Source organism: Chaetodon trifascialis, chromosome 23 (genome assembly GCF_039877785.1).
Source record: "Chaetodon trifascialis isolate fChaTrf1 chromosome 23, fChaTrf1.hap1, whole genome shotgun sequence".
NCBI classification, from domain to species: domain Eukaryota; kingdom Metazoa; phylum Chordata; class Actinopteri; order Chaetodontiformes; family Chaetodontidae; genus Chaetodon; species Chaetodon trifascialis.
In genome coordinates this window covers 14,743,491-15,896,923 of record NC_092078.1, presented here as the reverse complement: position 1 = coordinate 15,896,923, position 1,153,433 = coordinate 14,743,491, and the positions used below count along the sequence as shown (strand labels likewise).

The window sequence follows — 1,153,433 nt, the reverse complement described above, 5'->3', positions numbered from 1 at the left end:
CAGATGGAATTTTGATTTCCCACTCTGTATTTACACAGCTGATGGCATTTAAATGAATGTATTACACGCGGGACGCCTGGCCTGAGCGCTGCTGCCGTTAGTGTTGTTGCTTTTTGCAGTTTGTAGTCATGGTGACAGCGATGGCCGAGCGCTTCCTCAACTACAGAGACAGGGAAGGTGTTTGCTAAAAGGGATGGCAGTCTGGGGCAGCTGCAGCAGCTAGGCCTCCTGGGAAACGGAGTCTGTGTGTAGTGAGACTTTGGCTCATTTCAGCCTCTGGCCTGCTTGGCCACCCTCTCCAGGCTTTCAGCCCAGACCTCACATACAGCAGTGTGTGTGTTAGTGTGTGTGTGAGTGTGAGGGCAGGGTGGGGGGGATGCTGGCAAGTTTTAGGGTCAGAGCATCCATTTTGAAAAGAGGCCATGTATGTGTTTCGTGTTTTATTGAGACAGCCAGTGGTGACTGAGCCTCACCCTCTTGCCTCAGGCAGCAGCGAAATCCAGCTATATAGTAGCATATGTGTGTGTGTGAAAGTGTGTGTGTCAAGGAGAGTGACAAGTGCGCCCTGAGGGGTCAGCAGGAGGAGGAGGAGAACCGCTCTGACCGTGCTGCACTTCTTCTGCCGCTATTAAAGCCCTCATAGACCATGCCAGTCTCTCCTCCACACTCACACCTCTCTGAGCATTTTTTTTTTCACTTTCACACTCAATAATTCTTTCTCTCTCTATGCCAAGGCTGTGGATTTTCAGCTTCTCACTCTATTATTCAATGTCCCATCCATCCCTCTTTCTGCAGAATCCCAAGTCTCACAAGGTATGAGGGGTAAAACTGCATCTCCGAGCTGCAGATATTCTAATGTGTTAGTTTGCTTTGTAGTTGTGAGTTCAGTTCATAGTGGCTGTATGGCCTATGTTGTTTCAGCGTAGGCTATGCTACAGCAGTGATCAGGATCCCACATGGAAACTGCAAGAACTGTGATTGGTCAGCTTATGTTTTCTCCTATAAGCTTCTGGTGGCAGTGTTAGTGAAGTCAACAGTAAGGAAGTTGCAATAACAGGCATGTAACAAAATGATCTCCACTGCAGACACTGTGCTCACAGTAGGCCTGAGCATAGCCCGCCACACATTTCACACTCTTTATCATGACACACAGTAACTGTGGGGACTAAAATGAAAGCACAGATAATCTCTTGGGCATATACAGCACAGTTGTAGTTATTCCCTTCAGCCAACAATAAATCCAGCTTTAGCTTTATCCCATAATTGTGTGACCACAGTGGCTGCTCGTCACTTTAGTTCATTTTAAATGTAATTCTGAGCTAAATAGCTACTCCAATGTTTCTTCCTGATCCCATGTAATAATATCCTTAATGCCATCATGTGTTCACAAAGTGGTGAACCTCGCTCCATCCTTGCCTGTGAGTGACATTTTGAGAGAACTTGGATAAAAGCTTGCGTTTCATGCTCGTAAATGTGCATTTATCCCTAATATACATCATATCAGAACAACAGTGATTTAAATGAAGCATGATGGGATTTACCACCCCACAAAATATCCCACTGATCATTTCAGCACCCTAACAGCCCTCACAAAAGCTCGACAACAATAGTAACACCCAACATTTGTTTCCATTGATTGCTCTCTCTTTCACTCCCTCCTTGGCCAAATGTAAAATTGGCCTGCTATCAGCTAATTCTACCGCCAGCTGGGGAGCTTACACTGAGAAGGGCCAGTAGCTCCAAGTGATCATGGGTACAGGACCAAGAGCCTTGTCTCTGTGTCCTCCACCCATGGCCTGGACCCATCTTCCATCGGCTGCTGGCTCTTTTCCTGTATAGGATATGTCACTGTTCTCCCCTCGCCAAATGAGTTCACGGATCAGCTCTCTTTCCTTGGACACGCTCCCCTCTCCTCTCCTCTCTCCCTGTCCTGGAGCTCTCTGGATCACAACCATCAGCAGGGTTTTGGGGGGAGGGGAAGGGGGGTTTACTGCTGCCTCTGTCTTGCCAGATGCCACCTCTCTGGCACTGAAAAGCGTTGGCTGGAATTACGTAATGATGCTTTTCCCCCTGAAGCACTTTCACGGTGAGATGCCCAGCATGCTAACTGTCCGCTGGAACAGAGACAAGACTTACTGCTACAAGGACTTCAGAGCAGGATACAGGGGCCTGACCTGGCTTCTACTAAAAAACTACAACCTCCACACTGCCTCTGCAAAAGCTGAATCAGTGAAGTTTCTAACAGAAAACATCAAAACAATGAGCTGAAAGTCTGTAGAGCTGGTGAAAACTGCAGAGTCAGGTGTTAAATCTCTGCAGGTTTGTCACCTTTCACATGTGATCCATTGTTATAAACGCATGTATTACAGCTACTTTAAAGCCACTATCTGTAGAAGGCAGGCCAAGCACAACAAGTGAGTATTCAACACTGAGAGCAGCATCATATTTCACCATCACTGTCATCGTAATGACTTTCAAAGCTATCCTCTCCACCTGTTTTTGTACTGTCACAATGGATCACATTCTTGTTTAAGATAAGAAGCTGCAGCACGCCCACAGTTAGTCTGACATTTGGCTGCATGATAACTGAAGATGCCACAGTCGTTGCATTTCACACCGGAGCTGACTTATTACAGTGGCTAATTCTAATTACTTTTGATGTATTACACAAGTTGACCATATATCAGTGAGTTATTAATGGACCGGTATGAACGGTCTACCTTGGAGGTCAGGTCAGCAAACTCTGTTAACGGTTTTAAATCTGATCTCAGAACTTCCCCACATGGGAGCTGAGTAACATGTAACAGAGCTTCCTGTGGTTGGCTGAGATCACAGCTGTACCACATTCCCACATTTAGATCGACTCATCATACGCTACAGCCTCCGTTCACCTCATTTCACCCCATTATTGTAGCTTTAAAGTGTTTGAAAAAGTGATTAGCCCTCCTCCCTCCCCATCAGCTAATAAAAAGCCATAAACCAAGCCAAATAGAAAACTCTTCCTCGAGTCGATCAAACCCACAAATTCACCTCATAAGCCCGTGCTCTGGTCCCAGTGCACATATCTTAACGACATCATTAACGCGATAATGGCCATTGTTTTATGGTAATTATCCATGGCGTGTTATTGAAAGGCTCATTGTTCTAATGATGGCAAGCTCATAAATAAAGCAGCAATAAGACTTTATGAAGAGCTCTCTGTGACCACTAAAGTGTTACTGATGATGGAACGATGAAGATTGCCAAGTCTATTCAGAAAACAGAGTTGGCACGCTGTGGTGTGACTGTGTGTGTGTGTGTGTGTGCGTGTGTGTGTGTGTGTGTGTGTGTGTGTGTGTGTGTGTGTGTGTGTGTGTGTTTCTGTGTGTGTGTGTTTGTCTGGCAAAAGAGTGACACCCCCTGCTCAGTTCCAAACTCTATCAAGTCTTGAGAACAGAGGATGCATGCACAGTCTGTAGCTGCTCTCTAGGAGCTCTGCAGAGTTATTTCCAGTGTTCAGCGCTCCTGAAGCAAATTTCCTGTTCATTTTGTGCATAGACGATGTTAGGTGGCTTACAGTTGGAACAGTTCCGAGGCTTAGATTAATCCTCGGTACAAAAGACGGCCAACTGTGGAAGAAGATATCTGGTTCTTTAATAAAGACTCAGATAAAAAGCTTTGTGCAAGCCATCAATCAACTCAACTCCATCGATTCTACACGTCACAGTTTGTCTGTTTACAGGTGTTGAGGAGGATTACCGCATGTGAAAAAAGTTTTGTAAAGCCTCTTGTGTCCTCAAGTGATGGTCGGATCTGAAGGCTACAAGTTTGAAAATGAAATGCAGTGGTGGGCTCGTGGAGTTTGAAAGAAGTGGGCTCAGCTGACCTCTGCAGCCGGCTCCTCAGCTCCTCGAGGCTGGAGGCTCCAGGTGTTAGGATCCGCTAACTTGTCTGCTCCTAGTGTTCTCTTTTTCCCTTTTCCCTTAGTGTTACGTGTCTGTCTCAGCTGGGTGTTTCCCTGCACTCAGCTGGCTCCACCTGTCCAGCAGCGCACCTGGAGCGCATGAGCCTGATTAGGGCTCAGTATATACGGAGGGCTCTCAGCGTCGCTTGTCGCCGAATTATCCTGATCTCTCCAATGAGCTCCCAGAGCGTTTGCTTTGTGAGTATCTAGAGTCGGTTACCAATCTGTTTCAGTATTTTCGTGCTCCTTAGAAGTGGCTTTTTCTTCTGCCACTCACGTGTGCTTCTTTCACTTCAGTGCCTACTGTACCAGCCACATCCAGCGTTTGTCCTGCCTCTACCCACCTCATGGTGTGTTTTTGTTTGTTAGCTCCACTCGTGAGTCCGTTTTGTGTTTATGTAGTTCCACTCGTGCTTGTGTTCACTTGTGTTTTTGTCATTTTTCCACTCCTTATGAGTGCGCCTTTTGTTCCTCAGTATTGTTAATAAAATTGTTTTCTTTTTACTCTTGTCTCTGGCCTGCGTCTTGAGTCCAGCCATTACTGCATTAAGGCAAAGCCTAACACCAGGCTAAATTTGCCACTACTAGCATGCCAATACAGGCCAACTGTTGGCGCTGAGGGTTGTGGGTAATGCAGGTGGCAATTTATGACAAGGAAGAATGCATGGAGTAAAAAAGACAATGTCTCTCATTCTGCTGCTTTGTGTTTGATCTTTGTGGAGTCCACCATGACTCCAACAGTGTCATAGGAGCACAATGTTACATCAGTGGAGAACTCTGTGGAGGGGAGAAGACCATTATGTCCCATTTTGATAAGAAATATAAGAGCTGGAAGTGGATATTTTTTTTTGCACGCATTCAGCAAATATTTTGCTGTGATTGTTTCTAATTTCAACCACATTCTGAATTTGCTTCAGTAATTCACGGCACTAACCAGTGTTTGAGGCTTTGTAGTGTGTGTTGTGGTATTTAAAGCTCTCTGCCCAAACTGAGAGCAAAGCTGTGAACATTTTTGGTTCATTAGAAGAAGACGAGTCTTACTTTTGTGATTTCTATTAGAACAGGTAATATTAAACTCTAATGTTAAATTGCTGGGATCTGTAAATGTGGAACCATCACTAAAAATAAGCCCAAAAGGGCAAGAAGCAAAAATGTCCATTAAATCTGCAAAAGTCTCTCTCCAGTGGAAGTTTAAGCCACACGATGTGCATCATGATGAACTCACCAAGTCTCTCTCTATTGCACTCTTTGCTTTTCTTTTATCAAAACGCCAACTTGGAATTTCCACTTATTTTCAGAAAAAAACCCTGAAACTTCAAAAATGAATGGAAACGGCTATCATGTGTGAAGACTCTGAGATGGCCAGCTGTGGACGTCCACCTTTAGTCCTTCGATCAAAGCTTGTCCAAACACGTCGGCTGCTTTCATTAGACTAAAACAAACAGCCAGCCACTGTCTCAGGCACACACACCTGTCATTTCATTATTGAAGCAGTTTGCTGGTTTGGCAGGGGAAAAATCCCAAACTGGTAATGAACCTGTATGTCCTCATGTTTCTGTGTCTCTCTGCTGTCTATCCTCTGCTGAGCATGTAAAGAGTGAACCTGCTGCAGGCACCAACTAGAGGATTAGTCCCAGTTTCCTATTGTTCCTACTGTACACGCAAACACTCAGGGGACAGCTCCGGCCTCTGTGTGTGTGTGTGTGTATGTGTGTGTACGTGTTTAAACATGTGTGTGCTTCCTGCTGACTTCTCCCCACGCAGCCGTTGATCCAGCAAAACAGGCTTCCTCACTGATGAAGCCAGGAAAGTTTGGTTTCACTCTGACTTGCTACCAAGCTCGCATGTGTTTTTCTTTAACCACAATCCCCAGATTTCCTATTTAATTGAGGGAAACATTTTTTTTGCTTGTATAATTTAAATGGGCAGGATGAAACAGACAGACGAGTCTGAAAGAGGACAAAAAAGTCAAAAATGAAGCATTCTGTACTACCTGATGACTACATGTGCAGGTTGTCTTAACTGTGCGTTGACAGGACAGCTCTCCCCTCTCTTATCTGTAAGACGATGACATGTTCTATTAAAGCGTAATTAACATTTTGCATGCTCATCCGAGCCCCAGTCTCTCTGCTTTACCTCCATCTTCCATCGCTCTCCTCTTGTTCTTTCCTCTCTATCTCCACAGAATAGTATGAAAAAGGCTGACACGAGGTTAAAACGTCAATTAATGCTCATTAATGAAAGACTATTGCTGTTCTCAATCGAAGTCTTTCCTCTCATTTCTCACGCCATTCTTTTCATTACTTGGCTGCTTTGTCCAGCTATTGTCTGTCCGCCCTTTGCTCTTCTATTGTTGTTAATGTCTTCCATTCCTTTTCTTTTTGTCTTTTGCCATACCCTTTCTTTCTTCCCTTCTCTCTGAAAGCTTTTTTGGCTGTGTATGGACACAGTACTTTTGCTTGTTGCTCTGGTTTTTGCATGTTAGCGTGTGTTTTTATGTGACGTGTAAATTCCTCTCGGTTAAAAATGAAATTGCGCTGGACAAACAGCAGAAAAAAGCTGCAATCATTCAGGGCTTACAAACTGCAAGTTGCCGTATAATTAGGGAAGTCAGCATAACTTCTCGCCTTTCAACCTCACTAACATTACCATAATTCACTTTACTGTAAATTTAATTTGAAGGCATCCTCCAGAATCATGAGCTGGTCGACTACTCAAATTTGGATGAAGACCAACAGTGTAATGAGAATTTAGAGCCAGAGAGGGAGAGAATAGAAGAAGTATGGGCTTAAACATGTGTATGTGTTTGAATGTGTGCTTTAGCTTCAGCTTTGAGTCTGTGCAACTTAAACCTGAGGGCTCATCTAACAGGTGAGCCCATAACTCAGCCACCAGCATTTTTCAGTCCACTCACTGTGAGTGTATGTTGTGTCTCTGAATGGTGTCCACAACAGATGGGGTTCGTGAATTTACTGGACTACAGACCACTTAAAAAGTCCTTATAGCAATAAGTAAAAACTACAGTTTAGCATACAGTATTGCAGTTACGTAAAAATACCCAGTAGCCAGCCAGTGGTGTACTGGGGGTTACTGACCACGGCTGTGTGAAAAATGACAGCTTCTGATTGCCAAACCCAACATTTGGCCCGTCAATCTTGATTTTGTTGTCAGTATACTGCTGAATTGAACGCGTGATAAGTTTTTCATGGTGCTCAGCCACATCGTATGTCCTCACTTAAAAAAAAAGAAAAAGAAGTTTTTATTCCAGTGAACTAGTGACATTTACTTCATGTTCATTTCAGTGAGTTCTTAGATCACAGCTAACAAACAGTACCATGCCCGGCCCATGCAGGTCAGATTTATTTTGAGGCGCTTCAGATGCTGCAGCGCTATTGCTGTGTTTTGCTCTGCAGTGTGCGGTCCGGAAGTTAGAGTGTCCTTCTGGAAAATAGCTCCTAGCAAGGCCATGAAATTGGGATAAAGATAAAAAAGGGGAAAGTGGAGGAAGGATAGAGCGTGTGTGTGTGTGTGTGTGTGTGTGTGTGTGTGTGTGTGTGTGTGTGTGTGTGTGTGTGTGTGTGTGTGTGTGTGTGTGTGTGTGTCAAGAACATGGAGAGGTAGATAGTGGGATAGCTATGAACTGCCTGCCAACTATTGTTTACTGCGGGTATACTTTCACAGTCAGAAGCAAATCCAGAAGGAGCTCTCTCTCTCTCTCTCTCTCTCTCTCTCTCTCTCTCTCTCTCTCTCTCTCTCTCTCTCTCTCTCTCTGTCTTTCAGCTGTGTGCAGTTGTGGACCTGTGTTCCTCTTCACGGGAAGAATGTTTTGAGGAAATGGGAAACATCTTCCAGATGGCCGGGCACATGGCCCGCGTTCAGCCGCCGCGCGAAAACGATCTGACTCCCACACATCTGCACAGACACATGCCAAGAGCACGGCTAAGCATGTGCACGGCATATCGTACTTCTATAGAGCAGTCACTGCACTGTATGGGCGCACGCACGCACACACAGAATGTCATTATGATCTATACGTGTCCACGTGCTTGCATTGTTGTTTCATTTCCCAGTTCATTTCAGGTCCAATCAGATAGTAATCTGAGTTTCCTGCACCTCTCCATCCTTCATTTCCTAACAGATTCACATTGGCAGTCGTTGTGTTATTGGACAATGCACAAACTTTCCATATCATGTTTGTTATTGTAACTGTGGCTGAGCCCCAAAACTGTAAAATGATATCTTATAATCCTGTTTTGTGGGCTATTTCAGTGGCCATACTGCATACCAGCAGTGACGGCCAGTAAGTCGGTATTTATAGCTTACGTGAGTACAATGAAGGTGCTGGTTAAATTCAGTTTCAAATGTAATTCTTCAAATGTCGATCTTGATGAGTCATTTAATCTTGTAAACTAGTTTTGCCCCCATTGCCCCCCCCCCCAAACACAGCTTAATCTTTCCAGTGTGCTGATGTCAGGTAACTTCTGAGAGAAATGACTTGCTCCGTGAACTATTTCACTTCAGAGCACATCTCTGAGGCATGAAATTCACTTGTGATGTGAATGCATATAAATGACTCGATTTATTGACAGCTGACATAAAATTAATGATGCTTTTCATTTGTAACTGACCTTGTCTTTATGCATCTTTAATGAAACAAGTTCTGCAACACTTTTTCTTCTGTTAATATGCACTATTGTTGGAAATACAAATAAAAAACAGAGCCAATGAGGTGTCCTGTCTATACTGAACAAAACAAGTCACGCACAGCTACAAAGAACCTGCTGAAACCTGGAAATGGGGCTTCTCGAGAAGAGAGTGCTTTGCCTCTGAAACACCTTCAGCGGACATTGGACTGAGATGCATCTATATTTCCCTGGTCCTCAAGCTGGGGACCTGTGTTGCATGTTCATCCCTGTCTTTCAACTCATTTCCTACCATCTCTCTACTGTCATTATATGATAAAGACATAAAATGCAGAATCCCTCCATCCATTCATCCATCATCTATAACCACTTCTCCACTGCACTGTTGTGGGGCAGCTGAAGCCAGGCCTAGCTGATACTGGATGAGAGGCAGTGTCCATGCTGGAAAAGTCATCTGTCCATCACAGGGATCAATCAAACTTGCCTGTTGCCATGCAAGCATTTGCTAATTAGCAGTAAACACAAAGTACAGCTGATGGGATCGTCATTAGCTTTGCTAGCTATCCAAACTATTGGATAAATTAAACAGTTAAAGCTAAAGCTAAAGCTTTGAAGCTCAGGGGATCAATGGCATTTCAGTTCATCCTCTGATGAATTTGTGCACCAAATTTCATAACTTTCACAGCTTGGACCTGAAAGCTTCATGATTATAACATTTAAGGTGCGGATATGACAGGCAGCATTGAGAAATAAAAGAAAATATTAAATACAATACATCTTTTCTTAATAATTATGGCGCTCTTAATCACACTGACTCTGTGAATCCCTCTAATATATCCTCTCAGTAAGTCATTAGGTTTTGGACTCTTGACAGTAGAAAGAAACGACATGAATGAATCAGACGTTATCATGTTGGCATTGCATTTCAATCATAGTGTCACACGTATTAGACCAGGCAGTCATATTAAAAGTGACTGACAACTGCTGACTATATGTGTTTAATTTCACCTGAGTTGACTTGCCTTGTGAGTTTGTAGTAATACAAATATAATCTGGATGAAACTTAACGCTACACCTGCTACCAGACGCTGGTGACTCATGATTTGTCTCCTTGTGGGAAAGAACGGGGAATGAGTGAGAAGTCTTTTTTAATAAAGTGAGCAAAGTGACAATAAGTTAAACAAGCTGGCACATCAACCGCTGGTTGCGCCTTTATTAGTTACCGTAAGAGCAAGAAAGGAAAGTGAAGGGAAAATAGAGATGTGACCAGGCTTCTGCTCGACCCAAACGCAATGAATTATCCATCATTGAAGCAGCTCTTGGTTTCTTCATTCCAGCAGTGTCTTTTTCATTCTTTCCTCAATAGATTTACCCAGCAAAGTTCTTCAAACGATCCTCTGTTAGGGTCAAGGTTTCTATATGAAACTGTAATGTCCTATATGCAGTAAATGCTTAACATTCTCTCTGAAATGATTCTACCCAGCGCGCTCGGTATGACCCTGAGAAGTGTTTTCTAGTTCTATATGAAACCACTTCAGAGCTCTCCTGGGTGCTCTCTCTCTCTCTGTCTCTCTCTCTATCTCTGTCGCTTTCTCTCTCTCTCCACAGGCTGTGAAATATGCATGGACGAGTGAAGCAATGGTGGAGGAGGTGGGGGTGTAGGGATGGGGGAAAGACGATGCTCTCGTCTCGATTAAGTATTTACAGCAGCCCCAGACCATCTGGACCACGGGAGAGGACGGAGGGAGAGAACGATGGAAACCGGACAGAAACAACCTGAGAGGGAAATGAATGAGTGGAAGTGAGGGGAGGATGAGGTAAAGAGGAAAAGGAGATGAGGAAATGAGACATATTGTCTTGATTAAGCCCAAAAGTTTCTACTTTGCGGCTCTTGCTCTAGGTTTAGTTTGGGGAAATGTGATCTGGACCCCAGGGAGGGCTAATCATCAACACATTTGTAATGGGGGAATAACTGTGTGTGCGGTTTGTGTGTGTGTGTGTGTGTGTGTGTGTGTGTGTGTGTGTGTGTGTGTGTGTGTTGTTCTTGTACACACTTTTGGACAGGCGTTCAAAGGGCTGTTTGAGGGTTCACACTTGGTTTTAAGGGTTAGATAGGAATTAAGCTTAAGTTAAGTTTCTAAGATGGCCTGAGAATGCATTATGCTGATGAGCGTCCTCATAAGGATAGAAATACAAATATTTGAGTGTGTGTGTGTGTGTGTGTGTGTGTGTGTGTGTGTGTGTGTGTGTGTGTGTGTGTGTGTGTGTGTGTGTGTGTGCGTGTGTGTGTGTGCGTGTGTGTGTGTGCGTGTGTGTGTGTGTGTGTGTGTGTCAGCTGTGTCTGAAGCAAACCGATTAAGGAGGCATCAAAGTGGGAAGTGAGCTGTAGATGTAGTGCTACTCTGCAGCCAATAAGCCTCAAAGCAACAGCTTCAAAACACTGAAACAAATTGAAACAAAGATACAGGATCAACTGAAGCATTAAGTTACTATTACCGCTTCCACACCATCTTTCATTTTCTCTGTACTCTGCAACTGCTCACTGGACATCCTACAGGCATGTTGTCATTCATTACAATTCCTGTACATGCAGTACATTTTAATGTTATTAGTCTCATAATATGGCCGATGCAACCTTATTCTCATTTAAGGTTAAAATCACTAAGACCTTCCTCATATAAACCTTTATTTGTTTGTCCCAAAAGTAGAATTTTCCTCCTCTACATTGTATTGTATTACATTATCATGACCCCCACAGGACTCATCATCTTCCTGATTGCGCTGCTTCTCAAACACAGCTCTGAAGAGCAACCTTGTTTCAGACAAAGAAAACATCAACTCTGCATTTGAATCCATGGGGGGTGAGGAACAGGAAGACATGGCGGACAGAAACAGAAGGATGAGGGTGAGGTGTGGTTGTCCGACAGCTGATGTGTGCTTCTGAAGTTTGATGCCCCCCAATGTTCAGCTTAAGGATGCCCTGAGGGCTCTCCTCCCCTCCTGTCCAGCTCTCTCCCCTCTCTCTCGCTCAAAAACATACAGCAGAACAGAAATACTCAAACACACGCACACACATAGCTGAACCTAATTTTCTCTCATATTTTGTGTTTATAACGAAGCTTTTACATCTTGAATATCAATGAAACCGGCTCCTTGGTTACGCTTGATAAAGCAGTTTAGCACACGGCGTCTGACAGACATAACGTTGTGTTTGTGGAAGTGAGCTGTGGTTGATCTACTGGACGCAGAAGTGCTGGCCTATCGGACGGTCTCTTCATCCATAATGGAGCAGTGAAGCCCCCCAGTGAGGTGGCTACCAGCCTCCCTCGCCTCTTCAAAAGATGTGTGAAGACGGCATGAATTATAAATACCTCCCGACTCTCACACCAACACCCTGTTTACGTGAGGGTTTGGTTACTATGGGAATAAATGCATCAGATTGGGGTTAAACAACGCAAAGGCAAGAATGGGGCATAAATACTTAGATTTGACCAATATGGGTTTCTGAGGGTCCATTTTGAAGGCCAGTGGCCATTACTTTGAAGATAATGATGCTTCCAAAAGCCAATGTTTGAACCAACATCTAATACAGCCAGATTAGAGCCTCAATATGCATCTTATCTAAATACAGCAAAACAAAGAGACACTCCCAACAGGAAGAACAAGAGCTTTTTTTTTTCCCCAAAATTAATTTAAGAAATGTATTTTCAGGTTTTAAAAGCCTCTAAAACTGGATTTAGCCCTTTTGGAGACATTAAAACTCCACTACAAATCAGGATGTTAAATGGTAATCTGATCAAAATATGACATTACAATAAATTCCACTCACCAAGTCACAAACGGACAGCAGCGACTGCCTGATGCTTGCAGCTCGATGCATCGTCTAAAATTGAGCAATTCTTGCACCGAGGATTCAAAAGAAAAAAAAGTGAAGTGTACATCTTCTCCTTTCAGTTTGGGGATCAAAAAGGTTTACTGAGTATTTTATGGCTCGACTTGGAGCAACAGAGTCTTAAGAGGAGTTCTGTCAGCCTGCAGTCATCACAGTGTTTGGTAATGCAGTGGCAAATCCTCACGTCTTTGCCTAATCTATGAGGACCTTTCCCTCTGTTTACTCTGATGCAGTATCCGAATGTGATCTGAGTTTAGGGTGTAAGCCTGGACTAGTCGACTGAGAGACCATATCAGATTAGGCAAATATCGTATTTGAGTGTCCTCAGGCGACACGTGGAGTGGGAGCTCACTGTGGGTCTCATTTTCAGCTGTCCACTTTCTCCACCATCTGCCATTGCCAGAAACTCTAAAAGCTTTACTGTCTAGCATTAGAAATAGTGTCCTCCTTCTGTTTTGTGCAGTCAGACACTTACAGAACATAGACAATAACAGCCTAACAGTATCTGAAATCCTGGTGCCAAACATGGGTCGGGGGGTCTGTCTTACAGTGCCTGGCCAGGTGTGCAAAGGGGTGAAAGCAGGCTGGGTTTGAACTTAAGTTCCAGTCCTTGATTGTGATTGGCTGAAAAATGCTGGAAGCTGTTGTAAAATACTCTATAAACATGCACCTGTGACCGCATTACATCGGTGTTACTGCACTAAACAAATTCTTTCAAAATGTCAGATTTAGTTGTGAATTTTGGATGAGTGGTGGAAAGAGATGGACAGGATAGAGGGAGATTAAAAAAATAAAAATAAAAAAAGGAGACACACTGAAAGATTTAAGCTAGAAACTGAAGAGCTGGAAAAGTCAAGAAACAAAGCTGGAACCATGAAACAGATGATGTGCTCGGTTTGCTGTTTGGGTTTGGCTGTTCAAAATCTAGTAAAATGAAGCCAAACCAGGCTCTCCATCTGGTTTCTGCCCCTATGAAAAACAGGGAAGGTGAACCTGATAGTTTACTTGCTGGTGCCCAAACTACAAGGACAGAAAGGACAGAGAATGCTGGAGCAACATTCCTTCTTCCTGGCACCTGTCCAGAGTCAGACTAAATGGACTAATTAACTAAATTACTGCACTTTTTTGTTGCTGTGTGTCTACTTCATTAATCCTTGCCAGGTATATGTAATAACCGTTTCTAAGAGCAATAAGCCACGCAACAGTGATTTTACAGCAGCTAAAGGGCCTAAAACCCCTTTAGCTTTTCTAAAATCACTGTAAAGGACGGCCTTTTGGGGCTTATTGCTTTAGCATTTAAACTAAGCACTAAATGACTAAATATTGTTTGCAGTTTTATTCCCCTAAACACTCTGATAAGACTGTTTTTTACAAAACAGAAGTTGATAGTAGCACACACACTTAAATAGATGTGTGACTAAAACACACATACACACAGCAGGACATCAGAGGTTTAAGTGTGCGAGTGTATCTCTTCTCACTTCAGGGGTCCAGACCTCTGCCTGCTGCAATTCACCTCAGCCAACAAAAAACACGACGACATCACTGCCGCTACGGCATCAATTATTGACCAGAGCCTGAACACACACTGAAGCTTCTACTACCTAGAAAGAAAGAAAGAAAGAAAGAAAGAAAGAAAGAAAGAAAGAAAGAAAGAAAGAAAGAAAGAAAGCCCATTGCCCACAGGCAGCCTTGCATGTATAAATCTGAGTCATCTTCCTATAGGTACATGTTCTCATATTTTCACTTGCATACTTCAAAGACGAGCATAAAGTGCCTGGTAAGGCCTTAGGTGTTCTGTGAGTTACGACTCACCCCCCTGCCCCTTCACAAAGAAAGCCATTCTCACAAGACAAGAGAGGGGAGATGTTTGGAACTGTTTTATCAGCTGTGTTATATCCCGGGAACCTGGGCCAGCCATAACAGGCTGAAGTGCAGACATACAGGCAGCAGTGGTAAAGGAGCCAGTATTGACGCCGAAGCCTGGGGACAGACAAAACTCTCCACAGCATACTGGGAAACACAGACATGGCACCAAGTGTGGTTATGGTTATGATTAGAAGGTACAAGCTGGAAAGTTCACACTTGATGATGCTTGTAGAGTCCAAGGACCTTCCAATGTCCTGTATCGCTTTGCCAGGATGAACGCACAGAACTGGACAGGTTGGAGCAAACTTGGATAGGTGTTGATCCTTGCCTTCATGGTTTAAAGAAACTTGAAGGTTGGTAGGAGCTGGAGCGGACAGCTTAAAACATCACGTCATTTGTGGACCCAACTATCCCCTCGGATGTCCTTCCTCCCTTTTTGTGGGTTGTTAGTGTGTGAATAAATGACTTAATTATATTTGTCATTGGGTTTCTACCTATTTGGCCAGGGACTATGGATGGAAAATACCAGTGTGCTAAAATCTGAAATGACATCTGTCCTTGCTTTATGTAAGATTAATGATTTTGTGCATTGTCCCCATTCAAACAAAGATTCATGAAACATGAACATTTATTTTTTATTTTGGGAGTGATCACTGAATTGCATTCTTTGTTCGCTAGGAAACGCTTGCAAAACAGCATTTCTAGGCTATCGAGAGACACTAAAAATCAATCAAAAGATTTTTTTAAAGGTGGTCCAGCAAAGTGAACACAGCTCAATCTGAATGATTTCTCTGGTCCTTTCCCAGGCTGAAGTGAATGACACCAGCAGAGCTGTTTGGGCTGATTCCACCAAGGCCACTAACAGTTTTAGGTGTTCGACTGTGAAGGCACAGAATGTGTGCTTTGCCTATTGACACAAAACAAGCCTCCACAGACTACTGCTGATCTAAAAAGGCCTCAGTTCATTAATCCAGCTGCCCTGAAAAACTTTTCTCCTCTCTGTGCCGTTAACTTTCCCCCTGTGTGAAACCTGGCATCTTGATCTACGCCACCTGACAGGGCAAGACGGCAAACTCATTCATCTTCCCCCATCTTCCTTGTTTGATCCTGCAGCCCTGAGACTTCAAAGCCTATAGGCCAGTGGATTGTGGCTGTCCACACACCACGCCAAGCTGACAGCTACAAGGAAGTGAGGCACACCCCACACATAATACCTACCAAGACGTGGTCAGAGAGGCGTATGGGTCCTCTTAGAAACATGCTAATTTCATGGTAATTTCTGCTTTTTAGACAATGACGCCAACAGGCAGCTGGCCAGCATTTTCTGTCTCTGTCAATTTAGGTTCAATTCAGATTATATTCAACCACTTGCTGTGTTTTTTCTTCTTCAAATGGGCTGTCCAGCGGTGAATCTGCAGCATTATTCATACGCTGCAACAATTAAAACATCAACAAGGGAAGGAGAAAATATGTACATTATTCATATCTGTCCTCAGGGAGACAGGCAGTCAGAGCTAATGAGAGGCTGAAGCTTTGAAGTCATGGAGCCCTCAGTGAGGTGAATGGCATGAATTAAGTACCACCATCAGACACGTTTTGCTCTGTGTGAATGCCTTCTAGATGGCTAATTTTAGCCAGTGCTATGAGCCCTGTCTTGTCTATTTTCTAAGTTTTTATTAGGAAATTTGAATATAATTAAGTTTCCTCCACACCCTTATCTATGAGGGGGCATGCTCAGCTACATAGCAGCATAGAGCTGGTAGGGAATGGATGTAGACTAAAGAGGAAATTAATATTCCAAGAGAATATAAGTACGGGCGTGAGATACACTTGTTGTGAAGATGAGCGTAATGGAAGCATTGCGTTTTCCACCGCTCTGAAGCAAGAGAAGTGTGAAGTGTTTTTGGCGACAGGCAGCTTTGCTAAATAGAGGAAGCTCTGCCAGCCAGACTTGACCCCTTTCCCTGGCACTGCCGGTACCTGCCGTCCTGCCCTGTGCCATGCTGATATGCTATCTGCCCAAACAGATGCCCGCTCTGGCCTCGCAGCGCCACTCTCCGGTCCCCCACTTTACTTGTAGCTGCCTGCTGATGTTTTGTCCGCCCTGGCGCTCTGTATCACTCTTGTCTCCTTGAAGAAGCACAGCGGAGAGATAACCGAGACCTGCACTATCCTCGCTGTGAAAGGGAAGCTGCTTGCTGATGAAAGGTCTGTGTGAGTCTGAGGCCAGACATGACATAAAGACATCCAGAAAGAGCAAACACGGTGTAAACGTTTGGCCTACCTCCACAGTGAGCTCTCCAGCACCTTGGTGGAGTCAGCGTGGTAGTACTTGGTCAGGATCAGGATGACCTGTAAGACAAGGTGAAGGAGAGAGACACATTTATTGCCATTTAAGCATTAAGCTACTGCTAAAGAAAAGGCCTGCTTAGTGCAGTGGGTCTCACACTGGTGGGTGTAGAGCTAATGCAGGGAGATGTGGAGAGATGGATGACCAGGAGGAAAAAAGTGGAGCATTGAAGGAATATAGTTTGTGCAAGGACCATAAACAACCAAGACTGCTCCGATACTAGCCAACTAGTTTGATCACGTGACAAAAAACAATCAATAAATGAATGTAGCTTTAAGATGTAGGCACAAAACTAGCTCGGCTAATGAGCAAAGGATAATCTCCTATGCTAAATGCTAGCAAGTGCAGCTATTACTTGTGCTCTGACTGTATACTGTGCAGCAGTAAAGTTAACAGAGCAGATTGACCAAACATGGTTCTTGATGTTGGGCTATATTGGTAGCACTAATGTCTTTTCTAATTTTGTCTCTTTATAATCCATAATTCAGTGTTTACAATTCCTCCAAATGAGAATTTTTGATTAACTGAAAATAACTGCCAATTGTAAATTATTATCATCATCATTTTTTAAAACAAATTTTCTGATGAAAAACAAATAAAGTCAGTGACCCGTCACTGTTTTAGAAGGTCAAACAAAAGAGAAAAAAAAAAACACATTTAAAAAAAAAATCATTTCAGTTTTTGGCAACAAGACTCGATGGGAGGTTTTTAATTGGTACTTCTATTTGACAGCACCGTTGGTCAGTCGTATGTGTGGCCAATGTTTGGCCAAGATTTGAGCTAATCTCTCCTCTTTATTAATATTCCAAGCAAAGGCAACCATGGGGGAACTCCATCTGCACTGCTGCTGTTTTCTGTGCTCTGCATTGTTTGAGGGTACTTGGAGAAACTATTACCCTGAACAAATAACAGTCTTGTTTGCCACTTTGATTTTAAAGAGAGCTCACACAATGCTTTCCTCAATGTTCCAAGTGCAATTAAGAATTTTGCTTCAACATATTTTTCTTGGGGCGACTTCATTATGCAATCTTTATTTCATAATACGAGTATGTTCTTGGGTGAGGGGACTGATACGATATTATTAGGATATTTCACAAAAAATCTAATAAATAACATGTAGGGATGCATCATTCATGTGACCAAGACATCATGGTCTGTGGCACAAACCCCGTGTGTGTACACTGGATCAGAGAGTCTTGTCTTTCATATTTCTGAGAACTCCTGTTCTTGACAGCTCGGTCTGCTGGGATTTGCGTTGCCATGGCAGGAGTGCCAGTGGGTCAGGCAGCACAGTGGGGCCTGGTGGTGTGATTGACAGGCTGGCTTGCAGTTCTAGGTAGTGGAGCAAGAAAAAAAAACTCAGGCCTGCCTTCAGGCATAGGGGAGCTGATTGGCCGAGGGGTCCAGCCCAGAGGCAGCTGCCAACAGCAGGCTGTGTTGAAGGTGGCTGCTCCCAAGGAGTGAAGCAGCAAACTCTGTGCAATATGGATACTCCTGATACATCTTAATGCGGAAAGCAAGCACAGCCTGTATCTCCATATTCTCTGTGGCGATAGTTCATGATTATGGTTCTCATTTTTAGGCAACTTGCAGAACAAGAGGATGAAAATGTTACAGTCTGGGTGGCCTCCGGGAAAATGAAAGACAGCTAACTAAGTAAAGTTCAGGAGATACATATGTGACTGAATCCTTTGTCAGATAGTATGAAAGCTGTCTGTCTCAGCTGATTTAATATGTAGTTAGGCTCCAGGGCCAAATATTTTCTCAAATATGTATTCAGCCTCTCAAAAAAATCTAACCTCCATTGTAAAGCAGAGCCGTCATATTGCCCTCTTGTGTCAGGAGGAGACTATACAGCCTGTAGCAACCAGTTGGATTTAGCATTCAAAAAGAAACCCTCAGCAATTTCAACTCATTCTCATTCCTACATTCCTTGAGTGTCAAATACCGACGCTTTGTCACACACCATCCGCATCTAATATTGCTGCAGATGGGTTTACACAGAGGGTGGGTACCTCGTGCATCTCTATGAGACGCCGAGGGGCATGACAAAGTGCTGGTATTTGATGCTCTGGGAATGAGACCAGGATCTCAATTTTTAATAGGACCACTCCACTGAGGCAGGTCTGGTCTTGGTAACTTTGTTAAAATACTTTTTTCCCACACAAAACTAAGAGTTGGTCAAAGCAGAGCACCACAGCTGGGGACATACAGAATGAGCTTTGAGAGCTTTAGACCAATTTCCACAAAACTGCCATCAAAGCCACTCAGTGGTGTCTCTAGGCGATAGGCTCAAAGCAACCCAAACTCAGGATTTCCAACCCTGGTGGAGCTTGGCTTCCACAGACGTTTATGGAGTCCAGAAAACTGGAACAGAGGACATTTCCCCAAGCACACGCCCGCTTGCCAGGGCTGATAACAACCTTGTTGTTAACAGCTCTAACAAATACAGAGCACACAACCTGCTTTTTCTCTGCCTCTAACAGAAAAACTTTGAATTAGACAGCAGCCATATCTGAATTTGCAAACAAGCTGCCATGTGAGGCTCTCTGAGTCATGCAGCATGTAGCAAGTGTTCCCTGATTGGTCGTTGGCCTACTGTGATTCAACCGGTGTCTCTGGAAACAGCCTGTCCGCCTCTGCACAGCTGTCCTTCTCCTAATGAGATACTGGTGCAAAGCTTGACACTCTTACCATGCAGACAGGGAGGCAAAGTAACAGCACTGGTCCCTTGACATGTGGATTAGATCTACCGTGCTGCACACTTAGTTCTTGTGCCTCCCATCTTAGTTTCTTTTTCCCTTCAGCTCAAACCCCCCAGGTGAAAATACTTTTTAAAGTTGGCATAGTTTTTAAAACTACATTACATTATTTGTAGTTGTGTTTCTGACCAGGTAGCAAATAAAAGTCCAATATGCTCCATAAAAAAATATCTGGCTCTTCTTCTAAATGCTTTACCATGTTCACCAACTAATTGCTAGCTGTGTCAGCTATTTGGTGCTGAGCAGGTAACATACAGTGGGTTTATCACACCTTTCTTGCTGAAAACCACTACTAGCTACTGTTGGAAGCAAGGCTAATGCTGCAAAGCTGCAGGACTAACAAATCTAAGCAATGCACTAAGAAGCTGTGTGAGGGCAGGGAGGGAAAATACTTGGAGATATGCACCAGAACAACTTGATGACATATACAAAGCATAGCATTTGTCCATCTCGGTCAGTCTGTCTTGTGTCAGTACATACTCTGTATGTACCAGTGCTAAGGTAGAAAAGCAGCTCCGCATAAAAATGTAACAATAGATATAGAAATACTCAACAGCCTCTAACATCTTGCGTTTGACACAAAATACATTTGTGATGCTGGTGACAAATGAGCCCTGTCTACATATAAATCTATAATTATAGCTTTCTCATCAGATTGCATCCTCTGTCTTGTACAGGAAAATGAGAGGGGAAAAGAAACTGCCTCTAAAGTCTATCAGTCCATCAGCCACGTGAGATTAAGGTATGCTTCATTCATCCAAATGCCACTGCCAATAAAATATTCTGCCTCTCTATCCCCATGTTCTTCAAGGCCTAAGTTCTGCTCAATTGGAAAAAGATTTTTCTTTGGGGATGAAGTGGACAGGGCAAGGATGTATTTGGTCATAAATCACGCCTGGCAGGAGGCAGGGAGAGCGTTTATTTGGCAGCAGCAAAGCTAGCCACATTGACAAAACTGCTGAACAGCACAAAAGCCAGATTCCTCTATTGTCTCTAGTGTACAGAGCAGTGCGTTAGGACAACTATTTGGCAGCTTCTACCTACAGCTCATTGGACTAAAGGGCAAAATTGGCACTGGTTAACAATCCAACCAGGCCGGTAAGAAGAAAAACCCTATTTTTGTGGGAATAAAACACCATGCCAGTCAGTTGAAATTCAACAGAAATAAATCACCATTCTTAGAGTCAACAAGTAAAACATGTCCAGGAGCTCATTTTTTTCAGGAGCAAAATCTTCCTTGCAAGGAAGTTTGTGATGAACTTGGTGACCTAATCAAACTGCGGTAGAGGAAGTATCGCTGTATTGTAGTGACCTTGTAATACCACGACCACATAATCAACCACTGTGGATTTCTTGTTTGTAAGCTGTTGGACAATGAGCCTAATGGTTTTTATTGGGGAAAAGTCAACAGGGTGGTGAGGACCCCTGGATGACTTCATACAAGTGCTACAAGAGACCCCATTGAGAGTCAAGCTCCTAGCCGAGTTGACCATGAACTCCCGCTTGACAACCACCATTTGTGCCCAAGACATTCCCATCAACTGCGTGTCAATGGAGCACTATCAATCAGCTATTGAGGAGAGGACAGAGGGAGAAAATGCTAAAGAAAGAAAGGGACTGGAGGGAAATAAAGACAGACAGACTCCGAGGCTCTGGAGAAAGAATGCACTCATTCATTTTTAAAGCGAAAACAGTGAAATACAAGTACTCCATCCAAGTGTGTGACACCCCCTCCTCATCCCTCCGGGCCGTTTCGCATTCTCCAGAAACAGACCACACACATAAACAATTCATCACAGTCTGCAATAAAAGGGAGGAACTCATTTTTGTCTCTTCTTCCAAAAAAAGATGGAGCCCAATTTATATTCTTGGGGCACAAAAGTAAATTCCACAACGATTAAATTTGGGGAATGAGTTTGTGCTGACGCTTTGACGCCATTTCTGTTTCTCTGCCTGTCACAAACAAAAGTGTACACACACGAAAACACAGGCAGAGATAGAGGTGCACAAAGCCTTTCAATTTGTTGCGTAATCTGTAGGCTTGACTTAAATCGTTGTTTTTATTTGATACAGCAGAGTACAACAGAGAATCAGACAGGAATCTGACATCATAGAGTGAGGGTGGTGACACGCTGCAAAGGCTGTGTATAATGTATAGAAAATGGATGTGATTTATCATTATCATTATTGTTACTGAATATATATGTGCTTTATCAAATGTTCCTTTTATATTTAACTATTTTGCAACATTAGTGTATGGAATATCATGTTTATATTGTTCTGCTGGCTATTTGCTAAACCAGTTGTGTGTAACAGTGTGAGTGACGGCATCTCTCGGGTTCTATAGCTCGTTTTGATTATCAGTAATCACATTTCTTGTTGGAAATGGACATAATAAAGTGGTTTACCAACAAAAAGCTCACCTAATCAGGGTGGTCACTCAGCAGGTGCAGCCTTACCACTATAATCAGCTACTGCTAGGTGTTTTGTAGATTCCACTAATGAAACAGGAACTAACATTGATGTTGCCACCTAGTGAGCAACCACAGCAGGGACAAGTGCAGCCACCACCATCAACACTCCCGCCCTCTCCTCCACCACCAGACCGGTGTCTGGGTTGCCATTTAGGCCACCAGTTCTACCTCAGAACAGGATGGCAGTTGTACACCTATTAGCAGCCCTTCTCCCAACCCTCATGTAAGAGAATTCAGCAGTAATTTCAGATGACCTTGGGGAGGATAAACCCAAACAGGTACTCCTGAATAGTTTTCTAGTTCGGCTCTTCTCAGGGAAGAAACACATCTGGAACCACAACAGACCCTGGCTTGAGTACTCTGTGAAAGGCGACGCTGTGTGCTGATTCCCTCGTAGACAGGGCTCGTGCATCATCAGATTTAATGTTTACAGTTAAAGGTTGTGAGAAGTCTTTTTCCACTTTGCAAAATGTGTTCACCGAGCACCGAAGAAGTGTGTCACATCTGCGGAAAGCTCATTTAATTTAACTTGATCAACAATGTAAGACAGAGGGGAAAGACAGTTTACTGAGGAGATTCCATTCATCTGGGAAATGCTGGCTGCAGCGTTAATAAGCCCAGCCTGACCCAGTGTAAGTGCAGTAAGTAAGCCACAATCAGCTTAGTCGTATCATTTTTTGTGCAGGTTGTTCCTCTGAAATATTTCCTGCTTTCAAGTTATTAAAAATATTTGGATTTTTTTCAGCGGACGTATGTTTGCCAATATCAAGTATCAGACACATGAGAGTAGAATAAAACATCCCTGAGCTGCACGCTGTTGTAGTCTTGCTTGTTTGATGTGTAGTGCGGCCCATGGTGGTCATACAACTGCCCCCTTACCACTGACTTTATTTTGTAATACCAACTTTGGCCTTGGGCTGTTTGTGTAAGTTTAATAGCGGGGTGAGACTACACCACTTAAGCATATTTTGCCCTCTACACTGTACATCAGGTCACAATGAATTCATATCAACTGAACCAAATTTTTTTAAGTGTCACCATTAAAATGTACAGTAAATAAGCACATCATTTCATGGTAGTCTTTTAACATATATACCTACATATTATTGAACTATTCAATATGGACCTGTTGTTGCATTAAAGAGTAAAAAAAAAAAAAAAAAGTGACTTCGATTTTCAGAGCCTGGCCATAAAAACCAAAACCCTGGCCAGTGATTTTCCTCTGTTGCCAGGACTGCCAGAGACTGCTGCTTTTCCAGCTGAGGTCATGTGACTGAACTGACTCGCTTTCAGCTCTCGCATGGCTCATTCCGCCACTCTGCTAGCTCTACAACATGTGTCTATTTTTTGCCAGAACCATTTCTGAAGCATGTAATTCACTTGTGAATGTATATAAACGCATGTATGTACTGACTCAACAATGCTACAGTTTTATTCTGCTACTGGAAGCAAGCTGTAAATGTGTAACAGCTTGGAAGCAAAACAACTCTAAACATTATTGTAAAGTGGCTGCCAAAGAAAAAAGTGCTTGTTTTTGGTGTGCACAACTTCAAGAACTACATTTAAAAAGAAAATGGCAACATTTCTCTGCAGGAACACTGTCGCTACTATGTTAAATCATCCATAGACCTCCCTACACACAGTCTTCAGTAGAAACTTCTTACACATAAAAAAACAGTCACAGTGTGTTCTTTTATTATATTTGTATTTCTATTCTTCACATCCAGTGTGATAGGAAGATGTGAGATGTTGCTGTATTGCCATTTTTCAATCCGCACAAACAACACTCCATTCATCTTCATTGAGGCATGTCTCAAAATATGACAAATTTTTGTAATTCAAATGCACTAACCTTTTAAACAAGTAACAATTACCCAACATGTTCTTTTTCCAGCATCTAAAACCCTAACTCATGATCCAAGGGACATTTCAGTGCCTCTACATCCCTGTCCTTGCTCGCTCAAGCACAAGAATACGCACACTTGTATAAAATAAAGTGCTTCATTCATCCAAGTAGTTCCCCATTACCCCCGTCCTTCCCATTCAATGGCCGCGCTAATGGTTCAGGACACCAGCCGCCACTGAGTAGTCACATCTGGTTGAAGTCATTTTTGCGTTGGACCTTGACCACACTCTTTATCTGAGGCCAGCCAGTGACCCACAAACTCGTTACCATTTTAACAGTAGTTTGAGATTGCCACCATTCATTAAACCGCTCAGGCAGGGAAGAGGGGAGGGCAATTACATGGATCTTTGCCTCTGCTTGCCTTTTGCTCTGTCCATACAAAAAGCTTGTGCTGACCTCACTTTCAAGAGTCGGTCCACTCAGATGGAAAAGGACCACATCTGGATTCCAGAGGAACTGTGGTCGGTGTTAAGGAAATTAGTTCAACTTTGTTATTCTTTTCTACTATACACATGCAATACCTTAGGAGTTTCATTGAAGAAATTCGAAATGGACAGGGTTTGGGGAGGTTTCTACTTCTAAATGGGATTTTATTTGGAAAGTGAACCTAACAGCTTAGTGTGCTTGTTTAAATACAGCACTTGAACAGGTTAAGGGTACTGTATGTGTCAACCTCTTCTCAGTCTTTTGTCCATTATTACTGGTGGTCATGATTCAGATTTTACTGACCAATGCTATTTTAGAAATTTGGAAAATGCAGAGCAGCACTGATTGGGACAAGCGGGGGAAGCCTCCTACTGTACAGCTGTCCAAAAAGCTTCAGCTGGACAAAATGTATGTCCACACTTGTCTTTGAGTCTAAATAAAAGTTGCCATTGAAAGTAATCCCCTGGAAATCCCTGCAGCTGTTTCAGCAAACCGCATCACAGTTGTTATGCAATTAGCCACACCTGGAGTCTCCCTTTTAATCATGGCAGTGACAAGACAAGCCATCATTTTGTGTTGGCACAGTATTCGCTCGCCAACAACACAAATTTGCATGTCAAAGTTCTCTTAAGTTGAATGCACAAAACAGTTAAGAGTGTCCAGGATTTGCTTAGCCCCCACAAGTGAATCCACTCATCATGGTGATTCTGTTGCAGTGAATTGATCCTGCAGCAAAGTCTTTGAAATGCTTGTGTGACCAGGTCTTCAAGCAAAAAAAACCCCAAAAAAACTGGTGCATGCACATGAATGTGGCAAGTAAGTCAACCAGCAAGTTGACCAGGAACGGGATCTGGTATGCTATGTAGTTTGTATCAACAGAGATTCCAAATTGACCACCTTCTGTATCTACTTCAGATCAGACTCAAAGACAAGTGGGAGATCATCTTTGAATTTTTTTAATTTATTTATTTATTTTTACATTGCCTCAAACTCAGAAAGTATGTGATTTCTTACCCTGCTACAATGGCAAATTAAGGTAAAACTTGTTCTTGTTTGTTTCATGTTTGATCTGAAGGTCTTTCATTATTAAAGTCTCTTTTCGAACCACAAATTTTTCACTCCTTACTTCCCACTATTACCTATTCACCCATCTTTTGTCAGTTTCTCCTCCTCTTTTATGCCTCACAGGTCTTGTTTCCCATCAGCTCTTTTTGATCTCCACACTTCTTTAAGTCTCTGTGGTTTTCTTCCTCTTTTCAAGCTTCCTCTGTTCTTCCATGAATATCTGAGAAATTGCTATAATTGGACTCTGATCAAATTGGTGGCCTGTTTTCTAAGGAAGAACCTGGAACAGATAGTGCTGATGATGTTCATACAAATGCACATGCATCCGCCCCCAAGTCTCTCAAATTATGGGGTGCATCCACAACAATAGGATATTTTTGAGTAACACACATAACTGTAATTCCACTGCAAACACAAAAGGGTAACGTGGTTTAAACAAAAACCATTTAACCACGCAAATACATATTAATGCATGTGGAATTGCAAGGATGATTCCGCCCGTGGAGGTTGAAATAGATTGACTGATGCTCAATCCCACCACTAATTGGACCAACAGGGCCGAGGAAGCTGAGTTCCTTAGATGTGTGATAATCCAGTGCTGGGAGCCCGAGGCCTTTGGGACTGAAAAAGAGAGTGTAGGGGGAGGAAGAAGAAGCGATAAAGAGAGATATGGGATATAGTGGGAGACGGGGAGATAAAAGGAAGATGGTGAGAGACCAAGAGACAAAGAGACAAAGGAAAGAGCTGAAAGAAGAAAAGAGTTGAGAATGGATAAGTTGGAGGGAAGGTGCTGCATGAAACAAAGAGAGAGAAAAAGAATTATAGTTGGAGAATGACTGAGAAAGATAAAGAAAAAAGGGGATGGCTGGAGATGGATAGAGGAGGGAAACAAGACAGCAAATTAGACATAAAATAGGACAGGGAGATTGGAATTGTGAGGACGGTAATCGATGAAGCTCAGGGATTGAGAAGTGCCTTTTGGCCCTCAAATCTGTCCATCGATCTGGGACGAGGCAATGGGGTTTGATGGGGCCACCGGGACCACAAACTCAACATAACCTGGCTTGAGTAATCAGTGCTGGTCTTCCAGGGGAAACCTGATGAGGTTCATGACCTTACCTAGACATGTACTACAACACTCCAATGCCAGGAGAGACACTGGAGGATTGATGTGTTTTTCAGGCCTTTACTAAGGTGAGATCCAATGAAATACAGGCATCCAGTCAGTCCAGCTGTCTGTTGTCTCCAGCCTCAGCCAAGGTGGAAAAGTTTCTTTTCTTTTGTGTTTGGATTCACACTGCAGAATAAAAAGTTGGAAAATTGTTTTTATATGAGAGTCTCATGGCCTTTTGGACAGTTGTGGTAACTTGACGTGCTGTGATGGTTGAGATTTTGAAAGATGTTGAAGAGTCTATACTGATTCAAGTCCTTGTAGCATTCACAAAGCACTGAGGACATATTTGTTCTCTTAAAAACAAGAAGAAATCGTTAAGGATGAAGTAGTTGTTCAGATGTTAGAAATAATAGTAATGGCTTAACAAAGTATTTTAAGGTCTTTAGCGATGAATTCTCTCATTTATAACCTGGGCTCAAGGATCATTTGGATAAAAAGTCAAGTGTGCACAGACAATCAAACGAGTGCTCAATGCCACACAGAGGGTTGGATTTTGAGACTTAATTAAACTTGTTTAAACACAGTATTGACATAATTTACATTTTTTTTAAAGTTCATCTGGACCACAGCAATCCAAATCCAATGCTCACTATACTTTTAGCTCTATTTTCTCTCCACCAACTCCTGAGAAACATCACTATGGTTACCTGCTAGTTGCTAACTTTGTCTGTCTGCTGTCTGTTGCTGGGCAGATAGTGTCCACTGCTCTGCTTCTTCACTGACATCAGCAGGTTACTTACTTACAATGAGTTAAAAGACACTAAAAACTATAGATCTGAGATGAACCGGCCAGTTCTGTGTGGGTACATCACCACGCGTGGCACGGGTAGTATTAATAAAGCAGGCCCAGAAATCACTATTTAAAAGGAGAAATGACTTGAATGTGTTGCGTTTGGCTGGCATGGGATGTCAATGTATATTCCCCACATCTTTAAATGAAACTGTTTTTGCAGAACTAAAACAGCAAACACTGCAGCAAACACAGTTCATTCGCAGTTTTATCACACATTATTGATGTGAGGGGAGCGTGGTTGAGACAGAGCTCCAGAAAGGCCATGAAATGAGAAATCCAATTTCTATTTACAGATCATGGCATCATAACTTAAGTATTCTGAAGTCAACAAATGCCACTGTAAGCCGAAGAAATCTATAAGAAGAACTTTTTTCTAGTTTGACGATATAAACCTTTAACCGATTTTTCACTAACACAAGGGCCGCTGGAGGTAAATTGTTCCTTTAATCTTGAGAGTACATTACTACCATATGCTCCCGAAGGGCTGAGAAGACTCAGAAAGCAGATGTCTTTGATTAAAGAAACAGTGATGATATGTGAAGTTTCTATCTCTTTCATGCAGGCTGTTGCAGAGTGAAACACTGATGTCTCTGATGTCGAACAGACACCTACAACGCCCCATCTCAAAGTTGGAATTACAAGAAGAAGGACAGACTAAGTAGATGGATAAGAGGCTGGGAATGCCTCCGCTCCGCTCAGGTGGACAGATGTTGTATTTTTTTCCGAATGCCGCAATAAAATCTTCCCAGACAGCAATATTAGAAAGAGAAAATAAACACCACAGAGCTGGAGACACAGGTGGAACTATGCAGATATTAAAAGACCACCTGTGTGAAGGGTAGGGGTAGCCGAGTGCATGTGTGAGGCAGTCTTTGTTTACTGTGTATGAAACTGTGTCTGTTTAGACCCTGTTTCACCATTTTTTAAATAGAAATCGCTCTATCTTGTGCTATTTGTACATGTGTACCAGTCATGCCTGCATACATCCTCCATCAGGTCAGCGGAGACTGGAACAACTTCCCCTTCCTCTCTCTCATGCAGAGGCCGCGGGTTGCCGCAGCGAGCACATCAAAGATAACAGATGCTGTTGCTCGCACGTGAAATAGGCCTCATTCCTCTCAGCTTGCTGCATTCAAGTGCGAAAGATATTATCTGCCACATTGTGATGATTCATGCTTTCATTCTCGTGCATCATAATTCTTAAATAGAGGGGAATAAAAATGTGCTCGTACTTTGATAATAATTCTACTCTCTATTTGGTTAATCTATCAAAGGGATTTTATCCTCTTAGCAAAAGTGAACGTGCAAATATTATTGGTTAAAGTTGGAGAAAGAAAGTTGATACTTTTAATGGAAGATGATGATAATGATTACAGCATAAGTCTATCATACTAAGAGCTATTGTCTGAGTATTTATGGCAAGTATATAAGTACACTGATGATTATAAAAAAGCTAAGCTTAGGTGTAGTTCCCACTGTGTCTTTTAGAAATATGTGTTTATATACTACTAATGTTAAAAAGAAATGTAACTCTATGGATTTGTGACACAGTTTGAAAAGATTTGGGCTTGGAGGGTTTTTTTCTGACAGGTTTTGTTGAGGCTGGACTCAGGCGTCGTTGGCTTTGCTAACAAAAGCACAGAATATAAAGGATAGGTTTCTTCTGTGATTCAGTATTGCACTTCTTTAAAGTTTCAGCATTCACAAGAGACAGGTTTGAAAAAGAATGGGTCTAAATCGATGCAGCAGAGACTGTGATACTCTCACTTTTAGTACATAGTATGTTCAAGCTCCAAAAGTCCTGGATCCTTCATGTCCCGTAATTCAGCTCATTCACTATCCTTTTTTTTTGGACCCTCCGTGTATGGTGAACACCCACATCTTTGGAATCCCATGGCTGCGTTATGTATGCAGGTTTCCTGTTAAAAAGCTATTGTCTCGCAGCTTAAACCTGCTGACATCACCATTTCTCATAAAGACATAACAAAGCTCATGACAGGCTGAGGACTCCTCTTGAACAGTAAACTGATCTTTTCTGCCTAAAATTAGAGGAGTTACTCTTTAATAAGAGCACTGAGATTTGACACACTGTGCTGTCATCTATATGCAAGGCAAAGGAACTTTCTTGACTCTGTTATAACGCACCTGAGCTTAATATATTCAATGATCACCTGTTTACATTCATCACACATTTGCATGCAGCTCTGTTTTCTTTGTGTGTCCGTCCTGGCTACCTTCGCTGTCATGGTGCATGGACAGAGGCTCCTGTGCTGGCTCAGGCTTCATGCCCTTCAGTGGATACAGCTGCTTGCCACAGCTGAACAGCTGTCGCCTCAGCATTATCATAATCCCCGTCCCTCTCCCTCTGTCTCTCCCCCCTCCTTCTGCTGACGTTCCTGTTGCTTTTTTTTTTTTTTTTTTTGTCAAAGTGTTTTTGTTTTGTCATAAATGCCCATTACCAGCTTTCTCGTCCCTTGCAAACACACTTTGCATCCAACGCTCAACAAAACAAAGTCTAAAAACACATGTCATTAACAAATGCAGCTATTAACAATCGAGCGATGCCTGAGATTGTTTTGTTAATGGGAGTTAAAAATGACTTGGGTAAGTGGAGCAGAGTGTAACAAGTATTGAATGCAACATTAAACACAGTGGAAATACTCTCAGGGTCTAATCTGGGCAAATGTATTCAGGGAGCTGCTCTAATTACTCCAAGAAGATACATTATTTATCCATGTACATTATTATACATAATGTTTTCCCTGTTCCCGACAACCAAGGTTCAAACACAGTTTATCCTACATGCTGTACATAAACCTTCATGTGTAAATGAGCTGTAAAGAAATGCCGAATGTTATTTGGTTGTCATTTAGCGTGTTTTCCGATTCTGCTGACTCCTGAGGAGACTGCAGGCTCTTACTGCAACATTTTTCCACCTTGTCATTAGGTACTGTTAATGTTATTTCATAGGCCAGTGTTTACTCCTCTGGAAATGAACAGGGTTATTACAATACCACCAGTCAAAGCCAGAGGGAAATATTATGGAAATTACAAACCCGAATAGAAATAGCTTATCAACATAAACAGTTCGCTGAGAAAAAGCATCGTTTAAATAAATAAACGAACCTTGGCTGGATTTTAAAAAACAATCACAATGAACCTCGTATCCCATCCCAAAGATCCTCCCAACTAAGTTTACACTGATCGGTGGATAGGAAGCTGCAGTTTGATTGATTTCAGATGGATTGTTGATCAATGGTAGTTATGGATGGGAAGCACTTAACCTGAATTGATTCTAAATAGACATTTGCATTGGATTTCTTTCCGTTACATTAGGAAGTATGCTAATTATGGTTAGGATAGTGGTAGCAGCAGTAATGGAAGCAGTAACACCATTAAAACTGTGCAGTAAATACAGTACTATTACCAGTACTGCAGTAGTGGTAGCAGTGGCAGCAGCAAAGGAAGTGTCAGTGGGGACATTTACGTTTTGCCCTGGGTCCCCGTAATGAGTTAATGTGTTTATTGCAGCAGCATTAGAGAGAAAAGAAGTATTATCAGCATTAGCAGTATTCTCTTGTTGTTATAGTAATGTATAACTACAAGCAGCAGTAGCTGCATTTGTACCATTATTGGTAGTGAATCTTTGTCTCGAATGATTGATTATGGGCACGAAATATGAGACCAGCTGCCAAATCCCAAAAATATTTGCCTCAACCCTAAAGCTCCATTCCCAGTGTCCAGTCCAACAGGCCCAGGGCCGAGAGCAGAGGGCTATGCAAATACATTAGGGCTAAAACGCTTGCTACAACCAAACGGAGCGCTAACACGGCTAATTGAGTTTGGTGCTATTTGGCCGCGAAGCTTCATTACTAGTCAGCTGAAGCGCGACACGCTGTCCCAACACCGAGCTCGTCCCCCCTCACGAGATCATCCCGTCTCTCAGTTTCTCTCTTTCTTATGGGCGAAACATTAATTGGGGTTAGCGGGGGTTGGAGCAATATAATAACAAACGCTTCTTTCTGCCTGTCAATGTCTGTATCTGTACCTCACACATGCTACCCAGCTTCTAGCGTGCATTCATTCAAACTGCCGCTGTCTTTTTATTCTGCGCTGAAAGGGGAGTGTAGCTTCGACAAGAGCTGAAGGTGCTCACTTTGGAGAAAACTCCACAGCTGGCTTTTTTTTGCTGAAGACAGAATGGGGGTCTTTCTAAAGTCGAGGAAAAAGTTTTGACTGTGTCACACATCGTGGAACAATGCTGTATGTGAGAGCTGACTAATCACATGGAGGAGCAGACTGGGGTTTTCACACTGCATTGCTGACAGGTCACAACAACAGCAAAATGAAAATGGGGGCGGGGGGGTAGTGGCAGTTACTCTGATGGGAGCACACTGTGCATTGGGGAGTTTCTAAGCATTTGGGAGCTGCACCCAAGGACTGTTTGCAGATAGTCGTAGCTACCTCCGTTAGTCATTATGAAAACAAACCCACTTTTCATTATCAGCACAAAATGCAGTTGAGGCAGCGCTTTCTGTACCAAGGAAGAAAAAATGGGAGAGTGCAAACATGTCTCCACTTTTGTTTTCCATACACAAACTCACTGAATAAATTCCTATTTACTTTTTCTGCTGTTCTTTAGCTCCCTTCATCCCTTTTACAAGAAACATTTGGATGAGCCCAGATGCACTCAGAGACAAGACAGTTTTTTGTATACAGCCCAAATCACAAAGTCTTCAGCTTCTGTCCTCGGGCCCAGGTTTGGATCAGGACAAAACTCCCAAAAGAAATCCTTTAAGAGGTTTTCTGTCTCAAGAAACCTTTGAAAGAGTGCTGAGCAGCCTTGCACAGATGTTCTCAACAGAGCATCAAAGGTTTTCACAGTCTGTAGAGTACAAGACACTTGATATCCTTAAAACTCGGATTTAGATAAGGAAATAAACACTACCAAACAAGCTCCGTCCAGAGCTTCTGTGCAAATGTACTCAGAGTCAAGTCAATTTTACGTATAGCCCAAGGCCTTTACAAACAAATACTAAAAATTTAAAAAAAAAACTTTCTGGAAAGAGTTTTGTGGTTTGGTGATTTGGCTTTCAGGCCTCGTGGAGTCCAGGCTGTTCTCCTCACCTCCACCCAGGTCTTGAAAGACAGCCACAGACCCACACCTCGGCCACTGGCACAAGCCATCAGCACCTTCTTGCTTTTAATCTAACCCACCCATGCACACATTGACAAACACACACACACAAACACACACTTTCCATCCAGCCTCCAGCCCCCTCTGTCTCCATTTCCCTCGCAGAAGGACCCACAGCTCTGGTCCTGCTTTAATGCCCTGTCACACTTCATTTAGCCTCTAAGGAAGAGGAGCAATGGAGTGTGATGTGGGTGCATACAACGCATACATTTCACCAGCACGCAAACATATCTGTACACTTGTGCACGAAGACACACACACACAGATGAAGTCACAAGCTCTTTCTGCTACTGTAAGCGCTCTTGGAAACTCTGCAGACAACCAGTTTTCAGATTTTCTTTGGATCCCTCCTCAGACTGGCCTTTCTCTGTGTTCCATCTCTTTGTATTGTCCTATTCACACCAAGGCCACCCAGCTATAGAATGAGGTCAGAGCGAGTGTTAAAGTCTAAACAAGTACAAACACTGATGCTGCTTCGCCCACCGAGGGACGTAAATGTACTTTGACACATGGCCGAGCCGGGCTGTCCGTCAAACCAGAATGAAAACAAGAGCCCTCGGCAGTAACTGAAAGGGCTTTCAGACCTTGCAACCTTTGTTCCCCGGCCAAGCCAGTGAAGTAAGCAAGGTGCTGCATCATTAAGCAAACCATATGAGCTGTGCTGTAAACCAAACTTTGGCCAGGGGCTGATGTAAACCGGTGAACGCACAGCACCTAGAAGAGAATCCAGGCTTATGTTGGCAGAGATAAAGTGCCATCTTGGGTGTGCTAAAACTTGCACAATGGGTGGTGATACACATTACAAATGCACCCTTCCAAATATAAGTGAACACATGTTAGATATTACACGTGGCTGCGGCTCTGCAAGGCCGCACATGGACACAGTAGCTAAACAGGAATGCTCAAACATGTAGCACGTTAATGCTAAGTAAGTAATAATATTTACCATGTTCAGCATCTTAGTTTGGCATGTTAGCATGCTAAAATGTGCTAATTATCACAAAACACAAAGAGTGCACTTGATGGGAAAGGCATTAGCTTTGCAGGTATTTCGTCATAAACATTATATAAATAAAAAAGTCAGGGGATCAGCGTGGTTATTACAGTTTATACTGAGGAGGACATGAACGTCTCTGGTCCAGAGTGGTGGACCAACAGACCAACATTGCCATTCCTAAAAAAAAAAAAAAATGGTAAGATGAAATTTCTAATTAAGACAACTGACATTTAATTAAATCAAGTCACAGTCTTGCATAGCCAGCACTAGATAATCCAATCCAAAATAAGTCAGACTAGATTTTAAATTTACATTTTAGATTATCTCAGTAAAATTGCTTTTGCGGTGCAGAGTTCATCGCCATGCCAACCATCTGTGCATGCACAGGCAATGACTACCAAGAGGTGGAATTTTTTTTTTTTCACACAGTGTATCAAAAACAAAGTCTGTCTTCCCTGTACAGTGCAGCCAGAGCTGAGGTAACAATATCAAGGCCGCTGAAAAAAGAAACTGGAATTCAGCACACACACACGAACACGCACACAAACACTCTAACAAGATAGTCCAAGTGCATTCTACACATGTCATGTGGCTCACACTGGTTCCTGCACACAAACCACATGGCGGCATGACATTACGACAACTTCAAATCCTGCACAAGCCGAGAGGTGAACACCAGATGCTCGTGCTCTCTCACTGGTGTGGGAAATGTCAGCGGTGCAGATGGCGGAGGGTTTTTTATTTCGCAGGGTCCGGTTGCGTCCTGTCCCTGCGGTACGCTGGGCGCGACATCTCATCCATAAACATGGTGGTGGGCTGTGGATGTCGTGGTCTGCTTGGCAGACTGCAGGAGAGATGCCAAGCTACTGTACAGGCCTTTCATTATTCATAGCAGGGCCAAGCTTTGTTTTGAAGCAACACAGATGTGGAGTAGAGTAAAAAAAGAGAAATAAATCCATCTGATAGAGAAAATTGCCCTTCATTTAGTGGCAGCTTTTGTACAAACATTATTGCGTGAAGTCGCCTTTTTCTCCATTTTTGATTAGAGTGTCTGCTGTTTCACTTTTGTCTCCTGGAAGAGACACACCTGGGATAAAAATATTCAAGGACGACTTTGAGCATGCAGACATTTCCGCTCCTTTCTTTGGCTGCTCTTTGTTCTCACACAGTCTAGGAGAGGGAGACGCCGCCGTGCACATGCATGCACTTGAATACACATGGGGAGTGATGCAGTGAAGCTTCCTTTGGCATGCTACAACCATCACAACCGCGCAAATGTGATGTTACAGAAGGTGTGGGGTAAACAAAAAGGTGGGCAAACAAGCCTGCAGTTATCATTCAAGGAAGACATGAATAAATGTACACAAATCAAGAGTGCAGCTTTGAATTTTTATCCATGCACAATTAAAATATAATAGGGAGATGGTTCGAGTGCCTTAGAGCATTCCACAGTGTACCACAGTATCTACACATCCTCTGTATAATACTATACTATAACTACAATGACACCATCTCCAGCATGCACTGAATAATCATCTGGGCTCACTCACACTCACCCATCTACCTCATTTAAAATATCAGTGCAACAAAATTAGAATTCTATAGGCCACATCTGTTACTCAAACCCAAATTTGGCACTGTGCACAATGCTCTGAAGGTACACTAATGGTCTGAGGGCTATTAGCTGCTGATGCTGACAGAGGGATATAATGAAGTAACTGTTACAGAGTCTAATGAAGTAACCGGAGACGAACTGAACGAGGTTGTGCCTTATACTGTAATGCCAGCGGTACACAAAAGAACAGTAACACCTCACAGTATGCACTCCAGTTTGAGCTCTACATAAATGCATTTGCATCTCATTATACCAAGCAATAACGCTATGTTAAACAACTCCACATCTTTACTTCCAACATATACTTCCAATGCCAACATTCAGTGCTGACATGAGAAGCAGTGTGCCCTTCATGTATCCCTGACCTTAACCAATTTTTATGTGCGACATGACCACAATCAATCCTTCGCTTTAACAATACCCCCAAGCATAGATATTGCCGAGAAATTTGAAAAAAAAGTTGGCAAAAAAAAACCCTGGCATTGCACATAATCCTGGGTTTTGCGGAATCGTCCAATGTTGATATTTTTGTCTGACAATGAGGCTGGATTGCCAGGATGTATCCCTCTGCCACAGCAAAGAAACACTGTCAATGGAAACACAAAAGGGACCTTTGTACAAAAAAGGATAATAACTCAGATGTCCAATATTTAGTATGGCATGGAACAGACCTGTTGCCTATTCTTTGTTGTTATACGAAGATAGATAAGTCTAACCTTTGCCATAACATTTGAGAACTTCTTTTGTTAAATGAAGAGAGAACCAAAACCAATATCCAGCCCAACCGTCCAATAAAGCACAAATTACCCTCCAACCACACGCAGACATATGTTCATATGCACCAGACCAAATCAAGGCCAGTGGAGGAGATTACATATTGAATGCAAACATGTCAGCTCTGAACTCTCTGTCCCTGCAGCCTGTCAGGCAAATACAATCGCTCATTACATAAAAATGAATACATGAGTATTTGAACAAAACTTCCTGCATATGGCTATGCATGATGACAGAGAGACAAAGAAGAAGATAATAGGAAGAAGAACAAAGGAAGAAAGAGCAGAATAAAGGGAATGGGCCATGAAAGGTATGATATATGTGAAAAGAAATAAGTTCTTATTGCTCAGTGGATTTATGAATTCATGTTTCACATGTTTCCACAAAAAAAAGCTGGTGAATTCCTATTTTGGAATACATAGCAATGTGCAAAAAATCTGTCTCACAAGTAAACACATGCACTAAGAAGCAATTTCATGCCAAAATGTCTGTCTTTTATCTTGGCGCTCCGGCAAAAGCGTTCTTTACTTTCACACCAATAAAATGCAGCAGGCTGAAGTGAAACTGGATTGATAGAAGCAGAAACTCTGATGCATAAAGAAAATAAAGCGGAGAGCAGCGTGAGGAGCAAATGAAAAGTGACTGTGAAACTCAGAGAGACAGAGACACTAACAAGACATGACGTATGTGACAGTGGCCAAATGCACAAATGCACAGTTTGATATAAGCTCTCGTTTCGAGCGTAACTTCTCAAAACTGTCACTTTAGCTTCTGAGCAGCAGATTCTGTGAAAGATGGACATTAAAAGCAACAGCCACATTAAGAAGCACGCGCTCTAAATGATTTAACCATAAAAATGTCTGTGAGGCCGCAGCTTTCTCAGCAGAATAATAAAGAGGTGTAGCCTGACTTTGCCCCAAAGCGTCTGCTTTGTAATCCAGTGCCCCTCCACCAGCCGGACACCAGCCTGGTGGTTGCCTCCCATGACATGCCCTGGTCCTGCTCCAGGTCCACATTCAAGTCCAGGTGATGCCCTCTGCCTGCTGCTTCAGCTGCTTAGCTCTCCACCCCAACCTTCCACCCCCGCTCCCCCACCTATGCACACACACTCCTGCCGCTTAAATTCATCTAAGTCGGTGCTCTGAACAAAAATAGCCGCCTTGAATAAACCCAAGGGGCTGCAGTGATAGTGGCAGGTTACTACAGGTGGTGGTGATAGGAAAATATGATGCAGGAAGCCAAGCGTTTTAAGTTCGAAGGCATATATGGTGCCAAAACACTACACAGTTAGTAATTCCGTGAGACAGCAGTTCATTCATGGTGCCTCAGCCACCTCGTATGAGTGGCAAGATAACGTGCTGCTGCTGTGAGGAAGCTGCATTTTTTAAAACTCAGCAAACAGCCTTACCATTATAAATGACTTTCCCATCTGCTGTGCTGAACCCAGAACACTTCATCACATCGCTTTAAGATGATTTGGGATCGTGATCATCCTGTCGGCATAACTTGCTAGTTCTTGCAGTTTCATGTTCGCTAAGAGAGCGACAATAGCCGAGTTTAGAGACAGGAGGGCATGCAGCAGTGGGTGAGATGAAGAGTGTGTTTTACAGTGCAAGTGCTGGCTTTTCAACTCTGGACAGTTTATTACGGATCAACTATTTATTTTTTACAACTACAGCCCTGCAATTCCCCCACTGTTTCAACAAGACGGGCTCATTGAAGTGAATGAGGAGGCTCAGACTGCAGTAACGTCCCTCTGAACACAGCCCTCAGCTTCAGCTGTACTAAAAAGCTAGCTGCCGCTGCTGACTCACGCTAACGAACCCTGAACTAATTCTATTTCAAATGTAAAGTACATCACTTCCTGTGCCCTTGAAGCTTTTTCACCGAAAATACATCTGATGTAAAAAGCTTCATGAACTGGGACACCACATTTCGTGTTATGCCACTCTGTCATTGAGAGCAACATAATGGACTTCATTCAGATGAAAATGTCACAGATGATTACTTTCAAACTGAGCTTTACAGGAGGAGCCATTTAAGAAAAGACGCAGCACAACTCACATTCGACATTACACGCCAGCGATAAATGAAAATGATGCAGAAGATTTTGAAAATGGTGACAAAATAATAATACAAATAATAAATGTGTTTCTACACACAGACAAGCTTCATATAATGTGTATTTTGGATACTTCATCATCCTCGAAAACGCTAACATTAGGTCTGAAGCGAGTGTGAAATGAATTTCCATATGGGACACACACAGATGCGTCACATGATCTCAGCATGCTTTGCCTCTGCTAAAGCATCTGCCAACTTGGCAGCGCAGTCATTTCTCACACATTCTTATTGAATTACACAAGCGATGATTTGTGTGTGCAGAGAGTTAGCTAAGATAACACTCCTGACTGTGTTAATGATTAGCTCAATAGCACCTGTGCTACCATGTTATTCAAAAAAGGGTAAATGCTGCATTTGTTTGGGACTGTTTCTCTCTGTGGATTAGCACACACTGGGCTAGCATAAATGAATGCAAAGATACATTTTTTTTGAAGACATCCGTCAGAATAAAGAATGTGAGACTCTATATAAAATGTCAACACAAACAGACAGAGAACACCAAGAAGAAGCACGATGTAGCACCACCTAACACGCCATGGTTAAAACAAGTGGCACTGCTTTTCTTGCACTCATATTTCACACTTTCAGTTTGCCTAAATCCACTTCGATCTACGTGTGTACTACACATGTTGGCAAGCAGACCCGACATCCATGACAAAGCAACAGGACCCCACCTAACATGACATGACAGAATATAACTAGAATGTGGCTCATGCATGCAGAGAGCATCAATAGCCTTATCCAGTAAGTTTTACCACTTGGTAAGACAAAATAAGAGACAAGACAGGAGCTAAATCTTTCCCAGAAGTCTGTGAAGACTCTCAGTCATCCAGGTCATGGTTATCAAAGGAGGGTTGAATCTTGGGTAACTGGACTTGGTTGTAGATACTGGAAATGTTTTCTTCAGCTCTAACTGACTGCTGGAGAGTCCTGGCTATTTAACCTCTGTGGGGTTGTTATCGAGGTCATTGATACCACCTGGTTCATAGTGCTCCTGGCTGTTGTAACGGCAGTTGTTAAGAATAGCTGGAGTCACTCGAGGCCAAGTGGTGTTGTAGACCTCCTCCTCTGCTGAGGGATGGTTTCTCTCATCCTTGGGTCCACTCCTCTTTTGAGCCATCTGTCCTCCCAGTCCAAAATATGTAAAGTGTTTCTCAGATACTCCAGACATGTATAGAATGACAATGCTGTGGCGTTTATTCTTAGATATGCATTCCAATTAGAGAGATGGTGGAAAATGGAAGGAAATGAGCGCTGCAGCAATACCGTTCACGATAAAATCCAACCTCAGCCCAGAACATATTTGCGTACTGCTGGACCTCTGTCTGAACACCACCTATTTCTAGTGCAACAGGGGGTTTTACAGACAAATGCATAGCTACACTACAGGCTCGCCAGTATCTTCCACTGTGGCCACTCTCTACATGGAAGAAGTACAAGGCAGAGCCATGAACTCCTTCGAAGGAAGGATCATCAAACCTTTTGTCCTCAACTTCTTTCCTCTGGTTGTGTGCTCTAAGCTTTTGAAGGGCAGTATGGCGGCAATATTTAGTTTCCTGTACCTTAATCATGTTCTTTACAGAGACATATCTGTAAAAACAACATCTCTTAGTTTCCAAAATCACTTGCAAGACCAAATTCTCTGTGGCGTTAAGCTTTCAGCACGCTCAGTAGATGCTGAGATTTCCTGATTTGTTGTGGCTTGGGGCTAAGAGCTTCAATTTCACTTCAGCATGACATTCCCATCTAAGCTGAGGAGTTTCTATCTGCGGGGCAGTGATATGGTCTTGCTCTCTCTGCTTCCTCGCTACACCGCAATACTATGTGAGAGAATGCAAAAGTGATCCAAGGCTCTTGCGTCTGAGAGTGACCGTTTGCTTCAGATTAGCCGAGGCCTGCTTGCAATTACTAATCATTGGCCAAAGGTAGTGAGTGAGAAATGGCTGCACGGGTTTATTATGGGCTGTCCAACGGCAGCAACTGGGCTTTGGCGTCGCCACGGCTGCAGCTCGTCCAAACCTCAACCGATTATTCTTTCTCTCCTCGTCTTCTTGGTGTGCAGCCATTCTGCCGTCCTCACTTTGTGCTTTTCTATTTGTGAGGAAGAGCGAGTGGGAGGGTTAGAGACTGAGTAAAGAGAAAGAGAGGGGAGGTGAAGGAGTAGCAACGCACAGCAGGCGATAGGCGATGAGGAGGAGGAGGGCAAATATGATGATATACAGAGAAGCAGTGAAAAAAGACGATGGATTAAAGATTAAAAAAATATCTCAAAAGGAGGAAAAATAAAAAAGATGGGTTTTAGAAAGGCAATCAGGAGGCACAGACAGAAAAAAGGGGTTGCCAGGGAGGTTTAAAGTGAATGGGGGAGGGGGGTGTACAGGGAGAAGACAGTGCACTAACGGGACCATCCGCATACACCCCCCCACCTCCCCCCACCTCTGTGTGTCCCCTGGTGGAGGCCCTCTCCCCTTTAATCCGCTAATCTGACACTTCCAGAGGCCAGACACGCACACATTAGACCCTCATATTGACATGTGCGCCTGAATGTGTGCTGCTACACGCACGCACACAAACACACACAAGAGACTGAATGCCAACATTAATCAAATAGACTGAAGGCGCACACATAATTACACATATAAACAAACACACACACTCACAGAAACACCAAATTAGCATCTACACCCACACCCCTGTAACACACACAAATGCAAACGATTCTGCAGAGCAGTCTGATGTGTGTTTATGTGCGTATGCATAGTTGTACCTACACAATGTGAGTTAAATAAGATGAGCTGGGTCTGGAGTGTGTAATTTGCAACAAATGGCTCACTCTCAAATTACAGGTGCCTGCGGTATTGAATGTGAGTCTAAGTGGGCCCATTACGGCCAAATTGGACTAATTCAATCCACAGATCTAATTCAGTAATACCATCGCAGGGCAGTTTTGGAATTCAGTTGGAGTTCCTTTGGTTCTGGGTTCAGCTCCAACTGAATGTTAACCCAGGACTACAAATATCATTAGCGAGGTATGATCAGTGTGATTTGTTAAGGGGAGGGCGGGGGGGGGGGGGGGGGGGGTAATTTGTATAAATGCAGGGCTTCAGTGCCACTGGATCATCCAGGAGGATTACAATCTGAGCAGATGGATGCGAATTGGCATGCTTGATTTTCACAAACCTCATAAATTTCAACTAGAAAGCACGGGACGTCACTTGTTTCCAAAATTACAAATATTTATTTGACTTGTGCAGAAGTCAGTGAGAGCAGCTGAAATACGCAGGTGCACGTGTACACATGCACAATTTGGATGTGTGTGTGAAGGCTAACTAAAATGTCACCTTTTAAAACATCATCTACACATTGCAAACAGTTGTTTTCTTCTTCTTTTGGGGTTTTTTTTTGTGTGTGAGGCTGAAAAACTCTGAAGAAAAGATGCGATAAAACATTTGGAAACAAATGGAGGCTCAGTTGTTACTTGATTGAATTTTTGCAAGACACATCAATTCTTGCTCTTCATTGCAGAGCTGCAACTAATGATTGTGATCATCGCTGATTAACCTTTTATTTCCTCGATTAATCGATCAATTGTTTTGTCTGTAACATGTCAGAACGCGGTGAAAAATGTCCCCTCAGCCTGAGGTGATCTATATTTAGAGCCTGTTTTGTTTGACCACAGTCCAAAACCCAAAGATGTTCACTTTATGTCGGCTTTGATGACTGAAGTCCTGCGTTAATGTAACAATAATATAAAAGGCTCATTGTGCTTCAGAGAAGTTTAAGAATGTTTCACTGAAAAATATCCAGTAAGACTCATTTTCAGCTGGATTTCATGCCTCCAGTGCGGCGGCCAAGGCAGCTCAGCACAATTTAAGAGAAGCAAATGAAAACTTTTGATTCTGACTTTACAATCAGATTTTTACCAGCTGCTTCTGATATCAATATAATTCTTAAATCTGTGAAATCAAATAACAAAATTCATTGACGTGTGACGTAATGCATGTTCAAAAAACCAGCCAGGTCATCATTTGTCCCCTGTGTGTAATGAGATCCAATTGATTGGAATCGGTCATGTAAATAAATATGCGTAAGCGCTTATTTATGGGATATATGAATCTGTCGCTGCATGCACAATGAGCTGTCCATGTCTCACTTCAGTGCGTGTTTGTTTATCTGCGTATGGGCTGCGTGTGTTTACGTGGGTGAATGTCTCATATGCATCCATGCATGTCTAAAAAGGTCATCTTTAACCAGGCTGCAGCGGTGACGGCCAGACAGTGCCTGAGAATAGCTCGCAACACTTCCTCCCTGTATTAGCATAACAATAAAGAAACCCACACGCTCATCTCCTGCTCCCGCTACAATAATCACTTATTTACCTCCCTCCACCAGCCTGTTTCATGACCTTGAACACAACCATACACCAGTGTGTGTAAGTATGCTTGACTAAAAGGCAGAGAGTGTGTTTCTGTTGCCGCCCTTGCCGATGTCTATGTGTGAGTGTGTCTGTACCGCCTGTGTTAACATCCAACCTGCCCCACAAAAGCTGCCGTCACGTCACTTTAACAGTCCCCCCCCCCACACACACACACACACACACACAACACACATACTTGGGGAAGAAAAACAAGTGAAAGGAAAAAAAAAAAACATGCCAGAAATGAGGCAGCCGGCACGTCAGGCCTGTTCCGATTGGCTGGGCAGCGGTTGAAGGTTATCCCAACTAACAAACATATCACGCCAACCATGGAAGCGCACACACATACTGCTTTTTGTGGCCAGACAATAGTCTGTAACCTTCAATTCTGTAGCAGTAAAATACAAGGTGCGACAAACAAAGTGTTCCTTACATCGAGCACGTCGCCAGGCAGCGGGACTCGCAGAGGTGTGACGGTTGGAACAAACGCCTAAAATGAAATAAAAGTGAGTGCACTAAAGCCTCAAATGTGATGAGAGCAGATAGGAGTTTTAGTTAAACAAACATTTCTGGGAGGCAGAGCTGCTCTGTGGCTGAAATAATGATGTTGCTTGAAAAATCTGCGATACGTAAAAATCCATTCTTATACATCAACTCGTCGACGGCCCGGCTCATCTTCATCTTCCTCCAGTGTGAACATGTATGTGTATCAAAATGCATCATCAGAAAATACGTCAGCCAAACAATACGACAACATGGACACCGCAAAGCTTTCTGGTGGTGCTGTGCAAACCTTCCTGCCACAACAGATCAACAAGGAGAAAACGCTGAGAGACAGAAATTACAGGGAATTATCAGGAACGCTTGCGCTGCTCGTGATAATTAAACCTAACAAAGCCAGACCAGGGGTGCTAAAGTGCAACATGAAAGAGAAGCAGGTATCATTTCAAGTAGAGTCATGGCATTAATAATCCAGCAGCTCACATTTTGTTTAGTGTGTTTGTCGCACTACCGACATAGTGTGTTATTTGTTATGTTATTATAAATGCACTGTACATAAATGCAGTCTTTTGAATTGCTGTAGTTTCCACTTTTGAAACCACATCCACGCCCTGAGAGAGAATTTCCCCACTTAACACACTGATGGCCTTTGTTTGCAACAACAGACAGACTCCAGGTGGGATCATTAGACATTTATGAACACCTCTCTCTCTCTCTCTCTCTCTCTCTCTCTCTCTCTCTCTCTCTCTCTCTCTCGCTCTCTCTGATCACTGATGTCAAGCTCAGCTATTTCATCTCACACTTGACTGAAGCCAGCAGTCACAATGAATTAGGGAAAGATGGGCAGGTTCTGGTGTTAGCTGAGGGCAGCGTCGGGGCAATGTTGACCTGTCAGGATCTAACCCGATCTACAGTCCCGCCAACAACACTGCCATGAATGATTTAGAGCGGGCGAGAGTACAAAGCTTTTGTTTGGCTCTCCCACAGGAGCCATCCTCCATTTCACCCTTCCAAAAACAAAATGCTGAGGGTAACTGACTGTAAAAAAAGAAAAAAAAAAGGGTGTGGCTCCGCAGATGCATCAGCACATTTAGTTTCTCCCGTGCTTTTTCCAAGCTAATCTGGAACTGAAATAATAAAACGCCAGCAATGCAACAAAATGCCCAAGGTGCACAAAACAGGACAGCCATGAGGTGATTAATTGGAATGCCTTTGGCCAGGATTTGTGATCAATATGAGCTTTTTCTTCAGCAGCGCACAACTCTAGGAGGGGTGTTAGTGCTTAAGGGTGGAAATAGATTGCACACAATAACATTTCACTCCAGCGCACAAAGCAAAATGAAATATCTAAGCAATTAGTCAATTAAAGTTGAGAGCAAACAAGGTGGTTTCACGCCAGCCTGCAGCCAATCATTGGATTTTAATCATTAGAGGGCATTCTGGGAAAAGCTCCAGATGTGGTGGTTTGTGACTTGAAAGCAGGCTTCTTCCCTTCTTTTTCACGTTTTTACTCTGGTTTGCTTCTTCACTCTTTCTTACCGTATGAGGGCAAAAGTAGGAGAGCGCCACAAATTTTACACATAAGGGTCAGGTTACGTCTTCTGTGGCTCTGCAGGAGCTTCGAGGCTTAAAAAAAGGACCCTGAAGATGTTGACAGGAAGTCTTGCGCCTTGGCAAGAAGTCCAGAGTCAAGTCCCCATTCAAGAAAGGTAAGTTCCAATAAGTCCAAAGCAAGCTGCAACATGAGGCTGACAGAGAGCTAATGCTAAGATATAGCCTCTTATATTTCCTTTAGCATAGGATACATGGAACATCCTTTAGGACAGGAAAGGAGATCCCACAATTCCTTGTGGCAGCAACATTTTAGGTGATGCACCATGTGGTCAGCCATGATAACAAATGATCAACATGTCAAATTAAACATTTACAGTGTGTATCAGTCATAATAACTTGAAAGCACCAATCAAGTCAACAGTACAGTAGTAGATCTGAAGTCTGAACACATTATGCCAGTCATGCATTAATTTAAATTCAAGTATTTTCATACAGCCGTACTAATTTGAGAACATTTTCCACTTGAACCACCAACATACTGTCTGTAAAAGCAGCCACAGCAGCCACACAGTCTACAAGGAGATGAAGAAGAAGAGGGAGAGACAGCGTCTGGACACGAGTTTAAGATGCAATCCAGGACCAGTTCATCACAGTGAAATCACACAATTCTTCTTCACATCATGACGATTGCTATCAAGGTCAAGGTTTAAGGAAACACATAGGATGTAAGAGTTAGAAGATCTTGGTCTCTGCTATATCATTTTCATCTATATCCATGTATCCTTTTACAAAACTATAGAAGGGGCTGAAATTCACCCATGTGGCGGGTAAAACCCAGGCTTTAATAACTGAGTTCATATCATCTTTACATTTTTTTCAGACCTGCTGATTTCTTCCTAGTATCCTCTTTCAGCCTGCTGCCCTTTCCTCATTCTCCCTATGATTTCCTCCACCTCACCACTCTCCTCCTCCCCGTTGTCTGCCTTGCCCCACATCTTTTCTCTCTTCTCATGTCTCCATCATTTACCTGCCTCCCTCGGCCTGTCTCTCCCCGAGCAGGTGAGGAAATCAATCACTGATTTGTCAATTCTCCCTGCAGCATCTCACACCCAGACAGAGGAGTTTTTAACATCGACCAGCGCCTCCCTGCCAAGATATGCGGGTTTGCAGGAAGACGGCATGGCGGGAGTGTGAGTTTGAATGTGCCGTGATTGTGCACGTGTGTGTAATTTCAAATAGGAGTTTGAACAAAGGGGGAGACAAGCATCTCCCTCCCTCTGTCCCAGAGGATCGACTGGTGTCTTATGGTTATTCTTTCTGATCCTCTCCCTCTTTGTTTCCTCTGTATCTCTCAATCTCTCTCACACACATACACACACACATACAGTCTGTTGCCCATGTTATTATATAGTTATAGTGAACCCTTGTGTCTATGGAGATTTCTAATGATAGGGCAGGGTTAGTTGTGCTGCTGTTATTAAGATTTCACAGCGAACACAGACTCTCACACACACACGCGCGCGCGCGCACACACACACACACACACACACACACACACACAGCCCGTCATTGTCCTGTCACAGCCGCAAGCTATTTTTGGAAACCTTGCCCACAGCCCTCAGTGCAAATGCCTTCCCTCCCTCTCCTCCCACAGCACCCGTCAACCCTCTGTCGCCCTCTGTCACCATGCCAGCCAATCAGAGCCTTCCCTGAGCGGTTCTGACAGGAAGTAAAGCTGACAGCCCACCAATCAACTAATAACTACTCTCTGCAGCAGGACGTTGACGAGGCTCATCGTGGATATGGATGCAGTATTTATGGTTACTTATGGTATAATTACAGCTTGATTACATGAAAAGACTCTGCTGTGATATGAGACAGGCTAGCTGGCGAGATACACACACAGCAGGGTAAGAAAAAAAGAGATCTGAGAAGCACTGTGATTCTCTGTAGAAACATCCAATATTGATGCATAAAATGACTTTACTGGAAATTTAATTTAACTTTTAAGTGCTTTATGGGTAAATTTGCTATAATGAGGAAGATCGCCTCCTCATTAAGAGACTGTTTAAGCGGACTGGACCAATGACAAATGCTCCATTTGTAACATTAACTTTAAACAACGCTGAATAGGAGTCATACAATTGAAGACATGCAGAGATTATGTATTTCGGTAATATAGCTAAGACACCAAACAACTTATTGTTGAGAAGCTGGTGCCAGATAAAGAAGCCTCAAGCAATTGTGTTTCAAGGTGAAATTATTACTTCTGTCAACAGAGTCTAGTGGCTTTGAGAGGAGCAATACAGCAGCTGTTTCCAGCTAAACAAGAAGGATCAGACTGGACTACATTCTACAGTAAATGTAGTCCAGTCTTTCCAGAGATTCGCCTGAATAAACAAGAGGCTAGTCATTCACTCAAATGGTAGCGCCAATAAAAGAAGAAGAAGAAAAAGATGAAGAAGAGTGATGGAGCACCTGCCAAAAAGTCTAAAGGTTTCTGCAAATGTCTCACCAAATGGGAGGAGGCTTGTCCATGCTTAATGAGGAGCGACGTCAGTCAGAGTCATGATTTTTGCAAAATATGCCCCATGGATTGTCGTGTATCAGACGGAGGGAAAAGCGACAAATCAGTCAAGCGTATGCACCACCAAGAGGCACAGAAACATGCTCTACCACTGACTGCATTTACACTATCTCTGCCATCCATCATCCTCCTCTCCCATTTGTTTTACTTGTCAGTAGCCTCTCTCCAAATCACGACTGAAGCGTAATGTGTAAGTAATACATAAATTAAGTGCTGAATTTATATGGCCGTTTCTGTTTTCACTTATAATGCAGGGATTCTTCACACCAGCTCACTTTCAGCCATGAATCTGATTCCAGCCCCCTTCATTATAGTCACTTAACTCAACTTAGGAGCTAGTTGACCCAATCCTTGTTGCGCTGATATGTTAAAGCAGGTTGTTGTGCCCACCCTTGTCTAAATGTAAGTAAGGGTGGTGGGATGGTCCACGATGCGGCCAGGCATGCAAGAAATACATATAATTAGTCAGAAATCATGAATTTATAGTTACTTCTATGTTAAATCTGTCCACATGAAACCATAGACATGGTAGCCATAGGTTGTGATAAAGGCAATTTCTCACAAAACCTCTAAAACCAAACATGTATTTTGAGGATTTAATTAACTGAACTGACTCTTTAATCAAGTATAAAACTCCACAACATGAAACCTTATACCCTGAAAATCCAGCTGAGCTCTCTGCAAGTCACCTTTACCATCTTCTCCAACTCCCTCTCTACAGAGATATACGTCACAGATAATGGGTCCAGACAAGGCCGTTTCTCTTGTTTTGCCCTGTGGAAGATGGGTGCAAATGTCTACAAATGAAGACCAAGCTATCCTGTGACATAAGTTGATCGGATAGAAGTTCCAGGGCGAGCATTTGAATTTCGCCTCACAAATCAAAACTCTCCTTCAAAGCCTGCTAGGAATAAGTCTGGGTAATCGAATGGTGAAATACGCAGACACTTGATTCTGAACACTAACTGGTGAACACCGCCACTTCCTGCAGTTGTGTAATTGCCTGTGCTCCTGCAGAAAGGACACCTGTAATCATTATGGCAGCCTCACCGGTGCAAACCACAACAAAAACAATTCATAACAGATTAAATGAAAGCGGTGGCGGTGGAGAGGATGAGGGGAAACAGAGGTTAGGCTGGAAGAGAGGACAGAAACGGACCGGAATGGAAATGCAAAAAGCTCAGAAATGGATGAGTTAGGAAACACAATCCAGGAGGGAAATGTTGATAAATGAACGAGCACCTTTCATAAATCTGCTCTGCTGTCGAGACGTCTGCTCACTTCAGGCCCCTTCAAAGAGCCCTCCTGCTTCCTGTTCTAAACACAGACAGCATCCACTCAGATGGGGCCTCTTCTTCTGCTGCTGTCTCCACAACAGACCGCAGACAAAGCCGTCTGGAGAAACTGTTTGTCGCCGATGTTGTTTTTACCGTGTAAATCATTAACTGGCTTTTTGAAAAGAGGCTCGCGGGACAGCGTCTGTCAAGGCGCACTGTCATGCAAGCTGCTGCACGCTGCCACGACAGGATTCATTTCTGCCATCGTCGTCTGGTCTGAGGATACTGCTCTTGACAACATTATAGGAAAGAATGCAGGGCAGCTGCTTTGATGTTAGTAATTCATTTCCTATTTGATGTTCTGATTAGCTGGGGAAAACACAAGCAGAGCATTTGTCTTCGGTATTGATATAAAGATGCATTCTGTGATCATTAATTTGCCCTTCTGATATTTATAACTGATATCACATTGGTGTCCTCGAAGGCAGATACAGATGTTCAAACTGGAGCAATGGTGCCAGAGCATCCATGCACAATAATCAGCCACATGGGTAGCATGACTGACTTGATGTGAGCTGCACCAGCGATACACAGATTATACTTTAGGACTGCAATTTATAGCACATGCTCCAAATCTAAGACATGGCTAACCAGTTTGTTAGAAATTATTAGCTAGTGCCGTACCAAAGACACACAGCGACATCTGCATCAGGTTTTTTATTTCTATTTTCTTTTAGTTTTTTCACTGTGCAAAGTCCTCAGGACAAAGTTAATTATTTCTCCAACTGATGGCTCCCTGTGGCCTATTAAACAGCAGGAACGTCTCAAGGGGCCGAGGAATCATTTGAGGAACCTTAAGGTTTGGGGGTTAGGGGACTTCAACTAGAGGAACCAGGGACTAAACTGGAATTATGCTTCTCTGAAGATACACATAAGCATCTTTGTGGACGTATGCAGAGACAGGATTAATGGTTAATTGTAGGTTGCAGAGGAAATAATGCACCCATCTCCCAAACCTCTGCTACGTGTTGCACAGATCTGCACAAGAAGTAAGGTGATCCAACTCCTGCCGGTAGGCAAGCTTGAAAGTGCAGGCCACATAATTCCAGCTTCAACCTTAGCGCCCCGTGCCGTGTTAAGTTAATACAGGGGTAGTACTTTCCGGTGGCCCAAGAACTATTGGAATGAGGCTGTATAACATGTCTGGAACAGCATTTGCACAGGAAGCAAACACTGGGTGCCACAACTGTCAATCTAAGTTAATTTATCAAATTTCCAGGTATACATAATGATGTTAGAGTGATTTCCTAATTTGGTTTCTGTGGCTGTTCAATTCCTGGAACTATTTGTTTTTAATGGAGCTTTTCATGTCTTAGATTTGTCATTGTAAAATTTTGCCTTTGATTTCAATAAGTGAAACTGCTAAAATGGTGGAAAACGCCCCTGGAAACAGCTCCGGTTTGAATCAATTTCATTTGCGCTATTAGCCAGAAAGTATAGTTTCTGGTTTGTTTGAGATGCCAAGAGGGGATGGCAAAAATTAGTTGTTATGTTATTGGCTATGTTCTGGAAATTCGAGAGCACTGATGCTCATTCAGGAACTTAAAGATGTAATTTTTTGCCCATTTCTCAGCTTCTGTTTTCCAAACAAAAGTCCCAGTTACCAAGAAAGAGGAGATTTGACTTTGCTGTACAGTAAAAGAACGCCCTGATTTCTTCCAAGGTGATGTCATCTACAGCGTGCCAGATAAAAGCTGACGCTGATGAGAACAGATTGGATTAAACCTAAAGAAGCAGACACAAAGAGAAATGGGCAAAGCAAGATAGAAATAGAGAGGTAAAGAGATGAGGCAGGGAAGGGGTAAGAGTGAATTGAAAATATCTGTGATGAGTGCCATGTAATTACAGTACTGTTTCATTATTAATCAGTTCCAGTCCAGATAGGACTTGCATGAGAGTTGTATACATAATTAATAATGGGGACTGGAGCATTCTTTGCTTTCTATTCAATCGTGGATGGGTGGATGACTGAGAAAGGGCGATGGTTGAAGAAAAATGATGAACTGAAATTAACCAGCAAACACACTCTTTCACTAACCACAGGGTGCTGGCGTTGAACGGTCTTTGTTTTCATTAAGTCCTCATTCTCCAAGCTTTGAATTACAATTTAATATGAAGATTAAAGAGGAAAAATTCAATTGCTGCATATGGTCTCGCACAATATTGTCTCGTAAATAGTTCCCTGTCGCCTCATGAATAATCCAGTGAAAGCCTCTGTTGAATTGAACCCTTCTAGTAAAGCCTACCTATTTTTGTCATCGCTTTAATAATGCAGAAGGGTCCCTTTTGGTTGTGTACACACCCTATCTGATAGATTATAATTGACTGCATTGATATCATCACTGTTATATTGGATGTATTAAACCAGGTGCTTGCCTCGGTGTCAAAACTAAATGTTTTAATAAGAAGATATGTGGTGTATTATAATTCCATCATCTCAAAGAGCATTCATATAGTGTTTTATTCATTTCCTCTGGCTTACGGCTTACGGAGTCCGGACAGCATGGACACCCAACTCTCACACACACGCACACACTTGCGCCGCTATTCTCTATCTGGTTAAATCATATGATTGCATTAGCCTGGTGTCCCCTGACCTCGTCTTGTCTGAGCTATCCAGATAGAGGCGCAGAGAGGATTAGAGCGCAGTGAAAGGCCAGAGGCGAGCCACAGCTTACATCCACACCAACACAACACTGCTGCCTTTCACACAGGCTTTATAACCTGCTGCATTATACAGCCTGTCACTCCTCATGGTGGATTATTAGTTAATAGGCTATAGAAGATGTACAAAGAAATAATCTTTCCACAGTATCTGCCTGCTTTTTATTGAATATCTTCATTGATTCCCATAAGGAAATTCTCTTTTGCTGTTGCAGCCACTACACAGAGGTCAAAGATAATGTCTGATCATTAACCCTTACGACCAAGCTAAATCAAGCAGTGTCTTAAAGTAAGGCTATGTAATATGTAAAAGGTAATACAACACAACACTCTGACAGATAAAACGATGAAGTCATAAGCAATAAAACACACAGGATTCAATTTAACACACCCAGCGCTTTTCCCACTATAAACTTAACATAGTCTGGTAAGAAGAGGCGAGGTGCTAATGGTGGCTAATTTTAACAAATGTTGCTGTGTAACTAACCTTAATGACTTGTTGAGTCTTCTCTGCCTTTGCTACTTCTACACTACGTTTAGCATTCAGTATGATGCCATCATTGCTTTAAAAGGCGTAAACTTAGCGGTGCTGAAAGGACATTTACCAGGAAATTTAAAGTGAAAGCAATGACAAAACAATCACTTGCAAACTTTTTCCAGTGCTTTCTGGAAGTCCTCAAAGGGCAATGAGTTTGAGCAAACTCCATCTGCTGCTGAAGTTGTTGGCTGTGTCCAAAAGTCCATATTAACATATTATTTAGTATGCTCAGACAGTATGTGAGATTTTTCAGTATGTCTGAAAGCTTCGTATGAAACCCGTAGTACGTGAAGCGCATATTATATCTGAAGACTTTACAGTCAAGGCAGTCCTGGTGTGACATAAATAACCCTTAAACTTATGTGGAAGTAAACTTTGAGTGTAATATATTTTTTAAATGAGTTCGTTATGGCACAGGTTTCCATGGTTACGCATCTTCATCCAGCGAGGAGGCTCTAAGGAAAGTGACATGGTGCACACTGAGCAGTGTGTCCGAAAAGATGCAGCTGTTTATTCACGCAGAAGTATGCCGACCTATACTCATATTGAGTATGTGGTCACATGTGGACGCAACACTTCTGATGTTGTTTTTGAAAGAAGGCCTAAATTGGGGTTATAATGTCAAACTTCTAAGGTTAAGAATGAGTAGAAAGCAAAAATACAGTAAAATTTGGAGGTAATTTTCCGGTAAGTGGACCTTGTGCTCCTCTGTCCCCTACTCTTATTCAACCCTGCGCTTACCGTATATTTCAGTAAAGTTGTTTACATACATTAGCGGTATGGGCTTTATTAGCATAATCTAAACTCAGCTGTAATCTCAACCAAACTTGTGCTTCTTACACAAGAAAATACTTGAAAGCTCTTGGAGGACGACCCAAATCTTCACAGCATTTGTGTCTAATACACATCGACTCATCTGCATTTCAAAGTAAATCTTCATTTCCTGAAATTCTGTGAAAGTTAATGAGAGTTTAAAATATCTGGGAACCAGAGTGGACCAGTCCTTTTCTCCTGGTGGCTCCCTGAGCAGCAGCAGCAGCCAAAGCAGTTTGGGTTTCAATGCCAACGGTACCTCAACAACCACAAAACAGCTTTTCTAACCTGTAGGCTACCACACAAACACTGATGCAACTGTGCGTGGTCTCTGGTGATGTGTCCCAAGGCCAACTAGGATAAGTTATAAAAGAGCATGAGAGGAATTAAGGCGGAGGGTAAGAGGGCCTCTTTGATGCTACACTGTGGCAGGCCCGAATATGTATACAGCATGCAGTAATGCTGAGTTGCGGGATTTCATGGAGAGGGCTGTGTGACCCTCAGGGAGTACGACTTGGTATCTGGGTTGATAAGGCTCTACTTTAGCCTGCAGCTAACAAAGCGAAAGCTCTCCCAGTGAGCAGTTGGGGAAAGCGGGGAGTGGGTGGGAATGGGCTGCGTTTATGCACAGAGGCGTTGAAAATGTATGCATATACCCACGTACCGTACAGCTCACAACACATACGCTTAATGGAGACAACAAAACCAGGGGGTGGCTTCGAGAAAGGGGCCCTACAGTGCTAGAGATACCCACAGAATGATGTTAAAGGATTTTAAGGTTGTGCACAACATCTTCAGAATCCACATGAGGGTTAAGGTTAGCATCTTTTTTTGCTAAAATGTCATTACATGTTATGTCATAGTCAAGCATTTGTCACATTAACAGCCTTTATGACATTTTTTTTTTTTACCCATTTAGAGGACGTTTACACAAGGCAGCGTTACATCCACAGCTGCATGAAGTCAGTTAGACACATGTGCGCTCATAATCAATCTCCATCTTCCCTTAATCATAAACACACACTGTACACCTCATCCTCCAACACCACCCTTCTCCTTTCATGTGGAGCTAATTAAGTAACAGTGTTGCTGTTAATTAATTACTCGCCTGCACTAAAGGCCCCCCGCTCGTTTGGGCAAATTAACGACGTCCTCATTATTGTTGCTGTCTAAGGAGCGCCCTGGGTTTGGGCAATGTGTGTGTGGGTTGCATCTGTGTGTGTGTATGTTGCAGGTGTGCTACGTATTGGAAAAGCACGGGAATGGCGGAAGGACTGTTGATTGGAAGGTTTGAAGCTATTCTTGAATCTAGAACTGTATCAGTATTGTTTGGTGGCAGCATGGAAACACTCTCTGCTCAACCTTGAACACGTCTCCCCTGTATCTTTGTGAAGTTATTGTGTTCCAGCATTCACTCTCTATTCCCCCTCCTCCCTTCTCACACCCACTCTTCCATCACTCCATCCAACCAGCCATCCATGTACAAAAATAAAGATCTAAAACAAAGCACAAAGGGACCTCCTATGCGCCTGGCGTGGTGGCTGTGTTTTGGTGAAAGCTTTTTTTTTTTTTTTTTACATGTCCAGGCCGTGAAGTCTGAAAGCGCCAAATGGGGCGAACTCAAGCAGGGTACAATAAACCCACCCACTCCCCCGCCTAGAGGGTCTGAACACCGGCTCTGTCCAACCTCGCTACCATTTACGCAGTCTGGAAATGTTCCTGACTGAAGAAACAAAGCATGGTTTGCAATATTGAAGTCTTGTTGAGTCTCAAGATTACTTTTCTGGTGTGCTGGATTCGTCTCTGCCCCCAGTGTAGTGTGACTGACTCATCTTGGTCTTAAGCCTCTGCTGGATGTCAACTTGATTTTTCCTCCCCATTTAAAGTGAGTGGAACAAATGTTTAACTTATGTGTGGCAGCATTTCCACCCCTACAAACATAATGTAATGAGCCATAATGTAATGAGCTTCCATGCTGAAGGTTTTATGCCTGGGCTCCGTAGTCAGATCTGCATCTCTGAACCCATTTTAGAATTTGGAGAGGTGTGTAAACTGTTCGCTTCTGGTTGCTTTCGTCTCGGACTTGACTCCCTCACAACAACACCGCTCTCATCCACTGATGCTGTTGAATTTACTCAGCATGCATACCAGAGAGCCATCAGGCGAGTTAAACCCACAGAGTTCCTGATCATTTGGGACTGTTTAGATGAACAAATGGCTTCCTTAAGACAGAAAATTAGGTTCTATAGCCACAATTTAACTAGCATACATTTTAATGTTTGTTTGACATATAGTATTGCCTATAGTGCAAGACTGGATGCCCAACCCCAAAAGCCCCAGGTTCACAGCATGTCAGTTGGTGTTGGTGATTTGGAGAATTATTTAATTATTTGCACAAATAAAATGGTCTCTCCTGCATTTGTACCTCATCTTGTGGCCCTGTCTGTCCAGTGGGACACAGGGTTGAAACAGGGCCCCAACAACACATTTCTGCTTCCTAATAGGTTAATTCGGCCATGCATAGTGCATCGCTAAATTGCCGTCCATGAAGACATACCAAGGTTGTGCTCTGTGGACAAAATTATACCATTCTGTGCGACCATCAGCTGATTAGAGTTGTAGGTCCACATCAGGAGCCAATCACCAGCGTGGAGCCGTGTGCATCTGTGTACAAGATGCAATTATGTAATTGCAGAGGTTTGAAGTGGGGTAGAGAGGAGCTCAGACAAAAGGAAGGCGATGGAAACTCACCTGGTTTTGAAATTGATTTGGGATTACAGTCTGAAAGGATTTGCAGTGCCCTGACTGGGAAATTGTCTTTCCACTGTAATCCTGACAGGCGCTGCAGGCAGCGAGGTTTTGGTGCACTCTTTGTATTCTGTTTGTCTATTAGTTGATCATTTACTATCGCATGCAACCAAGCATGTGTCTGGTATGCTTGAAAGTCCAAGAAAACAGATACTGGAAACATCACTTTACACTCCTCGTATCTCTCTCTCTCTCTCAAACACCGTCCTGCAATTTATATCAATTTGTTGTTTCTTTATTGCCGTGGCGCCAGCAAGCACATTAATACAGACATGACTAATCTCCCACCAAACATCCATCACTTCTCTGTAGTCACCTGTGATGCTTTAACGAGCATGATGTCCTTGTCACCCTGCTGCTTCTCTTTCCTCGTTTGCCGCCGGTATTTCCATATGTTAGAATATCAACATTGTTTGCTGGCGTCGTCTTCACTTAGGTGGCAGCGACGACAATGTGCTTTAATGTGTTAATGTGATGGCACATGTCCAACAGCAGCATCAGTGTTCCCCTGAGGTTTGGTTTTAACATGGACCTGACTGAGGAGGCAGAATGCAGCCATGGGATGAGGTACAAGGGAGCTGATATAGTTCATCCTTACTCCTTACTTCAAGAGTGGTTAAAATGAAAATAAAACATAATTTACTCGCAGTTTCTTCCTCACCCTCTGAGTGTTGTTGGCCGTTGTGTGACGGCAATTCATTTCTCAGGGTCAGTTCTTTTTAGCAGCGGCCCTCCTGGTCGTGACATCCGTGATTCATCACAGCAGAAAGTATAATTGCCTGCGGCATCTGGTTATTTGTCAGGAGCATCGTGAAGATCACTACTCAGACATTATTCTTTTTCTGTGAATTAGTAACCCTGAGTGCTTCATAGAAAAACGAAGAGAGACTATTACGTTGGTTTATTCGTTGTGACAGTGAGATTTGATCCCTGGGCAGCAAAAGTGCATGTTAACAGATTAACCTGAATAAGACCTGAGCAGGGCTGCGGTGCAACGGAGGGTCCTTCCATGTAAGCAAACATAGCCAGCAATAGTACAGAGCCAAACAAACAGCCACACACTCCACCTGTGGCTTTAAAGGCTCCACTTTTCTACTTCTTTTGACTGATGAGTCTCATTCAGACTCATGAGTGGGTCCATTTATCCCCCGTTCATGTTTGACTGATTGCATTATATACCAGCAGCTCGCAGAATGACAGAGACAATAGCAGAAGAAAAAATGAAGGGGGATATATTTAAGATAGCTGAAACCCTAATAAACGTCATCTGGCTGTCAGCGGTAGTGTTGCACTGAGAGGACTTTAAGGTTTTATTTACACCCCAGGGTGTTGTGGCGTGGCAGCGCAGTGGCAAACTGAATAATAACAAAGGAAACAGGTTTTTACAGGGAACAGTGTTTTTCCAAACAGAGAATTATGCAGTTTTTTACGGGTTTTATGGCTCATAACAGTTTTATGCATCCTGCTGAACTGACATTTTGAGTTTGCTACCATGCACGCTGTTCCCCTTAAATTGGTATATGCATTTCACAGGCCTTAGAAGAGAGTGTGTGTTTATGTGTGTGTATGAGATTATAAGGCAGTGATAAATTCTGCTGCTTAGCTCACCCACAGGGAAACACAGAGAGGTCAGTCAATGATTATATTCTGTATCAAAAGGCACACAGATAGGCTAATGCTTACTGCAGTATACAGTTGTGTAGTGCCACATGTACATGAACCAACCCCATTCCCACAGGAACAGTGAAACGTGCACAAATGCCCCCGGGGGGGGGAAGGGTCGCAGGGATCACGACACTGTGGCTCGGAATAAAGCGCGAGGCGGCGCTCGCTGCTGATAGCAATAACTCATTATCCCAACCCAAATTAACTGCATCAACAACAGAGAGGGAAGAGTGAGGGGGGGTATTAAACGAGAAAGAGTGAATAAAAAGCTCCATTAGAGGTCCACCGAGTGTCGTTTTCATCAGAGCTGTAAATAAACGTGGCGGGGTAAAGACTCGGCTCCCCAGTCGCACCCTGTAATTATGCCCCATCGTTTGTTTGTGCCTCTGTGCCGCGCTACTAAATTAAAACATGAAGACCAAGGGATAAGCGGTGAAGTAGGGAGCGAGGGCAGGGCAAGCAGTCTATCTATTAAGTTACATGTGAGCTTATGAGTTTTACTGAGCTTTTTAAGTGCTCACTTCCTCAGTAATGTCCCGGCGAGCACCGCATTACAGTCTGTTCAAATTAAGTTTTAAAACAAGGGAGTCGCTCATCTCTGCAGGGAAACCATTGTTTGGTGGAAGAACCGAGCATGCAGTCAGTGTGTGTGTGTGTGTGTGTGTGTGTGTGTGTGTGCTCTTTCAGTAAGAGTCTCCTCGAGTGCATTCGTGTACTCGTGCTGTATACAGAGCACATTAGAGTCAAACCGAGAAGGATGAAGCTGTCACCATCTTGCTAACGCCAAGGTCAGATGAAGGTATGCGACAGGGAGAACGTGTGTGTGTGTGTGTGTGTGTGTGTGTGTGTGTGTGTGTGTGTGTGTGTGTGTGTGTGTGTGTGTGTGTGATGTCCTCCTCCTGTACTTCCATCAGACCTGACTAAAAATATGAACACACACATTAACACACTGCACAAAGTCACATTCACATGCTAACGAGCTCAGAGAGCGATCATCTTCTCTTTCCACACCCACAGCGCCACATGTGAGAAAGTGGAAAACAACCTGTTGCATACATGCACGCACGTCTGTGTAAACCTGACCTTTCCGTTGATCCACTAACACCTTATGTTCATTTAGAGAGGGGGCCTTACTGACAGAGCTGCATCAGCCCTGCAGCCCGGTTTCTTTTCATTACCCCCCCACCGGCCTTAGAAACAGCTGCCTGTCTGTCAAATTCACAACAGCGCACATAAATATGCAGACATGCAATGCCCACATACAATGTTTAATACACACAATATACAGGAATTCATTAAACACCACTTCCTGTCTGCTCACTTACACACATCCAATGACACATCCAGCACCTCTGTTGTTCAGCCAGCTGAACGCGATGCAGCCAAGGCACTCTAACCCCACACCTTCATGCTCACACTGTCTGGGTACATTAGCATGTCATGCATGAATGTGAGACTGTATGCAAGACTGCTTCCCACAAACTACACTGTCCTTCTGGGCTGCTTAAAGCTGGTAGATGTCAGAGCTTGTTGCGGAGTCAGTTCCTGGAAATACACGCTGTTAATACACTTTGATGCCAGACTGCCCAAAAGCTCTGTGATTGTTTGAAAACCCTCTCTGGCAGTCTGTCAGTTATAATATCATCTTTTCACTGTTAGCATTAAGTCTGTAAATGTAAGGATAAAGCCTGAATCCTGGCTGACAAAAATCCAGTGGACTTTTGAACTGGGCTACCTTGCAACAATGACTTAATTTTAAAAGAAATCATGAAGCCAGAAAAGGACCATCACAAATCTAAAATCAGAAGTATGGTTTCCTTAAGAAAATGATAAGCAGTCGTGTGATGCAAACACAATTTGTGAGAAACTGGATCAAACAAAAATCTTGGTCATGGTAATTTCTTTTAAATATCCTGCCTCATAGCTTCTGTCATCATCCCTCATAATTGCTGAGATATGAACTCAATGACCCATATCTCATCTGTTCAGACGGTAGATAAAATGTTATCACAAGCAGCTGGATGCCAAATTCTTGAAGAGAATATAAGTAAAAAAAAAAAAAAAAAGAAAGAAAAAAGGTCCTTTGAATGAGGGAAGTCAAGCAGGAAGTCCAGCTCTTGCTTTTTATTAGGCACGCTTTGCCTAATGTTGGACTTAAGATCCAAGTATATCCTACAATTCACCAGAGTCTATTGTGCAGCAGCAATGCAGCTGATGGCAGTTGGTTTATGTTAGATAATGTTGGATATGGTGAGAATATGAACAATAATATCCAAAACTATGCAGTTATGGCAGTCAGCACTTGACTGCTCACCAATTGTGCGGGTTAGGGGTAAGTTTGTGGGTACTGGAGAAAAGTGGATTTCTGAAAACAAAATAAATTCAAATGTTTCAAATTCAGTGTTTCCTCCAGAAACCTCCACCGCTTAATCATTCATCTTTATAAAAAGGGCCGAGAGCATGAGCTTTTTTACAGCTTCGGGTGGGCAGAAATCAATAAATGCTGAATGCTACCTGAAGAAGAGTGCAGAGCTCGAAACATATTGCCTGGATCTGCGTATTTCAGATATCTCAGCTTCTTGTGGTCATTTTTTGTCAGTGTCTTTGATAATCTCAGCACATCAGACGTTGCAATAAATATCTTTACAAGTGACGTGCTTCTAACTTTCTGTCCGCAGAGTCTCTGTCAGGGTCTCCAAAAGGCAAACATGCAAACAAACTGTCCCTCATGAATTGTGTGTGTCAGTGACTAGAATGCTTGCAGCAGCATATATGCACATATGCAGCATATACAGTGCAGTGGGCACAGGATATGAGAGTGGGCTCAGTTGCTGAGGCTCACATGCTTTAAATTCCTCATCAAGAACGTTCTCAAAGATGAATGAACATGATATGATCATGCCCTGTCTGAAACACATACAGGAGCACATTTATCGCGATTTTCCATTATTTTATTGAACGCCTGATGCGTTAAAAATGGACTCACTTTCCCACAGACGCCCCCCCTCAGCATGACGTTAAGTGATATGTATGTGCCGAGGGTGAATGAATGACCATCTGTGTCAATTTCAACCACGGAAACCTCATGGGACGGCTCCAGGTGAAGGATTGTGGGAAAGAGGACGGGACAGCTGCTGAGTCTCACACTCCTTCAGACCTTTCAGTGCCACATAGCCGGCATGCCTTCAGTTTTAGGACTCCCCCAGAACCGGCCGCCATCGACCCGCCTGTTGGTATGTGCGGTTTGGAGTCACCACAGCAATCCAAGGAAGCAGCGTAACCACAGAAAGTGGGAGTGGAGGAGGCAATAAACACGACAGCTGAGTGGAAATGTTCACTTTGATCCCTTTCTTCTGCACTCCTTTCCCTCTGAGTGCTCGCATCTTGAAGCATAAAAAGAATGTGTTAAACGGGATATTATTAGAAAGACACTAGCCTTATCACCCAAGACTCACTGCTATCAACCTGCTTTTGTGTTCTGCCGACAACAGACGCCATTTCGCCATCCCTCCTAGAGTCTAGACATAATAGGCAAACGTCCCAAAGATGCAGCTAAAGACAGATTGAGGATCACAGATATTCTTGCTCTGGGCAGATTGTACTGGGAAAAGACAACTGGGAGGAAACACAACAATCAAAGCCAAGTAGCCCTAAGAAGGAAGTGAGCTAGCTGGCACTCATGATCGTCTATGTTTTGGAGGATGAATGACTTGGGAATAAAAGACGCTTTGCCTGCTTTGTGGTCCCACAGTGGGTGTTCATCAGTGTCTTCCTTCTGCCATTTTGCATCATGCAGACATACTGTAGCATTAGAGTATTAATAAATACAACACAAGCATTTGAAGATGTCACTTTTATGGATTAAACAATTGATTATAGATCCTTCATTAATGAAAATAACATTTTCCTTGTTTGGCTCCATGGTTGTTTTCATTAAGCATTGATTGAATAAGGACAATATACTTTAAAATATATATAACATGTTTTGTATAAAAGACAAATTGAAGTCTAGCAACTCACTGTGTAATAATCAGGCAATCAGTTACCTTTGCTCGGCTCTAGGAGTTGATACAGACAGGCAGAGCAAGCTGGCAGCTACCTACACCCAGGATGTGCTGTTCCTTCAGGCTCTGTAGGATTGGACCACTGCCACCTGCCAAGGCTTTCCCTGGAGAATGGATGTTTTTCAGCTACGAGGATGATTTTGGCAGCTTGCACTTTGATGAACACCCAAGTATTATGCTTTTGTACGGGCGGCGGCATTGTATTGTTCAAGAAACGCGCCAAAGATGCAAAGACAATCAGAGCACTTAATTACCCACAATGCTAGGTTAAGCCATATTATTCTACATGATTGTAAGCATGGAATAAATAGCATGGAGAGGAACTGCTTGCTGGCTGGCTGCCCCGATGCAGCACAATGAAACAGAAGAACACCTTAGAGGCAGAACCATGGCCAAAGTAGGGTTTGGCAAGTCCTACAGTGAAGGGTGGAAGCTAATGAATGAAGTCATAAATTTGTTGTGCCAGTTGTTGTCGCTAAACATATTTTAACACATTTTAATACAGCTGTAGAGACTGGTCCAAAACACCCGCCTACACCGCAACACCCGTGTGCCACTGTGAGTCTGAAAACAGAGCCATGCATCGATCTGTAGCTGAGTGAGGCACGGCAGAAAGAGACAATCACACAATACAAGGTGGTGAAACATACAAGAGAAATCCTCATCCACACTGATGTGTCTGGGGAAGCAGGAGGTATCATGTGGAGGGCAGAGAATTGGCAAACACTGGGAATTGTTTGGAGCTCCTCGACTGAATACGACCTTGAGATGCCACCTGACAGCATCTGAAGCGTTGATCAAAATCCACAGCATCTTAATCAGTGCTCCTGCTGATGTGCTATAGGATGAAAGACACCATGCATAGCCCTGTCAGGTATGATATAATAAAAGTGCACCTCTCTGGTTCAACATTGCACTTCTATAATACTGTCAGATTGATTGACAGGCTAGAAAACAAGATAAAAATCACCTCAATTGTCGTGTAAGTGAATCGGTATAGCTCCTCATTCAAATTGACCCTTCGCCAAACCTCTCCTCCAAATAACTACTGTCCAATCATAGCTTAGCAACTGTAACTAGGCACTTTCAGGCCTGTCAAGCTTTGTATTTCTCTTCATGTTGATGTGGTGTGCATGAGGCTCGAAGACAAGTGATACGGGTGGTGTCTTTTCGTAGTCTTTCAAAACCTAAAAGACATGCAAACATGCAAGGAATGGACTTAACTATCTGATCAAACGTTAGCATGTCTGGCTAACTGAGGCAATGGGCATGTTATTAGCTTTGTACATTATTTCGTGAGGTTACAGGTTACGTTAGAAAAATACCTGTTCAAGACCGACACAGCTGCTTCTTGTGGATATGTCAATCTGATAGCCAAGATGCGACTATATCAGAATTCAGAGTAATGACAGCAGCTCAGTCCTGCTCTTTGTTTGTTTGAGGAAGTTCCCACTCCAGCAAGTCTAGCCAAACATGAGTTAGATACCACTACGTTTGCCAAACTCAGGGCTTCTTCCTCATATTCTCGAAACCTTCTCTTGTAAAAGTGAAGCACAGTGTTTGGAAATGTAATCAACAGAGCTTAGCCTAAATCTAACCATGGTATCCCCTGTCCAAGTATGTTTTTCTTCTATAGTACACATCTAAACAAGTCAAGGGATGTGGGAACCAGACCTATTTCAAGCCTGTTGCAAAAATGACTTTGAATTGTGTTTTAATCTGCCACCATTATCATTGGAAACTTCATGTGGGCAGTAACTAAGAACGGTGGGGGCAAAGGGACAATTACATTATCAGCAGCATAAAGAGGTTCCTCAACTTTCAAGCCTGTCACTTGGATGCTCTTGTTCTCACTTTTTAAGAAGTTTAGATAAAAAGTGGCTTTTAGTGCTATGATCGTTTATGCGGAGTTCAACCTGGGGTAAGAAAGGAAATCTCTCAGGCATTATGCATGCCTCAATCTCTGACTGAATGTAGTCTTGTCACAAAGAATCCAAGATCTTTTCCTCTACCTGAGACGCCTGGTAACATTTTTCTGAGTCGACATTTCCAAGTTGCTGGTTACATTGAACACCAGTGTGTAAGAGGACTTTGATGCTAGCTGCACTCAACGCACAGATGGATGTATGGCCCTAGGGTATAGGCTTGAGACCGGTTTCTGTCCCACCGTGTTTGATTCCTTCTTTTCAAACTTTTTTCATACTGTTCAGCATTCTGCAGGCACAGGAATTGGAATGCAAGGCCCATTCGAGCACCAAAGAGGAAAAACACCCTGCGTTTCTTGCTCCTAGGACCCACAGCAGTGTGCTGCATAAAGGCCACGCATTCCAGAGACCTTACAGCCTCTGTTTCAGTCCTTCAAGCAGAGGGGACTGAAGGGAAGTGGTCCCAAGCTTCACCTCCTCACATGTCAGATCTTAACCAACACTTTCCCAATGTGGAGAGAAAAGGAAAAAAAAGAAAGAAAAGGGGACAAAAACATAGTCCAGGAACAGCACTGGACAATTTCAGCAGCCTCTTTGACCTTAATGTCAGACGAAATAACTATGTACATATACTATATACATTCTGCTAAATCACCTATTCCTTAAGAGACATTACAAGAAAGTGGTGAAAACAGAGGATCAGACAGCCTACTCTGAGAGCAAATATTGTTTGACTACTGGATAAACTGATGAAAAATCAGAAACTTCAAATAAACATCACTTTATGACTGATTATCTGCAGAGGGATATGTTCCCAGGAAGTGATCATTTTCAAGTGATAGTTGCTCCCTGATTCCATCCACATTTCCATCAAAGCCTCTGAACTGCTCTTTCCATAGTGTCCAGGTTCGTTTTGTCCTCTTACAGTATTAGTAAAAGTTGGATTCATGGTCCCCTTTTACTATAAAGCCTATAAAGCTGAAATGGACAGGCTCATTTTTCTGTGTTTGCTTATTGCAAATCTTCTCAAATAAGGTCTGTGCTGACCACGTTCCCACAATACATTCAGCACCGCTGGGATCACAGTAATGCTTTATCAACAATATTACCGTGTTAGTAGAGATGTATACGTTCACATGCCTGCCTCTGTGTGTGTTAGCTGAGGTGGTTATCTGCCGCGGTGTACATAAACCTGTGTTACCTGAGGTGGCTATCAGCAGTGCTAACAGTGGACCCACTGTTCCCCTCTATATCCTCTTTCATATTGGCCTGCTTAAGACAACACTCCCTGGGCTAATCTCCACACACCTCTTATCTATCCACGGCAGACTGCGTGTCTGTGTGTGCGTTTGTGGATGACATGGGCATGTGTGTGTCCCTGATCAAAGAGCGATGGCTGGAAAGAGAAAAAAAAAAAGTGAGGACAGTGACACACAAATGAAACAGAAAATCCAAGAGGAAGATGTAAGAGAGATGAAGAAAAAGACATGATAAAGCAGCTATATGATGAAGACATCCTGAGCAAGGAGAAGAGCTAAGGTGGAGAGGAGAGTCACCGTGGAGGCGGAGGACAGAAAAAGAAGTGAAGAAGAGCTGGGGAGAGGAAGGAGGGTTCAGAGGAAAATAGAAAGGGCGGAGGAAGAGATAGAAAGCCAGAGGATGAGCAGGAGAGAGATATATGGTAGACTGAACAGGGACACCCGGTCTGTAAGGCAGCAGAAAGCCGTAGTAGAGCTCAGACGTTAATGGCTCTCCATGGATTGAGTTTGCAAGGGAATTCAGTACAGTTCTCGATATAGCTTTTCTTCAATTGAAATGTTCATTATCTGATGAATTCTCTGCCTGGCAGAATGCTTCAGTCAGCTCTTCCACTGCTCAATCACATACAGGAAGGTTTGCTTAATTGCCTTTTAACATTCTAAACATATCGTGATTGGAACAAGATTATTATAGAGTAAGGGAAGAGAAGCCATTAAATTGGAGATAACCTCTGACCCTTGGCTCTTATCCCGTGCAGAGGTTATTGTCCTGACCTGGAGAGGTCCAGAGTCGAGCCCTGAGTTAATGATATCCAGCTGCTCTTCATGGTGTCTCTAAGCAAGAAGGCACGTAGCATCGCTGGAAATAATGTTCATGCCAACAAGTAATTTAGGCTTGAATTGAGCCTTAAAAAGAGCTGCTTGTTTTTCACAAAACCTGCCAGTGGGGGCGAGATAATTTCACGCTTCAAGTGACTGAAACGAGGCGTAATTCTCTGAGTATCATGATGTCACCTGATTTAACAAAATGCTTGAAACCACTTGTATTGTATCAAAGACATGCCATCAATTAAGACTGAACAAAATTACTTTTCAAGATGTACATTTTTTTAACATGATCATGGCAGACTCTACCTCTAATACGGACATTATAATGCGGTCAAGGAGTCTCGCAGAGCTGATCGAACAAACATGGAAAACCTCTCAGTCAAAATAAATTCCTGCTCAGACTATGAATGAAAAGTTGCAGCAGTGACTTCTCACAGGGATGACTCAGAGGATTGGATACACGGTAAGCGATGTTAAGCTTTAAAAGGATCCAGCTGCTTGGACTTTGAAGGCATCCCTTTTCGTCAGGACTTGCAGTCGAGCACTGCAACGTAGCTCATTCCATCTCTTGAAACAAGTGCTTTTTTTAACCTCAGGGGCACCCTTATCCTCTTCCCGCTCCTCAGTAAATTAATTACCATGTGTTAATTACAGCCAGTACACCTGAGCCCCCAGGCTGCCAGGGCAGGGGTTTAATCAAACACTAGTGACAGTCATTAGCTTCATTATTAAGCCTCGGAGAGTCAAATGCCACTGGAGAGTCCATGGGAACTGCCAACATCTGGAGGACCCCTGGAGCTCATGGAGTATTTTATGAGGGGATGGACAGTCCGAGATGTCGTAAAACTATGCCCCTATGTACTTGTATGCACTGTATATTTGTAAAGAGCATGTCTGGATGATATTTGGTGTGAAGACGCTTCCATGCTTTTCCTTCCTTGCGTAATAAATCATTCCTGTATACCTCCATGTTTGTGTGGTGACAGCTTTTATATCTGTTTCAGCTGACTGAGACGACAGATTCTTCTTTCGCAGAGGTCTGACACCGTTTCACTGTTTGCATATTCCATTGTTTCGCACAAATAGGATATTTAACGTCCACACAGGAGCTGCAACTGCACGGTGTAATTCCCACTAGCATATTCATACAGTTGGAGCATCAGCAGGACGGTCTGGGCAGGTTGTGTGGCATCTTTGGAAATGCAGGTGTATTATTCATGTCAGATATTTCCCTCTTTCCACATCTTCCTCTCGCTCTCTTTCTCAATTTCTTCAATTGTCACAGTTGACTGGTGCTATATTCCAGTTTTCCCCTTCAGGCAAACACAATGAACAACTAAACAATTTTTCCATTTACATGCATGGGGGGAAACGGTATCATTCACATGCACTTAGGCGCTTTCACACGAGCAAACACACTCCAAGACACGGCGCTACACAAACGTTTCCGAGGTTCGATTCACACTCGCGGCGAGCCTCCGTCCACAACAACTTGTAATCACTGTCAGGATCAAGCAGGAGGAATTCAGATGCATCCACGCTCAAATGGGTGTTTTTTCTTTTCGGCTTTTACTGCTGGACGCTGCTGTGCTGCAGAATACAATGTACCAATAAGAAAGCAATGATGCTGTTTGTTGTTTCTATGGTGATATATAAATGGCTGCACATACATTGCACTTTCTTTCTTCTTCGACTGTCCCCCAGTCTAACCTTCTTTCTTCTTTTTTATCATTTATGAAAAGAAGAAGCATTCCTTTTCATTATGGTACTATACATGACTCTGGGTCCTTTTCTGCTCGAGTGTGAAGTTAGAGGAGAGGAGTGATGACACTCCTGAGAGTTGTAAGTTTGTGAGAAGGAAGAAGGAGTACCTGACAGACAAAAAGAAGACGCAGGTAATGCTTGTACCCACATAGGCAGTACGCACTAAGAATTCAATAAAAGACAATGAATAGAGTCAAGATGTGCCATTTTCGGAGCCTACAGTTTTTACCCTGCAGGTGTTTCTGCGAAACACGCACAGGGAACACTATGTCCCCAATTTATGAACAAAACAGTCATTTTACAAACTTCACAGTACAAGCCAGTTTTAGCATCCAAACCAGGGAGAACTCCACTTTTGCATCATGAAACCACGTCAAACTTTGATGGAGAACTAAAAAAAACGATTTTCAGAATTTTTCCAGGTCACTCCACAGGTGCTATCATCACAGCTTAACTCAGTTATGATTACCAATGACCTCCAAGGTCACCCACACTAATTACAGGTGTTACCAGACAGGTTGGCTTTTAAAGGTAAGTCCGTTTCAGCTTCTACAAAGAGCCATTGTCTGAAGCAGAGCTTGTCACAGAGGATTGAAGGTGCAATGGCAGATGCCGCCAGGCCTGCTCTCCTCAACTAACCCCCATGGTACCCTAAACAATGCCATGTTTACCTCTGCATAAACCAGGGTACTTCATCTGACCCAAAGGGAAACAGTGTAGTCTTGATGGTACATGCCATGTGGTACAAAGCCCATGTGGGACACAGAATTCTAGTTTGGGTCAGTGTCAGCTAACAGAACAGGCAGAGATGACCCTAAGCTACTGTAAACAAAGCTGCTCTATTGAGCAGTTTTAGTCAGCTGAGTACCTAATTGTGTTCTGACCAGCCGGATGGTGTAGCTTCTGAAACTACACAAGACTGCCTCACCCTCACTCTAAGTTATAACTAAGAACAAGAAACTCTCTATTTTAAAATTGAGTTATAAATCAAACATTCCACAGACATAATTAGCAAGTTTTAATCAGGTTACTCCATGAAAAAAAAAAAAAAAAGATTTCAGTAATGGATGGCTCTGCAGACAGATACCAGCCTTCAGTAACTGCCACTGTATGATTCACCACTATTGCTATGTATTGGCTGATACAGCTGTTTGCAATATGCTCCACGATGACTGTCTCTCTCACAGCTGTGTGGCTGGTAACATCCAGTCATAATCATGCAGGTGGACAGCTCAGACCCCCTCAAAAACAGAGCCACTTCTGCCAAATAGAACTGTATAATCATTTGCTATGAATGCTCAATTCCTCGTAGTCTGTGTTTCTGACCAAAGTCAGATTTTGTAACCCTGTCTGAATACTGTGGATCACCATGAACATACAGTACATGATCCATTTTAGAGTTCCACGAGTTAAGAGTAAGGACACACTGAAAACTATGTAAAGTAAAGCCAATGAGACTTACTTTGAATCTATAACCTATTATCTTAGTATTGATTAGAGAGCTCTTTCAGATGCAGTTTCTCCACTGATCTCACTTGTGAACAGGGCCATATCTACCACTGTAGACACTGAGACCATGTCTCTGTTGTTTGTGGGAATTTTGGTTCGTGACCAGAAATAGAACTATATGCAAATAAGGAAAATTGGCAGGGCTTGTGCTCATGACCTTACTTTTTCTAGAGTTCTAGCTATGGCCCTGCTTGTGAGATAAAATTCTAAAATAAAAAAAAAACAAAATGAAAGCAAACAGAGCTGTCGAGTTTCCACACTGAATGTAGCCTAAGTCCAGGAAAAAGGGAAGCACAGACTTCTGTCTGGCTGATGACGGATGATGACCAAGACAGGTTCAGCGGCTGTGTTTTCACAGCTGATAAGCTTCATGCCCATCTGCGCATCTGCTGTTCCTCCAATCACTCAGCTCTATAATAATTTAATGCACCTTCAGTGATTGTGACTTATTGCAGTCATTATAAAAAAAAAAAAAATAGAATCACAGGTTGACACAGGTTAACTGGCAACAATTATTTAATGAACTGATCAGCACTCTAAAGGCTTTAACTGACACTTTATACAAGTTTGGAAAAAAACATTGCATTTAAAATAGCAACCTGCTCATCCAGTTCAATTCATGTTCACTCCCATTCTGTCCAGTACAGTGGCTCCACTCCACCACAGACACTAAATGTCACATACAGTGTTAAGTTTCCAAGGCATTGTGAAAGAGCCAGCGCAGTCTCCACCAAAGGTCAAGACTGATCCTTTTACTTGTTCTCTTCTTCCACCAAGCTGCGCACCAACAACAGCTGCCTTTAAGCACGGTCCAGGCAGTGACTCACTGAGGTACGAAGGGCTGCAGACGGCTTTGATCCACATCAAGTCACCAGTCAAAAGGCTCACGACAAGGATGGGAGCAACAATGAGCGTGTTTCCATGACAGTGAAAAAGAGCACGCTGCAATAGTCTGCCAAGTGTATATAAAAAAGTTATTTTTACAAGTCATAAGGGAAAAATTCAGCTTGTTTTTTTCAGCTGAGATGATTCAGCCAACACACCTGTATGAGGTGAGGACAGTCAGCCTCTGCAGATTTCCATCTCCCTCTCCGGTGTGACTCACAAATCCTTCGACATGACATCACATAAACCTCCACAGCTGCTAAGGAGATTCATGCAATTCTTTTGTCCCTCTGCAAATACCTTTTTCAAGTCAGAACAAAACAAGCTGTGGATGAATTGCTTGATGCGTGTGTAGAAAATTGCGTGGAAGCGAAATGCCAGAAACAAACAGCTTAGCTTTGCCAATTCACAATTACCGAATTCAAACTCAATCTGATCACAACGTCTGGAGATTTTGTTTCAAAGACACGTTACCAGAAGGCTTGTGATTGGTATTCTTGCCAGTCCATCTCCTCTCTACCTCCAGGGTCACATTCTCTTCAGAGGTGAACAGTCTTGAAACAGCCCTTATACAACAATCTAGCTCTTCTGTGTTTGGTTTTGCGGCCTGTCAGGCTGAATCTGACCCCTGTGGACGAGTTCACAAAGGGGATTCAGTATTCTCCAGGATGTGCACCCATTTAAGGGTCAACACACAAAGCTCTACACAAGAGCTCATGCTGGGAAAAGGCTGTGGCTGTAAAATAGAGCTGGAAAGTGGACCAGTGCTGCTGGACTCAGAGGGTTCACATGGAAGGCACATACAGAACAGAGAGGGGCAGAGCCGATGAGGTTCATCGCAACAATTTGATTCGATTATTTCCTCCCTTTCTGGCCTGGAATTTAGTGTGGCCTGAGAGGGTGGCACTGGTCATGGGACCCTGTGTGTGTGTGTGTGTGTGTGTGTGTGTGTGTGTGTGTGTGTGTGTGTGTGTGTGTGTGTGTGTGTGTGTGTGTGTGTGTGTGTGTGTGTGTGTGTGTGTGTGTGCATCTACAATCTCTCAAAATCGAAGGCACAGTGGGTAATCCACGGGCACAAGACCAGATCATACAAGATCCCTGAGCCTGGCTACAATCTGCCGTTGGGATTTTGACGTGAGTTGAGGTACGACAGTGGAACCAGTGGACACAGTCAGATCCAGTACTCTATCTGGTCTGGATAGATTAGATGCAGTCGACCGAAGCAAAGGATTATTCGTGGTTTTCATGGTTCACCTTTGTGTGAACGACTGATTTAAGAATCGGACCTTTAAGGGCAACATGCACTGTATCTTGTAGCATTTGACCCATGTAGCACACACTGGATGGAAGGAACAGTTATGGTACAACAGCCTGAACTTTCCAATATTGAGAGTGAATGTGGACAAATTTGCTGCTTCTCTGGAGCCATGACAAGTATCAGAGCTTGAGATATGACAGTTGGGTATCCTGAAAAGTCAGCCCAACTCAGGATGATGTGCATCTTGTTATGCCGGTGTGTGGGGTTATCTTAAAAACAATAGAGATGAGGTTTTCAGTGCCTAAACCCTCCCATTTAAAATCTCAGAACACAGCCTCTTAAGGCAGACTGATTTGGCTCCAGGCCTCACAAATTAAGGCAAGATGCATCTATGTGAGTGGAAAAAGTTTCTCTGACTGTGTCTGTCTACTGTTTGGTGCTGAGCAGGTAGTGCACAGCAGGCTTTTAGAGATATTTCTTCTATTTCTTGCAGCTGGACAGCTAAACAGTGAACTCACCATAAAGTCTACAGCTGTAGATTTAGGTAATCATCTTCTGTAGATTCATCACTACAAGCAACCACTTTCACATTGTCATTTGATAGATAGTTAAAATAATAAATAGGTTAAAGTGACTGTGAAGAGATGAAAAGGAGAAAATCTGGAGAAAAAAAACTGAAAGAACAGGAACTCATTGTAAGTTCTGAGATCAGCCAAGAGCCTGAGGTGTCACAGAGGTGTTGTTACAGTACAGGCATTATCTATATGTAGTGCAAATAAAACTTGCCTCAGGTTCAGCAATAACTCTCGAATTCACCTGCCAACAAAGTGAAGGACGCATGAGAAACTAAATGCATCCGGCTTGACAACTAAAGGAAAAAGGGCATCTGGAAAATCCGCTTGTGAAATCCTGTCCTGTCTTATCTCAGTGTGGACACAACAGCTTTTGTTACCTACAGTACCTGCCTCGCCCTCTCTCCCGGTCCCTTTCTGTCCCCCTCTTTATCCTCCCTTCCTCTCATATCTCAAACCCTTTCGAGGAAAAAAAAAAATTCCCTCTTTTGATTCTTCTTTTCCAATCATCCCACGCCTCAATGTGCTGACCGGCCCTCTCCGCTTCCCCACGCGCCCGCTCTCCTCAGTTGTATCCACATGAAGAATATGTAATTACAGGAGAGTCCAGGCCTGATAGATGACTGTGTGTAAAGCCACAATGCAGCCCAGGAAGAGTCATTCTGCCCGAGGGCCATTATCAGATTAAGAACCGCCTCTTCTTCTGTGTTTGGGCATCGGCAAAATCTCCTATGGGTCTCTTACTCCCTCTTTAACCATGCGCCTTTCTGCTTCTTCATGTTTTTGTCTTTGCTTCTGGTCTCCCAGACGTGCCAGGTTACATGCCATTGTCCAGCTGGGTACAACGTACAAAGCCCACTGCTGGGAAAACATGGAGATAGAAGGAGGGAAGTGAGAAATCTATGAAGAAAAGGGCAGATGAAAGTGTGAATTTACAGCCATCGGGAAGTTATGCAAGTGCTGGGCGGCTTTGCAGAATCCAAAATGATACGCAAAGTCCTGTTTGGACTTTTTCTGCTAATGTTTTCAAATGCTTGTGGAACAATAATGATAGGATATTATGTGGGTTGGGTCATTTTCAGTGCAGTATTGGTTGTTAGTGGCTACATCCAAACGCTGAGTTCCCAGGCTGTGGATAGTTTCCTCTGACTGTCCACTCAGCCAATCAAGCCCAATTACCCCTGAGCAGTGAATACACAAACATAGCGACACCAAGTTTTTCAAACTTTAACTGGCTTCCCTGTGGAAATATATTGAGTTTCACTCTGGCACAGGTTCACTTCACATGACAGAAATGGGGGGGGGGGGGCATTCTAGGAAATGCTGTAACTGCAGTGTTTGGTAGCATTTAAAAATGACACTCAGCAGTGCCTTGTTTTTAAGACTGAACGCAGAGAGAAGGAGGTTAGAAAATTATATGGATGTCTATATTTTTCTAAAACTGCTTATTTTAAAATAAGTACTACTACACAAAAGGATGATGTGAATTAATATGGAAAGGCACAAAGATCTGTTCACATCATCACTTACATATGATGAAGGATTCATGGGGCTACACTTGATGCATTCATATTCCTAAATTTCTAATCAAGAGGGAATCATCGCCCTTCATTTCAGTTTGATATTCCGATCTATCAAGTAACACTTGGTAAACAACTGCGCCACAGGCAAACGGTCAGTTTACTCCTCCAGCATAATGATTGGCATTTGAAGCTGCTGTGGGTGATGTTGAAGCAGAAGTGGCTGTTAACATATTTAATCAAGCAAAGACTGAACATCCCTTTTAATACCTGAGGAAGACACTTCAAAGACATAGGCTGCACTGCTGCTGTCCCCCAGTCTAACCTCATCATGTAGCTTAATTTCTGGAGGACAATTAATACAGCTTAAAAATTCAAAGCTTAACGTTTAGCCATTTGATATCATAAAAATCAGTTTGAAGCTAATGTTTTGATTAACATGTTTGTTCAGTGCTGGTGAATATGCATACAATATAATTTGTAGTTTGCCGATAGAAGTAAAACTAGCACCTCCATCCATAGGGGTTGATTGTATGCGTTCCTGGGAGCTGGGGCACCAATGAAGGAATCACACCATCTGATCATGTCAGGAGAACAGTGACTGTAGATGGAGTCAGATCCAGATGATGTACCCTGTACACTGATACATACATCAGCTCGACAGAATGCATGTAAACTCAAATTTCTGTGGCTGCTTGTTAAACCTATCAGGTTTCAAGACACTTCAATTACTTATCATTGTTTAATAATAACTACAAAATCCAAAACCTACAAATGTGCAAATACTTTTTCATGACACCTAAAATCTTAACAGCTACTGCTTATCTGAAGAGACAAACTAAAAAAAAAATGGTGTGTTGTTTGTTTCTGTGTCTGCCAAAGCGTCTGTGAGGTGTGCATGTGCCCATGCAATCATATGCACTTGACTCATCCACCAGCCATTGTCTGACACAGGAGACGAGTCCAATAGGCGTTAGCTCGCCTGGATATACGCTCATCGCTGTTTCCTGAAATACATGGGAAAATTATATCAGCTCGCTGCAGTGGAGCATGGACAACAAAGGAAATGATGGCGTCCTTTGTGTGAAAGACAGAAGAGGATGAATTCAAGAGGCTGTTAGCATGAGGGCTGATGACAGGCGTGATAGTGAAGTTTTGGGGTGTTACGCTACAGAGGCCCACAAGTGGTCTGTAAATGTGACGGTGGAGAGAGGGCCGCAGCGTACGGGGCGGCAAGAATTCAAACAGACAGGAATACTGATGAACACAGCGCACGCACACACACAGCAGGTTGTAATCGCGCCAACATGTGCGCACAGCATGCTCTGAAGTCACACACAAACAGGCAGCTGCCGGTGACCTGCTGCGAGTGTGTGATTGTGACCCTCTGGGGTTCCGTTTCAGCGTGTCATCACGTACAGTAGGTGCGTCTTCCTGTCGGTGTCTGTTCGGTGGCGTGCGTGGGTACGCTCGCCCGTGCAGCTGTCCCCTGTCGTCCTGTGCTCAGCCACCCCGCCGCCACCGCCGACGCCACCTCAGAGGATTAGCCGCCGCGCATGCTGGGGGCCACATCACAGCCAATCACGTATTCATGGGAAATTCAATTTCTCCGACACACTGGGATGATTTGCACCCTGACACGGGGGCTCTATCTCGCCGGGTGAATTGTGTCTCAAATTGAAAAAGCAAGCAGAGAACGTCTTTTACAATGGTGCCCGAGCAGGGCAAAATATAGGAATGTGAGGCAGAGCGGTGGTGGGAAAAAATAGTTAATGTGCAAGTATTTCCACTCCACAGTGGAGCGAAACAGCCCTGACTTAGTTGTTATACCCTTCCCTGTGGCGTGAGGGAAATTCATCTGCATATCAATACTATTGTACAACTCTGACTATTAACTCTTTCTGTGCAGCCGGTGACAACGCAGAGACAAGCTGCTTGCATTTTCACCATCTCTCCCTTCGCTACTCCCCTCCCCATTCCAGTCCTTAAACACAGATGTTTTCCCAGCCCCCACTATCACACAGTAATAAGGACTTGAGGCAGGTGTTCACCCCCTTTCAGCATCATTGACATCATGCATCCCATCCCCAGATCCATCTAAAGATAATCCCGTCTGCCAGACGAATAAGGAATTGTCATGGCAGTAATGAAGGTGGTACCGTTGGGACACACATTGTGCAGGTGCCAACGAGCTAATTGAAGCCAATCAGCATTTCACACAACAAGCATCACCCGCATAATAAGGTCACTCCCTCCAAAATTCCCCACAGTGCTTTGCTTATTTTCCTGCGCTCCATTTTCCCTCTTTCCAGCAGTGATGGCCTGAATATGCAAATGATGCGGCTGTGTTTAACGGTGCAGACTTGGCATATGGTGGGGGGGTCACGGGTGAAACGGGAAGAGGTGCATGGTGGGAGTTCAGGTGAAAGCCTAGCTCCACTTCCTGCCGAGATGGATTTCAGGCATCAGGTAAGGCTTCTCGTGACAGAGCGTAAAATCAGACAAGACCATCAGGAAGTGTGGAGATTCTCCTCACAAAGAAAAAGATAGAAGCTGAGGAGCCTTGAAGATAGAGATATTTCCAGAGAGATAATCCCCTCTCCGGGTGGGAGATTTTGTAGAGGGGAACCATTTCATCATCCTTCATTTTGCCATTTTATCTTCTCTCTACCCGCCAGCAGGCCTGATGATTTTCTTTTTTATCTTCACTGTCTCCTAAGGTTAGAAACACACATGCTGTCAGAAGATTTTAGCCCTAATTTAGCCATTCCAAAAGACACAACAGTAATGTAACATAACAACAAGGACGCCACCATAAGCTGTGGATGTTCTGATGCGGTGTCTGAAAGGTAGCACCTTTGATTTTTTTTATATTGCTCTTGTGTAAGACAGTAAGCCAAATGAATAACATGTCTGAAAGGCAAAGAGAAATCACAGCATTCGACAGACTTACCCGCCTATTAAGTTGTTTGTCTGCAAACCTTGACTCAACATCCCCGCTGTCAGCCCCCAGCTATAACTTATTAATTAGAATGGGAAATCTGTTGAAAACATTCCGCATGGCAGCATTTCTCCAAGGTGCATCACTTCTCAAATTTGGTGAGAGCGTCCACTGCTGAGCGTAATTAATTCAAGAGACCTTAGAGGAGTCGTGCAGCTCACGCTAAGACGACAGACCCGCTCGCATAATTATCCACCATGTTTACACATGAGCCGACTTTGTGCGCGCTTTCCGCGGCGACCAAAAGTCTCCAGCCCTTTTTAAAAATGCAGCGGGCGTCGTCCATTCAGGACCGGTGCTCCTCGCCGATGAGCCACAGCCTGGCTCTTTGTACTTGAAGCAGTGCTAATGAGAATGAGGTCATGGGGATTTTGGCAGCCATTGTGACGGATGTGGAGAGAGACACAAGCCAGAACCATAACAACCCTTTTCTACAACACACATACTCCCCACCCAATGTGTCAAAACATGCTGAGTGTTGGGCCAGTGGCGGCAGCTGAGTGGGAAATAAGGGCAGCTTCTTGGCAACTGGCAGCCATGTTGGAGTCCAGTTCCAGTAAAAGGATTTATGAGGAGGAGAGGAAGAAAGAAGGGAAAAAAGTTCAATTTATTTTTTCCGTCTGACAATCAAAACCCTGACTGAGCATCCAAACCTATGCACAGATGAAGCATGCAAACACAGTCGATCAAAAGTGGCCTCAAAGAGCACTTTTAGTTTACACCAATCAGTCATTGTGTCCCTTTGCTTCTGAATGGCTGGTGACGGACTGTCTTTCACTGGCTGGAGAGCTGGAGAGGGAGGAATGGGTAAAGAAAGGGGCTGTGAGAAAGATGAGGTTTAACAGGGGAGGAAGCGGTGGAATGGGTTTAACAAGGCTGTAACACTGCAGAAAAGAATGTCCTCTTTCCATGGGCCACTGGAATGGGACTAACAGAGACAGACACGGTGACACGGCAACATACATTGTCCACACACAGACATCGAGGAGGAATACGGTGTCATGTTTCATCAACGAGGACACTGGTTTCATCAGTTGTGTACTGAACGACTTCCTGTTCTGATGTTGCTCAGACTGAGCTGTATTTTTCAGTTTTCAGGCTTCAGTAAGAAGCAAGTTCAGGTCCAACAGTGTCCAAATATCTCCCAGATGATGTCATTCACAAAGCTGCACTTTCTTTTTTCTCAGAGAAAGACTTAGTGTAAAATCTACAGCTTAGTTTGTATTAAAGGAGCACACTCAGTGCATAATTTAGGGCTTCTGTTACAGAAACAGGTCTAACAGCTGTAACGTCAAAAGCAACTAAACTATAAGACACGCACTTCACTCACTGTGGGCTGGTTCAATGGGCTCGGGTCAATCGTCATGAGCAGCGTGGTGGTGTTATCCTTCACTGACACAACCATGACAACATCAACCCTTTCTTACAGTGACTGGATAAATAGAAATGTACACCAGGTATCCAGGGTATATGTACCTTAACTAAGAGCACTAATCCAATTATTAGTAGGTTCAAACCACACCTCGAAGTCTGGGATCAAACTAGGCTAAATCTGGATGAAAAGTCTAGACGAGGCTCAACTGTCTAAATTACATATTGGATCAACAACATTTCAGTGAGTGCGTTTTAACAAGGCTACATACACACGCAAATACAGTCATTAAAATGCTGTGCAAATAACAGTTATATGTAAGGTAGACTTTCTCGATTGGAGCTTTTGACCTCATCAGATGTTTTGTTTTGTTTTTTTATCATTCAGTCGAGATAATTGTTTTGGTCAAGAATGAGCTATCATGCTTCACTTTGGTCCACTTTTAACTTAGATGCCTGGATCCTCTTTGAACTTATAAATGGCCAAGGCCAGTCAAATAATCATCTTTACAACGCACGTTTCATCGAACGGTCCAGCCTCTATGTGATTGAGGAGTTTCCAAAATGAATCTCCTCGTGAATGCTGAGCCTAGCTTTTAGAGCTTTTGGAAAAATTGGTTGCAGAAGCTGATTCGTGCTACTGTTCATTCTAATGAGAAACTGCTGAATACTGCTGAGGATTGAGCTTGCTCCATGAATGTTATTGTAACAGGTAACAGCCCCTCCCTTTCTGCCTGCAGAGTGTCAGCTGGCCTCATCCTGCAGGAGTCATTTAGGTAATGTGGTGGCACCTGCGTAGGCCTCCACTGCGGCCATAACTACCAGCTTGGTCTCAATGTCTCTGTCTCTCTCCCACAGCTTCCACCCCATTGTTATATCTATTACTATTGTTTATCTTATTTATTTCTTTCTTAGTTATGTAACATAAACTTATTGACTGTTTACTCTGCATGATTTTTTGGAATTAGCACAGTTGAAGGGTCATCACTGACCCTTGTTGTGTCCCCTCTCTGAAAAGGTTGTGGTTACATTTAATTCCCATCCCATAGGACATCCTAATTGTTAGCAAAATTGTTTGATGTTTCTGTCAGGTGTCTTGAGAGCAGAAATAAGCTCAGTTACTCCTCTCACTAACATCGTGACCTCTGAAAGACATCAAGTGGGCTCCTGGTCTAGGAGGAGGTTTTGAGTGAGGCTTCCTTGAAGGGTTTAGAGGCCGTTAAGGAAAATAACGTCCTCTCCTCCATCATATTGGCAGCGGTTTGACATTTACGATCAGACATCTGATTTTTATTGGCCTGATATATTCGTATAAACTTGTTTTGACTGATTTGATGAGTAATCCTGTCGAGCTATAAGTTTCTGTGCATTACATCACAAAGACCTTGACATACAGAAACACAGACATGTCCAACAATGACCCTCAATCATCCCACAAAACAACATGGACTTCTTAGCAAAAGCAGCTTTACAGATCTCTCCCAGAGAAAGAAAGAAACACAAAACTCCGGAAATGGGCTAGTGTTTTGCGCAGTGTTTGGCGTTAAGCTGTTTTTCAGAGGCAAATGAAAAGGATGATAATGAAAAAGGGGATTAACCACATAAAGAGAGGAGAGAACCAGTTGGGCCTGTTGTTGAATACACACAATAAATTAAAAAAAGGGCAAACAAGCTTCCCTCTGCTGGCCTCTATTGCCCTGCTGGAGTGTTGCTCACCTCAGCACGCCAGCTCTGAACCTCTACGGGGTTTTCTGTGTTTGTGTGCAAGTGTGTGTGCGAATTGGGCATTGGGGTCTTCCAAATGACATATTTGCATACAAACAGTCGGTCCAATTTCACAAAGGGGAGAAGGGGAAAGGAAGGAAGAAAGAAAAAGGGAAATATAGTGAGTGTGAAAGCGTGTGTGCATGTGCATGCATGTGTGTGTATGTGTGTTTCCTCTGAAGGAAAGCGTTGGGAAGGGGGTTGTTTGTCCTCCTCTGGTGCTGAGGGGCTTTCGATATAAGCAGAGTGGAGAATCTCATTACCTGAGTGATGCACTGCCTGTGTTTACACGCGTTATTCCAAAGAGGCTTTGACGCTCCTTCATTCCTCTGCCCCTCTCTCTCTCAAAAAAAAAAAAAAAAAGTTCCAATTGCAATAACAAACCGGCTGGCTCAGCCTCAGAGGAGGCCGAGGGATCAAATGGCTCTTTCCCAGCGCAGGGGCTGTCGCGGGCTGGATGCTTTGGTAGAATTACTTCACTGAAATATGACCACCAATGGTAGCACTTGAGAAGACACATGAACAATGAGGTGAGACAGGAGGGAGACTATAAAGTGAGAGTTCCAGTGCGAGCACTCTGGACCATGACAAGACAGCCAGGAGGCAGCAAAAGAAAAGTATTGGATCGACTGCCATGATTTAATAGATATGTTTGGTGTCCAGAGGATGAATCCTAATGACTGATTTTTAACCTTGTGCCACCATCAGCTCACAGTTTCAGTTTGTCTAGTACTTTGGTTTATGGCCAAAACCCTGCAAAGCTGATGACATTCCCATCATCCTCAGCTGCAGGTTGTGTTTTGCGCAATTTAGCTAATGCTAGCATGCTAACACACACAACTGAACGCAGTAATCAGCATTGCCACTGTGAGCCCATTAGCATGCTGATATTAGCGTTTAACTGAAAGCGCTGCTGTGTCTAAGTGCAGCCTCACAGAGCCTCTTGCATGGTTGCAGACACTTGGTCTCGTTAAATGAATCAAGCAAAGTCTACTTCAGGCAATCAACTCGACTCTGCTGCTACCCTCACACGACGGAGTCCTTCAACTGCAGCATATATCAAACAAGCCCTCTGCTCTTTTGTTAGCAGGCCTGCTGCCACAGCACTTACACAGAACCTCGGAGTTCAGAACCAGGACTACAAATATCAACTCTGAACGTATCCTGCACTCATAATAATCCATTCCATGTCAGCTGGATGACTGAAATTAATTTGCGTCTTTTGACTGTACTCTGTGCCTTTCATTTCACCGCTTTTGTGAAAGAGAGGGGAGTGACAGCAAGGGGCCCCCTGTTGACTCAAACCCGGAGATGCTGCAGTTCCACAGAGGCACTCTGCACCTCCGCTCTTTTTAAGCTTCATTGTTTGGTCTATCTGGCGGAGTGGGGCCATGTAATGATGAGTGGCAGCGTTGTTTCAAAAGAAAAAGCAGGTCTTTTGGAAAAATCTGTTTCCAAGATCTTTTTTTGCATGTTGTCCTTGTCCTTATGCTATTTTCTTGGTAATAATTTGGCTCTTTTTTCACATTTCTCACTTTTTTTCTGTTTTTCATGCACAAATTGATAATTGTACTCAGAGGCTCAGTTAAAGTGCTGTCAATAAAAACCTAGTCTTGATTTATCTGTTACATCACTCCCAGTTCATTCCTTCCATTCATTCCATCATTGATTGGCATTTCATGTTTTCAATAATCGACGAGCTCAGTTCTCCTGTAGAGTTTTCAAAATGGAATCTCATCTCATGTTCGGCAAGCCTTAAACATCTTCTATCTTTGGAGAAAAAAAATATTCTGGTGCATGAATTCATACTTCAAAAGCTCACATTCAAATGACTTATTCTAAAAGCCACATAATCACTCCGTTAGTTTGCATTTAGGCTTATTTTTAGCATCCTAGCGGCTACCTGTCGCCTCGTCTTTGTAAGCCGCCGTGTCTCTCCCTATACACTGCACAATCACCTGATGCCACTGTTGTGACAAGCAGCACTCCAAACAATAATTCAATTTGTCGCTGCTTTGAATCTTTATTCTCGCTCACAGGCACACGTCTCCTTTCAATCAGGCAAACGTAAACCGGAGAGAGAAGGAGAGAGAGAGGGAGGAGGCAAACAGTCTGGGAGCTGGGAGCCCAGCAGAGTATGTTACATTGTTGGCAGCATCAGATCACAGCACACGGCCTTGTCTTTTTCATGTAAAACAACCACTGTTTTTGACAGCACGTTTGTTAAAAACCACCCAAGGAACGTGCAGAGTTGAGATGAAAGAGGCCTCCGTGTAGAGTTATTGCTTTTGCTTTCTTTTCCCTCCTTTCCTTTTCTGCTCTCCCACACATTCGCCACCCCTCCCCTGATACTCCGGTGCTCTAATTGCTATCAACATGAGTCACAAACATTCTTTTTTTTCCCAGGGAGAAGAATTATTACTGGCAAGCTTCGTGTCCGTCAACACATGCTAATTCTCATTTTTACTGCTTCGCGTCGCCTTGTGTGTGTGTGTAGGTGTGTGTAGGTGTGTGCGAGGTTGGCACAGCGACCGAACACGTCATTCCCGGTAGAACTTGGGTGGCGGAGCTGCCTTTGAACTGCAGACAGGGCAGAGTTTAAGTCTGGGTTTGTGCTCCAAGACAAACTTCAGCCAGCTGGGAACATAGGATCACTGCAGCTATTAAAGACCGGGGTTCTGTAAATAACCAAAACGGGGTTCATTAACATTAAACCAAAGCAGAATCCTTCACAGTTGTCTGACAACTTCTAGAAAAGTTGCTAAAAGTCTTAAGCACCAAGTGGATCCTTCACTATGATTAAAAGAGGCGTAGTTTTCTGAATGATTACAGCTCCATATCAAACAGCTACTCAGTCAAATCCATGAGTATCTGTTCTGATAATAATCATGAATACATCAACTGTCTTGCAACCACTTTGTTTGTTGACTGTGTATTTTTGTATTTGCCTCAGATACTCATAACCAAGGACATGGACAATGTCTCTTGTATCTGTATCCATTTCTCTGTGTGGAAGGCTTCACGCTGTTGTTGTGCAATTGGCTGAAGACGAAAACTGAGAATACGCAGGTCCCCGGTGAGACGTGTGGCTCAGATGGGGTGGGGGGGCGGCTTAGTGCCAAAGGAAGAAGATCCAATCTCGAAATGTGTTGCTGTGAAGGTGAAATACTGGAGAAACCCTGCTGGGCCACATTTCACATCTCTCTGAGGGGTTCTATAGGGAGAGCTTTCCCACTACTCCTATAGTAGCTGGAGGCAGGCATCCACACATCTCACACCACCCCCTCACACATACATAACACACACAAAGCAAACACTGTAAGCTGTATATATATAGCGTTAATGTCACGTGAAAACTTCTCAACTTTAATCTTCAGTTAAAGAACGTCAGTGTTATGAACAAGACAAAACATTTACACCCAAAAACATGGAACTATGGCAGAGATTGGAGATAACGAACAATAGACAGAGACTGACAGTGGAAAGTGGAAATGTCACAGGGTCATTAGAATTAAAAATGTTCTGTCATTGGTAGCATAAACATACTTAAATTCTATGGTAATTTGTTTATTGATTAGGATATTATTCTGTGTGCAAACTTGACACTCTGGCCAAAGGCTGGCATTAAAGGAAAGCTTGCAGTATATTATGTTTTAATGCATTATCCTCTGGGGAGCAGGATTATGGCTAGATAATTTCATGGCAATCTGGCCATTAGATATTATGAATGGTGGCACACCAAGAAAGGCCACTGGGCCACCAACATTTATTGAGAAATCATCCTCTGGGGACTATAAATCCACATCTGAAATTTTATGGCTATCTGGCCAGTGGTTGTCATGATGTCTTACTCATGGTTAAATGGACACCAGACAGACTAACAGGGAGAGCATCAATAAAAGAAAATCATAGGATAAATACAAAAACGCATGAAGGTCAGCCAAAAAAAAAAAAAAAAAAAAAAGCAAGGTTCATAACCTACATTCCTGAAAAATTGACTTTTGGAAATCTAAGGATTTCACATGACAATCTCAATATGACTGGCATAAATTTATGCTAGCGCTATGTATTAAATATGCAGGACCGAGGAGAAGTGAGAGGCGAGGGTCCGCTCTGAATTCAGATCAGGAACCAAACCACTGGAAGACCCCAACAGGATTCCAGTGTGGGTTGCCAGGGCAACATGAGCAGGAACTTTCAACCATGGCAGCTGAAGTGCAGAAGATGAAGAGGAGAGCGCAAAACACCGAGGAACGTGGGGGTGGGGAGGGGTATCTGATTACAGGGACAAAACTGGAAAAACAATGGACGCATGCTGGGGACATCCAAACAACAGAACAAAACAAAGCAAGTTTGGAGAATGCTTGGGATGTTCCAGCAGATGATGAAGACGAAGCTTGTGCCACAGCCTGCCAAGTACTTGTTTTGGCTGTCGCTTGGTAACCAGTACCCCCCAGCTCCATCGCACGCATACAAACACGCACACACAAAAACACACAAATGATTACACCAGTAATTTTACCTTTAAGGGTTTTCACCTTGCCACACCGAAAGCACGGGCGAGGAAGCGGAGAAAAAAAGAAGGTGGATCGCGATGGAACACACACACACACACACACACACACACACACACACACACCTTCCTCACACACACACAGCACTGCAGGAACAAACGGACAACATTCTCTCTGCCCCGCTGCCAGCATCCTTGAAACAACCTGTAAGACAAACGTGTCTCGATGCTTTTATTTAACTGCCGGGCAGCCAGCATCCACCTGGCATCACTAAACACTTAATTAGACAGAAACACTACAGTAGCATACTGTACCACTCCACGCATTTTACAAGGTCTCGTTAGCAAGGCAACCGCGTCACCGAAGCGACAAACGCTACCTACCACCAAGTGACAAAGAGTGCCAACACTAAGGCCAAAATAAGATAAAGGCCTTGGATGATCTGATCGATGGATAAACTCGATCATCCACAGCGCTTTTATGTTTCAGACAATTAACTTGCTATTGTAGTCTGTGTCAACGCAGCCAGCAGATCGGGCACAGATATATGCTTCGCCGTCTGGACTATCAGCATTCTACTGTGCCAGGTAGCCTGATTAGATTTCACTGACATGGGTTTTGGAAGCTGAGGCAGACTTCCAGTTTGAATTAGACATTTTATGCCTGCATATGTTTTGGATCTGACCATTGTAAAGGCTAGAATGTCCAGAAAATAATAAGATCAGATTTCACTCACTCTTGAATCTTCAGGCTTCTGGAAAATGACTTAGACCATCATGAAAGACAAAACATCTCCATTGATGCTCAGAGTAATGTAATTCCTTGGTTAGCAGAGCATTGATGCAGGGAAAGGCACTCTGGAACTCTTCAAAAAAAGTACAGTCATGGCCCTCCTTCCATTATATGGTTGTAGTAAAATTCCACTGAAAACTTATATGTCATGTATCAAACACACTCACTTAAACCTTCACCAAGGCTTAGTCACCTTGGATTCACAACAGCTACAATGGATTCAAAGTTTCATCGTGGAAAAGAATGAAAACGTCAAAAGACACTTCTCAAACTCAGTCTGTCGGTATGCAGTGCAGTGTTACATACAAAAATGGTCTTTGAGGAGCCGGGCACAATGGCTCTCCATTGTTGTGACCATGCTACATTCATACTAGCATAGCTGGCGCTAAGACATCCCCACATGCTGCACGGTGTTCATATAATAGAAAGCAAATATTCAAAAAAAAGTATATCTAATTACAAACTGCATACATAAAACTATTTCATACATTAGCTGCTCTTTGTAGCACCTTCCATGCACTCAAAGCTATGAATGCTAGCTTGCCCAGAAAAGTAGCGTAACAAATATCTTAACTTAGCTGGCTTGTTACCAACATTAATTAATTAATTAACCATACATTAACAGAGAATTAATATATATTTATATGGAGCATTAAAGAGAGCACATTAATAGTCTTGGAGCAGCTTCTGCACTACGTTCAGGTGTAGCTAGCTCTTACACAGGGCTAACAGTGCTGCAACGGCTAGTGCATGATGTAAGTTATGGCAGCAATGGGCACGCAACACATTTAAAAATGACATTCACCAAAAAATATTCCTGGGGGAAAATACATTAGTCTAACATAATAATAATGTGGCCAAATGATGAGCACAATACAAAACAGCCATATAACCTAATTCTGTGTATTACATTAATCCATAGAAATTTATTGTCCAGGCTGCTAACCCAAAAGCTAACCACACTAGTGACAAACATTAGCTTTTTATTTAGCTGTATTTTTACAAAATGTCATTGCCTTAAACATTCTCAGAGGGATAATGCTGCAGGAGTAGTGATGTTTTGATACTATAAAAAAAAAGTGTTATGGTGGAGTCCTCCTTTAACTGGAAAATATGTATTTTCCAATACCAGCTTGACATAACAATCACAGCGATACATCTTTCAAACCTTCATAGTGACATAATGGATGGCAGGCGTCAATCAACCATGAGAGGAAACCAGGACCGATCTGATGTTGCGGAAAGACACTCAACTGTACTTAGATGTGTCCTACTGCCCATGTTGGATGGCAAGCCTGCTTTAGCGGTGCTGCACTATGTAATTTGCAGGATTCATGCTAAAAAGAGACAGGGGAGAACCGAGCAAACAAGTCTGATGATTTACAGTGTGGGTTTTGGAGTGTCTTTTTAACCAGGATGAACGAGGACAGACAAGATAAATGACGAGAAAGGCTCTCCTCACATGTGCAAACAATTTTCCACCGCAGAACAACCAGGGGCCAAATGAACTGTCTGTTCAGTATGTGAAGCGTGAACAAATGCCTTTCACATTAAGTCAGGACCCTGGAGACCTAGATAGTGTGTGTGCGCATGTGCATGTGTGTGACTGGAGCAAGAGCGAGAGAGCATGGCTGTGTATGGTTACGGCTTATATGCGTGCGTACACACCTGCGTGAGCGCTGATTTCTCATGCAAATAAAGGCAAGCACCGTAATACAAAAAATCATGGTTCCCTCTAAATACTCAATTTAAATTCAACCAATGCCATGTTTAGATTAGATGTATGCTGCAGGCGGATAATCCTTTGACCTAATTGGCTAAAATGATGCTTGTGATCTGAAGGTGGTGTTGGCAAGGTAACCTGGGGGGATGCGGGAAGATGAGGGTAAAAGGTTGTATCACCCAGTATTCTTTACAGATATGAAATGAACTGTAAAGAACCTTCAACCCAATGCCATGAATAGAAGAAGAGGAAGAAAAAGATGAGGATGAGGAACGGTGAAGACAAGTATGTTCAAACTGATGAGGTCAGCTGACAATGACAACAAGGACAAAGTTAATTGAAAACAGCCATTAAAGTGACTGCTGTGAGCCGCTGCTTTAAGTGCAACACACTCAGGCAGCATTGCAGAGTAATGTGATATGTGTCGATTCACACCTGTAGCACACACACATGCAGAGGGAGGAACATGATATGGAGGTAGTCGAGACAAAGACAAGACAACAACAAAACCCCAAACCGTCAAATGGATTCATGGTCTTCACAGGATGAATCCTACTGACTTTTTCCTCAACCGCCAACAAACAGGTGACATTTTAGGTTTGCAGTGAACTGTTTCCACAATTGCAGGATAGATTGCTATGAACTTTGGTACAGACATCTGGGGTGCCCAGAGCATGAATGCTAATGCCTTTGGTGATCCACTGACTTCTCATCCTGCATAATTTCTCAACATCTACTGTACAGGATGACTTGGCACACAGCTTGGAACGGACATTCATGTCCCAACGACTTTCCCTCTCACCTTTCATAACATCATCAGCAGGTTGGGATGTTCAGTTCAGAGTGAAATGTCTTAACAACTATGATGGTTTGGCATGAAAATTTGGACCAAATGTTCACGGTCCCCTCAGGATGAATTGTAATAACTTCCTTGATTCCTTCACTTCAGTCAAACTTTAAGTTTGCATTTAGTGCTAATAAGAATATGTCTGAACTAAGATCGCAAGCGTGGGAAAAAAAAAAACCATACATTGTGAGCGTGTTAGCATGCTAACATTAGCATTTAGTTCAACCCTGAGCACAGTCTCACAGAGCAGTGAGCGTTGCTATAGACTTGAGGGTGAGACACAAGCATCATCGCAGGTGTATGTGAGCCAGCTTGTCAAGATACGCCACTGTCTGATTCCAAATCATCAATCTGCATCAACTCTGCAGAAAAGCAGCAATTTATCTGCTCTCTCAACTGTGTGGTACACACATCAAATGATACACAAACATTGATGTGTGTTGCATTTCAGTGTTGTTTACTATGAATATTAAGACTGATGTGACTCACCATATTGTTGCAATATTACATATTTATTTTTGGTCCTGATAGGCTGTATGGTTACACAATTTATTCAGGCTCTTATCCCCCAGCCGGGTCATATCACCTGATGCTTATACATACAGTGGATGAGGTGATTATCACATACTTTTATACTGTTTTATATTTTAAATCTTTGGCCATCCAAGAGCCCATAAATTCAGTGTTCTTCTACTTTCATTTATTCCCACCCAGGAGGGCTCTTAAACGAGGAAGTGGCAGGAATTACCCACAATTCCCCTATGGGGGTAGCGGGTGGGATGAGAGTTTGGACTGTCAGCACCCCTTTTGCCGCCCATTAATCACTTAGGCTACTGTGGGACAGGCCGCCAGGGATCAGCAACACACACATGCAGGCACACGCACTCGCAAATTTAAAAAAGGTGTGAGCACAATACCAATGCATAATCTGTCTCTCCACGAAACGATCAATACGCGCAAAATAGAGAAACCTTATTAAACGTTGAGGGCTGTTTCCTCTGCGATACAATTGCACATATTGGAGACACATGCGCGCTGTTCATCGCCACAGAGAGGAGACAGGAATAGAGGGAAAGCGAACACAGCTCAGAGTTCCCTGAGGCTGGTCGACAACTCAGAGAGAGGAGAGAGAGACGGGCACAAAGAGAGCACTTCCAGCAGTGGAGGCTCTCTTCATTCAGAAGCCTGGGATCATGTTTACAGCGTCGTGTCCCTTCCCAGGACGTCTTCAGGGACTCCACACGCATGCATGTGTGTTTATGTCTGTGACAGTGAATAATGATTTTGTTGGATATAATATGTTAATATCATGAAATGTCCTTAAACCTGTTTTCTTTAACATACTGTACATCCTCAGCATGTTAAAGCCCCGATTGTGCAGACTTTCATCCTTCTTATTCTAATGGAAATGTTTGTTTGTAGACTATTTAGACCACCCCAGTGGAAACTGAAGAGTGTGTGTTGCTCTCATTATTACCACTAGGAGTCGCCAAAGTCAGACATTCATATTGTAGTTGTTTGCAAAATCATGTTAATTCAAGCTTTTGACCATGTCATGGGCCTCATTGGCTTTCGTTTGCTTACTTGGGAAGAAAACTAATAAATGTACCTTGACTTGGGTCATGAAGTTTGAAAGATGCTGCCATTTAACAGGGGATTGGAGTGGCTGAAAAGCCGCTATCAACTTGCATTATGGGAAATGTAGGAACCAGCATTCATGGAGCCTGACCCATAAATCACTGAAGCACAGCTTAAAGTCATGTCATTGACCTGTAGTTTGAACTGTTGGTGTCTGTTTGCACACTTTGTGTCAGGAATTCATGTACAACGACAACTGAAAGCCTCTATGTGTACTGTTAAACATGAGGTTTCTCTGCATTTTAGCATAAGCAGTGAAATTCTCTGAGTGAACAGACAAAGAAAAGCACTACAGAAAGACACAACAGAACCATCAACCTCAAAGAAGAAAAAAATCATAATTTAAAGGAAGGCTGTCTGAATTCTGGAGGTGGAATGGAGAGCACCCAAGGAAAAATTGGTAATTTTGGCTTGAATATTTGAGAAAGGAGATCACATTGTCCTTAATAAAAACATCTGACAATTAATTTTTGTACAAATCAATTTGAAATATCGTCACAGTGACAGCAGGGATAGCTTTAAGTCTTGAATTTCAACATGAAGAAATGATTCAGCCCACAGGGATGAGGGAATTCCTTCAGCCTGAAACTGAGTGATAAAATAAGCCTGCTGCCTTTTTACCTCTTTTATATTTACTTAATGAGAGATGGACTGTACACGCAGAGTTTATGACATACAGTTACAGACACAAAGGACCATAGATAATGAGGTGGGTAATACAGAAAAATCTTCTTGTCACTTATATTCTCAGAATTCTCTGTTGGGTTCAGGAACATAATCATGGAGCTGTGTCTGTGACCTCCAACCTCCTCAATATTATTTTTTTTCTTATACTGCTGAAGAAGAAGCACCTGAAGGGAAAGCAGGCATTTTACTGTTGCACTTATTGTATTTTGATCTTGATTCCACATCCACTTTCTTTTCAGCTTTCCTTGAATATCTGCATGCTCTTACAATAAAACACCCATTACACACACACGCACACACACACACACACACGCACACACACACACACACACTTCACCAGCTTTATCTGCTCTTCAAGGACACCTCTGGAGGATGCCTGAGGGAAAGCTCTTTCATGCTCTAAGCCATCAATTGACCAATCAAGGCTTGCCAAAATAAAGTGACTGTTTCCGTCGCTGCTGCAGGGACAGAGGGGAATACACAAGAGCTTTTCTCTGCAACAGCACTTTTACTAGAAAACTAGGTGAACAATTCAGCCTCGTGTCAAAACACTTGCAGCCCAGTCAGAGATGGAATTTGGCCAGAAAACAAACAGATTACAGTGATGTGATGATTGGCCTGAAAGTGGAATGTATGTAAAAAATTGCGATACTAAGGTGGTCTTTATTGCAGCCCTGATTACCCATCATCAAGACAGATGTGACAAGTGAAGTCCTCTGCGCTGCTGACCCTCTCAACGGCGCCTTACATTTGGAACCTCAGAGACTCCAAAACGAAGTGATGAAACAAGAGGGGAGGCAAAGATTCATTTTTCCCACCCATCAATCTGCGCGGCGCTCATAAATGTCAGCCTTAGGGAAATTGAATGGCACCATTTGTCTGTGTTTATTAGGCTGGGATGAACTCGGTCTCAGTGACCTTTCAGAGTACGTACCCATGCCAAGTTAGCTGAGGATCAGTCAAACGCAGAGTTCCTATGAGTGGCAGAACCTGAGCGCGAGCCTCCCTGCGGACTCATCACCTTGATTAAAAAAAGACGACGCAGACGCGGAAGTTCCTCACAAGAAAGGCCGGAGTCCTTTGGGAGAATGTCAATTTTTTTTTATTACTTAAATGCCCAGTCTTAAATGCCAAAGTCCTCGAATCCTGCAAGTCATTATTAAATTGTGGTGCCTTCGTCCTCACAGGCGACTTTGACCAGTTTGTTTGAGTGGATCAAGTTTGAGCTCCTTATAGCTGAAGCAAGATCAAAATTCATTTTTTTACAAAACAAATCAAAGCACTTTTGTTGATTCTGGTGTGATTATTTGGTCTAAATTGCAATAACCAAAAAAGGAAATTGTGTCTATTTTTCAGCCATTATAGCATTTGTGCTCTCCATTTGGCATGTGTTTTTCGGTGGGCTGCCTGTGTTGGCGGCCACTAAAAACTGTTGATAATATCCCTACAATTGTTAGAGCCACACAGACAATTAACCAGCTGGGAGGATGATGTTGTTAGCTGCTGCTGAGTGTCATCTGTGATTTGAGCACAGTCTCTGAGACTCTGAATGTTAGTCTTTGTTATGATTCACATCACAGCGTCACAGGGAGCTTTTCTGACAGTCTGGTCATCACCACAACTGGTCTGTGCAAAGATTTCTGGCTTCTGAAATTCGACTTTTTCAAGTTCTTGCCATTTGGATTCATGTGAAGGCGCCCAGAGCTGCACATTACCTGCAAACGTTTGCATGATCTACAACCAATTCGTCACAAATTTGAGCAAAATAGTTCTGCTGGCTGCTTTCCTGGCAGATTATTTTCCCTTTCATGTTATTCTTTTTTTTTTTTCCAGAGCTGCCTCCAGCCACTGCCAGTAAAACAGCAATGTGTTACACTCACAAAAAGGCTGTGATTGCAAGTGATGTCCCCACCAGACACCACCACCAATCCCCCCCAGCGTCTGTCAATATCCATCACAAAGACTGCTCTTGTTTACACAGTGGAGCTGCTCTCACTTAACTCTGATAAATATAACTATTCATACAGTTATCGTCATATCATCACACAATCATCTAGAAAATAATCACTTAAATATCCCTAAAATATTCCCACTTGAATACAGCCTAAGTGCTTGGTCACTTTAATGGATGGATGTATCATCGGCTATGTTGTACTATTTTTGTCTCCGCTGACATCACTGTTCAATCCTCGTGGGGCTTATTTTTTTGTGATATCAGAACATCTGGCTGAAATCTACTTTAGTGCCACTACTTACGCACACACTGGCGGTAAAGGTATAAAAAGGAGGCTACTACATCCAGTTTCATATGAGCCAAATTACGTTTCAACCCACAATTAAACAAGCGCTGCAAAATTCATGGACAAAAAAAAAAAAAAAAAAAAAAAAACTCCATCAATATTTCAGCCATGGCTTCGTGTGAGTGGATCTGTCTGTTGAGTGCGCGCTCCTCGTCTCCACACTGGCTCTGTGCGCTCACAGGCGCGTCCTTGGACCCCCTCTAAATGTTATCATACACAGTGGCGTGAGTGATTATTATTGTGGTTCCCAAAGTGGGGTTACGGGACCTTCCCCGGGTCACTAATTGATCATTAAAGGGGTTCCCCAAGTCATATGAGACATGTGTTCATTTTACTCTAATTTAATGTAAAGGCGGTTCAAACAAAGGACAGAGATAATAGGAAGTTTCGGTCTGAATGCTGACTCCCCTGCACAGCGCCGTGTGACAACAACAAGATGCTCGTGAACATGGACCACCATGTGATGTAATGGAAGTCTGAGGCGACACGGTGCACATGTCTATTAGTGACATGAAACCTTTACAAAGTCCTGATCTTTCAACAAAGCCCGGTGTCTGACAACATCCACCGCGCGTCCAGGTGGACCACCTGGATGCGTAAAAACCACACCGTGCCTCCGTCCTTCCGGGAGCCGCGCAGCGTGCGTCTGCAGCGGCAGCCTCCAGCGAGAACAATAACTTGTTTCTGAGGATGTGCGCTGTGGCTGGAGTGATGGATGGTGGAAGGTGACAAAGAGGGGTGTAGTGGTAATGGTGTATGAACCAGCCGGTCGTGACGGGACGGGACGAGGAGGGGTAGGCTACTTACGCTGCTGTTCTCTCCTGTCCAGTGAACCATCGCCTGGTTGTGGGTCGCATCCCCTTTGAGCACGAACGAACTGCTGAGCAGGGACATTTGTTTTTCCCGGGACAGTGCTCTCCTGAAGCGGGGTGAGCTATCCGCGCCAACGGCTTCCTGGTCACCGTCCGTCGGTAAGCCCGGCGGGGAGCCTCCGTCTCCGCCGCCCATGTCAAACGTACGGTCCTCCCCGCCGCGCCGGTTTAAAGCCCCGCTGTCACAGCGCACGGGTCCCGGCAGTGCCATCCAGGCCGAGGCGATCAACAGAAAGACGAAGAGGTGCGAAGGAACGGAGACCGGGTTTTCGGGGCGCAGAGATGCCATTCTTTGCGCCGTAGAAGCGCTCGTATCGCGGAGACTGATGGAGAGACTGCTGATGCTTGTGGAAGATAGATAGGTGTATACTGTAAGTCGAGCGAGAGGGAGAGTGAGGGAGAAGGAGGGAGGGAGGGAGGGAGGGAGGGGAACTAGAGCGAAGGCAGCTACTGGGAACAACGTGGACGCGTCTCTGTGCCAAGCGGGATGCACAGGACGGCGCAGCGGTGCCATCTGCTGTCCTGCAGCTGCAGCGCCCTGCGCCCACACTACTGTACTCAGTGCATCTTCATGAAGTGTCACTACAAGAGGAATTCCTATTTTAAAGATGGCTTGACTTACTTCAAAGATGCACCGTTAAAACACTTTTTCACCTCAAGTGTATGTGAATGATTATTAGTCTCTGAGGGCCCACATGAGCCTGGAGATGGAAAGTGGGGAAAAAAATATCATTCTTAAAAGACTTATTGATTCTTTGACAACACTTTATGCATTTCTTGCTGCGGAGCCACTGACAGAGGAGCAAGTGACCTGGAGCCCTTTAAACACACTGGATCCTCTGCTCGGGTTTAGGTTTGATACTCAGTGAAATAAATTTAAAAAAAAAATCCCTATTCATTGACAGACAACACTCAGTTAAAGTGTTGTTTTGACCCAGTATTATTGTTTCAATGTGGGGTCATTTTTCCAAAAACTAAAACCTATTATTGTTTCCAAACTGATTTATTGTAGCTCCGTTTAAACTTACATGTAACTATTTGTTCCTGTATTTATGTAGTTTTGAATGTCATATGCACTTCATTTTGTACATCTAATAGGAAATGTGTGACCATTTTTAGGTGAAACTGGAGCTTGTTGTATCCAACAAGAAGACAGAACAAGAAGATAGAAGAGGAAGAAGAAGATGCTTAGTGAAATTATTTTTCTCCGCATTTGACCCATTCCTCCGCGGCAGACCAGGAGCGGTGGGCTGCCAGCTGACAACGGCACCCATGGACCCAGTTCCTTTCGTCACCATTGGTCAGGTGGTGATCTTCTTGCATGTTTTTAGTGGGGGAGGGTTTATGGAGGATACCCCAGATGAACATGGGGAGAACTCAAGCAGGCAGCAAAGGCATTGTGGAGGACACGCTCCCGGCAGGAATCGAACCCAAAACCTTCTAGCTGTGAGGCGACAGTGTTACCACCCTGTCCCCAAAGGGTGGTCAAAATAATAATAATTTTAGTTTGGGTGGCTAACTCTGCAGTAATACAAAAGTATAATGCTAACACACAGCCAAAACTGGTGCAGAATAAAGTTAATCAAGTGTGACTGGTGTTGGGATGCTAGTTTGAGCCCAGACAACATAAGGAAACAACACAAGAGATCTATTTACCAAACGTCCCTGAACAGGTGGAACAATGACTGAAGACTGGTCCTGAGGAGAATTTGCAAATGTTACAGGTCAGCAGTTGCCCCTAAATTCTCCCTGGGTTTAAATTTGTTTCATCTTTTTAAAAAAATGCTGCATTTCTTTAATTAGATTTTTGTTCCCAATTTAAAAGATAAAAACTATCAGATGTCCTAAAGCGGTTGGAAACACTCCCCAAAAAAGACACTGCCAAGCCACATTTGCATGCAGCCAGTCCACTCACTGCCTCACTGCCTGTGATGGTGGCCAGCTGGCCAAGAGGTCAGAGTTCACATTAAGTAATAGCTCTCTTCTGTGTCCATCCTCCTATCCAATTATAGGCAGAGGCTGGATTAACCCATGACTGGGTGGTTCGGGATTGGGGTCAGACGTCTCTTCAGGGCAAACCACAAGGATTTACCTTTGCTGTCTGACATTAAGCTGTGACCACAAAATCCCAGTGACCATTTTTGTATTCTATCATGTAGATTATTAGTTTTCTTTATCATGATTCCTGATCCTGAAAGTGCAGCACATAAAGAAAGTGCTCTAAAAGACAGGATTAACCTGCCTCACCAGCCAGTACCAGGGTTAGTTTGTAGGGTCTTGACATTTTGTATCAACAGCACTGTATTTTTGCAGCCACACGCAGTGCCATGTGATGTGGGAATGGTGGAATAACGCAAATAATGGAAAGTGAGCAACTGCTCAGATGCTCAGTGGTCTCAAAAGTCGTTGGTTCACTATAAACTGAAATAGAAAAGGGGGTTCCATGCCTAATCTTGAGGTCCTGTTTTAGGATGAGGGCCTCCAGTGATGTTTTAGTTGATATTGTGCACATTCAGATACATTTAAAGTTCATTAACTAAGCAACACAGAGGCTCAATGGGGGTCCTTGGCTTTTACCCTGGGGTCCTCTAGCAGATTATTCCAGCTCCGTTTCTGGGGTTTAACAGGTGAGTTTAAATTGTATCTTGTAGGTTTTATCAATGTAATGAGGAGTCAAAGGTTGGCTAAGCTAAATATGCTAACAAATATGTTTAGAAGTCCATCCATCCATCCATTATCTATACCGCCTATCCCTTTCGGGGTTGCGGGGGACTGGAGCCTATCCCAGCTACAATGGGCGAGAGGCGGGGTACACCCTGAGCCGGTCGCCAGCCGATTGCAGGGCCACATGTAAGGACAAACAAACAATCATTCACACTTTAGAGTCATCAATTAACCTAATGAGTATGTTTTTGGTCTGTGGGAGGAAGCCGGAGTACCCGGAGAGAACCCACGCATGCACGGGAAGAACATGCAAACTTCACACAGAAAGGCCCCGCCTTGACCCGGGGATCGAACCGGCAACCTTCTTGCTGTGAGGCACGCGCACTACCTGCTGCGCCACCATGCAGCCCATGTTTAGAAGTCATTACTTAAAAAAGAAAATGGTCAGTTCAAGCTTTAAGAATCAACACAACTTTCAATGTATTGACAAAAGTCAACATCCCCTTTGGACTTTTGATGACTTACTGTTACAAGAAATGTTATCACAGAGAATGTCATTTATTTATTTAACAATATTTGACAAACTGGTTCTCACAGAGACTGATCATTAAGTCTGCGTTTCCTCAAATCTATACCCCACGCTTCCTGTTGATGGTTTGGGACAGACCGTTTCTCGCAGGTCGTTTCTCGCTACCTGCAGAGCTGGCTTTGTGTACGATCTGGATTAGCATCTTCATCGCTATTAGCTGCAGTTACTTGCTGGAATTCCACGTCATGTTAGCTAGTCAGAGCTGATGAGGCTAAGACAGGCGTGTGGTAAAATTTCTGGAAAAGTGCTTCATATAAATTTACTCTCAAACAGTATTTTGACGGGTCCCCAGCGCGTTGCTTCATCTCGAAATAATAAAAATGTCAATAATTGTGATCATGTCATTGTGGTAATGTGCATGTACATCATTTTAAATGGTCATTACGACATAAATATACAGTATAATGATCACTTAGACCTTCAGCTTGCCCAAAGAAAAACATACCATCATGTACATTTTGATGATATTTAAAGCTGAGTGCTGCTGTAAACAGACGCTGCAGACTTCTAAACTCAGTCTTTAGGAGACAGGGTTGGACATTATTATTTCAGCAGAACCTCTCCTTAAAGACAGAGCTCTGCTCATGCTGACCTACGAGCGGTATCAGTGCTGAAAAGGTGATCTTTGTCAATTATTTACATGCCAGAGTCCTTCTGTTGTTGTTGCTGCTTGGGAATAAATGGACGGAGCGATGTTGTTGGCTCAACTGGTCTCAGATCAGTGCACTCAGGTGTCCAGAGTGGCAGAACAGGAGCGGAGTTAGTTTGAATATTTGATGGCTTTGAGGGCAGAAGGCGCAGCCGAATTACAAGAAGGAGAGAGGACAAAGTAAAATTCAGCCTTCAAACTTAAGCTCTCAGCGGATAAAGGCTGAGAAAGAAACTCCTTAAGAAAAACAGGAGCTATGAGTAAACAAAGAGCAATGGTGTATTCATTAAAAGTCAGTTGTTGCTCTCTAAGGGTGACGGAACGTTTTCGAAAATATGTGACTGCTGAACCTCAGGGGCAGCTGGGGCTCAGGAGGTAGAGGGTGTCACCCACCAATCAGAGGTTCGCAGGTTCAATCCGTGAGCTACAAGTCACTCCCTGCATGTCTGCATGTCTGTGTGTATGCGTGAGTATAGAAGCAACAACAGGAAGTATCATCCTCTGAACGACTGGTCGGTAGACTAGAAAAACACACTTGATAAATGCAGTCCATTTATCTCCTTTCTGTGTCTCTCAGCCTGACAAGCTGCGAGGTCCATTTGCAAATGATTGACTGAATATTACAATAAACACCCAAAAGACGACTCTTCAACTCTATTATGGAGAATTTCCATGACAGCACTGTTCTCCGGCTCTTTTGTCATTTCCTTTTCTCTGTCCGCATTGAGAATCCACAAACTTGAGTTTTAGTGAAGTTTCGAAGCAGAAACATCACATTTTGGCAGAGGAAAACCATCGCGGACTAAGTCAAAGAACCACAGCTGGGTTAAGTAACGCGAGACAGCCGAGGAAGGGGCACGGCACCAAGGGCTTCCAGGTTACTTCTCATGATTTTTCATTAGCTGACTTATTTAGTCGTTTTTTAACAAAATAATTCAACAGACAACACTGTAAATGATGCATGTGCCTGGAAAATATTAAATAATTCAGCCGACATTAATAATATGTATCAAAATGGAAATTGCACCTACATGTGATGCCTACAGAACCCACAGATCAAAACACAGCCTAGTTATCCAGCTGATCTGGCAGGACTTCAAATAAAAAATTTACTCATGATCTTAAAAATAGGTCTATTTTCCGTGTTTGCTGTGTTTTTCATGCACAAGTGAGGGACAGCAGATGATGGCAGCGTGTGCACCCTCTATGACCTCTATTGCTAGGATACTGCCTGTAATTGTGCCTCCTAAACTGGAGCTTAAATTTAAATATTTCATACCGCTGTGTGTCTGGGTGTGTGCTGGAGTGTGTGCAGGAGGAAGGCGAGGGCTACGGCTGCAGGAGCTTCAGTGTAATCTGTTTTAATCTAAAAGACAGGCCCAACACAAAAGCCAATTAGGGTGAAAATTAAATGGAAAATGTAAGCTGCATTTGTCATGATCACCCAGAGGATTCGGACTGGCCGTGAAAATAACAAACTTATTTTACCTTGCCGGGAGAAAGCGTGCAGAAAGTGGAGCTGAGTTAATCGACTTTTGTGAGAGAAGGGAAAACATTTGGCCGAATTCTTGCGAAAACTTTTGCAAAAACGTCAATTTTTTGCGAGTGAAACTAAACTTTTCTGAAAGAAGAGAAAACCTTTTTGAGACAAAGAAAACCTTTTTGGGGGGAATAAGAACACTTTTGCAAAATTCTCCTGTCTAATATACATTCCTGCATTTCACCATGTCCGGTGTGAAGCTCCAGAACTCATTCACATGGTAAGAATGTGAAAAAAGGGACACACCAGAGGTACATGTTGTCTGCAGCGGATATGATTTTATTACAAGGAAAATATGCAAGTTTTGGTTGATTCATTATTGAATACATTACAGTGTGCAGTGTACACGGGGAAATAATAGTAATGAGGATGAAAGACACAATTAGAGTCACGCATTCTCTAATTGGAGTAATTTGGAGTAAATTACAGTGAAGCTAAACTTCAGATCATCCTGCAGGCATGTAAGAGCACAGTTTGGTACAGATTGTACAGAATGTGAGCGAAGGAATGAAAGAAACCAGCTGATCAATAATCAATCAACACCAAGAAATCAAGCCAGCACTCTCACAGCTATCCCCACTAAAGAGGCCACAGGCAGCTGTTGAGAGTCAAAGTCTCTTGCAGTTCTCCAGCGGCTCTGTAAAACTAATGCACATTAATCTTCATAACATCCAATTATCTGTGAAAATTTCATGACGAACAAAGCTACGTTCAGCAGCCGCTCGGCTGCATGCTAACAAGCTGGACTCCCGCGGTCGAAGGTTTGCCCCCCCCCGAGCTGTCTCTGCACTCGGATGATGCAAGAGCTGCTTTATTCATCCATACTTCTCATCTGCAATCGCACACACACAAACAAGAGTGCCACAGACACCCATCAGTGAGGGCCATGAAATATTTACTGAGTTTACTTTTCCGAGAGGTTATGATGAGGAGATGCATTATTTCACGTACATAAACATGACCTATGAGTGAAAAAGCTACAATCTCTCAGGCCTTCTCTGGGGACTAAAGGCCATAAATCAATATTGTTTATATTCATGATTAATCAAATGACTATTAATAATGTAAAAGTGCAGCTCCCCTCAGCTCGATGCAGCTTTTTAGAGTGTTTTAGCTCATTTATTTGGCTTTCTGAAGCTCTGATAAACTCGCTTAAAGAACTTCCCCAACACCAAAAAGCACCAGTGTTGACAGCTAGTGACTAAAGTTCAGGAGTTAGTTAAAGAGCCAAATGTGTATTTTTCTGTGTTGGTTGAGAGCAAAAGCAAAGCTAAAGGGGCTGTAAATATTCATCAGCTAGCCAGAAACAAACTCCAAATAAGAGCTAATGTTGCTTCATTTGTGCAAACAGATCATTTCTCTTGCCAACATGTTTTTCCACATCAGCATTATAAGGTCATATGTCAATGTAAGTGCATGTAAGTAACAAAGCTGCCACAGCAAGGAGGACATGGAGCAGAGTTGTGTTTCTGGCCACGTGACAAATATATACCCAATATTTAGCTCTGTTTTGGTCAAATAATGGGGAAAAATGGCTCTGGCTCTTTAGCTGCTTAACACACACGCCATCGCTACATGGCTAACTGTGTCTGTCTGCTGTTTGGCGCTAGCCAAGTAGCATACAGTGGGTTGATCGAAGCTCTTTTGCTACCAACATCTGCCCACTGCAGCTGCAAAAGGTTAACGAGAGGAGTGGAAGTGAGCCAAAACAGTAAACTTGCAGACGATAAAACAAAATCAGCAGCTGAAAGACGACATTAAGCTCTGCAGAGCTGAGAGCCGCTGCAGAGCGGAGTGGTCATTCTCTGTGGGTTTGTTACTACAGGTGAGCTCTTTGGTGTAGCTTTAAGTAAAAGTACATGACAAAAGTATAAAAAGAAGTACTGCTAAATAAAATATTTCTTAATGCTATGATCATTTCTAGGCTCTATGGTGAAGCATAAACACCTTGAAGTCGTACTTCAAACACAGTTTAATGGGATGTTCCACCCTAATAAAGAGCCAGCCACCAACTGACCCTGCTGACCCCCTGACGAGTAATTACCTCGGTTCAGGATCCTTAAAGCACACACACACACCTTTAGCCAGGCAGACACCAACGCTCCCCACCAATATTTCATATCTTGCATGGTCTAAGAAGTGTGACCATCAATTAAGGGCCACACGGGGCCCGCCCCCCCTCTTCTAACACCCGGCATACAGGTCCCGGCGTCCCAGCAGTCACGCTCTGTCGTCCCAGATTAAAAGCAGCGAGGTTGATAACTCACCCCAACCGCCGGATACACACTTGGACAGGAAGAAACAAGGGTCTCTGAATGCCTCGGCGTCGCTCTGCGGCACTGGAGCATGAACAAACAATGCTGCAGGCCTGCAAGTACTGGACAAATGTACACGAGTGTTTTCATGTTCGCCACTTAATGCACGGCGACGTGTACATTCTGCTCTGTACTTACCCACACTGAATTCACCAAACCTCATGCACTGAAGCCAATGAATGCATTTCATACAGCATACTTTTTTCTCATTGCCAACAGTGAAATAATAAAATACATGATTCAAGCACACTGAGTTTGTACCCTTGTGTTGAGTGCACTTACAATGAGTCAGGCCACATCAGTTCATGCTGGTCTGCATCTCGAGTGGATAACAGCATACCTGATGTCATGTAATTAAAACCCTAGTTTTAGTCCAAATATCTACATTTTTAATGAAGTGGTGAATTGAAGGGTTGATTCAAATCAAAAGCTGTTTTCATGTCAAATAATGATGTTTTTCTGGCAGATAAACCTGCATTAATAACCAAATATGCAACTTTCTCTTCTTTCACACCCCTGTGCTAACCCATTTGAGCGGTTCAGTGTTGTGTCATGAGGCTGGGTTGTGATGAGTGATGTGCAGAGCTGCATCATAAGGCTGCTTTAATTCTCACAGCAATCACTCTGACCTACAGTAGACCTTCAAGGATGACGGGCTAATCAGAGATGTGGGGGCCAGCTTTGGTTGCTTTAACCCATCTATTAGCACAGAGGAGGATGTATATGTTCCTCTTGTTGTCTGAGTTGTATGGAGTTTGGCTGATGCATTTGGGAGGAACAATACGGATATTTTTGGATTGATCACTTCTAACAAGGCCGATTTTCTAAAGGTATTATGAATTGTAACTTGCGCTGTGATGTCTCTTATAGTCTGGAGGATGAGGTCGCGTGCAGGAAGATTTTGAGTGACTATAGACAGACACTGCTTTGCTGCAAAAGTTTAGTATATTATTTTCTTGTTGCTTTCTCTGAAAAGCAAAATTGTGCAGAGTAATTCCATCTTTGTCCTTTTTGACCACAGAAAGAGGGCACAATCACCCTGTTGGAGTGAAGTATAATTAGAAAACAAACCAAACAGTTCTGTGTTTATGTCCACGGTGATTGAACCGTGCAGTTTGAGCCACATTTCCACAGTTTCGGCCGTTGAGGAATGATCAAAATGTGTGTGTCCAACTTCATGAGCCACTGCTGCAACACACCTACTGTAGGAGAAATCAGGAGAGTCCTGCCACATTCAGATAATCCCCACAGGATGACATGTTAGATGTTGTGTTTAGACTGTGTTGAAGTTTAGAAACTTTGCCATTCAACCTTTTAACCAACAGTGGGCAGGCCAAAGCCAGAAGGAGCCCTCTGTACCAGCCAGACAGCTACTGTCACCACCAGCCTTGAAAGAGGATGTTTTGCAACGTGTGGGTTACACAGAGTCCAGTCCTGTGGCTATGGCTGCTTTTAGATGGGATCAGACCACACTTTGTATGAACTAGTTTGTTTCAGGCTCCAAGCCTTCAGAGGTCTAAGTGTCCACTGAACCGTTCAGGAGGATAAACCTCTGCCAAAGGGACTTTCACTACCTGGTAATCCACTAATCTCTTACAACTGATCTATAAAGCATTAGAAGATGTTTTACTGTATACACCATTAATAAAGCCATTATTTTGTCTTACGTTTCATTTGGTGCCTTAGTAGAAAGCAGTCTCCTGCAGAATGATATTCTTGTCAAGACAGAAGCTTCTGAAACTGAAAAGAGACCGTCATGTGAAAACCTGTTAGTATCTTATCAAAAAAAAGTTAAATATATATCATTGTCTTATGCTGAGCCGTTCCTTCACTAAATGTGCAGTATCCACGGATACAGTAGAATGAGTTTGTGGTAAAAGCCTCTGACACAGCATTTAGACCATGTCAGCACAACATGACTCAGCAGTAAAACTCAGAACAAGTTGTGCCGATAAAAGCCACACTTTAAAAGCCTTCAGCTGTGTTAACTTCCACCACCCTTAAAGCCTCTTCACTCCAGCAATAAACACATCAGAGCAGTGAGAGTCAGAGCAGAGCAGTTTTATTCTGCCTTTGCTTGATGCAAATTTTTGCTTTGGGAATAGAAATACGTTTCCATTTGTCAGATTTCCCCAGAGAGCCCGGCCACTTTCCACCATCCCTCCCGCCCACATGTCTCACTCAATCAAACCCACCCCTAGGGTTTTATTTTCAACAGAGCTAAACATCTGAACACCGGCGCAAGAGCCTCCCGGTGCCTCTACCCTCCAACCGCCACCATCCTGGACCCGAGATAGGGTAGTGAAACCCACCCTGGTGTAGCAACGCTAATTGTAACAGATTTGTTTATTGTGCAAGGCAAACGTCTTAATTGTTGTCAAGGGAGCGTGGGGAGGAAGAGTGGATGGATGGAGGTGGGAAGGGGTGTGTGTGTGTGTGTGTGTGCATGGCTGGAGTGCAGAGGCTGACATGCTCATCTGTGGGGAGGAGGGGAAATGATGCGCTGTCACATCAAGAAATGTAGCGGTGAATTATTACTCCCACAAGTTATTCCGTGCTCAAGGTTAGCCCAGGGTCCTCCGCTTGAGTCAGAAGAAGGAGGTGTCACAGGGGAGGCGCCGTCTTGTGTTTGCATAGATCTGTATGCAAGCGTCCTCACACAACCTCACTGTTATCTTCAATCCCTCATGAAGGTCTAGGCTGGCTCAATGATGCACGGGTGTCAAAGGCATTGTAGAACAATAGAGGTACAACAGGGCTAAGACCAGCAAGCCACGAGTCCAAGTCTGGAAAGTAAACACTGCCATGAAATTAGGTCCAAACATTCCTTCCCATCATCCTCAGCTGATTAGCAAACCTTAGCATGCTAGCTCACTAAAGTAAGACATAAACATTGCAAACATTATTCCAGCTAAACATCAGCATGTTGTCATTGTGAGCATATCAGCATGCTGATGTTAGCATTCAGCTCGAGGCCCAACTGTCAGTAAACAGTAAACAGAGCCACAAGCACGGCTGTCAACCCTCAGCCTGGTTCAGTATCTATTACAAATGTACATAATACAGAGATAATTAAAGCTTTCTAATACACATGTCAACTCTTACATGAACTGAATGTTTTCCATAATTTCATGGCGACCAAAGCAAGGTTTTTAAGTGCTAATGTGATAGTCTGAGGTATCATTTAATGTCTGTCTTTACTGAATACTTTTATGTCCTGTCACCCTGAGATCCTCTTTTCTTGTTGTTCAAAGATCTAGATGTAGACACAAAGGTGACACCACCTTCACACTTCACCTTTGAACGCCAACTTTTGCCAACAAAATCATTGGGCAGCAATTTGCAAGCCACATTTTTTTTTTTTGACTGAATTAAACAGTCAAAATTTCCATTTGTCAGATATAATTTATTGCAGGTGGATGTCCCATTAAACTGCACCGAAGGGAGCTCTACACTGTGCGGACTCTTTTTCCTGTTTTATCACAGGCCGAACACCTTTCCAGCTAGAATTTTGTTAGCAACACTGAACAAAGTAACCGAGGGATGAAGATTCAAGAAGATGTTGTTGCATATTTCATACCGTGGAGGAAAACAGGCTGGCGGGCCTTTAGTCGCACCCTGCCTTGTCGGCCACTCAGTGAACATCACAAACACGAACTTCAGCGGTGAGCACGCCATCATCACTCACCTCCCTGTAAATGACATTTCACAAGCTGCCTTTTCGAACAATTCTGCCAGTTTCACGTGAGTTTGAGTGCTGTCTTGTTTGGAATTCTTGTCAAATAAGCTGAGAAATTGCTAAAATCAAGTGAAGTTAAGGATGGGGATCAAGTGTGAGGAATATCCATCCATTCATCCATGACTAAATATTAGAATCTGCGACCTGAATGCTTAGTGAATAAAGGCTCAAACTATCAGCGGCACATTTTTTCATCATATTTTTTCTGCTGTTTCTGGTTTATTGGTGTGCAAGACAAAGCTGAAAATACACATTCTTAAGTAAACTGTACATATCAGGTGCATTATTGAGCCCACAGATGGGACAAAAATAATATTTTATGCAGGATGTGCTGAGACCAAATCCTTTTCACTTCGCTGTACTTTTCCATTTAACATCCATACTTGAGTAGTCTCCCTCTCCATTACTCAAAGTGATGGGCTGCAGAGATAGCGGCGGTGACAGGGTCCCTCTCTGCTGGGCTCGCTCTCTCTTTGTGCTCTGTGAGTGTGCTGCTGCATGCATCCCAGAGAAAGACAAAAATGATGAATGAAAGTCCTCTTTTGTGTTGTGCGCTGTCCTGCGGGTGCAGCGCTGAGAAAGCCTCCCTGCGGGCTCTGTGGTGTATTGCATGTGTTCCTCCTGCCATGTCTCATATCAGCTCGACTGATCCAAGGCCATTCATTAAAACATGTGTTTGAATGCCCCCTGCTGGTGCTGTGCACACCCTGCCCTTCAAAGCCGTGGCAATCATCTGACCCTTGTGAGCTATTTTCCTGCTCTGAATCTGATCCGTGTAAACAAACATCCTCTTGGTAATACTGTGAAGGTCTTGTTAGTCTTGTTGGATGAGAAGGGAAAGGGCTCGGAGAAGATCCCAGAACATGAATAATTGAACAACCTTGAATATGTTGTCTTCTAGTTTGCGTGGGGGAAAAAAAGAAAACTTTCAAACAATCTGCATCCACCCAGCTGCTCTCAACCTTTCTTCCATTACAAGCGGGCTTTGATGTGAGCTTTATTTTCCTCCTTGCGCTTGTCTTATGCCTCTCCATCAGCGTCTATGCCCCTCACTCATTTGTGTCTGCCTTCACGCTTTTATATGACACTGGGTTTTGAGGCAAGTTGTTTCGGCGTCTCTGGTAAACAAACAGACAGCTCTGTCTGCCTCAACATCCCCAAGGCTGAGAGCTCACAATGACTATTCATAAGGACTAAATCCTTAACCCAGATAAGCCCCCAACAAACACACTCATCACGTGTCCCCAGTCCAACTTTGGCAGACAGAGGCTGAAATAAGGATCGGGTCAATGAGGGAGATGGGGATTAGACCTGTCACAGCAATGTTATCAAAACATACATGTGATGAAAATATTCATATATTTTTAGATTCAATATTTTAGTTCTACTAAATGACCAAAGGCAACATAAATAGCCAAAAAACAACAACAACAACAACAACAACAACAACAACTCTAATTAACTTGCATATTTATAGAACAGCTGCACCAAGCATACAGCATAAAATGAGCTTAAAATAATAACTGCAACATTAACAAACAGGTCAAGAGTGAGCTGACAAACTCAACTTTGAAGCCAACGAGGACAAAAAGTCAAAGCGCTCGGAAAAACATGAAAATTATAACATGACAAGAGAGAAAAGTCCACATTCTGAACGTGACATGGCCGAAAGTCTCACAGAGTGACAGTGGGAGGAACAGAAACAGGGACAGCCTCCCTTGTGTGGGCTCTGCTCAGCCAATCAGCCATGAAAGCCACATTTCTATTGGCTTTCAGATGCTGTCCTCTGCGTCCTTTTTACGTCCCACTTGTATTATGTGGAGGCGGCATGAGGAGGAAGCATGTGTTCAGTTAGGAAAGAAAATACCAAATGGATTTTTTTAAAAGCCAGCTTTATACTACAGAAGAACAAACATTTACTATTATCTAGTGCTGTCAAAAATATTGCGTTAACGCGTTAATGCAAAACAATTTTAACAGTCTTTTTTTTTTTTATTTTGTGACCTAGTGAACTTGTAGTTTTTTATAAGCTGTGGCCACTGCTAGTAGCGTTAGGAAAACTACAGGATCCGATTATAAACCAGAAACAAAACAATAGACACGCCGCACACACATGTTTGGTGTCTTGCCTGCTCGCTAGCTGGAAAAGAGTAGGTTACCAGTTTGTGTGGATGTCAAGCGCGAAACGCCGAAATGGATGCAAACAAGATTCTGAATGGAAAGTTTAGTTTCAAAAAGTTGCCAGATGGGTCGACTGACAAGACCAAAGTTATCTGTGTGTATTGTTGGTGTGAACTGAATTATCACCGTAGCACATCCAGTCTCAAATACCACTTGATGGCCAAAAACATGGCGAATGCGAATTCTCCGCCGCTTCTTGTCAAAACCAGGTGACAATGGATGGCTTTTGACAGAGGCACATGGATACCGCAACTAAGAACCAGCTTACTGCAGTCATAGCCAAGTAATGTTCATTCTTTCTGGAGAGAAATAAGAGGCTGGGTTGATAAGCCTCTGGTGAATAAACAGAAGAGCATCATAGTCTGACTGCTTGTATGTTCAGAGGAAACTTAAGAAAGGAAAGTTTCAGCCCTGGTTTAACTGCACTATAGGCTGAGTCCTAGTTTACAATGATGTGCACTTTGTAACTTTATTTTGTATCACCCTGTTTTGATCCCTTGGAAAGGTTTTGTTGAAGGGGCTTTTTTGTAACCAAGTTTATTGACAGTGTTGTGTGAATGTGAATGACTGCTCAAAATGAGAATGTTAGTGTGAAATATAACACTACACATTGTTTTCAATAAAAAACATTTGCACAAAGCAAGCCTATCCACTTTTCCATGTTGATAACAGTATTAAAATGATCATTCAAGGGACATTTAGAATAGATAAAAATGTGCAATTAATTTGCAGTTAATCGCGAGTTAACTATGACATTCATGGGATTAATCACGATTTAATTATTTTAATCAATTGATAGCACTACTATTATCATTTATTAAGCTTGCTGACTCTGCATTAAGCTTTATGGCTGGTGAGGAGACACGTACGCCCTCTATTGACCGTCAGTATGTAAGACAGCTTCTCAGAGTTGACAAAGCTCCTTCAGAGACACACGAGACTTTAAACGACTGTTTTCACAGGCTGATCTGTGCTCCCTGCAGATTGCCCCTTTAATGAACTTCGGCAGATTTTTTTTATTGAAAGGAAACCTAGTTGGACAACATTCTGTTTAAAGGCTTCAACTTGCAGAGAGAAGCAAACAAACACAGCTAAAAGTTTCCATCAAATAGTGTCTGAGACAGACGCTTCTCGCACGCTTTCCTAACCGCCACATTGCCTGAGTCCCTTTCCCATTAAGCGCGAATCAGGAGTCTTTTAAGAGCTTCATTAATGACAGACATCAAAGTCTGACTCTGCAAGGCCTCATCAAAGCAGAAACAAGAGAGATCCCTGCCTCACCTCATGAAACAAACCTCCTCCTAATGAGGAAGTGCCAACCTGTCTGCTCCGCTTACTGCAAAATGAAGGAATAATTTGCCTCTTCCTTCTTCTCGCGAACATGTGAACAGGTGGAGTCACGGGGCTGGCAAGGAGCACGGAGAAATGGCATGCCTATCAATTAGCTCCGCCTTGTCAGATGTGCACTGAAAGAAAGAGTGAGAAAGAGACAGAGTGGAAATGAAAAGGAGATTGGAGTGTGTGTGTGTGTGTGTGTGTGTGTGTGTGTGTGTGTGTGTGTGTGTGTGTGTGTGTGTGTGTGTGTGTGTGTGTGTGTGTGTGTGTGTGTGTGTGTGTGAGACAGGAAAAGCGAAAAGAAAAAGATGATGCAAGGTTTCTTTTCATTCACGGCGAGGCTGTTTATTTGAGGAGAGCCAGACAGAGAGACCACGCGCCTTTGAATGAGCAGGCTATAACCGGGAGTGTCACTCAAAGGGCTGCGTGGAAGCTACAGGCAATTTGACTGTCACAGCTCTCTTCTCTGCACACATTTCACCTATCACAGCTCCAAGCTGGAGTTCAAGTGATAACCAGCTCTAATATGACTGCTGCTAAACAATGGTGACTCAGATGACATCCTTTATATGCTCCTCTAAACACCTGGAGACACCCCCTCTCTGGTGGCTGAGGAGTGATTTTTACATTTACAGTGAGGATAAAGGAAAAATGAAAGCACTACCTGCAGAATTGCCATCCAATATTAAGCTTGAAGCTCTTTCCATTTAATACACTGAGGAGTATTTAAGGCCAGCTTGCCTCTCAGTAGCAGTGTTTAATGCAGCCTGTGTGGTATATTAAAATGGACCTCCCTATTAGCATCACTGATTCATGAAATCTGTAGAATAACTGAAAATGTAAACTTGAGGCCATGTTTTTGCCATTGGAAAATTTTCAAAGACAAGCATATTTGGAGCTTTTTGTTTTGTTTTGTTTTGTTTTGTTTTGTTTTGTTTTGTTTTGTTTTGTTTTGTTTTGTTTTGTTTTGTTTTGTTTTTGGAGTGACTGATGTAATGTAATAGAAAGGCTGCTTTTTTTTTTACCCCTTGCCACTGACTGGGCACCACATCCTGACAAGAAGCGGTAAATCTGGATTAATAGACACATGAATAAAATGTATCCAGTGCATTAAAATGATTATATAGTTTTGTTTTCTTTAACACAAACAGAATCCATCAACATCAGTGAACCAAAGCACCATGTTAACCCAAGTTTTTGTACCATGTGTACTCACCTGATCATAGATATACAATGTACCATAACTGTGATGCTCTGCAGTGCCACTATAAGGTATGTACATCATTCTCATTCTTTTCACCGGATAAATACAAATCTTTTCTTAATAAGCCAGTAACAATATTCATCTTGAGAAAACGTATTCTCCTGAACCACTATTCACTTTTTAACTTCCTGTGCAGTGTTGCTTACCTCCGCTCCACCTCAGGTGCTCACCTGAGGCCTGCAAAAATAGTACATTTAACATGAATTACCTCAGATCTGATTCCATTTGGTGAATTTAGTCTCTTATGCTTCTTGACCCTCTGACATCATGGCTTGGTTATGCAATATATATACAATATTCTGAAACTTTTGTGTGTTGTCAATTGTAAAGCAGCTGGAATTCTCTGGAACAAGGGAATCAAATACTTAATGTATTGATGGGAGAAAATCTCATTCTCCATTTCACATTAACTATCAGGAGAAGGAGCAAACTGCTTGGGTTAAATAACCAGGCGACGAGTAACCTCTTGTTTGGTAAGACTTTTTAAATACTGTCCTTGATCACGTGTGTAACTTTCACCTTTAACTTCAACTCAACCAAACTATAAACGACGTCAAAGTCCTCCCTAAATGTGATTGGTCAACTGGCAGGGTTGTTCTTTCTACGGACTTCTGATTGGCTCAAACCCCGCACTGTCGGCACCTAGTTTAGCGTCCAGTCAGCGTGCGTTACAAGGAGGTTTTACTTGCACATTTGAGTACAGTGGAAAATGGCGAGCTGGTGCGTACGTGCAGTGAGACAGAGCTACTCACTTGTAGCTTCGCCTGCGCTATTGAGGTAAAAACAGACATCAGTATCTACTTTATTAACTACAATGTGGTCTTTACAGCAACGTTAGGCTTGGTTTGGCAGGATGAGGAGCTCCTGTCATCTCAGGGAACAGTAGTAGCAGCGTGCTAGCAACGTTAGCTTTCGTGACCGACTATGGTCCTTAATGTTGACCTTTATGTGAATAATACATACATTAACAGTGTGTGACATGTGCTTGTATGTGTGCGTTGGAGATGACAAGGCTAAGACTTAAATATTAAGCGTAACCAGCATATCAGCGTGTGTCATTGTTAGCATGTCAATGCTAGTAACAGGATGATGACATAACGTGATATATCCTAAATGAAGAAGAGGGGGATGCCGCTTTGTAACGTTCTGCTGAAGTAACGTTCAGACTGTCTGTCATGTGAGGTTTGACTCTGGATGTGTGTTTGCGTTCCTCTTTATTTACATTTCATCTGAGGTGCGTTTCTCAATGCGTTGGCTTACCTGACCGTCACTGTATCTTCTGGACGGGAGAGAATGTCAAACCAAACTCCATTCATAAATCTGCTAATTTTGCGTTCATTGATAGCGAGCATGTCTTCTATTTGCCTAAAGTTTCATCGGTTAAAAAAAAAAAGCAAATGAGTAATCTGTGAACGCAGTTTGGTGTTATGTCTCCACATTACCGAGGCAACGACATAAGATGCTAAGGTGGTCTAACAACATTACACTTGTTGTTAGGTTAGGCTACATAAGTGGAGGTTTATCATTGTATGGCAGACAGGGAAGTTGCATAACTTTCCAAGTAAGCACTACTGGCAGTTGTACATTTGGCAGTAGTGTAAATTAAGCTGTCTGATACCATCAATTAGCAGGTCAAAAAGCCAGAATACCATGACTTCTGGAGGAAAAGTTAAAATAATATGTGCAGTAGTTGCAGATGGGTTTAGAAAACTCCTCTAAAATTTCCCATAGATCTTCATGTTGTTGAGATCTGGTGGCTTTGAATGCCATAGCATGTGATTCACATTACTACAGGCTTAGACAGTAGACATGCTGTTTCTCTGATACTGTAGGCGTGAAGATAAACCGTCTGTGAGAAGAAAGAATAAGTAATATAACTGCCCAAGTCGTTTTGCACGCTTGACAAATGACCTATTATTACATGTCCTTCCCGCTCAGAGCATCCCCACGATTGTTATGTACTGCCACCCAGCAGAAGAATGGCGACAGGACAGAGGAGGAGGCTGAAAAGCCGGAGCAGAGTGCAGCAGACCAAGTCCTGATGGAGGAGAAGACCCAGCTAGAGGAGCAGCTGAAGGACATGACTGTACGTCTGCAGACAGGGACCAGTTTAATAGAGTTGAGCAGACAGAGAATTGTTCCATCTGCTTTGACTGGATTATTGGGATGTTACTTGCAGTATGAGGAGTCCTCATAGAAGAATATCTTGCATAATGTGGCTGCACACAACAAATGGTATTTGTGAATGAAGGAATGTTTACAACAGTTTACATTTGCCACTTTCGACTGTTTCTACCATCTTTCCAGGAGAAGTACAAGCGGGCCTTGGCAGACACAGAGAACCTCAGGACGAGGAGTCAGAAGATGATAGAAGATGCTAAATTATACGGTAATGAGCAGTTTTTCACATAACATGGGCTTCACTGTGAATGAATCCTTCAGAAAATGATCTGTGGTGAAGATAAAATATTCTGCAGTTGTATATTCCAACCACTAGATGTCAGAAAAGAGCAACTTTGGCCTTTTTGACCACATAGTGAGTCTTGGGAGACTAAATTGGAGACATATGACAGCCACAGTTGTGGATGGTGATGGGCCCATTAATGACGCATGTTAATGCATAACATTTCTGATACAACAGCCTAACTTCCTTCCATCTCCAGGGATCCAGGGTTTCTGCAAGGACCTGCTGGAGGTGGCCGACATCTTGGAGAAGGCCACAGAGAGCGTGCCCAAGGAGGAGGTGACGAGCCAGAACCCTCACCTCAAGAACCTGTACGATGGCCTGGTGATGACCGAGGTCCAGATCCAGAAGGTGTTCACCAAGCACGGCCTGGTCAAGCTCAACCCAGACGGCCAGAAGTTTGACCCCTATGAGCACGAGGCCCTCTTCCACGCCCCTGTGGAGGGCAAGGAGCCCGGCAGTGTTGCCGTAGTAACAAAAGTGGGCTACAAGCTTCACGGTCGCACCCTAAGGCCAGCGCTAGTGGGCGTGGCCAAAGCCCCCTAGAAGTAATGATGCAACTGTGACAAAGTGGGATTTGTTTTGTTCCCTTCAGGTACAGCAGACCTGCAGAGGCGCCGGGAACCCAACTGAACTGAACCCTGTATCTGGACAGTATTTACCAGCTTTAACAGATACATCACACTTTGTCTCGCACAGGATGTTCTTTACAATAACATTTCAGTTTGTCCCACGAGTCACATCAGAGTCAGTCATTGTCCTAGTTTGTTAATAAAAACACTCACCAGATCACAGGCAGAGGCTTTCGCGTCTCCTCTGACAGCCATCAGTCACAGCAGGTGAAATATGGCCATCAGACACTGCTCTGGTTTGAAGTTTTGGGTGAGCCATGATGTCAAACCCATCCACAAATTGAGCAGTGCTGATTCTGAACTGCTGGCATCATTCCGGCTCTTTCTTTAAAGCCCTAATAATGTTGAACTTGACTCCTCAGTTGTTCTTGTTTGTTTTAAATTCATTGTGCGAATGAAGCAAGGACTTGAGGATGTGAAGGAAGCTCTGAGGTGTTGCATTGCGTTGAGGGGGCTTCCCGAAGCCTTTATGGCTGAAACGTCTTTCTCTTGTTTGCTGGGTTGCGATCGGGCTCTGATAAACCAGCCTCAGTCACTGTAACGTCCCTGTGCCACAGGAAGTGCTGGACAGCTTTATCTGGAAACTACTAGAATAACTGTCTATGGACCATTGTCCAAACTGTCACAGCGTCAGAATAAACTGATCAAATTTGAAAGGCATCTTAATTAAGTGTTTGTCTTTTACACACATCTGGAAATAAAACTGTTAGCTGCTCCAGTTTACATCCATGTCTGTCCGGACTCATCATATACATGTACTTTGAAGGGATTTAATAAAAGGTATCAAGTGTATTTTGATCAGTATTTTATCAAATGTGAACTATGGTCAACCTCTCCTCCTGTTCCTGAGTTCTGATGATGAATAATGGACAGAAAAGTGTTTTTAAAGAACATTATGATCCCACAGTGAAGCTGAACTTTGACCCTTTGGATATAAAATGTCATCACTTCATTATTTATTCATTTTATTCTGCATTCCTTTGACATTTTCTAATAATTAGCACATGAATTTTAGTGTTATGGCCAACAATGTGACTCTTATGTGGTCACGGTGACCTTTGACCACCAAAATCGAATCAGTTCAGCGTTGAGTCAAAAATGAACATTTCTGCCACATTTGAAGAAATTGCCTCATCTCTTCCTGAGATAATGTGTCCATGAGAACGGACAGCGTGAAAACATGATTCCTCTGGTCTCAGCTGTAAGCGTGGCGCCATTAACCACTAGTAATAACAGTGAATGGAGGCATTGTGAGCGGCGTCACCTCGTTAACATGCTGCTCTTGTGTAACTCCTCACACTCGGTCCACAGTTGCAGCTTCAGTCACAAACCCTCTCTGTCACCACTGACAACTAAAGCTGACACTCACTGCAAATGATGAAGAGGAAACAGGACTATTTTAGATGATATCATAAAGGATCTGCACTTTTAATACATCTCTATACATACTTTGTCATGTGCAACAACGAAGTAACAGGACAAGAAAACAGCTTGGTAACAAGATCAAAGACAGCTCGACAGCATGCCATCACAATGCCCAACGCTTCAGAAAACGCGTGTTCCGAATCCAAAATCTTTTTTTTTATTACAAAAGCTATAAAAATTTCCATGACACAAAATACTGTACATTTCACAGGTCAGTAATTATAGTTTTTCCAATTTATCTACAAAATTATTTACACTTCCTGACATGAAGTAAGCAACCCCCACCCCCGTCCTTACAAAAAAATAGTCCCTCTCTGGCGGGGGGAAAAAAAAAAAATCAAAATGCCATATTTTTTCTTTGAGACATTTACGCTGAAACCCCGTTTCGGAACAAACATTTGGTTGCACGTGCTGAATTATGCCGCTGTCAAATCTAGAAAAAGAAAAAAACTAAAGGAGTCAAGAAGAGGTGACATTCAAACAAAAGTAGAACCGTCAAATTCAGCTCTACGCCTTCGCCGTTTGGTTTAAAGGCTGGAAATTAGTTCCACCTGTCGAGATCATTCTCACCATTAAAAGATGAGACGACATTAAATAACTGTCTCGTTGTCAACAAATCCCATGTAAAGAAAAAGTCAATCCACCTGTCGACACTTTCCCACTTCCCTTTTCCCACTGGTGGATGTGTCATGAATATCTACGTATTATAAGTTCAAAAAATAATTCCCTAAAACAGCTAGGCACTGCAGTTTTTAACAAACGCTACTCAAACATGAGAAAATAGTGCATTTGTTGGGGACTAATTTCAGCAGCGGATAAACACACAAATGCTCTCTTGAGTCAGAATAAACTACAGTGTGTGCATTCATGGCCATGAAGGACAGAGGTGTGTTTTTAATCTTATTATCTAGCCAGACAGTTCTTGATAGCTGAATCAATACATTGTGGGGGTTATTATGGGATTTGCTGACAATAAGAGAATTAAAGAATAAACCAGTAATCCTATAAAAGCAGCTGCAGCACTACATTGACAACATATGACTAAGAATGACTCATGATCCTGACATCCTTAACACCGCTGATGCACAATCTCACGCCAGGACCTCAAGTTCTGCCACGCAGACGAGGCCATTCGTCCACTTTAAAGGCAGTGCCTTCCACCACAAAACAAATGCTACTTGTTTCACCCAAAAAAAACCTTTTATCCAAGACACAAAGAATAAGAATCAAGCACAATTTCCACATATTGATGTTCGAGCTTCTGCTCACGCTGTGAAACATCCATAACCTCATTTACATTTAAACAGTGCGATGGCCGCCGTTCAGCTCGGCTTACGGAAAAAGTATGCATACAGCGAGGAGGAACGCCGTCATCAAAGATAAAGATAAAGAGGTGTAATATTAGCCCGCCCCGCATACACACAATAATGATGATCCTGGAATTTTGAGTATCATTGGTTACACATTCATCTTCTCTACCTGTACTGTACCATGTGAACACTTAAAGCTGCACGAGGTGCTTCTGTAAAAATAAATACATTTACGGTCAAATTCAAAGTGGATATTTAACGTCCCCGAAAACTTATTTTCTCACTGCGGTCAACAGATCACACATAATCTCACATTTTTCTGCCAACAATTTCAGGTTTTTTTTCCCTCTGCGCTCTTCTCTCTGGTTTGAAGTGAGTTGGAATGATGTCATACTTCTGGGAACCAATCGGGATTAAGCAACATCTCAGTGTTGCAAATGTGAAGGCAGCTGGTGGGCTGTTTGGTCACCGTCCATCCAATGTGATTGGTTAGTTGCTCAGTTGGTAAAGAGTGATGTCACATTATTTCTGTGCAACAGTAAGAGGTTAGCAACATCTGAATCTCAATCTGAGGAGTTTCGGGTTTGTTTTGCTGCCGAAGAAGAGTATTAAATTCTTAATAAATAATACATAAAGATGCTTTTGAACTTGGGTTGTCGCTTATTTAGCATGAATAGTTAACATGATGGAGAAACACGTAAGATCTGAAGTCAGTATATCAACTGACTTGGTTGCTGAAGAATTGTGAATGTGTGTACCGAGCAGGGCATTTTAGCTGAAAAATAAACTCGACAGCGCTCTCTGGTGGACAGACGATGTAATGGAGACAATTCTCCCTGAACGCATTCTTTGGCATTTTTGTACTGACATTTCTTGCTATGTACTCACTGTAGGAAATGAAGGCCTTAAAATGTTTTAAGCTTTAAATGATAAAACAAAGTTGTGACTTTGAGAAATCCTGAAAAACAACACCAAGAGCCACAAAAGTGATCACTTCTGTCACCCATCAGTGCCATGCTGTCAAACATTCAGCCCAAAAATGACTCTACTCCTCTTATTTCCTCTTCTTTTGAACGTGAAAAGACTTTTTCCCTGTCGCTGTTTGGATACAAAATAGCATTTCTCCATAGACATCTTCAATGAGCCTGATGCAATAACGCTAAAATATCTCTGCAACTATGTAATACTTGTTAGTATTGTGGTTATCATCGTGTAGTAACTATATGGACGCCTGAACCCACAGAGTTGTTGTTCGCCCCCATCCCATTTCAAATGTAAAAATATAGGCTCATTTTCATTCCTAGCCCTGGTATGAAAATAGATTCTTTTCCAGGGGGGGATCGTCTTTGTTTGCAATGTACATATTCACAAGGCCACCTTTGAAAAAAAAAAATGGTCGCAGTCATTTCAGTTTTGTCCTGCTCACGGAGTGCGGCAACTCGGCTGTCACTGATCATCAGCTCGTCACTTCCTGATCAAAGATGGGTCGCTAAGAGGTGTCTCGGGATATCCAGCCACTTTCTGTGAGGAAGGTGAGAATGCGCTTCTTGAGGACCTTGTCCAGGTAGCTGGGCAGCCGGCTCTTGGCCGGAATGCCTTGCCTTTTCTGCAGGTGGTCTTTGATGATGATGGTTTTGACAGTCAGGTAGCGTGCTGGGCTGAGGTTCAGGGAGTTACACAGCACCTTCTCACGGTCTGACAGCAGCTCAAAGCCCGTCAGATTCTCGATCGCAGCAAACTCGCCATCTTTGCCCTCTTCTTTGATCCCCCCTCCAACCCCCAACCCCCCGGCGATGCCTCCTCCCCCTCCAGCCGCACCCCCAAGTCCCATCCCGGAACCAAGCCCGCCCCCTCCTCCACTGCCGCGTTTGGAGGTGACCACGCTTTTGTTCTCTTTGCGTTTCTCCCGTTTGTGGCGAGCTGCTTCATATTCAGCAGATTCCTCCAGGCGGGTGATGCCATTGCGGCGGTAGCGCTGCAGCTCACGCACCTTGGCCCTCAGCACACGCTCTTTATGCATATTTTCAAAGAAGTCTTCAAACTCCCGATGGGCCATGAACTGGCAGAGCCCCCGCAGCCTGACCCGCTGCTCCTTCTCTTCCTTGGTGATCTTTCTTTTGGGCGTACTTGGAACAGGACCAGACCCTGCTGCTGTCGTGGAACCTGATCCAACCGTAACGCCTCCAGCCCCTGCCCCAGTCACACCACCAGCGGTGCCTATGACTCCCAGCACCCCTGGTTTCTCCTTCTCCTTGTCTTTCTTGTCTCGGCCCAGGAACACAGGCACCAGGTTGTAGTCTCGGGCGATGTTCTTACGTCGCTGGCGTTCTCGGAGCTTGCGCACATACATGTCCACGTGGGCGCGTTTCATTTCAATTTCCACATCCTCATCATCGTAGTTCACAGACAGCCCACTGATGAGTTTCTCCGCGTCCTGGTCATATTCGATCTCATAGTCGTCACGTAGCGGCATGTAACCCAGCTGCTGCTGCTCAGCCAGGCTGATATCCAGCGGAGGGAGGGGAGTGGTGAGGCTGGGCGACAGAGGGCCCCCGCTTGGGCAGGTGTGGTCAGTCACCCGGTTGGGAATGCTGTCAGGGATGCAGGCTTTACCCAGGTTTCCATGGATGTACATGGTGACATAGTGCTCCATGACTTCCTGGGGAGTTCGGGACGCTCCGACGTGGGCAGCCATGTCCTCCTGAAAGACAACACGAACACGAAGTTTTTATTGATGATATTAATCCATATAATAAGTTGTTCAAAGTTAAAAACTATGTCATTTATTACTAACAACAGGTCAGGTTAACAACATAGTGAACTCTGCTCAATGATGAATGAATGAATGTTTACTTTTATATGGAGCTATTCTTAAGATAAGATAAAACTTTATTAATGCCATGTCGGGGAAATTGTTACACCCAGCAACAATACAGCCAGTATAAAAAGGAGTGTGCTATCATTCATATAGATTGTGATTATCTCTAAAAAGTTACCCTCCACAGTTTACAGCTACCTCACATAGTTACTATATGATAGTGTATCATATTCACAGTCATTAACATTGGATATCTACAGTCCAAGTTTTAGTTTAGTTGAATTCCTGGTCAAAAATTTTTGTTTGTTAATATTTCATGTTTCCAATTTTAATTCTTATGGATTTTTTGCCGTTCATGTCGATCTGAAGATGGAAAGTAACGCTGCTCTCATATTTCGGGAGACTACTCGTAAACTCCTATATTCAATGAGACCTGATATTAAAGCTTTGCTGTGCCTTGAAAGTAACATTAAAAGATTATCTTTCAGTCAGTTCTTTTCTGTTAGAAGTCAAGAGTCTGAGCTTCTATCCCATTTGTATTTAATGCTCACTTGTCCAACTTTACGACAGCCCGAAGAGAAAATGGATTTTCATAAAGGTCAGTTGCGTTAACTTACTGACATTATCGCTACCAGCCTAATTTCATATTTTCTACGCAATTTAAATAAAACTCGTGCTGGCGTATATGGCGCTCTGTACAGATAAATTAAGTTAAGCAACTTAAAAAGTACCCAGTTTCCAAATCCATATTGCTCGATAGCATCGAGTAGCGACTGCTCTTCCCTGCTGGTCCATCCTCCCTCTGCCTCGGGACCCCAAAGAGAGAACCGACCGCCGTCGACCTGCTGGTAGCCGTGCCATCTCCGGTGGTTACCGATTTCTGCGCCCGCCGAGAAGCACTCCGGGCACAGCTCGATATCGGGACAGTCGGTGCAGCGAAGCCGCAGATTGGTAACATCTGCAAGGCAGTTCACGCAGTACTTCTTCCCCAGGTCGGCCATGTTGCCTCGCTCCTGCTTCTTGTTGTTGGAGGCACATCCGCGCGCCTGCGCAGCGCGAGCCTGGCAGTGCGACCTACTAACGTCCTGTTTGTTAATATTAATGAGCGAGGGCCAGGCCGCCCCTGATTGGCTCCCGCTCTCAGTTTCCAGGACAACCGAAACAAAACGAACAGTTTCATTGACTGCACAACTGCACGACTCCTATATCTACAGAGTTATTAATACTTAAGCTTTTTTTTTATTTATTTTTTTTTAAATGGACGTAGAGTCAGAAAATGAGGTGAAGAATGTCACAGAGAGGGTGGCAGATTCCCCCAATAAGGAGGACATGTCTCTTGTTACTGTAAATGAAAATGAAAAAGAAGGTGTCCCAGCTGAAATGGTTGCATCAGATCATGAAGAAGAAAACTTTGAAAGCATGAAAGCCCCTGCTGAAGAAGCGGCCACCTCTGAGCCAGAAGAGAACAGTGAGGATGAGCACCCTGTTGTCAGCTCCTTCATCACAAGTGAAGACTTGGCTGTGAAGGTGACTGAAGTCCATGAAGATCCAACGTCCCATGAGGACAGCATCGTTTTTGAGATCAACAGCAATGATGACGATGGACCGAGCAGACTGCATCTTGAGAGCCCGGAGAGAGAGATCATCGGTCCAACACAGGTGGAGGAAGATGAGGCGGAAGAAGAGGCACCCACTGCCGCTCCTGCATACAAGGAAGACATCAGCTATGACGCATGCGTGCAGCTCCTCCAGGAGCTGTGTGAGGAGGGGGATCAAGCCAGCCAGCACAACAGCCAGCTGCAGATGAAGCTGGCAGAGTACTTCCAGAAGAAGGCCGGTGACGACAGCCACCTGGAGAGAGAGCTGCCGGTGTCAGAGCAGCTGCAGGAGTATGAGAAGAACATCAACATCCTGAGTGACCTGAGGCAGCAGCTCATCGCTGACTCAGAGACAGCTGAGCAGCAGGCAGAGGAGCTGAGCTCACAGTGCCGCGAGAAGCTGGAGAAGGTTGGTCTTGTAAGGGCTTGTGGGCTTTCTGAAAAAAAAAAAAAAAAAAATGTGATGTTGATGGACACCATTGTGCCCCAATGCAATGGATAAAGGCAGCACTCACAGGCGCAAAAACTTTAAATCCAGAGCAGATGGTGGTGAGACAAAAGCAGTGTCTATACACAAATCTTAGATAATTGAAGGAGACATTGTTAAAGTTGTGGAGACGACATGAGACTGCCGAGGCATTTAAACTCCTCCAGCGAGCCTTGCTTCCTCCTTTTCTTGCCCAGGGCAAAACAGGTGGTTGTTTTGTTCATTCACATGAGAAATTTCTTTTCTTGTCTTTGCTTTTCTAACTGGTTTGAAGTGGCTGGGATTTGAAATTTGAATCTGAATCTGATGAGAGTTTGGCTGCTTATATTGCCAGCAGTCAAATTTGATCAAACCAGCAGTCCTGATGGTAAATAAACAGTTTTTGAGTGTTAAAATGTTAAATCTACATTATCTTTGACCGTTTATTATTTAGTAAAGGATATTTATTGCTAAAGAGAAATATATAAGATTTAAACCCACGTTTTCAGGGGCTTTAACAGCCTCCTATGTATCCAGGAAAAAGGAATACAAGGGGCCTACACATGCTGCAGTGAGCGGGGTGGATGTGACATCCATACTGAGGCATGCAGACCCTGCTCACAGCATTATATAGACAGGAGCACGTTTTAAGAACAAATATTTTGCAGCTACAACTTGAAAGTCTGGAAATAAGTTTTTAAACCATGTAGGAACACAGTGTTGTATCCTGATAGACATGGCTCCTTGCAAGGATCTTTATATAACTGCACATATAACCATCCTGTTGCTCAATAACTGTTGATTGTGTGCTTTGTGGTGCCAAACTGTCCCATTTTCATCCTCAGGTGGAAAATGAATGGCGAGCTTTTGTGGCACTGAAGCAGGATGCAGCTGTGGCAGTACTAAGCCGATGCCTTGGTAAGCAAGCTGCTCAGGCCAAAGTGGAGTCAATCCTGGCAGCAGAGCAACTTCGACAGGATGAGCTAATCAAGCTGCGCCTCAAGCACATCAAGCTGAGGATCAAGATTCACAGGCTAGAGGCAGAGCTCCGTGACGGGGAAGAACACGCCAGGGACCCCCTGCAGCTCCAGTTTGAGCAGCTGCAGGCTGAGAGGCTGGAGCTGAAGAAACATGTCGAAAAGCAAAATGAGGAATCGTTAAAGCTGCAGAGAAGGATCGGCAGCAGTTTAGAGGTGGGCTGAAAAAAGGGACAGAAAGTTTTTGTCGTTGCGTTACAAAATATGATTTTCAGTTCATAAGTCATAGAGTCAGTGTTGCGTTTTCTTCTGCTCTGTCAGCTCCTGTCAAACATAAAGGAGAAGCTGTTCTGGAGTCAGGCGGAGATCCAGGCCAAGCGAGAGGAGCTGGCTGAGGTGGAGGCCACGGTGGCCAGGAGGAGAGACCTCCTGACCAGGACAAAGCAGGCACGCAACAGCCTGCAGAGAGACAACCTGAGGCTGAAGGAGCATCGCGGACTGCTGGGGAACAGGGTCTTGCTACGGGACTTTGAGGACACTGTGGACGCCTCCGAGCACCTGGAGGATCAGCTGGAGAAACTGAAGGGCCAGCAAGCTGAGACGGTCCTCAGCTGCAGAAGATGGAAGAAGAAGCTTCTGACATGAATGACTGCCATCAAACTACACAATATCAGACAGAAGAAAGCCGAATCGAACAGATGATTACTGTAAAGTTTATGACGTTAAGAGGGAGCTAGGATATATATCACATTACATTTTTCCATTTAAATGACATTTTGGGAATTAGATGAGATGATCAGTACAGCTCTCCTGTTTATGCAAGTACGGAGCTGGAGCCCAGAGGCGATTAGCTTAGCTTAGCATAAAGAGTGGAGGCAGAGGAATTTTTGAATGTATTTTAAACAGAGCCATGCCAGCTGTTTCCCCCTGCATCCAGTCTGTATGCTAAACTAAAATAATCCTCACGTGCCTCCATCTAAACATACACACATGAAAATGTTAGAAATCTAGTCATCTCACTCTCAGATTTCTGAAGTTGAACTATTACTTTAATTTTACTTTGAGGTGATTGAAACCATCTTAATTTTTTCAGACTGAGTTTTAAATCATTATTCAAATCAATACTAATAAAGAGCCAACTGAGCACATTTTTGTCTGACAGTAGAAACTTTGCTTCACCATCTCAGGCGTAACGTGCTGTTTTCACTTGCAGTCAGTAGATGGCACTACTGTACAACAGTGGAAAGGCAGACCTACGCAAGGAAAATACAGGTACTTGAAGACGTATAGTTCTCAGGCTTCTAGTTAAAAAAAACACAGTTTGTCAGCTTGTATATAGAGCTGGAATGCAGCCAGCGGGGCTCATTGTTTCAGTCTTACTCTAGCAGTGAGCATGGGAAGGAAAAATGGGACCTGATCTAGTTCTACACAAGCTGCTGTATGTCTGTGAACCCTAGAGCTTCACAGGTTCTCATGCTGCCACTTAAAAAGGACAAAACACACACACAAAAGCACATTACTTACCATCATTTACTGTATATTTGGGTACAAATGTCAGTAACCAACCCAGAGCCGATTCAAGTTTTTTTATTTAACCCACATTTCAAGTATTGTTGATGGACATGGATGAGTACTTTGAAAGTCACTGTAACTTATGATTGAACCGTAATTGGACAAATTAAAGTGTTGACCTGATATGCTCGGGGAAAAAAAGCTAGGCCATCACCGAAGTGTTTACAATTCATCTTGAGGGTGGCGTGTATGTCAAATTCCAGTGTAATCCATCCAAAAGGTTTTGAGACATGTCTCTAAAAGCCACAGTTATTTTGATTCATTGTCTGGGAACCATGCATTTCTGTGCAACATTTTGTACCAATCCATTAAGTAGATGTTTAGGTATTTCACAATTCATCTTCTGAGGACCTTCAACATCTGTACAAAATTTCATGGCAATCAGTAGAATAGTTTTTGAGATATTTTAGTCAGACTGGCATTTCTAAGATTGCCTGGTAAAAATAAGTAATTCAGTGAACAATACAGTTAGCAATACGTTTAATAACAACAGAGTAAAACAGCTGCAATGCACACAGCTGCAAAATAAATGCATATAATTACATTTTTTAATATCCTGAAGTTCAAATATCAGTACAGAAATTGCAGTAGTAATTAATAATAAAACCACTCAATTGGAACAATTCATTTGTTAAATACCATATTTATTCATACGATGCATTTATTTAATTTTATTGAATAAAGTGGATTTCAAGAGAAATAAAAAGAAATGAAAACAAGAAATAAAGGACTTTGGGGAGAAAAAAACAAAATAAAATGAATGCGCGCTGCCACATCATGGTTCTCCAGAAGTACCCCACCTTGTAATTTATGGTTTCTTCCTCAGTGATCTTGAATTTCCAGCTGCTCTAGCATTGTACTGAACCATGGCTGGGACGAGTCCACACACAGGGAGACTCCATTTTTCAGAGTGACACTGTGGACCAAAAGACAAATAAGAATATTTATTTATCACACATAGTTAGTTGCACACTACATGCACACACGCCATGCTTCCGTGAAATTATTTTTTCCGCATTTGACCCATCCTCGGTCTGTTGATCCTCCGCGGCAGACCAGGAGCGGTGGGCTGCCAGCTGCCAGCCGATGCCGGTGCCCGCGCCTGGGGACCCATCTTTTTTTTCGTCACCATTGGTCAGGTGGTGATCTTCTTGCATGTTTTTAGTGGGGGTTATTACGGAGGAAACCCCGGGTCAACACGGGGAGAACATGCAAACTCCACACAGAAAGGCCCCTTTTTCCTCGAGCAGCAGGCACTGAGACATGGTGGAGGACACGCCACCAGCGCCCACAGCGGGATTCAAACCAGGGACCTTCTAGCTGTGAGGCGACAGTGTTACCACTTGTTACCACTTGTGCCACCGTGCTACCGTGCTGCGACTCATGTGATCCTAACAACTCACATGTTGGCTAGGTGGGTCAGCGACTCACATTACACTCATTCACACCATGACTCGTGACTCTAACTCACATGATGACCAGATGGGTCTATGACTCACGTAACACTCATTCACACCATGAATCATGTGACCCTAACGACTCACATGATCGCTGGTTGTGACCTCAACAATTCTCAAGGTGTGAAAGATCCTGCAATTGGTAAATACCAGGGAATCCCCACCATTCAGTTAGAACAGAGGAAGCCTCTTGGAGGAGAACATCATCTAGAACCTCAAGCAAGTCCAATTGCCTTTTTTTAGCACTTAGAAATATATATTTATATTGTATGGAATGTTTATTTTGTGTATCTGCAAATGTACACCATATTACCTCAATCTATGGGAAGCTCTTGATTGGGGTTGATGCCAATTTAGACATTCTGAAGTTGTGAAAAGCTTTCCAAAAGATATCAATGAATCCCTGCAGGTTGCAGGTTAAAGATCAGTGGAAAAGAGTCGCAGGTCACTTACTCAATGAGGACAGGACACTTGGGTGATGGCACATTCATCTGAATGGATTGTACATCCTTTGGGTTAAGGTTGCTCAAGCCAAGAGCGCAGGATATGCACATCTCATCTGTGAATCCACACAAGACAAAACTTTAAACAGAGACTGAGGACTAAATATTTTGAGTTAGAAAATGGCATATACCGATAGTCACGTCATGACAGTTAATTCTGGTCCTAATAAACACAGTTCATCTCAACTGAGGATAGTTGACTTTTCCCAGAGACTCCCTCAAAAAAATCTATGTTTCTGAATATTTTTTGTTAGATTTCAATGAGGAATGCTACAGCATATACTTATCTGACATGAGAGGACATTCGTAGTCTAGTAGAATGAATATATTTTTTGAATATGTGATGTTGGCATGTCCAAGCTAAAACTCACCCACTCTCTCAAAGTGTGGAAGTTGAACTTGTGCTGCTCCATAGTCATCAACAATGCAGTCAATATGCTTAACCCGCTCATGGATCAGACCTGGGATTTCAAGCACTTCATGGCCACCTGTGTCATCTGTAAGTTTAGACCACTGTCATGACACTCAGTTTATTCTGGTCCCAGTAAACATAGTTCATGTCAACTGAAGATATTTTACGTTTTCCAGAGATTCCCTCAAAAAAAAATCTATGCTTCTGAATATATGTATTTTTTGTTAGATTTCAATGAGGAATGCTCCAGCATATACTCAGAGCAATCAACTGGCTCTGTGGGGAGTATGCAGTTGTAATCATGTAAAATTGTGAGTGTGTAGCTGTAGATATTATATAGAAGACTGAGTAATGCAAATAAAGCACAAAACAGTGGGTATTGGCAATTGCAAACTATTTTTTTTTTTTTTTAAATGAACATGTCCACGTTGTGTGACTAATCAATCAATTGTATTACAAGCTCAAACTTATGGCCTGTAGAGTTGTCAGGTGGACAGCACTAATGTGGACATATTGGCGGTAAACAAAGCTAACTCAGATGTTAAACGCAATATGTGTGAAACATAAACCTAAATGAATATGGACATAACAAAGGCGGTTTTGTACAGTATCAACATCAGGGATAAGCATAATAAGCAGCGTTTTTTTGCAATTTTTTGTAATTTTTCGCATTGGTTAAAACAGTAACTGTGTCATTGCCGTCATTTCAGAAAATGTTTTCTCAGCGCCTTCAATAATTGATTTCAGTGCCGCGGTAAGTCTTCACAAATGCTAAATGTTTCACACAGCAAACTTTTGCATCTTGCTAGAATCAAAACTGAGCATTCATTTTGGTGTCATCATAAATATAAACAGGATGTCGTCCATCAAGGACAATGTCCTCCCGCCATAAATGGTGAAGATAATGTTTTACCACACAGGGACGGATCTGACATGAGGACATACGTAGTCTGAGAATGAATATATTTTTTGAATATGTGATGTTGGCATCCATCCATCCATCCATTTTCTATACCGCCTATCCCTTTCGGGGTTGCGGGGGGGGGGGCTGGAGCCTATCCCAGCTTCAACAGGCGAGAGGCGGGGTACACCCTGGACCGGTCGCCAGCCAATTGCAGGGCAACATGCAAAGACAGACAACCATTCACACTCACACTCACACCTAGAGGCAATTAAGAGTCACCAATCAACCTAATGAGCATGTTTTTGGTCTGTGGGAGGAAGCCAGAGTGTGATGTTGGCATGTTCAAGATAAAACTCACCCACTGTCTCAACGAGTGCTTTTTCATGACCAATGCTGTCAATATGCTGAATCACACTGTGAACCAGAACTGGGGTGTCAGGCACTTGGTCAGCTGTAAGTTCAGACCACTGTCTGGGGATGGGATGAGTTACAAAGTATTATCAACAAGCCAACATTCAGGAAAGATTACTGATGTTACTTTTAGAACACATCCAGCAGCGTATCAGCAAGGAAATGGCCAACATCTGATAAACCACAGAAACATGAACATCTTCTCTTCATTTTCAGTTCAATCCCACTTGCTTCTCGTGGCGCCTAATCATGCGCTACCACTGGCACATGGTATCTTAACCAAAGACATACATACATACATACATATACACACACACACACACACACACACACACACACACACACACACACACACATATATATATATATATGCCAGCAACACTGTCACAGCCACAGGCATGCCTCCAGTTTTATTGGTTTTATTGTAGTTTTTGGTACTTCCCAAGTCTCTTAAATTGCATCCAATTGCATCACTTGTGTCTTTTCCCTCACTTGCATCTAGTCCCTCCAACAGAGAATGCAAGAAGAAGAAAAGCGGAAACTAAGATGCAAATAAAGATGCAAGTGAGGAAACATGGACGCAGTAAAGACATGGGATGTACCCTGTGTGTGTTTGGTGTGGCTGAGACTTCCCTCCTGGCACTAAGCTCCTCTCCTCCTGCACACCTATCATCAATAAGCTAATCTCTCAGCCTACATCCCTGACATTCACCAGTTCATCGACCCTGCAGTATGTCAGCCACTCATTGCCAGACTTTTCAGTTTGCCTGTGCAACACAATTTATATTCAATAATGTGCAAAATAATAATATTATTTGCTTACAGAAGAAGAAAGTCAAAGTATGCTAAGAGGCTGGGTGCAGTCACACACACCTCCCTGCCATCCATCAGTGTTTCACTGAAAAACAAAGGTTAGGGTCAATTCAGTTTGCAATACAAGTTTTGAAAAATACACTAGGCCAGTGTTACGACACATCAGAGGCACCTTTTACATTAGCTGGAAATTTCGCTATCATCATACACAGGATGATACACACACAGAGATGCATGTAGCACTTACATGAATTCAGTTGAGCTGCATGTTGCACTGGGGAGCCAAACCTTTGTGCTCGTTAACGTGGAGGTTTCATCAGGACGTTTCTGCTCTCTCTCTTTGCAGCGACATCCATCGATGACTTGAGGGAGATAGAAGACAGCTTTTCACAATTTAGATCAATATACTGTTTAGAGCTGCAACAATTAGATGATTAATCAGTTAGCTGAATGACAGAAAAGCAACTTCAAAAAAAAAAAAAAAATGCTCAGAATTTGGTAGTTCCAGTTTGTCATATGTGAGAATTTGCTGCTTTTCTTTTTACATTATAGTACATTGACATCTCATTATATTAAATTGAATATTATTGGGTTTTGGGGCTGTCGGTTGGACAAACAATACGTTTGGTGTCTCTAACTGTGGAATATCATCCAAACAACTGTAAAAAGGAAATTTTTACAAACTGTTTTTTGGTGTCTGGGCAATATAATCCTCATGGGTAGGGGGAATTTCCAGTTTCTTCAGTATTGCCTTGAACTCCAGCTGGTATGAGTTCAGACAGAAATCTGTATCACCATTCAGGCTGACACTGTGAGCCAACAGAGACAAATAAAAAGCATTGTTTGCTTTCCTTTCTGAGTTATACAGTTATACAGACAACATGGGCAGTGCCCAATTGCTTGGCCTCCAGTATTGCTGGTAGCAAAAACATTAATTCCCAAAGTTACATGATGATGCTTAAAATGAGTTAAGCAAAACAAACTTATTGAATGATGATAGTAGGGATGGACATTTCAAGCAAAAATAGCCTTCAACTTAATAGCAAATGTGACATAATCACTGGCTGTTGTCATTGCTAACAGTATTTGGAACCAGGCTATTTACATGTGCAGCAGCAAGCAACAGTGACGGAGCCAACCAGCATGCTGTCTGGTGCTCCAACAGTTATTTGCGGTCCCCCCTCAATACACAACACAGTGTGTGCTTCTGGAAGTTAAAGATGCAGCTATTTGCAATCCAAACCAAACCATGTTAGTGCAAGGCCTTCAAAAAACATTGTGAAAAATAGCAGTTGAAACCTTACTGAATGAGGATGGGGCAGGGAGACGATTGCATCGTCACAGACAGGGATTGCACAGCCTTTGGGTCAATATTGTCCAAGCTCATCGTGAAGTGGCATAATTCGCATTTGATATCCACTGTGAAGCCACACAAGACAAAGATTTACTCGACAAAATGCTGCACGGTGTTTGTCATCATTTTACAATCTCGACTGGCAAAACTCACATGCGGTCTCTTCTGCTGATCCCTCAGAGAGAAAAGCAGTTTCTGTTTCTGTGTCTTCTTCAGTGCTTGGAAAGACAGTGTGTGGATTTGGATCATGGACTTGGTCGGTTTCTGTCACAGAAGGTTGAGTGGTTGTGGGTAACTCTGTGGTTGGGTCCAGTGGAGCAGGAGATGTGACCGACGGCTCTTCATAGATACTTGGCTCTGCTGTGGGTGCAGACCGTTGGCTGGGGATCAAGTAATATACTCTTGTCAGCAAGTCAACTTACAGGAAAAGATTAGTAATACACCCACTTATCAGAGAGGAAATGGCTTGCATCAGATTTAAAAAGCATGTATGATGTGCCTCAGCATGAGGTTAATGTTCTGTTTGTAACTGTTTAATGAAGCAGCTCAACTGAAAGAATTGGAGCAATGAGCTGTGACTGGCTCACATATTAACACTGATTTCCTGCTGGTGAAATCTATCATATGTTCAATATCAGATAATGCAGACTTACCGTAACAATTCCTTGTAGAATGCTGAGAGGCTGGGTATAATCACACAAACCTCTGTGCCATCCGTCAGTCTCGAACTGGAAAGCACAAGTCAGAGTCCGCTCATGTCATCATTCTGTCATCTGCACCTCTAGCATCACAGCCCACAGCAATGCACTGGGCACCATCAGCACACAGACACATGCTCAAACTGATAATATTGACGAATAGCATTGAGCAGGTAATACCACAGAAAATGGTAATGGGAATATGGTGGACAAGCGTTGCACACACACACACACACACACACACACACACACACACACACACTTACATGCACTTACATGAATTCATATGATTCACACGTTTCAGTGGGGAACCACATCATGATGTTTGTAAACTCAGTTTCAGATGGAAGTTTCTTCTCTTTATCTCGGCAGCGACATCCACCGATGGCTTGAAGGGGATGAAAGACAACTTGTTGCAATGTAGCTTCATATGATGTTTAGAGCTCCAGACTAACTGATCGAACTCATCGTTTCAGTTATTAAATAAAATAACTGATGGGACTTCCATTTCAAAAGTAAACTACATTTATAATAACTAAAATGTCTGTGAAGCTAAACTAAAAATCATTAGGTTTTTTTGTGAAAATCAGTGTTAAGTTAAATCTGCAAACCACCATGACGTTATCAAATGATGTCAGAAAAATGGTCTCACCTTGAGCACCTAAACCAAGAGGGGCATTCACTGCTGCCATAATGTCCCCGCTTCCCTGGATGTCTGCTTCAGGCTCTGTGGTTGGTTGAGGGGTTGGCTCTGTGCGTGGCTGTTCAGGCTGTTGGGTGGCATGTTTGGTTGGGTGAGCTGACTTCGTGGGTACCAATGCAGTGCTGGTCCAGGGGGAGTCATCAGGTGTATGAAGGCAGAACTCGCGGAAATGCACAGACTGTGTTTCGGGTTCAGGTGCTGTGCTTGGCTTCCACTCTGCGTCTGGAGAGAATAAGATCATTTCAAATAATGAAGAAACATCAGCACTGAACTATTCGTTTGGTCTTCTTCACTTAACATGATGCAGGGTTTCGCAGTGTTTGCTGATTGGTGGCTGAGCTCCCAGAATTCTCACGAATTCAGTCATTTTAGAGCCATCATGTAAAATGTCAATGAGATTACAACAGAACATTATCTGTCACTAAATGATGAAGATCGTAGGGTACAAATAGCCTGAAAGCATTGTTGATTCTATCAAGTCTACGAAGTGATCAGCAACTGAACTCACTCTCCTCCGTCAGCTGGAACAGAAGAGTCATCAAAAGCAGGTGACTGACGATGAAGAGGCCCATCACAGATCTGGATCCGACCACCAACAAGTCAGGCTCAGTGAGTTTATTCAGATGATGTGCAGCACTTACTCTTACAGGAGGGTCACAATCTGATCATTGAGCAGCAAAGCAGGAAGGAAGGAAGTTCTGACGCTGAAAACTTCGGAGAGTAACTCCTCGCCCACCAAAGTGCTCTCACCAAGTTCTATGTACAATAAATGATGAATATTTGGGCTTTTGAAAGTGTGGTTATTTGAGAAACCAGACAGACGTCCTAAAACGTCATGAAAATAGAAATTGGTGTAAGAGTTCAGCATTTGATCCTGTCTCCTGCATTTGGCTCCATTCTGTCTTCCTCCACTGCCTAGCATAGCTTAGCACAGCGCATGCTAGACCCCCCACGTGTCCCCATTTCTACTCTATATACTACATATAAACAATATATGATGGCAGCTGATGCCCTCCCAAGAAGACAAGAAGAGAGATGTCGAAGAAAGAGCTGAGTCACATTGTTAAACACTTCACAACAGAACTGATTAAAAGACCTTAAGATTTAAAAGACAATAAAACTTTAAGGTAAACAGGTACAGATTAAACAGTTGTGTATCTAATTTATTGTAAAGCCACAGTAAACAGCAGTGTTTTCCTCAGGTGTTCAGGATGCTTGTTCCACAGGTGGGAAGCAGACACACTGAAAGCTGCTTCACGGCTTTGATTCTGATGGACTGAGTAAAGCTAATGTGCTTTGTGGCTCCCTCAGTTTTATTCAAAGTGAATGACCACATGAGTAGGTCCAGTGCTTACATAACAGGTGATGCTTCACTCACCTTGCTGCATCTTTGCATCAGTGAAGTTCTCATCTCTTTAAGACAAATGATCTATGGAAATGCAATTAAATCCAGATGGTGCCATTGCTGCATCTCACAAACTGCACCAGCTGCCACATCATAAATAAGCATTCATATTATACACACACACACACACACACACACACACACACACACACACACACACACACACACACACACACACACACACACACACACACTCTCACCACCATTATTTGTAAAATGCATTTTAGGTGGAAGTTTCCTCACAAAGCTCTGCATCACTCGAGGGTTCTCAGCCCTCGCAACACATGGATGGCATTCCAGATGTCCATCAGTAGACAGATGTGGTGCATGTTTGTATGCTGTGAGTATGTATGTCTGTTGAGGAGTGGGTTGTGAGGGACCAGCCAGAGGGGAAGGATCCAAAACTTTTCTTTTCTTTTTTTTTTTTTTCGAATTGGCCAGGTATCATGTGATCATTTATTAAATTTCTTTCCTGAAACAAGGTCTGCATTTTTTTCCCCTCAAGTTTCCCCTCAAGGGTCCCAGCATGTTCACCTCCTTCTTTTTTGGAGAACAAGACCCTCCCCTTGAAAACTGTCCTCCTGGCCTCTTCCTTCTTTCCTTTGGCATGTTTCCTTGATATGGAGTCCTGCTTTTATAGGCCTTCATCTGTTCTGTGTTACATCCACCAGCAGGCTTTCTAAATTTGCAAAGATACACACTGCATGCTCCTTTCTAATCCCAGCTCTGTCTACCTGCTTCACCTCTGCACACAAACAGAGATGCTCAGGCAAAATAACAAACAGCGCTGCCAGAGACAAACATATACAAGCACACCCCCATAACTCACCTGCTGTGACTCACAAGCATCACACCCTGCAAGCAATCAATTGCAATCACTCACTGGCTCTCACTATATCTCACAGTCGCTGTCCAACCTACTCAAAAACACACAAAGTTGTGACATGCTAACTGAACTTCCATAGAATACCACCTAATGAACTTAGCTGACACACCTGTGTGTACTAATGATCCAATTTCTGCTGAGTGGTCGTATGGCTTCTATGAAAGAGTGTGCTGAGTACTGCAGGATATCACGGTGTGACCGTAGACTCTCATCTCTAACACCATCTATGGTTGACAGATACAGACGTCGTATTACAGGTTCATGTGGGCGTGCTGCAGTTCACCACAGCCAGCAGCCATCTCCACACTGCACTGTATGTTTCACTAACCGGCTGCATGCGAATACACACACATTGAGAATACTCATGACACAAATTTGCTGTGTGCTGCTCCTGCTCATCAAGCTTAAGCCATTAGGAAATAATGAAGACGTTCAGCCAAAGTGAGCAGAGCCCCTGAAAACTGTCCACAGCACACAGATGTGAGCATGTAAACCCACATCCTTCTCACCTGAGACTGAACTTGAATACTGTCCCTTAAAAACTGTGGACTTGACTGAGTGGATTGAATTTTCTTCAATATTTAGATCTCCATACATTTCTCTCTTTCTTTGCTTCTTACACACCAGCTGAACAGTGTGAACTCATTGGTAGGAATGTGGATTTTGTCATCCACGTGCACACACCCAAAGAAAAATGCTCCAGCACTACTAAAGGTCATAAGATTGAAAGTGAAATGCTGTGGGCTTCCCTGCATTATCTCAATGAAAACAGAAAGGGGCATTTAAGTTCAGCACTTGCTTTATTTTTGTAATACTCGCATGATGTACACATCACCTACACATTATTCTTCAGTCGTGATTTTGAGTAAGAAGTGAGACAATAGTTGAGAGAGGCGATCATAGTTGGTGGCAGAGATATTATAAATGGAGCACGTTTCTGAGCCTCTTGGATTCCTTTATGTTTGAAAGATTTGTCGCTTTTCCCTCCGTGTGACACACCACCACCAACGTTGTTCGTCATTAAGTGCTGGTAAGCCTCTTCCCATTTAGTGAGATACTTGCACAGACTTTTAGCCTTTTGGCAGGCGCTCCATCCCTCTCGCGTTCTCCTTCTTCTTCTTCTTGTTTTATTGGCAGGTGCCGTTTACATCACTAAATGTTACAGCTATTGCTCTACATACTGCCCCCTGTCTTACCAGAGGGGAATGTAGCAAAAACATTGAATAAATTAAAATAGGCTTGACATTTTAAGACACAGAACAGCTCACAACAGACTTACAAAAGCAGAAAAATACTTATATAATAATAAGAATAAAAAAAGCCATAAAGTGTTAAAAAAAAAAAAAGGTGACTTTTAACACAGCCTCTGATCCTTATTGGCTTGATGGGGCTTGACTTGATCACGGTCATTGTTGCTGTTAGCCATTTGGATTTTTATTTTTATTTTTTCAAACTGTTTATAGAAGTTTAGATATTACACTTATGTCTCAAAAAAATTTGTAGTCCTTAATTTTCTTTACCCTTGTCATCACTCTCTGAACCCATGGAGCCCTTGGATCAACACAGATGAGATCTTCTTCAGCTGTGAATAATCTGGAGAGAGAAAATAAAGATGATGTCTCTTAATAACAGACCAAGGATTAGTTGAATTGTTGTCTCATTTAAAAAATGTGTTACACAATGTTGCATCTGAGGATCTGCAGCACGTTCTTGCTGATAAATTACAGTTTTTACTTACTTAATGGCCTTACGTCTGCACCCGGACTTCACTGATTGTACGACGTATCCCTGAATGGATGTAAGAGGTATTGGCTTTGAAGAATAAGTAACACAGCAAGCCCTCGCTGAAACATATGTTGTGTTAAAAGAGAGAGAGAGGCAAAGGGAGAGAGAGGTTGATTATGATCAAGACATTTGAAACTTCTTTTTTCAACTAAATGTCAGTCATTTCACTGGTACAGCACACAGTTTTATCTCTCCTCTGAATCCAACAAGCCAGTAAAACAGATCCTCATCACTGCCTCTGAGCTGCTTCCAGCCAGTGTCAGTGATAAATATCAAACAAGCATCTGAGTAGAAGCTTTACACAACGCAACACAACGCTCTGTGATTTTATCTGCCAGCACAAACTGACTGCTTCTAACTGTCTCATCAGCGCGTTACACTCAACAGTGTCTTGGTTGGTCTAATAAAATCTTAAGGATTGTAACTTAAATTAAAAGACAAGTAGAATTCTGTGTAAACATTTGAGACAGAGACTTAAACATCATTTTGAGGACCCCTACTCACCACTTTCACTTAATTCTCTTCTTTGACCCTGTTTATCTTTCTGCTGGACGGTGGTTCTTGGATGATGGGGTGCTGTATAAAGAGGAGCTGCTGAGGTGCTCGTAGCAGTCAACCCAGAGGCTGCAGTGACCTCTGAGGAAGCCGGTCCCTGCACAGGAGGACTGGCTGCAGGGGTCAGTTCAGGTACGGGAGGAGGACTCACTGCAGCTGTCTCTTCCCGGTCTCTAATATATGGACGTACAAAACACACGTCAGTTAGGACCAAACTGTAAAACAGCACATTATTCTGGGATCAATATCAACAAACGTCCAGAACTTACGTAGTGAATGGAGTGGTGGCAGAAAGGTTGAGTTTTGCATCCATACACACCTCCATGTTGGGAAACGTCATGCTAATCAAATACAGGTAAAACATGGGAGGAAAAACAGAAAGATTGTATCTGTTACTGCATCTGGAGGTATTATGCTACATATAATACTGCTGCCACTATTACTTGTGTTATTACTAGCTTTAACAGTTGCAAATGCTACCATTGCCACCAATAATGCTCTTAACATTATCACCAAATAAAATACAGCTGAAGCAAAGCACAAACAAACTGCTGACTTACATCATCATGGGCTCACATCCTGGAGCAGGAGGTCTGATCTCTGAATGTGAGGAGGACCAGTCTGTTGGTGGAATATTTGTATAGTTGCACTGACAGTCGTGCTGAATGTTGGTCTTGATGGAGTGAACTTCATGTGCTGTGAAGTTGCTCTCCTGGTTCACTGTGAACAGATAATAATAAAAAAAGGAGGGAAATAAGAGAAATATTCAGAGATTTCAGTGAGTTCTGAGCTCTGTCGTTTATTCTCACTGCTCCTCTCCTGAACTACAGCTGAACACTGAGGTGTTCACTTAGAGCAGGTGTTTACCGATTCCAAAAAAAGTTGGAGCAAAAGTTCAATAAACATTGCAATGATTCACATGTCCTTTTCGACCTATGTCGAACTGAATACAGAACAAAAATTAGATATTTAATCTTAAAACTTTACATGATATATATATATACAGATTCTACCATTTTTAATCCAGGCCTGCAAATTCGAGTCAGCTAGAGGTCCTTCATACGTTACAGTGACGGCACTTCTTTTAAACTGTACATAGCTAGAAATATATGAAATATGATAAGAATATGAAAAGAGTAGAATAACCGATTCAAGCAAAAGCAGCTTTAAAGAAGTGTTTTTTTAAGAGAGTTAGCCAGCCTGATCACCTCTGACAGAGCTGTGAGGCCCCGACGTCTCACAGTCTCCTCTGGTTTTTAGCTTTAACCATTTAGGCTCAATAAGTCACTGATATAATCAACAACCCCAGATATGCTTTAAAAATAATGACTAAATTTTAACACAAGTTACTCGCTGGAGGGGTCGGGTTATTAACATCTTACCTTCAGCTGCTGTGTCGGTGCTGTTGGTTTTATTAGTGGTGATGTTGACTGAATGTGGACTTGACGTCATGTGAGGTTCAGGCGCAACACAAAACTCTTGAAACAGCGTCTCCTCTTCAGAGCTGCGAGCGCTTCGTCTCTGCACGGACACTGAAAAGGAACGCAAGCCAACTCAACACGACCAACTAAAATACTAAATACTACGACGCTGTAAAGCTGTGACGCACTCAAAACCAAAGCACAATGGAAAAGTCCCTTTACCTGAGAAAGGATCCGGTGTTAAGAAGAAGACAACCCACAGTATGTTCAGGAGAGCCACAGTGAGCTTCACAGTCCACTGCATGTTTCTGTCTGCTGATCGACTGTCACACCACACATTTCAAATAGCTTCATCTGTGTGTTTGGAGGTATCATCGTCATTTAACCACAGAAACCAACAGCACAAGCAGGATGTGTGAGCAGGAATGAGCCGGTTAAGCATCTGATGTAAATGAGACACAGGTGAGGAGGTGGGTGGAGAAGGCCAGACCACTGCAGAGCAGATGAGGGAAGCTGGAGGGCGTGAAGATGGGTGGACTTACTCAATGGCCTCAATAGGACACACAGCATTTCCTCATCAGAGCTGTCAGAGCTTCTTCTCTGTGCAAACACTGCAAATCAACACAAACCATCTCAGGAAGACTCACACTTGCATGTGTGAGGTCATAAGATTGAAAGTGAAATGCTGTGGGCTTCCCTGCATTATCTCAGTGAAAACAGAAAGGGGCATTAAAGTTCAGCACTTGCTTTATTTTTGTAATACTTGCATGATGTACACATCACCTACACATTATGATTACGAGAGAGAAGTGAGACAGTTGTTGAGAGAGGAGACCGCAGTGGATGGCAGAGATATTATAAATGGAGCACGTTTCTGAGCCTCTTGGATTCCTTTATGTTTGAAAGATTTGTCACTTTCCCTCCGTGTGACACACCACCACCAACGTTGTTCGTCATTAAACACTGGTAAGCCTCTTCCCAGTTGGTGAGATACTTGCACAGACTTTTAGCCTTTTGGCAGGCGCTCCATCCCTCTCGCGTTCTCCGTCTTCTTCTTCTTGTTTTATTGGCAGGTGCCGTTTACATCACTAAATGTTACAGCTATTGCTCTGCATACTGCCACCGGACGGGAATGTAGCAAAAACATCTCATAAAATAAAATAGTCTTGACATTTTAATACATAGAACAGCTCAAAACAGACTTACAAAAGCAGAAAAATACATATATAATAATAATACAGAAGACATTATGTGTAAAAAATATGAAAGACAAAAAGAAACATTAAAAATACAATATATACAGTTGCATGAAAATGTTTGGGCACCCCTGGGTTAATTTTTTTTAGCAAGATTGGTGGATTTATTGTTCATTATTTTTGTTTTGTACAATTGTAGACTGACAAAGTGAAAACAGCATCATAAAAGTATGATCGCTCCAACAGATTTGAGCTCTCAGGTGACTTTTACCACAGTCTCTGATCTTAGTTAGCTTGACAGAAGCTTGACTTGATCACAGTCATCGTTACTTTATGCCGTTTGGAAATCATGATTTATTGTCTCGAGGGGACAAAATGCCTTCACTGACTGGCTCTTGTGTTTCTCACTGTGATGCAACATTTCATCATGGGTAAAAAATGTAATAAGATTCCACAGCACATTTGTTGTTTGGTTGTTTTTTCTTACACATCGTTTTTAGAAGTTTAGATATTCCAATTATGTCTCCATTTACAAAAAAAAAAAGCATATGTCTCCCCTCGAGGCACCTCTGAAGAAAGGAAATTTAGCCTCAATAGGTTGTTGTTGTTGTTGTTGTTGACGTCACGTCACTCTTTTGTTGTCGAGTGAACTGCAGATGGAGGACTGTAGGTGATTTTCTGCATCGGAAACACTATAACACACACTCAAAATGTCAGTTTTTGCGTCGTTTATGGTTTCTCAGATGGATGAAACCAAGAAACCACAAGGAGCTTTTATCGAGTACCAAAAGTTGATGTTCGTAAGGGTGAAAATGCAAGAAACTGAACGAAAAAACAGCAAAAAATGGCTTTTAACTGTCTGCGGTCGGGAGGAGCCGAGATGAGATGGGAGAGGTGGTGGAACATTAGCTACTGTTTTGAATCTAGTCTGATAGATTTAAATTAATATCTATAAGTAACACGGCTAACAGTTTCACATAACACAGGTGAACATAAATAACGTGCCCTGTCTTCTTCCAAGGCGATCCACATCTTTAGTGGCGTTTCACCGAACCTTTGTAAGTAGCTAACCTTCCAAACAACCGTGACGTTACCGCCAACTTTAAACACCTCAGCACTGAACATTTGCTGCTAGGTTAATCCACAGGACAATAAAGTTACACAACCTAGCAAAAACAAGAGGTCGTGGACCCAACTGCTAACAAGAAAGTTGTTTGCCTCCATACTTTTATAAGCTTTCCTTTGGTTTCTCGAGTAGAATGACGTCTGAAGGACCAGGTCGTTGGTTACATCTGCTGCCTCAACAGCACACAAATCTTTCAGTTCTGTTGAAAAATACGTCACAGAAGGTCACAACCAACATATGCTCAGATTTCCTGTTCATACCTTTCTCTCATAATTTCATCTGAACTAGCGCAGTCAGTTTTTTTTTTCATCTCGTCCACTGTGATTTTCTCTTGCAATCAATTCTTTCATCACCCTCTGAACCCGTTTACTCCTTGGGTCAGCACACAAGACTTTGTGATGAAGTGTGAATAATCTGGAGAATAAGAATAAAAAGATGATGTCTCTTAATAACAGACCAAGGATTAGTTGAATTGTTGTCTCATTTAAAAAATGTGTTACATGATGTTGCATCTGAGGATCTGCAGACTTCTCTCTAGCAGCACGTTCTTGCTGATAAACTGCAGTTTTTACTTACTTAATGGCGTCAATTTTGCAACCAGAGTCCACTGATTGTACCATGTATCCCTTAATGAGTCTCACAGGTATCGGCCTTGAAGAATAAGAAAAACAGCAAGTCCCCTCTGAAACATATGTTGTGTTAAAAGAGAGAGAGAGGCAAAGGGAGAGAGAGGTTGATTATGATCAAGACATTTGAAACTTCTTTTTTCAACTAAATGTCAGTCATTTCACTGGTACAGCACACAGTTTTATCTCTCCTCTGAATCCAACAAGCCAGTAAAACAGATCCTCATCACTGCCTCTGAGCTGCTTCCAGCCAGTGTCAGTGATAAATATCAAACAAGCATCTGAGTAGAAGCTTTACACAGCGCAACACAACGCTCTGTGATTTTATCTGCCAGCACAAACTGACTGCTTCTAACTGTCTCATCAGCGCGTTACACTCAACAGTGTCTTGGTTGGTCTAATAAAATCTTAAGGATTGTAACTTAAATTAAAAGACAAGTAGAATTCTGTGTAAACATTTGAGACAGAGACTTAAACATCATTTTGAGGACCCCTACTCACCACTTTCACTTAATTCTCTTCTTTGACCCTGTTTATCTTTCTGCTGGACGGTGGTTCTTGGATGATGGGGTGCTGTATAAAGAGGAGCTGCTGAGGTGCTCGTAGCAGTCAACCCAGAGGCTGCAGTGACCTCTGAGGAAGCCGGTCCCTGCACAGGAGGACTGGCTGCAGGGGTCAGTTCAGGTACGGGAGGAGGACTCACTGCAGCTGTCTCTTCCCGGTCTCTAATATATGGACGTACAAAACACACGTCAGTTAGGACCAAACTGTAAAACAGCACATTATTCTGGGATCAATATCAACAAACGTCCAGAACTTACGTAGTGAATGGAGTGGTGGCTGAAAGGTTGAGTTTTGCATCCATACACACCTCCATGTTGGGAAACGTCACGCTAGTCAAATACAGGTAAAACATGGGAGGAAAAACAGAAAGATTGTATCTGTTACTGCATCTGGAGGTATTATGCTACATATAATACTGCTGCCACTATTACTTGTGTTATTACTAGCTTTAACAGTTGCAAATGCTACCATTGCCACCAATAATGCTCTTAACATTATCACCAAATAAAATACAGCTGAAGCAAAGCACAAACAAACTGCTGACTTACATCATCATGGGCTCACATCCTGGAGCAGGAGGTCTGATCTCTGAATGTGAGGAGGACCAGTCTGTTGGTGGAATATTTGTATAGTTGCACTGACAGTCGTGCTGAATGTTGGTCTTGATGGAGTGAACTTCATGTGCTGTGAAGTTGCTCTCCTGGATCACTGTGAACAGATAATAATAAAAAAAAGGAGGGAAATAAGAGAAATATTCAGAGATTTCAGTGAGTTCTGAGCTCTGTCGTTTATTCTCACTGCTCCTCTCCTGAACTACAGCTGAACACTGAGGTGTTCACTTAGAGCAGGTGTTTACCGATTCCAAAAAAAGTTGGAGCAAAAGTTCAATAAACATTGCAATGATTCACATGTCCTTTTCGACCTATGTCGAACTGAATACAGAACAAAAATTAGATATTTAATCTTAAAACTTTACATGATATATATATATACAGATTCTACCATTTTTAATCCAGGCCTGCAAATTCGAGTCAGCTAGAGGTCCTTCATACGTTACAGTGACGGCACTTCTTTTAAACTGTACATAGCTAGAAATATATGAAATATGATAAGAATATGAAAAGAGTAGAATAACTGATTCAAGCAAAAGCAGCTTTAAAGAAGTGTTTTTTTAAGAGAGTTAGCCAGCCTGATCACCTCTGACAGAGCTGTGAGGCCCCGACGTCTCACAGTCTCCTCTGGTTTTTAGCTTTAACCATTTAGGCTCAATAAGTCACTGATATAATCAACAACCCCAGATATGCTTTAAAAATAATGACTAAATTTTAACACAAGTTACTCGCTGGAGGGGTCGGGTTATTAACATCTTACCTTCAGCTGCTGTGTCGGTGCTGTTGGTTTTATTAGTGGTGATGTTGACTGAATGTGGACTTGACGTCATGTGAGGTTCAGGCGCAACACAAAACTCATGAAACAGCGTCTCCTCTTCAGAGCTGCGAGCGCTTCGTCTCTGCACGGACACTGAAAAGGAACGCAAGCCAACTCAACACGACCAACTAAAATACTAAATACTACGACGCTGTAAAGCTGTGACGCACTCAAAACCAAAGCACAATGGAAAAGTCCCTTTACCTGAGAAAGGATCCGGTGTTAAGAAGAAGACAACCCACAGTATGTTCAGGAGAGCCACAGTGAGCCTCACAGTCCACTGCATGTTTCTGTCTGCTGATCGACTGTCACACCACACATTTCAAATAGCTTCATCTGTGTGTTTGGAGGTATCATCGTCATTTAACCACAGAAACCAACAGCACAAGCAGGATGTGTGAGCAGGAATGAGCCGGTTAAGCATCTGATGTAAATGAGACACAGGTGAGGAGGTGGGTGGAGAAGGCCAGACCACTGCAGAGCAGATGAGGGAAGCTGGAGGGCGTGAAGATGGGTGGACTTACTCAATGGCCTCAACAGGACACACAGCATTTCCTCATCAGAGCTGTCAGAGCTTCTTCTCTGTGCAAACACTGCAAATCAACACAAACCATCTCAGGAAGACTCACACTTGCATGTGTGAGGTCATAAGATTGAAAGTGAAATGCTGTGGGCTTCCCTGCATTATCTCAGTGAAAACAGAAAGGGGCATTTAAGTTCAGCACTTGCTTTATTTTTGTAATACTTGCATGATGTACACATCACCTACACATTATGATTACGAGAGAGAAGTGAGACAGTTGTTGAGAGAGGAGACCGCAGTGGATGGCAGAGATATTATAAATGGAGCACGTTTCTGAGCCTCTTGGATTCCTTTATGTTTGAAAGATTTGTCACTTTCCCTCCGTGTGACACACCACCACCAACGTTGCTCGTCATTAAACACTGGTAAGCCTCTTCCCAGTTGGTGAGATACTTGCACAGACTTTTAGCCTTTTGGCAGGCGCTCCATCCCTCTCGCGTTCTCCGTCTTCTTCTTCTTGTTTTATTGGCAGGTGCCGTTTACATCACTAAATGTTACAGCTATTGCTCTGCATACTGCCACCGGACGGGAATGTAGCCAAAACATCTCATAAAATAAAATAGTCTTGACATTTTAATACATAGAACAGCTCAAAACAGACTTACAAAAGCAGAAAAATACATATATAATAATAATACAGAAGACATTATGTGTAAAAAATATGAAAGACAAAAAGAAACATTAAAAATACAATATATACAGTTGCATGAAAATGTTTGGGCACCCCTGGGTTAATTTTTTTTAGCAAGATTGGTGGATTTATTGTTCATTATTTTTGTTTTGTACAATTGTAGACTGACAAAGTGAAAACAGCATCATAAAAGTATGATCGCTCCAAAAGATTTGAGCTCTCAGGTGACTTTTACCACAGTCTCTGATCTTAGTTAGCTTGACAGAAGCTTGACTTGATCACAGTCATCGTTACTTTATGCCGTTTGGAAATCATGATTTATTGTCTCGAGGGGACAAAATGCCTTCACTGACTGGCTCTTATGTTTCTCACTGTGATGCAACATTTCATCATGGGTAAAAAATGTAATAAGATTCCACAGCACATTTGTTGTTTGGTTGTTTTTTCTTACACATCGTTTTTAGAAGTTTAGATATTCCAATTATGTCTCCATTTACAAAAAAAAAAAGCATATGTCTCCCCTCGAGGCACCTCTGAAGAAAGGAAATTTAGCCTCAATAGGTTGTTGTTGTTGTTGTTGTTGACGTCACGTCACTCTTTTGTTGTCGAGTGAACTGCAGATGGAGGACTGTAGGTGATTTTCTGCATCGGAAACACTATAACACACACTCAAAATGTCAGTTTTTGCGTCGTTTATGGTTTCTCGGATGAAACCAAGAAACCACAAGGAGCTTTTATCGAGTACCAAAAGTTGATGTTCGTAAGGGTGAAAATGCAAGAAACTGAACGAAAAAACAGCAAAAAATGGCTTTTAACTGTCTGCGGTCGGGAGGAGCCGAGATGAGATGGGAGAGGTGGTGGAACATTAGCTACTGTTTTGAATCTAGTCTGATAGATTTAAATTAATATCTATAAGTAACACGGCTAACAGTTTCACATAACACAGGTGAACATAAATAACGTGCCCTGTCTTCTTCCAAGGCGATCCACATCTTTAGTGGCGTTTCACCGAACCTTTGTAAGTAGCTAACCTTCCAAACAACCGTGACGTTACCGCCAACTTTAAACACCTCAGCACTGAACATTTGCTGCTAGGTTAATCCACAGGACAATAAAGTTACACAACCTAGCAAAAACAAGAGGTCGTGGACCCAACTGCTAACAAGAAAGTTGTTTGCCTCCATACTTTTATAAGCTTTCCTTTGGTTTCTCGAGTAGAATGACGTCTGAAGGACCAGGTCGTTGGTTACATCTGCTGCCTCAACAGCATACAAATCTTTCAGTTCTGTTGAAAAATACGTCACAGAAGGTCACAACCAACATATGCTCAGATTTCCTGTTCATACCTTTCTCTCATAATTTCATCTGAACTAGCGCAGTCAGTTTTTTTTTTCATCTCGTCCACTGTGATTTTCTCTTGCAATCAATTCTTTCATCACCCTCTGAACCCGTTTACTCCTTGGGTCAGCACACAAGACTTTGTGATGAAGTGTGAATAATCTGGAGAATAAGAATAAAAAGATGATGTGTCTTAATAACAGACCAAGGATTAGTTGAATTGTTGTCTCATTTAAAAAATGTGTTACATGATGTTGCATCTGAGGATCTGCAGACTTCTCTCTAGCAGCACGTTCTTGCTGATAAACTGCAGTTTTTACTTACTTAATGGCGTCAATTTTGCAACCGGAGTCCACTGATTGTACCATGTATCCCTTAATGAGTCTCACAGGTATCGGCCTTGAAGAATAAGAAAAACAGCAAGTCCCCTCTGAAACATATGTTGTGTTAAAAGAGAGAGAGAGGCAAAGGGAGAGAGAGGTTGATTATGATCAAGACATTTGAAACTTCTTTTTTCAACTAAATGTCAGTCGTTTCACTGGTACAGCACACAGTTTTATCTCTCCTCTGAATCCAACAAGCCAGTAAAACAGATCCTCATCACTGCCTCTGAGCTGCTTCCAGCCAGTGTCAGTGATAAATATCAAACAAGCATCTGAGTAGAAGCTTTACACAACGCAACACAACGCTCTGTGATTTTATCTGCCAGCACAAACTGACTGCTTCTAACTGTCTCATCAGCACGTTACACTCAACAGTGTCTTGGTTGGTCTAATAAAATCTTAAGGATTGTAACTTAAATTAAAAGACAAGTAGAATTCTGTGTAAACATTTGAGACAGAGACTTAAACATCATTTTGAGGACCCCTACTCACCACTTTCACTTAATTCTCTTCTTTGACCCTGTTTATCTTTCTGCTGGACGGTGGTTCTTGGATGATGGGGTGCTGTATAAAGAGGAGCTGCTGAGGTGCTCGTAGCAGTCAACCCAGAGGCTGCAGTGACCTCTGAGGAAGCCGGTCCCTGCACAGGAGGACTGGCTGCAGGGGTCAGTTCAGGTACGGGAGGAGGACTCACTGCAGCTGTCTCTTCCCGGTCTCTAATATATGGACGTACAAAACACACGTCAGTTAGGACCAAACTGTAAAACAGCACATTATTCTGGGATCAATATTAACAAACGTCCAGAACTTACGTAGTGAATGGAGTGGTGGCTGAAAGGTTGAGTTTTGCATCCATACACACCTCCATGTTGGGAAACGTCACGCTAGTCAAATACAGGTAAAACATGGGAGGAAAAACAGAAAGATTGTATCTGTTACTGCATCTGGAGGTATTATGCTACATATAATACTGCTGCCGCTATTACTTGTGTTATTACTAGCTTTAACAGTTGCAAATGCTACCATTGCCACCAATAATGCTCTTAACATTATCACCAAATAAAATACAGCTGAAGCAAAGCACAAACAAACTGCTGACTTACATCATCATGGGCTCACATCCTGGAGCAGGAGGTCTGATCTCTGAATGTGAGGAGGACCAGTCTGTTGGTGGAATATTTGTATAGTTGCACTGACAGTCGTGCTGAATGTTGGTCTTGATGGAGTGAACTTCATGTGCTGTGAAGTTGCTCTCCTGGATCACTGTGAACAGATAATAATAAAGAATAAAAAATCCTTGTGAGTTGAAAATGTTTTAACTTGAAAATTATGCAGTGTTAATTCAGAGCAGGTGTCCACCCAAAAAAGTTGAGACGGTGTTTAAAAGTTCAATAAAAACACATTGCAATGATTCACATGTCTTTTCAACTTATGTTGAACTGAATATAGAACAAAAATGAGATATTTAATCTTAAAACTTTATTAAAAACAATAACATTTTGTTTCATTTTACACAGCGTCTCAGCTTTTTTTTTTTTTTTATCTAAACACGACAATGCTGAATGCAGCTGACACCAAAAGACTGAATGACGGAAAGCAAAATTATGATGTTGGTTAAGTTCTACATTGTATCATAAGTGCAGCAAGATGCAATGTTGAGAATGTATTGTGCTTTATAGAGTGTATTAAGAGTTGGCATGTGCAGAGTATTGAACGCGTCAACCTTTTTTTCAGAAAATATATTTACCCCTAACCCAAGGGACGTCTATATCAAGCAGTGCAAGGACAAGACCACCAAAATCCTGAGACCCCAGCCAGCCAGACTATGGTATGTTCTCTCTGCTCCGCTCAGGAAGCAGATATTGCACATTGGCAGCAAGGACTGAGAGACTCAGGAAGAGTTTCTTCCCCCAATCTGTCCGATTTCTGAATGGCACTGATTAAGCACTTTTGGAAAATAGGAACAAGTATTTATTATATTTGAGTTCACCACTTTCCCCTCTCTGCAATAACCTCCTGACATCTTGAATGTATTGTTTTCTTGTTTGTTACTGTCTTCGTGGGTTGTTTCTGTGTCTGTTGTGTTTTGTTTTTTGTTTTTTACTTACAGTAGCACAGAGCCAACGGTAACATTTCACTGCATTGTATGTATGTGACAAATAAAATCTGACTCTGAATCTACTGACCAGCAGAGGTCTGTTAGTAGTTCCCAGGTTCAGGCTACAAACCTGAGGAGACTGGGAGGAGTCGGGGCCTCACAGCTATTGACGCTGTTACTGTTACCATTACTGTCATCAGTTCCACTTTTATTTCTTATCTATCATGTAATTTCTCTTGTATTTATATCTGTATACAATTTAAAAGAAGTGCTGTCTCTGTAATGCATGCAAAACATCTAGCTGACTCGAATTTGCAGCCCTGGATTAAAAATAAAAAGCATTTTTAGTTCAAGAGTGAAACGAAGTGGATGTATAAACAGTGGGGAAAATAACAATTGAATGCATCAACATATTTGTCAGTAAACATATTTCCAACGGGGCTATTGAATGAATTTTTCACCAGATGTCAGTAACAACCCAAGTAATCCACAAATACAAAGAAATCAAAGCAAATAAGTCCATAAATGAAGTTATGTGAACTAAAGTGGGATGACACAGGAAAAGGTATTGAACACATGAAGAAGAGGAGGTTCAAAAAGGCATGCAAAGCCAAGAAACCAGCTGAGGTCTGTCTGTATTTCGAATGCAATCCTGCCCCGTATCAGTGCAACTGAATATCAGCTGGTTTAGTCCTCACTGATAAAAAGGTTTCTCATGACCAAGGTGTCACACAAGAAACATCTCATGACGGGTAAAAGCAAAGAGCTCTCCCAAGACCTTCATAGTGATGGCATTGGTTATAGACGAATTTCTAAACTTCTCCAAGTTCCAGTGAGCACCTTTGGGGCCATTATCCAGAAGTGGAAAGAACATCATTTCACCTTAAACCAGTCACGACCAGGTGCTCCTCGCATTTCTGACAGAGGAGTCAAAAGATCAATCTGAAGAGTTGTCCAAGAGCCAAGGAGAGCTTCAGAAAGACCTGGAATCAGCAGGTATACCTGTTTCAAAGAACACAATAAGTAATGCTCTCAACCACCGTGCACACTCACCACGCAGGACTCCACCACTGAAGAAAAAACAAGAGCTTGTTTGAAGTTGGCTGCACAACATTTGAACAAGCAGATGAAATACTGGGAGAATGTAGGCTGTTCAGAGGAGACCAAAACTGAACTTTTTGGATGTCACAGCACACCGTGTTTGGAGGAGAAATGGCACTGCACATCACCCCAAAAACACCATACCAACAGTACAGTTTGGAGCTGGGAACATCACGGTGTGGGGTTGTTTTTCAGCACATGGCACTGGCAGACTCATTGAAGGAGGAATGAGTGGAGAAATGTACAGAGACATTCTTGATAACAATCTGCTGCCATCCACCAGAATGGTGAAGCTGAAGCGAGGGTGGACATTTTAGCAAGACAAGGATCCCAAAACACAGCTAATGAAACTCTCCATTGGTTTCAGAGAAAGAAAATAAAGCTGCTAGAGAGGACCCCAGTTAATGACCCGACTGAAATCCACTGAACTAAAGATCAGAGTTCATAGAAGAAAGATCTCTTCAAGATTTGAAGAGAGTTTGTGTGGAACAATGGGCCGAAATCACACCTGAGCAATGCATGAGGTCAGTTTCTTCACACAGGAGGCGTCTTGAAGCTGTCATTACCAACGAAGGCTTTTCTACCAACTAGTAAATCATTTTCAGTTCATGTGTTCAATACCTTTTCCTGTGTCATCCCACTTTAGTTCACATAACTTCATTTATGGACTTATTTGCTTTGATTTCTTTGTATTTGTGGATTACTTGGGTTGTTACTGACATCTGGTGAAAAATTCATTCAATAGCCCCGTTGGAAATATGTTTACTGAGAAACATGTTGATGCGTTCAATTGTTATTTTCCCCACTGTTTATACATCCACTTCGTTTCACTCTTGAACTAAAAATGCTTTTTATTTTTAATCCAGGGCTGCAAATTCGAGTCAGCTAGACGTCCTGCATGCATTACAGTGACAGCACTTCTTTTAAATTGTATACAGATATAAATACAAGAGAAATTACATGATAGATAATAAATAAAAGTAGAACTGATGATAGTAATGATGACAAGAGAGGTATGAATTTCTAAAAGAATAAAAATAAGTAAAAAACAAAAAAAAGAAGCAAAAGTAGCAGTGAAAAAGTGTGTTTTTAACAGGTCGTTCCATAGCTGTGGGGCCCCGACTACAAAGTCTCCTCTGGTTTTTAGCCTGAACCTAGGAACTACTAACAGACCTCTGCTGGAGGATCTTTGGCTACATTTAGGCTCAATAAGTCACTGATATAATCAACAACCCCAGATATGCTTTAAAAATAATGATTCAGTTTTAACATAAATTGCTTGTTGGAGGGGTCGGGTTTTTAATATCTTACCTTCAGCTGCTGTGTCGGTGCTGTTGGTTTTATTAGTGGTGATGTTGACTGAATGTGGAGCTGTCGTCCGGTTCATGTGAGGTTTAGGCTCAACACAGGGGGTCAGGGGAACATGAAGGTTAGCCAATGGCATCAATGCCATCGTAATCCAGGACCTGCCTATACACTCTGATCAAATGAGGCTGGGCTTTGTCCTGCACCAGGAGGAACCCAGGGTCCACTGCACCAGAAGTATTTTGGGTTTAAATCAGTTCAGAAAGCTCAGATCACCCACGTTCAGTCCTCCACAGGCTGGGTGTTGGGTTCCTTGTAAATAGAGATGTTTAAAGGCTCCTCCAGAATCCAGCGATGTTCGCTTTTTCCCTCCCTGACTCTCCTCCTCAGCTCTGTCTGCACATCCTTCAGCTCTTTGCTCCCCTGCCCCCATTAATAATCCATGTCCTAAACTGGATTCATCCTCTTTTGAAAAAACTATTTCAACAAAGTTGACAGGCAGTAACTTTATAATCTTGTACAAATTAAACGCAATTTAAAAAAAAAATGTCACATTTGTCCCCAGGTATGAGTACAGTTAGTCAGATGGAGAGTAAAGTGGTACACTTTTTATTTCTATTTTTTAGACTAAGCAAGACTTGCTTGTATAAGGTGAAAACTCAATAGATTGTTTGGCAGCTTGGAAAGAACCGGGAAGAGACATAGCAACATTTTCACACTTCTTTATTATCATGAACTCAATATTGTATGATATGTTGGTGAAGACAAAGTATTCAAAAGAAAAGACAAAAACAAGAGAAGTTTGTCAGAGTGGCAATGGAAACTCAACATGACTCCATTTGGAGACTAAATACTGTAACAGATTTGCAAGCTAATATCAAAATCATGAGCGTATTGGAAGATGCCTTTCACAGTATGTGATTGGATGAAGCAACAGAAGCCTCAGTGACTTTTAGGAGCAGGCGGTTGGTTTAAAAGGATCTGGCGTCCACACTTTTCATGATGTTCTTAACCCAGGAGAGATTCGGATCCGCACAGATGTGACGAGATTTCAGCGAAACCAGACTGAAAGAAAGAGGTGGAAATGTTTATATCATTATAATGGTCTCTCTTCTTTTCTTTTTAAGAAAATAATAAAAAGGAAGTAGAATGAAGAAAATGGCCACAAAAATTAAGATTTAATGAATTAGCAGAAGTTAAAAAAAAACCCTCATCTGTTCACTTCTACTTTTTACTTTTACTGCACTGCCACTTACTACCTGTTGCACATGTCACCTGTTTACATACCGTGTTGCACATGTTTTTATGGTTTCATAGGATCACTTGCACTACCTGCACCTATCACAACTGTTTATACTGTTTATGCTGTATATGGGTCATTCTTCAACTACGGTAGAATTTGTGTCCTTTGCAGGAATAATAGATACAAAACACATTTCTTGATTTTTTTTTTTTTTTTTGGCACAGTTACTTGACACCAAGAGGAACATACAAAAATTAATTTAAAGGTCAAGTGTTATTTTTACTACATAAACCATGGTTTTATATGTATGGATTGTGCTATTGTGCGATTGTCCCTCGGTCAGATTTTTGACCTTCAATCCCTCTTACTATTGAATTACATTTTGATTTAAAAACTAACTTTACAGACAAATGGTACATAAATACCTATTTTAATGAAACATACCATGTGTTGTAAGATACAGTAGTATTAAATGTCTTTTTTTATAAAAAGAACACCTGTCCCTTGGGGTCACTGTCATTTCCATCACACACCACAAAATGTAACTTTAGGGAGGTTTTTTTTAAGGTTTGAACACCTGCAACCATGGTAACAGTCAGTCACAGGAGAGCACATGGCAGGAGAGCAGAGCTAGCTCCCTGGAAGAATATGAAAGCTGACAAAAATCAAGGTAAATATTTCCCAAACAAAGAATATGTTTATTGGTCGTCATTTCCAAACAGCTCATATTTTCTTTGAATTTATAAATAATGATTAAAATAACATTTCATATCGTGTATTTTGTATATATTTAATGCTAGCTTTAAAACAGAGATTAGCATGCTAATACAACATGTGATTTAAGAAAAAATGTGACACATTGTCATTTCCACAACAGTCATTTCCATCACGTTTTTCATTGTGATGGAAATGACGTGTTTTGATGGAAATGACAATGCTGGTGTTATGAATGCTTTTTATTTGGCTTATATCAAGCTAATATAATATTAACTTAAATAATCCCACAAAACACTTGATCAACTAATTCATACATTCAATTCAATACATAAACTACAAGAATAGAATAGTTATTTAAATGTGAGAGAAATACAAGAAAAGATGTGACAGACTTAAGAAGAAAATGGAAATGGTCAGCTCATCAAAGCTCAAAACCAAACAACAGATGAAGCAAAGAACAAAAGATTTAAGAAGAACTCTTCTGTTTCAGAACACAATTATTTCACAGATAAAAAAGAAACATCAAAATATGCACACTGCTAAAGACCGACAAGTGATCTCTAAAGTTGTGGCTGGTTAACTCCTGAAGAAATACCGCCTGCTCGGCTTTGCCAGAAAGGAGTTTGGGTTTTCACCTAAGCTAATGAAAACAAACAAAACAAGGGCTACCAAACTCCAGTACACCAGACAAATTCACTGCAACAAAATCAGCAAGGAAGTGGAGAAAAAAATAATATCTTTCCTGGAACGTGATGATAACAGTAGGATAACAACAGGAAAGAAGGAGACAGTTACAAAGAGCAAGAAAAAAAATGCAAAAACGCTTCCTAGTTGAGTCCATGAGAACACTTCACCAGAAGTTTAAAATGGAGCATCCTGAAGTTGCAGTCTCTTACAGCGAGTTTTGCAAAAGGCGACCTTTCTGGATTATTAAACCAACAATCAAGGACAGAGACACATGCCTCTGTAAAATACATGCAAACCTCCAGTTTATGGCAGACAGACTGTTTTATCACAAAGTAATAAAAAGTGCAAAACTCAGTGACCTAATGGAGTCTGTGGCATGCACAAATGCAACAAAGGAGTGCATGTACAGGGATTGCCCTGACTGCAAGGATAAAGAACTGCTGACCTCTGACTTTGATGCAGGAGAGCAAACCTGGTGGTTTGAATGAAGAAGCAAGGTTGAAGAGAGGGAGAAGACCAAAAAAGATGGAACAAAAGAAAAGTTTAAAGTTCATCTCACAGCCAAGGAAAAAGTCAATGGGACTGTACAGACACTGCTGGAAGATTTTTCAGAACAACATAAAAAAAAGATGGGAAAACACATCTTCAACATCAAACATCAGTATTCTGCTCTGAGGGCCCTGAAAGAAAATATGAGAGGGGATGAGATGTTCTTGCAAATTGATTTTGCAGAAAACTATCTGTGTAAATATGGAAATGAGATCCAAGCAGTCCATTTTGGTGATTCCCATCAACAAGCCATTCTCCATACAAGTGTGGCCCACACCAAAACTGGGGTGATATCTCTCTGTTCTATTAGTTCATCAATGCGCCACGACCCATCAGCCATCTGGGCTTATCTCAACAATGTACTCCCATACCTTAAAACACTGAACCCAGCTGTAACCACACTGTTAAGACTGATGTTACTTTGTTTTAATAATAAAAGTGAACTTTGTTCAGCGATGTTGGTTGTCACATGTCATTTCCAACACATGCTGTCTTTTCCATCACGCAATGTCATTTCCATCACATCACACATTTGTAAAAAAAAAAAAAAATTATAAAAATAACACAGTCACACTAATAATATTTTGTATTTTTGAAAATTATGCAGCTATGGCTGCAATTCATATCTGGGATTGGAAAACTCATGTTTGTGTCATGAAAGAACTTCATTGAAAGACTTCAGTAAAAGGGTTTAAAGGTGTTTGTCATCTTAATAATGGAAAAATATTGTCCTTACAATCCTGAAAATAAATATATTTATATATTTGGGATCATTTATGTGTGAAATTTCATGAAATGTTTTGAAAACATGACTTCTGTAAATAATTTTGTTTGTAAAATACATTGTTTGTGGTGTGATGGAAATGATGCTTTCCCCTGAATGTTCGACTAAAATAAGAAAAAATATATTATCTATATAATTACATCACAACAGCTACCAGAATGTATTTCTACACATAATGGATAAGCAAAACATATCAAAATATTACCTAAAATATGTGTTTGATTTTCAAAAATTTTTGAGACCAAATTTGACCATAGTTGAAGAATGACCCATATACTTCATGCCACTTGCACTATTTACATGTATTCATATTTTTGCGGGATATTTGACTATTTGCACTTCTGGGTAGATGCTAAACTGCATTGCGTTGTCTCTGTGTTGTAGTCTGACATTGACAATAAAGTTGAATCTAATCTGTCTTATGAGAGTGTAATGTGATGATAGGATATGAAGCGTGCAGGATGAGTGGAATGTGCACAATGTCCGTAATACTCATTGTACTTATTTAGGTTATGAAAGACAGCTCAGTTTTCAGCACTTACACGACTGCAGGCTTCGGGCAGCGGGCAGCAGTCAGGAAGTACGACTTGATGAGGTTTTTGTTCATCCTTCTCGGGTAGAATTTGAAGCAGCAATCAAGATGGATTGGATCTGAAGGAAAGAACGTGGAGTAACGCATCATCAGAGAAGTCCAACACAAAAGATGAAGAACAGATAAAATGTGAGATTATCTTACTGCTGCACCAGTAGAGCACACAGTTTTATCTCTCCTCTGAGTTCAGCAAGCCAGTAAAACAGATCCTCATCACTGCCTCTGAGCTGCTTCCAGCCAGTGTCAGTGATAAATATCAAACAAGCATCTGAGTAGAAGCTTTACACAACGCAACACAACGCTCTGTGATTTTATCTGCCAGCACAAACTGACTGCTTCTAACTCTCTCATCAGCACGTTACACTCAACAGTGTCTTGGTTGATATAATAAAAATCTTAAGGATTGTAATTTATAATAAAGGATGAGTAGAATTCTGTTTAAACTAGTGCTGTCAAAAATATCGCGTTAAGGCGTTAACGCAAATCAATTTTAACAGCGTCGGTTTTTTTTATCGCGCGATTAACGTTCTTTGTGACCTAGTGAATTGTAGTTTTTTATAAGCTGTGGCCACTGCTAGTAACGTTACAAAAACTACAGGATCCGATTGTAAACCGGAAACAAAACAACGGGAACGCCCCACGCATTTTGGTCTCACTGCTCGCTAGCTGTGAAAGTGTTGGCGGATGTCAAGCGCGAAACGCCGAAATGGATGCGAACAAGATTCTGAATAGAAAGTTTAGTTTCAAAAAGTTGCCAGATGGGTCGACTGACAAGACCAAAGTTTGGACAGAGGCAAATGGATACCGCAACTAAAAACAAGCTTACTGCAGCCATAGCCAAGTAATGTTCATTGTTTCTGGAGAGAAATAAGAGGCTGGGTTGATGAGCCTCTGGTGAATAAACAGAAGAGCATCATAGTCTGACTGCTTGTATGTTCAGAGGAAACTTAAGAAAGGAAAGTTTCAGCCCTGGTTTAACTGCACTATAGCCTGAGTCCTAGTTTTACAATGATGTGCACTTTGTTACTTTATTTTGGATCACCCTGTTTTGATCCCATAGAAAGGGTTGTTGAAGGGGCTTTTTTGCAACCAAGTATTCTGGCCTTACAGGACTGTAAGACCAGAATTACCAACCTGTGCACTGCCTGGATTGACTACAAGAAGGCCTATGACTCAGTGCCACACGCAGGGATACTGGAGTGCCTAGACCTGTATAAGATCGACAGGACACTTAGAGCCTTCATCAAGAACTCGATGTGGTTGTGGAAGACAACTCTGGAAGCCAACTCACAGCCAATTGCAGAAGTGAACATCAAATGTGGTATATACCAAGGAGATGCACTGTCCCCCCTGCTGTTCTGCATAGGCCTAAACCCCCTCAGTCAGATCATCACCAAGAGTGGCTGTGGATACCCATTCCGAAGAGGGACAATGTTACGGCTGCCACCGTTCAAACGTGTGGCAACATTTCGGGTTTTTCAAGCGAGAAGGTAAACTGGACAAAACGCACGCAATCTGCAAACAATGCCGAGCAGCTATCAATTACTTCAGTAGCACGACGAACCTGACTATGCATGTTGCTAATACTGTGCTTTCTGAAACTGTTGAACTGTGAAGTTTTATACGTTTTGTAAAATTGTAGAGACAGAGAACAGAATTCGGAGTAAGGATTGGTTATTAGGATTGTTATCGCATCGCATCACATTGACAGAGGCTTCAGTGTATCGTTAATGTATCCTATCGGTGGCTGCGTATTGAGAAGCGTATCGAATCAGCCTCAGTGGTGGAGATATACATCCCTAGTGTGCATGGTTGCAGGTGAAGGGGTGTGGAAACCGGACTCCTCCTCCTAGCCAGCTGCTGCCCAATCGCCTGCAAGCTGTCATTTCCAGCCAGCTACAAGAGTTGTCTCAGCCTGGCAGTCTGCGGCTGGCATCTTCGGTGACCAGTCCTCGGCACAAGAGACACTCGATCATTTTGTGACAGATTTGTCAGAGTTCAACTCTTTGTATTGTTTTGCAACCAGACTCGAAAGTGAGCTAGGTTTGGGGGGGGGGGCTGATTTTTACATACACTTAGGTATATTGTTTGTTAGCCTCAATAGGCTTAGGGGTGCTATTTCCCGTTGTATTTTGGTTCTCGTTTTGTTTTCATCTGAACTGTAGGCCTCATTTAGGAGCGTTTTATTTCCATTTTGTTTTGAGTGTGGTTTAGGCAAGCTCTTCCTTTTGAAGAGTTCCCTTTTAGTTATAATTAGTTAAGCTCTCATTTTAGGAGAGTTCTCTTTTGGTTTTGATTATTTCATTTGTTTGAAAAGCACCGACCCGCTCTTTTCGTTGTCCTGGCCTTTTGCCGTTTGTGTATTAAAACAATTTAACACACTTTGATTTAAATAAATAACTAATTTCAACCATTTCCATCCGACTGTTTTTTTGTTTGTTTGTTTGTTTGTTTGTTATTTTTTGTTACTTCCCTTCCCCAGCGAGCTGGGTTGTAACAAAAGTGGGGGCTCGTCCGGGAGATCTGTTAAAAGATTCCCGAAGGTAAGTTATTGTTTAAGGCAAAGTATTTGAATTGTTTTGTATTAGTAATTGTGTGTGTGGTAGTGAAAACATGTCGTTCGATTTGCAACAGTTTTTGGCCAGTCCCTCGTTGGACAAACTGGACTGCTGCCGTAAAGATGATTTGGTTCAAATTGCGAATCACTTCTGTCTCTCATTCCCAAAACAAATTCTCAAAAAGGAGCTTAAAGCTCCTCTGGAGAAATTGGTAGAGTTGGAGATCATCGGGGTGCCGGTGCTGTCAGGGCCAGCAGAACATGATTCTCCCTGTGCTCAAACAGTCTCAGAGGCAGAGACTGGAGTGGCTGAGCGGCCGCAAATGCTGTTCACGCTGCCTTGGTACGAGCCCCTGTCAATCAGTACTGGCTCCAGAGGGGATGCTAAGCTGAGAGTACGGCTTGCGCGTTTCCAGATGGAAGCTCAGGAGAAGGCACAGGAGAGAGAGTTCCAGTTCGAGATTAGACGGCTGGAAATCGAGGCTGACAAAGCTGTGAGGCTACGTCAGCTAGAGCTCCAGGCTCATAGAGAAGCCGCTGCACCGAGGGCATCAGCTGATGCCACAGGTATGTCTCCTTCCTCTACCGCGCTCAAACCTTTTGACATTAGTAAGCACATTGCTGTTGTTCCGGTGTTTCGAGAGAATGAAGTAGATTCATACTTTACAGCATTTGAACACATTGCTACAGCAAATCTTAAGAATTGTAATTTACAGTAAAGGACAAGTAGAATTCTGTGTAAACATTTGAGACAGAGACTTAAACATCATTTTGAGGACCCCTACTCACCACTTTCACTTAATTCTCTTCTTTGACCCTGTTTATCTTTCTGCTGGACGGTGGTTCTTGGATGATGGGGTGCTGTATAAAGAGGAGCTGCTGAGGTGCTCGTAGCAGTCAACCCAGAGGCTGCAGTGACCTCTGAGGAAGCCGGTCCCTGCACAGGAGGACTGGCTGCAGGGGTCAGTTCAGGTACGGGAGGAGGACTCACTGCAGCTGTCTCTTCCCGGTCTCTAATATATGGACGTACAAAACACACGTCAGTTAGGACCAAACTGTAAAACAGCACATTATTCTGGGATCAATATTAACAAACGTCCAGGACTTACGTAGTGAATGGAGTGGTGGCAGAAAGGTTGAGTTTTGCATCCATACACACCTCCATGTTGGGAAACGTCACGCTAATCAAATACAGGTAAAACATGGGAGGAAAAACAGAAAGATTGTATCTGTTACTGCATCTGGAGGTATTATGCTACATATAATACTGCTGCCGCTATTACTTGTGTTATTACTAGCTTTAACAGTTGCAAATGCTACCATTGCCACCAATAATGCTCTTAACATTATCACCAAATAAAATACAGCTGAAGCAAAGCACAAACAAACTGCTGACTTACATCATCATGGGCTCACATCCTGGAGCAGGAGGTCTGATCTCTGAATGTGAGGAGGACCAGTCTGTTGGTGGAATATTTGTATAGTTGCACTGACAGTCGTGCTGAATGTTGGTCTTGATGGAGTGAACTTCATGTGCTGTGAAGTTGCTCTCCTGGTTCACTATGAACAGATAATAATTAAGAAAATTTAGTTGAAAATGTTTTAACTTGAAAAATATGCGGTGTTAATTTAGAGCAGGTGTCTGCTTACTGAGTCCAAAAAAGTTGGGACGCTGTTTAAAAGTTCAATAAAGTCCTGTCAGGCATCATAGCGGCTAAGATGAGTAGGCACATGCATCAGTACATGTGTAGAGCACAGAAAGGAATTGGCAACAACATCAGAGGAGCCAAACACCAACTACTGGTTGACAGGACAGTCAATTCTGGCCTTACAGGACTGTAAGACCAGAATTACCAACCTGTGCACTGCCTGGATTGACTACAAGAAGGCCTATGACTCAGTGCCACACGCAGGGATACTGGAGTGCCTAGACCTGTATAAGATCGACAGGACACTTAGAGCCTTCATCAAGAACTCGATGTGGTTGTGGAAGACAACTCTGGAAGCCAACTCACAGCCAATTGCAGAAGTGAGCATCAAATGTGGTATATACCAAGGAGATGCACTGTCCCCCCTGCTGTTCTGCATAGGCCTAAACCCCCTCAGTCAGATCATCACCAAGAGTGGCTGTGGATACCCATTCCGAAGAGGGACAATGTTACGGCTGCCACCGTTCAAACGTGTGGCAACATTTCGGGTTTTTCAAGCGAGAAGGTAAACTGGACAAAACGCACGCAATCTGCAAACAATGCCGAGCAGCTATCAATTACTTCAGTAGCACGACGAACCTGACTATGCATGTTGCTAATACTGTGCTTTCTGAAACTGTTGAACTGTGAAGTTTTATACGTTTTGTAAAATTGTAGAGACAGAGAACAGAATTCGGAGTAAGGATTGGTTATTAGGATTGTTATCGCATCGCATCACATCGACAGAGGCTTCAGTGTATCGTTAATGTATCCTATCGGTGGCTGCGTATTGAGAAGCGTATCGAATCAGCCTCAGTGGTGGAGATATACATCCCTAGTGTGCATGGTTGCAGGTGAAGGGGTGTGGAAACCGGACTCCTCCTCCTAGCCAGCTGCTGCCCAATCGCCTGCAAGCTGTCATTTCCAGCCAGCTACAAGAGTTGTCTCAGCCTGGCAGTCTGCGGCTGGCATCTTCGGTGACCAGTCCTCGGCACAAGAGACACTCGATCATTTTGTGACAGATTTGTCAGAGTTCAACTCTTTGTATTGTTTTGCAACCAGACTCGAAAGTGAGCTAGGTTTGGGGGGGGGGGCTGATTTTTACATACACTTAGGTATATTGTTTGTTAGCCTCAATAGGCTTAGGGGTGCTATTTCCCGTTGTATTTTGGTTCTCGTTTTGTTTTCATCTGAACTGTAGGCCTCATTTAGGAGCGTTTTATTTCCATTTTGTTTTGAGTGTGGTTTAGGCAAGCTCTTCCTTTTGAAGAGTTCCCTTTTAGTTATAATTAGTTAAGCTCTCATTTTAGGAGAGTTCTCTTTTGGTTTTGATTATTTCATTTGTTTGAAAAGCACCGACCCGCTCTTTTCGTTGTCCTGGCCTTTTGCCGTTTGTGTATTAAAACAATTTAACACACTTTGATTTAAATAAATAACTAATTTCAACCATTTCCATCCGACTGTTTTTTTGTTTGTTTGTTTGTTTGTTATTTTTTGTTACTTCCCTTCCCTAGCGAGCTGGGTTGTAACAAAAGTGGGGGCTCGTCCGGGAGATCTGTTAAAAGATTCCCGAAGGTAAGTTATTGTTTAAGGCAAAGTATTTGAATTGTTTTGTATTAGTAATTGTGTGTGTGGTAGTGAAAACATGTCGTTCGATTTGCAACAGTTTTTGGCCAGTCCCTCGTTGGACAAACTGGACTGCTGCCGTAAAGATGATTTGGTTCAAATTGCGAATCACTTCTGTCTCTCATTCCCAAAACAAATTCTCAAAAAGGAGCTTAAAGCTCCTCTGGAGAAATTGGTAGAGTTGGAGATCATCGGGGTGCCGGTGCTGTCAGGGCCAGCAGAACATGATTCTCCCTGTGCTCAAACAGTCTCAGAGGCAGAGACTGGAGTGGCTGAGCGGCCGCAAATGCTGTTCACGCTGCCTTGGTACGAGCCCCTGTCAATCAGTACTGGCTCCAGAGGGGATGCTAAGCTGAGAGTACGGCTTGCGCGTTTCCAGATGGAAGCTCAGGAGAAGGCACAGGAGAGAGAGTTCCAGTTCGAGATTAGACGGCTGGAAATCGAGGCTGACAAAGCTGTGAGGCTACGTCAGCTAGAGCTCCAGGCTCATAGAGAAGCCGCTGCACCGAGGGCATCAGCTGATGCCACAGGTATGTCTCCTTCCTCTACCGCGCTCAAACCTTTTGACATTAGTAAGCACATTGCTGTTGTTCCGGTGTTTCGAGAGAATGAAGTAGATTCATACTTTACAGCATTTGAACACATTGCTACAGCAAATCTTAAGAATTGTAATTTACAGTAAAGGACAAGTAGAATTCTGTGTAAACATTTGAGACAGAGACTTAAACATCATTTTGAGGACCCCTACTCACCACTTTCACTTAATTCTCTTCTTTGACCCTGTTTATCTTTCTGCTGGACGGTGGTTCTTGGATGATGGGGTGCTGTATAAAGAGGAGCTGCTGAGGTGCTCGTAGCAGTCAACCCAGAGGCTGCAGTGACCTCTGAGGAAGCCGGTCCCTGCACAGGAGGACTGGCTGCAGGGGTCAGTTCAGGTACGGGAGGAGGACTCACTGCAGCTGTCTCTTCCCGGTCTCTAATATATGGACGTACAAAACACACGTCAATTAGGACCAAACTGTAAAACAGCACATTATTCTGGGATCAATATTAACAAACGTCCAGGACTTACGTAGTGAATGGAGTGGTGGCAGAAAGGTTGAGTTTTGCATCCATACACACCTCCATGTTGGGAAACGTCACGCTAATCAAATACAGGTAAAACATGGGAGGAAAAACAGAAAGATTGTATCTGTTACTGCATCTGGAGGTATTATGCTACATATAATACTGCTGCCGCTATTACTTGTGTTATTACTAGCTTTAACAGTTGCAAATGCTACCATTGCCACCAATAATGCTCTTAACATTATCACCAAATAAAATACAGCTGAAGCAAAGCACAAACAAACTGCTGACTTACATCATCATGGGCTCACATCCTGGAGCAGGAGGTCTGATCTCTGAATGTGAGGAGGACCAGTCTGTTGGTGGAATATTTGTATAGTTGCACTGACAGTCGTGCTGAATGTTGGTCTTGATGGAGTGAACTTCATGTGCTGTGAAGTTGCTCTCCTGGATCACTGTGAACAGATAATAATAAAAAAAAGGAGGGAAATAAGAGAAATATTCAGAGATTTCAGTGAGTTCTGAGCTCTGTCGTTTATTCTCACTGCTCCTCTCCTGAACTACAGCTGAACACTGAGGTGTTCACTTAGAGCAGGTGTTTACCGATTCCAAAAAAAGTTGGAGCAAAAGTTCAATAAACATTGCAATGATTCACATGTCCTTTTCGACCTATGTCGAACTGAATACAGAACAAAAATTAGATATTTAATCTTAAAACTTTACATGATATATATATATACAGATTCTACCATTTTTAATCCAGGCCTGCAAATTCGAGTCAGCTAGAGGTCCTTCATACGTTACAGTGACGGCACTTCTTTTAAATTGTACATAGCTAGAAATATATGAAATATGATAAGAATATGAAAAGAGTAGAATAACTGATTCAAGCAAAAGCAGCTTTAAAGAAGTGTTTTTTTAAGAGAGTTAGCCAGCCTGATCACCTCTGACAGAGCTGTGAGGCCCCGACGTCTCACAGTCTCCTCTGGTTTTTAGCTTTAACCATTTAGGCTCAAAAAGTCACTGATATAATCAACAACCCCTGATATGCTTTAAAAATAATGACTAAATTTTAACACAAGTTACTCGCTGGAGGGGTCGGGTTATTAACATCTTACCTTCAGCTGCTGTGTCGGTGCTGTTGGTTTTATTAGTGGTGATGTTGACTGAATGTGGACTTGACGTCATGTGAGGTTCAGGCGCAACACAAAACTCATGAAACAGCGTCTCCTCTTCAGAGCTGCGAGCGCTTCGTCTCTGCACGGACACTGAAAAGGAACGCAAGCCAACTCAACACGACCAACTAAAATACTAAATACTACGACGCTGTAAAGCTGTGACGCACTCAAAACCAAAGCACAATGGAAAAGTCCCTTTACCTGAGAAAGGATCCGGTGTTAAGAAGAAGACAACCCACAGTATGTTCAGGAGAGCCACAGTGAGCCTCACAGTCCACTGCATGTTTCTGTCTGCTGATCGACTGTCACACCACACATTTCAAATAGCTTCATCTGTGTGTTTGGAGGTATCATCGTCATTTAACCACAGAAACCAACAGCACAAGCAGGATGTGTGAGCAGGAATGAGCCGGTTAAGCATCTGATGTAAATGAGACACAGGTGAGGAGGTGGGTGGAGAAGGCCAGACCACTGCAGAGCAGATGAGGGAAGCTGGAGGGCGTGAAGATGGGTGGACTTACTCAATGGCCTCAATAGGACACACAGCATTTCCTCATCAGAGCTGTCAGAGCTTCTTCTCTGTGCAAACACTGCAAATCAACACAAACCATCTCAGGAAGACTCACACTTGCATGTGTGAGGTCATAAGATTGAAAGTGAAATGCTGTGGGCTTCCCTGCATTATCTCAGTGAAAACAGAAAGGGGCATTTAAGTTCAGCACTTGCTTTATTTTTGTAATACTTGCATGATGTACACATCACCTACACATTATGATTACGAAAGAGAAGTGAGACAGTTGTTGAGAGAGGAGACCGCAGTGGATGGCAGAGATATTATAAATGGAGCACGTTTCTGAGCCTCTTGGATTCCTTTATGTTTGAAAGATTTGTCACTTTCCCTCCGTGTGACACACCACCACCAACGTTGCTCGTCATTAAACACTGGTAAGCCTCTTCCCAGTTGGTGAGATACTTGCACAGACTTTTAGCCTTTTGGCAGGCGCTCCATCCCTCTCGCGTTCTCCGTCTTCTTCTTCTTGTTTTATTGGCAGGTGCCGTTTACATCACTAAATGTTACAGCTATTGCTCTGCATACTGCCACCGGACGGGAATGTAGCCAAAACATCTCATAAAATAAAATAGTCTTGACATTTTAATACATAGAACAGCTCAAAACAGACTTACAAAAGCAGAAAAATACATATATAATAATAATACAGAAGACATTATGTGTAAAAAATATGAAAGACAAAAAGAAACATTAAAAATACAATATATACAGTTGCATGAAAATGTTTGGGCACCCCTGGGTTAATTTTTTTTAGCAAGATTGGTGGATTTATTATTCATTATTTTTGTTTTGTACAATTGTAGACTGACAAAGTGAAAACAGCATCATAAAAGTATGATCGCTCCAACAGATTTGAGCTCTCAGGTGACTTTTACCACAGTCTCTGATCTTAGTTAGCTTGACAGAAGCTTGACTTGATCACAGTCATCGTTACTTTATGCCGTTTGGAAATCATGATTTATTGTCTCGAGGGGACAAAATGCCTTCACTGACTGGCTCTTGTGTTTCTCACTGTGATGCAACATTTCATCATGGGTAAAAAATGTAATAAGATTCCACAGCACATTTGTTGTTTGGTTGTTTTTTCTTACACATCGTTTTTAGAAGTTTAGATATTCCAATTATGTCTCCATTTACAAAAAAAAAAAGCATATGTCTCCCCTCGAGGCACCTCTGAAGAAAGGAAATTTAGCCTCAATAGGTTGTTGTTGTTGTTGTTGTTGACGTCACGTCACTCTTTTGTTGTCGAGTGAACTGCAGATGGAGGACTGTAGGTGATTTTCTGCATCGGAAACATTATAACACACACTCAAAATGTCAGTTTTTGCGTCGTTTATGGTTTCTCAGATGGATGAAACCAAGAAACCACAAGGAGCTTTTATCGAGTACCAAAAGTTGATGTTCGTAAGGGTGAAAATGCAAGAAACTGAACGAAAAAACAGCAAAAAATGGCTTTTAACTGTCTGCGGTCGGGAGGAGCCGAGATGAGATGGGAGAGGTGGTGGAACATTAGCTACTGTTTTGAATCTAGTCTGATAGATTTAAATTAATATCTATAAGTAACACGGCTAACAGTTTCACATAACACAGGTGAACATAAATAACGTGCCCTGTCTTCTTCCAAGGCGATCCACATCTTTAGTGGCGTTTCACCGAACCTTTGTAAGTAGCTATCCTTCCAAACAACCGTGACGTTACCGCCAACTTTAAACACCTCAGCACTGAACATTTGCTGCTAGGTTAATCCACAGGACAATAAAGTTACACAACCTAGCAAAAACAAGAGGTCGTGGACCCAACTGCTAACAAGAAAGTTGTTTGCCTCCATACTTTTATAAGCTTTCCTTTGGTTTCTCGAGTAGAATGACGTCTGAAGGACCAGGTCGTTGGTTACATCTGCTGCCTCAACAGCACACAAATCTTTCAGTTCTGTTGAAAAATACGTCACAGAAGGTCACAACCAACATATGCTCAGATTTCCTGTTCATACCTTTCTCTCATAATTTCATCTGAACTAGCGCAGTCAGTTTTTTTTTTCATCTCGTCCACTGTGATTTTCTCTTGCAATCAATTCTTTCATCACCCTCTGAACCCGTTTACTCCTTGGGTCAGCACACAAGACTTTGTGATGAAGTGTGAATAATCTGGAGAATAAGAATAAAAAGATGATGTGTCTTAATAACAGACCAAGGATTAGTTGAATTGTTGTCTCATTTAAAAAATGTGTTACATGATGTTGCATCTGAGGATCTGCAGACTTCTCTCTAGCAGCACGTTCTTGCTGATAAACTGCAGTTTTTACTTACTTAATGGCGTCAATTTTGCAACCAGAGTCCACTGATTGTACCATGTATCCCTTAATGAGTCTCACAGGTATCGGCCTTGAAGAATAAGAAAAACAGCAAGTCCCCTCTGAAACATATGTTGTGTTAAAAGAGAGAGAGAGGCAAAGGGAGAGAGAGGTTGATTATGATCAAGACATTTGAAACTTCTTTTTTCAACTAAATGTCAGTCATTTCACTGGTACAGCACACAGTTTTATCTCTCCTCTGAATCCAACAAGCCAGTAAAACAGATCCTCATCACTGCCTCTGAGCTGCTTCCAGCCAGTGTCAGTGATAAATATCAAACAAGCATCTGAGTAGAAGCTTTACACAACGCAACACAACGCTCTGTGATTTTATCTGCCAGCACAAACTGACTGCTTCTAACTGTCTCATCAGCGCGTTACACTCAACAGTGTCTTGGTTGGTCTAATAAAATCTTAAGGATTGTAACTTAAATTAAAAGACAAGTAGAATTCTGTGTAAACATTTGAGACAGAGACTTAAACATCATTTTGAGGACCCCTACTCACCACTTTCACTTAATTCTCTTCTTTGACCCTGTTTATCTTTCTGCTGGACGGTGGTTCTTGGATGATGGGGTGCTGTATAAAGAGGAGCTGCTGAGGTGCTCGTAGCAGTCAACCCAGAGGCTGCAGTGACCTCTGAGGAAGCCGGTCCCTGCACAGGAGGACTGGCTGCAGGGGTCAGTTCAGGTACGGGAGGAGGACTCACTGCAGCTGTCTCTTCCCGGTCTCTAATATATGGACGTACAAAACACACGTCAGTTAGGACCAAACTGTAAAACAGCACATTATTCTGGGATCAATATCAACAAACGTCCAGAACTTACGTAGTGAATGGAGTGGTGGCTGAAAGGTTGAGTTTTGCATCCATACACACCTCCATGTTGGGAAACGTCACGCTAGTCAAATACAGGTAAAACATGGGAGGAAAAACAGAAAGATTGTATCTGTTACTGCATCTGGAGGTATTATGCTACATATAATACTGCTGCCACTATTACTTGTGTTATTACTAGCTTTAACAGTTGCAAATGCTACCATTGCCACCAATAATGCTCTTAACATTATCACCAAATAAAATACAGCTGAAGCAAAGCACAAACAAACTGCTGACTTACATCATCATGGGCTCACATCCTGGAGCAGGAGGTCTGATCTCTGAATGTGAGGAGGACCAGTCTGTTGGTGGAATATTTGTATAGTTGCACTGACAGTCGTGCTGAATGTTGGTCTTGATGGAGTGAACTTCATGTGCTGTGAAGTTGCTCTCCTGGATCACTGTGAACAGATAATAATAAAAAAAAGGAGGGAAATAAGAGAAATATTCAGAGATTTCAGTGAGTTCTGAGCTCTGTCGTTTATTCTCACTGCTCCTCTCCTGAACTACAGCTGAACACTGAGGTGTTCACTTAGAGCAGGTGTTTACCGATTCCAAAAAAAGTTGGAGCAAAAGTTCAATAAACATTGCAATGATTCACATGTCCTTTTCGACCTATGTCGAACTGAATACAGAACAAAAATTAGATATTTAATCTTAAAACTTTACATGATATATATATATACAGATTCTACCATTTTTAATCCAGGCCTGCAAATTCGAGTCAGCTAGAGGTCCTTCATACGTTACAGTGACGGCACTTCTTTTAAACTGTACATAGCTAGAAATATATGAAATATGATAAGAATATGAAAAGAGTAGAATAACTGATTCAAGCAAAAGCAGCTTTAAAGAAGTGTTTTTTTAAGAGAGTTAGCCAGCCTGATCACCTCTGACAGAGCTGTGAGGCCCCGACGTCTCACAGTCTCCTCTGGTTTTTAGCTTTAACCATTTAGGCTCAATAAGTCACTGATATAATCAACAACCCCAGATATGCTTTAAAAATAATGACTAAATTTTAACACAAGTTACTCGCTGGAGGGGTCGGGTTATTAACATCTTACCTTCAGCTGCTGTGTCGGTGCTGTTGGTTTTATTAGTGGTGATGTTGACTGAATGTGGACTTGACGTCATGTGAGGTTCAGGCGCAACACAAAACTCATGAAACAGCGTCTCCTCTTCAGAGCTGCGAGCGCTTCGTCTCTGCACGGACACTGAAAAGGAACGCAAGCCAACTCAACACGACCAACTAAAATACTAAATACTACGACGCTGTAAAGCTGTGACGCACTCAAAACCAAAGCACAATGGAAAAGTCCCTTTACCTGAGAAAGGATCCGGTGTTAAGAAGAAGACAACCCACAGTATGTTCAGGAGAGCCACAGTGAGCCTCACAGTCCACTGCATGTTTCTGTCTGCTGATCGACTGTCACACCACACATTTCAAATAGCTTCATCTGTGTGTTTGGAGGTATCATCGTCATTTAACCACAGAAACCAACAGCACAAGCAGGATGTGTGAGCAGGAATGAGCCGGTTAAGCATCTGATGTAAATGAGACACAGGTGAGGAGGTGGGTGGAGAAGGCCAGACCACTGCAGAGCAGATGAGGGAAGCTGGAGGGCGTGAAGATGGGTGGACTTACTCAATGGCCTCAACAGGACACACAGCATTTCCTCATCAGAGCTGTCAGAGCTTCTTCTCTGTGCAAACACTGCAAATCAACACAAACCATCTCAGGAAGACTCACACTTGCATGTGTGAGGTCATAAGATTGAAAGTGAAATGCTGTGGGCTTCCCTGCATTATCTCAGTGAAAACAGAAAGGGGCATTTAAGTTCAGCACTTGCTTTATTTTTGTAATACTTGCATGATGTACACATCACCTACACATTATGATTACGAGAGAGAAGTGAGACAGTTGTTGAGAGAGGAGACCGCAGTGGATGGCAGAGATATTATAAATGGAGCACGTTTCTGAGCCTCTTGGATTCCTTTATGTTTGAAAGATTTGTCACTTTCCCTCCGTGTGACACACCACCACCAACGTTGCTCGTCATTAAACACTGGTAAGCCTCTTCCCAGTTGGTGAGATACTTGCACAGACTTTTAGCCTTTTGGCAGGCGCTCCATCCCTCTCGCGTTCTCCGTCTTCTTCTTCTTGTTTTATTGGCAGGTGCCGTTTACATCACTAAATGTTACAGCTATTGCTCTGCATACTGCCACCGGACGGGAATGTAGCCAAAACATCTCATAAAATAAAATAGTCTTGACATTTTAATACATAGAACAGCTCAAAACAGACTTACAAAAGCAGAAAAATACATATATAATAATAATACAGAAGACATTATGTGTAAAAAATATGAAAGACAAAAAGAAACATTAAAAATACAATATATACAGTTGCATGAAAATGTTTGGGCACCCCTGGGTTAATTTTTTTTAGCAAGATTGGTGGATTTATTGTTCATTATTTTTGTTTTGTACAATTGTAGACTGACAAAGTGAAAACAGCATCATAAAAGTATGATCGCTCCAAAAGATTTGAGCTCTCAGGTGACTTTTACCACAGTCTCTGATCTTAGTTAGCTTGACAGAAGCTTGACTTGATCACAGTCATCGTTACTTTATGCCGTTTGGAAATCATGATTTATTGTCTCGAGGGGACAAAATGCCTTCACTGACTGGCTCTTATGTTTCTCACTGTGATGCAACATTTCATCATGGGTAAAAAATGTAATAAGATTCCACAGCACATTTGTTGTTTGGTTGTTTTTTCTTACACATCGTTTTTAGAAGTTTAGATATTCCAATTATGTCTCCATTTACAAAAAAAAAAGCATATGTCTCCCCTCGAGGCACCTCTGAAGAAAGGAAATTTAGCCTCAATAGGTTGTTGTTGTTGTTGTTGTTGACGTCACGTCACTCTTTTGTTGTAGCACGAACTGCAGATGGAGGACTGTAGGTGATTTTCTGCATCGGAAACACTATAACACACACTCAAAATGTCAGTTTTTGCGTCGTTTATGGTTTCTCAGATGGATCAAACCAAGAAACCACAAGGAGCTTTTATCGAGTACCAAAAGTTGATGTTCGTAAGGGTGAAAATGCAAGAAACTGAACGAAAAAACAGCAAAAAATGGCTTTTAACTGTCTGCGGTCGGGAGGAGCCGAGATGAGATGGGAGAGGTGGTGGAACATTAGCTACTGTTTTGAATCTAGTCTGATAGATTTAAATTAATATCTATAAGTAACACGGCTAACAGTTTCACATAACACAGGTGAACATAAATAACGTGCCCTGTCTTCTTCCAAGGCGATCCACATCTTTAGTGGCGTTTCACCGAACCTTTGTAAGTAGCTAACCTTCCAAACAACCGTGACGTTACCGCCAACTTTAAACACCTCAGCACTGAACATTTGCTGCTAGGTTAATCCACAGGACAATAAAGTTACACAACCTAGCAAAAACAAGAGGTCGTGGACCCAACTGCTAACAAGAAAGTTGTTTGCCTCCATACTTTTATAAGCTTTCCTTTGGTTTCTCGAGTAGAATGACGTCTGAAGGACCAGGTCGTTGGTTACATCTGCTGCCTCAACAGCATACAAATCTTTCAGTTCTGTTGAAAAATACGTCACAGAAGGTCACAACCAACATATGCTCAGATTTCCTGTTCATACCTTTCTCTCATAATTTCATCTGAACTAGCGCAGTCAGTTTTTTTTTTCATCTCGTCCACTGTGATTTTCTCTTGCAATCAATTCTTTCATCACCCTCTGAACCCGTTTACTCCTTGGGTCAGCACACAAGACTTTGTGATGAAGTGTGAATAATCTGGAGAATAAGAATAAAAAGATGATGTGTCTTAATAACAGACCAAGGATTAGTTGAATTGTTGTCTCATTTAAAAAATGTGTTACATGATGTTGCATCTGAGGATCTGCAGACTTCTCTCTAGCAGCACGTTCTTGCTGATAAACTGCAGTTTTTACTTACTTAATGGCGTCAATTTTGCAACCGGAGTCCACTGATTGTACCATGTATCCCTTAATGAGTCTCACAGGTATCGGCCTTGAAGAATAAGAAAAACAGCAAGTCCCCTCTGAAACATATGTTGTGTTAAAAGAGAGAGAGAGGCAAAGGGAGAGAGAGGTTGATTATGATCAAGACATTTGAAACTTCTTTTTTCAACTAAATGTCAGTCATTTCACTGGTACAGCACACAGTTTTATCTCTCCTCTGAATCCAACAAGCCAGTAAAACAGATCCTCATCACTGCCTCTGAGCTGCTTCCAGCCAGTGTCAGTGATAAATATCAAACAAGCATCTGAGTAGAAGCTTTACACAACGCAACACAACGCTCTGTGATTTTATCTGCCAGCACAAACTGACTGCTTCTAACTCTCTCATCAGCACGTTACACTCAACAGTGTCTTGGTTGGTCTAATAAAATCTTAAGGATTGTAACTTAAATTAAAAGACAAGTAGAATTCTGTGTAAACATTTGAGACAGAGACTTAAACATCATTTTGAGGACCCCTACTCACCACTTTCACTTAATTCTCTTCTTTGACCCTGTTTATCTTTCTGCTGGACGGTGGTTCTTGGATGATGGGGTGCTGTATAAAGAGGAGCTGCTGAGGTGCTCGTAGCAGTCAACCCAGAGGCTGCAGTGACCTCTGAGGAAGCCGGTCCCTGCACAGGAGGACTGGCTGCAGGGGTCAGTTCAGGTACGGGAGGAGGACTCACTGCAGCTGTCTCTTCCCGGTCTCTAATATATGGACGTACAAAACACACGTCAGTTAGGACCAAACTGTAAAACAGCACATTATTCTGGGATCAATATCAACAAACGTCCAGAACTTACGTAGTGAATGGAGTGGTGGCAGAAAGGTTGAGTTTTGCATCCATACACACCTCCATGTTGGGAAACGTCACGCTAGTCAAATACAGGTAAAACATGGGAGGAAAAACAGAAAGATTGTATCTGTTACTGCATCTGGAGGTATTATGCTACATATAATACTGCTGCCACTATTACTTGTGTTATTACTAGCTTTAACAGTTGCAAATGCTACCATTGCCACCAATAATGCTCTTAACATTATCACCAAATAAAATACAGCTGAAGCAAAGCACAAACAAACTGCTGACTTACATCATCATGGGCTCACATCCTGGAGCAGGAGGTCTGATCTCTGAATGTGAGGAGGACCAGTCTGTTGGTGGAATATTTGTATAGTTGCACTGACAGTCGTGCTGAATGTTGGTCTTGATGGAGTGAACTTCATGTGCTGTGAAGTTGCTCTCCTGGTTCACTGTGAACAGATAATAATAAAAAAAGGAGGGAAATAAGAGAAATATTCAGAGATTTCAGTGAGTTCTGAGCTCTGTCGTTTATTCTCACTGCTCCTCTCCTGAACTACAGCTGAACACTGAGGTGTTCACTTAGAGCAGGTGTTTACCGATTCCAAAAAAAGTTGGAGCAAAAGTTCAATAAACATTGCAATGATTCACATGTCCTTTTCGACCTATGTCGAACTGAATACAGAACAAAAATTAGATATTTAATCTTAAAACTTTACATGATATATATATATACAGATTCTACCATTTTTAATCCAGGCCTGCAAATTCGAGTCAGCTAGAGGTCCTTCATACGTTACAGTGACGGCACTTCTTTTAAATTGTACATAGCTAGAAATATATGAAATATGATAAGAATATGAAAAGAGTAGAATAACCGATTCAAGCAAAAGCAGCTTTAAAGAAGTGTTTTTTTAAGAGAGTTAGCCAGCCTGATCACCTCTGACAGAGCTGTGAGGCCCCGATGTCTCACAGTCTCCTCTGGTTTTTAGCTTTAACCATTTAGGCTCAATAAGTCACTGATATAATCAACAACCCCAGATATGCTTTAAAAATAATGACTAAATTTTAACACAAGTTACTCGCTGGAGGGGTCGGGTTATTAACATCTTACCTTCAGCTGCTGTGTCGGTGCTGTTGGTTTTATTAGTGGTGATGTTGACTGAATGTGGACTTGACGTCATGTGAGGTTCAGGCGCAACACAAAACTCTTGAAACAGCGTCTCCTCTTCAGAGCTGCGAGCGCTTCGTCTCTGCACGGACACTGAAAAGGAACGCAAGCCAACTCAACACGACCAACTAAAATACTAAATACTACGACGCTGTAAAGCTGTGACGCACTCAAAACCAAAGCACAATGGAAAAGTCCCTTTACCTGAGAAAGGATCCGGTGTTAAGAAGAAGACAACCCACAGTATGTTCAGGAGAGCCACAGTGAGCTTCACAGTCCACTGCATGTTTCTGTCTGCTGATCGACTGTCACACCACACATTTCAAATAGCTTCATCTGTGTGTTTGGGGGTATCATCGTCATTTAACCACAGAAACCAACAGCACAAGCAGGATGTGTGAGCAGGAATGAGCCGGTTAAGCATCTGATGTAAATGAGACACAGGTGAGGAGGTGGGTGGAGAAGGCCAGACCACTGCAGAGCAGATGAGGGAAGCTGGAGGGCGTGAAGATGGGTGGACTTACTCAATGGCCTCAATAGGACACACAGCATTTCCTCATCAGAGCTGTCAGAGCTTCTTCTCTGTGCAAACACTGCAAATCAACACAAACCATCTCAGGAAGACTCACACTTGCATGTGTGAGGTCATAAGATTGAAAGTGAAATGCTGTGGGCTTCCCTGCATTATCTCAGTGAAAACAGAAAGGGGCATTTAAGTTCAGCACTTGCTTTATTTTTGTAATACTTGCATGATGTACACATCACCTACACATTATGATTACGAGAGAGAAGTGAGACAGTTGTTGAGAGAGGAGACCGCAGTGGATGGCAGAGATATTATAAATGGAGCACGTTTCTGAGCCTCTTGGATTCCTTTATGTTTGAAAGATTTGTCACTTTCCCTCCGTGTGACACACCACCACCAACGTTGCTCGTCATTAAACACTGGTAAGCCTCTTCCCAGTTGGTGAGATACTTGCACAGACTTTTAGCCTTTTGGCAGGCGCTCCATCCCTCTCGCGTTCTCCGTCTTCTTCTTCTTGTTTTATTGGCAGGTGCCGTTTACATCACTAAATGTTACAGCTATTGCTCTGCATACTGCCACCGGACGGGAATGTAGCAAAAACATCTCATAAAATAAAATAGTCTTGACATTTTAATACATAGAACAGCTCAAAACAGACTTACAAAAGCAGAAAAATACATATATAATAATAATACAGAAGACATTATGTGTAAAAAATATGAAAGACAAAAAGAAACATTAAAAATACAATATATACAGTTGCATGAAAATGTTTGGGCACCCCTGGGTTAATTTTTTTTAGCAAGATTGGTGGATTTATTGTTCATTATTTTTGTTTTGTACAATTGTAGACTGACAAAGTGAAAACAGCATCATAAAAGTATGATCGCTCCAACAGATTTGAGCTCTAAGGTGACTTTTACCACAGTCTCTGATCTTAGTTAGCTTGACAGAAGCTTGACTTGATCACAGTCATCGTTACTTTATGCCATTTGGAAATCATGATTTATTGTCTCGAGGGGACAAAATGCCTTCACTGACTGGCTCTTGTGTTTCTCACTGTGATGCAACATTTCATCATGGGTCAAAAATGTAATAAGATTCCACAGCACATTTGTTGTTTGGTTGTTTTTTCTTACACATCGTTTTTAGAAGTTTAGATATTCCAATTATGTCTCCATTTACAAAAAAAAAAAAGCATATGTCTCCCCTCGAGGCACCTCTGAAGAAAGGAAATTTAGCCTCAATTGTTACGATCCTGGCTTCTTGTCTCTCCCTGTGTGTCTCCTCTCCCTTATCCCTGTGTGTGTGTCTGTCTGTCTACCCCTGGATCCGTGGCTGGGCAGCCCCTCACCTGCTGCCAGCTCCTCCCACTGCTACTCACCTGCAGTCACTCTCCCTCATCAGGGAGAGTATTTAAGACGTGGACTTCCAGCTCCTCGTCGCCGGATTATTCCATTGAGCTCCTCGTCTTTGTTGGTAGTATGGTTCGTAAGTACATGTCTTTAGTCTCTCTCTCTTGATCAGAATTACGTTTGTTTGTTGTCCACATTTTCTCCAGTCTCTTAGTGAGCTGTGTTTTCCTTTGTTTCAGTGCCTGCCTGCCGCTTCCACGCGTGCCTCGTGTCATACCCGCTTCGTCGGTGCTCCTTTTGTTTTCCACTCCTTTTGAGTGCGTCTTTGGTTTAGTATTATCCGCTCGTTGAGCGTGTTTTCTGTTTCCCTTTTTATTAATAAATTTGTTTTGTTTTCACACAACCTCTGTATTCGGGTCTGCATCTCTGGGTCCTATTACATAGGCTATACAGCCCCATAACAGAATAATCCGGCCAGTATGGACCCAGCAGATCCCGTACGGAAAGCAGTGACCATGCAAGGCACTCTGCTGGGCCAGCATGAGCAGCTGCTACAGGCGTTGTGTGAATCCTCTCAGCATATGGCGGCACAGGTTGCCGATCTGTCTCGCCATATGTCCAGCCTATCTAGCTTCCTTTCCTCTCCGTCGCAGCCTACTGCTAGGCCGTCTGAACCTGCTCTTCCCGACTCTTTGGCTGTTAACCCCGAACCGTTCGACGGCGCCCGGGAGAAGTGCAGAGGGTTTCTGTTACAATGCGACATTGTTTTCCGCCAGCGTCCCCGGGCTTTTCCTTCCGATCGCGCTCGTGTTCACTACGCGTTCGGGTTGCTACGGGGCAAGGCGTTAACCTGGGCGGAGGCACTGAACTCCTCTGTGGACATTAGCTCTCTAGCGTACTCTGATTTTGAGAGGAGGCTGAGACTGGTCTTCGACCATCCCGACCACGCGGGTAATGCCTCCAGCCGGTTGCTTCGGCTTACCCAGGGCTCCCAAGCCGCTGCCGATTACGCCGTAGATTTCCTCACCATAGCTGCCGATTCTGGGTGGAATGACACTGCGCTACAGGGTGTGTTCCTTAATGGTCTCTCCGAGTGCTTGCAGGAGGAGCTCGCCACCCAGGAGAAACCCGCAGATCTTCATGCACTCATCGACAGAGCAGTCCAGTTGGACAACCGGAGGAGGGAACGATCTCGGCGCCGCTCTTCCCGTCATTTGGCTCCTCCGCCATTCCGTCGGCAGGGATCAGCGGCCGTTTCCCGGGAGCCCCTGTCTGACCAGCTTCTCGTCTCTCCGCCTCCGCCCACCGACAGGGAGGAACCCATGCAGTTGGGCAGAGCCCGGCTTTCCGCAGCCGAACGTCAGCGCAGGGTTGCCGCGGGTGAGTGTGTGTATTGTGGACGAACTGGTCATTTCCTCACTGCTTGTCCCAGTCGGCCAAAAGACAGGGCTCGTCAGTAGATTTGGGGGTACTGACGAGCCCAATCACCAAGAACTCTGAACTCCCCAAGGCTCGCAAACTCCAAGCCCAAGCCTCTCTGGGGGTGGGGGAGGAGACTTTCTCTTGTCTGGCACTTATAGACTCTGGTGCTGAGGAGAACCTTTTGGACGAACACTTGGCAGCTGACCTGGGCTACGTCCTGGAGGAGCTGGAGGAGCCCATCAAGGCCTACGCCCTCAATGGAAAGATCATGGCCCAGGTAACCCACCGTACTGCACCCATCCGACTCACCATTTCCGGTAATCACCAGGAGGAAATTTCACTCTTTGTTGTCCGTTCTCCACACTCACCTCTCGTTCTTGGGCACCCCTGGCTTCAGAAACACAACCCGCAGATCGATTGCAGCCAGGGAAAAATTTGGGGCTGGAGTGTTTTTTGCCATGCTAATTGTCTCCGTTCAGCCATTCCTCCCACAGGGGGAGACAAAGGAGCCCCTACCATACCTCCTGAGCCTCTGGATCTCTCTCTGGTTCCGGCGGTCTACCACCACCTCGGAGAGGTATTCAGTAAGGAGAAGGCGCTATCTCTCCCGCCTCACCGTCCCTATGACTGTGCCATTGACCTCCTTCCTGGCGCCCCTCTCCCCTCCAGCAGACTTTTCAATGTTTCACGCCATGAGAGGGAGGCCATGGAGAAATACATTCAGGAGTCACTAGCAGCCGGGATAATTAGACCTTCCACTTCCCCACTTGGGGCAGGATTTTTTTTTGTCTCCAAGAAAGACAAGTCCCTCCGTCCCTGCATTGACTATAGGGGATTGAACGAGATCACTACTCGCAACAAGTATCCCTTACCTCTCATTAACTCCGCATTTGACTCTCTCCAACAGGCCTCGGTCTTTACCAAGCTGGACCTGCGCAACGCTTATCATCTGGTACGGATTAGGGAGGGGGACGAATGGAAGACCGCGTTCAACACACCTCTGGGACATTTTGAGTATCTGGTCATGCCATTCGGTCTCACTAACGCCCCTGCCGTATTCCAGGCTCTTATTAATGATGTGCTCCGCGACTTCCTTAATCGGTTCGTTTTCGTCTACCTTGACGACATTCTGATTTTTTCCCAGTCTCCAGAGGAACACGAGTCACACGTCCAGCAGGTCCTATCCCGGCTATTGGAGAACCGCTTGTTCGTTAAGGCGGAGAAGTGTGAGTTCAGTACTAACACTGTTTCTTTCCTCGGCTTCGTTATCCAGGAGGGCAACCTGAAGGCGGATCCCGAAAAAATCAGGGCCGTCGCCGAATGGCCAGTCCCGGAGACCCGGAAGGAGTTACAGCGCTTCTTTGGCTTCGCTAACTTTTACCGTAGGTTTGTCCGGGACTATAGTAAAATAGCCGTACCCTTGACTAAGTTAACTTCTTCCAAAGTGAAGTTTTACTGGTCAGTGGAGGCTGACAAGGCATTCCGGAGACTTAAGACACTCTTCACTTCCACCCCAGTTTTGATCCAACCTGACCCCTCCAGACCATTCGTGGTCGAGGTTGATGCTTCCGACACTGGGGTGGGGGCTGTACTTTCTCAGTATGCCCAGTCTGACGATCGTCTGCACCCATGTGCGTTCTTCTCATGTCGCCTATCTCCTGCAGAACGCAATTATGATGTCGGCAACCGGGAGCTTCTAGCGGTCAAGCTAGCCCTGGAGGAGTGGAGACACTGGTTAGAGGGGGCAGAACAACCATTCGTGGTCTGGACTGACCACAAAAACCTCGCATATATCAAGTCTGCTAAGCGTCTTAACTCCCGTCAGGCCCGTTGGGCACTGTTCTTTAGCCGGTTTAACTTCACTCTCACTTACAGACCCGGCTCCCGCAACACTAAACCAGACGCTCTTTCCAGACAGTTTTCGCCCCCCGAGGACTCCAGGGAGCCTGTAAGCATTCTTCCCCAGGAACGCATCATTGCTGCCCTCTCCTGGGAAATCGAAGGGGTGGTCAGGGATGCACAGCGCCAGAATCCCGACCCAGGTAATGGCCCTCCCAATAAACTGTTTGTCCCTGACTTTGTCCGCTCCCAGGTGCTTCAGTGGACTCATGCTCATCGCCTCTCCTGCCATCCTGGTGCCAACCGCACTATCTCCCTGCTGCGTCGGCATTTTTGGTGGCCATCTTTGGAGGCTGACGCTCGGGAATTTGTTGCAGCCTGTTCCACCTGTGCCCGCGGCAAGGCGTCTCACAAGGCACCGGCTGGCCTTCTCCGTCCTCTTCCCGTTCCTGGCAGACCATGGTCTCACATTGCCGTGGACTTCGTCACCGGGCTGCCTCCCTCCCGAGGTAACACCACCATTCTCACTATTGTTGACCGCTTCTCCAAGGCTACTCACTTCGTCGCTCTCCCTAAGCTTCCTTCCGCCCTAGAGACTGCCAACCTGCTGGTCAGCAATGTTTTTCGCCTTCACGGCATCCCCTTGGACATCGTTTCTGACCGGGGCCCCCAGTTTTCCTCTCAGGTGTGGAAGGCGTTCACCAAGGCTCTGGGGGCCACGGTCAGCCTGACTTCCGGTTTCCACCCGGAATCCAACGGCCAGACCGAGAGAGCCAACCAGGACCTGGAAACAGCTCTGAGATGCATCTGTGCCGAGAATCCTACGGACTGGAGCTCTCTTCTCCCCTGGGTGGAGTACGCCCGCAACTCGCTCACCTCCTCGGCCAGCGGGTTTTCTCCTTTTGAGGTCTCCCTGGGCTATCAGCCACCTCTGTTTTCCACACAGGAGTCTGAGATTGCTGTTCCCTCCGTCGCTGAGCACCTCAGGAGGGTTAAGGAGATTTGGCAGGCTGCCACCAGAGCTCTTGAGCGCAACCAGGAGGTCAAACAACGTGCCGCAGACCGCCACAGGACCCCTGCTCCTGCTTATAAGCCAGGTCAGTCTGTTTGGCTATCCACAAGAAACATCCCACTTAAGACTGAATCACGGAAAATGTCCCCCAGGTTCATCGGTCCGTTTCCCATCACCAAGGTTATCAACCCTCAAGCCGTCACTTTGAAGCTCCCCGACTCCATGAGGATTCATCCCACCTTCCATGTCTCTCAGCTTAAGCCGGTCTCCTCTAGCCCTTTGTGCCCTCCAGCCGAGCCCCCTCCTCCCCCCCAACTCATCGACGGGGATCCTGTCTTCTCTGTCCGCCGCCTGCTGGACGTAAGACGTCGTGGCAGGGGTTTCCAGTACCTGGTCGACTGGGAGGGTTACGGTCCGGAGGAACGCTCCTGGGTACCCCGGTCTTTCATCCTAGACCAATCCCTCATCGATGACTTCCATCGGACACACCCAGATCGTCCTGCTAGGCCGCCAAGAGGCGACCTTTGAGGGGGGGGTACTGTTACGATCCTGGCTTCTTGTCTCTCCCTGTGTGTCTCCTCTCCCTTATCCCTGTGTGTGTGTCTGTCTGTCTACCCCTGGATCCGTGGCTGGGCAGCCCCTCACCTGCTGCCAGCTCCTCCCACTGCTACTCACCTGCAGTCACTCTCCCTCATCAGGGAGAGTATTTAAGACGTGGACTTCCAGCTCCTCGTCGCCGGATTATTCCATTGAGCTCCTCGTCTTTGTTGGTAGTATGGTTCGTAAGTACATGTCTTTAGTCTCTCTCTCTTGATCAGAATTACGTTTGTTTGTTGTCCACATTTTCTCCAGTCTCTTAGCGAGCTGTGTTTTCCTTTGTTTCAGTGCCTGCCTGCCGCTTCCACGCGTGCCTCGTGTCATACCCGCTTCGTCGGTGCTCCTTTTGTTTTCCACTCCTTTTGAGTGCGTCTTTGGTTTAGTATTATCCGCTCGTTGAGCGTGTTTTCTGTTTCCCTTTTTATTAATAAATTTGTTTTGTTTTCACACAACCTCTGTATTCGGGTCTGCATCTCTGGGTCCTATTACATAGGCTATACAGCCCCATAACATCAATAGGTTGTTGTTGTTGTTGACGTCACGTCACTCTTTTGTTGTCGCACGAACTGCAGATGGAGGACTGTAGGTGATTTTCTGCATCGGAAACACTATAACACACACTCAAAATGTCAGTTTTTGCGTCGTTTATGGTTTCTCAGATGGATCAAACCAAGAAACCACAAGGAGCTTTTATCGAGTACCAAAAGTTGATGTTCGTAAGGGTGAAAATGCAAGAAACTGAACGAAAAAACAGCAAAAAATGGCTTTTAACTGTCTGCGGTCGGGAGGAGCCGAGATGAGATGGGAGAGGTGGTGGAACATTAGCTACTGTTTTGAATCTAGTCTGATAGATTTAAATTAATATCTATAAGTAACACGGCTAACAGTTTCACATAACACAGGTGAACATAAATAACGTGCCCTGTCTTCTTCCAAGGCGATCCACATCTTTAGTGGCGTTTCACCAAACCTTTGTAAGTAGCTATCCTTCCAAACAACCGTGACGTTACTGCCAACTTTAAACACCTCAGCACTGAACATTTGCTGCTAGGTTAATCCACAGGACAATAAAGTTACACAACCTAGCAAAAACAAGAGGTCGTGGACCCAACTGCTAACAAGAAAGTTGTTTGCCTCCATACTTTTATAAGCTTTCCTTTGGTTTCTCGAGTAGAATGACGTCTGAAGGACCAGGTCGTTGGTTACATCTGCTGCCTCAACAGCATACAAATCTTTCAGTTCTGTTGAAAAATACGTCACAGAAGGTCACAACCAACATATGCTCAGATTTCCTGTTCATACCTTTCTCTCATAATTTCATCTGAACTAGCGCAGTCAGTTTTTTTTTTCATCTCGTCCACTGTGATTTTCTCTTGCAATCAATTCTTTCATCACCCTCTGAACCCGTTTACTCCTTGGGTCAGCACACAAGACTTTGTGATGAAGTGTGAATAATCTGGAGAATAAGAATAAAAAGATGATGTGTCTTAATAACAGACCAAGGATTAGTTGAATTGTTGTCTCATTTAAAAAATGTGTTACATGATGTTGCATCTGAGGATCTGCAGACTTCTCTCTAGCAGCACGTTCTTGCTGATAAACTGCAGTTTTTACTTACTTAATGGCGTCAATTTTGCAACCGGAGTCCACTGATTGTACCATGTATCCCTTAATGAGTCTCACAGGTATCGGCCTTGAAGAATAAGAAAAACAGCAAGTCCCCTCTGAAACATATGTTGTGTTAAAAGAGAGAGAGAGGCAAAGGGAGAGAGAGGTTGATTATGATCAAGACATTTGAAACTTCTTTTTTCAACTAAATGTCAGTCATTTCACTGGTACAGCACACAGTTTTATCTCTCCTCTGAATCCAACAAGCCAGTAAAACAGATCCTCATCACTGCCTCTGAGCTGCTTCCAGCCAGTGTCAGTGATAAATATCAAACAAGCATCTGAGTAGAAGCTTTACACAACGCAACACAACGCTCTGTGATTTTATCTGCCAGCACAAACTGACTGCTTCTAACTGTCTCATCAGCACGTTACACTCAACAGTGTCTTGGTTGGTCTAATAAAATCTTAAGGATTGTAACTTAAATTAAAAGACAAGTAGAATTCTGTGTAAACATTTGAGACAGAGACTTAAACATCATTTTGAGGACCCCTACTCACCACTTTCACTTAATTCTCTTCTTTGACCCTGTTTATCTTTCTGCTGGACGGTGGTTCTTGGATGATGGGGTGCTGTATAAAGAGGAGCTGCTGAGGTGCTCGTAGCAGTCAACCCAGAGGCTGCAGTGACCTCTGAGGAAGCCGGTCCCTGCACAGGAGGACTGGCTGCAGGGGTCAGTTCAGGTACGGGAGGAGGACTCACTGCAGCTGTCTCTTCCCGGTCTCTAATATATGGACGTACAAAACACACGTCAGTTAGGACCAAACTGTAAAACAGCACATTATTCTGGGATCAATATCAACAAACGTCCAGAACTGGAGTGGTGGCAGAAAGGTTGAGTTTTGCATCCATACACACCTCCATGTTGGGAAACGTCATGCTAATCAAATACAGGTAAAACATGGGAGGAAAAACAGAAAGATTGTATCTGTTACTGCATCTGGAGGTATTATGCTACATATAATACTGCTGCCGCTATTACTTGTGTTATTACTAGCTTTAACAGTTGCAAATGCTACCATTGCCACCAATAATGCTCTTAACATTATCACCAAATAAAATACAGCTGAAGCAAAGCACAAACAAACTGCTGACTTACATCATCATGGGCTCACATCCTGGAGCAGGAGGTCTGATCTCTGAATGTGAGGAGGACCAGTCTGTTGGTGGAATATTTGTATAGTTGCACTGACAGTCGTGCTGAATGTTGGTCATGATGGAGTGAACTTCATGTGCTGTGAAGTTGCTCTCCTGGTTCACTGTGAACAGATAAGAATAAAGAATAAAAAATCCTTGTGAGTTGAAAATGTTTTAACTTGAAAATTATGCAGTGTTAATTCAGAGCAGGTGTCCACCCAAAAAAGTTGAGACGGTGTTTAAAAGTTCAATAAAAACACATTGCAATGATTCACATGTCTTTTCAACTTATGTTGAACTGAATATAGAACAAAAATGAGATATTTAATCTTAAAACTTTATTAAAAACAATAACATTTTGTTTCATTTTACACAGCGTCTCAGCTTTTTTTTTTTTTTTATCTAAACACGACAATGCTGAATGCAGCTGACACCAAAAGACTGAATGATGGAAAGCAAAATTATGATGTTGGTTAAGAGTGTATTAAGAGTTGGCATGTGCAGAGTATTGAACCTTTTTTTCAGAAAATATATTTACCCCTAACCCAGGGGACGTCTATATCAAGCAGTGCAAGGACAAGACCACCAAAATCCTGAGACCCCAGCCAGCCAGACTATGGTATGTTCTCTCTGCTCCGCTCAGGAAGCAGATATTGCACATTGGCAGCAAGGACTGAGAGACTCAGGAAGAGTTTCTTCCCCCAATCTGTCCGATTTCTGAATGGCACTGATTAAGCACTTTTGGAAAATAGGAACAAGTATTTATTATATTTGAGTTCACCACTTTCCCCTCTCTGCAATAACCTCCTGACATCTTGAATGTATTGTTTTCTTGTTTGTTACTGTCTTCGTGGGTTGTTTCTGTGTCTGTTGTGTTTTGTTTCTTTTTGTTTTTTGTTTTTTTGTTTTTTACTTACAGTAGCACAGAGCCAACGGTAACATTTCACTGCATTGTATGTATGTGACAAATAAAATCTGAATCTGAATCTACTGACCAGCAGAGGTCTGTTAGTAGTTCCCAGGTTCAGGCTACAAACCTGAGGAGACTGGGAGGAGTCGGGGCCTCACAGCTATTGACGCTGTTACTGTTACCATTACTGTCATCAGTTCCACTTTTATTTCTTATCTATCATGTAATTTCTCTTGTATTTATATCTGTATACAATTTAAAAGAAGTGCTTTCACTGTAATGCATGCAGGACGTCTAGCTGACTCGAATTTGCAGCCCTGGATTAAAAATAAAAAGCATTTTTAGTTCAAGAGTGAAACGAGGTGGATGTATAAACAGTGGGGAAAATAACAATTGAATGCATCAACATATTTGTCAGTAAACATATTTCCAACGGGGCTATTGAATGAATTTTTCACCAGATGTCAGTAACAACCCAAGTAATCCACAAATACAAAGAAATCAAAGCAAATAAGTCCATAAATGAAGTTATGTGAACTAAAGTGGGATGACACAGGAAAAGGTATTGAACACATGAAGAAGAGGAGGTTCAAAAAGGCATGCAAAGCCAAGAAACCAGCTGAGGTCTGTCTGTATTTCGAATGCAATCCTGCCCCGTATCAGTGCAACTGAATATCAGCTGGTTTAGTCCTCACTGATAAAAAGGTTTCTCATGACCAAGGTGTCACACAAGAAACATCTCATGACGGGTAAAAGCAAAGAGCTCTCCCAAGACCTTCATAGTGATGGCACTGGTTATAGACGAATTTCTAAACTTCTCCAAGTTCCAGTGAGCACCTTTGGGGCCATTATCCAGAAGTGGAAAGAACATCATTTCACCTTAAACCAGTCACGACCAGGTGCTCCTCGCATTTCTGACAGAGGAGTCAAAAGATCAATCTGAAGAGTTGTCCAAGAGCCAAGGAGAGCTTCAGAAAGACCTGGAATCAGCAGGTATACCTGTTTCAAAGAACACAATAAGTAATGCTCTCAACCACCGTGCACACTCACCACGCAGGACTCCACCACTGAAGAAAAAACAAGAGCTTGTTTGAAGTTGGCTGCACAACATTTGAACAAGCAGATGAAATACTGGGAGAATGTAGGCTGTTCAGAGGAGACCAAAACTGAACTTTTTGGATGTCACAGCACACCGTGTTTGGAGGAGAAATGGCACTGCACATCACCCCAAAAACACCATACCAACAGTACAGTTTGGAGGTGGGAACATCACGGTGTGGGGTTGTTTTTCAGCACATGGCACTGGCAGACTCATTGAAGGAGGAATGAGTGGAGAAATGTACAGAGACATTCTTGATAACAATCTGCTGCCATCCACCAGAATGGTGAAGCTGAAGCGAGGGTGGACATTTTAGCAAGACAAGGATCCCAAAACACAGCTAATGAAACTCTCCATTGGTTTCAGAGAAAGAAAATAAAGCTGCTAGAGAGGACCCCAGTTAATGACCCGACTGAAATCCACTGAACTAAAGATCAGAGTTCATAGAAGAAAGATCTCTTCAAGATTTGAAGAGAGTTTGTGTGGAACAATGGGCCAAAATCACACCTGAGCAATGCATGAGGTCAGTTTCTTCACACAGGAGGCGTCTTGAAGCTGTCATTACCAACGAAGGCTTTTCTACCAACTAGTAAATCATTTTCAGTTCATGTGTTCAATACCTTTTCCTGTGTCATCCCACTTTAGTTCACATAACTTCATTTATGGACTTATTTGCTTTGATTTCTTTGTATTTGTGGATTACTTGGGTTGTTACTGACATCTGGTGAAAAATTCATTCAATAGCCCCGTTGGAAATATGTTTACTGACAAATATGTTGATGCGTTCAATTGTTATTTTCCCCACTGTTTATACATCCACTTCGTTTCACTCTTGAACTAAAAATGCTTTTTATTTTTAATCCAGGGCTGCAAATTCGAGTCAGCTAGACGTCCTGCATGCATTACAGTGAAAGCACTTCTTTTAAATTGTATACAGATATAAATACAAGAGAAATTACATGATAGATAAGAAATAAAAGTAGAACTGATGACAATAACGATGACAAGAGAGGTATGAATTTCTAAAAGAATAAAAATAAGTAAAAAACAAAAAAAAGAAGCAAAAGTAGCAGTGAAAAAGTGTGTTTTTAACAGGTCGTTCCATAGCTGTGGGGCCCCGACTACAAAGTCTCCTCTGGTTTTTAGCCTGAACCTAGGAACTACTAACAGACCTCTGCTGGAGGATCTTTGGCTACATTTAGGCTCAATAAGTCACTGATATAATCAACAACCCCTGATATGCTTTAAAAATAATGACTAAATTTTAACACAAGTTACTCGCTGGAGGGGTCGGGTTATTAACATCTTACCTTCAGCTGCTGTGTTGGTGCTGTTGGTTTTATTAGTGGTGATGTTGACTGAATGTGGACTTGACGGCATGTGAGGTTCAGGCGCAACACAAAACTCTTGAAACAGCGTCTCCTCTTCAGAGCTGCGAGCGCTTCGTCTCTGCACGGACACTGAAAAGGAACGCAAGCCAACTCAACACGACCAACTAAAATACTAAATACTACGACGCTGTAAAGCTGTGACGCACTCAAAACCAAAGCACAATGGAAAAGTCCCTTTACCTGAGAAAGGATCCGGTGTTAAGAAGAAGACAACCCACAGTATGTTCAGGAGAGCCACAGTGAGCTTCACAGTCCACTGCATGTTTCTGTCTGCTGATCGACTGTCACACCACACATTTCAAATAGCTTCATCTGTGTGTTTGGAGGTATCATCGTCATTTAACCACAGAAACCAACAGCACAAGCAGGATGTGTGATTTGCTCTCATATGCATATAGTCAGATGCAGCTTAATTTTCATCCTTTATTTTTTCTCCAGTTCAAACAAAACTCATGACAGTACAGCATGCGAGGGCTGGAATGCAGACTGGACGAGTAAATTCATTCAGCCAATGACAGAGAGAGCAGGATGATTTCAGTGGTTTATTACAGGTCCAGTTTAGCATTAAGCTAACAGAAATGTGAACACAGAAACAGCTCGGATGATCTGACAGAGTAGGAGCAGGAATGAGCCGGTTAAGCATCTGATGTAAATGAGACACAGGTGAGGAGGTGGGTGGAGAAGGCCAGAGGGAAGCTGGAGGGTGTGAAGATGGGTGGAGCAGTCAGGTAATGGGGGCACAAGAGTCATGTGAATCATATCAAATACAGACTGGACCTTAAAGCACAACATTTTCATTGGCATTTTTAGTACATTATCTGCAGCTCTGTACATTTTTACCACTTCCAAACACCACACTGAACACTGCAGCTGACTGACAGCTCACTATGCTCACAGTAATTACTTCATTAGTCAGTTAGTAGAAGAATGTATAGCTGTATTTGGTATTTGGCTTTGTATTGGTTGAAAGTGATGTCCGTTAGCTTTTACTGACTCTATGGCCTCCATAGGACACACAGCATCTCCTCATCAGAGCTGTCAGAGCTTCTTGCCTGTGCAAACACTGCAAATCAACACAAACCATGAAATGTTCAGGAGAGCCACAGTGACCTGGACAGTCCACTGCAGGCTTCTATCTGCTGACAAAAGCTCACTGTCTGCACGTCAAACGCATCACACAGCATGAGTCAACAGACGGCCTGTCTGCCTCTGATTTTGTAAGTGACAGATAACGGTGCAGGATGCATCACCGCATTGTGTGTTTCACAGTCTTACACGTGGTTATTTACTTTGAGGTTGCGTTCGAACACACTGAAGTAGGTTTTATTTCTCCCTGAATATTTCTTTTTTGCTAATAGGTGCCTGCAGATGACTGTATCTGGGACTTATTAGCTGGAAAACACAATGCGACCACAGCATGAAGGCTTACCTTAGTCCAAGTTTGATGAAAACCGATGACAATACCACAGATATATATCTTTATATTTACTGTATTTATCATTTCAAATCCTGAGTAATGTCCCTATTTGCACTGTATTCCTTGATTTAGCTGTAAACTACCCACTGAAGCAGTATATTATCATTTTTGGAACTTCACTGGCTGTACAAAGCTGCTGTCCTCTGTCCAATCAGTTGCAACTGGCTCGCGGAGAATGAGGCACCTCGGTTCATCGTGGACTCTTCTCGGCTGTTGTCGTCCGTAAAGAGGAAATAGAAGATCCTAATTGGCCAAGTGAGGGGAAAGCTGTTCAGCAAAGACCACAGCAGCTATTTTGAGATCGTGCCTGCTTACAAGAATGGAGAATATCAGCATGTGTGGCGGCTAATTTGATGTGATGATCATGCTGGTGTGAAGAGATTTTTGTGTTAATGCAGGCTCAAAATGAGTCCATTTTGGAAGAATAAGAAATATTACAGAAGGCTTTCATATTAATAATAAACCTTTGCTATATTAAATATGATAGATGTGCATCCTAGAGCATACGAGCTGATTAAAAATGTTTCAAAAGAATGAGGCTTGGCACAGGTTGGTACAGAGTGCCCTTGCCTGGTGAAGTATTTTGGGTTCAGATCAGTTCTGAAAGTTCAGATGACCAACGTTTGGTCCCCCACAGGCTGGGTGTTGGCTTCCATTTAACTAAAGATGTTTTAAGGCCCCTCTCGACTCCAGCGATGTTCTCCTCCAGCTGATCTCCCATCTCCCCCCTGTAGCTGTTCCCCTCCCTGATTCTCCTCCTCAGCTCTTTGCTCCTCGCTTCCACTAAAAATCTATGTCCAATCCTCTTTTGGAAAGAGTATTTCAACAATGTTGTTGGGCAATAACTTCATATCTGGTACAAATTAAATGCAATTAAGTTGAAAAATGTCAAATTTGTCTGCAGGTATGAGTACAATTAGTTTTGGGTTTTTTTGTATATTTTTTAGACTAAACAAGACTCAATAGATTAGTTTGGCAGCCTGGAAAGAACTGAGAAGTGACAAAGCAACATTTTCACACTTTATTCTCATGAACTCAATACTGTACGATAAGTTGGCGAATACAAAGCATCCAAAAGAAAAGAGAAAAACGAGAAGTTTATCAGAGTGGCAGTGGAAGCCAAACATGACTCCATTTGGAGACTAAATACTGTAACAGATTTGCACACTAATATCAAAATCATGAGCGTATTGGAAGATGCCTTTCACAGTATGTGATTGGATGAAGCAACAGAAGCCTCAGTGACTTTTAGGAGCAGGCGGTTGGTTTAAAAGGATCTGTCGTCCACACTTTTCATGATGTTCTCAACCCAGGAGAGATTCGGATCCGCACAGATGTGACGAGATTTCAGCGAAACCAGACTGAAAGAAAGAGGTGGAAATGTTTATATCGTTATAATGGTCTTTTGGGGGGATTTTTTTTTTTTTTTTTTTTAAATAACAAAAAGGAAGTAGAATGCAGGAAATGGGCACAAAAATTAAGATTTAATGAATTATCAGAAATTATATAAAAAACATTAAATGTATGCATTATGCTGTTTATCTGATGAGAGTGTAATGTGATGATAGAATATGTAGCATGCAGGATGTGTGAATGTGCACAATATCCGTAATACTCATTGTACTTATTTATGGTATTAAACATAACTCAGTTTTCAGCACTCACATGACTGCAGTCTTCGGGCAGCGGTCATCAGTCAGGTAATACGACTTGATGAGGTTTTTGTTCATCCTTCTCGGGTAGAATTTGAAGCAGCAGTCGTCAGGACCGATTGCACCTGAAGGAAAGACCATGAAGTAACGCATCATCCGAGAATCCAACACAAAAGAAGAAGAAGGGTTCAAATGTGAGGTTCGCTTACTGCTGCAGATCACTGAAGAGAGCAGCGCAGCTCCCAAGATGCACAGCAGGAGGATGTGACTGGTCCTCATGATGCCTGGATTCTTCTGGATGAGACGGTGGAGATGAACGGCGCGACCGCTCTTCACCTGCAGGAAAGGGCTTCTAAACAAAAGGTTGTGCGCCGCTACTTTATCGAGATCGAAAATGTTGAAAGGGAAAAAAAAAGTTGTTGCTGGTGTCAGAGGGAGGGAGTTTGTGGTTTGGAGGGGACTTAGAGCCGCCTGCGACTGAAACTTTCCACTCAGGTTCTTAAAAAAAGTTGAGTGGTAGATTGCAGAGGAAATGCAGCTGTGGTTAGTTCAGAGATGCAGCTCAAAGCATGAGGGTGAAGCATTTGTTCACAATATTTCTCATTAGAAAAGAAATGGACAGACTTAAGACAGTGAAATGACAATGGGGATGGTTTTTTTGTCCATTTTTGGTTTAGTTTGCAGTTCTCATATGCTAGTAACTGGACTGTTGTGACGCATACAGAAAACTGAGGATTTTGAGTGAAACTGATGTGATGCGTGAACTTTTGGCATTAATCGCTGCAAGCAAAGACGTAGATAAAATGTTTTGCAGGACAGTAGAACATCACAAAGGAAGAAATTGGTGATAAAACAGGCAGAAATAATAATAATAAGAAATAAGTGCTGCAACAAGACATTCACATCGAAGCTGCAGCAATCCAGATTTTTCTGTTAACAAACATAAAGACTGTGTGTGTGTGTGTGTGTGTGTGTGTGTGTGTGTGTGTGTGTGTGATGTGAAAGTGGTTGGTCAGAGTGATGAGCCCACAGAAGAACCACGCAACTCTGCACTTCCTCCAGCACAATCGAGCTTTTTAGCTTCGTTCAGCTCACTGTTTTGGCTCTTGACTGTCCTCCACCTGTCTGTGCCAGAAGGGGACATGCTGGTGAACACAGTGGAGCATTTAGCTGCTAATTTACCAGATGTGCTCCTGAAAGAGCTGCAGCGTTCTACCATGACTATTGACTATTAACTAAGACTATTAAGAAAGTGAATTCTACTCTAGCATTAGCACGAACAAAAAAATATAGAACATAATATTTAGTGAAATTCAACAACATGAAATATAATAAAATGCCATTTTCCATTCAAAGTGCGCAAAGATGAACTCAAATGCTATTTTTTGAATATGTAGAGCTCTTTATTTTAATAAAACCATTGTTTATATACATTTCAAGTGAGATACAGCTGCATGGTGACCCTCTGCTGTCTCCACGTACGTCTGTCCGTCCTCTACAGTACACAGGTCTCTTGAGGAAAAAAAAAAACAGACAATGCGAGACAAACAGAACCCTAGAAAACACAGATGATCCAGCAAATCCAACAGCGCGTTCCAGCTTTTATTCTAATTTAGTCAGGTTGAATTTGGTTTTTCACCATCGTGGGGGGGGGGGGGGGGGGGGGGGGGCAGAGCTGGGGGGGGGTCACTTCATTCATAGGCCATCCTTCAATGTAACAACTATCTAGTAACTAACAGATCTCATTCTGGAAAAGCATAGGATGGAAAACCAGCAACCCATAAAAACCTGTGAGGATGACAGAAAGTGTCGCGAGGCACAACTCAAAGGCTGACGTGAACGTGCAAAAAGCTTTATTGCAGTCCTGCGGTGTGTCACCACACCGGGGGAGTTGGGGTGGGGGTGGGAGGGAGGAGTGCATTGAGATTGAAGCGTGATCAGAAAGTCTGCAGCGTGGTGCTGAGCTGGCAGACATGATTTACAAATGAAAGGCGCTTCCTGTTTTTAAACCCAGAGTGCATGTTGCACTTCAGCCGTCCGCTCTCCTTAAAGGCATTTTAGAAAGTGCGGTCCAGCCTGAGACGTCACTGATGTCACAGGCCGCACAGTGAAGTCCATCACAAACAATCGGCAGCACAAAAGCAGCTTCACAGCCAATAACAGGACTGACGAGTGAGAAGAACTCTTCACAAATATCGACAGCCGACGAGATTTCGGCACTTTCAGCTGCTCGTACAAACGCTGCATGTGATGAAACTTGATGTAAATGTCAGGCCAGGATGGAGTGGCTCATTAACCGCAGTGTGAACGCCGGGTCAGGCCCTGACAACCGCAAAGACCTGCGGCTGCAAAGGTGACACATTAACTCCCCGACGGTCAGCTCGCCATTGGCATGCACACGTTCTGCATGACAGGAAATAACAAAACTGAAGCCAAACACAACCTATTTTTCATGCCTCTGTGACTCTCACATGGTCGTCTTACGAGTGCTGCTTGGCCTGGACATGTGTTTGTTGTTGCTCGTGTTAAAAAGTGGTGAGAAACTGGGACTAAGCGGGGTCAAATCACAACAGAAACTACAGAACAGCCGGCTGCAGATACTCTAAACACGTTTAGTTATGCTGATAATAAATCACAAGTTGTCTGGAAGATATCAGCCGTGATTCAGTCGTGATTGGAGCAGCATCACTCATACGCTGCTCGAGTCGCAGCCTCTTATCTAAAACCAAGTTTGAGTTTGAGAGAGGAGCGGAGTCCTGTTTGTGTCCCATCGTCCTTTAGATAAATATTAAATAAATACACAATTGAAAGACATCAAACTCACACCAAGACATCGGGAATCAAAATGCTAAAGAGCTGAAATGTTGCTCAAACATATCCGGTGCAGGGGACGCTTTGTGATGTGTGTGAGTGTGTGTCCATCAGCAACACATAACCTCATTATTTACTCCAGTTTCACTGACATAAATACACTGTAAAACTCACTTTACAGGCAGCTCATGGCCTCTTTTTAGAGGGGTAAAACATGTCATTACATACAACAACGCGGTGCTCTCAGAGACACCAAATTTGTCTTCAGCATGAAGGTTTATGTGCATTTTCACAGATATTAAACTCTCAGAGAGTTGACTTCATGGAATGGTTCAGGAAACACGCAACTGACAAACACACCGAAGTCAAAAGACAAAAAAAATCAAACTCAGGAACAAAGAGGTCGAGACACACAGAGACACAGACACTCGCTGAGGGTCCACTTGACGTATGTCAACACTATCATTAGAGGACGCTGCGACGTCCCCTGACTAACATCATTTACAGACCGGGGAGTCGTACGCTTTAGTTTTCATCTTAAAAACAGCCAAATGGAAAGAAAGGACAAGAGGAAGTGGAGCTGGAGAGACAGCAGAGAATTCAAAGTGGAAGATTTGGGTCGTCACGGGGATCTCTGCGGTTTCCTCTGGTCTGCCGAGACCTGGACCAGGATGCTAGGTGGACATGTGTGTGTGTGTGGGAGTGTGTGATACATTCTGCCAGCTACACTTTCCAGTCCAGCGCTGGGCCTCTGAGAGGAGGAGGGGCGGTGGGAGATGAATAAGGCCTCGTATTCCTTTTTGCACCCCTCCCTCGTCACTGACAGACCCCCTCCCTAAAGGGTCCAGTTAGAGCGGTGGCGCGGCTCTGGATCTGGAGAGGAGGTTCATCACAGCGGCTACAACCAGATGGCGCTCAACGCAGGTCTTTGTCGGGTCCATCCGGCCTGCTGGTCGACTCCGTTAGTGTGTGATGTTTTCCTCTGATCTCAGCTCAGCGCTTCAGCACTGGGCTGCCTCGCTCCTGATCTTTCTGCAGCGCCTGGAGAACCTGAGCAGCCAGAGGGAGATACAGTTTAAAACAAAAAAAACAAGACATTTCCAACCACACAGCCTAAAATGTAAAGCCGCGACATCCCACCTGCGCCCACTTCCTATTGCGGCTGGTCATGTGAACGGCTGCGATGTGCTGGAAGAGCTGCTCGGCGGGGATGAGGTCGGGCAGGCGGGTGAGGAACTGAGCCATGTGGATGAAGTCCATGCAGGTCAGGACGTCCTGGTAGAGACGCAGCAGGCCCAGAGCCGTGCGGAACAGGAACTCCTCGCCGTCCCTGCAGAACACGTCCCACACCCGACACGCCAGGTCCAGCGGCAGCGACTTGCTGTACAGAGTGAAGATCCTGCAGGGAGGGGGAAGAGCGAGAGGAAGAGCGCGCTTAAGACCAGTCACTTCAAACACAAAATGCTAGCAAGTAAAAAAGGACTGTTAGCTAGTATTTAGCTTCCCAACGAACGTTTGAAACCACTGCTCCTAGCGAGCGTACAGTCACAAACCATAAAGGCTCTGTACGTGAGGAACTCAGCCACTAGATGTCACACTAGAGCGCCATCATCCCAGACCAAAACAAACACCTTCCGTCTCGCTGCTCAACTCAGACTTGATACAAGATACAAGATGATACAAGAAAAGTGAAAACTTTTCCAAAAAGACCTCCTTCTGATATCTTCTGTATGTATCACAGCGTCATTGTAACACGTCATCACTGGAGAATGTTGGGATGGTTCATGTTTTGTAGTTTCACTTTTAAACAAAAAAAATAAAAATAATAATAATAAAATAAAGAAATAATAAAGTAATAAAGAAAATAATGCATAATATACATATATTCATAAAGGAAATACTGCCAAACTGCCCTCGCCACTCTCTTTATAAACTGGGTGTGGTGTGAGTGATCGAGGTGAGAAACAGAAATGTAGAAATTTCCACTTTAAGACCACTGACACCCACCCTTGCCCACACAAACAGCATGTGCCGCTTTCACAGGAACGCACCTGACAGTGAAACTGTGAGCAAAGTGTTGTGTTCCGAGAGAGCGACACACATCACCTTTTTAACAGGATGGAGAACAAAGTGCACTCAGCTCACAGGTCAAGAACAAATCCTGATGTCATGTATCGACTAAGCAGGTGACTCAACTGTGGAAGGAGTTCACTGTATTAACACAGCACAGTGCTTAATAAAGAAAGAGACTCACCAGTCGATTAAATAAATATCAGGAGTCAAGTTGTTTTTCTTGAAATGTGCAAAAAGCTTTGGTAGGTTTTCTTCAAAGAACACTTCAAATGCCGAAAAGTAAGTCAACATCTGCAGAGAGAGAGAGAGGAGAAGGTGGTCACTCAGAAAACACTGCCTTTAATGAGCCGGGCAGTGAGTCATCTGCAGAGGACATGGTCGAGGGATTTCTGTGGTGTCAGAGAAGTCAGAGGGTTTCACAGAAAAGCTGCTTTCAAAACACACAAAACACCACATCCACGACTGGGCTTTGGCTTGTGGTACGAAAATGCAGTGACAGACAGCGATAAGCTTGCAAATGTGTGACTAAGATTACACAGTGTTTGAGAAACAGTTGCAACAGCTGTAGCTATAATGTATCTAAAGGGTCATACTACATCATCTCGTAAGTGTTTTTATATTCTTGGTGCGACCACTGTGACATTCATAGGGTGAAATCAATTTTAAGCACATTTGACTGATGAAGGAACCTTTATTCAGTCCAATAAAGAGCTTCAATCCAGATTCTCTGAATTTGTATCTTCACTAAATATGCGGCAGGGGTGTAAATATATTGTTACAAAGGTCAATTCTTTAAGCGTGTGTGTGTGTGTGTGTGTGTGTGTGTGTGTGTATACTGACAAGGCTGTGGTCGACTCTGAAGAAGGCCATCTGACAGGGCTTGTTGAGCAGGTTTGCAAAAGCTATAAAGGCATCAGCTGTGTCCAGGTTCAGGATCAGCACTGCTGCGATGAAGGACATTCCCTGCACCTGAACACACACACACGCACAAAAGGAAAAAAAGTGTTAATATAAAACCTATTTTTGAACTTCCGCCTCTGAATGCGAGGGTAGAAGTTAACACCTGCTGAGGGGGAAATTTGCAGCACACCATCAGTGACACCGCTGCTTACTTAAAGTGTTGTACTGGATCTAATGTAAAACTGTCATTTGCAATCATAAACAGTTTAGCTTTACTCTGGATATTCAAGGTAGGAGAGAAGAAATGCTGACGCAGACAGATGCAAAGAACAGAACTAAAAACTCAGCAGTAAATGCATAGGTTGTGTGTGTGTGTGTGTGTGTGTGTGTGTGTGTGTGTGTTGCAGCTCATGGGTTGGGGTCAGTGCAGGAAGTCACAGTCATTTCTACAGAGTACGTGGGGCTGCGGTGAGGAGCAGCAAGGCAAACCTCAGCGATGTCTTACAGCAGTGCACACATGAGCTCAGTGTCAGAGCGTAGCATGGTGCTCGAAGCATCAAGGATTTTGGTAACGCTGCTGGCTAATTAGAGAGCTTTCATGGCGGTCCAGCCAGCACTGAGCTCATTAGCGATGAAATGTTCTGGTCAACTTGTATGGTGGGGATGGAAATGTAGTGTAAGTCACACGTGACAAAGAATAGCGTCTGCCTGCTGAGCTCCTCCCGTCTGACAGGCGGCTCACACTCAGTGGAAATCAAATGTCATAAGCTGTCACTCATCAAGTCAAACTTTTATTTAAGACAATAATAGAATATGGAGGAGTTACGTGGGTGATCCAAGTGTGAGCGGTGTCATTTTTAACCTTCATTATATGCAAGTAGTAATGCTGAATAATATCGTAGTCCAACCACACACGATATCGTTTTCCTCATTAATACTGACACAAAATCAAAAACCACACACAAAGAGAGCAAAGCTGTGTTTTCTGTGTGACTTACGTAGCCAACGTCTGGCCGGTAACAAGTGTACGCTCCCAGAATGCTGTGCAGCACATCATAATACGGCCCGCCCTGATGATAAAGACAGAGTAAAGACAATTGAGCAAACTAGCCAACTTCAAATACACACACTCTTCCCCAGAAACCACAATCAATCAGCTTCAATGACATCAGAGTGAAGGAGCTTCACTGGGTCTGACTGCTGGCTGCTCTCACTGACCTGCTGGAAGATGCACAGGTGGGGGAAGGTTCTGGAGATGTCCAGCTTGATCAGCTCCAGGCTCGACTCGCGATCCGATGAACCAGCATCTGGAGGACAGGGCCAAAAATTAGAACTTTGTACAGTAAAATCTCTCTTTAATTACGCTGAGTTGAGAGCTTATATGGCCAACATAAAAGGAAACAGTGTCTACCTTCAGTTTCGGCCTCTGAGGCGGGTGCTGCCGTAGTCTTCCACTTCTCTTTTGCCCGGGCCAGACAGATATTATACAGCTCTGCAGGGACGCATAACAGCAGCACAAGCACAGTCAATAAGAGACAAAGGGAAGGAGACAGACGCCGAGTCGAGAGCACGATGACTGGACAGAAACCACTTCAGGTGCTGAAAGGATTCAGCTCTTCGCATGAAGGTGATTAAAGGGAAGAGATCGACCTCCATCTTCAGAAGGCATTTATTTAGCTGCAGGCCTGCGCTGTGACCTCAGGCTGCCCTCTAGTGATGAGATTCTGGATGAAAATAATGAGCTTTTCTACGATGTGACACGGAGCTCTGAACTGGTGGCTCTGACCACGCGCAGTTTCCAACACTGGCAGATCGAGTCAGACGTTGACTACAGAAAATGGAAAGTACAGGCCGTGATGAGAACTGCGGCTACACTGTCCTTTTTATTTTTTATTTTTTAAAATCAGGGCTGTACAGTTTCCATAATTTGTCTTTGGGGGATGTAAACAAGAAGCATAATGCTGTCATGGACTGAGTGCGTTAGCTGTGGACTACAACTTTAGCCCTGTTTACTTTAGCCTTTTTGTTTACACTTTGGGAAAACGTCTCCATTGAAGTATGCAGAGTTAAATATTAACAGTTCCTTTTTACAGAGGACACGCGGATGTACAGATCACTTCACCTAAAAACCTGATGATTCTCAGGCAGGTCTGCAGTCATAAGGAGGGTTTTTTTCTGTGATTTCCAGGTTAAAATTTACAGATGTTTATGCGCACTGGACATCAGAGATAATATCACAAATCGAAAAATATATGCACCTGTGTGTTCAGATTTGACTACAGGTTTCTGAAGAAAACTGCAGCAGTCAGCAGCTAAGGGTTTTAAAGTACCCGAACTGCTCATGAGCTGTGTGTTACAGCTGCTGACTGTTAATAAGTGGCCAAATCAGCAAGTCCTACTACAACTTCCTGTTGTTTTAAAACACCAGCATGCTCCTCTTTCACCTCACGCTCTATCACCACCTAATGTCTCCCTGCGCACTCCACTTTTTATCCCCTTTTCATCAGCGTCAGAAGTAGTCGTGGTAGTTGACAGTACTGCAGCAGTAACCTCTAGAACCACCGCAAACTCAGTAATAACAGAAATGCTAGTGGGCGCATTAGCAGCAGCAAGAAAACAGCTTTATTTCAAAGGGAGGAATTCAGACACCGAGCTTCTACTTATGAAAGGAAGAATGCTTTGAAGGGGACTGAGCCCTGTGTGTGTGTGTGTGTGTGTGTGTGTGTGTGTGTGTGTGTGTGCGCGCACAGAACTGTGCTCTATTTAAAAGGCTGAGTAGTACAAAGCAGTCAGCAAGAGAGTGCTTATCTGCAAGTAGCCCTGAGGGTGCAGAGGAGCCTTCTCTTTCTACGTTGGTGCTCCCTTAGCAAGTGGAGAAGGAATTTGCAGTGTGTGTGTGTGTGTGTGTGTGTGTGTGTGTGTGTGTGTGTGTGTGTGTGTGTGTGTGTGTGTGTGCGTGTGTTTACGTACGTGTGTGTGTGCAATCTCCATCCAAACTCGACAGCTCATTGAAATGCTGCTCGGTCCCTCTTGTACTTGGGGAATCATTGGACCATGCTCCCTCCTAATGGACACACTCTTCCTTCCTCTTATCTATCTCACTGCCACTTATTAAATTACAAACCACTGAGACAAATTGCTACAAGAATCGGTGTGTGTGTGTGTGTGTGTGTGTGTGTGTGTGTGTGTGTGTGTGTGTGTGTCTCCAGTATGCTATTCTGTTGAATGAACCAAGAGGCCATACTGATATGTTTTTAAGTGATCAAAAAAAGAGCAGTCAGGTATCAGTGCAAGCCAGGGCATGACAGTCACAGGTTGAGTACAGTTGCAGCCATGAACACAATCTCAGATGCGCGCTGTACCGTGCGTGATGTTGAGCTCGTTGCCCACAGCAAGGCTCCACACTTTGCCCCTGACGCTGGGCGGGATACCCTGCCACCAGAGGTCTCTCACTCGTCGAGATGTACACCTGCAGGGGGGGTGACATTTGGAAAGCAGTTTTAGAACAACAGAGGCACGGACACGGATATGAATTCAAACCAACGTGCTGGAATGAATAGGAGGCAGTTGTGCTTGTAAAACAGGTTGTGTTTTGTTAATCTCATAATTAATCATTATGATCTGTTGGTACTTTGTCCCTGCGCTGCTGCTCTACAGCAGCTGTTCACTATATGCTCCCAGTTTGATGCTGAGTGTGACCATTTCATGGAAAGGAACAAAGACAGACGATAACTGTCCTCCACGCAGGCCTTGAGGTTGTAATATCATGGTCACCGTTTTGCAGACAACTTAATGGCTGATTGAGATATTGACCCGGTAATACATTTCATGCTTGAGGCAACATACTTCAACTTACATGTAGTTAACCGAGGGCCTGGCCGTTCAGGGCGAACTGCATACCAACTTAGCAAGGTGGTGACGGCCTCATATGCCTGCCAAGGTGTTTTAGTACGCCTCATAAGTTGATCAGTATAAATAAGGGCATGTGTGAGAGCTTTTGCGAAGCGTAATTGAGGGTGAAGTGCCTAAACTGAACGGTCAGGTGGGATCACTGCTGTTGATCCTCTCCTACACCCACACATACATTGGAGTAACTAAGCAAAGCCAGCTGAATGTAAGAAGAACCATCTCACCATTTTGAGCTCTGATACGATCTGTGCTCCAACTCTGCTTTGAACTTGATTTCTAAGACATTTGCTGACTCATTCAGGGCGACTGACTGCATCTAATCTGACATGAAGCCCTTCCCAAAGGAACCTGGCTGCTTTTCAACTTTTACTTTCCACTTAAGTTGTTGTCTCTGCACAAATAAGTAAGTTTCCAAAGAAAAATATGTGGAGCATCCGTCATTTCTATCAATCTGAACTCTTCAGAAGTCTTATTTGTACTCACATTGTACTCCAGTTTGGTAAGATCTCCAGGTTCCAGGTCTGGGCGGCTGTGCCAATGCTCTCCTCGAGCTTACACCGATCCTCCAGCTGCTTCTTCCTCTTCTGAGCCTCCTTCAACTCTGCAAAATAGGAGGAAAGTTAGCAAAAGAAGGAGGAAAGCAGGCTGAGCACAGGCAGATAGAGAGTCCGTTCAGTCCTGCAGTCCTGTGCCAGGCTTTAGAGAAAGGTGGAGGAAAAATAAATTGCAGATGTTCGCTAAGGCGACCATCTGCTAAGGCGAACATCTGCTGTGGCTCCGAAGAGGACCTCAGTCTCTGCAGCTGAATGCTCTGGCAAACGACAGTAAGGGAACCTCAATCACTCGGTCACATGATCTCACCTCTCTTCTTGGCCTGGGCCACCATCTCCTCATACTGCTGTCTGTGTTTCTGCGCCTCCTCGGCTGGCTTGGCAGGTAGATTACTGTAACGCACAAACATCAACGGGTCAGGGGCTATGTGTTGTCCGAGCTTAACTTGCATTATTCATGCACAGCAGGCTTGTGTGGCTATAAAGAGCAGAAAAATCGGCAGACAGAGGAATATGAGAGGAGCCCTTCCCCGACTTTGGTCTAGTAACTAAATAATCTCAAGGTCCATTTGTAGCTTTTCTGGAGATCCCAGTCATACTGAATCTTTTGTGTGCAGCAGTCTGGCAAAACAATTAACTCAAGGTGCATTTAAAAGCTTTTTCTGGGCCTTCCCACCACATGCCACTGTTCTGTGCTCTGCTGATGAACCCTGAGAAGTGGCTGAAAGCTTCAGAAAAAGCTTGTAAAGTGTGCAGCCTCAGTGTGGAACACTCACATGAATGACATTCCTTTCAGTGCAAGTCACTAACACCAAAACTGCAACAGCACTTGCACAAATTATTTGTACCACTAGGGGGAGACAGCACAGGAGGAAAAGAGGTGGGAGACTGCATGCAGCAAAAGACCAGAGCAGCAGCTGAACTCAGTTTTGCTAGTCATGGTGTTAAGAGTAAACTTCCTTCTGCTCGAAACAGGAAATTCGCCTAAAACACGTTATTGTTTTCATCCGTCGTGTTCCCGAGCAGTGCTAATCCTGCAGCTGAGCAGCGCCACTGACTGAAAGGTGAGGTCCAGTATCTGTGTGTCTGTGAACAAAATGTGAAACACTACAAAAAAAAAAAGCAGGGTAATGGAGCCAGGCTGCTGGAGGGCTATTAAACTTTCAGCAGCACTTCTCTTTCACCGTCTGTGAAACAAACAGGGCCACAGCGAGAGCTGGAACAATGCTGACTGCCGTCTAATGACCCGGCAGAGGAAGGAGTACTGATACAGAAGGAATGAGGAGAAGATGAAGCTAGAAAGACAACAGACAAGGCTTTTTTGTGTGATAAGCACGCTCTGCTGGCAGTGAGATCTAAGACTGTGTGTGTGTGTGTGTACATACGCAGGTCTGTCCTCCAGTATAAGTGCGGTGGTGGAGAGGGGCTCAAAGTCCAGGTTTTTCCTCACACTCTGCCTGGGAGACGTCGGGTTTCCAGGTCCAGCTCTGCCAGTCTTTGTTTCATATTCCTGACAACAAAAGGAGAATCTTAATTACAACAGCGCTACGGGGGAAACCAACTCATCTCTGACGTCAGTTTCATTTGGGCTATATTTGGTTTCACGCTGCTGGCAGTGAGAGGTCCACAACACTTCCACACAGAGTAAATTGGTGGATTAGTTGTTTAATATTCCATGTCAAAGTATGAACAAGACACACATGCAGTGCCAGAAAAAAAACGCCTTAAATCAAGGCAATATATGCTTATGAGAGCTGAGATTTTGCAGTGTTTAATGAGTGGTGAGAGGAAGAGAAAGAGATGAGAGAGATAACCTGCATGTGTACATTGAGTTGCACAGAAACACTGAGAAATGTCTTGGCAACCTTGTGACAATGGTCTTTTGGCCCCTGAGCATGTGTCAGCTGGTGTCTAATGAGTCTGCTCCACCACTGGGAGTGTGACACAGGCCTATAGAAAGAGCACGCCATGTGACTTTAAGTCTGTTACAGCTAGGCCTCAGAGCAGTTTAACAAAAGGTCAACGATCAGCTGACTTACAGGTTTGTGTGTGTTTGTGTGTGTGTGTGTGTGTGTGTGTGTGTGTGTGTGTGTGTGTGTGTGTGTGTGTGTGTGTGTGTGTGTGTGTGTGTGTGTGTGTGTGTGTGTGAAGTAGTAACAGCGCTGAGCTTAAATCCAGGAGTAAGCATTAGGGGAGCTACTTGACCACAAATAGTTCAGGGAAGACCTCTAGAGAAGACTGAAGCTGCTACATTGTCTAAGTAGTTCATTAGGAAGCTACTGCAAATAGGTCAAGTGCAATATGACACACAGACACACACAAGTCCAAAATGCCCTCCGGTGTGCGTCGAGCTGGTTAATAATGCAGGCTGAGGACTGCAAGCAATCAGCTTAACACTGTGCAGCCACAGGAAAGTTCACATTGATCAGTACAGGCCACAACACCAACAGGAAAATCTATTACCACAACGGGAGTGCGTGAGCGTGCATGCTCGTTCGTTAGCGACGCAGCCCGTGTTATTAATCTGTCTTTGTGCGGCGCTCTGCTCTGCCAGAGCCTGCTCTCCACTGACCCTGAGGGACAAATAAAAGGTCATTTGAAAGAAGGAGAGACATCAAAAGACATAAAGTCAGCATGAATTCATTAGAATAAGCAGAACTTTTACTTTAAGAGCAGGTCAGAAAGCAAAGTAATTTATAAGATTAAGAAAAATGCCATAAACCAAAAGAAAAAGCAGTTTTGAGTCTCCAGCCGTGTTGGCAGATTGGATCTGACTGACAGTCAAAGGACACACCGTGGTAGCGACTTGTCAATCATAATCACCAACAGCAAACCCTGCTTCATCACAAATACGCAGATGTCACAATAGTGGCTGGCAATGATAAGGAAAGGTGATGTTTTTATTATCTTGGAAAGACCAAACAATAAAAAGTGGCCACTTTTCAAAGTCATGGCAGGCTATGAGATGAAAGATGAGAAATAAGAGGAGCAGACCGACGTACAAGAGGTGAGATGAGGAGGGAGATGACGGAAAGGCCTCAGAGTGGAATGCCTAAAGCATCTCGAGGATAAGGTGGCTGGCACAGAAGCCGAATGAAAGGAGATGATGGAGGAACAAGGGAGGGTGAGTGAGGCTGGAAGTGAAGAGTGCTAATGGCAAACTGTTCCTCCACCGCTGGAGGTGATTCATGGATAAGACTGCACTCGGAGCTGGGTTGAGAGTATAACCCTACACAAAGCATGAGTCACCGTCCTCACCACTGTGTCATTTCGCCTACTGTTCTTCTTCTTTGCTGCCCATATCCCCAATATCATCTGTCTGCAGCTCTCCAGCCTTCCCTCTCTCCCCTCTTTGACTGCACTGTTGTGAGGATTATCACCAGGCTGCAGGTTTGGTCCAAATCACCCCCAGGCTGAGCGAAGGGAAGATTGCAGACTCTGATAAAAAGTGGCCTTTTTGTTTGTGAAACCACACATTTTATGGTTTATTTGTGTGGCCAAATATCACATACACTGTCTAAACTGGCTTTAAAGGCATGGGGACATGCACACAAAAGTTCTCTAGCTAGCTTGTTAGTGGTCAGCTAGCAGGCAAGCTACCATTCAAATGGTCTCTCTGGCTCAAGATGTCATGTGACCAGATCCCAGCAATGAACTTCTTGCACACTGTGGTTAATACTGCTGGGAAGGATAGCCAAAACCACAAAGATAAATGTTAAAAAAAACCTAGTTTGCCTTAAGTCAGTATTGAATAGCCATGAGCTTTAATGGAAAAGGAGCATGCATGGACTGCTGCTAGGTTTATAAAAGACGTGTGTGTGTTTTCAGATGTAATGGGTGTGTACTCTAGGGAATAGCCGCAGGTCAATAAAAAAGGTTAGCCAGAGCTTTGCACGCTGACAATAGATGGATACTGCAGAGAAAGGGAGGGAGAGGAAGTCGAGAGTGAGGTAGACTAAGGGGGGGGGGGGGGGGGGGGGGGGGGGGGCTGGCATTTGTTCAGAGGGACTGCAGGTGCCACCATCAAGGTGAAACCAAAGAGAGGATGTGTGTGAAGCAGTACTGAGAGGTGTGTATGTGTGAATGTGCTGTGAGAAAATGTGCTGTGCAAATACTGGAGTGGTGCAAAAGTATTTCAAATATGTAAAGGTGAGAAGCTTAACTGATAAGCTAAGTTATTATAAGGAACGGACTGAACATTCCTCTGACACTCAGCAACTCGTCCTACTGGTGATTCAGCACTTAAGCTCACAAAGAAGGGAGCAGAGAGGGAAGAAGGAAACAGAATCACTTTCTTGACTCTTACTCGTGGAGCTCTGTTAACCATTTCTAATGCAACAAACTTCCGTCCTCTGTCACACCAAATGGAAACTGGCCTGGTGCACCTAATGAAAGCTGGCTACGGGTTTAAAAGCGCTGACAGCAGCATTCTGCTAGTCGTGGCTAATGTAGCCTGGAGGCTCTAACCTCCAGCAGAGATGAGGAGGGGCTGCAGAGGGCCACTTCTTTCCAACTCCACACACTCAGATTGTTTTTCATTGCAAAACTAGCCATCTTGAGCCCCAGCGCTTACTGACATTCATCAGACGTCACACGACACACCCTGAGCTCAAAGTTTCCAAAAGCAGGAGTACAACTGATCATATAACAGAACTGATCACATGACAAACCTCCTGGCTTTTTATTGCTTAATTACTTGCCGAATAAAGTTACAGGAATACCTATCTGGCAACACAAACGAGACATTCTTAATAGTGTTCAGAAACCCCTTCTGTCCCCTCACTTGTGTGGATTTTTACTTTTTCTGTGTGGCCAGCTTTTAGCTGCTGGAATAGCAACTGTATCCCATGATGACCTGTCGTCAGGGCAACCTGCTTTGTCACAAGAGCTCCAGTTTCCTGGTCAGCGGTGTGAGAGCTGCCTGGCTGCACCAACTGGCTGGATGTCATCATGCTAATGGTCTTTCTGCTTTAAGGCTACAGACGCTCTGAGGCAACAGGTCACGTTGTTTCCTGGTACTGACTAAGACTGTGTGTCAGTAGCATCGTAGCATGTGGCCCTACAAAGTCTCACACAATTATACTGAAGTGCTACTTGGTTAAAAGCCATAAAGACAACACTTCTATGTGCAAAAAGGAGCAAAGCTGGCTTGAAAGGACACCACTGTTACAAATGCTGGTCAACCTGTCCAGTGTTGCCATGGACTGATACGCATCATATCCTCAGGAAAACACTAATAGCTTTCTCAGTAACGTAAACTGTGAGATGAAAGGCCACAGCTGGGTGTTCAGGCTTATTTCACTGAATGCCAAACTCACAGCTTTTAACTAGACACCCGTTGAGGCAATCCCAAAGTATTTTTCACAGCCAATCAACACAGAACGAAGTGTGAATGAGTCAGACGGCGCCTGAGTGGTCGGCAGCATGTCGGTGCCTTCGTTTGGCAGGATACAGGATCACTACTGCTACTCCAATTCAATCACAATGTCATCGATTTTTTTACGGACAGTTGCATGAATTAGAATTATCGCCTCGTGGTTGTTTGCCTCCACCAATCAGTCAACTTGCACTTTCCACCCATGTTTGTCCAGCCTCGTACAATATATGTGGTAAAGATTTTGAAGGAATTCAATAAAAAGGTATTAAGTGTATTTTTCGGTGAAACGGAAGTTCTCACTATGTTGCCATGTATGATTCCACTGAATAATGTCCAGTGAGACACATGCTTTCTTAGAGGCTGTTTTTCCAGAGACCAGAGGAGTGACAGAGAGCTTCATCACATGGTGCAATAACAATCACCTGAAGCTCAACATCAGCAGAACCAATGAGCTGTGATGACTACAATGTTTCAAACATGGATGTTGCTGCAGACACCTTCAGTCCAGCAGCACAGACGGTCTACACAATCACGACTGTTTCAATTAGTGTCTCCAAAGATCAGTGTCACCAATTCAGTATCTGACCAAATGTGAAATATGGTCACCACCTTCCCCTCTGTTCCTGAGTCATGGCGTTGAATAATGACAGATTTTTGCAGAACGATGAAGTTGACCTTTTGAATATAACATTTCAGTTTGACATTTGTGTAAAATGTTCTAATAATTAGCACAAGAATTCTTGAGTAATGGCCAGAAATGTGTTTTGTGTGGTCACAGTGACCTTTGACCTTCTAATCAGTTCATCCTTGAGTTAAAGTGAACGTTTGTGCCAAATCTGAAGAGATTCCCTTAAGGCAATCCTTAGATATCGTGTTTGTGTTGGGAGCATTTACTGCATCACACACACGAACAATTCCATTACAATCACACTGAGGAAAACACTCAGATACTCAGACATCCAAACTAATGGCGCCTATACACTACACACTGAGAATCTTTAAAGTTCATTGAACGGGGTCACCAAATCTTTCAATTTCTGTGGGGTGGGGGTGTCTCAGAGTGAGACCTAGAACCACTGATCTAACCACATCATGAATGGAAACAAAGCAGCTTGTTTCTACACACGAACAACTACATAGCTTGAAATTAACAACCAAAATTCATTAGGGAAGGCCATCCAAATGCTTCTGTCACAATGTTATCACATCCGGTTATTCATAGAAAAAGAAAACTGCCACCAAATATTGTTGAGTTAATTAAAGATTCAGTATCTGAATGAGAGGCCGACACGCCAACAGCTGAATTACAGTTTCCACAGAGCATGTTAGTGAGGCTGTGATGATCCGCCAGCTTTGTTCAGACAAAATGAAGAAAATGCACAATATCCAGACAAACAGATGGAGCCACGAGCACAGGAACCAAATGCTCAGTTATAATCCGGTGCTTTTTTTCCATCCACGCATGTCCCACCAATTCAATCTGCCCAATGAGCTGTGTCTCGTTAACTGCATCAGTGATAACAGCAGGAAGAAATCCCCTGACAAGCTTCCGAAAGGAAAAATAGAAAACTGTTACGTTGCGGCACGTGCTTTTGTTGTTTTAAGATGGGTCATCTCCTTGGTGGACATTAGTCCATCGACACAAACGTCTTTCTAGAGCCAGAGATATCCTGCCTATCATCATCCTGCTCCCCACTGCGAAGCACAGAGCTACGACAAGCTGAAAGAGGCTATTATGTGAAATCCGAGCCATCCTCCTCTCCTCGGCTGCCTCGTTCACGCTCTGACTGCCAATGCCCTCTGATTCTGCCAGACAAGAGAGAGACAGTGGGTCACCGAGCTCACCCACCAAATGCTCACTCACCATGAACGCTGCAGTTCCTTACAGACGGCCAGTCCTCCGGTGGGGGTTCGTTTCCAAAACCCTAGCTTAGCGTCATTGCCGCTCCTGAGGGCTCACTCCTGGCAACGGGGCACCCGGGAGCAAAAAGATGAGGAGGAGGTGAAAAAGGAGGGCAGAGGGACAGTCAAGCTGCCAATGGAGGGACACACCCCGCATTGGAAACGATGCAGCACCAGCATGATACCCCTCTATCCCCCTCTCTCTCCCTCTCTCTCTCTCTCAGCTGTGACGCTACACTGAGCGGGTCTGCATCAGGTCTGCTGCTGTGTGTGTATGAGTGTGAGTGTGTGTGCGTGTGTGTGTGTGTGTGTGTGTGTGCATGTCAGCAAATCAGCACCACCGTGTGTTATTAGTCACCATCGCCGCACTGAAAGGAGCTCTGCACTCTGCTGTGCCCTGGCAGCCGTTCCAATCAACCCCAGAGTAATGGATCAGGTTTCAACCAATCAGCTTCCTGCTCTTTTAATCCAGTCGCGAATCAGCTGCAGCTGTAGTGCCGATACAAGTTACACATCTTGTGCTCTGGGAGAACTGTTCCCTTGCTGCCTGCTTATTGGATGATTGTACCTGTACACAGGTGCAGTGATGGCTGGACAACACAGATCTGTAGACGTGCAGCTTTCAAAAGTAGCAAACATAATATGCCCCATTATATACATTTGTATATGTGTGTGTGTGTGTGTGTGTGTGTGTGTGTGTGTGCGTGCGTGCGTGCGTGCGTGCGTGCGTGCGCGCGCGAGGGATAATGCCTGATGAGGTGTCCATCATCAGGAATTAATGGATGATGTGGAGGCCAGAAGCACGTTGGATGGTTGTCTCCACAGAGTCCACTAACTGCTGAACCTAGCTATCTATCCTGCTTATCCTTTGTCCATTAAGACCATTCATTTACATTTTCATGCATTTTTCAATCAAAAGTCTAATGTTTTTCACAAGCCATGACCCAGTTTCCATAGTAACACCTGAGGGTTTTGGCACCGTCACTACTCCAGTAAGCAGATGTACCTTAGGTACGACTTGGCAACAGGAGATAATTGTAGTCCGCTCAGCTCATAGAAGGCTCAGCTATGTGCCAGAAAGCTAACGTTATGCTAGCAAGATTCAAAGACAATAACTGTGTTGGCAAGGACTAAATATAATATTGCCCACCCCTAGTTTTGTTTTTTGTTTTTTTTTTGCGGTAGTTGCTATAGCTCTGGTTGGAAACTGAAAACAGAGAAGATTGCATGATTTCGGTATCATGATGTGGTACAATAGATACTGTACCACATCAGTATCTACTGCTTGAGGGTGTGCTCCGTACATACCACTAATAGTTTTATGAGGGGGAGACCAGAACAATGGGCAGAGGTGCTGCAGGGTTCACCAAGTTCAATTTAGGACTTTTGTATCACCCATCTGTACATGGTAAGAATAATCTAATTCAGACTTTTACTCTTCAACATGTGATCAGATTTCATTGATCCTTTATTGCTGTCATTATCATCATCCTCATCCACAGTTTCAGCAGACTTTTAGTGTCTTGTGATGGTCTAAATGCTGCTTCTGACATGTGTCCAACCTGGCCAGAAACTAAAAACCATATCAAAACTGCTTAAAGACACTGAATATCAGCACAAACCATGAGCCATCAGAAGCCTCAATGTATGCATAACTCTCCATACTGGTTGTCAAAACCCCTTATTTATTTTAATTTAGACAGACTTTAAATGACTTAACATTAAAATTCAAACTCCCGCTGGGATATTGTTCGATTTTAATTCAGCTTCGCTCCCCGATCCCAGTAACTCAGGCGTGTCTGAGCTGCCACACAATGTGATTTAGAGGCTCAGCAGGTTATAGAACAATTACTTTCTTCAGCGGGCAGAAATTCACTGTGACCAGACATTGTGCTGAGGCCTCAGATGTACTAGAGCACCGAGTCTCCCAACTCACAGCAACGCAAAGTGGTGTAAATTTGAATAGAAAACTTGATTCACCGCAGTGCTTTCAGAGGGGAAAGGTTGCTGGTGGAAATAGAACGCAGTGTGTTTCATAGCAGCTGAACAATAACCTACGAACATAAAGCATTCCACACACACACACACGCACACACGCAGGCATGCACACAAATGTGGTTTACTGACCCCGCCTTAGAACAGCAGCATCAGTGGCAAGACAAAAGCCTGAAAGCCTAGCCTTGTTAACTGATTCCTGAGGGCCTGTATAAGGTTACAACCACAGATGAGATGGCATTAACATATTAAGCACATGTGGGTGGGCACACACGTGTTTGCGTGTGCACCTGCACTTGAGTAAGAGACAGCATTTCAATCAGAGTGGTCTAATGTTTAACCAACACAACTCGATAGTCAAGATAACGAGCTATTTAAAGCCGGTGTGTGATATTGTGAAGGGCTGGAATGTAAACTGCAGGAACTACACATTAGCAGCCCTTTCAACCAGGCTTCAACAGCACAAAGAACAGAGAGGAGAGTGCTACTTCCCCGTGTCAGACGCACGGTACATGGTCGCACAATAACAGGTTTCTGTCGGCTCTAATTACCAGCTGCCATCTTGCTCTTTGGTTTATTTTACCAGTAAAGAGCTGCCGTGCTCTTTAATTGGGCTCGAGACACTTTTCTGTCTCCCCTCTGAATGGCAGTGGGAAATAATGAGCGTTCAATCACCGGCTGTCAATCTAACAACACGCTCTCAAAGACCTTGACATTTTGAATTTCACATTGTGGAGCAACACAAACACTGCATCACACGCTCGTGGCATATGACTGCCACGCTGCGCTTAGAGTCTGGCACAGAAAAATAGTGGAATACTTCTCAAGTGCATGTTTAAAAAGAAAGCCGTCGGTGGCTGGTAATCAGTTTTGTGTTGTATGTCATATGATATATACACTGCTTCTGAGTGGAAAAAACTTCTGGAAACATAGCTGGAGAAGCTACCCACTCTGAAAACAGCTACTTGAGTTTGAAAGCAGCTATGCTGTGGAACACAGCTGGGAAATGTAGTCACTGCATGTAGCATCTCTACTCTTATCTGACTGGGTTATCATGAAATAGTTGAACGATCCTTCCAAAAATCCATTGTTTTTCAATAAACATGCAAATGAGCAAGTGCTAAGGCTTTGACTGACATTAAAAAACTGTTGTGTACATATCCAATTTCCCACCTGCTACCAGGACCATGGTACTCTATATACTCCCCATGCGCTTCAATGCTTCAGGTCAAACATGTCTGGTCAACATTCAGTCCTTTCTATCAGCTTTCCAAGAACTATTGGAAAACCCAGCGTGTGCTTGTTTGCTTTTCAGCATGTGGATTTCTAAAAATAGCTGAAGAATCTAAATGTCAGCGACGGGGAGTGTTGGTGCTCTGGGCATTGAGCTAATGGTATTCAACAACACAAAGGAGATGGTGCTCAGTTACAGCATGCTCGTAGTCATTGTATCATCCAGGTATCTATCCTGAGCAGACATCATAGCGTTGGTGTACTTATTGATCTTTACGGTCCCATAGTACACGGACGACCTGGGTCTAAAAGGCGTTATTGCATCCATTCAATGGATCCAGTCAATTACACTTGAAATCACACAAATGATCAATTATCATTATTGATAATAATTATTTAACATTAGTGCCCTGCCATGTCTCGTTACCCCTGCTATTGTCTGTAGTAAGAATGTGTGTGTGTGTGTGTGTGTGTGTGTGTGTGTGTGTGTGTGTGTGTGTGTGTGTGTGCGCGCTCATGTGCATGTGTGTATGCATGTAGTTGAGGGTGGGTGTTTGTACTTACGGAGGGTGGGAGGGATGGGTTTTTATTGTTGCTTTATTTTGATTTATATTGTTTTTTAACTCCTGTGAGGCACTTTGTATTGCATTTTATTATGTATGAAAAGTGCTATATAAATAAAGTTTGATTTGATTTGATGATTATTTGGCCATGTAACATGCATGTCCACAGGTAATCTGGTGTTTTGTGTGCAAGTACATGTGCCATGTCCGTGAGGTGGGTGGTCTTCACATCTCATGTGACAATGCTGCGATTCCAGATATGAAGATTGTACCTTCTGTATGCTCTTAGGGTCCTTCGTGGAGCATTCTCGTGGTGGGACTTTCCCAAACAGCTTCCACCCTGGATCCCTCTGCTCCACTGGCCGACTGTTGTCCTTCACCCTTCTGGCAAACAGGCTCCTGGGGGATGGGGAGGGTGGGGGAGAATGATTAGATTGGAGGATGAATAAATGAGGTCATTATAACACAGAGCAAAAAGTGGAACACAAGCCATGATTGCAATCTTCACTGGGTCTCCGTCGGGGCTCTCGGTGCTGCTTTAATATGTGTGTTGCCTCTATTTGAGGTCACAACTGAGCTCACAAAAGGAATCTGTGGATTGAAGAACAAAAGCTCTCAGAGTATTTTTACAGCCTATGTGACATCATGTGAGCTGGCAGGCTGGTGACGATCATAGGACTAATAAACCTAGAAATAGAAGCCATTAAAGAGCATGCTACAGACAGCAATAACAACTCATGGCTGATGAAAAGATGAGGAAGAAAGCTTTTCTTCTTCAATTCACCACTAGACCAGCTGCCCCGCACTCCAAACTAAAACTCACATGAATGCTTGAAATCATCTTGCGTCTAAATACAACGTGCAAAGCTGCTGAAAAAGCCTCCCCCTTCTCATCAGGGTTCACCGTACCATTTATCCAGCCATTCCTTTCATTTATCCACAGTGCTGTTAACACAGGATTTAATCTAAAGCATCAAAAGAGCGTCGCTGTGAAAAGACATGAATAAACCGGTCAAATAAAAAGCCTCTTCTGCACAGGCCAAGTGACACAACAGGGAGAGCTATAACATCAGAGTTCATATCCTGCCCTTTATCTACGCTGCATCTCAAACGGCGGCAGTTCACCTGGGCACCTGCGTTACCTAAAGATTTTGACTCATTGATCAACAAGAAATATTTGTTATAATTAATATCAGTAAGGCTTTGCACCGAGCAGGTGTGTTGCCACAACAATGGACCCTGTAGAGGCGGAAAGGAGGTCTGACCTTTTACCCACTGACTGCCACGTAGCCCGTCAGGACCTCTCTGGGTCCACCTCCAGGGGAGTGATGGCAGGAAAAGCGTTGCCAAACACCGAGCAGACACAGCTGCAGGCCTTCTGCTGCGCTCACTAATTATTTGCTGAAACCTAATTTCCCATAATCCACCCATCCTTTTCCATAATGCCAACGATAATAGGGATGTTGTTGAAACACTGTATAATGGATGCATGTTGTTTCTTGCAATGAATCTGAAGCAAACCTCACTGGTTCACTTTGATATTGTCAAAATTGCAGAATGTGCCAGAACTAAACATATTAGGCTTGGGGGATCGATTTGAGTTTGAATGTTTCGTGTTTTACATTCAGTTAAGGCAATTGAGATCATCTTAGTCCAGTGAAAGAGAGGACTTTAATTCAGAAGACGTATGGTATTTTTCTGTAGTTTGAACCAAGATGGGATAACTCTTTACTGCTTCCAACAGCACATTACATATTCACTGTTTTTCTTCCTTTCACAATAAAAGCCCCAGACATATACACTGCATAACTGCTGAAGCCTGAAAACTTTCTTAACATATGAACTGGGAATGAATGGAGCAGCATCAGTGACCATTGCTCGTAATCCATCTATGATCTGCACAAAGCATCCAATAACTACAATGCGTACACTATGGTCATGCATGTGCTGAGTAGCTTCCAAGGCAATGTGAGGAACACGATCAAAAAAATATATTAATGAAGTCTAATGATTGATACAACTCAACAACATATGATGAAAAGATGCCAGCACACCTAACAATTCATCAGGTTTGCAGCCATGGAAAATAGCACACCGAACAACTTCTACAGCTAACTAGCTAGCATGAAAGAAATGCTGCTACATGCATATTACAGCCAGCCAAATGTATTACAGCCATAAGCTATTGACCAAGACAAGCTGATGAAGCAATGGCTGACAAAAGACAAACGCAACAGTCCACTCCTGTGTGAGTGGTCACAGGTAAACATCCTGACCGGCTGTTGACAACCTGCAGTGATGACTAATGGAGTTCCCCGCAGATGCACATCAACCGCATTTCACTACAGCATGTGGAGAAATCAGTTTCTGTTTTTGCCTTGGGAGGTTTCAGTTTCCCCACAGCAACCTCAGAGCAAAATAACAACAAGCTGGGTTTTTTTGTCCCCCCCCCAACCATTTCATTAGAAGCTTGTTAACTCAGACCAAACCTGGGGTTGGTCTTTACCAAACTAAGCATGTTCACAACCAGCACGGCACCTTTAACATCATTTACTCTCCAAAGGTAACACCTCGCTCTCGCTTCCCTCACAGTTTGCGTCAGTCTTGCATATTCTCTAATCTGCTTACTGATACTTTGGTACACTAAAGATAAAGGACGCCGTGGTAGGCATTTCCTCATTCTGTGGGCGATTCAAGGGTTTGATGAAGAAGTTTAATGATAACACAGATATGAAAAGCCAGCACATTTATATTCTGACAGAGTGTGAACACCAGTAATGGTGCTCTACCAGTGACATTTAAGCTTATCTTATTCAGCTCTTTTCAGAACAGCACAGGGTAAACGCTGAACGGAAAACAAGCTACCAGCAGCTTTGTAACCATATTTCTGGCAGACGTGAGGCACCCAACACTTGTGGAGCAACATTTTACATTCACGCACAGAGCTGCTACAGGAAGCTGTCATTTGACTATGGGAATATCTGTAGCAATCAGTGTAACCCAACTCCAAACACAAAAAGGGAGGAAACATCAACTTTCAGTTCAAAGACGCAATGGCAGAATGAAAAAGACTGAAATCTGATCTGAGGAGACGTTGATAAGGAACGAAGAGTTTGACCAATAACAGCCACCGAATTGCCCCTCCCCGCAACGAATAAACAAATAATAATACAATAATTCAAGGTCTGTTTATGAGCTTTTATTGTAGCATTCAACCAAACTGAATCAGCGTTTAGACACATTTATGAGCCACGCTCTTGTAGCCACCTGTTGGAATTTGATCCTTAGGTCACATAATGACAAGCAGCAAACTCCATCAGCTGAAGAAGACCATAAGAGGTAGTTCAAAGTTCAGTCAAAAAAACAAAACAAAAAAAAAACAGCTTGAGCCTTGTGTCAGACGACCATATCCAATGTCAATAACAAACTTTCAAGGTTAATCAGTGGAGTATTCACCTTCTGTAAAAATATATATCTAGTATAAATTGGTTCGTTTTGATTTTAATAAACTTGAGCTAAGCTGAGGTGGAAAAAAATAAACCATAACCAGACTTTGAACTGTGCAGTGATGAACTTGAGTAACCCTGTGAGCCACCATAAAGCAATGCGGCATAGATCAAAGTGCAGAGAGCGAGTGAGCACCACCTTCATGCAGCAAAGCGTGGCTATAAACCTCAAACACTTCACATTTTTCTGTCCAGGTCATCATGTTTTCATGTGTGCCTTTCATGTGTGCCACCGAACAAACGTCCATAAAGCAGATGATGATTTGCATTGAGCCCAGGCCTCGACATGACAGATGAAAGGCTCTGGCTGGAGTTGAGTGCTCAAGTGGAACAGCTAGAAAATCCAAGAGCGTTGGCAGAGGTGCTTGTTTATGCTGAATTCAGGCTGAGGCTTTACACTGCACTGGTTTGCAAGTCTCGCAAGAACATTCAGATTTCTCAACAGTTCAGCTTTGTGTGTGGAAAATAAGGTGATAAAGGGTATCCTGGTGGTTTGTCCGCTTCAAGCAACAAGGAAGGCACCTGGGACGGAAATACCAAACAAGCTAGTACAAGAAGAGGGAAAGCTAAGTACACTGAGTTCTCTTTAAAAACCGTCAAACGGAACATGCTAATTCAAGACACCAGTGTGCATTTAGTCCAATAGGCTGCCTCACACAAAAACCACATTATTCAAAATCTGATGAATCTGAAATTTTGCATACAAAACACAGAAGTGAACAAACCGCAGGCTGTGCATGTCAACCATTAAACAAACCTTCCATGTCCTCTACAAGTTTGCATTATCCTACCTGTCAATGTACAGTAGAAGTGATGGGGCTGCCATCCTGCTCCGTCACCACGACACACTGAATGAAAATCCTCCTCAGCAAAAATCAGTGAGAAACAGGCACATGGAGGGTGAACTTTCAAAGAGGTAAGGACTAAAGGAAGGAGACCCAACAGCAAGTCAAAGTCTCCTTCAGTCAAGATTCAGACTCATAACTTCCATAGCTTTAGTTAGAGAGAGGAAAAAAAGTCCAACACAGGCACCATGTACAGGCAGAGTGAGACTGTGAACAGGCACAGGCAACAAGAGGTCTGACTTAACAAATGGGAGGGGAGGAATGGGAGGAATGGGTGTGAGGAGAAGGAGTCTGAGAGGCACTGAGAATGAGTAACTTCTCCATGTGAGGGAGGAGGGATAACGAGTGAGATAACAGGACAGAATGGTAAAGGGAGGGTAGGGGGGGGTCAAGGGAGATGCTGCCACTTGACACATGATTTGCTACAATAAATCAAATTGATTTATTTCATCTAAATCAATCACTATAAAAAACATTTGTGTCAGCTGGGGACACTTCTTCTGACATGTTTCACTGAATTCAGCCTGTGAGGATGATGTATTTGGGGGAAAAGTCGAGACACAAAGCTGGGGCCGTGAAACAGACCGTGTGCTCCGTTCGCTGGTTCCTTCACTTGCTGAAACTACAAACTACAAAGAGAAGATGCTGGAACCACGTGACTGAAATGCACCTGTCCAGAGTCAAACACCTTTGTACCAGCGCAGACGACAGCTAAGATTACTGAACACCACTTCAACAACTGCACAATTAATGGCAGCATCCAGATAAATGTTAATAATTACTGCAATCATGAACCACGCTTTCACTGTGTGTGCGCTGCTCGCCAACCACTCTGCTGTATGTCACATATGAACCACACTGCTTGGCGGAAGTATTTGGTATCACTCCATCCTCAAAAGTTTTTATGGCTGTGTTAATCTCATGAAAGCTTGCCAGGTGTATGTAGGAACTGTAAAAGCAATAAGCCACATGAGACTGTGACTGTTTACACTGACATCAGAACAGCTAAGGGGCATTCAGGCACAACATGAAGCCAATTTGGTGGCGTTTACCATCAACAGCTAGCTTAGCCTCAGCTCCCATGAAAGGCCCTCAGCTGACCTCGAACTCTGAGCAGAACCAGGTGACTGGATGTAGGCGTAGCCACGGCTAACATTAGCAAGCCAGCTAAGATCACACGTGAGTGAGACAACTTTGGAATTACAGGGAGTTTTAATTCTCCTCTGTTGCTCGCAGCTGTGTGATGATGCACGTAGGCAGAGCAACGCTAATGACAACACACTGCCAGACTCACAATGGCAAAGATAACGTGCTAACTTTAAACAGGTGTAATCTTTACCATGTTCATTATCGTACTAGCATTTTAGCAACCTAACATAGCACTAAATACAGTACAGCTAAGAATCATGTGTCAGTTTCACCATCCAACCACCATGAAAATATGTCTGAAATTTCATGGCTGACCAGCTGGCACTGTCATCCATCCATTTGTATATTGTAAGTATTTATGCAAGTAATCATCCTGCAATGAATGCTGAGGGGTTTTCATAATGATCCCTGTAATGCAATTACAGGGTTTTATTACAGGTTTTAAGGCACTGTGCAGGTCTTACATCCTTGACTAAAACCTTGAATCTCATCCAATCACACACACAAACACTTCATAAAACAACACAGCAGGTGTCAGCTTGCAGCCCTGGAAAGAATTTTCTACTTGCAGATTAGCCCAAAAATCAAAAAATAACCATTTTACTGGGTGCTGTAAAATTCCCTTCCCTGCTCATTAAAGAAAAAAACTCAGGAATGTGGCGAAGCAGGAAATGAGAGGCCGACTTCCTCATCTTTTTAGTGGCTAAATGTGATCAAAGCCAATGAGTTAAACCAACTTCAGAAGCACTTAAAGGAACTTCAAACTCATTTTGCTGACTTTTCAATACAACTTCCAACACACTCAGAGTTGTACTACAAACTCATCATCAGTCATTGTCATTTGTCATCAACAGAGCCAGAGCAAAGCACCTAATAACTGTATGTAAATTAATACTGAGAGGAGTCCTTCTGAATAGAAACTGCTAATGAAAGGATCTTGTAGCAACTCACACATCAGTTTGGCTTCTTTTGATCACCAGTAGGTTCACCTGTGACCTACAAATTACTCAAGTTATTCAATTTCCCCTGTAATATACTTGTACCTGTTTATGAAGAAGAGACACTGTGGCCTCAGTCATACACAGAGAAATAGGAAGTAACACTCCACATGCAACAATGTGACTGTATCCTCTTTACAAATAGTGCATGTGTCATGCTCTCAACTGGGCCAATTAGTTCTACCGAAGCAAAAAACTGTAGTGCTGCATGGTTTTCTTGCAGAAAATTCCTCAGCAGGGTGACCCCTGATGTCTGTAAGGATCAACTGTTTTTCTCTCTCTGTTCACTGAAGTGATACAGCAGGAAGAATATGCTGAACCTTCAAACTAAACTTGTTCTAATGTTGTGCCACATTAAGCGGAGGGTCATTCTGTGCAAGATGTAATACACAAGAGTGCTGGAAGGGGAGGGGGAGGGGTATCTTGGCCAAGGAAGGTTTGTAAAGCAACTTTGAGCAAAGTCTACTTCTGTAAAGCCTCCAACAACGAGTCTGTGCTGAGAGGAAGCACAGACTGGATAATCATCTCACTGAGGCTGCTTATAGCACTCACAGAACCACAACATCTGTCACAGAATCAATGTATTCATATTCTCTTAATGATAAATGAATGATAACCGATGCCTTTTCTCTTGTTATCTCCACATGATGGTATGTACAGATAGGGCTTTACTGCACTGTCATTCATTATCTGTTTCTACCCCAGCCTCCACTTATGGCTGTGTGGTACACCGGGTTCGTCTCGAGCGTCACGTTCTGCCACGACACGGATTTTGTAATATTGTCGTTCCTGTATTAACAGCAACAACCATGTGCTCTACTGCAGGCACAGGGCTACGCACACACTCATAGAATGGGAGTTACATCACGTGGCAGCTAATGTGGCAAGTAGCATCTACTGCAGACTTCAGTACTGAATGGGGGACAATCAAATCAAAATGAAAGTTAAACCTCATTTGAGGTCTAATAACAACCACAGTAGTTGGCTGGCTGTGGGAAACTGTTCTTTAAAGTTGCTCTTTGTGTTGTCATCGCCATACTTCACGCTGCAACACAAGCTCAGCTGGTTTTGTTGTTACAGAAAAGCCTCCTGTGCTGTGTGCGGCGTCAGTATGTGTGCCTCTTGCTGCTGCATGCAAATGTTCTTGGTAGACATGCCCCATGGTACATTGACTTTTGTACTTACATAATATACTTTGGGTTTTCTGCCAAAACAAATGCTGTCAAAATGCCTAATCCTTTGTCTAACTCTGACAATGAATCACACTATGTGTAATAATTAACCTACACTATGGGGTAGGCTACTCCTCACTGATATGTTCCCTTACATTGCCAATAGAGACAAGAGCTAAAATCATATTCAAGCGGAGTATCCCCTTTTTTCTGTAATATAATTTAGTCATCATAAAAAACGGTCGTTAATACGTTGCTAAGCTACACTGTAGTCTAATATTAACATTTAGTAAATGTTAATACGTTGCTCATAAATGGAAAAGGGAAGAAATGGCAGATAGGGATGAACTGTCAGGTGTGCATATGACCAAACATACGACCTAAATATCCCTTGTAAATATGAGTTATCTTGTAGAGACTAATATTCTGAACCCCATCTGAACTTACCTGTTGAATAAGCTTGCTAGAGGTCCCAGTTTCTTTTGTCTGCCGTCCTCTTCCTGTCGCAAAACACCTGACCCCGGATGTGGTCGTACGGGACTCCACAAGTCTCTGGAGTTTCCCGGTGATGATGACAGCGTCACGTCTGAGAAGTGAGCGGTGCCGCTGTCGTCCGTCTCTAAGGTGACGATAGCGCTGGAGTCAGAGGTGACGGTGAAATCCAAGATGTCTTCATTGGAGACCGACAGCTCGGTGCTCATGCTGGACACGCTGCAGACAGAGATGTCGTCGCTGCGGTTTAAGGTTCCGCCCCCAACACTCATCCCCGTGGTGGCGGATAATCTGAGGGCGGGACTGAAGAGGCGGATGGAGTCATATCCGCTGCGGGGGAAGGTGGAAGATTTACGGATGGCGTTGCTGTCATCATCCAAAGGTAAAGTGGCAGGAGAGTCATGATTGGAGTCCAGGATGACGCCTCCGTCACCTGAGCGTTGGTGGTTATGGAGGATGGGCTCTGGAGGGTTGATCTCCAGAGTTGGGATACCTGAGTCCTGGGAGGACAAGCTGTGGCTGTCCTGGTTCAGGTCTGAGTAGCTTTTCTGGGGGCTGCTGTAGTAGATGGGGGTAGAGGAGCAGGTTGGCTTGTAACTGGGCAAGATGGGCTGGCTGTGCGGGGTCGTGCTGGGCTCATGGCAATGGTCGCCACTCTGATCGTGAAGGTCAGAGGATGTCGGGTGTTTCACTACACAGCCGTTCTCTACAATGGCTCCTCCAGACACACCTTCAGAAGAACAGGAGATGCAAAGAGGTCGATTTTTAAACATTTCTACAAGTTTTTCACTGACCTGGATTTAATTTACAAAAAAAATGCCTTTATTGTGAAAAATTTTACATAAATATCCCATAAAATTAATGACTTGCTAAAATAAACGATGGCCATAAAACATTGCAATCAAAGGCCAGCTAGAGAGGTGGGTTTTAAAGATTGCACTTCAACAGATATGGCACTCATATAACCCTTTCAGCTGCTCTCAGATCCTCAGACAGACTCTCCGAACAGCTCGGAGCAGAAAGACTAATGGCTGCCTCACCGAAGCTTTTTCGTTGTGTACTTTGGAACAACTAAAAAGACTCAAAGTGCCAGACGACCCGAGGGGCCGGCTGTAACTGGAGTCTGTGCTGTAATGTGAACGGGGCACCAGTCAGGCTACATCATGCCTTAATACCAGCTGGGAAGCTTAACTAAAGGTAGCGTGCATACGCTCTCAGGCTGCTTTAACTGAGCTCCTGACTCTCATGAATGGAGATATTTCTGCTCCACAGCTAGAATTTCACGAAATCATTGTTGCTTCAGATGCACTTGACATTTGAGGAAATAGTGTCCCTGCTTGCTGACAATAATGGCTTTAAATACACACACACTTGCTTTTTTATAAAGACATGTAAAATAAATAAGCAGGTAAAATAGGAAGGCAAAATAAATAGACTTCTCAGGTCAAACCCTCACACTGAGCCTAATGTTTTCGCACAAAGCCAGATTCTTAGCCAAGCTCTAAACCCCGACCAGCAGGTTGTCATGTGAGCCTGGTAGACTTTGTCCCAAAACACAGCAACGGAGCTGTTCCTGTGCAACGGTGGAAATAATCTACAACCAGCTCACCAATCAACAGCAGAATCTGGAAAAACTCATCATCACGATGTACGGCTGACAAACTGGCATCCTTGACTGGCACGTGTTATCGTTAAATAAAAATGTCACTCGCCAGGGCTGAACCGTAAGGCCACACCAACACACACCTGCATGTTCTTGTCTTTACAAGTCACACCAAGGTATACACCTATTATTTGAGTGCACACGCAAGTTCGTTCTGTGAGTCATGATATTATTATTATCAATAGGTATCAGGAGGAAATCACTTTCAGTTTAGGGAGGATAATATGACTCTGAACAACAAAGTGCTTCTCTGTTTGGGTTAAGACACCAATTAAATGACCAGCTGGTATTTCTTCAAAGATTACAATGCACGTGGCATAAAAAAGATTAAGAGATTATTCATCTTCCAGAAATTTGAGAGCCTCTTTTCATTTCATGAAATTTTCAATTTTCTGAACCAGCTCCTTGACAGGGTCTTACAAACACATTTGGTAGGATGGTGGTGGGCAGTGAATAAGTCCGAGTAAATAACAGTAAAATTGTATTTAAGCAAGCTCCAAGTCCAATTTGGTAATTTAAATATGTGCCAAATTTTAGATTGGCTTCAACCATTCACAGATTATCATGAGCCATGGCTTATTATCTGTGGGATTAAAAGTTAAAATTCCGTCCCAGGGAGTGTTTGTTGATTCTTTAAACGTGTGCCGAACTGAAGACGGGATTCAAACAGCTCACAAAGGGCTTTGAGATAAGTTGTACTAACTTGTGTTGTTAAAAGTTTCAATTTTATCCCACCTTATATATATTAAACATGAGCCGAATTGAAGACTGGCTTTAAATAATTCCTAAATGCTTCATATCATGGTTTTTTAGCTGTTTAAATGTACAATATCCGAAGCCATATTTTACTTTAAACATTTTTTGAATGCGCTTTGGCGCGACCTTTGAGAACAGCACAAACAGTATCAGGGCAGAGTTTATGTGGTATGCTGGTTAACCAGAATAATACACGGGAGGCCTATGACAATGGCAACACATCACAGTCACCTACCACAGCCGTTGTCTCTCCGGTCCTGCGTACCGAGGGTCGTGTTCGCCATGCTGCTGACTGATGCTACAGGTGGGTGGCAGGTAGCCGCCGGCCGGGGCGGTCCATGATGATGCTGTGACTACTGCCGTACCACCATCACTTCCCTGCCTCCTCAACGCAGCTTAGTGTACAGAAAACAGCGCCAGTTTAAGGCCGTGTATCGGAACAAACACATAAATTCCAGTCAGGATGAAAAAGGCAGACGTTAACATTAACACCACGTCGAACCGGACTTGCTTGCCAAGTGCACTTGCTGTTGACGCCAACTCACTGATTTCACCAGCGCTTCCTCAAGTGGAACCAAATGAAGTTAAAATGCGACACATATTTTTTTGCTCTGATGGTGTCTCTGCGGGAGAGAACGCAATTCTCCGGTGTTTAGCGAATTCTCTGAACAGGCATATTTCACAAGTTTATCCGGTATCGTTAACATTTCATACCTGTCTCGACGCTTCCGCCGCCATTTTAAAACAAACTTGTGCCGTGAGTGCGGTGTAATCGAGTCAAGAATGCTCACGTCGATGGATTCACCTGTCTGGGACCTGAAGGCATTAATAATCGACCTCGCAACTTGAGACGAACATTATGAAGACGTTTGGGTAAGAAAAGTTCATTTCTCTGAACTACCGCCTTACAAGAGATTTTAAACACGTTATAATTATTGCTAAGGTTAAAAATATCGTACTTTTATTTGCATAATATTGAGTGTTCGCTCCAAAATAGTGTTTTTCTGCATATATATTAGGAATTATATTTCTAAAATATATTATTGTTCAGCATTTAAAAAAAAAATGCCATATTGACTGAAACCCATATTCCAATTCCTGACTCAATTGATCAGCACGATTCAATTAATCAAACTTAATCTAGAAGAGTAAAAAAGTGGAAAAGGTGACAATGGGCGACTATATACAACTATGCACAACTATGGGCGACTATACACAATAAACATTATGATTTTTGGAGCGTGTCCTTTGACACTCATGTTACAGTCACTTTGGAAGTTTTGGGACCTAAACCTTTTTTGATTACTCCAGAAATTGGCCTAAAAATGTCACATACAGGCTGAGAAGCACAAGTGATGGCAATATTTCATTACAACCTCATGGATGGAAGCTATAGTGTCCACCAAACAGTATATAGCCCTGTTTTGTTTTTTTAGGTGCTAAAATACACTCGAATGATCCAGTTTTCTAAGATAGTTATTGAGCATCATCAGAAAACAATGGCTGATGATGATAATGATGTGTGCTGAGGGTGCTGGCTGTTCTTCTGCATCCCCATCCTGCCCTCTAGTGTCACCATGAAGACATGGATTTCAGACACAAAGCTGCACCTGCATCCTCTCTGTCTCATCACCACTTTGGCAAACACACTTTATAAAAGGGAAGAAAAAGAAAGAGACAGGGACGTTCATGGGCTGAGGTTTGGTTTATTCCTTTATTAGATGTTAAGAAAATCCACAATGAAACAAAATAATTTACTCAGGGTGTACATGAAATTAGAACAACAGAGCTACTCGGGACAGATGGGATTTAGGAACACGGAGGAAAGGGGAGGGTGGAGGAGCATCTAGGTGGGAATGAAAAGACGAGGAAAACTCAAGTTTTCAGTGCTGGATATGTTCTTCAGACCGCAGTGCAATCGAAACTCGGCGACCCTTTTCAATGTCGTTCCAAATGCATATACCCTCACTGAATGCATCTTCTCGTCACACTTTTTTTTTCTTTTTTTTCTGTTATTTAAACACGGCCTATCAAAATGGAAGAATTAAATGGAGAAAGGTGCGATGCATTCCTTTCCACTCCGATGTAAGTGCGTTTTTTGTGACCTCTCGCCTCTCGCACACGTTCACTCACAGCTTCACGCGCGCACACAATCATAACATTCAATCACTGATTTAACCTTACTTGTAATTTTTATTTTTTAAACCAAAATCTTTTGCTTAATCCAACATAAAAATATGGAGTGTGATGTTTGCATGCTGCATTTTTTTAGACACATTCCATGGTTTGTTTGTTTTTTCTCAGGTGTCCCTCACTCAAAGTAATCAACATGCAAAATGAACAGAATGACTTGTCTCCATATATTCTTGAATGTTTACATGCGCCAAGGTATTGCATAGGACTCTTGAATTCCCCTCCACATTGCTTATGCAATCTACAATGGCTTACTTCTTTTTTTTTTCTTTTTTTCTTTTTTTAATCTCCCCTAAAACTATAGCTCTAAAATAATGACAGTCACCTCTATGGTTTGCTTGAAAGAACTCCTGTCAATAATTTCTGCTCTACAATCAAAGGAAGGTTTTACATTAATGCATCAATGCACTGTCACAGGTCTGAGTGTAGATGATGCAGTATGCTTATATCAAAAAATTCCTGAGTGTCTGTTGACTGTCAAAGAAAGGTGACAAGACCCTGAAGTTGGAGTACCTTTCATTCAGCTACTGGGGGTAAGGGGTTCTTTTTCAATTGAGGTGGCATAGCATTGAACAAACCTTGGACCTTTACATACAATCTTTGCATTTGTCTAAATGAGGAAACCATTTCCAAAGCCATGCCCGCAGTAGAGACACCTTTACCTGCGACAGTGCATTACAGCGAGTCTGCTCATATAGTTTTATGAACGCATTAATGGAGGGATGGTTTTAGTTTATCTGTGCTTCAGTTTCATGGTATCGTGACAAATAAATCACCCAGCTACCGTCCTCAAACCTGGAAAAAAAAATTAAAAAAAGGAAAAAAAAAAACAAAAACAGCAGGTATTAAGGAATGCACGATGCATTTGTCTGCATGAGCCTCAACTCGATTTCATATTCAAAGCACTGGTCACCAGAAAGGCCAGTCCGACCGCACCTCAGAGGGTTCGGAGCCTATTTGATGTGTTTCAAATTTCAGGGGGGTGCATTTTTGACTTTTTTTTTGCGAACGTCAGCATTTCTGCAGACGTTTCTCTCAGGTGAAGTTCTGGTCCACTCATTCTGAACCAGTGCCTTCCAAGTTCTGTTGCCGACACACACACACACGCAAACACACATAGTGAGACTTTACTCAATATTTTCACAAGATATATTGTAAAACAAAAAAAAATAAAATAAAAACACACCTCATATGGAAAAAAGCATTTGTACCTTAGTGTAATTCTGCCTTGTTTTTGGTTTGACAATCGACCCGCCACTTGTTTTGTTATATATCTGTTTACTTGCAGCACAAATTGGACAATTAAACACCAGCCAATGCTGATTTTGTCCTTTCTGCTTGGAGGGGGGGGACTGAACTGAAAAAAAAATGTGTAGAAACTTGAGATTTAAATACCTGCAAGTCTTTCTGTTTCAGCTGTCACAGGCCTGACAACTAAGAGGTAACCTTAAAATAAAAACCAAGCCACATTAAGCAAGAACCGCCATCAGGCAAAACTCTTTTTCTTCTTTTACAATTTCGCAAAAAGGTGTTCATGGAGTCTGACTGTCTGGACTACAAACAAAACTAGGCTATGCCGTCTACTTATCACAGCCATAGTATGGAACTGCAACTTCAAAAGATTTTTGAATGTATTTATAGCACCAATAGTCTGTACCATAAAAATTACAAAAAAATAAAACAAAGTTTCATTCAGTTGCAACACGGGTGTCTGCAGAAATGGCTGTACTTATGTCTCTTCATGATGGGTCTTTACCCCAAAACACAAACTTTTTTTTTCCCCAATTCTTTTACAGCATTGCATTTCAAGTAGATTATTAGTATTTTTTTTTTTTTTCAACAAAACTCCTTTTGATTTCCTGTTTTTTTTTATTTTAGGATTTTTTTTATTATTATTATTTTAGCCTCACAAAACCATACTATGTCTACTACTAGCTTTTGTAAGACTATCACCATTCAAAAATCAGACTCATTTATGATAACTTTTCACACATGGGGAATTTCGGGATATTTAGAAGAAAGCTTCACACATTCTCTACTTCACATTCAGAAAGTTGTCCAAACAAACTATTCAAATGAAACTCTCAAACTCTTACACAACCCAAAAATCTCAACATCCTTGTATTACCTTTCTGAACACAAGATGGAAAGTAGAGGATGTGATAGCACTTGTTTCACACAACATTAGGTTCAACTAGAAAAAGAGGAGTGAGACTGGCTGGACGAACACACATGCACAACCATTCAGACACCACCAACTACCAGAATCCTAGTTCAAAAGCAAAATGGTGGGAACAAAACCAACGAGGATAGAACAAAAGATTGTCCCTACTACCTAACTGTGAGACTTGGATGAGGACCAGTGTAGAGAAGAATCAAATGAAACAAATTCTAAAATGCCTAAAATGCATGTCCGCACATGGCATCACTCAAAGACAGAACATATTTTTTGAGTTTTCCTATTTTCACTCACTTTTTGTTGATCTGATTGATTACACAAGGTTGTAAGTTAGTAAATGAAAACCAGCAGGGTTATGTGTGGGGGTTCTGGAGGGGGAGGGTCTCAGAAAATTAGCCTACATTAGGTTTTCCAGCTCTGAGATGACCCTGAATCTTTGCTGGTAGAGGTCCAGTCACAAAAGGAGAGGGAGGTTTCCTCTCTACGACAGGTGTCCTCTGCAAAACTGGAGTATTCAAATGTTGCTGCTCCCTGGAGAAAGAAGTCATGCAAAATGGTTAAGGTTGGTGCACAGGTAAAATATCCAAGCTGCATCTGACTGTTCGCTGTACTGTAGCTTCCTTTACCTCCAGCATTCGTTACATTTTCAAACTGGGCCTAGAGGTCTCCAGACTGTAACTACTTCATGTACGTTTAAACACACTGCAGTGTTTGTCAGCTATCCTGCTGTGACCCTTCAGATTCTGTGGCCTAATGAGGAATTTCAGCTCGACTGCTGCTGAAAATGTTGAAATTGCTACCGTTACCAAAAATAGGGATGCTATTTGGATAGCTCATATATTTTGATGGCTGTAGCGGAAGACGCTGGTGGTCAGCAGAGTGCAGAACTGTCTCTAGAATTGTACAACCTCATCAACATTTGGTCAATCCAGCTCTTTTTCTATGAGCAGCACCTTGTGTGTCTTAAAAGCTGACAGGTCACATATGTCAGTGTAAACTCATTTGAATGTGCAGGGCAAAAGCAAGCTAGCACTGTTACTAGCAGATAACCTAAGTAGAAAATAAAGTTAACTCAGCGAACTAATGTAATTGCCTCAAACAGTTGATTAAGTGATTAAGTGTAGTCTGGGAAAAGTCAGTGACATCCTGACACTGTATGTGCTGTACAGCTTGCCACCTTGTCTACTGTTAATAATCTGCAACAGTGGGAATTCACAGGCAATGACTGATCATTCTTTGTTCAAACGGATATCAATCAAGGTTTACAATCAATAAAATGCATTGTGTTTTGCGGTCACTTCACACTGGCCTCCTCTTTCGGAGATAATGTTATAGATTTACACTCTCCACTCGATTGACCTGTTAAACAACTGGAGTGACTATATCCAGATCCTAAAAGGTGTCATGTGACCAGAGAAAATGAGAGAACAGAATGTAAATATTGCTGCGGGGCTGGCTATGTGCTGCGTCCAACACAGGAAATGTAGCGTTTTCTCATTTCCTTCCTGGTTTCCTTTGTTTCTGTGGCCTAAACCAGCTTTACTCTCTAACACGCTTACAGTCAATGGCCTTTATATTTAAGCTATCACTCTTATTGCTGTGTTATGTGTTGGTAACATCAACTGTTAGAGTTGAATCTACAGCTGTTTTGTAGCTGTGACAAATAACTCAATTTATTAATACACACATTTCATATATTTTTCTTTCTATTTTTCTATTATTGTTATTGTTATCATTATTGTTCTATTATTATTGTTTCTATAATGCATATATGATTATTATCTACTGAGATTGTTGTGTCAGTGTGGATCTGTAGTGGCACAAAGGTTTAGGAATGAGTTGGAGAGCCTTTGTTCATCCCACCACAACCATTATACTTCATTTCAAATGCAGTTTCAATCAAAAACAGCACTTTAGAGGTGAGGGCCACCTACAAAGTGTTAGTGAAACAACAGGCAGAAACAGTGGTTACTCTCTCCTTGCCTTGAATTAAATTTAAACAATGTCTTGATCAGCCCTGCTACCACTCCTGTAAATCAGCTTTGGACATCCAAGTGAATACAGTAACAACTCCGAGCTCATGAGGTGATCAATCCATGGTCCGGTGCAAGGTTTCTCACTTTTAAACCACATATCAACCATTAGTCTGTGCTGGAACATATATGTACAGTACATTTTGTCATAGTTCACGACTGGAAGTTTTATATTGCCTAATAACTTCAACCTTTAAAACAATTTGTTGCTACTGATGAAAAACACATGAATTGTGTCACTGATTTGATGTTTTGCAACAAAGTATTGTGAGGAAAATGGTAAAAGTTCACAAAATGTTTTCAAAAACAGGTTTACCTGTACACTGAGATCCAGGGAAAAGGGGGGAACAGAGCGTGTTCTGCCACCAGCACTCATCTTGCTGGTTGCCAGTTCCTCCCTGTCCACTTACATTTAATAGAGGGAACTAAACAAAACAAATGAGAAGTGGTTAGTGTGTTTCAGTAAACCGCCACCCGAAACATCACAGGTGGAACCACTTTTACAGCTGTTACAGATAATAAAACACTGTGTGGTTAGGCCAATATGTTTGCTACATTTGCTTGCACAACAGATTGGGAATGTTCAGAGATCATTTTAAGAAACCCTCACCTCTGGCACATCTCCAACAAAGTCATAAGCAATCCCATATTTTGGGATCTGACCTGCTGGCGAACATAAGCAGGACTGTTTTTCTCCTGAAGATTCATCCGTTTGAATCTTGCAGACTGAGACGTCTGTCTCTTCACCTGCAGTTGATGCAGCTGCTGTCGTTTTGCAGTCTAAGCAAATCTCTTGCTCAGCAATTGGCAGGAGGGTACTGGAGCCCTCCTGTGAATCCAGAGAGGTCTGGGCACTCTTCTCCATGCCAGACTTCTTTAATCTGGGTAAGAATTTACCAGATTCCAGTTCTGACTTCCCATAATAAGGGCCCTCACATTCTGCATCCTCCTCCAGAGGTTTGAGGTCTGCCTGAGGATCATCAAAGACGTCCACCGGCGCCAGGACGGGAAAACTCATCTCCTCTTTGTCAGTCTCGGCCTCTGAATCACTCACTCCACTAGGAGACAACTCTGAGGCGGATATTGGTCGGAAATGAGTCCTGGGGGAAATGCGAATGGCCCTGTACTGCGTCCGGTTGATGCCATATATTCGTGGGTGGAAGGCTTCATTCTCAGAGTCTGAGCAAAGAATAGATTTGGGCTTGAACCCCGGACTGAACGAAGCCATGTCCTCAGGCTCAAAAGAACACTCAACATGGAGGACTTGAGAGAAGGGATTGTTCAGGTTGAAGGATGCAAATGGATATTCTAAACCTTGCTCCTCACTACGCAAGCCTCCGTAAGATCCAAGCAAATCTTCATGGAAGATGAAAGAAAATCCCTTATTCAATCCATCTCCGCTTCCTCTAATGGCCTGGTCACTCTGCCCAAAGGACACAAGAGGCCTCCACAGGGGCCTGTGCCCAGGGGCAAAGCAGCTGCCAGTGTTCATGAACACATCTGTGCCAGTGATGGTAAGCATGTCTGTGCCAGAAGCAGATGCAGCTGCAGCGGCACACTGGAGCAGACTATCTTGGGTGTCACTTGGCGGCACAACAGCCCAATTCTTATCACCGCTTAGTGTCTTCAACTCTCCATACACCCCTCCTAGGATGAATGACGTACTCTCCTTGTCAGAGTTCAAGTCCCAGGGCTTGGACGGAGTCATGTAATCCCCAGCACCATCTACCTTGGAGAGTTTGTTTTTGGCTAAGTCCTGTTCTTCTTTCTTGCCTTCCCAAAGGTGATATTCTGATCGCTGCACTGCCTTTTTCTGAGGTCCCTGAATTGGAACTCCTTTTGCCTGCACTTCCAGACAACTGCAGCAGTAACCACTTGACTCATCTGAGAATAGCGCCTTGCTTGGTTTTTCTGCTCCTTGCCTTGACCTTACAGATTTGTCATCTCCTATTGCAGTCCAAATGTCCTTTATTATCCCTGAGCTGTAGTCATCACTGTGTTGGTTTGTGTTGTCCGAAAACATGCCAGTGCTGTACTGTTTACTCTCATCCTCTTCCAGTGCTATACCACAAATTGACTCCAATTTTGATTTTTTGGTGAAGGTCTGATTTGATGCTGTATTTGCATTGACCTCCTCAGACTTATGGCCAGAGTTTTCTTGCAAAAAATCCAAGATTTCATCCTCCAGATAGGTACCAGAGAGAGGCGGGATTATACAATCAATCTCTTCATTGCCAATTTGAGCAGCATCCTCTGTTGGAACATTTCCCTGCTCATTGTCTGAACGAGTCTCCTCTGAATGTGACCACGGACTGCAAGTTCGTGTTGAAAGGTTAGAACAGTGTTCAGTTTCGTCAAAGGCACTATTTTTGGTCCATATTAGCAAACGAGACTGTTTATTAGAATGTGGGTCGAGACAGCTACTAGAATCTGTGTTGTTTTCGTGACACACGGTGAGTGAGTCGTGGGGAAAAGGAAAAGTGGGGCTGTCATACTGCAGCTCAAAAAGAGAGAAGCAGGATGAGTTCAAACAAGATGGTTCACTGGTGGCTTCAGGAACAGGTGGCTCCTCCAGATTTCCAGATAGTTTGCTCAGGGTGAATGAAACGCTATCAAGAAGGGGGGAGAGTCGAATGGGAGAGTCTCCTACAAAGCTTTCTCCATCTATATCTTCTGAAGTAGATGGTGAATAACATCCCCACACTTGAGCCATGTTTTCAAGATCCTCCATGAAGAATCCAACAGATCCCGAAGCTTCCCGTGAGTCCGCCCGTATTGCACTTTTCCCTTGCTGCTCAAGGCCATCTAACACTAAACAACATTCTGCCTCAACGTCTCTTTGCTCTTTGCTTTTTTGTCGAATCATGCTTAAGATCCGACTCTCTTGTATAGAGTCTGAGGCACTAGTATCCAATATGGATTGATAAATATCAACTTCATAGAAGTGAGTGAATTCAGACAGATGCTTGTCATCTAAATCTCTACTATCCTCTGGCTGAGGGCAGCTTGAGGTCCCAGTGAGTTCAGCAGTTTCCTCTTCTGCTTCGCCAGGCCCTTCCACAAAGTGCCCATCCACAAATGAGCCTGCTGCTAGGTATGCTCTCTGGTTGCTCTCATTGGCAATGCAGATTCCCTGGATTCTCTCCGGCAGCCTCTCCATGTCAGCTGACAAGGCGAAGCCATCGGGAGAGTCTACCTTGCTTCGATATTTTGTTTCCAGCTTGCTTTGTCTGCTGCTGAAAGGTACAAAATACTCTGTGATGGGCTCTGTGTACCAAAGTGGCTCCTCCATATACTCCTTTTTGTTTCTGGCCTCAACTCCGGACTCTTTTGCTTCCTTCCAGCTTGGATCTTTACGAATCTCCTTCAGAGGTCTCTTCCCCTTTTTGTAAAGCTGTGATTGTTTGGCAGCGCCTCCAGTGGCACTGCTACTGCTCCCTCCTGTGTTTCTTCGCTCCTCTTTGTCGATTACCTTCACCTGCAGCTTCACATGCCCGCTGTTGCGTGTTCTCTTATTCTTTGCAGCCTCCCTGGATTTGTGCCTTATTCTAACTGCTTTGCTTCTAGATGACTTAGAGTCACCCTGGTTTCCACTTGAGCTTGAGCCAGCCTCACTAGAGCCAGAAGACCAGGATCTGGGTCTGTATTTGCCCTCAGATCTGTGTCTCGTCTGTCTCTTAGAGTAGACTGTGGACTTCTCCTCCGCTGCTGCACCGCCATGGTATCGATTTTCTTTTTCCTTCTTGCTTCGTCGTTGCTGGCCTCTTTCGTTGGTCACAGTAGTGATGGTACCACACACCTCAAGGTTTCGCTCCTTTGCAGCCTCGCCTTCACTGTTGCAATCTTTTGGGGAAGAGGTGTCTGTGCTGGTCTGAGGGGCTGCAGAGGATGATGAACTTGAGTATGCACAGGCCTTAGCTTTGTTCCACACCGTCATGATCTCTTGGAGACAAACAGGTTTCTCTGACAAAGGAGGAAAGGCTTCATAATACCTGCAGACACAACAGAGAGAGAAAACTTGATTTACATACATTCATAGCAGTAAATAAGCAAATAAATATGGGTGTGTCCTGCAGTCACCTTTTAAACACATATATTCATAGCAACAATATACATGATGTAGCTTACATTTCCACCTGGTCCTTTGAAGAGGGGGACTCAGCTCGCTCTGGAGACTGAGAGCCATCAGATTTCTTTTGAATCTGTTTTTCTTCTGTAAAAGACGTTGAACATTAAGACCTCTTATTAGAGCAGTTATTGTTCACCTTTTTCTATATTTTTTTAATCAAAACATTCTGTACGATTATTCTGATAAGAAAGGGTATCAATCAAACCTTTCTGCTTGTTTTGGATGTCCTTTAGTTTAGAGCAAAGCTCTTCAACCAGGCTCTCAATTCCAGAGTTCTGCACAAAGGAGAAAGACATGGAACACATTTTTAAGAACTCAAACTGAAAACAATGGACATCAAGTAATTTCATTACTTGTGGATGTGACAACTACAGCTCTGAGCTTGAAGAAAAGTTAGAATTGGTTTGAGCACATTCCAGTATACAACCATATTTGACAAAGGTTCTATGTCCATGACAAGCTGATCAAATGGAAAATCTTACTATATAATAGGAATAATAGGAATGACTGTTGATGATGATATATTGTAGAGAAGATGACTAAACAAAATTGTGTCAAGGTATATTAAGTGGGACATTTAACACTATCCCAAGAATCCAAAAAATAAGCCCTGACAGAAACACAAAATAATCATTTCTTTTATTATCTCCAAAAGCAACCATGACTGAGAAGACCGAGTCACCTTCGATAAGAATGCAGAGTTCTCAAACGCTACTTTGACCCCTAACATGACCCAAAAGAAAGAATGAAAGGCACGGGGTTGACACAAGTCAAGCCAGCTGACTTATGAGAGCTTAAGCATGCTCGGCCATGACTGTGCTATATTTAGCTAGGTGGAGAAATGCTTTCAAAAAAATAAAGATAAAAAGGGCTATGCAACAGGATGAGTGATTGCCTCACCAAGTTCTGAGATACTGAACATTTACTACATATCCTGGTTAGCTTACTGCCTTCATCAAATTACGCAATATGATATGTGAAAAACACATATATATGGGGAAAAAAAAGGTTGGAAATAAACAACACAACCATGTTCAAATGCTAGCTTAGACCAAGTAGGCACTGTCAAAGCAAATAGGCTCAAACACATCACATCAGAGCTGCTCCTCAGTACCAGTCCCGCCACTCTTTAGCACACTCATTTCCAGTTCACTCTTCCAGAAAATTATATTCCTTACCATGCCACCTCATGAAAAACAAAGCAAAGTTTTCTCCTGCCCTGTGTTTCCTCTTGCATCATTGTGCTAATGCTGGTCAGCTGACAGCCGACCAACTCTGCTGCTCGCTGCTGCAATCCTGTGCAGCGTGTGCTGGTTAAAAAATAGACCGCAGAGTCCAGTCCCCAGAGAAGAGCTCAACACTCCTCCTCTTGCCTTGCAGAATCTTCCCCCTACCCTCCCTCCAGCTTTATGTTGTGTCATTCTCAACTCACACCTCCCTCCCACCTCCTACTGCACAGACAAAAAAAGTCAGCAAATCTCCCAGTAGCCTTTTCACTCACTCAAAGTTATGGGATAAAATGAATATACTTCTGGGATATACGCTCACATGCAAATTAATTCCTTTGAGGGCTATGCACTGTAAGTGAGGATAGCATTTATCATGTGAACAAACAACTTTAAACAACCGACCTTAATATAACCTTTCTGATGAAAACTAATTGAAATGCTTTAGCCTCCCACATTGACACAGCTTTATTCAGTGTCTATTCACCGTGATTTATGCGATTAATATCTGCATGACTGCACCTTAACAAGCAACAAGGAATACTACAGTAACAAATTCCTGACATAATTATACCAATTACGCCCTCATGTCGTCTGTATTCAGAATGATTTTCATTCAAAAGTTTCACAAAAGACGTGGCAGGTTCCTGCCAAACAGTTCCTACCTCAATGCATGAGTAATGACTAGTTTGCATTTCTCCGAAGTTGAAAGTGATTTAAGTACAGAAAAACAAAGCTTGATTAACTATGAATTACTTGATTAACACCACTCCTCATAAACATCATGAAAATCCTAGGATTGCTTACTTCATCAGATGCAGAGCGAAGGCACTGCACAGCAGCTTGCTTCTTCATTTCCTCGAGACTCAGGTCAGTCCCACCTTTCTTCTTACTCTTGCCCCATTTCTTCCCAGTTCCCTTCTCCCAGCCCAAGAAGATGTCATTTTCCTTTCAGATAAAAGTCACAAAGGACAAACTAGTGTTACACAGTAAAACAAACAGAAGAAAAACATTGAAATTACACAAATGATATACCAAATGTTAAGGCTGCACCAAATGTCCTTTTTTACATTCAAAGCTTCTGTTGAGGTTTCTGAATGAGCTGAATGTCTGTGGTCATAAGTTATGACATCACCACCCTAAAAAGAAAGCCTTGAACAATATTCTCAATATGAACACTGAGTAGTCTTTTTTTTATTAAACTGACTTTCTTTAATGAATACAACTCATCATTTTCATTAATATTAATATATAGAAATACATATAAATATACCTGTATGTATTTATAGCTCTGATACAGTTGCCTCTCTCTGTCTGTAGTCACCACTCCATAGTCTTTCTCAAAGTCCCACCCACAGTGCTATCTGATTGGTTACACAACACGAGTACTAGCCTATCAACACTGAAGGCTTCTGTGCCACAGAACACATGCACAGACTGGAGCTGCTCTGGTGAGCAAGCGGAGCAGTGTTTCAAAGGTAAGGCAGCCGATATAGCTGACGTTGCAATTAACATCCCAATCCTCTACAGTGAAGTTGCAAAAACGACACAACGTTATTATCTTTCATATGTTAGACATCAAACGTCAACCTTATAATGACGCTTCAAACTTGTCGATGCAGCCCTACTAAGTGTGCATAAAAATTTCTATACAGGCTTCCATAGCATAACAACCTGTACACAAACACGGCAAACAAACTGCATATCGATACATGTCATGACAAACAACAGAAATCAGAGGAGGAATTATTCAGTTATGGTACAATGCCAACATATGAAAGAAAAGCCCCATTGTTAACCTCTCCTGGCAAAGTGATGTCTTCTGCTAACAAGGCCATTACATTCACAGACTAACTTCCCTTCCTGAATGAAGCCCACTGCCCACTCATTTAATAATGCAAAAAACAAACTATGATCTTCTTTTCTAAGCACTAGAAATAACCCTTTAAGGTTATGGAAGCCCACCTGGTCCTGCAGGTCGTAGTCATAACTGTCATGCAGGAGAAGGCTGAGGACATAGCGGGTGTAAATCATGGCATCAATCCCACACTTCTCAAGCTCCTGGCCAAGCCAGCTTTGTACTGGACCCAGCGACTGGAGCAAGGACATCTCTGAGGCAGGCAGGGGGCCCACAAGGGGGAAGGGGCAAGAGAGGTTTTCAGGAGGAGCAGGACCGTCTGAATCGGTGCTCACTGGACGCATGGGACCTCAGGTGTTGGCCATTCTCAGGTGGAGCAGTACAGAGAGAGGACGAGGCAGAACCTTGGGAAGAGGGGGCAGTCACTCCAGCAGGACGCACTGAGGGGGCTCTACATGGGGAGACATGTAGGATGTTTTTTTTTCTTTTTTTTTATTGCTTTGAGCAAAAAAGGGGATTTTACTCGTCAGGCATGGCTTATGCTGCTGATAGATGTCAGCTGCTGGGCAAAACACAAGACGTGTTTGCGTCTCAGTCGGAGGGTTCCATTTTCAGGCTTCGTCTTACTTCACCGGCACGACCTGAAACAGAGCAAGCATGCATCAGTTTCTCTGAAATAACTTTTAATGCTGAATTCCAGCGTTTGAAAAATTAAAAAGATGCAGTCAAAGACCTTACATATAATCCTTACACATAGCCAAACTGCAAGCAATAAGGACTCTTTATATTTAAAATGCATTCATGCATGCAGTCACTAATGTCAGAAGTGGAACTTCATTACAGATCCTTCCACAGCACAAAAGTTTTGTTACTTATCCCAAAGGATGTTTTTAATGACTTTTCATAGCCTTGCTTATCAGCAATCTAATGGGTTCCTGAGAGACCACAAGCTCTTTAAATAATGCAGACAGCAGCCACAATCATGACATATTGTCATGGTAAGCCCTCTTTTAAATGATGAACAGGTCAACTAGAATTACTGACAACACACCCAGAGAATCAGCTTTAAACCATGATGATGTGTATTCCTACAAATGGCCCCTCACATTAATATGAAAGTATCTCAAACATCCTAGTTATTCAACTCTGTATTTACAATGACCCTCATGTTCAGTAAATGCAATCGAACATAGGAACTACGGGACAGGAGAAGTTCACACAGAAGCAAAGCTTTGTAATACTCTTAAAACAGGAAGCACCACCTGAAACAGTATTACTTTTACTTGTTATTCCCTCTATTATAATCAAGAAAAACGTTATATAATAGTTTCAATTGACAGTAATAAAACCGAACATGACTTGAATTGATGTCCATGACAAAACAACTACAAGCAATCTCCACCAGTTGTATGTATGTGTGTAACTGACTGGGTAACGGGCAACGAAAAGCTTTCTGTCAAGTGCATGTGTTTTGTGTGGCAGCACTGGATTAGGGAAACGACGTGAAGAGCAAATGGAGGCTGCACCGACTTGATTGGCTGGCCCGGTCGTCACTCAGCTGTAGCGTATTATAGGTTACCCGTTAGGGACGTCAAAAGGGCAAAATAAGAAGCTTGCAGTTTGGAACCAAACCATTACAGCAGTCATAACCCCTTCGTAGAATGACATTGTGTCAGTTAAATAAATACTGATTGAGAGTAGATGAAAGGTTAGCTAGCTTCATCGATAATTGCTAAATATGGCTGACCAGTGCCTACAACCCAGCTGTTTCTTCTATGCTCGCTAGCCCCGGCAGCTAGCTCCTGACTGCACGGATCCCATTCCAACTTTATCCTACAACCCATTACTTAAGGAAATTATTCTGGCATGGAAAGGAGCAAAATTGTCCGTGCAGTGTCAAGAAGCGAGCCACCTACTTTACTAAGGGTGTACTGTAACGTTGAGAAAATACGTATTACTGGTATTAACATTAAACTGCTGGGGTATCGAGTGCGGCAGGGCAACTGCAGATCATAGAGGAACGGTACTTGAAATTAACGGTAGCTAAATGTTAATGTCATTTGCATGTAAACATATCACAGAATCGGTGATTTGGTAACAGGTTAAGTGTCAACTAACGTTCTACTGACTTTTGATATTAACGTCGGTTAGCTAGCGTCACTTTGCAGTCAAATGGCAAGGTTAGCTGGACCACCGACCTTTAGCTAATGAGCTAAGTTAGCTGCCCAGAGCTGTTGGTCTGCTGTCATTAGACAGTTACTATATGTCCGTTTACCTAACATGTACCATTCGGGCGAGACAGGGCCCATTTCATTTCAGTTAATTGAATCAGGTTGTCTCCTCGTCCCATCGAAGGCTAACACTAGTTTGGTAACGTTACATCGGGCAGGTGAACGACGAAGGCTGCTTCTAAACGGTGACATTCGAACCCTGACGGTTCTCCATTAAATAGTTGGCTAGCAAACAGCACTAATCGCACGTAAGGCCGAGTCCAAACTTTTAGTCTGAAACGCTGCAACTAATATGCGAAAAGTCAATACAATATAGCAGAGATGTGTAATTCAAATTGAAATAAGTGTTAGCTTTCACGTACGATTGTTGTTGTGACCGAGGGGGAGGAGGAGCAGCTGCCCCGGTAGGCTACCAGAGGACTGTCAGACGTTTCCCTTCAAAAATGTACGCCATATCGTCATACAGCGAAAGAGTATCATGACTAAACACGAAACACTAAACGGAGACAAAAACACCACAGGGTGAGGAGAAAACCCTCAGCCGGTTCACTTACCTGCCGTGGGCTGAAGTAAAGAGGAGCAGCGAAAGGGGAGCGGCTATTTCTCTCCCGCTGCCGTTCCGAGCTCGAGCTCTGGAATCCGCTGCGGTAGCATCGCGTATCATGGACGCCGACAGAAATGGCGCTGTTTTCACATCCAGTGCTTCTTCAACAGCGTCAAGGAAACTGGCGACATTTCGGCTCAAGCAGGAGGAAGGATAGGCCTGGATGACGCGTAATATTTAGAGCCACAATGTCCGCCACCGAAAGCCCAGTTTCATTCAGTGAAGGACTCCTGAATGCGCCACCCTCCGCGTTCGTATCCAGGCAACAAGGCAAAGCTCTGCCGTCCTATTCGTATAGGTTTGATTCCTCCGCCGGGGTATTGCATCAGAAGCCCAACTAGTACTCTTATCACTTGTACTCAGAGTAAAGGAAAATAATGAATGACTCTGAGCAGATTGAACTCAGCACTGAGGACTGACAGAATGATTCAATCTTTTCTTTTGGAATTGCTTTTGAAGGAATTTGTAAAAAAAAAAAAAAAAAAAAAAACAGAACAAAAATAACTTATAAAAGAAAAACATTGTTTATGTCTAAATATAAAATATTAATGGAATAATATGGTTTAACAGCATCATTTTATTTATTTTTTTTTTATTTTTTTTTACTTTTTATTTTTTGCTGTAGCTTTGAGTTTTTAGGCTTCTTCCACAGACAGAACTGGTAATTATTCTCCTTACAAAATGTAACTTTTTCAATTCTATTTCTTACAAAGTAACCAAACTTTGACAAGGCAAATTTGATTTTAGATTGTTTTATTTAATTTCGTTTGAGTTCAGATTCCTGATTTTCTATAGAAATATTGAACTTTCCCCTGGTGTGACTGAATGCATAATTATTAGCAGAAAGATTTCACATTCATAGCTCAGAATTATTTTATGCAGATGACATTTTTTGGACTCAGTCATAGCCAGATGAGACAGTGTTTGGCCACAAGCACTCACTTTAATTGTCCGTGTGGAGATCAAGCAGGAGAACAAATACAAGTACCTCTGTCAGAAAATGTCCTTTCCAAACTCTTGATTGTTTTTACTTTAATCAACTGAGGAACCACTCGTGCTTTCTCTTTATTCATCACTGTTTGGTCAAAGCAGAGTATTCCTGCAGCTTTACTTTGTATTGTAACATCACTACTATCAATACTGCTCCCATCACTGTACCTCTATTAACCGCTCCTATTACTACAACTGTGGTTTTGCCATTACTACCAGTACTATTTATAGTGCCACTGCTCCTCAAGAGCAAAAGTGGCACAGTATAGTGAGATCTTGTAACTGGAACCAGCAACCTTTTCCTGCCTTTCAAAGCTACTAGGTTGGGTTACTACTAACCGCTGTGTGTGTGTGTGTGTGTGTGTGTGTGTGTGTGTGTGTGTGTGTGTGTGTGTGTGTGTGTGTGTGTGTGTGTGTGTGTGTGTGTGTGTGTGTGTGTGTGTGTGTGTGCGCGCGTACATGCGCGTGCGTGTGCATGCGCGTGCGTGTGTGTGCGTGTGTGTGTGTTGGGGGTGGTGCTTATTATTTAGACTGACCACCTGCCCCCAGTCAGGGGTCCACTGTGTGGCACACTTCATCTGCCCTTTGACCCCAGGGGTTATGACCTATGAGATGAGATGAGTCCTATAAGGCCTATTGACCAGCTGTTTGCACTCCTGCCTCTACCCACACACAAATACACATAAAAACACACACTCCCGTGCTTTGTTGCCACCTTGCTGTGTTATGTAATTATTTTAAGTGAATGTGTGGTGAGTGTGTGTGTAGAGAGAGCATGTGCACACGAGAGCAAAAACTTCAGAGAGTGCAGAAGCATGTGTGAGGTGTGTGTATTTAACAGCTGACCTGCCATACAGGCAGTGTTTGTCATTTTACTACAGTTCCCAGGGTCCCTCAGGGCCAGTTTGCAGACTAATATTGAGCTTTTGATGTTTATCTGAAGCCAGAGCACTGCAGCCAAAGGCCAAACACAAATTGACCCTCTGCAACACAGAGGCCTGATCAATGAGGAAGCTGTGTGGCTTTTCACCATCAATATACTGCACACACACTGCAACACATCCTTTTCACAAAGTCGTTAGACACCCAGCTTTTAAAGAACAAGCCGAAAGACTCAATATGAGATTGGTTATCATGGATTTTTTTTGTTTTTTCTGTCCCACCAACTGTTTCTGTCTTTCCTGCCTCAGCGATGGGCACGCATACCGTGCGGCGACTTAACATTCACAGAGCAACATCTCAATCTGCAGCTGCTCTTTGCTCTGACAGCTTTCTCATTTGCCAGTGTTAATTGAGAGTCAATTTAGAGCAGATGGCACAGTTGAAAGATGCCCCTTAATCCTCTCCCAGGAAGGGGGTTAGGGAGATGGGGGGAAGGAGTTGCTTCTTAGTCATTACACTGAATGTTTGTGAGAGCAGAATGTTTCCTACAAGGTTTTCCTTTCTTTCCACCTTAACGGCAAGTGCGGTGCCATCTGAAGTGAAGCTGGTTTATCATCCACAGGGTGGGTCACTGAGGTAAATCCTTAATTAGTCCCAGCTCAAGAGGTAGATATCCATACACACGTGGTATGTTACACAGGCGCACTTGTTTACATTATCTCTGTGTCCTAACACAACCTCATAAGCATCGTCATACTGTCAATCAAAGCTTACATCTAAAATCAATTATCCATGCGGGGCAATTGATGTCAGTGTGACCACACGAGATGATGAATACTTCACTTAATGGAGGTTCCATTTTCACGCTGAAAAACTCAAAGAACCAACGAAGAATGCAGAATTTAAAGAGGCCTATCTAGATCATCTAGGGCACACCTGCATTGACATTCAGGATAATACTTAAAACACAGGCCACTCATGCTTGATTATAAGGAGTCTGACCACAATGGCTCATTAGAATCAAACCCCATGATTGAGTTTTAACAGCTTTACATGAATCTATTGTGTCCCTCCAGCTAGTTTTAAACCAGCGATTTACTACGGGTTGCACCATTAAAACTTTCTGATGAAGATTCAGCAGTGTTTATTTTGTTTATTAATGAGTTTATTTCAGACAATAAAGCTGATCACGTGCTCTCCACTTTATCTAAATTCATGGAAGCTATCCATCACCATCACCAGCGTCCAGACAGTCACATGTCAGGATTTATCATCGGACGGTCTGACGCCATATGTGCGACAAACTGTTCTATTCCTAACCATTCTCACCTCCTGTCAGGCTTGACACACTTCTCACGACTCTAATCTTTTTACAGAATTTGAACACTTCTCTATGAAGAGACCAATCGCAGCGTGAAGCATGAATTAAAAAGACCAATCAGGATCTTTGGGGAAGAAACAAATCCCACCCCAGACAAACCATATGACTCTGGTTCCTCTTTCTTGTCTCCGAAGCTGTTTCCCACCGTCGACTCTGTCTGGACTCTGTGTGCATGAGTGCATGCATGTATTTGTACAAGCCCTCACACAGACAGCTGTTACGGCGATTCGAGTGATGTTTTGTTTCCCATGCTGACAGTTGTGCAATGCTTCCACTGGTACCAGTATATCATACCTGACCTCAGGCCATTCAGAAAGATAGAAGTCATGCTGTGTCTTGCAGAGATAACCAGGCGGCTTAACCTTTATCAAGAGTGAAAACATTAAAACCAACAGAGGGGAAGGGCTGCAGTCATGTCTCGATGAAGTTGAATTTGAATAATATTAAGAGTCGATCCAGTTTTGATGCATTCCTGCGCGATTCGTCACTTATTTGCTGCCAGTGTCTGCGGTGGCAGGGACCATGGTGTGTTTTCAGTCTCTCCATTTCACATGATTCCCATATAATTCTGATCAGCAGGCTCTCTTTCACCCCTTTGTGGTCTTAATTTGGATGCTGAAATGCTAACGGGACATAAAGAATCTGCAGTCAAGGGTCTATCCAAAGGCAGTTCACAAGGCTGAGCAGCTGAAATGCAACTAATTGTCCTGACTATAAGAATTTCAGTTAATTCTTTAGCGATGAGACTGTGATTTCCTCATCTATGTATATTGTAAATATCCTCACCTATAAAACTAAAAAAGTCTCAGTTGAACTATGTCTAAATTGGCATTTTACTAGACTAGAAACTTTAGTTTCGCTCTAATACATCAGTGAAATATCATCTCCAGAGGAAAGCTGCCTTTCACACAGCATTCCAGTGACTGAGTTCCCACCTTTATGACACACGGTGTGTGTTCCACCACCGGCAGCACATACTTCTTTCTTTGTCTAGACTCCACTGGCTACACTCACGTGCGGTGAAAGGTCAACGTCAGCAGTAAACATGTACGATCCTCTTTACATTTGATCAGGGGAACTCATTAGCACATGATCTAAAGAGGCTGACTTCCCCGTGACTCAATTATTACTCCAGCAGGGATATCAATCAGTGGGTCAGTCAATACAGATCAATCAGTGTGATGGCTTAGGATTGTTCCTAAAAGTCACACAAAGCCACTTGTAGCATGACCTGAGGCTCTTAAAGCAGCATTTAAACATCTTTAATCATTGCATCAGTATTAGCATCTAACATTATTCCATTTATTGTTGTAAAGCAATGCAATAAGGCCTTCAGACAAGTGTTTACTGTCATCATTTGATTAGGATAACTGACTGTTCAGTAAAGGAGAAATATGATTGTGTTAGTAATCATCTGAACCCTTGAGGAATTTCAACTGCTGATTTCAAATTGTCTTCACTGATGTCAAACCTCATGCAGGGAGATCAAACCTGGGGGCACTGTAGGATTTCCGTGGGCGCTAATGGCTCTGGCTGAATTTAGCTACGTGCTAGCTGACGGTGATGCAAGGATGCAAGATAACTCTGACAATGAGTAAATGTGTCTGCGGCGAAGGACTTCTCCAGGGCTGCTGACGATAAAGCGGTACAAAGTCTCCTGTGTTTCACTGCATGTGTGTGAGGGAGCGTGGGGTGTGTGTGTGTGTGTGTGTGTGTGTGTGTGTGTGTGTGTGTGTGTGTGTGTGTGTGTGTGTGTGTGTGTGAGCGAATGAATAAGAGCATCAGACAGAGAGCAGGCCTGTTTGCAGCAGGACACTGCACAAACACTGCTACTTACGTCACAGGCAAGTGGCTGTAAAAGCAGGAAAATGTGGATTACATCATGAGGTCACAGTCTATCCACAGAGGGCCTGTTATCAGCACAGTACAGGTATGAATGCGCTCTCAATGCAAATAGCATGGCCTGACAGCCCTCTGTTAACCCGTCTGCTGTCTGTAGACGCTGACTGAGTGCTGATAACAGGTTTACAAACTGCTCCCAGGCAAACAGAGCTTGGACAATCTTCTTTCTTTTTCTCTCCTGCAGCCGACTCTGTTTGCTGTCGTTGATCAGAGGCGGCCGAACAAAGAAAAATCATCTGAGGAGAGAGAATTGGGGTTGCAAAGCAGATGAAAAGGGAACTGCAGTCCTTTGCTCAGCGGACACATAGGAATACATATGTGCTCCAACTGCTTAACATACAAGAATCAACTGGTTGCTGTCCATCGTTAGCAAAGTGTGCAAAGCTGGCATCTTCATGATAAGAGCAGGTGCTGCTGAATATCTCTTCTGCATTGACGGATAAGGGTTTTTCCCACATATCCCACATAAATATCAATGCCTGTATCTTATTTGAAACACATCAATGAGCCTCAAATGTGTATTGATCCACCTCTGAAAATAGTCCCGAACGAATGCACCATTTGGTCCTGTTTGAGTGACATTTGTTAAAAACTACAGTGACCAGTATTTGTGTTTTTTCAATAAGAAAATAAGAAAATTCTAGAACAACAGTCAATTATCCTTCAAAAAAAAGACAAAACATATTGCGCTTGTCTTCACGATGGCAACAACAATATTATCTTGCATCCGCACTGCATTCATGTTACATTCTGATGGGAATGTCTGCTACTAAACGGGCCATCATAGGAAGATTATCTAATCTTGAAGTGTAAATATGCTGCTCTGGGCTGCATGTAAGCAAATATACACAAGTGGCTGTTTAAGTCGTACTTCTATGCTGCATTTCTGTTTGTTTTTGCCTGAGTCAACCAGTTAGCTTGCTTGATGTGCAGGGTTGAACGACGCATGTTTGACATGTGGAAGGTGTGCACATGAGCTCCTCTCTGAGTCAAAGAAGCGTCTGGTTTTTGCCTACGTCTTATTCAAGTATGCTAGAGGTGGTGGAAGTCATGACTTTGATCCATTGAGATTAGCCGTTTCCTGCTTCAGGCTTGCACAATGTTAAGAAGTATATTTGCAGTGTGCATTTAGCAGCTGCAAATTCATCCAAATTAAATGAGGATGTGGTTGGTGTTTGTTTTTATTGAGGCTGTTCCATTGATGATCATCACTAACTGAGACTAACAGAGCAAATCTTAATTGTGTACCATTACATCTCTGGATGTATTCCAGTTTATACACGTTCATCTTAACACTCCACTGCTAAAATCAAATGACATAACACAGATCAAAAGGAAGCTCCACTGCCATATGTCCTAGTGCAATGCTGCAATGACTTAGGCTCAGTGGATTTTGTCATTCTCTGGTTTTAAATCTGCTCCTTGACATTTGAAAGGGCGCAAATAAAGCAGTCACGCCTTGGGCCAGACAGTAAAAATTATTCCAGGTTTCCAAAACTTTGAATTTGTCGAGCAAATAAGCTGCAGTTCCTGCACATGGAGCCTACTGCACCATAAGCCTGCTTATCGTGTGTGTAGGTCAAAGGTGGCAGTACTGCCGCCGCTGTCCGCTATGAGCGAAGGCTGCGATGTGTTTCTTTGTCCTCACCGTGAGACTGCTAGAGCTTCTAGGTCATGTTGATAAAGACAACACACGCTATCAGTAAGTCACACATATTGTTTCGAGAGGTGGTGGAGACAGTCAGGGTCGCCAAGCTGCGTTCATAAATCAGTATTTAGCCGTGGAGACGGGACTTCAGTCTGCAGAGCAGACAGATACGAGCATCTCGTTTGACAGGAACGGCCTCAGTGACACTGAGTTGAAAGGAATGCGCGGGATGGGCGGAACTCCCTGGTATGTTGTATAATCCCTGGCAACTGTTTGTTCGCTGCTGAACACTCAGTCAACAGGTCATCCTTGGCAGACAGGTTGTAAGGTGAATGCTAATTCCCATTAAGATCATATGACAGCATAAGTAATCCCAGGCACAAATGATTAGAAAGACTCCCTCTAGAACTATTTCTGGTATGGAGAAACATCCTACGTGGCTTTGACTGCTGTAATTTAAGTGGCTATTTTTGGTGTCATTGGTTTTACTGATACCTGTTGAAACCAAACCTGATGATGGAATTTGTCTCTTGTCTAGCAAAGACAGTGATTACATAATGAGCCCATGGTTGCGTCATCAGGAAGGAGGAGGATTTGGAAATGAATTGTCATGGTGAAACTTGATTACTTGATTTAAATTTCATGTCATTTCATCTGGACTTTGAAGACCTTGACCTTGAATCCGTTACTCAGCCTTCCTATGTGTGGGATTTTTGTGTGATTATAGCATCTTTAAAGTTACTCTGATGATAGAAAGTTTTATCATAAGAGAAATTAATTATGTATCGCTTCAGTCTATTTTTGTCTTTGGGTCTGATCACGCGGTTGGTATCGATATGCAATGCTGTCCTTGTGCCATTTTTGATCCTTCCACTAGGGGCACCGAAGTCAGAGTTTTCAAATTCTGCACTTTGTGTCTTTTTTTTTTTCTTTCATTTTTAAACAGAAGATGAGGCTTTTCATTTACAAGGAATTTCTAGTAACGGCAATTAAATCTTATGTATTAAGCATGAACATGAAAGACAAGACCTAGCGGTGGAAGTCTGCGTGTGCATCTTTATGTTAAACTCTATTTTGATGACAAATCAAAGCTTGAAAGCTGACTTAACCAAAACCCAAATAACCCATGAGTCAAACAGTCATCTGTCAAGCTGCCTTTCAGTGAGCTACTTCAGTCCCTCGGTAAATCCCAGTGACGCCCCATGATGCCTACCGGGACAAGAAAACACGCTGGGTTAAAGTCTCGAGACAAAGAGCAGCAGTGTGTTTGCGGTGTTACTCCTGCTGAAAGTCAGGCCACGAGATGAGCTGTGCACCCTGGAAGCTCATATGACCCGAGATGTGTGGCGTCAAAACAGAATAAGGTATTCATAACCGCTCTACCTCCTCACATGCACCGAGCTAAGCAGTGTGTGTGAGTGAGTGTTTGGTGTAAACCCCCAACCACATCGTTTTAAGGTTGAAGCAAGACCTCTGCTCCAATATTAGTCAGTAGTAATCTGAAACTGTGCTAAGAAAATCTTCTTGAACCATAGTTCTCTTTGTTTCACTGATGATCGTTTATGTATCAGAAGTCTGGTTGAATGACCTGCTGATTTAAAGTACTAAAATAAGCAGCTCTCATGTTGTCAGTACTGAAAGTACCATCATTACTGCAACAAGTAAAGTACCATACCTGGAAGGTACAAGACCACATATTTAAAATACAGCAAGATACATGATTGTATATATTTGTACTTTCTAATAAGGCACCCTTAAAAAAGGGTTAATAATGATTTTATTAATAGTCACTAATCTACTAATTCTTTATATGTCATATTATCTAAGATGATGTTCAGATGAGAGGATGTTTGATTTTTCAATCTAAAGCTTTGAACCCCCCCCCCAAAAAAAGTTTCTAAAGTGGTTAAAAAAAAATGACCGTCTGAAAATGTTTAAATACTAAATAATTTGTTTTTTAAAAGCAAGACAATACGAAAACAGTGATATTTAACCACTATTTAAATCCCTCCATTTCCCACCTAAAGCCATCAATCGAAATCAATGGCTTAACCTCCTGACTATACCAGTGGTTCAAATTTGTTCTCTATGGAGGGCATTTGTAAACCTGAATATCTCCCACCGACTGCATACTAATGAATTAATTCCTTCTGCAATCTACAGAGGAGGTTTAGGGCTTTTCAATGGGAAAGGAAAAGTGCATAATACTTTTTATTGAGCATTGCTTATTTAAGTGTTTGAAAAAGTTTGATTGAGGAATTTAAAAAATAAAATGTGATTGGACAATATTTTTTTCCTGGTAGTCAGGAGGTTAAAATGGTAAATAGATGGAATGAAATAATATCACTGTTTGGTATTGTTTATGAAATAAAAAATGGTTCTGGTCTTCTCTTGCTTCCACAGTTACAAGCATAGCTGATTTAATATTTTACTAGATAAACAGCAGTGAGTCATTAATAAAGGGGAATGGTTCTCACTTTCTAATGAGCCATCATTATAAATGTGAGTAGGCTGTTAATAAATGGATTTTGGTGCAGGTACCATGCAGTGAGGAGATGAAATCATTTCTTAACAAATTAAATGGACATTTGTTATAACTAATAAAGGTTTTAGTGGACAGTGGAAGCAATTTATCATCTAAAATATGGTGAAAATAGAATGTTTTTGTGCTTATTTCTTGCTAATAATGCAGTAAAAATATATTCTGACAAAAGACAAAATACTGCATAAGATGGAGAAACAGAGCACATCCACCACAAGCACAGCAAAGTGCTCATCCAGCAGCACTTTTCCTTCCCACCTGTATCTCCTGACTCCAGAGCTCCAGCCTCCTCCACTCTGGACACCTAATCCCCATAAGCCTCCATAATGCCCCGGACAGAGAGAGACAGAGAGAGAGCGAGAGAGGAAGTGGAGAGAGGAGAGTCTGAGCTTAATGACCTTGCAAGCCGATTACAGGCCAACCATGTTTCACCAAAAGCAGTGTGAGGCCTTGGACTCGGCCTGCACAGTCTAATCAACTGCACAGGAACAGGAGGTCATGATTCCAGACTCGCTCAAGATGGCAGATCCATGATGGTAGCGCTGATAACAATGAACCTTTGCACTTCTTCTTCAAGCACCTGCTTTAAACGTCATTCTCAGCACTGTTTTTTGAAAAAGGGAGAGTGCGCCGCCACTAGAGGGCAGCATGTGCATTCTGTAATTACACAACTGCCCCGGCTGGACAAAGTGTGTCACTCGGCCAGTGCTCCCTGGTGGGCTAATAGAGTGTTGACCTGACCTAAAGACAGAAAGTATCACAGAGATGGATTAAGAGGCAGCTTGTTGCCTCCGATCAGAGGATTAAGAAACTCACTGGATGCAAAAAGTTTCCACTCCAGCGTCTTTGAATCTCCAAATCCACTGTTATCTAATATCAGTTTACACTGTCGAGCTGCTGTGTTTCCTCTGCTCCGTCCTGTTGCCGAGGCGCTCTGACCACTCTTGAGGTTTTGCCCTCCTCCGCTGCATGCATCTGGCAGGGCGAGCTGGTTTCTGAGCAATGCGGTGGCGTCGCCCTCGGCTGTGTGCTGAGACCCTTGCATCCGCACAGTGTCACCTGTTTGTTTGAAGCTTGTGGTGAAGTGAAAATCTTCGCTTTCTCCATTCAAACAAAGAACTCTGAGGAGCCAGAGCAGGCCGTGCTTTCAGTTTCACACGCGTGACCCCATGTCCTACTTAGATAAGACGTGTAATGATTGTTCTAACGTGACTTAGCCTATTTGACCACCTGCTGCAGTGCCTTAAAAGCCATTTCCTGTCATATACCATCGCCCACCATACAGATACATTCATTCACATTCTCTATACTCTCACTGCATTATGAAAAGGTCAATTACTGTCATATTTGTTATACGGTTATGTTATAGGTTTGCATCTTTTATTACCTCTCAGTTTATTATCTCTTTTTTTTTAGTTTTGAGTGTGTGTGTTTTGTCACTCAGGGGTAAACCTGTGAGAAAGTCTCTTTAAGGAACTAAGCTTGCTTTAAGCTTGATTGCACAATCAGCCTTTTTGTCATTCACGTTGCAGTTTCCTTCCCATATTCTTACTGCTTCTGATTTCACATGAGTCACATAATACACGCACACAAGGCAAGTAAATAAGCAATTTTATTCAGCCGTCAAAGAAAACAGTCACTCCAGAGGTTTTATGTCGTTGTTATCGCCATTCGGCTCCGCCCCAGGGTGCAGTCGCCCTTCTCACTTCTGGGGACAGCGGTCATGGCAGGCGCAAGTGAGAGCGGCAACCAGCACCACAAATTCACTGAAGTCGACCTCAGAGTCTCCATTAAAGTCCAGGCTTTTCAGCAGCTTGTCCACCTCCTCTTGGTTCTTCGCTGCCTGCACAGACCACCAAAACCACATTACTACGGTGTTACAACACGGCATTGTAGCACAATGGGGAACTAAAAGTGCCACGATCAGCCTCTTTTTCCAGCCATATTTAGTAGAGCTTAAGTATCGAGAGTGTAGGTCTTTGGGTGCGTAAATGGCAACAACACAATGTTAAGGCAGGACACAAAGATTGGTCCATGTCAGCAAAATACACAGACATGCACAGCTGCAGAACGTCATCATTTTTTAAGGTGCGGTTGGAAAATCTGTCATGGTTTTATTGTCCGAATGTTTGCACACAGCTACGAAGCAACAACCTGGTAACCACAAGTTCTGATGCACTTTACACCACAACTCAACACATTTTCAGTACTGGAGGACTCTTTTGTAACTTAAAGCTGCTCTCGTGCTACATAGCATCTACTAAGTTGAGTGTTTAAATCTTTAAAATATGAACACATGTGTCTAAGCCTCATTATTCAGTGCTGTTACCACCCCAGTCAGCACAGTTATCCCTCCCCTGGAGTATATGTTACCTGGAGCAGTCCGGGCAGCTCCTTCTCCAGCAAGGTTTTGACCTCGGTTTTGCTCAGGGACTCCTTACTGCCTTCGGCGGCGGCGTATGTATCAAAGGTCTTCATCAGGATAGCCATGGCTGTCTCGAGCTGGGTCATGTTTGCTGCTTAAGAGGTGGTTAATGTGGTAAAGAGGAAAATCGAGGACCAACGCCGGTCGACAGAGCTGAAGATGTGCTGGGAGTGGAGGGAAGAGAGGGATCTCTTTTTATAGCTTTTGAAAAATGGGTTGAGGGCTTGGTTCAAAAGGATAGGCAATACTTGCTTAAGTGTTTGATGTAGGTGGTGGCTCCAACTGTGTCAACACAGGTCTCAGTCGCACAACGCCCATTGTACATATTACCTCACAGACCATTTAGAGCTTTAGTCATTTACTTACTGTTTTATGGAGAAGTCTTTTCACAACTAAATCACGAAGGCAATAAATTCTGTGATTTGTTTAACTTGACACAAAGTAGACCCCAATGAATTGCCTCTTTGAGATATGAACTCAGTGCTGGTTGCAACTTTTGGTGTCAGATGATAACATAACAAGTTTAACCCCAGTTACCCCACATGTGAAGCCAGCATCAGCACATCTGCTGTGGTTGCTGGTCGTCAGTGCTGCTGCGCAAGAGTGGACATGAACCGCGAGGGGAAAGTTTGAGCTGCATAAACGTACATAAGTATACATGTCTGCTCACATGTTTGTTTTTTTTCTGGCCCTGTGGCCTGGCATGGTTTCCTTTCAACGGTGCTCTCTTACAGTATAAATATAAGATGTAGCGTGTAAAAGCACTTCTCAGCGCTCTCGCTGAGAAATGCTATATTACTGAAGGATGCATTGAAGAGGTTTGACTCCACGGAATATGAATTTGAATGAAATGTTGCCTACAATGATAAGAGCAAAGAGTGATTAGCCTATTCTCATTAGTGCCTATCATATGGAGCATGCACAGAGTGTACAGTGTGAGTTAGGTGAGTTGTGCATGTGTCTCCTGCAAATATGTTACTCACTGACGTTACACAGTTTGAATAAAGAACAATTTTTCAAGTCAGACTACGCTTCATTCCAAGCGTGGTTGAGTAATGAAAGCAATGTGGAGTATCACTGAACATGGAGTGTCTCCACTCATCACTCTGACACAACTGGGTTTAAGCGCTTGAGTTACGTTTTACGCTTTTCGAAGATCCAACTTGTGTGCATGACAGCAAAAACAATGTGCAGTTATAGCATCCCACTGATGTGGTGGACGTGTACTGTTTGTACAGGGGTGAACGTTTGCAAGAGAAAGAAACAGCGTGAGAAAGCTACAGTCACATGGTGTGGTGGTTAACACCTTCTGCAGGTTATGTAAGTGGGCATAGAGCTGGGATGCAGGTAAGGGTTAACATACTGTACCCATTCTTTGTTCCTATCTGTGAAGGCGTGTCTTTCTGTGGCCTTTGACAGTCTGAAACTGGCTGACTCACTGGGCCAAGTGTCTCTGTGCTAAGAAATGGCAGTAAATCAGCGCCCATCAGGCTGCAGTTTATTTACTTTCTAATCACTACTGTCACATTTGTCATAAGATATGCGACACTAAAATAATTTGTGGCACTATTGAGTATCCATGTTAGCAATTTTAGCTTGCAGCACATTAATTAATTGTAAGGCCATTAGTAAACCAGATGAAAGCAAACTAAAGTCACACGATGTCAAAAGTTTATATTTTATATCAGACCCATTTGTGACCTCAGCACTCTGCATGTCCCTCTGTGATTTGACCACATGGGCTTTCCTTATGCAAACCTTAAGGGAAGAAATGAAAATGCTATTTCTTATGTGTTAAGGTATTTTCATGTTGCCACAGAGGCCTAGAATGACAAAATGGACCAAACCAAATTTTTTAAATCCAGTATTTGTTGGACATATTTTGGATCCTGGAAACAGACAATATGCATCCTACCTCAGAATAAAGGGTAGTACTGTACAGTCGCTAACTAACTAGCTTAGAGCAGCTATGGTGTCACGTTTTCAGTATTGTGGGATGCTAGTTGAGCGCAATTATTCAACATACAGTATAACAACACACTAGCACTGTGACTTGATTTAACCCTAACCTCAACTATACAGCCCTTATTGTTGGATGATCAGATGTAAATGACACGTCCAACATGGTGTAATTCTTATAAATGAATAATGGGGCGAGGATCTTTACCATCATTCAGCTCTCTTCTGTATTCTCTTCACGTGCAGGCCGACATTGAGCATATGTACTTTTTGTAAGCATGTTTGTATGAATAACATTAGCAATTAGCGGAATTCTGCTTTCAGTAATGCTAATGGTGTTTAACAAGAGGGTCTCTGGAAATTTTCGAAAATGACCACATAATCTGAAATGCAGAGCGGATGTGTTCAGACATGAGTGATCACAGTGGTCTCAGCAAAATGCATTTCCAGAAATAATCACATTTTAGACGGTCTGTGTGAAGCGAACGCAGCTTGTGTGATGAAAACGCAACAAGGCCAAGAGACACAACTCCAACCGTCACAGGCGCTGTTTCCTCTTCCTGTCATTGACCTATTATGCAGCAACTCCGTAACACCACAGTTTCCACTCAGTGGCCTTATCATGTCTGAAGTCACTCTGAAACCCACTTGTTTGCTCTTGAATCACCAGTGCAGACCACTGACTCGCTGACAGGGTGATCAAGTGACAAAAAAAGCATCGACTTGTCTCATTGTCTGATTTAAGATACAATAAACCCGTCTAGAAATGCACCATGTTACCATGTAATGAACTTAGACCACAAAGATAGATAAAACTTTATAGAAAAATAGAAAATATTTACACTCAAATAAAATCATTTAGATATTCAGGTTAAGGGAAACAAATGAATGTACATGATATACATGCTGAAAAACAACAGGGAAACTTAATTAAGTAAGATGTGGAATTTCCCCTGAGCAGATCCTCACCCACTGTCTTTGGTCTGCACACGCTCAAAGTAATCGAAGGACTCGTACACAGGAACCTGACACTGGAAGAGACAGGAAGACACAAACAATTACTGCGAGCACACCTTAATCTGTATAAGTGCTGCATGGCAGCACTTCAACATGTGTCAAATATGGGTAATATCACAGAGCTTGAGGGTTTGTGTCGTGCAAAGGTTGACAGAAGACCTTTGCTAACGTGTACAATACAAAGCTGAGTGGGTGTGAGCAATAGGCACAATTAGTCACAAACAGGATGTCTGTTATTATTTCATAACGCCTCAATGTAAGAATTTCCTGCTTAAAGTGTAGCTGTACAAGTTAAACCGTGACATTTGAAACTTTTGCAGTGTGATCATGTCCAGCACATATGCTGTTAATTATTTCTCATAATGTATCAAGCCTGTAGACTGTGGTGTTTTACAGGCTTATAATGCTCCTTCAATATCAATGAGGTCAGAAAAAGTAGCAGTAGTAGCAGTAGATGCAATGAGAAGAAGGCGGCTTTCAGAGCTGGTAACAGGGAGGAGGTGAGAACAATACAGAGGGAACTGAAGGTGAAAATCTAAGGAGGCTAAGGAGAAATACAGGAGGAAGCTGGAGTGGAAACTCCAGCAGAACAACTTGAGAGAGGTCTGGAGCGGTATGAGGACCATCACTGGCTTCAGAATGAACAGCAGAGGAGTTGAAGGCAGCGTTGACAGGGCCAATGAACTGAATCTGTTTTTTAATAGATGAGAGACTTTAGGCCTGGGTCTTTAGGCCCCTCCGACTCCTCTGCTGTCCTGGACGACCACCATCAACCACTCCCCAACCCCCCCCTCTTCTCCTTCTCATTCCATCCAGGGGGTCGGTGTGGACATTGTGGAGGATTACAAGTACCTGGGGGTACATATTGACAATAAACTGGACTGGGCAAAGAACACTGACGCTCTCCACAGGGAGGGCCAGACTCATCTCTATTTTCTGAGGCAACTGAGGTCCTTCAACATCTGCCGGACTATGCTCAGGATTTTCTATGAGTCTCTATGCTGTTGCGTGCTGGGGCAGCAGGCTGAGGATAGCAGACGTCAATAGACTAAACAAACTGATCGTCAAGGCCAGTGACGTTGTGAGGATGGAGTGTGACTCTCTGACGGTGGTGTCAGAGAGGAGGATGCTGACTAAGCTACGGACTATCTTGGACAACGTCTCACCCCCACTTCATGATGTGCTGGCCAGGCACCGGAGTACGTTCAGTGAGAGACTCATCCCACCAAAACTCAAGACTGAACGCCACAGGAAATCATTCCTGCCTGTGGCCATCAACCTGTACAACTCCTCCCTTTGAATGGCCCCTGGACTTTTCACTTATACTGACACATATTTGACCAATTCAACTTTTGCACATCCTTTGTATATGCTGTTTATTTTATATATATATATATATATATGTGTGTGTGTGTGTGTGTGTGTGTGTGTGTGTGTGTGTGTGTGTGTGTGTGTATATTCTCAATATAAATATTTTGTTTTTTATACTTGCTTTTTATATATTTATTTTCTTGTCTGTTCTTTCTTTATATTTTTATTCTAATTCTATCCTAGTAAGAAGCACTGCAACAAAAACAATTTCCCCTCGGGGATCAATAAAGGAATGCTGATTCTGATTCTGATAGTTGTGAAATGTGACTCTAAATAGGGTGAAAATGTAATCGAACCAGTCAGCATAAGATGCTGTACGTCACATTGGTAAGCCGCTGTGGCTATGGAATATGATTTCGATTTCTTTGTCTGTCAAATAAGATTTGGTTCTGCTGCTTCTTTAGTCGAGTCAGTGTACACGTGCATGTTCACACCATTCACCACATGTTACCCCGTCTCACACTTCAACTCATGCAGATTATAAAAACAGTTTTTGAAAGGTCGATTGAAGACTGGCTGAAGTGAATCTGATGATCACCACGCTGCACAAGAAGAGAACACCCTCCCAGTCAGTTAGTGCCACAGGATTTCTTATTTTTTTCTGTTTGCTACTGTTACTCTACACGCAACATTTGTGCACAAGTGTGTTTGCAGACTGCACCAATAGACTCACCCACTGAGAGGAGCCTCTGGAGGAGCTGGTGCTGTGTTTGTCCATGTCTGCCACCTCAGAGTCGATATGGGGAACTTCATAGATCACCCTGGCTGCTTGTGCTGAAACACGCACACACAAATGATTTAAAAAATTGTTGCACAAAATTCTGTAGCAAACATACATAGAAGAACCATTCTTAAGTTTAATTTAACTTGGTATTGTTACCAAGTTACTACTGCAGCTACTGTTGCAGGACGGTCACAAGGCCCATTGCCCTGCTAACAGACCGGTGGCACCATGTTCAGACTGTGGCAGGAAACCGTTATTCTCACCCTCAGCCCCTCAGGACCAAACTGGCTCAAATCATAGAATGCTAACATCATTGCTACAATTCCTCCTCATTCTCAGGAGACATTGTCCGTGGTGTACCACATGGTTCAACGCTTGGTCCTGTACATTTCCCACTGAAACTTGTCGAATTCTATGTTAAAACCTTGTGACCCAACTATCAAAGTTACTGAAGGTTATGTGTTGCCCATGTGAACAACAGTGTATGAAGGTTTCTGATAACTGTAAATAATGTTATGACTGTCTTGCTGAAATGGAAGTGAAGTGATTGTCTCATACCGGTAATGGAAAGGGTCAAATGTATTGTCACTTTTCCATTATTGATGATTAAATGGATTTGCTAAGTCCAACTGAGTGGTGGTTACATCAGGAGTCCAAACCAGGTTCATTCTCCACTTTGAGGTGACTCACAGAATAGAAATGACAGATTTGCTGGAAGCGGAGGAGTCAAATACGAGAAAACACACTCAGGTGCATGTAAACGCACTCCACATTCATGTTGGTCCTCCACACTCTAGAGAGATCTTATACTTCAGTGATCTCAGTATTCATCCATCCAACTGCTCACCTATGTTGTCTTTAAAGCTGCTCTAATCAATATATTTTTCACTTCTGCACAGTAGAAAGCGTATGCCTCCCAGACATAGGAGGCAGCTGTTTTCAGTGGAAAAGCTCTCATAAACCCATTGTATGATACCTAGAATAAAGTTAGTAACTAGCTACAGTGAAGTATTTAGCTAGTAAAGAGCCAGCAGTACAGAAAAAAATATGTAAGAGGAGAAGAAATACTGTGCATGTATTCATCAGACTGCCAGAGTCATGACTCTAAATGCTGATGTCTGATGGATGTGCAACTGTTTAGACTGTACAAAGGAAGCTGTGGTCGATGATCTGAGCGACTAAAGCAACCTTGTTGACTTAAAAATCAGTAACACTGGTGCCCGGCTTCCGAGAATTAATAACGTGATGAGTGTCTGACCTGCAGCAGGGCCGTCACACTCAATCACTGAGGGAGCCACCTCAAAAAGTAGAAATGAATTTGTAGGCCAAATAAGCAGGAGCATAGCCATAACTTTCCTACTTGCATGACCATGTAGTTTACACGTAGCAGGCTATTTTGGAAAACGGATATTTTGGCCCCACTGTTTTCAAAAATAACATTGCGCAGACAACATCATTTTCAAAAATGTTGTCGTTTACATGAACCCAGATAAATACGCCGTCGAGCACATCATAACTATGCCAAACCTATCGGCGCGAGTGTAAACATAGGTCGCATGTTGTGACGTTTCGGAACCTAAAACGCCGTTTAACCCAGTTTTCTCTCCGACAAATAACTGGCATTTTCAGAAATTTTCACTTTGGCCGGAGTTTTTAGAAATGATCGTTTTCCCTGAAAAAAACTGAGTGTAAATGACAGGCCGAACAGCATGACAACATATACGTTTTCCCTAAGTGTAAACGGGGTCCGGGTTAGACCCAGACCCCGTTTACACACGTTTACATGCGACTGAATACTTCACGTCATGTGAGCGACCTATGTTTACACTCGCACCCATCGGTTTGGCATAGTTATGATGCACTCGACGGCGTATTTATCCGGGTTCATGTAAACGACAACATTTTTGAAAACGATGTTGTGTGCACGATGTTATTTTTGAAGACGGAGGGGCCAAAATATCCGTTTTCCAAAATACCCTGCTACGTGTAAACGTAGGGCCAGTGATACTACTCGGGTGGGGGCCACCTTTTTTATATTTTAGTAGTATTTTTTATTTTTTTTCTCACTTAAAATACTAAGCATGTATTTGGGGGTTGGGTTGGGGTTTTAAATTGCCAAGGTTTCAGGATGACATTTCTGCTGTAGGCCAAATACATTTGAAGTTAACGGTATTTAGTTTTGTGGCATTCAGAGCATTAAAAAATACATTCAATTACAAACCTGTCTCCAAAAAAACTCAGGTGCAGAGACAACATATCAAGTGTCGAAATGGAGAAACGTTTGAAAATGATATCCTCAATTAGGATTTGATGCCAGCAACCTGTTTCAAAAAGTTGGGACTGTGGCAACAAAGAACTGAAGAAGCTGTGAAGCGCTGAAAGAAAACAGCTGGTGGAACATCTCACAGTTAATTAGGTTAACTGGCAACAGGTGGGTTAACATGACCTGGTATAAAAAGGCCTCCAGAGACACTTTCTGAAGACAACATGAGGAGGGCTTCACCACCCTGTGACAGACTGAGCTGGTAAATAGTGCAACACTTTAAAAAGAATGTTTCTCAATGTCAAATTGCAAAGAATTTAGGTGTTTCATTGTGTACATCATGCTTTTAAAAGCACGTTGAAACTCTCCCATGCAAAAAGGAAATGGATTTTAACCATATCCAGAAACACTGCCACCTTCTCTGGCCCCAAGCGTAGACCTCATTTCAAACTGTCCTGTGGTCTGGCGGCTGAAGATTTGAAACTCTTACCAGCACACAGTTCACATTTTCAGTGAGACAATGCCAAACCACCTTTTAATGTTTCTGTGTGTCTGCGTGTTTGGCAAATTATGAGATGTGAAACACGACAAAGGAGACCCTAAACTGTTGAGCAGCTGAAATCGTACATCAAACAAGAATGGGGAAACATTCCAATTTCAAAATGACAGCAGCTGGCCTCGTCAGTTCCCAAACGCTTACAGTGTTTGTAAAAGAAGATGTGATGGAAAAGAGAAGACAACATGACGCTGTCCCAACCTTTTTGAAACGTCTTGCTGCATCAAAGAAATCCCTCAGTTTCAACATTTTATATGTTTGATCTGTGCTATTTTCAATTAAATATTAGGTTTCAGGGTTTTGCAAATCCTCCAATTCTGTTTCCATTTACATTTTCCACTGCGTCCCACTGTTTTTGAAACAGGGATGTAATTATATTAATTCAATTTTAAAAAGATTAGAAATCAGTCACGTTTGGTGAAAGAAGTAGTGCCTGAGAAAACGTTTAACAGCATGTTCAGTGGATTATCCTGACTGAAAGACATAATTATTTCGATTGTTTTTTTTGCATGGCTAGATGGTTGGTGAACCAACTACTTCTGCATCATTCATACCTTGCCTCCATCGTAGAGCGCAGAAATAGGCGAGCGCAACGAGGAGCAGCGGAGCCCCGACAGCCAGGCAAATTATCAGAGCAAGTGGGACAGAATCCCCGCCGGGTCCTGGATGATTGTCTTGTGAGAAAAATGGAGCACAAACGGTACAAAACTTTTACTCTAATACACAATGTGATCTGTGTGTGAATTATATGTTTAAGAGATGCTTTGACAGACCTGAACAGACCAGACCCCACGTTCTGAACAAACATCATTATCTGAGCTGTTAGTCAAACCCTGAACACGAGCCTGTCGAGCTCCTGCTGTCTTGTCTCTTACCTCCTGTTGTGTTGTCCTTCATGTTCTCTCTGGCTGTAACGCTGATGACAGTACCGTTTCCTTCGACCCAAGATAAAACCGGTATCTCCTGAATCACCTTGCAGGTGTATTTCCCTGAATTCTCCACCCTGATAGCCGTAAAGGTCAAGACTGAGCAGTTGGACGCCGCAGGAAAGGGATTGTCAAAGTTCTCGCTCTTTATATTTGTATTATTTTTCAGCCAGTTCACGGTCAGTCTCTTAAACTCCCCCATCCAGCAGCAGGTGATGTTTACTGTCTCCCCCTCCATGATGGAGACATCAGGGGTCTGGGTGACAACAGGCACGCCAGATGAAACACCTGGAAAGAGACAGAGCAGTGTGTGATTGGGTAGTTTATCACAGTTCTGTACATATCGCAGGACTTCAGAAGCTGAATCAGACGCTGAATGGAGCAAGTGATCATGTTTGGAGAAGTTAAGCTATAAAGACACGGCTCAAAATAAATCAGTTATTTGTTCTGATTTTTGTGAAAGTCAGCAAGCAGATGAAGTGGTTACGCCACACCGACTGTTGTCAGTTTCTACGTCTCGTCTATATTATCAGCTGAAACGCGGTTCAAATCATGAGATGTGCTGTGACACAGATATGAAAGCTTGTGTTTGTACTTACTCCAGGATGAGAGCGCACACAGAGAGGCGAGCAGCAGACTGCTGAGCAGAAGCTTCATCTTTCCACACTGATTCACAGCCGATCACTGACGCTCATGTCTTCACAGCTCCTCTAAGTCCTTCCCACACACACACTCACTCTGGCCAGAACACGAGGCTTCACCTTGTCTTCGGTTGTCTTTTGTTTTTTTTTTTTTGTTTTTTTTGAGAGAGGTGTGAAAAAAAAACACATCTTGTGTTCCTTCCTCCCTCGACAGAAGTCAGCTATAGTTTCTGTGTATTATTCTGACAAGTGTTCTCTGCTCTCATGCGTCACACACACTTCATTCATCCACACACTGCATTCGTTACTGACCTGGCTGACTTACATTATTATTACATATATCTTTATGTTAAGCTGACAATAAATTGCATCTTAGTAACAATCATGTGCTCAAACTTTCAGCTATTTGTCTGTGAAATATGTAATTTTGGACAATATTTTAACTTTTGCTGCATTCATTCCCAGACACCTCTGCTGCTCTAAACAACACACACCAGCGGAGCTGATGGTCTGAGGCTGTGACAAGTCACAGTTTTAAAAAATCATTGACGTACTGAACGCCAGCAAAATGCTTCATTGTGGTTAAGTGTTACGTTGCATTAAGCTCTTCACTGCCATTGACTTCAATGCAGTGTTTTACGAATGGAATGGAAGAAACTGCATTTGTTGGGGACTATTTTCAGCTGTTAATACAGATTAGGTGCAACAGTGAAGCTCACTGATAGACAGACCAATGCATCAAATGACAGTATGAGGAACAAGAGTCCAGTGGGGAGGTTGGATGGATCAAGCAAAGGACTTAAACCAGCGAGACCCACGAGTGAAATGAAAAGTGAAGGTTGATTATTTTTGGATGAGAAGTAACTGCTTCACAATGTTTAACCACATTTATTATCATCAAGCTTTATTTTGAAAGTCTAGCTGGACTTAGAAACCTGGATCTTAGCTTTGGAATCCAGTTTCAAGGTATTATGAAATGTAGTTAGCTACATGTAGTTCCTATTATGAAATGTAGTTAGCTACATGTAGCTAGCGACATTGCATAATAGGAGGAAGATGAATTTTTAAGTGTGGCAAATGCTCTGAGATCACACCGAGAGATCCGTTCAACACAAGGGAGCTACAACATGACGGCACAGCTTTGTTTCTGTAGTCTGACAGATTGAGCACACCACATGTGCCCTCACCTCCAGGACATGCTGCTCTGACTCCATCCCTGTCCATGAAGTATCATCCTCCACCTTAAGTCGGATGTTTCAGCAGCATATTTGCACTCTTGTTCTCTTGCCACACCTGTGTTTGAGACACACTGAGCGCACAGGTTGAGTCCTTTAAGCCTTAAGTTTCTGTGGGATGACAAAAAACTGCAGAATGATACAGTCATATCATATATATCATATATAACATATCAGTTTGCAAGTCATGAGCGTGAACAGCTTTAACTTAACTCCCCCGACAATAATGACAATAGTTGTGATGTTCTGCAACATATCTGCTGCTAATGAGCCATCGAGACACTGTATCATCACGATGGAGTGAAGTGAGAGTTCTGTCATTACACCTGCAGCGTTTTGCTGAGCTTTGGTCCCTTTTCAGTTCAATTTTTAGAATTTTTGAGGTGTGAAATCAACTCTGTAGATTTCGAATATCAGCAGAATGCAACATTTTCAGAGTTGAGAAGCTCCATAAGTACTTGCGAATCAGTTGGTTGCAATCTGCCACCTCATTAACTAGAGTCCAACAATGGTCCTCTGAATGAAATCAAACACAGACACTTTAAATCTTTTCTACAATTTCAGCTTTATTCCATTTGAATCACAAACTCTCCATTGGCATGTTCACTTGTGTCCACGTTACTGAGAATTCTTGTTAACGTCTGTAGAGTTCGATTAAACAGCTGTATATGTGTTGCCTCACCTTCACACAGTAACTCCAGTATGGTGAAAAATAAAGTGAACATTACATTTGCACTAGTTTTAGACACTTTTCTAAGCTGTGTGAGGCTTCTAAGAGACCTTACGGTCCTTTATTACACCCAAATGCCCTTAACTCAGCCTATCCTAGTATATCTGGATCATTTCATGTGCTGCTGGTGTGCAGTTTAAGCTGCGTGGGTGCATTTACAAGTTAAATTATTCTTCATAGACTGCAGTTTGCAAGGTACTGTCAGCCTGCTTTATGTGGCATTTCCTCCAAGGCGCTCTGCTTTGGACTGTCAGTGTAATGACAGAGAAAAACAGGAAGACCCTCGACCACAAACCATCCTTTTGCAGGCCTGACGTCTTTTTGTTTGTGACATGCAGTGTCTGAGCAGAAGGACAAACACAAGACAAACCAATCAATTATGTCCCTAAAAGTGATGGAGCTTATGTTTTACTACCCCCTGCGTGAGACAGTGGGGGGGCCTAAGCAGGTCCTTCAGTAATATACTTGAACAGACCCCTTTATACCACTGTGTTTGCTCTTTGTAATACTTACTGGCTGTAATGACTGAATTTCCCCAGTGTGGGATCAGGGGCGGATCTACCGGGGTGGCATAGGGTGGCAAATGCCACCCTAAAACAAACCCTTGCCACCCCTGCTGCCACCCCAGTTGGCGGCAATGAATTGATAGAAAAGTCACAGCAAATTTAACGTTTACGAACGCGAAGCTCCGATGTCCGACAACAGTGCATGCAGCACGAGAGAACACGAGAGCGGCACGAGACTCCTTTGATCGGAGGGGCGCGAAGCAAGAGAGCCAGGAGTCAAGGACGAAGACACCAGGAAAGAGGTTAAAAACTGATTATCTATCAAATAACGAAAGAATAAGGAAAGCCCAATATGAGTACACGTGTGATTGTGGTTTTGAGATGACAAAAATCCAATTTAAGAACGTTATTATAGGGCTCAGGTCACGTCTTTTCATAGAATATTGGCTCAGACGTGGCTTGGGGTTAAAAGACAGGCCGGCACGCCGAGTCCATTTTTTTGTCTGAAAGTTAAAGTTAAATTCGACCTCATGTTGTGTCATTCATGTTTAACCAATGTAGTTTTCACGCATAATTCAAGCATAACACAAGTATGTCCAGGCGCTCATATGGGCGTGTCTGGGCAGAGTACCGTTATCTCGTCCAAGCATACGGAGAAACTCCTCTGTTGGAAGCACTTTCAGCCTTTTTTCTGCTTGCTATTGTTCTTAGCTCTCGTAAAAGGACGAAATGCAAATAAAACAGTAAAATAACACTTCGGGCTGCTCAGCAGAGTCCTCTGTGAGCGCTCTGCTCCTTCATGAGACGGAGCGGTGAAACTAACTGTGGTTACGCGGGACGCTCAGCGACCTGCCCACATTCACCATAGAAACACCAATGATGATCCAGAAGGAAGTAAGCCCAGAGATAGGTTATTGCATGAAGAGCGCTCCCTCTCCATTCGAGAAACCCCCTCCTCTTTATGTAAACAAGAAGGACCTTCGTGATTGATCTCAAACTAACGCAGAGTCATAGGAGGAGACGTTAGCAACGGTTTTTCGGGCTGGAATATAACTTTTGACTACAAAAAAGTAAAGCTAAAAAATACTTTATAATTTAGCCAAGTTTTTTTTCCTGCTACTCTTTGGCTGCTAGCTCGCCGAGTTTTTGTCGCACAGTGAGGAGGCAGACATCTTCGTGGTCAACACACTCTCTGCTTTCATATGATACCGGGCTTTTGTGGTCTGCGTGAAGTGGTGAAATCAGCAGATGCAGTGCCATTGACGTGCGCTATTTTCGTGCTTTCGTTACATGCACATATAATTACACATATTGCATATTGCACATATTTCGTGGGGTATGAATTGTGTTTCGTTTGTGTGGCAATGCTTGGTAGAGGCTTTTAGCTGAGTTTCTCCCCGTCATTCTGGTATGCTACAAGTTAGGACTGGTGCTTCTTCACGTGAGCATTGACCGTCTGAACTGCACGCATGTCACGCTGCCCTGCAAAGTGATTTTTAATTAGTCACGGTAATACCGTATACCCCGGGAAAATGTGGGGAAAGTTTGACGGTATCCAAATTTGGATACCACCCAACTCTACTTTGCAGGTATGTATTTTTGAGTATTTATACCCTTAAGCTTTAAATAACATTTTGTGATTTGTTGTGTGTGTGCTGTGAAAACATTTAAAGGCATTTCGAGCGTTTCGTGAACATTTTTGGGGGGATTAAGTGTTTAATTAGTATATTGCCGCACCAGCTAGCTTAATTTTGTCCTCTCAGCAAGCGGCACTGCATAGCACCTCCTATTTTGATTTTGAACAGTCATGGACGACAGTGAAACCTTTGTTTTCCTATGTACATGTGCATCTTAAGGAGCCCCTAAAGTTCCATAAAAAAAGCTATATACTGCGCTCAGCGCAGGAGATACCAAAACGTTCCCTCATTTAAGCTAGATGGATAAAAGTACTATACCACTGTGAAAACAGTCCACAAGTCCTGCACTGAAAAACTTAAGCAAAATGTACTTGAAAGTATCAAAAGTAAAAGCACTCATTGTACAATAAAATGCTCCCTCTCTGTGTTTTACTATTATACAGGATTAATATTATTGCTGCTATAACACTAGAACTGCCTTTATAATCCAAATTAGTTTGTTTTATAAACTACAAGCCTGTCATTCTCTGACTTTTCCTAAATATGTATTTTGTAGGGTTTTTTTAAAGTTTATAAGGTGCTTAAATAAAGCACAAAAGATTTCTGAGCATATACCTCTGACCGCCACAGCCGTAAGACCGCAGTTGAAAGATTATAGATTTTGCAGGGTTGTTTTCAATGGCTATGATTTTTTTTCCCACATGAAAATTAAATCTTAAGAATAATATAGCACATGCTATGATATGATGATGATATAGTAGAATAAATGTTACATATTATCTATTATTATAGAGTGTATTTCAGCAAATTATTCTTTTTAATGGGGGATGTGAAGCAGCGGCAAAAAAATAAAATGAACAATTAAAAAAGCCTACTACTAAATTGACATTAGACATTGAAAAGTTTGTGATCCTGCTCTAGGCTGTGATATTTTGTTGATTTATCATAATTTCTGGTATGACAAAATGCAGTCTTGGTGTGCTGAGCACAAACAATGGAATTACGTATAATGGTCTGGCTGACGCGCGGCGCTTGGAGGGGGTGCTGTAATGCTGGCAGTCCTAGTTTTAATGTGCATGTTTTGTTTTACTATTGTAGATGTTTAAGGTTGAGATAATTTTAACTACTTTATATACTGTTGTGTAGGCTAATCTGTAAGATCATATTATTGTATCGTTTGATTAAACATGCACAAAATGAGCTATGCTGTGTCTTATGTCTTCCCATCATGTATGCGGCAAAATTTTGGTTGGCTCAACCAAATCTCACTCCAAGGTTTTTTGAAAAGTTGGCAGCCCTGGTTATCGCTGATGATTTTTTGTTGTTGTTGTTAAGTGACAGCCCTACTAACTATACATAGCCTATAACGTTAATGTTAGCTTGGACTGACATTTTGATTCATTGATTCAGTGTCTGTAAAGGGAAATCTAGTAAATTTACTATTTAGCTGTTATAAGCATGACAATGTCACATGCTCTCTGGGATCACCATCACATATGAACACTCTGCTGCTCTGAGATGAATATCTCAACATCTGGTGACTCTTTTTTGTATTGTTTTTCTCATTCATTTCTAGCATACACTGCATGGATTGGTGATTAATCCATGCAATGTATGCTGTCTTTAATTTCTTTTGTATTTAAATTTGTATTATGTATTAAATCTGTAAATTTTGGTATGTTTAAAATGTGACACTAGTGTAAATAGTGTAAATACTACTGAACATGAAGCAGTGTTGTTGCTGTTGTTTTTTTTAAATATATATCCTATCTCTTATACATTGTGTTCTGTGAATATCAATAAAAGCAATGTTCAGTGCCTCGCTTAAGTGCCATGACCAATTTATTTCCATTGTGTATGTATGCTGACCTTAGTACAGTCCATTGATCATGGGTAAGATTTTCTTTAGATTTTTTTTTCTTGTAATGCTGCTTACATTCTGCAAGCAGGAATACTTCAGTGTAAATTATCAATTACAAACTACGATAACTTAAATATATTTACATCAAAATAGGTTGCCACCCCTCAAAAATTCCTGCCCCCCTCTTGCCACCCTATAAATATTTTTCTAGATCCGCCCCTGTGTGGGATCAATAAAGTCTTGTCTTATCAGAGTCAGACATACTTTATTGATCCCAGGGAAATAGTTTTTGTTATCTTATCTTAAAGGAATTGTTCCCAATTTGGGGAAAAGAATATTTGCTTTCCTCCTGAAGGACACGAAAATGGGAAAAATACTTGCCTCTAAATTATGCATGAAAGCTGCAGTTCATTATTAATACCACTAGATGGCACCACTCACTCTGAGATCAAATCTCCACTTCTTCTAAAAACCATGTTGTCTACTGGTATACGAGGTAGAATCCATTTCCCTGGACCAAAGAAATGATAGTTGATGGAGATGGTTTCAAAGTCAGAGCTCAAGGCAACAGCGCCACCCTGTTTAGTGGGGTCCAATGTTACACCAAGATCCCCTGCAGTTGCCATGTCTTTCCACAGTGAGGCGCTGCAGGACTCTTGATGGCGGAGCGGCTGTAGACTGGCAGGAGGACACTCAGCTCCTGTTATCACCTGTGGAAGGTGTCTGGGTTCAACTGGTGGCAGCAGCTGAGGGAACATAAAAAGAAGAGGAGAGAATCATTATTCAAGAGTGATAGTAAGACTCACAGCAGACGTGTGTTAATATTGTCATGGCGTATTTACACAAACTTAGCCATCTACACCTCTATAAATAAAATAAAATAAAATAAAATAAAATAAAATAAAATAAAATAAGAGGTAGATCATCTGTGAATGATTAAATCAGATAGACTGATTGTTTCCTGCTCTACCAGGAGCAACAGAGCTAGACTAGACAAGAGGTCCAATCAGGCAAATAAGTGAACACACCTGTGGAGGTGAACCATTTCTTTTCTTCATGTTCTTACAAAATATGAGTATACCTCTGCATATCCAGCTATCTGCACGTGAGTAACATCATTCAACACAGTGAGATATTTTTTAATATCTCGCCATAATAACGTTTGTTTTTTGTGATAACTAGTTAAGTTATGTCGTCATCGTCAACCTAAAGGTTCTTTAAAGGTTTCACAAAAGCGACCTTCAGAAAACCTTAAAGGGAACGTTCTTTGAAGATTCCCCTGTTTTACGGCAACTCTAATGTTCACAAAAATGTCAAATTATGTCACATTTAGCATCGGCACGCTAAGCTGAAAGCCTGTTTCTAGGAACCGCGAGTGACTTTCAAAGCGACAGAGACGCAAAGATATTCGTAACCATAGCAACTTCGTCGCGCGGAGAGGATGTGCAGCTACCGGAAGAGCCCCGTGCACTGTAACAAAATGACAGTGGAGCAGGTTTGTGTTTTTTACAGTCCGAATAACTCACTGCTGTACCGTGGCCGCTCATATAAATATCGGAACACACACACAAACTCCAATGTAATCTAAACTCATCTTTGCTCTCACACACTATCATCACAAAGGCCTGCATCTGAATGCTGTGGAGACAGGGCTGCGCGAGACCATATGGTTTATCTTCCATGTCACATTTTCTGCCACGCTACTTCACCGTACCTACAAAACGAGTTATCAACTGCAGACGAATATGAACTGTGGTGGAGGGGGGCAGTGCCTACCTGCTGTGAAACGCCCGCGAACACCGAGCAAGCGGAGATGGAAAATTTTACACCGGAAGTGTTGCGCTGTTTTTGGGAAGCCGCTGCACATGTGAGCCTTTGTAGCTTTGCAGTAATGACGGTACACGCTACGTGGAAGAGCAGCTCGCCGAGCTACCGTAGCCAGTTTTACGTTCCCGCCACGTGTATAGACGACGAATGCGTTTAACTTTTAACTGTTCTCCTTTTTTGAACACCTTGGACCGCCTGGATATCACAAGTGCTTGATTTGACGGTGGGAACATTATGAAAATACAGTGACGAGTACATTTATCCAAGGTGAGTCTGTGTCACGTTAGCTAGCACTAATGTTCTGTCAATAGATAGCAGTGTTGTTTTACAGCGGAAAAACAGTGTTTGTGATGGAAGGCTATTCCCTTCATCTTTTTAAGTAAGAATTGGTGTTATCTTCATTGTCGAGCGGGTGATGAAACGTTAAGGCGACTCTGGTTTCCTCCTCTGTCGCTTGTAACGTTACACCAACGTGGATGCGAGACTGAGCGTAACCCGCTGCGTCCTCAACGTAGTTAAACTACAGTGCAGAATAAATGTGTTATTGTAGGTTTAATTCAATATTATTTGTTTCTCTTAGGTGCTTTTTCTTACTCTTCACAAAACGGAACAGGTTTGTCTTTGTCCACATGTAATAGCCTCAATAAAGATAGTATTTCAGGGTCTTCGCCATATTAATGTTATATATTGAGTCAATGATGCTGAAGCACAGCTGCAGTCTGCCGCTCGTTAAGTTCCCAGTTACAGTGTAGGACAGTAAGTGAGACTGAAATTACTTTAGAGACATTGTAAGTTAAACTCAGCAGGGAATTGACTTTATATTCAAATTGTGTGCATCGGCCCTGCCTTCTGTTGAACGCATGGTCGACCTGACTCAGTTTGGATTATTTTAAGGACCAATAATCTCCTGTGACTCATCAGTGAATCAGAGGCCTCCAACGTTTGACTGGCATCATTTTAGGGGTTAATATGTGATGTTAATGTGAGGAAGTGTTATTACCGCGACGAGAAGCAGCAGATGGCAGAAAAAACTAACCCTGTAGTTCCCCAAAATGATGTGCAGAGGTTTTCAGATTCAGGAAAATTGCTTTGTTATTTGATGTGATTTCCTAGATTTGTGATAAAATCTAATAATTTAGAGACCAGTTCACTGAGAGAGATTATTGTTGCTTGAGCTCACTGCTGGTCTGGAAGTTGAGATAAAGTCTTTGGGGTGTGTGTGTGTTTGTATGGGGTGGGGGGGTGGGGGTACAGGAGATTATTTAGTGTGTATGATTGTTTTCTGCTGTGCTCTAATCCTGCATTTTAATATGGGAGGTGAGATTTTGTGTACCATCAGTGGAAAAACACCCATTTTTCAATCAGATTTATTTAAAATTGTGTACGTTTCAGCTAATTACTGGGAGTGCACATTGGAAAATATAGATTAGAGTGAATTGAGCTAGTTTGCTTTGGAATAGCTGTCTGGGGATGAATGAATGGTTTTCCAAAATAAAAAGAAACACAAACACAAATTATGTTTTCGTGGCACTGGAACAAAAGCAAATCCTTTCCCACCTCGTGGTTTGACAGCAGTTTATCCTCCCCACATTGTCATCTCGCGCCTTAATGGCTTCATAAGATAAACAGCCCGTGCGTGTGAAGGAGTGGTATTCTCACACCCACTAAAATATGATAACATACCCCTCATTGCTAGGTAGTAATGATTGCTAGCTTGCCATTAGTAACCAATTATTGGCCTTTGGTTGCTATGAAAATAGGGACAGCAAACTGAGCACCCTAAAATGAATTACTTTTTACTATTTGTTGCATTAATGATATTTTGATATTGCTGTTACAGTTAGAAACATAACTCGACAATGCCTCAAATGCATTGATGTCTTTACACGCATGCGCACATGCACCTTTTCAACAAAATAGCAAATTAAACAACTCAACAAATTCAATTGACAAAGAACTTGATGAACCTGAACAAAAAACAAAGACATTTGTTAAGTCTTGGGAGTCGAAGTAACCTAAACTCTTTTAGCTGGATGGAAAATTATGCCGTAGAGCAAGTTCAGTGTGTGCCTTGATAAGTGGCACATTGAGTTTAGTAGTCTGAGGTGGCTCATCCTACAGCAGCTAACAAACTCGTACCAACACAAGCGGGCAGTTCAACGACATAACTTCATCATGTGCAGTCTACAAGAGCCACACCTATTGGGGTTAGCTGGGTTCTTGTTTTTACTGTAAGGAAAGTAGCAGCAGCTGCTCTGCAGGTATTTTGATAAGCAGGAGTGGAGGATGCATCCAGAATATCAGATAAAACACCAACGACAAAGAATGTTGTTTGCTTACTGTAATAAAGCTTTTGAAACATTCTTTTATGCCAAATTGTCATTAAGTCATCTAAATTAATCCCAACAGAAGGTGTCAAAAATTGGCAACCAAAATTTGATGCCTGGTTGCCAGCCTGGCTACCTCTTTCAAAAATTATTGTTGAGCCCTGCCCCTTAAAACAAAGGTTGAACTTGTGTGTGAACATCTCTTAAGAGCTGGTCGCTGCCCACTCCAAAATGTGTTTGCTTATTGGTACTTCACCTGCATGTTTCAGCTTCACTGTGCAGGATGATATTTGTGTTTTAAATGTTAAGTTTGTCTTTTAAGTAAGTAGTAGAGTGGTATTCTCACACCCACTAACATATGCTGGCATGGCACTCATTGCTAGACAGTAATGGCAGCTTTCCATTAACAACCAATTCTTTGCCTTTGGTTGCCATCTGTGACAACCACGTAACGATCTGATTTTTGCAGTGAAAATGGTCAATGCAGTGCAGTTTGTTATGCTGCTAGCAGCTGATGTAGCCTGAAGCTACTAGTCTCAAGCAGAGATGAGGACCAAAGAGGATTCATTGTCACAAGATCTGTACACTCCTGAAAATAATACTTTTATGCCCAGAAGACAAGAATAGGGCACATTGATGACTTAATGTGAAGGACTACTGTTGTGTTTCACAAGAGTGGACACCTCTGGCCATAAACATATTTTCGATATCTTACATCAGGCTGTTACAGAGATTATATCTCAACTGACATTCCTGTTGAAACAGTGAGAACAACTTTGTTTACTCTGTTTTGAGCCCTGATCCTAGACGAGTCCTGGACGCGTTTGCTGTGTTGACTCAAGTGTGTCCTTGTTATGAACACTGAGAAACACTCTTCAGTCCTGTCCCCTCCCATTTGATCCTTTCCTCTCTTTCATAGTTTGTTTGGTCAAATTTTTATGACCTGTATGTCCCCATCACTTTGCCTTTGTTCATGATTTACTAGCTAGCCCTAATTAATTTTGCACAGCTGCCTAAAATATGCTTTCTAGTTGGACTCTAACGACTTTTGATCAAGCTGAGTAACTTGTTGGCAGGCTTCGAAATGCCATGTACAATCACAGAGTGTCCTGTTTCACTCAGATTCACATGGGGGCTGGACAAGCAACCATACAACCAGGAAGAAAACAGGTTTTTATTTTACCTCGGCTGTCATAAGCGGTAATAATATGTACAAACCCTGTGATCCATGTGACATTCATTCTGTGTGAATGATTGTTGATTTTAGACTACATGCTGTTCTCGACCCTGAGAGAATGTGTCTGTGTTACACCTGCTTTTGTTTGTCGGCAGGAGGTGTCGATTGGGAAGTGTAGGGAAGTAGACCAAATGCTGATGGAACAAATGGAGATCGAAAACCTCCGTGCACAAAATGGAGTCAGTGGAGAAAAAAAAAAAAAGAGTCTGTCTGGGCGTCAAGCCACACTCTCTTTCCAAAGCTGCAAAACAGTTATTTCTCCTCCAATGTTAGACTACATTTATGTAAGAGCTGTTAAGTGTTTATGAGCTGTGTTTTAGGACCTAGGGCAGACGCCCAGAGTAGGCTAAAAGTGAGTCGAGCTCTATTACGTGTCTAGCCTGATCTTCTCAACAAGTCAAAACAAGCAGAGCAGCCATACTGTGCACTAACAGTAGCAATGTTGTGAATGGGGAGAAATAGCTGTGACCGTGAGTAGAGCAGCACCCTTTCAGTTCCTTTGGTGACTGTGGGTTTGGTCTTCTTCTCTGAGAGAGCATTTCAGTATTTGTGTGCACACAGGGAGTGGACTCTCAGATTTTTGACTAATGGACTTGTTAAAGAGGAACAGAATGTTTCCCAGCTTCAGGGTGCTGATTCCACTGCTAAAACCTCAATGCAAAATCGTTGAAACTGCACTTAATCAGGTCATTTGACTGGATGTGTGCACAGCGGCTTATATGTGTATATATGTTAAAGTCCAAGAGATTTTATTTGATTTAAAACTCAAAGGTTTCTGTAACGTACCACAAGTCGAGCATCAAAGACCTCATTCTCTGCACTAAGAATCCCAGACACACATGAGACCTCCTTACTGAGGGGTTTCTTAGGACACACTTTAGGACAACCCCTCGCCAGCCTCTCGCGGCCTCTTGCTAGAATGTAAATAGCCTCCAGCATCTCTAAGCAGTGAAACTTTGGCAGAGGAGTGTCTAGAAAACCAACTACTTGCTCTCTAATCTTTGGAGATGCAGCTGACCCCTCTTCTCTCCTGTTGCCCCTGCAGTTTCACCAGAACTTCCTACATCAGGATGAAGGGACGAACAGATGCTCCTCAGGATCGGTGAGTTCAGATTGGATGGAAACAAGAAACTCGTTGTTTGTTATGGACCACAGTTTGAGTGGTTTTTAGATGTGTTTTGTTGCTAATGGGTAACTAACAATTTAAAGCTTTTCAAACTTAATTTCTATGGGATTTCTATCTGTTTAAGTTCTTTACTATTAAGTAAACCTACTATGTTCCTTTTAGACTGCAGACTTGTTTTGATAAGGAAGTCAGTAATCTGATTTCATGCTTTTACAAGGGCACAATAATGTTCGCAACCTTGCGGAGAGCTTGGAGTGCAGCCTGTCACCTGCAGAGCTCATCCGCTGTGGTTGTTCCTGTTTTCCGAAGTCCTCGCAATGTTGAAATATTCCGGCTCTACGTACTGATTTCTTGCTGCTTCTCTGATGTCTGCCCTCTGTCTCACCCCTCTGCTAATTTGATGAAGAGTTTACCCATCCAGAGTTTAGTGAAAAGATGAAGCAGGAAAAGTTTTTTTGGGGAGTTTTATTTTGTTTGTGTTCAGTTTGTGTGTTTTCTGATGATAAAATAACATTTTCTGTCAATGGACAATGGTGGCTTTGGCAAGAGCGATACAACAGCTGTTTCTGGTTAAACCAAACACATCTGCCTCTTTAACAAATAGGTCACTTTGGGATACTTTCCATAATGTTGTCAGACACTTAGAATAACAATCTGAGCCTGTCAAACACTTGAGCGTACATTAACCATGCACATACACCAGGACGTATTAAATTGCGGGCTGTTGAGTGCTGCAGGCTGCAGTGCTCATTCTCCACATGATGAAACTGTTCATACAGTCAGTCTAACATTTGACCATGTGGTCACTTGTTGTTGACTAATGCAGTGTTTCCCAACCTTTTTGAGCCACGGCACATATTTTACATTAGAAAAATCACAAGGCACACCACCAAACAAAAATGTCACAAAAAGTATATTTATTGAAATATAATGAAAATCTAGTCTCAATTTCCTCAATTTATTTGCTCAGTGTGAATCCCGGGCCTGTTTAGTTGAACACAAAGCTGATATTCTTGCAGGAATTGAAGAAAGACACACAGGAAGATTTCAACTGATTGGTGCTCTAACCCTTAGAGCACCAATCAGTTGAAATTGGATAATCTTCCACGGCACACCTGATGATTTCTCACAGCACACTTGTGTACTGCGGCACAGTCGTTGGAAAACACTGGACTAATGTATGTAAAGCTGAAGAGGCAAGCAGCATCCTGTGGTTTACTGTAAGCCTTTTTCAAATGACATGTTTTATTTCCCATCTACAGGGGCTGCTTGGTGGGCATCATTTTCTTTATTCTGGGCTTGGGAACGCTGCTGCCATGGAATTTCTTCATGACTGCCTCATTGGTAAAAACATGGATGACAAAAAGCTGTTTGCATAATATAGAAAATGTCATACATATACTACAGAATGTAACAGACATGATTGATTGGATTAGTTAAATTGGTCTTTGGCAGCAAGTGGTTTAAGTGATTTGTTGATGTGTTATGCAGTCTGGGTGTAGGGTGTTAAAATGTCATGATCCATTGGGGCCCCTAAATCCACACAGTCAGTCATATGACTTTGGGTAACCATGTGAATCATCGCACGTGAACCCACATGTTTCCTGCGCCTCTCATCGTGCCTTATGAGTACTTTGATTCCTGCTCAAAGCACTGCCACTTGAAAGTCAGAGCAATTATCAGCTGCTTGCTGATCGCAGATGAAGCTGTAAGGGAGCGACCAGCATCACAACAAGTGTTTGTTGTTTATTGGCTACTAATGGAGCAAGATCAGTGATAGGGAGTAAGATTATTATTATCGCCCTTTGCCTCTTTGCCTCCTGAGCGACTCCTACAGTAGTTCATTGGCCTTTATCTCCTTTATTTACAACAGCATTACAGTCTGGATTATTTTATTATTACTTAGTTGCATATTAGATGATCATTATAGCGTATGAGGATACAACGCCAGAAGATTGTCTTTAAGTCAGGTTGTCTTAAAGCTGCATTAATAGATTTTTTTTTAGCTATTTGGAGCCAGCAGATCAATCTGTAAACATAACATTGACCTATTTATAACTTCATAAAGTTGCAGTTGTTCTTTATGTGACATGGAGGGGTGCAGCATCATCTGTCTTGTCTCCTCCTCGTTTGTAGTATTTCCAAGGCCGCCTAAACACGACAGAATGGAGCAATGGCACAGCAGTGTTCCGCAAGGAGTACTACTTCAACAACTGGATGACCCTGCTGTCCCAGCTGCCCCTGCTGCTGTTCACCCTGCTCAACTCCTTCCTCTACCAGAGGTCAGTGATGCGGTTAGACGCTCATTCGGAATCGAAGGCACCGAAGCTGTTCGTGAATTGCGGCCTCTGACACAAAATGATGACAATGTTTTCTTGTTTCAGGATCTCCGAGGCGATACGTATTGCAGGTAGCCTGGTTTTTATCCTGCTGCTCTTCATCTTCACAGCAGTGCTCGTCAAAGTCCCCATGGAGGAAGACCGCTTCTTCTCTGTCACCATGGCTACTATCTGGTTCATCAACTGTAAGTCAGTGTGTGAGTGAAAGCCTGATGGAAAGACAGAGGTTGAGAGTAATGAAGTGTTGATCTGAACGATGCTTGGTCTCCCCCAGCATTCGGCGCCGTGCTGCAGGGCAGCCTGTTTGGCCTGGTGGGTCTGCTGCCTCAGAAGTACAGCGCCATCTTCATGAGCGGCCAGGGCCTCGCTGGAACCTTCGCTGCTGTCGCCATGTTAATAGCCATAGGCAGTAAGACACCCACACACACAGAAAACACGACTGGGTGCCTGATCCCCAGTTGCCTAGTAACAGAGGACATTCAAAATGACGGTTGAGGAAGTCAGATCAGCGTGACGCCACAGTGCACTTTTTCAAAGACATGGCTGACATTGGGTCCTTTTTGTGTCTCCCTCCCAGAATTCCTTGCTAGCTAACTTGTGTGTTTGTCTCTCAGGTGAAGCAGACTCTGAGTCCGCAGCGTTGGGTTACTTCATCACACCATGTGTGGGGACGCTGGTCACACTCCTCAGCTACCTGCTGCTGCCCCGCCTGGTCAGTCAGCTCTGCATCACTACATTACCCACAATCCATTCACCTAATGCCCACCACCACAGTAACACAGATGCTGCAGAGCCCTGTTTCGACAGTACATTTAGGGAGAAATCAGAAAAGTGTAAAACTGTGAAGTGACTGTGGGCAGGCAAGGAACTGAATTAGATTTTAATTATATGTGACGTGAGTTTTCTCCAAGTTAGTGAAGAGAAATGATGCACGTACTGTTCTGTGAGCCCACACAGCTCTTAGTGTAAACACGTGCGCAGAGTTACGACAACATAATTCATGTTTCTGTTTCTTCAGCTGTAAGGCCTAATTGGTGTTATCTGGTGTTTCCATGCAGGAGTTTGCCCGCTATCACCTGAACAAAAGCAGCAAGTACGAAGCAGGCACCACAGACGAGCTGCTGAAAGGTGGGGTTTTGACTTCAGCCACTTCCTGTTCGCGCAAAGCTGGCCCTGCAGGGACACTTTTCGACGTGCAGCCTCTTTAACGGGAGTAGAATTCAGATCGGCAAACGTTTGTCTCACAGTGACAGAGCATCTGTTTGCTTTTCCACCGAGTCTGTGCTTCTGTCTGTTGCTGTCCGGTTGAATCAAATCAATTCAGTGGAACATTATCTCATTAAGTGAGTTGACCCTCCATTTATCCAATTAGAGGCCTGGCAGTGCCCAGACAATGACAGAGCCTGTTAGACTCACAGAGGCCCACACAGACTCCGACTCTTAGTGTTTTCTATGATTGCTAAAAAGCCCCGAGAGGTGCACTTCAGTAATTCAGTAAACCAGAAGAAACACACTTCATTTTTTACTGAGAAATGGATCAGTGATAAGTTTATACTCTCTCGCAGAGAGCAGCACAGTGGAGAACGGCAAGCTGAATGGCCACGCTAACGGCTCGGCTGGCGGCAGTCCAGCCGAGGCCGAGGCGGACCCCGGCGCAGACGGGACCAAGCACGCCTTCCTGTCTCTGGAGCAGGGCGAGAAAGACCAAGCCAAGGCCTCGGTCATAGAGGTCTTCAAAAAGGTCGCTGTCTCAACGCTTATGAAGTAGTTGCTCTTTTTACATGAGAGAAGTAAAAGCATTTAACTCCCTGTAATTGGTTGAACAAGTTTTCTCTTTCCTTTCCAGATCTGGGTGATGGCGTTCTGCGTGACCTTTGTGTTCACAGTCACTCTGTCCGTCTTCCCTGCTGTCACAGCAGACGTCAGAACGTCATTCTCACAGAAATGGGGTAGGACAGCCTCAGTTCAATGATTCGATTCCATCTGTCCTCCATTCATCACACACTGACCAGGTATCTGTCAGTGCCCTCACGTTACAGACGGCTCGTCAAATCCTCCTCTCTCCTCCTTCTCTTGCTTCTCTCATGTCCTCAGAGCGCTTCTTTATCTCCGTCTGCTGCTTCTTGACTTTCAACATAAACGACTGGCTCGGCAGGACCATCACCACCTTGATCCAGTGGGTGAGTATCTGATCAGATCATTGTCTCCTGCATCCATTTTGCTGCTGCCAAGACAGTTATGAGGTGTTGGTTGCCATCTTTGTTGCCTTCTTTTGTATCCCCACATTTCAAATCCCCTCCTTTCCCTCCATCTTTCCTGTCTCCTCTGCAGCCTTGCAAAGAGTCTCGTCTGTTCCCGGTGCTGGTTGTCTCCAGGGTGGTGTTCATCCCTCTGCTGATGCTCTGTAACGTCCAGACTCGCTCCTACCTTCCTGTCCTCTTCTCCCACGATGCTGCTTTCACTGCCATCATGATTTTCTTCTCTGTGTCCAGCGGCTACTTTGTTGCCCTCTCCATGACTTACGCCCCACAGTGAGTACAAACGAGCTCCTCACCGATGCTAAATCGTTGCGATGACAACAATCTGAAAACTGCAGCCTGTTTTCAGCAGCTTGATATAGTGGAAATAAAAATACGTCTTGTGTAGAAGTTAAGGAGGAAACAGCTAACTGCGGCTGTTCCTCCTCGTTCTGTTCCCCCCCGACATTTAAAACAAAGCTGCCATTTAAAAGAAATCCCGAACACGGCTGTTGGAGAGAGAACAATAAACAGTGAGGCTGATATCTTGGAGATAAAATTGAAAACAAGCAGTTTAAATCTGTGTGGGTATGGCGGACTTTGCCACTAACAATGGATACTGAGCAGGGAGGTAATTACAAGATGTAAATACATTGAATGGCTGTCGATGACAAATACACAGCTCATGAATACGATGCTATGCAGCGGCCAACTCTTGAATATCCGAGCCTTCCTGAACGCACCTGCAAGGTGTGTTCACAGTCACCCTTTGATGCAGCTGGGTCACCTTGACAACACTGAACACCTTTGCCATAAAAGCTAATGGTGAATGTTCGCTGTGATGAATCAGCAGTGTTGAGTTTCACGTCTCTGCCAGTGAAGTCAGCTGTGACGGCTGGCGGCCTGGAAAGTTTCCACACACGCGTTGCGAAACACCGTCATCATGGAGAGTATGTGATTTGTGGTGGGACTGAGTCAGAGCTTCTCGGCTGAGCTCCTGTTCACCTGCTCTCTCATCAGGTTGGTGGAGCCGAAGGACGCAGAGACCGCAGGAGCCCTGATGACCTTCTTCTTGGCCCTGGGTCTGTCCATAGGAGCCGCCCTGTCCTTCCCTCTGCGAGCGCTGGTCTAGCCACACACACGCACACACACACCACTGCGTAGACCCTGTAGGATATTTTCCCACACACCTGGAGGAGGTGGAGGTATAAGTGCACGACCTTTTTGTTGTTTTTTTTTTTCTGTTCACCAGTCGGGTGTGTTACAGTGTGACCGCCTCGGCAGCCAAAGACCCCGCGTGACGCCGGGAAAGCACCGCTCATGCCACAGCATCAGTCACAAATGACTGCCAAGACTCCCCCCCCCAAATTAGAAATAAGGGAACCACAGCGTGTTCCTCAGCGACTCCCGGTTCTGTTTCCTGCTGCTAACCTGAAGACGGGTTCCTCTTCATCGGCTTCTCACACGATCGATCTCGTTGGACTTTTCATGTTGACCGTTGCTGACATTTGTAGGTTTATTTATGTTTCATTTTGGTTTGTTGTAAATAGGTTTTTGGGGTTTTTTTTGCATTCTCCTCAGCTAAAAACTGACATTTTTTTTCATAGGCTCCAATCAGGAGCACGTGTGTGTGTGTTTGGCCACAGTGCAGCGTGGTTTACAACGTGTTCACTTGGGTTTTGATATGAGATAGATTTTGTTTTCTGTTTGATTGACGGCTTGGATGATTACAGTGAATCTACTTTGTGTTAGATTGATTACATTAGGTGGTTTTGATGTATTTTTCTTCCTAGGATTTTTTGTATTTTCTAATGACATGGCTCTGTGTGACAGAAGTAGAACAAGCTTAAAAATATTTGGAATATTGTACTGTAAATGGAAGCTTAACGACCTGCCTCATGGACATTAGTGAATGGGTCAAAAGGGTCTTTGCGCTTGTGTCTCAGTCTGGGGGTCTTGCTTCTATCTAGGGGACGTGGGGGGCCTTTCACGCATCTGCGCCCGGGGGTCCATCATCTCACACACCATCGATTATCGCTCCATGCTTCCAGTTTTTCTTCACCTACCCCCGTCTCCACTCCACTGCACCTCTCCAGTAGCAGGGATACTACTGCCACCTGCTGGTCGAAAGGCCAAAGTCCCTCAGAGTTTCATTTCCTTTGCTGAAAAGCCTCCAAGTTAAACACGAAAGACCGGCCACAGGACGCTACCTGTGACAGGAAGTGGAGTTTCCAGCTCCTGGTGACACTTGGTTGTGTGTTTTGGTGACACGCCAGAGTTCATGTCAGCAGGTTTTGTGTGTAATGCGGCATTGTTGAGCTGACACGACCCCAGGCTGAAGCCATCACACAACTGTCGGCTCACCACAAGAATTAGGTTTACCTGTTTATTTCAGATCTTTAACTTCTCCCGAGAAGAAGTGGCAGCTGCTGTTACTGAGTGGATCAATGTGGTGATGCTGTCTTTCAAAGAAGAATTCATGTGGAAATTAGAGTAGTTGTGTTTAAAAAACAGAAACAAAAGGCGCTGCAGATGCCTCGATGAGAGGAGTAATTCTTCTTAATGTTATATAGATATTGTATTGGCCACCTAACTATGTCAAATAGTTTGGAGTTTGTTTGTTTTTTTTTTGGACATTTCTGCCAGTGTGCCAGAGACATTAATAGCTCCAGTTTGCTGGGATTTTTGTTTTTTTCTTATTGTTGTGTGCAAACATCTTCCCATGTATTGTTTGTTTGTTTCAACCCCATGATCATTTTTATGCTTATTATTATTTTTTATTTACAGAATCTGTAAACAAAGCGTTTCACCAGTTGTAGTTTGAGTTCAGCTGCTGCTTCAAATGAACCAAGCCAGAGGGAGCAATGTTAATGGGACTTATTTGTCCCAAGTGTGACTTGATTTATGCTGCATTCACATGTGGTGGGAATTCAGCTCGAACACACACGCATTTATATTTAAGTTAACGATTTGCAGCCATGTAAGTTACGAATACTCAAACACTGTGCTTATTTATGGCAATGATGAGTACTTAAAAATGTAGGTTTTGTTGATTCCTTGTTCAAACTAAAATCTTTTCAGTAGGAAGCTGAAATGAACTATATTTCCTACAGAATGGAAAATGGATGGATGTAAACACAAGCTGCTGTCTGCCCCCTTGTGGTGTGTAGTCCGTGCTTGTGTCGCTAATGTCCTGTGTTAAGGTGGAGCGCAGCAGGAAGTCCTCCAACATTAACGACAGAGGCCGAGTGACGTTGGGTCAATGCATTGGAAGCACCCACGTTGTCTCCTCTGATGCAGCATTCTCTGAGTGTGATCCAGAAGACACAGGATTGAACTACCGGCCATGTCACTTTAGTTACAGTAAAGGGAATTCATGCCTGTGCATGTTCATAGCCTATTCTAGATTTGACTGTCAATAAATGGATGGTTCTAACAAGCTGTGTGTGTGTGTGTGTGTGTGTGTGTGTGTGTGTGTGTGTGTGTGTGTGTGTGTGTGTGTGTGTGTGTGTGTGTGTGTGTGTGTGTGTGTGTGTGTGTGTGTGTGTGTGTGTGTGTGTGTGTGTGTGTGTGTGTGTGTGTGTGTGTGTGTGTGTGTGTGTGTGTGTGTGTGTGTGTGGTTTCACGGCAGCACTGATCTTTAGTAGAGTTTAATTAGGTTGGCTGTTCTTCAAACATGGCTTTATTAACTCATATGAAGGCAGTCAGCTGGCATGATCTGTTTACGCTCATCCAGCCAACAAGCTGCTTTAGAGATAATAAATGTTACCTTGGATGGCGTTATCTCAAGTAACCGTGCTTTCACTTTACTTGACCTATATTATGATTACAAGTCAAACTTGGCTGAAGAGATGGTTTTGATCAGAGTGTAAGATCATTCCAGCTCAACTTCTCTGAGGCTCCCTCTGAAGCTCAGGAGTCTTTGCGATCAGATCAGTCAACATTTTGCACGAGCTCATCTAAAAATCATAAATCATCTTTGAATGGGGCTTCAGGTTAGTGTGTAAGGCTTCACCTCTGCTGCTGGGGCTTATTTAGTTGCTCTGATAACAGACAAATGTGAAGGCAGCAGTGTGTTTGAAGAAGATGATTATTACTTTAAAGTGCACTTTAATAAAAGATTAATCTCTTTGATTAGGAGCAAAAGAAATAATGGGTCCAGAAAATGTGTTCATTGTATTTTCAAGCAAACTTGGTTGCATAAGCATCAATAAATCAATTAATTTTACTTGAGTCATTCAAGTAGGCACTCCTACTCCAAATCTCTTAATCCAAGCTTAAACTTGTTTGAACCAAGTTAGCTGGATCATTACAGCTGTCTGCCACGCAAGCCTGGATGAGTTAAAGCCAGATTTCTACAGTATGAGGATCCTTCTTCTGTCACATTTCATAAGAAGCACTCAGAGAACCTCAGCCGATTGATTTCCTGTATTATTTATTGAAAACCCAGCAGTCGTCATTAATACCTGTTGTGCCCGTACAGGCAGGGGGAGTAAGGAGATGTGGTAAACTAAACTAGTTGTCATTCTGTTGTCAAGAAAATAAAAGGCAAAGGACAAAGAGACAAAAAATAATAATAAACACTCCGATATGCTACAGAATGACACCTTTGTTTTCTCTTAACACTCGTTTTTAAAAATGTTACACAGATGCAGAGAAAAAGAGGAAGAAGAGGAGCGTGTGACAGCAGTTCAGAGGGAGATAAGAAATAAGAATTCAAAGTGAAAGACAGGTTTGGGTGTGTCTTTTAAAATAGTTGTGTTCATCTGTTTTCTCCTCTGCCAAGTGTTGCTTTTGCTTTTTTTCTGTAGTGAAAAGCCGACCGGAGACCATCGTCTCTCCCTCTCGCTCTCTGCGTCTCTCCCTCCCTCCGTCCTTCTTCATCGTTTCTTTGGAGGTTGGGCTGTGCGGGGAGGAGTGACGGGCCGACCCGAGTTCATCCCTCCGTACTGGTACTTGGCTTTCTTCTCAGATGGCTTCAGGATCTGGGAATGCACACGCGGGATAGACTGTCAGCGTGTGACTACTTTAACAGAAGCGCGTCTGTACTTTGAGGGAATCTCATACCTGGAAGGAGCACATCAGGGTTTCATCCACGCTCATCATGCCGCCGGCGTTGTCGAACTCTCCGCAGTAGTTGGGAGCTGAGAACAGAGTCACCAGCTGCCGCTTGGCAAAGAACTCATAACCATCTTCTACCACCTGGGGGCGCCAGACACACAGGAATGTTAGACAGTGAAGCACTGCTTTTAAACAGACGCCATTGTCCCATATGGACATCTTTAAGCAGTGACGCCTGATCAATCGTGATCAGCCTGATTCCTGTCACGGTTTGGGAAGCTATTGAGTGTGAGTGTGAGTGTGTGTGTGTGTGTGTGTGTGTGTGTGTGTGTGTGTGTGTGTGTGTGTTGTACCTGGTGGGCTCTGCAGATGAGGTCCAGGTCGTGGCGGTTGAGGAACTTGCTGACCACATCGGCGCCAAAGGTGAAAGAGACGCCGCGGTCGTTCTCGCCCCAGCCCTGGACGTCCTTGTCTGGATCCGACCACAGCAGGTCACACAGGAGGCCTGGGGGGTCAAATGAGTCACAGCGTGAAAAGACTTCTCCTGCTCTGAATCCAGCCTTCACGTCACATTTATGGTGCGTCGGATATTAAAACGCTCCGGCCGCCCTATGTATATACACACACATTCTTCACCTCCAGACACCCTGAGAGACCATAAGAGGATCTGAGAGACGGCGGCTGCTGGGGTCTGAACACTGGCTGCCTTATAAGGACAAGAGCAACCGGGTTCGATAAAGAGGGGGCAAAGACTCTCACTTCCACTGCATCACTCAAACAACTACACCTTTCTTAGACTAAGGAAAAAGAAGTTATTTGACAACGTTATGAGCGTTAGTGAGGCTGTTTGTAACGATTTGATTGAATTAACTCTCGTACATCCTTTAAAGGATAAATAAACATGTGTCCTCCCACAGAATGTCTGTGCCTAAACACCGTCTCCTCGCCATCCTGCGTATCAGCACATGCTGAAGTCACTTCCTAAGTTCAGATTTGATTAAATGCTTTTGCTCCTTGGGCTAAAAGTAGAACCTAACTTGCGTCACTGAGGGTTTCTGGCCAGTTTTTGGCCGATTTCCTGCTCTGAGAAGCTCCATAAAACACGAGTTTGCTTTGACCCTTACGCTCAAATCAAAATTGAGCTCCTTTCATGTTTGCTACTCGTCAATCGAAGTATAAGTGGAGTTCTCAGCTCACAGCAGCATGTCAGACATGTTTTCATGCCAGCGTTTTGAAGCCAAAGAAGAAGAAGAAGCAGCAGCCAAATGAAACAAAGACAGCATCTCTATTGTAGTCAAACCAGAGGAGGAAGAAGTCCTCAGATTCTCTCCGTGAGCGACGACACTACAGTGTACAAATACCATATTACTGTTAAAAGTCTGGAAGAAAGCTATTGTGCGTGTGCGTGTGTGTGTGTGTGTGTGTGTGTGTGTGTGTGTGTGTGTGTGTGTGTGTGTGTGTGTGTGTGTGTGTGTGTGTGTGTGTGTGTGCGCGCGTGCGTGCTGACCCACCTGTGTCAGGCACATCTGTGGGTCTCATGATGCGTCTGATCTGCTCCATAGACTGCAGGTCTGGAGAGAGACCTGTGGACGACACAAAGCCATCAGTTTGTAAATCTCTTCCCAAATCTCCCTCCGGGCCTGTGCAGGTATTAACCCATATCAGCAAAGCTTTAAACTGGCTTTGACCCATTTACTTGACATCAGATTAGTGAAGAGCAAAGCATGGCGGATGCAAACTTCAAACCCAGAAACTATGCAAATAGCAAATCTCACAGAGCGAGGACGGTACCTCCGTGACAGCAGAAGATCTTCTCGTCCACTATGGCGGCGATGGGCAGGCAGTTGAAGCAGTCGGTGAACGTCTTCCACAGCTTGATGTTGAATCTGCGTTTACCTGCAAAGTCAACGGGGCAGAGAGTCAGGAGGCCTCGCGGCGGAGAACAGTGTGAGGAAATGTTGGCGCGAGCGAGGTGTGGAGCGGGTGGGATCAGGCTCGCCTCGAGCCGGGCACTCACACTCGTCGTAGAAGCCGTAGATGCGGTTGATGGAGGCACACTCGTGGTTGCCCCTGAGCAGGAAGAAGTTTTCGGGGTATTTGATCTTGTAGGCCAGCAGCAGGCAGATGGTCTCCAGAGACTGCTTCCCTCTGTCCACGTAGTCGCCCAGGAACAGGTAGTTGGCCTCTGGGGGGAAGCCGCCGTACTCGAAGAGCCTCAGCAGGTCTGTGTACTGTCCGTGAATATCGCCTGGGGATGGAGAGGAGGCAGTGATGGATGGAGGAAGGAGCAGCAGGGGGGATAATGAAGACAGACCGCATTTTAGGGTTACTGACCACAGATTTTGAGCGGAGCCTCCAGCTCCAGGAGGATGGGCTGACTGAGGAAGATCTCCCGGGACTTGATGCAGAGGCCTCGCACCTCAGCCTCCGTCATCTGGACAATCTTGCCTGGACGACATCCTCGCACTGGTGAAGGGGAGAGAAGGGACGGCAGAGGTTAAAGAATAACTGTGTGCAAGTGTGTGTTTGAGCATCATTAACACGGCTATCTGGCGGGCATAAGCTGTCCCATCAGAGTGCACGTACGTCTCCCACAGGGCGAGTTCTTCAAATGAACTTCAAGCTAAATATGGCAGGCAGCGCTCGGTCAACACACAGGATGGAAATAGCCCGTGTGTGCATTGTTGATGTTGTTGGGAGTGTTTTTGGAGGCGCTTCCTGTTGCGTAATGGAGAGGAAAAGGGGGGGGTGGGGAATGGGGTCACTGTGGTCACATGACTTGTAGGCCCATGTACAGATCTATTAAAGTGTGCAAGACTGATAATAAACTCAGCAGCTTCACAAATTGTTTCTCACCCCCAAAAGACATCTTACAGATCAGCGATGGGAAACTTCAGAGCCCAGAGGGTCACGTGGCACACATGACGCACATTTTTAGTTTGAGTAAAACATGAACAACAAACAGGCAATAAAGTAGCTCTGATGCGTTGATGTGAGCGCTCACGTAGAAGCTCCTGCTGGGCATCTTTTAAAGCAGACACACGCAGACCAGCACTGACCAGCAGAACCTCACACAGCTGCCTTTGCGATGTGAGCTTTCAACTTTCCCTGCAGTGTTTCCACGCTCTGCCACTGCCCTATATATTCCCTTCTCTTTTCCTCCTGCTTGGTAAACCACAGAAGTGGGCCAGAGCTGACTAAGACCGCTGCTGTCAGATGACACCGCAGCAACACGGTGGAAATGCTGCCAGGTGTCAAACGCCACCAAAGAGGTGAATCAACCAGACGGGGGTCAGAGGAATTGGTTTTTCACAGCAGGAGAAGTGAAGTGTGTAAAGGAGTGTGTGTGTGTGTGTCAGATTCCTGCAGGTGACTCCTGTCCACGCCCCGCCGCTCTGAAGGCGTTGTACATCTAGTTTTAAAGGACAACAGTGTGTGCAGCAGAGTGTGTGTACATGTGCAACATGACCCTGCTATTTCTGCCTGGAGATAAACACTCGCTCTGTCTGTCTCCTCTGCCGCCACAGCCGAGCACAACCTGCGATCGCGCACGACCCACCTGAAGGGTCAGATCGAGGCTATATTTAGACGGTGCAGAGGAGGGGTGAACAGAAAACACGTCGCAGGCCAAAAATCGTGCGTGTGAGGTTTTGATGCTGCCAAAGCAAAATCCCCCTGTGGTTCAGAAATGTGAACACCTTGGTCTTTTGTGTTCACTAAAGCATATGCACAAGAAAGGAGTGTGTGTGTGTGTGTACTGAAACGTGTGTGTCCACCGTCAAGAGAACGATTTCACACCCCTCCCTTTCAGCTCTGTGATGACGCGTTTGCAGGTCTGTGCTGGCTCAGCTGACAGGGAGGAAACAAACACACACACACACGCATGCACGCACGCACGCACGCACGCACGCACGCACACACACACACGCACACAGGCCTGGGAGGATCCCCTTTCATCGTATGGTTAAGTTAAGGCAGAGCTGGGAACACAAACACTTCAGTGTGTCTGTCCACACACGCGCACATGCACGTACACGCACACACAGTGACCTTGACTTCAGATCATACCACTAGGGGTTTGCGGGGAGGTATCCCAGCATCCTTTACTCCCTGTCACCACTGCACTGCAGCTTCCCCACTGAAGAGAAAGACTGAGCGATACACAGAGAGAGAGAGAGAGAGAGAGAGAGAGAGAGAGAGAGAGAGAGAGAGAGAGAGAGAGAGAGAGAGAGAGAGAGAGAGGTGGTACCCACATCTGATTACCATGGCAACCCAGCAAGACCAATTTCCAGGCTGCAAGGTGTTGGTGAGCGGAGCGGCCGCTGTGGGAGGGGCTGATGTGCAGATAAAGTGGCATCTCCGCCAACCCACGCCCTGCATACTAACATGCAGTGCGTCTGACAGCAGCAGAGGAAAGCCTACAGGAGGCCTGCACAGGTAGTGCTGCATTGACACTATCTGGCACGTCCGACCAGCTCAATCCAGCCTGGAGGGAAATGCTCTCGCTTTTAAAATATGGTTGCTGATCTTGTTCAACAGCACTTGAAAACGCCAACCTTCCTCCAATATCATTGAGTGTAGCCTAATCTTCATCTGCCAACACCAGGTTTGACCAACACATCGTCATCCCAGGTCAAAAACCAACAGCGTTCTGCCGCACTCTTCGTCATGAGCAACGTGTAAAGCCTTCCTGTCAGAAGGCATCAACGCTGGTTAACATGGTGGAAGTTGTTCAGGCACCAAAACTACTTGGTCAGGTTAGAAAAAGATTGGACAAGTCAACTGCAGGGGATGGCAAGTCTTTGTTTTTCAAAGACAGAAACAATGGCAGCTGCACCGGTCAAGAAACCCAATCTAACTTCGCCAGTTTGGGAACATTTTGGTTTTCAACAAGATGAAAAGGGAGAGCCGGCCAATTGAGAGGAGGCGATATGCTAAAAACTTTGTCCCAGAGTGGCTCGACTGAACAGACTCGACACAGCAGAAGCCGTCTGAAAGGCAGGAGGACTCAAAATACTGCAAATATCCAGAATACAGTCACAAGCACAGCTCTCACAATCGGATCTGAATTTGCCCAGCGTTGCAATACCACACAGGAGAAAGTTGAGTGAAAACAAAAACCTCCAACCTAAATCACCTCAGAGGAAACAGCTCCCTAACCATGGTACATCGGCACAATGCAACGTGTTTGAGACGATACTCATGGAGAATATGAAGAGGAAAATACGAAAGGAAGAGCTTTAACCAAGCTGTGGACTCCGTTTTGTATGGTTTTAGTCAAGAAATGTGCGTCTGTGAACTTCCCTGCTGTTAACTTTCTGTTCCTCTCTCATAAATGAAGCGGAGTGTCAGCTTTGATTTGATTGGCACTGATATTCCTGCTTCATTGGCAACACTGTTGGCGTGGATTGGTTTACAGATTCTGTCTGCTGAATGTTTGCTTGGCTAATTAATGCTCGTTTGACTTAAAGGGAGCTTTGTCTGGGTTGTATTTGTTGGTTTTCTGAGTCTACTGAAACTGAACTGAAACGAGCTGCAAGCTGTTTAAATCTGTCAGCTTGGACTTTGGGAAAGCTGCTTGCTGGCTGTTAGCTGGCCAACAGGTTCAACACGCTGCACTGTACTCCAGCTCTCACAACCTCAACGACGGGCAGTCCAAACCATGCCGTGTTCATCAGTTCCTCACTTCTGTCTCAGGGGACGCAGGCAGAATGAAACAGCTGTCCAGCTCCACCTCGCCGCAGCCTCATCTGGACTGGAGGAAACCCAGGGCCCACTTGATCTTGCCAGCTGGGAGGACTGGTGAAAATCTCCTCTTTGAGGAGATTTCTGTTGCAATTCATCTCTCCTAATTTGGTCACATCTGACTGAGATGTTCGGTCACACTCTGACCTCTTCGGACTGAACATGGAGTCTTTTCTCCAGCTCAATACAAAGGGAGGATCAGCTGTTCTCTCCATCTCTGCTTCTCTTTCACGGGCCTCCTTTTCCTCTTTATTGGTCAGTTGCGTTCTTGGCTGAGATTGAGCTCCCAGGTCGTCGCCTTCCTCCGCCTTGCCAGTGAGCTGTGCTGATGTCAGAGGACAGCTCTGCCTCGTAACCCCCTCCCATGGCGGTTTTTGCATTCCAGACAGCTCACAGACCCTTCAGACCTCCACAGCTCTGACTGTACCGGGCTCGAGCGCAGCCTGGGACACACACATCTGCAAGACGCATCAAAACTTTAAGACTGTTATTTTGAAAATGACGTGAGCCTTCCAGGTTTCAAAAAAGGCTTCTGGATGGAACGATGACTAACGTGAAACCTCATGAGGAAAGTAAGAACAGGGACGTTAACAGATCTAAAGCTGAGCAAACACAAAGGCTGCGTTTCATTTCATGTTTCAGACCTTGAATTTATAGAATTAAAACTTTTTCTCAGGCGCACACATACTGCTAACTAATGAAACGGTCTGAGGCGATGTCCTCAGACGTCTGTGTGTTGAAGATATTCAGTTTGTGAAAAGCAGCAAATCGTCACACTGGAGAAACTGTGAACAGACTTTTGAAATGATGAAACAATTAAGCAATTATCAACACAACTGCAGATATTCTGAGAAACGACTCATTGCTTCCACTCAAAGGAAATGTACTTGTTTGAGAAAGTCATTTAATGCTCCGCTGGAAGCTGTAACGCAGCCGATTTCATATTTTTGGCATTTAAAATCACTTTTCTCGCAAAAACGTCAAAACTTCTTAATCAAAAGCCTCAGACGTGAGCAACTTCCAGCTTTTCTTACTCTTACGTGACAGTAAACAAAGAATCTTCAGTATTTGGACTGTTAGTTGACTGAAATTCAGCAGAGTAACTGCCGTGTTTCATGTTTCCTGAGATTTTCGAACACTTAAGAAAATAACGAGCAGATCAATGAATTTAAAAAGTTTTTGGAGGCAATTTTGCTTACTTATATAAAATGTGAGCTGAGATAGTTTAACCACCTCTACAGTCTCACAGTGCTGCCACCCAAAACTGCTTGCTAATCTTTGTTACAGTGATTAATCTTCCTAGGTACAAATGAGCCAGTGTTCCCTGAATTAAAGTCCAGCTGCCTACAGTTGGCAAGTTAATTCACTAAACATTTGGGTTCTGCCCAACCCACCATTGTGCTGCTCGTTGAACCACGCCACAGTTGTTACAGCACACAACTCGTCACGCTCTCAGCACACAATTAAACTGACTAGTCTTGCAAATGACTTCACAAGCATTAAGTAAGTTGGAGGACAATACTGGTGTTTAGCAGGAGCACGCCTGTCAGCAGCTTTCTAAGGAGTCGCACAGGTTCGAGATGCTCCTTACACTTACACCAGTGAAGGGACTTTGCTTTCTATCCTCTTAACAAGGAGGAAAATAAGAATTGTAGAGCTTTTTCACATAAATGGCAAATCTAAAGACATAAAGGCGTCGTTCCTGTATCTAAAAGGAGGAGTCTGGTTTTCAGTCATCATTTTTTTCTGCTTCACTGGTTGCAAACTACTTGCTGAGGGCCGAGGGGGTCAGCTACTTCTTCCATTTATTGAAGCAGAGTTCAGTTAAACAGAGCCGGAGAGAGAGAGAGAGAGAGAGAGAGAGAGAGAGAGAGAGAGAGAGAGAGAGAGAGAGAGAGAGAGAGAGAGAGAGAGAGATAAAGGCAGATTGCGTCTTGAAGGCATTGCCATATATGGACGCTACTGTATGGAGGAAGGAGGAAGTGAGCCTGTCAGTCAGGACAAAGAGGGACCGCTTGAAGGCTCTGCTGTATGAGGCAGAAAGAGAACAAGACCGGCCAGGCACAGGCCGGGACTCCGTCAGCGAGTCAAGGTCCACAACAATGTAACGGCTGTCAGCTGCCCCGGCAAAGAGCTGCATGAGCCTGTTCACATCAACAAGAAAACATCGGGCGACGTCAGCGCAATATCATGAGCTTAAAAACAGGACTGACCCCTAGAGGTCAAGTATTCAACTGTTGAGCTGTTAGCGCGCTTTTCAGTCTGTTCTTTGATTCAGCTGCGGCAAAACAGCTCGACAACAAGAACTACATTTGCAATTCTTCACGTAGACATGCGGCTGTCTACGGGATAACAAACCACACCAGACACGCAGTGCAAGCTTGCAATGCTTTGCACTACAAACATATTTAAGTGAGCGCCTGAGGTAGCTAAACCTGAATTCAGTGATTTTTTTGCCACCTGGAGGGGGGCGCAACAAGCTGTAAACGGTGAACGTTAGCAATCAGTTACCCATTTACACATCCAGCACAGGCAGAGAACCATTACCCTTCTTTTGAAACGTGATTTTACATTTTTCTCTAATAGCCGAGCAAAGATATACAAAAGATTGTCTAATGGGTCAAGCAGAGCCATGAATTTTAAGCAGGTATGACTGTGCATGTTTTAGTCACTGCAGCACCAATAAAGATGCCCTGTCAGACCTTTTCTAGCACTCCACCTCCATTCTCTATTCTTTCCAGCTGGGCACAGGGCCAGCAGCTCCCCTCCACTCCTCCATCTAACCCTCTCCCACACAGGGTTGATGGAAAACAGTGACCCCCTCAGTGAACGAGAAGCACAAAGTAACTCTGGCGAGGAGAGCGGGAGCGATTCTTAAGGCAGAAATCCCGACTGCGATGGCATTTCTGTGCGGGCTTTGCATTTTCAGAGGACGTTTTGTTCGCCCCTAAGTGCCATGGCTGAATGGCGGTCTTTGTGGGGCGAAAGAAAGGATGAAATTGAGAGGAGAGACTGGAGGAGAAATAAACAGGAGGCATGGCTAGAGGAAAGCGGGAGCGACGGAGAGGGGAGAAAACGAGAGAAACGTAGGCAGAAAGTGAAGCCCGAGCGAGGGAGACACAGACAGCAAGGGAGTGAATAGAAGGAGAGGGGAGGGCGGGTTTATTGGAAAGCCTAGCCGGGGCAGCTGAAAAGCCTGGGTGAGCTCTGTGCCACGTTTGGTGCCAGGGGGTGAACGCTCCCTGCCGCACAGGCTCCACCATTGTTGTTTCCATAACAGAGTGCCACGGAAGCAGCCTGAACGCCACGCAACACAGCAGCAGTCCTCCACGTCCGACGAAAACAAGGAGGGCGACACCAGGGTAGTGTGCTCTGAAAGAGAACAACAACACACTACAAAAGGCCTCAACGCTGCGTCATCAACTGTTATATATCAGAATTAAATAGTTTTTTTCCAATGCCAATTCATTCATTATTGCATCTTCCTATAAATGTGCTTATTATTATTATTGGCTGACGGACGCTGATGAGATTTCCTTGTGTTAAAGCAACTGAGTCAGTGACATTTAAGTAACAAAGTTAGCTACCCAGCTGATTTCTTAGGTAACGCTGAATAAAGTACTGGGCTGCAGTGTTCAAAGTAGATGCAGACTGTCCAAAAACTGATATTCAGCAGTCAGTGATGATTCCATTTCAGGAAATAAAACACAACCTGCACAGCTCCGACACACACAAATGCTCTTTGGGAGATTTTATGTACCCATACAAGGCAACAACTCTCTGGCGTCTTTGCCCATAAACCAAAATGACAAAATGGCTCCGAAATGCAACTTTCCATCCTGCCTCCCCCCCTGCCGCTGGCTCATGTATGGTACTGTAGTGTTGATTGTGCCACATAAAGCTACGAGCCACCTGTGCTGGCAGGCCAGACACAGGGCCTGTTGTCGCTAAAGCCTGGGCCAGTGCGGACTTAGCATGGGCACGTCAGGAGAGCTGGGGCCTGTAATAGCTGCTTCGCTGGATCACATAGACACAGTGCAGCAATAGTAAAAACTAATGACAAGGAGGGGCTTGGAATGAACTCAACTGACAGAAAAAACACAGGGTTTGTTCAGTAAACTGCACACAAACATGCGGGGAAGGAGATGTGCATTCTTGCTGAGGCATGCTGTTGCTGTCTGCCGCACAGAGACATTTCCATGAACGCGGTGAAAAATGCAACATCGGCTCAAATGTGCTGCAACCGGCTCTGGCGACTCTTCTGTGAGATGTGAAACACACTCCTGAGAGTTGAATTGAAGCAGCAGATGACTGATTGATCCGCCACAGCGTCATGCAATGCTGCGTAATGGCTGTGATATTGATTTGTTTCTCGCCGCAGCGACAGGACGTCACACCCCTGCGATTAGACACCTAACCACATTTAAGGAGTGTATGTTTTTTTCCAAATCAACTCCACACACTAGAGTAGGCAGTCAGGAATGCCTTTCCCTTGACAATAAACACCAGGACTTGGAAAAAGAGAACTTCTCTAACTTTGAGCTAACGTACCACGAACACAACAATACGCTCAACGCCAGAACGGGCATCATATTACCGTGGTATTACCGTAATGCTGTGACAGTCCTAGCTATAAGTGGGCCCAATTTGGAAAACTATGTTGCAGTCCACTGGGACAGAGGCAGGGACATGAACTGGTCACATGGTTGCAGCAGTATGCTGTAGTATGAAAACTGATGGTTATCATAGCACGTACACTGGCTTATCTCTGCTACTGAATTATACTGTATTAGTGTTATTAAAGAAGAGACATATGGGGGAGACTTAACATGCAAACTGAGTGCATGACATCAACATCCAGACAGACAGACAGACACAGACATAGAAATGCCACTTCAATTACACAGACGAATCACCTGGGTGGTTTAATCAGTTAATCTAAACACCTTTGTGTTGCTCACCTTTGTTTCACTCTGACTCACAAGAATGCAAATGACAAGTAATTGTGCTCGGAGTGACAAATGAAACCAGAGAGGCCAGAAAGCTGCGCGCTGAGGACACCAAGGAGGCCTCACTGACTGTAAACCATGTTGTCAGTCGATCAGGTTTAGCCTGTTGGCTAGACAACGCCTGTCAATCCCTCCACCAAACAACTGCTGAAGGACATGTGCGCTGTGTGTGCGTCTTTGCTTTGGATGTTCACACACACACACGCTCTGAACGTGTAGATTCATTTCAAAATGCACCTTTTTCTCTACACAGAGCCTAGGTTTTGCACACTGGTCTGGTGTTGTAGATGGGAAAAGACAAACAATCTGGTGTACGCTTGCATGAGGTGATGCCAATTTCCCATTTTTGTCCGTGAATTTGGACAGAAGAGCCGACAATAATAGAAGGCTCTGCATTAGGTGCTTCTTTGAGCCCATATCATCCATTACAATCACAGAACCTACAACTTGCCAGGTAGGATATACTACATCAGCCTTAACTTCTATAAACACTTATATGTGGTGAATGTAGTATCTGTAGGCAAGATACTTGGCAAGATTTTGGCATCGGATGGGTTCTGGTTCCTGTTTGTAGTCCATGTAATATTGGCCCATCCTGTTGGAGCGGGCTTTGGTTGCTAAATGATAACCAATGCCTGCATCAGCCTTAGCTCTATGTTCTGCGCTAATTGCCAAATGTTAGCTTGCACACACGCAAAACTAAAGCAGTGAACATGGTAAATATTACACTCATTAAACATCAGCAAGTTAGCATTTAGCTGAAACCACAGCTGCCAGCATAGCTTTAGATTCTTAGTCTTGTTAAAATAAGACGGGATTTCCCAGAAACTCAGTTGCTTTCTCAAAAACACAACACTGCCTATTTGATTTTTTCCTTACAGCACTGCATGAACATATTGGCTGGGATTTTAGGGATGTGATGTTTTGTAATTGTTAATGATTTACTAAGGTTAAAACACCACTTCACATCATCAGGGCTCAATACGAAAAGGCATTAGAGATGTACCGATGCTGATATCGGATATCGGTCCAGTGCTGACTCAAATAGCTGGATCAGGTATCAGTGACAATGGACCGATGTGGGATCAGATATTTTAATACAGAACACTTAAGTACATTTCTAGCTATGCATTCAGTATCATTTATTTATTACATTTTGTTTTCCAAAGTCTAGCCTGATGTTGCCTTACACACAAAAGGCATTATTGGATTGCAAAATTGAACAACTGAGCTGAAAGTCTGTATTACTCTTTCTACACACTCCCTCCTGTGGGTGTGGGTGTGGGTGCATGTGCGCGTGTGTGTGTGTGTGTGTGTGTGTGTGTGTGTGTGTGTGTGTGTGTGTGTGTGTGTGTGTGTGTGTGTGTGTGTGTCACCAGGAGGGTAGGTTCATTTCGACCAGAGACAGCTGTGCCTGTTGACATTTAGTAGGATATCAGAGCGCTCTCCATATGTGCGTCTGTCGTGCATAAGTATGTCGGTTCCTGACTGGCACCAGAGATCACTGAAAAAGTGAGAGATCAACCTCCTATTGAAGTGTTTAAGGAAATCCCATCCAAAGCCACTGACAGGCCGTTCAGTTAACATCTAAATGAAAGCAGGCTGTAGATGTAATCTGGTGGAGTAAAGTAATAAGGGATAACAAGGTTTCATCAGTAAGGAAGAGCCTACGAGGTCTTTGTGCTGCTGAAAGGTCAAGTCTTAAAATAAGACACAGCCCCTGTGAAGACAAACTGATACACAAGGTACAGTTTGAGGGTGTCATATTTGTATTTCTGCCTCTATATATTTCACATATGTCTCCTTGTATGAGACCAGTATCAGTTTTTCTAACAAAGTACAGGAAGCTGGCCCTGAATGTCTGGTCAGATCTTTAATTTCTTCTTCATTGATCTCGAGCAGAACCATTAGTCCATTAAGCAACTGACAGAATTAACCAGCAGCAATGTTGATAACTGAATAACCAATAAATCAGCTGAGCAAACTTCATCTGCTAATGAAGATGAAAATATTATTACAGTTAAGAGCTCCACATCAGACGAATGAGCGGACCTTGAGTGGAGTCAACAGTTTTTGCCAGTTTTAGAACATTTTATCTCAGCTTGTGTTTACACAACATTTGCATTCAGGAACTTTTTGTACAAAAGTCTGTTTCTGCATTTCTCAAACTAAGGTCTCATTTTCGTAACTGCACCAAAACGTGGACATTGTACCGGCACTCTTTCGTGGACAATATTGAAACTTAAAAAGTGGTTACATTTACATCAAACTCTGGTTTGATCCAGAAGTGTCACCATTCGGAAGAAACCACTAGTGCTGAGTCTGCTTCTCTGTTGGTACTTTCACACCGAAAATGAGCCAGCCGGATATAAACTGGCCATAGATGGAAAGAGAAAGTGGCTGAAAGAAGATGGATGGTTGGATATATTCACAGCTCACATCTGGAAGCTTTTAAGGCTCGATCCCTCCAATTTCCTCCACTGAGGTTTCCTCGTCGCTGCATAAAAAAGCAACTAAGCACGTAGCCAGCTAACTAGCTACATCATAGCCTTGCCCTGCACACAATACAGGCTCACAGTGTTGTTACTGTACAGCTGACGCACACAAAGAGCAAACAAGCACTATTATGTAACTCACACCAATCAATCCAGATGATTAGGTTCTACTGACATGTTGATCCACAGTGTGCTCATTCATTAGCATACGCTGCCAAACTGTGTACATCCGTGTGTGATTTTCAGCACACCGAACTGTGTTTGAGACAGACAATCGATCTTGAGTGTTTGTTCACCACTGCCTTGGCTGTCCACATATTTACTGAAGACACAGAGGGACAGTGTCTCCCTGTTCTCAAGGGAATGAAAAGACAAGAGAAAGACAGACAGATCAGCTAACCTATGCCAGGATCTCTTATTTAACACTGCATGCACTGCTTCCAACACATAACAATGGCGTAGGAGCAACAACACTTTCTTCGAAAGTACTGGCGTTACTTTTGTGCAGTATTAACAGACTAAAATCTAATGGCTTTAGAAAAAAACTGACCCAAATTGTACCCAAACATGCATAACAGCTACCTGAACAGATAGAAACACATGACAGGCACCTTTCTGAATCAATGTCATTGACAGCTATACTGGGAAAGATCTTACAGTATTTTGGTTTGGTTTTTAAAGTTTGGTCATTTCTTTGTTTTTTAATCAATCTGCCAACAGTTGCATTACTGTTTAAATATCTGCAGCCCAACAGGCTAAATCTATGCACTGCCGTGGTTAATAGAAATAATGGCAACTTTGAGACAGAGTATGGTTCATAAATGTGCCAAAATACTGGGCATGGAATTCTAAAATATGTGGGGTAAAGCCGACAAAAGTTGCTTAACTTTAAAAAGCTTACAGGACACAAACTCTGGAGGTTTAGAAGTGGAATATCATCGAGGCCTGTGGCTTGTGTAAATGTTACCGTTCAGCAATAGTTCATATAAACATCATAACCCTGTGACGCTCCTTCCCCTTACACCAAAGTCCATTTGAAAACTTGACATTGTCTTTTTTTGGTGTGTTAGCAAACTATTCACACATACTACAACCAACATTTTAGATTTCGTCAGGGACCAGACAACTATTCTGCGATTTTCGGTATACTTTATACATCCAGCTGCACTTTGTTTTAAGAGATCGATCAACTTATGGGACTGACATGCATCAAAAGCTACCGCCCACCATGGTGGACATTGTTGTAAATAGCTTGTGGAAATATAAGGTACAGGGTTTTTCCTCAAGTTAAAGCTTCTTTGCTAGTGTTTTGAACGCTACATGCCAATGTGATTACACCAATACTGATGTAATAGAGGTATTGCGACATTATTCAAAGCAGCATTACATTTCTATAGTTAGGTTAGTTTGATTTGGCTGACAGTCTCCCCTGAACTCGTCATTTCGGGGAACAACCAACGGTCCAAATATAACTTTGTTACCATTCTATCGTTAACGCACACTTTCACACAAAAAATCGAATATGAAAAGACTGAAGCGTAATTTGCTATGAATTCGTGATAACTTGACTGAAGGTGTGCCTGTGTTTCGCATTACCGACAGACGGGACTGGTCCTGTCCACTCCTTCACCGGGATAAGCTAGCAAGTAACGTTAACGTTAAAGCGAGCCATTTTCTCGTAAACTCGTGGCAAAACGAGACCTTGAAAGCCTTCGAATACTATCGCCGCAAACAACAGAATAACATAAATGTGGTGTAGTTGCCAAACTCACCCTCTAGAAGCCTGGAAATCAGCGAGTCAACGTCCAACTCCCCCTCCGCCATTTCTGTAACGAGAACAGGTCTGCCCGCCGCAGTCTGAAGCTAGCTGGGCAGGCACCGCCTCACTGCACTGAAATGCACCGCCAACCTCCTCCCACTCACCGGCCACCCATTTAAGTCTATGATGCTGCTTTAAAATACCCCTCGGATATTCTAACTTCCTTTACAGAAAAGGGAAAGCTAAGAGCTTTATATTTGCCATAATGGGACTTAATGTTTTTTTAAGTGATATTTGAAGGGTTCATTTGCAACAGCAGTTATCTCCATTTTCATTTACTTTCCTAATTCCCCCCCCCCCCCCACTCCTGAGAATTAACTGGTTTTGGGTTATTTGAATATCTCTTTTTTTTACTTTCAGAAATTATTATATTATATATTATATTATTATTGATGTTGTTGTTACAGTCAAAGGATTATCAATCAAACTGGTGCTGAGTTATTCACATTTATTTCCAAAGTCAAAGCAGACTTGTGTAGTCAGTGCCACATAGTGGCACCACATAATGCCATTAATTATTATTTATTTGGAAAATAAATAACAGCTGTGGTCTTGGTTATGATTCATCAAACCGACATCAAATAATTCCCCATGTCAATATGAGTAACTTAAATACAAGGCGTGATATATTTATGCATGGGTGATTTTATTTGTACAAAACAAAGATGCAACATAATAACACAAACACGGTAGCAATAATCAAGAGTAATATACAACATGATAAATAAATGCAATGCAAATACTTACCACAACATCGTGAATAGGATCAGTACATACAGAAAACACATGGATGGATCACGGTTTATCAAGAGCTGAGGCCTTTTCCAGCATGCACTCAATACACCTCCATTATTTTTGACAGTGGGAGGAAACGAGAGCACTCAAAGGACCTGCATGCAAACAGGAGGACAACACTGACACTCAGTACAATTTGAAACAACTCAATTTCCACCTTCTTAACAGCATTTTGTTGTTGCTTTCTCAACTCGACCTTGTGATTTCCGATAGCACTTGAAGGCATCATCACAGCGAGGGCCTTTGCAACAGGTTATTCTAATGCTTCAATATAATAATAATATTTCTCTTCACTTGTATGTATATTATAATTTGTGTTGACAATTTGGGTATAACGAAGCTTTACGCCCATAAAAGTTAATTTGAAATGAAGAAAACTGTGGAAAAGATCAAAAAGCAGTACTAATTAAGGCCCAGTCACAGACTATTATCACGGGACGAATGCGCAGTGTTGGTAGTGAGAGCAGATCCTGATTTATTCACCTACAGCGCCCTCTTCTGGCCACAATATGACAATGTAAATTTTAGGATTTTTTTGTGAAACTTTATTATAATTATTTTGTGATTAAAAAAAAAAAAACTTCAATCGAACAAATTAAGTACAGCACAAATAATAGATGTTTACTGTCCCTACTATGCCGATGTTGAGACCTGGAAGACTGATTTTTGCGTAGGCCACCAGCACACAGTGTGTGAATGACTATTTTAAGGTATCCATAAACACTTAACAGCAGTATCACAGCTGGATCTTCTGCCTTACGCAGTCTGTTTACTGATGAATAAACTTGTAGTGGAGGTCTGAGGTCGATCCAGTCTCAGACTCTCTTCCAGGGTATGACTAAAGCCAGAAGTTATGTTTTTGCCTCTCCTACTCACAGCTTATTTTTCTGCTCCTTTCAAGTGCGTCATCTGGGTATTTCCGCACTGTTTTGAGTGGGTGGTGGCAAGTTGCACTGCAGAGGCAAAGAAGTGCAGCTGCGTAAAGCTCGACAGAGGACAACACCGGAAACACATTTATCTCTTCAAAATAATAGAATGCAGTTGCGAAACATATATTACTATAAGTACTATAAGTTAGCATAGTTGTGTTTAAAAGTAGAAGAAATGTAAAATGAATGTATTAGTTTTCCACTGAATATCATGCTTAACACTGCCAAAATGAATGGCTATTTTAAGTTTCTCTACAACCCCGGAACAAAGTCCATAATAGACTAAATTTAAAATATGTAAATTTTACCTCAAAAGAAAGATACAGAGAAACAAAACAAAAAGAAACAAAAGAAAAGAAACAACACTGGAAACCCTCCCACAGATATTAAAAATGAATAAATAAATAAAAATCTATATGTATAAAAAAGGTTTAAAAAGACAGAAAACACACGTCATCATCAACTGAAGCACAAATTATGAACTGTAATGCAGTGTTTTCAAGGTAGGCTAAAGTGTTCAGCACATTTTTAAAGGTGTGATTTAGTTTTAGATATCTGTCAGATTAAGATCAGTTTCCGTTGTCTTGGTAATTGCCAAAATATTTTTGCAATTTCCTGAACACTGTTATCAAGATAATTCTGCACATTTTCGTGGAAAACAACTGTGGTCATTGCGGTAAAGTGCTTTCATGTGAAAATGTCAAGTAACCCACTTTAAAGTCAAAATTGTGCGTTCTCAATAAAGAATTACAATCTTTTGTGAGGAAAAAATTTGATATTCTAGACACAAAAAATAAAAAAAATATATTCTTTGATTTACGGGCAAGATTATGTCTGATGTTGTTTGGCTTATTGCCATTCATTTTAATTTTGTTGTGACGTAATCATTTTTGACTGTGACAACACAGGAAAAGATTATATATAAAGTGTATGCACTCATTAACTCTATAGTAAAAAAAAAATAAGCAAAACTACATAATAAGCAAACTAAAAGAATGGAAAATAGAGGTAATTAATAATTAGCCTGCACCATGTTGGTGTAGAAGTGCATCACGCAGGTATTGTACTTCTGCACTGCTCTTACCGGAAACCGCGCGCGCTACGCCTGTGTCCAGCTTCACATGCGCACGCTCTTGTACATAGATGTAGGTGGAGCGAAGGAGGCGACAGAACAGCACTGTCAAGAAGTTTTCAGGGTCCGCGGCGTCTTTTAGCTGAAAAACAAAGTACAGACAAACAGCGGTGTGGACGGAAAGCGTGAGTCGGAGTCGGACGCAGCCATGGAGAGTAAGTGGAGCTGGATATATCTGCTCGGCCTGTTTACTCAGCTTAGAGTCTGGAGGTGAAAGTGGACAGGGAGTTGTTGTGCGCGCAGGGGAAAGCCCCGCTGCCATTGGGTTTAGCGTTAGCAGGAGGAGTGTGCTGTTCTCGGGTAGTAAGCTAACGCGCAGTAGGAAGTTTGACATAACTTTGCGCTTTCATGACTGACCCCAGCGACATGCGAGTGAAATTTCATCTTACGTTGACTGTATTTTGCCCTCTGTGTGTAGCTAACTCACCTGGCACGGGTGAGCCAAACAGTGTCTTGCTGCCAAGAGGCCTGTTGGGTGAACTAGAGTCCACCTCATGGATATCGCGACTGGAAATGCCAAAGTTCGTTGAAAGCTCTGTCAATTTGTCGGTCATCTGTTTATTTGCTGAAATATGCGATTGGTAAATCGCATTTTAAAAGCTTGTAGGCCATTGTGAACAAGTTTTCCTGAGTTCGGCTAACATGTAACCCATCAGGTAGCATTCGTTTCAATTAAAAATCGGTCATATTACAGTTGGTCCATGCCGCTCACTACCGCCCACCTCACTTATAGTCAACGGAAATTATGGAAATATCTCACCATGTTTTCGCCCAAGTTGTGGTTAGATATGGGCTGTTTAGTGGGCCACATGTATGATACTTTTTCCACATCTCAGCCCTCTAAAAACAGACTCACACTGTTGATATGCGTATTGTATCCGAGTGAATGATACGGATATGAGGAGGACATTGAAATTGATGTTTAATGAAAAATCAGAAAAAGTCAACAGTGTGTGTGAAATCCTATGCAGCAGTGACGTGTGTGTCTGGACAGTGAAAGTGAGTCACACACGTGTCCGGTGCTCGTCTGTGTTTTGTTATTAGTACATTCAGTAATTGATGAAGGCCTAATTGGAAGTGATGTGGGAGGCATTTACTTTCACTTTCACAACATCAGGCTCATTAAACAGATATGGATGTCTTTCACAGAAATAGTCAAAAGTGCAAGTGGGCTTTATCCTTTGTCTAAGATCCATAGCATTCCCGTAATGGACGCAGGGCTTGCTTTCACCTTTTTCTCTTTTCATTTGTCACTGGACAAAAGCTGAAAGGCAAAGATAGACACATTTTCCACATGCGGTTAGTTGGATCTGAGGCTGGGAAGCAGGCATGTCACAACTTGGAAAGCATCCTCCTCATGCTTTCTAATTGAACAAGTCCTACAAGCTGATGGGTGGCGCCTCGGCTACCTGATCTCGTGTCACACCTCACTTCTCTCTGTGAGTCTCAACAATTCATTAACTCAGGATCGGAAACTAGATCGCTGCCTGCTCTTCACTCACTAGGGAGAGTAATTCGACACCGATATTACACCCTGCCCATCATTGTTTGCTTAATTCTGCATTTCTTCTTCCTTCCGAGCTTGGCAGGCAGTTTATGAGGAGTAATTATATTTAGCTGGGAAGCCCTTGTATCTGAGCGCCCTTTGACCTCTTTGGACGCTGCGTTGTCTTGTAGATTTCCACCCTGACCACGCCACAAATGACAAACTCTTACTAAACCACAAGTATGTGCTGAAAGCAGTTTTTGGTTTGTGTCATCTGTGCTGCCACTGTGTGTCATGTACTGTAGATGGTAATCCACTAATTGCTCTAAGACTTTGACTAACAAGTGGTTGAAATGTCTTTTCTTGTTTTCTGTCCGCCACAGGTCTGTTTGGATGGGGCTCAGTCAACCCAGGTAGGAAGCTTTTCCCGAAAATGACAGTGTACAGATAAGCGCTGATACTGACTGCAGGCTTTTCATGAGTAAACATTTCAGCGCCCTGTGTTCTGATGATCAATGCCAGAGCTATTTCTGTATTGACACACTCATTCAAGTAAGGCATGGAAAGCTGGATTCTGTGCCTTTTGTTTTTCCAAAACACAGCATTTTAGTCACTTGCCCTCTCTCTCTTCCGCCTGTCCAAACAGCGAAACCCTTCGTAGAGATCATCGAGCAGCCAAAGCAGAGGGGGATGAGGTTCAGGTATAAGTGCGAGGGCCGTTCAGCTGGCAGCATCCCCGGAGAGAAGAGCAACGACACCACTAAGACCCACCCGGCCATCAAGGTGAGCAGGGTGCAGCTTATTTTTTTAGTTTCGTTCTTGTTTCTTTGCTTGTATTTGACCCCCACCTTACCTTGGGAGGCAGCAGGATCCATGAGATTGCATGAGATCGCATGACATGAGAATCACATCTTGCCTGAGCTGGCTGCATGGCGGTCTGACTGAATTGGATGGTCTTATGTTGAAAGATAAATAACGCCAGTCTGCTCTCCACGTTAGATTAATACACTGACTCAGGCTATTAGAAATGAAGCTATGCAGTCTTCAGTTTAAAGCAGTAGATCGACATTTATGGAAATGCACATGTCTGCTGTCTTCATGAGAATTAGATGAGAAGATTGATACTACTCACATGTACGCTAGATATGCAGCTGAAACCAGCGGCTGCCTAGCTTAGCTTAGCAAAAAGACTGAAAACAGGGGGAACTGTTAGCCTGGATCTGTCCTAAGGTAGTTGATGGTTAGCTTAACTTAGCACAAACAGCTCTGTCCAAACAAAATCCACCTAGCAGCATCTCCAAAGCTCACTAATTTACCCATTACATCTTGTTTGTTCAGTGTAAAATCAACAGTTGTAGTTGTTTTATGGTTATGTGCTGGACTATGTCTTACCTGGCAGCAGTAGCAGAGACTACAGGGAGGTTGTGGCTGGCTAAGAAATAGTCTGGCAGGTTGGCTTTTATAGGAATTAAATAAACAAGATCTAAACGGGTAATTGGTGAGCTTCAGAGGTGCTGGTCAGTGGGTTTTTCTTTCCCTTTGGACAGAGCGAGGCTAGCTGTTTTCCCTTGTTCCCAGTATTCAGCAGAAGGCAAGAAATGATTCCTTGAAAGGCTTTTTCTGGAGAATCATCTGCACCTCTCCATTCCCCGGCTGAGTCAGCATTCTTTCTCTTTCCAGAAATTCATTCCAGCCATGAGAACACATCGTAAAAATGTCAGGAAATTTGTAAACGTAATTATAATGACGTTTAGAGCAGAGCAGAAATTGTGAGTTATTAAATGAAATTTCCCTTTTTCGACTAGTTGGGTGCATTATGTTAGAGATCAGCCCTCAGCTAGATGACTGTAAGCAAGCGCCTGTGACGCATTCCTTCTACAGGTGCACAACTACAGCGGCCCCATGCGTGTTCGCATCTCATTGGTGACGAAGAACGCGCCACACAAGCCTCACCCCCACGAACTGGTTGGGAAAGACTGCAAACATGGGTACTACGAGGCCGACCTGCAGGAGAGAAGAATACACAGGTAGGTGTGCCTGCGACGTGGACACTGCACTCCGTACCTCGCACACTTTAGGGGAACTTGTGGAAATGATGCATTAGTCACCCCGGCGTTTGAAATGAGCTGCCACAGGGGCGTAAGTGCAGTTCCACATCAAAACAAGGTGGCATTTTTAGGAGACTGACCTAGATAAGGGTGTGTTTACTGTAGCCTTGGTAAAACTAGTTGGCAGGTTCCTCTTGGGTTTGGAGATGAGTAAAACATTAACAGCACGAAGGATGTAACGACGGGTCGAGTTTGCCTCTGCTGTCTCTCAGTCTGTTGTCCTGTGTGACGATCAAACACTGCCACTGCTCAAAAAAAAGACGTGTTAAGGATCCGGAGAAAGAAAGAGCAACATCAGTCACTGAGATGCTTTTAATTATGTAATGTTTAAACCAAATATTGCATAATAAAACCAGCCTTAACCGTGTTTTGTCTGTCTTTATCACGTGTGTGATGAAATTCAAACATACTGTGTGTGCTGCCGTCCACTGTGCTGTGTGACTGATGACTGAAGTGTACTGATTTCTATTAGTCATTTGTTTTTCACATTCATGACATTGCATTATTCTTCTGCTCTTACCGTAGTTTAATATATATTTCGTACAAAATATTAGTCGTGACATGTATTGTATATATTCACAGACTTGGCAGCAAAGTGCAGATTATCGATAAGTATTCAGTCTCAGAGAAGATGGCATTTTAGCAGACTCGATTTCAGCACTGTGATGTGCTCGGAAGCCTGATTGCCTTCTTTTTGAAACATATCAATCTGCCCCGGCAGCCGAAACATGCAGAAAAAGTGTCTTTTCGGAGGTTATAGCAGTAAAAGGGAGTTTAGGAAATAGGTCTGTGATCACTGGAGATAAAAGCATCTAGGTCATGTTTTTTCGAGCGGGCACTAGCCACAGGCAGAGTGGAAATGGTCATGAACGCAGCCAGAGGAAAGGGAGGTATAGTCAGCCAACAGCGGCCAAGATCGAGAAAGGAAAGAAAACAGGAGCAGAAATCGCACATCAAATACCGCCTCATGAGAAGGGCTCAAATAATCAACACTGGGTGCGGTCGACAGGTGTGCACATCACTGGAAACACACTTCAAGTCTAGTGTTTTTCCACTTTCACTCCACTCTCCTAAACGGTCCTCTCAGCTTGTGGATGTGGGCAGTGACCCGACGTGATGGTGCTTTATTCTTTATAAATGTGGATTTTATGGGCTCAGAAGATTCAAACTGGAGTTAATGGAGTGAAGGCTCACACCATGTGGAAACTGCTGGCCACAGTTATGGGTATTTTGTTTCACATAGAAAAATAAAAAACAAGAATTTCAAATCAAATATTACAGCTATAGCGAATGAGAAAATCCTTGTCTGCTTCAGTGGTTTCTGTCCTCTAGTTTCAGTCTTACACTGTATTTGCTTTCAGTTTTCAGAACCTGGGCATACAGTGTGTCAAGAAGAAGGATGTGAACGAGGCCATCACTTGTCGGCTGCAGACCAATAACAACCCCTTCAACAGTAAGTGGTCATGCTTCAGATTGACTGTACTGCACAGCACTTCCTGTGCGCTCGGTTCACTTCGTCATCGTGTGGAAAGTTGTTGTGCAAGGCTAACAAACTAGCTTAGAAATTGCTGCTCTAATGCAAGACAGCGGTAAGTTGCTGTAGCTGGATAGATGCTCTTGCTAATGTCAAACATAAAAAGATTTTATGGAAAAAGTGATATCTTTATAATTCTCTTTCCTCCTATGTATACATGTTTTTCAAGCTGTAGCCAGTTCAACTCTTACCTTTACTGTTAGCATGAGCAGTGATAGCCACCACGGCTTAAAGTACCAATGTGTAAGATTTAGGGGCACTGGCTTGACAGAGCTCCTTTTGTGTTTTCATGGCCCCTGTATGTTCTCCTAAATGCATTGAAAGAGAGGGTAAAGTGATGCAATCTGCAGCTTCACCACTAGATGCCACTAAATCTTACACACTGGTCCTTCAAAGGAGAAATAGCCCCAGAAAAAGCCAGAAACGACAGATCATAGCAGTGGGTGCTAAACACAAAATAGTGATAAATCAGTAAATACTAACAGAAAAAAAATCAGTAACCAGTTGTTTGTATTTTGAGCAAAAAAAAAAACAAACCGTAAAAGTATATGAGCTGCAAGAGTAACAACAGGAAGTGTAATTTGTTACCTCTGACTGCTAGCCTGCATATGGCAGGATGTCAGTGCTCTGCCAGACTGCTGTGTCGCCTGACTGTGCACTCCACCCTTTCCCTGCTGTGTTTTGGCTGCAGTTCCCGAGCCGAAGGTGTGGGAGGAGGAGTTTGACCTGAATTCAGTTCGGCTTTGCTTCCAGGTGTCCATCACTCTGCTTACAGGGGAGCTATTTCCTCTGGAGCCAGTGGTGTCGCAGCCCATCTATGACAACAGTGAGTGGACAGCACACGTACATATGCACAAAAGATGTTACGAAATGGCATATTTAAATTCAGTATATGTGAAATATGGTCACACGTCACTCTCTTACAGGGGCCCCAAACACAGCTGAGCTCAAGATCTGCAGAGTCAACCGCAATTCTGGAAGCTGCAAAGGAGGAGATGAAATCTTTCTGCTCTGTGACAAAGTGCAAAAAGGTACATTATGCCTGAGCTGTGTGCGCTCTTGTCAGCTGATGAGTTTACTCTTTAAGACTTTAGATTGAAGGAGGTACTGATAGAACATAGAGAGGAAGATATTTTTGTATTACTGAGACAGTTTGACTCTGCTCTCACCGACTTGGTTTCTAGCCTCCATCAGGAAGCTGCACCAGACACATGGCTCCAAACTGATGCTAACGATGCTCTGTGTCTGCTGGCTGTGTGTACATATTCACCATAACTTTATGTGGTCATGATGAATCACGAATCCTATGGCCATAAAAGAATAAATAATACAGCTTTAAGCATGCATTTCAAAAGCATCTGCTCCCAGATAACTCACCCGTGAATACAGCACGTGTGATAAGATAGTTTTGGCCGACACCTTTGTTGCACAAGTGCGGTTTCGTTGCCTGTCACATTATCTGCTGTGTGTGAGTGTGAAATGCAAAGCAGCCACGTCATGTCTGAGTGACTTTCATCACAAGCAGAAAGCTTTCTTCCTCTGTGGGGAGGTCCACTTCTCATTTTTGCTATTTTCTAATAAACTATGTGCTAACTAACTATGCGAGGTGACCGTTAGCACTGTGTTTCTGTGCCTGCTGCATCCATGTGAAAACAGCTTTGAAATTTTTGCTGAAAAACCTCAAGGCGAATTTGAAAGTTTTGTGGTGTATCATTCAAATCAGAGCAATATCCCACACGAGTGCTCTGCTGCTGATGTGAAGTCCAAATCATTTATAATTCCAGCTTCCCTGTGCCTCGTCAACTCAGTTTTTTATCTTGTCTTGTGCTTAATTTCTTTGCATTATTTCGGTCTAAAACCCTTTTTTTTTTTAATTAAATGAAGTCTTTTCTCCTCAGTTATTTGCAGTAGTTTTCCTACTGACACTCCCCTGAGTACCCCATGGCTTTGTATCTTCTTAACGTTTCCTGTTTTTTGTCCCCCTGCAGAGGACATTGAGGTGCGCTTCTTCCAGGACTCCTGGGAGGGAAAGGGCACTTTCTCCCAGGCTGATGTCCACAGACAGGTGGCCATCGTGTTCCGCACACCACCGTACCGCGACACCAACCTCTCTGAGCCCATTAGAGTCAAGATGCAGCTCCGCCGGCCCTCTGACCGCGAGGTCAGTGAGCCGATGGACTTCCAGTACCTGCCCGCCGACCCAGGTAAGAGACCGTCCTCCCAAGTTTCCATGTGATGTCACATAAGTTACTGATGAAGGCTTTCACTGAGAATACTTAACATGTCTCTTACCTGCCTTTTAAAAATGACCCGTGCAGATGAATATAGGCTGAGTGAGAAGAGAAAGCGTACAGGGGACATGTTCCAGAGCCTGAAGCTGGGGCCCATGCTGTCTAGCGGTGTGTTAATCAGTTTTTTTCCTATCACTCTGCTGTATTTATGTCATAAGGTAATGGTGATTTTTCTTTTTCTTCTTGTAGCTGCATTGTAATGTAATCATGTCTGTTGGATTTTCAGTGCCCATTCCACAAGACAGACGGCACATAAGCCCGGCAAGGAGGACGGTCACAGCCAAGCCTCCGTCAATGAACGCACAAGCTGGTGAGCCCCTTTCATTACATGTGGTGATTCACTGCAGATTGGCTGTGAGTTTAGTAGGTCTGAAAGTCGATTAATAGATTAGTCAATTGACAGAAATGACTTGACAGCTTTTTTGATAATCCATTGTTTCAATCATTTGAAACAGAAATGTCAAATGTTGTCTGGCTGAAGCTTCTCCAATGACAAATAGATTAGTCGGAAATAATAGACAAAGCAAGAAAAAGCTTATTTAAGTAAACTGACGATCTGTAGGTCATTTTCTGCATTCGTTACTCAAAGATTTCAGCAGTGGAACTCAAACTGTTTGTGTTGTCTGTGTCTGCAGCAGCTGTGATGCCCCCTGGTGCCAGTGGAGCGAAACCCCAGCCTTCATACTCATACAATCAGCCGGGCCAACTCTTCTCAGTCCAGCCCAAGGTAGAGGCCTCGTCCTCCATATCTGCTGAAACCACAAGCCAAACATGGAGGATCATGGAGAGCCTCAACCTAGGCCCCCAGCCCAAAGCCACTCCAGTGCCCAGCTTCACAATGAGCCAGGTACCAGCCTCCTCCTCCTCCTCCTCTACCACCACCCCCATTGTCACCCAGGACTACTCAACCGTCAACCTGTCAGACATTCACGAGTTCTTCCCCAACATTTCCTCGGCCATCGGCCAGGAGCCAGCAGCCTCTCAGGGAAGCACGGCCTCCTCGCACACTAGCAGCTCCTTCACCCTCCAGGGCTCTCAGTTCCGAGTGGACGCACCACTCGTTGACGAAGATATCCCAGAGTTCCCCAGCTTTTCCGAAGCTCAGGCTGCAGGCACCCTGGACAACCTAAACATGGATGACTTCGAGGACCTTCTGAACCCCACCCTCATGAACGAGAGTGGAAACGGCACCTCAATGCTGGTTCAAGCTTCATGCCAACAAGCTGTCCCTTCCAGCTCGTCTGCTGCTGCCCAGAACAGTGAGGCATCCCAGAACACTTCTGACCCCAGCAACAACCCAGGAAGCACCTGGATGAATTACCCCAACAGCATCGTCAACTTGCTCCAGAATGAGGGCATGATTGACATGGCACCCAACAACAACCACCGGCCCGCTGTGCTGGATGAGTTTGACGAGCTGATGTCTGCCGACGAGGATCGTCTTATTTCCATTTTTAACAGCGGAAGCCAAGCTAGGTTTGTGTCAGGACACCCAACTTAAGGTTTGTCCGTGTGATTTCATTACGGACATTTTTACAAAGACCACTTGTATCTGGCCCTTCAGCCTTCAGAACTCAAACCTCTTTGTCATCACTAAAGACAAAAAGGAAACAAGGTGGACATGAAGGGCTGTGAGAGACAAAATGTAGCAAAACCGTTCCCTGTGGACATGCTTAGTGAAATACCAGCAAAGGCTCTTTGTGGTATTCAATTAGTGGGGTTTGCCAAGCCTTCTATCCAGCTTATCCGACAAATGATGAACCACAGGACGGAGCGTAATCAGATTTCATCGCCCTTGTTAAGCATGAATCATTAACTTTTTCAGTCACTGTGTCAACCTGGTGTTAGAAGATTATCTACCACACGTGTTTGTTTTATAGACAATCAGTTCAGATGCATGGCTGAAGGCATCTGTTAACATGCTTTTCCGTTGAGGTAATTTTCTGTGGAACATGTTAAGCATGTTTTTGTACTGTCTTTTTAACAGCGGTCAGTGGTCGTGATCATCACTGTCTCTTGGTGAAATGTGTGCGTCTGGTCTGACTTTTTATGTTAAACAAAGCAGCCAGTAGTCTCTGAAAGAATGGAGTAAGATCTTCAGGGAAGTCTATGCAAATTATGCCCACTGTCCCTCGAATGAAAAATCCCCCTTTATTACTTAATAGAATGTTTTAAACATGTTCTGAGGAGCAGTAGTAACTGTAACTTTCTTGTACAGGTGCCTTTGTTGAGTTGCAACAAAATGTAGTAGTGGGTTCAGAACCAAATGAAGGTCTACATGTAAATAATTATCAAACAAGCAACATTAATAAGTACATACTTCTAACAGAAGCTGTATCATTTTGTCTAATCAGTTTTTCAACAGTTATTTTATGAATAATGGCTGCAGTTTAACTCAACTGCTTCAGACCTGTAAGTCAACTTGCTATACTCTCTAGAAAAATGTGCTTTATCGAGACAAAAGTGTGCTGTTTTATACTGGTATAATGTAAGCAGATTATTCTATATGCCGTTTTGCTGTAATAAATGATTAAAACTGTCAAGATTTCAAAACACTTGGCAATAAAAAGACCACAACATATTAAACTGGTCTTCAGAGAAGACTTTATTTGGCAACTCTGTTAATGTGGTTCAGTATAAACAAAAGAAATAAAGTAAAACAAATGAGACAACTGTATATTGTAACAAACAAACAAAAAGAGTCTTCACTGACCACATGCATACAAATCATCTTCAGCCACCATGTCAGTCAGGTAAGTGTGACAAACAGAACCTCAAGAACACAAATACTCCTTATTTACAGTATATTCACTAGAAAATAAAAAGGTCACGTTTAGTGCTTTTTTTTTTTTTGCCAAAAGGAAGAACTTGATCAAAACAACCTCTGACATTCAGAACCATGTCAGTCATCCCTGCTCGTGGCAACATGAAATGTGTCATTTACCCATCATGCAAAACAGGCTTATGTTACTTCAAGATTGGTGACTTTGTTGATGATGTGGGAGCGCCTGGGTACACACTCCAGGTCAAATTTGCTCTCATATATGGTTGGACAAAGCTTCCAGCGGTTGTTTCGGTAGATCCCCAGATATGTGTACACATCCGGCTTGTAGGACAGAGGGCACTTGACCCCCGTGGCACGGATGATGGAGTCCAGCCTTATGACCTCGCTCTCATCAGTGAAGTTCTGGTTATAGGCACAAATGACCTGCTTCCCCTCTCCGCTGGGATTGTGGGGACTGACTTTAACAAGGGAGATCTTGCCATCCAGGGCTGCTCTGGCCACACACTCCCAGGCGTGGTCCAACTTGAAACCAGAATCCAAGTGCATCAGCCACTTGCCTGTGAGCACACTGTGGTTCAGGGCGAGCTCCTTCACTGCCTGGAAGTTGGCAGGCCGGCCACTGGACAAAAGTTTCTCCCAGCTCTCCTGGAGACCGGTGACATCCCCACCACTGGGGCAGTGGTTTATCCCCAGCACAGCGATCCACCCCACACGGCTCATACCACCTTCCTCATCACCAAATCTGTGCACTTGTGAGGGCCTGTTGCTCTCCAGCCAGCCATCAAACTCGGATCTGGGAGTTCTTCTCGAGTCAAACACAATCCACGGGTCCATGTCTGCAGCCATGGCCTCGGCAGCATGGATGTCTGCAGCATAGGCGGTCTCCACCTCGCCATCTACAGGGGCCTCTTCCTCCTCCATGATGCTGTCAGTGTGAGGCTAGTAAACAAATCCCGGGGCTTGTCCTGTTGAAAGGAAAATGCTGTTATGTCATTTGATATTTATGTTTAAAGCACAGGCGTAGCCTCTGTGTTAGTTTTTAATACTTCTAAACCCAGGAAGAAGACGGCGGCTGGGCTGCTTGCGGATGTTTAATACTGCTGCTAGTTAGCCTGCTACATTAGCAACACTTGTTCACTAGCTAACGTCTGCCCACCAACGACTCTATTCAAATATAAGTTGCTTTCCATTTGGCTTGTGTATCGCCTGAAGCTCACGTGTAACTATACAAGCAGATTTAGCTACATGCCGAAACATTTTCAATTGCTTGGCTCCATTGTTATTGTAGCTAACCGACTAGCTAGCCATTTTATCAATCGTCCATGTTCGCCTTCGTGACATATTTGGAGACAGATCGTTTATAGCCGGCTGTCGATCACAATTACCTTTAAAACACACATAATTTGGCACGTGAGTAACATGAATTACGGCACACTGATCGCAAATTAGAAACGTTACGGCTGAACGTGGATATACCTGCAGACGCTGAAGTTTGTGGTCCAGTGTTGCTCTTCCGCACAGGCGCAGCCCCGCTGACCCGCTGCTCCGTGTCAAAGAGCGACGACAAACTCCATTCAAATGGCTGACAGTTTAGCTGTAACGCCTTGCCTGTGGACTAAATCACGTACCTTGGAAATTACTTATTCTTTCGATGAATGCAGCACACAAATAAAGTAATGAACCCGTGTCGTTATCAAAAATACATTACATTCCTGCTGAGGTGTAACGTTATTTATTTAAACGTAGTAATGCTGAGTTACTGCATTCAATTGCGCACCCAATAACTCTTCAAAGACAAAACTCCAGGCTCATTTAGGTGTATATATCCGCAAATGCAACAGGCTTAACCGCTAAATTATAACCTAACGTTAACAGTATTACGTATTAATTAATTTGTACATTGTAACTTCTACCTGTACAAGTTGGGAGAAGTCGTTGTGCCTGATATGGACGGCGCTGTGACCCTGCGGAACCAAGCTGACCTGCCAAGCAACAGGGAACCAGTGACGACGACGTGCTATCGAGTTAGCAGGTTAGCTGCTGCTATCCAGTGTGTGCGCGGTGGATGTTGATTTATATATGGTATAAAATAATACTCCAGAATATATTGAATTTTATTTTAGGTTAGCCATCCGGGTAATTTTATTATGCCCAGCAAAAAGAAGAAATACAACGCCAGATTCCCCCCGGTAAGTTTAAATGTAGCTGAAAACCGGTGTGAAGACCAACTACTGTTAGCAAACTGTGACGGAAAGCTAACTTCTTTAGCTAGCTTTAATGGGATTCGGCCTGTTTTGTTTCCTAGAGAGCTAACAAACCAACTAGCAAACGCAAGCCATTTATGACCTAAATGTTTATTTTCACGATTAAACCAGCGTTGTTGGCTTCATTCGACTCCAACTCACTTTGCAGCCTAGTGTTTGCTCATGTAACGATACATTTAAGGCTTACGACACAAGTTAGCTGGCCAGCCCTCAAAGTACCGTTGTTTTTAGCATGACAAGCTAAGTGAGACTGGACGTTGTAAATCTAAGCACGTCTGTTGTTTGTTGGTGCATATTCAACAAACTTTGGAGCTATTCTCAGTGCGCACATCAACGTTAAAGAAAATCTGATCAGCACGACTGGAAGGAATGCCTTTAAATATGTATGAGTCATCTCATTAAGACTGCTGTACTGTCGTTTGGTGAGATTTGAAGTTAATGGGCCTTTGATTTTTGTTTCGCAGAAAGCAGGTTTTAAGTGTATTCGCAGGCATGGACTCACTGTACTCCCCTTTTCTCCTTACAGGCAAGGATTAAGAAGATTATGCAGACAGATGAAGAAATAGGCAAAGTTGCTGCAGCAGTACCCGTTATTATTTGTATCCTTCTTCTTTGATGTTTTCACTGTGCAAGTGCCAAGGTTTCGATCATGTGCATGTGTTTTTAATGCACCTCGAATTTATGCCCTGAGGTAGAGCTTAAACGGTTACTTGATCAACAGAAAGTTTATCAGGAACAATTTGGGTAGTAATGATTATAGTCAGCAACACATTTGCTGCTGTAGGATTCTTAAATACAAAGATTTGCTGCTTGTTTTCTGAGTTGAAAATCACTGTAAACTGGATATCTTTGGATCTGATAAAACAAGACACTCAGGGCTTTTGAGACTTGTGATGGGCATTTTGCATCATTATGTTCATATAATTGTAAAAAGGTTGATCAATAATGATGAAATTGTTAGTCTACATCTGTCCTAGTCTGAGTATTGAGGACAAGTTGTGGATCGGCGCTCGATCAGATAGTAAATAACTTTTAATAATGATTGTGTCTCATTCAGCCTGAGCAGATATTTATTTCTTTTTCTTTAGGCTCTGTGCTCTTACAGCATATGATCACATCATACATCACAGCATCACAATTTCCTTAACTGAGTTTTCAGCGAGAGCCCTGGAGCTTTTTTTGGAATCATTGCTCACAAAAGCCTGTCAAGTCACCCAGTCTAGAAATGCAAAGACAATGACAACATCACACCTGTAAGTTTCTGTTTGCGTGTGTGTGTGTCTTGATGAAGAACCTGGTCTGTAGTGCACTATGTGTGAGTTGGACTTCTTTGAAAGTCATTCTTGTGCAGCTCATTTTGACTAACATACCACAGATGTGAAATCAGGCAGCTAGATAATAAGATTTGCTTTTGGATGCATGTAGCTGAAAAGGTGTTATGTCTTCATTTCCTTTGGATTTAGATAAAGAAACTCTGTTATACTGTATGGTATATTATGGGACTTCCTCTGATGCTGTTGTCACCTTCGGAGTGATGCAGAGTGGATTTGCTGCACATTGCCAAATCCCTTGTATCTGAAAGTATTTCTGGCCACGAGTAAGATGCAGCTCCAAGGAAAAAGCTCACTGGGTGACTCAGATTCGGCATGTAGTTGAAATGAATATATAATCCCCATTTATCTCTTTGTCTATTTGACATTAAGTTGCTTTTCGCTCAACTCAGAATGTACGTTTGCAGAGAAAGCGTTCTGGTGTAAAGTTGTATTTGCACGTGTGTTCACAGAAAGCAGTGTATTGAGCTGGAGCAACAGTTTGATTTCCTAAAAGATCTGGTGGCAGCAGTGCCGGACATGCAGGGCGAGGGGGAGGAGAACCACAACGAGGGGGGAGGAGACAAAGTCTCACGAAGGTGAGTCATGCTTGCTGTGTCCATTCGCAGTTTGATTCATTCATTTATTTTGTCACTTGAGTCAATATATCGTGCAGTCATCTCTGATAAGTGCACACACCTATGCTATAATGTGGGAGAAGTAGGGCTGGGTGTTGTTCAAAAATGTTTGATATCAGAACTGATAGCTTGATTATGATACTGATTGTAGCATCTAGTGCGACGTTGGTACTGGGGAATAGTGGCACAGTGAGACCTCCGTGCTTTCTTTGTGTTTAAGAGCAGTTAGCCCGGCTCAAACAACCTTCCACCTTGTCAGCTTCAGGACATTCTTGCCCTTAAGCCGTTGGTTTGTAAGCAACAACACGTTAGCCGTCAGAAATGCTCTCCACGTAGTGGCGAGGAGAGGATACGCCAGGGTTATCATCTTGGCGAATGATGTATTGAGTGGCCTCTTTGGACAAATCGGTTGGTGCCATAAGTTTTGAAGTTTGTCACAAAGCCCAAGAAGACGTGACTAACTCATCACAAATGGGAACACTCCGTATTTGGACAGAAGGAGGATTACCGTCGTCTTTTCCAGGGACAGCTACAAGTGTGAATTGAAATTAACTAAAGCAATTTGTTTGTCATCCTCGTGTTGTTACCTCATCACTGCTCCCGTTTTTGTTTTGCAACTCTAAATTAATTACGAAAAAAAACACGAGAAGGCACATTTTTATAGCTCTGCAGAGCGAGGACTAATTATTGAGGATTGCGGAGGAGAAAAAAACAGTATTGACTGTCAAATCAAACAGTGCAGCTGCAGCTAAATTGAAGCGGAGAGCTTGGCGGAGAACTACACGTAAATTAACCGAGCTAGAAGACTTTTCACTAAAGAGTGTGGCTGATTCGATTGTGATTCAATTTAAAGTGGTTGTAAGCGTCTAATATTTAGGCGCTTTGTCTCAGCTGTGGGAATGAGGCATGTGGAGTTCACAGCGTCTTTGAATATAAATGGCTGAAAGTAATTTCCAGCAGCAGTATCGGTCACATTGCTCCCTAAATCAGAATCGTCTCTGTTTATCTGAGTGATGCATGTGGGGAACTGTCCCTGGAGATTTACGATGCAGAACCATGGTCTAATCTTTAATTAGTTTTGGAAGCTATTAGAATATGGCTTGCTATGAAACTGCAAATAAGTTTTCAACTTTTTCCTTTTGTTTAAAACTTTCATCACAAAATACATCTGTGAAATAACTGTAGCTATTAAGTTTTCCATGACGGAGCAAGAACAGATTGAGTGTTATTATTGTGGGCTTATATTTTTGACTAAAGGGTAACATGAATTTTTTTATGGGCAAAATCAGTTGAAGCAGCATTTACCTTCACGACATGTTCATTTCTCTTTTTTTTGCTTTCTCCCCAGGGGTCGCAAACCAGGGTCCAGCCGCAAGAATGGAGGGGCCGGCTCCAAAGGCAAGGACAAGAAGTTGTCCGGCACAGAGTCAGAACAAGAGGTGGGAGTCCATTCGCATGCAGAGGCTAATCGCTATCGACTGTTTTATTTGTATTTGTGCCTCATCCTGAAGTCAGCTAGCTGACCTTGATGATTGCCACACTGTCACCAAAGTAAATATTGGACCATTTTTCACCATACGCATATCTCCCAAACATTCCACCACTAAAACGACAGTTTTCAGACAGTGAGAAGGAGGAGAAAATGAATTCTGTTCGAGACTAGCAGATAAGAATGAGTCAGGACGTGGACAAGCGGTATTCCATCAGCATGTGATTTCCACATCAATCCACGCAGTTTCAATGACTTGCTTGCGTTCGAGGCAAGAAGGCTCACCGCTGTGTTTGTTGTGTTTGAAACAGGACGACTCTGAGGATAGCGAGACGGATGGAGACGAGGACGGCTCTCAGTCAAGCACAAATCTGCAGGCTGCATCCAGGTTCCACAGGTACGGAAGCAGCCTGTGTATATTGAGACACTGTGTATCCAGATTGTGTCTTGATCCGGTGACAGGTCACATCACTCTATCCTCTCCACAATGTTTTCAGACACTTAGAATAACAGTGGGAGTCTGTCAGTGGCAGAAACACTTTTAGTGGACGCACATAGACGGTGGGCAAACACCCAGAGGAATTACATTGTAGACGGATTCATGGCTGCTGCTGCTCAGCTCAATACTTGACCAATTTCAGGCATTGTTGTCTCCGTTAGTCACTTAGGCATGAAAACATGGAAAAATAATCTGATAGCATTTGACAGATATGTCTCCTGTTTGGACCGGCACCAGTTGGAACCTCTGCACACGTCGTCACTCTCATTGATTGAACAGTAGGTCGAGATGAAACAAGGGAATAAATCAACACAGGAGAGGACATTATTTGATATGTTTTATTATTTAGCTTAAATGAATGCTGGCTGGGCAGTCCTTCAGTGTGGCCACGGACACATCTGAGCCCCTTTCATTGGGTTCCAGAGTGTTCAGTATTTAAAAAAAAAAGAAGAAATAAAACATTATCAAATAAACAAACACATGAATTAACTGCGTAAAAAGCATTTAAATGAACCATTTCAATGTGAAATAACTGAAGAAAATTAAGATTCAACCCATTATTATTAAATGGAATTTCATAATTCTTATTTTCACAGTGGTATTAGTGGATATCATTTTGATTTCATAATAGATTTTATTCCAGAATGCCCTTTTTATAATGGCATTTTTCCCTCTGACATGTTTTACCTCCTAATGCCACTTTTTTTTGTCATCCTCTCTGAAGTAAAGCCCGATAACTACAACCAAATTCAGCCAGTTAGCTCCTGAGCAGCAACACACTTCTGCAGCTCACAGCGACTAAACCTCAGCCTTGTTAAGCTGAGTAAATAAAAGGAGACGCACAGAACACAGCAGGTGAGATTAAACACATGCTCACCTGATTTAGATCAAGATCAACCCCTATTCTCAAAGAAAGGAAGGCCATTTTAATATGCTGTCATACTGAACTGCTGACGTGTTCCTGAACGCCTCTGAATGTGCCTTCGGGCGTTGTTCAGTGCAGTTTAGCTGCAGTCGCACTTGAAGTGGCATAATTCACATAACATATCCAAATTGACTTAAATTATTGACCCCATAGGATGGGTACAGTCGAGACATAGAACAGGGCTGCAACAGTTTGACAGTAATCCCTATCCATTATTCAAGTGAGACGCTGTAACTGTTGCTGAACAGCGAGTGACAATTACAGGATAATGGTGGAACACGGTGAAACAGTCATCGAGGCAGTGAGCACACCGGGGAGTGTGTGTTACACAGCAATGTGCTTGTTACTGCTTACCTCTCCTTTCTTCTGAGGAGAAAGAACATGTTACTCATTCTCTCGCTTGAACAGCAGATAATTCCAGATCTGCATGAAGTTGGTCGGCTTCTAAATACGGCCGCTGGAAGCCCACTGCTCCTTTTTTTTTAGCATTTAAATTTAATTGTGTGCCATCTGCTCACACGGAGAAACCACTTTACAGCCAAAAGCAGGGAGAGGGTGCTGTTTTTCCACCGCAGACGGTGCTGTGTAGCAATTCCACACTGCTTTCTCATCATTCTGAGCAGGGACTGACTGAGTTAACAAAGTTTTTGCAATCCAAACAGCAAAAAAGCACACGTTATATATCAGATTATAATATAGAATCTGTGAAAGGGGCTTTTTGGAACAGGTCAAATGCAGATAGAGTCTTCTAATTCTAAAAATTGTTCGGTTCTATCTTGCAAAACATAAAAAGAATGATTTTCCAGGACAAAAATTTACACATAATATGTTTTAAAGCGTAAAATTAGTGTGGTAACGTGTCTCCATGTATAAGAAAAATTAAATTTATTGCTTTTTATGACATTTGATGATCTTATTTTATATTTTTTTTTAGGTTTTTCTTATTCAAAAAAAAGCATTGCAGGTTTAGTGTAAAGGTCAGTGCTTAATATTCGGTTTATACCAGTTTAGACGTATGTTTGGTTATAAAACACATGATTCAAGGAAGCATTGGTTTAAGCAGCCTTTGGGTTAGACAGCCAGCAGCTCCTGTCGTGAATTTAACCAGGATGTTATGAGACATATCGAGGCTTGTATGATGGTCTTGTGAAGGACAGCAGCACAAACGTCTGTGAAATCATTGTAGATCTTGCTCAGGAGTTTGTTATCTACCATGCTAGCCAGCTAACACTGGTATTCAGTATGCCGTGCTGGACACAAGCAGGCTGCACCGGATGGATCAAGAGACAAACATGACCTCCATTGACATCTAACACTTCCTTTGCTGCCTAGCATGGTTGCTAACAATGACCGTAAGCTCCTCAGCAACATGTAAAAACGGAGAGTTGAGAGTTCTTTTAAAGTGATAGGACATGACTCTTAGCGCCCGGTTGACGCCTCTTTTTGTACCCACGCAGCTCAAACGCACCCCCGCAGTACATTCACATGGGCAACATGGTCCCAGTGGGCAGCGTGGCTCCAGCACAGCTCCAGGGGGGCCTAGCCTTCGCTCCCCACCCCTCCATGATGAGCGCCGCACCGCCTCCCCCGGCCCCTGCGCCGCACAAAAACGAGGATGATGACGACGAAGACTATGACTCTTAGCTCCCTCTTCCCTCCTCCCCCCTCCACCACCACACACACACACACACACACACACACACACACACACACACACACACACGCACACACACACACACACACACACACACACACACACTCTTTCAACATTATTTTCGATTTCTTAATTTGTTCGTGCGGCGGTCGCTCTGAGCAGAAGAGGGGAAGACTCTTCATTGCCGGCAGCAGGCTGGAGGAGACGCCGCCGCAGGAAACCCAAGCCTGGTTGTATATTATGTGTTTTAATTTTCTTCTTCTTCTTTTTTTTTTTTTAAAAAAAGGTTTTATTTTATTGTAGAAGAAGAATCCAACGAGGATGTTTTTTAACAAGTCGGTTGTTCTATTTTGACTATTAAAAATGGCATTCGTCAGTGTTTTCGCCATGAGCCCCCCCCCCCCAACAGACAGGATAGGTGTGGTTTGCGTTGCCTCGTAGTAACTTTTTCTTTTGGCACTTTTTCTTTCTTCCTCAATCCTCTGGAGTAGACATTATGAAGTGAACGGATCAGACGCTCAGGTTGGCTGGAAAAAGTCTAAAAACTGGTAGTTAAAGTCTTATTATAGCTTCTGATGCTCATGCGAAGGCAACAAAGGGCGATGAGTTCAGGGCAACGGCGTGTAAAGTGTCTGGAAGGAGATCAGCACTTGTGGAAGGGAAAGGAGGTCATTGTCTCACCCATGAAGTCCTCTATTACTATGTTATCGATTGGCTATGAAGTGCTGCCGTTAAGATGTGAGCCCTACTTCCCGGCTTTGTCGCAACTCGCTTGTCAGTCCCAATTGTCAGGCCGTAACATAAACAAGGAAGCAGGTGTATTTTTACTATAGGTTAGCGAACCGCAGCTTTTTTCAATTCGTTTCTATTTTTAATTCCCGTTTTTATCCGGAGAACTGTAAAACCTCCGCGGCCGCAGCCCTGATTCAACCATATCAGCAGGTTAATGATTGACGTTCTGTTCGTTTTCGTTCTCGGCGCTGTCAGAGGGTTGGTTGCTCTGGCAGTCAGCCTCGTACATTATTTTATACAACCATTAAACCCCCCTGAAATACCATCAGAAGTATACTGTGACTCTTGGACCATTGCTTTGTTTTTAAAGTTATTTGTCTGCGTTGTCCTCTCTGATTTCTATTCTGGCCACCCCTCTAATTTTGAGAAACTTTATCTCTTTATCTTCACCATCCCCCCCTCCCCTTTTAGCTTGTTTTAAATGTATCCATTGAAAGCAGACATGGGGCTCCCATTTATGTGTCAGTCTCAGTATGAAATGTTTCCAAATAGACAGTTAAAGTTGACACTGTATTGAAAACTTTTAACATTCTTTTTATTTTGTATGGGTGAAATAAAGTTCATATTTCAATTAAAAAAAGGCAGCTCTTGTTTGGCTTTGTTGTGTTTTTGCATATCAGAGATGAAGCCTGACATGCTCTCCGCATCAAGCATATCTGCGCCCGTGTACCTATAGATAAAGCTGTGTTTACTGGCTGGAAGGCCAGAATCTGACTCCTGTGGCATCTTTAAGCAGAATATTTCAAAGTGCTTCCCCTCTCATTGTTCCGTTTCACAGGCATGCATCACATCCTTTGTAGTCCTCACTCTGCGCTCTGCCTCTTTGCACCTTTGATTTCTTCACTTCTGTATTTTGCAATATAAAATAAGTTTCCCACGGTTGCGTCTCATGTTGATTTACGTGTCTGTGACTCATGCAACCTGAAAGACAAGAGCTGGTATTTATCCTCAACATCGCAGCTTCCTGCCGGTATTTGATGAGCACAAGACAGCACAGGTTTGTGGGAAGGTGTTCACAGAGGGCTGATTGTTATCCTCATAGACGCGCTCAGTGGCCGGCACACTTGTCCCTGAGTGTGTGTGTCCAGCGCCTTTCCTCTTCCTCCTGCCGTCTTTATTTTTTTCAAACAGTCCACTTTGTCGTGTAAATGCCGCCGCCTCTTTTACCCCCTCCCGCTCCCACCCGACAGACCAAGCAGCCCTGAGCCAGGGCCGCAAAAACAACTGCATCCTTCCTGCACAAGCGTTGACTCAGCGGACTGTGAGGAGGGTGGGGTTAGCTGTGTGTGTGTGTGTGTGTGTGTGTGTGTGTGTGTGTGTGTGTGTGTGTGTGTGTGTGTGTGTGTGTGTGTGTGTGTGTGTGTGTGTGTGTGTGTGTGTGTGTGTGTGTGTGTGTGTGTGTGTGTGTGGAGGAGGTGGGGGGGGGGGGGGGTGTAGGTGGTTGACTTTAGGAGCGCAGTGTCCAAACAAACGGCAGCCGTGGGGAGGGGGAGCCATCAAAGGGCGAACAGAAGGAAGCACACTGTTTCCACACAGCAGCCGGCGGGGCCAAAGGTGGCCCTCTGATTCCCATCCCCTCCCATGAAAGCCGCTGACTTTTTAAGAGCGCTGCACTTTGGTAACATGGGAAAATGTGGCAAAAAGAAATTCCCTGATCTTTTTTTTTTTTGTAAAGAATAAACGCCTTTCATACACGTTAAAAATGCAAAATGTGCTGTAACCATGCTGTGGCCTTGATCAGAGGGCATCTCATTAATATACTCTCCAATCTGCACTTCAGGCTTTTTAAAAAGCCTTTTGAGCGTGATATCCTGATTTGGTGATTTGTGGGATAAACAGTGTTATGTATGCTAATGAACACTATAATAATTAGAATTAAAGAATACATGCTACATCCAAATTATGAGAGTTTGGACTTGGTGATTTCGCCTTCCCATGAGCACTGTGGGCTGTGTCTTTTTCATGCATAAGTTTCATCCATTGTTTTCTTTTCCTGGTGGAAATGCGCTTCCATATGCTGCATTATTGGCTACAGTAAATCATATGAGAGGAGGACAAATGTGTAGGCTTTTCATAAATATTGCAACAGAAAGTGGCCGGTCGATTGAATATTCCACTCAATTTAGAGGCAAGTCTGGCTTTACATCATTGAAGCTGTAATTTGTGCATTTTCTTTATGACGAGAGCTGCTCTGCTTTTACAATAGCGAGATGATACTGAGAGTGAGAGTATTCTCCCTGGAATGAAACTTTTAAACGAGCTGCATTTGACTTTAAGTCTTCAGTTGAATTGCACAGTGGTGAATGCGACTTTATTTCAGCTCTTCCACCTCACTCGGCTAAGTGTCGCATCAAACTGCTCTAAGAACATTAAACCAGCTGTATGCTAAAGGATTTTTAAAGTGTTGCTTGAAGAAAGGCTTGAAACTCCTTTTTCTTTGTTGAAAGCACCAACACCAGACAAAAGAAAATCCTCCTAACAGAAACCCAACAGCAGCATTTTATCCTCTTTTCTTTGACTATGGGGACAATTTTTAATGAACTTCTGTCCTTGAATATTTGGACTGAATGTTACAAAAGCGTACTATCAACTGATTTAAGAGAAAGACACTTTACTGTGAGGAAAAAAGAAACGATCAGGGTTTAAATAGCAGTAGAACACACATGCACCTATAATAACCAAATAGCACAGGAAATATTAATATATAAATGGAAAGAATATATGCAGAGTGTATAAAATATCACTAGAACATACATTACTGATTGTAACTAGACCTAAAAAAGAACACTGGACACGAAGTTTGTGAATTTACAGTATTTTCCAGCTGAATGGTGATTTTACAGTTATGTGTGTCACTGTGTTTCACAGGATTAGCTATGGTAAATGTTTAGCAGCACTTTTCTGTCTCAGCCTCATTTACCACCTGTTAGCACAAGGTCAAGTGAGCTATAATGAACAGATAGGATTTCTAGGGAGTATTTCAAAATAAAAGTTGTTTTAAAGTGCTGTGCGGAGTAAATCCGTAGTAAAAGAAATAATATAATCGGTGACCCAAAATGTCACAATAACATCGCAGAATAACATCAACAATCATATAACACAATTACTGCTCTGATCATTTCACAACAACAATAGCCTGCACTGTTATCAAGGTGTAGCAAACGTTATTCTTTTAATTTGAAGGCAAATACTTCCCCTACATTGTCATTTTCTGAAGTATTTTCTGCGACCTTGACGCACTTCCAGCGCGCTGGCCCGGTAGCAGTGTGAAGTTAGCCGGAAAACAGCCATGAAAATACAGTAAAGTTACAAATTCAAAATAAAAGTCTTATAAGTACGTAATACACAGATTGGTTGCACATAAATGCATAATTACTACACAATACATAGCACATTAAAGGGATACAAGCACACTGGTGATCACTAATCACTGAATTAATGACCCTTCTGTAAACATTTATTGTTTATATAATCGTTTCTCGACAGTGAATACATGATAGTGTTTTATGTCATCAGAGTTTTGATTCACTTGTTACTCTTAATGCAAAAATGATGTCATATTGGATTTTTGTATGAGCTATTGTACTTCTCACGTAGAGTTTTTCTTTTGTTTTGTTTGCCGTACATTAAATGTTCAGCAAATAGTATTTAAATATTCCTCCCATCATGTACGTCTGTCCGAGTATTTAGTTTGACAGTTATAACCGGATATACAATTACGTATCGCGTCTGACTTGACCGTCGCCTGTCATCTGACTCTTTTCCTGTTGGGAGAGAAAAAGTTTTGAAACCCCACCCTCTCTACTGACTGTAAGCGCAGACGTAGAAGTGGTTCGAGGTCCTGACGAGTCAACCCTACCCGAGGAAGAGGAATACGACCGTGAGTTCTGATGGAGTTATTGCGCCGTTTGGAAACCGACTGTAACAACGAGGCCACTGAGCCGGACCAGGCCACGCGCACAACTCCAATTAGGAAGTAACGGGATTGTTTCACTGCGTCTTTCTCTTTGGAAAGGAAAGCCAAGCAGGTTTGGATAGCTCTTCCTGTTACCAAGTCGGCGGTTCCTAAGTTTATAAGCTGTGATAAAGCCCAGCTCGTTGCGTGCTTCTGATAAGTATGGAGAGTCTGGCGCAAAGGGATGCGGGATTTCCTGCGGGAGCGCCACAGAGTTGCGGTCAGACGCGGTTATTGGAGATTTGGGCTTAATAATGCGAACTGGTCAGCCCTGAAACTTGTCGTAAAACACTGGTTGGCTGGACTGAATGCTCCTTTCCTGCTATTCTTCTCCGCTTCTCAGCGCTTCCTGCTTGTGGTGGCCACTGCACTTAATGGCTAAAAATACATAAAAACTCAAAATGGACAGCTAAATGTAGTGGGAGCCTTCATTCGGAGTTGAAGTGTTGTAAAACACTTGAAGTATTTTCACAGCACGCTCTCGGTCCTCACACTTTCAGCTTTCAGGATCAGAATTCAACAGGTGGATGAGAAGCTCACTGACCCAGAATGAGGTGATTCCAGAGCCTCTGGTGAAATGCTTGTGCTCAAACCATGTTTTGGGAAACCACATCACTTGAACAGAGAGAAATCCAACGGGGACGGAGCCGCCTTTCCGAGCTTTGAAAAGCTTAATCCAACAAGAGAAATCCCTTGTCTCGTTCAGAGTTTTCCAACGGACAGCTTTGCATTTAGCGTCGACACGAATGAAAGACACTTGCCGTTCAGTTATCTGTGAATCCTCACCCGAAGCTCACTTGTTGGTCAAGCTCTTGAACACATTTCACTGGTCCCTGATGAACCAACAAGAAAGACAGGAAAGGGAGCGAGGCGCAATAAAGTACTCCTTTGTACTTTATTTTCAAACCCTTGGGGTGCAAAATCAGATCCAGTCTAAACATCTGCTCCAGGCTCCATGGAGCCACTGAAGAACATATTCAGTCGTGGCCCGCTGTCGAACTGGAAAAATTTGGATCAATCACAAAAAGGGAACTTCACCAACCCTGTGTGGACAGCCTTATTTGACTATGAGGCATCCTGTAAAGACGAGCTCACCTTGCGTAAAGGTGACCTCGTGGAAGTCCTGTCTCTGGACTCTGAGATATCAGGGGATGAGGGCTGGTGGGCGGGTAAGGTCAATAACAAGGTGGGCATCTTCCCATCCAACTATGGCTCCTTCAAGCCGAATGGATACGGGAAGCTTCCAGGCACTGGTGTGGTGGCCGAGCTTGGCCCGGCTGTGGTGGGCGAGTTCGAACCCGAGGCGGTTGATTTCCGGGAGCTGAGCCTGGAGGAGGTTATCGGGGTCGGGGGCTTCGGAAAGGTGTATCGCGGTACATGGAGAGGCGGGCTGGTGGCTGTGAAGGCTGCCCGGCAAGACCCGGATGAGGACATCAGTGTGACGGCGCAGAACGTCAGGCAGGAGGCGCGTTTGTTTGCCATGCTCACTCACCCGAACATCATTGCCCTGAAAGGCGTCTGCCTGCAGGAGCCCAACCTGTGCCTGATCATGGAGTACGCCTCAGGTGGTCCGCTGAGCCGGGCGCTGGCTGGGCGTCGCATTCCACCGCACGTCCTGGTCAACTGGGCCGTGCAGATTGCCAGAGGGATGTTGTACCTGCACAGCGAGGCCATCGTCCCCGTCATCCATCGGGATCTCAAGTCCAATAACAGTAAGTCCTTCAAGCCGCCAGTCATTCATCAATGAAATCCAGTCCAGCCACAGTCCGTCAGTGTTATATTGAGGAAATAAAGGGCACTGACAAGTTCACTTGGCTGTCTTTGTGGCAACATGTTCCACGACAGTGATGGAACATGGTGTACCACTTTATAGAAAGCTGCTAAAGGCTTCTCTTAATGTTTTCTGGGCCATTTCTTGAACAAATACTGTACACATACTGTAATGCTTTTGATCCTGTACAATTATTAGGTCAATATCACATTAGTGTGGGAAACTGAATTACCTCTTGGCTTTTGATTCTGTACTGTACTTGGTGCAGTCCAAGTCATTGTCTCAGGGTACTATATCAACCTTATCCAGAGTTATAGTTGAAGATCAAGACAAAGCATTAAGAAATAAGATAAGCTGTACAACAACACATCTTTTTGGATGGCAGCCCAGTCATGTGACTGACTAAACGGCCGGCCAAGGCCGCACAGGCCGAAAGGCCTGTGAATGTGTGGTGTTGATGAGACAGAATGCCACGCTGTGCTAGCAAAGTTCAGGTATTCAGGAGGAGGTTTTCCGTCTCAGCACCGTCACAACTCACACTTTGGACTTTGATGCCGTTTGGGGGCAGTGGGAAAGTTTGGCGTCAGTGTTTTGGGCCCTTGCGGCAGACACGTACGCATTGAACCTTGTCATTAAAGCCACACTGCAGAGAGATGTATTGCTGATAAAGCTCTCTGTCCCCCCTTTTGAAGCAGAACAAGTGCCTTTCTCAGCTCGAACAGTGCTTTTAGCTAACCTAAACACAGAGCCACCTGAATTTTACAGCAGCCTCCCCTCTGTTATTATCATTCTTGTGATGCAGCATATAATCCCTGTCAGCTCTGCGGCTGTATCTGTTGCGGTCCAAAAGATTTTCAGCCTCCCTCGGCTCACCCTGTCTGTTACTGCAGATGCTGATCGCTCTAGCGCACCAAAATAGAAAGAGCTCATGGTTGCTCCTTGTTTAACTGGAAATGACTGACACCACAAAACATTCAGTACTGTAGGTTCTGAGAGTCTGACCATGGTTAGGAGCACTGGAAGGTTGACTCCCTTGATTCTCGGTTTGTTTTACACATCCCAAGGATACATTTCTCCCAGACTGCTTTCTGCCTTTCCATCCTTTTCTCTTTTTCGACAAGCTCATTGACCGTCATCCCGTTCCCTTCAGCATCTGCCCACGCTCTCCTCCACCCTTTGCTTATCTCCACCCCTGTGTCAGGTTCTTTCGCGGTGAGACTTCTCTACAGGAAATCTGTCTCCTGTAGTGCAAAAGAAAGAGTTATGTTAATATAGTGTTTGTATATGAGGTAGGCCAAAGCCAACACAATCCCTCTCTCTGTGCTCAGAGATCATATCGCTCTCCTGTCTCCTCCTGCCTCTTGCTTTTTTAACTCTTCTCTGCATCTTTGTCCCTGACCTGCCCCTACATGTCTCCATACAGCCATAGCACTGTTGTGCCACTGAGCAATATCCTGTTGTGGTGGTGGAAGTGGGAGGAAGGGGGGGGGGGTTCATTTCAAGCAATGCTCTGTCAGTTTGACAATAATGTGCTGCGCGGCTCTAAGCGAAGGGCCGACAGGTTTAACACAGCACAGGTGCAGGAGCATCTCAACATGAGGGTGTTTTGAACGGAAAATGCGCCGTAAAATGCTGCCTGGAAAAAAAAAATCAGATGATGGGGCAGTTAGCTGTGACAGTACAAAATGTGCAGAAGCAACGATGAACCTCGGATTACGGTGTCAGTTCCTCAGAATAATGGTGCAAGTTCTTCTTTCTGGAGCTGCCATTTTGCATCGGCACTCTGCAATCACGCAAGGACAAATCTGTCAGAGGAGCTGCAGAGGCCTGTTTCCAAGCGGAGCCTCAAGAGGACTGTCATTATCAGAAATGTAGAAAACATTGAAGCAATACTGTAAGAGGAGAGGTCAGGAGAAACCCCAAACCAAACAAAAAGCCCTTCAGAAGATCACTCTTTTACCACCTAATCAAAACTCAAGGTGAAGGAAGTGACCACCAGCACATTACTGCGATAAATATACATTAAAAAGCAGATCATCAGGGCTAGCTGTTACAGTGATGGATTGAGGTGAATAGTCATTATAAGCGAGGTGAAAGTTTTAGTCGTAGCTAATGACCAACGTTTGGCCTATTTGGAAGATGCTGACTAAACAGGATCATTGAAGAAAGTGCACAGTGGGGCGCTTGGGTCGAAGCCAGAGGCCATAACTGGAATTCCACCCAAAGTAAATACACAACAGAGAGTAGATGAGCCTCTTTCTCTGGCTGTTGTGTCTATATATCTGGGGGATGAGAATCTGGGGATTCTTCACATCTTATGCACTCAGTCATTTTCTGTTTTTAGCAGGCTGCTGTTTTCAGATCACACCGTTATCTAAATGAGGTTCCAGGGCTTTACCACTCTGTAAGCCACACGGTTCTGCAGCAAACACGGAATCCTTAAAAAGCCCAACGGAAAACAAATTGCATGTTTTTTTTTCCTGCTGCAGAGCACAGATCTGCTCTGTAAATTGTAGGGCCTGTGCGCTGTACGCTTTGAGGTAAAGTGATCCCGTTTTCGAATGAAACATTTCATAGTTTTTATTTCCTGATACCTGAGCATTCATTGGCTGACAGTGTCAGTGGTTCAAAACCTCAGACTTTGAACCGCAACCCACATTAGCTTTCTTATCTACAAACAAAGGCATGTGTCTTGGAGTTCACCCGTGCTGAATGAGGTACCGCACAAGCATCGAGGACAAGTGAACCGCTAACCTCAGTTTGCAGGTTTGAGGCTAATCATCTTGTCAGCTGTCACACGTTCAATATCTGACAGCAAGATTGGTCAGTGTAGCTGCTATACAGATTGGCCCTTATTCCTCAGTACCACTGCGAACAAACGCTGTCTTTCTTTGACTTACAAGCTGCAGTTGCCAGCATGAGTTTGTTTGCGATGTGTCTCTGTTTCCCTGTCGGCTTATCTGTCAATCAGACACAGAGCGTCCCGCCCACCCAAAGGCTCTAAGAATGAAGGAGTATTTCTGAAATGCAGTACCTCCCTTCAAAACATATCAACAGTACTGTCAAATGAATGTGACACATGCACTTTTGTTCATTTAAAGTAGCCTTTAAAGCAGCAATTGATACAGCAACTACAACATTGACATATCACCTTATTAAATTTAGTTCATATGTGAACATGGAGCAACTTGAGCATGCACTCAGAGGCATGTGTCAGTATTCCCTTTCTGTTAGCTCTGTTTTGGGCTCCACCAATTCCTGAGAAAATGCAATCTGGCTCTTTTTTTATTATTATTTTTTGTGGCTTTTTAGCCTTTGTGATAGCAACAGCTGAAGGTACAACAGGAAAGGGGGCTGTGAGAGAGGGAACGACATGCAGCAAATGAGCCACAGGTGGGAGTTGAACCTGCGGCCACTGCAGAGGACTGACAGCCTCAATACATGGGGTGCATACCCTTCCAACTGAGCTATAGGGGCACCCCACAATCTGGCTCTGTAGCTGATGATCCTCCACTATGTTCCCCAGCCAGCTGCTAACTTTGCATGCAGACTGGTGGTCTACCGTGGGTTCATCCACATGCTTGCGGCCCCAGAACCAAAACGATGAGCTGAAAGACGCTCCGCTGCTCCACTGAGCTGGAGCTCTGTGATAATTCTCTGGATTTCATCCCTACCATTTCACCCAGTGTTGATTGGCACTGCTTTAAGTTTACTCCGATTAAAATAACCCATTTCCTGCTGCAGCTACAAGAAAAATCTTGCTATCGGCAAAAGCTCATTCAGTCCAACTGCTGTCCTTACACTGTCACTTATCTGCACAAAGCCTCCATAGACCCAAAAACAGCTATAGGACATCACCACACGCCATAAAACTCTGCAGAGGCTTTAGTTAGAACGGGTGGGGAAAGTGCCAAGCTAAGCACTTGCTGGGCTGGAACTCACAGGCCTTTTTTCAGGAAGAAGCCACAGTTAGATCTTGGATCAACATGTCCTTTTTTTTCTTCTTTTTTTTCCACAAGTGGACAAGCATCTGATACATCCCTCTACCAGCATGTTTTCATTCAGGGCCCCCAGTGCCCCACACTGCAGTGCACTCAAAACATCCCCTGTGTGTGCGTCTGAGTGTCCGGGCGGCGGGGGTGTGTGATGCTTGCATGTGTCTGGTGAACTGCACTCCTGTTAGCACTGCACTTCCACACACACACACACACACACACACACACACACACACACACACACACACACACACACGCCATTCCCATGCCACACCATTCCCCTATTCAGCACGGGGGAATTATGAGGGCAATTTAGGCATTTGAGCTATTTTGTGATTGTACAAAGCAATTTAGTGTAGGGAACGGGGGGATTTAAAGCCTGATAGAGTCTGAACGTGCACCTGTATTTAGTTAAGGCAGCCGCATTATCATTTAACGTGTAGTTTAGGCGATAAGGGAGCCAAGAACTGCGTTTAGCTGCCATTAGAGAGAAAGAACACTCACTATCTGCAGGTGGAAATTTAACGGTGGAGAATGTCAGCGAGGCTTGACATGTGCTGTCAGCTTGCCAGTCAAATCTTTTATTGGCTGCTACATGTACTTCACTTCGGCAGCGTGTGTGCTGAGCTGTCTCGCTCAAAACAGCAGTTTTTTTGTGGACGAGCGAGATGTATTTTTATTCCAGTTGAGTAAAATGAGTTTTCATGATTAAAATGATTTGCTGATTCAATAAACTTTGGTTACTTATTCATTGGCTTTAACTTTTAACCGTTCATGCTGTTGCATGTTCAAGCTGCAAGGGGCCACCTGTAGATTTCATCCTGAAAGTAAATGCAGAAACATGCAGTGTATCTCACACTGTACATGTGCAGGGTGTGTGTCGGACTCCTGGCATGCATGCCAGCCTGCCTGCGGAACATGCTAACTACCATAATCCATAAATGCGTGTCAGTACATCCCTTGTTTTGAAAGAAAATCTATCCTTGGTCTGGCACCACCATATCAGCCTTCGTGTCATCATGCACCTGTTTATATTAAGATTAAGACTGAAGTTTTGATCCACGAGGTGTTATTCTTATTCCCACTGTGCAGTAATGAGGACATGAACGTTGATTTTTGAGCATGGGAACGGCAGTTTGACAAAATACATCTCATATCCTGATGTAGGTCATTTCATGTTAAGATAATGGTACATACATAAATTCAGTAGTTTGTATATAATGACCATATGGAAAGGCCTATTTCTAGTCTGTGCCAACCTTTTTATACCCAAACCACGTCCGTGCGACAGAAAATAGCCCCTTTTTTTAGGTGCGAGCACCTCGTTTTGTCTGGGCTGGTTGGCTGGAGTCCTCCTCCTGTTTGGATTCGTCCCAGTTCTCCGTCACGTTCCCCTGTCCTCCATGTTTGTTTGTGTTGCCCTCATGCAAATTTCCTGCCTGCATTCGTGCTGTGCAGAAGAATGCATACTGTCATCCAGATGACCATGAGTGCCATAAAGAGTGTGATTTACAGAATCACATGACATATACATCATCATATCGCGCAGCCCTGCTTCATTACCTGATGCACTTTGCTCAGCTGTCATGGAGATGTGTTATTACACATGGAACTTTTCTCACATGGTAAAAGGAGGACCACATCTCATGAATGGGAAGTTAGAAAGTTTGTAAATTGAATATTCATGATGTGCTAAAAAGCTACCCGCCCGGCTCACTGATAGATACACATGACGTAAAGCACGTGAGGAACAGCACATTTTCACAGCATACATGTTTAATACAGTGTCTGCGTACACGATGCTTCTATCATTTCTTTTGCATCACGTCTAGCGCCAGATGTTGAAGTGACTGGCTGAAATGCAAGGGTTGCTTTATCGCTGAGGCTGTCGTGAGATCTTTCAGTAACATACAGCGAATGCGTTCAAAAATACAATATGCACCAGTGGGAATTCTGTCCTGGACTCTGAAATGAATTACCCAGTGTCTGCTTTCCAACTTTACTGAATTACTCAACTCAGCTTTTGATCCACGCCACCGCGAAGAGCAAATTCATGCATTGGCAAAGCACTTTTATTCAGCAGGAGGTGTAACATCAAATGTTCGGTGTAGCGGAAAGTGCATCGTCATGAAGTTGCCCATCCATAAACATGGCTGCATCTTCAGCGCCTGTTTGCTGACTGGCATATTGAGGGGCGCCTGGGGTGTCTGTGCAGGGAGTGGACGGGGGTCACTTGGGGTAGAGCTCAGCTGCAGTGCTGCCGGCTCTGAGCGAGTGTCAGTGGGTGAAGAGGCAGAGGGGAGTGTGACTCGGTGTGCAGCTTAGCCAGTTGCCTGGCTTCACCGCTGTCCTGCTGTCTTTATTCTTTATTTTGGAAAAGACAGACAGGCACAATCCAGAGATCCTCAGCTCACCTTGGATTGCAGAGCGCCGCAGATTTGGAGTTTTAAGAGGTTCATACATGTGTGTGAGTGTGTACATACTGTAATTCAGCTGCAGGTTTTTTCGAGGCTAGTGCTGATAAGAGTATTTTTAGATCAAAGCTTCCAGAAGCTGATTTTCTGTCTTGATGCTATCTTGAATTTCAACCATTTTCATGCCCTGAAGATGAGGTTCAAAGAAGATTCATGCCATGTTGAGCAGCCAAAGACAGATGGTTAATGGTAGGTTTGTTATCAGCCCTAATGTCTGCATGTGAAGGATGGTTACTAGCTTAGCTTAGCATAGAAACAGGAACAAGGGGGAACAGCTAGTCTGGCTTTAGTAAAAAGGCCTCTAAAGCTGCAGTATGCACTGTTTACTGTAGGTGCAAAATGAGATGTAGCCTCACAATGACTGCACACCCACGCTAAATCATGAATCATGTGTGCAGTCAGAGCTGTTTGAGTGAGGGTACAGAAGAACAACAGCAGGGAAAGAGGAGAAGAAAAAAAAAAGACAGTGGAGGGTGCGAGTGCACAGGAAGTACAGAGGTTTCCAGAGCTCAGCCAGAGTGAAATCTGTTGCTTCCCTTCCTCCAGTCTGAAACCTCACTCTCAGCTCAGCCTCTTTCTCACCACACAGATCACAAGACGGCTCCCATGCCAATGACCGAAAACCTCCTCGTGCGTTTGTGGAAGCGGAAATGGCCATCAGGAATCGGACACAGTTGTTTTTGGAGAGTTCGACGTCGAGGATTTTCTGAAGCCGTGTAGTGAAGATTGCTGACTTTGTCGTAGCCGAGCTGGTGGCCATTTCAGTTCTGAGTTTTTTTGGGTGCTTAAGTTAGGGACATGGGGAAGTGTAGTTTTGTAATGTGCCAATGCGTTTTGAATTCTCACTTCTGTAGCTTCTTTTTTGCTTCTTTTTTCCTTCTCTTTGAGTTATAGCTGGCATGTACTGTGTAAACTTTATATTCCAGTTTTTGGTTGTTTTGGTTTGCTTTATTGACAACTTTTGATCGCAGCCTATTTATGAAAAATACACACACATAGCATGTTAGACAATAAAGCCCTGGATTTATTTCCACAGCTGTCCCTGGTGTTTACACAGTCCAGCCACCTTTATTAATATGGAAACCAGCATTCATTGCCTGACATTAGTATAATTAGTATAGAACCGAAAAACTAGAAAATTGAATCACATGAACCAACAATTGACTTTTATTTCCATAAAGCAGACAAAGTAACAAGCAGACATAGATAGACACCCAGAATCATATCACCAGGTGAGATATGATTTCATATCTGTCTTCAAAGCGTCTTCAGTGTGCTCAGTGCTCAGTGTTCCAATAACTAACCTCCACTCTGCTCACCACTGACATTTGAAGTCCCTCAGAAGAATACGATAACGAATGCCAAAAAGCACGCTGATGTTCATGTAAGGTCACAACTGATCACAGACAAATGTCAAGTCATATTAAAGCCCTTTTCCACTACAGGAACATTTCAAAGAACCCAGGATCCTTTTTAGTGAATCTTAACCTGCATTTTGACCTTATTAATCAGGGTCTAAATTTAGTTCCTGAGCCGTAGATCTTAAAAAAAATAGAGGAGTTTACCGTTGTGAGTGTCTCTGCTCAAACACAAGCCCACCATGCAGGCGCCCTTGCACTGTATTAGGCTAATGAACTCACTGCATGTGGTCCAAAGGGGGCTTCATGCTGATTTTTTCACATGGCCTTGTCTGCCTTGGCCTGCAGAATTCATACAGCACCTTTTCTTTTGCACCCGGTGGTGTTGGATCCGTCAGAACGTCAGCGCTTCCTCCCGCTTCTGCCACAGACTACCTTGACCTCCAAGCCACTGAGGTCAACCCAGTAATGACCCCCTGTCTGGGTTTGTAAGGATATGCACTAATGAAGGTTAAATTTCAACACATGAGCGCTGGAGGCTTGTTAATAAGTGACTGTTTCCAGGACCTCACAACCTCTACCTGTCACCAGATACTTTGCACAGGGAATCATTTATAACCCCCCTCTGACAGCGTTGATGTGGATGCCCAGAAAGATTCCTGTGTGTGTGTGTGTGTGTGTGTGTGTGTGTGTGTGTGTGTGTGTGTGTGTGTGTGTGTGTGTGTGTGTGTGTGTGTGTGTGCGTGCGTGTTGGAAGGCGTGTTTCAAACTGTCACTCTCCTGTTGATTGGCTTGTGTGCCACGATGTGCTTGATGGAAGCAGGTTAGTCTTAGTCACATCGCCAAGTTTGATTCCCCGCGTCGTGGTTGTTGTTATGCAGGGAAAATATCAGTGACCGAGCAGCTCACTAGTGCTGGAACGATCAGTTGATTGCTCGATTAGATTACTGAGAGAAACGTAATTCATTGTTTTGATAATGAATCTATCGTTTGAGTCATTTCCAGAGAAGGAAGTTTCAGTGTCAGGATTTGCTGCTTGCATTTGTCTCTTTTATGTATCTGGCTTTTGGACTCATGAAACTGTCTATTTCATTCAAGGAGCAGCCCAACAGTAACAGCAAGACATTTGTTATTGGCTTAAATGATGGAAACCTGGAGAGGTGAGAGCGGACAAACCTGATCGACGTCACATTACATGACATTAAATGAGTCACGATTGAGAGTGATCTAATAACCACATAGTAATAATAAGGGATTTCAGATGCGAATGACAGCACTGTGGTGTAGAGGGTGAATGGAAACATGAATCACAACTTTATCTTGGCTTAAATCAGAAGAAATGCCACCTTAGATTGACTGCAGAACTTGTTGTGACCTGGTTAACTCGCTGATGTTGCCTAATTCCTACTCTCTGTGAACGAATTGTTGCGTGCCGCTGAGCTGGGACGAAACTTCAGCCGAGCGAGCGCTAGTTTCATCTTCTGCACTATGATTATGCCCTATCACTCTCTCGCTCGCTCTCTCTCTCACTGGGTGCCTGGTCAGAGGTTGCCAGACTGTCTGTCAGCCTATGGCCTCGTCCCTCAGGGGACAAAGCTCCCGTTCTTCCTGGGGAAAGCCCCCACCCTGCCGGAATTCTCCCTTCGCCTACGGGTGCAGGGGGGGGGGAGGCCTAGGTTGAGCCGATGTGGGTAAAGCCAATATGGATACTTTTTGCTTTGGACTAATAACATGTGCATTTAAATGTTAATATTTCCATGGATAGAATTTGGTCTTTTGGTCAATTTTTTTGTAGAATTTGTAGCATACCCAGTTTAGTTGGACACAAAATATCAGATTTTTAGTCACATCAGCCAATATCTGCCTGATACAGTCGCGCAGTGATGCATCAGTCCAACCCTACCCCAAGATTGGAGGGGGTGAGGAATGATAGCATACTTGAGAAATGCGGTGAGAGATGGCGATGTAGCTCCAGCGTCAAATTATAGAGAAACATAATTAAGTGAGGTGCAGAGTGAAGAGGCAGAGAGCGGCATTGTGGGGCTGACTTTAGCATCTGGCATGTTATCGTGACAGGGCCGGATGGCTGGAGAAAGATTGTCCTGCAGCTGAAAGGTTACACCCTCCATCAGAGCTAGTAGCATATGTTCAGCAGCAGCCACACATCCTCTAAAACCCTTGTCCTTGAGTGGGACGTTGACCCTTTATCTTTTGCTGTTGGTGTGTCAGGCCCTGTGGATGTAATTGATCATTCACTCAGCCCCCTGTAGTTACCGTCAAACTTTCCTCTCTCGCACGGCACAAACGCACTTTACGGTGATAACGATGGCAGATTTACCGCTTGAAATTCTGAGCAGTCTTTGAAGCAATGGGTCCTCGATTCCGACTTCTTATTACTAGCTTGTGAATATGGATTTTGCCAGCTGAAACAGCAGTGGCTGTAACGTAACGTTAGCTGGGGTTTGCCGGAGTGTAAAACCCAAATCCAATAAAGAGCAGGACAGAGCAGCCGGTGTTAGCCTAAACTCTGATAGCATCCAGCATCCAGCATAGCAGGCAGCTGTGGGTGACGTTTTTATAAGAATGTAATCAGCAACCCCTCAACCTAATGAAACCTGCTAAGGTAATGTTGTGCTCCTTGTAAGTAAGGCTTGTACTAGGTTGTAAGCTAATTAGCCAGACACGTTAATGATCGCAGCTTATGTTTGAGCACATAAACACACAGTTTAATCCATTGCATATACTTTGGTTCTTGTACGTTTGATGAAGACATTGCCAGCCATCTGATTTTATACCCTGTCTGTGAGATTCTGTACTTGGTCTGCAGCAACTTCCTTGAAATGCAAGGTCACAATCAGATATCAGAGCAAATTCCCCGAAACTATTTCCAGTCATTTAAAATTTCACCGTTCCTTTTTAACACGAGGCTGAACAGATTTTGCACATTGGCAATAGCATTTTACTCAGCTGTTATGGAAACCAAATAGGCTTAAGGCTCTTCTTTAATGACATGTGAAGAATGTGGGAAATGTAAATAGTCTGCGTTTGCTCAGGATGGACATGGTTATACTTAATCAGTCAGGTAAGCTCATGTTAAATCAGCCCTGAGTCTTCCCATGCAATAATCTCTGACTCTGGGCTTGTCGCTAAGCTAACTGTTGCAGGGTTGAGTCAGTCCCAGCACCGAGCTCATATCTAGGCCGCTGCTGGTAGGAGTCATTTCTGCAACTGACACACTCTTGTCTCTGAACAACAAACAATGGCAAACAGAGTCCCGTTGCCATGGCGATCTGTCACGGTGTTTTCGTGGTGACATTGTTGCTATCGCCTCTCCATCAGGAAGATATTCTGCCTGGGCAAGACCGATCTCGCCGTGATCCTTGCCTTTGAAGGAGAGCTGGATTTGCTCGTTTGTTGCCACTTTTTGTACAAACACCTCTTCAAAATGTGAAACCAGGTGAGAGATAAAGGAGGATGCAGATAAAAAAATCTGTTTTGTAGTTGCCCAATACAATTTATTCAAATCCAAGTGTATTAGGTGCAAACCTTAATCTTCTTCATTAATCCCCTTAAATCCTGACGTCGTACATACACTGCTCCCATGTAAAAGACCTCAGGCTATTTGTGTTAGCGCTGTTTCTATAGCTCGCCATACAGCGTAAAGGTCATTAAGGGTGCGTGTTTTTTCCCATGGTTCCTTCCACAGTACACTGGAGTTATCCTCTCCAGACTACCAGCGCGCTACTTAAAGCTTCTAAACTTTTTTCGGTTCAGCTTTGAAGATGTCAGCAGACTTCATGTTATGTGGGTCAGTGGCTGATTTGGACACCGCGTGTTGCAACACGCCGTCCAGTAAGCAGCTGACTAACGTGGCAGCCGGCGTCAGTGCGATGGCGGTGGAGAGAGGAGGAAGGCTGGACGGGGCTGAACTGTGGATGCACTCGAGCTGCCTCGGCTCAGGAAGCGGAGGAAGAATGTGGTGTGTATGTGTGCTGAGGCTGCTAAAATGCTTACTTGTGTGAATTTGCATGTTTGCTTCTATGCTTGGTTGCATGTGCGCATAGATGGCTTCTGTGCACCCATATGTGCATGTATGAGCGTGCGTACAGGTAGGCTATATCTGTCCCGTAAGTGCAGAGATGTTTATATGCATGGATCATTTGTATTTACTATGAATGTATGTGTTATGAAACTGTCAGAGCCCTGTTATTTATGTGCCTGTTGGCCTTCATCATAAATCTGCCCCTGCGTGTGTGAGTGAATGAACTGTTGTAAGATAGGCCTGTGGCCAGGGACTGTTATTCAGCCTCTTTCCCAGCATGACTCTCTTTAAACCCATTAACACCACAGGATGGATGGAGTGCTAACTGTTTGTTAGTCAGTGTCAGTGCATCCAGGCTATAGCACGGATTGGTGAGCACAGGTTTTGGTTTCTGTCTCAGATCTGGCAACCTCACTGTGACAGCATGCGTCAGCTGCTCTCCGAACTGCAAAGCTGTCATCGATGTTATGTTATCTTCGCTGAATGTAAAATAGGATGTTTATGCTGTTATGTATTAGCTTGAAATTGGAAGCGCTCAGACATGCCACGCTCACCCCTTCTCGGGTCGTTTTGATCTTTGGACAGAGCAAGTCCCGCCGCTTCCTTGCTGGGCTTACTTCTCAGATGGCCAGCCGTCATTACGATCAGTCCAGCGCAGCTCGCTACTTTCCTCCATTTTGCTCGAGCAAGGAGAACAACAATAGCCTAGTTGCTGCAGCAGGGCATGCAGTAGGTCAGACAGGAATGTCCTCGTCTGGACAACACGGCAAAGCTGTCAGTTGGATCTAAATATGCCCACAACGCATACTTTAGAATTGGCACATGGAAGTAAGACATCATGATTGTGATGATCTAGTGTGTCTCAACAGCTCACATTTTCAGATTTTAGATGGTCCAGCTGTCATAGCACGCCCATACACCCTTGGGAATTAGCTTTCACCTCTGTGTGTGTGCAGGCGTGTCGTTCAGCTGTGTGTATGTGCAGAGATTTCTTCTTTGCTGCTTGTGTGCAGCTGAGGGCACTGCAAAAAAAAGAAGGACATGGAATGTGAGTGTGTCCTGTGTTAAGTGTCTGTGTGTGCATCTGTTTGCCCATGTAGAATGAGTGCTTTGTGTGTGTGTGTGTGTGTGTGTGTGTGTGTGTGTGTGTGTGTGTGTGTGTGTGTGTGTGTGTGTGTGTGTGTCTATAATTCTGCTTTCTAGGCCCAGGCAGCCACTTTTAGCTGTGCCGTCTCACTCAATCATATGATAACGATCGACATTCAGCACCCCCCTCTCTCTCTCTCTCTCTCTCTCTCTCTCTCTCTCCCTCTCTCTCCTCTCTCTCTCTCTCTCTCTCTCTCTCTCTCTCTCTCTCTCTCTCTCTCTCTCTCTCTCACCTCTGCTCGCTCTACCACAGCACCTCCACTTCCCTACCGCCTGTCTGTGTCAGCGTCTGGTGCCACGTGATGCCTCTTAACCTCAGTTTCCTAAAATAGCGCTGTGTTTATTGCGCACAACGAACGACAAGTGGGAACAACAAAAATGGCTCTTTTTTTTTTTGCTTTTGTTTTGTTTGTGTTTTTTTAAAGGAAGGGCCCCGCCACCGGAGGCTAATTGGGCCGACGCCGGCGTCACTTCCTGGAAGTGGGGTCGCGACGCAGCGAGCGAGCACCCGGGTGGAAATAGGGTTGACTGACCAGGGCTTGTTTTCACCAGACAGTGACCGGCAGGCGGACAAAAGAAGTGGAGCAAGGGATCAGGGGCTGTTGCTGTAAATACCAGCGCCCCCTCCAACACCGCCCCCTCCTCCCTGAGGGCCTGTGGAATTGACAGAAACAATGACTCAGCCGTAGAATGGACAGAAATTGATTTTCTGCAGAAAGGTTAAATGAGCGGGCACTATTTTCCTCACTGTAGAGGTTGTTTTTGTTTTGGCCATTGGCTACTTTTGCTATTTTATTGTTTGTGCCGCCGTCTCGAGGCAGAAGTCGATGTGAAAGTTTGTGATTGACATACCTTGATGCATTTTTTTGCCCATTTAAAAAGTTGTCTCGCTGTTAGGGTAAAGCGTGGCTGTTAAGAAGGCCTCCGTTAACGCTCTGTCTTTGTACCTGTCATCATCTTGTGAGACAGAGTGGATGAAACCGCACATATCGTTGCTTTGGTACGTGCCTGTATGTGCAGTTTCAACAGAACTGGGTGAAATCGTCGCGCAAGTACATTATGAAAGTCCTCTCCTCTCCACTGTTCACACACACACAGACACAGACACACACACACACACACACACACACACACACACACAGACACAGACACACACACAGAGCAGACAACACAACTTCTTGTGATGCATTCCTTTGTGACGTCAAACTCGCTGCCTCTGGGCTACGAAGCACAGCACAGGATGTCTGAGAGAGAGCGAGAGAGAGAGACAAAGACAACAAAGAGCGACAGAGAGAGAGAGAGAGAGAGTCCTTCATGTGTGTAGAGGAAGATAAATTTCATATTTGGGAGGTTAAAGAAAAGAAACTGGGGAAAGTGGATTTTTTTTTAGTGCAAGACACAGTCAAAAGAAGAGAAAGAAAAAAAAAAGGAAAAGAGCGCCGAGCCCTGAAAGTCGGAAAGTGACTGCAAATAGCAGGAGTCTTACTTCCCTATAATAAGTCAAATTCTTTGCTGCTTCTCCTCCCTGCATTTGACGGCCAGCCTTGCCCTGAGTGATGCCCAGTCTGCCAGCAAAGGGGAAGACAGGCATAGCTGCCGATCATACAAAGACATGTGATACAGAGTCACACCGCAGCGACCGACGTCCTCAGCATTATATTCTATTTTCATAGAAACAAAGCCTTCCAGTGCTGTGCGGTTGCATAAGCCTGGCTGGTTACCAAAGTGTGTTTACTTATAGCTTTATTACATTTTACAATGTGTACTTTTCTCGTTTGGGAATTCTGCGTTTCCGTCTATGTTTAGAGACCCGCTCTTGAATATCAGTCACCCGCATCTGATTGATCCACGTCGTCCGCTGTCTGTCGATGAGGCTTCCTCAGATTTAAATCAGAAACCCCAAATTGAAAGCATGTTTTTGGTCATTTGTGGGTCAAAAGGCATTCGTGTAGTCATTGGTGTCACAGCATTTCTGTGACTATGTTCGAATGTGAAGTTAAGAACCTAAAACACATGAAAATATGGTCATTTAATGTCATCTAGAGGTCTAAAAATCTTGTTTTTAAGACAGATTAAGTCCGCTTCTTCATTATTTTTGGCAGAAGAAGCTGCTACGAGCTGTTTTCTTCTTTTCTTCCCTCCACTGTACCCTCTCCGTCTTCTCTCTGTGACCCTTTTAGCTACACTTTAAAGCACTACTTCTGGTCTCCCATGCTGTAAACACTGCGCACCCAATGCACAATAGACTGATACTGAAAGCCACATTGTAAGAGCTGAAACTGCTGCATGCATGTTTCATGACGCACGGCACATGCAGTGTTTTGATTTTGCTGTTAACCACGCAAGCACTCCTGCAAAGTTCCAGCGTCTTAAGCATAATGATTGATGCAAATCAGCCGATCGTGCAGAAGGTGAGAGGCCTTTTTGAAAGCTAAACTAAATGAACAAAGTGCAGTAAAAAGCTCACCTGAAGCATAACTTTGGTCCATTTGACTCCAGCCGCTTTCACCTCATCAGTGGAGGTGTTTCAGTTTGCCTCGTTCTTCATTTAAAGTGCATTTTTGTGCTTTTATCTCAAGTGAAGTCACTCAGAAAAAAGGTTTGCCGCTGGCATAAATGGGAACCTAAAGCGGCCTCAACAGTTTTGTCATCCTGACACATTTAATGGGCCGGCTTTTTGTTTCCTGCCTTCTGTCCGCCGTTGAAACGAGGCCATGTTCGATGGCACAGTGTATTTCTTTGTTGCGACTTTGTGTCCTCCGCTCGGCAAATGCGAACGGATAATCGGGGCTGTATTTCCAACACTGCGATGTGCAGTGCGCTGGCTGTCATAAGAAGCTGCGTGACTTTTTATGAGAGCCATTGAAAAACATCTGTGTCATGAGCGTTTCTTCAGCCTGACATCGATGCTGCTTTTTTCCCACACAATTTCACAGCATCACACAGCTGAAACCTTTTCAGAGAGGACATAAAAATGCTGATGAATGTATCAGATAAGACTGTGCTTTTGAGGAACGTTGTTGTTTGGCTTGTTGCTCATCAGCAGCTATTTCGCCAACACGTTTGGGGGATTTGTTACTCAACTTGCGCTTCAGCAGAAGTGGGGACATTGCGGTGTGTGGTGGACTGTTGGCTGCTGTGATCAGAGCCCGTGATGCAGGTGTGGGTGGTTTACCATATGACAGGGTTAGGGTTAGCACTTCCTGTATGTACAGTCAGTATTCAATGAATGAGTAATTATGACTTGAATAGTCATTTGAATAAATCGTGTAAAATACATCAATCATACTCAAGTCATTGTATTCAGAGGGTTGTTTCACAATGTCTTTTTTATTTGTTTTATATTGAAGACTTCCTGTAGCTGCTTCATAATAAAAGTCTTGATATGTATATTGCACCAATTCGGCAGAAATGAGACATTTGTTTTAAACGTTGCAGCCAGTTTAAAGGCGTGGAGGTTTGTGCAATTGAAGTCTGTCAGAGGGTCCATGGAAATGTGTTTGTCACTGTCAGCTTGCATCGTAGCCCTAGAAGAACAAGAGGAAGAGGAAGTGAGAAAGAAGCAGGGTGCTTGTGAGTGTGTGCACTGACCAGAGATCAGCGCAGAGCAGTCAGTCTACGCGATGATGCACTTCTTTGACTCTTAAGCACTCAGCACATTCAGCCTTGCCTAATCATACCTGTCCTCCTGTCCTCCCCTCCTGTCCCTCCTCCAGTCCTTCTGGCTCAGCCCATAGAGAATGAATGTATGGAGGGTTTGACGTTGAAGATCACCGACTTTGGCCTGGCGAGAGAGTGGCACAAGACCACCAAGATGAGCACCGCCGGCACCTACGCCTGGATGGCCCCCGAGGTCATCAAGTCCTCCACCTTCTCCAAGGGCAGCGACGTCTGGAGGTGAGTGTGTGTGTGTGTATAGCATCTATGTTATCAGCAGTGTTGTATGAATGTAATGTGTTCCTGATGACACCTCTTTCACCAAAATAGCGGCAGAAATATGACTAGTGTCATATTAGGCATTATTATTTGAGTGCGAGGGCAGGGCTTTGCGGGGAAAGCACTCCAGACTCTGAAACGTAGAATCAAAGAGTCCGGGGAAAGACCACGCTCTCGACTAAAGATTACCAAAAAGCCCCGTGCTTATTCATTTTCTCGCTGAGAGTTAGATGACAAGACGAGACACGAAATATGAAGCTGGGGCTGAGTAAGCGAAACATGCTAAGCTAGCTAGTCTTGAAATGCCAAACTATTCTTTTAAGGGACAAGGTGGTATGAGATGTCTTTTGTTGCTTGGAAAGTACCACGTCCAGGGTAAACTTAACTACTTTTTGTACAGCAAACACAGCATATACATAAAGATCTGGAGAACTAATACTAACATGTTGATCACAGTTCACAGGTTGTCTCCATCATCACCAAAGCAGAATTTGCCTCTTGACATTAGACTCTTAATCCCGTCTTGATTATGAGCTAATAAATAAAACATTAAGGCTAACAACCCTCGGTTTAATGGTACCAGTCTCTGTTGCTCAGTGACTAATACTGGTGTTTCTATGGTGATGGAGCCACCTCTGATCGTGGGGGGTTTACAAAGATACGTAGCGCGGGATTTCACAACGACACCTCCGATGGCTTTCCTGTTTCTGTCCTTCTCTTATTGACTGAGAACGTGCACGGTCGACATTTCCACCGAGTTGGCTGACTTCCTGTTAGCTCCCCTCACGTGAGCGGGACAGAATGATTCGGGGATTGGGCTCTTCTGTACTCTCTAGATTTGATTGGACCGAATAGGTCAAATTCTGGTCATGCATGAATAAATCCCCCGTTTTCCAGCGGCATGACAAACTTGTTCGCTCCTCAGAGCAAAGCAGAAGATCAAGCTCTCCCTGAGTGCTTCCGCGGACCCTGATCACACATTTTACTACTGCAGTCTCTTTAAAGGGGGAACTCCACCAATTTTATACATCTAAGTCAGTTAACTAGAGGCTAGATTTCTCTTGCAAGTCCCTCAACTTTATTAATGAGCGTTATTAGACTGACGGGGCACATTCAATGGGGAACATGATGGAAATAGAGGGGTGAAAGTGCAGAGAAGTGATAGTGGGAGACAGAATGATGAAGAGACGGAGGGGCCGAGTGATGGATTGCAGCAAGGCCACCGCAGCCATGTGATGGCGTCTCTTCAAAGAGCTGCTCTGTGCTTTGTTGTGGGACATGTGTACTGCACACTGTCCCATTGTCTCCAGTATAGACAGAGAAGGAGGCCACACACCAGACCTAACCACAGCCCTTTATCTGGGAATAGCTGCGTGTGCGTGTGTGCGCATGTGCGTATCTGTGTGTATTTGGCCACATCTACACAGAAAGAGAGGAGTCCCTTGATTATGGTTTGTGGTTTTATAATAATGACTGGAACAACTGTGCGATTTGTTGAGAGGGGATTCATGATGGCTTCTAAGTGCTGTATAAAAATTAGCATTTGGAATGAAGCGGGCAGGGGTTTTTTTGCTCAGCAACAGGGAAAAAGATAAATAATGTATTAAAGCAATAGCACATTCAGGGCTTTGCTGCATTGTGGTTATTGCAGTTCCTCTCATATGCTATGGTTTAATTTTAATCCTGTGGATTTGGACCATTTCATCCATTCTTACATGGTTCTTTGCAGCCCCGTACAGAGCCTATGTGAAACCAATTGAGCGTGCCGTTACAAGAACCGTATTTGAAAGCGTCCTTGAGAAAATCAGAAAGGATTCTGCTCTGCTGCAAGCTACTTAAGACATTTTCTGCTCCTTTAAAGAACCCTATTTAGCGAGAGTGTACAGTTTTTTTACTACCCTAATGGGCTCAGGGCCATTTCTCTATCTCACAGGCACATCCCCTTGGTTCTCAACACACGCGTCGATCAACAACAATCCCACGCAAGCTCATTTTCAGAACCATCTCCGCAGAATCTTGAAAACAGCAAAATGAGCGAGTAGCGGGCGGGCAGGCAGGCAGCCCTGCTCTGAAAATGAAGGGTAATCTTTGTTCTACCATTCTTTCTCATCTGTCCACGGCCGCTTGTCTCCAAAGCCGCCATGCGGAGACGACGACCGCCTCGGGGCGAGCCGACGAGCAGCGTTTCTGCACAGTCACTGTGTGTGGAAGTTGTAATTAAAGAACTAAATAAAAAAAGGCTGCGGCCTGCGCTCTCCACTTAGCGAGCCTCCACAGTGCGTTCAGTCAGGTCCAGGCGAGGGCTAATTGACAGTGTGGGAGATCCAAGTCCTGCGCCACGCTTCATCTTCTTAGGACGCAGGGCTGCTCCCATTGTGTGGGCTCGAAAGTCCTGTGTGTGTCTCCGTGTGTTTGTGTATTTGTGTAAGTTTTGCATGCATGAGTTCACGTTGCTTTACAAGCACATGTTTCGTCGAGCAAAAATATTCCACTGCGCAGATGTGTCTGCTGTCGGTGCTGTGATAATGAGCGTGTGATGTGCTGCACAGAGCAAAGCCAGTGTATCACACATTTAAAACAGACCAAATGACTGTGTGCGATGTGAAAGGTGTCACTTGTAGTGATGTGTTTAAGACGGTGGAGACCAAACCAGAGCTGAAAGGACAGTGAATATTGGAACCGTACTCAGAATGAGTGCTAATGTTCCTGCGTCTGCTCGATGTGTAAATGAGCAAATCTTACCCCTAATAATGGGATCATACATTAATCTTGGGTCTTCAGCTTGTTTCACAGTTCACAGGTGTAAGAAAATATCAATCAATGCAGCTTTAAAGCCATCAGAAACAATAATGTGAAGGATAGTGGTAGAAAAATTGCCATCATCGGTTATTTTTTGAAGGCTTTTACTGTGAAGCAGCTGCAGGAAGTGTATAGTTTGCATGAACAGCTTACAGATATGAAAACAGTTTCACCTGGCAGTGGTCTAAAGTCAGATACAGTAAACACAGTTGCTTATTCTAACAGTTTTTAGTGTATTGGTACTCCAGTGGGTCCTTTGCAAAAAACACTGTCTCACTTAGCGTGTTCCAGGATGTAGCCTGTGTCTAATTCTGGCCCGGGTGTACGGTCTCATGCCTTGTTATCTGTGGTTTCCCCCCTCCAGTTATGGCGTTCTGCTGTGGGAGCTGCTAACAGGAGAGGCACCTTACAAAGGGATTGATGGACTCGCCGTTGCCTACGGAGTCGCTGTCAACAAGCTCACCCTGCCCATCCCCTCCACGTGCCCCGATCCCTTCGCTCAGCTGATGGCAGGTGAGACATGTGTGGGAATGTAATCGAACGCACTCACAGCACCGTTTAGGCAACGACTCTCAGCTCAGTGGTGTGAGAGTGCTCTTGCGTGAGATCAAATTGGTGTCCCCGGCACGCTCTCTTTCCATTTCCCCAAAGCTGGGTTGGAATTGAGAAAACAAATTCCTGTATGTTGTTAATAACACGGCCGTAGAGAGGAAGTGTTTTGTGCCGGAGCTATCTTGTGCAATGTGTTTGTCCCCATTTTCCCTCTTCCTTTGCTCAGTTTCAAGCTGAAAAGAAGTGTCACCTGGGTACTTTATCTGCTTCCCTCCTGACACACATTACCCAAAAAAGTAGACGTAAGCACTTTACATTCTTTCCGCTTAGCCCCTTCTGTTGATGTCAGCTTGTCTGTTACGGTTGTATTTAAAAAAGAGATCAGTGTGCAAAACCACCGATAGCCACCTCAGAGGATTAATTAATTATCGGATTGGTTTTTGATCTGCTTGTAGTGCCCAGAGTGGTGCAGCATATTATTCAAAACCCCCCGCAGCAAGTTAATTAAGCAGAACACTTTGAATAAGTGATCAGCTTGGCTCTAGATAGAGCTGGCATACAAGTGTCTTAAGTATGTGTAAATAAAAATTAGAAGGATTTTCATTCAACAAGAGGTAGAATGAGTGCAGAAACATCATATTAGTCAGTCTTTTGACTTAAAGTCTTCAAATCCTAATGAACACGTTTCAACACGGTGATCAAATTTGCGTCGGAGGAACTCGAGTGAATCAGAGAGACTTCCTTCTTTCAGGTCCCTTGATTGAAGAAGACACTCAAAAGAAGTGAAACTGTTGGAAACAAGTGAATTCGTCTGACTTCGCTGTCAGATATTTTCCACTCATTTTAAGGAAACGACTTAAAACTAAATAACCTTACTAAATAACCTTCAGCTTTTTCTCCAGCATAAACCTCCTTCATGTCCCTTTTGCTCTGCTTTGCTCCACTGCTTCCTCATTTCTATTCTTTCTGTCCCAGCGTGAGGACGGCCAAGCGTTCATGCTCAATAGAGCGCAGTTATAGTAGTCATGACTCTGCATTTGAAGTGTCAGGTGCTGCACTGTGGACGCTGGTGTCTGACCATGTCTGCTGTGTGTGTGAGACAGAGTGCTGGGACCAGGACCCCCACCGCAGACCCAATTTCAGCTCCATCTTGACTCAGCTGACAGCCCTGGAGAGGCAGGTGAAGGAGGAGATGCCGCAGGACTCCTTTCACTCCCTGCAGGAGGACTGGAAGCTGGAGATCCAGGACATGTTCGATGAACTCCGGGCTAAAGAGAAGGTCAGAGGCAGTGTCTGTCCTTTTATTCAGCTGTACAGCGTTCTCACTGGTTATTGAATTTGGTGTCAAATCATAAACTGCCTCTCCTATCTTAGAGTTAACATGTTAAATGTTAGCTAAGACTTTCTTTAGATGGCATTGCCTTCTGAACAGATGTAGCCTATGTTACAGTAGCCTGTAGCCTACTCCAGCAATTAGCCTGGAGTCTATTTGCTCTCTCTGGCTGAGTGTAATTACTGTCACTGCCAGAAGAGGGAGACAGAAGTTCCACACTGCAGGGTTAATGTAAATAGCTACTGTTTCTGCCTCTCTTACACCTTACCGGTATTAATACAAAAACTACTGATCACAGAAATACAAATTTTAGTTTTAGATGTTAATCATGGTGTCATGTGTGTAGAAGTACATTACATGTACAGTATTAAATGTATGATTCTGGGAGGAGAAGCCCATAAACTGCAAGCACTAATCTGTGGAGCATCACATAAGATATTATACAGCAGTTTTGCCATTAATGCTCATGAAAGGTTTCATTGCATCCTCTTTCAGCATCTCATTTTAAATTGTAAGACCATTAACCTCAGTCACACATGACCCACCGACATTTCCTTCTCCTCTCTCCTCCATCAGGAGCTGCGATGCCGTGAGGAGGAGCTGAAGCGAGCAGCTCTGGAGCAGAAGTCCCACGAAGAGTTCCTGCGGCAGCGCGAGCAGCAGCTGGCGCAGTGGGAGCAGGATGTGTTCGAGCGCGAGCTCAGCCTCCTCATCCTCCACCTGAACCAGAACCAGGAGAAACCCAACGTCAAGAAGAGGAAGGGCACCTTCAAGAAGCACAAGCTCAAGTGCAAGAACGGCGAGAAGATCAGCATGCCTCAAGGTGTGTGTTTGAAGTGTTTTTTCAGGGCCGTTCTGCATTGCGTCAGCCAGCGGTCCCGTTGAGAAACCCCGCTTCAAGGTCCATTACTGGGCCAGTCTCAAGACGCAGCAACAACAACAACAGTCTAAAAGATACACGAGAGCAGCAAGGAGGAAGTGAAGGAGAGAGTTTTGTGCTGCAGCTGTTATAATGTTGTAGCTGTCAGGGGCTGGACGCATGTTGGTTTACAGACTGATATTTACAAAAGGAGGCTGAAGATAGGCACCGTTTCCTGCTGTCATCGGATAACTTTGCTTACCTGTCAAAGAAAATGTCAAGAGTGAGAACTCTTAAATATGTTCCCTCACCATTTTAGTCTTGGAAAAAGCCCCTGAAACAACATTCAGGCCGTTGTCAGACATAGAACTGAGTGGAGCATTGATCCCGTGAAAGGTGAATCACAAGCCAGCCGTGCTGACGTCTACATTGACCCGCTCAGCTGTCCCTCATGTCTCCTCTGCTATCACAAAGTCACACAGCCCGCTGCAGTTCACATCCACTGTTTTTCAATGCGTGTGTGAGTGTATTTTGGGCTGAGCAAGCATGCGTAAATGCACTGTGTGTGTGTGTGTGTGTGTGTGTGTGTGTGTGTGTGTGTGTGTGTGTGTGTGTGTGTGTGTGTGTCTGTGTGTGTGTGTGTCTGTGTGTGTGTGTTGTGGTTAGGCCTTTCCCAGCAGCAGCAGGGCGGTGATGTGGTGGTGGTGGGGGGGGGGGTTGATGAGAGGGGAGAGTGAGCCAACCACGCCTCGACACTTCCTGTCCATGGATACACTGCTGGCTGGCCTCGCTCGCTTTCTCTCTCGCTCTCTCTCTCTCTCTCTCTCTCTCTCTTTCTTTTTAAGTATCCCTCCCTCACCCGTTCTCTCTTCCTCCTCTCCCCTCTCGCTCCCCAGTCAGTGTTTTTAGCCTCCTTCTCACCATATCTGCCTGCCTGCCTTTTTTTTTTTTTTTGCTTCATCCTGTGTTTCCATTGCACCGTGTGCCCTGTGGAGTAGCTTATATGTCGTGCTTTAGCCCATGTTCTGTCAAAGCAGGCAGAAATAAGAACATGCTTCGACGTCCTTATTTAGAATTTGGGATTTCAAGGTTTTATTTGTCCCATATGCAAACAATATCCAGAGCAAAATGCAGTGTGGCTGTGCTAAAAGACGAGTGTGCCAGCTAGCCAGCGAGCTAGCCCAGCAAACATCACTATGCCAGAAAGAAACAAGCACTAGCTAATGCTAGCGGCTTGTTGTGGAGCCTGGTGTGTATCAGAGCGGGAAAAAATGTCCTGTCTTCTCTTTGAATTTCTGTTTTTGTGCAATTGATTTATTATGTCAAGCTGCGTAATTAATTCATTACTTTGAATGAGCAGAGATATCTCCATCCCGTTTGTCGGTGCCCTCTTGACACGCTCGCCATAGACGTTTAATAATACTGTAGGTTTTTGCAATTAAACATGGCGTCAGGTCATCCTCGATATCCTTTAATTGAATGAAGAACTTAATTCAGTCATTGGAGGGCACAAACTGTTAATTAGGAAGTAAGAAAACCAAGGCTGCACATTATGGATTAAAGGAAGGAAATTGATACATTGAGTGGCTGTTAATTTGAGGTAATGGCTCGTAATTTGAGGGAATGAATGGCTAACCTGAGGGAAAAATGGATTAGAAAATTTCCCTGCTGATCCCCACCAGGCTGCGTCGCTCATTATTCGCAGTGTTGCTGTCTACTATCAGCAGCAATTAAGTACTATCTTCCTGCTGCTACTACATGCTTGTAGTCACTGCTAGCTAATTGCTATAGAGCCTGATAAGCCTGATCATCCCTCAGATGACTAATTCTTACTCTCAGTGTTCAGTATTTCTCAGTACTCGGAAAACTGCTCGATATCTTCCCTTCAATGTATGATTTGTGCGCTTGAATGAGTAGTCGTGACACCACCTTTACAACAGTTCATTCAACAGTTTTATTTTGCTTTTTATGGTTAATTGCAGTGTTAAATCTTCTTTTGCATCCCTTAAATGCATTTTATAAGCTAGCAGATGTAGATTTGTAGTCTTACTAAGTAATTGAAAAGCAGACAAGAAAACAGTAAAATAAGTTAATTTGAAGGAATTGGTTGTCATTTTAGGGCATAAATTACTCATTTTAGAGTGATTTATTAATTGCTGGGCTCTATAGCTAGGTATTAGCAGCGCTAGCTAGATGCAAATAGCTAGCTAGATGCAACAGTAACATGTTGTTAGCTACCATGAAAGTCTGTTTTAGAGAAACAAGGAAGCTTAAAGAAAAGCGCTGCGACCTTCAAAATAACTTCTTCAGCTCTTCACTGTGACGCAGAGCGAGTAAACCCAAACGCGTGTGTGTGTTCTGCTCGGCGTTTACCATCCAGCTGGTCTTTCATCTGCTCTGTGTGTTCGTGTGTGTGTTGCAGATTTCATCCACAAGATCACGGTGCAAGCGTCCCCGGGCCTGGAGAAGAGGCGGAACTCTCCTGATCTGGGTTCGGGCTCCTCGCCCTCTTTCGGCCCACGTTTCCGTGCGATCCAACGTGAGTGCGCTCATTTTCCCTTTGGGTAAACGTGCACACGCGCAGGTACACAGGTGCGCATGTGCACGTGCTTCCAGAGCCATTTAGGGAACCAAAGAATGTAGAGTCTCACGCCATCTTGCATGCACATAAAGACGATGTTGCAACATTATTTCTTTCAGTTTCCAAATTCTCCTCTTTCATGTGCTCCCAACCACCCACTCGTCTTTTTTGTCTTCCCCTGTTTCCCTGTGGGCCCCCCTCTTTCTCTCTCCCCCTCCCTGCCTTACCGCTTTCGCTCTCTCTCTCACACACACCCTTTTCCCTTTTCAACAGTCTGTTCCAGTCCAAATATTATCTGACTTCCTCTCAGCGGCTCAGCACTTCTCAGCAGCTTTTTTCCATCGCCTCCCTGCTCTGCTCCCCCCCGCCTGCAGTTTGCTCACTGCTGCAGCGGGGGGAGCCATTGAGCTGCATTTTCCGGGCAGAAAGAGTCCCCGGTTTTATATGCATGTAGCGGCTACAGTGCGGTTTACTGAATTAAAAATAAGCAGGGAGGAATTCATTGCTCCAGGAGAAGGGGTTGAGAAGGGCTGGAGCAGCGGCAGAGATTTACAATACTCCTCTGCTTGTCAGGCCCTCAGACAAACGCCCCGAGATCATTTCCCTTCGGAGGGAAATTGTAGCCAGTAGGTCATGGGGCGTCTTAACAAAACCCAAAAGGAAATTTGTGGCGCAGCAACAGGCAGTGAAAAGGATTTTTCAAAACAATTACCGCTGGTGGTTGACATGAAAGCGCAAATTGCGGTGAATCATTTATCAGTAAAAGTGGTTAGTAAATCCCAAACATCTGCCAGCTTCATTTACTCATCAAATAGAGGGCTGGTTTTCTTTACTTCCTAATGACTTTCCTTAATGGCCACACTAAGCCATGAGTGTGCCCGTCATTAAAGTGTGTTTGTGGATATTTATGCTTGCCCCCTCAGTGCCAAGCAGTGATTTATTGCCGGGGCCTCCCAAATTTATTTGTCCAGAGAGCTGCCAAATTGATTTGCATGAGTCCGCGGAGCTCCATTCAACGAGATTTAGTATAGAAGGGCACAATGAAACCTGCTGAAGGATTGTCTTCAAAGTAACGTGTGTTGTTGTGCCGTAACAAAAAGAAGACTGAACGTCCCGTATTTTTCAGAGACTTCTTGAATTCCTGGATCGTGCTGCTTCGCTGGCTGTGTCGTATGTGTTGGCAGCTTATGGATATTGCTCCTCTCATTTATTTTTTCTATCTGTGGGGGCAGGATTAGTTTTGGTTCTTGTGCTTCTCTCCCAGTCCTACTCCTCATTCCAGTTCCGCTACCTGAGGTGTTGAAGCGTCTACATTTGATACGCATATATGATGATGTAAATGACGTCCTAGCAGCGTGGCTGTAGGCATGGCAGTGATGGCCGGTCCACAACTTCAGTGCAGACTGAGATATCTCAACAGCTCATCAATGGAATGGGATGAAGTTTGGGACAGATCTATGCTTCCTAGAGGATGACACTCTGAATTTCCCCCCAGTGCTACAACCAGGTTCAAATGTTCTCTCATCCATGATGTATCTTATCATTTACTTTAGGGTCTGAAGTAAAATTACTGATATTCGTGTCCCCCACTGGGTGAATTTTGACTGGTGCATTATTAAGTCTGCCACATGCAGACGATGGGCAGACGATGGGCAGACGATGAGCCGAGGATGAGCCGAGGAGCAACTTGCGAGATACACCGAAATATTAAGACCATCGCGACGTATTCCATCATAACAGGCTGACATTAACACTGACACGATGCGTTTACAGAGCAATATGCTGGGAGAGGGTAATTTCTTCAAGCCACGGCCTGATCTCGATGAAATTGCAAGGCTGACACTATCACCTGACTTCTGCGCTCGTTTTGAAAACATTGTGTTGAAGAGCGATGGAAGGTGCATCAATCAGTCCTTCTGTGTCGCGGAGGCCAGAGCAAATAATACATCCATTCAGAGACAGGGATGAGGGGAATCGATGGATAAATAAGCAGAGCCAGAACTTAGTGAAAAAGAGTAGTATGGTTAAAATATCTCAATATTACAAGAATGTTGGGAAGGCTCCATAAGACGTTACAAAGGGTGTGATGGAGGTGCCGAGGAAAGAAGCCCCTGATATACATCCTGTGTGTCGACTGAACTCTTTAACGACATTCACAATCTGTTCGCAGCACAAGCCGGTGCCAGATCCGAGGTAAAGCGCGTGAATGGCAGGTGAAATCCCAACTTTTATCAGTGCCCTGCCCTTCCTCTCATCACCCCGGGCGACTGTCGCTCCTTCTCACACTTCTCGCCGTGTGAACCACATGGAGGTTACTTTCAGGACCGCATCCTCATGATTAGGCAATCTTAACACTTTTCGAGTTAATCAGGACATAAACTGAGCAGAAATAGGAGCAGAACGAGTGCATTGAATTTTCATGAATTCCAGCTGTAGCGGGAAGTCAATTAAAGGTCATGGTGTTGGAGATGATTGCAGGGCCACGTTGATTTATTGGTGAAACCTGCCTTTTAAAAATGCTCACCTCATTAGAATACGGCGAAGCAGTGTGCATACTGATGACGTGCGAGCTGCTTTTCATTTCACCGTTTTTCCTTTCTTTTTCTCCCTTTTTGTCCCGCAGTCAGCCCCAGTGACAACAGTAGGGCGTTTGGTCTGAGCCCGGTCTGGCCCTTAGACTCCACTTCACTTAAACAAGCCAATGGAGACCTGAGGTTGGGCCCCCACTGGAGGCCCCAGAGCCCGAAAAGTCCCAAAAGCCCTAAAGTCCTGCGCCTCAGTCCCCAGGAAAGCAGGTACAGCAGGACTGTCCTTTTCTTTCACAAGTTTAAATGTATATTAGATTTGATTACACATAATTCATCAGCGTACTGAAATGTTTTTGGGGTTTTTTGGTGCTTTCAGCTTGTCGATGAGGGCCAAGCTTCTGGAGTCGGACAGCAATGAGAACGGATTATCCAGGGATGACTTTGAGGAGTACAGACCCTCCACGCCAAGCCCCCCTGCTCAGAACGGTACCCAACGCCCTCCATTGCCACCGGCTGCCGGCCACACGTCTTCCATTAGTCACTGTTCCAGTTTGCATGCAAGTAAAGTTTGAAAACTTGAAAAAAATCCCTTTTCTCTCTCTGCAGGCTCCTCAGTGAAGGACAGCCTGCAGCTTCCTCTACCTCAGCGAGACTCGTGCAGCGAGGAAGGGGGTTCCTCCCCGGCTGGCTCCCCCAGGCCTGAGAGGGGTTCCCTCGGTGGCCTCATTAAGAACACCCACCGGGCCCTGCTGGGGGGTGGCTCCCTCCTGGCTTCCATTGGACTAGGTCGCTGCCTGGATATTCCCCCAAGGGTGCCCCCTCGAACGAACTCCTCTTCCCTCGGGGACTGCACCCCATCTGAAATGGAGATTTCCTTCCCTAAGGCCCTCATTTCAGACCCCCCAGTAGTGGATGATCTCATCACTTTCTCCACCTCTGAGCTGCTCCCCAGACCGGTCTTGGATTTAGCTCTGCAGTCCCAAGAATTGAAGCCCTTGCCCCTGTCGCCACCACCGCCAAACCCCCGTGAGAGGAGCGGTCCCCGGACGCCGCAGGTGCTGCACAGCCCGCACAGCCCCAGGACCCCCCTGCAGCACGGCAGGGCCGGCCCAGGGGCGTGCACCCCGAGTTCCCATTCGACTAACGGGGAGCTGGGCTGTGAGGCCTGGGAGCACAGAGCGGACAGGAGGAGGAGGTCCAGCCAAGGCCTGCATGCCTCTCAGCTAGGTCAGTCTGACTCATTCCACCAATTGTACAAGTCAAACTAGTCAGTGGGAGCCTGCTAATTGAGGGTGTAGAGTTCTATCAAGTTGCATTATGGAAAGTGAAAGGAGTGTTTTGGCAGTGTGACTCACGCTATGGGGTAAAAGTCTCGATGTCTTGGCCTCGGCTGTTTTCATTTGGACCACTCTTTTTTATTATTTGTCTCCCAACTTTCTGAGAGTGCAGCACTTAACCGTGGCCCTTTTTAAATTACAATCTCCTCTCCAGATTGGATCCATGATTTGGTTTTTAATTTATCTGTGCGATTCATCTACATTTCCTCAAGAGCGCTAAGCATGTTTTGCTTTTTATGGAAGCCCCCATGCTGAAATTGGATCCAACTTTTACCTTGAATAATGTACCTCCTCAGCATGACAATGTTCCCTCGCAGTTCTTTCAGAATTATTATTGTGCCTTTTTTAGCAAGATCTCTCTGGCACAAGGGAGGCTTCAGCACCGCGCAAGCCTTTTCATTTACATCAAAGCTTGTCTTCAGCTATTTGCATATCTCAGGTAGCAGCTGGCCCTCCATACTTCACTGCTAATGCTTGCTAAGTAAAGCTAGCATCTAATCCTCTGTTGTTTTCCCTTGCCCAAGTCAGAGTTTTCTTTTATTGCAAAGTTGAATGCAAAGCATCCGGCGGCACAGCTGAGGTCGCACAGGCAGAAAGTCTGCTAATAATCTACTTCTTGACTTCTCCGCCACCGCAGTGTCTTTCTGGCCACCTCCTCACGGAGAGCTTGGCTGGAGCTCAAGCGTGCGTCTTGGTTTGTTTCCCCTCCAGTGTCTTATGGACGCATGCCAAACGTATGCTATGTGCGAAGGATGCACACACGACGCATGATAAAATATGTTCAAGAGGGATTAGCGTGAATTCCCTCCTCGAAATCACACATGAATGTATTCAGATCTTGTATTTCTCTTTTAATTTGCTAACAGACATTATCTGCATATCAGCAACACTTTAATTTACAGTACATTCACATGTTTTTTTTCCCCAACAGCTAATAAGCATTTCTTAGCCGCACAGTTTAGAGCTGCAACGGCGGAGGCGTGGGTATTGGTTGTTTTAAGAGTGAGTGGGCTTTACGAGGGCTTTAAGAGTGCCCTATGGTAACATTTCACACTCTATATCTGGTCCGCTTGACTCACAAAGCCTTGGATTCTCCACAGCGAGGTTCTTACAGCTCTGCCCCCGGGTACCAAGCAGACATGCCTCGCCTGTTCCGCTGCTAACAACCGTAATCTCCCAAACCGCATGCGCTCATTACATCGGGCACGCAGAGGCAAAAAAGCCACACATAATTAAACTGCGAGTGTTTTAGCTAAACATCTTATTATGTTTATTGACTGTAATGACTCAGGCTCAGATGCATAGACAGACTGCCACAAGGTTGCTGGCGGTGAATGCGCGCTTGAAAGAGAGAGATGAATGCGGAGGATTCCTTCACTGGCGTTTTTTCGTCTGCTCTCGTGTGACTCCTGATTGCTCTTTCTTGTCAGCTGAATAGCTTAGCAGCCTCAGAGAGTTGCTGTTGATGTAAATAATGCCATTTGGCAGACACATCACATTTGGAAGTAGCAAATGTTCATTCAAGATGATTTATTCCGAGTTTAATGTTCTTGTCACTGCTAATTTACACTTGCTGTTTGCTGCTGTTGCAGCTCTGTCAACTAGCACCACAGCGCTATGTTATACTTAATTTAGACTAATTGCATCAACAGTCTGGCCTTGTGATTGTTCCATTTCTTTTTCGCAGTGTAAATGTAGCACTTTCATGTTGCTGTTTGGATCAATTTCATCACGCAGGTTCATGTTTTGCAAAATGTTAGAAAGCAAATGCATTTTGGATTGGAGAGGAGTGCATAAGAGAACACCGGGGCAACGCTACAGCTGTTTAAGAGTAATCTGCAGATTAACAATTAAAGTCTCCTCAGGCAAGAATGTGAAAGGCAGGATGATGAAGAGGTTTAACATGTTCAATATTCAGCCTTTCTCTGACACTGTGGCTTTATTGAAAGGGGGATACCACAGATTTTACGAATAAAAGTCAGTTTACCTGTGTTATGAACGGGGGGTATGGGAAGATGAGGGAGTTTAACGGGCCAGGTCGAATGAAAGATGCTGCTGAGTTGCACCGTGGGAAATGTAGGCCTCAGCAGTTTTAAAGCTAGACTGATACTCGGGACTAAAAGTCAATTTATCTCAGCCTCTGCTGCTTTGATTTTGACCACTCTATTTGAAGTCTCTCTGTCAAGTCCCTCTAGTGGACTAGAAATGGCTGGAATGCCCCTTTAATGTGTTTTATTTCTCTTCTTTCCAGTTTTGGACCTGCCTCTGTGCCAAGACACACAGGACTCTGACGACAAGCCGTCAGTGCCCTGTGTCCTCCTCCCCAACCCCGCCCTCTGGAGCCCCAAAACCCGTCGCCTGGAGGTCAGCGTCATCCCCCGTCCCCGCCCGTCCCCCATCCGCCCCCGTATTGACCCCTGGAGCTTCATCTCGGCCGGTGGCGGAAACTCAGGTGGCGGCCGCAGCCCGCTGCGCTCGGACAACAACCTTCTGGGCTACCAGCCCTCCCCTACCAACCCTTTCCACAACTGTGACCCCTTCCCCTCACCTGACTGTGACCCTTTCACCCTCAAGGCTGACCCCTCGAGTGGCTCGGACACGGCTTCACCCTTTGACCCTTTCTCGGCTCCCTTTCCCACCTCCCGTTCTGCCCCGTGCTCCACTAACGGCTCGCCCACGCTGCCCTCGTTCCGCATAGCGCCCCTTAACCCAGCCGACTCGCCCCTCATCGACCTGGGCTGGGCGGCCTGCAGCAAGCCCCCGGATGGCACCAAAGAGAGAGCTCACCCCCGCAGGACACTCGGGCTCAAGCCCTTCAAGTCCCCGACGCAACTCAGAGACGACAGGTTCTAAAGGCCGTGTTTTTCATCACGGGAACACAGTCCAGGACTCTTTCCATTACTATGTCCTACATCTGAATGAGGATTTGGAATCTTTTAAAAAGCGCACACCCATCATTCAGCCCACTGAGGGAGGTGTCCCCCATGAAAGCCTTAATCATTGCAGGTCCTATGTATACGCCAGCCGGCTGCTTTGGAAACCAGAAAGCCAGTGAACGGTGGTACATTGGATTGTGGGATAGCTGCCATTGAACCAATAGCTGGTGCCCATTTCATTCTCCCTCTCTATCTCTGTTTCTCTATCCCTTTGAAGGAGCAGAACACAGATCACTAGCCCCATCTTCAGATTCTATCAGACTGCTCATATCACCTGCTTTCATCTCCCCCTACCTTTGAAGCATTGTGACAATGCAGAGGTGGATAAGGCGACTTGCACAGCTTCATCTGCCTCTACCTCTCTGCAGACTGAAAGCATTCAGGACAATGAAAATTGGAGTGCCTTATTTCGTGAAGTGTTTTTAATATATATATATATCTTTTCAAGGTTCCTTGAATGGTTAATCTGGTGCGTAGGGAAGATGCTATGAATTTGGCTTAAATTTGAAAATCAGCTTAGCATTTCTGTGGAAGAAAATATTGTCTGCGTGTGCGTGCATGTGTGTGTGTCTGGACTCATTGTTCAAGGAAAGCTTACTGTTTTTGTTTTTTTAAACAGCGTCTGCCTGTTGCATTATGGGAGAAAGCACTCAGAGTGGATATTCCAGGCCGCTCATGAAATCCGAGACAAAACCGTGACCCAGGCATTCCACTTGGAAGCAGATAACATTCCAGTCACATTCCCTGGGAAATGCCAGGGATTGGACAGATTCATTCAGCTGGCAGGCGACACAACACAGGAAACAAGACCTGGGAGCCCTCTGCATTCGCTTCATATGCCAAAGAATGCCACTGTGAGAGTGTAGGGGCTGGGACAAAGAGTGTTTGCAAATAAATTGTTTTTACCTCCGCGGAGTGCCTGACGGGTGGGGTTCGCCACGCTGGACAGCACAGAGAACGATGAGACAATCACAGATAGTATTTAAGTGTAGGTTTGGTGTACTCTTCTGTGGTTATCCTTTTTAATAGAGTCCAGGCTGTCTTATCGCCACCCGTCTGATGCTTTAGGAAGGTTCAGCCAAATACTTCCAAGTATTTGCAAATGCGACAATAAGTCAGAATGGAAGCTTCATTGAATTCTTAATTTGTACAGTCCACTAAAGTAGTACAAGCCTCGCAAAGCCAGCCCACAATTTCACAGTGTCTTGGACCACATGATTAGGGTTTCTCTCCTCGACCTGATTGGACGAACGCACCGCTCTCTCTGCTGTCATTAGCTTCCAATCCTTAAACTAGGAAAAAAAAAAAGCATTGTGCCTGCTCTGGAAATGTTCCTGAAATAATCCACCCAGTTTGTTTTGTGAAAAACTATGAGGCAGTAACAGGCAGTGACAGTTAAAATCCCGCTGCATTTTACCATGTAACACCTCATTTTAAAGGAGTAGTTTGACATTTGATGAGATAAAAAAGATTGATACCACCCTTATATCAGTCTGGGCAATATATAGCTGGAGCCAGCAGCTGGTTAGCATAGTTTAGCATAAAGTCTGGATGTAACAATCTCTTAAAAATTCCCTTATTACACATTGCATCGCGTTTCTTTGATAGCTGCCAACAGGAAGTCGCTTTTCCCAACCAAGACACAGTCTGTCATACTGTCGCCCATTAAACAAACAAGATATAATGTGTTGGTGAGCTATAGAGGTGGATTTTGTTACCTCGTCGCTTATTCCCCTTGTTTCTGGACTCTATGCTAAGCTAAGCTAACCATCTAAGAGTTGAAGCATAACGTGTGTCAAAGTATTCGCTACTTTCTTGCTTACTGTTCGCATCTTGGTCAAATCTCGGCGTATGTTTTTCAACCTTGCGCTGCACAGACCCTGTGAGATGTCAGCTGGCTTTGTGAGACCAGGCCAGCAGGGCTCCTAAACTCTTGTTCAGTTTGTTCAAAATCCATCCTAAACCATTTTAACACCGCTAAAAACGATCTGGTAGTATCCTGTGGATGACCGTCATGTTTAGATACTTAGATACAGCAGAGAAGTTCAGCACTGAGCTACGACGTGGGGAGGAATTCATTCTAGAGACGGACCAGAATGCACTGGAGCAGCAACTGAAGACCTTTCAGTCGAGGTTCAGTCGTGGATTGTTCTACAACCCAAAAGCATCCTGAGAAATGTAAGACGTGAGGCAGGTTGAGGGAAAGTGGCTGCAGCAACAAAAACTTCACCGCAAAATAATCCCGGAATGGGTCGGATGTCGCAGGCTGACGATGCGTAACAGTATCCAAGGGTGTTTGGATAAAATGGCCACCAGCTGGTTCTCAAGCCTGTAGTTTATTAATATAATTGGCGTAGGTCGAGCATGTAAGCAACTGAAAGAGACCCTCTTAGGCATGGCAGAAACTTGTGCCGTCACCCGTGTCTTTGCCGGAACGTTACGAGGTACAAATACTGATTGGGTTCATCACTGACGCTGTGTCATTGGAAGACAATAATGGCTTTGTTCCGATGAAGAGTGAAAACCTTGTCTCCGAAGGGGAAAGCTTTGTGATTAGCCTAATAATCCTACTGACGAACAGAGGAGGCTGATAGTGATAATTAGCCTCTTGATAAGAGCAGAGAGCATTAACAAAGCGTTCAGATATTTGCTTAATTAATTTGCCCAGACATTGGGAAAATGCCCCGCGTCCTCCTCGCAAGGTGTCGAGTCGCCGCCTTCATCGGCTTACGTCTCCATTCCTGGCGGCCCTTTTCTTTTTCTGCCTAAAGTTTCAAAGACAGGTTGAGCTGTCTGTCCTCCCTCTTTCTCCTCCTCTGCTCCCGCTGCCACTGGCCACTCGGCTGCTGACCACGTGAAATCTTCATCGATGCTCACCTTCCTCTTCGTCCTTCCCCCTCAGGTGATGTGGGAGATTTTCCGTCTTTATTTCTCTGCTCCTTTGTGTCCGTCTTTTCTGCAAAGTTTTCTTGTGGGCAGTTTTGTCCTGACCCTGTAGAGCATTCAGTTCAGGTTTCTGTCCGTTTAATGCTCATTTTATAGAGTTGCATTTGTTATAAGAACAGGAGCTTTATTTTATATTTCCTCTGCGTTTCCTCTGATGTGTGTGTTCTTCATCTGCTGGAATACTCAGCAGTAGCAAAGAGACACACTGCTTAAGCAAGTGTAAAAGCCAATGTCCAGAAGTGGACAAGATCACCTCAACGGTTGTTTTCTGCTGACCTGAGGTCCACTCAGACAGCTCACCTGCCACCAGCACCGTGGATCCTCCTTCACGTCGTGCACGAGTGTGAGCTTTAGTCTCGAATTTGTCTCTGTCAGCGGTGTCCCCCACCTTCCTTTGCTCTCTTGTCCTCTTCAGCAACATTTTACAGACGTGACAAATGATGAGTTATTGCCTCGTGTCTCCGTGTCAACGCTGCCAGAGCCACCCTCTGATAGTCATTAGGCTCGGGTAGCTGTTATTGTCAACAGAGCCTCACGAGGAGCGGAGATAGATGAAGGAAATGGAGATGATTGAAATGTCTGGCAGATTATTTCTGTCACAAATTCTGTGTGTGTGTCAAGTATCCACTTCAAGCTGCCACTCATGTCTTGTCTGTATGTTCGCTCGGTGCTAGACTTTAATTTTCCCTCAGACATGATGTTGAAAAGCTTTACCTGCCGTTCTCCATCAAGCTTGCGCATGTTTAGTGATTGACTTCATGAGATAGTACTTGCAATAACAGGAGTTGCTCTTCACTTTAGATTAAATTATTGCTTAGAGTCAGAGCGGCGTTCACTTCCTCCTGGAGGTCTTCCTGCTGCAAAATGACTCTACATAGAAATACGCTGGTATACTTATGATGTTTTTTTAGCATAAAGAAAAAACTACCTTAAAGTGTAACCTTGCTCTGACAGAAATCCGGTTTGGTAGCTGAGAGAATAAATGGGACACATTTTAGGAAGTGTTTTGTGGACATGCACGTCCGATTCTTGGTTTTGGCTGTCAGATTTAGGAACCATAGCTGCCACTCGTCTGCTGAAGTTGACAGCGGGCACTCCAATAAGAAAGTCCTGATGAGTTGTTTGTGATGCTCTGCTCTTCCAGGCATCACCCCGTCCGTCATTGCAAATCAGCGTCCCGAGTAGACGCTGACAGGGAGGATGGAAGTGAATTCCCTGCATGAGAGACCTGATATCTGGCCACCGGTTAGCCACGTTCACCCCCGCAGCGGCAGGCAGCAGACGTGATTTGATGATGTAAATTCAAAGTTCAAGTTCAGACCATTGCTCCTAATCAGCGAATGGCAAACGGTCAATACATTACTTGAATAAAAGCTAATGAGACAGCACAATAGAGGAGGCCAAAGCCCAGACCCTCATCACGCCAAGAGGCTATTGTGAGTGGTGGCTGTGTCTTAGAATTTCAGAGGGGAAAAATCAGAGCCATTATCCAGATGGAAAGAAAAAAAAACATGGCTACAAGCTAGTTATTTCCTGGCTTTGTGAACAGTTGAAAATGTTTCCTAATGCAACCATCCGCTGGGGTCACGCTCACGCTTAAAGCTTCATTTGTCATTGTTAATAGTGGATATGTTTACATGCATACTACTTATCTGATATACTCCGATTAAGCCATTGATTCAACTGTAGCAGTAGTCACGGCAGATGCACCGGCAGCTCACCTGGTCGAGCGTGTACCCCTTTTAGTAAGACTGCGACCCTCCCGCAGCGGCCTGGGCTCCATTCCAACCCAAATTCCCCTGCAAACAGAGGCGAGCTGATAATTCTGATCTATTCCTCTCCAAACCCCGGATGTTAGTGTTGTGGTAAAAGCAGTAAACGGTTATTAGAAGACTTTCTTAGACCACCGCAGCTCCAGTTAAATCGTGCTGTCTGTCCTTCATGGTGAATGGGGAAACTGGAGAAGGGAAACATCAGGCTGAACATGTGTCCCATTTATTTTATTGATGAAATCTTGGTGGGTCAGTGAAGAGTAAATTCTGGAACCACAGAATAGATGGCCTGGCATTTCAGTGGCTTTCACCCCATTTACCTTTGCTGCCCTTGCCTGCTTGTGTTCAATTAAGTGGAGGTTACAAATATACCTGGTTATCAGCCTCGTTTCAGCTGTCTCACAGCCAGCCAGCGCCAGAGACGCATTATTGCTCTTTCTGGCTCCTATTAAACTGAAACACCTGCCCAGGCCTTTGTTTGGCATTAACAGGCCGAGACCAAATGATCAAATATGACCTTTCATTGACTGTACAGGAATTGCGCACCACAATAGGGACGTGGACAAAAGCCATGTCTGCAAGAGGCGCCGCCAGGTGCGTAGGCTAATGCTCAGTCGCCCAAAGTGTGAGTATTATTCCTAATTCTTTTCAGTCAGTGCATCCAAGGTCACCATCTGCTGTCCTCTTTTTCTGTAATGACAAAAAGCAGAATGAATGGGAGCCATGAAAGGAATTCATTTCCAAGACCACAGCGACGGTTCTTGGAGGAGGCTGGCGGTCTGTGTAGAATCACAGATAAATATCCATGTTTAGAAAATAACCATGGATTTAATCTGTGAGGTCATTTAGTCTGAAACCCACACACTTACCCTCCCGCCTCTGGACAGCACACAACAGCCTCGCCGTCGTGATTATTGTTCTGCCTCGCTATCGACACTCAATTACCTTGTGAACTTCCCGGAATAGAAGCCGTTCAAACTGTAAATTTGTTTCTAGACTGTTGAATGAGTCCGCTGCAAACCAATTAGCCGACTAAACAGCCCTAGTGCTGAAAATATAGGGACGGCGGAATGAATCATTGTTGTTTCCTCAGCGCTGTTTGCAGATAAAGGAAAGAGATGGCCAATGTTTTTCCCATGCTCCTTGTCAGGGTGCAAGTGGTTCCAGGTATAAAGAGCAGAGTACAACTATTTCATGTCCTTGACGCTCAGTGAGAAGCTAAATGCAGCATTTGCTGCACCGAGATTGTATACCATGTAGTGAGTTTGTGTTTCCATATCGTCGCTTAGAAATGCCTTTTCAAAGGGAAATCACTCGGTTTGGATCAAATTAGCCAGCTAGCCCCTTAAGCTACCTTTATGGATTCTCTGGATCTTCGTTCTCTCAAAGGTCTGCTAACCCTAAATTCGTCGGTTGGCCAAATTTGAATGTCAAAGTTTACTAAAGTCCACTTAGGGAAAACTATGCTTGAATTTAGTTCAAGTCATTGCTCCGATTCCAATGAAATTAATTGATTTTGCTCTAAAACGCGGATATTTTAGTCTCTCACACAATTTTATGGGACTAGAACTGGATTGGACAACAAGTTTCTGTCTGATAAACATCCAGAATATGTAGAATGGTTGTGCTGGACCAGGGCTTAGATTACTGCTGTTACTTAACCTTATTAACGTCTTCTGAGGCACAAATATAATTCAGGGTAAAAGATTTGACTTGGGATTGAGGGTGTTAAGCAGTAGGTGGTCTCTTTCAGGTGCTCATGCTTGGGCTTAAATAAGTGAACTCTAAATGATCCACAGAGGCAATTTGAAACGGTTTGGATGGTACAAATCCCCATGACTCACTGGTCAAATCTCTTCCACTCGCAGCATCACAGTACTGTAAAAGGCTTTTCCTTCTGACAGCTTCCTACCAGCCAGTGAAGTGATATTTCCAAATTTCTATAAAGCGGGAAACAGTGGATATTTATAAATGGCTATCTTTTTACACACTGGATCAAAACTATTTCTCTTTCAAGATGGCCATGGACGCAGTCTACATTAGGATGATGGATCGATTGCTTCATATGAACAAAACATTTTTTAGGTTTTCACTGGAGTATTTAAGATGTATGTATGGGTGCTTCACATGAGGCAGATTAACTTTACATTCCAGTTCTCCAATTTGACCAAATCTGTATTAGAACGATTCCTCGACAAGCCCCAGTATTTGTGTGTAGCAGAAATTTCAACAGACTTGCCTGGTAGAGCTTGAAATCTGGTTCTTTGTGTACACTGCACCAAAATCCCAAACCTAAGTCGCAGTTTAATGTCCCCTTGGGGCACCCATACTGAATTTTTATGTGCATAAAACTGCTAGAGAGAGATGAGGATTTTGCCACTACCTCAAAGTAGCGGACAAGGTTGACCTCCTCTCTGTCTTTGTGTCTATTTGCTTTTATTGTAATTGTTCCAGATTCATTTCCGTGTCTATTTTGTGTTTTATTACAACCTAGGCGATGTGATAACGCAATTGTTGCATTGTCCTGGCAGCCATTTTTACATCTCTCTCAGAACTGCCTCCGCTCGTGCGAGTTCGAGGTTTTGTGGTCGTCGGGCTTTGAAAATTCGTTTTTGTTGCATTTTTGTGAAATCTCGCACTGGGCTGGGCCTAATCAACTGTTTTTATTGATGTGTGTCAAGAGGACTATTTCTGTATACAGTATGTGAAAATGTTTTTATTTCTCTTGACTATTATAATGGGTTTTAACCTGTGGAAAAAAAGCAAAAAAAAAAAAAAGCAAAAAAAAACAAAAACAAAGGAAAAAGCTCAAAAAGAGATGAGACCAAATAAAATGTAACACTCCTGATTTGTTTGTGACCTTTTTCTTAGAAACCATTAAACTTAAAGGGCCACTTTAAATCTTGCACACTGGTCCTTTAAGGTGAAATTGTTTACTTTTTACAAGTAAAACTGATTGCTTGTATTGGTGTAATTATATTTATATCTGTTTGGACTCACTGCCATGTTAGATGCCAATTAGCAGCGTACGAAACCTTTCAGTGCCCTGTTTTAGGCAGCTATGGAAGGCGGGATTTTACAGGCATGTAATTATCTCCCTTGTTTTCTTTTCTCCTGATGCCGAGTAATGATATCATGATGTCAACATAACGGTAATTATTCTGTGATCTCGCCGAAAGTTTTGATATTATGTTGTTAGGTGTGACAAAATTATTTGGCCACTTTAAGCTCCTTAGGTTTGTGCCGTAGATTCTGTTTTATTTTGACACAATCACAAAAAAGGAGACGATAATCCAAAATAAGGTCTGTTTAGCTGCTTTTCCAGAGTCTTTGATCACATTGCATGATCTTTGTTTACCGAGAAACAATTTAACAACAAAATGAATCAGTAAACATTTGTGTTCTTCATTATATTATATCATTACTGCATGTCTGTCGGGCGGCACGGTGGAGTAGCAGGTAGTGCGCGTGCCTCACAGCAAGAAGGTCGCCGGTTTGATTCCCAGGTCGGGCAGGGCCTCTCTGTGTGAAGTTTGCATGTTCTTCCCGTGCATGCGTGGGTTCTCTCTGGGTACTCCGGCTTCCTCCCACAGACCAAAAACATGCTCATTAGGTTGATTGGTGACTCTAAAATTGTCCTTAGGTGTGAGTGTGAGCGTGAATGTTGTCTGTCTGTATATGTTGCAACCCCAAAAGGGATAGTCAGGAATAGACAATGGATGGATGGATGGATGTCTGTTTAATTAATAAAACGTGTTTTCAAGGGATCAAGAGATTTCCTTATTATGAGTTTTCAAGGTCTTGATCAAAGTTATTACAATTCATCCTCTCGGGAGCATGAATGTCTGCTCCAAATTACTTTGCGATCATCCAATAGTTGTTCAGACATTTCACTCGCTCAAAAATGTCAACCTGCTTGTGATGCTGGAGGAAAAAGTCCGTGGGCTGACGATGATGATGATGTGACCATTTGCCTCCACTTTTAACATTAAATGGAAAACGACTTCAGTCCTTCCACAGAGGCAAGGGAAATGCTCCATTATTGTCATGTTGACATGTTTCACATAATGAACTTGAAGACGAGCCTGGCTCAGGGGAAGTGATGGCTCCGTCAGTATGTGTCTTCTATTTCTGCACCTGTGGGTGAAGATGTTCTGGCAGAGACCTGGTGCTACGTGACAGGTGATGACAGGGTGTGGACAGCACATGGGTGTTTGTTTTTTTTCCTAAACAGCACAAATTTGGGACCACCTGTGCAAACCTGTGAACTCGCTCACACTTTTTTTTTCATATGTATTAGTTTGTTTGCCTGATATCAGACAGAACGCTCTGGTGGAGTGGGCTGATTCAAAGATCTGGACCCAGGCAGACCCTTTTCTCTTGGAATATGTGACTTTTCTGACCTTTTAATGTCTACAGACGTCCTACTCATCAGGTTGTTTTTCTACGAATGGAAGATTTCAGTTTAAAGATGATGAGAGTGAAGCCTACTATCAGGGTAAATGGTAAATGGACTGTATTTGTGTAGCACTTTTCTAGTCTGAAGACCTCTCAAAGTCTGCATTCACCCATTTGCACACACATTCATACAGTAGCTAAGCTGCCTGCTCATTAGGAGCGTTATACATTCACACGCCGATGGCACAGCATCAGGGGTGGTTTTGGGGTTCAGTATCTTGCCTAAGGATACTTTTGCACGTGGACTGCCGAGGCCAGGAATCGAACCACTGACCTTTGGATAGGTGGACGACCACTCTACCTCCTGAGCCACAGCCGCAGCATTAAATAGCAGCTCTCTGAGGCACACCAGGGACTCCTTGTAGATGTAGGTGTATTTTCATGCATCTAGACTGCAGATACATCTGATCTGGTATTCCTCGTTTGTCTGAACTCTTTACACTGCGATATCAAAGAACTGAAAAGGGGCTGCGAGGCGATTATGGCCAAGCCAGCGCAGCAGCAAGCTAAACTCCAATGTGAATTTTCTCCAGAGGGAGGTCATCATCTCTAACGCGAATCTGTTTGAAGAATGAGAGGAACAACGCCGGGCGGCGGGGGAGCCGGGTTGGTGGACACGCTGAGGCACGGTGCCGCTTTTCACTACGACTCCCTCCCTTCTCATCAAGGCTGTCAGTCAACTGGATAACACAGAGAATGGGGAATCAGCAGCGTCAGTGAGGACGTGATGGAGAAGCTGACCCTCCTCTACCCTGGTACAAGTCTCCAAGGCTGTTGTTGCCATGGACACTGTGAATGAAAGTCTGTAAAGCGCAGTGGTGTGGCTCTGCAGAGCCTTCACACTGAGCACTTAGTGGGTTTTTTTTTGTTTGTTTTGTTTTGTTTTGGTCTAGTTAAATATATGACTAATATTTATTTAACATCTATTTTGTCGATAGAATAAACAGAAAAGGATATTTTATGTATTTGATTCAACGTAATCAATAATAATAAGGGATACATAGCACTGGGCTTATTCCCCCCTTAATTAATAAAAGAAATTGCTGGACTGAAATAGATGCAGAAGAGCTTTCTTGTTATCATGTGTAGCCATTTTTCTGAATGTCAGTCAATTTCTCAAACAGCAGTTTTTTTTTTTGTTTGTTTGTTTTCATTTGTTTGGAGTATCACAAGATAAAATAATAAATGCACTTTTAATTACCAGATGTTCTCTACATCTCAGCCTTTAAGCATCAAAATTGTTACAATTTTTCTTCATCAGTGCATCAAGCTTTCACTTGGATAACAGAAGGTAAATAGGCGCAATTAGTCCGACAAGTTGAAATGCACTGCTGACCTTTTATTGAAGAAATTTCTATTTCCTGCTTTCATCCCCACACACCTTCGTCAACTGTTCACCCAGCATCCCCATGTCCAGAATAAACTTGTCAACTTTTTTTCCCCCGCAGCTCAGCAGATCGCGTTCAGCATCATCTGTTGTGTACAGAGCCGAGCGTCAGATGTTCAAATGTTCGCCTCAGTTCAGTAATCAAATCTGGCTCCCGCTAGTCAGGGTCTTCTGTTCCCCAAAAGAGAAAGTCTTATCAACGGTAATGAAGTGTGAGAATGAAGTTCTTTGTGTCTCCCCACATTTCCCTCTGCTCAGCCGCCTTTGAAGTGAAACAATTTGTCTGGCAGAGAAGCAAAATACAATAAAAAGGAGAGAACCCTGATGTTTCCTCAGGATGTTATTTAACTTGATTTTTGTCCTGAAGCCATGAAGAAGAGTGTTTCAGATGTTCATTATTCCATGAAGTTGCACTGATAATAATTGTTTGGGCACTTACATACTGTATATGTATACCTCAATCAGGGAATTCTTTGGTTATTCATTTTCCATAGACACAACAGGAACAGTAAAGGATGTAGCTTAGCCGTGAGCTAAACCACCCCATCCAGCCATGATGTATTATTAGCAAACATATACTTAATAGATGGAAAGGTGTTCATGGATGCTGTAATAGTGCCTGGATTCTTACATTAATGCATGCTTATCTATTTTTGATCTTCTGTTCAGAATAAATTAAGAACAGATTTGGCTTCATGTTTTTTGTGTTTCTGTTTAAGGCTGCATGTGTACCTTTTGGACTATGAAAGCAAGGAAGTGGAGTCAAGTAATACGATGATATTCAGATACAGGACACACGCTCAGAGGGACACCTGTCCAGATGAAGAGGGATTTCAGAGGCCCCGAGGAGAAGAGTTATTGAATCTGAAAAGGCAAGGGATGGCTGCACAAGCTTCTATAAAGCCTTAAGAACAAATGGAGGAAATCCAGCAGCGGTGCAGGCTGTTTCGGAGAGGTCGCTCTGCAAAGCTCGCTGCAAGAGCACAATACAGATCCCAGTGTGACAAATCTGCAGCCACAGTCAGAGAGTCGCTGAGCAAAAGTTGTCCTGGGTTTTTCACAGTGAGCAGTGTTCTGTGGACAGATGAGCCAAATATGTAACTTTTGGCAAGAAAGATTTGTGATACTTTTGGGAGGAAAAAGCATGTGAAGTTGCTGAACTCATCCAAGCTGTGAACCACGAGGTGGAGGGAGCGCGAAGGTTTGCTTTGCTGCCGAAGGGACGAGGCAACCCGCAGCGATCAATGAGGTCCATGCTGGAGCAGGAAATTCTGCAGAAGAATATCAGGTCAGCTGGATTATAGAATATATCTGTGCACAGACATACAGCATTATATATGTAGTGCAGAGTGACGAGAGAGAGACAGATGAGCATTTGCATTGAATGGTTAAGTCTGAGAGCTGACTTTAGGCGGACTACAATGATGAAGCACGTGGATGGTGCCAGAAAGCTTCATTCATCTTCAGTGAGAGCAGTGCTTCAGTGCAGGGGGAACAAGAGGAGCCTGGTTAGTTTTCTGTGCTGAGGTTCAGATATTTAACCATCATAGTACATAGAAACACATGTTTGATCTCAACAACCTCACAATATACACACACAGAAAGAGGTTTTTGCATGTTAAGTGCTTCATTTACAAAGCTGCCTACAGCCAAGGCAACCACCGCAGGGCCCCGGACATCTGAGGACCCCAAAAGCCCGAGTCTGGAACTAAAGAAGAATATCAAATGAAATGATGCAGGCCTCCTCTCTCAGAGTGGCCCTGTGTCAGAAACTCTGGGCTGTAAATTTGGGCCCAATGTCCATCAGTCATTGCTCCAGGGATTTAGCACTGCACTCCCATAACGCTGTCAGACTCATGATGGACTGACGGACATAAGAACTTTTTTATTCCTCACATTCTTCCTTCCTGTCAAAATGTTAACACAGCTTTTTACATATGCAGCAGTTCTCCCCAACCCCTGTAAAAACACGTTGATGTGTAAAACCAGTGGAGCTCCCTTTTAAATTAGCTGTGAACTACTTTGTTGCAAGTTCAACGTCCCCATGTTTTAACTGTTGCTGCCAGGAGACGCCTTTATTTAACTAATACAAGCAAATTGAAACTAACCAATTACAACAGTAACGTTTCCATTGACGGGTTTAGAGCGAATAAAACGCAAACTGTATTTTCGAATTTGGTGGTATAAGCCATATGGTATAAGCTACTTCACATATGACTAGAATTAACAGAGTAGAAGAAGAACACCGGAAACAACACAAGTTGCCTTAGCTACGTGATTTTTTTCACACTGGATTCTGCTCCCAGTTTATTTTCCCAAACTTTTTGGATTAAAAAGTTATCTTCACTCCAAGCTGTCTGCGGCAGCGAGAGAGAGGTCTGCAGGAATTTGTTTCGTTTGGGTAAGCTCTAATTGTTCTTTCATCTCACCTAGTGTTGGCCATGTTTTCACGTACCTGTTGTCGGCGCTACCTGCCATGTTTTTGCGCATTATGGGAATATCTGGGAAGACGATGACAGCGGAAACAGCTGCTTTTTCTTCTTCATGTTTGGTTTTGTCGCCGAATGTTTTTTTTCTGTGAAGTTGAGGAAGTTTTTACAAAGGTGAAAGCACCAAAGCAGGTGGAGCAGGGTGCGAACTACGCGGAGTCAGAAAATGAGTTCCCCTGAACTTTGCGGGGTCTCTAAAATATTGGCAATATACTATGTTTGCCATGCATTTTTATCTTTCTGCATCATCATTGATCATGCGTTTAATTAGGCTATTATTGATTAATGATTCATGCATGAGGTTGACTCGCTCTAATAAAGATACGTGCGTGCATGCTATTCTTGCAATCACCATCAAAGCGTGGCGGCGCAATATCAAACGTCACACACGTTACAGGTAAACTGAGAGATGTTGCTAGGTGACCCTCGCATTGGTGTATTTGTACAGAGAAGTGGTATTATAATAATAATAATAATAAAGTTTATTTATATAGCACCTTACAACATCAGACAGATGATCAAAGTGCTTTACAGGGAAATTACAAAAGATACATAGCAACAAACACAACAAAAAATGCATATCAAAGGGTATGCAGTGAATGGTATTGCTCATCTGTGGTAACTTAACCGTTGTTGATGAGGACTCGGTGCCTTGAAGGCAGCCTGGTGTTGTCTGATTTGATGCTCATACAGTTGTGTGTTTATAGGCTGTTTTGCTGTTTGACCTGTTTGTGTCTTATTGATGCCGATAAACTAGAATAATAGCACATCACTGCTTTAGTTGGCCGTATTGTATTAACCTGTGATATTTGGATTTCAACACTGCCATTCAAATTTAAAATCAACATTTGAACACACATGGCGTGGCTTTGCTGGGTGTTTTGTCGTTATGGAGGATGAGGGGGCGGCTCGAGGGACAGAGGCCAGCAGACAGCTGCTGAGGGCCGGGGAGCTCTGGAGGAGGGAGCCTCTGGAGGAATAAACACCCAGAGTCACACTGGATTCTGCTCCCAGTTTATTCTTCCAAACTTTTTGGATTAAAAAGTTCTCTTCACTCCAACCTGTCTGTGGCAGCGAGCTGCGGAGGTGCCGACCTGTAACATTACTGTAATTAGTCTTTCTTCGTTGGCTGCTTACTGGAGGGGAAATGTTTTTCATGAATGTACAGAGAGGAGAGGAGAAAAAGAAAAGAGACTGGAAGGAAATAACTGAAAGAAGCAGATTCTGGTGTCTCCTGAGTTCAGTGAGAGGCTAAACTGAAAACAAGCACACACATACACACACTCTGTGCCTGCTGTTGCTCACTAGCTTACGGCTAAGCTACAGTACTCTGCCTGTTTTGGGTGCTAAACACAAATGATCCTGATGTTAAACTCACCTTAAGTAATGCAGGGTGAGAATGAGCTTGTGTTTGGTGATGTCTCGTTTGACAGTTTGCTGTCAGAGTTTTTCAGTGTAGAAGGAGGTTGTCAGGATTGTAAGAGATACTTCTCTCAGTAACGGCGACATTTCTTTCACCTCCCTGCTAATGCAGCATTTATCAAAACATGTGGATGTCATATTGTGCCAACAGAATATGCCAAGAGTCAGGGTGAGAAGCTACCTTCCTCTATTTGAAGAGATGCCAAACTCCATTCATAAATTGTGATGTTCAGTGACGGAAGAGTAGATCTCCAAGAGCAAAGGCTTATTTAATCTTGGTAGTATAAGTACATAATCCATGGAGGAGCAGTTTACTTCAATGACATTATGACATAACATGTAAACGTTAATTAATACCATATGTAGTTAACATACATTTCTGTCATTCGTCACTGTGTGTAGGTTATGCTGATAATGAGAAGGGAATGAAAGAAGAATCAATTCATAGTTTAGCTAAATATTTAAAAAAAGAGCGAGAGAGAAAGAGGCTTATTGTGTGTGGCGAGACATTCAGCTCATCCTTTCCCAGGGAGGTGTGGGTGCAGTGCCTGTCTCTTTTGTCTTCACTGGTCTCGCGAGGCGTGTACTGAGGGTGCAGATCACTGTATCTGTCACAACTGTGACAATGAATACAGAAAGACAGCAAACGAAATGTGATATTTTTACTCAAGAGGCAACCTGCTGAAAAACAAAATGCCACAAAGTGCAGTTCCTTGCATGGCCACTTGAGGCTGGCTACAAAAGTGAGTCAATCCCCATAGACTCCCATACTAAAATGCCCAAGTCTATAATTTCATGCTTCTAAAATACTTGTCAAAATGTCTGTGTGGGAGCCCGCATGCACACTCATGATTTGACGATGGGACAGTCCCAGTTGTGCGTTCCATTCACCTCAGAAGTCGTAGCTGGGAATGATGTCATACCCAAGTTGACCACCTTCCAGTCCAACAAGTGGGAAAACCAATTTGGATGGCTCTAGGAGAACAAGGATAATAACGCATTATGCTGTATTTTTAAAGCACTGTAGCAATATGTCCATGGATAGAAATTGGACAGTACTGATTTAATGAGACACAAGTGCTAATACACAGTATTTTATGCTGTGCATTGAGGATGGATGTTGGAACTTTCCGACTTCCCAGTTTCTGTATTTCTAGTTGAAAGAGTGTCAGTCACTTATTCACCAGAATTCAACTTATTGACAAACACCTGCAACATGACTACTCAACAGTTATGACTACAAAAACAGATGTAATCCCATCAGGGTTATTAGAAACAAATGAAATCAAAAGACATGATTGTGGCACCGAAGTGACATATATGTCCCTCATTAGCCTGTTTTTGAGGACAGAAAAACTATTGTGAAGCCGGCTGTTCAGGTCATTCGATCAGGGAACCTACTGAAAAGGCAAAATGCGGATGCTGTGCATGCATGAAAAATGAGAACACAAGCTATGGTACACTTCAGGGCCTTGTTCCAGACTTTCACAGAAATGTGAATTTCAGTGATCTCATCTTCAAAGGGTTCTACAACACAAAGTTAAATGCAGACATAGGCACTCTAAAGCAACTGTGAAATCTGGCAAACAGACAGAATGGAACAAAAGCAGCCCTTGGAGAGCATTACAGGTGCTGTGACGTATTCATGCATGATGTAAATGATGCCGCCTTTATTACTGCAACTCTTCATTATTTGAGTCTATCCATGATGCACTCGAACACACTTTACAATGTACAATATCGGCAGGACAGAGTTAACCATTGCAAGTGATGTACAAAGCATTCAGTCTCACATTCAGACTCCCACACCATGAATCAGGTGTCAGTCTCCTGACTGCAGTCACTGACCCTTCAGAGGCCAAACACAAAGCAACGTGAGAAAAAGGAGCAAGATATCAACATCGTGGACAACCAAGGATAAAAATCAAAAACCAGACAGTGCGCTCCTCCAGGTATCATCACTAAAATGACACTTTCAAGATTCTGACGGTAAGAGGACATGCTGATTGTGAAAATGTAAGATGCAGCACTTTAGACAACAGCATGGAAGCCCTGAAAAGACCTGCAAGCACTTGTGCCACCCGACCCACCGAAGACCACATAGGCCAGTCAACAAGGAGTTTAACATAGACCAAGAAATGTCAAGTGGCATACAACAGCAGGAATAGGTGCTGGATACAGCTAATTCTCAGGAGGTCACAGAGTCATTCTCACAAATGTAGGAGGGTGTTAATCAAATCAGAAAGCGCATGTTATATATAAACCCATAGGAAAAGGTTATAATTAGCCTCAAAAATAGTTTCTTAAAGGCCAGCTCTCTGCACTGAAAATCACAAAATTAGCATTTGTGTCATAGTTTTTGGTCCAAATAAGGAGCTTTGGGGAAGTAAACTGATATGAAAATAACTCTCCAGGAGGTTGGATTTCTGCAAGAGCAGTTAAAAAAAAAAAGCAATATTTTTTATATCCTGGTTGTTAACAATCAGTTCAAGTGTGTGTTGCATTTGATGTTTAGAAAAATAATACTATATCTATATAGATATATAATATGTAATATGCCTCCTAAATATGCAACAACTCTACTCTTTCCAAGTGAACTTTATCCATAATGCTTTGTTCTGCCCCTCTATCAGAAAATGTCAGAACTTAAGGCTTTAAATCTGTTATGTGCCAATCTGATGTGTGATATGTGGTCACGCAGCCAAATTACACAAAGTCCTTTTGAGGGGTAATGAGTGAGCCAGAGCAGGAAAAAAGCCAGAGCTCTGATAAGACTTAGAGCAAATTGACACTGGAACAAAGATGTCCCCAGTGCTGTAATAATGGAAAACCAAGACATCTCAAGCCAAGGATAATAGAGCTAATTTTTCAGTAATACTGAACCAAAATGTATCCAGTGGATTAATGTTTGCTCTCTGTTATACTGTATAAATTGGTTTCATTTCAATGCTAATGTCACATGAAAAAAAATGGGAATATCACAAAAACAGAACACTGTGTCCTGATGCTAAAAAGATAATTGCATTTATCAAGCTGAAGAGAATATCCAGTTATATTTGTGTAGATGTAACCACCAGAGGGCAATGTTTAAGTGCACAGCCGCCTCCTGAGGACAGCTACTGCAGCACATAATCGTATGAGACTTTGTGCATTAATTGATTCTATTAATCATCACTGTTGCCTGCTATTTTGCTGTTGTGGTTTCCCATGTGACACTGTTCGGGAATTGTATATAAAGGGTGCATCGGGTCAGAGGTTGAGCATGTGTTTCCTTCTCCTTGCTCACCTGGAGGCCCTTTGATGAGCTGCTGTCAGAAATAGCTTTGCACGGCGGGGCTGACTAATGATGTTTTGAGGGAGAGTGGGTCCTCCACCGCAGAGAGCCCCACGCGGAACTGAGGAGGGCTGATTGACAGATTGAGATCATGGAAATTACAGACAAAAGGTCTTTATGGAAATGTATGCAAGATTAAAATATTACACAGTCTTCCGTCTTCACTCCTTCTCATAACAGAGTGAGTATCAAGGCGGGAAGAAAGGAAGTCTGAAAATGTTGTTTTGAAGCTCGGTAATTTCCACTATTGTTATGAGCTTTGTAACAACACAGACACTTGATAGGTTGCATAACAGTGTTGGCATTTCTTGTACAGCTTCAGAATGATTCCACCCATTTGACAAATAGATATTTTAATGTGTGTATCAACAATCATGTGTCCTCCTCAGCTCCCCTGCCGTGTGGTGTCCCTCAGGGGTCAGTCCTTAGACCAATGCTCTTGTCATTGCTCTTCTTCTCTTCCTCTGGGTCATTTATCCAACCGCTTTCAAGACGTGTCAGATCACTGTTATGCCGATGATACATGGATCTATTTCTCAGCTAGACCCAATAACTTGAATCAAATGACCTCACTCCATAATCGCATAACTGCCACCAAGGAGTGGGTGTCTCTTCATTTCCTCCATGTAAACCCTGACAAAACAGAAATTCTTTTAATTAGTCCTGAATCATCTTTTATCATTGTATGACTTTGACCAACAAGTTGCTATATAGACAGATATTTGCTGCAGTGGCCTCTTACTGATCAAAGATTGATTTTGCAATTCGTCTCAACATGCTTCACCTGTCTCTGTGCCAAATTGGCGAGCGTTCTTGGTTGCCTTTGACAGGCCTATATGGTTACATAAAAAACAAAAAATCATCCGTCCTTGCACTTGATTTCACAACGCACCCGCTTCAACAGCAGCATGTTTGAGATAGCACTGTGAACTGCATGCCAGCAGTGCACAAACAATTACACAGCACAACGCCGCCACAAAACCTGCCTGTTTTGTGGCACCCGATAAGAGAGCCCTGAATAAATGTGCCTACATGCATGAAAGACTTGAGAGGGAGAAGTGTTTGCAGGGTAAATATTGCAGTTGGCCTTCGTGCATGTGTACAGAACAATTACATGCTTCATTGTTGTGACAAAAACGGGCTGAGACAGCAGCTATTTGCTTCTAATTTAGCTTGAGAAGTCCCCAACAGCGGGGGGATAAATCTCATTGGATACTGTGTGTCAGCATGTACACTCTCCTGCCGCCTGTGAAAGGCACAAGTAGCTGTATGTGGCTCTATAGGATGACAGATAAAAATGACTCAATCTGTACTGGTTTGCTCTAATTACTGTACAGTGCATCCATTGAGGATGATCAGGTCTTTAGGTTAATTTACTAATGGATGTGAGCTTAAATAATGCATTTTTCTACATTGTATTGCCTTCAGTCAATTCTGCAGCTGCAGCAATTACCAAGAGAAGGTATCCTAACAACTCATAAGTTATCTCTGCTGTTATTGATGACGACCTGAGGCTGCCTATAATTCAAGCTGCCGCTATGATGCGCCTGGCTTTTTGTCTTGCTAAGATATGATTTTTCTCATGCTAATTGTTTTCATCATGACAGTCAGTCGCACAAATGGGAGTTTTTTTAATCATGGGTGTGAGCGCAGAATGATCAGATGACTAATGCACTGAGAGAAAACATAATATCTGTACCACACACAGTGCATACTGTGATTAGCGATTCATTGGTCACTCTTCCTTTTTTTGGAACGTACATTTTAATTTAACGTAAAGAAAAAGGGTTGAATTAAAAAAAAGTAACAATGGTAACAATTAAAGTTTGCTTGTTTAAGTATTTAATACAGAAAATGTCTGAAAACGCCCATCACAAGTTCCCAGAATGCATATATTCATATTGCATAAAAGTGAATTACTAGGCCCACAGCTAAGAATTATATTCATTATTGATTAATCTGCTGTTAATAGTGAAAATATTGTCTACCACAGTTTCCTTAAATGTCTTTTTTGGTTTCTAAATTCAAATACAATTAGTTTATTAGCACAGAAGATTAAGAAAAACAGCAGATATCACATTTGGAACCAGAGCAGAAGCTGGACCCTGTAAATTTTGAACCGACTTAAGCGACAAATCGATTAATTGACTAATTGTTTCAGCTTTAATTGTGACCAAGATCTGCACCGAAAAATAACCTTGCCATAGCCCTGTGGCTGGGATCATGTGATATGACTGAAAAGCTCCAGAACACCCTCTGATGGATCACAGTGTGAGACAGTTCTGTCATCTGCTGCTTCCAAGTTCAAGAATGATCTTAGAATCTTTACCTCAAACATATCTTTTATATCCTGCAGTACAATGTCTGCCATAAACTAAAATCTCCTGATGCTAATGTATCAGCTGGGCTTTAACATGAAGCAGGCTTGAGCACTGAAAAGCAGAGCGAGTGGGGGAAAAATAATGACCTGGCATGAAATTAAAGAGCAGAAAAGACACAAAAATGAAGAAAAAGAATAAAATAAATCAGATTCCTCTGAAGAACATGATGCTATCATCACCACCAGTAGGCTGCACTGCTGCAGAGGCCTGATGGATCAGTTCATTTTTCTCCCTGAGACTCTGTCCCTGGGGATTTGAGAGTCCATGTCGTGATTCATGACCAGCAGTGGTGCAATTGAACATTTTAAGAGGAAGCAGGGGTATACAGTGCAGCCTAAGCCTTAATAAATGGTGTTCTTAAGAGCCAGTCATAGCCTGTCCTGAGCACAGGGGAATGATGACGGATCGGTTTTCTTTGCTCTGCCTCATTTCTTATCCAAATGAAATCCAGGAAGTCCATTCATCCCGCTTAGGAGATAATAAATTGGTTGAGTTGTTGCTGTATATAGACCTCATGAGATGACCCACCTCTGTGCTTACCGTGCGCCGCCGTTCTTTACCTTCTTCCTCCTCCTCATTGTTGTCCTCTTCTTATGTGCGCTTTTTACAGACGTGTCACTTTACAACAGTTTACTGTCTGCTCTGTCATACAAATGAATTAAATAACCTCCAACCAGTATCATTCCATATCACTTTTATGGCTTGTGCTTTAAGTACTAATCACAGGAGCATTGGTTTTACTACTTCTACTAGATCATTCATCTATTTTCTACAGCTGCTTACTGTGCTCACTGTTTCAAAGAGCTGGATCCTATCCCAGCATGCCTTTGGCAAGCCTGCTAGAATCAGTGCAAGCATTTGTAGTCGCCAGTATTCGGATGTAAAAATACAGTGACTTGAAAATATATTGCAACCAAGACAGATATGAGTATTTTATAGTCTTGATGAAGTTTTCCTGTACAGCATGTCTTTAACAAGGCACCTAATAATTAAGACTGATGAAATCACACACATGTGCAAATGCATACGTTGGTGGCCACACATATTGCTATTCATAGAACACTTGTGTAATCTGAAAGAATTAGCCAGTTAATTGATGAGTCACTGTGACATCATAATGTTCTGCGACAGCACTTTTCTGGCTGCTATTCAACACCATAACTCAGGAGCAGAAGGGGAGATTGTGACCATATTTCACATTTGGTCAGATACTGAACTGGTAACACTAATCTTGGGTGTCCACCTTGAAACTGTGCTGATTGCACAGATCTCCTGTGCCAGCGCCGGCATTAGACGAAAGGTAGCGAATCCCCCCCAGAATAAACTGTGCATTTATTCTGTGGGTTTTATGTTGTTTTAATCAACGCTTAATGTTTGCTTCTCAAGGCTTTGCATCAATTGCAGCCTGCTCTTCTTGGAAGGGGATCCCTCTCTGAGCCACCCTTCTCAAGGTTTCCATTAATTTAATGAAGATTTTACAGCAGCTTTTACCTCTCACCAAGGATGCACAAGCCATTAATGTTTGCAGCTCTTTGAAAGTGTAACTGATGACTGGAATGTGACAGCACACTGGCGACACTGCTCTTGTTACGTCAATTAATCACTAATAAAGCTCAGATCTATGAGTATGTAAGAGATACTTTTAGCATCTAGTAACAAAAATAATTCTGAGTCCATAACAGCAGCCGCGGCTCAGAGGCTACAGCTTGTTGTCCACTAATCAGGGGGTTGACAGTTCAAGTCCCAGCCCCTCCAGTCTATATGCTGGAGTGTCCTTAGGCACGATAATGAACTGAGTTGTTGAAGTGCTGCATCTCTCCTGATGAGCAGATTGGTACCTTGCCTGCATGTGTAACTGGATGAATGCTGAAATGCGTTTGACTGGTCAGTAGATTAGAAAAGCACTATATAAATGCAGTCCAATTAAACCTTCGTTTGAGCAGTTAATAGCTCTATTAAGTGAACTCTGGCATTTTGGTGATAGCTTTCCAGCCGCCGGAGGACTTTAATAATCATATATTGTGGACTAACTCACCATTTGTTGATGGTGAAATCCAGGCAGATTTTAATGAAGCAACTTTCATGTCCCTCTTACTTTGCGGCACGTAAATCGTGCGCGTTTGCATCTGGAGGTGATAATCAAATGTTTGAGTAAATGAGATCCCGGGAGACCCAGTGTGAGATCCCCACGCGCTGTGATCATCACACTGATTTCCACACATGACAGACAGGTACAAAGGGAAAGTTTGTGCTGCGGCTGGGGCATCTGAAGCGTCTACAGGGAGCTTGAACAATGTGTTTAAATGTCAGCTGGCATCAGGAGAGCATTCTGGGAGTTGTCAGCCTGGGATTCTTTTCACACATTCAGATGGTTTAAGAAGTTGTCACTGATTTACATATCCAACGAGTCATAGATGTGAACAACTAATGGTTCCTTAGCTGCGATGTGGAGTATCTCAGAGTGACAGTGAGGTGATGGGTTAGAGGCATTTTGGGACTTTTAGTGGACAATTTGGGGCACTGATATGTAATGTAAGTCAGGCATAATCAGCATCGTGGCATAAATCATCCCGATTAATCATTTTGATTATTGTCAGTGACTGATAATCTATTTTTATGTCACTGTAAATTGATAGAAACTATCAAAAGGCACCCCTGACCCATCGTTTTGCTATAAGCAGTGCAGCTTTCTAGCAGTGGATTATTATTACTTTTATCTTTTTTTTTATTAAAATAAACAAAACCACAAATAAAATCCATTGATCTCTGCAGTGACTTCAGAAATTAGTGTTATGATGAACATTCACCAGTTGTTTTTTCTGGTAATCAGAGACCACAGTCTGATAATGAAACACTTTGGGCCAGTGAGCAGCAACAGCGAACATCAGCGCCATCAGCTGAAAAACATGAAGCGAAGTGAGAAAGGAAGCCTTTTGGCTGCAAACAAAGCTCGCCTTGCGAGCTCTGTGAAATGCTGTGATAAACAATCCCACACCAAGAAAGCAGACCAGCAGCGCTACTGCTCATTTTTAACGTGCAATTCAATATGGCAGTCCAGGATGCGTCCCTGCCCGGCCCCGTTCAGACTTTTATTTTCCTCATTCCCTCCTGCTCCTGTTACTGATGCATTTTCATTTTATTCATTCGTGTTCTTTTATTGAGACCGCCTTGGAAAATACACAAATGTTTGATGAAACCATTACGTCTTCCCCTGTCTGCAGTAATGTCTCTGTCACAAGAACACACACGCTGATGTGAACATGAACACACTGTGCACACACACCTTTATACATGCACCTGAAAACAGTACCCTTACACTGATGCATTTGATGCACCTTGACTGTCTCAAACGCTTGCTGTAATGTACAAAATGCATTAGTTGGTGTTTATGTGAAGGCTGGGTGGTTTAAGTCATGTTAAAACTGATAGAAAGTTGATTAAATAAGAAAACTAGAAACTTTGATGTTCTGTTGATAAGACACACTGCTTGATCATATTCTAGCAACCAATCAGGTTGCTTTATTTCACCCATCCTTCCCTTAATTTTGGCTTAAAAAGCTCTGCAGAGCTGTAGTCAGGTGACGTAGCATCTGCTGGTTATTCACACTGCACATAATTGACACGTACAACAACACTTACCTGTGTGCATGTGCACACACCACCCCAGCCCTTCCACCTCTTCCTGACTGTGTTCCCATGCACCCAAAACTAATTTCAGTACAACGGCCACAACTTTTAATGCGCGTGTGTGAAGCTGTTTGTGTTTCAGATGCGACACTGATGTCACAGCGTGCCTTAACGTCTTGTTTGCAGGTCTGCAGCACAAATCACTTCCAAAAAAGCTTGTCACACACACACTCATTAGACCAGAGAGAGTGCTGGGTGGTAATGAGTGGATCCTGATAGAGCCGAAGTGTCTTCGGAGGCGGTGAGGTCAGCTGGATGCTGCTTCAATGCCACGGCAGTTTAATTAGAGCGTTCTATAATGGAGCCCTATCTGGAATAGCCCTTAATGAGCACCTAGTCATTCTATGTGTCCTTAATTTGTTCCACATAACTGAGGCCATGAATAATCTCAAACTGTGAATGATTATCCAAGGCCAGTGGGGGTCAGGTCGCGCGTGGAGGTGAGAAGGGTATTATGGGTGAAGTGTCATTTTGGCTTCCACCGCAGGGCTCAGAGGCGGCTGTGAGCGGCTTTGAGGTGTGGACAATGCAGTTTCTGTAAGCCTCAGCGTTGACTTTACGTTCCCCAAACACAGACACACGAGCATAAGGATGATAGTTGCCATGGCAACTGGGCAAAAATAGTAGGGGAGGAATGCCGGAGGGTACGCGCACAGACACACTCATCAACATGCGAGCCCTCTCAGAAGCTGAGTGATTTTGCAGACCCGCTCCACATTTGTCTCCTCCCTCGCCGACATCTCTCCATCTTTTGCTCCTCAACCCCTCGCTCTCTTTCACCTGCTCCTCTCTCTCTCTTTCACACACTTTGTGGGTGTGCGTACTGTATGTGTGTCAGACAGTGTAATCTGCCGAACGCCAGATTGATAGGTGAGTGTGGTGTGTTTGTATGGCTTCATTCCAGCAGCCGGGGTTCGGAGGCAGCTACCTGTTCATCCATCATCGTCCTCTCTGCCCCGCAGTCTGGATTTTTCTCTGCAGTGACATCCACTCTTTCACTTTCTCCTACACACACACACACACGCACTTCTGGACACACCCATACTGCCTACTGTATAAAAACACACTCTTCTGCCTGCACATACTTACACATGCATCACCGCCCACGCGCTCACGCTGACACGAGCACGCTCATATTCAAACATACACACAGACACACACTTCAAAAGGCAAGCTTCAATGAGCAGCCACACACATGCACTTGTTCTCACTGTATAAGGCTTCCCGTACTTTTCTCCAGCTCTCTCCGTGCCCCATTTTTAGCCCCCGCTCACCATCTTGCATCCAGTGATTTTACCCCCTCCTTCACCCTCTTCGCCCCCTTCCTGCTCCTGCTGCTGCACAGCTCTGCCTGGCTCCCTTCCATTTATGCACCGCTCCTTATACATATTTGACTTGTAAATTGAGGCTCTATTTGTGTCATGCCCAAGAGGTACTGTCAATTAGTCTAAATACCATGACGCATCTTGTGAGGAGAGGGTGAGAGGGGGAGGAAGGGAGGGAGAGGGAAAGTGACAGTGACAGCAAGTCCAAAAAGAAAACAGACAGAGAAAGACAGAAAGTGAGGTAAATACATTTAGAAAGACAAGGAGGCAATTCGGAGGCTTTTGTCTGGTGTAGCGCCATACAGGGACCACCTGCTGGTAGAACAGATCCCAGATCAGTTGAGTGTCATCAGACAAAACCCCCTCTTCAACCTACTGAGCATCTTGGCAAGCAGCGCCGATCAGACGCTCACCCCCAGAGAGCTGCTGAATGCAGGGGAGTGTTGGGATTCGCGCTGGAGAGGCCGCACGCGCTGACTGTCCAGCATATGTTAGAGAGGCCTGCCGAGACGTGCACTCACAAGAGGATGTAGGTGTTTACTCACAACACACACTCTGCTATGAATGAATAATTATATGATACGTGGTGAAGGACATTATGCAAATTGAGCAGATGTTTGGAGAATACAGCAGGAACATCATATGAGATAAGAAAATAAAGTAGGTACAGATAAATGCACAAGACGGTTATTTTCTTCCACCAGCAATTTGACAGACAAACATGGCTGCGCAGAGCATTGTGTTCTGTGTGAAAAGCATTTTTATATTTCAGAGCAACGGAGATACATTTTGTCTACAGAACAGTAACATTCAGTTCTATATGGTACACCCCATTTAGTGACGTCAATAAGCAAGCATGCACAACATCAGGACCGTGACACTTATAAAATGTCATACTGTGAAAAAATGTATCTGGTGATCATCGTAGTGGGTGTTATAGTGATCTTATGTGGAGCAAAGTTTGATGATGTCACTCACACAGTCTGGACACGCCCATTCAGCGCTGAGAAGAGGTCCAATCAACCCAAGTGAAAACACCTGTGTGAGTGAACCTCTCCCTATGTTTACACGTAGCAGGGTATTTTGGAAAACGGATATTTTGGCCCCTCCGTTTTCAAAAATAACAACGTGCAGACATCGTTTTCAAACATGTTGTCGTTACATGAACCCGGATAAATACGCCGTCGAGCGCCATCATAACTATGCCAAACTTATCGGCGCGAGCGTAAACATAGGTCGCTCACATGACGTTAAGTATTTTCATGTTGTGACGTTTCGGAACCTAAAACGCCGTTTAACCCAGTTTACACACCGATAAATAATAAATAACTTTCAGAAATCTCCACTTTGGCCGGAGTTTTTAAAAATGCGTGAAAAAAACTCCGTTTGCGTGTAAACGAGAGGCCAAACCGCAAACGTAGGCTCTGTTTGCATCAACGTCCTCCAAGAAAATTTTTAATTTTTAATCATTATGTGTTTCGGATGTGTGGAAACTCAACGTCAACTAATTTTGAAAGACCTCTCGCAGGGCGTTGTTGCTTAGTGTGTCAGTAATTTCAGAGTATTTGTGGCTGAGGACCACCAGTTTAGCAGACACTGTTATGGGTGAACCCATGAGCGTGTTAGCAGCTTATACTGGGATTTAATTGTCAAATTTCAACCCTGTCTGCCATTACCAATCTGATAAAACAGTTCAGACATTTAAGGATGTTTGCAGGTATTCTGTTTTACCCACATGTGCTGAATGCATGTCCTTACTTACAAAACATTTGCAGTGGAGATTTTTTTTTTGTTTTTTTTTTAACAATGGTCTGAAACTTGCTTTGTTTACCTCCAAGTTTCTTGCTGCTTTACCGTGACAAACTGTTTCTCAGTGGAACAGCATGAAATAGTCTGCAGGAATATGTATATACACTCATGTTGTCTTGGTTAGACAGAGGGATTTGATAGGAGACCAACATGGTGCTGGATGTTTCCATGGTGGTTGATAAACTAATCATTGATAAAACTTATTCAGTTTATATTAGAAACCATTACAACCAGTATGATGAAACACAAGCCCACATTGCCTGCACTGTCTTGTGCCACCGTAAGGTTGGGTGATGTCAGATCATACGCCGTCTAGTTAAGTGTAGTGTGCAGTGGTCATGGTTTAGTTTTTAGGACTGCAGCACAGTGATCACTCTGCAGCCTGCAGTGTCTTTGGATGTGTTTTTAGCATGTTTTTCTCAGTGCCTGTACACAAAGTCAGGTGTCAGGATGCGAGGTTTACCTGCCTGCTTGTCTTTGGGGACTCCAAACAAAGTCTGCTCCTGCGGGGCCCCCCTTCTGTCATAAACGGCGCCTCTGGGTGCATGATCACACACACGATTAAACACCACAACGACACGCACGCGTGCAGCCAAACGCGAGCATCTCACAGCCCATTTGAGATTTTACTCAGAGAGGCAAATAAACAAATTGAGTCTGAAACGGCGTCGACTTCTCTGACACTCACATGCACCCACACGCGCGTCGACGCACGCTCAAGCACAGTGCTGATCACTCGCATGGCAGGGGAGGCTGATGGGATGTGTCGTAGCTGATTGTCTATCTAACCAGTGATGTCATATGATTTGTGAAAGTTCTGAGGCGTGTTTACAGCCAAACTTTCTGCCTGTGGGGAGATGAAGCCACAGCTTTGTTTTCTGGCTTTTCACATCTTTTATTTGATGAGCATTGATCAGAGTGGGGCAGAAGCGAAGCTCTCACTGTCGGAGCGTTCGGGGTGAGGAGACCAGCGCGTTTAGCCTGGGAATATTTGAGTTGTCTTATCGTAGTGTAATCCGTGCATGTGTGCACATCATATTTTACAGATTGGTGAGTAAACGGGAAGAGCAGCCATGGGGTGCATCTCACAGTTGGATAGAAGATTGGATGATGAAATGGAGAGGAAACACCACACAAAATGGAGCAGAGAAGTCTCGGTCTTCCTTCCTTCCTTACCTTTACTAACCTCTGCTCCAGATTCCAGAGCTTTTGGTTTGATAGTGCCTGTCCTCATGCTGATTCAGTCCCTGTAGACAGACAGAGTTCTGTCTTTTTAAATTGATCACAGAGGACTCTTTATCCTTGGGGGAGTTTTGGCCCGTCGAAATGCGCAAAGCTGAAGCATCGCTCACATTTAACTCTGTGAGAGCTGAACAAACTGGTTTTAGTTTCAATATTTGCTCGAGTTTTAGCTGTAATGCATATTTAATGACTTAATTTTAAAAAAATCAATCAATTATGTCCCTGATGTGGAGTCTGTTCTTTGTGCCAGCACAGCACAAAGCAGCTCTGAGCAACTTCATTTATAAATATTAATGCTGTGTGTACAACTTGATTGGGGGAGACTGGAAGGCTTCCTCCACTGGCGGGTGGGTGAGGTGATGGACAGCTATGGACCACTGCCCCCTGGTGTCTGCTTTACTCGCTTGCTTACAAATGATATGTTGGATTGCTTTTTTTTGCGATTGATCTCACTTTTCTGTCAAAAAAACAGAAAAAAGATGGGGTTCACCTGCTAGAGGGTGTGCGCCGTGCACTGAGGCTGAGTCCATGCTACAGAAACCTGGTTTCAGCTCCAGCCTGGGCCCTTTGCGGCGTGCCATCCCCTCCCTCTCTCCCCTTTCATGTCTCCCTACAGCTGTTCCATCCAATAAAAGGCAGAAAACGAAATTTTCTAAAAAGATAATCAGTGTTACCAGATGTTGTAAAGAGATGAGACCAGCTTTGATTAGGCATTGTTTATTGTTGATGAAGACAGAAGAAAGCAAGCATATGTTGGACATTTTACAAATGTCTCTGCTGGACAAACTATGTGATGGAGGTGACAATATATCATATATGCTGATGCCTAATCTGTCTGCAATAAGGTAATATTGGCATAAATATGCATCTGTAAAATAATAATTTAATCGTTTTAAGATTATCAAGCCCTTATCATGAGGAAAGGTGCCATGCCAGCATGAATAGATGGCGTCCTGTAGCAAATGATTTAAGATGCAAGTGTCAGATGAAGGAGTACACCATGATGGATTAGCTTGCTGAGATATTTTGGTTTCATAAGGTGATTGATCTTTAGCAGCTTTCAGTTGCTGGGAAATAAATGTCATCTCTTTAGCAGCAACGTGATCAATTTTCATTTGAGAAATTTGTTGATACAAGTGCGAGGTCACAGTCAGCAGGTGTCAGAAGGTGTGTGGAGGTGCTGTGGGGTTGCTGTGTGCAGTTGGACAGGCCTGAAAATCTTATGGCAACCTGGATGGCCTCAATCATGTCTACCTCCGCCGTTACATAGACTGGATTATATGGCTGCAGCAGAGAAAGTCGCTTTCTCATGATGAATCACTCCGTTATCTGGAGAAATCACCCTTTTGTTTTCTTAAGATAGCAAAATAATTAACTTGTTATCACGAGATAACAGGATTAATAATTGAAAGCGCGGCGGTCTTCAGCTTCCGTGGATCTGGCTTCAATTAATGCCACAAAGAATCTCAGAAGGGATCTGGGGACGACTGCCACCTTGCAGCGGATCTCCTGCTGTTTGGAAGGGCTGACATCACCGGGGCCAAGACTTCATTTACACTGTGGTGTGATGCTTCGGAGTAATGCTTTTGTGTGTTTCAATGGAAGGAACTGACCTGGTAAATTCAGACGAGACATTTAAAGATAATACTAAGAGTCTACAGTCATGCTGGTGGCTCTTTGAGGCTGCAGTTTGGCACAGTGCTGCTTGAGCTAATGCACTGAAAAATAATGAACTGAAAACTTTTCTTGAATCTGTGCATCTCATGGCTGTGATATCTTCATTGATGCCGTCTAATTTCATTTAACAATTTTAATGTTGTTTTAAAATTGCCTCATTGTCGACCCTCAACACCAGCAGTCCAGGGCAGTGTTTATTGCCACCACTGCCACCTCTGCAGCATGTTTTCAGTGAGGTGTGGAGTCTAGCACAAGCTGTGTTGGTAACTGATTTACTTTGGCAATTTCTTGTACTTTTGTTTTTGCCACAATTTACTCCAATAGTAAAGGTCACCTCATTTATCCAGTTACACCCACGCGGTCCTCTCTGCCCTCCTGAATCATGTTTGTATATTTTCCTCAGACTATTCCTCTGCTTCTTCATGTTGAGCATCAGTATTTATGTATGTTTACAGTATGTGGTTAAATGTATAAATGTTTCTTACTTGGATGTAAGAGATGTTGGAATCAGCCGTCGCAAGACTATATCAGTAGTTGTGTATGTAAGTGCGCTGATTGTTTTGCATGCCCCATTAGCCCATCATGGATGTAGGCCTTGTAAACAACTGCTCTGGTTGTGTGTTGAGTACTGGCTGCAAATAATCTCAACAAGGCACAGACCATTTTGTTCTGCTTAGTTTGCTGTGAGCAGATTAGGCAAAGATGGCTGTCTGAGGAATCCGTGCAATGGCTCGTCTCCATGTTCAGAGGTCAGCTGAGGCGCGTGGATACAGGGAATACGGCTCCTCCGGCACTGTTTTACCATATGCTCCGATGTAGTTTTACTAATGCTCATGCATGCATCGTGTGTTGGCTGTTACACAAGGTGGTCAGGCTGTGCACCAGCCATGATACAATGCTGGGTTGCTAATAGTCCTGTCCTTCCTGCAGCAATCGTAATACACTGCTATAGCAACAGTCAGATAGTCCAGACTGAAATATCTAATCTTTTATTGGATGGATTGACATGGAAATTAGCAAGTGTATTGTCCATGGCTCCCGGAGGATAAATCCTTAAAGGTCTGATGATCCCCAGACTTTTGTTCTAACACATCATTATCATACTGTGGTCTATAAAATACCAAATATCTGCAAAAATCATGACAATCTCATTTGCCTCTGCTGTACTATGTGCTTTTTGTGGTCAGTAAAGGTTTGCATGCTAACATGCTAACTAAAACTCTGAACATTGTAACATGATATCTTCAAAACATCAGTGTTTTCATTGTCAGCATGTTTACATGGTGATGTTAGCATTTGGCTAAAAGCACCACTGTTGATGAATACAGCTCTACTTGATACAATACACAGCATGAGACATGGCATCTGTAATCAAACTGTATGTGGATAAAAGTTATGCTATATGAGTAAAGTTACCATTTTTATGATTTGGCAAAGAACGTCCTCAGAGCTGAACCTATAGGGAGCGGGATGATCATACATCACCATGATGACGTGAACAAGTTTGAAAGTGAATTAACCGTATGATACTGGAGAGGCTGAGTTAGGCCCAGTCATAGCTGCCTAATCCACTCCTCTCTTCCTGTGATCCAGGGCCCTGATCCTTGATGTGCTGCTGTGATCCGCTTCACATGGCCTCCTCTTCAGCCGCCTCTGCTTCCTCAGTCAGCTTGAAGTTAACATCAAATATCTACAGTAAGTCATTGCTGAAAGTAGGTCAAATTAGACCTATCCAATTCTCCCAACACAACTACTCAGTCTCTCCCCACTTTCTCTCATCGTTGTCCCACTCAAATGAAAAACAGGTGGCATGAGTTCTTAAATTTCTTTACCTTAACTGCACAGAGAGCCAGGCTCTCAGAACCAGGACTTTAAATCTTTCTACAAGTAAATTTCAACAGTATGCTGATGATCATTTATCTTTTATTGATAAAAGAATTAACCCTTCCTGAAGTTGTCATCCAACATGGCCTGTGGGTCAAGGAACAGGCCTGAAAGATTCATGGAAGACGAACTCAGGAATGCTGAGCACCAGTGAGGGTAGAACCTACGCCAGTTTATTCATTTATGACCTGCTTTCGGAGATCCGTCCAGGCCCCGACCCGCAGCTGACCCTTTTAAGAGCCAATACTCCATGATCTGGACTTCATTAAGGACTCACACAGGGAGCAAAGGACAAAGAAATTGACTTTGCAATGCACATACTCAATGTACATCATTTGATACACCTGTTTCATTATCTTTAAACGCAGAAAGTATAACGCTTTCTTTCTGACTTTGGCTGCAGGTACAACAAACCCTGAAAAATGAAGTTTTTGATATTTCTAGAAAGCATGGATCACCAAAAGTTTCATTCGTGTAAGCCCTTGATTCAACCCTAATGACTTATTTCAAGGAATATTTTAAGCTGCTGTCTGTTTTTTCTTAACCTCAAACATATGTCTAAAGGTTACTTGGCATCATTATGATGTATTTGATATGCTCATTATGTCCTCACTCAAATTATTGTAGCTGAGGTGGTGTATTTAGACTGTTGGAGTGGATAATGACACAAATATTGCAAACATGTACAGTACATATTAACAGGTGTTTTTATATATATATATGTGTGTGTGTGTGTGTGTGTGTGTGTATACATACATACATACATACATACATACATACATATACATACATATGTACATACATATACATATACATACACACACACACACACACACACACACACACACACACACACACACACACACACACACACACACACTATATATATATATATATATATATATATATATATATATATATATATATAGGTGCAGAGGTTGTAACATGTCTGCCTTATTATTACAGATGATCTTTTGTTATTCATAAAGGTGTTGTGGTATCCTTCAGCAGCTGGAAACGCTCTGCTTTGAAACACGGAAGCATTAAACTTCACCTTTGACACCGGACGCCTCTCTACAGAGGACAACAAAGGAAGAGGAAGTCAGAGCTTCTTCAGCTGGTGCCTCGTCAGCTCTTCAGCTCAGTCTGTTGACTTCAAAGCTCTTCAGCCTCGTCCTGGTGAGGGGGCTGCTGGCCCTTTTGTCCAGGGACCAATTCACTTCCAACGCCCAGAGATCAGCTGATTCCTGAGTAGCACCACGCGTGTTGAAACCATTAACAAACTTGAAAGGAACACACTCTATGCCTTCATTTCTAACTTGAGCAAAGTTACAAAAGTGAGAACTGTGACCAATTCTGTCAACGTTGCCACCGTGTCTCCTGCACACCCATGAGGGTTGTGGAAAAGTCCTCGCCCTGCTGCCTGTTGAGAGACAGCTGGCTCAAACCGAAGCCACCATGTAGGAGCCAAGATGGCTGAAAATACCCAAGAGCTCCAGGAGGCTCCAGGCAAGAGACGCATCAGCTTGCCAAGCTGCTACGTGGGACCGGACATGCATGCCTGAGAGTGGTCCGCTCCTCTCCGCCCTCCAGAGTGAGCCTTCTGCTGGCCATCAGGCAACAGGTGAAACACCACTTCCTGTGATATTGGGTTGCTGCTATAGAATATTGATCATGTAATATTGATTATTCACATAATTTCTTCTGGCTTTCCATCCCTCTCAGCTGCTGAACGGTGCCTTGATCCTTATTTCATGTTAAATATTTCATCCACTTGTTCTTTTGTATACGATATGCTTGATGTGGTCTGATGGTCCACGTTCAAAAAATTTTGTATGTTGCTGAATTCTTAACTTCAGTGTTTCAATCATGCATTTATCCATCATGCAATCCTTTTTAATTATGGCATCATTTAATATTTAGTCAAGAACCTTCACACTGAGACTAAATTCATTAATTGGCTGTCAATTTTTCCCTTCTAAAAGGTGGTGCCCTGAGGTGAATTTAGTGCAAGTTACACATTGTGTTTAATATAATTACTGATTTTTTCTGATAGCTGAAAGTGAGCATAATCTGCTACTCCCTCTTTGCAAAATGAAGTTATTTGTAACAGTAATTTTATATCCTTTAAGCTAAAATATGCTACATAAAATATTATACTTGAGTAAGAAGCCTATCATCTTACCGAGCAGTGACAGTAGACCTAGATAGAAAGTTTTATGTGTATTTAAGGTTCAAAATTTAGATGATCAAACAGTTGAAACATCAGAACACTTACCTCAGCCTCTGTCTTTCAAAACAGTCTTAAACGGAGGTAAAGCCGCTGTGACTGCACATTGATCTTGATTGCAGAGGTGTTGAGGACTGCACTTGAGTCGTAGGACTGCTCTCCTAAGTTTGAAACATTAGCATGCTTTCATTTTTTAAGCCTCCAACATCTTCACCAAACTGATTGGCTACTTGTGATGATTTATTCTTTCACGGTGTGCAGAGTATTTTTGAGGTGTGAAGAAGGCTGTTCTCGAAGACTTAACTGATGATCGTTTTGCATGAGAATTTTCCCAAAACTAAAAAGACAAGACAGTAAAACTCCTCAAAACTCCCCATAAAACACTCTCATAATCTGTTCAAGAACAAGAATGTGTTCATTATGTAAGATCAAAATTAGGAGCGTATAAACCTGTTGCTCTCATTGTGTGTCACACTTGAAGCAGCTCAGCATATTTGACCAAGTTTAACATACTTGCATGATTCTTGCAATCTTAGGGTTGTATACTCATAGTTGAATGCACTTATTATAAGTCGGGTCAGCTAAATAAATGTAATAATCTAATGTGTTTATACATTCCTGTGGGATCACAGCCAAGCAACACCTACAGAATAACACTCCTGACTTCACATCTCTCTGTATATATAGATAAGAAACCCTTGGGAGGTCAGAAAATCTACAAAGCAGCAGAGCAGCTGTACAGCTACAGGTCTGATTAACTGACTGGTTTTCTTTGTTTCAGTTCACAGTGACAGCAGCTCATCAACGCTGATGCGTCGATGCAACGAATCCCTACCCGCTCAAGCTGCACTGAGGCTGATCCAGACCTCTCTGCTGGGGTAAGTGAAAGTCAAACTTCCCTGTGGCACTAATATAAGCACCAGCCTTGTCTATTATGGTAATGCAGGTTAATGAGTGATAACAGAATACAACAGGAGTTTCCAAAGCCTGACACTGTGGGCCTTCCCTCCGCCACAATCCCTGGATTAGTTAGATACTGAAGAAAACTTAAAAAAGTGATGATTCTCAAGCAGGTTCTGGAGTTATAATCATAAGGAGTGACTTTCTTTTTTGCTGATTTTCAAGCCAATCTACAGACGTTTATTATTAAAGTCAAGTGCAAGGTTTTTAAAACCAAAATCCTCTGCATATGTCACTGGGTAAATCAAATTAGCCTTGAGAAAAGGCGATATAAAGAGACCACACGACACAGGGAGTAAGAAGTATATAACCAAGTGTATTCCCTCTGTTAATGTACACATATTTAGAGTCATCTCACTGGAACACTTTACAATAACATTTAGAAAGAACAGGAAGATACTGGGAGGAGTATGCCTGGAATGGAAAAAAGAGAGAAACCAGACAAACGCGGCAGGAGGGTGAATCGATAGAGGCTGTCGAATGAAATGACTGCCATCTCGTCTCCAGCCATTCAGACGTAAATAGATATAAAACAAATTAAAAAAAACATGGAGGATGGACAGAGCCTGCTTTCTCCACAGGGTGTGGGGACATACAACCTGCCATACAGAGAGAAAGGAACAGATGCAGGACAAAAAATAGATTGAGGATGACGGATGGGAGATGGATTAAAAGGAGAGGAACTTTTCTCCCTCAGAAAAGGAGAATGAGCGGTTTCATGATCGGAACCCAAATCACATTTGCTCAATTACCAAAAGAAAATACATAGAAATTTCAGTTTCCCAGAATCATCGTCATTTTTTTTTCTCCAAACAGGAATGATAGTAGGGAAAACACATTTCTCTTAGTAATGGGATGAGAGTCAAATATTTAGACATTTCACAAACTTTTTTCAGGGTTTTTCTTTTCTTTTCATGGTACATTTGTCTTTTTTTTAATAGAGTTGAGAAAATTGGAATACTAGAGTTCTGTTGTACATCTTTCAGGGAACGTCTGTTCACCTTTTTAATTTGTGTGCTCTTCCCCGCAAAGTTTGCTTCGCCCGTTGGCTGCCATCAGTCCGGCTTGGCTCGAGAGGGGCGAACGACACAGTCTCTTTTTTTCTGCTGCAAGGTATCTCTCTCCACAGTGGAACTCCAGCAAGAATTTCCCTAAAATGTCTCTCATTTCTCCAGAGAAAAGAATCAAAAAACCAAAAAAAAACCAAAAGAAAAAGAGAGCAAACCAAAGTGACTGAGTCTTGCAGCAAGGCATCGCATCAGCCGTACTGTTCATGAGGGGGGGTGGAGTCTGGGGACGGGGGTTTGGGCGGTGAAACTGTTCCGACGTCAAAAATCCTAAAGTCCGTCTCCGCTGCACCTTATCAGCGTACTCTTACTTTACGCTTTCGCTCACGCTTTAGGTCCATAGGTTTCTGCAACGTCTATACATATATTTATAATTATATAGAACAGAGTTCATCTGGTTTGCTGGAGGTTTTTTCTGTTTTTCGGTTATTAGTAACTGTAAGGACGTGACGCAGTTTCTCTGCTGGCCCACTAGGGGTGCCTCGGAGCCCCAGAAACACATGACACAGATCTGCTGGAACAAAGGACGACCAAGGGGTTTTTTGGCCTCAACGAGTTTTTGGCGGCTAAACGTACAAGTCAGCATCCGTTAGGTTGGAGCGGTGGTATCTCACATAGTTGCTACGTTTAACGTTGTTATGATCATCAATCATCGTCATATTTTTTGTTTTTTAAACTCCACAGAAAGAAAAACAGTTTTTATCTCTTTTTCGTAAATGAATACTACATGCTTGAAACACGGCAGAGCGTACGTTGCATCAGCTGCTGAGCACCGTAGACAAGGAGAGAAACAGAGTGCTCGGGCGAATGAGAGGAAGAGAGAGAGAGAGAGATCTGGCGAGAGGTCAGAGGTGTTGAACACTTACAGAGGCGGAGAGAGCTGGATTTGACACAGAGCTTCTGTAAGCTGGCAGTATATTGATTTATAGGGGGATGGAAAGTTGCTAATTCAAGCCTAGTTGGAAAATAATATGTTGATACTGTCGAAGGTGACTGTTTACACACGCTGGCCTCAGAATGAAGCACAGATCCTGACACGAATACTGATAGAGGTGCGTTCTTACAGTACTCCAGGCGTTAGTCATTTGTTAATTCAGAAATCACTGTTTTATCAGTGTTTGGTACACAGTTGTTGGCACAGTATGTGTTGAGATCTGAGGTGTAATAGCCTTTCCTTAAATCCACACCATGGTTAACATGGCCAAAGCAAAGCTGAGAGGTGTGGACAGAAGTCACCTTGCCGTCTTATTTCGCTTCCTCCCTCTGATTAGACTGGAATTAGTACCATGTATGGCCACCTGACAATACTGAGTTTTAAATGAATTGCCCTCTATGTTATGTTTGCAGCTTTCCATATGTACCGCCGTTTCTTTCTCTCTCCCTCTCTCTCTCCTTCTCTCTTGTCTCTTTCCTTCTCTAAGTGCGTCTGCTGTCTGTCTCTGTGTGTCACGGCGGCACGCCCTCAGACGTAGTACTCTTTGTCTTTGTTCTTCTTGTTCTTAGTGACCGTCTTGGCAGTGCTGGGCTGTTTCTCCTTCACAAGGGCTCCGTTGCTCTGCGTGGCTGAGTTGCTAATGTAGTTGCGACTCTGGTCCACCTGGTAGGAGCCCTCGTCACGGTTGCGGTACTTGTACATGGCGTACAGCAGGATGAGGATGCAGAGGGCGGCGGCGGCCACGATGCCCACCACCATTCCTGTGGTGCTGCTGGACTGCTGCACTTCCACGGCGCCTGGGAGCCCTCTCTCAGGAGACGTGGGGTCTGGAGTGGGAACATGGGGGAAATTTGGGGGGTAAGTTATTCCTGGGACCCTGCGGTGGCCCGGGTCTGACGAGGGGTGGGCCGGCGGCAGCAGCACCTGGTCCCGGGTGTTCATTTTCCCGGCGGGGATTTTGTTGTTGCTACTGCTGCTGCCGCCGGCGGCCGGCTTGATGCGCGGACTGAGCTGGTCAGGGTTGGCTGTGGGGGTGGAGGAGAGAGGTGGACGGTGGGAGTTGGGGATGCGGGAGAAATGGCGGTCTCGGGGATTCTGGACCCCACCCTCGGCGGCCGGGGGAGGAGGGAGAACAGTCCTGTCGGTGACCAGGGGGGAGTTTTTGTAATAGTCCTCGTCATCTGACTCGGTCATCTCCCCCGAGCCATACGCCGACACCTCGATGGTCTCCTCGCAGTCCTCCTGGTCCAAGGGGCAAGGGGGCCGGCCATTGGGCAAGGGGAGGGACTCTTTGGTGGTTTCGAGCAGGGTGAGGAATGGGCGGTAGGTGGTGGGGGGTGGGGGGATTACTGGGTAGCGGGTGGCGATGGATGGGGGGTCTAAGGAGTCCACCGTTATTATGGGCAACACTAATTCACCTCCTAGGACAAGAAAGAGACAACGGAGGAAAAGAGTGTTAGAGACCACCTGAGAGAGAGACCACCTCCAGATCAACAAAAGAGAAACATTTCAAATGAATACAGCAACACCAGTATTAGAACAGCACTAAAACTTAACATGAGGTTAGTTATACAAGTTCAGTTAGTCTGTTCTATTTAAAAAGCAAATATTCTGACTATGTCTGAACTGAAATAAGATACAAGATGTAAGAAAATACTGTTTCCTGTACCTGATCCTGACTATTCTGACCTATCTCCCTATGCTGCACAGACCTACATGTCACATCACTTTACAAGATAAAAGTAGACTACAAATTACACTGAACAACTTAACATCTATTGTACTACACAGCCTATCCTTCACTGCTAACTGTCTAGTCTTGCCTATGCTGACTACACTAACGCTCAGATGTTTCTGCTGTGATTGGTTAAATAAGATAGCAAACCACGAGGTTCAGGTCACTTACATCAACAAATTGGCCGCATGATTTTTGCATGAAAAAAAAATTACAAAAAGAAAGCTGTGTAAGATTGTTCTCGGATATTGATAAACAACTCCCCCACCCCCCCTTCTTTACCTCTTCTCCTCACTTGTTTCTTTATTGGGTGAAAAATAATCAAAATGTAAAGAAATATATTGTGGAATTATTCATTTTTTTTGCTTTGCCCCAAAATTCTCATGAACAATGGGCTCAATCCCATTACCCCCCTTTGGGCATGGTGGTTTCTATGGCTCATTTCTAATTAGCTTAATCTGCTGCAGGAAAATGATGCCCCTAATTTCTAACCCAAACTCTCAGTACAAACTGCAGCCCACAGAGACAGTAATAAACACTACTGCTCCCTTTTCTCACATGAGCCCCTGACGCCCACTTCCCTCCCAAACACCACACATTAACATGGGGCAATGATGCTCCTCTTAAACAGCCACCAACACAAGTGAACTCCTAAAAAATCGTCTTAATGAGCCAGAATTTGTTGTCAAGCTTTGGTTATGTAATTTAAGCCCACTGTGAAATGAACACCTAAATTAAATCAAGCTTATTGTGTGTATAATAATAGCATTTGTAAAAAAGTTGCATTCATTCAGGAGGAATTGGTCTACCACAGGCTGGAGGCCCAGCTGGAGTATGTTAACAGAACATGGCAGAATATCAGTAACAGTCTGTTTAAGCACTACATGACAATTTTCTCTTCAACGTGGCAAACGTGTAAGTCAAAGTCAAAGAAACATTTGGAAAACATGGCAGCGGGGATTAGATTACGGTACATCTTGGGGGGAGAAAGAGGGAAGGTAACAGCAAAACATGACCAAAGAAATGCCAACATCACCAGCATAAAATCATGACTCTGGCTCTTTGTTCATTTGATGAGGTAAATCAGAGTGACTCAGAGGGAGAGGGGGTGGATCAGGCGGTTTGGGGATGATGGGGTAAGTGTAAGGGGAGGTGCTGGGATTGGAACTATTCCCTCATGGCCTTTATTCAGCTCAGAAACACCCCAGACCCTGAGCCCCCCAAACCTTGTCAGTAACACAACCATACATTTTCAAAGAATGGCAAAGGCTTCGTTACAAAGGGTGAAGCATTGAGTTAACAAAGCCACTTAACATCATCATCACAACACACTTGAGAAACAGGCCTTGGAATGAAGCAAAATGTGAGAGCTGTGAAGGAAAAAAACTTAGTGATTCTTCAACCCTGCTTCTTACTCGCTGTACCAGTACTGGAAAGGCTAGTTTCCATGGCAATGCTTAAGTTATTTCTCTCCATTATGTTTTCCTTCCTTTCTTTCTTTTTTCTTTCTTTCTTTCTTTCTTTCTTTGTGTTTGAGGGCTGTGTTTCACCTTGAAGCCTGAGAGGACAGCAGAGTGTGGTGGCACATTTAAGGAACAAAGAAAAGTCGAACCAAGAAGGATTCTGCAAGTTTTGTGCTTTGTTTTTTTCCTTCTCCTGTGACTTTGACAAGTTATTTGACTAAACCAGTTTGGGCGACCTCAGAGATAGCTCCTCAGAGATCCAGGACGTGTGACTAGGTGTAACAGACGAGACGGTAGTGTCGCTATCTTTACTTTGCCATCTGTCTGCATGGTAGAGATGCTGCAAGTGCAATTTCAAGCTCTATACCTTCTGCTCGGTGTGCAGCCCACCAATTACTGAGGGGGTACCTCCACTCGCTGTGTCCCACTTGCAGTAAATGTGGCTGACGCTGCAAATGGATGGTCCTGGTAGGGTAAACTCTGTAATCCTCACAGAATCAGCTAAACTTTTCTGTTGAAATTCTACCTTATATGAACCTAGAATGGTACTTAAAAGGTAAAGGATTGTTCCAACAAATCACTCACAACACTCTGCTGTACTCAGTGTGTCGTAGAGCCAGAGGCTGAGGTCAGTGTAACTGGCAGGCAGTGGCTACTAGAAAAATAATGAACCGCAGCCCTCATACACACAGTGCGCCACATCCCAGCATTCTAGACAGTTATCAAGTGACCCATCTTTTCATTTCCTGCTGTGCGACCCAAGCCCACCACACCCATAGCTCCAACCAATCAACAAGTTCAATTGACTCTCCCCTTCTCCACGACTGCCGCTCTTCTCTGTATGCAGTTCTGATTGTTCAGTTAACGCCTGCAGGCAGGTGGCTGACAGCCTGAGCGTGTTGACTTGAGGTGCCACAAATAACAGGCAGGTTCATAGAGGTGTTCTTCTGCTGAAAGCTGCCAAGAACCACAGACTGCTTCGAAACCAGAGGACACCCGTGACGGGTTTGTGACATGCAGTGGGTTGTTGACGTCAACTGAAGCGAGCGTGAGATATTCAGGTACTTTTAAGTTAAATCAGTGTGCGGTGATTTGACATTCTGTTTTACACCAAAACCCCCTCACTCCCGACCGATTCACTTTGTGGTCGAGTCGGAAATGTTTGAACCAAAACCAGGACTGACTGAGACCGGTTCTGATGCAGACGGTGCTGAAAAATACACATAGCATGATTCCAGTGTGTGGGCGTCTCTTTGTAACGCTGTCATTTGTGCATCAAAGCGAAATAGACTCAAAGATATTCAGCCTGATTGATTGAGTTTGACTCGATTTGAGCAGCTGAGGCAGTGGAACCACGTTTAGCCTGCATGATGAAATTTCTTCTTTATCTTGACCCACACGCCGCTCCACATCGCTGCCGGTATGAGTCATCCCTCTCTATTTACTCCAAAGGAGAGCAGGGCAGATGGATACTGATGCATCCATGTCGGTCGCCTAACAAACACTGTTACTCTGCCGATCACGTTGCCCCGCTCACATCCATTTGAAATATTTAGAGCTAAAAGGTTGTTTGGAGTTTGAGTATTCTATAATTCAGCTTTGATTAGGCTGCAGATGGAAAATCCAACAGCTTGTCCAAGCACAATATATTTTCCTTTGCTTGCTTTTAAATCATACCACAACAGGTCCAATTACGGCCATACAGTCTGTGCAGCAGGGAAAAAACCTGCTTCTTCATACGTACGACTTTATCCATAAATTGTTTTCAACTGTTGCGCTTGCTGCCGTCGCTCTCAAGCAAAAGTGATTTATTTTGACATAAAGGGATGATGCTCTGCTCGTATCGTGTCTCACAGGGAGTCACAGATTGGCTCCTCAGCACCCGCATGGACTCCATGACGCTGGCTGCATTTGTTTTTCTGGCCAGCCTCATGTCACCCCCTCAAAATGGTATAACTCTCAGACATGCGCAGAGAATATCAAAATCTACTACTTCATCAGCTCCCTGCTTTAGCTTTGGGCCACATTCTGGCCCAATTCATGCTCTCTACATCTTGTTTTTTCTCTTTCTGTGGCGCTGGAGTATATGTACTTCACATCTCTTCTCTGCTGTATGCTTTCCTTCAAGTCTATCTGTTAAATGAAACTACAAAGTAATGGAAAATTAATGAAAAATTACTGGGTTAGGTGGTTCAGACGCGTCATGAACCAGTATCTCTCCGTGTTCCTGAGAGGATACTGTGATATTTGTTTGCAGCTTGATGTGTGAGAGGAAGGACACCCCGCTGAGAAAACAGTGGCACAAGGAAAAAGAAGAGTCCATTATCCATCCACTGCCTGCAATAAGATTTTGCAAACATGGATAGTTTGCAGCAGAAACGCTTAATGACAAACTGCACCACTGACCGGTTTTGAAGCACAATGGTTACACGCCATATGAATAGTTGAATAATGCAGTTCATCGGTTTTTGATATCAGCATTTAACAGCAGACTGTGCTGACTGAGCACCAGCCTCTGCATTCACTGCTTTAGATCCAACAAATGCACTAACTCTCATCTGACTTGTCTGTATAAAAGCTTTATTTAATCCTTACTGTTTTCACTCAAGTATATCTCTGATGTCCAAGTACATACAACTAACTAACACTGTTCAGTAGCAATCATAAATGGTGAATATATATAATATACACACATACACACACATATATAAATCAGAAATCAGAATCAGAAATCCTTTATTTATCCCTGAGGGGAAATTGTTTATATGTATATATATGTACATATATACATATATTAACATATGTATATATGCACACACACACACACACACACACGTGTGTGTATGCATGTTTAATATTTATTGGCTATTACTGAGCGATGAAGTAATTAAATGTTGATAAATGTAGTTAATTTAAGGATTATTTAAGATAAAACTTAAAAAAAATTGTAAATCACCTATATATGTACATTATATACAAGAGTATGAGATATACTGTAGCCATATTGAACTGCACATGAGTCAGATATGGATAATAAATAGACAAATGTCTAATATTGCACAAGATGTAATTAACATGAGTGTTTGTCGTGCAAAACAGCAGGTTTGTGACGTAATGGGAAACAACATCAACATATATGGTATATTAGTATGTGGTATGTTACGTTATTGGTTATTCATAGTAAGTGATATGATGTGAATTATTTAATTATTTATGTTATATTAATACATTATTTATGTTAATCATTTTATCTAATTTTCCCATGCTATGTCACTGTTTTTTAATCCTATTTGTCTTTTTACAACCCCCATTCCAAAGAAGCTGGGACAAGTGAATATTCACTGATCCTTCTTGACATAAACTCAATTGAAAACTGTACAACGACAATACATTTAATGTTTTAGCTCCTCAACTTCATTGATTTTTGTTAATATCTGCTTATTCTGAATCTGATGCAGCAACAGGTTTCGAACAAGTTGGGACAGGAGCGACTAAAGACTGGGAAAGATATGGAATGCTCCAAAAACACCTGTTTGGAACATTCCACAGGTGAACAGAACAGGCTCATTGGTAACAGGTGATAGGATCATGATTAGGTCATTCACAAGCGAGGATGGACCGAGGTTCACCAGTTTGTGAACACATGACGGGACAATGGACATTACTACATGGGCTGAGGAATCTTGATATCTTGTCTAACCACATTATTTCCACAGAAAATGGTCAGGGCTGTTGTTTGGACACAGATAGATTGAGGTGCACTGCTATCAACTGAGATCATCCAGAGGACGCCGATTCAAGCCTCTACACTGCCAGGAATTTAAACTGTGGAGCCTGCACGATAAACCCGGGGCTGTTTACTTGTGGAGGATGGCTAGCTAAGGGAGATCAATAAAGCATCACACTGACAAATAACTGACACCCCAAACCAATCGACCAGGGTGGGTTTGATCCCAGGCAAGCTCTGAGTCACACCGGGTGAGTGGGCTCAGCTCTCTGGGTCATCCCTCATCTATCACCCAATCTCTGGGTTTCACTCCTCGACCGAAAAAGAACATTCACAGGTTGCCTCTATAGCGTATCGTCTGATGAATTATTGAGGAGCTCCTCAAAGCTCTGATCTTGTCAGAGTAAAACCGATATAGCGCCTACAACATCCTGGGACTGATAAGCAGCTTGGAGGTATGCAAGAAAGGGAAAAGTGAGGTCGTGCTGAGGTAGAGAAAAGACAGAAAGTAAAATATGGAGATGAAATGAGAGATTTAACGAGCAGGGCTTGTTGGAGAAAGACATGTTAGTGTAATATCTCCTCTAATTGTGTCTTGCTGCGAATACAATTAGCGTCTATAGATGACTTTCCATGCATGTGTGTTAAATGAGAGTTCACATGGATATACAAAAAGCCTGTTTTAAGCGTCTTCTCTGAGTGTGCATGTTCACTTCGCCACTCTATCCCCCAGAACATGTTTCATCTCTGTAATCCAGGTCCCTGCTTCCTTGGTCTCGTCACTCCTCTGACAGAGGCTCATTAACAGCACTGGAGGATCCAAACCAAAGCTTTAATTGGCTGATGTAATTAAGGCTCCCTAACAAAGTCAAAGTTTAATTAGCCTGGTGGGAAAGGCAGGAATTGTTCACGGGAATTCCACTCCGCTCACTTTTGCATACTCTTCCTCCTCTCTCTTTCCCTCCACCTCCGTCTCTCCCCGTTTCTCTCTTCTGCTTTGAGCGCAGAGGAACGTGACACAAATCTCAATGAGGGTCAGTCCTTCACAGCGCAGTCCTTCCAGCTCTTTCCCGCTCATCTCTTCCCCGGGTCCTCCTCCTCTGCGTCCTGAGCGTTTTCTGTTTTGCATCCGCTCCGAGCTCGGCAATTCCTTGTCTGAGCTTTTCCCGTCGAGGGTCATCACTTAGCACCAGGCAGCCAAAATGCTCCTGGATGAAAGGCAGTTGTAAGAAAACAAGTTGCATGCCTTGAATTATGTGTTGTGCTCCTCGAGCTGCAGGTAAGCACATCTGTAAAGCACATCCACGGGCTGGATATACTGTAAGCAGTTGTATTGATCCACATGAATTCACAGCATCATATCTCGCTCTGCTTAATAGAAAATCCACAGCTGTGCTTAACATTTTTCTCCTTCCTGAAGGCAGTTCAATAACACAGAGCAGCATTCTCAAGTGTAATTGAAAACACTGGCTATTGGTTCCATCATACAAAGGCTGCAGGCCTGTGTTTGTGGAGCAGTGATGGAGAGGAGACACGTTTCGTGGACAATGTTGATTCTCCTCTCCTTGTCCGCAGCTTTCGCTGAGGCTTATCCGACCCCGCTGGCTTGCCTCGCTGGAACTCTTGTGGCATCTGGAAGGTGTGATATGGAGCATGTACGCGCGAGAGCGTGTTTGTTGTTTCTCAGGAGAGACGACTGCAGCGAGAAAACTTTACACCCACAGAGTGAGAGAGACAAGTGTCTGTCTGGAAAGGTGAGCACGTCTGCCACTATGTGTGTGTTTGTGTGGGCATACGGGGGAGAGAGAGAGAGAGAGAGAGAGAGAGAGAGAGAGAGAGGGGGTTGCATTTCCCCATGGGAGATTAAGCCTGGGCATAGCATCCGCCGAAAAACTCCCATTTCTCCTTTCGATAAGAAGGGAATTGAGTCTCTATTTCGGTCCCAACCACCTACAGAGAAAACCGCAGGAGGATGCTACACTCGAGTTTCTCAACACATGTTCAGATCAGTTTCTCCTCGCTCAAACATGCCGATTGCTATAATCTCCTGCCATTTACAGTCCAACATATATTCCATTCAAACCACTAATCCTCGTTCCTGAAAAAACTTAGCCCAGAAAAGTGGCGAGGTGCTTTGCACAAAGACACGATGGTGCTTCTGACTCTCGTTTTTGTTGTTTCACTGTTTACTGAAGGGTAGATTCTGAGCAAACCTGGCCTTCATGTTGTGTAATACATCCATACCAGGATTAGGGATGTATTTTCGATTTTGTTATTTACATTGCTGCATTTGCAAAAATAAAAACTGAAGCATGCCTAAGACCAGGTGTAGACAGAGAAAGCACGGTGCGATGCGAAGGTCTAATCCTGCGTCCCTGTTTTTGATGACTCATCTTGAACTCAGGGGTGTACACATAAATTCAACCAGTCACATGTAACTACGGGTGACCAGCTAATCCCAGCCATCATATATTAGCGCACTTGACCATTAGTCATTGAGGTTGTATACTGGCAGTGTTTTAATCATAAGTCTCATTGAGGCAGTTTTCATCATTTTCATCCCGCCCACACCAGCCATCTGAATCTGTGATGCCATTTAACAACAAAGTGTTGTCAGATGAGATCTTTGAGGATGAAATGTCATTAAATGTGGATCTGCATATCTATTTTGTCTCCTAAATTACAGTAGAGGAGGCAGTCATTTGACTCACGCTGCTTCACTGTACGTGGTTCTTGGCAGTTTTCAAATATGCCCAGCTTAATAGAGCTAGGAACCACAGAGTCAGGGTGTAAAACACATGGCCTTTAACTTCCACCTCCTGTCATGGTGTCAGAACATTACTTGACCCGCTGTTCACACTAACAGTGCCTCAGCCACCGGGCCTGCCAGCCTACAGCTGTGTGCTGCGCAGAACAAGCTGCGTTTCCACGTTGAAACTGTCCTGGCTTGTTAAAATCGAAGCAGGAGATCGGTGCAACAGCTGGGTAAATGCCAGAAACTACCACTCGGCTGAGCAACTGACAGACCACGGTGCTGCTGACTGCCTGCTGCTTTGAAAACCAGTAAGAAAAAGCACACATCTGGCCAATCACAGCTGCATACAGAGGGCTGTGCAGTCACAAAATGTCACAGAAAAGTGGAGGAAGGGATATAGCTGTAGTCTAGGCTGCACTTTGGTTTTGGATACCAAGTACTATGAGGACAGAACTCCCTGAGTTGACTCACCATTTCCAGGCTCACACTCCTCCAAATCTTCGTCATCGCTAGGACACTCAGCTGACGCTACCAAGAGGTCATCTGCATTCTGGAAGAACACACACAAAGCAGAGGAGTCAGGACAAATTTTATTGATGTGGAGGACACACAAAGCATTGAAGAGGAAGAAGAGTCTCACGGTGAAGGTCTTTGGCTCTGCGGACACACAAGTTAATGCAACAAAGTTAAAAGCTCTGCCTGTGGTCACGGCATTAAGATTTCCAGTTGAGCTGTCTGTTAGGAGTAACACATTCACAGTAAACATGGAGGTGGGCGTGCTTTATGAGGTGCACCCATGTGTATTTATGTAAGCAGAGATGTGAAGTTTGAGGGAAGTCAAAGTGAAACGAGCTCTTTCTGCCCAAACACCAGCCAATCAGAGAGCTGCAGTGCAGCGTGTGCTGTCTCCAACATTCTCCATCGTGTGGCCAAAAACGTCCTGTTACACAGCTATCATTTATCTTGTACCTTTTGCTACATCTATATCAGGAATCCAAATGAAAACAGATTAAATCTGACAAGATGGTGCCAATTTAGTCGCCCGGGTTTGTCCTCACTCAGCTGCATGCCCCCCTCCCCTCCTCAGCCTCTGGTTGCTATTCAAGATGAAGTCTGATAGAAAGCGTTTTCTCGCCGTCATTAATCCACGGCTCGGGCGTAATCATTTATCATTACATTGTGTGAGTTTGAGTGTGTGTTCACATCACCTTTTGCTGTTAAATGGGTCTAATGATCCCGTTTCGATTTCCGAGCAACATCTCCATCAAACGCGCATTGATATTTCTATTCCATCCAAGCAATCATGTCAACTCCGAATAAAACATAATGAATGCTTTAAAATGTGAACTTCTTTAAAGTAAGCAACTAGGACATCAGTACATGCTCTGGGCAGGGTGCGTTTGTGGCCATAAATGAAAAAATGTATCAGTAATCCAGCGTCTTGCTGACTGTCAAATGACTCTTTCAGCCTCCCGGAGTTATAACAGTTGTGATTTAATGCAACATCCATGACACACTCGTAAAGCCCATTTCACCCCAAACAGCCCACAACATCAGTGCTGCGTGTAGTTTACTGGACGGGAAAATTGTGACATGAGGCCCACTAACCCAGCGTGCTGATAACGGCTGGAGGAGAGCTCCAAACTCCTGTTTGTATCGGTCAGAACTTTTCTCACTCGTCTCCAAGTTGAATCCGCGAGGAGACAGCTTTGAAGTGTCTCGCATCCATCCAGACGAATCGGAGCAAGATCACAAACACCTGGGAGAGCTCTCCACTTAAGACAGTGGCAGCAAGGGCGTCGCTTGTGATCTTAGTTTTATAACACCCCGACAACAAATTTGGGTCAGAGCGAGACAAGTGATGACTCCACCAGTTTCATAGAAACCCACAGTATCAAGGGGTGAGGGGAAGAAAAAAAAATCAGACCCCCACACACATCAAAAGGTAGATCTTTTATTCTAAGCATCAAAGCGCATTATTCCACAGTGATCAAAGCTACAGCACGGCGGGTACCTCAGAGCTGTTGGAGAAATTGAAATTTGGGTTTCTGCTCGCTTGCTTTCCGCCACCCTGGTCCTGTCTCCTGTCTGTGCTGTGTTTCGTGGGTGCTTGGGATATTTATTAGAGTGCCGTAGTTCCTGTTAGCTTTGTCCAGTATAATTAGAACTTCAGTGCTAAGTTTTCTTTAGCACAAAACTACACCACAGGCTCCATGCGATGCATTATTAACTGCCTACAGGACTATATTTAGACCTGTACATATCCAGATCACTGATTCTGTGTGACCTGCGCAAAGACTGCCACATTACCGTTCAATATTAGGTTAATCGGTTCATCAGAACAGGCAGCGACCACAAAATAAAAGTGGAAAACCAAGCAGAGCTTCACGACACACACCTGGAGCCAGAGTGCACCGAGCTCCGAGAAGCCACATAACCAGTGGCTATGTAAATCAGCGCCTAAATAAAAGATTGCGCCTGCATTATTTAAAGCCACTATATGTGGGATTTTACATTTGAAATCCCACTTTGGTGTTAGCCTGGTTCCAGAGTGTCCACGGTCCACCTCTCCGGTTTTTTATTGTGTTGTTCTCACTGATGTCATTATATTCGCATGGAGAAAATAACTGAGCCAATCAGACCTTTGTAGGCAGGTAGAAAGCATGGGTGAGATTGATGCAGCCAAACATTTCAGTTTTTCTTTTAACAACATGACAAACGTTCTCTGCTTCTAGCAACACTATGGCAGCTTCTGTGCTTCTGAAAGTGATGTTGACAGGATGGAAACTACAATCACTCCTGACTGGTTAGGGCAAAATAACCCTCCTGGCAAACAGAAAACAGAAAATGACTGCCTGAGTGACTGACTAACACACACAACGCTCCGTCTCTGCATTTTAGATGGCACCACAGTTACTGTTAATACAAACTTTAACCCAGATTCTGAAAATAAATTCATTTATTCTGTAGATTGTAAAGTCGGTTTTCTCAACAGCGTGATCTTTACCTTCTGCCAGCCGTGAGCAGTGCACGCCAGGGCTGCTTGATTATGGCAAAAATCACAATAATTTGGTCAATACTGAGATGCCAGTTATTTCACACTATTACTCATTGACTTTAGAAACATTGTGCATTCATTAACCTTTTAAAATACTTGTGGTTTTAACACTGGATTGCCGTAAACTTTAAATATAACTCAGCCAAAGAAAGCGTTATAATAATAATGTATATTGCTGAAAAGCAACTCTCAGGTCCTTTATGGGGGAACAGCACAGATAGATGCACATCAGCATTCAAGCGCCGGCTGGTTTGACCAGGTTTTAACAAACACCGGCTCACCTGATGGCAGCAAACTGAAGTCAACATGGCGCAGTCTGGCTGAGAATGAGTGTGAGCTTTGAAGGAGTGGCAAAAGTGCACCGCTGTAAGGGAAAGGGTTGCACTGGATTTATAACACAAGACATAACAACAGCATCCTTGGAAACATGGGATGCAGCACATGCATCATTTTGTCTTGATTATCTTGTTTCCATTAATTGTTGGAAGCCAAAATTGTAATTTAAAATAAAATACGATAAATTGTTCAGCCCAACGCGGAACTGAAATTATAACTGGGTGATGTTTCTTGGTAATGCATATTGGAAGTTTTAGTTAACTTCTACCCCTATTTACCCATTTATTCTATGTAAACAGGCTTGTACTTGCAACTTTTTATCAAAGAACCACATTACATTCTGAAACAATGGCACTCAAAGACACTGTTGATTACAATTAATTGCAACAGTAAATTAAATGGAGAATTACCAATTAAAGTATGCCACACGCTTCCTTGTCTGTTCAGCTACGATTCACATCACCGCTCATGATAAATACCCATTTTTCTACCATTCACTCCAAACTGCTGTTGCTACGATAACTATAAAAACAAACACTTCCTGAGCACTACGGGCTTTTTCCCAGGACAGACAAACCAGATGCAGAATGTTCAGAAGAGCAAATCTAAAAGATTTCATACACTGTCTGCTGCCTCTGCGCTGTTCAAAATCAATGCAATCCTCAACCTTTCATGACTCTTTACTTAATTCTTACCCGACTACAACTGTGTGTACTCAGTTTTACGCAGTTTTAGAACAACACTTATTTGTGTCCCTCCCTTCAGTGAACCATGTCTGTTTGATTTTCTCTCTTTGTCGGGGTGTGTGTGTGTGTGTGTGTGTGTGTGTGTGTGTGTGTGTGTGTGTGCGTGCGCGCGCCAAGCCTTCACCCCCTCCTCACAAATGAGAACATATTCCCAAATAAAAAATGTTCAGTCTCACTGGGACCATCTGTATGAATGATCAGGGCTGTGTTTGCCAACTATATGCCCCAATAAGGCTTTTATGTTTTTGTGGGCACAGTGAAATATTGCCTCTTTGATCATTAAAGTATGTGCATGAGCGACTCGTTGGTGATGTCTCTTCATTCTCACACGCATACCCTTAATGCTATTTTGGGCTATCATCATGATCCACTACGTTTGGCTAGGTACACAATAATAAAGGAGAAGCTGTTAAAATGTGTATACACTTGCTGAAAAATAGATTCTTAGCAATAAAAAACACTCTAAAGGTGGGACTCTGCTTTTTTATGATCCAACATAAATGTCAGTCAGCACATGCAGCCCACATTAGGGCTTGTAAGAGTAAAGAAGCAGGCAACACTCAGAGTCCTTCACTAGCCTGAAATGGTTCCAGATAATTGATCAAACAGGGCTGTGTATGGCTGCCAATTTCACGTCACAAGCTGCTGCTATGCAAGCTTGTTATATGCTGAACATGGAAGAATGTTTCCGCCTAGGAGTCTGGAAGGCAGAGATATGATATTGAACTGAGTGGATGGCTACATGTGACATCTTGGAGTCCAGTTCCACGGATCTCATGTTTAGAGAGAAGATGCAGAAACACTAAACCACAGAGCATTCATCTGAATTAGTCATGCCAACCGAGCACTGAGACACTGTTGTCTGTAAAGGAGCTCTGACTGACCTTTAAGTCCAAAAACCTCCCTTGCCTGTACTTACATGACAGCCTGAACGTGACTGAAAGAAAATGCAGGGGTGAACATTTGTGAACACGAGCACCTGCGTGTCCTTTGCCGGCTCGCATCAGAGTGCTGCTTTGATGAGGCTGTGGAGGCTTCATTAAGTGACAACAACTAAACAGCAGCTGATGCAAAGGCAACATTCCAATTTTCTTTGAACTGGCTGTTTGCGATACAGGGTGGCATGAATTGCGCACTCACGTCATCAACAGCTTCACCTTGACTTCGCTCTAATTGGCGCTGCTGCGCTTATTCAAAATGAGGCAGAGGACTTTCAAAGGCTGGAATCTGCTAAGGTTTGAGATGATGATAAAGGGACAAAGAGTGTGCCGGTCTAAATATATTCTGAATCTGCTGGTCAGGGTTGGCAGGGATGAGCTTGCTGACTGATCTCAGATAAGCTTCCGTGGACATGAATAGTGCTAATGAACACAACTGAAACACAGAGAAATGTGCTGGTAATTGGTACCTTGCCTTTGTGTTTCCTGCAACATCGGGAAAGTACGGTGGACGGTAGAAGTTTAAAGCATGAAATGGACAGCTTTTAAAGTAGTTACAGTACAAAGCGATGACAATAATAGAAATAGCTGACATACATCCAGCATAGCCTTTTTGCACAACACAGCTTGAAACTCACAATATGGAGTGAGAACTAGAGCATACCCCCCCCCAACACATGGAGCCTGTTATTAGGTCTTGATGAGAGTACTGAAGTTCTGGAGGACCCGCCTCTTCCATCTTCCAGTATGTGGGCATCAGTGCTTCCCTGCTGTTTGCTAATTGTTGCTTGCCATGATGGTGATGGCTACCCTCAGCACATGTAGATAATCATCAGACCATAAATCACAATGTTTCTCATGTATGAGTGGGAGAGTCAGAAATATATGTTTAGTTATATATTGTGTTGCTGCTGGTGCTGCAGGATTTCCTTTTCATTATGTTCCTTCGCTCCTCTAGCCTTTGTTGATCTGTCTGGATGTGCTATAATTTCCAGCGTCATACCACGTCTGGGGTTTAGTCAGCCATATCTTGTTAGAGGAAATCAAAATTGCAGTGTTGATTGGTCTAATGGGACTGGCCATGCAAAGCTGTTATGTGACTGCTTGTCAGGCCAAGGGCTGTTTGAACATCTGAATGTGGCTGAGGGCTAAAAAGGGGAAGCTTACGCGAAACGCTGTGCTGAGGACATGACTGTTTGACCTTGATTTCTTTTGAAATGCGCCTCTACCTGTCCACGGCAGGCCATCTGGTTCCTTGGCTTAATCTTTCCAATACTGTTTTCAGCACTGTGAGATTTTGGGGGGACTTTAAAAAGCCAATTAAAAGTAACTGGCAATGTCCCATCACAATGTACCACACCAAAATATCTCCCGGACTCAGTGACTCAAACACTGAGGTCTGGTGTGTTCTTTTAGCTTCTAAGTATTAGTCATGTAAACAAGCTTGTATCACAAATGCACGACTGCTCACCTGTGTGACACTGTCCCTCATGGTGGGCGAGCGCTGTTTGCGGGTGGTGGTTGTGGCCATGGTGGTGGTTGTCTCCATGATTGTGGTGGACATATCAGCCAGCGGGGTGGTGGAGGTGGTGTCAGTAGTGAGCACCGAGGGCACATCACCGACCAGCCGCAGGTTGCCCTGGGTCTGGACATTGGGGTCGCCCTCGGCCGCCAGTTTGAGCACCTGCAGGCCGTTGTAGTACAGGCCTGAGATCTGGCCCTGGAAGTGGCGCCCCTTCTCTCCACCGCCACCGATTTTTATGAACGCCTGGCTGTTGAAGATGGTCAGCTGGCGACCTGGTACGTGAGATAAGGAAGATGAAGAAATGACGAAGAAGAGAGAGAGGAAGGGCAGGTAAGAGGGGAAGAAACCATGAAAAGAGGGAAAGAAGAAGGGAGAAAGGGCAAAGAGTACAAATCAGTCATGGTCTCTGGGTGAGCTTGGACATAAGACACAAAGTAATACACAGGCACAGTGTGAAACGGGAGATAGAGGGTCTGTTTCAATCACATGGGGTTTCCCGGGCAACACTTTAAGGAACTTGGACCCTGGTTTGCTGCAGCCATTATGGGCTGGGCACATGCTACTTTCTTAGAAAGGCAGCTTGAATCTGGCAGTCAAATGAATTGCAGGGGCAGTTGCGTCTTGACCTTCAGACTGAGGGTTCACAGTGAAATGCATCTCATTTGCCCTGAGATGGAATATATTAGAACAATGCTGGGTCTGTGTCATTGACCTCCAATGCACCTGAGCTGCACAATGATAAAGTACCTCTGCCAGTGGAAAAAATGTCGCCCTGCTCTGCCATCCAAAGGAGGAAAATAAGATCCTCATTGGAAGGAAATGTTTAATTCAGCAGGGGCTGTCCCTCTCCGTGGTCATTACCATTCATCTGGATGGATAGATGGATGAAGGGAGGGTAGGGTCGGCCATTTAACCAGGGTCCAATACTAATGTGTTACCAGGACTTGTGGTGAGGGGGTGGAGGGGGTAGCGGTCTGACAGGTGTAGTTTTTCTCCTTGTATTTCCTCCTGCTGATGTCAGTTTGATTTTTTTTTTTTTTTTTCAGACTTTTTCTTTTTGCACCCCATATTTGCATCCCGGCTCTCCTTGGGGACGTCACAGCACTGAGACTGATGCTTTGACCCCTATTATGAGTCATGAGGATGTGAGGGAAGATGGAGAGTGGAGGGCGGAGAGTGTTATTGCAGGATACCGTTGGAAGGATATGGGTTAAAAACAGACCTGATGAGGTAATTACTTAGAGGAGAAGGACGGGAGAAGCCAAAGAGCTTTTTTTATGGATAAATCAATTCCTGTGAGGAAAGAGGGAGTGTGTTTGTTTGCGAAAGGGATACTACACTAATGTGTGCATCTGCAAAATATAGACTCTCTAGAGATGGCGGGCTATGGACCCCTGAAATTAGAGACTCCTCTGGTGTGATGGGAGTGTGTGTTTCTCTATGTGTGGATGCATGTATGCAGATTACACAGGTATGAAGGACATCAGCTTCTCCTCAGCGTATATTTTTGAACATTTGCATTTCATGCACATGTCACTGGTTTATGTGTGGACTTAAATGAATCCTCTGAATGTCTTTTGAATGTTGCGATTGTTTCGTCTGTGGGATTGCATCCCAGTGAGGACAGCCTTCCAGTCATCAGCACAGAGACACTGGGGACGAGCCCGAGCCCCATTTTTTTCAATTAAGAGAGCTGAGAGGGTACTTCATCATTGTAATTATGATTTACTCTGCATCTGTGTGGGTGTGCTCATTCTTACATATGTGTAACACCCAGATGGGTGGGACTATCAGACAAATAATGCCTATTACTGCGCATGTATGCATGGAAGCAGAAAACCACATGCTCAGTATATGTGTATCTGCAAGTTATCTACAGAAGTGCGGGAGAGATACATCTATTCCACTGAGATGGGCCATTACATGTGTCATCCCATTATCAGATCATTAGGCCCACCAGGGGCCCAAAAGAGACCTTACTCCAACTTCGTAATGATGAGACTTAATGTCTGGCATATGCACTGTTGACATAATAGCTGAATCTCACTCTGTTATCTCATCACTAACCATGTCTGGTGTGGAAGTGGTGAGAGGACGGATTGTCAAGTTGTGGACATCAGCAAGGGAAACACAGGAGAATAACCATGCTTGTGTACATAGAGAACCTCGAAACATCACGCAAGATCACACTTAGAAATGCACATCAACAGTCTCAGCCCACCTTTTGCCCCCCTGTATCACTGTTCCAGTGTCCTTGACAAGAGCACACGTATATACACACACCCGCATGTCAGCCCAGAGGGTCTCCCATTTCAAGCAGCCCCAGTCGGCCCCCACTCTCCGGTAAAGAGCGATGGAGTGCGGAGAAGTTGAGGGCGCACATCATCACCTATATTCCTGAATGCTATTGGCCCTCTTGGCTTACCAAACAGCTCAAGTTCCTTTAAAAACGCCCGACTCTGACTCCAAGTCAGAAGATGATCTGTTCAGACAGGACAGTTTGCTCTGGAGGAGTTAAATGCATTGGTGTCACAGTTACACTCTGAGCCAGTGACACAGTCATAAGTAAGCCATATTGACAAGCGGCTTATGACTATGATGCAGAGTGGGGAGGATTAGTTATACCTCCGAAAGTCAGTGTGCGTTCATCAGCGTATAGTGACATATTTCTTAAAGTGTCCAAGCATCCGTGGGGTGACCTGTTTAATCCTACACTGCTACTACAGCATGTGACGATGTCCTCCTTAGTTAAAAAAGGCATAAGAAGATGAGCTTTGAGCGCAGGAGCGACCCCTGTGATGGCCTTTTATGCATTCATCCCGTCTGAGAGAGATAGAGCCGGAGCGAAAAAGAAGAAAGGTGCCCTCTAGACTAGATGAAGGGAAATCAGTGTTTGTTTTTGGAGCTGTCTGGTCGGGATGAGACTCTAACAGGGCCTGATGAAGTTATTGTTTCAGGGTCTGCCGGGTCAAATCAAAAGTGACATGCGGTTTAAGAGCCAATTTCGGCGGTGGGCATGAGCAGGGTGGGGCGAAGGGTTGGGAGGGCAGAAAAAGAAGCCTCTGCATGACAAGCAATCACAGAGCTTAATATGACAGAGCTGGATGTGGCGCTACAGCGGAGGAGAGGGTGTGTATGCGTGTATGTAATGACTTATGAAACACGTCAGTGAAAGGACCTTTTTGGGTGAGATAGTTGGCCTTTTCAAGCAGTGTGTATTCGCCCAACATTTATTTACATATGCCTTTCCCTTTGTGTGTGTATGTGTGTTTCTGCAGCTCACTTAATGTGTGTTTGTAGTAGGCAGCCCAGCACACAGGGTTTGCACATTGATGAGGGTCTACTGGAGCAGTTGGTGGGGTTGGGTGGGTGCTGCCTCACCTCTCTCTCCAGGGCTCTTAAGGTGACAGGTGTTCAATGGGCAGAGGTTTGGGATGGGAGGGGGCCAGGCAGGGGTTGGTGCGGAGGTTGGGATGGGTGGGTGGAGGCAGGCGGCCAGCCACGCATTACAACAGCCGTTCACGGCTGTACGCAATGCCTTAATTAACTGCAATGCAGAGACCTTAATGGTCAAGCTTGAGCTGCTGCAGACACTGAGCTGAGACTCGAGCTATCTTTCTGTCTGTTTATCCAGCAGTCTATACCTATTACTTCTGAGTCATATGGACAAAACATTCTAATCACAATTTTTCAAGCTTGGGGACAGTTCTTGAGTTTAACTGCAAGACTAAACATACATTTAAGTCTTTGTGCATAAGAAGCTTAGATTTAGGTTTTAGAAGAAATCTATCTATCTATCTATCTATCTTCAGAGATTAACCTGTGCTAGGTCAGAGTTGTTAGCTCTTTTCTTTTCTTAGTTCTGTGCATCCCCCGCCTACCTCTGTCAGGCCCTTTTACATTTAAATCCATATAGTATGTTCTCTTGAAATCCATGGGGGAATATGGAAGACATAAAGTAGCACACAGTGCTCCTCAAATTTGTCACAACAAAGTGGAGTAAAAATAGCAATGGTTAATGAAGGGATATGCATAGAAATGCTGGAAGCTGAGAGTTAAGCAACGTAAAGATGACTGCTCAGCCTGAGGAGACTGAGCAGTCAAACATATATTGTATTTATAGTCATGTGAATCCCAAGGCAAAGTTTACAGTGGAAGCTGGTGAGGATTGTGTGTCAGTTCCTGCTTTCCTTGACTAGAAATCGTGCTTCAGAGATGCTGCAGCTTGGTAAATCTTTGCTCCTGTCCCCCAGCCTGGAAATACGTAGTATTGTGGTGAGGAGCTGTACACACTTTGCTGCTTAAATAGGGCATCTGGGTAAGAGAAGGTGGGCATGACTATTTCTTGAGGAATCATCATCCGCAATCACACCCGCCTTTGGTTGGATCACCTGGGAGGCTTAGTGGCTGATAGCTTAGCAGACATCATGGAGGAGTGAGAAGCGCTCTGACTTCGATTTCCTCGCCAAATCATCGCAGTAATGACCCCTGCGTGTCACAGAATCTTGTGCAGCTGGAGGAGAGCGTTTATTTTTACATTTCTAATGCACAGTGGAATGCAGAGTGCAGAACCCATAGCTGGCAGGGTAATCAATATCAACGGAGATGTTGACTCCCTCCTACTGTCCATCTTCCACTGGTCATTTTCTCTTGAGACTGTCCTCAGCAGTGTCCCAAAACAGAAGATGTACCATAATTGGAACTGACTGCAACTATATCAATAAAGTTTCAAGTAAATCATCACTATTAAAGAAACTGATCCGTAACATTCCATTTACTCTTTTTTCGGTGGTGGCTATGGGGCAGCTCCTGGGTCATCTATCACATGCCTGAGAGAGGGGGACGATGAAGAATGAAGAGGTTGGACAGGGACCGAGAGAACGGGGGACATGAGAGATGACAGGAGCAAGGGAGGATGACAGACGGGTAGGACAGAAAGAGCGAGCCTGCATGAGGATGGAATGTCAAAGAGACAGAGCGAGGGCATGGAGGGAGTGGATGACAAGCTTGATAAAAAAGAACAAGAGGAATCACGCAGTTAAAGACAGAGGCTGAGGGAGAGGAAGACATACAGCAATGCACGACAGGACAGAAGTGGAGGGAAGAGGACTGAGTTATGGTGAAAGAGGGCAAAACGAGGTACAGCGAAGTGCACAGAAGTGCTTCATGTGTAGAGGTTATGGAAAGCCTGGTGAGTCACCTCTAGCCTCCCACGCTCATTCTCAAGTGCAGTCAGCTCATCACGTGGTTAACCTTGTGGTAATGACAGGGTTTAATAATGTGAACCTGTCTTAGTCTGAGGCCGTAGCTTCCCGCCTGCTGTACGTATCACTGCATACCTGCTGTGTGACCAGAGACGATGCTCATATAGAGGAGGTGGGTAAATGTTTGGTGAGGGGGTGGGACGAATATTAAAATAACCCGTTCAGGTAGACGTGCTGTCAAAAATAAAGAGATGATTTGAAAGGACCTGTCCTCTGTCCAGAATAATACTCACAGATTTAATTCCTGAGAATGTTGGGAACGCTTTCCCAGGTTAGCCAAACTTATCTGGCAGAGAGAGCAAAGGTGAATGGTCCTAAATGGTCCATTGTGCACTGTGGTTGAACAGGCACACAGATTTCCTGTATGACAGTGAAAACCCTGATTCATTTTCTTTAGGCTGTGAGTGCTGCTTGCCACACAGACATGCAAACTGTCAGAAAAAGTCACAGGTTGCTTATTTACACCATGTTTGCTCCTTATTAGTTTGCGGGTGCTGACACAGCCTCAAGTCAGAAATGGCTGAGGTGATGTGAGGTGTGGCGTGACTCGTTCGCTTCCAGTGGGTCTTCACTGTATTATGGGATTATTACTTATAATTAAGGTGTGCTACCTGCAAATTAAGTGTCTTAGATCATCTGCCCAGACTTGTGTTCAACCTATATCAGATAGAAATGGCCAAAACTATGACAAAATGAAAGTTGTAAAAAACTGGAGGCGCCTTTCTATATTTTTGGTTGTGTCTGGGTTTACTGAGGTTTGTCTTTTCCTTTTAAGTTCTTTTAGGAGGGGCTCCTTTCTCTGTTCACTCATGGTGGCTATCTATCGCAGGAAATGTAAAAGGCATTGCTTCCTGTGTGCTTGCAGATTTTTCTAATGAAAGACACATCCGAACAGTTAAAGGTTTTATCAGTTGGGTGCAGGTTGCATCACTCCTGTCTGCCGCCAGTTTGTGATGGAGCAGAATTCTATTTAGATGATCCCTTCAACCAAAAGTAATCTGCTCTAAAAGCGGTTGCAGTAACGGGAGTAATAGCAAGTTTACAGTTGCAGCCTTTCATCAATGCACCATCCTTCTTGACTTTTTTCTAAACAGAGAGAAATGGCTTGTCTCAGATGAGTTGTGGTCGGTAATTACAAGCTGAGCTGAGCCAAGCTGGGGAGTGGGCTGGTCTTGGGCCACGCTCGGCTTGCTAATGCACAGATTGCTTGTCGGAGGCTGTGAAATAATGGCTGTATGTCTGCTTCAACCCCCAGAATGTAGGTGGGGAAGAGGGGAGGGGATGGCGGCTTGATACCGTGCTCTCGCCAGGCTTAACCCCTCCCCTGGCTGTGAGCAGCTAACACGGAGGAGGTGATTGTCAGAGGGAGGCAGAGTGAGATTGGAGGGGGGAGAGTGGGGAGGTGAAGGGATGATCTAAGCGTACCCATCACCGGTGGAAGGGATATGAAAAGGACTGCAGCTGGTGAGAGCAGTATCTTTCTCCCTCCACCGTCATCATTACGCCTCTCTCATCCTCCTTCCCCTCCTGTTATCTCACAGAGAGGGGGGCTGCCATATGGCTGCAAGGAGCCTCTATCTGAAATGTTTTCTCTTAGCGGAGTTGCAGGGTGGGAGGGATGGCCCAGAATTCACCTCTGTCAATACACTGCTTTGTGATGTGCAGAACAGAAATTTGGACCGTTTGCACGCAGTCTTTATGGGTTTGTGTTCACAAATCCTTCATGCGCCTGCAGAATTTCTAGTATGTGTCTCAACAAACAAGAACTCCCCCAATTTCCATTTTCTTCTCTCCAGAAAAGAAAGGGTACGGGGGAAGAAAGTCGAGGAAGACTGGAGCACAATGGGGGTGGGGTGGAATGCTGACAAAGTCGATTATGAAGTGTTCCCAAGTTATCTCCTCGGCACAAGGCTCTCTTTGGTAATTAAGAGCGTTTTGCTTTTTTACTCCTCAGAAGTTGGGCTGGTTTGGGTAGAACTGTGAATTAATTGTGTTTGACAATGGAGAGGAGCGGCCAAATGCGGCATGAAGTTAGACTGAAAGCCCTGTGAAGCAGTGTGGAGCCCTGAGGTCCCTGAAGGCAGCTGAGGGCGCAGAGATTGTGGTGGTGAATGTGCAGGACTCTGGGGACATTGGCTTTATGCAGCTCCATATCTGATCCTATATCTGCATGTAGATCTTAAACAGGTGATACCATCGAGGGAGAGACACAGCAAGAGATTGCACGATGGTTAGCGAGGGACAATCTTCTCTCTTTTTATTCACTCCAGCTGTGCTGTTTTTAGGCCATTTCATGGTAGGGGACCATGAAATAACAGCAAAGTGTCCATTCATTCCAGCTACAGAGCCGCTTTCTCGCAGCCACTTTCCGTTCATGAGCGAGCATGTTAAAATTCATACGGTTTCCCCCCCACTTTCCTCAAATATGGCCATAATAGTGCAGAGAGATCAAATGAGAAAACAAGATAGTAACTCAGCAGGATACAGAGCTCATCATGGGGCTGCTGAAAGATAGACTCAGATGGATTTGCTCTCTGCTGGCTGAGGCCTGATGTGAGAGAATCTCTGAGATGAAGCTGGAATCATGAATAGCAGATCTGGACCAGTGCCTGGCCTGGAGATGTTGATTTGGGCTCTGGCCCTACACCAAGTGGGAGGACTTGATTGCTTTTGATTAGGGAATGGGGGAGCTCACACCAGACCATTAAACACTGAGCATTAAACCTGCTTCTCCAGCTTGCATTTTAGGCCACAGAGACCCGATGTTGTAGTATTCCTCCTCTGCGCCTCCCTGTACTCATGTAGTTCAACTCAGAACTGTATCGCCATGTTGTTGGAGAGCTCCAGAGACAGACTCTTTGCCAGAAGAAGATATACTGCTCCAATTCTTCTGGGAGCTTTATTCGCTTCCTTGCTCATCTGCTAAAGGGAACAACTAAGGGGAATTGATTCTTGCTGGTTATTTGTAATCTTTATTTTCTAGTGGAACTCCCTGATGAGATCAGGAAGCTGCAGCACATTATTATTGTTTCTAAAGAAACAGGCTCCACTAAGTAGGGAAAGGCTTGCCAAGCTTTCAGTGAGAGCTGGCATTGACGGTCAAGGCCAAAAGAAAGAGGGAATATCAGGAGGGTGAGGGGTAGCAAGGGCACATAGTGAGCAGAAAAACCTGGGATGACAAATCCATCACAAGGCGAGAGACAGACGCAAGGAAAAGAGGAGGGGGAGGGGGGCACATTTGAGTAAGTTTTGGCTTGGATAGAGCTGTTGAAAACTTTTGGCACTCTGATTTTTTCCCCTCCATTGAGTCCCTGTAATGGCTGCCATTTTGGATTTAGTCAGCGGGCACCGCGTCGGACAGAGATGCTCGCTCTGATCTGCCTCACGCACGGCAGCGAGGATGGGATAAGGGCTTCAGAATGAGATGCAGTGCCGCAGCAGAGCACTCCTCCAGGACACCGCTGGCTCCAATGACTTCCATTACATCCTAGTGGGACTAAAATACTGATTTGTGAGAGCGATTGGGAGCGATTAGTGCCCTTACTTTGCCTCTGTCCACACGTGAATATAACAGTGCATGACTCATGAGATTAATGGTACTGTTTCAGTACCGGTGACATCTGAGGGATGTGGAGGTTTTCTGTGCTTGTTGAGTTTTACAGAGTGGATGACACATTAAAGGCACTTGGAGAGGAGACCCATGGGGCTGATTGTTTTGTGCACTCCGGTTAAGAGCATGTTACGACCCTTAAAGGCATTAATGTCATAAAATCAACAGAAATTGGAGAGCAAAAAAATCCCACATTGGTACCACAGCCTGGACCATCGCTGGACATGAATGATCCAGGCTGTTTACCACACAACAGTCTGTAATTCTCATTCATATTTTCATATGCCCTTCACCCTGCATAGCTAATGACATATAGAACAGTACATTCCATTTCCTGGGTGGTGAAAACAATAAATGTTAAAGGGACCTTCATGTATTTACTCCATTTTGCTTCAATGATCCAGAGCAGTTGCATCATTTTTGAATTTGGTGTTCAGTTATTTGCTTCGTTTTAACCCTCTGAGTTTTGCATGACATGGAAGTGGAGACAAGGGGAAGAAGTTGCCAGTTAGAGATTTGTTTCTTTTAGCAGTAGTTAGAACTTAGTTAGCTTTTTATTTAGGTTTTTGTCCCAAGCGATCGCTGCAACCTGTCCAAGTTCTTCCAAATACTGACATCCAGGTCCAATTGCGTTCAAATGTTAAACAGCATTTATAACAAGGTTATAACTGAGGGCTCTCTGAATTTGTCACCAGCAGGGCAAAAGCTGGAAAATTTCTCAAATTGTTTCAATTCACGGCTAGCGGTGGACGTTGGGGAGTCATGGGAGAGGCCCTCAGCAGTTAGTGTGAGTGGAGTTTGATTTGCTGTTAGGTGGTTAGATTCTGCTTAGAAGATTCTTAGCTTTAAGTTCTAGCTGCTTCCTTATCAAAGCAACAAACAGCTTTAACCCTTTGAGCTCGGTAATGTCCGCTAATCCCCCTCATTATCTAATATGACTAACATGTCTTAAATGCAAGAAGTGCATGTAAAATGCATCTTAGAAATGCTCGTCCAGGACCACTTTGGCTCTTCAGTCCATCATGTGTGTATGCCATGTCTCTAACAAATCTAATTACATTAACAAATAACAGCGACCTTTTTCTGAAAATGCACCCTGATCAAAGCTCTCACTTGAGGTTTGATGTGGATTATTTGTTTATTTCGCCTTCCTACTTTCCCGTGCTGTCATCTAAAATGATTGGATGCAGACTCATTTCAAACTATAGAAGAAAGAGAATAATGCATTCAGTTTCAAGCTCATTCTCTTTAGAGTTTCATAGCATGCACAAATCATTTTATAAGTGGGTAAGTCATTTTTTATTGATCCAGTTTTTCATTCAACTTTCATCTCCCAAGTCTTTTTAATTCTGATTTGCGTCCTAACTACCCTCAGCAGAAGTGCATTCCCCGATGCACCGGAGGAGAGCAGAGAAGTCAGTTTATAGGAGCTGGAGATGAATGCAATGATTGTTTTGTTTCTATGAAATAAACATGCAAGAGCTTCATTTATCTTGTTTGTCTGTCACATGAATTCTTCATTTCGCTTTCGGAAACAAATTTCATCTTCAGAATTCATCCATGCATGCGTTATCACTCACAATACCATTTCAAAGCTGCCCCTAAAGCTAAGTGGCTCATGCTTAAAACTCTTAATTCACGATAATCTAAATGCATCTCTTATGCAAATAGAAAAGATAATGCAAACCTTACTGTAAAGACTATGAGCTTTGGACATTCTGATAATCTCCATCAAACGCATCCATTTATTATACAGCTCCGCATCCCTAGACTGTGACTTTTACTCTGCTAAACGGTTCTGTAGTGCTTGTGCGTGAGAAATACGTCTGCAATGCTTTTACTGCACCACAGAAGCTATTTTAAGACTCCGCTCCATTTAGCTGTCATTCTGATTTATTTTATTCTGCTCTTTTTTCCTTTTTTCTTTTTTTTTTAAGAATCAACCACCTTCAGCAGCACAAACACACGGCACAAGACAAAGACAGAGAGGTTGGGACATTCGGCACTCAAAGGGTTAAAGAATCATCGCTTCGATGGGACCACATTCAACACTTATGGCGCTAGTTATGCATAATGTGGGGCGGAAAATGGAGCCCACACGCTGCAATGAATGTCGACTGATTACTGAACACTTCAACAGTCCCTTTAACTTTTAGTGACTTTCATGGGGGGGGGGGGGGATTCTTTCCTCTTGAAAATATTTTATTCCTGGAATATTTTGTTTTCATAAATGACTAAATATAGTAAATGCAAATTCACATTCAGCCAAACAAAAGACAAGAAAAGTGCAAATGGAATCAATAGGCTATTTACATGTGGTCAGGTTATTAGGGGGTTATGTCGGGTTATTTGGGGGTTAATTCTCTGAAGAGATGCAGCCCCAGTTTAAGGTGCTTTGGATATGGTCCCCTGAATATCAGGAGAATGGCGTTATTACTAAAAACTGTATCAGGGAATTTTTCTGAAATGCCAATTGTTACACTTCTCAACTTGAACTGGGCAAGCTAGGGGATAAAAAGATGGCAAATATGAAATAGAACAGATCTTCCAAGTTGGTTTTCAGACACCAATTGAGATAAGGAAGGAAAAGATGGGTTGAATCAGCCAATTATTAGGTATGTTCCAACTGTGATGGATTATAGGGGACCTACAGTTCTGTTAAAGAGCCAAATCACATTCACCCTTGTTGCTTGGCACTGCACCTCCTCCAGAGTGGTGGTTAACGGTAGGTTAGGCGGTTAGATCATTAGTGGAGTTAAAGGGATTTTATTACCTTTGTCGAGTAGCCACTCGTCAACTACCCGACCGAGTCGGTATGGGATTCTTTGTCTAGCAATAGCCAGGCGCTCATTATCAAAGTTCCCTTTAAGAAATTTGGAGAAGACAAATTAAGAGAGGTTACAAGAAAATCTGGAAGTTAAAAGGTTAGAGGTTAGAAGGGCAACATGGCAAATGTTTAGCAAGTTATGTACCTTTAAATCAGCTTTAGTTAGGACAGGAAGAACTTGAGGATGTGTTTTTGGGCTGGTTTGTTCGGTTAGACAAGTTAATTACCTTGAGTTTAAGTGTTTTTTTTAATGGACTAACAAGTTAAACAGATTTATGAATTATTTAGATATAGTATGATTTGTTCTAACTTATGATAGCTGTCTGCAAAGTGAACACACTTTAGAAATGCATTAGCAGTAATCAAGCTAGAATCACACACAGAACCAGCGTTCACTGAGAATTAATACACAGGCAAAGAGTACAGCAGAGAAAAGGCATCTCAGTGTCAGCATTATTATTTCACATGAGCATTAGATAATCACACAGTACTAAAACACATTTCATGGTTGTTTCAAGGAAGACACGTTTTAGTTCCCATTTCACACAAAGAGTTTCTGATTAGGAAATCACCACCTCCCAAATCCGACAACAGGATGGCATTCTGCCTGTGGAGCATCACTTCACTTTGAATCCGACTCTTCTACTTCAACTAAAGCGAAAAAGGGTTTAGTGGAACTGTCAGCACTCAGGTTTTCTCAGGTTTTTTTTCCCTCCATGCATTAATTGAGCACTTCTCAGTGGCACTTGGCAATTAGCATCACTTCATCAGCGTGTCAAAGAAGTTTCAATGCCGCTGTGCAAACTTATTATCCCTCACTTCACTTCAATCAACCTCGGGGTCATGCTGCGTACATCTCAAACACTGTCAATAGAGACGGAGCCGGAATTAAGGGAGATGAGGGGTGATGGTGGCCAAGCTGGGGGTTGGATGATGAAGTCTAATGTGGTGGCAATGTCAGAGGCTTAATTAGGAGTTATTGTCTATGTCAAACGGCAATCTTCGCAGATTATAGGCTAAAAATCAGAGAGCTATGCAAGCACAGTGATTCCCAAAAACTGGGGCCAGGGAATCCCCAGGCGTCCTTGAAGGGGGGACAAAGTTCTGGGGGGTTCCCAGAAAATTAGCACCATATTTTATGGAAAATGATCCGACCGACAACATGTACAAGTGAGAAACTGAATCAGTGTACCATTTGCTATATACGAGGTGTAACTTTTTAATTCTAAGCGTGTCTTCACACCAAGTAGATTATGTTTGATCCCCCAACTACTCCAAACATCACAGGACTCTGAAAGAGCCAAAATGAACCAATAGATGCGTTGAAATAGACGTTGGTGTGACTCTCACCCTTGATCAACACTGAACAAAGTCTCTGAAAACACAACATGAGCAACTTTTGGCTGCAAAGTGAGTCTGCTTTGGAGGTTCCTGAGTCACTGGGAAACAATGGTGAAACTGTCTGCAGAGAGACAAGTTAAAGACTGAAGGAGAGTTTGGGACCAACATCTAAACAGTAAACAGAAGAGCTCTGAAGTACATCCTGCATCTTAACTAGCATACTTTGATTTTGCTCCCCCCACTCCTCTGTGCTGCGGCAGTGATCTAAAATAGACCACCTCTTAGCTCTGCAGTACCTACTTCGACTCCCCAGGGGTCTCTCTACCCACGCCTGCCTGCGCAATAATGGCTCACAGCCTGTGGAGGTGCGTGTGCATACTGTACTGGAACGTACACAGTTTGTTTGTGCATGGGAAGGAGGGCCACTGTGAAAAACGAGAGTGAGAAGTGAATAAAGAAAGGCAAAGGAGGAAGACTAGGATTAATGATAGCTGGCAGATGGATGGAGAAGCATATAGAGGACAAGCTGGATGTAAGAGGAGGTGGTTCTAATGTACTGTGACTCAGTGTCAATCATATGTTGCACTTGCTCTGCATATGTGCTGTGTTCATGTAACTCACAGGGGCAGCTCATATGCAGGAAATGACAGCAAGGAAATTAAGCAGTTAAACTGTTAGTGGATGTTTTGATCTGACTTAATTGCCAGCAATGATGCCTTTTATTACTAGTAATAATTCCTTAATGGATGCTACAGGGGGTCGAAAAAATCCTAAAGGTGGAGCCTTTATTTATTTATTTATTTATTTATTTACATTTTCCACTAGTTTTTATTATACTTGAATCTGTCTGTGGTGGCGACAAACTGTTCTAAATTGAGAGTTAACTGTACTGCAGCAGTGTTAGTGGGACCACTTACTTGGCGTTCAACCTGCACTTAAGATTAACTAGGTACTACTTTGCCTTCTGGAAAGGCAGTGCAGCAATTACAGCACCCCCGCGCACATGCGCACACACACACACACACACACACACACACACACACACACACACACACACACACACACACACACACACACACACACACACACACACAAAACCCCGTTTTAGAGATGGCATGGCACTCTGCAGCAATCACTGAATTAGAGAAGGAGATACAGATGCTGCTGCCAGCACGGAGAGTAGAGGACGGACAAAAAATGAGAGGGGTGTGGTGGTCTGTGTGTGTGTGAGTGCGTGCTCGTGTGTGTATGTGTGTGGGGGGGGTGTGTTGATGAGAAAAGGCGATCAAAATAACACAGTGAAAGGAAAATAGTGGGAGGCAGTAGTCCTCAGTGAGATGAATCAATCTTGTGCCTGTATGTTCTTCATCTGCTGTCTCATCCACAGATCCTGACTGAATATCCTCCCTCTTCTAACGTTCTTGTCTGAATCACACTGACAAAGCCACTTCCAGTAACATAATCTTATGAAGGCTTCATTTTATTATCCAAATAAGGGTTGGTAACGAGCATCAGCCGCAGAGCCGTAGTTCTCCCTCTAGTGGCGGCCGTGGAGACTGCAGTCAGGACACAAATGGTTTTACCCTCCTTTTCCTCCATGCGTAGCCTATGGAATGTTTCCTTCCTTTTTCACTTCCATCACTCTTTCCTTAATCTCTTTTCCTTGTCTTACTCACTTATGCATTCCTTCTTGCTCGCTTCTTTCCCTCTAACCACTCTTCATCTCTGCTTGTCCTTCCCTTGATCTCAAACAATCATTCATCCACACTTCATTCTGTCCTTTTTACTACCCTCCTGCCAAAGTCCATTTTGATTTCTTTCTCCCATTTCTTCCATGCCCCATTCTCTCTTTGCACCTTCATTAACTCCTTCTTCTCTCCCAATTACCCCCTTTTCCATTATTTCTTCTTCAGCTTTTGCTCCATTCTCCCTCCATCCACTGTCCTTCTTCCTCCCTCCTCCCTCCACAGTGCTCTCTTTTGATTCAAACATTGCCCTCAAATTTCTTCCTTCCCTCTTTTTCTTCTCAACTGGCTTCCTTACTTCCTGCTTCCTCCCACCTTGCTCTCCCTTTTCCCCCTCAAATCCCTTATTTTGTTTTGTTTACCTTCAGTCCATTTTACCCCTCCATCCTTCCTCATCACCTGGTAACAGAGTGAGCATATTACTAAGAGATTAAATGTGCTACATGACACAGGCACTGCCATCCATTACCCCTCTCACACACACATGCACCCATGCACGCACGCAGGCACGCACGCACGCACACAGACTGTCTTACAGAGTCTGACTAAGTGGATAGTGGGGAGCGTAATAAATGCTAAGAGTGAAGTGTGTGTTAAAGTATGCAAATGTAAGTGTATTCTTTTCCAGGGTGAGTGACAACATCCTCATAAACAACCTAAAAATGACGGAGGAATCAACAAACAATGGTTTGTGTATCTACTTGAAACACAACGATGGGCATGTGGAAGAAAATGACGGAGAACAGAATGTGATTTTGAGTCTCATTCGAGCCAAAATGTGTGAAGAGCCACAGGAAAATAATACCATGACGTCCGTTGGACATGTTTTTGTGTCATCTACACTACAGAAAATCTAAATTCCTCCATGTCCTTCTTGTTTGTTTGCATCTGTTTGCGCTCGGATCCTTGGAGAAATAAGTCATTCTGAGTGAACCAGTGAAACTTTCCCCCCCTCGCTCTCCTCCCCACCAGCTGAAACCTGCTCTGCATGAGAATGGGGGGATAGATTAAACAGCTGGGCCCTTGTCTTCTCCCTCACCGCCATTATCGCACTCACTCTGCTCCCAAGACTGTTCCTTTCGCTTGACATGAACGACAGTAAAACAGTGCTATCGGACCTGAAGCTCAAGGAAATCTGCTATTTAAGAGAGAGAAAAATAAACTGGTGAATCCAACAGGGGCTCAAATTCACATGTTGTCATATTTGTTCTTTAATAGCCATTAATGGACACCAGTGGCTACAGTATGTTTAAACTAATCTTACCTTAAAGGGGCATTCCACTGATTTTTCACGTCAAATTTAAATTACTAGTCTACGGGTGAAATGATCAATCTTTGTAATGTAGGATTCTTGTGTTTTTGGTGAGTTTGACCCATTTAAGGACTAAAAGTCAACTTTACAATTGGTGGACATATGTACAATGCATTCTAATTAAAGATGCATATACATATATTATCTTAAATACAGTATGAGCGACAGCCCAGCAGACTGTGTGCATGTAAACATCGAGACTGGCCCACATTTATCCACACTAGTCAGGTATATTTGGCCAGCCAGCATGCCTGTGGCTCTGTACCCCCTGAGGCTCAGAACGTCCACCTTGAAACACTGGTGGGATGTCCAATCTGGAAGCCAGAAACCTGTCTGTCCTCCTCTTGCGCCCCATGTTTGGGGCCTGGAGCGTCGGCTGGATTACCAGCCATGATGGGGCCTGTCCTGGGTGGGTATCACAGCTGCTGTGCTAGGGGCAGGGCAAGGGCATACTGATTGACTGGCACCTCAGGGAGACACAAAGCAGGGACGGGCGAGTGTAGAGTGTCTGTTTCCATGTCTGTCCGTAAGAGCTGGACTCCAGTGTTCTGATAATGCAGGATATGAATCACACTGTTCTGTCTCGCTCTCTGTCTCGTTCTCTATCAGTGCATCTGTGTGCAAGTACATGTGAATGTGTGTGGGGGCTCGTCAAGGAGCCAACTGTATATCATGTAGCTCTGCAGGCAGCCAGATGCCCTTGTACAGGACACCCACACCGGAAATCCATCCACAAGAATGGAGATTACATTGGAGACGATTGGCCACCGGCCATCCCGCTCTCCCTCCCTCAGAGAAACCTCTCTCTGTCAAGCTAGCCTCATTCTGTTTTTCATTAGGTAACTTTAGATGGATTGTTCTCACATCCACTGGGCGTCTTGGCGCAGACGGGGAGATGAAACTGTCCTGTGCACTGTGACCCTGTGCAAGTAAATGTAAATTCCGTCGAAGTCCTAAAAGTTTTATTTTCCTAAAACAAGTGAAACAATCTGGCCAAAAAAAAAAAAAAAATCAATCGTTTTCTAGGGTGTCAGCACCTTTAGAGCAGAATAAGAAAGACTGCTGCACTAAAATCTAGAACATTAGCATTATTTTAGAAAATTCATGACACAAGATGATGAGTAATCTTAGTGCACAGCCAGATTTGCTTACTTATCTTACCAAAACAAGACTCGAAGGGCTCAAACTGGAGATAATTTACATGAGAAGATGCAATTTTTTTGCACCATATTACTTCTCCTCAAATTCTTTTAAGATTGCGAGTTGTGTTTCTTCATGTGAAACGCATGGGGAAAAGAAAGTGCTTTACCTACCCACCACTCTCCTTTGTTCAGTGTAAATACATCGCCCACCCCCGTGTCTGCATGCGTTTGAAACAGATGGAATCTCCCTATTTTAACTGCTCGCTCATCTTTCATCTGAGCAGTTATCAGTCCAATGCGCTCATTTTCATTTCTTCCCCTCTTTCCTTTCGCTTTCGACAGGATCCTCACCACCTTTCATCTTGGCCACGGTGGATTTGTGCGAGGGTGGCTGCCGGAGTGAGCCAGAGAAAGCCCCCCCCCCCGACTCATGTGGAAATCAAAGTTGTCACTTCTCTAATTACCTAAAGCAATCTTTTCCCTATCCTGCTCTGCACTACTTAGCCGTCTCTCTCTGTCTCTCTCCTCATCATTACTTTCTTCACCACTTCTCTGTTCTCTCTCTCCATCATCCCATAGCCACAGGCCAATAATTGGAGATACCTTCCAACTGTGCAAGATCCAATCAGAAGGAGTTGCAGAGCACCAGAGGCCCAATAAGAACCCACAGACAGTGGAGGAACTGTCAGCAGTGACAAGTGACTGAGCTGCCCTCAATTAACTCTTTCAGCTTTTTTCCCCCTACTTTGCTGAATATGAATGACGAATAAAATAAAAATACCAACTATGACATTGTGTCAGCTCAATGGCCTTAGAGGACTAGCAGTTGTTTTGCTTGGGGCTATTATTAGGCTGGAGTGTCTTTAAAAACTCCATCTGTTAGCACCAATAACTACAAGAATTAAAGAACAGCATGTTTGATTTATGTGTTAATTTAACCAACACAGACCGAAAAGGAGTCAGTGAGCTACTTCAAGTAAAAGCAGGGCCTGCATTCAGGATCTACTTCGGTAAACACACACACACTTGTGCAGAAATGACAGCTAATCATTTCCACTTAGGACAAAGTTTGTTCTAACGTTCAGTATAAATCAAAAACAATGAGCTGATTCATCACTCTGTTAAACCACAGGAGAATAATCTGCAACTACTGGATCAATTGCTTCAGTCAACACTGTCAAATATATATATATTTTTGGAGCATTTTAAACTGGATATCTCTGAGTTTTGGACAAAACATTGAAGACTTGGGTCTGGAGAAAGTCTGTTGGACATATTTTAATTACCAATTGATAAATGGAAAAAATGATCGCCTTAATTACTGAACTTGGGTAAGTGCTCTAACTTTCCACCGCTGCCTGGTATGTGGACTTGTGCAGGCTGTAATAATAACTCAGTAGATGATTGGTGCCATACTGCTTGCTGCTGCTGCAACAGTGCATGCTCTAATTACCTTGAGAGCAATTAATGGCAAAAAGCACCACAATCTAACGGATAAATGAGCCTAGCTTACAGTACATAGAGGTGCTGTCGGACAGTAAAGATGGTTTCCTGCCAGCCCTGACACGCGGCCACACTGTGCTCTGTGCATCACCCCACACACTCATCTATCATCTTCTGCTCAGTGGACCATCAAAGGCACACGGGGCTGCTTCGATACTCCTCGCTTGGAGGCCTGAGCTAGTGAAGTGAAAGCTGGTCCACACTCAGCTTAAGTCCATATGCCGCCAGCCATTTGTCTGACTGTGTTGTATTGTACATACCCCTCTCCTGTCCTAATCCTGTTGCTCTCCCCTGCCCTTACCATTTTAACTGGCATTGCTGAGTGCTCTCATATTGCTTTTGCCAAGGGGGGAGAAGCGAGCAGATCTTCTCAACCTCCCCTCTCCTCACATTGTCTCTTTATCTTCCTTGCCTATTCACAGCTGGTTTTCTCTCTCTCTGAGAGTGGAGGTCGCAGTGACACAGATGGAAATCTAGAAACAGTGGACACATAGAGGCGATGATGAAAAGGGGTTGGAGGGAGGAAAGAGCGCAGCCGAGAGCTTTGTTGACCCCTTTTCTTAGACCATTTATCTGAGGAGTAAGAACATCTTAACAGCTCAGTCGGAAGAGCTGGAGCTGACCTCGCTGGCACAAAGAGTCTCTCCTCCTCTGTGAATCCACGACTCTATTCTTCCTTTCTTCCTCTTTCTAATGGTCAGCTTTCACGCTGAACAGATCCCCTAAATGCCTTACAGAATGAAAACAGGGAATGACAATAGCCCTCTCATGTACTTATCTTTCCTCTTTCTTTTGTCGTCCTTGATTTATGATCTGAATTAAGCGGTGCGTTGATCTATTCGAAATGAACAGCATTTCAAGTAGTCATTTTGTTAGCAAGTAATGTTTGTTATGAAATTATTCCTGGCTCGCTTTGTGTGCGTTTGCCTGCATGTGATGGGCCTACACATGCACACTGTAGCGGCTATATGTAATGTTCCCTACTGTGATGCAATCCAATTTGTGAAGAGCTTATTATTCAGTAACATGCAAAGCCTCATCCATCACAGCAATGACAGCAGCTAGCTTCCAGCATCCATACTGGATCTCGCCCTTCTCTTTTTTCTCTCCAATCTCTCCCTCTCTTTATTCCTCCTCTGCTCCAGTCCATCATTTTTCAACAATGAATCCCAAGTACTTTGCTGTAGAGTACTATTGCTTCAATCTCTCCTGCTGTCAGCCCCACACTAATTCTAATTCTACTCAAACCAATCCCTAACTTAAGCTAAATGACAGCTTTCTATAGATCTATTGCCTGTTAATACTGAGAAGTGAGAAAGAAACTGTGTGGAGTGCAAGAGTGTGGAGGAAGGGCAGCACGCTGTGTGCTCTCATTGGTCATAATGACACAGTTAGGAGGCAGCAAAATATGGTAATCACAGCCAGTACGTGGTGATGGTGACAATATAACTATGGTTGTAAAATGCATAACGATTATCCAAAGCTCAGGGGGTACAGCGATGAAGTCCAAATGCCAAGTGTGGTATAAACCCACATGAAATGGATGCATTTTTCCAGAAGCTCCATTCCTGCCGTAATGTCATAATTTACTGTGGCGAATTACTATTATCACAAAAAGAGTTAATGTGAGGTGATTTGGTGCTTTGAAAAGAGAGAAGATGATGAAATTGAGTGGGTGTGTGAGACAAAGCAGACAGACAGGTAGGCATTCATGACACCTCCATACACACAAACTCTCTCAAAGGTAGACGTATACACATACCATTTTATAGAAGCCCATAAAAGTGAGCATATATGTATACATCTGCACATACAGCCACACAAAAGCAAACACACAGTCGTACACACACGCTGAGGAACATTTTCTCCCTTGAAGCTCGTTCTTTCTGCCACTCTGATTCCTTCCGAGGTGGCAGCTGCTGGAAGGAAGGCTGGCTCCTTATAGAGGGGATTAATGTTGTAGCAGGCCCCCACTCACTAAATCTGACCTTCCCACTGAGTGTCTGAACTCCGTCATCAGTGAGCGGTTGAAGAGGAGGGTGGGGAGAGCTGCAAGGGAACAGCCCGTAAAACAACAGGCACATTTCACAGGATTTGACTAATATGGGCTTTTAAAGATGGAAATAGGGATAATTTTAAATTGATGTTGCGAGAGGTTGACTGTTGATGGATGTGGAAGAACATGATGGGTGGCACGTGAAAAAAAAAGGCACGATTAGCAGGTCAGTTCATCACAATGCCACCAAAACCTTTTGAACTGAACTTGGCCACATTCGCCGCTTGCCACATTCTTTAAATCCATTCTTTTGAAGCTATCTCGCTTAAATGTTACTTCTCCACCAAGAAGACGCTGTGGTCTGCTAACGGCTCAAACCAGAAACCTTTCAGCTAAGACTTTCCATTCAGAAAAGTGAAGCGGCTGCTACGTCCTGGCAGTGCGCCTGTCTCAAAATAAAGCACACCCTTTTACTGATTAGAAACGAAATCTTAGAAAAGAATTCTTCAGGGCAAAGGCAGAAAACTGCAATTAAACCACTGCACACTAAACAATTAGCCACATCATATCTGCTACCTTTCTCACAGCAGATGACCAGTAAATAAAGGGAATCGGGTGTGAAATGGTACCATTACCCTCCGTATGGCACTGCTGCTGACATCTGCCTGTTTATCTGTGGCCAGGTTGAGGTGCTCACTGTGACACAGGGATGTTTTTATTGAGCCAGTCTGCCATTTTAGGAATGTAGGGGGGCCAATAACTGTTGCTGCAGGACCCACCGGGGACACCTGACACACTGGATTAGCTGGCCGGGTGCTCCTCTGACACGTTTTGTCTGCTCTCTGTCCATCAAATGCATACATGCGCACACACAGGCACACACGGGAAAAGAATGACACACACAAGATGCGCTATGTCATGCGCACAGACAGACGCGTGCATGCAGAATCACACGCGGACACACACTCCCTGAGGACTACAAACATCACTTTGTGGGACATCAGGAGACGTGTTGCTTTGCCGTTGAATGTGCCTGACCCGTGACGACCATGTTTGCTGTTAACATCCTGTCTCTCCAAATCATCACCTCTCATTGGCCTTCTGTTTTTCTAAGCCTGCTGCTGGCAAGCCCGGGCTTTAACGGAGGCTGCCTGGAAAACAATGCAACACTTCCAAATCTGGGACTGAAGCCCTAATTATAGTTTGTGTGAATAAGCGTGTGTGTCAGAAAAAGATGCATTAAGATAACCTGTCAGCTTCTTTCTTGTGGAAGGTGACAGACTTACACTCTCTGCTTTATCCCCAATGTCCTTGTCCATGCAGTGGTCCTCTGGGAGCTTTTACATTTCTTAGGCCACATGTAACTGTCTGTATGCACAAAGCATTAGTCAGGGCTCAAAATTGCAGGTGCATCACTACGAGACTGCCTGACGTGGGTCACAACAGTCCCTTTGGGGAAGGAGATTTCCCTGGAAACTGCACTTCCTTGTTGCGGTAGAGGAAGCAGACAAATCTGGCACCTGAGACACCTCACAGCACGCTCGATCGGAGGTATCTTTCATGACAACTGGCTCTATTTCCTTCAAAATTGAGCTACGTGGACATTTTAAGATTCAGTGTTCCACTGGGACAGCATGGCAAGGATACTGCATAATATGAGCAGCAAGAAAACAAAGTGGGTCTGAATATGTTGGGAGTATTGTGTATTTTGTCCCGTTTAGAGAATCAGAAGATGTCTAAATCTCCAATCTGGGTCACAGGATCTCGATTCAACAAGGGAGCTCCCCCTATTTCTTTCTCCTCTCTCCACAATATAACCCTTCTCTGTCTCTCTCTCTATTTACACACCTCCTGCCTCAGTAAGGAAGCCCCCCTTTACCAATCCCTCATTCAGTATTTCCCCTACGCATTCCTCCGCCCTTTTGTGCCTCAGCCTCATCCCAGGTTTTGCTTCGCTAATGTGTAACATCTCTGTTTCCCCAGGACGCCGCCCCACCAGACGATGACAACTGGAACCTTCAAAGCGGGTGTCGGAGCCTTCAAAGCGGGAGCCCAAAAATAGTTTTGAGTGTATCTAGCTCACATAAATGAATGAAAGCTAATCTACACAGCACCCCCCCATCCTTAGTCCTCATAACCTCTCAAAACTTCAGACGGGCTCCAGCTGCCGGCAAACACAAACCTCCTCAAGTAAACCAACAAACAACAACAAACTAACACTCTTCAGTTCTTGATCAGTGGAGGAAAAGGGAAAGAAGGTTTGACAAAGGCGACAACAATGGCGAGGAGGGTGGAAGGGAAGAGGAATAAAAAGAATACAATATGGGCTGTGCATTAATGTTTCCTGATGAAACAAAACATAGATTGAGATGATGACACTTGCCAATGTTCACAGGCTGCTCTGCTGTTATTTTCTGAGCGGTTGGCGCTATTGTGAGTTGAAGGCTCCTATTTGGAGCGTGTGCTGTAGCGAAAAGGGCTGCATTTCCATCATAATAACAACTGAAAAGAGTGAACTGTCACAGGGCGCTTCCTCCTCTGGCTGTGATGCATGCCCCTCAGCCTGGCCTCGCTGTGCCGACGGACGAGCAAGAGAAAACGCTTTCCTCAATGCCAAAACAAAGCCTCAAAATGTGGGATCACTGCTGTGACAGAGAATGTCAGACTCCCATGGCTCTATATGTCAACTAGAGTAAATATCATGGCCACATTAGCAGCACTCTCCCTGCTGTTTGAAACAATCACGATACATAGAAAGAGTTTTCCCACAATGGAGATGGAACGTATTGACATCAGTGGAGATTTCTGGCAAAATTGTTTGCAAATTTATGAATGCACCAGAGTTTCAAAGCTTTTTTTTTCGGTATTCAGGTTATGAGTTTTCCATAAGATCATCATCACCTAACCACCTAACACCGGCAGGCAGCAGAGCCTGCCTCATGATGGAAACACAAAATGTCTTCCTTTGAACAACCATGAACAAAGAGGAAACACAGTAGAGAGAGAAATTAAGCGAGAGCTTCTGCACAGCCAAAAATAGCCTCATAATTCAGGCCAAAATAGAATACCATGATTATGGTAAAACAACAAGCGGGGGAATTTGCACCCTCCCAGCACTGACTCATCGGGTGTTTGTAAAGACTGTATGTGTAATGATGTTGCGTCTGTGTTTATCTTGGAGTCGAGGCATGACTTACAAACACCTCCACATACTTCCCCAGCATGAAGAGTCCTTCCTCTGTGTCCTGCCCGTACCAACCATACCTGACTGGCATCCTCATATTCTGCTGGCCTCGATTCAGCGCTGGCTTTCACAATGCCGGGAGCTACAATGGTAGACTGACTGCAGAGAGCTGGATGCTCTTAGATGGAAGATTGCTTGCCTCAGGAAGGCCGCTTGGCTCTTCCTGCCTTTTAGACCAGAACCTGATTTAATCACCTAGAATAATGCAAGCACGCTCTAAATATGAATGTCATGATAAATAAACCAGAGCCCTCGCAGAATCTTCTGTAAAAATCGCTTTTAGGTGCAGACAGAAGGCTTTTCCAAAGCTCCTTTTTTCTCTCTCCACTGTGTTACTCAGTTTCTCTGAGAATTCAATGCTGTGAGGGTTCAAATTCAACACTGATAGCTCCCTCCATCCCTCAGTCCCCAGATTGGGGCCCCTGTTCCTACCTGAGGGGAAGCGTTCGATGACAGGCTGGTTGTCCACCTGTAGTGTGGCGTTGCCGCCACTGCGTGTGAATCGCACCACATGGTATTTGCCGTCGCTCACCATCACCGCGCTCTCCTCGATGATTATGTCGTCCGTTCCCACGTTGAAGATCACGCCGATCTTTCCCCGTTCCTATAGACAGAGGACGACAGAGAACACAATGAGAGGAATGCACCTGCAGACAGACAAACCACAACTTCACAAGTGCACTTTGAACAAGGTTTACCTGGACATTTGTTACCCTTTTAAAGATCCCTTAAAGGACTTTCTGGGAGACTGATGTTTTTGGAGACACTCTTTATCTCTAACTAAACAGTTTATCCGAGTCATCACAATTTTTACCTTTCTGCCCATCCCATCCAATAAAACTGCCTCTCTCTCCATAAAACAGCCCATTGGTTTCCAGTTAAGATAACTCCTTTACTGTCTGATGTCCTGCCACAACATCCTGCTCAAAAAATAAATAATGTGCAACATAGCAAGGAAGTTCGACACCACTTCATTGCTTCATGAGTCCAATAGATTAGAACACCAGTCGGCCAGTCCACCACTTTGTCCAGACAGAAATGACTCAACAACTATTGGAAGGAAGGCCATGAAATGTTGTACAGACATTCAGGGTCCTCATGGGATGAATCCTACCGCCTTTGACTTTTACTCTAGTGTGTTCCATTTTCATTGAAACAGCTATTTCACTTTGTACAGACATTGATGTCCTCCTAAGCATGATTTGTAATAACTTTAGTGATCCCCTGATGTTTCCTCCAGCAGCCTAATACCTGCTAAAACTACACGTTAGCATTGTCACTGGGAGCATGTAAGCATGCTGATGTAAGCATTGAGCTAAAATTGCTGCTGTGCCTTAGTGTGCATGTAGAACTCTGCCTTAGTACAGCTGAGCAGAGCTATGATGAACCTTTTTCCGCTATGAGAAATGTTAAACCGTCAATACCCACAGATGAGAGTTGAGAGTCGCTAGCTTCAAGTTGGCATCACACAATGGGGAAGTAAAAAAAAATAAGATCTTTATATCTGTGTGTGGATGAATGGATTACACTGATGCAATTGGATTGTCAACTAAAACGCAATGCAATGTAATTATGTTGCAGTCATCCAGCTGTTTAACTCCATGCTAATGCACATGATAAGGTTGCTCCTTAGCTGTCCTATAAAAATCAACAGATTTTCCTTCAGTCACCAAAAAGGCCCTCACTGCCTGTTGCCTGATGACGCTGTGGGCATGAGATCTCACAGACATCAGCCTGGTAAAGAACAGTATAGTTGTTGAGAACTCAGGCACCTTTAGTATTCATCAACCCGGTGACCCCCTCCCCTCTCCCATCTATTAGTGTTGACAGCCGCCCACTGCTTCGAGTTTATTACAGTCAACCGCCTACTCTACTCTCATCTCCCGCCATCTCTCTGCTCTCCCTCTGTGGTTCCTGTCCTCAGTCCCAGGAAAGGTCAAAGTCATTTACAGAGTTACAGTCTGCCAGAGAGGCACAGACCAAGGGTGAGAGAGAGAGACAGAGAGAGGGAGAGAGAGAGAGGAACAGACAGTACATCGCAGACAGCGCCATTACAGACACATTCTCTGTCTGGCAGTAAATCTTCTGTTGCAGTTTTATTCTGCACAGTCATAAGATCCAGAGCAGTAAGTGCTCTGTTGCCCATACCATTGGCAGGAACACTTCCTGGTTGTCACTTTGGGTCAGCTCATTTGCACAGGGGGTCACTTTTGCCCACTGCTATCTGCCCATTGCAGCCACGACTTCATTGATTCCATTATCTCATTAGCTATGTGCATTTATTTTGCCACCTTCCATATGAAACATTCAGAGGTGAACGTTTTGCTGAAAGTGGTTTTCCATTATTCATGGCTGATTAAGTATTTAAAAAAGGAAAATAAACCGCCCTAATGTTAACAGAACTTAAAATAGCAAGTTAATTGAGTAAATAAGTGCAGAGGTTGTGCAGTAAGTTAATGAGCAGTATAATCGCAGCCAAATTTATGTGCATTCTAACCAGACTTGGGTGCTGTGTAAAGCGGTTACAGTACTCAGCCAAGGCCACGGTATGTCCGCGCACTGATGACAGCTGCGATTAGGGTATTAATTGAGCATGCTCAAATGGTGGTGCAAGTGGAAGTGCTGGTGGCCATGATTAATGCTGCAGAGGGACCCACGGAATATAAGACACAGCCGAACAGTCAGAATAAATAAGAATCGATGTGGAAGCACAATGGGAAACGGACACAGCTGAGCACTCTCTTACATGAAGATCAGAACTCAGTTAGACCAGGATGACTTTCTCAGAGTGGAGCTTGATGGACTGCTCAACAGATGATCTCATTCTACGAAGAGGCTTGAATGTCTCAAATGGCAAAGTGCTCCGAGCTTCTTAGGCACTTAATCAATTGATTCATGTTATGGAGTGACCCTCACAGTCTTTCTGCCCACTCTCCTCATCCTGAAATCCGATATTGATTCGAAGACGTGAATATGAATACTGTCAGAGAGCGATTAGCGAGGCGCACGTGAATGAAAATTTAATCAGAGCTTTAACTAGTGATGCCTTTGAGATACTGCAGCAAGAAAAACAAAATGGAGAGGGTGAGTGAAATGCTTTTGGGATCATATCCATTACAGCCCACGCACTAGGAAGCTTAGAATAATCATGACACCTTTGCCTGGAGAATTAATTCAATTTGCCAGGGCAAAGCAGAATGAATCCATGCTATTATGACTGAAAAGCAGAAGGGAGAGTGAATTTGAGTGATATTTACAGAGAGATTAGCATTTGTGTTCCGCAACATTAGGGTTCTTCCCGGTGCTGAGGGAATGTATTGAGCCCATTACGGTGGGAAGCCGCTGGGAACCAGTGCTTTTTTAAAAATGATTTTAGTGTAGCAGTAATGACATTTTAATGGCCATTTCCCTTAAGCGAACATATCTCTGGAAACAGAAGGAAAAAAGACCCTTTGAATGACTGGGAGCAGTCAAGCCTGCAACATTGAAATGAAGGGACTGGTAGGTAACTGACAATAAGCCCTGGCTGCTCTTTAAACACCACTGCTTCTAAACTGCTGCTTAGCAGCCCTTAATCTGCTGCAGCTGTCGGCTAATGTCAGGGGTAAGAATGTGACATTTTTGCTCTTTTATCCCGAGGTTAGCTCATCTTACTTCTCTTACTGTGGGTCAATCAGTAATATAGGTAGGGGGTCCACTGTGGACTCGAGGGAAAGAGCTCCGCTTAATGATGTATTTTCAATTACATCAGAGTTTCTGTGAAAGACAGCACTTCTTTGAATTCCACTAAATTTGAGTCCAATTAACCGATCGCAGATCTTCAACGGTAGGGGGCTGGAATGAGTTTCAACTTTAACCAAAATCAGTTTCGGCTTTGCTGCAACGAGTTTCACAGAGTTCATCTGATGAGAAAGGAAAGACAGCTTAAAGAAAAACTTCCTCTTGAACATTATTGTAATTACTCAAGCACAAACATGCCATCCTTGACAAATATCTGAGATTTCTGTACAACAGAAAAGATGTTTTCCGTGAAGCAGAAACTGCTGATCAGCTTCTCACACAACAGTAAGTTGATGACAGTTTAGCTGGCAGAAAAAAAAAAGTTTGTATAATCCTCTCATTAGAGTCTCTCCGTCCTTTTTCTCAAAGACAAAGAACATTGGCTGTGGAATTCTGTGCTGCAGCCATAGATGAGAAAGAGCGGTGCTGGAATACAGAAGGCATTTCCTTTGGAAATATTTTGACATGACCTTGCAATGTGTGAGAGTGCGTCGAGGTAAACGCTGCGGGCGAGAGAGGAATGAGAATGAGGCAGCGTCAGACCAAGGCTGAGGTCGACGTGCGTGTATCAGGGTTATCAGGTAGCCTCAGAGAGCTCTCCCCGATCACGTCGAGCAGAACAGGAAGAGGGAGCGCAGGAGGAGGAGGAGGAGGAGGAGCAAGGGCCAGAGAGAAACACTACGTGATAAAAGGACAGAGGGAGCCTTGATGATCCTCCGGGGCCTCAAGGTGCTTTGAGTTCAAAGCTCCTTTTGAAGACGTCAAGATCTCGTTCTCTCCTCTCAGCACACACTGGTAGCCAACTAAGAAGGGGAAAACAGGGGGAATGTGAATGCACTCTTGAAGGATTTGTTCCTTGGTTTTCTTTCCTTTACAGAGAGCTCAATCACGACCCCCCCCCAGCTTCATCTGCATACACATCTTCCTCTTGATCTATTTGCATTTCTTCACTGTCTTCCTGCATTTCCCTCTTCAACAACACACATGAGTGCCAAACAGGCAAATTAGGAAGAGAAAACAACGGAGAAGCAACAGAGATGCAACGCCTGGATGGACTGGAGGGCGGATTCAGCAAGAGTCTGACAGACGCAGTTGTAGTTGCTTAAATCGCTCGAGGTATTTTGCATTTTGCTGTATCAACTCGCCTCAAGAAACGGTCCAGAAAAGCTTGGCTGACCAGTTCACGAATTTGCTGATGCTGATGATTTGGTTTGACAGATTTCATATTAACAGTCCCATGGGTGGTGGAAATGCAAACTATTCATCAGCCTCTTCCTCATTTCCTCAATAATGATCTATCACAGCCTGTATCTGCTCGAGCCTAACTTGACGTACCAGTGTAAGTATGCGGAGCTGCAGTATTCATTAGCTTGTGAATCAGCCAGTGGAGCACCGTGGACAGAGAAATGACTGATAAATAGATTTTTACTGGATGTCCAATGAAAAGCAATCCATTTTTCCTTCTTTTGCTATGGACACAGACACACACACTCCCGTCTGACACCACGTGGTGTAAGGCAGCTTAATATTTCATAGCGTTACAGCTTGAGCAAGCATTTCCACTTATATGGCAGCTCTCTGCACTAATGTTACATTTTATGAGCTGTTTGTAGTTACAGTACAGGTTGATATTGATGGATATTTTTCTAAGAAACCCCACGGGCTTCTGCAACTAACCCACATATACCATCATATGTTATCTCTGCATCTCCCGGCGAGGGTGATTTCGACTCCATGGCGGTTAATCAGCTTGTCAACATATATGCATAAAGCCTGCAAGAGGAGATCGGCCGTGGCATCTGATACAAAGAAAACAGTATAGCGGGGCTAATCTTCCCAACTCAGACTGCAGCATTATGTAAGGAGAAATAGGCTGTTGCATAACATGTAGACTCCTCGCTGGCTAAATCACCCACTGTCCGTTCACCTAACGTCTTCAGAGCATCTGCGACAGAAAGAGGAAAAGACTGAGGGCCAAACAGTCGGTTTGGAGCGGAAATGCTGTTATCTAGTTCTCAGATTTCACGTCTTCCCTTTTCAACATTTGCCTAAAACACTACAGGGCTCACACACACACACACACACACACACACACACACACACACACACACACACACACACACACACACACACACACACACACACACACACACACACACACACAGCTACATGTGTGTCAGTGCGATCTGGGTAGCAGGGGGAAAAAGAGGGAGGCGGTGACAAAACAGTCACTTTGCAGAGAGGATATGCTTGGTTTCATTTACCACACCGTCTCTCTGTTTCTGCTCAGCCAACTCATTTATATGTGTTTGCCGTGATCTCCAACAGTCACCTTGAGGAAGTTGACCTCCATCTCCTCATCTTAATAGCACTTTATCTCCCTGCGCCTCCCTCCATCCCTCCCTTCCTCCATCTCTTTTGTTGCTCTGCCTCTTTTCAGCGACAGTGGTCATGACTATCCGTTCTTTCTTGCTTTGAAAACAACAAGCGGCCACTCTGACCGAGAATTGGATCTAATTGAAAAATTGAGTTAGACAGATGTGGTGCGGGTGTGTGCATATGGTGTGTGTGTGTGTGTGTGCATGCACGCTCCTGAATACATCTTCCTTCTGAGTGTGACTCACGCCGGCCTTGCCCCTTTGTCCCAGAGTACACACACACACACTGGCAGCAAGCCAAAATGGTACAGAAAGACGCAACATTTATGCTAAAGAAGGAAGGGGGGATAAATCAGCTGAAACATCATCCTCTGTAATCCTGATTATGTTGTCAGCTAGCACCAAAACTCTTCATTCACTCAGTGTCAGCCTCCAATTTCAAGCCCCAGAAAAACATCATATACACAGACATTTGAAAACAAACACACACACATACTGAGTTGATTCCTGCATGATCTGTACCACTGAGACTGCTGATGGATGGTGTCCTTCAGCACAATGACCATCAGACCTGTAGGTGTAGGCCCGAGTCTCACCAGACCCGCTCGCTCCCACCATAAACGAACACACACACACACTTATATGCAAACATGAGAATGTCCTTGAGCGAGGTTTCGCCGAGCCCCGCCACACACCACAGCCTTGTTTACAAAGCCGCAGAGAGCTGATGAATACATACACACACAAAGACACACACAGGTGCGGGGATGTGTGTGTGTGTGTGTGTGTGTGTGTGTGTGTGTGTGTGTGTGTGTGTGTGTGCACTTTCCTAGCGGCTGGGATCCAGCTGATTGTACAAGGCATGAAGTAGAGCATTGCTGCTTTGTTTCTGATGAACAATGGAAATCATGCACAGCCTAATGTTGGCTTTGTGTGTATAAAGCACATATTTGCATTATCCTGCTGTGGTGGCACAAAAAATACAATAAAAAGATTCATACTAATGTGTGCCCTCAAGGCCCTCCAGGTGGTGCTGGAAACTCAGGGATGTAGTGACCATTTGTCATGTGCCAGCTAAGAACCTCCAGTCTCTCAGTAGAAAGAACTGTCAAGATGATTTGCAGTGGTGCATATTTGTGTTTGAAAGTTCCGAAAAGTTGAACTGTACATGAAAGCATCACACAGATTGGATTTGAGTGAATCCACAGAGTGCAGTGATTCCACCGAAATGAATTTATTTCAGTCTGAGAATTAGCTGCGATGAAGCCAATGAGGTTTTTGCCGGCAGCGCAGGGAGCTGTCAACACAACATTTACATTCTGTATTATCACCTTATCAAGTTGACAAGGCCTACGCAGGAGGAAACCGTTGCCTGTTCGCACATCCAGCAGACAAGGACCAATATTAGCATTTTGACATTGTGTTTCTGGTCACTCCACAGGATAAATCCAATATTCATGTCAGTTTTATTCTGTTTTACTATTCCCTGGGGGAAAGAATTGGCTTTTTAGCTGCTAAATTTTCCACTGTGTCCACTAGCTAGTTGCTAACTTTGTCTATCAGGCATTTGGTGTTGGCCAGGTGGTGTCCAGTTGGTTTATCAGGACTTTTTTGCTGCCAATACAATGAGCTAAAGATGCTAAAAGGCTTTGGAACTGAAGAGAGCTGCAGGTGAAAATTCTCTGTGGTTTAATCGTTACAAGCAATTTCTCATTACAAATACTCATTGTCAAACATAGAAAGACTGGGAAGGCAAAAGCTTCAATTCCCTCCACAAGGACACTTTGACGGCTCATTTCCACCTCGCCTGTGAGTATCAAACCTATAACCTTGTGGTTGAACAAAAACATCTCGAACACTTTCCCGTAAAGTCCTCTCTGTGCTTTTCGCTCTGGCATTTACAGCGAGAAGTTCTCCACTTGAAAAGAGATGAACTTGAAACATCCGGTATGCCACCTTAGCGCTAAAATAGAATCATCATTTACATCCCTGACTCTTCTCCTGCCAAGAGTCGTATTAAGACAGAATACATTTATCAAGATGCACAAGTGAAACCTGAACATTTCAAAGAGAAGATGCTTCACGTCAAGCGCCTCTTCAAGTCGCTAACCAGAGATGGATGGAGGAGATCACATGGAGGGAGAGTGTGCAGGATAAACACAAGGTGGGAGGCGGGAAGACGCAGCGACAGAATGATATGATGAAAGAAAAAGTAACAAGAAGTGGAGGTAAATAGATGGAGAAATGGTAAAAAAGAGGGGAGTGAGGGAGGTGTGGGGGCGTGCTCCTTGAGGCAAAGCCAGAAAAGGATCTGTTACTGTGGCGGTAGAGATCAATGTCCATCCGCCCACTCTTCATCCCTTTACCAAAATCCCCGGTAGGCCCAGACACTGGGAGATATTTGTCACTTTGGGTGACTTAATAGGGGACAAAGAGGCTTACAAGACAAATAAAGTTTGCCATCCACGTCGCTCTTATCCTTTCTGTCTCTCCTTTTTGTATTCAATTATCCTTTGGCAGCTCCACATAATCCTTCATCAATTCATTAAACACTAAGATATTGCAATAATCCCTGTATCTGCCACCAAACCTAATTATAGTAACTACCTTTCTAGGGACAAAGTGGAGCAGTAACTGATGACTGAATGACATTATATCAGTGCTGTAAAAGTCTCGGAAACTCAGTGTCTCTTAATACTACTTTGTTTTAATATGACTTTTCAATTTCTGTCAGGTGTGTCTTTGCTAGCCTTGTCCCAGACCTCTGGTTCACTGCCAATATATCCTATTCTTTTTCAATTGAAATAGAAGATACTAATAAAGTGGAACTGAAATGCCAATTCAGTCATTAGGTCTTTGCTGCCTATTAGAGCAATAAGAGCCTCAAAATCAGTTTTTGACTTTCTTCAGCAACTAACGACTATTGCCTCACCTTCAGATGTCCTCCGTTATTATGTCTCTCACTTTAGCTTTTCCCTTTCCTTTGCTTTTCCTCCTTTTTCTCAATTTTCTAATCTGTCTGCCCTCATCACCAGCTCCTTCGCTCCCAGGAGGCTCATTACTGCGTTGACTGGAGTTGCTAACATGAGTTTGGTAGAATCCAATTGATCCACATTCTCTTGTGAGTGATCTGAGAGAAAGAGCTGATACTCAGAGGGCTCTGTGGCTGATGGAGAAAGGTGCAACATCTCCAAACAAAATAGGTTGGTAGATCACTCCTGCCTGGCAGCATAAATCTAGTCAGCAAACTGTGAAATGAGATAGCTGAGTCCTTGAATATTGTGCTTAATCTGTCTTTTGTTTCGTAGCTTTGTACAATAATAATCCTCTCTGACATTGTATGGGTTAATTCTGTGGCACGCTGTTAACTTTATGTCTTGCTTCATGCTGGAATGAGGCCAAAGAATTTATGAATGTATGAATAAATTGTGATCACTGTGCTATTTATCCTAACTGAGACATAAAAACACTTGCTACAGATGCAATGAAACAGCAGTAAACTGTCACCAAATTGCTCTATATGTACTTTCTTAATGCAAAATAACCTCATATATTACGTTTATGTCCGAAGCTGCACTGCATACATGCTCGACATCCAGAAAACAGCAGTATTTCTTCCTGACCTGGGTCAAAACAGAGCTGTAGAAAAAGTACCTGACAGCAATGTGCATGAATCTAAAACAAAAGACTTTTGCAATTTCCCAGATACGATAATCAACATCACATTAACAGAAGGAGTAAAGTTGTACGATGCATTATGTTCTTAAACAGCTGCATTAACATGGGATGTGACCTGTAGAGAATGAACACAAGAGATGAGACACTTTGCTTGAACAAACAGTCGCAGGGACAGACAGACAGACAGACAGACAGACAGACAGACGGAGGAGTCGTCATCTCCTCTGCTGTCCCCTTTCATCTCCAGTTTGCACATACAATTTGTCATGCCTGAGCACTGTGAGTAAAAGCTGAAATGGGAGATTACTTCTTTTTTGTCTTTCTCTTTTTGATGTTTTTACACTTTGACTGTGTGACTTTGTGTGTAGCTGTGGGCTCGACATGTGTGCGACTGTTTGTGTGTGTTCCAGAGCAGCCTGTTCCTCTCTGTTGAGGAGAACCGAGGCAGGCAGCTGGCTGAAATTGAAGGGAACGACTGTGACCTTCGGACAGAATCAAGAGCAAAGTGTTTTCTGTCTCTATTGTTTTCTCTGCTCTTCTCCGCTTTTTGTCGTGGCTGCATCATTTTCCTTCTCCTACTCCATCTCTTTCTTTCCTCAGCACGGCAGAACTCCTCCTTTGTGGTTCCAAACCCCCTTCAATTGGACACTACAATGCATCACATCGTACACTTTATGCACAACACAGCACACTTTCCCTGGCATGACAAAGAATAGCTCTCTGTGAAAGTAAGAACTTAAAAATAAGGGCAGTGCTGTGCTTCCATTTAAAGACCTGCCGTAAAATAACATAAAATGCAGCAGCATGAAAGCTATACATAAGTCATCAATATAAGACATATCCTGAAGTATCCGGCAGTAAAAACAGTGCCTCTTGTGATCTGGACCACAGACTGTCAGATGATCGCTCAGGCTGCCCTCTTTCTAACTTCTACTTTCTCTTTTTCTCTTTATTCTCTGCCATCATTTAGTCTCTGTTCAATTTCTTTTACCTGCCTTTCGCTTCTCTCCATCTGTTACCCTGACAACTCTCTAACCACTTCTCCCCCATTCATCCTCTTCCTTTGCCCCGCTCCCTGTTCTCTTTTCACCTTTTAGTCTCTGCGGGCAGGGTGTGGGGTTAAAGCCCAGTAGAGTAGAACTGCTGCCGAGCTCACAGGCTAATATTTGCCGTGCGCTAAACTGAGCAAACATGGATAAAGCGAACACAATCTCTTTCTCTGTCCCTGGCTGTCTGCCTTGTTGTCCTTTCATTCCCTTCCTGTCTTTCCTGCGCTGCTGTCGAGCTGTCTGCTGGTTAAAACCAATGCACACACTACGCACATGTTGTTTTCAAGCAAATTACTGGCTGGGTTTGATACTATAATCCGTTTCTGGTTTATGTCTTTCTACATCAGAGTTTATTAGGAACACCTGTGCAATCCAATCCAACAGGCCCACAATAAACCATATGTCTGTAAAGCTCCTAACGTTCACCTCATGGTGACGTCAGGAAAGTTTCCAGCAGTATTCTAGGAATTATGTTCAGTTTGGACATTTACGCACCTCACCAATCACATCCAATGCATGTGCCAGTGCAAGAAGTATTCTTCTCCTTCCGTAGCAATGCAGGAAGTAAAGGTGTGGAAGTCGAAGCTGTGACCACGACCATGGTTCATGGAGAGTATGGAGAGCGCTGCTATTGGTGTTTCATATATTCTCTCCTCAGATGGACAAAACTGGTAACTCATAACATGCTAAATCATAACATATTCATGCATGCTAGGCCACCTTCACCCGTGAGCACCTCTATTAGAGCTATAACTGTTGCCTCAGCCTGGTGGACACACATCTGTCGAGTGCCGCTGAAGAGCTTGTTCTGTTATGGCTGCTCTGGTCTCCTGGAACACTCCAGGCCTAAAACTAATCTGTCCACTCATTCCACGGCCTGAGTGGGTGTTAGTCAGCGTCCATGAGTTTAAAATGATCATAGGGCAGGTTTGGAAGTAGTGCCTGAGAAGGGTTAGGTTAAAGGAGACAAAATAGAAATTAAAAAAATGAAATTCAAAAACTATAATTTATCAGGCACTATCCTGAGAAGGGTGAGGTTAAGCTTAGATAGAAGAGGACAGATTAGTTCTAGGCCAGGAGTGTTTGAGGGGGACAGTGTCGTATATCATATGCATCTAAAAGAATAAGTAGGCTTGAGGGAACTTTCCATATCCATTTTCCATATCTATATGTATAGGAATACATGAAGTAATAATGTGGGCAAAGCATCTGAAGCTACAGAAAACGTCAAATAACAGCTAGCTGTGCTGTATGTTTGTGCCAGAGGAGCTCCCAACAACCAGAACCAGAACCAGGACCAGAAACCAGCATGGTACACATTCAGCCTTTCACAAAGCTAAAGTGAAAGTTTGTTTGTGCTGAACAAACAACTCGGCTACAGTCAGAAGCCCCAAATCGACCCCAAAATTCATTTTCATACCTGTGCAAGTGATTTGCCCCTAACCCCACAAATAGGAATTTTCCTTCCTTACTTGGAATAAATTCCTTGGAATTTCAATAAACAAAACAGCCAAATGTGCATGTTTTTGTTCGTAATAGTCCTTGCATTGTTCGGCCTTTCCCAGAATACACCTTCCCTCTGCTCAAATCCAGTATCTGACTGTCACACACACTGAAAGCAGTGTTCCACGTTTGGACCTTTCTTTTCAGCATGACTGTGCGCTGCCAAGTGGTTATAAAACCCAGCGTCCAAATCAGGAAATAAAGATAATAAAATGTAAGTTAAGACCTTGAGGTTGCCATACTTTTAAGTGCCGTGCTGCGTGGGGTTTACGACAAGTGACAGTACTTAATTAAAAACAAGTGGAATTCCTTCACTTCACTGCCTTTTCTAAGAGAAACATAAGTCACTACAAGCATGAACGGCTCGTTAGAATGAACAATTTATGCAATGTTAATGACGGTTAGCGAGTGAATTTATAATGGCTGTATGATGTTTTGTGGTGTTTGTGTGTGTAATTCCCGCTGCATATTCAAAACACACTGCTGCTCAGATCAGGAGCAAGACAAGGTTAAAAGAAGACACGTGTGTTTAACAAGAGACAGTAGATATACAGTGCATTCAAAAAAAAGAAAGTTTCCAGTCAGATGTGAGAAATTTGATTTGCAGATGCGGATGGAAAAGTCTGTAACAAATGAACGGCTTTATGAAGTCAATAACTGTGATTTCTGAAAAAGCTCTGAAAAAGGGAAAAGGGAATTTGACAATGACTTTAAGGAGGCTCTGTTGCACCCAGTGTTATTCTATACAAACTGAAATGATGGTTATTAATCACTGCTGCAGACAATCTCCTAGATCTAAATAAATTGCTCCTTTTAAAACCTACAGAGGCATATGAAAATTCAACGAGCTATTACAGCGGAATACTGAGACACTTTATATTAAGATACACAATCACCATTAACTCGGTTCTTATTAGCATGCCTATTAGTAGCATACCGCCTCTTTATTTGTCACTATGAAGCACTTATTAAAGCCTTATTCTTGGGGTTAGGGTGCAACAACTTCCTTACCTGCTAACAATAAGCAGCAATTGGGACATCATTAAGGGAAAACTCTTAGTTAATGGCCTAACAGTTGTAGAATATGCAGAATAAAACATTAATAAGTGCTTTATAATGCATAATAAAGTGCCAATATGCTACTAATATGTATGTTAATAAGGGACTAGTGAATGGTGTATATGCATACCTTTATACAAAGTACTGCTGACAACTCAATAGTTCACCCTAATGACACTGATGGTACAATTCCAGCTTTGGTGTGATGTGATGCAATGAACACAAGCAACTGGCCATCGGCAGGTATCCGTTGCTTGGCTGGATGCTGCAGCTAAACGTCTTTAAATTTCACAGGTTAATGAAGAGAAAAACTGGACGCAGGTTGTGTGTTACATAGCAGCTAATGATCTCGTGTAGGCTCAGAGCTGAGAAGTGCACACTTTAAAATGAAACAAGTGACATATCATCATGAAGCAAATTGCAACAGATAATGAATAATTAAATGCATAAATTACTTTCTTCTACCCTTCACCCTGCGTCTCGCCGCGGCGAGTCCTTCCACAGCCATGCACGAGGTGGATGAAAAATTAACACTGTACTGCTGCAAATACTCCGAGCAGAAGCACATACATGAATATTGTACCATACATGGCTCAGCTTACATAATTAGTCCATGAATGTGTTTGTGAGTCTTGCTTTTCAAAGGCAGAGGTAAATACAGCAGAACACAGTGCTAATGCTGTTTGTGACTGCATGCAAGTGCTTAAAAAACATACTATTTCTTTACAAGACAGTTACAAAGTTGTTTGCGAGGCATTGAAGCCGTCTCCAGCAGTGACGGCCGTGTGCGATTTTTGTTTACAAGGCGGCATCGCAGTCTTCAAAGACCTTGGTTTGAACTAAATGAAAAGAAAAGAGAAGAAAGCTGTTTTGCATGCATCTTTTTACAGACTTACGGGGGTTGGGGGGTTGGGGGGGGGGGGTGTCACACCCACACCGTTGACAACCTGCTCACACCTTCATGGTCAATAACAATTTATTAACTGCGACCACAGAACAGAGCCCTGATTGTAGTACTGCAGTGAATACCCTGTACCTTGTACTGTGTGTATGTTCAGAGATTAGTTACAGAATGAGGCTTTCTCTTTTTGTAATTGTCAGCAAATCTCACAAAAAGACCTAAACCCAGCCTGTGTTCAGCCATGTCTCAACATTTCCTCACTTTTCCAGCCTGCCTGTGGCATTTTTGGCCCCAAGCCCATTTCTGATGAAGATGTAAATCTTTAAATATGGGCCACTAATATAAAGCTGCATTTAAAGACGGCTAAATAATTTCCTAAACAGCTGGCTGATGTAGTTTTTAGCTAATGTATGTATGGCAGCAGGATGGTAAATGTGAGATTAAGTCAAAATAAACTAGTGTGTGTGTGTGTTTGTGGTAATGAAGGAACATGTCATCCAGTGCATCAGTGGGGCTCACTGATGAAGCTCTGTGGCACAGAGGAAGAACATATATCAGGCTGATACACACAGTACTTGTTTGTGGGATCAAGTTGGATTTTTCATAGGATTTGCTGACAGTATCATTAGACTCATTCTTTAAAGGGCACGTTCTCTTCCTTAATCTGAAAACATACATCAAAACATTTCTCACACCCCCTTTTGAAACAGTCACAAATCCATTTTCATCACGCTTAATTGAAATTCTTAATCCAGCTGTTTTAAATGTAGACCAGTAAACTTTCCAGCGTGACATGTTTGATAAGGGGGTTTAGTTTGAAGAACACCACAGAAACCTTCAGTTTGTAGACAGGATCTTGTCTGCACTACTATGCATTAAAGCAGCAGTCACCACTCTCTGTAGGGGACCATGTGGCTGCTAATGCATCACAAAGCGTGTCATCAATACTGTCGCCTCCTGAAAAGGCCGGAGGTACTGCACTGACTTTCTTAAACTCTTACTCATTCTATAAAATGTTTCCGCTGGGTGGTCAGCTTGCCAAGTGTGACCCGGCACCCCCAGCAGGTGATAAACGCTGGCGGCTCACCAGCCGCAGGTGCTCGTGTCTCTCTTCCTGTGTCGCCATGGCAACCCCACCGCACCGGTTCAGACCCCCGCCGGTAATGGTCGTCAACCGTGATGAATCATATCCCAAGAAAATGATAAGCCAGTGATACTGAACACTCACAGCCTTGCTTTCAATTTGTCTCTCTGCTCCCTTTTTTTTTTTTTTTTGAACCCTGTCCACGACACACATACTGTAAGCCTGGACGCTGCTGAAGTGTTCCCAGCACACACACGCGTGCATGCGCACTCTGGCTGTGCACCTAAATTTTGTGTGTAGAAGAACTAATGGTTACACTGAAAAAGGGAGAGCAGGGAATGAGTGTAAACATCATTCTGATTGTGCTGTCAACTGGCAGCAGCAATTTTCCATAAGTGCCAGTCTTTGGCACGAACACACACCCCCTCTCCAAATACATCACAAACACACACTCCATTACAGGTAAAGGATGTGCACACACAGCTACACACACCGGTATGCAAACCATCCATACAAATGCATGAACTACTATCCTCTTTTCTCTACAGTTACAGCCTTTCCTTGAACCAGCTGCTTTCCTGCCACAAAGGCCAAGTTTGGTCAGCAAATATCTGTTTTCCATTTCCAGCACGGAACCACTGGCACTTTCCACACGTCCTCCCACGACTTGTTTCTAAACTCAGTGTTGTGACGTGCAAAATCACTAAAAGGAAACAGAAATTTTAATGATGTTTACTCCTTGCAGCTTACATCGTGTTGGCTTTCTTTTAGACCCTCAAAACACACGAGCGGAGTCGAGTACCAGTCGAAAGAGGCAACAGTAAAGGGTTTCTCTAATTGAAATTTTGCAAGGAATGCGGCATCTTCATTCATCCGTGACCTGGTGAGCTGCAAATGTTTCTCAGCTCCAAACACAGGGAACTCTGCAGACACCCCCAGCAGCAAATATCCTGTGCCAACAGGCTTCTACCTTCATTGTGGGCCTGTGCGACCTGCTCGTGGCTGGCTTCTGGTTTCCGTGCCAGTGGGCAAGCCCACTTTGGTCAGGTCACTGAAAGGATGCCAGCATTGACTGTGTGCACATATGCCCATCTGACCTGTGTGGATGTGGAGCGGTGTGGATGAACCGATGGAGGGGGTGGAAGCAAAAACGTTAAGGTGAGAGAGAGGTCACATCCCTCTGGCCTCTGGTACCTACTCAGGCCGGTGCACACACACACAGACACGCACACACACACTGGTGGGTAACAGCGGAGGACTGAACATGATGATAAATGTACAGAAATGTATGGGCGCTGAGAGAAGTGTGTAGACTCACACATGGGTCAGGACAGATTAAAATGAATCAGCTCAGCGAAGGCACACACACATACCCACACACACAGCAGCTCTTTGGGACTTATGGCATTTGGTTATATGTGTGAGTCTGAGAAACACACACACACACATACACACATACACAGGATTTATGAGGTTGTGTTGGTGGTTATTTACAGGTGGTGCTCTGCTCTATTTACTGTCCATAACTGCGGACTGTTGGCCTTGTTTAGCACTGCTCGGGCAGAACCACTTACTGTACGGTCAGGGTGTGTGTGTGTGTGTGTGTGTGTGTGTGTGTGTGTGTGTGTACATGCGTGCGCTGCTCCTGCCCACCTTGCAGCTACAAAACCCACCTCCCTATAAATCCATGATGATTTAACGTGAGCCCCTATTTACTCTCACTCCTTGTGCTTGTCGCCTGCTTGACCACACATCTCTGAGGCGTAACACATAAACGCAATACCACTGTGGCAGCAGAAAGATTGAATGAAAAAAAAAAAAAAAAAAAATTGCACCAAAAAAAAAAAAAATATCACACATCAAATATCAATAGCAGGCCACCCGAACGCCTTCCACTTCTCTCATTACTGCTTTGAGGAGCGTGGGAGCGCATACGAGAGCCTCCTCACTTGATACTCAGACAGTACCCAATCTTACCCACTCGCCGCCTCTCCCTCAGAATACCCTAACCAGACATCTTATCAGCCAATCAAGCAGACAAACCTTCCTCAGACTACACACCTCATCACTCCCTCCAAATAAATGTCTTCAGCAGCGGCAGAGGGACGATGGATGGAGGGAAGGGGTAGAGAGGAAAGAGGAGAGGGAGGGCAAAGTGAGCAAATCAGACAAGGAGGGGGTGCTAAAGGCAGAAGGACACTGAAAGTAAGGAGGACTGCACTCTTTTTTTTTTTTTCTTTCATTCAGCCCACTTAACAGAAAAAGTCCACAAATACCAGCGTTTTAAACTCTGAAATGAACATTCACCTCTAAACCACTTCATGTGTATGTCTCCCGCTACGCTAAAAAAAAGCAAGGACATTTGAAAGTGAAGGAAGCACACCAGTGTTTTGCCCTTGAATCAGACAAATGTGAGCTAGCTGAAAGCTAAAACACCTGAATGTTACATAAATTAGAGTGTGCTACCTGTGCTTGTTAAAGTTACGCAGGAACACCAAAGAATTTCATTACATCAGACATTATTCCTGGCCTGCATTGTTCTCGGCAATAACCTTTCAATGCATTTACAGTAAATAAAAAGGCAAACATTAACTGCAGGTCTGTGAACTCCAGTCTCCTAAACTAGGGTCTGATGTCCTATAAACTGCTCAAGCACCCTGACCTCCCCACCCTTACACTCCACCTCACTATATCACAGGTTCACTGTGCACTCCATCGGCACTGAATGACTGGCATTGGATACACATGAAGAGGGATGGAGTCGTCCAGTGTGAGCCTACATTACAAGGTATACTGTGTTATACATGAGTGGCTTACAGACAATTAAAATGTCTAATTAAAATGTGCTGTTAAATGTACGTGACTCACCATTCTGCATTTTAACTGTATCATCATGCCTTGAGAAAAATAAACCTGAATCATTAAGACATCGCATCTTGTGCTCCGTATCAGGATTACGGTCAAACACGATTCACCAGTGTTCTCAGTTCAACCACACATATATTTGGGTCATCTGTCGGATTGAAACAATCCCTGTGACTCACGTGATTTACTTTGATATCCATCCAAATACGCTGGCCCTGTGCAGGAGATGCCGGATGAGGAGGCACAAAGACAAACAGAAAACCCTTTGGCTTGGGTTTACGCTGTGCGCTCTCTCCCCTTCATGTCACTGCATTTTTGACTGAGATCATGTAATACATGTGAGCACGCATGCGGAAAATTTCACAAGAGATTTGTATCATCTCCGTGCAAACAAACAGAAAACACAGATGTGGAGGCAGGCCGTCGCTGATTGTGTACTATTGTGGGCTGTGCATTCCACATGGAAATCCAAACATGCAAACATTACTATTGCGTACCATGCTCAGGCTCAGGGCACAGGTGTGGTGATGATATCCAGAAGAAATTGAACTGCAGATACATGAAAACCTCATATTCTACAATACAACAACCTCCCTGTGCATCTGTAGTAATACAAAAGGCTGTGCTTGGGTGCTAATGTGGTGGCCACTGAGTACAGTTCAGCATGTGTTACATAAAGAGCAAGAGGTCTGGGAAAAAAACAAAACAAAACAAGACACATACAGCATGCTGTCATTTAGATCAATGTCGACTATGATGCATCACACTATTATACACTCAGATTAGCCGACTGAGTCTTTATAACAAGTGACAGGGCTTAAGAAGCTGAGCGATAGATTTTAAAATGACGCCAACAAGAATAACAGCTACAATATGGATCCCAAGGGAAGGAAGTGTAAACTGCAGAGCCACATGCGAGTTGAATTTCCTTGGAAGAAGAAGAAGAAGAAGAAGAAGAAGAAGAAGAAGAAGAAGAAGAAGAAGAAGACTTTGAGATAATATTTGATCAAGATGAATAACAGTCTGCGCATGTTAAGATGCAAACTAGATGCCCCAGTCTGAAAATTCACTGGTTTTGTTTATCCCTCCTGGACAGCCAGCTATCCACAGCATTAGCATGAGTGTGTGCGTGTTTACGTATGTGTGTGTGCTGAACAGACACAGACAGAAAGAAGCGGAAACCGACTTGAGCCGACAATTTCGCCAGCACGCATCATCGCCTATCTTGCACACGGACCTCACAATACCTCAACCTCCGCTTGAGCCTCGCGCACCTGACACCTGCCCCCGGCTGCAACAGCCACCCCTCCGACACACACCACCTGCTGCCTGCTCACACATACACGCTGATATATTAAGACAGGAACACACACATGCGCACGAACAGCCTGTTAGCTCTGCTGTGTGTATGAGGACTTTCTGCTCTGCGGCGTGCTATTAGAATCAATAACATTTCATTGACAGTAGCTTGAAATCAGTAAAAAACCTGTATTTCCTTTAAAAGAGAAACAGACTGGTAAGCATGACATTACTGTGTTGCTGTATTGAAAGAATTAGTAGGCTTACTGTGGAAACATACAGTTCTATCCAGGCATTTTACTAAAATATGACCATGAAGCATAACATAAAGGCTGCTATTGGAGAACTGACTGTACTTCAATTATCTTTCTACCCTTGTTTTATGTTAAAAAGCAAGATCGCAAAGTTCCACACACACAACGTGCTCGCACTCACTCGCCCCACTTGTAAGTAGCCTACATATTGAGGAAAAGGTGATGGCTCATGGGAAAGCTTCAGCAAAGAGTGGAGCAAGGGTATTTTGAGAGGCTGGGCGATAAAAAGAGCCAAAAAAGTGTAGCAAAAAAAAAAAAAAAAAAAGGGAGCGGAGAAGGATCCAAAGAGACAAGAAGTCAATGAGCGTAACGTCATGACCGCACTCTGCTCTCCTCTCGAGCATCCGTGGAACAACAAACTTTTCCTCCGCTTGTTAATTGCAGTGGCATTGGCAGACGCATGTGTCTCTCTCATTAATCCATTTCTTAATTACAGAGCAGAAGGAAAACGCAGAGCTGCTTCTGCCCGAATTTCTCCTAATGAGCCTTCCTTCTCGTCCTCCAGCCTCCCGGCTCCTCACATCTCTCCCTGTCTGCCTTGGTCTCTGTTTCTCATTGCACCTGTGTCTGTCTCACCAGTGTTGTTTCATGCAAATGCCAACCAAATCCAAGGCAAACTTCAGAAAGAATGCAAAACGGAAAACGCTAAATCAGTGCATCTTTATAAGCTGCGCTGATATGAATAAACCCTTGTTTCATCTTTAGGATTCAGACGAAGGCCATATTTTAATTCTGCCTCAAGGCCAAATTGGTGATGCACCCAAAACTAGTGTCACACCTAGAGGTGACAGCATGTATAAAACATCTCTGGGCTCTGTTGGATGCCTATGACACAGAAATCTCCATGTACTATTTATTCAACAAATCTTTTTTTTGTGTCACTGAAGTTTTCTGTTCCAATCCTCCTCATTCATTTATATGATTGCTAAATCAAAATTTGCATAAATGCTACCCAGCTGGCAGTCCTCTCTCTGCTCCTCTTTGTTCTCGTTATTATTTGTGTCTCTCTTGAACTTTCGGCGCCTCCTTTTCATCTCTCTTGCAGCCTCTGTCTCGGTCACTCCCCTTCTTTCTCCTCCTCTCCCTGCTCTGCAACCATTAAATAATTACCCATACCCTTCCCGCTTGGGAGTAAAATTAGCATTCTTGCGCAGCTAATAGCACTTCATAGACCAGGCGATGTAGATTTAGCTTGAAATTATGCGTTCATGTAAGAGTTTTAGTCTCAGTGTGTGCTGAGTGTAGCTGTAATCCGCCTTCATCAGACTGAACAGACGATCTTTTTGTGAATATGGATTTGCGGCGTCAATGCGAATTGTACAGTTCATTTGGTCTAATAAACAGAGCAGTCAATAGATGATGATGAGTGCGTATGCCAGTGTGTGTCTGTGCGTGCGTTCTTTGATCACCGGGACAATGCGTAATGGAGATTGATTACTGCCGCGCTGATCAAGGCAGCTGATCTGATAGCTCCGTGTGTGTCTGTCAGGGCAGGGCTGGAAATGCTTTGCTGAGAGAGTTTACACGTCAGGGGCTCGGTGCACATGTTGAATACTTGGCGATGTTGCCCTGTGCGGCGAGGCGGTGACTTTCAGAAAAGTGGCAGGCAGAGAGGAGGAAGCGGGAGAAAAAATAAAACACTGTCTGCCACCTCTGCTTTGAATCAGTCTGAATAGGAAATGAGGCGACCCGCGCACACAAATACGAAAGGACACACATGCAGATCATGCGCTCATCAAGGCGACAGGAGGAGTAATGACATCCGGGGCCACGGCCAACGCACAAATACACACGCGCTCGGCCGTACTTTTGTGAGGTGATGACAAGCAAGAGATAAAAGACCTCCAGATAACCCAGATGCCTCGGATTTGGCAGCGTACTGTAAGAGCCGTGATAGCGCCAGTGTGAATGTTTTCCTGTGCTCACGTGTTGGCTTCTTTGTTCATGTGTCAGAGATAATGTCCAATACTGAGACAGCACGATAGCAGAGGTGTGCAAACGTATCGGTGCAGTGTTTGTGCCCTTCAATCTGCTTGTGTACTATATGTGTATGTGATTTGTGTACACACCTCTGTGTGTGAGGGTATGTCACATTAAAAGGCCCTCTCCCCTTATCGCTCTGTGAGGATTAGAGTGCATAAACTAAGCCGGGGGCTTCTGATTTCCCACATCACGCACTATCAACAATCACTGGACGCCGACACTGAGCTCTCTATTAAAGGCCCTCTCATATTCAACAGACAGCAATCTAGCAAAGGTAATGGGCCATAGATAGCTCACTGATTTGGCAATGCTAAAATTGTGATGCATTGTGAATGGCAAAGAAAGGGGCAAACAAATGTTCCTCATTTGTAGTTTGTAACAATTTGTCATTTTGATCAGCAATATTCTACCACAGCGCATTACCCTGAGTGCATTTAAGGCCTTCTTCATATGGGTGTCCACAGCTTAAACACCAACTCAGAGTGAAAGGGTCAGAATAGCGGCTGAATTAAATATATTTGATGTTGAGAATTTCAAGCAAAAACTAAATTTTCAGCCACTGTGGAGTTTAAAAATTTAGATTCCTTTAACTTCCTTTTCAAGTGAGGAAGTTGCAGGCTTGCCAATTAACGCTCATATCAGCACACAGCAGTTGCACGCAATAGGACACCATTGAGCTGTTATTCAGTGACAGAGGGAAGCTGGAGCGCTCAAGTTGCATTCAGTGGAGGTTGAGTTGTAATCCCGGAATACCACCTCCTACAGGGGCCAAAATGATCTTGACATCACTGTGATTCAGAAGGTTCTTCCTTAACCTAATATTGCCTTCCAGCCAGACCCGGGGCACTCAGTGCCCAAGGCGGACAGAGAACAGATTTTTGATTTTGGTTTAGCCTTTTGGTACAGTGCACACCTGTAGCGCGACCCTTTTCCTGGACAGCCGATGCTTCAAAACAACTCTTTTATTTTTTAATGCAAAGTAAGGCAGGAAGGCGATGTGGTGAAAATCGCTGGTTTAAACCCCCCTGAGGGAAGATGTGTTTTTGTGAAGTCGTCTTGGCCATAAGTGGAGACTGACAAAATAGATAATCCACTCTCATCGATGCTGCCTGTCTGGGATGAGCTCCTGCCCGATGAATATTTTAGTATATCTGTAAAATGCTGGTTGTTGCACACCAAACAACCTTTAGACGGTCTTGTTTTAGTCCATATTTTGTTATTTTTTGGAGTCTTTTTATAGGACGAAAAAACTGTCAGAGAGACTGACTTGTTTTGCATCACTGCTTTACTCTCAGAAAAGTCAGCGTGTGGTGGGACTGCATCCTGGAACAGAGTGAGTTAGAGTACAAAACCTGGTTCGATGGAGGAAACAACGCTGAAGTCCAGGGATTTTGGTTAATGTGGATGTAAATTTGCTGTTCACACACGCTCGCCAAACCCTCCTCTCACTCTAACGTGACCCAGTAATTTCTACACTCCCTATCAGTTTGATTAGACACACTTACATTGCAGCAGGCAATGCTGGAAATGCTTAACTAAAATAAGACGAAAGCAGACTGCGTCCTGCCTACAGATATAAAAGGATACTTTTGATGCCTCTTTTCCTGCAGACATATTTCAGCTCAGGCTGAGGGGCCATTACCGGGGAGTTGAATGTTTTTTTTTTTTTTCCATCTTTATTATGATTCTCCTGGGAAGTGCAGGTCTGGTGACAAATGAACAGCCACCTGGGAAATATTGGAGCCGATGGGAGCCATTTTGGCTCCATTATTCTCAATAAAACACAGGTCAACGTGCCTCCTCTCCCTCTTGCACCCCACCCCCCTCCTCCCTCCTGCATGTGTCATTAAAAAGGCCTCAATGAATGGAGCTGGGGAACATCATTAGCTCAGAGATGAAAGAGAGACCCAAGTGTCCTGAGAGGAATGCAATGATGTGCCTCTGTGAATGATGCTCATAAGAAATAAAAGTCTTTGGATTTGTTTTCGAGTGAGAGCTTTGTGTTTCCATTGTGTGTGTGTGTGTGTGTGTGTGTGTGCATCAACTGATGTGGTTGATTAGGATTTTTGGCCAGGAGCTATTGTTGTTTTTTTCTTGTCAGTGTTTTGAGTTAAGTTCCTTCTTCTCAACTGCGTATACAGGTAGTGGTAGTGTTGAGTGAAGGTATGTGCATGCACAATTGTAGCAGTGTGTTTAGTGATGCTTCTCCACACACACACACACACACACACACACACACACACACACACACACACAGGTGAACTATGCATCACCATTCAGCCTGCGTGCTTCTGTTTACGAGCCTCAGTGTTGCCGAGGTTCTTTCCATCGCCTACATGTCAGCAGTGGTGAATTGTTTTTCCTCAGCGGCCCGTCTCGCTCTGCTGTGGCTGGAGATTGGAGTCCTGACCCAACGTCTTGAGGACGGTCTCTATCTCATGCTGGCATCTGGCAGCCAATAATGAAAGCATTTGAGGTCTTCATCTGAGACCTCTTTCCCTTCCTGCCTCCTCCCTTTCTCTCAGTCTTTTTTTTTTTCTTTTCATCTTCGTCCCCCAGCTCTGGCTCAGTGTAGCTTGACATCCTGTGTCTGTCCATCAGTCTTGTGGACCCTTAACTGCATCTACGCCGATGGAATGGTCCATCTTGCTAAAGTGCTGGCTATCAAAGAGCTTGCTGTGTTGTTGACAAGTGATGGAGTGTGCTATCAGTGCCAGAGCATGCTGTACTCTACTCCTGGACACCTTCACTTGGTGTTGGAGAGCTGTCTCCAGCTGTGGCCTTCAACCTGTCACTCTTTCAATGTACTACATGTTCTCAGACAACAGATGTGTGTGTACACTTTGAAAACTATTAGCTGAGGTTTCTGGAAAACTGCCCTTATGCACTTAAATGTGTATAATAAATCATGCTTCAGAGCCAGTCCCGTAATGTCTGGCATTATGCACACACAAGCTTTCAGAATCTACAGGACCAGCTCGTGCTGGCTGCTGACAAGAATCCTCACTGGGGGAGAATATCCCTCCAGTGCCTGTATTGTGCTCTTAGTGAAGCAGACTTGAATTGGCAAAAGACAAATCACCTGGCAAGCAAAACCCCATTCGGACTCACTTTTATAGACTGCACCTGTCTGCACTAGAGAGAGCCTGTGCCGCTTAGTGTATCATGGCTTAATGTCATAAATAGAGGCCGCTTGCTAAGTCTGGAACCATTTTACATCTCAAAAAAATACAAGTGTGATTTTACACACCATTTTAGAATCATTTTTCTGGTTTTAAAAGGCACTATCATGGATAATTTGAGCTTTTATTGAAAAGCTTTATTTAGCTGTCAACTCTGATTGGACAATTAAAGCATTAAGTCTCTTTTCTAAGTAAAAGACCTCTGTTGTGTAATTGTTTGAGAGCATGTCAATTGTGAAATATGAAAGGGATATTTACCTTTTATCCTTACCCAGCATGGAGTTTGCCATTGATACAATAACAAACTGAAAGCTATGTGAGACACACAGGAATTATCAGTAGGCCTACGTTTTATTCTTTAAACAGACTTTATTTGAGAGGTCATGACCAAAAAGGTGCCCTTAAGCAAAAAAGGAAAAAAAAATCAGGTGAGCATAAACCTTGTTGCTATATCAGTTATTTTATATTAACCATGTTATGTTCAATAAAATTTTACTGTGCCAAAAAGAAAAAAAACAAAACAAAACAAAACACTGGGCTACTGTAGATATTAGCTTAGCTAACGGCTAACATGCTAGCCAGCCGGGAACATGCTGGTGCCAGTCAGACACAGTCATCGAACAGTCACACTGTCTATAAAACAGCTGTCTGCAAATCAAGTGTCTTTTGTGGAGCACTTGATACTTGGACAGAGGAGGATAAATAAGAGCGGATGCTGCAGCTAATAAGACAGAATAGCTTCTTTCATTTTGGACTCAGTTCCCTCAGGTTTACACAGATTACTTTATCCCTGCAAGTGAATCTCCTGTTTGCAGCGGCTCTGCTGAAATGAATCGATTCTTAGATTAAGATTTTGCCATTTTAAATATTAATGTGACAAGGCTTCAAAATGTCTGATAAAGCCATTGTATGCTACAGCTGCAAAGTTCTGAGTCAGCTTGGAGTGAGATCTTCTCCCGGGGACAACAATGCCAGCCGTGCTAACACCAGCCTTGCTCTTATAATGCTCAGCAGGTTAGCTCAACCTGCACAACCACAAAATCAATCACAATGATTTTTTTGGGTTCACACTGATGATGATCAGTGCGTTCACGACCATCTGTGAAAAATGCTGCTTTAAACTTGTTACACTCAGCCTCAGGCAGTCTGAACTTGGGGGAAAAAAGGGTAGATAAAAACTTGCTAGTGAAAATAGTGGAGCATCCAATAATATATATAATACAGGCAATGTTATTACCAACCAGGTCTTCCTCACAGAAAGTTAATTAGTGGGAACTTATTGCTAATCCTGACATCCAACCCTACAACACCCAACTACTGTACTACTAACAGTGACATTTACAGTATGTTGGCTATGCCTGCGTGGCGTCATTGGGAGGTGACGGAGGGTTAATGAAAAAGGCTTGACTAAATGGTTTGTGGTTGGGCTCTGGTAATGCAGCCATGTTCCCTTGGCTACATTTTAAAACACCTCTGTGACAGCTCCAGCCCTGACCATGGTGAGCTCTCGTGTTTTGCTTATGTAATGAGCCCCCACCCCCCCACCCCCCCAACCACCACAGCTGAAATGCAATTATCATTTGGCTGACACTAAAATGCATTTTCTCGCCTGTGGCCACTCATGATGCTATTTAGAATTTCTCAACTTTAGGCGAGGGAACAGAAAAAAAAGCTCCCCCTCTCTCCTGTCGTCCTACTTTTTGGGGGTGAGCCGGAAAGGAAGGAAGGGAAGAGCTACACGAGAGGGGAGGAGGGTGAAGAGGAAGAGGAGGAGGAGAGGATGGATGGAGGAGGAGGAGGAGGAGGAGGAGGAGGAGGAGAGGGATGATAGAAAAAGAGAAGAGAGGGAGAGGTTCTGCGAGGATGCGATAATGAGGACAGTTAATTCAGAAACAGGGTGTGAGAGGCAGAGATTAGCCCGCTAGCAGGGCGATGCAGTCCACAGATTTTCTGCTCTGAATGGCTGTCAGTGAGGGCTGAGGGGCTGGGACGGGCCACCGAGCCGAGAGGAGAGAAGCGACAGTTTTAATTAAGGAAGTGTTTGGGTAAATATGCATTTCCAGGTCAATGTATACTGCATGGGAGGCAGACAGCGAGAACGAATGGCGGACGGAAGGAGGAAAAGGAAGGAGCGAGGAGGAGACGGAAGGCTGAGAAGAACAGCCTATGACAGCAGTTCAATGTTGGCTTCTCATTCCTTTTCTCAGCTAATCGTGTTTACCTCAATCATCTGCGTGTAATATATTGTTATTTTTCGTGCATCCTTCCATCGACATTGACTCAACCATTCTCCGTCTCCACTGTCAAGTGTTTTTCTCTCCTTTTCCTTTTCAAGTGATCTGGAACCAGTGGCTGAAAGTTCGTCACAGGAAGCCAAGCCGGCCGTGCCTGCTGTCAAAACTCATGAATCTAGAGAGAATGCATGGGCTGGTTGGGGGTGAGAGACATTTCTTCGGTCTGATCTTTTATTTACTGAAAGAGGGAATCAGGATGCAGTGGATGTAAGGGAACATGCAGCGCAGGGCTTATTACTAAATTAAAGTGAGTGCATGCGCTGGTGTGGCTCTGCTCAGGGTTTACCATTCTGTGCACCTCTTGCATCTTTATGAATGCTCATTCTGAAATGCACATTTCCACAATCTCTCTCTTTTTTTTAACACTAAACCTTATGACCTTCACTAGTGTTGGAGGGCAGACTTCTGCCTCTCACACATTCCTCTACATCCTCTGCTTCATCCCTTTATCTCCAGCTCAATCCCCCTCCGCTCCTCTCTGCTTATTGTCCCGGGCCTGTGCCTAAATGCAGCTCTTTCATCTTTGTTTTTATCTGTCAGATCAGTGAGGCGCTAGTCCCACTCCACACAACTTCTCAAAATATAAAGTTAGAAAGTCTCCCAAATCCGGGCAGATCAATGGATAAGGGTTGGCAGGCCTAGCTAATGGAATGCAACTCGTGCCCTAGATTAGGATGTTTTCTTTTTCGCTTGGCTGTCCTCAAACCACCATGAAGCCATAAAAGATGTTGGTGGTGGAGTGGGAGGAGGGGAAGACCACAGGCTGGTTGCTTGCGGAGACAGACAGGCAGATGGGCAGACTAACAAGCAGAGAGATGGATTTAAACACCAGGAAAAGACTGTCAAACATCCAGGAGACTGACAATGTGCCGTGACTGCAGCGAACAATAACACTGATGACGATAAGGATGTTTCAAAATAGAGTTAGAAACTCAAGTCAACAAAAAAACCTGCAGTAAAACTATATTATTTCCATGAATAAACACATCAACAAGTTCAGTAAGAGCAAACAATGTCGTTCTTCAGCGCCATACTGGACATACATTTAACTGCTTCGACAATATGTGATGGGAAGAGTCATGAGTGAGTTTCACCAGATTAAAGTGAAATGTCTGTAATAATCCCTTATTCAGTTAACATTTTAACATTTGCCTTCATCATCTCTACCAAGAGATAAAGATAAATAAAATTAGGCAATACCACTGATGCTTTACGTCACAACACACAGCCAACTTAGGATGTTGTTATTACCAGTAGAAAGGATTGGAAAAACTATTAAAACAAGAGCCAGTTTGTATAGAAAAAACTGTGAGTTCTGTACTGGTCAGCTTCCAGGAAAGACTGTCTGTCACTGCGTGAAGGTGAAGCAGAGAGAAAAAGAACGAAGAGCACGGCTGACTTTCCCTTCATGCGAAACAATGACAAAATGAATATGCAGCCAAACCTTCGTCGAGACGGGCACACGAGTAATCATCTGCAACACGAAAGGACAGCACATACGTGACTTTTCTCACAGCACCTATGAACTGATGATGGCAGAAGGCCGAGAGAGGGAGCAGAAAATGAAAAGGACAACGGGGAGAGTCTGACTGAGGCTCATGATGATGTAAGACTGCGCTGCCGAGCCCACACAGGAAGCAAGTGGGGCAATAGAAAGTCCAATGGGCTTTTTCTGATTACATTTTTGCTAAATGGGATTAGTGAAGAGGGTATACGGTTGGACGCACTCAGCCACAGAAAGCCCAGTGGAGGACGTGGGAAACGCTCATAAAAGATGGAAATCTTTCTTTCAGTCCGCCTCCCTCACTTTATCTTGCCGCTAATAGCATTTCCAGGCATTGCTCGAACAATGAATGTACCATCTCCTCTTCTGCAGTGTGGCTCTGAAGTTAATATTTGCATGCGCTTGTGAGAATACAACCGAGGACCTCGTAAGACAAGCTACTATTTGCATGTGCTTGTGAGAATACAACCAAGGCGCTCACAAGACAAGCTAATGCAGCATCTTTAGAAGAACCAGAGTCTCCTTAGAAGTAGAAATCTAACAAGGCTGATACATTTTGTATGTTTTATAAGCAAAGTCCCAAACTCTGAAACAGTCTTGTACAACTTTGTTGGGTTGAGGAGACACAGAGACTTTTTTTTCTCTCATTGAGAACTGAACAATGTCCTCTGAGTGACTCTGAAGCTTTGCTGTATTAATTAAAGCTAAATTAAATTTCGGAGATCAGAAAAAAGAACAGCATGGACCAATGGCTCAGCGAGCAACACTGATGGGGGAGCAGAGTTAGAGCACTCTGTGGAAGGTGCACTGCATGGGATTTGTCAGAAATATGGTTTTCAGTACCATTGACCTGAAATTATGGCACACTGTTGAGAAGTTACAACAATTTCAGCTTCTCATATTTTACAGGGTGTCAGGTGCTTTGTGGTAGGACTGACAGGCCTCCCACATCATGATCAATTATGTCAACTTCTTAAAAAACCCCCACTCGCTGCAAGGACACCTGCCTGCAAGGATAAAAGGGAAGAAACTGAATGCAAAACTGTGTGTGAAGCACATTCTCACTGAGGTGCAAAGCCTCTTGAGATTTGATTATCATCCCAATCAAGTAAACTGCTCTTCACAGAAGAGCCTCACATTGTCTGACATCAAGTGACGATGGCAGAGGGAGGCAACAGAAAATGGAAATTATAAGGAAGACCATAACAAACAGCAACAATATACTCCTGAAAAGTATGGCCAGAGATGTTAGAAGAGTGGCAGAGGAATGGGGGGCAGAGGAAGAGGGGGGTGTTGAGTCACTGCTTAATGCAGGCAATGTTGAGTATAGCTGATACTGCTGTGAAATGTGTCTAAATGCTGCCTCCTTATTTAGGGGGTTTGGAAGAGCTTTACTGTCACATAAAATGCTGTTTCAAACACAATAATCTACATTTATAGGTTTACAAAATACTGGCTATGGTGCCTTTAATCCACAGTGAAGGTGAATGAACACATCTCAAACAAAGAGGAGCAGACAGGTCTTTAAAGTCAGCCACTGCCTCCATCAGCAGACACTGATGTAGTGCTGGAGCGCTTCAGATGGAGCCCAGTGCAACTGGTTTAACACGAGAGCGTGGCAGCGTCAAAGCTGAAGTAATCATCGCCAATATTTTCACATCAATATTTTGAAATTCCTGTGATATCATTTCCAATTCTGCTCTGAATAGTGACTGAATTCTGCCATGGATCCGGCAAACTACAGCTGCTGTGCCGAGGTTGGAGGATGTAGCGCTCAGCTCATGTTGCTAGAATTAGACAGCACAGCTGCCGCCGCTGACTGGTGTAAATGAAACCATTATTCACAGTCTATGCAGTGCAGATGGGTAAAAGAAATGGCGATCAAATGAAAAATAGATTGGACTGAATATGGAATCATTTTCAGAACAAAGCCAACTAAACTAGAGTCTGCCTTTTGATTCTGTTAGCATTCTTGTTTTAGAGCAGTGGTTCTCAAATGTTTCTGGATAGCATCCATTTTACATCCATTCTCCCTACATATACATCATATCCATTCGACTCTGTTTCCCTCCATATTTCCCCTGTCATCCACGCCCCCCTGCAGATTGAGCATCACTGCTTTATGGCCTCAATAGTTTTGTATTTCTCTGACACTAATGCTGACAGTGGCCTAAATATTTCTTTCCATTGCAGTTTCATTTTGGTTTCATAATTAGGCTAAATCCTTCTTCATCCAATAGCCCGAATGGATTCATTTTAGACTATTTGTTGTATTTTGTTGTTTAGTACAGATTTGGCTCCGCCGTTCATAACAGAAAATTGCATGCAGTCTGTTATATTAGCAGTAAGGTTATTAAAAGCGCAGAAGGGAACATTTGTCTGTTCCAGTTTGAAATAAACCGGCCCTAAAAGATAACGGTGTGTCATGTGTTGCATTAGCAATAAAGTTATTTTAAGCCCAGAAATGTAAAGTGCTCTTCAGCGATGAAAGGAAAATAATGTGCGTGGAAAAAAGGAAATGTTGAGCGTTTGACATGTTAATTTCCAAGACAGTTGACAATACAAACAACATCTGTCCAACAGCTGGAGACCAGCTTTGTAGAGTAACAGCACTTTGGATCAGATAAAGTTTTGACTGTTTGACTGTGAACATGTGTCTTCTGTGGTTAAACTGGTCTTTCTCTCCATAAGTAAGTGAATGAATGAAGATATACTGGAAACCGTACGTGTCCGAGGATGCACTAAAATGCGTGGGTGACTGTTGTTTGCTCTCATCTAGGCACAAACAAGGCACAAAATAAATGAAATGAGGAAACTGGCTCGACTGTAGCCCTCATTCATCCATTATTTTAAGCCAGGAAATGAGAACAGCCCTAACCTGGCCTCGCATGTCTCGATGCTTCTCATCATGACAAAAAATGTGTCTGCAATCTCGTTTTCTATGTTGTAGCGAGTGAAACGGGGCAGGCGAGAACTCCCTTCAGCCCTGCTATTTTTGCTCTTCGGGGAATGCTTCTGTCAGCGCTGTAAGCACCGGGCAGTGCACTGACACAGCAGAATCATAAGCAACTTCATTTACATTTGAGGCATTTAGCGAAAGCTCTTATCCAGAGTGACTTCCACTGACAGAGCAGTTTGGAGAAATTTGTAAATTGCACCTGTGATGGCTCTGTAATTAGACAGACTCTTTAAGCCATTCGCACACTGTGCCACTTTGACTGTCCTCACCCTTGATTGAACACCTGTTTACTTCAATCGTTGCAGAATTATGAGCAAACTTAGGGCGAGAGATTAAAGATCGGTGACCCTTGGAGTTTCTGCTACAAATGAATGGCATCCAAATGAACAGTTTAAGACTCCCTTCTTCCTTATGCTATTCTGAAGTGTGGTCATGAGAGTTTTAATCAAAATAACTGCAGACAACAACTGAGACAACCAGTCAACATATTGACTCAGTATCCAAAGAAAAAAATCAATTACAGAAACATCCTCGGATGTCAGGAGGGAAAGAAATGATGTTGACATTCTTTGAGCGGATGAATATACTGTTTTTAAAGAATCATTTTCTTTCCATGTTGTGTAAGATGAGAGCAACCTGCAGACGGCGGGAACGGCCAGCGTTAGTCAATATCTTGCAAGCTTTTCAAGATAGTGCGAGTGCCATAACCATTTCATATTTATCTTCCCTGACCAGAAATCCAAGCAATGTATACCTTCAGAAAAGATGAGACATTCACTCAGAAGGCTCTTTTTCGTTTTGTGAGTGAATCTAAATGCCATACACACACACACACACACACACACACACACACACACACACACACACACACACACACACACACACACATATATATACATGTGTGTATATATAGTATGATTTTCACCTTAGGGGGCCATTTATATTTAAGCTCAGCGTTGGAAAGGTTACCGATCCACAACTGAACGAATCGCCAGAGTCTCTCCCCCTCCCTCATGTACCGCCATCGAGGATTCATCTATCCAAAACTATCAATCAAAGTAATTAAAAAGACATCACTGAAATGTCAATGTGCTGTAATAAAGCTTATTAATGGCGCTCACATTTCGTGCCGGAGCCGTCAAATGATGGAGGGCCAGGTGTTTGTAGCCAGAGGGAGAGTGGCGTTTAAAAGTACTGTGATCACTAACCGAAAGGTCCCGGACACTTTTCTTTTTTGTCGCTGCAACTTAAATTGGGGAAAAGGATAACGATAAAATGTATTTGCTTTTTTTTATTTTTAGAGTAGCTCTCTGGGTTGAATTCTAGGTTTTTGAGGGAAGTGATGGACATGCTGAAGCGTTCAGTGGAAGGTATGTGGGGGATGTGGGGAAAAGAGAGGTGGTCTGACCCAAATTCAGGGCACCTTCTCCAGGCCTGGCAGCGTCCTTCAGAAGAATGGCGGCCTCAGTGATCAGACCAGCAATATCACTCTGACAGACTCAATCTGATACAGAGAATCATGCCTCCCGCGGGAGACCTGGAAAGGACGGGGTGCTGAAAAGGAGGCCAATAAAGCAAAAAAAGAAAAAGTGGAAAGACAGATGGAGAATTGGCTGAGGGAACAGTAGAAGAAAAGATGACGAAGAACAAAGCGCCTGGGGCAAAGTGAGATGTTATGAAAAAGCAGATCACTCATCGGTCCTCAGTCAGAGAGCCGGAGTGACTGGCACTCAGGCCACTTGACCTGACTCACTCATCATTTATGCAAATCGGAGCACTGGTGTGGGTGTGAACCCTGATCCAGCTGTTTGTCCTGAAAGTGCAGCAATGGAAGGACATTTTGGCTGTTTGAAACCAAGCAAAAACATGGCTGAGGTCACTAGTTTGACTGCAGCAAACTGGCACAGTAACAGGGGGGGTAATGGCCTCTCCTGATCGCACTGTGCAGCGGGCTACAACACCTGATGCTGGGCTAATATGTCCTAAACTACCACACAAACAATGACCAGTGGGCTTCCCTTACAGCGCCAGCAAAGGCGCGGTATGATGTGCGTCCTAGTCCCTTTGCGTTCTCCGAATGGTTTTTAGGTTTACATAAAATGTTTATACAATTTCTGGTTGTGTTCCAGACAGAATAGCCCCGGGCCCACTGAGCTGTTCTGCTCAGTTTGCTGAGATGAGTCTGACATGTGGTTTTTATGCAGGGCATAAAACACACAAAACACTTGCTCTGCTGCTGCTGCTCAGACCTAGCTTTTTAATTAACGGGCTAATGTGAACATTATAGAGCCTCCCTGTCTGAAACATCTGAAAAAACCCACATCCTCCCACGAACCGACGGGGACGAGCATGGTTTGTAAATAGCTCTTACACTTTGGACAAGAGATATTTGATATTATTATGTGATGAAAAAAAAAGTAGCCCAAGTTAGTCATTCTGCCCACACATGATGAGAGTCAGCCACCTATTCTGAGCCGCAAACAGGATGTGGTATGATCCAGAATGGAGGTAATTCGATTTTACTAAGCTGCTGGAATAGTGTGCATTTTTTACATTTAGGTTTTATCTAAAAATACGCTGCGTGTTATGTGTGAGCAAATACCTAATTATCAATTCTAAGTGCAATATGTGATTTGAATTTTACATTATGTGACTACACATGATTTTTTTTTTTCCAATATAAACCAGCAGAAACTGATTTCAACAGGGTGAAGTAATCAGCCCACCTTATCCTCCACACACACCTGATACACACACACACGCACACAACAACAACAACAAGGTTTGCAACCCCAATTACTGGACTGGTAAATACAACCATCCTACAGTCAGTGCTGAAGAGTCCGGTGCCAGATGATTCCATTTTGGCTGGAAGTGAGGATGGGAGACAAAAGCATGGCAGACGGCGCCAAACAGAATGATGAGAAAATAAGAGCCAGGAAGAGGGTGGAGGGATGGGAGGGGAGGGAGGGGTGGCAGATGATGCAGCCTCAGTGACAGAGCACACAGTCACTTGAATGGACTTGACAGATTGAGAGCATGCAGATAAAGGTTGGACAAGAGCTGAATAGAACCTGACCAGCTGGGTCAAAAATACATTTACAATAAAGCAACATGTGATGTCACACGATGCAAACAGACATAATTTTTGTACAGTAGCAAAGATTTCTACGTCCGTTCTTGAACTTTCTGCATTGTGTGTACACACATTCCCCTGTTGTGTGTGTGTGTGAGACCATCGCTGCAGGGCTCTGTCACCAGGCCCTAGTGTTGACATTCTTCTGCTCTGAGTGATGGTGCACACACACAGACACAGACACACACACACACACACACACACACACACACACACACACACACACACACACACACACACACACACACACACACACACATACAATGCTGTCCCTCTGAGCTATGGACACTACACCATGGAGATCTGTAAACTAATAGATAAAGAATCGCACATATGAGTTAATGAGCTAACATTAGCCGTTCACATACAGGCTCCTCCCTTTGTGTTTTGGCTTGTGCAATGTGATGTGAGCATCTTGCCCTGCGTGTTCCTATGCATGCATACCTTAATTTAGCATATGAATGGCACAACAATGAGAAATAGCACATGCAGCTTGCAGAACATAAACACATATACAGACTATATCAAATACACGCTTAGATGAAAATGTTGAGGATAATTAATTCTGTCAAAGTATTGATAGTTATTTGTAAGCTCTGAGAGGCAATCAAACTCCCACTGCAGCCTTATAGGTGTCGCATTTATCAGTCAAACACTGAATACTTTATCTCTTTGGCAAACACTTTGCACCTTATGTGATGTGAAAATGTGTGATGATGTGAAAACCAGCAGCATAAAAAGGTAAATTATCTCCAATGCTCTGCTAGATTGTAAAGCTGCCATGTTCTGAGCACTGCAGTTCAGAAGGGTGATACTGCATGGTTAGTTAAAAAAAAAAAAAAAAAATCGCAGTGTAGATACACACAGACAGTTATACATCAGACGATGATTGCTTAATCCATAGAGTGAACGTTTGGGAAACTCAATGAGATGTCCATAACCAGCATTTCCAGGCAGGCAGAGGGATGTGCACTGTAAGCGTTCTTGGAAGCAATAAAAGATCGTCCGCCGTCTCAAACATACACCTCAATTAAAGTCAAGATTCAATTCACGTACACCTCCTCCTTACTCCTTTACATCGTCCCCCGTAACACACGCAGAGCCGTGCATGTCAGGAACAAACAAAAAGCTCTGCACATGCATACACACACAGGGATGAGCGCGCACATGCCCGCGGCGCAGTCCTCCCGACAGCTCTTATTAAAGCATGTGTTACATCTGAGGTGGCAGCAATGAAGTCGCAGCCCAGGGCTCATTTATTTAAGAGGGGGAATAATGAATTCTTTGTGGCATCTCATCTTCCCATCACTATTAATCTGGCTTTCTGCAGGTATCTGCACAGCGATCCATACTGCGAGGTTTCTGGATGTCACACGTTCAGATGCTTCACCCATGACAGCTTTGCAGGCTCCCACCCAGACGATGCTGACGAGTGTTACAGTCTCCCCAAAGTGTCCCCAAATGGGTGAAAAATAACATGTATGGCACCCATCACTGACTGAGCACACAGTTATGGTTATTTTTCAGAGCAGCCTTTCATCACTACTCCAATTTTGCTTTCACTTTACGCCGTCTTACTGATTTGCTATTGACATGTGAGAAAACCTGCGGCCCACTCTCATGTTTGAACCTTTGCAGTGCCAGAATTTTTCTTTCATGACGCGCACAACACACACAGCCACACATTCCGTAAACCAATTTGTGCCACAGGCAGACGAAGAAGTAATTTATCCTCCATTGAAAGTGGCTAAAAAGAAAGGCAGGGATTAACCACAGGCCAATTACAGAGTTGGCTAAACCCTGTCTAACTGGAACAAATACATGGCAGGGTGCAGACTTTCTGAACATGCATTTGGTTGACAATCTTCAGGGGAAGGTGAATAAAAAAGGCGAGAGGAAGAGTTTCCATGTCTTGTGTTACAACTTAGCTAGCAGAATGAGCAAACAAAGAAATAGTATTCTTCAATAGAATTGGCATTTTATCTTCCTTTTAATAATAAAAAATCTGAATACTTTGGCACTGATATCAGACGGACTGAAAACAACAACAGCGGTTGTAGATTTTATAGCTAATTAGCTACAGAACAGCCATCTTGCAATAGAATAAGTGGTGTCCAATATTTGATCAAGTGTAGATATCAGTCAGCTCGAAGAGAAAACTAACATACGAGTTAAACACAACAGGGAAGAACTCAGACCCTTGAAGTAAGGTGAAGTGTGGAACAAACCAAAACTGATGTAAGAGTGCAAAACAGTTGGAGAGAGGAAGACACAAAGAGAAAGATCAAGATGTGGGGAGACAGTTACAGGTCAGTGACTCAGGGCAGGTTGTATCTATCCTGACTTTGATAAGGAGCGAAAGGTCACATGATACTGTGGCCTCAGCTGACACTAACCTATGCATATCGACACCGACAGGGTGAGAAAGGCCGAGGAGGAGGCCTCGCCGGAGGGCGCTGTGGGTCACGATGCGTTACATGCCTGAGTGACATGAAGGTCAATGACAGCCGCTGTGCAGAGGATGCTGATAGGGGCTGCGCGCGGATTTCTGTGTCTGTCTGCTTATGTGTACAACATGCACCATATTCCACCGCTCACACACTGTCCAAATCATGTCTCTCTCAAACGCAGGTAATGCCCTCGCTTTGACAGTCCAGTCGGCTCATATTTGGACGCGAGCAGGGAGGAAACTGATAAAACGAGAATGCGTTCGGATGGATCCCTTCGTACGTCTGTTGAATCACCGATGTGAGCAGGGGTGGCACGAGGCAGCCCCGGCTCTCGCCGGAGAATGCATTCAGGAGCTTTATCAGATGCTGCTCAACACGGCAGCGGGGACATTACACGACTCCCATCTGATTCAAAGTCAAACTCTCTTGACATTTCTCTCCCTCTCGCTGCGGTCGCAAAATGGCCGCCGCGAACAAATGTCCGAGAGCAAGGACGCGTACGACGGGATGGTAATTAGAGGGGATCAGCAGCATCGTGCCAAACACCTCTTATATCATGGCTAATGGCATCAAAGCAACAGATGAAATGTGCTGTAGGACACTGGGAGGAAGTTTACAGTTTAATTAAAGCTAACTTTTGTGTCGGATGAGGGAATTGCTGCTCTCTCCCCCTCACTAGCCAATGGGGAGCGGAAGACACGAGCTCTGCATCTGTAAATACGGCAGCGAGGAGTCGCTGGCATATGCTGTTAATATCCTTCTAGAATAAAAGCAGCTGTAACGAGCGTCATGGCTGCGTACATTTACGGGCTGAAATGTATGGGACTGTACCTGGAGGATAGCATAATGAAGTGTTCAGATTCTGCAGCTGGTGCCTTTCAGGGCGGCGCAACTCAGAGCGCCCTTGATTGTAAAGTGGAAAAAAAAAAAGCTTCATCATTTGATGTTCGTCATCGTTTGAGTCTGACATTTTAATTTTCCTTGCAAACTTACTGCTAATAACTTGCATATGCTGTTGATGTTTTCTAGTCTGAGAGGATGGGCTGGCAAACAGCAGACATTGGAAAAAGGCAAACACAGGTGTTTTCCTTAACTATCTGCGACTGTCTCACCATCTGTCTCTGATGACGAGAACGTGCTTGATGTTGGGAGAACGCTACAGTAAATACACGTGAGAACGAATGAGCTGTCTGTGTCGCTGGGTGTCTGACCACCCCGTGCCCTCGCCGCCTGTCGCCACACCTCGCCCCGTATAACAGACTCTCTCTATCTCTCCAGACAGGCATTAAAACTTTCTAATGTGGCTCCGCACCGGGCGGGGGATCTCATTTTATAAATGCTCGGCTAAATGACCCAGCAGCTGCCACAGCTAAGGCTCCATCTTTGCTATTTCTTCTTCATTTTTATCAATCCGGGAGGACAGTTAAGAGTCAGGGGCTTGGTGATGCTGGGGGTTGAGGGATGGAGGCTGGGGTGCTCCACTCCTCTCAGCTTCACAATAAGGAATTCCCAGCCTTAAATGTTGCTTCTCTCTGTACAGTCATTTGGCAGAGTTACGGGGAGTAAAGTGGAACTTTTGGGAAAGATGGGACACACTGTAAGTCAGGCATCTCACCAATATAAGGATTAGGCCTGGAGAGTAAGGTCAAAGCATATTCATGAGTTTTAGTGGTCAATGAAAGGTAAGCTTGTGTTCCTCAAATTGATGGTAATAATATATCCTGTTTAGCAAAAAGCCCTGTTTAACTGATATATTTCAAAACTTTAATGATGTCTTACAGTCATTACAGTCAATAGGATAACAAAAAATAATGCTTTACATTAAAATGTTATGGACTGTTGGTTTATGTATCAGACCTTTCACCAAGACCAGAGAAGCATTTCTTTAGATAAACTAAAATAGAGATGATGCCCTCTGCATTCTTTTCTTTTTTTATCCATCAATATACCAGCGATGCAGTGGCAGAGGTCAAGAGATCTAACTGCTTTTCACCTTCACATCAGAAATACTATTCAGCAGGCGTGAGAATCTACAGCAATCTTCCACTAAATCCCTGATTACACATATGCTTTATTAACCAATGAGCCAAATCCTGGAATAACCTTCTCTGCTATCTGTTTCACTCAGCTGAGCGTGGACATAAAGCGATGGCAGATTCACACGTGCACATTTAAGCGTTTAGTTTGCATGCATGCACTTGTCTCGATTACAGTTTCTTACTTTAAGCAGTCAGCTGCAGTGAGTAATAATATAAAGCCACAAGACATTTCCTTGTCTTTTTTTGTGGATGTGCACTCATTCTGTTCTGGCAAAACATCACATGTATGGTATGCAGAGGTAGGTGTGCTCTTGGTCAGAGTATTGTTCAAAAATACCTTTTTAGGTCAACATTAGTTTACTATTGCTTAGTCTTTATAAAATCCCTGCCTAAAGTATTTTTTTGTTTTGGCTATTCTGTTTGATTTGAGCTCAAGGCCTTGACCACATGTATGTGGATACTTTCAAAGAGGCCAGAAAGGTGTTAAATAACTAATAAAATAAACTCAATAAATAAATAATTAGCTACTATTAGCTGTGTTTTTACATTACTACGACCAAAGGAAAATCAGATCCCTGCACATGCTCAGAATGTTCTTCTCTGGTTTTTGATGTATTGTTGATGTAGGCTTGTTTGTGCATTTGGAATCATTCCTGCATTCCTGAGTTTTATTTTCCAAAGAGGAAGGTCATGTTTAAAAAGAGGGTGAAGACCAAAGAAGACAAATAAGTTGAATTTAGGAAGGTTAGGATTGCGCAGCACTAATATAATGATGTGCATTTAGTAACTCTAGTAACTAGTAAGATCAATGAAAATGGAGTACAGTACATCATTTTGCTGTAGTAGCAGGGGTTCAAAGACTGCAGTGTGTGGACAGGTCTGATAATGACTTAAGTGACTATTTGCAGCTATTGAGCCGTCTGTATTGTTGCAATAATTGCAGTAATTGAGGAAAAAGCGCTAAACTTCCAGTGAAAGTTTTCATCTGTGGATTGCTCTCGACTTGCTCTGTGCACCCATAATTTTAGGTGACACCCTCTGTTACTCATTTTCCAGCTGAGTGTAACATAGTGTCTCAGGAAAGCAGCAGTATTTCTCTACTGGCATCAGGCCTTACTGGAATCTATTTGCCACACTTTTCAGTTAACATTAGATTCAGTGGCTAACTTGTAGCCCCCTCTGACCCTCCTCGCAGCCTGCATCCACTCTCAATGTTCAAGGACTCTCCAGATTTAAACATTAAACACTGGTAGTGCTGTACCAGCTGTCTCTCTCAATCATCAGGCCAGATGTGCAGCTAATTGTCATGGCAAGCATGGCATCTCAACGCTCCGCTGTGACAGCCTCCAGCATGGAGAGATTTATGAAGCATGTGTCTGCATGCATGTTTGTGTGTGTACATGATATTCTGAGTGCAGCAAGCTCTCCTTCCTGCTCCCCCTCTAAACTTTCCAACCCCTGGTATGCCTCTGGTGTAGGTAATGTCAGCGCTGAGCATTTTCCATTTTAGATTGGCATGATGCAGACGAGCCATTGAGCCTTTAGCCCACCGATGAAGGCCAGACAGAGTGCAGAAGGATCCCCCACACACAGCTGCAGACCTGGCGGGGGGCACCAGAGCTGAGAGGCACCGACCTCGTCCATCTGACCCAGAGGAGGCTCACTGATCTGCTACTTGTTAAAACAGCAGGTGGGGGGCCCTCAGAATAGCTCCCGGGTGTCCTCCGCTTCTCTGTGTAACTGGCATCACAGCTAGCGCTCAGATCATCTGTCTCTGGTAGGCTGCCGTATGTGTGTGTGTGTGTGTGTGTGTGTGTGTATGTGTGTGTGTGTGTCTGCACATGTGCGTGTGTGAATGAGAGAGAGTCTGGATGGCCACGAAGTGCCTGTTGTTTACGCATCTGATGATAATACATCTGCTGCTTTTGGAAACAGACCATCGTACGCCATTACATCTGTTGATTAGCTAGCCGATTGCTTTTGATCGAGTGGATCCACAGAAAGGCATTACTGATGCTCAATACATCTGCCTTATGACTGCCAGTGTAAACAACTCTGGAACGCCGCTGTAAGCGATTGCTGTTAATCCATCAGGGAAATGGTCTCCTCGGCCTCGACTATTGCCTTTTTCTAATTATTGGGACTGCCAGCTTTGATAACTATGCCCTATCTGTCACATGTGTATAGATTGCGCCCCGGTTGACTGAGCGAAGATTGCATGGCAATGTAAACTGGCGAGCAGGTGGAGTAAGCAAGATGAGAAAATGCTTCATTTGTCAACACAGACGACTGTGGTCTGCCTCCTCGTCCATTTATCATGATTCTGTAGCAGTGATGTGGACTGTACAAATCCAACGTGCTACTTTAAATGTTACACCCTACATATGCCCTGCAGATGAGTCAACAGTAGCAGAATGCAAACTGACATCCAACCTGGTCACCATGGAAGGGGCTTAGGCTCAGCAGAGTGGCTGCAAGAAGCTAATTTTCATCTGTGTATTAATCAAACAGGCGTGTGGGTTCAGCTAATTGCTCTGGGAAGACATCCAACCAGAAGCTTTTTTTTTTTTTTTTTTCCCTCGAGTTGGCCCAGCTCTTTGCAGAGAGGAGGAACAGCTTGACGGCTACTGCCCCAGTCTTAGCTGAGTGGGAAGGATCCATGTGTCCAAAACGCACAGGATAATAGTCAGAGTTGGTGGACTCTGTCTTGTAAGTGACTTCTTGCACAACCCTAATGAGTCTACGCCGCCAAGTACCCTCTTTAACTTTACTGATATGGTGCAAAATGTCAAGATTCTTCGCTGCTGTGGACACATTTGCTAATCTGCCCACGTCCCAAAACGTCTCACATCATAGCCTATGCTGAAAGAATGTCAGCACATTTCCCTTTTCTGGGCACTATATAAAAACACAGTTACCTACCCTTGTTATAGTCAAACCGGCGACCCCCCCCCCCATCTCTCCTTCAGCCTTTTGCTACATCAGCTACGGATGTGAGGGTACTTATTCAGCATATCATTCTGAAGCCTGGCTCTGTGTAAGTGCAAGCGCTGACTAAGCAAAGAGGGAGTGGAAGAGAAAAACAGAGATGTAATAAAAGAATTAGAAAAGGAGAGGGTTCGGAAATGAGGGAACAAACAAGAATAACCTGAATCTGCTAGCAGCAACTCTCCATTCTGTTGGCCAAATTAAAATTTTAAAAAAGGAGCTGCAAACGGATTTAATGATGTCCGTGTTTGGTGGCTCCTGGTTGCCTGAGTACAAACTCACATTATACATGCAGAGGATTTCTTTTTCTTTGTCTTGCGCCTTTTAATTCAAGCACTCCTACATGAAGGAGAAAAAGAGTGAAACTTAGAAGACAAGGCAGGTGCAGCTGCAAACTACATGGCTGAAGGCTGTTGCTGATTCGTGCATCTGATTGTCCCGAACCCAACCGGATGAACCTAAGAAGTGGCGGCACACCCAATTCCCAGTAGCAGCAACCAATGAATGAATGATGAACTTCCTTCTCCTCCTAAATTGTGCAGGAATATTACGCCGGCACCAATCCTTCAATCACTTATTAGAGGTTCCTCCCTTGTGGTTTCACTTCCCCTGAATATAAGGGGGGAGCGTGTGAGGCAGTGCAGCTCGGAGAGAATCAAAGAGCCAGAGAATTGTCTTGATTCTTGACTTCTCTGAATATTCTGACACAGTTATTATTTTTGTTTGCTTTGTTTTGGATTGTTTTTTCACATCTCATAAATGTGTCACTAAAGAAATGATCTTCTCCCTCTTCAGGTCTCGACTCACACGGCTCTTGTGAATGTGAGATTAAGGAAAAAAAAAAAGCCCCCATTTTTTTTTGTTTTGTTTTCCCAAAACCATCTGCAGTTTTGGCTGCTGGTGTGTTTCCCTCCGACTGACCCTCTCCCAGGAGGAAGAGAGGCTGAACGGCAGCCGAAATGAATCAAAGTGAGTGTGAGCCATACTGTTTTTTCCCTTTTTTCCCCAGCCTTCGTCCTCCATCTCTGATCAAATTCAGAGCCAATTCTGGCACAAAAGAGACACAAAAGAGGATACATTCGACGGGTATATACTGTGTTGCAAAGTGACAGGCAGACAGATTGTTGTTGGGAAGGGGGATTGAGTGAGAGGAGAAAGCATTAAGCTGCTGCAAAATTTCTGTGTACTTATGTTGTCACAATAACTGATATTTTAATCCTATGGTGCTTAAACAGTTACATGAGAGCATATACGTAGCCTGGATTAGTTAAAGGCCAAGGAAGCAGGATCTGTATGGGGGAGTCATTATGAACTAGCAACTAACAAACATACGTCTCTTTGTATGTATTTGCACCTAAACATAATCCGCCCCTGTCTCCGACTCGATCACTGCCCTCCCTTCAAATCCACCCGAAAAAAACGGCAGATTTGCCAAAGCAACACAGCTGCTGCAAACGAATCCTATTTGCACCTTATCAGACAGGCAATAGTGCATGAAAGATTCAGCAGTGAACATCCATAGGATGGTCTCCGCGACAGGTTTGCACAGACCTCGGGGCCCCATCAGGCAGCGGTTATCGCCGGTCTGACAACAGGATTTCAGCTCTGAGGGAAAGAGAGAGGAAGACAGGAGAGTCGACTTCTCTCGCTGCTCAGTGGGGTAAAACCTCAGCCGCTCGTATCAGTGGGGATGGATTACTGGTGAAACTACTCCTCGACCCATAAAGAAGCAAAACATTGAGAGAGAAGAAGGTGATGGGCTAAATGTAGGATATGAGGACATTTTCATTTTTGCTCTTGAAGGAAACCATGACCGTTTTCTTAGTTTTGGCCATTATTTTGAAAAGAAGAAATGACACTGGAATCACCAACTTATTGAGATTTGGGAAGACAGTGGAGGAAAAAATGAGGGAAGTATCAGGATCAGCCAGGTTGTAAACAAACCACCAGGCTGATAACCCAAACTTTGTCCACAGCTATCACTATTTACAGACCTCAAGTACCATATTCACCATGGTGGTGCACACATGGTTGTCCTCTCCAATGAGGGACCACGCCACTTTGACATCATAAGAGTTGGCTGGTAGAGGCAAGACATCGCCGGACACTGCAAAACTGCTGTATGGTTGCAGATTTGGATGAGCGAGGGAGAAAAAATACTATGCGTCAGCACCACATCCATTACATCTGGGTTTGATTACCTCGGATGACAGACTTTGGATGATATGAGGTATTCATTCGCTCTGTCATCCCTCTCCTGATCCGTCTTCAGCCTCTTGTTTCTTCTCCAAGCAACACAGATAATTAATTGGCAGCAGACCAAATGTTCAATTCACAGCGAGCGGACTGAAAATACCTGGCCTGTGGACTCATCGACACGCTCACACTGTGCGTGTAACAGCACTTGTACACAGACTTTATCAGCGGAGCGACCTCAGCGACCTGAAGGTGCAACCAAGTCTGAATTTATTAAATGGAAAAGTATCATGGCGCAGTCCCTGCCATGTTCCCGGCCTTGAAGATTGCCTCTTTCTCTCCCTCAGAGGGAAGAGGTGTGGGATTCAACTCACTGCCGAACACCGGCTGTGGCATTTATTAAGAGGAATTACAGTTGAGAAAAAGTATTATTCTTATCTTTGCTCCACACTGGGCGCTTTTTAAGATCTTCCCCTCTCAGTTCTGACCAAATTTATGCTGACGGCTCAACACATTCATTCTTAATGGTGTTCATTTTCAGAACAACAAAAGCTGTGAATAATGAAGTGTTTTTTTCTTGGCCTGCTGAAAGCAGAATGGTTGATGGACTTGCAAAGTTAAGAGTGGTGACTGAGAAAGTATGCATTCATCATTGCTGCCTTGAGTACATCACCAAGGGCTTGGAAACATAGACATGAGCGCTCTGCATGGATGAGCAGATGTAAACATCTTTTCTGCCTCTCTTGGCCTCCAAGACATTCTCTTGTAGTCCATCTTTCTGTCCCTGGCTCTGTTGCATTTCCTGTTTTTTCCTCCCTTCTTCCATAAGACCATTTCTCTTTCTACTCATCATTCTTTCTCGCTCTCCTTTCAGTCCTGACGATGTTCAAAGCAGAAACATCCTCCCCAAGGTAGTCAACGAGCGCACTGAGATAAGCGCAAGAAAAGATTCTGTAACAGCGTTTGGGCTTTAAGCTGACCATCATTTTAAGACAGAGGTGGGAAAAAAAAGCTCAAAGCAGATTTTTGGAGTCAACACTGAAAAGTCTTGACTGTGTTGATTTTCTTCACAGCAACAGTCCTTGTGTTTGGGCAATAGAGTATGGATTATTTTTCCTCTGGGAAAGTGGGCCAAAAGTGATGTAGGATGCTCATTTGGTGGTCGATTGATATATTAAAGAGGGGCATGAACTCATAGCGGTTTTACAATCAATACAAGACATAAGCTTTATTAAAATAGTACAGAAAGTCAATGAACAAACTTTCATGAAAAGGGCAAGGATGAATTATGGATGTGGTGATGAATCAACGAGGGGAGAAGACATAAGGGTCAGCCAAAGTCCAAAAAGTATTAGATAAAATGCTAACAGGCAGTTTTCAGTGTTACTCACAGACCATTAGAACACGCAGCCAGAAATGTGTTAAATATGAAAACTGGGAGTTTGCATACAAGCGCTGCAGGAAATTGGTGTTTGTTTAAGGACGACATGTCCGCTCTGAAATTCATGCGTGTGTCAGCATTATGTGTTAATCATGGAAGAGAATAGTTTTAATGAGACCATTCAGAACGGCGCAGACACCTGTGCGTTCAAACAGAAAATGAGTGTATTAGTCACAGAGAATTGTTAATAGCAGCGGCAGCAATAGTAGGTGTAGATGAATCAGAATGCAAATGAAGGCATAATTTCTAATGAGTAATGTTGTATGAATTTAGAGTTGTGCTACATAAATGGGTTGCTCTGTCTCTGGCCTGGTTCCTGTTGCAGCGAGTGAGGGGAGGGGGGGCTAAAGTGCATCCAGAGGGAGTTGAGGGCTGGATGTGCAGCAGTGACATTTGGCAGGGGTCCTCTCCGCGGGGCACCTCACTAAAAACAAAGTGGACTAGGTAAATGTACTCTTCTTCTCTTCTCTACCTTCTTACATGACCTGAATTTCTTTGTCACCCCCTCCTCTTTCTTTCTTCCTTTTTGTTCCATGCTACTACTCTCTCTTCATTTTGTTGAGGACTACTGAGACCAGCTTTGCAAACATTTTCTTTTTTTCTTTGGGTTCCAGCCTGATTCATGCTGTTGTATCATGCATGTGACCTTTAAAGAAAATGACACGAGCGGCGAAGCAGACACCGTCAACGCGATGCATCGCAATTTGTGTGGAGAATTATGAAAACAAAATGCATGCATTATATTAGATTTCTGGTAGAGAGGCATATATCACGCTGTGCAGTCGTACTCATCTCGACTAAACCAATTCTGTATACGCTACAAGTATGCAGACAGACTACAGAGGAAGACGGAAGAAAAGAGATGGCAGACAATGACAAGAAAGAATATAAGCTCAGGTAGTTTTGCCTTCCCAGGTCATTATTAAAGGCAGGACTGAAACCATAGAGACAGGCCTGCCCTCTTGGAACCTAATAGCTTATTGATCCAGAAAGTCCATCCACCACTTTGCTCTCACAGGAAACGTAGCCAGTGTAGAGATACAAGTACAGTGACCTGCAGTCAGTAAACGTAGTCATGGCCAGCTTGTCCAAAATGATTCCGCTTTTTATGGACTCATCATGAGTTAGCTTCAGTATTGCATGTGGCAAAGACAGAACGAAGCAAAGAGAACAAACTTGCAAGACTGCTCTGTGTGTGTCAATGTTTAAATATTGTGTTTCTGACCACACATCAATCATTGATGTCAGTGCAGGTGCTTTTCATCTGCTGTGTGACATCAGTAGCTGGGGTGTGTGCAACATGCTTAATGCAGTATGCTCGCAGTGCCTCAACCTCGCGCAGTGACACAGGACTTTGTCAGCAGGTAATTCCACCGCACCCTTTCATTCCTTCTGCAGCTGCACAGTTGACAAAATAAATGCTCCTCTAATAGGCCATTTACATTTAGATCTGACAAATTAACCAAGCCACACACAGAAAGGATGCTTGCTGTACACTGGATGTGTGATGTGCATCTAAAAATCAAGACAAATGACCAAACAGGTACCAGCAGTGACACTGGTTTGAAATGGTCATCCAGAGAGTTGTGAGACCACCAGGGCAACAATTAAGCCCATGCTATGTACTGCCCTCTTCAAGCATCGCCAGCCTAATGGATGGATTTTAGTTATGAACGGTTAGATAAAGGAAGGAATCTACCAATCCTCATGAAGGATGTGGAATTCATTCCTAGCCCCTAATCCCCTTCCCATCCAAAGTTAGCCACCCATGATGAAACCTCTGAGGTAGAATCTGCACCCCTCTTCAGCTCCCGCCCTGCCTCACCTCCACCCACGGGGACAATTAATTAGTGACGCGAAAGGGAAGGATTAATCAATATGCTGTCAGGCTCCCGCCAGCTGAGGAGTGGGACCCTGCCAAACCCACCAGGACCCGATCTCATTACTGACGGCGGCCCGCGCTCCCCTTTGCGAGGCAGCTGCATTCATCAAAGCAGTACCACCCTTTCTCCCTCAATTGTTCTCCACGCTTCATCCCTCTGTCCCTCCCTGCATGTTTGGCTTTTACCCCGCTGACAAGATGAAGGAGAGTAGGTTGGAGAAGTGACACCCATTTAAGAAAGGAAAGGTGGGGGGAATTATAAATAAGGAAATCACTTCATGTGGGTGAGACTGTGTGGGGCTGCCCTTGTAAATTGGGGCTAGTCATACATGTTGTGTAAGTGAATGTTAAGGTGTCCTTGCAAACGTGTCAGCTAGCTGCAACCTGAGAGCAGTGTGTGACTGTGTGCTACTGACAGCTAGTGTGGAGTAAAGGCGTGCTGTGTGTACATGCACACGCATCCATCTGTGTGTGTGTGTTTGTGTGTGTGTGTGTGTGTGTGTGTGTGTGTGTGTGTGTGTGTGTGTTATCAGGGGTGGGGAGTAGAGGATAAAAGCCTCTGCCTCTCTCTGACAGTTTTATCCGCATCACCATCTGCCTTTATCTGACGCCAACATCTCTCGGCTCCCCAGTGCACTCTCAAAGCTCTCCATCCACCCAGTTCTCCTCGCCCCTCATCTTATCCCAGGCTGCTGTCAAACGTCAGATCACATTTTTCAACCCATAATTAAACAGTTACTGGCTTAAACCCTCAACAGATAACCTGTGGCTGTCAGAAAATAAACATGGAGAAAAAAGCAGGGTGGTGGTTTCCCTTAAAAAGAGGAGTGTTCCTTATAGCTGGCAGTGAGAGAGATGGTGGCGCTGCGCTTCTTATTTTGACTGGGGTGGTGCTGACCACAGAGTAGCCTGTGTGTCTCTCTTTATTCCTTTCTCAGTCAGCATTTGTCACTGCTACTGGGAGAGGGGTAACAGTAGGGTCAAGAGGAGAAAATGTGGCCATGTCCCTTTTGCTATACCCCCACCCCGCCCTGGCTCAAAGTAGACAGTCGTGGTGAATGATGGCTCCCTAACGAGTAATCAGAGGCAGCTCTTATTTAATGCTATGAGCCGGGACTGGACAGCCAGTGATGGAGATACTCGGGGAGGCCCGCTGTGCACTGTGCACCGGCCCATAACTGCAGATGAGACACTTCCCACAGAGCAGTTAGTGCGACAACTTGCCAGCTGTAAATGTAATGACTGTCAAATGTGAGTGGTGCCTGTGAGAACAGCAATAAATACAAACAGACACCTCTAAAAAAAACGTATTAAAAAAGACTGTGCAAGTCCTGGTTTGAAAGGTGCATTTAAACTGCTCCAACTTTATACAGCCATCTGTCAGGCCATTGGGAAAGTTTATGAGTAGCTCATGAAGAGAATGGCTCTGATATGTGCTCCTTTCTTCATTAATGACTCATCTCTGTGCATAACAAATAATCCCAATTTGCTGTTCAGTTTTTTTGTTCTTTTATTATGTAAAAACAGAATACACCTTTTAACAGTCTTAAGTAAGGAATATTATTGCTCATATGAAAGAACCTGCCTGACAATTTCTATTAATACCTGATGAGTCATAAACTTGAAGATAGTTTACACTGTAAATTTTGTGAGGCCCCTCCAGGCAAGCGATTCCCTCCATACTGTGTGGTAAACAAACACTTTTGGGCGAGGGAAGCAAAATGTGAGACAGTCCTCCAAACTTGGTGTACCTCAGTGCCTTTGTTTAACACACTGAGTGGGGGGTGTGGGGGCTGCCTGCAGTGCTGTCACCTGAGCCAGCTAGCAGGGATAGCAAAACATGAAACTGGAGGAACACGAAGCCTTCTAGCCAGACTGAAATGAAAAGCGACGCTTCTTGCATGCCCAGTTTTCAAATTGCCAATGTTTGTTTACAGGGGGAAAATGGACAAACTCAGACTATCACCTCCGCACACACAAAAAAATGAATGTTGTACTTCTGTTTGCACTGAGATATGACTGTGAAAACACACCAGACTAGGCAACACAGCCGCAGCCTTCACACTCCGTCTGGTAAGGCGAAGGCAGGCCAGTATGCTTACGACAACACGCCAAGTGAGTAGTGTGCTGCCTGAAAATGGTACTGCTTGACCTGCTCTGGAGGTGAATCACTGCAGCCAACATAAAAATATAGGTGGACATTTTGTGCCGCATGTCGTCTCTCAAACCACAGGAACGAATCTCCCCATTTGGAAATTCAAACGGCTTCAAGTGGCCTTTTTTCTTAGCAGAATAATGGAAATTTGTTGAAATAGCAAGAAGTCTAAAAAGAAAAACTGCTACTGGCTTCAAATATTTTTTTCTATAAATTTTAACTAGTTTCTTTTTATGACTGGGTTCCAAGGTCTTGCAAGGACATCTACCTTTTCCAGCAGCCACAGATGGGAGATTTAGCTATCAGCCCAATTCCATATCTGTCTGCACCCTTCATTCCCTGAATCTCACACCCCAGGCCCTGATGGTGGAAATGTCATGAAGATTGGCAAAAATGATGTCCTGCCCTCCCAAATGACCATTTTTACTTCTGTCGAGCTAACATCCTGTGAAAGACATCGTGGGGACTGGGGGACATCCTGTCTACTAAATTGAGGAAAACAGAAATGTTCACTGAAGTAATAAAAGTTGTGTCTGTTCGTATTTAATTCACACTGAGTGGTAAAACCAAAGGGTACTTTCACTCCAGTGGGGACTGAAATTCCTGATGAATGAAGCTGTAACATTGAGATACATGTCTGTGTTTCTTCCGCTACTCATTCCACCTATAAAGTGCTCATCCAAACTTTAACAGGATCAGAGTCCCAGCCTTTTTTTGAAACCAGGCCTGAAAATGGATTTTACTATTCTAAACATACATATTCAAGCTGGCCTTCCTCAGAAAACAGCAGCAACAGCATTTTGTTTGAAAAGAAAAGACAAATTAGACTGGATTAGCAGCAGTGGTGGTGAGCTAGACCAACGCATGATGCAAAAACCCCACAAAAATCCACTTCAAACCATTTCGTATCTGGGGGGTTACAACTTCAGCTACGAATTACTAACATGTTCGCCTGAGCTCAGTGAGGAAGAGGCAGCTGGACTTACTGAGTATTCATGAAAATGTTTCACTATTCATCCAACAGGCTTAATTAGTTCTACTGACTCTTTGGGAGTTCTGTGGTATTTAACTTCACCAGATGATTAAATACAGAGGAACTCCCCACCACTAAGAACTACTGATGAAGTCTGCAGGATGAACAGCAAATTTCCTTCCACACCAGACAGCAAACCCAGCTGTTCTTGTTTTACTAGGGCTTGATATTCCGACCTGGATGACAGCGAATCTTCACAGACATATGAGCAATGCTGCGCTGCAACAGCGCTGTGCACAGTCATTTTTGGTCTGCTTGGCGATGATTCATTCTTATGGCATTTTCAAAATAATGACTTTCAAAGCTTTTTCATCTATAACTCTCAAAATGTCAACGGCAAAGTTTGCAGCACTTTCAGGCACACCCACAGTAAACGATGAGGGGAGTGTGAGAGGTAATGTCCTGTGATGTTACATGTGTGTATTAAAGTAGCCACAGTCAGTACATTCAATAAGCGCCTTATCTCACAACCTGGACTTTACATCTCCTACCCGGAGCCTGACACCGCATGTCAGGAAGATGCAGTGAGTGATGCCCTGCCCTCTGTCAGGTACATGGACAGAAATGGAGGGTAGAGTGGCATGAAAGAGGTGGACGCCCGGTAAGAGAGGAAGGGTACATAAAGAGACGGGTGGTTGGTGAGAGATAAGGAATAATGCTGTATCACATCCTGGTGACATATTATCAGCCGTAGCCACCAGTGCCACTATTTGTAGAAAGACAGCATCCATCAGTGATGTGTCACATACTGTAGAAGCAGGAAATGGTTGTGATCTGAGTCTGGGGGCCACTGATTCAATGATTAACTTAACTTCAACATTAATTACTTGCTTCGTGAGTAAGAGCAGCCCTCGAAATGCTAAAATCCAGGAAATCTCAACAAAAAGTCTTCTTCGAATTGTTCACGTCCACTCTCAAAAACAGGATCAGTCAGAATTACAACCTTTGAAATCCTGTTAGACTTCATGAAACAAGCTCACCTGGAATGGAAAGTGAAATGCTGTTTTTGAACCACTAGCCAAAGCTAAAGAATAAGGCCCCAGGTATTGAACCTCAAGGCCACCATCACTGTTTGATTGTGGAGCTATTTTGTAGTTTGATTGGGTCCGTGAGGCCCCCATCAGGTGGGATGATACGGGGCCACGGCTCCTGGGTACTCAGGTCTAATTTGTCTGTACTTCTCCCCTCAAAGAGAGACGGGCATAATTAACAGAACCCAAACACCCACCATGGGCTGAACAGAGTCATTTAGGGGAGCGACTCGGGAGGAACGGCAGCAAATGAAATGTAATTGCAATGGGAGCAGAGGAGCCAGGCTGGTGTGTCGGAGTCACTGATGTGTGTGTGAGAGGGAGAGAAAGAGAGAATGAACGGGCCAGACAGGGAATGAGAGAGTAAATGAAAGACACAGAAGTTAGATGGAGAATATGCAGCTGAGAGAAGAGCAAGCAAAACAAGGACTGATGAGTGATGGTGAGTGACGAGCAGAGATAACCAGTGAGGAGCCATTCCTCCAGGCCACAACGAAATGCTAATGCAACTAAAACTCGGCACAAAGTTAAATCTAAGTTAAAGGATCACTTCACTCAAATTATACAGAGCTAAGCCCGACATAAAAAATGCATTATCTTGCCAACCTCTGGTGGCATCTAGCCATGCAGATAGTTGTGGTTTAATTTCCCCAGGTTTTGAGATATCTGCCTCAGAGATTTCTTGCGACCCCCCCAGACACAATGGAGGCAAATAGAATTTTGTCGTGGCGTTCGCAGCATTGAAATGACATCTGAATTCAGCAGTGATACTGAATTTCAATAAAAATTCTCTCGTTCCTCAGGATGATCCACAGAGCGCACATTTAATGGGAACTATTTCTTTGGGTTGAAAGTAGTTCCAGTCACAGTGAGGTCTGTTGATTATATTCAGTAACTAGGACAGTGTTTCTGGAAAGAGACTTTTTTGGTAATTGTTTTGATGCCAGGACACTGCAGGAACATTCCATTTGCTTCCATTGTAGAAATCTGAGGGCTGGAAATCTAGAAACCTTAATTGAGAGATACCACTAGAGGTAAATGAGGTTGGTTGTTTGTTTTTGTAATTTGATGGAACCATGTTGGTTCTTGTTATTCTGCGATATTCTATTTCTATGGCCCATCGGGTCACGTGACTCAAACATTCTTTGAATATCAAAAAAGCAAGAGAAATATTACTAAAAATTACAAGAACTGACCTTTCACAGTTCGGTGTTGCTGCAGTTTAACTCTGCCACATCACCACTTCAACTGCGACATCATTTGTTGTGTCCCTTGCTTTCACAAATGTAACCTTTCATCCTTACGGTCATTATCATTATTTATCACCAATGTTAAAAGCATTCAAATTGGCCTCGACCTACTTGGGCTATGCACCAGCTCTCCCCCACGACCCTTTCACCTCGCCCTCTTGCTTTCCTATCATCCCTCCCTCTGTCCCTCTCAGTTTACAGAGCACTGGATGAGAAGTGACCCGAGGTCAACTATGTTCCTGTCGCTTCCAGGCACGGGCAGCCCAAACAAATTGGGGTCACCAGGATGTTGGAGTGGTGTGATCACACACACACACACACGTTTGTGCAGATGGCTGAGTGTAGATAAGTGTAGATAACAGTGATTGTGTCTTCTCACTGCGTACTTTAAGAGTGTAAAGGATCTGCTGGACATCTTTTCCACCAGCTGGTACAGAGTCACTGTATTTGGAACCCGGTGATGTACAATGTTGCATTTTGGGACTCCTGTCACCAGGTGTGGTCTTCGTTGGTAATTAACAGAACCCCCCCCCCCCCAATTAAAATGAAAATAAGCTTTGAATGACATACTGGGAAGAGGAAGCACAGGGGTCAACGAGACAATTAGAGCCTGTATAAATGCATTTTTAAATGCCTGCTGTCCTGTAATTGCCAGTTAAAATAATCAGTAGAGGTGATTTTAAATGACCTTTAAACCTAAAATATGAAAGCAATAAAAGCAGAGATGAGGCTAATAACTAGTTTGACAGGGGATAAAAGGGAATGCTGTTGGGTGATTAGTCATTTATTGGACTCTGCGCACACGGATTCCTCCAAGTGACCCTTGCGTGTACTGCACGATAAAAAATCTACATGCCTTTCGAGGAAAATGCCTTAACCGACAGAGAGGATCTAACAAGACCACCTCATGAATCGAAGAGGATGAGAGTCCGTGAGCCAAACTTCAAATCACACCTCAAATCATACTCTGTACTTTCAAACAAAACAGTTAATTACAACTTGTTTCCACTGTTTCCCCATCACACTGTGCTCAGTAAGCCCATTCCACAGATCTAGGAACACACACTGGTAGGGCTAAAAAGATGCAAGAGTGCTCACTCGTGCAGGTTTTAAAGAAAAAACAAAAGAAATAAAGACCAAGACTACTAAAAACCCAACTTCCAACTTAAAGTGGAATTTTCCTTCTAGCTCCACAAACTCCAACCTCTCAGCTTAAAGGATCCAGAGGAGTCTCGATTCAGCAGAAATATCAATGTGTGTACATCAAGCTTTTATCTTTCACCAGCCTAAAACAACCAACATCAGACCTCCTCCTTCCTTCAGTCTCTATCTTAATATTTGTAGTCTCTGGTTTATTCTCTGTCCCACCTTCACCTTCCCTGTCCAGATATTTCTCAAACCCCCTTTTTCTTTCTGGATTTTCCAGTGATTCATCTGACTGAGTGTAGCTCAGGGTACTTTTTCATTCCCCTGTCATTTCATCCCCCCTCAATATATCCCCAAGGCGGTTTCTTACTATGTGCAGCTCCAGATAATCGCCCAGTCCCTTGGCGCTCTCTACCCTGACCAGAACGGCTTCCTTCAGCTGCGTGCTGAAGCCCACTGCCAGCCGGTCTGCCCGCGTGCTTGGCCGGTCATTGGGTGGCCAGGTATATGTGATGAGGGCTCCGCCTCGCCCGAAGATGTATGTTGTCCCAGCTGCAAACAAATAAAGAGGAAAATGGGGGTTACCATTGAGCTACGGCATGATAACAAGACTTTAAATGCTGGAAAGAAAGATGTTACACATATGTAAAATATGCTCAGTCCCAGGATTTATATTATAAATAGCATTTATGTGTTCAGACTTGTGAGTGAAAAGTCACGAATAGCAAACACCATTCATGTCAGTGTAAACTTTGAAAAGAAGTGGCCTCAATATCCTTTTTTAAAAACGATTATGCACGTGAAAGAAAGCACTTCCTGGGTAATAAATCCAATGTACCATGTGGCGGTGTGTATGATGAAGTCACATTTAGCTTTATTGCTAGTACTAGCACCAGCGCTGGCTGTCACTCCCCTTTGAAATGCTAATCTGACGAGCCACTGCAGTTTCACTTGCCCTCACTTGCCTGCAGTTGCGTTGCATTCAAACTAGGGCGAACTGACAAACTTTGTGTTGGCTATGCTGTCAGTATAACCACCACCCCTCAACATCAACAAAAGAAATTCCTCAGATCTCCCTGTCAAAGGAACTTTGCCTCAACAGTATTTTGAGCTCCAGCCTAAAAAATATAGCTGCCTCGTACCACTGAGTGATTTCATGTTTGAACTGTAACAGAGTTAGAGTTTGGCTTGGCTCCAATAAGCCCGATGGTGAATGAGAAAGGATGGGCGTTGGCTGTGATTAGCATAGAGTAATGAATCCACAGTGAACCGCTCTCAACCCTCTCTGTCATAAATACACATGCATATAAATACAGGCTGTATGTGTCAGTAAATGTCTAGATGAAGCACAATCATCATCCATTTGGTAAATATAATGGGGAAACCATTTTCAAGAACACGAGCGGCGTGTTTCTTTTCTCTTCTGCATCTCATGAGTTAATCTTTGCCCTTGCTGCCAGACAGCCTCTCCTGCTATACTGGCAGTTAACTCAAGAGCAAGATCTGACTGATGTCTTCATTCTCTACAAGCTGTTTTGCTTTCTGAGAAAATCTTTGTTCTTGTTTCAAGATTTAAAAAAAAAAAAAAAAGTGAAAATAGTGAAAAAGTTCCATCAAAACTTCCCAGAACTCAAAAAGCTTCTTGACGGTTTCCAGCAAACAGTCCAAAAGCCAAAGATTTTCAATTTACAGCATAAAACAAAACTTTTGAGACGCTACGACAGGAAATTGGCATTTTTTCGTGCTCAATGAAGCAAACAATTAATTGACAAGCCAAATTGTTTTTCTGTCCACTGGCTAATCAATTCATGAACTAATTGTTCTAACTGCAGCGCACACACAAGTGCACAGCATGGCTTTTTAAGACAATACCCCTGCTTCCCTGTGCGTGCACACGTGGGGACACGTGTCCTTGTTTTGTCATGCCCTACAAATCGCTCTCTAAGTGTGCTGCGGTCAGAGAGGACGTAAAGCAGAGGCTGCGCTGACAGCGGGGCCTTCGAACAACATCCACAGCAACAGGCCGCACGCACTTAGTCATACACGCGGAAAAGGAGGGCTGATAAAGAGTCTCAGGCTTCTCGCATGCACACGCACACACAGACACACACACACACACACACACACACACACACACACACACACACACACACACACACACACACACACACACACACACACACACACACACACACACACACACACACTCGGAAATGACAATCCGCTGGTAGCCATTTGAAATCGGCTGACACACACGACTCCCCTCCCTCTCTCTCTCTCTCTCTCTCTCTCTCTCTCTCTCTCTCTCTCTCTTTCTGGCTCTGACCATCCCTCCCCCTGCCTCCTCCTCCTCCTCCCCTCCCAGCGGAGCTAAGCCCTCTGCTCAGCTCTTGTTGTTTTCTCGAGGCTGTATTATTTTAGCGCTGACTAATTATCGCAGCATAGCAAGGAGGGCTATAAAGAGGTTGTATGCTGGAGGAGGAGGAGGGGGAAAAGAGGGGATGAAGAAATACAACTGGGTACGGAGGCAGGGAGCAAAGAGGATGGGGAAAGCGTGAACTGTGGATGGTGGAGAGAAGAAAAAAGTTGGCATTGTTTTTCCTTCCCTGCGTTTATTAACAGTGCAGCACCACAGCTTCGCAGAAATTGAGCGAGAGACAGCTGTGGAGAAAGAGGAGAAAAGATTTCTAAAATGGCCGACAAACAGGGAGGGAGGGGAGCCATGTCGTGATAGATGAGAGTGGAGCCACGTTGGTGGGGTGGGGGGGTGGGGTGGCTGATGGTGGTCGAAGCTAAAGCTGAGAGAGAAGTTGGAGTGAAGTCGATAAGCTGCCACACACGCACATGCACGCACGCATGCACAAATGGAACGTAAAGGTGCAGCTCCACCAGTTTCACAAGTCAATTTTCCAGTCAGAGGCATTACTAGCCAGCCTGTGAAAACAGATGTGGGCATTTAATAGGGAGCGGCTGTCTTATAAAGGACACTATGGAGTTATGGGAAATGCAGGATCCAGTGATCAACTAAAAGTCAGGATATCTCACCATCTACCGCTTTGAACTTTGGCTAATCTTTCAGAAATTTGTCTCTTGGAGTTGTGACAGTTATTAGAGGGAAATATACGCAACTTTCTTAACTTTTCTCCTCTCTACTAAGTAAGCAATATGTTTGGAAAAATGCAGATATACCACAGTCAAACTAAACTTGATGAGAGCGCCACAAAATCTAAATCTCCATCGCCACATGCTACTTCAGTGTGTAATTCCATCACTGTGAAGTGAATAGCAAATTATTCAAAGTGTTCAAGGACATTTTCCCTCAGCCGTTTACTCGCACAACGACACAGCGATGGGAGGGAATTACAAAAGCGGGACTCTGAATGCTCTCCTGTCTGTGATGTAGTTTTAACATTGTTTAAAGTTCCACTGTTGTTCTTCTAGTCTGGCTGGATGAAGAGTCGAAGAGGGAGCCAAGGAATCAGCAGGAGTTCTACCCTGAGACACAACATGTCAAATGCTGTGAGAAATAATTACAAATTGGCTTTTCCGGAGAGATCAAATGCTGTGTTTTTGTCATGAGGCATCTGCCAGTCACTGTGGTTCATCTCTGATATGTTAGTCCGGCTCTAGCCCCTGTTAATGCACCTAAACTATTATCATTGCCTCACCAACGACAGTCAACACACAGAACTTTATTTCAGATTGAAATTAAGCTCCAAAACCTCCAGAAATATTCAATTTGTGAGCAATGCCAAAGTCCACTTAAATAAGTACGAAAAATGCAGAATACATTGTTTTTTGATGCAATGAGGAAGCAACACGAAATGACATCTCAGCTTTTTTCAGCATTACTGTTGGATCCTGCACATTGATGCGCTGCTGTTACAGATGCAGTTTGAAATATCAAAAAAAAAAAAAAAAAAGCCCTCAAAAACTAATCCAAATTTATTACTAACTAATATGTCATTTAGAATGTACCACAAATTAGAGATGCAGCACATATCATCTCTGCCTACATGAGCACTCTCAGTGAACTAATTGTCATCAATTAACACCTCTCTCATGCAGAGCATCTACCATATGCTTTGTCTTCCCCAGAGAGTCTGCTGTGCGCCTGATGCCACTGTCACAGTCACACGTTTTACTTTGTCTTCTTCACCAGCACATTCGAAGAAGTGCCAAAGTTGAGAAAAAAGAAAAAAAAAGAAACAAGAACGTCCACACTCTGGTAGTACTCGAAATACTCTCCTAGATCCATCCGCTGAGCCGGTGTTGACTTTGCCTGCTTTGATTTGTCCAGCTGATAGTGGCCACCTGCTGCTTTGTGCGCTTGTATACCTGCGTGCACGTGTTTGTGTGTATGTGCACTCTTCTCTCCTCTAAATGAGGAAACAAAGGAGTTGCTACAGTCCCTAATGAGTAGTCTGACAGGGCGCATCCATGTGTCACTGTTTCTCCCAGCAAACACCTGCTGCTCTGGTTGAGGCGAACTCCAGCGAACGCTGCAACGCAACTCACACTAATACGGGGATGAGATGGAGCGAGAAAGAGAGAGAGAAGGTGTTTCTCGAACTCAAGAAGACGCAGCTTCTAAAGCATGCCAACATCTGCTTGTTCTTAATGCTTAAAACAACCTACGGTGGCCTTTTCCCAACAAGTGACCCCTTGTGGTCAGTTGAGAACCTACTGTCCTCTCTGAAAAGCTAATGTGAAGTAGCGCAGTGTTGTTGTAGAACCACAAAACCTCTTGTGTTGGGGTTTATAGTTTGAAACCTGGGGCTTGATTTCAAACCATGACCATGATCTTTTCCTCACTTTTACCAAAGAGGTGGAAGATCAGGAAACATGAGGATTCTTGATCAATCATCTGTTGCCCTTATGGCCACATGGGTGGCTCTGGAGGCCACAAGCAAACATCCCATCTTGTTATTTTTTGTTGTTCAGTATTGTTGCCATGTACTGTATGTGACTGTGAACATGAGCATAAACACAAATCCATGTATATATTAGCACTTGTGTACCTGTCGTGCATTTGTGAAAATGTGTGTCTGCAAAAGCTTAAGCACAACAGACAGACAGAGGAATCTGCATTCAGGTTCTCTCAAACAGCAAGTGTTTGCCTTTATTGAAAACTGCAAGTTAAAAGTAAATTAGTGCTGCCTTGGGAGTTGTCTGCAAACAAAAACCTGGCCAGGTATGGATTTCTCTTGACCTTCAGTCCACCGTAGTGTTATCAAGCAATCTGCCTGCCGCTTTCGCTTGAATAACAATAATGATGGAAATGCTCTGTTGCACTTGTGTGCCCCCCTTCCCCAATCCAAAAAAAGGGCTAAATATTTATTACTTTTGTCCAATTAGCTCTGGCACCATCGATCTGGCCAATCAATGCTACCTGTGGCGCTTGAGGTGGAGAGAATGCAAAGAGATGAATCAAAACATCACGGGACGCCCCCTGATTATTATTTCCATTCACATGCGCCGGCTGGTAATTTGGTTTGAAGAAGAACGGCCCAAAAAATACCATTTCCCTTTGTTCAGAGATCCGGTGGAAAAATAATCAGAAAAGACCCATGAATCAAAGCAGTAATGAAAAACCTATTGATTTTGATTTTTCGCACCCCTCCCCTTTTCCTCGCTCTTCTTCTCTACGTTGGGCTGAGACGAGAGTGTATTTAGGATTGAGTTTATCATCTGGGGATTCTTCCTCTGTGAGGGGCCATTGATTTGGGATGGAAGATTCTAGGCCCCTACCATCTACCGTGGGGATAAGCAGGTCATATCGGAGAAAACAGATGCCACGATTTTTCATTATGGCCCGCAGTCAATGTTGCAGTGCCAAACGGCAGCTGCAAAGCCTCATGGGAGCTGACAGCGTGAAAACTGCGTGACAGGCCGGCGATAAAATGGAAATTCCACAAGGAAAAAAAGGACCGACGGTGGTGATGAAGTCAATTCTTGAGAGGCAATAAGCCTCAAGGCGCACCAGCACTGTACACCCACGTAAATTTATACACACTTCTTATTTTAAACTCTCAGACAGGCTCTCAAACAATAACTCAATAACACACAGATGGTTCCTCCAACCTTCATGTATTATTGCATCAGTGCAGACTGATTCTTTGAAGCAGTTAAGAAAAGAGACAGAGCTATTGATTCCTTTTAAACGAGAAGACTGAAACCCTTTTCGCTACTTTTTCTTGACACAACATATATTTCAGAGACACTTACAAAGGGATGCAAGACTGGGAGGAAAGAAAAGACAGAGAGAGAAAGAGGCTGAGATGAGACATTTGCCAAAAGTTTCCAGACAGCTGTTGATCTTTGAAGTTGCCGAGTCACACACACACACACACACACACACACACACACACTGACAAGAACTTGGCGAGGAGCACACACGTTTTGATGACATTTTAGGGTCTTTCCATCTCTTCCCCTCACTTGATCGGGCATGCACACACAAACACCCTCAGATGCAAACGCACCCTTTTCGTAGTCTAACAACCTCGTCAACATCACCGCCCATGCTCTGATAGCTATTTCTCTGTGGCAGTACATAAGAAAATGTAAAAACAGCATCCCAAAGATTGGCTGCATGTAGAGTGGAAATAGCAAGTCGTCCTCCTCTGATGTGGTAGGATAATGTTCCTTCTATCTATCCTTTCTGCAAGATTGCTTGGAAGGATGAGAGGGAGCCTCCGTTACATGAGGTGAAACGACACTTGATTACTGCAGTACCAAAGTTTTCAACACTTTGCAGAGTCCAGCTAAGTACAACACACGATGTGTTAACCATTTTTTTTTCTTCGAGATGTGTGGATTTGTTGAGGATGATACCTTTCTCAACATGCCAAAGAAGCCAGACAAGACGTGACAAGCTCCTGCATACGGTTTCTACACTGCACTTGTGACACAAACATCTGCTGTTCGTAATAGAAGTGACAAAGCCATTCTCAGCCACCGTTTAGCAGCTGACAACTTGCACGATCATACCTGACAAAAATAGAGTTGTTCTGATTTGGTTAAATTCTGTCCACTTCATACCACAGGGAAATTCAAACTCCTTCTTTCTTTTAGACTTAGTTTGATTTCAACAGACTGATAAGAGCTTCAGTCGTAATTGGGGCTGCAGAGTTGTGCAGTGCTAGCTGGGAGACAGGGACATTGTACTTCAGTAGCCTGGACTATATTGGAAAAGAGTAATTGGACTGACCTTATACTTGGAAAATAATTGGACTGATTATACTGTACATATTTCATACACAGCACATACCCTTAACTACATCACAAAATCTGGAGATAAAACACTCCTTTGAACTACAGTTGTGAATTATGAAAAGTGACAATTTCACCGATTAAAAGGTCTAAATTTATCTGACAACATGTTGATGTGAGTGAGCCGTTTAATCCTCTAAATGTAATACATCAGACTAAGGTCATTCAATGCTATTTAAGCAGCAGTAGCTGGCAGACTAAAGATTTTGTTTTGGGGGTACTGATGGTCAGGGACCCTGTGGGCATTCCAGACAAAAATAATAGATTATCAATAGAGTCAAAGGGGTTGTTTACATCTGACGGCAAAGACCATTCTGGAAAACAGATGATGGTATGACCACATGGTATCACATGACAAAAGGTGTGCACCGTAATGCCTATAAAAAGCTGGAATTAAGAGGCGTGTTACAAAGTTACTCTTAAAACTTTAAAATAGAAACAGAGGGTTCATGCAGCGTTAGCACTCTTGGAATTGGATGACAATATCAGATGAACATACTGTACATGGACTCACAAATCAGTTTAAACCTATGAAATCTAACCACTGAGTAGACTGCAGAGGGCCCAGAGAAAAACACTTAGAGCCCAGTTGCACCGTTCAATAATGATCTAGGCTTACTTTTACTGGACCAGAAAACACATTTAAAGTTGAAGGGTATTTGGGAGAAAAATGGCTACAACAGTATTCTCCCCTGTAATGCAACACTGTGGGGACACAGATGAAATGGATGCATCATTCACCAATCATTTAATTATTCTTCTTTTGGGGCCAAAATTATTCCAAATGCGAATGATTTGGTGTCTAAATGATGCAGTTTTTTAAAAGATCGACTATTGAATGAAAGAAGAAAAACATCAATAGAACAGGTGATTCCATACTTCTGAACGATAAGGTGAACCAGGTTTAACTTTTTGGCCAATAGCTGCACTCTCTCCATGAAATGTTTGTATAAATGAAGCTGCATTCTGAAGACTCTAAATCTGCCAAAACCAAACCAGTACAGAGAGTTTGTAAATTTCATGGACCAGAATGTAGACTGCCTTTAAATAAATTAAAGCTCCAGCTGGACTGTAGTTACTGTGTGTGAACTCCTCCAGAGTCATCAGCACATTATTAGAGAGGCTAAAAGGAGGGAGTGATAGATTTGTCTGAAGCTGATTGGTGCTTATTTGTTTCTAAGATGATGGTCATAACAGGGGAATAATAGCTTAGTCCTCTCTTTCTGAATCAAATTATAGGCTAGTGACAAAATGGAACTGATTTCCGCAACAGATTGTTACCCACTTAAAAGTGCTTCTTAAAATCACATTTTGTTCTGTCTGGCTTTAAAGATCAAAGCACGGGGCCAGATAGCTGGAAAGAAATGGTTAATTCAAAATGTTAAAATTACTTAATTTGGAGATAACATGAACACCGGAGCCTTCTCTTCAGATGATGAGGATGTCTTGTGTGGAATAAAGGGGCTGCAATTTGCATTTCGTTGTGCAACCCTGTGTTGTCGAATGCCAGATAAATGAACCTTGAACCAGTTGTGAGCTATGTCAATGGCACACATCTCTATGAACCACGTTGGAGAAACCACTTCTGTCAACTTGAGATGTCTGATGATTATTCCCCAGTTTTACCAGTGGGGACTAACACAGCGTTACCTTTTACAATTCAGGAGGATTCAGATGTTTCTCCTCTTTTTGCTTTCGACACCAACGATGTGCTTGCGAGGTTTGTTTGAAGCATTTCAAAATGCTTGTTATGTCCCTGGAGGGGATGCTGCTAACACAGATGATTTTTGTACAAATACCATTTCTCAGTTAGTGCTCAGGCGCTACCCTTGTCTTTTTCCAAATATCTGCAAATGGGGGGGATCCAGAGGGAGTAGTTGAAAGGAGGTGGGGGTTAGGCAGTTAGGAGATCTTGGGAAAGGGTGACAAGGGGTCACACTTTTATTGTTTAACACTCTAATAAGAAGATAATTGTCTTTAGAAAGGCTGCTAGGCAGTGCAGCACATCAGCCCTGCATATATATCATCTAGAAAGCTTATTGATCCTGCCTGTCCTCACAAGAAAAATGGCTGTTTAGGTCGTCCGTCCAAGAAGGTTATTATGACCCATATTTATGTTTATTGTTTGGAGGCAAGCTCCAGTGGCCATAGTAATTAGTCTGGTGATGTTGTATTAAAAGCAAGAAAGTCTGCATACTGAGGAAGGTGGGGTGGATGGATGGGTCAAACAAACGCAGGATTTTCACCAAGGGGCCAGCTGTTTGTGTCCCATGTGAAAACCAAAAGCCAACATTGGTCTACTCTAACTTACAGGATGTACCCACATCACGTCACGCAACATTAACATACTTATGTTAACGATCTCAGCAAACTGGTATGATTTCACAATGTTCACCACATAAGGATGAAGGTCTGGTATGAGGAAGGACCAGTATGCCAGTCGCTGGTACTCTCTCACTGTGACCTATGTCGTTTTGGGAACGGTCATATATGTCATTTTGGGAGTCGATGGCAATTGGCCTATTTAGCCGTTCAGGTATGAGGTTGTGTATATTGATCAGCCCAAAATATCCTTCTCTGTCTGATGGCCTGCTCAATAGCCTGGGGAGGTTCAGAAAGTGACGCCCAACAGAGCTGCTTAGAGGGACAGCAGCAATTTTTATTTTGATCAAAGGCACAGACACAACTTATTGAGGCAAAGCCTTTCAATTTGCACACTGTGATGCATTTTGCCAGAACTATGAAAGAACTAGGGTTCAGCTACTTGTGAGGTAAGTGATTATTCCTTGTCTGTACCTAGTGTAAACGACTGCACTGTTGTGTAATGGTGATGTCTGGACGTGCAGCGTTTTCGGTGCTCGTCTTCAGTGTTATATCTGGCTGTTTTTCAAGTAAAAGCAGTAAATAAAAGTAAGTTTCAATTTTGTTCGGCTGCTCAATTGAAACTGGAACAAGACAATAGAACAGTTGAAATGCAAACTTGAGTATATCAGGAAAAGATTGATGCTCCGGCGGAGTTCCACAATCTAAACAAGCAGCATTGATTTTGAGACTTTTAAGGTCAGCAATACACCTTACGGCATCTAGTCTGCCAGAAATATATTGCAAGTAGAACAGAAACTCACTTATACAGCTATGCCTAAACAAACTATAGCTTAACAGGACATGCATCAAATGTTTCATTTAGAAGGTAATCCAGCCACTTTTACTGACAGTTTCTACATTCGGGGGCTACTGTAAACAGAAGCAACTGTCTACAATAGCTGTTTTCCTGAACAAGAACAGCTGGATAGCAAAGCACATCAGTATGCTTTTAATTGGCTTTGTTCTTTTGTCAAGTTGTGCAGTGACTGTGTTTATGTGTATACTGTATTAGTGTGCACTGCTCGTGCATGAATGCAATTTTTGTTCAATCTGCTCATACAAGGGGGATCTGACACCTTAATACCAATTACTCACAAGCAGCATGCGCACACACTCCAACTCAGAAACACATGCAGGAACACACAAATGCACAAGTCTTCTAATAACATGCCAATCAAACAGCAGCAGCAGACAGAGAAGTGTGAATATTTCAGCTTGAGGCGCTGCCCTGGGACTCTGCTGTTTAATTATTTAGCATGTTTGGAGGGTATGCATCACCACTCTGACCCCCACCTGCAACCCACCACCACCACCCCCAAATGCTAAACCTGCAACATACAGTGAAAGCGGATGATGCGCCATGTTAGCAAGACTTTGGCTGGTGTTGATGCTGAAATACAGCAGTGAACAGGAGGCAGTGTGTTTGACAGAAAGAAAAAGGGGGGCTAATGCTTGGAGATAAAGATAAGAGAGAGGTCTGAAGAGACATGAATGCCTCGCACATGGGCACTGACAAACACTGACATGTGCTGCATGAAGAAATAATAACAGACCTGTTCAGAATAACAGCCTCATTTCCCACACAGTCATTAAGCTGTGATGTTCTGAAAAGGTCAGACTGCTGTTAGATCTATGGGAATACAGGTGCGTGCTTGTGTGTGTGTGTGTGTGTGTGTGTGTGTGTGTGTGTGTGTGTGTGTGTGTGTGTGTGTGTGTGTGTGTGTGTGTGTGTGTGTGTGTGTGTGGAGAGGATACAAATATGCAAGCAAGTGTGTGCACCTCTTGCTAATGTTTAATATCCATAGACCCATTAGTGTTAACATCATCCTAATTACCCTGGAGGGTCCTTCACTGTATGTAAACAAACACAGGCAGAAGCTGGCGTGAGCCAATCCGTCCATGAAGTGGTGACCTTATGATATGGTGGCTCGAACTGTAAAATTACACGAGCAAGAAGGTTTTTGCATGAATTGTGCTCACAAGTCATAAAATGGATAGAACTGAAATGGATAAAAGGAGTTTTTAAATGCTGTCATTTCAAAGAACAAGGGAAGTAGATTTTTTTTTTTCAAATGCTATTGTTTATGATTATACAAAAGCACATATGGTAGATAAATGTAAAGGACCATTTGATTAGACATTTGGAGGCACTATACAACACTTGGATAAATGCAAAACTGGCTTAACTGCTGTTCGACTACCAGAGCTCCCCTACTCTGCTTGCGCTGCCCACTGGATAAAATTAGCCTCCGCCGCCTTCGCCTCTCCAGCCTGTTACACGGTTGTAATGGCATCTGGGAAGTACCACTTGTCAGAAATAGAGTGAAGAAGCCAACACCTTGCACAATCAGTTTGTCCGAGCAACATCAACTTCCACTTAAGCAACTTGGAGTCGAACATGAACTGGACCTCAGCAGCCCACTTGACCGGAGGTTGGAGCAACATTCTAAATGGTTCTTTAATGAAATGAGCTGAGAGCACTGTAGGGTAACTTGTTATTGTGCTACTGGAGATGTAGGAGTGGTTGAAAGAATGAAGAACGGCGTGTGCAGCTAAGGGAATAATGACCTTCATCTTGATGAGGTGAAAAAATGGTTATAATGAATGTTGGCGGAAGGATGGATAGATGTTGGAGAGTGTGGGAGGTGATGTGAGTGAGTGATTGAAAGCAACAGAAAGAGGCTGAGAGAGACCTCAAGACGCAAGGGGGATCACTGGCAAGCCTCTTCCATGGAGCAAGAGCACAGATCTACTCTGTTTCATTCCCCAGGACTGTATTCCTCAGACTCCAGGGTATCCCACATCAAAGGCGGAGGCGGATGAAGGGGGGAGATGAAAGAACGACATAGTCTGTAGTGGATGTGTGAGGTGCATGCATTAAATATTGTGTGCGTGTGTGTGTTGAATGTGCTCTGACACACACGTATGATGAGCTGGCACAGGTCAGTACACACAGGATTTCGGGATCTTGTGAAGCTTTGGCTGTTGTTGACACATGAAAGCTGTTGGGAGGGATACAATGTTGCACAACTGCATATCCATTTCTGCCCACATAGAAGGTCCATTATCTATTCACTGGGCTATCAAGAGCTTGCATCAATAAAGATCACCCTTCGAGGGAAAATAGAACAAATATGAGCTTGTATCTTTGAAGACCAAAGGTGGTCCACACTCCCTCTGATCTCATCAGCCTTTAAGTTAAAATGTGCCACACTGCTGTGGTGGTTACTGGACTGAATATCTGAATGCTAAATGCGAAGAATATGCTAGGCCATGCAGGTCTAGTGAGAAGGTGACTGCAAAGAATACCCACAAGGCAGCTCTCTGAGGACCCGGGGTAGTCAACTCAAATGTCATCGTCGCCTCTGTTCTTTGATGCCGAATTGGTGTTGAAGTGCCCGAATAAAGTAGAGACAGTGGGATTGTGTTCTTTTCGTCTTCTCCCCCTCGTCTCACCGGGCCCGCGGGGACTCCTGGACAGTCTGAGTACGCCTGTCACAGAGCTGATATTTCACATTTGGGGGGAGCTGGAAAGACAGACGAGCGAGGCGAGGAATGGGAGATACTAAATAAATGACTGTCTGTACTTTACCGAGAGCCCTTCAATGGAAAAGAAATCAAGCTGAACCAATAATGTGACGAGACAAAACCCAAACACGGGAGAGAAAGGGGAACAGAAAAGAAGATTTGCTGTGCCGTGTCTGGAACCACAACATTTAGCCAGAGGCGCGTCACTTACTCCTTCTCTCTTTCTCTAACTCTCTGCCTCCCTTTCTCTCATTCTCTTTCCTTAATCTTTAACCCTCCCGTTGTCCCTCCTTCCCCTCTCTTTTTCTGCAGGTTGGCAGTCAAACGTAGCAAGCTGCGGCCGTTACATAACAATCCATTTGTTGGCGGGTGCTGAGAAACTGCTTGGCGGGCCGATGCACAAGCAGCAAATCAGGCCGTTAACAGGGGGGAAATAAGAATTCACAGACGCTTGTGCACACAAACAAGCAAACAAACACAGACTGTAAGAGGATGGAAAACAAACACAGGGGTTACTGGTGGAGGCCTTGTGTTTCTTTGCTGGTGCATCACATAAGCTGAAGAGCCAAATGGACTTTCGAGCAATCTGTTGGGTTTAATAATGTTTTGCTGAAGTCACTGACACTCATCCCAAAGCGTTTTAATTTGTGTTGTATATAAACACACTGTAGACTGTTACAGAAAGAAGCTATTCGTGCATTTTTAATTGGAATTAACTCATAAACCTTGCTTGATGCAAACTGTGTCAGTGCTGTGCGAGTTCACAATTCACAGGTAGCTCAAATTCATTTCACGCAGATTAAAATGAACTAGTTCACACTCACATGCTAAATTTTAAACTACTACTGAAAATATGAACAAGCTCACGGCTGCGGATTATAACTTACTCTGGTAAAATCTGTATGCTTGTCAGTGACGGAGGTATATTTTCTAAAATGCTGTACTTAAGCTCAAATTCAAGGTACTTGTACTTTCCATTTTATGCGACTTCATACTGCACTTTGTACTTCACTACATTTGCCTGACAGCTTTAGTTACTAGCACTTCCTCAGATTACTTTTTATACCCTTCCTCTCCAGTGAAAACAACACATCTCCAGCTTCTCTGATAAACTAAAGGATCCTTTATGGGTAGAGAAAATTATCCTCCTCCTTAAGCTAAATGAACTATTCAAAAAGCCTTGTGGATTAGCTGGAAAACGCATTGTCACAAAGGTGAAAACAGGCTGTTTGTCTGAGCTCATGAGAAGTTGACTCTTTCCAGATACGTGGCTCTCGCAGGACAGCGGGGCTACAAACATCTGATGACCTTATAGAATATAATGCATTAGTGTACATTAAGTAAGGGATAATGCCCGACGAGGTGTCCATTAGCAGAAATGAATGGGCGACACGGAGGCGTGAACTGTACGACGCAGAGTGTCTGACGGTTGCTTCTACGAAGTCCACTCATTTCTGATAATGGACATCTCGTCGGGCATTATGCCGCTTATACCATGGTCACTTACGACAGAAATAAATATTAAATCAATTATTAATATGTTAATGTTGTTTTTTACTGTTAAAATCATAAGTTTTTCACAAGAAGTGGCTGAGTGGACTATTTAATATCTCTTGTTGTGACGCGTTGCCAAGGTAACCGGCTCTGGCCACAGAACCTGCAGCTCGGTCGGCCGCAGCTGTTATATTAGGCCTAATCAGTGGAGGGAAGTGAGATGATTGCTTAGCGTTATGTTGCGTGATACAAAGTATCATTTCAGAGGGCAAGTGCACCTCTTACCACTTGTGTGTGTGTCACCTCCTCGTGTCGCATCTCCTTCTTATATTGTCTTTTCTTTCTCTTCTGCTGCAGCCCAGTCTTCAAAATTATCAAATTCACCAAATAGGTTAAAAGAAACTATAAAATCGTTGCCGTTGTGATAAAAGAAACTGTGAAATAACGTATGTTAACGTATGTTCTGAGTTCCTGTTGCCACGGTTACCAACTAGCGTTTGAGCCAGTGCAATAATTTAGAACAATCAGGCTATTTGACTGGAACTTTTATATAGGTGTCCTACAACACTTTTTAACGGACACCCTGCAGCCAATCAGAATCGAGTATTCACCCAGACCATGGCATAAACTATGAACATAACGTAGTTCAAACTAGCACAACTACAAACATCTGTAGCAGTATCATACACATGAATGCAGCAGTAATACATTTTGCTGATAATGCTTAAATAATTTCACTTAAGCAAGGTTCTGAATGCAGGAATGTCACTTGTAGGATAACGACCTCATATCTGTGATTTAACCAAACCAGACGTGTCAGATCAGAAAATAGTCCGATTTTTCCAACAGTCATCTGGTGACTTGATAATGTTGTCCTGCTGATAGTTGTGTTAAACCAGGAAATGCCTCTGTAGCCTTCAAGGGCAGTCACAAACGCATTTTGACGCTTTATTCTGGAGGACTTATTGGCTCAGGAGAGGAAATGTGGAAGCGAAGGGGGACATTGTCAAGATAACACGAAGACCTACTGAGCTTACTGAATGCAACAACAATGCTCACTGTACTGTGACCCTGCAAGGGTGTTGCAGGTGTGGCGGAACTACACACTGCATACCAATGACACTTCACTTGTTGATGTCCAGGTGTACCTTTGACTGTCTTCCACATAACAAATTACACAATTTATATGTGAGAGGCAAAAACAATAGGTCAGTGCTGAGGCCTCTTTGTGTTGAAGGCAGAAGGTGTCAAAAAGTTTCTTGACTGCATTAAACCCCATTTATCTTTACATACATGTTCATTTTGGTTTCCCTCTCGCAGATTTTGTTGACTTTTGTGAGTATGCTCGGGGCAGTCTAACCTTCAAACCGAAACATTCACATGTAATTTCCTTTGCTCACAGCCCGAATCGGTGCTTGAACCTAAGCAGTGTCGATGAATACAAATACACTGCATTTTCATGACGGGAAGGAGCAGAAACACAGGCAAGTGTTTAGCCCCGAGCTATTTCAGAGCCTGTTGAGAATGTTTGGACAATGCGTGGCAGCACTGGTGAGATGGTCTGAGGCTGTTATAAAGCCATTTACAATTCTTAAATGTCACGATGGTGTAAGGCTGTAAAGGAGGAGGAATTAATTCAATGCTGGAAAAGACTGTGTGTCTCCAGTGCAAAGACATTTGTTCTTACTGCATGCTCATTCAAGTGCCTTTAAGTACAAAAGACTGTTCACACTCCCTCTCTAAGTGAAATAAGACAGGTTATAGAAGTGAATTGGAGGCAGGATGGCTAAAAGAGATGCTCGGAGGCAAATAAAAGCACAAATCTTATTTCATCTTGTCTTATTACCGGCAGCAAGTAGATAACGGCACAGTTTGCCCCCAAACAGAAATAAAAATGTGATTTGATGCGACCAGGCAGCCATTCCAGTGTCCACGCACTCAAATGGCATCTCCGCCACCGCAAGAACTCCAGTACCTCAAACAACCCAAACTCCTTTCCCGAGCTCATAGTTAATGTGTATGCTGTGGCTAATGAGGGAAATTAGACAAATAACGAGTACAGTTCACCCTGGATTTGAGTCAACACATCTCAGACAACAGCCAGTCTGGGGGGCCTCACAATGGCAAAGAAATATACTGTTTCAGCCAGTTTGCTGGTAAACAAACAGCAAACATTTTCTCTGTAATTAGCAGAGCTTCCCTGCCAAAGCACAGACAGGAACTGGTGATTACACTGATCACAGCAATCTCCCAGAGCCTTCAAGATGTATGACACGACACAGCTTTCACTGCATATTTGTTAAATCATGTGGGGAAGAGTCTGTAGCCGGCTATCTTTTCATGGGTCGTCTTTTTCCTCCCTTCTTACTGTCTCGATGGGTCAAGAAGACATAACAAGTTTTGGCTGTCTGAGCACAGGTGGAAACACCAAAAATACACGACATTCAATTGTTCAGCTCAAAGGAGGCGCAGAGAATGAATGTAAAAAGAAAGTAAAGTTTAGCTGTTAATTAGTGTTATACGACATCACGGTTGAACACTCTTCTCAGCAGGACCAAATGACGTGCCAACGACGCTCAGAGAAAAAACCCAAAAGGATAATTTCCAAACTGGAGCTGATTTTGTACACAGAAAACTCCTGCAGTTCCTCTTCTCTCCTTTCCTTCCCCATTTCCTTTCCCTCCCCATCACTTTCAGTCAGCAGATTAAAAAAGGGTTTCACGGATGTCAAGAAGTATTAGCTTCTTGTACGAGGCTATGAGGATACAGGGATAGACCTCCTCATCTTCTGCTCGCTCTCTTTCCTTTTCTCCCCCTGCGTCGCTCCAACAGTTCACTGCATGTAACTGAGCGGAGACCCCTACCTGTCAGTCAGTAGAACTGCACCCATGTTCATTTGGGCAAGATTTATCAAGGGAGGGGATAAAAGGCAGCTTCACAGGTGAGTCATACTAGGTAGGGATGCACCAATCTAACTTTTTCAGCCCTGATACTGATACCTGGGCTTTGGGTATCAGCTCATGATTTAAACACTGCTTTCCTAAATTTGTAGAAATAAAAAAGGAACAAATCCATAGATATGAATGTACCAAATTGTTACTTATCAAAATAATAATATTCATAGCTGATATCAGTATCAGTGACAGGGTGACTCTATTCTCTCTTTCACAAAGCATTAACAGCTAATTTACATCCAAAGCATGTATGTTTTAAGCAATGTTTTAAATGCCGTCTTTCAAGTCTCAGAGAGGAACTTTGAGCAAATAAAACCTGCAGTGGTTTTTGAATGAGAGCGTATGATTTTTTTTTGTCATTTGAAGAACCGAGCCTTTAATAATTCATGAACAGTGTATGTTATAGTCACTAAGCTGAGCTTTTTTTTTGTTGCGAGGACTAAATATTGCAAAAGCATACATTATGAGATATTTTTAGCTCAGTTTAGGAGCTTGGCTTTGTGTTTGCCTGAAAATGTAACCGTGTAGGAGTACATCACTGTCCTAATGCTGTGGTACAGGAGACCAAAGACTAATGTAACATATGCATATATTGCTACATCCCACAATAGGGGAACAATATAGAGCATTGGTGAATAACAAGAGGGTGAACTCGGTCAGTAGAGACCAAAACAAGAGATCGCACTCCCAGCAGTCACTGGCAGATGTGAGACTTATGGGGAGGAGAGAAGATGACGAGGGAGAGAAAGAATGAGGTGGTGTCAGCCATGACACAGGCATGCTAGTAGGGTGCAGATGGAGCAATGAGATGACATTTTGCTCTCCATTTCCTCCCACAGCTGTTGCTACCAGCAGGCAAAGACAGAGCGAGAGAGGGAAAGAGACAGAGGTGCATGGAGAGAGATGGGTAAAACAGAGCGGAAAGGAAAGAGAGATGATGAGAAGGGAAAGAAGTGATGAAAGATTGCTAACCCGGACCTTTGCCTCTGCCTATTACTTCTATCCCCTGCCCTTCAACTGCTGCTGCTACATTCTCTCTTTGTTGCCTCTTTCCTCACCTCCCTCAATGTCTGCCCTAATTTTTTTTCCTCCCGCGTCTCCCTGCAGAAGCCGACACGGGGCGCGCTCTGCCAGCAGGCTTGTCCAAGCTACGTGGAGGAGGCCTTGCTGTTTCTAATGAGATGCCCTCTGTGAGATTTCAAACATCCGCCACGTCCCTCGCCTTCAGCAACACCAGTGCAAAGTGGAGGACAGGGAGAGGTAAGAGTAATAGGGCGAGGATGGAGGGATTAGGTGGAAGGGATAGAGGAGATGAAGCATGAGATAGAAAGATGGAGGGAGAGGCAGAGAGGTGAAGCAGACCTTTTCTAACCTCGGCTAAGCCACGTCAGATCAAGCCTTTTTTATTCCGGAAATGGAAAGTTTGGTAACAGCTGCATCTACACTTAACACATGAACAATACAGGAAAATAACACAGTCCTTTGGAAACATAGAGCGGAAGGCCAGTCATCTCTCGTGTTACAGATCTGAGGCTGCACACTGGCTCAGAGTGGGTTCAGAAGTACATGATATAACTTGAGGGCAAGACCTAATTGTGCTTGAATAATTGATCAATGAATCCTAAAACTAATCCTCCAACAGGCAGAGGGCGAAGAGACTCCATAACTGGGCTGATGCGATTTTCTCACTAAGAATCTGACTGTAGCTCTTGCTCCCAGAGAAAGAGGATGGAGAGAATAAATGAAGAAATAGGTGAGGAGTTGTGTTTTCTTTCTGGAAGCATCCATCTTAACAAGCCAATTTCACTTGATGTTCCACTGCAAATCAACTTATTGCAGGAGTTCAGCGCTATTTTCTTGGCGCAAGCAAAGCAATCGGTCTTATTTCACCTTATTTGCTGAAAATGTGTGGAAAAGAAGGCGCTGCAAATGCATCGTTATTGCCCGGCTTTTCAGGAAAAATACGACTTCCAGATTGAATTACATTTCGGATGCACATAAAGATATAAGCTGTATTTTGAAATCCTTGGAATAAAACTGTTCATAATAAAGTCTGAATTTGTGTGTGCGCGGCTTTACAGTGTTAAATAAAACAGTGTTTAATTACGTGATGTGATCATGCACAAACTGTGTGAGTGCCTGTGACTGAGTGGGGCGGCTTTGGTGAATAATGTAAGTGCTCACACAAGCAAATAGAAAAGACAGCGGCTCTGCAGTGGAGAGGAGCCGAGAGAGAGAGGGGAGGTAGACATTAATGAGAGAGATGAGAGGGGAGTTGTAATCAGGGGCTACAGTGAGTGGAGGGTCGTTTGTGTTGCTCTCCCTCTGCCTCATTTGCCCCTCAATGAACGGCCACCACATGCTAATAAACCACTCACTCTGCAGCCATCACATGCTGTCTTCTTCACTGAATGCTTGACTTTGAAATCCTCGCATAATGTGTGTCCCATCCTCTCCCCCCCTCAACAATTCCTTTTGTGGAGCTTGTTAGCTTCGGACAACTGCTGTGCAGCTCAGTCAGATCACTGGTAAACTGGCATGGTGGCTGGCAGGCAAATGAGGGGATTGAAAGCATCCTTTGCCTGCTCTGTCACCCATTCCTGCAGCATCTGGAGCTTTAAAAAGTTACACTCCCCCAGTTATGTGACACATGCCAGGGTGGCTGGGCTGGACTCGTCTCTTTAACACTGGCTTAAAGGCATGAAACAATGCTAACACCCCATCGAAACCCATCATTCTGGCACAAAGCGACCACAGGGGGAGTTAAAGCACAGGGCTACTGCATGCTGCTTCATCTCTGAGGCACGGCAGAAGAAGAGCAGCTCACGACTATCCAGTGGGCTAAAACAAACTGGCTTTTAGTCTTATGAGCTGTTATTGCCATGGTTAATAACAACACCCCAATCCCCTAACATGATAAAAATAGTCTGCGAGGCGCGACATCAGCCGATTCACTGTCTTGCCTGCAGCCTCTTGCAATAAATCCCCTTAATGCAATTATATATCCTTACCCTTGATACGTCAGTGCGCTGACATGTTTGAAATATAAACACAATCTCTGTGCTATTATGCAGGTGTACATGTAGGAATGAGAGTGTACAGAAGAAATGGCAGTTACAGCACATGGAAGGAGTGATTTACAGTGGCCCACAGTTTTGCAATGACCTACTTTTGATTTGGTAGAGAGGGGGAGAGATCTTTAATAAATGCATCACAGCTCACACTCCCATTTCCATGAGGTTTGTTGCAACAGCCAGAAATCTTCCTGCTTTTCACAAGACTTGCGCCATGTAACATTCTATATGTGCTATGGCAGCTGAAACGGAAAGCGGATTTAAGTCAAGTCAAAACAGAGGCTTCATTATTTGGCAAACATTCCTCTGAGGAGTTGCACAACAAACCCCTCATCAACACTGCTGGCCATGTTCCAAATAAGCCTTTCTGAATTTTTTGACTGGATCTTTTCACCACCATTACTCAGGTGGATATAGTTACAATGCTCTTTTTATAGGAGACGTTGTAATCCTTTCAGGTGGTTTGGTCAAGGTTGCATTTGCAGAACTACCACTCGGGGTGGTGGAAGCTTTCTATCACTTTTCCATTATGTAAGGTATTTCTACATCTCTGCTTGCTTTTTGACTGGTTTCCTTTCACTCCTGATTACCGCAGGTGGTGTTCGGGGGTTAGAAGTGACTCGGGTTGATAAATCTACTATGTATAATAAATTCAGCTTTTTTCAAATTAGCTAAATAGTCCAGAATGTTTCTACGTACTGACTGGTCACTACAGATGATAGCCATGGGCATAAAGCATGTCGGTGGACAGCTAAAAAGCAGTTTTTAGCATAAGCTTGGTGCATGAGAAGCTGGCACAGAAGCTGAGATGATGGAAGAGGAGTGGGCTGGTTCCTGCTTAACAGCAAACAGGAGACAAACAGAATGTGAATCAGAGAGTGACATGCACAGTGAAACAGAATGAGACAGCATTAATGACACAAAATGTCAAACAGGGTGAGTCAGAAGTTTCAATTTGCAGGCATTGTGTGTGTATAAATACATCTAAATAGCTCTTATGGATGTTATATATGTAAGTTAGTACTATAGCTGTAATAACTGTGCAGATAAGATAAAAAAAAAAAAACTCAAGTGCTACAATTAATCAATCAGTCAGTCAGTCAGTCAGTCAGTCAGTCAGTCAGTCAGTCAGTCAGTCAATAACTGAGTCACTCCCTCACTCTCTGTTTCATCTCCCCTCTCTGTCTCTGTGCCCCCTGCCTCTCTAAATCAACCTCACTCTCCACAGTGATCCACACTACTTGACTCGTCGTTAGTGTTGCACTAATCAACTGCCGCCCATTAAAATCCATTGTCTCCCCAGTGGAGGCACGCTGGTGACAGGAGGGGAGAAGGAGTGATGGAAATTGGCCTTAATAACCAGCAAACAGTGTTTGCTGTGTCCACGCCACAGCGTAATCAGAAAGAGAGCGAGGCAAACAGAAAGGGAGAACAATGGAAAGGGACTACACTACATTGAGGAGAGCAGGAAAAACACCGCTGACCTTTACAGAATCGGGGACACTCGTCAGTGAGAAAATGGTGGCTGACGCAACTAAGCCTCTAATCTAGAGGAGAGTCTCAAAAACCTCCAAACCAATTCATGGCACTCAATTTCTGGGGACAAAGTGACTAATGTCTGACTAAATATTATTAAGGTCAAAGTAATAAATCATATTGAAGTAATATATCACTTAATGTAGGTCACGAAACTATCACCTCTGAGGACACTTTGGTCCTAGAGCCTCAGCCTGGATGTGAATTTATGCTTTCAATGGCTGGACATGGATGGAAAGTGACTATGGACAAAGACAATGTCAAAGGTTTTAGCCTAAAAAACAAAGGAAAAAAAAGCCGTGATCATTTTCGACCTTCTTTAAGTCACTGACGGTGACTTAAAGAGGTTGAAGAAGCATCAAAAAGCATCATCCTGGAGAATAAAACAACTCCACGCTGACATCACCTCCACAGTGTGCACATAGAAAGCACCCTCTAAAACATGCATCATCTCATTCTTCAGAGAACATTAAAAAACAGCCTCCTCCTCCTCCTCCTCCTTCACTCACTCAAAGAACAGAGCGCTGACAGTGGCAGCCATTTTGTGCCTGTGTTTTTCCCCCAAGCCCAAGTGTTGAGTGAATAAGGAGAGAGTTGGGACGGGAGCCAGGACAGCATTTTGGCAGGAGTAGCCGTACAGGCCAATGCATGACAAATGAGTGTGTCATGCATACTGTTGAGCCCGGGCAGAGACCTGCCTGGGCTCATCCTTTGGTGAACACTGCACAAGTCAATTTGACTACAAAGACCCCCCCCCCCCATCTGAAAAAGGAGGCAGGGAGCTGTCTTGATTTGGCTCCAAGGAGGAGAGAGGGACTCAGGGGATGGAAGGAAGAGTGCAAGGGGTGACGGGGAAATATGGGAGGGAGAGACTGAATGAGAAAGAAGCAAGAGGCTGTGAAACATCCTGGCAGAGAGGGAGAGAGATGGGCAGCGGGGGAAAATAAACAGAATCAGGGAGTGCAAAAGGAGATGGAGAGGAGGTGAGAGAGAATTAATGACAACAAAAAGTGGAAACGGCTCAACACAACCAATGACAGAGGGGGAACAAAAAGGAAAATGCAGCCAGAGTCAGAAGTTTCAATTTGTAGGCTTCAACCACTTCTTTCCCAGTATTATTATGATTTCATTTTTTAGAAATACTCCCCGATAGGGGCCACAACTCCATCAGAACACATACAATATGCATACAGAGCAGAGCCCTTGTTCTCCCTGCAACAATAAATCATCCCCTCCTGACTGTTTTACGCTCAGCGAAGCACTGGCTTTGACGACAGTTCATTTCATGCCAATTGTTCGGCGCTTTTTCCTATCCTCCTTACCCCCCCACCCCCACCCTCAGACATCCCCTTCGTTCTCTTTTCACTTGACAAAGACAGACTCCTGCATGCGTCTGATTAAAAAGCTTGCTCTGAAAAGAGACGAGATGTTGGCGGCTACAGGAGGAAATCAATGGCACCAACTGGCTCCTTATATTTTTGTACGCCTGTTTCAGTTTTAATTAGGCAAAAGCATGTTGTGCACACAGAGCTGACCTGCATGGTTGGGAGGTGCAAATGCTAAAATATGCTCTTCTGTGCACCTGATACATCGCACATGGTGAGTCGCTGCTGTGAAATCCAAAGGCAAACAACATGTGTGGTGATGCAGGAGAACATCACTTCTGAGAAACTGCAGCCACTGCACGCCGACCAGACACTTCTCCATTTAAGCATCTGTGATTTTGAGTATGGCCTACAAACACTCAACATCTGACGAAACAACATGACACACAACAAAGCAGGAGCCCAACAGAAGATGGAAGATTATAGATGTGGTGTAACTTCCTCTGATGCTGCTAAATCACTGCTGCACCCCACACCTGTCTACCCCTGTGAAAAACACGCCTTCTACATCTACATGCGTGTCTGTGCCAGGCTGGATGCTGCACGCTGACGATCCTGTGATGGGAGCTGATTGTAAATCTCCGCTGCAGACGGTGGAGAGACAATGATCTGTTAACCGTAGAGACTGCTGGTTCTGAACAGCTGGTTGACCGCGGCCGAACTCTCCTCACTCTACCACTCCATTTCATTTACAGCTTGAGTCACGAAGGTCCACAACTTGAAGGGTGCAACTGACTTCAGAGAAATCCTCGATGCTGGGATGTTTCTAGTGAGCAGTAGGCATTCATTACTTGTTCATCGTGGATCAGATAGACTTCTCTTTCTACAGATGTATTCATCAGCACCAACTCAAAGACGTGCATGTGAAGCATAACCTGCATAAAACGGTGAATGGGTTCAAAGGAATACTTTGGTATTTTGGGAAATATACTCATTCTCGTTGAGCGTGATATAAGAAGAAACATTCTGCTCTGATGCCTGTGAGTTAATTAGAGCCACCAAGTGATTAGCTTGGCTTAGCAGGGAGTTATGCACTGGAACAATTTCTTGGCCTGGTCAATGACTTCCTTGAAACTCTGCTGGTAATCTGGCAACCTGGAAGGACTCCAGAAAGCCACTGCACACGGCCGAGATATAATCCAGCAAAAACTCCCTGTTAAACCACAACTTGTCATTTTTACTGAGGTTTTTGAACAGATCAAACAAACAGGATGTAAAACGTTTGGTGATCTTTAAAGGCGCTGGGAGGTGGATTTTCTTTCATCTGTAGACAGAGCTGTGCTAAGCTAAACCTAGCTAGGTAAGCTAAAGCTCTGTTTGCTACAGTCATGGAAGTGGGATTGGTCTTCCCGTTTTACTCATGAAAGTGAAAAGGCATATTTCTCAAAATGTCAGGCTGTTCCTTTGAAGGTTTCCTGTGGGGTTTTTGACCTCTCATAGCACTATGGAGCTGCCCATTATTTCACGCTACTCCACTGACCTACAGGGGGCAGTAAGACACCAAAGCTACTGCTATGCACCAGCCAAGACAGGAAGGAAGACCTCTGCTAGCAAGTAAGCAATGCTGGGTTTAAAGTACTGACAAAATGGGCTTTGCAAATGTTTTATGAGGAAGGAAATGAATTCAGTACACTCCATGTGTTTTGGTAACTATGGATTTTTGTTTGTTTATAAGAAAACTCCACAGGGCACATTTAATTATGTCTATGATGCCCCACCAAGGGCCTCATCTTTACAATGAGATCTTTATGGGCCTATAGAGCCATGGTTGATGGGGAAATAAAATAATTAAAAGCAATAAAATAAAATATTCTTTCTGCACCCGCCTCATGGAACCTACTTGAAAATGTTTTTTCTCATTAAATTTCAGTCAATCAGGTTTGAGGACAGTGACGGCAGTGCCAAAGGTCAGACGTGGTATGGGATGGATGGAGGGACTCTTCAGCTGCTCTTGCAGACGGTCAACTTCTCCATTCTGCTGTGAATTTGGGGCTGGATTAAAACTTAAAGGTGCATTGTGGCATGCGCTAACCCGTATAAAACCGCCTGAGCTTGAATAATAAAGGGAACTACATTATTAAAGGACTAGAACTGCAATAACTTTGTATTTTGAAGTACACCAATGGGAGCAAGGAAGAAAAAGATCTAATGGCGTGTCTTTGGATAAAGGACTCATTTTGTGCTGTTTAGGAGCAGTTTAGCATTTTTATTAATCCCTTACTGTGCATCGAGAAGTTTTCCAGAATGTTAGTGGGTAATTAAGGCAAATCCATGGTGTCTCTACAGGGGACTCTGGGATTAAAACTGATAAAATGACTTATTTGCACTTACAAATCTGTCTCGTGCATCTTTTGTTGTCTGTTTTTTCTCCTTTTACATGTTGTCTATTCAATTCTATGTTTCTCTCCGCTTGCTGTATGCCTTTTGTGGGATTTTATGCCGATTCAACTCAATTACCTTTCTCCTGTGTCATCTTCTCGATCAGCTATCTCATCTAATCTCCGCTAATGCAGGTCATTGTCATTGGAGGAGGATGCTTGAATGTGTCAGGCAGCAAAGCCCTAATAATGTACCGGCAAATTAAATACCTGTAATTGTAATCCTACCAGATGGGAGGCTTAACGTAGAAATGCGCCAAGGGACATCAGCCTGGAGACGTTAGTTTGCTAGCATCAGTCGCTGAGTCAGTGCGTTGTGACATGATTGACCAATGAAAGACACAATAAAGGAAGAGAGGGACTGTGGGCATGCACTTGGGTAGAAGGTGAGAAAACAAAGGATGAAAAAGAAACAGATGAGGAAATATCCAGCTTAGCACTGTGTCTCTTAAGAAAGCGATCGAACCTCTTCACCACCTCCTTCTGCCTCAGACATTAAGAGTAAAATATACTGAAAGTTTGAGGGGCATACAATTTATTGATGTCACATTAAAGGATTTTGGGGTAATGAAGTTCTTAAGGAAGGAGTGAAGCATCCAGGGTCGCCCACAGGCTCCATCATCTGAAACCGTCCTATCTAATTAATCAAAGGTTTCAGGATGGGGACCACCCTTAAGGTAAGTTAATTAAAAACGCGTTTTTCCGCAGGCTGTATTAAGTCTTTACCTCTGGAAAAAAAAAACCCTCCTCAACTCGCCTCTGGCCCTTCAGAGGCATAAAGTGAAAAAGCCAACTGCTAATTTAGAGCTATTCAAGGGTAAGCGGATTGCACAGAGTGAGGCTTGAGGCTTAGTGCAGATTGCAGGGCAGTGTGTTTAATGCAAGAGAGATAGCAGGGTCATTTAAAGCACCACTGAAACCAGCATCTCCACACCCTGCAGCACCAAACCTCTGTTCACATGTTGTTTCTGCATGGTATTCACTCGTCTTGTGCCCACACTTCCCTCCACCTCCCAGTTTTCTGCATTCCCTGTGCTTTCTTTAGCCATGTCCATACTGTAAACGCTTCACAATCCTGATTCGCATTTAACTGAAATGCAACTGCAAAGAAAACAATAAGTCTCCGAGGAGTGAATAAATTGCTCAAACATTGCATCAAATAGATGACGGGCCCTTTTCTCTTAACTGTTGCTTGTCCGTGTTTAGCATCATTTAAAAAGACACAGAGCCCGTGAATTCCTCTGACCTTGGTACAATCAGATGTAAGCAACCCACACAGCGTTTTTTCACATCACAAGAAAAATGTGTGTGGGCTCTGAAAAGTCACAGAATTCATGGCGAAATCATTGGCTCTGAATATTTTTATGTTATTTGACACCATTAAAGATAATCAGATGATATTGTAAAGGTAATTGGCTGGGTCATTTTGATTTCTATTCAATAAAAAAAGGTTTCTTGAGCAGAAACTCGAGACAGTGTCTCAGGAGGCGTTTCCTTGTTTCCACTGGGAACAAATGATTACAGATGAGGGCAGATCATTGGTGACTGTATATATTGTTGTGTTTATCATATATTGACAGTGTGAGCATTTGTCATGGCTGAACAAAGCAGCCAGTCTGCCAAAGGCTCCTTTTGACTGTCAGTCATGCTGACGAATCAAACAGCACAGGATCAAAACAGAGAACACTCGCATCTCACTGCCACCTCTGGAATGTCTGTAATAAGCATGGTCATTCAGAGGGCTGAAGATATGCTGCATAGGGCAGTCGGTTTTTATGACTGACATCTTTAAAATGCCAACACAGCACCACCTATCAAAACCAAGTTGCTGGCCTTGTTTTGAAGATTAGAACAGCCTGACAGCTCAAACTTGCTGAAAAAATAGAGGAAAGGCAGGTTTTGAGACATGGCTAAGGTGCATGTAATGCATACTTCAAGCACCACGCTTAGAGACATTAATCAAACTTGTCTCTTGGATAATGACGTTCAAACTCACCAGCAAATTCTACTTCTCTTAGGTCACTAAAATAATTGCTTCTGGTGAGGAAGAGATTGTGGTTACAGTTGGATTGAGATGGGACATGCTGGACCTCCACACCCTTACAGTTTGCATGTTGTGTAGTCTGAATGTAATTCCAAAGGATGCTGGCTATGCATAACATGAGTTGTGATTAAAGGTGCAAACCAATACATACAAACTCTTTGATAGCATTCAAGCATTCCAGTTTTCATTGCCATCTTTCCAAAATGGACAGTGTCTCTGCCAGTGATGATACAAGTGAACTGAAGTTCTTTTTCAGTCAGGACATGTAGCAGTCATTGGTGTAAGCGCAACACATCCTTGAAAGTATTGCCACATCAATCGTACCCATTTGTAATTTTCTTGAAAGGAGCTTGTTTGGCTGTGTTTCAACCATTTTTTTTCTTCACATACACAGATGCCACTATTTTAAAAGAACAGTGTCGTATCTCCTTGGATTAAAGACTGCAACTCGTCAAGGTGAGTGATTTAAAGAGACACAAAAACATGGCACATTTCTCCTCTTTATCCCGCAACTGTAATGGCTTCTCCCACCCCTTTCTCCTGCCCTGGCAAGAACATTCTGGCTAAATGCAGAGGAGTAATCAGGAATGCATGCCATGATTGCTCTCTGTCAGTTCAAAGATGTGATAGTCCAAGGTTGTATCTGCAGTGGGCTTTTTTTCCTGTTCAAGCAACTTTACACCTAGATGACTATGAAAAAATGAGTGCGGTTTCATCTAATTCCTGCTGCCACATCTGCTTGAAATGTAACATTTCTGTTTCCCAGATGTCTCCTACTTCACCTGCAAGAAAGCCCCATTCTATTATTACCTGTGCGCTGGCTTCTCAACTCTAACAATATGTCATCATATGATGTGTCTGGTTTCATCTACCCTCACTGCAGATACGTTAGACAGTGGGTGCTTAGGCTGGCCGTTTTAAAGTTGTCCTTGTTAACAACCCTTCATAAAAAAACAGGGTGTTTTAAAACTGTGCAGCTCAGAACAAGGAGGTGTAATGAGAAGAATTACGACTTTACTTGTAAAAATCACCAGTAAAACTAATAAAAATGGCTCTTGCATAACATCTAGTTGCTCCGTGATAACTTCCTCAAATGTATGTGGCCTTTAACAACCCAGTTGTCATTTGCAATATTGTTGTTTTACTTACTTCAAATTACCACCTGAGAAATACCTGATACAGTACTTCAGAGATAAGCACTGACATAAAAAATGTCTATGCTAATATGTCTACACAGTGTTACTAAATTTTGCATGGCAAACATCAACCAAATAGGTCCTGCACACTAAAAGGAAAATGTCTAAAATAAACATGCTTGACATTTGAAGCACATCCTACAACATTAATTTATATATGAACTGACAAACAGCTAGCAAGACAAAGCACGACAAGCGAACCGCTGGATGCTACAAAGTGGCTTCTACAGCAGCTGCTCCTTGTAAATAAGACTTAACACCAAATCCCAAGCCCTGTAAACTGAAATGATACTGTGGCCTGCTATTCCAAAGAGGCCGGTGAGCCGAACATTTAAAATAAAACCTCAACACAACGCAGTGATTTTATTTTTTTGTGATGTGGAGTACAGTGGCCATTTTCACCGTCACTCTCACTGATCACATTGTTGTCACCAATGAGCTAAGAGGGCCCCCTCAAGAAACTGTTTAAATGATTCCAATTACAGAAGGCACTCCGTCTGACCTCATGAATTTAAACAGGCTCATGTATTCCAAATACAGCCGTTCACAAGATCAGATGAGAAAATTAAATTGGAACCCATGAGCTCCCGTTGTACAGCAACGCAAACGCCATCTTGCTCTCTTTTCCTGCCTCATGGAAGACAGCTTTTGAATTACTTTTACCTGTCAATTATCTTTTTAATGCACAAAAATCTATATTATTTTAATTATTAATATTCCCAACCACCAGATGGCGACAAAAACTAGCCTTCCTACACAGCCTCTACACTTGTATTGTCTTGGTTGGACAGATGGTTTAGGTAGAAGAACAACACAACACTGGATGTACATGTTAGTTGCATTAATTAGTTGGATTTCTAGTTACTGCCAAAAGTAGTGGAATTACGCTTACTATGTTGTTAGGACCCTGTGAAGAGCAGGCAAAAAAGATGGTTGTCATTATCATGACAAGCACAAAAGGAAAGAGAGAGGAATAATGAAAAGACAGAAGGGTGGAATAAAGCCAGAAAGACAGATGAGCAATTTGCTTCTGTGCTGGTGAGACAGAGGAGGGTGGCGGCAGAATGCACATGGAAATGGAGGGCAAGCGCGAGGGAGAGACAACATGAAGCCGGCGAGAAGTGAAACATCACGTGCTGTCTCTAATACAGTCTGCTGTTAGCTCTAACGAGCAACCCAGTGATACTTGGTAAAAAGCAACCAGCACAGAATGAAAAAAGTTCAAGCAAATTCCAAAATTTCCTCAAACTGCTCTGATATAAATTAGCCTATCAACAGCACTGAGGTGGTGGCACGAGCTGCCCTCATTTACGCATACAGGAGGTAATTTGCCTCTAAAAATGTGGTAATTGGCCCCTTTTATAATCACCACATGTATTAATATTGCAATGTCTGCTGATGATTAAAATATGAGACAGAGAGGAATAAGTAGAAACTGAGTCAGTGGAGGAAGCATTGCAATCCACTAGTCTATTAAAAATTAATGTTACGCCTAAATTCTAAGCCACAACAGCAGGCTCTCTGAAAACTTATAGTCAAGACTTCCCCCCCATTTGAGCTAAATATGTAATTAAAAGCAAGTAGCTGCCTGTGCCTAAATCACTGCCAGAATGACAGCACTGAGCTCTCCAGAAACGCTGCAACTACAGTATGGGTGTGACAGGCCAGTGAAGAGTCGTAATTAAAGGTATATAGTGTATACCCTCCTCTTTACAGCTGATCCATTTGACCAGTTTTCCCTTATTTCACAGGCGCACTCATACAGCATGTAAACCATTGTCATTCTCATTCAAAAGGGCCAGAATCCCATTTAAAGCCATCAGGAGGTGGAAATGCCTCACTATTGAAGAATCCTTGAAGCCCATTCTGCACCTTTTTTGTACCTGCTGCATAAACTCGCTGCCGTTCAGCCTCTGCCTTCTCTAGCAAAGAAAATGAACCAAATAACTCAATTTGCCATTTTAGTGTGCAAAGTGGGATTCTGTCACTTACCTATTGGGTTGTTTTCAAGGCATCAGTGGGAGCGGGAGGAGAGCATGAGAGAGAGAGAGAGAGAAAGGAGAAAAATCCTTTAGTTCAAATGCACCTCAGCCAGATTATACATTCATCACATACTGATAAATTCATCAGTCATTTATCATACTTAGCCACGGCTTCTCTTTAGAGGATGTAATAAATGCTGTCCTTTATACAAAGTCATTCATCCGGGACAAAAGAGAAATTCGACGCAAAGATCAAGAGCGGCACAAAGAATCCAGAGGCAGAGCATGAGCGTCAAGACGTGGTGGAAAAGGTGCCAAAAGTCTTGCATCCAAAACAAACAGCAATATGTGTGCATTTATTTTGTACCGATAATACCCCAAATCACCTTTTAAAGAAGATTACAGAACACAAATGCAAGCAGAATTTTGGAACTTGCATTGCAACTCTTAACATTGTGTCTGGGTCAAATATAACACATCTGGCAATGTTTTCTTTGGCAAACATACCAAACAGGCTGTTTTGTTCTGCACAGACTATCCACATTTCCAATTTCCAGGGTCTGACGACCTAGTTTGGCAGCGGCAGAGCTGCATTTAAGCAGGACACACAGCCCTGTATTCTGACAGTGTTTCTCCATGCCTGACGATTGGATTGAAACATGCAGCCAGTGTGTGCTGATGGGAATACATGGCCTTACTGTGACGAGAGGGTCTTTCTAGGTGAAATCACATGGGTAAAAATTGGTTTGGGCATGATAGTTTTTGCAATTTCCTCTCTCCTAAAGATACAACGGAGGTATGACTCTGTCCCAGTTTCTGCGCAAGCACATATCAGGTAAAACCAGGAATCCTGAAGTTACTCTTATTAAGCAATATGGGGGAAAAAAGAGAGAACCTATGAGTGTTTGGAACCGCAGCAACCTTTCCTATAAATACTGCCATCTGGAAGTGAAATAATACGCAATTGCCTATCGAGCTGCATGACAAAAGGCTAGTCTGCAAGACTGTTGAAAAGCATTTTGATTCTGCTGAAGTCATGTTTTTCCATATCCTCACTTTTCACTATCTAGGTCAGCCAAGGAAGATATTGAGAGGAAGGGGAGGGGGAAAAGACAGAAAAAGATAGGGACTGGTGGTGTGGAGGGTGTGTGTGTTTGCAGTTGCTGATCGCTTCCCATTTTCCTGTTGATTAGGTGAAACAGTGTGCAGATGGAGCCCGGTATTGAGGGGGAAAAAAGGAGAGGCAGTTCTCCAAATGAAAATTTGGCAAGTGGTGGAGGTTCTAACTTCATTGTTTATTAGCAGCTATCTTAAAAATTTCCATATCAAACGCAACAAGCAATAACTGCTTTGTTGAGCAGATTGGCCTCCTTTCAAGGGTGCTGGGAGTCTGTGGGGGGGGGAGGGGGGTGGCTCAACAGAGGTGGTGGAGGTGGTTGGGGGTATGAGGCAGAAAAGAGGGAGCTGAGAGGGTGGGGGGCAGCTATGTTAAGAGACAGAGGGGCTGGCGGCTTTCAACACCTATTTTCTGTCGCAGAGGGTGTGGAGGGGGAACTTCTCCATGTTGCACTTCCTTAATTAAAACCACCATCACACACATTATCATACATACACACACACACACACACACACACACACACACACACACACACACACACACACACACACACACACACACACACACACACACACACCACCTGCTTTACTTTCTCTGCCTGCATTAATAGAATCAAGTCTGTGTGCTATCAGATACCTACTATTTTCTCCTGCTAAATTCAATTTGCTGATATTTCTAGAATCTCTCTCCCTCCCTCTGCTTCTCTCCCTCCCCCCTCCCTCTGGTCCATCCTTCTTATCGGATTGCAAACAAACTGTCTGGCTCCGTGTGCCCTGATTAGCAACACGCTGGCATAAAGATGGGAAAGTGGGAAAGGAAAGAGACGGAGGAAGGAATCAAGGGAAGAGGGGATGGAGTGCATCCTTCAGGGAGCGAAGAAAGAGATAAGCCGTTGCTATTGCTTTGACTTGCTACCAAGGTGGATGGAAGCACAGAGGTGAGGTGGAGGTATTTGCCAGCAAGAAGAAGGAGGAAATGATCAAAATAAAACAATGAACACAAACACAAGAGAACATTCTCCATATGCTGCATAGTGCCGCATCATATCTCCGTTTTCCTCTCAACTAACACCCCCACACGATAAGTTATCATCCTGCAGAGATGATACAACTCCATGCCAGGAGAGGCCTGTGTGTCCCTGCCAGCACCCACGGGCTTCAAAATCACAGCGAAACACCACCCAAGCAAAGTGGCACCAGTGGGGCATGGCCTTCTCCATCTGTGTCATGCCAGGAGGGAACACGAGACCATAAGAGATGCCGGGATTGCTGCAGAGCCCCCGCCATTTACTGGCATTTCAGCGAGAATGAGGCGGGAAGGGAGGGGAAGGGGAGGAGCGGTGGCCATAAAGCACTGTTAGCATGCAAATGAGGCCGTTGTTTACAGTTCAGAGTGAGAAAATGATGTTAAGTGTTGGTCCATGCTGTGCTGGTAACTAATGTTACTGCTCATTCTTATCAAAGATGGCGTGAAACACATAGGGAAAACAATGTGAACTTTTCAACATTATTCCTAAAAAACAAGCTTAAAGACATTTAAAAATTGCCAATGTGCTTCACCAAATATGCTATGGGGGACAGGTAACTGCACGGATGAAGTTCACTGGCAACCTCTTTTTCAATCCCGTGTGAGACCTCCTTTTGGTTGGGTTGGGTTAGGGTTCTGCCACGGCCAGAGCAGCCATAGCAGGACCAATGAAAAAGGCTGCATGGCCATTGCTCGCTAGCGAGTTGACCTACTGGAGCGGGGTGTGTGTGTGTAGTGCGTGCTCAGTCGTAACATAAAATGTGAGGGAGAGCATGCATTTTACATGACCAACAAGGAGGAGACTCACTGCCTCCACATTGCACTTGTTAGCATGTCCGTCATCGTGGGTCAGCTTCAGCTTTGCATGTTTTATTTGTTGTTAGGAAAACTGAGCTGGTGCGCAGAGGGATGGGAGGTGTCTGTGCTTAGAGCTCAATTAAAGCTGGAAAATAACGTCGCCGCAGCGAATCCCTGCGGTGCTCTGAGCACTTTTCCACTTAAAAACATGTGAGGACGAAAACATGAGTGAGTGCACAGAATCAAAGCAGGACACAGTTCACTGTTCAGCGTTGGTAACATTATCAAACCTATGAGTCCGCATCAGTAGTAGTATTCAGGAAAGTATAAGATTAATGCCGTGAGAATACGACTTATTATGATATTTCTGGCTACAATGACGGCAGCATTGAAATGTGCCACTAGCACACTTCTAATCCAACCCTAGTTAGATCCCACAGTTTGCACATGGCCTTCAATGTCTGTACGCTGCAGAGCATCAACACTACATTTTTTATTAGCCTGTGGCTCAGTCACTGACAGGCCTGTTCACACTCGCCTTGAGCGAACTGAGGTCACCGGCACCGCCTCAGGTTGCCGGTATCTTGCTAATGACCAGGAAATTGCTCAGCAGCTGTCCGTCGCCCCTTGACATTCTCTTCTTAGTTCGCTATGCAGCTCACATCTGACATTTTACGTGCCTTTTCACAAACACCCCCGTTCTACAGCGCCCATTACCGAGTCCCCCCCCCCGCCCTCTGCTTATCACTACCAGCCCCCCTTCCAGTCCCAATTCCACGTTAAATGTCAGGAGAAGCCTTCTGGGGAGTAATGGTGTTTTCATGCCAGACACACAATAACTATAAAATCATTACAATGCAGCGGTAAAAGGCTGCACCCTGCTCCCTTGGGGGATTCAAAATGCAATTAAATGCTAGGATGATAATAACAAACACAGAGGTAATTTCATGTCATCGCTAAGCTTTGTTCAGTGATAGCTGTGAGGTGATGAGCCTGCGGTGAGGTTATCTGAACGTGCATCAGACCTTTGATAACTGCCAAGACACTGCATAAAGAAGAAGGTGGACGGGAAGCGTACGGGGAAACCCAACATGGGCACAGATTCTTCTCCACCGCACTGCGAGCGCATGTTCGCTCTTGGCCCCAGGGTTACCTTTGGCCTCCATCTTACCCCCCTTCTATTCGGTAAAGACAATGTACAAAAGCATTAAATGCAATAGTAATGGGCCAGTCCCGTGAGAGATGAAACTAAAATGGCCTTTGTCCATGCATGTGTGTGCAGGGAGACAAAGAGAAAATCTGAGAATGTGTATTTATGAGAAGTGGTGGGCTTGAGTGTGTGAGGAGGGATGGTGAATTATTTACAGTCTCAAACCCCTGACAATGCCACCACTGTGCTGGGGAGAGCCGGTGCCTCAGGCAAACAACCCTCCTCTCTATTTTTTTTTCTTTTTTACCTTTTCTGCTTTTGTTTCCTGTCACCTTCCCTCTATGCAATGGTTCCCACACCACACGGTGTTGGAAGTATTACAGCAGATAGTGTAATACACTCAGTCATGTGACGCCGTCGGATTTTCTTTTATTATTGAACTGGAACAATAAATTTCAAGTATTTTGGTCACAAAAAATGGAACTTTTAAAGAGAGCAGAACATCAAAATATTAACATCAGTTCTACTGTATTTGACTCTTTAACACTACAGCTCGGCAGCTTGATGCTGATTTGCTGGAAACTCAAATGATGAAGAGTCAATACAAGGATAAAATGCAAAAACCAGCAAAAACAGGACCAACAAGCATTATGATGATCACAAAGGATGAGCGCCTCAAATTGATCAATCTCTCTACCTCTTGTGACACCAGTGCAGCAGAGGACCTTATACTGGCCCTCTTTTGGAGGCACAGTTGGCAGAAAAAACCCAGGCGTGAGAGGAAGGAGGAGCGAGGCCTCAAAACGAAGTGTGGGGAGGCGAAGAAACGACCGAGCGAGTCGCCGCGTTTCTCTTCCAGGCCTTTGATGTGTTGGAGAGAGGAGAATAGAGAAGGGGACGGAGAAGAGAGGAATGACGGTGCTGTGGGGTGGGTGTGTGTCGAGGAGTTCAGGTGGTTTCATTTCTTGCCAGCGTGAGGTTTCTCTCCCAGCAAATTGGCTCCAGCGATTGAAAGTCAGTGAGGTGAGTGAGAGGAACAGGGAAGCTGAGGTGCCTGCGAGATGGGGCGGGAGATTTCCCAGGGCTCTTTTCGCTCTTTCTCTCTGCCTTCTTTGAGTTTCTTTCACCCTCCTAAGCATTTATTTCAAGATATAATACCGCAGTAACGTCATACCCTCTTCAGCGCAGGATTGAAAATAACAGATCTTCCCAATAGGCTTTCTCTCCCACGTTTAAGGCTCGAGCAGCGTTTAATAGCAGCAGACAAGGATATGCTGGTGCAGCAAGGCTGGCTATCACCTGCTATGATATCATCTCAATGACCACAGCCAAGCAGGATAATTCAATATCCATGCTCCCTTAAGGTTTTCAGGAGGCAGTGTAAGGGCCTCTAGACATTGTACTTTTAATTCACAGAGGCCTTTTTTGACCTGCGACCAAAGGTTGAGGAATTTTTTAACTCTTCAAGGGAAACTTTTAGCTGAGTCCAATCAGGACAGCACTTTCCGACAGTTGAAATCTTTCCTTCACTGAGCAGGATGAAAGAATAGCCCAAGGAGTAAAAGCATTTCAGTAAACTTCTAGTCTGAATCTTTTACTTTCAATCCTCCCATCATAGTTGTGACCTTTTATGAAGCTCTCAAAATCATCTGCACATTCCATATCAATTCTGAAAATGTCAAACGAAGCAAGCTTAAAGAAAATTACTGTGTGGCTGGTTGTCTTTTGGGCGCATATGCTGCTGTAAATTCGACTGGGGGCGATATTGTTAAATCCTCCAAAATCTAGATCTAAAACACTGCCTTTCTATGCTGGTAGTCATTTCTCAAGAAAATACTTTCTGATGTGATGAAAGCTGAGAAATAAATGACACCTCCAGGAAAAGACATAAAAATCTAATTAAACAGGAGAAGGACAACAAAAACAGACAGTGGTAACAATTTAGCAGCACATTTCTCCTTAAAGTGACAGGTACAACTCTGCCTGTGAAGCCAGCGTTGGAAATATGTTTCTATGTTGTCTAATCGGCGAGTGAAGCAGCACAGGAGCCGCCGTCCCTGCAGTGGAGGAGAGATCCTTGGTTTCAGCACCACGGACAGCTCCCCCGGGCTGCTGCAGCTTGTTCACACTCGCCAGGCCAAGCACAGGTCTGGACCGGGATAAACAACACCGCTGAGGATTGGCCATGTCTCCCAGTGTTTCACCGCTGCAGCCCGGCGCCTTGCATGCCTCTTATGTGGTGCTGCGGAGCGCAAGAGGCCGTGGGAAAGATGACATGGCTTTTCCATTAGGTGAAGTGGTAGGGTGGTATATCTAAACAACAAATCTTCATCTCTCCTCGGGGCAAAGCTCAGACGAGACAGCGTGGCTCAGCTTGTGATGTGATGTGCAGAATCTTAGTAGGAAGCAGCTTTTGCAGCAGACCACAACTTTCGAATTGTGCTGTAAGCAACGCTAGGCTAAAATAAAACGACTTAGACAAGAAGGAACTGTGCGCTGTGTGTAAAATTCAACTACTGAGGCTTAGCTATTGGCTATATAGCATTTTTTGCTAAATGGACTGCTTCAATGTGACTGAAAAAGAGGCAGACAGGACAAGAAACAGCAGTCAGATGATAGACTGACAGGTTGTAAACACCCTCAGGGTTAGCCAAACTTATTTAAAAGAGACAGCAAACAGAAAAAATATACTTTTAACTGTACATTAATTAGTGCACTGTGGGTGTGATCGCCTGCAGTTCTTCTCATGTTTCTGACTTCATGGTAGCAAATTTGCCATGTTCCCAGATGTCAGGAATGTTATGGTGATTATAATATATTCCTGCCTGATCCAAAAAATGCCCCGAACACTGTAAATAAGTGAAGCTCTGAAATGCCAATCAGGGAAGAACAGGCAGGGACACATAAGTAGACATAAGAGTTGCTTTCAGAAGAGCATTTGGGGAAAATGACAAAAAAGATAATGAGGTAAAAAAGTTACTGCCTGTGCACGCTTCAGAAAGCAGCGTCATGTGTTCTGCATGTTAAACACAACAGGGCCGGCTGTTCTGAAGCACTCTGGCTGCAGCCTATATTGTTTGTTTTGGCCTCATTTCTCTTTGTCTCCAGACCTCTGTCCGTGTAACCACCAGCTGTTTCTTGGTCTCTCACTTAGTCGATATGTGTCTGGTTCTCTCCTTCTGCCCATCTGTTTGGAATTCTGCACGTCTATCTCCCTGTTGTTCGCCCAGCTACACACACGCACGCACATGTTCACTTTTTCATTAAATATACGAATGACAGGATATGACAAGCTCTCCCAGCTTTTTAATTTAGCGCTGGTGTCCGCCCACCTCCTCAGAGAGCTGGTCTAAAACCTGTCACTGCCAACTGTCGAGGGATGACAAGGTAATTAATAGTGTTTCACTACAATGCAGCCGACTCTTTTAGGAGCCGGACGGACCGGATGAGCTGAAAAAACGGGGAAGCACGTGAAGCGGGGAAAGATTAGGAGACAGGGATGAGCAGAAAAAAATCGACAGACGCACCGAGAGGAAAGAGGAACAAAAATAGCTCGTACACTCGACGGATGCGCCTCTTGACACTAATCGCAGGATGTGGAGGACGCAGATATAAATGTTTCGACGCAAAAACAAACAAGCACAAATCAGATTCAAATGTCGCTCTTTCCCGAAGCTCCGAGCAGACTGCGTGATTGAAAAGCTGTCTAAAGATGAGGGGTGGCTGTGGATGTTTTATGAAGCCATTAATCAGCGGGGCAAGCACCCTCCGAAATATTTAGTATCTCTAATGCAGACCAAGCTTGCTACTGTGTTTCATCCATCTCTCCTGATAAGGCGTTATCTAGTGATGTATAGGGGCTATATATGCACAATCGGCAGAGTGGAGAGATCAATGGTGCTAAAGGGCTGTCCTCAACCTCTTTGATAGATCGCTGATGTCACTCATAAAGCTAGCTGCCCCAGCTAAAACTAATTTAGCACGGGGCGGGCAGGTGGGTTACGGTGGCTCAGGCCAAAAATGCATCAGCTGGAAGGTATAGGGGGTCCACATAATCCAGTTTAGAAGAAAAAGACTGAACACTGGGAAAAAGACCATAGAAGGGAAAGCTGAGGTTTGTTAATGTAATAGCACAGTCAATAGCCTCGGAAGCTTTCAAATGATATAGCAGCCTTTTATTTTGTCTGAAAGTCCCAAAAGATGTGTTGGATAGTCTTTAGAAAGCTGATACAGGAAGATATTAAAGTAATTTTCCCACTTTTCCCAGCAATGACTGCAAAGATGATTTACTCACTTCCTATAAGCCCAAATGCCATACCCTGATTTGATTTCCACTGTGATCTTTAATAATGCCAAATAAGACGAGGAACGTGAGCCATCTCTCTGGGCTGACATAGTCTCACCACTTTGGATTTTATCCACTTGAAAGGCATCAGAACAATGTTGCACATCAAATATATCTGGTTTCCCTGGTGACCCACGGGACAGCAAACCGCACCGTGAGTCATCCAAAGTTCTGAAGGTAAGACAGGATGTAATTTCCGATGTTGGCAATTATGTGCAAAAGCAAAATAGTGAGTGATAAATTAAAGTGCTAATGGTGCTTTTCTTTTCGCTTTCTCCGGAAGCATTTGTGGAGAAAACAAAGATCGCTTGTGTGACAATGAATTCACAGCAGCTTACATACACTGACAACTTGCCGCGCAGACACGCTATCGGGGCTGCAAACACACACCCGCACACACAATCTCCTTTCCAAATGTCACAACATCATTATCATGCAGTATTGATCCCAGCGAGGGTGATCCATTTGAATTCCAATCAGGATGGATGCGACAGTTCTTTGGCTGCCGCACCGCTGCTGTCTTGGCCAGTCCCAGCAGTAAACACGCTATCATTAGTCTCCTCACGACCACAGATGGCCACAAGATGCTGGAATCTCCCTCTAAAGCATCCAGTGACTGGAAACAGAATACCTGGGCTCTCTGTGTGTGTTTGTCATGCCGCACTCTTCACCTCCAGGCTGAAATACGTGCCATTGCTTCAAAGGATCACCTTGGCATGAGGGTGTTTCTGATGTTTGCGGATCTATATCCATAATCCTGCTTGGTCATATGTTATATAGCGATTGGTCATAACCTCCCCCTCTTGCCCCACGCACCACTCCAACAGCTGGAAGCCCCCCCCCCGTCAGGAACTGGCATGATGATGGCACAAAGGGGGAAGCTAATCATACCACATTACATTTAGCTTGCACATGGAGGATTGTGCGTGTTATTGAGTGTGTATGGCCTTGGAAATAAAACGCTAGACCATGCTTTGCTATAGGCATAATGAGTTTGACCTTTAAGCCTGGCTTGCACAATTCCTGGGATGTCTGAGCATCATGTTTCTTTTTTTTTTTTTTCCTTCTGATCATCATCAAGATTTTCCGCCACACTGTTGGAGCTGACAGCTCTATGTGCCTTGTGCATGAACTTCCTTGTTCTCACTTTCTTTTCTCCCTCTGATCTTAATGCAAGTGCAGATAATCAGAGGTAATCTTATCTCTTCTCTCAATCACTGTGATCTTGTCTGTTCAGTGTCATTAGCCTGTCCGACTCCCCTGTTTCCTACAATCACTTTTGCTATTTCAATTCTCTTTCTTATCCCCTCGCTCGCTTTGTCTCTGAACAGCGCATTAGCATCACCAATGCCACTCAAGAGTTCAAGTGCTCTCTCTCTCTCTCTCTCTCTCTCTCTCTCTCTCTGTCTTCTTGGGCTGCTTCTGTGTCTCCTCCAGTTCTCCACCACCCTCCCAGTGACAGCCAATCAAAGCCAAGTGAGAGGAAACTACTGTAAGGTAATCAAACTCTACAGCAGGTCATACCACAAATATGCACTCATACTCAGCATGCTTAGACTTTGGGAGCCTCTTTGGCAATCTTGCACGCTTATTGCCGCTTTCCAGTACTGCTGTTATGTTGCCGGTGAAGACCACTACTGAAATGGTATGATCAAGCCAAAACTATAGACGCATAAAATGTCTCTAATTCTGACCTTTTTAAAGGCTGTGTTTGGAGGTGAGACCAGGTCTTCATGCAGGGTCCGAGGTCAATCGTGTGATCTATAAAGGCAAGCTATACAGGTCACATCTCCATTGTTAGAGCGCTCCCACAACATTATTTTAATGCAGCTCGCTTTCAGGAAATAAATGACAAACATTTTTGGCTGCGTGCTAAAGCAAAACTTCTGTGTTGCCGGTGACATATTGTATTTGGGAAGCAATAATAAGCTGCTAATGAAAAATGCTGGCGAGTAATGTCGGGCATATTAAAAATCAAACAACTGCGGCAGTCTGCAGTGAGGCTAACCCACAAAAAAAGGAAATATGGATAGCTGCATCTGCTTTGCATCAAAGGCCGAAGCGCGGAGATTCTCATTACAGCTCCTCTTCCGTTTCATCACTTTCATCCCAAGGCCATCCACCTCCCAAACACAGATAACAGAGGCACCCCAAATATCTCTTTTAAAGAAACTACTTAAAAATCCACAGTCAAAGAGAGAGAGTGGCTCTGAAGAGTGTGAAGATCCTCTCAAATAATTAAGGAGTGGGGCATGCATTGCAGATAATGAGTTTCTAGCATCACTGGCTACACAGTATTCCCCTGTCTTATCACCTGCTGCTGTCACTCACTAATGAAGTTGCTATTTCCAATTACTGCTCCCTATTAGGAATCATTATTAGGCCTGGGCTGTTATTGTGGTTGCTGCTGAGGCCCGGAAATAGAGCAGACACACACATACACACACACACACACACACACACACACACACACACACATCAGTCAAATCACAGCCTCACTATACTGTTAGAGAATAGTTATCCAAATACTTCTGAGACTTTCATATTTTTCAAAGAACGTCAGCTTCTGCGTCTTGAGCCTTTGTAAGTGGAGTTTTTAGTATGTAACTGTGGCATGTTAGCCCTAGATTCATATCACTGGTGGCTTCTATGGGTGGGCATTGGCTTCTATGGCTGCCAGAGCTAAAAAGAGGGGAACAACGCCCCCTCAACCCTCATGCAAGGCAGGAAAAAACGCAGTGGTGAAATTCCCATTGACTAACAAATACCACTTTTTTTTTTTAAATCTCCAAAGTTGACCAGATGTCTCTTTAATCAATTTCTTTTACTAACACAGTCTCTTTTGTCTCGATGGAGATTCCTCCTTTACAAACGCTCAGTAGCAGCCAGATCACCTGAACCACAGAGCTGTGCAGGCAGAGTAATAACTGCACTGTGCATCAACAACTGTCACCAAAATGTTACCAGCAGAAAGACTGGAACCCTTTCCTGTGCCTGAAGGCTACTACAGCAATAACTACCCAAAACAGCTGGCACTTGATTGGAGCATGCAGCGAGTCTCCTCTGACATGACAACCTAAACCCAAGTTGGCGCCAATGATACAGTAAAGTAATAATGTATTTGTAGTCTGGGCAATCATCAAACGTGGCATACTGAAAGCAAGACTACAACTTTTAGAGCAGAAAATCACATATTCTTCTTCTCTCAAATGGAAAGTTGAATACATGAGCAATAAAACTCACTCTTGCTCAATTCAATACACATGGTGGCAACTCTTAGCAAAACTTAGGTCTGTCATTTCCCTGCGAGTCTCTACCTGTGATCCCCCTGTTGCTAAAAATGTGTCACTTGTGGCAGCCGTTCGACAAAAGTTACATTGTCTTGCTTTCAAAAAATAGCTGAGAAAAAAGCTCTCAAACACGGGCTGACTAATGCACTTTATCTCCCATTTCTGGACCCATTTTCTTGTTTTATTGTGATTTTCTGAATCGTGCCGAATGCAGACACAGTGTGTAAAGTTATTTTCTGCACCTGCGGAGACTGACAATTTTTCAGGGACTGAAAAACAACCGTGCTCAACCTCCAGCAAAATGCAATGCACCTGAAAGAGCTGAGGTTTACAAAGGAAAACTCATTTCTATATGTCTTTCTATTGACCATATACTTCTATTTATATACTTTTATCATGGGCCACTCAGAGCTCTCGATACTTCTGCTGACATGTCATCACTTTGATACACAGTTTTACTGCGCTGTTTTTCCATGCTTAACCTTGCAATATATTGGTATGGAAGCGAGCGACGTGTGTGTTCTTGTGTTTGTTTCCAACAGGGTACGTGTGCGCTGTAGTGAGTGTAAGTGTGTCTTTGGACTAAGCACGTGACGTGTGTGATCGTCTGCATTCAGCGTCCTGCCCGCTCTGATGCTACGCCTGATCCATCTCTCCACGCCGCTGTGACACGATGCAGTTTCCAGCAAAGTGCCACAACACACACGATGGCACACAGGACGGAGGAAGGATGGGTTCCAAGACTTTACCTGGAGGAGTGTCTTGCATGCAGTAGCCTAATGTGTAATTAAAATGAATTTGCTCTTCCTTCAAATGCTGTTGCACAGATACATGAAGTTGCATGACTGCCACCTATCAGTGCCAGGTAAGCAATGACATTTGAGCGTGTATGTATTGGCTGGTAGCTCCTGTAACTGTTTGTTTATAATAGAGGGCCCAAGTTTCTAAGTATTTATATATAAATAAAGAAATGTGTGTTATTTACCAACCAGGCACAGAGGAGCACCTCTTTCCTCATTTATATTCATTTAAATAATGCACAAAAACAAACAAGAAAAGAAAAAAACAAGAGATGATATGATCAGTGTTGTTTAGCGTGCTTTCTGATGGATTCACGCAATTTACAAGATGCAGTTTTTGGTGGGAAGATTCCTGCCTCTAAAAAAGCAAGGTGCAGATACGCTCGGGAACAGCCGTAGGAGGAATTTAAATGAACTGCATTCCACATAAATCTCAGTGACGGTAGGGAAAGGGTGAGCGGAACGCAAAAGTGTGCAGGGGAGCTGCAGTGAATTAATGAAACAAAGCAAAGCTTCTGAGAAAGAAAAAAAACTCAAATAATAAATCAACATTATGTGACCATTTTATAACACCAAACAAAGTGCGGACAGAGAGTCGTGGCTGTGCAGTCGTTAAACTTGAACTGTAGCCTGGTGTTCACTAAGGTGCTAATCCAATATGGCTACAGCATTAACTAGAAAGCAGTCCTTGTTGCTGGTAATGTAATTAGCCAGTGCCTCAGTAAGTCAAACCCTCATTACTTGCTCAAAAAGAAACAAAGATGCCATGATAAGTTTGTACTCTGCTTTTTCGGGGCTTAAAATATGGCACTGAGTGTAAATTTGAGCTGAAGTTTAGCAGATGTTTAAAAATATCTTCTTCTTCCGTGTTAAGCCGCTGTTTTTCATACTGTAGGTGTGACCCAGGAGAACACAGTGCCACACGTAGAAAACAAAAAAGAGCTGCAGAAATGGAGGCGTGAACACGGGAAGACAAAGGCGAATGCTCTCCATGAAGGAAGGTCCTTGTGCAATTCAGACAAAAATCCTTCTGCAATCGGTTTCCCATTCAGCTGACAAGAACTCACACACTCTTACTGTATTCATCACATTTTATCATGCCGGAGCTAAAAACTGAACAGAGAGAAGTGGTAAGTAGCGTAGGAGCTGCAAGGTGGTGGGTCAATGCAGCACTCTCAGAGGGTTAACACGTCCCCGGTAGTCATGCCCCTTTGTTTAATAGACAAAAAGGAGATGGGTGAGAGACGAGGAGCGAACAAGGCTGTGTGCCTGATGTGATGCATGAGTGGCTATTTCTGCCTCCAGTGCCTCCACCTCCCCTGAAGGACATGGTGGGTGATGTGGAGTGGGCAGAGTGCTCAAGGAAACCAGGCAGGGAGGCTGTAGGATGGAGAGTGAGCAATTCCAATTACTGTTTGATTCCATTTGCTTAAATAGGATTTCAATTCGCTTAATATGTGAGGTTACAGATGGGTGACACTGCTGTTTGACACTTAGTGGTCTTACTGAGAAGCACTATTGTTTTCTGCTACAACAACCATTTCATCTTTGAAATCTTGTCCACTATAGCACCCTACTCACACATCATAGCTTACAAAAGACGAGTGAACATCGGGAAGACAGTTGGCAAAAAGGGAAAAAGAAAAGAAAGTAAATGAATTTAGAGTGTCGAAAAAAAGAAATCAGATATTAGCAGGTGCTGTCTAACTCTGACATGATTCTTTTTTTCTTCTTCACTAACAGTTTCCGGGCTGTCAGCTGAAATTTGTCTTCATTTGCATTTGTTCCAATGAAGAATTTCTATTTTCCCATGGCAAAAACACAATTTCTTTCCTGTTGAGACAACTTATTAGTGGAAACCCATATGATTTCCTTGACTTTTTGACAAGTTAATGGTCTGATCCAAGTATCAGCTACAAATTGTTGCCTCAAGGCACCTTCAAACTACTAAAATACTGGTACATACTTAAAAAAAAAAAAAAAATAAATAAACCTCCACCCTCTCACACACTTGCTCGCGAAGGCAAGTGTGCAGTGTGCACAAAAACAAACAAACACACCCACACATCTAATTTGCAACACTCTACCCCAAACAGAAAACACTTAAACAATAAAACAGCGATTACTCTGAGCTAATTCAGTAAGACCCAGCTAATCATTTGTCCCCAATCTATTGTTGGGAAAAAAGGCTAACCAAGGACGACTGCTTTACTAATTTCACAGTGGGGCCAGGCCCATCTGGCATGTAGCTATGCCGCTGACAACAATAGGACGACCTCAGCCAAATCGAAGAGTACCACTGCTCCGTCTCCCCTTCCATTTAACGCACTGACAGACACGGAAGTCTTCGCTCTGGGGATCCACAATGTCCTTGTGAGCAGAGGAGAGATGGTCTTTAGAGAGAAATAAAAGAGATGGAAAGACAAGTACCTTCTTTTTATGACCAGAAATGTCACAGATCCTTTCATATACAACCTCATGTTTTATAATGCCAGTAGAAACTGCAAGGGAAACAACACATTGAGTTTTTGTCAAACTGCAAGTCTTAATTTGTCACCGTGTAGCTCCTCACTACAGCTCATTCTCCCTTTGCTCCCTCCATCTTTGCCGTGTTAGGATGTCAGTAAAACCCACAAGAATGACTGACTCTTCTTCCACACATGGTATCATTTGCTTCTCCAGCAATCCAATAATCATTTATACCTGGGATAGCATCAGTGAGGGGACGCTAATAACCAACTCAATATTGGTGATGAGTGTAGCCAACACTGGCCAGCTGCGTGGGCTTATAAAATCAATGCTAGCCAAGTGCTCCGATTGGCATCCGCTGAGAAAAAGTAGCGGCATAATGAAGGGTCCACTGTCCAGAGCTTGTCCTGCTGGAGTCAGTGGGCAAAGATCTGTGGTCAGATCTGGAAGGGTTCGGCCTTTGTTGGTGATCCTTTGTGAGTGGGTCAGTGGCTGCGCTCAAAACACACCTTTTACAACCTTATAGAGCCAACGCACAAACACACACACATCAGTAAGAGATGTGCTGGTGGGAAGTAACACTGTGCTAATAAGCTGAACATCTGTGCTTCCAGTTTTCTTCTTGCCAAATCCTGTGATGAACCCGCTTGCTGAAACAGTGCCGCATTGAGCTGACCTCTCCCTGCTCATCACACCACTTCCTTAAGCTCTCCTATTCATCATCTTATTTGGGTTTTCATTTTCCTTTGAGTATAGATGCTAAGCTGGCGTCAGGAGCTAAAGGGTAACTTGGACTCCTTCCCTGCCTGTGTCTTTAATTAATCCTGAACTTGAGAGGTACCTGTACCTGTGCTCGGTGGCAGAGGCATAAAAAAACAGATCTTAACTGAACTTTAATAGAAGTTCAGATAGTGTGAAGACACAATGACTAGCAAGCACCCGTGGTGTTATTTGAGACAACTGAAATTGCACAACTTTGGCAGTGGCAGACATACCTTATTTTGGTTCAGCACAGCAAGTGCTTGTTGAACCTTAAATCTTTATCATTTTCTAAAATGAAAAGGTCAAAGCTGCATCGTAGTTGTACCTTTCAATTATTGGATTATCATAAAAATATGCTCATCTGGAAACACAAAATGAATGAACTGGAATAATAAAACTGATGCAGCTATTAAGCTATATTGGGAATGAGTGGGCACGTTGCATGCGCTTAACAGAAAGGAAATGTGAGCACATACATGGTGGGTGGGTGTAGTCATGCAGTCTGACTGTGTGCGTGTGTGTTGCACAGCTCCACAGCCTCAGGGAGCCTAACAGCAGTCGAGTCCTGGGGAAAGTGAAAGATCTACCTCCTACATTTACAATACAAACAGGCCGCACTCTGCACTGTGTTGTGCTTGATATTGACTTTAATGGTAAATCCAGACATCTCCCACCAACCGCATATCCCTTCATCAGCCCTTCCTGCTCTTTGACCACGCCGTCACCTACGCACTACTACTTACAGCTGATGTTGCTTCTCTGCGAGAACTGATTTGGCTCTAAAATATAAGGAAACAGTATAAACAAAGCCTGCCATGATAGCCTTCCCCCGCAGAGGGTATGTACAACTTTGCTTTCTTCTGTAATCTCCAGATCCTTCTTTATAAATGCTCCATTTGAAATACGCTTTTCAGGCTTTTTTTTCCCCCATCACCTCCTACTTCTCCAAAGCTGTCCTCGGATAATTTATCAGTCCTATGATCCAGCTCTCTTTTGAGCAATCAATCTTTTGGCATTGCTGCACTGCCCATCACGTGTCCTCACCTGGTAACCAGAGCTGAAGCCCCAGCCGTGCAGCCACATGTGAATTTTAAAGCCATTAGATTATGCGACCTCTTAGCAAGGCTGGGCTAATGAAAGCAACATAAATCCCCAACAGAAGTTAAACCAGAACCAACCTGCAGTGGTGTGTGCTTTAGCTAAGGCTTTATTTGCCACCTTAGGCTGAAAACCAATGAAGTCCAAAAGTGAAGTAGCTCTGTAGGTTTGTAGCCAAGGGGAAGAGAGGGCACTGGTGAATAATTCACAAGGCAGCTTCAGAGTTGAGTCAGTGGCAGGAGTTGAAGGGAGGACTTTGGCCAGAACTCTGTTGCGTTTAGCTAAATAATTGATGGCTTCAATCAGTAGCTGACATGGTCCCGGGTCAGGCGTACGCAAAAATGATACATGGTAAATAAAAGAAGAAGTGTGATGAAAGAGAGAGGCAGACAGAGCGAGAAATAAGAGGTGAGATATAGTGGAACATAAGGTCAAGAGGGGAGGACAGTGAGGCCGGTAACTCTCAACAGCCGGGCTCAATGATGTGCTTATATGTGTCTTCCAAGTCCAAGTTTATGTACACACTCGCATTCAGTGGAGAGCTCCCACGAACAGAGTGTTTCATCTCTGGTTTTACAGTTCTCCCCATTTGCAAATCAATTTCCTCTTTTTATACTCGAACATTTCCTGGTTTATGTGAGCTATGAAGGGCTAAGTATAGCTGAAGGGTAGAGCCCCTCTCTTTCCTCCCTATTTGGTACTGGATCAAAACCCCTTCAGGTCAAAACTGGTTGTATCTCTCATTCCTCACTTAGAGATTCTTATGAATATGTGTTCACTTCCAGTTAATATTAAAGTCGATGCTTGTTCTTACCTGCAGCAAAACCACACATCCATTCACATATGCTGTTTTTTCTTTTTGTCAACGAGCTTTACCATACAAATTGTCTAATAATTTATATGAGATCTTAAGCTGCTGCCGGACTGCCTCAGATCAGCAATTGCATTTGCTATGCATTTCCGTCCTCTTCTTGAATTTCACTGCTCGCCTATTGATTATTTGGTGCTATTCTCAGCTTTCCCCTCAATAGCCCCACTCTGTGATCGCCAGATCTAACCTGACTGGCGTCACTGGCGGATTAGAGACATGCAAGTTCGCAAGCAGAAACTGAATGCAGAAAGCAGGGTGTGGGTGTGGAGGAAAGGGGGCAGGAAGGAATAAAGCAGCGCGAGGCATCTGTGATCAAGCAGCTACTCCTGCTAATTACATTGAAGAATTGAAGAAAGTGAAGAAAGAGAAAACAAAGCTCATGACAGTGGGAAAATGTGTGTGCCCAGGCTAATTAGCCAGCTGCGTGAGACAGATGTGTTAAAGAAACTGCCAGAGTTGAATACTGTTATGCAGTGTGGTGACAGTGATGGTCTAATCCAACTAAATCCCCAAAGAAGGCATCCACTGAAAGGCATCTACTGGCACTGATTGCCCAATTACACCTGATGAGCTCTCTGCACCTGACAATTAATGTTAAATGGTTCAATATCAATAATACAGGGGACATACGAGGTATAAAAGAGAAAAATGGCTAAAACAGCAGTTTGAATTCTTGACCAGGGGTTATCCCATCACCCAACATGTCAGGTGTGCTTGAACAGCATGGTGATAGAGCTGACCGCCTTTTTAAAAAGGTTTTGCACAGCGACTGAATGCGGACGGAATGACAGTGTACACAATGTCTTATGTGCCCAATTACCTTCATTGACAGGCAATTTTGCCTGGAGCTGGCGGCTATTAGCAAGCCATCACCCGCTGTTGGTAAAACCATTTCTAAATAAAGTTCCCCCCACAGAGATAGAGTAAGCGTAGTGACCTCCAGCACACCCAATTATGGAATCATAATCCAGTACGGTGGGCTGCCCTGACTAACTCCTAATTGGTGGTCTTTATATGTATGAGGTTAGCCTTAAGATGGAATGGCGGCGCTGTGAGGAAATCAAGGCCTCTCACTAGGCCTGTCACTCAACCGCAATTGCTTAAGACTGAATTACTTTCCATCCTCAAACAGACTGGGTCATTGCTGTGCATTCCTTCCCTGCTCTTCCTCACAGCCCACATGTGGGCATTACGCATTGCTGAAAATAATCCCAGAGGCATTTAATCTTTCATTGTGCCGAATTGTAAATACAGATCCTAAACAAAGATGGATCATGCCAGAGCTCGTAAAGGATCTGCTATCAATACTGGAATCTCAAGAAAACAAGGATTTTCATAAACACTGTTGCTATTATGCTCTCAAGCAAAAGCAATATCCTTTATTTCACATCAAGGGATAAACTTAGATCTAGCTGGCAGACAGTGCTACAGATACAAAAATGAGCTGCAGGTGTCATATTCTCAGTGATTTCTGAGGGATGAAACATATTGGATTGTAGAAAACACTTATGAAACACTGCTGGACCTACATACCAGCTGTGATAGCCACCACATATTTAAAACATTACAGGCTTGGTTACTGGTGTAATTGTAATGCTTAGCAGCCAATAATGCGTATTATAACACAGTAACTTGTGTGTAAGATGGATCGTGATATGTGAAACTAAATGCATTTCCGGTGAGCTGCCACACATGCAACCCACTCCTACATGTCTCTTTTTTATTATTATGCCGGTCTATCGTGAGTGCCGAAGCATTGCTGCTGCCTGCAGAAACGGGGAGGATGCAGTTTTGTTTTGTCATTTAAAAGACTGGCTTATCTGTGTTTTACTGGCAGGACTTTGCCTGATACTGATATGCCTGTGCATGGAAATCACCTAATTTTATGATTCAGACTTGAGTTCCCAGAACTATTGGCTCAACTGTGAAACTGACTAAAATTAAAAAATATTCTCTGTGTCTGGGTAAGTCTGCGTCATGATAGGCCATTCGGTGCATTTTTTACAATATGCATGATTGTAAAGCAACTTGGACTTGGGAAAGTCTTCATTTAACAATTGCTTGATGTTGTTCGGCCTGAAGTTACCACAACTTATAGTTTACTGTATGTGAAACACTTCCTCACTGTCTGCAGTGTGGTGAGCACCTCTATTCTCATCTCATGATAGCGTGACAAATCAGGACAAGAGGAAAGCAACACTCCAAAGAATGACATCCACATAAATGCGATGCGACACAGTCACATAATATAAAGAAACATAGCATAGGTGAGGTTCCAGGTGGTTATTGTGAGATGAATTCTTGCCATGGAGGCAGTGAAGGCTTTCAGGATGAACAATCAGCGAGGGAGCGATGGTAGATAAACAGAGAGAAAGAGCAGAAATCTCTGTGAAGGCTGGCATTTGAGTGTGACACTGACAGACTATCAACACTGTAATCCACCAGGGAATCCTTTTAATACACCTTACCGCCCAACTAATGGAAACCATCTGACAAGCAAACCAGGACTGATTCCTTGTATCAAGAGAGGGCGGGAAGGTGAACGGCAGCAAAATGTTAGCCTCAATCAAATGTGAATGACAGCCTTTGGTCTTTCTCTGACAGCGCATTTACAATAACCCAACAAACAACATTGAGATATCTCCTCCCGCTTACCGTTGGCCTGAGAAAAGGTTTGTCACAGGTTTTTATCGTGCTTTACTCTTATCCTCCACTTTGCTACAGGGCAACTCTACTGCAGACACTGAATAATCTGTGAAGTGGCACTTGGCAGTCTGTAACCAACTAGCCACTCGACAGGAGCCACTTAAAGCTACGCTATAGGCTGGAAACAGCAGTCCTTGAAGGGGAAATCCACTCCAAAACCAAACTACTGTAAGGGCTTCGCAATGCTTTGTGCATGACACAAACAAGAAAACATTTTGTGTGTAACATGAAAAATAATATTACAGTCAGAGAAAACAGCATCCATATCTGCAATGAAAAATAGCTAGATCATATTAAGATTGGGCGCAAAACACTAAAGTTGTCATTACTGACTGATAACTAAATTTTGTTTATATATATTTCTTCTAGTGGCTCATTGTCCTCCCCGCTTGTTCAATCCCCAGTGTCACAGATAAACATGGACTAAATTATTACGCCATTATTAATTCAACTGAAGAGATTCTATTAGTTGCATGCAGTGGGGGGAACAGCTTGTTTATCAAACACCATGCTGAGCTTCAATTAGTCTAAATAGTCCAGCCTACCGACAGATACACACCGCATTAAGCCACAGGGGTGAGTCCTCCCTGTTTTTCTAAATGTGATAGATCTGGGTAAAGCTTAGCATTACAAAGGCCATAAAGTGGCTCATTTTCTTGTGAGAGTCTGGGAATTAAGATGATTAATAGAGCGGGAAAAGGAGTGCACGGTGCCTCTCTGTCACAGGATCTTTTCATGATCAAATTGAAAAGGGGAAAAAGCAAACTGGGCCACTGTGAAAGAAATGTCAGGGGATATAAAGGCTAAGGGGCTGCTCGCTTTTCCATACTGCTACAACACACACACACACACGTGCAGTTCATTCCTATCTCAGCAGTCCTTCACTTCAAATAATCTTTTTTTTGTTTTTTGACAGCAGGTAATTGCAGGCTGGATCATAAGAAGCAGTGGCCTGGAGAAAAGTGTGAATGCTTCAATGCTCTGACATTCCCCAGTAAGGTGGACAGGTGATGATCACGCGCACCATGTGTCTTAATGCAATGGCTTTGGCTTCGTCAGCATGTCTTGTGGGGCACATTGCCTTGGGTTAGCTGCATATGCAATGAGGTGTGAGGATGATGCCCTACATACATGTCAAACAGCTACAAAGTCTGAATGAAGGACAGTGTCGTACCTGTAGCCAGAGCTGCTGTGTGCACACATCATATCTGTGTATTTGCAAGATGGTGCACGCTCATGATTCCCCGCTTTGCATCTGTTAAAGAGCAATGTCAGCAGGGTAGGAGTATTCTTGTCCAGTGTCTATTATTCTGTCCTGACTGTTTTTGCCACCATGCACCAAGACAAATCATTTTGGCCAAATATGTTGGGCTCCGTTGTGGGCCAATCGCTTTCAAACTTTGTTTGTCATAACTTTCTAAAGCTCTGCAGCTCTCTCCAGGCAAACCAGGCAAGCAAGAGAGATGATACGCATTGGTGTGCAGCAGAATTGACAATACCAAATTTGGGAGAATTGAGGGCAGGTAAAAACCTCAAAGGAACACATTACCACAAGGCTGTAGGGCCAAACACCACCAGGCTTGGCATCAGTCATGAGTCTCTTTTTCGTATCCTTCTAAAGCAGTGATGCTTCAATGAATCCACAATGACTGCACCTCTCTCTCTTGAGTAAACTGACATCCATGTGTAGGAGGCTCAGGTTTGCCACTAGCATATATATGGTGCCTTAAATTTAATTAGCTGCATTGTGTTGCAATAAAGCTGTCAAATCTTTTGGATTTATTATATACACGTAATGATATTGCATGCATAAACTTTAAAAGATGTTTTTGTTTTTATCTCTTAGTGGAGACAGACAGGGGGCAATGTGACAGAGGCTCATAAATGGATGAAATCATCATGGGGGAAAAGCCCACCAAACCACCAGTTCAGCCTCAAAAACAACAGATGCCAATGCTTTTTCTCATTGTGTGTAGGTCTCAAAGTTTTCCGAACAAAATCAGATTTCTACAGAAAACTTTGAGGTTCAAGTTCAAGTTTTTTGCCACTCCTATCTCTATTTAGTATCACCAAAATAGCACAGCAGATGTCTGTGTCACAACAGGGACAATAAGACAGGAGGCAGAATGAAAGAAATAAGAGCCAGAAGAATGGGGGAAGTCAGGTGGAAAGCAACTGCTAACCGCTGGCAGGGGACCGTGCCAAGCCTTGGCCTGGTACATCAGCACATGGATTTATAGGCTGATTTACCTCGCTACTCTCCACTGCATAGGCCATTAAGTTTGGCTCCAACTCCTGCCCCCCACATCCACTTTCCTCCATCTCCTCCCCGTCACTAAATCTGTCTGTGAGGCATACACTGTCACTCATCCGACTTTTTCGTTGCATAATGTTGTCTCTATGCTTTCACGATTTCCCTCTTGCCTTTCTTGACCCTCACCCTTCGTCAACATGGCCTCAGCCCATTCGACTGTCTTTTGTCAGCTCTACAGGCACCAGGTCACATCTTTGTACATAAACGTAACAGTTATGGGTTCAGATTGTCTTGTTATAACGGACTTGGCACACTGGTGGTAAAGAGTGGCAGGACCTTACCAAAGCACTGAACTTATTGCTAGAACATAACCTTTCCAGCAACGACATGATGTTCTGGTCTCCACCGACCAGCACTCACCACGCCCACCCATGGCTGCCCTTCAGTTCCCCACGGGGACAGTCATTACTGCAACGATGCCCCTCGCCACGTTTTATCGAAATGAAAATGTACGTACCGCTGATTACAGAGGCCATTGGAAAAATCAATTCTCATTTCGACGGAAAACATTTGTCTTTGTGCTCAGGCGGCCCACCGAGATTTGACAGCAAAGTTTAATGTTAAAGGGTAAGTGTGTGAACAAGGAGGAGAGTGGATGGAGCAAAGCAAAGAGATACTTGGAAACAGGAGGGGTTAGCGAGAGAGAGGACACTGAACTGTATGTGGGTATATTGGCATCATGCTCGTCTCTGATGTGAAGCAGGCACGGAGGGAGGTGAGGAGACGATCGAAAGCCTCCCTCTTCTATTGATCGTGTGAGGGGCACAAGGGGCTGAAGACCCTCAGGCAAAGCAATGGACTGGAGGAAACATTCACAGGCGGAGTAGCCATGTGAGTATATTAGCAGAGGATTCACAAGGGAAAAAACTCTGAGCTCTCTGACATTTAACATGACATTACAGCTTTATAGAGAGGCGACAAGAAATAACCAGTGAGACAATATGACCTCGTAGGTCGCAAAAACACTGATTACCAGAGAGGATCTATATTTCAACACTTTTTACTTGGGAGCGTAGTTTCACTCTTGAATTAAAGGCTATTATTTTATCCTTGTTTTCATGTGCATTGTGAGTTTCTAAAGCTTTCCATGTGGTTGGATAGATTGTTCTATAATTCTAACCCAAATTTTAAAGCCATTCAGTTTGCAAAACCTCTGGCCTGCTGAAGTGTCCTTGGGAAAGACACACAATCCATATCAACTCGAAGGCTGCTTGAGGATTGAGGGTCTTGAAAGTCCAAATACCCCTTTCTCACGAATCAGTATAGAAATTACAAAACTTGCTTTGAAAGAAATCTCTCCTCGTGGTCTCCAATTTGCTAAGTAATTGGTATTGATCAACAGCCCTATCTGCCCCCCTGCAGATATATTATGGTTAACTTGTGCAAAGTAGAAATTGCCACCTAAAGTGGGACATTAACAACAGAAGGAGGTCAATGAGACACTTGGTATTTTATAAGGACACCCACAGAGCAGCACCTAGAGCACTCACAGGTCTGTTCGCCCTCAATGGGACTCGCATTGGCTCATCATGACACAACATGTTGTAAGAGATGCATTTCTTTTGACAAGAGAAACAACCACATTTTATCCTGGGGTCTGAAACCATCACAACACTGATGGGAGAGACAGAAAAGAAGACATAACAAAAGAAAAAGACAAAAATAAATGACAGCTACACCGGTGCCAAACACAGCGAGAGAAATATTTTGATTTTTTCGCTCTGCTTTCTTGTTTCAGGTTTACTTTTCCCCTCAATTTAACTGTTGGTGGCTGAAACACAAAAGAAAAATGTGACAACAGAGAACTGCTGAACTGAGACGAACCTGAGCTGACTGGCTTCTGGCAGAAGCCCTGGGTACATGTTCGACCTGGACCTGGACAAGGACGCGCGCACACACACACACACACACGCACGCACACACACACACACACACACACACACACACACACACACACGCACGCACGCACGCACGCACACACACACACACACACACACACACACACACAGATGCCAGAGGTATTTTTTAACCAAAAAATGTCTTACATAGGCGCAGCTAATGCGCATTACAGCAAATGAAGGATACAACCCTGGCAGGGGGAAATATTTTCATATCCAAATGTTCTAGGCCCCTTTCTAATGCAAAGCTCAAAGAGCGAATCCATTTCACAGACATAACGACCTTCTCCCTTCCCTCAGCTGTCTTTATCAAAACACAGAAAACCTCTGCTTGGTTAAAAAGAAGCCCCTCTTTAACCACCATTACTGAGTAGCACCACTGGTAGACTAGGAAATGAGGGATAATGCTATCATGCCTTCTACAGATCAGAACTGCCAGCAAAGACACAGCAGAAGAGTGCTTGTGTGTTACTTGTCCCTGAAAATAACAGCAGTAAAATGTAGGTGGAAGGAAGACAAAGGCATTCTATTTACATCCCAATTTTATGAACTAATAGCAGCTTTGACTTTGTGGCGGCAGTAGCTCAATCCACAAGGACTTTGCTCGGGAAGTGGAGGGTGGCCAGTTCGAGTCTAGCATGGACAAGCTCATGCAGAGATGGCACACCTTTAAGGTGCCCTTGAGCAAGGCACATAACCCCTAACTGCCTGGGCTATGACTCTGACATCCCTCCATATCATTTGCATGTATAGGTTTCTCTGTGTGACTGTGTGTGCATAGAAAAGTACTAACCAGTGTAAAGATGATTCCACCCAAGGGGGATTAATAAAGGCAGTCTTTGCATGATACATAGTGGCCTACATTTAGTACTGCCTTTCTTGCCTTATCATGCCTGTGTGTGTATGTGTGTCGTTATATGTGCAGGGATGAGAATAACAGGGACTAAATTGGCTGCATCGGCTTACAGTAATAACTTCTGTGTGGGAGATGGGGTGCAGCATTGTAGGGTCAAACTTGACTACATCACAAACGAATGAGCAGCAATATCATGGGTATGCTCCATTATAATGCCCGTTATTAGTCTGCCATGCATTCTGGCAAATCCAATATTTGAGTAACACAGCCTGGGTCTGAGTCTGGCTGTGGCGTCTTAAAAATCTGTCTTTTGAGTGTTGTTTTTGCATTCTGTTCTTTGTCACATGCAGGGAGACGTCTACTGCTTCGCATAATGACTTGCACAAGTAATGCTTATGTTAAAAGGGTGTTGAAATAGGAACGCTGCTCTTGCGTTCTAACAGACAATATGAAATGATAAAAAGTGAAATTGGCCGACTGTAGTGGCCTCTTGTGTTTTTCAGTGGTAGTATTTTATGAAAGTTGGCGTCTAAACATTCATCCATCATCAGCACAATGACAGTCACTGCAGACAGCACAGTGTGAACACAGAAGAGGTGACGCAATGCAAAGTGAGTAATAGCCCTGGAATTCATGTTCGGACTAATACAACTGTTCCCTGAGATGTGATAATCATAAGGTAAAATCAAGTGGGCCTAGCTGTTAGTCAGTCAGTGCTGCCTCAAGTTGTGCTAACTGATCAATGCTTAGCTGCTGCTGGGCAGACTTGGTGAGTAATGTAGCGATTTTGCAAATCAATATTTTAGTTAGACGCCTTGTGTGTGTTTCTGGTTTGACCCAGTGCTGACATGGTCCCTGCTCATGTCATATTCACTGGCGCTCACTCATGCTTCTGTGGAATGTGTGGTTTGACTGCAGTTTTTGTGTGTGTGTGTGTGTGTGTGCGTGCGTGCGCGCGTGCGTGTGTGTGTGTGCGTGCGTGCGTGTGTGTGTGTATGTGCGTGTGTGTGTGTGTGTGTGTGTGCGTGCGTGCGTGCGTGCGTGCAGTATGTGTGGGCATCAGCGTGCGTCTTCTCCTGCAGCAAAGACCAGTGTTTTGGAATGAGGTGAAAATGCCTTCTCCCTGTGTAACCTGTAAACACAGTGTGCAGCGTGTCATCTTTAGAAAACATGAACTGCTAAACCCAACTGTGAGTACGGCTAGGATTCTTGTCCTGCGTCGCCATACAAAGACGTTATGAAAGACACATTCAGCCTGAGGCATATAGGAAATATGAATGTAGACAGTGCGCCTCAGAGGGTGAATATACACACTATAGAAACCGACTGTTTAAAATTCCTCTGTGATATTTGACCATTGTGATAGAGTGACATGATACGAACAACGGGGTCCATTTATTTTCTGACTGTCCTCCCTGTGTGATCAAGTGAAACTGCTGGCGGGGGATCAGTTGCTGGTAGCATCCTTCTCAGCCTGTCATTAGTTAATTGAGCACAACTGCAAAGCTTACCACAGCTGTGCTCTTCCCGAAATTTAGCTTTATTAAATTTTAAACTATTTTTGTAAGTCAGCAAACGGAGAATTGGAGAATCACTGCGGCAGACTACTCATGACCAGTGTAGTGTTTGATTAAAGCCAGAGATATTCCCCAGGGAGAGACAGCCCACTCAGTGGCTATTTGATGAGCACAAAGAATTTGTTTACACTTCGTTCTGGTGGTAGTGCGAGACAACATCTTCCAGACAGTAAAAAATAAACTACTGAGCATAAAGAGGAGGGAAATCATTGAATTTTAACAAGGTCTTCAATAAAAGTTTCCCCCAAAATCTGGAATGAACCAAACACATGGAGGTTTGAACCTCATCTCACACTCTCTGAGGGAATAAGCGGCAGGTATATTTCCACATATCTTTACTATTACATTATTAATCTTTACAGGGCTATGGTTGCCAACAATACTGACAATTTCAACATTAAGCCCTGCATGTTCTTGTATACTGTAGTTGATATTCAATGTAATGTACATCATGCTGCAGCCTATGAAGTGATATTGCTTTTTGAAAAATAATCTTTCACATAACAGGTATGAAATTCCACTCAGCCGTCCTCAATCCTGCCCTCTGGCTACAATCGCTATGCTTTTGTAGAAGAGACACTGGTGCCAAGCACTAATTGGACACATAAAAGGACTTGTGCTGCTTTTGCACCACGCCATCAGTTTCCATGATAGCACCTGCTGTGGCTGTCTGTGATTGATCTACGCACAGGTACAGTACGTGAGTGAATGAGACGAGCATCACAGTGTGTGTGTGTGTGTGTGTGTGTGTGTGTGTGTGTGTGTGTGTGTGTGTGTGTTCAGATTTTTCTCCTGCACTCTCCTCCATTTTAACCAAGAGCTAGCAGAGAGGAGTTCAGCACAGGCAGATCCAGAGGAGGAAGGAAAAGGAAAGGGTGGAGAAGGAACGTAAAGAAGGAGAGGGGAGAGTGTGTGTGTGTGCGTGTGTGCGTGTGTGTGTGTGTGTGTGTGTGTGTGTGCGTGCGTGCGTGCGTGCGTGCGTGCGTGCGTGCGTGCGTGCGTGCGTGCGTGCGTGCGTGCGTGCGTGTGTGTGTGTGTGAGAGAGAGACTGGGGAGAGCTGGAGGAAGAAACAAGGTTCATCACCTTTCCTCTCTCCATACCGAGTGACTTCATCCAGGGTTAATTGAAAAGATGGGGATTAGATGAAGAGTCGTGCAGCTACACAGGGTGTCAGATGCAAAATGCTAATGAGCTGCGAAGATATTTATCTATTTATATGTTTATGTGTTTATTTATTAATCTGTTTTCTTGGTTGCTTGTTTATTTCATTTCGAGAGAATTCAAAGAGGGAGCTCACACAGAGATTAGGCTCCACTAGGTGAGATTGATAATTTATATGTGTTTTTCCGAAGAGACATTTTTTTTAGAAGAACTTTTCAGACAGCAATATTTTGGTAATTTCCACGCAGAGAAAAAAATTATTACCTTAAGCTGCCGTTGCTTCAATTATGCCCGGAGCAAAATCTAGTAATACTACAGTACCTGTGGTTTGGCTTTTTATTAAACTGAAATCAAAATAAAACTTTGGGGAAATCAATTAAAAGCACAAATACCCACATACGGTACTTGTGGAAAGGAAAAAGCCCCCAAATCTCGCACACACAGGCCCAATTACACAAGCCACACCTTAAAGTTAGACTGGATTTGGATGAAACCACAGAGAGCAGGCATGTGAAGGGCACACATACGCCACAGCAGTGAAAATCCGCCCAGCTAGGTTCCTGGAGATTTGGCTAACAAAAGCAATCTGACTGGTAACAGGAGCTGTTGGAACAGCCTTTGTCCCATCTCCACTACACCCACCCTGCTGGTGTGCCAAAGCCATGTCAGTCCTTGGACCATTACTCTTCGCTTTCACCTTCTTCATTCCCAGCCTCAGCAGGTGCCTTCTAACACGGCTGAACAGGCAGGCTGAAAACAAGCAGCCACATGGAAGAGAGAGGAGAGTGCAGATGACATGGTGGCCAGAGATGGCATCAATCTCAGATGGACTCAATGGATGGATGGATGGATGGATGGATGGATGGGGTATGGAAAAAAAAGGTGGCAAAGGCAAAAACTAAGACACCCAGCAAATATTCTGTACGGGTGCACATATGATGACCTGAACCCACTTCGTCTTCAGAGCCTCATTTGTCTCCTTGTCTTTGTCCATGGCCTCCCTCATCCTCGTTAAATATGATTTACAACTGGCCCTTAATCTAACTGTATATTCTTCCTGCACCATTGAACCTAAAGAGCAGATACATACAATAAATGTACCAGCAGATGACAGGCAGAAAAAGGAAGAAAAGAAATAATAGACTGAGAACGAGACAAAACCATCCAGAAGGCTAATCAAAAAAATAAATGAAAAAAGATGATACACTTCATGGATATAAACACTTAAATCTATATTTTTTATATTCTCAGGATGATTTTTGTAGCTTAACTACACTGACTGTGCACATTGATGAACAACTGGAGCAGTGAATAAAAAAAAATATGTGAAGCTTAGCAAATAAGCAAACAATAAAGGACAAAGCAAAGGAGTGATGGAGCGACCCCACAAAAACAAAGAGGAGTTTCTCACTGCTGCATTAGATCCTTGTCACAACTAATTTGGATCATGGTTGGAAAGCTGTGCCTCTCTGAAGCCTGAGCTTGCTAGGCAGGAAGTCCTGCGCCAGGGGCTGGAACAGCAGGCGTGGGAGGGCCTGTAACTGAACCAGGGGAGGGTGGCATCGGTATATGACTGGCAACAAGGCAGGGAATGACCCCCTCCCTGCAGCCTGGGCTTGGGTTAATGAGAGACCTGACTACAACCGTTGGAGGGGTGAGAGAGCGAGCGTTTAAAAGAGAGGGGCGAAAACTGCAAAGAGACGACGGGGGAGGCAAAGAATGAGGCAAAGCAGCGGAGAATTGGAATATGTGTTATTTCTGAAGTCTCTACATTCATTTCCACCATCCATTCAGTATCCACCGAGGACTCTGTTTGACAGATTGAGGATGTAGAGAGAAAGGAGCAGGACAGGGACTTGGAGACAGCACAGCATATGACACCTCCACCTGGTTTTAAATGCTGATGTGTGTTTGCCATGTTTTCTCTTCTGTCTGCATGGCTCTTAGACTCAAGTAAAGGATTATTTAGACCGCAACTAATGATTACTTGTATATAAACTGTGATTGTTTTTGCAATTCATTTGTTAATGGATTCATTTATAAATGAGTGAAAAGTGCTCATTACAATTTCGGCTTCAAACAAACCTAAACATATTCAAGTTTCAACAATAGAAATCAAAGAAATGCAATAAAATCCTCATATTTTAAAAGCTAGAACCAAGCAGACGATTACTTGATTATTAAAATGCAACAAATAGTTGTTAAATGTTCCTGTTTGTAAATCTAAGTGCAGCACAAAATGCTTTAAAGCAGTAATGTAGATTTATCAGGGAATGAATGAAAATTCCATTTGATTCATGAGCAGCGGACCCTCATGGTTTGGCAATGGTGTAACTGTGTGGGAATCGTACTAATAAGTCAAATCTAATGTGCCAAAGATTTTTTTGAGTTGAATATGTTAGCATATGTTGCTGATGCCACACTTGGCATTCTAAACAGCTGCAATTACAGCCAAATATATGAATGTGAGTGGCGGAGTTTGTGTTAAGATGAAACCCCCGGCCTTTGGAATCTCTCTTGAATCTCTACTCTGCAAACACATACTGTAAACAGATAACAGAACAGAGCAGAGAGGCACAGAGACTGGCAAGCTTTACTGGAGAGAGAATGTCTCCATATTTATTTATATCATCAGCCCTGTGGCCTAAATATTTAGCCAAGAGCCTGCTTCAAAAAAATGACCTCAAAAGCAAGGCCATCCTACCCAAGGCTAACACTCGCACTACTCATTAAAATGAGTAGAACCTGTACAAAACATTAGCAGGGTGGCTGAGGGAAAGAAAACAGTCGGCTCACTTTCACAGAGTGGGGCTTTCTCGCCAGACAGAGAGCTCTATAAATTTATTCTTCCTATGTGGGTTGTCACACACACACACACACACACACACACACACACACACACACACACACACACACACACACACACACACACACACACACACACACACACACACACACACACAAACAAAATCATAAATACAGTAATGAGCCCCCCATGCTATAGTTAGTGTTGAGTGCTGGTGTGTCACAGGACTGTATTGATTATGGTGCTGTGTTTTTATTGGCTGGAAGGGTTGTTAGTGAGGATGGGGGATGATGCAGATGACACTGACTAACTCTTCTTTTGTAGTCTTCCACCCGGTCATTGCGCTCTCATTTTCTTTCACCACTGTGCTCCCAGAAACACCAACAGGCTCCCGTGGCATCACTGACATTGAACCAGCACACTTAAGTTCATTTGTGGGACCCTCAGAGGTGGCACCTCTGCATAATGGTGATGTGGCACCTTCCCTCATTCATGAGCATTTCTGCATCAGCTACATTTTCTTTTCTTGAAATGATGCCATGATCCAAGGCTACTTCACTGACGTCATCAAATCGTCACACATCACATCTTTCGTTTTCATTGTTTTTCTCAAGGGACCCCATGGCGGCAGAAATTACATACTTGAATTCAGACTATTTTTTTAAACATCACTCATGGGATGCTTCGTTTTGTATGCATAACTACATCATGACATCAAATCACCAACTTCTTTTTGCAATATTTTGTATCAGTGCCCCATTGAAGCCTCTCTCCCTTCCCTCCTGACGCTTCTCAAATCCCTCTCCTGAAACATGTATTGCCTCCTGATCTGACCACTGAATAAGCTTACCGCTGACCTTTAATTAAATTCTGATTGGTATGTAAGTTATGCCTTTTCACATTTAAAGCAGCCATGCTCTGATTGCTCCAGTGGTCCAGTTTAAAAGCTGGCTGTCTTATCCCCATTTACTTCAAGTGGATACCTCCTCTACTTTCAGGAAATACATTTCCTGGAGTGCATGGAAAATGCAAAGCTGTATTCTACACAGCAGCAAGCAGGCATTCAGAGAAAGCTGTACGTTTTAATAATAACTGAAGCTGGTGCCAAAACACTTCACCTCTAAGAAGAAAGTCAGATCTGTGGAGCACATGCTGTGATGTCACCTAATGCAACTCTAACCATTTTTTCCAATCATGTAATTTAACAACTGTGAGGTCTTGCAGTGCTAAAAAGTCTAAGTGTATGATGAATCATAATAAACACATTAAAAATAATACATGGGATTCACACTGCATGCTGCCTTATTGGAATTTTGCATCCATCCATTGTTATTTTTCCATTCTCCTCTTCTCTTCTTGTCCCGCTAGACCTTTGCAATGCCTCCTCTTCCACCCTCTGCTTCTTCTTCCACCTTTCTATCCCTTCTTTCTAGCTGCCTATCTTCCTCCTTGGATCCTTTGTGGCCCCTGATAACTCGCACATATACATATCATCTTCCCCACAGAGTGCCAAGTGCGTTAAGCACAGCTTGGAAATTAATGGCCCCTGAGCAATGCAGCGGTCCCAACAGCATCACGTGTGTTCCTTGGCTGAGATAGAGGGGACACATGAGTGGTGTGAATGTGAGATGGAAATAAATGCATCTTTTAGCTACTTGGAGATTAAAGCAAGTTCTTTAAATTAGGCTATAAAGGAGTAGCCACGTTACAAGAAATTGCTCCCTATCCTTATTTTACTGGAGCATCTTGCTACACATGGTTAGATCACGCAAATTGGATTATGTCAGAAAACATCAGTGAGCATGAGCGTATTACATATGTACATACAGTATACATGCATAAAAGATCACATGTCACTTTCCTCCACCACAGTGTAGCTTTCACAGAGTCTAGTCAAAGTGAAATTGGTGCTAAAAACAGAATTCTCAACACGCTGTAAATATATTCCCATGATGATAAAAACTTCAAGGAAGACTAAACAAATGAGACTTGGACAAAGAACTGCCAGCACCGTGCGACAGACACTAACTGGATTCTTTGCATAGAGACAACTTTAAATGACAGCATGAACACAGGTGCTTTATGCTCGCTTTAGATCTGACTCAAAGGAACAAACTGCACTCGACAGACAAACGACAGAACAGGTTGTCTGGTGATGCACATGAACAACCTCTGATATTGTAAACATGGAAGCAGCGTGACAATGTTGTAGCATTGCTGTAACATACAGGGCAAGTGTGCTTTTCACATCCTACCATCTGTCAGCATAGGTTAATGTCAGCCATGACCACCACATTTCTGTCCTTAAATAAGTTGCTTTAGTTGTGAGAACCAAACCAAACTAATACTATATGAGTGTCAGATCAGAAAACTGTCATTTTAATAATCTTTTTTTTGCAAGAAACGACAATGCTGACAATCGGGGCACCAGATCAGAAAACATTCATACAGGCTGTTTGGAGAACAAAGAAGGAGAACTTGTTCACCAATTGGAGGATTTGTTGAACCTGTCTAACAGACATATTGCATCTTTGTAAGACTATGCCCAGGATGAGCATTTTCACACAAGACAACAAAATTTCTTTTGAAATCTGAATCGAAGGGGTCTCAGTTTTGCATTCCTACTCTGGTTTAATGCGTAATTTTAGATACAAATCCTGCATTGTGCAGCTTTACATCTAGTAATGTTCATCATCATGTTTAAACATTCTGGTAATATCTTCTTATTTAGAAGACAGCGGAAACATCTGAAGAAAAAGAAGCATTGCGTGAGCTGATTCTGCACTGTGACCTGAAGCGTATGACAAGTAATGGAGGTAAAGCGATGGCGAAATATAGAAGCGAATGCAGGGATGAATAACAAAAGGGAGGAACGGGAGAAACGAGAAAAAAGAAGGGCTGGACCACGTCAATATGAAGCGAGAGCTGGAGATAGACATGTGATGAAATAAACATTACACTTATGAAATATTCAGATCTAATGCGAGAGGCAGAGACGTGTGAAACGCGTTCCTCGGGCCAGCCAGCATGGCGCATTAGGCTAAAGTGCTCCTTTCTCTGACGTGCTCCGCCACCTTTATCTATGTACTTTAAATACACTCACGCAACAGACATTTGATTTGTGCTTGAAATGATGAGTGATGGCAAAATAGATCCCATTGAAAGGAAAGTCTTTTCTGAGTAAATCAGTATCCACAAGAATCACTCCTCCCCAGAGTCTCTTTCTGAATCTCTCTTGCTGGACTGAGGCCACGGTTCTTTCATTTAAACATTATACAGGAGAACATGATACCTAAGATGAGTTCCTCTCCATCGTCGACTTCTGTTGCCTCTCAGATGCTGGATTGAATTATTTTTCTTTTCCTTTTGTCTCCCTGTCTTACCTCCAGCATCTTGATCATTTTTTATGCTTCTACCATCTCTCTTTGTTTCACTGAGACCGAAAAAGCAATACATTGAGCAGAATGAGCCAACAAGCAACAAGGATGGTACTGAAGGGTAGACAACAAAACGTCTGTCCATCTAGCACGCACACGCACAGACACCCCGCTCACCCCCCTCACCCCCCAACCCCTCAACCCACAACTCCCCAAATTATGTCTGTGTGTGGCACAGAGATAGCAGCAACACAAACACAGCTAGCTCTGTTCAAGCTATCCTGGGACCGATAAACATTTTTTATTCTTTTCCCCCCAAAGTGATAATTGCCGTTATTAAATCATAAAAACTGGCACTTTATGCCATCTGATGCACTCAGACAAAGATACACCCATGAACAGATCCTCATGTCTGAGGTCGTACGCGACCCGCACGTTTGAAAAATAACATTTTGCCAGTGAAATGTCAAGAGACTGATTGTTGAGTGTTGACCATCAGGGGCATAAATAAAAGCCCCGCTGACTCGTGGTCATTATCAGGAGTTAACAGTGTCACTAAAATGCTGGCAAAGTGTTGATGAGATTACAGGGCCTGTTGAAAGAGACATACTGCTCATCTGGCCTGCCAACATAATCAGCAAGCACTATATGGCTGCTTGTATAGATAAGAGTGGCACACACAAGCTGCAGCATGTGTGACGGCTGCCTCAAATGCACAAACATGCATGCTTTGTACATTATGAATGCAAAATACTGTTATATTAATCATATTGAGATGGTAATAGCTGTCTGGCTTAGGAATCACCTTCCCTTTAAAACGCACATAATTTTATACATTAAGAGCTTCTAGTTTAATAGAGACATGCACACTCCCACCTCAGACACATCCGACAGGTCTCATGCTCTGTACGTCAGCACTGTGTCAAAGGGAGATCCTCTTCCTGATGCTAAGAGGATTGGCTGGTTAAAGACCACTGACTTTGAAGGCTGCAGACGCCCTGATGGGGGCTTCAGAAGGAAAAAGAGAGCCAAGTCAGTGGAACCAGAAAGCTGAGAGAGAGCCTGAACTGGGTGTAATAATCGTGCTATGATCTTAAGTCTGCTATCTAACACAGCGGTGGTACAGCGGCTGTTAGCATGCTGAGTAACACTTTATCTGCAGGCACGGCCTTTGCCTTGATCCATCCACGGTGTGTATCCTTTTCGGTGCAGAGTCGCGGAGTATTCCCCACCACGTTTTCAGCTCTTTCGATTTCAAAATGGCTGCAGATGGGCTTTTCTTTGTCTGTCAGACAATAGTAGAATAATCAAAGTGAGCGCTTCACCTTTAGCTCTGGTGCCATTTCCTCAGATGGCATTATTTTCTACTGAATACCACCATGAGTACAGGGATGAGACTCTACTCTTGAAAGAAAATTGAGATGATATCCTGCAAAATGACATTCGCAACTGCAAGACGCCTCAGTTTTTGCTCCGCAGGAGGAGTGAGTAGAAAGGCTTGCAGAAAAGAGCAGTGTGAAAACATGCACTGGACCTGTGCAGAAAGAGAAAGGGGTTAGTACTGTCAAGGGAGTGATTGTTGCCAACTTCATGTGTGCCACTTCAATCCATGCTGGTTCAGGATTTCCCCAAAACCTAGTGTGCATTTGTCGCAATAATACTGTTTGGGAGAGGAGGAGGTAGCGCTCAGCTGGATGTTAAAGTTTAGATTAGGTTACAATGTGTTAACTGCTTAGGACATTAAATAAATTACTTTACCAAAACACCTGACCATTTGCTAAGAGTGCTCGAAGGAGCTGTGCAGTGCGCAGCTCCGAGGTGTGAATGTGAAGATTTGGATTCCAAGCAGTCTGATCTTTGACTTCCACTGGACAGCTACTTGTGTGCTTGATTGCATAAGGATTAGTTCAGTATGAGTTTTGTCTCTTCCCCTCTCCCTGTACACAACATGCATTTTTGACTGTGCAGGTTCTGCTCTCTCTGTAACATCGCACTGTTACCAGTCCTCTCTTCAGCGGTCGCCCATCTCTGCCTCACCCCATGTGTTCCTACAGATGGGTGCTTAGTGCAGCCAAGCATCGCAGGCATAAAAGAGACAGGTACAGATCCACTCCCTCAGGAGCGCTGAACCATCCCTTCATGCTATGCACTGCTGACCTTACATCTTTTTCTGTACAGAGTGACTCCAAGCCACGTGCATACACACAAGAACACGCGTTGCATTTTAGGGCAACACATATCTCCAGTTGTACTGATCTGAATTTGTGACAGTGGCAAACTTTTGCCATATTTTCAGATCATAATCCTTCTTTACTAGCTTGATGTTGACCTTGAACTTCTTTACCTGCAAAAGTCTCAGCTCAATATGTGTAGTATAACAGCTGTCGTAGACATCACCATAAGGTAAGGCTTTGGGCAATGCAAAGCAAACCAATGAAAACACTGCAAGCATTTCAATGTAACAACTATAATGTGAAGCAAAACAGAAATTTGCTATGTCTATAAATAACCACACCAGATTTTACTAGAACCCTTAGACCCATTTCTGTCCAAATATATAAAAGCATGAAAGCCATTCCCACATATTCATATTTATAATTCAGCATGAGTTGCATACAAGAATCCGAGTCCTAAGCATTAAGCTCAGGCATCTCTTTGCAGAACAGCATTAGGCATCTAATGTAGCTTTCTGAACGACAACTCAGTCTTTTCCCCATCTCCCCCATCAACCTTCCTGTTCCATATGGTTATATCCATCAACTACCTAGCCATCGATCAGCCTTGGCGTTACTTTCTTCTCTGTCTGCTTGCTAGGTCGAGCTCATAAAACATCCACGACATTATTGTACATTAGACAATAAAGACGTGCTGCAGGGAAAATCCATTAGCTTCTATGGAGAGAGGTGGCATGAATAGAAACGTCTAAGGTCTTGACTGAGATGATCCATCTTGCTCTCTTGGGCCGACGTGCAACAGCTTTTGTGCTTTAGGTGAGTGAACATGTGTTACAATGAGAGTTGACTCTCGTAGGGTGAATTTGCATATGTGTGCGTGGGAGCAGATAACGTCATTATACGCCCGGGTTTCATTAATGTGACATGGGAGGAAGTTGTTGGGAGCATTTTTCTCTCAATCTGTTTCTACCTCTGCTACAGTTTCTGTCACACAGACACACAGACACAGACACAGACACAGACACACACACACACACAGACAGACACAGACACACGCACGCACGCACGCACGCACGCACACACACACACAGAGAGAGCCTTATGTTCTGTTGTCTTTTTCACCTTGCCAGCAGTGAAGCTTCAGGATCTTCGAAACTTTGGTACAGGGCAGGACATCTTGATCACTATTGGCTGGACTGCCATGGAGGATCATGCTATTCAGAATCACAAAACTATAATGGCCATATTTCTATGACATTTGCAGTGGATATTCTGAGTCCACAGGGTAAATCCTAATGTTTTTGGTGATCTCCTGACCTCTAGCACTACTATCTTAACATAGATTTTTATTCGGATAGAGAAATTTCACAGTGTAGCTGGCAGATTGCCACGATGTTTACTGAGTGCGTTTACCAGAGCATCCACTTTTCTGTGTATTCTTTCTTCCAGCACCACTCTCAGCCCAAGTTATATCACAATGTTGTTGGCAGACTGCCATGAAAATTGCTAAACACAATCTCAGTCCTAAAGAGATTTGATTACCTTGTGGCCTCTAGCGCCACCCTCAGGACAAAGTGTACATTCCATTGCCATACAACTGATAAGGCTCCAGTCATGGCAAAACTTGACAAAGTCTTTGCAAAGTGTTGAGTATAATTAACCACATGGCTGCTAGCAGGGCTGCAGACCTTCAGTCTTGTTAAACATGTATTTATGCTGGCACAGTCAACTGAGCATGCATGATCTTTTACAGCAATACTCTGACATTCATACAGTTCTACTGGGAACTGCCCAGAAAGATCAGAATCTGCTAATGCTGGTCACTGCGTAAACGCACTACAACAGCTGTTTATGTGCCTTGGCTGCCTCTCCCTTGAGTGATAATATTGGTATTCTTCCTTCTCAAACACAACCAAGTTTCGCTAACCTCTAGGTTACTGCCAGCGCCTACTCACTTCCACCGTCGCCTTACATTCATCCAGCTGGTTATTTCCTCCATCCTTCTCTGTCAGTTGCACTGTAACGATGCCAAAAATTCCCTCTCCTTGGCTCCCTTCTTCCTCCTCTCTGCCATTGTGTTTCAGCTGGGCTATGAACTCATGCTAATGTATGCTGTTCTCTGAAACAGAGCGTGGTCTCTGGGGCAAGGTCCTACCAAGCAGAAGGACAACATGCTCCATCTCTCTCTTGCTTATATCTTTTTAATAACTAGGGACTTTTTCTCCCTCTGTCACAGTTTATTCATAAGGCTTACATCTGGAGGAAGACTTAACATGGAAGTCATGGAGTCCCAGTTGTTTTAAATCTGTAATGTGTGTGTGATAACAGTGCAGCAGATCACATATAGGAATGGAATCAACAGTCTTAGCCTACTTCGTCTATTTGGGGAAACTTAACTTGCCTAATATTTAATTTAGCATGATTTTTTATTGCTATTTCCACATTTTCTTTGGTTCCTCTCCACCGTTACAACCCAGAACTGCACAGAACTGCTCTGGCTGCTTTAATTGGGGTGTACCTGATCAATTCTGACATTAATAGTTTAATTTAAAGTGACTTAGTAACCACAATGTGTTGTGTTGTTGCATGTTATTCCCTCTTTATAGCCGCATGTTCTCTTTTTTATTGCCCCTTATGGAGACAGTTGTCTTAAAATGATCATAAATTTTTAACTTTTGATCAAACAATACAATAAATTCACTGTGTGTAATTCATGAAATGGTGTGTCCATAATGGTGAAAAAAATCCTCAACAAACTCTACAGGACATCAATTATAAATCAAACACACTTCCCAACACATCCTATAGCTTAGAAAGATGTCTCCTAAGACAAATTAACAGTGCGTCTTCTGAGGGTTCACCAGGTAGGCTGTCCAGTTCTCCAGGTGTCTATCACATTGACTCACACCTGAAAAAGCCTTCTGTCCATGAGGCACCGCTTCAAAGTAGCTTTCATTTCTCTGATCAGAACTTACAGAGTACAAATTCCCTTTCATGCTGTGCCCCAAACTTTGACCTTTTCGTCCACCATTCCATCTAATGTGTCCGTTCCCATCACACCCTCATCTGTCTCCCCATGGCACCTTTCATCAATCTCAGTGGTCAGTATGCATGTCAGTCTAGACCTGCCATCGCTCTTCATTTGAGTCAGTGGGAGATCACTATAAGCTGTCTAACCAACAGCTGATCTGAGACCCTCCATCACTCCACAGCTGTCTACTGTGACTACTGTGCTGTTTTTTGTCCTTTTCAACTTCCTCATCTTTTTTCTGCAGCTCACGTAATGTCTCTAGGTATCCATCACTTCAGGCACTAATTAATTAATTTTAAAAAGTGTTATTATTATCAGCTAGATAAACCATCTCCAACATAACATGGCTCAGCCTGGAGTGGTAGTTGACAAACTAAGGTTAGAATAATGAGCAGCTGAAGATCAGCCATTGGATGGTGCAGAGTTTAGAAAAATGTGTTTGTTTTTAAAGGCATTGTGTATCTGAATATCGGGACAGCACTAATCATACTGAATATCTAATTGCATATTTTTAAATATAGTTTATATCAGGTTTAATTTCCTCTATGTTTGATCATTCTGAATCTTGTACCATGTATTCTTTGTCAGTGAAGATTGTCATATATTCTTTACCCAAATGAACTAATTGTTAACCAAGGTATCATAAATGTAACAGAAGGGGTTGTTGGGTGTGCTTGACCATAGAAGGTCTGTTCAGCGTTTAACAGTGCAAGAAAAGTAGAATAATTGGCCAAGTCAACAAATGAATGCCTAGTCCACACGTGCGCTGGTATTCTTCTAAACATTTCTGTGCATTTTGGCCTTTTGTCTGCACACAAACGCAGTCACTGAAAACTGAGCTTTTGGAAAACTCTCCCAGGGTGAGGATATTCAGAAACTCTGCAGTGTTGATGTGTAAACAGGCTCGAGTGCAAGCCGTTCTGGTGAAGGCGGGTCATTCCTGTCATAGTAGGATTGGACCTGAGTTGCAGGTAGCTTTTTTTTCTGGCTTCTGCTTGGCCAACGTGGCTTTCAGGTTAAGGTTATATCACCACCGGTTTGCCTTCAATTGAATTTTTGAGGGTTTTTTTCAACAGTGCTTGTGTGGAAGGGATTTTTTTTTAGAATGAAAGGAAAAAACAGTGTATGCCTGTGTATGTGTGAACTCAGCATAAGAGTAAAAACAGATTATGGTGCCACTTGGAGAAGCAGTCTTGCCCTGTAGAAATAAAAACAAACATAACTTGTGGGGTACTAGCAGAGTCACAAAGTGATAAACAGTCAGAGAAGCCAAGGCTGATGGCTTGCAGGAGTGTGAGATGGGGGTCGGGGTATAATGTGAGTGTAGGAGCTATGGCTCCTTATAGGTAAGAGTGTCAGAGACAACTCAGTTTAAATCAAGCAATTTTAAAAATCATGTTCATCAGTGTTGGACCAATATGCTCTCTACTGTCACATATTAAAACCACAGCACTGCATGTGCACCCTGTTCTGCATTTGTGCTGCTGCCACAACAGCTACGTGTTGTTGTGTCTTTAAATGCAGGTGCATCAGAGCAGGTGCACGCCTGCTGTGTGTGCACTGTTTGCTAACAAGAACAGACACGGATGCATAATTCTGTTGCTGTGCAATGAATATTTGTGTGTGTTTGTACAGTACATGTACAAACAGCCAGGCCCAGTGACTGTATAATTCAGACTGCAGGATGCCCGAGGGTGCAGCCCTCTCTCCTCGCTCGGTTACTCACCAGGAAAAAAGGGAAACACATCCCCGATCCAGTGGCAGCTAGGAAACAAATTGAGCTAAAAGGTCAATCACCCCCCGAACTTTAATTAACAAATCAGCTGAAAATGCCAGGCAAACCAGAGGCTACGAAAATATCACACCGTAAAGTTGCTTCTTCTGCATTACTCAACACTAATTGAGTACAATTTAATAGACCAATGAATGGATGTTAATCATTCTTTGATACACCCAGGCTTTGTTCTATTGTTGGATATGTGTGTGTGTGTGTGTGTGTGTGTGTGTGTGTGTGTGTGTGTGTGTGTGTGTGTGTGTGTGTGTGTGTGTGTGTGTGTGTGTGTGTGTGTTTCCAGTCACTGCAAGTGCAGGGACCCCAGATTCCACACTGACAGCCATGCTTGCTGTATAAACTTTGGAAAAAAAATCATCAACACTGCGCCTGCCAAAAAAGGAAATCTGTGATTTATGCTGAGACACAGCCATTAGTGAGATTGGCAATGCTCTCTGATACTCAAGTTATCCCCTTCAGACCTCCCTGACTTTATTCGTTCTTCTTCCATCCCTTCATCTATCCCTCTGTCAACTCATGTCTCAATTAAAAGCTTGAGAAACAGAATCGCTTTTATTTGTTTGGAGCTCCATAAGAATGACACCTAATCAGTCTCGACTGGACCAAAGGGGGCGAGAGACAGAGGGGGGAAAAAGTGCTGGAATTGCATTAGCTGTAATGAGGGGACCAGAAAATAAAGATAAACTCTCCCTGTTGCAGGAGCAGACAGAAAGAAACAGAAGGAGGATGGATGAAAGGAGGATGTTACAGTAAGAGACGGTGGTAGAGAGGAAACCAGAAAGATTGAGAGAAATGTGGAGGGGGGGAAATGAAGGAGAGGACGAGAAGGTATAGAGAGAAAGAATGTAAGAGTGTCAGGGGTGTGTGGCATGAAGGGGTGCATGTCGGATGGCAGAGCTGAAGAATAAAAATTAGAGTGGAAGAGGGGGAAGCCGATATCTAATTCACAGAGTCATCCTTCTGCCCTGAGCCGGACAAAGCTAGCAAGACTGAAGAAAAGAAGAAAAAGCCATAGATAGATGTAGGTATATTAACCTGGCCATAGACGAGTTTTCTACTTTAACTTATCATTGTGAAATAAAAGATAACTGCACAATGTAATGACTGTGGAATAATGACACCATCAGCGTTTAGATTGCCTCCCTACACTCTCTCTATGCAATTTTGTATGATCTTCTGGGAAATTGAAGGCCAACGCAGGCTTGCACAATTTCTATCAGCTTTCATGTCTCCATTACAGATTAAATGAATGAATGAACTCATACCGTCTCCTCATGTTTTCTTCTACTCCCCTCCAACCCCTGCTGTAGTTACTTGCTTGTGCAAAGCAGTACTCAAGCTACGTTATTACTCCGTGATGGCAAATCTTTCTTCTTGCTTACTTCCAAAGTGGTGTTAATGTCACTTGTTTCTTCACGGAAATTTGGTAACAAATGCAGTGTATTTTGTGTTTTAGTTGCTGGGCCCAGAGGGAAATGGAAAGTGACCTGCTTGTTGTTGCAGGGGGGTTGAAAAGTTGTTAAGTTTCCACTTAAACACAGTAAATGATGATATAAAACAGGAAAATGAAGATGAATGGAAATGCCAAGACTGATTGAAGGTGTGCAGATATGTTGAGATACAGTGATTTCTGCAGTGACTATGGTAATTGGGAGCTGGGAGAGCTTTATAATGGCGCATTTCCATTACACAGTTCCAGCTCTACTCGACTCGGTTCTACTCTACTCTACTTGGTTTGGTTGAGTTTCCATTACAATTGAGTACTTCATAGTACCTCCTCAACGTGGGCGGGGTCGTCATACCACGGCTGCGTGAAACTGCCATGACATCAATTTGTATGCGACGCAAACAGAGCCGACAATCAATGGAGGACATTGAGGCGATGTTGTATTTGCTGCTCGGTTTGTGGCCTTTTGTCACGCACAAAGCAAGCGAAGAAACCGAGCAGCCATTTCCCTCGAATGAGAATAAAGAATAAAGTCAGCGGCTGCTGTTGCCCGGCGTTACAATGGAGGGGGCAGGATTGTTTTTCCGGTGTTGGACGTCGCAGACCAGTGACGACACTCTCCGGCCAATCAGTGGCTGACAGGCTGTTGATGTCACACATATAGTATCGCTTCTACTCGCTTGGAACCTCGCCTGAGCAGGTACTAAAAATAGTATCGGGTACCAGGTACTATCCCTAATGGAAACACAAAACAACCGGGTAGAGAAGAGTCGAGTCGAGCCGCGCTAGTGGAAATGTGGCATTAGACTGGCCTGGAACATCTGATGATAGAATTGAATATTTCCTGTCTTTGTACAAACCATAGCTTTTAATATGGACAAGGATATACAAGATATAACTGCTTTAAATAGCTTGCACATGCCAAGATTCCAATTTCTAAAATAGTTACCACGTTAGGTGTTTCTGGAAACCACACTCCATCACTCCAAACAGAATCTTACGGAGGAAGTGGAACCTTTGAAATGCATGTTGTTGAGAATAGGGATTGCTGGTCTGGATGTTACATTGCTTGGTCCAGTGCAATATGGTGAATGTTAATACAACACTGAAGTCATCTTCCCTTGTCACAAACTGACTATGCTTCTCAATTCAAGCATGAAAAGCTGTGAACACCATCAGATAATCCATTTACAAATGGATAAAGTTTTTTTTCTTTATTTTTGTTTTATTTCCCACAATAGCCAACTGACTTACAAAGCACAGCAGTGCAGCACAGAGGCTTGTTCAGTGGGTTTTAAACTAGGCCTGCATGGGCTGTGGTTCTCTTCGGCATGCCTCCACAGTTACTGCCCTGCTCTGGTCCACCAAGGGGACTGCCCCAGGGGAGCCAATTAAGAGTGTCTGCTGTGCTGGTGACAGCTGCTCCATCCGCAGCCCCGAAAGCCTCGCAGCTCTACACCACCGATGGAGAAAGACTGTAGAACTGGCTGAGAGGAGATGGAACAGGGAGAGTCAGAAGGGGAGAAGGGATCAATACAGACAGCAGTGAACCTGAAAGCGTCAAGAGATCACGGTATCTTGGAGAGGAACGTCGTCATGGGGAGTGGGGGCTACAGTGTGACTCCACTTCAGCTGTGCAGAGCAATTTTCATGAGGAATGACTGTTGCAGAAAACTGGACCCATCTATTAATCTTAAATAAAAAATGTGGTATGGAGTCTAAGATGGACATTTTCTAAATGAAATACTCATTATTATTCTCACTGGCCAACTACGATTCTAGTCTTTTGAAATGTGAAAAACAAAACTGCCGTACTGTATCTGCTAAACTTCTTCCTCTGTCCTTCATATCCTCTTATCATTCCATTCTTTCAGTTACTTTTCAAATCATTTTCATAACTCAATGGAGAGCAAAACACAAAATTCTTCATCATCTTCTTGCCAAAGACAGAGATCACTGAGGTGAAGAAAGTGAGAGTAAGCAATATGAGAACACAATAATGTTACTGAATCGGGGGAAGTTTTTAATTGGGGCCTCTGAGATAACCCTTATGAGGCAGATCACCAGCAGGGGTGCTGCTGGTGCAGTGATTATGCATTCCAAGATGCATTCTTATGCTCCCACTTACATACTGTAGGAAGTGAATTAAATTCCTGCCCTGTCTTTTTCAGGTGTTTGCCTGAAACAACCAAGGAGCGGCAAAGTGAGGGAGCATTGTGCCATGGATTATATAACTCTGCTGCTTCCAAAGATAAGGTTAAGAAGACAGCTTTTCTATTTTTTTCAGAATTGCCACATGCCTTCTTGTCTACACCATTGTGGATTGTATTTGGTCTCACTAATTGATAAGGAGCTGTGACTTCAGGAAGAAAGTGTTTCTTGTACATTCTGTTATTTTTGTTCAGACAGTGGCTATTTTCTGGAAAGCTCTGACAGACGTGTCCAGCCGAGGTGCCACTGGCTTCAGATTCTGTCACGCTGGCAACCACTCGTGGGCTGGCGGTGTGATGAAAAGCTCCCTGTGTCATGTAACAGGAACAGGCCATGCCAGCACACCTCCGCTAGATATACCACTGGAATGTCACCAAACACCTCCTGATGCAGGACAGTATCTGAGTGTCTGCACACTGTGTCTGGCTGTAGCTTCACCAACTTTCTGGAAAATTAATGTTTTCATCAAATCATTTGACAATACCAGTTGCCTGCAGGTACCTAATATTCTATAAGACGAAGCATAAGCGCATGCCCAGGATACCCACACAAAGCTTTTACATGCAAATACAAATTCAATCAAATGTGCAAAAAGAACCCAAAATATGGCTTCCATAGTAACGTCACTGACCTACCTAGCACAATACAATTCAGTCAAACCAGCAGTGGTGGAAGAAGTACTCGGAGGTAGAAGTCCAACATTTATAATCCGACTTAAAGCAAAAGTGTTAGCATCAAAATATACTGAAAGTACCAAAAGTAAAACACTCATTATGCAGATCTCAGAGTAATTCATGTATCACTGGATTATAATTACTGATGCATTAATGTGTAAACATCACTAATGTTGCAGCTGGTAAAGGTGGGGCAAAGTTCAACTACTTAATAGAATGGTCAAACTTTTAATGCTTAGTAAGAGTCAAGCTCCAAAACCTTTGCATAATGCGACTTAATAGAGTCTTTCATTAAACCGCCCCTGCATGTTTAACACCCATGCTTTTCCATTACACACTGTACAATGGAGTTTTCTATTGTAGTATTTGATCATGTGATGACAAAAGCATGCAAGCGCTGCGATTCTCTCATACCGTAATCCCTTGTCTTATTGCTCCCTGATTGTGTGAGACGTCCTTGAGTCTTGAGTAAATATGAGGAAAAGATTATCAGCTATCTCTTGCCACACCTGTAACAAGGTATCTGTTCACTTCAAGCGTGCAGAGCTTAATTCATAATCAAATAGCAATGAGACGCAGACAGAGTGGAAATTCTCCTGCCAATCAAACCTGGGCTTCAACTACTTGTTCGGAGTGAATGTCACCTTTCCAGATGCCTGAATGCCAGCTCTTCTGCCACCCACACACACAGACACACACACACACACACACACACACACACACACACACACAGACACACACACACACACACACACACACACACACACACACACACACACACACACACACACACACACACACACACACACACACACACACGTATTATACATAACCACACTTGTTCCTCCTACTCTGTGCAGCGTGAGGAACCCTCTGTCAGTTTCCACTCATCAAAAGGTATTGAGATGACACTGAGCAGAGCATTTCTAAATGCAAACAATGTAATGTGTGTTGCATGACTCTCTAATGAGCTTGGCAACAGATTTAATTTCTCAAATTGTACGAACATGCACATAGACGCAGATGCACACCAACCCACGCACTGCAACTACTCGCTTTTCTTCACCTCCCAGGTTCTTTCACAATCCAAATACATTTTACCCTATGCAGTTTTCTGTGAAAGACTCGACATATTTTCTGTTGCTTTCTGCTTTTATTTACTTGCAGACCTTGGAGTGCACACAGGTGCAGACATAGGAAAGTTAAAATGACAAATACAAAATCCCTGTCCAGCCAGTTTACTGTAAGTGGGCGCCACCACCCACTGTCCAACCTCATACCACCTCGCCTTTCACATGTCAGACTTGACAAGCTTGTGACAGCTCTTCTCTAAAGGGACCTTTTGTCAAATTTGACATTTGCTACCTCTAAACACCATCCATGCCTTGTTGCTAGTTGAAAAGCTTGACTGTGATTTAGAGGCGATATTCACTTTTGTCCCATATAAGCCACAGAGAGCATTTGGTTGCCAAGCAGATTGACTGAATGATGTTGAAGGTAAAGAACGGAAGGTCTTGCCCAAAATGGAAAGCCAACGTTGTCATCTGATGGTCAGGTCTGACAGGTAATTACAGAGAGGAAGCAGTGGTTGAGCAGGTGGAGCGGGGGGTGTTGTCGTTACTTGGTAATTGACCACACAGGGGTGCACTCATGGATGCAAGCTGCCCTGTTTGCTGGGTAATCAACCATACTGACATATCACCAGTGCATTATTTGTAGAACTGTCACATCTATACACATCCACATGTCCTTTGGCGCTATCTTGACAGATTTTGCATGTGGCTCCACGGTCACCTACCCTGTCACTACCTCTTGTTTCAACATGGCAACAGCATGGAAGCAGCGGGGGAAAAAACAGAGTCACATGTGTGCCTTGGTGCTTCATTGGAAATGCACATATTAGGTTTCATGATGTGCGTGCCAGTACTTGACCTTAGTCCTGCTTCTTATAAAAAGGAGAGCTGCCATACAGATTTTCCACAGGGATCCCATTTTCCTATGAAAGACTTGAAACGTTTGAGCGTGAAATAGCGGCCCCTTATGAAGGGAGGTCAGCTAACCAATGAGAAAGGAGTGACATCCAGAGGGAGGAAGTCCTGGATGCTCTGGTCCTCCACTGAGTCTGTCAACAGTCTGATTAATACATGTGGCACATCAGAGAGACATAATCTATAAAAGGATACCAATCCTCTCTTTACTGCCTTCTTGTGTACTGCCAGCCCACATACCAGGCATTAATCAAGGAGGAAAAGAATTGTTTTCTCTCCACAGCATGGCACAAAAAATAAAACTTCATCTGCGTCTGGGGCGAAGGGAGGGGTAATGTTGCGTGACATTCTCTTCATATCGCTGAGCTAGAGGTCACCTCCCGGCACAGAGAGAAAAGAGAGAGGGAGAAAAATAACGCTCTCCATCTCTCACCTGCTCGCCCACTGCGCCTGCATTCATCAATCCTCTCCCCCTCTCCCTGTTCCTGTCCTTCCATCTATCTGGCCTTGTGTGACACACACACAGTAACAGTGTACCCATAACGCATATTGCTACCTTTGCCATCATCACAAATTGACTCACATGGCCAGTACTTTAATTATGACATGAAAACCACCCTGCATGATCACTGCTCGGGGGAAGAAAAGGAACTAAATGTGAGCCATAAAACAGCCTGAACATACAAACAGCATATAACAAATCTCTTTTTATTACCCAGCATGCCTTGGTGGTGTTGTAATTACTCCAGAGCATTGATCCCAAAGCACAAGAACCTTTCTATGTTGTAATTAAGTTGGTGGAGGATCAGCGAGACAAGATGTCATTCAAATGGTATGTCATTTTTAAATGTGAACAACACTCAGAGTTTTAACATGAAGCTCACATTAAACTGCATTTCTGAAGCTATTTGTGGGAGATGACATGAAAGTGTTATGTGTGTTGGATCAACATTTACATTTGCCCAACTGGAATGAGTCATATAAGACTGACAGACTACAGTACATTTACAGTGTCCCCGCATCATAACTTGTGAATCATCGGCATAATTTCAGCTTCTCTGAATCACTGACATTTCAGACTGAAATAGTGATGGAATCCCACATCTTCCGCATGTGTGGAATTGTCTCCAAAAATAGTACAGTGGGTTGACGTTCAACACAAAAGTTTTAAATGTCCCTTTTGAAGATTGTACAACAGTGCATCCGTTATCTACCACTTAAAGGCCTCGACCAGAGCCCAACATCAATCTTGTTTATTACTCTTCAATAGTTCTGACCTTTTGATCCCAGAAATAAAAACTTACGGACAATAGCCTCTATCTGTGAGTGAAATGCAATCAATACCTGGAGGCTTTATGTTTCTCTGCACTGTATGAGAGACCACAGAGCAAGTCCGGAAAAGAAGATGGGGACTATGAATGGAGGGAGGAAACTGACAAAGCAAGACGGATGACTGACAGGCAGGGAGTGCACTCTCACAACAGGGGAGATGATTCAAGTCAAGTGCAGTGCTGGGAACTCCACCTCCGCATGAAGGCAAGCACATGAGACGGCTATATATCACTCTGGCCACTCCTTGCGAACACATAATGGAAAGGACTGAAAGTGGAAATTAAAATAGCAAGGGACAAAGAATAAGAGCAATGCTGAGCTGGACAGCGTGAGGGGAAAAATACAAAATCATTGGCAACCAAATCAATACTCCTGCGCAGGAAATGTTTCAAATGCAGAGCAAAGCACACACAGAGACAAGTGTATGGCGGGAAGGTCAAGCACGTTCTACGGCATCTGAGCAATGCTGTCCAGGTGGAGGCCGCTTGTTTGGCAGGGCCTGGATGTAGCCTTAATTAGCTTCATGCCAACCATCCGTCTACCTTCAGCTCGATATGTCTGGCTACTGTGCATCTCATCTGTGTAATTCCTCAAATGCCAAATCACTTTTGCAGCTTGCACAAATTAATCTTGTTGCAATTTGTGTCTTTGACACGATGCCAGGATGTTTGTTTTGGTAACTATAGAGCAAGCAGGCCTGTAATCCAATCATTACAGGACTAAACATAACTAAAAATACAACCTAACCAATGCAAGGCCCACTAACAGTGCAATAATACTTAGTCCCTGTAGGATTTAGTTTCATGATGACAGTTAGTTGTAATCTAACCCAGTTTGTGGGTAAATGTAGAACTCTATCCAAGCTGAAAAGGGCGGGGCTGCTTGTGTACTGGACAGGCATCATCCTGACTGATGGACATGAGGTAAGACTGCTCTGCACTAACTGAGGAGAGCTCAGAGGTTTCAGGACACAAGATACACAAGTTTAATTGAAATATTTCAAGGAGCCTAAATTACTCTGCAGAGTCAAACTCAGTGTAAATTCTCAGTATTTTGAAGAAGTATTCAATGTCACTTTCAATTTATCTGGCTGAGAGGCCATTTAGTCCCCCAGCATAAACAAATAAGCAGATGAAATGTCATGTTTCTCCCAGTTATATCTTTCAGGAAGACATTCTACACTTGGCACTGCAGTTTAAAGAGGGAGATTCTGAGGAAACGATCCATTTTCAAATTTTCTGCCAGACTGAGCCTCTTAGCCCGCCCACGTGCCCTGCCATTGGCGGTCAATAATCTGCCCAATGAGGAAACATTAGCTGGCATGTGGAAGAAGAAGAACAGGGGGAGGTGGAGAGGGTGAAACTTGTAGAGGATGGGCGACTGAGTGATTTGCCTTACATACAGGCCATGAGATAAGCCTCTTGGTTCCCCCCTTGGCAGATAAAGGCCCCCACATTACAGTTATCGTTGCAGACAGATTATAGACTCCTCTCTCTCTCTGTAAGTACAGGATGACGCTGGATAGGTCCTTCACTGTGCCACTACCATTAGGAATGCTCTGCCTGCACTGTTCTCCACGGCAATCAATCTAGTTTACAGCCATTTCGAGTTATCACTTTCACTTGACTCTCAGAGAGTAGATATTGACCTACACTGTTCCTCCATCCCATGCAGGAACAGGCTACACCTGGTCCACACCCAGTCTGAATGTCAGATCCTACAATCGGGTAGCTGCAAATGCATTATAAGCTAACACTAAAAGATTTTCTATAGCGGTCTGATTACGGAAAGTCAAGCTTATGCTGGGACTAATACAAAACACAGGTGGAAAAATCAGCCAAATGGCTCCACAGTCAATGCTTCTGTATTATCTAAGGTGCTCTTTCTTAGTCAGGGCCTTTTCCATCACATGTGTGTAATAGAGTGGTAAGTAATGAAAAGGAAAAATGTCAATGCACATTTCAATTGAGCCATGGGCAGAGGAGCAACCGGTCTGCAAGGCAGAGGTTTAGGGCTCCTTGGCCCAGAACTGTGAAGTTGAGCGTGGCTTTGGTTAGCCCCAAATGGGACCGTCACCTGGGCATACTTCTGAATAACCTATTTCCGAAGTGAAATGACTGATGGGCTGGGATAAGATGGCAGCAGCGCAGAGTGGAGTGGAGCAGAGTGGAAAGTAGCGGGGGTTCGCCTATCTTTGGTTCTGCTCTGGTAGTGCCTTGGTTCATCTCTACAGCCCCCCCAAAGGCCCCAGGGAGGAGATTTAAGTGTGTCAAGGCTCTGTGTGCAAGAAGATGAGTTAGGGCTTCAAACACACACCATACCGAGACTATCACTCTCTGTAGTTCTCTCTCACTCTCACTCTCCAACCTTCCTTTGCCTCCCCTGCTGTGTAAGCTCTCCTTCTTTTCCCTACTCGATTAATCTCTACTCTTTCCACCATTCTTCCTTATTTTCTACCAGACATTTCATCGTCCCCTCCCTCTTTCGCTGATACGTAAGCTTCATGCAGGGATGACTTGTGGGCACATTAGGGGTAGTGGCAGGGGGGAATGATGGTGATGGATGCTGCATCTGTCAGTCATCAGAGCCCTGACACAGATGTGTCGGATGAAGGTGCTGCGATCTTTGAAGTTCACTTGAACTCTGCAAAGTTATTTTCTGCCGGTAGAACATGTGTGGGTGTGTGCATGTGTGTACATGTGTATTTATGTGATACGGCGTATGCACTGACGGCGCGGGAGGTTGCTGTCTGTCAAGCTCCTTCAATAAACCTTCATTTTTACGTCCTGACATATTATTTCAAACAGTGAAATCGCGTCTCTGCTAAAGCAATATATTGCAAGTACACTTGACAACACAGTGCAGCTACAAGGAATAATTAAAGAAAGAAATCAGTGGTCCCGAAGGACTGCAGTAAAAATAAATCATGGGCATGAAACAAGCATAGCCAATACTCTGGTCCGTCCCTTGAGTTGCTTCCTCTGTCTACCACACGAAATAAACAAAAGCTGACAAGGAACCCTCTACTGACATCTTGCTTGCTGTGAGTGCTTTCAGTCAAGGAAATTACATTTAAATATTTGAAGGTGATACAAGCATGGGAGGTTTTTTTTTTTTTTCCCCCCAGTACGATGAAATACAGGTTGGAGCCAAGCGGGAGACCAGCTGAGCAAAGCCAGCTCGGTAGAGAAATGTTTAATGGCCCATACAGTGTTCACCATAGGTGAGGAGAAATGAGACAAAGGATATTGTTAATGCAGGATTGATTAGCAAGGTATCAATGCTTAATTCAACCGAGTAGATAGAGTAGATTCAACAGATTTTTGTAAAAACACTACAGGCTATTGTCAGAATGCTTAAACATGTATCAAGAACAAGAGAAAACAATCCCGGTGAATTACAGGACTGTGAACAGAAGCCATAATGCTTGTCTGCTGCAGCTAGACTCATTCTCTGATAACCCTTGCAAGACACAGAAATCAAACACGCAGAAAGTGGTCTCTAAATCAACAGCTCCATTTTGGTATATCAGCTTTATTGCAGAGACTTTAATGCATTATTTTCCTTCTGGGTGCTCTCTAAGACGCAACAGGTCATATCCAGTATTCAGATCCACAGTCAATATGAATAGTCCCATGCACATGAAGCTATACATAATACATATAATGCACTGCATATTCTACATGTCTGTCAAATGTACATGTACGTGCATGTACATTTTGGAGTATATTTTTATGCTAGTTAGCATTTCATCGTACACTTTACAAAATGAACAAGGCGATGTTTTATTAATATTAATGAAAAGTGCACTGACAAAGGCATTCATGTACATCGCCTCAAATTTGCTGCCTCTGATGCCAAGCTGTGTCGAATACACAGACTCATGTGCAGCTCAGTTCATGAGCTTCATGTCCCTCAGCACTGCCTGTGCTCACAAGATGTCATGTACTAGAGTTTCTGCACAACGACAAGGCCTGATCCAATATTTGCCAATAATTTAGCACATTAGTTCCTGGATAGCTTAATTTGGATACAAACTGAAATCAAAGACCCTGAGATCGGAGATGCGTAATATTAGCTATGGGGTGTGGGTGACTGGGTGTTGCACTCACATAGCTGCAAAGCTGATGAAAGCATTTTCCTCTGCCTCCTAAAACCCCTTCAGTTTGGGAAGAGTGGAAGAGGTGGTGGTTTTTCAAAGCTTCAGTCATGCATAATACAAGCCACTTTGTTTATTAATGGTGAGCACTCCCAGTGGAGACTCACATCCTTGGCGCAGGCACCCAAGTTGCATCGCTTCAATATCTGATGGCTAAATAAAAAAAGCTGGCTTACATCACCACGCCCTCTGAAGATCTGGTCCCCTCGTCTCTGCAGTCTACAAAGCCAAGGCGTTGCCCACCCCATGATGCGCTCCCACTGATGTGCCTGTGGTGCTGTCATGCCGTTGAAGGGAAGGTTGGTGAGAATGAGAGAAAAGCCCCGCCACACACTGCAGAGTCTCCATGTCACCTCCTCTGAGCTAAATGTCAACTTTTAACAAATTTTCAGACAGCTAACCACAAACAGAACACAGACGTAGAAGTGTTTTTAAAAAAGAATTCATGTCAATACAATTAATCAAGAAAGCAAGAAGCATAGAGTATCAATAGCACAGCTTCAACCATGATACTGTGCTATTACTCTGTGTGGCAAAAGTGACTGACAACGTCAGCAATGAATGTACCAGAGACTAATACATAACTTGCAAATAATAAGCACTTGAATGCCATTCCCATTCATATTTGTTAGTTTGTGACATATAGATTGGTGCGTGGCTTGCCTTGCTTTAGAGGGGCATTAATCAAACCCGAGGCAGAGCAGGATCCTCGGCACCTCGGCCAGGCAAAGTGCTATCTTCCCTCCCCTCACACGGCCCTTCGTTTTAATAGAAAAGCTATGAATGGCTGTGTTGGGAGGAATGCGTTCATCTGGTTCCTGCAGTTGTGTATGACACCTTATTTCGTGTCGGCACCAAGGCACGCGAGAGCAAGACAGGGAGAATCAATTTCAGCAGCAGGCAGGGAAGATGGTCTCGCTAGCAAGCTAGAGGCATGCAGGAAGACTGCAGAGGTGACTGGTGTACTGGTGCACTGTGTGTCAAACTATTCTGAGGTTTTGTCCTAACGAGAGTGTTATACCGGCGCCATCTCACACTAAAAGAAGGCTGTGGAATTGAAGATGCCCTTCAGCAAATTCTTCATTTAGACAAGCAAGCAAATATAGAATTGGAGATAAAAAGGTGAGAAACACGTTTCACACAAAATCACTGAAATTATGACTTTTCAGGTGAATACATTCAATCTGCCTTTCCTCTCAAATGAAATATAACCAGCAAAGAGACTCATAAATCATATGCAGACATTATATCTCACACTGTTATAGTGTTACCTGATTAAGCTTTTACAGTTTAACTTTTTGGCATGTGAATATAGTCATTTCCAATTTTCCATTTAAGCTGTACCAAAAAAATTATTTGGTAGTTTCACACATTTAATCAAAAATCTACCAAAGCTCTTGAAATAACTTTAATGAATTGGCTGTTATCACGCACACACATCCTGTTACATATACTTTCTCTGCCCCTAAATGATCACCCAACAGCAGACTGGCTGCCCGTTGCTGTTTTGACCTTACATTTCAAGAACAAACAGAGGCTGCCATTCTGCAGCTGGCAACAGTAACCGAAACAAGAGGATGACAAGCCTACAGGGCCCCATTCAGCCCGTGGCCTAGAGGTGTCAGTGGAGTACAAATACTCATACAGGAAAGCAAGACAGCTTCCAAAGAGACACTCATATGCCAGCAAAAACATACCGATACACAAACCAGACAGCATCAACTTTGAGGGTACTGCTCAAGTGTGTTTGTGGTATCAGACAATGGCAACGCGGATTCAAACTGCAGAAAAGGGCTGCTTGATACACCCACTCCTGAATTACACTTCATAAAATGTCAGAAATGCACCAACCTGAAAGCAAGTACCAAGCAAGAGACCGAGAAGTTATTGAAAAAAGCTGTTAGACGAAGTCCCACAACGGCTGGGCTCAACACTCAAAAATCTCCGAAATAACTGTAAGTTGACGACACTCTCACTCCGGTCTTGGCAGCTATTTGGGAGAGTGTAGCCAGGCACATTTGGCTTCTATGCTGTATGTCTCCTTTCACATCAGCACAAATGCGCAGGTGTAAAAAAAGGGGTGGGGGTGCAGGGACAAGACAGAAAATGTCAGCTTATCTTAACTGGCCAGAACACCTGAGGCATCCTTTCTCTTTCTCATCATGATGCGCGTGTCCAAGCATGTGGTGGTGCGCCTTGGACTTGGTGTGGAGGGAGAATAATGAATACTAATAGTGTTCTCTGAAAGAGAAGGGTTGTGACTTGACTCTGAAAGGAGGGCGCTCAACAGCTCCCCACCCCACACACAGATGAACACACACACATTGCACCTGACCTTCTCTTGCAGCCCAGAGATAAAGTGGTGATTATCAAACATTGCAGCTTGCCATTAGCACAGTAACCACTGATATAGGCCATTGTTGAGAGAAAAGGACAGGACTTGAGAAGAGAGGGCCACGCACTGGGCAGTTTTCAACAAAGATGCTGCTTGGATCTTGCCACCTAGTGGCCCTGCTTGTCCACGATAGGGCGGATGGATGGGTGCAGCTGATCTCATCTGTATGCATCTGCGGTCAAGCCAAGCAAACCACAACGCACAGAGGACTACAAACAGCGACTGTTCTCCCGAAGGGAGTGGGCCGGGGCACGCTGAACTCATGGCTCCAGAAGAAGAGACAATGCAAAAAGAGACGGAGTACGGAAAGAATCGCAGGTCTCGAGATTAATCGTAACACACAATGACAGGCGAAAACACAACGAGGAGAACAAAGGTGACAATGAGGAGAAAACAGAGTGCTTCAGAAAACAACGCACTGGAATAATTCAGTATAAGCATAATCATATGCACAAGGTAAAAAAAAGTACAGTGTCATCTCATACCAGAGATGACAATGGGGAATTGACTTTAAGAACACTGCCAAGTGGGATGCCATGATTACCAAAGAGCAGTGAAAGAGCAGGAGCTGATGCATCCACCACAGCAACCTTGTAATTAGCTCTGTGGCTGCAGGTCACTTCACAGAGTAATTTACTGCAGACAAACTTGCCATCATTAAAACAGCTGACACTGATGATATTTTATTGTGCTCATATGTTGCACATCATGTTATACTTTTATGAAATTAATGCATATATTTACTGTATCCCATTTTTTCCCTTTCCAGTTTTAGCGTTCATCTTGTTGACACAACAAACGAAACAAAAATCTTTCCTGCTTTACTTAAGCAAAGCAATACTATTGTCTCTTTTTCACAACAGCAGCCTTGCTGTAAACAAAGCTTTGCCGCAGAGATAACAATGAATCCTTTTTCCTCTCTGATGATCAGGTTGCAAGTTCGAACAATAAAATTAAAAAAAAGAATTGCGTGATGCGCAAAAGCTACTCACTAAAACGCATAAACCACAAGTAAAGCTGAGAGAAGGGCCCGGCAATGTGTGGGCAGCTGTAATTACGGTCATGTCTGAATCAAGGTCAACCATCTATTTCCTTCCTTTGCTCCTTCAGTCCTTCTCTTCTTCCTCTTTTCCTACGTGGCCAATTATGAAGTGCAGGGAAAAAGGAGAATTATGCTGATAATTCTTCATGCAAACTTGTGTGTATTAGAAGGCGCACACACACACACACACACACACACACACACACACACACACACACACACACACACACACACACACACACACACACACACACACACACACACACACGCACACACACACACACACACACACACACACACAGATGCACTAGGCCCATTCCTGAAACCCCCAAGTGGATATATTCCGTCCACTGCCAAGGACAAAGTGATCCACCCAGCAGTAAAATCTCCTGGAAGCTCTCCATCTAAAACATCAAAGACAGCCTGAATCAAAATTAGCTTTTTAATCCCTTTAGCCCTATGCAGTGGGGTGTTCAGGTATGGATTACCTTGCATGGCAAACATTTCCTTTCTCTGTCTCCAATCCGGAGTCATGAAAAGTGCGCAGAGGTGTGTGTATGTTTGCAAGCACAGATGTGTCGATAGATGAGCAATGTGCTAAGCCACACACAGCAACAAAGCCGTGGTCATGCCACTGGTGCGAAAGACTGATGATCACACGTGTAAACAAGCCCTGGGCGAAGCTTATTGGTGTATATTTGGAATGATGGAGGCTACTCACACCTCAGTGCAATCCCCCTTGACTTGCACCACAAGTGTATTCATGCATATACTGTTAAATGCAGCATGTCATTTCTGCCGGTAGGGGTCTCTCAATCAAAACAGTAACTAAAGACAGTAGAGTAGGGACCACAGGAGTTGTCTTCATTTAGCAACCACTGTTGCCAAGAAAAATGAATAATCATGTGTGTAAAGAGTGAGTAATAGAAACAATGGCAAACAATAGGCTAGCTAGCTAATTCACCAATGTCCTTCCTCAGTCTCTGATGCGTCATCTTGTTATCCGAGTTTCTAAGCAAGTTATAGAAACTAGAGGGGTAAAGGGGATATGACACCACTGGCAGATTACCAAATGAAATGCATGATTACCTTGAATAAAATTACAGTTCCCTCTGGGTTTGGTCTCATACCTATGTACATGCAAACTTGTAAGCCTGCTTGGGCTGATATTGTTGATGCAAGACACTATACTATATATAGTAGACTTTTGTTGTAGGACATAATTGAATCCATCTATGTCAATATACTGAGCACTATTTATTTGTACTTACTTTCCATTGTAATGTTGTGATGGGTCAATTTAAAATGCATCAATAGTCGTTTGGTAAAAGTCATAAAATCTGCAGGGACATCTAGTCGCTTGTGCAGCCATGCTAGCGTGTGTGCACACATCTCTCTGCTTGTGCACTGCTGGATCTCCGAAGGACTCATCCAAGATAGTTCCGTCAACGTACAAACTATACAAGCCCTGTTCAATTATCATACTGTATGTGGCACACATGTAACGTTAAATACAATATATTTTTAATTTCAGTCCATTTAAGATATGAAATTGCCCCACGCTACATGTCTCCAATGTTGTTAACGACTGCAATCATTCCATCTGCTTCTATCTGCTGTGTGTGTTCATAGATGGGTGGGGGTGTGCCAGCAAGTGAGTGCAACGCGGCCCTGCAGGAGTTCATCCAGACAGATGTAGCATAATAATGACATTGTTGGCAGAGAGCAGCTGATAAGGCCTGAGCCTTGAATCTCATAGGCCTGATATGTAAAACCCAGGGGTGGGTTCAGGGCCACAGAGACAGCTTAATGGATGATAGGTGCCTTCCTTCTAGCAAACAGTAAGACTTTCTCGGCATACTGTGCGCAGGGCTGCTGGAGGCTTTCAGAGCTGACGTGAGGTCTGACCAAGGTGGTGGCAGTGTGTGTAGATTAGTTTCTGTAGTGGCAAAGGCTCTACTACAGTGTTGTGACAATGACACCCAGTTGAGAAACTGTCTACCGAAAAGGCTCTGAAGCAAGTGGGCTCTTATCACTGAGTGGGGTATTAGTGCTGGTAATAAGCTGTGCCACTTGGTTGACAATACATGGAGAGCTGGTATTTCAGACAAGGACTTGATATGCCAGGCTGCAATGGAAGTATTTATGATGCCGATTGAAATTGACTCCCCACACAAGAGCGGCGTTCTAATGTGCGTGTGCTGTCTTGTAGCAGATAATGAAAATGCTGGAAGTGTGCTACTAAAAACAACACAAACCGAATGAGAAAACAGCAGTGTTTGTGGTGTAGGCGTACATTAGTAACTGCTACAGCATACTGCCAGGGGAAAAAAAGAACAGCGAATAAGGCCAACCAACCAAATTACTTCTCCATCTTGCTTTAGCTTAGCTGCTTTTCCATTCAAAATGTACTTCTTGCAGGACTTGTCAAACTTAGACCGTATGAGAATAAACACACTGACAGGCAGGCCTGTGCAGTGCAGGTGACATCCAGGCCTGAGCTTGAGCTCTTAAGTTTTCTATGGAAATGTAGCCTCTTCTTTTCACAGGGAAAACAGACAATTTCTCTTGCAGACCAATATCTCCTGACAGCCATAAATCCTGAGAGAGCCAGAGAACATTTTTATGTTAATTATGTCAATTTAAATAGCTTAGCAACTCGAGATGTGAGAGGTGCAATCCAATTATCCAAGCTAGACGGAGTGGAAGGCAGTGAAACAAAAAAAAAGCAAGAGGGAGAGGATACTTGTTTGTGGTGCCATTTTAGAAGATAAAACTGCCTTTGTGCTGTTACTGAGTGTTTCTCTCTTCTGACCTGGCATGTGCTTTTAGGAGTTTAAAATAACAACATAAAAAAGTGCACTTTGGGTTGGAATAATGTCACCAAACAATATTACATTGAAAAACAATTTAATGACTTCCATTCTGTTTCAATTACTGAGAACAGAGATGGGAATGATGATTGCTGCAACACTGACCAACTACTGTGAGACTCCCTGCTCCCTGCAAGCAGCAACAACAACACAGATGACAAACAGGCCGAATGCTAACGAGCTAATCGGGCAGATCTGAGCTGTAATTGGTGAAGGTTTTTGAGACACAGTTTAGCCTCGAGAACACACCAAAGATCCTCCTGCTTCCGTCACATCTAAATGGAAATATTATGGTTTTACTAAATGTAGCAGCACACAAAAAGTGAGCCATGCCTTTGGCTGCATTCAAACCATCCACTCCAATGCAAGTTGTACTGATAACCTCTGTTTTCATGTGCAATCGACATGTTTAAATTAGAGTGTACATATTGTATATATTGTAAATCATCATATCATATCTTATCTTATCTTATCTTATCTTATCTTATCTTATCTTATCTTATCTTATCTTATCTTATCTTATCTTATCTTATCTTATCTTAACCCAAGCTGACAGACAACTAATGAAGTAATTCATTATATACATATGTAATATATATGTGCAAAGATATTTTATATTCTTTTTATGTGTGTTTTATAAAGTGGAACATTTGATATATGCATTCAGATGATAGACAAGTGTGGACACCTTTGTATTCCGTAACACTACAGTATGGGCATGCAATTTTCTATTCCTATTTGATTATTCATTTATTTGTTATTTTTCAATGTGTGTTATGCTATACGGCACCTATGATAACTATGTTTAAACTGCAAAACTGCTTGGGCTAAAGGTTCCGCTTTCACTGGAAGGTGGTCATATTGTTATACAGAAAAAAAGAAAATCAAGAACTAAAAGTGGAAGCTTTACTTCCCAAACGAATGCCCTAAAAAGGTTAGCTCATCGGTTTGTCATTGACAAGACACAGAACATTGCTTCATGTCTCCTCTGTAACACAGGTTAGCCCTCATTTGTGTGCTCAGTCACACTTTGTCTGTGAGCACTTGTGCGCATGTAGCTGCGGGCTGGGAGGAGAACATGGATAGCCATAAATCCAATGCAGTACTGAGCACTGTGGAAGAGGTTGCGCGCTGATAATGTCTATAGAGGCTCACCACAGCCAATCGACCACAGAGGGCTACGTGAGGCTCCTCTGCCCATCTGACAGCTGATTGATTGATACAGATTACAGGTAGGCGAGAGAGAAGAGAGAAAGGAAGGAGGTAGCAAGAGACAGACAGACAGACAGACAGACAGACAGACAGACAGACAGACAGACAGACAGACAGACAGACAGCGAGAAGTAGAGCTTGTTAGAGAAACACTAAGTGGATGCAAATGGAACGACATGAGCAGAAGCATGCTGAGGAATCAATAAATGCTATTAACGTCTCCTGTCAAAGTAATGCATGTACAGGGTGTTGAAGAGGGGCAAGGGAAATAAATACAGAGGAAAAAGGGAGAAGAAAAATTGCAGTGGAAAAAGCTCGGGTTGGCAACATCAAAGGAATCATCAGTGCGAAACTCTGCCTTGTCCCTGACAGCTTAGGCTAAGAACAGTGCAGCAACTGATGCACCACAGAACACTGAGCCAGTGACATATACTGTAGAAAGTAGGACAAAATGAGGAGTGTTCAGACAATTATCAATGTATTTTCCAGAGTACGCAATGTACCATGACACACAACATGTGAGATTTAGCATCTCAACAAGCAGTTAAGGCCATTCTGTTTTAGTGGCTGCCATCATGCGTCAACAATTACCACGGGTGGTGATTACATGAATTTAAATTGGCCACAGTTCAATACATCAGTGGACCCAAGATGGCTGCTGAGCTTGAAAGGCAAGTAGCAGGACCCAGCTGGCTGGAGATGTGCTGCAAAAAGCCCAGAGGGGAACAGCTTCTGGAAACACCATCCGCCAATTCGGCTACATAAATCAAGACACTGGCCTGTGGGGAGCTGAGGCAGAGAGGATGGTCGCCCAGGCCTGGCTCCTCTCAGTCTTTCCAGAGATGACAGAGATCAATAGATGGATGAACCAATTGCCTGGGCTTATGTACTCAACTTAGAGCTCTTTGCCACCATAAATCAACCTCTTGAAGAAAATTAACTCCCAGCGACCCTTAGGTCCATGTCATTCCCTTAAGTCAAACTCACACATGTACTTTGGCATGTCGCTCAGCAAAATCACTGGTCAATCAGGAACCAATCAGCTCCAGAACACTCTGGGAAAAGAGCAATGGAAACAAGTAATCTTACCATGGCCCCCACGTGTAAGAAAGGGCATCCGGTTGATGGCAATGGGCACGGTGCCATGCTTGTTGTGGAAGTGGTGGACATGGTGGGTGGTACTGAGGGAGGAGGAAACTCTGGCAGCCACAGCTGGGCAGGGGAACACCAGCAGTGCCAGAGAGAGCACAAGCCTGAACAGGAAGGCCGGACTGGCCCACACCACAGGTGATGCTGCCGTTGGCCTGGGTACCAATAGCAACCCTCCATCAACCTCCACATCCACCTCCTGCTCCATGGGGGCGGGGCCTGAAAGGAACAGAAGGCCCCTCCCCCTCATACGACACAAACAGGAAGTGAGCATCTCAAAGGAATCCAGGGCCCATGATCCCCTGCTTTCAGGCCCGGGGAGGAAAAAAAATCGAAAAGAAAATACGGATTAAAAAATTAAGCCAAGAAAGGAAAAAAAAGATCCTCGTTTGAAAATCCCAAAAATGATTGGAAAGAAAAGCGAAGAAAAAAAACAAAACAAAAAAAAAAGTGCAAAATCCTTCCTGAAAAGAAAGACCCCAAAAATCCTCCAATAGTCTAGTGTCGATATCCAAAAGCTTCTAATTGGATCCTTGAGAGCCAAAACAACCACTCCTTCTCTAAATCACTTAAACCTTTTGCATAAAACTTAACCTCTTTTGTTTATCAGGCAACTTCCTTGGCACCCTAAAACAAATAGTCACAGCTTAGCAGGACCGACTGAGCAAACATATGACTCCATCTTGGCTCCTTGAAAAATATTTTGCGTACAGCTCTTTGAGTTAAATGTTAGACAGGGTTTTCCTTCGCCTTGGGGAGATCTTCAGAGGGTCTCTCCACCCATAATCCAAGCCTCCATCGCGACGAAAAAGACACCCGTCATCCCTTCAGAGCTTTTTGGGGGCAACTTAAATGAAGAGCAGGAGGACAGAAAAATACATAAGAGTATAACCAGGGTGCAAAAGGGAGAGGCAAAGAAAGAAGAGCAGAGGCAAGGGTGCTGAGATGAAGGGGCAGCCAAATCCTGTTTCAGGGCTCCGAATCCCTGACGGAGATCTGAACCCGTTCAGTCTGCAGCCGAGAGCGGGAAAACAAGGGATGAATGAATAGAATACAGGACTTGCAAGAAAAAAGGGCTCGTGAAAAGGAGGACAAAACAGTCGGCTATTTCCAAGTGCGGCGCTGCTGAATTCCGTCTCCTCTTTTCTGACAAAATAAATCAATATGGGTCATGGAATGAAGAGCAGCGCCAAGAAGACACCTTAACTGGATTAAACCATAACCAAAAAGCTCTGAACCAGCAGTTGATGTGCAGTTCAACAATCCTCCGATCCTCAGACTTGTAAGCAAGCTCCGTCCTACTTGTGATTGCTCTTCACCCTTTGAGAATATGATTCTGCTTTCTCTGCCTCTTCAAACACTGCTTTCCAGGGTGGGAGGCAGATGAGAAGCAGTCGCTGGTCCTCTCGGTGGGGCTCCGACACAGGGTGCTGCTTCTGGCTTGCTGAGAGAGTCTGACGATGCTGCTGCCGCTACTGCCGCTGCTGCCTCTGCTGTGAAATTCATGCTAATTGAATCAGAAGCTGCAGCAACGAGCGCATCCTTCCTGCCCGCACACTTCTCCCTTCTCCTTTTCCTCCGATCAAGTCAGCCAACCCCCCTCAACTGCACACACGTACGGCTCTTCACTGGGCAGGGCAATAACCAAGAGTCAGTGGCAGAAATAGAGCCGAAAGGGAAAGGTGGGCACACTCGGATCCTTTGAATGCACAGACGGTGACTATGATACACAGGGCAGAGCAGAGACAGAGAGAGAGAGAGAGAGAGATAGAGAGAGAGAGAGAGAGAGAGAGAGAGAGAGAGAGAGAGAGAGAGAGAGAGAGAGAGAGAGAGAGAGAGAGAGTGTGTTTGTGTGTCTGGTTGGAGCAGCGGGAGAGCGAGTGTGTGTGTGTGTGTGTGTGAGAGAGAGAGAGAGAGAGAGAGACAGAGAGAGAGAGAGAGAGAGAGAGAGAGAGAGAGAGAGAGAGAGAGAGAGTGGGAGGGGAATGAGTGGAGAGAACTGAAGGAAGAGAGCATGCAAGCAGGAATGATGGGAGGCACGCATGTATGTTGGGTTTGTTTGCGCACACGCACACGCACGCACACACACACACACACACACACACACACACACACACACACACACACACACACACACACACACACACACACTAGCCACAGTTTGGACCAGCGCCAGCGAGCACATCCTCTGGAATATGTAAAACAATGACTTATGTGTAAGTGAGTGTGTGCGTGCGTATCCACAGCTCACATTAAATACTGGTACTCCTACAAAACAAAATATGCGAATGACGAAGAAGGCAGTGGGTTCCCCATGTCAATCAACCGTTTGACAAATGTAAGGACTATCTCCCCTCCGTCATCTGCACAGACACATTTCCAATGTTTTATTTCATGCGTTCACGCTTCTTTCTTATCATCTATAAATCCTCTCCTCCTCTTGTCTTTTAACCTCTCTGCACTCAACACTAAGCACACCTCTCAAGCTTGGACTTCAATTACCCCCTCTGCATGTTGTTTATCTCTCTTCGCACACCATGTACTCCTTTTCAGCATTTCTTTTTTTAACTTGGTGTGAGCGAGACATAAAAAGAAAGAGTGGTGGGTAGGGACAGCATGGAAGCATGACCTTAAGAGCTATGGGAGGGACGAAGGATGCAACATGATGAGGAGAAAGATGCCAACAGTGCAGAAAGTAATGTAGTTAGACACTGGATTGCAAGAGGAGCGGAAGTATTGGAGAGAGAGCTAGAGAGACAGAGGGTAAAGAGCTTGGAGGAGAGAAATGGAGGGAGATTGTGTATCAGATAAATCATGGCTGATAGAGATCTCAGCTGGGACGGGAGCTCAGTGCTAGAGACGAGAAGCAAGAAAAATGGCCACAACAGGAAAAGACAGTGCAGGTATTCTGCACTGATGGAGAGCAAAGAGTCCAGACTATTACTCATTTACTCACACACTCATACACACACAAGCACCTCTGCCAGGTGGGAACATCCCAGGGGAGACAAGAGATGCTTCGCTTGCTGCTGTCAGGGTGAGGGAGATGTGACACCCAGGGTGACCGGGACACATGTCCTGATCTTGCACAAAGATTGAAGTGCCGAAGGTGGAAGAAGGAGGAATCCATCTAAATATATGCAGACCCATTCTCTAACTTTCAGTTTCCTTCTTTTGTGTTGGGGTATAAGGTGCAAATCCTCAGTCGTAGGACAAAGCACACAAGTCCACAAAAGAGTACTGAACTATACCTGTGGAGTATTTTCTGTAACTCAACAGGTAATTATTCAAATATCTTCAAACTTGTGAATTCTACAAACAGGAACAGATGTTTCACAGAGTAACAACTGCTCTGCATAATGCAATCCAACACAAGAATGCAATCAAGAAATGACAGCCTAAAACAATGTCATGGAGATTAATCAACATCTCTCTGACAGGTCCTTAACAAATCCTATGAAAAATAACATTAGAAACTCCCACATTGTATATACCTCAGAACGTATCTATTTAAAGGATAGCATCATTACAGTGGCACTGAAGCTGACCTTTTGGACAGATAAGTTCATGGTTGAATGAACGAACCTTATCATAAAGTTTGTCTGAAACTTTGCGTATTTGTTTAATTAGCAGTAAAGTTGATGTAATAGCAGGAGCTGATTTCTTCCATTTCATCTCTTCCACGCACTGGTCTGGATATAATGGACTGTCAAGGCTTGTTTTCAGTCCAATCAACTGAATTCATTACAATGTACAGGTGTTTCTGTTATTGTGTCCGAGCCCAGCATGAGCCACTTTCTTGTGTGCTTATTGCACTTGTCCAAAAACAGACAGATTTTGATTTCACGTATGATTGGGTATGATAAGGATGCCTTTTTAGGAACGGACTCATTCCTTCTTTTTCTTTCTTATTTTCAACTGCATACATCTAATTGTTGACCAACAATGGATTGCATTTTAGGCTAACTAATACAATGTAAATTAACCTCATCGTTCCATATCTACATCATCTGCACCTTGCCAAACAATTTCACATATGTCTCGGTCTTGTAGTCATTTTATGTACACGTAACAGTGATAAATATCGTCATGTGTTGTTTAGGTTGATTGATTTGATCAGTGACAGATGCTTTTTGTATGCTGACCTGAGATAACATTCAATATGTTTTCTTTCTTTTTTTTTTTTTACTATCATAACCCATCCATATCAACTTTTAGATCATCTGTATACTATTATAAGTTGATGCCGTGCTCAAGATTGCATCTATTTCATATGTGTATGGGGTCAGCTGCAGGGGTCAAGAGGCTTATAAGGAGTAAGCACCTCAACGCCTGGTTGTCCTCGGATCTGGAAATTTAAGGATAAAGAATGCAGCTTTGCATTATTGCACAACTTTAGAGACTTATGTCAAGGTTGTGGTTGGTTCTGGCAAGGTTGTCCCAATTCACATGTCTATGCACCTGCACATATCCACTATAAATAAAGTCGGGTTCCTTTGTTCTGTGCAGATTCTGAGTTGTTCTTTGTCCGCTCTGACTCTGACCCCACGTGTAAATAAACCAGCCTAAATTAAGAATTGAGCCATTGCCTGATTGACCAACTTCCTCAGACCCTCCACGTATTGATCCATATCTATATACCTCTATAGTTGTATAAACAGTATATGGAAAGCATCATCACAATAACTGTAAAAGTATCGTCTATATGAAACAATCAATTTCGCCAATTACTGTCGATTATAAAGCTTATCTCTAAACATATTTCAAAGTATATTTAAAATGTGCTGCTTCATTATGAGACTGTCACTGTTGATGTTTCCTTTAGAGGACAGTGTGTGGACTGGGAACTCATTATGATGAAAAACACTGAGGACTGCCAACACCTGCTGCTCCGCTCCCCTCTGGCACAGGAAAAACAAGGAATACAGAGGACACACATACACACAGGTGAACAATCAGTCCAGACACACACGCACACATATTAATTGCACTACACACACAACTGTCATGTCAGTGCTTCTGCTGCATGATGCAACACTCATGTCCCAGTGGTAAAAAGCCTTGCACTTCAGACACTAAATATCCCCCCAGTGAAAGTATAAACCCCAAAATCCCTCGGCTGAAGTGAGGTCATAGATGGAGGAAGTGGGATTAGTTTACTGACAGACGTGGGATCAAAGCCTCTCGTCCGCAGTCTAATCCTGAGGAAACCTTCTTCTTATTATACACTTAATTAATTAGACTTCACTATTAAATGTTAACAATCAAACATGGCAGAAATACAAAGTGAGAGGATTTTTCTTTTGTCAAGGAGGCAAATTATAAAGAGGCTGTCGGTATGTTAATGTACAGATCTACCAAAAGGGCTCCCGCAGCTATACACATGTCACCCAAAGAGGAAGTGGAGGAAAGGCTTGGATTTTTCCGTTGGGTGAGGTCAGGAAACTAGGACAAGCTGAATCTCTTTGCTCACGCAGCGGGGGAAGGCGAAACACAAAAAGCAAGTCATCAATTTTTAACTTCCTTCTCCTGTTTGTGCTATTCAGTAGCTCTCTCCCGTACTGGCCCCCGATGTTAGCCGCTTATGTAAGTGCACTGTTGGGAGACTTTCTCCAGAGTGAGCCCCGATGTTGGACACTTATATAAGTGCACTGCTGGATGCTGCGAACAGGGAAATAACCCTGTTTGTCTGGAATCCAAACTGAGACACTCAAAAAGTGGTTTGGCATTAGCGTGGCTGATTGTCAGCTTCCATCTTCCTGAATAGACAGGCTTTTTAAAATTGCTTCGAAGTCTTTGGCGGAGCTGCAAACATGCCTCTACAAATTTATGGTCTTTAGATGAGTCTTGATTTCTGAAAAGATGATGTTCTTAGAAGAAGTAAATTTATCTGACAGCAGAGATATACAGTTAGATAACTGTCTGATGCTCACATTCAAGGAAAAGGGCCATCTACATCTGGGAGATGATACCTGGCAAAATATAGCTGAATACAGCTCTTTAGATTTCTGAGAGTGTACCTCCAAAAATTGTTGGAGATAAACATCAGACAACAAAAAGGTCCAAAGTAGGTTGTTTGTAATGGCTTTCCAAATGACCCATTTGAGCATTTTCTGATCTGGTGCCACAATCGCCAGGACGTTGTTAGCGCCCACATAACCATTACAAAAAAGATTAATGTGAGCAATTTCTAAGGTGAGGGAAACAGCGTGCAAACTGTGGTCACTGGTGTCAAAGTAGGACAACTTGTACACACAACCACCCAGCACAGCCTTGTTTCTAAGGGATGAGGACATCATGCTACTTCTGCTCAGATCTCAAGAGGTTGCTTGTCAAGAAAACGTAAAAATAGAGCCTTTTAAGCATTTTTCCAGGGACACAGTCTCACATATACACTGCACATTCTCTTAATGAAATCTTCATGTTTGTGTCATCTAAGTGAATGTAACAAATGTGACACACTGGCCATTGTACTGTACGGGGCCAGCAACCTGATTGTGGCTTGTAATGTGATTCCTAATGTTTATTTACCCACTTCAATACCCTGCTCTCGCAGAGGTTGGGTAATTAAAATCTATTGGTTTTCCACCAACCCAGCATCAATTATCCTGCCAGTAATAAGATGCATACATTTACTCAACAATGCCTTCACAGAAAGCCACAAAGCACAATGACTGAAAGCAGAATATTAAGCCGTCTATACTGAGCCGATGCATTAGAGTACAGAGTTATGGACAAAGGAACCCACTAATAGCATTGTGGCTTCACCAGTTTTGAAAACTAAGAATATCTAGTTAAATGAATGATTCTTTACGGCGTATAATGATACCAGGGATACAGAAAGTGAGAGGGATAATGAAAGAGAGGTTTAATGCACTGGCCTGGATGCAGGAAAATGAGTAATTCATGGAGAAGGGTTAGATGAAAAAGAACTGATCAGGATGAAAGACAGGAAAACTGTAGGGAGAGTATGTTTGGTAATTAGAGGGGAGGGATTAAAGGAAAACATGTGTGTGGTGGGCCCAGGAAACCTCAGCTAGGTGGAGAGGAAAGATATCTAGCGAGGGGGGTGTCTCCTGTTTCGCTTGGATGAAGGAGCTCGTTGCACACATCTTAATAACGTGAAATGATATATCCTCAAGGGGAGAGGGAGGCAGACAGCAAGGAGATCAGAAAAAAAATATAAATCACTTACTCCTCTCTTTCCATCTTCTTCCCTTCCCCATCACCATAAAAACCATTTTCTCTGAGATTCCATTAACGATCATGTGCTAAATGACATTGTCTGCCAATCTTATGTTAGTTCTCCCTGTCCTAGTTAATTGGGTGTTTGGTAATTACAAAGATCTGATATCTAGGTTGGGATGGTGAATATTTAAACAGCACAGGTATAGCTTGCCCCTCAGGCTGCTGTAACAGTGTCTCATCAGCTGAATCAGCTTTTTTCACCCACAGTCAAAATAATTTATTGTCTCAACAACAGGAACAGATGAAGCTTGGCTCACCTCAGGGCAGGGTCACGGTTGACGCTCCAAACAAGCTCCTTGGTCACTTTTCAACTGAGTAATCATGTACAGATCTCTACAGAGCCCTGGTGGTGTCAGAGCTACTTTTTAAAATTTGCCTAATGCAGTGTAAAATAAAAAGCCAATCTTATAATACAATCTTTGGCTGCTTGTGGTTAAGACATGGGTTGGGTACCAAACTCTGTACTTTTAAGGATACCAACCAAATTTTGGTATGGCTTCACATTAAATCAATCCATTCCAAATTTCAGTACCTGGGAGTGCATCAGGAGTGCCTGCGCGACGAGAAGCATTAGCCAACACTAAGCTGCCAGCTGCATCCTTAATTTCTTTCTTATTTAGTACTAAGATTTCCAGTACGCCTGAAAGCTGAAACCATTACACAGACCAAAAAAAGGTTGTGTTGAAACTGTTGGAACCAAATCAGTTCAAATGTGAATGGCACCCACCCCTACTGTGTGTGTTATTGTTGAAACCCCTAAGATATATTGAGTGCTGTCATGAACTAAAGACTGGAATTCAAGAGCAAAATGACGAATCTGTGCCACAAGTGGAAAACTTTTCTCTGGAAACTTTGTAGATCTCTAATCTACGAAGGAAAAACTACAACCTCTTCTTCCACCTGCATTTCACTGTTGCAGAAAAGCAAAATAAGAGCGCTGCTGGTAGGCTGGCATGCCTTTCCCATCTCTCTGTCTCCCTCTCTCACCTCTACTCTCCATTGCTCCCTTCCTCCCCCTCCAGCCATCCATCCATCCATCTCTGCAGCCTAGCGCTGTGTGGTGAGTCAGCTGTCACTGTCTGTCCCTCCAGCTGTGGACCCAGCTGCCTGGGCCAGATGGCCTCATCTCCACCACATCCTCCTTCATCCATGACGTCTTTGTGGGGGGGGGGGGGGGGGGGGGGGGGGGGCTAACCTGAAGCCACGGACAACTGGCCCCAAAGCTCTCACTGAGCCAAAACTATATGGAGAAAAGATGTCTCTAGTACATCCTAACAGACAAATGAGGTGTTGCCACAACTCACAATGTGACAAAACCCCAAGCTGTAATAGCTGTTTACTGTTATAAGCACAAGCAATGAAATATAGCTGTTTCTTTTTAAGTGATTACTCTTTGCTTTGCAACAACTTCCGAAGGTGATTTACAGGTTTACTGGGACCTGAAAATGATTCCTTTCTGCGTGCCATTGTGAAGGTAATAATCAGGGTACATGTTCAAAGGTTGGTGGGGAGGGAGAGTGCCTGCTAAAGCTATTCCAGAATAATACTGGCTCACAGTAATCTCCTGCACACGGGGAGAAATTTTGACAAGGATTTAAGGATTTTAAATACAATTTCTATACGCAATGAAGGCCCAACAATAGCGCTGGGGAGAGGGGGGGACAGAGCATGGTGCAAGAGGGAAAGTTAGGAAAGGCGAGGGTAGAGAGAGAGTGCATGAGCAAGAGAAAGAAAGAGTCATCATCTTTCTGGGGAGCCAGATTGCAGAGCTCCAGGGTATGAGACACCCCAGTGTTTAAAATGCCTGCTGAATCACATCTAATTTATCCAAAGCCTACATGAAGAGGAAAAGCAGTTAATGTGAGTGTGTGTATGTGTGGGAAAGAGGGCAAAAAAAGAGAGATCAACAGAAAGACAGACAGACAGCGCGTACTGTACAACAGCTTATTTAAGACATAAGCCGTTTTGGATGCTCTGCTGGGGTCTATGTTCGATAAATGGAAGTGCCTATCGATTTAAACTCCAGATAGGGCGCGCAGAGTCCTCCCTGTTATCACTGAGATTAACACACCGCAACAATGAGAAATCTGCAGGGAACAGATTGGGGAGAGAATTCTCTTGGTCTTATCCTGCACATAAGAGACACATGGCTCCAGATGCAATTTCGTCTATGGCTGATAGCATCCTACATGGTTTGCAAACACATTCATAGATGCTGATGTGTGAGTGTAGTAGACAAAGCCACCAGGCATGCTGGGCTGTAGTACCAAATATTTGCTAAGGCGTTCATGCATCTGAGTGTGAAGAAAACAGCAGCCTGTGCACAAAAGTGTCCACACACGGAGCTCAGGTTCACACCGGAGATTCAAGTGAGCAGGGCATTCTAATTAGTTCTTCGAGGAGTTGGTACCTCACTAAACCAAACATGCGCCATGACACTTCACTTTTTCAATTTCATCTATTAAAGACCTTTGTTCACCAGGGTAATTTAACACATCGGCCACGCTGTGTCTGCTTCTGTTTTCCTCCTGGACAGAGATGCAGACGACTGGCACAGTCAGACAGAGGCAGAATGAAATGTTTTAATAAATTACATCTGGAAGTAATCACTCTGGCACCAAGCCCAAAGTTTTATGCTGCAGGACACTCAACTCAAAAGCTCAATACTCTGGTCTGGTTGCAGAACATTTAAAAAGCCAAATAATGATTTTTATGATAAAGTAATATTAATATTGTCGGGTTAAGTGTTTGAAATTCACATTCAGTCCTTGTGTTTTCTCTTTCTGAATCACTTATCAGAAAACTTTTTTTACATGTTATTTGTTATGCTAATTGGATAAAAAGGCTGGATTAAAAGTTCTGAATTAAACCTGCAGTTACAAATATATAAGCTCTGAGCAGCATAAGATATGAAATGTTGATCAGAAGCGCAGTTAAGTGCTGCTGAAGCCAAACTGCTGTTCTCATTAGGCAACTGTACTTGGACATGATTTCAGTCTAAGGTCTTAATAAATGTTCCCTCAACTGGAATCAGTTCTGCTGCTTTTTAAGCCAAGACTTTGTGAATACACCCCACCGTCATATGAAGTAATGCTTGTTGGGGGCGGTACGTGGATATGGCTTGTGGATATATTTCAGCATATTAAAGTTCTCTGGTTAACTTTGTATTTCGTTGGCCCTGAGAAATGTAAAAGTAAAAGATGACATGGCATGTTTGCTGACAACACTTCCAAATTGAGAACTTCAGTACATGGGAGGCTAAATTTGAACTGAAAACAGTGGAGACGTTTATTTATCCAGCAGAAGGGACTGCAATAAACGAGAGTAAACCAGGGAATAATGTAATTCCAGGCAGTATTTGTAGATTCCTGTCTGCACAGATATCGGTTCGCACAGCTTCTCGGCACTGAGTGTCCTTTCACCACAATGACCTGATCTTCTCTTGATATTCATACCTATCATTTTAATCCTTTCCCTCCAACACCAGCTCCCAGCGCAGTCTTAAGAAAAAAAAGAAAAAAAAAACTCTAGTCTTTATCATTTTCTCCCTCTGGGAGGCGGTTTGGTCATAATCCCCTTTTCTGATGTTTGCTCCTTCGTGTGTCATCTCTTATCTAAAGGGAGAAACCCTTGAAATAAACACTTTCCACTGATTTCCCCTCAGCGGAAAATATTTCCTCCAAGTTCTCTGTATACAGTTTCACTTATCCCTGGCAAAGTACAACTTTTCAAAAAACAGAAGCAGAAAATATCCTTTTAGGGTATGTTTTGGGTGAATTTGTGCCTACATTGAGACTGCTTGTGTATGTGCTGCGTGTGTGTGTGTGTGTGTGTGTGTGTGTGTGTGTGTGTGTGTGCGCTCTGTGTTGTGAGTGCAGCAAAAGTGCAGAGCCTCTGCTGCAGTATAGCTGACTGGAATTGGGATTTCAGAGTTAATGGACAGGGTGACTGCTGCCTCCTCGATGTGTCAGCCTTCGTTACACGCTCTGCACACAGAAGCCACCGCCGCCGCTGTCCGGGACAGGGCAACACAGCAGCTGAATGCGTTTGAGAAAACCAAAATGCGAAGGAAAACTCTTTGGTGTGCTGTGCCTGATTACTTAGTCACATGGTTTTTGCTCTTAAAACACAAGCTAATTCAACACATTCTTTAGATTTCCTTCTCTTTGTCTCTTTTTGACCTGTGAAAAACAGGTCAATGATATTGCTTGTGTGTGAACGCGACGTCTGTGAGTGTGCGCTTGAGAATGTGTTTTTCACTTGCAGCATGCCTGCTCATACTGCTTCCTGCACACTGTGACGTTTCTTTCTAGTGGTTTTTATATCAAAGCCAGAGAATAATCCCTGGTGCCCAGCATGCTAAATCGTTGATGCTGTCTTACAGCAAAGACCTTGAACTCGGTCACCTGAGCCAGGCTCCTACAAAGGCAGGCTTCCTCACTTGCAACCGACCCCAACTGGATTTTTCACAGTTACTATTATAGGTCAGGAGCTGGGAATACAGAAGGCAACAAAATCATCATTTATGGATCTATACTCTTCTATACAGCCACTTTATATCACAAATCCCTGCAGTTAAGAAATCAATCTTCACAGTAAGACTTTCTCCCATAGAACCAATAAGACATAAAGATGATAACAAGTGGGCTGCCCTCCGGTGGTAGGAGGTGATTGCGATTTGTTTGTACCAAACATGGACTCCGGCTTTGAAAGCTTGCTTGAAATTGTGTAGGATACAGAGCAGGTGAAGAGGATCACACCTCAAGGTGAATTCCCATTTAACAAAACCTCCCCTGTGTGAAAAATGATGGAGGAGAGGAAAGAGAGACAAATAAAGAGGTAGGTCCAGGAACGTCATTGACATTTCTATAGCTCTTGCCCCCATCATTCTGTCGTCAATTCCATCTTCCTGCGTGTGCTTCAGCTCAGCTGTGGACATTAAGCGCCTAAGTGCAGACCTCCTATCGAGTGGCTACACAAGGGCTCATTAGGGATGAGGCTGATGGAGACATCGAGCTCTAGAGCTTATCTGTTGACTTGCAGCAGCGCAAGGTTGAAGGGTCAACATGTTCAGGTTATCAATAGGCAGATGGGGATGCCTGCTTTGAATATGCGAACATGACTTTCCATCGTGGTATCGACTGCTGCTGCCAATCAGGGCGGCAAAAAGTGCTCTCCAGCACAATTTAATGGCCGGGAGATGATTGAGTTTTTAATTAGGGGAGAGTCACTGAGATGATGATCAAACAATAACAAAGTAAGTTGATGGGTAAATACATTCAAGGGTAATCTTTTCAATGAAAATCTTTAGTTAAATCAACTCTTTTTTTCAGTTACTCCAGTATGCTGCTGCTGCTCTCCCCCTCTCTCATTCTCATGCATAATATGAACACGAGCAAAGAGCCAAGGCACGAGGTGACATCACCAACATAATAATTAGTCATGAAGCTGTCGTCTCCTTCTCCCACAGACTTAATGACCTAGAGTGGCTGTATCAGTGGTTATTAAATTAAATCATCTCAAGCCACCAGGAAGAGAGAGAGCAACTGTGTGAAACGTGCACAAATACACAGAACATGGAAAACAAACACAAGTACAGTTATGCTGCGACTGTACAGTGTTACTGCTATGATTTGTCAGTGACGATGCTCACGGAGCACAGACAACCAGTCAACTGTTAACTAGGCAAACAGCAGTCATGGGATGTGCTGTAAGTGATACTGATGATCTGTTTGCCTTGTACTGGTGAGGTCCTGCTCTAAAGCCCATTTCATAACAAATATATAGGTAAGCTATAATTAAAATGTGAGAAAATGGGAAAGTAAAACATACGGACAAAGGCAACACAGGGCTTTCAGCCTTGGCTTTCAGCTATGGCTATGGATGGTGGATTGTGAATGAATATTTTCACAGGTTGGCAAAGTTAAAGCCATTGTGTTAGATCAATTTTGACTGAAACACAAAGAAAGGCTGTGCTTTTAATTTAAAACGGTGTGAAGTATTATCAACCTTGGAGAGCAAGATAAAGGTGAGGAAGAAAAATCTTGACAGGCACTTGAGCGGCGAACAGGAAATTGAGCAGGTCGACATCGTGTACGCTGGCTTGGGGTGGCAGGTGGAGATGGAATTACACGACAGGAGCCATAAAAAGGGTCAATCACTGAATAATCGAGCCCGCAAGCACCAGACACCTCTCACCCCCCCCATTAACAGACACACTCCTCCTAAGACTACTGTCATACATGATGCTGAACAGCAGAGGTCTTGGTTTACACCCGCATGGTTTGTGGAGAAGGTGTGTATGAGGGGCTGTATGTAAAGGTGGGAATTTTGCTGTTATAAGGATAGTTACAGATCAGAAAGACACCCAGACAGATCCTAATCAAACATCTCCTCGACATCCCCTCTGTCTTTGCTGCGTGGAAACCTCCGGCCTTCATATCTCTTTACATGCTGCGCGCGTGACACAGCATTACTTATTCATATGGACACAGGCCAAGTAAACACATCGCATGTATGCACTCAATAATTCAGACAGAGTAAGAGGGCTGTGTGAGCACTTTCTGGGTGCAATCCATATTTGAAGAATAGGTTGGTTGAAGACGCAGATGTCAGATGCCGTCTGGTGATTTCAACTGTGATTTCCCTGAAAACACTGCTGACACCGCTGTTTGCAGCTGAAAGCCCTCTCCACCACCAATCACAATGAGGCTATTATATGACGTCCAGTTAGTGGACAACAAGTGATGCAAAACAGACATTTCTGATGAACTCCTGGCTGATACATGATAACAGATAGAATAGAAATAAAGATTAGTCAAAATTGCATTATCATGCATTGTCTGTTCATATCTTCTCTTCATTGTCTGTTTAAGATATAATCTATGTCTGCGGATAAACGACTGCAGACATAGACTGAATTATACATTTTCACACATAATTGCTTGGTAGGTCACTTCATTATTGCATTAAAGATCAACATTGTTTCGCTGCGTGATTTGTGATAAATATACTAAATATAGTTAGCTCATTTACTGCACATGTTGCTGAGGGAAGCTGTCAGTACATAAATACAACTCTGATTCCCAGAGAGTTGGGACACTGGAAGCCGAGCCCACGCAGTAACATCTTTTATACAATCATGTGTTTCACAAAGTGGTGAACCTCAGACATTTACAAAAATCAATGAAGCTGATGAGGTCAAATGTTAAATATATTGTCTTTGTGCAGTTTTTAATTGATTAGATGTCAAAAAAGATGAGCAAATGATCACATTCTGTTTTATTCATATCTTATACAACCTCCCAGCCTTTTGGGTATCAGACTTATTTATGTCTCATTATTGCAGGGATTTATTATTTCATTTCTTTATTTGCCTGTTCTTAGTGGCGACAATGGGGACAGTTGGCTTTCAGTTCTCTCTCCCACCATCAGGGTCTATATCTGGCAGCCACAAAACCCTGCTGTGCTCATCAAATGCCAAGATGACACATTTAATTAAAGACCCTTACACTCTTTATTCAGCTTTGCCCTGTGTCTGGTCCTGCTTATGCACTACGAGGGTTTACAGGATCACTCTGTGACAGGGTCTGATAAAGTCATTTGGCTTCCATGCTAATAATAGGAAAAGGGTGGGTATGTCCTTTTGTTGAAGCCACCACTGCTAACATGTAACATGAGAGGATGAATGCTTATGGAAATGAGAGAGGAGCATGTAATAGAGGATTGCTAATCTAGGACGATTGGAACTACAGATGGAATGGTAATATAAAAAAAGCACACAGGATTAATGGCACACAAAACGAGTGAGTTGAAATTTAATCAGGGGAGGAAATGCATCCCTGGCTCTCTGGGACTGGCTTGTAAGGGAGTTCCAACTATAGATTACATAAACAAATCTGTGAAAAACAACACCGACAACCTCGGTTGTGCCATGGCAGTTATTTTGAGTGTTTTCTCATGTTTTTTTTTTTTTTTTTTTTTTTAATCTTGGCTGCTGTCGTCCAAACACTTTGCCTTTCTAGCCGATGAGATGTGATTTGACTGGCCGGGAGTGGAAAAAGAGGAAACCACAAGTTCAAATCCATTCACAGCTCATGGGCTTAGGACCTCTCTACCAGAGGGGCAACCCTTGCAGTTCAAAAAGCTTTGCTAAGATAACGTAGTGAATTTCTGAGGAGCACAGAGCTTTGGTGCATGCATGGCTGAAAAAATGTGTACCAAAATTTCACAACACACACTAGCCTGCATTTCCCTCATTGCGCTTCAGTCATCTGACTCTCTCATCATTTTATTTTCACTCCCTTGGCCATGATTACAGAACGTACATTTAAATAATTCAATTTGCAATGCTCAGCTACATAATCATATTTTCCCTCCTCTGCCTTCTTCTCCTTTTCAGTGATGCTTCAACTCCCTGGGGGCAAATTTTCTCCTCTGTCTCTATCCTTCTGGTAAAAAAAAAAAAAAAAAAAAAGGCTAGTTTGTTAAAGGCACACAACTTTGATTTGATGACAATTATCCTCTTGTCTTTCCTCTTGCTTGTATTAGCTGATGCGAACTTGATGCTAGCTACTCGCTCTTCAATGAAGGGCTATTAATTACCCGAAACCACTTGTCATCATTTGTCGGTTAAGTGGCAATACTATTTTCGAATCAAAGCTGCTTTTACTCAGCTATAACAGGCCTTTTATTCTTGTTCATACTCTCTACCACTTGTTCCCAGTGACACAAAGCCTTCTTATGATGCACTGTTTTGCTTACAGAGTAGCTTCGTACTTTAAGTCAGGAACCATAAAGAGAAAGAAAATGAATTAATCAGGTTTCCTTTTTTCCTTCCGTAACAAATTTAGATCTGTCAAAACAGACAGAGACTGCAGTAAGTCTGCTAAACACAGAACTAATTAGCAGAAAACATATACCTTAATTAGAAAAACTAAAGTCAAAATTTGAGTAAACCACAGGCATTGCAATGCGTTCTCCAATCAAATCTGCAAGTGAAAAATAAAGATGAATGACAATGTTAATGCTTTCCCTGCCATTGACGAAACTTCTCTGCATAGGTGAGATATTCTGCGATCCGTGTTTTCACTGTTCTACAGTTATAGCACCGCAAGTCCAAAAACAAGTGAAGAATAAGATCCGCTGGAGGCCGGGAGGAGAGGATAGGGTTGGGGACAAAGACGCAGCAGAAGGACTGCGGACTGCACCACAAAGAGGCATACAGCTGTGCAAACCTTCTGATCTGATCTGTGGCAAACAAGTGTGCTGGGTCGAATCGGGATGGCCGTGCTGGTGACAGTGACACACACAGACTCGACAATCACAGAAGTGAGAGAGATGACGGTGTTGACACTGAAATTTCTCATGCATGCCGCAGATGTGCCTGGGGTAGACATGGACAGACAACCCAGTGACTTGCAAGAAAAAAGATGTGGGCACAGACAAAGTGAAAAAGTAAATATGAAGTCAGTATTCTGCTTGAAAATGACCAAAAATGTACAATAACCAATATTGAGGTGTTTCTAAAAAAGACATCAGAATGTTTGACTGCTGTCAACTCCCAGCAAGCAGACCCGTGTGTAAATATGTAACATAAGAAAGCCATGGAAGTGAGGCGAAAACAAAAACATTAATATTAAATCAATTTTCTGCTTTTTGTCTTTTTCTTCTTCTTCTTCATTGGAAATAACAACGTTTGAGTGTTGACAAAAACAGAATAAATGACGTGAGAATAAATATTTTTCAATAAAACAGAAGCTCTGTTCATTGTTTTGATATAGTCACTGTTTACATATTCATACAACAAGATATTTGGGGAGTCCTGAAAGATTCAAGAATATGATCCAAAATGCCGGCGGTGGCTGGCAAGTTAAAAATATCCACTGTGAACATACAGTAGATTTACCAGAGCCACTGTGTGTGTACTGTATTTGTGCACACAGACAATGCATAGGCTGATTACAACAGAAATGGCATCTCTGCTTATGTTTTCACATTTAAATGAGTACCGTGCATCAGGTGACTCCTGATAAACATGTTTATTGCCTGGATGATCATGCTGCTCATCCTGGACTCAAGCTGTGCAGTAACAATGTTGCCATGTCCTCTCTCTCAACAATGTCATTGTTATCATAAACACACAGCGAGATAATAAAAAATGCTAAACTGCGAATAAAACTCAGTTCCACTCGTTGAATGAGTTTGACGAGGTTGATCTTTTATGTGCCGCCAATTAACTTTTTCATGTAAAGCCCCATATACGATTCCAGACATTAACCAACTCTATTACTGAGGTTATTGGGAAGGTCGGGTTGATGCCAACATATATGTTCACATAAGCGAGAGGATCAATGAACCTTTGCAAACACCAAACCTGTAAAAGGCTTTGAGAGCATCAGGGGTCAGTTTCGCCACCTTTCAATTACAGTTCAAACAGGACGTCAGAAATACATTCCCCAGCAGGGAGAGGCAGAAGCTGTCTGAAGATAGGTCTGCTTACCTGCACCTTATGCACATACAGATAGTGTTAGCATGCACAGCAATTAAAGCCGCTTTTACATTGGAAACTTCACTGCAGGGACAGCGGGTGCTCAGTTATAGCAACAGCTACGTTCTGCATTTACAGTAGATCCACTGGAGCCTCACAGGACAGTCTGTCTGTCTCGTGTGGCATTTCTTTCTCCCTGCAGGATTTGGCCTTTCACATCACATTAAATTGCATGTGGTCTGCATGGATTGTAGACTCAAAGCCAGACAGGACAGGGGAGGACAGCAAGATGCATGTGAGTAAACAGAGAGAGAGAGAGAGAGAGAGAGAGAGAGAGAGAGAGAGAGAGAGAGAGAGAGAGAGAGAGAGAGAGATGGATAACATGGCAGTCAGATTGTGCGCTGGCATCATGCTATTGTGTTGGCACAGCATCAACAGCCTGATGGCCAATTAGCAATAAGTAGCGGGCAGGTGGAAGCCTATCAGTCTGCAATTTCACACAACCTTCCTTCCCTTTTCCTCCCTGTCCTTTGCTCCCTCCCCTCCATCCTGTCCTCCTTCCACTCCAGTGGCCACCCACTCCCTTGCACGTCTCTCTGAGGACTCAGCCCCTCTGCAGGGGCCCACAAAAGCCAGATGGCATTCACAGTTGTGTCGGTGTCTGTGTATGTTAGCGCGTGTTTGCTCCTTCCCAGACAACCAGCCACCGGCCCACCAGAGCTGCAGGGCTTCACTTGAGCTATTGGCACTGATTAAGACATGTTGAAACGTGCCAGGCATTTCACGCATGTACACTCATCCTCACACACAAACGCACACACACTGCTCCCGTCATGACTCCTCTTCTGAAGTTTAAACACTGGCCCGCAGTGATGCTCGATGGCTTCGGGTGAGGAGAGTGTGAGCAAGAGCAGGCACTGGACACACATGGGACAGTTTGTCTTCATTTTTTTAATGCATACTATGTTCTCTGTATAGAAAGGACAACACTCTGCACTTTCTTTCCAGTCAGGCCTGCAGATGAAAGCCTCGAGAACTGCCCAGGAGCACTAAACCATAAATGCGTATCAATGACTCGGTGGCCATTTACTCATGTGCCCTCAAGTGCCCTTTATGACGAGACTGTTTTCTGATATAATCTGTGATTTTAGAGCATAAAAGCCTTTCCCTTTCTTCATGACTTTCTGGCACCCTGCAGCAAAGAGCAGCCGTTGGATTCTCCATTCATTAAGCCCATAAGAGGCTCATTTTAATTTTCTTTAATTTGATTTCAGTATCAGGTTCTATAATCTGGAAATGACCTGAGGCCCAAGCAGTTACCTGCGTTGAATACTTGATCAGTGAAAGTAAATGGAATACAGTTATTCCCTTTACGGTGGGCAAACCTCAGCAGCTCTCTGCTTTCTCCAGCACAGATGTCGTGTGTCGAATGACTGTTGAGGTGCACTGTTTCATAAATGTCAGCTCCAAATATATATGATGACTGATAACAATGTCAGTTTAGTGGGCACATCTATCCCTGTGAAAATGTTTCACCACTCACTGTTTTGCCTGTATGACGCAAGAACATTAATGACAATAATGATAATACCTTTTTATGACAATAAGAAAACAATTAATACAAATATTATGAGCAAACACATCAGAAGATGACAAGACAAACAGTATTCAGTAAAGTCTAAAATAGCGAGTTTTTACAGGTGGCTTAAAGACAACGTGTTAGCTTCAGTGGCCCGAACAGAAAAGGCCCAGAACATTTTTGGATAACAGAATGAATCAAAGATAATACCGACGTGTCCGAGCTGCAATGTGAACATGTTATGTACAGTATGTATTGTAAAAGATGCAAAAGATGACAACATGTGTGACTGGAGAATGCTGACTGACTGGCTGCTGCTTGAAACACTGAGGTTTTAAATTGGATTGAAGATTTTGTTTCAGGTCACTTAGTTGAGTCCATTTCAAGATGACAGAAAGTGAAAACAATTTGAAAGATCCTTCCTTCCCTCACTGTATTACACTGTGTCCATGCTGTTTTGCTTGTTACCTCTGTTCTTTTGCACCGGCTCTGTGACCATTAGTGCAACTCCCCCATCAGTCTAAAGACAATTCCTCTCTCCCGTTCCTTTATCCGAAGGCTGCCGCGCACTCCATCTTGCTTTACAGGAAATGGGCATCATCATAGTTTGACACTATTCAGAATTTTCCAGCCCATTTCCTCACCTTGCCACTCTAATCTTTCAGTGCTTGTAGACAAGATTCTCTCCACCCTCCTTTCTCCGAGTGATCTATCGCAGCAGGTAATCCACTGTGTGCAGAAGATTCAGTGGGTGGCATACAAACGGAAACTGCAGACTTTTAACACCATGTGTGGTAGACTCATCTGTACCCACATCCAAACAGACTGAATAGGATGTGTGTGCATGAAGGGTTTACATACTGCAAATTCCTGCAATATGTAAACTGAATCATGTGTGTCCAGTATATCCAAATATTATGCAGACTATGATCATGTAGTATGCAATTTACCAATTAATCACAGTGGAAAGAAGGAGATGACTTTGACAACATGATTTGCACCATGTTATTCGCACTCTAATTTAAAGCTGTTAGTCGTCTTCATTCTCTCTACCAGCATTTTGCTCCTTTCATTTTCCCTCTCTCGGTGCTTGCAGCCACCGAGCTTACACAGGGCTCTGGTTATGTCACACTAATGACAAAGTCATTTTGGGCCAGTCAGGCACATTTCTATTAGTAATTGTGGAGTATGTGTCTGTCATATCAATCAGACACTCTGGCTGGGGCCTGTGCATTCTCATCATCACGTAGCATCAATCAAACTCGAGCTTAACAGTGTTCGAACATTAATCATGGGATCAGAGGAATTATTGAGGCACATACGCCCACCGAGCCACTTAATGCACCAACTGTGTGATAGTATCGTGACTGGGTTTGAAAGGGGCATCCTGGAAAGGCTCAGTCATTCACAAGCAAGGATGGAGCGAGGTTCACCACTTTGTGAGCACATGATTGGATAAAGGATATTACTACCACATACTTACATACTAAGATTTTGAATGCAGGACTTTCACTTGTAGCATGAATGTAGTGTTAAATTGTCTTATTAATAGTTTTACTGAAGGAAATCTGCTGCAATACAGCACTAGTTCAGGTGCTGCAACACGTTAGGCCATCCTGGTAACTTTTCTGTGTTGAAACATAAAAATCTGAATAGGTTTTTACCCAGAGATTCACATTTGCTCTTCCACGCTGTCCTGAATGCCTGCAGACACACATACACCATCCATGCGGTAACATAAGTAACAATGAGTGAGTGAGAAGAGAGAAACTTAGGCCCTGTGGACATGAGAGCTGAAGCTAAGGGTCCTCTGTGTGTCTCCCACCAGCCCCGTCCTCCTCTTCTCGGAAAATAAGAGAGATGAGACGGTGCTCTGTGTGGGAGAGCACCGTATCATCCGTCTTATTTATGTTGACTTTACAGCCAGAGGCGGTAGTTACGTATCATCAACATGAAATGCTGTTGTTGGGAAGTTTTTATGCACCAATCCCAGTCAAATCAATATGTATGCAGTCGCAAGGATGTGATACAACGAGCAAAGCAGTAGTTAGTCTTGCAGTTGAGTGAAATGCCCTTTTCTTGGTCGACCTGACCTACCACTGACTTCGTTCATGATTGTGTGGGGATGTATGTAAGTAGTTTGTGTGTGTATCCACGACAATCATTCATGTATTCATAGGCATTCCTTTCTGAATGTAGCAGTGCATTTGTGTGCAAAGGGGCGAGTGTGTAAAAGTGTGTATCTCCTGCTCTGCATAATGCTGACAGACAGTGAGGCCCCACACACACACACACACACACACACACACACACACACACACACACACACACACACACACACACACACACACACACACACACACACACACACACACACACACATTATGTCCTGTATTGTTTTCTAGTCAAGTCAGATATATGCACCAAGGCACTTATTTCTATGGCATTCATCATATCAACACAGGGCTTACAGATCAATCAGAGGGGCCGAACGGAGGTGATATCTATTGTATTTATTCATGAAATTACTGTCTAGACATCGGACCCAAGGAGGTGACTGCAGTGGCTGAATGCTAACCAGAGACAAGTGTGTGAAGACGAATAAGCAGTGCTTATCCACAGTGTGAATAAGAAACCTTGTAAACTGCAAACCTACTCTCAGAAACATCTCCAGCTTCACAGTGGTTCATTTCAAAAAAAGATAACCATGATTGCATTGTTTTCTGATCTATGACACATAGCACATGGGCTTCAAGTGTTTTTATCCACTGGAGGACTTTGCGCTTTTGTAGCTGCAAGAACCAAAAGGCAGAATTGAAGCATCCTGGCTGCCTCGGAGAAGGTTATCAGACTACTCTGAGAGACAGAGGCTAAGTGTTGAAAAGTTTGGAGCACATTTGCGAAAAGTCACATTTTATGATTCCTGTCTATGTTATGACCACCTATTTTACACCATGGCCTTTGCTACATGGAGGGGCTTTAATGGGGCCACCGGGTCCCTGGGAAGGTCAGTGAGGTCACAGGGTATCAGAGGAACCAATAACGACATGAATGCTAATAATTTACTGGCTGGTTTTTGACTGTCAGGGCGATCTGTGTTGAACCCGTAATGGAGAATTGCCCAGAATGTAATTAAGGACGTGGGTGTCCTTCAGGAAACTACTCCTTGAATTCTCCATCACCAAAGAAATCGTTTTAATTTCCTATCAAGCCTGGGTCAGAAGTTATCTAAAGCATAGTGGGAGACTGATTAAACATGGCTAGCCAGAAGTAATCACTTTGTTTTTTCTTTGCCCCTGTCCGCTCGGCCTCTTCAGTGGTGTTCACAAGGTGCGGTGTGCACCTGAGGAGTTTCGGATGGCATAGGGCTGATTTGCAGTGATAAGCGAGGGAAACGGGAAAGGGAGAGAGACATTTTTCTTTGTCACTTTGCTTTCTGGGCTTCATTTTTCACTGCCTCGTGGTGTCGCAGGAATCAAGAACACCCCTTCCCCCGGCTCCTTCACCCACCCATTACACCTTTAATCACTTCTCTCTCCCTCTTTGTCTTTTTCTCCCCCCCCACCCAATTTTTTCCTTGCTCCGGCCAGCTCCCTTGATGGCGACCGCTTTAAATTTGCTCGATCATTATCGCTGTAAATTAGACTGGTGGGTTGAAGCGGCAGCCTGGAGAATTTTTAAGATGGGCAGCTGAACAGCGGTGGCTTTGAATTTGGAGATGAGGGTCATTCTGGGGTGACAGAGGTTGGGAGAAGGAATGTCATTAATGTATGAAGATGAGAACAGCACTTCATCACAAGGCCAGACCCACACACCGATTCCTTAAAGGAATCAGAATGTGTTTGTGAGTTGTTTACACTGTCATTCATTGTTTGACTCCATCAGCACAACACATCTATTGAGCTCCCCAATTTGACCTCTGGGAATCAATGGCAGCACTTCTTTTCCATCTTTTTTTCCATAGCCTGCTTTGCAGTTAAAGAAACAGCCCTTCTCTCTCGGTGTGTGAATATGTCTTTTTTATGAGCAGCACTTTCACATCAGCTCTTTAAGCTGAAGTTCACATTAGATTCAAAGCTACAAAAGAGAGCTACTGTTTTGCCACAGGTCACCCTGCCTTCTTTGTTGCCCTCGCCACGTTTGTCTGTCCAGGTCAGGCTTTGGTAAAATTGGCAGCAAGTAAAGGACTGTAGGTGTTAATAACCAGCCAGAGTGCTCAGATACAACATCCTGGCAAATAATAAGGCAGGAGGAGAGTTCAGAGCAGACCTCACCACAGCCGTCCATTTCTCTCAGATTCTTCCTTTCAGGAGCCAATTCACAATTGCACCCATACACCAGCATCCAGCTACACACATTTTGCAGAACCTGAACCGACACACACGTGGAGACAAATGCACACTGTGCCTTTCTTCTGTCAATTTCTCAGAGGGACCAAAAACCTGCAGCAATCATCACTGACCCCTCTGCAATCAAACAGAAGGTGCTCTCTCTAGCTGGGTCTCTCTTTGAACATCCTACACTACAAAGCCAGGGACTGGTGGACAGAGGCAGAGACAGGACAGACACAGGGACACAAAGAGTAGAGTGTTGGAGAGACGGATACAGAGTTACCTTCTTCCAGCAAGCAAACTGTACACAACCAAAGCTTGTATTGCTACAAGGACAGAAAAAAAGGGAAATACATTTTTATTCCATTTTCTAAATCGTTTTCTGTGACTGACTGAATTGTGGCGTCCTTGAACTGCACAGAGGTCTTAGAGAGGACATGAGATGTACTGCATGGACTGAAACACACATACAACACCTCATATTCCATTTTTTTTTTCTTTGCCAACTGCAGATGTCCTTTCTCTCACCTCCACAGCACAGGACTAAATAGCGTGTGGTCAATACATTTAGGGGATTCACAGACAGTGAAGAGAAGCACTAAAACCTTAAAATCTTCACTCCACCCAGACTTGTTCCAAGAGGGGAAAAGTAATGGTAAAAAGAAAGTAGGCTCAGGTGTTTTTTTGTTTTTTCTTTCCTCAAACATATGTGGGTATGTACAAGCTACACTAAGCTACACTATGCACCAGAGCGCCCCTGTCCCCACGCTGCACTGTCAGCATCAAAATACAACTATGAAGCCTAAAAAGTAAAAAATATTAAGCATCAGCTGGAGTCTGATGTAAACACAGCATACCGTCAAATGACAAACCTACAGCACGTCTGCGATGGAGGCAAGCATTGAGAATCAGAGCCCAAAATAAATTCAGATTTTAGATTCACAACAGAAAGAGAGGGAGAGAGAGATAAAGAGGAGGCAAGGTGAGAGAGACAAAGCAATGCAGTCTGAGTGGGAAGGCAGAGGAGTGAAGGCGGATGGAGATGGGAAAAAGCAAAGTTGGAAAAAAAAAAACAAAGGAGGCAGTGCTGACTGTCAGAATCCCTCAACTGCTTTTTCTTCATGCCCCCTCCCTCATGGGAAGGGAGAAAAGAATGGAGAGGATGGATTAAGAGAAACTATGCATGGCTGTGCATGAAATCACACGTGCGCAGCCCTGCACTGTCTAACATAAGAGATGAGCAACTGAGTGCGGTGCTTGACATCCCACCACAGATTCAAACCACAACCATCACCATGACCGCAGAGCACCGAGATTATGGAGCAGGCCGAGGTGAGGAGCAAGGCTGCCGCTGAGGTTCCACTAATGGATCATGGCAGTGACGCTGGAGTCACAGTCAGGGTCACAGGGCCCATCGCAGTGAGCTGAACGCATCAGTTTGCAACTAATGAACGTGAGTGCTGACTCCCATGAGACAGCAAGAGCAACTGGTTTTATGAACAAATCAGCACAGATTCATCGAGCGACAGCACATGTGAAATGACACGTCGAGTTGAAGCATCCGACAAGAGAGTAACTGGTAACTAAAGCTGTCAAGTTCAGTATTTGCCTGTGAGATGAAGTGGAGTAGAAGGATGAAGCTGCATAAAGGGGAGATACGCACGTAAAGTACACATACTTCAAATTTGTACTGAAGCACAATACAGTGCTAGTTACATTCTCACTCTACCACTGACAAGTCTGCAGACTCGTACTTGGCTACAGTGTAGGAGATAAGATAAGATAGACTTTATTTAATTAAAATTCTGCAGCTCAATTATAAAGAAAAGAAGAAGAAACTGTGAATTTAGCTCAAAATTAAAATTTGTGAACTGAAGGCGAACTAGTTCATTTTAATCTGTGTGAACTGATTTCACACATTCTAAATTCAGATGTGCAGTCAAATTGTAAAAGACATTAATTGTAAAAATGTGTATTCTGGGAAAAAAATCAAATAAATCTGCACTACCACGGCTGCTGTTCTTGCATGGCTGCTGCACTAAATGCACGGCATGACGGACAGGAGTCATACAACCAGAGTTTCACTTGTTATTATGGTTTTCTTTCTGTTGAAGTCTGACATAATGTAAAGTGAAAATAATTCCTGAGTTAGATGTGATTGTGGGAATATTGGGGCTTCACATGATTATTTAACTCGCTGCTTTTTTGATGTCTGCCTTTGCTGTTGCTCCTTTCTCCATTTGGTGAATTAAGGGTTTATTTCAACCAAACCTGAGTTGGTGATGTTTGTTGGAACAGTGGAAAGATGAACCAAGGTGGTTTTGGTGAGTTGTACTTTGTTTCTGTTGAGCTCAAATAAAGTATGCTTTACAATGACAAAATTAGTGTCTGTAATTGGAGTCTGGTGGCTTTGGCGAGACCAATAGTGGCTCTTTCTGTCTTCACTTTGAGACTATTTTTTCAGAGGAGTCCAGAACACTGACAGAGATCTTCATCACATGGTGCAACAACAATCACCTGAAGCTCAAAATCAGCAGAACCAATGAGCTGTGGCGACGACGTGGATGCTGCTGCAAAGAAGCTACAAACTGTAAAACATGGAGGCTTCTCAAGGTTGACACCCAAGATTAGTGTCACCAATTCAGTATCTGATCACATGTGAAATATGGTCACAGTCTCCCCTTCTGTTCCTGAGTTCTAATGATAAAAAATGGCCAGAAAAGTGTTTTTGCGAAACATTTTTTTGTTGTTGTTATTTTCTTGTATAATGGAAACTCTGCACACACTGTCACTTTCATTGATTGAAAAAGCCCTTTCAGTCTTGTTCAGTGCACATTCTGAAAAAAACTTTTTCCTTTTATAGTTGTACTTGCATATATTATGTCATTATATCTATATTCACACGGTCTTTATTGAAAGGTAGCTTGCTGTGCATGTCCAGATCTCTGGCACAGCACACCTGGAATAGCTGAATTCTTACGGAAAATATACACGATATTTCACCTCCTATTTTTTATATGTCACGTTATGTGAAGTCAATAAAGACAACATGAAGGTAGGAACAACCTGAAGATGCGAAATAATCCATCACAAGCCCCGTGACAGGTGTTACAGTTGTGCCACATGTCATAAGTAATTGACATCCCTTCAAAGTGAAGTAACGCAGCAAAGGCGCCGTGTGTTTGACAAATTCACGTTGCCTCCGTTCTCCTCATTCTAACATCTCCTCCTGCTGTCGTTAAGATGGAGGAGCTGGAGACGGAGAGGAGGCACATGATAAATATATTGTGCTTTCATGTCTGTTTTCACAACTTCACTCTCCAACTCTGTTTCTCTTTTTGCCCTCCTTCACATCTCTGTTTCATCACAACCGCTCTTTACCTTTCTCGGGCTCTATTACATTTGCTTTCTCTCACGCAGCCTCAACCTCTTCCTCTTCGTACTATCGCCACAGCCCCCCCCACCCCCTCGCTTCAGCTTCTGCTCTCTGACATTTTTTGCAAGCAGAGGTCTGAGGCCAGCTGTTGCTGTCTGATTTGAGCTGTTTCAAGTGTTCTCACAACAACAAGGAGAGATAGTGATGGTCTTGGCAGGGTGTGTGTGCACTAACAGCTGAGGGATGTGGATCACAGAGCAGAGGGTGAGGAAATGTTGGAGGCTAAGAGAAATATCTACTTTATATCTACAGTGTAAATAGAAAAATCAAGCTGGAGTACAGAAGACCAAGCAATCTGTGTGTATGCTCTGCCCAGATGCATTTCACACTGGTTTGATCACATGTAGACAACCTGATCAATTAAGAAGACTAAAACATTTTCACAAACAGATACTAATGAGTGGAATGGAGGGAAAGCTTGAGTCGACACCGGCGATGGATGAGTTTGATGCATCGTTTAGCCACAGTCGCCATCGATCCACTGTGGAGGTCAGAGTCTTCAGAGTTTTCAATGTCACTTTACAAATGTTCTCAGTGATTAAGTCTTCAGCACTTTAAAAAAGCCAGACTGTTCTCTTAAACTGGCCCTTCAGGCCACCAAGGTACACACCGCCTGGTGCAGCCTTAAGAATTCAAAAGACTTCTTCAAATATACATTAAAAGAGTCTTACGGGTGTCTTTAAATCATGGATGTGCTTTCTAGAGTTTTATGACTCATTTAAAGTTCAAATATTGTTAAGTGTATTATTATGTTTTAAGATATATATAAGGGTTTTGTTCTGGGGTGTTTCCTGCGCAGTATGAATCAAATGTGACAGACAGCATAGTGACAGTGGAATTAAAGGCCCTGCTGCAGAAGATGTGCAATGTAAAAGATCAACAAAATCATAACAGCATAACTCATTGAAGCTCTCAGTACTCAAGGCTCTCCGGTCAGTTAAAAGTCAAACATAGTGAAACTAAACTCAATCTCAAACTTTCTCAACCAATCAAAACAAAGTTTTGTACCCAAAGCCATTTCACCTTAAACAGATAAGAAGTCCATAAACGATGATTCCCCTGACACAAGCCCATCTGGCAGAAAGATGGATAGTGAGAGCGCTTCCAAAAAGAACTCTAATTTTCTCCTTTAGATCAGCCTGAGCATGAGAAGGCATTCTTGGCACATCTTTTCTAATTTCTCAACCTTGTCTTCCCACGTACCCACCCACTTGCTCACAGGGGTGTAGGTCCCAGCAGTGAAAGGGGAAATAGCTCAATGCTAACACACTCATTGTTCCTTTTCATTATTCATGGAGGCTAATGGAGGTTTGGATAGCAACCACCGGCAGACATACTCAGGAAAAATGGGGCTGAGAGCTGGACGAGTGTTTTGTCTCACCTCTGTTTTGTCTGTTGCCCTCTCTTCCTCTCTCTCTCCCTGCTCTCCCCTCTCTCTGTCTGTCTGTGTTGCTGACACAGGGCTTTAACAGGGTTTCAATGAGTAAGATCTCTCAGGCTGCTGCCTGAGTAATGGGACACTGGGAGCGTCTGGAATAAATAAAGGGGGCGACCGGAACAGCCCTTGCTGCCCCGGCTCATCCTCCACCTCACCTGCTCCGTTCTCCTCTCATTGCAATTCCAATGCTGCAGGAATGCAAAGGGATCAAAACACTCCGTCTGAATTCTAATAAGACTTCCTGGAAAGTAGATTTTATTTTCAGGGACAATGTCTCTCTTTAAAGATCTCTCTGTCATTTGCAAAGTTTTTATTTTCTCTTTGTACGTCACTCGACACGAACATGATCTCAGTGGCAACTCTGTACCCAAGCTACTCGAGAACGACTGCTTTCTATCCATTCCCCACTTTAGAAAGAAGAAGAAAAAATCTGACTAAGCAGATACTTTCTCTGCATGAATTATTCAGCACTGAGGAGAATGCTCTGATTCCCAGTCATAATGGGAGGTCCTGAAATGGTGCGCCATCCTGAAACCCCTCATATATATTTCAGAGCTTGGCAGAGCCTCTGTCATGCAAGAAGCTGAACTGTGGGGAAAACCTGCAGCAATGGAAAATGACGTTTCGAGTACAGGCAAAGATGCCCTTCCTCTCCTTGGCTCGAAAGTCAAGTCTGCATGTTCCCTTACATAAATATCGATGTCAACACAACATACACACTAAGCGAAAATGATCCCACTTGGAAGAGAGCCACATTTTAAAATGTCTAGCTTGTATCTGCTGTAATAGTTAGCATCAGAGAGGAACACAAGATTGAAGGGTGTGCAGCGGGTATTTTCTCCATCTGCTCTCATTAGATGAGACATGTCACCACTTCGTGGAATACAGCATATGTGAGCTGAAAAAAAGAGGCAAGGGTAATTTTTTTTCATTCTATTAAGGAAGAAAAAGGCAGCCTTTCAAACACTTTTAAAGATGTAGCTGTGCACTATTATTTCAGCTTCCAGCTTGCCATTACTATTGGCAGAGTGATACATCACATCACAGCGCCTTTGGATACCTCCTTCTCTTTTCCACCCACACTCCAATACTCTCGTTTTGCAACCTATTAAATTGGCCCTGTTAGTGTTTTCCCTCTTCTCTTTCATTGCGACCAAAGACAGGATAGTCAGTCACAGAGCGGCTCGGGCTCTGATGAGGACTATCCGACTCTGAGAACATGGTGTTGTCTCTGTCTAACAGGCCTTCCTCCGGTATAGTGCTGCTTGCTGACATTCTGGCTTGGATAATTGCCGTCTGGATTCACCCAACTCAGCAGAATCCTCCAAGTCATAATGAGGAAAAAGTTGTGTGTGTGTGTGTGTGTGTGTGTGTGTGTGTGTGTGTGTGTGTGTGTGTGTGTGTGTGAATGTCAGGTAGGCAAGTTGGCTGTGCACTGGGCATAAGTAGAGAGACATAAACAGTACAGTACAGAGCACCAAAGGAACCCCTGAGGGAGTACAGGCTGCTGTTATTGAACTGATTACCTGCAAGACAGCGGGAGTAACCTGGTGCACCAGATGGATTTTAACTAAGATGAAGAGTTCACAGAAATTCGCAATATTTAGGGAATTTCGAAGTATTCCCTCTGCACAAAGCGAGCAAACAGTGGGGTTAATATGTGATGGAATCTAGGAAAACCCGTTCGACGTCACGCTGGCGCTTTTCCAGGAAAACTTGAAAAAAGCTCGAAAGTCAAAATATTGGTGAAATTGGGTTTTCATTAAAAAATTATTTTACAACATTCTATCATTCCTGAAAATATCTCATTATATTAGGCTTGTTTAATATGTTAAAAACGTTATTTAAATTAGGCACTCTGTTTGTTGTTATCTCCTACGAATGAAAAACGATCAGCGCATACAATCCGCCCTTAACTTGTTAGTCTACATAGCCTATGAAGACGCTTCATCTATCATAGTTAGGGTGACCAGATATCCTGCTTTGTGCGGGACAGTCACACATTTCCATTACTTTTCACACATCCTGCAAATTGTGACGTTGTCGCAAATTGTTGGCAACACTGTCAATAACAATTCGCGTCAGCCTCACAATTTGCAGGACATGTGAAAAGTAATGGAAATGTGTGACTGTCCCGCACAAAGCGGGACATCTGGTCACCCTGAGCATAGTAAACCACATAACATGAGGACAAAGTCATACTAATGTGCATTTGAGATGTCGAAGCTTTGAGGCAGCTGGTCGTGTTTTGATTTTGAATCCTTGTCTTTAAAACTGTTGGAACTGTTAAAATTCTGCCCCAAAAAATCCGACTGACCAGCTGACTTTGAGTGATCATAACACTTAATACAAACCAGATATAAAAATAATGAAAACAGATTTGAAAAGAGCTTGAAATAAGCTTCTGGGTGATATTAAAATCTCCAAAAGGTAAAATTTCGACATGTGACTGGTTCACAGTTTCCCCGATCCCATCACATATGAATCCAGCTTCACTTCAGTCTGATCTGTAGAGGCTAATACTGAAATATGTGCCAAGCTCCCATCAATGATGTATATTATCAACATACATCATGTAAAAACCCTGACAAATCTCATTAAATTTAATAGCAACTTCATTTCAAGGTTTAAATTGAAATGAAACTATTTTATCACTTATATTATTTATTTGCCATTTATTGCACAATACCTAATAAAAGTTTCAAATCTGTTCAGCTTATCAAATAAAAACTGGAGTAGTACAGCTACTAGGTTTATGGACATTCTGTATGATGTATTTTGAGGTTAGGTGTGCCCAGAAACGTCTCTTCCTCTCTTTTTGCGAGCTGATTTGTCATGCAGGGATGTTTTCACTTGATATCCTGATAACAGTCCAGGCTGCAGATGTTGCAGACAGGTGCTATAGATGGAACCTCAAAAGGAGACAGTCTAAATTAACTCTAACAGTGTGACCTCACCTTGTGCCTGCCCTACTTTGTAATTTCCCTCCCGTCCTGCCTCTCCATCTGAACACTCTCATTCCGGCGTATCCATTAGTCCAGAGCTTTATATGGGCTTGGCTAATGGGGGCCTGATTAATGGTGAGGACTCAGCTCAAAGCCATTAGCGTTCTGACTCCCACAGGACAGAGTTGAGGGATGGTGAGAGCTATGGAAGGCAGGATTGTACAGCGCAACATAAATGCCGCAAGTGCGATGAATGAAATTCCCACGGTTGCATTTTAAACACAATTTAAACTGAAGAGGTAGACATTTGTTTGTTTGAGCTGAGGAGCTATTCTACTTGGTCAATCATGTGCTTGAAAATCATGTCCCCTACTGCGTAAACTCCATAGATTCAACATCAGTTCACACACTTCCAAAGGAATGGCCACCATATTGGTACAGGGAAGCCGCACCTCCTAATACATGTGCAATGTCTACCAGGACATTGAACTGCAGATTGCAGGAGGTCAATCTGCAGTTCAAATCGTCACAACTCGCTGAATTTTCAACCAGTTTGTTTTGTTACACATGCCAGACATGTATATTTATATGATAAAGAATAATTTGATAGTATTAACAATTGTTCTATTACATAATATTTACATTGACCTAATCTATGTAATTAGTTTATCAGTATATTAATTTTTCTTACTGTGTGTGAACTGGCTGCCATGATATAATTTTGTTTATGATGTTGGAAATAAATGGGCCATTTCAACAAACACCAAACATAAAAGATAAAGTCAATTTCTGGCAGGCACTCTAGCTGTGATTTTAATTACGTTTGTTGTGAAATATTCACATTTTGCTCATGCCCGAATGGAAGTAAGGGTTAAACAGGAGGGAAACCTCAGTGATGTAAAGCTGAGTGGATAAAGAATTTTTGTTGGCTAACCTTCGACAAGGAACAGCAGCTCTTGTTCTGCTGGCGGAGGAAGACTCTAGAAAAGGTTGTTTTTAGAGGTGGTAACAGATGAACAAAACAAAACTTTGAACCTCTGTAGCACCAGTACTACGTGCAAAAAAAAGTAAACTTTAAGCCATGGAAGGGGAGGTAGACAGACAGAAGGAGGGACATTTAGGCGGTAGGGTGGTGTGAAGAGGATGGAGACTTTCACACTGTTATAGGACAGTCACAGTCACCATGGCTGAATCTATCAGGTATCAAATTATCACTAACAGGCACAAACTGTAGCTGGAGCCTTCTGGCCCCACAAGACCCCACAAGACTAATTCCCCTGCCAAAGAAGATCACTTTAAATCCTCTACAGCTTAATATCACGAGATGATTTGGGAAATTTTCAATGAAAGCTCCATTAAGAATAGATAGCACTTAAGATAGTGCTTTTGTAGTCCAACCACTCTCAGACGTCACAACCGAATTGATTGAAATCTTGTCTGAAATACTCTGAGGTAAGCAACAGTTAGAAAAGCGCAAGTCAGCAACAGTTAAGGAACATATCTGCAATGCTCGTGGATTGACACAGATTCATTTTGATGACTACCCCTAGGCCTAACAGATGCCTCTCTAGCATCTGCAGATGCTCTCATCAGATCAAGTTGTTTCTCCGTCTCTGACATCGCTCTGAATACACTTTCCTGTTATGAGATCCATCAGTTAATGAGCGCTGAGGAAAGGTTCATCCCTCTGCTGTGCTCCGCCCAGGGCACACTGAGCTGTCCTGCTGTGTTACAAGACCATTCATGGAGCACACAAAAGCCATTAAAGTGATTTAACACTATCACAGGGCCACGAGAGTGTGACAGAGAAACATGCAACAGCTACAAAGCGGAGCACAGGGGGTAGATTGGAATAGAGCAGCTATATGAGAGCGGGGCGAGAGCGGGACTTAAAGACAATCCTCACGTGAGATACAGTGCACTGCATCACATAGAGTTCTTTAAGTGAAGCTTCCAAGTAGTTACATAATTTTCCACTACTATTTGAGTGCCTGTCATTACTGCTCACTTTACGCTGTACATAACAATGCAAAGACCGCATTCCACGCACATAAAAGAATTATGTTATCTATGTGTTGCCAGTTTTGAGGAAGTTATCCCAGTCACGTTTTCAAAGAAACCAGAAGAAGTAAAAAGCTCTACTGCTCATCCCCTCTCATCTGCTGTAATCACTCTTGGGTGAGAGTGGTAGCAGCGGTAGTGATTGCAGTGCCACTCTCCAGTAACAGAACGGGCGCTGACATTGATTGAGGGACTGTTACAGTGTCAACGTCTATGGCGTGATCCATCTCGGACATGAACCCTACATTGACGAAAATATGATATGAAAAGCCCTCCCTGTCGCTGGGAGGGAGTGACCGGGATCCTCCATCCCTGGAAGTGAGGGCAGGTTGGACTGATACCAATTTGTATTCAGTGCCTGTGCTGCGATTGTTTTCACAATATGTCATAATTCATGCTGTGGAGCAGATAACAGTGCACCTGTGAAATCATCATGAAAGCCATGCACCAGAAAGTGAGACAGACAGGAGCATGCAGATTAGTGGGAGGGTGTAAACGAGCCAAGAAGAGGCTGGGAATATAAAAGGACGGGTAGGAAAATAAAAAGAATCTAAAACAATATATAAGGCAGGTTAGAACAGTTGGTGTGGCATACGCTGCACATTTTTATCTGAGGCAGGGGTCCACTGATATAATGGCGCTCATGTTTAGAGGCCTCTGCAGGAAGCAGAATGAATGTGAACGGAGGGTGGGGACAATCCATCCAATCCATTTATTTTGTTGGTTTGCACAGCAGATCTCATTTGATATGTCTGTACATCACCAAAACAGAAGGAGAAGGGCTAGGCCACGTGCTACCAGGAGACAATAAGATAAAAATAAAATAAAATAAGCTACTGCATGGGCTGGGACACCTCTGCTTAATTATATAGATCGAAAAAAAAACAGAGACACTGAAGAAATAGAATCTGGTGGAGTCAGATGGGAATACGCTGATGTCCAATGAATGAATATGAATATGAGTTTACTATGGCTGCCTTTTAGTGAAATTAGGTACATAGAAATATATATAAGAACACACAGAGGAAAAGAAGAGCAATTCCATGTTTGGATGTTTGAGATGAAAATTGCTGATGGGATAAAATGAGTGAAATGAACTGCACTGCCCTCCAAAAAATGAGTTTCACTGAGATCATTTGTGAAGTAAATAAACCATAACAATGATGATTCTTCAAACAGAAAGTGTGGCTGAGGCAAGAAAATCTGGCCCTTCACAAATTCTTCCTTGTCTCTTCATTTCTTATATAACGATTCAACCCTGGCTCCCTACAACACCCTGCTGTCTAATCAGGACTAATTGGCCCACCTTTTGCCTAATAACACCTGGTGAACTGTGCTTCTGACATTTGTGCAGAGTGACAGCTTCACTTGTTCCTCCGTCTGACATTTCCCCATTTGCAACCTTAGCCTTTGCATGAGCCCATCGTTGCTTTTCACCGCCGTTCCTATAGGTTCATTATGTCTGGCCACGAATGCTAAGCAAAGCAACTGCAGAGGATGAGGGGCCAGTCATCGAACCTCACAGAGACCATGCATGTCAGGGCCTACCTGCATGCCAACTAGCTGCGCTGTTCCAGTTCATTGTTCTCTAAACATGCTCTGTGTATGCTGCTCTGATTCTGTCATGATGACCACATTCCAGACAACATTTAATCAATGAACACATGATGATGTGGCATCCTGAACAAGCGTTGAAACCCTGCTCTCCACTGAAATCTGACTGCAGAGAATGTTCTCATCCTCCATCCGCACCATGTTACCGACTGCAGTCTTTTTTGCTGCGACGGCATTGCACTTTCACAAGCTCTGCTGGTTCCCAAAAGAACAGAGATAATGTTTTTGCTCATTTGAAGCAATCACACATGTGAAATGAGTTTCAATAGGGTTTTGATTGCGCTATCTATCTCAACAGGTCAGTCATTTACCTACTTGAATAGCGAGCCAGAGGAGTGAGAGGCATGCATTCACAGAAAATAGCCTTCCAGCAGTTAAGGCGGTATAATCAATTCTCAAACCAAAACACCTTTTTGCTTGTATAAACTCAGTGCATTGTATTTAATAACTAGTGTTACTGTTAATCATCATAATCACTGTACCAAAATGCTAAAATTGAGAGTTAGATGAAATCTAACTCAGGCATGAAGCAAGGAGGTATGAGTGAATTGTGTTACTGTATCTATGTTCAATTTGCAAGGCAGGGATGGACCATTAGAGCTTAGACAAAGCAGGTCAAAATAACAACAAGGCGCTCTCTACCTAGTAGAAAAAATATCAGTATTTTTGGTTTGGTCACAGACTCCTTCAACTTCAGCCCCCTGTGTTAATCAACTCTTGTAGGGTGTTAAAGATTTCACAATAAGAACAAAGGAAAAAACTGCTGCAGACATTTTCAGTGTCTCTCAGAAACACACTTCAGGTGGCACACATTGGCAACTGAGTGAGTGTGTCTATTTCAAATGGTTCAGTGTGTGATTGGATGGGGAATAGGCTGTTATTTTCCACTACGAAAAGACATGTGTCTTTTAGTATTTTTTGCAGTAATTTATCACTTTCTAGTACACAGGTACTGCCTTTAAGACAAACCACAACAAACCAGAAGATACACAATTTGTTGAAGCCTTATATCAAGCCAAAACACTGATTATTTCAACAGCCAGGTCCTAATGGTTGTCTATTTTATGTTACATAAAGTCAAATGCATGCTACATGAATCATGAAAAGGTGTGTAAAGGCATGAAGCAGTTAAAATATGGCTGAGTCATTTTAGCAGCAACAATGAATGTTCCCCCTTTACTCACATAGCTATTGTACAAATGATATGACAACAAAAGCAGTGAAATGAATTGAGTTCTTCTTTGAACCTCTCTTGGGAAACAAGGTTTCTCAGCGAAGAAAGACAATCTGGAAAAACATAAAGCTAAGAGAAAAATGGCATTCAGATCAGGAGAAAGAAAGTCATTCAGAAAAGTTAAACTCACGTAATGAACTTTTAATTTAATAAATGGGTAAAATGGACAAGTGATGGATGGGGAAAAAACTAGAATAATTGAGAAAAGAAAAAAAAAGTAACTTGCTTCTTTGGATTCAAATCAGCTTTAACTGCACACTTGATCACTGCCCTGTTCCTTTTTTATTTCATGTTGTAAAAGAGAGCCACATCAGCTAAAAATGCCAATATTGACCAATTAGGTAATCTGAAAGGGCTTTTAGAAATGCATAAAGCTAATCACCTTGGTCGTAGAAGGAGCTTGCTTGGCTCTCATGGTTACCTGTAAACAAAGAGTGAGCCCACACCACATCACTGCTATACCACTCTGTGCATCTTGATATTCAGGCTGCTCTATCATGCAGCTTGAGATTCTAAAGGAAACCAAATTTCTGTTACTGTGTCTGAGTCTGGCACTGATCTGCTCTGTTTGCCTTTGGGCCTCTAACGCAGACCCGCTGAGTGTTTGTCTACAGCTCTTTGAGGCAGACTGGGCCTGCTGTGCCCCTATTATATGTATTTGTATTTAAGAATGTGTACGCATGATTGTATTTGTGGCCCATGCTTTAAGTGTGAACCATACAATATGCCACACAAAAGACTGCTCTATGCTGTAAACGCACCTATCCATCAGGGCGTCAGGAAGATGCCCAGTGGAGCTGTGTGTGTCTGAGTATGGGTGCTTATGTGTGTGTGAACATGTAGTGCCAGCCATGTGGATTTGTGTGAGCAAGTGTATTACTGGGAATGGAGGTGGTAATATACCTTAGATAGATCAATGATGAATGGGTGACATAAATAGATTTAATTCTCAACATTTTTTGTTTTGGTGGATTTGCTGACCTTTGAATAGCAACACTGAGTGAGTTTTCACAGTACAAACCAAGAGCACAAACCAGTATGAGTGGGGTTACAATGACAATAATAATCATAATGACAGTATTTCCCTTAACTTTAAAGTGTTTTTGGCGCCTATAAAAAACCTGTTAACTATACCTTAATTGATGCTATGTTAATTATGTTGAGGATAATCAGTAAACAGAGATTGAAAATGAGACAATTCACATAAAGTTGGTGCAACAGTTATGATAATGTTATGCGGATGAAACTTGGCAAAACAGAGCCTCTGTTTTACTAAAAAATGTGAACTGTTGGTGGATAATGTATAGTACAAGGCACATTTATAAAGTTTGGTTGACATGCGGTGCAATGAATTTGTGTTTCTTTACATTTCATCCATCCAGCTGATGTGTATTAGAATAATGTATGAAAATAGTGGTTTCAAACCACGGAGCATATAGCACATTTTCAAATGAAAAATGAGACAACACAAAGTGGAGCCACAGCATGAATGCTGCAATATAAGATGCATGCTAAAACCCTTGAACTATCTGGGTTCAAGTTCCGTTAAACACTTAATTCTACTGTCATGTAGTTGCTTATTGTGTTGGGGACCTAGCATAATAAGCTAAAACATTAACATTTAGCTTTAATTTGTGGCACATTGTATAATATCACAACATCTCCAACCTAAGTCACGATGCTGTTCGACTCTGTAAAAATGCACAAGGTACAACAATCATGCCATGAAAGCCTGCTTAATGACAATGATTCCACATAATAGCTTCACAATTATATCCAAGGGTCACGGATTGCCAAGAGAAAGAACACATTAAAGAGAATCACATTAAAACGCTTGTAGCTTGCGGTTAGCGACGGGAGAGAGGCTAGCATCAAACAAATTCATTATTTAGTTGAGAACGGCTATGGGTGGGGGGACACAGTAGGGGATAGGAATCACTGGAAAGCAAACACAGTGCTGGAAGGGTATTAGAGGATAGGCAGAGCAATTAAATGATGCTAAGACTAGAGAGCTTACAGCTTGCATCCATACACAGTTGGTGGTTGCTTACTATCATGTGCATATGTTTGCACACATAAACAAGTAAGACACCAACTTGTACATCATGAACATGTTCCAGAGACACGCCTTATTGCAGCAAATCATAACAGCGACACCCCCTATAAACCTTCCTCGTCCAAAAGGAGAGTGTGGTCGGTGGCTGTGATAGCTCTTCGATAACTCCCGGGAAACCAAAACCACCCCCATGGCTGTAAATCCAGCCGGCAACCATCACAGCCACAAGGTGTGACAATGTAGGACACAGCCCTGACAGACACAAATTCCGCAGTCATGCTCTGAATTATTTCAACTTCCCTGAGATTGGGGGTGGAGTGGGGGGGCATTAATCTCTTGGTGACAAAATGTGTTGCAGCATATACAGGAGCCTGAAAATGGCACGAGGGGGGAAAAGATGAGGGATGTGGCAGGAGATAGGGGAGGTGTGTGAGGAGGATGTCTGAAGACAAAAGAGATGACTACTTATTCAGCTTTTTACCCCAGTGATAGCAATGTAAACTCGTCCACCAGGTGAAAAGCTGTAGCTTTAAAAGGCGTTCAACCAATACCTTACTGGCGCTGGAGACTCAGTAGCCTCTTCTGGGCTTAAATCAGAGATTTATAGTGTTGGGAAGCTGTCACCATAACAGACACAGCTAGTTTTAGTCCACAGGGAGGTAGTGTGTACAGTAGCAATTCCCTTTATCCCATCACAGCTATGTAGAAGTAATTTCATAAGTGTCCCAGCTAACTTCAGTCAAGTTTCTCAAGGGGAAGCTCTTAAGACATACAGAAAGGGATTTAAGATAGCTTAACTCTCAATAATCATATTGGGAATCCTTGCTTTTTTCTATATCCCCTTCACTGAAATGATCAGAGGCTGTCGTGCCAAAGATGGTCATTGAGTATGCCATGCTATGAGCAACACACACATCAAAAGAGGGAGTTAGCAGTGACAAGGACTGTGGTACACACAGGATTAGTGTCCCAAAAAAGTTAGAAAATGGAGAAATAAAAAAAGAGAAAATGAATGGTTCTTACTTTGGCTATAGCCATTGCCATTCTGCCAATGAAAGATGTCCCAAAATCCTATGTTTTTTTTCCCATTTAATGATTTTTGGGTATTCCAATTGCTGTGATGTGAGAAATGGGGTCAGACAGAGAAAAAGAGGCAGAGACCAACTGATCTCATGTGTCTGCACCATCACATACCAAGTTCTGCCAGTAAGCCAGCTTGAATAAAGAAGCCCAGGGGCTTCAGGTCCCATTTGTAGAGGCACTGATCTGGGCTTTTAGTCCAGTCAGCTCAGCCTACATCCAGCCTGACTGAAAGGGATAATCATGGAGCTTTGGATCTCCAGTACTCCCAAGACCCTTTGCATGATTCACCGTCTGCCCAGGCAAGTCAAACCAATCCCAGGCATGTCGCTGGCCAGAGCTCGCCTAATGATAGAAAAAAATCTTACAGATGAGTGATGAAGCCATTAAATGAAGCCGTGGGGAAGAAAGAGATTGAGGTGGGCCCCTGTGAGTGCAGCACAGGCCTTGTAATTTGTATATGTGCATATCAGTGACAATGGAACAAGGGTAAGGTTGAAACCCATAAGCCTGTTCGACTGTGACAGGCCACTGAATGCTTAATGGAGTTCCCAGGCAATTCTTTACTACGGCTACCTGAAAGTGCTTTATCGTAAGCAAAATGCAAATATGTGAATAATCTGCTAGAGGATATTTTTCAATGTGAAGCCAGGGTAGAAGCAGCAGTGATGGCCTGAGCTGGGTTTTTTCCCTTGTAACACATAGCAAGAGAAGGAGTCTGCATTTTGCACCATCCTTTATATCCTGGCAGGATGAAACACTGCATCCCCACCACTATCAAACTATCACAAAACGAGTAAGATTCATCTTCAATAGAAAACTCAAAACATTTTTTAATCATCAAAGCGAGAAGTTGGGCAAACTAACTCCAAGGGAAAAGTTGGGAAAATTTGTGATGACACAGTTATTATTGTCACAAAATGAATGTAGCAACTCATGTGAAAATGGTACAGTAAGCACTGAACCTTCAGTGTGTCCCCGCGCCTGCCACGGCAAAATCATTACAATGACTCTAATTACAGACACGGAAGATTTACTCAGGGTCACTTCACCTGGCCCTGTGTCCTATTTTATAATGCTTTTCAAAAGGTAGCTGGCCATTGGGAAACTTGGCCTGATCAATCATATTCTGGCAGGCTGTGATCTGGAAGGCTTTCACCATCTAAAATAAAAATAAACAGCCTCAGCAAGGCATAAGCACAGAGCAGGAGAGGAGTAGGAGTACTTGGGGGGGGGGGGGGGGTCAACTGGGGACCATTTCTTCTCTCTAAAATAATCATTTAACATATGGGACTGTGAAATGTGAAAAAATGAAACCAAAAAAAGCCATGAGAGAAGAGAGAGGCAAACCTGTCGCTTTTTTGTTGGTTCCAAAATTGTTGCCTTGCATTCCTGAAGCTCAAGATGACAACATTTCATTTTTTGAACACAGTGCCAAACACCAAGATGGTGGCTCCCCATCACTCCCTCACTCATGAAGAGTGTGATGATGTGAATGTGCTCCTTTAAAACTGAAGAACAAAAAGTAAGAAAATGAATGCACATAACATACAGTGATGGAAGATATTTTTGAGTTTGAGTGGATGAATGAAACTTTTCTCAACTTGGCCAGTCTTCAACTAATAAAAGCATACTTTGTTCCACTTGCAGAATCTACAGTATCTATGCACGCAAATATGCAGAGGCAGGGCATGAAAGGTTAACAAAAGCAATATCCTCACAAGGCCATTCAGCTGCAGTGAGTTTGCAGTTTCTTCCATGCCTCTCTCCTCCGCTCCTATATCTGTGAGCTTCCTCGGTGTGTTTTTGGACTTTGTAGGTGAAGAACTGTTTTCAGTCTTCTGTGTGTGTGTGTGTGTGTGTGTGTGTGGTTGACAGTCATGTCAGTGTCACCTCGCCCTGTGTGTATCGACAATTTACCACAGAATACCTGTCACTTTTCTCTCCCTGCCTCCACACTCCGCAACCTTACAGGCATCAACATCTAAAAAAAGGCCATTGTGGACGGTATCATTCCCTGTGTGTTCGTGTGTCGAAAAAAAGGTGGAATTCCTGGCAATTGAGTGACAGGCTGAATTTATTTGTGGCGACCTGCTTTGAGGAGGGCATCATGGCAACGGTGCCAGGTATGATGGCTGAAAAAAAAAAAAAAAAGAACAGGAAGCTGAAGACAGCTCAAAGGGTAAAGTAAATAAATCAAACAGAATAAAAGGAGAGCTTGACTTCATCCTGTCACGTTTCAGTTGTAAAAAACCCAAAGACTATAGGATCCTTCCTCATCACATAAATGAGGATATTTATGAGAATAACATATGAACACGCTCAACATCCATTGGTCCAAATGGCCTTGGAGAACTGAAAATGTGCTTATCTTTAAATAAGCTCAAACGACTCGAGTAACTGTGACAGGCAATTTATTGATCAAAATCATGTCCACAAAGAGTTTGAAACATGACACTGCAAGTGTAATAGCTCTGTGACTCCTCAAACTGACAACTCTATTTATAACCCGGGCTGAGTTTGGAACATGACTCTTTTCTGACTAGTGTTCTGTTACTGAGAGCACAAAAATGTCAATAAGATGGGTTTGGTCGGTGAAAGCCATTGATCCAAAGCAGAGGAGAAGAAACACGAGAAAGACACAGAAACAGTCAGGGGGAGAAAGAGACATGGAGACGGATGAAAAGGAGCGACTAAGATAGAAATAACACTCAAAATTTGATTCAGAATTTATGTGACTGACGGCATAAGACCAGCTGCAATGTTAAATGTACTCAGTTATTACAAATATCAATCTGAACGAGGTGATGCTGATGCTGAATATATATCACTATATGTATGAGTATCAATAATTGCATTAGTTAAAAATTAAAATTAGGTCTGGCTCAATAACTTCAACCTGAATGCCACCGCCCACTCACCATCACTATTGATCTAATTCTGCTAGTTCTCTCAGCCCCCTTACCTGTCCTGTTACCTGATGCCATGGACACAACAGAATAAGATAAATCCTCTTTGATGAGTTTTCAGAGTTTCAGCAATCAGCTCGACACGCCACCAGAAGGCCAGTAATGGCAGCTGGTAGCTCTGTCCTCTAGCTGTTGACTTACTGAAGAGGCCCTCAGCATGGCTTTAGGTAAATGACTACGCAGTACATTTTTGGACTGAGTGTAAACAGCCACAAACAAAACAGCTGGAAAAGTAATCAGTCATAGGGGCAGTGAGGCTTGAGATGGAGGGCTCTTGTTAACCGGTCTTAAACCACAGCAGATGGTAGTAGGGCTGCAGCTCGCAAGCCTAATGTCTAGCTAAGAAATCTGTCTGCATGTGTTTCAAGGAGCCAATTATTCTCGCTGCAGAGACACAGGCCAGAAAATAATCCAGAATACATTACACACACGCTCACCCACAAAATATGACCATAACAAGAGGAGCATATATTCAGACACACTCGCAGCACACTTTCTTTCAGTTTGGCCTGAAGGGTCGTTCACAATGCAGGCTGAGCTTGGTGGTGCTTGTGTGTGTGTGTGTGTGTGTGTGTGTGTGTGTGTGTGTGTGTGTGTGTGTGTGTGTGTGTGTGTGTGTGTGTGTGGACTTTTTTTTTTTTGCACAGTAAGTGACCATCTGTCCTTTTGTGACTCACTTGTTGGGCTCTGCTACCCTTTCATAGCATCCTTAAACTGTAATGACCATCCTCCCTCAAAGCAAACTGACTAAACAGTGTAGTGTTGTCTTTGTCCATGTGTGATTAATATAATTTAGCCTATCTGGCCCTAAACTCACTGACTCATCCTCTAATTAATGCAGGTGAGGTTCCAATTGTGAATCATACAAAGAGCAAAACTGTGTTTGCTTCAAGAGCTGGTAAAAATAACTACATGAACAAAAGAGATTAGAATTTAACAACAACAAAAAAACCGCATCCAGCCTCCCACCTCTGCTCACAATTCAAGTGAGACGGGAGGGAAATTAAAGTGTTTGGATATAAACTAGATTATGGAAAGAAAATAGTTTACACACTCCTCCCACGCATGCTCAGATTTTTAGCAAAAAGTTGCAGTCGTCTGACTTTGTCATTTCCTATTATCTCCGTTTAACAGGGCATCTTGCTCGATGTGTGAAAATGCTTTCATTACCCTGTGACCAGGCCAAGAAAACCGATAATATTGCTATGAAAGCTGCAACAACAATAGGGAAAGTGTGAATCCCAGTTTGAAAGATATTGAATTTAGAAAAAAAAATAGGATAGTGACAACATGTAAGACTCAAGCCTGCGACCTGGTAGACACACAGGCACATTATTCCCAACGGTAATCTATTGTCATGTGTGACAGCAGGATGCTAATCAGGCCCTACTACATGCTACATAGGACCTACTATATTACAATTTGTAGCCCACTACATGGTCACTGTCCAAATCAATGACCCTGGAGCTCCCTTTACTGGTGACTAGAGGCGGACATAACATGTTGTGGGCCATGAAATAGAAGAAAAAGATTTGAAAGACTATGGCTCCATACAGAACTACCAACCACCATCAGATCAAGATTTTCACACAGCAAAGCCAACAGTTTTATTATGTTAAACATGGAAATGTGTAAAACAAAACAAAACATTTTCCCCCTGTTGTTAAGGGCTGTTTTTAAAGGGTTTTATTGTTGTGCATGACGAGCTGTTCTCCACTATGCCGTTGTGATGCTGATCACCCTGAAGGCATGGGAATGCTCCCCCATGTTTTGATGTGTAGCTGTGATCTTTACTGTTAAATAATAACTACTGGAGTGCAATAAATACAATCTTTGCACAAAACTTCAAGATGCTCAAATGATAGGCCCAGAGGCAAACGTGATTAACCAGGGAATAAACAGGCATGCACCAAGGATCCCTGACGTACAGAAACACACAAATTCACTCTTCGACGGCAGCACAGCCTGCGGCATGCTGCACCTCTCAGGTAGCGGTCTGACCTGCTGAGGTGGCCTGACCTAAGAGATACCCCTGAACCACTGAGCCTCTTCCTGAGGCTCTTCTACAGCACGATGTCTACAAAACAGCTCCAGCAGTTTGTGAGCCGTGAAAGGTATTTACTGAAATAAGACAGCATAAAGAGTATTTTTTTTCAACGGGTCAGAGAAGTGTGGTTGGCATGGTTTTTCCTCCAGAATAATATCTTGTTAAATCATTCACACGATGATGCAGTATCCTGACATGCTGGTGAAGAAAATCTTAGTATTCACATGAGTGAGTAAGTGTAGAATGCACAGTTCTGGCTTTACAGTCTGACACATTTCATGACGAGTGCGTCTCTATTCAACTCTGTGAAGCGGTTGCAAACACAACCAGTATAGCTGGCTGCGTTGATGGACCTGGGCAGAGCAATCACATGGCACAAAGATAGCTTAAGGCTCCAGTATGAGATGTAAAATATCAATCGAAAGACATGCTGTCTGGCCTTTGATGCTTTCAGAGCTACAACATTGAGTCAGGTACTGTAAGTCTGCAGCTCAGAAGAAATCCAAAAGGGTCTGAACTCTCAACGAACATTACCCAATGCTAGTTTTTGTGCCTTGGCTATGCTCACGTGGTTCCCTGGTGGATTTATTATAACATGCTTCAATTCTGCATCAACTTTCTTGCCATCTCGCTTCTTTTCCAATATCTCTCCTCCTCTCTCAGCTGTAAGATCCTAGCATGTTGAGGTCTATGGGCTGCACAAATTCTGTAAATATATTAGAAAAATTTTAAGATATTGGAATGAATGCAATGCATGAAATATGCCAGCTGCTTAATAATTAATCTATCAGGAAAGGGAAAGTGGCAAGAGGGGTAACAACATACAGTAAAACTTTGTCTGCACCTCCCCCTCAGTCTTCCTCCTCCTCCTCCTCCTTCTCCTAATGCTGACAAATGGACAGAGTATGCCAGTGGTAAGCCAGAGAGATGCTGAGACACCAGCTAGTCATCCATCTGCTCTATTCCCTCGGTACTAGCTTCACCGTGGCAGAGGTCACACACTCGCTGGCTCAACTGTTACTAGAAAACCACACTTTAATGAAACATGCACACTCCCTCTGCCTCACATGTTTTCCCCTTCCTCCCTCCAGCGTCTTCTTCATCTTTCTCTCGTTTGTGTCAGTGCTGTTGATGTTCTGTCATTTTCTCTCAAACAAATTCTCCCACTACCTTCCCTCTCTGAATTACACAACATTGACATCCTCTCTCCTAAGCACTGAACATCGTCTAAACTTTGGTTTTATCTGAAACAAACATGAGCCTGTTGGTTTGCAGTTGAATTCAGCACCAGGGATAGTTCCTTTCTTCAAACTAAAGGCAGGTTCAACACGTCTCAGTTATGGGGGAGGACACCAAACACAAAAGAGGAGCACATTTGTCATATATTGCAATTTGGAACAGCAGTCCTGCAATGCACAATCAGAAAAGGGATTAACAACACATAAAGCACACCAGAATTATTATTTCTGATTTTCCCTACTGAGGCTGTGCAGGTGCATGGGAGGGTGGGTTGCTCTACAATTCATCACATTATTTTTCTAAATCGTATGATTTGCAGTTCAATGCAAAAAGACATTCAAAATGAAGATGTTTGTAATGGTCTCTTCACTATCTGACAGGTAGAGGTGCAGGGTTAATGATGGTTTCAACCTGCACAAAAGCGTAGTGCAGCTAATAAAGAGCACATTCATTTTATTCATTTAATAATAACAATTAGTCATATATTGAGAATTAAACCTCTTTTTCTGTAATTGTAGTGAATTCTATGAACAAAAGTATATTGTAAGTTCAGCATGGAACTGTCTCTGATTAACGGCATCAAACACTCTCTAAAGTTACCTTATACTCCAGCGTCTCTCTCTGACCTAATTTCAGCTAATTAGTGTTAGCTGAATCTGCCGTCTCTGGCAGGTTTGCATCTGTCTTCACGGAATAACATATGATTACAGGTTAATTTGAAATAAGAAGTAATGGACAGAAATACCTTCCATCTGTTTTATCTCTGTTTTGTAGTGATCAAGATTCTTTCAGGGGCGTTCGCTTTAAAATAGCTATATCAGGGGCCAGAAACTGAGGGAAAACAGACAGAAGGCACGTCTGTGTGTCCCATTTGTAGTTAAATTAGAACCTGTAATAATGCGTTTCTCTGCTGTGTAGTTAACAGTTACCCCAGAGACAAGCAGACGGTGTCATTTCCTGGAATTCACCATGTGAGCTACGTGAGCTACACAACGCATGGCATTGGCTGGCTTACTATACCCAACTTAGAGAGACATTTCCACAGCATGTGCTAATCACTGATGAAATTTGTTGCCAAATATTCTCAGATTCCATTTTAATAGATTTAATCGATTAGTTGTTGCAGCCCTGTATCCTAATGACAAATACAAGAAATTGTTGAACAGATGAAAATACCAAAACAAAGTATTTTCAAACCAGCTTTGAGATCTATTTTTATTCAGAGTACAGTCTCCATTGTCTACACAAAAACATCTCCCTACATCTACATGTACAGTGGATTTCCATACATCAGAAGCTAACAGGCATGTCTTTGCCTTTCTTGTGTGTCCTGAAGTGTTACATGTTTCCTGTCATTTGTCCGTTTGTGTTGCTGCACTGATGTTTGTTAATGGCTTGCTAAAGGCTGCATGAACAGATTTCACTTGACATTAATGAGACTTGAAATTCACATTCAGTTAATTTCACTTTGCACACAAGCCTGATATCTCAATGCATCTCTGCATGTGGTGGAGTAACGGAAAGAAACAGATACACAGGGATATTTTGCAGAGTGGCTGCTTTATGTTTTGGCAACCTATTTGAAATTTTCTCCCTATCCCAACAAATTCTGTCCTGTACGCTCTCTCTCAGTGTCTCTTTCTCACACACGCACGCACACGCACACGCACACACACACACACACACACACACACACACACACACACACACACACACACACACACACTGAACTCACTAAGCCAGCTGCTCCTGAGTGACAGAATAATCAGTGATTAAACACTTCAGAGATGCCATCCACTGGAGAATAGATTACAAAGAATACTAACACGAGATTGATCAAAACATGAGTTACAGACGCAGTGTGTGAGTGTGTAGCCGTGGCTGTGACTATGTGAGGGGATGTCAGTCTCCCTAAATCTCTGATTCCAGCAGAGCAGGATGCATTTTTCATTCAAAGTATTGGTAATATGCTTATTCTCAAACATACATCACTAAGGGCTGATACTTTATGACATAGAAGTGAGGTTTTAGGGTGGCTAATGTTTCATCCCTGTTTCTTTATCACCCCTCTTCTGTGACAATTAGAGCTAAACAAAGAGGTGTAAAGCTTTCCAGGATATTCTATGCTTAGGTAGATAGGTAAGATATTGATGCATTAAAAAAAAGAAAAAGAAAGAATGCACACACACACACACACACACACACACACACACACACACACACACACACACACACACACACACACACACACACACACACACACGTACGTATTGTACATAACAGTTCCTTATTCTTATGAGCACATGGCAGACAGAGTCAGTTAAGCCTGAGAAGCCCCCTCCATGGGAGGAAAAATAACCTTGGCTTTGAGGCCCCCAAAAACAAACAACTTAGGTTGCATATTTCACCCTCACATTCCTTGCTTTTGCTGCGTGTGGTCGGGGTTTTATTAGTATTCTGCTTGAGAAGGGCAAAAATCTGGAAAGCATGGATGGCTGGAGAATGCAAAATGGCTTCCTCTAACTAGTGCACCCTCAAACGGTTATGTGATCTTTTCCTCTATTTCGGTCTCCCTCCCTCAGCCACTTTCACATACACACTGGCAGTGGACCTCTTGTTTACTTTCTAGCAGGCTAATTGGCATGTAATCAGTGGCTTACCTTAGCCTCCAACACGCAAAGCCAAAAAGAAAAAAAGAAAAAACCCTTGTGGAAAGCATCACCTTCGGGCACCAAACGCTGAATCTGAGTCATCAGCCTACATCACATGACATGTTCCTATCAATTAGGGAAGTTGTTTTCCATGTCCAAGGGTAAGGGTGGGAATCATATGGGAAGCTCACAACACAGAGGGAACATGTTTTGAGAGTAGGGACTCAATACACGGCAGCTTGTCTCCGTCACTAAGGCTGCGACATATTCTGTGGGGACCTTTGCTACCCGTGAGAGCTGGTTTGTTTTTTACAACTGGCAAACAAGTTTTTCAGCATCTTGTGGCTGCATGAATCAAAGCAAGCCACAAAACACTCTAGGGCAGTGATTATAGGGAGCTGCAAAATGAATTCTGTCAAAACAAATACTGGGGATGTACTGGTGCCATCTTCTTAAGATAAAATAAAAATGAATTAATTTTAAAAAAAAAGTACTTCAATCGATGTCGTCATTGAGACAAACATGCCTGGCAGAGCAACACAAGTTTAAAGGGTGTTTGTAAGCAAAGCCTGCCTGAATTGATGCTCAAGATTCAGGCATCACACATGCACAATGTCTTCAAATAAACTGCATATAGTTTGTTGTTACTGTCCCTACAAAGCTCAACTGATGTGCAGGAGATGCAATCAGAAAGCTACATCAGGACCATCTCTAAAACAGACACCAACATGATTCCCTGAAGTTATGGCATCCATCCATCCATCCATCCATCCATCCATCCATCCATCCATCCATCCATCCATCCATCCATCCATCCATCCATCCATCCATCCAATTTTCAAAAGCAAATTGTAGGTCTACAGTTCTGCTGTATTGATACAGTGGCAGGCCAGTCACATGATTCATCTGCTTTTACCTAAAAGAGAAATAATGGGAAGGGAGAGAGATTAAGGACAGACTGGCCGGAGTAGGACAAAGGATGGGGACAAGAGTGCCTTGAAATAACCGAGAAGCACCTGATGGGACATTCTGCAGATGCATGTGTTCAGAATCTCTGTGTGAGATCTCCTTCAGGGATGTAAACCAGATCTGTGGACTTATCTCTGACTTGACATTTGTGAAACATACAAGACTTGGTAAAATCTGCGAACAATCAAAAAGTGAAGACATCAATGGGCAGGAGTGCATAGATAATCAGATCACCGCTAGGACAGGTATTCAAAGTACTATGGAAAAAACACTACAAATATCTTTGCAAGAGTTCCAATGTTCATTTTATTGGTCAGTAATCAGAGAATGAAAGATTTGCCATTACCCAGCAATTTGCTGATGCAGATTTCTAACCTCACTTCGATAACAACTATGATATAAACACAGCCAATTCAAATGAGGCGATAGACAACTGAACGGACAGGCTATCATTGACACAGAGGCTTAATACGCATGCTATGTTTTACAGCAGGTCATGCTCTCTGTGTCAGTGATACACGTGATAATAGGAATAACACCCCATAGTGCTCAGAGCATTAGATTCCCATCTCTACGAACTGAGCACTAATCAAACATCACCTGATCACTCACTCACTCACTCACTCACTCACTCACTCACTCACTCACTCACTCACTCACTCACTCACTCACTCACTCACTCACTCACTCACTCACTCACTCACTCACTCACTCACTCACTCACACACACACACACACACACACACACACACACACACACACACACACACACACACACCACCTCCATCTCATCTGTCACCCATCACCATGTCACACCGTGACCAAGTGACGGATCAGATCAGTAATGGGTGATTAGCATTGCTTCCCCCATTGGTGTGGTTGCCATGGTTGGCTGAAGGGCAGGGTGTTGGGGGAGACGGGGGGAGAAGGGTGATGGCTGTGGAAGGTGTCTTGTCGGGAGGTGACGTTCCAGGACATTACTTATACAAGGCCTGACATGGGACGAGAAAGAGACTATTAATATAACTCCTTGGCTGTTTCACACACACGCGAGTAAATTCATTCATCCTCTTTCACCACTCCCTTAAATTCGGTCCACTACAACTCCTGTTGACCATGGAGTGTTATATTTACAATAATAATAACAGTGTTCTGCAGCATTAAGGACGTGATTTGATTTTTGAAGTGGCTGACTAATGCTGGATTTGTCCTCTCATCATTAGATCTTTTAGAAATACTGTAATCACTGTTCAGAAAAGAGTTACGTTTGTTTTATTTAACACTCTTGTCTGCTAGTGTAACTTTGTAAAATGAAATCTCAGTGGCTTACATCCTAAGGTGTCAAACTGGAAGTGCTCTCAACTTTACCTCTTTCTCTGTCTGCACGGAAAGTCCGTTCAAATAAAGGGAACGTGAACACTGGTGCTTTCCCTTTGTAAACACTGTCTTATCGCGCTCCTCTGCTGAAGTCTCCCTATTGTTTATCTCCTGTGCTGGTAATGGGACAGAGTAATTTCTCATTTGTAACAATATCAAAAAGCAATTACAGGCCTGTGACTAAAAAGCCAGTGAACAATGTCCACCATCAATCATCGGAGAGGAAAAAGGCAGAGCGCGCTGAGACATTTCAACCCGCTTATTTCCCCTGCCTCTTGCTCTGGTATTTGTGCTCAGCTGAACTTGGCCCCGGCTTTATGGCTGCTTAGGTGCCACCGTGAAAGGGCAAAAACCTGTTGCGGATAGCCAGCTAATTTTTGGTCTTATTTACCAAGTTAAAATGTCAGCATCCAAACTCTGGTCTCCAAGTTTTGTGCTTTAACACACAGATATGCCTGCTTACCTAAAGCCGAGGATGTCCATGTTTCTCAAGGCACGCATGGCAGGTGCAGCAGGTTCTACCTGTTTCGCTAACTCTAAAAAAAAAAAAAACTGTCACATTTCAAAGATTTCTCAGTATGCAGATAAGGAAACACAGCATTCCCCCAGCTATCATTTTCAATTTGCTATAGACTTCTGATTGACCCTCACACAGTCCGAAGGAATCATATCTCGGAGAGATCGGAATATGGAATGAGTGTTGATGTCACAGAATGATCACTGTCACCTCAGGCGAGTATTAACACCTGCAAAACATGGTAGCTCACATTTACACTCTGTACATGGCACTAACTTTCCCTTTATGTACAGAAAAAGCCACACAATGCAAAGGTCGTTTTTAACATGCAGTACTTGACTTTGAAGCAGGCTTGACCGAAGGCTGTTCTTGATCGATCTTTAAGGCTCTATACTGTGAAGGGAGCACCCAGAGTCTCTCAATCCCTCTACCATGTATGTCTTTGACATTTTTTCCGCCTAGGGCAAGTATTGACAGCCTATTTCCTCCCCCAACCCATCCACTAACCTTCCAACCTCCACCTCCACTCTCTCTCTATCTCTATCTCAGACCCACACACTGTCTACCCCTGCAGGCCAGGTTCATCAAGAGCAGAGGAGGGTGTCCACAGTTGATCAGTAAATGTGCTTGCGTCCTTCTGTGAGGGCTTGTGTTGTGGAGAGGTGACACTCCTGTAATGTCCCTTTAGGATTCCAGACAGGCAAAGTACACAACAGGCAGTGAGGCTTACAGAAAGAGAACAGAGGTGGAATGTGAAAGAGAGAGAGGCAGGGAACAGAGGAGGAGTATGAAATCATAGGGGGATGAGGAGGGTGGTCAAAGAGAAAGAGAAGGAGGTGGGGTTGTTTGGGATTGACCATGGGGGATTCTGCACTAGAGTGAACAGGCCAGGTGTGTGTCCAGTGTCAGCGGCAGCGCTTTATGCCATTAGTGCCGGTCAAAAGGTGGCAGCGCTGAACACAAGGACATGGACCGGCCCGTAGGAAGGTCAGGCACACACACACACACACACACACACACACACAGAGACACACACACACACACACACGCACACACACACACACACACACACACACTTTTTCTCACATATGCACATGTAGCAGCATGGACAGGGCTTTTGGATGCAGTGCTAAGAACCTCTGTCTGCTCTATACTGTCTGCAGTGATGACTATTTGATGAGATTTGATGCCGGTGTATTGTGAGCTTTATCGGAACTGGCAAGGGCACCCATGCATTTTAATGTCCTGTCTATTTCCCACTACTTTGCAGTTGTGTCTCTCGCTCCCGCGCCCCCCGGCTTAGTTTTTCCATTCCTCTATTGAACAAGCAAAGACAGAAGGATTATGCTGATAAATTCAACAAAGACAAGCTGAAAGACTGAGTCAGAGGACACAGGAGTGAATGAGCGTGCATGTTTGAGAGAGTGCGTGAGCCAGCGTGTCTACGCTCGTACGTCTAAGCGAGGGTGTGTTTGTTTATGCATTCTTGAGTGTGTCCCCCTCTGTACATGGTTTTGCGCTCCCTCAGCATCCAGGCGGATTTTTTGAGGCACACTCTCCTTTGAAGTCTTTGACGTTGTCACCCGACATTTCCCACTGCAGAGGTACCTGTGGGAGACCACGACGGCAAACTTGACCGACTTAAACTTAGAGATTTAAGCTGTAAAAACAACACAGCACCTGTTGTCATCTTGCCGACTCTGAAGGCAGCGTGTCATCTGACAAAACACAATCTCGAAAAAACCTTGCTTGAGCTGGAGCCGATGACATTTTGATGTACGACAAAGCTCCCTGGAATGTCCCTCTGCACAACTGGGTGGAAACAAGTGGATGGAAATAGATGTAAGGGGAGAGCACATATACCAATACCCAGTGGTGGTGGAAGTATTCAGATCCTTTCCTTAAGTAAAAGTATTGAAAGTAAAAGCACTCAACGCAGAAAAATGGCTCCTGTGACTCTGCTATAATATATTATATCATCTATTATTACTAATGCATTCATTTGTGGATTCGGTAGAGCAGTTCCTTATTTTGTGTAGGACTACAGATAATGATTATAAAAAGATTCAGAAAATAGGGTGTAATACCCAAAGTAACACCTTCACAATGCTTGTTTTGTCCAACCATTAGTCTGCACCTTACAATTCTTTAATATTAACAAACACGATTGTGCAGGAGTCGAGTGGAATCTGTACAACTCTCTGTTCAACATGCACCTTAACTTGCATTCTGTTTGCGCTGGACATTTAAACTCTGGACATCTCATTTAAACTCATAAACACATTTAAACTTGTTTTCTGTTGCATTGCACATTTTTACTTTTAATTCTGGTTGCACTGGACATCTGTACTCTTTGCTTTTAGTCCTATTTGCACTGGCTATCTGTCTATCTATCTATCTATCTATCTATCTATCTATCTATCTATCTATCTATCTATCTATCTATCTATCTATCTATCTATCTATCTATCTATCTATCTATCTATCTATCTATCTATTTCATCAGTTTCTCATTAAGAAATAGACATTTTACTATTGTGGAAGTTGTAGCTTGTAGCCCAATTTAAGACCCTTCAGAATGGCCTATTCTGATCGTGGAGTGGCCTCTGAGTCTTTTCTCATGATATATTCATTTAAAGGTACATATCGAATTGCCCCGGTGATTACCGAGGAGGACATAATGAAAAACTGGTTCGAATTCTGCATACACAGTCTCCATTGCAATTTCTTTTATGATCTTAAAACAGGCCTACAGTGAATCAAACATAAGCGTTCCACAAAATAAGACATTTTTTAAAATGCTAAATCTTTCATAAATGCTTTTACCTTGGTTCATTGTTTGTTGTAGCAGTTGACAGAGAGAGCCACAAAACTGAAAGTTTCCATGAAAAACAGCACAACTCTCTGCTGTGCTTGTGCTCTCTCAACATCTCTCTTTACCCCTCTTGTGCTCCATCCACTTGCTTACAATTGCCAGCATGGTAAATCTAAACTCATGGGTGGATGTTAGTGCTGTAGGTTTATGGGTCAACAAACACACTTCAAACACACTGAGAGGACACCAGCAGTCAAACTGACTCCGATGATCAAGAGACCACTCTCTCCCCCTCTCTCTCTCTCTCTCTACTTTCACTTTTCCTCCCCAGGGGCACACACAGTGTTTAGGCTCCCTCAGAGCGACAGCATGCTAATATTTTTCACAGAAAGAAAGATCTGCAAATGAAATGTGTCTGTTTGTGTGCATGCATGTGCATCTGCGATATGTCTGCGTGACGGCATGTCAATATCTGCACTTGCATTTCTGTTGGTTAATGCACGACACATACATACGTGTCTTCATGCTCTTGCGAGTCTCCATCAAAACAAAACAGATAACTGCATGTTAACTAAGCAGTGATTTCCATTTGTAGCAGCTCATTATCCCTGACCCCATTGCTATATCTCACTCTGGCCTGAGGACAGCTGCACTCCCAGGACATTCCTCCACAATCCTATCCCAGGATCTGTGCAATCAATATGCACTGGCTACTTTTATAATTATGCAATTCATCGTCTACACATGCCGTCTATATCTCAGTTTCCTTCCAAATACCCTCATCTCTCTGTGTTTTTGCAGCCAGTTTCTCCTTTTCCTCCTATTTTGTTTCCTTTTAATAATTACCCCCACAGTGACTGAATGCACAAAAGCGAGCCAGCACACACAGACCTCTGCTTCTCAGCCAATGACTAACAGTCTCATTTAGGCCTGTTATTAATAATTTACTACCTGTTTGCTGGGCAAGCCTTGGCATCCTGCTGCCACTTAATTGCCTCTAGGGTTGATTGTCATGCACAAATAAAGCCTCCTTGGAACTATAATGATGGTTTAGGCACAACAGCAAAATGCGCGACAAAGAGGGGACCACATCAATTACCACACAGCCAATACATTCTGTGGAGTTGCGAGAGTCAGAGGGTCAGCACCTTCTGATTGCATGTGAAGAAGTGGCATCAGATGAGTTGAAAATTCAACTTAATAATTCAGACTGATGGGGGAATTTTACCAGAATAAACAATTTACTTCCTTTCAATCGCTTGAATAATAAATTGTCTACGAATAACTGATTACCTGCTTAACATTTAAATTCATTTATTCAAAACATTTTCTGAAATTAAATGTCATTCGTTGTATTTGATATTAGTGTGCCAACTCAAAAAGGCTCCTTTCTCAAGAGCTGCATCTTAATAAGTTGCCACATGCCATTATCAGATTACTGCAATTATCATATAAAACTTTACTCCTTAGAATTCTGGTTTGATTCAACATTCAGTCTCTGCCAGACTGAGAGCTCGAGAAAGATAAAGAGCATTAGGAGTCATGCTGGAAAGCCAAGAAGGCATGTTTTTTGGAGCAAATCAAAGCAGATGCAATCAGCATTTGCTGCTTTGTTCCCTCATGACCAAATGCTACAACTGAATGTCTGTCTCTTCAAATGAAACTCTTCATATAATGTCGTAACTGTAGAGATTTCGAGTTAAGACTGCCTATCTTGGTCCCTGAAATGGTGACAGAGAGGTATGTAGAAGACAAAAGCCGAGGCAATGGCAAATCATTGATGAGCAGATGTGAATAAAGAAAGTCGAAGTGATACGGAGACGAGGACAGTGAAGTGGACTTAAGCCTCTTGCTCTCTTCACTTGCCCTGCACACTGAGATCAGTAACTTATCTGTCTTTCTCTTTAATGCTTTCTCCTTTGTTCTGTCTGTAATTCTCTGTAGCGCGCGCGCGCACACACACACACACACACACACACACACACACACACACACAGATCTGATCTACTCAATAACGTTTTCCTTTTTTTTTTTTTTTTTTTTTTGTCCAGACAATTGTACAAGGCCTAGTGGCCTGCTAGGAGCTCCAGCTGTGGTGCACGGTTAAATTAGAACGAGTGAAGGAGGCAGTTCTCTGCTGGAGAGGTTGCGACTGTTATGGTATATGTGTGCAGAGCAGGAGCAAGGATGTGGGAGATGAAGGGGATGAGGGGTGGAGGAGGAGGGTTAAGGATAAGAAGGAGAGGACAGTGAAAAAAAGAAGAGGAGGAGGAGGAGGAGGAAAGGAGCTAAACACCGCATGCAGGAAGAATCAAGAAAGATGTTCAGGGAGAAGAGACAAGAAAAAGGAAAGAAGGAGGGACAGAAACAACATGGGACATGGGGAGGAAGCAGAGTGGGCAATGAAAGAGGAACTGCAGAAACAAAGTGTTAAAGGCGGAAATGAGTCACAGAATGGGTGGGAGGGGGGCCACAGGAGAGATGGCAAGAATGAAGGAGTAAGACTGCAAAAAAGTAAGGTGTAAGGTTAAAGTAAGGATAAAGGAAGGAGCTGTAGAGAAATGGAAGATGGGAAAAGGGAGAAGAGAATCAGAGGGGATGTATGAGAAAAATGTTGGAGAAGGTTTAAAAGCTTTATGTGCTTGTTATCTAGAATCACTGTGAACATGGTGGGAGGATGTGTGTGTGTGTGTGTGTGTATGTGTGTGTGTGTGTGTGTGTGTGTGTGTGTGTGTGTGTGTGTGTGTGTGTGTGTGTGTGTGTGCTCATTCCCTGGAGACCACAGGACATGAAGAAACCATCTCCACCTTCAGTATGGATCTCTGCTGCCTCTTCTCTCAATCTTTCATCATTCCCTTCCTCTCCTCACCCCCCTGCCTGTCCTGTCCTGTCTGCTTTCTCTCACTTCCAGTGTTTTATTTTTATTAAGTTCCCAGTCAGTTATTTATATAGAGAGATAGAGGGACACTAAGGCTGTGTGAGAGATTTTTAGAGGTGTTTTTACATTTTTTATAATTTTTTCGAGGCTAACAAAAAAAAAAAAAACAAAAGCTTTTTGTAATGCTGCTTCTAATAGTAGCCATATGTTAACATGTGACATCCAACTGCCTAAACATCTGATGGGGTAGAGAAGGATAGTGGCTGCTTGGCAACAGCTATTTATTACATAAACTGGATGGTACAGGTCTATAGAGCACCACTGTGGTCCTTCATCTCGAGGAAAGGGGCCTTTCTGTATGGAGTTTGCTGTGTTCACCTGGGGTATCCTCCATAAAAAAAACCCTGCTAAAAACATGCAAGATCATCACCTGACCAATGGTGACAAGAAGGAACTGGGTCCCCGGGCACCGCTGTCGGCTGGCAGCCCACCACTCCTGGTCTGCCACGGAGGAAGGACTTCCAGGACGGGTTAAACACAGAAGAAACAATTCCACCGAAGCATGGCGTGTTGTGTTGTGTTGTGTTGTGTGATCAATAAAGTAAGTCTTAATCTTAAATCAGTCTGGCTGATACTAGCTTATTGAAGATTCATTGTTTTTATGAATCGATCAGTAACACAAAACTGAAGTACAGAAATGCCACAGGGTGAAGTGATAACATCCAGCATTGGACTCCTTTACTTCTGACCATGGAAACAAGTTCAACACAAGCCAGGCACCAACCTAGGAAGGACCTTTCCTTGCCATCTGACTCAACAGGTCACATGAAATTAACAATAGTGGTAAATGAAACAAACCCATCTCCCATCATCCTCTGCCTGCCTCTTTTGTCTGCTTTATTGTCAGCTGTAGTTACCATACGCTACTCACTGGCTTGTCTCTCTGTGTTTACAGTTTCACTGCTGTGATGAATCACTGCCATATGGGAGGAGGAGGGTAGAGAGAGAGGGATATACAGAGAGATAAACAGTCAGACAGACAGGGAGAAAGGCACAGACATGAATGGCTATGAGGGGAATTGAGAATGCTGGTTCCAGTGGTGGGCTATGGCAACTCTTTCATATAGGTACACATGGAATTTGCAGGATGGATACACACAGTCTTGCCCACAGGCAGAAGCAGGGCAGTGACCAAAATCTCATATCCCAGTATAGGTCACTTCATATCCAGATAACGATACATATCAAGATGTAGAACATTTTCAGTAAATTCAATTTATGGTTTATATAAAATGATGACATGGAAATGCCGATATCTTATTACATTTTGAATATCATCAGAAAAAAAGTTTAAGAGACTAAAAGTTGTAGTAGCTGGTGTTAGGGTCTGTGGTGTTTGAGTAAGGTGTGGGGACTGGTCTTTTGGTTTTCTTTTTATACTCAAACCACATCCATGCAGCCCCTCTTTTAGATCTTCCATGTTTGTTTGTGTTGCCTCCATGCAAATCTCCAGCCTGCATCTGTGCCGTGTGGAAGAACGCACAAATGTGGTCCAAATGACAAAAAATGCTGTCGTAAAGAGTATGATTTGCAACAACATTTAGATCCAAAACCCTTCATTAAAACACAAAATTGCCTGCAGTAGACTAGATTACGCTGTCTGTTTGTGCAAGGCTTGTCATGCTATACACACAGTTGGCTGGGTGACCCTTGAATGTGGTCAGACACTGATTTTTAATTACAGTCCAGACACCAGCTCTGAATGTGTGTCAGCTGAGTGTCTGGGGTGGAACCACACGTTTACTAAGCGCTAATCACATGTGTGCTCAGATCGGCTAAAATGCACTCAGTGTGAACTGTGTCATAAAGGACCACGTGCGCTTACAAACCATCTATTTGACTGTCTTTGCTTATTATGGTGTCACTCACACAATCATACATACGGTCTCTTTCATTCCCACGCAGGGACACAAAGGAAAATGCGCTCAGACAAGAACAACGATGAGACAAGGTGAGCGAGAGACAGACAGAACAAGTAAGACAACGGGAGAGTAACTGATGAGAAGGGGTGAGGTGAAGTATAGCAGCAGTGGGGGGGGTCAGCCTTTTATCTTGAAGCAGAATATGTGAAGAGCGGTGACTGCACTGTGAGCTGAAAACTGCTTCAATATTTTATTACTGCAGCTAGGCCAGGCATCAAAAGTTAGCATTTTTTTCCCCTCCCTTTTTCAGTCCCTGACAGCCCCAAATGCCACCGACGATAAGTGTGGGTGGGGTGTGAGATACTGAAACTATACATAGTCACAAATTTCTTCTGTTCTTTCGGTTTAATCTTCCCCCCTTTTTTACCTTTTGCATCCCTGTCTTTCATCCGCTACACTGCATATTAGGAATTATCTCTAAAAAACATACACAGGCAGTCATGAGTCGGCCCCGCCTGCGGATCTTGATTCTGAGTTAATGCAAATGCAGCCTAACTTGCAAATCATGCAACTAACACATTTTAAACCAATCCAGACAATTCCCAATGTGCTGTGACTTCAAAAGGTAAAAATGGATGGAAGAGATGGCATTCCTGCTGTTTTAGCTCCCAAAATGACCAGATTTCTTGCTTCAAAGCTAGAGACTCCTCTCTGCTGTGCACTGCTGCCATGTATTTGCATAAAGCTTGGCTGGGCCCTCAGGGGGGACTTGCAGGCCTGCACCTCTTCTGCATCATTGTTTCTCCACCTCCCTGCCTAGTTCCTCCTTTCCTCGTGCACTATATCAAAAATCAAAAATCATAAATCATTTTGCCACTGTTAGCCTTTAATTAGAAGTCACTTATTGGCCAATCACTTTTGTCCACCTCTGATAGGATGATTGTTTTCATACATTGTGTCTTTATTGTAGGATGGATCACCACACAAGCCAGCACATCTGGGGATTCAAAGAGAAGGACAACACACACAATTCTGACCTGATTAAATGGACTACGACAGGAACATTTTAGAGCTGAGGAATTTTAAAGCAGCTTAACTTTACTCATATTCTGTTGACGACTAAAATGAGATACACTTCACAATTATTTTTAGCATTTTCATTAGCGGCTCTAGAAGCAGCAGTTAAATATTCATTACGGATGACTGTAAAAAATGAGTCGATTTAGCTGTTATTATGGATTCTAGTGAGTCATGGCATTTCAATACTGGGGGCTTTTGAATCATGAGATAAGACAAACACATTGTTTTGGAATATATATGAAGCCAAGAGAACCATCTAATCCCAGTTTATGCATGTGTGCATGCGAGTGTGTGTAACTAAAGGGCTTCAGGTTTTATACACTATTCATAAGTGTGCAAGCAACAGAGCACTGCAGCTGTATTCAATCTAGTTGGACTTAAATGGTTTCATGTGACCTTTTGGCCTTTTCCCAGCAGCACATTATACTGCTGCTGACGGTGGCTGGCTGTGCAAATCAGGGGCAAGGCACTGGGCACCTTGACATTGAAAATTTCTGCAATATACAATCAAATGCAGAAGACACCCCTCGCCTGCTTTCCTGACCGCTTCCAACATGCGGGATACTGGGTAATTTCTCGAAGATGAAAACCAAATGAGACTGATCCCAGCGTTTGCGGTTTCTGGCTAGGTGCTTCAAGATGAGAAGTAATGCAGTGAGAAGATCAGAGGCAGAACAGGGAGCTGAGATATGTGTGAGACGTGTGGAGAGTCAGAGAGAGAAAGAGAAAGAAACTATTGATCAAGCAGAGCTGTGGTGCCTGTCGATACGGGCCTCTCTCCCGGGAGTCGAATGACACAAAATAGGGAGGCAATATTTATTAGCCTGTGTCTGTGTGTGTGCAAAGAGAGGGTGTGGACGTGAGCTCGTATGCATATTTGCACACTGGGGAGAGTCACACTGATGGGCTTTTAGATCGAAACACACTTAATGCCTGTATGCAGACTACTCATGCATGCTCCATCTGTGGCAAGTAGTGAAGATAGGCTAATTTAGAAGTCTGTAAAACATCTATTGGAAAGTCAAGCCCACCATAAAACAGAAAATCATTGAGGGAAAGCAGAGGGACATTTCTCATTGAGTAACAGCAGTATTTTATGATTTTCCATAAAAAATACACAGAAAAATAAAACTTTAATGCTCCCCAAGCAACTGCAAGTGTTACTAAGAGCAGGGGGTGAAAACCAACCATTACTTTCCAGTATGACGGGCAACATCTAATGTAATTCTAAATTACTTTAAACCCAACAGCTTTTTGAAATACATTTTTGCCCATTCAGCTTTATGTACAGCGTATGATCTGTTGTTACACGACAGAGGCAGAGTGTGAGAGGTTACTATGCAGCAACCCCGGTCCATTAGCAATGAGCTACCTGACACACACTACACTGGATACACAGGTAACATAATATTTACATCAACGCCTAATTGAAAGGAATAAAAAGAGAGAAGTGGTGAGGGAGGAGGAAGACAAAGCATGTGCTATTGGCAGAGAGTGCAGAGGGGACAACAGGAATTAGGACAGCTAAATTTAATTGTAGGAACTACGGGGAGTTTTGGGTGGTGTGTGTGGGCTGAGAGAGAGAGGTAAGGGCTGTAAGAGAGGAGAGAGAGGGAGGGAGGAAAAAAACCCTCAATTCTAACTCTTCTTTTCCTTCTTTCACAGCATTTCAATGAAATTTAAACGGCCCTCGGGCTAATCCCAGAGCTGCATGTGATTTCCAATTCATTTCCCCTCTAGGTAGCTGGATGGTTATTCTCAAGCCTGTTCATCCATGGAACGGGAAGGTGGAGAGCAACCTCGCTCGGTGGCTTTCCAGATCAGAGGCAGCCATTTCATTGTTGTGAGGGGACAGGGAGGCTTGTGACAACAACGGTAGCAGCCACGATGGAAGAACCACCGATGATGATGGCGTATGGCAAAAGCGCCGTCCAGCTTCACAAAAGACTGCTTTTTGACTGAAATATGCAATTTGCCAGATCCAACAGAAAAGTAATATGATAATATGTGATGAATAACCTAAAAGTAAGTCCCATCATCATGTCAACATCATCTTCAGAACAGAGCAAAAAAAGAAAAAGAAAAAAAAAGAAAAAAAAAATTTAAAACACTGATAAATTTTCTGGCTCATCTCAAGTAAAGTGGAATGAATTAAGACAACAAAGCAGCACACAAATGCACAAATGGACAAGTGCAAGCCAAATAAATCATTCAACAGCCTTGCTGCTGTAAGCATGTTTTCTACCATCTGAAGGGGTAGGGGGTAAAAATTAGCTTTCCGGTCTTGTTTGTACAGCGTGGGTTGGCTAAGGCTCCTGGTTGTGCATTGTGTGTGTGCGATGGGGGTGTAGCCTTAATGCTGATACAGCATTTTGTTTCACTGTGTCATTCTTCTGCTAATTTCCCTCCTACCTGAGCTTTTAAAAGCTCTTACAGTGGGAGTGTTTTGTCAGGCCTGCCTATGGTCCCTTCCGATACACGCCAGCTGACTGGGCGGCATAAGCTACTCTACTTACAAAGAACAGCCTCGCCATGAATAATAGAAGAAGTGCCAACACTGGGTGGGAGACAAGGGAGCGGGGAAGAGGTTCCGGCTTACTTTTAGCCAACTTTCAGACAAGATAGCACAGCTGGAATACACAAGATAGATACAATACATCTGTTGTGAGTGATCTATCAACCAGAGAGAATGCAGAGCTGCATATTCAGACACATGATGATTCATAGAGACAGTCGGATGCTCCAGCTGCATCTTCCTAAGCATCCCAAACACGATTAAAATTCTTCTTGATTCACTGATGAGTGTCAGAAAACAAATTTGCTGGAACGCATGTATTATCAGTATTACAAAGATGCGTTTTTGGCTCGTCAGAATGGCTGCATTCAGAGAGAAGTCGGCCGTCATCACTGGGGGTTATTAATGTGGTTTCTGCTCGGCTCAAGGACACTTGTCTACTTTGTTATGCTCATATGCCCGGCCTCAATCGATCCCTGGCCCTCTTCAGATGCACAGTGGGCTAGACTTATGTGTGTGTGATGTGTGTGTGTGTGTGTAAAGGTAGAGATGGTCAAAAAAAAAATCCGGAGTGACTTCCAAATCATTCTTATGAAACTGAAGCAGAGATGAGGAGACATGGAGATAGTAGGAAGCTTTTCATTTTTAACACCAAAGCAAATGGAATATTTGATTTGCAGAAGACAGCAAAGTCTTATAATGTGAGCTGGTAGTGAATTTGTTATACTACTTACTGCTCAATAATTAAATCTGCACACAAACATTCCCCGTGGTGGAAAAAGTGACAGAAACAGAGCACAAAAAACTAACTAAGTAAAAAACAAAAAATTAGCCTCAAGCAGCGATTCCAGGTTCAAGCCCTTTATCGCTCAGCAGAAGGAAGCAGGTCAGTGAGGCAAAATTAAATCCGCGGGCAGCAACGAGCGGGTTCCAGGCTTCACAAAGGTGAGCAAAGTCACTTCAGCTAGTTGGATTCTACTGAAACAAGGAGTGCCAGCAATCACACGCTCGTTCCATCGTCATAAAGCCTGCAGCATCTCAATAAATGCACATTCAGAGTTCCACTGTTTGCGCCCCCTTTCCAATATCCAGATTTATGGTGACTGGTCGGATCGTTCATGACGTATGACCATTTTCCTGCTAAGTCCTGCCGCTTGCGAAGTTAACTGGTTAATGGCGGCCATGTTTTTTTTTATCAATTTTGCTTATTTATAAGAGAAATGTGTATTGCAGGCCTGTGATGCTGTATAACCATGTTGGTTGTTGTTACAGTCAAAATTCAACAATTGCATTCACATTACTGTTTTTCAAATGGCAGAAAATCCATCATGGTGGACATCTAGGCTTTTCTGTAGAGCTGGTTATTTGTGTGGTTATATGTTCACTTTAGACTAAATCAAATTTGTAGTGTTAAGGGTGGGGCCTTTCCAAAATGACATTTTTAGGCCTTAATTGACTGGGCTCATGTTTCTAGGGAAGCGCTTGCACATCATTTCCAGTTATTGGGTTATGTTTCAATGTTTCTAGCTCATTCCAGCGCAAAGCAATTTGAGACGATGCAGCATAAAAAAAGAAATACTAATATCAGAATAAGGTTCTGCCTCTTCAGGGCTTGGACCCTAACAGGACTGTGAATGATGATAGCAGTAGTTCTTTTGTGTGTCATGCCATCTAGGATTTTCAGTACAGAGTTTTGCAGCGTATACATTTCAGACTGCGCATAATCTCCTTATGGCCAGTAATTAGATACAGCGACTGTCCCCAAAGCAGGGAAGTCACGGTGACAACAAGCAAGGAGGAAAGAATGAGGAATGACAGAACAACAAACAGACAACATGCAAAACACAATGAGATCAGATCGGATCAAATATGATTTAACCACACACCTGCCACATGCCTCAATTACTAAAAAGAGAGAAAGCAGTTCTGATGGGATGCAAATCCAGCTTCCAGTCCCAAGGTCTGCAACATTATTTTTCACTGTTCAATTAAGATCAAGCACTGCCTCCAGCTTATGTGTATCTGTATTATGTAACATGTATTTGTTTGTTTTCCTTCTTTTATCTGATGGATATACACTTTTCAATAACTGAATTATTCTGTGATTAGACAATTGCTTCTGAAGCGTTTACATGGATAATATGAATAAGGAGCATAAAAACAAGGAATATTTTGTGGCGGGTGTTACTAAATTAATATTCATACTTTGTACTTTTATAGCGTCTCATATGGCAAAAAGGAGTGGGAAGAATGACCAAAGAGAGATACTGTAAAGGGAAAATGAAGGCATCTATCTAGGATTGACATGATGCAACTGTGGGGGTGCTGCATGGGTACATCTTTGATCTAGATTCCTCAAGAAAGTACCACATACAATCAAAAGCTGTTTATGGTGCCTTACACAGTCAGAGCCACTGAACTTTCATAATACAGAACTCAAATGAAAAAATACAAACCTTCGCTTGTGTCAGACAGTGATGGGAGTTGTTTTAAAAGGAAAAGAGAAGGCTGACTTGTTTATATACTGTGAAAGTCAAACTTTCCCTCGACAGCTAAGGAAAGGCGGCTTTGAAAAGAGTGCCATCTCTCTCTCTCCGGCTCATCTTATGCACACTTTCTCTCGGTTGCTCCCATTGGTACTTGGCCCATTCCCATGTCATCCGTCGGAGTGCTGGAATCAAAGACGTTCAAATGAACTGACAACGTCGAGAGACTCTCATCACAACACATCCCAGTATAGCGACTCCATCACAACCCACGCACTGACACACAAGGACATCCATATATCTTCATTAAGCCAAACGCTGTGAGTCAAAAGGTCTCAATCAAAAGCAAACAGTGGAGCACCTACACTAATGTTTAGGCTTTATAGCGCAGATCTGTCAAAGCAGTGAATAAAAGAAAGACTATACTGCATGTGAGACTCAATATTAGTAAGATCCCTCACTGAAATCCTCGCCAATCATAATAACAATGTTAGAAAATCCCAATGCGGTGCTTTGACAAAAGGCATTTGGGGATATTCCTGATTTATCAACGGCTGCCTTCATTTATCACCTCACTAGCCACTATATTCAGGACCACTTGAAAATGGCCGCTGTGTTTCAGCTTGGGGAATTCCATTACTGGTCTAGGGACAGAGGGGAGGATGTGTGAGGGTAGTTTCAGTCCAACAGAGTACAAAATACAACAGCCACTGTCCAGGAGGGAGCCAGTTTGCACTAAACTAATGCTCCCCATCTGTATAAGCGCAAAAACAAGCATGACATATGTTCCTTACCTTCATACAGATACACTTACTCAAGAAAACTTACAAGAACGAGAACTTTTTTGGGTCAGAACATACTGTTACCACCTGGATAACAAAAGCACCACAGCCACATGTAATATGGACCCATTTCTTTAGTGTTCTATTTAACATGAAGTAGATTTCATTCCATAGAAAATGTTGTTGAAAACAGAACAAACCGAATCATATGTTCCAACCGTATCCACTTCACATGATTTTCTGTAATTCTCTGTGAAAGAGTCCTTTCAGTTGAATTTATGTGCAACCGTTTAAGTACTGCCAAAGCCCTTGAAAAGTATTTCTATTACTCCATTGCAGAATTCATTCATGCCATTGATTTCTCCTTTCCCGTTTTTAAAGAGGTACTGTGGGGGGGGGGGGTGTCTGACGAGTATAATATTGGCTTCGGATGAAGTGCATGCTCTCATTTTAAGCTTCCAGCTAACACATAATAAATTGTTATTTCCGGAGAGCGTGCAAATAGAGGATTCTCACTCAAAGATGCCGTCAGAGTTCACGAACGTGCAGTGCCAAAGATTGCATCTTTCAACAAGAAGCTCAATCTATGATAGTTTAGTCAGAAATTGATTGGTACTTTGTTTGGGGTTTGATTTCTTTGCCTCCAAAATCCACAGAAAAGTTGATTACATTGTATTTTCTGATTCATAATTGTTGATTTCAAAGCTTTATCGCCATCATCATCTCTAACAATGTGGGGATGATGCGTAAAATGAAGCATGTAAAACAGAGGGGCTGTGGAAAACACTGCTGTTATCCAGCTAGAAGTCATCTATTCTTTTATCCATATCTCTGATCTAATCGGACTTTTGTTATGGTGCTATGTTTAGCATGTTAGCATGTGTTATCGCTGCAGCATTGATTTGGAGATGAAATTACCATGGGTCCAAAAGACAAGGAAATGCAGCAAGGCATTTGTCTGACTTTAGTACCTCTACACTGCCTCCCAAGCCTTGCTTTATGGCACAAGACAAGAAGGTGTCGCTGTTCTTGTATCACAAATGAAGCAAATGTCCCCCATTACAAATGGAGGACAGAGCAAGAGGCCAACTGACAATGTTTTTCCTCACAAAAATCTTTTCTGATGACCATGAAGTCATCTATACAAAAGAAGAAATGTGAAAGAAGGCCAAAAAAAAAAATCATCGTTGTGAGACAGACAATTCCAATGATGTCAAATATGAAGAAAATCTGACTGATTTTATAGCAAAGAAGGTTTCTGCACACTTGTTTCCCAGCCTTGAAGACTTACTGAAAGCCTGGCTTGAACAGACTTGAAAGACCACAATGAATTTAACATCATAGTTCTAATGTTTACATTTTTCATGCTTTAAATGCATAAGCCCCGTAACCAGTGACATGGGATTCCCTCAGCCAATGGGGAGCAGCAGTGGAAAATGGGCGTTGCAAAGGGAACAAAGGGCAGGGAGGTTGAGGAGTTGAGGAGGAGGACAGGATGGAGACGGAAGACAAGGTGAAGAGGAGGCTGTCAGCTCAAGTTATCGACAGCTCAACCCCCACAGGGATAAATACAAGCAAGATGTACGTTTGTATGCGTGCGCGCGTGTGTGCGCGTGTGTACGTGTCAGTCCTGATGATCTACCATGTCAACTTGAGTAAAGGTCTCTCTCCGTGCTGATGCCCTAAGGAAACATTGACATTCTCGCAGTTTCTTGTGTGTTTGTATGTGTGTGTGAGAGAGCGAGAGCGAGAGCGAGAGAGAACATGAGGAAATTAGACTGACAGAGCAGTATTCCCTCTCACCAAATCCGATGTGTGGACAGCATTATCCAATATTTAATGTATTCTGGGAGTGCAGTCATCACTAAAGCACCAGCTATTATTTCAGGTGGTCAGCACTATCAATGATAAACTGCTCCAGCTTGTACTGCAGCTGTCATTCATGATAGCAAAGCTGATATCTTCTTCTATAGATGAGCCTCATCCCCCATCTCTGTCTCCAGGTACTGTGGCAACAAAACGGGGGCATGGTGCAGGTATTACTGTGGTTTTGGTCAAGTTTTGGAGCGATCGCAGAGGAGATAAATGCCTTATGACCTCATAACATGGATGTTTACAACAACGTGTGTGGAAAATTCTGCATTTTCACATGATTAAAGTTGAGGCCAATGAACGGTATGAAGAAAAAACACAAGTAAAGCTCTTTTAATAGATTAACATATCCATCCCATTTGACTGTGAGTTCGGACAAGTCTGAAAAATGAGTGGAAATGGAAAATAAATGAGATGGTGGAAAGCCTTTTGGCACCTGCCTGTGACTATCATTGGCGTCAGGGTAACAATATGGCAGCATTTGAAATGTATCCACACACACACACACACACACACACACACACACACACACACACACACACACACACACACACACACACACACACACACACACACACACACACACACACACACACACACACACACACACACACACACACGTGCACGTCACACACGACGGACATCTCTCCCAGACATGTTTATGTCTGTATAATTGCAGAAGGTGTGTATGGTATTTGAGTGCATTTGCACCACTGAATTCAATCAGGTCCAGAATATTGACACTAGTCAGATGAGCGACGTTGCTATTTACAAAGCGTCAACAAAGGAATTGACTAATATGAAATGTGTGAACTGTGCGGCTGTGAGAAATAATTGCTTTCCCCTGTTTTTATATTTTGATTCTTTTTCCCAAGTCCACACGCACACACACACACACACACACACACACACACACACACACACACACACACACACACACACACACACACACACACACACACACACACACACACACACACACACAAACATCCCTCCCATCTCTCTTGTTCCTATCCCAGCCGACAGTGACAGGCTTTTGATAATGTTTGCGAGTGGCTGCAGTGGTCTCGAAGCAATTACAAAGCGCCATTAATTGTCCTTTAATGCATATTGTGGTTTAAAAGCTCATCTGATCTTTAATTAAAACAAGGAGTGGAAAATCGGCACTGGTTCCAAACACAGAAACTCATCAGGACCAAAAGAAAGTTTCTTTGGGTAAATTTTACTCAAAGAAACAAGCAGATTTGTGGCTTACCTGCCAAAGCTACCAGACTCATAAACAAATAGACGCTCTGGGGAAAAGAGATGAGGAACAGAATGTTCACTGAAACCTCAAGTTAAAGGACTTCAGCAACGATGGTTTTAAAAAATATGAGTGCGACTGGGCTCAAAGCTGAAACAGATAATGTAAATGTAACTATTGCCGTTACTGTGGGTGAGACATCTTCACCTTATCTTACCATCTACGGCCTCCGCACTCTATACACACATTGATTGAAATTCTTAATGAGTGCCAGTGAATAGCACTACAGCCAAGCTAATACTTTCACCTAAAACCCTCAGCACCACATGCACCCCCAACCGATCCCCTTCAAGCTCTTGACATGGTGACTTCTAAAGTCCAATGGGCTTAGCGCTGCCCTCTTTTGGGGGAGCCAAAATTGCCTTTGCATGCCCAAACACTATTTCATTCCTCACTCGCACTCTCTTCTCTCCACCGCGTTCCTTCCACCCTCTCATTTCTCTGCCTATGCTTTCACTCAGTGTCTGCAAATGGGAAGATAGCTGCAACCTCCCCAGTCTCTCTCCCTCCCTTTTTCTGGAGCAGCCCACAACTGAGAAGTAGAGGGTCCTTGTGAGTGTGTATGTGTGTGTGTGTTGAAAAAAACGCAAGCCAAGTAATTATTCAGGATTCACACTGCGTTTCTGGCCTAATGAGGTGGCGGTTAATTGCTAGGTCTGGACGGCAGCTCTTTGGGGCCGGCTTGCAAACAACACAGAGAGGAGATGGGAGCTTCGGGTTGGGAGAGTTGGGAGGAGTGACAATCAACAAAAATGAGAGTGGAGTTATAGAGACTGTGAGCCAAAAAAGCTAGTCAGACACAATCCATGAGTTGGCTTTTATGCACAACCACACTTGTCTCTCTCCCAGACGACTTCTTGGGTGAAAACAGTTGATTTCCCTTATTGGATCAGAGGGTTGGGGTTACTCATTCCTCCTGAGTTTGGGCTGAGTGATTTCAGCAGGTGATGAGAATCTGAGAGGCCCAAAGCCTCCCCTTAAGTCTGTCCTGATCCACGCTGTGTTGAGTACTGAGTCCATGTTGAAGCCAGTGTGACCTTCATCACAACAAGCGGCCTCACAATCAATGTTAAGCCCAAACCAAGTGCATTACACACAGTGAGGCTGGATTCATGAGGCTATTTTGCTTTAGAGACCAGTGGCCATCTGTTTGTTTGATTTTTTTTTTTCTTTCTTTTTCTGCATTTCAGGCGAAGTACAAAGCAAATGATCACCTGTGGAGTCGGTGGAGAGGATGAGCGTGAATGCGTTTCAGTAATCAGGTTTCATTTAAGTTTGGTAAGGAGAGTTTGCAAGAGGGGCTAGGCGTGACCAATGCCCGTTGAAACCTATAAAGCTTGTCAGAATTAACAGTAGGCCAGCAAAAGCAAGGAGTGTAACACTTAGCGAGCCACACTTAGTCTTCTAGAATTGAAGTCAATTCTCTTAGTGTTATGGCCCTCACATGGCATAAATAAAAGACTCGAGAAATGAAGAGCAGCAGTAAATGCAAACTCAAGGATAGAGGTCAGGTTTCTACTGAAAGCTAATTTTCACAGATGCAAGAGCAATACAAGAGACCAAAGATGCACCTCTAGATCCAACACAAACTTTTCAAATAAAAGCATGAAATAGGACTGAATGCTGCACAAATCTGCACCCACTAAGCCCCGAACTAAGGATGGATTAGCATTTTTTTTTTTTACATGCATGATACTAGGCCAGATGTTACTGATGACTAGTTGATGCTATCGTTTTTTTCCTGAGTGTGGGAACAGTAGAAATAATAATAATAATAACAAAAATAAATAAATGGCGATGAGGGGTTGGAAGAGGAGGCAGATTGAAATCAGCAGTGTTGCAAACACACTGGCACTCTGCACTCAATTAGTATGCCTGACAGCACTATGCACCAGCAGCTGGGTTCATTGTACACATGCACATGTTGTGCTAACGCCCAGCGAATTCATGCAGTTAAGAACTGCACAGACACAACCCTTTCCTCCAAGCATCTCCCTCTCTGTCCCTCTCCACCTTGTTTTCTCTGGGTCGCTCTCTCGCTCTCATAAACAGAGAATGAGAGAGCGAGAGAGAAACAAAGCCCTCGTACAGCACGCACTTACACAGCATCTCTGTCTGAGTTGGTTCCAGATGAATAAGGCAGAATACCAAGTGGCCCACTTATACGCTACGCAGAGACAAATAGACCAGTCAATCACCGCAGGCTGCTGCTGAATTTCAAATGCTCTCTGGTGTTTGTGTGCGTACGTGTGTATAAGACAGCTTTTTTCTAGTTGTTGTGCCTTGAATGTGTCTGTGTGCGTGAACATAGTGGTACAGTATGTTCAGCAACGCACAGTTACAATTTAAAGTGAGGGCTTTTCAGCGCTACAGCCCCAGATGTGTGTGCTGTTCATGAGAACAGAAAAGAAGAGGCTGTTTTACAAAAGGGACACATTTGATACAAAATACTGTTGGAGAGTACTTGTGTTTGAATGGTGCTGCCAAGGTAAAGTCAGAAAACTAGCGTGTAGAAAGGAGCAATGCGTAAGACCAATTCCATTTGTACCTGCTCCTTCCTCCAAGCAGTGCTTCATGTATTAACCTCCCCTGCCTGTCTCTCTGGAGTGCAGCGCGGTAGGCCTGTCAGAGCAAACTGACCGACAGAAGGGGTTACCGAAGAGGTACAAACAATACTATTCAACAAAATGGGAGCTTCTCTGCTGGGATTGGAGCCTCTGAATTACTTCGGGTACACATACCTACCCACCTATTGCAGCTTGAACTGTCGCACTGCTCGGCAGCATTACTACATAGAAACTTGACAGATTTATTCAGCGAGAGTGAGCAGTGTGCAGCCTCCCTTTATCCATGGGTGAAAGGCAACTGTTATAGCCCCGCGCTATGGTGATCATTTCCAATATAAACTTTCTGAAAATCAGACTGCTGGGCTTCCTCAGTGGTGTCTTTTCTTATCTGCCATGTCAGGTGGATGCTGAGAAATAAGCAATGCCAGTAAAAAAAGAAGACTGCAGTCCAGTGCAACTTGGGAATGGGGGGGAAGAGCAAGTCAATTGGTTTCAATCCAGGGCTGTGTGGGAGCTCTCAAAAATAGTTTCCTGGACCAGGGAATTTAGGAGGGAAGAAAATATACAGCTCAATTTACAAACCCAATCTTACATTGCAGGCAGCATTAATATAAATGTTTTTAACATATGCATTTGCACAGCATCCATGTACATAGACAAGAAAAAACTTCAGTGATCAGAACCATTATCAAAGAAAAAAGCATTAGTGGAGGCCCCGAAGGCAAAACCTCTTTCACAATGAATAAAACAATGACGATACTGCCAAAAAACAAACATCTGAATTTTTGATGAGACAGAGGGGGGGACATGGAAGCAAGCTTTAAATAATGTCTGAAAGAAATTCACATCAGTGCGGCAGCTCTGAGTGCGGCCTCATCACCACCATCAACCAGAGCAGATGAACCCCAGATAATCCCACTTCACCAGGAGCTTCCCGACATGCCGCACTTTTCTTTTGTCCCGTCCTCTCCTCTGGACAAGTGGCGAACATAACAATACTCTTGGAGATGTTATAAAAATTCAAGGATTTTCAGATGAAATAAGTGATTAGATTAAGTGGGTTTGATCATGGGTGGCACGGTGGCACAGCAGGTAGTGCGCGTGCCTTACAGCAAGAAGGTCGCCGGTTCTGCGTGAAGTTTGCATGTTCTTCCTGTGCATGCGTGGGTTCTCTCCGGGTACTCCGGCTTCTTCCCACAGACCAAAAACATGCTCATTAGGTTAATTGGTGACTCTAAAATTGTCCTTAGTGTGAGTGTGAGTGTAAATGGTTGTTTGTCTTCTGTGTTGCCCTGCGATCGACTGGCGACCGGTTCAGGGTGTACCCCGCCTCTCGCCCGTTGAAGCTGGGATAGGCTTCAGCCCCCCCGCAACCCCGAAAGGGATAGGCGGTATAGAAAATGGATGGATGGGTTTGATCATTAAACAGCTTTTATTCTTGGCAGAGTGGAGAGGCCTATGTAACAGAATTTAGAAAATTATGTGACATTAAAATGCCAACTGACTCATCCTCCTCTTCATCTACAAGTCTTGGATTCTATGACTTAAATATTAGCTCTTTTTAAATAAGTGTACTGTAGAAATACAAATGAAACTGATCAATGTTTTTCACAGGTGTGCTAATCCTCCCCATATCACAGGTAGCAAACATGTATGGTAATATACAGTCAACAGAGACAAATTACATCTTTATCAGCTTTGAAAAATCAATGTTGAAAAATTCAACCTTTTCTGTCCGCGTGTGATATCAACTCAATCCAACTGTGAGTCTGCGTTCGTAAACAACAACTATATTGTCAATTATTTTGACAACCTTTCCACTCAGAGTGAAACAAATGACTCTCGACTTAAACTGAGGAAATTAGACTTGAGCTTTTCTTTCCTGAACCTGCAATTTCTCTTTCGTTGGGATCTTGCTGTTTTAATAGAGCAGTGTCGGCACACACGCAAGGACACACACACATACCTCTTGTGCACCTAAGGCCACCTCTGTGCTTTGTCTCACAGCCACCAAAGAACATCCACAAACAGCGGCGTGAGCAATGTTGGGAGAATAATTATGCAAATGTTTTATTCCCCACAGAGTATGAAAAGCAGCGGCAATCACTCTATTCAACTTCTTCATTCTTCTTTGAAAGCTAAATTAAAATAATTTTCACTTTTGTCCCAATGAAGAGGGAAGTACATGAATGTGTGTGTGAGAGAGCATACACAGTACATGTGGGCAACCAGTGTGTGCCTGGGTTACATAGGGGCTGTGTGTGAGTGCATATATTGTATGTATACACTGTATTTTTCACAGTGTGACTGCTGAGAGAGAGATCAAGTGTGACATCACGTGGCAGCTGGTTCTTTGTGATTAATTTTACTGTCCCTATTTCTGTCCCTTCTTTTGATGACATGTATCTGTATCCTTCAGAGAGCTACAAAGGGATACAACCCATACACCTGTGTATCATCAGTCTCATTCTCATTTATGCATGCAGACACAGAAAAGTAGGATACAAGCTATTTGCATTCTACAAGGAATTATTAAAGCCTTTCAAAGCTATCCATTTCAGATATATAGAAGACAATTTAAGGGCACATGGCAGGGAAAGGCTGTTTTATACGAGTGAAATGAAAGTGTAGCCCTGTGCAGGGCTGTGGGTTTATACTGCCAAAATAAAAATAAATGAAAAATATGCATGATCTCCAGACCTGGAGCATCATTTCCACACTGAAATTAAAAATGGCACCCAATGCAATAAGTCCTACCTTGGTTTTCAGAGCAGGCTCAAGGAAAATTCCCCGAACGTTGGCATGTTCATAAAAAACATGATTCTGTGATTGGGCAAGCCCAGAAAAGGCTGAAGGATACAAGGCTGCTTGTATGGCGAGAAGTAGAGAGACGCAACAAGAAGAAAGAGAAGACAATGAAGGGAAGGAGCCGAAAGTTAAAGTCAGGGCAGGCTCTCAAGGTCCAGAGATGAAATGTGCTTTTCAACATTCCAAGCTGGCAGAAATGAAGACAGAAGGGCAGGTCTGAAGATGTGCAGCTGCTGTGTGAAAGGAAAGAGCGTGCTGCAATAGAAAACAGCTACAACAATGCATGCGCACTTTGAAAGAGGCTGACATACTGCTGTATGACACAATTGGAAAAGATATGCTGCATGCACACAGTAACTGGACAGTGTTCCAGATCTTTAGTTAAATCAAATTTGCATGTTGGTTTTGAATTAATTTTGACAGCGCTTTTCCCTTGCAGTCTCATTTTGAAAGTGGCCACACTGACATTAAACTTAAAAACTTAAAATGTGCCATGAGTTGGAAGTGCTGGCTGTTTTCTCAGATATTGTCAATGTGTTACACTGTAATATGGCAACCTCTCACCCAGAAAACATTGCACAAGTTGCAAGAAGACATTCTCATTATAACTATAGGGGGGAGTGAACTTTACACAGCAGCCATGAACCCATGATAGTAATATTGTATGTTCAGAAACAAAAAGAATAGCAAGCTGGCGGTAGTGTTGATACTCTCACATGTCTGAGATTGGATGAAGATTGAAATAATTTTGAACTGACTGCATAACAAGCCTGCAGAGTAGACTGATGGCTCTACTTAGATTCTCTTTTGTTGTCTGTGGTTATGCAACATCTTTGTTCAGGCTGCTGGTAACGTCCTCCCACCCCCCCAAACTCGACACACTCTCTCACAAAACAGACACACATCTCCTAGGTCTTCCCACAGAACACACCTGGTGCCATACACCTCTATCTGTCATCTCTGAAACCAGCACAGTACAGCTGCTAACGCTCCCCACAGGCAACAACTCAAACGCAAGATTCAGCACCCCTCTCCTCTCTTCACTTCATCATTTGCGCTCCTCTCTCGAGGAGCGAAGGGTGTCTCTGCTTATCTTGGCGCGGTGTGTCATGCAGACAGAGCCGTGATTATCGCCTTTGCCTTGCTTGAGTCTTGCAAGAGCCAAAGGAGCACCTTACTAATCGTCCTCTTACTGTCATGCCCGTTCATATCCAGTCAAGCTAAGGAGGCAAGCCATCATGGCGATGGCAACAACACGCAACAATCAAAGACTCCATCACAAATGAAACAGAAAAAAAAAAAAAAAGGTGGAAGGGTGATACAGCTTAATTCAGCATCCACCACTTAATAAGCAAACTACAACTTGTGCAAACAAGTCTATTAGCCTGTCACCCTGCCTCTGCCCCTGTTTAAATCAAACCTGTGAGGAGGCCTGAATGCTAATTGAACATAAGCTCAGTGTTACCAAGCTGAGCTCTGTAATTCACACATGTAATTCAAACATCGCAAAGATATGCATCATAACACATCATTTACTGTCATACTTGTCTTAAACAAATGAATAAATGTATACACTTTGCTTTATGTGAACCAATTGAATATTTCTGCTAATGAGGCGAGAAGCTCAACGAGGAGCAAAATTCATGAAGTAGCATGTTTTGCAGTAAGGTCAGGTTATTTGAATTTTTTTATGAGCTCATTTCCAATGTTCTATGAATTTTATGGGAAAGATGAATAACAGTAAATAAATACTGTCAATAAACAACACACTTGCAGTGAATCTATTTCCCCTCCCTCCATACTTCCTTTCCTGAACTCCCTTGCTGCCAGCCACCCAGCAGGTGACCACATGGCAGGGACACGGGATGTAAATCACAGTTTCTCCTCACAGCATGTGTTAGCGGTGCCTCAGGAGCCGAGGAGCCAATCTCTCAGTGAACTCCAAGGACGTCCAACTATGAATAACGTGTGAGTAGTAGAACATTAGAAGAGGAGCGAATGCTGAGTCTAGCCGGGCCTGTTAAGTGAGGAATAGAGGCCTTGTCAACTAATATTTTGATTTCAACTTCAAATGTTGAAGTTTCACGGTTAATGAAGAAAAGGATTTGCTGTTTAAGTGATTATGTGCAAAGCTTTAATGTGATGCTATTAAAGCTGCACAAGGCGAGATATTTATGTACGTAAAAATGCAACTATCCTATTAGTTTCAATGATTAATTAAGACCGTAGAAGAGCAAAGTATCCAATTTCCTTTAATTGGGAACCTGAAGATTCACACAAATGGTCTCCTGCAACACTGCAAATGAGTACTTCATTGGGAGAGAGCTGGACTCACCGATGATGAATTCCTCACACCTTTGAAGAGGGAACAGCGCTGCCACTTCAACAGCACAAATGCAAAGTTGCCTGTGCAGCTATAACTCAACAAGTGCAAGTCCTAGCACCAGATATCCACCTAGCTATACCTCCACCTGCACCTGCACCACTCACTCCAGCTGCACACACTCAAACCACAACAGTCACTAAAAAAGGTTTCACTTACGGTCGTTGCAGAATGAACCTCCATAGGACGTCATGGTGCAGTCGCAGGTGAAGCCCTCCCACTGCTGGAGACACACCCCCTGATGGTAGCAGGACTCCTCCGTACAGGTGGTACTGGGTCCTGAGGGCATAAGACAGTTCAGCGTGTCTAGTGAAGCGCGTGTTATAGCATTTATAGCATTTACGTCTGACCCAGAAACAAAACCCTCGGGCAGCTCTGCTGGCAGTTCACTTCCCTTAGCAACGGCAGCTGAGGATACTTCCAAAAGCTCTATTTAGAAATACATGATGGTTTCATTCAAAGACTCTAATTTGAAAGGGTTTCTTCTAACAGTACTGTCAGTCTCAGAGAGACACGACACCTTCAGCAGCCCTCAGCTCACTGTGTGGTTGGTTGAAAGCAGGCGAGCATAAGGGATGTTAAACCGCGGTTGGTTTCTGGTGGATGTTTTAACCAATTAGCCTTGTGAACTTCATAAGCTGATAAATCAATGCTCTCTTAATGAGAGTTTTAAAACAATAGGTGCCCACATGGACACTGAAATGGGTTTTTTCTTGATGTAAGCATTCCTCCTGTTCACCCTGGCCATCAAACAATTCCTTCATACTGGATCGCGCTTCCAATATAAGCAATGGAGGGCAACAACCACAGTCATTGTTTCATGCAAATCTTTATTCAAGGGTTTATGTGAAGCTCAAATTATAACATTATAAGCAAAACCTGTTTCAGTGTCCATGTGGGAACTACGATAGACTTGAAAAATGGTGAGTCTATTCTTTAACTGTTGCGTCAGAGCATTGTTTACTTGTGAATCCATATTAAAAGACCCGACAGCTGCAATCAAACACACTAGCTGCTCATCCACAGACTACAAGTGATTTGATTAATGGTGCTTAGTAATGCTTTCAGATCAAATTTGATATTTATTCAAGGTTGAGACCTGGTGTAATCACCAAACTAGGCGCACAGCTGCACTGTAAATTAGTAGTCTTGCTTCTCCACCAAATTTGTGTGTTATGTGTGTGTGTTGTGTGTTTGTGTTTTGGAGGTATGGGGGAATGCTCTCTCCTGTTGTTCCCTCCCACTGTCACAGATGAATAAAGGCATTTAAATTGTCAATTAGAAACTCCACTGTTGTAATTCCTTTGTGGAATTCCAGCCACTTATTCAGAGAGGTATATATGAGAGACTGCTCTGAAAACTCATATTTCCCCTTCAGATTATACATACTACTGACCCCACAGGCACTGTCATATGAACAGACATGACATGAAAAATAATTTGCCAATTGTCGCCTTTGTTGCCTCTGTATTATTAGAAGCTAATATGACTGATGAAAAGGAAAGAAGATCATCATTAGTTTTCTTCCCAACAAAACCGGATTTGTTCTCAAAATTAGACAGGGGAAAAAGGCAGAATGATAGATATGAGATTAGGATGCAGATCAAGTCTCAGGCAAGAGAATTGTTCTAAAAATAAGTGTGTGTGTGGTGGCTGTCGTGTTGGTGGTGGTGGGGATTCTCATTAAAATCTCAATTAAACACAAACATTTCCAAAGACCCATGGTTCAGTGCCAAACTAATTTGTTTTCGCATAGATAAACAGACATCTCACTGTGCCATTTACAAATGGCCCAATTAAAAAAGCCCCCCCCCCAACATCAGCAGAAAACAAATAATAAAAAATAAATAAATCACTGATCTATGAGAGCTTTTACTTCCTGCTCCAAAATGTCCACTTCAATTCAATGTCATTTCCTTTCTATCAGCTCGTTCTGTTAGTCGTTCCTAGTCAGGCTAATTGTGCCATTAATTGCTCACTAATGAAAGGTTCCCTTGAGAAGCTAATTAAGCATATTGTTATAATTAATAACCAAGTCATGCTATCACTTCCTCACCCTTTCTTCAGCTATTGATCAGCCAAACGTTACCTTTAGCATGGCCGCCTGCGGACCAGTTTTTAGGCGTCTTGTTTTTTTTTTTTGTTGTTTTTTTTTGGAGCGTTACACTCCATCTGCTGTTTGCTCCAAATGTTCAGGAAAATCCTGAACAGTACAGGGAGCCAATAAGCCCCACATAAGCTGGAAAAACCCAAAGTGAATACACATCTTCGCTCCCTTGCTGCTGTCACCTGTGTCTACAAGTAACAGCTGGGTTACAACTGAAACATCTGCTGCCATATTAGCAGCGTAGAGGAGGCTCAACTCAAGAGAGCTCAACTGCAGATTCACTGGAGCATCTTGGTTCATAATGAAAAAAATGTTTGAAGGAGGCATTTTCAACTTTTTTTTTATTTAATGGTGGTCTAAATTTTTTGATTTATTTATTTTTTTTACAACATCTGCAAATTATTTTGAGTGTTTTATTAATCTTGTTAAGTAATTAAAACTGTGCTGCTGCTTGCAACTACTAATACTACTATGCTTTATTTTAGCGATATAGATGATTTTTCACACTTTCTGGTCTCCCCTTCTTCGTGTCTACCCTCTTGAGCTGCAGTGAGTCAGTAACACTGTTTATGTACCTGCACTTCAACTCTCAGGGTCTCAGTCTCCTTTCCTTCCTGTCTTGTTCTTTGTTGTTGTGATCCGCTGAGTCAGTGGAGAGCAGTTCAATGTTCTGCCCTTTGTTTGGCCTCAGGTCTAGAGAGACGGGACCAGCAGCCACCTCTGACCGCTCTGGATCCCCAGTCCACAAGCTAACATTGACCTCAGAACCAAGTCGGTCAGGACTCTGGCAGTGATCCATTCCCAGGACAACAGTGTATTTTGCAAAAGTCATCTTCATTTGTCTTGCCATAGCTTTTGGAATTCAGGATCTTATCAGTTGTTGTTAGAGAAGATCAATCAAGACTAGAAAATTAGTAAATATAAAAGTTGTAATTTATCCGATTCCCTGTCTTCTCTGGACCTGCTAAAGAATAATAATTCTGAATTTGATTATAGCAGATTAGATAAGCAGTCTAAATTGTATTTGATGTATTCCTGTAATATCATCAAGGGAATACAGAGATTTGCAACAACCTCGGGGTTAGGTATACTGTTATTTGTCAAAAAGGTCCAGCCTTCCGAAATTGGTCAATTACAGTATAACTCATGGCACATCTAATCATCAACTAATATTAGCATCCATTTTGGGTGCCTGCAGGAGTCAATCTTATAGCTTAATGCAGTTTTGAACTGTGTTTAGAGCAAAGTAATTGTGGTATATAACTGTAGGCAGGTAATAAGGCTGGCTGGCTGGCAGAAGTAGCAGTGTTAGGGATGGGGGGGGGGGATGGGGGGGATCAGTGGCGCATTGAGTCGGCCAGTGTGGCCCTCGGGGAAATCAAGTCAGCGCTCTCCGACACTCAGCACGCCAGTGAGACGGGGGTGGGGGGAGTAAAGGGGAAATGCTACAGTCGAAATCCACTGTTATACCCAGAATTAACTACCCGACACTGGAGCCACGCAGTCTGAGATGTAGTGGCGAACTGTGCACACCAGAGGTAAAAACACAACAAATGCAAGATTGATGAGGCAAAAGCCAACGAGGGTGGGGTGTCGCTGAGATTAGCCACACTGACAATAACATTAGAGGAGAGAGATACCTCCCTCATCCAGGTTTTATAGAGCAATAGAGAGGATATACAGTGGACAAGGGCTTAGATTAAGACCGTCCTGAGCTGGAAGTATTTGGGTGGGGTTACTGGTGTACAGCCACAGAAAAATGCAACACCATTACATTACTGGTGTGTCTTCACCAAAAACTCTGTGTGTAATTAGGCCATGGAAGGAACTGTGAGACATCTGCTAAAATCATTAGAAAATAATGTTTTCACCTTGTAAGTAACAACTAACTCAGTATATCATCAATACCTGAAAAGTTTATCAATCAAATAATAGGTGTTGTTTTCATCTGAATCTCCAAATGACAGATTGAAATTTAATTGTGCAAAAACTGATTCCAACCCTGCTCCTGACTTGTTCTCCTTCTAATTATCTGTCATTGTTTCAAACTGAGCTATCCCTGATGAGAAATCTCTGAGAAGTTGACATTATTATTGCCATGAACACTGGATTATACGCCGAATGATCACACATACACTTGAAATCAATGCCATTTGATTTCCCCTGCTGATTCATGAGAGAAACAATTGTTATTTATGCTTCCCTTTGAACATGAGATGGACGTCATTGGTAATTATGGGAATATAGCTAAAAAATTACAATTAAGTGCAAGACACATTGGGTTTCAGCTAAGCATTGTTACTTTTTAAATGGAAAGTATGACTTTGGCTATTACTGTATGTCAGTCTGTATGTATGTGACAGACAGCTGCCTCCACCACTCACCATCGCAGCCTCGTTCCACCTGGCCCACCCTGTGGAGGGCATCTGCGATCAGGTCAGGGAGTCTCCCATTCAGGTCCACAGAGGCCAGACAGCCCTGGTACCCATCCCGGGACGCAATCAGTTTGGGCAGATTGCTGTACATGTTCTTCAACACGCCACCGATGTACAGCTCCCCTGCAAAACACACACAAACAACTCACCAGTGAGAAAGAGAAAGAGTTTATATTGAGTGAGATTACCAGTGCACAGCATTGTGTAACACTAAAATATGAAAATAGTCTGACATTTGTACATTTGTTTCTGTATAAATACAAATAAAGAGAATTAAACATTCAAAAAAAAATCTTTTCAATTAAACTTCTTTAAAGATTAATCACAGACAACAACATTAATATACATATCAGTGTCTGGGAGGCAAACGTAAAATGACCCAATACTGAGATAATGAATAAACAAGATCCACACCAAAACAAAGAAAAATTTAAATGTCAGGGCAAGGAAGCAGAAAAAAGGCTTACATATACAACAGCCTTTTTTCTTTTTCAAATATATTCCTCCTCCCATCACCGCAACCCCAAGTCTAATTAATCCTTTTGTTGTTGCTGCTGCTGCTGCAAGCATGTGATTTACTGTAAATGACAAGGTCGCTCCATAAATATTTCACACACTGTACTGGAAATGGACCTTTGTGGACAGAGCTACACAAATCTACAACTGTATTTGCAGTATTGACATGACATTGACACTGTGACACGGATTATGGATGCATGGTCACGGCTGCCCCAAACACAGGCTCAATCCCCAATCTGAATGATATGAAGAAGAAAAGGAATTCTTACAATAAATACTTATGCAGAATTCAGTGTATTACATCGACTGTTTGCCATTTGGCCAGACACTTAATTCATTTACCTGCACAGTTCCATTTTTTTTTCACAAGTTACACAGTTCTAGTTCTCCTTTTTCATTTTGTTCTTTTCTCACATAACTATTACAGTCATAAGAAGTAGATACAATGTGTTCAGTCTTCTGTGACCTCCTAATCTCACTATCCCAAAATTACATTTCAATTGCACTTACATTCACATAACTGTACAAAAGGAATTTGGAGTACAGAAATAAATTCACTGTAGCTGCTCTTTATGATTTACTCAACAGAATTTTACACATGATTTCCTTTTCATGGTCCTTTACATAACTTGATGCATTCTATATTGATGCTAGAAAAGTGGATAGCTTTAATTCGTGCGCCACTGAAACACGAGATGAAAATCTCAAATGTAAAGATAAATAATAGTAATAATTTAATTGTGCTGTCACATTATTTGGGCAGTCTGCCAGAACGAATAACAGGACATGATGGACACCTGCTGAAAATACTGACTGCAGCAGCCAAATAAGCAATCACTCGTAAATGGTTGCAGATCGACCCTCCTGCAGGAGGTAATTGGCTTGAAATCATCAGAGAGATTCAAGAGATGGAAAGACTGACTTTGCCAACAAGACTGAGAAACACAGACATACATTGCAGGATGGTCAAAAGGGAAAATATATTTGTTGGAAAAGGGAATGTGACCAGTGGTTTTTCTCACATATGTATAATAATAATATCATTGTGGGGAAGAAGTCATGCTATAAATCTTCATATAACTCTATAAACATATAGGTTCAATACAATAGGCTCCAATAATGTCATGCAGCATGAAAACATGTTCCTCATTAAGAGACTACCACTACATGTAAGAACTGATAGTGCCTTTTGTTCATGAGGCACATTCATGAATACCATAAATACTTCATTTTCAAATGTTAACGAACATGCACGTAACAACATGCATCTATTTCCACAGAGGAGAAGAGTGCAGATGAACAAGCACAAGCTCACACTGAATGAATTATGTCTCCACATATCTTATTGATACTGTATTCTCTTTAGTGTTGCTGTTGTTTGGCTAAATGAGCTCATCTTTGATCCATCTGTGGACATATGGGGTTCCTATGAATCACATATAGAGCCTATAGAGTGTAGTTTGTTGTTGATCTGCTGTAAAGGTGTGCAATACCACATGTAGGTAGCAGACAGTAAACATTACAGCCACCAGGAGACAGAGAATTGATATTTTGAAGCTAAGCACTGTGAATGTTGGGAGGTATGCCCCTGAGAGATGTCCCCTGAAAAAATGTTTGTCATTGCACAGGCGTTGAGAATATGTTTTGATGATTACATGATTCAAAGAAGTAGCTTACAGTTCTACATGAATAGATTGTGTGGCATCACGCCTGAAGCACTGGAATTGACTTTTGATGCTTGGAAAGATTTATTCTGTGAGCCTGTCAATATAAGGCACTCTTCTGGGAGAGGAGGAGAATATACACAGCAGCACTTTCTCATGAGGGAAGCAGAATTTGTGTAGCCTCAGCGAGATGATAAAGCTGAGTTTTGGGATATCTCGGCGCTCAAGCACAATTAAGGTCTCTTTACATTACAACATAAAAGGAAATATCCATCCACTTTAAAGCCCAATTATTTTCTCTCTCTTTCTCCCTTTTCCTCTCTCAGGCCTCTGTTCTGCGGAGTTGTGGGGAAAATGCCAAGTGAAATTATGAAAAACACAAAGAGGCCTTTGATGTAAGTGCATATGAATAAACACGGTTTGAAATGCTTCAGGCACTCCTCATCATCAAAACTCCTGCTTTACCCTTTATCTTTAAGGAACCATAAAATGAACATCCAGCAAAACCTTTCACACAGGGGTGAGATCCTGCTACAAAGATACGGCCATCAGAAAGCCTTAAAAAAAAAAAAAAAAAAATCACTGCTGAAAACCAGAACTTTTGATTTTAGCACTCAGGGAAGCAATGAGCCACGAGGTCAATTATATGTGGACTTTGTGTAATGGAATGAGTCAATGATGTTTGCCAACTTCTCTCTAGAATTAATGAGTACTTGACACTTCATATTTCCCAGCTGGGGCTCCCGGGCATTATAATCAATACAACACATTCATTAGCTGTCTGACTGAGCGATGTCCTGAAATCGCGGCCGTAAGAACCATTTAGTAAATATGACATTATCGGCATGGAGTTAATCTCAAAAGGACAAACAGTGCATTTCCTGCAGAAGTCGACAGCACATTTGAGATTCCACTGGCTGACTGCATAACTGGAGAAGGCAACAGAACAGGCAGGGCTGCGCCAGATGTACTGTAAAAATTAGCCATGCAAGTTTTGCTTTCTTTCAGCGGAGTAAAGATTACAGGAAATGAATAAATATGCAGCACACATACACAAACCCACTCAGAGAACTGGGCTCTCATTGTGTTGTTTGGAGTTGGATACTTTCATTTGAATTACAGATTTCTTTGGGTAAAGTTTTCACTTCCTTGCTCATTTGGGCCATGAACACTTTGTTCCGCAGCACACATTACAACTTATCTACCTTGTTTTGAAATATGGCATGGCTGCAGTGTCACCAGGGATGTTTACTGCGGAGGCTCCAGTCCCAAACATCTTCAAAGCTGCCAGGTTAGCATGCATGTCATAGAGAATATCACGCAGGTGAGTGATGCAAACTTTTCATGCATCATTTCTTTTCTATTTATCCTGCAGGAGAATTTTATTTCACAAAATCGATAATATACTTTTGTACATTTACCATTTTTATATTTGTAGACAGTAGTCCTCCTTTAATAAGGATTGTTTTTCAACTTTGGCATCTAATAAATAAAAAAGGCCTGTAAGTCGCTCTGTGCTTGTTAGTACACAATGATGGTTAAGCATTTGATACTGAATAATTTCAGCGCTTGTGGCACGTGATTTGGTGAATAAAACTAAGTAGTAAATGATATTTGAATGCTTTAACCCTGCCATTTACACAACTTGCCCTCTATTTTTTGGCTTGTAGAGTTTGAGAGCGATCTGGAGCGGGCAGGTTAAAACTATGAGTAATCATTTTCCTCCCAGCCAGAAACTGTGTCCTGGTCTGGCTGCGCTGTCCCAGCAGTGATGAATGCCTGCGCTGCTGAACAGCTCATCCACAAGACGGGACCAATTACAGCCTCCCAGACATCGCCCGGGACCGCCACCTCCGCATCTCTACGGTTACCATAATGACCTCTCAGGAGCCATTGGGAAGAGTTGGGATGCTATGATATGGAGCCCCGGAGAGCCTCTGACAGCACAATCTGGAAGAGCACACTGACTTAACATTTACACTCCACAATCAGGCTTTTTGAGGACTTTTAAGTGAAACATAGATCTCTGAGATGATGCTTTCATTTGTCTTCCACACCGTGAAAACCTAATATATCTAGTTTTGCTGAGCTGTAAATTTGATCTGTGAGTTATCTGAGAGATGGGTGGATGACCTCAGGAGCCATGACGGTTATTCTCAACTTCTAGCAAACAGAAGCACCGACTGAAAAAATATTAGTCATTTTCTTGATACTTTGTAAGTTTATTTTCTTCGAGGTGTAATGGGTAGATCTCTTGGCTGTGTTATATATATATGTTATTTGGTCAGAAAAACTAGCCAATAGCACACAGGAGAAAACCTTACACAGTTGCTCCAATTTCACTGCTTTCATTAAATATGAGTTATCTGCAAAGGGAATGAATTTCATGGGTGTAAGACCCATGACACCCGTCTTAACATCCAAATAGCCCTTCCAACATTACATAACATTGGAAGTGATTCTTCATCTTCTTCTTCTTTTTTTTTTTTTTTTGTTGAGATATCGTGTTTGGATCCAATAGCAATGTTAAGCTATTGGATTCCTTCCCTGTAATTGGCTCCCAAGTGAAGTAATACTATTGCGGTCTTTGGCCATAGCTAACAATAGAATGATATACATCATTTCTATCCATCGCTAAGATCAGTTAGCTAATGAGAACAGGCCGTGAACGTGCAATGCCTGTTCTTGTCACTAAACAATAATCAGATCCCTCTTGCCGATTCCCTGGTGAACACAAAGTCAACCATTAACTTTCATTAAATGCTCTATTAAGAATCTCTGCCTCCCTCTCGAGTCCTCACTCTCTTCTCTCTCTGTTGCTTGTGTTGCCTTTGCTCTCATGCTGGCTCTAATTGACAAAGATTGAATGATTGCTGATGAGAAACACAAAAACACACACACACAAACACACACACATAAGCTGTGGGCTGTGCAGATGAGTGATTGTTAGGCAGTGGCAGTGTGTGTTCTATGCAGGACCAGGACAATGGCAGCCAGCAGGAAGATGCAGGGATTGTGTGATTGCTAATTACAGAGGCGCTCCGATCTGCAAAGGCGCCACAACAAGACGATTGGTGTAGAGAATAAATGTTGACGCTGCCGATGTGTTAATTGTTGATGCTAAATCATAAGTTGTATAATTGTCTTGTGTTGTCTCTCTGTGTTTTGGATATTTGTGCATCTGAAAACAAAGGGCATAGCGAGAGATGTTTTGAATCCAGCAAGAAAAACAGAGCAGAGCCGACTAAAACTGTAATTATTTGATACAGTAGTGACACGTTTCCACTGACAGGTGCATGCTCGTTGGCTCTCTCTCAGATCTATTGTAACCACAGGTGGTGTAATACATTTTCAAAGTCTCTCTCCCCCCCCTTCATTCACTAACTCTCTCAATGTAGGCAGCTAAGTGAGGGAGAATACTCTGTAAACAGAATAATGTGTGAAAATGCACCACTAAACAATTGCAAAATGCGCTGTGTCTGCATACACTGGCACCAAATAAAGTCAGAGCTTATGGGCGGCCTTGTGGGTAACTTATGTATGTGACGTAGCGTAGCAGGTTTGTTTTCGGGAAGGCACCAACACACAGCCACAAAAAGGTGCTTTAAGCTATTAAGCTACTTTAACCATCCATAAAGTGTGTAGATAAGCTCTGGCTGCAGCATAATAGTTACTGAAAGACTTTGTGTTTGCCACCACAGACGGGAAATAAAAGGTTTCTCTTGATGCAGTGTTACTACAGCATCTACCTGCATTCAGTCGGCCTGGACTGTGAAAAGCTACTGTAGTTACCAGGTATGAGCCAGGCTGAAGCCAATTAAAATAGCCTAAAACCAGAGGTCTACCAGCTACGGTTTGGAGCTGCGTATCTGGACATCACAGTCAGGCTTCGCAGGTAGAGTAACAAATGGATTGGGCAGCAGCAACAACCGCATATTGAGGAAGCAGATCAGATGATTGACAGTGGGATGTGTCTTTTTCTTTTGTGATTTATTTTGCTTGCAGCTGCAAGTCGTTACCGGCAGTAACACTGCAATACTTCCTTATGCCCATTTTTAACAAAAGTCGGTGCCAATGTCTGCAAATCATCACCACAATCAAGGTCCTTTCATGACCAAGAGTGTTTCAGGCAAGGGAAAATTAAAATTAAATCAACTTAACTCTCACTCAACAACATGACTGAGCTAATGTTTGATTGTGTTTGCCATGCACATGTTTTTGCAATGCAGCATGTCTGATTATCATTGAAATGCTTCAAGTGGCTCCCTATAATTAGTCCTTCAAAATACACATGGACATTTTAAAACAGACAAGCAGAGCTAGAGAGAGAAGAAATCAAGTTCTTACTTGCTATTGATTAGCAATCTGGCCATTATTGTTTCTTGAGCAAGAAACAATCTAGTGTGTCTCACCTTAAATACTTTAGTGCCAAAGATAAGATTTTGGCAGACAACTGCTCATAAGGCAAACTTGGTTTAATAGATAAGGAGAAAACTCGGAATCTTGTAATCAAGAACAACATTATTATTTGATTTGCTCTCCATCAATTCAGTGGTATGTCTGAGCTGCTGCACATGCAGTTCATAATCCCCTTGGTGCCATGCTTTACAGCATAAGTCTCTCAGCTGCCCTATAACCATTTATGATGCACTGGAGCCTGCTGTATTAAAAATATACAAGCTGTAACTAACCCCATACCTCCCCTACAAGGAAGTATATCTTCATTACAGGAAGGCCAAATATACAAATTCATAATTTCTAAAAGAAAAACACAGAATGTACCACATGTCTGTGTGCCATGTCAATGTTTCATTAACTCAATCACTCAGTATGTGAGTCCTTGAAAGGGCTCCGAAAATGGTCCAGTGCCTGCTGGTGACACATTGTGAAAGATTGCATGATGACACAGACAGGCATCATTGCACACTTTTATGCTTCCCTTTTTGCTCTATGGAATGTCACTCTGTATTCAGTGTTCTTTCACGTTTCCTCGGCTGCACTCTCTCCGTTCCGTTCGCTTTGCCTGGTCACTATCTTTTGCTCTCCATTTTCCCCGTATTTGTTTTCATCTCCCAGCCCTTTCAATATCCTCGCCTCGTCCTTCTTTATCTCGCCTTCCTATCCCTCTCTCTTTGCTTTGCTTGATTCTACCTTAAATGATATCGGGAGCAAATGACAGCACAGGCCAGGTGTCCAGGTCTGCTATCTGAGTGTTTTACTGATCGAGCTTTCAGTGCACCTGTTAAAACTGGCAGAAGTTGATTGCACGCAGACTACTCTACTGAATTGATGATGTCTTCAGGTGACACTTCTTGGAGTTGGTCCACTGATGCTCAAGTAGTGACTAACGGTGGGCTCACAGAGTTTCTGTATCAGATATTACATCTAATTCAGTTTGATCTCAGTGAAGAGAATCACGCTGTGAATCAGACAATGGAGCCATATCCTGCAGTAAAATCCACAGCTGTCACAGTGTCCTAGCAGTTATTCTATTATTCACTGTCCATGGAACAGCTCTGTGAATTCACTCCAGTCTGTCTCTGCTGCAACATCAGGCTTGTTCATCCTCACAAATGAAATATCTGTAATTCTCGAAAACACTTTCATGAAAGCAATATTAATGTGGATTTTTCCCTGTGATTCTGCAAAAAAAAAAAAGAGGAAGAAAAAAAAATGTGTGTCTTGAGATAATTGAGGAATCCCACTGTTTTGCGTTTTGTTATGTCTGTTCTCAAGTGGACCTTAATGATGGCCTCTGTCATAGTTGCTGTCAGAAATCATAGAACGGAGGGGAGGGGGTTGGATGTTTTCCCATCAACCACTCAAGTCTCTGTGAGTGTGGAAAATAAACATGACATTATCTCATTCATCAGGGGAGCATTATTAAAAGGTGGCCCCTTGCAGGTGAGTACAGGCCAGCCAATGAGGCACCAGCGACTTGGGACAAACTCTCCAAAGCAAACCTAAAACTGATTGTTCTTTGGGTAATTTGGAAAATCAAAAAACAGTAGGTGAAAGGCTCCATAACCAAAGCAGCAGGGATGGATGCTTCTTGTAGCCTCTCTGGCGTGACGTAATGCAAGTGAGTTTCCAACAGTTCTCACTTCAGAATTGGTTTTCTGTCTTTGTATCTTTTTCACATTAACAGAATATTTTGTAGTGTCAGTCTGTACAAATTGCACTTGTCTCTTCTTTTCTGGCCCTCAGTCTTTTGTGCACTTTCCCATCAGGAGAAGCCTTCTAAATTTCACCTGACAGTTACTGAAAGCTAGGTTTCTTTTCTTCGCCCATCTGCTCAGAGAGAGATTATAAACATCATTACAAACAGGCAAGGTAGAGGGTTGAGCTGCCATCCTCTTTTCAGGTCTTTTTGTTTGCATGGAGAAGATTGTAATTTATACCATGCTAGTAAATCCAACAGCTAGTCACATGTATAATGCTAGAAATGTAACGTCAATTTCTACATGCTTAATGTAATTGCATAAGGCAACTGGCACACCTTACCTACACAGCTACTACTGTCATCCCTGAGCATAACCTGTGCACACATGCACAGACAGGCACACAAATACGCTCAGAATAAGCACTGTCTCTATCTCGGCTCCACCCCTGGTGAAGAAGCTGGCTTTTGATGAAAGGGAGGGATGAGGCGAGAGAAGGGAGGGTGGGAAAATGGCCAAAGCTCTGAGTAATGCCATAGTAAATTGTAATGTAAGACAGGTCAGCGGGAGAAAAAAGCTAAAACACACTGCTCTATTGCAGCACTCAAGCTACCTAGCCCATCATTTATTGAGAGAGCACTGACACTGAGCAGAAAAATGGAGGGGATAGAGAAGGACATGGGAGGAAAAAGGAATGTGAAGGGAAGGTGAAGCCTTATTGGACTGGCTGAAGGACCTGATTTATATATACGACTTGACATGACATTTGATGTTGCTATATTGACTTATAAATAACTTTTAGTTGGCTACACAACAAGTGAGTACAATTAAGAGGTGGTTTATAAAAACGGCTCAGTTGTTTAATGTGTAATGTGAGTTAAATAACTGGCTTTAAAATGTGCTTCTATGGAGGCGTGACCTCTTATATTGGTGATTAATTAAACTTTCTAGTTAAAAGTAGGTGTTGATTGAAAACATTCGTCTTGCGTGCAGCTTGCATTGCACCTCCATCTCCATTGCAGAGGTGCAATGAAGACACCGAGATATTTATACTGTATGACATTATGTGCTAATCCAGTTACACTGCATGTGCATTACCATTATGTAAATGGCTTCATGTGTTACTTTGGCAGATTTTTATTTGCCTCATTCGCAATCTTACACCAGGCGCAAACCGACAGTGTTAAAGGAAACAATAAAACACGTATGTTAGAAACAAACATGCAGACACACACACTCAAACTGACATTTCTCACTTCACTACATCTAATTTGAACCGAAACCGTACTTTTACACTTGGTTGACTGGTTGGTTGATAAGTATGTGTCTGTACGAATGCAAAATAATTCATCTACTCAACACATATAATCACATCTGTTTGAAACAAATTCGAGAAGTCTTGCACTGTGCATCTTTCCTGGCACAACGCTTGTTTGAAGAGACATCTTGAGCAAGTACAAGGAACTACAGCATATTGGCCAGATTGGAAGTACTTTATACATAATGTTAAAGTTAAAAACGATAACCTGCTTTTCTTTGACGGATTTTCACTGTGTTTTTGCATAAACCATGGGGAAAAACACACAAAAAAAGCTGTCTTTCTATTTAAGGGAAAGCCATCTGAGGATTTTTTCAAATGACATGAACACACAGATTTCAGGGAGCCAGTAGCTGCGTTTCCATTACCCCTAGAAATGCGCAAAACCTAAATATCGCAATAAAATACTGGTAACGGAAACACCTATATTTCGAAAATCCTCTCAAATATCGCAAAAACATTTTTACGCTCTCATGAGGTGGTTTTTCAGATGTGTCGATATAAAAGTGTATCGCAAAAGTGTAATGGAAACCCTTTTTTCGCATTTTCGTTTCCCCTATTACCCTGTACTCAGAGCAGGTTGCCAGTTTATAAAGGGCAATAGCCACTCGCTTCCGAGTAGGAACAGCCTCCCGGGGGCATGACACATCTGGTGCCACAAGAGGTTCAAGAACATCGCAAAGCTCGTTGAACGTGGCCCGGGTCATCCGAAAATGTTGTATCCACAGTTCGTCTGTGAATTCCTCATTTACAATCTTCTCCCAGAAATCCCTTATTCGTGGCTGCTGCCACACATAAGGGCTTCGCCTTTGAACAGTTATACGCTGCCTCCGCCTTCTGTTCATAATAAGTACAGCAACAGCCGTAGCGGCTCCTGAGATCAGTGTACCGAGATGCTACGGCTGTCCGCCATCTTCCTCAAAGTGAAGTCTCGCGGGACGGCCGAGAATTTACGAGAATTTCGGTTAGTTCGCAAAACACCATTCAATGGAAACACCTGCAAGTAGCACTTGAACTTTGTCGAAATTTCAGAAATATCGCTTTTATTTTGCAAACAACTGTAATGGAAACGCAGCTAGTGTCTCATGGCCACAAGAGAAGCTGTAGGTTGAAACTCCTCCACAACAGTTTCGCTTAGCTTAGGCATTTGAAATTGCTTTCCAATTTGAGTGTCAGCTTAATAAGACCTTAAAGCACGTTAACAAGTTGAAGCCCTTTCAGATAAAACTGTACACTCCTCTTATTCCAACCTCAAGAAAATTCCTGAAGAAAGATATGAGTGCCGCACAGCTCAGCAGTATTTGGTGCCAATTTCTTGGTGGATGAAGTAGAAATCTACAAGATTTCAATTTTCACTGCTGGACAATGAATTTACTCAGTATGATGACATCTCTTTGTTTTCCTTCACTTGATAGATCTGTGTCGTCGTATTACTGTTGCCCCAGAGACGCTAATTTTAAAGGCTATTCACACTGATGTAATGCTATGGAGGACGGTCATAATAAGAGTCAAAAGAGAGGAAGAAGACAAATGTGTTCTTCTTACATAATGGACGAGACCCTGGTATTATGGTAATGACATTTCCTCTCCACACAACATAATGGAAGGGCAGGAAAACCCTCAGGATGTAACAATGCATGTATATATAAGGGGAAGAATAAATGATGATTTATGTTCATCCTGACAAAGGTTCACTCTGAATACCTTTAAGTGAAAATGTTAACGTGCTGGTGAGCATGTACTCACGAGGACAGGGGACGGGTAGGCACAGTGTTACTGACTATGTACTGCTCATGACAAGTAACATTAACAAACCAGCGCTTCCCTTATGATAACACATTCAAGGCCGATTGGTGGACAGATAGAAGAAGGCTGATGAGGGTGTAAAGCTTGTGTGGCAGCTGTGTCAGAGTCCTGAGTGACGTTCCTTTTATCTGAGAATGTGTTAACGATCGTACATACCACATACATACCTTGCTGCTGTGTCCATGAGCAAGACATTGAATTCTTTGCAGAACGCTTTCTTTCTTACGGAGATAGCAGGCGGCAACAAGAAACTGGGAATCTATTTAGAACATATGTAGCCTACGCCTACAGTTTCCTAAAAGCTATGCAACAGCTGTGTGAGCGCACAGGTGGAACGCACTGAAATCTGACTGTGATTAATAAACATATTCAACTTTGTGGCAAAGTGCACCTATCTCAGAGCAGCACTGAAGACAGACAGCCGTAATTCTCATGTGAAATCCCCCACCAAATGAATGTGAGTTTTTAGAGAGCTTTGCTTTTTAACTTTGAGCGATCAATGATTTTATTACTACATCTAACACTGCTTGGACATAACATTGCCGGTCATAATGTCCACAGAAATTAATTCCCAAGCTTGATGTGAAAATATTCTGGCTCTAGACACTGTTTCCCCTCCTTCTCCTCTGACATCCGCCCTACCTCTCACTCCTCTCCCAATATCTTCACATCTAACAGCAGCCAATGGTAAAATGAGATGTTATGGAAACGAATGATAAGACCTTATGGTTGTGTATACAGAGAGAACAAAATCTGTCCAGGTACTGATTCTTGAGGTATGTTCTATATTGTCCATGAGGCTGAAGAGATGAATAAATCCATTGAGACATGAAATTTCTATTTGACAGACAGGAGAGCTACTCCAGGGCCATTCCTGGAATGCCCACCAAAACCTTGAGTCTATATATTAGCGTAGCTTGATCAATGTCGTCGAAGCTGCATAAGAAGTGTTTGAATTTAGAAGAATTGTTTCAGAGCTACGTAACTTGGGATATGCAGATTCAAATTTCAAATGCTGTTGTTATTAAGTATTTCCAAAAGCTGTTACCAAATGTTACCAATTTTGAGATTGGTGAAACACTTTTTAATAAACTGATGGATCAAGGCCAGCTCCTTTTAGAAGAGGCTGAATGTAGGCTATTTTAGAGTGATCTGGGACACATTCGGAGCAAAGGAGGCTGTTTAAAATTTGGAGCAGACTAGAGCCTGTTTCTTCTCAGAACAAGTCAGCTGGAACGATATCCAGATGACAAGATGAGAGTTTACATATCAACTGGCTGGAAGCTGTATAGCAAATGAGGATGGAGACAATCATGAGAGAGGCTGGAAAGCTGTTTGTTGTTTGCTCGAATCCGGTGAATTGTTTTGAGAGAAAGTAGGATGAACAGTAAGTTGAGTTTTGGGGAATCTTCTCTGGAATGTATTAATATATAAGGCCGTAAATTTGGTTGCTACTTTTTGCTGTATACAACCTATTTTTGGCTGCATCCTTACATATTGTGAGTATTTGAAGAAAAAAAGTCTGCATGGCCATGACAAAGTTTGAACCAATAATATCAGAGGTGGTTAGAAAGGAGGTAACTGTTGCCCTGAAGCCATTTGAGGAAAAGATGACTGCAGAGTGCAGGTCTGTTTTGGACCTGCACTGTGCATTCAGCTAATCAGCATGATAACCAGCCTCCAAGCTAAGACAACAGGTGTTTTTGGGGGGCTGTTCTACAACAGAAGAAGAGTGTGTAACCACCTGGAGGTATGTGTGTTTATTACACGTGACGCAGCCTAATACTTCACCACCTTTAGAAAGTGTAGGTGTCTTGACTGCAAAGACCTGAACAATCCAATTAAACAAGCAGCAAGGTCTGACATTATTCATGGACTGTTGGTGCCCATATCATTTACTTGGTAAAATCCACAGACCAAATGGAACATTATGGCAATAGCTTATTATGGTCATCTGTTAAACCTCTGATTGTGTTAACATGGAAATACATTAATTGACTCTTGTTCTTTGCTGTGCACTGAGACCAGTGTGACTGTGAGGTTTACGTGTGCAATAGATAAACAGTACTTAGGCAAATTCGTTTTCCATAGTTTGTGTTATTATTCGTCAAATTGGCATTTGCTGTGAAGGCTGCATCTGCGCTCTCTGCCCACACACTATCATTGTATAATTGGTAGGCTATAGGTTGGTATACATGTGAGAATTCCAAGTGTTTTTTTTTTTTTTCTTTGCTTCAGTCATTATTAATCCCTTCAATTCCCCGAATGTAACTTTCCAAGACAACTTCTGTTGTGATTTGGCGCTATATAAATAAAATTGAATTGAATTGAATTGAGCGACACCAACAATGATGATGATAATTAATAAGCTGTCAGAAATTATTTGTGTAACCAACAAACATTGATCTTGATGATGCTTTTTCAGCCTTTTGCGTTTGCGCGACTGGAAACTGGTAATTGAAATCCAGGAAGGATGGATGGTTAGAAGTAGTGTTGTACCTGGTCTGCTATGAGGCGTGAAGAGGTTTTGGTATTGTGACAGGATTAGCGACCAGCTTAGCTTGGTTTGTCAGACACTGATATTAACCAGAAAGAATAAGAAAGAAATGCTTTGGGGTGATAAAACGGCTAATCTCAATTTTACCGCTGGCAAGAGCAGAGCTCCTTAAAATGTGTACCTGTTTGTCTTTCTCTCCTCCTCTCCCTCCGTTGCCAAACCTCTCCTCCATATTGTGTTTCAATTTGTTCTGCTTTTGTTGAAAAATGGAACATATTCAATGTCATCTCTTTACAATTCTGCACAAGTATGCCTCATTAGCAAGCATCTTCAAAAGGAAGGGACAGGCACTGTCTGAATATTGAACGCCAAATTATTCCTCCTCCCTTCATTTCCTCAACCTGAAAAACTCTTCTTTAGATTCATTCTACCGTTGTTGTTATTCCTCATTTCCCATCACTGTTTAATTCTGAAGTTTAATAATGACATTAATATCTCTGACATTGTCATGTTCTTGGCATAGCAAAGCAGAGTATTCCCCTCAGGGCAGTGGGTGTTTGTGATTACTTCCTCATTCACATGACCCTGTACTGTTAACTTCATCACCAGCTTCCCAAAGAAAATGCAGGATGCAAACAGAGCAGTGCTGCAACAACAATCATTAAAAGACCCAGCTCTATTGTTTTGTCTGCTTGACTAACTTTGATCATGCATTGCTCCAGTTTAAAGAATCTGCATGTTACAGCTGGAGCCTAAAACAGATCAATCATTGATTTCCAACATAAATAATGTAGGCCAAAATTTAGGCAATGCATAACTGAGATTTTAATTTATAATGCCATTTTGAGTTCAGCACTGTATGTTTTTGGTGCTGAAATACTAATAATGCAACTATGACTAAGAGTATGACTCTTGCAGCTGTTGCCAAGTGCGATGCAACACATATTCTCATTGGCTTTAGTTGAAGGACAATCATTAATTACCATGTGCGCCCTTGGTTTAAGGTGCTATGTGTAGCACTAATGAATTAATGATCAATATATCATAGTTAAATTAATTATGGTATTGTAATATAATTAGCATCAACAAATGGAGACAACTAGCCTCTGTCCTCCCCAAGTGGTTTTGGTGGTGGAGTGTTCCTCAAAATGAAGACGCATCATATAAACCATAATGCTTCCTGTCACAAAGAGGATGCTGCTAATTGTTCCTGCGATGTTCCCGAGAGGAGGCAGCGTGTCTTCTGGGTGATGTTCTTGTTTATTTTTTTGTAATTACACTGAAGCCTCAAAACAAACACAGTAATTACTAATGTTAAAATGCCACGAGTCGCACCTGGCCAGCTAAAAGCTTGTTCGGCATTGAACAAATATTCGGGGTGGAGTGTAGTTGAAAGTTGAAGCACTGCCCATTGTCCATGAGTACAACAGTGCAACTGAAACAGGACTCATGGTATGAAACAACATGCTGTTTGACACTTTTCCTCCAGAGATTGAGGGGTGTGCTGAAGGAAATCTCTTCTTTGTTTCTGAATTTATTCACTGATAATTAATAACATTGTTACTGGAGCAAAGAAGTGGCTAGGGAGGGGTGCTCTTAGCAACAACTATTTATACTCTATAGATCCCCATAGGTAAACATCTTAGGCAGTCATAAGATCCCCAAATGAAAAAAAAAACTGGTCACCAGTCTGTAACAGTAATAATTACAGTACATGCTGAACATTTCTAGATATGGACATAAGAGATTATTAGATGAGCAGAATCAATACCTTTGCCAATTAGTTTTGTTTGGCATGCTTATCATGAGAGGTGTTACATGGTCCATATACTGCAGGTCTTTTGGTTTTGTCTGTGAGATTGTGAATAGATACAAAGCTCCACTTTTACTGGCCTGTAAGTAACAGTGAAATTTGTTCTGACCCAAGTGAGAAGTTGACCTGAACAAGCAGTCCTATATATATATGGACTTAGGAACACGACTTCTCTCCCTCCACTCTCTTTTTTAGCGGAAAACTGAACAATGTTTTTCGGCAGCTGGGGCAAAGGCTGGAGTCTGATGTGCTGCTCGTAGCATATGTGATACTTAACAAGCACAACTTCCAACCTCCACAAATCTGCACTTGCTGTTTGGTATGAAATGATGTCATATTCAGCTCATAATGATTTATGGGATTTTTCACCTGCAATTTTATTATGAAAGGAATGTCTCTGCATTATCATGTTTTGCATTCATATTGTAAAGCTTCTCTGGTACATTTGATGAGGATCCTTTTAAACTGTGCTGCACTGTAGAATCAACAATGCTATTTGCAGGCAAGATAATTTTAATAACTTGCTTTCACTGTGTTCTGCACGTTGTCAACAGGAATGACAGAGCCACACTCCCAGTATGGTGTATGTTCAACATGTCTGCCTCTGAGACTTGCATCCTCTGTACAAAGCTCGATCCACTCAGTGTTATCCTCGGGGGCTGTGTGTGTTGTTCCCTCACCATACTTTAGCTGACAAAGAGGGATGCCTTGAAGATTTTTTGCCTGTCCAAAGACAAAGGCACGGAAGACAGAGAGCACAAAACCTATTTTCCCCATTTTCTCTGGGCAATTACACAGATAAAGCTTGGAAAATTGGGTTTTTTTCCTTTGAAATGCAGGCAGAAATGGTGTTAAAACGCAGCAAAGAGATTGTGAGAAATGGCTTATTGTTGCTATTTCTTCTGTGTTTGATTTGCAAAGCTTGGTGTGTGAGTGCTGAGCAGTCAGAAAAGTGTACAAGGCATGCTCCGTTTGTCTGTGTGTACGCAAATATAAGAACAATTCTGCATGTGTGGAACAATATATGTTTACGTATTTGTCACCTACACAGGTGCTTTGCTTTCGTGTTTATGGCAGTAGTGTCGGAGCTGTACATGATATTTTGGTAGGGGAATGGTCACAGCAGAACCACGGAGCAAGGTCTGAATGCCCAATTAGACAAGGGAATTGAGGATAGAGACATTTTCTCCCCACTAAAAGCCTCTGAAGCAAGATTTACAACTATTATTCTTCCCACTGGCACCGCTGCCTCAGCCACGATCCGCTACGGGCAAGAGTTGTTCAGATAAAGAAAAGGACCCCTGAAAATGACGAAGTTTCAAAACAGTGGGTCACAGATTAATAACACAGATGGAGGGTCACTCCACAGCCATGTATTCTGTGTTGATTGGGAAGTGAAAAGCCAAAATGACTGTTTCATTTGGGTGACAAATCACTCAACTGGTTGTCTGCAATATTGAATTTGCTGCGTACTCTTGGTTGGTGGGTTTTTCTAAGAAGGACTGTCTATTAATCAGTCGAGCTGAGTGAGGGAACGCTGACACCAGTTGCTTGGAGAACACTGCTTGTCCCACCAATGGGAAGACAAATTATGTTAACATTTTGTTAACAATAATAACAGCTGAGGGTGTGAGTTTGGGTTGGAAATGAAAAACGTCTGTGTAGCTCGAAAGGACAAAGTGCACCATGACTGCATACGTTGAGGGAGTTTGAAGATGGGGATGATGTGAGTTAAAGGTCCTGGCAAACACTTGGGTCCAACCCCTGCAGCACAGCAACACACTCCTTAAAAAAAATAATAATAAAAAAAACCTCTCTGACTGCATCTTAATGACTCTCCTGTCCAATCTCCAGGTTGACTGACAGCAGTCGTTACCACAGCCTCGACAGAAGCAATCAATCAAAAACAAAACCCTCCTAATTACAGACATCAATTACTTCACTTTACTGTAGGAGATCGCCAGAGTAGATATGCAGCAAAGAGTGCACGGATGCACAGGAGACTGGTTTTATCTATCAATCACACGCAATGTGTAATGAATACATATTATGCTGCAGCTTGCTGTACTCAAAATCCTCGAAAGCAGGCATCCATTATATGCACTAATTACTGATTCCTCTATTGACATCACCGTCTTCTGAAATGAGCAAACAAAGCATATGTGACAACATAATTAGCAATATACATGATGCATTTTATTTGTATTTCACCGTGAAACTGACTGCGACTTGGTTGTTAATTACATGTCTCACTGCTAAAAACGCTGTATCAGATTTTTTATTCTTCATTCCCTGTGTCTCCTGCCCATGAAAGCTTGTTCTGTGTCTTGTAGCCCTGTCTGTAACCGGTCTAAGGACACTGGCGCAGTGCCATTTCCCTGCAACCCTTCCTGCCTCTTATGATTAGTTTTTTTAACTGCACTATGTACACCAAAAAGGACAAAATAGAAAAAGGTGCAAGTCCATCAATAAATCATGTCTTCCCAAAAAAGCTTGGGGTGCCTTTTGATCTTTTGACTCCTCGCAGCCTTCAGTGGCCCTGGGGGCGCACCCTGACTTCTGCTGTGTCTTACACAACAACCCGCAGTACCCTCAAGAGCTCTCCAAACTATGGGGCATGACACAGGCAAAATTAAAGTCGGCTAATCTTAATACTAGTACAGACAGGCACTTGAAAAGGCTTAGCACTGGTGATGCTATCCTCTGTCCACTGTCAAATCCCTACTATCGTTCTTCCAAGTAAGCATCTCTTTCTTTTATTTCCATGCTGTCACTCTTTCGCTCCACAGGCAGCCACTCTCAAGCATCCAAATAACACAGCAGAAAACCTGACTTCTGAGGTCTAAAGCCTACAATTACCTGAGCTTCCAGTCCCAGTCTCCCAGCAGACCAGAGATCCCGGTTTGCACTTAAGTGCCTTGTAACCATTGCTATTATTTCAAGATGATACACGAGGGCAGGGTATTTTAAAGTCAAACAAGTAAAGGTGTCTCCATCAAAAGATAGTCATCGTATTGCGGGTAAAAGTCAAGTGTACCCAATGTGACTGTTTTTTCCAGTCAGACAAGCAGCTTGGTGGACACAAGTGAGTGAAAATAAAAAAGAACAAAGCACAGCAGGGTGAGGTGATACGCAGTTATTGTTTTTGGTATGATTCTTTGTTCACCTTGGTCGACGATGCTGGATTTAGGTCATATCGGGATACCAATTGGTGAAGGATATTGCTCTGTTATTGCCCTGTTCCTATAAAGCCAACATCTGCTGAAAGAGGGGGTATCATCTTTCAAGGTGAAGAGGACAGGCTATAGCACAGATGCTGCCAGGCTTTTGTTAAGTTTTATTTCACCCCCTGTCCACTCTTGTTTGGAAAGCACATTTACACTTGGCAGCATTATTTAGTTTTCTCTGTTTATCCTGGGCCGTTGCACTGAAATGCCCAAAATTTCAGGAAAAAAGAACCCCCCCCCCCCCTTCAAAAGAGGCACACTGTGCACATGTTCAAGCAAGCACATGCAAAGAGTCATTTTGTTTGGGAGGTATGCAGAACAACTAATATCGCACAAATATACCAAGAGAAAATTGTGCTGTGCAATGACAATTTTAAATTTTGGCCATTCTGTTTTTGTCAACTGTTTTCAAGACGTCTTTTACAAACACTCCAAGAGAAAAAAGAAGACCAAAAAAATCAATGGAAGTACAGAGGCCCTATTCTAAAAGCCACTGTGATCCTGAGAGTGGGTCTAATTTAGATGGATTTGAGCTGGCATGCGTTCATGGCCACCTTCCAACAACACTGAAGGGACAGACGCAGGATGACACTGGAATAATTATTTCCTGTCAGTGGTAATGTCTTCTGGAAGAATCTATCATAGAGAGTTGGACAGCCTGCTGTTACCTTTGAGGTCCAGGTTGCGGGCTCCATTGGAGTGCTGAGTAACGGTGCGTGAGTCGATCTTGAGTGTATGTACGTTGTTGGCGTCCCGGGACACCACCACGTTGTGCCACTGGTTGTCATTGAGCGGCTTGTCTGAGTTGCCCTTCATCAGCGACGGCCCGTTGCCAAGATCAAAGACGTAGTGGACGTACCTGTGAAGAAAGACGAAGAAGTGTGTGACTGTGTGTCTGTGTGGTCAACGGTATTTTCTCATCATAACATAGTGTCTTTCACTAGCAGACACTAATGACAGGTCACAGTCCTACTTTTTCTGTAGCGCTCCACCTTTTTCTCTGTGTAAGAACATATTTTTCATAAAAATAATATTAGCTTGTGGCTGTACACGAGGCCTGGGATTTGTTTGCTCATTGGTTTGACATGTAAATATAGAAACCTGCTTTTGTCTAAAAGGCTCTGTTTGCCCAAAGGCAGACAAGATGGCACAGTTCCCTCCTTCACTAAAATATGGCTGTCTTTTGTGTTTTAGGTTAAGGCTATTGTGGCTGTTTCATTGGAGGTACGCAGGTGTTTTTGGTTTTTCTACCTTGATTCCAATTCCTTTATGTAGCCTCTTGTCTTTGTGTGACAGAGGCAGCTCAGGCTTTTGTGTTCTAACAGTGCTGAATATAGAGCACAAGAGGAAGAGAGATAAACAAGCAAAAGCCTCTTTTTGATACTCTAATTATGAATACAGCTTTTGGGGTGATACAATTCAAAATTCAAACCAGTTTATTTGTGGTTTGTGCGAGCTTCTTCAAGCTTTCATAGAACATTCGCCAAGTAGCCTACTTTGCCAGTCAGAGAAACTCATTGTGCTCACTGTTATGCATTTGCAGTTATCAGTTAATGGGGTGCAAAAAAAAGAAAAAAAAAGACAAGTTTTCAAGAAAAACTGACAGGGATATTTCTACATTTTCTGTTCCCCAACCAACAACAATCAGCAGTTTGTGCAGCTTTCAGCCGAGCTTTTAAAATGACAGATCATGATTACTCACCAACATTCACTAAAGTCACTTTCATGCAGCCAAACCTGATTCATAGCAACATTAAATGTCTCACTGATCAGCGTTAACTTTGAGTTTTGTTGCTAAGAACATGCAGTTTAAACGATAGTTCAGGACTTGATTTGTGTTGAGGAATGACTCCTTGGTGTATTTCATAAGGGCTTTCATGTTTTCCGTCAATGGCAGATTGGGGAGGAAGTAAAAGTCTGACTGAGAAACTTCAAATGGATATATTGTCATCATTGAAGCCAAACACAAAGGGAACTGGGGAAAAGTAATGGCACCTCTTTTGTGGCAATTGAGAGTTTAGCATCTTAGAATCTTCAACTTTTCTAAACAGTAATTAACTGGCAGTACATGGGACTCACCCCTTTACCAGCTCCACAACAATAAAGTCGCTCCCGTCTCCAGAGTTGAAGAGCATCAGACCGTCAGGCGTGGTGGTTTTAAACTGAAAGAAGAGGTGCATGGAGGCATAAGCTTGTAACGTGGCTAAAGCTAAGTAGCTGCCTTTCGTTCGAAACGTCACCGGATCTGCAATGATGTGGCGCATGCCAAAGCGGGCGTTCAGCTCGCAGTAGGAGATGTCCCCATTTTTGCACTGGTCTAGGTACGGCAGCCCGTTGAAGGTAAGCCCTTGGAGATGGCCAATGAAGTTGGAGGGCACCACGGATATGAAGCGGCGTTCCGTCATGATGCCCGTCTCGATGTTGTGGAACTCGAGACGTGTGTGGGCACCAGTCATCTGGCCTGTAATGGTGGAGAATACAAAAAAAAAAAACAGCATTAACTTCGAGTGGTAATACATGAATTGCAGTGATATCCATTAGGCAATATAAAGCATCCTGGGAAAATGTTATAAGGATTATAACTAATTTATGTTAAACCTCAAAAAGTTTATCTCATATGTCAAGGTCAATATAGCCACAGAAAAGCCAAGATAATACACTTTAAATATTAAAATGAAATTGTTCAGTGATAAGCACATATTATATAGTTTTAACACATCTTTATCATGATTTTTACACTGTAAAATTAATTCTAGCTGCTTGGTAGAACAGTGTGTGTACAGTAAATGGTTCTACTCTATGGCTTCACAAAGGTTGAGTCTATTTTTCTAACCTGCTGTGAAGAAAATTAAACCAGCATAATATTGCATAAAATCTCTGGTTACTGCTCTACATGCCACAATTTATATTGTGTTTACTGGGAGATGTGGAGTAATAAGCTTGGTAAGCTGCTGATTTAAATGCCTTGCAATGCCTTGCAAGGACTCCCTGGGCCCCCCCCCCCCCCCCCCACGAACCAGTTTGTGAACCAGTCACAAATTCACAGGGTCATTCCTTGCTTTTGGCCCCAGTCTGCCAACTCTCTTTCCTTCATCTACCTCGCACCTTTTTCTCACCTCTACCTCGTTCCTATGCTCTCCCATCCTTTTGCCTGTGGCCACAATACTGTGAGTGCTCGTGACTCCTCCTCATCTCTTGACCTTTTATCTTTCTCTTGCTGTTTTCTTAGTGCTTGGCAGAACCTGTACCTCTGTATTTTCTACATAGGTGCTCATTCACTGTTTGGTAAATGTTCATAAATCCTGTTCCTCTTTCAGTTCTCTTTTGTGCTCAGTTTACATTACATATCCTTTCAGCTGTTTGTCATGATGGACTTGCTGAGGTTGCTTGTTCATCATTTCTAGCCTTTTAAATGAGCCACACTGAGTCACATGTGGGTGAGATGCTTGCCAAAATTGGGTATTCAAGTTTACTCATCAATACGTAATGGAACAAATTATCTCAATTTCAGCATCATTGTGACATTTGCCTTTTTTTCCTTCTCTCTCTCTCTCTTTTTTTTTTTTTTTTTTTTTTTAGCTCCATTAGCATTCTTCCTAATATAACTTCAGTAAGGAATTAACTGAATGCTACCTCCACATCTGATTCGTTATCATCATAATTACTCACCTTTCACTGTACAATTAGTCATTTTAATGAGAAACAGCAAAACACCTCACTTTTTGCGGGTGGATGTGTTAGTGTGGGGTAATACGTGTGTATTTGTGAGTACATCTTTACACTCACAATGGTCTCATTCACTGCCTTTCACCCCAAATTAACCCCCCTATGCACTGAAAACAACTAACCTTCCACTGTGACATTATCCACAGACAGCTGCAAACTCTTGCCTCTTCGCACCACCTTCACAGTGTGCCACTCATTGTCGTTCAGCTTCTGCCCCGCGAACAGCGTCTCAGGTCCTTTGCCTGTAGTGGGGGGGAATTCAAATCACAAACAGCACAGCGGGAATGCTGTGTGCGCCTGCTCACGCACCCACACCCACACACACAAAATTCATACACAGTAGGTGACTGTGCTAGTGGAGAAAACCTGCATGTTTGCGCAGCACATTCACACAATGGATTCTCCCAGTATACTGGAAAGCAAAGAAATCAAATATGCGGCCTGACAGACTGTAAAATCGAATGTCTTCTCAAAAGCTCACAGTGGTGCAGCAGGATGTCATCAAAGACACTAGGACAAATACGTCGTAACCAGCTGAGGGAGTAGATTAGAACAGGCAGCCAACGCTGTGTTACCAACATTATATGAAGCCGTGCTCTGCTTTCACAGAGCATTACATGTCTCTGTTTAGGACTCTTTTAATGGGTGAGCCCAGGAGGTTTAACTGTTGATCCCCCGAACTGCTCTCTACTTCCTTCTCCTCCGCTCACCTCTCTTGCTGTTGCTTCGTCTCTATTGCTGAAGGAGACAGTTTGATGCAATGGCATATGGGGTTTCAGAAATGCTTATTAGAGCAATATTTAAATATGCATCTTTTCAAAGTGGGGAAGATCCTATTTATATCCTGCCAATGACAGAGCCCTATTACCTCAATATTTGAACAAATTGTTGCCATGAGGGATTGACAGCAGGAGAAACTGTGAGAATTTAATAAAGAAAGAAGTCATGAATCCCTCTCCCAACACACCATGACGACTGGACATTATTCATGGCTTAAGTCAAGGTAGTGGCTGCTGCTGGTTAATAGCTGTGTCAAACTTAGTTTAAGGATTCAAAAAAATACATACATGAGTGGGAAAGTATGGGATGTGACAACAAAATGGAAATCAACCCTCACATGGGTTCAGAAGCTGAACCGAAACTCCGCCAGTGGTGGGCGTGCACAGTGTCAAAGCACCAAGGTGAAGGTAATCAGTGATAAGAGGGAGGGAGGAGGATTCTGTAAACAACAATATAATGAGGGCTGACTTCCACCTTGTTGGAAGCAGGGCAGACTGAAATAGCAGAATGCCGGAGGAGACCAGTCACTTCCATTAAGCCACCTTCTGTACTCTCCACGCTTTTAGGCAGCTGTGGAGTGGAGCAAGGGGCTGTTGTGGCTAGTAAATAAAGAAACCGTGACATCAAAAGACACTGGCTTTCTTGCACCATTAGCACTGATGATTTGTTTATTACAGATCTAATATTAGAAATCCCCCTCCACTTCCAGGGACAGTGGCTCTTTTGTGACTGTTTGGCTTGCTGGGGCCTGAGTGTTTTATACCAGGTGCTCCAGTGTATGATATAATACAGCCTGGTGAAATATGATTGTCTCCTTCCCAGTTGTGTGTGAAATTATTTAGTCTAGAAGAAAAAAGGTCCCATCAATTGATGGCCCGCCTGGCAAGAACACAGACATCGCCCACTTGAGAATTGTTTTCCCATTTACTCCTGTTACTTTTTCATTACATTGTTTTTTTCATGGGCTTTTTGTCTTCAGCTACATGAAATTGGATAGAGAGACTTTTGATTTCACCATGTGTGTAGTACATACAAAGGGAAATTCTGCTATACTGCTGTAAAGAGAGCAGAGAGTGGATGAAAAGTTGCCAGCAGAGAAGTTAAAGCTGATACAAAGAGAGAGAGGAGGACAGGGGGAAATTTCAAAATTGATGAAGATGGAAAAAAAGAGTTGAAAAAGAACCTTAGAAAAGAGCTAAAAACTGAGAAACAGAGCAACAGGAGAGTTGGCTGGCTGACGCAAGATCGTAAAAGTCAGAAGAGTGCAGTGCAGCACAAGCGAATGGGAGTGGTTACCCTTTAGAATAAGGTCCATGTAATATTTATTTGGCTTGGCTGCAACAGGCCGCAGGAGAGCAAGGGTCGCTGCTGCACACATAGCAAGAGCCATTTGACCACAATACCACGAACAACGGGGTGACCAAAGATATATGCTATTCTGGCCAGGCTAGCCAGGCAACCAAAAGCTGTGGTGGTAAAATTGCAGCGAGGGACCTATTAGGTTGTCGGGGCAAAGTGCAACACACAGTAACAACGTTCAAGAAAAAGCACAGGAAAGTTTGGGATGCAAGTCTGCTGTCATATATTTGACTCTGGGGTTGGGGAACGCAGGTCAAAGGTTGAAAAACAGCTTGCTAAGATTGCAAGTATGACTCTAAAATTAAAACTTTGAAAACTTGGCATAGTTCTGCACTGGCTTACTGCCCAGATCATAACGCCTTCAGTGGTACTCGAGAACAATGACTGCCTCAAAACCACATATTGATGAAACACATGGTGTTTGGCTCGGTGCAGTGTATTACTGACAGTGAAGTGAGGCCTCACTTCAGTGCCCAGGTAACACTGCAAACAAGAAAGCTGAGTGCTAGCCATCCAGGGTTAAATGAGCCGCTAAGCCTTTAATGCAGCCACTGGCAGAGAGAAGTACTCATTGCTAAAAAAAACACAAAGGGGGATGCAGGGCTCATTAATAAAAGAGCTGACGATTATTAAAATGCAATTAATTCTCATGCTGCCACTTGTGCCCTCTCACTTTGTCTTGGAGATCAGCAGGGCAAAGGGCTGTGATCACACAAACAGACGCTCTCTCAACATCTCTCCATCTCTTTTGCTCCCGTCCTCTCTCAGTCGTTCCCTTGCACTTTCTACAAGGGAGCTGAAGGAGGTGTCAGGGGGAATTCTTTAAAGTGTAAAAATCGCCAGGCTTGTGGATTATTTTCATTGACTGTGTCAGCACACCATAAATGAGAGGTGTGATGTTTGCAGGCTGTTGCATAATTACCAGCAGTCATCCATCATCGGTCGCCGTGTTCTCTCTGTAAACAACCTTGATTAATACAATTGGATCAATGGAACACAAGCCGTCAGCTAATGGCTGCAGGTTGTTGCCATCAGCTTCTATTCAGGCTGTGTGGTTGCTACTGCAGCAGTGAGTACTTCAACACAGTTGTATAATTATTATGTCTGAACTCTAATCAAAACGACTTCAGAGTGTGAAGTTGATCAGCAGTCTGCAGTGGGCAATGATGACAGCAGTTCTATCAAGACAATCAGGAAATGAAGGGTGAGAAATGTTTGTTTTCTCTGTGTAGAAGTGGCACAGAGATCAGGATCTCCCAGACCACTCATAAAAAAGTGTGCAGAAGTCTGAGGTGCTTAAAATAGAGAGAGGGTCTGACAAAGTGAATATGCTGCCAAGTAAAATTAATTATTGTTCATGTTCACAACAAACATCTCAACTCCACACCCTAACATGAACTGAAAACGATGAAACATCACTATGAGGCATGTTTCATTTTGTTTCTGTTGCATTCTGCATGAAACCAGAGCATTGTGTGGTCCAGCTAACATCCCATTGTCACTCAGAATCATCCCCGACTGATGCTGGCCGCATACAAAACCCAGCATGCTTTCCCGACATGGTTGTTAAGCTAACAACTGCGCCAAAGTCTGATGCTGGCCAGAGGGCTCCATGCTGGCCAAAGAGGAACGATCACTGCTTCCCACTCTAATGGCAATAACAACAGTGCCACAGCGTGACAGGGCCACAGGCTGTCCTGGTAACTCCACTGCTGGTGCAACAGTAGATGTCAAAAGAACCACCCATGAGTCATGAAGTCATACATGGGGGCAAGCCAGCTGTTTGTCAGGGTCACCCAAGCATATGTAGTTAGAGTGTTGAGCTTGGAGGGGTCAGAGGTAACAGGATGTGTCAGCGAGTCAAAGGGTCAAAGTTTGCTTGGAGGGATTGCATATGATAATGTATCAGAGCTAACAATACACTTTATACCCGCAACCACTCGCTCACACTGAACTGAGCTGCTGAGAAAAACCCTGTCTGTTAAAAGGCCATGGAATTAGGGTTTAGATCAGAGGTAACAACGCATTTATGTCCCTTAAACCTCCCTGTGGCATTGGAAAGAATCCAATTGTAACACTGAACAGAAAAAGCCTTGTATCATAAAACAATGCTATGCCCTGAATATGCCACGTTGCCTTTTTCATCTCAGCACTGACTCAACTAAACAGGGGAACCTGAGCTACTATGTTCGTCGAGTTCCATAACAGCAGATCCCCTTTTACAACAGCATCATATTCTCTTTTATGAGGTTTGACAGAAGCTGCCATCCTCAAGTATGGGATACAGTAGTGACTGCCAGTTCACGCTATGTGATTCAAATTCCCTGTAAGAGAACATAATTATGAGCAGCTAGCGCTCTGGGCTTCTGAGGTCACGAGTTTCCACAAAGCCACACACATTCACGCATCCACACACGCACGCTCACAAGCACCCATGAGGGAAAAGAAAATATAACTGTGGACTGCAGTCCAATTAAAATGGGCTCAAGACAGATCCACACTCTCTTAGTGTTTCATTCTCGGCTCAGCAGCCCCACTCTGAGGAAAGAGGGAGGACGCTGATACCGGGTGTCACTGAAAAGAGGGTGCAAGAGAACGAGGGATTGAGGCGGGGCAGAGAAAACAGAAAATGCAGGAGTGAGGGCAAGCAGCAGATGACTGAAATAGATTTTCCATGCAGAGCAGTGTAGGAGGATAAAAACACAACCAGAGACCTCGTGCTGACCAGGGGGAATTGTAATGCATGACTTCTTTGTGGTTTGATATGGAAAAGAGGAAGGTAGAAAAAGAACTCTATAAAATTCCTGCTAGGCAAGACAGACAGGCGCTATAATCAAAGTGGGAATATGTGTAGTGTGAGCGTAGGACTTAATTTTGCTCATGATTAGCATTTCACTACCAGGTGATGGACCTCAGGCAACCCCCTGTTGTGTACCCATCTGGGAAAGCACATTGTACATGAACACACTGTAGTGTACACAGTCACACAGTGTACGCATATAGCTCTCAGTATATGTGGCGAGGATATACGCTTTGTTCTTTCAAAGTAAAGCGACAGGAAGTATCCCTCAGGACTGTTATTCTACGTGTTGAATGGCGACCTATGAGGTAATAATAATGTTTAGAATGCAATTTAAAAATGCCATGGGAATCAGAAGAGGGTCATCGCCACTGGTAGGTGTTGCAATTTAAAATAGTGCTCAGTGCTCAAATATAAAGCAGAAATGTATTAAAACAAGACAGCACACTATCAGTGTTTTTCTTTGCCTGCTTTGAGAGTTACTGAAGAAAACTTAAGCATCTACTGAAGAGACAGCATCGCATTAACTTCCATGCAGGTGGAAAAAACAATAGTAGCTGCTGTACATAGGTATATATTTTTACCAGTGGAAAACTGACAACAGTATTTAAAGATTTTTTTCACCATCTCTTTGTGTCGTGCAACTGTCTGTATCCAACTAATTATCCAATGTAAATGTATAGATCAAGAAAACAACAGGTGTTCAAAGAGGTTCACAGATTTTTCCCGTCTGCTGTCAGCCTTATCAAAAAGGCCCTGACTACTTCTTTAATAGCTTATTTTTTTAGTAGATGTGTCATGCACCAACTTCACCAAAACAAATTCCTCGCATGTGTAAAATCGTACTTGGCAATATGTTTTTTCTGATTCTGATTCGGGTTACCATGTAACAATGGGACTTCAGCTAGTGTAAGAGTGGGGAGGTGGTAGGAGGTGCACTGTAGGCTATGAACTGAGACTACATGGCTTTCTTGCTTCCTACATTTGTGGGAGGTGTGGGTTTGTGTATGTGTGTGTGTGCGTGTGTGTGTGTGTGAGAGAGAGAGAGAGAGAGAGAGAGAGAGAGAGAGAGAGAGAGAGAGAGAGCTTGCTCTTCCGTTCAACCTTGCAGAGGAGAGTGGTACATGCTGCGCACAATAGATACATCTCCCACACACAAACACGCTGCCCTGCTTTCCTGCTGTGCAAACAGACCAGTGCTCTTAATTGGACCATTGGGGGTCTGAGTGTGTGTCTGTGTGTACTTTGAGAGAATTTTTGGAGAGAGAATACACTGTGGCCGCTCCTCACTTTCATGCAGACCTTCAAAGGGCTGTTTGAGGGATCAGACTTGGTTTTAAGGGTTAGGTTAGTTTTATGTTTAGATTAGATAAGGTTAGAGTAAAGGCCTAGGGGACTCTTAATGTCAAATGGGGGTCCTCACAAGTATGCAAGTACGAACATGTGCTTGTGTGTGTGTGTGTGTGTGTGTGTCTGTGTGAATATCAGGTAAAAAGAAACAAAGGAAGAGAGGGACCCATTTTCATAAAGGTGCTCTTTAAATTTTAATTTAGGTCTTAGGCTACAGCATCTGTGGTGGTGAGGGGTTGAAAAAAGGGAGTGTAATGGGAGGGCACTGTGTGTGTGTGTGTGTGTGTGTGTGTGTGCGCGCGCTCTGGGCGAAAGATAAAGAGAGAAATGCAGCGTCAGCACGGTTGCTTTGCGAGCCAAGAGACTGGCACAGGAACACCACAGGATAGCTTGATGACAAGTGTGTGTCAGCGTGTGTGTGTGTGTGGGCAGGTGATCTGCGGGACAATGTCTATTTGAATGTGCATTTCTTGTACCTGAATTGTATAACAAAATAATAAGGGGAACATATTGAGGACTTATTGCTTGGATTTCCATACTTTCTGCGTTGGTTTGAGTGTGTGAATGTATGTGATGTGAAAGTGTGTGCTGCCGTTTATGTGCCAACCCCATGCCCCATCTCTCCTCTGCCATCTGTGCTCCTGGCATGGCTCCTTAGTGTCGGTAATGAAGAGGAACGCCCTCCCCCCTACACACACACACACACACACACACACACACACACACACACACACACACACACACACACACACACACACACACACACACACACACACACACACACACACACACACACACACATGCACACACATTTACACACTCCTTCTCATCTCCTTGTCTGTCTCTCTAACAATCCTTTCCTCCTTCAATATGTTCTCTTCTCTCAGCCAGGTCTGCAAACACAAACACACACACACACACACACACACACACACACACACACACACACACACACACACACACACACACACACACACACACACACACACACACACACAATCAGCTGATCTTTCCCAGGTATCTCTGTTTTGGAAACACCTGAACTGCATCTCCTCAGAATCCGCTTCACTTGCCATTGATTCTTTTAAACAGAGCCTCACAGCATGTTGCCTCTTAAGTTTAAACGGCTGAATGCTCTCCTCCCACCCAAATGAACAAATCCTATAAATACTGCACATCTTGTTGCACTGAAAGGGACCCCAGAAGTGCTCTGAAATGCACACTGATAACCTGCCATAATCCAAGAACATACATATTTTCACACATACTCACACACACGGCCAGTGGTTAAGCGTGTCTTTGAGGACACTCTGCATTGACGTGAATGCATTCAGCGGTGGCTTTACCTGAACTGCCACCTTCCTAACATCAGCCCTGAACCTAATATTATCCTTAACTGCTGTATGCCTGATCTCAACTCTCACAGTCCACTTTCATTGGCCTCAAGCTAACCCCATCAGACAAACAACATATCTTGCTGAATGTAAATGCAGTTGTATAGAATAGCAAATATCAAATTGCCACTTGTCAGAAAAGCCCAATCACAATGTACAGTATTTGGAAATTTGTTACCTATACCCAAAACATGCTCACTTGCAAAGCCACTCTCAAAACCCACGCGCATTATCAAACACAACCTTCACCCCGCAGCACCCCACCTACAATACATACACCTCTATCCTATGATGTAATGAGATATAAATAGGTGGGCAAACAATGATCTCTGTTTGGCAATCACTGTGAGGAACACTATCACAAATATACACTGTTTTGTAACACCGTAAAAATGCATGATTTAAAAAGGTTTCTATTCTAATATGCGATCAACAGATTGCAACAGCACATGATCGATTCAGCAGCTAGTGAGGCTGACGGCTTATCCACTCTTCATAAATGTATTTAGCAGCCTAGTCTCTACTGAAAACATACACAACCTCACACTCCATCACACCCTTGTTTATGCTCTGGACCATTTTGAGGGCAGTGGTTCAGGAGATTTTTGGACGTCATGCCTCGCCAAACCACAGGTCCAATGCCCTTTTCCTCATGCCTGCCTCCGATGAGTTCTCCCTTGTGCCAACTCGGCCCGGAGCAGATGGGTTGGTTCAGCATGGCATCACACCAGCCGACACAGTGGCATGTCAAACAGGCAGTCACAGGCCTTGCCGTGCCAAGCACAGCCATACTGTATCGCCATATGGGAATAATGCGCGTTGAGATCACATGGGATAGGCAGACAGTGTGGGATACATGGCCTGATTTGACCACATATCAGAATAAATAGATGCAAATCCCAGAGTATATATGTGCAAATCTGAAAGTACACAGACGGACACTCCAATGACTATTTACCAGACTGCAGTCAGGGCCTCAAACTATGCTGCAAGCACCACTGCAGACACTCAGATGTACACACATGGACAAAAACACCCACAATCTCGTGTATCTTGTAATGTTTAAAGGCCGACATAATAATGATAGTTTGGTGCAAGATGATAGCCGATTAATTGGCCGACAACCCCCCCCCGAAGAAAAATTCAATTCATCTTTGACATCATTAGAAACTGGGTAGCTGTTGAACTGAACATCTAAGTCAAAGCAATAAGGGCTAGGCTCGTACTTTCCACACCCATGGTTGCTGGTGAAAGATGGGATTTATTTTTGTGAAGATTTACTGAGCAGATTAGCTTATTATTCTATCCTACTAATGGAAATATATATATTCTGTTCCTTGATTTAGATTTTGGAACTATAAAATATGGCGCATGTTGCCTGTGATGTGAGTGATGGTTGAGACTGGCATAGTGACGCTTAGAGTAACCTGCATTACGCTGGTGGCAGTGGAACTGTGGACTGTAATATTTTGAGTTTTACTGAGGATTAACAAAATCACTTATCTCTCCTCACTGTGGACTGCTCCTGCTACAAGCTAATGCTAAGCTAGGGCCTCAGTTGGTGTAGTGGTGGAATACAACAGACTGTATTTAATGATAAGGACAGCAAAGGATGACATATGCAAGCAAAACTGGCACAGTGGACATTTTTCTGCTCTCTTCGTGAATTTTCACACTGTTTCATGTTGCTTGTGACTTGCGTCTGACAGTCACATTGTAGAGCTGTTTACAGGTTATTCTGGATACTCCAACCTCAAAGTGGACCTCTAATCCTCTCTACATTGATGAAGGGCAGTCATAGCTGCAGACACACACCGTACACTCGCACACTTCTCATCAGACACTCTCACAATCATAGACAATCCACTCTATCCATCAGACAGCTATAAAGGACACACACACACACACACACACACACACACACACACACACACACACACACACACACACACACACACACACACTCCTGTACTACACTCACCAGCCTGGAACTCACTCTCTTTTGCACACTGACAGGCACACAAACACACACACATACACACACACACACACACACACACACACACACACACACACACACACACACACACACACACACACACACACACACACACACACACACACACACACACACACACACACACACACACACGCCCTCCCCTCTGTCCTCTGCAGACGGTGATGATGGCCTGTGTTTGGGAGGTTAATGGCTGTTTGCTCCTCACAACCTTCACACTTGATTACTCCAGTCGACTGGTGTCTGGACGGTGAGGCCACAACTCCGGGACACCAAAGCCCTTTCTGCCACCGCTCTCATATGCTAACCACGTTCATTAGAAATGTTAATGCGACACTGAGGACGGGGGGTGCAAAACGCCACGCATCATATCCCTCATGAAAATCACACAGGACAAAGAGATGCCTGTCAGAGTGGGAGGAATCCTCAGTGTTGTTGTGTCATTTGTTAAATCTCCTTAACAAACCACAGTGAGGGAAATGATTTATCGCTGCCTTTGACAAACAAAGACAAGACAAAAGTACAGTTTGACAGGTAGGGAGCAGACCATGTTTCCAACAGTACTTAGCAGCATGCAGGTGTTTATTCATTGAGTTTTACGTAATAGAGTGTGGGCTTTCCAGTGCTCATAATCATTGTCTGATTTCCATTTGAAAGTGAGGTAGTAATATGCTCCATGCTCATTTGGGGAATTACTATAAACCGCAGGAAGTGACACACTCATTTGTAGTGTTGCAGTTTATAGCCCAGATGTTACAACTTCAAACGCTGTGTGAAATATCTGTACAGCACAGTGGCTAGCTTGGCGGCATTAGAGCAGAACAATGAATTAATAGTCCCTATTATTATTATTTCTTTTAACAGTCCCTGTAATATTTCATTGACACATTATCAGAAAACTACCCTAAATTCACTGGTGAGTAGCTACAAAACGTATGTTACTATATAATACAATAAATATAAATAGGTATGAGTGACGAGGGAAGACTACTGGAACATTTGAAATATCATGTTGATGATGTAAACTACAGGGTCTTTACAGGAATACCATACAGTGCTTATAACTGAACAAATAAAACAAAATGAATATAGTACTCTGGAATTATGTTTTTTTCTGAATCAGTATGGTACTTATTTGTCAAAGGGTAGCCTGTTTTGTTTGTTTCTGTTGAAAGCCTTTTCTTTATATCCTGCATGGATGCAGGCCAGGTAATAGACTGAGCTATTAAAGCTGTGGGTTACTGATGGTGAGTAAAATGCCATTTTTCATGCAGTCCTGCTATCTCCTGTCGACTTCATGACACATCAATATATTAGCCTCAAACACGTCATATGTAATTATAATGTACGATATACATATACAAACATAATTTATTAAAGAAGCCACTCCACTTCCAAAGAAGCTCCACTTCTGTCTGCTACGGTGGCGACTGAAATGACGCGCTGTTCAGTTCTGTTTGTGCTAATGTGCTACAATAAATAGTGTGAATGCTGGTATTTTGGGATAACAAACATCAGTCCATCCAACCATCAGTCAGTCACATTAAACTGCACAACCAACACCTGGATTGAAGTCTGTTGAATGACACACAGCGAAGCAGTCTTCGGCGAAATAGACGCACATTAAATACATTTCATTGAAAATGCGTAGGAGTGTTTAATCATTGTAATGATCTCTGTAATAGTCATGAATTTGTGCAATAGCAGCATTCCCACCGAGCCGGTTCCCACAACAAAAGCCTGCACAAGACTACCAGGGACATAATCCCTTAGCACAGGGATGAACATAATCCCTGCCAAAACAGGGAGGGAATTTCACACTAAAGACACTGCACCTTCAAATGAAGACATATCACTGCTTGAATTGGCTAAGTTGCATGACAAGTCTTACATTTCTTTGAAAGAAATATCTGCTTTTTATAAGCAAAGCATTTAAAATGAACTTTTAGCAAGAGCAGTTTAAATCTGGCGGTTCTCAGTGCATGACAATCCACAGTGTAACTGAGTTATTGTGCACTGTTGTTAAATTGCTTAGAATGATATTAGAGCCCTTTTCTAATGTAAAGAAGTCCTAATGTATTTGCTTAAATCCACGGTAACAAAACTGCTCCACAATCCAGAAACCTGAGCTGTTTCTTATATACATGGCTACAATTGAATTTACAGAGGTAAGACGATGCAAATAATGCCATATTCAGAAACCCAGAGGGACCATTTTATGATTCATGACTAGTAACTGTGATAACTGCCTTCACTGACTTTCAGATTTGGAAGCCTGTTGTTTAAAAATGAGGGAAGCAATAGCTAAATTGGAAAGCGTGTTGTAGCAGAGCCACATAGGCCAATGCTGCATAAACACACACATACATTATACAGTATGTGTGTGTTTGAATGGAGTTTTTCATGTCCTTGTTCAGTCAACACACACACACACACTGCAGATCATTTAACAAATGGTTATTATATATGTGTTCCATGTGTGGGAATGGAAGTAGAAATGACTGCTGAGGAATGTGGTTTACGAGAGGACTGCGGGTTCTTCGATGGAATGACCCATATGTTCATGTTATTTTTATGTAAAAGCAAAGGCAGACAGCAGCAAGAGTTACATAAGGCTGCACAAGTTAATACGGTTTCTATGGCAAGACACAGGATTTCTTTTGCTCTTCAGAGTTATCAGGATAAGACCTCCTTTGACGATAATGCCATTTGGCTCCTATCTTAAGATATCATATTTTCTATCTCAAAGGAGCGCAGGCCTATCGCTGCAGATCTAATGACGGGCTGGGTGTTTGTGTGTGTGTGTGTGTGTGTGTGTGTGTGTGTGAGCGTGAGTGTGTGTGTGTGTGTGTGTGTGAGCGTGTGTGTGTGTGTGTGTGTGTGTGTGTGTGTGTGTGTGTGTGTGTGTGTGTCTGTACGCATGGAATCTAAATGGCAGTCGTCTGCTAACAGCAAAGATGCCATGATGGAAATGAAAGATATGAGCAGATAACAGACAAAAACAACGACATCTACATCAAGACCCCCCTCCACCTATGGCTCTTGTCTCTACTCATTTTGTTGCTGCTCCCATATTTTCTGTTCTTTCCTTCTTTCCTGGAGCACTTCTTCCCCCATTCTAACAGAGATTTCTCCGTCCCTTCATCTATCACATTCTTCACCCTGCAAAGCGACTCTACTTGATCTACTGTGTGCGCTGTATCTCTGCGAACAGAGGTATTTCTTTGAGAGGGTGGAGGGGTTGGGGGGATGTATTTGTCCGGGTGCACAGGAGGGATTGGGGAGTGGTAAGTGGGGGGTCTGGCAGTCAGTTGAAGGCACTGCTGCATGCTGACACAACAGCAAAACAGCCCTCCTGCAGCCACATTCAAAACATCCCCCACATGGTGCTGCATCACAAACAGGGACAAAAAAGACAAGAAGTGGCAGAGTTTGTGGAAGAGTGAGGAACAATGTGTGACGGTGTGTGACTATGATAGCAAGGGAGGGGTCGATGAGAGAAGAGGAATGAGAAGAAGGGAGGGAAGCAGCAAACAGATTATGACCCCCAGCGACAATTATCTACGCCTGCCGCTCTGACCCCCCGTGCCAATTACATAGATAAGGCAGCTTGTGCCTGTGTGTGTGTGCGCACCCATACTGTGTGTATGCCTGTGTGCACTCACACACGAGTGTGTCTACTTGCCTTTCTATGAAGCAAAATGTGTGTGTGATGCTTGCTCACACACGGGCATTTGTATTCAGTGCTTGCTATCAGGGGCTGCACACTTTTTCTTTCCTACTGTTCTTGCACCTGTGCAGGAAGGGCTTTAACATCCATGACAAGATAACCTCTGCTGATTGCATCTAAAATTGCATTTGTCCACCACAGGAAGACCTATTTGAGTTGGGAAGATGTTGAGAGGACATCAGATTAATTTTGAGATGCAGGAAATGAATCATACATTCCACCCATCCTCTCCAGAATCTGAGAGCTCCCTTTAGTGTTTCAAACACAGGCGACTCACTTCTTCCCTTTCGTGCTGCCATCTGCACCCTCACTGCACTCCTTGCATTCCCTTTTCATGCTCACCCTCCACGGTGCTGATTTGAACCGCATTTCCCAGCATGCTGTGGCAGGAGGAGGTTATGGTCCCACGGGATAGCCATCAGTCCTGTAAGGCAGTATGGGTTTCGACAGCTCCAGGCTGCTGCCGGTTCTCTCATTAGAGCCTCTGTAATGAGTCCACATCTAACCTGTCGCCGGTGCCACGTAGCGCTGAAAGGAGGCAGACTGATTATGTTGCCAGTGGGGCAGCCACATCCAACTCAAAACAAAGGTCCTGGCCTGAATGCAGTTGTTGAGATTGGATCAATTTCGATAACTGTGCTTTGTGTGTTGACAAAATTGTGTGAAAAGCAGATGTAAAAGGAGCTTACGCCCCGTGTGGGCATAGAAAATCTTTTCCTATTGACGCCTGAGCAGAAAGATCTTTTGCTTCAGCCCTTATGCAGAACACATACACACATTGTAAGTCTAGGTTATTGCAAGCTCCCCTAGCAACAAACATTTATTGAGCTTTTGTGCTTCTACCTTCATTTATTATAACAGAGACAGAGCACACTTGTGCTACATTCCAATAAAGTGCTACATTTCTATGCAATAGTCTTGTTAGGCTTCTAAAGGTTACAAACAACTGTTGACTGTCGAGCTGAGAATTAGCTGGACTAAAACACTAAAACCTTCTAAAATCAACAATAAGTTCTTGAATAGAAGCATGCAAATATAGGATCCCCTTCTTCTGAATACTGTACAGTATCATCACTTTATTGCTCTCAACAGGCAAAAGATCTCCAGACACGCATACAAGATAAGGGAGTGTGAACAGAATGCTTAATGTCTGCAGTCACATCTCTTCATCATGATTACAGTGGAACCATCTGGGATAGAGAAGAACTAGAACATGAAGGAGAACATCAGCAATGTATTTTATCAAAGCATTCACCGCATTTAATTGTGGCCCGGAGGAGACCACTCGGGGGTGTCTAATAGTTTACAATCTTGTTCTACTAGTTACTATCAGAGTTCTGCTGCTTTTGGTTGTGTTCAAAGACAAACGTCCAAACAACTGTGAGGACAGTAAACCCGAATGAGAATGAATAGCTCGAGGCTGAAAACCAACCGGCCACTACAGTTGGATTGGGTATGAGTAAATCCCAGCTTGTTAGTGGTAAAAATGGCTTCAATCACTTGGCTGCCAAAATTGAGTCCCTGAAAGTAAGAAGCTGCAACCTATGCACTGTCGAGGTCCCAGACAGCATTAAGCAAGACAGGGGTGCCACCCTGCTGTCCAACAAGGCCCACAAGCTGCTCAGTGGACCAGGAGGGCAGACGTGGTCTCCAATACTTTGGCCCAGGTCCCAAGTGAAGAGACAGAGAATGCACCTTCCTTTTTCTACCATTTCCAAGTAAAAGAATTGAAATTGTGGCAATAGTAGTACAAGCAGACAGTGGAACATTGGTGTGGACAATTCTTATTAGACTAAAAGGGCAGGAAGGCAATCTCCTCGGCCGGTTGGGCCCGGCGAGCAGATTGCCTCAGGTGTCTCAAGTTCACAGAGAGGAGACACAGGAGGGAGAGAGGACGAAGTATATAGAAAACGAAAAACTACAAGGCACAGTGCCATCCTTGTTAGACCTTCTTCACTGGCTCAGTGTTACTTATAACCCCTGCCTCCCCTGATTCCTTGATTTTTCTTTCTCTCACTCTCCTTCGATTCGTTTGTCTGTCAACGGTCGTCAGAGTCTATTTGACCCGTCAGCCACCCCCCCCAACACACTCTGCTTTGTCAATTTAGGTTTCTTCATCTCTCTCCCATGCTTAAATGTCTTTCTCTTTTGAGTTTAACAGTCAATAAAGGGCCTCTGACAGTGAGACAGTCACCAAAATTTCTCGGCTGCCGAACACTGAATTGGAATAGAGCATTGCTTTAAAAATAGCGAAATGAAGGATATATGACTAAGCTTTGTAAGGTCAGCGGTTTTCATACAACCACGATCCATCACCTTCCCAGCATGTGCTTCAGCTAGAGAACTGCCCTTTAGTTCGTCAGTACTTGGCGATAACGACTCTTCAGCTCATTTGAGCAATTATATGCATCAGGGCAAATGTTCTGGATGATTGCCTCTAGTCTGAGTTACTTTTAACAGCAACAAAAACATAAACGTAATCGGCATCTCTGTTCTTATTCAGGAAATGTTTTTTGCCTACTACTACTACTAATACAAATAATAACAATGATAATGATAATAATTATTATAGACTGCCAGTTTTACAAGATTTTTTTAATTCAAGTTTAAAAGAGGGCAACAAAAGTTTAAACGACATGTCTCAGTCATTCTACAGCTTTGGTGTCACACTGGCAACTACTCAGTAAACACTAGATTGCTAATCTAGACTTTGGAACAGAGTGTAGGGCCTTTTTTCCAATGACTGCAGTGCACAGCCTTACACACACACACACGCACGCACGCGCACGCGCACGTGCGCGCGCGCGCGCGCACACACACACACACACACACACACACACACACACACACACACACACACACACACACACACACACACACACACACACATATATATGGGAAACATGCAGTAGTAAAGTGTCTTAAGCTAGCCCTTATACTCATGCATATAACACATTTCTACTAATTACATATTCTTGTGTTTGTACTTGAACTTTTCTGCCATCACATCAACTGCAAAGAGATCTAGATTACCGCTAGTGGCCGGGGCACACTGTAGCAGACACAAGTGTACATGCACAATTAATCATGCAGGGATGTTCCTACACCAACACCCTTCACCCTTGCACGTTCCACTCCAGCCGGGGTTACGAAAATGTTCTGATTGCACATCCCTTTGAAGTTCATATAGGCTTCAAAGCAGTTATTTATTAGGTCATTCCTGTTTAACATTTTAAGAGGTGTTTGGTTTGTTCCATTAACACATGCAAAGAGGAAAGTGTGATAAAAATGTGCAGAAATTAAAGGAAGTTGCATCCACGGAGGAGTTATTTATGTGTATGGTTGTTTTTTTAGTCTTTTAAAGATGATTTGTGTGTGACAGCACGCACTTTCTAGGCAACTGCCAGGAAGGCTGCTTATATCCAATGTGTTTACATACTGTATCTTTTTTCAGTGGTTAGCAGTGCGCTAGTATCACGCAGACAATTGTTAATTATATTTCAACGTGCTAACTACTGGGAAATGTGCAATTAATTTCTGTTGTCCATCGCTGAACTAGATGATTGCTTTTAATACAAATCTATTTATATCAAATGACAAACCCATCTCTGAGGGTGCACAGATCTAAGGCATTATGTTAATAACATACTCCTCCTTATTGGCTCATTGCATCACATTTAGCCTGGAGTTTTGGAGGATAAAATGAACATTAACTAAAAAAAAAAAAAGGGCTATCCTCCATTGGAGCATTAAATTGCCTTTAAAAATCAAATCCCAGTCCAAGCATCTCCAAAATAAATTTGATGTAGTCTAACTCTGATACATGCTCAAACTTCACAAACTGTAGGATGTTGTGCATGCTGAGGGCAACTTCTAGTGCCTACTGTATGTCCAACTTTGACATCTATTTGGCTGAAATAGGATGTGATGACTCATGATTTAAGTGAGAGATTGGAAACTCATTCAAATTCAATATTTGTGATTCACTGACAAAGTAAGAGAACCATCTGCTTGGAGACAAGTGAGAAAGAGCTGGGGCACAGATAAGAACCCGATTCAACACAAATTACACTGAGCAAACTATCTATTCAAATACAAAATGGCCAATATATCTGCCGTCTCTGAACACATGTACTGAATCTGCAGTCAAAACGGTTACAAGGTTACATGAACAGTGCTAGTGCATATTTCAATAGTCGTGACTGTGCAAAACACATGGGGGAGGAGTGTGACACCTGACAACCTGGGTGGAAACAGCTAAAACTGAGGAGGGTGACAGCTTCAGTGACAGAGATATGCTGCGTTTCAGTGTGTGGGCAAAATCTCAGATTCATTTCTCTGCCCACAAGATGATGCATGCATCTGTGAATATATATGTCTGTACATGTGCATCTGTGTTTGTGGGTGTTCACATTGCTGTGGCAGCATTAGATAGAAATGTACTCATCTCCTGGTACTATTAGTCATCAGTGTGCTATTCTTACTGGTTTACCATATTGTTCAATAAAAAGCTCAAAAATGTGGACCAAAATTTATTTATCCATTATATTTATCCTTGTTAGCAAAATTGCCAAAATGCTATGACCCCGACCATGGCTCTGAAATATCAGCAGCCTGACTGTGCTGTGCATTGATAAATCCATGCCGCTGTCCATGGTACTGAAATATCAGATGGATTTGTAATTGTGCCCTTTTCTCTCAGTCTCTCCCAATCTACTATTTGCTATATATGCTCAATTCTATACTGTGTTGTGGCCTATATATACTTTACAGAGTGGTGTCACTTTTGTAATTATAGTGATAAGTAGCAATGTGTATAGATAGACACACATAGACACACTGCTGCCTGTCATACTCTTATAATATTTCTATGATCATTCAATAGCATCTGTGCTGCTCAAAATACACGCCCAGGAGGGAGCCATGACTACAGATGTAGTTATAGATATAGTGTCAGTATTAAGTTGGGTTAGGATTTGGGCCATTCCCTCTGTGAAAAATAATAAAGTCCGTTTCACATCCGACCACACCCAGCAGTAGGTCAGGTGACATCCACCCTCATACATTTTCATCTTGTGGCTGTTTCCACCCATCCAGGCGACGACACAATCCGTAAAATAAGGCCAGCAAAAAAAGTCTCAATTTTAAGGGTGCTAAAATGCCAAAGTAACAAAAAGTGCAAAAGTTATGCACCTTAAAACAAAAATATATTAGCGTGGATGCAGCCTCAGCAATGTTACATGCTACAACTTTGCAACATATTTCAGTAGGCTTGACTGTTAGAGCTGCCAAACCAAGCAGTAAGTCATTTAGACAGCAGGCGGGCAGGTAGTAAAAAAAATAATGTTAGTTTGAGAACAAAGCAGTACAAATTGCCACCATTATGCTATACTCATACCGAAGGCTGGAAAAAGCTTACCTTTACATAATAGTGTCTTACTGTGTGTCGACAAACAGGAGTTAAACGGATTTTTTAATGGTTGATATGGCTTGCATACACACAAGTGAAAAATTTCATCTGAATGATTTTCATCTCCTCTATACACACGGACGCAGTGTGTGTCTCAGTGTGCTCTGGAGTGAGTACTTGCATGTGGATAGGCCAAAGGGTTTGACATTAGCAGACGGAGTCCTCCTTCCCCACATGCTGCCCATATGTCATGCCAAATCTCATCTCATCTAGCTCTAAGAGAAGGTGCTGCTGGCTGCTGAAAGGCCACCTTCCAAACAGATATCATCAGCGTGACACCCTGACCTGACTGGAGCTGAGGGCACCAGCTTTGCTCCATATCATATCCAGTTGCATTAAGGTGGAAAAGCAGGGTCACAATGTACTGAAATAAAAACACAAGGCTGATCCTTCACTTCCTACGCCTCACAAAGCACTCCAAAGTCAAGAAATAAAAAGGATCAAAGGTCAATAGTTGGTCAATAGCTGCAGTTTTAACAGTTGTAGTAGCAGGAGTGATGGCACAACAAACAGAGAAATAAAAAAGGAGAAACAGTACGGTATGCCAATGCTCTCTAAGTGCCAATGCAATCAGTATGCTAATGATCCGGTTGATCTTGCTGTGTCTCCAACAGTGTCCCTAAATGCAACCGAATTTGACATACACCCAAGTGAAGTCTCACTGTTTCCACTGACCTTTTGGTTTTGCGTTTGTTCTTCATACAAGTCAGAATGCAAGTTACAAATGGTGGAATCACTGCTAGTTTGTATCTAGATATGCCTTTTTACCCTCAAAATATTGCCCTGGATGCATCTACAGTAGTCATATTCATGTTAGCCATTTTGTTCAGTGCCAGCAGCTCAATACATTACATTTTGATTTGTCTCCTTTTGTAGAGATTAGACATACACAGTATTTGGTATTTTATTCCACCACTCGCTGGCCTTTCCAGTCCATGTGCAGTCAAGATATAAATTTATATATATTTAGTGCCACATTAATACTGCTGCTTACCCTTCTAGGATTTTGTTCTGTTTGCGACTGCCACTAAGTTAAAATAAATGTGAGGAAGAAAACCTGTCTGCATGAACCAGCCAGAAGAAAGGCTTTGATACCCTGATTTTCTTACTCAAATTCAAGGCTTTAGTTACTTTAGGGCTCTGGAAGAGGAATCGACCGGCAGATGTCATGGCACTGAATAAATTGTTGTCTCTAGCTCTACCCTGGTTTGTTCCCTATCTATCTCATTTCACTGGTCTCTCTCTCCCTTATATACTCACACATTCTTTCTTTTATACTGCGTTTTGTGTGACTGAGTGGCCATGAATCAGGGCACTGCTGTGCAAGGGCGCTCAGTTAACCAAAAAGGTGTAACAGTAAAATTAAATATTCCCCGCAAAACTGCTGAAACCCAGGGGTCCAAGTATATGACAGACTATTGCTTGAGCAGCACCACTGAATAATCCTATCAATATTTAAAACACAGGTGCTGAATTAAAAAAAATAAAATAAAATAAAAATCTTTTTTCATACTGGTCTTTCCATTATATCGAGATGAAGAAACACAAGCAGCATGTAGAATCTGAAAAAATTGCAAGACCTCTTGCCATTCTCCAGCTCTAACATTTCTCACATTAAAGCATACAGATCTGTTGTGACCCAACCCACCATATCAGACAATAAAAAATAAAGTAGAATCCAAGCCAGTTTCTGTCTAGTCCAACAAAGAAATGACTTCGGGTGGTGAGATAAAAAGAAAAAAAAACAAAAAAAAACAGCTTCAGTCTCCATCTCCTCCCTACTGCTGAGAAATCACACAACATCCCCAGTGCTTGTGTGACATCTAGTGGTCAACCTGGGTACAGACATGCTCTAAGAATTATTTGAATGTGTGTCATGCCGGTAGCTCCACACATAATAAGTGGTGTAATTCGTCATACACTGCAACCACTTCCATGCCTGGCGGAGACTTTTGAAGTTTTTGGATTGCACTCCATAAACTCTGACATAAACAGCATTCAAGTGCATTTTAAGTGGAGAGACGTGACATCCATACAGTACAAGTACAGAACATGAAAAGTGTGGTTCACATACAAACACATTAGTATGACTCTACAGAAGGGCCTTCCAGCGACAACACTGATTCTGTTTCAACCATCACCACCACACAGCAAGACTTGAACACCGCACATTTATAATTCAACGGCAAAAACAAAACCTGATCCATGGCCAAACCTGAACTACCTGATCACAATCTGATGAAAAACACTGATGATTCAATACATATGTGGCCAAATTCTCTAAAGAACTCTTTTATAGATAGAAAAGCAAATGAAAAAGCACGATCAATTGCTTTGTGATGATACCTCCTCAAGTTGCTGTTAGAGGTTGATCAAAGTCAAGCCCCTCCATCTTTCGACCCTCACAAAGACATGATAAAAATCGAAGATCATACACACAAAGACACAAACATTGTGGCAAACATCAGGTTTTCTCCACTTTTGTCACTGTGGCTCGCGGCACTTACCTGTGGGCTAGTTGTTCAATTGTCATGTGGCCATGATAGAAATAACAGTTTGCTATCATTCTGTCAGCATGGGGCAGAAAAACATTAGCTTGCTCTGAAAACAAGCATGCACCAGGTGGTGCCGTCTCTCAGTGGATAAGCAATTAGCTTTCTAGGGTCCAAAACTACAGTTTGTCCCACACAGAAAACAGGCAACACCTGTGCATGCAGCCGAGTGGAGCCAAGACTCAGCATTGCATCATAGAAAACATCCAACAGGGGAGTATTAAGTTGCCTTTTTCTGTATGCGTTTTTGGAGAAGGTTGACAGGAAATGAATAGAAGAGGTCTTGGGCAGGGGAGAGGCAGTGAAATAATTTCATATCAGAGCATGTTAAGCAAGCAAAGAGGATTGCAGCATGGAAATTATGCAAGTGAAACGTTAATTAAATTTAAGTCTGAGAAGGGAAAATCAAAGTGACGGAACTGATGGAGAGAAGAAAAGTAGAACTTAGATTAATGTATTGGGAAAATGGGTGGAGAGAGACATACAAATTAGTTAAGAAATACACAAGCGAAAGATGGAGAAATAATGTGTAATGGAAAAAAGAAATTCAACAGATGGTTCTTCGAAGTTAAGAAAAATTCATAAGAGCGGACGAGTGGGTAATGGGGGAGATGTCACTCATCATGAGGTCAGGAGAAAGCAGAAAAGGTCCACTGCACAGAATCAAGATGAGATAGATACATTTTAGTCAGAAAAATGGATAGAACCACTTACTGAGGCTACAGTCTATCCTGATACAATCTGGCGGGAGAGAGAGCGAAATGGTGAGATCAAATAAAAAGAAAAGGAGAGAGAAAGGGACAGACAGGAAGAGAAGAAAGAGAAGAAAGGATAAAAGAGAAAAAACATTTCACATCCTTCAAAGTACATTCTGCAGACAACCAAGCATTGCTCTGGGGCCACCATCCGGGGACAGTCTCTGAGTCAGGATCACCCTTTTCCTCCATCAATCCCATCATCCATCCCTTTCCACCCAATAACCCCAAAGCACAGCAGAAGGCAAGACTCACACCGTGGGGTCTATGCAGTAGGAGAACATAATGATGACTCTTCTATCGTCATCATATTAATGGAAATAACCTTTACAAAGTGCTCTATTGTCGGTGTATGAACACATAAAAACTGTACATGTGATCGTAGAGACAGTGTCAAAATGCAAATCGTGTTCTTGGAATTAGAGGGTTCTATCATGGTGGAGGGGAGTTATGAAATATTGAGCTTAAATGTGCCAACCTAATGTGCCATCGGGCAAACCTTTCTTCAGGATTCTATGTCATGTATAAAGCAGGCAATGCTTCAAACATCATAAACATATGACTAACTTCATTAAGCAAGTCAGATAGAGCCTGATAATTTCAACTGCTCAAAATGCTTTGGCCAGAACTAGATGGTATAAATAACTTCAAGTGGTTGCTTTCTTGGCTGAGAACTTCAAAACAAACACAGCGAAGCCATTATGCTCACACTGTGTGCAAATATCCTTTTTCCTGCAGCTGCTGCGCAGTCACTCGAGCAGATGCAATGTCTTGCACCTTTAACTTTAGGCCTCTTTCCTGGCAATTTGAGATGCGCTTGTCTTCTGCAGCACTTTGGGAATGAGAAACCCAACAGTGTAAATGACAAGAAAGGGTGATCTGCACACCCCAGCCACCTCACGCCTGGTGCACACAAGCCGTAAGAAATAAGACCCCACTGAGGACTATTTGCTACAAGTGGTGCAACAAAAACAGAGTGGAAAGTATCATCATTTTACAAGCTGTGCTATCAGGATGGTGGAGTGTTGTCCTTCGACTGGAAGTCTCGCGTTAAAGCAGAGCATCAGTAGACATCCGCTCTGGTTAAGTGTCCCAAAGCAAGAAATTGAATCCTGCTCTGTAGCTCACCCTGACCTTCCACCCCACCCTCAGAGACTTCCTTTAAAGGTATAATTAAAGTGTCAAATTCTTACAGAATCTCGTTCGTTGCTATTCTGCCCCATCTAGTGGCTGGAAACTGCGTGTGCATGTGGCAGTGTGGTTGGGTTGTGGTCTCGAGCTGTCAACCGCTACAGAATAGTGGACACAAACAGCCAGGGACCAGCATCACTCTGTAGAGAGGTGGAGGTAATACATAATAGAGCTCCACTAATATGTGTTTAAGGATACAGGATGGATACAGAAGCCACGTTTGTGCAATGTTTTTGAAAAAATCTAAAAGTTGTCCCGACAGCATTTGACTGTTTTCTATTGATAAGTCATAGAGTATTGACACATTTCACATTGTACAGGTAATCATCATTATCTATCACTAATAAATATCATTAGAGCTAAATCTGTGCCATTACAGCCTTTCCAAGTGATTAATTAGATGGATTTTAATTATCTTAACAAGGATTAAAGCCTTAACAGATATCGAGGATTCCCTACTGATTGTGGGTTAATTAATTTCCTTGCAAAACAGCTATGAAAATCCTGAGGAGAGCTATAACGTCAGTCAACTGTCTGTTAGTTTTAAGGTATCATTAAGCCCATTTGGAAATAGGACTGGTGTGTGAATTCAATTGAGGACTTTGCCATTATGGATAAGTTGCAAGTGTGTTGTTGGGGGGGATGTCCAGCAGGTCAAGCTGTGGCCCTGTGGACAGCAGGTACAAATGGGTGTGAAACCTCAGACTACTACAGCTGTGAGCCGGTCTCTCTGACTGTTTGATCCGAGGGCCGCAGACATACAGGCCATTGAAGGGATGAAAAGGTCCATCTTCTGTGTCTTGGCCAGGTGGGGTGTTTATGAGTGACAGAAAAAGAGAGAAAGAGAAAGAAAAGAGAAGGAGAAATAGGAAAAGAGAGCAGAGTGGCCACCTCTGTTTATCCCACCACCACAATTCCTGACTCTATGGTGCCTTAAAATCCCATATTTCAGGGTGCTCCTCTGTCATGCTCCTCCTGGTTCACTGCTGAGAGGCTGTTCCTTCAAAGGATCAGGGCATACTTAAATAATCCGGAGCTGGGAGGTCATACCCATCTTCCTCAGAGCACTAATATTCATTGCAATGAAATTTTAATAAGTCAAAAGGTCTGCAATCCTGCAGCCAGTTATTAGAGAGAATGTCCCTGCTATGAAACCATCCATCTTACAACCCTACTGTACAATTTCACTGACCATTTCCCGACTAGGATTACCTTAAAGACCTCTTTACACCCCCAGCTACTTTGAACTTGTCTGTAATTACTTCTGACTCGTCTTAGCACAGCTGCTGGGCAGAAGTGGGGCCAACCAGCCCCTCGGATAAGCCCTCAAAAAGAAATAGAGCAGAACCATTATGAGGAGTGACACAGGAGCAAGACCACCTTGAAGCTTCTAGAGACAGGTTAGTGGGTTAAGGCTCAGGATCAGGCCAGGGCTATTGTGAGAGATGGAGCTTTTAAACAGGAGGGGTTGCTATGAGGCCTCACAAGGAACAAAAGAAGAGGATGAATGTAGAGGGGACAGGGTGGGACCAGGGGTCAAACAATATGGAAATGACTGCAGGGTGGCTCCCTACAGAGGCCATCCATGTATGTTTTTACTTTTAGTCGTGTATTCCTGCAGCAAGCAGTGTGTGGGGAAGTTTCTGGATTTGTACCTCCGTTTTTTCATACTCCTCATTTAAACCAATGGGCAGTGATGGGCATAAGCTCGCTTGTTAGCCAAATGTACTGCCAACTGTTCTCATTAAGTCAGATAAAGTGTGTTCTATCAAAACCGAGGGACAAATTTAGAAGCTTTTTTCCCACCCAACTATCTGACAATGGAAAAAATAATGGCTTGAAACTTAAAATGTCAAACCATCCTTCTATGTTCAGAAGTATACAACGCTAAAATACAGAGTAAAGACGAGGAGACAAGGGATGGTAAGGGAAAGGTTAGCAGAGACATCCATGATGAATCACAGCGGTTTACCAAGGTTCACGGTGAGCTTGATGCGGCCTCCGTCCAGCTCCAGTCGCAGGGTGTCTGCTGACTCCTTGGAGGTGGTGGCCATGAGCAGGCCGTATGCCCGCTGAGACATGAAGCGCAGGGCCACGTCCTCGGCCTCTGTGTGCATGGTGACCGGCATGATGATCTTCAGGTACATGCTGCCGTCATAACTCAGCACCGTCGCCTCTGGATAGGGGTGAAGGAGAGGACAGAAGAGTGACAAAGAGGCTAACACATGATATGTGGCAGAGGCAAAGAGTCAGGTGAACCCAGAACACAGGCATGGAGGTCGCTTGGGTATGACAGCACAGCATCGACAGCCAAGTGCAAGCATAAAATTCAATGTCAGTCCAAATCACACTGAAACAAATTCAGTTATCTTTTCAAATCTTCCCATGTGATATAACTGAGCCCCAGTTTCATCAAACACTACAGATCAAGGTTTAGAACATGTTGATTTGTCACATTATATCAAACAAAAAAGGTTTGGTCTTATGCTGAGCATTATATGAGACACATTTTTCTTTCTCTTTACCCTTTAAGCATTTAAAATGTAACCACAACTAATATAAAATCCACTATTGGTCACAATAGGTGTATTTGAGTGCCAAATCTGCAACATAAGATCAAGGGAAGGCTCAGTGAAAATGATGATCAAAACCAGTAAACCCAATACTTCTCACATCGATAAAAAGATAATATCAATCATTGCTGTACTTATCAGCCATCTGAGTGGGATTGGCGGTTTGATGACAGCATGCAGACTCCAACCCTAGGCCTCTCTTTTTGTGTTTTTGTTATTGCTCCATTGTGCCATGTCATTTTGTTAATAAATATTGTGTCAAGTTAATGTTTGGTGTGCAGGATATACCAATGACGTTTTTCATCCCTATTACATTTACATCAGATGACAAATTTGCCATCCGAAGCACAAAATGAAAACATACATTATAATAAAAGAAAGGAAACTCTCTTCAAGCTTCAGAAAATATCAATAGCAAAAGTGCAGCTGGTCTCTGAGACATCCTTATTCCCACTAGGCACAAATATGGTTACTCCATCGGGACTCTGACATGCCATAAATAGATTGTTGTGCAGACTGACAGTTCCCTGCATACTGCTCTTACTTTGCAGTGTGGGTTGATATGTGTCACCATAGGCTAACGTGAGTCACTGTCAAAGGCTAGTTCTAACATTTAGGTTTGGGAGGGTACAAATAGCATGATGTTAAAAGAAGCTGACAAATCCCTGCTTACAGGTGGGCAAACAGGACAAGGCAGCCAGATTTGAAAGGAGTGTAACGTAGACACACACTGGACAATACACAATACAACCAACTTCTCTGATACCACTTAATAAAAATGTGATACAATCCCAATGAAAACAATTCCTAGTACACAAAACCTTCCATTATTATCACCAGTTCAAAACACCACCAGCGCCTTTCATTTTAGTGGCTTGGTGGCATCAATCATCTAGGTTTCTGCCACTAGTTATCATTGATTGTAATTACACCCTATTAATCTATGCACTTAGTCTGCTGACACAGAGGAATATGCGGCAGGTTATTAGGAAAATGCTCTGCATCACGTCCCTGCAGTAGCGCAAAGCTCCAATAGATGGCAGAAGAGCATCACTAAAACCATACCTGTCATCAGAGCACCCAAAGACAAAACAGTTAAAATATCACCCTTCAAAATAGAGACATTTCATCCTCTACCTCCACTGTCCTGATTTGAGTCCAATCTCTCCTTCCCTCATTACCCTCCTTGTCCCTAAAATCCCATACTATCATGGCTCACTCATCCCCACGTACGTGCAAACACAAACCATGAAGCGAGGCGCCTGCAGCTAATTGGAATGAATCAGACGTACGTGGTGTCATTTGACTAGCGCACCTCCCCTCGCGCGGTGTATACGCTGCCTGGGTTTGCATGACTGGCACAGATGGCGGCAGTGGGACTGGCTGTTACGCCACACTGCTGCCGGCCTCTCGGCGCTTCAGCCCCCCCTCGCAGCCGGCGGGCCCCTAATGCCACCCATCCCCGGGTGGCATTTGGTTCCCGCAAATGTCCCAGAGGAGCTCTTACTATACAGCAGCTGCTTGGTTGTGTCAAATACAAGGCAGCACATTCTCAAATGCTCATTCTACACTTGTTTTCGCCCTCTGCCTTATTGGATTGCGTGTGAAACATTTACGATTTAGCAGCATTAACTGTTTCATGTTTTGAGCATCTGTGATTCCCTTTGCACACTTCATGGGAACTGTACTGTATGATGGCTTGATTATGAAGAGGTATTTTTTGCAAAGCATAGCTGTGGATAAAATCTAGAGCAACATCACCTTTAACATCACCCTCCTTACCGATTTCACAATTGGTCCCCAGGTATCCGGTGCCGGTGCAATCACATATGTAGCGGTTCCAGCCCTCTTTGCACAGACCTGCATTGCCACAGGGGGTGCTGCTACATCGCTTCTGCAGTTCACGGGTACAGAAACTGCTCACGCCAAGAGCGCTTTGTATCTCAGCTAGACGGCGGACATCACGGCTCTTGCCATCGATGAAGAGGTCGCGGACGCAGCCTACGTAGCCATAGTTAAGCAACGCTGTCCAAACCTCTGGTGGGAGGATGAGGTCCGACTTCGTTTCGGGGAGCCCACCCAGGTACATATCACTGTCCAGGTCCAGGATTTCACTGCCCTCTGGGGAGCTGAAAGGCATGCTGCGGCTGTTGACAGAGATAGATCCTAGAAGACAGAAACACAAAGGAACTAATGTTAACTACTGAATATCAAAACATAAAAAAATAAATAAATAAATCTTTCTGATATGTTGGCAAATGGATACATCTGCATGTGATGCAACTTATGTGTATGTGTATGTTTTTGTATGTCTGAGCTTGCAGCTTGTATTAAGTGAGTAACTCAAAGACAGAGTGAAAATGAATTGAAGAAGTCTGTTGTCTGGACAGGTGGGTGAGCAGGTGAGAGGTCAAGTGGTGGAGGGGGGCAAGTGAATGGTTGGGTGGAAGGGGCAGTAAGCAGATAATTTAAGGACACAGAACACAGACGGAGTAACATGCAGGAGACAAGAAGAATAGATGAGTCGAGTGTGTGTGTGTGTGTGTGTGTGTGTGTGTGTGTGTGTGTGTGTGTGTGCGTGTGTCTAATGTGTCTATAATAGGCTAAATGGAGGAGAAGGGAAGCAGAATGCAGCAGGGAGTGGGTGAAACAAAAGGCCCTCTCTCTTTCTGTGATTAACGACTCCGTCTTAATTTTCTATTAAAAGCCAATTACAGCAGGAGCAGCAGTGAGATCACATGCTTGCGCGCGCACACACATATACACACACACAAACACACACACTCATTCACATGCTTCCTCATTATAAGATGCCATTAGGGAGAGATATAATGTCCAAGGTGCTTGCCCACCTACAGACCATTCATCAGACACCACACACTCAAGCAAGCAGATGCCCCTGTTCGTGCCCACATGCAGGCGGAGACATTAGAAAACAGCAAACAAGTACGAGAACTTAACTTACAAATACCACTAGATGCATCATTAATAGTTGTGTGCCCATTGCTTAGTTTTGTTTTGACATGTTTGGATTAGCATGAAAAGAAAGATGGTTTTAGACTACGTCAAAGCCAATTCAGTCTCCTTCTCTGCGCAGCTGAGTCCTCCTAATGAAACTCTTTCAATCTGCTGCCTAAACAAGCTCCAGAATACAATGGAAATATGAATATATAATAGATGTACCTTAAGTCCTGTAGAGCTAGCAACAGATATGACCTTTTAAAAGGCAACTGTGCAGTACATATCTAATACAGCCAATGCACTTGCTCCCTATTGTATTTATAGGGAAGGGATAGTTTGTTTAAATGTTGTAAAAAGGTAAACAGAACTGTCAAAATGTTTTAATGTTCATTAATGATGATGTCACCAAATAACTATTTACCACAGTCAAAATTACACTACTTTTCTGTTGTACTTCCCTGCTTCACTAAGTGCTACACAATTTAATAAACCTGACATGCTGCCCATTGGGAAAATGCTGAATCTTTCACAGGTGGTTGGAAGGTAAATACTGACATGAATCCATCTCTTGATGTGAAACGTGGATGATGAATGTGAATAAGTGACCATACGGTAACACTGCAATAAAAAGTTTTCACAATCAAATTGTAAATGAGTTGTCGGCCACATGACAACTTGAAAGCGCCACTCACCTTTTCTGCCTTCCCTCTGGAAATCCACATGGCACCATTCCCCATCATTGACCTTCTTGTTGCTAGCCTTCAGCTTTGTTTTTCCAGAGCCCATATCAATCAGCAGGTACAAATACCCGTCCAGCAGCTCCATGGCAAAGTAATCAGTCTTCAGCTCCCTACCAGGCTTCTGCTCTTTGGGGCCCTGAGGGCGGCCGTGGCTGAAAAGCAGGAGGCCGCTGGGCTCCGTCGTGCGGAAGTCGAATGAGATGGATCCTGTCTTCTTGGTGTTCCACTTGGGCAGGGAGATGTAGGACTCGGGGGTCTCAAAGGTGACGGGGTCCAGGGCTGCCACGTCCTCACAGCGAAACACCAGGTCGCCATTCAGGGTTATTTTGGGATCGCGCTCAATGGCCAGCCGTGACAGCTCCAACTTAAAGTCGTTGTTCTTGTACACCACCTGCAGGACGTGAAGGAGAGCAAGAGCTTACAAGTGTGTAATTCTATAGGAAACAGTGGTGGTGAGGTGCAATTGTGGATTCAAATATGGCATCTAGAAATGGATTAGTATTTAAAAGTGGACTTCGCTTTAGCCTAAAAACAAAATGCAGCTGCAACAGAGAAGAACATTCTGTCCACAACACTAAGAGCCTGCAGATGCATCCTAATTGCCCAAATTAATTTCAAGTGTCAGTTACAGCGGCTGCTGGGAAATCTTGTCTGCATGGGGAAATTATGAATCAAAACTTGAATGAAATACGTTCCGTTCTCTTGGACCAGCACTGTGAAGCCAACACTGATACAACATGCTACACATGCTGCTTTTCCATCTCCAGCCTGCAATCCTCTGACAACACATTTAGGTCAAACGGGTGCTCAGTTTACTGATGCTCCTCACTCCTTTCATTGATTTTACTGATGCCTGTGAGTGTTTGGGGTTGTGTGGGTGCACAACATGCTCAGTGCATAAAGCTCTGATCACCACTGTATAAACTCCTAACTCCTGGTCAAATCCAGAAAATGTACAAACTATTTGTTGTTGTACTAGAACTGTAGCTCAGAAATGTCAGGATACTGTATATGAACAATAAATGGAACAAAATCAAAAGGCTCCGGGGGATATTCAGACGCAGAGAGTAGTGAATGTTGCCTACAGCCTTAATGCAAATGTCTCCAACAGCCTTTGATGAAATATGGCTCTATTGTTTCAGCTCAAAGTGTGTCTATGCCTCCCTGTGTGCATTCATAATGGATTAAGTGCTAAAGGCAAAGTAAATTATCCTCGTCTTTCATAGTTTCAGTTTTCCTTTTATTTGCTGAACACTCTGCAGACAGCGTTTTGAGAGGCCGTCCTCAAGGTAATAGTGTGAAACAGCTGAGGTCTCTGCGTTTGTTTGTGTGTGTTTCCCCTGATTGTAGTGCTCTTCATGCTCTCTCGTACACCCACACATACTCGCTGACAGGTAACACAGAGGAAAAAAATGCCTTCTCTACATTTCTATCTTTGTTTTCTGCTGCTGTCAAGGCTATAAAGATTGTCCTGTTATTGTAAAGGCCCAGGTTTGATCCTGGCAGCACATGTCTTAAGCTGACTTGTCACTGAAGACATGGAAAAGCTACTTGCTGACAATAATGCGCACCAGTTTCAACTCAGTTTCATACCTTCTGGATAGCCGTTGATTGCTATCAATTTTGGAGGACTGTATAAATCAACTGGCAGAGATTTGAAACTTATCCGAGAAAGCAGTTCCCATTATTAGTCCTCAAATCCGTTTCTGTCACATTTTAAGGGGGAAATTTGGTACAACTTATATTTGAAAAATGATATTGAATTATCATCTGTGCATTAAGTCACCATTTGCTTTTTGTTTGTATTGGCCAGTTATCATATTTGCAGCACTGAAAGGCTCGCCCTTTGTGATGTGGTCCACCGTATTGGTTTTTGACTATCTAATTTCACCAGACTGCTGCTGTCATTGTCTCTCACAGTATCTCTTTCAAACGCCCTCCAATCTACCTATTTTTTCACATGTAGCACACACTCTCTCTCTTCCTCTCTCTCACCCTCTCTGTCAAACACCTACACATAGGCACAGAATGAACCACAAGAACACTGATAAGCTGGGTTATTCTTGAACTTAAGCCTCCTTTGGTTTTCCCATATATTGGCCACGCTGCCACATGTACTGTACAGCTCATAATGTCGTCATTAGCAGAGATTAGTACTGGTAATTAGCAATGATAACGCTAAAACTGGCAGCTAATAAGGCGTGAGCTTGCCTGGCTTAAGGTGAAAAAAAAAAAAGCGGTAGGTGAAAGAGAGAAAAGGCAGTGGGAGGAGGCAGAAGATGTATTTATTTTCAGGTATTTATTTGTGCTTACCCATGCTGCTCAGTCTCAACAAAAATGCAGCCTGGTGTTTGTTTTTTTGTTTTGTTGTCTTTTTTTTTTTTTTTTTTTTTGCAAAGGATCATAGAGTATGTTGGGAAAAGATGGGGCAGGTAACATGCTGTACCAGAACACTTTCAGGCCAGTTAGTTTCTGCAATGTGGCTCTACAAGTTTCAGGTAGTGTTGGGTGGCTACAATGAAAAATTGGATTTTTCTTTTGTTTTCTGCAGACTCAGAGGGTTAAAGGGTCCAGGCATATCTTTAGTCAATGGGGCCAGTGGAAGCTGATGTCAATAAGTCCATGAAACACTTCTGTTCTGACCACTTACTCAGTGAAGCGATGGTCAAACCAACATGAAATTTAGTGGGATGATCTCTAACGTTGTTGGTCGGGTTTAACATTTCCCCTTGATTAAAACTTGGGTCAGTGACAAAGCTGATTGTGGCAAGCTTTCAATTATATTTACTGGAATGCTCTTGGTTCCTAATAGATGAATCATAATGTCAACAGGGACTCCTTGACCTCCTTGATCAAGACTCCAAATTTGCCATGATATTTAAACATATACACTGATGCTCATGAGTGGATCCCTTTCAAATTTGAAAAAACTGCATGAGCTCTCCTTTAGCATGAACCTCGCCACTTCTCACTAACCTCAAAGGTCAACTAAGAAAAGATAAATAAATGTAAAAGACACATTGCTGAATAGGGACTTGGGGCTGCTATCAGGACTTTGGACTTTAAGTCTAAATCTGTACAAGTCTTGACATCTGCCTGCTATCTGACAGTGAACAATGCATGTCTATATGTAGACCAGTAATAGCTGCATCTAGCACCACAAAGTTTCTATCAAAATACTAATCAACACCAAGCACTGGTGGAAGAATACAAGGGAGGGGTGTTAAGTTCTGAGGGAGGCAAGGGAAGGAAGACAGTGAATGATAAATGGAATGGAGACAAAGGACTCAGAGGGGCAAAGCAATGCATGGGAGCACCGAAGTGTGTGAGGTATCTGAAAGGTTTGTCAAATAATCTGCGCCTTTGTAAAAGGTGAAGGACCCGGACGATCTGCACTCAGTCAAGGGTAGGTTCTGTATAAATGCATGTGTTGACTCAGCATGTAGACCATATGCCTTTCTTCCCTATCTTCAAACCCTTGAGGCTGCCTGGCCTGATGCAGACACTGTGTCTTCTCCAGCACTGGGAGGGCAGGTCTCTGCAGCTCACCTAACAAGGCAAATCATCCGCTGGAGAGAAGCTTGCTGGTCTTGTGCTCTAATAAAAAAAACACTGTCAAAGGCTTCAAAAACTTTCAAATCTGAGCAGAGTTAACAATGAGTTAATCTCCAACAACTCAGTCTTTGTCACTGGCCTGACAAACAGAGTCACGGGGGGGGATTAACTGCAGTGATCTTTCTGAACTCAGAATGCGTGTGGCCCCAACATGGATTGTGGACTTTCTCACTGTTCGAACAGTATAGCTCATGCATGGCCAAGGCCCTCCTCAGGGGTGACTCCATTGATTTGTTTTGTCATTGAGAAACTCTGCAAATCTAAAACCCTGCAGGTCAGCAGTACAAAAGTAATCATTTTCTCCTGATGTACTTGGGCTTTTCAATGCCCAAGTACATCAGGAGCCCACGTACCACACAGAAGGAGCCTGCTCTTGCACAAGTGTCACAACAGATTCACAGACAATCCAACATCAATCCTTAAAGTTATAATATGAACTCATTTAGAAAATAATTGCACTAATTGGTTATTAGAAAGAACATCTGGAAAGGGCAAAGGGCAGGCTTTACACTACCCTTCTGTCAAAGTTTCAAATGAAAGTTGACTGTTGGTAGGTGGGGTGTGAGTGGGGCTGATGAACGACTCTAGAAGATTTTATCGTGCAACAAAGGTGAGACGAGGAGGAAGCTGCAGAGGAGGAGATAGAGCATCAATATGAAGTTGGGAGGGCAGAGAGAGAGTGAAAGAGTGAGGGCAAGGAGGAGTGTGAGAGCATTCATCCAGTGCATGGAATCAGTCGAAGAAATCAATTTTTAATTTGGCCGTCAGGATGGCAAAGCTGTCGTGCCAACAGTGCTACCATGGACTTAATTACACAAAACTGCCCCCGAGAAAGAGAAGATGAGAGGCAGAGAGAGGTGGAGAAAAGTGATGAGAGCGGTGGGAAGAGTGAGGATGGCAAGCAGGAGGGGAGAGCGAGAGAAAGACTGACATGGAGGGAGGAGTGTGAAATGGGCGATAGCAAGGTCACTGTTTGGAAGAGAGATGGGGAGGCGGAGGTTGTGGTGGAGAGACAGATGGTGACGTGCTGAAGAGAGGAATCTGTGGAAACGAGACTGGGGGGCTGAGGAGCAGAGATACACGATTTCACACCTCACCAGTCTGACTGGGAGCCTAGAAAACATATACATCACACAGTGTATGATCATAGCATGTGGGTGACTTTGAAAACACACACACACACACACACACACACACACACACACACACACACACACACACACACACACACACACACACACACACACACATAGAGCAAATAAAAACTTCATAGGGCTTCAGTGCCTTTTTTGGTGCCTTTTTACTCTTCTTCTGCTGTGCTCTTCTTTTGGATTTCTGCTGCCTGGAGGGTACTGGCCAAGCGTATCAAAGGCGTTTGACCACGGTGGCGGCATGAAAGCTTTGCCCCAGACCATAACACCACTGATAATCCGAGCTGTGCCACTGAACTAGCACAGGATGAAACACACCGCTGTCTACACCCCAGCCACTTACTTTCCTCTTTATTTCCAGCTACTGCTACTTTACCTGGCGCTCTCAGTTACTCTCATTGCGGGTTTTCTCAGTGCCTTTCTGCGTGACTACCTTTCTGGATCAGTTCCGCTGATGTAGTCATTAGAGCTTGACTGCAGCTGAAGTTGAGCCCATAAGACTCAAACGTCAACGAAAACAACCAGTAAGCTGCAGCTTCTAGTAAGGTCAAGTCTGGATCAAGCACTTTATCTTTCTGACATGTAAACACACCTTCTGGTCGCTTACTATACTAACACAAAAGGCGCATGATAACTCCACACAAAAGGAAATTCAAAACAGGACCTTCTTATTTGCTTTGGTGCTAATCTCAAAGCCATATCATGACCGTTCAACTTGGCTGCAGGCGCCTGGTACTGCTTCTGTAAACCTAGAGTCAACAGCACAATATGGAAATTCTCTATCTACAGTGGACCCATACTGTAGGAATCACGAGAAACTGCCTCATGCTGTCAGAAAAGCGTCTCCCTTGATTTGAGGAAAACAAGATTTAAAGAGACATGTTTTGCAGTGCTGACCCAAACCCAAGCTGCTAAATGAAAAATGCAGCCCTTGGCAGAAGGTCAAACATGAATGCCAATGTCAGATGTTTGCTGTTTACCTCTCTCTTGGATTTGTCTGCAGCATCTTCCCTTCGCTCTAAACCATATCTCACCTTTGCCTCAAAACTTTCACTTTTTCAGTTACTTTCCTTTTCACACTTAGCTGACAAACACATCTCCATTTTCCTTGAAACATTTTCTCTTCTCAACACTATGCATATTGAACTTGCACTTTTAATTCCTCATTTCCTCTGAGTCTATCCAGCAGTTTTAAATGCTCTGCTCTCCCACCATCTGCTCTGATATCACATTCCCAGCACTTTGCTCACATTGCTTTTTCACTTTCACCTTTATTTGTTGCCTTTAGCTCTTGCCATTGTCTGTTTTTCTACCATTCACACCACCCTCCCCTTCCCTGTGCTCCCTCTGTACGTTGACTGTAAATCCAGCCTTGTCTTGATGAGAGAGAGGATAGTTAAACGCCTTGGGAAGTTTAAGACCCACTAGGGATCCTTCCGATAGCAACCCAAATAATGAAAATGTAATTCTGCAGGCATAATTAAGTTAGAGATAGGGCGATTACTGTGCAATCCATTAAAAGTGATGGCAAAAGTAATTACTTATTCAATCAGCATGGTTTTATGAGGAAATGCGATGGCACCATGTTGCGTTGCCTCTATACAAGTCATTACATTTACAAGGGCATAATACTTTAAGCTGTGATTGGTCCTCTTGACAGCTTGTTACACCATGAATTAAAGCCTTGGTAAAAAATAAAAGTCTTTTTTCATCAAATTTGAAGAAATAAAATTTTTATAAGGCAACTGTCCTCTACATATCCATCCATGACTATGTGTGTATTAGTGTGTGCATGCTCGCGTAGCTGTGAATATAACTGAATCGGTCTGTTTGTGATACCAACCCACTGTGGTATGTGTAACGCCTGCGGATGTGTTTGGCCAGCAGCTGGTTAGGAGGAGCGGAAGGAAACGTGAAGGAAATAAACATTTGAAACAGATTCAGGATACTGTACATCTGACACCTCCTACTCTCAAATATGGGAGTTATATCTTCACAGACTGATGATTCTCAAGTGTGTTCAAAACAAATGTGCCAAGCAACACTGTGTGTTCTCGCTGTAACTTTGTGATGTGTGTATGATGGTTCTTTTGAATGGTGTTTTGTTTGGAAGAAAAAAATCTTGCCAACAGTGTTGATACACCCTTTGACTGATGCAAACAGGTAATCATTTGGCAAAAGATGCCCACACCTTGCCATGGTGTGGGCGGCAGAGCGTATTATTTTAAATGAATCACACACTGAGGGCTGGTGTGGTCAAAATCAGTTCAGCAACAAGCAACTACTACCCACTAAAATGAGGCATGTTTGATCAACTACATACAGTATATATTCACAAACTACACAGAGCCACTCACATCTTTAAGGCAGCCCATGAAGTTGTTGCTGACTGGTGATCCGGGCAGGTCGGCGGTGTTGGGGCTCCCTCCAATGTAGAAGAAGTCATCTGAGCCCAACATGGTGTAATCTTCCTGGGTGTAACCAGTGGTGGTCAATATACCATCCACTGAGATGGTCACCTGGCATAGGCGTGGCCCAAAGAGACAGATGAAAAAGACAAGAGAGATAGAGAGAGACAAATAGAGCAGGGATAGGCAGATACAGAGAATGATGAGAGTGGAGAGAAATCAGAAGAATGAGGAGGAAAAACAAGGAAGAAAGTGGATTAAACACTGGTGATAGGTGGGGCCGTTCCCCTATGTGGTATCGCTTGGTTGGTTGCTTTTGGTGCCAGTCAGACTGCGGGCTTTCACTCTAGAGTGCAGTTGCTAAGAGAAAACCAATGGAGCTGTCTAATCACTGGTAGAGGAACAAAGCTAACTTAGTTAAGTAATGGTATAAGCAAATTTTAACTATGTTATGCTACAGTGGATTAAGTGCGCCTTAAAGACAGGTAAAATTCAAAAGCAGCCACCATCGACAACTACCCAAACCAAATGCACTGAATCAAAATGTTCCACAAAGTCGAGTACAAAAGCACAATCTTACAGGTAGCCTTATTTTTAAAAAATTAACCAGGCTTTCCCTGTGATTGGCATACCTATTCTGCAACACTCCCGTGCTGAGTCAGTCCTCACTCAAGGAAAGACAAGAGAAAATAAATCCATTTTCAATATTCAACTGCTTCAAGTAACTACCAGCAGAAATAAATCCCTTTTCAATATTCACTTGCCTCAAGTCTCGTCTTTTGTGCAAGGTTACACATTCTGTGCTGCACGTTTGATCGCTAACACAGCAGAAAGCGCCGAGCGGAATCAAACACAGAGCCGCGAGCTGATGGTATGAGACAGTGTGGATTGAAATGCAGAAACAAGACTTAATATCCAAAAAAATAATTTAAAACAGATGCATGAAGGGTACATTTTTGAGGCTCCTCCAGGCTTTTCTGCCAGATAGCTGTCTTTTTTTCTTTTCTTTTTTCTCAAATTGTATTTTGATTTCTGTAATATTAAGTCTCAGTACACTTGTTTTACAGGAACAGGGTCGACACCCTGATCAAAAAACAGAGTCTGAACCTAGATTCTGATGGAATGTGTGGAGACGACTCTTGCTCTGATGCAACATAAGACAAGATGAGGTGAAGCAGCTGTTTTAACCAGACCCTTCCTCATCAGTTCAAAGAATAAGTGACGAGTGATAAGCTCAACTGAAATTAGAATGCTTCTCAAATGAAGATAAGGGTTTCCATCCACTCCGGCATTTTCTTGTTACAATGCAGCAAATTGCAGTACTCGTTGAAAATGTTAATAAGTTTAATTTGGCTAATTGTATTATATCATGGCTGTATTTGCCATCAGTGTCTGTTATGCTGCTATACAGACTTTCTGCCAAATAATGCTGTTTGATTTTTGTAGTTAGTGACCAATTTATTGTCTAATTATCCTAACAGAGCTGGCCTGAGCAAAAGTGAAGCACTCGTGTCTCTGATTCAACATCTGCTGTTCTGCATAAATATACACAGCTTAAATACAGCTCTGCAGGGAGCCGTGTACGCAACCATCTGTTTTTCATTACCTTTGCAGACTAGAAAGTGACGCTAGCACAAACAACTTTCATTTCATCTGAGGTTCAACTTTACATTTTGGTCATTTACCATGAGATTTTACATATGGCCCTGCTTCACTTTGCATGTTAAATCTACTGCACTACCGACTGTTAAATGCAGTTTTTATAAGCATAATTCTGCATCAAAAGCAGGACATGAGCACAGATGCATTTTTTGTTTCTAAGTGATACACATCAGAATTTCATTTAGAAAGCACTTATCCATAAAAAAACCCACAATATGAAAACCACCAGAAAAAAAATGTTACTCAGTATGTACGAGCAGGATGACAACAGTAGCAGCAAACGTTCTAAAGCAGAGGGCTGAAGAGAAACCTTAGCAACTGCACTCAACAGATCAGGCGCCTCAGCTGAGAGCTCATCTTCTCGTTTTCTTCAGTTTTTTTTTTCACTTGTTTTTCTTTCCTTTTTTTTAAGCCGTACTTCCCTTCTTAACAGGGCAACTCATTTTTATGTCTGCTGTAGCTACTTGGTGAGAAAGAGCAATCGCGTTGGCGGGATGTATCTAGAATGAAGAATCAGCAGTTGACAGTGCTGGTGTGTTGGGGTCATCTTAGAAGGTCACAGATGGGGCTTTCACAAGTGATGACAACACCTTGCAGGTGGCTAAGGAGGAGGAAAAAAGGGGCCAGTCTCACGACATATGCCATTTAAAATGTTCCAATGAACTTTGGCCAAAGCCATCTACACATGGCATGACCTCCTCTATAAATGAGGAGATGAAGGGTCTAAATGCTGAGGTTGAAATTAGAATACTGACTAAAGAACATTATGATCTCTTATGGCCAAGCTACGCTCTTTGGACTTGGGAGAATATTTTATGGACTGTTGATGGTAAATCTTCATAGCAGGATGTGATCATTGGGGCCATGAGGGACTAGCACTGGTTGGCTGCCAGACACCTATCAAGTTCCTAGCTAAGGATGGAAAATCAGAGTTCAGTATTTGCTGTCTTTCTTTCTATTGCTCTCTCCATCATCCCTGATTCCATCACTGAAATGGTTCATCAAAGCTTTTAATGCATGCAGAGTATTAGAAAAATGTCTGAGGCAATCATATTATATGCATAGATTCATTGTGTGATCAGAGGTTGATCTTAAACTGCAATTAAAACCCCACAGAGACGATGTGATTAAGGTACAAAATAAGCACATGCATTATTAGTCCAAAAAATGCAAAAAAAAAAATAAATAAATAAATAAATAAAAGCAAAAACAAATATCCAAGTGTTTCCTCTGAGGTAACTTTGTAATTATTCACAAGTTAGCTGATCTTTGCTTCAACCAGATTGCACATTAATTCCATTGAGTAACATTACCAGTGCTTGCATCACTGGCCGGAGGAGGGAGAGGATGCTGATAACACAGGTCGATAGTGGAAACACTCGGGTGCTCATGGCCTGGAAACCATATACTTTGTAGGAGATTCAAAGGCATTTTGATTTCAAATTATTCTTTTAATGAAACCCAAGGAGTGAAAAATTCAGATTCTACCAGCAGGACCACCAAGACAAGGCAGGTGGTCCTATGATACTGACAAACAGCAGCTGAGTAAAACACAAATGCAACAGTGCTGTCATAGTGTTAATCCTCCTCATCCTAATTGGTAAATATGTTTGAGGCATAGAAGCAGCAAACAGCAGGTCACTAAAACTTAAAAAAGTTTAAGTTTGATGGAGGATGGCTTTAACTACAGAGGGTAACCTCCAGCATTAGCTCCCTCTTTCACTCCTCTAAACATAATGGTGATAATAGCTCACAGGTAAAATTAATGGCTGTTGAGATGTTGGATATGGGTCACTAACTGAACTACCACCTCTGTCTGTGTTCCCTTGATGTGCATGCATTTAAAGTAATTGAAGTAAAGAGCAGCGCTGAGTGAGGAAATCCACAGCAGCCAGGGCTAGAGTCTTTGTATTCCTTATACTGTTTTTTCATTAACATGATTATTGCATTGTTTAACGGTGTGATCACAGTTTCCACATAAAAACATATCCTAGTGTGATAATTCAAGAACACCTGATAAATACGAAACCATAACGGCTAAGCTACACATTTCTAGTGTTCCTTTGTGTTCGTTTCCCAGTGAAAACTTAGAAATTGACAAAAAGGCCAGGTTCCTCCTTTCATAAATACCTTACACAAGCAACAAACTTCCTCCTACAAAAATGGAATATTTAAACAGAACAACACACACAAATGTAACTGCTCAGCCCACTTGCTGCTTCAATTGGATGCAGACTGTATAAAAGAAATGGACAAAGTTTTCTAATGGCCCTCTCATCTAAGTATGATCTACCAACTCAAAAAATCATCATGACAATGGCCAAAGTGCGTCCACTTCTTTTGTACAGTCTATGATTGCGTCTCTTGGTTTTTACCTCGCTGCTCTTCAAATATGTCTTTAGCCCAGTAAACACACAAACCAAACAGACCTGACTGATGCGTGATAGATATCAAATGAAACACATACTGGGGCTGTTTGCAGCTGAATATACTGCTCAGCAATTGAAACAGCTCTGAATTCCTGTCATAAAAAGCATTCCATTTTACCCATTCACATGCCGAGATGGTCCCGTGGTGGGGGAATGGTTCGTGTCATGTTACAAACTTTCCTTCTATCCATTCCATCTTTGTCTTTGTGCTTGGTCCTCATAAACCACACAGCAGCTACACAATAGCAAAGCTTTTACGTAATGAGGTTTCACCTGTAGTGTATGGTGAACTAAACTGTTCTTTCCTGTGGTGCGCTCAGTTGAGCATGTCACTGGCTCATTGACCATATCTGGCTCCATGACTGCAGGCTGATGGCAAGTGAATGCTCTGTGAAGTAGATCTCCCTCTGAGCAAGTAAACAAGGGTCAACATGATTCCAACTGTGCTGGGGATTACACTGACCTCACTAGCACTGCAGATAAACACTCTCAATGAATTAAACAAAGGCAATAACTATGCTTGAAATGATAGGACTAACCATATCTTGTGTACAGTTCAACCGTGTTTAGTGTGTTCACTGTTTGTTTTAGTGAGCTGGAAACGCATCTTACGCACAATTCTGAACATACTGTGGACTATAACTCACAGCTTGCCCACTGTCTCTATTGATTTCAAGAAGTCTGGTAGCAACTTCTGTGCTGACTAGGGTAAAATTTAAAAAAGAAATGAAGAACAGTGAGCAAAAGGTAACACAGTAACAGTATAGCAGTACCTGCTTCCATAAAGCAGCGCATCAGAATGAAGGTGGTACTGAGGGGCCGAGGAGACATATCAAAGCAAGTCATAAAGCTTAGTAGCCATATCCGCAATATGAAAGGGAAAAAAAGACGAATTTTATACTTTATGGTATTTGAAGCTATATCCTGTCAGGCACTCAACACATACAATGGAAAATAGCTTTGTGTGAGTTACTCACTCTCACTGTGCACACATTTTCTATTCAGGAGAGCAGATCATGTTCTACCTTCAATTCCCAAAGGCAGCCGAGCTTTGGAGCATCCAATCTTTACTTTCACTGACAGTCTGTGGTTTCTTTGTCAGCATGTACAGCACAGTCCATCTGGGTACGGACACCAATCAGTACCTTCATAGCTTTAACACCATAATCCATGCAGAGCGGAGGCAACGAGCTTACCTTGAAAATGTATCACTTACCCTCGTTGGCACTACATTTCAATACATCAGAGGTCCTTTGCAGGGAGAAACAATGCATTATATTTTCTAGTTGATATAGAACATTTTACAGTTTAAGGCTCACATAAGAAACACAATAGACCTCACACACTGCCTTCCCATTAACTTGGGTCAAAGCCAGACCAACAGGAAAGATGGATATGCAAGAGAGAAAGGGAAAGAAGGGGTTCCCATCCAGCGGTAGACTTTGATAGATGTCTGGCAGCTTGTCAACGAGCATTAGCTGGGCGTAATTTATTGAAGGAGGGAGATCTATCTTTCAACACTGAGTATAGAATTTGTAGTTTGGTAAGCAAAACCATTAACCTTTGAACTAAGCTACACCTCCAGGTTAGCAAAGACACGAGGGAGGATTGGGAGGCTCGGGGCGAGTGCTGTTTGGGCAACAGCTGTCGAAGGCATGGGAGAAAGAAAGGTGAGTGGGGAGGGGGGAGGTTTTTTGTTGTGTGCCCAGAAGAGTTAAAAGGGTTGGAGGGTGAACAAAATCGGTTAGTACTTTTGTAAGTAAGGGAAAGTCAGACACAAAAATGGTTGTTAGTACAGTTACAACAAAGGTTTGATTCAAACAGTAGATTAGTAACAACTGTTTTAGTAAATTTAGTCAAAGTGATAAGAGCAGGTGAGGATTCTTTAAAAGTCCTCTGCAATTTGATTGCGCAAACCAAGTCCAGATTTGGACTGAATGTTTTATTTCAGGTGGCAAGGGTTTGTTTTGGTTAAGAGGAAACAAAATGAACCCATCCAAGCTAACAGGGTGACACACAAGCCATGCACTTAAATGGAAAGATGACAGGAAGAATGAGAATGGGAGGAGAATTCCATTAGACACACCACAAACAGACCAACTATTTAAAAAAAAAAAAAAAATGCAAATAAACCATCTGGCAAGATGCAGCAAAATGGGGAAGTAGTGGGAAAGTACATTTAATTGCAGGGCACCACGACACCAGACAAATGGGGAAAGAGGAGAGCTTTCAATTTGAGGTTTTTATTTTGGACAAGAATGCAACAGAAAAAGCCATGTAGACACGTGTACAGCAGACTGACACGTGCTGGGCTAGAGCAGCATTTACACCCTGACAGAACACGATGTGAAGATGTTCTAGCCAGTAGGAGCATGCAAACAGGGTGCAGGGACACAACCACTGGTTACTGTAACTTTGGGAGGTGGAGGTGGGACAGGATGGGACCAATGTCATCAACCACAGATGAAATCAACAGAAATGAGAGGGTTTTTTAAAGAATAGGGAAAACTGAGAGGGGAGAGAGGACATCCCTGTCTTGGTGAATAGAGCAATTAGTATTCCAGTGGCAGGAAATACTGTGTCATCATCTATCTGCCCTCCACACTCCTGGACACAAAATATTATGCCTCCACTACAATTTCACCACAGTATGTCTAATGTGAGCTCAAAATTGCTTCATCACTTTTGTAAAATTTGAGTCATGACTGCATACAGTGGCTTGCCGCATGCTCGTGACATTTTTTTCTCTGACTCGTGTTATGACGGATTGGGCAGATTTATTCCTTAAGGCGTTAATCCTCTATTCACCAGGAAAATGAGAATCTGTCTCCCCGTTCTACTTTTTCCCCTTTTTTTGTTTCAGCAAGATATGGTGTGAGGTCATTATTCATTTTAGTAAGTTAATTTTGAAGTTAAACTGAGAGAAATTAAAAATAAAATAAAATAAAATCAAAGAAATTGAAGAGCAAGAGGGTGTGGCTAACATGTTTTATGGCCATATTGATTATATTAGGACAATTGATATATGTATGTATATATGTTAGCCATGATATATACATATACATATATACTCAATGCAATCTGTATATAAAAAAACAAAAAAATAAAAATAAAAAGATTGGAAGGGGGCAAGTCTCTTCATGCAAGGGGTGAGGCTAGTAAAGTATAAGAAATATAAGTTAGTGTTAGTGTTAATGAGGGGTCGATCGCACACAGTTCAGATTTTCCCAGGCTTTGCCCTTTATGGTCTGTATCAATGAGCAGAGGGCTTCATTTACTGATTAGAAAGTCCAGTGAAAGCAAGTAAGACAGTGTACATTTGGCAGTACGATAATACATACAGTGTAACAGTTCTTAAAATAAAAAGCCTACAAAGGTGTTAGTCAGAGCTTTAATTTCTTGAGCACTGTGCAATGTCAAGTTATGTTGGCAAACTTCCCCCAGTTTGCAGCTTAATAAAAGCGCAATTGCCATTTTATTTCCGGTAATGAGCTTTAATCAGCACTCATGGTTTGATTTCTACACCCAAGTTCAGGAGACTACTGCCACATTAAAGCCCTTTATTAAGTGTGTACATGTGTGTAAGAGAGGGAGTGCATTCAGGTGCAGGTCTGGGAACAGCTCCATCTCGATCATAAATCAACCTAAGGCAACTAATGGGATCAAGCCCTCATTTGAGGCCGACTTTATAGTGAGGGCTTTGGCCACTAAATCAAAAGTTGTAAATACTCTTCATGACTCCATAAACCACAGGATGGCATGACTAGATAACAGGTCGCTCCATAACAGGCTGAGCAGGTCCAACTGAGGCAGCGTAGCAACATGGTCTCCTCAGTCCTCTCATGTTGTTAAAAAGGCTGGGGAAATTAATCCTTTTTTTTTTTTACTTCCTCTCACTGGAGCTGCCATAGTAGGCTATTTGTCTGCTTGAGAACTCTGCTGTGTACGCTCACTTTGTAGGGTTCATCTAAGAAAATAAATCAGGAGGAAACAGGGATTAACAAAAAAAAAAAGTAAAGGTAACTCCTAGTAGTTTTCTAATTTAATTGAGAAAATATCTCACATTATAATTCTTTATTTCTTCATACGGACAGTGTTTGAAGTAAAAGGAAACCAACGAGTAACCCAATAAAAAGGGACAGAAAATAAACAGCAAAACAAATCAAATCTTAAAATCTAAATTTCTAGAATTTCTGTAACTTTTTGGGCAGACCTCTTTTAATTCTTTTCAGGAAGGGGAGAACTGGATGGCAATAAAAAGCAATAACATATATAGAGAGAGGGCTAAAAGAAAAAAAAACAGAGAGGTGGAGTTTTTCGGCTACCTTGGAATTGATGGCGGATTGTACTTTCAGTAAAGCAAACAGAATAGAAAGAGGTAACAGAAAACCCAGGGCAAACCAAAGTATAAGACAATTAGAATGATATCTACCATATAATGCAGTTTGTTTACCATAGCGTGTCCAATGCCTGCGTGCTTTAGGAGAAAACAGGGGGAGGAGAAAGAAAAAAAAATAATGACAAACCTTAAACTCAAGAAAACACACCTCAACCCCAAAAAGTGGTCCAAAAAAAAAAAAAAGAAAGAAAAATCGCAAAACCAGCTTCTCCTTTTAACAGCAAAAGCAAAAATTGAATGTAATAGTAAAATATAACTTAAAGAATGTATCTTTTCCTACTGTTTATATAGAAAAAACATCCAAATAAAGAAATAAAGAAAGCAACTGCATACCTATTTGCTTTTAAAAGGGTACTCTACAAAATAAAATCATAAAAAAAACAAGGAATAAAAGGATAACAATACATTGGTTAGTATGTAAGTCGCAAGTTAAGGAGAGAAAACAACAGATGGTTCACATTCCGTGAATGGCACAGTGTTAGTCGTTGAAATTATAAAAGGTAAGGGAAAAGAAAATTCACTAATGAAAAGAATCAAATTGGAAGAATTCTGAAGCTTGTTGTTAGTAAAAGAGACAAGAGTTAGCAAATCAACTTCCACAGAGGGGATTTGGGTAGTTTTGATGGGGGTGTTTGTTTGGAGCGGGGAGGGGGACGAGGGAAAAGTACATCAGTATAAGTATTCACTCTGAGAGGCTAATCTGGTCAGCGGGCTCGGCTGGCGGTAGGGTCTCGTCCATTTCAAAATGGCGTTCTTTAGTATTGGGCGGGGCCAATCATGTTTTGATGACTTGAAAGGTGCAAATCTCTAGGCAAAATTTCTCCAAGTGGCCATTAAGGGGATACTGTGACATATGCAAAACAAAAACAAAACGATATTATTGCATTGCAAAAATGGACAATTCTGGTGAAAACTACAGTGCGGTGTGAAATCATCAGGGGCATTCAAGAGGACAGAATTCATTTAGCATATTGTTGAGCATGAGAGAAAGGGATAGAGAAGTGCAGAAAGGAAGAGAATAATTTCACTGAGGGTTCGAGTGTCTGCAGCATCCTGAAAGAGAGAGAAGTGTTCATTTAGTCATTTAAGCCATGTCCACAATAAAGAGCAATCTATGAAACTGATAAATAAATAAGCAATCATGCGATACGTCTTACGCCTGTCACCTGGGCACTCAATCATACCTGTCTTTGAAACAACATGTCACTGTTAGTCGGGCCTGCAATCTCTGAAAAAGGTGACAGTTCTGAGACCAGGCTGAACTTTGCACTGCTGCATCCAAAGATAGTTCACTTAGATTAGGGTTGCTAGTTCCACAAGTTCCACAAACTAAAAACAGTTTCATTTCAAATATCAGGTTGCTTGCTTGCTTAAAGAGGATTTTTCCAATCCACATACTGTGTGTAGAAAGAGCTTTTTCTGCTTAAAATTAGCTTCTATGTCTCTGCCTGGATTTGAAAGATCAGTTTATCTATATTCTGTGGTCCCTCTGTGAAGAAACTGGCAAGAATCAAAGGTGTATTTTATATGTCAGCTGGTGCACCAGGTATTAATGGCAGAGCACTGACTGAGACTGGCCTCAATTTGTGCTCAACGCAACAAGCTGTGTTTGTACTATTTTTAAAGATTTGTATTATTTGGAGTTTTTTGCTTATTTGCAGATTAAAAGAATGTGTAGAATTTCTATCATAAAATATATATTATATCTTGATCTGAAAGCTGAAATTAGTTACTCTGGGTGATTATATTCAACACCAAATATGGCCAAAAAAAAAAAGGTGAATCTATGGAGTCCCACTTTTTGAGAATGAGGCACTTCTGAATTTGAGACTTTGGCTGTTAAGATAGAGCAGATTTTACATCAAATTAGAACAACAATAATCTAAACATCAAAAGAGCCGCCATGATGTTTCATGTTTGTCTAAGGATGTAGTATGTGCAGTACTGTGGGTGTGCTTATGTGTGGAATGGATTACTATGTGTTAGTGCCACCTGTGTGGGAGTTAAGTCTAAGTGGCGCCCATAAACAAAGTTCTCCCCATGGGGCTAACTGGCCAATTTGAAGCTTCATGCACGCCCACTCTTTGATCCAGGGTCACGGTAAAGTGCTGTCACCAGTCACCCACTTTTTCTAATGGCTCCTCTTAATCCATTAACTAGATAAATAAGATTCAATGGTGGGTGTGAATTTGCATATCCACACCGCACTGTACTCCCATGTCTCTGAGCTGACAAAACAACAGCTGGTACATCAAAGAGCGGATATAATAGGAAGCTCTGACAAGTGAGAACCTGACAATGATTAATTAAGTGAGACAAATGTACCATTGCAAAGGTGAGAATGATGGTCGGCTTTTCAAAACTCACTGAAAGACAGCCTGTGATACAGCGGAGGAGAAGAAATGGGAGATTACCGAGTGCAACATTTTGAATTCTCGAACTTTCAGATCCCTCACAGGTATTTGATGTCTGAATGTTCAACTTAACTATCAGTTCTTCAACAGAACAGCCCAGGGGTGGTTGTGAAAAATGTATCCTTCAAAAAGTGCTGATGATCTTTGGAATGACACAATAAAGTGACTGCAGAGAGTGAAAACATGGGAGCTTTAAATGAAAGCGAGAGATTACATTTGGACTTCTTTATGCATGGTGTCTGAATGATCTTGTAACGTGAATCAGCACGTGTGTCAGTCCATGCAGGTCTGTGACTAAAGCAGTGTTAAGACCTAGACATGATCACCAATCAGTTTATTACCTACAGTAGAAAAAGATCAATGTCAGCTTAAGTGGAAGCAATATTTTGAATATTTTCATTGCTTTACCTTGCTCTCAGACAGCCCTTTCTGATGAGGCTCCATTCATAAAAAAAAGCAATTTTACCCTGCAGAACACGGGAGCTGCTGGTGTGCCACTGCACAATCAGTTAGTTTGTATGTGTTATTGTCTGCCGTCTGTGTTTTAAAGGGTTACTTAGGATTCACTGAATTTGGTGAATAAACTGCCAGACTAGAAAGAAGTGTAGTGAACTGAGCCAGTGAGCCAAGTGATGTGGAAAAGTAGATGTGTAGAAGGTCTAGAGGCATAGCTTTTACACAAGTCAGACTTTTTACTGCAGGCTTGAGACCTTTAAGTGCTGCTGAACTGGTGCTCAATTGTCAAGATCAATCGTGCAGAAAATTAAAGTTTTGTTCTATTTTCTTTGTTATCAAAGGGAAGACCGAATGGACTGGTAACTAGCTGGTTTAAAGGGTTTCTGTCACCATTTCCCAATTTTGTTCTGCTCCAAAATGTTCAAAAAGGAAAGTATGTGTAGCACGAATGCAGAGTGGATACAGGACGAATGCATGACATCTCCTACAATAGCAAACCATGGGAGATGAATCCCTCCTTATCCTGAGAAAGCTTCCCAGGAGTGGCAGATTGTCTCAGTGAGATGGTGGTGCAGTATAGACAAAATATTGCGCACTGAGAGCACCAAGAGATAAATCTGGTTAAGAATTTTGGAGACAAACCAGTCTAGTACATATAAGAGAGAGTAGGAATGCAAGAGTATCAAGAATAGATCAGCTTACTCCTTTCCCTGCAACTAATTTTTCTGTCTTACAGTAAACTTCCTCTTCCGTGCATCCGACTTGTTTCAACTTTGCCTCAAACTGAGTACGCCTGGAGCCCCTGCTGTGGCAGCCCATCGCCCTCTCTGTAATTGACCCATGTGGGAAAACGAAGGCTGCGAATGCTGATGTTTGCTGATGGACTATAAAGCTCCCAGTCATGTAAACAACCACAGGCCCTGACAAACAACTTTGTGTTGCATGTGTCTCAAAGGGTCCCCCAGGCTAAGAAATCTTCATGTATTAAATACCAGGGGTTGGGGCAGGAAAGAGGAGAAGTAAGCCAATGTTGTTAACATGGAAATTCACTATTGGTATTTCATAGCTTTGCATTTCATATACAGGTGAAACGATTGACATGGCTCTTTCTGCTTATGCCAAAGACCTGCAGGGTGCCACCCACAGTTGGCCAAGATGTAAAATGATGTTTTTTTTTAGTTGCTGATCTTTTACACACTCCTCATGGTGGACGTTACTGAACTGTGGCCACCAGCGAATAAGCTGAATAAATATTTAACGACAAAGCTGTGATAATGATCAATGCATAGTGCAGTCGAGCCAAGCTCCCCAGTCCAGACAGATTAATCATGTAACGGAGGAAGTTCTAAGACTGATGACCATTCTCCTATAAATTTCCAATATGGACATTTAGAAATAAGTGCTAAAACTGATATTGTGGAATAGTATTATGGGGTGGGAGGGGAGGGAATGGCTGCTATTTGTCATCAGGTGATCTGAATGGATGATCAGAGACGCATGAAAATTCAGTATGTGTTGTAAACATGTAAGTATACGCTTGATTTGTATGAGCGAGGGCATCCACATTACATACATTTATGTGCCTTGCTGGTTATTTATGCATGTGTGGCGAATCAGGCATTCCTCGCTAACACAGACTCTGTGGGTGACCGTGTCAGATGGAAGGGAGCTGGGCTTCGATTCAAAATAGCTCTTTCAGGTACATTTGGTTCCACGTTCATTCCAATCACCCCCCCCCCCCCCCCCCCCCCCCCCCCCCCATTCATTCCAGTCCGCCTTTCTCTAAATCTGGCTCCAAGTAATGGAAACTGGCAGACAGGCTTCAGGTGCAAATATAAATGTCACTGCAATTACGGCGGAGAGAAGTCTGCAAACAAACAGTGTGTGAGGGTGTGTGCTTCTGTATAGGCGTGTGAGTGCATGAAAACCGCAGTAGAACACACTGTGTGTTGCGGTGCAGATGGCCATGATCCTCTTCCCTTTTCTATTGCGCTTCACATCATCCTCGTCTCCATTTTCCCATCTCTGAAGGACTGACCGACTCCCTCCTCGTACGACGGCCTTTATTTCCCTCTAGATTCCATCAGGATGTGGCCAAGCTCAGTGCCAAGCCACAACTGTTGAGCCTATAACATGTTACAGTAAAGACTCATAATGAACTAAGCTACGGTAAATCTATTAAATGCTAAGAACTGCTTTATATGATGTGCCTTAAATTCTTGGGTGGATTGCTGTACTTTCACTGTACAGAATCAGCAGTGTGACATTACATTGGACCATTTGGTGGATGCCTTTGTCTGTATGTAGAGTTGTGTGTAGACTTAGCCTGGCGCAGCTCTTTATTCTATGGAATAATGGCTGTTCTTAAACCTAGGGAAATACACTGAATCTTTTCTACATACCAATGGTTCATCTCACTAAACCATTGGCATTGTAATTTAGAAATAAGTAGCAAATTGAAGGAAAAAAAAAGATTAATTATATAGTTAACTTCTAATTACATGTCTGAGAAATTTTGATCTAACTTGCGAGTACACAACAATAGCAGCTGAACATGAATATGCATGTTTTAGAGAGAGTAGCTCCAGCTGTCCTTCATTGTTCATGTTTTGTACGTACTTGTGAAGACGCTTGGTAAAGGAAAAGTTTTACAGCTAGGCTAAAGAGTGCAAAGTACCTCTTTCCTAAAGAGGATTAAATATTAAGGGCCTGACTTTGGAATAGATATTTCCTATTTGTCAATCAATACATAGGATGAAAAAAGGTGTCACTTTGCAAAAAATATTTGAACCGTCTGAGGTTGGTTGCTGGCAAATGTTCAGAAGGCACTAACTGAAGCAACATTGGAGAAGGCAGATTTGAGGGACAACTCCTTCCCAATTTGGATGCAGGTAGCAGCTAAGAATGCCTGCGATCATTATCTCTATTTTCATTTCAGTGCTCCTTCACTACATCTTTTCAACACTAATACAAGATGATCTCTTTCTCAATTTCTTACCTGTGTCTGTCTCGCTTGCATTTTATTACCTGTTTCTACCTGCGTGAATGTGCTAATGTCGCAGAGATTTGTTATCTGATTATAGGTCTGCGAGACAGATGGATGAATAAACATGAAAGTGCTGAAGCAGGTAGAGGCAAACAAGGCTGATGAGCGGGTGATTGTGAGAATGCGGGTGGATATGCTAATGCTTTGGAAATGTGATGCAAATTATGTCTTTTTTTTTTCTTCTTCTTCCTCAAATGCACATAACTACTCGGTGCTGGTATCAAACAGCCGGGGCAACTTTTCTAGCATGAGGTGTTTGTCGTTTGGGAAATGTACAGGGAGAAGCTGTGTTTGAGGTGTTGACCTCTGATCAGCTTGGGGGGAAACGCAGGAGAAAAGAGAAGTGGGAAAAAAAAAAAAAAAAAAAAAAAAAAAAATCTTAAAAGCACATCCACTCACATGCAATGACTGCACCCCCCCACCTACTTTCAGTATGGCTGGAACACATTAGGAATACTTAAAATGTCATTGGCAGTAAACTGAGGAGGGATTACAGGGGTGTTAGCATGTCATTATGCACATCAAACAAATCCACTACCCCTGCCTGCCTTGAATAGCAATTCCTATTGTCACCATAAAAGTGCGCTGCTGTATGTGCTGGCAAAGCTGAGCACTCTAAATGGCATTTTCGATTTGGCATCAAGAGGTTCAATCTGTCATTATGCTAAACGCATTATGCTGTTCTTACTGAGATGGTAGCATGTGACTGGTAGGAGCTAATCCACAGGGTGAATGTGTGGGGTGGCCATGACATGTAAGCCAAGGGTTCCAGAGTCAAATATTTTGGGTAACCAATGATTCACTGGTTAGTTTTGCAGGTTTAACTCAACTACTTTTGCCCTTGTCCCAGTGCAAACAGCAAGGACCTGCTTCATGCAGGTTTCTAAATGCTGCCACCTGGGAAATCAGGACTTTTCAGACATTCTTTTACAGGGAATGTCGTAGTGTTTAACAGGACTGAGTTGTATGGAAAGGGTTAAATCAACTACTGGGGTACTGCAGCCAGGGACGATTCACTATCCAACAGCATAGCAAACAGCGTTGCTAAGTGACAAGTTGCGAGCAAGAATGGATGAGAGAGACAGTGAAAATGAGAGAGGGGGGGGGGGGGGGGGGGGAGGAATGGATTGGCTCTCTCTCTCTCTCTCTCTCTCTCTCTCTCTTTCTTAGGAATTCTGGCTGCTTCTTGGAGGAAGGCTGGATGAGAGGGGAGGGAGAGGAAGAATGGACTGATGGAGGAGGAGGAAGAGGAGGGAGGGTAATTGCAGCTGATTATGGCTTACAGAAATGGCTGAAAAACAATCTCTACAAGTAAGAGAGGTAGAGACAGACAGAGCAAGAAAGAGAAGGGGAGCGTTAAAAGGGAAGGGTTGACGTTCTCATTCTGTGGTCTCATATGAAATAATGATCATTTCCGCAACATCCCCTGCCACTTATGATTCTAAAATATGCTGATGTCTTAGAAACAGGGATTACAACATATCAGTGACTGAATGATGAATGAGGGGTTTAAAGTTTTACAGTAAATTTGGACATTCCTCATTTTCAATGGTTTTAGAAGATCGCAGCACATTTAGAAGATCTTACAGTACTAATAAATGACTGATTCTCCAAGATGAATTTTTCAGTCATGTGCAACTGAGCTGTGGCAGCTTTCATTTTCAAATCTGTTATTTTGTGGGTGGGGAGTTCATTTTCAAAGGCTTTCCATCCCTCGATTTGACGTATTTCTCTATATAACAACCATATCGTAGTTGAGAGGTTGTGTGTTGAATGTTAATACATACAGCTAGCTGCTGGCAATCTATTTTATGTATGGGAGACCTGCATGGATGCTAGAAAAAGTTTAGAATTTGATGGGGTGTGCTTGTGTGCTCAACTGAATAACTATGTTTGGCTTACTGGTTTTTGTCCAGCGTTGTATTGCTGCTTGTAAAGTCTGTGTTTTATGATGCATTGTTGACAATGAGGGTGAGCTTGAACCTCAGATGCATACACTATTATCATTATTATTGGTGGTATGCATGTGTTTTTATCTTTGTATAATAGTCATGATTTTATTGGTGATTTGATCATGGTAACTACTTTTGTTGTGTTTGACTATTCTCACAAAGTAAAGTCCCATTTTTGCCAAATACATAACACACAACACTTCCTGCTTGGGGGAAGACTGTACAAGAGCAAATATGAAGGCTTTTCTAGAGTTAGAATTACTAGTGTTTTATATCAGTCTGGGCTACAGCAAAACAAACATTTATATCTGCCTTTCTCTACAGACTTTTCAGGCTGGGCCATCCCTCAGGAAATAAGAGAAATCCACCCTCTCAAACTTGCACTACAAGCAGTGCCTGTGTGTAACAAATTAAAATTTCTACCGTGACCTTTGCTGAACTCGATCTTGATGCAGATCAAAGCTTGCGCTCTCCAGCTGAACTCTGGGCCAGTGGTTGACTGAAAGTGCGGGCTGTGCATTAAGCATGTAAAGAACATGAAGTAGTGCGTTTGATCCAATCATTAGTCCTATAGCTGCATCCAAGGTCCAATTATATGGAAAAGGGGTGTGCATCTGTGGGAGGACAGAGAACATCAAGGCAGACAGAAAGATGGAGTCAGAGATGAGAGAAGGGCAGACGATACTGTTGGTGAGACAGTAAGAGGGAGTTAAGGGTGACAGTGATGAAAAAGGGAAACACAGGATGGCTAAAAGGAGAGAGAGTGAGTTCAAAGGTCCCTCTAGATTCTGGCTAAGCTACTGGCCCAGCTCTGTGACACAGTGGATGTTGAATCTTTTGGTTGTAAAGTCACATTGGGGAATTAAAAGAAAGCCTGCTTTTGTTCTTCTTTTCGTACTAGAGAACAAACTGTTGTCTCTCTCCCAGCGCTCCCCTCATCCTCCCACTGCTCAGATATTCCTTTAGTCTCAGGCAGAAGCACTACACTTCATTTACCACTCTCTGTTGTGCACACAATCGTTCTCTCACTCCCTCTGCTTCCCATTGACAAACAAAATACAGACATCCGAGAGCACGCTTCCTTCCCCTTGCCAGTGTGTCTCATGTTTCCTTTGAATGCCTGCGCTGTCCTTTGGGACACGACTGCCTGTTAAGCTTAGAGCCAGGCTGTTGTGATGTGAGGCCATTTTGATTGTTCCAATGATCATTAACATGGAAAAACATCCCTCCAAGAATAAATTAGGATATAATTTACTGTATAACTGTATTCCTATCTTTCCAGAAGATCGAAAAAATCAAGTTTCCTTTCCTGGCACAGCACCGCTATAATTTCAGCAAACCATGGACAAATATCAAACCACAATATCATAGAGGTGAGTTAATGGGTCCTACAAATACCACCACAAACCACAGAGCGGCAGGGTGTACCATCCCCCTGTCACGCATAGCAGGTGATTCTTTCACAAATGCTTTACTACATTATGCAATAGATACTAAAACAGCTGTTCACCAATTCACTGTTTCCCGCTCTTGTCCAACAGCATTGTGTACTGTACACACATGTATGCATGAACAGGCTGCAATTCTACAATGGTGTCTCCGTCTATCGTGCCTACAGAAAACATCTTGGTCACTGTTCTATATCCTCATAAAAGATCTTAATATTCCCTCGGCTGGAGGTATATTAACCACAACAGTAACTTCACATCTGTATCCAACAATAACTAAGTTGGGCTCACCCAAGCAGGACAATGTTCCCCGGCACACTGCAAAAACTATTCAGGGAGCATGACAAACAGCCAAAGGCATTGACATGGCCTCCAAATTATACAAATCCCAATCTGATCAAGACTGTGTGGGATGCACTAGAAAAAGCCCAATCCATGGAGGCCCCATGTCTGACCCACAGGACCCAAAGGATCCACTGCCAATATCCCTGTACCAGTCACCACGGGACACCCCCAGAGGTCCCATGTCCGTGCCCCAACAGGTCAGAGCTGTTTTGTCAGCAGGAGGGGGACATACACAATATTAGGCGGGCGGCTGATCGGTGTAAATCCACTGACCACTTAGAGGTCTTTCATTCGCTGTTCCTGTCTCACTGCTTGTGATGATATCAGAACCTGTACGTGAACCTAATATCTAAAGGCAAGAGACCAACCACCAATCATTCACCAAGAAGCTGATGCCTCTACCTCATCTGCACGTGCTCTCCTGCTTCTTTGCAATACACATAAAACGATTAATTGACTGAGTTACTGTCATGACAGTAATGGGTTTGAACGTAACAGCACAGGCGCCAGTGGTCTGTCCAAGGTATTTTCAATGGAATTGTGGCAGATTTTTCCACTTGTCAACGCTAAAAGTTCTCCCTACAGGGAATATAGTACCGTGTGGATTAGACCATTAGATTATAATCTGCAGGCAAAATCAGAGTGGGATTTAAAAAAATGAAAATCAACTCACTCAACATACAGAGCAGAAGAGAATGAGTCATTTTGACTTAAATTACGTATTGTGCATGCATGACAAGAAGAGCCTTAACTGCTCGATGTACGCTGACTAGAGTGCCATTGCACACTTAACATGTGACCTATTTTCACAACGTCTTCTGCTTTGGTGCAGGGTATCACTGGATACATCTATCATCTCCTAAGACAGCCTGACATGAGGGTTTCCATCTTTGTCTATGCCCTTCCTCTTTTTGCACTGTGTGTAGACAGCGTCTGTGATCCCAGAGGAGGGGAAGGGCGCGGATGGTCACCAGAGCTGAAGTCTACAAGATGTCCATGATGGTAGATCATCATGTCAGGGAGAGCAGGGCGAGGGAGGAGGAGATCCCTTGCTGCTTATGCTATATGGTGTGCATTTACTGGGGTAGAACGGGTGGGGATATGTGTGTGTATTGTGGGGAGAGACTCAAGACAGGTCAAGGCAAGTGTCCTTGCCTGCCTATCAACTGTGCACCACAGGGATTAGCCAAACTCTTCAAACACACACCACTTTCCACACACACACTTGCAGTACTACCAGATGCCACCAAGGGGAGCTCTGAATCTGTGAACATTTGTTAGGCTTGTAGCGTACTCATTGCTCCCCCACTCCTCCCTTTTCTCTTCTCTCTCTTGGCGGAGAGTCCCTATCACCTCACCTAATTCTGTCTGCTTCATTTTATCCCGCACAAAGCTGACAAATTCATAGGTTTTGTGGAGAACGACTGCAAATATACACATACACATACACAGGGAGAGAGGGAGAGCGAGAAACTGGCTTGTTGAGAGCTCGCAGGCTTTACTTATTTTAGAGCTTAGTGATGCAGCGGTAGATAGGCATGACGTTGCAAGAGCCATAAAGAACAACAGAGTGGATGAGACTTTGGGGACCACTGGGGCTGTGTGATAACCACAGCGGGAATCGCAGGCTTTTTTTTGCCGGCAATTTTTAATGCAAGATATGCTGTTAGCTCCAATGGAAAGAGTTGTAGAAAAAAAATAATGGTGCATTTGTGTGGTTGTGCTGTTTACATTTTCAGTTGCACTTGAAGAATAGATGATGTCATTAACAGTATTCGTAGCATGTAAATCACAATAAGCGTAGTAGGAGGGATGAGAAGTGCATGTTGATGGACAACTGCCTTCAATTCCTACAAAGTACAGTGTAATGAAAATACAGTGTTTGCTCAGCTTACAATGGTCAATTTTTGATACACTATCATGGAAACGTAAATTCAACTGGCCATTAATGGAGGACATAGTTTATAATGTCTTTGTACTGGACAGCATTACATTAGAATTAGGTCATAAAGTCATTTTATCCACCCTCTGTAACAAAGAAAAAATATTAAGGTTTTCCTAAAGTGTTGGCCTTGGCTGTTTTTTATGTGTGTGGCCAACTACACATGCATGAATACTTAATTCATCTGAGATGCCTGTAGCTGCGAAAATGCATGCATGTTTTACAAGAACTCAGAGCATTCAAGTGCATATTGATCAGGCGGGTAACAGCCCTGGAGTAAACACAGGGTCAGAGGTGGTCAATGTCATCGATACCTCTCTCTTTTTACCTCTCAGTGGGGAATGTCCAGTGTAAACCTAGAGAGCCCTTTAACACTTACGCTGCCTATTATGTCAATGAGAATGATCCAGTGGAGAGTCAAGCTGTTATGTGACTTAATGGAGATCGCCAGAGCAGGATGATGTGGTTAGTTTTGGGTCAAGGCATGGACACGGAGAGAACAGGCATTTGATATCTGCTCGGTTAACTCAAGTTTTCATGCGAGATTTTGAGTGATCAAGCCGGTTATGTTATCCAGAATAGCTTGCACGAAAGAAGAATTTTGTAACTGGTAGTACTGGTATTGCTCCCACCAGAATCCTTGCAGTTACAGCAAATTTCATCGTTAATGCTAATACAGACATACTAGGCACACAGATGGATAGAGGGACAGAGACACAGGCAGATAATAGTGTTGTGGTACTTGCTTCATGGTCATGGTTGGGGGGGTGATGCTATGTCTGAATTTCTCTGCGTGTGTCGGTGAGAGTGTGATCATTTATCCTAAAGCAAGTACAGCATATGCTAATAAAACATCAGCTCCACAAATCTTGGACTATTTCCATGCCTAAGTTACCATACAGAAATATATAATAATAATATTGTGATATGACAGAAATTGCAGAGTCTGGTTGGCATGAAAATTTCTCCCTATAATTTAACAGCACTTAGTTCACATTAAAAATCACTTTGCTCTCAGGTTTTACGTTTTTTGTGTCGGGAGGAATTTCTTTAGTACAAGAGTTTGATACTACTGGCTGTTTTTTTCTTTTCTCCCAAACTTTCTGGGGATGTTTTTGCAGGCGCAAACAAACAAGTTGATGCACTCTTTGTGTTAATGCATTCACATCAGCCTTTTTTTGCATCCAAGGCCGTTTACATCGGCCATTATTAGGTCTGACAAGCCATTCATTCCAATTACAATTACCGCAAAAAATGTGGAGAAGTAAGCACGGCAAGTTTAAGTGAAATTGATTGTATCTCACTGCTAGTATCTGCAACTGCCAACTGATGACCTGGTGCAACCAGAGAGTCCAGTATTCAGAGAGCGTATTCTCTGTGCATGTACTTAGTGCTTTGCAGTGCTTGTGTGTGTATGAAAACATGAACACATGGTACGCACAGGCGCACACCAATTCACACACATGCATGCAGACATTCCGGTTCCCGGTGCTCTTTTGTTTTCCATTAGCTACGATTAAAGGTCTGTAAAGATGTGTTTGGTAATATGCTCAGAAAGGGTTTAAGTGCATTGTCACCTTTGATAAATTAGGGTGCATTCCATTTGTGTAGCCGTGTACATTATGTGCATACATACTGAGTGGAGTACTTTCCTCACTTGGTCATAAATAACAGCACAAATACAACGTCCTTGGTAATGCCTTAAAGAGAACATGAAACAAGCACATTTTGGCAATGGATGTGTTCTAATACATTAGAAAAAACACTGATTTAGAAATGTTGCTAAACCCATACACAAACGTATTTTCGAAGCTGCCAGTTTAGAGTTACATCATTGCAACAAGGTTGGTTGGTTCCACTGGCATGGTTGAACACACATTCGGTTGGAAGTGGAGGGAGATGAACTTGAAAAGCCTGTTGAGCCTCTGATAAGTCCAATTGCTTATGCATTCAAGGCGATTCGGCATGGGGACAGAGCAGTGGTCTGGGTAGAAGATGTCGTGTTGCTGGTGTTTTGGGGTGAAGAGTGGATCGACAACACTACCTTGTGACAGTGTGGCTGCTGTATGGTGACACCGAGCCAGTGTCACTCCTAATTATATTTATAAATTTCTTTGTTTTTTTTGGAGAGTGCATGAATAGCAAACCGTTCTGCACAGAAATGGATGAATGCATGCTCTTATACTAAATAACACGGGGCTTTGAGGGAAGATGAACCCGATCCAGTCTGTGTTGTCAGCTCCATCAAAACTTTTTTTCTCTCACAGGAAAATCATAGACTTGAACATGCCTACGTTGCATGCAATGTTGCCATAAAACATGATTTTCTATAAAAACACTGTAAATTAGCCTTTAATTGGATTGGTTTCTTTTACCTACCTCACAGCTTTCATATTTGACTTATGATTTTGTGTTTGCTTTCTGTCAAGTGGCTGCCGTGATACATTAATTTCCCTTTGGGATTAATAAAGTACTCTATCTATCCAGTACCATTTTGTCAATGTCTAGTTTCTCTTCTGGTCTTTCCTTATATTTTTTCTCTTTTTACCAGGTGCTGTAATAGTTACGAGGACCATTGTTTAGACATTGATTATCAATGGATAGTATTTAAAATGCAGCATATGTTCAGGCAAGAGCTTGACTAACATGCTGAAAAGCTGGTAAATTCATAAATGTATCCCCCCTTCTGCTGCTACTATTTGTTCAAATGGTTGATTTATTAGTGTTATGGACATTTTTTTCATGTCCAGTGGTGAGCATTGACCAGTCAAAAATATTTATTTTGTTGCGATCAAATTCTGGGGTGGTAAAAAACCAAAAGAAGTCAGGCAGTTTCCTGGACGGACGCTCAGATGGCCAACACACACAGATGGTTATGATTTAATTCAAAATTTTCCAATGCACATGTGTGATGCCTTTTTGGCAGTTGGGCCATGTGAAGGAATCTCACATGCTAAAAAACTTCATTGCATTAATCGCAAAAAGAAACAAGATGGTGAGGAAGATAACAGATCTGTGGATTATCTCATGTTTAAGTTAGGCGTGTCTGTTGTCTGTGTAAGTTTGAGAATGACCGACTGCTTTGGAGTCGCGTCTTTGGAGGTTTGCATCAGCTGTGATCACCTCCTCTGGCTGAAGAATCACATGATGTATGGTGTGGTATGACATGAGTTCATACTTTGAGGCCCAGGTGTTTGCAACGGTTGTGGTTCATTTTCAATTTCATGTCATTTTGTGTGCTATATTGTATAGCCAAGCTCCCAACAAATAAATCCTGTGCTGCTCAGCAGCAGTTTATGAAAATGGACTGCTTTGTCCTTGGCTTTAACCCTGTAAAACTCATTTTTTTACATCCAGGAGCAATACAATAGTGGACTCCCTTTTGTCTTCGTCTGTCCTGTGGCTCCATCTTTCACTGTCTCCACTTTTCACTATCTCTATCTTTCACTGTCTCTACCATTGTATCTGTTGAACTCAGCCAAGCCAACCAACCTTGTGACAGAATATAGTACTTCAACTTGGTGGCGCCATTGCTACGAAAGATATAACAGGACTTCTTTTTTGTCTTTTGTGAGGTTATATTTATCCTGTTTGTTATATAATTGATGCTTTGAGTGGAAAACCAGTGAATAATCTTAACTGGGTTGACTGCTTCATGTCCACTTTAAATGTGCACTGCTGTCTTTGATTTCATTATGATGTACATTAACCATCTAAATATATATTTTCATTTGGACTGTAATGCATTTTCTTGCCTTTGAGTGACCTTTGGATATGAAAGGGAGATATAAAGAAAAGGAAGCTTAGAAAGACAGAAAAAAACAGCACAAGCCTTGTTCAGCTCCAACCTGGAAACAATAAAAGGTCTGTTAAGGTGGGCAGCAATCAACAGGTGAAAGAAAGGGAGGTGAAACCTTCTCTCCTTGTGTGCTCCTTGTGTAGAGAGAAAAGATGGAAAGATGGACAGTCAATAAGCAGCAGAGATAGGGTGGGAGGCAGACAGAGGCACCACTCCGACTGCGGTGGCCCTGGATTACACGGGCAGTGTTTACCTGGCGCAGGTTGCGGGTGACGCGCACGTCATGCCAGGCGTTGTCGTTGAACTTGCCGTTGACGGGCTCCACCAGGGCCTCGAACGCCCCCGAGCCCAGGTTGATAACCAGCCAAACGGCGCCGCTCTTCAAGGAAAGGTTCACGTAGTCGGCCGACTTGCCCGTGTGCAGCATGAGGCCATTGCGTTGCAGCGTGCGGAAGGACAGTGTGATCTCGTCAGTGCTGCTCTGGATGGGCGTCAGCGACAGGTCATAGCAGAAGAACTCGTTGCCCTTGAAGGTGGCTACTGACTCTTCCTTACCTGGAGAAAAAAGGGTGAAAGACAGAGAAAGGTGAGTTAAAGGAAACACTATATGAAGGCAGGATTATTAAGGTTTTGCTGATAGAGGGTGAAATTGTTCCTTATGTTAAAAGCCAAAAAGCAATGAGCAATTGAGCATATACACAAATTACTCTGATGATTAGTAGGCCGCAGCTTGTTTGACTTAAGAATTAACTGATTAAAATGGCACTGGTGTTTCCCTTCCAAAGAAAACTAATTGTAAAGGAAACACTTCAAGTGCACATTCTCCTGAATGAGGATTATATTTTGCTTATTGCTGCTTCAGTCGGATGTTCATCTGCGCTCACCTTAAATCTCGGATGAACACATGTATGTAGAAGCCTAATTTTGTGATATCACAACTACACCCACAACAGTCATGAGGAAACCTGAAGCCTCCAGTTCTCAAACACTGAGCACTGACTTTTCCTTTAAGCAGGGAAACGCTTGTTGTCCAGCAGTTATTTATACAAATATACAACCAGTTACTTCAATAATGAAATCACTTATTTAATATACTTTAATAGAGGAAATATAAAGCCAGATTCTTGCTATTAAAAGGCAAAAATACCATGTCTGAGCAGATTAACATTTGACCAGTTTCACTTGACCAGCGCCAGTAACAGTAATGTAACACTTCACCTCTCTGTGCAAGGATCCTCATGGGTCGGATATTTTAGGAGGAAACCAATTAGCTGCGGTTATTGATTCCAGTGTTACAACATTGATTGTTGCTGCAGCTCTAATGCATGCAAGACGTGTTTTCATCATGGAGGCAAAAATAATATTTGTTTCATTTTACAAATAAGTCAACAACACATTAATTCAATACATGGAACACCTTCAGTGTAGAGTGATGCATGTCATGGAATAATATAGCAGTATGAGTGTGTCTGGTGCAAAATAAAATTACTTCCATCAGAGAAAAGCAAACAGCTGGGTCAGAATTGGACGAGAGGAGAGAAAACAACTGAGAAAATAACAGGAGAGGCACAAATGCCAAGACCAGGCAAAGTAGATTAAAGGAGCAACTCAGAAAAGCCAAACAGAACGGGAAGAAAATGTGTTGACAACTAATGCTAATGCCTGTCAGTCCGTCTGCAGCACATGGCCTCCATCCACTGCAGTGAGCCCCGTTCACACACTACCAGTCAAAACAGCCAGTACAATGGATACATGTCAACCTGCAGCCTACCAGCAGCAGGGGAGGACACCGTGTGCATCTGTCAGGAACTGAACAAACACCTGCAGCTGTCACAACAGAAAGTGCAACAGCACTCACAACAGTGAGACCTCAATCACACGAGTCAAAGTGTGGACACTGAAGCTGAGCAGGGCTTTAGCATTCAGCTAGCTCTCCATATTCTCTTCCCTGAATATTTTATTCATTCTTTCTACTCTTATATGCTTCTTTTTTGGATATCTTTCCCTCTGAATCTCACAACTTTTGCTACAGTAATGACCTAATTTCAATGTTAACTTAAATATTAATAAAGAACAGAAAGGCTGACCCCCAAACTGAACACCAGTGATCCTAAAATTCAAAATGAAAAAAACAAAAACAAAAAACAAAAAAACACACAATACTACAAATAACAGCAAGATCATACAACTCTTAAATAGCCCCTCCCTGCTATACAAATCAGCGGGTTTCCCTGACATGAACCATGATCTGAAGCGACACTCCACTTCCTGCGTTTGTCTGCCTTCCCTCACCTCTGTTTTCCCTGGGGAGGCCAGATTGAAGAATCAGCCTCAGGTAATGAGGTTTAGGGGTACAAAAGGATAGAGAGGGGGCAAACTCAAACCACCGAGAGGCCCCGGTATGGGTGGATCATCAAATCTAGTTTATCCTGAAGTTCCATTACAGCAAAATCGCTCCAAGACCTCAGTGCATTTCCCTGGAGAGGGAGGCTGGGGCTGGCCAGAGGGGGTGGTCCGCTGGCAGACAGATTGAAAGCCAAATCTCATGAGTGAGCGAGTTTGCCACAGGAGCAATCTTAGGTGGGAAGAGTAGAGTGGTGATGGATAGTAAGTGTCCATTTGATAGCTGCGTGCTTTGGACTGAGATATGACCACGGTCAGCTCAACATGTGGTAGCCTAAATAAGGCAAGGATGATTACAGCACATTATCACCAAGTTAAGGTATAACTGCTGCGTGGATGCCATATGAAAAAGAAAAAAAGCCATGGTGTGTTAAGTGACATACTAACTGTTATACTTCTGGAACATTAAAGGCGATGATAGAAGTCCCTCTGAGACAAACACAGCCACATAATATGGGTGCATGCACTCACATAAAAGAAAACATTTTCTGTGAGTGTGGGGGGGGGGACGAGGAGTGAATTGCATCCAGACAGAGACAGATACTTAAAAGCGCATTTTGGCTGAAATCGAAATTTAGAGCAATCTCAACTGAAGTGTGAATTGTCATCGAGGAAAGGCATCAAAGGAGGGAGAGGAAGAGATGGAGGGGAAAAATGACATGGAGGGAAAAAAAAACAAATCCCCCAAGAGCAGCCTCCTGGCAGCGCCTGCGTTGCTGATGTAGGAAGAACAAAAGCGTACCAAATGGACCACAGCAACCATTTTCAATTATGCATTAAGTTAGACCCCCCCCCTCCCAAAGTACGGGCTGTTAACGGTAAGCAACAAACAGCTTGTGATTGCTTCCATGAGCTCAGCGAGATGGAGTTACATGCAATGGAGAGACGCTGCAGACAAAAAAAATTTCTTTTGTTTATGACTGCTTAATGAATAGGAGGCTGAGAGCAGGAGATAAAGCTGGAGAGGATCAGGGAGTGACAGGAGAGGACAGGGGGTGGGGGGGCATATTTCAGTATGGTCACAATGTCAATGAGGCCCCTCAGTAAATTATTTGAAAATTAACACAATCATGATTTTTGTTCTTGACTTTAGAGCCAGAGCTAGCACAATGTACAAAATTTAACAGTGATCCATCTCATACTGCGAGGTGGACTAAGTGATTTTCTGGATCTCCTGCAAGCTGCAGGACGTCAGTGATCCTCCTCCGCTCTGCAGAGCACTGGAAAAACCCTCCTCCAAGTCTCCAAGGAGAGGCAAGATCACTTCAGCCTTGGCTTTCAAGACCCAAAAACTAATATAAAGAATGACGCCTTTCTTTCCTTCCCTGAGAACACTTGAGCTCCTTTGAATATGAGCTTGTCCTCATACATCTCTTTCTCCTCTTACATCTACAGTACATCTCTTTCTCATCCTCTCGCTCCCTTGGCAGCACTGTTGTGATTACATGCACACACACACTTCGAGTATACACTTTTCACTCAGATCAAAGCTCTCTCCATAAAGCCCGAGAGCCGACGCTGTAGCCAGAGGTAAGACAAGACACACAAGCACACAGCAGACTTAAGTGCTGTCAAGGTCTCAATTAACCTCACTGAAGGCCCTGACTACATTACAGAAATGACTCATTTGAAATTTAGCCACCCGTAATGGCATCTTTATTATTAATTAAATGTTGAGATCCTCTGGTATTTTATATATCACTGGGTTCAGTGGACAGACCTTTAGCACTGGACATTTTTAGGGATCAAAAATGATACTCCCTGTATCTATGCACAGCAATCTAACCAGCAATTCCTTCGTGACTAAGCAGATGCAATGAGCCTAGCTGCTGTTTATCAAGTGTCCACATATATCCACCCGGCTTCAGTCTGCCTCTCCTCGGCGTCAGATTCAGAGATTCAGTGGCTTTGAAACTGTAACGATGCAAGTACAAAACACAAAAAGGTAGATGCAGACGGTTGCTGGCTGTGATAGATGAGGGTTTACGCACCCATGCAGTGATAGTGTAAGCACTGCTCTTTCTGAAATATCTGGACATGAGCCCCAAACCCAGCTTCTTGAAGGGCTGCTCACTAGCTGACATCTGATTTCCCCAGAAATGAGAGACAGAGGGAAAAAAAAAGCATTTCAACATAGTAACTACAAACTCACCACCTTATTTTCAAGCACTCCTGATCCAACTTTATTTAGACTACATAAAAATGAATGAACTTTTTCTTTCTCCCCTCTGCCTTTAACTCTTCACAAAATGGATTCATAACGTCAACCTCCAATGCCGCTTCTAACACAATCATGCCACCAGCTATCACTAAGAACTTTGCTGCAGCATCGGGTCAAGCAGTGCGTCTTCTGCAATCCCTGGCCTTCATTGTCCAGCCCGAGTGGAATCAATGCCATTGAGTTTAACCATCACAAACACTCTCACACAAAGACACACATATAGTCCTGACAGTCCGACTGTAGCTTTGCTTGAGAGCCACAAACAAGCATGAGCATCAGAAGGTCTAAATAAGGATTCTATCTAGCTTCCCTGCAGCAGCAGTGTCATGAATTACGATCTATGGATATCTACAACAAGTGCCCCCACTCTGGAAAAACACATCACCACAAATGGTGATAAAATGTCACGAGAACACAAATACAATCTGTTTGTCAATGCTACCCCGAAAGTGCCATTTTAGGCTAGTCTTTGGTGGATATTACAGTAATAAAAGCGCAGTGCAGCATGTGTTATTAAATTGGATTCAGCTCAGACTGAGAGAGAGGGAGAGAGAGAGAGCAGGTTTAATAAGATGAGCTGCATGAATAGCTCCATCCAAACTTGTGTGGTGCATTAGTCAACGCATAATGAACCTTAACATACTGCTTTTTGGCCGAATGGATTACATATTGGGAGTAATTAGGTAGTTTTAGGGGAATTAGAAAAGAGAGAATGGAATAAGACAAGTGTGTGTGTGTGTGTGTGTGTGTGTGTGTGTGTGTGTGTGTGTGTGTGTGTGTGTGTGTGTGTGTGTGTGTATGCACGTGCGCGCGCGTGAAAACATCCATAATCTAGATGACCACATGCTGGCAAATCCACTCTTCACATCACATTACCTCGCTGTTCTTACACACACACATAAAAACACACCCACATGTGCATATACAGTCACCCTCTATTAGCTTCAGAAGAGTGCCATCCGCCCCGCAGAGAGAGCATCCGACAGCTTTGGAGAAACGATTCAACAGTGAGATGAGAGAGAGAGCAGTGGGAAATGTACAGGGCATATGAAAGCTTTGATGCTGCTTCATGAATCAAACGGGCCTGCTGGGTAAACAGACAGCGGCTAGTGTCCTGCGCTAGCTCCAAGGCACGAGCAAAAGCCTGTGAACTGCTGGAAAAAGGTTTGTTGCCGTATTAAATGTTTGGGCTGCATTAAAGAACTTGCACCCACACACATGCTTGAAAAAGAAGAAGAAGAAAAACAAAAAACATTTCATGTTAACTCACATATTTGCTGTCAAGCAGCTGCTTATTAGCATGTATATTAGTAGCTCAGTGGCTCTTTATTAGTCATTATGAATCACTTACTAATGCATTTTTCTTGGGGTCAGGGTTATTGAGGGTTAGGCTATTAAGATTGTAATTCATGTACAATTTCCTTACTATCAATAAGTAGTAATTAGGAGGTTATTGAGGAAAAATGTAGTTAATGTCTTAGTAGCTGTAGAAGATGGTTATACAGGCTTTACTTACTGATACAGGGCCAATATGGCACGAATACAGATTCTAATAAGGAAGTACTTACAGTGGTGTATATGTTTGTACCTTAATATGAAGCATTACCAAAAATAAATAAAAATAAAAATAAATAAATAATGCCATAAAAAGAATCACATTAGCAAACAGATACAGACGCATGAATACGCCAACTCAACTCCTCTGCAATGAGAGAGCTCTTGCGCACACACACAACATATCCCTCTTGGATACACAGCTGTTTTCATGAAGCATGCTGCAAACAAAAGGAGAGACATTAAGAGACCAAGAAATAAATAAAAAATAAAGAAAGAAAGAACCAAAGCTGGCAAGAAAGACGACAATGGCCAAGGGAAACCTGGGTAACACACTGAGACTGAAGAAGAGAGGACGAGGCAGTGCACATTTTGAAAAGTGGGGCGAGTTCCAGTGTCAGAGGGTGGCGGGGTGGGGTGCAGAGAAACTGCGGCGGGATGATTGATCGATTGCTCAGATCTCCATTCCCCCTCCGTGCTCTGTGTTTCACTCCTCATGGATTTTACCTTCTTTGTCTCCCTCACGCATAAATCTGAACTGTCAGCTGTCCTTAACAAAAGCATATGTGGTATTCTAAGCTCGAACAAAAGCCAATGATCTACCCACTTGGCAAGGACCAGTCTCTCAAAACCTGCTGTTTACTGGCACTGTGCTGGACTTGGCAGGGTTACCCCAAGATAGCAACACACTGTATGTCACCATCAAGGTATGCGTGTTTCATAATTACGCATAAAGTTACAAGATTATCTTTATTTTAAAATGTTTTAAGGTGTTTTCTTCCAACTGGTCAGCTTTTATTTTTGTCTCAGCTCTACCTTTGTGCAAAACCGTCATTAAATCCTTATGTACGGACTATTAAAACTCCACAAATGACTTAATAACAAAAAAATTCAGCCCAGAGATCCAGCAGACAGACTCACAGGGCTGTTCATCCTTTAAATGCTTACTGTGTTAACAGGACTTGCTCTTCAAATCAACTTACTCTTGACGTTTTTGCTCTGCACTGAGCCTCTTGTGCAGTTGTTAGTGGGCATTCTGACCAAAACTAACACAGCTTGACACAAACACAAAGCTTTGTATTGATGTTGGAGTGCTGCTGTAGGCATGAAATGTGATCTAGGAAGTCCAGTTTCAGTTATACACTCACACATTTTAAGGCCTGCCAAATGTGAATACACTGGGTTTATAGTGCAATGCTGATTGACCAAGGCAATGCGAGATGCCACACTGACGTACAGCAAATGCTGAGCTAGGTTCACATACAAATTCTGTTTTAATGTATAATTTGCACCACAATTCTCTATTTCATGTGACTCTGACTTGCCTGTTTTTCTCCCCATGTCCAGCCCTGACCTGGCCTGTGACACCATCTAGTTAGCTGTATTGGTAATTTGTGGATACATTATGGATTTCTGTCTCTAGTCTCCTGTAGAGCCATTGACATAAGGCTGAAAGAGGAGCATTGTTCCCACCTCCTCTCCACTCTCCTTTCTCCACAGCTGGTGATTACTGTATGGATCGATCCGTGGACTGATTGCAATGGTGTAATGAAGGAACTATAATTAGTTGTCTGCCCACCTCATTTGCTGGAGGCCAAAGTTCTTTGCTGCACTGACCATTCCTCCCCCACTCACATGTGGGAGGCATTTGTGGATCCACGGTGAATGTGCTATCACGCTATTCACAGTGTTTCTTTTATTCTGAGGGATGCTGCCAAATGAGCAGGCATGTCAATATCAAATGAGCTGTCTACAGTGAGTTAATGTGTGAAAACAAAAGCCATTCAAATCGTCTCAATTGCCTCCTGTTTTTATTTATTTTTAATTGATTTATTTATTTTTTGCCCTCAAATCTTCATACCTGAGTCTGAGTTTTCCAAAAGACAGAGCCTCACTTTTTCAGTATATGATACAGGTGGATAAAGAGCTCATTCAGAGCCACTATTGTTTAATTTTTTTAGAGAAAAGTTTTATCTAAATCAAGCTCAAGCATATACATGTACCCGATGCATTGCACTGTAGAATTTAGCGGTGCTTTGTGTATGTATTAGCCATTCTTGTCACCCACTTCACTTTATTAGTAAAAATTATGTCTACAGAGTGTCCATCGACTTTATGCTAACCCATGACTAAGTGTGCAGGTGAAGGACATGCATTTTAAGAGCCCTTGGCATAAAGACACTTGATTAGATTTTTTTTTTTTTTTTTTTTTTGTTCATCCACCTTTGACTGCAGCTGCAGGTCACATTTTAAGAGTTCACGGTTCATTTTAATTTAATCCCTCATACCATTGCTTTGATTGACAGCATTTGAAGGTCGCTGGAGGAGCATGCAGGTGGCAAAGAATAATAAAAAAAAAGAGAGTAAATCTTTCCATAGAGCTGGTAAGAACAGAGTCAAGTGTGATTTGCATACTGAATCTGTTCTTCACTGACTGGTACTGTAAGTTTGGTCACATAACCCTGATGTGACCCTGAAAACAAGGTGTGTGTCAAGTTGGGCTGCGTCAGCATCGTGTGTTACGGGGCAACGTGGCACTTACATTTGACCTTTTTGACTTCCTCACTCATTGTTAGGTCCATCTCGCGTCTCCATGAGATAGTTTCGTCTGTCGTCTGTTTCTCACACTCTAGTTCTTGAGGATAATTTGAGGTAGTAAAGGATACGATTTTCAGTTGTCCTTAATTGTCTGTCGCCTTGGAAACAATCCATTTTGTAACAGCAATATCAGACACCATGGCAGCAGCCTCGTGACTCCACTCTGCCGCTGTCTGTCTGTCTCTCTCTCTCTCTGATTTGCACTCTTTCTTCTACTTTCTCCTCGCTCATTTTTCCTCAGTCATTTCTTTTCTCTCCAACTGTGGGTGTCTGGCAGGTGACTATTATCACAGTGGAGGGCTGTTCATTCTCCAGGCTCAGCCAGGACACAAAGAAAATGTCAAGTAAACAAACCATAGGCTCATGCGCTCCTCAGTGACAGGCTCCTTAGCCAATGGGCAGCTGAGTGCAAGACAGACAAAGTACATAATAAGCCCTATTAGTTTGAACAAGAGCATTCCCTCCATTTGAGCAATGCGGTTCCCTTCTCTGCAACAATAATCATGTAATGTTGTATACTTTTACCGCAGCAACATGAGAGGAGCTACGTGACATGCAGAGGTATGGATCTGTTCTTCCTATGGCTCCAGTGAGCATTGGTTGGACTTGGCTCATTAACTCTATATTGAGCTGTGGTGAAAATGTTCCAGAGAAGACACGAAGCCATTTGCATATTTGCACAGACACTTTTATGAATAGCAATCACAAGAACATAGGAACATTTAATTGTATCAGAATCCGTAAAAATTATCTGAAGAATGATCCATTATGTGTGTGTGTGTGTGTATGTGTGTCTCAATCATTACATGAAAGCCAAAAAAGAAAAAGGGTGGTCTCTATATCAGCGGGGCGCGTAGTTACTGATGAGCTGTATATGACAGAACACAGACAAGACAATTATCATCTTTTTACTTCCCTCCAGTGAGGCCTTTAAAACTTCTGACACCACAGAGGCAATGTCTCAGTTCCTGGCGGTGTCATTTTATGCTACAGTTATTGAGTTACTTTTCTGAAAAGTAACTGAATTACTTAATTACTTAACTTAATTACAAATTACTTACATAAAAATACATAAAAAGCATATAAAAGGAATTAGTTATTAGGGAACTGGGAGAGGTAACGTGCATTACTTCTGAATGTCTGCTGGAGTTCTTGGATTAATGCACACATGTGGGACAAAACAACAAATCTTATCCATCATCGTACATGTTATAACTGGGACAGGAATGACTAGCGCGAACGACTAATCTTGTATTACTTTGGTTAGAGAGAAAATTATTTATTGGGAAAGAATTGTAGTAAGACAATGCTAATGATGACATGGTAAGACTGACAGCTTTGGAGGGAAAATAGAGAAGTCACCTATGTTTAGGTCAAATTTGAGGAAATGCCAATGTTGAGAGAGGTGATAACTAATCCAGCATGCTGGACCACTAATAAGCCATTCAGTCAGAGTTTTAATGAGCGAAACTTGTTGCTGAAGGCGTTTGACTTCTTGAACCAAGTACTGAAAAGCTGTGTAAGTGCCCACAGAGGAGCTGGAAAACACGGCAGTTTGCAAACAAGCAAAAAGTTTGGTGTGAGGCAAAGAAAGGGGATCTGGGACTGTGTATCTGACGACTGTTTTACTATTAAACAAATAAGGGTGACATGTCAAAACTACATTATAACAAATACCACAGGCCACTGGGAAGCCTTTTGACTAACAGACTTTTTTCTCCCCAACTGCTTGTACCACTCTGTGACTGAGTCCTAATGGAGGCTATGAGTAAAAAACAGAATTTGAATGAGTCAGTGACTGTAGGTGGAAATGAAATATAAATTGAATTTCGACAGCTGAACCAAACTGATAGAAAACTCTGTTAAACTGTCACACCTGATCTATATTTGCACTGCTATTTGAAGGTGACTGAAATGATCATATTGACAACAAACAGAACAACAAGGGTTTATATGGGATTTAATCTGCTGATGAATTGGGAACTCCTTTTCTGAATGCTAACTCTTCCCTCGGCTTGTCAGTGATGAATGTAACAACATGAATCAACCCATGTGGCGTGCAGCAACAAAGAAGGATTGAGCTGGTGAGATAACTGCCTCTCAATATTAGATTACAGAAGAGCAGACAGCATTTTTAGGGTTTGAAATCAAATGGCTAAGGGATGCACAATGCAACATATATGTCAAACACGCAGTGATTGAAATTGCTGCACAAGCACTCACGCAATACAGCTCTGCGATGTGTGTGAGACAGTCTAAACAGTGCTAAAACGCTCCTCTGGACAGAGACGAGTGTGGACGCAGTTTTTTTATTACTGCCTATAAATTGGCAGCCATGATACTATTTTGTGTATAATCTTAACTTTACAAAACGTTTAACCCCTGTACCCTGGTGCTATGTGCAAAGAAGCTTAAACGGTCGCGTGAAATTCATAGTAAATACAGAAGACAGAAAAAGCAGAGGTTCTGGGCAGGAAGTGGATGTTACTATGGGCATTTATATGAGAGTTTTTCAGGTCGTGTGGTTGTTGTAAGAGTCACATGCTCTGTGAAGAAGCCAGGGTAGAAATATGAGGTTAGTAGGGTGGCTAATGAATATGTGATAGGTAGGACAGGAGGATGCTTTTGAAAATAACAACCACTACCCAAAGCTGGGTTTGGTTTGGACTGACTCATTACTGAAAACGTATCTAACCAAATGCAACTGGAACACATTGATTGTTCTCACTGATTCACTCCATAGATCCAGGGTTATACGAATAAGACGTGAAAACTTAAAACACCAGTGACTGACTTGGTCAAACCCATCCACTCATCTGGTTGACGGGAGTTGGTTCTGAATTATTGAGTGTGTGTGTGTCTAGTGGGGAGAACTGTGCAGCAGTTTAATCTCTTTACCTCCACTGACCCTAGAGGGGAGATTCTTTCTTATAAAGGCATTAACTGGTATTACATAAAACCACAGAATTATCACAATTACAATCGAATTTTGGCAACTGCTGTAGCACCAAACAAGACTCTCTTGTACTGTTCTTTTTCTTCAGCACATCCTCCTGCGCTGCATCCTTTTCCAGCATTTTTCTGTAAGTATCTCTCTCACCTGCAACTTCATAACTTGACCAGATGATCAACTCTAACGATGCCAGCTCAGTGGAAAGTGTGCCACTCAGTTACTTCCCTACAGTAGATTTGGTTCAGGCACAGTGTGTTTGTTTCTATGAGGAGATACTGACTTGGCAAGTACAAAGCTCTTTCAGCTCAGCCTACAGCGAGGCTCAGCATTGTTAGACTGGAGTTATCACTCTGAAACGTTATCGGCCCAACGGGAGTTCTCCCGGCCACCGTGATTAACACTTTGCCTTCTCAGGCTTCATTGAAGGGAGATGACCTCATCCTATCCACATGAGCTGACTGGTTTCCCATTAAAATAAACATGATTTATTGACAAAAAAACATTGACAAAATAAGAAATCCAGTAATTTCTTGTCATCTCCACCAATAAACAACATTCAGCTTGTCCAACAGTGCCTCCACCAGTATGTTATGTAGGTTACTTCCTGTACAGGACCAAGATAAGAGACTCAAATTAATAAAATTCTGATCTGACCGACAGACTGAGTGATCATTTACACAAGTGGTCTGGAGTATTCATCTAGAATGGGTATAAAATGAAGACATTAGTGAAGAACTAAAGATCACTCATTTCCATAAATAAAAAGTTGTTTTTTTTGTACTTTGGAGCAAACCACTGTTACTTACTTAATGGTGAGGCCGTGTGTATACGCACTATGCTATACTGCAAATTCAGACTGTCAGCGGCTTAATGGATTTAAATGGAATATTGAACCAGAAGTCTTGTTTTCATTTGTACTACTGTTAAGGATTAATATTTCACACTCATGTAGCCTTGGTGATGTAAATGCAGATGGCACCCAAGCACAAGCACACACACACACAAAGAAACCCAGGAACTTGCATCACTGCTCGTGCACACATAAGCATACACAACATGCACAGCTCTTCTTAATCAACAAATGAGTTGTGTTGTTAGCTGACGCTACAGTGGCTATTGACAGTGAACTAGCAGTACGGGTGATGGGCTGTTTGTCTAATAACTAAGGCTGCATTTCAATTTCACAACTCACTGAACAGCCTGCTTAGCCACACAAGACTGATATGACACCAGGCTTAGCAAGAGACTCCATTTGTGAGCGGCTGTGCTGCTGCTGAGGATGATAATGGCAAAAAGTCACACATTAACCTCAAGGTCTGCACTTCAGCTGTTTGAGCCAACCTTGAAACAGGTTGAACGCGGATCGACTTTTGTTGAGATGAACACACGCTCACAAGCACACAGAAATACCGCCACCCCCCCAAAAAAAATCTACCCCCTGCTTGGTCCCATGAGGGCCCCATTATATTAGTGGAGCTTGAAAGTGACTTTCCCTTCATTCTCCTCCCTTTAGGCCTAGCCTGTGTGATACATGCAGACAGCACTCTATGTCTGGTCTAATTAAAGACTCTAATTCACTGCCTCCCTCTGCCCCTGCCTCTCCGTGTCTTCCTGCCTGTCTTCTGTGTCTTGGTGAGTTTGTTTTTCAATCCCACGCAGATTTCTGCAGTCATACTCGCCATCAACACTTCCCATGCATGGCTTTTGACTGAAAACAAATCTGTGAGCAAATACTGTAACATGTGGCATCACAGGGAATTTCAGTTCAGAAGATACCCATCAGGTGTTTGTATAGCATGCAGCATTCACATAGCGGCGTTCTCCCTGGAAATGTCTGCTGCAGGTTTCCATGCCTGCAATTGCTGGAGAGAATTCAGCATGTGGAGGAGCGGGGCCCTTTCTATCCCTTGCTCAGGTATTTTCTTTCTCACATGGCTGTTGCTGACATGGAAAACTCAATCACCATAGTTAGGTGGCACGGTGGAACAAGTGGTAACAAGTGGTAACACTGTCGCCTCACAGCTAGAAGGTCCTGGTTTGAATCCTGCTGTGGGCGCTGGTGGCGTGTCCTCCACCATGCCTTCAGAGCCTGCTGCTCAAGGAAAAAGGGGCCTTTCTGTGTGGAGTTTGCATGTTCTCCCCATGCTCACCTGGGGTATCCTCCATAAAAATACCCCCACTAAAAACATGCAAGAAGATCACCACCTGACCAATGGTGACGAAAGAGATTGGGTCCCCGGTCGCTGGTCGGATGGCAGCCCACCGCTCCTGGTCTGCCGCGGAGGAAGGCGACCAGGATAGGCTAAAGGCGGAGGACAAGTTTCACCAATTTGCATGGCGTGTGATTGCATGTATGTAATTGTGTGACAAATAAAGGGGATTGTCCCTCCAATTCTTCTTCTAAAAGAAAGACGACATCCAACTGATTTTTTTTTTCAACATCTGACATCTTTAAAGTATAGACACAGCTCCATTCTTGTACACTGCCAACATACGAACTCTAATACAGCAGTACTCTCCATGTCTCAGCACCCTCTTTCTCTGCATCACTGCACCCCCCTTCTCCTGCTCTTCCTCCCCTTTCTTTGCTTCTCCCCAGTGGTCATCATTTGCCTTGGATTTAAGGACACACATTCTCTGAAGGCAGTAAGTTAATTAGACATTGGGCCCTGTCGCTCCCTGACTATCTGTGGCTTAGAAGAGTACTGCAGCTTCACCAAAACCACACACACAGACACTTCATCTGTGCAGCAGTGTGGGCAGTCGCACAGCAAGCGTGTGTGGGTGTTTTATTGTCTGTGTGCTGCAGTGTGTATGCGTTTCCCCAGGCCTGTGGGTATTTAGATACATTGTTGAGTTTCGTTCTGAGTGTACAATCGGCAAACAGAAGACTTCTTCCCGCCCAAGCTCGCTTTGCACTGACAACAACGCCGCACGTCCTGCCTCTTCCCTTAATATGATGGCAGCCTCATCACAACCTTGTCAAATGTAGGAGACGTGACTCGGCTGTGACTCTTGTGTCAATGTCGCAACTCTTTACGCTGCAGACATCTGAAGTGTTCCCCGAGGCTCAGCCAGCTAACCTTGAATGAAGAATTAAAAAGATAAGGTACGTTTGGCACCGCAGGGTGTATTGTGACAACTCCAGCCATTCTTTTTTTGGACAATAGTGTAGTCATTTTTTTAAAATAAATTTTTAAAGAAATATATCACAGAAAAGAAGGGTTGTTTGTCACACTACCAAGGTAGGTAAGTAGGGCTGCAAAATATGGCAAAACAAAGCCTCACTTATTAGAAATGAACCATTTTTTTCTCAGTATATTATCATATGTATTAGTCCATTATTAGGTTCCTTGTGACACTGACTCAATCAATCACTGAGGTGTTTTACAATACATTTTTCATGTGTCCCACTGAATCCTTGTAACAGACATCAGGGTCAGACAGACCCCTGGAGAGAGATCGTAAGGCAAGTGTTATTACTGCCTGTGTGCAGTGACACTCCTGGGACGTGTGATACGGTCAAATCTTTTGATTATAAAATGCATATGACGACTACAGCTTGCTCTGAAATACAGAGGTTTGTCCGAGTATTAATCTGATAATGCTTAAACGTACTGTGGGGAGGATGGAAGAGGGAGAGCGAGAGAGAGAAAACACTTGTGGATGAGTGAGAGGGAGCATAAGAGTATGGAGAGAAGTGTAGACGTGATACAGAAACTTTCTCAGCCCAATGTTACTCTTAAGTGTATGAGCACTGCAGTCTGGATTCTCTCCTAACAGACAGTGACGGCTGACTCATGAACAGGTCCAATGTGGGTGGAATGCACATCGGTAGGTCCACATTATATCCGTCTTGTTTATGAAAGGGCTGTTTCATGTATTCACTAAGTTGCATTTTCTATACACTGTCATAATCTGGTCATGGGTCACCTGTCTTGGGGTCATCCTGGCACAGATTCTCCTTGAGGGAGAGCGGATCAGGGCTTGTAGGTAGACTAACAAATGTGTTGCCCAGCAAAAACAAATGCACATGTATCGAGGAAGTGGATTAGATGATTGGAATGATGAACATAACTTCTATATGATCACAATAAAATGTGATAAAACAGCCACGGAAAAGCCAATAAGTGTTTTTGCTGACCTCCAGTGGTTTAACTTTTGGATGCTAGCTGTTCTGGATAGGGCAATAAAAGCCCATTCTGGGCTGCTAATGAACGCTCGCCTCTTTATTTAAACATTTTGTGTATGAAGTATTGTTATAGGAGGACATTGACATGCGGTAAACACTTGTTTACATCTGGGGTTGCACAAAATGTGACATGGATGGGAGGTACAGTACTGTTATAAAAATCACAAGTGTATATAACTCAATGAGAGGGATCCAAACACTGCAGAGGAACAGGGAGGGAGGAGAGGAGGCAATGTCATAATGTGTGGTATCCCCCCCAATGAGGGAGGAGTACAAGAGCCTGACAGAGGAGGAGAGCAGTGTTAACTGGGAAAAAGAGGGATTTTTTAAAAATGAAAGCTGGAGTCCATACGGGAGTGGAAATGAGACACAGTGAGAGATGTACGTGCATAAGTGAAAAAGATGTTAACTTCCACCTCTTTTCCCTCACTCCCATCCAAAGTTCCCCCTAAAACCAAACTCTCAGCATCAATATTACAGAAGAGACATTTCCATCACTTCCCACCACCCCCACCACTCCTTCTTTCATCCCAAGCAACCCCTCCCCTCACCTCCTGTATCTCCCGTCATTCATATTTCATTAATATTTCAGTACTGAGAACCCCTATCTCGCTGGCTCTGCTTCGCTCTCTCCTCTGTGTTGCTTGCTCACACAGCGCAAAATGATCCAAAGGAGCTCTGACACCAATAATTAAAGAGTTATTGAAATTAGCATTGACTGGCCATCTTGTTGCTGCCGAGTGCCAGCAAAGATTCTCTCTTTGCTTTGATTGCCTAAGCTTTCTCTACATTCTATTAAACTCAGCTCTCGCGATTGACTCAGTCACACAGATAAACACACACACTCACCAAGCCTCAGCAGTGCTAACACGGTACTGGCACACGCTGCAAAATTTGAAATCACGCTGCCTGGATAATGAAAAATGGGGCTGCTTAACAATTAAAGATTAAAGGTAGGGGATATTATTTGTAGCGTTTACACAATATGCTGCTAAATTTCATCAAAAGAATATTTTCTCTGGCAACTTGTAATATAAGAATTATAAGTATGGGTGGAAATGCCAATTTTACATGAGCAGCCCATCAAAAATGAGGTGGTATAACATCTCTTCCCTGACCCCAATGCCCACCACTTGCTCTCTCTGGCATCCATTTTCCCTGCCAGCATCCCTCCATTTTTTCTTCTCCATATTCTCAAGGATTAACATTCTAATTTTCTGTCCCAATCTCTAAAACATGCCATCTTCACCCTCCCTTACCCTGTACACAACATTCGCTGTGTTTCGAATGCCGCCAAGCTGGTTACCTTTGCATCCCTGCAACCTCCCCTCTGCAGCCCTCACTTTGTCCCTCCCATCTTTCTCCCCACTGTCAAAGCCCATTCTCTCCCTCCTCCACCAGCTGCGTGGAGCAGAGGCCCACTGTGCCAAGTGCCATTTGATTAGCCTCTTTCTGGCAGCGACAGTAATTGTGCGGACATTTCCTCTCTTCCCTCTTTCTCTTCATCCATTTCTCTCTTTCTCAGCTGCGCTGTGGATGCATCATCATCCCCAAAATCATCATCCCTCGTGCTCAAAATCTCTTTCTACATTCTCTTCATCTTCCCTCCTCCTCTCTTGATGGTGGATCCCTACCATTTTCACCCATGACACTTTCTCTCCACCCACATCTCCCTTTCTCTTTGCCAGAAACACACACATGAATACTTCCATCTCTCGGGTAGTCTTGCATATATTTCCCTCCCTTCCATTCCCGTCCCCATTTATCTGCTCCTTTTTCTTCTTAGATGATCATACTATTCCATGAACATCCTGTCCACAAACTCACATCTTCTCATCAGTCGAGCTTAAAAGTGCCAATGCCATACGTTCCCCAGATATGAGGCAGTAAATGAATTCAGCACCTGATCACATTTAGCCCTGCATATACAACCAAATGAGCTGTGAGATGGGGAAATTTCAAAGGACATCAGGAGAACGGAGTGTACGAGACAGACTTGGGGATGAAAGAGTGAAGAAAGAGATGTGGAGGATCATAAAATGGGAGGAGGGGACAGTCATTGATGGGGGAAGCGTGCAAACAAATATTCTGAGGTACAAACAGTTCCCATGTTCCCATGTTTACCATGTTCCTCATGAAAGCTTGAGATCGATAGATAGATAAATAGATAATTTATCCTCAGGGGGAAATCTGCACGTCAATGCAGCAGTACACGAACGAATCGAAAACACTACTACTAACATAAAAAGTATACCCTTTTCAAGTGTGCAAACTAGGGCAGTAAAAATGGCCAAAAATGATGTAATTTTATGATCATAAAACACAATAGAAACAAAATAAAAGTCATTAAAACTTTCTTGGTTCATCACTAACTCTGGATTGGTTGAAACAAAATCTTGATTCATCGAATCAGGAGAGGAACGAGAGAGACTGCAGGCGTCAGAGAAGCAGAAGAGAAAGCCCGTAGAGCCATATTTTCATATCTAAGTCAGGAACTATTTTCAACAGACAATATGACCAGAGAGACCGGACAGATCCTCTTATTTGGTGACTCTTGCCTGTCATGCCGTGATTTCAGTGCATCCACCATGGTGGTGCTGCTTTTTTTCCCCACAATCAAATCATAATTTCCAGAAACAAATATCAAATATATATATATATATATATATATATATATATATAAAAATGTAGAAAATGTATTGACAGACCCAATGCAACTTGTAGTTAGTTGTGCAAAATGTATGTAATTTTAAGTTAAAAATATGTATTCCACCACTACAAGTTCAATGTCTTGGATAAAGACACATTCCTTCACAGTAATATATGCAGGGTTACACCATCTGTTATTAATGAGAAAGTCAGGCCCGCTGCTTTTCTTCACAGCGCTCACAGCTGTCCATACAGTCTCAAAGCTGGTGATGGTGGCACTGGAGTCCGGGATATCCCTGTGTAGCCAGGTCTCAGTGACACATCATGATACTGCTTGCAGACACTTTTCCGAGTGCACTATGATGGTTGTGCTGATAGTTAAACTGAAGAAAACTGACCCAGAACTAAAAGAAATTTGAATAATAAACAACAGCAGAAGATTGTATGCTGCTCTTGACGGGCTGCCACCTGGGACGGTGCCAGGAGCAAGACACTTTACAGTTTCTGTGTCTTCCTCTAGTCCTCAGCATGGTGCTGTGTTTTAAGTGGGGGTTTTTGTGTTCTTCACAACCAGTTGATGATAAGTCAGTGATCACACCATAGTAATTAATCTGCTGGCATCATAATCAACAGCACTAGCTTACATGTCTTGACAGTTTATTTGACAGGTTATAAGTTCATTTGGAAATGACAGGCTGTTTCTGATAAGGATCAAAGCTATGTGCACATGCGTATGTTTGGGGCATGACCATGTGATTGTGCCCCCCTCCCCTGTGATTTTTTTGACTAAAACTAGAATGGAAAGTCTAGATCTTTTTAGATGTCTCAGTTATTTCATTTCCTCCTTCATAAAAACACACACGCTGTGCTTGCAAATGTCAATCACAAACGCTCAACTACCATCTGACACTCAGTGGTCTTGACATGACTGACTGGGAGGGCAGCTTCAGGAACAAGTGATGACTGAGGGAAGCTTTGTTCATAAGCACTCCCTGTTATAGTCATCATTCTCTTACTTTGGCGCGCACGCGCGCACGCACGCGTGCACGCACACACACACACACAATGTCACCACTGCCCTGGGGGTGCCAAACTGTACTCTTGACATACTGACAAGGAAAAACTTAATCTCACTCTCTCACAGTAATATTCAACAGCAAAGCATGAGACCAAAATGATTTTAGCTCAAAAGTAATTGATTTGAAGCCTTTAGTACGTCATACACATCTATCAACAAGTATCTACACATATAAGATGTGATGGGAGGTATTCACTGTCACATTCATCTGTCACAGTCCTGCTCGTCTGCCATGATATGTGAAGATGTTTTTGAGAGGCACCACTTTTCTTTCTACTGTGGGAATCTGCGGCTGTGTACAGAAAAATGCGACGCATGCAGAGATCAGCTCATATACGCCAGCTGCACTTCTGCCACCTTGCCAGAATGATATGGTTTAAAGCCAGTTAAGTGGTAAAACTGTTGGAATAAATATTCATGTAAAACAAAAAGAAGAAATCTGTACAGAGGTGCCGCTGGAACGTGGTTTTACACCAAGTGTGGAAACATTTAGTGTCAAAGGGGAGGTAGTTGGAAACATGCAACACTAAAATCAAAAGCTAATCTATGGTATAAAGAACAAGTTTAACGTAACAATAAATTGATACTTTGATCACTTTTGGGAAATTCACATATTTTTCACATGTATTATATTACACAAATTGAGTCTGGACAATTCTGCGGGGTAGATGAGCATTATTACTGTGTGTCTGATTAGCATTCAATACCCTAACATCAGTGACACATCTGCAGTAACTACTCTTACACTGCGTACTGTTCATTTATAGCATCACTACCAACACTACTAAATATTACTAACTGACTTTAGTCCAAATATTTGAAAAAAACACAATACAAAAAAGGCTGACAATTAAAGAAATGTAGAAAATGTAATTAGCTACTTCCATTCCACTATTTGCCCTGTACCTTTCTCTGCCAAATCACCAGCACACCAACCAACCAATGAGCTGACCAAGTAACTGACTGGCAGAGCTGAACACCGCTGCCTGGCGAATACTCATGTGTCCACCCTGGCATGACCATGCTTCTGCCAACCATCGGAGAGAAAGGCTTTCAGATGCCCAACACAAATTGCCACCTGCCATCAGCTTCATTATCCTGTGTGCAGGCCTCCCTACGCACCACCAGCCAGATGCTGAACAAAGCCCACGATACTAATGCAGCAGCTACGCAACTCATTTGTATAGTGGTGCCTAATTATAACATATGCAAAAAGATTTTCACTACTAAGGAGTGGCACATAATGCAGTGCTATTTAAAACCCGGAGAGATACAGGGATACTGTTGAGCCTGGTCTGTTTTTGTGCATTTTCAACTTATAACTCAGGGCTCTTTATAATGGAGGTTGATGACATCTTTTACAGGAATAAGAGCTACACACTGGAAAATCCAACCTTATTTCAACCAGTGATTCCTGGTGTATGGATTCACAACTGCGCATGATGTTCAGTGCGGAGAGCATGCCAAGAAGGAAACACCTCTGATTCCAAACTTGCATGCCTACATAAAGTTTGGGCCATGCAGGATCCCTTCAGCTCTGGGAAAACACCAAATTGTAAAATGGTAGCCATTTAAGGAGGACACCCTATACATTTTTCAAAGGCGCCCAGGCCTCACCTTTTTTGTGTTCTCCAGTGACAACCGAAATAGAAATCAATGTGTCTGGGCCAGCGTTGGAGCCCGATGCGTTAATGTGGAATCGATAGCTAATGTCACAGTCATTTTTCCTCATCCACCAAGCAACAGAAGCCAAGAGGAAGGCGAGAGCTGGTCTGCACCACTGGGGAGTGACTGAGGGTCAGTGGGCTGAATGAAAAAAGGGGACTGCAGAGGGCATGCTGGGATCCCTCGGACACATATAAACCCCTCACTCCAGTGTTATACACTCCTCATGTTATGTCTTTTTTTTCCCCCACAGTATGATCTAAGGAGCTGCTTGGTTCCTATGACATAATCCCAGGGTGGTAGATTCTTGTTTTTAGTAGCAAGAAGAGCTATTCATTATCATATTAAGTTACTACTTAAGCAACACTTTATATTTCAGGTAAAGATCACATCCTTATCTATGAAACTAAATAAATCAAGACCAAATAAAAATATGATAATCAAGCAGTCGCCACAAATATGCACTCATGTCTCATACCAATCCAGTGATGATGCTGTTTGGGTCACAGTTGTGAAGAGACTGGAAAAAAGAAATTCCATCATAACAAAAAAGGGCTCCTGGAGGTCACACATCAGACACACAGTGAGGTCTGAAGTGATCATAAAAAGAATAAAGTCATCAACACAAATAAGTTGGCAAAATGTATGAAGCACAACACTAAAGGCAGCACAAGTGCACACGAAGGCATACATTCACAATCCCTCCAAGCCGCTGCAATCAGAGTTGAGGCTTCCCATAAAACCAGACTCTGTAATAATCCTCCAGCCCTTAAATATTTATGGGCCAGCACCCACAGTCCCCCACCTCTACTTTATTATTTGTCAGCAGAAATGATTTAGCCCCTGGAAGTCTACTACATAGATACATTTAGAAAATTACAGGCGCACAGCTCATCGTTGGTTATTGCGCTCTCTATACCGCTACCACCAGTCTGAATAGAGTAAACAAAAATCTATAGAATTGCAAGCAAACCAGTGTTTGGTGGCAGGCAGACAGACAGATACCTATCCACTGTGAGTGCTGTAGAGGATAAATGTATACTTTTGGATGAGATTTGCTGCTGTGCTTTGAATACAAGCAAACTGTTAAGCTGTCAACTATGGCGTCATGAAAAAAGCACAGTTTGGAAGAACAAGCAAATGCCAATTGTGCCAAAGTTGATGTGGAACACTTTCAAGATGATAGTTCCCAGATATGGGACCAAAAATAGGTTTGTTTTGTCTCCAGGTTTCTTTTCAGATCATGTTTCCTCATCACTAGAGTGGCTGTGCCACAGAATGCCTTCTGGGGATAAAACATAGGCACAGTAAATAATAGCATTTAGCTGGGAATGAGAAAGTATCTTAATGACACATCTCCCCGAAATGACGCCGCACCGTCAATGAAAGACGTGTGTCTGTACGTGCATGTGCATCCAAGTCAGACATGCAGTGTGTCTTATTTGGCAAGATGTGAGCATGCGCACAGAAAAATGTGTCTTTTGAAGTGGCCCACAGATTAAATTACTTTCGGCATGGACGGTAGGGAGGGGGAAATTGAGAAAATGATTAAAAAATAAATGGAAAAATGATTTCCCATTCTGGGCCCTGTCACAATGGAGGGAGAAGGCAATGGGGCGACTGCATGGTTATTTGTCTGGTTGGGGCCAAAGCATGCCAGTTGCAGCCGCTCATTATAAGACATTACCAATTTATCCTCCTCTATCTCTCCCGACCACTGCTGGCTGGGGACTCCTGGGCCAGATTACCTAAATGAAATAATCCTAATCTCTATTCGCAGTTAATTATGTCCACAGAAAAACAATCCCAGCTAGGCCGGCGCCCTTTCAGCACGCTGAATTGGTCCTCATGTGATACCCAGTGAGTGACCTTGAAGCTCTGCTACGTGCCGTTGAAGGAAGTATGAAGGAAGAATGGGTGTTTTGTAGGTTGTTTTCAGGTTTAACATATCTCAGGAAAATTGAAAAACTAATCCTTTTCCACCAAAACGTTAAACAGAATACATGTGATATAGCAGCATACAGTAGCTGCAATAATGTTACTCAAGGGGCCTCACTTTAGACCTGAAACAGTCATTTATGAACATGTGAAGCTTTTATTAGCTTCAAATCTATAACAATAACCCTGAATCAGATAGACAGTATCAGCTCAGGGATCACTCACTCACACAATACCTCCACTGGCCTCTCCTTGTACTGGGCCATGTACTCATCGCCTCTACCTCCATCTTTCATTTATTCTAATCTGTATCAGGGCCTTGGAGTGTGTGTCTGTGTGTGTTTGTGTGTATAGTGGTGTTGGTGGGGGTGGACTGGATGGAATGGCTCAGTTGCCATCCATTAGGACTAAGTCATCCATGAATTACCACATCCACGTCTACACTTCACCAATTGCTACATAATTACATTTCAAAGACAGAGCGTGCGTTGACCTCCGAGAGGGGCTCATCGCAATAAATAACAGGCATGGTAAATCTCATTGCTGAGTTCTATGAGAGCCTCTTGATGTCCCGTCCGACTTATAGAAAAGCAGAAGGTAGACATCCAGGGTTCTCCACATGAATGGACACAGGTGTTTGAATATCAATGCAGGACTTGGAATCAGATGTCTATGTACATGTGAACATAAACCTTCCTCATATCCATGCATTTAGTCTCTCCCGTGTGATCCTGTCTCTCTCTGTTCTGTTACAGACAAGGCCTCTGTGGTTGCTTAGCATGATTTAAAGGGATATTTCACAGCTGGAAAGATGGTCATTTCATAAAACTGGGCTCTCCATGGCAGAAAGATGCAAATATTTTTTGAAATTGGTGCTACAAGACTTGACAAAACAGAGAAAATGGGCTGCGGTTTGCTCTGAAGGTAGAGAACCTGCAGCAACCAGAATGCAGTGGGCTGCTCTGGACTGCTAAACACTCCAGCTGATGGGTACCAAACTGCAAGTTGGGCTGTGCTTGGTTTTAGCTTGGCCAATTTCTAGCAGGAAAAAATTACAACCTATTCTCATATTACAGCTCAACAGTACACTAAAACTTGTTTCTGAAAACATCTGAGGTGAGAAGTAGGCAATTCAAGAACAGAATCTTGATTCATCTATTATCAGCACTAGTCAGACAGTTTGATCTGTGTTTTGTGAGCTGGCCCTCCCTTGATCCAATTGTCAATGGAGGCGGACATACAGCAACACTGCAACAGTGCCTTCTGCCAGCAAATGAACAGGGAGCTCTGGGTGCAAGCTGCATAGAGGGAGGTTAAACATTGTTCATTTACATATACAACCCTCACTGTAATGACACAAAGTTCACTGAAAATTGGCAAAATCTCTCTTTAAAGAGTGGCTGTCTTCCTGTCAAGTAGCCTGTAGAATCAGGAAGTACAAAGTGAGTGAAGCTTAGCCATGGACAAAGAGGGAAAGTCTCAGCTTGTGTTAAGGATCCAGTGCTTCTTCTCTCTCTATAAATGGCACTGAAACAACAAAGTGACCTTTAAAGTTTCAGTCTGATGTCACTGTGATGAATTAGGACATCCTGATTAGGTTGAGTGTGATTGGTCTGATGATATCTGCCTTTGAATATTAATCAGTAAAGGATATGACTTCACCCAGCAGAGTCACTAGTGGCAATCTGTAAACCCTCAGAAGAGCTAAACTTTTGACAGAGCAGACAAAGAAGCTTGGAAATGTTGTTCTCAATAACTGACCAAGTAAGAGTTTTCACCGGTGAGCCCTCTACCATCACCGGCAGCTGTGTGAGATGGCTGAGACAGAGCAAGGACAGGATGCAGAAGGAAGCATTGTTTATGTCCTGGTGCTCCTGTCTTTCCCTCCACCCCATACCGTTTGCCATTCATCAGTACCTGACAACCTTGACAGGTTAGAGAGAGATAGCACCTCAATACTACTGAGATAGGATAGGCAAGATACAAGCAGAGACTTTGAGTATTTGTGTGTGTGTGTGTGTGTGTGTGTGTGTGTGTGTGTGTGTGTGTGCGCGCATGCGTGCATGCGTGCGTGTGTGTGTGCGTGCGTTTGTGGGCGCGTGCAAGGAAAAGGAGAGGTCACGCCTTGCAGGATACAACTTCACATCCTCATCCTGCACTTATAATATGTTGACAGACCAAGAGAGACACAAACAAAGTCGAGAATAGGGCCAAAGAGAATAGGTGTGCATACTACATATGAAACGCTTTTTTAAACAGACACAAATAAACCAAAATATCTTGCACACATAGCGCTGTGGCAGTGAGTCAAAATACTACTGTGCATCAGCATGCAATGAAACACAAAAAGGGTTTTTTCCACAGAATAATAATATGAACTTAAGACACATTTTCTTGTTTTCTGTGGTTTTGTAACACCACAGAACCACAGTGTGTCCCTGTGGGATACAAAGTGGGATACATTTGACTCGACTATTTCCTGCAGCAGCGCTATGAATTACACTGATTACGTTGAGGTCCATGTTAAGCACATAAGTTGGAAATCTGTACCGCAGTAAAAAATTGCAACATCAACTATGTAGTATAAATGGTAAACAACAACAACAACAAAAAACGCCTCACATTAGGTGATGATGGAGCATGGAGGGAAGGTTTATATATCACAAGTAACATATTATCTAAAAATAATTCTTGTTAAAGTCACCTATACATTGCATGTTTCCTTATTTCATCATGGTGCAGCAGTTCAGCACAGAAAGTGCAAACAAGTAGAAAGATAATAAAACAGATGTGAAGAGTGATCCTAGGGGAGATTTCATAGACGCTGACCCTCTGAGAAGGATCTCAGAGTACAGTCATGCACAACGAAAGCCAAACACACACACGCACTGAAGAGGAGACGTGGCAGAGCCATATGGACTAAATGGATTTAGCAACAGTGGATAGAGGTGGCCTGCTGTGCAGGTGAGTACACACTCCGAACTGAGCAGATGCTTCACAGGGGGGGATGGGGTTTTGTGTGCTGGGGGAAGGAACACATGATGTGTATGTGTGTTGGGGGGTTATGAACAACGCACCGTCACCTATATATGTGCTTTGCCCACATGTTAAAGTGTGTTTGTGTGCACTCACACCTCTTCATGTATTCACAATATGTGCTTGTGCATGAATTCACACACTTTATTGGTTGTCTCCCCCTATTAACACATATTCTTAAATAGCTCACTACATAAACACCTAGAACACACACAGATGCACACTCCTGCACCTTTGAGGTGCAGTTGCCATATCCATCACCTTAATAAACAAATATGCACCCAAACTCAGTAAGCTTTTCCGACATGGCATCCAGAAAGCCCAATCACAGCTAATAAAGGAGGCTAATGAACTCCTCTCATTATGTAGATGCTAATCATGTAACACAATCTTGTAATTTGACACACTTGATTTATGGAGGAGGACCCCCTCCTCCCTCCCTCCCTCCCCAACACCGATATCACTATCCACCCACAATCCACCACCCTCCACACAAAATATCTTTTACCATTAACAATCTGAGCATGTCACCGTATGAAGCGTGTAGAGCTGCAACATGCATAATGAGGCGCTTATGCGACTTATCGCGCAGATGACGAGCGAGCGAGAGAGAGAGAGAGAGAGAGAGAGAGAGAGAGAGAGAGAGAGAGAGAGAGAGAGAGAACAGATCACTGTTGGAGCTGTCAATGTGTGACAGAAAGATGACAATGTCAAGGTGACTGGCTGTTTATTTAAAGACATGTACAGTATACTGCATATACTTCATACTTTATGTACAATACACAGGTGTATATAAACATAAACACACACATTTCTATCTAATGTGATTTCAAAACTTAATCAGTGAGAAAAGTATTTAAATAATAAATCCTAAATCCTGCTCATAACCTTGAATACCATATTCTAGAAGAAACATAGCTAACCCTTAATGTGCTTAACTAACAGCAGATAACAAAAGGACCTGCGCTGACAGAATGCCAATCAAAACTCACAAAGACAAAGTGAAATCATTTTACTGTCTCATGCCCATGCACAACCTGCAGCATGTTTATTATTTGCAGCTTTGAGTGTCTTCTCTTTGACCTTTGTGACCTTTAGGGCAGTATTGTACAAGAGCACTCTCAAAAATGAAGCAGATTTCAACACACTGACCGCTTTTTAGCACACCCACCGTGTCTCTTTTCCAGTGTCAAAACACAGCATACTTACGACTTCCAAAATGTGCATTTGTGTATATGTATATACCATATGCATATGTTGTTCCCACTACTCAAAACCATGATAAGCACTGATTGTTCAGACCGAAAAATACTGCCCAACAACAAGAAAAAAAGATGAATGGCGGTGGCTGTGGGAAAGGCTCCATCACTCATTAGTAACTGTCTATTGTCAGACTCAGAGTGAGGGGCAAGTCTGTCATGTGATCCGCTGCGACACTGTTGTATATGTTTCTTTGTGTGAAAAGAAGTCTCGAAGATTAATTTATGTTGAGGTTGATGGTGATAATGCTATCATTGATAATGAAGTTTTTGACAAAGATAAGTGAAGGAACTGTTAATACCTTCTATAATGGCAACAATATTAGTGCCTCTGACATTTGAAAAATGAGTAGAACGGTGATAATTAGAACAGTGAGGCTTTTGGTGATAATGAAAATAGTAATAATATCATCTTATTACTGTACATCTTAATACCTTATGAGACTTTCCTGATACTTCCTGCTTATAATGCTTCTGTAACCCAGGTTATCAGAAGTGCTGCACAGTTTATTTTAATCTGTGTGTTCTGTGATTTCCATGATGCTCAAGTGACTTATGTGTCCAAAGTTAACAGCCATATGTGATAAGGGTTGGATAGATGTAATTGTAAAATATTAAATCAAGGTAATTTTTGTGGAGCATTTGAAGTAATGTTACACTGAATTTGATATGCACAAAATGTTTTGTTGTGCAACAATTTGAAATATGAATTGAATTATAGGTTTTATTAAAATGTGGTAATATTTCAAGCTAAATTAGAAGTAAAATATAACCTATATTGATGAGTGTGTAAATGTAACTGTGGGTGTGTGACCTGTCTATAAGTCAGGTTTTGGTAGCCGGAGAAATTTTCCACAACTCTGAAGCCAGAGACAGCACCCACTGAAAAAAAGAGATTCCAGTCAACTGGATGGTCAATCTACAAGGATTGAGAGAAGGATTGGACAGACTGTTGTTCTGAAGAAGGATCTTTTTCCTCATTTCCTGGTGTGGCAGGATAGACTACACAAACAGTTTTGGGCCCCAACGATCGATCGAACTGAACTCAGGGTTAAAAAGGGGTTGTTTTTTTTGTGTGTGCACACTTTATTATTTTAGTTTGTTATTTGGGGTTATTTGTGATCAACCTGTTATGCTGTTATAATTAATACATATGTTAATGCAAACTCATTGTGATGTCTGATTCTTATTACTGCTATTCAAAATCTTGGGCTCCTGCCGTTCTAGTTCTTCTGACATTGGTCCATCTTTAGCTATCTTATTGATAGATATTATAGTGTAAACTGGGTTACACATCCATGCATTCATATGGCATTTTTCATTCAATTTCTTTTCCATATGTATTCCTTTAGCATACACAAAAGTGAGGTTGTTTATTGTACCTGAAGGACAATCAAATCCATGACCTTGACCTACGGGGACATTCAGCTTTGGACTCACCAGTACCATGTGTTGACAGCATAAAACAGCTATGAGAATGGCACATAATGCTGCTCCATGGGTGATGGAGGCAGGCATTTCAACCCTTCGGTAACAATTGCTATTTTGTGACAAAAACAGCATTCAGCTGTTGTATGCAATCCAACCTCATAATCTGCTATTACAGGATCAAATCCAATTTTCATGTCAGCAGAGGCGGCATTATCCCACACCTTTCAACATACTGTCACAACAGACTAGATATACAGCGATGCCATGTTCTCGCTGGTGATTTCACCTTTAAGCATTTTAAATTCTTAAGATGACTACAGGTTCAGCCTAATTCGAATTAGTGCATCTTTTTGTTATAAATTCCAAAGAATATTCATGTAAGATCAACATTGCATTAATTGTATATGTGTTGGAGCTGAAACTAATACCTATACCTATAAAAGCATTTCTTTTCTTTTCTTTTTTTTAAAAGATGAAGTAATTTAATGTCAAATTAAGACCAACCGAGGCCAATGTGATGCCTTCTTTTATTTGGCCAACATTCCAAAACCGCCAAGGTATTCAATTTACAATCACATAAGCAAATCCTCACATTTAAAACATCTGGAATCTACAAATGTTGGACATTTGTACAGGACAGTAATAGAGAAAAATACAGATACAAAGCTCTCAAAGATGCCACATCTGGTTTAAATGAAAGAAATCAAAACATTTCAAGTAGTTTGTGACTTATGATGCTGTATGCGTATGTCTGGTATTAATAGCCCATCTGTACATCATTTCTCAGCTTATATAATGCTTTTAAAGCCAACAAACCCAAGAAGGCTTCCACAACAGCCACATCTCATCATGTCAGTGTCGCCCTAAACATGCAGCTTAGCCCTGAAAGAAATCACAGTTTGCATCTGATACACAACCAGACGATGGCAGTAGTCAGAGTACACAGAGGAAAAGATAAAAAGGAGGTAGAGAGGAAGAGAGGAGGGATGGCAGAGAGACAAACATGTAACAGATGGAACAGTCACAGAGACTGAGGTCATCGTCATTCATGTCAGAGATGAAACTGTGACTCTAATGAGAGGAAAACTGTCTCCTCTTATCTATCCATCTCACCTTAGGAATCTAATGCAAATGATGTATCATACACAAACATGTCTGCTTGGGGTAAAAAAAGATAATGAGAGAGGAGAGACCGTGACGATGGAGTGACAGGGGAAAAAGAGACAGTGGAACGATTCAAAGCGCCATGCTCCAAGTCAAGGCAGAGGAGTCGATATCAAGCGTACCCTTTTATCTACAATGCGGTGGAAATCAGTGTCAGTGCTGCCATTGTGTTAAGATGTTGTTACAATCCTATTAGGGAAGCATTCAGCACAGAAAGAACAGACACGGGGTGTAGACTTTATATTGCCTTCATTAAAGTGCCACTTTGTTCTCCATATTTGATGAAATGCAGCTGTGCATATGTTAGACTGACATTGTTAAATTCTATATTTACCATAGGAAGTTCAAATTGTTGATCATGAGCTTAGCTACAGTTTGGGGGTGAATCTACTCATAATTAATGAATTAAATGTAGCTGAATAAGTAGAGTACCTATTTAGTAGGAGGTGATAATGGAACAATGCTTAAAGTCAATTTTCACAAAAAGTCTCTTCCTGAGTTCCTTCAGTTTAAGTTTAACACAGTTCAGTCAACATGCATGCATCAGTGCCAGAAATATGTGATATTCTATTATATTCTATTTCTGCATAGCTTTTCACACACCATATCACAACATCCGAATTACTTTGTTACAGGACAGAATATTTAATAGGCACACCTTCATGCTGTACTGTCTCATCTGTGTGTGAAGTCAAAATATTTATATCTTACAGCGCATATTTTTCTGTGACAGCAAAGATAGACAGTTCTATGATCCGTTTGCCATCATAAAGGAAGGCAGAGAAGAGCAGTAATACAAACAAGCATAACAGGAGCATTCAATTTTTTCAATTTACCCTCTCCTAAAGACCTCAGTAATTATTGTGTAATGTATCATTGCATTGCATAGCAGGGTGCACAACAGCGGAAACAGGTTTGTATCTGTGAGTCTTAGTTTTTACATCACCCTCTGCATAAATGTTTCAGAGAAGTTAAAAGGACCATATAATCATGAATCACATGTCTAACCTAACCTAATTGCAAGAACCTCTGGATAGAAGCTTCAATTAGACATAAATTGCATTCACACCACACAGCTTGGAGTGTTTACCCCCCTTTTATTTTGGTTTCTTTAAACAATTATGTAATGAGCCTTTCAAACTTAGCTTACAAAAAAAACACAGTCAAAAGCCTGAAAATGTGTTTGGCATCGACTTGAAGTGAGCCATTACATAAATATTTCTGCTTAAATCTGAGCATAACAAAATGAAAATGGGGCTAAAACTGATAAACAAGACAAAAAGGACCCAGAGGTCATTAAGGGCACATTGAAAGACACCAATACAGTCCTACATGGCAAATACATTCTTGAAGTTACAAATTTCTCTATACTACAGTGACATAAAATATGCAGAAGTCAGGTGTACAATTCATGACAAAGCTGCAAACACTACTGTGTGTCAGCCATGGATTTAACAGTCTTTCAGTGTGCAACACACTGGCACCTGCAAAGAGGCAGGCTTGGCAGCGAGCCCAACAAACAGCAAATCTCTGGAGTGCCGATGCCAGGCAGTGGCATGGACACCCCATCACCATGGAGACAGGGTCCTGACTGGGAGGCCAGCAATATCACAGCCATGGAAAAATGCATGGTGGTGAAAGAAAGAGAAAAATAAAAAGAGAGCGAAAACAACGGATATCCAGAAAGACTGCAAGAGAGGAACAGGCCTCAAAGCGAGAGACTGAGTTTTGAGGTCAGCTAAACGAAAGAGAGCGATAAAGATCCTGGAGGAACGCTTGCTTTGCTTCAACATGCATAATTCTTTTTTTCCCCCCTATTTCTATCTTCTATTCATCGTGGAGACTTGAAATGAACTTGACTTCCATGCGTCACTGATGGTCATCCGCACACATGTCTGCATGACCTATGACACATGCATGAAGCTCATGTAGTCATATCGTCTGTAGAGGTCAAAAAAAGAAACAAACATCTCAAACAAACAGCTCAACTCAGCTTCTCTTCTGCCTTTTTCCATTAATATCAACAATTCTCCTCAGACCACAGCAACACAGTAAGCAAATGAGTTATCTCCCCTCAAAACTTCAGCACCATTTGTTGGAGAATTCACCATAGAGGACAGTTCCAACCATCATAAGATTATGTCAAGTGGGAGGTGGATGGAGGAGGAAAGGATGTGATTTAATCAGGAATCACAGCCTCTCCCCTACCACACCTACTACTAATTACTCCTAATAGCATAACATGTCACAAAAACATGGCTCTGTGTAAATGCAGTAGGGCAGTCCCTTCAAGCTGTGGCAGTTCAGAAACCTCTGGGCTGACAGGAAGAAGAAACAGGAAGCCTTTCAGAAAAGAGGGTAACACCTGACTCAAATTTACCAATCCATTAAGTAGACAATATATAAGTGACTGCTAATTACTGGATCATTTAAATTCAGGTTTTAAGTACAAGCGACCACAGTAAATGTGTTGCAACAAAACCCTGCAGATAAACACTATGACTACGTTTACATGCAGTCAATATTCGGGTTATGGTCAATATTCCGGTTTCTGAAACATTCGGAATGACCTGTTTCCATGTGTGAGCAAACAGGGGTAATCAATTGGGATATCCCGATCAAAACAGCAAAGCACGGACGTGTCGACACATGGAGAACGTCATGACGCAATGCGCATCACTTCAGCCTCTTCTTCCTGTATCCAAAAACAACAACAACAGCCCGGGGCCGGTAGCAGTCGCCTTCGTTTGCACTTTGGTGCTGGTGCTGACCCACCACCAGTACTCGACGCTATTCTGTCTCACTTTCTTCATTAATGGAAGGCGAGAACGTGAAGAAATGGGAAATGGAGCCGGAGCTGCGCCATCCATATCCATGCTACCTGCACTCAAAAGACCAAGATTCCTTGCAAATAGAACATGCGCAGAACACAAATTAATGTTCCGTTCGATGGGGATATTCCGATAGGCGTATACATGACCAAATTTTCGGGTTAGAAAAGGAGTAACCCAGGGGTCATATTCGAGTTTTTAAAAACCAGAATATGAGCATATTCTGGTTTTTCAAAAGGGTTATTGGTGTTTGCGTGGCTGTGTGCAACCGGGTTATTGCTGATATTCCGGTTATGAAAGGGTTACTTGACTGCATGTAAACGTAGTGACTGATTCTACATGATTCAACACGCTTTCAGCAAGTTGTTGGGGTTCATTGTGTGGGTGTTCAGTAACTAACCCTATGCTTCCGCCATGTGGTGTTGCACAATAATGTGTAACATTCAAAGTTAAATGCCTGATAATGGTCTGATTTATCAAACATATGAACAGATTCTCACAAAAACAATAAGAGATGTATTTCATTCAGCACACACATATATGTTATAACATACTCATACTGTGCCTGTGCAGGTAAAAACTATTCCCCAGAGCAGGATGCCGTGCAAATGATGGTCAACAACTGTAACCAAACCACAAAATAACAGAACTGAGAACCACCAATGAGGTTTCCATCCTGGACCATAAAACCAGAGCTCTAAATAAATAAATAAATAAATAAATAAAAAAAATGGAGGAAGAGGACACTGAAGACAGCCAAAACACAAGGAGGAAAGTTGCAGGTTTCTGTATTTAGTTTGAACTGGGCAACATCGCCATCACGTTCACTTAAATATTCACCACAAAGTGAAGCATTGATTTTTCATCATCATCATCACTAACTCCGCTATAACCACAGTGTAGATGATTTTAATCAATTATGCATACACTACTCAAACATGATCTGCACTATTCTAATTGCCTCCCCACTGATCTCCATGGCAACAAAGGCTCCAAGCACCGCAGCAGAGTTTCCTCCCCATTACTCCCAAGTACAATCATACAGTTTTCCCTCCCCTTCGCTCTAATTTCCCCCATTAACTCTAAATCAGATATTGAAAAAAGCAAGTAATACACTCATCCATTTTTAATAATGCTTAACTAAGGGTGTCATTTCTCTGTCTCACGCTCTCTCTTTTTCCTCCTCTTGCGTGTTCTGCTAATAAAACCCAAACCCGCAGCATGAAGGGTGTTAACAGACACTTTGTGTATGGCGTGACAACAGTTTGGAGATTTAGTGGAAAAAAAGAGGATAAAAGTTTGGAGGTGAAGTTCTACAAACATTTCTCAGAGGAGGGAGAACTTTTCTGGAGGCAGAAATAATCTGCTTAAGTTTAAACTTGGTTTGGTGCAGAGTCTGGACGGACAGTACAGGCAACAAGTAATTTGAAAATGTAGCCTAGAGAGCCTGTTTATTTCTTTCTTTATTTCTTTTCGTTAATTTAGTCTTTTTGAAGTTCAAAATTAATCTACCTTTCTATATTTTTATTTTGCATAAACAGCACCACTTTTTAGTTAACTAAAGGTGTCCTTATGTAACTTGCTGTATAAATTTAAAATCGATGCACTGACCTTTTCCAGCACTGGCTTCCATAAGAACATATTACCCGTTACATTTCAAATGATGATTAACACATGATTAACACCTTCAGTTTCCATCAGACTGCAAAGGTCAGCAGAACTGAGCTTAGCGGCGTCCAAGTGAAGGCGGCTGGACTGGGGCTGAGCAAGACCTCAGAGGCTGACAGAGGTCAGTGTGACAACAGGGGAGACAGGACCAAGATGAACTGACCAGACTGACATAATGAAGACAAGCAGACGTTTGTTGAGTTCTGTTTTGTACCGTTAAGTTTGAAGTGTGTTACAGTGAGATAAAATGGCAATTAAGCTCATAAGTTTGGTTAAACAGAGAAACTTGAATTCAGAAGGGGTATACATGACATTTTAAATGTATTTATTTAGAGCTAATTTTCTTTATTTATTAGACAATAAAAAAAAAAAGATAGAAAAAAAAGAAAGAGAGCGTCTGAAATGTAGCAAACAAGCTGCTCACATACATCTCCCAGCTGAAACTAGAGCAGGGGGACATATGACAGGCCGGGGCTAGTTGATTAGCATGCTAACTGTTACTGTGACTTCTTCACATTTTTGAATGTTTTAAACTAAAATTCTGGTAATATCTTATACATTGCACCTTGAATTGGTAAAAGACATATACTTTCATTGACTAACAGGGCCTGTGCGTGTCATCATAGTGTTTCATTTGTAGTTGTGTGTGAGATTTATCTTTCTGGCCTTGCTTTTATCTTACCAAACTCGCTTTGACATTTACACAAACACACCCACCCCTCCACACCCATCCATTCACTACACCTACATCATGAAGGCATCTAAGCAGTACATGGCTGCTAACAAGCTCTCCCTTCGGCTCTGAGTGTTGATTAGGCCAGGTAGTCAATAAAAACCACAGCCAGAGCCCTGGGGTGCCACACACCCTCAGGTGTCTTTTATCAGCCTCTCCCCAGCCTTCAGCTTCGCCAGCAGTCAATAGCTGGAAGAGACTAATCCATAACTGCAGCAGCAGGGTGTCTGAAGTGTGCCCACATGATTAAGAGTGAACAGTCGAGCAGCGTGAGCACCAACATCTGCCGAGCCGGGAGCAACACTTGTGTCCCGATATCGTAAACACGTCCGCCATAAAGGCAACTGATAAAGAGGCTTCGCTTTGCACACACACAAATGTGAAATACACAGTTTCACACAAGACACATACATGCAGCTCATTTGACACACAGCTGGAGGAGTGTCAGGTCCGTGCAGATAAATGCTTGCCCTGCTGTACTTGAAAAACAAGGGTGCTTCGTGTGAAGATAAAAAACCTGCCCTGAAACATAAAAGGCTAATGTGCGCGAATATGAACACATGCTCTAGTGAGCATGTAGGCACATGACTTTACATGCATAGGATTAGCACACAAAAACATACAACCTCTGTTTCACTTTTTCTTGTTACCATATCAACACTTTGACTGACTCACACCATCTTTTCTCAAACCAAAATCAATTAATTTGGCTTCAAGCTCTGCAATCAGTGGAGATGCTAACCAAGGCAAAGCAAATTTGATTTTGTGTGCAACTTCAGTTCAGTCTGACACAAAAAAAATCCCTGTTGTTGACCATTTCTAAGCTCTCCCGGTGGTGCTGACGTTTAGGGAACAAAGAAACCTGTAGAGTCCAAAATGGAGTTACCAAGCTTCAAATGCCAACTATTTTGTGATGGATGACACACAAATGAAGTTTGCTCTGAAACACTGGATGCAAGTGGAACATTTAGTATGTCTTAGTTGGCATGTTATTTGAGCTTGCCTCTTCAAAACCAATGTGTAGTTCTGCAATGAAATGTGAACACTTGCAATTCCAATGAATGCATTTAATGAAAAAAAAATATAGCAAAAACAAAAACAAACATCCTTTAAATAAATTCTTGTATACATTCTGTCTTCTGTCTGTACGTTTAATTGCTACTGCAACAAAATAATTTCCCAAAATGGGATCCATAAAGAAGCAGTCTAAGTCTAAAATAAAAGAAATTCTAACAAAAATGTACACACAGAAAATACATTGATTGATGAAGATGATGATGAAAAGCAGTACATTCCTGCGCCTTAAAAATGGTGCAGTGGAACATCTCTCCACACCTGAGGATGTAATAGAGTTTTCTGGGTGATGCACAGTGGCCCCTGGCTGTGATCACTGTGCCCTTTGTGAGTGTGAGCCCAGCATGTGAGCGCTGTGTTTCTATGTCTGTGCAGTTGTGTAAAGCACTGCTGCCTGCCCGTGTGATGGATGCCCCTCTTTGTAGCACAGGTTAGAAGGCATCCTTGATGGGATAGGCCAACTGTTCATCACTCCCCACCCTTTACCTCTCTCTCGCCTCTCCTTCCGTTCTACTCTCCGCACCTCCATCCATTCTCCCCTTCCCATTCCAGCTGTACATGACAAATTGCCTACACAAGAAATGCGTTCTCCGATATCTAGCCATTTTTCCTCCGCCACAAGCATTTCTTCACCCTTTCATCTGATTGCTTCTTTTTCTTTCCCTACCTCTGTTTTTGCCATCCTCAGCCATCTATCTCTTATGGAAGGTTGGTGGTTAATGAATCTCCAATGTTTTTCATTTAGTTTCAATCTAAATCCTGACAAGTTAGACCCATCTTTGCTGAACTAAGCCAAATTACTTACCTTTGTTCAGTAAAGCCAAAGGTAGTTTAAAGAAACACTTTATCTTATCAGTTTGATTGAGCTTTTAACTCACATATTGGCACTCTTGAGCCTGGCTAAAACTTTTCTTGCTGCTTCTTATTGTATTTCGGTAAATTCTGTTTTATTCCTCAGGGATAGACAATGCTGATTACTGTTTATGAGGGACTTTGAGAAGAATTTATCTGAACAGATCCACAATATATTCAGTACATCTTGATTATCTAAGTACACATCGTCTGTGATGTATCGGTCGAACGACATTAATCTGTGTTTACCCGCAGCTGCCAGAGAAGATACCCTGGGACTTATGCACAACCTCGCTTCCTCACTTTGGTGTAACTGTTCCTTCCGCTGCAACTCATCCACTTATCTAACCAGCGAGATGTTAAGTGAAATGCATTAGGGTTCAGCATCCCACCTAGCCATTACCACTGAAGCTTGTTGGAGGTTCACTTTTCACTCAGGCGATGAGCAGGGGAGGAAAAAAAAAAAGAAAATCCAAATTACCATCCGCTGAAGCTAAAGAAAACATCGTCTGGGATGGAGACAGGGCTGTCAGCACGCTCGTTAATGGGGGTGACTTGATAAACGGAGTAATTCATCATCAATTTCCTCAGCAAGGCACTGCAGAGACAAATTCTCCGCTCTTCTGGCGTGGGGAGGGGGCTGCCCTGTCCTTGATGATTAATTTGAATAAACACAGCAACATCACCATTAACGTTGATTGCTGATTAAGTTCAAATCCATTATGTTGCCCAACTGAGATGGCCCCCTCCATTTTTCTTTAGTCATTTATTTCTCTCCATCACCTACTCATGATCCCTGTCTCATTTTCTCTATCCACATCTTAAATCTCTGTGCAACCATCCGAGGGGATTGTCATGAGTGCTAATGTCAGGTGGTAAAAGGTCTTGTATTGAGGCAGTTAGCAAAAAAACTGAGCCAAGATAATAAGCTGTACACATTATTCTTTCTGATAACACCTGATCCAATAGCTACAGGAAGGCTTATTATATATTCTAGGAGCCCGAAAATCCTAATACACTGGCTGGCAAGCTCGTCTGTTTATTCTCTGCCAATGAACTGAACTGGAGAGAAAACAAGTCAAGCGAGGTTAATGCGAGAAGCTAACAATATACTGTAAATCTTGATATGACTGAAAAGCCACATACAGTTGCCCTGGATTAGTGCTCGTCTAGTGGACGCTGAATCCTATTTGTGACAACAAAGCAGACGCTATAAGGAATTCTGCTACATGGATAAGGCCTACTTACATGCATCCCAAAGGGCCAACACAAAGCATATCCACCACTGTAAGCACAGAAGACTGCCTTCATTTCAAGGAAAAATCTGTTCTCATGCTGATTTTTTTTTTCTCTCTGCCCAAAACCCAGATTACAGTTATTGAACGCATTGCTCTGAAGCCATTAAAACCAAGCCATATGTCATTAAAGCAATATCACTTCTCCCGACGACAAGCCAAGCCGACGGCTGGTAAAACAGGTTGAGTAATACTGGCACTCACACAGTAAAAGCTAACTGGGTTGAAAATGTTCACACTGAGAATACTGGCTTTTACAAAGAAGCCAGCGTATTGACAAAGAGACAAATCAAAGAAGTAAAAAGTGAACATAAACCTAATTCAGTTTGGCAAGCAAACCCCACACAGACACACATATGCACACACACAAAGCTGCCACTGTTGCTGTGGCAGAAGAAAAAAATAAAGTTGCTGTCATTCACTCTTATTGAATGGGCTTATTTGAGCCAGTGTGCGCAGTGTCATGATTACTAAATTAAAGACAAGTGTTAATCGTCTGTTGAACAGCCATTAAAAACAAACTAGCATGACGATACATTTCACATCAAGGGATTACAGGTCAGTATATGTCTGCTTTTCCATCACAATTCCAGACGGTAAATCACCCCTCCTTTCTTTATATATTGCTTTACATCAACTTTTCCCTCACTCTGCCTTTCCTAACCAAGGCATTTCATGAGGCACTGAGAGTGCCTACTTCAAAATAGCTACAGCCCCATTAATAGTGAGGTGAGTGTGAGGGGCTATTTAAATCAACCGTGATGTGCCGTCTGAGTCCCCTGTTTATCACACTGTCATGTGGCAGGTAGTGCTGATCACTAGGACCAAAACATGATCTCTTCCCAACACGAAAGCCTCTGCGGGTTCTTAATCTCCTGGGTTAGCCCACCCTGTGACAGCCAGAGTGTTTCTGTGCATACAAATTGCTGCTCCGCTCCGCTCAGCTCTGCTCTCATCCCGTCAGGTAGATAAGTGGCTCAAGCAACTGCTGCAGACAGACAACTTTTATTAGGGTTTCAAGGCAAAAACAAGGCGCTCTGGGGCCATACAAAGGTCATGGCAATTTGGGTCGCCATCTACAAAGAGCCTCTTCCCAGATGTATGGGGCGGTATATACTGTATATTTGGCCAACCTTGTACAGACAAACACACAGTACAAAACATTCCAAGCTCGGCGCCCATGAATGCAGCTGCACACACACACACACACACACACACACACACACACACACACACACACACACACACACACACACACACACACACACACACACACACCAAAAAAAAAAAAAAAAAAAGTCTGGGAGGCAAGGGCACTGAAACAGGCAGAGATGCCCTGAAAAGTGTAATTCTAGTGTTGCCATGACGATGGCAAGTGTCAGGAGAGTCAAGATGTGCCCTCAGCCCTAATGAGCTGCATGGAATGACAGGGAGGGCAATGAAGAGGTTTGCAAAAATAGAAACATGTGCAGAAAAGCAAGGCAGCATACACATGAGCTGACACTCACGCATCCTCGTTCCTCTTTTGTTTGTCTCAGAGTGACAAACATTCACTTGAAACGCCCATTTTAATAAAACACATGCAGTGTATAAAAGCAGTTTTTAGGTCAAACCACCAACTGTGCTTGCTCTGGAACTACAGTAATTTGCATTGTGATGCATGCAATTCATCATATGCTCAATCATGCACGCATATATACATAAATTACACCCCTAACACAGTAAATTAGACTACAGTACTGGCTTCAGGCTTTGGTCTTTATTAGGCAGGATGGACTTAATGTGATTGTGGACTAATATTTGGCAGCGCCTAAGACTGGATGTTGTTTCTGATCCAAGGCACTGCAGAGTCAGACCACCTGTGGTACGCAGAATTAATATCCGATCTCCTCCAGACTATTTCTTCTGTAGTCAACAGTATAGGCTCTACAAAGACTAATGATCTATGCTGACAAAACACTATTTCCTTATGCAGAGTTGGCCAACAAAACTGTGAGGATCTCAACCTGAGAGACTCCAAAAAGTGTTTTAAAAGAACAGGTTGAGGATGGAGCTGGGATTGCAGTGCATCAGCATTTTGTTCTTCATCTACCTAGTGGATAGCAGCTATTCTATCACTTCTACTATGCTGCCATTTTGCTGAAGAAATCCCCTAGTAATTAAATTGGTCTCGACAGAGCCTCCTTTCGATTTGTAATGGTGAAACACCAAGTTTCCAAAAGTCACATACCAACCTCTCAAAGAGGTAAGAGCTGGCCAAACTAATAGTGGCTGCTGGTACTTGCAATGGTGCAATGTGTAAGATTCTGTTGTCAAAAAGCAGAATGAGAAAGACAGCAGTATCAGGGAATGACCTGGGGAATGACTGACTGTGTCAGGACATGCATAAACCAAATCAAGAATGTTTCCCTTCTGCAGAAATGTTCAAAACTTCACAGATGCAGTCAATTGTTGGAGACTGGGAAGCAAGATATAGGTTTGGTTTTCATGAAGAAACGTCCACAACTACACAGAATGAAGTTTTTCTTGAAGACAAACTGGCTGTATACATTTACATTACTTGCATTCTGTACAATAAGGGGCTAAGGTTAAAGACACTGCTGGGCTGGTCTAAGGATTCACTACATTACATACTGGTACCAGTAGAGAGGGCTCTTTTATTTTATCTCAAAATGAATTGGAGTAAAACGTGATTTTCAAATCTTGCACAAGATTTGATATCCACAAGACATTTACAGCTGAAGTGGTAAAATTTTCCTTTAACAATCACATATTTCAGAAGTTACTAAGTATCCTGAAGTTCAGCTCCCCGCCCTTTTACATGGTGGATATTAAATGCTGGAAGAGAACTCTGAAGCATGAACTGAAAACATCAGTAAATTCCATCACCTTGAGAATAACAAATATTTAATGTTTAATTCTCTATGAATAAATGAATCGATAAAACCAAGTGTTGGAAAAAATACCTACCAGCAGTGTGTGAATCACATATTACAGTTTTCTGTTAGTATACATCTATAGCATGACCACTGCTCGCCCCTTCTAGCTCCCAAAAGAAATAATGGATGCAATGGGGCAAAGGTTTCTGAATAAAAATACATCATCTTTGCAATCAAGTTGTTCCTGCTGCTCCAAAACACAAGGGCTAAGTTTAGCCATGGAAGAAGCCCTAATCACGTCAAGCGAGTAACAGAGCCTGCAAACACACTGTCTCCCTCTCTTTTTTTCATGAGCTCTGTCGGGCTGGATGAGTGGATGAGCGAGGCCAGAGGCAATATGAAAATGTTAAGATGTAGGGAGTCTTCTGCGCTGCATTTTCACAACTCATATCAAAATCCAATCCCAGAGTCCAGAGTGTTGTATGTCAAAGTTATATTTCTGTGTCCATTATCAATGTAATGCGGACCCCACCATGGAGATACACAATGACAGGGATGCTGAGACCCTCTAGATCCTGCATTAGCAACACAACAGGCAATTTTTTTTTATTATGGCCTGTCATTATGGTTACGGTTCCTGCTCCAGGCTGGTGTATGATAACTGTATTCATATGCAGTACATCTTTTTCAATATATTTCTCCAAACAACCTAATTTCTCAGAAGTGGGTTTGCATATTCAGAGTTTTGAATTTACTATCCAAAGCAGCTACAGTCAAGCAAATTTGGGCATTAAGCACCTTAAACAAAAGGCATAGTATAGAGAGAGGAGTAAGCTAATTCCCACAGCCTAACCACAACTTCAGGGCAGGGCAAATCCTGTTTGGTGTGAAGTATCCATCCATACAGATGTGTTCAGCTTTAAACACTCCCTCTAAACCATATGACTGCTGTGGGCTTTTGATGGTTAACACTGATATTCTTGGACTGAAGTACCAAGTAAGTGACTGTGACCAATGTAATGACCAAAAATGACATGATTTCAACATTTTCTTAACCTACTTAACCTCCAGTGATGCGGAAAAGCCTAACAGCTCTTATGATGGAATGACCATAAGGCTTCTTCAAAACATACTGACATTCTTTTAATAGTTGTTAGGGGCTCTGTAAATGAGAGTGACTTAGGGTTTACTGCAGGTTTAAGTAAAGTCCTTCTTCCTTCTAGAGATTTCTAAGGTCCAACATTAGTAAAAATATAGAATATTTCTAAATACATATTCATAAAATCAGTGTCCTAAACCTTCGGTTATATCAGAGGTAGACAGAAGTGGTGACAATCTAAACTTTAATTAACAGCAATGTCAGAAGATATATGGGGCAGCATCCAAAGCCCAGCAGCAGTTGATTCTAGCATGTGGCGTTAATTGAATCAGATAGTTCGTATGCTCTCCTGCCCACCTCCAGCCCTTTGCTCTCCTCCTACCCTCCTCTTCAACCATGCCAAGAGAAGAAAGCTGCTTCACCCTTCTGCCATCCTCGCCTCCCTCCAACGCAATCAGCCACCTCACCGCTCCTCTCCTCTTTTTCTCTACATATCCACTTCAGCCTCTCTATGCATCTGTCAGCCCACACAAGCTTCCTACCTGCAATTTTATCATTCACTTAACCCCAGCCATAATACATGTTTCATATCGTCATCTAGCTTGATGAATTCCAAAGCCTGTAGGTTGGGCTTTCCACTTCTCGTCAAATATTTGCAAATTTGTAAGAAATACTTAAGCTTCATCTGGGGAGCATCCATTCTGTTGTGATGTGATGAAAGGCTGCACTAGTAATACAATAGCACACAAGGTGCACATTAACCAACAGTGATTGCCGTTTGCATGAAGCACTTTCCTCACAGTTGAAGGAGATTCTGTAGTGGTGTCTGGGTTTACACTGGCAGTAAAACTATAGATCTAAGAATAAAAGGCTTGATTACTGTGAACACCTGTGGTAAATGCAGGCAGTCATTAAACTCAGATGTTAAGATCTTCTGGATGAAGGAAACAAGCCTTGTATGATATTATGCTGAACAAAATACATAAATACAGACAACACTGTCTTTAGAGTGAGAAGATGGAGGCTTTATAAGGAGAACCAGTGTAAAACATGACTGTTATAACACCAGCTAACTTGCTGTGAATATATATTGTCTGTGTCTGTGCCAAGCTACCTGTGCGCCTGTTGGCGAGGCAGCAGAACAGATTCATCAAATGCATCTATCTCGCAGTGCCTCGGTGTGTTTTGATGTCAGTGAAGCTCGGAGGGAAGCCTCATTAGTCTAGAAACTACAGCACATACAGGCTCAAAAGCATGCATGAGTGCACTAACGCCCGCGCAAACACTTTGTGTCTCCACCTCAGACTCTGCATTTAGTCACAAGTCCAACCTGACTAAATGTCTGTGTTTGTGTCACGTTAACAGAGACATTAGCAAACACACGTATTAGCTCATTAGGGCCAAAATTAACTAGGTCAGGCTAGCAGAGAAGAAAAAGTCTTTTTTATGAACTCAAGTCGTGGAGTTCAACCGATTAGAAATGGCTGAAAATAGGAAAGCTGAATGGAGAGCAACGGTCAGTCAAAGGGGCGGCTGTTAGGTGCAAGGCAGGACAATGTTCCTGATGGGATGCCATTTGTGAGTGTGTGTATTCATACTGAACCGTTCTCATCATGACAAAGAGGGCCAACAGTCATCTATCACTCTGCCTGGCTGAGTGTGTGTCAACTGTTTGGGTCGCACCACCTGCTGCAGGTGGAAGCAGTGTAGAGTGGCGGGCAATGGCCAGATACTGAGCTCTGGGTCCTGGCTGTGTTTCATCCGTCGCTGCATCTAATCCACAGCTAACAGACCTATCAGACCCCTCGTCCTTCACTCTGACCTCAACTTCCACTCAGCCCACAGAGCAGAAGTGAGATACTGCTGATATAGTTCGTATTCAAAGTGAGGGTTTGAGGTTTACGTTACAAATGTAAATGTCAGTTTCACAGTGCAAATGCAGTGTAACACACAGGATTGTTCAACAATTATTCTGGCAGGTATAGTGCAATTTCTTTCTTTGAAAGTGTTCTCTGATTTGTGCATTATCTTAAATCAAAAGTCGTGCTGACTTCTCAAGTTGCTATGTAGCCCTGTTATTAGCCACCAAGAATTAAATGACACACAAAGAAAGAAAGGCAAACAGTGGGGTAAACATGAGCTTGTGCACTTGGTATTTTCAGGCTCTCTCTGCATCAAAAATTAAAGGGTTGAAGGCATTTCAGAGAAAGAAAAAGGGACATGGGGTGAGTGTGAGAGAATGGAAAACATAAATAGCCACCCACCCACCCACAGACAAAAACAACCAACCCCAACCTGGAGTGGTTCATGAGGAGGATGTTGATGTCGGCCCCAGCATTTCCATCATTAGAACACAGAGTCAGAAAGTCTGCTCTGGCAGCAATCACTGGCCGAGTGGCTCAAATCACAGCGCTATTGTTGATCCAAAACCACAATCAGAACTGTATTGTCAGAGGCCTTGTTGGGGAAAAAAAAGGTCTGTGGCTCCCTCACAAAATTAAAAGCCTTTGGACAGTGAGCTACAGCTTTTATAACACTGTATGAAACACAGAGGCGCTTTTCTGTGGGGAACAATGGCAGAATCAACCTGGAAGGTGGCATCGTGAACAACTCCAAGTGAATGGGTTCTGCTGCTTTCATAGTCAAGAAACATTAGTGAATACTCTAGCTCTGTATAAGGCAAAGACAGAGTTTCAGCAGTTGAGAAGTGTGCCAAGCCAACACACCTGAGTTTTAAACACTAAGAAAAATATCAAAGCCTGGACCGCAGTTACCAAAAGGAAATATCTGCTTCATTGATTATACATAGTTAACATGTGTAAAAGTTGTTCCACAGTACAATTTCACACACAGTACAATATATTTACCCCTGCTTGTATCCAGAAATATAAAAAAAAAAAACACCTAGAATACTCCTCCTCCTGACATTGAAACCAATGGACAAAGAACACAAAGGACTTCCCCAAATGTAACATGCTCTGACCCAAGAGAGCCTGCAGCTAAAAGAAACAGCTTGCTGAGAAATGGCAATGAGCTCACCACCTCTGAGGCAAGAGCAAACAAATCTAAAGCATTCTAAATGCTACAGCAGTGAGTCGCAGAAGAAAACAAGAGAAAAATACCAAACTGAAGCCTGTAATGTGAATTCTTTGAATTTTCTCTTTGGTTGTCTCTCTGAGCTTTGTCGAGTTTCTGTGTGTAACAATACATGGTATTTGTATTTTATGCTTTGATGTTGTTGTCAAAGTGTTGTTAATAAATAAAGACAAGGGGAAAACTGGCATTGTGTTGGATTTCCTCTGAGAATAAGTGAGATTAGGACCAGCAGCACATTGTTTTGCAGCTCATCTGCTCATTATTTCCATTCTTAGCTTCCATGCTTTTGATGTCCAGTGTTTATTTATTTATTTCTTATTATCCTGAACATATTCATATTTAATTTCTCCTTGAATTGCAATGTGTCCACAATCTGACGAGAAAAGTCCCAATTCCCAGCCTCTTTAATATATAGGCTACTATCTTTCTATTTGCCTCAGCAGAGTAGGGAGGAATACAAAACCTAATTCCTAAAAGTGGCCCTGTCATCAGCTGGGAGGCCGACATGTTGTTCCCAATCACAGCAGACGCTTCAAATTCAGCCTCTCTTTTCCGAGCCTGGCTGATTACAACCTGTTTGGAATGGTGATTATACAGAAATCAGGGACTTTCAGAATGCAAAGCACAGGTAAAGCCATAAGGTAGATGAGTGTTTGGAGTCAAAATGATGTGTGGGACTTTTCAACATTACAAAAATGACACCCTAATAGATAAATACAACCACAAAAACAATACTACTACTGCTACTACCATTGTTGTTGTTATTATTATTATTATTATCATCATTATTATCATCATCATCATACATCCTCCTTTCAAATGTTTATTTTTCATTCAAAATAACAGGACTAATGTCAATACTGCATACTAATGACACATCCAAGATATGGTGGAAATTCTGTGACACCAGCAGAAAAGATGATGTGATGACTGATAGATAGCCCTAGGTTTCAACAATTATGTGTAACGATACAAGTACTTCAGAATTAAAAATGCACTCTTAGACACAGTCTCATCACTTGCATTGGATGCTTTGCATGGACAGTATTTCACTACCTGTACATTACCTTTACCTTCTACTTAGGGCTGGGTGATAAAACGATAGCGATATGTCTCACGATAGACACGTCATCAATATCAATAAAAAAATGCGTTCGATAAAACATTGGATTTTTTTTTTTCTTCGTCGGAAGAAACCTGAAGTTGCGAAGCGAGGCTGGTTGCATGAACAAAGGCACTCGCTCTCAGGTAACCGAGCAACGTAGGAAGTAATCGCTAATCAGTGAGAGAGACACGCTAACACGCCAATCATGTAACATTATCAAGTTCGGTTGTGCCATCTCGTCTCGTGTTTGATGCTTCGTGAGGAGTGAGATGAGAAATAGAAAGTGAGCGCTGCAGCGAGCAAAGAAATTGTCAATAGAACAGGGAAAGTCAGCTCGTCAGTATGGAGTTTTTTGGATTTTATAAGTTGGACCGATGTGGTCTGTAACTTATGCAAGACTGTCGTCCCCACCAAGACCGGTAACACCACAAACTTGTTTAACCACCTTAGCCGCGCTCACTCTTTGGAGTGCAGCCGTATTCGCCAACGTCCAACAACATCTGCAACCGCAGCACCACCGCACCAGCAGCTGACCACCATGCAGAGGTATCTGCTTCAGTGCCTGATGACAAATCATCTAAAAGGCACGAAGACGTAACGGAGGCAGCGGCATATCATATAGCTAAAGACACGCTTCACTGAGCACTGAGGAGAAGCCAGGTTATAAACATCTCTTACACGTAGTTTTTTTTTCTTAAACACACTTGCAATAAAAATATAATTGAATAGTTCGTGTATGTTTAGAGTTAGAGGAGTGACTAAAGTTGTTCATATGTCTAGGCTGGTTTTATAGTTCAGTCAGTGTTACTGTGCTGTTTATCATGTTTGTTTGTTTGTATGTTACAGATGTCAAGTCTACCTCAGTTTCTGCTATGTTTCCAAAACACTGCACATATTTGAAAACATTTTATTCACCAGAGGGTGAATCAGCTTGTGAACTTTCTGCACTAAACCTGCAGAAAAAAAAGTTCTCAGGTTTCTCTCTGTTTACATTTTTACACTTTTTTTTTTACATTTATTATTTGAGTGTTTTCCATGGTTGTGTTGACATTTCCTTTCCTTTCTGCCTTGATAGCTGAGGGGATTATAATCAGAGGAAGGTTCTATTTAAAATAAAAATGTTTAAATTGAATGTATTTTTCTCCTGGTCCTTATTTTAAATAGGTCATAAAAAATATCAATAATTATCGATATCAACCAATATAAAACACTTCTATCGCAATAGAGTTTTCAGCCATATCACCCAGCCCTACTTCTACTTTTATATAAATATACTGTCAGTGACAAAGATATGGACCAACGAACGCACTAAATTTGAACTAAACTAAATCAACTAAATGGGTGGTAGTAATCACAGCAGTACCATACACTCTGTAGGAGTATGTTGCCTTGGTGCTGCCAGCAACAACAGGGAGCCACTAACTGACAAATGCCGCTCTATGTAGCTTGAATAGCTTCAGTGGTGAACTGAAACTAATGTTGTGAACAATGTCTCAATACTTTGCTGCAAAAAGAAGTGAGATGAAGCACTATATACAACTTTAATCACAGCCCTCTACAGAAGACCCTACCTGATTCCTGCAATATTGTGTCACCCCAGCCAAAGAGGTACTTCTGCATTATGTACACATGTACTTGCATTACTGCAATGTCAGACATAGTGCTGGGCGGTATGACCAAAAATGTATATCACAGTATTTTTCAGAATTATAACGGTTTCACGGTATATGACAGTGTTTTTTTTTTTCTTTCATCTGGAAGACACATGTTTTAACACAGGTATATCCAGGCTTTCATCTGGGCAGAGTACTATTATCTCATACAAGCATACAGAGAAACTCCTCTTTTTCATCCTTTTTTTCTGCTTGCTATTGTTCTTATCTCTCATAAAAGGACGAAATGCAAATAAAACAGTAAAATAACACGTCGGGCTGGTCGGCACTGTCCTCTGTTAGCGCTCTGCTCATTCATGACTAAACGAGAGGGAGTGGTGAAACTCACTGCGCAGTTGGATACCGACACCTCTATTGACCAGTCAGAGTCAAGAGATTCGAGGGGCAGCACCCAAATTCACCATAGTAACACCAATGACGATCCAGAAGGAAGTAAGCCCCCCACTCTAGATGCAAACAACCAGGACCTTCATGATCAATCTCAAACTAACACAGAGTCATAGGAGGAGACATTAGCAGCATTTTTTTGAGCTGGAATATAACTTTTGACCACAAAACAGCAAAGACATACTGTATGCTTTAGCAAAGTTTTTTTTTCTGCTACTCTTTGGCTGCTAGCTCGCTGAGTTTCCATCGCACAGTGAGGAGGCAGACATCTTTGTGATCAACAAACTCTCTGCTTTCATGTCATACCAGGCTTGTGTGGTTTGCGTGAAGTGGCGAAATCAGCAGACGCTCTAGAATGGACATACGCTATTTTCATCTTTTTGTTACATGCGCATGTAATTTATTTCTGTATGAAATATGTTTTGTTTGGGTGGCAATGCTTGGTAAAGGCTTTTAACTGAGTTTCTCCCCATCATTCTGATATGCTACACATTAGGATTGGTGCTTCCTATCGTGAGCATTGACCATCTGAACAAATTGCTCATGTTGCCGATCCTGACAAAAAAAAAAAAGTAACAGACACTGCACCTCTTTTTAGCACAAGTTCTTGTGTGTCATCATGTTCTACCAGTTCTACAGCTTCGATTTCGGAACATTCAATGTCTGTCCCATCCATCTTCACCGTAACGTAACACCAGAGCACTGCAGTTTACCCTCACCACACCCCGCACCATGCCTGTTGAGAAGCGCAACATTGAAAACAGTCCCGTCTGAAACAGCGCAGTGTTCCGGACGTTGTGTAATGATATACACCGGTGTGGCGGTATATTCAAAAATTCATATCATAAGAAAAATATACACCGGTATTTGTTGTGAACCGCCCAGCCCTAGTCAGACATCAACTATTATACTAAATAAATGCTACTGCACCACCAACCAATTCTATTTGTCAGGCATATGTCGTGAGTCTGTTCTGTACGTCATTTACATTAAACCATCAAGTGCCAATCAATTATACATTTCCTTCTCCATTGACTGCACATCAATGTACTGAAATTCAAACAAAGTGTACAGAACTGTAGACACTGAATTGTATTGTGGACACCTGGGAGTAATGCTTTCAGCCTCCATAGAACAAAATCACAGGAATGTGTTCATTGCTATTCACTGTGCATTCGCAAAAACATGAAAATCAGGCAATATAGGTGCAAATGTGACTCTCTACACTATCCACACAGCTGTAACCCCCCTTTATACACACACACACACACACACACACACACACACACACACACACACACACACACACACACACACACACACACACACACACACACACGCGCACGCGCGCGCAAACACACAGCAACACTCACAATCACACATCCCAGACCCCACAGTCATACAATGATGAAGATGTTGTGTAAGTCATATGGAAGGTCATCCACTCTTATGCTCATTAAACCATGTTACACAGTAAAGGCTGTTTGTCACCGAGGCCCTTGTGAATCAGAGCAGTCCTTGGTTACACCCTCACGCATTTATCAAAGGTTCCTCGTGGATGGCACAGTGTCCTTGGGAGAGAATTCCTTCTAAAAGGGCACACTGCACAGCAGAGGTCATCTGGAGCTATCTCCATGCATTGTGCAGTTTACTAGAATAAGCAAACTGTAAACATAAAGAAAGAGTAAAAAGAGAAAACAGACTTTGTGCAAACAGAGTCTTGTTCATGTACAAAAGGATACACCATGTTTTGATTCTCCAATGAAAGAGCAGAATTATCTTATCACCTTATTAACTTAGATAATGTGAAACTGGTGAAAATCATGAGTCAGACAAAAATCCACTTGGAAATTTTAAAATACCATTTGAGCAACCACAGTGTAATTTATACATGTCATTGTCCTTCTCTTTTTTCATTTACTCGCAGAGTTTAGTGCATTCTCAGCAGCTCATTTGCATCTTCTCCTCATTTTTCCCCCTTCACATTCTATTACTCAAACATTTGCTGATCTGTCTTCATCATAAGAGGACATCAATTACTGTAAACTACAGCACACTGGACAGTGTCTTCTTGCAGAAGTAAACAGCCTTGGAGGACTGGGGATTTAAAATTTGGTTAAAAGTGGTTTAAATCAGGGTAATTTGTTGGTTAAAATCTTCCATCCACAAGCAAAAAAAACAATTTACCGAACCAGAATAACAAGCATGGACACATATCACATAATCCACCACAGTTGTGCAGTCTGGATCCCAGCCTGCTTGAACTTGTTGCTGCTTAACAGGAGAAAAGAATCACTGGCAAACGGCAAACCGACATGAAGGTTGTCAGCGTCTCCACATTGATTGGTTTTCCTGTTTGCTACGGTCACATAGCAGAGCCATCTTTAGATATTAAACTTTGAAGCACTGTCACAAAAGTCAGATTTTGGCATGTTTTGTTCAACAGCTGGCAGCCATACGAATCTCAGTGCGTATCAAAAACCTCGACATGAGTGGGAATGTGCCGTCCCAGCAAATCAGCTTTACTATACAATCAAATTGAACAAACTCAGGATGGACAGAAGATTTATTTATTTTTTTTATTTTTATTTACTGGCAATTCTAACGGAAAGGGGACACAAACACCTGTCAGTGTTCTACATCCTGGCCTGCTCTGAATTCCAGTCAAGACGGTGATGGGGCCGGAGCAAAATGGAGCGATATTGCTGTCAGAGGCTGTCAACGTTTTAATAACTGAGTGCCTCTCTGCCGTTCTCACACGCTGACAGGAATGCAGATATTTCCCCTGTTTTTTTTTTTTTTGTTTTTTTTTTTGCTGTCCTGCCTGTCTGCTTTTCTTGCTCTTGCCCTTCCTTTCTCCAACACCACCATCCGCACATCTCCATCTCCATCATCCTTTCTTTGTTGCCCCTTCCCACCTTCGAGCCCTGTGAGATCAATCAAATAAATACTGCTGAGACATGAAGAAAAAAAAAAACTCTTTTCCTCTTTCTGTGTTTCTTATTCCCATCTTCTTACTTTTGTCTGTTTCCTTCAAACTACCCTTTTCATCACTAGCCACTTCCTCTCTTTTCTCCCTCTTCCTCCATGTCCTTTCCTTACTTTCCTCTCTACCCTGCTCATGTCTCAGTCTCTTGCGCTCTTCTGATCTGTAAGGCTTCTCATGTCTCTCAAGTCACCCTAATCTTACAACATCAACTCTGTAATGCGTCTCATTATGAGTGGTGGGCATGGCAATCAGAGTTATAAACCCTCGCTCTCCTCCAACCCTCGCCTCCCTTAAATCCACTTTAATTCTAGCTCCTGAGTGCTGCACGGGGGGGTGCGGGGGTGAGAGGTGGGGGTGTTATAAGTATTCAAGGCCTAGACTCCGGTATGATTCAATTCACACAGACACACACTTCAGCTACACACAAGCACACACCACCCATTCCATGCATACCCTGATAAAGTTGCCATTGGAGCAACTCCTTGAAAATACAGATTATGTCTTATGAGTAGATCTGCATCCTTCACACCTCAGAATAAGGTGACTTTTTCTATTTCTTGTGCTGTGAAAAACAGGCTGCATGGGATTTACACATGCAGATAACAAAAGCTCACATCCACTGACAATGTCTGAAGCTATCACTGGTGTTCTGCAGGCTGCTAACCACGTTCACATTATAATTGAATTACCACATTTTATCAACCACAGCCCTCCATATGGCTCATTCTCCCATGTGACAAAAGGTAAATAGCACTTTCTCTATGTGTGTAGTACATGTGTGTGCGTTTCACTGTTGTCCTCACGAGGAACTTGTGCTAATTAGATGACACATGAAAGCACATGAAACAATAGGTGTGTGGGCGTGTTAGGACTTTAAATGTGCCTGTCTGCTTGTTAGATGGCCAATTCTGTCATTGTGTATATTACAGGGTAGACAAACACATATTTGCAGTCTAACTGAGTTTCTGCTTCACTTTCTGACTTTTAGGAAATACAATCTATCCCTTTATGTATTCAGGGTGTTCAGGGTGCTAACTCAAACTCCACATCTTAGCTTTGACTTCGCATTGGTAAATCCTCTACATGAATCGATGTTTATGAAGTAAAGTTAAGCCACGGCGGGTGGCAAAGATTGGAAATTGAATATTCTCGGCACTGTCCAAAACTCAATACTGCAGTGTGGAAGGTTTTACACACACACACACACACACACACACACACACACACAGTACTGCCATCACTGTACATTTTATGTATGGTGAGCTCAGCCTCTTTCACTTTGCTCTACAATTTCCCAGTTTGTAATGCATTTCTAAATGTTACCCATTATGTTAACACATCACTGAACAATTAGATTTATATTTATTATTTAATATGTGTAGTAACACACATAGTCTCAGCTGCAGGAATGATGTGATGATCACAAAATGAGAGGGGGCACTTTACTCACATGGCACAGCAGCAAAAATACCATGAAGTCATTCACCACTTCTAATCACTGCAACAGGATCAGTCAGGATCTAATGGTAACGACAGTCTGTACTTTTCTACATATCAGATAAGCTGTAACACAGATACTCCAAGTTTATCCACTCAAATATGCTGTAATGAATAAATAAAAAAATTAGTCCTAAGGTCCATCAAATCTGTCAGGACATTTTGATTTTACTGTTCACAAAATCCGAACTCTGCAATGCAACATGTTGACTGGGGCTATTAGTTTGAAGAAGCACTCATATGATCAGCTCTGTATGTGCATTGTATTCAGTCTACTGGGGATCCCAACACGCACATACATCAGGAGCTACAGTGGTAATAACGGTTGGTGTCACTGTGTGGAGAAACTCAGCTGTGTGTAAAAAGACCTTACCAGCCAAAAGATTAAGAGCGCATGCCCAACGCAGCTTCTGCTTCCTCTCTCTTCTGCATGTCAGCAAGCACTGAAGTTTAATTTCCTGTCAGTATTAATGTGAATTTTGATATTTAGGTGGTGGCTCTTCAACTCAGCATCCTGATAGCAGATATCTGTTTGAATTGAAACAACATCATGTGATATAATATACAGTTCTGGGCAATTATTTGTTATTCGGGATGTAGTAAAAAATATTACCGTTCCCAGGCCCGTCAGCAGCCACAGAGCTGGAGCCTGTGTCTGGCTGTAATAACGGTTCATTTAGAAGGTTTTTATTAAAAAATAGAGTGATTGTAATGCCAATACTTTGTCGCATTTGCCATACTGTAAATATATTATGTAAGATATTATGCTGAGATATTGAAAGGAGGGTACTGACGTTTTTTTGTTTTTTTTTTTGTCTGTCTTTTCTTTCAGAAAAAATTAATTTGGAGACACTTGTGTTGGTTCTGCTGCTGTGTGATGGCTGCAGGTATCTAATAATTAATAGAAATAACCAGATCATTCAGTGACATGTGAGTACACAGTCGGCAAAGCGAAAGAGGGTAAACATACATACATGAAGGGGTTGTGCCACTGGAAGCCATGCAATTGTTACTTTCTGTAATGTTCATGGACCAGTCTGAGAGGCAGCAGTTAACCTACAGAGATGCTATATATTGTTCATTTAGGAGCAGTTTTGTTTGTGTGGTGAGAGAGTGAGAGACAGAGCTTGAAACCAGCTGTATCATGCCAAAAACTACACTAGATAGAGAGCACAGTCAGAGCTTTTTTTTTTTTTTTCTTCACGTGCCAGGCTCTGTAGATCCTGCAAAACTGACATGAAATCTATTTTAAAAGTACGGCCCACTTTATCTGCAGTGACACAACAGCCATGAAAAAAATGGAGGAGGGACACAATGAGGCTGAGAAGAGGAGAAGTGTTGCATAACTGTCTCATCTATATTAATTACCTCTCAGACAACAGAATTTATGCTTTACAGTTAAATGAGAGGGGATGGAAGACAGAGATGGTGAAAAAATACATGAGTACACAAAAGCTCTCATCCAAAACACTGTCTATTAACTTTCTGCTATGTGTTGGATTTTGTCGCAATATCAGGTTGCATGTTTCAGCAGGAAGCGTGAATGTAACTGTTTAAGCAAAGGCAGAGACGTTTTAAATGAAAAAGAATAATAACACAAAAGAGCGTAAAGATAACAGTGAGGGATTAAAATGTAAACTCAATGAATTATTTTTCATTTATTTGTTTCCCTATCTGATATTTCAACTAACTGAGCTTACTTAGTGTCCAAAAAACATCAGGATCTCTACTGCTGAACATTTCTAAACTGGATAATGCACATATGTTGCATATTTGAAACTCAAGATGCTGTTTGGTTCAGCTCTAAAGGATATTCCATTCAAAATGCACGGGCAGATACACACATTAATTCACACACACGCATGGGGTCAGAGGAGGAGGAACAAAGAGGAGGAGCAGGGGACAGTCAGGTAAATGATGGTGATCGTTTCTGTCAAGCCCATATTTTTAGCAAAGTGAACAAACGCTATTCTATGGAAAGTAGGAGCTGTCAAACTGTCATAGAATGTATATTTGTGTGCAGGGATATGTATATATATCTGTGTGTGAGCGTGTGTGTGTGGGCATCGTGTAGGCAATGGCAGAATGACGCACTTTTATGATGTCATCTGTCCTCTGGAACAGATTGGATTTAATTGGTTGGTCGTTTCACAGCCGCATGCCTCTTTTTAACAAGCATATCTATCAATCACAAACGCACACACTTACACACACACACAGAAGTTCTAGTAAAAACTCAATCATCTCCGCTGCAGAGTGGAATATACCTCCTCGCACTACGCTCAATGGCGTACACAAAATTTTGTGTGAGTGATTCATATCAAAATATACGACAACTCTTAGATCTTGCGCACGCAGATGCACAAACACACACACGCGAGCATAAATTAATAGTGTCTCCCTCTCTCAATAAACACACACTCTCGCAGCTATTGGCCCTCTTGTTCTCACAATGTTCGCAGAGGCCCTTACAACATGAATCCTATTGTGTCTGTGCAGTGATATATCAGCTTTACCCTCGTAGCCTGGTTGTGTCTTACCCCTGAGCAAACCCTGCGTTCTCCTAGTTTGCAGGCCTTAGTAGCACTGATAAGACTCTGGGTCTACCGGACCCCAATTTATCACCTCCAAGTACCAGCTCAATGGACACTTTTCTACACAGCAACACCACGGGACTGCTGAGGAAGAGTTAAAGGACGAACTGATATGTTTTTCCCCCATTGAAGAAGAATGATACTTTTATTATTACATCACACTAGTCACACCAGTGGCCACAGCGGGATTCAAACCGGAACCTTCTAGCTGTGAGGTGACAGTGTTACCACTTGTGCCACCGTGCCCAACCAAGTCCCAACCAATACATTTATTGCTCTCTACATTGGAAAAATAAATTGAACAATATGCGGTGTTACAAAAACAGGTTTACAATAACCAAGTTAATGGAGTGAATGTAAACACCAATTCTGAGTCTCAATTTCTCCCAGTATCCTACTTTACTGCATGAATGTAAATCGAGTGTGTTTGTTGAGGCTGTAAAATGCACCAACGAAGGAAATGAATGCATGACTTTGGTGTTAGTCTTTTGCCTGTCTCCTCCCTAAAAGCTGGTGCATCATTTGAGTTGCTTCTACTGGACCATATATTGTAGACCATGGACTATCCACTGACTCACAGAGATATATAGAGAAGGGAGGGGCTGCGATTAAATCTTGTGCCAGCCACTGGCATCCAAACATCCATCCAGCAAACATTCACACTCTGTGTGAGACCAGAAGCCAGGGAACCAGGGTCTAATCAAACTGTAGCTAGTCCACCATAAAACAGCAGAGCAGCACTGCAGCAGCCTCAGCCGCAATCCCAACTAGACTCCTGGCCCTTGTACTGGTGGCTGTGGAGTTCTTTCCTGCTGGTTTATGAGATGGGATGTACCATAAACCTGGCTGCTGAGATGGTGGAATACAGATTTTTTTTATTTATTTTTTTTTTTTAAATCCATCGTGTCTTATCATGCGAGGTAATAGAGATGGGCTGTACCGTGCTTTAAAAGTGTAGAAAGCACAACGTGTAACTTCTCAAACCATTTTACTGGGATACTTCAAGACTGAATCACAGTTGCCAAAATGGTTTAAAGAAGAACATCACAAACACCCTAAAATACATACTGACCCTGGAGTTATCATAAATACATGGCATCTCTGATGAGAGACACCGGGAACACCTGGAGTAATTTAAGCCTCTGACCTGACCTGATCTGGCAACCACAATGCTACCATTGCACTTAAGTAGCTATTTGCCATGTTACTGCACCATTATGCCAAGCTTTTCAGGAGAAAAGCACAAGTTGTAATCTACTAATCACAGTTCACGGTAAAGCTGCAGCTTCAATTATCTTAGAGATGAAAGCCATGATTTAATAAACAATGAATTTCATGTTCATGTTTCTATCTTAAACGAAAGGGTGCACTGCAAACAAAAGCTGCGCTAATGTGTGTAATGAAATTCTAAGCTGGAACCAGCAGCCTTCACAAAAGACTGAAAACTGGTTTGTGTGGCATAGTAGAACATATCCGGTATTTCCACGTGCCGCTTTATCACATGCCTGATTTGCTGAAAAAACAAAACAAAATAATAAAACAAAACATCCTCTTTATGTGTGTGTGTCTACATAGTGGTGGTAATACTGGTGGCAGGGGGCATCAATGGTCTTTCAACATAAGCACTTGTCTGTGCTACGCTTTATCTCCATGCTTACTGTATGCATCCTGGTGTGTGTGTGTGTGTGTGTGTGTGTGTGTGTGTGTGTGTGTGTGTGTGTGTGTTGGTTCATATCCAGACAGCTTGATTCATGGGCCTCATCCCTCCTATTGGGTTCCCTATCGATCAGGCCTGCTGTGGGCTGCTGCTGACCGTGGTCTGGGAACCACAGAGCAGTTATCGCTAACAGATACACAGTGGCTGTGGCATGCTGGGATCCCTGGGCCCCAAAGCCTCAAATGGGGGTGGGGTGAGACTGGGTTGTGCTCAAATTATGCAGTGATTAATGTAGGAATAACATCACATGAGGCCAGACGCTTTTAGTCATCAATCAGGAAATGAGGGTGCTGCCAAAATAAAACAATTGGGCAGAACAGCTAAACATAAAGTAAGCATTAAAACACAAAACCGCAGCCCGATTTGTTGACATTAATTATATGAGGGTTTCATGTATTTGACAAATGATACAGTTTGTGTTTAAAATTCAACATCGTGAGCAAATGATCTCTATCGCAGTGTTTATGTAAAGGTTTTTAATCCTTCTTCCATCACAGCAACTTCTGCGTTTTTCTCTACAATGCAGCCTTTCTACATGTCTTTTTTTTTTTTCTGAAATAATCTTTTCGTTTCTGTCTGTGCAGTAGAAAAAGGACAGAATCTGATTTTTACATTAGCACAAGTCAGATGAGATCTCTGTTGTGGCAATATATGATTTGATACCAGTCTTAGAGCTTAGTTTAAGCAAGATAGAGAAACAGGAAAAGTGTGTTTGTGAAGTTGCTCAATATGCCAGAAGCTCAGTGTCTGTCATAATGATGTATGAACTATCTGCATCGCTGTGTTATTCTTTAAGTTTGCACACACACACACACACACACACACACACACACACACACACACACACACACAGGCAGTAGGGCTGTCAACAATACTCTCAATTCGAATAGAAATTTGAATTGGAAAAAAATACATTCAGTTTCTGTTGTCCAGTAATAAACGTTTTCTGTTTTGTTTAAACAAATCTTACTCTTTAACAAAAAGGTATCTCTGCAGGGATCCTTTCCACACCGTCGTCAGACACCTACAATACCAATCTGAGCCTGTTGATGGCAAAAACAAACAGTTTTAGATGATGTACTTGGATGGTATACAAATGGTCAGTGGGATTACATTGCAGCCTGTTTCACATGTGTCTGTTCCAGCGATCTCACTAAATACTGGAAAAAATGTTCCCATTAGTCAATTACATAAAACAACTTGGGAAAATAGGGTCCATAATCAGATATTATGTGAGCAGAATTTGGCTGGGATGAAATTTTCCACGACATGTGTACCAGCACCAATTGGAAAAGCTGCACACAACGTCACTGATCAACGTTAATGTTGTGTCATTGACCGAAAACGAAATATTTGTTGAGCTGAAATGTGCGAATAATTCACCAAAACTATAGGATATGATGTATTCGGTGATGTGTAGGTATGTAGATCTTTTAAAAGACTCAATGTTGAAATAATGCCCCAGCAGTATGTCTTGTTGTACTGGTTTCCCCTCTGATTGACATAATGCACAATTTCACCCTAACACACAGACTCCAATACTCTATATACTCCTTCTTTCATAGACCTGCTTAAATCACTTCACTTAATACCACAGCCAGACTAACAATAGTTTGCTGCAGTCTAGTTTGTCATTACTTGCACGGGAGCTGTATACCACACATAAAGTGCATAGTCTAAATGTGTGCGCCTCACACACTTACTTTAGCAGATGGACAGAGTCAACCAGGTGTGGTGCAGTCGAGTAAAAATGAAAATAAATAAATAAACAATAGAGGGGTGTAGTCTCGCGATAGACACGTCATCAATATCAATATAAAATGCGTTCAATAAAGCATTCGATTTTTTTTTTTTCTTCGTCGGAAGAAACCTGAAGTTGCGAAGCGAGGTTGGTTGCATGAACAAAGGCACTCGCTCTCAGGTAACTGAGCAACGTAGTGAGTAATCGCTAATCAGTGAGCGAGACACGCTAACACGCCAATCATGTAACATTATCAAGTTCGGTTGCGCCATCTCGTTGTCACGTGTTTGTTGCTCCACGAGGAGTGAGATGAGAAATAGAAAGTGAGCGCTGCAGCGAACGAAGAAATCGGCGATAGAACAGGGAAAGTCAGCTCGCCAGTATGGAGTTTTTTGGATTTTATAAGTTGGACCGTAGTCAGACCGATGTGGTCTGTAACTTATGCAAGACTGTCGTCCCCACCAAGACCGGTAACACCACAAACTTGTTTAACCACCTTAGCCGCGCTCACTCTTTGGAGTGCAGCCGTATTCGCCAACGTCCAACAACATCTGCAACCGCAGCGCCACCGCACAAGCAGCTGACCACCATGCAGAGGTATCTGCTTCAGTGCCTGATGACAAATCATCTAAAAGGCACGAAGACGTAACGGAGGCAGCGGCATATCATATAGCTAAAGACATGCTTCACTGAGCACTGAGGAGAAGCCAGGTTACAAACATCTCTTACACGTGCTTTTTTTTTTTTTCTTAAACACACTTGCAATAAAAATATAATTGAATAGTTCATGTATGTTTAGAGTAAGAAGAATGACTAAAGTTGTTCATATGTCTAGGCTGGTTTTATAGTTCAGTCAGTGCTACTGTACTGTCTATCATGTTTGTTTGTTTGTTTGTATGTTACAGATGTCAAGTTTCTGCTATGTTTCCAAAACACTGCACATATCTGAAAACATTTTATTCAGCAGAACGTGAATCAGCTTGTGAACTTTCTGCACTAAACCTGCAGAAAAAAAGTTCTCAGGTTTCTCTTTGTTTACATTTTTACACGTTTTTTTTTTTTTTTTAATATTTATTATTTGAGTGTTTTCCATGGTTGTGTTGACATTTCCTTTCCTTTCTGCCTTGATAGCTGAGGGGATTATAATCAGAGGAAGGTTAAATTTAAAATAAAAATGTTTAAATTGAATGTATTTTTCTCTTGGTCCTTATTTTAAATAGGTCATAAAAAATATCAATAATTATCTATATCGACCAATATAAAACACTTATATCGCAATAGAGTTTTCAGCCATATTGCCCAGCCCTAGAGGGGTGCAATCTAATCATTATTATTTTCTTAATTAGATTCTTAAGACATTTAAGTGATAAGTTCACGTCAATCAAATTTTAATTATTCCCTTTATTATTTCTTTCTCCTTTTCCAGTGAAACACTTTGTAAATGTTTCTGCAACTCAATTCCATTGTGACATTTGTACATGACTGAGATGTCACTGCCAATGATCATTTACAGATACTGTATGTGTGACTTATTAATGCCACTGTGACTGCTGTACTGTATATGTAGCTGCAGCTTTGGTAATTGTCAGCTGTGAAATTGTGAAACATGAGAATCGATGTGACAGACATTTGGTGAACTTTGCAGTTGTTTTCCGCTTCATGTTTAACAACTGGTGAAGCATAAGGTTGTACATCAAAACAATGACAGCCATGTAAATGTACATGTCTGGTTAACGGTGGCAGTGGGAACCAGGCTGGTTTTCAATACTGTCAGACGTCACATAAGGTGCCTTACTAAATTTCCACAAAGTCACTGCACTTTTTCATAAACTTGCAGTTTAACCTTGCCCAAAGACCATTTGTCACAGCTCCGCGCCTCTCCTGTCACAGTTTAACTTATATCACTTTTCTTTCCATTCGAACTTTGAACATGATCTCCCTCTGTCTCAGACACACAATTATCTCTACATAGCGCTTCTGTGTAGAGTTCACTGGTGTGAGCACACAGTCCATTAGAGTCTGCAGGAGAAGACGGTTTGCCGCTGACTACGTCTGCCACCGCCTCTGCGGACCCGCAGTCACACTGTCACAGCTCTGAGGCAACACAGGTAAGTGTGTGTGTGTGTGTGTGTGTGTGTGTGTGTGTGTGTGTGTGTGTGTGTGTGTGTGTGTGTGCGTGTGTGTGTGAGCGTGTGTGTGAGAGAGAGAGAGAGAGAGAGAGAGAGAGAGAGAGAGAAGAGAGAGAGAGAGAGAGAGAGAGAGAGAGAGAGAGAGAGAGAACAAGACGGAGCTTTAGACGGTCCATGTGAAGTTGTATATGCTGAATAGGGTATTGAGAGAACGGAAACCTGGTCCTCATGTGGTGATGTTTCTTATCTCCTGCACTCACAACATCATGTATATCAAAAAAGGTGTGAACGTAATCAAGTTAGGGAACGAACATAGTCAATCTAATGTGCAATGATGTGTATGTATGTTTGTAAGGTAGTGTGTGTTTATGTATGCCACTGGGCCTGGGCAGCATCCAGCACCAGCTGCTGATAATAAGCTGTGGCTGCTAAGGAACGTGGCCTCTAAGCTATGGAGCTACAGGGCACCAAGTCCCATCTACAGCAGTGGCCTGGCCCTATACTTAGCAAACACCCTGCTGCTCCCATAATACCACCACATTACGCTGCCTTTTTTCTCTCCCCTTTTTCTAATCACATGCCAGCTCCTTCTCTACCTCCTCACGGAGCCAAATCAAACTAATAGATGTGCAATGAGCCTGCCGAGCATTGTAATGAAGTTCAGCCCTGGACTAGACACAAACGCCAAAGGATATCGTGTGAATGGATGCCAAGGAAGAAATATGAACAGAGATAGGACGTTTTTGTGTTACTTAAAACATTAGGGGATTATCTGAAGGTTAGGTCAACATGGAAGGATAAACTGTGTCTGCGTGTTTTTTCTGCTAATAGTCTTTCTTCCTCACGATCCCGCAATTGAGTCTTGCAATCGTGTGTGCACGCACTGCATGCACAAAAACACAAAAGCAACTCTTACACAGCCAGCTCACCTCCTTGACATGCTTTGTTCTCCCTGAACCTTTCATCTCTGTTCATTGTTTTCCCGGAGTTTCCCCCATCTGTCTTTATATTCAGTCTCACTTTCCCAGGAAATGCTGTTTTTTTCCTCACAGTCTTCTGTACAGTAAGTCACACCCTTACTGTAGGTTAAAGAAGCCCCAGACTCGCTGTGAAGCACCACTTCTACCATGAAATCAGCATATTTCCACAGAACTTGCATTACTGTATTTACCGTTAGTCTCTCAAGAACCCTGAATCAAATTCTAGGCAATTAGCAAATACAGGAAGTCTCCTCTGTGCTGTGATCTCTGATCAAGATGGAAAGATGTAGTCACGTTTTACGACTGAAGGAAATCAAACCTGAATGTTGGGGGTCTGTGCAACTTCTCTTTGATTTGAGGATTAGAGCTCTGGCCTGTTCATCGCTGTCTTAACAATTACTCTGAGGCTAATAGAAGCGGATACCGTTAATCTTCACGTGCTGGAACCAATGTAGATCTAGCAGTGCTCTCCATCGCTTATTCCTAGTGTGTAGCCTCACACTGCTCAGCTGAATACACAAAGCTCAACAATCGCACACTATCAACACACTGTCATTTATAACAATCCAAACGCAATTTCTCAGCAGTCAAGATATTACAGTTTAATTTATTCGTTTGAGACAAGACATGGATAAAATATAACAGCTGCAGGTTTGAGTGATTGCCATGTCAGGGATTTCTCCAGCCTCCAAAAAAAAAAAAAAAAAAAGACAAAAAAGAGATGGAAAGTCAGCAGAGCAGTAACAGAGTCACCGTCAGCAACATAAACATTTTACAAGTCAGGATTTATTGTCATTAGTGTTAATGATGTCATTTCTAAGCCCTTCCACAGTCACACTGAATATACAGCCAGACATTTATGGCTTTTCTATACTGCGAGAAAGGGTCAAACCTGCAATTACACGTCAAATTAAAATCTGTCCTGAGTCGTAATGACCATTTTCTTAGATCTGAGTACCTCCATGTCAATGACCTGAGAACCATCTAAACCAGCTCCAGTCTGAAAGAAATGGTAACAATAAGAACAAGGGCGACATATGTATAACATCAGTGATCCACATTCTGTTCAGCAAAAACAAAAGCCCAATTAAACCTTAAAGGAAGGAGACAGAATACAGTCCCATCGACAAGAGCCTGTCAGGAGACTCGTGAGTGGGAACAACTGTCCACTGACAATTTTACAGAATGCATATCCTACAAGAGGAACATTTCGATAAGGGAAAGGGACATTCTACCATCATTTGTAAATGTAATCCAGCTACATCAGATAGGATCTACTCCAAATGTGAGATGCATATCAATGCCAGAGGAAAGGAAGCCTGTTTAATTTGAGTAGTTGGCACACAAATGAGGCCAGTGTGCTCTATTAATCTGAATCTGAACAAAGGGCTTAAATCATTATCGCTTCCTCATGTCTAACTATCATTTTATGATCTGTAAATCCATACGTCCATGCATTCCTCCACATTTGCTGGTTCAAGTTTGCGCTTTTTAAGCCACCGTTGTGTTAAGACACAGTGAAGCATAAAATGGCATAAATGGCACCTAAAATGGAGCAAATGAACGACGGTTTAATTGTAGTGAGTTAAACTGGTTCCCTGTGGTAGGGGATGAGAGCCGGTCGCCTTGAGTAGTAATTATCTCAGGTAGCTATCTCATTACCACCCTCCTCTAGTATGTAAATGTGGCCACAGGCTCAGTTGTTATATTGTGGAACGGCCATTTTGTGGGGCTCCTCTGAGGTTGTCCTGTTGATCACCAGGCAGGCAAAATAACTTAAGTACTGGTTGTGTTTTCAGGGATAATAGAGGCTTTTTATTGCCTTGCTTTCCACACTTGCGGTTGATGTGTAAGACTTGTTCAAGACAGTTGCCAGATTGCTGCTATCAAACAGAGCGTAGCCTCTGTGTGCATCACTTTAATGAGCAAGGTGATGACGGAAATTCAGAAATTAGGAAAGTTATGAACTGTTTCAGTGTTCACAGCAGGGCATTTCCTTCATGCCTGTATTAGCTCAGAATAAAGCAAATTTCGTAATGAACTTCCCCACTCCGAATAAATATATAATGCTAGATTTGGGAGTTGAAAAAAAAAAGAAGCATGACTGAATTAAAAAATAGCTCTAGGCATAGACATATTCTGTGGGGGTTTGTCTGACTATTTAACGCTTTAGATACAGAGTCTGGAGAGAAACAATATGTTCTAAAAGTGCCACCCTCCACCCAGCACAGAGCCTGAATCCCTCATTTCCTTGTCCAAATTGTAGATGTTTGGTTCACTGAGCATTCGCAGTAACATGTTTGGTGAGCAGGCCAATCCCATTGCAGCGTCAGCTTAAAGAGGTTTCTACTGGCTCTGACTAGCCTGAGGTTGGCATTCAAGGGAGGGAGAGAGAAAAAAGGGAAAGAGAGATGCTAATCATCTGAGCTGAGGAGAACAAGGCCTGAGAGATGTACACAGAAAGATGTCTCTGCCTCTGCCAATGCCATTTTTTGGAGTCAGAATGAAATTCGGCAATAGGATAAGGATCGCCACTTGTAGTGTGTCTGCCTGCCTCTATATCTAAGGGACAACAATTATCTCTGCACTACCTGCCTCATAAGGCTGTCAGTGAAAAGAAAAAAATGACTGTCTAGAAAAACAGCAATATTAACTTCTAGCCATGATATTTTGCAACACTGACGTGGAGCTGGGTGTGACGTCCGTTCCCATGTGGATTTGGACAGCATTTATCAAATTCTGACAAAGCCACAGGGGAATGATGGGAGAGTGTGTGCGAGCATGTGCATTGCACCAGTAAGATGTGGTATTTAGTTTACACAGCTGATCCAATTTTAAAGAAATGGAGGAAAATGATGCATCTCATCACCAATAACACTGATTTGACAAAGATGGTTCGGCAATCACAAGATGTTAATGACTGCCACGCTACAAAACATGACTTTTGCACAGGCAATAAATAATGTTGGAATAACAGTACCTATTAATTTATGTATACCAAAAAAATAAAAATAAAAATTCTCACCCAAAACTTAACTACTTAAACCACTGAGTCTTAATGGTGCTTCAGGAGAAGTGCTACTGTTCTGCTCAATAATCAATGAGTGCTACACTACATGAAGAACAGAATATAAATACATAATATGTAAAAAAGCTGTTCAGAAAATCTATGATGAGAGATTTGTGGAATCTTTCCTCGTGGGTCTACAAAGGTCGACAGCATGTGCACGCATAAAAATGCACACACGCCAGAGCTGTGTTGAATTTGCAGATCGACACAGAAACAGCTCGTACCTCAAAAGCAAAACTGAGTTATCTCCTTCTTTTTTGCCTGGTGGTCTTAATGACGATGAAACTCTATTTGCACTGGCCTCCAAGATCAAATTTTAATTAGTTTTTTATTCCTTCGCCTCTTTGGATCTTGATTCTTGCAGGGTATAGTAAAAAATGGGTGTGGTATTTGAAGGTTTTTTTTCCTACTCTGCACTGCACCCTGGGGCTGAACATGTCCCTAACCAAACCTCCACTCCTCACCGGGTTTCCAAGCTGCCGCAGACAGACAAAATGCCACATTAGTATTCAGATGACATCAGATCTGTGGACCAAACACTCTCTGGACAAAGCTTGACAAGCAGACAAAAACACACACACATAAAAAAAAAAAGAAATTATATCTATATTTTTATGTATAAGGATGACGAGACATTTCAATTCAATTACCACAGTACAGAACCCTCAAGGGAAAATAGACCCCATTGGTTAAAAACCTTTTTATCATAACTGTGAGCATGACTGCATGTTTTTCTCATCACATGCTACACGTTCTGCTGTGCTGTAGATTACTATTTGCAATTCCTAATGCATAGTAGGTACTGCAGCAAGACAAAGCTAATTATTAGGAGGCGAGCGATAACACTGACACATCACTAAAGCGGGAGTTGGCTGCTGCAAAGTGCTGTGAGCTAGAGTTTTAAACTCTACCCATCTCATTTTCTTACTGTTGGTGTGAGGTGTTGATGCGTTCCATTAGTCTGTCCATCTCTGCTCTCATCCCCCTATCCCAATCCTATCCCTCACTCATCTTCACCGCCCGATTCCAAATGATGTGCTGATAGAAAGCTAGCACACTGTGACATGTCAGCATATTTACAGATAAAGTCTCTGTGCGCGTTTTAATAGATACTTTAATGGTCCAGAGCACTTGAGAACAAGTACACAACAACACAGAGGATGAAATGGAATTTGCCCATAACTATGCATTTCTCTCCCATCAGTTACATGAATGGGAAAGCCATTGGAAATTTAGTGCAATGTGGAAGAGCTAAAAGAAAACGAGCCGTTAATATGCATTGTACATCCAAACAGCCACCGAATCTCCCATAGACTGAAAGTCTGATACACATAGTGTTCACACCCACTTGAGGCAGAGGAACAAATAATGGGTGAAAACTATACAGCAATAACCACATGCACATAGTAGCACAAGTCTTCTCCTGAAATCCATACCCCTCAATCTGAACCACTGCGTCTCAGCCAGCACATGAGTCACTTTCACAAACAACGAATTCAGCAGGGGAACAAGATTCTGATGAGGCCGTCAGTGTATCTCAACAACTTTGTACAGCACAATGTTAATGAAACAGAGCTGAGCCTGGGCTCCCAAACTGGCTAGTCAGTCAACGAAACCTTTAAACTCTGCATTTACATTGGAGAGCAATGCAGTTTTTGTGACTTGGAAAGTAGGAATTAGGAGTTTCATAGTCAGTATGATGGAATTCCCCTTTCATCATACAGTACAAACAATGGGAGCTAATGTAGTCTGCAATACTAAAGAATGAAAGTGGGTTCAGCAGTAATTTCTGTTCAACAGTTAGCAGCTGTTCAAAGGAAAGTTTCATCATTCGCTGTCAACTGTCAGTCATAACAGTCATTATGACAGCATGGTGGGTGCATATAATAGAACATGCATAGGAGGCGAAAGGTATAGACAGAAGCCGACTTACCGACTTGAGATGAGTCACCTGTAGGAGAAGGAAAAAGGAGAGAAAAAGAAAAGATGGATCAGTTCAAAGGGCAACGCAAAATGTCACTTGAGTACACCTGCTCACCAAAACACAGTCACAACAAAATGAGCTATAATAGCACAGGGAGAAAAAGAAAAGTCAGACTGCAATTAGCATTAGACATCTACAAGAGTGCTATTCCACACATAAGCCTCAACACAGAGCTGCTAATTGAGATGGTGGAGGAAAACAACTACCAGGGATGTTCAGAAGGCAGCATTGATATTTTCTTTAAAAAACAAGTCTTAAAGGTCAAAAGAAGACCTCTCAGGCAACAGCTAACTTCTTGACATTCACTTTGCACTTCTTTCTACTCTCCAAATAACTCCTCCCAAGATTCTAACTCATTAAAAAAAGGCTGTGTTGTGGGGCTCTTTAAAAAAGCATTCTCCCTATCTGCATTTAGCCTGCATTTGTGACTTTTACAACACCACCTTATCCAATTAAGTTTTGTTTTTTTTTGGTTTTTTAAACAAAAGCAACTTTGCCAAAATGAATAATAACAATATGAAAATTCAACGCATGACAAAAAGAGGGACAACCAATTATAAAAACCCTGAATCCCAGACATATAAATAGTAACTTTTAATAAATAGCTATTGGGTGCAACACACTCAGTAGACTGAGCATTCAGCCTCTCGTCACCTCCTGAAAGAACAACATGTCACACTGACCTATGATGGCTCAGGTAGACTTTACACTATGGGCCACACAGTTACTCTCTGAGTTACAAATGGAGTGACAGACATGATCGGAGCAAGGGGAAGAAAGAGTGGGAGGGAGGGGTAGCAAATTATATAGGAGTTCAAAGGACCACCCAATACCTCACCCCACTGCTCAATAAAAGGGGAAGAGAGCTTGTCTCAGAGTCCCGTTGGATTCCTTCCAATGTTCTATGGATGATTAAAAAAAAAAAAAAAAAGTTTTAATAACCATGCATAATTTTCATCTGAAATATTGATCCATGCTGTTGGGTCAAATTCCTAATTAAAGATTGGAGTGGTGACATCAGTTGGCAGGTGTTAAGTATTGCAGAAAGTGTCTAGTAGATGTTCAGATCAATTCGAGGTGGAGGTTGCATTCAATTAATTTGTGAAAAGCACTTTTTTTTTTTTTTTAATCTGGGAAGTTGAGCTGCACACGCAGTTCAACTTCTATGCATGCTGCAAAATTTTGAGACTTGCCTTGGATCAATGTGCCTTACTTTTAGTGACCAGTTCAGTTTTAAGGGACATACATGCAATCAGGTGTCATTGTGTCAGTATGAACAGTATCAGCAATAACTAACTCCACTACAATTTAGTGTCAATGATTGACACCATTACATCATGTAGACAGTGCCATAGCTTCGTGCCATATTGATGCCCTGAGTGAAAAAAGCTTTTTCAACATGAACAGGGAACCTTTAATTAAATGTTGAAGTTTTTTACAGGTTTAATTTGTCTGTGTGTTTTAAATTCTACTTAAAGACATAAAAAGCAGTTTGTGAGCTTGGTTAAATGCACAGTCTAAGGAGAGTGCAATTTACTCCTTAGCCCACTGAGCTGCTGCTGAGAGTTCTCTTACAGTATATTACTGCCAGCCATGAAATTCGCCCAGGATAGGCGAGATGGCTACCATTCCACGTCCAAGGTGAAACGAAGCCTGTTCAATTGCAACACACAGAACAAAGCAAAGCTCTCAGCCAGAGCAGATGGAGCACAGGGCACGACGCCTCGCAGTGCCGGCCTTGTTCTTCATCTACAATCCAGGCACAAGTGCTGAGACAGAGCTTTAATGTCCACAGTGGTGGATGATGGCAAGAGCACAAAAGGAGCCAGAGGAATGAACACATTCAATATGCCTCATTCTCCCAGGCTTTATTTGTTAATATCCTGGATTTTGACAAGGATATCTCCAGCTGATGTGTGTGTGTGTGTGTGTGTGTGTGTGTGTGTGTGTGTGTGTGTGTGTGTGTGTGTGTGTGTGTGTGTGTGTGTGTGTGTGTGTGTGTGTGTGTGTGTGTGTGCGTGCGTGCGTGCGTGTGTGTGTGATACAAGGCAGGAGAGATGTTGCATGTTACTTTTAAAATGTAATAAAAACTGTAATACAAGTAAGTAATTTAAGTAAAGTAATAAAATAATAAAGTAATATATTATATATAATTTGTATTATTATCATATTTATATTAAGAAGTGGGCTGCACGGTGGCGCAGCAGGTAGTGCGCGTGCCTCACAGCAAGAAGGTTGCCGGTTCGATCCCCGGGTCAGGCGGGGCCTTTCTGTGTGAAGTTTGCATGTTCTTCCCGTGCATGCGTGGGTTCTCTCCGGGTACTCCGGCTTCCTCCCACAGACCAAAAACATGCTCATTAGGTTAATTGATGACTCTAAATTGTCCGTAGGTGTGAGTGTGAATGTTTGTTTGTCCTTTCATGTGGCCCTGCAATCGGCTGGCGACCGGTTCAGGGTGTACCCCGCCTCTCGCCCATTGTAGCTGGGATAGGCTCCAGCCCCCCGCAACCCCGAAAGGGATAGGCGGTATAGATAATGGATGGATGGATGGATATTAAGAAGTAATAATATTACAGAAAACTTATTTAGTAACACATTATATTATTTTCTTACTGCAAAAGGTAACATACTACTGTAAGACATTACTTTTGTAATAAGTTGCCTCCAACACTGGGAAAAGATCAAATGAAGAGATAGTTGGTCAAACATAGCTCATCTATCATGTCTTTCTGCTTCTCCCAGGCCACAGTGAGCATATCAGAAGATAAAAAAAAAAAAAAAAAGATGTACAGAAAAACATACATGCTCCCATGTAGAAATATGTCACGGCAACTGTGAACAAATCTAAAGTTACGACAGCCATGCCATCTTTAGAGTGTGGGACACAGAGCTGGGGTGACCAGGGTGATAGGACCCAGAGGCAGAGCTATAAAGTCTCCAGTGACCCTTGTAGTATAGTAAATAACCCCAGCTGGATGCCAGCAACAGTTTGATACTCAGTATTTCAAGAAGGAAACATAGCGAGGCCAAGGTAGGTGCTGAAGCTGAGGCTGCTTTTGTAAGCCCAGCCACATTTTCCACACACTCTTTACGCTCTATGATACCCCTCATTACACCGAACACTGCAGCTAACTTTTTTTTTTTTTACCGTAATACCATCACTGGAGCAGTAAGGACTCCACCCCCTTTACTTTAAGAAAAAGTCTCACAGCCAAGAAGCAGACCACTGTCTACTGTCAATGTCCTTTCCATCTCTTGCCACACTGTCCAACACCTCTCTCTCTCTCTCTCTCTCTCTCTCTCTCTCTCTCTCTCTCTCTCTCTCTCTCTCAGCACCACTTAACTAAGATGCAAGGCACTGACACATGCACGCACGCACGTACGTGTTATTTTAATCTACACAATGGCCACACACTCTTTACATGTGTGTGTTTCATTATTAGAAGGGACTGTCCAACTTGCTGTGGTATATCTTAGCTACCCTTTAATGTTTGTATTGGCATAGTAAACCTTTATTAACCTGCTAGTTAGCCTGTTCAGATCAAAAGTCCTGTACTTTTCACCCAATCTATGACTGTCTTCAGTGGAAAGAGGTGTTGGTTCATGTTAACTGCAGAAGGGAAACAGGCCGTATTTGAAGAATAAGACATGCCTTCATTTAAAATTACTTCTGTTTGATACATTATTTGTATATTTAGTCATAGTACTAAACAAGTACTGTGTATGCTTTCAGAGCTGCTGCTTCTGGAAAAAAATAAATAAATAAGAGAGACACCCAGCATGAGGCAAGAACAAGAACAACATATTCGGAATCAATGAATTCAGTCAAAAGACCAACTCGGCATGACTCTTACTTGAACTATTTCACTATTAATATTTCATCTGACCACCCTGTCTCTGTCAACAACCAACAGCTAAAACTACTGGCGAGGTCTCCTGCAATGTGAATACAACTGCAAAAGTTAGACAACATTGTGTCAGTGGTATCTACACAGACATAATGATGTCATGTTTCTATGAGTCTCTTCCTGCATTGGGCGCAGTATGGAAATAGGAGACATGATTGTGCATTTACTGAATCCTCAAGAGACTTTGGGGGAAAAAATCTATACTCATACTCTCACAGAGGTGACAAACCAACTCCTGAAATTACTCTTTATTTTCAACAACAGTGAGCAAACGAGTGAAAACCGCTAGCATAATGCCTTGATCAAGATCTTATTACTGGCGGATTTCACCTAATAAGCTAAATGGAAAGTAACAGTAGGCTACTCATACCACTGTGCTTTCTTGACTTGTGCAAGGAAGAAAACTGAAAATGAAATCCCATGCTGGAGGTTCACTACAGACAATGATCACCTGTGCAGGGTTTAAACTATTGAAATGGTTCTCTGGTAACGCTGGGAGGCTTTTATTGAATGCTCAAGATGGATTTCAAGTTGAGAAATACAAGAAGATACTTACTTTTGCAGTTTAATAATCATGTGTTTTGCCTTAAAGTGGGTCACTTTAACAGTATGCCAGTGAATTTCAAGTGTTAAAAAAAGATTTACATACAACACATTCTTAATCACATTAATGAAAGTGCAGAAGTAATTTACTGTTCCCTTTTTCTCTACGGCTTCATTGCCTTGTCCATTATCTGCTATCAGAGAGGCTATCCAGCTGAACTATATGACGTCCCCGGTCAGTACTAGGAAAAACGTCATATAGATTACTAATAAGCTAGAGTCACTTGGGTTTCACAAATTTTGACATGAGTTAAAATGTTCATCCAGGCAAGCACAAAGAACACGATGTGCATACGCTACAGCATTTGAAGTGGGGCTTTTAATCGGTAACAAGGCAAAGACATCAGCATGTGAGATCCAGTGTCCCTGCTTAATGTTCCCTGAAGATGTCACCAAGTCGTATCATCTACACCAGTGTAACGTCCTCTGCTTAAACCTGTCTTTCCAACTTCTGTGTGCGTGTGAATGAAAAGGGTCATGTAAGACAAGAAGCATGTACACACCCTCATGCGATTAGTTATTATATTAACTAAGTCTCACATGTGTGCATGTATGTAAATCTGTATGTCATTAGTGCGACTCAGCCATGCAGACGCACGTGTGCACACATGCGTGACTTCTAAGGGTGTGTGTGTGTGTGTGTGTGTGTGTGTGTGTGTGTGTGTGTGTGTGTGTGTGTGTGTGTGTGTGTGTGTGTGTGTGTGTGTGTGTGTGTGTGTGTGTGTGTGTGTGTGTGTGTGTGCACGCACGCGTATCCCACAATTTAATGGTTAGGCTACAGCTGCCACAAACAGGTTAACGCTCTTATCACCAAGCCAGGAGAGAATGGGCTGTTTATATGTGGACCACATTAATAGCCTAGTATGACTCATTGTTGTTATGTAGTTTTATTTTCATTTTGAACATCCTTTCTTTTCATTTGCTTCAGGTGCTTCTGTTTTGACACAGCTAAAATTGTTCAACATCCTTATTTAATTTGCATCACCATGACTGCAGAGAGGTGCAACAGGTGACATTCACAGAGGCAGGGACTGAAGCTTCCTCTTGGCTGAAGATTTTCATTTGGTGACATGAACAGGAGTTCTGTGCCTTTTCGTGTGGTATGGCAGTTTTCATGCTAGCGATAATGACAACTTCAAAAGAACACTCGATGCTTACAAACGGTGAAAATTCTTTCCAAAGCAGTGAGTTTAATTAAGCAGTGTCAGCAGTGTTATACTGTATAGGTACCTACTGGTGAGTGGTGTAAAGTTACCAGAACAAATTGCATAACAACGAAATGTGAGAATGATTTAAAATAGGGTTGTCCCGATCCAATCACGTGATCGGAAATTGGGGCCGATCACGTGACTGCAGACTCGATCGGATCGGACGTTATGTCCTGATCATCTCATCTCACTTCCCTCCACTGATTAGGCCTAATATAACAGCAGCGGTGACCGAGCTGCCGGTTCTATGGCCAGAGCCGGTTACCTTGGCAACGCGTCACAGCGAGAGATATTAAATACTCCACTCAGCCGCTTCCTGTGAAAAACTTATGATTTTAATGGAAAAAAACAACATTAACGTATTAATATTTGATTTAATATTTATTTCTTTCATAAGTGACCATGGTATAAGCGGGATAATGCCCTTCGAAGTGTCCATTATCAGAAATGAAAGCGAAGTCCATTCATTCGTGTTGGACGCTTCGCGTCAGACTGACAGACACCTCCGCGTCGTCCATTCATTTTTGATAATGGACACCTCGTCGGGCATTATTCCTTACTTAATGTTGCACTATTCCTAATGTGAGGAAACTTTTATTTTATTTCTGTGTTCTGTTCTGACTTGAGACTGTAATTCATAGAAGTTTACAATACACTGCACTGCATGCGTGCACAATTGTGCACAAGTGTTACATGTTAATATAAGAGCCATTGGTGAAAAAAATAAATAAATAAATAAGGGACATCCTGGATCTTATTCTTTGCTCTTAGTTCGTTTCATAATGTTTCATAGAAGTATCGGATCGGGACTCGGTATCAGCAGATACTCAAAATCAAATGACTCTGGGGCAAAAAAACGTAATCGGGACATCCCTAATTTAAAACTTATGCTACCCTGACTTTCAAATCAGTGCACCTGAAGAGGGAAAAGCACTCTTCATGAATAAATGAAAAGATAAATTAAGATAAATTCCTGACTTTTAGTTCCCATTCTGCCTCTTCATCTCTGCTTTGCTGTTTCTCTTCAACAACCTAACTACTGCTTTTACCATCCTCTCTGTCCTTTTCTCAAACGTCTAGAGATACCCGTGTGCACAGTAACAGTTTGCAGCCTCTGCTGTAGTCTACAAGTCTCTGACAGGGGTACAGCACTTTTAGGATAAAAGCCACGTAAAGGCAAAGCACTGCTGCAGAAGTGTAATTACTGTAAAATGATTTATGTCCTTTACAGGGGGGTCATCTCAGCTAAAAGTTGCCTTCAATGAAAAAAAAGTCATTAGCATCCAACTTAAACTCATCTCACGAAGGGTCATGTTTTTAAAGGTTAGGCCAGTAGGACAAGCATGCAAGATATTCAGAGTGCACAACTCACAAAATTAGATACATTGAAATCCTGGCAAATTGGCAAACATCAATTGACAAATATTCTGACAAGGTGGATAGAATTGATACCACAGGAATGACAATAATAACCCTGAGAAGAAAATTTGATTTGTGAAACTGCAGCATCAAAGTAGCACCACCATTTTAACCTGACCACTCCACCGCAACCCTTCAAAGAGACAACAGGAGAAGACTGAAAAGACAGAAGGCATAAAGAAAGCCCTGATGTGTGCACCATAATATCCTACCCAGAGGCAGCCTATTGTTGTTCAAATAGAAAAAGAACAAACATAACCAACAACACAATCATCCTGGAAGCAAAACCAGTTAACTTCGACCATGTGAAGGAGCATGAGATCACGCAAGGACTTCCCTGGATTCAGAGCTCCTCTGGACATAAAGTCTGCTCTTAAGTTAATTGGCCCTGACATCCATGGGCGAAGGCTCACCAGAGAAGGTACTTTGAACCAAGGGCTCTTCTGTCAATGCCACAACAAGAGTCGACAACAACCTAGCCCAAAAAGGAGATAAACCAGTGGTCAAGGGGAACACTCTTTGTTCTGTTAGCAGGATGACTACGTAAAAAAGACCTCGGTCGCAGGATTTTCAAGCACCTCTGTACAGACAACACGCACAAAGGGGTAAGTGCAACTACTTGCACCATAGCTGACATCAAGCCCATGAAATAAGACAGTGTGCTTATCTAAACTGAAAAAGATTATTAATTCCTGTGTCCTTCCTAGGGGCAGTACAAATGTTGTTGTCTCTGTCACCAGAGCCGTGGCCAATATTGTCACCTGAGATTGCTGGAGCCACTGTTCAGGTGCAACTTCAGGCTGAATGTGATTTAAGAGCAAAGGATCACAATGACAGCACTGCTTCCCTGAGGTCCCACAGACCAACCGATCCCCAAGGAACTTAAGAATTCTCACCACTGTCCTTTCATACAGGTGATATCTCAGGGATATCCTAAAGCCTGGAAAAAAGACCACCCACAATTGTATTGCACATGATTGGGCAAGTTAAATGCCCATAAATGCAACTTGAAGGGGAAACATAAAGTTGAACCAGTTGTCTGATCTGATCTGCAGGATGACATCATTTGTTAGTGCCCTCAAAACAGTTAGAAATCACTGTTGAAAACTGAATCTGTTTTATGATGTGAATGTTAAGTTTTAGTTAGGAGAAGGAAAAAAATCCTCACTTAGGGCACAGCTCAATCTTTGGATTGAAATAAGTCATTAGTCAAGGCTTGGGAAACATTTCAGTTTGGGTAAAATTACTATTGCTTTATGGCCTTAGGACTATTTATGGTCACGTTTAAGGAATGATCATGATCATGGTTATAACTAACCAATGCTGACCGGCCGCTGGAAAGAGAAATGAACAGCAGTCTCCCACATTAAAGCCCAACATTTTGCTGACCCATCCACCCACCCTGACTTACTCCCTAAGCAGACTGGGTGAATCTAATTCCAATGTCACCTCTCTTCCTCCTTTGCTCCCATCATAACTCCTCCATCCATGAGAGGGCTTTGTCACTTGGACAGAAACATAATAGGGTATATTGTTTTGGGGCCCTTGATGAATCAACTGATGATGTGGTCTTTCTTCAGGGGACAAATTCAAGCACTGCGCTGCCTTTGGGCATCACGACCAACTGACAAAAAGGTTTAACTACACATACCAATCTTAAATCATTTGAACACCCTTGAAGAAAATTGCAAGACTCATTGTCATCAATGTTATCTTACTATTAAGGATTACTTAAACATACTTAACCATTAAATGGATGAATACAAATCCAGATAAGAGCAAACAAGCATGCAACAGATTAACAATTGAGAAGTGGGATTCAAGAGGCAGCAACATACGGCTGACAAGAGTTGCTGTTGCCCTCCGATGACCATACTCTGTGCTTGTACTGTACACTGACTAGCTCTTCCTAAGGCACGGCTTGTCAGAGTCTGACCCCACTACCCTAGTGCTGTTTTTTTCTAATTGGGAGAAGGGCATAGCATGTTTGAACCTTCACCACACCACCAGAAAACAGTAGCGGACTCACAGGATTACTGGATGCCAGATTCATGTTTCTTTTATGTGGCATTTACAAGAATCACTCTCCTTGGCTCTCTGCTCTCTCTCATCCCCTCTCTGTGATTCTTGTGTTCTGGAAGTTTAGAAATACTTTTAAGCTTTTGATCATATTCCAGGGTCATTACTGGAATTTTGAGTAAACTGGGGTTAAATATGCAATGTGCTGCCACTGCTGGCAGTTCTGGGTAGGGAAAGAAAGTGGGAGAGGGAGACTGTAAATCAGCCCAGCTTTGCTAAAGACATGAGAGCCGTTTTGAAAAGTGTAATTTTGGAAATAGGACAGCTACTCTTTAGTTTTTCACGTAGGCTGTCTGTGTCCAAGCCCTAATTACAAGCTAATAGCTCACATTAAACATATGCAGTAGTTGTGGCTGTTTGATTTCTTGCTCACTGGAGGAACATCTAACTCTCAGATTTAATATATAGGTATTCATAAATCATTTGATTGCCATTCAGCTTAACAGTACAACTTCAAAGGTACAGCTACATGTTTGCTCACATTCACAAAAACATCATTGTATGTTTCTGATGTTGTCTAATTAGGCAGCACAGAAATTGGTCCTGAGAGTAAACAACAAAGGCACAACTGACAAGACGACACACCAATGAAAGAAATGGGAACTGCATGCGGAATTAATTGACAAGAAGACAGAGAAAGTATCATTTGCAGTGTTACGGACATCTGACTGACAGGAGACGAGAAGAGATGAGGATGATATCTTATTGATGAGGATGGCATCTTATTTCTACCCTTATGGCATTCAGTTTATGTATTTTTCAGCTAGCCATGCAAAATCTTAATTTCCTGGCTAGTTTAAGTCTGTTTTCTCCCCACTTTTTCCCTATCGCTTCCCACATTTCAAAAATATTAAATGCAAGTTTTATGTCTTACGAACATAGGAAAATTCAACCAATATAAATGCTGCATTCACATGAGACGGTAGAAAGCTCTGCTGCCAAATAACAGTGACAGAGTTGAGCAAATGGGTTGGGTTGATAGCTAGAGTGTTTTTTTTTTTGAGGAACCACTGGTCCTTTGGATCCTCAGTGTGTTTGGATCTTCACTTCGTGTTTTTTTGTGTGGCAGGTTGTTAACTTACTAGTGGTTGACTGGTTACCCAACTTCAGTGACTAGTGGACTGCATCAAGGTTATGTGTGTATGAACCCTTTGTACTCATACAAAGCTGTTATGTAATTCTTGTGACAAAGATTTTCTCTACCTTTGATCAGGATAGGTTCAACAAGTATTCAGTATGGAAAAAAGGCTCTTCCCGAAATTCAAAACATCTGTGTATGTCATGTGGAGAGCTAGCTGAATTTGCACATGTGCTCTACAGCCCAGTATGTTTTTAAAAGTGTGTGTTTTGCTAGAGTGCAGTTATTTCAACGGGCACATCACACATCATGCTTTCTGTGCATCCCAGTGACCTTGAAGGTATACCCTATGATATGACATAGTACCTCTTAGATGTGTAGTTCCTCAAGCCAGTGTTTGACCAATACTTCACACTCACACAAGCACACACACAAACACTGATCCCCTTCTCCTAGTGCGTCTGCACATCTCCTTCCAGGACCCCAGTCCTTGCTCTAATCCTCTGGACTCGATGCTGAGGCTGCAGCCTGGTAATTCACCAAATCCCCTTCTGCTACCCTCAGCCCACACCTCTCTTCTGGTTCAAGTGCTCCTTGACAGTACACATGCTTACAAACACACATGCTTACAAACATACGCACATACACATATAAACATGCCAAACACACAATAAGGCCACATGCTCCATGCATACAAACTAAAAGCTATCTCTAGCAAATGCCTCAATATTCACTCTGAACACTCTTCTTGAAGTGCAGTAAAAGACTGACTCCTTTTCCCAGGTTTTTGGTTGATGAAGTGTCAGCATTTACAGCCTGCATATTTTAGGTCTGCTTTCTGCCTCGTTTTCTATAATGACCTCCTCTTTACAGCTCCATTCTCAAAACTGTCACTGGATAAACATCCATATTTGATCGCTGATTCCATTAAATCTGTTGTTTCTCCCTTGCAAAACAGCAAAGTGGTCCCCAATTTGCTGTTAGAGAGCCCCCACAAGAACAATGTGTAATTTCAACCTGCCACTGAAACTGTCTGTGTGTGTCAGTCAAAAGCAAAACATGGACGCTAAACACTAGAAATGACTTGAAATGTTTTTTCTTGGAAAAAGAAAATGGAGATGACATACAAGGATGAATGATAAAATGGGCACACCAAGAGAGACATTTCCTGATTCACATGTCATCCACGCTTTGGTATTAAAATGTCAGTGTCATGTAAAATACTGTTTTTGTCCAAGAGAGCATTTGTATTAAAACAAAACAAAACAAAACAAACAAAACAAAGAGAAAAACAGTATTTCAGAAGGGGACATGAATGGTGTACAAAGAAAACAATTGTAAGCAGATATAATTACACCGTAATTACAAAGCGCACCACATAAAAGACAGACATCAAATACTGCTGTCAAACACTTTAACAGCCTATTCCTGCTTTCAGTGTGAGGGTACCTGATTACTTGTCGTAAGATAATTGACATAACTCGAAATCCGCATGGGTTGCCTTTTCAGTGCTTTAATTTTGGTAAATTGTTCTAAAATTGTGTGATAGACAGATTTTTTCTTTTTTTTGCAGCCCCCATTTTGATGGAACAGCTTAGAGGTAGACAGGAAAGGGTGCAAGAGAGAGACAAGCAGCAACACAGCATGTTCTACCAGATGAGCCACCAAGACGCTCTATGATAAAGGGATTTAATCTGTTGCTCAGTTGGATATGGCCCACAGTCTAGTCTTCCTGCTCATTTAAAATTAGGAAAAGTACCAGATTGAGGAAAGGACTGTCATAAGTAATTTGTAGGATGCCTGCCAAAGACTTCTTGGAATGTCCAGCCAATTCATAGACTGTATAGAACTTGGACGTTATCTCCATGACGTCACTCACAGGTTTCTGAAGAGCCATTGTGAAGCTCAGTGACGGCGGCTGACAGCATCTTGGCAGCATCCGACTCAGGCAAACTCTCAGCTAATCAAAAATGGGCAAAGAGGTGGAGCGGTGGTGGAGCTAAGGTGGGCCCAGTTGTTGAAACCTTGTGGCCAGCTATCATTCAATGCAGCCACGCCCATAATTATGTGTAACTTTGAGCCTTTTTTATCATTTAAATGTGTGAGTTCAGTAGAAAGCTACCCCCCGTACAGTTGTCATGAATGGAAAAATTGGCTATAAACAAGTTAGAAACATGTTTATTTCTGCTGTTAAGTTGGGCATTTCAAAATGGGGTCTATGGGGATTGACTGGCTTTGGCACTGCCGTGTTGGCTTCATTTTTCATTCCCAGAGGTTGCCACTTGAGCCAGTTGAGCCAGGCAGAAGAGAGAAAAAAGATAAAGGATAAGGAAAGGGTATGAGAGGGTGCCTTCAAAGGGGAAAATAAAGGATTTGGCATAGTGTGATTTGTCTATGCATAAGGATAAAATAATGACATGAAGGGCACTTTGAAGGTTCTCCTGTGTCTGACAAAGCAGCGACATTTCAGCATGCCTCGCTGCTTTGTGAGGGGTTAAGAAAGGGTTTGTAAACAGTGTGTCCCACTATCAAGGCCTCTGCTCTGTTCCTTTATGATTAGTGTGCTCATTCTGGTAGATGTGATTGGACTAATGCGGTAATGCTCTACCCGAGTTAATGGTCTGCGGTTACTGTTGCCAAGCCCTGCTGCTTGATTAAATTATTCACTTAATATTAGTATAAGTTGATTAATCTACCAATTAATTGGCTGGGTCAAAGTGATTGTGTAACAGCTGACTTGTGAATGGTGGTGGTGTTATTTGATGCTCACTCAGCGAGGAATCAAGGTTGTATACTAACCGTACCTCCAGAAGTCGGCATACTTAAAACACATTACACATATCTATCTCGAGTAGGGCTGCAGCTATCGAATATTTTAGTAATCGAGTATTCTACTGAAAATTCCATCGATTAATCGAGTAATCGGATAAAACATATTTTTGTTTAGTTTCCTTTTTTAGACAATCAATGTCTTTATTTTTAGATGCACATTGTTTAAAACAGCCAACAGCAATTGCATCTCAGGAAATGTGACTAGAAAAAATATCCAAATATCAGTAGTGAGTGCAACGCTGTCGGTCTCTTGTAGAGCCTGCTTCATCTTGGCTTTGATGACTTCATACTTTTTCTCCATCTGTTTTGTGAAGAAAGTTCTTGATGGAAGCTCGTACTTGGGATGGAAGGTTGAAACCATTGCTTTAAAACCACTATCCTCCACCATGCTTAGTGGGCGCATGTCTGTGACTATCATGTTTAAAATGCTATTTGTAAGCTCAGCTGCTTGCTCGGGGCTACATAATGGCACTTTGTAGATGAATTTGTCCATGCGAGACTGTGCCGATTTACTGAAAAAGAAGACAAATAATAATTTGTTAATTGACATTATTAAGACTAAATGATATAATACAGTAGGTTCATGGCTGTGCATTTAAAAACCCTGAACTTACACCAGTTGACCAAATTCACTGCCTTCACTCAAAAAACTATGGATCTTACCAAGAAATTTTCTTATTTCTAACCTAAAAATGTCATTACACCTGATAACACACATCACTTAAAAGGTTAGGTGTTTTTCCCACGTTTCAATTGAACTTTCATTTGTGTCAAGCAAATTTTAAGTTCTAGTTAAGTTTTAAATTAAAGTTTTGATAAGATTTTTAGTTTTTGCAGTGTTCAAAATAAAATTATGATACCTGCTGTATTGGAGCACATTAGGCACCAGTGCTACTTGATGTTTTATCCATCAATGACTACTGAGCTAAAATTGACAACTACCCAGTTAGCTTTATTATGTTTTTATTTTTCACCTTCATCACTCTACAGCGCTGTGTTTTTACAGATTAAATAAAGCCTGTATGAAAGGCACATTAGCCACGCATCGACAGTTGTCATAATTAATAGAAACCTAGCCCTCCGCAGGGCTAACGTTATGTTAGCAAGGTACAGTAACGTTAATCTCATTAATTAGCGCTACATTAACTTAATTTTACCTTGTCTCGGGTGACGGTCCTCCGCTCTCGGAGTAAACAGGGTGCCTTCGGTGGAGATGCTGCAGCATTGAAGACGTACTGTTGTGGTATGCAAGCGCTGTCTTACAGTGAATACATGCAACAGTGTTTGCCTTGGTGTCCAGCTTGAAATGCTCCCACACTTTTGACATTTTCTGCCTTTTCTTTGTGCCTTTCTCTTCGCTTTCGTCGCCTTCTTCGTCGTTACCTCTACGTCCATGTTTAAAACCAAACATATCTGCCGCCTCTTTCTTCTTCCTTTACGTGCGTGACGTCAGCGCGTTGTGCCACATTAAAAGTAGTCCGGGCGAAATACCATGCTTTGAGCTGGCAAAATTAAACGATTCCTCGAGGTAGAGAAAATTCCTCGATCATTTTTTGTAATCAAGTTACTCGAATTATTCAAGGAATCGTTTCAGCCCTAATCTCGAGCCTCAAGCATTAGAAGTGGTCTCTTAAATGTTACTACAGTCCTTTCTCCTCATTAAACTACTGTATCTTTCACATATCAAACACTCACCACTTTGAAATGACGTGACGATAAAATGTTTTCTCACACATAGGACTGTGTCAGCATGAACTGAGAATCAAGTATTAAAAGTTAGAATACTGGAGAGAAATGTATGAAACAACCCCTTCAGCATTATCTGCATATCCACTGCTCACATGCTCACTTTATACTTTGCTTTCTTATGAATATTTTTGCCAGTGTGTACAATATTTTCACCTCTGTCCTTGGTAATCTCTGTGTGTTGTAGGGCTGGGACAATATACTTATCCACCAGTTCAATACTATCATGTTACTTCGGTGTTGATTCAATATGTATTGAAATTCTTGGTTTTTTACCAGAAGAACCATGGGATAAAGTTGAATCACACACTTGTAGAGACTGTACATGAAGAGTCATAAACATTGTATATTACATCAGTCAGTCTTTGAGTTTTATTTCATTGCTATACTGCATATAAAAGTAGTAAATAAAAACTTTTTAAAGTGAAATGTTACATTTAGGTGTTCCTGCTTATCAAGCTAGTGTCACAAGAAAATAATAAATAAGATGTTAGGCCAAAAGGAACAGAGCCCCTGAGAACTGCGGCACAAATGAGAGACTTTAAATTAATATGTCACGTGACAATGAACTTGAAAACTGTCCTTTCGATACGCTGCATTTGATTGCATATTACAGTGGTACAAAAAAAACTATACTTAGTAAAATGCTACATTTAGCTGTTCCTGCTAAAAGCTGAACAGCATGAATATGTATGATGTCTCCATTTAGTAGTGGTGTTCAGTGAGTGACACACATATACCCTGAGTGTGTTTTATACCACACATCATAGATGTCTCTTTGCCTTTCTGTCAGGTTTGCCGTTAACTGTCATGTTGAGATTGTACTTGCTAGCATTGTTTATTTTAGTGTCAGTGCCAAAGTGAGCCAGGATGCCATAGGTCAACCTGGTTTTAAAAGTGAGTAACAACTCTGCTCTCCACCATGATTTTCTGCAAACACCTATTGGAATCAGTATACCCAAGCTGAATTCTGTATATAATTAAAAGGAAAACTGCGCTGCTTTTACAAGTCTGTTTGAAGGTGTAAGGGAGTACCACCACATATGTGAAGAAACTTTATGAAAATTGTATAACCTTGCATGTGACTCCAAAGGGAGCTGTACAAAGTCTCATACATGGGTGAACTAAAAGATGTCACTTCAGGCAGCATTTGTTGGGGCTGAAAAATAGCCATTTTCATCATTGTTCTGCAAAAAATGTTCTAAATTAAAAATATGAGTGCCGGACATACTAATGGCAATGAAGAAGTAATCTGTGCAGTAGGAGAAGTTTGTAAACTACAAATTTCTACCCTACAACTGTCACTGCTTTATCCTTAAAAGAGTTTGAGTGGAATATAACTTTAAAAATCAGGATACTGGCTACAAAATGCACAAACATAACACTACCTTTTGTATTTGTGTAAATAGAAAAATAGTTTTTGTAGAGTCATTGCATATAAATCACAAAATACATTTGTGAATCCTTCTGTGCACATTCATTGATACTGAGCCCCAATTGATTCCATACTGCTGTAGCTAGCTCCATCATGTGTGTATAAGAGATGGTGCTCTTCGATGTGAGACCATAAAATGTTTTATGATCCAGCCTTAACACATGTCTACTGACAGTGGGTGTTTCGGTGGTGTATGCAAAACTTGTGGCTAGTAGTGATGGGCAAAAAAAGTTTCAATAATGGTCACAATGGTTCACTATTCTGTGTCAGCCATGTTTGAAGGCCATTGTACACACTTGGCCAAATAAGAGTAGCAAATTCTGCAGAGTTCATTGAGTGCTTGGGGAACACTTAGTCACTTTTTTTTCTAACTTTTTCATGACAGTAAGCTCAGAAGGTGTAAATGTTGTAGCCACATCAATGTTTTCAGTATTCCTTCCTTTTGATCTCCTCATTTCACTTGAAATTTCCACAATTACAAAGGTGGCTAGTTTGAAGGCAAAACCGATAGATATCCTCCCTCACTGCTGAGCAAGTTTAAATGAAACAAATAGCAAACAGTGAAAGGAAGTCTCTCTGTTAAAGTCAATTCACCCTGTCAGACAAATTGGTGCAACTGACAGCGTAACACTTCAGGAGCTGTTTTAACCCAGTAAATGAGGAAAACCCTGCCAAGATTGTGTATCGTTTCCAAAAGTTGTAACCGTGTGACATGTATTAGACCATTTAATGGAGTTGAATAATTATGAAACCTTTATTAAAGTGCAGGAGTGTGCAGCAGAAGAGAAGAAGACTGACAGGCCTAGAAAAAGCTTATGTTAATAAAAGCGAGATGAGCTAATCCCAAAGCCAAAAAATGGGAGTGGGGTGGTAAGTAGGGGGCAGAAACTGAACAATTATTAAGTGGATGCAGGGCAGGAATTATTGGATAAGTGGAGTAGAGAAAGCAACGAGCCAAATCTCCTTAACGTGCACACAGCAGAAAAAAGCAAACCTCTCATCACAGCTGCAACTGTTTAAAAGGATGTGGGTTCACATGGAAATTCAACACCTACTATGGGTGTTTCATTATACAGTTCAAGTGAATATTTACCTCAGATGGAGACACAATGTGATCTCCTTCAGTGTTAAAAGCTCAAAGTAACTGCAGCCATATCCGTCCAACAAATTTCAGATGCAGGACTGCAGCACTATTTGAGCTGATCTTTCATGTATACACTTTAGTCAAGCACACTGAATTACACTGTGTCATGTAAAAAGAAAACTGATGATTTGTTAACAGTATCATTCTTAGTGCCATTTTTAAGAGTAAAACTATGACTTGTCACTGAGGGCAGTGAATCATTGTGATTTTCTTAGCTAAATTTATGTGTACACTCAGAAAATTTGTTTTTGCTTTCTCCCTTACACTGCCTTGAAAAACCACAATATTTTGGTCTCCTCTTCTGTGAATGATTAGGAAATTAGAATTGATGGCCTGTTATCACTCTGTTTGATAAAAATCTCAGCTGTAGGAATCCTTCCCTCTGAACATAGTCCACCTAGACTCCATTTATCATCAAAACCATTTCAGTGTCAGAAGATTAATTATAAAAATGAAGGAGGAGTTGAGAAAGGAATGATTCCCCAATTTCAGTACAATGTTAAGACAGGCCAAGAATGAAAGCTACATCATTATAAATGCTATTCTAAATGTAGACATCATACATGTCTACATTTTAATGCCTGAATTGATGCCACTTACTGAACAGGTTTTTTAGGTGACAAGAAGGCTTTGCCCACCTGCCATCAGGACTGTAATTAACTCTTTGATGCTTTCTCCACTCAAGCTGGGAATTGTGCATGTTCATAATTACCGGTGATATACCAGTATGAATATGTATAAGGCAATGTGGAATCAAATCGGAAAGCTAAACAGACAGAGTGACAGAAATGCAGGTGGATGCAGTCAGATATAAAAACAGAGATTGGTGTACAAATAGAGTTTGAATGAGCACTGCCTGTACAGTGTTTTACTCTAAATTTCCTCAGGAGGGCATTGTTGTAAAAATCTATCCCCTTACTCAGAGGCACTTTCAGAGCGGTGCAGGTGAAACAAGCATCGCTACTTTTGGAAGCAGGCGTGTTCAGTGTGTCTTCACGAGCTACCAATGGAAGTTGTGTAGTTTTCGTTTTGAAGGAATGAGATGAGTGTAATGTGTGACTTGAGTGCACATGAATTTTGACAGCCCTGAACAGCCCAGATGTGTAGAGCTCATAGACTATTCTGTTTGCACATAATGTGACAGGCATACTAATATCTTATGTAATACATAGGTATTTATCTTAGAAGACATCATGGAAAAAATCATTGTGGCGCCGACAGCATTGTGAAAACATGTGAGCGATCCTACAACTGACACAGCTTTCTTTTGTTCTCAATTTACATAACAGCACACAGCCAACGTGAAGGCCCTCTTCTCTGCCTAATGGCCTCAACTCATGTCATCTTTCTTTTTGTTCTCTCTCCTCAACCAGATCCCTTTCTCAACTCTCCCCACCCCTCTTTCTCCTCATAATATTTCTGGCCCTTGGTGCTTGCTGAGAAAATTAGCCCTCGTTTTGATCTGGTTCTCTGATTTGACTTCTTTTGTGATGTCGGCTAAGAAGGCATCAGGGTTGCTGTACGTCTCTGCTGACACTGGGAGCAGCAGTCATTAGTTATGCACTTGATCAGAGCTGCAAACGCAAACCCCCCCCCCCCGTCCTCTCCTCCTCCCCACACCGTCTACCTGCTCCGTGGATTGCGGTTTCAAACAAGGGGCTCTAATGTTATTCCACTTGCCTCATTGCCTCCGCTTGTAAGCTCTGGTGAGCACAAAACCACCCACTGCCCTGCGAATTCTCAAAATTAGCTTGGGTCAAAATTGATGCGGAGCATTTTGCCTGATGTAAAATGTTTAATTCAGAGAGGGTAAGACAAGTTCTCACTGGCTTTCCTTTTCAATTGACAGAAGAAAAGATGCATTCTCTTAGGGAAATAAGCTGTTGGATGAAAGCGGCTTCTTCTTCCCCATTCAAGAACACAATGTAATAGGTAATTGGGAATTGTACAGTATCTGTGACAAAAGCATGAAATGAAAAATTGCATTAAAACCAACTAATGAATTGTTAATGCTTCTTTTTAAAACAAAAACCTGTGAATTCCCTGTAACCTTGGTAAGGGACTTTGCTGTCTGGCATATCCGACAGTTCACCTTGATGCAGAGAGCGTGCAGGAAATGCACTGAGAGCACTCCAGACAGCTGGCACTGGCTTCTTATCTTAACTAGGGGGAATTATTTTGGTTCACCAAGCCTCAGTAATATGTTAAAACCTTTCACTACACAAATCATCTGCCCAATTAAGCCCATTTGGAGATAAGATAGGTAGCTTTGATCAGTCCCGCGAATGGAGTCATTCAGAGGACAAGGTCCTTGTGAGTCATTTCTCAAACATTTGGAGAGGAAAACTGCGCAGCTTCGGCTGGGAAAGGTCGTGACCTGCAACATGCCGAGTGATCTCTCTTCCTGCTCAGAGAGCTGTGCTGTCATGTTTCTAACTGAATTTGGATAATAAGATGAGATCAACCAAGTAAATTCATTAAAATCCTTTTTTTTTTTTTTTCAAATATTACTTTCAAACTTAATGACTAATGTTTACATTTCTACACCTCTAAATCATTATTGATAAAATGCTCCAGAGGCCTGGTAATCACTTTGTTTCTGTTTCGTTTTTGTTTTTTTAAAGCAATTTAGGAAACAAACCTTATTATTAGGGTTTATGCTGACATTTACTTGTCATTCATTGAAGTGTTTTGTAACTTTGATGCTCATTCATCAAAGACAGCAATAAGCCTTTGAACACACATTAGTTGGATTAGGTATTTCCTACTTGAGTCATTGTTTTAATTACTCTTTACCAGTCAGTTAATTAATACAATTAACTGTTACCTACTCCATTTCAATTATTACATTTAAATGTAAATTCCCACAGTTAAGTTCAATAGAAATGTAATGATTAATTCTTTCAACAGTGCTCTTGGCAAATACCAGTGCAGTTCACAACCTAGGGTCAATTATGGATTTTCATTAGTCATTAAGCGCACATCTCATGTCCTTTAAGTCATGAAGATGAATCCTCCCACCTTTAGTATATCTAGTCATCAAAATGACATGCAGTGAAGGATTACAAGAGGTGAGCAAAGAACAAGGTTTGAAGAGTGTGAATATCTACTAATTAGCCATATGACTGAAACTCTCTGGGGGGAAGGACGGAGTGCAGGTACAGTACAGTACATGACAGGTCAGGTGGGGAATAGTGAGCAAGTTGAAGACGAGTCATATATCCTGTAACCTCAGCTAATGTGTGGTTGGAACATGTCAGCATGTAACGGTGTGATCTTTCGTCGTTTGTCTTTATGTGTCATTACATTCACTTTGATGGTGCATCTGCAATAATGTCTGGGTGCAATGTTACAAAGAAACGTGTGAAGTAAGTACTGTGAAGTCTACTGATTTCTATGGACCTGCATATGCTGAACAGAAATTCTAAAGCATTTCATCCAGGTAGTTTTGACAGTGCCTCAGTCGTCATCAATCAGTTATGGCATGATAGTCGACTTAGCCAGGTTAGCTCATGTATTGTCACCGACATCCAAACAGAAAACGCTAATAAGAGACCAGAGCTGAAGGATCCTCCCATGACATTTACAAGCACTGCAGTCACAGCTAAAATGCACTAAGATAAGAATCAAATATATGTCTGCGGAAACACTTCAAACATGGTAAGTGGTTTATTATAGCACCACTGAAATGTGTCAATTAGCAGAATAAGACAAAAACAGAAGGACCTTGCCCCACAGTGTTCAGACAGCCTCTCATTGTAGATTCAGGAGTGTTAATGGCTGCAGATATGTGACCATACTCAGTCATAGAGAATACAGTATTTAAGCAAATGGTCAAAGTGCTTGAGCCTCATTACAATGTGCCTTCACATGTGCATTTTACTCGGTCCATTGTGCGTGCCATGTAAAAACGATCCCAAACTGCAGTTGTTCAGGAAGTTTCAAGGTCAGAGTGTCACTGTCATCTGTGTTATCCAATTATTGTGCTTTATCGACAATATGCCAGTATTTGAGTGCCTCAACTGTTATAGTACAATGAGCCACTGTTGAATATTAACATGCTATTTTGTCCCTTTTTTTCTCTCTTCCTTTGTGTACCAAAAGTGTACAACAACCGCTGGTACCGAACAATGAATTGTGTGAACCTTTACACCCCTACTGCACACTGAACAGTTTGTACAAATACATGCCAAAGAGAAAGAAAGGTAAAATATCTAACAGTGGTAAGTTCACCTTTCTCTGCTGCTGCACTTGCTCGCTGTTTGAGAGAAGCCTGTATATTTTGCTTTTAAATTACGATTTGCCACCTCCTGTGGGCAGAGAAGCATTATAACCATAATCCTTGCCTAAAACAAAACTTTATTTGGTCATAGGAGGGTAACCTGTTCACTCATTTACTTTTCATATGATTTTTGTGTGGGAAATTAGGTTAGGCCTCCCACACGGTTGGCAAGGATTCTGCACTTTCAAAATTCTACAGTATTTCACTTAGAAAGATATAGAACTTATATCTTTATTCTGCTTTCATACAGCAGAAACTGAAACCATTATTCTAGCCTAAACACTAAAAACAATGTGAGTTGACTGCTCCTCTATAGTAGCTTTACTATAAGAAAACTACCGATTTTCTTTACTGACAAGAAAAGCATTCATGTTTTGTACATTTCTTTTGTGTTTTTGTTATTGCTTCATATTGTATATGTTTATAATGTGAACATTCGAGCATAAAAGATTGCGCATGTATTCTTCAGCTGAGCACAGTTGATTTTATGGTCGCAATAAGGGGTCAAAGCTGTCGATGAAACCATCACGTTCAAAGGAGTCTATCATGGCCATTGAGAAAATCGTGGCTATAAGACCATAACCAGAACATAACCATAAAATAGGGATATAAGAACTAACCCACTTACAGCTCAAACAAAAATATTACTGGCCAGAAAATGTATTTTGATGAAGTGGACCAAGGATATGCCACCAACTGCCAGATTGTGAATTCACTCTTGGTTGTCTCGGTTAGTGCTGAGGGGCCAATATTCCCAGTAGTGGCCACACCCATTCAGAGTAAACTAATAAGCTTGTTATATATGGCTAAACTAATCAACAGCGTGTCTGTATGCAGGACAATATGAAGGAAAGGGAGGGAGGAGGCGGTCAGCTGGGAGGTCGATCCGTTGGGGATGAATATATACATACATACATATATATGTGTGTGTGTGTGTGTGTGTATATGTCTCTGTGTGTGTGTGTGTGTGTGTGTGTGTGTGTGTGTGTGTGTGTGTGTGTGTGTGTGTGTGTGTGTGTGTGTGTGTGTTTCTGTTGAAGACCAATAATAGCTTGCTTTAAAAATAAAGAACGGCAGGACTGAAGCTCTTCTGCCAAGACAACTTGAAGAAGATGCTTCGTGGAGCTGCTTTGACTCAGCTGGCCTTGCCTCTGTTCTCCACCATTTTAAATCCCCACATATCTTAATAATGTTCTACCAAATCCCCTTATTCAATTATGGCAGCCTTTAATACATGTGTCAACATGTTTCATTAGTCTGTCCTCCTCTCCCACCAAAGAGATTAGCGCTCCCTTCTTTCTTTTTATTTACTAAATGCAGAAATATAATTTTCCCCAGGACAGAGGGAGAGAAACTGTGAAAGAGACACTGATTATTTTTGTTCATTACATTTCATTCCAGTCAGCCAGCCAGAGCTTCTTTTTTTTCCTGAAAAGACTATTAAATATGCGGCCTAAAATTTACTTATTCAGCTTTCAATTTTGCTGCAGTCTACATTTAAATGCTTTGAGAACATTAGAGGGAGTGTGCTACTAGAGTGTGGTTTTAACTCTTGGCTCGCTAAACTCTGAAATGCTTTTATCACAGAGCGAGTATTCATGAGCTTTATGCAATCGAACAATGCTAAGACTGTAGAAATAAGATATGAAGCAAGACTGCCTCTGCTCAGTAAGTGTGTATGTGTGTTATAGAAGGGGATGATTAATTCTATGAGTGTGTGATCCCTTTGATGTTCCCTGTGGTAATTGTTGGGAGTTCCTGGTCCCTCAAGGGTTTTATAGCAGCGTCTGTATTGTTGAACTGAGTAGGAGAGTATAGAGACAATGTGTAGGCAGGGACTAGATTAGACATTACAGTACATGCGTGCTCTGCAGATTCTTCCCTGTGACACTACAACTGTGGAGAGACAGAGCAGTGGAAAGCAACGGCTCACTGGTCATTATCATTCTACTCCTGTTACACTCATCTCCTGATGGGCCTCATCTCTCTATTCCCCCTCCCCCTGCCTCCTCTCTCTATTTCCACATATCCCTGTCTTCATCAGTTTCCCCTCACCGCCTGATTTTGTCTCTCTGGGGAGCAGATGAGAGCAGAGAAAGGGAGACAGCCAGAAACACAGATAGAGAGAAAGCAAAAGATGACAAGAGAAACACGGAAACAGACAGAAGGACACGAGCAGGAAGGGAAAAGGAAGAGAGGGGTTGTATTTCTCATGCATTTGAAAGTCTGTAATCATTGGCCCTTGCTTGTACTAGTGAAATGCCTTTGGTGAGACGATACCCAGTGAAAATGTTGCGGTCATCCTATTTCCCTTCCTCATCCCGCTTTCATGGAGTTCTCCCTGCCCTCACTCTTTCACCTGGTCTGTAAACACACATTGCTCTCTCTCCTTTCTTTCCTGGAGACTCTTACCGTTTGCTCTCATCTTTTCCGATTTCTTCCATGTCGACCATTGCCCTACATTGACTTTTCCTGTTCATCCCAACTGCCTCAGTCCTCCCTCCATATCCTACTCCATCAAGCGTACTCCACCATCCCTCCTCCCCGATTACATTTTCTCCCTCTCTTGCCCCTGGTGACCTTAATTACAACATGTAAAAACATGACCTGGATCCAATTTCCAGCCTCTGACCACACAGCCCCAAGATTAATGCCCCATGGGTGAAATTCAATTAGGCTCCCTTCTAAATATGGACTACTCTGCTTTTTTTCTTTAATAGTGTAAACCTTTAACCGAAATGTTGTTTTGTTGTTTTTTGTTTTGTTTTTTTCATTTTTTTGAAATGAGACAGCACAATAAGGTCACACCATCGAATCTAGATTAAAATAAATAAATAAAAATTAAAATAAAAACATTAGGGTTAAAGGTTTACACTATTAAAGAAAAAAAATGAGAGATAGCTACATTCAGGATTACTGAATTCACTGTTCTGCTCTGAGCCAAAGCCAACATTGTATTCAAAGCATTAATGGCCTCCATCCATCAATTGGTCAATATATTTAGTTTCCTTGGAAACTCTGAGTCAATCGCCGCCTGAAAGTATCTACCCTTGTTTGAAATGCATGGGACTTTCAATTTGTTTTTGTTTGATTTTATGAGCATCAGTGTTAGCATTTGTGATAGAAAATGTCATTATTTGGGTTACATGTGCACAGTTAGGCTGTAGCTTGCCTCAAAGGTTATGTCACCTAACTGCTGTTCCTACAGTGACAAGTTTACATAGGTACACAAGTCAAGTATCGCTGACCAGAGGATCAAACGTTAGACTGACTGTATGAGTAGTTTCATCATGTTGAGAATATTAGGCGGCAGCAGGCAGATAAACATCTAGTTAAGTAGTATTCGGCCATATCATGGATATAGTCAGTTGTAGTTAGCGTGACATTAAGTAATATAGGTGAATTATCACAGGTATGTGTCTTGAATGATGTCATTTACGTACTTGTGCTGAGCAAATTAAACATCCATTCTGAGGAAAAGCTGCAGTGCAGGCAGAGGCCACATTTATCTAACAGGCAAGGCTATGAAAACGCAGCTAAGCAAGCTTTCATTTCCTGCGGGCATGCATTGTTTAAGTGAGTTTAAGTAAGACAAGTTTAACAAATCAGCAGAGTGAATGATGAATGAAAGGTTGTTTTGCTGCCTTACTGTCTTCACTAGTTGATGTTAGCAGGCTATAGACTAAAGAAAATCTTAATTTCACTGTGCTGATGTATATGAGTTTCAATTTTATTTCACTTATATATTTGCTTAGAGAAAAAAAGTGCTAAGGTCCAGTGTACTCAAGCAGAACTGCACCTATGATGTTGTTGGTTTCTTATTCTGTCAGTAACATGTTCTTACTTTGTTCAATCAACAGAGGACTACAAAGAACTCTCAAGGAGCAAGGTAACAAGTAGTATTCAGTAAGTCAAGACAGAGAACTGAACTCTACAGCGTCATCTCTCTCCCCCCTCTGAGACCCTGCACAGGCAGACAGGAGGTCAGCGCTAACTGCAGGAGTAAGAGGTTAGATGTAGTGAGATATTAGCAAAACAGAGTACCTACAGACTACCTAGAAACTCAATAAAACATGTGGGGAAGCTGAGCTGCCACTGGTTTGCTAGGCACTGATACACCCCCCAGTCCCATCAGTCAGATGTTTTGAAGAAGGCCAATATCATGCTACACAAGCTGTGGTGCTGTGTGTTACAGGCCTACTTACACACACACAGTCCTTCAACTGGTCCTTTAGTTTTGGTAATCAATTCTTTTAAATCACAGTTTTAATATTTCATGCAGTAGACTGGTCCCGACTGGTGCTAACTATAGAACGTTATCCTTGCTGTCCAGCAGAGTCTCAGGAGCAGGGTGTGTAGCTGGAAGATTTAACCACAGACAAAATTTCGTTTAATGGTAAATAATGCGTTTTTCTTGGTTGGATTTACTCCTGACCCCAGGGTCAGCTAACAAGATGAAGAGGGCAGCAGTCCGTCAGCCTCAATATTCCTTCATTCCATATTTCTCTCATAGGTTGCACTAGTTTCTACAAATTTTCTGCCACTCCACTTCCTATTTCTAGTAGAGCCAGGTTGTAGAGAAATCATTTAATCACTCTAAATATTAAGTATATATGTGTGATCTAATAACATGCTAATGTTAAGGCACTAAAATATCACCTTAGTCTGGGGTGCATTTAACACCCTACTTCAGAGTGAATTGACTGCATGATGCATGGGATTTGTGCACTATTTGCTCCGTTCTTTGTCATTATGCCTAACTTTGTGAGGGTCTTGAGGTAGCAAGTCATGCCATCATTCCAACTGCAGCCCACTGAGTTAATTGTGCCCTATGAAATTCCACATAGCATTTCAAATGAATGTGCTCCAGACATTTTTTCCCCCCCAACAGAAAAAAATTAAAATAATGCTGAACTGGATGTTTCCACAATCTTTTGTTTGTTTGTTTTTTGTTGTTAAATTGAAGGATCTGTGATGATGATGTGGTTTCTGCAGTACAACCATACACAGTGTTTTCTTAAATGGGTCTACAGACAAGATTTGTTTTGTTTGTTTTTTTAGTTACCTGTAATTATTATTATTTATAGTGGCTGAACCTTGCTCTAGCACAATTAAAATCCTCATCATATTTCCTTTAGCTTTTACCAATAAATGCTTCAGTTTTGTTTTGTTTGTCCTTTCAAAACACTCTAAACCTGGGCTTTGAGAATAGATCACATTCAGGCCAAAACGTCTCAGTTCTCAGGTCTGGGTTTAATCAAGATGGGTATGAGTGTGTTATCATCTCCCTGTATCAGATAATATGGAACATTACATTTTTGCAGTCCACAACCCACCCGATCTTCCAAGCAATTTGTGTGACATTCAAAGTCTTGCCCAATTTGTACTAGGTTATGCATATTTACAGAGGGAAATGAACAATAATGAAGTAAAGATGAAATTAGAAAGAGAGAGATGTATTTGCCGTTACTGAGCAGAGGGTCTGGGATACAACTTAAATACAATTGACAGCTGTAAAATATATTACTGTCATTTCTATTAGCATTGACAGTGCAAAAATATTGGTCAAATTAAATTAGTTAGACTTTGGCTCCCAAGATTTTGCATATCCTTTTGCATGAATCAGCCTGGAATGAAAAGTCTGGCTAAATTTTGGGTTTTCTACAACAATTTAAAATTTCTGAATCTCAGAAATAACTGCTGGAGTTTGCTAATTGCACGAAGTTTCGATTGAAAAAAGTCAGTTTGTAAACATGACTAAAAGGGTAGTGAAACTAAAGCTCAGTCCAGATGCACAGACAAACAGATGCTGGACCATTTTTTCCTTCTGCTTTGCAAGGCTGTAATAAAGTCCATTACTCTATTCCTATGGCGATATTAATGAAAACGTAAAAAGCTGTAATTGTGATTTCACACTTCTTCAAATATGATTATGTATAGTCCATATGTTTGCATGAGGCATTTTTACATTTCACTGCCACTGTACTTGGAAACCAGCCAGGGCTAAATCCCCCTCAATATCAACAATTTCCTCTTCCTCAAGAAGTGAAACAAAAACAAAACACATGATTATCTGATTTAATTGAGGAGCACTTGGATTGAGTCCTGTTATGGGTCAAGCAGCAACCCAGATTTGCTGTGTGTGAGCATACATGTGAACAGCAGAGTGCGTCCATTCCCTAGTAAAGTGGGAGTTTGCTGAGTGTATGATGTGCCCTGTCAGTTCCTCTAAGTGAGGCTGCCAATAACGAAGTGTGACTGGCCTGGAAAACACAATGCAGGCCCCCGATCAATCTCGGAGAGGGCGGCTGACGGACCAGGACTGTCACACACCTCGCACTGTCATGGGCTTCACCCAAGGGAGCTTGTGAAGGTCACGCAGGGTAGCCCTGTCAATCAGAACTAGCCTCATGATTGTGATTAGGCCATTAACGGGGATTAACCCTTACATCATTGACCTTAGCTATGGATTTTCATATTTCTGATTGGAAATATGAAACTGCATTGCATTTTTCACTTCCTGTCAGTATCATTAAGTAAACTTGTACATACATCTTTGTGTGGTTTCAGGGGGAATCTTGGACAAGTCCTCTTTCACATCTGCTTAATGAAGCAAGGATGTCAGTATTACTGTTTTGATTGATCCTTTGAACATTACATGTTTTCATTTTTTTTACAGGTATTACTTTGTTTTACAGTCGAACACAGGAATTCTGATGATAACAGTACAGCCGCACTGACGCTGTATCTACTCATCCCAGTGTTTTCCCTGTGTGGCTGAGGACTATGTGCAGCAGATTCAGGCTGCTGTAGAGCTCCATCCATTTTAGCCTGCTGCTGTGTCAGGAGAAATTGCTGCCTGTGTGAGGACTTCTGTCATCCTGGCCTAATGTCTCTGCAGCAGCCTGGCAGGCTTCAAGCCAGACAGCCCACCATGCCCAGGCTGCTGAACAAGGCAGTAGAGGTCACTAAAAAATTCCAAATGATCATCCATTGGGATGCGCAAGGAGGATAAAATTATTAGGTGGATGAAATCATGCTGTGTGAACGAATTAGCATTACCATAAACCTTGTTTAAGATCAAGAAAGGTTACATTTAAAGCTCCATTAGAATGTGAATTATGTTCCTACATTACCAAGATGCTAATTAAAGCTGTATTAAGGGTTAATTTAATTATTTGCTAAAATGGACAGTACTGGATGAAAATGTTTTAAATATTCATATTCAACCAAAAACACTGTTGAATGATCACTGAATTATTTTCCTAAAAACGGCTTCACCTTCATGGAGTTGCTGAAGGAGGACTTGACCTTTTTAGTGATGGTGGTGCTGAACTGAACTGCGTTTATTTAATCACAAGACATTTCCCAGAGGAGAGGGTTGCTGAGCCATGTCAACATTTGGCATTACTGAATTGGTCTGCCATAATAATTGTAGAGTAAAATGAAGCTGATATAATAAAGAGAGGCAATATTGTTTGTCAAAATAAAAACTTGTACTAATTGTGTTAATAAAAACAGCATAACGTATCAGTAACCAGGGATCATTATATTCTTTTCTTTTTTTTTTTCTATTTATGTAGTTTTTAGCAAGTGATCTCAGACTGCAAAGAGTAGGATTAACTATGTTTAGTTGCTGTGAGATTGGTTTGTTGAATCATTACTTGGAGTTCAACAAACAACTATTTTGCTAATAGATTTTTGTGGATTATTACTTTGATTAACTGATTATTAATGTGTTTTTAGGCTAAATTGTATTATTTCCAGCATTTTAAAAAACAATTCTTATTCCTCATCTTATTATATAATGCTTATTTAAACAACTTGGACATCAGGGATGCAGCCATAAAAAGGGAAACAGATATTGCTCAAGTTTTGCTGTGAAGAAATAAATGATTCACTTTATACTGTCTCGACATGAAACACTCCAAAAGCTTAATTCAAAAACAAATGTAATGGACAGAAGCACTTTCCGTCTGCTTTATCTCCGTTTTGTGATGGATCAAAATTTTTTGGGGGGTGTGCTTTATAATAGCTGTATCAGAAGTTAGCTTTAGTTATTTCAACCCTGCTCATAACCACTCATCACTTCAGATCAAATCATGCTGCAGCACAGCCTTAGTTAGCAGTGCTGCAGAGAAGTTGAACCCTGTTGCATTCAAATTGCAGAAAATCACTTGCTGTCTGACAGAATTTTGACAATGGGGAGAATGTGAGGAGAAAGTTTTCACCTCCTCAGATAACAAAACATCAGGTGGTGCATTTATATATGATGATCTCAGTGGCCTCAGTGTTCTCCAAGGAGATATTTATTGGCTGAATAAGGATCCGCTATGTGTTTCAGTTATTGTCTATTCATTTTTGAATGCAGTTATTAGTTTGGTGAATGCATCATTTTAGAGCCAGACAGTTCTATTGATTGTTTGTTTCACTTGTCAGCTCCTTTGCCATAAAGTGCTGGAGTAAGAGAAGTACCCCATATTACAGTGGTAGAAAATGAATCAATATTTTAGGTCATAAATCAAAAAGACACATAACATAATTTGAATATTCTCAACGTTTAGAACATTATATACATATTTTGTTGTCTAGAGTTACTGGCATTTTGTCAATAAAGTGTTTTTCTTATATCAGTTCAACAGTTAATTTATTGCTGCCTACAAGCTAACTCTGCTGCACAGTATTTTCTGAAGGTTTAATATTGAACCAACTATGGTCTTCTGTATTTATGCCGTTATTCCCACTGCTCTGTCATTTTTTTAAATAAAGCACTGTTCCTTTTGAAAACTGCTGGTATCTCTTTTTTATCTCTGCTAACATACCAGAGCCAATTTAATAAGTTATTTCACTCTGTGTGTGTGTGTGTGTGTGTGTGTGTGTGTGTGTGTGTGTGTGTGTGTGTGTGTGTGTGTGTGTGTGTTTTTCCATGTGTGTATTTCCTGTACATGTACACATGCAGAGGTCTGGAGAGATTTTAATGAGAAAAGACTAACAGAAATTTTTTGTGCTGGATATGCACGACTTGAGTCAGACATGCAAATTCTTTTGTAACATACGGATTCCTCAGTGGCAGGACCAATTGAAAATTTTTTTTTAATTATTATTATTATTATTTTTAAACATCTTTAACCAATATGCTGTACATGCAATTAGTAGGTTAATATCAAAACTATGTACTATCATTTTGGAATTTGGTGTCTGCCTCACAATTCAGTGAAGAATCTTAAGTAGCATTTAAAATATTGAGCCCAAATAATCCATGATAAATATTGCAGTAATAGTGAAGTCATGCACACTTGTGTCAATTCTGATTAAAATGTCACATAAATCAATTGAGGTGAAGTGCTTAGACAAGACATAGACAAGTGTTGGAGTGGAGATGATTTGCAAACCTAATTAGATGGCTTCATATTTATCGAACAAGAACAACGCTAAAAGGTTGACATTAACTTTTTAATTAAAGGCGAGTACGGGTCCGATATATCCACAAAATGATACATCAATGATACGTTTAAAGCATAAAGTATGAGGCATTAATTCCTGTGGGTTCCACACTTGTGCTGAGCATCACCGCACTTCTCTCTGTGTTTAAATAGCTTAGACCAAACACAGTGGCAGATAGACTCCATAAACTACCCTCAGTGAGCTCAGACAGCGATGGTTATCTTGACCTGGACCTAGTCTATTACATTCGAGGTTAGATACAGATCAGGCTGGATATTCCCTTCATTTTCCCTTCACTATCTCCCAGGAGATCTACATTAAACCTGCCAAGAGACAGTCTCCCAGGGCCTGGTTAATTTGATTCCCAGTATGCATCATGCTGGCCTCTCCAAAAGAGGAGGTGGCGGTGGGGGACTACATTCAAATAGAAACCAAATGGTCCGTGGGGGAAAGCATCTGCAATTTCAAAGCCAAGGGGCTGGAAATGTTAGCGATTTAGAGTCATTAACTCGCACATTTTTTCCTATTATAAGAAACTGCAGTGTTATTTATTTAAGGGACCATTAATTAGTTTGTTAAAGCTGAAACACCTAGAGGGCAGCTGTTTAGAGCGACACATGAATAGCTTGGAGCCGGCTGGGCCAAGGAAACAGGCTACATTGAGTGCATACTGATACAACTATATATTGACTTTCGTGAGACTGATACATCACATATAAACTGGCTCAGTACTGTTAAAATTGTGCATGTTGACCAAAATAATATTGTATTCAGAGCTTCAGTTAGTGTGCCAGCAAGAGTGGAAAGACAACATCAAAATATAATCAATTACATATGACAATTACGCTATCATTGGGTTACTTTCCCATGATGGTCAGCGCAATAACAAAGTTATGATATATATGATATTATAACAATGAGGCAATTTCCATTCCAACCTGATTTTGCTAATGTTGGTTTAGTGCTCCTCATGGTTGAAATCCTGGCTGTGCAAAAGTACAGTGAAGAAACCCCTCATCTCCTCAGGTCCCAATTGAGTCGGTGATAAGTATTTCATATTTTTTGATGTTCAGATCTCGTATTTAGTTTGTGGTTAGAGAGTTTGGACATAACTTACCACTCAGGATGAATCTGTAATTCCATATTTTTAGCTACCAAAACCTAGAAACAGATTTCACGGAATTTCAATGCATTTTGTGGCATTAGATGGAGTCAACGTCAGAACATAAAGCAGAATGTGATTTTTTGGGCGGTTTTGTGGTCCATGAGTGTACATTAAAAACATGCATATGTGTGCACATACCCTAACGATTGTCATCTCTAGCCTCTGACCAGTTCTTGTGAGAGTGCTCCTGCATAATTTCTATTTCTTTGAAACTATAAAACCTGGACAAAACTGTACATAAAGTTAAGGCGTGTGCATATGTTGTCTTAGCACTGTTCCATTGAGGGAAGAAAAGGATTCCCAGTATTGTGATGGAATACCAACTGTCTTCATGTTTTGGCTATTGACTCCCAAACTGTAAAACATAAAAATAAATTCAGATTAAGTAGATCAAGACAATCCTCAAATTTTGCCCAATTTTACACCTTTGTGAATGTTGAGGAACATGCAAAATTAATCTCATCACAATCTGTTCAAGGTCAATCGTGCACTGCTTTCATGTCACCTTGCAAATTTTGCCCCCCTCCTACAAGTTAGCCCGAATAATTTACCTTTGTTCCTCTGCTGCATGTAAAGAGTTTCTTACGTCTCAAAACTAATATCATTATTTCATCTCACCATATATTAACATCTAAGAACCAATTAAGAGTGGAGAGATTAGTCTGGGACACAATCTCAGTGTCTTTATTCCAACCCAATTTTTTCCCCTGGTAATAGCAGGAATTGTTATCCTGTCTATTTATAACTGTCAAAAAAAAAAGAAAAAAAATCACGTTTAATCCATATTCTTGTATGGGAATTTGTCCTTATTTATCTAATGAAGTGATAATTGACATGAATAATGCTTTTCAAGATGAAGTGTTCTAATGGTGTCATTTGTTCTTCAGATGTAAACATTTAGGACACTGTGTATGCAAAAATGTAATGTATCCAAAAAAGGAGCCTATTTCATTTGCTTTGTTTGGTAATAATTATTGTTCAGAGATTGTGTCTGTCAAATCTCTTCACACATAATAATCTTTTTTTTTTGTTAAATGTAATCTGTTGCTTTCCAAGCATGTGGCCAAAGGTGTTGGCTTGGCAGCAGTCTTACAGACAGGCAGATAGAGATCAGCAGTGAGTGAAGCCTCGGGTTTGTCCTTCCTGCAGCTGTGAAGGACAGCCCTGGGCTTGAGAGGAGACTGACATTGATTTTCATGGCCTGGTTATGTGATGGCTGAGGCACCTGCCTCTGATTGTTAACACTGACTAAAACATTTTAGTTTCATTGAAAACATGGTTATCCTGACATAGACAGATTTTAGGAAAGTTGATGCCTGGGAAGCTGTGAGGTGTCCTTCAGTAAAAACCAACTATTTCACTAACATTTCACATATTTTTGTCTTTACAAAATAGATTTATTGATTTTTCTCCTTTACAATGTTCTTTGGCCTGTCTACTGGGAACAAATAAGATTCTGGCTATAGGGTGATCTACATAAACAGCTCGCTTGGCATTGTTTGATGAAACTAGCATAATCAGCTACTTCTCATTGAACTCTGACAATAAGGTGTCCTTCCCTGTCCGTTGGTTATTTACTTGTGATTTGTGTTTTCATTGTGTGGCCTATGCTTAACTAGGATGGGTTAGTTCTGATAACTGAATATACCTGAACAGTTTTATCTAATCGCCAAACAAAATTATGTGTTAGACGTTCAGTGAATGCCTGAAGCCTGTGCTTTTTATTGAAGTTTTTGAGACAATAATGAATACAGAGGGAAGGGAGCTGCAGTCACTGACATGCGCATTAAAGCAGCTCAGCTGTGCGTCTGCTGGATTCCATTTATTCTCTACAACTTTCTTCCTCACCTTATCTTCCACAATCCCAACCACCTTAAAGTTAGGACATTTTCTGTTTCAGCCACCTTTCAAGTTTAGATCCCGCTGCTTGTGGATACCAAGTTGGCAGGAAATGCACAACTATGCCCTTTACATGGTGGATTAGAGCCTGAATGTCAGATGTTGAGATAAGGGTGTGTCTCAGGGGAGATGTCCATCATGCATCTCCTGAATGTATGATGGACATGTATACAGTAGATGTTATAAATGCAACAGATGCTCTAATGTAAGATTTGCCCTTCTTCTGGCATGTTGCATTATCTTGGTGTGTGCTCATCATGCTGTGGGGGAGTGACTGGAATAAATAGTCATCCCAGTTTGGGATGAACTACAGACAGGGATCAGAGCTAAATGGCAGCAGGTTGTGGGAGATGCTATATGGAGGCAGAGTAAAGGCTGCATAAAGATGAAGGGATTATGGTTATGATTCATCTGCTGGTGGCAGCAAATGTGTGCTGGGGATAAAAAAAATATATTCCGCCTTTGTGCTGAGCTGTATCGGAGCAATGAACTGGTAAACATCTTGCTTGATGATTGTTAAAAGTGGGTATTGTGCAACTGAGAGGAACCATTTTACACATCCCACTCCTGGGATGAGCTCTGGAGCACAGCTGGGGTTTAAAATATGCATGGCTGGTCAAAGAAATCAGACATATATTTAAAAAAAAAAAAAAAAAAAAAAAAACACTCAAGCATATTTCTTTATAACAGTGCATTAAAAATTATGCTAACTTGGTAAAATCAGTTAATAGCAGAGTAAGAAAGATTATTTCAATTTTCATACTTTAGCATAAACCTGAGTAACAAACTGACCTCACTGTACCTGTAAGTAATTCAGTCCCACAATGGGAATTGTTTGTTTTGGCTGACTGACTCATATTTCTCTCAACATTTATTAGACATTATGCATCAATTCAGTTTGATACATGCCACAGGATTAGGGAAAAAACAGCAACTTGAGGTTTGGTTTACTGGCTGCCTTATTCAATTATATGATCAGAGGATTGGCACCAAGATCATCTCTGTGAACCCCAGAACTACTTAAAGAGTGCAAGCTAACTCAGCTCATGCAATAGGCACTTGAGGGGTTTGGCCGTTCTTTGGGGTTGCACTGCTTTAATCTGTGCAAAAGGTGATGTTTGTTTGTTACTGAATGTAAAGCCTCTCTTGTGTTATTTATAGAGTGGTGCTCGGACCCTATGGTTAAACGTCTGAAACTATTTTTACAGTACCATATTGAAGGGAAGCAAGAGCAGTTTCGCTGCTGTTGTGATTATGTTGTGTTAGTGGTAGCATCCATATAGCACTGCTTTTAAAATGAATAGGTGTGTGGTAAACCTTGCTCACACATTGGGGCCTAATGATTCTTTTAAAACCAAGACAAGGCACTTTCTGAATTTGCAAGTGACATCTGAGCTTTCCTGAATGTGTTCAGTGCCTCAAGATGATGGGAAAACAAATCTAATCAGTGAAACAGAGTTAAGGGCTGAGTCAAGGGAAAAGGATTGTTCCCAAAGTCTGTGTGAATCACTGATGATAGACAAGGAGAAGCTCTCCCCACACCAGTAAAGGTCACAACATTCACTGGCTACTGCACTTGTTCACTTCCTTTCTCGCTTGTGAACTTTGCTTTAACGCTTTTTTCTATGGACAGTCCTCACTGGGCGGCCAGAGGCAGCAAAAGGTCAGAGAATGAGGAGACCATAACTGTGAGGGATAGTCAATAGTCAGACTGGAGCACGGTGTGTAGTTTAAAATGCATTTTAGCTGCAAGAGTACACAATATGAATATAATTTTTGTATAAAAAGCTGTTGTTCACTATTTAAACAACTTCTTTGAAAAATATTTCAAATGCAGAAAAGGTCAAAAAAAAAAGTGTGAGGGACAGAAAGAAGTGTGGTGTGGCAGAGCAGAAACAGTGTGGTGTAAGATGTAACTGTGCTGTTAATGCACACATAATAGCATCACAAATAACATCCAGGGTTCAGAGCAAGATCAAAACAACTGCAGACACATTTTCTCATAAAAAGGAAGTCTAAAACATATCATTTAAGGTTAAATCAGAACTTGAATTGTAGCCCTTTAAAAACATCTGAATGCCAAACAATGGGAATGTCAGCAGAGTGGTGATGAGAAACTCTGCACATTCTTTAACACTTTCACCTTGAAGTGTTAAGTGAATGGGAGTCGGGACACATTTTGCTTTTGTAACTTTGACCAGCAAACACATTTCCAATAGAGTCAGCAGTTTTCTTTTTTCTTTTCTTAGTTATTTATTTATTTATTGTTTCAACCCAAGCAGAAGGGATAGCAGAAAAGTGTTACCTTCAGCCCCTGGGTCAGGTCATCGGGGTCAAAGGTGGTCAGAGGTGAAGGTCCAGGACGTGAGCCATAGGACAGGACAAGGGGTGGGACACACATTGGTGGAGGTCACAGAAGCACAAAGACATGGCGGCAAGGAGAGGGAGGAGAAGCAGGAGTCACAACCAAAAAACATGAGGAGATGTGGAAGGAGAGGAAGAAGGGGACAGCAACAGAGGAGGATGTTGCAAAGGGTTTAAAAGACAAGGGAGGATTTGGGAAGAAATGGAGGGAGATGGCACCAAGAGAGGGTAAAAGCAGAAGAGGAAATTGTGAGGGAAAGCGGCAGTTTCGAGGGGTTGGGGGCAAAGAGGCTGAGTCAATTCCTCTAAAAAAACAGAACCAAAATAAAAAGGAATGAACCCATACCTTGGTCGTTTAACGTCAGGTGCGCCAGACCTTGAAAGGGAAAAAACAGAAAAAAAGAACAGAAAGAGGAAGAAAAGAAGGTCATAAAAGGCACGGGAAGAAAAAAAGCATTGTCACAACGTTGGACTGCAGTTTGTGACAGACATCCTGGGGCAGACTTGGATGTCAGAGTTCAAATCAAAGGTAAAAAACGAGAAAGAGAGATAGACAGAGAGAGAGAGAGCGAATAGTAACAGAAAACAAGCAAACACTTCTTGAGTGAGGTGTGAGGGGTTTAGAAAAAAAAGCATTTTCATTTGGCGCAACCCCCGAAGGCTATTGCTCTCACAAATGCTTTTTTTTCCTCTGGAGTACTTATGGAACACACAGAGAACTGTTTGGCAGAAAAGGCTTAAACTGGATTCCTTGTCTCCTACTGTACCCAAATCACACAAAAAGAATCTGAGCTCTCACACAGAGAGGGTCAGAGATAAACCTGGAAAACCGCTACAGTATAAAATGTTTTGTGTTGCCTGTAAAAACCAAAGCAAGGATTATTCCAACACAGATGTGAATGTACACAACATCACAACAGCAGCCCCAAATATGTATTTTGCTGACTGTAGCCTATATTGTACACATCTTTGCCAAACTGCACATAAAACAAACAATGAAATCTTGTTGTTGTTGGTCAAAAAGGTGTAACATTAAGTAACTTCTGAAAGAGAGAAAACCATTTCACATACTGTGACAATCCATATGTGCAGAAAACATTCACAATATCATGACAATTCATAACAAACTTCTTGGTGGGACATCTCTGGAAATATAATCAGAAAATGCTGATGTTATGATTTGTCAAACTCGAGCAGGTGGGACTTTACAGTCACTGCCAAAATACCTTCACCTTCTGGTTAAACACAACCGTAGCCAATCCACAGTCCACACAGCACAATCATCCCCACAAAAAGAAATAGTATCCATACTATCAAAAGTGCCATCAAAAGAAACAAAATGTGAAACATCCCAACCGATCAAAGTCATTTCTTAAAGTTAATCAAAAAAACACTTTGTTGCACCACCAGAGGTAGTTTTGTTGCATTATTTTGTGTAACATTCTTGTCTAGACTGTGAGAATATGAAAACAGTAACAGAGTAAATAATACTAAAGTAGCAGTGTGTACATTTTTACAACCACAATAACATACATAACAATAGCTGTCACTGTATAAAATAGTATTCTGTGCCTCCATACAGCACCTGTCTGGGTCGGCTACTGTACAGGGATCATCAGGAAAAAAAAAGATGATAGCTAAATATCTGTTCAAACATCATCGCTTGCAAGAGTAAACATGCACTAACATGTCTTGTGGAAAGAATTCTTGGAAGCAAACCTCACCAGAAAAACAGAACTAGAAGAAACATGAAACATGGCTTTAACTACAGCCCCAAGCAAGGCTTATTCCAAAATAAACTGAATGGCTAAAGAAAATTGAATTTAACCCCAGGCAGCACCAAATATCAACAACATTATGCCTGTTGGACTAAAAGCCCCAAAAGGTCAAATCTTTTCAAGCCAACTTGCCTTTTCTTGATCAATAACATTTTAACACAAGACTCTGGGCAATACCAGTACACAGCTCAATCTAAATAACCCTTCAGCAGCCCCCAACCCCGGCATCAAGGAAGTGCATGTTGCAGCCTTGAAGTGCTGTAATTTACCTCTGGAATATGATCTTTATTGGAATCATCATAACTGACGGCTGTAGATATCAATATGCTGCAAGAGAATTAGCTATTAAACATGTGACACATAATTGGAATTTTTGTCTTGATGCTTAAGATTCATAGGTTGGTACTGGCAGCACCACTGGTACTCACTCACTTCCTCAGTTAGTTACACCAGCACATGATTTGGTCACACCCTTAATTTTCCCCTAGAACCACAACTTTAGAAGTACAGACTTTCGAAAAGACCTTAATTACATATATCCCTGCGGATAAAACTAAGAAAACCCACTGGCTTCCAGTCTAGCCAGTGGATACGCAGATAATGGCTCTAGAACCAGACTTCCTCTCCCATCCCCCGGTAATAGTTTACAGTCTTGATTAGCAACTTGAGACATTTAAACCTGTGCATACGTACATCTAAAAGCTGGAATGGCGAGGGCTCTCTGGCTCTGCAGGGTGATGTTTCTCCCAGATCGGGCCACGTGCACAAGTGCAACTATGTGCAAAAAAAAACTGTTGCAACCTGGAGGCCTGGAAATCATCCAAACACAGAGCTATGATGATTCAATACAGCTTTCCATTTATCCTCTTGGAAACAACAATGTAAAAAATACTGATTTCAGAATTCTAATGGCAGCAAAAAGGAGAGACAACCTTTAAAAAAAAAACGCACAGCAAACGTATTGAGGACTGTTGACATTTGGACCACGGACTGGAGGTGCCTGACAACTACGGTCACTTAAACATGCAGTTGCTTTTTCTTGTAGACAAACAAAAAACAGATCGTGACTAATGCATCACAAAACAAATGAACACACAACCCCAGCCTCAGAGACGAGCTGACACATCTATACCACCACCAGTAAGCAGGTAAATCAGAATGCAAAGTCGACAGAAGCTCAAATGACTCTTGACTACAAGCTGTTCCTATTGTCCTCTTTCTTAATAACATCTGTGATTCAGAGGCAGAGGAAATGTACAGGCAGAGTGTTTTATTTATCTGGCTGCAGTCCGTTTCCTGCCGGCCCTTGGCAGGGAGTCCAATCATTCTCACTCTGCCTCCCTCTGTTTTTGTTCCCTTGCTCATAATCCATTAAGGAGATAAGGCGAAGGCTCCTGCAATGAAACAGAATGGTGCTGTCGCTGCATACCAAATCATTCAAATATCCTCAACCCCCACCCTGGCCTCATCCACCTCAGGTGGCCAAAAGACAGTGGCACAAATTTATGGCAGAGGAAGAAAAGAAAAGGTGAAGAAGAGAAGGTAAGAAAGCCCACAGAAAGGAAAAGATGTCAAATGGCATCTTCAAAGCTAGTGTTAACAGATTTACAGACAGGTGTGCAGCATAGTGGCAAAGAAAAGCCAAACATCAATCAAAACGGGAAAGTTGCCTAAGGTATCGTATCAGGAAATTAGAAAGTTGTGATGTGATGTAATGTGTGTAAAATGCCAATTTTTTTCCGCATTTCTTCCAACAAAATCCACCAACGCATACAGCCAGTCACAGAGTATGATTAGGATGGTACGTCTTTCAGTAGCAAGTGGTTTGAGGAAGTGAAGAAGCCGCATGACTCAAGATTTAAATGACTGACCACTGTAAGACAACTGAACACAACAGGTATAAGGAAAAGCTTGATCTCTCCTAACATCTATTCTGCATTAGTATTGGAGCACAATTCAAATTACCACAGCCACAAGCAGTATCACTTGTGACACATACTGGGAACGTGACTAAATCCAAAACAAAGCTATGAGTCTCCTCATCTCCTTGACATTGCAGCATTTGATTACATCCTTAATTCTGCAGTGAGTACAGATGGGAGTGCATAACGGAACCAGCGCCGATTGGAGAGCAGCTCCGATTGGCTGGTTATGATTGAGTGGCAGATGGAGTCGGGTCATAATTCTGTCATTAGGAGGAGACATGCTTACATGTTATCTGGCCCACTCCTTTTTCCCTCTGTTTTCCCTGCTATTCCACCATGTCTTTGCTCCCTGTCTCCACATGCAGCCCTCCATCAGCCAGCTGCAGCTGTCTCGTGCTCTCTTCTTCCTCATCTGCCACTTTCTCCTGCTTGGCTTTCAGGTCTGATGATCACAAGCTCCCATTGCTTTTGCAAATACGGATTTCATTCAAATGACTGTTGGTGTTGGTGCACATTACAGTACAATTACTCACTTCAAAGGAGGAAGCTGTTCAAAGACCTGGGAGCAGCTGGAGAAACTGTTTTTATCCTTTGCTCAACCTGGATAAGCAGACTAAAACGAAGAAACTGATAGAATATCTGTTAACTACTGGGCCGCACAGAAAGTATAAATAACTGACAGAAGGAGCATTATGGAAGCAATACGCCATTGTAGTGTCTAGTCTGCCTTATCCAATGTGACATTTGTTGTACTGCGAACCCTACGGACGTTGTCCAGAATTGCCTAATCACATATGTCGCACATTTGTCCATATCAGATGCACTCACTATAAATACTCTGGGTAGAGCATGCAGGAGGAGGAATGCTCATTCATAATGATGACCGTTGTGTTCATATCAGTACTACATTCATATGGACGTGTCCACAATGTCAGTGAAAGAGTAGGAAGCAATGTACAGGCAAGCAGAAAAGAATACGAAGCAGCTACACTCGGTGCAATGTCATCAACACGCCCACTCGCTCGCTGTGTGACAGGGTAGCAGTGCATACACTGTGAAATGACATTCTGTAAATACAGCTTAAGGGGTAGCTCCCAAGATGAAAAAGGTATTGCCGAATTTCAACCGGTGGACACATTTCTACCATTGCATGGTATATACCGGCATACCGCCTGGCCCTGCATGACCACGTTTGCCATCCGAAATGCTGCCTAAATGCCAGGTTATCCTTTCTTGTGGTGTCGAGGCGAGGATGCATTGGGCCTTCACTCCAGGTGGACAGTGTAGTGAACTAATTCACCTACGAGCAGATACAGGTTAGCTACGTTAACTAGCAGCACGAAGTTCACTTAGTTATCTGTGCAGACAAGCAGTTGGCAGTAAAAAAATCCAAAACAGAGAGGCTTGTTTTTACTGCATGACTGTAGGATGTGTAACATTGCGCAGCCAATCACCAGCATCATTAGATCTCGGAACGAGCATGAGCATGCTTACTGGCTCCCTGTCACTGATTTAGGTATCAAAATTTGGAACTGAATGACAAACCTGATAGGATCGAAGCAATTCAGCCTCTGCCATCAAAGTTCAATACCCAGCCCCACCTGCCAGATACCACATGATAAAGACAAAGACAGGCAATGTCAACCAGGGGTATATCTATGTATACCAGGTCATAGATATACCAGACTGATACTTGCATTAAGCTAAATTAATTTAACAACCACAATAAATAATAACATTGCTGATACAGTGTTTTTGGCATGAAGATGAGACTGAATCAGAAAGTGTGATTCACTCATATGTGTTGTTATGAGTGAGCACAACAACACCGTAGTTGTGTCAGGTTCTCCCACCTCAACTAAAAGATGAGTGAAGACTGTTCGTTTGTGTCTTGGGTTTGATGTGCAGACGTCACAATTGTTGAACTTCAAGTTGTTGTGTCCTCCTGTTTGGACACGCATCTCATGTAAGGACAAGGTGTAATAAAGAAAAACAGAATTGTTGAAGTAATGTGTTTGTTTTGCAAGCAGCATTTAACAGATACAGCATGTTCTTGAATGACCTTGTAAGACATTAGTCTGTCACAACATTGACTGATTATGACGAGCCTCATCATTCCAAACACATAAACACACATGAACAGATGTGCTGGGTCTCGGGACAGCAGCAGCAACACACAATTGGAAGGGACAGAGAAAAATGGGAGTCATCATCATCATTCCTTTCAACCCTTTCCACACTTCCTTTCGTCTCACTTCCTCTATGCCTCGTTCATCAGGTGGACACACACACTAAGTCAGGAGGAAGAATGTGTTTGCTTCTCAAGCCCCCTGTGGGGCTGGAATGGCATGTTAAATAGCATCCTCCTCCATGGATCCTCATCAGCTTATGGCCACTGCACTTTGCATGCCTCCTGAAAGCACATGCCATACTAACACATAAGCCTCTTCTTTACTTGCTGATCTCAAAATGGTAGTCACACATCAGCGGTTAAAACATATTGCTGAGGACAATGCCTTTGATGACTTTAGTGGGGTGGGAGTGAGCATTACCAAAATGCATGAACTATTGAAGTGTATAAAAGTCATGAAGTATAAAATAAGAACAATAAATGGTTTTATGTGCAGCTTATTGCTTTGGTGAACCCCTTGGCATGAGATATAAAACTGCACAATATCCAAAACGTTTGACACATCCACAAATCACTGGCATTTACTAGGCCCGGGCACAGATAAAGTTTCACAGCGTAATCATCACTGTACGTCTCTCATTGCCAAAAAGCACAGGCATGGCCCTAGAGGCCTCCGAAACAAACCAGGGCAATTTGTGAAAACATCTGCTTAAAAGAAGTCAGAAAAACATTCTGATTGAAAGTGAATAATAGTCATCTCAGTAGGCTGATCTATAATGCATAGTGTCTTTGCACAGCTTAAGTAATATAGAAACTGTAGCAGGATTTAATAGTGCTTTAATAATTGATTGTGGATATCTATTCTATGAGAGCGAAAGGAAGAGATTGTAGGAGGTAAGAGGCTAAGAAGACCTCTGCAATCTTGCAGAGTTATAGATTGGTGTTAAAGGCTTCCATGTCTTTCAATGCTTTAAATTATTAACTTAGAGCTTTCCCCACTTTCAAAAGGAAGAGACATGTTCTATATTTTAACATCAAGTGAAATCAAGTGAAAATCTTGCTCACTGGGTCCACTGTGGCTTACTGACAGTCTAGAGTCACAGACTGCAGCTCACTGTAATTTTAATAAAGGATAAAAAACGTACACATACAGATACAAAGCAGAAGCCAGTCTCTGGCATCTCATGAAGCTGTAGCTCTGAGCATGTATGTTGCACAGAGGATGTAATTTACATTCTCTCCTCTGACTGGACAGTTGTGGTCTAATGTAGCTGTTTTTTTCCACTGAGTAAAGAACAGCTTTTTTGCGGTGCTCTTTGTTATAACAAACACAACACAACAATGTCAACCAAGCCAGCAAGAACAATGGTCCCCTGTATCTGGCGTGCTAAGATGAAGCCTTGTCATTTACCTGCCATCTGCACTGACCCTAAATCAAATGGCTAAATGAAGACTGGAAAAGCTTTGATTGGTTGGACCCTAGATGGACAATAGGTTAAGATTTTGTTGGTAGACAAATTGACTCAGTGTTCCTTCAAAGTGCCTGTACGATACAGTTCATTGCATATCAGTCAGCTCCTGGGAAAAAAAGTTCAGTGTTTAGAATAATTGAGAAGCTTTGGTGCTTTTGCTTACAGGCATGAGTCGCATGTCAATCAAGCAGACTCCCTTTTGCAAGCCTTTATAAGACAATTATGTAAATGCACCATAAGACACCAAAAAGAAGTTAGAAGCAAAGAAAACAATAATGACATAGTAATGAGTTTGACACAACATTTAGTGGTATATTTCTGCAAAAGTAAAATACCGGTGGTTACCAGTCCACTCTTGTCCATCATGAAAAATAAGTAAATATAGTCAATGTAGCTTTAGTGTCATAAATATTGTTAGAGTGACAAACAAACAGCTAACTGTGCAAGCTACCAGTAGAAGCAGTGTATTAAGTCACTGCAGATAACATGAAATTCCAGCTGACCACAGCTGCTTTTCTCTATGAATGATGAAAGCATCGGTTTTTATCATGCACATCCAAACCACAGGCATTGAGTATTTGACACAACAGACTTAAGGAGGAATATCAGTTAAAACAGTCCGATGTTGGCTGCAGCATTTTGCTCTTGTGGCAATGGTTGTGCTTTATAGAGAACAGGGTCCATTAGACATTACAGTAGTAGTACTACACAGGTCCTTCCCTTGAGACTTATCCTGCAGTAGGAGCCTGCAGGACCGCCTGTCGTGAATGTTACAGTATGCACCACAGCCCTATGATTACAATGCAACAGCAATCTGATTGCTTCACAACTGACCAGCTACTACAGCAATATGAGAAGAGCAAAGCTTGAATTTGAAGGAAAAGGCATTGCTGTATTTCAGCAACAATTAGCAAAATAGTGTTATACACTGGCTGTATATGCGATGCAAAACACAGGTGGTGAGCAAGCAATTTGAACATTTTCGCGGTATGATGCCACAATACAACAATTTTCACATTGTTTCAAATGTTATTACTGATGCAAGATATTTGTTCTGCTTCTGTGTGTGTGTTAATGATAAGGACCCATCCAAGCTTAAAACACACAATACACAGGCTTTATGCTAATGAGAAGTGCTGTATGATGTCATATTGACTTTGGTGATAACTCGATCACTTGTGAATATTTGGTAAAAATTTATAGACACTTTCATAGTATGAAATACGGAATATAGCTAAAAATGTAAATAGATGTTTATTTCTTGGCTTGGTGTGTTGGTTCCTGGCAGAACGCCCTAGATTCTCAAGGTAGCTGCATAAAAAAATCAACTCCTTCTGAGAATTGAGAATTCTCTTCTGACTGTGTGTGTGTGTGTGTGTGTGTGTGTGTGTGTGTGTGTGTGTGTGTGTGTGTGTGTGTGTGTGTGTGTGTGTGTGTGTGTGTGTGTGTGTGTGTGTGTGTGTGTATGCACATGCATTTCATTTCCTTGGAAATTCCACAGGGAACTGTTGACCCCAGGCAAGGCACTTAAGCTGAGCGAGTGAAGCATTAAATCTTTATGGTCACTTTCCACTTTACACAGCAGCAACAGCCATCATCTGTCAGCAGCAATGCACAAAGTTGTTTCAAAACCTGTCAAATGACATGATTTATGATTCAAAGTCACAATTAGACAGAGCCACACTACATAATTAAGACTGCACATGCCAGAGTTTGCAGAGAGAGAATATTCATCCAATACTGCCATGACAGATAATCCAAAACATTCCTGATTTGGGCTCCACCTTTTGCTCTATCCCAACATACTCAAAAATGTCCCAGAGGGAGATTTGTTTTCACATAGAAACACACAGATTATTAAATATTAGATAATTAGATTAAACATATAAGCAAATGTCAAAGCAACATTTTTGTTTTTATTCACTCACATTGCACACACTTTGAGTATTGTGTTTGGGCTTAATAACTGTCTATTTTGTATGTACTGAGATCATAGTTTTACAATGGTAAATATCTGACATCAAGATATTATGCTGCCCCACATCTCCTAACTAACTGCATACTGCTGAGTGAATCACTTTGACTCACATTTTGTTCATTAAAATACAGCTAATATGTCATGGGATGTGTCTGGAAAAACAAATCAGAGTGTGTTGGAGATTGGTGAGGGGTAGAGATCTGAACAGTTGCTGTTCCATCTTAATTAAACAGTTCATAAATAAATTGGACCTCCATATGTTGCTGGAGAATTTGGGTTGATTTCAGGCTTTAGCCATCAAAGCTAACACACATAGGGGATGATGATTTCTCCACTTATGCTAATTTGCACAAGACAGACTAAAGACGCTCAGAGGAACTACTGTGTTTTACTGACTCGTATATTAAACCTCTCTACACTCCCTTCAAATGTCGTGAACGTAGTGAAAGCAAAATGTGTAATATAGCAAACATAGCCTCCTCATGACCGAGGAGTGTCTCTCCTAAGTTTAAACTTGTACACGTTTGTCATTCCACTGTTTGCATTTTTTCCAGGTCCCAAATATTTTGAGTTTCTGGCCTGGAAGAACCATGCTGCGTTCATCTTGGGAGAACCAATAAATTCTATGGCTGACCTCTATTTTCCCTTCATTTATGAGGTCAAAAGTAATCATTAGTCCTCAGTGAGATGTGGCGTCCTTTCTCCATCTGTCCTTCCTCTCCTCTTGCTAATCTTCAACTGCCAGCACTGCAGATGCATCCTACAACCGTTCCCCGGTCCATCCGCCCTATTTCCACTGTCAATTTCATGGAATGAATGCCTCTGATTGCCACTTCTGGACACTGCTCATTAGGGAAGCTGAAAGTGGGGAGTGGGTGACAAAAGGCATGTCATTCGATACAGTTTTTTTTTTTTTCGTGGAATGTTGTAAGCAAAATCAGATGCGATCCAAAGACCGGCAGCACTAATGGAAGGAAGGAAGGAAGACAGTCCTCAAGTGGATGATTAGCACATGCAACCACGCCCCCTTTCTTATGCACAAAACCATCAGACTACCTCACCCTCCACGCACACATAGTCTATCCAAAGTTACTAGCATAATTTCAAATCTTGCCTCACCTTTTACTCTTCTTATCTTACAATCTGTCTTTGTCTCAGTTAATTTAAAAATGCTGAAAGATATCCAGAATGAAAAGATGAGACTAGTCTTCAGTTATGAGTGACTTGTCTCTATATCTAGAGATGTTCAACTTCAAAGTTTGTTTAATGACTTGTACAGAGATTTTCGCTTCTTTTTTTGGGGGGGGGGGGGGGGGGTATCATTGCTTCCTCAACTGCAAAACAAAACTGTAAACACATGACAGTGAGAAGTAAAAACAACAAGAAAATCCCCTGGTCCTCTGAGCCACACAAGCTCAAGTCAGAGGCAAAGTAATCTACAGGGACATTAGTGCAAAATAGCACCTTGCCTTGAGCGTTTGTTGATGCTTAATGTTTCATTTTGACAATTTTCTCCCTTCAGCCGGTGTTTAGGAGCACACATCCTGTTCCTCTCCACTAACAGCACGGCAGTGAACTGTAGTTTTGGGTTAGGGGGAAAAAAATAAAATCATAATGACTTTTCCTTGAAATGTGGCTTCCTGTGAGGTTTTGACAGAAAGACTTCCTGTCTTGTGGCAGGGGGTGGGTCTCAGCAGGTAACCACAACAACATCCCATAATGGAAAATTAATGTCTTCCAACTGAGACAAAGCACTAACTTCATTTAGCTCATTGGGTCTTGTAAACACCATTAGACCATGGAATCTGCAGTGCTCCTGGAAGTTCAGTCGTTTGAGAGAGAGTTGGATAATTATAGTAGAATGAATGGAAAGTGTGTAACAAATGCGTTCATAATTCATGAGCCTATATTCTGAGGCTGGAATCCTCCTTGTGGGGAAAGATATGCAGCTTGATGCTCTGAGACTGGAAAGTCCCAATTGGTGCATCCTCCAGCATAATGTTTCTTTGCAGCGTAATGTTGCGATAAGATGGCTCTGAAGAGTTTACTTAAACAGACTCGTGAGCAAGCTGAATTGTGCAAAAACATTTGTTAAATAGCTCAATTTCATATTCAGTCTTAATTGAGCGTTAACAGTTGACCTTGTGAATTAAAGAATTGAAATCTTAACGTGTCTTAAAATAGGCAAGCGTTCTTAAGATCAGAGAATATCTTCAATATTAGCTGTGTGAGTACAAGCGTATGTGTGTCCAGAAGATGTGAAATGTCAAATGTCAAAAAGAAAATGTCAGACAAGTGTGGAAAGAAGTCAGAAGCAGTCTTAATATGAAAAACTGAAGGCTGTCATTCTTTAGTCGAGCTATCTCTTTTAAAGGTGAAGCCATGCCATAAAATGGCAGAGCTCAACCCTAAAATTAAGGAAACAATTCACAACTTGTTTTTTGCCGGAGACACAACAGTATCTCGTTTAGTTTCAGCCACTGAGCAAAAAGCCCTGCTGCTTGCTTTCATCTCGCCAAACTCTAATTAGGCAAACTGCACAAATACCAGCGAGAGAGAAGTCCTCTGCATATTCAAACAAAAGGGCTCCTGAGTTCGAGCGAGCAGAAGGAGCTAAAGAGAGAGAGAAAGAGAAGAGAGAGAGCTGATCACAAGAAAATTAAACAGCACTGAACCTTGTAAACAAATATTTCAACAATGTTAAACACAATGTAGGAGACGTCTGGTGCCGCTGTGCTGTGAAATAGCCCAGCTCTGTTTAAAATGGGGTTTCACGTACGATGCGCAGAGGAAAAACCCAGCTAAAGAGACAGAGAGGAAACAGAAAACATCAAGTGTGTGGTGTCTGCGTGTACTGTATTTGTGAAGAGGTATCAATAAAATACTGTTAATACAAAGGGCTTTAATGCAAAAGGTTCCATATAAATGGACCCAGTGGAGCAAGGTTAGGTTTCCTCTTTTTAGAAAGCGAAGCAGAAACTATTTCTGCTCATCACCCTACCTGCCTGGAAATGCCTAAAGCCCGTCATTGCCTTCATTAATAACTTTTCCTTTAGCGATGTGTGTTCCACCTTGAAGTGTCAGCTATATTCCCCTGAAATATATGAGCTACTGTAGCCGGCCCAAGAACGTTAAGGTGAAGGAGAAGACTGACAAAAATCCATTTCTTTCCCTTAACATCATAGAAATGTTTTTTTTGTTGTTGTTGTTTTTTTCCCCTCAAGTTTTGTTTCTCTTGAATGTCACTCATCACTTTTCAGGTCTTCCATGGACAAATGCATGAGATGCTGCAGCCCAGCCCTTGTTGGCATGGCAACTGGCTCCAGTATCTTTCCTGCCATGATGACGGCCATACTGGTGTATTCACATTCTGCATTGCATTCCTCTGCTCTCTTTGTCTTTCTTCCTCTGTCTTTCTCATCTTCTGATAATGTCATATTTGTACTCTTTCTTGTTCTTTTTCTCCCTGATTTTATCTTCCTTTCATCCTAACCTCCATCACCCCCCTCCCCTTTTGTCCCCTTTTTATTTGGCCTCACTGTGGAGCTCACTTCTCCCTTTCAGTGTGTCTTTCGATGCTAGTAATTAAGCTTGCCATTGTGTGTTTTTATTACATTATCCACCCAAATACATAATGCTCAACTCTTAAAAGTCAAGGGGGATTTGCTTTTGAAAAATAATAATAAATAAGAGAATTCAGTAATTGTATTAATGGTACACTTGAATCAGTCTCCTGGTTCATTGTCCACAGAGGTAAAGTCAGCAGAGATTGCAGGTATAAGGCAATGCAATAAACCTAACCTTTTCATAAATCATCCCAATACAGCAAAATTGCCTTTTGGGGGAAAATCCTTTTTATACAGTCAGGAATCCCGTAGCCCATTAAGTCCAAATTGCCATGGCTATATTGTTTAACTGTAAGCATTTGTCAGCATACATAACAACACTGATGAAGTGCAGACAAGTGTAATGAACACAGACCTGCATTAATTTGCATTTTATTACATTCTGATTATACAAAAAAGCAAGTAGAAATAAGAGTAGTACAAAATCAAAGGGAATCAAGTGAACCAAGTGTATATTTAGAGTGCATTTACGAGTATTTTGGTCCAACACATTAATCATATCCATTTCTCTGGCACCTGGCTATCTAAAAGAAAAGAAACAGATTGGAGTTGCTTGTTACCCCAAGGGGCTCTCTGGAGATCAACACAAGCCTCAGGTGCAAAAAGTCCACTTATCAGACAGCCAGACCTGATCTAAGTATGTGTGCATGCACATGCAAGGTGCACTTTTGCCAGTGCCCTTGGGACTTTGCTACTGTACGCAAATATTGTCATGGCGGCTGCCGCCAAAACCCTCATCACCACCGTCGTTGTTTTGGCTAGCACTTGTACAGTGTAGGATTGCTTAATCAGATAGGGCTGTTATGCCAGGCTCCAGTGATCCCATCTGTCACGACTTCATCCTCGGATCCGCCGTGCTGTTTCGAGCCCCATGACAGCTCTTTAAGAAAACCACTCAATCTGTTCTCTGGGCTATTTTTGAATCCTTTGCAATTTTACTCTCAATACAGTGGAAAGAGCTGCAGGTTTCTTAACACAATTCAATATTTTCACTTGGATTGAGGATTTGCATAGCCCAGCCTTCCTGATCTGTGATCCCACTCTCCTCCGCCCCCCCACCCATTACCTCCACCTCCACAGAGGCATCTGGCAATAGATCAGAGGGGCCTGGTGCTGCCTGAATCACCAGCTATTTGGCACTCAATGCCCTCATCCCCTCCATGGCATTCATTCCTAGCAGTGTGTCTGCAGCTGAATACCAGTCGCCACTGGATCAGCTCATCCCCAGAGAGCGCAGAGGAAACTGGATTAGTGGCTCATAATGCAAATGACAGAAAGACCACTAAAAACGGTGCCTTTGTCCGTCTCTGTGTGCAGTAGCAGAAGGTCATTACTTGGTCACCAGTTTACAAGTTGTAGAGGGCAGATAAGACACTGCCTCCAATGGATTTTTAGATCGCAGTTGTGAGCCTTGTATTGGGCATCGGCCCAGCTTCAAGAAATAATGTCTGACTGTCTCCTCTGAATGATAGTCCAGCTTGGTACCCCATAAATGCGGCTTGTTCATGAAAACTGAGATTTGCCATTTTGGACATCCAGTGTCTGTTGGGTCTTCGATTCATTGGCAGGGAGTGTTTTGGTTTTGAACCCTTTTTTTTTCATTTAAATGTAAAATTTAACAGTTAGCATGAACAATGAAAGTCAAATGCCACAATACCAACTCCACTCTTTGATGTAGGTATAGTCTCTGTGCAGTGCAGTGCAGTGTTAAAACACCAAAGCCATGAATGGTTAGTACCAAAGATATCGCGAAAGTCGAAAAAACAAGCTTCCTGAGGATTACCGCTCTAATCCATGATACCCTATGAATGCTAATGTGCCAGCTCGAGGCACAAAGAGCTCAAATCCTCTGCGGCCCTCCACTGCTCCCCTTTGCTTATTAGAACTTCTTATTATGTGACACTATAAAAAGATTGATTTTGGTGATCCACAAGAGTGATAACATTAGCATGTGTTAAATAGTCAGGACATGAACACTGCTGTGTCAGGACTAGCTAAAGACCACTGTTGAGTATCTGACATGAGGTCGCCGGGGATTGGGCTGACTTGTCTGTATCATCTTGCCTCTCAAAAGCCTAAACAAACTTCCTGACATGTACAGTATATGCACACACATTAGCTAAGATGATCTCTTTCTCTAGCTATCTACTGTCATGTCCAACAAACTGGCCACAAGGTCACTGAACTGCTAAATCCAATTACATGTAATTATCCAGTGTGTCTTATATCAAAGAAAAGAGCTTTATCTGACCAGGGAAGAATGGAATATTGAAAAAGGAACCGCTTTTCTCAATGGGATACACTCCGTTGGCCATGAATTCATCTCTGGTGGGGCTTTTAGGGAAGGTCTGTGTGTGGCCTGTGTGCCTTTATCCGCTTGCCAAGCTGTCTTGTTAGAAAATAATAAAAATGGGTCTTCTTTGAGCAAATCCTTCTGTTTCCAGTGGTCCAGGGTGTAAATAACAGCTATCAGTACAGTGACATTGAAAAATGTGACAGTTGTATTGTCCCACACCGTTCTCCAGCAACACTAAAATAATATACAGAAGCTATGTGTGCATCAATAACAGAACTGAAGCAGGCATTAAAACTTACTTTCCCCTGTAACTAATTTTTTTTATATGCAGTAACTGGTCAAGTAATTCAATTACTTTTGAGCTAAGCAACAAGTAACTGTAAATAATTATTAATTTTAAGCAACTTGCACAACACTTGCATTCCGCACCGAAATGTTTACAAACCAATAGCAAGATAATGGTGTGTGTGGACTGCAATATGTCTCAATGAATGTTTTATTTACATTTTAATAAATTGCATAAAAAATACAATATGAGGACTGATGCACTGTATTGAAACAATAAACTGGAGAGACAACATTTTGAACTACATCAAAAAAAAGGGTCTTAGAAACAGCCCATATTACAGTGATCCAGATCAATCAATTTCCATATGAGGCCCTGTAATTAAAACTAATTGCTTGGCTAAATAAGGCACCTGAAACTGGGATGAAGATTGATACCAGCTGTAGTGGAATGGATCTGCCTTGGAAAAAGAGTCAGGTAGCCAAATCAATAACTGTTTCTGAGTATTCCATCAGTGTCAGTAACAAAAGCGTATAATTAGAGCTGCCTCAGAAATACCAAAATCAATCAAGAGGTGTTTTCTTTTTCTTTTCGTTTCTTTTTTTTCACTCAGGCTTATCACTGACAATTCAACCGTTTTGTGTGTGTTGTTTTTAGTTTACAAGGTGGTAGCACTGCCTTGTCTGCATTCCAATTCCCCCAGACACTGCTTCCATGTAAAGTTTGTTTGCATTCACCTCCCATATTGCGATAGGTTCTCCTTCCCCTTTCTGCACCTTAAGTATCTCTCAGCTCCTCTGCATTTAGTGAAAGCGAGGCAGCTCAGGGAGGAGGCCAAAGAGTGATCAGTGTCATCTCCTCTTCATTTCTATGATCAACGGTGCCTCTTGGGGCTCTAACCAACAGATCTGGGTACCCGGTACTTCTGAACAGGCACCATCTGCCACTGCCATCCCCAAGGCAAGGCGGCAAGCTGTGGCTGGGGCTCTACGCTGGTGCAGCGGTGAATATGAGCGTATATGTGTGTGAGTGTATCACCCAGAGTTACCAGGTAGAGTTATACATATTAATGAGCATCTGTGCTTACGGGGAGCACTCTTGCTATAATGCTTTTAGTGTTTTCACACAGTACTGGAACAGCACAATGCAACAGGTGTGTGTGTGCATATGTTTGTGATGTAGCTCGTGTACATGTGCTAAAATTGTAAACTAATTGTTGAATTCTCCTCAAATCCTGAAGGAGAAACTAACAATCAAACAGGGCCCATACTGGTGCTACAATTAGAGTGTTTTCACACTCTAATTGTTAGTGATAGAGTTGGGAAATGCAACACATGTACGTGTATGTTAAAACTGAAAAGACAATCCAATATTGGATGTGAAAACTTTTAATGTAACTGCTCAATTAATCTCTCCATAATTGCTTAGTATTCCAGCTAGCGTCAGAGGAAGCATCAACAACGCGCATGGTTGTGCGTGCCGTTCTACATATTACACAAATTACAAAAATGTCTGTGGAATGATACTGGAACTTCCTTTTGTATATGGATTCTCCATGTTTTTTGTTTTTTTTTGACAGTGTGCATGGTGTGTGCATGGTGTGTGTGTGTGTGTGTGTGTGCGTGCGTGCGTGCGTGCGTGCATGCGTGCGTGCGTGCGTGTGTGTGTGCATGTGTGCGGCCCCCTCTCCTTATCTCCTTCAGCCAGGCCACTCTGCCAACATACACTCCAAAGAGCCCCTAGTTGTCATTCAAGGCGACACACAGGCACAAAAAATGTCACCATAAGGGGAAGGGGAAAGACAAAGAGAGAGAAATGGTAGTGTGGGTTTGAAGTCCAACAAACCACCCTGTTCTGTTATCTCTTCTGTTATACCTCCTCCGTCTTGCATGGCCACCCTTATACACACACACACACACACACACAAACACAATGCCTTCTCTGGTGCATGCCATAGCATCTAGGCCTTTAAAAGGGTGTGTAAATGCACTGTAGTGACAGGGAAGTGTGAGAGGATGCTTCGAGAGGGGTTCACATTCAAAACATCTGCTCAAAATAAGTAGTAACAGCAGGAAGTTTCTCAGGTTATAATTATGCCAAAATGGAATGAAAAGCGCTCCCAGACTTTTCTGACAAACTGCAAAACGCCACGATGACAGACTGGAGGTCACAGAGCATTTTATATGACTAACATACTGAGTGTAGACAGAGTGGTGAAGTCTTCAATAAGGTCAGTTCAGTGTAAGACTGGGAGATTCACTGAAAATCATGCCAAATTGAATTACTGCTAAATTACTAATTTAGAGCAACAGAAAACTAAAAGCCATGAAATTGTAACTAAATGCATGTTCATTCTAAGCATCTGCAAATAGTGTTTCTCATAAAGTAGGAAAAGCTCCAAACTACAGAATACTGGTGTTGCCTGGGTGTCACTTTTGATGTGTGGATATCAGATCACTAATCAATTAGTGAGAGTTACTGGAAGAGAATGGCAACTTTTTGATCTTTCTGTTGTAATGAAAAATGTATGAACTGTTAGAGGAGAAATATGTTCATTTAGCCGAATTTCTCACAATACAAATCCCAAAGGATCTTATTTTAAGTGAGAAAGAAAAAAGATGTTTCTAAACTTGGTGACTGGTGAACAAGTGCAGGACATGGTAGATTCATTGTAGGCATTCAGCAATTCAAATGTGATGTACTGATTTGTGTGGCATGTGGCACCCATGATGGCCTACAGCATGCTGACTAAGTTGAAGATGAACACTGAAATTTGACAGATAAAAATGTGAGAGCAGTCTGAAGTTGGAACAAAAGAAGAAAAATTCTCTCTTTGATTAAAGCAATCCAGCAGATCTACTGCCATATAAAAGCAGGTGTCAGCAAAGTTAAACACAGTGAATGTACACACTGGTATAGACACTCCAAATCGTCAGGGCATCGCAATTTTTTACAGGATGATGAAATGCTATACGGGAGACACAGCCACACTCAGCTAAGCGTCACCCTAAGGCTCAAAGCCTTCTCAGATTTAAATTGGAAATCTAATCTGGTACATGCATGTGATCAGAGTGGAGAAGACTCCATGCACGTCCCTATCTTTATCTCTCTTTATCTTTCTCTCTGTGACACACACACACACACACACACACACACACACACACACACACACACACACACACACACACACACACACACACACACACACACACACACACACACACACACACACACACACACACACACACACACAGACATACACACATACACACACACGGAGCAGAGCAAATCGTGCAGTTATTTACCACAGATACTTATCTACCAGGTTCTTGCCGTATGGCATTTGTGCGATTACCATCCTGTGGCAGCTGACAGGCCGCGTGGTGACAACACACGGTGACAAGTGGACAGTATCATAAATAATGACTGCCATCCATTCCAACTGTCAGGACAAGCAGCGTCTCATAACGGGCCGAGAAGGCAAGAAAAACACAAACATATGCTCACACACAGAGACAGTGATTTATAAGCCTTTTACCTTCCACATGCAGGTGCATGGACAAAGACCGGGACCATTGTACTCTCTCTCTCTCTCTCACACACACACACAAACACACACACACACACACACACACACACACACACACACACACACACACACACACACACACACACACACACACACACACACACACACACACACACACACACACACACACACACACTCTGATACAGTATACGTACACACACAAACACTGATACCCAAACAAACAGAGGAAAAAAAAAAAAAAAACTTTCAAACACCCACAAAAGGACATATGCCTGAAGGGATACTGCAGCTTTTTTAACTGCCACATCTTATTTGTCACGTCACCTAACCATGAGTCATTTCATTCCATCCAAAAAGAATTTGCCCCACAATTTTACATTTTTGTTTAAGCATTCAGGAGTGTAGAATTCAGCAAACCACATTTTATGCTTACTTTCAGGTTCATATTTTCGTCATGGGTGTCTACTTTTTTTCACACTGTTGATTGCTGCACCACCTCTATTCACCCTCTGTCAGACATACTTAATTGCCTGTCTCTTTAAGGGCCTCCTGAAAAGTCTGCTCTGATTGGTCAGCACTCACAGGCCTGAACAGGTACACCCATGATTTTCCTGCATCAGCTCTGCTGGGGTTTTGCAACCACAGCCTGTGGTGGGGGCTTGACTAAGCAACTTGGCTAAGTTCAGCCAACAAACCTACTTGGCTAAGGTTTCAGAAAAGATCATGGTTTGGTTTAAGACAGACCATTTGCATTTTGGGATATAAAACAAAAAAATTAATCAACTACTTAGTCCAGCAAGGCATGATGAAATGTTGGCCATCACTGTATTTCCAGGTTTCAGCAAACTTGGTGAGGTGTGTGTGGTTTACTCTGTCTAGAGAGCAGCACACACTGCTCCATCTAGGTTACAAAATTAACATAAATATATGTCTTCAGGGGCTTTTTATTTAGCAACAACCTCAAATTTACATGTGTATTGTCAAAAAATAGACTTGAAGTATAAATAAATGTTTCAGGTCATGGTTACATCCATGAGATACAGCTGAAACAGGGGCCTGCATGGAGTCAGTGCAGACAGCTGTGTAGATTAAAATAAGAGGGAATCTGTTGCGTAGGACATACAAGTAGGAAAAACACATCTCTTAAAGCTTGTCAGCACCACAGCTGTCAAATCCAATCATAAGGTAAGCCATAAAACCAGGTGCAATGTTATGGCAACAAAGCTATAGCATTATTGTTAGAAACCATTATATAGCCTTAATATATAGCCGAATATAATGTTTGTCATACTTCTGTGGTTATTTTGGTGAAAGTAAAATAAAAGTAGTGGAATCAGTTAAGCATTACTTTACACAGGCAGTAACATTGCGATGTAACCTATTAATTTTCAAATGAAAATAACTAGTAACATGCAATATACTACATTTTGAAATTAACTTGGCCTACACTGAACATGGGACCTTGACGTTGTTGTCCAGCTGCAGTGTCACAGAAACACTTCAGTCGGACTGATTCAAATATCTATTCAATCAAAAATACCTCGTATAATTGCTTTTGGAAGTACTGAAAAGACTACAATGTTGCAGAATGACTTGAAATATCCATTTGTTGTGAATCTATATTTTGAACACATTTCATTGCTGTTATCGTGCCCTCTTGAAAGCCCTCCGTCTCCTTTCTGCTGCTGAAATAGATTGAACCATTCCATGTTTGTCACTGATTTGACTTGACGGACAGTTCCATTACAATCTCTCTCAGTCTCTGGTGTATGCATATATGCGTGTGTGTGTGTGTGTGTGTGTGTGTGTGTATGTGTATGAGTGTCTTACCTACCATCTGTTCACGCAAGCAGTTGTTAAGAGGAAGATGCACCTACGATGCAAAATACTCACACGAGGCAGCTTTGCTATAGCAGTTCCCTGCGAAATGTTCTTCTACTCCATCGTTTTGGGATGCTGAAGCACATCATGGCAGATAATACCAAGTGGTGGAGATGATGATTATCTTGTAATTTCACTGTGGAATATTTTTAAAGCAACAACACACTTGAGCTGATTGTCCTTATCTCTAACTGCTTAAAACATACACTTGCATGTAAGCATGTACGCGTAATCGCACACTCTCAAATGCATGCGCACACAGGCACACACACTCATATGTTATAGTATAGTAGCATCTCAAATCCGTTTCTCCACTGGGTGCTACAGCTCAGAGGGTATGTTCATACTGAAGGGCTTTGCAGGGCAATTCTAAAATCCTGTTCATTGCTGCAACTATTCCATGTTAATATATCTATTCTGATAAGATGATGAGTCAACTGCCAAAAATATCAAGATGTACAGCATGTGCTTTTTTATAATTTCATCATGATGTGTGCCTTTGGGTTGGATTTAATTGAGACATCTCCTTCAATTTAAATCAAGCAAGCAGCTTGACTGTTTACTGGATCACAAAGCTAAAATGAGCAGCAAAAATCATTGCTGTTTGTTAATCAAAATAATTGCTTTTCTGGTAATCAAAGTGACAGATTTATTAGTTTTCGACAGAAATGCTCAGTAAATCCCGTGGAGTGTAAGTAGAATGGCTTTGTTTTTTCATTTTGTAGCATAAACTGCATCCTTGTGGTCCAACGTTTTGTTCTTCACACTGATTCTCCAACATCCCATCGGTGACACATGGGACGGGAAAACAAAATCAGTGGTGAGACACTTCTGGCTGCTGTGTGAACATAGCATAGTTTTCCCTAATGATGGTTCCTCTCAAGCTACATGCTGTCAGGGCAGGCCTGCACTCGACAGGGAAGCAATACGATAAGAAACTGTTTATACAGCAAAGGCAGAATAAATCCCACAGTAAGGACCTGACAGTGGCCTGGTGAGTCAGATTGCCAAGTTGGCCTGATCTTTGTAAAAGCGTGGGGGTGTTATTACCCTGCTGTGGGTAGCAGCTCACCCTGCAAACCAAATGCCACCTCTCCCATCAAAGCTCATCCTCGTGTCTGTCTCTGTGGCCTCCATAGCGAGCGGTTAAGAAGAGCCCTTACCTGCGTCTCAGTACAAGAATCCTCTCCAGTGTTCTGCCTGCCCTGTTCTATTTTTCTTTCTCTCAATGCTGTCAGATTTTCCGCAAGATAATCAAAGAAAATTGGGTTAAATGTCAAGGCTTTAATGTGTGGGTACAGCCAGGAAAATGTCTAGTCTCATTGTATAAGGTGTATCATTAATGAAATTGAAAAAAATGTAGATGTATTCACTCTGGAAAGCTGTTGAATCACCATACGAATATGGATGAGTTTCTGCGCTTGCCTGGCAATCAAAAAGATACGGCGCTGCATGTGTCGGTTTGGAAAATAGGAGTCAATCAGAAGTGGTGCAGACACCGTGGGTGTCTCTAACTCTTTCAGTCTTGGAAACATTAGAGGACGCCACTCTGACAATAAATGCTTTAAAGACACAATAGAGAATACATGAATTCATTTGCTAAGGAGGTGATTTCTCTATTCAATGACTAAGTGTGGGCTGATTGCAACCACGCAATGAATAATCAAATCTTTTAAATCAAATTAAGTGTGTGGGCTTTTGGGAGAATTTGTTCTTTCTAATGTTATTCTGATCTATATGTCTGTCCACATATGACTGACTTTGACACATACTCCATCAGCCCAAGAAGGCTGACCATTATATTTGACATTATATGTGGTAAGGTAACAAGGGGGTAATAATTGCCTTAATCAGGCCACAGGCCTCCATCAGAAACGACTGAAGTGTATTTTATTTGAAAGGCACTGGCTGATTGGGCACTCATGGTGTGTGAGATTTGCTCTGTTCTTTGTATTAGTGTCCATTAGCTATTGATTGGCCAGTGTGAGAAGAGGAAATAGAGAGACACTTAGAACAAATGCTGTAATAGTCCTTGAGCACAAAGTTCTTGGAAAGGTTTGTTTCAAAGGCAATATCTATATATGTATACATGAAGAAATTTCATTGAATAAACATTCATATTCAGACCACTGATCATCAGTACTGTTTTGTTTACTGCAAACAGAAGCAGTAACCTGGCTTATAATAAATAAATAAATAGTTTTTTTTTTTAGGTCATCAAAATAAATGGTAACATATCTTCAAAATATGGCCATTACATTGGCTGTCAGCTCTTTCAATATTATTCAAAATTTGGTGTACTTATAATGCTGTTCGCAGACATCCATGGTCATCTCGTTGCATTTCTGTATTCACTTTTATTTGCATTAAAACTGCAGTTATGTCTCTGTGATATTCAGATTGCGTGGACATTGAACAGTTTCCAGTTAGTGCCGGTCCAAGATTTCAATGTCCTGGACAAACGGGAGTGGTTCCAGTCACATATTATCTGATTATGGACCCTATTTTCCCATGTGTGTGTAATTGACTAATGGGGACTACATTTTTTGAAGTTTATCCATTATAAAATAATAATAATGTTAAATAAACCCAAAATTGACAGAACTGGGAGAGGAGCAAGAGAGAGAGGTTGGACATCAGAAACGCAGCGAAAACGGTGTAAGAGCCTGAATATTTTCACATATACCTCAGAAATTATTTGCACCTGACATTATGACTGGACCATTGTAAATATGTTGGACAGATGTTCCCAGTATTTAAAAAAAAAATAGATAACAGAAACTGACTAACAGAACTGTTAATCACACAGTGCAGTCAGTACATCTGCCACAGCAGTGCTGCTTTTTTCCCCACAATCAAACATTAATTTTCACAATCCATTCTATGAATTTTTTCACAATTGATTTAGAACATTCAATGATTTCATGTAGTGATGCATCATTGTATTTAAAATTCCATCCCAAGACAGACTCATCCATGTTAATAACAATAATTTGGCCTCTATCACTGAATATTTGACAATTTGTTAAATTCAAACTCTTTCACACTGTGAGGAAACGCTGTGTTTAGTCTGCTTGCTCAAACACAGACAGCAAAAATGTCAGTTCAAATAAAAACATATGTACACAGAGCCTATGTAAATGCACTGATGTCAGCCTGGACACCACTACCTACATCCAGTCCTGACAAAACACGTCTGAGAGTTATGGTAGTCATCAGGCAGAACATTTCAAATACATCTTAATGGTCTATAATAGTTCTGACTTGCTATTATATCACACACGTCACAGCAGCTGGAGAAATCTTGAAAAAACACTTCCTCATTCAGAGCAAATCAAAGTTCACTGCAATGCGCAGAGACAATGAAGCAGCTGAATAGCACACTCAAAGTGAGCTTCTGTCAAACCGAAGAACAAGGGACGAAAGCTAAAAGCATGTTTATGTAAGGATCTTGCTAAGTCATTTATAATAATTGCCTTCATCTTTGCTTTGCTGTCTATGAGATAAAGGGAAACAAAGCAAAAGGAAAACTTCAAGCTGACCAGCACCACCCTTGAATACAACCAAGCTAATTTGGGAACTAAAATCCCTGGATGCTTCATTTTCTATGACTCACCTCTGAGCCTAATTTCCTTGATATTTGATGAGCAGAACAGCAGCACAGGATACCTTAACATAAAAGAAATGAATCAAGATGATTCCTTTCCCTTCCAGATTAAAGTCATGCAAGTAAATTGACATTTATTTTTCAGCCAGGACTATGCTGAAAAACGCCTTTGGGCTGCACAAAATGCAACATATTGAAAATTAAGTAGAGCGCTTATGCAGTTTGCTGCGAGTTACAGCAATCAATAAAACAGCTATTTGAAGCTTGTTTGGGGCTATTGGCACTTTTTAAATCTTGCATATGGACTCAGCACATTTAAATTAACCATATATTTATTAGAATATTAGGGCAAGACCAAGATATAGTAAGCAATATAATGCAAATGATAAAACATCTCCAGTGTATGAATTCTTGACACTATGGCTACACAAGAATGTAAAATCTTATCAGTTACATCAGAGACATACAGTGTAATTTACTTTGCATTACATTTCATTAGAATGTATTACGGAATCTCCAACTACAGCTCAAGAGAAGTGTTACCAGCCTTTATGAGCTCTATTGGATTTCTGTCACTGTGCATATCAACTAATTCATTTCTTATGAGGAGAGCTTGGGGCCACCCAGTCAGGGGTGTGATAAAAGAAAGAGGACGGGGGCGCGAGAGAGAGAGAGAGAGAGAGAGAGAGAGAGAGAGAGAGAGAGAGAGAGAGAGAGAGAGAGAGAGAGAGAGAGAGAGAGAGAGAGAGAGAGAGAGAGAGAGAGAGAGAGAGAGAGAGAGAGAGAGAGAGAGAGAGAGAGAGAGAGAGAGAGAGAGAGAGAGGGTATGAAATCTGGGACAAAGAAAGGAAAAGAAATAAAGACACCCAATGTGCTCAAGTCATATCTTCAGGAATATCAAGCCACTGAACTGTGCCGCTCCATGCATGAATCTCCCTGTCCTTGATGACAGACCTAAGTGTCTACTCATTGACGTGAACATACTGTAGGTGCCTCTCCAGCATGAAAACACACACACACGCACGCACGCACGCATGCACGCCAGGATGAAGAGAGATGTATTTATGATTTTTATAGCATCTGCTATTTGCACAGGGGTAAAGAAGTGTCATGAAATATTCATTAGGTGTCTGATGTCATTTCATGTAGAGAGAATGGGAAGGTAGAGATGCAGGAGGACAGAGGAAACAGTGCAAGTCGGTAGCACAGAAAAACTGAACACATACAAAGGAATATGTCAGTGCCTCGTTCTGAGTGATGCCTCTTTTTATTAAAAACACCAATGGGGTTTCCACACAGAGCTCCCAGTGAATAAGCGGGGAAGCCGAGTTGTGATTCCTTGTACTCTGCCGTTTCCCCTCCAACTTAAAACAACTCATCTTCCAAGTTGCCCCTTTCTCTGATGTCATCCTCCTTCACTGTTTACTGCACTTGGGGGTTCGGCTGCCTGGTTGAAGGGCTAAACTCCTACATGAGTGTGTATGAGAAGCTGGAGGTGACAATCCTGATTCAGGGCATCCATCAGCTACATGAGTGACTGTCTAGATCTGCTCTGAGAAACCACATCTTTATTTAAACCTTAACAAAAACAGATACTCTATTCCAACTGTTTTGCAGGTGTGTCCATAAAATCCTAAACTGGGAAACCTCAAAGTTCAAGCCATAACTTTAATGATGTTTTTTTACTATACTAGTTTACTATATAAGACCGACAGAACCTGTTGATGTCTTTATTTCTTTTTTTCCTTTTCTATTTGTTAAATTCATGTTGAATTTTGAAAACATTAAATTATATGAAAACACTGTGCTGCTTTAAGGAGCAGGGACGATTATATTTTTTTTCTCCCTCCAGCATATGTTCCACAGTTTTACCATACAGGTTGTTCAGATATGCCCAGGTGTTATAATTTATATATTTTAGCTTCTGGTTTTACAGTGTATGCAGGCAGAGCGGGGACATGATTACTTTTGGATACATGTTGAGTGCAGCAAGTAAAGAGTTTAATTCTAATCTAGAGTACAGATAATCTGTTATCCGCCACCTGAGCACAAAACTATGAACTAATCAATAATAATTCAAGCCTGGAATTAAATTATTTTAGGGGAAGTCCACTTTGGCCTTTGATATATACAAAGTTATTGGGGAATCACAGATTAAATGTAGGACACCAAAGTCAAAACCAATGGCGCAATAAATTATATTTACCTTGTATGAAGATACAACAGTATACTGTACAATCAACAATTAGGGGTCAGTACAGAGTTTATCAAAACTGGAACTTCAATGTTGACTTTTCCACTTTTTTTTAAATGTGAGGATTAGATTCTTTTTATTGTTATTGTTACATTTTAAAGATAAAATAAAGTCAATACATGGGTGAAGGGTGATTAAGATTAATCTGAATAAATTTCAACACCCATGCAACTATTATGATGAAAGGGAAGCTTAAAAAGGGCAAAGAGAATGGTGAGTTTTCAAGTTTCTACAGGAGTCATTATGTTGGGCACTCACCAAAACAAACAAACAAAGAGGCCCACACGTAAAAACAGCCTGAACAATCAATCAGTAAATATCTTTGATATTTGCTAATATCACCAAAATAAAGAAGAATAATAACTAAACATGCTCTTACCAGTGCCCAGCAACTAATAATACCATCAAGAAGAAGAAGAATCGGGACAATCCCCTTTATTTGTCACATAATTACATATGCAGCACAAGCCATGCAAATTAGTGAAATTTGTCCTCTGCCTTTAACCCATGCTGGTTGCCTTCCTCCGCGGCAGACCAGGAGCGTGTTTAAAAATGTTATTTAAGAACACGCACACAAAGGGCAACCATTTACTTCAGACTGCCATGCTAGAAACTGAGCACAATTAGCTAATAATTAGCCTCATCAGCAGTTAGTAATCAATACGAACACATTTTTAGACTGTAAACCATTAATCAATCCAATAACTAACAACTAAAGCAGTCAATTAATGTCAGACAACCTTATCATACTTCAGCAGTAGTGTTTCTGTAGTACTGACGATATGTTAAATAACATACATACAGCATTTGAATTAAGTGGAAGCTGCCTGCGCCCTCCAGCAAAAAAACAGAACTCTCTTTAAAAAAATTACATGACAATTGCTTACACATCCACTAAACACATTACTCTAGAAACACAAGATAAAAGGTGCCATTTTGTCTGCAGTCTTGTCTTTAAACATGTGCTGTAGGCATCGTGATCACACCTCCTTGACCTTGAAAATAACATAAATTTAGCCTTAGACTCATTTGGAACCAATCTAAGGTTTATTTAAGGATTTCATCCAATGCACATTGGAGATTGTCCACAGCTTGCTCCATAGATGGCAAATAAGCATAAAGAAGGGTGTCATCTACATAAAAATGTGCTTTGCAGTTGATTACTGAGGTACAGATATCATTAATATACAGAGTAAACAACACTGGGTCTAGTTTTAACATCAAGAGCAGAAATTAATCATCCACAAGCACAGCTGCTGCTTTAATGGTGCTCTGACCAGCTCTAAAACCAGACTGACAGGGACTTAAAATACCATTAGCAGACAGAAAAGTTCATTTACAAAAGAGTCGAATATTTTCGATGGGCATGGGAGTTTGGAGATGTAGAGGAGTCACTACAGCTGATCTACAAACTTCTGCAATTAAACCGGAGAAGTTAAACATCTGTGTCGAAGGTATAGCAATGATGGGGGCAGCAAACTTTAAGAGACTGGGGTCAAACTGGTCTGCGCACAAAGAGCTTTTTATGTACTTGGAATTACACAAAGCATGGTGGACTTCAAAATGGTTCACTGGCTTAAACGAGTCAGAAACCTCTCTTGGAAACAAGACCCCCTCTTCCTCTGAAATAGTGATAGAGACATTATCATGGCCCTCTAATGTCTAATCCATGCCACTGAGTTGATCAAACAAAGAGCTCGATTCAACAGAATGAACATTACAAGCATTCCAAGTCTCCTTTTTATCATGAACTTGCAACTGCAGTGCAGCATAATCTGTTGAGAGAAGGAGGCTGGAGTAATGCCTTTAAGAGATTTTATTTTCCCGAATTATTACCGCATTACCAGGTATTACCACAGTCAGACAGATTTTTCAAATGCTAGGTAGATTTAGCCCTTTTCACCATGTAAGTACAGTGTTTCTAAGACATCTGAAATGCAGTCCACATCACTAGCAGTGGATTCAGCCAGCACCCAAGCTTTGTTTTTTTTTTTTAGTTTGTTTTTTTCAAAATAATCTCACCAAAGTCATGATTAAACCGAAGGTTACAGATATTATTAACAGCAAGTTTTTTTAACTGGGGCATCTTTATCTGCTAAGGAGTTAAAAACAGACAGAAAGCACAGCAGTGCCAGTTCAGCATCTGGAATGAGATTTATAGAATTGAGATCGCTTACATAAAGGTCATGCAAAATGGCCTGTTGAGCAAAGATTTTAAAAGACCGCACACAGACATGTTAAGGCCTAATCTTTTCATTCTACTATTTCTAATACAGCCCACTGGACAGTAATGGCTCAAATCTATTGGGAACACAAAGTTAATGTATGTCATGATGTGGCCTATTAGTAAGAATGAGATTGAGCTGGGAGTAATGATTTAAAATGTTCATATTAGGTTGACTCAGTTCTCTTATAATTTGGATGATGAAGATATAACTCAGTACACAAATCTTTCAAGTCATCAGCTGCATGAGACAAAGTCCAGTCCAAAATTATGAACAAAGTCCAGTCTCTCAGGACCCTGGGAAGGAATGCCATCATCGGATGAGCGGGTGTCCTCATGGGCTGCACACTCCTGATACAGCCTGTCCCCATTAGGCTGCATGCAGAGTACAGCTGTAGAGCAAGGCCATTCTTCAGAGTCATGCTGATCAAGAGTCTGCCTTTTGATTTCACTGAGATTGTTCATGAAAGCGCCATTAGGTACATTTTTCTGACAAGGCAGGAATGCATGATATGGGATTACATTTATATCAACACCCATGCAAATTATAAAAATTATTAGTATTCTAAAAACACTGGGGAATGAGCAGTCAATATCAGATGTAAAGCAGCAGGTCCTTGTCTGCTATATGCTGGAGTTAAATAAGTGGTCTGATCTGATAAGAGCTTGGACCCAGATGACATCAGATACCACTTAACTGGTCACCCACAAGAGTGTAGTTTGACCAGAAGTGGGAAGGTGCTTGTGAACAGCCAGGGAGCGGTGGATCATGTGAATGCTGCCGACAGTGAGACAAGTTTGCCATTAGCATGCAAGAGGCAGCTCTATTTTGGTGAAGACCATCCCTCCAATAAAGCTGCCTTCATTCCCAAAACAAGTTAAAACTGTCACTGTCACTCGATTAACTCAGTTCTGGTATCCAATGACTAAAATCTTTTACCTGGTAAACATGCTGGTAAAACAGAGAGGAAGTTCATAATAAAATTCTGACTTAAAACTGGATAAAATAACTATTTGAACAGAGCTTTTTGGCTTCCTTCTCTCCCAGCTGACTTCCACATGCATGTCAGACTTCTGTGTCCACATGTGAACAAATATGAACACATTTGCTCTGTCGCATGCAGTTTTAAATCAGGAAACATGCAACTTTCTGTTAAGAGCACAAGGGCCAGTTCAAAAGTGGCTGTGCCACATAAGGGACCTTACAGCCATATTCCAGGACATCCACAGCATGCATTGGCCATTTTGCCGCAGCACAATTCCTGCCTTGATAATGTCATGAGAAGGTTATAACTATGCTATTTTAAAAACACAATCATGAATAGATATAGTTGATATAATGCATGGTACAATACAGTTCAAATTCTTCATTACATTTGGCTATAATTCAAGTTTTTGTTCTTTTGGTTCCTTTTCAACTGTGTTGAGCTGGTAAGTCAGCAGCCAGGAAAACACTTGTAGTGCCACCAGATTTATGTCAACAAAGTGACTGCATATCTAGTGAGGAGAGCTTTTAATTTAACACCAGAGACAAAAAGATAGTGAGATAGAGTTACCATAAAAGGCTGTGTGGAGATTGTGGGGTGGGGTGAGAGGTGCAGGGCAGCCGCAAGCAACACATTACTCTCTTCAGTGTTTTCTAGCCTATCTCGGAACAGAAAAACTCTTTTAAATTCTGTAAGCAAAGAACATGCCACTGCAAGCAACTAGACTGTATAATAGCTATGTTGTAGGCAGCCGCATCTCTGTTTGTTCTTGAGCAAATCATATGCATACAAGCATATGTTGAATTACATATCTGAAGCTTTGTGTTTTCATCAGAATGAAAATTATACAGGCAGAAAAAAAACTAGACAAAACCAACAACCGAGCATCAGGGACACTCACAAACATCCCACCCACCCAAACCTCCCACACATATACACACACATCAGCTTTATAATTCAAAAGAGGGACTTTCTTTTTGACGGTTTGGCAGCTCGGGTCATTTAAAAGCAGCTGCAAATTTAATGGGGGCAGCACAGAGCTCTGTGGATGTCTGAAAGTCAGAACACAGTGTGAAACAGTTCAAATACAAGAGCAAATCTACTCACTGACAGAGGGGCTAATGGCCCTATAAGCTCTTGACCCAGCATAGTTTATGCATTCTGCCAATAGTAGTTGTACACATGCTGCTCTCAAACAGACATGAGTCCAGCAAATGACTGCAATGAGACTGTGGCATCTGATATTTATGCTTCTGATTTATGTGATCCTTTCACCCACAATGGGCCGTAAGAAGAGAAATGGGTACAAACAAGGTGTTTCACTCACAAACAGAAATTTCAAAGGACTAAAGATGCATAACAAATGCTGTGATGTAACACTTACTCAAAGAAAATTGCTCATCAATATGTTGTGGTTTCTATAGAGAAACTCTGCTGCAGAAGTGAGCTGCTTATTACATTTCAAAGCATTTGGTTATTTTCCATGAGAGAAGAAGAGTTCAGTCACATCTATTTCGCTTGCTTTATGAGTGGGATAAACAGTGCACCTTTTACTTTGGATATCCAACTCCTTAGATGTGCTAATCTTTACTGCCAAGGGAAAGTAGTCTTTTCTTTAGCAGCTGTGGATATGAAAGGTGCAGTTCACTGTGGAGAACACTAATGGCTACTAATAGCACAGGATTATTATTGGGTGAAGTCTGAAAAAACAGGGGCAGAGAGGAGAGCCCTGTTGGGCCCCGCAAATGGTGACAATAATTAAGCAAGGAAATAGCAATAACAAGATATGCCATTCTGGGTGTCCTCTGTCTCCCATTAAGATTGTTTTGGCAGTAAATAGCAGGTAAATTAGTCTCTTCAGGGTCTTTGGGATTGCTTAGTGGACTAATGGCTAGTGTAGCCGTCTGCTACCTTCTGATACACTAGTGTAATACTTCCAATTCATTTCTGCTGATGGTGAGGCTTGCCATGACATTTCCTGCTCTGTTAACAGTCAACAGCTACCTTCTGAACTTTACCTCAAAATAACAAACATGACTATTGTGTAAAAAAGAGCTAAGAGAAAACTGCCAAGAGAAATGTTAAGAGGAGCATTAAAATATTGTCACTGCAGTCCTTTCATTACACATTACAGAGATTATGTAGAGTCGAGTGAAACTGAAGGACAGCAGTGTCTCAACACAATGGCACAGCACCTTTGAGTGGAATGCAAAGAGTCCTTCCTGTTCCTTTTAAAACTGGGATCGATGCAACAGGGAACAAGGGTCAATATGAATTTGGTGAAATAATTGCTGAATAGTTCTGAGAAACAAGGAGTTGTAGCCACTCCTTCCAGGCTAATTAATCAGAGCAATAGCTCCAACCACCATATACCTGCGATGCCAGTGCATGCGTGGCTAAAAATGCAACCAAGCAGACAAAGGGGAAAAAGTTCACAGACGGCAGCAGTATTTGCCTCAGCAGTAAAACACAACCTGTTGCTTTGTTGTATACTTCCTCTTGTTTTTCTGTGCACCCTGCTGGAGCAAGACAGATTGCACAGTGCATTAAAAGTATTCTTTCTTTTAAATATTCTGCTAAAAAGAGGGAATCAAATCTGTTTAAGCGTCTGTAAACAGGAAGGATAACCATGATTCAGATAACCTATATTTACCGCACATGAACACACATTTTAGCATTTAATTTATGTTCTGCGATTTTGTTTTTTTATCTATATTTCAGCAATTTTACTTTTAATTTGGGAAATGTATGGATATGTACATATGACCTCGACAATGATTTTACTCTTTGCATCTCTCTCTAAAGGCCTGTTGGGTAAGCACTGACATTAGATACAACCACTTTTAAATGAATCTCTAAATCCACTTTGATTTTAATGTCTCCTGAGAGTGTGGTGCTAATAGCTTGTTTCAAGAATATGGACATGAAAAAATGGTGCACTAGATCAACTCAAATTTCCATGTTGGCAAGAATGTTTGTCAGTTCAGATGTCATTCCCTTTCCCCTGAATGTGCAGAGGGTTGGCAACAATGGCAACACAAATTCATTGTTGGCTGACACACAGCAGCACAAAGAAGCATATGGCTTCCTTATTTGACTTTGGTTCTTCGGATCTACCAATCGAAAGAGATCCCTATGCCAAAGCTATATTATCCAGGGCTCGGTTTCACAGGCTGGTAGGGGGAGTGCTGGTCTGACTAAACACCAGTACAAGCATTGAAAATGGGGGGGGAACAACCCTCAACTGCAATCATTTATTTTATCCACCTGCCTGGCTGCTGAAAATTGAAACAGGTTGGCAAGATGAGGGCCTGAAGGTTGAGAGGCTCAGAGTAGGCATGTGTCTGCCTGTCATATGTTGGTTAGACCTGCATCACTCAGTGCTGTCATAGTGCCTACTAAACAGTGGCAGACAGTAACAGAAGTATGAGAGAATGAGGGAAAAGAGTATGGGGAGAATGACAAATTCTGTGGTGGGGCATGAGTTTGTCAAGAAAATTGTATTATAATTGAAGGTCTGTTAAATAGCAATCAGTTTAGTTAAATAGAAATTCAGTTTTTATTCGCACAGTAAGGGCTCCTCCTTATGAGGTTTTGCTTTGTTCATTTTTAGCAACAATTGCTGGGACATAAGCACAGATGGGGACATGGTTCTTTTGGGGGGTTACATTGTCAAAACAATGAAGGACTTTTAGTTGAGGATGATACTGTAAGCACAGAAAGACCAACACAGCCGAACAAAATGGGAGAATTTGAATTTGGCTTGAATTTCAACCTCTGTAATGACTGAAATTATCCAACATATGACAAAATGACAATAAATACAGAAACATGCCAGAGAAAACTGATTCATGTAACTAAGCATCATTTGAAAAATTGTGTCCCAAGCCGATCCCGAGCATTGGTCATATTTTAAAGGATCAGTGCTGGATGAAATAAACTTTTTTTAATGTGATCTAACACAAACTTTAACTGAGATGCTCATTTTTAGTCAGCACCAAAACTCAGCTGACATAGCAAATGTCGCCAGTAGCAGCTCATATTACCTGTTGCTACATGACGTTAATTCTGCGATTAGCTTGATGACAGGCCAAAATTAAGTTGTTGTCAGGTTGATGTGCTTTCTGCAAGCCGGTGTCCATACTCATACTCATCATTTGTGAGGGACAAATCTCCACAATGTAAATGCTGTACAACTGTGAGTTTTTCTGTAGTTTAAAAATTCCAGCAAAATGATACACACCCTCACATCAATATCAGGAGTCATAATCAGTTACATTTCCATTCTCATCATATAAATGGCTTCAATTTGGATAAATTAGTGTTTGTGAAAAATAAGGTGTGCTGTAGTCAGATAGCTATGCCTGTTAGTTCAGTGTGTCAGATACATATTTATTCAAAACTGCCCATTTTCTGCTGCTTTGTAAATAAAATTAATGGACTGTCGACCATGCTTATGCTAACAGGTGTTCCTTTTGTCAAGTTTTATTCTGCCCACCTCATTCATATCAATAAAGGAAGGATAAATAACAGGAGCACTCCTCTGGATAACGCGGTAGAGTTCAACACTACCACAAATGACACCCTCCAAAATAACCTTACAGATGAATCGGCACCTCTATTAAATAGTTTCAAGAAAATCTGAATATAATAATCTTCAGGAAGGTAGGATTTATTGCAGGCCCATTAAAAGAGTACAACAGTTTTAGCTCGGTGTACCAAATAAACTGGCAACCCAGTGTCAATGTGACCCTGTTCTGATATACTATTTATAATAATCAGTCTCGATTTCTATATGCTAATCTTTACGTGCCATTTGTAATAGGCAGGAGTCAGACAGTATGATTCCTATGCCGTTAATGTAACAGCCTGCTCTGCTAACCTCATTTGCAGGAACCTCATTCTCTTTAATGTGGTGGTGCCCTGCAGAAATGGGGTCTAGCTCATAAAATCTAAGGTTTACAGGGTGACTCTGAAATTGAGCATAACACAGCTCAGTACAGTCATGATCTACTCCTCTGTTGAGCCTATGTGTGAGCAGAGGGCATAATAAGACATTTGATCAGTTATTATACCACATCTTTAGCATGGTCAAATGACAGCATGCCAGGCTCTTCATTGAGAAGTTTATTCTGGTGCTGTTGTCCTGGAGGTGAGGAAGGTTTTTCTGTGAAGGAGGCTAATGACATTAGTTGACAGATCAGGTGCCAGCCTGAACAAGCCAAACAGTAAAAACGACAGGAAATCAGTCATGCTATTACCTAATCAGAGTTCTCTTTATCATGGAAAGAAAAAAGAACACAGGGGGGGAAAAAAATCAACCTTTTTCTGTGCTTGCATAAACACAGCTATTATCCAGGTAAATAATTATTCACAGTGTGTGTGAATGTTGATTACAGCTTCCCCCTGTTGTGTGTAATGGGAGGGAGACATTCACTCATCAAATATGGATGAAATGGATGTTGATGCTTTCCATCATGGCACTTAATCATGGCCTTCAGTAAACACTAAGGGCAGGCGGGATGTTATTGGCAACTGTAACTGCTTGGTAGGGCACGTAAAACTGGCTAGTTTGCCTGAGCAGTGTGAGGAGATGGTGGCAAGTGATGGTGTTGAGAAACCCAAAGCTGGATATGGACGCACTCTTTTAACAGTCATGTATGGTTCATGACAAACTTTGTAGTGTGTTAAACAGTTCTCGGTACATCACAAAATGTAAAATCTAAACAAAACCTTGTCCACAATAATTTCAAGGAGAGAAAAAAATATACACTTGGTTTTTGTTCATGCATAATGCTTCTACAGGCTGCAACGGTGGTGAAAAAGCCGACCTCAAGTGACAGTTGTGTGTGCATTTGTCCATATGCAGCACTGTCACCCCATGCAGACGGGGCTGGGCACAATGGCACTTACAGGACTACAATCTCCTTACTTAGCAATATGTTTATCACCCTGCCATAGATTTCCTCTCAAGCTGAATGATGAGCTGGAGCCAGCTGCAAACAGGCACACACCCAATTACTCCACAAGTTTAGCATGCAGGACTCATCGACCCACAGAGCACGGACAAACACAATCCACAGACAAGGAAGAAGGGAAAAAAAAGTATCACCAGAGCAACTAACCCCTTGATCTGCTCTTGATCTTTGCTTGTCTTCAAAAGACAGGATCACTTTCAGGCTAAGGTCAGAAAGTAAAAGCAAGGGACCTATGGGGAGAGCGGATGAGTTTTACCCTTCAACCTCAAGATAAGATCAAGTTCAGGCAGAGGATAAATTGGCAAGTAGAAGGGAACACAGGAAATGAGGGTTATTTTCGATCACAAGTAAACATGAACAGAAAACTTGCCTTAGTCTGGGCTGACGTATCAGATCCGACTTCCTCCAGCATACAGTATGCAAAGCTGCTAAAAACCTCAGGGTAACAGAGCTGCTCCACTGCCACATTAATATCCTCTATTCTCCAGTCTACAATCAAGGCAGTAAAATCCAGCAGAATAAAAAGAAATAAAAACCATAGTGTGAGACTGAATAATGTTGAGTCTATTGGAAACAAATATGTGGCTTGTTCCTGAGTAACCACAAAGTTTCCCTCTCATTCTATGCTTTCAAAAAGTAAACCAGGAGTAACGCATACAAAGAGCAGTCACGAGTAGCTAATTACTATGCAGGAACAACTAATGCTTGCTGAATGCAGTGGTGTTTATTTTAAAAAGCCATTACATAAGGTAATGAATACGCGTAGACTCTGGGGGCCAGCAGCTCAGCAAGCTCAGAGTTTACTCTGCTTTAAAAGGGTGCTGCTTGCATTTGGGCTCATTATAGGCTGTTCTGTAGTCGGGGTAAAAGTGGGTGATAGTAATTCAAGGATTTGTGATGTACAGACTGAATTAGGGCAGTGATTCATGAAGGATGTGCAGCAGAGTGCTGCAGAGAATATTTCAAATTCATTTCTGATTGAGAGGACTGACCTACAGTTTACCTGTGAGGAAAAGCTTTCAGCAGGAATGGACCACATGGCTGTTTTTTTGTATTGCATTTGATAAGCTTTTGAAGGCCAGGTCTCAGAGTGGGCCTATGCAAGTGCGTGAATCACTTCTATTTGCTTCTTTGAGCTGAACTTTGTAAATCTGCATGAATATCATGGTTCAAAATACTTAGCATCATGTCTGCCTGCCTTAGTCTGCAATCAGTTGTCTATGACAGTCAGAGACAAAAATGTCTGCCCAAGGTGGTGCTGCGACTAATACTACAGCCGTAGAAAAGGCAGGCACCCTGTGAAAAGGTGAAAAATAGGAAGGAGGGTGGAGGTGTATGGGACTGGAGCTTGGCCTTAGCATGGCTGCCACGTTCACTACTCTGACAACTAATTTGCCCTAACATTTCAGCAAAAAGGTCAGACAACCTTCTGCCCAAGTTTATGAATAGTGTATAGGGGCTCTGTCTGACAGAGAGCAGAAACAGCGAATAAGGCAGGTAGAAGGTCTCTTCATTGACTTAGCTTAGAGAGAGGATGGAGGCTGCTCTTGTCAGTGTCCAGATGGGAAGCGCTCTGTATCCTCGAAGTCAGGGGTGGAGTTCTGACCTTATTTAACTGGACCACTTGCTTAAGGCATTGAATTGTACAGCTCACACTCTCCAGTGGCTGCAGATTTCACAATAGAACCTTTGACAGTAGTAAAGAATTAAATGGTAAAACACACACATAAAAACAATTCCTCGATTGTAATAAATTCTCCCTGCATGCAGAAGCAATACCCTCAGGCAGATTACAGCTATGCCTTTGGTCTCCTAGGATGTAAATAAATGCACTTTCACACACTTCTCTATTTTCATATGTTTAGGGAAGTAAGGTCACAGCACATTCAGAGACTTCTTCTACTTGAAGTTGTGGCTCTGACAGTAGCGGAAGTGCACTTCCAACTGAAGAGGCGGTGGCTAGGCTCAATCTAAACAGCTGGCAGTGCTATCCACCTACACTGGTGCTGAGAGAAGGAGATATGGACAAAAAGAGGAAACAGGACAGCACTGGGTAAAAAATCTCCAGATGAAGGCAAACAATATTGACTTAGATGACAAACTACAAAATGAGAGCCCCTCTCCTTCTGCCCATGTGAGATTATTCAAAACCGACAAAGCAGGGGAGCTGTGAGGAAAGCCTCACTGAACTGAGAAATAGTTAACACTCTTAAATAAAATGTTTACTACCACACTGCACAAAATAATTCCTTTGAGAAAGAGCACACACCCATGCATAAACAGGTTCACATTTAGGGTACACTACAGACTCTGCACACAAAGATAAAAGATTGATGTTTCTTGTTCGTCCTCCCACATGCTTCCCCTTAAACCATCTCCTGAGCCACTCACAGGTCACAAGGCCCCAAGGTTACTCTTACCAGCCATTCAGATCATGGTCCACACAAAAACAACCAATTCCCAGAATGCTTTCTGTCCAGATGGGCCGATCCAGCGACACTTGTTCAATTAAAGGCATCAGGGGAGACCTAACCACTTCATTATCTGCAAGCTGGTCCCACATTGATCAGCCTGTCTGTGACCACTCACAGCCTGTGTGACAGCTTAATCTGGGCGCTGCACATTCACAAACACTATCTTACACACACACACACACACACACACACTCTCACACACGCACAAAGACACCCACCCACAGATTCACATGCTCAAAGTGATGTGGATATACTCTGGATTCTCCACAGGTGTGAGCATGTTTATTCGTTGGTCTCAAGTCAGCTAAAGAAGACACAGCAAAAAGAAGAAGGAAGAGGTACTGGGGGATTGGATCGGTTTCATTCATTGCCAGCTGTCAAGCCATGAAAACAAATGGTTGTCTTTCTTTCAGTTTCCTGGTGAAACCTGAAGAAACCAAATTGCTAGGATAGATTTAAAGGCCCAATCTGGAGAACAAGCTTAGCGGCCACCTGTGGCACCAGGATTGGCACACCATTTGCTTTCTACATGTTCATTTTGCAGGACCGATGACTCAAACAGTCCTGGAAATAAAACTGCCTCTTGTTGTTGATACAAGGAGTTATATCTGAATTTCAAGTAGACATCGTATCAAATATACAGTAATAGTTATATAAATTGTTATAGTGGGTCGAAAGAAAATAGCAGAGAATGTATTTGAATGAATATTTGGACCTCTAAACATCCAAAGCAATACAGGGCATATTCTGCAAGACCAAGTAGTTGGTGAGATCGCCCACGTCAGATTCAAAGCCAAAAGCTATAGGGGTGCTGTATGTGTTTGCTGATGCCCTATCACAACAACTGGTACATCCACAGGGGCTGCGTACTCATATATATTCAACAGCGGTCCCTGCAGACCTCACCACCCCAAAGACAAACACACACACACACACACACACACACACACACACACACACACACACACACACACACACACACACACACACAGAGAGAGAGAGAGAGAGAGAGAGAGAGAGAGAGAGAGAGAGAGAGAGAGAGAGAGAGAGAGAGAGAGAGAGAGAGAGAGAGAGAGAGAGAGAGAGAGGGCGAGAGTGATCACATGGTGTATAATAACAATTTGCGTATGACACTGGCTTAGTTGACAAAATGAAACCGTGGCCGAGCTGAACTGTCATTAACAGTGAATCCTAGTGAAGTATCTAGGCCACGTCTCCTTCCATTGAAACAGTCTGCTGGTTTGATGCCTCAGCTCTTGAAATTTCCCCCAACTGCTCCTCTTCCTCACTCCCTTGTCTCTTATTTTCCTGTTCTTATGCATCGATTTCTTGTCCTCTTTTCACTCCTTGCCTTGGCTTCTTGACCCTCGTCTCCTGCTCACCTGTCCTCACTTTACTTTCATTTGTACTTCCTCCCCGCTAATGATCGCATGCTGCGATAGCCAGGAGGCCAGGCCTAAGCCAACCCACCAAGGGAGCACTGAGGGTCTGTGGCATGAAAGCTCCTCCTCTCCGGCCCTCAGAGAATTGGACAGGCGACAGATAAATAAATAAGAGCTGAGGGAGTGGGGCTTTGTGGCAGCTGCTGCACAAATTTATGGTGTTTCTGATAACAAGTCACCATCGTGGTTAGGCCTCACTGACAGTGGGGAAAGAAAAAAAGAAAAAATCGTGGAGCCCTGTCGGCAGGGATAGCATAGAAGGGACAGTTCAACTATTTATTTTTCTCAGAGATGACTGTTTTGTTTATCACAAACTAGTCTGTAACAGGACGCAGAAGGCCACAAAAAACAGGGTTTTACATGAGAATCCTTAGTTGAACAAACCCAGTGAAACTTTAAAATGAAGACTTCCAGTGTTCACATTGGTTCACAATGAAGACAGAGAAAGAGATAGAGTGTGCTTATAATTATTACCACAACACTTTTAATGTGTGCTGCAGTGTAAAAGTAATGATCAAATTTCAAACTGTGAGTAAAATGACATGGCAAGACAGTGGCCGTTTCCATTTATACTGACTAATAAAGGTCGATTTTATAAAGGAGAAAAAAACACTCCTAATCACCAAAAGTGAAGTGGTGACTTTGCAGGTTCGAGTTTGGAGCTGTTGCTGTAGTCAAAAGTTAGAATAAATTGTTGTCTTGAATCTTAGACCACAAAATCCTGGGCTTATGTCAAATTGTCAACAAAAACTACTTATCCACTTACGCAAAATGAAGTGGAGAAGCTTTTTCAATCAATCTCTGAGATAGACACCATGCACTTTAATATTAGAGCCGGAATTAATGAGGCAAACATGCATCTGGATTCTTAACACAAACACTTTGTCAGCTTGAGCCTAAAGATATTTTGAGGATTTAGGAGATGTGACTGTTTTCACAATTTTTCTAATTTTTATACGGTTGAAATACTTTTATTCTGCTTGTCAGTCAAGTGCTTTTAGCCCCTGCAGTACCATTATGAACAAAAGCTCACAAATCTTTATGTAGGTGGTCTATGAGGAGCCCAAGTTTCAGACTGACAGATTTGGTGTGATGTTTGTCATTTTAAAGGATTACAGAGATTTTTTTTGGTTTAGATGGTCATTTGTCTTTTCCAAACACCTAAAGATTCACAGGAAACAAACACTTAAAAGCCTACATTCTAATGTCAGTGCTGAAAATAAAGAAATATTTTTATTTCAAATGTGCATTTTTGGCTAATAGTTGTTATATTATGCAAGATGTGTTTGGATTCCAATGTGTAGACATCACAGATCAGGCTTTGAGGAATGCATGTGGAGGTCAATGTTCTCTGTGTGTGTTCAATGTTGTGAAATTTTATTTATATCCTGCTCATCCACAGGAGAGGTCAAAGGCCAGGATCAGCTTCAGTGCAGCAATATCTCAGTTGGTTTGACTGAATTCAAATCACTGCATAATTTTCTTGACAGAAAGCAATGCTTTAATTTACAGTGATGCTCCAATGAGATAGCAGTTACATGCCATAGCTGCCTCCTTCAAAACTCAGCATTCACAGTGACCAATGTCATGTACCTTCCCTTTGAATAATAGAGAAATAGAGTATTCACAGTGACCAATGTCATGTACCTTCCCTTTGAATAATAGAGAAATAGAGTATTCACAGTGACCAATGTCATGTACCTAAATAGAGTATTCACAGTGACCAATGTCATGTACCTAAATAGAGTATTCACAGTGACCAATGTCATGTATCTTCCCTTTGAACAAGAGAGGAAACACGCATGAACTGATTGGTGTTTGAAGGTTCAGGTCAAATCAAACCAACAAATTAAACTTGAAAAGTAAAAGGTGGTGGAACAAAAAAAACACAACAAACAAAATAAACAAGGCAATGACGAGAAATAGCCAGTGCAAAAAGAAAAATAAGCATGTACAAAGAGCAAGATGGTGACTGCAAAAGAAGGCAATAAGAAAGCAAGCCAAAACAGATGGGAGATGGAGAAACAAAAAGGAGGATGGAGCAATAGAAAAATACATTCTCCAATCTACCCTACTTAAATCCCAAAAGAATATCATTTTACATTCAACCGGAGGGAGGTCCTCAGTGGCAAAACAAGCTCACTCAAGTGTTACTATTTTCCCATTATGAAATTGAGGGAGGGATGAGGAGAGAATAGCTCTATTCCCCATTTCCCTTCTTTTATTGGTCACTCATTCATCTCACCGGCCTATTGATCTCAATTTTACCAGACCATTTCTCTCTGCACTGCCTCAGTGCCACAAACAGCCCTTCATATATAATTGTAGATCGGCTAAATGAATGTTGGACAACAAATAAAGGCCAGACCCCAAACAAGACAGTCAAAACAAACATCCACCTGGTGAATGCATCAGACTGAAAAACCTGTTTGATTTGGACTGAGAAAAGACTCTGGCAGTGAATTTGTACAACAAGGCGGTATTAGACATCAGAGGGGCTGGGCCTGAGACAAGCCTGAGTGATGGGCAAACACACATCAGCATACATGCATGCATCACTGATGTTAACACTTCAAAATAACTGCAAAGTCTGTCTTCTGAGGAACCCATTTCCACACAAAAAAAATCACATACACACACCTACGACAAAGAAAAATGTGCCAGTAACCACTTTCCTCAACCTTCTGGCTTGGCAGCAGGATGGAAGTGAGAGTGAGTGCGAGTGCTTTTATTTTCTTTGCACTGGCTGTCGGCTGGGGGACGGCCAGGAGATGGACTTTTCACTGGGCTCTGCCCAAATGCAATCTCTCACAGTGTCACCTGGCCAGCAAGGACTCTTAGCTTTGCAGTCAGTGGCATTTTATGGCATAATTGAATTCAGAAAAGGGTGCAGGTACACAACAGGAATGTTCTAACTCTGAAATGGAAATAATGGCAAGTTTGGTAAGAGAGAAAAAACGTATGAGGCAGTGACATTTGACAAATCTCGCTATGTGACAGTGGGTGGAAAATAGGAATGTATCAATCAGTATAAATGTCTTCTAATAAATGTCTAAATGATACTTCTCAATACCAATATATGACAAAACCCATCCTGACATGAGCCTCAAATCATGCTGCATTTTGATGTCTCTCTTTGAATGTGGTCAATCAGTGTTTCCCACACGTTCATTTATTTGTGGCGGCCCGCCACGAATAAATTTTAGCCGCCACAAATACATTTTTCGGCTTTTGACTCGACCTCGCCTCCGGACTGTTTGCTTTGAGAATGTCGCGTGTCGTTACAATTCTGGCGCATTGGGTGGCGGTATGCATTGTAAAGGCTCCTACACATGATCAGCGGTAAAAACGCTTTGCGCCGGCTGTCCCATTGTTTCCCTATGGAGAGAGCTCTGGCGCCCGACAAAGCGGCACCGCTACACTTGGCGTTGCGCACCACTCGGATCTGCCGTTTACCGCTACGTTCAAACTTCAAATTAGTTGAACTTTGACCTCGTTTGCCGCTGACCTTTCAAAGCGCAACCAATAAGATAACAGCTCCAGGCAGCGTTTACGAACTACTGTTAAGCTAGATACAATGCTAACGTTAGCTTAGCTGTTTGTGTACGTTCACGTAGTAGTAGTAGTAGTAGTAGTCGCTATTCCAGGCAGACGCAGTAGTCATTGTGTCTGCCTGGAATAGCGACTACTACTACTACTACTACTACGCTACTGCAAGGGCCTTTTTTTGCGACAAACTCAGATACATTGTGTGTAATAATTTACAAACAACGATTAGCTTTCCGGAGTGAAAGGAAGTGAATTGCTCGCACTTGTTGATGACGTATACCTGAGCTCCGCCGCCTCCGCTCAGCGCCTCTGCGCCCTACCTGGCGGTGAGCGAAGAGCAAATTTCTCATCATGTGAAGGCCCCTTAACGCTGCCTATAAATTAATAAGACGCAGAAGAAAAAGTTGTGGTGGAAGAGGCCTGGCTCGAACGACGAAGGTAAGACGTGCCAGTACAAAGTGGTCAAATAAGCCCAAAAGTGGTCCGAACAACTCTAACTCATTATGTTATATCAGCCTGTGTCTGTATCATACCTGGAAGCTGAGACATGTGCAGAGACATTAACTGTTGGTGTATGTTAGCCAACAGGCATCAGAGCTGCTGCCGTAATCTTAATCTCTGCTCATTAGTAATTAACTTGGATGTTCACTCCTTTACACAGATGAGTATAGAAAAATATTTTCTAAAGAATGTTTTTTGCCCTATAGAGAAGACAACAGCAAAACACAGGGTCAGTGGTTTTGACCCTGAGTGGCTAAACATGCCTCAATTTAAATCCTGGCTGTATCACACTATGTATATCTATTAATGTTATCCAACTTCACCTGTTATTCTAATCTTGTACTAACTGTACTATCCGTCTTGTACAGTACTTTTACATAAGTGTAAAGATTGCCCTGGTAGGTTAATCGACTTTGTACATTAGTAACTCTTATGATAGTGTCATACATTCAGAGCCTCCAAAAGAACAAGGTCAAAGCTTTTTTAAGGACTTTCAATTGATGCCTGGAGTCTTCAGGTAATGCTATTGAATATATTTTAATACGTGGGCAAATAAATGTCTTGATCACATTTCATAACTGTAAAAACAAGTTATAATCTAAATGTCACAATGTTAAAACGCACAATGTGGGCAGCAGTAACTCAACCTGGGTGCACTTATTATCCCTTTGTATTCTCTTTACCAGTCCACTCAATATAGGCCTTAAATAACCCAGTAAAGCTGTATTTCACTGCCTCCTACAGAGGCATTTAGCCAGCAAGCACCTTAGATACAAGCTATACATTTATCTTCCAAAGAGGGAAGAAACAGGTGATCAAGACGAAAAAGAGAGGACAGAGGAAATGTTGGGGAGAATTGGATTAGGGAGATGAAGAGATGTCAAGAGTCACAATGGGTGGCAGGAAGGGAAAACAAAATGGGAGATTGATAAGACAGGGATAAAGCTAAAGACAGGTGTAGGGATAAGAGAACAGGAAAAAATCATAGAGTGATAGCTGTTGAGGGATTGAAAAGAGAGGAGGATCACTAAGACTGTATCCCTGACTGGACATAAATTAGTTGGTGAACACAACCAAAGGAAAGAAGAGGCAAAATAAACTCCAAATACCCAGTAACCCCAACATCCTTTGGGAAATGCTTAAAAAACATAGTCTTTTTTGCTATTTTACAAGCAACAAAAGGCACAGAGGTGCACGACAAATTTTCATTTTAGTACACAGGAGAAAGAAGTACTTTGAAGAAAGCTTTGAAATCCCTTCCAAAGCTCATTGCAGTATGTCAGTGTAATTCAGTAGAAGTACTGAAGTTATGTCTTGTGTGTGGGTAGGTAGAGGGAAAACAGTCGACTACAAGGGAATGATTTCAAAAAAGTTATGAGGAATATGCTAAAAACAGTGGTGTTGGTCTGTCAGTTCAAAGCATGTTAAGAATGCTGCAACCTTTCAGCTACTCGAAATAGAAAAGATCAAATGAGTCAAAAGAATTTAACTAACTTGGGAACAAACAAAGTGACAAAGTCCTAATATTGAAAAGCATCATAAGTCAAAAACATACTGCATGTACGAAGCATCAGATAGAAGTTTAACAAGGTAATATGTAGCCATTTAAAAGTTTTGCTGCACTGTACTCATCTGCAAATGCAACAGTAAACAAAAACTCAAACACAACACAAACACACCAACACTACACAACACCACAGCTCCAGGCCACGGATTGTCCGATCCATTTCTCTTTCCATCACAGCAAACAGTATTGCCTGTGGCCACGCATGTTGACACTGAAGCATCTGGAGCTGCTCACAAGTGGACGCCCACTCCATCCCTTTAGACTTTGTTATCGCAAAGCAGAAAAATAGAAAGAGAGAGAAGAGTGAGAGCTGAGTGGGGTGAAATTAACGCCTTGTGAGAGCATGCATGGCTGGACTTTGGCTCCTCTAGGACCTGGGATGCTTAATCTCACTGGAACATCTGGCAGAGGCTGGGCAGGCAGGGGCGACATGAAGGCATCCTACTGTCCAAAGGCTCTTGAGCAATTTCAGAGCTAAAGAAAGACACCATTCAGTTGTGTTCCACCCTTCCCCTCCTTGGTCAATTTTCCTCTTCCAACGAGGTTACCGTGTGCATGTGTGTTTGTTTGTTTGCAGCCTATTCTTTTCAAGTGCTTGTGAGTAAAAAGCTAGCCAGCAATCTTCCACAATCGATTGCTTTGTTTGAACACTGCAAATCTCTTGTGCATTCAATGAAAAACGCAGAGTTAAGCTTTATCGATTGTACATAATGAACAAATAGCGTTGTTATGCTATGCTGTTATATAAATAAATGCCCATCATTCTCAATTGCTATTTCAATGTATCATTTTTTGGCAAGATCAAAATAGTTTTCATCACCCAGGTGGTCAGCGTTTTAGCCAGTGGTATTCGAAATAACAGCAATGGAATTTGAATAAGGATCATGTACGAGCATCATTTGTTCCAGAAAAAAATAATCTAGGTTAATACCGCAATGACATCAGTACATTTAATATTTGCTTTACTCCGTTTTGTCCTTCTGTTGCCTTGACGCACATGTATTTACAAAAAAATTCAAGTTTTTGGTCTATGACTTTATCTTATTTCTCTTGAGCAAATAAGAACAAAATCCATAATCTGGTTTGGATGATCCAAAGTAATCTCCTATAACTACCTACAGGCCCCACTCAAATCTATAATCCTGTATCTCTACATCAAACTCAATTTTTTACTCTGGGGGAAAGAAAAAAATGTTATTGCCCTCACCCAAGGGTGAGATTAAGATAGAGGTCTGCGTGGCTCAGAGAGAAAAGATCATTAGCCTTGATCAGATTGATTAAGATCAGCGTGGGTAGCTCAGAACATCCCTCACCCAAACAATGCATCAGGTCACAAAATCTATCAGCCAGTCTCAGAGGCCAGCCACACTGATCACGCTTGGGTTTGATCTGTTACTGGCCACTTGTGTATGAGCCGTTTTTCTCTCAGCCATTTTCATGGTCAGGGTCATGGTCTGTCAGACCATCAGTTGAAGGAAAATTAAAAATGGCTAGCCTTCAACATCTAAATGAACAGCGTGCAATTTTACGTCCTCAGCAGTATATTTTTTCTTCAGTTTTTCTTTTTGTAACAATTTCTTAAACAGGGATAGTCAGCTGACCACACACACAGGCTTATTTCAGAAATTCTGTTTCACATTTATATAGTTACATACGTCTAAAAAACACTATTCATAACACTGCAGTCTCTTTGTCAACCACTCAGCACCAACACAACCTGATTCCGCAAGGTGCACAATGCCTAGCACAAGGGCACCCAGTAAGCAGTTTGCATTTCCCACATTAACTGCTAGGTAACTACTACCTTCAGCTTTAGCATTACTTCTTTATTAGCCTCTACAGGAACACCACTGCACCAGGCAATGCTGTAAACTGGTGCTATACATACATACAAACATACATACATACAACTATACATCACACATGCAGTCCTGCTGAGAAAGGTCATGCTTGGCTATCAGTCCACAGAAGGCAATGCGTGGCTGGCTCACCGGTAAAAACAGGTCAGTGTCGCAGGCAGATCATCAATCGAGGCCCAACAGAGTAAGAGCGTGGGCCACCAGCCCCCATTCCAGGGACAACAACCTCCCCAGGGCTTTCAACATCTCTCTGCATCATCAATCTCAACCAACCTTTGAACACATGGTCAGCAACACTAATTAGACCAAATACGTACAAAGGGAAACCCTAAAAATAGGGGGAAAGAGTGCGGCAGCACTCTGTGGGTTTGGATCAGAGACAATGAGCCATTAAGTAAATCTATCGAGCTGTCTTCCTGATACACAACACACTGGGAACAGAGGGCATAACATCTTGTTTTTAATTAAATTACATGGCTTTACAGAGCACACATGAATAGAGATGTTAACATTTACATTTTAGGGATTTTTTTCCCATAAAACACAAATTTTGACCCTGAAGTTTATTTTGAGTAAAAAAAAAACTCCAAAGAGCTTTCTAATTCTTTAAAAACCCTCAGGATCTTACATATTAGAGTTATGGTGTTGCTGGAGAAAACACCTAGACCTCTGCACAAGGAGAGGTGTTCCCCTCTCAGAATGCAGGGAGCCCACATACTTAATAGGAGGCTTAACCTATAATACATGCCCTTGCCTAGTGCAAGAGAAAATACCAGCAGAACATATTTCAAAAAAATCTGTAAGGAAACTGCTAGTGCTGAGCTAAAAGGTTAGGCCGGAGTGACGCTGCCTTGACATACCCAAACACAGACAACAGCAACAACAACATTTCGTACTTTGGTAAAAATCACTGTACATCTGTAGATGTGTTGGAGAGAGGTTTTACTTCCTTACTCTGATAAAAGTTAACAGAGGACCCCAGGGTCCCACAGGAGTTGACTATCCTCCCTTTGGTCTGTCAGAGTAAAATCACTCCTCTTCATCACCCTGCTCTGCTCTCTCTCTCTCTCTCTCTCTCTCTCTCTCTCTCTCTCTCTCTCTCTCTCTCTCTCTCTCTCTCTCTCTCTCTCTCTCTCTCTCTCTCTCTCTCTCTCTCTCTCTCTCTCTCTCTCTCTCTCTCTCTCTCTCTCTCAAAGCTTTCTCAGCCCTCCCCTCACTCTACATCAGTCTAGAGGGGCTACTCTGTCAGACAGAATTGTGCAATTGCCACCATTTATTCCTGTTGCCTGCCTCCCCCCTGACGTTTTCCCATCAAGGGCTTCAGCGGTACTGACATGGGTCCCGGCTGTAAGGATAGTGTCACACACATACACACACATACATACACACACAGAGTCATTACAGGTGGCTTGCATCTCTCATGGAAGAATGGAGAAAATGTCAGTTTCAGACAGTGTACAAGTACAGTCTACAGACCAAACACAGACCAGAATTCAATGAAACAACACTATGCAATATGCTTTTATATTTCCAATATGCAACAAGATAAACAACTCATGCTTGGTTAAAAAAAGAGAGAGAGAAATAAGTGCAGCATTAAAGTTTTCAGCTTAAAGAAAACCTGGAGCAAGGCTGTGTGATAGGTAATCCATCACCTCAAACTCAGCGAGGAGAAAAGGCAACTCCAAAACATGCAAACACACACACTCCAGATGCTAATTCACCTTTCGACACACAGATTCAAAAAAGCTTGTCACTGTCGATCAGAGTGTTTGACTTTACTGACAGACTCAACCAGAAGGTGAACCTCGTCCTGAACAGTGCACAGTGGAGACAGGCAGCAGCCTGCAGACAGACAAGCTAAAGATGATGTATCAACAAAGTCTACTACATCCAGCACTGGTTTAGTGCCTGGCCCAAGGGCTAATGCGCACCCTCAGGGCCCCCTGACTGGCAGCCTTCGTTAACCTTTTTAGAGATAGGACAGGAAAGAAAGCAAGAAGACAGCATCTCAAGACACCGTGTCATATCTTGTTAACTTTAACAAAACCTTGTTAACTTGAAACTGACTCAAGATTGCCAAGCTGCCTTGACATCTTTCCATTTTTTAAGTGCATGAATATATTCCAGGGTGAAATATTCAACCATATGCTTATACAGAGAGAGATAAACTGCAATCAAAACAAAATTTAAAAAAAAAGAAAAAAAAAGAAGATAAGATAAAATAAACAAGAAGTAAAACAGAGATCGTTTTGGCTGTGCATCCGTCACTTTTGTCTTATTCGAAGACTATAATTTAGGCCCCCTGGAAGTCACTTAAAACCGCAGTCCAAACTGACAATGCTCCTCCCCAGAGGGAGGGCACACAGCATTAACAAGTAGCCAGCATCAGCATCCATGGCAGCATTAAGGGAAGCCATCAGAGGGCCTGAGGAGGAAAGCATCAGTCTTACCTTCAACAGCATACTCTTCAGCTTCAGGGAAGGGTCCAAAGGGAATGCATGGAAAAGACAGACAAATACAGAAAGATCAGACCAATTAGATGTTACTTTGTCTTCAAATAAATGTCTTCCTATTTTTACTTCAAACTAAATTTCCATAAAATAAAATCTAAATAAAGACTGGCAATGAGGCCTGAGATGTTGGAGACTGACAGAAAAACTAAATACAAGTCTTATCCGCCAAATATATAATCTGATGTCTTTTTACTGTTGACTCTCTGAAAAGCCTGCAAGTGGCCCAATAGTTTCACAAACACACATATTACTCTGTTAAAGAAATGTACATTAAGTGTGTGAAGAATCCTAAACCACAATACTGTAACCATGCTAAATCCCTTAGGGAACAGGACGATTCAGTCAAAGATGATCCCCAACTGAGAGACACTGACTCTCACACATTTCTCTCTGGCTTAATGATAGAGTGAGGGGGAGTCGAAGAGATCAGGCTCCAGCAGGGCGCTTTACTTAAAAAAGCTACCCTACAGCAGCAGAGGCAATCTGTGATGCTAGAAAATAAATGCAGCTGCATGCCACTCCAGAAACCCCATGTTGGAAGATGAGGAGCTATCCAATAATGTAAAACAGCCTCCAGCTTGGCATGGCATCCCCATGGAGAGCTTGGCATTTTGATCTGCTGTTGTGGCTGCTGGGCCTGGGTCTTGGTGGGACACTGCTGTATTAAGTTGTAGCATGGTCAATGATATTTTAATGCAACACCACAATGCACTGGTTCAATGCGTTTGTCCAGTCCAATACTTCACTCAGAGCTTTATCAGCCACAGGCATTCTGTGGCACAGCAGCATCCAATTTACACAGAAGTATGAGGTCAAGCAAAGTGAAACTATTCTATATTCTACATTTTTTGGGGGGGGGTTAGGGTCATGTGCTGAGAAGCCTACATAGTAATTGCTTTGAGCATTCAGATTTGATGATAACAGTCAGTCTTCAAAAGGTCTGGAGTTTAAACGATATACAGGTAGGGCTGCTCAACTATGACTAAAGTCATAATCAGGATGATTTTTATCAGTGTTGAGGTCAAAGTTATTTAACAAAATTGCTGTTGTCCCCCTCAAAATGAAGTTCAGACACCAACCATGCAACATCAACTCAAAGTCAACTCAACTTAATCCCTCAAAGACATCCAAGCAAGACATTCTGACTCCTTCAGTTGAAGGATGCATCCCTACTGCCTGAACTGAGTTCAACGGGGACAAGGTGATGGTCACAAGTACTGCCATTTACCATAATAGCATCAACATAAAACTATAAAGATGAAGCCTCTTTTCAAGTATAGATAGTTTGGTTGCTTTGTGCATTTAAAGAGCAGAAAGGATACCAGCATGTAGACCAAAAGCCCTCCATGAATGACGGAGCACTTTCCCAGCTGAACCATGGGAACTGTTTGTCTGATGTACAGAAGTGGAGGTTTCTGTAGTCACTGGCCACATATGATCAGAGATGAGACGAGACAAGAGGCTCGTCTCATCTCTGATCATAGTCCATCATCCTTTCTTTCACTGTGCTCCCTTTATTCCCCCCCCCCCCCCCCCAAGCTGAAGCAAAGGATGTCTGATGTACAGTAGAGATTGTTTATATCATCACTGGCCATGACTCTGCCTTTGCCTCCACTCATCACTCAAAATAGTCTCTAATCCTTTCTTTCTTTGCTGTCTTTGTGTCTGTCAAAGCTCAACTTCATATAGTCTATCCTTCAGTTGCATGAGAGAAACATGGAGAGATACAAGAACAAAAACAAATGATCAAACACTGCAATTAATCTCTTGCACAGTTTGGATTTTGGTTTATTTTGATTAAATTCGTGAGGAACTGCACCCTCCTCAGACCATCCCAACTACTTTGATAGGCAGATAAATGGAAAGACCATTAACTCCTCACACTATGTTCTACTTAAAACCAAAGAGACATTTTCAAAGAGACAAAAATAAGAAAAACTGACAACTGTTCGAGACACAATTTCGAGACACATAAAAGTCAGACAATAAGATCAATAAGTTCAACCTCTAGCACTTCAATAAATCTTATTCAAGCTATAAAATGTTTTTTCTTGGTCATATTCCCCGTGTTGCACCTAGGAAGGCATTTCTTATCTCTTGAGAACATTAAGAATCGTCCCTCAAGAGGCCGCGTTAAAGGAAATGGAGAGCACCACTAATTGTTAAATCTATACTATTTCAAGGTTGACTTTTATTTGACAGATATTCCTTTTGAGCAAGCATTGTTTCACTGTGGGAATAGTTGTGAAATCTAGCCTTAGGGAAGAAACACGATTTCAGTCCAACACTTGGTGGGATATACCTCATCTCTCTAAGCTTGTCCCTTTTATCCCATTGATAGTTTCCAGTCATCTTTACCAGCCATTTATCCCAGAACTGTTTCCCATTAGGGTGTATCCCACATAGCCTCAGGCTTTCACCACCACTGGGATTCTAGTCTTTTCAATGCACTTTGTGATTCATGGTGGAATGTGGAGAACATTTTTTCAGAGGAAAATGCTCTAAAGCTTCAATATATGTGATGCCCCGGTGCAAAAATGGGGCCCGTTGCCAGGCTTAGAATCCCATCTGGGATAAAAAGAGGAAAACAAATTCTTTTTTCTAACCTTCTTCACCCAATCCAAGACCAAAAGAAATCTAAAAAGCTGAAATGTACACTAAACCCGCATTCAAATTGACAGCCAGTCAAATGTGACATTTCTTTCATATATCTCTAAATTAGTGTGCAGTACCTCCAGCAGCAAAAGAAAAATTAATCAAGGAGACAGTCACAGGGTATAAAAGAGAACAGAAATCAGACGTGGGCTGCAATTAAAATAAATAAAATAAATACCAAACTAAAATTCAGGAAGCAGTAGAGAAGCTGGATTTCTTCACCAATGAATCCCTGAGGGCTTTGGAGGCAAATGAGAGACTTTTCAAACCTAATCCTCACCAAGCTAACTAAAGGATTTACCGAGGGGAGAAAAGCATGCCTGCAATGAAAAACAACCCCCACCCCTTCACTATCCTCCCATTTCTTTGCACATGACAGAAAGACACAATTAACTGTTGGTGGGAGATGAAAAGGGCATGAAAAGGCATGAAGTAATATTGTCAATATTGCAGATACATTAGTTGTAAATATCCACAACAGTTCAAACATAATCACAACTTATTATGGTTGACAACTAATAACTGCAGAATAAATACTGCTAAAAAAGTATTTCTGAAATATATTTCAAAAGGTATACAATATGAGATATGGCTGCAAAATGAACTGTTAGGTGACCAATGAGCTATTCTCAAAGCCATTCTGCCAGTAAATATTCGGTCAGTTAATAAGAGATGCAGACTTAGAAATTGGCCAATGTGCATCCTGAGAGTCCATTTAGATTGCTGATTTCTTTTTAAAATAATCACCTACTACCTAATACTTTTCAGAATAATCTTCGCAGATAGAGTACTAAAACACAGCAACAAGTCATCACAGAGTTCAAGCTCAACATCACAGGAGGCAAGAAAGTGACTATATATATATATATTTCACTTGCACTGCTGAAGAACATGTAAATCATGCAAACAAGTTTGTACTAACAAGTCCTTGTTAGTCTTCATTATAACACCAACCAATTGCATGTTGGATATTTTATTTAGTGATGGCTACTTTACTACAAGGGCTCTTATTGACAATGATTTGAATTGATTCACAAAGGTCAACAATTGGTTTTTAAAATGTTGTTTCACAACGTAATGTTGATGGAAAGAAAAAGGCGGAACTCAACTGCGAGGCCCATGCAGACGACTGACACATGCTGGAGTTACAGTATCTTTTAATTCATCTTCAAAAAGGCAGCGGTTGCAAGCATTTTTTGATTAAATGACTAAATAATCGCCTTTGCGAGATGAACGTGAAGTATATTCTGAACTTTCAACACCGTCACTCAGAGACTAATGTTAGCAGAGCAGTGCAGCGATCAGGAGTAATAAACAAGACCGGCTGACCTACACATATTGTAGCACGAAACAACTTAAGCCAACTGAGGTGAGGAAAATAACTCGGTGCTCAGTCTGTTTCACCTCAAAAAGCCTGCACCCGCACACATCTTTTCCCTGGAGTTCACAGTGCAGCAGAGCGACTGCTCTCTACTGCTGGAGATATAATGTTATAACACAGCAGAATCCTCTCCTTCATATTATTATTTACATACAGGCCGGAGACTGTAAGATTAACACCCCTATTTTTTTGAGGCAGCTAGTAAAACTATATTGTACCTTGAGGGTAGCTGTGATACTGCTAAATGTTGTTAAACTTATTACAATGTGAATATATTGTAACTCTACTCATATCCTCTGTATTATGATGATATGTACAATGAATATGGTACCAGTGTAGTACCGTATGTACTCAAGTGCATATGGACCATAGCCAATTTTTAATTCGACATATTATCAAAAAATATATATATTAAGCATGCGGTGAGGTATTTGCTTCACAAACAGTTCTTTGTTTCCCTTACATACAAAGCACTAGTTTAAGTACTACTTATGATATAGATGTTGCAACGAGGTGAGAGTGGCATTTTGTTGTGTAATGGACAAAACAACAACATCTGGCAGTCTAATGCAAACCAATGCAACAACACTGGAATGGAACTCGTGAAGTTAATATTGAGTTATTGTGGAGACAGTGATAAAACAGGCTGAACTCTGTAGTAATTGAATAAAGTGTATTTTAACATGAACTGTATATAGTATGGTAAAATTAAATTATACTACTAATACTAATTCAACTGGGCCTTCATATATTTAGTATTTCTGCTGTAGATCTCAAAAACTTTACATTTATTTGGCCACTAAGCATCTACACTTGTAAATACACTGCCCTTAAAGTGGGTAGCTTCACTAATGTTTCCTTTTTTCCAGTTGCAGTTTACTCACACTGTGTTTTGTAGCTCAAATGTGGCACAAAGCAAATACATACAGCAACAGAGTGGATATTGGAGTAGCACACAGTACAACATTTTCTTTGTATCCACCACAGGTTAGCACATTACCCAAACAATGCTGGATGAGAGTGGGCTGCTTTCGGTTTCTGGGCAAAAGCTGGCAACAAAGAGGCCTCACAGCGCTGCAAACAACACTGGCTCTACTGCTGTCTTTGGTATATGTCGTATTCTACAGAATCAACTACAGCAGCGCAAAAAAGTGATACTTCAAATGCAAACAATTATTCACTCTCCTTGCACTGGAAAGTCTGTTATTTTGATTCCCGGAGTGTCATTCAGAGAAGTGAGATTCAAAAAGGCGAGAGGGGAGAGAAAAACCCTTTCCATGCAAGGCTACTTGACATGACTTCAGAGAGGCACTGAGGAAAAGAAATGACAACATTAGTGAATAACGGAGACAGAGTAAGTGGAGAGAAGACAGGCAGATGGAGAGAAACGTGTGCACACACACACACACAAACTCCCTAAACCCATTTTCTTCCCTCTTTACATTCTAATCAGAGGGAAGCTTTGTCCTGAACTCTCCCACATTGTCAAAAACTTTCTCTGAGTGACAAGCTAATCCACAAGACATGGCCTTTGCAGATTTCACACCAAATCTTGACAGCAAAACACAAAACTTCTACCCGACAAATGTGCAAATATAGTAAGGGATTTCTAATCCTCATAAAGAAAAAGATAAACCAATTGACTGATTTATCTAGCAACAACACAACATATACAGTATTTCCCATTAAATACAGGATGTCAGGAAGGGAAAAAGAGAGCACAGGGGTCAAATGGAAAGGATTAGAGAGATGTAAGATCAAACAAATGTAGAGTTTTACTTCACTGAACAGTAAGAGCTGTTTTCCATTTCAGGCGTACTTTACAAGTCCTGCATTAAAGCAATATTTGAAATTATGGTCTAACCCACCTGTTACAAAGTAATGTCAACTGATTTCTGCATTGGAAATGCCTGAAATCACCTCAAATAAAGAGATATTTTTCACTTTTCACTTTTTTTAATCCCAGTTTTCATTAAATAAAAGTCACTATGATTCCTATGTGGATATTTTATGCATACATAAATATTAGGAGTATGTTCTGTCATTTCGTGTCAATTTCTTATAGTTGAATTAGTTTTTGTGCATTTTTTAACAGTCATTGCAGTTCATCTTGCCTGGAGGGAAACTGAAGGCAGCTAAGGGCGTAATGTTTCTGGCCTGACTTGTTTTTTAAAGGTTTTAACGGTGCAGATCATGAAATTTGGAAAGGATTTAACTCACTTCATTTCACTCTATTCTCTATAAGATCTGTAGCTGTCTTCCACTACGTATTTGGTTGAAGATCTGGATACCAATTTCAGATGTAACATTTCTAAACATTTTCCATTATTAATATAAATTTAGAGAATTGTGAGGTATGCACTCAAATTGCTGTGGTATATCTATAGAACTTGCAGCAAAGAGAGATGAAGAGTGTAACCTCACGCACTGCTGATTCATAAAGCGAAAGCAGGTTTCAGAAGGTCATCAGGGAGAGGTCATAACTTGAGAAATGAATGGCAGTGCACTTCTTCTGCCAATGTCATCACACAACTGAGAGTTAAAGTTGGAGGATGGGGTAAAGGCAATGGTTGACATATCAGGGCCCTCAGACAAGGTTCAACAAGGACAAGGTGAGACAGAAATAAAGATAAAGTGAGACAGGAAGAAACTTCTAGATAAATTACAGATTGAGCTGGAGAGTTTAAAAAAAAACCTTCCTCTGGAGTGGGCAACATCAGATACTAAAATGATTCATGGCTCATCTTTAATGTGCGGTTCATTGATTCAAAAAAAGCTATAAAAGAAATAAATAACAAGAATAACAGTAAGTATTTATATTAATCTTAATAACAATCATCATAATAAATCACAATAAAGCCATTTTACCATACCTTGTGAGAAGACAGGCTTAAAGGAATGTGAGTGTAGCAGTTGGATTATTTCAGTCTGTTTTTATGAGAAAACAGCACTGATGTGTTTCAGCAGGGGAGAGCAAAACAGAACCAATTCCAAACTGTTGAAATGAGATGTACGCTAATTAGGAAGAGATGATCGCTTGTCTAATAGGAGCCGACTGGGGAGAGCAAGAAGCGAGAGGAAGCAAAAAGACAGTAAAGGAAGACAATTTGTTGATGCTCAAAAAGATATGAGTGTGGAAGGGCGGAGGAGCTTTCAGAAACATCAGATTATACATCCCAATCTGTTGTGCAAAGAGCAGCAATAAAAAGGTTTGCAAGGTCAGATCTAGCTTGTTTCAAAAGCAACCTAAATAAAAAGACAATAGATGTTCTAATAAAGTTTCTAAGGTGACTGGATTTAAACTGATCATTCCCATTCAACTTCCATTTCCTCCTATAGGTGCCAGGTGACAGGAAGCAAAGTGTAACATAACACAGCGCTAATATAAAAACACTCCACTGAGGCACAATGATAAATTGAAAAAGAAACTTTGACTAAATCAAACAAAGGCTTCATGTTTGCTGTGATGGATTATCTAGCTCCGTCTATTTTCAAGCCTGTGGAACTTGTTTTTCACAATATACATGGATGGATGGCAGTAAATGGCTTCTTATGAAGTGAAGAAAATGAGCCCTGATATCTCTAGTGTTGCTGACTGTGTGCAGACAGTAAAAGGGAGCAAGAAGACCACTGACAAAACTACAGTGATTATCCTTCACAGATTAAATGCACTGCACCTGCATGCAGAGTGATCTTAGGAATACTATTAAAATGCTAACAACATTATACAAAACGAAGATTTTAAACCAGAAGAAAATGGTAGGCACTTCATAATTCACATATTTCCTTTCTGTGTGTGTGTGTGTGTGTGTGTGTGTGTGTGTGTGTGTGTGTGTGTGTGTGTGTGTGTGTGTGTGTGTGTGTGTGTGGGTAGGTGTGAAGGCGGAGAATGAGTGTATCTTTCACCAATCAAGCATTGGCCTGTCTTCGCTGCCGTCCTGCCATTAGGGCTCTCCAGCCTAGCGGACTTAATGACATTTGATTTTCAACTGGGCTCATTTTTCACTACATTTAACCTTGATTTGAATCTCCATTGAAGTTTGTATTAATATCGTTCACGTGTCACCGCAATTAAAATTCTCAAGTGATGACTGGTGCTCGGTTAACTAACAGATTCATTTAAGAGCAGAGGAGAGGCATTTTAATGCTTATACAGATAATATAAAATCCAGATTTGCCATTGCAGGGGAGTGAACTGTTTTCCCTACAGTCACTGCATGATGAAATTGAATTTCTAATGTCTTTGGAAGAGATGCCATTCATTGTTAAACGGGCATTACTGATTGCAAAAATGATGACACTGAAAGCATTTCAGGTGGAATTTTGGAATGTTTGAGTGCACACAAGCTGGCTTGTGTAGCTCTACATTAGTCAGTGGTTTCCTACTGATTTCCCAGAATGCCTTTTGACAACCCAAAGACAATGCTGGAGGTTGTATTTGTAAGTGGAAACAGAAAGCAACAACTGAGCATATTAAGTTTCATCCAGTGAAGAAAAAGTGAGCACTGCACCACACCATCCAAACAAAACATGTTTTGCGGCTGCTGCCTAGCATTCTGGTCTATTAAGGCTGCTGTCAGTGGGATATTTCTGCTTCTACAGCACAATGACTTTCTCCCTGTATGCTCAACATTTATGTAAAATGGCAGTCTTAGTAAGCTCTTGCAATCACTTGCTCTTTGCTTTTAATGGGCTGTTTACTGGTGGTGTTTCAGATAGGCATAAAAAAAAATTTTTTCTGCAATTAAATCGGCATCATGTCATCTGTATTTGCACAGTTATCTGTGGAAATTACACGAATACTGTACATGACCAAACAGATGCTCGAGCAGTATTCTGAAGGAGATTTTAGTTCGGACACGCTCAGTCATCTAAAACTTTTCAGGATTCCACGAGTGCATTTGTTTAAAAAAAATCATTATACTGATAAACCAAATTAAAGGTGACATGTATTATCCTTGAATTTAGATCATTTTTCTCTACATCTAGATTTCTATGAAAAAAATTGCAATGAGTTCTTGTACTGCAATAATCCCTTTCAAGGTGACCTAAAGAGATTTGTTTCCATTGCTCCTGAAATCTCTCACGATGATCATGTACTCATCAAATGACATGAAGAGATCATGTTTCTCTGTCCCCCACCATCAAATCCTCTGTCAGATTAGTTATCCCATTGAATCAAACAAAGGTTAGATTATTATACAAAACCACAAACATGCAAGCTTGTGTTCAGATTGCCGAAGAGCATTTTTTTGTTTTTAATCAGCATTCAATCCACAACAGGATGTTGAATTCTTCTCTTATTTACAAAAGGTCTTGTCTTCACTGCAGTAGCCTCTCCTGAGTGCTGTTCATGTACTACATGTGGCGTTTTTACTAGCTGAACCAATTACTGTATCTACATCCACTCATAAAGTGTGCATCATGCTTTATTACACATGAGGTAAAATGTGAAAAATTGTGAAAAGTGTGAAGACCTCAGAGTGTACAGGGTTCAGTCAAAATAAGGTTTATAAAGTATTCTTCCCACTTTCAGGACATACACACACTATGGGGAAAAAACAGCTATTTGTGGTAACAAATCAAACAGTAAGCCTTCAATCAACTCATCTGAACCACAAAAGTGAGTCCTACTCAAACACAATCCATTTGCCCGTGAAGTGAGCTACAACAGGCCTGTAATAAAGCCAGCATTCACAGAATTGACATGTATTGACTGAAAAACTGGTCTAAAAGGAGAAATTGAGACAGGAGATGACATCATTGGCTGTTCAAGATAGCTTGCCAGCATAATCTCTGTGAAGTCGCTGCCTATTTGAAGCCACTTTCTGAGCCATCATCAGTGATTAGACATCAACTGTAAGTGTGGCTTTGGAGATTTTACTTTTTCAAGGTTCATTCATGCTCTCAGTCTGTGTGACTGGTGTAAAGAAAAAGTCAAACGATTCATTTGACGTCAAAGCATTGCAGTGACATTTCACCCTCTGGGCTCAGCATCTCAAGTCTTTATCCCTATGGCAAAGGCATACAGCAAAGTCATTTCTATGTGTAGCTCTAAAGGCAGAACATAACACTAATGGTGCTAGGGTTCAGGATTTGATTCCCAACGGGGTTCCCAGTGCTAAAAATATGTACACTTATGATGCTCTGAGGTGATTTGGATAACAGGGTTTACCAAAATGACACATATAGTTAAGTTCAATCAGCAGCAGTACATCCACCTCATTGATGTCACTGACTGCTGGCTGGCAGCCACTCAGATCCCTCCCTGAGCCCAACAACTGTGAGCAAAGACACATCAACACACATTAAGTAGCATGTTTGCTGCTCCATTTCTCTACCAGACCCCTGACTGAGTAGGCTGATGCCGCTTGCCGCTCCCATCATGTGCTCTTTTGTGATCTAATGATGCATCTCTATCATGTTTAATTCAGCTTTGTAGATGGCCTTTATTAATAAAATAGAATTACTGCCTCATGGTTGTATGCCTCTGCCAACCAAGTCAAGTCCCATTTACATCCATGTCTGTCCAGACTCATAGAGCATATGTCACAGAGACTCTGAAGGAATTTCATTAAAAGGTGTTAAGTTTAATTTTTAGCAAAATCAAAGTTCTCATTATATTGACATGATTCAAGTGAACCATACATGAGGAGTACAGAGGACTGATAGAGAGCATCATCAAATGGTGCAGCAAAAGCGACACCTGAACAGCAACACATGAAGCTCGATATCAGCAAAACCAATGTGCCTGTGTTGGGCTGCAATGTTTCAAATATCGATGTTGCTGCAAAGAAACTAGAAATTCCAAAACGTAAGTGCTTCAAACTAGGGTATGACGGCATATACCATGCAACAAAATAAATATGCCCATCAGTAGAGATTTGGCAATACTGTTTCCAGCATGGTAGCTATGCCTTAAGCCAAACTGACATTCACAGTGGCTGCACTGCTACCCCGCTACACAGTGAAGGAGTGGGTGTGTTGATGACATTGCACAGTGTAGCTGCTTCATTCTCTTTTCTGCTTGCCTGTATATTGTTTTCCACTCTTTCATTGACATTATGGATACTTCCAATACATGTAGTATTACCAATATAAAAGATTTTGGCCATATTACCCACCACCTATTTCACATATCTTCAACCCAGCAGCAAAGAAAGTCCATACAATTAGAGATGGGAGATTAGTAAACTGGTCAATTAAACGCTGCTAGTCAGCACCAGAAATACTAGTTGATCAAATGTATTATTAATTAATTGTGCCCATTAATTAATTAATGGGCACATATAGATTACAGGATGTGTTCATAATGCACAGCAGGTCTTCTGTTACCTAGTGATAACTTTTTTTTTCTTTTTTTCTTTTTTTTTTACTGGAACATTCAAAATATGATTTTACCTCTTTTCACTCAATTAGCAAAGTAAAGGAACATACCTTAAGAAATAATTTATCTTCTTTATTTATTCTCCTTTGTATTGGCCCTCAAAGCAATCTGAAGTAGAAAGATTAGTGCACTCATATAACCTAAGTATGTTGGTCAGTTGTTGTGGGGACATTTACATCAAGTTAATCCACAGGGTCTTCACTTCCTCGGATGGTGGGAGTAGATGAAGACTTTTGTGTTGGTTCTTGTACCCATCAACAGAGAAACTGGCGTGTTGCTCGTAATGTTATGTTCACATTTTTGAGTTACTTTGCTAAGTTTAAGGGCTATGCACGTACACTTGCATATCATCACAGCCACAGTAAAGTACATGCCTTGGCACAATGTGACACCATTGATGGTGATAAAACCATTAATCCCTGGGTTGACCTTTGACCACCAAAATCTACTCAGTTCATTCTTGATTCCAAGTGGATGTGTCAAATTTTGAGAAATTTCCCTCAATGTGTTCCTGAGATATTGTGTTCACAAGAATGACGGAAAACCCAAAAATATAATGCCTCCGTCTAAGTTTAAAAAGTCTCTGAATTCATTTGAGACATGCTGAAAAAACACTTCCCTGTCAAGGAAAAAAAGAAATATTTTATAAATCCATCACTCTGCATTAATCCTGTCTTTAAAGAATGCAATCATATGGAACATGCGTGAGTCGTAAGACTTTTTTTTGTGCTGCACGAAGGTCAGGAGAGGAGTGGTGCAGGATGGGAGGATGTGGTCAGACAGTTCATCGATGTTAGCTGCACATTAGTATCGACAGCAAGAACTCACTGGGGAGAGCAAATCTTATCTTTGCAAAGCAAGGAAGACAGGGGAGATGGGAGTGAGGGGGGAGATAATGGAAAATGAAGGGAGTGGGAGAGGGGGTTAGGGGTGTATTGGTGGGGGAGAGATATGAGATGTAAAAACCTTGGCAGAGGGCTTATCTCTTATGTAAAATAAGAAGCAGGATGAGACTGAGGACTGTTGTTTAAGGATGTAGCACTGAATAGAAATCTATACAATTTGATGAATTAACAAGCTGTGCAGTGACCATTCTGATACTTATGAAAATGGCTGATGTTTTTGGTGCAATGTAAATAACTTTGTTGTATCACTTATTTGTTTGATGGTATATCTGGTGGTGTGTGTAGTTGGCCCGACAAACTTCATGTTCAGATAATTCCAGGACAGCTACAATGGGCCAAGCCACCACAGGGAGTTGTGGATGTTTTTTTTGTTTGTTTTTTTGACACTGGAAACCCATATGGATTATCTCCTCGCAGCCATGCACGACCTTGCATTTGTTTTGAAAAGAGGTAGAAAAAGGACATGGTGCAAATGGTAAAAGGATGGTATTCATATAGTGCTTTTCTACTCTACCAACTACTCAAAGCACTTTACAACACTTTCACACACACTCACACAATTTGCAATTTGGGGTTCAGTTTCTTGCCCAAGGACACTTCAACATGCAGACTGGAGGAGCCAGGAACTGAAGCACCAACCTTTTGATTAGTAGACAACCCAATGTGTCAGAAAAACATCTGGTTGCACATTGTACAATTTAACATGCTAATAAGATCGCCAACCTTCCAAGCAGTGATCTGTGTGCTGTGCCTCTGTGTGCAACATCTTTCAAACTTAGCTGAAAAAGTCATGATTACTACTGAAATAGAATATTTTTTGCAGTTTTTGTTTTCTGTAGTGATCTATAGTAAGTGCTCTCCCATGCTATTGATTTCATTGTTATGTGACACGTCCTCATATCTAAACACCAGGTTATTTGCCAATGATTCCCAAAACGATGTACATGACTGTTGCAGAGTACCAGCGAGGTGTACCAGACAAACACATGGCTAACACTGTAAAACAGTCAGTTTGGTTAGGTTTAGGCAACAAAAGTACTTGGTTAGGTTAAAAATATGATGATGATAGTTTTGATTAAAATAAGCACATTAGTTACATAAATGCAGTTACATATGCAAGTTTTGTAACATATGTACAGGTTAGGGTATATGTTTTAAATCAATAACACACAAGAGAATTACACAAGAATCACTAAATTTAATTTATTTATTATGATACCACACAAATGAATGTCAATAAATGTAAAGGGTGAATTATTTCCCAGGCCTACATATCAGACAACATTGTTGACTGGAAGAATTTGACACAAAATTCACTCAAATGGAGTCAAGGACGACTTGAAAGGAAAGATAATGAGTCATAATCAGCATGTTGTATGAATTACTGGCCGGGCTTTTGACGAGAGCTAAAAAAAAAATTACCAGGTGCTTGTTTAACGTTAGAGAATGAAGAGATATTCATGCTCTGATACCACAGACTTGGATGTCTTGGTGCTTTCAATACCACCTGCAGGTATAAACGCCTACACTTCACTGAAATCTTTAAGATTAGGAGGAGGTAGTAGAAGGCAGTTGAATCAAAAAACAACCAGATGATTGTGAAGAAGACACTGTCAGAGGACGTTCTGCCAGAGATTTTTTTTTTCCACTTTGGGAAGCAGAAGGTATCTCTTTTCTCTTTCTGCACTACAGGTAACAGTGAGTTCTTTGAACGAATGCTTAAAGTAGCTTATAAGTAGTGCTGTTTTGCATTTTACATTTTATGAACTGATATGCTTGCGTGAACACATTAACACATGGAGTACAATAATACAGTCTGAATATGTGTCTCAGTGGAGGACATGTTTGTTTGGAAGACTGCCAGAGAAAATATGAAGAGGGGAAAAAGAAAAAAAAAAGTGCAATAAAGCGACTAGGCAGCTTGGAAGACCAACAGCATCCAAGATTGAAGGGGGGTGAGCAAAACAGACAAGCTGAGAACAAAAAAAAAAGGGAGGGATAATAAAAAGGAGAAACAGTGGGGTGGGGGGGGTGACAAATCTCTTAATCTCTCTCTCACTCTCTCTGTCTATGTTTGTTTTGTGCTGGTTTTGGCCTCAAGTCGCCTGTCGATCCCCTCGTAAATTGCCTGTGTCGATCCAGCCTTACAAGCTTCCACACACTCCCCGAGTCCCTGTTAAAATGGTCACGCCAATAAAAGCCCATTCACTTGTAATGAATTGAGAGAGAAGCTAAAGACTAAAGGGGCTGATTTAGTGACAATTGCTGATGATCCTCGATTGAGTTAGGATTGAGCTCGCCAGCCTCTGCAGTCCGACAACATGGCTGGTATTGTTGGGGATTTCTATAAGAAAAAGAAAGCTGCCAATTCCCATTCCTTCTCATCCATCTCTGAAATAGACAATGTACTGTATGACGGTGAAAACACCTCACTCCGGATACACTGTCACACAGTCTATGGGTGTATGGCATGCTCAGAGCCATGCATTGTGATGAGCTGGATTTTGCCATATGCCTGCAGACACAGCAAAGCCACGGCAGACATAATAAAACAGAAAGGAAATAAATGATCATAGCATGGCATTTGTACTGCCTCATTAATATAACACAAGATGTTCCAATTATAGTGACAGCAACTCAAGAGGTCAGGATCCTCCCAAAGAGTGTGTGTGTATATATAACCATGATAGGCTAATGGCACTCAAATCCTGTGGGCTTGCATTGTAAGTGAACTGCTGATGGTGTAATCTGCAGGTAAACTGTTGTAACACTCACATCCCTGCTCTTCACTCTCTGCCTCATGCTTGCAAAACTATTAACATTGAGCACGGGACTCTTGCAAAACAGCCACCCCCACCCCCACCTCCACCCCCGAAGCCAATTACAGCTGTGAGGTCAAAAGAAGCTAATGTGACTTTGTCTGCAACTGCCCGGTGTGGCCCTAAGGCCCTTGGATTACATGGACGAAGGGATTCTAAAATCGAAAAGTACATAGTGGAAGAATTAAATACAAAGCAGGCAGAAGGGGAAAAACATTTTTTTTCTTTGTTTGCAAAAGCTAAAGAAAGAGCAAAACCTTATGAACACAAGTGAGCTGAGGTATTGATTTCTTTCTCCACAGCTTTGAAAGATGAGGTGTTGTGTTGTAGAGAACCACCTATCATTTTTCTCCTGGGCTTGGGAGAAAATCATACCCTCTATACCAGGAAAAGAAAAAATAATAATAACATAAATTACATAACCAACTAATAGTTTAATATCTAATAAATATCATGCACAATGTTTTAATAAAGGCCTCCAGTCTGACTCACCTGAAAGCCCATGACGCATTATAAAAATCAAAGTAGAAAGCTGATTTTCATGCCACTGGCGTAAAAACAATTGGAAATTGTATTTTATAAAATGTAGATCTGGATATTCTGCAACACACTGACTCATCCAGTTCACCCACACCATATACGTATCTGTTCCTATTCTTGCCTTGCAGGTTGATGGGTGCTGACCATTTTGTCGCTGTAGCCTAGTAAATTCCCTCGTGTTGCCTTGCATTTTCCCCTTCCCTGTCTGTCTCTCTCTGTTTTTGCTTTGTTTGTGTGCATGTTGTCATGGCCATGGTCTCCCTTCCTTGCTCTCCTGGCTCTGCTTATCCTGCACACCTGTCTGCAATCGGCTCATCACCTCTCCCTGGCTGCTCACCTGCCTCTCATCACCTCATCTGCTTACAGGATATCTACCCTGGCTCTTTGACAATGCAGCGCCAGGTTGCTGTTTCAACCACAGTAGTAGTTATGTTAGTTATGTTTTCTCAGTTTTTGTGTTGCTAACCTGTCCCTCTTGTCTTCCCATCTTCCAGCTTGTCTGTCTGCCTGCCAGCAACATCCTAGCCTCCAACCTCCCCCTGCTTGCCACACTTCCCCCTGCTTGCCACACTTCCCCTCATACCCTCACGCTCATGCTAGCCACGCTCCTTCATTACGGTCACTCGCCCCTGCTGCCACCGGATCTCCATTCTCTGCCATCAGGCCCTCATCCAGATCCTCCTCCACAAAACCTTGTCATTACCAGCACCCTGTCTGTGCCCTGCATTTGGGTGTTTCAATTCAATTCAATTCAATATACCTTTATTTGTCCCGCAAGGGGAAATTCCAATTTACAGCAGCACCAGTAAAAGATAGATTAGGTAAAAAACAGCAAGTATATACAAAAGAGTGTAATAAAAATAAGCATTATCTTAAATTATAAATTGTATTTGCAGACTGTTATGTACAGGATGGATTGCACAGATTATTGCACCAGTTATTGCCCAGATTATTGCACAGGTAATTTACAGATGATTTACAGATAAATTATCAGATTACTTCGAGCAGTCCTTTGTTTATAACAGTCACAACATGTGATCAACTAGGGTCTCTGAGGGCTGCATCAATACACATGTACAAAGATTTAACTACAGAATATATATAATATAGACTCATGTACTGTGTTGCAACACACAGTATTTCATATCAATAGATTTCCTGGAAAGTTCCAGCTTTTAGAAAAACAAAAAATACCACAAAAGCAAAATTGGGGCATGATGAAAATATCTCGCAACCTGAAGTCACACTGAAGGCAACTTTTTGTTTGATACATTGGCCGTCTAAACTGAGAAACATGTTTGCACAGTAATAATATGTTCATACAAAATGTTTTTTGGATTTAAAGGGAAAAATCAACTTTGTAACATAGCACTTGTTTAATTTATGAATATATATTATTTCTGTTTGATTTCTTTTTGCCAAATACATGTTGGGTTTCGGGTCAGTACAAAAAAACATGCAGGTAGTGGAAATCTGAAGTCTAGGAACATAAAAAATAATGAATATACACTATCACAGCCCACTTTCGTGGTTAAGCCATACCTCTCTGTCACACCTAGGGTTATTTACCTGCTGAACAGGCCAAATGAATTTACATAATGGATAACAATAAAGCACAACATGTTCCTTTCATGTTACACTTGAAGCACATTTGAGTCCTTTATAAATGACCTCCTGTGTTCATTCATAGGAAAAGGTCAAATACAAGTAATTAAAGTATTCACATCAACTGCTGAATTAAAGCACTGCAAGTCCAGTATTTATGTGTTGTTCACCTCCAAAAGAGAGAGATGTGAAAGAAGTCGGCAGAACATGTGAAAATGAAATGCTGAGTTTTCAAGTACCATCCTCTTTAAGAGGCTGTCTGTCAGTTAGAGAGACAGAAAAAAACATGCAAGTGTTCAGGAAAAAAGTACCAGCTATCAGAGTCTGAACTTGGCTAAATAAATAAATAAACAAACATACACACACATAGACATGCCATTGTCAAAGCAACTGCTTCACAGCTTCAAAACCTAGTCAAGCATCGTGTCGATGCCAATATGTGTCGAGCTCACAGCTGTGCCAAAAATGCTGCTGTCTTAGTGAAGATATGTATTCAGAAAAAAAAAAAAACAGTTAATGTGTGAAGTTTTGAAAAACATTTGGTAGCCCGGAGCGCTCCACCACCTGCCCTCCTGCAAGGTGTATGATAGTAAATCAATACTCAGTGTGTGTGTATGTACAGTACCTTTGGATATGCGAGTGTGTAGACCTACATTATCTTAGTGCATGCTAGTTTGAGTATCTGCTTGGGTTCAAGTATGTTTCCCTGCACACTGTCATGATTCCCCTACCCAGATGAGATTTCACAAGAGAATCTGAAAATGGATAGAGCTATTTTAGACAAGCATGTCACAGCAGGAGCTTGTTCTCCTGTAGCCATCAAGCGGTCGGGTATTAAAGCTGTTGTTTTGTATGGAGATGATCAGGGCTGCTACAGATCAGGAACTGAAACTAGCTTGTCTGTACAACCTGAAACTGATTCTCTTTTCGTGAGGCCATTCCGGCCAAACAGTCTGATTGGTCAAAGAGCCAGTCAAGCCAGACCAATCACAATAAAGAAGAGTTAAACACTGTTTAAGATTATCTACTCTTATTGCTATGCTAACTAGTAGAGTAACCATCCTATAAAACTCACTTATTCAGAAATTACACAATATGAATCAATAATCATGGGAATTGCAAGATCTAAATAAAACAAGACAAAAACTAAAATATAACTACAATAACTAATAACTAGAACTAGAAGAATGCTCTAAAGAGCAAATTATAGTGAGTCCTGATCCTATGAGAAAAAACAGATGCAATAAAAAAATTCATACATAAAATTTCAAATATGGCCACTTCTTACTTACTTTTACTTGAAATCGAAGCTTTCTGAATAAAGAAATATTATACATGGCATGAAATATGACATCTTAAATCATGTATTAATAATCAAATATGAATACTACAATAATATAAATACATGGACAAATTAAACATGGTTATATTTTTAAACAGTTTGCCAATATTGCAGTGTTATGGTTTCAATACTGTTATGCTGGGCCACGGACACTCCAGTGCACTGACACACTGTATAGCATTGGGTTTGCGGCAGTTTTAACATTTTGATTCAGTTGAATTAGAAAACCCATGCGACTTGCTCACCTTCAATTCTTTTTCAAAAGAACAGCCGATTCATCAGTCTACCCACCACCAGAGACAACCCTCAGCTTCTTTAGACAAAGTGCATTGGATCTGACAATTGAAAGTTGTGCCATCACCATGCAACGCATATATTTGTCTGAAAAGGTCAGAGCAACAGGGTCTGTATGAGTTCAGAGCCTCAGATTCAGAGGCTTGGTGAGAGAGCGGAAAGGTAGAAAAGAAGAGTGAGGGCATCTGCTTTGACCTAGACAGGGAATAAACAAACAAACAGGCTGCCAGGCTATCAGCACACACAGTGAACAAACAGGGAGGCTGACAAATCTCCCTCATATCTATGGACCTAAGCCAGCTATCACACAGGTTAGAAAGGTGAGGTGCTGGAACAACACACGGGTGGTCCCGATGCGACTTTGGAACAAATCCCTGCAGTCTTATCTATATGATAACCTTACTTTCTCTCGCTAATTTATCGATTACACACATGCTTTCAGTTTGGAAAAAATATGAACCCCTGCTGTCATGTCTCAGCAGCACTGACCCAACTGAATGGCTTCTCCTTCTGAAGGTCTAGGACATATCAGGCCAATGAGGTGGTTAAATCGGTTGAGCATTGATTACTGTTTTACAGAGCGCTTTACTCATTCACCTCTTACAAATGTAACATCAGGGATCATTCATCATTTATGGCTTGCTCTTGCTAATGACACGCAGTGAAATCTATACTTGCCCACCGTCAATAATATATGGGGGTACAGCTCTCGTGTCCGATCAAGTCCACCACAAAGTCTGATCATGCAGAGCTGAGAGAGAGAGAGCGGCTTCTGCTGAACACAGCACCAAGCACATTTCACTAATTAGTTCCTTCTTCTCAGGTTGAAATTGAGCCAATTACTGAAATCAGTTCATGTTGTGTTTTGGCTGTGGTGGAAACCTTCTGTCTCTTAGCCTTTGTTGACATGACAGTATAAAACCAGGGGAACTGGCAGAGCAGTATCTGCACTCAATTCTGTGGGCCAGGGATGACTGTAGCCACCCTCACTACTAAACCTGCTGATAAATGACAAAGATTCACATCTGATTGCTCATTTTATTGAACAATGCGCGAGTCAGTTCGAAAGTCAGTTCGATAACTTGCCATTTATTATTCTACTTCTTCACCAGTGGACAATGACAGGGCCAATAACTGAAGGTAGGAGCAGCAATAAAAACTGCTTTGTTACTGTATCACCCTGTGACACACACATGAGAACATCTTGTGTGTTCGAGCACTCAGTGAACACAAAGATTACATACATATGAATATATGCATGCATACAAACTGCTGCCATACCTTACAAAACACACCTGGGATTTACCTCAACTCTATGAAAGGTCACCTGCCAATAATGTGCAGTTAAGTCTCCGACATGCATGACCCCTGCGTTATTATTTTTTGGTTCCACTCCACCACTGTTTATTGTAATTTCATTAGCTCAATCTCTGTTATTCTAATTACACAGACATCTTTTGCAGCAAATAAAAGTTAATGAGCTTTTATGAAAACGGACTGACGTGACCTTTTTACTTATTCATTTATATCCCCCCCTCCACCTCCTCCTGTCCCTGTCAAACAGCACTGTGGAAGGTCCCTGATATCGTGGGATTGGGAGGGAGAGACACACCCCTCTCTACACACAAAAACACACACTGCCAAAAACAGTCTTTCCAATCAACATCAATGACTCTTTTTACTCCTCCCTGTTTTCCATAGATCATTTAGCATCGCCATCCATAAATCTGCAAAATGCCCTTTTCAAGCTGCTCATAAACACCCTCATAGATCTCAAAAAATGCCACCACACTCTGAGGCAAGAGCTGTTGATGGTAGTGAGCCCACAGCAGTTCAGCTCCCTACAGTCAGGAAGTGATGAATGTCAGAATGAATGTGTACATTACAGTCTGCCAGGCGAGGCTGATGGATTTTGGGTTGAGGTGTCCAAGTGAACTAGCAAGGTGTTGATCATGAAGGGCGAATGTTATTTACCTGCATGGCTGAAAAACCCTGTAAAGTATGGCAAGGAAAAAACATTGCTCTGTTGTTACAGAGCACTTTGGTCAGATTTTAATTTGCAGAGCAGAGGGGTACAGCATTCGGGTTACTTTGGGAATGATTTATGTACTGCATTGTGTAAGATATCAAACATTTAATGATTCAGTATCCAAAATTGCATTAAAAAATGCCCCGTTCAGCTCATCATGGGTACTATTACTGCAGCAACATGAGTAAGATATATATTAACTACGGTAATATGTTTCTTGGTCTAATGAGCACAATGATGTTTTTTCATTACTGGTGGGTAATAAAAGGTGGCAACTACTATCTGACTCATTCTCACAATATTGAATAGTTAAATACAGTAGGACTGGTATATTTGATACATTAATCTGTACTCTATAACAAGACAAGCACAAAATAACACAACCTGTATTAATTTACTACCAATAAAACATGTTGTAATGGTGAACAGAGAGAATTCAACAGAAAGAAATTTAGTAAAAACACCCACTATCAAATCACCTTTCCCTCTCTGAATTAGTCTTACACTGAATTATTGCTATGAAAATCATTATGTGGCCCAGTGGATGGCCCTGAGGTTTATAAGCCTCATCTTTGCTAGCAAGAGCTCCATTATCTTATTGCCTTCAATGTCAGAAAAATAAGGGGGTAAGGTGGGCAATGGCTGTTGCTGCTGCTTTGGGCCACTGCGTTCAACTCTGAGAGCTGGAAATCCAATAATGCAGGGAAGATAGATGTTGAGGAGAAAAGATAGATCTTAACTCGAAAGCTATTACAATGTCTATTGTTTTTCAATGTTGATGTAAATTACCTCAAGCTGCTTCAAGCGTCATTTTGCATTCCATAATTCATGTTTGTTGCAATGGAAATCAAGTTATAATAACTGTGTGTACAGCACTTCTCTAAAAAGCATTTACACTTTCATAATCAAGACAAACTACAGATTTAGAAACATACATAACCAAGACAGTGAAAATCAGTGATATTCACCTCACCTGAACTGTACTTGCGCATTGCATCATTTTGTAGTCTGACTTCCATTTTAGAGTGGAAGAACAATTACATTGTTTAGCATCATCAGCTTTATCATTAAATGAGCAAAATCTGGAACTGTGACAGCTCTCACACATTTGTTACTCTCCTCTCCATATCCTCATTATCAGTCCTGAGTGTAATGCAAGCCAAATTCGCCATAACAAAACCAACATAAATCTAAGTGTTCGCCCATCAAACCTTCATTTTCAAATGATATCCCAGGGTTGGGGATACCACTGATTGTTGCAATCATTTTGGCAAGGTGTGAAGTGGTCTGATTGCTGTAAACATTAAATACTGCAGTGACACTTGTGCATAATGCTGCATGATGGATGTACCAGCACTGCTAGAGGACTACGTGAATGGAAGAATAAACAATATGTAATTTCTAACCTACACCTCACTCACAAGCACCTCTTTTTCTGTCAGAAAAAATCCTTTTCTTCGTCTTACTCTTGGTAGTTGCCATGATTCACCATAAAGAACCACTGATCAGAAGGCTCCTTTAATGTGTATCAACATTCTTGAGGTGCTTTGCATTAACCATTTCTGGTTTAATGTGGGCCTGTACAGGGCAGGATATGAGGCTGACTGTGATGTATAAAAGGGACATTGCCCACACCATATGCATATGCACCATTTTATAAATCTGATTAGTTCTTTGCCACACCCTGGTTTCAGCTTTTGTGCACACATATACTTTGGGTATGAACTCTATGCATGTCTTATAAATGACACCCCTGGACAGTTTACGTAGAAATGATGACTTAACTATTATTTATATTTCCATTTCACTGCCATTGGGTTTTGGTCATTTACAATTTAGCAGTAAGGGTCCTGTGGTATTATAGAAACATATGTCCTTAAAGGTTTAATAAAATGTTATTGTCTCAAGCTGTGACTTCAAAAACCCTGGTTCATTTAACACCCTGATGTGAAAGAGTTTTGCTGGGAATCCTTCACTACAGGTCATAAATAATGACTGCAAGCAACACAAGACATTTCTGTATCTGTCACACTTTATTACTGTGCTGACAGACAATACAAGTTATACAGTATTCTCTACAGCATTCAAATATATCAACCAGCTAATATGCAGCTTTGACAGACATTTTAAATCATACATGTAACAATAATTGTCTGACAATTAAAAGCTTTTAACATTAACATGTTGCTCCTCATAACAAATACTTTGTACTTCACTGGGGTCTAGAGGTCACTTCTCACAAATGTGCCTGTAAAGACAGACATAACATTACACTGTGCTAGTGTATGTTCATAGAGTTTAGACCTAAATACTAACCTAACATTGTGTGAAATATAAATAATGTCAGCAGTATTTACCTCTTATTCATTTCTCTATGATTGACAACCAGACTTCTGCTCCAACATGTCATGGTGAAGTTTTTGTTTTACAAGCAGTTATTGTGGTGATATTCAGGGTAGAAAAGCAGCTAAACATGGTCCGATCGTTGCAGTGTATCCACTGAATGTTCCCAAAATACGCCAAACTAGAAGAACAAATGCATTTAAAACGGAAAATAAATAAATAAATGTGCACAGCAGCATAAGATGAATAGCCATAAAGATGAAAGGGGTTTAAATTAAAAATGTGGTAATGGGGATAAGATTATTCTGACTATTGTTCTGTGCTTTGGTTAAACACACTGGATTTATCTGTGGTCTTCATTTTAGGTAGGAGTACATGAAACAATAGTACATGAGAATCAGCAATGCAAGATGAACAGATTAAAGCAGTTAGTGAGTAAACACTAAAATAAGGTGGAGAATTAAGCAGAAATAAAATGGTGAAATAAGAAATAACCTACTAGAATGAGGGCAATGGAAAAAGAAAAGATAAGACAGAAATTCAGAGATTACTGCAGTGGCTTTCTCAAAACCTGCACCAGTGAACCATACTAATGGAATAAATGCTCCAGAGTTCACACAAATTGTACTGAAAATGCTTAGTGTGAACACAGCCTGAGACGGGTTTACAGGATGATTGACATCCATAACTAAGAAAACCAAAGAGACAGAAAGATCACAGTGGCACACAGCACAAACCTCAAACTGTGGATTTCTCTGTAAAGGTTAACCACTGCAGCATACACCAGAAATTCATCAGGAAAAACACACCACCACCACCACAACAACAACAACAACAACAACAACAACAACAACAACAACAACAACAACAACAACAACAACAACAACAACAGCTGCACAGTACAAAAAGTTTCACTAGGCATCCACCTCTTTCTCTCTCACAGGATCTGTCTGCTGGACAGCGGCTTTGTTAAAAGGTTTAGCACTAGTAAAGATCTCTAAATGGGGTACATTGTGTTTGCAAGACATAGATTGTGGGTGAAATGCGTTCCAACAATGACACTGCATAAATGGCTGAATGTGTTTGAGTAAATGAGTTTTGACCTGTGGCAGTACTGTACCCAAAAGTGGTCTCCAGCTCTTACTAGGGATTATCAACATCCATTTCTTCCTGAGATTTATGCATTACTGCCCTGAACGAACCCCTGACCTCATCTCCTGCCCCCCACTGTCCACCACTGGACTGAAACATTCATCATTCCTTTATGTGGATGTGGCAAATAGGAACATAGGCTCTCCTCCATCCCTCAAAGAGTCAGAAGTCATTGAACCATGGGTAGAGAAAAGAGTTGGGGCGGGGGATGTATCGAGCCACTGTTTCGGCCTTGTTCACCAGAGTGAAAGTGAAATGGGCCATGGGCGTTATGTAAAGGGACAGTGTGCAGATTTGTACATGAGAAAAGGGGTCAGTGAGTCACCAAATAGGAAGGCTCCATGGGATGCAGAGCAGCAAGAGGCAATGTTGTAATACATATAGAATGAGAAAGTGTAAAGACAGCTCGGGATGTCACGCACAATGAAAGCATTTCTGCCAAAAAGAATATTTCACAAACAGCAACATGCAGGTGGAGGCAAAGCACTGTCCCCCCTGGTATTGTTAAAAGAATAATAATCATAAAAGAAATTCTGATCCATTGAACTGAATTCCAATACGGGCAAGTGCAACATTCAAAGCGCCGGAGCTGCATTTTTTTGATAAAGGTAACTGGGAACCGATTTCGGCCGGACCAGCAACAGCAGAACCAGGGACAGGTGTTGGTTGGACTTCCGACGGTGTTTGACTGGCTGGATTCAGGAACAGAGGTGGCGTTAGCCAACCCAGGCGCAGCGGAGACGTTGACCAACTCACAAGTACTCTTAGTGTCAGCCAATTCAGACTCAGGAACAGGAAAAACGTCAGACTGAGGAACTGGAGCAATGTCAGCCAATTTATACTCCGGCTGACTCAAGAGCAGAGACTGGAGAGACACTGGCCATGGCGCTGGGCAGTGGAACCTCCATGATGCTGGGCAGTGGTGAGGACAGGGAGCTGGGCAGCTGAGAGGCACGACATCAACAGGCATGCCTCCCTCTGGAGGACTTCCCAGAAAGTGGCTCCAGAAAGAACCAGGCAGGGAACTGGCTAGTCTTGTATGAGCCAGTGGATAAGCTTCCTGACTGGAAGCTGGCAGTCTCAAGGCTAACCATTTTGAGTGATTATTGATTCAGAATCGAAATCATGACAACCGGCATATATACTGTTTCCTTACTTAACATTGTGCTGAATCTCCACCTATGAAAACTAGGCGTCCAGCTGCCTGCCCGTCCTTCAATCTGTCTACTTGGGAAAATGGACTGAGGCCATGACAGCCTGACACAAAGGCAGGCCTTACAGTATACCTAGCGCTGGCACTCGTGCTCACCCCTCACTTCTCCCCCCTAAACTCTCTAAGATGATAGCATTGAGCAGCCCTATGAGCTACTGATGTGTCACAGACAAATCACTGCAGGGAAAAGTTGACTGGCCTCGAGGCTGGCTGCCAAAAACTGAAGAACAAAAGAAGGGCTTTGGAGGAGACAGAAGGGAGTTGACTGGTCTCCTTTACTTGCCTCCTCCCCCTCATAGCCACTTTCACACTCCAAAAAGCTTGATCATTCATGTATGCAGGTCAGACAGAGTCAAGCGTATAGTGCATGTTTCAGCAGCTAAAGCCCTCGAGCACAGGATGTTAAAATGTACAATTTTTACCAGCTGGAAACCATTTCTGATATTCTCACTTAGGCTGCCTTTCTTCATTTGTCTGCTACCAGTGTTTGGTGTAATCACAGCAGTTGAGGATGCTACACGACTGGACAATTATGAGTTAATGATCGCCTTTGGCAATGACACCTGGATATTTTGGATGTGGGTGAAACAGCAGCTGGCACTCAGCTGGGCATTATGTGCCACCTTTGGTCAGTGGCAACAGCTGAAAGCATAAGAACAATGGATTGCTTTGGGCACAAAGCAAAAAACAGCCCAATTTCTATTCTCTCATTAATTAATTGCAAAATAATTGTTTTTCAAAACTGATTATACATTGAGAGGACCACTATACTGATTTTGCATGTTTAGCCCATTTTCTGTAAATCTAATGCAAATATTTCACATTAATACAGACCACTTTCCAAATCATAACACAAGTTTATTGACCAACTTCCTATCTTCCAGCCAATCACTGACTTCATTAATTCAGGTTATCTTTCATAACCATGGGTTCTTAACTCCATCATCACATGATGACCTCAACTGCATACTGCACTGTCAAAAGTTACATCTCAGCTGTCCAGGACCAATCCGCACCTGTCAACACTGGGATTTGAAAATAAGGGAAATTTTCTGGTGCCCCGTCTGGGCTGTCCCACCACCCATACTAATGTCCACATACCCCTTACATTTAGACAAGGGTGCACACAGTGAAGCCTAAAAGCCTGACTAGGCAACAGCTTCATTAAAAATAACAGAGAAACAAGGATTGGGTTAACTAGTTCCTATGTTAAGTGACTATAATTAGGTAAGGTCAGAGTTAGATACTGGTTGAAAGTGACATGCTGTGACCATCCGTACATTATAAATGAAAAAAGAAAAGGCCATATAAATTGGCAGGTTCACTATCCCTCTCATGTTGATCCTGCTTCTTCTTCTTGTCTTATTGGTGGGTGGCATCTGAATGACTCCTCATCAACAGGTGTTACAGCTAATATTCTACATACTGTCATTAAATAGGCTGTTATGCCTCGCTTCAGTGTTACAGCTAAGATGTACAAAGTCACACGGATGCACCTGTACCAGATTTTGTCCAGCGCAGGGGGAGCAACAGTGTGCGGTCAGCACTACCTGCAGCATTTCACGCCAGGACTCTTCAAGCAGCGGAGGAGTCCAGACTGTGTTATTTCCACCTCAGTGGTATTCTACCTGCTCACTGGCCTGCTCCCGTCCCTGCTGCACACCACCTGTGCAGTGCAACCACACACACACACACACACACACACACACACACACACACACACACACACACACACACACACACACACACACACACACACACACACACACACACACACACCAAAAAACAGGCCATATCACAGTAGCAACCTGGCTGAAGACAGACGGAGTAAACCGATCCATCTTTAGCTCAACTGTGTCCGTGTTAGGGTAGGTTTGTGCGTCTGTCCCTGCATATGTTTGCATGTCAATAAAGTATAATACTCTATTTGAATTTACAAGCTAAATGTGTCACAGTGGTAAAAGATCCAGCTCAAAATTAACACCCCAGTGGGAAAGGATAACAGGATAATACCAGTCTGGCCATTCATCACCAGCAAAGTGGGTGTGACTATTGTGTCCCCTTGCAGTAGAAGTTTCATGGGAATATACTTATTTCTGGTATTAATCGTGACTGCTTACTTCTCAATTGCTGTCCCCTTTCAAGGACAAAAACAACCTCTGTCATTAGCAGCACAAATAAAACATGGAACTAATCCCAACCCCCATCTGCCCTTACTTCACAAAATCATCCTGGAAGGCATTTTGAGATGCTTGCGTCATGGTTTAGTCTTTGAAAATCAGGAGGCATAATGATGCAGATGGTGACTGTCTAGGCTTGTTGTATACATAAGCCAAGATCAACACTTTGTGGTAAAGATGAAAAACACAAAGAATTGTGCTGAATAAAAATAGACGGATGGGACAGGAGCTCCAGTGGGAGGCAGACTGCAGACGTTCTGAGTCACCATGATTTCTGTGCTCTATCCTCCTCCAGTGGCAATGAAAAGTCAAAGAAAAGAGTAGATCCTTGGTCATACAGTACAGAGATTACTGAATGGCTGAGGCAATATAAATGTTCAAAGTATCATATGGTTTATAGTATCAGCTTCAATCAATCCCTTGGACTCCATATTTGACGGAAGCTTTGCCCTGTGATGCAGGATCATATGGCTAAAAGTCCACCACGGAAGATAATCCACTCTCTTGTCTGTACAAGCTGGCATTCCTCCACTATTCTTTGTTCAAGGGGAAATAAAGAGGGTAAGATTTATTGGTATTCAATCACACACTAAAGCAACGGTCGTTCCTGGTGATTGCTTTCAGGTAAAGCGACTGTCAGGACTTCTGCCTATAGAAGCTCCAAGAGCGGAGGAAATGAAATCACGCTAAAGCCAGCTCTGCCTTTTCATCACAATAAAAAAGGGGAGCTGGTATTATCCTCTCACAAGGAAAAGGGAGAGGTGAACTGTCGGCGTGTAATAGACCTGATGTGGTAAAGTGTTGAAAAGGTCAGTGCATCTTCTAGAGTTAAGCCAGGGAGAACAGCTGCAGTGACAATAGAGTAATAGCATCTCTAAGCTTGATCAGACATGTGAACAGCAGAACAATTTTCTTTGGGATTGTGATTTTTTTTCTATCTCTACTCTCTATTGCTCTTGTTCTTGCCTCTATTTTCATGAGCTAAGCCTTTATATACACAGTATTGTATATGCATACACACACACATGCACACACGTATATATACGCACAATATAACTACATTAGATAACATATAAAGCAACAGGGGTACATGAAAGAGAAATCAACATGTTTGACAGCAAGCAGGTCAACATGAGAGGCAACACTAATTCAAATAAAACACCTACATTCACAATGCTTCATGTCTGTCAAAAGAGATTTAAATTGATTAAAAGGGATCGACTCATCAAGTTTTAAGAGTGTCTGCAGGTTGTTCCATTTGCGTGGTGCATCGTATTTTAGAGCCCGTTTCCCAGTCTCAGTACTGACATGATGATCCTCCAGGACTAAACAGTCTTGGGACTTGGAGACTGAACTTGATTTATAGTTAAGACATGAGAGTTTCTCATGTAGTTTCCCAAGAGGTGCTTTATAGAACAAACAGACTGCGGTGCCTTTCTCTTCTGAACGCTAACGACTGCCACCAAACTGTCATATAGCAAATATTGATGCATTCTAAAACCATCCCCAGTTATGAACCTAAGGGCAGAATGAATTCTAGAGGTTTCACAGTTAAGGAAACAAAAGGCAAGTTTCCTTTTTAAGGACTAAGTTCTTATTTATTCACACAGTATGAAGTTACTGGGACACTGCACATTTCTGTAAATGTGCCAGTTTAGCCAACCTGGCTAACATTCACCTGCAGTCCCTGGGCAGGTGTAGTGACAGCTACAAAAGACACAAAATACATTAAAACAGGAGTGGTATATGTATTAAAAATATGCTTTCAACCTATTTAAAGTGCATGCTCATTTTATATAAATGTACTGGAAACATACTTTGCAATATTTAAACACACTTTAAGTTCACTTAAGTATATTTTTTCACTTGGAAAAACTGGACTGAGAACCATTGAGCTTATGCTCAACTACTGAGATAAACTGCAAACCAATTACATGATTTTGAGATGATTGAGTTCAGTCATTTAAGAGAAGATGATCAATAGTATCATAAGCCTTAGATGAGTCAATGAAAAGGGTGGCACAATCCTGCTTATTATGTAATGCACTAACGTCATTTAGTTGAGATAAGTGTTCTCACCTGTTCATTTAACAGTTTCTGGTAAAATAGACATGAAAGTTTAGAAATTGGTCAAAAATTACTCAGCTAATTTGACAGACCCCTTTTAATCAAGGGTAGGACATAGACTGTCTTCAACAACTCTTTCTGTACCACAGTCAGAATAAAGACATAAAATAAGCATTCAATTAAAAATGGAGCTGCTACCAATAAGAGCCTTAGCTCTAACCGATTAGCCTCCATGGACTTTTTTTTGGATAAAGTGAAAGAGGAGCATTCAACACATTTCTAAAATGCTTCAATGACAATGCAAGTGAGTGCCAAGTTTGTTTGCCCAGCAAGGTGCACTATGATTAGAGTCAGATGGAGGAGATCTGGCATTTTAAAATATATAACCTGAAGAAATAAAGTGTTCTCTGAATGCATCTAATAAACTCTTTCCAACCGAGATAGTGTAGAACCTTGAACAACTTCAGCAGGAAAAGATGAAACAGAATTATTTAATAATTATTTTAAACTTAGCTGGATTTTCTTTACTTTCAGATAGTGGAAGGACATAAACTGATGAGCATTTCAAATAAAAGTGAGTCTATTACACGGGGGAGATTTTTGGCACTTTGTGCCAGGCAGCATCCACAGCACTTAACATACGGACAGAAACATTTCAGCTCGGAAACAGAAAGTGTTTGAAATTCCTTTTGACGGTGATACGTGGTTTGGATCTTTGCAATTTCATGTCATGGATGCATGCTACTGGGCAATGGTCACTGAAGTCAAGAAGAAAACACCACTAGATTTATAAGTGTGGCCTTTTCTGCATTTTTTGGATTTGGTCAAGTGGGGGAGGAAATAAGTAGCGGCTTGATCCAGGCTAACTCACCCTCGATCTCTGAGATAAACAAGGAAGTGATCATATTTTGAGGTTCTCCAGGAATGGTGCCGGTGAGGAGCTTATGATCCAGGCATAGAGAGGAGTGAAAGAATAAAAGTCCATAAAAATGCTAAGAGATTAACACCCTCAATAAACATGATCGGTTGGCCTACTCACCAGGATAAGAACAAGCCCAGCCAAACTAGAGGCAACCACCAAGGCATTCAAATTGGCTAAGAATTATAAATAAATTAAGATCCAGACATCTGGCGAGTAGGGTGGCACGGTGGAACAGCAGGTAGTGCGCGTGCCCACAGCAAGAAGGTTGCCAGTTCGATCACCGGTTCGGGCAGGGGCCTTTCTGTGTGAAGTTTGCATGCGTGGGTATACTGTCTATACTCATACTCACCCGTTCCAGAACAACGTGTCAACAACCATTTTGGAGCAACACCTCATAAGCACCATCATGACCTTGTGTCTGATGCTGCTTCCTAACATGTTGATAACATAACCAGTCTTTCAGAATGCTCTCAAGATGTATACTGTAGGCTGTGCATTATTATTATTATCATTGCATAGTGAATGTGATTCAGATACAGATGTATTTTTAGTACATGAATAAAACCAGCCTGACTTTCACTCCACAAGGCCAGCCAGGAGCTCTCACCTGTCTCATCAAGGAAATGATGAGACACACACACACACACACACACACACACACCCACACCCACACCCACACCCACACCCACACCCACACACACACACACACACAGTCTCTAAGTTATCACTTTTTTTTAGATATTGTATAACCGTTCATAGTTCTGTGGTTTCCCTGATGTTCTTGAACGTGACAAACACTTAGGGGCTGAGAAGCCTGTCAGTCATTGTCATTCCCATGACAATGGGTTGTTTGGAGGTGGGCGGGAACTGGGGATGTTCTGAGTGTGTAAGCGAGTGAAAAAGCCAAGCTAAAAGTTGGTCAGCTGAGTTTGCTTGTTTTTGTCTTGGCTACGGCCCACAGAAGCCTGGTTGTTCACGAATAAAGCATTGAGAAACCAGCCAATGGTAGTGGTTTATGTACCGAGAGAGGATACAACATATTTAAATATACCAACAATCCCCTGCTATGCTAATTTCACTTAGCGGTTGGCGTTGTGTTAACGTCAGGCTCCTTCTCCGGGGTATCTAGAGAAGCTTCAGCTTCATCTAGCTGTTTTGTTTTTTTCTCCAACCTCTTCTGCTGAAGCTGCACCCAAAGTGGCCATGGGTTCAGTGGCACGCTTCAGAAAACACTGAAAAAGTGTTGCCTGGTGTTGTCTTCGTTTCATCTCTTTGCAATTCACTCGCTGATTTTCTCCTTTATGCAATACTGCGGAGAATGCCTGCTAAAGAATTGTGTTGTTGTTGCCGTCACGGGCAACGGAATTCTTAGAGGTCCAAAAGTCATGTGAACACAGACTGGGTTAATGTAGTGAATTAATCAGCGTGTGAAAGTTTTTACAAAATGATGTTGTTACGCATGCTCACAAGTGGATATATGGAAAAAAAATTCTAACGAGTATAGGGCGTATACCGGCGTATCACGCAGACTACAGCACTGGCTCCAGCCACCCCACAACCCTGAAAGAGATGGTCAGGTATAGACAATGGATGGATGGATCTGGCGATGACGAAAATCTTCTATCTTGTTAAATCCTGGATGTAAATGTCAATTTATAGAGCTCATAGTGGACAAACGAAGTCCTACACAAAGTCTTTAACTATGTAGCCTCATTTCTTCAATATTTCACATTTTACAGTTGTTACTGGTGACTTTGTATGACTTTGCTGCTGTGCCCAATTAAAAGAAGACTAAACAACAAGTATTAGGGGAAGGCATTATGTTTAACTCTGAGCTGTAAAGATGATTCAAAAAAATGCATGGCTTAGTGGAATACAGAGACAACAGCTGGCAGAGAAAATGGGACTAGAAGCCGTGCTTATTGTATAAACTTGGCATGCACTTCTGGCATAACAAGATTAACCCTATTTTCACATGAACTATGTTTTCTGCATTTACAGTGAATTCTTAGGATCCAGGATGACCTCTAATCTGATTCCATCCTTCAGTCCAAGTTATCCCTTGGCAATAAGCCCACGCAGGGGACAGAGGAGAAGATAAAGGGCGACCATTATCACCAGCACACACTGCCCCTGGCATTCTACCATTTGCAATTAGTGTACTATATGTCCTTTTTCAGGCTCTGATAGTCAAAAAGCCCTTTAATGAGAAGACTGTGAGTCAATATTTACCATCCCTGCTCGGCTTGTGAACAGTGACGCCAGAGGATGTGTGTGTCAATGTGTTTGTGTGTTTATGGAAATGTGTGATTAAGTCTTTTGCTGAGAAGGATGGCTGTGAATAAATGCAGCGCTATGTTGTGATGACTGCTCAAAAAGCATGGAGAGATTGAATGATTACAATAATCATTTTAGAATATGAAAATAAAGTCTGTTTTCTTGCATCACGTTATCATATCATCATATTGACGCTGATGAAACTGAAAACTATCATTAAGGTCCATGCCTGTGTGGCAAACATTAGTCAGTGGGGGGAACTGGATGTAGAAAGGAGAAAATGTGAAATGTCTTCACACAGATAGAGAGAGAGACAATCCCACTGTACCTTCATCTTTCCTTTTCTTGCAGATATTTCGATACCACCTGTCAACCTGCCGGTGAGACACTGAAAAGTCATCCTCGCCATCGAGGCCTCACACAAACTGAGACCCATAGTTCCCACATCTTTCCTCTGATTGCAGTTCTACAGCAGACACACAATCTGCAGGCTGGCATCGCCATGTGCTGCCCCTCAGCACTCTTGAGGCTGTTCCATTATCACTGTCAAATTTCATCCTGGGCCATCAAAGACATAAGCCTATTCTTAAGACACTAGACAATTTTGTCACTACCTCTGCCACATTGTTATGTCATACAGCATCTTTCTGTCCACCAATAAGCCAAAGTACTTCCTTTACATCCCTGCGCTCTTCATGCTTTACAATGTCATTCATTCCTGACTGATTCTTCTACCTCCATCTAAATCTCTCCTTTATGTCCAATTCTCTGCTGTATGTTTCTTTTTAAGTCATCTAGTTCAAGCGAGTTTGGCCATCTTATTGAGACTTTGAATGCTATGATTTCTATGACTCACTGTCCTGTCTGCTGTACAACATGGTACTTGGTGGTACAAATCTCTCACTTTCTTCCCCATGCTCTTGTAGAACAGGACAGATTGTGTCAGATTACCATAAGCAAAGTTATTTCATCGAGCAAATTGGAAGTAGTGTAATAATAAAAAAAAATAAAGCAGAAGTTTTATCCTCGATGTTGTCAAGTCTCACTCAGCAGCAAGGCAGGAGAGCTCTGATGAGTCACAAGCACAAACAGCTTGCAACTTGAGTGATGGCATTACAGCAGCAGGCACATCAGCAATCAGAGCTCATTTCCTAGTAATTTGGTGTCGCCGGCGCTGCATTAACTCCATAGGTGGTCCCGTCTGTTTGGAAGGCTAAATAAATATATAAATGTCATAGAACGAGCCAAGTTCACAGGAGATCTATAAAGTAATAATGAATGCCACCCTGTTTGCCGAGACATCAGCAGTGATGACACCTTAGCTCATTTAGATGGCATTTAGATGGCCAATTTGAATCCCACAGTGTATTGGTGGGTATTTTGCACCTGTATCAACAGTGGCTCAAGTCACACACTCTTGGCTATGGGGCACGATGGGAAGCATCAGAACTTTCTCTACTCCATATATCAATACTGTCATATTACAGAGGCAGCGGTCTTTGGCTGTCAGAGGGAGGGGGATTACAGTCCTCTTTTGCTGCTCAGCTGGCAGGTGTTTGATTGAAGTGGAATCCCAAGAACAGATAGTGTGAGTGGTTTTCCTACAGTCTGTGGTACAGCTATGTCTTCCGAGCCTCGCAGTGGTCTGCAAAATCTCCTCCACACTTTCATGCCTTTTTCACCCTGCTGTTTGTTTCCCCCAACCATTCTTCCCTGCCTCACCATGTATCTTGTTTATGACTCAATGCACAAACAAGTTGTCCCGGAGAGGGCCACAGGGGGGTCACCTGATGCATGGAGTTGCAAGGATCTCTTATCAGTCACAATACAGTCAGTCATCATTTCCAGCAGCAGCTTGGGGTTACAGAGCAAAACTGGCTGACCGAGATTAACGCTTCGCTGACTTTCTCGCCTACTGTGCACAAGTATGTGCAATAAACCAAGCTGTCATATCCTGCCCTGCTCTGTAGGTTATGTATTTAATTGTGTCATTTGTTCATTAATTTGTTGATTGTTTCCTCTTTTATTTTGATGTACTCACCTCTCGTTTCCCGCCTCTGTGATTGTCTGGCCCACCCTGATTAGTTTCACCTGACCCCCACTGTCCTTCCCTCCCTAGTGTATTTAGTATGTGTGTGTTCCCCTCTCTCAATGCCAGTTTGTCTTTGTTGCCTGTGTCAAGCCTTCCAGCAATATGTCCCTACTGTACATTTATTAGTGTATGTAGTGTAGTGGATGTAGTGGATATTTTTTTGTTTGTTTGTTCGTTTTAATCTCTGCTAGTTTCCCTGACCCCTTTGAGTCTGGATTTCTCTACCTTTTCCTCTGACTCATTACCTGTGTACCAAACCTCTTCCTGTCTCTGAGTTGTACTTTTGAGTTCTTTGACCTGCTTTTGCAGCAGTTCTCAAAAAACAAACACAACATGACTGTGACTCAATTTGCTGGACTGTAAAATATAAATAATGAACACAATTGGGCACTCCTCTGAAGTTGAAGTTAGAATTACACATTGACCCAGAAGCTCTGTACAGCCTCTGACCATCCAGTGTATTGAGGAGGTGTGTTGTTTCAGCCAAGTTTTGATGGAATGGCAGAATCAGACAGGGCATTATAAATGTGTTTTATCCAAATGTTTCTTTTGTGTTCAGCTACCTTGCAACATGAGTGGAGTATCATATGTTTATTGAGGGGTAAAAGTCTGAAAGAATTGGCTCAGTTTCTGATAATGTGGTCTAAGCACACTGTCTGCTGGTGATCCACGAGACTGATTTTGAGTTGTGTGTAACAGCGTGAGTGACCCCAACTGCTCAAAGGTTTTGCTTTTTTTAATTTCTTTTATGTCAGCATGATGCCTCACTTTAGCCAGTATCTGGCTACCTTTGTTACAGTATTAGCAACGACATTTCTCAGTGGAAATGGACACAAGACAGTGGTTTAGCAACAACAAAAGTTCACCTGATCAGGACAGTCATTCAGTAGGTGCAGCCCACTACAAGAATCAGCTACTGCTAGTTCTGTAGATTCCAGTCATGAAATAGGAACTAGCGTTGATGTTACCACCAAGTCGTCAACCACAACTGCAAAGGGAAGCTACCACCATGCTATCTCTCCCACCATCTCCTCCTCCACCACCACCACTGGGACCTGGGTTGCCGTAAACAGCACCAGTAGTTACCTCAGCACAGGATGGCAGTTGCGCATCTGTCAGCAGTCCTTCTCCCAACCCTCATCTTAGAGAATTAAGCAGTGTAATTCCAGGTGACTTTGGCATGGATAATCCCAAACAGGTACTCCTGGATAGTTTTCCAGCTCTGCTCTTCTCAAGGAAGAAACACACTTTTGCCAGTGCATGGTACCATAATCATATTAGTCGTATCATTTTTGTGTTAAGTTTCATGTTAAGTTGCTTTCCTGAACTGCCTCCCAGCTTTTAGGTATTAAAAACATTGGGCCTTTTTCAATGCACGTTTGTCAATGTCAAGCAATAGATATGTGAGAGTAGAATAAAATGAACTGCACATAGTCTTGCTTGTTTGACATGCAGTGCTGTTTATGGCACTAATGGAACGTTTTTAGTGACTAACAACGAATTTAGGCACAGGATTGTTTGAGTATGAATGTAAGGTTTAATAGTGTGGTGAGACTACACCACTAAATAATAGGCTGCATCGGGTAACAATTAATCTTATTTATGCTTGAAGTCTATTTCTACAATATTTCACACACAAACGCAACATCAGCAGCTGGTGGTTTATGTTGGTAATTGTCATTTTTCTGCTGGTTTACAGTTTTTACCAGTGAGGTTTCTTGACCTCAGCTGTATTTAACGACAGTGTTCTTCAGTTCTTGTCTCCTCTGTTGAATATCAAAGGGTTGACGTTGCTGAATGCTTAGTAACCAGCAGCAATGTATTACATGGTAAAGTAACTGTAGTGATATCACAGAAGAGAACATATCTAAAATTCCTATTTGTTCCTTAAAAATTGAGGAAAGACTGAAAAACATGGGGATGTTTGAAACTGATTTCAATTAATTTCAACGTTGCATAAGCAGATATTTTTTTTATACAGAGGTAAAGTTTCAGCTGCTCATAAATGGTAAGATGCAGGAGCAGATATTGAAATAGAACATGTGTGACTTTGCCTGATAGTACACCCTTTTCTGGTGACTGCAGCCTCTGGGGAGCCGCCTCTCTGTTAATTAACAGTGCACACAAATAGACAGGAGACCTTGAAGGTTTTAAAAAAAAAAAAGTCTATAGACTGAATAAAGCTTTGTGCCAAACACTCAAAAACCTATGTATATGAAATTTAAAGCCACTGAAGTGAGTACATTAGGGTACTGATCCTGCATAGCCAACACGTTAAATACAAGCCATTAGAGAATCCCTTATTGATTTGCTTTGTTGTTGCATTAGAAAAGCTGTCTAACATACTTCTGCAGTGTGTTGTGCATGTATTGCAATGAGAGCCACGTTGATGATCTCATCTAATACTTGAAAAAAATCCTGTGTAAATTATCAATAATTGTCTAAACTATATATATATTATGGTTTTACAACATGGTGACATTGCAGTCACACATGCACTGTGGGACTGCAACACCCTAAGCACTTTAAAGCATTAGGGACAGAATACCACTACAAAGCTTTTTAAAGGGTTAACTTCACGGTTATTTTTTGTTTGCCATTGTTGTTGTTGTCTGGGCTTAATGTTTCTACTATGGCTCTACCACAGTGGGAATGGACAGCAAGTGACATGTGGCAGGGATGTATGAGCCAGACCTCTCGCTCACTTTTCCACTTGTGGAATGACAGCAGGGGTAGAGAGCAAGCTTTAATTGTATGTGACGGCTGATCACACTGGCAGAGACCTTCAAGCCAGTAAAGACTCACCTGAGAAAATGGTGAAAGAGGTGGTGGACTGGAAACATCACATTGACACTCTCCCTAGAAGCCATTTGCTTGATTGCACCCAGTCCACTTACATACCACACTACCACCCCAACACATTATACAAGTCAAAACAAATATGTTTTGCGTGTGCTTAGCACTCTCCGACTCCTTTGAGTCAAGCAACTAAATCTCACATTTATCCATTAATGCTTGCTTTTTGCTTTCTCAAGGAGAAGCAATCTGCATGAAAGTATTCATAAGATGCAAAAAAGGGCAGGAATTAAGGGATTAGGGACTTAAGGAAGTCTCTCATCTGGAGCAGTTGTTACCGGATTCTTTTTTTCTATTTTTTAAACGCAACCAAAACCAGGACTAGATCAGCTTCTGTTATTTGGAGTGCTTATCAATATAGGGCCCTCCTCCCTTCTCAAAAGGTACAGAAGAAAGAAGAAACATGAGAGCAAGACATAAGAAGACAACTTGAATGAGATAAGCATGTAGCATAAAATCCTTTGATCGAAGTATGGAGGAACAGGAATATTGGGCACCCATGCCTAAAAAGTGGATTTTGGTGTTGCTGTCTGTTCAAGTAAGCTGGGAATCTATCAGCAGGAGAATGGAGCCCCCAGAGCATGTGTCGTTTGAACTTTGCAGATTGCTCAGCCAGCAAAAAGCCATGACTACACAGTTGAGTGTGTGTGTGTGTGTGTGTGTGTGTGTGTGTGTGTGTGTGTGTGTGTGTGTGTGTGTGTGTGTGTGTGTGTGTGTGTGTGTGTTGGGGGGGGGTATAAGGTGAGCAAAAAACTAGATCAAAATGGGAGTAGATAAAGTAGTTAGATATTTGTTAAATGTGTAAGATATAAATATTGACAAAGAATGGTAAGATGCAATTTAATTTCAGAGGGTCACTGACGGTTTTCCACTGGCTGAATTTATCCTGCTGGAAAACTAAATTTGGTTCAGTGCTTCCATCCTTTCAACCTAAAAACCTCAGTATTGTTGTTGAGTTGGGTTTCTGGGAGAAATTTCTCAATCTAACTGATTATTTTTAAAAGGGTGAACCTTAAGTACTACTTTAGTGATTATTTGTGGTTTACAACATTCTTCGTGCTTTGTGGTAGATCTGAATTTAGTGTGTACAATTTACTTCCCAAATACTGGATGTTGTCTCAGTAATTTCCCCTACTTGACCAATTATGCACATTTTTTGTTTTCTCTTTCAAAAGTATTATTATGTAAAATTTCAAATTGCCATTTTGCTATTTATTTACTATGCACTGAGTAATTTTCTTTGGATAACAACACAATCAGTGAATGTATTATTTTTATTACTGCTGTGACTCAAGGAGTAATACCACTAAAACATCTAACACACTTTAGTAAAGTATTTTCATCATCTTTGTGCCCATAGGTTACCCTGACCAATACAACCTGAAATTGAGGGACTTTATAGTGATAGAAAGATAACAGCTACTCTACAACCACCAGGCCCCAACAGCACACAGCAGCTTTGATAAACACCAACAAAATCTCAGCAATCTGATCTACTGAAGACTTGATACATGAAGGGCCTCATTAGACTTTATCAGTGCAGCTAGTTGGTGAAAGCAAAAAGTCATGGCTTGGATTCTGTCAGCATCTGTCGCCACAGCCAGACGTATTGCTGATAAGGTTATCTATAGAACCTCTACAGGCGGCCTTACAGGTTACAGCCCCCTCATTAGCACTACACTTATTTATGTATACAGTACAAGTTAATTGGGAGTTCAGCTATCAGGCAGTGAGCCACCCCCCTCCCCAACCGCACACTCAGCCCTAACTTGCTCCTCCTCCTCCCTCTGTGGCTGCCAGTGGGGAGATTATCGCAATTATCACCATGATGCTTTGTTGGAGGAATGTTATGTCATAATAGGAAAAAAAAGAAAGTGCTGTTCTTTAAGGACAAAAACAGCTAAAGCTTTCAGGACTGCATGCAGTGGGAGAGGATGGAATAAGTGAAAAGACGCGATCCACTGATATTTTATCATCTTATGTAAAGGTGAGAAAACCTTTGACTTATTTTGAACATGGCAACAGGGTTCAAGGGAAATTATTTGTGCCAAACAAAAACTATACAACTGGCTAGATATTATGCCAATGATTACAATTACAATTAGTCATTTGGCAGACGCTTTTATCCAAAGCGACGTACATATGAATTCACATACCAATGGGGCAGTTTTTGGGGTTTAGTATCTTGCCCAAGGATACTTCAGCATGGCGACTGCTGAGGCCAGGGATCAAACCACCGACCTCCTGATTGGCAGATGACCGCTCTACCTCCTTAGCCACAGGCCACATCCTGAGCCAACAATGATAGTTTGGGCTTACTTACAGGACTTTGTGAAATGATGACACATTTTTTTTTAGATTTATTTTATGACACAATAAAAAAATTGCAGCCCCATAACTATTTTAAAAAACTATGTCAACTGCAATTTTATAAAATAAATGTTCTGACACATTTATATAATAATCATCAGATCAATGTGAGGTTGTAGCAGGGCTGGGCGATATGGCTGAAAACTCTATTGCGATATAAGTGTTTTATAATCGGTCGATATCGATAATTATTGATATTTTTTGTGACCTATTTAAAATAAGGATCAGGAAAAAAATACATTCAATTTAAACATTTTTATTTTAAATTGAACCTTCCTCTGATTATAATCCCCTCAGCTATCAAGTCAGAAAGGGAAATGTCAACATAACCATGGAAAACGCTCAACTAATAAATGTTAAAAAAAAAAAGTGTAAAAATGTAAACAAAGAGAAACCTGAGAACTTTTTTTCTGCAGGTTTAGTGCAGAAAGTTCACAAGCTGATTCACCTTCTGCTGAATAAAATGTTTTCAGATATGTGCAGTGTTTTGGAAACATAGCAGAGACTGAGGTAGACTTGACTGAATTATAAAACCAGCCTAGACATATGAACAACTTTAGTCACTCTTCTTATTCTAAACATACATGAACTATTCAATTATATTTTTATTGCGAGTGTGTTTAAAAAAAAAAAAAAAAAACTACGTGTAAGAGATGTTTATAACCTGGCTTCTCCACAGTGCTCAGTGAAGCATGTCTTTAGCTATATGATATGCCGCTGCCTCCGTTACGTCTTCGTGCCTTTTAGATGATTTGTCATCAGGCACTGAAGCAGATACCTCTGCATGGTGGTCAGCTGCTTGTGCAGTGGTGCTGTGGTTGGCGGACGTTGCCAAATACGGCTGCGCTCCAAAGAGTGAGCGCGGCTAAGGTGGTTAAACAAGTTTGTGGTGTTACCGGTCTTGGTGGGGACGACAGTCTTGCATAAGTTACAGACCACATCGGTCTGACTACGGTCCGACTTATAAAATCCAAAAAACTCCATACTGGCGAGCTGACTTTCCCTGTTTTATCGACAATTTCTTCGCTCGCTGCAGCGCTCACTTTCTATTTCTCATCTCACTCCTCGCGAAGCATCAAACACGAGACAACGAGATGGCGCAACCGAACTTGATAATGTTACATTATTGGCGTGTTAGCGTGTCTCTCTCACTGATTAGCGATTACTTCCTACGTTGCTCGGTTACCTGAGAGCGAGTGCCTTTGTTCATGCAACCAACCTCGCTTCGCAACTTCAGGTTTCTTCCAACTAAGAAAAAAAATTATCGAATGTTTTATCAAACGCATTTTTTATTGATATTGATGATGCGTCTATCGCGAGACATATCGCTATTGTTTTTATCGCCCAGCCCTAGGTTGTAGCATAAAGGGTGTGGGTATGAAGGGATTCCTGTCTCACAGCTGGAGACAAGAAAAAGTGAGGTTATTTTAACATTACATTTGAGCTCACATTTCTATCTGACTGAACAAAATATTAAAACAATATTCAGAGCATTGGGTAAAGATATGTAGAGCTGCGGCATAAAAAATGTTCATGAGGGTTGTGGTGTTAGGAGGGGTTCTGAGCCCTTATCGGCCATGAATTACAACAGCTGATAAACCCAGATTACTCTGGCCTGTTGGGGAAAATAGCATCTGTTCATGGCAGACCGTGTTAAAACATCTCCACAGGCTATAAAAAGGACAGTGTGTGATTGAAGCTGAAGCCTTGACTCCCTCAACAGAGTTCTGTCTCTCTCTTTCCTTCTCTCACTCTCTACTCAGCTACAATACAGGCTCGCCTGAGGTGACGGCGTCTTGCAGTAAAGGGGTGCAGCCAACCTGATATGAAGGGTGCAGGCCGGTTAACTGGAGGGCACCTCAGGGACCCAGGTCTCTGCTTTATTTCAACATATACATATATGTGTGTGTGTGTGTGTGTGTGTGTGTGTGTGTGTGTGTGTGTGTGTGTGTGTGTGTGTGTGTGTGTGTGTGTGTGTAGAAAGTGATGATGAAACTGGATTGAAGATTAGTGAGCAGTAATGAACTTGGCAGCTGGCTTGGAACTTGGAAAAGGGCTGCCGCATCAACTTTTTTTCCCTTATAAAAGGTGATATCGTGTTTATTCCACTGCCAGACAACAAGCAGCAAACATACAATTTTCTGTGATACTGCCTCATATCATTTCCTCTCACAAGCTAAAAAACAAAATCACTAAATTCACTCCTACACTACATAACTGCAAATAAAATACATTATTGAAATTACTCTGTTATCAGTAAATCTTTTTGCCCATTTGCCAACTCCTGATTATTACACAATGTCTACACAGGCTGCATAGTGAAAGGAGCATGTTAACAGAGCTGCAGGATGAGTTCAGGCACAAAACACCCAAGCACTGTAGTTATGCACATGAAATTAAAATGTAAAAGTACACCTCGGGCCCCAAGTGGCTAGAGTACAAGTGCAATGCAAATCCTTAACACTGCCAGAGGAGATAACTCCATTAATTAGAACAATATCTGTCCAATCAGAGGTGCATCAAATCAGTGACAAACGTGACTACAACTGTGTAGACAAGCCTTTTTATTTTAATTAAAATGAGATTTTAAAAGAGTCATTTAAAGCACCCTCAAAATCTTGTCTTTGCTGACCTCTAAGGACTTGATGAACGGGTGAAGCTGGGTGTGGTCACAGATGAAACAAACTGGAAACGTTTAACCAGAGGGGGCAGCAAAACACAGACACAGACTTTCATTCTGGAAATTCCCTGCATCTAATCTTCTAAAATCAATGTGAAAGCATTTAAGTTCACCGTCCAGTGCATTTGTAAATTGCTACACTGAAATGGCCACAGAGATCAATAAATTCAATCTATGCTCATTTTAGTCTTAGTTTTATTCTGAAGTCCAGTTTGTCCTAAGAAAGAAATTTTTCATAAGTAAAACATATTTCCTGTTCCTTTGGCCGGACAAATTTGTTATTTTCACTCAATTCCAATGAAGTGACTGGCTGTGGATTTACCATTTCTGTCTGCAAATGGTTTAAAAGTCAGGTGCAAATCCACCCTCATGGCAACCTGAAAGACTGATCACAGTTTGTTGTGTAAATTAATGTATTAATATCACAGCAGTCATTTTCACAAATTGATTTAACCTCTAATTACCCTGACTTGAGAGCTCATAGCTGGCTTGCCCCACACTGTTGTTCAGGAGTCAACAGAGAACAAAGCCAGGGTCAGCATCAATTATAAAAACAATGGCCCACAGAGGCACAGAGAGGCTTTAATTACAGCCCCTAATGGAAAAGGCCTGACCATAACTACTTCAAAATGCAAGCTAATGGGAAGAGAATCTATGAATATGGTATGGAAGGTGCACCGACATGCACACATGCAAGAGCGTACAGAAATGTTTGAAGATTTATATAGAGTATGTTTGATCCTCTGTGCGCATTCAATGTAACATTTGTGAGATAAATCTGAATTTTGTCTGAGCTCAGAGGTCAATTTAAAAAAAATTATCAGGCTGACTGTGTGCTGTTCACCTTCAACCTTCATCCTGCCTGAACAACCTCCTACTTCACCTGAACAATATTAGTGTGAATGAACAAACATACGCAAAGCTGTGACAGACATGAATAAAGCGAGCTAAAGGTGAAACAAAAGAGTGAAAATGAGGTGTAAGCTACATTTCATTTTCTATACCCGACTATCCCTTTTCGGGGTTGCAGGCGGGCTGGACCAATTAACCTAATGAGCATGTTTTTGGTCTGTGGGAGAAAGCCGGAGTGCCCGGAGAGAACCCACGCATGCACAGGAAGAACATGCAAACTTCACACAGAAAGGCCCTGCCCGACCCGGGGATCGAACTGGCGACCTTCTTGCTGTGCTGTGGGCACAAGCACTACCTGCTGAGCAACCGTGCCACTGGTGTAAGCTACATGTCTTTTTTTAAATGTAATGTGTATTCATTGTCAGAATTTGAGAAGTGGAAGGATTAGGCATCTCAACACCATGTATTTGTCAGAGAACCCAAAGTATATACAGTGCCACGCAAACGTTTGTGTACCCTGGGTCAAAATCTCTGTTACTGTGAATAGCTAAGCAACTAGAAGATGGCCTGATTTCCAAACAGCTTAAAGTTAAAGATGACACATTCCTAAAATATCTTAAGCAAGATTACTTCATTATTTCCCTCTTTTACACTTTCAAAATAACAAAAAAGTAAAAGGGCCGGAAACAAATGTTTGGGCATCCTGCACGGTCAGCACTTAGTAACACCACCTTTGGAAGGTGTCACTGCTTGTAGACGCTTTTTGTAGCCAGCTAAGACTCTTTCAGTTCTCACTTGGGGGATTTTCCCTCATTCTTCCTTGCACAAACCTTCTAATTCTGTGAGATTCTCTTTGAAGGTCTATCCACAGATTTTCTACGATTTTTAGGTTGGGGGACAAAACCTTCAGCTTGATCCTCTTGAGTTAGTCCATTGTGGATTTTGAGATGTGTTTAAGATCACATTCCTGATGTAAAAGCCATTCCATTCCTCTTCAGATTTTTTTTTTCTTTTTACAGACCGAATGATTTTGCTTCCAGAATTTTCTGGTATTTAATTGAATCCATTCTTCCCTTGACCAGTGAAATGTTCCCCGTGCCACTGACTGCAAAACAAGCTCAAAGCATGATCGATCCACCCTGTGCTCAGTAGTTGGAGAGGTGCTCTATTCATGAAATTCTGCACCATTTTATCTCCAAATCAGTCCACAGGACTTGTTTCTAAAATGCATCAGGCCTGTTTTGCAAACATTTAAAGCAAGTTCCTTTGCAGTTAAACAGAGGTTTTGATTTTGCTTTGTAGCAACCCAACAAGCAGTGCTCTCGTAAAGTTTTCTTGGTGTTCCAGACCTCAGCTTGACCTCCAACTGTTCCTGTTAACGGCCATTTCTTGATTACATTACAAACTGAGGAAATGGCTTCCTGAAAATGCTTTGCTTTCTTCAGTCTTTGTGCGAATCAATTATTCAAATTTTCAGAGTGCTAGGCAGCTGCTTAGCGGAGCCCATGGTTGTTGATTGTTGGGACAAGGTTTGAAGAGCCACAGCATTTCCAAAGCTTTGAAATTTGCATCACCTGGCCTTTCCTAACAATGATTGTGAACGAGCCATAACCATAACAAGCTGATTAAGGTCGGAGAGACATTAGTGAAAATTATCTGACGGCTCAAATGTCTTGGTGCGCATGGTGCTCCTTTTCTTTTTTCCATTCTAAAATGGTACAAAATAAAAATGATACATTGATCTTAAGTAAAATGTTGAAGAGAATGTTTCATCTTTAAAGTTATGACTTTTGGAGGTCAGTCCATCTTCTATTCACTTAATTATTCAGAGTGCCAGAAATTTTGACCAAACTTTTGCATCCTCTGTAAATACAATAGTCAATGTACTTCAGACATAATATGCTAAATACATTCACATATGGCAGCAACAGATACATACACACACAGCAGTGGCGACTTTCCTGTACAAACAAAGCCAGTTCAGATTGCATTGCAGTATCAAGAGTGAAGATGCCGTTAAGTGTGGCTATTTGAAAAAATACAAATGAAACACAAAAAACATCAGCCTGCTACTTCTGGTTATCTAATTGTCTTCAAATGAGGCTTCACCCTTAGGGGCCACCATAAAATCATTACTGCACTGCCATTAGAGCAATGTACAGAACTACTGAGAACTGAGAGCGTTGTGTGACATATTTTTTGTTGTTTGCCGCTTTAGAGGTCTCGGAAATCGAGCATACTCTACCAACTGTAAACCTCTGTGAAGAGCATCAGTTAAATGCCTAAATGATCAAGTAGCACATCGTGAATCATCTCGAACAAGACACATGAATATATTGCAAGTGCCACATCTCATCATTAAAAATGTTCCCATGAAATGATGCGTTCTTCCTCCCTGAAGTGAGCAAGCAGTAGCCCTTTAAAAATAAGCTTTCCTTTGACATGGCCCCTTCACCACAGAGCTAACACAGCGAGACACGGATTTGTTAGCGCAGACATCTAAAGTGTCCTAAACCAACTGAGAGAGAGACGGGGGGGACAGAGAGAGAGAAACAGAGAGAGAGACCTTTACATTCCCACCCACATGTTAGATAAAAGGAATAAATACACCGCTGCGCTGGCAGCCAGCCATACTGACCCAATTAACGGTCCTAAAACCAAAGAACATCTCAGAAAATAAATTAACACTGAGCAAATGAATATCTTGATGCCGTCTTTCTCGTTCTTGCTCTCCTCTACATTTCTCACTGTTGATCAACCTGATTTCCTCTTGTTTTATGTCTCTCCTCTTTACCTCCATGTCTACTGTCTGCCTCTATCTTACTGTGTCTCTCCATTTCAAAAGGACAAATGTTTCCTGCAGTCACTGTAGCACTGCATTGGTATTCTGCTCTCAATTTAGCCAGGAGCCAAGCAGTGGTATCTGCTTCCAGCAACCACACAGCAATCTGACACAGAGAGAAGGAGAAAAGGCTTCAAGAATTAAAGAAACTGAGAAATATGAGAGACACAGCAAGATGGCTGGAGACAGACATACCTATATGGCTGTCCAGCAGTGACACCATTTGCTGTGCTATAGGGTCTCTGAACAGCAATAACTTTTCCACAAGAAATGAAGGATTTTGCTTTTGTTTGGCTTCTTCAGAGAGCAAAAGACAAAACAATACAGCTTCTCAAGCTGTTAAAGCCTGTTCTAGTCTTTCTACATCAAAACAACTTAAGGGCTTTGATCTAAATCATGGCTACATGCTGATTTTATTCCTATTACTTCAGATCTATCAAAAGCAATACCGCAACAAAAATTAGAACAAAATATTTGTTTGGGTTGATTTCTTTCTCAGCGCTGTCAAAGCTTATCTGTGAGTGCCACAAAAATGTAAGACTTCAAACAATTGGCACATAACTGCTGGCAAAGTAGTTATCTACCTTTTGAAGCTTCAGTAATTACAAGTAATTTCATCACACAGGACAAGGTAGGAGCTACTGAGTCCATTATTATAGAGGGTGCGATGCAGCATTTCCAGTACATATTATAACAGTAAAAACTGGAGATAATGTGGGAGCTCAGCCCTCCATTACAAATGATCAAGACATAGCAAACAATTTCTGGTGACTGCAGAGGGAATGAGATAATTCACAAGTAAGGTGTGGAGATGCAGAGAGTTTGAAAGAAAGAGAGGAGGGAGATAAGAGTGGAAGGAGGAGAGGCAGGAGTAGGAAGTGCTGACAGCGGGTAAAGGTGAAAGAGAGATAAGTGGAGTAAGGGAGTGAACTCAGGAGAGACAGAGAGGGGTAGGGAGGTGAAGAGAGATGGAAAGCCCAGATAGCCTTGAGAGGAGAAGGTAGGAGGCGGGTGAAGAAAATGCTGCAGGACTAAGAGAAACAGAGAAATGGATGAACGTGAAAGAGAGGGAAAAAAACATAGATATGGAAATGGGATGTGTCAGTGAAGGAGGGAGCCAGAGGTGTAAAACAGAACAGAGTTTGACATGAGCTGACAGCACAGGAGCACATCCCAAGAGCAAATGAAGGCAAGAGCAGTGTATACGGCAGAGACAACAGGCAAAGAAAGAAAGAAAGAAAGAAAGAAAGAAAGAAAGAAAGAAAGAAAGAAAGAAAGAAAGAAAGAAAGAAAGAGATACTTGAAAAGCAATATGTGATTTTGCATTTGAAATATTCTGTTGAAATATTCAGCACCTTTGATGTTAAGTATTGTTTTTTGTTTTTAAATCCCAGCCGCATTCAAACTTGTACCTGCGCCATGGGTAAAACTTGTATGAGTCAGATAATCGCAGAGAAAGTGTTATTTCTTCAACAAATCAATCTTTCAAGCAAAGCAACTTCTTTAAACCTATTTTGATAGCAGAAGAGTGAAAATGGCAAAATTCCTGCCTCAAGCAGCCTTTTCAGAAAGCACCTCACCATCCTTCCTCTTAGCCCTCATTGGGTTTACACCTCAACTACTAAATCCAACTAGAACACGGACATCCTCCTGCCTCACACCAGAGAAATTAATTACTTGTGACTTCTCTGCAAAAGACACAGAAGAGGTCAAGACGAGACTATTTTATATGACATAATTTCTACACATCAGAACTGTACAACTCATTTTATTATGCAGAAACACTTATAAGCACTGACCCCTTAGGAGACTGAATTGCTATAAAGTAACCGAAAAACAAAAGGGCCAAATCTCCAACAAGACAAAGATTCTGAGTAACTCAGCAAGCAGAGGATACCAATAATAGATTTAACTTAGCTTTAACATGCCATTGGGGAACACACCCTGCAAGCCGAATGAATGCTGCAGAGGAAAAACGCAATAAAATCAGTGTATAGCAGGTGTAGCATGATGGTTCCTTACCTTCCTTGCAGTACTTCCCCTTGAAGCGGGTGTGGGTGCAGTCGCAGTGAACTTCTCCATACTGAATAGAGCAAAACCCTCCATTGAAGCACGGGTTCTGTTTGGTGCAGAGGTACTCCAGGTCGCTCTGAATGCCCTGGCTATTTAACAAAGTAGGAGGCATCTCCCCCACCTTCAGATTGGAGATCAAACCCTGGAAGGGTGGCTCGTATTTCACTGTACTAGACGTCAGAGCAGAGAGGCGCACATCAGGTGGGATCCCACCCACAAACAGGTCACTGACGACCGCCATCTCCTTTCGCTTGGACTTGACCTCTGCCACTTTTGTCTCACCGTCGACCATCAGGAGCGTCTCACGGAAGTTGCGGGTGAGCAAGACCATGTGCCAGCGGTCATCATTCACACGTGTCTCCATGTGCAAAGTGGCTGGCTCTGCACAGTGGATGGCAAAGCGCAGCTGGAGGCGCCCACCAGCAATCAGCAGCTCCAAGAAGTCACAGTTGCCGCCATCATCCAGGTAGAGTACCAAGGCTTTGCTGATGTTGGTCTTGAGGCTGAAGCTCAATTCACCCACTGATCCAGCTTCCCAGCGTCCGTAGCGTGCCCACTGGCCGGGCGCCCCACCGAATTCCAGCATTGTCACTGTAGTGAGCAGGCTGAGTAGGGCCAGAGGCCACAGGGGCCAACACAGGAATCTTAACCCCCTTGTCATGCTCAAAATCCCCAATTTCCCCTTCTCTGCTTGATGTCTTACAGATCTAATGAACCACAGACCACAAACCTGGCTTCACTGTGGCCAAAAGTTTCCAAATGTAAACAATTATGATATACCACTTAACTGGGGTAAAAAGCTCACACAGTCAAATAATCCTCACAGGGGCCCAACTCCAATTTTCCTGGCGAATCAGCAGTTTTTTCCTCCTCTCTCTGGTGCTCTAATTCTTGTCCTTATCCTGACTCTCTCCTTCGTCTCTCCATCAGTTGGTGCCTCTGGGACTTGGAGGAAAGGAATGAGGAATAGCAGGAGAGTAAAAGAGGGGGGATATGATAATTTCAACACAGCCGTTTCTTCAAAAGCCTATTGGTCTATCCTGAACCGAAAATAGAATCTTCGTCTCTGGAATCCAGATCTCAGTGCAATTTCCAGGAAATTTGAGCTGCCGCCAAAAGCTTGGGGAAAGAGTTATCCGATTGTGATCTTTCTCTAAGGGGAGAGCAAGCAGAAGAAAATGAGCAAAAGAATGAGGGAGCCGTAGTGTAGACGGGTATCAGAGCTTGCTGGCGTCTGTTGGAGCACACGATGTGTTCATGGTTTCAGCATAAACCCATTCCTCTCCTGAAGCTTACAGACCATGAGGCTTTACGCAGGTATGGATCCCATCATTGTGGTGCCAGATTGGGATCTGAAAGAAACACACACACACAAAAAAGAAACAACTGTAAATTACATGCAAACATGTTCCAGTGCATTTCATGTCCGCAAGAAATGTGACACATTTTATGTTAACCAGCAGCTGCACGATTGATAGCCTTGGAATACTTTCTTTAATGTCATTTAATTTCCTTTATCTACTTTGCTACTTTATTTTCCCTTTGCTCTCTTCACTTTGAAAAATAAGAAGTTTGTCTAGCACCAGGGATTAAATAAGCATTCTACATGGCTCCATACTTCCCAGAGGGGCCTAGACAATATGACTGTCAATTCATCTGCTCCCTCTCAGTCATGTCTAATAGATATGTCAAGTAATGTGCTGAACCTTAACATAATGGTTTCATCAGCAGTAAAGAAAGCTGTCATCCATACGTAGTTTGTGACCAATCAACAAGAGTAAATTTGATAAATCACACCCTTCCAGTGTGGCGCTCACACACTATGGACATGCATATTCAAATGCACACATCATTAAATTAAATGTGATTCAGAGTGAAGGGCTGCAGAGTCAATAGCTATCTGAATAGCAGGTCTTGATCCTGGGGCTCAGCCTCATCCCTAGCCATTATTTCTTCAGTGCGATGTAATTTACAATACATACAATTAAAGCTCAGCTCACCACTGCTCATGCACCCTTGTGCATGATCCCACCTGGCTTCAAAGTCACAATAACAATGATGGTGGCATACAAGCAGAGTAGGGAGTATGAGAAATATGGCAGAAACACAGACATAGAGAAAGAACGGCTGCATAATGATGATCTCAGAGGGGTGAGTCTGAATGTCAATGGAGAAATATGAGGGAGGACAGAGGGGATAGACAGAGCTGTGGGAAACAGAAGAGGGAGGAAGACAAATAATATTATGGCTATTTGTCTCTGGGTGATGTTCATATTGGCAACCAAAAGCAAGTAATGCTGCGTTCAGACAGAACTTGTGAGGTTGCATTTTCAAAATCAGAAGCACAGTACACATCATGCTTGGCATTCAAGTGTTTTAAGTTGGGAGATAATTTGCTTCAGCAAGTTATAGAAAACTGGTACTGTATCATTCTGAAGATACAATCAACAAAAAGATTACGGGCATCCACAGGCTCTGGCCTTATCTGACATTAAAAAAAAAAAAACATTGTCATATGGGTGGAAATGTGTTTGCTGCTTGATCCTGACAAGGTGCCTCACCCAGCCCACTTGACCATTCCAACAATATCATGTTTAACATACTGTATACGATCAGACTTTTTGTCATTGCTGTGGGAGGGTTTTAATGATAAACAGCTCAATTTGTAACCTACGGAGTCAAAAAACGATCAGTGTTCTCACTTTGGTGGATATCAGCACATTGGTGGTGCACAAGCAGCTGGCAGCAGTGTGTATCTGTGGCAATGGCAACTGGTACAAAACAGATTGCAAAAAGAAAAGGCTTATGTGTTATGCTTCATGATTCCCACATCGTCACACTATCTTATGTGGACACATCTTTGACTAAGAACACGTGACTGTGTGCACATCAGACTGTTAAATGTGAATCGCTGTCAGAAAAAATGTCCTCTAATATGCAGCAGGCACAAGATGCTGCTAGGAGTGATAAAACTGGGGCTGGTTTATTTTGGTCCTGAGTGATGGAGCCCAATCTGCATGTTTGCACACATTCTTCTTGTTTGCACTCTCACACACCAGCACACACACATAGATATGCCACTGGAAATTAAAATGCTTGATTCAAAGGATTCATTAAGTACAACGTCAAGACACATGTTCATAGAGATTTTTCGATAGGTCTATTGTGCAGCAAATTTAAACGGGCAGGAATAATGTACATATAGTTATGCTGAAGCAAAAACTTGCAACTAATATGCAAACATACAGTATATTACATCATGTGCAATCGGCCAGCTGTTATATGCACATGTAAACCCCCCCACCCCACCCCCCCCCACCCCCCCCCCAACAGATCATGACATTGTTTCAATTGCCATTATAACCAAAACAAAAACATAATGAAACCCCTGAACACTTTGGGACCAAAAGAATTGCATTTTGAGAACAATTTGAGAGCTTAAGCTTGTTTAATCAACCATTCTTTTAATCACATCTGTGTCCCTTATGGGTAAATAGATTTACAATATTCCCTGGCCAAATTGAATATTCATGGAGTTATTTCTGTCTGTTTGGGGACGTTTTACCACTACAGACAGGAGCAGTGTTTCCTACTTCTTTTCCAACGCAATGTTTATGAAGCTTTATTATGCTCAGCTTCAGTGTATCCCCCATGCATTGTGTTGCTAGTTATTAGGAGGTATTGGCGGGCTTGCCTGATGGTACTATGACACTGAGGAAATGTAACAAGCCTCAAGAGATAACTAAAGCTCCGAGGGTTGTTCTGTGTGTGTGTGTGTGTGTGTGTGTGTGTGTGTGTGTGTGTGTGTGTGTGTGTGTGTGTGTGTGTGTGTGTGTGTGTGTGTGTGTGTGTGTGTGTGTGTGTGTGTGTGTGTGTGTGTGTGTGCGCATTTGGTCACAACACTGTTTTCTAAATGACATGTACGATCCAGCTTTGGTCCAGTTTCAATCCAAAAATAACATGTTTGCCATTTTTTCCCTAACTGATGACATGACATCCGTCTGCCTGAATTCATTCCAGAAGAAAAAGAACAGCTCTCTCGTTCACAGCGCTTGGCTGAGCTGTAGCAGAGCTGGGAAACTTGACTGAAGGAGCAATCCAGCCTCGCACAGCCTGACACGACTTCTTGTCCAGCGAAGCTCTGCAGCCCTCAGGATAGCTGCACAGTCATGTGAGCCGCCATCAACCCATTTCCTCTCACATCATCCCATGGGGGAACGTTGGCACGACCTTAACAGAAACTCTGCTCCAACTGTTTAAGAGACTTTGGCTACGTCCACATTGCAGTGGAAACTGTCTTATCCATTATTCTATTATCTCACTTGTGACAAAAACTGGATGGTATCAAATCTTCAACAGCAACAAAAAAGATGGACCTAAGAGTCCACATTTTTATCTGGGTGTCACAAAATTGTTTGTACTGAATGGTCCAACTGGAAGTACTCGACAATTGCCAAGATAATAAATTTAATATGAGCCAGATGTCATGATTTTCATGCCCACAGCAGTATAGTTAAGCCGGCATTAGCACAGAGAAAGTAAAGAAAGTGAAATCTTGACAGCTGGACTGGTACTTGAGGAGGTGCCCAAATTCAATAATCAAACTCAGCTGGAAACAGAAACTGAGAGGTTGTTGCTTGTATTTTCATTTCAAGAGGTCTCTTTTAAACAACTTTCAACTGCTGTGATAGTGTATGTAGCTTACATCCTAGAGTAAATGCAAAAAACCTTAAAACAAAAAGGAGTATGTAAAATTGGCCATGAAAGTCTTTAGCGTGAATGTAACTTTGATGTAGAAATGTTGGTGAGATTTGGTGCATTTGTTCTGGTTTTTGTTCATGAGGTTTGGTGTGTGAAGGCAGTTGCAGTATGCCTTGGTATAAATTTGTGTGTTTTGGTGTTTAGTCCATCTCTTTCAGAGTTCCGCCTTGGCCCAAGGTTTCCATATTCCCCACAGACCAGACTACACCTGTCGTGCGAAGCTGTGCCAGGCTTTCATCTTCCTTCTTACGCAACCACTCAGCGCATAGACAATCAGCTGAAGCCTGCTTTGAATACCTCACTGCCCACCTGCTACACAGAGTTCAGTGTACATTTTTCATTTTTTTTCCCCCCAAGTGAGAGGCGACATCCTATTTAGAATTGCAAATATGGCACTGAAACACTTTTTTAAGTGTAATAAAAACGGCTGAAGCATATGAAATATTTATACAGTACAATAATCAAGTTAAAGGATAACAGAGGTGTAGTTCACACACAAATATTTACACAAGCAAATAGTTTTCCCTATGCACAAATATACCTAAGCATGCATTATACAAACAGTTTCCACAAGCAAACAAGCACGAACACACACACACACACACACACACACACACACACACACACACACACACACACACACACACACACACACACACACACACACACACACACACACACACACACACACACACACACACACACACACACACACACACACACACACACACACCATATCCTGGTCAGGCAGGAGCCATTAATCCTGGCCTGTGAGAAGCTCAGCAGTGTACCATCCATCAGCATGGGGCTGCTGCTGCCGCTGCTGTGCTCTAATTAACCAGAGAGGCACGCTGAGCCACTTTTAATATTCCTGGTCAAGATGGAGAACAAGAATTTAAAAAAAGAAGTGGTGGGAGTGGGAGTTGCAAAGAGAAACATGGGAAGAGAAGGCTGGTGCCAAGACATTTCAAATATCAAAGATGAAGGAAGTAGGATGGGGAGGGGAAATGAGAGAAATGGCAAGTTCAGATCTCAGACATTTCCAAGGAAGCTGTAAATAAAGCCCTTATGTGTTTCACTGGTGATTCTTAGAAAACCAGGATGCAAGTACAGAACACAACAAGATTTTCTTTTTTCTTCCAAATAAGTCCTTCTGTGTCCAAGGATCAAGTCAATGCAGCTTGACATCAACTAGCTAATTAGCAAAAATATTGTTAACTAAGTGCAATTTTACTATTTGAGATTAAACATATAGGCCAATTACTGCCAGGAAATTTCATATTAGGTCAATGTTTCACATGTGTTATGAATCAGGAATGATTTTGTTTACAGTCTGTGCCACCATTTCTAGGTTGAGGAAGTTCATTGTGTAAAATTTCCTACTAGAAAGCCAGAGTTTCTCTCTGACATCACTGGAACGCAGAAGAGACAGATTTATGACTCAAGGATTGAGGGAAGGAGGAATTACAAAAACTGTAAAAAGAAAAAAAAAAAGAAAAAGGAAAAAAAAGAACAAACCTACATTTCAAAGAAGAAATTAAGGAGACAGCACATTAAATTGGGTGGGTGCAAAAAAATGAAAATAAATAAGTAATCAGTATGGCAAAAGCAGAGCTCAATGACACAATCCTCCAGTCACGTTAACCATGTGAGCTAACACAGAGGTGAGCGGGCCTTTATTCTACATCACCTTTATTCTACTGCCTTTGATCAGCTTCGGCAGCTGTAAGCCGCTAGTGACTAGCTCTGGCTGTTAGTGCTAACTGCATTTAGTCCTGATGAGGAGATGCTAATGAAACAGATCAAGGGCTTTAGCCTTGCTGTTAGCTCTGTAACAGCGAGATTAATAACGACTTTAGCGGGACTCCTTGCTCTTTTTGTCGTGACACCTTGACAGGGTGAATCATGGGGAGTAAATGAATTTGCTCTACGAGCTGAAATGTTGTGAGGGTGAGAAGAGAAGGCAGTCATGCAGGTTGACTTTGGGAACAATATAAAAGGGAAGTAGTGAAAGATCAGTGAGAGACAGCACTTGGACACACTTAACCACATACTGTAGCAATATTCTGCATCTTTCTTTAGACTCTGCTTGGTTCTGCAGTAACAGGTCACCCACATGTCTCCTTTATCAAGTCAATCAATAACCACTGGCGGGAAATAATTAAGGGAGACTTTGTGGGAGAAGTTGTTTTCAACCAGCCTGGCTAGTCAAGAGATCAATTACAGACACTAGGCACAGTGGACATAGAAGAAACAATGGACTTGCCTCAGTGGATGGCAGTGTTGACAGACAGCCTCATGCAAAAAACAAGTCATGTAAATGCCAGAAATTGCCATGTGAAGGCACACAGAGGCCCACATGCTGCATAGCCAGTGACAGAGGAAGCATACCTCTAAGTGTTAGCAAGTCACTGAAAAAAACATTATTACACCCCTAAACAAGCCAACAAAATGGCCGACAAAGGGAAAGTAGAGGGGAGGGGAGAGAGCAAGACTTAGCATGAGAGATATAAATGAAGAAAACAGAAAGAGGACGTCACTGCCACTTAGCCTGTGATGCTACTTTAGATGCAATCATGCAGCAACACATGCACTCACACGCACATCATCCGACAGACAACTGCAGCATTAGATCTGCGTGCCATCCGCCAGCCTCATCATACTGCAGTTTAATGTACCAATCATGTTGTGACACAGAGGGAGTGAAAGACTGGCTGAGAGTTTTTGCACACATACTGTAACATTAGCGTATGGCTGCCTGCTCATCCAAGCTCTAAATACCTCTTTCGCTTGTCCTTCCATCCTCCTTTTTCCTCCCTGTTTGACACTAACCTCCTCATAATGCCTCTCATTTCCCATCATGGCTCTCCCTCCTCACACTCCCTCACTCTTTAACTCTCTCTCTCGGTTTAACTGGCTATCCATCACCACCCCACTTTGGTTCCACCTACTTCCAACCTTTCAGAAGCATAAGAGCTCCCGGACTACAGGTGTGGCCACTGTTTTAAGTGTAACTCCGAATTAATCCAGCCTACGTGCATGCTAAGCAGAATGAACTGTCATTTAGTTTGCGCCCAAGGTTAAGCTCTGTCATGTCATCAGACTTGTGTGGGGTTCATAGTGATCCCAATCTGTGTGAGCCACTGGAGTACATGGCTGCACCTTCAGTACCTGGAGGGGTAAACTAGTGTGTGTGTGTGTGTGTGTGTGTGTGTGTGTGTGTGTGTGTGTGTGTGTGTGTGTGTGTGTGTGTGTGTGTGTGTGTGTGTGTGTGTGTGTGTGTGTGTAAGAGTGCAATCAAAGGCAGCTCTGGACATTACATATGTTAACAGTATACAATTTTAAATATCTGTGAGTGCTGTTTCCTACTCTTTCCTTGAGTGAGATACTGAACCCCTACCTGTTCAGCCAGACTGTGTTGCTTTGCATGCGTGAAATGTAAAATGTTTGCTAGGGGCATGTGGGAATGCAGCCGATTAAGTTTGTGTGGGAGAGTGTGTGTGCGTGTCTGTATGCGTGCGTGCGCCCAGCAGCACGCGTGTGGCTGTCTTGGTGCCTGGAGATGTTTTGGTAGGAAGCACAAGGCTCACTGGCCAGGCCTCAAGACTCTCCCGTTCCAATTAACCAGCCCAGCAGCCTGCAGCTCTACTGGCCTTATCTGGGAGAAAAGAGAGAAAGAGAGAGAAGAGAGGAGGAAGTGATAGAGTGAGACGGGGCGTAGGAAAGACAGAGAGGGTTGGAAGGCAACAGAAAGAAGAAAGTAAGGCTTGAGAGTGAGAAGAGGAAGGACGGAATGAAAGGAGAACTCACTCCACAGTCATCTTGCCAGTCAGTGCATCTCGGATGCTTGCTTGCTCAATATGTCCCTACCCCTGAACACAAACACACATGCACAGACTCTTTCGTTCCCTCCTTCCTTCATCTTGTCACCATCAGATGGAACCATCTTGGTCAGAGACAAAGACCTTCCCACGCCTCACTGTGGGGAACAAGGAATTGATAGTGTGCAGCTGACAAAAGTATTGTGCCTATTTTAGGAAGAAAACACAGTACATATAGCCACTGGGCCTTCTATAGCCATTGTCAACTAGAAGGTGGAAAAAGGACACTCTTTCGGCAGTATCTATATATATATATATATATATATATATATATATATATATATATATATATATATATATATATAAATATATGAAATAGCCAAATGGGACTCTCTGAAATGTCAAACCTTAGTTAATGTAAGGATGAGTTTTGTTGCACTGTATATGGGACAGAGAAGTGACAATTGATTTATTAAAGGATTGGTGTTTGGGGAAGGAACACGGGGGGGGGGGGATCTAATACCTTGATATGTTGTGAATATTGCGTCCTCCACCACCAAATGTGATGTGAAAAATAGCACATTTTGTGAAAAGGTCAGCTAAAAATGAAATTTATGTAAGCAGTACAGCAAGTACAGTTTCTTTGAAATTTGTGAAACTTATCCACAATGATTAGAAATGTTATGAAGAGTTTGTCATCTGAGTCAACAGGCAAATGTATCCGCTATTATTCCACTGTGATTTCCACAGCAGCCAGTCCTCTGCCTGTTATGGTGGTGTCTCCTTTGTGGGCTCCTGACACAATGTGGTTACATACATCTTCTCTTTTAAAGCATGTTACTGTAAGTGCATCTCAATGTGTCAAGCTCATTTTCGACATTTTTAAGACCAATATGGATCTTGCCTGTGTATACAGGAGCCTACAATAAACAGTGTTTACATTACTAAGGCGACCATTATGCTACAACTTGAGATCGCCTCTAGAAAACAGCACCAACACAAAAAGGGGCCATTAGCAGCTTTATAGGGTGGCAGCCGTCTCATCTTTCCAGCATGTTAATTGGGGCAATGGCAGGTGCAATTAGATGACATTTCTGGTTCCTCAGTGGCCAATGACAAGAAGCACTTCAGCAGCAGCCAACCAGCCTATAAGAGGTAAGAGGGCAGCAAGTACAGCAAGAGCCTTGAAGGAACACAAGCCTTGCTATTTTTTCATGAGCACAACGGAAATTACAATGGGAGTTTATACATTTTGTGTATCTTTTCAAATTCAACAGTTACTGGTTTTAAATGCCTGGACACACACTTTACAGTTACACACATCTAGTGTGGTTTATTGTGTACCTTACACATGTTGCTCTGCAAACATGATGCACAGAACCCGCCACTCAAATAACAAATAACTCAAATAACATGAATAACATTCTGTGTGTGTTTGTGTGTTCTTCTTCTCGCCACAAATGAATTATGGTCAAATCAGACTGGAAAAATGAGAGGGACAGCAGATAGAAAGACGTGAGGGAAGGAAGTGAGACAGAGCAAGAGAGGGAGGGACACTGAGGCACACGTAGCAATTCAGAGCAAATTGTCTGTAGTAAATGACAGTCGATTACCATCTTAAATATACTGTCAAAAAGCAATTTGCTTTGCTCATGCCACAGGCCTGATATTTGCACCTTATTAGGAGGGCTGTCCTATATTTTAAGAAGCCAACCTCTCAACCTTCCTGAGCTTCTGTTTATCCATAACACACCTGTGCACCTGTCTAACAGAAGATGTTCTTTTTTTTTCTTTTTTTTTGGGGAAGGGGCGCGGTAAATGGAGCTGGAGCTATAACTGCAGCAAGGGCCTGTAATGCAACTGCAATTAAAACACAGAGAGTAAAGAGGCCTTGTGATCATTTTTGACACTCATCACTATAATGGAAATGTGGTTGAAAAGAATCTGAAATGCCCTTTCATACAGAGAAAACAGATATATTTTTACTCAACGGTGCTAGAATACCGAAATGTTTAATTCAGGCAAGAAGGTTTCAAGAGGGGCATAATGAAACTGGAAGGTTTAATCAATTTTGTTGGTTAAGAATCTATCGGTTGTCTGCAGCTATCATAAAAATACTATTAGTGACAAATCTTATTGGAAGGAAACCTGAAATTATTGCCAACTTCTTTAATGTTTATTGGCTTTTAGACCTCATTCCTTGTAAACTCAGCGGGTGGAACACACATAAACTCTAAAACTTTGGGAACATTTCACGGCAGATTTGTAAATTGAATTGACATTTCAATATCCACGCTAAAGCTGATGGAGGGTCATACTGTTGCAAACATTTCACAGGAATCAAAAGAAACACAGCACACTGGAGGCCTGGAGACCGACAAAAGAAATAAAATGGGGTCTGGATATTCTACTAAACATTACAGCTTAGCGATTTCCATTGACAACAGGGCACAGATATGATTACTAAGAGTCAAGGCCCACCGATATCTGCAGCAGGTGAGCAATGTGTTTAATTTCACAGAGCTTGTAGACTCGGTGAGCTCATTATTGGCTCTCAATTCACTCAGTGCACATCCTATGGCAGCATATTGATCTGGGCAAAATGGTTGAAATCAGTGTCTTACAAAAGACCTCTCACCCAGCTCCTCTCACTTGTATCAAGTCAGTCTCTCTCCAGCTCTCCTTCCTCTTTTGAGGAGGAAAGAAAGAAGTAACTAAGAATAACTGATGAAAAATGGAACTGACGCCACTCTGAAAACATTGATTCAGGTCTCCTTTAGTTCAGCTCTAAATCTGAGGGAGCAGGAACATGCACAGGCATGCGGTGCCGCTTTGTGACTCAGAACAAAAAAGTGGCAAGAATTGGGTTTGAAAAGATATGAGGTGACACACAGCTTTGTGTGTGCATATACACATATACACAGAGACAGACACATGGGGAGCTGTGAAAAAGGGGACAGAATATGCACATATTTGCAAGCCCCTGGGTAAAAGTAGGATAGGCAGAAGAAAGAATAGGGGAGACACAGGCTGGATTGGGGGAGAACTGCAGTTGAGAATAAAGGATAAGATTATGTAAGCACTGCTAATGCTCACTCTTTCTGAAAAAGTGCCCAGAAAATGCAAGAGTTCTTTGTGCTTTGTGCATCCAACCTGAACATGCAAGACAAAATGCATCCTCCTCCCAACAGCCTCAGTGGGGATATTACAGAGAGGATAAATTATGACCCCTGGAATAAAACAATATTACACCAGCTGCCTCTGAGGCCAATTGAAACCACTCATTGCCTCAGGATTTAATACCAAAAACAAGTGGAAAAGCTGAAAGACAGTGGTTCACATGATCGATAGAAAATGCACCGACTATGACCTTGTAAAATCCATTAATATAGGAGGAGGTGTGGATGTTGTCTGAGGTGTGTTTGTGTGGAAATGTAAGATGCTGATGATCCTGTTAGTTCAAGATGAAGTCAATACGCTCACTGATTGATTTGGAATCATAGAGGCTGGAGCTGCACAGGCAATGGACAGATGTGAATGCTATGTGTGCCTATGTGTGTGTTTGTTTCACACTGTCTAAACGGGGCCTTGACCAGTAGATTAACAATAAGAAAAGTAAGGATTTCATACCTTCACATGACTTTGCACTGCACATTTTTGCCGACTTGGGATTCCTTATCATACTATTTCATTTTAATAATAATAATAATACAGCCACAGATAAAAGGAACCTGCCAACATGGTAATAGCTATATTTTCAACATGCAATGCAACGCAAAGCACGCAGTATGAGTACCGATGAGACATCACATACAGTGTGGTCACTTAGCAATTATTATCATTCTTGTTATTATTATTATTATTAGTAGTAGTAGTAGTAGTAGTAGTAGTAGTAGTAGTAGTAGCAGTAGTAGTAGTAGTAGTAGTAGTAGTAGCAGTATTGTTATGCTCGAGGTGGAGGTGCAGAGGCTGCCTGATTTCATCCTACAACTTGACTTTTGGAGTTATGATCTATGACATAATTAGAAGAATATGTTTGACTCATAAAATGATCACAACTGGGTAGACTAATAGTAAGAGAACAATATGTAAAATAAAATTAAAATATCAAAAAACTTCAGATATCAAAAAGGTCTTACACCAGCCCAAACCATGTTAGGTTTTCATAACTTCTGGGGACATTACATAGATTCACATTCATTTCCTGGAGACTTACCATAACCATATCTGTAACCACTACTGGCCTAATCTAACTCTTACCCTAACTGTCTTCATCAAGTCTTCATCCCAAAATTTAATGATTCACATTGAGGGGACCTGCATTTTGTCCCTACAAGTTAGGCAAGTGCCACAATGTGACTGTAAACAGATTTATGGCCACACAATGTGAGAAATACATGGGGTACACACACGCACATACACACTATCTCTGTCACACAGGCAAAATGAAGATAATGCCTCTGTATAATGAAAGTCAGCTTATAGATTAGCTCATGCTATGTGTTATCACGATTTTACTGTTGCTGCAAGTAATTTCACCATTACTTTCACAGCCGGGCATCACCATAATCTGTCAAAAATCTAAAGATCAAAAGCAATATTTGAATAAAAAAATAAAGAAATAAATATGAATTTAATCCATATCCTTCCAGCCTGGTCTCCATGATCTGGTTCAAGGAATTATTGTATTTGTAAAATAGAATTCTATGTATTTATAAAAGGTGAATCCAAATGTATCAGAGAAAGCAACTGTACTCAAAGGACACTGTGTAAACATGTCTTGAAATACTAGGAGGGAAAGCATGAGGTTGCACTTTAAAAAAAAACACAATAAATCAATTACTGTATTGCTAAGCTGGTAATCAACATTCTAATTGACTTAATTTCCCCAGGGTGGGATCAAAAAAGTCTTATCTTATCTTATTTTGAGAGTAACGATCACGACCATGACATGGTTTGTGTGTGTGTTTGCATGTGCGCAGCTACAAAATAGGATGAAACTTTTATGATTCCCATGAAAACTGTTGCAACTACCTGGAAATGTATTAGCCTAATAAACACAGCCAAGAAAAATAGAAAATAAATAATGATATAGAAAATAACATATGCAACCAACAATGTCATGCAACAAATTTCATGTGCATGTTTGCTTCAATAAATGCATAACACAAAACTGCAATAGGAAGCACACAGCTTTGAAAATATCTCTGCCCTAAGGTTTACAAAGTGCATCGCTTTCATTAAAATAAAAAACTGGATAACCAAGCTATAATAAAGGGAGCCAGTGAAACAAACTTAAGAGGATCACACAAAAACAACTTACAAATCTTCATAAGCACATTCACACCAATTCTCACACATTAACTATTACTACAAACAGCAAAAACAACTTCCGTGCAGAGATATGTTTACATCATTGAGCCACCTGTGAAAGTTAAAGCCAGACACCACTGGGGTAATCACCTCTCCCATATGGCTGAGTGAACTACAGCCGGTGCACGCTGTGTCCATCTACCAGCACTAAACTAGCAATAATGCAGCATTAATGAGTTATTCCATAATGATGCTGTACACTATGTGAACGGCAGGCCAGCACTCCCACAGAGGACCCACAGCAGTCATAGTGGGAGTGTCAAACACACTACGTGCCAATGGGAAGTCAACTTTAAGTTCCAAGAGCTAGGTTATTGTGGTATTTACTGTACATACAGTTTAGCAGGCTCTGTCATTTCTGGTACTGGTAGATACAAATAGATATACTTTGACAAGGCAAATACGTTTTTTTTTTTTTATTATCATTATTAATCATTAAAGTTCTGGAGCATATCAAAATTGGATGGATGGATGGATTTTGGATTCTTTTTCATTATTATCCCCCAACCTGACCATTGTTGGTCTATCTTGTTTTTCTGCTGAGTGAAAATTATATGTTTGCAACCTTTCTTCCATAATCTGTGCATAATGGGACACTGTCCCAGAGGAAATGCCAATACATTTTTGTCAGGTTTCTGCATGTCAGAAAAAAAGAAAAAAAAAAGATTAAATACAGAAAAATAAACTGAGAGTGACTGTCACATTTTGTGTCTGCAGTGCTTACAGTTCTCTGCCACGTGCACGATAAATCAGCGACCTGAGTTGTTCGCACTCCTCAGGTTACCCTCTGCTGCAGTGCAGCGCCCCCATTCAGCTCCTCTTCCCTCTTTGAATATGAAAGCATTCCATCATCTATCATTCATCACATTCCACCCGCTATTTCATTTTTTTCCTTTTCAATCTCCCTAAATAACCCCCTGCCCCTTGTATTCTGACATGTCCCTGTTGGGCCTCCTACTGTGTTTACCTTCTTAAGTGCTCAATAACCACACGTAAGCCCCAACAACAATTGTAGAAGAAAGGCAAGGAGCCAACTGGGGCATCAGTGAACAGAAACAAGCTCTCCCTTTCATTCTCGACCATTACCAGGAGAGTACAGCAGGAAATATGGTCGGGGAGGGGGAGAGAGAGGTGGGAGTAGGCAGAGAGGAAGCAAGTGAGACGAAAGCGCTTGGTAAGAGAGTGGCAAGGGGACACAAAAAGGCTACCTGCTATACAGGTAGGATTTGGTGAGGGCAGATCCAAATTGACGGCTTCCCAGACAGCATGGAGGCCACGTGTGAAGACTGAGGCAAGAAGACTTGAAACAGGGAGTCACACATTAGGCAACAACAGCAATAATAACCCAGCTTGAAGGATAAGCACTGATGATGGTGGCAGTGTAGGGAAGAAGAGTGAGAAGTACTCTGGAGAGGGCACAAGTACAAGTGTATAGGGAGCTCTGAGTGCCAAAATAGAGCATTACTGCAAATTGGGCCATGGACATGGCAAGGGGAGCTGTCTATTGGATGAAAACGGGAATGTGTATGCCTGACCAAGTGTACATCTCAAAGCATTCATATTTCACAAAGTGGGACACCACTACCGTATATGTATGTGCTTCTTTGTTGCATATAATGCAACCAGGTGAGGGGACTTGGACGTGCACCTGGGAGTGCATGCATTCAAAAAACATGCCCGCATATTGAGGCACACAATGTGGAGTATTGTGGTGAGGAATGTATGAGATAATGGAGAAAACATGGGCCATGTTGGGAGCTGGAAGGTAAGAGGAACTGAGCGGTGAGAGAACATCCAATTCAATTTCCAAACAGCACCGGCTCAGAGTACAAACACAAAGGCTTCATTACAGGCAGATCCCTGTTGAAGGCTGGAGCTAATTCACCACCTTCAAGCACGAGGAGAGAGAACAGCAGGGAGGGAAGGTGGGGGCGGGAACAGAGGGAGAAACAAGTAGAGGGAGGGAGGGTAAAAAAGGGGGAGAACGAAGGAAAGACCCAGAAGCAGTTAGTCTGCTCTAAAGGAGAGAAAGAGAGCTCAATACCAATGGCGCCTCTAAGAGCATACTAATGCCCTATTAGAATGGAGCACAGAGCAGAAGAATAATGACTTCCATTATGGCATCCACACACATGTGAGAACCATGTAAATAAACGTGGTGCAAACAGAGGCATGTTATTGCATTCATAAATCTGGTTACACATTAAGTGATCAGCATTGTAAATAGATGATTGGATGCCCAGTGCATGGGAGGGGCTAAAAATAGGCACGTTTCTTGGCAGCGTTGGGAAGGTTACTTTTGAAATGTAATAGGTTACAGATTACTAGTTTCCGTGTTAAAAAAATCAATAAGTTATTCAATCATTTCAATTACTTCCTCAAAGTAATGTAACTTACTACATTTGACTAGTTTTTGACTAGTTTTCAACTAATATCTTAAGGGACAATAAGATGGGACAATAAGGCTCAAAAGTCCCAAAAACATAAACCAGGCAGCATAAAGGCAGTGTAAACTTCACAACAGTACTCAGCACTGACTGATGATTAATTTGACATGAATGGAGATTAAACACAAATGTGTTGCCCACTGGATGGCACTGAGCATAAGAGGTAAATTTTGTCTTGAATGCATATTAAATGTGGTGGGGCCAGAGGTTCTTTATGTGGTCAGCTGGTCACAGGCATGGCAGGATAGCTAGAGCAATGCATTGAATTGACTGGCAGACGAAAGGCAGTAAAAAATCAAACAGATAACCAATCAAAAACAACACAACTGCGTAATGAATGGAATCTGTCTTGACAAAGAAACAACTCCTTGCAAGCCATCCTACCCTTGATGGTGTTGCACTCAAATTTGTCCCATGTTGACCTGAAACATGCTGAAAGAAGGCATTCCTGCATGGTGAAAACAATCCAACAGAATGTAAAATTCTGTGTACAAGCACTTTACTTTAAATGTAACTCCTTTAATGACCACATTTTTAATTAGTAACTGTTATTTAATGACATTTTTCTCAGTGACTGTAATTTATGTAGATTGTGTACATGCAACAACTTACTTCCCAGCAGTTTGTTGATAAACAGAGAATGTCATACAGTTTAACACAACAATCACAGAGTAAAGTCTACCTTCATAAGTTTACGTGTTCAGTTTTTGCTGAAACTGTATACTTCTCAGTATACTGCTACATAATTCAACAGCACCATAACTGTATCTATTCAAATGAAATTAAATAAAAGAAACAAAGAGCAGGGCAGCTGTATTAAACTGCATTAGTTTACGATACCTGTGCCTAATAAAGTGGCCGTAAATGCTTCAATTTAAAATTTTAACTTTTGTCAATGTCTCTGTGTAAGATCAGCAAAGTGGATGCATTTAGTTTCTGTAAGGGATTCTCATTTTCTCAATCAACAATGCTAAATATTCGCCAAGTGTCTTATTGATGAATCCATTGATCCACTCACACAAGAGACTGTTGTCAGCTGGCAACCAAAGGACTTCAGTAATAGTGCTATTAGTTTCATGAATCGACATTTACAAAATGTTTGTCTGTGTCTGCATGAGCAAACGAGAACAGCCTTTTGTTAATGGCTGAAGGTCAGTGGATGCAGACCTCTCCACCCCCACTCCCCCGTCCTGTTCTCTGCCTGCCTGACACAAGCTGTGAAGCCCTGAAGCACAACTACACTGCAGAGGTGTCTGCAATTAACACACACACACACACACACACACACACACACACACACACACACACACACACACACACACACACACACACACACACACACACACACACACACACACACACACACACACACACACACACACACACACACACACACACACACACAAGCAGGGCATAAGCACCAGGGGCAGGCAGGACACTGGGGTTTGTGGTCCCAGGTGAAACGCCTCTCCAGTGGGTGTGAATAAAACTGTGGCTGGGGGACAGGATGCTGAGCGAGGAGGGAGCAGAGAGTGAGAAGAACGACAGAAAGACAGACAGAAAGAAAGATGGAGAATATTGTCAGAGCAGATTAAAAATGCATGGCTTTGCTCTGGCTGGCGTAACAATGAGTGTCCTCATTCGTTGCCTGTCACCTCTGGGAACTCATGTGACAGAGTGGAGGAGAGGAGGAGGGAAATGAAGCCTAAAAATGAAGACGTACCAGGAGTTCACAGTAGGGAGCAACCAAAGAGAGGAGAATCGTAGGCGACCTCTGAGCCACAGTCGGGCATGAAACAGGTTGGGAGGGATGGGGGGTGTGTAGGGAGGGAATGACACTCAGCAGATGAAAAACATCATTAGGGAACACAGCCTTTCCAAATCACCACTTGAACTCAGACAATGACTTGGCTAAACACTTTGCACTCTGAGAATATGATTAGCATGGCAGCAGAGCAAATGCTCCTTCTGCAATAGCTCGTAAGGTGTCGGCACAATCAGCATATCACAGAGAAAGCCGATGCTGAAAATAAAAAGGGGTGACAGGTGACAACAATCATCTGGGAGCCTCTCCTCAGCGACCCTGACAAAAAGGAGGATGTCATCTGTGGCATGATGAAAAAGCTGACTTCCAGTGAGCAAAATGAAGGAAAAATAAAAGGAAAGAGGGGGCGGAGGGATGGAAGGATAGATGGCCAATGAGCTACACGAGGGCATCCAAACAGCTTTTTAATTGCGTGTGGAGGAGAGCTGAGGCCACAGCTGTAAATAACCTGTGTGCTCCACCGCGAAAAGTCCATGACATACATACAGATGTGTCAGTGTATGTGTGTGTTTGGAGAGTTGCAATGACTGGTAAGGCTGTGAGGTGATAATGATGGAAATAACTTAAATAATTCTCACATTAGATCTGCACAGACACCTTATTGTGTCACATACCCACCCATGATTGCTGCCAACAATGTGACATTCGCTGACATCTACAGTGCTCATGAGACAAAGCAAAACCACCTCTGACCCAACTGATCCCATTTGTTCATCATTAAGATTACTTGAATCCATAATCAAATTGCAGGCTTCTAAACTTCAGAAGATAAGTTAATATTTAAAAGCATATAAAATCATTATCAATAAATCAGTAACTCTTCATTAAATAGTAATAGCACAGCGAGTGAAATTTCTTTGAAGATACAATCATTCATAATGTATAAAGCATTTTATTTTATAGCATATTCGTTCTTGAAAAACAGGGGAAAAAACAGGTGCATGCTACAAAAGCTAGCACAGTCTATGAAATGCCAGAACCACTGTCTGAGCCCACGTCAGCTACAATCCAACATCAACAACAAAACACTTCTCACAAATATGTGTCTGTCTGAAGGACTTTTAACCTAAGTTAGCATTCAGACTGTGTATCAACCCCAACAAGCTATCAATTACGACCTCATTATACTTAATGTGACAAGGATTGGGTGGTAATATGGTAATGTGATATCCTGGGGTATTTCAAAACAGCAACAGTGAAAAGTCCTGCTGCGCAATGTGTGCATATACATATAATAGATGCCTTAAGAGTATGTGTCCAGCACCACTGTCTGTGAGGTTGAAGTTGCTATGAAAGAACTTCGTAAACAATGTAATCTGTCAAAAAAATAACCTGTCCAAAAAGACTAAACATGACATGACAAAACAGATGGTGAACAAGCAAGTCAGTCCCCCAAAAAATGCAACTGCTGCAGTTTGGCAGCATTTTCGGATGGAAGATCTATATCTCTTTTGGAAATCAAATGCCAGCCTCTTTCCACTGAAGTCGAGGGTGGCCCGGAAGTACTTGTGTGCCATGAGCTCACCGTCAGAGCGGGTGTTCAGCACCGCAGGCAAAGCTGCAAGTCCCATAACTGTCCTGGTCAAGCTTGAAAAAGTACATATGCTTGTGTGTCTTTGGTGAAAAACCTAAAAAGGCTTACAGAACAGTGTAACGTTGCAGTGTGTAGGACACACTTTCAAGCCCATTTTTGTCACAGATGTTTTTGTTATTTATCATTATTTTGTTATTATTCAATAAATCTACTAGATGCTGTAGGCTGTGCTTTTAATTTATTTGTACTGAATTGTAGCCATAGAAAATCTGTCGTTAATTTCAATCCATTTGGTTGACAGAGGCCTGAGAACTAATGTCATGTGCTTGCACTACTCTTTCATTACCTTAGGTTACCGAATGTATTTTCAGTTTTGTATTTGTTGTTGATAAATGTTGTTAATGTTATTAACATTTACTACTCAGTTTCTAACATTGTTTAGAGAATAAATCTGGAACATATATCACATTTTTGTTGTGTGAAGAAAACAACAGTAATAGACTTTATTTGTACAGCATCTTTCATATAAGAAATGCTGCTCAAAATGCTTTACAGCTAAGAAATTACATGTGCTATTTGCTTCACATTAAAATAGACATGAAATAAAGACAAAAACATGTTAAGTGTAGTGTAACATAAGATGGAAAATTACAGTTGAAGTGCACTGTAGCTAACCTGTGGCAGGAAATGGCATAGCACCCCTACTAATACTTATTTAATCCACCTAGTTAGATGTTGAGATGTGTTTGATTTGAAATTTTTAAATAATCAATTAAAAAAAAAAAAAACCATTGCAATTTTTTGAAGAATGTTCAAAAACCCTCCCCATCAGAGTCATATAATGACAACTGGGATTAGCAGATCATCTTTGACCGAGGTCTGGTGGGTCTTAACCTCAGAGATTGAGCCAAAGAAGCTTCACTGAGTGCAGGAAAGATTGTGCTGAGAGTAAGAAAACTCTCAAATCCTACATTATGTATCATATTCCTCTGGGATTTAACAAATTAAGTAATAGAGACAGAGAGAGGAGGAGTGGGTAGTGCATCTGTATGTACGTGTCTGAGTGTGTGCGCGAGTGTGTGTGTGTGTGTAGTCAGTACATTAATAGTGCAGCGTGTATCAAGAGTGGATTAAGCTTGATCTTTATGACCATAAGTATAAAGACAAGGTCACAAGTGTTGAAATTGCAACATATTAGGCAGAGTTACACAACACACACAGAGCAAAAATGAACTGAGCAAAAATATCATGTCAAATTCATTCGCTTTCGGAAAGGCAATAATATGCCACCAATCTCATGTGCACATGTACATCCATCTAATATTTTCAAATCTCACTGTGTCAGGGCTGCAAGTTAAAGCACTGTGTCAAAGACAGCTTTTTCTTAATGTAACAGCACACATAAAAACAATTCAGGCTTTATTATGAGATGAGGTCATTTGCTTCAACGGTCAAATCACAAATCTACAACTACTGTATATTAAATAAAAGTCATAATTTTAATGTTTTGTCTAAATATATTTTGTTTTAGACATGTAGGCAACAGCTACTGCACACACGTGCAAACATTTATTTCCTTAGTTCAATTTTAGGCAGCACATCAGCATTTGGAAATTCATCCATCAGAAATTTCCGCTCTCTTTCATCCTGTCATTCCAGCAACAGCACATCAGAGAAAACTGCGGCCAATATGCGAATGAGGGAAGCTGTGAAAATGGGAATCTCACTGGTTCCATTGCCTCTAATGAGCTGAAGTGTCTTGCATAGCCAATCAAGCCTGTCTTCAATAATGGGGTCCAATGACACCTGTAGGACACTGACGCATTACAATGAGCCAGTGGCTGTTAGGCTAAAAGGAGTGGACAACCAGCTCGACACGGATCAATGTCCGTTCCTTTAGCCAGGAAATGACAAATGTCATGGTCATACAAGAGCTCGAAATGAAGACCCACATGCAGCTTAGTTCTGTATGTCAAAGAGATTGGAGTAAGTTGGAAACCTTACACAGGGAAGAATAAAAGGCAAAGAGAGAAACCTATCAAAGTCTAATCTGCAGTTCGTTACTGGGAAATAAAGTCAAATGCATGTGGGGAGGACCAGAGGAGTTCTGAGCCAACACAGCTCCCTTCCCTCTACTGTGAAATACAGGCTGCCTAAGGTGGCTATGCTGAGTTAGATGAGGTGAGGAAGAGTTCCACCTTCCAAACGTTTATGCATGTACTGCCTCCTACTCAAACTCATTGCTTCTTTTCATTCTTGTTCCTTTCTGACATACATAATCACTCCTCAGTCTCCATGTGGATGTATAGTTGTCAACCCTGATTCTCTGGGAGACATCTTAGCCTTGGACAGAGTGAAAGCGTAGAGACTGACAAAGACATCACAGTTTAAGAGATGCTGCCAAAAACCAACCGGACCTAAATGCAGAAATACAGAGAAAAACCCAACATGTCTTCTTTTGAACAGTGCATTTGGATTAAAGATTTGCTGTTTTAAATCAAACCATAATAATCTTGCTTTGTAATTCATGATGACTCATTATGCAAAGCAATGATATAATCTGGAGAGAAATAATCTTTGGCATATTATGAAATTATCAGCATGCAATCTGAATTCCATTATTTCTTGAGAATATCATTAAAACTATTTACAGAAAGCATGACTTTTCTGCATATTAACTCAAATGCTATGCATATAATATTAATTTTTGAGCACTTTGCAAATTTTCTTACTGCAAAGGTCTGTGTGGGTGACTATGGGATGTTTTAGCAAACATTTTAATAGATTTACACCAGAAGAACAGCGCTAAAAGAAATGATTCAATACCACTGAGATACACTAAAATGAAACTGACTTCCTCAACACAATGGAAAAATCCACTTTTTAAATTCCCAATGTTGATAGCTAAGGTAAGATGCTGCTCCTCTTCATGTATTGGGAGGGCTAAATACAAAATGGATTACGCTAATATACTGATGACAGTTATGTCCTCATTAAAGTTTAGAGATTTTTACTGGCAGCAGCTTCAGAACAATAGAGAGATAGTGATTATTTTATTGGATGTGTGACAGAAGGCAATTGGCAATTTATCTCTGATATATCATCACACTTACAAACACTGTATACATTTTTCAATAATTCACAGAGGGCAGAAGAAGTGACAGTGGAATTATTTTCCTAATGCAACTGCCCCTGAAGACTTCAGTCTTAGGTACACATACAACTTCAGTCCTTAGAAATCAGCACTTTCCAGCTGCTCAATTTACTTCAACACAGATGGGTATACCTTGTCAAAATCAACACAAACTCCTGCTTGCCTTTTGATGCCATCCTTTAAGACACATAGTTCATCTTTTGCATTTGAATGCAATACAGGTGAAAAACATCTTGCCTGGACAAAGCTACGAGACACAAGTTTGACTGACAAGCGATAGGTGGTTTTTCGTATGTTGACATGAAATAATTACATTTAATGTGTTTTGTATTATAAACGTCAGAACTTTTAGATATTCCACATACCTTTTATGTATACAATTCCATACTATAATAACTTTGTGTTATTGCAAAACTGTAGAACTACAGAAACATTGACACACAAACTCATACCAGTGCATGTAGAGTTATGCATGTGCACGCACACGCACGCACGCACGCACGCACGCACGCACGCACGCACGCACGCACGCACGCACGCACATATATATGCACTTACTTTTACTTGTCTACAAAAGTAGGATTATTTTGTCTTTGCAAATGCTATGCGGTATTCTATCCATTCTCTATCCAGTCTGTGACCCCCTTTACACCTTGCATTAAAATGCATTTTGGGTGATCGGACCGAAATCTGATGAAACCACATGAAAGCACAGTAGTACATGCACCCCCGAGGACAGATTGTGGTCTGATCAGCCAAACCACCTCCAGAAGTGTACCAGAACGCAGTGTGACCACATTGAACACAACTGCAAATTTAATTGCATTTTCAATCCACATACAACTACATGGACAGTGTAGTAGTATATAAAATACTGTTTATATACTTAGTTTTGCTTAGTTATATTGTATTTTTATTATATGATATAATATAATAAGTATTAAATATTATGACACATATCATCTAACTATATTTAGTTTTACTTGGTTATATTTTCATTTTTATTTCTGTTTATATTTTTTGTTAGTTTTTCTAAATAATGTTGTATACATCCTGTGTTTGCTGTATGTTTAATTGCTACTGCAACAAAATAATTTCCCAAATTGGGATCAATAAAAGAACTATCTAAGTCATGGGCAGAAATGAAACCTGCTAGGTACCAAATGGTCACCACAACCCACTCCAACAGTATGGCCATAAGTGTATTCTGAATAACATCGATCACAGTCTTCTTCAAATATAATCAAAAGTTTGACAGTGCATATGTAGGTTTTACAGCCAGTCGTACAGGTCCCCATCACTATCCTCCCCCATCAGTCTTGATTGTGTTCCCATATCCAGATTGTCCTCTGAACACTGGTGCCACTGACCACACATGAAATACAAGCAGATGTATAAAACAGCATTTTCCTCTGTTTGCATCTTCTCGTCACTTCTTCCCCAACTTGAAAAGGCAAATGAAAAGTTCACACAATTGTACAGCTTCATTTGATTTGTTTTTTGCTGTTTCTTGTGACCTGTGCCAATGAGAGCAGGATGTAAGACGGAAGAAGAACCAGAGGCTGGACAGAGTGATTACATCTAAATCGGACAATGGGGATACATATTAAAATGGTATAAATGTAATCAGGTTAAGTCATATCTAGATACACTCTGGATATGAGATGCTTTTTAATGCAAGGTGTAAAGGGGGTATCTGACCCCACGTGTGAATAAATGAGCTTAAACCTAGAATCAACCTGTTGCCCAATTCCTCAGATTCTTGGCTGAAGAAATCCTCATGTGTCTGTCATCTAGGGCTGTCAATCAATATTGTAAATTCAAATTTATAACTGAATTGTAAAAAAAAAAAAAAAAAAAAAAAAAAATCCTTATGTTTGATTGTGAAAATTTATATCTGATGATGAAAAATAAAAAAGCAGCAACAGCGCAGCAGCTGCTGTCCTGGCACTTTGCCCCAGCTCTGCATCCCCTTCTCCTTATTTGCGTGGGGATCTCTGGTCTTTCCACTGGAAGTACGTTTGTGCTGCACAGCGCTAACAACTGTTCCTGAGCGTAAACAATAGAGCTAGGGGTGAATGGATCACCCAATGTCGCTGTTTTAAATAGTCCCGAAAAGAGTAAAAAGCAAATCACTAGTCTCACTAGTTGTACATCCATAAGTTTGCATCTTTTACAAAAATGTAGTGCACAATGACCACACTGTACATGATGGCGTAGTTGATGTGAAATTAAAGTGTACAGTTAGAAGATAAAGGCATAAAGGGCAGACAAGGTCAAGGACTGAAGGAGAATAAAAAGGGTAAAGAGAAGCCTGGGGCACCAAGAGGAGCTAAGGCAGGCAAAGCAGATGCGAATGATTAACAATGCAAGCTCCAACTGGATGAAAAAATATGGGCACTGTCTGGTTTGCACTGCTGAGGAGCACAGAGGCAGAGATATACCCCACCAATATTGACCCCGAGGCGAAGGTCTGAGTGGGCCCTCTTCCTAAGCCATCATCACCATCATCTTTCCTTTCTTACTGCAGCATAAGACCGAGCAGATGACCTTTCAAGAATAGCAGTCAGTCTTACCTAACGAGCCTCCATCTGTTTTAGATAGATCTGTGCAAATCAGTTTTCATTCAAAGCCAGAGTACAACCGCTACTCCTTTGAAATGGGATGATCAAGAATGATCTAAGGGTAGACCTCACATTTCAGCATAATTGCCGTTTGACTTCTTAGACTTAGCATGTTTGGTTAGACGCACTTAGAATAAATCATTAGTGAAGGAGGAAAACACAATTTCATGGAAGCTGCAGCTTCCTCAGAAATGGGGTGAGGGAGTCGCTCAATCGATTGATCACTGCCTTTTGAAGCTGATGGACTCGATTAATTATTAAACAGGATCTTTTAACGAGGTAAAGTGCCTTGACTGGAGGCCTCAACGCTATGCCATAAAGCTATCTATAGCCTGTCTGCCTCGAAGAATAATGCATACTAAAATTAACCAATATGCATTTTCAAGTGCACAGAGCAGGACCTCTGAACATCAGGGTCGATGCTTGCATCTGCAAATGTTTCATTAACCTTTCACTTCTGAATGTGCCAGTTAAACAGCAGAGACATTTGCAGAGGGCAATGCTGATCTTAAATATACCGTGGGAAATTATGTGTGTCTGTGACAGAATGTGAACATGCTGCATCTTTTCTTCTTTACAACATACATTTCTATACACTTGTTGCCACATGACATGTCACATTTTCAGAGTGATTGAATGTTTCTTCACCTGTCTAAGATGAAGGTCTGATGGAGAGAAAGGTTAAAGCTACGATTTTCTAACCATAAGCCTTCAATACTGTTTCATTAGGAGGGGTGAGTGGGCAATAATCAGGGAGTGCAGCATTAATCCTACAGCCTGAAGTCAGTAACAGTTGGCATGGCTCTGTGTGCCCCTTCTTTCCCCAACAGGATTACACACACATGCACTCTGACGTCCATGACTAACAATAGGACAATATTCAATAATCCTTTTCTCCATTGCTCTGCCTGACTTGTTTCACTCTCTGCTGTTTTCCCTTTCTTCAGCAATCTCTCACTTCTTCATAACTGTTTTCTTGTCATATCTCAGGCACATGGATGGAGGCCATTCCAGAAAATGGACATCAGACAAAACGAAGGGAGCATAAGTGAAGAAGCTATGTAATTGCACAACAACAAAAGGGGTCTTTTGTTTGGCTTGAATGGCACAGGAGCTTCTAGGGAACATAATTAAGGCATTTTCACCTCATTTTCAGCACTTAATTGTGACAGACTGGCACAATACTTGACTGCACAAAAGATTTGTGGAAAAGGCTGTTGTTTCTCTTTCCACGAGGTATAACAGGCATCTGGGCTACGGTTTAATTAAAAAACAAGTGTTATTATTGATGTTTTTTATGCCATAACCCAATTACAAATATGCATGCTACACTTATTCCTTTGACCTAAAAGGTGTTGCTGGAAATGGCTATCAACTACTTTATATGAAGGGCCGTTAAAAAGCTATCTGCAACGAATAAAAAAATGTAGCAAGTCCTCAGCCGTCACTCCCTTCTCTCTAAAACATAGCTGAGCACTAAGCACGATATGTAAAACACTTAAAATTATGAAACATTAGTCCCCTCCATCAACAAATATACACATACACACCCAATGTGGCTTCCTCTGTCAATCTGATGTATAAGGTCCAAGCAGAGATAAGTTTGTAGATACTGATCTTGGGTTTCCATTCCAACTCTTGTCCATCCAGGGGTCACCTTTACCTGAACACACGTGCACACACACATACACAGGCACACGCACGTACACACACACACACACACACACACACACACACACACACACACACACACACACACACACACACACACACACACACACACACACACACACACACACACACACACACACACACACACACACACACTTCTTTGTTCAGACCTCATTGTTATCGTCAAATCTCAGTTTAACCCCTTAATCAGTCCTCTACCATCCTATACACCTTCTGAGAAGCTAATCAATAAGACAATGCTAATTGCTAACACTAGAGGATTTGCTCTACACCAAATCACGTCCTGCTAAATCCACCTCAATAACAATGAGGTACCGTATGTAGAGACTGTCAGGGGACATCTAAGAGTAGAGATCTCTGTTGTCTCATACCATGGTTGTATTTTCCAACTGTTGACGATCTCCAAGTTTGCAATTTTTCAACATATGAGAAAGTACAAGTGAAAAATAAACAGTGCATATTAGATGTACACTTTACCTTCCACCTACTATTCTACTCTACACCTTCCATCACTAACAAATCAGATTCTTCTGGAGTACGCTGAACAGTGCGACTTTGAAAGCAGCAGGATACAACCAGCATGTGTCATGCAGACTGTCCACCCTAGGAACCCCAGCACAGCAACTGCTGAGAAAGACTGACCTTGACAAAGGCTACACACACCAGAAGAGCCTGCTTCAACAACAGTTTCACATGAACATGAACACAACAGAGCCACTCGTCATTCATTCTCAAAACCTATGTGTTAGTAAGACACAGTACGGCACAGAGGTTTTAGCACATATCGTTGTAGTGCTGAAATTATTAGCCTGTAGATTATTAATTACTCACAATTCTGATAATTGTCAATGAATTGCTTAGCAAAAATGTCAAACATCTGCTGGTATCCAGACCCTCAAATGTATTTCCCACTGCTCTTGGTTTTATATTACTGTAAAATTATTTCCTTTTGGTTAATGACTGGGAAAGAAACTGTGAGGGGGATTTTCAAAAGATGTGACATTTCATAGATTACAAAACAAATCTAAGAAATACTCTCGTCAGTAACACAAATAATCATTAGTTGCAGCTCAAACACTGGCAAACACGGCACTATCAAACACACTTCATGTGATTTAAAAAATGTCACAAGACCATGCAACCAGAACTTAAGGTCAATGTGGTCAGAGAAGAAATCATCAAGTTCATACTTTCAAATCTCTCTTACCCCATGCTTTACCAAACACGCTGCCTTCACAACAGTGAGTTCAGTTAATTGAACAGGGGACAGCTGAAAGAAAAGATTAGATATACTGAAAGAAGAGTCTGTACAATTACAACTTTAATTAAAGCCAGCAAGGACGCCAGAGGCAGCAAGGCCACTGGCCAGTAAATGTAAAGGTTATCTTTCTGCTGGACAAACAGGAGGAAAAAATAATCACAGCTTTGGACAAAAGTGACTACCATATGGCTGGTCTGGCCAGTATTTGAGTACCTGGTCAAACCTCATGCTAAAAACACGTTGCTGATGCAGGTGGTGAAGTTAAGATGGTGATAAGTTGTCGTGATAAGAGCATAAGTGCCCTTTCCAAATACACAAGTCTCAAAACGCCTCTCTCTTTAGCACAGAACCATATAGATCTTAGAGGCAATTCAACTTTTAAACTGATACAAAGCCTCAACGCGTAGACTCCTAACTCACTTCAGGTCATTTTCTCAAGATACTGACCTTGGGGTCCAAAGTAAGACAACTGAAATTTATAGCTGATACACACTGCAGACAGCAATTCAAAGTGACTGTGCAGTTATCTTTGCTCCACTGAGCATTTAAACAAAGCTAACTGTTGTGATGACTGGTTGTGTTTGGTTATTCATTGGGCAAGAAGGGAAACAAGCCGGTTCCACACACTTTTGCAGGAACGATTACCAAGACTGTTTCAGACTGAACGTGTAAGTCTATCTGCTCTTTCAAATTCGAAACATTATAACAAGCATAACTCCAAAGGGAAACCCCTTACCTCAGGCAACATGTCTGTGGTAAGTATCCTAAAATATTTAATGGCATTACTGATGTTAACTAATAATCTCTACCAATGATGCCTTTTATACCAGTCATCTTAAGCACACAGCTCTCCCCAATCTCTTTTTGTTTGTTTTCTTTTTTACACCACTGTTGAACTATATATGACATATTTATGTAAAAATGCTGCTATAATATAAGGCAGTCCATGTTATAAGAACAATTGTCCCATTCTTTTTCTGTTTTCTGTGATATTCAGGAGTATGTGCCATAAATCCAAATGCTAAATTTGGCCATGTATTGCCATTGATTTTTTTGTTGGTTTTTTTTTTAATTTTTGTTGACTTTGTGACAGTTCTCAGTGTCAAGGGTGTTTATTTACATCTCTAACATTGTCACTACCTACAGCCTCAAATGAGTAAGAAGAAGCTGCTGTGTTAGGTAAAATAAAGGAAGAAACTGGTGGTGACTGTGCTGTTGGTTTATGCAAAAAGCTAGTGGGCAGCTTCAGCCATGGTGGGAGGAAGCTGTGGGAGCATGCCAAGACCTCAAAGGAGCTCAAGCTACCACAACACAAGCACTAGGCAACCAAGCAAGATGTGGATCAAAACCATAGATCAAGGCATGGTGCAGATAACTAAAGCAAAAACTGCTAATTCATATTCTCTCCTCTGATCAGAAGACTATCAGACAGTCCAACAAGGCATGATATTGACATCCTGGAGGAAATCAAGACACTCAGAAAAATGACAGATCTCACTGATCCCTCACAGAAAGATAGTATGTTAACATCTTGCTCTCTGTGAAGTCCACTAAGGCCAGTTCTCCACTTCTACTAAACATCAGTTGTGGTGGTGCAGAAAGACGACAAAGATCTCAAATGATCAAATCAGTCAGTCTTTGCGCAGGTTACTCAATTCAATATGACATTTTAAAAAGCATACTTAAATCGCTGTCAGTTAAATCTAGTTTGTGTGAAAGGTAATGTGGAAATGAGCCCACACTTGCAAGTCTCTCAACCTATCCAATATTATTAGAGTCCACAGAAAAAAAAAGCAGAACCACAACATAATCGTAGAACACTAAAACCCATTTGCAGAGGGCTGGATACCACAACGTTTTTAAAAGACACTTTTCAGTATGCAATCAAAATGTATATTAGCTGAATGGATTTAAGTGAATAACGTCCAAATCTAATGGCAGCACCAACTAACCGCAAGCTTGTCGATATATCTATTTTATAAAAGAGTCAAGACTTGAACACATTACAATGCATCTTCTCCTGACCTTTTGTCATCTCTACACAGGTTCCCAAATGAATTCCTATTTGTTGGTTTGGTTGTGTTTGTTGTCAGTGGAGATTAGGCCCATGAATATTAATCTAGGGACAGGTGGTGAGCAACAGGCCAATCAAATGTCAAATCCCTTGTGAGTATTCTCACATGGTGTCGGTCAACTCACGCCCAAGTGTGGGAAACCATTTCACACATAATCCTGGGTGGCTGGTTGGTATATGTGTCTGTGTGAACAAGAGCAAATGGCTCAGGGCAACCACAAAACCAGCTATTTTCTCACAAGCTCAAATCAGTGATTTATGGCTGTGATGATGAGTGAATGGAAAAAGGAGAGATTATCTGCAGGATGAAAAAAGAAAGAGGGAAAGACAGAGAGAATGCCCCCCCAACTCAATACGTGTGCTTATGTTACAAACAGCCTTAAAAGCTCCATCTTAAATCTTTATGACTGGTGCCCTTATAAACTTCACACAAATACATTTCTCTGAGGAGGCTTGCTGGCGGCTTGGACACAGCCTTTATCAACAGGCGTCTAAACCTATGAACTTGAAGAAGGAGAAGGTGAGAAAGAAGGATACCACTCTCGTAAAACTTGATTGTCAATTTCCATTAAACAAGTTTTCCATTAGCTTTCACTAGAGACTATTATGATATAACAATTAAGAAACCCTTTTACAGAAAGTATTCAGATCATTCCTGTCTGGAAACAATTTTCAAATATGTGCCGTAATGATTGAACTCGTACAATCAACAACACTGTCTGGCTATGGTAAACTCTTCAACCAAATTAATCCTAATGCATTATTTCAGATTAGATCCCACTAACATGTTATTGTTATCTGGATTTTCAGTACACAATGTTCATAGCATTATGTGTTTGCTCAAGAACTTGACAGGCCTCTGAAAGTGAAATTTCATGGGACAATGACATGCTGTCCAAGTTAACAGTGGTTCAAACCCCCCAAAATGTCTTTATCAGATTCAAAAACCCATATCGGTCGAACTTTAATGAACCCATACAAATCCATATGATTTGGCACATTGAGGGGACATTATGTAAATAAGTCGATCATTACATGGTTGGTATCCACAGCTTGTAGTACACTGAGTAGATGCAACCTCGAGTCACCTTGTTTGCCCCCTGCCAGCAATTTGCAAGTATGAGGGAGAGTCCGGCCAAGCGTGTCGCAGAGTCGGGGCGAATGCCATCCACCCACACATAAATAAACTCATTAATAAAGCGGCTTCCACACTGTCTCACATTCCATCAAAATGCAAAGTGCTGATTCGGATGTACCCTCGAGGGCACGCTCCATATTCCACTTAATTATTGCCTCAGAGTTTAGTGCCCTCTCTTTTTCCCAATTCTTCCTCCTCACTCCATCTTCCTCCTCCCCGACTCTTTACATTGCATATTCACCCTGACTCACGTTCTCAGTTTCCCCATGAACTCTCATTCATTTACTAAAACAACACCAGAGAGAGAGAAAAAAGATATTCTAATGGTTTGATATGGGACTTTTTTTTCTGTCAAGATGTGATGAAAGTACAGCGAGAAAAGTAGCAGGTGTCCCTGTGCTGCAATACAAATCGCAGCATAATCCTATAATCCGTCACCAAAAGCTGACAAGGTTGGGCAGGAGGGAGGCCTTACAGTTCACAGGGTCATTATTATTTTCTTTCCATGCAAAAGGAATACAGATTGTACTTAGGCGACAGACATCTATGTTCTATGATGATGTTGCATCATTGTCATTAGGGCTGGGCGATATGGCTGAAAACTCTATTGCGATATAAGCGTTTTATATTGGTCGATATCGATAATTATTGATATTTTTAATGACCTATTTAAAATAGGGACCGGGAGAAAAATACATTCAATTTAAACATTTTTATTTTAAATTTAACCTTCCTCTGATTATAATCCCCTCAGCTATCAAGGCAGAAAGGAAAGGAAATGTCAACACAACCATGGAAAACACTCAAATAATAAATGTAAAAAAAGTGTAAAAATGTAAACAGAGAGAAACCTGAGAACTTTTTTTCTGCAGGTTTAGTGCAGAAAGTTCACAAGCTGATTCACCCTCTGGTGAATAAAATGTTTTCAAATATGTGCAGTGTTTTGGAAACATAGCAGAAACTGAGGTAGACTTGACATCTGTAACATACAAACAAACAAACAAACAAACATGATAGACAGTACAGTAACACTGACTGAACTATAAAACCAGCCTAGACACATGAACAACTTCAGTCACTCTTCTTACTCTAAACATACATGAACTATTCAATTATATTTTTATTGCGAGTGTGTTTAAAAAAAAAAAAAAAAAAAAACTACGTGTAAGAGATGTTTGTAACCTGGCTTCTCCACAGTGCTCAGTGAAGCGTGTCTTTAGCTATATGATATGCCGCTGCCTCCGTTATGTCTTCGTGCCTTTTAGATGATTTGTCATCAGGCACTGAAGCAGATACCTCTGCATGGTGGTCAGCTGCTTGTGCGGTGGTGCTGCGGTTGCAGATGTTGTTGGACGTTGGCGAATACGGCTGCGCTCCAAAGAGTGAGCGCGGCTAAGGTGGTTAAATAAGTTTGTGGTGTTACCGGTCTTGGTGGGGACGACAGTCTTGCATAAGTTACAGACCACATCAGTCTGACTACAGTCCAACTTATAAAATCCAAAAAACTCCATACTGGCGAGCTGACTTTCCCTGTTTTATCGACGATTTCTTTGCTCGCTGCAGCGCTCACTTTCTAGTTTTCATCTCACTCCTTGCGGAGCAACGAACACGTGACAACGACACAGCGCAACCGAACTTGATAATGTTACATGATTGGCGTGTTAGCGTGTCTCTCTCACTGATTAGCGATTACTCCCTACGTTGCTCAGTTACCTGAGAGTGAGTGCCTTTGTTCATGCAACCAACCTTGCTTTGCAACTTCAGGTTTCTTCTGACGAAGAAAAAAAAAATTATCGAATGCTTTATTGAACGCATTTTATATTGATATTGATGACCTGTCTATCGCGAGACATAGGATTCTTGACCAGACTGAAAACTAGAACAATTCCATACAGCATGTTATAAGTAATGCATTCAGACTTTTTATAACTTATATTAAAAAAAAATGATGTGATGAGTTTGATGTGGGGCTGCACGGTGGCGCAGCAGGTAGTGCGCGTGCCTCACAGCAAGAAGGTTGCCGGTTCGATCCCCGGGTCAGACGGGGCCTTTCTGTGTGAAGTTTGCATGTTCTTCCCGTGCATGCGTGGGTTCTCTCCGGGTACTCCGGCTTCCTCCCACAGACCAAAAACATGCTCATTAGGTTAATTGATGACTCTAAATTGTCCGTAGGTGTGAGTGTGAATGGTTGTTTGTCCTTGCATGTGGCCCTGCAATCGGCTGGCGACCGGCTCAGGGTGTACCCCGCCTCTCGCCCATTGTAGCTGGGATAGGCTCCAGCCCCCCGCAACCCCGAAAGGGATAGGCGGTATAGATAATGGATGGATGGAGTTTGATGTGTGTAGGATAATGTTCAGAAATAGCTGATGTTTTTACAGCTTTTTTTATTATCTGTCAATAATGTTGAAGCAGTAAGGGAAAAAAAAATGCACCTTGCTTTCTCTAACCACATGCAATGAAAGAGACATCATGGTTGCACATATACACTGCAACCACTGGGAGCAAGGAGGGAGCTGTAAGGCGGCAATGAATAGAAAGTGAGATGGCTTGAAGAGATGCCTGGTTCTGGTCAAACAAGTTCTTTATTATTGAGAGGAGCAGAAAGAGAGGTGGAGGTAAGGTGGAAAAGGGTTTGTCTGATGGCCAGGTAACCTCCACTTCAGCACTATTCCACCTTCACCCAACACAATCTCATTCCCTTTGCTTTGTCAGATGGTAGCACAGCAAGGTACAGACAACACAAGTGTTAAAAAACAACCATCTTTCTTCTAGTTCTTGTAATGCCAACACAGTGATGCCTTCCAAAGCGATCTGGCAGATAGGGGTCACTTGGATTTGGTTGCAAGGGATCACCACAACAACAAACAAGACAGAATTTTGTCACCTTACTGTTGGCACAAGTGGGTGCACACACACCCGTGCTACAAGCTGTTCTTCCTTCTCAAGCTCAATGTTAGCACAAAGCCTAGAGAGAGAAAGGAGGAGAAACAAGTTGCTTTTCAGAATGCAACCTTTCTCTGATATGTGAACATTGCTACCTGGCGAGCATTCTTGACACGACATCAATCAAATACAACCTGAATTATTTTAGGGCTTCACATCATCCCAGGCAATGGATTTAACAGATCTTCAACCATTGCTTTTAAGGGATTTGTTCATGCTGTATTTCAAATAAATCTACTGGGAAGCTCTAAGCAGTTGTAATCAACTGAACAACCATTATATCTTGTTTCTATGTATCTTAAATCTGCATGATGGTCTTTGGCTTAGGCTTAAGCTCCATGGCAGAACCTGCTCAGTGTACCAACTTTCTTTCAGTCAAAATTGTAACACTGCCAAAAGTACTGAGGTGCTTTATGCTCTCATCTATCCGGCGCCAAAAAGTACAAAAACATGCAACTCAACACAAAAGGATTTCAGAGATGATCGATGTAAACTGTTTTGTTTTGGGCGGATATTTCTTGAGGTTAAGTATTTTGAGCAGGGTTTGGTGCCAGAAGAGAAATGTTCCAAACCATCCCAGAAAGCAGAGGTTTGCAGCGTACTAATGTGCACCAATGTGCAAGAAAGGTTAGAGAGTTTGACTTTTGGGCAATTTTGATATTTTCTTACTAGCAGAGAAGACGACTAAGAGATGCATTTTTTTGTTTTTGAAGTTACTGACAACAGCAAGCAAGGTGTAGTTTAGCTTAATCCCTGAGGAAGCAGGTATTTTCAAAAGCAGGGAAATAAACAATTTAACTGGCTGGTTTTACACTAAATGCACCCTGTAATTAGAGAATGAACATGCAAATACTCCAATTAAACAACCGCTTCCTATCTCCAACAAGCATATCACACTTTGTTGCTCCAGACTAAGCCTCTCAGGTCACATTTCCTCACAGGCTACAAAAAAATCTTGCCTCCTTCATAAGGACTGATTGACCCTTGCCTAAAGCATGGCTCTAACCATAACCACCCGTAAACCCAACATACACATTTGATTAATGGATGCTGCTGGGGATGGTACACAGCCTTGGAGGATCTTGCTGGAGAGATCAACCTTAGAGCAAGAAGGTTCCTGCTGTGCCCAGCCATTGAATGCGGGGATAGTACTATGTGCCAGTAAGAGAGCCCCCTGATCTACCATGGTCTGGTCTGGTGAGACAAGTTTGTGATGTGCAACTGTGAGCACCACTCAGAAGTGGAAAAGCTGTCTTTCCATTTGTTTGAGAAAACTGACAGTGAGCTAAGAATCATAGCCGACATCCTCAGAAAGTTTCTCTTAAAATTTAATTGGACCCTCCTAAAACAATACTGCAAAATTATATCAGTTCCTTGTGTGACAGAACTGTCAGAAGATGACTTAACAGTAGTGCTGTCAATCGATTCAAATATTTAATTGCAATTAATCTCATGAATGTCGTAATTAACTTGCAATTAATCACAAATTAATCACACATTTTTATCTATTCTAAATGTCCCTTGAATGATCATTTTAATACTTTTATCAACATGGAAAAGTGGATAGGCTTGCTTTGTGCAAATGTTTTTAATTGAAAACAACAAAGTGTAATGTTTTATTTCACACTAACATTCTCATTTTGAGCAGTCATTCAAATTTGAATGAATCAAATCTCACACAATTTAACACTGTCAATAAACAGATGACAAAAAAATAAATACTTGGTTACAAAAAAAGCCCTTCAACAACCCTTTATAAGGGATCAAAACAGGGTGATCCAAAATAAAGTTACAAAGTGCACATCATTGTAAACTAGGACTCAGGCTATAGTGCAGTTAAACCATGGCTTAAACTTTCCTTTCTTAGGTTTCCTTTGAACATAATAGCATCCATATGCCTCTGTCGAAAGCCATCCATCGTCGCCTGGTTTTGACGATGGTGGCGGAGAATTCACATTAGCTGTGTGTTTGGCCGTCAAGTGGTATTTCAGACTGGATGTCGGTGATAATTCAGTTCATGCTGAATACACACGGATAACTTTGGTCTTGTCAGTCGACCCATCTGGCAACTTCTTGAAACTAAACTTTCCATTCAGAATCTTGCTCGCATCCAATTTGGCGTTTCGCACTTGACATCCACAAAAACCAGTAGCCTACTCCTTTACGGCTAGCGAGCAGACTAGACCAAACATGTGTGTGCGGCGTGCCTATTGTTTGTTTCCTGTTTACCGGATCCTGTAGTTTTTCTTACATTACTAGCAGTGGCCACAGCTTAGAAAAAACTACAAGTTCACTAGGTCACAAAGAGCGTTAATCTTGCGAAAAAAAAATGTCGCAGTTAAAATTGATTTGCATTAACGTGTTAATGGACCTGTGAGTATAATGTGATTTCACTGTTTGGTTCACTAAAACACTGTCGAAAAGCTAAAAATATCAAAAACACACAACACAACCACAAAGACACGAAAAACAACACATCTCATGCCAAGCCATCCACCCACCTGCCCACCCATATACATGCAAAACATGCCATTTATGCCACACACAAACACCTCACAGCATGATTGTGTTTGTGCCAAACACACTACAGTGCTGTATGTGTGTTAAAACAGATAATACAGTAGAGGAACCAGAGCCAAACCCAGCAGCTGCTCCCAACTCAATGCCTGGGGGCTGATAAGGGCGGCTCTGAGACCTGTGACCCCAGATGCGCTGTCTCATTCTGAGCAGAGAGCATTTGAGGGTTAGCCTCTCTGGTCATGAATTATTCCACATCCATGCCTCCCTGAGTACCTGTAGTCGGCTGTGTGGAGACAGAGTCAAGGGGCTTTGACTGACAAAGCCTTTGATCCCAAAACAGCCACGCACTCTATGATCAGCGTCTCTCCAAAGGAGGGAAGACCAGAGCTCTCTTGACACTTTCTCCCAGTGAGCGCTCTCTCTCTTTTACTCCTATCTCTTCCTCACTGTGCATCTCTCACTCTTTGTGTGAACTTTGAACTCTATCCATCTGTGTTTCCTCCTGTTTTTCAGTCTGCAACCTCTCAACACTAGTTTTGTCTTGGATTGTCTATTAATTAAAAAAGAGACCTTTGACATTAACTTTGACATTTTAACATTAATTATTTACCAACACCAAGTTGGTACATAATACAAATGAATAAAATTCATTAAAACCAAATACAATTTGTAAAACCGGGCTACTTCATTTATATTTAACAGATGAATTGCTATGCAATGAAAAATAAATATAATAAATAAATAAACTGCATAGCAAGCAACAGAGCCAACAGCGACACATTAGAGGTGCAAAACGGAGCTTAAATGCAACAATGCAACCCTTTAACGAAAAGTGACCTTGTTCATTTCACCCTCTATCAGTGTGGGCATCATCAATTGAATCAACAAAGGATTCAACAAAGGATCAGAAACTGGTTAGAATTTGCTAAATATAACAACTAGGATATCCCTAGTGGCAAGTGTATAGCTCCTGTATGGATACAAACAAGTACAAATTGTGTGCTCTATGTGAATGCCTAAAAATACACTCCACACATTCACACATAACTATTATCAATAACCTCTTTACGCACAGCTTGGCCCACATGCAGGTGTGAATGTGTGTAGAAGACAGTACGCAGGCAACTCCTTGGGGAGGGAGAGCGGAAACATTGAGGACAGGCGTAGTTGGCCACGCGTCAGCATTTGTCACTGATAGTATCTGGGCAGCAGTATCATACTATCAGCTCACAGCCCCTTGTTTTCGTTTGTTCCTCACTTGCATGTTAGCTCTTCTAGCTGAGGGGGGCTCTGTCACAATCCCAGCCCCAGCTGCATGGCCTGATAGCAGGCAACAGGACAGGCCTAGAGGGGTCTGCTTGAGCATGAAGTACTGCCAAACACAAAGCAAAAAAAGGCGACGGGTGAGTGTGTGGCCATATACTGCCATTTTTTAACTTTCATCTGGTGCAAAAAACTCAAAATGTTTACAGAAACACAAAAACATCTAACATTAAAAAGCATCCAAAACACCTGGATAGAAACCATTGTTCTTTTAGATGTGTTTAGGTCAAAAAATGCTAAATGCTAAAATGCTTATCTATCAATCGATATGCACAGATAGAACTGAATTGGTAAGCTAAAACTAGAGACAGTGAAGCATGTAGTCAGGTCATGTTATCAATATAGGTTTTCTAATTATGCTAATAGGTCCCTCTATGGTTCAGTCATTATCCCCACCATACATGATAACCCAAGAAAGCTTCATTGTGCCAAATTTTAATGATGGCCACAGGATAATACGGCACTGCAAATGTGACCTTTATGTACAGTTTACGCACCAGAAAGGGGCCTGTGCTTCAAAGGATAAGGAACAGGGAGTGGGTTGCAGTTGAAATCTGCATGATTACAGACTAATTAAGATATGAAATAAATCAATACTGCCACATTTTACCCTTTGTTCGACTTGTTCAAGTTTCCAATTACTTTGGAAAGGTTGACATCATTTTTGGCAATCTCCTGCCCTCTGTTAGATGGCTAATGTTGAGGTATTGTGGCTCTTTCGGGCAAATAAACATGCAGGTTGATCATTTGTGTTTATTCCCATTACTTGCGTATACACATAAAAAATCCTGCAGTCAAACTCGCGTGCAAGCAGACAGAGAGTAAATGCAGAGAGAAAGAGAAATACTTAGGGAGAGACAGAAAGGAAGAGAAAAAAATGTCCCACTAATTCAACCTGGCATTCCGACTGATTACTGCAAAACAGGACAGTAAAATGTCAACAAACACTCTGCTGCCTAGAAATGTCGTGTTGCATTCTTTTTTGTTTTGATATGTGTTTGATAGGAGTTTCTGCCTTTTATACATTTCTGCTGTTGTCTGCATAGTTGATGTTTCATTCTTTTGTTAAAGCGGCAAGTCATGTCATGTCAATGTTTGCTGTGCCCACTGCTGTGTCTATGGCTGTAGCAGTATTAGCAGTATTTAAGTCACGAAACTGAAGAGAAACACACTTGTCAGATCTTTCTAGATTGGTGTAAACTCTGTAGGAAATAGTGGTCTGTTAACATTAACCAAGACTAGTTCCCAGATAAGTAGTCAAGCAAAGAAGTTGACATTTCAGGGAGAAACCTCTCATTACCCTTCAGAACTGTGATGAATCTGTCATGTGGGGAGACCCTATCTCCCTGAACCAAAATGTGGCAATGGGTGTCTTATTCTTGGTCCAGTTATTAAAAGTACATTTTTTTCTTGTCAGGTACTTTGAACTTCAAGTCAAGAAAGCCAGAGAAACTGTATTGTGCTGTTGTCTGCTAACTGCTATAAGGCTTTACTGTAAAAGGAAAAAGGAATCTATTATTGTTGATGTTGGTTTGGTCATCATGGCTCTGAGGTGTGATATTTCAACAGTGTACACATTCATTCATGAAAGGATTTTAAGTTGTAGCCTAAATGTGTTTTGGGTTTTTTTGTTTTTTTTTTTATTTAATAGTACTATTATAATGTATAACATTATCATCATCAAATGCAGTTCACACACAGCAAATTTTAACTCACCCACTTCTCGCCTTTGAGTGCAATTTTACACTGGTAATCTAACTTTTACCTGAATAAAGTATCATATACAATATGTATGATATAGTGAATATAGTATGTTGTATAAACTCTAAATGAAAATGATTTGTTGAGGTGAACACATTTCTTAGCCACCATTATAAAATTGATCAAATAAATCATATGTTGACACTAGTTGACACTAGTTTCAATCCTTGAAAAACTGTTTTTTCATTAGAATTCTGTATTCTGAATTTGTAAACAAAATGAAAAAGTAAATTATCATTTTTCCCTGTACAAGTGATTTTGTGCTAAGACAAATAAAAGGCAAATGTGCACACCAAAAGGATTGAACCCTACATGTCCATCTACGGTACAGTATGTGGATCTGAATGTCTGAGTCTGTGCGAGCATGTCTCCCAGCCATGTATTTGTTTCTCTCTGCAGGAAGTTCTATTTATATACTTGACTGTTTTGTATGCTATAGATAGAAACATGATGGTGTTCTCACAAGTCTTCAAGATGTTCATATCATTAAGAATAATCTGAAAAAGCCAAATGAGAAGCATGGAAGACTGACATCACAGACTTTCTATTGCAAGTGAAGCTTTTTTCTTTTTGTGGGGGTTATTTAAGCATGACCTAATCTCCCTATTTGTTCAATGTATACAAAGATATTTGCATTTAAGCACAAGATAACATTTAAAGGTGTAAAATGTGGAAGATATGGCCAGAATTTTAGTTTTAATTTTTTAAAAGGACATTTTCAACATAATATGAAGAACAGTTCAGACAGTCAAAGCGGTCGATGTATTGTGATATCTCTGTCTCGTAATAGCATGTTGTACCTCAAGAGATAATCGTCTCAACAGTATAGCTCAGACTGTTCAGGGACCTCCACCCCTGCACCCCCTTGCTGCTGTCTTGATTCATAGCTCTCAAGTTCCATTCCCTCATCATGTCAGAGTCGTGGTTGGAGCCACTGATCACCTCACCACTGTTTTCCCTGTTGTGAAACTGGCCTATGTCAGTCTTGGAGGCCGTGTTGGGTCCCAATCAGTCCGTGTTCACTAGGAAGCTGCTGAGCCCAGTTACATTTCCTGCAGTGTCAACACCAACAATCCCCCAGTGATCTGAGCTCGGTCCAGGCAGACTCCAGTCAGCTAACAGGGCCAGTAGCTGCACAGTTAACTGAGCCAAATAGCTAATGGTAGCTAGTAGCTCGAGCCAAAGACAGCTACAGCAAATAGTGAGCAGCAGTTAGCTAGTACTCTGGTGATATGCTGCACCCTATTTGTTGGGCGTGACCTTTGACAGGTGGCCAATTCTTACACATAACACTTTCAAAGTTGAAAGAGTAAAGAAAGGCTTCATAAGTCTTTTTTCTGCTTGTCTCATTTTAAGTACACTAACCTCCTTAAAATCAGACAGTCAAATGGATTTGTTTGCATATCTGATTACCTATAGAAAGTTTTCATTTTCAAAAAGGGAAGGTTTTCAAATTCATGTAACATGAAAATTCATGTTCAAATTTGAGTCTATAAACTCATGCCATACATGATAACAAAGAATAACTGATGTCATTCATGACGCAAAATCCACATAATAAGAAGAAGAAGAATCCCCTCATCTCATTTTATCCATTTTAAATAACCCAATTTACTTCAAAGGTTGACACACTCGATAGCCATCAAGCTAGTCCTCATTTTAATGTTATTTGTCATCCAGACGAAAGACTTGCCACACATGAGCTGGAAATGATGGACTCAATTTTGCAGATGAGGAAGGGTCAATTACGATGTAATGCAACATCCCAGTGGAGTTATTATGTTTATATTGCCAGTGATAAGTCAGGGATGATGTTGTCCGCTTTTATGACTGCATCCCCCAGCATCAGCAGAGCAGTAGTAAAACTTGCCCTTCGTTCTGAGTGTGCCTGAGTACTTGTGTTTCCGCCCCAAGGGAAAACAGACAAATACAGAAGAGGATGGGTCCCTAAATGCAAAAAAGAAACAACATGAATAATTAATTCACTTTAAGTTGAGCGAATATAAAGTGCACATGTGCATTTGTGAGCATGTGTGTTCAAAGCACATAGCATCTTCCTTTCGCATTCCTTCATGCACGCTGCCTTTTGCAGCAAGTGAAGCAGCCACGTCAAAGAAAGTGAGATTTTGCACGAGACAGTTAATGAGGCAGAGGAAAAAAGGGGGGGGGGGGGGGTCGGTGGTTGAAAATGAGGCAGAGATAGACAGAGCACAGGTTAGTGTGCTGATCCAATGTGTCTGTGGCCCCCTGAGAGTGCTAAGCCTATTAGCTAATAAAGAGGCAGTGGATGAAAACAAGGCAGAGGTGGCCTAATCAGGCTGGCCTGAGGTGTGAAGGCTTAAGTAGCAGCGGCTGGAGATCCTGAAACGTGTAAGACAAGAACCTTGCTCACAGTCAGTCGCCCTCAATAGTCCTGTCCTGAAACTGACACCCATGTGTTGTAACAAAGTCTCTGCTTTGTGAAACCCAAAGGAGCTTCTACTTTAATTATTGCAGTGTTCTGTAATGGTCAGTTCCCACTTTCCATTTTTCTCATTTCACCAGCAGAGCAGATAGGGTAATAGAAATGAGGCCAGAGCGATTGGAATGGAGACGCCTTAAAACATGTGCTGAGACAGAGATGGAGGAAGACACGACACTAAGCTGTTCTTTACACTTCACCATCTTTGTACTCACGTGGATTAGCTAATTTGATAGGTAGACATTTTCAGATATAATATCTGTGTGCCATTATATGACATCAAGATGATGGGATCTAGTACAGATGACCCTACAGATTTCTTGTGTGTTCATAAATCATAAGACATGTATCTGGACTAAAATGTATTTCTGTGTTGCATTAAATTGTGCTGAAAGATGCACTTGATAAGGCTGTCTCACCGGGCAAAGAGACTGCTATCATGAACCAATTATACATAAACACAGATGTCAGCCGATAAAGAAGAGGCCATTATGACATAGAATAACTGATTTTACCATGGGGTCTTTTTCCTATATCTAGCCACTGTAACTTGGCTTTGGCAGTGAAAGCATATTACACCATACCTGCAAATAAATAAACAAATAAATAATTCTCTCCTCATCACAACAGTTGTAGAGGTTCTGCATGTGATTCGTATGTGCTGTGTGCACTTTGTGGAGTCCTCTGGAGAGACAGGTAAGGCGACACAGACAGCACCTGTCATGGCTAGTTTGGGGTAAAATATGCAAGGTAGAGAAATTGCAGGGCGAACCAGCAACATCGACAGATAGACACTACGGCAACTACAGGTATCCAAGTCAAAGACACACGCGTGCCCAGAGATAAATACAGTGATGAAAAGATAAAATTGAATACACAAATGAATAGCAACTACAGGATCCATACTGTGCACACAGATAGACCCAAATCTGCACCAGGACTGTGTGGACAGTTGAGTGGCACTAATTCTGTCATGCATGTATTAATACATTACTGGAGAGGAAAGAGAATTAGATCAGACACACAACAAAAAGAGAAGTACATAGTGCTTTCAAGTTCCGGACAGGAAAAGGCACTCAGGGATCTCTGGCAACACAATGTATATTTCAACAGGAGTAAAAAGAGAATAAAATAAAAACGGAAAAATGCTGGCTTCTTCGCTAGGAATTCCATGCCACTGTGAAGAATTTGTCCCTGCACGCCCCTTCAAAGCAGACCTTGAAAACCATTTGAGAGAACTCCTCCACGCTTGGAATCTGTGAATAATTTCAATTGGATGAAATAGGAGACAGAAATAAAAGAAAAAAAAAAGAAATCTCCAACTAAGACTTTGGGACACTGATTGATTTGGTGTAGTCGCTGGAAAAGAGGCGACCATTAAAAATTGACACGGGTGTGTCTGTGGCAGACGTTTCATGTATTATTTCAAGTGGAATGAAGAAAAGCAGATCAGCAGATGGAAATTAATTATTGAGGGGTCTTAACCATCTCCTCCTCCTGCATCTTCTCTCTCCTATCCCTTCATCTGTCCCACTACTTGGGACAAGTTGCAAGTGGGATCTGCTTAGGATGTCTGGTCTGTTTTGACCACTCAGTTTTCTTTCGACCAGTTAGGTGTAAAATTGGCAATTTTGACAAATGTTACATAAACTCACTTCATTTTAAAATGCCTATGGGATATATATTCACCTCTTGTGCCAGAAAGACGTTACATTTTAAATCACAAGTGATTGGTAAAAGGATATCCTACATTTACAAACTTTAAAAGCGAGCTTTAAGAGAGCCAGGCTGGATTCCCACCAAGGTCTTTAACAGGCAGCTTTAGGCTATCGATTTATACTACTATGGTGCTGAGAGCAAGAACAGATAAAGAGCGTTTGGGCAATATATGTGTGGTTTAGAGGACTCTACCCATAAAGTATCATTTGTTGAGTAATCTGTGTCACAGTATGATGATGCTGGTATCTCTGTCTCATATCCTATGTTTTCAGACTCTCGGTGACCCCAGTGTCTATTGGTTGCTGTTGGAGCCAGTCAGGCTATAAACGATGCCTGTCAGGGCCAAATCTGTTGCTAATGGCTGAAGTCCTAAGGTTAGCTTGAAACAAACTTCTCTGATATCATTTTGAAAACTCTATTGGACAATTTCACGTTTTTCCACAGTAGTGTCTTCGTCCTTTTTATACACTGTGACCACTTCATTACAATCTAATGCAGTCCAATAAATCATAGTTAAAGATGGTGTTGTGCTGGACTGCATTATATACAGCCCCCCCATATGTAAAAATGAAGGACAAAAGAATTCAAGCATAATTTGAGCAGAGTAATGAGAGTTTCTAGGCCTCACACCATGTGTCAGGCAAGTGGAAAAAAGTGTGAGGTGTCAAGACATGAGCAGGTAGAGCCTTTTCTTTGCAGTCCAATACTCACATCAAATAGTCCACTTACTGTTACTATGGAGATGCATATCAAAGGGACCTTCACATACAGATATACTTTCACTGTCACCAACACACAAACCCATACACGCCTCTGGTGACACACACGTTACATCTAACACTGTAGCGGCTGCATTCTTATTATATTGTCTTTGTCACAGAGTTCTACTAATTTCTTCAACAAAAGAGACAGAACTCAATGAGTGTAATAGCGTGACTGTTAATAGTGCTTTCTTTGACAATTACATCTGAAAGTGCTTTTTTTTGTTGGTTCCATGGCAACCAACCAGCCAAAAGCAAAGACAATAAGACCGGTGACAACAGCTCAGAGAACTACAGCCTTTTACAATCAGGCCGATGAAAACTTGGGTCGGTCTTCCACTGGGAGTTCCGTTGTTTTTGTTTTTGCGTTGTTTGTTGGGTTTTTTTTGCTGGTTGTCATGGTCTGTCCCCTACAGTGTGTTTTGTGGGCCTAAATCATTTGTCACACTCCACTTGATGTGACAGTGGGAAGGTAAACCTTGATGAAACATGCTCATGAAGAATCATGAATAATTCAGGAGAGTTTTTTTCCACAAAGTGTTTGTTTTTGAGATCTGTGAGCATGTATTCGAGGAGATCTCTGAGTTTTATTTAGCTCTTGTTCTGTTCCTGCCCTATTGGGGATGAGCACAAAAACCTGGCATCTTTGGCCATGACTCATAGCCTCATCTCATAACTGATAAATCACACACCTGGCTCATGTCAGGGACGCCATTTTAAGAATCCTCATAGAGATAAACAAGCATCTTACACAAGGATCTCATCAGCATTAGACAGCAATGTCTGAGCATACAACATGTGCAAAAGTAATAGCTATTTAAGTCCTAATTAATGCACTTAAATAGATCTTAAATCACTGTAATCCCTGCATCCCCATTCCTGCCTTATTCGTCTTTTGATTAGGTGGACTGAAGACTTATCAGTTGGTCACCAACTCAGATTTTGATACAAGAGCTAGTGCAAAGCCTCTAACATGCAAGAGCTGTCAACCTGTTTAAGGTGTTAAAACTGAAGTAAATTAAGTGGGATTTTGTTTAGTATCGTTGCAGTTGTGGTTGAAGAGTAAAATATCACTTCTGGGCTTCCATTTCACTAGAAATTGTCTAATATCTATACATAAAGGACGTAGGTTATTCATTTCGAGGTACATATCTGAGAGTCAAAATGGTGCGCTGCAGCATGAAAAGTTTTCAGAACTAAAAACAATTCCTTTATATGCCAAAAAAGCAGTTGAAAATTTAAAGTTGTTTCAATACCAGGGTGTCATTTTCTGTCCATGTCATCCAAAACTGTGAAAAAAAGCCAGCCGTCAACACGTTTGTGCAGGAATTATAGTATGGACTGAAAGAACTACACAGATGCCGCAGCAATCACTCCAACCCAGAGGATTCTTTTGAACAACTCGTCAAGAACCTCCATATTTTCACCTGAAACATTTTTTTCCACAGCTGTTCAACACATAATTGACTCTGCTACTTGACATGAATTATTTAGGGGCGAAGAACAGTAACATTTACCATTTCAAACAGCAGGGCTACAGCTATGTACTGACACTCACCCACAGAAACACACCCTGGAGAGCATCTCGTCGTAGAGCTGCTAGCACAACTACAACACAGGTACCCACACAGAGTGACTCTCTCAAAAGGGCCATAAATGTGCTTCTAGTGGCTGTCAAAGCTCCACCAGACTCCTTGTCCTTCCAGCACAGGAAAAGAGTCTGACAGTGGTGTCTCATGGCTAGTGATCAATCAGTTCACCCCGTGTCCCCTGACCCCCCATGTCACATACCATGTAATTACAAGACAACATCTCCTAGTGTTCTTGCTCCTTTAGTCCTTTGTTGCGTTTTTCAAATATGCTGGGAGGATGGGATTGAGCTGAATTTGAAGATGTAGACACCTTTTAGGATTATCATTTTAAGTGAATCAGGACCGCCAGTATTTGGAGAAAGTCGCTTGAGAAAAATGTGTCAATGGGCTACTACTCTTTTGATTTTGCCAAGTCCATATTTAATCAACATTTCACATTTTCTGCAACTTTGAACATTTTATTATGTATTGTGTATCAAGTATCTACGGCTGTTGCTATGAACGGAGTTCAACCTTTTCTCATTGCTCAAGATGTAGCGACAGGTTGCAAACATTAATTAGGCTGTCACTAATAACTGTTTCTGTCCTCTCACCCTACAGATTTGACAGCTGACTCTTTTGAGTTGTAGTTATTTCTAACTTCAGTTTCTTTAAAAGTTGAATGCTAATGCAAAATTGATTCAATAGGGGATCTGAATGGATTCATTGATAAACAGATTCAATACTTATATCAGATTCAATAATGGATTAAGATAAACATTCAGATGGATAAAATGCATTGATGTCTTTTAATAGGTCCAAAGCGCATCCTATATTTTCAAATTAAATCAAATAAAAATCCTGTCCTTCTTTATTTAAATGCTAATGGTGACTCACACACCTGGTATTTGGACTCTTCCAACTCGAGTCACTAATTCAATCTCAACATCTCCAACAAATTGAGGGAGAGGACAAACAGAAGAATAAACTTTCCATGTTACCATAAGGACAAACCATAAATATGACATTGTGAAGCTCAGTTGTGGAAACGACAGAGATACAGGGCAAGTTCAAACCTGGCAATAGGTGTGTTTATCAACCAAATATGACTGAATGTTTGCAACAAGGTGCTAATGTATTCAGTCACTGAGAGCTAATTTCCAACACTCTGCACCCCAAAATTTCCTAATTTAAATCTGACAAATACAGCAAACCTCCCTTCAGCAGTGCTCACATCTTATTTTCATTCAGACTTACTGTGCATTTCGAAAAGTGAAAAATGTTTTCTTTTTGCTGGTTTTGCTATGCAGAAGCAAAGGTGTCTCAGCCATCAGCAATTAAAAAAACTAAATAAATTAAAACAAAAACCTTCATAAGTTCATTCTTCATAAAAACACCGTGGTGTTTGTAAGCAATGTTCAAACATTAGCTTGTCCTCATTCTCTGCCTGCCGTTACTATAAAGAATTAATAAAGATTAACTCTGCAAATGTTTGACTATGTGAGCAGTCCAACTTTCATTAAACAGTGCTGCTGATTTTTAACAGAGGAAACTGGGTTACTCTACAACCCCAGTCCTTGAGGAACAATTACCATTTGCTAGCTGCGCAGAAAATATTTTGCTAATTTACTCTACATTCACCATTATCAAAATGGTCAACAACCTCAACATGAGCAATTGAGTTGTTTTAATAACACACTGGCTTGTGATACAGTTGACACATCAGAACACTCTACAATCTGCAAGTGAATTATATTACAATAAACAAACTATTGTTTTTACCGTATTTTTACATCAGCCTTCAAAAATCTATATTAGCTAAATGGCCTACAAAGATGCCCCTTCAGTCATGCAAATCTTTTCTTGCTGGAGGAGAAGTATTAGTGGGGTGGATGAAGTATGAGTGTGGGAGGTGGGGGTACTAAAGATGATGTCAGTTTTGTAACCAGAGCCTCTGGCTAAAGATCCCCTGGTGGAGGAAAGCAGGGATCAATCCAGGGATCCTATTACCCTGCCTGCATAGGTAATGTCATGAGACGATCCCTACAAGTAGTCTCTGGATGAAAGGCAAGTGCCTACAGAGGATCAGTCTGAGAGAGGAGGAGAGAGAAGAATCACAGAGGAAAGGAGAAAAATCCAGAAAAGCACAGCAAGGAAAGCATTTCATTTTAGCAAACAGTACACTTACGAACAATAGAGCTGGCAGCAGCAGGAAGGAAAAATTAAGCCATTTCCATGCTGATTACTGAAACGTCCCTCCTAAAATAAACATCCAGACGCAGCAATCAAAGTTAGTACCACCTTTCTCGCTTCAGAGAAAGTGCAATGCTATTTTCATCACCTGCCTGCTTTGGGTACAATGTCATCAAAGTGACACTCTGAAAATGCCTCTGGCCTTGCCAAATAATCATGCACACTTAACACCCCCCAAGCGCACACACACAGGCACGCACGCGCGCGCACACCTGAAACATAACCCTGTCTTGCCCCAATAGAGCAAGTGCAAAAGTGATAACAATAGCTGCTTTTGCTGGATGATAGAAAGACAAGTACTTACAAGTTCTTATCTCTTTCTTTCTGCAGCTTTCACTCTCTCTTTCTGTCTCTTCCTCCTCCTCTACTCAGCCCTGTCACTGCTCATGCAGGTGTGTGCACTGGTGGAAACCTGAGCAGGATCTATTACACTCTCAGTCACTGATGCTGCCTTTTTTGTGTGTGTTGGAAGAAGCTTGTGGGTGCGTGAGTGGGTGTGTGTGAGCGTGCACGTGTACCTTTGTTTGAGCTACACTAATGTATCAGTTTGCTATAGTGAGCCATAAAACATCTATACTAGTCAAACCATTTTCTACAGACAATCAAGTACATGTGGAAACTAGGTATCAAGGAACAAAGTAGCATGCTGGTAGAGCTGGACCAAACAATGAAGAGCTCATAGTTCTGCCTGTGTGAGTGGGACAGTGTTAGAAAAAAAGAGAGCAGGGTTCATAAAGACAAAACCCTTCTCTAACTAAGTTATCGAATGCTTTCCCGTTGTTCATTAGTCCGGCAATGAACCACTGGCCTTTTATGACTGCATGCTTCCCTCAGTATTTCTCACTGAGTATTCTTGCCATCAAGCATAGGAAAAAATGTTAAATGTGTTGCTGTTGTTGAATGGAAAGCTTCATCTCCAAAACAACAGAAACAGAGAGGATCGATTACATTTTCAGACTGTCAGTGAATATTTTAATGTACAATGCATAAAATTTGGCCTTGTAATACCTAGCCTCTCCACTGAAGAAACAATTTCCAGGAAAGCTGTTGACAACACACTGTAGGTAATTCTTTACAAGTCAGATATCAGTTCTATAAAGCCATATTGCTGTTGTATGTTTTCAATGCATTGTGCAACACAAACTCCTTTCATGTTCATTTTACTCATTTTTTTCTGGAGACTACTTGTGCTACAAAGCTCAAGAGGTAAACTTGAAATTATCTTCATGGCTAAACATAAGTTGGGGTAGGATGGAATATGTTTTTGTGATTTGAGTGAACTCAGTCGTTGAGCCAATGACCTCCCCATCATCATACACAAAGGGAAAAAGAAAGTCACTCCTTTAGAGGTGAGTGAGTGATCATGTTGGCACCAACGTGGCAAGAAACTGTCTTGCCAACAAAGGATACTGAGAGTATTACTTACAGTAGTTCAAGTGATGTTACACTTTCTTAACCCAGCTTTGGACAGTTTGATTGAATGCGCCCCGCGTCTTTTGACATGAGTCCTCTTCACTGGAGTCAGCAATAAGATGATCGGATCAATAGCAGGCCTGTAGACCGCTTCTGTGTGTTTGTGTGTATGTGCACATGTCTTTCTCCCCATCAATCCACAGCTGGATGGCTGCTTATTCTGCCCTAAGGCTACATCAACTTCAGCGGCTCACCATGGGAGAGGGGCTCCAAACCAACATCGATACACAGCATGCTGAGACACAGGGAGAATGACTGATTGAATGAAACCTTAGAGTGGTATTTGAGAGCAAAGCCTCTGACAACAAGAGCTCAGGCTGTCAGCCTTCCAAACAGAAAGCCCCAACACAAAGCTCCAAGGTTAAAAGGAAGAGGGGAAAAAAAGAAGATGATTTTGTTTGAATAAATGTTATTACTATTAGCTGGGAGGTGAATAAGCCAGACAGCTCATATATCAAATACACTGCAGTGTTCTGAGGGCTTAATATTGTCAACGACAATGTTTGCTCTTTAAAGGTCTAATCTGTGCTTGCAGTATTGGTGCTGACTGCTGAAATACTGTAAATCCACTGGTGGCCCTAAGTGTCTCTTTGACTACTGACATGTATTCCATTATTGACTGAAATAAATTTATACATCTATCACAATGTTTTGTGAATCAGTGTCGTACAAATCAAAATTTTTTCTCAAACACACATGACTTTTCCAAAAGTGTGTATGGTTAAATTGAAAGGATGTCTACTCAAGACTTTTTCTAAGGATAAGAAATATGGATACGAAGCATAAGTGCAGCAATTTAGAGAGCAACCATGTTAAAACCTGATTTATCAAGTGCATCTTTTTGCCATGAAATGCCATTTTGGCTCCTATACATTAATGATGTGTGAGGTAAATGAAGATAACAGTCATCCATTTTTCTCTTTCTCTCCCCCTTCAAGCATTCTGCCGAACTGTATAAACTTGTTACTGAATTACCAAGATTGCAGTTGAATGTGGAAAAGGAACTTGAGGAAATGCACACACGTGCACACACACCAAACACTGTCACAAGTATGTACATCAATGCAAAAATACCCCAAATGGTGGGTAACAGAATGCTTGTTAGCTGTGTTGTGTGTTAAAACTATAACTGACATGTCATGTACTGACCAACAGTTTGATGGGGGTAGAGTTTGGTAGAAAGTTCAATTTTAGCTTAGATCAAATGGAGGAGATGGACCTTTTTTCCTTTTAGGGCAGGGTTGGTGTGGATTGACAATACTTTCATCAATATTCAAGCCTCCTCCTGATCATTAATAAATTACTAAAATTGATTCAACATTTTTCTTCCATTCATACATTTTGCTGTTATTCAGCGTCCAGCTAGGCTCACATCCAGCGTAATCAGAATGGCATTATCGTTTTGTAGATCATGAATATTAAATCAAATAATGCACAAACACACCGAAGGTTGTAAATTGAAAAGATTATTATTGTGGCTACGATAAGAAGGCACACCTTAGTAAAACCAAGGTGAGAAAAAGTGAATTGCAGGCAGCAGTGTCATGATGATTTCACTCACATTAGGTGTGGAAATAGTGAGGAAAATTAGAAAAATTTGGCTCCAAAAAAACCCCAAATTTGGTGACCTTAGACACACTCTAATGTTACTACTCCATGATATACACTGATCTTAATTACTGCACATTTTATTGAGTTGCCGACCAAAATGTAAATATGTAGTGAATTATTGTAAAGCAAAATTTGGCTTCTAGTGCATTTACCCAATACAGTCTGCCAACAACTGTTAATCTTTAAAATCATACCAATACCTGACTGATCAGAACTTTTGAAATCAAGCTAAAATGTATGACAGAGAAATATGACATAGGGCATCTAATATTAGCTAGTATGATCGGTCAATGGTTGAAAACAAAAAAGCATTCACGGACATTTTTGAATGTAAAATTACAACATGAGGCTGAAGCATATCCAACACTTTCCTCATATGACAGGCCTGTTGCTTTCACAGACTCTGTTTCAGTGCGATGGTTCTGCTGTAAAGGGCACAATGTAAATAAAGATTCAGTGGACTTTTTAACGCTACTAAACGGTCCTACTTAATGCTGCACAATCGTCAAGTTGCTGCTGTTTTCCAGTGCTTTCCGAAGCAGCCGGTCTAATGACGTTGTCCCCCTGTCTGTGTAATCAAAGCAATTCCTAATCTGTTTTGTCATCAATTATTCTGCTAATATTTGTCAAACACTGAAGACGACTCTCCACTCCAAACCTCTCACCTGAGCCTGCATACACACACATTCCTCTTGAGCATGTGGGGAAGGGCTGATACAGATGAGCACATTTCCATATCGTCATGCTCCCATTGTTTTGAAGCGACATTGTTAATCAACACTACTTTATTATAATCAAAAATGTATATAATAAAGTAGAAGGCTGGATTTAAATGAGTAGTAAGCTGTTTGTATGGAAGGTTCTGTTGCTGGGAATTGTATCTTTGATAAGCAAATTTCTGAACACTTTAAACAGCGGACTGACAAGCGAGCGTTACTGCAAGAGCACTACAAATCTTTCAAAAAACGCCACATTTTTGAGAATAGTTAACACTGTTAGTCTGAGTGGTAGTAATATGTAAAAACGAAAACCAGCACACCCTTCAAAAGCACGAAACTTGTAACATCAGTGTTGAGCTTGGTTAAAAGAGCCTTTTAAAAGAGGTTTTGGCTGTAGATTCCAACTACTTCATAATCCAATACTTATCTAATTCAAGAAAAATATAGCTTTCATTTCAAGTCTACCAGCCTTATTATGCTGTACTTTGCAATTAGACATCACATTTAACACATCTGAGGCTTGTATGTCTCTGCATCTTTGCCAGAATTAAATTTCAAGGAAACCAGAGAATCAGACTACACCTCACTGGACGTTTCAGAGACTGTTCTCCTCCTAACATAATGGACTCTGAGGCTGAACAAAACTTAAATTAGGTTAGGACTCATTCAAATACCCATCTTTGCATCAATTGACTGAGAGAGATAGTACCTGTTTTTTCAACATAAACATGTCTGCCACCGGGTCGACATGTCCTGCAAGATTTCAATGTCCTGGACGAACAGGAGAGATTCCAGTCACGTTACCCTAAATTCTGTGTTCCATGTTTTCTGTGTCCAAGTGACAAATGGAGCCAATAATTTTTCCAGGTTTTCAGTATTTAGGGAGAACACTGCAGCCACAAAACAGGCTGCAATGTAATTTCTTTGGCCATTTGCACACCATCTACATACGTCCACTAAAAGTATTTGTTTTTGTGTTTGACAACATTATGGAAAGGATCCCTCCAAAGATAACTTTTGTTAAAGAGTAAGATCTATTTTGTTTAAACAGAAACAGCCACTGTATCATTTTTACCAAAGCCACCAGCCTCCATTTCCAGAAAGAGTAATCATATAGCAAGCTGGCAGTACCGTTACTATCATATTCCTCCCGGTACAGTATTTCTATGGAAAAGCATGCTGAGAGAACAATATTGTGTAATACCAAAAGCTGGCTCAGTACAACTGAGGTGCACTGTACATTAGCAATGGAAAAATATGGAAATGATGATCCAATAACCACTGGATTCCTCTCAGAGCAATGCTAAGAGAAGAAGGCTCCCACGCCCTCGCACAGCCGCTAACTGACAAAGTCACCTGAGGACTCCCACAGGAAGACCACACGTGAAGCAGGCAGCCATCTGAGGTAACTGAGCTGGTGTAGCTCTTGTTGTCATTCTTTGTTGATGTGCTGCCAGCTAACTGTTAGCCAGTATCACAGGGGACTGGCACTGAGAACAGACAGTGGGAGAGCAGTGATGCCCAAGTTCACGCAGAGTGACAGCTAATGCCGTTTGAAAAAGTGGCCGTGGTGCCACCAAAGGGAACTAGGGGATAGGCAGTGAAAAGTTCAGCCATCTCATCTCAGCTTACCATCGCTCCCCCTGCACTAATCTGACAGCTGCTATACGCCAGCCTGCCTGGGAAGCCTATTTCTTTCCATGCTCTCTCTCTTCCTCTTTATCTTTACATTCAAATTAACTTTCTCTTTCTCACTTTTTTCCCTGCATTCACATCTCCACTTTTTTACAGCCTCCTTTCCTTAACCCCTCTCACAGAGTGTCTCCTCCCTGCTTGACATAGGATCAATATCGTTTCTTCCTCCCTCTGTGACTCTGATAACAGAAAAATGAATTTGAGAATAATGCCAGCTGACTAGGAGGCAAAATATAAGAACTATTGCTAATTTCTTTTTATCAATAGGCTATGATGTGATGGGTGAGGTTTTAGTCTGGGAGAACAAGCCTGAAAGCTCATTGACTTATATCTGACGAGTCCAACTGCCTCTGTGAATAAGAGTCTATGGTACATGTCAGTCATACTGAAACAGGATAATCAAACATCGGAGTCGTCAGAACAGTCTGAGCATGCCAAATCATTTTCTGGTAAATCATATGATGTCACCATGCATTCTGACTAGCTTTGCATTACCTCAGTCACCGCAGTGACACACACTGAGCTCATTAAACTGATTTAAAAGGTTACAGAAGCTAATGGCTTTAGTGTAGCACCACTGATTGATCAATTCATTGAATGATTGATTTGAGGGAGTAGTGCCACTGTTTTCAGTCTGAAAATGCTGATGCAGTGCAGTCACTTGCTCACAGCAGTCAAACCATATTGATTCATCCTTTTTTGCTACTGATGGAAAAGCAACTTAAGTGCACAGCCACACACATACTAAGAAGACCAGTCACATCTGCACAGAGAAAAACAAATATCAATTAATGTGATGCAAATATTCTATTTCTCCTGCCATCACTTCTTCTCTTCCCTCTCTCTTTCTTGTTGCTCACATCTCAGCTCTCAGCCTGTCTAGCCGCTGAGGGACTGCTAACAAGATGTTGCCTATTAGATCCTGGGATGGTGGAAGTCTTTAACTATGATGTGTCATCAACATGCCGCATTTATAGCAGCTCGGCGATTGGAATATTCCCTTCCACTTCTCCAATAGTCGGCTAATTGAGGATGAGGGACTGATGATTAATTATCCTGTCCCTGTGCACTGTTTACCTAGATGATCACTGCTGATAAGGGGTGATTAAAATTGAACTGCCACTCAAATTCAGGCTCGGTGTCAAGCATTGTGCAGATGTGGTGATATTAGCTACTTTATAACTGGCTTTACCATAGTTGCTGCTTGTAAAACACTGCTTTAATTCTATCACACCAGGAATATCACAAGGAATGAACAGAAAACTGCCAAGAAACTGAGCTGAGCGATGACAGTGACATGTTTCACTCATATGGACATGCTGAATCCCACCTGAATTCACCGTCTACACAAATATTGCCATCTGTCTTGCAACCATGTCCAAGAATAACACAGCAGTATGCCATACATTAATTAACTGCATCTTTTCTGGCATACACCACCAGGCGCACAACTTTTCATAATTCATTCTGAAACAAATTTAATAAATCCATTTCCCATTTCAAAGATTACTTGGATTTTTGTTGTTGGCTAAACCTTCAACTTTGGAGGAAAAAAACAACAACTTGGTTTCATAACAAAATATTTTTGATAAATTCTTCATATTAAATCAAAATATGAAAATAAGGACAAATATTGTGGAAGGCTTCTTCATCTCAGCAGTAATATGCAAATTAGTTGGTAAAAGGTGCATGCCAATGTCACAAACTGGGGCTTATTGGATTCTAATTGGCCTTCCATCTTCTTTCCATCTGCAGACGTTAACATGTTGGCTAAAACCACAAGTCTCGAGGAGAGTGTGGTCTGGCCCCTGTTTTTGGCCATTAGGCATTTGATGAATGTCCCCGGGAACACCACACAGGGAGGGACATGTCGCACAAGCGGCAGGCGGCCATTATGACTCACTGCAGATCACATAAACAGATCAGTCATTTGCCAAACCAAACAGTGCCAAACTGTGGGCGACGCAACCCAGAGAGGAGAAAGACAGGCTGTGCTAGCTGTGTGTTTGGTTTACTTGGACCCATTATTTGAACATTAATGATACAATTTTTTTCTATATATATATATATATATATATATATATATATATATATATATAAAAATAATACACCCCCCACCACACACACGCACGCACACACACACACACACACACACACACACACACACACACACAGACACACACACACAATAATTGATTGATTGTAGAATGACTATATGGCATCCCAGCTCCTTCATTAACACTCCCACACACATTCACAAACACGCAGTCACATAAATGGAACAGATGTTTATTGTTGTGAGTAATTTATTTTTATTTTATTTAGTTGTGTTTAGAAGCGCTCTGGCAGTATTCATCAAACATTCATGGCAAAAACAGAGAAAATTGAATTGAGTCGAACTGGAAAGAGAAAGATGAATGTGAAAAGAAAAGTAGCTACATAGACAGAGGGACAAACAGACACAGACTGTATAGTCTCTTGTCCCCACTGCTGGATGCACCAAAATTAAACAAGCTGCTGCCCGTGAGAGTCAAAATGCCCCTCAAGCTGCATTTGCCTTGAAATAGGAGTTTTACAACATGCTCAGTGGGGGAGGAGATACACAACAGACAGTCAGAGAAACCAGAGGAAGAAAAAGAGGAGAGGGAAGACTAGACAGGCCGGTTGTTGAGAGAAAGCCAGAGGGACCGTAAAGCACAAGCTTTTTATTTGAATATTTGAATATTATTTGAATATAAAATGATAGCAATTTTCTTTGCCTGTCTCTCCTGCAGGACTCGCTAACACAGAGTGCCTCTGTGGAAGTCAGAGTTTCCACAGTGAATTTAAGCTCCACTTTACATGGCCCCTCTGACAATGAGGCTCCAACCTCCTGTCTCGCCAATTTTTCCTCCCTTTCCATCCACTTCCTCTTCCCTTTCACATCCTTGTCATCCTCCTTCTCTCTCCAGTCAGGCACCATTATTCCTCTTTGTTAACACAACTAAATGAATGTGTCGTCATTAAAATTGTACAAGACGGCTGAAAGGTAGTGAAGTATAACAGCTTCAACATAGCAACCAAGGTGTGGTGGAGTGGGAGTGTATTGATGAAATAAGTGAAGATGTCTGATTATGAAGGAAAATAATATACAGGTATAACTTCCATAATTCCCTTAAGGTTCAACTTTCTTTTTAAGAGCCTTGGTCCTCATTAGCAATCAGAGTTGTGCAGTAAATCATCAAATGCAGTTTAATGCTTCATGTTTATAATTTTCCTATTCACTCTTCCAATGGCCTGGCTGTTCTATATCTCACATACCACACTTTCATTTGCAATCCACAGGTTAGATTAAGATACTCATGCAGATCCATTCCATATGCGTGAACTCTCACTTGATAACAACTGCAAACATCTGATTCACACAGCTAAGCACATGACCAACAAGGCGGCCTGTTGGTGCTAAATTATGCACACTGACATCTTACACATGCATTTGTCTGCTATGCCGTGGGGCTTTAAATGCTTGGCCTCCTTAGTGTACAAGTGTGTCTGCACTAAAACCCAAACCACGGCAGTGTCTCGACACTGTACTCGGAAATGCTCCCGACCCATCTTTGATTTAATCCTCATTATACACGCAGACATCCTCCACAGCACCATGGTTTCATACCCCGGTCTACCAAACCGATTGTAGGCCATTAGAAGTGAACATATTACTGCGGCTGCATTGTGTGAGGCAGAAATGTGTCTTAAGCATATTTTGTGTGATCCGCCGCTAGGTTGGAATGCAAAAAAGACAGCTTGTGAAAGCAGCCAATAAGTAAATGCAAAAGCAGAGGCATGCAAATGCACAGATTTCCTGACACATCCAGCAGCACAGAAGAGATGCCTATAAGAACAATAAAATGCAGCTGAATGGAAATGTAAGGGAATTAGATGGGTGGGCTATAGTATATTATCTCGAGTGATGTAATGCAGCACACACAGTTGATCAGGGGAGGCAAAGTGCTGTTTAGCTGATATCTCAGCTTTGGCAAATATGCATATTTCTTCAATCCTCAGGTGGCTATGCTAAACTATGCTAAACTGACAGAAGGCCGATTGAAATAAATGATTGTGCCCCAGCATTTTCAGCTGTAGCCAGCACCTGTGGGCAACTGCTGAGCACGGCGTGCGTGCGTGTGTGTGTGACAGAGGGAGGGAGAAAAATAGGGAGGGAGCGAGAGAGACAGGGAGACAGAGAGAGGGAGAGAGAGAGAGAGAGAGAGAGAGAGAAAGGGAGAAACAGAGTGTGTCCATGGACACTGGTCTGTGCACACATACTGATATGAATAGGTGCTAATTACAAAACTGACTGACTACACAATATTTTCACATATTAAGAAACACAGCTACTCTCTGCTGAATAAAACACACCAGTTTTCAAGCTCCCTAAGTGCCCCAAGAGGTCTGATTGATCGACGTGTCCGACAGCCGTTAAACATTCCTAGATTTACACAGGGCCTGATGATGAAGCAATCATCGCAACATCCAGAGCACGGGCATAAATCTAGCAGCCAGATAGACCCGTCACACACACACATACACACACGCCACATGCGGTACAGAAGCAGGACGAGGTAACCCTATGGAATAGGAAAGTGGATGAATTTTGATCACAAAAGCACAAATACCCATTTTTTTTCTCCCAGAAACATACACACGTCATCCCATGTCTACCTCATCTTTAACAAGTACGCACACAATTCTTCCTGACCTCCTTTCACAAATAATGAGCAAGCAGTGTTGTGTTGGAACTCAGCATGCCTCCAACATTAGGCCATAAGGCCTGGGCTAATTCAATTATTGAATTATAAAGCCCTCACATACCAATGGGCAGAAGCTCTGGCAAAGGCAGGCTACAGTCTGAGACATCCCTTCTTAGTAAACAAGAAAAGATGATGTTTCCTGCCCACAGGCTAGGATCTATGAATACCCCCTTACATCCGCTCATACTTACACACATACACCTTTACTCACACAAATATGAGCACATATACTTTTGGACACGCTGACACACACAAACCTCTAGGAGCATTAATGTGGTGCCAGCTAAGACACACGCATACAGCTGCACAAACACACACACCTGAGTAAGATGACCACGGCTTCAGCGAAGAAACAAATGAAGCGTACATCCAGAGATGATTGACCTTTCAGCACTGTTGGCCATGTTTTATGTTTAAGATGTTGCTTGTCCAGTCATGACATCACTGATGAGCCACCACAGCTGAGCCATGAGGTCTGAGGCAGTGAAAATGCTCTCAAAACCCTGCTGTCTTTTATGCACTAACTCCAAATGCTCTCTCACCTCAGATCTAAAACCCTAATTTATCCTGAGAAGTGGCTTGCCCCTCATCACTTGTTGTCTGGAACAGTTATTTCAGTCCTTCCACACCTTGTTACAACAAAATACTGTTTTTTGATTATCTAGCTCAGTGGGACTCAATAAGGGTGCCAGAGCAAAATCATTAAACATTTCAATATCAACAGATATCTGCCAGCCATAAACCATGACACCTTACAAAATAACTACTAGCATGAAGGTGAAGCCCACTGCAGGTTACGACTGACTTTATGATTCTGACAGACCTCTTCTCAGGACTGTAAGGACGCACAATGACTGCTTTACCGGCCTGGGCCTCATTCTTCTGTTAATATTTATTTTTATCAAATTTCATGACATTTTTATCGTCTTCACTCCTATGTGGTTTGATGAACTCCTAATTACTCGTTGTTTCTCAAGCTGCGCAGAGGTTTAATTAGCCACGGTCGAAACCACCTGTGTTAACCTTTGCTAACTGACAGCGTCAATCAGCTCGGCCTGCAATGACCAAATTCGCGCCACTACGCTAAAAACATCCTGTTTTTCCACAACTTCAAAGTTGTAAAGCGCTATATAAACACGCTTGTTTGTGGTGTAACCGCATACAACAACACACGACTGAATAAAAGGAACACTCACCAGTCTGACGTCCTGCACTTTCAATATCCTCCACCTCCATGTTTATAAACGCCGCGTTGCTCGCGCTCCCTCGTTAAACAATTTAAGCTAGCAGTTTGGCCACTTGACTGTTTCAACGCCCAACATTTCGCAACTGTGCTGTTCACCTTTTTATTTCAAAACTCTTCGCTGCTTTCTCCTCCGTAGTATATCTTCGTTTACTTTCTTTGAATCTTCTTCTCAGCACCCCCGAACGAGCCAAATTGGACCGCGGTAACCAACGTCTCCAGACGCCAGCTGAGGGCATGACTGCACCACACCTGACGAAAATGAGAACTGCGACACACAACGATCTCGTGCCACGCAGTCACGTGGTTCACGTAGCTCTCAAAAGTTGCAACAAATCTGCGCATGTGTATGAGTAAAATACGTTCAATGTATACACTGTATACACTGCGTTCATATTTTCCTCGTGCTTCTATGGTCATAATTACTCACATCCAAATGTTATGTTATTGGCATAAAGTGAATATCAATTATCAATATCAGCAGCTGCTCAATTCAAATCAAGAAACAAGTTTGGTGAATATCAACATACATAAAACATTTTATTATATACAGTAATATGTCCAGGGTCTCCAAAGAAATTCAGGAGAGAGAGAGAGAGATTGCAGAAAGTTGGCCAAGAAAGGCATACAAGTGTTCAAAATAGCCAGTGCATTCTTCAACTAGCTGCATTTATGGCAAGTCCCTTTTCATTGGAATACTTTGCAATCAGGCAAGAACAGGACTGGAACCTGGTCGTGGGTGAGGTAAATGTAGGCCAACCAACATCTGGTTGTGGTGGTGTGCAAAGTGTTGCTTATATCAGCTTACTACACTCAGAATATAATTATCCATTGTCTTACAATCAACATTAAATAAAGCTGGATACATAAAATACCACTGTTGATTGAATCCATGAGAGGTCAGTGTAGGTAAGTTTGTTTAAATGTGAGAAACTCACTTCATCAACTTAGCAGCACGTACGCTTGGGAAACACTGAAAATGAATGGGGTACAATGCTGGAACTATTCAGCGTTTGGAACGTTTCCCACAACAGGTGCTGCCTCTGACAGAAGTCTATGAAAGTGGTGCAACTCTCTTTTTCAGCGGGTCTGGACTGTACCACACTGGGTACACATTGCTGATCCTTCATCCCACTTAGTTTCTAGATGCCAGACTAGAGTAATCTAATGTTACATAAAGCTTTCCACTTGTACAAAGGAAAATGAAGCAATTGCACATATTTTCACAGACTTTTAGGTGCACATTCATGCCTCTCATGATTGAACCTACTCTAACACTCCAATAGCTTCCCTCTATTGAAATGTTCAGGTCAAATTTTTACATTTTTATGTAATAGCTCAAAAAAACTAATTGCTGGATTGAAATATGGTTTTCAGGATGCTCATGGCCACTAAAGAGATGAACATTCTCTCTATTTCACTCCCAGTTGCACACTAACATACTGAATACAGTTACCTGGCAGAGAGAGAAATCTGTCAATAATTCTGCAACTCTGCTGTATTCTTAGCCATCCTCTGGCAATGCCATGCCATCAGTCAATTTTGTCAGTTTAATCATGCAACTTGAATAGTCTAAGTGCTTCACTGTGATAAAGAGAAAAATTTGCAAAGAATAACAATGAAATCAGAAATTGGTTACTTGCCCTTTTTATGCTGAACTGAGCTAAGCTAACCAGTAAGCAAGCTACATCTCTCAGCAATTTCAGTCAGGCAAGCAGCCTACAGCCAACTCTGACATACCCAGTCCTCTACTCCCTCCACTCCTCCCCTTCTCAGGAGTCACAGGCAAGGAAAAGGCCCAAAGGGTTGAGAGAGGCATGCTCTGCAGTAAGCAGAAACATGTTTTTCATTTAACACTGCACAGGAGGTAAAGGTCTCTATCTCGATATTTAGTCCCCGTTTTTCTCTCTTCTTCTATTTGTGCTCACTATCCTTACCACTCTGCCTTGGCACGAATATGACAAATATGAATGTATGAATATGATCAGTTACATGTTCTTTCTCACGTTACATCTAGAGGCATATTGCGTGCCCTCTTGGCATCTTGTGACTGTCTCTTTCCTGTCTCTCCCTACTGGCTCTCCTTCCTCTCTCCCTTCCCCTAATAGGAATAGATGATAGCTGCATTCTCCTCCACATCACTTCCCACAACGGACCAACTGTCCCCACACCCTGCAGCTCACCATCCCATCTCTCTATGGATACTTCCCCTGAGTTCATGGGCTGCCTATTTGACACAGCAGTCGGTGGAGCATATGAATGAAGGATGGGATGGTTTGGGTGCAATAGGCCAGCCGAGGAGGCAGACAGACAGAGCGGAAAGGAAAGCCTCAACCCACATGTGGGATTCATTTGGGTATTAGTATTACCACGGGACCTTTCTCTTCACTGACCTGTGATTTTTGGGGCTGGAAATTCTTACAGAAATGACAGAAAATTGGGTTTCCTGAAGCACTGTATGAAACAGTGTATGGGCTGGGCTAGCGAGCTCAGGGGACACATACCAAAGGTCATGATTTGGATTCAAACCTACAAAATTGTGAGCAAATTGCACATGAGCTGCAGCCTGCAAGACTATTTGGTTCCCCCCAGGAAACGACTGCTAGAGGTGAATTTTGCAGCCACCTGTTTTCCTACCTCCATAAACAAGTGCATTAGCCATTCCCAAGGCCTCAGTAAATTCATTAAAGCAGCGGGGAGTGTAACGAGGGAGACAGATAACCCCTCCTCCTGACCGACTGACAGCCAAGGTGAGCCAATGTCAAACCACAGGTTGCTCTCTGCACCCTCTCCCAACCTCATTTCCTCTCTGTCTCTGTCTGTCTCTTTTTCTGGTAGACTCTTACTGCGTTAAGTGGAAAGAGGAACATTTTTCTCTCTCCCCCATCTTCCTCCCCTTTCATTCCTTCCTTTGTCTTACCAAATCATCTCTCTTCCTCTTCCAAAAATCACTTCCATTATCTTGCCCCATTCTCTCCTCATTTCTTTTTATTGTCATCACTCCTCTTTCACCTTTACTTTATCTCCCAACTATTTACTTGTCCTTTCCCTCTGACTCAACTTACAAGTCCAAACTAACATTGTTTTGCGACTGCACTTTGCTCTTTGTATTGTGTGTAGCTGCAAATTGGTCCATAAAGTGCTAAAATAAGAAAGAGAAGAAGCAGATAAGGAGACAGTTTGCATTTATTAGCACACAAAGCACAAACAAACATACAGTAAATAACACCTTAAATGCTCCCTTGCCTTCTCACCCCCTCTCATTGCTGTGACACCCAGCAGCTGTCCCTGTGCCGTGCAGTGGCCTATTAGGACCATCTGTAGGACTGGGAAAGGCATCAGCTGCCACATCAGCACACTGACTTTACCCTTTCCTAGGTCACAGGTGGTGCCGGGGGACATCAACAAGGCACACATATGCACAAAATGTATACATACATACATACCGATATACTTATGCATTCATATACATATACATTTACATAAAACTTTCTCTCAAAGGACATGTAGGTACTCTAAAGGATACAGCATACTTGCTGAGATAGGTATTGCTGAGACTGTTGATTCAATTCAATATATCTTTATTAGTCCTGCAAGGGGAAACTCCAAACTCCAATCTCCAATCTCCAAATTCCAAAAAATTGTCGAAGCTGTTGTGCAAAATGTATTGATGAATACTTAAAACACAAGTTTCTAATTTGATATAGTCTAACCTACTTAGATGTAGTCCTGCACACTGACACACACAGGCACATGGTGTTGTACTGCAATTGCATAGCAAGCACAACTGCTATCCTATGATACTCCATAAATCACTATGGTATTTCCTTCACTGAAAAATGTTGCATGTGCCATCAGACAAAATTTATGCGCTTCAAAAGAGCTTACATAGATATTACGCAGCTACCTTTAGTGCACTAAGAGGCTTGGGCTTAACACTCCATGACCTCATCACTACATTTACACCATGACCTGATGCAAAAACCTGCAGCCCAAACATCAAAGGGCCCCAGTCAGCAGTTCTCACCCTAAGCCTCTATTATGCTGGTCTCAAGTCTGGCTTGCTTTTTCTTTTTTTATCAGAAAAAAAAAAAAAAAAAGCAATGCTAGATGCAAAGAGTACGGTGAGGGAGAAAAGAGAACGGTCGTGGGAAGAAGTGGAAGGAGAGGAGAAAGTCCTGCACAGTCATCACTAGGGGGGCTGAGGCTGTAAATCACACATAATCATAGTAGTGTTATCCCACAAGGCCCGCAAGCCCTTCCTACTGGCTTCACACAAGTCAATAATTAATAAAAACCGCAGTTCAAGCAACCACCAGCCAAACACACACACACACACACGCAAACAACAGTTGTATTTAGAAATGGGCTTGACTGGGTCGTTTCATGGTTGTTTACTTCCTGAGAGCTGCCATTAATTTCTGCAACAGCAGTGAGTAAAAGTATAAGCACTGTCAGGAAGGTAAACAATGACAGGGCCAAAGCAGGCTAACAATTAGAGAGAGAAAGACACAGAAAGGTGGAGGCAGAGAGGGAGAAAAAGATAGCATAGTTCAAATGTGCTCAGTTCAAGTCCCCCTGAACACACACACACACACACACACACACACACACACACACACACACACACACACACACACACACACACACACACACATACACACCTCTAATCCATCATAAAAAGCCAGAGCAGCAGTCCTTCTGCAGGGAGCTGTCCAGGGAGCTCTACCTACAACAAACTCAGAGTGCACACCTTGTATATGGGACATACACACACACACACACACACACACACACACACACACACACACACACACACACACACACACACACACACACACACAGAAAGTGACAACTGTGCTGCAAAGTGTGTAGAAGTAAGCCCTGAAAGGACAGCTCCTCTGTGTTACAGTAGAAAAAAATTACAGAGGCAGAGTGAGCAGCAGTCCAAGTTCTGGAGCTATCCAAGGTGCTGAAACCCTCTCACTCCCTCAGAAACAATTGGCTGGATAGGACGCAGAGTGGAGGCAGAGTGGGCTGAGCAGAGGAACTGTCCAAGGTAATGAATCAACAGCACGGTTCCCCTCTCAGCACTTGTTACATTCACATGCATGGAGTAAGCCACTGTCAGACTGTTTATTTATATCTTTGATACTATGCAATTGAATTTCCCTTCTGCTATGAAGAGGGCTGCTGGCTGAATTTTCTTGTTTACAGACAAAATGGACCACCATCCAAGAAGTCCAGGAATTGGAATCAGTACAGTAGAAACAGTAGCAATAAAAACATATTAATAGTGATAATCGAAATGGTGCAACAATATATGTAACATTACAAATGCGTCTGCCCTTGTTATAGTCTTGCATCATTTTCAAGATGTTAAATAACCAACTATATAAAAGTATGTACGGGAAAACAAATTTAGAATTAATATCAACAGTGCTCTTATATTTCACCAATCAGAAACATAATGGTGATTCAGTCTGAGCAACAGTGAAAAGAATCCATGGCTAAAGAGGGCTCCTGGAAGTGTAAATAAAAAGGCTCAGGAGCACAGCAGGATCAGAACACGGTGCACATACTTAACTTTCCATTAATATTGTACTGTGTATTGACTGTGTAAAAAGATTTCTATTTAAAAAGTTGGTTTCATGTTCTCCAGAGCTGCAATGATGAAATATGAGGGCAACGGTTTACACTGTACCGATCGATTTTGAGAGTTTTGTAGCGCAATTAAAAGTCTAAATTTAATTCATTATTGATATCTACGCTCAACTGACATCTACCTGCTATTCTATTAGACACTATGTTTTGCAGTTAGAGGGAGCAAATTACCTAAAAATGTTAAACGTTTTGACTTAGTTTTTCTATAAAAAAAGTGGCTAAATCCTGAACATGTGAGCTATGGTACGGAGAACAGGTTGCAAGATATACAGTTAAAAGTAAGACATATTTGTGCAAGTAAGTGTTAAACACAAGGTTGGATGACTAACCTGGGTATGTGAGACTGACAGACCAGTGTGGGAGAGACGAAACAACACATGCAGGTAGAGATCTGTCCATTGTGCTGACAGCAGTCCACAATATAGTGGCAGTGCTGGGAGCTGTCTGTGAAGTATGTGGTGCTGAAGTGCACCAAAGGACTGTGTGCACAAAGCATTTCCTTGCTTGATGGCCATGGAGTCCTCACAGCCTATCCCACAGTGCATCTTGCACCCATTGTTTCTGGTTCAGCTCTCCCGCTCTGAACCAGAGATGCTGGAGGTGGCAATGCACTGTGGAATGTGCCAGAAGCACTTAATGACATCAAGGAAGGTCACTGAAATTCTCAGAGCTGACACTCAGCATTTAACTGCAGGTTGATAGAGGAGATATGAACAAAGGTACAGGGGAAAGATATTTGATGTCTGGGTGTGGGTTAGGTTTGTCTTTACTCATGCATGAAATAGGCAAATGAAGCTTTGTTGAGAATCTTCTTTTTGTTTCCACTTCATCCATTGTGGCCTGACATGGCCTGATTTTCAGCTCTCTCCTTCACTCAGATATCAATGTAAATGCATTCTACAACTGACTGGATGCATACAGGCTCCAGCTGGTTTTAGCTTCCAAATTTCAAACAGTAAAAAACATGACAGCTGGTCTGAAATAGTTCAGATTTCCAGCTATTCATGAAATGAAGAACAAGGTATGTTAACAAAAATGTGTTTTTTTTTTCCTTGCATTTATATCTGTGATTCATTTGACAATGTTTAAATAGTTGTTCACAGGGTTTTCTGGATTTCAGGAGGTTGCGAATCATATCATCATCTTTGCACTCACCATATTTTGCTGATTGTCCCAGGACACATAGGTTTGTTTTCCTGACTTAAATGTCATAGCACAAACTGAGCTTGTGAGGTATAGCATGGCCTTGTATGCCTATATATATATACACCGTAAAGGTGTGGTATTCATTTATATGGCCACTTCTCTGGAGCAAGTATTGGCGATGTTAATATTAATATTAATGTAGCCAGAATGTTGAACGAATAAGATATCCCAACAGGAATATCCAATCTCACATTCCTATTAAATGTATTCAGGCATCATCAAGAGACCAATGATGTTTTCTGCCATTAATAATGGATGATTTTGAAACTGCTGATGTGATCATTTTGCAAATTTATGATGAAGTCCATGGAAATCGTGAAAAGAAACCACTGTACTGTGAGAATGGAGCTACTTCATTCCTGCTTCTTCCCTCCCTGAGAACACAAAAAGGATAATCGAGGCAGAAGATGGAGATGTTAATGCTGGAGGAGAGAACAACACACTCACTCTCTCTCCTCGGTGACTTGCTCGAGGCAACACAGGTGTGACTAAGTCTTATAGATTCATGGCTGATGGCAGAGCAGGGTTAGCGAGTGAATAGTGGGTAACTGGAGCAAAGTGCCCGCTTGCAGATAGCAGCATCCTTGGAGAAAATGGCTTGGCAACAGAGAGAGCTTTCGATCGATAATGCTCTGAAAAAGTTTGATAGGGCTTTGGTGGGGCAGACTTTTCAACACAGCATCTGTGTCTTGGAAGACCTCGGAGGTCTGCTGGGCTCCTATGATCTGCCTGTGTTTGTCTTTTTTTCTATCTCTCTTCCCCCTTTTTCTTATTTTCTATGTTGGTATCTTTCTCTGATTCTCTCTCAGCCTGGAAGCCATTCACTGTGATGATATTGATCTTTCTTCTTACTGTATCATGGACATTACCACCCGACAGTATTTCTGGTATGATATTTGTTCTGTGAGGATAATCTTGAACACGCTTGTGTGTTCTTATCCGCATTAACCTTGTTTGTTTTTTATTTTATATAGGCATTTGTCTCGTTGCATTTCAACTGGATGAAAGTGGCACTGAGTGAGTGTATACATCAAATGAAAATAATTCAGGTAAAATTCTGAGGTAGAAGTTTAGCCTTAACGATGGTGCCGCATGAGTGGCGGTTAGTTACAGCAGCTCAGACTGTTTTCCTTTGTCTTAGTGTGTGTTTGTCATGTGACGAAGTGCAGTAAGCTAGCTGCTAGCTGTTAAAATTCAGGCATGTTATCTCTCAAGGGAGTTCTCACGTGTCATCACAATAACAATGTACATCCCCCCAATGCTGCAGCAGCATGCAAGCTCCTACACACTGTAGTTTCACAGCTGCAGACATTGCATCACCAGGCTCTCCTCCTCATCTCTGAAGATTTCAGTCGCGCTTCCCTGTCCTCCATTCTCCCCTCCTTCACCCAGTATGTTAAATGCAACACCAGGGACAAAAGAACACTGGACTCACTGTTTGCAAACACTAAGGATGCTTACAGCGCTTCACTTCTCCCCTCACTGGGCCGTTCCGATCACAACCTGGTTCATCTGCTCCCTGCATGCGTACCTTTGATGAATAAACAACCACCAACATTCAGGTATGTAAGAAGATGGCCAGAGGAGTCCAGGATGGCACTGAGGGACTGGTTTGAAACAAATGACTGGGATGTGTTGTGCAGTCCACTCGGGGAGGACATCGAAAGTTTAACAACCTGTATTATGGATCAAATTAACTTCTGTGTGGAAAACACTGTGCCTACAAGGAAGGTACAGTGTTTCCCAAACAACAAAAACTGGGTGTCCCCGGAACTGAAAGCCCTATTGAATGAGAAGAAGCGTGTCTTTAGATCAGAGGACAAAAATGCAGACGAGGGTGCAGAGGGAGCTGAAAAGGGAGATAAGGAGAGGAAAGGACAGTTACAGGAGGAGCCTCTCCATAAAAGCAGATCAGGTGAGGAAGATGAAGGATGGCATCAGCTCCAGACTCCTGAGGGACTGTGCAGATCTCTCTGCACGGTTGTTCTTCATGTCTTCAACATGAGGCTCAGTCTGGAGAGTTCCAGCCCTGTGGAAGACTCCCTGTGTGGTTCCAGTCCCAAAGACTGTGCATCCCAGAGAGCCCAGCCACTTCTGGTTGGTAGCCTTAACTTCTCACCTGATGAAGAAGATGAAAAGTTTATACTGAACCACCCCGTCACCTGGCTAGCAGCAAGCTGGACCCCCTACAGTTCACATATCGACCAGGCATTGGTGTGAAAGACGCAGTCATCTACCTGCTTCACAGATCCTTTTCTCACCTGGAGAACACTGGGAGCACAGCGAGGGTCATGTTTTTTGACTTCTCCAGTGTTTTCAACACAATCCAGCCATCACCGCTCAAGGGGAAACTTGAAGGTGCTGCTTTAGACACAACACTGACAGCTGTCTCATCCAGAAGTTCTCTGATGATACAGCCATTGGACGTGTATCACAGGGGAATGAACTGGAGAACAGGGAGGTCATAACCAACTTGGTCAGCTGGTGTGAACTGAGCCATCTGCACATAAATGCCAGGAAGACAAAGGAGGTGGTGACATTGGACATTGAGACTGTGAATGAGTACAGATACCTTGGTGTTCAACTACAAACTGGACTGGACAAACAGCATGGATGTCATGTACAGAAAGGGCCAAAGTCATCTCCACCTGCTAAGAAGACTGACATCCTTCAGAGTATGTAGGTTAAAAACATTTAATGGCTCTGTGGTGGCATCTGCAGTTTTCTACGCAGTGGTCTGCTGGGGCTATGGAAGCTCTGAGAGCGACAGAAAAAGACTAAACAAACTGGTCAGGAGAGCTGGCTCTGTGCTGGACTGTCCTCTGGACAGCATTGAGGAGGTGGGTGAGAGGAGGATGATAGCTGACATCAATCATGGACAATCCATCCTACCCCCTGCATGAAATGGTGGGGGGCTTACGCAGCTCTTTCAGTAACAGACTGCTGCATCCACTGTAAGATACTACTGCAGGTCATTCCAACAGCTGTCAGACTGTTTAACTCCAGCATCATTTAATGTAGCACTGTGTTGATGTTGTTTCCCATTTCAACATCACAAAGCGGCTGTTTTTCTGTGCTACTGTTATTTATGCTAATATATGCTCACATCCATTATATCTTGTGCAATTTTTTTACTGTGTTGTATATTTTTTTCAGCTGTGCAATAGTACAAATAGTATTTATTAACCATATTTGGCTTGTGCAATTCAATGTTCTTTTTTATGGAACAGCATTTCGAAAGTGCATTTCAACATATGCCAATGGTAGATTATTCATAAAATTCTTCATAAAAAACGCAACAGATAATTCTTTGTTGACCCTGCACCCTTTTTATCTTTGATCCTTCTATGCGACTGTTTTTGCCTGTATTATCTTATCTTGTCGTAGTCTATTCTGTAAATTCAGGTGATGGTGTCTTCAGCTTAATGCTAACTCAGCCCAAGAAAATACATCAGAAAACTGAAAAAGGGTGACTGACCGACAGGCCACAGCAGTGGTGGAAATCCCTGATACATTCCCAGGGATTCACTCTGTCAAAACAGGCACAAGCATCTCTGTTGCTAATACCATCTGTGACAGACACACACGCAGGCAGGCACACACACACACACACACACACACACACACACACACACACACACACACACACACACACACACACACACACACACACACACCCTTCCTGTCTCCCACACACCACAGCTTGCTGTATACCAGGGGCCATGTCAAATTGCAGAGTTATTCCATGGACCCACTGCGGAGTGGGAGGCACAAGTCACCATACATGCCAGCCCCCAAACACCCAGGCCAAATGGTGTGTCACAACAGCTTGGAAGAGAGGGAAAACACTGATGAAACCTGGACTGCTCCCTTCGGAAATGGGAGAGAGACATAGAAACAGAAAGCAAATGAGACAGAGACGAGAGACGAGAGAGAGAGAGAGAGAGAGAGAGAGAGAGAGAGAGAGAGAGAGAGAGAGGAGAGAGAGAGAGAGAGATTTGGAAACCTGGTAAGTGCTAAACCCCCACAATTAGCACCACTGATGGGAAGAGTGGCTCTGATCCCAAAACAATCAGATCTGGGCTTATTTTATCTCTGGGCCATCATTTCAAAAGCTGTAGCTTTGGACATCTTCAGACTGCAACTAAACTCTAAAACACTGATTAATTCAACTAGTACTGGCTATAATAATATTCTACGTTGTATAACAAGTGATGCTACAGCTTGGCATCTGTGATGTCGGAGCTGTGGTGTTCTTGATGGTGATTCACCCAGTCTGTGCGATAACGTAACATCCTGTGTTTTGTGCTCATGATGGTTCAGATTTTGCAGGTGGCACTATTCTTTTTCTTTCCTTTTTTGGCGCTAGATATGATCCATGATAGCTATTTCTGCTCATCCTATCTCAACAGTTGCTCTAGTTAAAGAAATCACTGCTGGCGAAACTGGAAATGTACAGTAATCACTTTCATGTACTGCATCAGACTAGTAGGGGATGGGCATCTTGCATTAGGTTGTGAATCACAAGTATACATTTTGAATGGTTCCCTGATTCATAATCTTAAAAAGAGTGGGGGAGAAAAACTTACACAACAGTCTGCACTGTGCACTGAACAGATAAAAATGTTCAAGTATGGTGAGGGACATGGTCCAAAAGACTAAAGAAAAGCCTGCACTGCATCAGAGCAGTTAGTCAGCAAGTCTCACTAAAGCTATCTGGACGGATGGTTGGATTGAAACGGCTGGACTAAGATGGAGGGAGAGACGGACGGTCTGAGAGTCTGCTCTCCCTCTCTCTCCTTCCTCCTCCCCTCCTTTCCTCTTACCATCATTCTGACACATTCAGGATTCGTGTCTCTGCTTTTCCCCTTCAAACTGCAAAAGCAGCAGCCGAAGTGGCAGATCTGCACAAATGTGACACAGGCCTCATTTGCCCCGACAAACAGGAAAATGGCAAAAATCTGCATCAACACTAGAGAAGCTATTAAAACTAAAGTTTGAAACAGAGCATATGGTGCAAATAAAAATTAACACCGTAGCTATCATACATTCAATTTTCCACAACAAAAAAACGGAAAAAAAACACCCCCCGAAAAACAAAGATAGCAAGATAGACAACAACTATAAAAACACAATAAAGCTAAATGTGATTGAATTTTAGTGCCCATTTCATTTCAGTGTTACTCCCTTGAATCACAAAATGGTGTCAGCAGTCATTGCTCAATTGTGCTTCTCTATTCCTGGCTCATTACAACTGAGAGAATAGTGCTGGATAATTGTTTGACCCTGCCTGCTCAACCTACGTCCTTGGCTGCTGAGAGCACTCAACGTGAGAGTTCTATGGGATAAATGGCGGCTATTCCCACACTCTGCCCTGTGGCTGTCTGCAAACAGAGCGCCATCGTATCAGTGACAAGGGAAGCCTGATGAAGGTACGCTGACTGCACAAACCCAATGCAGGCCCCAGCAGCAGCAGCAGCACCTCTCTAAAAGGACCCATTGTGCCCCGCCAAAGCCTTTCCCTCTCTGCAGTGAAGTGGCCATTGTGGCACGTAGAATAGCCATCCCTCTCCATCGCCTGGCAGGGAAAGTGCTGTCGTGTTGAGGCTGAGTGTGGCCACGGCTGCAGCAGTACACAGTATCTCAATATCATGACCCCCATCAGCCCCCCGAGTGCCTCCTGACGCTCAGCCCGTCCTTTCTACAGGTGGGGGACAATCCAGACCTAATTTCAGCCAGTGAATAGAGCGTAAGGAACAGGTGCGTTCTGGTAATGGAAATAGCAACATCTCAAAATGTAGCTACAGGTAGACTTGTAAACTTGTGAAGTTTTTTGCACGTGTGGCTCAAATTTGAACATATTGTGTTGATTTGGCAGCAGGGGTGGATCTGTGAAAATATATTCATCCGTGACAGGACGAACAAGGGCCTTATGGATTTCTAGGAGGTGAATAAACAGCGGTGGAGTGCATCATTCTCTTAAGGGTACTTGAATGAAAGCAATACTTTGAGTTTTTCAAGGTGCTCTGCTGAGAGTCAGCTAAGGAGTTGGGAGGAGGAGTTCAAAAGAAGAAAAAACATAAACAGAAACACTACAAGTGTTGAAAGGCCATCTGAGGAAGCTCTACTGGCTGCATGTCCATGGCCATAGCTGCAGCTCATGTGTGACTCATACAAATCACTGCACTGAACACAAGCTCGTTTATATATGAAGCGATGACTCTCAACTTTCCTTGGACTCTCCATATTTCCTGCACCTTATAAAATATTGTATATCATTCCAGTGGGAAAACAACCTCCTAATATGCTTTGTTGACCACAGGACAAATTAATTAAACATTCCCTGAGAGGAAAAGAAAAAAGGCTTATCATGGATTAGCTTGCATTTGATTGCATAAGGTTCTGTCCAAATAGCAAGAAAGTGACTGATGGTAATGTCCAGCACTTGTCTTTGGAAGCAAATGCTATTGTGTAGTTAGATATGCAAGTGTTATGCAAACAAATTACATGATTATGCAAAACTAGAAATAGTGTGGATGAGTGATATCCCACAGCATAAGGATTAGTTACTAACACCCACTCTTCAATTATGAGCATAAAACTCTTATGTGGGGTTTTTTGTGTCCCATATCCCTGTTATGCAACCTGCTCCACTTTGAAATAGGATCCTTTCACAGCTAACCACATGCTAGCGTACCCTGGAATGGATGGGTACACTTGAATTCTAGATGGGGACGGTCTTGGTGCTCATGTATGAAGAGCTAAATGAGGCTCAGAACAGGCTCTGCAGTGCAAAAGGCCACCACTGTTTACTACTGACTCTGAGAGGAAGGACTATCTTCAGGTTGCAGGTGAACATGATACATCATCATCAACAGTGAGGTTACATCAGCTCGTTTTGTCCGGAACATGCCCTTCCAAATGGGGAGGTAGGGAGTCTGGGGTGATATTTTTAAACCTGAGAAACAGCAGCTGCCTTTGCGCTGGAGTAATTTAGGTTAAACAGCTCACTGGCAGGTGCTAAAGAGATACGTCCCACACCTGAAACAGAAGCTGCCCCTAAAAATCTCTCAGGCCAAGAGCTCTCTTAGGTCCACTTTGGTTTAACACCTGAGGGAGATGACATTCGAGGTGAGGCTGAAAAGAGAAAAGACGCACACATGACAAAGTGACTTGAAATGTCTGTATTATTTCTCTATTATTGATACTTCCCCATTCTCTTTTAGAAATTCCAGCTTGACTGTAGCATCAAGGATCTTGCTTGAGCCTCTTAAAAGGCGAGCAATATGGTAATGCAAATATTTCAAATCAGGCTCTCACTGGAGGCTACAAAGAACATCTTCATTAATTCATTGGCAGTGCCTGCTTTTTGGTGGTTACTCAGATTTGAAAAAGGGGGCTGGGATTACAATACTTTCAACTATTTGAGAGAAGAAAAAAAAAATCCTCATCCAAGATTCAGATGTACTTACAAGCTCTGCTGAATGAATTCATGACCCAATCTTTGTGGAATACAGTAGAGTATGTGGCACAGATCCAGGATTTTCAGCACCCAAGTCTCTCACTTCTCCTCAATTAGAAAGACCAAAGGCAAGTTGCTAAAAGCAGCGCAGTGCTTTAAACTTGACTGGTGTCATCATACGACAGTTTTGTGCCTTTTCCTCTGCAACCGACAGCACGACAAGAATGTAGAAACTTTGAGATCCTCAATAATGGATGTCCTGCCAGACTGACTAATATTAGTCCCAATTTAGACATGGATATCCTATCAGCGTGGCTAAACAGGAGGGAAGGTCGTAACCTGATCAGATCGACAGGCCATGCTGTATCCTCTCTTGCCTCCTGTTTCGCTCCGTCTACTGGCTCCTTCTGTTTCTCTCACAAATCCATCCATGCAATCACTCAGGACAATGACAAGTTTTCCGTCCATCTTTCATTCGTAGGCTCTTCCACATCTACTCTGCTACTGCTTAATCAAAGGAGAAAAGCTTTAGAAGGGTGAAAGAAAGAGCAGGCCGGGCATGTCTTCCCTCATCATGGCCCCCACAGCTAAAATGGAGGGCGTGATGAGGAGTAGGGCGAAATCTTTCATTTTCCTATTGCATTCCCTCCCCTTTTTTATGTAAGTTAAAGTGTCTGCCTTCTTTATAGCTCCCCTAAGCTCCCCTTAACCTCTCATCTCCCCCTCTCTGCAGGTGAATGGTGGACGGATGAACGGGAAGATGGATGAGTGCCGGTGAACGGCAGAAGAGTGAGTTAATGAGGCAGATTGCTCTCTTTGCCGCCGTGCGAGGGATTACAGGAAGATTACCCATTCTGATTCTCTTCTCTTCCAATTTCACTCTCTCAGTCTCTGTGGTGGTAAACTGGAGGGGCGCGGCAGGGCGGGGAGGGGTGTGGGGATGGTGTGAGTGCCCATTTTCGATAGAGGTGAGATAGAAGACAGTGCCTCGGCTCTCTGTCAGGGGAAAATGACAGCTGCTCAAAACACTGACCTGTGAACAGATAGAGTTTCTGACTGATGCCTCCAATCTGACAGCTGCTTCGAGGGCTGCGCTTGGCCTAAATATACCCAGCATGAGACTGAATATCTTATAAGTCACACGAGATCCAGCTCCTTCATCAAGTTCATTCACTGGGATAAAGTCTAACAAACTGGGTCTAAAGATTACACCCACAGAAGCCCACATAGTGGACACGTTACAATAAGTCACATTATGCATTTGAAAAGGTGTTGTTTTTCTGCAGTGTTCAAATGGCATGCTGATTGTGTGTTGACCCAGAATGATGGCATTTGAGTTGAAAAGCTGGAGATTTGTATTCAGGGAAGTTGTTGGAAGGCTCGTGTCAGAGGGATGAGTGAAAACAAAGAGAAGCACAGGACCTCAAATCCACTTTTTGCACTCACTGAATAACAAACAGTGAAAAGGTCTGGAGAAATTATTCAAATTGCAGGGGAATTTGCAATTATTATAAGTCATCTCAACCCACAAAGGCAATGTTAAGCACCTTTCATGAAGTGCACTGAAAGCTGTGAGAACAAAAGTGGAATCATGTATGGGCCCATTTTCTGCCGGCAGTGTCTGCTCAGTGTGTATTGTTATAAAGGGGAGAAGCTATTTAGTATTTCCAAAGCCATTGTCAAAATAGTCGTCAGACTGAACTGATGATGAAATCATTTTTGTGAGGTTTTTTTTGGCCAACAGCTGGATGCCAAATTGTGCTTGGGAAAAGTCACACTGGTGCCGTAATTCTGTGGTTGAATGACAATCAAAATGCCTGCAGAAAAGTACAGAAAAAACAGATTTTTGACACCTCGAGTGCCAGCGAAGTCCTTCAGCATAACCTTTTGTCCTAGCTTCATGAGTCCACACATTTCTGGCCTGAGCACACAACCAGGAAATGAGTCACATCACCATGGTTGATTTCGAGCATTCATTTGCATTAAGAAGACAGCTGGCTCAATAAGCACGACCACTTCCTGTGTGTGGCTCAGCCAATCATCTTGACTGTGTTGCATCTTCTTCCCCTTCAAGCAATGAATTCAGGTCAGTCAATCAGAGCTGGGACACTTCTCTGTATTTATCAAACTTCATTACAGTGAGCACGATGTGAACATCTTTTTTTCTCACTGTTATTTAGCTTTCAAATTAAACATAAAGTGTATTATTGCCATTTTCCTATAGATGTGTTACCAACTTGCCACATTTTCCAGCAAGAAAGATGGAAATACTGTGAAAAATGACAAGCAATTGGTTTCATACTTATTGTGACAAAAATGCCACGGCTATGGAGTAAAAAGACACAGTAGGTCAGTTTCCCCACTGGCATTTCCAGGGACTCTCCGTTTGAGATGTCTGTTTTCCTCCTCTCTGTGGTCGCATCCTTGCCATCCGCCTCTGCGCCGCCGAACTCGGAAGCGTCAGCTCGGTTTAATTATTGTAAGTGGAACTAACCCCACTTGTATCGCATAAACAAGGATCTACCGATTTGTAGTACTTGCTATTTATCCCCTGGTTCGGGGATTTTATGTAGAGACACCGTTACGCACCCCAGTGGGCGTTTGGCGACACGGTGGCGCAGGAGTCGCATACAGTCGCAGTATAGTCGGCGCAACATAGAGCCCCAAATATCCACGCACTGAACACGCTTGTATTTATAACACATTGCGCTGACCGCGTTGGCTTAGAGAAAACACTTCTGAGGAGCATTAACACCACAGAGTGTCGGATCACAGTCAGTCTGCCTTTCAGGAGCTAATTGCAATGCAGCTGTTCAGTAAAGAAAGTATACCCGCCGGTGGCCTAATTTTCCGTGTCATAAAAATTTTATTGTAGCGTTTTCAAGGTAAATTCGTGAAAAAATGGTAGATAGATAATAATAAATGCAGCCGATGACGCCATAAGTCACGAATCTACTCTGTAGTGGGTAAAATTCCAGCAAATGTTCAATTCAGGGATTTGGAGTGAAGGAGAAGTACGTGTACAAGTAAGCAGACTGTGTGCGTGTGTGACAATTAGGCCACATGTAATATCAATATCATACACGGCATGTCTCACTTGCTTCAATTTAGGCAAATATTTTATTCTTAGCTATTAAAAAAATACAATAGCTGAATGAGTGACGGAACCTGTAAGAATAACCCCTCAGAAGTCTTCTGGACATCGCGTGAACACATCCACAGCTCATAGAAGGAAAAAAAAAACTGACTTTCACCGTGCAGAGTGATTTGGGGATTTTTTTTTTTTCTTCTGCCGAATTCACACGCTGTCACGCGTGGCTTCAAAACATATATGTCCGTCATTTCCCCCACACCGGATTCAACGTGTCTGCTCCCAGAGCCGCAGAAAACAAACAGCAGACCTCAAATCCACTCGCCTCCCAAATCTCCTCCAAATATTGACCCATTACGCATCGTTTGCTGCTGGCTCCCTCTCAACAAAACAAAGCCAACAAATGTTCATTAGACTATGTGAGTGTGTAGATATATTTTAATTCCCGGCATCACCTGTCATCATTTGAAGAGCATTCGCAAAGAGTGACAAATCCTCACAGCCAGAAGAAAAGCCACAGAAGCATACAGTCACAGCAAAGAGGAGAAAAGTCCTTACTTGTGTTTTGCGGCAATCCCTCCGATATTATTCTCCAGACTTGGGGAGGTTTGTAAATATCCCTGGATATAGCCTGGGTGCAATTTACGCTTCTGTGTTTCTTTTTTATCCAGAGCGTTGAGCAGACCAGAACGCAGTTTTTCTTCCCCCCCTCTCTCCTTCAAGACAGATGTGAACGGTCCTGGCCGAGTCGCTCCACCTGCATCCCTGCCGTCAAGCCAACCAGAAGGCAGACAAAGCAACTTCTGATTCTTCTCTTCAAATGAAAACTCCTACATTCATATGTATCGCTGGGGCTTTTATTTTGGAGGTCCGGGCGCCGTGTTTCTCGTGGCTGCTGCTGGGTGTCTCTGGGTGCTTTGACGCATCTCCACCTGCATCCACTCGAATCGGAAACACAGCGGCATCAGCAGCAGTTGCAGCGGCACCGCACTGGGGAGGCCGCCCACAGAGACACGCCCCGCTCCGGCTGGAGAAGGCTGTCTCACCCTAGGCGAGGGAGACGGGAGGGCAGGGCTGGATGCGCTGTTCAAAATACTCCACTTTCCCATGACCTGACAGTGCTGTGAGGACTTCAGACATTTTTAAACAGCGTGGTCAAAGATGAAAGTGAATGTAATTATTAAACATAACCCAGGGAACAAGCTGATCTAGTGAGTGATTTCAAGAAAAAAAAAAAAAAAAAAATCAAAGAAGGGAATGAAATTCAAAGGAAAAATCTGTTAGAGTCACACAAAAATCTACAAATCTCCCCAAAGTGCAACATACTGAGTTAATGTGTAATTTGCTGATTGTGAAGGCTGGTCACAGCTGCCTCCAGTAATGATATCAAAGATGACATGTCATGATCCTAATTATATAAACTACATTGTCTGAGTCAGAATGGAGCAATTACTAATGAGCCACAAACTTATTTGTGTTAAGACATAACTATCAACTGGCCTGCTACTATTATTTACTAATGACTGTCACATTTCTGCAGGCAATTATGTAAACAGTGGGTCCATGAGCTTCATTTGATCATCATCATGAAGGGAAAACATCAGAATAAAAAAGAGATCACATTTTATTCCAAAGACAACATAATCCTTCCTCCCAAGAGACACACATACACTGCCCTCATAAAGATTTATGAGTGACTGAAGAGGTGAGTAAATAATATTATATATATATAAAGAGGAGAGAATATAGAGTTTGGTGGATTTAAGTACAAAGGGACTCTGCAAGTACCTGGATTTCTTCTATACTAAAAAGGAGCAGAGTAAGAATAAAAACATTTGCATGCTGATATATTCTCATATGTTATTATAGTGTCTGTGTGGTATTTGAGAGATAATGGTGAATTATACCATGCTGATATATCTAAAGTATCACTCCATTATTCCAAATATATGACTTTTGCTGTGATAATGGTATAGTTTCCAAATTCAAAGTAAACTTCAGCCAGTCAAATATCAGATGCACTCAAAGCTGTGACGGTGTTGAGAGGCAGAGCCGTTTGTTCAAGTGGAACTGGAATCATTTGCTGAGATAATCTGAATCTCCACAGCTGTATATGCAGCTTCTTTTTCTGTGCAAACTGGGTATTTTGACCAGTCCAAAGAGCTCTGCCTGTTTTATTCTTCTACTTAGTTAAATGCATTAACTTTGCATCCTGAGTGTGAATCAGACCCGAATCAATAGCTTAAATGAAAGCCGGCAGGGCTCTGAGCCACTGTTGTAAACCACTGTTGTAGCACATATTTTTTAGACAACAAGTAGGATCAGGTTTGACCAGCCAGGCCATTCCCTTTCTGCTGCACCATCACCTGTTACCCTAAAGACTGGCCCGTTGCCATTGCTCCTGGCAAAAACAAGGTGTCACCTGCACAAGTGGGACCATTTGATCCGGCCAGAGAAGGAGGTCATTTGAGTCAGGGAGACCATTTGAAGCTGAAACTGCATTACTCTGTCGCCCTCGCTTTCTCTTCATTTCCTCCGCTCATCGTGCTAGACAGTGGGCTGACAAAGTTCCTCATTAGTGGCCTTCCATGGCCTTACTGTGGTCTGTTGCTCTGTCTTGCCTCAGTGGGAGAGCAACCTTGTCTGCTCATCATATCCCACATCATGTCAGCAAATTGTCACAGTAAAAGTCTTCATTTTAGCCTGTTCGACTCGTTTACAGGATAGATTTTCTTTGGTCAGAGGAGTGTGGGCTTTCACAGGGGCATAGATGAGCATTCAAAATCAACTACATTAATGGTTGGTTTACACCTTAGCAGGTGATCAATCAGAAACCGTTGGGAACCATTGAACATACATACATTATTGACACATAGGTCAATGCTGTGTCTTTGGAGTACTTTTACAGTGTATCTCATCCATCTAGCCATCAGCGTGCTCTGCCTTAAAGGTCTGTCCACATCAGAGGCGAGCAGTGTGTCGACAGAGCAATCACAGTCCTTAGTCAATGAATCTGGAGGCAGTGCATCAATCACAGGCTTATTGAGCACCATGGTGCAGGAGAAGCCTGTCAAAAGAATATTGGCACCTATTGCAATTCATTTCTCGGGCCAAAATATCAGATTAAAAACACTGTTGGGACAGGGTAGGTGGTCATTGTCGCTGCAGGAAGTTGCATCAATGTAGTTTAAACTTCTTAAAGTTATGCCTGCATCTGCATGGTAGATGAGGAGAATCGTTCAAAATATAAAGTCAGCAGACATTTAGTTTCATGTAATGCTAAGTGGTTTTACTTGTTACTGCCATGTTTTGTTCTTTAGACATTTTTGAGTAATTCATTCATATTAAATGTTACAGTCTGATACTGTGCCCTAAGAAACTGATGCTTGACTAGTCACACAGACAAAATTACAATGGGCAGAGGAACAACTGCTACAACACAATCTATCTCCAAACACATTAAAGAGGGTTGTACACAGGTTGAACTGCTCAGACAAGATGTTGAGAGAATGCAAGCTAGTTTGTCCCAGCTGAAGGTGAAGAAGAGGCTGGTTTGTAGTTTCCTAACCTTCTTCGCTGGTACATGTACTTTGAAACAAACTTTTCTCGGGGATAAGCTTAGCAAAAATTAAACAGCATTAAGTGACAATGGAGACTTCATTTTAAGGAGATACCAGCCCAAAAGGTTGGAAACCACATTATTCGAACTCAGTATGCAGAAATGTAAGTTTTGATTGCAATTATTATTATTCTCACAAATCTGCATTGCCCTCTGATATACAGAAGCCTAAGTTAGAGTCAGAAATTGCTCTTAGGTATATGACACTTGTCAGAGCCCTTCCTCTCACAAACTTGCAGGTCTCTGTGGTTATTGTTAGATGTATACTTCAATCAAACACGAGTCAATGCTGTTTGGTGCAACCATTCAAAGGCGACATCTAAAAATAAATGAAAATATCTGACAGCAGACAGATGTCAACTGAGTGTATAACACACCAAATATCATCAAATAACTGCCAGCCTGTTATCATGATCTGATTTGAATCCAATAGAGATTTCATGCCTTTTAAATATCAGTATAACTCATTCCAGTCGTATGTCTTCCAGCTCCTTGATTTAATATTCTCTACATATAAAGCTGGCTGATTTGATAAGCTTTCACTCATGAGTAATTCATTTCATTGTTGGAGGACCCTGTGAGGTTGTTGTTTTTTCCTCTTTCTCTCCATTGCGCTAATTAAAACTAATTGAATTGAATTGATGGTACCGAGCTCCCGAATCACAGTGCTACCATCTCAGTCTTGCTCATCCCTGAAATGAGACAAATCAAGTGTGCCATGTAATCAGACATGAAAAAAGTCAACACGCCAAAGAAGCCATCTCCCTTGTCTGTTGTTATTGTTGTGAGCGCATTATCGCATTTCCATCAAATTCACAAATAACAACTTGGTATAAAAGAGCAGACTTGTTTGAGTTGTTGAGTTGTTTGAACACAAGTAAATTTAGTTGCCTTAGATGTGACAATGGTTTTTATACCCATAAAAAGTCTCTCCGGGTGCATTTTGTCTTGGCTTGAAATCAATACCCCTAGAATTACAGATTAAGTTTGGAAAAGCCAGCCTTTATGTAAAATACACCTGTCTCCTCAGGCAATATATAACACAAACAGCTATGGAAACTAATGCAGATTGATGACATAAATTTATCATAGTGTTGCCTACTAAAAATGTAATGCTGTGTAGCTGTATGCATATACAGTACTGAACCTGTTCAATAAGAACGAACCTTAAGTGAGTCTCCAAGGCCAAGGCATACCCAAAGTGCACTGACAGGTGTTCTTGAACCATTGGGAGAACATGCATGGTTTTGGTCCCTTTTGAAAGCAGGTCAGAAGCAGTCAGAAACACTGTAAGTGCTACTGGCATTGAGTAATAGAGATTTGAACAGTTTGAAGCAGAAGTTTTTGGGGGGGGTTTTTCCCGCCTGAACATTTTTTTTTCCTAAATAGATGCTTGCAGATGACTATATATGGGACCTATTAGCTGGAAAACACAATGGGACCACAGCATGAAGCCTTACTCTAGTCCAAGTCCAATAAAAACAAATAACAATAGCACAGAAACTTAATATTTTCATGTGTAAAAGGCAATTTAGTATATTTATCTACATAAATATCTATATTTATATTATGAAATCTACATTCTGGCTTTATATATATTCATATTTAAGGTATCCATATCTATATTTTGGCTATATATCTTTATATTGCTATATTTATCACTTCAAATTGTGTGTCATATCCCTGTTAGCACTGAACTCCTGCTCGTGACATGATTGAAGCTCTAAGTACCCCAATGAAATGACATATGAGCATGTTCAAATTTTTATTGTCTACTTAAAGCATCAGTCATCATCAAAATCAGCTGTTGGAACAGTCAGGCAATGTGATAATCGTACCTGTTTGTCATGTATGCTTTATGCTCTGACATGAATTTTAGTTAGTATCACTGTTGATTTTGCTATTCTGAAAGGACTGTGTAAGGTCTCTTATTCTGAAATACCTATACAGATGCTCCTTTATTTTTTATACCATACCGTCATGCTCCTGCATTATATTGTGTAATGAGGAGGATTGATATTAGGCTACCTGTGCCGTCATGTGCGGACAGCACGCTGAGGGCAACATATAAAATTAGCATGTAAATGTTGCTGAGCAGCATTTTGATATGGTTCAGCATCATTTTATGAGCAACTCCAGTCATCGCGTTAGATAAATAAGATATTGTTAATATCTCTGGTGCCAAACAAGACATATGCTAACTATACAATCTTATTACCATTCATGTGTAAAAAAAGAGGCTTGGATAGCCACAGGAACCTGCATGGTATATTGTCAATAAAACTTAATCATACAGAATGCACCTCTTATACACTCAAGCAGTTAAGAGGACCACAACAAGCTAATGGAAGCTGAGCCTTAAGGACAATCTATTATCACATCACATGACCATCAGGTTAGACCTTTGATGAGTTCTTAGGTCCACAGGATACAGTAATGGCCAACAGGACAGGACTCAGGAAGGAGTGTTGACAGCAGATCAACGGCCACTAACTGTAAAACTAAAGTGTATTTTTTTATTGGTGCAAAAACAAAGCAGTAAAAACTTCACAGATGCAACAATGATAGAAATGGGGAAAACAGAGTGACTTATTGAGCTTGGCATGAAGCAAAACAAACAAGGATGAAATAACAGTCACAATAATTACATTAATAATAAACCTCATGCAGTTACTGTGAGGAGTGTAATTACTGAGTATTTTAGTGGAAATCTGTTAAATATGGCATGCATGTTTATGTGTATAATTGTGTGTATGGGATAATAATAATAATAATAATAATAATAATAATAATAATAATAATAATAATAATAACCATACACGGATTGAAATATCAGTTATTGCACTTTGGGACTCTGACATGATAAAGTTAAAGTGTTGCTGTTATGGTGAAAAACCTAAACGCTTCCATCCAGATCATTAACTATCAGGGCAAACAGTGTGGGTTTGCTATGGAGACACAACACTTGTCAGAGAAATTGATCTGTTTCCATTGTGTGTAGGATGGATGTTTTATTAATGGTCAACAAATGATGGAGAAAAGGCATAGAAGAGGTTTGCATGCTGAGCTGACACCATAAAGAAAAATGGGAGTTTAATATTTCGGGTTACAAATCAGTGTTATTACGCTCTGAGGCAAATTTGGAGACTGTCATATGAAGAAAAATGACAGCATCAGTCGTTTTAGCAAATGCCCTTTAATGAGGTGTGTTGATGCAGTTGTCAGTCAGGAGGAAAGGACAAAGCAGTTGGTGTAGATGGACGGGGTGAAACAAAATGTGGGACTTTGACACAGAGATTGCTTTCTGCCTCTCACTTTCTACCAACAGTCAATGACAGACAGTCTCATAACTATAAAAAGGGGGGGAAAAAATCAGTAATAAGAAAATATTGAAATGGTATTTTATGAGGGTTAGAGGGTACACAGTAGATTAGATAGAAGAGAAACATTGTGTATTGTTGTAAAAAGTCAAATGGTTTTGCAAACTAATTAACTGCCTCTTAAGCACAAATTGTCTTAGATAAAGGTTTACAGCTATCAACACTGGTCCTAGCTTTGCTTCTCCTGCTGTACAATCGAAATCTACTTTTCCAGAAATGTCTTTATAATACTTATGACCCAGACGGATGAAGAAAGCCATCGTCCCACACAAAAGCACCGCTGCTGATTGGGCACGGGCAGACAGTAGCTGTAATTCAACAAGCATTTCTGTCAGCGGGATATTAAAAGTTTTGATGGTGTTTCAGACAGTGTGAGAGTCTAAGAAAAGCCGTTGGTGATGGAAATTTGACATGTAACCACAAGCAAATTGTATGTGCTGAACCATCACCTGGAATTGTCTGAAGTGGCAGAAGAAATAATAGCAGCGATGGAAAAACTCAAGCACATCAATTATCTCCTTCAGAAAAAGAAAACTGGCATAGCAGCACTTTGTTCAGTCAGTCTTTGTAGCCATCTAAACTGCCTCAGAGATATGAATCTGTAGTGTTGAAGGGCATTGTGGGAGAACTGTGTTATCAGCATGTATGGCGAGGGAGGAAAAAGCAGGCATGCTCTGCTCCCTAAAGGCCTAGTCATGATTAGATGATCGGGCATGATGGCTCCAAACATATTTACCCCACAGAGCCCTTTGGACATGCCATGCATGTGTGTGTGCGTGGCTGGTGTATTACTCACATTGTGGAGACATACATGTAAATCTGTTTACACAGTGACATTGTGGGAACTCACCTTCCTTACGGGGACAAAATGCATCTCCATAACGTAAATCATTACATTTTGAGGTGAAGACTATAGTTGGAGTAAGTCTCCAGCAAATGAACATAAGTCAATGTAATGTCCTCAAAAGTGATGGAAACACCATTGTGTGTTTGTGTGTGTGTGTGTGTGTGTGTGTGTGTGTGTGTGTGTGTGTGTGTGTGTGTGTGTGTGTGTGTGTGTGTGTGTGCATGTAATGCAACACTGACAACATCAGCATATTTACAGATTGCAGCTTCTACACAAGAGAGTGAGAGGAACAAAGACACACAGCAGAGAGACACCACCGGAGATGTGTATCTGTTTGTATGAATTGTGCGCTTGTATTTGCATGTGAAATGCATGCCACTATTTTCCCATTTGTTTATAGAGGAGAGAGACTGGAAATGTGCCATGAAGAGCACAGACAAGATAGAAACATCTTTGCATGCATCTGTGTGTGTGGCGTCTTAATGAGCGTATCTTCCCGAGTGCCTCAGTGTGCTTCTTTCCACTGCGTGTGCACAGGTCTACTTCGTGGGGTGCCATTTTCCAGAGGGGCCCTCCAGTGATCGCTGTCACAGCGGTGAACATGGACAGCGGTGCGTTGTCTTGTGTTTGAGGAGCTTGGGGCACAGAGTCTTGTGCAAGACGTGCTGCTATCGCCATCATCATGCCTGGCTGCTGATAGGAGACACACTTTACACACAGTGTGAGGGTAAGCAATTATTCCCTCTCTTTTATCCTCCTGAGATGGAGAGCGCCTGCCGATGGTGAACAATGCTGCTTTTGTGCTGCGCTATCAGGGCTGAGAAAATCAGCGCACAGCTCCTCACTGTAAGGCAGCATGTGTATATGTGCTGATGTTTGTATGTGCATGTGTGCATGTGCATTCTTGTGCTGCACTTGTCTACTTCTGTGCTTGTCAGAAACAGTTTTGGGATTACATGTTCAAGGTGTTGTCATTTTGTTAGTCCTCCGTCTGCTATTTAAGTTATCTTCAAGTGTTATGTTGAGAAATGATTTTGGTTAAGATGAGGGCTAGTTAAAGGGGTGCTGCAACATTTTGGCAATCAGGTTAGAAATGAAAATCTGTAGGTTTTGAACAGAGGCTATTTGTCTCCCCCTGCCACAAACTTGGTACTCAGCTAGGTTAAATACCTCAGGCAGCCACCTCCGTATTGAATGTGCAGATGAAATTGGTATTGATCTTCTCATCTAACTCTCAGTTAGACAGCAAATAGGCAAATTTCCCAAAGTGTCTGAGTATTCCTTTCAGGGTTTTGACTCGGGTTTGCATTGGAATACATCAGTGGGTTTAGCAATAAGAAATAAACAAAACAATAAAGGTGTTATTGTGTATATATGGTGATAAGTATTTTTAAATTTAAAACTGCATGTAATTACTTTATGCATTCTGGGGGAAACAGAATGTGGAAATTCAGTATTAGTATTGTTATCGGTTTAGAATTGTAAAAAGTCAAGATTAGGGTGAAGGCTACTTTATGCATAGACAGTGAATGTCAGCAGATAAAGGAGAAACAGGCCATTTAAGTGTTACACCTGTGTGTGTGTGTGTGTGTGTGTGTGTGTGTGTGTGTGTGTGTGTGTGTGTGTGTGTAGTTGCAAAGAGAAACTGAGAGGGCCTCTTTTACTCCTGATTGCAAGTCATTCCTTCAATCTCTTGCTCAATCTTTCTTCCTTTCGTTCTTTTTGCTGTCTTTCTTTCTCTCTGTCTCTGGGCAATCTCTCACTTAATCTCCCATTCTCTCGCCCTCCTCCTTCAATTCAGTTTAATTTGCTCGGCTGGCATGGGAAGTATGCATTTATGTCAGCCAGGCATCCGCAGGGGTAACTGATGGCGCAATAACCATAGGGAAACAATGCTCTCAAACAGGAGGGAGTAGGTATCGCTATTGAACCATTAAATAAGGGAACACTCAATGCTCCGTGTGACTTTCTAGGAGGGAAATGACTGTCTTTTTCCTCCAAATGACTCCACTGTCTACAATAGAATTGGATCAAAGCGCAGAATGATGAACTAATGTCTAATTTGTGAGGTTTTGCCACTGTTCACTATAAAAACCCATTCAGGGGGATAAGTGTAGAGTGTGGAGGTGTACAACATGCATGGCTGCAGCTGATGTATTGAAGATGGCTCCGTTTTGATTCAGAAAAGGGATACATGGATGCACATCCTAGGTTTTCACCATCAGTGCTGGTCAGGAAGAAAAGTCCAAGAAAGAGAAGATGACTTTTATGTGATGAATGCTTGTTGTGTTACACACAACAGAAAAACAGTGACACCTTATGTTGATACCGACATTTTACTGACAGCCAGATGGAGGGCTTTCTTGTCAGCTATCCTGCAGTCAAATTGAATTAGGCTATCTTTAGGCAGACAGACTCATTCACAAAGAGAAGACATATCAGAGCCACAAGTCAATAAATCTGTAAAACATATATGAGTCCGCATCTATATTAATTCAACTCTTCTGAAAATGTTGAAGAATCATAAAATTATCCTTCTGGATATGCTTTGAATCCAACATAGAGCCAATTCTCTACATAAGGCACTGGTTATCTTTCATCACAGTGTGTTCAAAGTTTAGAAAACTGTGCCAGACTGCTACATTGTACTATCATGCCAGCGAGTTCATGGACACTTTGATTCAGACTTCAGTGTCTCAGTATTCCTATGAGAGTTTTGACTGGGGTCTGCATTGGAATACATTAGTGGGTTTAGATTCTATTGCAATAAGAAACAAAGAAAATAATATTGGTATTACTGTGTGGATGAATGCTGATCAATTATTTTGTCTGTTTTAAGGAAACCAAGTGTAATTATTTTACTAATTCTGGGGGAAATGGAACGGTGGGGGTCCAGTTATATATTAGTTAGACGTTCAAAGTAATTTATTTATATGCATTTAACCATTCATAAACAAAATAAAAGTTTTATTTAGCATTTTTGCTTCATACTTTAAAGAACTCCAATGTGAATGCTAGATTAAAGGACATAGTTTACAGTCCTGCAAGAGAGAGCGAGTGTGTGTGTGTCAGTAAACACAAGCACCAGTGCCTGTGTGTGTGTGTGTGTGTGTGTGTGTGTGTGTGTGTGTGAGAAACTGTAGCAGGGCAAACTGTATGGAAAATGCTGATGTTTCAGCGAGATTGCAAGTTTTATTTAAAGCAGAAGTAGGAGATTCAGTCTAAAACTCGCAAGCTAACTAGCTAAAAGCTCTACGCCCTGACCTCATACAATGCTGTGTCTGTTTGTCCTTCACGTTACCATCAAAATGACTTTGAATTGATTTGGCATCAAAATGAATCTGGATGTATTTTTCAATTTGATCATCAGACCACTCACTCATCCTATGTTTTTCATCAGATAATGATTATTGTGAAATAAGTTTCAGTCAAATGAAAACAAACAAACAAACAAACAAACAAACAAACAAACAAACAAAGACTAGAATGTCAACAGTTATTGACTGAAACCTGATTACAACTGTTATGGTTTTCTTTGCTTAATATAAGATCACAATGCACAGACTGTTAGTCAATTAACAGCTGCCCTAAAAACAGGATGAGGATGACTAAATATAATAAAAACTAACAAGGACATTTGGCACAGGACTAAGATTAAGGCCAAATGTTGTCCCCTTTCACTTTGTTCATTGATCAAATATAGTTCATTTCTGTGCTGCTTTGGCCACATTCATATATCCGTTTAACTGCATTTTAAATTCACTGATCATTTTCTTTGCATTCCTGAGTTGCACTCTTTAGTAACTTTAACCTTAAGGTCTCTCTCTCTCTCTCTCTCTCTCTCTCTCTCTCTCTCTCTCTCTCCCTCTTTTTACATATCTGCCACAATCATCCTTTTGGAGCTAATAACTGTTATGTTAGACCAATTTGTACAGGCTCAAATGCTCTTCTTCAATAAGAGACAAACAAACCGATTTCGGTGACTCAGTCTCATTGATATTCGCTCAGACATGTAGATTTGTCCTAATGGTACTGTTTCCATCTTTTACACACTTCTTCTTCTTCTGCCAGACTTCACACTCAGCAGGGAATTCATGTTCAGCCCACTTGCAAACTGATAGCCATGGCAATATGTCTGAAAAAGTTGTCTATTTCACCTATTTTATACTGTACTTCTTTTGAGAAAGGGATACATGCACTTTTGACTCACAATATGGTATTGTGAATGTCAAATGAGATGACACATTACATTGCATGCACATTGCATCATTTCCTAACAAGGGTGGTATGGCATATCATGGTCTTGGATTTACAAGATTTTTTCATTTCAAGCTGACAGGGCTTGGCTTTGTGGGGAAAAGTTTTTATATAAACCTGGTGAATGTGTTGCATACAGAAGATTAAAAATAACCTGAAAAAAAGGGTCTGTAATATTGTAACCCCCTGAGTTATTTTGTTCACAAAACCCTAGGCTATTTCCTCGGTTTATCTGTATGGCCATATAATGGACAAAATGTGGTCAAATGTAGATTTCCTTAATAGTGTATTGATTTACTACTGACCTTGAATGCATCATAATGTATTTCTTTAATGTTTGCAATGTGGAGCGGTGTTAAAACCTAACCTGCTCGTTTGCATCTTACCCTGACGATTTCCTTGGTTTCTGATTGGTTAGGGGCGGGATAACAGCGTCAGAGTGCGTGCAAAGGTATATGAAAACAGAAGCTGTGATATTCAGCTCGTCAATTCATGGTTTCGGAACTCCGAAATACGAGTTACAGTGAAGTAGTTAGGCACAGAAAGTCACTGTTGCTGGTTTGAGTGAGTTGAAAGAAGTGTATTAAGGGCATGAGAGTTAGTTTGAGCACTCAGCTAACGTGAAGCTAACAGCCGAGCTAACGTCGAGCTAGCACGAGGCAGCCTTGGACGTCATTAGCCTAGAGAGAAGATCAGCGATCAGACGTGAGGAAACGTCACTGGGTGACCGGGTGAGGCTCTGTTGCACTTCTGAGAGACCGACTTGTCTTCATGTTGCCGGGACCGTGATGAGGAGTGTTTCTTCAGGAGAGCCAGGACTGCTGGCCGGAACTTAAGTCCAGATGTAAAACGGACATCGGAGGTTTAAAGCTGTAGCACGCACTACTAAATACACGTAAAGGTGCTTGAAACATGTTTTAAAGTACACCATAGTGAGTCTGCACACAGTTTGAGTAATTTGTCTTTAGCACAGTAGACAGACGCACTCAATTCACATTAGAAGCAGTAAACCAATTTGTTCTGGTCTACAGGCCAATCTAAGGCCTGTAGACCAGAACAGTGTTCCAATATTTTGTTTCCTCATAATCATCATTATGTTAACATAATGTTTTGTGATCAGGAATGAGACATAAGTTGCACACCCATTTAATTTCCAACCATTTGTTGTTAATATATTTTACATGTAGTACAGTCACCAAAGGAAACGCCATCCCAAAATACTGTAAAAGAACTGCTGGCAATGTATATTTCTGGGTACTTCACAGCTCAGTGGCATATTTTTCTTACTCCCTTTGGTAGCTGGAGAAATGTAGATGATGTCAACATGACTGTCAGCAAGCAACTTTTGTTTTGAAAAACATAAATGGTAGGTTTTGGTGTCAAAGAGCAAGTGCTTTGTTGTAAAGCTGTCATTTTAAACTGACATTTAACACAATAGTGGAGAACATCCATCATAGCTTTCTCCTACAACAGCACCCTGACAAGTCTGACATACTGAATCAGCTCATTCACTGAATAAAACAGCCATAGTAGCTTAAATGGTACAGTAGCACTCTGGTGTTTAATTAAGCTAGTATAAACAGAGAAACAGATCATAGTTATTAAATATGGTCTCTCTGTTAATGTGACCTCAACTACTATCAGATCTAACTTAAATACCCATTGCAAATTCAATAAAATCATGGGCCAATAGTTGGGTAAATTGTTCTCGTCATGTATTAATAATTGTCATAATACACTGGAACCCTTCAGATATCTTTTAATCTTCACCGTAAGTAAAGTAAATTTTAACATAAGAGGTGGTGGATTTTTTAAGTGCTTATTCACATTAAAAGTCAGATTGTTCTGCAAGTATCTTTGCCAAAGTCAAAAGGAGCTGTTGCTTAACAGCCAAATTCAAGTATCAAATGACAGGAATAAAAGCCTTTTCACTTAAGAATAAACGTCCAGTAAATATATATACTTCAAACCTCTCAGAGACGCCTGGCACAGCATCAAAAATTTGTCTGAATGTTAGCAGTATTAGTATCTACTGTCAATAAAAAGTTTTTAATATCACTGCATCAGCTGGTGTAGATTCACTTATCAATAGTTTCACATTACAGGCCTCAACAAGTCATTCAGGGTTAAGTCCAGTTCAGTCCAATCATGCAATTCTATAATATAGCAGTCCAAACAATGCTAATTTATATGCGTTCTTAGATGTCATCCTGTCCACAATTGTTCTACTGAAATAGCCATGAAATCTTAACCTTGGTAAACAAGGTGGAAATCAGGCAAAGTATTCTCTTTTCTATTAATCATTTGCATTTGTGTAACTATTCTCTCTTCTGGCACTGACAATCATATCACCTCACAGTCGCTGAGCTCTCCCATTTCCTCAGTTCTCTTTTACAGGAAGCCTCAAACCATGTGACTCCCTGTATATCCATGTAATCAATTATCTTGTAATATAAAACTGGCTGGTGAATGTATTACTGTGTACAGTTCATGTAGGAAGCCTTGGCAATGCGTCTCTATTTCCAAATAACACTTCATTTGTCCATTATAATTGAAATCACGTTACCATGTCCATTCACTGGTATTAAATGTTATTAAGGAGATGTTTGTGTATGACTGGCATATCAAATCACTTGGATTGCATATTCATGGCTCCAGTAGGCTTTCACCTATACCAAGTCATCCCATAGCTCACTGCTTACAGCCATGAGCCAGTGACTGATTTGGCCTTAGATCTGGTGATGTGTTTTGTAGGTGCAAACAGTGGTTCAGATTTTTGTGGATAAAATATTTTAAGTCAAGCACATTAATTCAACAGTGGCGCCCACCAACAGATCTTGCATGCTTGAGAGGTGGCTTAAAGTTTGTACATATGCTGTAGTTTTTAAGTCAAAGTACAGCCTCCCTGAGCTTATGAGGCAGGTTCTAACAGTTTCATTTTCCATGCTCCTGTATAATATACTGTAATTGTCTGTTAAGTACTAGTGAGCATTTCTGAAAGGCATAGATGAGGCTAAGGGAGCCGTGCCAAGTGGGTTTTTGAGTTTTATTGCAGCTAGTTTGAGGCGCGGCAAGAAATGGAGAGACGGAGCCAGAGGAAGGAGATATGGGTAGGCGATGCTGTCATTGTGTCATGAAATGGAATTTAGAAAGTTAGAGAGCAGCCAATGTGCTTACAGGTACAGTATGTCTGACACTCACATATTCACACCGAGTTGGAACACGCTCACACAAAACCTTGGGAACTTCTCCATGCACTTTTGCAGGCATGCTCACCGTTAGTCTCTCCCTAAAATGATGTTTAATTCAGTTTCATCTCTTATTCTCCAGCCCAGTTTTGATGTCGGGAAAATAAATAATATGCCACGCACAGCAGCAGTGCTAGTGCCGCGTGTGTATTTGTGTGTTTTTAAGGAAGCCTCTGTACTCATTTCCATACTTTAAAGATATTTCTTGGACAGGCCCGAGAAGCCAAAACAACAAAGCTCGCACCGAAAACATGTATTTGCTTTTGGAATTACAGTATGCCATTTCATTTTGCTCCGGGAGAGAAAAGCTGGATGCTCAGAAACAGCCCTCAGTTATTTTCCTCCCGCAACACTTCTGTTTTGCTTTCTTACTGTCAACTACCTTTGGGAAAAAAATAAAAAAAAAATAAGAGAAAGTGGCTGCTGGTAACAGTGGGGGGTAGAAAATCCCTATTGAGTGTAATAGGCCTCTCCTTTCAACTGGAGAGGATGTAAAAATGCATGTAGAGCATGTGGCCGGAGGTTGGAGCTGATGTCTGTTTTGGTGGTTGACATGGGTTTGCTCCGTCAGCGGGAGACGGGGTCAGTGTCTGAACCCCAGAGCATTCTGTTTCTGGAGCGAGACAGCATCACACCCCTGGCCTACTTGTGTGTGTGCGTGGTTGTGAGACAGTGTTCGAGGGTGGCTTCCAATCTCTTCTCCTCTCTCCTCTGTCTCTTTCACTAAGTTTTGATTGCAAAAATATTAGACTCAAGCCTAATATTATCCCGGCCACAACTTCCAAACCAGCAACACTGAAAATAGCACTTTGGGGACATGTTAGAACAAATGGTGGCTGACAGGCATTAACGATGACTCAGTTTAGAGGGAGCATAGTCCTGAGTGCTGCCATGATGTGACTCATATTTGTGTACATATGTTTGTGAGGCTTTTCTCCCCTTTGCAAAGATAAGAAAGATCAAATTTGAACAAAAGCAAGGAACCAATCCGCTGCGAAGAAGCAAGAGAACAGGGCCTCACGTCCAGAGAGGTGCCACTTTGCAGTCAGCTGACACTAAAAAAAGATACATCTTCTAAATACTGACATTCACCGGCGTATTGTTGGTGCAGTGAAATAAAGCATGATGTCATGATGAGTGATGGCTAAGGTTCCCATTACTGTACCTTGGCGTGGGTTTTTTGATCATCCTTGTCACAGTCGTCAAAAGTTTTGGAAAACTTTGAGGATCGCAGACAGGCAGAGAGGCTGAGATGACTGGCTGTATTATGGCTTGAGCAGAGAAGTTGAACCTAGAGCAAATTATAGGGGACTTGACAAAGGCTCACTGAATGCCAGCGAGTACAACAATAAACTCACTGACTGACTGTCGCTCTCTCTCCAGATAAGAATGTCAACAACCGCACCTTGCATAGCATTTGTGTGTGTGCATTGTGCATATAAATGTACAGGCTCTCTTTTTGCTTTGGTGTGTGTGTTTGTGGGCTGCAGCTGCTGTGGAGTTTATATCGTCTCTACATCTCTGTGCTGGCTGTCTTGGCGATGCTCTCTCCTACTGTTAAAGTGGCAGGTTATTTAATTTATGTAGCTCAATATTGCTTGTTGCACCCACCACAGTGTCCAGAGACTTTTCGTTTATTGTCAGTCATTTTTGTGCAGTTGTGTGAGTTCTGTCCCCTCTTTCTGGGTAACTCCCCTGTAGTTACTTTCAATTCTGACATACCTGTAAAAGCATCTTGGCTCTCGCTCGTGCGGGAAGGGGGCCGCTGACAAACAGAGTGGAGACATCATTTTCCATTTTGAAATGGTGTCTGATGAAAAACAGTTTTAGCCATTTCCGTTGAAGTGCCGGTGGATGCATTATTCAGTTTTGTTCAAGTATGAAAGTCATGGTAATAGCAAATTAATGGATATTTCTATAAATAGTCCAAATGAATAATACACAATATTTTATTTAATCAGCACATACGGGTTAAAGACTATGTTTAAGGTTTTTTTTCCTGTTTTGCGGTTGAAGCAGTCAGCAGCAGCCCAGCTTGCGGGTTTAATTATCCTCAATCATATGGATCATATTGTTTATCCTTCTGTAATATTACATTATCATTTCATACAACTTTCAGGTGGAGAGATCCAAATCTTGACAGGCCTGCCATGTCTTGTTATGGTTGTCAAGCTATGTTAGGGGGCAGGTTGAAGCCCCAGTCCACCTCCATGATGCTGTGTTGAAAGGGTGAACGAAAATGGCAAGTCCTAATTAAAAATTACTCTTCATCATGAAGCAGCTTTTTGCTTCTTTAAAGCACAAGGGTTTTCTGTGGATGAGGTTAACAGCCCCATACAGTAGCATGCATTAATGCATGCCATTCTGACTAAAGTGTTAGTTTAATTGATGCAGGACAATCGCCTAATGGAAAATAACAAAGACAGAGAAGAAAGCCTATAAACCTGCCCAGGCCTGAGCATTGTATTTTGCCTTTTTTTCCATTTCTGCCAAGTTGATAAACAGCTGATTTCCTTGTTGTTGCCGTAGATCAAAATATTTTCTTGACAGGTGGATGGCATTGCTTTTCCCTCTGCTCCCTCTTTTGTTCTACCTCCTGCTTTCAGGCAGAGTTTGGAGGCTTTCTAATAAGCTCCATAAAGACTGTGGTTTCACTCATGTCCTGTCATTGGGGAGCGCGGTGCATTTCATGCTCCGTAGCTTTCGTGGGAATAAACAGGTTAGTGGAGTGCATGTTTGCATTATTTTCCCTGAGCCTGGCTGTAAGTTTGACCCTGTTATTCCACTATAAGGAAGGCAAAACCGCAGTCAGCTGGGAGATATGAGACGGCTCTCTTCAGATCTAAAAGGAGCATGTGTATGCACTTTACTATCTACCAATCCCAGACGAACCAAAACACTTTTATATAGTGATGTTAAGGCCTTGCCAGTTATTAAAGGGAGGCCTAAACATCATCTACTGAGTCCATGTGACACCCCTAACCCAAGCAAAAGCCTGTTAAATTTAGCTAATAAGTGGTGACAATCAGAATTTTTGTTGATTGTTGACTGAGTGAACCACTGTCAACGAGGCTGCCAGGTTGACTAAATACAGAGTGTGTGTGCATGCGTGTGTCTACTGATCTTTGACTTCTCCTCAGTAGTTAAAGAGCTAACCTTTCTTTGATGGGGTCCACACAACAGGTTTGCATAACTAGTTATAATGCTAATTAGACGTGATAATGAATGCAGTTAAGTGCTAACACTTTCCTCCCTCGTGTTGTGCTGTATGTGTTATCTAAAACCACCCCCATGCTACACTTGTTTGTCATTTCTGTTGGAAATGGCACTCTTTGCATCTGTTGACACGGTGGGTGAGTTGTGGGAACAGAGGGAGAAGGACTGAAATGCAGGCAAGTACACAGCAGACAAGCAGGTAGGATTAAGAGAAATTTACTAAGGCCATGGTCAGGAACATGCTTACAAGTTGGCAACAAGATGGCAGTCGGAACAAGTCCAAGTGTGGTTGAAAAGGAACGTCTTTTCCAAAACACTTTCTGTTTACCTTGATGCAGAATGCCGTTAGGTCAAGGAGAGATGTGATGGAGTATTCATAAAGACAACTGCGGCACTCCGACCACTCTAGGTTATATAATTTGGTGATGGTGGATGCTACTGATGGGGGTCAGACTGGAGTGTCTGTAAACAGTGATAAACAGACAGACAAATCCGTGTCCAGGCTTCGCTCGGCTCCTCTATGTGACGTCTGTATCTTCAAAGTGCTGTGATGAACTGGTCCTGGATCACATCTTTAGCCCGTGTCCAGGCGCCGTCTCTCCCTCCTCATCTCCTTGAGGTTCTCATGCATCAGTTTGTTGTTGTTCGCTGTGTAGCTGCTGTGGCTGCTTCAGCAGATACTGTTGACGTTCAAGCTTTCTGTCTGCCGTGGTGTAAAACATTATTAAATTAGTATGACTGTATGAAAATAGTTGGTAAATCTATGCATGCTAGGCATACATGTGTATATAATAGTTTAAGAACCACAACCACGCCTCAAAATGTGGACTACAGGCTGTGGATGTGTAATATGACATGTTGAGCATCTGCGTGAATGGCCGGATGGTGCGTTGCTTTAAATGTTGCTGCCACAAGGAATTGTGGGACAGCATTATCTCCTTTCCTTTTGTAAAGGATGTTCAGTGTACCCGATGCTAAATGAGATAAGAAAGGCAGCACTGAAGCACCTTTCCTTAGCATTTAGAGAATTCCAACAGCTCTTATCGTGGCTGCCACTTAGATACTTCTGGGTCATTTCACTCAGTTCGGAATCTCCCTAAGCACAAAAGATTATTCGACTGCAGTCCAAGAGGGCCATGGCACCAGAGCAGGTCAGAAACGGGCAACTGAAAAAGCAGAAATGGATCAGATACAGGTACATGTTCAGGTTCAGATGGCTGGAAAGCAAAGGCATAAAGCCACATTGGCAATATGGCAGGGAATGAGCCGGAAATGGGCTAGTTCTCCACTGCAGGGCGGATGAGGGAAGGTCGTTTTCTGCCTGAACCCACAAGTAAACCCATTTTAAGTTCCATATCTTAGGTTTCTCCATGTAAGTAACAGTAACATACTTATTTTAACCCATGATCTTGTAGATGCTATCTTGAACTCTGGGCTCTGTGACGCTCATTTTTCATCATTTTCTGACATTTTATAGATTAAAAGATCAGTTGAAGAAATAATCACCGGATTAATCACAAATTAATGACAACCATAAGCTGTTTTATTTATTTATTTGTTAACACCGATTACGCTGGTCAGCCAGCCCTATTTCACTGCTACATAGAAAGTACCAAACAAAAACAAAACCAAAAACACCCCATGCTATTATCTACTTTATTCCTCGTCTCATGCCACTTCTCCCAGTGCTGTTTACTGTATCACTACAGCACCACCCTCCACTCTCTCTATCTCTCTTTGAATCACTTCCACCCCCACTGTAGCTCCCACAAATAAAGAAGGATACACCAGTTATAGCACTTGCTCATCATCACATTAAAAAGAGCAGCAATCAGAGTGGGGCTTTTAAGGCAGCCACTGTCGGAGGAAGTGTAGAGGGTGGGTAGCTGGGGGGGAGAGCAGCTCCAAGTTGGTAGCAGAGACGAGATGAAAGGGATCCTTCACTCACTCACAAACACACACACATACACATACACACACTTCACTCTCTGAGAGACACCACTTGCAGCAAACCACAATATCCCCATGTCAAATGTTAGCCTTAAGTAAGTGAAAGTTTGTGCACTAGAAGAGAGAGTTGTGTATGTGTGCCCATTTCATTTGGACCAGTAGTGTTAGTCCAATCTCCTGCCTCCCACTCTCTCCTCTGTCTTTGCGAAACTGCTGATGCTCAGTTGTTGCCTGCATGACTGGCTTCCATTGGCTCGCCTGGGCAGAAGATCTCCTTGATGCAGCGTTTTCCTGGCTCATCCTGAGGATCACTGAGAATTGGTGGTTGGGGCTCTGAGGAGAGCAAAGACCCTTGGGGCACGTGTTCAAAGCTCCAGAGACAGGGACCGCTCTCTGGGCCGCTGTCCCCAGGGTGAGGCACCTTTCCAGCAGATTAGCGAAGGGAGAGTTAGCCTGTCAGAACCAGAACGAGGAGAGCCTGTGCGGGCAATTGAGTCTCAAGGGACCCGCTGTCTTTAAGTGGGTCCAGTAACTGTAAGCCAGTAGTGGTAAGCCAACATGCTAAGGTTTAAATACAGGCAGTGATAGTAGTGTCAGCCACAAAAATAGGACAGCAAACCCCCTCATACACAGACTTACGCTAACACACACACATACACAAACTCACAGCAGAATTCAGGCTTGCGCACAGGCAGACTAATCATACTAATCATAGTGCTTCCTCATTATATCCCTGGGTAAGAGAATAAGGCAATCTACAGTATAGTGAATTGAGGGCAGAACAAGAGATTTTATGTGAACTGCTATCTCTCCTCTCCTCTTCTCTCCTCTCCTCTGTGCAATACAAACAACTACATTATTGAAAACAACAAATATTTTTGGCAAAACAATTCGCTCTGCAGGATGTGAGCCTTATTGCCTTGGATGTCCTCTCACGGCGGTATGGGGAGCAGAAAAAAAATTGATGCGAGTTCCTCCTTTCTTTAATTTCCTTCCTGAGAGCTCCTGTGCTGAAATAGAGCCGGAGAGCGTTATTGGTGTGATTATTCTGTCGCATGTAGCAGAGAGCGGCAGCAAAATGAGCTCACAGTTGCGACTATCTCTGCCCTAACTGAGTACCAGTCGCCCCTACGGACCGACTGATAGCGGCTGCTGTATATGAGATTCACACTGGCCTCTGGCAACTGGCGTCATAACCGGATGGGCTGCGAGTTACACAAAGTCTAGACCGGAGCCGAGGTTGAAAAGCTGCTTATCATGCAGTTGTGTCCCCGGATACGACTGGGTTGGGGGTGGGTTGGACTGGGGTCAGTGTTTCCATGGTGATTGGATATAGGTTATTTGTTTGGAGGCAGTGTTCGTCCCTACTGTGTCACACCTGTGAGGGAGAGACAGCAGCTGCAGAGCTGGACATGGACATTTCAGGTGGTCACTCAGGTGTTTAGAAATTTTGTTGGCAAAAGAATGTAGAGAATAGAAAAACCATAGGATGGTAGGTTATTACCTTAGTGGCTTATAGTGTAGGAAAAAAGGTCTGAATTCCAACAGAGAAAGGTCTCTACTCACATATTGGAGTGCTACTCTGCAGATGGAAGCTATATTACACATAGGGGTGACTTACTCTGGGGATGCTGCTTTTGGACATTACTTTTTAAAAGTATAATTTATAAGAAATGCTCTGAAAAATGGTTCCATCAAACTCATTTTGATCCAAAAGCAGGACTCAAACACACTAGCTGTACTTATTCTAAAATGACCCAAAACCATCTGATGGGGCTCAGTCAAAAGGTCATTTTGCTCTGCCTCAGATTTCCCTCGTTTTTCTTCTGCCTGCCTGCTCTGATTCCTCATCCTCACTGTTCTGATTTGGCCGCTGTACCTCTCTGTGATTGATGACGCTGTGGTCGCCCCTAGTGGAGGAGATTGACAAGGGTGTTCACCCCTGTGAACTCTGTTTCTGTAGCATTCAAAAAGTATGCACCATTACCTGTACACAGCATGAGGATCCTGGATCAAAGCTGAAAATGTCTACTTGTGTGCATGTCTCTATGAACACTTTCAATGAACACAATATCTGAAGAGCAACGCATGAAGCTTCTTCATACTTGTACCCTTTAGAGAGTAAATGATCTGATCAAATTGGAGGATCAGCCAGAAAATTACATTTCTTACACTTTCTTACAACTCCCATGGCCTCTTAATGCTTTAACACCCAGAGAGAATGCAGTACTAATACTGCGACCTGTGCCAAATGTGCGTGAAAACAAGTACTTTAAAATATGGTAAATAATGCATTCAGTATTTTAATTAAGATCTCATTAGCATCATTTGTGTTAACTAGGTGTGACTTGTGTGTATATTTTACTGGTTTAGTCAGAACGTGATTCAGTTTAAGTGCTTCATGCCTGAAGTTCAGTTGTTTAGAACTGGCAAAGCATACAATCTTAGGGTAAACATCGAGAACACTGATACCTGTGGCAGTCCATTGTGTAAGGCAGGCACTGCATGCTTGCGGGTACAGCTGGCTCATTAGCAGAATCTACCTGATCAAATTGCTCTGTTAGGGGGAAGCACAGGTTTAGGAGGAGCCGACTACATGCATGAGTAGCCAGTGGAAGCCTTCAGCATGTCAGAGCTCTCGTGGTCTCCCACCAGCCTGGTTATAGATCTCACCAAGGCAGCGGCTTGTGGCAGCTAGTGTTTAGCGTCAGTGCTAATAGCGTGGTGTACTGAGCCTTGGGAAATTAGCTGCGCACTCAAGCATACTGCAAGAACCTCTGTGAACCACGGTCGGAGGAAGAGCAGCCACACATAGGTCAGAGGAATCAATGTCCTTTAGGGACCCAGGGGCTAAGCTTGAGAGCACTGAACTCTTTCTAACCTTAGCCACTGGCTGTGGTGTAATTGTGCTGGTGCAATGACAGAGTTAAGGTGAGACCTGGCAGGGGGTGAAGCTAAAAAAGAGTGTGCAGGAAGGTATGCATGGCTGCAGGACACTGTGGCTGATATTTTAAAAAGATGCAAAAAGGAAGAACTTTCTCCTATTACAAAAACGCATGCAAACCAGCACTTCACTTTTTGAAATTAAAAGGGGTGTTTCTATTAGCCTATTTGTGAAATTATTAGGATGAGTAAGCTTGAGCCCTTTTTAATTTGGGGTTTATTTGATATTAATCAGAGTACAGGTCAGCAGTGGCAGTGAGAAATCAAACATCACACATTTGAACTTCTTGTTGGAATAAGAAATAGCTTGTATTTTAGAAAAGAAAAATGTGGAAGTGCTTCATTTCATTGACAGCAGTGAACAAAAAACAAAAGACAGTCCCATGTATGATATTCAGAACTAAACACAACCCCCTTGGGAAGTGCTTATTAACAACAAAAATCAGTTTCTTTTCTCTGATCATGACGTGATTATGACTTTTCCACTCACTAACATGAACTAAAAAGCAGTGAGTCACAGCCAGAGGATGCCTTATACGTGGAATCAGTCCAGACAAGACCAGCTGGTGGGACTGTTGGTACAACCAATAGCAGAACATCTACTCACCTAACACAGGCTGGAGTTCACAATGAACTTCAGATTCTCTTTTCAGACTATGCACACTTTACATAACATCATTTAAACCACAGTGGTTGGTTATGGATGATGTATGTTCCCCTAAAAACTCATAATGATGATGCCATCCAGTTCTAAGATCAGCTCGATGCTACTTGCTCCTTGCTACCTCAAGCCACCAAGCCAGCATCTAGTCTTCTATTTGGACAAAAAAAAAAAAAAAAAAATCCTGGTTTTTGATTTATTATTTCAAACCTTTATTTGAGAGCTTTGATCTGACCCCAGCTGAGACCTAGTTGGCTCATGCTTAATGTGAGGTGTGTTTGCTTTCTTGACAGCACTACTTTCATTGCCTCGCATTGCAGCTGACACGTAAACAGTTGACAAATGTGCTGAATAAACGCCCCACAGTCAGCTGAATTTTCCCAGTAGAGTGTTGGTGAGCGATTCATTCTCCTAGCGAGTGACCTGGGTCTGGTCGGGCTCTGTCACCCAAGGAAACCCTCTGAGACTGCCTCCACTCAGCCAGAAAGCACCCGGAGGTGACTGGGGCACAGACACATCAGTTGGACTGCAACTCCCATAGGCCACCGGGGTTAGAGATCACAGCCTCAGACAGGAGGTGAGCGGGTGTTTACAGTTTGTGGAAGGAACTGATGGAAATGAAGAATGATGGTGTCAGAGGGGAGGGATGCTCTTGTCTCGCTGATACACTGAGACAGGAAGTAGACGCTGTACTCAAAGCAAAGTGCACACTAGAGAGGGTTGGACTGATCCCAAGAAATTAAAAACAGTGTTTTCACACAGAAGTCCACTCATGGCATAGTGGAAAAACCCCTTGCTCAGCATTCAGCACTGACTGTCTCCATTTAATCCCAGGAGAAAAGTGATGCAATCAGGGGAGACACAATATGGAAATTTGACTTCAGCAATAGCCCCACCGATTAAACTCATTGTTATATACACGTAAAAGAGACCTTAACAGTTAAGGTGGTTTAAATATCCTTCAGCTTGAGTGATTATTGGTTGAAAGAAAAGTCTGAGGATGATGATTGAATGCTAAATGAGCGGTGAAAACCCAGTAGTTCTTATATGGACAGCGGCAAATAATAACAGTTTAATGTTGAGTAGATCATACATTTAATAGTCGTGTTGACGGTGGACAAAAGATGAGAGAAAGCCAAGCAGAAGTTGACCAACCAATACCACGGTTTTAAGAAAGGGGCACTATTGATTTATTAGTATAATTGTCTACAACCCCTCCCATTCTCACACACAAGCAGCCAGCCAAGTGTTAATGTGTTTGTGCATGTCGGTCTGCCTGTGTGCATGCATACGCTTGCCATTTTTGCATGCTTTTTGTTGGAATCAGCACATCACAGTTAGCTGTGCTGAGAGCAGACCAAGGCACGCATCTGCTTACGGTAAATGTGCTAATTGCCTGAGGAGCTGCGGGCTGGGTGGGTTGTCTCATAAGCCTTCATACTGCGTATTTCAGCCATGACCACTGGAGTTATCTGTTTTAGAAGGACATTGTGGGAAAGCTCAGTACCGTCTGAAGGAAGTGGAGCCTGCTGAGCTCTACACATATCCTCACTGAAGATTTCTTGTTTCTGTCTCAGTACTCCCAAAGCCGCCGCCACCTTGCAGTAAAAATAAATGTCCATAACTGTTGTTGCTTTGACTTCTGTTCAGGTTTAACAACATTTTTTGAATAAGATAAGCCCTCGGGAGCCTGAGTCTGATTCTTTTCCCTGGCACATCAACTCCAGTGATTGAATTAACTGTACAGCACTTGGCACAGCGGCATGAGTGAGTTTCCCCTCATAGTGTTTGCAATTAATTACATCTTTTACTATCACTTCTCACGAAACAAGCACCACATATGTTTCAAATCTCCGTGGGAGCTATTTACCAGAGATAGAAAACTAGACAGGCTCATTTGCTATGTGCATTGTTTTTGGCAGCGTGATTAATAAGCTGAAGTTATCGAGCTGGCATTGCTAACAAGAAGAAAGCAAGAAACAACGAGTGGTTATTAATAACCGCATGGCGAGGATTGCAACCGAAAACTTTAAGAGATGCAGCAATACTTTTATTTTGTAAAACAGACATTTTTGCTTGATGTATTTTAAATGTTTCCAACTTCTCGCAAGAAACATTTATGCTGTAACTATTAAACAGCATTTTTTTTTTAATGATTTAGGGTTTTTTTTATGACAAATAAGCAGCATATTTGAGGAATAGCACAACCAGCTGGCTGCCCACCTCTGTCTTTCTCTGCTTTTTTTCCTCCTTTCACTCAACTGTGAATTGGCATGAAAAAGTTCAAAGGCCCGACATGAAGAAGCTCGAGGAGACAGCCGCGCCAAATGTCAAGAAAACAGGTCAGAAAGTTGTTAGTTCAGATACTTGGGCAGATTGTAAAATCTGGGCAAGGAACAAGGATGACGAATGCTTCACTCACCCAAAACGGGAACTGTCCAGATGCCCCCTGAGGAAAACATTTAACCTGCTTTTTTACGGTGCAGCTGCTTTGCTGGATCTGTGTTAAGGTGGTCACAAACGGTTTAGCATGGTGTAAAGTTTACATCTGGAGGAGATGTCTGTAAGCTCCCAAGTTTGTCTCTCTCTCTCTGCAATAAGAAATATACACATTTTGGACAACTCTCAGCACTCTGACTGGTCTCACTGTATTCATTGAAAATACTTAAATATGTATCTATTATTTATGCCTACTTCTCAGGCATGTGCATCACGTGGATGTGTTTGCCTGTCCGGAGAGAAAAGTAACCCTCTTGCTGTTTTAACAGAGCTGACATTGTTCCATGGCCGCCATGTCTACTGGTGACTCCCCTGTCTGAACGCTGCCTTTGATTGACTGATGTAAATCTGATTCTGATTTCTTTTTGTGCGTGCGATCAAGCACAGGATCACCTCTGTCCTTCCGTGCATTCATTCGCCAATCAGTGCATTGGGACACTGTCATCTAAGTGTGAGTGTGTGTCTTTGTGGGCTTTTTCTCTCCCATCTGGCCTTTGGATGATGAAACTGCTGCTCCTGTGTTCTGACACGATCTGTCCCTTCACATCAGGCCTCCGTGATGGAGACTGTCAGCGTGGCACGCTCACATTTGTCCCTGACTCATAAATCCCCTTACACACTTGTGCACTTGCTCACTCACATACACACATAAATTACCTCTGGCTCACCAACAACCTCTTGTCTCTTTCTCTCTTGCGCGCGCACACACACACACACACACACACACACACACACACACACACACACACACACACACACACACACACACACACACGTTGCCCCACCCGACTGTCAGTCATAGCTGCTGAAAAAGTGAGACGAACAAATCTGCAAGGTACACAGAGAGACAGTGGGTGCGCGACACCTCACACACTTGCCTTACAGGCACAGGTATGGCCTCCTGCCTCCAGCCATCTCCTGTGTTTTCAAATCCAACTCTTATATCAGTGATCAGGCATTTGTATACAAACACTGTGGATATGGCAGCATTCACATTCAGTCACGCATGTCTGGGCACTCCACTTCTTTTGATATGATACACGGTTGAGTTGTGAATACTGCTTGATTGGAGCTGTGTCCTCTCTTCTGCTCATGGCCGATAAAAGCACCTTTTATCTCCCAACACCTTGCTGCTTTAAACTTTTTCCTCTTTCTCAGCAGCACTGTCGAGAGGAGGAGCAGCGCTGGCATAAATGGAGAGGATTGGGAGATGTGGTGCCAGAGTAGAAAGAAACCTAACACATTAGCAGAGATGAGTTACAGTAACACAGGTTTGGTCTAAAGGGGATGGGACAGACTGATATTTAAGGAGACAATTGTTTTCTGTGCATGGAAGATAAGGAAGCTCTGTGGTTTGTGATGTCAGTGACTTAAAGGGAGTTTAGCTTTGGCTGATTCTACAGCTGAGGAAAGGCAGCACTTAAGGCTGAGGCTGACGAAGTTTAAAGCCCCATATTATTTACATACTCCAATAGAGCTTACTGGGTGATTTTTACTGGTTGATACATGCTCATGGCTAAACAGAATGAATCATTTTCACATGTGATTTTTCTCATTCAAGCCCCACAATTGTCACACAAAGCCCTCTTAGTTGTCACTCCTCTCAAAATAGAAACTTTCTCAACTTACCTCTTTGCACCTTTATGTGTGAACAGAGTGTGACTCTACTTTAATTCAGCTAATCAAGATGAAGAATGAAAGATGCTAGAAGCCAACAGTGACTGCTGGTGGAGCATCTACGCTCCAGTCTCTCTTAGCGTGTTCTCGGTTCTGCAATAAGATTTTTTTGGTTGTGGTTAGGGTTCGACCCAGTTCATCCAAACCACAGCAAATACTGTCTGCAGCCATGCTGAGAGTTTGTTTTTTATCCACTGAGGTTTGGCAAAATCTGCCACTGAGACTCCTGGCACTGCAAAAAGACACTGGAGATGAACGGAATTTCATTTGTGGTGCTGGAAAAAAAAAAAAATCAATAGCAGCATACATTTTCCTTAAAAACGCCTTGTTTACACAGGGTGGTCCACAGAGCTTGATGCTTCAGTTTTCAGCTATTGCTACCTTTCATGAACAGTTTGCAATAAACCCCACATAAAACTCAGCTGTTTTACTAAACTTGAAAATGGATAGTTCTAATATCATCACAGATGCTTCATGGATAAAGTTTCAATTTGGATGAAATGTTTTAAGCATTCTAACCCAGCAACAGCGTGAAAATAGATCTGGTGACTTGATGTGACAGAGAGAGAGGGAGGGAGAAGACAGATCTCTGCCTATTGTAAATATCACCACCTCTGGTGTCCTGACACATTTCAGATGTCACCTGCTCCTGTGATCATGTTTCTTCATTAAGTACCCCCCATAGGGCCTGAACAGAAGAGACACCAAGTTCAAGGTTCAGGATCTAGATTGCAGCAGGTTCCCCCCGTCCCCAATGTCTCACTCCTCCCTTTTCGTTGACAGCTATGAATAAAATATTCCCTTTTTATCCAGGTCTTGTCAGCCATCTGATGTGCTGCCTTGCTTCTCATTGGAAGACAAAGCAGCGAGCGAGCACAGGCTTTGAGGTTTTTGATAGCTCGTGTACAACCCTGATGGATCGTTCGTCGTGGTGGCAAAAACTTTAATCAGTGCTCCTCCAATACTTCGGAAACAAACAAGCAAACGATTTGTTTCCTCAGTGCAGACTTGTCTTGGGTTCCTTGGGTTGCAGTACATGGATGCCAACAAGACGGCGGCCGTTTGAACTGCCGTTGAACCCCCCCCCCCCCCCCCCCCACACACACACACACACAGTCAGACCCGATCCTGCTCCTCTCTATATGACTTTCCACCTTCTCTGCCTGTCCATCCTCTTTCATGGTGGCTCACGTGTCGCTTCAGTGCTATGTATCTGGTTTGTTAGGAATCCCCAAGGTGAGTAATGTCAAAGCTTTAAAAAAGTGTCGAGTCCACAATTTACTCCAGCATGGACGGTGGTGAGAGCCTGTCTTTGTGATCTGATATCTCCCCCTTCAGTGAGACCCACAGAGACCCAGCAAGAGTCTGTGATCATCCCGGACCCCCTGTATGTGCAGACGCCGCTTCACAAGTCCGATCTCATACACTCTTTATTTCATCTGAGGCCACCATTCAGTAATAGAGAGGTAGTGTGTTTGTACCTGTGATATTCAGACACCTTATTATCAATTCTAAAAAAAGCAACCTCTCTGAGAAATGAGCACCTCTGGAAGCTTTGTTTGAATTTTCCTAAACAGGCTGCTTTCCTGCACACTGCTAGCTAATGATCACAATGCTGTCACTCACTGTTTATTTTATTGATTGACAGCAGCTGTTTCTTTCAGCCACACACACAAAAAACTTATTTCACACTTCATTTCCAGGCTGTCCCTAAATTTGTAGGTCAAATGCTTCATTTTGAAGGAGCAACCCAAAAACTAGGAGACCCCCTTTCAAAAAAAAGTGGCTGTCTTAATTGGAAAAAGGAAAGCTTTCTCCTTGCTCTTTCAACAGGTGACCTTTTGGATGGTGAACAGTGATTTCATCAGACGGAAAATAAAACGCGGTATTGATTGGGAGTGAAACTAGCAGATGATGGAGACGCTGACAGCCAGATGTGATGAGCTGCATGGACATCATTCAAAGTCCACTTTTTGTCTGACAGCAATTTAATTAGAAGGATGAGACTAACCGTGAGTAAATTGTTGTATGCTGTAAAGCAGTGATGCTGGATTTTAGCATTAAATCGCCTGTGTTTTACCTCTCTAACATAGTTCCACGTCATTTGGGAATAATTGTTCTATTATACTCCTCCTTGAACTGCCACCTTATCGTGGTGGAGGAGTTTGAGTACCCGAATGATCCTAGAGGCTATGTTGTCCGGGGCTTAATGCCCCTGGTAGGGTCTCCCAAGGCAAACAGGTTCTAGGTGACGGGTCAGACTAAGAGCAGTTCAAGAAGCCCCTATGAAAGGAATTAAAGCAAGGAAGCGTACGTCGCCCGGATTGGCGTCACCGGGGCCCCGCCCTGGAGCCAGGCCTGGGGTTGGGGCTCGCAGGCGAGCGCCTGGTGGCCGGGTCTTTGCCCACGGGACCCGGCCGGGCACAGCCCGAAGGAGCGACGTGGGCCCGCCTTCCCGTAGGCCCACCACCCACAGGAAGGATCAGAAGGGGCCGGTGCTATGTGGAATGGGTAGCAGTCGTGGGCGGGGGCCCCGACGACCCAAACCCTGGACAACAACTCTGGCTATGGGGACATGGAATGTCACCTCACTGTGGGGGAAAGAGCCTGAGCTAGTGCGGGAGGTTGAGCAGTACCGGCTAGAGATAGTCGGGCTCACCTCCACGCACAGTCTGGGCTCGGGAACCCAACTCCTTGAGAGAGGCTGGACTCTCTTCTACTCTGGAGTTGCCCGCGGTGAGAGGCGGCGAGCTGGTGTGGGCTTGCTTATAGCCCCCCAGCTCAGCCGCCATGTGTTGGAGTTCTCCCCGCTGAGCGAGAGGGTCGCTTCCCTGCGCCTTCGGGTTGGGGATAGGTCTCTCACTATTGTTTCGGCCTACGGGCCGAACAGTAGCGTAGAGTACCCGGCCTTCTTGGAGTCCTTGGGAGGGGTACTGGAAAGTGCTCCAACCGGGGACTCCATTGTTCTGCTGGGAGACTTCAATGCTCACGTGGGCAGCGACAGTGACACCTGGAGGGGAGTGATTGGGAGGAACGGCCTCCCCGATCTGAACCCGAGTGGTGTTCTGTTATTGGATTTCTGTGCTAGTCACAGTTTGTCCATAACGAACACCATGTTCAAGCATAAGGGTGTCCATCAGTGCACGTGGCACCAGGACACCCTAGGCCGGAGGTCAATGATCGACTTTGTAGTCGTATCATCTGACCTTCGGCGGTATGTCTTGGACACTCGGGTAAAGAGAGGGGCTGAGCTGTCAACTGATCACCACCTGGTGGTGAGTTGGATTCGCTGGCAGGGTAAGAAGCGGGACAGACTTGGCAGACCCAAACGTACCGTGAGGGTCTGTTGGGAACGTCTGGCGGAACCCGCTGTCAGGGAAGTTTTCAACTCCCACCTCCGGGAGAGCTTCAACCAGATCCCGAGGGAGGTTGGAGACATTGAGTCCGAATGGACCATGTTCTCCACTTCCATTGTTGATGCAGCCGTCCATAGCTGTGGCCGTAAAGTCGGCGGTGCCTGTCGTGGCGGCAACCCCCGAACCCGGTGGTGGACACCGGAAGTAAGGGATGCCGTCAAGCTGAAGAAGGAGTCCTATCGGGCCTGGTTGGCTCATAGGACTCCTGAGGCAGCTGATGGGTACCGGCAGACCAAGCGTGCGGCAGCTCGGGCGGTTGTAGAAGCAAAAACTCGGGTCTGGGAGGAGTTCGGGGAGGCCATGGAGGAGGACTACCGGTTGGCCTCGAGGAAATTCTGGCAAACCGTTCGGCGCCTCGGGAGGGGGAAGCAGCTTTCTGTCAACACTGTTTACAGTGGAGGTGGGGAGCTGTTGACCTCGACTGGGGATATTGTCGGGCGGTGGAAGGAATACTTCGAGGATCTCCTCAATCCCTCTGTCATGTCTTCCGTAGAGGAAGCAGAGACTGGGGACTTGGAGGTCGATTCATTCATCACCGGGGCTGAAGTCACTGAGGCAGTTCGCAAGCTCCTCGGTGGCAAAGCGCCGGGGGTGGATGAGATCCGCCCTGAGTACCTCAAGTCTCTGGATGTTGTAGGACTGTCTTGGTTGACACGCCTCTGCAGCATCGCGTGGCAGACGGGGACAGTGCCCCTGGACTGGCAGACTGGGGTGGTGGTCCCTCTTTTTAAAAAGGGGGACCGGAGGGTGTGTTCCAACTATCGGGGGATCACACTCCTCAGCCTCCCTGGTAAAGTCTATTCCAGGGTACTGGAGAGGAGAATCCGGCTGATAGTCGAACCCCGGATTCAAGAGGAACAATGCGGTTTTCGTCCTGGCCGTGGAACACTGGACCAGCTCTATACCCTCCACAGGGTGCTTGAGGGTTCATGGGAGTTTGCCCAACCAGTCCACATGTGCTTCGTGGACTTGGAGAAGGCATTCGACCGTGTCCCTCGCGTCATTCTGTGGGAGGTGCTCCAGGAGTATGGGGTTGGAGGCCCTCTGTTGAGGGCTGTACAGTCCCTGTACAACCGGAGCAGGAGCTTGGTCCGCATTGCCGGCAGTAAGTCGGACCTGTTCCCAGTGCATGTTGGACTCCGGCAGGGCTGCCCTATGTCACCGGTTCTGTTCATCATTTTTATGGACAGGATTTCTAGGCGCAGCCAGGGACCGGAGGGGGTTCGGTTCGGGGGCCGGCAGATTTCGTCTCTGCTTTTCGCGGATGATGTTGTCTTGTTGGCTTCCTCGAGCCAGGACCTTCAGCATGCGCTGGGGCGGTTCGCAGCCGAGTGTGAAGCAGCTGGGATGAGAGTTAGCACCTCCAAGTCCGAGGCCATGGTTCTCGACCGGAAAAAGGTGGCTTGCTCCCTTCAGGTTGGAGGAGAGTTCCTGCCTCAAGTGGAGGAGTTTAAGTATCTTGGGATCCTGTTCACGAGTGAGGGAAGGATGGAACGTGAGATTGACAGGCGGATCGGTGCAGCGGCTGCAGTAATGCGGTCGCTGTATCGGTCTGTTGTGGTGAAGAAGGAGCTGAGCCGAAAGGCGAAGCTCTCAATTTACCGGTCAATCTACGTTCCTACCCTCACCTATGGTCATGAACTTTGGGTCATGACCGAAAGAACGAGGTCCCGGATACAAGCGGCTGAAATGAGTTTCCTCCGCAGGGTGGCGGAGCGCTCCCTTAGAGATAGGGTGAGGAGCTCTGTCACCCGGGAGGAGCTCAGAGTAGAGTCGCTGCTCCTCCGCATCGAGAGGAGTCAGCTGAGGTGGCTCGGGCATCTCTATCGGATGCCCCCTGGACGCCTCCCTAGGGAGGTGTTCCAGGCATGTCCCACCGGGGGGAGGCCCCGGGGAAGACCCAGGACACGCTGGAGTGACTACGTCACTCGGCTGGCCTGGGAACGCCTCGGGATCCCCCCGGAAGAGTTGGAGGAAGTGTCCAGGGAGAGGGAAGTCTGGGCGTCCCTGCTCAGACTGCTCCCCCCGCAACCCGGCCCCGGATAGGCGGAAGATAATGGATGGATGGATGGATGTTCTATTATAAAACAGAAAGCACTTTTGTCCGTGACACACAGATACTCCTATTCCTTAAACAGGAAAATGGCTGAGAAAAAAAATGTACATGGCATCTCTCTAATTTCGCATGAGCACATATCAGCCCTTCAGGCAGATCAATTTTCTGCCTGACCTCATCAGGTTTAAAGAGGTGAGACTCTGCTCTCAGTCCATTAAGCTCATTAGGAAATGAGTGAGAAATACGATGTGAGAAGAGAGTAATCTGAGAGAGTAGATGGTGTGATATAACAGCTCCAGAAACCCACTCTCCCTCTCTCTGTGCCTTGATTTTGTCATCCATGCTCACTCTTATGACATATAAATCCCTTAATATCACTGCAAACATGTATAGTAATCCTTTCCATATGACATGAGAGTTTTGCAAAAGGGCTTTCTGTCTTTATCACAAAATTCAGTTCCATTGATTTAAACATAGTGGGTAAACAATATGATATCAAATCCTGACAAAAAAACTGCTGAATTCAAAACCTGACTTTAAAAAAAAAGCATTATCAGCAGTAGAAGTACTCAATGTGCAGTATGTTGGTGCTTGTCAGTGTTTTACTATATATGATATTTTTAGATGAATGTTACTGCTCGTTAATGTTGCATTTTGCTGCTGTCGATGTTTTAAGTTAATCCAATTTTTAATTAATTTAAATACTGTTGGTTTAATCTACAGCAATGCAATAAATTCGATAAAATCATCATATGTTTGCAGGACACGGCTGTCCTGTGAGAACCACACATCTCTAAAAAGGCATCTTGTTGTGAGAATACATTTTGTAGCTGATCCAATAATTTTCTTTCTTTTTTTTTTTTCAGTTTCAGAAATCGGAGAATTAAGGAACACTTAATCCTTCAGTTTATCAGAAACATTTAAAATCACCAAGTTTGGAGATGCATGGTTTTCACTGGACAGGGAGAGTATGAAAAATTGTAATCTGAGAACGAACAAGTAACTAAAGCTGCCAAACAAATGTACAAAGTACAATTTTTGCTATAGTTAAACTATGAAGTTACATAAAAAGTAATATGCTAGTTTTGTGCATGTACCTCAACTTTGTACTTCAGTACAGTACTTGAATAAATACATTCCAGCACTGATAAGTAACATATGTAAACTTTTCTCTAACACTGGTTCATTCTGAATTTGGTTGAATATCAACTGGCACCAAGCTCGACTGTAAAAGAGGTCTTTTGATTTGTGACTTTCCAAAGTGACATGCAGAATCTAACAGCTCCAAAGATGTCAAATCATGTGTCCAACCGAGAGAGTAAGTCAACGTCAATTCTGCCATATGTACAGGACATACAGAGGGATCGAAATATTGTCTGACATAGTCCCACAATGTGTGCAAAAGCGGAAAGATAAAAACAAGACAGCAATAAAACAGGACAAATAAAAGGATTCTATCTATCTATCTATCTATCTATCTATCTATCTATCTATCTATCTATCTATCTATCTATCTATCTATCTATCTATCTATCTATCTATCTATCTATCTATCAACACACAATTAATTACAATAAGACAATGGCTTGTCTGTCCCCCAGCAGCGTCACTTCAGAGAAGCTAATAACTAATTATATCCTCTGGAAGTGTTGCTGTCTGTAGCTGAATCATAAATCCCAGGATGACCTTGTCTTTACCACAAAGGCACCAAGGCATGGGACCTTCCTGATCCCAGATCAGGTTTAGAATTTAACTTACAACTGTCAAATGTTGCCTTGTGTTTATTTATTTTAACTGTAATACCATTTTGAACATGTTATTTCCCACATCCAAAGTCCGATTGTGTCATGTATTCAGCATGCAGCATGCAGCAGTAATAGTAAGTACAGTATTAACCACCCATGTGGCATGGATCTCACAAAGACAAAAATCATTTGTTTGGATCTGCTCAAAGGATGAAATGGGTTCTTCCTTGGCCCATGCAACACCCTTCCACCAAGTTTCATGGAAATCTGGCCAGTAGTTTTTCCGTGATCCTGCTGACAAACAGACAAAGAAACCAACAAAGAAAGAAAACTGAGCAGAAAACACAACCTCCCTGGTGAAGGTGATAACAACAGTAGACAACTGTGCTCTGCATGAACACGAGAAGCATAAAGCTGTACGTAGAACGTCAGGCAAAAATATGCTGCTGTATCAGTTAGACTGTGATACTATCAGTAATTTCAGTCTGGAAAGATCACCTTTCATAACGCATTCCACTTATGATGGCTGTTTGTTCTCCTTTTAAGAGCAGGCAGTGAATAAGATGGAAAAAAAAATCCTGCCCTTCATTTCACCATTCCTATACATGCAGAACAAAGGCTGTTTATTCCATCAAACAATAGAAATGAAGAAAGCGGAGCAGATAGCGGGGAAGAGAAAAGACATATAGAAGCTGTGGTGAAACAAGAGCAAGGCAATTACATTTGTTTTCCGCAAACATCCGTTTGTGCCATCTAATTATGATCCAAGGTCATATACATTACATTGTATAAACATAAAACATATTTACCAACTTTGAACTCATGTTGCAGTCACAGCCGTAATTGAATATAATGCATTTCTCATTGTATTTCATTACAAGGGCCATACGCTTTCATCCATACACGTGCAAACATAATAAGGGAACCACCCAGAGACGCTGCGTGCAATTCATATGCTAAATAGGGAAATGATGGTAAAGAAAAGGTAATTAGAGAAGGAAAGGAGGAAGGAGCAGGGGAGAGGTAGTGGAAATTAGAAAAGTGGAAGCATTGAAGCAGGGAGATTGAGGCATTTTAGAGGGAGCCAAATGCACGCACACACACCAGACACACACACCAGACAGAACAATAGCATCTCCAGGGTTGAGTCCCAGACAGATGTTCCTCTGCACAGCAAATGCCAGCATGCTCTGGAAAATTATTAATGAGGAGTCAAATGGTATTTCAAGAATAACACATTATTAAAACACTCAAACTGCCACCTTTACACCTTCACCTGGATTCCCATAAAGTGAACATCCACACACACAGAGACAAAGTCACACTCACAGACTCACACGCGCTTGCATACAACCGGCAACACCTAATGGAAATGCCAGTCTTGATCTAGCAATGTGGTGAAAATAAATTTTAAAAAACGCCAGTCATCTGTTGAAGTTCTGATAAGGCTGCCGCCCCTCTCCAGACAGGCTGTTGCCTGTTGGCGTTCTTTCGCTGCACGGAGGCATCAGCACTGATAACAATATCCTCTCATGTTCCTCTACACATCAGGTGAGCCTGTCCTTCTGTACTCAGTTTGTCTTAACTCACCTCGCTTACTTGCGTTGTATCTTGCAGAGAGAAAGTCTGTTTTTATCCCACTTTGTTTTGCAGGGGAATTAAACATTCTACGGCTGGTCTGTCCTGAGTCAAACAAATCCTCTGGTGTATTAAGCAAAAATCCAATCTGGAGAAGAGCTTTTGCTTGGCTACACGTAGAAACAACGTGTAATAAAGCTTCTCTCTGTTAAATTCCAGTATAATAAGCAGTGTTTCAGTCGTCTTTTATCATGCGTCCACAGATGTCTAACAGATGTCTGAAGAGCATCTGATCAACTTGCTTTGCCAGAATGAAGTGTAACAGTGTTTTTTTTGTTTTTTTAAACAGAAAGTCCTCCTTCATCCAGTGAAAAACGTGTTTTGTGTCTCCGGTACCAGCAGCTGTCACTTTGAAATGAATACAAAGACATGCATAGTTAGCATGACAAGCAGCGGCCTCTGTGGATTAACAGACAAAGGAAATTCACAGTCACAGGAACAGAATCTACTGCCTGAGTTCAGATAACATTTTCAGATAGCCCTGGATAAAATCAAGTGAGACATGGAGACAGACAGAATTAACTTCATTATGCCAAGATCTTTATTTTCATTTCAAACCATACCAGCATTTAAACCACAGCTGCTTTTCATGACGGCAGATAAAGACACAACGACTTCCATCTGCAACAAATATCTGATCCAAGGTTGCAAAGAGTTGCTGGATAGGTAGAAAGATTGGATTCTCTGAGGTTCATCCTCAGTTTGCATCAGGCATGGGCTGCTACACTTCTTCACAGGACAAGCAGCAAATTGCTCAAACTTTTCTCAGGAGTAGATAAGACTTGTTAAAGGTGCAGGTGAGATCTGGGCACCCACAGCCATATCTTTCGGTCCCGTTCCTGGCTGGGGGATTTATTGATCCTAAACCTCTGATGGTCATATTTGGGGCTGTCCCTGAGGACTTAAAGATCACTGATTACGCCTGTAAGAGCTTCGTATGGGGGATTATGAATGCCAGAGCCAGAAAAATTGTGACAGAATGAACATGACAGAAGTTAATGGCTTCTAGCAATCATTACCACTACAGCATGGTTAGATGTGACTGAAGGTCAGCATCTACTGATATATTAGGGCAAAACTGTGCCCTCAAACAGAAAACGGGCATGAGGGCAATGTCAGGCTAAATACTATAAAGTCAGACCAGTGTGTAAGATGCTGAGGTCAGGGGTATGTTGGTTGCAATCCTTAACCTTACCAGTGGATGTCGCTAAATCCTACACATTGGTCCTTTAAGCGAAAAAATTAAATCTCAATTTAGTCTAATTATCAGATTGAGTTCCAACTTCCTCAGCTCATAATTGGTTTCTCCTTTATAATGGAACAAATTCAGTTTCAAATATTTGCCTGACTGTTTTGAATAAATTGTCCCTTTTGCTACAAGAAGCCACTTTGATGGAGTAATGATTACCTCCATTGTCATTGTGAATGCTACAGGGCAGATGGTGCACCCTGCCATGATACCAATTTTCAGGCGCTGTCATGCTTTGGTAAGTACCAATCCAATATTGTGAAGCATATTAAATTTAGCACATTTTGTCTTGAAAATGGGCTTTAACATGGTTTTTGTTGGCATCTGATACACGCAGAAACTCACACAGACACAGAGACACAACACAAATCTACCCACAGAAGGCTGTATGGTGCTAAGCCAAATGCATCTTCCAGGTCTATCACCCAGCATGCTTTTGGCTGTGAGTGTGTCAAGAAATTGTTTCATAATTATAAGTAATTTATTTTGCGGCAGCTACAAAAAGCATACTGGTAAAAAGTGAGTGACTCTTCCTTCAGCATTACAGTTGCTTCCGGTCACAGCAATTAGAAGGTTGTGTCCTTCTTTAATGAGCCACACATAAATTTCTCAACACCTGGGGCACTTCTGTTAACCTTCCAGCAAACAATACGGGATCCTGGAGGTGGCAATCTCTTTAATGTTTTACTGAATCTTTTTTCCTTGTTGGTGGCCTAAAATCCATTTTGTGTTCTGGATCATCAAATAACAATCTTTAAATGACTTTCCAAGTCTGTGTGTGTGCGTGACACACAGTGATTTGGATATCCAACTTTGTTGTAGTCAGGCTATCACTATTCTCCCCACTGCAGAATGAGTTTTAACAAATTTAAAGGGATCCTCGCAGAGCTCTGTCCCAGATGACACTTTCTTTTTCCATTTCTTCCTAACATTTGCTCCCTCTTCAAAGCTATGAAATACCTCAGGTTTTCTTGTAGCTCACTTGTGCCTTTTTCCTCATCTTCTGAAGCCTATCTCCATTATTTTTTGAGTTTCATTCTCCAGTGCACTAGGGCTCTCTTTTTCTGTTATTACTAAAACTTCCTTAGTTCTGAGATTGCTCACCTTCTTATTAGACTCCAAACTTTTCCATTTCATATCTGTACTGTAGATGGAATTACCCATTTTACCTTGTTTATTCTCAACTCTTCCTGAAAGGCTGACTTGTTCTATTTTCAGCAGTATGAAACGGCTACTACACAGGTGGACTTTCTGTATATCTACTTCAATGAAGCTGCTGAACAAGAGAATTGTGTTGGGGTTAAAGATAGGCTGCATATTTTAGGAAATGAAACAGTAAAACTCAGGCTTCATTCTGTAGGAAAGCCTGTAGAAAAATTTAATGGAAATATATGCAGTGCATGTTGAGATATTTCACAGGATAAATGAAACTTTGAATACTGATTCAGCAAAATCTGAAGCAATATGTAACCAATAGATAAAGATAAATTCACTAAATGTATGCCTTTTTTTTATCGTTTCGATTAACTGTCAAACAGTAACGTTAGCTAGGAAGTGGTTAAATCTAATGTCGCCTGTTGTTGGTAGTTAATGGATTATCAAATATGTGGTGTACCTTGAAATATGGCCAGAGGTCCTTCACTGTCCACTGTCTTTTTAATTACCGATCAATCTGGAAGCGGTGAAATCATAGCAATTTGTCAGAATCCCAACGATAAGACGACTTGCAATGTGGAACAGAGCAGTATGACATCATCCTTTTGGTAACAGCTTTTGAACTTTCCACCCTGACATCAATGACAGAGCGAAAGATGCTCTGACATTGCCCTCCCTACAGCCATGCTGCGAGCATAGTGAAAAATAAATGACATTTTAAAGAACTTAGTAAATAGGATGAATATTTTGGAGTAATCAAAGATTAATTATGTCAGTGTTTTAAAGGTGCATTAAATAATTCTGATGTATTTCCAAATCTATTTGGAGAGCAGAACTCAGTTGGCTATCAGCCTGAAACTGACAGAAACAATTAAGTAACATTGTCAGAACAGAAATCACAGCAGAGATTCACTCTGAATCTGCCATCTCATTCCAACACCGTTCACAATGTTAATACTGGAATAGTCATGGCGTTCCACATTTCTTTGATGCTGGAGAACATGATTTATGTCCACTGCCAAACATGCAACACATATGAAGCATAGCTAAAGCCAGGAGGGAGGGGAGCAGTAGTGTAGCTAATGCAACTCTTCCTCTGCACAGGGTGCATCTGTAACACAGCTCCTTCGCCTTGTATAGCCTTAATGCTGAGCAGAGGGTGGGCCATATAGGCAATACATGCACATCTTCAGCACTGTGAGATCCTCTTACAGTAAGCCTCTCACACACAGGTTTCTTTAATGTGATAATGGTCTCAAATATTTCCCGTTGTTTCAGTCGAGCTCCCATCAGATCTGAACTGTCCAATAAAGTCTGTTGGCTGTCGAAGGCATCTGGAGGAATGACACAGCCTGGAGTGGTGTGTTTGTCCATGGATGCTGAGTGTAAGATGCTCGGCTAATACAGCAGTTTTGCCTTGATGCATTTCTATCTATCGTTGTCTTATCATTACCTCATCTTTGTCATCAATAACTGGTGCCGAAGAACAACCTTATCAAACTGCACATATCCGGTGTCTTGTTCAATTACAGCGCAAGTGCTGGTTATATGCTTTTATTTTCAAAGCTGGCCAATTAGAATTTGCTTTAAAACTCTCTCCTTAATGGAGCACAGTGTGCCCTTCAAACATGCTGCATGTTGCTGTGCACCGAGCAGCAGACTAAGCTTCTGCAGTTTACCTTTATCTTCATAGACAAGGGTAAGATAAGGGCAGAAATATTAGAGCACAACTGTCCATCTGTCGTAGTGTTTTATTTTATTGTTTTGCTGATCTTTGCTTCGCACAACCTCTCTTTCCCACTCTCTGTGCCCCTTTCTATCTCTTTCTATCTATCTCCTGTCTGCGTTGAGAGTGCCATGGTTAGTGGATCGCTGTGAAATGCCAGCTGTCAGAGTGACAGACGCAGTGTCACCTCTGTGCAGTCACGTCAGCGAGGCGACAAGCCGTCAACATGTGCATGGGTGTGTGTTTGTGTGTGTGAGAGAGAGGGAGAGGGAGAGAGAGAGAGCGTGGGTGTTTGTTTGTATCACTATACTTGAGAGGACGAGTCAGTGTTTGTGGTGTCAGGCTTTTTCAGAGGATACAGGTTAGGATGAAATTAAAGCAAGGGATTAAACATGCATCAGTTGAGGTGCAGAGATGAAATAGTGCGTAGTGTAGTGATATGTACAGTGTATGCACATACACTGGCTGGGGGTTGAGGGGGGAGCAGCAGCCTGAGGTGAAAGGAGGAAAGGTCATAACAGAAGTGAGCAGAGGGACGTGGTGGATAAAGAGAAGAGGAGCGCCTGATTGTAGGGCAGCAGTGGAGGAGTAATGAATAAACAAGAGAAAAGAGAGAAAGGAGGGAGAAACTCAGCGCATTGTAAGGAAGCACAGTCTGAATAAAAGAAAAATAGAGACGAGAAATACAGAACAGAAGGTCAAAAGACCAGAACAAAAAGAACAAGATCTGCATAAAAAGAGAGGAATGGAATGTACTCTTGAAAAGCCAAAAGCGAGGGCAGAGTGAAGGGATTAGAGTGACTAAGTGAGAACAGGAGATAGGGACAGCAATGAAGAAGACGGATTAAAAACGGTAGGACAAAGGGAGGATAGAGGGTGGGATTTGTTATGGTTGAGGAGGGAACATGAGCCACTGACCAACAGCAGCATTTGAAGGAGCTTCCTTACCGAGTCTGAGAGGACGACCGCTTTCAAACAGACATCCTGGCTTTGACACGAGATAATGGACTTGTTCATCCTGTGTTTTACGACTACTCACTATTTACTTACTCATATTCAGTATCAGCGACTTGAATTGTGAATGACTTATCACACAAACAATAAATAAACAAACTGGCTCCATAAAATGTGCCACAGACCTGAGGACCTGATGTTTTTGTTAACAGATGCTTTACTCATTCTTGTTCACACTTATAATTGGTTGTTTTTAATATCTGTTGCTTTCACTTGTGCATCAGGTGCATCACCTTCCAACTGAAAGAAAGGTGCTATATTCAAGGAACGGCCATCATTGTTATTCTTAGTCTGATAAATTGTCAATGGCGTGCAAGGGGTGAGTCACATTTTTCTTCAGAAACTACGCAAGATTGTGTAAGTGAGGGGTAATATATGTGCACACAATCTATTTGAACTACAGGCATTGTGACACAACTTGTTTCATTTCACTGTGTCTAAGTCTAACTTTTTTTTTTTCAGAGGGATAAGGCTGCTTTCTCAGCATAGATATTTAAAAATATGTTTTACATATAAAATACTCTGTGCAGGCCAAATGTAAGTGATTACCATTTGAATGAACTCATTTAAATATTACCTTGTTTATGTAAAGCCTAAAAAAGATAAAGAAGAGCTTCATCACAAGGCGTCCAGGAAGACTGATTTTGTCCTTTTGTACAGCAATCATTTAGCCTGACAATATTTGATTTACTCCTGGAACAGAGAGCCAATTTATCTCGCAGCTATTTCAAAATAAAATTCCTCCAGAGTCCATGTTAAGTGTTAACCTAATATTTTTGTATGACATTATGCCCCAGCTGGGAAATCATTTCTGGGGGCAACATGATGAGAATGGAGTCAAATCAATTTTAGGAGGAGGAAATGGAGGTGCATAAATAATGATGGAGCTCTAGGTAGGAACGGCCAGTCTGGGCGGCGAACTGATTTCCATAATGATAAAGAATAAATAAATAACCAGTGTAACCTTTTGAATAACTTCTTACTATTAGAGGCCATCGACTGCGCTGACTGTCCACTTGAGATTGAAATCTATAACAAAACAAAAATTTTTCTGCAAGTTCTCGAGTGGCTTTTAGCTTATTCATGAGGGCCAATCACTCCCGGGGTACCTGACCCGGCCCTCCATGAACATTAATGAGCACAGAATGATAGGGCTGCAATTCACTTCCTTGGCAACCGGGCTGTGCAGAGCAGATATGAAAATAAGGCGACTGGCGAGTCAACAGAATGGCCTGACACCTCTCTGTGGTGTCAGATGACAGCGCCTTCCCCAGGGGTGTAGGGGAAAACCAAACAGCTCTTATTTACCTGGGAAACGCTGAGGTGCAGATAAGTGCAAAATGGAGGAGGGTCGCGGAGTTAGAGACAGCGCGAGATAATGACAAAAGGGCTTTTTTAGCCCCAAGAAGGTAATGAGTCACCCAATTGTGTGTACTGACTCACTGCGGCCTGGATACATCCTCAGCCGTGGGGTGTCTTTGGTCACTGTGGTTACCAGGAAACACAGGTTATGACATGTTGGCGAAGGAAGCGAGATGGAAACTCATATGTTTATTTTCACATGCGTGTTACACCACAGACTTCCACGTGCGTAAGACGCTGAGGCTCTCCGAGGAATATGTAGGTTGCTTAAAAGCAGTAGGCAGCGTTTCTAATTGCTCTGCGGTTGGCTGTTATTTCAGTCTCCAGCCGGCGGGGAGATGCGTCGTCACTATTGACAGACAGACCCTGAATGACAGCCCTGCCTTCCTCTCTCCCTGTCTTTCTCCTCTCTCTCCTTCTATCTCTCCCTCGCCATCGGCCAGCAACTCCATCTCTCTGTGTGTGTTCCAGGGCCTTATAATGAAATTCATTACTGTTACAGATAGGAGAGTAACACCCGTTTAGAGATCTGTGTAGAAAATCAATCACAGGCTGGTTCAGTGTGGGGAAAGTTCACTGAGGTTTCTCTGGCTCTGTAGTCGTGGTTGGTGTCTGCGGCCTGTCCAGCTGTGGTACTTGCCGGTATCAGAAGGGTGATTTCTTGCATTAGAAAAATGATACTTTCTTTGACCTTGAGTGCCTCTTATATTCGTTTGCACAAATAAATATAGAGAGTGTTATTTGATTGAAGAGAATCAGGCAAGATATTCAGGTTGAGTGCCGCCACCTACATTGATTTCTAATGTAAAAAAGAAGGAAAAGCAGCGGCGGTAAGGTCACGGTCTGGTTCCTTGAAAGAAAACTGCAGGTTTACTCACTGAATCATTCTTTCGAATAAGCCGACGGGAGATGAAGACGAGAGAGGCACTGCTCTATGCGATGAGTAATTTAGTCCTTCTTAAAGATTGTTATGTAAACCGTAATATACCTTTGTGTTTTTCAACTGTATATTCTTTCTTGAATCTCATAAGCTCATGATTCATTTTGTTGCTGGTTGGGTCAATTCAAGGCAGGAATGGAGAAAATGAATATGTACTTTCTGGGCCTCTGAGAAAGAGGAGCAGCCACATTCCAGCTCTGTGCAGGAGGCTGCTCACCTTAAGCTTTATATTGGACTCCACATTATGACTACAGGGATTTTATTTTTTTTTTTTAATAATTTCTTGCTCTGACAGTATACAGCACTCTACATGAATGGTGCCTCAAGCAACAGTGAAGAAAATCAAAGTGAAGTTAATGATTGAATGGAAATGTGAGCGTTGCTCATACAAAACATAATCAGTTGGCATAATGTTGCAACAAGTTGTCAATGAGAAACATTGTCATCATTTATGAGGGATAAAAAAAAAAGTCAAATCCACTGTGTTTGTTTCAACCCTGAAGGTTGAATATCTGCAATATAGTATGAAATGAATTAGAATTCAGTTTTGAGAGCTTGGTGGTTCAGACGAATTACACTCACAATGCATCTTTGTCTGTTTCTCATAGCAAGCTTTTGTCTATAACATCAGGATGTAGTGAGTCCAGTAAGCTGGACCAGTTTAATACTTTGATATTTGCAGCAGGCAAATATGTCAAGCTATTTTTGCCATTCAATAATCTGAGTATATTATGAAAGGGCTGAGAAGTCTGCAGTCTGTGTCCGTGTCTTTTTTTTTTTGCAGTATATGCTGTAAAAAAATGCACTCCTCGTCTAAAATCCACTACAAACATCAAATCAGTGTAAATTCTGAAAGACTGTTGAACCCTCTTGATTTGACAAACAGGCTGGAATTGAACCACACATGGAATAAGTTGTCACAGAGCAAAAAGAAGATAGAGCTTGAGCCAAGCGCGTAAGCTCCGAGCAATCCTGCGTGGTCTTTGTTCCATTTTCTGAGGAAAAATAAAGCTACAGAATGTCTTATCAAAAATGACATGCTGACTTAAATAATGACTTTTCCATCCCGCAGCTCATTAAAGAATCACTGTTGTATTAAAAATAAGCCTGCAAAGCTATAGAAAAGACTTACAAACAGGCCTGATTTTCTGCATGTGAATAATTGAGGCTGCAGAGATTTGAAGTGCTCTTTTTGGAGAACGCGCATTAATCAGTGTGACTAATTTTTACATATTTCTTACTAAAACAGGCACAATCGTTATGCGCGATGTCAGGAGTTACAGTAAACAGAAATAAATACACATGTGGGTTGTGGGATCAGAATATGTAATTCCTCCAAATGATTGTGAGAACAGAAAAGGACAACACACAAGCAGTTCCTTTTCACTGTTTCTTTGGCTTATTTTGATTGATTCCTGCAGTTCTGTACCAGTACAAGCTTCCTCTCCTTTGGGATATTGCATTGAAAACCCATTCCTTTATAGTAATCATATTTTGCAGAGCAGAAAAAGGGGAGGCAATAGTAAGCAATAATAAAAGAATGTAATTGCCACAGTAACTCAGGACTTTCTGCTTCTTTAGAATGTTAAACACTTAAGACACAAGTGTGTAAGTTCATAAAAAAATCATCTTCTTATAATGGCACGCCGGTGTGACAGATTTTATTAAGAGTCCATTTCTTGTACAGGATCGGCGGAAAAAGTCCTTGAAATTCTTGTCGGGTAGAGACAAAGACAGGCCATTCTTAATTCATTTCTTTTCTTCAAGCTCCCCATCTCCATCTGAAGAGCTCGCCTGAGTGAAGTGACCCTGCTTTTCAATAACCGCGACTGTAAATGTGTGATTCAGAATCCCAGCCTTATCAGCTCCCTGAGACTAAAATAGGGTCCATCACTCTGCCTGCTTAACGCTCACCCCGGCACCTTCAGGGACAGTCCTGGAAGTTTGTCATCGCTTGTCAGGTCTTCCATCAAATCCCCAGAGGCCTCAGCAGTCACAAGCTAAAACTATTTCTTTTCCTTCTTAAACCCTATTGTACGTCTGTGATGATAAGAGAGCATGACAGGTCAAGACGCTTTTTTATTAGCCGTGCTTTGTTGTAGAAGGGGAAGGAATAAAGACTTATTTTATGAGTGACACTTCACTGACCCTGTGTATGTGATCAATTGAATTACTGCAAGCAGCCTGTCAGAATGGTGCCAAAAAAGAAATCAATAGTTTTGGAACAGGTGGATGATGAAAGTAAAGATGAGTCATTATTTTGACTCTTCAGTGTGACCTTTTATCATATTTTTCTCCCTGCCATTCCTTTTTGCTAGTTTGTAATGAGGCCAGATGATGGGTAAGGACAGGGAAACAGAAAGCACACGCACACAAATCACAGTGGCCCTATCATCCGCTCTGCATTTTATCCATGATTGAGAACGAAATGTAGCAGGCGGAGGGAAAAAATCTTGGCCTTCAGTTGAGTGGCTTGTTTATGTGCTGCTGCAGAAAGCTGCTTGATTTACTAATCTCACTGATGTTGCCATCTCTTCACTATTCCTCCTGTATTTTTCTGACTCGGCCTCCGCAGGTGGTAGTTAGCTGGCGTAAATAAATGACACCAAATATTTCTCTGGCAAACGTGCGCAGATGAACTGTAAAATGGCAAAACGTAACTGAGAAGCAGCATGCTTGCAAATTTGCTGTGCAGAAAATATATTCCAATAATGCAAGCTGTAAAAAAAACATCCTTCTCCAAGCACAATTGCAGTTCATCTCCGTATTGAGTGTTAAAGAAAAGAAAAAATCAGAGCAGCAGGAAGGTTATTTGAACATATCAGAGCAGTACACCTAATTACCAAAGTTATCTCTTCATGATTTCCTGTGCTCATCACATTTTTCATGACTCTGAAATTAATCTCTTTTGAGTGCTTCAAACTGAATGCAACCCTCAAACTCACAAAATCTTGTGAGGTGAGTATGAACTCTGAAATGCAGGTAGCAAAATACAAATATTAGAAATTTTATTTTCTGGTTCTGTGAAAAAAGCCAAGCAGCCACTTTAGCAAGTAACTCTTCGGCCAGAATGAATTCATCAAAGCAGGTTTACTTTATGTATTATTAAGAAACAGGTACAGAGCGCATCACCAACTGGTCTGGGAACTGCTTTGCTCAGGACCAAAGAGCCCTATAGAGGACTTATACAGCAGAAGGTGCAGAACCAGAACTAACAGGATTATGAGGGATCCTCACCACCCCAGCAGCAGACTGTTCCAGCTTGTACACTCTTGCAAACGCCTCTGCAGCCAAGTCTGACACAGAAAAAGCTTCATTCCTCAGGCCGTCAGAATGGTTCAACTCTGACCTCTGTAGACCTTTGACTAGCATTTTTTTTTTACATTCTACATATACATTTTATGCATTTCAATATTTGCGTTTTTTTTCAGTATTATTTTGTAGTTCGACTGTACATATGTCACAGAGAGCCTCTGTGTGTACATTTTCCTTTTTTATATAGTAAAAAAGCCCACTACAGCAGCCAACATACACTTGGATTACATATAATCACAACTATTGTCATTTTTATTGCACACTAGCAATTTTACACAGCTTCACAACTGTGCCACCCTGGATTTCACCACACATTTTGTATGAACATGTGACAAACTACTGAGTCTTTGAATCTTGAATATGCAAGCACAAATGAGGACAAAGTACTGCTGGCATGCGTCAACTCCAGCTCTCATTTCTGTCATTTGTGCACCAAAATATCAGCAATTATGAAAACAGAAATGCATTTGAATTGACAGCATGATTGATCTACCTCCAAGTGTCCATTTGTGGGCGGTATCCGCACCGCCTGTCAACCACATCATGTCTGACGTGGTTGCACACTTAGAGATAGATTTAGACAATTACAATATAACATGCATGATAGCCTCTGCCACCAGTGTGTGAGTGAATGGGCGAATTGGACGGGAAAAGCACTATATAAATACACTTAATTTGCTATATGCCATAAATGAAATGTATTTGGGAAGTAATGCAAAACATCACTTAGTGAATTTTTCATGCAGGAGACTCATTCACTTTGCAAGATATGTTTTTTTTTTTTTTCCACACAGTTCCGGAGAACAGCCACCTGAAACATGTACCAGAGCATGTATCGGTGAAATCCTGCAAGCTAAGACACTCTAAATCTGTGGTGACAACCGCCCTTTGAAACTGTATCAGTCATTGCTCACATTTGCAATCACACACTAAAGCCATCTCGGCTTTGTTCGGAAAGGCCATCTGCTTTTTGTCGTCATCTTCTTGAGACTGACATCTTCTTGCATAATCACACGTGGAACAAACCGAGGCGTTGGCGCTGAATATGCATGAACATCGCACATTGTGTTCCGGATGCATAGGTGTCAATGACTTCCTCCTGAATCATTATCATAAACTGTGATTTATTGGAATAGTGGCACGGCTGCAGCGCGACATGATTACCCAAAGCAGTGGCACATAATATTCTAACCTGCATAATCAGAATCTCCCTCAAGAAGCAATATTACTTGAGATGTTCTGGCGCTTGCTGTTGTTTCAATTCCACACTCTACCTGAAGTCTGGAGGGGAAGAAATGCCTGTCAATTTTCATATCGCCTCTTGATTTATTTTGAGCAGTTATTAAAGTTCACCTCCCTCTGAGAATTTCCATAATGATCTCTCTTTCACTGGTATATATGAGGCACATAGACTGCGTGGGCTTACCAGCATGTCTCTTATTAAATCTCCAGAGCTGTGAATTTACTCAAAGGCATGTACTGTATGATTAATGAAGGTAAGGATCCAATACAATATCACCGCCTGTTTCACAACTTCAAAACCCATAGTTTTGCTCTGATGGGAAGGAATGGACAGCTGAGGGTGAGCTGACACCTCTCTCATGTTATCAAGAGCATCTCAAGATACATTCTCTGCTTTTGTTCATCATGCACGGGTGTCACTGGATCATTCAATATCAGAGCATCTTATCTGTATTAATGATTATGTTTCTTGTTCAAGGTGGCGACCCCTAACACCTCACCATCTGGCTGCCGTCGAGGAAGAATTGCTGCTCTTTTGGCAACGCCAATAATAGTTCAGTCTTTTTCAAGTGTGCATTCAATGCTGACACACTTGAGAAACAACGATAAACAACCTCAGCATCCAGACAACATACAGAGGGCCAAACACTGTGAATAATTTCCCTGTGTGTTTCCAGAGCAGAGTTGTGTCTGTGGTGGCAGGGGAATTGCTACTGCACGACACGCAACTATAAAGTGCTGAAAACTGACTATTTCCTGCTCCTTCTTGTCTGCCAGTCATCTCTCAGCAAGAGTTCAATCCCATGCGGAGGAGAGAAACAAATTAAGCAATACATAAACGCTCAGAAATACATATCTGCCAGGGTGGGCTCTTGCCTCAAATCCGTCAGTGCACCCCAGGAGGCCTGCAGAGCTCTTGCTGGGATGTAAACGGATGAAAACATCTCAACATCCAGACACACTTGCCTCAAGATCCCCAAGCTTCCCCCAGCTCGTTGCAAGCAGCAAGTCGTAGCGACTGCTACTTTGTCACTCCTCGGTCAATAAAGCCAGAGCCCCCCGTGGCGTCCCACTCTGTCACCTTTTAATTACAACCCTTTAATATTTAAACAGAATTGAGGGAAAAAGTTCAAGTCCAGGCAAGAAGAAACACCAACTTTATAATGTACTCTCTTTATTTTTCGGAGTTTCTGAGTGCAATTGTTGCCCTCCTCCCTTTCATCACTTTCGTCTTCTGCTCGCACTCGCTGCTCCTTTATTCCTCACTGCGCTCTCACCTTTATTCTTATCTTTGTCACCCTCATCTGTCCTGCTGGCCCAATTTCTCATCTTTCGCTGTCCCAAACCTTCAGCTATGGGTTCATAAAGGAACGACAACAGACAGATCTTCACAGATGAGTATTTGGGGAGAAAGTCAGGGCACTCACCTGAATCCATCAATGTCACTGTGCACAGTTGGTGAGCCCCCGCCAGCATCCTGACTTCACAGCAGGAGTTACAAATGGATGTGACACTCTTGTTCCTTTTCTCACAGCCCTCTCTCTTGGCTTGCGTGCCTCCCTAGCTGCAGCATTCCCCAAAATACAGTGGGTATCTCTCACAGCCACTGTTGAGGAGATGTATTTTCAATCTTTAACCTAGAGCCTTTTAGAGATGTGAGCTTTTACCTCTGTCTTAGATATCTGCCTGCTTCCTGGCGTATGGCTTTTATCAGTGGCAAAGATGGTAATGCCACATATCTCTGTCTTGCTTCCACAGTCTGAAGAAGTTACAGTATATTAATATTTGGATTCTGTCTATGGGGTATAATGGTGTGACCTTCAGGTGTAATAAGGTTTGATTCTCATAAGAGCAAATAAATGTGCAGACAAGAGGCTGGAGAGGACTGCGTGGGAGGAGGTAGAGGTGTAGGAGCCACAAAAGGTCATGATTACAGTCATTAAGGAAACATAGCAGACAGAGGAAATAGATTAAAGCACTGGCTTTCTGTTGTGAAACATCTCTGCGAGGAAATGAACAGGTCACTGCTGTTGTCGGTGCTGTGGGTAAATTCTATTATCTATGTATTTTTATGTAAAATGTTTTATTGGGATGGCAACAATGATTACGGTGTCACAAAAATGGTAAGGTGGTGGAGTTTTCTTTCCCTTTATAGCCATGCCAAAAGGAGGCTGTGATTTTGATAGCTCTTGGATTAAAAAAGGTGGCGCTTATCAGCGCAGCGTCAACTCTTGGAGGTTTCTATGGCTCATGAATGCACCACAGGAGAACAATAAGCATCAGCTACGCATGCAGAGCAGCCTGATAGAGATTTCTTTTCTTTGTGTCCCGTTTCTTCCCTTCACCTTTACCCCTGTGCTGAGTGTGCATTCACCTGAAACTTCCCAATTAATAATGTCACTCTGCCAAGTGATTGTTAATCTGGCCACTCTCTGTCCAAATGGAGATTTTCCCCACTGCACTTGGCAGAGCGCTACCAATGACACCCTGAAAATAGCTTTTAAAACAAATTAGCAGTAGAGGGCAGTAAACCAAGATTAAACATGATGTCTGCCGTATAAAAAAACAAAAAAAGAATACAAAAAGAGGAAGAAGTTCATCTTTAAGTCTAACTTGTTGTGTTATTGCAACCATAAGCTTTTAGACCCGTGGCACTCATTTGTTAAAAACACCTTCCATATGTTGGGTGAAAGGCAGCCATTACTGGTGCAGAGTCCATAACACTTTTGTGTCTATGGCAGTGACTAATTTAGTATTTGTCACTTTTGATGTTAATGTCTTGTCAGACATTCTGCCCCAAATCTGCAACAAACGTGGTTCTTTGTCATCAACAAATGCCAGAGCAGCCACTTTACTCTTAATTAAGTCTTCAATCAATCAAAATGAGATATGACAGTGAGCTTTCAGCCACCCAGAGTAAGCATCATTCTCACGCCATTACTGACTGGTAGGCAAAAAAATTCAATTTTCTCATTGTCAGACTGCAGTGACAGTGCACTGACCTTGCATTACCTTTACAAGTTTACCACAACCTGATACGACTCCAGGCTCCTTAACGTTTCTTATCACACTTCAGCCTCTTTCTTCTCTGTAGGGGGGGGAACCATGCTGGGGAAACCAAATCAAAAAACATTAAGACCTACACTCAGGGCTTCACTAGTGCCAAGTAGGCACAACAGCAAACACCAATAATATTAGAAAAAAGTGCCCAAAAGTGAACATGGGTAATTTCAAAAGGCACTGCAGCACTCATAAAGTCAAGATCTTGAGTGCTGCTATAAGAAGCCAGATGTTTACTCTGGTTTGCCACTCACAATATGAAGTTAAAAAGCTTTTCATGACTGCTTGTTAAATGTCTTGCTAGCTGATATACCAACTGTCTATAACCACAGATGTTTGATGTAGATTACCAACTCCCAGCAGAATTCAAAGTAATTCTGAAACAGAGCAAGAATTATTAGGATTATGTGCTACATCCTAATTTCTGCTTCTTCTTTCCCCTGGAGTTTTGCCATTCATAATGAATACCAACGGTGGGAACCCGGATCCCCAGTAGTTCCAGATGGTTGCCAGTCCCCTGGTTGCTGTCTAGTCAGCCGTTCAGAGAGCAGCCGTATGAGGGGAGAACTAGGTAACTCCTGAGGGCTTTTGAGATACTGACAAACGCAGTGAGGCGTCATCCACACACTTTGCATCCATATACATGTCCAGCTGTACTTGATCTTAACTGTCTTACATTCATCCCCTAAACTTGCTGCTCTACATGCTGAACCCTAATCCCAAATTCTTGTACTAAATGCAACCAAACCTAGCTGCAGGTGTGTATCTTGGAAGTAGTCCTCTAAATCCCTCTTCAAATGTTGGGTCCCTAGAATCAGTATCACAACAATAGCGCTCCCAAAATGTCCTCGTTATTTTTTGGCTCCTTGCTAATAAAACGTGAGATGAAAAGGTTTTTCTTCAGTCTTGATGGTTGATAGTTGTACATTCTTGGTCTCTCCAAGTATCCATCCATCCATTTTCTATGCCGCTTATCCCTTTCGGGGTCGCGGTGGGGCCTATCTCGGCTGTCAGCGGGCGGGAGGGGGGGTTCACCCTGGACCGGTCGCAGGGCACAAGCACACAACCATTCACACTCACACTCACACCTACAGACAATTTAGAGTCACCAATAAACCTAATGAGCATGTTTTTGGTCTGTGGGAGGAAGCCGGAGTGCCCGAAGAGAACCCACGCATGCACGGGAAGAACGTGCAAACTTCACACAGAAAGGCCCGACCCGGGAATCTAACCGGCGACCTTCTTGTTGTGAGGCACGCGCACTATCTGCTGCGCCACCGTGCAGCCCCTCTCCAAGTATCCTTTAATGCTAATGTTTATGCAGTAGAAAGGTGCATATATTTGTAGAAATTGATGCTACATGACCAGAGAAAACAGAGAAAAAGGGCTGTGGTGTTCCCCTTGGCACAAAAGGTATCAACAATCAGAATGCACTGCACTCTTTGCCTTCCAAGGCCACTCCCAGGCCGCTCCTATTGGTTAGGCTTGACTCCAGCTTCCAGACTGGACCACACCAGCATCGTCACTTGTCCTGCCTCAGCCTGCACTGCCAGCCAACCTTGCCCAACCCTTCAAAGGGAGCTGCAGTTACCCAAAGCTGCTTCTGGATGTGAGGGTGGACTGTGCAATAATGTGCAATAAGGGCTCATCCCCGAAGGAGCAGAACCCTATTGTGTATGTGTCAGTTTATCATTATTATTACCTATTTATTTATGTTTATTATTATGCTGCAGTGGCTCAAATTGCCAGAGCTGGAATTAGGTAGAAACGTGACACCTCGCCCCATTACAGGAAATGATGTGCAAGTGCTTATCAGGACATATGAGCCTTAATCGTCCAGATGGTGGCGCTGTAATTAAGGCCCAAAAATTACATTTTGGAGAGGCCATGCCCCTCACATCGTAAATCTGATTAACTTGAAATTGGACGCACAAGTCTAGCTCAATGTCGTCTACAAAAAAGCCTCTTGATGGATTTTCACTGTATAACCAAAATAGTTACATGGCATTGTTTATTATAAATGAGCAAGGTCAGTCGAAAAAACATTGGCCGCCATCAACCAATAAACTTTGCAAGGGGCAGGGCTTAGCAGGGAAATGGCCATAACTCATTAACGATTTTTCCAAATATCATAAATCTGGGTGCATCTGATCAGGGAATCAGTGATTGGGAATATGTCTACTGAAGCATTTTGAGACCGACTATAGGGAGTACCACAAAGAGCAAGATTTAAGGGGGTACTTCAAAGACCAGTGAAATGAATTTCACCAATTTAGATAGATAGATAGATAGATAGATAGATAGATAGATAGATAGATAGATAGATAGATAGATAGATAGATAGATAGATAGATAGATAGATACTTTATTCATCCCCAAGGGAAATTCACAGGTGTGCATAATATGGGGCAAGTATTAACCAAAATCATATTTGCTCATAACTCAAGATGCCCTTGAACAATCCTGATTAAACTCAGTAGAGACATGTGGCGTCATCTTCTGAACATGCACACTGCACCTGAAGTTTCTGATGAAGGGAGGACAAACAGCGGAACTTTAAATGTACAATTATTTAAATGTCCGCAGCTTTAATTGTGGCTGATTGAGCTGTTTGAATGCTCTGTTGAACGATAAAGGGCTTGAGCCCAGACTCGTTACTTGCGGCTGTATTTGTTTCGCTGATTCAGATCAAAATATCCTCATTGGCACACTTCCAGGGTGCTTTTTAAACTGTCACTTTCCTTCAGTCTTATTACAGTAGATGAATGGATCCATCAAAGCTTTGTTTTGCAAACACAAGTAACAAGGATATTTTACAAAATTAAGTACTTTTGGGATAATTATTAATTCTGTTCAATTTTTAGATTACTGATTTTTTTTTTTTTTAATTAATGCAATAATAATACTGGCATAAAACAAACATTTGATGTCTTAATTGGTGTGAAAATCAGCAGCTCAGCATCTCTAGAGTTTGTTATCATACTTTTCCTACAGTAAAAAAAAAAGAAGTTAATTAGTTTAATAGAGTACTCTAGTGCAATAGCACTCTGGCTATTAAAACAAATTATGTTCAAATAATGATGCTGGTGCAGAATGAATCTATGCCAGTCGTAGCTGTGAGGATCTATAGCAAGAAGCACAAACTTAGTATTTGCTGCTGCTTTGACAACTAAATGGCATGCCCTCACGAATGACTGTGACATACAGTACAAGCTATAATCAACAGATGTTTAAAGTTTCAGTCACAAATGTTTTGAAAATATGGACGAGCAGCCTTCTGTTACATGCTGCTATGAGCAGTTATGTTATGATCTCGCTCCTGGAAAGAAATGAAAAAACAAATGTGTAAAATCAGTTCAAAGTCACAGTTCATCTTGTGCATCGGTTGTTTCTTTGAATCCGTGGTACTGTCAGGTGTCATGGGATGGAAACTTTGCTCTAATGGCCTGCACAGGCTGGCAAAACTACATGATTGTCTCTTCCAAGTTTCTCGCTCTGTAGAAGACATAGTGATAGGCTGTCAGGCAATATTGTCTGCTGCTGACAAATGATGAATACAGGTTATCTAGCAGATAAAATATCACAGCACATCTACATTGAAGCGGCACGGTGGAGCAGCAGGTAGTGCCCGTGCCTCACAGCAAAAAGGTCGCCAGTTCGATCCCCGGATCGGGCGGGGCCATTCTGCGTGAAGTTTGCATGTTCTTCCCGTGCATGCGTGCGTTCTCTCCGGGCTGGAGATCCCTGAGGAATTAGGAAAAAATAAAATAATTGGGAATACCATTCCGCTTTACCCAGGGTACATTATCACTTTTCATCAATCAAACTTGCATTTTTCCTCTAATTTTTTCTGACAAAGACTTAACAATGTGTTTTGCATGCATACTGTTTCAGCTATTTTGGAAAAAAAGTTAGGCTGGCGTTGCTGAAGTGTAAACTTCCCCAACCCCTACAAACAGTTGCTCGGAGCTGCTAACGCTAGGCTTACCTCTGATAACACCTCTGAGTAACAAACTGGGGTGCATGTGCTAAGCTAGTCCTGAATGAGCCTCATTAAAAAACATCAACAACAAAAAATACATGGATTGCATGATTTCACATTGTATCGTTGCAGTGTGAATGAAATACTGCAACGCTGCTATTGCACTTGCATTGCACCGTTCTTGGTCTATGGAGTCTTGGACTATGCATCGCTGTCCTCATTGGCTGGTGATGCTTGACTCTCAGCTGCGGTGGCCTCTTCCTCCTCCAAATACACTGAATTTGCTAAAAAGAGCGCGTTCATTGAACATGCTTATTTTTTGTGGACAGTGAACTGAATGTATCCATTTGCATCTAATAAACGGAACTCTCATGAGAGTTAACAATGCTAATGCCCTGTGTTTTATGGCACCTGGCATGCTGGCATGGCTGGCGCAAATGGCAATTCAGACACAGCCATGAATATTTGAAGGAGCTTTATGAACAAGTCAGTACAGATTCCAACAGGAAAACACATTTTTATGCAAATAATGAAAAAACGTCAAATCTGCCAAGCATAAGTGCACCCAAGGGGAGCAGGAACATGCTCCACCAGTGACTGCATTTATATTACCTACTGTTTGTATAAACATCCATTTTCATAAGCACCCTCTTTTACCAATTGTTTCACTTGCTAGTAGCCCTTCTCAAAAACACAACTGAATCATGATGGGTACATGTCCATAAAGCAATTCATGTTTAAACTAAGTGCTATATATGCCCTTTTCTGTTTTCATTTGTAATGCGTTGATCTTCACAGTATTTCATTTTCAACCAGATGTCTGATTCTGACCACCTAATTATAGTCACTTAATGTGGAACTAGTTAACCCAGTTCTTGTTGCAGTGATATTTGAAAGCAAGCGGTTGCCCAGTGGTGATTTTAGGACTCACTGTGTGCACCCTTGTCTTAATGTGCTATGTAGCCATATGTAGCAGGGTACTGGAAAATTTTCAAATCCCATTGTTGACAGGTAAATGTGAACTAGTTCATTTTATTCTCTGTGAGCTGAACTTTTAGCTATAGCTCTCATGAAGTGAGAACCTGCACAACACTGTATGGTGTAATTCCTCTGCACTGTATTCTGGCTCATGTAGCCCTGAATGTCCAATTGCAGCATTACATTATTGAAATAGTTTTCTTGCATATCTGCAGGGACATGGCCTTCTGCCATGGTCTTCCAGTAGCTATTTCAGTGTAAGCGAGTAGACTACCAGAAAGACAGGATGTTTTGATGTTGGACTGGTGAAGATCTACCACTCTCTGCGCTGAGAGACATACAAAAAATGCAATCTGCAGTTTGAGCAACAACCCTAGAGCTCAAGCTCAAGCTGGCAGAAGACAGTTTTGTGTCATCTGGTGGTCTGAGCTATGAACAGAGGGCTCTGGGTGCAGATTTTTACAGGTATTATTTGATATTTATTTGATAAAGCAGCTGAAGAGAGACAGTAAAGGGGGAGAGAGTGGGGGTGACATGCATGTACAGACCGCATTTAGAAGCGATACTCACAATTAGAAGCAACCTGCTCTCTGCAGCTGATGGACACGGTTACTGAAAGATAATAGTTACTTTGCAGTGAGTCAGTGTTGGTCTTCTGCTCTTGTATAAACTGCTTCTGACAGCACTAAGAGAACTGTTTGATCTTCATGCCGAGGAATCTTCAAAAGTGATGTCTGTAAACACCAGGAGAAAGATCTGAAATTGGGGAGTTCTTACAGTATTCCTCTAGAGTAGATCACTCACAGCCGTTTAAGTTCAGTGAGTTAGTTCATGTGGAGCAGTTTATTAATATTTATTAGTAAGTATGCAGACTTAAGTTTAACCTTATGTGACCATCTGGCTTCCTCAGTCCTCACACTATATAAGTTTAAGCTTGTACAGAAGGAGATCGGGGTGTCACTGTAGCAAATTTCCACCTCCCCCAGTGCAATTTGTGATTTAGAGTAATTTGACAGGTGTGTGCTGTCAAAAAAATTCTGCCTTAACCACAAATGCGACAAAGGGAACAGACAAGTTTAACACTTCCAAAAAGACCCTGTCCCCAGGTTCATCTTATCAGAACATAAAATGTCAGGAACATAGAGAGCCTGTGTAACTGAACCTTCTCAGACAGCAGCCAATTTAGGATTTTTTTAAAAAACGTCTTATCCAGTAGCCTTGCAACTACTTGCTGAGCTGAGTTCACTGTGAGGGTATCTGTCACTGCAGAAGACAACGGCCGCATCAGTCTTATGCTAATTTCAGGTGGTTACTCAATTGGTGTGGTGTTTTATATATGCAATATTGCGCTCATGCATTTACACATACACTTGCAAACTTACAGGCATATACAGGAGGAGACTTACAATCTAAAACCTTCCAGATTTGGGGCTCCTCTCAGGAGAGACAAACCAATTAAAAAACGACAGCAGAGCCTTATCCGAGTTCTGTCTTTGTGTTGCTCAAAAATCTCCCTTCCTCATTCCTTCTCCTCACCCCTCTCTCCTCTCCGTCATTTGTGGGAGCTGGTCTAGTTTTAAGGCCAGGGTAAGGCGGGGTAGGGGTAGGTAGGGGGCCATCTTTTGTGTCTTTGTTGCTCAGGATATTCCAGTGTAATTGCTGCACTTGGTGCTAATTAACGGTCTAACGGAGATAAGCTGGCAAGAGACTCAGAGCAGTATCTGTGCGGATTCACTGATAAAGGGACATTTTCAAGAGGAAGCAGAAACCCACATGACAACCTATCAGACGTGGACTAACTGAGAAGGAGCACTCCCTTCATTATAATTAGATGGGATACATATAAGAGAGCAACCGTAAGAAGTTTGTGTTGACACTCTGTTTTGTTTGGAAGTACTTTAAAAGAACATTCGCAGTTGGTGGAAACTTCTGCGTAGTTTTGATTGTCACAGCACTTGCAAGCAGATGAGCAAACATTAAACATTATAACAGTAAACACTGATGGATTTGGTCTTGCTGGAAAAAAAAAAAAAAGATGGAGGGAAAAAACAGGGATCGGAATAGGTGCTACAGCCGAAATTGGAGGGGATGTTGATGAAGTGGTTCCCCCTGCTGTTTGCAAATGTGAAAACGTTGTTTTTCACGAGCGCGATTTTTGATCACATAGCAATCTGGGAGGACTCATCCCTCGCTATTTTCAGTCATTACAAAGCAAATTATAGCCGAATGTCAAGGCAATTTCCAGATAATCGCTGGCTTTGCAGATAGACATTGGTCCCTACTCCTGTCCGTTTTTTTCTGCTGATGGCAGTACATTTCACTCTGCAGTTGAAACCTTAAGTATAGCTCCATTCTCTCAGCCGGGGCCAATTATTCCTTGCTTCGGTCCTGCAGAGATTCAATTCCACAATCAGTCTGTTGAACTTGGCATCAACAAGAGTGGCCCATTCCCAGTGGACTGCAGCTTTCTCTTCCCTAACTTCTGTTTTTCACTCTCATGTCCTCCTCTCAGTGTCTCTCTCCCTCTCTCCATGATGGGGTAATAGCAAGGTGCTGCAGCACACAGATAATTTTTTGTCACATTTTACCTCCATGGGGGTGCATTGTAGTGGCGGAATTATTATTTAGGAATGGAGGGTCGTATGTGTATGGCTGCGTAATTTGGTACCAGCTTGCCACATATCAGATACATCTCAGGGTTCCTGTGTTTGCACTGATGAGGGACACAGAAATTGAACATACACTACTCATGATGTACTTACTGGCAGATGGGAGCTTTATTGGGGCACAGGTGAGGCCATGGACGCTTGAAATGATTGAGTCCCAGACAGTGTAGGGAACCAATTATGAGGTAGCACAACAATGATGCCGTGACAGGACAGGGAGGCGGGGGAGCGCCAATGACACACAGGTGAATTGCCCCCGAGGCATGGGAGGTAATACTTGTCCCCATAGCGTGCTGACAGTTTTAGGAAACAAATGTCATCAACACAGCACAGAGGAGAGCGGCCGGGCAGCTGCAGGACTTTGGCAGACAGATGGAAAAAGAGGACAGTGTCTGTTGTGGTGAGGTTTCCTCAAAAAAGAAAAAAAAAAGTGTTTCCACACCTGTTAGCAGGCATGTTGCTTGTGTGAGATCACTGTTTTGGTACACAGTCGGTCGTATTGTATCACACTTACAATCCAAACGCTGAGAGAAAACTGCTCTCGCCATCTGTCTCTCCTTTACCTGCAACGCCCGCTCCTTCCCCTCCACCTCACCACTCGTTTCACGTCTGCTTTCCCTGCAGCGTTTGTGTTTACTCGTTCTGCGGCAACAGTTTCCCTTTCCTTCTTCTCTCCTCTTTCCACTTCCATTCTTTCCAAGCCACTGGCTGGGGCCTTTAATCGTCAGTGGCACCTGTCCCCAAGAGTCGTAATGTCCCCCATCCATCAGTGGGGGATGACGGGTTGTATGCACCTCCTCCCCCACAACCGCCACCCCGGGCTGAGACAGGTGGGGAGGGTTCACACTCCACCAGACCAGAGTGGTTGGAAGGTGTGTGTGTTGTGGAGGCTGACACTCATGGTCACTGGATCTGGACTCTTAATCATCCAGGCCTGCATGTGTGTGTCTCACCCCTCCCGCCTCCACCCCTACCCCTACAGCAGTTCCTACAGATCCCCAGGGGGTGAGGATGGGGACGGAGGAGAGGAGCGGGTAGAGGACACCCTAGAATGTCCCTCTGAAGGATGATTCATCTCCAAGCTCAGCAGCGTCCACTAATGCAGTGATTGATGCTGGTCGTCAAGAGGAAGTCATCCAGGGTTCTGTGTGAGAGTTTGTGAACATTGCGTGCCAGAGTTAAATCAATATTCTGGAATTAATCAAAAATCAGATATCAGACTGTCATCTCAAATACGAAAGTTAAACTAGTTTTCGCTGGAAAACTTCACACTGAACTGATTCCAAGCAGTTTCTGAGTCTAAGATCCTAATACTTTTTTAATTGGATTCAGCATGTGTTAATATGATTATCCTGGATTAAAATGTAGTTTTGAGACCTCTTTACCTTGACAATGAAGGACTTCTGATTCCAACATTTATGATGTGCAAATGGGGCCTAAATAATGCAAAATGTTATTCAAGCAAGTTTAAGCAGCATTGATGTGGCTTTTGCTGTCTGGCATCAGTTTCTTCATTCATTCTTGAGCATCGGAAAACTGTAAAATGAAGAAGTTGCTGTAAGCAGCAATGGTTGTTATGATCTAATCAATGTAATAGTTTTACTGTTCACTTTCTATTTCTCTTTAAAACAAGTTTGGGTTTGTTTGAAAGCTCATGCAGCTTACCCTGTCTGACATCATTGCCGCTATTTCAACCTATTCATAGAAATGAGCAAACTAAAATATTTTTTATGCCTCAATCGCATAAAACAAAATGATCCTTTCAATACTCGAAACACATCAGGTGTTGTTTTGTATGTCTGTGGTGGGTTTTTGTATTTGCAGCATGCAGTTTTCTAAATGTGGCAAATGTGTTGTCAAATGGATGCAGAGCTTTTCTTAATTTGCTCGTGTTTTGTCTATTTGCATGCGTTTTCTTAAGCTGCGGTGCGTTGCGCTCTCTGGGCTGCTGGAATTTCCCAGAAAAATCTTCACTTTCATCTGCTGTCTCACAGAAATCACATAAATAGATGATAAAAAGCTCATTAGTCGCTGTCTGCAGTGAAATGAGCTTCAACACCCGCGCCATTTGCTACACTACATGTCACTCAGTGGAAAAATCAGCACAAAAAAAGATGATATGACAACATGCCAACGTGAGATCTTCCTCTTTCTCGCTCTCACTCTTGCCTTCTTCTCTATCTCTATATTTAGACCCAGGAGATGAGCAGGAAAAGGTTTGCAGTCGGAAAAGCATTTGCTAGAAACACACTTGAAAAAACATGAAACTCTCAAGCTTGGCTGAATCTGCTCAACAAGAGAAGCATTTCATGCCCTTTTTTCCTGTTTTCCCTTCTTGTTACCATAGGGGCCCTTTATGATCAAAAGGGCTTTGTCGTCTTAGCATGTACTGCAGCTGGGGCGAAAATCCAACCACCTTGCTGATCTGACGGAGATCGTCTGAGGAAAAGAATACATAGCATGAATAGTACATGAGAGCTACAAACCTGTGGGGTTTTTCAGGGTCCTAACATACAGCAAAGTGAAATGCCATTGTCTTTCCACATCAAACAAAACCGCAACCCTCACCCAATCTTCCAGCACAGGAGATTTCTTATACTGTATCTCTCTATATATAGTTATACAACATATGGAACAACAAAAGCAGAATAGTGGTTGATTAGTGTAATATGTTTTGGCTCAAGATTCCAAAGGTGGCACACATGTCTGTGAAGTGATACTAAAGGCCCTACATACCTACACAGGTAGGTGAGGCAAGAGTGGGAGCTTGTCAGGATCACCACACTCCATACAGGTATGACTACAGAATCAAATGTGCCAATGTAACAGATGCAGGTGGGTGTCAATCATCCATGGTCTCTATATGTTTTATCAGCAATGTTTTATTGACTAACCCTTATATGACAAGCATTGGCATTAAGATTCAATAGCAGCAACTGTGGATCCTGAAAACATTTCATTTGAAGTGACCGTGCAGTTGAAGCTACGTTGCACTGTGCACAGTCCCTTGGCGTGCCTTCCTTCTCATAATTCATTGTTGCACACCTCACACTCCTTCCATGCTTATTGCTGCAACCAGTATTATTTTTTTATTCAGTGGTTTACTTAACATGTGTACTGCACCTTGATAAATATTTTTGGTAATACTATAGAGCAGGGGTTCTCAAACGTATTACTTAAAAGTGCATATCTCATTTTCAATCAAGGTCTGAGGTCTGGAATGATTAGAGATAACAAAATAATATATAATTAAGGAATTAAAGCCACATCTCTAGCGATTGGACAAGCACAAAATCGATGTAGACGAGGCTCAGTCAGTCCATGTTTATTTCTCACTCAGACATATTGTTACAACTACATTTATACTAGTTGCAGAAAATGTGTTCTTGAGAAGAGGAGACACATTCTGTTTCTGTGATTTAGGAGCCGACAGCAAATTCTCAGATATTCATTAAAAGCACATTCATCTGGGAACAGGACATCCTAACGTAACTAACAATTTATTGATCAATAGAAAAGTTATTTCAAATTAACGCATGACGTATGGCAGGGGTTGTCAACAGAGTGTATTATAATTTAATAATTTCACTTTCTTACAAAATTAATGTTATTTTCATGAGTCTTTATTAGTGTGAACAGACTCCTAAAAAAATGGAAAATTCCTAATGTAAACTAGATACTGGACTAGAAAAGACCTCAGTGCTCAGTACAAAACCCACAGTTCAACTACAATAAATGAGTCCTTATCTCAACAAAAAGTTTGTCTCTTTGTCAGGGGTTGGCAAGTTGATCGATCATCACTCTGGACTGGGCCACTGGTGAGTAACATTAGATTTTCTGAAGTCATTAATATTCTCCTGGCCAGATGGGAATGTGGCGGACTGGATGTGACCTGCGGGCAGCCAGTTGATGATTCAGGCTGGGTCTGCATTGACTTGCTGTTTGGTCTGCATCTGGTCTTTGCCTGTTATAGGCGAAATGCAAATTTTTGTCTCTGCTTCTACAAACAACATGATCTTCTACTGCTACCTTTGCTCGGCTCATGAATGGCTGCAGTCAGCTGAACACTGAAGGGAACCTGAAGTGCTACAAGTTTAAAATCTGGATGGTAATAGCAATGTTGGGTGAAATGTTTACTTGTGTACCTGTCCTAACAATATCACTATGTAAACATATTCTATTAAGTCATGCATTCAAAACCTAGTGAAAGCAGGCTATAGAAATAGAGATGAAGTTTCAAATGTGAAAGTGTTCACAACATTAACCTTTGGTGCTTATATCTCTTTCAGAAATGCTCTTCTTTTCCATAATTTGTCTTTTAAAAGACACAAATTAATTTTTAACAATGCGAAAAAGAAGAGCATGTGTCCTATTTTCCCACCGCATGCATATATCCTGACATGAACGCCCTTACACCACAACATGTTTTACTCTCCAAAGATATTCAGGTGACAATGGCTGCGATTTCTCCTCCAATTGATCAACCTGTCCAGTCAAATCAACCATCATTATTATTATTATTTCCCTCGTTGAAGCCAAAAATGGCTTTCGCAGTTGTCTGTCATCTCTGAAAAGCTGGTACCAACTCAGTCACAAAATTGCTCGGTACTTATCTTAAAGTGTAGGCTTAAAAACAAGCAGCGGTTTTTAACAACAAAAGCAGTCATCAAGCAGACCGGCTTTTATAAAGCTGAATAAGAAAATGCATCAGAAATGTTGTTTGTGCTACACAGCCACACGTATTTGAATAATGCACTTCTGCAATCAATCAAGGCAATGTTGCGCCATGTTTTTCAAGGAGACACACAAGGCCGGTTGAAGAAGATCAGGGAATGTGACTATTGATTGGCATGTGCACAGAAAACATCAGTCAACAAGTGGGGTGTCTAAGTATGAAAACAACTTCAAGAAACATATGTTAATACATGCTCTGCTAAGAGTGTCTTCAAAAAATCGGCTGTGGTCATTTTGTGGCTGCAGGCTAGTCTTCTCTTACCTGCTGCAAGTCCTGATTCTAATATATATTGCTCATATATATAGGGGGACATGGATCATGTGTGCAATTTGAGAGGATTTCCCACAAATCACATGTTTAAAGGTGAAACGGGATCCCCTGAGTGGCTAGAAGTGGTGGTAGTCGTGTCTGTGTGTGTGTGTGTGCATGTGTGTGTGTGTGCCATGAGTGCTGCTCCCTGGACACCGGCTAATGTGATGTCAGTGGGGTTTTTAAAGGCAGGATCACTTTCCCATGTCCTTGATGAACCACTCAGACGTGTGACCTTCACCACCGCAGGTGCCTCGGGTCCCGACTATCCTTTCAGATTTGTTCACAGCCGGATAGTATGACACATGTGTCTGTGCGCCCTTGCACTATTAGCACTACAATTTGTGGGAAAATCTGCAAGAATCAGACTTTTGATCCTCATAACATCTAAAAGGACGTAGGTAGCCTTTAAGCTTCAGATTAAAGCTCGTATAAGCGTAGGGTAATGCATGTGAATAATGGTCAAGACTAGAGTTTTTGATGCTTGTTCTGATGTTACGACAGCATAGGGAATAATAATTGAAAACAGGACAAATGCTTCGAACAATAAGAAGTATTTGAGAAGACAATCTCACCACAAGGTCCATTAAGTGGCTATTGAGTAGCTTTCAATCATATAGCCTGATCTTAATGAGCAGATGGAGTTTGTCGGCTATGAAAGTTCGGCCACAACCCTGAAACAAGGAGGTAAATGGACAATAAATGGTCTGCGGATTATCCAGAGTAGCTAGGACACTTGTACAATTGGACCCATCTTGAGTGGCATGTATGAGTCATTTCAGAGAAGAGAATCGTCTCTTAGGTACTAATGGAAGCGTAAATGGTCCAGGTCTGTTGTACAAGTCATATACGTATATGTTACTGTAACATCACCTACTGTGTAATATTCTCCTGTCCAACTCTGTGGCTGTTAATGTAAATTGAAACCACTTTGTTTAAGCAAGACGTCTTTTAGCGTTCAACTCAGTTAAACGATTTCTCCTTTATTTCTGTCTCAGTGCGGCTCTGGCAATGCCATTGGCAGTCATGTCAGTGTTTTTTAATTGTTTTGGGTCCCTGAATACAACAAGCAACACTGCTAAATGTATGTTTTTGTCTGCTGATTTCAGACAGCATGACTTGCGGCTCCAAAGTGTGTAACTCTGCTTTTTAACTCATGGGTAACCCTCTTTTGAATGGAACTTGCCCACAGATGGAGTGGAACACAGCGTCCTTCTGCAGCAATGCAGGATTGATGATTATGCTAATGGACAAATTAGGATTACAAAAGATTACAAAAATGTGCTTGACCTCACTGACACTGCTTTTCATTTTTTTCTTTTCAATGTTTTGGTGATACCAATGAAATTCCATTTACCTCCTTTTCATTTGTGTGGCAGCAAAAATGTCAGATACCTCAAACGCTCCAAAACAATCTACATGGTTGATAGAAGCAAGGGAAAATATATTCTTTTGTAGTGTGAGTGAACTGACACTTCACTTGACACTTGGTCAGCTGTGGTGACTTCAGTGCACACATGCGGTGAGTGTGTGTTTGTATGTGAAGCGCACATCTGTACCCTCTCATGCATGTGTGGCAGCCTCCTGCTGACTGTGGCCCCGGGGACAGAGCATGGGAATGTGCCCGGCTGGTGTTCACCGAGCAGTCAGAGTCAGTTAACGGCAGCAAGCTCTCAAGGTCAACCTCCATCAAAGACCGGAGCCAATCAGGCCTGACACGACCCCGCCATCGCCCCGTGGCCGGGCACCGGTACCATGGCCAAATCCTCTCTCTTGCTCCTTCTCCACCACTTCCTCCTCCTCCATCCCTCCGACTCTCTTGTCCTCCTCTCCTCCCCTCCGCCCACGAAATCGCTGCTTCTGCCAAAATCCTGCTGCCCTCAGCACCGGTAGAGGCATGTCTCTCAGTCTGTCTCTCACACTAACATACGCACTTGCTTACTCACTGGTTTGCTCTTGCGCATACACAACACACGCACACGCACACACACACACACACACACACACACACACACACACACACACACACACACACACACACACACACACACACACACACGCACACACACACACACACACACACACACACACACACTCAGGCAGCGCCCCATATTTCTCTACTCTTAGCTTATCCCCTGTGCAGTATCCTCCATCTCTTTCCCTTCCCTCTTGTGTCTCTCTCAGCCTCTCTCTGTAACCTCCCACACCCCCTCCACTGCCATCCTAAGCTGCCCACCATTTTGTCCATGAGCTTATTGTTTTTGACAGCTGAGTAGAAACACAGAGCCTTTCAGAGCCTTTACTTCAGTTAATCAGAGTGAATACTGTGCGAGCTCCAGACAGCAGTTAATAGTCTTTGTTCTTAGACTGAGTGCTCTGAATTCTAACTGCCTGCAGACCAATCAGGGGAAATTTCTCTCTTCATATGGTGTTTTTATTCTTTTTTTGGGCACATTTTGGAACTTGGCTTTCTGTGGAAACATAAAAAGAGTAATTGCTAAAAGTTACACTCTGTCAAACTCACACTAAAAGTTACAGCTACAGTTATAATACACCTGGCTTCTCTCAGGATGAGCTACAAGGGGAATCAAAGTGCTCTAAAGGGAGGTAGCTCATTTTGTCAGGCAAGAAAAATCAGTACTTCGGCGCTGTTACAGTTTTTTTTTACAGTTGAGATGAAACAAAACAGAAAAGTGGATCGCATATTTATTCCCTGAACCAAACAAGGTGGCTGAATGGAGGGATTTGTGTTTTCCAGCATTAGGATGGATGAGGAGGTGAACGTGTGCAGCTGATTCAATAGTCTCCCAAACGGAGTGACCCCTGTCATCACATTTTTCTCATCCATCCATCATGTTTTAAAGCAATCCATCACTTGGAAAAGAGCGAGAAACAGTCGGAAAATAATTAAGGTGCTGTAATTTATTTAAATGGCCAAGGAATGCATTTCAAATGCTTCATTTTGATGCATTGTGTATTTATTTTATGGGCCATGATTCAGGCCCAAGCACCTGATAATAGCAGGCTTCTGGACACAGTAAACTTAATTACTTCAATCTGAAAGGTGCTAAGTACAGCCATTCACTCAGTGCATGTACAGCCATGATAAATAGGACCAGCACATATGCTAATCTTTTGTGTGCACATATTAAGGAATTAATGGCGGATATAGAATGCATTATTATATTCTTGGACAATTATGTTAAGTGCTACCAAATGGACTGAAACAGTCTTGGTAGATTGTTGTACATAGAGGATTGATTTATTACCATGTTAGTTTATAATAATAATATTTTACAAGTTACATTTTCAAAACTCAAACAAGTCTGACAGAGAAATAAATATGAGCTGTCAGCAGTCAGAGCAGGTGTCCTAGAAATCACATTTATAGACTAAAAACATGTCATGCCTCCTCCTTCAAATCACTGATGGCTGTTTCAATATTGACCCCAGACCACAGTCTTTTCCTGACCTAAACCAAACGCTGTAAGTACCTAATTAAAATGTTTAATCACACTTGTGTGGAAGCTGAATTGTAAGAATGGATATTGAAAGAAAACAGATGAAATATGTCATCAGTGAACATTTTACCGATTTTGCAACTTGCCAGATTAGGTTAATTTACAAACTTGAGTAAATGATGGTGAACATCCATCCACCCATTTTCTATACCCGACTATCCCTTTTCAGGGTTGGGGGGTAGGGGGGCTGGAGCCTATCTCAGCTGTCAACGGGCGAGAGGCGGGGTACACCCTGGACCGGTCGCAGGGCACAAGCACACAACCATTCACACTCACACTCACACCTAAGGACAATTTTAGGGTCACCAATTAACCTAATGAGCATGTTTTTGGTCTGTGGGAGGAAGCCGGAGTACCCGGAGAGAACCCACGCATGCACGGGAAGAACATGCAAACTTCACAGAAAAAGGCCCCACACGACCTGGGGATCAAACCGGCGACCTTCTTGCTGTGAGGCACGCGCACTACCTGCTGCACCACCGTGCCGCCCTGACGGTGAACAGTTTACTGTAAACATCCATCAGTGCTTACAGACCCAACTCCTGCTTCAGCTTTGTCCCGTGCAGTGAACAGGGTTTGGTAATGTTTCTTTAACAAGTAATTTGATGTTTGTTCCATGTTCCTTGTTATGTTACAGCGTTAACTTGTGGAAAAAGTAACTCATGGCTAGTTTCATCAGATTATAATCATAAACTGACAAGAATTAGATTATAATATTAATCCAGTAGAGATATCGTTATGGCGAGAATATGCTTATCCTATCGATAGAAATGATGCTGCAGATCTCAGCAACTGGTGAATACACTGATGTTGTAGCAAAACTGATTGAAATGATGATTCAAAGTGAGGGAATTTATTACAATAAACCAGAATTATAATAGCATGAAATCATCCTGGCATCAAAACCAGCCCATCTAGTCAATGTGGAAACAAAATAAACAACAGATAAACTGGAAACATGCACCTGCAGCTCAGATGGAAAAAGTGCAACTAATCGCATCACATTACTGCAACCGATTGCAGGCAATGACACAATTAGGGGCGCTGAATTCGACTGTGCACGCTGCAGCAATCACAGACTAATGCAGGGCTATTTTTGGGTTGTACACCTCCCATATATCCTTTGACGGGGTGGGAACCCTTTTTCCTATCAAGGGCCATTTAAATTTTTATAGTATCCTTTGAGGGCCATACTAAATTATTAAACACATAAATCACACTAACCTCTGCAATGGCTGGAACTGCTTCTCTTTGGCGAGGCATCTGATGTCAGATAGTGATGATGATGATGCTACTTAACTTACTTACTACTTAAAGAGATTGTAGCAAATGTGTTCAGTCCCTTTGACCAAACACCTGAAGGAGCTTTCACTCTCAGCAGCATATTCAGATGTCACAGCAGGCCATCTTTTTCTTTTCAAAGTGTGACACTCCGCATCTACTTTTGTTTTCTCGACACTTGTTGTCATGTGTGTTGATGTGATATCAACCGCTATTATGTGTTGCGTTCAATGACCACTTGGAAGAACGCATCAGTCTACAGCTTTATTTTATTTAAAAAAAAACAAAAAAAACAATTGCTTTTCTGTATTTATGAACTGCTTCGCGGGCCTCCTCATATGGTCTTACGGGCAGTATAGGGCCCGGAGGCCGGGGGTTCCCCACCCCTATGAGAATACATTGTTTTTAATTTCATTTGCAGTGTACCGCCGGCTTAACGGTACTTATGACTTGGGGTTTAAAACCAATTTCTAGGCAGACTATTACTGAGAGAATTCCCCCATCTCTTAGAAAAGCAGACTTATCTAACTATTCGGTGTTAGATTCATGTGTTAAATCTTCACCTTGATGTAGTTAGACAAGAACAGCTGCTAAGAGCTCCCTAATGAATTGAATACTGGCTTGTGATTTAGAAGATTCACTTAACCATTCTGCCTGTGTAGATGTGGGTGTGCATGTGTGTCTCTCCTATATCCTTATTTTGGCGTGTGTCTTTGTCTGCCTGCATGCCACTGAGTGTGTGCCTGCATGCATGCACGTGCTGTGTGTGTTAGTCAGTGTGTGTGTGTGTGTGTGTGTGTGTGTGTGTGTGTGTGTGTGTGTGTGTGTGTGTGTGTGTGTGTGTGTGTGTGTGTGTGTGTGTGTGTGTGTGTGTGTGTGTGTGTTTAATGCTGTAGTCCACGCGTGTGTGTGCTCTACAGTGATAACCGATAAACAAAGTGGGAGAATAATAACCCTCCCTCCCACTCTTCCTCTCTCTCTCTCTCTCTCGCCCTCCCACTTTGTCTCTCCCTCTGTGATGACAGCACTGTCTGCTGGAGTGTGCTGCTTCTTGTCTCTCGGCACATTGTGCACCCATTAACAAGGCCCTGTGTGCCCCCCCACCACCTCTCCAACCCCCTCCTCCTCATCTTCCTCGCCTCTCAGTCGTCACATCCAGTGAGTGCTGACGCGTCCTGGGTGAAGCTAAGTGCTCCGCTGCTTGCATGAGGAAACAGCGGCCCGGCCCGATGAGAAGCAGGTAAGGGGGTGGGACGATGGCTCTCTCTTTAGTATTAAACCTTATTAAAAGATTAAATTTGACAGAGTTCGGGCTTCCTCCCTCCTAGGCCAGACAGCAAGACCATTAGCACAGGGAAACACTGCATGGTGTGCTACTTAGTCGTCATTAATAAGATGAGCTAGAACTGAGAAAAGGATAGTTTGACAGTGGGTGGTGTCCTGCTGCCTTTGGCTTTGTGATATGTAGCATCAAGGGATTTAATTCATTTGCTGATGTGGCATAGTGGGGAGTAATTTACTCCAGTGATAGTGTTTGAAATGGCTCCTCTATGCACACACCTAATGCACCCAAAGAGGTTTTTATTCTTGAACTGAGACACCTGTGGATTTCTAACATTCTGAATCCCAGTTTTAAAGCTGCAATAGTTCTGATTATTATGAAATGAGAGCAACAAGTCTTCCATTTAAAGTTGGATTCACCGATACTTGAACCTGCTGCACTATTGTTGAACTTATCACCATCTCTAAAGCCCATCATCCCAGTATGAAGACAACATTTAAGCTTAAGTATCACATTGCATAGTCACTGGCCAATGCATGCAGCACTTACTGAAATATTTAAATGGCTGTAATATCCTAGAAAGTGAGAGGAGCAAGATTTAGACACACACATAACAGATGCAGCTGAAAATGGATTAAACAGTCAACATCTGTGTCAACAGAAACGTGGGTAACGCAATGATAGTTTGAAACATTGCTGTGGAAAATGAAACATTTTCTTCTTGACAGGGATATTACAAGTAAATTAAAATAAATCCTAATTTCTCCCTTCGCCTGTTCCCTCACTTGGCATTTTCAGTTCTCATGCCACCTTCTTTGTGCTACTCTTTAGATTTAAAAATAAAAAAATCTGGCATTTTACATTGCTGTTCTGCAGGGAGTATGAAGCCTCTTCGGCTGCAGATCAGGGACTATGGAGCGGGTGGACTCTCGCTTTGTTGCACAAAGAGACTTTAACAGACTAGATGCTTGCTATTATGGTCTACTTGTCTCTTGAGCATACAGCTGAAGGACAGTATTTCAGCTCAGAATATCACCATCTGTCCCTTTTACATTATATTCACACATGTTCAGGGACTTAACACCAGCACACCATAGAAACCACATTTCTTGGCCGCAACCAGTGATTGTAAATAAAGATGGATGAGGCGTCTCCACTTTCTCCCACTGTACAAGAAATGTAGCCACAATATCCTAGATGAAGACACTGCCATCTCGCCTTGGTGACGTTGTTTGGCTGAGTCCACAGAGCAGTGATCAGGGGATGGACCCGCAGTGTTGAAGTCCGTCCATACACCAGCCCGACTCAATTGCAGATTAGGGATAGCTGTCCATCATCTGTTTTATAGAATCAGATAACTAATGTAAACCAAAATTATCAGAAAAATGAGCACTTGAGCACTACCTAAAATTACAGAAACCATACTTGGGAAAATGGATTTAACATGTGCTGTATTTTTTTTTCTCCCATGCACTAACATGGTGGGGGTGGAGTTCATGACCTGTACTGCGTCCAGCCAAAGGGGGTGATCAATATGTTTTGGCTTCACTTTTGAGGAGCATCGTTGTCCATCTTTATGTACAGTCAGTTGAAACCCTGACAGTGCTAGAAAGAACAATATCAGAATCAGAATGCCTTTATTAGTCCTCCGGAGGGGAAATTGCATTTCAGTTACATCCCGTCCAAGAAACATTAAAAAGACAGTGACACATAACATGGGGAGGACAGGAGTCGGAGAACTGTGGGTCGCACAAATCTCACACGAGGAAGAGGGAAAAAATAAAGACAGATCTATCCAGTCCTTGGGAAATAGTACACAAAGTCAAATGAATATGTTTCATATGGCAATCCTGAGAAAATTATATGGACAGCACACACGTATTTGATTTTGATTTTATGTTTTTCAGATTCTCATCAAGGGAAACTGGAATGAGTTATACGAGAGGTTCTTTAAGTGAGGCGCCACGGCCACAGTGATTGTTGCTGTGCAGAGTGTTTGCAGCTAAGGACCTCCCACATCTGTACAGTTTATGTACAGGTTTGGCCCAGCTCTAGTTGATTGTAATAAGAGGTTACAGAAGACCTTGGATACTTATTATTCACCATAGCCTGTCAATGACATTACTACCCTGCTGTTGCAGGCATGTTGTTTCTCCTGCTTGAGAACCTTGTGTACAAAACCTCCCGATAGAGAGCGGTTCACCGACAGAAACAACAAAGTCAGATGGAAGCCTGGATAGTGCCGCTCTCCACTGCAGATGTGTACACAGTCAGATTGAAAGATTTGCGATTTTGGAGTACAGTCAACTTGAAAGTGACTCAGGAGAGGCATATAATCTGCACTGTTATCTGTGACAGGATTCAAAGGCAGCGATGAGAGGGGACCCCAGGACATTATGGGGACTAAGTAGCTCTATCTGGCCTAGGCTGGATCAGCACATGGTGGGGTAAAGACGCTTTGATCATACACCCACCCACCCACACACACACGCATGCACACAAACACACATTGACTGAGGATGACTGCTGCCTCACGCCTCGTGTGCTTTTCACTCCAGGTCTTGTATAGAGAAACACATACAGAAACCTTGTCTCTTAGAAATCCCATTTATATAAAACTACTTCCATTTTCTATTAACAGAATAAAGAAACGTTGTTAACTGGGCGAATTGAAAATTGTTGATCCTCAACTCATCAGAAAAATGTTTCCTGACTGCAGCATTATTTAGCTTTTTTATGGTTCCGTTTAGGCTCTGGCATTAACATTTAACTACAGTACATGTATGGCTCAATCTCTGATATTTTTCCTCTGGCTCTGATGCTGGCCATCTTGATGAGCGGGGCTCTTCCTGGTGGCATGGTGGAAACACTGTCGCCTCCCGCTGTGGGCGCTGCCTTTGGTGCCTGCTGCTTGAGGAAAAAGGGCCTTTCTGTGTGGAGTTTGCATCCCATGCTCACCTGGGGTATTCTCCATAAATACCCCCACTAAAAACATGCAAGAAGATTGGTCATCCTGACCAATGGTGACTATAGGGGAACTGGTCCCTGGGCAGCGGTCGGCTGGCAGCCCACCACTCCTAGTCTGCTGCAGAGGAAGGACTTTCCAGGATGGATTAAAAGCGAAGAAATAATTTCACATATGCATGGCGTGTGCAGTTTCCCCCCTAACTCTGCATGTTGTGTAAAAAATTGTGACTAATAAAGGATTTCTCTCTCTCTCTTTAACCAGTCAGCTTGCCACTCATAGATCCGGAGTTTTTTTTTTTTCTTTTTTTTTTAAACTTTAACAGTATTAACGTGAGCACAATAGCAAATCATCTGTGTTCAAGTAAAAATGAAGGATAGCGCTACCAAAAAAAAAGCAAAAAATGTTTAAGCGATATCACTGCACCGCCTGTTGTTTTGATGCTTGCTTTCTATTCTCTGAACATTCTTGTCTTGCCAAAACAAAAAGACTTGTTTGTGTCTTTGATCCCCTGGTTTGTGTACACCAAGAGGCGCTTTGGTGCCAGCGTCCCTCTCAGCGGGAGAAACTCGATTCCCGTCACATGCAAAAAAAAAATCACAATGTTGTGTTCATTCAGCACACAACCAACCAGCAGAGCGCTCTTTTCTGACGAAGTTTTGTGCCATTTCTGCTGCTTTTCAAGTCGTGTTGTGTGCAGTAGAGGAGGTGAGAAAGAAATCAGGGACGGGCTAGACAGGGGAATGGTGCTGGACCGAAACTCATAATGACACGAGGACATGCTATGTGCCTTATAGCCTGAGGCGCCACAGAGGGACAGATGTGTTGGGTATTTTAAAATTGTATCATAAGATGACACAACTGGGGCCTCATTCATTCTGCATGAGTCACACTCAGAGAGAAATTTTATATATTTTTACATGAAAAATAGAGTGAAGGGAAAGGAAACCACCTCTGGAGGCATCTCAAGTGGAGTTTGATGTCCGAGCAGGACACTTTGCTATGGTCCCACGATACAGCACCATCACTGTATTACACACTCGGTTCTCAGGTTTCTGGATTTACTTTCTAGCCTGCACTCTATTAAACCCTACAAATTCCCAGCCCATGGGAATATGATGGTATTCCCTCAGTAATAAGAGAAAGCACAAAATCAAACATATCATGAACAAACCTCAAGACCTTCAGGCATCACGAAGAGTGAGACTTGTATCAGGAATACAGCTGATGCTGAGAAAGAACAAACAGTTCAAACAGATTCAATCCGATCGCTAAATGGAACATGAACAAAACACACAGAATAAGCTCAGTAGGAACAGCTGGGTGAACATTCAGATCTGGCTTATGGCAACAATAGCAATGTCTGTATTATCATTGTCAACACAAGAAAAGCCGTGAGGAGTTCAGTGGGACAGAGAGCTTGAGTGTATGTTGTGCACTGAGGATGGTTGACCAGAGGAGTTGAACCTACAGCAGGTTGCAGTGGACTTCAAAAGGCAAATGATGACATGCAGAATATACCACGCTGCAATGCAAAGGCATTATTTACACAACCAGTAATTTGCAACAAGTGTCACTGTCAAATCACCGTTTTTGTTTTTTTCTGAGATAACGAGGAAAGACACAAAAAAAGCTCTCGACTTCTCACGTGCTCGTCCTCAGACCCCCCAGGCAAAAGCCTGATATTACAAGACTCGAATGATTGAAACTCATCTGTTCCCATCTTCTGTTCTTTCACAAATACCAGCCAGCTTTGGTGTGCTATTTTGACAGCTATATGAAAGAAGAAAGGAGCGAATGTTTCAACACCTCCAACACAAACCAGTTCCTACAAAACACAAAGCATCATGGAGTGCCAATCATTGAAGCCAATCCAGTGCACCTCGAAAAGTCTCCAATGGAAGCTTATATGTTTGATTCTTGAAAACATATAAAAGAAAATCTGTGACATTTTGTCCAATGCCTTTTTGTTAGAGTACTTTTCTCCTATTTTGCCCCATTTTGGTTGTTTTTACAATACTGTGCAACACACACATCATCAAAAGAGGTCTTACTTCAGCGTATTACTCTGAAAAGGACTCAACATGATCTTGGCTGTGCCATGATGAGTGCTCCAGCTCTACTCCTCTCCAGGCCTCTTCGAGGTGAAAGATGGTGGGTGTCTCATAGAGAGTCATCTGTTATGATTATGGAGATCCTGAAGGGGGAAGTGGGCTTCTAATTGAATTGGGTGGAGAAGTAATCTTGTCAGTGTCGGGGTGGCTGGCACCACTGCCAACTACTCCTCCACAGGCTTCTCTTTACCTCCATGCGCAAATAATGTACGACAGTACAGTTATGGAGTATGTATGTAAGTGTGTGTGTGTGTGTGTGTGTGTGTGTGTGTGTGTGTGTGTGTGTGTGTGTGTGTGTGTGTGTGTGTATACTATCTCTCTGTCCAAAACAGTGATGTGTGTCTTTGTGTGTGAGAGAGTATAGTATAGTATATATACACACACTCATACATAAAGCCCAACATTTGGTAAGTTTACTGCTCCTGAAGCACTCTGTATTTGAAAGTTTTTTTTTCCGATTGCAAGGGACAAGTTTTCACACTCCAGAGCCAAGTTGTGTCGGTATAAGACATGGAGAAATCTTATTAGTGTGTTATATAATCTTTGCTGGCCACTCAGAGAACTTCCTTTTCATTAATGTGCACAGCTTTCCTGCACCAGTGTCCACGCTTGACCTTAATGTCAGCTCATTATCAGCTTAATTAAAAGACAGAGTTGAATCCCATGTCCATGCACAGCTTTTATGACATGTGAACAAGGTTCTCTTCCTTTTTCGAACACACACACGCACGCACACACATTCTCGTTCACACAATTATGCTCTTCATCCCTCATTTGGAGGTTTGAAGAATCTTCCTCATTAACGTCCCACAAGTGTGTGTGGGACTGGAGCTGCAAATCGCTGACAATGGCCATTAGTCAAAAGCTACAGCCACGATACATTGCACATTATTTTAAAAAATATCTTGGATGTTGTAAAATATTTATCTAAGGTACCTTAAAACTGTAAACACAGGATCCTATTTTTGCTTTTTAAAGATCACGTCTTCTCTCCTCTGCATCCATAAAGACCAGATTAATCCTCGTCTGACATTTTGGTTCATTGCTCACGTGCAGTATGAGCATTTTTATGAATCAAAATTTAGCAGCAGCTCGTAGGTCACAGCTTCATTGTTTTTGCAGATGTGATTGTGAGGTTACCTTGCAGAAGAGAAATATGCTGGAACAACTGCTGAAAAAAAAGATTCATTCAGTAACATGAAATACAAAAATATGAATACATGAACTTTTAAGTGCAAAATACAAGTAAGCCAGGAGCCATTTTTCTGTTATTTCAGACAAAAAAAAACCCCAAACACCCTCCCATGCAGACTCATCCACACTTGGACCTGACCTTCCTGGATGTGTGTTGCCTCCCGGGAGGCTGTCATCTAACTTGGGGGAACTTTCTGACAAAGTACCAATGGCCTGGCTCCAGGTCTCCTCATTCATGTGATCCAATTGGGAGCTGCAGAGGCCACGTTGCATTGTACTAAGTGAATGGTGTAAGTCATCCACTGGAGCATAATGCAGCAGTAGCTGAATGAAGTGCAGGTCGTCGGTTTGCACTTTTTGCAATGAAACCCTTTTCATTTCTTTTCCATGAAGTGACCTTCATGACAATGGCTTCTGTGGGGATGTCAAGCTGGGTACTGAGAACAATGGGCAGTGAGTTTGCTAGATAAATGCCCCGTTGATAAACCCCTCAGGTTTAAATCACAACTGGTTTTACTCTTTGCATTTTATTCATCATTTTATGATATTTTTCTCCAGATCAGAGCCCTTAAATGTCAATCTGTATTGACGGGTTTTGTCCCATGTATTTTTGTTTCTGTTGAATGATTGTCCCTAATTTAGGCCTATTTATTTTGTCCCATTTGGAACATTTCTGAATGCATCTTCTTTAGCTGGTTCGCATAGTTTTTTAAATTACACTTTCTTTTTGCTCCCACCTGTAATTACTGAACAGAAATGTAGAATCCACAGTTAACAAAAAGCTCTTACTTCTCTGGGACGACTGGTTTAATTTAGCATGTTTTAATAGCTCGGTAACAAGAAGGTTTTAATAGCGGTGAGGCTCAATAAGTGCTGCACTGGTTAATTTTCAGTTCTTGTGAAAACAAAATCAATGTTATTTGTCTAACTGGGTCTTCTAAAAACTGCACAGTATGTTTTCAAGTGTTCTGAAAAGGTACACTTCTACACCAAGATCTCTCAGTGCCATCATCAATATAACGAAGCACATGCAATAATACTGACCTTGTTATTTAGCCAGGCCTGACATTTTCACACTCCATTGCTCAATATTCCTCTATTTTATTGGACCGCTTTTGGAGAATGGATTCCACGGCTGACCACTCAGTACACTGGTCCCTCTGAGGCCAGATGTGCCTTAGACTCACCAACATCTATAAAAGATGACAGGTTGAATCACTGAGGTGTAGTCCTGCTGCCTAAAGCAATCCTTAGACCACCGCTAATTGATAGGAGCATTTAAAGCTGAGAATAATACCATTTTCTGAATGAGGGAAGGTACCGGCAGGGGTCCATGCCACAATATGGAATATTCTGACTGGGAGTTTAGAAGCCCTCAAAGACTGCAGCAGTGTCCTCTTTTCCTTTATTTGAAGAGAAAGCCTGGCATTATTTCACTCTGAAAGGCACCCATTTTCCTCACATGGGTAGTTTGACATGGACAAATAGGAAGAGATACAAGGAAAGAGAGCAAGACAGGCGACTTAAAAGCTGGAGTGAAAAGGCACTGGGAAGGGATTATGGTGATTTAAAACCTTTCCTACCTCCACGTCTCCTCCCAGTGGTTTTCAGAGGCGGACTGGAACATAATGAAGACAGTCCATCAGTCCATCCGGCTCCTTTCCATTTTACACAGTTAGCAGCGATTAGGCTGGTGTGTCTGTGTGTGCCTGCATGTGAGATAATGAAAAGAATCCATTTCTTTGTGTCGGTGAGGGTGTGAAGCTGTGTGCGTGTGTGTCTACAATCTATTGTATGCTTTCTTTGTATGTATGCACACATGTCTACATACATCCCTGCTTCATCTCTCTGTCTCCTCACTGTTTTTCCTCCTTCCATCCTGCCTCGTCTTAACGACCACAGGCAATTGACTGCAAAGACAGGCTTCAGCAGGAGCAGGGAGAGAAGAAGCAGGCAACTTAATGATCCCACATCACTGCTCAGATAAGAGGCGAGATGTATTTCCTCCCCAAAAACAGCCAAAAGCACAGTCACCTGCGTTAGATTATCTCCCTGTTCTTTCACTGAGTCGCTCCTTCAAGCGCTCCCCTCTCCCTCCTTGCTAGTGTTCTTAATGCATTGCTGGCCTCACCCTGAACGTGGGCATTTATTTTGTTAGTAGATGAACCCCAAAGAGAGGGAAAATTCACAGGGAACTGTCCACTCTACTGGTGCTGAAACACAGCCTGCTGCAGGGCGACACAGTGTTTACAGGAGCACAAACATTACACTGAACTGATCATCATTACAATTTCAGCAAAACATTTTTACTGTGAAAACAAGACACTTAGGAAAGACGCCAGAAGCAATTCAGATGGCCCTTTTTGATGTTCACCGCCACATTCTCACATATCAAAAACCTACTCTTTACTTTTACTTACCTGCTCTACACCAGCCATTACAATTTCCACATTACTGCAGTCATAAATGAAAGGCAGCACATCAAACAAAGGCTTGTGCTTCAGTAACTCTGCTCACAGTTTAAATGAGAAGGGCTGAAGCTAGCTGCTTATTGTCATTTGCCAATGCGCTCATGAATAAAGCACAAAGTCACACAATGCAAAGCAAATGCTTCTTTTCAGACTAATTCTGCCTGTAAACATGATGAGAACAGAGCCAAGCCAGTCTGCATGCAGCCCTCTGTGCTCGTGTATTAAGCAGAGGGAGTCAAGAGAGATAGCCCTGTGGCATAAATTGATTGCTAGAGACATATGTTGGCAACGCTGTATTTCACTCTCTGTGAAATCTCCCCTATGGGGTAGACAGGGTAAAGCGGGGGAGAGTGGGAGAAGAGGGAAGGGTGTGCTGGTTGTGGAAGAAGCTAGAAATAAGGATGAGGAATGAGCTTCAGAGCATGTGTGTGCATGTGTCGTATTTGTGCATGTGCACATTCGATCAATCTGTACGCGAAAAAACTGGGATGCAGGGTTAGTAGTGTGCGGATGTGGATGTGCGTATGGGGCGTGCAGATGCACAGCCTTGCTTAAATCCTCAGTTGTGCGTTGGTGTTTTTTTGTGCAAGTGTGACGTCTACGCAGAGAGCAGACCTTGATGATAAGCGAGTTATCTTACCATGCTGAGTGGGCCATTTAAAAGACAGCCATTTTTCTGGCAGCTCCGTGGAGAGAAGTATGATGGAGAGGGAAGGATGGACAGGGAGGATGCTGAGAAATGTGTGTGTATTACTCATGTTGTGGGTGCATAAATCTGTTACACAATCTCATTGTGGGGACTTGCCTTCCTTATGGGGACGTGCTCACACAGAGACCTCCACAGACATGCAAATTACATATGAACATACAGGCCCACCACCACACATGAAGACAAGCATGGAGGCAAATTACATATCCCTTTCATTCCACACCATCATACCTCACCAGCCCACCCACCCACCTACACAGACACTCACAGTGCTGTGCTTCAATTAGCTGCACTTTCATGTAAACATCCCATCATCATCCACCTCTTCAAGAAATTTTGAGATGTGAGAATGTTGACAATGTGTTGATTCCTGAGACCGGAACTAATTTTGCTTTTCCTCACACATATATTTATATTATAACACACGTCTCCTGACATAATGAAATATACTGCAGTGCTGGATATGATAGTAACTCATTTGACTCTGAGGAACAACTACCCTTTCTTATTTATGGCTTTGCAGATAGCATAAGCGCACATCCCTGACACCGTCAGATCTACATAGATACAGAATGTCACAGTGGTTATTTGATTTGTAAGCTTACTGCAGGAGTCATCACATGGGCATCACTGTACTACTTGGAAACAAGAAGGAATGTGAAGGGATTTAAGAGAGAGGTGCAGGGATGTGGACGGAGATGAATGCTGCCTGCAGGTCACATGGAAGTTCCACTTGGTGTGAGCTGTCAAATGGAAAGAGAGCATGCTAGTGTCGGCTTAGTGGCAACTAAAAGTGGGAGATGTGAAGATAAACGGAAACAGTGTGTTGACTAACAAATCCAGCCATCTATTTTCTGGTCAGTGATCGTAAAACTCAGTAAGGTCCTTTCACACATACACTGTATATGATGTACACACGATGCAACAAGCAATATCTCTCTTTATATTTAAAGCATTGCTCTAATAATGTTGTAATAAGAAGATCACCCAGTTGATTTTTTGGGGTTATTTTACTGTTTCTTTGCAACAATTATGATGTAATTTGCTGCAATTTGCTGTATATTTCAAAGACTTTGGAAGGAATATTGTAAAACCTCCCTAAATCAGTTGTAGCTCAGTAATCTTACATTTTGCACAAGGGTAAATATTGTATATAATACTGTATATTTATTAGATTTTTTAGTTATTTGTACTGTTATGCTAATTGAAAATGACACTTACCTATTCACTCACCACAATTGCTGCACTTTACTTGAAAAATAGCTAAATCTTATCTGCTTCGGCCAAAATTTTTAAATGAACATAAAAAGACTGCATCCGCGTTGCAAATTCATTTAGAGAACACAGATAATAAAACCGCAGATGAAAGGAACCTGCCAACACAATACCAGCTGCATTCTCACACCCATTGCAAAGGAAGCAGCGTGAGCACAGATGCCACTGTGCTGACATCACAGAGCAACGTCAGCTCAGTTGACAAAAAAAGCTCATACTGAGCCGTAGTAACCTATTTTCCACACTGCTCAGCCTCCTTGGAAGATTCATCATCACCACTGGCCTATGTACATGCAAACTGTAACCATACCTACACACACACTGATACAGAGGGAACACTAGCCAAATGTAGGATTTTATGCTGTCTTAATGTCTGCCTGCAAGACTCCAAAAGATATCCTTAACTCCCTCCAAGTTCACTTCCTGGGTCCTCTGCTTCGACTGCAATGCCCATTCATCACAACTAGCTAAATGATCATCACATATTATAAAAATATTATGAATAAAATCAAATAGAAAATGGAATTAAACTATAACAAAATCCAGATCTAAAAAAAACAAAAGCCCCCCCAGCTTGAATGGGCGTGATGCATCTGACCTAAAGCATGTTTGAGTTACAGTTAAGGTTAGACATTTCAAAAAATTTAGTTAAGATCAGTGGAGAATGTAATTAAGTACATTTACTTGGGATCTGCAGCTAAGTGCATTTTTAAGCAGTCATGCTCTACTTGAGTGTTTCCATTTTTACCACTTTCTACTCCTGTACTTTTACTACCGTGTGCATTTCTGCAGCCGGGACTTGTCATAGTAGGAAAGGCACAGAAGTTAGTAAAAATATTAACAATGCTCTGTTCTATTAAAGTGCCCCAGTAAGTCATGACTGTGACACTGAGCCAGCATGCATACGAGCAGGACTGTGAACCTGAAGCAGCTAAATTCATTTCAACGATCATTCATTTTATTATTCATACATATGCTTTTTATCACTGCGGCCAAAAAGAGTGAAAATGTGTGCAATTAATATTTACATAATTCCTACCACACAGGTTCAGTCTGGACCATGAAAATGGAGTAAAAACAGAGTGTATTTGTTTTGTGTGACATCCAACAGGTAAGCAGTCACAATATGTGGATGTGAGCATATACTGCACAGCACAGTTTCTAACAGCTTCCCTGGAGATGAAGTGTAAGATCAGAATGATTATTACTGTAACAGCCAAATGTATTGGTTCAAACAGATGTGAATGGCAAGCGTGAAGTGGCAAAAATCCCCCAAAAGAACAGATGTTGGGTTTGCTGCAAGAGAGATGATCCAATTACAAAAAAAGTTGGGGCACAGCGAAGCGCAAAGACATCATATGGAACGGTGTGTGTGTGTGTGTGTGTGTGTGTGTGTGTGTGTGTGTGTGTGTGTGTGTGTGTGTGTGTGTGTGTGTGTGTGAGTGAAGGCAGAGATGAAGCAACTGGATTTAAGATGTGGAAGAGAGAAAAAAGGTAGAGTCAGGACATGGGTGGGTGTGAGCGGGGGGTGAGATGGGGGGGCTTCCAGTTTTGTGTTTGAGATCCATGAAAGAAAGGAAGGAGCAGGTGAAAGAGAAATAGTACAGGTATTATGAACGACAGGTGGTGGTGAAGAGATGTTGGCAAAAGCACCAAAGGCACTCAAGGAGAGAAACATTTTCACACCCTTTCTGTTGCTCTCTCTTTCTCATCTTTAAAACACTCCGTCTATCAGCCATCGCTGTGAATACTCATGCAGACGAGCGCTTTAAAGGCCAGGCAGGCTGTGTGCGCTGTGCTGCTAGACCACACGACAACATTTTGATTGCTTTTCTCATTAATCTAATCAGTCATATCCAGTCCAGATCCATTTTGAAAACAGGTGAACCAACTCAGATCAGCCTTCGATATGTCAGTGAATGTATCCCAGCAGACTTGGCAATACTGACTCTGACAATGGCGGAAGGTTTTTCTCCCACTGTTATAATTTCCATTTCATAAAAGAACGCAGGTGATAAAGAGTGTTTTGTGAAATACCCCCTGATGCCTGCACCAGCACAATGAAAGGCAGAAATCAATGGGCGAGGACTTACTGTGTTCACTCCTCATTGACCGTGTGAGTGTCCTGTCTGTCCGCGTGTGTGCGTACAGTGCATGCATGTGAGCGTGCAGAGAGGCCAATTAAAAGCAGAATCAAAAGTGGGAATCCATAAATGAATGCTATTTCAGTCACTCTGCCTTTGTGCTATTGAAGGCAGCAGCATGCGGTGTGAGTCACCAGAACTGGTTGTGATCATAATCAATCTGTGCACTCGGAGCTGCCAGACACACAGGTTAATTTTGATCCTACCTCACTGCATTCTTTTAGCTAGAGGGGAAAGAAAAGCAGCGATAACATCTTTTAAAATGAAGCGAACGTGAAAAACAGCATCTCCGTAGTGCCACCAGAGGAAAACGATCCCATCTTTTTCCCATGACGCTGGTCTCTTCTGATTGCTTCTTCTCACTGTCTTTATGGTTGAGCTACTTACTCTGCGTTTTTCTCCTCAGTGTAGAGATTTTAGAGAGTATGCTATGGTTTTGTGTAAAGCAAATGGTTGCTGTGTTCACTTGTCTGTTAAGACAAGACTTATGGTACTTAGTAATGAAATAATTGAGGAGACTTTTGTTCAGATTCTGTTGCTGAATTGGAAAATTTTATTCTGTATTGCACTATTTGAAACACGCTTGCTTTATTACTCTCCAAGAAAGGTCATGTAAGCATATATTTACAAAATAACCACTTTTCATTTCTAGACTCAAGCAAATATATTCCCCATTGTACCTGCTTGTGTGGATGTGTTGTGAAATATAATATAAATATCAGAGCCCTTGTAATCTCCCTGAAGTGGGTGATTAAGGTGAATCTAGTTGTATGCCTTAGTGGTCACTCATTAAATCCAAACCAATCATAAAGGAGGAGGTGTAGATAAACAGGAGCAGATGAGTGAAAGATGGATTTTTAAGCTTTCAGACAGCTATGAATTGTGCAGATGCAGCAGGAGAAAATGGGCTTTGCTATCAGCACATGGAGGGGACCAGTGCACCCCATATCTAGGGGCTTCATAGCTGAACATTTTCAGTCAAATCCAACACAGCCTTGTGATTTACAAAATTAAAAAAAAGGTTATTTTTTTTTCCATTTTAAGGCCAAGATTAATTGCTCTATTTGCAGGTATATCAGTGCAGCATCTTCATTTTTTGAAATTCTTTCTATAAATGATGAGCTTCTGTATACTGTTATGTCCATGTATCAAATTGCTGACTGATGCACTTCTAATGCTCTGCTTCTTTATAACTACAACATACTCGCACTTTGTTATACCCTAGCCAACACATGCAAAAGAACCTGCACAGTGCAGCCTCAGTCTTTGACTTAAAAACACAGAGCAAGCTCATTTGGGCAGCTGGTGCTGAAATGCTTTGCTCAGTGAAGCACTGACTTCTCCAGACACGGATGAATCAGGAATAACTTCAGTTCACACACTGAATTCTTTCACAGCTGGCTATTGGAACTAAGTTAACCGCACAACTTTTAAGTCTTAAAGCCTGTTTCTTCACACTATGACTAACACTGCCACAAATGATTTTCATCAGTTTGATATACAGTGAACAGAGATAAAAGAGAGAAATAACAGAAGAAAGAACTGCAAAGCCAAGGCGAGCATTAGGGCCCCATGTCCATATAGCATTTTTTTCTCAAGAGCATCTTTTTCCAGTTGTTTCCAGTGAGGACAGAGCGTATGCTGCAGCATGTGCAGCTAGAGAAACAGCCATGTGTTTTGTCAGAGCGCTCTGACAGTATTTTCTTTTCAGGCAACCAATCCTATGTAATGTAATGGGTTGGGACTTTATCACCCTGTTAACCAAGGAAACGGAGGAGAAGCTTGTTCTGGCCATGTCTATCTATCCTGAGCTGTATCAAAGATGCTCTATAACAACAAGATTACTCATTTCAAGCTGTGCCAATGCTTTGGATAAACTTCCTGTCTCCTGGGCGTGGGCGTCTCTACGCACCCCCACTGGGCATTTTCAACACGACCGCATCACTGTGCTGCTCATTTGTATCTGCTAGCCTGATATGCTCCCTCCAGATCTCATGAGAATGCGCTGTTGAATTTTGTCTTGAACAAGTAAATTTTCTCTTCATCCGTCTGTCTGAAAAATGCCATTGTAGCATCAGAATGTTTGGAGGGTATGTGGCTTGTGCAAAATGGAACCAACAATATTTACTTTGGTGACCACGGGGCAAAATAATCGGTCATAATTAATGTTTCCGTTCATTTCTCCAAATGGAAAGAATAGATGGGACAACATCCACGTGACACAAATATTGATACAGGAAATGACTCTCAAGATGTTTCTGAACCATCTGTGCTTTTATGTTAGACAGAAACATAACATAACAAAGACAGAAAAGCCCACAGATCAGCCAGACATTGTTTACATTGTTGGAGGGAGTTGTGCTCTTATCACCTTACGCCTTCTAAGCTTGTCAATCGGTGGCACGGTGGAAACACTGTCGCTCTGTTGTTCGATTCTCGCTGTGGGCGCTGGTGGCGTGTCCTCCACCATGCCTTCAGTGCCTGCTGCTCGAGGAAAAAAGGGGCCTTTTTGTGTGGAGTTTGCATGTTCTCCCCATGCTCACCTGGGGTATCCTCCATAAAAAACCCCACTAAAAACATGCAAGAAGATCACCACCTTACCAATGGTGACAGAGGAAATTGGGTCCCCGGTTAAAAAAATTTCACCTATTTGCATGGCATGTGAGAGAGCATGTATGTAGTTTGTGTGACAAATAAAGGGGATTGTCCCTCTGATTCTTCTTCTTCTTCTTCTTCATTAGTTGTGTGGTCAACCGTCTGGTAACATAGTGTTAAGTTACCTGCTCAGCTAATGTCAATCAAAACCCACGTGCGTTTTTTTTTTTCTCTCCTTACACAAACATTTCATGCCAGCACCATGCCAGCGCTTGTCTGCCAGAAAAACAACAACACAAAAAACACTATGTGGACACAAGGCCTCAAGCCAAACATCCCACAACTAAATAAATAGCCTGTCAATGCTCTCTGATAAGCTAATATTTCTATAACATTCAGTAGTGCAGTAGTGCTTGGCTATATTCAGTTTTTTCAAAGGCTTTACAGTTACTGTTGAATACCTGTTGGCACGTAATGTAAAACATTCATTTTTGAAGTAGCAGCAATACAAAAATTTGTTTGGAATGAATACAAATGCGTTGCTCACCATCGTTAGAGAGAATAGTGCTAAAATCAGAAACTCCAATAAAAATGTAAATAAAGACATCACAATGAATGGGCGATAGATGTGTAGATGGATGGATGGATGTCTGCTGAGTCATCCGGTTAGCTGAACACATTGAACATCAGTGCAACCAAATGGCCCTTTAGGCTGAGGCATTCAATAGACAATCATATTATATGTGGAGCATTAAACACAATCCCATTTCCAAATGATCTCCAGCATGTAAAACATTGCTTTACAGACATAATTTATTGACTACTTTTTAGAACCATGTGACATACTGCTGGCTGGAAATTTTGGTACAGTTAAAATGGTATCTGCTGGGATTGAAATAAGAGGTGGAAAAGCTTGTCTAATGGTTCTGTCTCAAAACAGGTCACGATTAGCTTTGTTTTACGTGGTGCAGCCACTTTTAAAGGCAGCCATTACTCTGCGTGCCATTGTGTCGCACTGTATTTCAGTCACTTACAAATGGAGCTGTTTGAGAGTGCCTGACAGTAAATACTGTGCACGGTGAAAGCATAATTGCCAAAGCACCCATGATGCGATGTTGTGACAACATCAGTGCTGATAGGGGATGAGAGGAATCGCTTGTGTGTTGAAATTGCCATTCAAAGTTGGTCAATCAATCGTGGAAGCCATTTAAATGTTAATGGTTAAAAATGAACTGCTACATTGTTGGTGGACAAGTGGTTCTTTGTTGCCAAAGCAGTGTTTATTCTTGAGCTGTTTAATTGCTGACAAGGGCATGTATACCTTCTAGTCAAGCAAGTACAGAACAAGAGTCATTGACAGCTATTTTTTCAGCGGAGAAATCACTGAATAGAAAAAATCAATCTGGCTACGAGAGGTCCTGCATTTATCATTATATGACAGAGATATATGTCACACATGGGAACGGTGCACATAAAACTCATTATCATATGTCACGTCAGGCATGGAGTGTGAGTGCAGTTTCAATCTGGTGAAGAACATCACAGCACGATCTCTGATACGCAGTGTTCAAAATGTCAAAGAAAGCCAACCCATACAGTATGCCAGAGTCAGGTGAAATCATACAGAAATGAGAAATCCCAACAACAAAAGCATTTCATATTAACGGTCGTTTCATATTAGAGGCAAAACACCATTACTTTCAGGCAGCGAGTCGTGACGAGTGTCCGGAGCTTTCAATATAAGCTGTGGTGGATGTGGATGCTTTTTAGAAAGGATGAGGGTTGAACAAGAGAAATCCATTAGCCTCACCCCCTAAGACTGTCATATTTATTTTTTGTGCTATAAACTACCTCTATATCTCCTCCCTCTTCTTCCACTCAGCATCTTATTCCCTCTAACTCACCACTTTTACTTTTATACCACCTCTTTCATCTAAATGCTTTGCACCCCCCTCTACCTTTTCTCACTTTTCTCCCTAATTTCACATCCATCTATGCCTGTTCCCTGCTACTTCATAAGGAAAAATTCAACTCTGCTGACACTCAGGTTGCACCTTCACCTCATGTGTCCTACTTCTATTTTGCTATTCTTTGCTTAGCTAAGTATAATCTGGGTCAACAAAATAATAGTGATTTAACACCACTTAACAGCAAGTGGAGTGATGTGAAGACCTGAAGTGGATCTTTTAATTAACCCAATTCTATAGCAGGTGTTATTTAGTTATTTGGAGTCCAAGAATTAAGTTATGGGCCCAAAAGCAGGACTAAGACTGGGAGAACTTGCAAAAGTCCATTGAGTTTTATTGGAAATATGGAGAGGAGGATTTGGAGAGCTGATCCATGGTTTATGGTGAAGTGAGACAGGCAGAAAGCTGGGTTGTCAGCCGGAGGACAGACTGGCAGGATAGTGGATGAGACAGGCAGAGATCATCGAAGGATATGAACCGGAAGGCAGGCAAACACAAAATTAGCTTAGTTCAGGAAAACACAGACGAACTTAGAGCTTGGTCATAGCGTTAGTAGCACATCGGCAAACTGAGCAATCTGACAAAGACAAACCAACACGCACACATTCACACACACAGAGACACAGAGAGAGAAGAAAAAAAAGAAACACAAGGCAGGAGTAATCAGCAGGAACATCAAAAATGAGGGAGAGGCACAGCCGGACCATGACAGATGTCACATTGTCATGCAGAGAAAAGTGGGTAAACCCAGTTGAAACTGCTGGCATGAGGCTAACACAGTATCAGAGTTACGTCTGTTTAGTTTAGTTTGGCACCAAAAAAATACCAAAGTTAGAAACATTATCTCAATCATGCATGCACTAGCCGATGCTATTTTTTTGGTATCTTTTTGATAACATCTAAATAACCAGAATAATGTTGCAAAAGTGTGGATTCTGTGCAACAGGCCAACCATTTGTCGGCCAAACAGAAGCAGTCGGAAGTGGGAAAGGGAACAGACAAGGATTATTTACTGAGGGTTTGCTGCTCCTTTCTTAGGTGCTTCATAAAACAAATTGCATTTGTACTTATTTACTACAGGAGAGATGTATTACAAGGCATCCCTGTACGAGATACGGAAAGAGGGAATGGAAATTTATACAAATGTCCATGGAGACTTATTAATCCCTGCAGAATGATCGCTGCAGCAGAGGCATCTGCATCTGAAATTTCACTTGAGGCCAAATAGGTGTAAAATCTGTGGCACTGTTTTATTGGATATACACAGAGGGTGAGACAGCAGACAGCAGGTGGAGTGAAGGAGAGTTAGTGTTCCACTGGCCCATGTAAAGTTCCTTTCACAAAATCAAGGAACTCAGATCAAATAGGGATATTACACATGGTTTGAAATGATAAATATAATGAATGGCCGAAATATAAAGATATATAGCATAAATATGAGTATAGATACCAAGATGATAGATTACATATATACACTTATATTGACTTAGATATATAGTAAATTACCCTTTTTGGAGAACACCTGGACATGCTATTCAAAAAACATGTAAAATATTAATTTTCTGTGGTATTGTTAACCATTTTTATTGAACTTGCACTAGGGAAACACTTCAGGTTTTGGTCCCATTGTGTTTTCCAGCTAATAAGGCCCAGATATAGTCATCTGCAAGCATAAATTCACAAAAAAAATACTCAAAGAGAACTAAAAACTTTGTGTCAGTGTGTTCAAACCTCTAATACTCAACGCCAGTCGCACTTAAAGTGATTCTGAGTGTTTGAAATGTAACTTCAGCGTGTTACATTTCAAAAGGGAGCTTTCAGTTTACTTTGGGTGTGCTTTGGATAGTCGTTTTAGGCTAATTGTTAGGAAATGGTAAGAGGTTTGAGAGATGCGTCAGAAGAATGACTTTATAGTAACTCTCCTGTCAGCGCCACAATACACAAGACATGAATAATATGATCTATTTTTGCATATAGGTAACTGCCATGATCACACTGCATAATTTCTGTCTGTCTTGAAATTCTGCTTTTTATCTTGTGGTATTAAGAGATCACAGTCTGATCAGAGTTGTTCAACATGAAGATGCTGTGCAGCTTACCAGAATCACGTCACACTACGTGGCTTAAGAGTGTAGCATGCCTCGTGCAGCTTAAGGTAAAATGTTCCTGAAATGGCTGTACTTAACCAGAGATGGATATTGTAGTCCTCTGCAGCTGTTAAATACATATTCAACATTTCATATTTCTGAAGTCTACTGCCTTGATCCTCCGTGGCCTCCCCCCTCTCCTCTCTCCCCCTCCATGTCCGAGCTCTTTGACAGGCCTGTCTGCTCTGCGTGTTGTCCTCAGCTCCATGAACACTATGGGAAAGAGAGCTGAAAGATGAGACAAATGGGTGGGTGGAGGATGAGAGAGAGAGAGAGAGAGAGAGAGAGAGAGAGAGAGAGTGTGTGTGTGTGTGTGTGTGTGTGTGTACTAGGTCTCAGATTAGTGAGGGTTGACTGGATCAGACACCTGAATCGTGACTCCCAATTGAAAGGTTGCATGATTGATAGGCTACAGGCTACAGGTGGGTCATTGAGCTCAGTACTAAAATGCAGGACTTTGCTACTGCAGGTCATCTGACCAGTCTACATGTGAGGGAGAAAAACTTTATTTTGAAACTTTTGCCTTCAGAGGACATAACACTGCACTATAAGTAGGTATAGGTGTAATTAAGTGTCTGGTGCTGCTACCAGGCTATTGGTTTCTGCTGTGACCACCCATGTACTGTATGTAGAAAAATGAATTCTCAACGCTGCATTCACTTTCAATGCTATAAGCCACTTTAGATGGAATGAGATTACACATGTGCATTCCTCTTGTTCATGGCACAGAAACCAGAACAACTTCCCGTGCTTCGTGTGGGATGGCAGAAAATAGATATTGTGATTCTTTCTCCAGGACATGATTACAACAGTCATGCAGTGCAATAGGCTGCAACACGCACACAAAGACAAGCCAGCGCTCGCATCAGGAACAGAAAAGGGGTTAACTCCACAACAAGCAAACTGTGATGGAAGAGGTGGATTGCCAAGACAGAGAGAAGAGAAGGAGAGAAAGCCAGAGAGAAAGGGAAGAAGAGGCAGGAAGGATGTTCAAAGGGTTTGTTCTAGCATTTGAAAGGGGAATTTACAACAGACAGGCAAGCAACACACGCACACACACAAACAGCAGGGCTTTGAAGTGTCTGGCTATGTGTGGAGATCGCGGTGTTTACATGCCTTGATTAGCTGGAGAGACTTTCACACCCCCTGCTGCACATGTTGTTGCTGTGATACTCTCACCGAGCAGGGGATGTGGTGATAGTCAGGGGCTCAGCTGGAGCTGCTTCACTGGCGTTTGTGTGTGTGTGTGTGTGTGTGTGTGTGTGTGTGTGTGTAGGCAGGAAGTGTGTAGATGCACCTATAAATGTCTGCAATGTTGACAGTGTTCACATGAGCATACATGTGCATGAGCAATTCATGTGGGTGGAGTGTTGCAGTGTAGCGGTGGCGAGTGTGCTGCGTGTGTGTACGCGTGTGTGTGTGAGAGTTCGTGGTCCAGACTGTCGGCATAATTGGATTGACAGCTCCCACTGTGAAGGGTGCCGCAGAGTCAACTGGTGTGCATTCCTAGAGAGCTCCCCTGATGCCCTCTCCTCTCTCCTCTACCTCCTCTTCGTTCCCATTCTCCTCTCCTCTTCCCTCCCACCTCCTTCTGCTGTGATCCTAATCAGGAGAGAAAGGCCGGCGAAGGAGCTTCAGCTCCTGGTCGCTGGGCATCTTCCTCCTGCGGAAATAGAAATAAAAAGGCAGATGGAAGACTTCAAGTGTCTTTAAAATGGAATGATTATTTGAGGTAAGATTTGTATGGAAAATAATAGGTTATACAAACTTAAAGTTATATGTGAAGTGGATCAGCTATGAGAGCGGTGAGCGCCATAATTGTTTCAGTATTTGGATACTAGCCAGTTTCTCATGGAAGACATTCACGCTCTTACACTTAGTTGTTCGCACAAAAAGTGACAGAAATAGGAGGAGAAGAAGTTGTAAAGAGTGAAAAAGGAAAGCTTAAGAGAGAAGTTCAAACACTGCCAACTTTCCCAGCTGGATAATCACTACATGCAGTGGGTGCGAATGTCGGATTGTCCGACACAGAAATTGTCACGGCCCCCTCTCACCTGACATAAGAAAGCACGGGGGGATTCTGAAGCAGTCTTGACGAATCATGCTCACAACCTGCTTTTACCTGTGCAGCCTCTCCACGATCATTGGAGAAGATTTATGACACCTTCAAGTGCAGGGAAACCAGAGAGTTGGTCCATGTTGCATGATGATTGTAAGGACAGCTCATAGAAAGCGTCCTGTGAATAAGTCAGTGATCAAATGGACAAAATGACATCAGTTAACATGACTTACGATAGACATGCACGTTTTAAGTATACACCCTGCAGACTTTAAATCATGTGTTAGAGTATCATCATCTGCATAAATGACTCTGAAATTTAAGATTGAAATACAAAACTTTGCCGTGCACAGCAAATGGAGCCCACACACCTCCGTGGGCAGTTACTTCTAAATTACATAAATGAAAGAGATAATACAGTTATTTGATAGACTACTAAAGCTCTGATCAAATGCATTGTTACACCTTAAAATATGAGCAACTGAGTTCACTGAAATACATAGATAACTACTGTCATGTACAGTATATATTATATTTGTATATAGAAGGAGTGTGTGGGTGCATGTGTCTATGTAAATGCCTGCATGCTGTTAGTGCATTTCCAGTGTGACTTTGTGCATTGGTATGTGAACATGTATGCATTTCCATCTGTGCCTATGTCACCACCCAGCAAACAGTTTCACATTATGCCAGCTGGATTTCCAGGGAGAGGGGTTAGCATGTTGAGAGGCAGCAGCTGAGGAGGACATGGGAGGAAAAGGATGGGGATTGGAAGAAGGGGGTAAAAGCTTCTGCTCTGATGAAGTACACAATGTATTTGGGCCATATAAGTTTATCTATGCTGTGGTTGAAGGGCTAGGGACTGAGAGAGCTAGGTACCTGTGGTCTTAGTATTGACCCCTAGCGGGTCCATATTTGCTGTTTAATTTTGCTTTTGAGAAAAATACAGGTTAGAAAGTGGATTTTCTTGCCAATTGTTGAGCAAATGAATGCAAAGTCTAGTGGGTGTTCTTCATCTGCGAGCATAATCAGGGTTAAAGGAGTGCTTTTTATGCATTAAGCTCGCTGATCAAAATGTGTAAATGCACTGATCCATGCATGCTGGTGGCTTTCTACCTGCATTTCCCCGACCAAAATGTGCACGCTCCCATTTTATTGTCTTGCATGTGAGATCCTTACGCGTGCCGTGCTGATGTTGCTCCACATTGTTATATTGAAAGTGGAGCTGTGGGATGCTAGTTAGCCACTCTGTGTGTAACAAGAGCTGTGGGTGATTGATGCTGATGGTGGGATGATGGATCTTCAAATCCCTTAACTGTTGCAATTCATTCCTATGTGTAAGGGCATGCCACTTCCTGCCAATTGAGCAGCAGATTCCTATCTGTGCTTGTTTACTTACTTACTTTACTACTAAGTGATTAATGCTGTGGGCTTTCTGCCATAAATCCACTCCACACACCCAAACCCCAAAAAGCTGCCTGCCCACAGCCTCTCCCCACTGCATGGCTAGCAGCAAGGGGGGAATCTCCACCACATTTTGCCTGGTCATTCAAAACTGTGACTCATCTCACGAGTTCCACTGGAAACACGAAGCCGAGACAGGGGCTGACCTGTTGTGACAGCTGTTTCCCTGTGTGGCTTTGCCGGTGGTCCCTTCCAAATGATGCATACCTAAACTGTAATCTCAGCTCAGGCACCAGCGCAGCCGTCTTGCAACATCCCTGTAGGTCTTTTTCAGTAGGTGTTCCTCTCATTCTTGCATCCTCCACCATGTAAAATGCAATATTTGATTCCCATGATGCATCACAATATTTATCAATCAAAGGTATAATTCCAAAACAAAACAGCGTTGAAAGGTCGGGTGAAGGGATAGAGATCTTGTCGTTTTATCTACAAACAGGATATGTCAATGTGCTGTCACAAGTCTGTTAGAAAGCAGCGCTCGTACAGTGGCTGCAAATTTAGATCTAAATGACTTGGCGAATAAAGAAGGTAATGTCGATACACAGTCGATATGTCTTTGGTAGGGTGGAGAGGAGACATACAGTATAGCACACAGTTGTCAGTGCCATCAGCTTACTCATAATGGCTCTTCTGTCCCCCAACTGTCCCTTCCAAACAGACTGTGTGAATGTGTGTGTGGTGCTTATTATGTTTCTCTCGCATGCTTTCTCCCTGACAACCTAATTACTACTTTCAGCGATACACTGACATACAGATCGAAAACTGCAGTCGGGAATGCGGCTCATTTTTGACAGGGTGGTGGTTAATGAGATGTTTGTGTAGGAGGAGATTTTCTCTTTTTTCTGTTTTTGTTTTTCAATCTGAGTACTATGGGTAATTATTTACATTGCTGTGTCATTGAGAAGAATGGAGGGAAAGGATTGAAAAGGGAGGGAGCGGAGTGAAACTTGTGGGAAACATGAAAGAAGACTTTCCCTCTCTGGCTCCAAGTGAATAACTCAAAGCATTTGTAGTACAAACAACTCGGTTGATGGATCGATCTCTTCTCAGCCAAGGTGGCAGATGTTCCTTTAATAGCATCAAGTAATTTTGATGAGGTAACATAGCTGGTTAGTGAAGGATAATTAGGTGGCATGAACTGAAATTAAACTGTAGAATCAAAAATGAATTACACCAGAACATTCCAGCAGTCTGGGGCTGCACGGTGGGGCAGCAGGTAGCGTGCGTGCCTCACAGCAAGAAGGTCGCAGGTTCGATTCCCAGGTCAGGCCTTTCTGTGTGAAGTTTGTGAGTGTGAGTGTGAATGGTTGTGTGTATGTGCCCTGCGATCGGCTGGCGACCGGTCCAGGGTGTGCCCCGCCTCCCGCCCACAGACAGCCGAGATAGGCTCGCGACCCCGAAAGGGATAAGTGGCATAGAAAATGGATGGATGGATGGCATTCCAGCAGTCTCTGCTACCAGTCCAACATTTGCGCCAACAAACACAGAACAAGCAAGATTAGACGATTCTTCTTTTTTATATAGAATTGCTTGATGATGTCAATTCAGTTCAGCTGTTTTTGGCTCATGTTTTGATGACCTCATCTGTGTCTGGAATCATTGGACAACCCGTTCTCATTCCCAGGTCATCAGATATCGTTTTTGTTGTGCCCCTCAGTGTCTCATACAGATACACAGGTACCTTTTAGCCAATTAGAAGCCTTCTAATTGCTGGTTAACGTTAATGTCAATTTGATGCATTGTAAGAGTATCAAGGAGCAAGAGCTTTACACTGTAGGTCACTAATTGTGAAACGTCGGAGGGCCACATTCTCAAATAAAAACATATCTGAGGTTTTCTCGGGAAAATCGTTCACAGGCGTACCAGCCTGTCAAGTTAACAAAAAAGTGAGAGGCACCGTACTAGCAATAAACATTGGGTTTAAGTTTCCCATTTTATCAAAGCAAGCACAAAAAGCACAGTAATATCTAACATTAAATTCACTCCAACAGTTGCAGGTGGAAAGTTCTTAGAATGCACTTCTGGGAAACAAACTCAACAATATCTCAGAACTACTGTTTTAATCAGAAAGTTTCATAGTTTGTTGACTGTGAGTCTCTCTTAAATACCAGTTGCAAGCATTTCCCATCCACACTGCTGTAATTTTTTAACCAGCCTAAAATGTGCAGGGCAACTGAGAATGGGAGCAGGGAAAAGAAATCAATGAGCGGATAGGCTGAATTTCTTTTTCTGCCTCTGAGCGGCTAAAGGTGTTTCAGCGGTATCATGATGAGTTTTTGCATTCCTCAATGGAGGAACTTAAACATCCCGGCCAGCCAGAATTGCATGAATGCACTGGTAACTATCAGCTCAACACACAGAACAAAAAAAATAATGAGATGCTGTGGACCAGGGAGACAAGGATATGCAAACTATATAGCGAGGAGATAATGCAGTTGTTGAAATGAAGCCCTCTAACCATAGCTGCTGAACAGCATAGCTTTTAAACAGAATGACTGGCTAAAGAGGGCAAGACATTTAAAACCTATAAGGATAAATAAACCTGTTGATACGACAGCTCGTCCTGCTGGCACCGTGGACAAAAGCACTTCTCATAATTGCAATGTCTTATACTCAAATGTTGCTCATGATCAGTGACCAGCCACACTTCTCTCTCTGTCTCTCCTGTTGTTTTTGTAGTGTGCGTGCGTGCGTGCACGCATATGGGGCTAACTCTGCCTTTTACTGTATGGTGGACAGACCACACTCCCGAGGACCGTCTTTCAGGACTCTATTTCAAGGCAGTAAACCTGGTAACAGCATAAACTCCCAGCAGTTGAGAAGACACAAAGCAGAGAGACAGGGTCTCTCTTGCATAAGTGCCTCTGCCATGGGAAAAATCTAGAATAAAAAGAGAGGGGACGTATGCTCCTTGTCTGCTATACAACAAAGCACACAGTCAGCAGTACAGAAAAGCCAGATGTGTCAAACTGTTATGAGGTACACCAGTTGGTTGGAAATGACTTTTGCCTTTCAAATCCAAGCAGATGGTAAGATATCCACATGGACTGACTATACAGTATATTATTACTTTTTTATTTCATTATTTAATTTCATCTATTATTGTTCATTTAGTAGAATGCTAGAATGCTTACATCACAGTATACACATACCAGTGCTCAACACTAAACTTGATCTGTTTGCTCTCAAGCTTAATCACTTTGACCTGTATTTAACATGGATCTTAGTTCCAGCACATACAGCGCTAATCCAAATTAACCTGTGCACATTCCCTTATGTAGTAACTACTCCAACAACAGCATGATCCAAAAACACTCCATACAGAATTAACATACTGCATGCTTAAGGCCACATTTCAGATATTTGCATTAATTCACTGTGGAGACATGCAGGAATGTGATTTGCTGTGCACCACTGTTAGGGGATGGCAGAATATCTACAAATAAATAAGAGAACCACAGACATACTGTATGTCTAGCACAGGGAATGAAAGAATTTAGATCTCACAGTATGGAGATTATTACACTTTCAGTCAGCAAGTACATTTTAAGTTATCTGATTAAAGTATAGGTAAGCTGATGACTGTGAACAATCTTTAATTGTACTTTAAAAAGACACTTATATAATACGCCCATATCCCTTCTAAAAAGTTGTGTTAGTTATTTATTTATTTTTTGCTTTGCCTGCTGTTATTTTGTATTGTCCACTGAGACTTTGCTGTCAAGGTTAACGCCAGGTTCCATACTTCAGCTGCAGCAAGCTGTTTTCAAAAAGCAGAAACATGGGCCTATTTAACCAAGATCCAGAGGTTATTTTGGTATGAAAAGGGTTTAAGTTAAAAAAAGGGAAGGTTTCACACTGTAAAGAACCATTTAAGTCTTTTGATCTACAAGTCACAGCTAATGGAAACATAGCTTACACCAACAAATAACATTTCAAGCCCTCCTGTAGACATGGATGACACAGTGCCTCAGAGTTATTTCCACATTCTGTGCAGTACTTTGTATAAGGTGACTGAATGTCCTTGCAGTTATAACCTATGTTTACAAAAAGAAAATTCATGCAGTGATGCCAATTTCATGGTAAACTTCACTGCTCACGTTTGTGTTGTGTTATATGATTTCACACACAGACATAACGCCTGTCTGGTATGTCGATTGCGTTCCCCTCAGTCAGCGTTCAGAGAGGAAAACATCTCCCTGTCTGCGAGTAATCAGATTGAATAATGACACCTTGGGCTGAATGTTTGTTCGCAGTTCCCCAAAAGAATGCCAATTTAAAGAAGGCAAAGTGAAGGACGGCCTGCGTCTTGCCTTGAGTGTTTGAAGGGTGGCAGACAGCAACAATACACACATGCTGAGAGTGGAGGGCTGATCAGCAAAGTAATAAGTGCTGTGGGTGGAAAATATACTTGGAGGGTACCTGAGTGCTCAACTGGATTAGAAAGTTAAGAGAAGGAAAACACAAGTAAACAGGAATATATATCAGCCTAAAGCTGTGAACTGGAATGCACAAGGCTGCTCCCTGCAGAGACTTACTATTTTAACGGGGGAAGCAGATTTACACATTTATCTCACTATTTTAGACTGTCTGTTTGTGCTGTATGTGTCTGTGGTGCTGTGCGCTGATTCATAAACATGTTTCAGTGTGTGTGTATGTGCAAGAGGCAGAGAGAGAGAGAGAACATGTGTGTCTGTTTGTGTTCATTTCAGCACCACCTGCATCCCAGTCACCTCTCTGCGGCAGATTTTCCACTTAACATGATAGAAATGCCTTTGGCCATGAATAACACATTTACTCTCTACTGTACCTCAGGCAAAGTATTACATGATCGGTTTCCTCTGCTAGAATACGTTAAAAATGGAAAAATCCAGTGTTCCTTCAGGAAGCAGAAGCTCGGGAAGCAGCACGATTTTAAGGATTGAGAAAAATGCTGGAAGAGACAGAAAAACAGGAAGATCAACAACAAAAAAAAAAAAGGCAAAAAAACAGCCGCAGCAGTCAGTAATGATTTGCGTCCCCTCCAGATTCGCAGTTGCTGGGAGGGGAGAGAGGGGAGTGTGCATTTGTGCGTACAAGTGTCTGCCTGCCCGTGTGTGTGTCTGTGGGTGTCAGCGCATATGTGTGTCTGAGAGCTGAGTGTGGAGGGGCTAATGGAGTGTTGATTGCCTGGCAGTAAGCAGGCATCAGTGGGTAATTGCAACTCTACGGTGTAGCAGCTCTAAAATGAAGACGCATTTCACATTCGATCACTGAGCCTCCGGTATGGATGCACGTGCATGCGGTGGTTAGTGATGGAGGGTGAGGCTGTGCATGTAGTCCTATATCAACCCAGTGGAGTCAGAGTCAGCAACTGGCAGAGTGATATTGAGCAGCAGGCCGCGACCAAAATAACAGCTTACCTACCTGACTTGGTGCTCGTGTGTGTGTCAGAGTATAATTGCGAGCTGTTTTCAGCATGCTGCCAAAGTGTAGGTTTGGAAGGGAGAAGGCAGACATTGTGTAACACTGTGGAGCCATGCAGAAGAGAACCTAAAGGTGAAAAGCGAGAGTGGAGCTAATGTGTCCTGCCCTCTCTTTTTCCTTCTGTTTTCTCTCCCTTTGCGTTTGGTTGAAATCTCCCGTTGGTGAACCTCACTCGTGTTGCCAGGCGACAAGGTTGCCTGGGAGCAGGGCTTTGATGAACAGTCACAGTGTAATGGAGGTAGCCCTGCCAGCGCCTCGAACACAGGGATGGACAAGCGGGCAAACACATGCATGTGTGTAAACACATGCCAGCATGTGGCATGCGTGCAGCCACAGCAAACAGGACGCAAGCGCACCGAGGGGACGTGTGTCAGGGATTCTTTCTTTGGCTCACATTTATCCAGCGTTCAGTGATTAGTCCTAATTTATCCTCAGGAAATCTTAAGACGTTCTCTATTTCACAGGTTCTTAAATTAATGCCTGTGGTGAATAGAGCCCCTTGTATTTATCACAGTCAGAAGCTACAGCTCTGTTGTTGATTTCCACTGTAGATTTCCATGACCTACTGAAGTCAACTGCTCCTTGTGTTTTCAAAAAGCTATTAAAACATTTCACAGAAGTATTATGCTGCCCTGGCAAATGTAATCAATCATTTGAAATTTCAAGAATGGATTTTTTTCCCCCTGACATTACCTTTTTCCTCTCACAGGTGTTACAGTGGGTACAGGGGAAAACACACCCCCACACACCCACAGAATGTGCACTGATGGCTCAAGTAAATGTCATGTAAAACAGATACAAGATCACTGCAATTAAGATGGATGGAGATCAACACAAGTGCTGCGGCCAACACCATCAAAGCAAAGTATCAAAATGGCTGGCTGAAGGGCCCCAGCGTACCCATGGATGTGGTAATTAAAGAAACGTTTGATCAATCCAAGTAATGAAGCGTCTAACCCACACGCACCACTGCCTGAAGCTCAGCTGCTAACATGTAGTTTCCATATCTCTTTGCATTCTTAAAGTAATAGCCTAATCTACAAGTTTTTCAAATAATTGGCCATTTTCTCACTCCCTCTCTCTCTCTGTGCTGAACATGATCATTATTCAAACTCTGACTCTGGTTCATAAAAGCTTTTACGGTTGCTCTAGGAAAAGTTCCTCTGGTACACATAAGAGATGTGTTTTACATTTCCAATGGCTCCAACAGCATTTCAATTATAGCTGCAGGCTCACAGCCTTTCCAGTCAGCTGCATACACAGATGCACACACCACTGACTGTTCTGTTTGGGGTTATGAGAAGGGGCTGTGAGAGAGCCGCCTGCAAGCATGCAGCTGGTGCTGGAACTTGACATGCAGAAGTATTAATACCGCCATATAGTGATACTTTCTTGCATGGTTAAGTCCTACTGCCAGGGTTTTATTTAAACATGTAGGAACTCATTTTATGGCAACTTGGAGGAACATTAATATTAATTTGAAGTCGTTTTTCTGGCCTTCTGACAAGTGAAGTCCAATATTCACTCTCCTTTTAACTTAGTTTTGGTCTCCGCCAGCTGATGAAGGAAATATGTGAATCTTAAGCTGCTGAATACCCCACAGTGTTCTCCTGCTTGCTAATTTTGTCTGTCCTTTGGTGCTGGGCAGGTATTTTACAGTGGGTTTTCAGAAGACTTTCTGCCTGCTGTGACTGTGACTGTGAGAGATGTGAGACTGAACCAAAACAGTGAAGCTGTGAGCAACAAAACCAAAATAATGAGCTGAAAGGTGCTGTGGAGTTCTGCAGACTTGGGTTATAGTAGTCTGCGGCTTCATCATTACAAGTGACATCTGTCACACACAGCTAGTCCTGTGAAACTGTCAACTGGAAATAGGTGATTATAACCACTTCAAGTAAAACACTGACATGAAATATTGAGGGTGTGCTGAAGTTTCCTAGTGTCTTTCACGGTGTTGATTGCATTATGTTTGTTGATGTTCAGTTGGTAATAGTGTTAATCTTTTCTTTTAGGTGTGTGTGTGTTTGTGTGTGTGTGTGTGTGTGTGTGTGTGTGTGTGTGTGTGTGTGTGTGTGTGTGTGTGTGTACACCTTTACCTTGTGTAACAACAAATAAATAAATAAAAATCTGACAGTCCAATCAAATTGCACAAATATTTTTAATGCCTATATTATTGAATAAATCTGTTCAACGCAGACAGATGAGGTGAAACGGTGTGTGTACGCAGTGTGTGTACGCAGTGTGTGTATTGATGTAGTGTGCCTGTGGTGCATAGGAATGTCTGTATCCATCAGTCTAATTGTGATTATGGCATTTAATTAAGCCACATGATTTCCACTTCTGTGGTAATCAGTGGTTTGTGTGTGTGTCTGTTTGTGTGCGCGTGCACGTGTGTCTGTGCACGTGCGTTAGGAGTTTGGACTGTGGAGCGTTTCTTTAAGACCGAGGATGAAACTCTCTCCCAATCTGTCTCACTGCAGGATCAGCTCCATGTCACGTTCCCTGGAAAATAAAAACTCTTTTGACACTGAAATCCTCATCAAACATCAAATGTCCTCGTACTAAAAATAGTCACCTCATGTCAAGCCGCATAAAGGCAACACGTGAAAACATCATTGCCATCAGGCGGAACGGCTACGTCACCCACCTTTGTAACCACCTGTCAAAGGAGTTTCAACAATAATGTGACAATAGAGTTGTTTGATTTGTGAAAGCAGGACTCACTGACAAACTAATGACCTGTGAAAGCTGGTATGAGAAACATAATGCTGCAATGTATAAACAGATGGAACTTTTAACAGGCATACAATGCTAGCTAGCCAAGTGTGAATAAAGCTAATTGGAATAATAGCGACTTAAATTTCCCCACCACATATGTGGGTCCATGTCTAAGTTTGATATGCATGAGTGGAGAATTTAATGGGGGATTAGTTGTTTTGTTTGTCAGCAAATGGTTAAGGGCATTTAAGGCAAAGCCCAGCGTGTCCCTTATGCTTTTCTGTCCCATCCATCTACTGTAACATCACTTCTATACACATACTTGACTCCTTTAGATTTTGCCAAGGGACCATATGGCGTACATTAGGTAACAGTTCAAAAGGTGAAAGTGGAGTACTTCCTGCTTTAAATGAAGTACACTGCCTGCAGAGAACTATAATTGTACTAATTATGAAGCCTCAAATACATTTAAACTACAATACCATTGTGCATGTTTTTTTTTTTTTTTTTTTTTAAACTTGTACTCCGGCTGCACGGTGGCGCAGCAGGTAGTGCGCGTGCCTCACAGCAAGAAGGTTGCCGGTTCGATCCCTGGGTCAGGCGGGGGTTAAGTTAAGTGTGAAGTTTGCATGTTCTTCCCGTGCATGCGTGGGTTCTCTCCGGGTACTCCGGCTTCCTCCCACAGACCAAAAACATGCTCATTAGGTTAATTGATGACTCTAAATTGTCCGTAGGTGTGAATGTGAGTGTGATAGTTTGTTTGTCCTTACATGTGGCCCTGCAATCGGCTGGCGACCGGCTCAGGGTGTACCCCGCCTCTCGCCCATCGTAGCTGGGATAGGCTCCAGCCCCCCACAACCCCGAAAGGGATAGGCGGTATAGATAATGGATGGATGGAACTTGTACTCCACATAAGCAGTGTGTAATGTCAATGTGAGAGTAAAATGTAGAATCTGAACTTCTCAACTCTCGATGAACATGCTCGTGATAGAAAACTGTGAGGTAGACATAAGGTAGACGTGCACCAGGCAGTAGGTTTTTCTGCAATAATTTAATACAATATTTTTATATTTATCCAGCTAACTACTGAGCTTAGTGCAGCCAAGGCCTGCACTTGATGAACTAACTAGTTTCTAATTAGAATGACTGCCTTATATGGACTAATTAAAATAACCCATCACATGTTTGCCACATCTTTAAATCTATGAGACCTCTCTCCACTGCTGGCTCAGTGCAAACATAGTGTGCACATTAATCTGGCTCTGCAAGACTAACATTTACAGTATATTCCATATTTCTTCAGAATCAATTCTGAGTGGAAGAGATGGGTTTTCCAAATTACTGTATTTATAGATGCACTAATCTGTTCTGTCCGTTTGACAACTTTTGTGAAATCAGGAAAATGTTCTGGCTAAATGCATCTTTATCAAACGAATGATAATTGCTCAAGACGATATACTAATTGCAATCACGTCAACAGAACTGTCACAATCCATCCAAACTCACTGCTCCGCTGAGACGTTGCTCACTTAAGCTGCCTATTTTCCTCCTTGGGGGAAGTTGTTTTTAGGTGTTAGGCGTCCACATGAAATGTATAGCTGTTAAAGGGCTATTGTGTATTCATTCATTCATTGTGTATAGTATTTAAGGGGTTCTGTTGGCAGGGATGGAATGTAATATTAGGATATTATAGAGTGGGGTTTCAGTCAATTGCAATCTGCAACCTCACCACTAGATGCCACTTAAACCTACACACTGGTCCTTTAAGTGTGTTTTACACGTGTCTCACAGTTTATTGGTATGCTTGTGTATCTGTCCAAGTGTATCTCCCAGGCCTTTGAGAGTGTTACACCATTTTGTCAGTAAACTCCAAATGAAAAAACATATAAAATAAACCAGAGGCAGCAGAAGAAAACTTAAACTGACATTCGGCTTCCCTGGCTAGAGGCAGAGACAGATAGAGTCCAGCATGAGATTAGAAAGTACAGCAGTGAGGGGTGAGGGAGGACACCCAGTGCCTCTCACTCCGCAGTTAGCCCGGCAGTACAGTACAGTTTACTCCAAACTAAATCCAATTTGGCGTGTTTGCAAAGGCTTGGAACTGCTGTTGAATATGGCACTGTGAGCTGATGCCAGTGCGCTCACTAAGACTGGAGGTCTGTTTGTTTATCACCCAGAAATTAAATACTCCCCGTCTGAGAAAAATATGAATACTTATGAGCCAGAGTTTAGTAGTCCACTTATAGGTTTTCATCAAGTCTAAAGAAGTACCCATACAGTCATTTGTATAATAAATACACAAAGTTCTCCATTTAATATTTGGCTAAAGGCAAAGACTTGACATTAAAGGTAATCCAGTATCAAATGGGAAAAAAAAGGACGACCTTCATCGGACATTCATCTGTGTTCAGTTTTGAAACTTGATCTAAGAGGGCTATGAGGATTTGGGGGGGGGGGTATCTGTGAACATTTTTCCTTAGTAATTTCACTTCTAATTAAGAAAAACTTGCGTAAAGTGACAGCATTTCTACTTGAATATGATATTTTGTTAGTCTTTCCAATCGGTAGCACTGTCCTCCCTTACGTGACCCTCCCTTGTTTTTCTCTGTTTTTCTCTGTCCTGTCGTCATCTGACAGCAACAACAACAGAAACAGCAGTGGCGGCGGTGGTGACAGTGCCAGAGGCCACGCTGCTCTGCCACACAGCGATCTGGCAGTCTGTTGCCTCCTTCCCCTTCTCCTCTTCCTCCTCCCCCTCAATTCCCCTCACCTCCTCCCCCAGCTCCCCCTCTGTCTCAGCTGATAGACACCTGAGCAAGACAAGAGGTCAACCTTGCCACCGTGCGTGTTGGCCCACCTCCACCGTTTGATGGATAGTGTATAACTGTGTGTGTGTGTGTGTGTGTGTGTGTGTGTGTGTGTGTGTGTGTGTGTGTGTGTGTGTGTGTGTGTGTGCGTGTTGTTGATGCAATGGGTGGGTGTTAATATTTGGCAGGTCTTTTATCGCTCTGTCCTTTCTTTATCTTGTAGTTTTGGCCCTTTCTCCGGTTCCTGTCCCGCTCATCTACATTAAGTAAGTTTTGTTCCAGCTGCTTTTAATTACATGTGCAAAGGACATGCCAGAAATGCAAAAAGACGTGCTAAGATATAGAAAAATGATAGATAGATAGATAGATAGATAGATAGATAGATAGATAGATAGATAGATAGATAGATAGATAGATAGATAGATAGATAGATAGATAGATAGATAGATAGATACTTTATTCATCCCCAGAGGAAATTCACATTCTGCATGGGTGGAAAAGGTTGCATATTGCAAAGTTAAGAAGTGATAGAAGGTGATGGAAACACATTTTTGAAATACATCTTGACATTGCGGTTCTATTTTTTTTTCTTGGTGTGAACAAAGCATTTACGTCATTCGGTAAAAAGGACAGGCCTCGACTCCACTTGTTGTCAGTGATGAATGCTGCTGCAAAGTCTTGAATCCAGACAGAGGCCCTCGCTGTGCGGCACACCTCTCTCAATCAACAAGATGGTTGACAAAAACGCCATTGTGGAAATATGGATCAGAGGACATATTGTCATTCATAGCAGGAAGTCTGCAGCCCTGTTAGCGCCTTTGTGTGGCTGCAGGCCTTGTATTGAGTAGCTCTATCCCAGCACGTCATCACATACTAAAACACATTCACATGTACAATCTGCAGATAACTGCAGCCATCTATTAGCCACCAGCAGCACTTTTGAAGCAGTTTGGGGGATGAAATGCTCTGCTCATGGGTACAGTTATTGTAGTTGAGGGTGCAGAGACGGTTTCACATGCTCACCCTCCCCTACCTGGGATTTAAATCAGGTTGCCTGTAGTCACAAGTCTGCCTTTGAAATCTGCTGCCATGCTGGTTCATCACCCTCCCCTCTCCCTCTTCTCCTCCACCAGTATTTATTTTCCCTCCCTGGGCCAGACAGATGGGAGTGTTCGGAAATAAAAGCGTCAGTATTTACCATATTATTTACTAGCATCAGTGCTAGCCCCTTTGGTCATGCTATCCTAAAAAAAAAAAAAAAAAAAAAAAAATACAACCTCGTTTTCGTCCTCCTCGGCTTACCTGGACCTTTCAGGATTTATGTGGGACAACTCTCCTGTTGTAGCCATTTTGTAGCTTGATCAAAGATGTGTCAGTGCTGGGATTCACTGCACTGACCCACAGGTTAAGACTGTGTTTCGCACACTGTGTAGCATATATATCATACTGTGACAGATGAATGCTTCTGTATCTCCGTGGACAACCTGAAACCAAATCTGGACACTAATGGATTTCTCCCTGCAGTGTGAGTGTGACAAAGTCATAACAAGTGACTGAAATGATATTATGAAGAATGGCTGAAGATATTAATCTGGAGGCTGTATAATATGTCATGTAAACAGTTGTAGACACACAATGTGTCATTAGCAAGACAGAAACTTTCTACTTTCACGCACAGGTTCACCTACACAGGAGATAATCTGATAAGATTTTTGAGTGCCTTAATGCATATATTTGCATATTAATGAGGAAAAACTGCTTTCTTCTGAAACATGTTGATATAAAGACAAGTGGTGATTAGTGTATTCGTTATCTTCAGAGAGTAGCCGTGTAGGTGACAGGCTGTATTAACAATGCGCTGTGTTTGAGCAGGACACTGATGTTGTGAAACGGTTCACAAAAACTCATATGTTTTCAGTCACTATGGAGACAAAACATCATCAATAACCTCAAGATGAACTCTTTTTAAGGCTGAACAAGGCGGTGTGTGCGTGTGTCTTTACATGTGTACAAGCACAACTTTGTATGTGCGTATGTGTGTGCGTTTGATGCTGGGAGTGTGTAATTACGGGCAGATTATGGGAGAAGCGGACGGCATGAAGCAGTCTTTGATGGGATTAAGCACTCAATTACCCAGCTAAGTAACCCGCCCCCCCTCACCACCACCACCACCACCACCACCATCACCACTACCACCACCACAACTCTCAGGTTCAAACATTTCACACACATGAATACACAGCTTGAACAAACAATTTTATGAGTACACAAGTATACACAAACAGGAGGCTTTGTCTTTTCCTGCAGCTGAATACGTGATCCACGCACATCTTTTGGACTATACCTTTATCTTTTTTCTTATCCAGACCATTGGTCCCTCTGATAGTCAGTCCATTTGTCTCATCTTGGGTGTATCAAACACATTCCTTTTTATATGATAATGGGATTGTAACCGGAGAAGCCTTTCTAAGGATTGTGCTCTTCCACAGATTTGAATTGTAGACCTACCTAAAAAAACTGACTACACACTCTCGCTAGTTGTTGCAGACTCTGTGAATGGGTTAGTCTTATCCAAGACTGTCCGTGATACTAACCATTGCAGAGTTTAGGGGACTGGCTGCTGATTGGAAGTTGGAAAGTTAACCAGAGAGATATATTTGCCAAAAGTATGGATTAGTCTTCATCCCTGAAGCCTTTCTCTTCCAGTAAAACACTGAATGCCACCTATGTGTGCCTTTACCAAGCATGTCTTGGAGTGTATCCACTCCTGCCTCATGCTGGTGCATCAAACCATTATGCATTCATAGCTGCACTGCAACGGTAAGCATCTGGAATAATAATGTCAAATAATGTCATAATAATGTCAAATGGAACTAAGAAAGGACATGAAATGTTTCACAAACAATTAGTTTGTTTAAACCTGCACAAATTTCTTTTTTTGGCCATTTGGTCACAGGGAAAACAAACTTTGAACACAACACATTTTCAGCCTTACAATGATACGGCGAACTTGTTAGCAAACAGTTGCTTACACATATCCAGCAGATTCAGGGGACTGTTAGCATAATTAGGAGTCATGTTTCTGGCATCGTGGTGAATGTTAATCCAATATTTACCGCTCTTTTTACCAAAAACAGCTGCCTGCTGCAGCCAAAAACTAACAGTATGAGAGCAGTAATGTGAACATTAGAGTTGCAGGCTATGGAAAAACAAAACATTGAGCTGAAAGTCACAAGAAAGCTCTGCAGAGATGACACAAAATACAGAGTCTGATGATAATTCTCTGTGGGGTTGTCACTCTAAATAACCCTTTTCGCATAGGAGTCATGTGAATCCACTGCTAATACATCAGGCCTGAAAGTGAGTAGATAAGCCAATATGAAGCCACTGGTTTTTACAAAATCAGCAAGAAATAAAATGCTTCTCTTTACCATTGCTGCTGTATTCTGTTACAAGAGTCAAAAGAAAAGAACTGGGATTGACTGGAGGTTCACAAAGTTGAAAGTGAATGTGTGAATCTCTCCTACCCCAATCTCTATTCCTGCTTGTGTGGTGGAGAAAAGTTAGTCCCACATGTCAGCTTATTAAAACTTCTGCATTTGGGTCGAAATGTAGAGCTGTGTCCTTTCAGCTCCCTCACAACAACAAGTCTCATAACTTTGAAAAGTATAGTGAAGATATCTCCCACTATGATTTCAATAATTCTTCATTCTGGGCAGAGTTTCAGCTGTATGTATACCAGCATTGTGAAAAGATGACATCACCCAGTTCATCATAGTCTGTGGTGTTCAGTGTGACTGTGATTTGTCTCAGCAGGGAATCCAGGGTCTGATCTACAGCTAATGGATTCATAATGACACAGAAAACGGTAAGGTTATTGTTAAAGCCACCAGTGAGCTGTGAAGTTTCTTACTGTGGTCTAATTGAGACCAAGTATAGCATTGCACCATTTTGATATGAGGCAGGTTAGGTATCTACACAGCATAAATATGGGGTACCACAACCACAGTTATTACATACAGTATGTGAAACTGTCAGCAAGACTCTATTTGTTTGCACTCTTATTGAAATGGATTGAAAGACAAAACACAAGTTCTCCAGCTGAGCAGTCTTTTCAATATGCTTTCAACACGCACTGGTTGGGAAAGAAAGAAAGAAAGAAAGAAAGAAAGAAAGAAAGAAAGAAAGAAAGAAAGAAAGAAAGAAAGAAAGAAAGAAAGAAGCAGGGGTCGTTTAAGGGTGGCCAATCATCCAATTATCTGGATAAAACAGGTGGCACCTCATTGGGAAAGCTCATTAAAATGGAGTTCAATCTTGGCTCTCGGCTGCCTCTGGAAATGAAAGCACATTTCCTGTTTGGCCTGTTGAAATTTTTCAAATAAAGTCAGGCTGGAAAGAGGAGAGGCTTTCCCTGATGCTGAATAATTGGATGTTTGGATCTGAGCCAGTCAAGATTTACTTGCTATTTCTCTTGTGGAATCCACGGTGGACTGGTCATCATGATGGAGCCTGGTCTCAGGCCTTGGGCTCTGTCAGCAGAGCAAAGCATCCCATCTGTTCTGGGGTCGTCCTTTTAATGCGAGAGCTGTCTTTTCCTCAGTCTCACAAGTTTACAATGTCCGCTTGATGGCTATTTATGGTGCGTGAAAGTTCAAATTGAACTTGTGGATAAAGGTGCCCATACCAAGTGCTCACACATATGCACTACAAAAGCCTTTTGCGGACAGTGATTCTGAGGGCTGCTGGATTTTCTGTGGTAGTTAGAGGAATCGCAGTATGACATTTTTTTTCCCCATATTGCAAACGGTCTATAAAACCAAAGGTCAGGCATTTTTGTCATAGCGATTGCTCACCAGTGTGGAAAAGAAAGGTCGATTGGGGAAAAAGTGGGGAATGGTTTGCAAGTGCCTGTTTTACAGTTACCATGTCAAGGACAGTAAGTCTTAATGGCTATAAGGGACGAACGGGAAATGAAAGCGTACAGTACCCACAGCAGCTTTCCACTTTAAAACCACCTGCCCAATTTTGGTTAAACACTACAAAAAAGATATTTAGAATTACACACATTGCTTATTTGCTTATACAGTGAAGATGAATTAGCAAGGCAACAGACTAACACTCCGCTCATTTACACCGTTATTTTACCCTGTAAAATCCTAATTTATACCATTATCACATGTGGGTCTGTGTCAGCACCTGAGTTTGTTGGCGCTACAAACATCAGCAGTGCAACTTTGTTTTTTTTACCTCGCTTCATTAACATCTCGACAAACTTCTCTACTCTCACAGGTGTTAACTAGCAATGATAATTAAATATCATTATTTCACTCAAATGTGTCTAAATGTCTCCACCAAGGAATAGACATCACGCATTGCGATAGTAGAAATACTTGGAAATTAAGTAATGTATCTAAAGGAAGCTTTGATTATAATGTTTTGCAGTTAAACTTCAGCCAACCACGAAAGCGCAGATTCACGGTGTGATTTAATGTGATCGCATACGGTTACATCTGTGCTCTCAGCAATTTTGAATTAGGACGTTTGTGAATCCCTTTGCGCACCTTCATTAATATCGGGACTCATTTGATTCCAAAGTCTCCCCGCTCTCCTCAATGCGTATGAAAACTGTATCCTCCTGTATAGTTTTGCTGTTTGTCAAAATTGAGCCTGCATGAAACATAAACCATATGATTTCCTGTCTAAGAGATGTTGCTATTTGCCTCATGATAGATATGCAAAGAGCATTATGTGAATCATCTGGTTTGGGTGGAGAAGTAAAACATCCACAGCATGAATGTCCACCATGGTGGAAATTCAAGTATCATGTTGTTCTGTGTTGTTATTTTAAATAAAATAACCCTCTTATGGAAGAAAAACTGCATGCGAGACGCCCGTTGAATCCCATTAAGGATAAAGCAATCTATTCAGCCTAAAGGTACGGTATTTGCAGTGAAGACACAAGCATACAGAAGTGAGATGACTCGTCTCTGTAATGTGTGCTCTTGCTCTGTTTGCTGTTTTGTGCCATTAAACAGTTCACAGTATAACGCAGTGCAGTGTGGCGGTGGAGGCTGCTAGTCTTCCTGGAAATAGTCTTGTTTGTGTACAGTAATTACACTAATGTCTCACATTAGTGTGGTGGTTTATTTCGGTTAACACAAGATAGAGCACCTTCCGGGTACATTATGGTGCAGTATTCCTACCATCCTCATATGGCTGCCAACTAACTTCAACATAATGCTCTTAATATTTAATTATGATTAATCACGTACATCTTTAAAATAGACTCCTCAGTGCATCATTTCCTTTGCCCATCATGTTGCCCAAAATCCACAGTAGCCCAGTCTGCCCTGTTATGGGGACAAGACCCTATAGAAGCCAGGTATGGGGACCAGGAGGCATCCCCAGTCATCCTGAAGAAGGAGAGTTAATCCTCCCAGACAGCGGGGAACGGCTGCTATCCCGGCCTGTCACAACCACTCTGGGCCCTCACAGCTGAGGCCGTCACACTGAAAGCCAGTGCTCCACAGAAAAGAACAGGACACAGGGGAGAGGAGGGGAGACAAGGGGTATAAAGGAGAGGATTTACATGCGTGGCTGTTCTTTTTATGCCACCCAGAGGACTCAGGTGGAGTAGGAGGATTTATGATACCACCTGAGAGGGTAGAGGGTTGCAGTGGGTGTGAAGGATATTAATAGTTTTATTATTTTGACTTTTATATGTGAGACACCCTCTGGTCATACGGTCTTCTTACATCCTTCTCAGCGTACTTTCAGCCGTGGGATGGTCTCACCACAGAGAGGTGTTTGTTCAAACTCAGTGTTTCAATCATGTTATTCACAGTACATTCAGACCCCAGTTAACCCCATGATAGAAGTTAAAACTTGTGAAATGAAAAGTAGTTGTATGTTCATGTTTTTCTGCAAAAACCATATCAGACTTTAAACAGTTTTATGTATGTGTGGCGTTACCAGCAAGGAGCAGAGATCCGCTGAATCCACTCAAACACAAATATGTGTATTCACAAATGTTTGCATTTTTCTTTTTCTTAAGGAAATAATGTTCAGTTTGATCCTAGTCTCACCTGTGTACAGTAAATATGCAGCCAGACCCATCAGCCTAGCTTAGCATGAAGAGGAGGAAACAGTGAAACAGCCTGGTCAACAAAATCTCGAGACAGCAAAAATCTCTTTCATTCAACGTTTTATGTGAGGTTATGTGTGAGTATTCGATGCCTAAAAAAAGAAGAATATAACTTGTTCGGCAGTGAGTTATAGATGTGCTAGTTTGAAAGTGGATTGAGCCATTGATTTAAAAAAAAAAAAAAGAAGAAGAAGCACAAGAAAATGTGTTTGTGATTACTGTAATGTGAATGCAAACAACATTTGTTCTTGTCAAGTTCTTATCTCACTTGAAGGTCACACATACAGCACCAGTTCTGAAACCTTGGCTGAGTAATCAAAATGGATCCATCATCTGTCCAACCGTTCAAAAAGGGAGTGCAGTTCACCAAACTTACCCACATATTTTGATTTATTTTCATTTTTGTATCTGAGGCTGCAGCAAGACTGCAACCACTATGCTGTCAATTGGCACGCGCCAAACATTTGCTCTGTCCTCGTAAGAGAAGTGTTTGAATTGTCTCCTGGATGCCTCATTCTTATTAGGCATGCAAAGGGAGAGTGGCCGTGCTCTCGCAGTCATGCATGGCGCAGCAGCTTTTACCGCGCTGAACGTTAAAAAGCACAAACCGCTGGATGAATGGACTTCAGGGCACCGGGGGCGAGTTTTCTTGTCATATGTGAAAGCTCCCTAACACAGCTTACCCTGACCAGTCACATTTGAAATTCCATCAGTAGTGGTCTTTTCAATATAAAAAAGAAGCAGAGTAAAAAAAAAAAAAAAAGAGGATGGGAGTTAGAATGAAGAGAGAAAAATAGATCAATATTTAATTTTCTTCCCAGGAGATATGTTCAGGCACTAATCAGCGGCGACTGGAAAAGATGACACCTGGAATAGCAAGCAGCACAGCTGAGGTGTCCTCTCCCCTGCTTCCACCTCATCTTTTGCCTCCCAGGCTCTGCTGTCCCTGTCAGCACTGCGTTTCTCGTTTATTCAGTCAAATCCATCTTTCCATCTCTCTGTGCTTCCTATTAGCTCTACAGCTTCTGCCTCTCACTCGTCTGCCCTCTCTGTCATCCTTTCATTCTCCCCTCCTTCATCCTCTGCCCTCGTTGTCTCACTTTTTCCCTCTGCCGTATCTCTGGCCCTCACTCCCTTCCTTCTCCTTCTCTTCATCCAATCTCTTCTTCCTCACTTTCAATCTTTTGCTCAGTAACTACATGTCCAGCATGACAGACCAGCAGAGATTGGCGTTGGAGGAGAAAGCAGAGATTCACTTAACAAAATCACTGTACGTGCAGCAGGTATCATTCACAACAGGCATTCCAGCTGTGCGTGGAATTGGTAATCCTGCTTTGTGTGCTGGTTCTTCATTACAAAGCTCCCCAACAGCTACCCACACAGGAATCTCTCAACCCAGCCAGTCAAGGCAGATGACTGCCTAGCTGGAGCCTGGTTCTTTTGAAGGTTTCTTTCACCACCATCACCAAGTGCTTGCTCACCGGGGAGTTGTTGGCTTTAAATTAGAGGGCATGGTCTAGACCTGCTCTTTTCGAAAAGTGCCTTAACTCTTATTGTGTTTGGCGCTATATAAATGAAATAATTGAATCTGGCTTCATGTAGACGTACAGTTCCCTTGTTGGAGATACGTACATGCTGTTTCAGGATAAAATAAACCCTCACACTCCGCTGATATTTCCTGGAGAGAAGAATTATAACGCAGAGCTGAGGTGATTTCGCCGAACTGGTTGTGATTTGATTCGCAAGGCTTTCACATTTTCATTTAGTAAAATGGAGCAACCCATCTGTATTTCAAAAGCATTTCAAATTAATGTTCCTTCTCTCACTCAGGGTTTAACTAGACCTGAAGCGCATTGAGCTTCATTTCCAACTTGAACAAATTCATACAAATTGGGTCTTATCACTTCAAATTACTGCTTTGATATCTGTGCCAGAGATGCCTACCTGATTGTTTTTAATGTACCAGACCAGTGGTGAAGTGCTCAGATCTTTTATTCAATTAAAGCAATGCCTCAATGTAAAAATACTACATTACAAGGCTAGCTTACAGCATTGAAAGCTTTGCTCAGTCAAAAAAGTAAAGTACTTTCAGTGAAATATACAATACTTCATGTATCAGATGAGGTGATCACTATGCAAAAACACAAAATGTTCCTTTAGTTAAACTCACTCATATTGGTTGTATATAAAGAAGTCTTTCAATAGCAGATTTGTCAGTAATGGAGATGACACTGAATGCTGTCCTGGAAATGTAACAGCTGCTGCAAATCTGACTCCATGCTGTTACATGATGTCTTATCAAGGATTTCGAGGTAGTTTGACCTAAAGGGTGACACACGCCGCCTGTGAGCAGATGAATCTGGCCTGTTTCTGGAGCTGTTGTTGTATGGACTCATGATACAGATAATGATACTGATTGGTGCAGGAGCTGCCATAATTCATTCATTTACAATGAACACCTGATATGAACTAATATCAGGTGTGATTGGTAGCAATCACACAATTTTCTGCAGCTTCCAAGTTATATTTTATTTATGTAAACTTTGTCCTTCTCACTACTCGCCATTTCTCAGAGCTGGTTACCTCACTGAGCCTCTCAGAGAAAAGAAATGGCAGCCTTTGCCTCCACCCAGCTCGTCATGTGTCTTCCTGCCCTGAAACTGGGTTTGATGCAGGGGTTCACAGCAGTCTGGACATGATTTGTGGCTCAGTGTCGTATTTCACCAGATGATAGCACCACAATCACACTGGATAGATGTCCTACAGTGCTTTAATTGTTTTCCCCGTAACAGCTGTTAACATTCTTTTATTTAGTCTCTCATACAGAAGGATGATGAAATACATAACCAACTTCACCTTGTCTCATTCCTGAATAGGAAGCCATTGTCGAGCGATCGCTGCTTTCATTCCTTCTTTCACTGTGATAGATAGCTACAATCGTGCTAAGCAACATTTTTGCAGTAAATGGATTTGCTAGACGCATAACTGAAACACACACATCAACATTTTCCACCAGGAAACTTGCTGGAGAAAACACGAGCAGCCCCAGCTGCCATAGACCTGAAGTAATGGATGTCAGCTACGCTGCAGCCAAGCTGTACCATAACTCCTAACGCAGAGCAAAACAAAAGCATCTTAAGTGAGCAAGTAATGCCTCTGCTCCGAACTAATGGAAGCAGGTTCGGCTCTGGACTTAATATTAGTGGCTGCCTTTATATACATAGCAACTTTAAGTAACCAGCAAACTGAAACTGTAAATTTTCCTTCTAAAATGTGGCAAAGTAGAAACACACAGCAGCATAAAATATGAATAAAATAGTACTCTGTATTGTGCATCGATTATTACTTGAATAGATGTTCTGAGTTTTACAGCCGTGTAGTATGTACATTTAGGTTCCTTCACTAAACCTTTAAACTGAAGTTGTAATCTCTCTGCTCATTGTTTTCACTGCAGTGGATCAGCGAATGAAATAAGGGCTTTTGGAGGTAAGTGGACTTTATCAAGTTGATGGAAAGGTTGTTCAAGGTTGATCTGTTGTGGGCAGTTCTGACATTGGACAGCTAGCTAATCAAGCTGTCCTGCAGATATCCAGAAAGCATGCCCACACGAACACACACATATAACCAGAGCAAAAACAGAAACCCAGGAGACAGAATTACCATACAAGACTTCCCTTTCAATATTTCACTTTACAGTGTATTTCTTCTGACACTCAGATAACCATCTGTGGCCTGTTGGTGGGCATAGTATTGGTCTCCGATAGAGGAGGAGTATCTATATGTGTGATATTGTGTGTTAGTGTGTGGACGGAGGTCTCTTCTGTCTACACGAAGCCTCTGGGGGAAGAAGAGAGCGAGACAAGAGACAGAGAAAGAGGCAGGAAACCTTTAGCCCCAATGGGAAGTCCCAATACAGCTGCTGCTTGCCTGCTTGACTCTTTCTCTCTGACTCTCTGCATGCACTGTCAACCTGTCTGCCCCCCATCACACACACAAAGACTCACACACACAATGTAAACACATGACTGCCTTTACACTGCAGCAAGTGTGTGTGTGTGTTTGACAGAGGAAAGTGCAGCCACAACTCAGAAATAGTCGATTTCATACTTAAACCCTCTGCTTGAACCATGAGACAGAAGATGACTGATCTCACACACATACGCACACACACACACACACACACACACACACAGAGCTTCTCCCCTGGTGGGAGACAATGTGTTTAATTAATGCTGACACCATATTCATAGCAGGAAACTGCGCAAGTGTTGGTGTGTGTGATTCTTATCTATGTGTGTGTGACAGTGTGAGCCCAGAAGTCGCTACAGCTACACTATGCAGAGCATGAGTGGCCATTAAATATTATGCAAAGCTCATTCCCACACATAGTGAAGCCAATCTCCCTCTCAATGTCACCTACAAAGTCTTAAGAAGCCCTCAATTAACTTATTAGCAATTCTGCAGAGCTTAACATGGGCGCTAATGAAGGATGTATGGAAAGGAAATGAACTTAATGGTAGGAAACAGGAATATGGGGCACTGCATTTTGCAGCGCTCTCCCCTCATTTTTGATGGGGTCAAAAGTTATAAGTCATTGATATCTTTTGAAATGTTTGCTGGCATATTTCAGGCTAAAGCAATCAGACTTCTGCTGTATTAGACGTCAGGGCAAGTGAATCCGCTTGAAGTAGTGCAATGCTGTGCTGTCTTAGCTGTCTTATCGAAAGTGAAAAGTCAACCCCTCTTTATATTTATTTGTCTGCCATGTGTGATTTTTCTGAAACTGCTGCCCATCACATCATTTTTCACGTTATTTTCCACCCAACCATCCAGCCCAAATTCCTGCCTTGTTTGCACAGTTAACTTACACGGCCATTTCTGTGGTGAGGGTGAGCTGTTTTAGTGACCTCACCAGCAATTACTTTGGTGCATTTTCACTTATAATGAATCAAGTTTTTCAAGACTGTTATGTGCAAAAAAGAGGCCTGTGAAAGCCTTTAAATGCAAAAAGCACAAACAGGACAACTACCCACTTAAACTGTTTATTTATGCATGTTTCTGTTTCCAGTTTGCAGGGTGTCTGCCCCAAACATCCATGCATGAATAAGCAAGTGCTGCCCTGCTAGTTTGACCACCAGTGGTTTCCCTGAGGAATGGTGTTTGGGGCTTTTTTTTGTCTTTTTGTGCAGATTTTTCTTACTCAGCATTTGAAAAGTTTTTATGGATGTGCATTTTGTTTTACGGTGGTCTCTGGGGCAACACTGGGTTGTGTCCAATAGGCAGATAAAACCCACAGTGAGGTTACATCCATGGGAAGACGTTCTGAGGCAGCTGTGAAATACCTGCTTTGGTGTAATTAAGACCTGCGCTGAATCAGTATCTGTGGAGAAGGAAAAAGATTCTGTTGTGTCTGAGAGCCACAGACAGCAGAGACACCACACCAAGAGTTCTTTTAGAGCTTCGTTCTTCAGATTTTTAGCGTTATTCTATTCTAGTTTTACCTAGGTTTTAATACTTTGTTGTGTGGTTTTATGCATTGTCTTTATTTTCATTTTCATCCTTATCTCAACCTTATTTTACATTCATTGTTCATCTGTTCATCTGCTTTTATGTCCATTCTGCTTTTTTCTATATAAAGCACACACTTGTGTATGTGGTTTCTTTCTTGTGAAGAGCTGCAATTATTTGAAAGGTGCTATACAAATACAATTAATTATTATCATTATTATTAGTAGTAGCAGTAGTAGTCAGAGTAGTCATAGTTGTTGTAGTAGTATTTGTATTATTACAACCCTGATGAAATGTTTTTTTTTACTCTGCTGTGTAAAACATGAATGAAATAGGATGTGATAAATTGTTAGTACTTTTTAACACATACTGAGTTGAAAATGGTACAATGACAATATATTTAATGTTTGACCTCATCAGCTTCATTGAATTTGATAAATTATTTATCCTGAATTTGTTTCAGATCGTGTTTCAAACAAGTTGGGATGGGAGCAACTAAAATCATCGTAACCTATAAAACTTATTGGTAAAACAGCCTAAGTTGTAAAAACAGAATTATCCATTATGTAACAACATGTCATTTCTCTCTCTCCCTCATTCCTGCTCTTTACTTTGTCATCTCGTCTTGCACTTCTGTCTTTTTCTCTCTAAACTCTGTCAGCTCTTCCCTCTCCCTCTTTTTCGTGCTGTCCTTCCTCACAATTTCTTCCCCCTCTCTCCCTCTCCCTCCCTCTTTCCCTCCTTCTCTCTCCCTGCAGGCAGTAACCGTCTTGCACAAAGTGATGCGATGGTTGTAATTGGCTGCCCTCTGCCACAAATCAGATCACAGCTGGCGCTGGGAGTGCTCTGGCGATTACCCATAACCCCCCACCCCACAGATCAGGGGCTAACTCCAGAGAGAGTGCAAGACAGGCAAGGGGTAAAGGGTTAGAGACTAATTTTGTCCGTCTACTGTGGTTTTTCCCCTCGTCAGCCCCCTGCCTGCCATTTCACCACACACAGTGATAGTGGTCATCCATCGATTGAAGGTATTATAAACAACAGCTCCATCTTAAGTGGCTCCTTTTCAGATTAGCAGGGAGCTGATCACACGGAGCACTGATAGGGCGAATGATGATAAAGACCTATTCGGTTTTTAAAACTTCAGCTGTCAGTCACCTTTCCCCTACCCTTTCTGTCTCTCTTTTTTTTATTCCCTCTCCCATTGCTGTCTCTCTGTAAAGAGAAAAGGAGCTGATGAAATCTTTGGGCCTGTGAGCAATTGACTTGAGATTGCATGGGCTTCTCAGACACTCGATCGACCCTCTATTCTCAGTGAGGGTCACGCTTGATGTGGTCCTTTATTAGCTCAAATTAGGCCTCTGTGTCTCCAAGAAGGGAACATCCATCTCCTTATTCATTTGTTCTTCTTGTCCTATTTATTTACTTAGTTGGCTAGGCAGGGGGTTGTTTGGACAGAGAGCATTGGTCGCCCCAGGCAGGGACACAAATAACATCTTATGCACATTAGTTACAAATCACCAACGCGAGGTGAAGGTTAGAAAATGGGAAATAGGTGAGGCTCTGGGAGGATGTGTAATGCAGTCAGCAGGAGCAAAGACAACAGTGTGCTAGCTTACTGCAGAAGTGAGAGTGCATTATTTAACCCAACAGCTATCTACCTCTTTGAAAATACTTTACATTTTTGCTCATCTCTTTTTTCAATAATACCATTTGATAACTTTTCAAAGTGTTTTCACTTTGTCCCTCTGTTCATTTCACTCTGGTGTGAAAATCTCTCAGAGGGAGACGTCGTCATTTTTGATGAAGTTCGCAGCATTGTGTGATACTTCAGCTGTGATCAGGAGCCAGACAGAAAGCTCTCCTTGGTGGTGCCTTCAAGGAAGATTGGTCATCTATTATTTGAGAGTCAGCTGCAGAAAATCTTTGTATTCATGTGCAGAGGACAGAAACAGAGGTGCAAGAAGTGCTTTTACAAAAGCAAAGGTAATAACACCACATTAAAAAATATACTCGATCACAAGTAAAAAGTCTAGTAAGTGCATGTACAAAGTATGAGCAACAAAATGGAGTTAAAGCATCAAAAGTATCATATCAATGAACTGATATTACTGTTGTGTAAGCAACCTTGGAATGTTGTTTAACCGCTTTATATTGTTGACTAGTATGATCTATAACAATGCAGCATATTATATAAGATCTCCATATGCTGTATATACATATAATCTTAATCTGCAGAGTAATTAGTAAGAACTTTAAGCAGACCACAGCACCACTTGAAATGCATGCAGTGGTGGTATAAAATAGGCTGCACAGCATGAGTAACCCAGAAGACAAAGACCAATTTATATGATTATAATCATATTCATAATCACACGGAAATAAGGTTGCTCTAAAATCTCAGCTGTTGCAACGTCCTTTAACACAACAAGTCTGCAGTATAAGACTTATAGTTAATGGGCTGAAAAAACAAAACCCCTGGTAGAGCCTTAAAACGCGCTCTCTAAAAGTTAATGTGACCGATAATTGAGTCGTTTCTGCCATGTGGTCCGCTCACTCCAGGTTTTCCATAATTAAGAAAAGCATCTGTTTAGATTCCACTAAGCCTTCACATCAAAAGAATGCCAAAATCTGACTTAGTTCCAGAATAGGCTAAAATTTGCTCCAATGCAAACACAGTAGAGTGTTTATTCCTTCCTTTGTTTTTGGCTACGGGGTATAAAGCACAGATCTTTCATCAATGACTTGCCATTGCCCATTTCCACAGCTGATTCACGACTCAATTATTGGCTCATTAACACGGCATATCAATTTATGGATTGATGGCCATGAAAAGCTGTGGACCCAGAGGCACTGAGGGATCAGGCTAAAGAACAGTACATAAACACGAGGAATACGGTGGATAGTGGATCATATCTCCTAAATGGTTGGAGGTGCCTTGTGGCTTGAAACAGATGGTCATGATCAGGGGGACATTTCTCCTACAAAGATAGATATTTTCTATGTGGTCTATGTTTGGAAGATGTTTCAGATGATCAAAGTCAGACAATACATCAAATAGCACCAAATCCAGTGCGGATGCAAACACACTAACAAGCCTCACAGCAGTTATCCAACAATACCATATTTAGCCTCCACCCCTTTGATTATTACAATAGCCTCACTGCAACAGAAATCTCGCTGTTTCTCTCCATAGAGCCCTGCCTCCACTACCAACGCAGAAAATGTCACCTGGCTGACTTCTCTCTGGCCTTGTGTCTCTTTCAACACAGCGGGAGGGACTGTGCGGCGCGATGAAAGGTGAGGAAGAAGTGAACAACTGTTCTTGATGTTTTTCTATGAGCGGTGACTTGGTCAGAGTACGGTCATCTCCAGAGGCTGAGTCTCTGTTTTCTCCCTCAGCTTTGGTTCTTTAAACAGTCTCTATTTGAATTTGGAAAGAGTGAAAAAGAGGTGGAGGGGGTGCCTGTGAGGGGCTGATGGGAGCAGACAGAGAGTACAGGGGTTACTGTCAGACAGAGAGCCTCTCTCCTCTGCTTATCTCAAATTCTCTCTCTGTCTGATCACGAATCATAGCCCTGACTCAACTTGAGCAAAGCGGAGAAAAGCTAGACCCCCTCAGCCATCTTCATTGCTTCCACCCTCTCCTCTCTCTTTCTCTCTTCTGTGTCTCTCCATCTCTTTCCAGCCATGCGACTTGGGGCGGCGTGCTGGCCTTTAAAAAGGCAAACTTGTAATCTGATAATTAACAATCTGCTAAATTTCTCAAAAGGAAAACAGTCATGAGAAATGTCTGCCTCATGCCTGTGAGTAGGATGACCTTTTGCTGAGGCTGGAATGGCAGGCGAGGCGAGGCGACTCACTTAGAAGCATTTAATTAGCTCTGCTCACGGCTGTGTGCGTTGCCAATGGACAGAGGAGGGAGGACAAGATGGAGGAGAAGGGAGGTGGATGAGGAATGAGATAGTCATAGAGCGATGGAGGCGTGAGGAAGGAAAAATGCTCTAATTCCAGATGTCGTTTGTTTAATACTGTTTCTCCACCTTTATGCAACAGTTAGTAAGCGTGCATGAAGGTGGCGGAGGATGGAAACAGAAATCCGAAATGACGAGCCTCTCTGGGTTCTGTAATATGTCCTCTCTTTGTTGTTGTTGTTATTGTTGACTCCTCAGGGACTCCTGTGTTGCAGCCTTGAGGTGAGCCTCTGAGGTTATGAAGCGCGCCTTTAAAGTGTGACTCAAAAAAAAAAACAAGAAGGATCAGGGCTCTCACCACCGAACACTTTCATTCAGTCCTCTTCTTTCGTGTCTGTTCTTGCTCTTTGACTCTCTACATCCAAGCTCACTCTATCTGCACACTAGCCTCAGCTGCAGTATAGGAACATATCAGCCCTTTGGCATATTCAGTGGCTTTCCCGTGTATGTCAGTGTTCATCTGCTGAAAATAGAACAGAGTTTACAAAGCAGTAAGAAATGCTCTGGATACATGCTCTCTCTTCATTTTTACAAAGCTCATCTGCTCCAACCATTCTCCATACCATCCCTCTGTTGGAGCAGGACTCTATTCTGCTTTTTATGTATACTTAAATACTGTATCCTATTAATATTTAATATCGGAATACACAAGGTCCCCAGCTGGGATCATTTTTCGCTTCGCCACTGTATCGCTTCATGGCAGACAATGTGGTGGAAAGGCATTCCTCAAATCAAACAGAGCCCTCTGCCATAATGTCACATGCAAACTGAAGCGTCGCTGTGATTTATTGGTGTAGAAAAGGCATAATGTGTCTCGGAAATCCATAAACAAAACAGCCAGAGGAAACCGATGGAAGTCAATTCAACAAAGTCAATAAAGAATCATTATTCCACCTCATTTCAAGCAGGCATAGATAAACAGTGGGTGAGATATTAGCACTGAGGTTCCAAGAAGCAGCCAGAGCTAATACACTTAAAGGGTTAATCAGTGCATTTGTATGCAAATATGTATTTAAGTGTGTCTGCCCTTATGGGAGGGTTTAATGAAGGAACTGGGCCCAGGCAGTAGGTGACATTCAGCTTCTGCGTAACCTCAGCGGATAGCTTCCCTGACGCTATTTGTGAATGTTAATTGCTTTTCAGCTGCCGCAGCCTCCCCGGTCTACACCTGTCCCTCAGTCCTGAGCAACATGGGACTCTCCCTGTCCTTTAAGCTGAAGCTGTTGTTTAAAAGAGTGACAATCCTCCTTGGAGTAATGTTTGTTGTGTTGGAGCATCATGCCAAATCTGACACCTTTATGATAAAAATCGTCCCTGTGCAAAAGAATTTTTTTTAAAAAGGCACCAGCTTCAATTATCAGACGTCTGACTCTGTCTGATTCTGTCTGGCTGTGTACCTGGAAAGGATGGAGTGGAATCTTCCTCATCTGCTCTCTCTTCTTCCTTTCCTTTTCCCTGTGAAGATAAAGCAGTGCGAGATTTACATATCCAACAGAAAAGAAAGCTAATCTGACCAAACTGAGACCCTGCATAAGACAAAAGAGACCAACCTCTGTGTGTTTATTTCAGCAGTTTTTCTGGTCCGCAAGTACACACCACAACAAAAGAGAGGGGAGGAGGTGAGATGGAGAGAGAGAGAAGGGGAGTGAAGATAGAGATCTTTCCATTCCTAACACAGAGCTTTGAATCGAGGTAATCCACAGAACTGTGAAAATTAAAACCTCATCTGTTAAAAAAAAAATGCAAATAGACCTTTTGATTCAGCTGCAGAAGAGAAATTTGCCCAAATCAAAAGATTAGCACCAATACTTATGGATTATGTTTCACTTTTATGCTCAGTCTCCTCACTCCCCCTCTTTTTCTTTCTTTCTTTCTTTCTTTCTTTCTTTCTTTCTTTCTTTCTTTCTTTCTTTCTTTCTTTCTGTTTTTAATATTTCTTCCTCTCTCTCTCTCGCTTCATCCAGATTTCCGTCAGAGCATTAAGATCTCACTGTTTCACAGAGGGGTGGAGAAGAAAGGGAAATGGATACAGACAGAAAGAGAACAAGAATTTGATACAGACTCTGAAATCTACCTGTGATCTAAATATGGCCCATAACGTTTATATCTGGTACAATCCACCCAAGTACTTTTCCCAGCTTATTAGCAGGATTCCCATTGGCAAATGAAATATCCAACATGGTGAATCAGGACTCAACATATTGTCTCACTTCTATCAAGCAGGGTCCAATCAGCATCTGCATTTGTCGCAGTAAATATTTGCTTGTCAGTAAACTGTGTATAAATCCTGAAAGTACCCAGGCTTGTGATTGGCTGAAAGTGACAGTAAACATTTATGAATGCCATGAATTGGCCTTAAAACACTAACCATTTATTCTGGAGTGGTGTTTAATGGTCTTAGTTAAGCGGCCAACATTGGTAAGTCTATTTCATGGCTATCACCTGCTCCAGCTAACAACCTGTCTTTTTTTATTTGGTTTCTGTTCCTTGCAGGCTTCCTTTTAGCTAGCGATATTCAGGCAAAAGCCATATAAATGCTAACAACGGTCCATTGATTTTCCTGTGTGTGTGTGTATGTGTGTGAGGTCGTATCTGATACATCAATCTCATTAACATGGGAAGCTTAGGGTGAAGGCCTCAGCTTGGAACAATGAATGATGTAAATTCAAAGGGTCTCCTGCACAAAATGAGGCAGTGTAGTGAACAGTGGTGTCCACAGTCTGCAATGATTTGACCAATTTTAAGAAACCTAAACACTAGTAAACAGAGAAGAAGAGGGGCAGGGTAATGCCAGATGGAAGACAATTTATCTCCACAAACACATCAAGCTTATCAATGTGGATAAGTGTGTGTGTTTGCAAAAAGAAGCAGGGCGCTGCAACTTGTCACCATGGCATGGTGACATTAGAGAGAAAGGGCACAGGGATGAGTGTGTGTATCCATGTATGTGTATATGAGAATGTGAAAACAGTGTCCTGGAAACAACCCTTTCACACATTAGTGAGCCCAGAGAAGTATGTGGCTCGAGTCGGTTGTCAGACAAGATAGAGCTCACAACAAAAGAAGGTTAGATAGGGGACATGATTGTGTAGTTTGCAGAAAACAGTCCCAATAAAAATGGTAAATAATGCACCACATAGACACACAGCAGTTGTAAAATCTTAAAGGTATGGCTGCTACCAGAGTGGACCGTATGTGATTTAACAGCCTTTGCGGACAATTGTTACTCATATAAAATGTGACCAGATTAAACTCACCTCAGTGTCAGGAGCTTCTAAAGGAGCATTCTGGCTCGTCACATCAGAAGGCTCCACAGCAAAGTTCATCCATTTGTCCATAATATGTGAGAGAGGTTTGGTGATGTAGGAGCTGCTTGCTAGTCATGCGCTGACTACCACTGATTGTGCCAAAGTGGATGCAAAGAAGCAATCTCTATTGCCTAGGCTTCTTATTCACCAGAGCAGGGTTATATAAAATTGGATTGTGCAAACATGGCTCGTAGCTGCTTGCTCCATTTTGGACTCTGGTTCTCTGCATTCCCTAAAAGATCAACTTTCACTGCACCGTCATAGCAGTTTTTTACACATTAAGCATCAATACACGTGAATACAAGTGTAAAAGCCTCCATGAACATATCTACTGATTGCCACAATTCCACTGAGATGAATTGCTAATATAAATACTGCTGTGACCAAACCCTCGACCGCAATGTGACTTAAAACAACTGGCTCCATCACCATCGTCTCCATCCTTCCCTCCCCCCTCTTCCTAAATGTGGAGGACAAATGCGTCATGGTGCTCATAAGCCTTTTTAATCAGCGTGAGAGATTGCCCACATATCTGTTAACTCTGTCACTAATGGCTATTCTTCCTCATTAGGGAATGCTATCGCTCCTCTCCCTCTACCACGTGCAGGCGTGATCAATTCCTCTATCATTTAGGACCAGATCAATCTCGCAGCCCCTCTTCCTCTTTAAACTTCAATATCTCCCCCTTCCATCGTGATGCATTACAGCATCTAATTAGTCACATGGCCTCTGGAGTGGAACTCGAGCAGGTGGACAGGTCTGTACATTCAAGGTGGGCTCCTGAAGTAAAGATAAATCTGCATTAAAGAAGCAGTTTGTGAGATTCGGCATGACAGCAGTTATTTCGCAGCAGTGTGTTTCTTTTGTGCTCCTTCTTTCCCTCAACGTGCCTCACATTACTGCCTCAGGTGGTTATTTCTTATATGCCAGAATGCACTTGACCAACCCAAGAGAGAAAAAGAAAAAACATTTTGTGCTTGCAATCACATTTTGGTGATTTTTTGTACCTGCAAACAAACATATTTGCTGTATCTACACGCTAAAAAAATTAGAATTAACTATTTGCTGCAAGTGTAAAACTCAAATACAAATATGGTGAGGTTATTTCACTTATTTCCAATTGCTTCTACACTCAAATGTCCGGCCCAAACATCTGTCTTGACTAACAGAATCATCTTTTCCGACTGGTGTAGAAAATAAACCCTCAAAAAGCAAAATGGGTCAAGATATGCTGTTATGTTGACATTATTACTGTTTTAAGGTGGATGTTTCCTTTAAGAGTTAGATATAGTCTAATCCTCTGGGTGGAAGTGAGTGAAAGTATGGATGGGTAGGCTTTTAGCAAGGGCATTTGGGAACCATTGTTTCCTCAGCGTTTAGCTCTGTTATAAGGTCAATACAGCTATGAAAGCTTTAGAGGCACATAACACACTTATAAAACCTGAGTGTAAAGTCTTGCCTTGCAGCGTCACAACAAAGCGAAAACTCAAAGCTCTCTATAGTAAGAAATCCACTGTAAGCATGAACAAAGCAGGCCAAAAATAAAACGATACACAGGTTTTTTTTTTTTCTCAGGAGGCGATGCCAATTTGATTTGGAATGATAATTAGACATACTGTTTTGATGATGGTCTAATCAAGCTGACGTGATTAGAACTTTCTTCCTTACAGCGCAGAATCTAAAGACTGGCAGCACAAAGCTAAAAAAAAAACAAAAAACGCTCGGCTTTATGATATTCAATACGCAGGGCACAGTCCTTTGTAATATTAAACCTGATAAGGGTGGATTTAATTATTATGTGTAGTTCATGGCTAATGCACAACTTTGCTGAATTGACTCCAGTACAATTGTGGCAGCTCGTAGCAGATGAACAGAAGCAATTTCTTTTTTGCCCCTTTCATTTTAAGGAATTACAGTGATTGTGTAACCCGCCTTGCTCTGCCCCCTTACCTTCAGCAGGAGAGTATTGTAGCTTACCAAAAGCTGTTGTTACTTCTCTGCCATGCTCCTGTCAATCCCGCTGCAGTGTAGAGAGGGAAGTATTATTTATTAATAGTCAGTCTCCCCAAAGCTCTGTAAAACATCCTGTTGAGCTCCCTGAGGTGAGCGCTCAGCTTCAAAGCAATTAAAACCGAGGCTACGAGAGTCGGACGAGAGCAAAAGAAAAATGGATAGTGTAAGAGAAAGAGGGAGAGGGAGAGAGGACTGACCAGCCACAAGTCTGCTGGGTTTGGCTGGCTGCACAGTCAAATACTGTACATTCAGCTTTTATGCCTGGGAGGACAGGGGCCCTGAGCGGAATCACCTCCCCGTGTCAGGGTTCCCTTGTCTGAGTTTAAAGCCCCAGTGAGCCTTGGGACAGGCCAAAACCTCTCTGAGGGATTATATAACCATAATAAGTGAATATAGTGATCCTCTCCCTTTCTGTCCCTCTGAGTCACATTAAGAAGTTGTAGAGGGACGACCACTGAACAGAGAAGTCTTCCTGATGTCTGGTCTAACTTGCAGCCTTCACACTGTGGGAAGGTATTTAAATCATGTGCTCTGGAGATGCTAAACTGCTGTTAGGTATGAATGTGAGGATTATCTATTAGCCCCTGCAGGGTGTTTATGTGCCCACTGCTGCATCCTGGGATATGCTCCAGCCCCCAAAAGACTCTGATTAGCAATGATTGGTGTTAGGAAAACAGATGAGTATCTGACAACATGTTGACCAAATTAGCCGAAAGGCAGGCAATAGCTACGAGCTTCTTGATATACATCCTCTGAAGTATCAGCCTTCCATGCAGGAGCAGCCACAAGCTTTCTCACACTGTATCCAAAACCGTTCTACTCATAAACCATCGATGTTATAAACAAGCGTGAGGCAAGGTTATGCCTATATCCATCAGCAAGTGCTGTTAGGCATCATAAAGGCAGCTTAAGTGGTCTTTAATAAAGCTAGGTTTTACATGCCTCTCAGGCATTTTCCCATAAAAACCTGAAAGGTTTTGGCGAGTCATTCTCTCTTACAGGCTTGTAAAGTCTTAGCATTCTCCTCTGACCACAATGACAATTTGGCAGAGGTTTTTTGTCCTTCCAAGAGCCTCATAACCCTGCATAATTGTCCTCAGATGATGCTCTGTCCTGCTATACCCTGTTGCCCCTCCATTTTCTCCTAATTTCTCTTTCCATTCCACTCTTGTCACTCAACATTTGTGAGCATATATGTCATGAGCTTGATTTGATCAGAAGGGAAAAACAGGAGAAAGAGGGGATCTGTGAATAACTCATGAGTGCTCCCTGCTTGAAATTGAAGCATTATGATACTTATATTAGTTCCACTGCTTTGCTATTCGGTGCCTATTGTCAAGGTGCGTTATGCAACTGAACAGGCTTAGACAAAGCAACTATTTTGGGCAGAATGGCTGTGTTTTCCTCAGACGCATGAGGGAGGAGATGCCTCGTCTTCAGAAGTTTGGAATTGGCAACCACCTTTTGCACAGGAGATATTGAAGAAGACAATATTTCCAAAGAGAGGTAAGTGGAGGCGACACTAAGGACACATCCATCCATCCATTTTCTGTTCATTTAGGCCTCAGTGGCACCAGGTCCAGGAAGGTAGCCCAGGACTCATTATCCACATCCTTCAGCTCTTCCTTGGGGATCCCAAGGGGTTCCTAAGCCAGATAGGATATGTAATCCCTCCAGTGTGCTCTGAGTCTGCCCAAGGTCTCCTCCCAATTGGACAAGCCTGACCACACTACCACAGGAAGGCTTTCAGGAGGCAGCCGATCATTTACTTGAACCACCTCAGCTTGCAGCAGTTTTGTTCTGAGCTTCTTCCAAATATCCCTAAGGGTGAACCCAGAGAGCCAGTGTAGGAAGCTCATGTTGATCTCTTGATTCCAGAGCCTCATTCCTCCCGCCACTCATGACATATAGATGCCGTCCGAGGCTGCAGCATTGAACGCATTTGAACAGCCTAGCAATGGCTACATAACCTACTAACTGTTCCCTTGCCTCTGTAGAGATCGTTAAATACTTGACCGACTCAGAGATGGCCAGTGTTTCCACCAAGATCTCCAGTTCCGCCTCCTCCACAGTGTGTGTGTGTGTGTGTGTGTGTGTGTGTGTGTGTGTGTGTGTGTGTGTGAGAGAGAGAGAGAGAGAGAGAGAGAGAGAGAGAGAGAGTGAGTGAGCTGATTTAGGAGTTCTTCAAAGTGTTCTGCCTGGGTATATCTTCAGTCGAGGTCAGCAGTTCTTATCCCCCACTGAGAGCAGCCTTGGTGAGGCCCTGCCTCTGCTTCCTGAGTCGTCTGACAGTTTGCCATGGCCCTCAGCAAACTCTATCTACATTCAAGTTACTGCTTCCAAGACTAAATACACTGCAGTATTTCTGGCCACACGGTACCTGGGGACCTCCCTGGGCTATCCAAGCCCAAAAGACAACCTTTTTCAGTTTGATGGCTTACTCCACTAGCAGGTTTTTGGGGTTTGGCTGCGAGGTTTATAAAGATGACCTTATGGCGTTTGTACCGAGTAGCTGTGGGCAGAAGGTATCATAATATTCAAAGATAATTTGTGGTTAAATCTTTGTAGTACAATTTCTTTGCAGTTTGCTTCAAAGCAGAACGTGGTGGAATGTTAATCTCATTGGATTAAAAAAATCCACACCATGCATCATTCAGCAACTGATTCACCTATCTTTTACATTATTCAATTTAGCTCCCGCTGGGTTTCATCTAATAAATATGTGCTGACCACAAGAGTAAGCAGGTTTGTGGCAGTTGATCTGACATATTTACATATTTGGATTTCATATGTTGCAGCATGACCACAATGAATCATTTAAGTCTGGAACTGAATAATCCACACCAGATCTTCACCTAATGAGCACCAAAGGGATGGTCAAGGTATGGCCCGCACTACTTCAGCATTATTCACTTGCCAAAGCTCAGATTTTGCATATCTTCAGCAAAGCTCTCCAGTGTCTCTTTGTTATATACATAATGTATGTACTGATCCTTGTATTATTTGATAAAACACAATATACAATAACAGTCCTCTCAGATCTTCATGTACTTGTTCTTGGTATTTTATGTCAAT

At 42.5% G+C, this 1,153,433-nt stretch overlaps 17 protein-coding genes across 33 annotated transcripts in view; 6 read left to right on the top strand and 11 right to left on the bottom strand.

The window, feature by feature from the left end:
- The window catches only part of sorcs2 (sortilin-related VPS10 domain containing receptor 2), a 288,796-nt gene extending 196,416 nt beyond the window's left edge, over positions 1-92,380 (bottom strand). For 6 of the 7 annotated variants that reach the window (XM_070992917.1, XM_070992916.1, XM_070992919.1 and 3 more), the window contains exons 1-2: positions 91,917-92,341; positions 16,632-16,699 (exon numbers count right to left, since the gene is read on the bottom strand). In XM_070992917.1, the coding sequence (XP_070849018.1) occupies positions 16,632-16,699; positions 91,917-92,270 (422 nt within the window). In that variant the 5' untranslated portion in view covers positions 92,271-92,341. Of the gene's footprint in view, positions 1-16,631; positions 16,700-91,916 lie in introns of all 7 variants that reach the window. The other variant, XM_070992922.1, reaches the window with a different exon arrangement.
- Positions 92,381-108,913: 16,533 nt separating this feature from the next.
- On the top strand, positions 108,914-112,167 carry grpel1 (GrpE-like 1, mitochondrial). The gene is made up of 4 exons (XM_070993450.1): positions 108,914-109,034; positions 110,196-110,343; positions 110,565-110,646; positions 110,921-112,167. Exons 1-4 carry the CDS (start codon positions 108,967-108,969, stop codon positions 111,265-111,267), a joined length of 645 nt encoding a protein of 214 aa, XP_070849551.1. The 5' UTR covers positions 108,914-108,966; the 3' UTR covers positions 111,268-112,167.
- A 1,890-nt stretch (positions 112,168-114,057) lies between these two features.
- On the bottom strand, positions 114,058-118,472 carry tada2b (transcriptional adaptor 2B). Its single transcript, XM_070993448.1, has 2 exons — positions 117,638-118,472; positions 114,058-116,789 (listed from the first exon to the last, which is right to left on the bottom strand). Exons 1-2 carry the CDS (start codon positions 117,905-117,907, stop codon positions 115,578-115,580), a joined length of 1,482 nt encoding a protein of 493 aa, XP_070849549.1. The 5' UTR covers positions 117,908-118,472; the 3' UTR covers positions 114,058-115,577.
- Positions 117,700-121,095, top strand: cfap184 (cilia and flagella associated protein 184). The gene is made up of 3 exons (XM_070993449.1): positions 117,700-118,913; positions 119,816-120,163; positions 120,269-121,095. Exons 1-3 carry the CDS (start codon positions 118,164-118,166, stop codon positions 120,590-120,592), a joined length of 1,422 nt encoding a protein of 473 aa, XP_070849550.1. The 5' UTR covers positions 117,700-118,163; the 3' UTR covers positions 120,593-121,095.
- A 26,864-nt stretch (positions 121,096-147,959) lies between these two features.
- Positions 147,960-160,177, bottom strand: LOC139351829 (C-C motif chemokine 3-like 1). Its single transcript, XM_070993831.1, has 4 exons — positions 160,096-160,177; positions 159,835-159,984; positions 151,728-151,836; positions 147,960-148,270 (listed from the first exon to the last, which is right to left on the bottom strand). The coding sequence occupies exons 1-4, from the start codon at positions 160,175-160,177 to the stop codon at positions 148,177-148,179; spliced, it is 435 nt and encodes a 144-aa protein (XP_070849932.1). The 3' UTR covers positions 147,960-148,176.
- Positions 160,178-185,174: 24,997 nt separating this feature from the next.
- On the bottom strand, positions 185,175-186,187 carry LOC139351578 (C-C motif chemokine 4-like). The gene is made up of 3 exons (XM_070993526.1): positions 186,029-186,187; positions 185,833-185,944; positions 185,175-185,528 (listed from the first exon to the last, which is right to left on the bottom strand). The coding sequence occupies exons 1-3, from the start codon at positions 186,096-186,098 to the stop codon at positions 185,435-185,437; spliced, it is 276 nt and encodes a 91-aa protein (XP_070849627.1). The 5' UTR covers positions 186,099-186,187; the 3' UTR covers positions 185,175-185,434.
- A 1,019-nt stretch (positions 186,188-187,206) lies between these two features.
- tbc1d14 (TBC1 domain family, member 14) lies at positions 187,207-218,443 on the bottom strand. Of its 3 annotated transcripts, XM_070993305.1 has the most exons (14): positions 217,950-218,443; positions 215,251-216,025; positions 207,406-207,532; positions 197,449-197,573; positions 196,374-196,456; positions 195,996-196,113; positions 194,966-195,072; positions 193,015-193,095; positions 192,822-192,910; positions 192,602-192,673; positions 191,544-191,672; positions 190,885-190,994; positions 189,771-190,029; positions 187,207-189,680 (listed from the first exon to the last, which is right to left on the bottom strand). In XM_070993305.1, exons 1-14 carry the CDS (start codon positions 217,996-217,998, stop codon positions 189,624-189,626), a joined length of 2,181 nt encoding a protein of 726 aa, XP_070849406.1. In that variant the 5' UTR covers positions 217,999-218,443; the 3' UTR covers positions 187,207-189,623. The 3 variants fall into 3 exon arrangements, with proteins under 3 accessions (XP_070849406.1, XP_070849407.1, XP_070849408.1); XM_070993306.1 differs by lacking the exons at positions 215,251-216,025; positions 217,950-218,443 and adding an exon at positions 211,431-211,690; XM_070993307.1 differs by lacking the exons at positions 207,406-207,532; positions 215,251-216,025; positions 217,950-218,443 and adding an exon at positions 203,305-203,602.
- A 2,963-nt stretch (positions 218,444-221,406) lies between these two features.
- On the bottom strand, positions 221,407-234,254 carry kiaa0232 (KIAA0232 ortholog). The gene is made up of 8 exons (XM_070992791.1): positions 234,118-234,254; positions 231,440-231,973; positions 230,282-230,422; positions 228,454-228,523; positions 228,248-228,332; positions 224,730-228,111; positions 224,436-224,544; positions 221,407-222,617 (listed from the first exon to the last, which is right to left on the bottom strand). The coding sequence occupies exons 2-8, from the start codon at positions 231,674-231,676 to the stop codon at positions 222,601-222,603; spliced, it is 4,041 nt and encodes a 1,346-aa protein (XP_070848892.1). The 5' UTR covers positions 231,677-231,973; positions 234,118-234,254; the 3' UTR covers positions 221,407-222,600.
- A 10,941-nt stretch (positions 234,255-245,195) lies between these two features.
- LOC139351175 (protein S100-P-like) lies at positions 245,196-246,097 on the bottom strand. The gene is made up of 2 exons (XM_070992932.1): positions 245,886-246,097; positions 245,196-245,355 (listed from the first exon to the last, which is right to left on the bottom strand). The coding sequence occupies exons 1-2, from the start codon at positions 246,021-246,023 to the stop codon at positions 245,215-245,217; spliced, it is 279 nt and encodes a 92-aa protein (XP_070849033.1). The 5' UTR covers positions 246,024-246,097; the 3' UTR covers positions 245,196-245,214.
- Positions 246,098-248,800: 2,703 nt separating this feature from the next.
- Positions 248,801-255,467, bottom strand: LOC139351174 (uncharacterized). The gene is made up of 5 exons (XM_070992931.1): positions 255,353-255,467; positions 254,703-255,041; positions 254,382-254,501; positions 250,958-251,058; positions 248,801-248,927 (listed from the first exon to the last, which is right to left on the bottom strand). The coding sequence occupies exons 1-5, from the start codon at positions 255,408-255,410 to the stop codon at positions 248,862-248,864; spliced, it is 684 nt and encodes a 227-aa protein (XP_070849032.1). The 5' UTR covers positions 255,411-255,467; the 3' UTR covers positions 248,801-248,861.
- A 7,767-nt stretch (positions 255,468-263,234) lies between these two features.
- Positions 263,235-275,894, top strand: LOC139351170 (equilibrative nucleoside transporter 2-like). Its single transcript, XM_070992926.1, has 13 exons — positions 263,235-263,457; positions 267,800-267,856; positions 269,143-269,224; positions 270,017-270,162; positions 270,265-270,404; positions 270,494-270,628; positions 270,834-270,931; positions 271,278-271,347; positions 271,785-271,960; positions 272,066-272,168; positions 272,314-272,399; positions 272,551-272,750; positions 273,477-275,894. Exons 2-13 carry the CDS (start codon positions 267,825-267,827, stop codon positions 273,586-273,588), a joined length of 1,380 nt encoding a protein of 459 aa, XP_070849027.1. The 5' UTR covers positions 263,235-263,457; positions 267,800-267,824; the 3' UTR covers positions 273,589-275,894.
- A 980-nt stretch (positions 275,895-276,874) lies between these two features.
- On the bottom strand, positions 276,875-292,676 carry LOC139351171 (serine/threonine-protein phosphatase PP1-beta catalytic subunit). The gene is made up of 8 exons (XM_070992927.1): positions 292,539-292,676; positions 279,852-279,983; positions 279,535-279,765; positions 279,309-279,413; positions 279,029-279,100; positions 277,871-278,022; positions 277,524-277,658; positions 276,875-277,441 (listed from the first exon to the last, which is right to left on the bottom strand). Exons 1-8 carry the CDS (start codon positions 292,588-292,590, stop codon positions 277,337-277,339), a joined length of 984 nt encoding a protein of 327 aa, XP_070849028.1. The 5' UTR covers positions 292,591-292,676; the 3' UTR covers positions 276,875-277,336.
- A 2,768-nt stretch (positions 292,677-295,444) lies between these two features.
- On the top strand, positions 295,445-305,543 carry rela (v-rel avian reticuloendotheliosis viral oncogene homolog A). The gene is made up of 11 exons (XM_070992924.1): positions 295,445-295,596; positions 297,311-297,340; positions 297,574-297,710; positions 298,809-298,954; positions 300,397-300,488; positions 301,261-301,395; positions 301,496-301,600; positions 302,558-302,773; positions 302,888-302,968; positions 303,087-303,170; positions 303,496-305,543. Exons 1-11 carry the CDS (start codon positions 295,590-295,592, stop codon positions 304,359-304,361), a joined length of 1,899 nt encoding a protein of 632 aa, XP_070849025.1. The 5' UTR covers positions 295,445-295,589; the 3' UTR covers positions 304,362-305,543.
- On the bottom strand, positions 305,450-307,590 carry c23h11orf68 (chromosome 23 C11orf68 homolog). The gene is made up of 3 exons (XM_070992928.1): positions 307,559-307,590; positions 307,122-307,253; positions 305,450-306,610 (listed from the first exon to the last, which is right to left on the bottom strand). The coding sequence occupies exon 3, from the start codon at positions 306,564-306,566 to the stop codon at positions 305,823-305,825; it is 744 nt and encodes a 247-aa protein (XP_070849029.1). The 5' UTR covers positions 306,567-306,610; positions 307,122-307,253; positions 307,559-307,590; the 3' UTR covers positions 305,450-305,822.
- A 15-nt stretch (positions 307,591-307,605) lies between these two features.
- Positions 307,606-315,796, top strand: drap1 (DR1-associated protein 1 (negative cofactor 2 alpha)). Of its 2 annotated transcripts, none has more exons than XM_070992930.1 (8): positions 307,606-307,677; positions 307,769-307,834; positions 308,436-308,508; positions 309,069-309,162; positions 309,693-309,818; positions 311,206-311,296; positions 311,658-311,743; positions 314,228-315,796. In XM_070992930.1, the coding sequence occupies exons 2-8, from the start codon at positions 307,793-307,795 to the stop codon at positions 314,412-314,414; spliced, it is 699 nt and encodes a 232-aa protein (XP_070849031.1). In that variant the 5' UTR covers positions 307,606-307,677; positions 307,769-307,792; the 3' UTR covers positions 314,415-315,796. The 2 variants fall into 2 exon arrangements, with proteins under 2 accessions (XP_070849031.1, XP_070849030.1); XM_070992929.1 differs by having other exon boundaries at positions 307,635-307,834; positions 314,228-314,435; positions 314,488-315,796.
- A 3,243-nt stretch (positions 315,797-319,039) lies between these two features.
- LOC139351168 (mitogen-activated protein kinase kinase kinase 11) lies at positions 319,040-354,387 on the top strand. Its single transcript, XM_070992923.1, has 10 exons — positions 319,040-320,883; positions 337,674-337,854; positions 341,057-341,205; positions 342,348-342,523; positions 343,154-343,400; positions 345,859-345,975; positions 348,641-348,812; positions 348,922-349,031; positions 349,152-349,772; positions 352,134-354,387. The coding sequence occupies exons 1-10, from the start codon at positions 320,127-320,129 to the stop codon at positions 352,733-352,735; spliced, it is 3,132 nt and encodes a 1,043-aa protein (XP_070849024.1). The 5' UTR covers positions 319,040-320,126; the 3' UTR covers positions 352,736-354,387.
- A 33,730-nt stretch (positions 354,388-388,117) lies between these two features.
- Positions 388,118-1,024,136, bottom strand: nrxn2b (neurexin 2b). Of its 8 annotated transcripts, none has more exons than XM_070993325.1 (23): positions 1,023,906-1,024,136; positions 945,327-946,729; positions 896,439-896,459; positions 846,968-846,997; positions 809,965-809,982; positions 742,735-743,036; positions 727,134-727,157; positions 718,539-718,700; positions 711,368-711,806; positions 709,497-709,880; positions 707,114-707,317; positions 703,910-703,936; positions 681,866-681,985; positions 680,097-680,478; positions 678,686-678,876; positions 658,962-659,135; positions 654,630-654,749; positions 485,039-485,220; positions 430,522-430,693; positions 417,753-417,842; positions 406,052-406,377; positions 399,974-400,052; positions 388,118-391,243 (listed from the first exon to the last, which is right to left on the bottom strand). In XM_070993325.1, the coding sequence occupies exons 2-23, from the start codon at positions 946,036-946,038 to the stop codon at positions 390,351-390,353; spliced, it is 5,052 nt and encodes a 1,683-aa protein (XP_070849426.1). In that variant the 5' UTR covers positions 946,039-946,729; positions 1,023,906-1,024,136; the 3' UTR covers positions 388,118-390,350. The 8 variants fall into 8 exon arrangements, with proteins under 8 accessions (XP_070849426.1, XP_070849430.1, XP_070849429.1 ...); XM_070993329.1 differs by having other exon boundaries at positions 388,118-390,649; XM_070993328.1 differs by lacking the exon at positions 417,753-417,842.
- Positions 1,024,137-1,153,433: the final 129,297 nt, after the last annotated feature.

Bases quoted from the DNA above. Each gene is read 5' to 3' on its own strand.
- LOC139351168 (XM_070992923.1), top strand. From the start codon at position 320,127: ATGGAGCCACTGAAGAACATATTCAGTCGTGGCCCGCTGTCGAACTGG. The intron at 320,884-337,673 runs GTAAGTCCTTCA...TCCCTCCTCCAG, and splicing joins GGATCTCAAGTCCAATAACA to TCCTTCTGGCTCAGCCCATA. The intron at 345,976-348,640 runs GTGAGTGCGCTC...TTTGTCCCGCAG, and splicing joins ACGTTTCCGTGCGATCCAAC to TCAGCCCCAGTGACAACAGT.
- drap1 (XM_070992930.1), top strand. From the start codon at position 307,793: ATGCCCAGCAAAAAGAAGAAATACAACGCCAGATTCCCCCCG. The intron at 309,819-311,205 runs GTGAGTCATGCT...CTTTCTCCCCAG, and splicing joins GGAGACAAAGTCTCACGAAG to GGGTCGCAAACCAGGGTCCA. The intron at 311,297-311,657 runs GTGGGAGTCCAT...TGTTTGAAACAG, and splicing joins GCACAGAGTCAGAACAAGAG to GACGACTCTGAGGATAGCGA.
- rela (XM_070992924.1), top strand. The intron at 297,341-297,573 runs GTAGGAAGCTTT...CTGTCCAAACAG, and splicing joins ATGGGGCTCAGTCAACCCAG to CGAAACCCTTCGTAGAGATC. The intron at 301,601-302,557 runs GTACATTATGCC...GTCCCCCTGCAG, and splicing joins CTGTGACAAAGTGCAAAAAG to AGGACATTGAGGTGCGCTTC.
- grpel1 (XM_070993450.1), top strand. From the start codon at position 108,967: ATGGCGAGCTGGTGCGTACGTGCAGTGAGACAGAGCTACTCACTTGTA. The intron at 109,035-110,195 runs GTAAAAACAGAC...CTTCCCGCTCAG, and splicing joins GCTTCGCCTGCGCTATTGAG to AGCATCCCCACGATTGTTAT. The intron at 110,344-110,564 runs GTACGTCTGCAG...CCATCTTTCCAG, and splicing joins AGCAGCTGAAGGACATGACT to GAGAAGTACAAGCGGGCCTT.
- LOC139351171 (XM_070992927.1), bottom strand. From the start codon at position 292,590: ATGGCGGAGGGGGAGTTGGACGTTGACTCGCTGATTTCCAGGCTTCTA. The intron at 279,414-279,534 runs GTGAGTGCCCGG...TTGACTTTGCAG, and splicing joins CTACGGCTTCTACGACGAGT to GTAAACGCAGATTCAACATC. The intron at 277,659-277,870 runs GTACAACACACA...TGGCGCCCCCAG, and splicing joins TCATCTGCAGAGCCCACCAG to GTGGTAGAAGATGGTTATGA.
- kiaa0232 (XM_070992791.1), bottom strand. From the start codon at position 231,676: ATGCGTCCAGTGAGCACCGATTCAGACGGTCCTGCTCCTCCTGAAAAC. The intron at 230,423-231,439 runs GTGGGCTTCCAT...TTTATCTGAAAG, and splicing joins ACTACGACCTGCAGGACCAG to GAAAATGACATCTTCTTGGG. The intron at 228,112-228,247 runs GTAAGCTACATC...TTGTGTCTGCAG, and splicing joins TCAAAGGACCAGGTGGAAAT to GTATTATGAAGCCTTTCCTC.
- nrxn2b (XM_070993325.1), bottom strand. From the start codon at position 946,038: ATGACAAGGGGGTTAAGATTCCTGTGTTGGCCCCTGTGGCCTCTGGCC. The intron at 703,937-707,113 runs GTAAACCGCTGT...CTCTCCCGCCAG, and splicing joins CAAGCTCACCGTGAACCTTG to ATTGTATCAGGATAGACTGT. The intron at 430,694-485,038 runs GTAAGAAACCGC...CTCTGTCTATAG, and splicing joins ATTATCTGGAGCTGCACATA to GAACGGGGAAAGATCGGCGT.
- c23h11orf68 (XM_070992928.1), bottom strand. From the start codon at position 306,566: ATGGAGGAGGAAGAGGCCCCTGTAGATGGCGAGGTGGAGACCGCCTAT.
- tada2b (XM_070993448.1), bottom strand. From the start codon at position 117,907: ATGGCCGACCTGGGGAAGAAGTACTGCGTGAACTGCCTTGCAGATGTT. The intron at 116,790-117,637 runs GTACTTTTTAAG...GTTGTCTTTCAG, and splicing joins AATATGGATTTGGAAACTGG to GAGGACATGGCTGCCCACGT.
- LOC139351829 (XM_070993831.1), bottom strand. From the start codon at position 160,177: ATGCAGTGGACTGTGAGGCTCACTGTGGCTCTCCTGAACATACTGTGG. The intron at 159,985-160,095 runs GTAAAGGGACTT...GTTCCTTTTCAG, and splicing joins AACACCGGATCCTTTCTCAG to TGTCCGTGCAGAGACGAAGC. The intron at 151,837-159,834 runs GTAAGATGTTAA...TCTTTCCTTCAG, and splicing joins CACCGACACAGCAGCTGAAG to ATCCAATCCATCTTGATTGC.
- LOC139351170 (XM_070992926.1), top strand. From the start codon at position 267,825: ATGAAGGGACGAACAGATGCTCCTCAGGATCG. The intron at 270,629-270,833 runs GTAAGACACCCA...TTTGTCTCTCAG, and splicing joins CATGTTAATAGCCATAGGCA to GTGAAGCAGACTCTGAGTCC. The intron at 271,348-271,784 runs GTGGGGTTTTGA...ACTCTCTCGCAG, and splicing joins CACAGACGAGCTGCTGAAAG to AGAGCAGCACAGTGGAGAAC.
- LOC139351174 (XM_070992931.1), bottom strand. From the start codon at position 255,410: ATGAAGCTTCTGCTCAGCAGTCTGCTGCTCGCCTCTCTGTGTGCGCTC. The intron at 255,042-255,352 runs GTAAGTACAAAC...GTCTCTTTCCAG, and splicing joins GTGTGCGCTCTCATCCTGGA to GTGTTTCATCTGGCGTGCCT. The intron at 251,059-254,381 runs GTATGAATGATG...TGCGTGTTTCAG, and splicing joins CGCTCTACGATGGAGGCAAG to CACAAGCAGCCAGGGTGATC.
- cfap184 (XM_070993449.1), top strand. From the start codon at position 118,164: ATGGACGTAGAGTCAGAAAATGAGGTGAAGAATGTCACAGAGAGGGTG. The intron at 118,914-119,815 runs GTTGGTCTTGTA...TTTCATCCTCAG, and splicing joins GCCGCGAGAAGCTGGAGAAG to GTGGAAAATGAATGGCGAGC. The intron at 120,164-120,268 runs GTGGGCTGAAAA...CTGCTCTGTCAG, and splicing joins GGATCGGCAGCAGTTTAGAG to CTCCTGTCAAACATAAAGGA.
- LOC139351578 (XM_070993526.1), bottom strand. From the start codon at position 186,098: ATGAGGACCAGTCACATCCTCCTGCTGTGCATCTTGGGAGCTGCGCTG. The intron at 185,945-186,028 runs GTAAGCGAACCT...TCTTTCCTTCAG, and splicing joins CTCTTCAGTGATCTGCAGCA to GTGCAATCGGTCCTGACGAC. The intron at 185,529-185,832 runs GTGAGTGCTGAA...TCTTTCTTTCAG, and splicing joins TGCCCGAAGACTGCAGTCAT to TCTGGTTTCGCTGAAATCTC.
- tbc1d14 (XM_070993305.1), bottom strand. From the start codon at position 217,998: ATGGCGAACACGACCCTCGGTACGCAGGACCGGAGAGACAACGGCTGT. The intron at 207,533-215,250 runs GTAAGTTCAGAT...CCCATCCCCCAG, and splicing joins CTAGCAAGCTTATTCAACAG to GAGCCTGTTTGCCAGAAGGG. The intron at 195,073-195,995 runs GTGAGTACAAAT...CCCCCCCTGCAG, and splicing joins TTACCAAACTGGAGTACAAT to GTGTACATCTCGACGAGTGA.
- LOC139351175 (XM_070992932.1), bottom strand. From the start codon at position 246,023: ATGACCCAGCTCGAGACAGCCATGGCTATCCTGATGAAGACCTTTGAT. The intron at 245,356-245,885 runs GTAACATATACT...TGGTCTGTGCAG, and splicing joins AGCTGCCCGGACTGCTCCAG to GCAGCGAAGAACCAAGAGGA.